At 45.2% G+C, this 1,153,433-nt stretch overlaps 6 protein-coding genes and 1 long non-coding RNA gene across 9 annotated transcripts; 4 read left to right on the top strand and 3 right to left on the bottom strand.

Annotated features, from left to right (window-relative positions):
* The first annotated feature begins 8,113 nt into the window (after nt 1-8,113).
* Nucleotides 8,114-19,837, top strand: CLRN3 (clarin 3). Its single transcript, XM_069461223.1, has 3 exons — nt 8,114-8,342; nt 15,774-15,953; nt 19,566-19,837. The coding sequence occupies exons 1-3, from the start codon at nt 8,114-8,116 to the stop codon at nt 19,835-19,837; spliced, it is 681 nt and encodes a 226-aa protein (XP_069317324.1).
* Nucleotides 19,838-89,001: 69,164 nt separating this feature from the next.
* On the bottom strand, nt 89,002-90,598 carry FOXI2 (forkhead box I2). The gene is made up of 2 exons (XM_069461141.1): nt 90,103-90,598; nt 89,002-89,432 (listed from the first exon to the last, which is right to left on the bottom strand). The coding sequence occupies exons 1-2, from the start codon at nt 90,596-90,598 to the stop codon at nt 89,002-89,004; spliced, it is 927 nt and encodes a 308-aa protein (XP_069317242.1).
* A 116,490-nt stretch (nt 90,599-207,088) lies between these two features.
* On the bottom strand, nt 207,089-221,004 carry NPS (neuropeptide S). The gene is made up of 5 exons (XM_069460189.1): nt 220,995-221,004; nt 220,637-220,811; nt 218,520-218,594; nt 209,678-209,759; nt 207,089-207,268 (listed from the first exon to the last, which is right to left on the bottom strand). The coding sequence occupies exons 1-5, from the start codon at nt 221,002-221,004 to the stop codon at nt 207,089-207,091; spliced, it is 522 nt and encodes a 173-aa protein (XP_069316290.1).
* A 69,254-nt stretch (nt 221,005-290,258) lies between these two features.
* Nucleotides 290,259-760,277, bottom strand: DOCK1 (dedicator of cytokinesis 1). The gene is made up of 52 exons (XM_069460828.1): nt 760,166-760,277; nt 706,430-706,513; nt 701,110-701,150; nt 697,993-698,048; nt 693,983-694,079; nt 690,981-691,129; nt 686,820-686,955; nt 685,841-685,998; nt 684,653-684,734; nt 684,111-684,246; nt 677,925-677,997; nt 674,670-674,812; nt 669,091-669,216; nt 665,779-665,903; nt 665,050-665,148; nt 664,047-664,119; nt 659,121-659,224; nt 658,550-658,733; nt 654,361-654,458; nt 649,952-650,041; nt 649,517-649,617; nt 638,463-638,597; nt 630,049-630,157; nt 596,010-596,080; nt 592,768-592,874; nt 578,181-578,308; nt 576,404-576,499; nt 464,805-464,906; nt 458,969-459,063; nt 388,772-388,850; nt 384,075-384,175; nt 374,198-374,256; nt 366,650-366,798; nt 355,884-355,969; nt 355,541-355,697; nt 349,653-349,693; nt 348,366-348,456; nt 344,548-344,667; nt 332,567-332,656; nt 331,592-331,696; nt 327,013-327,154; nt 326,796-326,874; nt 324,955-325,039; nt 321,787-321,873; nt 318,904-319,080; nt 317,726-317,809; nt 312,540-312,677; nt 306,198-306,343; nt 301,585-301,783; nt 297,784-297,928; nt 294,843-294,994; nt 290,259-291,315 (listed from the first exon to the last, which is right to left on the bottom strand). Exons 1-52 carry the CDS (start codon nt 760,209-760,211, stop codon nt 291,220-291,222), a joined length of 5,652 nt encoding a protein of 1,883 aa, XP_069316929.1. The 5' UTR covers nt 760,212-760,277; the 3' UTR covers nt 290,259-291,219.
* INSYN2A (inhibitory synaptic factor 2A) lies at nt 530,462-567,454 on the top strand. The gene is made up of 3 exons (XM_069461197.1): nt 530,462-531,645; nt 552,017-552,088; nt 567,271-567,454. The coding sequence occupies exons 1-3, from the start codon at nt 530,462-530,464 to the stop codon at nt 567,452-567,454; spliced, it is 1,440 nt and encodes a 479-aa protein (XP_069317298.1).
* A 405-nt stretch (nt 760,278-760,682) lies between the features above and the next one.
* On the top strand, nt 760,683-761,910 carry LOC138376602 (uncharacterized). The gene is made up of 3 exons (XR_011231672.1): nt 760,683-760,895; nt 761,476-761,665; nt 761,835-761,910. It is a non-coding gene; the product is annotated as an uncharacterized lncRNA (long non-coding RNA).
* A 162,832-nt stretch (nt 761,911-924,742) lies between these two features.
* On the top strand, nt 924,743-1,119,809 carry C28H10orf90 (chromosome 28 C10orf90 homolog). 3 transcript variants are annotated; one of them, XM_069460697.1, is made up of 10 exons: nt 924,743-924,982; nt 947,030-947,102; nt 1,046,503-1,046,594; nt 1,054,115-1,055,201; nt 1,087,173-1,087,460; nt 1,090,438-1,090,607; nt 1,092,726-1,092,903; nt 1,116,324-1,116,387; nt 1,119,583-1,119,682; nt 1,119,771-1,119,809. In XM_069460697.1, the coding sequence occupies exons 1-10, from the start codon at nt 924,743-924,745 to the stop codon at nt 1,119,807-1,119,809; spliced, it is 2,331 nt and encodes a 776-aa protein (XP_069316798.1). The 3 variants fall into 3 exon arrangements, with proteins under 3 accessions (XP_069316798.1, XP_069316799.1, XP_069316800.1); XM_069460698.1 differs by lacking the exon at nt 1,087,173-1,087,460; XM_069460699.1 differs by lacking the exons at nt 924,743-924,982; nt 947,030-947,102 and adding an exon at nt 1,039,712-1,039,733.
* Nucleotides 1,119,810-1,153,433: the final 33,624 nt, after the last annotated feature.

The raw sequence follows: 1,153,433 nt of genomic DNA, 5'->3' as shown, positions 1-1,153,433 counted from the left end.
ATGTCTGTTCTTCTTGGAATTAGTTGAGCTTCTTGGTTTATAAATTTATAGTTTTCATCAAACTTGGAAAATTTTCAGCTATTATTTCTTCAGAAATGTTTTCCCCCATCCCCTATTTCTGGGACTCCAGTTATACGCCCACAATATTTTCTAACATTGTCCCACAAGTCACTGATGCTTTTTACATTTTAAGCCTTTTTCACTCTGTGTGTTTCAGTTTGGATATTTTCTACTGCTACATCTTTAAATTGACTGATCTTTTCTTCCGCGGTGCTTAATATTCTTCCAAGTCCCTCTGGTGAATTTTTCACTTCAGATATTGTATTCTTAGGTCATGGAATTTTCATCTGGGTATTTAAAAACTAATTTTTATTTTTCTGAAGAGGTGCCCACATTTACTCATTATATTCATCTGTCCTTTTAAACCCTTTGATATATTTATAATGACACTTCTAAGTTTTTTGCCTGCTGATTTTAACATCCTTGTCATCTTTGAGCATGCATCTATTGACTGTTTTGTTCCTGATCATTTCCCTGCTCCTTTGCATGTCTATTTTTCTTTATTGCTTGTAATTTCTTATCATCTTTTGGATGCAAGATTCTTGAGAGACTAGATGAGTTTTAGCTTTGTTAGGACATGTCTGTAGAACCGTACTCCAGGGCTAGGTGTAAGACAGTCTTTTTGAGGTCTGGACAGAATCCTACAGCATTTGGCAGGGTCTTTCCACCCTGGCCGATGGGAGCTTCGATGTCTCCCAGCACAGAACAACCTCTGGAGTCTCCACGAAGCTCACGGCCCCCAGCAGATGTGTGGTGACAACTTCAGAGAGCCTCATCTGGTTAGTGCATAGGATAGCACGGGATTGAAGACTTAAGGGGTCCCGTGCAGACTTCTAGGGCTCCCTTTCTGCCCAGCTTTGTTCTGCTTTGGTGCCCTGCCTCACATTCCAGCCTCTCCAGGAGCCATAAACTTTGATTTCTGTTCTTCCTCTCAGACACAGAGCTGTGCTTGTTTGGGCTTTATTTCTCACGTTGCGATTTAGAAAGCTTCCCTGGCAGAAAGCCGAGCTGTGTGTGCTCACCTCGTGCGTTTCCTTTCTGTCAGGGATCACAGCCCTCTGCTGACGGACAGAACAAATTTTGCTCCGTGTGCTTTTTCCAGTTTTTATATATATTCATATATATGTATTATATACATAAAATGGTAGGAGAATAAGTATGACATCCGTTACTCTGTCATGTTGTTACTGAATTTTCCTCCTTTATTTTAAATAGTTGTTTCATTGTTTTGTAATTATCTTTCTGTGTCCCTTCCCCAGAGAAGAGGCTGAGTCTCAGCTGTTTTTGCATCGTCAGCATCTAGTAAGCTCCTTAAATGGTGCTGAGTAAGTGATTTCTGAATAAATGAATTAATTGGTATACATTACACATATAAGTAGCAATTCAGATTTTGTGTTATGTAGTGTTCAGAATTTCAATTAGTGTATATAGTAGAGTTATGTAGTTATGTTATTTGAGTGGCAGTTAACGTTATGCTTTTTTTAAGAAAAAAAATAGAGAACACATATGCATGGCTTTCAAAATGCAAAAGGTTCAATAAAGGAAACAATGAAAAACTTAGGTCTTGCCCACCTTTTGTTTCCCAATCACTTCTCCTCTCCTGAGACAGAGTTAGCTCCTGGTTTCTCCTCAGTCCTTCTGGAGGACTCTTAGGCATTTACAAACATATAGACATAGGAATTTTTTGATACCTAAATTTTAGTATATGGATATTTTTCCATGCTAGTACTTATAGAGCTACTTCATTTGTTTCGGCCACTGAAGTTAATATGCTGATGCACCAAAAGGTACTAACTCTTCACCCCAGATTCTGGACTTGCTCTCTCCCTGTCTGTGAGGGCTTCATGTTCAGACTGCTCTCTCCTGCAGTGGTCTCTTCATCACAGTCCTTCTGTCCCCCACACCCAGCCTTGGTCTGCCCTTGCCCTCCCCTCATGCAGTTCTTGTACTGGACGGAGTCCCAGGCCTCCTCCTGCGCCTAACTGAGGGGAGAAACTGTCCCCATTGTCATGCCCTGTGACATTACCAAGCCTAGTAGGTAAAGATTCTTAACTGCATGGCTGTCCTCCCCAGCCAAGAGCTGCCTGAAGCCAGATCTCCAGCTCCACCTCCCCAAACTCAAACTTGGGATGAATCTGAAGCACAAGACTTCTCCCTGCCCTTTGCCCAGCTCTGGGTCTGTGGGTGTGGGAGCATCAGAGTGAATAAAACACCAAGATATTTCAAATCTGAGGGGATAAAGGTTCATAACAAGGATGGAAGTCTACGAACTAGGGAACAGAGCCAAGAGAAACACAACCGAAAGAGGAAGAGAATTAGGTGCTGGTGACCTTCTTTGAGGCCCTGCGTCAAGTTACGCGTGAGGTTTTCCTTACCCCAGACTGCCGTGCGCTTCAGACAATTTGACTTAGGTGTTTTGTCAAAGCTCTGTATACTTTTTTCCCCTAAATGTATGCATTTAGGGGGAAAAAGTGGTAGAAAACCATCAAGCCAAAGACTGGTGTTTGGAGAAGTGAAGCTAAAGTGGGCCCAGATACGGTAAGAAGGATGTCGGGGGACTCACTGGTAATGTGTCAGCGCAAACCAAAGGCTGGACAGAGCTGCCATGTTCTCACACACGGAGAGAGAAAGTAAGGCTGGCCTCAGACTCTTCCACAGCGACATTCAGTGCAACAGGACAGGAAAGCAGCGGGTACGAAATTCTGAGGGAAGAAAGTGTGGCCGCCACGTGGTCGTTCCAGAGTCAAGGCTGACTTCCTCCTCGACTGTGGTGGAGGAGCAGGGGCCAGGCTGGCCCTACAGTCCCCAGGGCTGTCACTCCTGAGAGAAGAGAAACAAATGAGGTGAGACAGACAGCTGCCCCAGGGAATTTTCAGGGAGGGAGTTTCCAGGCGGTGGTGGAGAAGGGGAAACCAGAAAGGACCCAGTGGTCTTCTGGAGTTGGAGAGACAGAGACCAGGGTTTGGGGGCCAAAGCCTGGAACCAATGGTGAGTGCTGGAGAGGAGAGGGCTGCAGAGGCAAGCTCTGTGGGTCTGCAGAGGGCCCCCCGATTCTCTCGTTGAGACTGATGCGTGCACCTGAGAGGAAGCTGCTGAGGCCGGGAAGACAGCCACTTAAAAGCAGTGTATCAAACAATTCCTAGAGCTTGCGCAGGGCTGGGAAGAAAGACCTTGTAATAAAGAATCCAGAAAGGGACCCACACAAATATGATCATCTGTTTTTCAACAAAGATGCCAAGGCAATTCATTAGGGAAAGGACAATCTTTTCCACAAATGAAGCCTGAACCATGGCCTAGCCACATATAGACAAATGAATCTCAGCCTTTATCTCATAGAATGTACAAAAATTAACTCGAAATAGACCATAATCTTAAATATATGAGCAAAAGTTATAAAGCTTCTAGAAGAAAACATAGGAGAAAAAAATCTTTGTGATCTTGGGTTAGGCAAAGTTTTCTTAAATGACATTTAAAGCATAATCCACACAATGAAAAGATTAGTAAAGTAGAATTTACCAAAATTTTAAATATTTGCTGTTCAAAAGATACTATTAAGAAAAGGAAAAAGCAAGCCAGAGATTGGGAGCACATAGTTGCAAAACATATATATCTAACAAATATTGTATCTAGAATATACGATATAAAGAATTTCTTACAAGGCTACAAAAAGAAGACAAATAAATTCAAGAAAATGGACAAAAGATTTAAACAGTTCATCAAAGAAAGTATATACATGGCAAACAAACACGTAAAAAGATGTCCAGCATCATTAATGTTAGCAAAATGCAAACCAAAACCACAGCGAGATACCACTAGGCACTCATTACTGTGCCAAATTGTGAAGGACGGGCAGTAGTGAGCAGTGGTGAGGACACAGAGCAGCTGAAACCACCGTGCATTGCTTGTGGGAATGTACCTTGGTGCAGCCACTTGGAAAACAATGTGTCAGTTTCTTACAAAGTTAAATATATATTTACCATGTCCCAGTAATTTATCTCCTTATTATTTACCCAAGAGAAAGGAAAGCATATATCCACACAAAGACTTGTACTCAAATGTTCATAACAGCTTTATTTATAATTAATATAATATAATATAACATATTGATATATTTTGAATCTACCAAAATGTCCACCAACTGCTGAATAGATAAACAAATTTGGTATCTAGTTGAATCTCAAAAAAAAGCCAGATATAGAAGACTACTTTACTGTAATATACCATTTCTATGAAATTCTAGAAAAGTCAAAACTATAGTAACAGAAAAGCAGATAATAGATTTGTAACTTAAAGTAACATTACCTATAAAAATCACCTCAATTTAAAAACCTAATAGACAACGTTTTCTAGAACTATAGAAAAAAGAGCTTTCTCATACATGGATGGTGGGATTATAATTTGGAGGCCAATTTGCGTTTGGCATCAAAAATCTACAAATATCTGTCTGAACCACCAATTATTCTCATGAGATTTATCCTAAGGCTCTAATTTATAATCTATATTCAAGCAAATTTATACAAGCAAAAAATTTAATATTACCCCAAAATGGCCAAAATGAAACATTGTTAAATAAATGATGGTATTAATAAATCCATTAAATGGAATAGCATAGAGTGACATAAAATATTGTAAACATTTATAAACATTGATTATAAGTTGATTATAAAGAAAATATCAATACAATCCAAAGAGTGGATATTTTAAGACCACATCCTTTGATCAAAATTGCAGAAAACTAGAAATAAATAACAAAAGTATAAATAATGCCATCATATAATTAGTTTACAAACTTTGTCCTCAACAAAGACAAAACAAAAATTGCAATTTCAAGCTGTTAAATGCCATTTTAAAGATTACGTATAAAAGCCTAGGGGACCTGGCCAAAGCTATATTGAGAGGAAAATTCATGATTTTAAATAATTTTATTCACTAATGTAAAAACAAAATAATTAAGGAAATAAAATATTTATTTCATAAAATTAGAAAATGGCAAACAAAATAAAGGACAGCAATAGAATAGCAGTAAAAACAAAACTTAATATTAGAAAAAACCCAGGAGAATGAAATAGATATAGAGAAAGCAGCAGAGAAGCAAATAGAAGTCTCTAGTTCTAGTAACTTCCTGAATTCTCACTGTCACCTCACCTTGGATACTGTGAGATAACCCTGTATCCTTATAAGATGTGTCGCTTTTCCGTTTTACACAAATCTGAGTTGCTTGTTATATGTAAATAGCCTTAATAATTAGGAGTTGAGATACCAGATGCAGAAAGTATGAAGTATATGAATGGAATATTTGATTACATAGATATTTTTAACTTGAGTCAGCAAAACAATCTGCACGTATATAAAAAAGTATAAATATGATGGAAATGCAAACAATAAAATGAATGTATATTAATACACATGTATATATATATATATATACACACACACGACATGCAGAACTAACGAAGGCTTAATATCCTTACTGTACAAAAAAATCCTAAGTAGAAAAAAACTCTATATATTAAATAAATCAACATTGTAAGCAGAAAACTTGTGCCAATAAAAATGCACATCGGTAATAAGCATATTAAAATAAGTTAACCCTCGATGACTACAAAAAAAGTAACGCCAACCAGCTAGTTTTTGTCTCTCAGCTTGTAAATGATTAAAATGCTACGTGGGGGATGCTGTGGAAACTGATGACTAATGCAAAGGGCCGTTGGTAGGACTTTAAATTCAGACAAGCTTTCTGCTGGTGTGCACATATTTGTTGACTCAACAGTTCTCCTTCTAAGAATTTAACTCAAGGAAATACCTAGAAAGGTTAACAACAGTGAGCATATAAGGAGTAGCACCACATTATGGGGACAGCAGTGAAAAGCTGGGAATAACCCCAATATGTGCCAAAAAGGATTTGTATAAGTAGTGTTTACTTTGTACAATGATAGACATAATTTATTGACATGAAAGGAGTGTCATGGCAAATTGTTGAGATTTTTAAAAGGCAAAGAATAAAACAGAGCAAGGAGTAGGACTCAATTTTGATATAAATGTGTATATGGTGCCATGGGTTGAGTGGTTGTCCCCTCTAGAACTCATGTTGATGAGTTTCAATGTGGCAGTATGGAAAGGTGGGGCCCATGAGTGGATTAATCTATTCATGGACTACTGGATGAATGGATCAATGGGCTACCTTGGGAGTGGGACTAGTGGTTTTATAAGAAGAGGGAGAGAGACCTGAGTTAGCATGGTCAGCCCACTCACCATCCCATGTCCTGCACTGCCTTGGGACTCTGCAGAGAGTCCTCACTAGAAAGAAGGCCCTCACCAGATGCCACCCCTTGACCTTGGACTTCCCAGCCTCCAAAACTGTAAGAAATAATTCCTTTTCTTTTTAAATTACCCTGTCTCAGTTATTCAGTTGCAGCAACAGAAAATGGACTAAGACATACGGGCATACAGATGTGGGTATGAAAGACTTTGCCCAACTATAAACAAAATTACTTCTTCCAAGGTGAATTATTTAGTATATTTACTTTCTTCTTTGTTAGTTCCATTTGAAAACTATTTTGTAATGAGCATATATAATATTTGTATCATGATACAAAATTATTTTCACACTGGGAAAAAGGACAGAAGGAAAAAATTCTGTCCCACCCCTTAAAAATGTGGTCAAAATAAATAGACTGAAATGGAAAAAATATAAGTATGCAACACTGTAGTACAATGTTGTGAGGATGTATAAAGTGTGCACACTCTTTGTGTTAAGGGCATGGTGGGTAAATTAGTACTTTTTCTAATGAGCACCTGAGCAAGGCATAGCAACAGCTTCAGCAAAAGGCATTCACATACCTTGACTCACTTCCAGAAACCTAAGCAAGAAAATAATCAGAGATATGAACAAAAATTTATGCATAAGGACGTTCATGCATTGTTCTTTTTCAATCATAAGTTAAAAATTGAAACAGCATGAATGTCCACAATAGTGGAGCATGTGTGTATATATCTCCAATAACTCATCCAGCACGTCTTACTGAGTGTCTCCTTTGTGCCAGGCTCTCTGGCAGCCCCTGGGATCCAGCTGTCCAGCTCCGGGAGCACATGATGGAGTTACTCTAACAGGAAAGACAATTGGCTAACTCCACAAAGAAGTTAGGTGCTAGCCAAGAGAAGTACAGGATGCCAATACGCGTGTACGATATTACTTTATAATCAAAGAATAAGATAAAAAGAGGAATGCAAAGGATGTTGTGAATGTCTATTTATCATCTTGAGAAATGATCTGTTAGCCAAGAGGGGGAGTTTTTCTGAGGACCAGAAATGACCATTTGTAAATGATTAACCACTCAACAGAGAGGATACAGGCTTAAAGACCAAAAGCAGGATGGTCAAAACCACTTTCATCAGAGTACTAAAAATCGATGAAAATGAAACCTCTCAAGTTATAATTTAAATATTATACAAATAGGATCTAATTTAAAAGAGAAAATGTTTAGTAAAAAGGAGGTATAAACTTTTCTCTTTCCCTCCATGGTACCTTTAACAAAGGCTTACCCTCCTTACGGCCCCCTTGGGAACAGTTGTGAGACTCCAATCACTAACCAGTAAAGTTATTCTTGAAGGAGTTGGGGCTTTGTGTTGTTGACTGCTAGAATCAGCAACATTTGAGGGTACAACTCCTCCACTCCCTTCTTATTTAGGAATTCTAGTCCTGTCCTGACATGGTTGGCTAACCTTGCTTCTGTGGCACGTGACAAATGATTATAAATTAATCGTGTGATTGAGGAAGTCCTTGGGAAAACCATGCCAAGCCCTTGTTCATGCCGGTTGGCTGTGACCATAGCAACCCCTCACTCAGGACCAAAGTTCAGCCACTGTAAAACTTTATGACCATGTTCATAGTTCAGTGTTCATTAGCATAACCCTTCCTTATGAAGAATGAGCTGTTATATTTTACAATGAAGTATTAGACTCCATTTCTAAATACTGGACTCCAAGTGATAAGGCCCCAAAATATTATAAGATCTTTGTGCTTTTGCCCCAGGGAACTTATTTTCCTGAGAGGATGCCTACAACAGAGAAAACAATTACGTTCCTGTCAACCTTTTTCACAAGCCTGGGGGCTTTCGTCGTGATTTGCTCTCTTCTTGGGCTACAAGCCTGGATCACCAGCACGATTACCTTCAGAGACTCTGCCTCAGACGGTACCATTTCTCTCAGCTACGGGCTTTTCCATGGCAAGAGCACTCAAGAATTGACTCAGGGACTTCAAGAAGCAGACAAATATTTTGCAGGTAAATGATAAACTATTTTAATTGGTATGTGAGATTTAATTAAGATTCACGTTATTCTGTGGATCAAATAAACATTCAAAAATAATTTACTTACGAGCTTTGAGAAGATACGAACCTAACTCATAACTCTGCAAACTCTCTGAGTCACTATTTCAGCTTCTTCAGCCCTGGCTGGCTGTTAGTACAGCAGTCTAAGTCATTCTAGCTCAGCTGTGTTTAAAAGGTTCCTACCAAGTTTATTGACAAGTACATAACTAAGTAAAAATATGTAGCAGCAATATGGTATTGAATAGCCAGTAGGAAAGGCATTTTTAACTGTATCGACTATGGCTTTTTAGTTGGAACAAGCACCTCTGTCCAGAATTTCATATGTGGCATCTACTCAAACAACAAAATGGTAAACGTGGTCCATTTCTTATTTCTATTTTTCAAATTCATTTCTTTGGCTGAGTGAAATTTGCGTTCTTACCTCTAAAATATCCAAAATTGTTGTTGGAAATGATATTAAATTTCCATTAATTCTGTTGATTTTTTATTACTTATTCCTAAATTTTTTTTCTGATTCCTTATATAGTAATGCCCTCCTCTCAATGGATGGGAAATGAAAGATTCATTGAGAATGATAAGTTGATTTAGCTACTTCTTTGACTTTTGAAGTTTGGTATCTACCATTATGTTTTCTAAATTTCAAACAACATTGTAAATTATGCAACACATTAAATGGACTTTGTTTTGAACAGTGTTGTATACAGGTATTATATAGGCATTATCAGGTATTATGTAGTCTTTACTCTTGACTTACTAATATGCATCATTTTCTACCTGTACAAATGTAATATCTAGTCCTTGTGTAATGCATAAAGGTGGGAATTTGAGCCTTAGACACAAGCTCTAGGTTCTAGCTCTAGTTTGTTTATGACTTTGTTAAAGAAATGATTTTCTTACATCCAAAGCAACATGGTTATGTTCCCAAGTTATAACTTTGTCTTTTGAATGTTAGTGAAAGCAACGCCTCCCCTGACACTCCAGCAGCCTTTCGGTGACACCCCTCTGCCATCAGCCTCAGCTTCCCGAGAGGATGAGGAACATTTGTTTTATAGCAACTAGAAACTATGACTTTCAAAGACTCGGTCATACTTTCAGTTAGCATTTTCAAAACCAAAAAGTGTACTTACTAGTTTCTGAAACGCTGGACACATTTTTAAAAAATGAAAAGAATAGACAAAACCTACACGTTTTTTGGTTTTCATGTAGTGTCTGTTTGGAACCAGTAATTTGACATAAGTGGCTTCAAAGGAAGCCCTGGCTGTCTGTATCCAGCAGAGGCCCAGCGGAGGCCAGTGTGGGTCAGGGCCTGGCTTTGAAGCCCTGCGTGCCGTGGAGTGTGGTGATGTCAGAGGGGCAGAGGCAGAGTAGTCACGGAGACCCCGCAGGGGGCCAGGGCCAAGCGGGCACGGCAGCCGCTGCAGAACACAGGGAGGTGCAATGCTTGCCTTGCTACTGCCCGGCTCTCTGTTTTTATTCTTTGTTGCTGGGGAGCCACATTCTAACCTGCTCCAAGTCCCTGCCCAACCTCCTGGTGCTGAAAAAGGTGAACCACCGCCCAGTTAACAAAGGCTCTGCAATATTGCTCTGGTTGGCATCTGAGGACTCCTCGGAGCCTAGGGGGTCTTTATTGCCCTTGACTGTAGTAATCGTTGAACTTGATACACTTGCAAATGGTTCTCTTAGGGAAGAGTCACGGACTCTGTCTGGCGGTGTTCAGCTATAACCCCACAAACGCTTCCCCTGAGCGCAGAGCTGCAGTACTTACAGTGAGACAGGGATGCTGTCCCACTGGTTTCTCAGGACCACACGGGACTTACTTCAAATTAGAAACCGATCTTTGGCAGTACAATAAAATCTGTTTAAGTGCTGCTTTCTTGCCCAGTCGTGGTGGATTGACTGCTCCAATCAAGAAGTTAGTTAACCATGCCAACTTCTTGGCCAAGATGAGGTCACACCAAAAATTCCCCAAGGGTAAAAAATATTGCAAAGCTCTGCTATATCTCTGCATAGGATCTATCGCATTGTGCCAAATCCGACTGTAGATTTTGAAATGAAAGGGCAGAATGAAGTGGTGACGGCTGATTTCAAAGTGCCGGAATAATTCAGCCATCTGTAGGTCAGTGGTGGGGAAGATGATTGGCCAGACCTAGCCAGGAAGTTCTCCAGTGGGTAACTAGACTGTTGGGCAGCTCAAGCTGATGGTGTACGTCCTAGTTTGTCCAATGTCCAGATGAAAAGTGACAGGTCCTGCATGTCCAGCCATGAGCAGATTGTCCTTGCTGCTCCCAAAGTTCCAGATCTGAATTCTGTTCAAAAAAGAACTTTCAGGAACAGCTTCTATGTGAGTGAGAGGCTTGGATACTGAAAGGAATCGCATCTGGGTCCCACCTCGCGTGAGAAAGACCGTCATCAGTTAAATCCGGGACAACGGTGTGTGCGAGTCTCCATGAAAGCAAGGGTGGGGTGGGGACGCGTGCCCACAAGGCCTCCATGGAGGACAGAACACTGAGGAACGCGTTGGTGGGGGACACAAGCTCACGCTCGGGACAGTCCATCTCCTCCTTGGTTCCGGGTCTTGGGCGCCACGTAAACAGGACCCTTACACGGAAGTCATTCCTGCAACTTTGTGTTTTGGGAATGCAGTCAAGGTCCAAGGGCACAGAGTGCAATGTTTCCTGCGCTGGCAATAACGGCAAATGAATCACTCGCGAGGATGTGGAGTTCCTGCGAACGTCATTTCAAGAATTACTCAGCCTATTGCACTGACCGGAACATGTATTTTTATAGAATCATGTTGACAGAAAAAGTTTCTACGAGAGATATTTCTGTTCCTGTGGCAATTGCATTGCCTGCAGCTGATGGTACAATCGCCTGGGATGCTGGTGGAATATCCCGGCGCTTGACTCCCTGGACCAGTTGAATAAAAATCTCAGGAGGTGAGGCCCTGACTTGTTTGTTTTTTAAAAAAATCTTCCCAGGTGATTCTAATACAGGGTGATTCTGATTCAGGGTTGACGACCGCCAGCTTCCGCCAAGGCCGGGTGCCAGATCGGCCAATATGCATCACTGTTTTGGGTGTTGTTTTTAAGCTCCTTGGATGTGGCCTGCTTGAAGTTAAACTAGTTTAGTGGAGAAAGCTCTGGACACAGCCTTGCAAATGCACCGAGGCAGGCTGAGAGCAAGCCTGGAACCCGGCTGGCCTTGGAGGGCTGCATCTGCACCGCGCTCCACTGCAGTGAGCGGGAGTTTCTCCTCCCTCTGGCTTCCCTGGCCTGCTGGTCTCTTTTCTCCGCCTCCCATGTGTTCTCAGGGAACTCAAGATGGCACCATTAGCCCAAGCTAAAAATAATTAGGAAAATAAATCTGCTGCAGAAACGAATTAATTGCAAAGAGAAAAACAAGTGGAGTTTATTTCTCTAGAATCCATAAAGAGCTCCCACCACATCCACAAAAGGATCGTTTCCTGGAGAGGATGATGCGTCATTTGCCCCCAGAGATGTGACCACGCTGGGAGGTGGAGAGTAGAGAGGGCAAAAAAGGTGCCCCCCGGACCCAGGCCACTCTTCTCCCCAAGAGCACCCTGGCAGCTTTCCAAGAGGCCGGGGCACCAGCCAGGGCTTCCGGGGAACTCCGCGGCCATGCCCAGAGGTTGGAGTGATATGACGAGATCCTCCAGTGGCTCACTGAGGGCCATGAGTTCAGGAGCTGCACCTGCTTGGGCTCCCTGGTGACCAGGTACTTAAGGAGGGAGTAGAGGCTGTTCCCTCCCACCCACAAAGCCACCAGCTCTCCCTCAATGTCCGAGGACACAGAAAACCAGAACTCAATGGGCAGAGGGCCAGTGGGGAGCCCGGGTGTCCGGATGACTCTCATTTTTGTACATTATCCACCACCCGCTGCATGTTCCTGCCTCCCAGCTGCGGACGCTGTTGGCCAGGCCCTGTCTCTGTGGCCACACATTGTTCTGGCTCTTTCCTGAGGCTGCCAGAATCCGGGCAATTAGTTCCAATTGTGAAGCGGCTTTCCTGATTCAGATGCCTGCCCCCTAAAGGAAGAGAAAGAACGGAATGTATTTGCTAATTTTGTAGGCAGAGAGCAGCTGTCAGATGCTATGGGGCTTATTGTTATTTCATTCTTGCTAACTTTCCCCGAATTTTCAGCTTTCATTGTCTGAGCTCTGAGCCAGGAGCTGGAGGGGAGATACAGCTGTCATACCCATGTGGCAGGGAATTCAGAAAGCTGAAAAATAATTTTAAAATGCAGCAGTTAAAATTAAGATAAATTGTCACCTTAATACATGGAAAAGTATGAGTCAACAGACTCCAAACTGACTCCCTTCGGAAAAATCACATCTATGAGATCTTACCAAAAGTCAAAAACAAAGCTAAACTCAATCGCCACTGTCTAATTTACTCTGAGAAAGTGGAACATTAACCATTTGCAAACGAGCATCCATTTCTAGCTTTTAATAAGTGTGTAATGCAGAGAAATACTTCAAGCCAGTTCGGGTGCCTTGGACACAGGACTTTTTTGTCTCACACTGAAGTTTCTATTTTCTAGTTAAGTAATCAAATTGTTTCCTATTGGTTACCAAACTTTGCTAAGGAAAAAGTCCATTTAGTCCCCAGCAAACTCAGGATGAGATGCCGGAGTTTCCCCTTTCGTGCCCAGGAGGCATGGTGCCCAGGAGGCATGGAGTGCAAAGCTGTTCCTCCGCATGGTGACTAAGCGGGGAAACATCTGCAACCTCCGACCTGCCCCTCTGAACAGGTGTGTCCTCCGATGTCACATTCCACGAGTTTCAAAACAGGTGTGTGCTAAATGATAGCAACGTGAGCCTCCCAACCCCTGCACCTCCACAGTGAGCAGGGGAGAGAGGCAGGGACGGCGACAGTCCCAGCCCGGGTGGCCCCCACCCCACTCACCCAGAGGGCCGGCTCTTCCTACGCCACCCCTCCCCGCCCGGGCAGCAGGTGGTGGCTGGCACAACCCACGCCTATTAGAGCTCTTACCCACGATGCATAGCAACGGGGCTATGCTGGGAGTTTAACCACGTTCTGTGGGTCATTAACAGAAATTGCAAAACAGTCCCGTCACCACTGAGTACAAGTAGCCGTACCTGGGCAAGCTGAACTTTGCTCCCAGTCCGAGTCCTGCCTGAGGAGCAGGTGTCCCCTAGCCAGGGCAGTGAGGTCACCACTGTCTGCCGCGGAGTGGTCATTTCTCCCTCTGTCTGCTCCGTTCTGCCACAGGCGTTTAAGGGACCTGTGGCCATGGTGAAGGACGTGAGGCGGTGTCCACGTTTCCCTCTCCTGCCCTTCTCTGTCCCTTATCCCTGTGTGTCCTGCAGCTTCCCACTGCCCCTCCCAGCCCAGGCCCTTGCATTGCTAGTCACGGCTTCTGCTCTGGGCTCCCGCAGGAGGCCTGTGCCACTCAGGACGCTGCTCTCTCCGGCCGCGGGTCTTCACCCTCAGACCTGTGTGCCACCAGCTCCTGCGGATGTGTCTCGGTTCCCGGCTGCAGACCTGCCGGCCACCTCTCTTTCCTGCCAACTCTGTCCAGTGGGAGGAAACATTTCTCCCTCCATGGAGCGCTGCCGATTTAAATAAAACAAGATGAACAAATAGAATTAAGATGTTCAAAAATGGAGTGGGGACATACCCCTGCCCAAAGGGACTGTCACATCTCACCGAGAGTCCGGTGCCCACCCGGCCAGCATGCTCTGAGAAACAGAGTTGGGATAAGGTGTGGGCAGGGGTGCTGGGCTGGCAGGGGCTTTGGAATCCCTCCCAGCGAGGAACACTCCAGAGACGTGGGCCGTTAGTCACGCCATATCCCTCCTCAAATACTTGGAAAGGCTGCCAAGCAGGAAAGGAACAAGTGAATTTTGTGTCAGTCCCAAGCAGGAATTAGGGCCCCTGGGTACAGTTTGTAGAGATGCAGATTTGGGCTCAACACAATGGGGCCTGTTTAAACAATGAAGGGGGACACGGGGAAGGAAAGGACACTTGAAAGCGTTGGCTGTCCCCGAGGAAGGGACTTGGCAGCCCCTCCCATGGGCGCTCACAGCACCCTGGGGTCTCCTGGCTCCCACGCCCTGTTCTTTGAGACACTGTGGTTCCAGAGGGAAGCCTGGAGCTGGGGGAGGGACATCAGAGGAATGCTGAAGTCTCACAGCCCCAGCCTGGGGACAAGACCCCCCACCTCCAGCTTCTCTGCCTTCTGTTCTTAAAGCCACTCTGGGCAAGGACCTGAGTGTCTCCATGGCCCCCTCTCTGGGGACCTGAGGAACAGGACCGGAGAGAGAGCCTTTCTCTCGTTCTTCCCCACCCTGCTGTGGTTTTATGCCTCACCAGTCCCATGATTTGCTGTTATATTACTGTGGACTCTGAGATCTTTCTCCCACTCACTGTCCCCTCACATCCTGTGACTTCGTGGAACATCTCTGTACACACTGTTTAACGTGCTGGCCGCCTCCTGGGGTCTCCTACGCCCTGCGGCCTTGGCTCCCGGGCAGGTGCAGGCCTGCAGGGTCTGGCCAGGCCACCGTGTGTCAACAAAGGAGCAGGTGTGGGGCGCTGGCGGTGGGCAGAAGCCTGAGAGTGGCAAAAGCAGGAACTGAGGACTGGCAGCCAGGGCACCCCTGTTTCATTTCACATGCGTGTAGTTTCACATCTGGGGCTCCTCTACCCTTACGAAATATGCAAATTTTATAAAATGCAGTTATTAGAATTGGGAAGAACTTACCTCGGAGAGAAGTCTGAAGCTCACCCAAGGGCCGAACGCCCAGCGCCTCCAGCCTCCAACCCCCACCTTGGGTTCAGGGACGTGGCCCCTGGAAGCAGAGCTGACACCACGGTTTGCACCACAGAAGTCAGGCTCCTGTCTCCACACCAGCCTTCGCTCTCACCGGCCTGCACCTCGTTGGTCCTTTCTCTCCCGGCTTCCTCTGCCGGGGGCCACCCCGGCTCACGGTTACCCCGGAAGCCAAAGGACTTAGGGGCTCCTCACTGTGCCCAGGTTTTCAGGGCGACCCACCTTGTAAACAGCTCCAGGTGGAAGCAGAGTCGGTGCTCAGAGCAAACAGGACACGAGCTGTGACGCAGCTGGCGAGTCCAGCCCCGCCGCGGGTGTCAGGGAGGGCGCACTCTTCCCTGGGAGACTCTAAAACTGGGATAGATGTCGAGTTATCTGAAGTACTGTGGTCATATTCATCCAACCACAGAGTCAACGACAGGCCCACGGTGGGGATGTGGGCCTTGCTCCTGCGTGACTCAGAGGCGTGTGACATCTCTGACATGTGACAACCACTAACTCAAAAACCTGAGAGGGCAGGTGGGCCAGGCTAGAGCTGGCATTTGCACTCACCAAACTTTGTTTTAGTTTTAGGGATATTGAATAATTCTTCCCCCAAAACTCTGCACTTGCTGGTTGTCGTGTTCCTGGTTCTCAGCTTGTTCGCTGCGCTGCTGAGCTCTGGGTTGACCTTCTACAACAGCGTCAGCAACCCCTACCAGACGTGCCTGGGCCCCGTGGGGGTGTACACCTGGAACGGGCTCTGCGGTGAGTGTCCCCAGAAGCTTCGGGGCTGCACGGAGAACCACCCCTGCCGGTCTCCCTCTCTCTGCCCCCCTCTCCCACACGTGAGCACATACAGTCACATTCACACGTGGAAACTGTGAGAACCTGGCTCTTATCCTGGGATCTGGGACTTTTTTTTTTTTTTTTTTTTTTTTGTCAATTTACAACATTTATTAAGCATCTCTGGAAACAGAATTCTGTTTTAAACATACTGGTGAGGAGGCTTATCACATAAGCCAGCCTTTGCTTTTGAGAATCTAATGTAAGGAATCCAACAAAATGCACAAAAATCAACAAAAAATTCACTGGGCTCCTGTTTTGTGCCTAATTCCAAACTAGGCCCCATGTGGTGTACGGAAGCACACACCTGCACACACATATACCTGTGCACACACTTTGCTTTTTGCTTCCATCTAACAAGAACCAACTTGGGCTCCAAACAGGACAGGTCTGCGTGGTCGTGTCACAGAACCACAAATAATGTCATTGAAGTGAATCTGGGGCTGACACTCTTCTTGGGGGCTGCCTGTGAGCCCTGGGTGTTGCTTGGTTATTTTGCGTGTCTCGTGGGCAGGGTGCTGGGATGAGGGTGGTGCTGAGATGGGAAGTGGATCCAGCTTCGACTCACTGTGCTTTGGGCTCTCAGTGGGTTTGACCCGGGCTCTACAGCCACCACACCTGCCCAGAAGGCAGGGCCAGGGGGCTCCTCCGCCCTCCCAGGCTGTCTTCGAGGGCTTGCCCCTGCGGGCAGCCAGGTTTCTCCTGCTTTGTCCCTCTCTCTGCCAAGGACACCTGCCCACCTGGAGCTGGGGCTGGGCTGGCTCAGCCCCAGGGGTGAGGGGGAGGAGTGCATTCCTGGAAGAAAAGCAGGCCCCGGTACCAGAGCAGAGGGCCAGATGTGGGGCTGGTGGAACCCAGAGGCCGGGCATTGCTGTGTCCACAGCCCGCAGGCCCAGAGCCGGCCACTGTCTTCCACGAGGCCACAGCCTCCCCACGTCTTTTCCGCGCAGCTGAGTGTAGGCTGGCTTTGCACATGGCAGGGGCCCGACGCCTGTTTGTGGAAGAAAACATGAAACACGGAGGCCAGACAGCCTCCCCCATCCCTGCCTACTTCTAGCAACAAAGAATTATTTGACAGGGAGAGAATTCCTGCCACATTCCTTTCCCGGCTCAAGGGCAAGTTCTAACACACACACAGAGGCTGTGAGGTGGGCAGAAAAACAATCAGAGAGGTTGTCGTGTTCCGACTCGGGCCTGGGGGAGGCTTTGCGCAGCTTTGGCCTCTCCAAATGCCCCTCGGGGCCTCTTGGTCCTAATGCTGTGACAAGCCAGCCTTTGCCCTGAGTTGCCCTTTGGGGACTCCTGATCTTTGCAGGAGCTCTGAGCCTGGGGGGATTTAGTGAAAATGCTTCCAGGAGGCCCAGCCTGTACAAGGGCTTGTGTGCAGAGATGCCATGGCGGGCAGGTGAGGGCAGGGCACGCAGACACGCAGACCCCCGGGAGTCCTGGGGCCAGAGAGGAGCTGCAGACCCTGCCGGCCGGGCTGAACAAATGCTCTGGGCTGGCAGATGCTGGGTGGGGAAGGAAGTGGGTTTCCCGGCCTGTTTCTGACATTCTGCTTTGAAGAGAAAAACAGCAGTGTCGCCTCCCAGGGTCTTGTGCCCACCGAGCGCAGCCTACCATCTGCACCGCGCTGGCGTGAACGGACCCTGGCGTCAGCGGATACAGCCGTGGACTGAGAGGGGGTTGGAACCAGAGGGAATGTTGCAGACTGTCTGTTCTAAATACATTTGTGCCTCAGCCGAGGAACCAGAGAGCAGACAGTCATGCAGTAGGTCACAGGGCCCGACAGTCACAGGCCGGGACAGGGGTCAGTGTCCCCAAGCCTTCAGGAGCCCCTCATCTGTCCCAGGGCTTCCTCCCGCTCCCCAGTGAACCCCCATCCCTGAAAGCTGGACTGGAGAGGCCGGTTAGAGGCTCTGGGCATCTTGTCCCCAGAAGGGACTGGCGCTAGCATTTCGCGTCTGTGTGTCAGCCCCTCCCAGCTGGAATCAAAGCTCTGGGCAGCCCACTTTGGAAAAAGCATTTAATCCTGTATTCTTCCTGCCCCTTTATGATTAAGCTTTTATAAGAAACTTCACAAGAGGAAAATGAAGGATAATTAAGGCCGTGAGGCGCCCAGAGAGCGTCAGAGGGCCGGGGCTTTTGTACATACAAATTATTGAGAAATAAAACCACGACAGTGAGGACGAAGGTCTGTCATCAAGGACTGTGAACATTCTCCTCACACAAAACCCCTCTAATTAGGGCCTTTTGAAGGACCGTTTGGGCAGCTTCCCTGGGTGTGGGGTACGGCAGGACACATTTGATGCCAAAACGTCCATCGGGTCCCGGGTACGAGTCAGGGGATGGGGAGTCCTGAATGACCTCTGACCGGGGGCTCCCCCAGCAGCCACCCACGCACAGTCAGACCCGCTGGGGAGACTGCCCAGCTGGCTCCTCTCGAGTCTGATGGAGCTTTACTGAGATATGATTCACACACCATCTATTGAGACACGAAAGCGTACAAGTCAGTGGTTTTAGTATGTCCTCAGACGGGTGTCAATTTCAGAATCTCTTCATCATCTCATAGAGAAACCCCATGCCCCCGGCTATCACTCCTCCCAGCCCACTCCCAGCCCTAGGCACCCAGGAATCTGCTTTCTGCCCCCAGATCAGCCCCTTTGGAAGATGAAGACAGAGAGCCCGAGAAGCTACAGGCTGGGCCCTCGACCCTGCCCTCTCTGACTCCAGAGCTACATTCTTCTAACTGGACCAAAGTGGCTCTCCAAAGTCTACAAACATTTAGAGAACTAAAGAATGTTCTCTACTGGAGGATGCTGTGAAGAATGAAAAACAGAGGATTAAAAAAAAAATAAAGTAAATGCTCTTCTAAAATAAGTTCAGTAAGGAGATTTTTCCTGGTTAAACGCTATGCCCCATGGTGTCATATGGAATGAAACTGAAGCTCCTGAGCTGGCATTTGTGGCTCTCCAGGGCTGTCCCATCTCCGTGTCCAGTGCTGAGGACATGGGGGACCTTTCCCAGGCAGCCGAGCTCACCTCTTACAGTCCCGGATGCCGCCCGCTCACTGCCCACCTGGCTCTTCGTTGAAGCTGCTCCTTCCTCCTGTGATGCTGAGTCCTACCTCAGCCTTCCCAAGTCTTGTCCATCCACCCAGACCTCCGCAGACACACCTGTGGATGCTGCTGTCCACTCGCTCCCTCGCTCCTGCACCCAGCACACCTGCGGCATGCCCTCCCCCAGAGGGTGGGCTATTTGGTAGGTAGGCCCCACAGCAGGTGCTTCTGAAATGATTTGAGCTGGAGGGTTTGCTCCTGTTCACACACGGCCCTGCACAATCTTCAGCATTTCATGCCTAGAAATCTGGTCTGTGTCTTACATTTCTTTTACATTCTCACTAATGCTTAAAATAGCATAAACGCCAGTGTGGATATTCAACAAATGCCCATAGAGTGTGTGTTCCATAAAGAGAATGAGTGACATTAAAAGATGTATCACCATGTCACTTACAAAACTTAATTTTCTTTTCAGCGTTATTCATTTTTGTGGCCATGATGCTGTTTGTGGGGAACACGCAGTCCAACAGTCTCTCCGAGGCGCTGGTCCAGACGCTTTATCCCACCGTCAGCAGTCAAGGGGCGACCCACCGTTACGGACACTCATTCTGGCTCATACTGCTCGTCATTCTCCTAAACCTCCTCACCGTGGTCGTCATCATTTTCTACCAGAGGGCCAGACACCAGCGGAAGCAGGAGCAGAGAAAGCCGATGGAGTCTGCCCCCAGGGACGGAATTCTATTCTGAGCTCCACCCTCGCCGCTTGGCGCCATGTCTGTTCTACTCCTGGAGCAAACCTGGTCAGCTTGCCCGGGCAACCGGCGTGGTAAAGTGACACTCACTCCTGATAGCTTGTGTGTTTTGTGACGGTATGTTCTTCATGGATTCTGTGTCCTTGAAGAGAGTTTTTCCCATAAGGTCGGGGAAGACGGTCAGTCTCTGCAGTGCTCAAAGCAGTAGAACGATGATGAGTGTGTGGACCCTCCCGACCTGGTCTCGCCTCTGAAATAATAAAGTTTGTGTTTGCGCCTTTCCTTCGCGTCGTCAGAGCACTGTAGCACCTACCATCCTCCGCGGGAGGGACGTGCATTTTCGCTCCACCCCGTGAAGGAAGACTCTCAGGCGCAGACAGAGCAGAGCTTGGCTTTCCAGGCAGGACCAGGTGCTGCAGGCAGGAGAGACTTCGGAGCAAACGGCTTGGCCCCGGGACCCTTAGTGGCTGACGTAACTCACGCCCAGGGGTGGGTGAACGTGCTGGTATGTGATCCTCAAACACAGTTTTGAGGTTCCAAGATGAGGTTTTTGAAAGAGAGAGATTAGAAGGGAGAAGATCAGAGAAAGATAAAAATTATAGCCCTGTGGTCTATATGCCAGGGAGGCTAAACGTTATGTTTTTGGTTTAACGGGATTTTGGTGAATTCAGTCAAAATGGAAATGAAACATTGCAGCAAGTTCTAGCAACCACCCCATCCACCAGCCCTCTGCTTAGTCGCCGTGGTGTAGACGTTGGTGTAGCTGGTCAGAGGCGAGGGTACGACCCACCAGCAGACTCCTGCCCGCCGAGGCTGAGGGACTGAGGGAGGCGGTGAGACCCCCCTCCCTGGGTGGCGGGCACCCCCTCCCACGCCAGGGCCGGGGCGAACGCAGAGCACAGGCTCCCGGCAGCCCTTCAGGGGCAGCCTGGGTGGGAGCAGTTCCTGGCTTCATGAGAAGACAGTGGGCAACCAGCAAAATTTTTAAAAAGGCACCAAAATGAATTCAGTCCCCTCTGCCAGGAGGGTATCTTCCCAGGAAATCACTTTGACCATCTTTCGAGCCTGACTCTTCCACAAGTCAGCCAGGTTGAACATTGATAGGGTTCCGAAGGTTCACCTTTCACGTCCTGATGGAACCGTAGCCAAAAGGAGCAGAATTTCCTGGGTGTAAATTTACAGGACAAAGAATATATCATTTATGAAGCTTTCAGGGACTAATGACCTTCTTACTTATTATTTTTTTAGCACGCTCTCTTAGAAATAATATTTTCCATTCAAGAAATATGCACTGGGTCTACGTGACACAGCTAGCCCAGTGCGGCTAACTGGGTATCTGCTCCCACGGAGTTCACTGTCGGGCAGTCAGGACAGACATTCAAAAAGCGGTTACAAAATTCCACTTAAAACAGGTACGTAGCCACAAATCGTGCTGATTCTTTGGAAGGTCGGTTCTCTACTACCTCCCACTCTGAGTCCTACTAATTCAAGGTTACTTTGAATTGTAACTTATTATGAAACTCTGAACATATTTTTAAAAATCTGATCAACAGTGAAACTTTTCTAGATTCTGTGACTCTATAATAGAAACAGTTATGTTCTTTACAAGTTTGAATTTTATATCCGATTTTGATAATGCGGACAAGTTAATAAAGAGGAAGAGATAGAGGTGACAACCCACTCAGACAATTGCTAAGTAGACGCTCACATGGCGCGTCCTTGCGAACCGCATCGCACGATGGAAAGAGCACTGCGTTCACTCATCCCAGCGTTTGGGCAGAGCTTGGTTTCCTCCGGGGACAAACTGTCTTAATCTTTGTATCACAGATGACCTTTAAGGACCCATTTAAAACACAGGAGTCGAGAATGGCTCTCTTAATCCGGCTGGAGGTAGAAAGTGATGAAACGAATGTGCATATTCAGTAGGAATCCTGTTACACAAGAATGAGACTTTGTACGGCCTCCTTGCCCCAGCCTACAAGATGGGTCGTTTAGTTGGCACAGAGAGACAGACTAACATGTTTTTCAAAGAAAAAAATTACCATTGGATAGTAATTTGCTATTTTAAAACTATTTAATAAATGTGCATTCTCTTATATTTGGTGTAATGGAGTCATCTGGAACACTGTTTTGAAGGAGGCTGAACTTTCTATAGAATTAGAATGTCTCAGGGGCCATGATATGACCCCTAACTAACCTCATCTTGTTATCATGAGCTGGGTTCATCCCTATTTGCAAAATAAATAAGTTATATAAATTATTATGTTCTTCACATAGTCTCTGGTGATAACTGTAGAGAAAGCAGTGCTTTACACGAAGGTCAAAGTGACTGGTCTATGAGCTGAGGTTTGGGAAGCACGTGGGAAGGTTTGCTACCGTCACTGGAACTATATTTGATCATGGCAACAAGCCCTGTGGCTTAGGCAGGGCAGGGAGCATGTCCCCCTGGATATGACACTTCACAGCGTGTAAAGAGTGATCCTTCAGCTGGCCTCACCTGGCCGTGCACGACTGGCCCCTCGTAGGCTGAGTTGGAGTCGCAGGTCGACACATCAGTGGCCTCGCGCCTTCTAAGGCTGCTCAGCCTCGCAGAGCCCTGGGAAGCTGCAGCTTCTGCAGAGGGTGGGGAGGTGCCCAGCAAAGCCCCAGAGTGGGCACTCCCTGCCTGCCCCACGCTGCCCAGCACGCCTCTTTCTCTTACCCCGGAACCAGTCAGGCAGCGTAGACTTGAAGCCAGGTTCCCAGCTGCCTAAATTGTTGTCTGTCTGCACGCTGGTCAGGGATGCAGGCACGGCATTTGAGGGGCAGTATGGCTCGGAGTCTGGGGCCTTTCTGACGCTGAAACTCCAGCCTGGAGTGAAGCTGGGCCTCCTCGGCCCCAGCACCCTTCTGGACTCTTCTGACCCAGGGGCTCGGGCAGATGAGGTCACTCGGCCAGTGGTGTGGAAGGCTGACCCCTCACAACAACTGAGGGGGTGTCTGCTATCTAACCCTCCATCCTGTCTCCTCCCCAGAGGCCCCCACCTCCCAGGACTCGGGCACGCGGTGGAGGCTCCGGGGCAGGCTGCTCCGGCATCTCGCAGCCGTGGGAAACCAGCAGTCGCCGCCTCCCTCTGGCCTTGCCTTTCCTCATGAATAAAAAATAAACCATGAATAATAGAAATGACAATCAGTGTAGGATTAAGCAGGGAAGTTCTGGAGTCAGGCCGCCTGGGATCTGCTACTCATGACTCAGAGAAGTTACTTAATCTCAATAAGCCTCATCTGTGCGGCTTTAATCATCTGTGAAATGGGGCAACGGTGTCAGGGTCAGTGCGCGGGGCTGCTGTGAGCGTGAGCAAGGAGCCCGTGCCCTCGATAGCCGATAGCCGAGGGCCACCCTCCCCTTTCACAGAGCTGCAAGGCTGAGACCAACACCACCGCCCTCTGCTACTGCAGGCCACATTAGTGCTTTGGTCCTACAAATGAACAAGCAATAAACAAAAAGCATAAGCCCAGAGGGGTTAGTGGCCTTGCTGAGCAGTGGGCAGCTGGTGAGTGGCAAAGCAGAATGAAACCAGGTCTCAGGCCCCTTGCTCCTGGGTCCCATCCGTTCCACAAACACTCGTGCACCGGGGGTGGGGAAGATGCAGGGGCGGAGGCCGGGGTGGAAGGCGCTCTGTCCCAGACAGGAAGTGCGGTGTTCCTGCTGTGCCGCAGAGCAGCTAAAGCCTCGTCTCACCCCTTCATGGATGTCACTGTGGGTCTTGCTCATTCAGAGCAGAAAGAAGCAGATTGTTCAGGCCAAGCTTCTGATCTGTTTCCGATACATCCAGGGGCGGCCTGGGTGCCACCCGAGCTGGGGACGGTGGGCTCTCCCCGCACGGAGGAGGAATTTGTGGTCCTTCAACGAGAAAGCCAAGGCCGGGGTGGTCCTGGTGACTGGGGCGACGGTTTACCAAAGCTGTGCTGGAGAAGGACCTGAGACACGTGGGTGCCCGGGCAACTTCAGGTGGCACTGAGGGTGCCGTAGACACACGGGCACCGTTTGCCCTGCTGGCAGAGCCGCTGGTTCTGTCCCTGTGGTCCTGCTGTGTGTTCTCCTGTCGCCCAAGGACTGAAAAATAATTACAGCATTGGCTAGAATTTCAGACAATGTCCTGGTCTAAAAGAAGAAAACAATTTGTTTTCATGACAGGCTTTAGATGGCGAAAGTTTTATATTCAAAATGTTTAAATTGTTAGTAAAAAAGACACTTCAGGTAGATATGCATTGTATTTTATGACCATTCATTTTAAACAAACTCCTTTAAAGAAGAGCACCCCTCCTACGTCTTGGCTCCCCTCCTGCCAGGAGGAGGGTAGACTTTTTATTTTTAACCTTGACCCTTGGTGGAATGACCCGCTCATCTGTCTACCTTGAAACACGTCACTTCTGTAAAGTGTTCTGTTCACACAAATCACCGTCCCCATAGGGGGCTTCTCCTTTTCTCCTTCGGTGCGGAGACACGGTGGAGTGCACCCCGGATCTTCCCAAACAGAGTGCGGATCCTGGTCCTCACGGATCCTGGTCCTCGCGGCTCTGCCAGTGGCAGTGACCACAGCCACTAATGTTTGCTGTTTCCCCTGCCAGGCCTCAGGGTGTGCCCGCCGTAAGTGCCGTGCATGTGAGACTGCAGTGAGTCCTCACCAGAGTGTGTGTGCTTTACAATTAGCCCCATTTTATAGATGAGCCACTGAGGCTTAGATGGGCGAGTAGACTACCGTCATCCCACACGGGAGAGGCCTGGCGGAGGCTCCAATGCAGACCCACCTGCCAGTATCTCCTGAGAGGCCTCCGGCTGGAGCCAATAACCTGACAGTGGCACCAGCTGTATGCATAAAAGGGTTGTAAAAAGTCTGAAGTGCGCGTCCAAGTACTAGACCGGCTGCCCCAGGCCTGCGTCCTGTTGAGTAACCGAGTGAGCTGGGTTCTTGTGGTATATAAACAGGTCAACATTCACCTTTTGGTTAAAAGCGACTGTTTGCACCAGACACGGCACATTGCATGTTATTGTCCCTGTCTTCCCAAACAGTTCATGGACTCAGGATAGATTAACCTATGCTTGATGACACCAATCACAATTGTAGTTAGGGATCGTGGCACTGGGGGCAGTTGGCAGGGTGGAGAGAGCACACGCCGCGTGTTCAGAGACTTGGTTTTAGTGACCAGTCGGTGAACAACTGTTTATTGAGCACTTACTGCACTTAAGACATGGAGGCAGGAGCTGGGACCCCAGCAACGTGGCAGACGGGGGCCTGAGGTTTCGCAGGACGGACAGGTGTCGAATCCATGTGACGAATCCACGTGACAAGGCGACGTGTAACACAGAGCTCCTGGGAGCTGCAGCGCATCTCCAAGGGGAACATAAACAATTCCTCCCAGAGGAAGAGGTGGCCTGGGCTCCATCACAAACCCCACGACCTTGAGCGGGCGCTGAGTGAGATGGTGGGGAAGATCTAAGACCACCCACTTGCCACATGGGGGAGGACAGGAAGCCCACACAAAGAGCAGAGGCCTGGCTTTCTTGTCTCTGCTTTCTCATTCGAAAAATAAAAGAAAGGATAGTGGATTCGGGAATATTTAAGGATTTTTTTTTCCTTTTAATTTCATAGAGCTTACTTTTTAAAGAACTATTTATATGAACACCAAATGTGAAAACCTTAGCAATGATTAGGGCCCTAAGGAGCTATTGTCTATGTGACTGTATTTATCAATGTTTATATTTTACCACGGCAGGAATGAAAATGCATAATCATTCACAGTCATTATTTTTATTTATTTGAAAATAATAATAAAGCCATTACGTATTACTACAAATAACACGTAGAGACAGGTGTCTCTGGGTGGAGAGGGGCACTGGGCTTTATTATTTCCTTACACTGTCTCGTATTTATAAATGGGAAAAAAGAAAAAAGCCTCTATACTGACATGGGTGGTGTGTGCTCCACACTAAACAGCCCCCCAATTCTGTGCAGACACCAGCCGGGTGTCCTGCAATTCGGGTAACTTCTGACACTCTCTACCTGGCGTTGGGGCAGACTCCCCAGGTTAAGGGGCTCAGGCTCACGAGAGTCCCCCACCACAGATGCCAGTCACGGGTGGTGGGTCCGCAGGTCGTTCACACGCTGCCCATCTTGGCTACAAATCAGAGGTTCCCACAGCCCCCCTCGGGTTTGATATTAATAATTTGCTATAAAGGCTCACAGAATTCAGGGACACACTTTGCCTACTCTTACCAGCGTGTTACCAGGATATCATTCCAGAACAGCCCCACGGAAGAGGTGCAGGGCAAGGCATGTGGGGTGGGGGTGCACAGGCTTCCCTGCCACCTCTAGGTGCACCACCCTCCCCCACCCTCCCACCACCCTCCCACCACCCTCCCGGCCCTCGGTGAGCTCACCTGCCCAGGAGCTCTTTGAACCCCATCATTTAGGGGGTTTATGGAGGCCTCATTATGTAGGTGAGATCCGTGACATCTTTGGCCATTGTTGACTAAGTCAAGCCCCAGTGCCTCTCCCTCCCTGCAGGTCGGGGACGGGGTGGGGCTGGAAGTCCCAACCCCAGTCACGCCTTGGTCCTTCTGGCATCTCAGCATACAAAGGACACCCTTACACTCTGGAGATTCCAAGGGTCTTAGGAGCTCTCGTGTCAGGAACTGGGGACTAAGACCAAATATTATAACAAAACATGTACGTATCACCCCATCACACAGGAACCAAGTAAATATTTCTTGCAATATCCCAATTTCCTACAATCAGCACGTATCACTTTTATATTTAGAAATAACAGCACTTTCTTTTTTAAAAGGAAGAGAACAGAAATGGGGAAAATCAGCCCATTTGTCATGGGGTCTGCGGGTCTTAGAGCAGTAGCCAGAATCACAGAAAGACGGTAAAATTGGAGCCATAATTCATGCTGGGTTTGATTCCAATCAATGAGACAAATTCCAATGAGACAAACCACCCCTTACTGCAGAGGTGTCACCAGGATACAACGAGATCACTGAAATCACTGTCAGGCAAACGCTGGCTGTATCTGCAACAGCCATAGCGTGGCCGACTCCTTGCTAATTTACTATAATCTCCGGTGTCAAGTGGTGTCTTTCCAAGATGACCCTGCAAGTTTTCCATGTTGTGTGTGTTGTGGGGATCGGGCTCTTTGGACCCACTCACCCAAGGAAGGCGCCGGGAGCTTGAACAGAAAGGAGCCCCCAGGGCGACTATGTGTACTATGCAGGGAAGTTTGTAGGGAAGCTGCGAATTGGCCAGTGGTCCCTGGGTGGGGTAGGAGGGTTAGTGAGGGTTACGGTTGGGTTAGGGTTAGGGTTAGGGCCAGTCGTCCTTGTCGGAGGTGGGAGGAAGAGATGAGGACTTCCAGCTAACCAGCTGTGTGATCTTCAGCTGTAACTTTTCCTCTTAGGGGCTCAGTTTCCTTTTTTGCATGGCAGAGGAGTTTTGTGATCCCTGAGTTTCCTGCAGATCTAAACATCTAAGACTCGGTCACATTGGATCTTTCATGAGCGTCTGGAAAAGGCGATTCTGGTGGGTTTTCTTGTTCCTAGTCGTCACGTTGCACTGCAGCTCGTCTTTGGGAGTAAAAAGGATGGGCTTACTCTGGCCGGGCGTGCTGAAGACGGATGGGCCGCATTTGGGGGCATTTATCCTCTAGATGAGGACAGATTCTGGCAATGAAGGAAGAAGAAAAGCCCCTACAGACGGACAGCCAGCGGCACGTGCCCCTGCTCATGGGCTCCCGGTCACTTAGGACGCACCACAGCACTGTTTGTCACTCTCCGACAATTTAATGCAGGTTCGGGCCTGGGCAGGAGGAAGATAGATGAGCTTTTCAGAGACCACTTGTCTGAGCTGTTGGCACTGTGAGCGTGCACAGCGTGGGCCTTGGCCCTTCCGGGGACCCAATCTGAGCAGAAAGGATGTCTAACAGCCACCTTCAAAGGAGTCGCATCGAAAATGGAAAAGGACAGCGACGGATTTTTGAGACCACAGTGCCAAGGATCCAAGGATGATGACGCAGGGGGGATTTTCTGCAGGGAAGGGCTCGCTGGCCCCATGGATGTCAATGGGAGCATTCATGGCGGCACCTGCAATTCCTCTGAAGAACGTGCAGACCAGAGACTCAGGGAAAGCCCACCGATAAATGGGCTTCTGACGGCGGGACACCTGCTCCCAGGAACAATCCCGCTTTCTCACCCAAGACTCTCACTGGGGTGCAATGCTGCCAACTACAGTACACAGTGCTCAGGCTTAGCACCATTTCATCTGCACCAAAATATTCTGATGCCCTTCAGCCAAAGTAGATAAACAGCCAGCATTCGGGGCGGGATTCAGCGTTGTCGTCCACGGCTGCTGCAGCCTGGCGTCCAGCCTGTGCCCAAAGGAGGAGGTCATGGTCAGCAGCTGCCATGATCATCCTGTGCGGTGACTCCGGAGAAGACAGAAAGGATGAGCACGTTCTCCCTGTTGGAGCTACTGAATGTGCCATCAAATTAAAACGTCAACTCGTATCCGATTAGAAAAGCGCTGGGCAAAGCCTCTCACTCTGCCTCGCAGAAGTCCACGGAAGCTCAGGCCCCAGATACCTCCCCCACGAGGCTGGCAGGGAGCCCTGCGGAGGGCGACACAGCAGGCACCCTGGGGCCCTGGTGCACCTGTACCTCCTGCCTCTGTCCCCCCTCAGCCTCCTGTGCTGGGGACACAGCTGGGGTTACGTCAAGGCTCCCGTGCTAGGGTTGCGCAGTGGGCTGAAGCGCTTTCCTTATATTCTTTGAAATAAAGAAAGATAATAGAGAGGAACAAGAAACATTTTATTTATTTATTTACTTACTTTTCTCAAAATACATCATTGTTTTCTCCCAGCACATCTGTTTAAACAGCCCAGTTGGCTAAGCGACCCTGTGAAAGATGTGTTTGCAGAAATAGATCATTTCCTAAGCTAAACGATACAGATAATAAAAGCTAATATAAGAAACATTTTTAAATGTGCATTTTCAGGCATTGACACTGCTGTACAGAAAGCAGTAGAGTGGAGTGGAACCTCCTGAGGCTTGGGGTCACACAGCCCCAGGTGAGACCCCGGCTCTGCCCCGGCAGTGGGGGGCTCTCTGCTTTGGCTCCAGCACATCCCAGGATGCCCAGAAGACTCAGGGTATTGCCTTGGGTCTTCCTCAGGCCGGCTCAATTTCCTCATGTAAAGGGGGTGGTGATGGCAGTGTCCCTTGGGGTGTTCTTAGGCGGTGACAGAAGATCCAAGGGGAGGGCCTGGCCCAGGGCACACAGGTGACACGGAAGCTGTCTTAGTCCCTTTGGGCTGTTATAACAAAACGCCATTGACTGTGTGTCTGAAACAATGGAAATCTATTTCTCACAGTCCTGGAGGCTGGAAAGCAAGTTCAAGAGGCTCTAGCCCACTCCTGGGGCCTCACGACAGGACTGCGTGGAATGACACTGTCTGGGGAGGCAGCTGCCCGGGGTCCTGGCAGGGCTGGAGGCCGCGTGGAGAACTGCCCCAGCAGTCCAGCACGGAGCCAGGAGGCCGGGCTGTGCCGAGGCTGACGGACACCTCCCTGTCCCAAACCCATCACTATCATTTTAATCGAGAACAATAGTAAACAGAACATTTTTAAACAAAGTAGCATACAGAAAATAAAGATAATAATATGCCAAACACCTGTATTCCCACCACTCAGAATTTAAATGCTATTGAGTCTGTGCTCAATGTCAGCATCTACTAGGGAACTTCGAATCCAAACCACAGTGAGATCTCGCTCCACACCCACTAGTCTGGCTGGAATCCAGCGGTCAGGTGACGGCAGGTTGGTTGAGGATGTGGAGAAAGGAGAACCTTGGTCATCGCTGATGGGAACGTGCAGTGGGACAACCTCTTTGGAAAACAGCCTGGCAGTTCCTCGAGTTATTGCATCGTCACCACACGACCCAGCAGAGCTGTCCCTAGGCACGTGCCCAAGAGAACTGAAAACATTTGTACAGAAACTTGGTACAGGAGTGTTTCTGGCAGCATTATTCACTCCGGCCAAGAGGCAGAGACAACACAAATGTTCCTCAGCCGACCAGCGGGTGGGCACAGTGGCACGTCCACACGGCGGGACACTATCCCGTTGTGGAAGGGAGTGCAGCTCTGGCTCGTGTGGCAACGTGGACCCTTGCAAACGGCCTGCCGAGGGACGGGGCCAGTCATGGAAGGTCGCATATCATACGATCCCATCCACGGGAGCTTTGCAGATGGGGAAACCGGGAGAAATAGAAAGTAGATTAGCAGGTGCTTGACGGTGGGGGAGGGGGGGTGAATATGGGAGTGACAGCCAACGGGTCCAGGTTTCTTTGTGAGGTGACAAGTGTCCTAAAGTTGTCACAGCTGCACATATCTATGAAAATACTAAAATCGTCGAATTGTACACTCAAAATAGGTGAACTGTAAGTGTGTGAATTATATCTCAATAAAGCTATTTTAAGTGTGATATTCTCTTCCTGTATGTTTAATTGACAATTAGAACGGTATATATTTACGGTGTGCAACACGATGTCTCCATGTACACATTTGCATCTTTTGACCGTCTTTTATTTATTTATTTTTCACATGGAAGAAACAAATATTACCGAAAACATGGCAGTGGAGTTTCCGCCCTTCCTTCCTCGCCACGGCAGCCGGGGGCCTGGACTCGGGCCCTGCGGTCCGTGGCGGGGCTGCTGTCCCCCACGCCCCGAGCACCTTCCTCGCGCTGTTCACTAAACCAGCACTCGGGCACAGTCAGGCTGCACTGCCGCCGTGTCCGCCTGACACTCGAGCAAACCGAGGTCCAGGAAGATGGCGCTTGAGCTACCGGAGGTCAAAGCGCCAGGCCGACTCCGGCCAGCTCTGCGGGAGGCTCTTGCCTCATCTTTGTGTTTTCAGCTCACTTTTTCCCTCCCTGCCTGGTCTCCCAGTGAGCTTCTCTGGCTAAACCTCAAACAATCTCCTTAATCTGTTTCCATGAAAAGCACGCTGTGAATAACATTAACAGTGAATATGTTACACGCGGGAACCTAAAAACATCTCCAGTGTTTTCCAGGAAACATTTTTATAGTCCTGGGGTAATTTTATTTATCCTCGTCTAAAAGGAAGAGAATTACTATTCCGAACAGCTCGAGCAGACGATCAGGATTTCTCAAGTCGAACTCAACTAATTCTCACCTCCCAGACCCGCAAAAGCCACACATCTTCCAAGAAGCCCTGAAAATTTCACCTCTTGTCAGCAAAGGATGAGAAGCAGAGAGGAGTGAAGAGGCTTTGCGCTCAGACACTCATCATGGTAGGAAAAGGACTTTCACTGAGGCATAAAACGTTTGCCACAAAACCAGGAATGAGTAATACAGACAGATTATTCTAGAAGCCCACCCAGGGGGAGCCTCAGACCACTCCCACCCCAGGTGACACTCTGCGGCTCACCCTGAGGACAGCTGCTGAGCTTCCGGCTGGGGCCACTGTGCCAGTGGCTTTGCTGAGCCCCATGTCTGTAGGCACGTGGGAGACACACAGGGGACGGCCACGTGGCCCTTACCTTCCGCGCCTCGGCACTTACCGACGGATGCCGACTTCCTCTCATCTGCCCATGATGGTGGGAACTGGCAGGTCTCTAGAGAACCTCTGTATCCTTGTCCAGGGCCTTATTTCCTAGCCTGGGCAACTTCCCTTTCCCCACCTGGGCCTCAGTTTCCTTCTCTGTCAGCTGAAGGGACTGCTCTAGATCAGGGGTCAACAAACTACATCATCTGGGCCCCAGCCAGCCAGGAGCCCCTTTTCATCAGGTTTTAGTGGAACGCAGCTGTGCTCGCGTGATTACATACTGTCCACAGCTGCGCTCCCGCCACCGTGGTAGGGAGTAGCAGGCAGCGATCTTAGGGCCCACAGCTGCACACGGGCCCTCAGGCCTTCCTCGGTGGGAGCAGCACCGCCTCCTAGTGGGCATGTTGGAAATTGTGCTCCCGGTGAGTCTTGGCTGGGCTCGTTGAAATACTCATTGAAAAACTCCATCCCGTATTAACTACTCTCCTTTAGTTCTTGTATTAACAGTGCACAGCGTGACGCCATTACACTTATCTTTTGAAATTTGGAGCATAGGTAGCTGGTCGTCTCTGTGGGTTTCCTTGTGGGGGCGTTAGAGCGTGTTTGTTATAGCAGCAGGGTGTTGGTTCTCACACCGGTGAGGACAGCTTCCTCGGGGACTCACAAGGTCCTTGATTCCACGTCTGCACAAAGGGACCAGGTGCCAAAGCCGCGGCGCTATTTCATGAGAACACCACCAGAGGGCAGCATAGGCCCGCGCGTGGAGCGCCGGCGCCCCTGCCCGGGCATTGCTGATCGGAGGTGGCGGGACTGGAGACACCGGTCCTGAGTCCGAACTGGGGGCCGTTTCGGTATGTAGGACGGGTGGGGAGCTGCACCAGACCTGCTGTACGCAGATGCATCCCCCCACCCTCGTGTTTTTGAAGATGCACTTGTCACACAGAGCTCTGCCTGCCCCCTCCCCCGTGCAGCCTCGTGGTGCATGTGTGCAGCTAGAGCTCCCAGAAACCTGCCCGCAAGCTAAACTGGCCCTTTCCCCAGTGTACTGACGTCTGGGTCTTCCTGTGACCCCTGCGCCTGAGCACGCAGCCCTGCCCCGCAAAGCACCGTCACCTGGTGGGCTCAGCTGAGAGGAGACCCACTGGGCCTCACTGTAGCAGCAGCCACTGAGCAGGCAGAGTAATGTCATCCTCTATGACGTGGAAGGTCATCTGCTCAGCCTCCACTGACACCAAACTGATGAGGGTCCCAACACCATTCACGGTGTCACCAGGCCATTGATTTTAGCTGAAATCCTTTTGAAAACCAAAGCCTACCATGTCCTTGTGGATCCTAAGGGTTGGGAATCCTCCCTCCTCCCCGTAGCCTCACTCACCTACTCTTTCAACCCAAGCTCCCTAATTCTTCCACAGGGCATCGTTCAAGGCCCTGAGAATGTGCAGCCTCCTCCAGGAAGGCCCCAGGGCCTGGTCAGTGCACACCCTCAGCATCTTACCTGCATGGCCTGGGCACGATCAGCCCCACCCCCTCCACTGGGGGCTCCTGGTGCTGGATCCTTTTTGCACAAAGTAAGTTAAATTCGTTAAATTCAGCACGCTTCCATGAAGTAATTCACTTTCCATGAAACCACACTGCCTCCAAACAGGGATACATTCCTCTCGAAATGCTCACAGACCCACTTTCTGGGAGCTGTTGTAAAGTCCTCGCAGGAGTTAGTGTCATTGCACCAGGTTCTCCTTCCCAGCCTCTCCCCCGCCCCTCGTGCTCAATCTCCTTAAGATGTTCCCTTCCTGGAGGCCTCAGACCGTGGGTCACCTGCAGGGCACGGTCCCGTGGGTGCTTCTACTTCCTGCCCTGCCCTTTCCCATCTGGGGAGTGGGAGAGGCAGCCCCAGCCTCCCTGCACGCCCCGACCCCAGGGCCCTCCTCTGTGAAGCCCTTCTTCACCCCCGGCTTCCGCGGGTTCACGGCATCCCCGCCAAAGCAGAGAGCATCGCCTCTCATCCCCCGGGAAAGCTCCCAGCTCCAGGTGGGAATTATAAAAGGCCGTTCCTGTGGTCTGGTCGGCAAATCTCTAGAGAGAGAAGCCACTGGGGCACCGTGGGCAGAGCCCCCCACCTCCCTCCTCTTCTCCACTTTCCTAAACCACAGCCTGCCCCCTACCCCTGCCACCGCTCCCCATGTCCCCGGACCCTCCTCAAGGCAGCGTCTCCGGGAGTTGCTGGGCGCCTGCCTTCCCCACCTTTCACCCTGCTGGTGGCACGGGCTGCAGTCCTGTCCTCTCAGTCTGACTCTGCTCCTGCCCAAGGCCCCAGGGACCTCCTGGTCATTGTCCCTTTTGGGGGTGATGCCAGCCCCGCCTCCCCTGGCGCCTCAGCTCCAGAAACATCCCTGGTGCCCTGGGTTCCACTGGCCTGAGCAGCCAGCCTGTGCCCAGGCGGCCGTCCCTGGCGTTCTGCTGCGTCCTCCCATGTCTCCCTTCTAGCTGCAGCCCGTGGGTGCCCTCGGGTGGCTGCTCTGGGGGCTGGGCCGCCCTCCCCCCTCGTCTTTCACTGTGGGCCGGTTTCCTTTCAGGCGGGGCCTGTCCTCTCCCCACCACCACGGCTGGCTGGAGGCTTCCAGGAGCAGCGGCCCCCACCCCACCCGCCCAGCCCAGGAGAGGCTGTCCCCTGCCAGGTCCCACTGGTGTCTGGTGCCACAAAAAGACAGGACGAGGCCCCCAAATCAGCAGTGGGGGGTTGCAGACCACATTCCTACTTAACTTAAAGGCGACGCATGCTCTGGATGTTTGGCCTTGTGCTGGCTCTCGGTTTTGAATGTTCATCTATTTCAGAGAGTGACATTTATAAAAACTTCTTTCTTCTGTGCCCTTAGAGACGTAGCCGCAGTTGGACCCCTGACAACCGGCCCACTCAGATCTGCTGCCTCCTCGGAAGCACATTCACCGGCCAGCAAAGACGCCTGCGCTCAGGCCCCTGGAGGACCTCGGGAGGTGGCAGCCGCCCTGCCTCTGGCGTCCCCACCCTGGGGGACAGGTTTGTTCCTCTGCGTCTAGTGAGTCCCACCCGGTGCAGCTCCCTGGCAGTGGCTTTTAGATTGAGATGTAAAAGTTGATTGTTTTATTGGACTTTGAAGGAAAGAACAACCACTGCCAGTCAACAGTAAGTGCTTGGGAGTTGCTGTTTGCTAATTTATTTTTATAACGGAGTTTTAATTTGATATTGATTGTCAGTGGCTCCTCTTAAGGGCTGATGGAGTGGAAAGCAACATGCTCCCCTGGTTTTCAATTAATTTGTTTTCTTAAAGAAAGCAGTCAGGAAGCATCGCATGAGGTTGGAACTTCCCCGAAAGGAATGTTCCCGAAGGCATCGCCGGTCTTTCTGGTCCGGAGCTCGGGCATTAGGTTAACAGAGTCTTGCTAAATCCTTCCCAGAGTGGAAACCTGTTCACGTTTCCAGCTAAGGACTTCCTTCCCGGCCCCCTGGGGGGTCGCCCAGGCCCTTCGATGGGATCACAGGGCTTGGGAGGATTCATTGCTCCTGACAGGCAGAGCTGGCCTTCCGCAGGGCCGGTCCCAAACATGCCACTGCCCCAGGGAGAAACTCCTTTTTCCTTGTGAACAAGTATTTCTCACGGGCTCCATTTCGGTTCTTTTTCAGTAGAGATTTTCCATAAATTTCCAGCTCTCAGGGACTGTCATTCTCTCAATGAGACTGTTGTCCTCTGCAACAGAGCTCGAGGAGAGAAGGCAGATCCGTTTTTATTTTTTGGTGTCCTTTCTTTAAGGAGTTAAATGTACATTTTTTATCTCTCTAAATTAACACAAGTTAACACCAACGGCCACAAAGCAGCCGGTATTGCTGTGACACAGCGGACCCCGTGTCGAGCCAGCGTGGAAACGCGGATGCTGTGTGAGTTTGTCACCACCGTCTGGGTACAGTGTGTTGCTCCCGCCGGCCCACTCTGAACCTAGAGGTCACCGAGCCAGCCCTGGGAAGGGACACAGGGACACGAGGACTGGCCTGCTCAGGGGCCTTGCTCCTGGGCTCCCTGTGCCCACCTGGTCCCCTCTTGCAGCCCCCCCATCACAGCCCCCACCCCAGCTGCCGTCTGTGTCACCACCCCCTTTCCGTAGCATCCCCACACTCCCAGCACCTGGTGACTGAGGGGAGGATGAGCATCCCTCCCCCCAGTCCTCGTCATGGTGGCGGTGGCTGGGAGGCAGGGCCAAGGTGTACAGCCCTGAAGTGACACTGGGGAAGGTGATCAGTGGGTGTCGGAGACGTGTGGCCACACAGGGACCCTGACGCAGCCGCTCACAGAGGACACCGCAGAGCTGGGACCAGCAGGAGAGGATGTGTCTCAAACACACGGAGGTCTCTCGGAGACCCTCTGACACCGTGACACATCCACTGTCCTCGCCAGGGAGGGCTCCACCGTGGATCCGGGGACCCCAGCACAGCTCTGGGCCCCCACCCCGTGGCTCTTCCTTCAGTTGCCCGCTGTCCTCCCGCCCCGCCTGGCCTGCGAGCTGGAGGGCACAGGGGCCGGGTGGCTTCCCCCTGTGCCCCTGAGTCCAGCCCAGGGGTGCCCAGGGGGACCCAGTCGGTCCCTGTGGATTCAGCACGATTGAGTGTGTGCTTAATGATACATTATACCTTAATGTTTAATAAAAAACAATGTTATCCTATAGTTGCAGTAATATTCACCCTGGGGAACTTTATTTTTATAGAGAAAGGTTGACAGACCCCTTTCCCTCCAATCTAAGAACCAACAGGCCTGCCCCCCAGATGCGGCTAAGGGGTCTGGGTGAGGCGGGGTGACCATGGAGTGTGGCTCAGGTGCTCCCGCTGTGACTGCACCAGCCACTGCACCGAGATGGCTCCTGCCCCCACGGGAAGGGCCATGGCACCAGGCCCAGGGAGAGGACCAGGGTTTGAGCTACTGGAGTCTCCAGGGGTGGAGGGAAGACCAGAGAAGATGGAACTGACAGGCTCTGGGGACAGACTGGTGGAGGGTGGGGGCCGGGGGGCGGGGGGTGGGACAAGGATGCTCTCCAGGTTTCTGAGGGCGTAGCATGGGGGGCTTCATTTCTAGGGGGCCACTGAGGGAGGTCCAGGTCTGGGCCAGTGTACAGGAGTCCTCTTTGGGACATGTGCATTTAGGCACCTTGGGGACATGTAAGAGGGCTGTCCAGAGGGCAGTCGGCCAAGCCACCAGACTCCAAGAACGGTCTGGCTGGAGCTGGGGGCTGACGGCAGAGGAAGACAGCGGCAGTGCCGGCTGTGCCAGGAACAGCTCGGGGGGCGAGAAGGGGCCAGATGAGGTCTGAGCCCAGAAACCATGAGACCTTCCCTCCCAGAACACGCTTTCTCCTGCAAAAGCCACACTCCCCATTCCAGGGTGAAGCTACGAGCAACCAGTTCCCGGTTCCCGGTGACACTGCAGCCCTGAGTGGGGCACAGGAGCCCCGGCCCACCCGACAGCCCCCAAGGAACCTCCCAGTGCTGGCTCCTTCTCCCACCCCCAATAAACTGCCGTGAGAAGATGAAGCCTGAGCATCTCCCAGATCAGTTTCAATACCTGGTGAACCGAGAACAGAATCCAGGGATGACAGGACGTGATAGAGATCTCGGCGTGTTTGTCCTGTAAACAGAAACCCCCTGGGACCCCAACGCCCCACTAATCTCTTCCTCTGCTGCCCCTGGGTTAAGCAGGTGGAGCACAGGGATTCAAGGGCCCGGGAGAGCCGTGTGCTGGGCCTTTGTCCTTTTCCGAGATAGATTTGGTGCCTCTATCTCGGGAAACCCCACGCACGGGACTAGACGGCTCTTCTCCATCCTCACATCCGCGTCGCCAGCGTGCGGAGCTCGCAGCCCTCACCATGAACCAAGGAAACAAGCCCATGAGTCTGCGCTATTTGCCAAAAGATGTTTCCAGTTCTCTTTGGAGCCTCCCTAAGTTCAGAAAGTCCAGGACAGAGTTGCTGCGTGGATAAGGAAGGCCACTCTGGGAAGGTCCCCAGACAGTGTGGGCTTCGAGCCTGGGGTTGGGTCTGCCACTTACTAGCCCTGTGGCCTTGGGCAGGTCACTTCTGTGGCCCCTGTGCCTGTTTCTCCATATATATAATTAAGGATCAGTTCCAACAATGACATTTTCTTGTTTGATTAATGCCAGTATGAAAATAATGATGATCGACAATAAGTATGTATTAATAGCATTTGCTGGGTACCAGCATTGTTCTAAACATTTTGTATATAATATCCATCAATCAATCCTCACAATAAATGTATGAAGTAGGTACTGTAGTTATCCCTGTTCCCCAGCTGGGTAAACTGAGGCACAGGAAGGTCCTGTAACTTGCACAAGGTCACACAGTGAGCCAGCAGTGGAGTGGAAAAGCACCCCGTTTGGAGAGACCCGTAAGGGCCAAACAGTGAGGTGCGAGGGAGGCACGCAGGTGGGGTGAGGTCGTTTTTGAATTCGCATCTGACTCGTCTCTCTGCAGCCGTTCCCTGTGCCTGACGGCTCTCCCAGGTGCTGCGTTCACTGCGCACCCCGCCCTCCCCTGCACAGACTCCTGCGGGCCTCTCCCCTCCCCTGGCCCCTGGGACTGAAGGCCATCCATTCAAATTGGCTTCATCACTGCAGAATTGGTTCTAACTGTGCCTTTGCAAAACACACCCAAGCAAATGCTGTCCGTTTTCTCCCCTCACCTTTGAGGACGGAGGGCCGAACCCAGCCAAACCGCAGGGGGCCGTTGCCGCCCAAACCCAGGTGCATCGCCCTAGTGGGCAGGATTCGGGCTGGCTGTCACTACCAGTGTGCACGGCACACGCAAGGCCTTTCAAAGCGTGGGCTGGATCATTCGCACTTGTAGGGAACGTTCCAGTCGGCTCGAGCCAAGTGTTTTCCCAAAATGTCATTCCCCTGAGTGGACACGGGCTCCGCGTGCGTCAACATCGCTCGCACGGAGAGAGGTGGAGAGGAGCCCAGAAATGAAACGCTCTTGACGGCAGGGACGGCCTGCTCTCCAAGGCTGGCCCCGATCTAGGGCGTGTAATTTGAAGATATTTTATTTTCTATGGCTCTCAGGTGCTTCTGTGAAGCTTTTTCCCTGTCTGCTTCTTGGAACTCCACGTTTTACTTACTGCACTATACGTGGCAACAAATATTGATGGACAGAGATGTCAAAGCTGCGGGGCTCTTCCTTGGCCTCACATCTCGGAACCCTCCCCCGCTGCCCCCCATCATTTGCTGGGCTGGGGATACACCTGATGCCGGAGACCTGCGTGCGGCGGTGCCCAGGCTGGGCCACCTAACTGTTTAAAGACTCTCACTTGGCAAGGTCTGTGCCATCGGCCGGAACAAACCATCGATAGCCAATCTGCACGGCAACGCCACCCAGCTCCTAAAAGGCTTATGGAAATTCCTTCTCCAATTGCGTCCTCCAGGGAATAAAATTGTATCTATGTAATAAGGTCTAGACAATAAACCTGGCTTGAGGCTGTGCCACCCCGTGGCTCCCGCCCTGGCCCTGATGGACGGCCACGATTAGGAGACAAATGGCTTCAGGACGAAAGCGCAGGCGGACCCTCCGACACCCTATCGACCTGTGCTTTGTGATTTACCTGGCCGCCTGCAGAACGGCCACGTTGTCGGACCTTAAATCAACCTGACTGGAAACTGCCAGCCCGGCCTCATCCATCTTCATTTGTCTTTTGCAGACTCGGGAGCAGCGCCCGGCCAGGGAGACTCCAGGGTCCGCCGCTGCTGCGGGAACCCACGCAGCACTTTGCGGGGTCGCTCCTCGCCGACTCCGGGCTTGCCTTGCTCAGGAGAAACGCGCTTACCTGTGCTGCCCGACTGTCGACTCAGCCAGATAAAAGCAGTCCTTGCTCCCATCCATAATTTCTTGTCATTCCTTGTTTCTAATCCTTTGAAGAGGAACTGCTGTTGCCATCACCAATTGAGAGACTAGGGGCATTTTAACAGCATTTTAATGTATATTTAAGGATATCACAGCTAATAAAGCACGAGGGAAAATGTACACAAAGTGAACATTTAAAATCGCATGCCCTCCAGAGCAAAGATCTTCATTTTCTGAAGATGTTATGTTAATAAAACTATTTGGTAGGTGAGAAGTAGGGCACAGTGAGATCTGTCTTTTAACAGAACAAGATACAGTTTTATCATTATGAAATTAATACAAATACCTCAGAGCTAAGAACTCAAGGACTGAGGGATACTGTAAAATGAAACCAAAGGGCACTGTCCTGCCTAGGAATGCTGTTTTCAAAGCTGTGATTGGGGGGGAGGGGAGAGACCCTTTCGGTGTGGAGGAGGGTCTGGGGGGCGCACACCTGCTTCCGGTGGCTCTGGGTTGCCTGCTTCTGCGCCATGAAATGCCAACTGCGGGCAAACCCAGCGGATTCCTTGAGCCCTATGTCTTCCTAAATCGAGTGACTCACGCGCAGGAGGCTGTCACCTCTGGGGACTCAGGCCCAGCATTTCAAGTCACTTCACCTCCACCTGGATCCCAGCCCTCCTGCCTGCCCAACGCTGGTGGCTACTTCATCTCTTCCGTCACAGATGGCACAAGAACCTCCTCTGAGGCCCACTTTGCCGTGACTGTTCTCCAAGGAAAATACCCGGCGAAGGGTATTTTCTACGTGCGATTCCTGGCAAGTGTCCAAGGATCTATCTGCTGTATAATTTCAGCGTGACAACTCAATCAGCATTTCTTGACTGCTGTTTTTTTTTTTTGAGAATTTGGAAAGCTTGTTAGCAAAGAGAGAGAAGAAAAATGAGAGTGTTTGGAGGCTCCTTTCTGTTACATTTCTTTGAACAGGAAACTGACTGTCACCAACCAGCACAGCTCAACTGTGCTGTCCCCGCCGGCCTGCAGAAATGATGAAGAATCGAATTTCTCCTCCAGACATTTCCCAATTCGATGATGAGATTTTGTGATTTTTAAAATATGTCTGTCACTTCAATGAAGAAAATGATAACTCCCTTCGTACTTGCTTTTCTCGGGGCTGTCATATGCGCGTGAGTGAGGAAGTGCCCGACGTAAGGGGCAGAATATGTCCTTTGCACAGGAATCACGAGGTGCCTTTCACTTGTGCTAAAAATTAGGAGACTCCAGTGAGAGACCCCCGTGACAGTGGAGTACAATTGCCACGAAAACTTAGTCTGAATTAGTAAAAGACACATTTTTCCATCTGTCAAACAACATTTCAGTTGTTCTTACACCACCATCCGTCTTTCAGAAAGTCCCAGTCCGTCAGCCGTTAGCCGCAAGAGGCTTTGAACACCCAAGAGAGATGGACTCCCGGCTCCCACTTCCTCCCTGCCTGTGAGGGCTGAGGACCGTCCCCACCGCCTGCCCCCAGGGCATCTGCTGGCGCCGTGATGGCTGGCAATTTTTTTTTTTTAATTTCAGGATATTATGGGGAGTTCTGACTGTGTCTCTGTTAATCATGCTTAGCATTGCCCTAAGTGGCTAAGGGCTCCCGCTGGGAGAAAAAAATGGGCCCGTGCTTTACCAAGAGACTGTGTGTGTGCGTGTGTGTGTGTGTGAATGTGTGCGTGTGAACATGTGAGTTGTGCGTGTCTATATGTGAGTTGTATGTGCACCCATGTGAGTCATGTATACACGTGAATTGTGTGTGTACACATGTGAGTCGTGCATGTTACTGATATGTGAGGTTAAGGTTTAATGGCCACACATGTCCCAGAGAGTCCTCTGTGGGGCCGACTCCACGCCACGGAGACTTTCGTAAGGCCCAGGGTTCATAGCTCAGACGTGTCTTTTTTTTCTGTTTAATCCTAGCATGACTTCTCACTACAGAACATAAAAAAAAAAAGTGTTTGCCATGGGTTGAATTCAGTCATCCCTGCCTCCTCCAAAACAGGTACGCTAAAGTCCTAACTCCCAGAACCTCAGATGTGAACGTAGTTGGAAACAGTCACTGCAGATGCAGTTACTTAAGATGAGCCCTAATCCAATGCAACGGGTGTCCTTCTACGACGCCCACGTGAAGACACACGCAGGGAGGACGCCACGTGACAACAAAGGCAGAAATTGTGGACTTGTGCAGCTGCAAGCCAGGAACCCCACGTTTTGCTGGCGAGGAAGGATTCTGTCCTGCAGGCTTCCGAGGGAGCGCGCATTCGCTGACAGCTTGATCTCTAACTGCTCGTTGCAGGAATGCGAGACGATAAATTTCTGTTGTTTCAAGCCACCCATTTTGCTATACTGCGTTACTGCAGCCCTAGGAAATGCTTCATAAGCATTCATTTTGTAACCCCACATTTATGATATTTACTCATTATCATACAAAGTCAAATAATTAGAAAAACATGAATGTTTTGGTGAATGCTAATGTGTTAATATTTGATGTTTATAAAGGAGTATGTACTTTGTAAGAATTATAGTATTTAAATAAATTAAAATACATTTTAAAATGAATGTTGAGTGCAGTAGAGTCATCCTTAGCAAACATTTAATTTATGTCAATTCAACTCCCTGGGCTCAGTCAAAAAAATTTTTTTAAGAGAGAAGACAGCGTGAGTGCTTGCTCTTGCCAAGTGCAGTGTGTGTGGCAGGGAGACGGCCCAGGAACCCGCAGTCCTCTCGTGGAGGGAGGTGGGTTCTGGTCCCCACAGGTGTGGACGAGCTGTTGTTCCATGTGGCCCCATGACGTGCCAGCCAGTGACTTGGGCCGGCACGGGGACATCAGGGCACCCATGCAGCCCACCTCTGGAGGGCACACGGTCACACTGAGTCTCTGCGGGAATAGAGGGCGTGTTGGTCTCCAATGCTTCAGTGTGACACCTTCCCAAGGAATGTTCAAAGGAACGTTCTAGGCTAATTTTGACCAACCATTTTTTAAAAAAATTAGCATTGTATTAGTTACTGACCTAAAATTTAGCAGCTTAAAACAACAGGAGACATTCCTCTCACACTGTTTCTGTGGGTCAGGAACTTGGCTTTTGCTCGCTGGATGGTTCTATCCTGGGGTCTCTGTGTCAGTTGGGGTGTCGTCACCTACCTGGAGCTGGGCCATCTGCTCCCAAGACGGCGCACTCACACGCTGTTGGCCGGTGGCCTCAGCTCCTCACCACGCGGACCTCTCCACAAGGCTGCTGGAGCCTCCTCGCAACACGGCAGCTGCCTCCCCCCAGAGCAAGTGACCCGAAAGAGAGAAGAAAGAAGATTCCCAAGATTCCTTAATGCCCCTTAGATCCTAGTCTCATCTGCACATTCTACTCATTAGAGGCGAGTCACTGAGTCCAGCCCACATAAAGGGGTAGAGAAATCAGGCTCCACCTCTTGCAGAGAGGAATAACAAATTTGTGAACATGGTTTAAAATCACCACGGGATATACACTTGTAACCCAAGAGATGAAGCATAAACTGGTGGAATTCCAGTTTTCAGCCAGAGGGAGGGAGACGTGTGCAATGAGGAGTCTGGAAATTCGAGGTTCTGCCAGGGCATCTCTGGACGTCCTGGGCCGGAAGGAGCCTCCTTTATCTGCAGCTTGCGGGTCTGGAATGCAAACTGGACTTTTCCCTCAAACACCCGGGTAGGCAAGTGAAGGGCCAGACAGGCAGGTGTGCTTTACTGAGTAAAGTGTCCCTCTCTCCAGCTGGTGTGAGGGCGTCACAGCTGCCACCGAGGAAGGGGTGCCACTGGCCCAGCTTGGGTCCTGTGTCCCAGAGCCTGTGTGTTCATCTTCTCCTTGGATGGGCTGACCCGGCCGAGCTGCTCTTGGGGGCCACCAGACAGGGCTCAACGTGGGACCCACAGAGCCCCGGGCCTCTCTGCCTGCCTCCTGGGATGTCTGTTGCACTCAGGGACACTGGGAAGGTCCACTCAGAGCACGGGGCAGACTTCTCCATGGTCAGCGACAGTCGTCACTGAAGGCCTGTCACATTCAAACACCCGTCTCTCAGGACACGCCCTCAGGTCGCAGGACCACTCCTCCCGTCCCTCCCGAATCTGCCCCTTCCTCCATGAGGCTGGTGAGCAGCAGCCTCTCCTGGTCCCCCAACCCTCTGCCTCCCTGGGCCTCAGTTTCCCCATCTCAGGCCAGCACTCTCTGGCCCAGTGAAAACTCTTCCAGGTCACTTGAGGGCTTTTGTTCCTGGGAAGCGCCCTAAAGGGTCCCTGAGAACACTTGGCACAGTAACAAAGCTAATATCTCCTGACGCTCACTCCCAACCATGAGCACCGAATGTACCCCTGACACCCACCACAGCCCGTAAGGAGCAGGCGGGGCTCGCCCTCCCCCGCTTGGAGCACCGGACCTAGAAGGGCCTTAGAAACCTCCAGGTCAGCGCGGCCCCCGGGCTTCCAGCGACGGTGGAAATGCACTATAATCTGCACGGCCCAATACAGGAGCCGCCAGTTATTCAATTGTAACTAACTTAAATATAATTTAAACGGCCACATGCAGCTAGTGGCTGTCATGTTGGATGGTGCAGGTCTTGGTCGTCCTATTTTTTGATATTACAGCTGTAGAAACAAAGACAGCAGGAGGAAGTGAATTGCTTAAGATCTCCCGGGAGTCAACAAGAATTGGGTTTCCCTGTCTGGCTGCTGTGTGCTTCTCACCACACAGCAACTTGCTGACAAGGACAGGTGTCCGTCCAGCGGAGCCTCAGGGCCAGGTTCCAATCGAGCGGTATTCCCTGGTTGGCTTGGGCGGGCCCTCAGCTGCAGATGCAGATCACACACGACCTCTGGCCTTCGAGAGACAGAGGTGGGTTGAGCACTGGGCCCAGTGTGGGGGACGCACAGGCCCAGGCATCCTTGCGAGAGCTGCAGCTCTGGGATAAACATCTCCTTCCAGCTGACGTTGCTCAGATACACTGAGTGGATGTGCAGCCTCGGCCACCCTCTCCGACACGCCATGGGGCGCCTGTCCTTTCCCGTGTGCACACGAGGGTGCTCTTCCATCCCACGCTGGATCCTGCAACGCAGTCAGGAAGAGAGGTGGACGGCAGAGTCAAACCTGTTTCCCCCAAGCAGCTTGGAAATCCCAGAGCTGCATGTCAAGTATTATCTTTAAATGAAATAGGAATCAGAGTCAGGAAAAGACTAATCTGGGCTGAATTGGCAAAATGTGTGTAATTTACAAAATTATGCAAAAATAAAAGACTTCAATTTCCCTTCCATTGAGGCACATTCTGTGAGAAAAATCGAATCCCCTCACACCTGTTTGCATTTGTGGCGTCCTGTGCTGGGGAAACTGCCTGGGAATTTGTGCAGAACTCTGAGCAGGTTTTCCTGGGACATCCACGGCCACCCCAGGAGCCGGGAGGAAATGAACTTCTGTTGCCCCTGGCCCCATCCTTCTCCCTCCCCCTTCCTGGGCTCCTTACCCGACAACCCTCTGCACCTGCCCTCCCCAGGTGTCCTAGAATGTGAAGCCCTTTCTTCCAAGCCGGAGAGTTTGCTTTACTTGCCTTTGAATAGAAACTCCTGCTCACACTCGCCTAGGCTGGGAGCATACAGACTGTGTCATGGCTATGTGAAGGCCAGAGGCCCTCCCTGAGGCCGGCGTGAGCACAGTGTGGTCACTGCTGTCTTGGTAACCCACCCCCAGCAGCACTGCAGCCCCAGAGCCCTGCTCTGCACCCCAGGATCCCTCCTCCCCGAGCTGCTCCTTCCCTCTGCTGGCAATTCCTCCCCTGTTCCTGCCTGGAGGTGACAGCTTCCCTGAGTGCCTGTCACCTCTGCACCAAACACAAACCTGAGCAAATGGGACCTCTGCTGTGCCCGCCCCCCCCCCCCCCCCCCGCGCCAGACAGCCCCACATGTCCCAAACATGTGCACACAAACGTATAAGGAACACACAGTGCCTCTGTCACTTGTGCAGGGTACCACAATATGTCATCTCGAAATAAGCTTCTTTGGTATAGGATTATTTTGAGCTAAAGGCAATTGGAACCAGAAGACACAGGAAAAGTTCCTTACCTCCCCATAACTTCCTAAAATAGGATGCAAGTTTCCTCTTATCAAGAATATTTACATTTATAAAGGAAATTTCCATTTGTAAAGAGCTGCTCTTGGACAACTTAGAGACTTCCCTGCATAACAAGAGGACCCTGACTCACCTTCCAGGACTGGCCTTCCCCTCCCAGAAGCCCCCAGCCCCTTCCCGTTGTCTGGCCTAGGGGGGTTTACTGTAAGCCTTGGTCTCTGGCCACCTCCTGCAGCCACATGTGTCTTTGTGTGCTCCTGTGTGTACCACACATGTGATTAAAACTGTTTCTTCTCTTGTTACTCGTCTTCTACCCACCTGATTTTTGACCACCGTGAGATATATCTACACGTCTCTTCCTGTTCTCACAGTGAAAGGCAACTTCATCCAGAGGCCACCTGGATTGGGGCCTGTGCCACCTTGGAGGCAGAGATGGACATTGCTGTAGAGCAGGGAGGACTGGAGTGGCTGAAGCTCTCAGGAAAGAGCAAAGGCAGATTAGTCCCCTTGTCAGCTTCTTGCCCTCGGGCACCGGGATGCGAGAGGTCCTTGGGGAATGGAGTGCCAGTCACCTGTGGGGCCCAGGGCCCTTTACTTACTTCTCTTTGTTTCAGTTCCTGGTTCCAGTGAGTCTTGCACATCGAGCAGGGACACATTTGTTACCAGGGACATGGCCTCCGCTCTGCCAAAGCCGTTACCTCCAAACCAAACTGGGGTCGGTCCGCCTGCCCAGCTCAGCAAACCAGACCCTGGCTCTGAGAGTTGCGGCGGGAGAAAGAGGCAGTTGTATTGCAGGGCACCCGGCAAGGCCGGGCAGCTAACGCTTAAGACCCAAGCTCCCTTCTAACGGCTGCAGGCCAGGGTTTGCAAAGGCAGGGGTACATTTCAGGCAGGCAAAATCATAAATCAATACTTGGAGGTTACGCATTGGCCTGGCCCCAAAAGGCCGGATATCCTGAAGTGCGGGCTTCATTCTGGAAAACAACTCAAGAGCCTATGCTAAGCTGCCACAGGGAACCAGAACACCTGGCGACCTGTGCACGTCAGGACGCCACTCACTTCGCAAGGCTGCCAGGTGCCTGGGCCTCCCCTGAAGGGACTCAAGATTTCCCTTTATTTCCATACTTGGGAGAAGGGGCTGGCAGACCTCTAAGAGGGGTGGGTCCCTGCTCCGTCTCAAAGCCCTGCCACGCTTTGGTATCACACTAAGGCCATAAACGGTGTGTTCTGCATTTGCCCATCCTGGAACATTTTGATGGGGCACTTATCAAATTTAACTTTGTACTGCTTTGCACACCCCGAGGAAGGCCAAATAAATGCCATTAAAGTACTTAGGTTTAATTTAGACAAGATAAGAGATGTGCCGGAAGGTTAGGCAATAACAATAAGAGGTCTTTGAATAAAGAATAAGTCCCGGTCTTTCATGAAAAATCAAATTAATTTTGAATATGTGATATCCACAGTTATTTGCTATGAACTGTTGCTTGCTGTTAATGTTGTTGGCAAAAGCAAATTAAAAAAAGTCAAGTAGACCATAGTTTGCCTGTTTTTACTTTTTAAAGGATTAAAAATACAGTTAAATTTTTTTTGAGAAAAATATTCTCCATCCAAAGGAACTGCCTATAAAATATGAAATTAAAGTTGTATTCTGAAAAGCATATCAGAAAATTAGAACCAAAAAAGATAAAAATTTTGCATGACTATAAAGGAGAAAATCCCATAAAATAATCCTGAAACTAGGTTCAGAGTAAATAAACTATTGGCTGAATTAAAGGGAGAATTGAACAAACTGAACAACCATACCACTATTTTGGTCTCTTTAAAAAGTCCAGCTTTGGAAACTTTGAAAGAGAAAATAAAAACTAATACTATATATATATAGATAGATAGATAGATATTGCTTTAAGAGACAGTGACGTTGTTTAATAAGTGAGAATGATTTATATGGTAAACTTAAAATATTCTGAGTTTTTAAAAGATAATATAACATATATGAGAACTCGGTTCAATTTTTGAACATGATTTGTCAAGTTTATGATTCATTTCTGAATTCAAGTATTGCTTAAGAAGGTTACTACCAATTCCAATTGCTGCTGCCTCAGCAGGGCAGACTTTCTCCAGACTGGATGTGATAAATGAACTTAAGAACTGAAGACCTGCAGTAACTTGAGAAATGTCTAATTTGGCATTATCTCAATGGGATATAAATCAAGTTAGGCTTGATCTGAAAAAGTAATTTGTAATTTTGCTAAAATTAAGGTATATAAAATACATTTTATGGGTTAAATATATAGAAATTTGTGGATTATGTAGATGTTTTTTTACTAACCCCAATATTGCTGGTCTGTTAATAGAATACCCAGAGATGTGTAATGATCATTAAATCAGTTGTCTTTGCTGTTTTGTCATGAAGGGGCAAGAGAACCTTCCTCTTCCCGGTGAAGTTTTGATCTGAGGGATAAACTGGACGGCTGGCAGATTAGGAGGAGAAAAGGCGCCCACAGTATTACGCGCACATGCCCAGGAGTCCCACGGAGCGTGAGGCTCCGAGAAGGGCCAGACAGTGGAAGCTTAGAGAGCACTTGAGTTACAGGAAGAAATAGGTGGAGGGTGGCGGTGACAGCTATTGGCGTACGGTGTCCTGGGCATGAAGACCTTTGTCATCTCTGGTTGAGTAGATTCCAGAGAGGGGGCTAGTGACAGACAGTAGCTTCCTACTGAAGGAACTTCCCTTCCTCAGAGAAGCGGACTTCAGAGGAAGTCCCAGAGACCTCGGCTCTGAGCTGCCGCTTTAGTTCAAAGTGCTCAACATGTCAAAGTGTCACACTTTGGGGTACTATTTTCTGAGTCCCGAGAGTAGGTGACTTTCAGACATACACTGTGCTAACTTTACAGAGATTTTTCTGTCTTGTCAGTTTGAAGATTCACTCATCAAGGTAGGAGGACAGAACTAATTCCATATAACAATTTGTTAGCTCACATATCACTTGGAAATAATTGGGCTGTGGCAGGTGAGCCTTCGTTTGCTCTCTGCCCTCGGGCTTGGCGTCAGTCTCAGCATCCCGTCCTCCAGCCAGCGGGCTCCCGTCTGAGCCTGTCAATTCCTTCCTCTCCAAGGCCCTTTCAGGTCCAGGGAAGTAACAGCTTCCCACGGGGGCTCGTCGCCGGAGACCTCAGCATCCCCGGTGGTCCCTTAACCCAACGTGCACACTCACATAGGTTTCTTTGTTAAATGGTTTCCAGTTAAACCTTTTTGAGTGTTCCACCTGCTCTTTCCGGAACCCTGACTGACTGTCCTGGAGTAGACAGTGTTTGAGAGCACACCTGCTCTTCACGCGCCCTTCCGCCCCTCCAATACAGCACTGATCCCTCCTGACATCAAGGAACCCATCTGGTTGTGCCTTGTCATCTGTCTTCTGCCCTAGACTGTGAGCTCTCTGAAGGCAGGGCCCTCATCTCTGCTGCAGTCTCGGGGCTGAAAACAGGGTCTGTCCAATGGTGGGAATTCTGTAAATGTTTGTTGAATGAATGAATAAACTCACAAGGAAGAAGAGAACACGTTAAGTAAGATCTACAGGAACATCTTGACTCTAAAATTCTCCAAGCACTGGCCCAGGATATATTTTATTATATAATACTCAGTGAAATGTAAGTGAAAGTGGGGAATATTATTTCTAAAAGACCTAGATGTCACTGACGGTGTTATGCAGTGGCGATGGCTGACATAAGAGACCCGTGGTGCCAGCCCAAGGTCTGGCTCACGGCAGGTGTGCAGTAGCCACAAGCTCCCTGTACAACTCTAACCAAGCTAAGAAATGGGTGGGATTTCCCAAGGCCATTTTCCCTCCTCAATTACTCCTTTCTTAGATCAGCTACCACGAATGGGAGGCAGGAAGTTAAAATGGGTGAGGTTGCAAATCAGCGGAGGAGAGAATTATTATCGGAAATAGAAATGTGCATCGAGAGTTCTCAAGGTCTCACTTGAAATAAAACTGAGTTGCCTAAAGTTAGACTCGCTCAGGTCCTAAGGGTTTTCCCTCCCATACTGAGCTTCCAAGGACTGTGACATACAATCGCACAGCAATTATTTGGAACCTACAGCCGGATGAACACAGTGTTCGTGAGTCGAAGGGATCACTGAAAAAAATGCATTAGGCTGTGCAAGGCTCAGGCTGCCTGGAGGGGGAACGGCCTGGCCGTGTCACTCAAAGGGGAGCAGGGTCGGCGGCCCCCACCCGAGGAAACTGCTACTCAGCACGTCGGGGTGACAGGTACATACTTCACGGCTGTCAGGGCCTGCGTGGGAAATGAATGTGTGTCATGGCAGGGTGTCAGGAGGTAATTAGCAGCCTGTCAGCTGTCTGTAAACAAACATTTTTGATGCATGCCATGAAGAGACGAAGCTATTTTGGTGATCAATTTTGCGCTCCCAGGAAGCGGAATTTAATTATTTGCCTGATCTGCAGAGCCCCACGGCACGCCGGCACGAACTGTGGGCGAAACGTGAGCCCCACCTGCGGAGGCGGCAGCTCTCTGATGTGAGGGTCTTTATTTTGTCGTTCAATCTTCTACAACAATCATCCGTTTCCACTTGTTTGTATTTGAGGGCTATTTTAATTTTGTTCCCAAAGTGAGTCAAAATGCCTAAAACAGCATTGCAAAGCAGCTACAGATAAACATAACTGAGTTCTGGAAACCTTCATTGGTGACGATTTTTCTGTTTCTTCCTTGCCCATTTTCTCTGTCAAAATAGGACTGCAAAACAAGACAAAAATTGATATAAAACTTCAGTAATAGGATAATTTCCACCAAAACCTCATTTGAAAAAAGACTGTAAAATGGTAAGTAGGGAACAGTTAAGATTAGATTGGAGAAGTTCTGCTTCCCGAGGGTGACTGAGGGCTGGTTTCACCCTTGTGAAGCACAGCGGGGGCGGCAGGAAAGGAAAAACAGAGGCAATGAAGCTAAGAGGCCAGACAGACACTATCAATCAGCCTGGCGTTTCTGGAGTGAGGGGGCTGGGTGGGCGTCAAGCGCTCCCCTCCCTTCCTTTCTTCCTTCCTCCCTCCCTCCCTCGCTCTCTCCCTCCTTCCTTCCTTCCTTCCCTTTGGTAATGGTCAGTCCCATGGATCTTCCAGCAGAGGTCATACTTTTCCTTTGAAATGCAAGTATTTTTTTTTTTTTTTTTTGAGAGAATAACACAGCTGATTGTCCTGGGCTGTAAATTTCCACATTTTGTGGAGAGAGTCCACGGTGACACGAGGCCACTGGAGAGGTGTGGAGATCATCTCAGGGACATATGCCAGCCAGCTGAGCATCACACCGTGATAAAGACGAGAACGCCACACCGCCGTGCCCAGGAGCCTGGCGCTGCCTCCATGCTGTGCGTGTGTGCCGCCTCTCAGCTGCGCTGGCTTAGTCGGCCATGACGGCAACACGGAACATTACCGGCCCCTCCCTCGGGGTCCAGGCATCACTGGGCCTTCCTTATGGAAACCTCGCTTGTCAACAGACTACAGGGGTTTCATGAATACCCGGGGGCTATTGCTGAGGGGATGCTGCAGGATTCTGAGGATGATCTGACGTTCCGATGTGATGACAGCAATCGTCAGTTCACGAGTGCAGAGCCCTCATGACCTAATCACCTCTCAAATGTCCCACCTCTCAACACGGTTGCATTGGGGAGTAAGTTTCCAACACTCGAACTTTGGGGGACACGTTCAACCCATAGCAAATGGATATTTCTAACCTAGGTTTTTAGCCTGCTGCACACCTAGTGGCCCAATTCACTGTCTGGTTTAGGGAAAGAAGCGCAGATGGTTGCCCAGCTGTGGGAAAGAATGTGAGACTAGGAGTCTCTGGAAAATTAGTCTTGGCCAGTCGAGGTCAGAGGGGGGTTACATTGATGCAAGGACACTAACCATTCACAAAACTCGGACCTATGCCGGATACTCAATTAATGTTTGTTGAATGAATGAATGAACAAAAATTGCACTTTAATCCCACCCCTGAGAATCCTATAGTTTTAGAGTTCGTACAGAAACCCAGTGCAAAATCTGAAATGCCAGGTGGAAGGAAAGCCCAGAACGTCAAACAGCCTGAATATTGAGTCTCCCAAATGCCGCGTTTTTGTGGAAAGCATCTGGGAAGTGAGGCGTCAGGTTCAAAGTGCTCAGACTCTCGGGAATCAACCATTTATTAATACGTCCCCGTGAAGTCGATAGTCATTTTTCTGGAGCAATTAAGTAACTCTGGTTTTCTTTGAGCTGCTTAAGAAAGCTAAGCCCTTTCTACTGTTTGTGTACTTGGGATGCAGGTCACTTTTCAGAGAAAACCTGTTTGCTCTGGAGTCCCTGACCAAATGTGCGAATTCTCTCTAAAAACTCACAGCAGCCTGAAACCCAGCTACTCTTTTCAAACGATGTGGCCTCTATTTTGAGGGGATGCTTTGTCTTCTCTTCTAGCTTCTCCCACTTCATTGTGATACACCGACATTTTTTGTTACACAACAATTTGTTGATTTCCTGTCCTCCTAGTCTCAATTTTCTGTACAGTAAAATATAAGAAACACCGAGGCTCAGTGATTTTAAGCGGCAGCTCTGCTCCTGCTAAATCATCGCTGCCGTTAGGGCTCAGATCCCACGGCTCTGGGTCCTGCTACGACATTTGAGAGCCAGGGCCAGGGCAGGAGAAGCCTGGGGTTTAAACTTACATTTTATGTCACGCTGCTGGCGGGAGGTCACGGCTGCATCTTTCAGAGAATTTTGGTCCCCCCAGTAGGGTACACATGGAGTTAGAAAATGTGAGAGCAATCACGCTGTGCACTCACAAAGCCACTACATGGGGCTCCAGGGAACCAAGAATTTAACGTTTATCCACTTTCTTATCCTCCTCTCATCTGTGCAAACCTGAGGTCCGGGGACGGCAGGCTGAGGGAAGAGTGGCGACCGCAGGACACAGGGATCGGGTTTGCGGCTTAGGGCTCAAATCAGCTTTGTACATCGACGCTCACAGAAATGGACCAAAGCAGAAAATGACTCATTTTTTTCAATTATTTGTAATAGTCCAATCACACACTTACTCCACTCCTTTTTTTCCCCTCTCTTTTGTATGGACTTTTCCAGATTTTTCAAGACAATTTAGGAAATAGTTGCCATACAGCATCATTCACTCCATAATTGAACCCCTGAAATTTTGTTCTCAGTAACGGATACTATTTGGGGTATAAAAATATGTTTTTCCTCATCATTTGCTCCTGGAATAATACAGAAGCTTTTCAAAGCAGAGGGGCATTCATTCACTCAACAAATATTTATTAATAGCATTTTGTGTGCTGGGAACCAGTCTAGGTGCAGAGAACAAATCCTTGCAGCCGTCAGCCCTGCGTTGCAGCGTAAGCGAGTCACGTGCTTGGGAAGAAACCGTGCTGCTCCGGGTGGTGCTAAGTGCTATGGAGCAAAGCTGGCAGCGGGGGTAGGCAGGAGAGCAGGGACCCTCCTTGAGAACATCACAGGTGGGTTTGAGTGCCAGATGTCCCCATCGTGTGCCAGGGCTCCTCTTGACAGGGCCTGGGGCACTGGCATTTTGGGGTGGACCAGATGTGGGTCTGGGATGCAGAGTCAATTAAAGGGCAGGGCTGGTGGTGACCTTGCAGAGCCTCCTGTCCAGCCCGTTCATTTCACTTGCGGAAAGACAGCCCTGCGATGTTAACCAGCCTGCTGTGGTCTCGGCTCGGCCATGGGCCCAGGACGCTGCCTCTCACATGGACACTGTGTCTAATGACCTGTCCCTGAGAACTCACACCCGTCCCCCTGCATGGTTATGTGGGTTGCTGATGGAGCAACTTCTAGTCACTGTCAGGAGCCAGAATTCAAAGGAGCCAGCAAAACTGTGTCCGTTGTCCCAGACTCAGAGTGGCGGGAACCGAGCATTAAAAGTCCAACGTGACTTCTCTGTGGAAGAGAACTCCAGGGGCTGCTCAGCAACCCGATCGATCGCCTTTCCGAGAAGGCATGGTGCACTCTCCCTCGTGCGCCTGTAGCAGAAATGCCTGCCGGCACTGGCCTTTGAGTGGGACGGACGCACAAGCAGAGGACGCCGCTCACTGCTGTCTCTAGGTACCAGCAGAGTGTCAGCGACCAACACACGTTATGATGCTGAATGGGTGGGCTCTTCTCTTTGTAATTTTATAACGTACGTCAAGTATTCGTGTCTTCTTTCCATCTGCTTTGAGAAGAACAGATGCCAAATTTGACGTGTATAAGTAGCTGGGATTATTCTGCTGAAAACATTATGTTCTGCAGACTGGCGAGTCATCGACGTTGTGCCAGGCACACCCACGGAGCCTGGGCGGCTGCCGCGATCAGCTCTGAGCAAAGTAAGAGTAATGTGTTTTCTGTCCAACCAACCAGAGAACTCGGGGGTCAAAAGGATGTACCCTTCCTTGTATAGTGAGCTCATAAGATGATAGCAGGAACCGAAATATTAAATGTAACATGTCTTCTTGATCTAATCCATTAATTCCACACACACGTAGATACCATCACAGATGGTGCAGACAGGACCGAGACAGAACACGACCCTTACCCTCTGTGGGGCTTGCAGTCCAGTGGGGGGAACCAGGCCTGTGAGTAAACAGCTGTAGTCCTGTTCGGTGAGTGTCATGACTGTGATAAGATGCTGACTCCTGTGTGGGTGCAGAGGAGACGAGTCTGGCTTAAGCGTGGCGTCAGGGAAGACTGTTTGGAGGAGGTGATCTTTAAGCTGGGTTTTGAGGGATGGGTGGGGACTGATCAGTGCAGGAGAGGAAGCATTCCAGGGAGTGTGCACACAAGCATGAGGCCCGGAGTTCTGCAAGAGCAGCTGTGGGGTGCGGGAGCCACAAGTCGCTCCGTGTGGCTGGACAGTGAAGGGTACATGGGAAAGGGCGGAGCCAGGCCACGGGCCCACTGGGTCCAATGGGAAGGGTCCTGCTGCCCTGCTGGTCTTCAGGGAGGTGGACAGATCTCCACCCACCAAGGTGAGGGCTGCCTCACCCTGCACTGCAGTTCGAAGCATGAACCTAGACCTCGGCACTGGGCTCAGAACGGCAGCCAGACTCGCCCACACCTTCCTCGATTGTGATGCCTCGTTTCCCCACATCTGAGCAGCAGATTCCCAGCTGTTGTGGAATTTGACGATTTTTAGCTGTCTTTTCCTAAGACTGTCTTTGCACTTCAGCTCTTCCACGCAACAGCCAGGCAGCCGGTGCATTGTTAATTGCTCTGATTGTTCTATTATAATGATAGGATGGAATCAGATTCGGTTACTAAGCTGGACAAGTCTGCTCACTCAGCACCGGGGTCTGCACGTCACCGTCCGACGCGTCACTGGAAGACAGAGCTAATTGGGAGCTGGCATCCGTCTCGGCTTTGCTGGCCTGAGACAGTGCTGGGTCACCGCAGCAATTTCACAGGAGTGCAAAGGGCAGCTTGGGGTGGTTTTCATTTTTCTTTGTAAAACAATGGATGTGTTTGAATTTGTCTAGGGGCAGGAGCAGCGGGTAGGGGATGCTCCAGTTAATGTGACAGAGAGAACTTGATATAGAATCCTTTGTGTGGTCGGACTGGGGACAGCAGAGGTGGAAACGCATTTTCTTCTTCGCTCTCCTTCTGCTTCTTCCGTAGGACTGCACCCTCCACGCGAGGACGTTGATTAGACCACAGCAGAAAAGCTCTTAGGTCTAGTCCCTTCTTAAAGGAAGAAAAGGCACATTCAGAATCCCTTACAGCAGTGGCCCCCGACCTCTTTGGCACCAGAGACCAGTTTCATGGAAGACAGTTTTTCCACAGACCCAGGGGTGGGGAGGTGGGTAGCGGAGCTTGTGGCCCAGTCCCTAATGTCACTGGCCTGTGGCCCGGGGATTGGGGACCACAGCCTTAGAGAACACCTAACTGCGAGTAACAAACCTTGTGTTTTTAAAAATGCTTGTTTACATGTTCCTGGAGCACAGGTTTCATGGCTGTAATTAAAAAACAAATATCTCATTAAAAACCTAGGGTCCTGTTAAACAGCACACACAGATGAACAATCCCACAAGCGTGGCTCAGGAGGAGGGAGGTGGAGTGACAAAGATGCAGATGGAGAAGACCAAATGGGAATAGCGGTAGAAATGTCCCACCAGTCAATCAACTCCAGAAAGTTGACCAAGGGCAGAAGACGGCATTATTGCTTAGGACTAAAATAAAAAGAGAAGACAATGTCCCTGCCCAGCGGGAGAATAAGCTTTTGACAGAGCAACATTTTCAACAAGTTCAAACAATAACTACTGTCCAAGTGATGTGCAGTGTGGGGCCGCAGAGTGGACAGTGTCTGGAAGGGGCTCCGGCCACACACCTGCCCCTCCACACAGACGGCGGGGGAGACTCGGCTTTCCGTGGCTGCCAGGAGACAAGTAGAGCTGGGACGTAAAAAACGCCAGGTCTCCGCTTAGGAGTCTATGGGGGGAAAGGCTGGGTCTGGCCAAGGGGAGGCATTTGGCCCATGACTGAGCAGAAGCCGTCACAGAGGGAGGTGGCAGGAAGTCTGCCCAGAGCCTCTGGACAGAGCCTTTGCAGGCCCCACGCTGGACCAGGGCTCTGACGGGTCTGCTGGTTTTTGTGTATTTTTCTGATCTGCTGGAATCTAGAATAAATGGATCCCCAGGTTCCCTGTCCTCTCCGAAAGGCCCATGAGCATCATTCCAAGCCACAGGGCAGCCCCCACTGTGACACTGTCTCACCGACCGCATCCCCCGCCGCTCCCACCCCCAGGCCACCTCTGGGTTTGGTTTCCCAAATCTCCAAGGAGCGATGCCATGGGAATTTCTACAATGAAAAAGCATCTTTTTGACTTTTAACTAACTCAGGGGTCTGGGCGCAGCCTCTGGAAGCTGAGGTCCTAATGACACCCACCAAGGTGACCTTGGAAGCACCACTTTGTTTCTGCTCACTCTATTGACAGTCAACAGTGACGGCAGTTGTCCCAGCTGTTGAAAATGTCAGAGAAGGCAGGTGTCTTGGTGTTATCCTTACCTGTGTAAAAACAATATTTACTGTAAATCATTCTGGGTGGCTTCATGTCTTTCAAACACACTTAAAAAGGAAACGGGGTCCTCTATCCGATTGTAAAAAGCATGTTCCAAATAAGCGACCGGTGGGTCAAGTGCATCTTCATCCCGGGAGCTCTTGGCATGGGGTGAAGGAGAGGAGGTTTACAGAAGCTCCACTTCCAAAGTCATTAAACCTCAGTTGTTGCGTAGCTCATCAGGGAAACACCCTGATGAAGAAACGAAGCCACACTGATCTGCCTCTGTCACATCAGAGTCCCCCATGCTGGGCAGGGGTGGATTTAGGAACGCTGTTCTCTTTTTGGAGATTAGACAACACATTGGTGTTTACCAGGGCTGCGGGCTGTGTCAGCTCAACTGCTGTTACCATGGCAACCAGGTGCTCTCATCCCGCTCTGCAACGCCACTCTTGCTTTGATGGAACCATTTCCCCCAAGTGTCTGGAGAGTTATTTCCCAGGGGACGTTTTGACCCAATGTAGCTCTTACAGAATACCAGCCAAGCACTCATGCAGAGCATGCATCTTAGATTCAGAATGTTCCAACTTGGAAATTTTGCCAAAAAAAGAGAGCACTGATCAGTCCAAAGCCTGTGGGAAGGCTCGCTTAGCAGCCAGGCTGGGTCATGAGGTCAGGATAGTCTCCACTGGAGAGGCATGAATTGAGTCCAAGCAAACAAGATGCCATTTGTCATACACTCTAGATGAATTCAACCTTAAGAAAAAGCCAGGACCTGACACCAGGTCCCAGAGCCTTTGGCAGCGGGTGCAGAAACCCCAGAGGAAAAGCAGGGCAAGAGCCAGCTAGAAATAAAAACAGAGAAAGTTTTCAGGTGGAAGAGATAAATAGCAGCAGTCATCTTCAAGGAGCATTGAATTACCTATAAGAGGCTGTGGTCTTCAGCACAATACAGCCCAGGCTGGAATATAACTTCTGCCACGTATTAATTCTGTGACTTTGAGAAGGTTATTTGACTTCTCTGAGCCTTAGTCTCTTTAATGGAGAAGTGTGTTCACAATTTTGACTCCTGCAGGCTTTTGTGAGGATGCCGTGTGTGAGCACCACCCCATCATGTGTGAGTACCACCCCATCATGTGTGATGCACCACCCCATCATGTGTGACACACAATGAGCCCTCAGCTTTGCCATCTCGTTCGTCGTCTGTTGGGCGTTTGCCAGGTGATATGGGCCCTCAGAGGAACAGGTTTTAATTCCCACCTTCTAAAAGCTGCAAGCCTAATGGAAGACAAACAGATCGTGATGCAGGGTGAGCAACCTGAGAGCAGAGACGTGGGCCGAGTGGCTTATCTTACGGAAAGAACTGGGCAAGGCTCCGGAGGAGGGGGCCCCCAACTATGCCTTACACGAAGAAATGGAGTTTACTAGATGGAGAGGTAGCCGAATGGCTGTCTATGGCCAGGAGGGCACCAGTGCAGAGAAGGGACATCTTGGTGCGTGGAGGAGCCTCAGCGATTGGGGTGGGCTGGACCGGGTGTCAGTCACCCCACACCCTTCAGCACCTACGGCTCGTGGACAGTTCCCTGACCACTGAGCAGGCAAGCAGTGAGGGTGCACCTTAAAGCTATGAGTTCAGCTTGTCAAATAAAAAATACACTAACCACTTATCTTTTAAATAATGTTTTCATTGAAATATAATTCACATAACATCACTCATTTATAAGATGCAGTTTGGCAGTTTGTAGCATGTTTACACAATTGTGCGATTATTATGACAGTCAATTTTAGAACATTTTTATCACTGAAAAGGATCCCCTTGTACCCATTAGCAGTCACTCGCCATCTCCCCCCATTCCCCTCAGCCCCAGGCCACCATGGATCTATAGTTTTTCTCCATAGATTTGCCTATTTGGGACATTTCATATAAACGGAATCATACAATATGTGGTCGTTTGTGACTGGCTTCTTTCATTTAGTGTAATATTTTTAAGATTCATTCATATTGCAGCATCTGTCAATACTTTACTCCTGGTTATGGCCAAATAATATTCCATTGTATGGATTCTAAATATCTGTCAATTGATAAACATTTGGGTTGTTTCCATCTTTGAGTTATTATGATTAATTTTTCTATGAGCATTCATATGCATGTTTTTGTGTGAACATATGTTTTCGTTTCCCTTGAGTGTATAATTAAGAGTGGAATTGTGGGGTGATATTGTAACTCTGTTTTTAATAATTTGAGGAGCTACTAGACTATTTTCCAAAGCAGCTACACTATTTTACACTCCCACTAGCCTTTGTATAAGGGTGCTAATTTCTCTGCATCCTTGCTAACACTTTCTTTTTTTTTTAGATTTTATAATTGATTTTATTATAAAGAAAGTCTTTACATTTTGAAAAAATCTGTATCACATAGGCCACTTTTTCTGAACAAAATACCATTGACTTTGAAGTCAATAAAAAATATAAGTAAGTTTCCATACTTTTGAATGCAGAAATATTTCTTTTTTTTCCCCCTGTACTTTTTTTTTAAATTATTATTATTATTTCAGCATGTTGTGGGGGTACAAAAGTTTAGGTTATGTATATTGCCTAACACTTTCTATTACCTTTATTTTTGATTATAGCTGTCTTATTGAGTGTTAAGTGATAGCTCATGTAGTTGTGATTTGTATTTCCTTGATAGATAACAATGTTGACATCTTTTCACGTGTTAATCAACCGTTACTATATCTTTTTTGGAGAAATGTCTATTCAGATCCTGTGCTTATTTTTAATTAGGTTATTTGTCTTTTTATTATTGAGTTGTAAGCATTCTTTATATATTCTAGATTCAAATCCTTTGACAGATATATGGCTTGCAAAAATTTTCTCCCATTATGTGGGGTGTATTTTGATGGTGTCATTTGAAGCACAAAAGTCTTTAATTTTGATGATGTCCAATTTATCTATTTGTTCTGTGTTGCTTGCTTATGTTTTTGAAACCTAATTATAAATAATTTTGAAATTTTAGGTAATTCAGCCCTTTGCATACTTCTAGTGTGCGTAGATAAGAACTTACCATAATGCCTGGAAGGGAAAAAAGTGCTCAAAGAACGTAGGCTATAATAACAATAATAACAATAATTATTATTATTACACAATATTAGACAAAATACTTAACATTCAGGACTGTTGTTTTCTTATCCAGAAACAAATAAGGGAGGAGAAGGGAATCTCCAGTTTGAGTGTGCATTTTGTATCAGGCACTGTGTTTGGCGCTTAAATAGGTAGGTGAGAAACCTTGGGCTTCACGGGGTTAAGTGAGTTGCCTGAGGTCACACAGGAAGTTGTGCAACTGGGATGGATTTGAACCCAGAAGGGACTGGCTCCAGTATCTGTGCTTTTTCTCCATTCATGTAATATATCGTCATACTAGGGGGAAGAAGTCTTGAGAACAATTTTATTAAAATCTCACACTAAGAACAATACTGAGTGTCAAGCATTTTGGTAGGAACTCAGAATAAAACCTTCAAAGATGTCCCCTGAAAATGGGGGGTCACTGGGTTTTCTTTTTGCCATTTGTAAGCTGCAGCTTGACGGGATGTCATTTGATTAATAATATAAAATTTAGCTATAAATTTAAATTCTTGACCTGAGCAGTCTAGAGCAAGGTGGGAGATGAGCCCAGGTGGTGTGTGGGGGAGGGCAGGGAGGTCCAGCTGAGAACTGGACAGTATCAGAGGGGAAAATTCCCCCCAAGTGCAACTCTCTCCTGCTGCCCATTTCACAGAAGACCTGGTGGGGGAGGGGCGGCTTTGGAAGAAGCCCCCATACAGAATCCTTTGTCTCTGGCATCAACCTTGGTAATGTGTCTGCAAGCAACTGATTCTGAGAAGCCATTTCAGTAGGTCTGAGAATCAGAAATGATTTTGAAGTGCAGGCTTAAATTGTAGACTGGCAGGAATTGAATGCTGGAGGACCATGATTTTAATTGATTACAAGAGATTGCCACTTTTTGAGACCATGCAATCACCAGGAGAATTAATTTTGCTCCTTGAGGTAGCTGGCAGGTCCGATTTGCAAGTATGAAGTATTTGCATCGTGTGAGCAGAAAGAGCATTCTTATAAAGTAATTGATTCCTTGGCTAGTCTTACGGCAGTTTCTGTCCCAAGTAATAAGGAAATATTTAAATGCCTAACACCCCTAAAAGGAGCCACTGTGCCTAGACAAAACAGACAGTCCCTCCAAAGTGTCCTGAGTTCCAGCCACACTTTGTAACTGAAGAAGTTCAGTGTGTCTGTATCCTGCAGAAGCAGACACCAGAGTGTGGCTCTCGGAATGCCAGGACAGGGGTACCACACTGTGACACTGCGTCCCCCTACCCCGCCATGGTCCTGTATCCGGAGGGCCAAGGTGCTCTGTGCTGGGCTGAGACGCTCCACCCCAGTGGACCCAGCTGGGGTGGCATCCACGGCAAAAAGCATTTTGTCCGAATATCCCTTCCTTTCCTGCGCCATCGCCCGGGCTCACTAAGGCAGGAGGTAACAGCAGAGTTTTGCTTTTCAAGTTTGGTTTCCAGTTGTGTACATAAACATCCCTGTGTTTCTGGGGAAACTGCCAACTCCTCTAGTAGAAACAATCCCTCTCAGTAATTCTTAGCCTTTGGGCAAAACCCCCAAGATGAAAAATTTCCCAAGGCTGCCTTTTTCTTCTAAAAAAGAGCACCAGTTTCTCTGCAAAAATCAACTTTGGGTAAAACAATACAACACAAAATGACAACAACAAAACCACCAAAACTGTTGTTTTGGAACTACAAATGCCTGTTCCAAGCCTCCAGCTTTCCAAAGGCCACCAGTCTAGAGCATTCCAGAAGGACACTGAGCTGTCTCTGACCTGCTCCAGCAGCCTGGGGACTGAGGGTGCAGGGATCGTGGAGGGAGAGGTCTCCTGCCAGCTGGCAGGCAAGGAGGCTCCTGCACCCAGGCCCTTGTTCCACTGGGCAGAAGGAACAGGAGGGCATGTGGCACCCTGGGCACAACTCCTGGTGGGAAGGCTCCACTCCACTCCTGGAAGGTACAGTCTCCTGGCCTCAGGGAGCTATTACCCCCCTACACCTTCCATTTCTCCCCAGCTCGGCTTTTAAAGCAGACCCATCTGGTACCAACATTCAGGGACATGCCTTAATCATTGACAATTTATCAACCAGGTGACATATTTCATAGATAAAAGAAATTTACAGATACCATTGCCTAGTTCTCTCAGTTTTATGAAGGTCCAGAGATGTCAACTTTGGTTCCAGTCACAAAGATGGTGGAAGGTAGAGCCAGAACTAGACTTCCGTGTTCTGCTCCCTGTCCAGGGATTGCTGGGCCAACCCAGGCCGTTTCCATGGAATATTTTAAACACCGTGGGGTGGAGGGAGGCTGGGGAGTGGAGAGACACATGGTTTTGACCAAGGGGTGTTAACTATCAAAACAGGGAAACTTGAACACGAGCTGGGAGAAGACACTTTTGGATCAGCTGGCCTGTTGGTACAGTCTTCTCGCCCAGACGCAGAAGTTGAGCATCTAAAGCCTCAGTTATGGTTTAAGGGAAATGTACACTGGCTAGTGAATGACCTTCAGGCTGGCTAAAGTGTGCAGGATTTTCTCCAATTATCACCAGTGCAAGGAAGGATTCAGCTGATGTTACAGAGACGGTGTGGCTGAACCCATTCACCTGTGTGCTTCCCTTTTCCCAACGTGTCAATTCATAAGATCGCTGAAAAGACCAAAGTCCCTTCCTGGTGGTATTTATGAATCGTACATCATAAAATGAGTGTGTGGCTTGAAGGTCTTAGAGGAAATCTGTGTAATGTCATTTCTTTAGCCATTTTTATTCCAGCTGGATGCATGAGTTGTCTGTGTCTAATTTTCCTGATGTTCTGACATTTTCTACAGTAAGAACATAAATTATGAGTGTTTTTTCACCTTCTATGATCTTTTCACACCAATGATTTGACATGAAATTTTAAATTTTAAGGAAAAGGAAATGTCCACTCCTAAGTATTGAAATGCTCTCAGAAACAAGGAGGTTCAATACGAGGGACTCACAGAGACACCGAAGGATTTTCTCCATGATAGCAAAGTACTTCTCTTCCTTGTCCCCAGACCCCATAAAAAAGGCTGGACAAGAAGGGAGAGTCAGTAAATGGCTTTGAGAAAATGAAAATTAGACTCCTTCAAAGATGAGAGAGCCCCACTCTTGGCATAAGTGCCCATAAGCATCAAATTTCAGTTGAAAAAGTATCAGTAAATAATATTCGCTTTGTAGGTAAATACAGGCTAGGAGCCTGAGGAGTAACAACTAGTTTGCTCTGGTTGTGTGCAAATTGCTAGTCCGAGTGCAAGCCAATTTCTTTGAGTGGTCAAACAGTGCCAGCATCACCGAGCTGAACTACCCCAGAGGGGGGCCCAGAGGGGGGTGAATGTGCATGTGCGTGTGTGCAGGTACGTGTGTGCATATGTATGTGCATGTGTGCACGTGCACATGTGCATATGTGTGTGTGCACGTACGTGTGTGCATATGTATGCGCGTGTGTGCACGTGCATGTGTGCATATGTATATGTGTGTGCATGTGCACGTGTGCATATGTGTGTGTGTGCACGTGCATGTGTGCATATGTATGTGTGTGTACATATGTATGTGCGTGTGTGCATGTGCACATGTGCATATGTATGTGCGTGTGTACATATGTATGTGCGTGTGTGCACGTCCACGTGTGCATATGTATGTGTGTGTGCACATGCATATGTGCATATGTATGTGCGTGTGTGCACGTGCATGTGTGCATATGTATGTGTGTGTGCATGTGCACGTGTGCATATGTGCATGCATGTGAGTAGTTGGTGGGCGGGTAATTCAGGAGTTATTATTTACCTGGCAGATGAGGAGGATGTCCCCACCCCTCTCTAGGCCTCTCCTTTCTTCCCTCCCGCATTCCTTCATCCAACACCGAAGCAGTCTCTCTCTAGGCCAGGCATGAAATAATGACTTCACCCTCTCCTCCTTTCTGAGACGAGCTGGGACCCAAGCCTGAGTGACACGCCAGGAGGGCCTGCACGTCGCTCCTGCCCACTGAGTCTCCAGACACCAATGAACATCTGCTGAAGAAATCAGTGAATTGTCTTGGCAATAAAAAGGAGGTCCAAAGTGACACTTTTTCTTTGACCTAGCGTGGCCGAGTGAGTGAGGCAGAGCTTGGGTACTGGTTGACATGTGCCTTCATCATCACTCCCCGATGTCCCCAACTCTCCGGGCTATGAGAGCATTATTTCTATCTCACACATTTGTTTTGAACTTTGGCTAATTTTTTTCAATAGTCATGTTGAAGATGAGCTGAGAGCCTGGACACGCAGTAAACTAATCAAAGTTTTGTTTTTCTCTCATGTAAAAATCACCTGGAAGAGGCCAACCAGGCCTGGCATGAAAATGCCACAAAATCATCAGGGTCCCCGGCTCTTTCCACCATTCTGTTCTGCCTTTCTCAGGGGTCCTCCTCATCCTCATGCTTTCAAAGAGGCTGCTAGAGCTCCAGCCATCATGTCTGGGATTTTTAGGCAGGAGGAAGACAAAGAGCAAAGGGCAAAAAGGCAGCACACAACCTGAATATGCCCGTTCTTAGCTCAATTTTAAGATTTGTCACATCTTCACCAAACAACTTCTCATCATACTTCATTGGCCAGAACTTAGCCAGGGCCACCATATTTGCACAGGATGATGGGAAATGTAAGTTTCTTTTTCTAAAAACCAGGTACCTTGCCACCTCCCGCAAAAGGATCTTATAGAAGAAAAAAAGGAGATTAGATATTATCAAGGCAGTTAGCTGTAACCATTTTCAGTTGAAGCATCTAATTGATGAACATTGAGAATGAAGGTCTATCACCAAAAACACGTAAGCCACTGAACTTTAAAATATATGAAAATAAGACTTCGAGGACTTTTTCTGTGATCAGTTACACACACAGAGAGCTGTCTGCTCCAGGTGCAGTTCCCTCGCCCACCACATGGTCTTCGGTCTTGAACTTGAAAGGAGAAGCATTGAGCAGGATGACTCCTCCTCTGTGGCTAAGTCCACTGGGGTCCTGACAGTGGAGCGAAGTCTGTCACAGTGGTCCAGACCCTTTTCTTCTCTGATGTGGGTCTGCAAAAAGAAGAGCTTTGATTTGGCACCTTTATGCCTCCCGCTTTGTGGGAAAGGCCAAAAATCTTTCCCTGGTAGAACAATGGCTGCCCTCGATCTCCTCTTCTTCGCCCACGTCCACTGCAGAAGTTGGAGAAGGGACATTCTGGAATCTCAGCCTGCCTCCAGCTAGAAGCAAGCACGAGAGCTGATTCTGGCTGGAGCGACACAAGGGAACATTTACGTCTGGGCTTTTTAGGGGACTATCATGTTGAGATTAGATAACGTTTCACGAGTTCCCGATAACAGGAAAGCTGTGTGCTCAGTCTCTTCTGCGGCCATGAGCTTCCAATGGCCTCTGAGAAGGACGGGTAACATCCGCTGGGTGTTTACCAGGGATGGGAAGCTACAGCTACTTCATCTCCTTTGAGTCGTACGCAGAATCCTCGGAGGTAGAGGTCCCTATGTTATGGGTGAAGAACCTCAAATCTGGTGAGAGTGACTCCGCTGCCCTGGCCAGAATTTTTCTTTACTCTCTGGGCCCGCAGCAGAAAGTTGAACCTGTATCTTTGGGGCTGCAAGCCTGAATCCGTCCCCATCACCCAAGGACCTTACTTTTCCCATTCTCCTTTCTCCTCCAGGCAGTGGCTGGAGCACGGGGCTGAGGAGCAGAGGGAAAGCTAAGAGAAGGCGTTTACTACCGTTCACGTTGGCCTGGTTCCTCCTGGTGAGTTCTCAAGAAAAATGGAGAACTGTATAGCACGGTGAAAGTGCACGACTGAAGGTTTGAGTTCAGAGCTTTCTGTATGAGACAAATTCTTGTTCCCTTAACCTCAGCATGGAAGGCTCTTGCTGGCAATCACTAAGGCTGCCTCGCATACATCCAAGCAAATCTTTATGCCATGTAACAACAGGTACTGCATATTCATGTCACAGGGGTATTTGTATTCCAGTTCATTAAGATGAACAGTCACAACGTCAGAATAAAATGAGAAGAAATCCATTGGAAGAATGACTTGTTTTAAGTCAATTGGGTGACAACGCTGGATATTTTTAAAAGAAATATTGACTTAAAAAGTTGGAATTTGGTAAGTTCTTAAAATCCATGATGCCTGTCCCTTGTGTCTAAAGTTTAATTCATTGCATGTGATCTTTTGTTAAAAGAATTATTAGAGAGAAGAAATTTGTCATAGAGGCAATTGGTTATAAATAAAATAGTCAATGAAACTTTATCAATTCAGGACTTCAGCCCAAAGGTGGAGTGACAGGTAGATGAGAGAGCATATTTAACTCTTTGAAGAGGAAAGATCTTGTCTAAGTGTGTCAACAGCACCATTTTTATTTTAAAATTTTGTGCTAATTGACATTTATCTGTATGTATCATATAAAAAGCCCTGAGATGCATTTTCCACTTAGTTATCAGTTATTGCTTAGATTTAGAATTTACAAAATAGTGTGAAAGACTATAAAATCAAGTTTTAAAGAATTCACACTTGCTTCTCTTTCAGCTAATCTGAGCAATGTTTCCTTGTAGAGAGAATGCATTCTGATGACACACTGTCATTAAAAATGACACAAGCATGCACCCAGTATCTACTCTGGGACCACACACTGTGCTGGGCTCTGGGAATGCAACGGTGACCAAAGGAGGCCCCTGCCCTGGAGGAGCTGGTCTCAGGGAAGGCAGCTAATCCTTATACTGACCAGCTTTGAAATGGCAGGAAAGCTCTGTGCAGCAATCCAGAATCCAGATGATGCCAGGAGCTCTGTTTTCTTCCAAGGAAAACAACTCCAAGTGATTCTTTGTGGCCCACATTCAATGTCTTGTTCACATGCATGAGTGTTTTCCTGGTGCTTCAGCCGAAGCTGGTAGAACCAGAGTCAGAGCTCGAGCAAGAAACAACCCCACGTGGCAGGCTCCTGCTGGTGCTCTGCAGCGATCCAAGCCTCCCTTTGGGAGAGGGAGAGGGTGGATATGATTAATATATAGTTAGGTGGAGGAGTAAGACTATATGAAGTTAAAAGTTTTGCCCAACTTCTGGCTCTGACCCTTACTGGCTACAACACGTGGCCTAAGTGGCATACAGCATTTGTAAATGTCCTCCAAAGAACCTGTGCTTTTGGGAAAATTAATTTCTGAGTCCTCATTTTCTCTTCTGTGCAACTAGTGATGATTATACCTTCCTCACAAAATTGCTGAGGGCTTCAATAATGTGTAATCACAGTGAGTTTCATGGTGCCTGGCTCATGGCAAGGGCTGGGCAGAGGATGTCTTGCTAATATGTGATTGTTCACGGGGTTGAGAGCAGGCAGGCACCTGAGCCCAGGTGACGCTCGGTAACGCTGCGCTGCTCACGCCCTGGGTCTGCGCTGAGCCACCAGCACGTCTCGGCCTCGGAAGCTAGAACATTCAGAATGACTGAGTAGCTGATGAGGACGTAAGAATATTTTCCATCTTAACACAGGCTTCTGTGAAACCTTGCAGCAAAACTCTAGTACTTAATGATGTTTTGATACCAGAAAAGGAGCACACAGATTAGTTTTAAACAACTAAAATCATGTCAAATGGCCAGAAAATGTAATAAAAAATTTATCATTGAAAAGTATGACTGAGAAGTCTTAGAACAATGAAGGTACATTGTAAAATGAAGCTATAATTGTCATGAGTTTTTATGTACCAAATACTATAAAATATTATTAGCACCAGTATGCATAAAATATACAACAATAGCATCAATATGCATAAAATGTAAACTCGAAGAAATACAAGAAAATAGTGGGCAGAAATGCAATCACAACAGGCTTTAAACAGGCTCCCCTAGGAGCCTGTCAGAGGTAAAAACAACATATGATATTGATACTCTTAAAAACACAATTGATAGAATTACCTAATAGATATCTCAGACTTTATCCCATTCTACCTAAATGTGAATACATCTGTGTTTTCAGTGCCTATGGCACACCATTAACAAGCATTGACTATATCTTAGGCTACAAATAAAAGCTCAATAAATTTCCTCTATGTAGAACAGATGCAGACCCTCTGACATAATGCAATATATTTGTAATTTTTAACACACGAAAAACTAAAAAAACTCTAGGAAATAATAATTAATAACTAAAAATAATAAAAACTTCAGAAAAATCTCTCAACTTTCGGTACTGACTGTGTTGTAGTCAGTTTGAGCTGCTGTAAAAGAATACCACAGACTGGGTGGCTGAAACAATAGACACTTTCTCACACAGTCCTGGAGGCTGGAATTCTGAAGACAGGGGGCCATCATGGTTACGTTCTGGTGGGGACACTCTTCCTGGTTCCCAGGCGGTTGTCTTCTTGCAATCTCCTCATCAGGGGCAGAGTAGGTAGAGGGGAAGTAAGCTCTCTCCTGTCTTCCCATAAGAGCACTAATCTCATTCGTAAGGGTTCTGCCCTCTTGACCTAATCACTTCCCAAAGGTCCCACCTCCTAATACCATCATATTGGGGGTTAGAATCTGAACATATTAATTTTAGGGGGACACAGACATTGAATTCATAGCACTCAGAGAAGTAAAGTGGTCATATGAACCCCCGAAGATAACAATTTTAAAAAACTGGATAAAATAAAATAACCAACTCCTTAAAGACCCTGGAAAACATCCAAAACCAAATAGAAGCTAGAGGACTTTAATTTCAAAATGCTGCAAATGGAAGTGGTAAAAAACTGTCAGTGTTTGATGCAAGAACACTGACCAATCTCAAAAATGTGGCTCCAAGGGGGTTGGACAAAACACGGCCTTCTTGCCAGAGGTCGGAGTTCAGAGCTGGGAAAACGGCTGAAAATTGAAAGTGGAAATTACGACTGTGTAAGAACCTCAAAACGAGTAAGACCCAAATTCAGGGAATAAACTCTCAACTCTGCTGGGAGCTAAACACACAGATGTAAGGGACACCACAGGGGGTGCCATGAGAAAGCAACAAGAGGACAGAGAGAAATGGGCCCACGAAAGATGACCCATGTGTAACATCTAAGTGTATCTGATGCTCTTTGTAAGTGCATGTGTTTCCTCCAACCATGAGCGGATTGAGTGACAGAAAGCTGTAGCTGAGTGGGCTTGAGACGTCAGAGTGCGGAGCCCAAATCCATACAGCAACTGAGAATTGGAGGAGAATCTCTCAAAGCAAAGATAACACAGAGAGGGTGAACCTCATCTCTGCCCAGATTCTTGGCTGACCACCAAATTTCACAAGCACAGGGGGGACCTTAGGGCCAACCTACAAAAGGAGCAGAGGAAACTATAAGAATAGACATCAGCAGCTGCTTACTATGGGCAGATAGAATTTGCAGTGTGAATCCAGACAAACATCTAATAATCTTCAGAGAAATATGACAGAATCCAGAGTTGTTACCACATTGTTTAGTTTTTAACCAAAAATCTCTAGACATGCAAAGAAATAGGAAAGTGCGATCCTTACTTAGGAAAAAAAGAAGTCAATAGATATTGACTTCAAGTAGAACCATTTGTTGGATTTAGCAGACACATACGTCATAGCAGCTATGATATATATGTTCAAAGAATTAAACATGCATTTATATAATTAGAGAAAATATGCTAGCAATGAATGGATAGATAAACTCAATAGAGAAATACAAATAATAAAAAATCTTGGAGCAATCAGTTTGATCCTGAAATAGAAACCTCCTAGTTGGGTGTAACAGCGTTATGTAAATAGCAAAAGAATCAGTGAACTTGATAATACATCAATAAAAACTGACAAAAAGAGATAAAAATGCTGAAGAATAACAAACAGAACTTCAGAGACCTGTGGACAAAATGAACCAGTACAACATATGTCTATTGGACTCTTAGGAAAGGAAAGAAAGGAGCAAAAAAATTATCTATTTGAAGAAATAATGGTCTAAATTTGGTAGAAAACATTATTTTACAGATTCAGTGGTCTCAATAAACCTCATGCAGTATAAATACACAAAAAATTGCTCTTAAACATACCATTGTTGAACCGATGAAAGCCAAAGAGAAGAGAACAGTTTTGAAAGCATCAAGAAACAAAGAAACACATCACATGCAGAGGGACAATGACAAGATTAATGTCTCACTTCTCTCTCAAAACCATGGCAACTAGAAGGCATCGTGGAACACCACACATTCAACGTGCTGAATAAAACAAAGCCAACAAAGGAACCACAAAAATGTCCTATCCACTAAGAGTTTGATATCCAGTGGAGTTATCCTTCAAAAATGAAGGCAAGATAAAAACATTTCAGATAAACAAAAACGGAGAGAAGCCATCACCAGAGACACGTACGACCGAAACGCTGAAGCCAGGTCTTCAGGCTGGAGGGAAGCGGCACAGAGGACTCTGGGTTGCTGGAGGAGTGAAGGGTACTGGAAATGTTAAATATCTGGGTGCATATGAAATATCATTTGTGTGTATGATTTCTCTTAATTTTCTTAAAAGATATATAACTTTGTAAAGCAAGTGTCATAGTGCTATATGAATGGATTTATACCATCTATAGATGAAATCTATAAGATGACAATATCACAAAGAATGTGTGTGGGAAGAAGAAATACACGGTTTCAAGTTTCCTATATCTTACCTGCAAGGATTCAATATTAATTCTGGGTCCTCTGATGAAGGTTTAAGGTGCATATTGCAATCCTTAGAGCAACCACTAAGAAATAATGCAAAGAGCGAGCTAGAAAACCACTGGAAAAGTAACAATGGAATATTAAGTGTTACATACACATATGGCAGAGAACGAAGAAGAGATGAAGTATATACAGATATTCAGACAAGATGACAGGAGACAAAAAAAGAAAAAAGAAACAGATGAGACAAATTTTAAAATTATTAAAATAGTAATCTTAAATAAAACAATGTCAATAATTAAAGGCAAATGAACTGAACATTCTTGTCAAAAGTCAGTAGAAAAATTCAAGAATCAATTATATACCATTATTATAAGATATTTGCTTTGAACATACAAACAAATAGATTGAAAGTTGGACTTTGAACAGGTGTGGCTACATTAATATCATACAAAATAGACTTAAAGGCCAGGAATATTACTACAAAAAGGAACATTTTGTACATTAAGACAATATAACTTATTTTGCCACGCAAAAGCTTTTTTGTGCATGAGATCAAATTTATCGATCTTTTTCCTTATTTTTTCTGGGTTTTGAATTTTCTCCACCATCATATTAAAGACAAGTTCATATGTGTTTTCTTCTAGTACTTGGAAGGTTTCATTTTTTTACATGTGCATCTCTGATCTATTTTCACTAGCATTTAAAAAAAATAGACATCAGAAATTTTTGCCTCAAAATATATAAAAGGTCTTGACTCAGTGTAACTGAATCAAACTGACATTTGACAGTTAAGAATGATTGTATTTTCACTTGCATTCCCTTGTGCATTTAATTGGTAAATAATCAGTGTGAAATTTTTGGATAGGAAAGCAAAATTCCCCAAATATGATCTCTTTTCACGATCAAAGGAGTGGGAAATTTCCCAACTGTGAAATAGCTCAGGCTCCTCACAGCTTTCCAGGTTTCTTTAACGTCAGCAGGAAGCTGCTAGGACGACGTTTGAGAGCGGATCGTTTCTGGAAAAGACAGAGCTGTGACTTTGGTTTCCCAGCATGATGAAGGTCATCGCATTCCTCTCTGTGATTAGTGACTTTCTGAGAGTCTCTCCTAGCTGTCCAGCCAGGACGATGTGTGGCTCTCGCTGCGGAGCTCAGCCCGGAGCGGGCAGGAGGGCGCGCACGGTACCGGGCGACAGGAGACGGCAGCCAGGTAAAGAGCCGCCGCGCAGTTAAGGCCAAGCGGTTTCTGCGTCTGGCGTTTGAGAACTATGATTTATTAACGGCATTAGTGATATTCTGGTTAACTTTCTCATTTTATAGGAACTAGAGTAGTTATTATTTTTGTCTTTTCAGAGAACACACTTTCGGGATTAGAATATAAACATACACGCAACGCACACACATATGTTATCTCTCTTCTATCTTTTCTGGCTCTTAAACCAAGACTTACTGCTATCTTGTTTCTTTTGAAAACCAAATTGATTTGGACATCCATAGTTATTACCAAATACTATGTGTAAAGATTAGGTATAGATATATATGTATAAATAATATGTATAAATCACAGCTCCTGTGACGTGTAAGTGGTGGAATAGGTGAGAATCTTGCAATCAAAGGCATTAATTCAATAGTCTTAATACGTTCCAAGCCCCAGGCTTGGGGGCAGAGTGATATTCTCCAGTTACACAGAGCTTTAGCAGACCTGCAGACGGGTGCGTACTCTTGTAATTAAACGGAACCTGCTTTTAGTTCCTCTTTGGTGGGGGGTGGGCCTCCATAGCAAATGGTGGAAAGGCCCCGAAAATTGAAGTCTTGTGGCTTAGGTCAGAGTACTGGTTTGGCTTCTTTGTGGCTAACTGGTCACTGACAACCCACTCAGACTCTCACCCTCAACTTCTCCAGATGGGAAACCATGAGGAAAGGAACGTGTGTCTCTCAGCGGCTGTTTGTGGGGCTTGGATGGATAATTTATATGTAATAGGCAAATTGGTTTTGTGGTTGTGGGAAGACTCGGGCCAGACTATCTGGGTTCACATCTTAGCTGCATACTTAGTTGCTGTGTCACTTGGGGCACATTAGTCAACCTTCTCTGTGCCTCAGTTTCCCCACCTGTAAAGATGATAATACGTTCTACTTCCTAGGGTGTGAGGGTTACTTGAATTAATTTGTGTAGATCAGTTAGAATAAAGTCTGGTATGTAGTAAAATAGCTATGATTATTGCCAATGAAAGAGTGTTTAGAAGTAGGTATTGCAGAATAAATAAATAATATGTATCGTATCCCCAACAGGTGCCAGGCATTTTCCAGGCACTTTGAGTGTAGTTCTTCATTCAGTCCTCACGGAAACCCTGTGAGTTCCTGTGCCTATTACCATGGCAGAAAGCTCACGAACTAAACAATTTCCCCACAGTCACTCCGAAGTCAGCACTCACTCCTTCCCCTTCACAATGCTTGTGTTCAAAAGCGAGTGGGCACAGCCCTTGCCAAGGGACTCCCTCCTGGCTAGGCCAGCCCCTCTTGGCACCAGAAGTGTCCACGACTCTGCTGGTTTGCCCTGAGGGTCAAGTCCTAACTCCCCCAAGGACTGGGACCTGCTTAGCCTTCTGGCCACACCTGTACTGACCTCTGCTCCTCCCCTGGAACGTGCCCACCTCTCTCTTGCCTCCAAGCCTTTGTGTGTTCCCAGTGCCTGGAATACACATATTCTTGTTCAGTTTTTTTATTTGAACAAAATTATAAGTCACAAACACAGGCAAAGGGCTTAACATTTATTTTGTTAGTGGGTCGTGCTGAAAATTGTCTTTCTCTGTAAGAGAAAATAGACAAGGAGACTGAATGTTTATTACTCAGAGGGCTGGACTCAGAAACCTGTTTAGCTAATCAGGTTGAAGCAGGACTTAACTGACAATAAACTTGGTCTGTTCTTTGCTCTTTATCATTAATTAGAGATGCTCTTCTGTGGTCCTGGGCACGCCATGTGCAGAAGAAAGGGCTCCTGAAGTGTCAAATTATTTTATGACAGAGCCTACTGTAATTTCTCAGGAGTATAACCTTTTGAGAAAAGGCTTACGTTAACTCTAAAGTTGATAAAAACATGTTTTAGAAAAACAATATGTAGTCATAAAAGTGTTTATTGCAGGATAACAGGCTGTATAGTAGTAGTTCATGAAAATTCCTGTTATAATTGGATTCAGGGGTAAGTCAGCTCACTAGGCTTTTCTCCCTTTCTTCTATTTGTTCCTCTGAAAATATGGCTGTGCTGTGGGAACTTGCTGGAGAGGAGAGAATGCAGCCCTCCCCAGCTGTGGGTGCAGCCTGACACCACGGAACAATATTTCTGTCAACAACACACTGCATATATGGTGGGCTGATAGGATTATAATAGAACTAGCTATCGCCTAGTGATGTCATAGCCATGGTGATGTCAATGCACTGTTCATGTGCTGTGCTGATGGCTGTCAACAAACCTGCTGCACGTCTGGTCACATAGAAGTCTTATCATATACAGTTACGTACAGTATATCATCACTTGATAATGACAATCAACAACTATGCAGGTTTGCATATTTACTACACTACACTTTCCATTGTTAGTTTGGAATGTAGTCCTTCTACGTATTAAAAAAATTAATCATAAAGCAGTTTCAGAGGTGAACGTGGGGTGATCTTTGTTTTAAGAAACCAGCCTTGGCCACAGTACGGATCACAGGTTGGGAAGAGGAGCGACCGGCGGGGCAGAGAACCCACCTAATTTCCGTTTGTACTTTGCTCATCTTGATGAACTCAGCTGCCTGTCCATCCGCCTGTGCCTGCAGCCGAGGCAACTGTGGATGAATCCTCCCTCTCTCACGCTGATTCCTGCCGACACAGCCGCGCTGGGAATGCTGGAGCGAGTCATTAACCAGGCCCAGGCTGCGGAGCCCGGCGCTATTGGGTGGTAATGACTCACATTCATTATTGAGTGCTAGGAATGACTCAAGTGAAACTAATGACAATATTTTTCTCTCAAACAGGAAACTTTGTGCCAAACTGGTTGTTGATGATGCTTGAAAGATAGCAAGAGGTCATTAAAAACCTTCTCCCGATTTTGTGTTCCTATTACACAGTTTCTATTAAAGAATAAGTTCAGAGTGAATAAAAAACTATAGACTTCTAGGTCTTACATAAGCCAGTCGTACCTTTGTTGATAAAATGTGCAGAAATGTGTGTATGACTTAGCTGAACCTTGCTTGATGCTTTTCACAAACGTATTCCCTCCGACATTATGGGATGGCCGGTGTGACGCTGAACTGGGCCATCGGTGGAGAACAAACTCAACGCTACTCCCTATTCCGCATTCGCACTCAGGGTGGAGGAAGACAAGGCTCGTTTTCTGTGACCTTCCTGGGAAAACAAAGGCCCTAAATTGAGAAGCAAATTCACTGGCTGATTGGAACAATCCGATGAAGTGGGACCTGTTGCAGTTTTACCCCGTGGCCCCCGTGGGCGGTGGGCCTGGGCCCTTACAGGAAAACTCTGTTTTCAGTTCCACTGAAGGGTGAAATGCTCCTATCTGAAAACCACAGCGAGTTTAAAACAGCGAGGCCGTGGTGCACAGAACCCTCAGCTGGGGAGAACAATGAAAGAGAGACTCGAAACAAGCTCTTCGGAGGCTTGTTTGAGGGAAGAAAGTTGGGTTGGAGGGAAAAGAGAAGCCAACATCACTCTGTGCCCTCCCCCTACCCCACGTCTGCCCACAGGGTGTCGCCATCACACTGGTCATCTGGGTGCCTATGACCACTGTTTGGATGAACAAAATGGTTAGGAATGTTGGTTTTCAGCCAATGTGGCTGAGAAGAGCTATCCTAAGTGTTTTATATAAATCCAAGTTTTTGTAGTTGTAGACTTATTTCCACTGTTTATCAACCTATCTGCAAGTAAAAACTAAAGATGTTCTTCAGAGAAATGACATCAGAAGAAATTGTTTTGAAAAATATTTTCATTTTTATTCCTTCCAATTTCAAGAGAACAATAAAACTTGATTGCATATGTAATCTGATCAGATATTTCACTGTAAACTTGTAGAAGGTTTAAGTTCAATGTTATGATTATTGTAGTAAAATATCTGAAGCCAGTAGGGTGCATTTAGGAAAGGAATTTTGCCTATCACATATCACCCACAGAAGCCGTGTCATGCCATCGGCTTTGATTTACTGTACTGCAGCTGATAGTCAATGCTTAAGGTTGACTCAAGTTAGGTCGTGGCAATACCACCTATGGCCCAAGCTGGGAGATGTAAGACCTTCAGAAAGAGACAGAGGGGGATTTCACTAGTGTCTGACTGCTGGCTTGTCACTCATATAAAATTCTGAGTGTCAGAGCTTATGGGCAGAATAAATACACCTGTGAAAATTGTGCAGATCCAGGTGGAACTGGAGAAAAATGAAAATGTTAATGACAGTGATCAGAGACTGTCTTCTCCAGGGAGGCTGCCAAGTTGCTGGTAACAGGCTTCTTCGGTGGCACCCACTAGGGTGGGTTTGGCAGGGACAGAGGCAGAGCGATGAGTCAGGCACATCTTGGTTAAAAGAAAATGGAGGTGGTAGGTAAGACAAGTGCGAAATAAACCCTCATAGAACGTCTTTGGATGCCAGGGATGATGCTACATGCTGGGGTTGCAGAGAAGTGGAAGTTCTGGGCTCTTTTCACAAGAAGCTGCGGACCACCGAGGAAACAGATACATCAACAATTAAGTCTTAGTACGGTGGGACAGGCACACCAGAGGCATGTGCCAAAGGGAGTCACAGGGAAGTGGGTGATTGTGTCCCACTGGTGGGGAAAAGGTTTATGCCAGAGGGGGTCCGTTGGAAGTGATGGCCATGATAGGTGATATTTTAGAGACAAGAACAAAATGCAAGGACATTGCCTCCATGTGACCTTGGGAATATCCACTGTCTTTCCTGCACTTCATATGTGACAGGTGTGCTCTTCACCTGAACTCACTTGTCTCGAACTTGAGATTCTCTCTGCAGGGACCAAGAGGAGGAGTAAGCCCAGAAAAATTGAATTTCAGATAAACAACATCTTTTTTAATAGAAATACATCCCAAGTATCAAATAGAAATTCAAACTTAACTGGAGTCCCATATTTGAACTGGCAACCCTAACCCCAATCCAAGGTCAAGTTAAAAAACTGTTCTTAATTTTACGTTTATAAGTTTACCTACCTAATTTTTTGTGTGTAAACATAAATTTACTTTTAAAAATTTGAATTTTCATTCTAGTCTAATCTTTAAAAATTTGAATTTCCAGAAATTTTGTTTTCTTTAAAAAATGAAATTGGTAAACAGTAATATCTTTGATTATCACAATAAAAAGTTGAAAACTTTGAAAAAATTAATGATCACAGTCGGCATTTCCCTGGGAAGATTTTCTGAGTGGTTAATATGGATTCTTCTGCCAGCGTTAATGGGATTTTGACCTGATTTTTGACATTTCTTGACTCATCTGCACACTGTTTTTGTACATAGTAGGCACTCCGTCAATGTTTGCTGGAAGAATAGATACATGGACCCGTTCATAATTGTGGTAAACTTTATTCAAGCTCCTCAAATATAAGATCAATTCAGTCAAAAAGTAATTAATCTTCCTGTGTTTTTCCCCTCTCAACTCTTTCAAAAACAATGTGACTCCCACTTAATTAACCAGAAGCAGCTGTCTATTGTTTCATGAGGCATGTCTGATTTAATTTCAAAACACATTAATGGAGAGTTTGTTTACTCTTCCATTCTCCTCCTCCGTGACTACTCAAGTTTCCTTCATGTTGGGTCTTCTACATTTAAATCATGTAATTTACTAAAACAATGAAGACATGCAAAATAAGACAAATGTTTAAGGATGCATGGGGTTCTGTTTATTTTTCCTAAGTTTTAGTATTGGTTAATAAAATGCTTGGCTGCTTACTTAGTGCATTTCTGATGAGGATGTGGTAAGAGTGTTGGGTGGGCAAAAGTGACATTAGAAACCAGCCAGTAACCTCGAGGCCAGGATAAAACACAAGTCAGTGAAAAGTCCAGATCCTTCCATTTTATAATAGCAAACATTGTTTCCTTGCAATAAATCCCATTTTCAATCAAACATTTCGATTTTCGTATGGGATCTTGGTGTGGAATCTAATATGTGTTGCTAGCTGTGTACTGTTGGCTTGTCAGCAAGAAATGACTAAGGGTGGGGTACATGTGCTCAAAAAAAAAAAGGCTACATATTTTTTAATAGAAGAGAAAATAATATGTGAGTAAGCATACCTTAGGGTGTTAAATGTCACAGAAAGTGTGTGTGTGTATGCATGTGTGTGTGTAAACACGAAGAAGGAATTGCTTCCTTTTGGCTAGGAGTTAAGGAAAAATGGACAAGCTGCTCCTTAGGGATTGGGGGGACGTGGGGAGGGAGATGAGATACTGTGGGCAAAGCGACTGGCCCTGGCAGGGTTGGCGAGGGCCGGGAGGGGTTATGGAGATGAGAATGGAAGCAAGTGCAGTTTGGGGCAGACAGTAAAGGACCTTGTGTGCACGATAAGGAATTTGGACTTTATCTTATGCTCATAGAATTTTCAGAATTCTAAGGGAATGTTTTAAAATATTCAGAATGGTAGTACTGTAGGCAAAGGATTGGAGGCCATTAAAGTCAGGAGACCATTGGGAACATCCCAGACAGGGGTGATGAGGTCCTACACCAAGGATGTGGCCTTGGGGATGGAGAGGAAGAGTCTTAGTTGAGTGCTAAGAAGAAGCAAGTGACAAAATAGAGGGATTTAGTGGAGGAAGTGGTCAGTGGAGGACTGTGATGAATATAAGACGAGCAATCAGCTTGGTGGGGAAGACACTGAATTCTAGGTGGAAATGTTGTGTGTGAGGGCCTGAGAGGACACCCTCTGTCAGCTGGAGATATGTGTCTGTGATTTAGGAGAAAAGGCAAGGCCGGAAATGAAGAGTTGGGAGTCATTTGTATTAGCTCAACAAAGGTAGGGATTTTGTGTCTTGTGTTCACCAGACATGGCCTGATATATAGCAGACATCCATTAAATACTGGAAAAGAAATGGATGGGACTTCTGGTTTCGGCCCTGACACATTAAGAGCTTAAAGGTTGTCACTCCCATCCCTAAAACAAGAAAAAGCTGGTCTGAGGCAGCAGCATTCCTGTTTTGGAAGTTTCGTTAATGTTTCTTTGCCTTTTGCAAAGATAACTGTTTAATTTGCACAAAATGCTAGAACCGTAACACTCAGGAACTGGATCTGGTTATACCGCTATGATTGGGATACAGAGATACCTGCTCCCCTTTCCACAGTACTTTAGCATGACAACAGGGCAGACTGCGTTGAGAGACCTGGAATCCTAACTGGCTGTCCTACTTTGAACAAATTACTTGACCTTAACATAAGTTTTCATTTATGTTATCGTGGCTGGAAACAGGTTTAATTCCACTTACGACCTCTGATAGACAGCTAACGGCTTCCCGAAGGACAATGATGAGAAAGATCTTGAAGATGAGTCAGGACAGAGCTGGTAATAGTCCAGTGATTGATTATTAATGTCTGCCACGGGAGAAACACCTGCCATGTGTTTGCCATCCCCGCAAAAATGATCTCCAAGGGCTTTTTGGCTCTAAAACAATTGGATTTTTAAATTTATTTAAACCAATACAACTTCAATCATAGTTTTTAGTTAGAAATAATTATTTGAAGATGATCAGCATAGATTTTAGTTTTTAGGGGGGGCCTTGTAGCTTCTGCCCCACTGCTGGACACCAGATTTCGACCCGAATAAGGAGCCTGTCCCTGCTCTCACCTGGCCCCTTGCAGTGGTCCTCAAAACTTTTAGGAACAGTTGTCATTTCGTGGGTTAGTCCCCACTGTATTCTTCCAAACCATCCCTTCCTCACACTCTCTCCCTGCTCACTTAGCTTCTCCCTCAGATCGGCTGCCCCTACCCTCCCTGGAGCGGCCACCTCCGCTCCAGCACAGAAGGAGGAGGTGGCCTCCTCTTCCGGGCCAGCCCCTTCCTTGCATTCTGAGCAGCCTCCTGCTCTCTCAGGGACTTTCTCCATCTACTATTCCGACTGGTCTCTGTTTTCCACTTTCCCTTCCTGTCGGCCCTTTACCCTCTGCATTTAAACATGCTCTAAACACCAAGCAAAATTAAAACCGATTTTGACCTCCTCTTCCTCCTCCGTCTGTGGGCTCAGTACTTGAAACACCTGTCCATGTCCTCCTGTCCCACGCCACTGCCTCTCCCCAGGTCCCTTAAAACTGTCTGGTTCCCACCTCCATAGGAAACTCTTGTCTCTGAGATGACAAGTTCTGCTTCAGACACGTGGAGTTGGAAGTGCTTGGAGGACATCCACGTGGACACGTGCACCAGGCAGTTGGATCACACGTCTGAAGTTCAGGAGTGAGGTAGAGTCTGGAGACAGGAGCCGAGTTGCAGCAACAGTGGGCACCAGCGTGGTCCTTGGGGAGAGACCCTGGAGCAACACGTGAAACATGTGTGACCGGCTTCTGTGCACAACCGGCCTTCAGGGACAGGATGGGGCAGGGACTGAGGTGTTTGTCTTTGCTAATAGAGTTTATCGCTTCCTTTTCTTTCTTCTCCATCTGTCTTGCTCACAGCTTGCCTGCTTTCTTCATTTTTCAAAGAACCAACACTTGGCTTTGTTGATTATTGTTTTCTGTTTCATTAGTCTACTCTTCCTGTTATGATTTCCTTCCTTCTCGTTTCTTTAAAATCATTTCTTTCTATTTTCTTGTATTGAAAACGTGACAATTATTTTCATGTTCTTTTTTCTAAATGTATTGGATAAATGTAATGTTCAATACTTACTTCTAGCAACCATCTCAGAAGCACTTTCATAATTGTTCATTTCTATTCTGTCTTTAACCCGTGACATTTTTAAGAATTTAATTTATGAATTTTAAGAATTTAAGTTAGTATCCAGATATTTTAAATAATCTTTTATTGTTGTTTTCTAATTTAATTGCGTTGTGATCAGAACATTATCTGTGCAGTAAGGTTTTTTGATCATTGTTGAAGTTTCCCTTTGTGACCTAGTCTGGTTAATTTATAAAATAAGACACTTTATTTTACTTGTAAAGAATGAATATCATTATTGTATTTGGTAGAAGATTCTATGTCTAGGGTATCAATTTTAGTAATTTTGATTTTCAAATCTATAATCTTATTAATCTTTGTGTTTTCTTTGTCTGCTTGATCTACTAGATAAAAGTGGGCTCAAATGGCCTACTCTGTGGATTTGTTAAATTTGTTCATTTCTGTCAGTTTCCTTTATTCCTTGTGAGCCTATATTGTTGTTTGCATATTTTCCTATATCTTCTTTATGGTCAATTATTTTTATTATTATATTGGTTTCTTCTTTATCTATATTAGCATTTTTGACTTAAAATCTATTTTTTAAATTAAACTTGCGATAGCTTTCTTTTGATTTGTTCTTTGTCTCTGCTTTCAATTTTCTCTGAGGTCTTATTCTAGGTCTCTTTCTTATCAGCAACCTATAGCTAGATTAAAAATATGTAAATCCAATCCTCTCCATTTATTAATGGAGTTTAATCATTTACATTTGTTATGGTTAATTATGCGTTTGGACTTCTTTCTCCCGTCTTATTTTGTGCTTGCTGTGAAACATTCCTTCCTATTCTCCGTTTATGTTACCTGGTAGGTCAGGGGTCAGCAATTGTTTCCTGAAAGGGCAGATAGTGAACATGTTGAGTTCTGTGGACCCAGGGGCAAAAGCAAGGATATTTGTGATACTTTATATGCCAACAGAGAAAACAAACTTCCACAAAATTTTACTGATGACATTCAAGTTATAATACATAACAGCAAAGCTGAGAGCCAAAAGCTAATAGTCCTACACAAGTTTGTTTCTTCTGGACACTTTCTGGGCACATTTCTTTGCTATAATCAAACATGATTTAATTAACTCATCATGGGTAAATGGCTTTCCCTGCTTGGCTAAAAAACGAGACATTTGGAAACTTACTCTGGTTGCAGTCTCATTTTCATTTTTTTTTACTTTTGTAAAGAAATTCCACTGTGGTGAGAAAGCCCGTTTTAAATTTTCTAATTTTCCTCACTATGGCTGCCATGAGGAAGCAACATTGTGACAAGTGCTTAGTCTGGTAATGCTGATGTATCATGTGCTCTTTTAGCATGTGCCTGACATCATTGTATGATAAACACAATGTTTCACCATCTGATTTGGTAACAAAATAATCCATATCTACTGTGCCTTAAAATTGGAACATTTGAAGTCCACCTTTTTCTTCTTTTGTTTCCATGTAATTGGTACCAGGAAATAAAAGTCGTGGTCCATCAACACATGTGGCCCTGGAGACGCTGTGCTGTAGCCATGTCATTGTGTCCTAGTGACACAGTCCTATTCCGTTCAGGATTTGCAGTGGGTGTGGCAAGGAGAGAACCACGTTGGTCTCTGATGCGACTACCCAACTCTGTTCATGTAGCTCTGAAGCCACCAAGGATGGCACGTAAACAAACCTACGTGCTGTGTTCCAGTAAAACTATATTTATGGACTCTAAAATCTAAATTTCATAAAAGTTTCACGTCATAAAATATTCTTTGAGGTTTTCTTTCAGCCATTAATCAATGTAAAAAATAACTCACTCATGGGCCACACAAAGACAGGTAGTGAGCCAGAGACGATAAATAATTCTGAATCTCCTGCTGCACGGTTTGTGTTCTCTCTCATTTGGAAGCTACACATGGTATTCATTTATTGACCTCCCTTAATTTTTAAAATCATATCTACTAAGTTATATTTTTAATAATGAAGAACAAAGTCAGTCATATTTCTATTTTTCAAGCTATACCTACTAAATTGTATTTGTTTGTAATAAAGTCCAAAGTGAGTCACGTCTCTATCCTGTATCTGGTCTTTCACCAGAGTAGGGCCCAGCAATATGTTCTCTAGTGCAGGGCTGTGGGACCAAGAATACAGCGTTTCTTGGACATCTGTGTTTATTACATAGGAAGGAGATGCAGACACTTTGAAGTTGCACAAGCCTGGCTTTAAAGTTTGGCCTCTCTCCCTGCACTTCGAGCAAGTCACCTAACCCCTCTGAGCCGTAGTTTTCTCATTTGTAAAGCTAAGCTAAAAACACCTCCATCAACCATGCACTTTAAGTAGAAATCGCCTATATAAACTTCTGCTCTTGGTAGGGACTCAATAAAAGGTCCTCATCACCCTAACTTTACGCAAGCCAGTCTGGTGCATCTTAGAGGGGCTCGTTTCAATTGGAGGGGTCTGTGTCCCCAAATACAAAACTCCACTCTGAACTTTTGCTTTCTCTTGGAGATTTTACCTAGTCTTTCATGTAAGAGCATTTATTTATAAAGCACTTGACATGATCACCTCCCGCCTGAGCATCTCTGTTTCTCAAAGGCCACAGCACCGTGTCTGGTTCTGCAAAAGGCTGGTCTGGAGGACGGTGAGCCGGACCTGACGTCTCGGCAACCGCTCATGATTCCACACTCAGTTGTGCAGAAAGTCTTCTTTACCGTGGATGCCTCATTAGGCCGGCAAGGAACTTTGATGGGCTATAGGAATGAAATTTGAGCTCGGGAGCGGGGTCCCTACTGACAGGTCAGAATGTGGAAACATCCATCTTACTGGTGACTTGAAAATGTACGGCTTTTTCCTGTTGTAAATCTCATTTTAATTTTGTTCCTGCAGTGAATGTACAGATATGGTTATGAGTACGAATAGACTTACACGTTCAAGGCATGAAAATAAAGAAAGTATTCCTGGCAATGATGACAAAAATAGTCTTGTCAGAAAAAAAGGATTGTTGTTGTAGATTTTTATATCTCTTTTATGTTTCTTATATTTCTTTCATGTATTATATAGTCTGACTGGGGCATTGTAGGAAAAATTAAAGCAATAGTGACTGACCCAAAAAAGAAGGAAAAAAAAAAAAAAAAGGCTAGAGGCACTGTCCTGAGAATTGCCTAACAGATGATTCCCTAAAAGTTTTTCCCCCTTCCCTCCTTGTAACTTTTTTCTTATATGTCGAATTATTTAAACAACATACCACATTGCCTTTAATTTCCTGTAATTAAAATGTATGATGTGATCTATTCTTTTTAGCAAAAAAGTAAAAAATGAAGAAATGGAAGTAGGCAATGTAAATAAAGCAATGAGGAAACCCTATTTCATTCAGAATTACAAGAAGAACATGAAGAATTAAGCTCCACACTTTTCAGGAATGCTGAAACAGAAACCTTTCATTAAAGTATTAATTCTGCCCACTCCAGAAGTCCACCTCCCCCTCAGCCCGACCTGCCCCCAGGCTTCTCCGAGTAAAGTGGTCTCAGCCCAGCAAAGTGGGGTTCGGTCAAAGGGAGAGGAGTTATTTGGTTCAGGTGTGACGCTAATGTGTGCCTCGGGCAGAGGCAAACCACCGGTGCGTGCAGGAGCGAGGCATAAGGACAGGTGATGGATCACTGGCCCGGATTCGGGGCTGGGAGACAGGCAGACACTTCTCCAAGGTGCAGAAATTATTCTCGCTTGCACGTTGTCCACCTCTCCCACCTTTAGCCTGGCTGCACCCAGGCTCTGTGGAAGGAGTGTGGAAGCTCCTTCTTCAGATTCTTCCGGCCTGCTTGGAGCTAGCCCTGTCCTAGGTGAGCGGATTCAGTCCAGGGAAAGCAGGGGCTGGGGGAAGGGTGATCTGGAAAATGCTGGGGCATCATTGGCAAATGACAAATCATCCTTCAGGTAATAATAGACATCTCTAACCGGAGGGAGGAGCGGAGCCATCATAGGAAGCTGGGGGCGGGGTGGGGATGGAAGCGTATGTGGAAAGCTCAGGACGCAACTGTACTCACTCACGCATGCACAAGTGTGCTCATTCACTCATTCACCCTGCCACCAGCAGTCTGCACGCTGCCCGGCACTGGGCACGTACTGTGGGATAAGGCAGGCAGGCACCTTCCCACACAGACCGCAGGAGAAGATGCAGGAAGGTGCTCGGCCTTCCTGGGGTGGGGTGTGGTGTGATACATCCAGGGGCCCCGGGAGCGCACCAAAGGGGACGGAACCTGGACCTGGATTGTCAGAGAACAATTGCGGGAAAAGTGAAGTCTCTTTTGGGTCTGATGGAGGAAGTGAGAGGTGGGAAGTTGGGGTAGTGGGCTGGTAGGTTTCTGCTGACATAGCTGGATATTATCTGTGGCCTCTGGGAAACAAGTCACTTAACTGGTCTGAGCCTCAGTTTCCCCTTTGGTAAAGTGGGGATAATAATATATGCCTCGCTAGGTTGTCATGAAGGCTTCAATAATGTGCATAAGCATCTAACAGAGTCCTTGACACCTTGATGTTCGATCTGTCTGATGGATAAATGGGTGACTCATGGGTAGAGAAAGACAATGATTCATAGGTTTAATTTGCTCTAGATTAAATCAGGGACACAATTCTGATTTTTTTATGAAGGTCTGATTTAATACACTATTCATTTGCCCTCCAGGAGCCAAGTGAAACTAAGGATAGTTCTAATTCTTTGTGTTCAGCCACTGATAAAAGCTGACCCAAGAAAGTGGTTTATTGCAGGTGCCAGGCCTTGAGTAATGTTGATCAGCAAATTTAAATTATATTAAGAGAGGAAGAGTTCCCAAAACTTTAACCCACAGATGCAGGGAGGCACCAAAGGAACCCATGCCCAGGAGCCCCAGGAAGGGCCAGCTCGGGTTATTCTAGTTGCCGTCTCCTGTCACCACCAGATGACAGATCTTCTAATATGAGGCCAGGTTTTAGGTCAAAGTTCCTAAATGATGCGGTGGAGAAGTGAGCAGATTGGATCTGCTCCAGGCTGGGGCAATGCTCAGCTGCCTGCCTAAATCACAATGAAGTTATGAAACTGAGAAATCAAGCAGAGTGTGGAAAACACAGTGAGGTGTATTCAAAAGACACAATATGGTATTTGTGTTTACAAGTGAGATGGTTTATATCGACTTGATCATGAAGTCATCATTTTGGAGCCCAATAGCCACATCAAGCCTGTAGTGGCTCGTGTGTCCTTGTCTTGACAGTGCACGGAGGCTCTGTGAGGGCAGCAGGAGGCCCAGAACTGAACACGAAGCCAGACACACAGTTGGCACTCAAAAAAAGATTTTATGTTATGAATCGCACTGAATTAGGATCTGTGTGACTCAACCTCTACTGCATTCTGTGATGTTTCCACATCTTCCTCTCCCACCTGAAGTCAAATCCTGAACGTAAATGTGATGTTTCCACAGTCTGATTTGAAAATACTATGCTTTTCGGTGTCAAGATGTACTCTGATAATCTATGGCTTTTCCCTAGAGGCTCCCAGTGGAGACAGGGCTGATGACGCGTGTGTGTGACGGTGGGTACAGTGTGCATATGTGCGCGTGCAGGTGCACGTCTGAATACGGGCCATGAAAAGGTCACATACGCATCGGGAGGGCGTTTTTGCTCTCATCAGGTGAGGCTCTGGAGATTATGTAACTCTTTAACTCAGTTTTTCTTTCTGCAAAATGGGGATTAACTTTAGTTTCCTGTTTCACTGGAAAGTTATAATAATTATTGTAATGTTATTTCCCTGAATGAAAAATGCCACTTGATTGCAGTGGATACATTTTAGAGAATTAAAGATTAAAAGCTGATTAATATTCCAAGACAGCATTGCTAAAATGAAAAACTTTATGTTCATCATAGAAAACATACTCAACATTTAAACAATATGTGAAATGTAAACTCACATCTTGAAATCCAGTGTTCACTTTTTAAAACACTGCCACACTCTTAAAAGCATTTGAACACATTTTGAGTCTTCATCTCGAATGGTTCTTTGCAGGGGATTCTTTACCCAGCGACCAGTAGGTTTCCCGGGAGGTTAGTTTATTGTCATGTGCTTTAATTTTCAGTCACTTGGAAATTACCACTCCTGTTTGCCAATGGAGAGGATTCCTAATCACCTGATATTTGGGCATTTTTAATTGCCTTTTCCCTCTGAATTTTGAAACTCGTTTCTACATTCACAACCATCAGTGACACCGAACTGTTTATTCAGACTAAGAACGGGGGATTCCAATGGCACCACCAGACGCCTGTACCATCATGCGGAGGGGCTCCTTTTGGAGGAGGCTCACAATTTAAAAATAATTTGGAATTTTCTATAGGTTTTATGATTTCAAAGGCAACAAAGAGACAGAGCAGTGGAGAAGCTGGGGCCTGAGTGCCACTGGGGAGCATCCCCCTGGCCTCCTGGCAGCAGTGCCCTGCTGTGACCCACAAGAGCCTATCTTTTGTCTGCCCACATGACTTGCCCTAGGGACTATAGCCAAGTTCACTGAGTCCTGGCCAGGAGAAAGTATTTACTACATTTAACTACAAAGTGACTTACAAGCTGCTGGGCGCTGTTTCCCTGTTTTGATTGCAGCAGTCTTTCCTCTGGGATGAATTTGAAGCCTGGGCCTAGAAACTGCATTTTGGCTGCCACCCCCTCCGCCCAAACACACGTCCAGACACACGAACTGATAGGGAGCAGGGGTAGATGCTGTTTGGCACCTGACCCACCTGTTTCCAAACACCCTGCACTGCTGCAATTATTTTTAACTCCGCTCTTCTCATGAAGATCCCCTCGATGTGACGATACCATTACCTACTAATGGTATAACGTTTTCAATGGATGTGCAACTTTCAAACACCAAAAACTGATCTGCAGGCAAACAACTCAAAAGTTTAAAATATTTTTTAAAAGTTCTTTTCCCCAGTTTTAACAGAAAAACTATGGTTAAAAGAAAAAATAAAGCAGCTTCCCACCAACTTCTAGCAGGCATGCAGTTACGATACAACACATTTACATCCGTATTTGTCAGCTGATTTGCGAAAGCTCCACTGATGGTCAAAGTGTACTTTGCATTTTCCTACTTTTGTCAAATTTACATAGAAAAAACTCTTTCCAAGTTTCCTGCAAATCCAGAATCTAAAGTGAGGATGTTGGTGATAATGGTGAATTTCTTACATGAAACAGCACGTACATGCAACCTACATGTGTTGGTGTTTATTCTTAACATTTTATTCTATTAAAATAGTCTCAAAAGTGTTTTTTTTTTTTTTAATTTTTAAACTAAGGAATTTCTTTGCCTTTTCTTGGCCTTCTTTAATTGTATTACATTTGGGGAGTGTTTCCCCAAGGGAGATTATGGGTTTGTTGTAAGTTTGGTAACATCACCACTTCCTAGACACCCAGCACACCGCTCACCTGTGCGTGGAAGGTAGCAGCACAGACGTCACACTGAAGTTAGGAATCACAGCCACCAGGGCACAATGAAACAGGACTCAGGGAGCAGATTGACCCCAACTCTTGGCTGGTCTATCCTCCTTCCCCAGGCCTCCCTCGCTCCCTCTCTCTTCCCTCCCCCATTCGCCCCCACCACCCCATTCTTCATGGCAGCTCTGAGGGAGAGACAGGAGCTCTGTGCTCATTTCCAGCACCAGAGGCAGCAGGGGCGAGCTGGCAGGTTAGGAGTTAACCAAGGAAAACTGCAGGGGGTGGGTAGTGGAAGCCAGGTCTTGGGCTACCTAAACCGGCTTCCCTACTCTAAACTAACAATGTCCTCTCTGCTCTCTTCCAGGGAAGGGGCCTCTGCCGCCCGCCCCCTGTGCAGGGGAGGTGGGCCCTCCCCGACGCCCACATCTGCAGGGAGTGCCAGATGCCACAAAGACACAGCGCAGCGGACTGGGCTCTTTAGGACCTCGAGGACATACTTAGCCCCAAATTCCTCTTCCCAGTGACTGTCGGCTCCTTGTCCTGCACAAAGATACCTTCTCAGTAAATACAAATGAGGGCGGGGCGGGGTTAAATCCACACCAGCGGCTGCAGCTCAAGAGCTAGCGCGCAGGGCGGCTCCCGCCCAAACTGCCGGCAGGAGGAGGGGGCCGGAGGGGAAAGAGACCAAAACAGGTGTGGCTGGCTGCCTGCCTGCCGGCAGCATGTGTGCATATGTGGGGTAGATGGGTTGCAGAGCACACCTGGACCGTCCATAACTCCCGGGAGGGCACTGCTCCCACGGTGGGGATGGCGGGTCCCGGGGAGGCGCCTTGTCCTCTAAGAGCAGAGTCACCTAGGCTGGGAGCTGGTATCCCCAGGGACTGCTCCTGCCCCGCAGCCCTTCTCCCTCCCACCATTGTCAAGTTCCAGCCTTTGGAAAGTCCCTCCTTATAGGGGGCCCAATCCCAATAGTCCCATGTCCCCTTCATTGCACGCTCCGGGCCCACCTGGGCCCCCGCAGATGTTCCCGAGCCCACAGCCACAGCATCCCCGGAGCACCAACGGAAGGCCCTGAGCCAGGTGGGCCAGGCTGGGCGGAGGTGTTTAGTGGCTTCCATCAGCACCAGGAAGGCTCTTCCCAGGCTCCTCTCAGAAACGCTGGAGCTGAGCACCCGCCGGTCTCCCCTCCAAGGCGGATCCCTGGAGCCGGATCCCTGGAGCGCGCAGGTTCCAGCGGCCCGGGTGGGCTGCACCTCGACGCGGAGCAGGGGGCACGCTCTCCCCCAGTCTGAACTGTCGCCCCGGTGAAGGGTGCGCGGCAGACGGGCCACCCCGGAGGCCGAGGCGCCCCTCAGCTCAGCTCCCTGCGGCTCTGAGGACTGTGGCGACGACATGCGAGGCTGTCACTAGGGGGAACGCAAGGCCTGAATCCAGCACCTCTGGACAGGGCACCGGGCCAATCTCCAGCCTCCTTTCAAACTTCCGTCCCTTCCCGGTTGTAGAGGAGGTGACTGACGTGGAAGCCGGTGGCCGTGTTCTGGCGGGCAGGGGTAAAGCCAGGGACCTGGGGACGATGGGTGGTGACCGGCGTCGGCCTCCCGAAAGAAAAGTCGCCCGCCAGGCCCCCGGGGAAGGTGCCAAGGCTGCCAGCCAGGGCGCCCATGGCCGAGGCGAAGCTGGAGAAGCAGGTGGCGGCCTCGGGCGCGGGCGGGGATGGGGAGGCCTGCGCGTCCGGGGACGCCGCGCCCTGGGGCTCCAGCGCAGGCTCCTTGGTTCCTCCCGGGCTCCCAGCTCCCGAGGGCGCCGCCCCGCTGGATTCTGCTCTCCTCTTCCTCTTCCTTCGGAAGTTCCCGTTGTCAAACATCTTCTCGCAGTTTGGGTCCAGGGTCCAGTAATTGCCTTTACCTGTAGAAGAAACAACCCAGTTCAGAGAGTTTGAGCTTCAGAAAGATCCTCCCACTGTCCCCTCCAGAGGGTCAGGAGCCCTCATCCCCATCCCAAACCCCGAGGCGGCACCTCGTACCGGATGGGCCTCCACAGCCAGACTGGGAAGGATTTGGGTACTCCAGGAAGGCCGAGGAAGGAACCCCTAGGAAATTCCGAGTCTCAGTTAAGTTCAAGGCCAGAGAGGTCCGTGGGATGCCTCCCCCTCTAACCCCAAACTCCGCCAGTCGCTCTGCCCGTGGGATGGAGCGGACCCGCCTGGCCTCTATGCAGGATCCAGCACTTTCCAAGTGGGCGTCCAATTTGTTTTGCCCATCCTTGGGGTAGGCATTGTCGTCCCCATTTTATAGGAAAGGGCCAGAGAAGTTCACTCCCAAGGTCACCCAGTTTGCTAATCTCCGAAGGAGCGAGCAGAGAAAGAGCCCCTGCACGCACCAACCTGGGGGTCAGGGCCTGCGGGTTCTGCTGCCATGTAGGAACGTGTCCCTGGCCAAGCACGTCTCTTCTCCCCCTTTCTCCCACCTTAGTATCCCCAACCCTGCGGTGAGGGACCGGGCAGCCCGAGTGCCTGCGGCCCGGCGGCGGGAGGCCGTGGAGTCCTGGACGGCGCGAGCGGGCGCGTCGCGGGTACCTGGGTCGTCCTCGTCGCGGGGAATCTTCTTGAAGCAGTCGTTGAGCGACAGGTTGTGGCGGATGGAGTTCTGCCAGCCCGCCTTGCTGCGCCGGTAGAAAGGGAAGTTGCCGGCCACGTACTGGTAGATCTGGCTGAGCGTCAGCTTCCGCAGCGGCGCACTCTGGATGGCCATGGCGATGAGCGCAGAGTACGAATAGGGCGGCCGCACCAGCCTCAGCAGCTCCTGCTGGCCCGAGACGCCCATCCACGCGAGGTCGGCGCCCGTCAGGCCGCCCGCGGCGCCGAGGAGCTGGCCCGGGGCCACGTAGGGAGGTGCAGGTCCGGGGCCCGACGCGTAGGGCGCGGGGCTGAGCGCGGGTGCGTTCACCCACAGGCGCCGGCCACTGCCCGCAGCGCCCGCATCTCCTCGCGCATAGCCCGGCGGGTGCGCGGCGGCGCGGGCCTGGGCGTGCGGGGTCGAGCAAGAGCCCAGGCCGTCGAAGTACGCGGCCATGTCCAGCAGCTCCCGGGCCTGGGCCGGCGGCTCCGCACCGAAACTCATGGGTGACAAGTTCAGCGTGGCCGCCAGCAGCGCCCAGGTGCGACCAACCCGGCCCCGCCCTCCGCACTTTAAATGCCGTCGGGGCCGGAGCACTGGGAGAGTGTCTGGGGCGAGCCCCTCCCAGGCCACTTGGAGGAGCGAAATCCTCGTCCCCGCCTCGGGGTCAGTTTTCTGCCCCGCCCAGGTCTTGCCGCGTCCCAGATCAGCCGCCTTCCCGTACGGCCGCGGCGCAATTCCTTAGTCATTCGCGGCCTTGGCCGCAGGTAACCAGGGTCTCCAGGAATCCTACAGACCCCGGCCTCCTCTGGCCTCTTGGACCCTGCAGCTCCAACTCCCTTGGTCAGTTCCATGTCCCATGGCTGTGGCTTGGGAGCCCCGTGTAATGGGCCTCCCCCTTACTCGCCAAAATCCGCTTCGATGGGGCCACTGTGTTATTGGGGCCACCAGGCTGGGCGTGGAGGGCGACTGCACTGCTCAAGAGATCATAATGAGGCGTGGGAGCAGCGGGGCCAGGGCTGCGGGGGGCAAGGGGCGGGGCGCGACGGAGAGCGCGAGGTCAGGCGTGGACAGACGTGGGAAGGCGGCAGGAGGACATCTGCGCCTTTCCGCGCCTTTGCTTCGCCCAAGCCCGGGGAGTCCAGGACCCCGCCGGGGTTCTCCACGCTGTGGCCTCTGGCACGGAGTGTGGAGGGCCGAAAAACCCTTTGCTGGGTGTCAGGGGACCCACCCAAAACAGGGACGTCTCTGCGGGGTGCCAGACATCAGCTGTCCGGTCCTTCTGCAGCCGGGGTTGCCGCAGCAGCCCCTGTTCTCCTGGCTCCTCGCGCTGCCCAGCTCTCGGCTTCCGCTGTTTTGAGACCCCGCTAACCAGCTCCCCAGGTGTCAGACGCCCCGTCCACGGGCTGCGCGGGGCTCCGCAGCGAGGACCGCCGGAGGCTGATGAGCCGCTGGGCCGGGGTATCTGGGAAGAGCTCCTCGGCCTCCGAGTGCCGGTCACCTGCGCGGAGAGGCGAAGATTCTGGCTTGACGATCAAGGCTCAGAGATATGGAGATTGCCCCCCGCCCCCCAGGACCTGTGTCCCCTGCCCCAGCAATATTCACCTCCTGCAGTGTTAGCGCCTAGCCGGTTGAAACTAGTCTCTCCCAGGGCACTCCCTAACATTACCTGGGGCTGTGGATCGCCAAAATGAGTTAATTTCAATTCATTTAAAAAACAAAAGGTCCAATCCTCCCTGACTTCTGGCGGAAGTAAAGGTGTGCAGGTCTGGCCAGAGGTTGGATTGAGGAAAGAGTTTGGGTTTTGGAATCAAAGCACCTGGTTTGAGTCAGCCATTTACTGGGGTGTAGCCCTAGGCCTCCCAGATTGTAATCCCAAATTTTAGGTAAAACAACTAATTTATGGGGCAATTTAACAAATGCCCAGAAGAAACGAGAGTCCCTCTGATCCAAGGTTGGCCTCTCCACTTGGATGTAACAGCCGCTTAGGCAGCGGTGGGCGAACTGAAGGCAACGCCCCAGTAATGCCGGGAAAGAGATGGCGGGAGTTGGTTGACGGAGGTTGGCTCTGCAGCTGGACTGTGTACCCCTCTCTGTTCCCCTTTCCCGAAGATTTCTAATTGTTGTCGAAGGAATGCTAGTCGTGGGGATCCCAGGTACCCTTTAAGAAGCTACCCTACCTTTTAACACTTCTGTCACTGCAGGGACAGTTGTGGGGTGCAGGGAAGTACTCAGGATGCTCCCCTGGTTTCCCAGGTGGGAACAGTCTATTGCTGCTATCAAAAACAGCAGCCAGTGTCTGCCTGCCTCTCTGCCTAGCAATTTCCAATGCATCCTCACAGCTGTAGACACACGCTGTTCTCTGTAGACCTGACAAGCTTTTTAGTAACTACCTCTTGAAGAAAGTGTCTTTCCATCAGCAAATGTGGTCACAAGCATGGTTGTGGCAAACAGGGTATCAGCACAGGGAAACACCTTCCCCCGCCCCCCCCCCCCCATAACACTCCTTCCTGAGTTTCCCAGGGTCTGAGAGGTTTCCACACCTCTGGAATTTTGACATGGCTGCCAACTAGGGGACAGTTTTTGAGACCATGCTTAATGAGCATGGAGCATCACAGAAGCCACACAGCTCTGCCCTGACTCAAGTAATCCCAGGAAGAGTGTGAGGACGGGAGCTGCGGCCAGGTGAGGGGAGCAGTCTCCAGCCTGGCATGAGCCACAGGCACCCGGGCCTGCCCTTCTTCCTGGTGGCCGGTGTGAAGCACTGGACAGGAAAATTGCTGCTCCTTGTCTGGGACTTTGATTGTCCAAGGCTTGAATGTTTCAGAAGACACTTGTCTTGGTGGAATAACAATGATTTGAGAGGAAGAGTTAATTTTATCTGCAATTAACTGCACTACTATGAGAATAAAATCAGAGATAGTGAGTTTTACAGAACAGCTGGGGTCATCTCTTGTAATATAAAGGAATAAAAAAAAGATAACAGTTCTTTCCAAATTCTCTTTAGTTCTAATAGCCTTTTTTTCTGTTAATACTGTAACTCTTTAACACTTGTGAATATCAGGACCTCCAAGAAAAATCAAATGAACTTTCATGTTATCGCCCTCAATTTTGCTTTATAAAACATTACAATTTGTGCCAGGCATGTGTCCATGTGTTTTCCACCCTTCTTTGCTTCCTGAGCCCAATTTCCGTCTTCCATCTCCGCTGTAATAGTCTCGTTATCTTTCAACACTGGACTCATAAAATGAATTTCAGTTGATGGAGTGCAGTCATTTTGGGGAAAAAATGTTTTAACACTTAAGTTGGCCTTGGATGGAACTCTGATGAGAATTTTTCCAAGAGGCAAAAAAAAAAAAAAAAAAAAAAGATATACCTCAGGGAGGAGAAATAACAAGGAAAAAGACTCTGGCCCACCTGGGATTCCTGCTGTGTTTCTAAAACAGATCAGCCCCCCCATGGCCTCCTCAAGCCTGTATTCTCAAAGGCTAACCCCGCCTAAGGTGAGGATAAGTCTCCCCAGCCTCCCACCTGCAGCTGCACCCACACCTGTCACCATGGGGGCCCTTCTTCTCCTCCTTCCTCAGGCCAGTCTGTCCCGGGCAGGACTGGGACTCAGTGTGGCGAGGCCCCTAGGATGCACCACCTGGGAGAGGCGCCACCCCCCCCCAGTTCTGTTCTCACACTTTTCTCAGGTGCCTCGCTCTGGAATACCCGTGCCCCGCCCCCCAGGCATTTATAGATCTTGGTCTTCTCCATCTTAACAAGTCTCTTCAGCCCATGTTCTTCTTCCGATGTCTCCAGGTCTCTGCTTCTCTCCACCAGCCCAGCTTCTAGAAGCTTGGCCTCTGGTGGCTGCCACCCTGTCCTCCCCTCTCAAGAACACACTCCTCACTCAGCGCAGACAGCCGCCCACCCCCACAACTCCACTGAAACTGCTCAGGCACAGTCTCCGGTGGCCGCCGATGCCCTAATCCAATGATTCCTGTTCTTGTTCATTCTACTTGGCTCCCAGCAGCTCTTGACAGAATCAACACCCCTTTCTCTGCCTTCCTTTCAACTCTGTTCTGGTTTCCCTCCCCTTCTCTGGAGTTTTCTCAGGCTCCACTCGGCTGCCTTCTTCCCCTAGGGCTGAAGCTCTGTAGGGCTCTGTTCTGGACCCCCTTCTTCACTCCTGTGGCTTCAAGTCCTAGCGGCCAGTTCAGGGTTTTTCAACTTTGGCACTATTGACATTTTGGACTAAATAATTGTTTACTGTCTGTGCATTGTAGCATTTTTAGCAGCATCCCTGGTCTTTACATGCTAGATGTGGGTAACGCCCCCTGTTGTGACAACCAAAAATGTCTTCAGACATTGCCAACTGTCCCCTGTGGAGCCAAATCACCCTCATGGAGAACCTCTGCATTAGTGAATGATTCCCCCAAATTATCATCCATTTGGATGTCTTCCTCTCCGACTCAACGTGTCCCTGCTGAATTCATTATCTTCCACCCCCAAACCTCTTTGTTCATAGTATCTCCGTGGATGACAACATCATTCACTCAGTTGTTCAACGCAAAACCTGGGGGTTCTCCCAGCGCCCCTCACCTCCCTCACACAACTTGCTTGTCAGCGTGGTGTTCCTGCATCTCAGCCTCAACCGCTGAAACCTGGGGCAGCCCGTTTCCAGCCCGTGCCATGGTCTTTCTTCAGGACGACTGCAAATCGGAAGCTAAAACGATCAAGCTTTGCGGGGAAGGCATGTCGAAAGCTGAGATAGGCTGCAAACCAGGCCTTTTACGCCCCACAGTCAGCCAAGTCGTGAATGCACAGGAAAAGTGCTTGAAGGAAATTAAAAGTGCTACTCCAGTAAACATGTGAATGAGAAGAAAGCAAAACAATCTTATTTCTGATGTGGAGAAAGTTTGAGTGGTTTGGATAGAAGGTCAAACCAGCCACAACATTTTGTGAGCCAAAGCCTAACCCACAGCAAGGCTCTAAGTCTCCTCCATTCTATGACATCTAAGAGAGGTGAGGAAGCTGCAGAAGGAAAGATTGGAGCTAGCAGAAGTTGATTCATCAGGTTTAAGGGAAGAAGCCAACTCCATAACAGAAAAGTGCAAGGTGAAGCAGCAAGTGCTGATGTAGAAGCTGCGGCAAGTTCTCCAGAAGATCTAGCTAAGATCATTGACACTGAGCAACAGATTTTCACAGTAGACAAAACTGCCTTCTATTGGAAGAAGATGTCCGCTAGGACTCATAGGTACAGGGAAGTCAATACCGGGCTTTGAAGCTTCCCGAGAACAGGCTGACTCTCTTGTTAGGGGTCAATGCAGCTGGTGACTTTAAGTTGAAGCCAATGCTCACTTAACATTCTGAAAATCCTAGGGCCCTTAAGAATTATGCTAAATCTTCTTGGCCTGAGCTCTGTAAATGGAACAACAAAGCCTGAATGTTCATCTGTTTACAGCATGGTTTACTGAATATTTTAATCCCACTGTTGAGAACTACTGCTCAGAAAAAAAGATTCCTTTCAATATGTGGTTCCTCATTGCCAATATATTGTGCCTAGTCACCAATAGCTCTGATGGAGAGGCACAAGGAGGTTAATGTTGTTCTCATGCCTACTAACACAGTATCCATTCTGCAGCCCCTGGATCAAGGAGTAATTTCAACTTTCAAATCTTATTATGTAAGAAATACATTTTGTAAAGCTACAGCTGCCATGGATAGTGATTCCTCTGATGGATCTAGATAATGTCAATTGAAAACCCCCTGGAAAGGATTCACCATTCTAGATGACATTAAAAACATTTGTGACTCATGAGAAGAAGTCAAAATCTCAACAATAACAGGAGTTTGGAAGAAGTTAATTGCAAACCTGATGGATCTTGAAGGGCTCAGGTCTTCAGAGGAGAAAGTAACTGCAGGTATGGTGGGAATAGCAGGAGAACTAGAATTAGAAGCGGAGCCTGAAGGTGTGACTGAATTGCTGCGATCTCCGATAAAACTTGAATGGATGAAGAGTTGATTCTTATGAATGAGCAGAGAAAGGAGTTTCTTGAGATGGAAACTACTCCTGGTGACAATGCTGTGAACATGGTTGAAATGACAACAAGGAGTTTAGAATATTCCATGACTTAGCTGATAAAGCAGCAGCAGGGTTTGAGAGGATTGAGTCCAGTTTTCGAGAAGCTCTACTGTGAGTAAACTGCTAGCATCACATGCTATAGAGAAATCTTCCATGAAAGAGTCAATTGATACAGCAAACTTTACTGTTGTCTTATTTTAAGGAATTGCCCCAGCCACCCCAGCCTTCAGCAGCCACCAACGTCGAGCCAAACCCTCCACTAGCAAAAGCATTATGACTCGCTGAAGCCTCAGATGATAGCATTTTTTCTCAAGAAAGTATTTTTAAATTAAGATATGCACATTGTTTTTAGAAATAATGCTATTGAACACTTGATAGGCTACAGTATTGTATAAACATCACTTTTATGTGTATTGGAAAACCAGAAAAATTGTATGACTTTGCCTTATTGCTGTGGTCTGGAACCGGGCCCACAGCACCTCTGGGGTATGCCCATGCGGGCCCTGTTTCCTCAGCACGCCATGGCAGGCATAACTAAAAGTTGCTTCAGACTCACATCACTGAGCGAAACTAAATTCAAGCAATGTCAGGGCTATACAGACCACCAAGAGCTTCTCTCAGCTGGCGGAGTTCTCAGTTTTAGTTATAAATGGAGCTGTATTTAGTCCCAAGCGGCTGAGCAGGGAAGCGGCTAATCCCGCCAAGCCTCCGTTTCTTCACCTGTAAAGTGGAACTAGCAGTGCCCACAGGTTATGGTGAAGACTGAATGAGACCGTGCACTTGAGCCTAAGTATTAAATACTTCATACATGGTATTTATCGGCATTCTCTCTCTCTCTCTCTCTCTCTCTCTCGATCAATCACCCATTGCCTAGGGAATGAAGCTTGGCTCTCCCTAGCTGCTAAACACCCTCCCATATCCAAATACGTTATCTTCATGCTTGATATGAAACTGAAGGAAGACTTTATTTATAATACTTTTCTCCAAATATACTCTAGTGCTCTTTTACTAGGAAAACCCTGACAGTACTGAAATACAATGTTTAAGTATATCTCATGGAACTAATTTCAAAAATTCAAAAAATATATATGTTTTAACTTTTATTTTTAAAAAGTCCAAACATAAAATTCGAATTTGTAAACAATTGCTGAATTTCTTTCATCTCTGTGTATTTGTTGTTGAAGGCTTTAAAAATATATTATAAACCTTACCCTTAGCACTTCAGCATCCATCTAAAAAAACAGACATTTTCCTACATAACCACAACATAATAACCACAACTAACAAATTAACAGCAATTCCTTAATATTATCTAATACGCATTTCATATTTAAATTTCTTCAATTTTCCCCAAATAACCTTTAGATTTTTTTTAAAAAATCAGACTCCAATGTACCTACGAGACCTTTCATGTATTTGCCTTGTTCCTTAAGGTTTCTTTATCCCACAACAGTCCCTTTCCCCCACCCCAAACTTTTTATTCAAATGCATTAATTCTTTGAAGAGAGCCCTCCACTCGATTTACAGAAGGTCCCATAATCTGAATTTTCCAGTTGTTTCTCTCTGGTGATGTGTACAACTTGTTACCCTCTCTCCTGCATTTCCTGTGCACCAGAAGTTGGTTCTTTCAAAAACAAAATCAGATCAAGTAGGAAAATTTTAAATTTTATTGTCATACAAAAAGTAGAGACACAATCCAGGAGGCTGCAAACCAAGTGCAAGGAGCTTCCTGTACAGCAGTGACAGCAGAGTTTAGAAAGCACAAAGAAGAAAGTATTTTGACCTATTTTGTGATTGGCTGTTATATATTATCACTTTTTAAAGGCAAACAGGTTTGTTTAAGGGGATTTGTCTGTAGATGATTGGTTTAATTTGACTGAATCATGCTGGCAAGGACATGAAGCTTACGTTTTGTATTGCATTAATGACTAGAACCAGCATTTCGGAGAAGTCAGGATGACTTGAGTTTTGATTACATAGTTGTGGACAGCTGGCCTTGGTGTAGCTCTAAACTGTGGGTCTGCATTTTTATTTTCTTTAACAGGTCTGAAGTTCTGTGTAGATTTGGATAAATCGTTTATATCCCGTAAGGAGTCATGTAATGTCAGGTGTGTCCATTGTTCCTGACAAGGAGCTTGGTCCTCGGGTTGAGGGGTGACAGCAAGATCTCTCCATCATAAAGGCAATCGGCCACCAATCCATGGAAGGATGCTTGGACACGATGCAAAAATCTGGTTCCCCAGGTACAGATATTTCCAGATAAGAATCGGTGTTGATTTTATTTTCCATTGATGGTTTCTGCCTGAATTAATTGTTCTCCTGGGAGTTGCGAAATGGAAATTTTCTGTTATTCCTGTAACATTCATTAACTGGCATTTTTATGTTAAAAAAAAAAAAGGGTTTCATGTCATTGACTGGAGTAATTCCATTTCCCTGAACTATAATTCCTGTTAAAGAGGTGAAATAATCGCACAATTCTTTCTCTTTATTGACCAATTTTAAAAGTACTGTATTGGAGAAAGTCATCTTAATTGGTCACAACTTTTCATTTTGTTTAGTTGGATTTCTCTTTTATGAGTATCATCCTGGACTCAATAATTTTATATATTTAACATCTCAATAAAATTATAATTACTTTTGTGATGCTTACATTGTCCAGAATTCGGTTCCCGGGAGTCCCTCAGAGCTGGCTCCCATGTCCATGTGGCACAGCCCTGCCAGGCTCTGGTGTTACCCTGACCCAGACCTTGAATCAACTCCTCCTCCAGTGGGTTCTGGTTCCTTTTCAGAGGAAACAGTAATAAGAATCCAAAATATGGGGATGTCAGGGACTAGTTATCCTAGGGAAAGGGTAACATTGCTTTTGGATCTTTCAGTGCACAGAGCTAGGGAATATATTTTGGAAAATCATAAGTTAATATGATTATTAACTTATAGCTATATGATTAACTTATAGATTCTTATTTCAATATTTACATGGTTTTAAAAAGAACAACTTTTACCTTATACCTGAATCCCATTTCTCTTACATTGGAAATCTTAGTTTCTAATAACATAAACATAATTATTTCTTGCTTTATGTTATAGTATACCTACATGGTTTCAAATGACCATATGAGTATTAACATTAATAAACTACAGATAAGGTTTAAGATTCCTTTGTAGTTCTTTTTTTGTCCTTAAAATACATACCAGTAAGATGTACAAAGGACTATGGTACAGAGTTGCTTGGAATACTTCTTTTCTCTGTGTGGTCTGTTGTTGTTTTGGCATCTAGCTACACTCATTTCTTTTCATTTAAGTTTAAAGCCTTGAATTTGCTGAGAAATACAAAATGGGAAAACATAGCTGGTAATTTACCTACCTGTACAATGTTTATTTTCTTTGCTATGTTTAACAATTAGGTGTAATAGAATTTATATAGGGTTACTGGAATATTAAAAGTTATGGCAGCCATTGGGATCATCTGAGGACTTTTAAGCTTTGTGGTACCTTTGCTGTCTTGTGTCTCTGCAGACAGGAAGACTCTTTCAGAGGCTGAGTGGGAGGATGCTAAGGGTGGTTGGCTGTGGCGACGATGATCGGTGTTTGAGAAGTCAGCCTGCAGAGTCAGGTTGACTCAGGGTTGAATCATGTTCCTGCCGGTTGCTGTCTGTGTGATCCCGGATGAGTCAACCTGGACCCTCAGTTTTCTGATCTGTACCACAGTGATAGCAACCATGCGTCTCCCAGGTCCTTCTCTCCCCACTGAGGTTAAACAATGCACGTCAAGTACCTTGCACGTTTCCTGGTACCACACGTGTAGCTAATGTTATTAGGATGGCAAATAGGTGTGCATTTTTTCTCTTCACTAGTCTTTAAAAAAAAACAAACTTTTTAAAAAAAATGATGAGCATGCTTTTTCTTTGTAATAGCAAATAAACAAACAGTAAGCTTCAATAAGCTGGGGGTGAGGGTGATCCAATGAACTCACTATCCCTAGAATCACGTGGTAGTTTTGTGTATTGATCATTCCTCTTGTGTTTTTCTGTCCTTAATTATGTGACTTTAATGCCATCTAGTGGAAGGTGACAGAGTCTATATCCTCAAGTAGCCTCACTTGATAAGGAAAAATCCCATGTTTACACTATGTAACAGACAGCTTAAGTTCCATTCCTTCCTTATGAAAGAAATATTCAGAATCCATAGCCATCAATAAAGATATATTTGAATGAAATTTATTTAAAAATATCACCTTTACTCCTTGGAACTTCATTATTTACCAGTGAAATTTTTCCTCCAGAGGGGGCAGGTTTGTTTTATTCTAAAGTTTTCTTTTGTATGCTTTTATTCGTATTAAAATTTTTAATGCCAATTTTCATGGTAAATCTACTGAATCTTTTTTAACGTAATGCTAGTAAAGACACAGGAGCTCATAATAGGAATATTCTATTTAAGAGAAATACCTGTTGTAGTTAAACATTTTTGCTTGGTTTTTAAAAAAGAATAATGTATTTGCAATGAAGTTAAGATCTCACTGATCATGAGGCCGAGCTCATGCAGTGCAGTGGTGGCATCAGGAGAGCCAGGGAGTGCCTGGCAACAGTGAACCAGAGTTCCGGGTCCTTCCTTTCCATGCTGTGTGACCATGGGTGGACACAGTCCCCACCTGAGCTTCGTGTGTTCACGATGAGACTGGGTAAGAAGGTCTTTCACGTTTCTTCTTGTCGTATTTTTTAATCCTTAGCTTCTGGTTTGTAAAAGTGAGGTCTGCTCTTTAAAATGGTGGCGTACCAATTGCAGGAGCATCTAAGTCCTTTTCTTATTTTGAAACATGTACGGTTAGAGATTAATCCCGTTAGGATGCTCCCGACTGCTGGGCATTTCTGCCTCTTCCTTGCTGCCTCTCAGATGTAACTCTGGCTACTCCTGCATTGACTAGACTTCAGAAAATTGTTTTATTTTCTATTTCTTTTATCATTGTATTGCTTCAGCTTAATCAATGTCTCCTGATTCTTGCCGGCTCACTTTGGGTTTGATGTTGAATTAGGCCAGCGGCGATTGCAGGAGGGGCGGAGAGGTCGGTTTCCTCACCTCTCCTTGCAGAGATGCAGATGGAGACTGTGTGCAGCTCCACGTGGAGGGCACCGTCTCTCCAGCGTTGGCACTTGGTCTGTGTAGGTGCCACAAAGAGAAAGGACAGCTTTCATTTTGGAAGGTTACTGACCCTCCAGACCCGAGTGGTCTTCCAGATCTTGCCACTGCTCAGATTGTCCCTAACTGTTCCCCTGTCCTGGTGCAGAGATGAGCCAAGGATGCTTGGGGCAGGAATCAAAAGGACCCAGGAGCCCAACATTGTCCTAAACGGCAGTAAAATTATTGTTGAAGAGCGTGGGCTCTGGGTAGCTGGGCGGTCCTGCCTCTGAATCTATTTCCTCGATCTATGCCCTTGCCTGAGTTACAAGTTCTAAGCCTCAGCATCCCCATGTGTGATGTGTGTGTAGTGGCAGCACTGCTTCATCTGGTCGTGGGAGGATTAAATGAGGCTATGCAAGCTAAGCAGGTAGCGTATCGCCTGGGATCTGGCTAGTGTTTAACACATGGTTATTAAAAGGTAACTTAATATATTAAATTAATGATACATTAATTATATTTTCATATTAGTTGTATGTTATATAATACATATTACATACTATTTATCGCATACCATTTTTAATAATATATTCCATTAGATTAAAATATCAAATTATATATTACATAGTATGATACTAGTATGTTAATATTGCTTACTTACTTAATTTAATTGTTGTTTCTGGGATTCCTGACTGAAGGAAATGATGTTCCACATCATGATTGCCTATAATTTGGTTTTTTAGCTTTTGCCATTTCCCCTGCTAGTTAAATATAGGTCTGGTTCTTCTTCCTCTTGTTGCACTTTCCAGAACTGGAAGGTTTTCCAAGGGTTACCTCCCACCCTGGAATTTGCTAGCTCATCACATTTTTTAAAATTTGGGATTTCTGTGATTTTGTCAATTTTAATGTAAAATGTGGAGATGCTTTTTGGAACAGATTGGTACCCCCAGCTCTGACCTTTCTGGAACCGATTGGTACCCCCAGCTTTGATCTCTGACCTCCATGCACCTCGGCGTAAGGGCCTCTGTGCTCACATCAGCTCAAGCTGACCATCATCATTGTTGATGGCACAGAATTGAAATAAAATGCCCCGTGTCCTGAGGAATTCCACCGATGCTCTTTTCCGTGCCAAGCATTGCTTTCTTCCTTGCCAGTGGCTTAGCATTTGCTTGGTGTTTCCATCAGATTCTTGCAGGGGCTGGTGGGAAAGAAGTCGTTTTTTGCAGTATTTTAGAAATATCCCTTTTGTCTTTAATTACTAACAAAATGGCAGCTCTGGGAACATAAAGCCAAATGCCCAACATCTGGCTACTTTGGTTACACATCTGTAGAAAATTTCATTAGGAAAGTGAACCAGTCTAATATGATAATTAGCTGTACGTCTCTACAGCACGGCGGAGTGAGTGGGTATTGGGTACGAGCTGGACCAGTGCATCCTGAGGCAGCACTGGGGTGGCGGGTCCCACTCACCCTTCTCAGTCTATGAGGAACAGGTCCAGCAGCCATGGCCTCCTTTCCCCACAGAGCACGGCTTCTCCTGTTCCCTGAGACCGTCGCCACCTCAGAGGGACTCCTGAAGGAACAGGAAGAGCTAGGACCAGGGAGGCAGGCGGGCTGCTTCTAGGTCTTACTCTGCTGGCGACCATCTGTGTGCCCTTGGGCACGTCCCTCAAACTCTCCTGAGCCTCAGTTTTCTCTCTCTGTAAAACATATCATATGTCAGAAAGGTTTTATGGAGAATCAAAGAGGTGTGAATGTATTTTGTAATGTTCTACACAAGGTTATGGAAGTTTCTTTTTTCCTCCACAGAAGACACTTTGTTGAGAAATATGTACACCTCTTAAAAAGAAACGTTGTTCAGTTAAGCTTTTATAAAAACTGAAAAATTTTAAAGGTTTGCTCTTCTTAGACTTATTTTAAAAAGAAAAGTTTCATTAAAGCTAACTCTAGCCTGCGTGGTCTCACTTTCTCCTTAGGTGTCAGTGTGGTTACCATGATCAGGGCTGGATACATTTTAAAAATAACAACTATTAGATACTGTGCCAGATACTGTCTGTAGCACTCATTTCTACATCTGCCCTTCTAGGCTGTTCTATGTGCCTTTTTGTACTGCTGGGATAGGAACTTTCATAAGCAGCTGGGGTCCCACTGGCTTCTGCCAATTTGAGACCCTTGCATCAGGCAGGGGAAGGTGGGAGCTTCTGTTCCCATTGGTGCCATAGGCTCTTTCTCAGGAGCAGCAGCAGGGGCGGTGGAAGCTGAGGCTCTGGCAGGAACACCTGCTGCAGTGGCAGGTGAGTGAGTCCTTCCTGCAAAGCTGGCAGCCAGCAGAACGCAGCTCCTGGAGTCCTGCGCAGGATGGCGGAAGAGTGGGCTGTGGGCTCAGAGGAGCTCTGGCTCCAGCAGAGAGAGGTGGCAGCCCTCTGCGACTTCCAGTGGCACTGTAGTTCTGCCTTTATGCGTATCCAGCTCTGCGGTCGTCAGTATGTACTGCTTTGTGTCTAGATCTTTGATTCAACATTTTTTGCTTAGTTATTCCATATAGTGGCAAGTACCTATAGTTCACTGTTTTTTGTTTGTTTCCTGTCCAATATTCCATTGTGTAACAGTACCACAATTCATTTATTCATCTCCCTGTTGCTGGAGAGTTGTATTGTTTCCAGTGTTTTGGCTATTAGGTACAGTGCTCCCACGAACATCTTGTACAAGTCTTTTGGTGAAAATATATATGGCTTTCTGGGAGTGGAATTACCTCATCATAGGATGTGTTTATGCTCAGATTTATTAGATATCGAAAGTTTTTCAAAATGTTTGTACTAATTTACAGACAAACCATGCATAAGATTTCCAGCTGCTCTGATCCTCACCAGCTCTTGATATTGTCTGACTTTCATCTTACTCAGTACACTTTGGGGGGGTCATAAATGTAGGTTTTATCGTCAGGATTTGTGGTGGTTAAGGTCCATAAATCATCTCTTGTCTGGAACACTAATAGGTTGGCGGCAGGCTTTGTTGTGCTGGATCATGCCACTGAGTTTAAAATCTCTGACATTTTCTTCAGTAACAGCTCCTGTTCCTGAAACTAGTGCTTTATACAGCCAAGCACGGCTACGTACACCACTCTAACACAGACTGAAAATCCACCTTCTGAGGGGAAAATTCTTCAACATAAGAAAGATGCGGACAAGAATTTGAGTGAAAGTGAAATGTAAGGCTTGAAAATTTAGCTGCACATGTCTTCAGAACATTACTCACAGCTGCTTCCATTTTGACGTAAAGAACAGAAAGTCTCTGAGCACATTTTTGCAGAGGGGAGTAACCTGGTAGAGCAGCTAAATGTGTAGGGTTTGGATTTGAGATTACCTAGTCTTGAGTCCTGCTGCACTAGGACTCGTAATAACTAATCAGGTTACTCAACCTTGCTAGGCTTTAACTTCCTTATTGGTAAAATTGGGGGTAAGTTGGCTGTAACCACCACATAGCATTGTAAACACCAAATGCAATAACTCATGTAAAAGCATTTAGTTCCGTAACTGGCCCTCAGGAAGCTCTCAAGATCTGTTAGCTGTCACATTTTCCCTTTGGTGGTTATTAGATAGTTTGACATCTATTTTTAAATTGCTAAAATGAACTTAAATGTTAGTTTTTAATTCTATAATTATTTTATTTTTATTTGTTATTAAAGGAATATGTCCATGATGCTAAACAGTTTAAGGTGAAACGTTAAAGTCTCTGCCCTGGAACCAATCCTGTTCTCCAGAGGTCATTTTGATATTGACCTCGTATGCTGGAGCCAGTGGTTAAAGGTGATTCTTGGCTGATCAGTCGTATTTAGGAGTGAGACAATGAAAAACTTGCTTGGAAGCTGTGTGTGTGTGCGTGTGAGTGTGTGTGTGTGTGTGTACGCACATGTGGAAAGCAGGCATCGTTTGAGTTGACCCTGAATGTCTATTAAGAAAAAAGTACGAAGGCACATTTCACAGAAGGATGTCCCACTTTTCAGCCTGAGCAGAGAGCTGCTTGTGATGCTGTGGAGCTGGGGGGGAGGAAGGACTGTGCTCACTGTTCATTTCAATTGACTTTTACTCAGTTTCCCTGGTTTGAGTGTGGTATTATGTCCTGCCTTCCTCGGTGCCCAAGACCCTCTGGTTTAGTTGCTGCAGGAATGAACTGTCCTTCCTGTGATGGGTGTGGCTGCTGATGTGAAAACGTTGGTTGGGGATGAAAACGTGGGGTCTGACTGCTCTGTTATATGGATTTTCAAACCATCCCTCTGTCTTCAGACCCTACCTTATCCCCACCTGTCTCTGCAATTGGTGCTTTCAGTTCCTAAGATGTACTATTAGCGTGCTCCCAACGACATGCTGGCCCTAAAGTTCTCTAAATATCAGCAACGTTTACTAATGACCATAAAACTAAAAGTCCTTTAAGCATTTGGGGACCCCATTCTCGGCATTTCCTGCACCTTAATTATCACCTCCTCCATCCTTGAGCATGTAAGTATCAAACCCTGTGAGAAGTTACAGTATTTATAAAGCAATCACTGAAACCAGGTTTTCCGACCTATTCTTATAAAATGGCTAATCTGAGCATTAGATTACGATCTCTCTGAATCGAGACTCAAAAAATATTTTACCATATAACAGGAAAATAATTTTGTATATAAACCAAAATGTATATTGAGTTGAGTGAGTATGTCAGTATAATTCTCAGATACTTGAATGCCACAGAGGAGGAAATGAGTAGAAAAATAATTCCTCCCATGCTTTGGGGAAAGATTCTTTGTCTGGTTCTCCTGCAGGGCCCAGCAGGGGTGTAGGTGTGTGGACATACTGCCTCAAGGAAGCAGCTGACAGCACCTCCCAAGCACTCAATAGCCCAGTTGGATACTTTTGGGGAATCGTTACAGCATCTGTCCTTAACGGGGAGCCCCCTCAGCAAAGCTGAGCCAGCCACAGGTAACTTAATCGTCAAGACACATACGGGAGGCCTAAGTCCAGACAGACACAGCCGAATTGAACGCACCCAGAGAATCTCACTTTGCTGGTGAGCTAACGTTCCAGATGGCAGAACTTTTAAACAATTAATCTTTTAAACAATTAATCACTCAAGGGCGGCAAAAATCAGGACTCACAGCAAGTCAAAGCAAGATGAATGCAAAAATCTTTCAAAAAGTTACCTGGGGTTGAGAATCTGCCTTGAAGGAGTCATGGTTTTATTTTCCAAGTACATTCTTTTAAGACCAGAGGTTCTCAAATTACTAATTACAAAGAACATTTGAGAAGCTTGGAATTAACAACTCAAATCACTTGTAACCGTGGCAGCATGAACTTCCTATCACGCATACGACTGTAATGTGGGCAGCGGCCACGGCGGTCTGCACCTGCCAAGTCCCTCTAGCTCCAGCAGGCTGAACCTCCAGCCTCTGCAGGAAGCACCAATGATGCTTGAGTCGGCAACAGTGTTATTTCTAACAGAGAAGGTCACGAGCTTAACCTTTGCTTAAGCACGGTGGACGTGCCTTATTTGACACTTCACAAAACTGCTGCTTTCTGGCAAAAGTGAACAGCCATATCATCTTTCCCATGTAGTAACTGATTAAATAGCTGTCAAAAACCAGACTGGACCCTTCTGGTTCTGATTTTATCTGTGGTGTAATTGAAAAGCCCATATATTGCCAGGTTTAGTGTGTCAGCCCAGAAGTGCGCGGGCAGCGTCCGGTCTCCTGCACGGCCCGGCTTGTTCTTCCTGCCCCCAAGCCTTGTTGGAGTCTGGCAAAACAAAATGATTTTTAAAAGCACTTTTTATTTATTGATGCTGTGTTATTTCTGCACACTGCATTTCAAAGAGGGGTCCAGAAATATTGTATAATTCCTTTAAATACTGAATTACTTTTTTTCAAACAGAAAAAAAAATCTTAAAGCATGTTTTATAGTAATTTTTCTGGTGGATAAATGTATGTGAAAGTACTCTGTAGAATGATGTAATCAGAATACATTTTATAGATTTAAAGACACAGGTTAAAATATATATATTTTCATAGATTTGTTGTATTGAATAAAATGATTTAAAAAATCTATAATACTTCTTAGTGTAAGAGATTATTGATTTTTCCTTTTGGACTGAAGTCATTGGAGGGCAATTTAAATTGAGTTGGTAGAAATTTTCTCTTCTTTAAAATTGTGTTTTTGAAAATGTCCTATTCACTTTTCTAAAGTGGAGTGGCTTTCATTGCTGATTGATTTACATGCTGTTAATGTCTCCTTTCGAAATTTTCTTTTAAGAAATAAAATGTCCCAGTCTGTTGATGCATCTCAGTCTCCTTCCCTGAAGGTTCAAAGAAAAATAAGAAGTAGAGACAGCTATATTAATGTGTACATCCAAAATGAACAGTCAGCTCTAATTTTAGGCCTATCAACCTTGGCAGCTCCTTTTTAATCATTTGGATTTGAACAGATATGCAAATACAGGAATGAGAAGTAAAGAACTCACAATTTAGAAGTCACATCAGTGCTAAAATTGCTTGAGAGGTGCATGGATTTATAATGTGTTCATTACGCTCTGATTCCAGAAATCTATGGTTTTATTAAAAATGGAAACCAGAAACCATGTAGAATGTGCAAATCCATATGAATGGTGTGCTCATTTGCAAATGTCAAATCTGAGAAGCCACAGATGTGTCCCACGCAGAGATTCCTAGGCTTGTCTGTGAATGGAGTGTTCGCCTACTCTTTGGCATTGGGAAAATGAAGGCTGACAAATAAATGAAGCCTTTAGCATCTTCCTCCACAATTCTTTGATGGGTGAGATGGGCCTCTTAGAAACTCTAAAACAGAGTTTTAAAAATGTGAACTTCTACCATTTCTTCCACTCCCAGATCAAAGCTGGTCATGTACTTTGTACCAATTGAGTAATAATATAATTCGACCTTGACACAAATGGAAGATGTCAGAGTCCAAAATGTATGCCTTCCAGGAACCGAAGGAAACTCAGTATTCTACAGTCAGGTATAACAGCAACGTAAAAATGACAGAGCATCTGGTCAGGTGCACCCTGTATTTGATTTCCTAGATGAAGCAGGACACCGAGTGGCTGGGTGCAGCCCAGCAGCATTTCATTAAATGCCTCTCTTTGAGCTCTTGATGCCGCGGCTATGGTGCCGCTACAAGTCATCTGTCTTCCTGGCTGGCAAACCCCTGTATGATCAATTCCTCTGCAAGGGATGGTCATAAAACGTTTCAGCGGTAACTGCAGATTTCTCATGTCGTGAAACATCATGACTGATGCATCATGGCCAAAGTTTAATCAAAGACAAGAATTAAAATACACAGCAAAGGCTCTGTCACGGAGGGAGGGGCACTGCTGAAATGCCTGTGCCAACCACACACAAAGCACGTCCAGCTGGGTTGCTAATGGTCCTGGCCATTTTCATCAAGTGGCTTCTGTGAAATGACTTCAGGCTTCATTGGACACATCCTCCTCCTCACTCCCAGCCCACTCCATCCAGCTGGCCCCAGTCCTATGAAAACTTCCCATCAGCACTGACTTCTCTCTCTGCTGGAATTCTCTGACAGTTGGGCTTGAACTCACCAGGAAGGGAGACTGAAGCCACCCACATAGGAGCCAGCGCAGCCCAGATGTGCAGTGTCTCGGAGACAGCTGTCCGTGGAGGATCCTCTATGTCGGCTCCAAGTTCTAGGGCACAGTCGTGGCTTTGTTTCCTCTGCAACCCTCAAAACCAGAAGAGGTTTAGGAGTGGGGTGGCGGTACTCACTCTGGAAGCCCCTTTACGTTCCAGGGTAGTTGATGCCTCGTTAGCACTCAGCTTAGTCACAGAAGAACCCCAGAGAGAATGAGAATGCATCCTTACTTATCTGGCCCATGGAAGTGATACACATGTCACTTGTTTGACAGCAGTTCTTCATGTTTTATGAATAATACTGTAATAGGGGAAAAGACAAAAATAATCGTGTCCTGTAAAGCTCTCTGACTTATGAGGGAATTCAGGAGTAAGAAAGTCTTGTTTTAAAGGCCAGAACTTGAAAACATCCGGGGCACTGACGAATGTTGCCTATTTCAGAATTTCTCCCCATCTCTGCGGTGTGATTTTTTTGCTAAGCCCTGGGGTAGGGCTCCTGCCACCCGTTCCGCGTGGCCGTGATGCGTGTGCTTCTGGGACGCGGATTGGCTTTCTCCACTCCTGTTTTCCAACACCAGCCAATGGGAGTGACAGTTTCTTGATGGGGTCATTTTGGCAGCCAGGAGGCTGGCAAGCCATTTCTTTCACTGTCATCTAACACTCATTTTCTCTTTTCTTCTTCTCTCTCCTTCCCTAGGAATCCTGCGCACACACAGCTGTACTTGGGATGGGGCCCCCTGGTGTGACATGTTCTTTTTAACATCAAACCCAGTGGCTTCATCTGTTTCTTACTCAACGGGTAAGTCTCAGCACCTTTGGCATTTTATTATGTGAGTGAACAGGCTGCCATTGCTACCTGACACCTTTCAGAGATGTTGAATTCTTTTTGTGAAGAACAAACAGATAAACACTTGCACAGAGGGCTGCCTAAATTGGTATTTACAGAAAACTGTAGGCATCATTATAGAGAATGGCCAGAAGTATTCTCACCATATATTAATATTTCAAATTTGATGAGCCAATAACTTGAATTCCATTCTCGAGGCAAGTTTTTAAAACAAAAAAAAAACAGCAAAAAAACAACAAGAGAGAGAGAAAGAAATGTATATTTAAGCATTATCTATCACTATCAAATATTCTCTGCGCCTTTAAGGTGTATTTTGGGGGCATTAACATGTTGATAAAATTATGGTAAATGGTATTTTAAAATACCAAATAATATACCTTTTGGTGAAAAAAATATATAAAGTACCATTTAAAAATGCCATATTTGGTAAAACTTAAAAAAACATACCCATCTGTTTATAATCACATGTATGTCTATAAACATACACATAAGCATACATTTGCATATACACAAATGTATGTGTACACATATGGTTTTTTGAGAAATTATGTCTTTTGCTTGGCATTTGAGTTTTTTAATTTCCTAGGCTCTCAGTCCTCTATCACTGTGCAGGAGTGGATTGGTTTCTTAATGTGCTCCTACAGGCTTATTACGTTTCATTTGCTGGTGTTGAAACCCTGACTTATTTTCTCTTGAGGCTGGGCTTGAATGTAAATTAATATTAAATATCAACTGGAAAAATGGCTCTCACCCTCTGCAGATTTCCATATGTACTTTTATTTATTTTGTTGGATCTCTAATTCCGTTAACTTGCATGGTTTAACTCATCCTACCAAGAATTAGATTCCATCTAAAAATAAAATTTCTGTGAACATTTATGACTAATTGAGCTGTGTCTTTCCCAGTTGTACTCTCTAGTGTGAATGCGTTTGCATCTGAATAAATGTCAGCAAACAAACAAACACCTTGTGATAGGATGAAATAAAGTTTCCTGGGAGCATATACAACTCAGTATTGTTTTTAAGTTTGTAATCTTTTAAAAATGTTTTTTCCTCTATGATTTTAATTTATAGCACATTTTATTAAATAGTTTAATTTATAGATATGTAGAATTTTGTCATATTCACTTATTTAGTGAATGAACTTATGACTGTAATATTAAATAATTTTCAATTGAATTTTGATAATGACCACTTATTAGAACCAAAATATATTCCACAGATCTTTTTATTTTATAATATTGGAACTATTCTTGTTATATGTAAAATATGGATTTGGGAAATGTAATTGACATTATGTATAGGGAGGACAATTGCCTGGATACTCCCAAACAGTGCTCTTCCATCTCAAAATGTCATCCCCTCTTAGGGGGCAGGTAGCCAATGACACGAGAGGAGGCAGGGACAGGTCAGGCTGTTAGGTGAACATGGTCAGCAGTAAGCTGGTACATGCTGCCGCCAGATCACCTTCATGTCCATAATTTAAATTAAGAAATGGTGAAAGTATTCATAGAAGTGGGCTGTTAAAGTATAATATGTTTAAAGCAATTACTCCTTGAGATTAGTCCTCATAGATTTTAATGTGTTAGATGAAGCCCCAGTAATGAAAATAATTTGGTGCCGAAAAAGAGATGAACAGCACAAAGGAACAGAACAGCAAGTTAATAAAAGAAAAACTCAAAAGGTAATATATAATATATTAGTAATACAGACACTCTCCTTAAATAAATAAGAAAAGGAAGGATTATTTATTAAAATATATAACAAAATTATAGACTGGCCTTTAGAAGAGAGAGAGATCTATTTACTTCTTATATCATAATCAATTCTAGGCAGATTGAGGAGTAAGAGAAGTTAAGCAAAATGAAATAAAAATAAAAATAAATAAAATAAAGCCCTAAGAAACCAAAAAGAAAAAAAACCTTACACATGAATTTGTTTAAAATCTTGCAATGTGGAAAGCCTTTTAAGCATGGCACTGAACTAAAAAGCCATAAAAGAAAATTGAAAAGTTTTATTACTTATAAAAATTTACATTTTAGCATGGAAAAAAATATCTTAAGTAAAGTTAAAGGACAAATGACAAACCAGGAAGAAATATTTGTGACCCATATGGCAAATAAAAAGCTAATTTCCTTAATCTGTGAAAAGCTCATAAAATAAATTAAAAAAAGACAAACAGTCTAGTAGTAAATCAAGAAAGTGAATAAAGATGAATTTCATGGCAAAGAAAGTCTACTGACTAACCTAAGAAAGTCTTATGCATAATTAAAGAATAGATAATGCCATACCATGTTTTCCATCTATCTAGTTGTTAAGAACTTGGCAGTACCTAGTGCTAGCCTAAGTGTGAAACCTGGAACCTCAGCTACTGTTGGTCAGAATGTAACTTAGGACAACAATTTTTAGAGGGCTGCATTCTAATATTTTAAAATTTTAAAAAGTATGAACCAAGAGTTCTGCTTCCAATAATGATGAAGTAGCTTGTTTCAGACTACATAACAGTGACAGTAAGATGTAATTACCTAACAGTCACAATTTGCATATGTAGTGATTACAAAATATTTCTTAACCATTTAAATATACTAGAAAATGACCAAAAGAAGGCAGAAGTGGAGAGGGTTGATCCTTGAAATGAAGAAATGTATTGGGTGAGCTTTACATTTATGCAGCCTTTTGCTCCAAGACACCAGTCTTTGTGGCACAGGGTAAATGGGAGTGAGGCAGAAGTCCACAGACTTACCGCCTTGTATAGTCAAAGGATAGAATCCAGGCCTGCTGGTGTGGCTGGAAAGTAAGGGGAAGAAGATATCCTGAAAGAGATGGAGCTGCAGAGGAGGAGACCCAAAACATGAATATGAACTGCACTCAGATTCTTGGCTAACACATGAAATACACATGGATGGGAGGGAGACTTGACCAAAGCAACAGATAGAAGATTGAAAAAACTGGGTGGAGATTTCAGCTTCTGCCACTCCAGGGAAGTCAGAGTGTATAGTTTAATTCAGCCAAGTTTATTGCATGCAACAATCTTCAAAAAAACAAAACAGAATCCAGAATCTCTACAGTTGTCATTCACACTGTTCAGCAAACAATGAAAATTTGCTAGGCATGGGAAGGAACAGCAAAATATGACCCATGGGCAAAAGAAAAGAAAGAGAATAGAAACTGACTCTCCCAAGTGACCCAGATGTTGGAATTAGTACATAAAAAGTTTAAAGCAGTTAATATAAATATGTCAAAGGACTTAAAGAAAAATGTAGCATTATGAGTAAACTGATAGGTACCTTGGGAAAGAGATGAAAACTAAAAAAAGGAAAAAGTGATAATTCTAGAACTGAAAGCAATAGCTGAAATGTATAATTCGTAGGATAAGCTTAACAGCAGATTGGAGACAGAAGGGAAAAAAAGGAGTCACTCAACTTGAAGATAAATGAAGAGAAATTAAGCTGAAGAATTAAGAGAAAAAATGACTAAAAAAAACCAAGCAGACCATCAGTGATCTTTGGGATGATGTCAGATAATCTGATAGATATGTAATTGGAATCTCAAAGAGCAGAGAGAATAGAGGGAAAATATTTGAAGAAGTAAGGGCTGAAATTTTCTAAAATTGATAAAATCTTAAACCTACCGATCCAAGAAGATCAGTAAATGTCCAGCAGGATATATACAAAGAAAAAAGATCATCTAACTATATCGTAGTTGAATTGCAGAAAACCAAAGATAAAGAGAAAACCTTGAAAGAAGCCAAGGGGCAGGGTTGGGGGGAAGATGCGTTTCGTGTCGCACACAGGAGAATCGTCACGAGGATGACAGCTGACTTTTCATCAGTGTCAATAGAGGTAAAAGAAAACAGGATGGTATTTTTAAAGTATTAAAAGAAAAATTAATTGTCAGCCCAGAATTCTATATCCAGTGAAAATATTCTCCAAAAAGGAAAACAAAATAAAAACATTTCAAATACATGAAAACTGAGAGAATTTTTCAACATCAGAACTGCAATGCAAGAAATGTTAAAGGAAGTTTTTCGGGTTGAGAGGAAATAATATCACATGGAAAATTAGATCTAAAAAATGGAATAGAAATCACTGGAAATTAGTACTGCTGCTATAAACATCCATGTACAAGTTTTTGTGTGTACATATGTTTTCATTTCTCTTGGGTATATACTTAGGATAAAATTGCTGGGTCATGTGGAAACTCCATGTTTAACCGTTTGAAGAACTTCCAGGCTGTTTCCCAATGTGGGGAAACCACTACACCACTTTATATTCTTATTACCATTTGTCCACATCCTCGTCAATGCTTGTTAGTGGCTGTCTTTTTGATCCCAGCCATCAAAGTGGATACTGAGGTGGTATCTCCATCAGGTCCTCCACCTATGAAATCTACCTGCCTAGAATGTTCTTCCCCTGGTCCCCAGTATTCACATGCCCACACCCACTCATCCTTCAGGTCTCAGTTTAAGTCACTTCTGAAAGCAGGAGTCCATGACTCCCCCCTTCCGAAGGCAGTGCCTGTGCTGTAACCCCATAACCTCTAGTCCTTTTCCTTCATAACCTGTATGGTAACTTGTAATTATGTATTTATTTGTGTGGTTATTGTTTGTGTAACATTATGTCTCCTTGAGGAGACTGTAAGCTCCCCACTGGACAGGGACCAGGTATGTTCTGTTTTTCACTGTATTCCCAACACTCACTCTGGGCCCTAGTGTATGTTCAGAGGCCTGGTAAGTATTGAATGAATGAATATATGAAGGGGTCTACACCCCTTAGAAAAATCTAAACGAGGCCCATCTGCCCAGGACTTGCAGGTTTTAAGAAATGACCAAGACTCAATGTCACAGCAGGGTACTTTGAGCATGGGCAGTAGGCGTCTGTGCCTCACTGTCCCCGTGGACTGCAGACACTCAGCTCCATCCTCCAGGCTCTTGTCCGTTCAGTGGTTTCCAGTGTTGATTCTCCTGAGCAAGACGACGTTGCCGTTCATGCCATGGCCTTGATGTGTCCTTCCTGAGATCGTTAGCAATCAGTTTGTTTTCTGATTACACCTTTATCCACCATGAATAATTATTAATGTTATTATTAGAGCTAAAATGTGGCGAATAAACAGCCCTCTTAAAAGGGCTCTTACATTATATATAAAGATCCTCAAGGTGCTGTTGACATTAGGTTGACGAGGCTGGGAGCTCTCTGTGGACTTTCTTTCAGCATCAGAGAGGGAAGTCGGCCCTTCAACAGGCACTTTCTAAGACCTTGCTCCTACGGGAGGAGAGTGATAAGTTCTGCTATCTAAAATATTCAGAGTGCTTGTCATGTGCTGCTGATCAAGGGACCCAACTGTTTTCCAAGCGAGACCTCATTTAATCCTTACGACAACCCGAGGGCATGTACGTGATGCTGTTATGGCCATTTTACAGGTGAGGAAACAAGCTGAGTGCAGGGAGATCACCTGCTCCGGGGCACTCAGAAAACAAGTGGCAGAGCTGGCCAGGGCAAGCCAGGTTCAGAACCCACCCTCCCCAAAGCAATTTTACTTGTCGGACTTGAGATAAGATTTTCTATTCTATGACACTATGGAAATCCATTAAAAAAACAAAAACAAAAAACAACCCAGGAACGATCTTAGGAAGGTCTCAGCAAGGCCATGTCCACGACCTCTGTGAGCCCCGGTTCGTGATGTGGGCTGCTGAAGAGTCCAGACCACACCTGCATCTCTGTGCTTTCCCGTGGGATTCTGCAAACACGACACTCGCTTTTGGCCCCATGGGGAAAGCAATCATTGTCACCTATTTTCTTCCTCAACAGTGGTTAAATTACATAACACTAATAATACATTCTTCACTTAGATTTTGTATTTTATAATCTATTCCTAGAGGAGACCAGAAAACCTCAATTAAAATAGGTCATTTGCTTAAAAGGGAGGAAATGTGAAAAGCAAATACATTATAAATTCCTCCTAAAAGGTAAAGTTCCTTTATTTAGAGAAACACAAATATTGGTGATGGTATAATTAGTGAAATGCTCAAGAAACTAATTTCAGTATCAGGGAAGGTAGATTAATTATTTTTAAATTGTGAGGATATTAGGAAAATAGCCAGAGAGTGAAGGAATCTCAGGGCTCTAAGTGACATTAAAGAAAATCTAGCCCAGATACACACCTACTGACTCAGCCACAGAGCTCTGCTGCCAAAAGATGATTCTAATTTGCATCAAGTAACAACGGATTAAATGGCAAGGCAGAGAGACTATCTAGGATTCGGTTTCTTTAGCTCGTGACCTGTGTTCAATCTGACTTGCCCGTAGAGGGGAAAGTTGCTGGGTCAGTTGCTCTTTTATGATGTGACTGAAGTGTCAGGATAAATTTTTCTACTGTTTCTGGAAGCATTTTTTCAGAAACCACCATGCACTCCTTATCCTGAAGATCCAGCAACTTGTTTAAGGCAGATATATAACAGAGACGTCAAAGCAAACAGATCTGAAGAGGCAATAGAGAAATAAATCATTCTTAGCCCAAATGTTACTGATAATCTCAGTAGATAAAATTTATGCTATGAGCATTTTTATTTGCAAGGAAGCCACAAAGTAGTTTATACATTTTGTTGGTTTTTCTTTTTTCAAGGAAAAAAGTCTTCAGAAAAAAGGTTGATCTAATACATTACGTGAGTTGAAGTCAATATTTTAAAACTTTCTGTTTTCTGTACTTAAAAACAATTTTCTCACCTGCCATTATTCAGAGTGATTCTTGGGTATGGATGAATAAATTAAGTGTTTTTTGTTGATTTGTTTGTTTTTACTGTGTATTACAGTGATCAGCACTCTGAGACCAAAACCAAACATATTAAAAATTTCAAAATAGATATCCACTCTTCTCATTACATTTTTTAGTGCTGAACATAAATATGTTCTCATTTGATATCACATTTAATGTGATGCATTTTTCCCTTCATTTTCAATTCTTTGTCAGAACTATGTATTACAGAGTCATTTAAAACAGGCTTGAGCTGGGCAATGACCAAATAAATTCATTCCAAAGAAAGAAGATCTCTTCTGCGGCACATTTTGGAATTACACCTTTTAGCTCATATTTTACCACATGCCGCATAACTAGTAACAAGCCGCAAGATGTATTGTACTCTTGGGCATTTTCCAAAGGGAAAAAAGTCAAGGGCATCACTTGCCAGAAAAATGTTTTTACATGAGGCAGAATATATTTGTGTTGTTTCATGGAAAACTTCCTTCTCACTAGAGCTTCCTCCAAAATCGTTTCTGCAAGAGCAGCGCCTTCTACCTTCCTCCCGCCTCCCCAGTGCCTTGGATGGGCATGAGGGCCAACGTGGCGTTTGCTTGCCTTGGTGGGTCAGCCACGGTGGAGAAGGACCCGGGGCTGGATTCAGGAATGCACATGCGGGGCTTTCAGACTCATTTCTCCTGTATCAGGTTGCCTCACACCTGAGTGCTGCAAATGAATTCCAGGGAGAGAAGGAAGCTTAATTTTCAGGTCCGCTGAATCTCTGGCCCCTTTGAAAGACCCGCCACTCTGCAGAAGAGCTTCTTGACAGACTAGAGGATTTTCTGTGGGGCTGGCAGCTTCCTGTCTAGCGGATGGTGATGAGGTTCAGACAGGGGTCCTGGCTGTCTACCTGGGCAGTGTTCTGTCACTGGCAATGTGGGCCAGCTCCCAAGGAATTAAATGATTTCAGCAAATGCCAAACAGAAGAGAAAGGGGAAAAAAATCCGATTTTAAGGCATTTGAATTTTATCAGGGCTGGTGTCCAGGAGCAAGGGGAACAGGGAGGTGGGTTAATCTTTAGGGCATTGGAAGCAGGAGGGTTTCAGAGAGCATCTACAGCTTCTGCCCGGTTCCCAGGTGAGGAAGTCGAGTTCCAGGGTGGGGAAGTAACTTGATGGTTACGTGACATGTTGGTCTTTTCTACCATACGCTAACTTTTTTCAGCACTGAATATAAAGTCTTGAACCTTTTACAAGTTGTAGGGACTGGTTATAGCAAGGAATTCAGGAGACATGGGCATAGGGATTGCAAACTCAACTGCCAAACGGAATCTGGCACACAAAGAGGAGTGAATCGGGTCAGGCAGAAGGCAACTTGTAATCTCAGTGCTGGGGAGGCAATAGGGAGTGGTGAGGGTTTGGCAAACTGAGTATCTGAAGGAGACAGGAGCTATGAAGCTCCAGCCAATCATGGCCTCATAGGAGGGTGGGCCCAGGATGTCAGGTCTTCCTACTTTTCAAAAGAAGCCAGAAAATCACATCTTTGTGTGGAATTCCTTGCCTTTAAGATGTTCGTAATTACAGCCGACCCTTGAGCAGCCCACGTTTGAACTGCGTGGGTCCACTTCCACGTGGGTTTTCTTCCACCTCTGCCACCCCTGAGGCAGCGAGAACCACCCTCCTCTTCCTCCTCCTCCTCAGCCCACTCAACATGAAGAGGACGAGGATGAAGACCTTTGTCATGATCCACTTCCACTTAATGCACAGTAAATATGTTTTCTCTTTCTTAGGATTTTCTTAATAACGTTTTCCTTCTCTAGCGTACTTTATTGTAAGAATACAGTATATCACACATATAGCTTACAAAACGTGTTCATAAGACTGTTTGTGTTATCCGTGAGGCTTCCGGTCAACAGTAGGCTGTCAGTAGGTAAGTTGTGGGGGAGTGAAAAGCTATATGCAAATTTTGACTGCTTGGGGGTCAGCATCACTAGCCCCCATGTTGTTCAAGGGTCAACTGTATTTTGAACTTAAAATATGGGCCCCGTTGTAAGGGTCAAACAAAACACATCTGCAGGCTAAGTTAGCTATGCTGGAGACTTCCAGCTTAGAGAATGAACTGGACTTGCATTCTGGAAACCCTGTCTGCTCCAGGCCTGCCAGCCTAAAAACTCTTCAGGTGTGGAGATCTTCATTTTCTTAGCCTGCTGGCTAGTGTAGGTCAACTCTGATATGAGTCATGCTCTTGGTGCTGAGAAGAAGCTTTGCTCTGCAGTTCTTTCTTTAAGCCAAGCCAGTCAGAGCTATGCCACAGTCCTCTAAAAAAAAAAAAAGTCCCTATTGCTTTGGCATTGCTTAGCAAGAGAGGTTTCCACTCATTCATGCTGGTGGACAGGGCTGAATTAGCCCTCCAGTGCTGGGACGCAAGAGGGGCTACAGGTTAACCAGATGTATCCCTAGGATCCTTACACTTTTATGGTTCTATATTATGTAGAGAAAAAATGTAGTATTCTAGCCTGCTTCCAAGGAGAGAAGGAACATTCTGTCCTTTTTAAATGACTCTCAAATAACAAAATGCCATAGGGTTTTTTAAAATTATAAAATGTTTGCACATTGTACAGATTTGCAATTATTTTCCTACCCTCCAGACAAAATTAAACAAAACAAACAAAACAATAAATGCTAAATTAGTCCTATCCAGTTTTTATCAATGCATGAAACTCAATTTTTTTTATTCTTGACTCTTCTCCTGTGTTTTCCTTTTCTTTTCCTTATGCGTTCTTTTTCCTCTTCGGCTACTTCACATTCTAGCAGTTCCACCCTTCATTACTCGAAATGGTGTTCGACAGTCGTCGCCCTTGGCAAGTTTCCCCGATCTCTGACCTAGGAGCCCTCTTGTGCGGGACAAGCCTTTGTTTACTTTTTCAGAGGGGCTGAAATACGTGGAGAGCCCTGGGCTTCAGTTCCACACGGGCCACCAATCAACTGTGTGGGCGGGAAGTCCCTTAACCTTTCTGGGCTCCGTCCTCTCTGTGCAAAATGGTGGGGAGACACAGGCTGCCACGCGAGCTGGTGCGAGGATGCAGGGGTGCGGACGGCTGGGAGGACAGAGGGGTTGCTGTGTTCAGTCCTAGCCTCAGCAGAATAGTGTCTGGAACAGGTATTCGCTGATTATGTGAATAAATTGGAAAAGCAATTCCGTGGGTGGATGCCTACTGACAATCCAGAAGCACAATTTTATATGAGAAAGGCAGAATATTACATTAAATGTTTTATTAATATAACTTTTAAACCAAGTCACAGCCTGATTCCTTCAGTTTATTTTCCATCCATTTTATCCTCTTCATGACTTTCTTGCAGAGCCTGCTACAAGTTCTCTGTATTTCTCCGATTATATTTTACCAAAACAATTTTACTTCGTCTTTAAATAAAACTTTAAATGCACAAGAACTACACTTATATTCCCACAAGTCAAAAACAATTATTTTATTTTTCTCTGTTTACAAATACTTACCCATGTATACAACTACTTACCTGGAAGAATAATCATGACCAACATTTTGTGATTTTGTTTATTGGATTAATATTTAGCAAAAAAATATACCTTTTATGCTTTCTCTTCACTTTCATAAATTTTAATATCAGCGAAATATCTCATAAGTTTTCTCCTTAGGGTTAATATACCGTAATTTCTAAAATACTCCCTTGTTAATGGATATTTAGGTATTTCTAATATTTACCTCTTAGACATGACTACAAAGTCTGAGAAGTCAAAATAGAGTCTTATTTATCATTTGTAACTGTTAACTTTCAATGCAAACCAAAAGCGCTTTAGATGTTTTAAGCAGAAAGGGGTTTAATACGGGAATGTGATGCATGTTGTAAAGGTTAATGGTTACATTAACTCTTCAGAGGAACCCCAAGAGTGTCAAGGACGACTGTTTTCCAGAAGAGAACACCCCAGGAAGCTGGGGTCGGAGAGCTGTGGTGGCCACTGCTACCCCCACCTCTTAAGCTCTGTTTTACAGCCTGGCCTGACACTGGGAATGGCCACAGACCAGGACCAAGGGTGGCCGACACTCAGCCTCTGCTTTCCAAGTTTCACATCAGTGCATCCAGCTGTTGAGATCTAATTTGTACCAAGATTCCTCGCTGCCAGGGACTCTTAAAATGCCAGCCCTGACCTCTCCAGCCTCTGCAGTGCAGGATGCATGCTGGAAGGAGCTAGAAGGATGCTAAAAGCCCACTCACTGCATCCATCAACTGTTGTATTCCCAAAACCAAGAAGGGCGCTGGGCACAGGTAGAATGAATATTCTTTTTTTTTGTAATTTCACCATATTACGGGGGTACAAATGTTTAGGTTATGTGTATTGCCTTTGCCCCACCCTAGTCAGGGCTTCAAGCGTGTCCATCCCCCAAACAGTGCACACCTATAGAATGAATATTCTTAGTAGCTAGGTCTCTGCTTTGAAGGTGCTTAGGGTCTATCTCGGAGACAGGTATGAAGCAATCTAAATGCAACAAGGCCAACAAAATAATTTCTCAAGAAATACAGCAGAAGCAACAATTCTCCATATCAAGGAATCTGGATATTTTGTATAGAAATGAGAGGAAGCGAGGAGAAGAGAAAGGACCATAGTTTTGGGGTAGAAGGGAGAAGTGGTGCATTGCACCTTATGTTTCAGGAAAATGGCATGCGGATACCCGGTTAGCATGGGTAGGATGGGAGACTGGGAGCCCTGTGAGCTCTCCTGTGGTCCAGGCAGGAGAGGAAGGGCCTGGGCAGAGGCAAGACAGTGGGACAAAGAGGACTTATTGCTGACGGACTTGAGGATGCTGGAGGGAGGCGGTGAGCCAGGCTCGGAGGTCCCGGCGTGGCCAACGCAAGGAGAAGTAGTTGTTGGAAATCTTAATTCATTTTGGAAATCTCAATTTTGTGAAAAAAATCTATCCATATGGGAAGTTCTCAGTCAGCTTTAAGTTTGGAACAAGCCCTCAAGGCAATGCTGGAGGTGTCTATTCCAGAGCTGGCAGCTTTGGAGTGGCACTGAAGCTGCCACTATGGATGAAGGCACCACAGAGGGATAAGTGAGGGAAGAGAGTACAAGGTCTGCCTTCAGATGTGCCCCTTGGGAGAGATTCTCAGAAGTGAGATCAGCGGGACCAGCCCATGCAAATTTTATGCCTCCTAATATGCATTGCCAAATTAATTTCCAAAAGGACTGTACCAGTTTATCATGCCAAAACCTAGCATTGTGCAAGTATATCTTTTCCTGTTGGGTTTTGAAATCTACCTGTTTTCTGTATTTTGAGCTGAGAAATGAAAATAAAATCGTACCCCTCCAATTGACTGAATGGACCTTCTCTTGGCCAAGAGAACCCCAGAGAAACCTTAAAAACTCAGTCCTCAGCCATGACAGCATAGGAGGTTGGACATGCTGTGTTAAACCCCCACCCTCGCCGCCTGCCATCGGACTGTCTTCCCTACGGGTTAAACAGAAGCCCACACTTTTGAAAGACTGGCTGCACTGCTGATTTCAACTGACCCCCTAATGCTGCCCTCCCTTTTGTAGTTTTGACACAACAACCAACGAGAATTTTTTCTTGGTAACAGACTATAGACCATAGAGTGGTTCTGGCCCGTCTACTGAAGCTGTATACAGAGGGCCTGCATGTCCTCTGCTTCACCTCTTGATATATACGGCCTAATTGTGATATATTTAAATGTTAAATCTTCACCCCAAAGTGAACATGGGGCACATGCTGCATACATGTTAGCCTACTACACATGTGCATACCACTCCTTCATGAATATTCATAGATCCTCCTATAAGCTGTTGAATATGTATACTCAGCTATGCTTCTCAGCATAAATCCTTGTTCCCTTTCCCCCTCCCTCGAAGTGCTTGTTCTCAATATCTGCCCAAGACTATGCTTCCCAGCCTGCAAGATGGCCAGCCTTCAGGCAGCATCTCTTTATGGGAAATAAAGCTCTCCACTCCAAATTTATGAGCCTCATGATTCTTCAGTTGACAGAGCCATCCTTGGTTTCCTGGGATGATTAGTCTTTGAATGCATGACTTGATTTCCTTTATCAAAATGATGCTGTGGCTCATTTCCTTTGTTGTTCCATGGTCACTGTCAGCATCACCATCACCATCAACACCACCGTCATGTTTGCTGGATAGCTGGGGCTCTCCAGTGTTCTCTGCCAGGTTGCCAGGGATACCCTGAACCATGAGTGTCGGGGGACTTCCTGTATCTGTTCCCTACTCTTCTTGGTCTCTGGTTTATTCAGGGACTCAATACAACAACGATCCTGGAGGAGGGCTGGCTGTGCAAGGAACTGGAGTGAGGTCAGGTTGGAGCTTTGAGGAAATGAAGCGGAAGCCGAGACAGCAAAGGAAAAGGAGGCCAAGCAGGAAGGACCCAGAGGTACCCATGATCCCCAGAGCCCGGGTTCGTGGACACCAGGGTTCTGTTTCAGGAGAGTGCCCCTGCAGACACGCTGAAGCACGAAAGGGTAACTCCGTGGCTTCACACTCATTTAGAATGTCATCTGTCATTGCTAGCCTAAAGTACTATCCATCAGGTCGGTGTCATAGACTGTTTCCTTGACCCAGCACACAGCCCAGGTGCGGTTCAGGGGCCTGTTCCAGGCGCACTTGGAGGGGGAGGCCGGGGCTTGGGGGAGAGAGATGGTGCTGCTCAGCCTCACCCCTGGCAGCATTCTGGGTGCTACCGGACTGGCATGCTGCTTGTCCCCAGGGGCTGCGCTTCCTCCACAGCAGGTATAGGCCTAACAGCTGCCAAACACAGATGAATGCCCCCACCGCCGGAAGTGCTGCCTAATGAGCCCACCTCCACCACAGAGCAATTACGACCACAGAGAACGATTTGTAGGGTGGACTTTTGCACTTACTGTGAGGTTTCTATTATTCTTTACCAAGTGCAATTATTATGATGTAAATGCTAGGTTTTAATTAGTTTTTACCTATCTGCTCTTTTAATTAGCAGCACATTTTACATGAGCATGATGAGTGGAGTTCAGCTAATGATGTGCACATGTGTACACGAGCGAGGAGGATGAAGGATGGTCCCAGACACGTGGCAAATAAAACATCTGACAAGTAATCTTCTGTTTTTAATAACATGAAACATTCTGAGGGGAGAGAAATAGGGGGGAAAATAAATTTATTTTTATAGAATAGGAGATGCAATGAAACACCATATGTGAAGGCCAAGTATGTGTTCAATAAAATTATCATTATAGGTGATTTCAATTATTCCAAACTAATTGAAAATCTCTAAGGTATTCTGCACCACAACCTATCAAAGAAAGAGACATGCAGAGGAGAGCTTGGCTATCTTCTGATTCAGAAACTCACCGCCAACCAAGATGGTGCCTGCAAATTAGAATTAGCCAAGACACCAAGGTCAAATAGCGCTGTGGATTTATTGCAAAGATGACAGGAGATATAATTTAAAACCGGTATTCCTCCCTGCTGCTAAGAAAGTGGCTTCCATTGTATGGTGCTCGTTGGCTGACTTTAGATTCGGTGGAAGCCTTCCAGTCACCTCCAGAGCTGCCCAGGCGCTTCCTGGAGCCTCACTTCTGTAAGTAGGGCCATCTTTTGAGTAATACATCATCGGTGTATCCTGTGCAGATTATTACACTAATATATCATTACAGCGGCTACTTACTTTGGTGATGGATGGCGTAATAGAGTCTGGGAGGTGCCATTCTCTCGATGATGAACTGCCCCCTTATCCTGATATATACTCATAGTACTGCCCCATGGTTCTTTTGTGAAGGGCCAGGGACAGACTGCAGAGTGGGTTTTGTTTACAGAAGCACAAATAAAGCTCTTGACAGAGGAGGTTTCTTGTAGATCATCCCAGAATATGATCTCGATTCTGATCATCACATGATAAGAGAAAGTCATATAAATCCTGCATTCAGCAAGGTTCTAAAATGCTAGGATCTTGGCTAAGCAATATTGAATGTTCCAAAAACAGTGACCTCTTTAGGAGATACATACCTCAACTATTGGGGCCACAGTGGATTCTCTTTGATTTTCAGTGAATGTGCTACTCTTGGTATCTCGTCCATCCATTTTCTAAGGACAGTTATAGCAGCCCTGTTTTCTAATGGATAAGCACCACTCCTAGGTAAGCAGGATATTCTTAAAAGTCCAACTCTGTCAGTCATAAGGAGAGTTTGAATTTCTGTCTTGCTCAGCTGTGAATTATGGGTGGATTCACCTGAGTTCAGAAAGAGGGGCGCCATATTCATGTGTGGGTACCATTCAGACCCCATCAAGTCTCTTGCTGTCAATAATCCTCAGGCTTGTCATTTAACAAATTAACCTATGTTCCCCCAAATTTCTGCAGGACTCTCTTAAAAGAGGCTGGTAGTGCAAGATCCAAGTTGGGGCACTTTTAACCAGCTTTTGATATTGCTCTATAGCTTCAGTTTAAGACTCCTTCAGTGGGTATATTGATATATGGGCTTTCATGTTTTGAATCACCACTAAAATGATTAAGAACAACAGTAACCTCATATTTTTGGGGTATTTTAAATTCTAAAAAGCATGGTTACATCATTCCCAATTTTGATGGCTCTCCTTGCCTCAACACATGACTTAGATTGGGTAAATATTATTAACGCCCCTCCCCCCATTTACAGTAAAGGAAACTGACACCAAGCCCCTCTGGGTCAGAGCCACTGCTGGACACATGCCTGTGTGCCGCCAAGTCCTGCCTCCTCCCCTGTACCGCGTACTTGCCACCTTCACCGATGAATCATTTCAGTATCCGTGACACCCTGAACGCTCCTTCAAAGTGAATTCCCTTGGAAAATCAGCAAAGCACTGTGAAATAGAATCATGTGTAGAGGGATGTTCCTGGGATTATTGGAGTTATTTTAGCTGAAACTGAAATTTCTAAAGTGAAGTAACCAGAGCCCTCAAAACATTCGAAGGACCTCAAAGCTGGCAGGCGAAACCACAGTTGGAGTGACATACATGCTGATTTAAAATCTGTGTTGTGTCCAGCTAGTAATACAGTCTTTTTCACTTAGAAATATTCTTGAAACTCAGCAGGCTGCCACTGTCCTACTCGCTGCCCCTTAAGGGTAAATGATGCCCACCTCTCGAAAGCAGGCTCCGCTTCTGTTTAATTAATGGTGTGTTAAGGGTTGACTGGTGTCTCCTTTGGCTGGCTGCCCTGGACCTCGTCCTGCCTGGGGCCATTCCCCACGAGGCATCCCCACCTGGTGCACAGCTCGCTGTACTTCAGGCTTACTGCAGAAGTATCCCAGGCTGCCTGCGAATTCTACGCACTGGAGGTGAGATTCCCCCAACCCAACCCATGACTGTTCAGTGTCTCTCCGGCTACTGCCTGCTCTCACCGTGATGGGGGAGAGCAGACCCCCTGGCCCAGTGTCCGCTTGTTTCTCCTTTCTCTCCCGCCCTCAGCGCGGGGTTGCTCACATAAGGAGAGCAAAAGTAGTTGTCCCGCTACCCTTCACAGGCGACGCTTCTTAGCTGGGACTCCTGTAACAACGGCCAGATCAACAAGAGAAAAACAGAAGTTTATTAACTTGTATGCCTCATGTATGCGTGGGAGACACCCAAGAAGAAAAGTAAATCTCATTTCCCACTGAAACAAGAAGGAAGGGAGTAGGGGAGGCAAGTTCTGGGAAACTCATGGCAGATAAAGACTAGTTAGTAAAATGTATTATGGAGAGTCCTCCGAAGTCTAAAGTCTCTGGGGAGTGACCAGCCTTTGTCCTTCTGCAAAAGAGGGGAGGAGGGACACCTTTGTGATTCATGTCCGCCCTGCTTTCAGGCAAACAGGAAGAGGGCAGAGAGCTGTTTTTGTATCTCCCTCTCAGTTGCCGCAGCTCAAAGTAATCTCAATGCCAAAGTGGCATAGTTTGGGGCGGCACATTCTGCTCCTTCACTTGGAACAGGAGGGCTCGGTGACAATGCCTGCCACAGCAGGTCCAGTCCAGGAACATGCTACGTTCTCAAGAATGACTGTGGAACCTGAATTGTGGGTCGGGTGGTCATTTAACCAACAGTTCAACTCCAGTCAGTCCTTTGAACAAAATTAATTTTATACTTGTATCAAAGTAGTACACATCTATAGTTCAAAGTTACAGAGTAATAGCGACCTTTAAAAAAGTGCAGCTGAGCTGGGTGCGGTGGCTTAAGCCTGTAATCCCAGCTTCTTGGGGGATCCCTTGTGCACAGGAGTTTAAATCCAGCCTGGGCAACATAGTGAGAACCGGGTCTATATTAAAAAAAAAAAAAGAAATGAAAGAAAGAAAGAAAGAAAAGAAGAAAAGAAAAGAAAAGAAAAGAAAGGAAAAATGCAACAGTCTCTTTCTCTCTCTTCTACCCTGGTCTCACTTCCCAGAGGTGAACTCTCTCTTTTTAGTTCTTTCCAGATTTACCCTCATAACCTTCATTTCTTGACCATGTTGACTTTAAGTATTTTCTCCGCCATTAGATGTTTAGGTTCTTTTGTTATCAATAATGTTACACTAGAGACCATAGTCTGCATCTCTCCCTCACCGAGATCCACCTTCGTTTAGGACTTTTAACACCTTCCGGGCAACGCAAGGGCTGCCCAGCACCCAAGCTTCGTCTCCTCTGGTCCCGCCCTTTGTGTGTGTGTTGTCATCTATTTCTCTTCTGCATGTGCTCGCTGACATTCTTTTTGAAAGTCGAGTTACACAGGCAATATTAACGCACATTTACCTGCATGTCTGCCCTCTGTGAAGCTCTCCCCGTCTTGCCATTCTTTGCTTCCATCCAGTGTTATTTCCTTCAGCCCGGAGAAATCCCTTTAGTATGTTTTATAGTGTGGTTCTATTGGCGATAAAATCTCTCAGTTTTTATTTGTCCGAAAATGTCTTTATTTTGCCCTCATTGTTTTCCCTAATCTATAAAGCTTCTTTAGCTTTTTTTAAAAAATCTAGTATTACTGAGGTACCATTATGTGCATAGATCTTAAGTGTGTAGTTTGATACATTTTTATATGTAACCAGGATCCAGAATAAAACACAGAACATTTACAGTCCCCAAAATTGTTCCCTCAAGCCCCCTTTTCGCTGAGACTCCCCCAAGGAAAGCACCATTCTATCACCACCCCAGACTACTTTTGTCTGGCTTGAACGTCGTAGGAAAGGAATCCTATAATTCGCCCTCTGTTCCATCCGCCTCTTTCCCTTCATGTTGTATCAGTGCGATCCCCCACGCTGCTGCCCGAAGCCACAGCCGCTCTTTCCCACTGCTGTGTGGCGCTCCACCATGTGGACGTGCCACCATTCACGAGTCTGCTCTACTCCCGATGGGCAGTGGGTTCTTTCCACTTTTAGGTATCGTGAATCGTGCGGCTATAAACACCTTTATACACGTCATTTGTTGGACTTTCTCACTCTTGCCCGCTGCTCACCTCCTGCTGTGCAGCCCGGGTCCTAACAGGCCATGGACTGATACCAGTCTACAGCCTGGGGGTTAGGGACCATGGTCCTAGAGGAGGGAATGGAATAGCAAAAAATATTTAATTAATCTAAAAGAAGCATAGAAAAGAGGAACACTAAAGAATAGCTAAAACAAGGAGTAAGCAAATACCATCATGGTCTATTTAAGCCCAACTATATCAATAATTACATTACATATAAATAGACTAAAATTTTAAATTAAGGGGCAAAAACTATCAGACTGGATTTTTTATTAAACAAAAGTAAATCATATATTATTTACAAGAGACATACTTTAAATGTAAAGACATGGAAAGTTTGAAAGTTAAATTATAGAGAATGATACACCAGAAAAATACTATCCTCAGAAATCTGGTTTAGCTGTACTAGTATCAGACAAAGTAAATTTTAAGGCAAGAGATATTTCTGGAAATAAAGACAAACATCTTCTATAATAAAATTATCAATTTAGCAAGATGTTACAATAATATAATATTTGTATGTATCAAATAAAACGTCTTCAAAAGAGATAAAGCAAAATGTGATAGAACTAAAGGACAGCATTAGACGCATAAACAATCATAGGTAAGGATTGTAGCCTCCTTGCCTCACTAAGTAAAAGCAGACAAAACAATAAATAAAGATATGGAATGTTTGAAAAACTTAACTAAACAGCTTAATCTAATTGATGTTTATAGAACAGTGACTACAAAATACACATTGTGTTCATGTGCACATGGAATATTTACCAAAATGGACCATCTGCCCGCAAATAAGGCAAGTCTCCATAAATGTCAATGGACTGAAGTCATGCAAAGTGTGTTCTGTGACCACAGCAGGATTAAAATAAAAACTGATAACTGAAACATAATTATGAAAATCTCCATAGAGTTGGAAATTAAGCAGCCTACTTCTGCATTATTCATTATTAAAGAAGTTGTTGCAATGGAAATTAGGAAATATTTTATATAAATTATAATGATGATATAACATATCAAAATTTGTACGACATAGCTAAAATAGTTCAGTGAAGCAGTTATAGCTACAAATGCATATGATAGAAAAGAAAAAAGGTTAAAAAACAATTATATGAATCTTTTTCTCAAGAAAATAGAAAAATTACAGCAAATTAAGCTCAAATAAAATAAAAGGAAGGAAATAAAAATATTTTTAAAGATCAATAAAATTGAAATAAAATATATAACAGAGAATATCAACAAAGCAAAAAGTTGATTCTTTGAAAACATTAATAAAATTTATAAACCTCTAGCAAGTTTGGTAAGGGTTAAAAGTAAAAAAGCAGAACACTTGTTTTCAATGTTAGAAAATTTAAAATGTCACTAGGGATGCTACAGATCTCTAACAGGTTTCTTATTTCTTCCATTTGCCGAGTATTTACCTGCCTGTCCCTTCTTTTCAGCCTTCCTAAATAACAGGTCTAGGTGTGCTTTTGGGTGTGTCCTTTAGTTGCTCTTTTCTTTTGGTATTTGGGAGAGTCTGTATTTTTGTGCTTACTTTACCTAGTTCCCTGTTTTTTTTCTAATTGTTTACAATATGGCTATTCTGTTTTTAATGGTATCCTTGACTTCCACGTATACAATTAAAAATGAGCTTTTCTATTTTCTCTTTCCCTCTTCCAAGTCCCTTTAGTTTTAGTTGCATTGTGTCTGCTTCATCCCATCATATACATCTGGATGTTATTTCTCCACCTTTGTTTTAGTCTTACACAATGATCACAATCAACTCTTTTGCTGCTGTTTCTCCAATCTTTCCCTGGTAGGATAAAATTCATTTCCTAGTAAATTCCTCAGGAAAGACTAATAGGTACAACCTTCACTGAGTTAGTCATGTAGAAACTGTTTTTCTGTAGCTTTGACACTTGAAGGACAGCATGACTGGAAATCAAATTTTTGACTCATAATTTCTTTCCTGGAGTTTCTTGACATTGCTGTTCAATGTTGTTTTGCTTTGCATATCACTTTTTAGAAGCTTGGTGCTAGTTAAATTCTCTGGCCCTCATAAGTAATTTGACCTTTTTGTTCAGAGAGCCTTTGAATATTTTTCTTTATCTTTAAAATATAATCATTTTACTTAAATACGTCTCAGAATTCATCATTCTGGGTCAATTCTCCCAGCTATCCAGGGAGCTCTTTCACTATATAGAGTTGGGTCTTTTCTTTCCAGAATGTTTAACTGGATTAAAATTTTAAAGATTAGTTCTCTTTCATTATTTGTTTTCCAACTTCAGGGCCTCCAATTATATGTATGTTGGATTTTCTTTGTCTGTCTTCCATTTAATCACTTTCCCTCTAAACATTTCTACTCCTCTTCCTCTTATTGAATCTCATTTTTTTCTTTGGGTTTTCTAATTTTCTTTTCCTATATGCCCCCTTATTAAATTTTCATTCAAATATATTCTCTCTTGGGCACCATGAAACTTAGTTGTTATTTCTCATATGATGTTTGTCTTTTTTTCTTTTTTTTAAATTGTATTTCTTTTCTAAGTTTTTACTTCTTCCATTTTTAAATTTAGAAAATTTCTAGTTTTTGGTGTTTTTCATATCCCCAGATGCTGGTTTAATGATACATAATTCAGTTTAGGATTTTTGTTAGATCTTTCTTCTGCTTTATAGTTATTTGGGGCATAGAGGAGGAGAATTTCTATCAGCTGACATACTTTGATTTTTGTTGTTGTTTTCTTCTTAGAGCAGCTTTACAGATGAAGATTCCTTATATTTCCATCATTTGTTGGTGGTTTAGGATGATTTGCAAGACTGTTCTTATATGTAGTACAATTTTTTCAATGGATAGCTTCTTTTAGGGGAGAGGGTATACACCCTTTATTTTTATTTTATTTTGTTTTGCAGAGCCCTAAATTTCCCTTCTGTTCCTTTTTCCTTTTTCACTCAGTCTCCAAGGTCTCTTTCTTCTTTTTTTTCCTTCAGAGACATTACTGCTCAAACTGCCTGGACAAGTCCTATGCCCACTTTTGAATGTGTTCCTTGCAGTCAGCACTCTTGTCTCCAAGGATTTTTAGTATTTTCACACTTAGGATGAACTTTCTACTTCTGAGGCTAATTTATCTCAGTCCTTTTTGTTCCTTCCTGTACAGCTTCTCCAGAACCACTACCAGTTCTCCCAGCAAGGGTTTGTGGAAGAAACTCAAGAAATAATTCTACTGGATCTTGATGTTTATTTTCCATGTTATTTTGAAGTATTAATATTCTTTCTTTTTAAAATTTTGCAGAAAGCATGAGATTTATGTAATTTTATTTGCTCTTTTTTATAATTTGGTAAAGTTTCTGGAGGATGCATGGATAGATTCATATTTGAGTAGTCTCCCTTGCCTTGGCTGCCAGGAAATCACCCCAGTGTAGTTGTGACTCACATTTATTCCTTTTTGGCTTTTGTCTGTCTGTGCATGACCACTACAGAAGGGAAAAAACTTATATGTATAGAATAAGTGGAAATATATTTCTTCAAAATGTATTTGTGTAAGACAGTGAAAATACTTGATAGCAAGACACAAAATCTGGGTAATAAACTTTCATTAACATATAACAAATTCAATGTTTAATAAAATTGGCATAGAAGTCAATATTGCATGTCTTTCTACTGAAAAAATGCATACTTACATGCTTAGTTAAAATTCTGTGTTTTGTGACATTTGAAATTGTAGACTTCATGTGAATCCTCCCTGAAGTAGTTGAACTAGGTTCTGACACCAGATTTGGTAATATATTTATCATGCTTTCTAGAGATAGGTAACAGAAATGGAAACAAAAAAACATTAAACAGGATTAGCCTACATAATCTGCAGGATTTAACCTTGTTGAGATTTTGTTTTCAGTGTTCCATGCTCATAAATAATTTCTTAACAGTGACTAGAAGTTTGTTTATATAATATAATTATATTGCATAATGAGCCATCCCATTATGCAGATAATAAAGACAACTGGGAATGTTCTTTGGAGAAAATGCTGAAATTTATTAAAGATATAAATTATGGATTCAACAAATGCAAACTATTAAGTTTGAACCATATTGTTTATGTACTCAAGTAATTATTCTCCTATTTTCTTCTAATATTGTACTGTTACCAGAAATTTTATGCTCTATTAATCTTCCTTGACTTCTTCCCACAGTGTAACATTACTATTAAACACACACACATTTACATATTCACATAGACATTCACACACAAACAGGCACCTCAGGAGAGTAATTGCTAGCATTGATAGTGCGCAGTAGTAAAATTGAAATGCAATAGAGAAAACAGAAATATTTCCAACAATATAGTGGACTATTTTCTAGCTTTATCCTAAAAAACATGAATTAAGGAAACTAAACTTGGAGGAAGTTCTTATGCACATAAAATATGTCAATAGAAGTTGGAGTGATATTTTTTGCATAATCTTTGAACTTGGCAGGAATTCAGAGTCAAATGGTTTTGAACAACATCTAGCAGCTTGAAGGTTACTGAGGTGCTCCTTTCCAGCCACAGAGACGTCTTGATTAAATGAAGCTTCCTTAAGGACCCTCATAATTCCTTGTGAGAGGCATGATTAGTTTAATGTCACCTGAGGAAGGAGGTTAACCTTATTAACTGAAAAGCACTATCTATATGTGACATTTGCTCTTTTAACCATGAATAATCAAGTGTTGACAACAGGATCAATTCACCTGATATTAAATCATACCTTTTTCTGAAATATTCAGAAAATGTATAAACAAAGGGAAATAGAAAGGAAATGTGTAACTGCAAATCCTTTCTGCGATGCTTTGGATTTCTAGAAGTACATTTATGTAAATTTTCAAATCAGCCACCTGTGACTTATGTAGAGTAGGTGGTATCATGCCCCCTTTGAGAGATGGGGAACCGAAAGCTAAATGACTTGCTGAGATCACGGGGCAGCCTAAGATAGCTGGGGTGGGAGCAGTAGTCTTCTGCCTTCTCAACCACCTCTCTCAACCCCAACCTCGGTTTCATTGCTTGTAGACGGATGCAGCACTCTCTGCTTAGAATGTACTTAGGAGGCTGGGACTAAAGTCCTATTCACAACCCAAGCACCTTTACTGACTTAGTTTCTAAATTGTTTATATTTAAAAGAGAGATTTGGGAATGGATAAAGAGAGGAAAACAGCAAGCGAAGGAATGGAAATAATACTGATCATCCACCCATGGCTAAGACATTTAATTCTCACACAAACCCAAATGGTAGGCTGGAGTTACCCTCATTTTTGGGTGAAGCTGAAATTTGGATGCTCCATCAAAGAAGCAAAAGTCCTTGAGATTCCGGGCTTCTAAAACCAGGCCTAACCATTTTTTCAGTCAGAAGAGGAACAGCAATTTCCAGTGAAGCCTTCAACGTCTGAAATCATTGAGTCCATTTCCTTCCAAACTGTTTTCTGGACCAAATTTCACCTCCGCTCATAAGTCTTGATCAGATCAATATGAACCCAGTGCTCACACTTTCTGACACATTCGTCTAAATCATTTTTATTTTTTTCTGCTATGGAAAATCTATCTTTAAAACAGGGGTAAAGATATTTTCCCAAGTCAAAATAGTGCACACAGAAAGTCATATTTTTTTTTGTCATGTGTAATAGACACTTATTATTTTCACCCAAGGAAGAGTCAGATTTGATTTCTGCAAAGGAAGGGTCAGTAATAAGAACTTTATGAGTTTCAAATTCATAGTCAGACTTCTTTAAGCAAGGTCAGTGCTTAAGCTCTGGTCCTGTGGTCTGAAACCCAGTGCACGTGAGCACACGCATACCCGTGTATGTGCACACACGCACACAATGAATGAGGATTAAAAGACTCTCATGGCAAAAGACAGACTCAGTATTACTCATAGCATTTTTACACTGACTTACACCATAATTTGTGCTCTAATATCAGTATTTCAGAGAAAAAATATCCAGAAAGTTAGAAATATTTGTTGTTATTCCTTTTATACTATACTACAGGATTTGCACTGGAAGTTAAGACCCAATTTCTAGATTCATAGCTTGCTCACAGGAATACATTTCAGACAGATATTTGACATATGGCATAACCCTTGATTTATTAGCATCTATATTATGCATTTCTTGGAGATAGCAATTTGGTACTTGAAAATTCAGGGCCAAAGACATTAGACAAGTCACATTATTGCTGGCTGTGTTTTGGAACAATATTTTGATCCAAGTTTATAAGTATAAAAATCCTGTTTTCTCCACTGTTCTAAATGTGAGGATAATTCAGATGCAGAGACAAGTTTTCTTTCTGTACGCAACACGCTAATCTCATAAAAGATATAAATGCTTCTTGATATGCATTAAGTTTACTTTTCTGGAAGAGTAGACCTTTCCATTTTTACATAGGTCATAAAATAGCTTTGCCAGTGTTCTAAGCAGTTTCTCAGGTTAAAACAGGTGATGGGCCGGGATGGGGCAAGCTGTTTAGTTGTGCTAGCTTCCATTTGCCGCATTGCCCTGGGTTAATCAATGTCCTCCCCATCACCAGTGTGGGACACAGAAACAGCAGTAGCAGCCCAGCATTATGGGGACAAGGGTGAGAGATTAATATTGGGATAGCAAGAGCCCTCCTGTGGCAGGTGGGGGCATTCTGCATGGCCTTTCACCCTTGGCGGCTGGGTGATTAAAAGAAGAGGGAATGCCTTGCTAAAAAGAGTGGCCATGGGCTGGGAGGAAAGGGGGCGTGGGTGTTAGGGTCCCCTCTAAAGGAGCAGCAAATAGGGCATAAGGTCCAGGTTGTGTCTCCGTGTGCTCTGTTGCTGAGCTATTCCTCTTTTCTTAGACTCACCAGGAGTAGGACAAGCTATGACCTTGGCCCCATACTCCAGGATAAAAACTACCTTTTCAAGGAGCTGATATTCCCAAGGGGAAAATGATTCCAAAGGCAAAGCGAACCAGATGCCCGAGGAGACCATCAAATTAAAAAGGAAAACTGAACAACACATACTGGACGAACCAGGACAAATGAGGCAGAATGATCGAGACTTTAAAATAAAATGCAGCAAGATTTACAGGGGATCTTGGTAACATGAAACAGGAACAAGTAGAACAAAGTGGAAATATTCCATGTAAAACATTTAATAGTTGAAATAAATAACAAGACAGGAGAATAAATGGAACAGTAGTAACAGTCAAATAATACATTAGTGACCCAAAAATTCAGGTTGCGAAAATCCTCCCCAGGCATCGGGAAGGAATGAAAAGTTAAAAAAATATAAGAGAAAAGTTGAGAAGTGAAGGCTGTGTGTGTATATACATGTGAGGGAGAGCATATATATTAAATATATATGCAAGCACATACAGACATACACACACACACATATACATATATGTATGATGTCCTAGAAAAAAAAGATAAATAAAAGAGAAAATACATTTTTAAAATAATGGGTAAATATTTCCCAGAAGCAAAAACTTAAGAGATCTCAGATCGCAAAGGCGTATAGACTCCAAATTGTATAAATAAGGAAAAATTCCACCAAGACAAGAAGCAGGTTCAAAGGGCCTCTCTGTAGAAAGAGCTGCTCACCCACAGGACAGCAGGGGTCAGGGAGACCCGACATATCCCAGCTGTGGTGCTGGATGCGAGAGCACACTTCGGATGCAGCTAAGTTTTAAGTTACAAAGAGAGTGAGAGCGCAGTAAATATATTCTCAGACCTGCAAGGTTCAGAAAGCGTATTTCCCAAAGATCTTCTTTTGAAAACAGTCTTGGCTGAGGGACTCCAGTAAGAAGATAAATAAATTCAGGCTCATGTCATGTGCCCTGTGGGAAATAGGGTGAAAAAAATAACAAGGTAACATAAATAACTAGATAAAAATTACTGAGGCCTAAACATCAAGAAACAAGGAAAAAAGAAGGAAAGGAAGGAAGAAAGAGAAGGAGAGAAGGAGAGAGAGAGGGAAAGAAATCATATTCAAATCCTTCAGAAATAAAAATCTAGAAGGCACATATTTCAAAAATACTTTTGCTGAATTGATTTTGGACTTCAGAAATGATTAACTTAATTAAATGTTCCAATTTCTTTAAAGGCATCTACAACACATGGTTTCTTAGTGCTCTTGATCAAAGTTTAATTTTTTAACTCGAACATTCAGGAAGAGCCTCCGGAAAGTTGGTCGAGGGTGTTGATTCTTGCTGTTGCGGTTCAATACTTGAATTCTCTTCATGTGTGGCCCGTGCTGAGGTGTCAGGGAGATGAGTGCTGAAGGGAAACAGGGAGGTGAATGGCGGCAGAGTTCAGAGATAGGTTCACAGCAATATGAGGGCAGGGGGCCCCGCAGGGACTGGCCTGATTGTACCCGGTGCATCTGCCGGGAGGTCGTGCCTGGGCTCAGTCCAGCACCCCCATGCATAACGCGCTCTTGTGGGGTCCCCGCAGGGGCTGGCCTGTGGAACCAATTAGCAGGCTCGCTGTCAGAGCTAGTGAAGGCACTCCAGTCACAGAAAACGTGGCTGGCAGGTCAGTCTGACACAAGACGAGCTCTTTGGAATCATCAGCATGCAGCGTGTGGTGCACTAGGCTGCGAATCAACTATCTGGGTCTCAGTCTTGCCTGGCCCGGTGTGGGTTTCAGGCAAACTGTGTAGCCAGCCCAGGTCTTAGCACACACATCTACTAAATGAACACATTAGACGAACTGGGCTCCAAGATTCCTTCTAACCCTAGTATCCTGGGGCACCACAAATTGATGGGGAGACTTTGGTTTAGACTGTGTGCCATACTAACAAATGACTGCACTACCTTTGGGCTGAGATGAGATAAATACGGGTTCCCATCTTTGAGGTGTCCCATGAACTCAAACAGTAACAGCTACCATTTAGTGAGCACCTACTATGTACTCTGAACTTAGCATTCAGCATTCCATTTAGTGTTAACGTCAGCCTTATAAAATAGATTGGCAATCTGCTCATTTTTCACAAGGGAATTGTAGGTTTGAAATGGCAATGTAGGTGGTAAGTGTCAGGAAAACGACGTGAACTCAGGTCTGGTCAATGACAAGGCCCTGCTTTGCCTCCTGCAAGTAGCTGCACTTTCTCTTGCCCAATGTGGGTTATCTGCTGCTGCACAAAAAGCCTCCTCAAAACTGGGCAGCTCATTACCTGTCTGAGGATGAGGAATCCAGGAGTGGATGAGTGGGTTGTTCTGGCTGGGGGTCTTTCTTGTGGTGCAGTTGGGGGCGGCCAGGACTGCCATCGCCTGAAGGCCTGAGTGGGGCCGGAGGCTCTGCTCCCAAGACGGTGCCCTCAGGCGGCCAGCAAGTTGTGGGGCTGTGGGCGGAAGGGCTCATTCCTTTCCACACGGACCTCTCCACGGGGCTGCTGCCTGTCTTCCAGCCCGACGTCTGTCCTCCCTCAGCACAAGGGACCCAAGAGCAGGAGGGCCAGGCGGAAGGTGCACTCTCAGTGACCTGTCCTTAAAGTGACGCAGCATCACTTCCACCCCGTTCTACTCATTGCGCCAGGCATCCAGGCTGGCCCACATTCCAGGGGAGGCGAGTCAGATGCCAGTGTTTAAAGGGGGGAATGCCAAAGAATATGTACATATTTTTTCTTTAAATTCAATATTTTTCCAGTGTTTTTAAAATTATGGTTTTAAAAAACTGCATAATACAAAATTCACCATCTTCACTATGTTTAAGTGTATAATCCAGTAGTGTTAAGTATATTCACATCATTGTGCAGTGGAACTCCAGGATTTGTTCATTTTTCAAAACTGAAACTACACTGTACATAGTTTTAAAACCACCACAGGTAGACTCAACCAATAAAAGCTAAAAAGCAGGGGGCAGCATCATTGCTTTACTTACTTTTATAACTCTAGTCGCAGCAACAGTGTATGATCCACGGCAGGGGCATTAAACATTTGCTGTGTGAATAAGGAGAATTGGATAAAACAGAGTTGAGAAGTACCGAGACCCAGAAAACCGAAATTGTTTTGTGTCTTGCTCACATCGCAGCCCTTCCTCACCTCCGGTGCCCAGCAAAGTGCCTGCGTGGTACTTTGTAAATACTTGTAGCATTAAACTAGATGACTTTAGCCATGGCCAACCGAATCCCTCCCTTGCTCTTAAATTTTTTTCAAAAAACTGTATGTTAACAATAACCCAAAAAAGTATGAAGAAAAGGTAGATTTAGCTTCAAATATAAGATGTTAGAGTTTATGACTTGATGTACAAGTATATATCATAATATTATTTTGCCACATTCTATATATTTTCCCCTAAACAGAATTTAGATTCAAAGCTGCAGTTTTAAACAGTATGTATACTTTCAAGTGATCAAAACAAGAATCAGAGACAAGTATATGCAAGGGGCATAAAATGGACATTCTCTCATATGCGAATGTTTCATGTAAACATGAAAAAATGTTTTCTAAGTATTCTGCTTTTGTGGTTCAGATTTATTTCCAGGGTTTGCATTTGATGGTAACCTTTCTAGGTACTGTAAGGTAGATTTATATTTAGAAAAGCATATTTTTTCACATGGTTGACTTATTATGCTATAATATATAAATAAAACATAGAGAAAGAGAGAAAGGAAGACTGATTTTTTTTTGGTAAAAGCTTAAAAACAAACCAAAAATAGCCCTTCAAATTTCTCTCTTTCTCAAATATTTTTGAGTTTATAATTATAGTTTCATAATCTAGGTTTTTTAAAAAATTCAGATGAATAGTAGACAGTCTATCAAACATTAAATCTGGCAATTGACCATAAAACAAATTTATTCAGTAAATTTCAAACCCGCTTATTTTGTATATTTATAAATGATACATAGGGTCAGTGAAAACAATTATTTTTAACCAAATGAGCAGATCAAACATTCTGTATAAGCACATTTGATTAAATCATTAGAATCAACTCCACAGTAGTCACACGCAGTCACATACATGGACATTCGCACCGTGAAACATGAAGCACACCCTCCAGGTCCCAAACCTCTCATGCAATGAGCATTTCAGAGCGCCCCAGACCTGTAGTGCCCAGGGTGTTAACAATCCCAAGCAAAAAACTGCAGGCTCTGAACTTGGGAGTGACAGGAGCTGCTAAGAGCACTTTTGCTTCTAGAATAAGAGCTTCTAAGTGTTATTATAATTATTTTCTATGCACAAATTCCCCAACCTCATATTTCAAACACATTTTTAAAGGCATTCAACAAAGGAAAGGAAGTAAGCTAGGGGATTATTTAAAACCCTTTAAGTGGTGCTAAAATATAGTCCTTTAAGCATTTAACACAGCAAGCAGTTCAGTGTGTGATGAATAGAGGAGCCTGAACAAGAAGTGGGACATTTTTTGACAGGGTGAGCATTCGCATGCCCCAAAGAAAGGTTATATAAAACAAAAGCTTCTAAAAATGTGACGTGCAGGCAGTTCACCTGCACCACACTTCTTTTATTTGACATTGTGTCCTCTAAATCTGTAAAACATCAGACAATGATAGGTTTGGGTTTGCTAGAGGTCAGTTTTCTGTCTTGTCTCTCCGTCTCGTGCTCTTGTGCACGCTCTCTCTCTTTCCTTTCCTAAACACGCACACACACATACATACACACACATATATATGTTTCCAAAATAAAAGTATTATAAGCACATTGAATTTAAAATTGAAAATAGAGAAAAATTTCAAAATACCTTAAAAAAAAAACAACCACAGTACCATCATCTTTAAAAATTAGCAATAATTCCCTTTTTTTTTTTTTTTTTTTTTTGAGATGGGGTCTCACTCTGTTGCTCCTACTAGAGTGTAGTGGTGTCATCATGGCTCACTGCAGCCTTGAACTCCCGGGCTCAAGCCATCTTCCTGCCTCAGCCTCCCAGGTAGCTGGGACTACAGGTGTACAACACCACACTCAGCTAATTTTTTACTTTTTTGTAGAGATGGGGTCTCACTCTTGCTCAGGCTGGTCTTGAAATCCTGGCCTCAAGTGATCCTCTCACCTCAGCCTCCCAAAGTGCTACGATTACAGGTGTGAGCCACTGAGCCCGGCAGCAATAATTCTTTAATATTGAATATTGAGGGTTTGATTTTCTACAATTCATAATTGTTTTAAAGGTTTTTGTTTGGATCAAGATTCATATAAGCTCAATATGAAGCAATTCATTGATAAATCTCTTGATTTATGTCTCTCTCTCTTTTTCAGAATTTATTTCTTGATGAAACAGAATCATTTGTCCTATAGAGCTTCCCTCAGATTCCCTCTGGATTTTAATGATCGCATCTCCATTTTGCAGTTTAATATTTCCTCCATCGTCCATTGTATTTCCTGAAAATCGGTAGTTAGGTCTTGAGGCTCAGTCAGATTATAGATCATTTAAAAAATATATAGTCAATGTTTTACCACAAACTCAATCATTTTTTATGCTCATATTATCCTAAATTTGACTGGTAGGAATCCCTTGGAGCTGACGCCTGTGTCATCATTTTCGAACAGTTCTACTGAGGCATAACACACGTACAATAAACTGCACCCATTTTAAGTGCACATGTGATGAAAGTTAACAGATGCGTATGCCTGTAAAACTATGGCCATAATCAAGACATAGAATATTTCCATCAGGAGCAAACCTTTACTCGTGTTCTTTTGAAATTCATTTCTAACCTCTTCTCTGCCTCTAGGCAACCACTGATCTGGTTTCAGTAGCAACGGATTTGTTTGATTTATCTTGAATTTTATATAAACTGAGCAATATAGTAATGTTGCAGTTTGGGGAGGCAGAAAAGGCTCTTTTGTGTTTGGCTTCTTTCGCTCAGTGTAATACTGTTGAGATTCACCATATATTCCATGTATCCAGTGCTCATTCCTTTTTATTGCTCTGTAGTATTACGTCGTGTGGATTTGTCACGTTTGCTTTATCCGTTTACCTGCTGATGGGCATTTGGGTTGTTTCCACTTTGGGGCTTATTCGTTTATCATCAATAAATCTGCTAAGGACATTTGTGTACATTTTCTGTGGACATGTGTTTTCACTTTTCTTGGGTAAATATTTAATACCTACTTCTGCAATGGCTGTGTTATATAGTAAGTATATGTTTAACTTTTAAAGAAACTGCCAACAATTTTCCAAAGTGGCTGGACCATTTTATAGTCCCACCATATTCCTGCCAGCAACGTCAGTCATTCAGGTTGCTACACGTCCTTGCCCACACTTGCTGGTCAGTCTTCACCTTGGCCGTCCTATGGGCGTGTACTGGCTCTCATTGCCCTGGTGACTGTAGATGTTGAGCACATTTCAAGTGCTTGTCTTCTTTGGTGGAACATGTACTCAGAGCTTTTGTTCATTGTATTCTGGGTTGTCTGTCTTTTTATTACTAAATTTTAGGAATTTTTCACATATTTTGAATACAAGTCCTCTAACAGATATATGTATGTGTAATGTATATATGTAATATATAATATGTATTATATACAAATGTATATAATGAATGTAATGTATATATATCCATGAAAGGACTTGTATTCTCTTTCTCTCTCTTCCTCTGCCTCTCTGTATATGCACATAGGTAGTATCCAATATATAATATTTTCTTTCATTGTATGATTTGCCTCTAGTTTTCCTAGATGTATCTTTCAAATATTAACAACTGTTCATTTTGATAATGGCCAATTTATAATCTTTTTCTTTATGATCCAAATTTGTGTGTCCTATCTAAGAAATATTTTCCTAAACCAAGGCAAAAAATTTTCTCTTATGTTTTCTTCAGAAGTTTCATAGTTTTAGATTTCACATTTCAGTCTATGATCCATTTAGAGTTCAGTTTTGTAAGTGAGGTGAGGAAAGGGTCAATGCTCATTTTTTTTTTCTATATGAATATCCCATTGTTCCAGCACCATTTGTTTTTTTTGTTTTTTTGTTTTTTTTTTTTGAGACAGAGTCTCACTTTGTTGCCCAGGCTAGAGTGAGTGCCGTGGCGTCAGCTTAGCTCACAGCAACCTCAGACTCCTCGGCTTAAGCGATCCTACTGCCTCAGCCTCCCCAGTAGCTGGGACTACAGGCATGCGCCACCATGCCCGGCTAATTTTTTCTATATAGATTTTTAGTTGTCCATATAATGTCTTTCTATTTTTAGTAGAGACGGGGTCTCGCTCTTGCTCAGGCTGGTCTCGAACTCCTGACCTCGAGTGATCCACCCGCCTCGGCCTCCCAGAGTGTTAGGATTACAGGCGTGAGCCACCGCGCCTGGCCCAGCACCATTTGTTGAAAAGATTTTTCTTTCCTCCTAGAATTACCTTGGTAACTTTGTCAAAAATCCACTGACTGTGTATGTGACGGTTTGCTTCTGGGCTCTATTTTGTTCCATTGATCTGTATGTCTAGCCTTTTGTCAATATCATACTGTCCTTATTACCATAGCTTTATAGTATGTATTCAATCATGTAATTTAAGTTTCCAACTTTGTTTATTCTTTTTAAAATTGCTTTGGCAATTGTATTAATAATTCATTTCTATTTCCATATAAATTTTATAAACAGCTTTTCAATTTCTCCAAAAATAAAAACGGGCCTACAAGAATGTCAATAGGTATCACACTGAATCTATAGACCATGTCCTAGAGAAGTGACATCTTAATAATATTAAATCTTTGGCTGTGCAGAAGCTTTTTAATTTAATCATGTCCCATTCATTTATTTTTGTTGCTGCTGTGATTGCCTTGGGGGTCTTCTTCATAAATTCTTTGCCTAGGCCAATGTCTGTAAGAGTCTTTCCTACATTTTCTTCTAGAATTCTGATTGTATCACGCCTAAGGTTTAAGTCTGTTATCCACCGTGATTTGATTTTTGTGAGAGGTGAAAGCTGTGGGTCCTGTTTCAGTCTTCTACAAGTGGCTAACCAATTCTCCCAGCACCATTTGTTGAATAGGGATTCTTGTCCCCAGAGTATATTCTTTCCCGCTTTGTCGAAAATTAGGTGACTATATGAGGATGGTTCTATATTTGGATTTTCTGTTGTGTTCCACTAGTCTGTGTCCCTGCACTTGTGCCAATACCAGGCTGTTTTAAGAACCACGGCCTTGTAATATAGTTTGAGGTCTGGCAAATTAATACCTCCCATTTTGTTTTTGTTGCTTAAAATTGCTTTTGCTATACGGGGTCTTCTTTGATTCCATACAAAGTGTATAATTATTTTCTCTATGTCTGTGAAGAATGATGTTGGTAATTTAATAGGGATTGCATTGAATCTGTAGATCACTTTGGGTAGTATAGACATTTTAACAATGTTGATTCTTCCGATCCACGAGCATGGTATATTTTTCCATCTATTTGCAAGTTCTGCTATTTCTTTTCTCAGTGTTTCATAGTTTTCCTTATAGAGGTCCTTCACCTCTTTAGTTAGATATATACCTAGATATTTTATTTTCTTTGTTGCTATTTTGAAGGGTATTGAGTCTTTAATTTGGTTTTCCGATTGACTGTTATTGGCATATATAAATGCCTCTGATTTGTGTATATTAATTTTGTAGCCTGAGACTTTGCTGTATTCGTTAACCAATTCCAGGAGTCTCTTGGTTGAATCCTGGGGGTTTTCCAGATATAACATCATATCATCAGCAAAAAGTGAGAGTTTGATCTCTTCCTTCCCTATTTGGACTCCCTTGATTCTGCTCTCTTGCCTGATAGCTCTTGCAAGGACTTCCAATACTATGTTGAAAAGTAATGGAGACAATGGGCAGCCCTGTCTGGTTCCAGTTCTAAGTGGGAGTGCTTTCAGTTTTTCCCCATTCAGTATGATGTTGGCTGTGGGTTTGTCATATATGGCTTGTATCATTTTTAGGTAGGTTCCATCAATGCCTATTTTGTTAAGCGTTTTTATCATAAAAGGGTGTTGAATTTTGTCAAATGCTTTTTCTGCATCTAATGAGAGTATCATATGGTTTTTGTTTTTGCTTCTATTTATGTGGTGAATTACATTTATAGATTTACGTATGTTGAACCACCCCTGCATCTCGGGGATGAAGCCCACTTGGTCGTGGTGGATTACTTTTTTGATAAGTACTTGGATTCGATTTGCTAGTATTTTATTGAAAATTTTTGCATCTATATTCATGAGGGAAATTGGTCTGTAGTTCTCTATTTTTGTTGTGTCCTTTCCAGGTTTTGGTATTAATGTTATATTGGCTTGGTAGAACGTGTTAGGGAGAACTCCATCCTTCTCAATATTGGAGAATAGTTTATGTAGGATGGGCACCAGTTCTTCTTTGTATGTATGGTAAAATTCAGGTGTGAACCCATCTGGACCAGGGCTTTTCTTTTTGGGAAGGTTTTTTATTGCTGTTTCGATTTCAGTTCTTGATATTGGTCTGTTCAGGTACTCTATTTCTTCCTGGTTGAGCCTGGGAAGACTATGTGTTTCTAAAAATTTGTCCATTTCCTCCACGTTCTCCAGTTTGTGTGCATAAAGATTTTTGTAGAATTCATAGATGATATCTTGTATCTCTGTAGCATCGGTTGTGATTTCTCCTTTCATGTTCCTAATGGAGGTTATTAGAGATTTTACTTTTGTGCTCTTGGTTAGTCTAGCCAGAGGTGTGTCTATTTTGTTTATCTTTTCAAAGAACCAACTTTTTGTTTTATTAATTTCCCTTATAGTTTCTTTGTTGTCCTTTTCATTTGGAAACAGTCCAGAGAATAAACAGACCACCTACAGAATGGGAAAAAATTTTTGCATACTACACATCAGATAAAGGACTGATAACAAGAATCTATTTAGAACTCAGGAAAATCAGCAAGAAAAAATCAAGCAACCCTATCAAAAAGTGGGCAAAGGACATGAATAGAAATTTTTCAAAAGAAGATATAAAAATGGCTAACAAACATATGAAAAAGTGTTCAACATCTCTAATCATCAGGGAAATGCAAATCAAAACCACAATGAGATATCACTTAACCCCAGTGAGAATGGCCTTTATCAAAAAAACCCAAAACAACACATGTTGGCGTGGGTGTGGAGAGACAGGAACACTAATACACTGCTGGTGGGACTGCAAACTAGTGCAACCTCTGTGGAAAGCATTATGGAGGTATCTTAAACAGATTCAAGTAGACCTGCCATTTGACCCAGCAATCCCATTACTGGGCATATACCCAAAGGAAAAAAGGTCATTCTGTAACAAAGGCACGTGTACCCAAATGTTTATAGCAGCACAATTCACAATAGCAAAGATGTGGAAACAACCCAAATGCCCATCAATACATGATTGGATTAGTAAACTGTGGTATATGTATACCATGGAATACTACTCAGCTATAAGGAATGATGAAGATACAACATCTCTATGGTTCTCCTGGAGAGAGTTGGAACCCATTATATTAAGTGAAGTATCCCAAGAATGGAAAAACAAGCATCACATGTACTCACCAGAAAATTGGTTTCCTTGATCATCACCTAAATACAAATCTGGAAACGACACCAATTGGACATCAGACTGAGGTGGGGGGTGGGGGAGGGGATGGGGGTATGCCTACACAATGAGTGCATTGCGCACCGTTTGGGGAGTGGTAACACTTGAAGGTGCTGACTCGGGAAAGGGGGGGTGGGGAAAAAATATGAAACTATTGTTTTTAACTTGCACTGTTCACTTAATAATTTATCATGAATATTTCCCATATTATTTCATATCATTGTACAAGAAATAATGTATACATTATGAGGACATACTGTATCTAACAAGATATACTGTTAGACTCTTTGATTCTGTAAAATAAAAAAAAATAAATAAATAAAAATAAAAAAATAAAAAAAAATAAAATAAAAAAAATATTAAATCTACCAATCTGAAGTAGGTATATTTCTCCATTTATTACATTTAGGTCTTCTTTCATTTCTCTCAGCAGTGTCTTATAGTTTTCAATGTAAAGGACTTGCATATCTTTTGTTAAATTTATTCCTAAGTATATTATGCTTTTGATTTTATCATAAATGGGATGACATTTTAAATTTTCTTTTTACTTCTTTTGACATGCACCCTCACCATTAGTGGTTGAGTGCTGTTTTGCTTTCTCGGTGTACTGAGTTTAAAAGTCACTTGAAATAATATCTTTCTTTGTGTAGTTATTTTGATCATTTAATATACTGTTAGGTTTTTTTTATTCCATTTATTTCCAATTTTAGGGTTTGCTTTAGTCTATTGATTTAATTTTGGTTTTTGAGGAAGTACGTATAATATTAACTCAAAAGCCCAAACTGTATGGTCTCAAAAAAATCTTACTTCCGCATGCTCTTGGTTATTTCCATGAAGTGGTCATTTTGATTAGTCTGTGCTTTAACCTCCTAAAGGTTTTTCTTTTTGCAATTGTGGCTTCTTGCTTACCCTTTTTTCTTTTACAAATCCAGCATGATTCACACGCTGTGGTGCATCTTGCTTTTATCACTAAAAAACATATCCTGGTGATTACTCCATGGGAGTGCACACAGTCGTCCCACAGTATCCATGGGGAATGGCTTCCAGGACCCCCATTGAAACTCAAATCTGTGGATGCTCAAGTCCATGATAAAAAATGGTGATGTATTTGCATATAATTTTTGTGCATCCTCCCGTATACTTTAAATCACCTTTAGAATACTTATAATACCTAATGCCATGTAAATGTCCAGTACAGATGCAATTTTTAAAAATATTTTCAATCCAAGGTTCATGGAACCTATGGATGCTAAACTCATGCATAGGGAAGGCTGCCTGCGTAGATGAGTTTCTCATTTATTTCTATGGCTCTATGATACTCCTTTGTGTGGGTGGACCAGGAAGTTTTCAGCCATCCTCTTGCTGAGAGACGATTGAGTTGTTTTACATCCGTGGCTATTACCAATAATGCCATGATTAGTAACTTTAGGTATAGGCTGTTTTGTATTTGTGGACGTATCTCTTCAAGGTAGATTCCTAGCAGAGGGATTGTTGGGGCAAGGGTAGGTGCATATGTAATTTTGTTAGGTATTGGCTGATGTCCTTTATGGGCTCTCTACAATTTTGTACCCCCATTAGCAGTATGTAAAAATGCCTGTTTCCCTATAGCTTCACCAACAAAAACAGTGATTCTTTGATATGCATGTAGAACATTTTCTGGGACTACCAGTTTTTTCAAGGTACATAGGGTAAAGTCCACAGATAAAATTTGTGATATTAAGTAGTTGGTGTGTATTTTCAATAAGGTAGTGTATAAGTCTGTTTGTGCTGCTATAACAAAATACTTTAGATTGGATAATTTACAAATAATAGAAATTTATTTCTCATAGTCCTAGAACTCGCCCGGGAAGTCCAAGGTCAAGGTGCCAGCAGAATTGGTGTCTGACGAGGGATGTTCTCTGCTTCTAAGACAGCACCTGTTGCTGTGTCCCCCAGAGGGGAGGAACTCTGTGTCCTCATGTGGTAGAAGGAACAGAGGGGCAAGAGGGTGCTCCCTTCAACCTTGAGCTTTTTAATAAGGGTGTTAATTCCACTTGTGGAGCCCTCATGACTTAATCACCTCCCAAGGCCACACCTCTTAATACTGCTGCATTGGGAATTAAGTTTCAACTTGAATTTTGGAGGGAATACCATCATTCAAACTATAGCAGGTAATTAAGATCTATATTAGTTAAATCACATAATTATTTGTTATTTTCATATAAATTCTCAGTGCGACTCAAAATATCTTTCATATTTTCAACCTCTTGGTAACAAAAAAATAAAATAAGCCAGATCCGGGCAGATTAGGTTTGGCCAATGTATTATTTTCACTTTAATTAAAAATATAGGAAAAGTTTAATCATGAAGTATATTGAAATTACTGGCATTATTGCTGATTTTATATCCTGTTTTTATTTATTTATGCCCAAAAGCTAAATACCAGAGTTTGACAACCAAAGGGTGGCATGCCTTTTACTCTTCACATTGTAATTGACTTGTAATTTTAGTTACACATTAATTATTATGTATAACTACTTATAATTTTAGCTCTATGTCACTGTATTAATATAAATTAATGTTGGCATGTTGACTTATCTTGAATACATAGGTTAATTCCTTTAGATTTGCATGATTTTAAGCTTAAACGATTATATCTACTTTGTAAAATGTATCTGTAAATTCTGTAATTTATTTCTTGGTGATTTAAAGAAATATTCTTAATGAGTTATTATGGGTTGAGTTGTGTCCCCCTGCCCAGAAAGATTTATTGAAGTCCTGCCCCTTAGTACTTCAGAATGTAACATTATTTGGAAATAGGGTCATTGCAGATGTAATTAGTTAAGATGAAGTTGTACTGGAGTCGGTGGACCCCTAATCCAATATGACTAGTGTCTTTATTGGACAGTGGCCACGTAAAGGCAGAGATGCCCAGGAAAAATGTTATGTGATGACAAAGACAAAGACAGGAGTTATGCAGTTGCAAGCCAGGCCTCAAAGGTCTCCAGCAAGCCGTCAGAACCTAGGAAGACGTAGGAATTCTTTGGAGTCCAGAGGGACCCTGGCTGTGCTGACACTTTGATCTTTGACTTCCAGCTGCCAGAACTATTAGACAATAAATTTCTGTCTCATTAAGCCACTTAGTTTGTGGTACTTTGTTTCAGCAGCCCAAGGAAGCTCATACATATATGAAATAATACCATAATTAATTAAAACTAAACAGATTAAGTGAGATATTTGTGATAGAAAGTAAATCTCATTGGGTGGATTTATTGGTTAGAAAGGATTGACTTTGCTATTTAGGGAGTATAGAGGGCTATGTCTATAAAATTTAATGAGCTCAATCAGCAGCTCAGGTTTTTGATTAAGGATATTTAAATCATGTAGTAAAAAATATTTTTATTGGAAATGTTATCTTGGCAAAAGCATATTGATATATTTTAACTTCTCCATCTCTTCTCAGTGTACTTTGTTAAAGTGACTAAGTGACAGAGTAAGAGCTACACTTAATAGTTTAATACAATTTTTGTTACATATTTTTGCTGTATTTCCCAAAATTTAACCAAGTAGCAAATCCTTTTGAAAATCAGATAGTCGCCAGTGATTTTTATTTACAACAAAACTGACAGAAGATCTAAAGTAGCTGATAGCCAAGTAATCATTAAAATTGTATTTTATGATAATTGGCTGTGATTTGTGGCATATAACTAATTAGTATTACTCACTTATTAGTATCTACTCATTGCTAGTTTCTACTCATTTATGTGAATATTCCTCAGTGCCCACAACCATGAAAATAAAACTCAGGAATACACTTGATGTGATTTCTATCTCATTCTAGTAATAAGTCATATGAATGCATAGCCATGTGAAGTAATTTGATTAAGCTTCATTTACCTCATTAAGATATGCATTTCCAATAAAATTATGTATTTATATTTAATAATTATTCATACTAAATTCAAAATTAATTTGTAACATGTTTTTGTGTTTGATAAAATATACACTAATGTTATTTGTAATTATATCTCAAGCTAGAAGAAAATTTTAGAGCCCCATGGTTTCAGAAAATTTTAAAAATATAAACATTTCAATTTAAATATATTCTTTTATTGTAAGGACTAGAAATGAGATGAACAATGAAGTCTTTTATTTATAAAAGTATGTTTGGATAAAAGTGGAAAGTAAACAGTAATTCAAGAAGAAAAGGCAAAGTTATAAAATTTCTAATTTTAGGGTAGAGCGTATTCATGTATTTTCTAAGTGAGTGATGGTAAGTATTTAGTTGTCATCATAGTATTGCAATTTCTTTGAGTACATTTAAATGCAGACAATTTTAATGTTAATATTTGCAATATGCTGGAAGTTCTTTTCTTTTCAAGTATCTAAATAGAATTAAAAGTTTTAGAAAGCAGCTTAAAATGTGCAAAGAGTTTACATGGTCTTTCAAAATCATTTTAGGAGGTATGCCATGTCACTTTAAGCCACTGTTACTGAGCTGACTGATACTGCAATCCTATGATCATCTCTTTATAATTAACTAATTGATTTTTATCCTTAGCACAAAGTTAGTGATTTGTGAAATATATTGATTTCCCCCAAATCTCTCTTGTTTGCCAGTTAGAGATTTTTCATTTTTGTTTAACATTCTCTGAACTATCTTAGTTTCCTCTGGAATGGATTTTCTGTTCATCTTCAGATTCCTTCTTCATGATGCTAATTTTCCTCCTAATCATGGAGCTCTCCCCTCCTCCTTATCATGGAGCTCTCCCCTCCTCCTTTTCACTGAGGATGACAGGTTGGAAAATGACATGGGGCTCACAATGGGTTTCTTCTGCAGTTTTGGCAGAGGGCCGAGGTTGAGGAACTTGGACACCTAACTAGCAGTTCTGTAAGCTGGTTGTTTCAACTAAAATGTTTGCAATAGTTCCTAGGCAGAAAAAAAAAGTCTGATTGTATGCAAATTGAAAATGCCCACCATGACTCAGACAAAATTACTGGAAAAACAATTGCAGTTTTCAATCAAATAATTAAACAAAAAAATCCTAAAAGCATCTAGAAGATAAGGTTTGCCAGGGAAAAGTATTATATTTACTTAATAGATTAAGAGACTGTGAATCAGAGATGTTATAAAATTTGCCCAAGGAAGAACTCACCCTGAGTTGTTCTGAGCGTTTTCTCTTACCATGACAGCTCACCCCTCCGTCCACTCAACACGTATTTCTTGAGCACCCACATTGTGCCAGCTACAGTGCCAGGTGCTGGGGTCCTGTGGTAGACAAAGCTCACATGGCCTCCTTAACGGCTCTTACCACAAGATAGTGGGAGGGACAAAAATATTATATAATTTAAATTCGTTATAGCATAAAAGCAAGAATAATTTGAGGAAGGCATTTTTAGATCTGGTGAACAAGAAAGACCTCCCTGGGGTGGTGACTGCGAAAGGGAAACTTGAAGGATGAGAAGGAGTCCGCCATGTACACGGCCAGAGGAGAGCATTTTTACATGGGAGACTGTATGTGGATGAAGGCTCTGGCGTGAGAAGCTTTCTCCAGAAGCTGAAAGATCGGGACAGCAGGAGGGAGGGAAATGGCTGCTGAGCTTGAGTGTGGCTAGGATCCCAGTCCTGAGGGATCCCACAACTATGCTAGGTTGTTTGAATTTTATTCCAAGCAATTGGAAAGACTTGGGAGAATCTTTAACTTCATGCAATTCATGTCTCTGGTTGCTGCCTGGAGAACTGATTGGAGAGGAAGCAGGGAGGATGGTTAGAAATCTATTAAGGTACCCTACTGAATGATGGTTAACTGGATGGGGTGGTGGGAGTAGAAATGGAGGAAAATCAATGCATTCGGGATTTGTGTTGGAAGGGGAATCCGTGATGGATCAAACGTGAGTAAGGATGGCTCTGTTTTCTGGCCTGGGCAATTAGACGGATGGAGCTGACATTTTCTGAGACGAGATATTCTTTGTAGTTTTCCAGACACATGCACATTTATCTGTTCCAGTCCCCAGAAACTAGTAAATACTTGGGCTTTTAAAAACACTACAGAGAAATAAGAAGAAATGAGCTAACAAGCCACAAAAAGACATGGATAAATTTCTAAATGCATTTTGCTTAGTGAAAGAAGTCAGTGTGAAAAGTCTGTGCACTATACAATGCCAATTATATGACATTCTGGAAAAGGCATAACTACAGCAATAATGTCAAGATCAGCGATCGCCAGGGTTTTAGTGGTGAGAGAGAGAGAGGCTGGAATGGATGGAGCACAAGGGAGATTTTAGGGCAGCGAAACTATTCTGTATGATACTCTAAGACATTTGTCATGACATTATGCATTTGTCAAAATCCGGAGAACTTTACAGCACAGAGTGAACATTAATGTATGAAAATTTTGTAAAAACTCAGGAGATCAGGAGCTCCCAGGATATAATGCAGAGTGTGGCAAAGGAATCTAACTCCGTTACAAATATATGAAACAATCTCACTGAAGAAATCGGAGGGAAAAAGTGCTGACTGAAGTAACTTTGGAAATTGTGGATTCTGTAAGATTAAAGGTGAAAGAAACTACATAAACACTGTACTCTAGGTGATAAAGTTGCTACCCATGGAGGAGACAAAGGTAAACCAGAGGTATGGTGATACCGCGACATGTGTGTACTAGAACTGAACCATTACACAGCTGGACTGTGGATTTGGGAGCCAAGTTTCTCAATTTATCTTCTAGTTCACTCAGTCATGTTTTCTTCTTCAGCGCCTAATCTGATAATCTCTTTCAGTGTATGTTTTTATTTCCATTTTTTTTAATCTCTGAATTTTGATTTGGGTTTTTTTGAATGTTTTCTATTTTTCTCACTATGTCCATTATTTCCCCTACCTTCTTGAATGCATGGAGAATGTTTATAATAGATGTTGTAACATCTGTGTTTGCTAATTCTACCATTGCTCTCATTTCTGTGTCTGTTACTATTCATTGACATTTTTTTCCCCTGGTTATGGATTTAATTTTCTTGCTTCTTTGCAGAAATGATAATTTTTGCAGGGATGCTGGTCATTGTGAATTTTACTTTGTTCGGTGCTGAGTTTTGTTATACTCATTTTAAATATTTTTGGATTTTATTTTGAGATGCAGTTAAATTACCTGAAATTGAGTTGACCTTTTTGAGGCTTATTTTAAATATGGGCATTTCATTATGTTAAAGGGGTTAATTCATCAAGAGGGCATAATAATTCTAAATGTGTATAAACCTAATAACAAACATTGAAAATACCAGACATAAAAACTAGTAGAACCAAAAGGAGACATAGAAAAATACACATTTATAGTTGGAGAACTCAACAGCTTTCACTCAATAATTGATAGAACAAGTAGATTAAAAAAATTAGTAGAAAATGGGAAATTTGAAAAAACTATCAATTTGATCTAAATGACAATTATAGAACATGCCACCCAAAACATTAGAAAAGAGGAAAAACTTCAAAGCAGTTACCTAATCTTCCAACTTAAAACACTAGATAAAAAGAAAATTAACGTAAACAGCAGGAAGGAAGCAATAAAAATAAGAGCAGAAATCAATGACATAGAAAAAATACAAAATAAGCTGGTTATTTGAAAAGATCAATAAAATTGATAAACCTCTAGCTAGACTGAGCATGGAAAAAAAAACCCAGGAAACATAAATTACTAGTATCAGGACTGGGAGAGAGGACATCACTACAGATCTTACAGACATTAAAAACATAATATGGGAATATTATAAACAACTTTACATCAATAAACTTAACAGCTTAGATGAAGTGGAAAATTACTTGAAAGACATAAATTATGAAAGCTCTGTCAAGAAAAATTAGAGTGCCTGAATAGCCCTGTGTTTATTAAAGAAATCAAATTGGTAGTTAAAAATTCACATATACAGACATAATCACACACACACACATACACACACACACATCTCCAGGCCAAGATTGCATCACAGGTAAGTTCTACAAAGCATTTAAGGAGGAAATAATATCAGTTCTTTACAAAATGTTCTAGAAAATAAAGTAAATAAAAAGACTTTCTGACATATTTTAGGAGGCCAGCATCAATCTTACATTCAGATAAGACTAACATTGGAAGGGAAAAAGCCCCTGCAGACCATTGTTCTTCATAAAATAGACAGACACACACAGACACACACTTCACAAAATATTGTCAAAATGAACCCGCCAACATATTTAAGGAAAAATACATCATGACCAAGATGAATTTACCTTAAAATTGTAAAATTGGTCTAACATTAAAATATTAATGAAATTCACTACATTAACAGACTAAAAAGACAAAGTATATGATAATTTCAATAATGTAGAAAAAACATTTGACAAAATTTAACATCGATTTATGATTTAAACAAAACCTTATCAAACTAGAAACATAAGGGTACCTTCTCAATCTGATAAAAGACATCTATGAAAACACCATAGCTAGCACCAAACTTAAAACTGGATTTCTTCCCCTAAGATCAGTAACAAGACAAGGATGTTCACTCTCATCATATGTACTTACTGTTTTGTTAGCCAGTTCAATAACGTAAAAATAAGCAAACATGCAGGCAAACAAGTGTCTTATAGATTGGAAAGGGAGAAATAAAACTACCTACTCATAGAAAACATGATTTATTTTTGTAGAACATCCTAAAGAATCTACAAAAAAATCTACCAGAATTAATGAAATTATCAAGTTGCAGGGAAATATGCAATATCAAATGTATTTCTTTATGTTGGATTGAACAATTGGAAATTTAAAATAAAACATGATTTGTAATCATATAAGTATGTGAAATGCTCAGGAATAAATACAACAAAATATATAAAAAATGCATACACTGAAAACTGTAAAGCACTGCTGAGAACAGTTAAAGAAGACCTAAGTAAATGGAGAGATATCCATGCTCATGAACCAAGAGATCCAGTACTGCTAAGGTGTCAATTGTCCTCAAATTGATCTACAGCTAAAACTCAAGCACATCTTTTTTTTTTTTTTTTTTTTTAACAGACAAGTAGATTTCAACAATGTCCAAGGCAATTTTTATAAAGAAGAACAAAATTCAAGGACTTACTGTACCTGATACGAAGACTTGTTACAAAGCTACGGTAATTAAAACAGTGTGGTATTGGCAGAAAACAGACATGTAGATCAGTGGTACAGAATAGAAAGTTCAGAAACAGACACATATAACATTTGGCAAGGGCATTCAACAGTGGAAAAGATAATCTTTTCAATATATATGGGGCTAGATCAACTGGATAGCAATATGCAAAAAAAAAAAAAAAGGTTCTTATGCCATACCATATAAAAGAAATGAAAAAAATAGATAATAGACATAAATGTAACTTGGATTATAAAACATTTTAAAGAATTTTTAATGACCTTTGGTTAGGCAAAATTTTCTTAAATAGGCCACAGAAAGCACCAGCTACTAAAAAATGTCTAATTTGGACTTTATTGAAATTTAAAATGTTTGCTCTTCAAAGAACACATTTCAGAATGAAAAAGAAAGCTATAGAATAGAAAAAACTGTCCAAAATATATATCAGAATATATAAAGTATTCTTACACTATAATGGTAAGAAGATTAAACAATCCAAATAAAAAATGGACTCAGGATTTGGATACTTCACTAAAGAAGATATTTGGGTAACAAATGAGTACACAAAAAGATGCCCAACATCCTTAGTTATTAAGGAACTGCAAATTAAAACTATTAACACAATCAACTATGACTACTGCGTACCCACAGAAATAACTAAACAGCCTGAAATTACCAGGTGTGTGTGAGGATGTGGAGCAGCTGGAACTCCTGTGCGTTGCCGGGAGGAATGCGAAATTGTACAAACAAATCAAACTCACTGGAAAAGAGTCTGATAGGTTTTTAAATCAGTTAAAGCTACACTTTTCATGTGATCCAGTTATTCCACTCTTAGGTATTTCTTTACCCAAGAGAAATGAAAAGATATGCCAACAAAAAGGATTTTATTTGAATATTCAGACCCTCTTTGTTCATAAGGGCACAAGACTGTGAATAATCCAAATGTCCATCAATCAACTTGTCAATAAATCTGAACTAAAACCAAAAAAGCACCCCGATACAAATGGTTCAAAAATAATAATAAAAACATTGAAGAGGAACTATTAGAGTGATTTGAACATTGATCCTAAGAACTGAATGATCAGAAAAACCTCACCAATTTACACCAGAGTCGCTGACTATCTAACAAAATTTACTTATTTTCAAGTAAGCTTATTTTATTAGGCAAACGTGCAACAGGTGACTTTAATAACCAGAAGATATTTTAATTAACCTATCAATTTTGTATGTAAATGAATGCATGGAACACTTTGTTCTCTGGAGTAGCTTAAACATTCCCTCTCTAATCTTATTTACATTCTTAATTTGCTTTGCAAATTTTTCATTACCCAGATAAAATTCAAGTGGTCACAAATTGAGAATAGAAATATCTGAATTAATGAGGTTTTCCCATATCTCACTTTTAGATTATGTTCTTCATAGCTTCTTAAAGAGAGGAATTGGGTTCCAAAGTTCCCCTGGTGCCTGGCAGATTTTGTGGGTCTCAGCTCTGCCTGTATCTGCCTTTGCCAGGTTTGTGCCAATGGCTTTGTCCGCAGAAAACATCAATTTGACTGTTTTCCCCTTAGAGCTAAAATTATATGTTATAAAGATTAAAGAAAGGCATAAAACAATATTTTGGCAAGCTCCTCAACCATCAACATTTTCCAAATAAAGATCTTTCAGACTACATTGTGTTTAAATATTTATTAATTTCAGTAAAATGTTGACTTCTCTTCAAAAGTATCCTTTTCCATCTTTTCAGTAATCTTGGATTCTTTTCTGACATCTCTGTGCCCCCCTGCACTCCTGCACATAGTAGGAGTGCAGGTGTCTTGCCCACTGAAGACATTCAAACACCCTGGGCCTGAAGTGCTGACCTTGCCCTCCACGCGGAGTCCCCTAGGATCCCCCTGGGATCCCCTGCTCCACTCCTGAGAGAGTTTCTTCCTCTCGTCTTCCCAAATTCTGTCTCCATTCACTTTGCAATTTTTTCACCTCTTGGAGGCTACTTGAGAGCAGAGTCTGTGCTTAGCGAAGTTTAATGGTTCCTCAATGAATGCAAGTCCTTACACATTCATTGTGGTTGGTTGTCCCCCAGCCCCTAAGTCAGCGAGCACCTGCGCCGTGTGTAAGAGATGTGCTGAGAGCTGAGAAAAACAATGAGTACGGCAGGCAGAGTCCCTGACTGCATGGAGCCCATCTCCTAGTAGGGGCACAAAACATGAACAAATATTTAAACAAGCTGATTTCAGGGCACAGAAGCCCAGCTCAATCTGACTGAAGCTAAAAGAGAATGTATCGGGTCATGTAATTGGCAAGTTCAGGGGCCATGTCAGCTTTAGCTTTGGGGTGAAGACTGTCACTGGGGCCCTCACATCTTCTCCCTGACTTGGCCTGCCCTGACCAGCTCATCTCCAGTTCTCCCTCCTTCTGGTCAAGCCACCATGTCCCCTACAGCTTCTCTCTCAGAGCAAGAGAAGGACCTTTTCCGGGCAGTCCCAGCAGACATCTCCTAGAGGGATCACAGTGGCTGAGTCTGGCCATGGACGCATCTCCCAGCCAATCATGGTGGCTCAGAGGACTTTGCTAGCTTGGGTTATGTGCCCACTCTCGGGTTTAAGGGGGTGAACCCAGCTTCACCCCAAGCAAAAAGATTGAACAGGAATGAAATGGGGGCTGGACTCCCCAGGGTGGGGATGCTGATTAGATGAACCGGGGTTAGCAAACCAAACGTTGTTCTCACCCCCTTAGCACATGTCTGTATCTTAGCACCGATGATCTGCTCTCATATGTCCTCCCATATCCCACCGAAAGAGGAAAGCAGGGAAGAGAGAAGAGGGCAATTAACAAGGAGGGATCTAAATGCTCGTTGAGCTTTCAATCCTTGCTTTGGGGAGTGTCATGTGTCTGTGTGCTGGAAATTCATCCATCGTGTTAGTCCTGTAAGTGTTCAGAGGAGGGTGGGGATCCAGGTTCCTCCCACAGGATGTTTTTTTACTCAGGGTCAAAAGATGGACGCCAAAGACCTTTTGCAACCCGAAGGTGATAGCTCCTTCAGGTTCACGTGTTATTGACTGAAAGTCCTTCCTTGGTAAACCCTATTAAAGAAGGAACAGATTGCTTTTATCTTTAAAAACAAAGCCATGGGTTCCCAGCTGTACGGAATGGGGTCATCTCAGGGGGTTTCACCAGGGAAAGCCAGCGGGCTGGCACAGTCTGACATTAACTTCCCCCGCAGTGAGCCGCCGAAAAGGCTGTGTTCCCATGCACGCTGACCCGGAACCCGCACGATGCAGCTGCTCATCAAACAGCTGGCACATCACCACGCTGGGAAAAACGTCCTTGATGCATTTACTCACAGCCTGTGCCAGGGCTTACAAGAGCAGATTAGATACTGCAAAGGGGGCTGAATCCAAAGCTATAATTTGAGCCAAGATCTTGTTACACTTATATGCAGCTGTTGCATTCAGAAATACAATATACTTCTTACCCTTCTAAATAGACTCTGTTCATCTCAACTGCTTCATTTACTGCCTTTTTCTACAACTTTGGCAGTTGGGTATAATAACATAACTGTTGAACTATCTGCTGTTAACAACCTTCCTTTTGAGGCATTCTTTTCATGTTACAGGCACTTTTGAAGAAAGAAATGTTTCCCCTTCCCGTAGTTTTGTCAATCATGGTTTTCTTTTTAACAGCATTTCGTTTTTCTTTGCATGGTTTAAACTCCCCAGTATAAACAGAACGGAACTATCTGCTGACACTAAAAGGCCCCCATGGCTTTACAGCCTGGCCTGCTCTTTGCATTACTATGGTATTTAAGAGAAATGAGAGTACTTCATAAGTGCCGCTGTCTGATGTTCTGATACAGTTCCCAGTGCTGTGGATATTTTGTGTTTGTAACTGTTAATTAATTCAAATGATTTTTTTCTCATCATAAAGAAGGAATATGTCTAGAGTCTGAACTCTGGAGTGATTGCAATATGCCATTTATCTTCAGCAGGTAGATCCATCCAACTCAATGCGTGTTTATTGAGCACCTACTATATGCAAACTGCTATGTCACATGCTAGGGAGGGTTCAAGGATGACCCTCTGCCCTTAAGGAGCATGCAGACAGGGAAACAGCTACCCCTAAAGAAAAGCAGAACATTCTAAGGGTTATTGACTAGAAAGACGACACTGTTCCCATAGACTTGGACATTGGGGGAGGCTCCAAGGAGGGGCAGCGTCAACCAGGCCTTCAGGGATGAGCAAGATTTACAGAGCTGCAGCAGGGAATGGATGAGGGGAGGCCCCACAGCATGAGCTGCCTGTGGTTTCAGGGAATGGTTAGTCAGGTGGGTGCAGCAAAGCGTGGGAGGGGAGGGGAGGTGATGCCATTATTGGGGCCAGATCTTGAGAGAACCTCAAGTGCCATCTCGGGAGATTGAAAATTTTCCAAAATCAGTGGGATTCCTCATGCTCATCTTAGGTTCAGTTTCCCCTTGAGACAAATTTGGACTTCCACTGGATGAGGTGCCTGCTGAGGATTTAGAAGTGAAGTTTCCCGGTGTGTGCGCCTTATTCCAAAATAGTATCACAAAAAAAAAAAAAAAGAAAAGAAAAGAAAAGTCACACATACACAAAGGAGCAAAACATAAACAAATGACAAATCTAGGGGAAGGATATATGGGTGGTCATCGCACTTTTCTTTTAACTTTTTAAAAGTTTGCAAGTTCTCACAATAAAGATTGTGAATAAAAAAGATTAGCCCCGTTCCACCAAAGAGTATGGACATGTTGGTGTATCTGCCTAGCCCTTTAAGGATTCTGGGTATAGGGATTTAGCTCTACGAGCAAAAGCTGTTCTAACTAAGAATCCCAGCAATACCACCTCTGCACTGTGGGGCCTTGGACAAGATACCCAAGCCACCCAAACACTGATTTCTGCATCCGTGCAATGGGTGCAATAATTGGCCAGCCTCCCGGGGATTTGGGGAAGATGAAATGAGAGAACCCATGTCTAAAGCCCTTAGTGCAGGGCTTGACACACATCAGGGCTCAGAGAATAGTGCTGACTATGTTGTTACTACTACTATTACCGAGCGTTATGTGTAAATATCTCTGAGTGCTGTTCTGCCCTGCCCAGCAAGCAGGATGAGTGTCACATCCTCCTGATGGCTCTGCGGATGCCCCATCCTTCGCAGGGCTGAGTTATGATGCTCAACAGCATCCCGCATTGGCAAATAAACTCTGTCTGTCCAACCTGATATATCGTAAGGACTCTCAGACTGCACCGGTGAGCAGATTGTGAATATTTAGATCAGATGTTGATGGCTTCAGAGGTGGAATCATTTGGCTTAAATAAAAAAATATGCAAATAAGGTGTGAAAATGGTACTATTCTTTCAATCACAACCCAGCACCACTGTCCTTTTTATGATTTATTGTTTCTAAACAAATGAAACTTATTTCAATGTGACAATAAATCATCATAAATGTGACATGATTGACTTGAAGATGACCAGAAAAGCCCCCATATCATCTTTTCCCTGGCACATTCTGGTCTTCTTCTCGACCCACTTGTCCCTATGGAGTGGTGCCACGTTGCAGCAGGAGGCAAATCTGCATGGAAAACAGAACAGGTGAGGGTGCCGTCACTGATCAGGAAAGAGTATAAGCTTTCTGCATTGAAGCCACGCGTGTCTTTGTTTCATGTTTGTGAGTGTGAATGCACACACATGGGTGCACATACCTAAAGTACTAAGTAGAGTAAAATAAGAGTGATTTAGTAAATTCTTTTTTTTTTTTTTGCTTACAAAATTATCAATTTAACATTAATATCAAATGTTAGCAAGGCTGTGAAGAAATAAGCATTCCAATAATCTTTTGGTTGGGGAATCAATAAGAACAAGTCTGTTGGGCAGTTAAAGAACATGAACCAAGAAACGCAAAAGCCTTTTGAGCTAACAACATCACTTGCAGGGATAAAACCATGAGTGAGCATAAATCTACAAAGACATTCATCAAATTGTTCTTCACAATAACGAAAAACCTGAAATTCTGTGAGTGCCCAACATTGATTTAGAATACATGATAAGATGGAATATTACTTAACCATGAAAATGATATTGTAGAGGATTCATATGTAAATGCATTCTAAATCCAAATGTACTGAAATTACACTCAGCCAAACCATGAGTATCTGTAGGTGCAGTGCAAATATATGTACGTATACACACACAACAGAATAACCAATTACACTTATATGTATAAACGTTGCTTCATATAATGGATACATTCCACAAGTACACATATCAACATGTTGACAGTACATATATTAACACTTGTATGACTTCAACACTCCAAGAAAACACAAATCAAGCTGTGAAGGTAACTAACTAATAAAACTAGCCCTCTAAAACCACTCTGCTGCTGAGACACAAGGTTTCCAGGCCTTCATTAGTTTTTTATTTTAAACTCTTTTTTAAAAAAAGACTTTTAAAAATAGCAGTTTTAGAGTTACAGAAAAATTGGGAGAATAGGACAAAGTTCCCAAGTACCTCACACCCAACTTCCCCTGTTAACATCTCACATTATTATCGTATATTTGTTACAGTTAATAAATCAATACTGGTGTAACGAAAGCCCATATCTTTTCCAGATTTTGTTAGTTTTTACCTGAGGTCCTTTCTCTGTTCCAGGGTCCCACCCAGAACCCACATCCCACCTGGTCGTCACGTCGCCTCAGGCTCACCTTGGCCGTGGAGGTTTCTCAGACTTCCCTTGACAGTTTCGAGGCCTCCACATCTTGCCGTGGGCCTCACTTGCCAGCCTTCTTACCTCTAACAACTTCTCCTTATAAAACTGGAAGCTTCCAACATTGCTGAAATGCTTTGGATCGCTTTTGCAAGAGACTTGTATTATAATGTCAGAGCAATTGTGATTGACTAGTAGTTACACTTTAAAAATGCACTTGTGTTGAATACTAGATTAGGGCATTTGTATACAAAATTGCCTTCTGCTAATTAGGTATTTTGAGATGTGTTGCATAACCCCGATTTTCATTTTATTTAAAATTACAGTTTACTACAATTATAAACAGGATCCATTTACACTGGATCACTCTGGTGGCTCTTACACATGATAGGCATAATTACAACTACCCTGTATTCATGCCCTCCTTGCCCTGTAAAAATATAACAATTGCCAGAAAATTGGAGTTGGAGGGAAATTCTTGGAGGGAAGAGCTGATAGGCTGGCATCTCATCCTCCTATCTCCTTGCTCCCAGGTCACAAAATCCCAAACCCCAAAAGCCCATGTAAGGACCTTTTTCCCTGAACCCAGCTCTTAGGGCTTTGACAGTCCCTGGGCCTGCTTCTTCCAATCATTTAAAAATATGTCCTGAGCAGCTTCTCTGTACCGAGTACTTGGCATGGGCAGGGCCGACATTGTTCCTGCCCTCAATATCAATTGAGATGGGGAGAGAGGTCTAGAGTGAATAAGCCACTAAAAACTTGCTCAGCACACTGTAGGTGTCCCATAAGTTGGGAGAATCCCTAGTTCCACTGTGATCCCACTTTTTGTCCCCTGTCCAGTCTCTCTGACCCTAACCTGACTGTCCCCCACACGCCAGGCTGTGTGCTTCCCGCTTCTCTTGGCACCCTGCCTGGGACTGACCTCAGCCTGCCTGACCAAAGCCCAATCCCCTCCACACCCCTCCTGCTGTGCAGCTCTGACTTGCTGGAGATTCCTCAGCTCTGACAGCAGCCCACTCTGTGGACCAGGCTGAGCTGTCTGGCCCATGATGAGCCACAGTGTGGCATTAACGACAGATTAGACATCACAGAAGGAAGAAAAGAGTGGTTGCGGATATAGCTACCAAAACTATCCAAATTGAAACATGGAGAGAAAAAGACTGAAAAAAATAATGGAAAATCAGTGAGCTGTAGGAAAATTTCAAGTGGCCTAATATAAGTATAACGGGAGTCCCCAAGGAAGCACAGAAAGTGAAGGAAATAGAAACAATATTTGAAGAAACAATGGCTCAAATTTTCCATATCTTCAGACAAGTAGATTCCAAAGCAAAGAGTATTACCAGAGATAAATAAAAGTCATTTCATAATGACAAAGGGGTCAATGCATCAAAAAATATAACAACGCTAAACATTTGAAGAGAGCTTCAAAATAGATGAGGCAAAATCTGATAGAACTGCAAGGAGAAATAGGCAAGTTCACAGTTACTGTCAGAAATTTCAGCTCCTTTTCAATAATTGCCAGAACAAGTAGACAAGAAATCCTAAATTTATTTCGACATTACTGTAGACAATTCAGCTGCCTTTTGATTAGTGTAAATACATCTTTTACCATCCTATTACTTTTTTTGTATTTATATTTAAAGTGGATTTCTTGTAGGCAGCATATAATTGAGTCTATTATCAACTAAATTGGCATAATTTACAATTTTACAACACTCCATCCAACATTAGCAAAATACACATTCTTTTCAAGTACACACAGAATATTTATCAAAATTAACAAATTCTGAGTCATAATGTGTCTTAATACATTTAAAGGGATTCAATTCATACAAAGACTATTATCATAATGGAATTAAATAAGAAATCTATAAAAGAAAGATATTAGATAAATCTTCAAATATTTGGAAACTAACATACTTTGAAATAACTCATGGGTTAAAGAAAACATTAAAAGGGAAATTAGAAAGTTGTTTTTTAAAAGAATGAAACTTACACCAGGACTGATGATATGAAAATTTAAAAAAGTAAATAAATAAAAAATAAAAGAATGAAACCATGTTAATATGACTGAAAATAAAACATACTAAAATTTGTGGGGTGCAACTAATGCAATACTTAAAGGGAAATTTATGGCACTAAATACCTATATTAAAAAAGAAGAAAGATCACAAATCTGTAACCTCAGCTTCCACCTGAAGGAAAATTTTAAAGAAAAGCAACTCAAATCCAAAGTAAGCAGAAAAAAATAAATAATAAAGATCAGAGTAGAAACCAATGAAATATAAAACAAAATCTGAATAGAAAATCAATGAACCCAAAAGCTGAGGTTTTTTGAGAAAATCAATAAAGTTGATAAACTTCTCGGCAGGCTGATCAAGAAAAAGAGAGAGCAACCACAAATAATCAATATCAAGATTAAAATAAATGATATCATGACTGATTTTATAGATATTTGAAAAGATAAGAGAATATTATAAATAACTTTATGACAGTAACTTCAACAACTTAGATAAAATCGACAAATTTCTTAAAAGACACAAAAACTACTAAAGCTCACTCAAAAAGAAATAAAATTTGTAGTCTTGATTGTGTTGATGGTTTCATGGGTGTATTCATATGACAAGACATAGCAAATTGTATACTATAAATATGTGTAGTTTATAATATCTAAATTATGCTTCAATAAAGCCATTAAAAATATAGCATCCACCTACAGTTTTATACTCAGTAGTCCCCCTCCTGGGAAGCTATACTTTAAAAATTATATCACCTGTAGGTAAGGATCAGGTAAAAGGATATCATTGCAATGTTTATCCTTGTGGTAACTGATAAACGAATGGTCAGACATGTCTGATACATACCTGTCTTGGAATATTATGCAGCCCTTTAGAAAGACTGAGTTGTGTGTCCAGCAGCTGACATGAAGGGATCTGCTAGGTGTATTATTGAGACACAGAGCAGTAAATGTGTGCGTGGAACTGACCAGTGGCCGTGGTGGGTGAGAGAGGGGTGGATGCCCCACGGTTCCCAGAGAGGGCAGCTCTAGAGGAACATCCTGTTTGCTCCTCTGAGCTAAGACAGTTCCGATGACCAGAGCGGAGAATCCTTGGACAGAGAACTACTCTCAGCAGCCACCTAAAGGGACATGGAACAGAGACTTCTGGTTTGGGGCTAGGAAAGTACCCAATCAGGACTCAGCTTTGTTCAGCCAATGGAGACTGGATTATTCATTTGCATATAGGGACCTGATTGAGGACTGGGGCGAGAACTTTCTCTATTGCAGTCAGAGCTGCTCTTTGGTTTCCAGAGCAGCTTTCAGTTTATGCCAGAAGCTACCTCTCCCTGATCTGCTGATTGTTTTTGTTTTAGTTTTTTTTAAGAAAATAAAGCTCTCCTTTGTTTTCCTTCTGCAGACCTCATGGTCTTTTGTTAACATGCATAATCTATTTCCATTTTTGTAAAATAGTGACCAAATTTCTGTCACATGAATATACTGTCTAAGCATATATATACACAAATATGTGTATTTATGATATACATTATATATAGTGTGTATAGCATGTTATATAGTATATGTGTCTGTGTACATATGAAACATGTTATATATAGTACGTATGTACATATGTATGTAGTGTTGTTGGCTCAGAGTCAGGGAAAGAGGGAAAGGAGCAGAATAGCAGAGATGAGCAAAAATAAAGGCTGCAGTTTCAGAAAGAGGCTCAGCTTAGTTTGGATACTAATTCAAATAACTTAAAAAAAGATATGAGGTAATCAGAAAAATTTTAATGACATTTGATTCAAATGAAATTTGATAACATCGGGGGCTACTGGTATGGGTTTTTAGTTGTGTTGTAGTTTTACTTTTTCAATGTTCTTTATATTTTTGAGATGCCTACTGAATTGTACCATTTATGAAATGGGATAATTCTGGAGTGCAATCTTGGGATCTGGAGAAGTGGGAAGGAATATAAATGAAACAAGCTTGAGTATAAGTTGATAATTATTGAGTGATGGGTTTATGGGCCTTCTCTAATATTACATAGGTTCAAATTTTTCTCAATAAAATGGTTGAAAACTGTGGTTTCCGGTCCGACATGTAAGGAGATTGGAAGCTGTCATTCCTGGGTTCCCAACAGGGAAAAAAATGAACAAACTCTTCTTACATCCATCAGGGAACTGACACCACAGGGCAACCACTGCCTCCAAAATTGGAGGGACCGACAGCAGACACAGAGAGTCACAGCTTACTGGAGTAGAAGTGCCCCGGGAACCAGTTCTGGGGCAAGGAAACCTGAACTGTGACTGAAGAATTGCTGGCCAAGCTTGTGAACTCCAGGGACACACAGTCGTTGGGGGACCCCCTCACTTGCATGACATTCACCTCCAGGAGCCCTACCAGGTTCTGGTAGTGCTGATCAGAGAAAAATCATGCTCTGGCAGGGGGAAGGGAAAAGTAACCACTGTGAAATAGGGTTTAAAATGAAGTCTTCTGTTCTCCTTAACAAAAGACTGCCCTCGAGCAAAATCGTTTTCCTGCCTCCTAACCCACCTGGGGAAGAGAAAAACCCAGCTCGGACCCTCTAGCCTTCCTGTTCCACCTAAAGGGAAAAACAAAACACAGTGAGAAGTGCCGTGGAAGTGGCCGCCCAGGGACACAGGGCACGAGAGGGCAGAGCCCTCCCCAGAGGACCAGAGAACATGTTCCCTGACCCACACCTGGCCGCCACCTCAGCAGGGCTCCTGTGTAATGACAGGGACCACCACTGAAAGAAGAGCACACTCATACCTTCTTTAAGAATAAGTCTCTGGGGACTCCCAAGACAACGGGGGAGACAAAAGCAGGGACCCCAAAGAGAGCAGCTTCTGACACCTCACAGCCAAGCAAGCAGCACACACAGCCCAATGCCTAGCCTCACACCGAGGGCCTATTTATCTTTGTTCCTTTAGCCTAGTACGTTGCGTATGGCTTTCAATCTGTTGAAAACTAAACTAAACAACACACAGAAGCAAAAAGAAGTACATTAAAAAGACAAACATGCAAGTAGGATCAGAGCCTCACTGCGTCTCCCTGTTTCCACGGCTGCCACCCTGGTCCCAGGCACCCCCACCCTCCCGGCTTGGCCGTTCCCCTGTCCTGACTCCAGCCTCCTCTGCAGACTCACCTTCTTCTCCTTCCCAGCCAGGTCCTGTAGATTAGGAAATCCAAACCCGGCCGGATCTCCCCGAAACCTTGCACTCACCTGTTCCAAAGGTGTTACTCACGTGACTCCGGCTTCCTGGGGTGTTCTCCTTACCCCGCCACCAAATCCAACCCACCCTTGCACTCAGCCTGTGCATCCTGTCCTGACTTCTCCATTCTGAGCCAGCACTGGGGAAGCCATGACAGATCCCATCTGTAAGTGTGATTCAGCGCGAGAGTGAGGCTGCCATGGGGGTGCGTGTCCAGGCTCCTGGCTCTGCCACGCAGTCACCTGATGGGACTTGGAAGCCACTTCTTCCCTTTGAGTCTCACTTACTTCAAAATGAAGAGAACATCTCTTCTGCACCATGACCTCAGATTGCTGGACAAGATCCTTTGTGAAGAATTTATAAACTCACAGACAGCTTTATTCACATAGATTATGGTTGTTAAGAAATCATGTATTATTTCATTTTCCATGTTTGTCTTTTTTTACCAACTAATTTGCAAGCTCTTCTCGGGCAGAGTCTCCACAGCAGCCTCCTTGGTACCTGCTGGGTGATTTGTGCAGCAACGTGCGTGCAACACGCTTTTCTGAGCCGATCGCTGCAGTTCTCATTGTTTATACTTCTGCAGGCTGCGGCCACTGCATAGTATCCCTTCCCATCTGCAGCAGTGACATTTGTCATTGCACATTAGCAATGAAAATCCCTGCAAACAAAGTACAAATCTGTAATCGAGTTAGCATTCATTATTTTACATTGCTGTTCCATTTTATAAGCAAAGAACCATGAAGTGGCTTATTTAAATTTTTTAAAGGAAAATATAAAATGAATAGTCTTTTCTGGTCAGTAAGTGCATCCCATTCTCCTTATTTATCATTTCACGTCAGGCACATTACTGCTAAAACGGTATTGATCACATAATGAATTCTGACAGCAGGAACTCGGTAGATGTCAGAGACCCAGAGCGACCATCGATAGGAGATGGGAGCCTAATAGGATTTTCCTAAAATGACTGTGTTTGAGGAAGGTAGACTGTACACTTTGTATTTCAAAGTATAAGAAACAGCCATGATTTTCCTTTTCAACCTTTGCCTTTATAGCCCGTGTGTCCTTGGCCTTACCCACCTGAATTTCATCTTCTACGCCACAGCTTGTTGGTGTCAGATTGCTCTTTAAGATTCAAATTTTGAAAATGAAAAATTAATTGTGGTATGTTTATATGATGAAATGCTACTTGGCAGTAAAAAGGAATCAACTTTTAATACATGGAATAACGTGTGAATCTCAAAAATATTATGTTACAGAAAAGGAGCGAGACACAACGTGGGACTTACTATGTGATTCTGTCTACATGAATTTCAAAAATAGGCAAAACTAGTCTATGGTAGCGAAAGTCAGAACTGTGGTTACCTGAAAGTTGGGGAGGAAGGTGGTTACTGATTAGAAAGAGCCCAAGGGAGCCTTCTGGGTGACGGCTGGAGATGTTCAGTACTTGAGCTGGGTGATGCACATATAGGTGATAACATTCAGCATTTGTCTTTCTGTGTCCCGCGTAATTCACTTAGCACAATACCCTCCGGCTTCATCCGAGTTGTCACGAATGGCAGATTTCCCAGCATTGAACTTCTATCCCACGGAACCGTGAGAGAATGAATTTGTTTGTTTAAGCGGCTAAGCTGTGGGAACTGGTCACAGCAGCAAGGGGAAGGAGCACAAGTGTGCGTGCAGGTGCTGTGATGGGTGAATGGGAGGTCCGGAGAACAAGCAGTGCCCAGGGCGTTGCACAGAGTGGCTCACCCTGACGCTGGGGTGGTGACATTTCATAGTCGGGGCTATCTCTGTGAGGCAGATTAACCTTGCCAGGCTTTTAATGACTTTTTTTGGTAGAAAATTCACTCCCTTCCAGTAGAGTCAATTTTTCCCTGACCAGGCATTTCTATTTGAAAGAAAAAGAAAAAATATGAGGAGAGGGAAAAAGAAAATCATTATCGGGGTGGTTGTTTCGTAGGTAGTTTTGGTTTGGATTATTGACTTCTGAGCTCTGAAGCTGGCAGGAATAGAAGCTTGAAGACACTGTTTGCAACTAAAATTCTACGATTTTATGGGTTTTCCCTAAAGTTTTACAATGTTCTCCCTCATACTTCTTTTTTGACAGCACGTTTTAAAATAAGTTGCCTTTCCCTAGGCATTCAACTTGGTTTTCATAAAAACCACTACCATTTCTGCATTTATATTTCAATGATTTGCAAATGATAATAAACGTTTCAAGGGCAACTGGCATAAATAGATTTGAGAGCAGACGCAACTGATTCCTGGTGAGCGGGCAGCTCAGCTGGTGGAGCAGGAACCTCTGGAGCCTCTCATCTGGGGGCGGGGGTGAGACATTCGGGAACACGGCCATCTTCAGATGCCCACGAATTTATCTTGCCCACAAGGGACCCCCCCAAAGTCGTGGGAGGAGTCTACAAGTGTGTTCACACTGTTGTGAAACTTGCCAAAGTAAAATCAATATACTCCAGTCAGCTTAGACTACTGTCTGTTTCTACTCCAGTTTCTCCTCACTTGGGGTGATAGGGAGTGGCTGCAAGCAACTTGGGGTTGGCTCAAGGAAGCTGAATTGGGGATACATTTAGTCTGGGCATCGTGGGGTATGTGATTTGCAGTGGCTTTCATGGGAGTCCGGTTATTACAGCCACAGTTTTAAGCCAGCAAGACACAGAGTTAGAGCCATACCCAGGTTTGCAGGTCTCACATCCTAATGACCTTAAAACTACACTCTAAGGCCTTTCATATGCTTCTAGTGTGTCAGGAATTGTGAGTGATCTGAGATTTTCCCTACTTGCAAGCTAACACGTAACCTGACAATTTCATCGATGTTGGCAGAAGACATGAGACTCCTGGGTCAGAGACAAAGGACTTCAGTTCTCATGTCAGAGCAGGCAGCATGAGCTCATGTTCCCATCAGTTCCCTTTGTTTCCCACAGCTCATGGGAGCGACACGGTGTGGCACCAGTTGCTGTTGTGCACACAGTGGGTCTGTGTCACAGCTGAGGAATACCAAGTTTAGGAAATTCGTACCTTATAAGGGACTACTAGCAAACATACCCAACCTTTACCTAGAAGGAGACATTATTCTTACTATCCTGGTCAGGAAACACATCTGCCCTTTGCCCTGGAGGGGGATACTATCTCTGTCTTCCAAGGTCATTTGTTCTGCTGACATTCTCAGAAAGACAGTCCAGGAAAAAAGCCATCAGTTGCTCTGCTGAGAAGTTGTGCAGAAACATTAGAGCTCCACGGAGAGCTGCTTTCAGCATAGGGCTCCATGCACAGGCATCGATTCCTTAGCTGAAAGGCGGAGAGCCTCTCCTTGGCCTCCCACTCGCAGTGGAAAGCCTTGCTCACCTCCCCACCTGCGTCTAACACACTGTCCTAACCTTATCCTGTCTCCCTCTACTTCCCTACCCACCACCCATGTAAGTGCAGGTGCTCACGCACATCTATACGGGTTCTTTTTCAGTTTCTTGCTGACTTGTCATGGGATAGTGACATCAAAGATAAGACAAACCAATGGCCATTACAATGTGAATATTGACAACAAACTGACTAACGAGGGCCCTCAATTCAGAAAAGAATTTAAGATTAATCCCTGCAGAAGACAACTTGAAATGCCCTGAAACTTTACAGTTTGTATATGAAAGACTGGATAGACATTTTCACAAACATGATGATAATCCTAAATATTTTATAACATTACTAACAATGAGTTGACAACCTAAAAGAAGCCTTCCTAAATTATCAATAATAAAAAATAAATTTTGGCCCACCGTGAAAGAAGAAAGACTGGATTATCTTTCGAGTTTTGACAGAGCAGCGCAGTCCACTATGGTGGCGCCAACATGTGACTACTGAGCACTCGGAATGTGGCCCGTGTCCCTTGAGCAGTGATGTGAGTAGAAAATACATACCAGATTTCAAAGATTGCTAAGTGAAAAATGAATGTAAAGTATCTTATTAGTATTTTTATTAATTGTATGTTAATACTATAATATTTGGGCTATATTGGGTTAATAAAATGTATCATTAAAATTAGTCACGTATTTCTGTTTCACTCTGTAAAATGTGATAACTGGAAAATTTAAAATGATAGACGTGGCTCACCGGTGGGGTTTGCATATTTCTGTTGGACAGTATTGCTTTACAAAAAACAATATTGCAAAAATTGTTTCTGTATAAAAATGATCTGTGTATGTATCCAAAATAGATGGAAAAATATTTTTTCAGGATTTTGTAATGTTTCTGGATTTCTTCAGTTTTTAAAATTGGTAATTTGTTGTGATTTTTATCATTTTTAATAAATTTACTTTCATATCTATTTATGTGTTTATAATCTGCATTCTTCTTAAAGCAGACCCCCACGTTGTAGAAGCTTCTTGCCCCCATGAAGCTGAGGTCTACCCAGGGCGTCAGAGTTCAAGCTGTACAGAGGGGATTGGAGAACATTTGTTAATCCAGGAGGTCGGTTCCTGGAAGTCGATTGAGAGATCACTCAGTGTTTTGTTTCCAGTTTGCTTGTCACGAGGCTCCAAATGGCTGCAGGGTGAGAGGAGAGTTGAGCAAAGAGAAGTGTGGGGCTGGGTAGAGGGGGCGGAGGACGTGAGGGAGGAGGAGGAAGGGAACAGAGGAGGTCTTGCCGGGAGAAACACCTGCTCTTTGTTCTGCGCTCCACCCCACCCACATCAAGTCCCTCCTCTTCGTCAGCACTGATGTGAAACAGTAGGAGAGAATGGGTTAACAGATTCAGCCTGTGCAAAGGAGGGAAGAACAGACAGCCCTTCGAAAGAAAGAAAAATGTTATTATAAAAGAGGCCGAGAAAATCTGTGGGCAGGAGCAGCAATGAGGAAAGTCAGACTCAACTCATTTGTGAGTCTAAGGTTATTCTGAAGAAGGAAAAAATTGGAAATTTTCCAGTAATTGAATTTAAGGGCAACACAGAAAACAGCGATTAAAAGAGAACCAGGTGACACTGAATCAGAGACGTCTCAAAGAGAGGTTGAGCACCCTGGCTTTGGAGCTGTGCTTTGGTCCACCAGGGCAACAAAAAGTCAGGAAAATGGCAAAAATAGATGCAAAGAGGAAGGTCGAATATTCCTGGCATATTTATTCACCTGGTGATATAGTGAATAACATAGCAAAGTGTATGATGTGTGTGAATGTGTGTGTGTGTGTGCGTGTGTATAGCATAGTGTATGCAACAGTCCCCAACCTTTTTGGCACCAGGGGCTGGTTTCATGGAAGACAAATTTTCCACGGACCAAGGGTGGGGGTGGGGTGTCATGGATGGGCGTGGGGGTGTTCAGAGCTCAGGCCTGTTTCCTAACAGGCCACAGACTGGTACTGGGCCATGGCCTGGGGGTTGGGGACCACAGGTGTATAGTATTCTTTTCAAAGACTACAAAAGAGGAAGGAGGAATAACAGGTAACTTTAGGATAGATGAATCATTTCTCCAGTCTGTGAGGGAGAGGGCTCAGATGATCAAAGCTGATCATCAGCTTTGTCACACTGCTCAGCCAAATGGAGCACCTTGGTGACACGTCACCAAATTACTGCATTTGCAGTAATCACACCTGACACTGGTAATGACTGCTGAGGCACTGAACATTATTCTGGCTCCAAACGTGGGCTCTCCTCTGACTCCTTCCTCTCCCTCACCTCCCGCACAGGCAGCCCTTGACTCCTGACTGACCTTTCTTGGCAGCGCTCTGCAATCCGCCTCCTCCTTCCTGCTGCGTCGGCCAGCACCCTGGACAGGGCCTCGTCCCCGGTTCACTGGTGGGTTGCAGGGAGCATAAATGAATGGAAGTCAGCTTGCTTACTGTCTTCACAGTTAACACACTTGCAGATACTGCACCAGGGTGTGGGGAAAAAGCCACATGTTATGAAACCTTGAACCAAATGATCTCAGTGTTGTGGCTAAAAATCATACACACACACACACACACACACACACACGCTGACAATAGATCCTTTTTTTAACTGTGTGTACTTATAACCAACGGTTTGATAAATTTACATTGAGAAAATTCACTTGCAGGATGGCAGGGAGACAAAGGAAAACCTTTGCTATTTTAAAATTGTTACTGATGTTTAGTAAACAGACACACAACTGAAGTGGTTTCACAAGTTCTGTGTAAACACCACCTTATTGACTTTGAGATGACAAAAAAGAAAGAATAGATATTGGAATCATCAGTCGCCATTTAAGGAGGTCTTATCCTTTAAGCAACTTATTGATTTTAGAGTAATTCCTCTCACACAGTTTGAAGTGTCACACAATAGTGGTGGGTGCTTTTAGGGAACAGCTGTCCTGAAACAGTAGCTACCATTTTTCTCTGGTATAATAAAGAGAAAACTGAGTTTATAAAAGGGCTAATTACAAGGTATATAAAGTGGGTCCACTCTTTGAGTAAATAAAGCGATTGATAATATGCATTTTTTGGTCTACATTGAATGACAAACATTTCATTGTTCCAAAAGTTATATGTTTAAAGGGCATCTACATTAGAAACTTCCTTGGCTACAATGTATACAATATCTTTAATTAATAAATGGTGCAGCTGTTTTTTGATATGCCAACCCGAGGTCCTATCTTCTGCAGATCCCAGTGGCTGGGGCAGGCCAGGTGGGAAGACGGGTGCAGAGTGGGGAAAAAGGGGTGCTGTAGAGCTGAGGCTGGGCCCCAGCTGGGCCTCTTCTTGCTGATGTCCTGTGGAATAAGATATCCCAGTAATCTTCACTCATTGATTCCATTCTCCAAAATATATCGTCTTATGAAACCCCTTAAGAGTTGTAATCATTCAATGTCTTCTGTAAGTATATTAACTTAAAAATATTTTAAATTGTGGAACATCTTGGCTTTGATCAGTACATTATTAATTTACAATCAAACTATCAAATTAATTTTAATATAATCTTGAGGGTTATACATAACATGTCCAGCTCCTTTCCATTTAATAAGACATGCATACAATTTTCTTTCATTTATTTTCATTAAAAAGAGCATGACTTGTCAAAGATAAATTTTAAAATTATATATGGTATCATGTTTGTGTTGGGGACCAAGAAACATGCATTGAAGTATAGGCTGACTGTGAATTACATGTCCTGGCTGCATTCTTGGAAGTGAAAGCTGCTCTGACCTTCCCACCTGGAATGGGGATGTTGGGAGCACCCCTGGCCCCTGCAGTGTTTGGCAGCTGAGGTTCTGCCTTCTAGACCTGGCTTTCAACTCCACTGAAAACTTTTGTACCACGTGTTCTCAACCGCACGCTCTTGACACGTTGCCTGGAGAATTCTTTGTTGTATAGGGCTGTCTTGTGAGTTACAGGATGTTTACGAGTATCTCTACCTCTACCCACTAGATGCCAGTACCACTCCCAGCTCCAGTTGTGACAGCCAAAAATGTTTTCGGATATTGCCAAATGCCCGATAGGGTCCAAAAGAGCCCCCTACCGAGAACCACTATTTTAAACCATCAGCCTCACCTGCTCTCCAGTTGGCCTACAAGTTTTGATCCCCTGACATCTCTAATTTGGGGAGACAAAATTTAATTTCCATAACTTCTATAAGCACAAAGATGCTAAAATTTAGTTTTAAAAATTCTTTGTTTAAAAAAGTTTCCAAAAGATATTTTCAAATCCAATAAACAAACGCTTACATAACACCCACCTTTTGCAAAGCACTGAGCTGGTCCATTTTCTCTCTCAATGTTCTTTTATCAGACAAACAGTTTCCAAGGCCAGAGACAGCCTATGAGAGGAATATCTCATTTTGGCTCTAATACTTTTGAGTTTTCCTTTGCAAAGCCATTTATTTTGTAAGAGGAGGGAAGGAACTGAAGCTGCCTTTTTATTTTCATTCCAGTGTCTTTTTATTTACACTAACATTATAAAAATTTGATTTTGCAAAGTTTGGCTAGACTTTGCTCCACAAATTTCCACTGAAGCTTCAGCGCTATAAATCACAGAGAAGCACAACATAGCCAGGAGTTGCTCACACACCCTCCACTCGCGCCCTGCAAGCAGCACCACGGGCAGCGGGAAAGGGCACGTGTCTAATGAGGCAGGAAGCATTTTTAATCAGCCCTTAGACTGAATGTGCCACACACAGACAGGACACTAGATGCATCATCTAACTAATAAGGCCAGGAAAGAAAAGTCATTTGCTTCAAGATGAGCTCCAAATTCAGCTTGCCTTCCTTTGTAAAAATCATAAGAATTAAAATAGCCTTTGCCAGCATTTTTCTGAAAACAATGTAGGAGCCTAAGAAGTCAAAACAGAATCTTTTCATTTTATCCAGTTATTTAAAAATAAGAAATCCCTTTGTAATTACATCTGCAGAATCAGGAAAGCACAGGTTCATAGACACATCGTCGATGCAAGAACACTCCTAAGCTTGAGCTTTTTCAATTATCAAATGGATCTGGAAAGGTCTTCTTTTCATTAGCTACTTATCAAGGCCTGTTTTTTTTTTTTTTCTTTCTGAGCACAAGTCCTCCAAGACTTCTTTGGAGCCAGATTTTTCCTTGGGCTATTTAAAACCTACTTTGCTGTGCAGTGAAAAATCCATTTTGTTTCTTTTGGTATCATCTGTTCATCCAGTCATCCACCCACCCACTCATCTATTTATTTATTTATTAGGAATTAGTTGAATGGCTTCTTTACGTGACTTCTATGCCAGGCACTATGACAAGTCTAGGACTCAGAGGTGAATCACAGAAGTTAGAGTCTCAGTAAAAGGTGGTCTGTGCACCCCAGGCTTTGCAAGACCATGTCCCCACTAAGTGCATTAGACATGAATCTAGCAAAGGTGGTTTGTGTAGAACTGAATAATTTAGAATCTTTCCTGACGTTGCGCAGGGAAGGGCTGCTAATACCTAGAGATACTTAGACACCCGCCCTCCTCTTGGCCTGTCAGCAGCAGGAACAATGGCAGCAACAGGAAGAAATCACTTCTAGATTTAACCCCTAAGCCTCACTTGCTTCTGTGCCCATTTGCCAACCTCTCTTGTCCAGTGTGGGAGGTTCAAGAATCTATCATTTCAGGATTATAATGGACAATGTGATAATCACCCCCAGCACTTTTCTTGTCACGGAATTTCTCTGATATCCCAACAGCTTATTCAATGGAATTAAATTTAACAAAGGAAAGAAAGAATTTCTATTTATTTTCAGAATTCAATTTAACTTTTTATCTAGAAGTAACTTCTACCTGACTAACAGAGCAACTAATAGAAAGAAAATCTTTTTTCTTGAAACGTTAGCTCACCGGAGTTTAGTAAAACCTGGAACCTAAATCATTGTGAAGACATTTTATCTCATGCAATTTAGTAACGCTAACTAGCTTCCAAAGCATATCTTGGACCTCTACCAATTAATATTTCCTTAAATGCCTGTGAAGTTGCCCAGTGAATGCATCCTCACCAGCACTTGATATTATCATTTTTTTTTTTAAATCTTGGCCAATCAGATGGGAAAAGAAATGCATGCCCATTAATGTTTTATATATAATTTCCTGTTTATGAAGGTATATTTTTTCATTTGTTTATTGCTCATTTATATTTCTTTATCAATGAATTGCCTATAAAAATTTTTACCTATTTTTATATTTGGCTGTTTGGCTTTGTTTTTTAATTTGGAGAATTGTTTTGTTCTCCATTTTCTAAATTTTTAAAAAGCTAATTTAGTGAATAATTGACTGCATCTTTCTTTTGCCAGCATTCTTTCTCTCTCTCTCTCTCTCTCTCTTTTTTTTTTTTTTTCTTTTCACTGTCTTGTAGACTTTATTTCTTAGAGGAGTTTTAGGTTCACAGCAAAATTGAACAGGAGGTACAGAGATTTCCCAAACACGCCCTTCCCCGACCTCACACACACAGCCACCCGCCACTGTCAGCTTCTCCCCCAGGCCGGCACGTTTGTGCCAGAGGATGAACCTGGGCCGATGCTCATTGTCACCTGGACTCCACAGTCAACATCAGGGTTCACTCTGGTGCTGCGCAGTCTGTTGGCTGTGACAGCTGTATGAGGACACGTGTCCACCATCATCCTGTCGTATAGACCAGTTTCACTGCCCTAAGAATTCCCTGAGCTCTGCCTGTTCTTCCCTGCCCCGCCCCCAGGAAACCACTAATCCTTTTACTGTCTCCATAGTTTCACTTTTTCTAGGATGTCAGACGGTTAGAATCATGTGCTGTGTACTATGCGTCCTCTTCAGATTGGCTTCTCGCTAAATTTTCCTACAAGCTAAATGCCTGGTCCCCTCTCCCCTAGGCTTGTCTTACTCCCAGCCGTCCCCGCCTTGGGGAGGGCAGCTCGTCCTTCCAACTGCTTATTGAACAACACCCATTTTTCAGTCACGGATAATATTCCTAGTAACTTTTGTGAATGTACTCTGGAGAAAACTTTTATTTATTATAAATAAAACCCAAAAAGGAAACACCAAGCAGTGCTCACGTCACAAGGCCACTGCCACCTCTACGTCGCCAAAGCAAATACGGGACGGTCTTTGCACCTTGTTAGGAAACACTGGGCCGAAGTTAGAATCACCACACAACGCTGTACTCGGAGATCAGGAAGAAACGTGGCATCCGCCAAGACCACACAAGACGTAACTTCCGTGCTGTTGTTTAATCTCCACAGTTGCACACACTGTGTCTGGAGGCCATTCATGTGGCCTTCCTACTTGTCACCAGCCGCCCCCTCGAGCACGGCAGGCCACCCCTCGCCCACTCAGGAGGGTGCTCCAGCGCTATCCTTTCTCCCCCACTGCATGGTCCCTAAACACACAAACAAGGATCACACTCTACTTTCTCTCAGTAAGAAAACAAACAAAACACTCCCAACAAACAAACAAAAACCTTCCCTTTTCTAAGACCATCTGATGCATTCCTTGGGTTACTGGAGCCCACTAGCCTTCGGGATGCAAGTAGCATAGAGGACAAAAGGAAGGACAAGCCTTGGAACATCTTGAAAGCAACCCCATAAGTGAGGGTGAGGCCTGGGACATTTCCTTGGGAACCGGGCATGTGCACAACAAAGTTTCTGTATGGGTCATAGTTTGAGCAATAGAAATTTTAAGTCTCTTTCACATGCAAAGAAGCTGCTAAGAAGACAGAGCTCTTTGTCACTCTGGATTTGCCCTGAGACACTCTGACTTCTCTCGGAGGCCCTGTGAGAACGGGTGGACTGGGAGCTGATTCTCAGTGTGCGCGTGGGCGGGAGGGGAGCAAGCACATTGAGCACTCCACACTAAGCTTCCAGTGAGGACCAGGAGCTCAATGAAGATTATGGAACAGGCCAGTGTACTGGAGTGTGATGAATTCCAAGCCCAAGAAAATCAAAGAAGGTCTTAATGGTGTAATTAGTTATAATTAGTTATAAGTTCCTGGTTAATCATTATTCATGTCATGGGATGTTTTAAGTTCCCCCAAAACAGATGGGCAGAACACAGACTTCTTTTATGAGAGCCCTTCAGTTTTCTAAAGCGAGTCAAGTTTTCTGAGCTCTTTGCTGATTGGCGTGGCCTAGTAACCCTTTGACGCACATAAAATTGGAGAGAGAGCATCTTGGCTGGTTGACAGTGGTTAAGAAGGTACCCAACAGATGGCTCAGTTGGATCATTAGAAATAGACAGTGTTTGGAGAAGTTCTTGCTGTGTATTTGTGGCTTACCATTCTGAAATCCAGGGAGGTAGGAGGTGGCTCCTAGCTGCTAAATTCACTCTGCCTGCTCTGAGCTCTGGAGGGAGGGGGCCCCCAGAGAGTGCATAAGATGAAGCCAGGGCCACCAGAATCAGCTTTTCCTATGCCCTGGGCTTAGCTCATGCCTGACACATAGTAGGTGCTCAATTAGAGTTTAAAACCAAACTCCTCCCCTGCTGCTGATTTACTTTTGTTAGGGCAGGGAGATGACATCTTGTGCTTTGGGGGGATGCCGCAGGGCTCATCCCACGCACAGATGACACTTAATTAAGCCCCCAGTGTTCAAACCTCTTCCCCTGCCTCCTGCTCCTTCTGCATTGGCCTTGGTGCGAGCTGCTCTGAAGAGCACATTGTTCCTTGCCTCTGGCTCTGTGTGTCCCAATGTGGGAGCCCTCCCGCTGACGTCCTCCAGAGAGTCATCCAAGGCCCACTGAATTGCTCCCGTGAGCGCGTGGCCTTTGCTGTCGGTTCAGCATGTTTCCCACTGGAGGAAGGTGAAGGTGTGGATCAGGGGCCCACACTGAACTGCAAGTGGAGGTTTGAGGAGCCATAAGATTGTCACCTGATGAGCTGATACTGGATTCAGACAGTGCCACTGGCCCCTGCAGTCAGTTCCTTGTCCAGAAGGAGCCGCGCCCCATAGACGCTTTGCTCACTAAAGGAACGACTCAGTTCAGGGTCAGGGACAAGGAGTTCCCTGACACCATCAAAAAAACTAAAAAAGTGATGGGTTTTGTGAGTTTCTCATTCTTCATTTGTCATTTTACATTTGACTTTAACCAAAAGGCTGAGAAGTGATATCATTTGCCATTTTAAGGTGTAAATTTTTAAGAATTTATTCTTTGTTGTGCTTTTTCTTTTCACTGTCATTGGAGATTCATTTAGAGGAAGTAGAAATATGTTCTCAGCGTAAAATCTCGAACTAGAAGCCATTTTTAAAGTGAATGTGTCACTTCCTGAGCCAGTGTTTGATTATAGAAAATAAAACTGGCCCACACACGTCAGTTTAGCTTCCTGCCATTGTGTGTTGGCTCAAAGATTCTGTTTATCAAAAGGCAACTTTGCCTGGTTCCAGCTGCAATGAATTCTCATATGACAAAAAGGACTTCAAATTTGGTTCTTGCTGAGCTAGTGCCATTCTTCATTTTGTCCAGTTAAAGTATTACAATTTAAAAATTATATTTTCAACTGGAAACTTGAAACATGTTGCTTTTAAAAGGGAAGTTAGAAGCCTAAGCTTGAAATGAGTAAAAATAAACCAGGTAATGAAGACATTTGGAGCTTCCTGGAGTCGCTGAGGATTGAGACAGATGTGCCTTTGTCTGTGAAGCTTCTGACATTGAACTTGACGTAGCAGAAGGCACTTCAAGCACAACCCAAAGCAGCGCATCAGGTGATCTAGAATGTAAAGGTGTTCTTAGAAAGTTATTTCAAAAATGATTTTTATCACTGTGGCAATGCAAATAAGCTTAAATCTTATTGTCGTCTGCTCAAGAAAACTGAGCAATAAATTATGCAAAACCAAGACCATGAGGAATATATGAAAACAAACCTGCAGGCCTTAAGGAAAACCTAAGAATGCTCTTTAATCTAGAAAAAGTGGCCTTTTGACTAGAAACACTGAGTATAAAGTACAAGTAAATAAAACCTAAAATAAAAAGTTGCTTGACTCTCCCATCAAGCTCAGTTTCAGAAATGATGTGAATGGTGAAATTCACATTATGGGAGGGAAGTCGGTGACATCCTACCCTGTGATATAAATAGCCTTGCTGGAACACATATCCTTCTCAAATGGCATGATAAGAATGCATTTTAGTCTGATTTAAAGTTGTCTTTTGCTTAAATAAATGGTTAAGAGATTGAGTTTCGTTCAATTCTTTACCTTGCAGTTGGTTGATTGCAAAGACATCAATGATAGGACCATCACATTGATCTGTGTTTACGATGTCTATAGTGTTGATATCTATAAACACTAATTACACTGCAAAGCACCTGAAGGTTAGGTAATGGCACGAATTTTCAACAATGAGTGAGTATTTTTTAGTAATTTCAGTATTGATTAGAGAAAACACAGATGTAAGGATACACTGATGGGGCTAACATTATGACAGTTGATATTTTAGTTTGGGTTCCTGAAATGCATCCCCTGAGATGAAGATGTTTGTGAAAGCAATTTATTAGGAAGTGATCCCAGGAGAAACTAGCAGAGGGATGGGGAAGTGGGACCAGGAAGGTAAGGTGACTGAGCCAAGGTAGATGCCAGGTAGAGGCTCCTGCAGTGTAACTTTGGCTTAACCTCCCAGGAAGCTGTGGAAACATGTAGCTCACACATATTTCCTCAGAGTCATTTCTATTAGTGTAAAGAGAATGGAAGCATTTATACTGTGGGTTAAGGGCTGATCCTGGGGGCATGTAAATTCCCAGACACTTTCCATCTTTCCCTGTATATAAATAAGCACAGTGCTTCAGCAGCTTGAGGCAGTTCTTCAACAAAGAGACTTAGGCATTTTCTTTTAGGAGCAAAATCAGGTGTGTGTGCATGAAAATGATAAAGAATCAGGGGCTATGAGCAATGCTGCTACTGTCCATTGCACATTCTAAGTGTATCAAGTATGTCTTGTCTCTAAGTCCCTTGATTTCTGTGTGTTTATGGCAGAGTCTGCTATTGCATAGCCACATCTCTTTTGCTCACTTTCCTCTCCAATGGAATCCTTATTGTGTTTTAGGCACAAGGAGCCCAGCTAAAACAGCCACACTGCCAGACTCCCTTGCAGCTAGAAGTGGTTAATGTGATGCTCTATCATCTCTCCTCTCTCTCTTTTCCCCCTTCCTACTTGATGGCAGCTTCCTGCTTGCTGTGGAGGTCATGTTGTGACAGCAGGTGGCAAGCATGACAGTGAAGTCTGCCATAAGCAGAGTAGAAAGCAAAGATGGGAGAAAGGAGACAGCCTGGTTCCTGGGGACCCCTGCATCAGCCCCTAGATGACCAATTCCTAGGTCCTTGTGCTGTGGGTGAAATACACCTTAAGCTGAGCTATTATTAATCAGTGTTTCCTTTATTTGCAGCTGAATGTATTCTTAATGCTGCATTAAACAGGGATGGTAAAAATGATAGCATTTTCAAAATTAGGTAGGTTTTCTGGTTTAATTTTGGTCAAATTTTAATAAAACAAGGAGTGACAGTGAATGTTTTGTTGTGCGTGCCCCGTAGCTATTAGCTGACTCAGATGGAAGAAGGCGCTGGTTAGGGTTTTCCAATTCCTGGTTGGATTGTTGTTTTTCATTGAGGGGAAAAATAACAGACATCACTTGGATAAGGAGAATGAATTCATTGTTCATCCAAATGATAAAGAATGACTCACAGATTTGGTTTATTTTAACAGATGTTTAACACTCTTAATCAACAATTGCAAGGCAAAATGGAAAGTGTTTATTGCAGATGACAAGATTGTTGAAATGAAGCTGTTGAAATGAAGATGAGCTTGGGATTTGGATGAAGACAATTCATCATGGGAGTGATTAATCACTGGAGAGTCTTGGCTCATTTACGTGTGATGAGATTTACTGCAGCCGCAGGAAAATAAAGTAGATCGTCAATCGTTTTTCCTCACTGAGAAACAGTCTTGGTGACAGTGTAACAGACTGACCAGGGGGGATCTTCCATGGGTTTTAGAGACCTTAGAGCCCCCACATTATGTGACTTGTAGCAGATATAGTCCCCAGCCTTCCCTACCTGGCCCTGAGCTCAGGAGAATAGGGTGTGTCTCTCTTATTTCCTGTTTTATCCCCTTCCTTGGCCATATTATGGGTTTATAAATATTATAAAATGAATTAAACATAGAGAGGGTAAGCAACGCCTTCAGTCTGCAGTATGCACAAACATTTGTCCTCCCCGTCAGAAGATGCAGCCACTGAGATGGACGTGCAGACACTCAGCGTGGCACAATACCTTGGGCAGCTCTGCAATCATCTCGTTGGCAATCACTCTCACCTTGGTGGTAGGAGAGTACAAAACACTGATGCCGTTGATGTTTGTACATCTACACTAGCCTGGATTCCGGACATACTGAGCTAACAAGTCAAAGAAGAGAAAGCGTCTGGATATAGAATCTGACAGCACCTCCAATTCAGCCCAGTTTTTGAAAATTGACAGACTCACTGCTACATCATTTCATCTGCTAAACAATGAAGCAAGAAGGAAGCTTCCATTCCCATTTTGCTTCGTGGTGTATTTAAACTATTACTTTTCATGTAAACCAAGCCTAAGAACTGAATTACAACAGAAAATTCACTGCTATTGAGTGGCTACAAGAAATTAGTGGGAGAAAACAAAACAAAAAAACTGGAAATAAAATCAAAACGAGTTCAAATTTTTTTAATCCAATTACCCCTCCCAATAGAGGGAATGAGGGAATGAACTGGTATCCCCAAGGATATGTGGTAAAGTGCAAAGAGGTCCTGTGGTTATAGAATTTTCCTTAAAGTCTCAGAGTTCTTCTGAAAAATGAGCACTTTCTATGTATTAAATTTCTTTTAATCTATAAAAACCAGAAGAGTAGCACAAATATTTTTGAAGGAACAAGAAATATGTAAAGGCTTATTAATTTTTGTCATATACCATTAAATTCTAGGCACTAAAGGATTGGCAATTAAATGCCCTTTTAATCCAAACTCTCATCAAGCAAATGGACAGCTAAAAATAATGGATCATCTAGCTTTTAGTCACACCTCGTAGCCTCCATCAATTAGAATTGTATGTCTTCAGTGGTTTCACATGTAGGCGCCATGAAATCTAACAGTCCTGAATCTACATCACTCTTTACATAATATGTAAACCAAAGAAGAAAGAATGCTCTTTTTGAAAAACAGTGCTGGGATAACTGGATGTATATATACAAAACAATAAACATTGGCTCATACCTCACACCATATACAAAAATTAGCTCCAACTGGATAGTCTTAAATATCAAAACTAAAATTATAAAACTGCTAATAGAAAACAAATATCTTTGTGATCTTGGATTGGCAAACATTTCTTGGATACAACCAAAATTATGATCCATAATGAAAAAATTGAGAATCAGAATTAAACTACATCAAAATTAAAAACTTCTGCTTTTTGAAAGACACCATTAAGAAGACGAAAAGACAAGCTACAGACGAAGAAGACATATTTGCAAAACACATAACTGGTAAAGGACCAGCAACTGGAATATATAAAGTTCTCTCCAAATTCAGTAATAAGAAAACAAATATTTCCCCTTGCCCTGAGCAAACGTTTTGAACATTGAGACACTTTACCAAAGAAATGCATGGGTGACAAATGAGACTGTGAAAGGATGGCCACCATCAGGCATTAGGGAAGTGCCAATTAGAATTACAAAAAGATCCATGACATCCTCCTAGAATGGCTTTTGAAAACCCAAACAATTTCAAATTCTGAATAGAATACTGAGCAACTAGATTACTGGAGGCCGGATGCAGCCACTTTGAAAAACAGTCTGGTAGTCTTTCATAAAACTGAACATGCATTTAGTAGCATACCCAGAAATCCCAGTCTTCTGTATTTACCTAAAAGAAATGAAGTGCACAAAAACCTGCACACAAGTGTTTAAAGTGGCTTTATTCATCATCACCAAAAACTGGAAATGACTCAAATATCTATTAGCTGGTAAACGGGTAGACAAATCACGTTTCATCTATAGGACAAAATGCTGCCCAGTAACAAAAAGGAGCAAACTACAGAAACGCGCAGCAACACAGATAACTCTCAAAAGTAAGACATTCTGCAAAAGGCAAAACTTTAGGGATAGAGACGAGATCTATGGTTCCCAGGGGTGAGAAAGGGGAAGGGACTGATTATAGATCATAAAAGGGCAAGAGGGAACTTTTGGGCAAGATGGAAATATCCTATATCTTGAAACTACCACCAAGGTAATTGCATTACTGTATAAGTTTGTCAAAATTCTTAGAACTATGCCCCTTAAAAGAGTGAATTTTATTTGTTGCAAATTCTACTTCCACAAATCTGGGGCCGGGGGAGTGAGACAGGATGACCAGTGCAGGTTGCATCTCAGTTGGATCCTGAGCCAAACAAGCACCTGCTCAAACAAAACGTGGTAGAAACCAACAGCTGTAAAGGCCATTATTGCAACCAGTGGGGAAAAATCAAAAGTGAACTATATATGAGTTAATATTAATGTATAAATATTAAATTTCTTGGGCATGGTAAATGTAGCATGGATGTGTAAGAGAACATCCTTTCTTTGGAGATGCAGACTGAGCATTTAGGAGTGAGTGAGATATGGAGCCTGCAAGATATTTTTCAAAGGTACAAGACCTTCAGGGAAAAACCTGTGTGTGTGCATGCATGTATATGTGTGTGTGCATGCATATGTGTGTGTGGTGAGGGAAGAGAGAATGAGAAAAAGGTTCACAATTGGTGAGTCTAAATGAAATGCTCATTATTTTATTCTTTCTATTTTTCTGTAGGTTTGAAAATTTTCATATAAAAAGTTGGCAGAGAAATGTGTTAATTCTTTTTCATGCAACAGAAAGCTTTGAAGAAGTTTATTCTAATAAAATAATTGAAGGTGTACACAAGATGTAGGGAAAATATACTGAACACTATGAAGTCCATAAAGCTAAAAAATTAGGATATACCAAAACGCCCAACAACATATGGCACCTGACACAGAGTGGCACTCAGTACATTTTTATTAAACAAATAAGCAATTGCATTGAAGGGTAATGGGTAAATAAATCATATAATGGAATATTATGCAGACATTATATATGTTTTGATAGATGTTTAATCACATGGGAGTGCTTCTGACATGTTAAATGAAAACATCAAGATGCAAAACCTGTACATATGAAGTTATTTTCTAAAAACACATGGAGCAAAAACCTAGAAGAAAATGAACTAAAAAGTTAAAAGAGGTTGTCTCTAGTGATGGTTTTTATTTTTTGTTTATACTTTGCCCTATTCCCAATTTTCTATACTGAGTATATTCATTTTATTTTATTTTATTTTTGCAACATCAACATCTGAAAACGCATTTGAGTTGAGCAATGCAGCTCATGAGAAAGGAAACAAAAAGCATCTCTTAAGATAAGTCTCTGTAAGTCAGGTGACCATAGGGATGAGACCACAGAAACACGGTGTGAGTTCAACAAATGCTGTCCAGTGGATTAACTGATTCACAATTATTTGCATTCTTATGACAAAACCTCTGGACTTAAATTGAGTTGTTCTCTTTCTTTTCATGAAGAAAAAATTTTCAAATATGCTTTAGTAAAATGATAGCATTTTCTAATTGTGTATTATTCAGAATGTAAGAACAGAATGAAATTAAATCTTGAAACCAGATGAAGCAGAAAAAAAAAAATCCAGCTGTGCTGTTTTCCAGAGTTTTCTTGGCGGGCCCCCAGCTCACTCCCCAGCCAGGCTCTGCTGTACGGTGGGGTGGGGGGACGGTTTCTCTGGTAGGTGGGTGACTTTCAGAACTTGTGTGCTGAAATCACGGGGCTTGCGGGAGCGAGCACAACAGGAGAGAAACCAAAGCGTGGGAAAGCCACGTGGAAAATGTGTGAAAATGTGGAGTCATTGGTCAACATCGTGCAGCCCAGGGCAGCCTGGGATCGACGCTGCTCGGAGGGCAGCTGTTGGCACAGCTGGGTCAGGGCGTCGCCGGGGAGGGGGTCCAGGCTGGGCACTGAGCCAGGGAGCTGAGGTCGCGATGATGAAGCGGAGGCCAGGAGCCTCCAATTGGGGGAAATTGCTCTGCAGGGAAGTGCCTGGGACGTGTTTGCTGGGGGAGATTCCTCTTAATGAAGGATTTGATCAGAGGAGAGCAGAAGCCGCAGCAGTCCGGGCTGGTGCGGCGCGGAGCGGGAGGTCACGATCGTCCCCCTGTGTGGGGCTCATCCACGGAGGGGGGGCGGCGGGGAGACGTGGGTGCGGGAGGAACGGCTGGGGCCATTTAATAATCAAGGACCCTCTCTTGCTAAAACCAATACCAGGAGTTCTTTTTAGGTCTCGATATTACTATATTAAAGTGCCAGGCTGACTCGGTGTTAAGAGAAAAGGTTGGCTAAAAAAAAAAAAACCACTAGTTTAGCAAGAATTTTTCAAGCAAATTGTCCTTTTAAAAAAATCACAAAGCCTTATTTTTTTAACAGACATTTTTAAATAAAAAATATTTTCGTCTGCCTTATTTCTGGGGAGCATTGCAAAGGCCTGAGGGAAGCTTACCAGTCTCAATGTCTGTTGTGCACTTTGTTTTTCAGCATTAACTCTACTGAGGGATTCAAGTGTTGCCGGGTGCTTATAATAGTCTATAATGGACATTTGCCCTTAAATAATGTAATTGTGCTGCATAAATACTTTTATGCCGGTGAATTCAACTGAGTTAAATATTAACTGTAAAGAGTTCTACAGAACCGTGTAGTTAATAAACGATGTTACGGCTTAATGTCGGTGCTTAGGAGCCTTTGAGAGCTTTTATCTTCATATGTTAAATTCTTAATGGCCCCTCCCCCTTTCTTATTAATGCCATTTTGAGAACTGAATCTTTTTACTTGGAATCCTTAACATTTTGCTCATTAGTTGGAAGGAAAGAGACTCCAATGAATGCCACCCTCCCCCTCTCTGGCTTCTCTCTGACTGCATTCAGCTGAAACCACTAGAATTACATTTTAGTGCGAAATTCAGTTGATATGATAGTGTTGTGAGGGTGGGCACCTACATGCTTTCCCACGCTAAGCTCTTACTGTCGTGAGCACTGTGTGTGTGGGGATGAGTGCACGCACACACACGTGCACACATGTGAACACACACATACACACAAGCACACACAACCACGGATGCAGGAAACCTTACAGCATGAGAATGGCTGAGGTCAAGAGATCATTCTAGCCCAGCTCCTTCATTTGACGTGTAAGCAAACTCAGGTCTAGAGAAGGCTACTGAGATGGCCAAGGTTGCCAGCAGGCCCTGGGGCCACGCCCGGACTCCTGGTCCTTCTGTGGTGCCCTGTTGTGTGCCAGGAGCAGGAACTCCTGGGTTTGGCTGTCAGTCCATTTCCAACCCCACAGTAGGGCTGAGGCACACACACCAGGCTGGGAGTGGGGGGGGGGGGGGGGTCATGTTCCTTATAGGGCTTTTAATGGGCATGTTGGAAGCAAGTTCCTAGGACGTTCGCAGGGTGCCTGGGGCTTGTCTTTCAGGTCCCGTCACACGACCCTGGGCTGAGGTGGAGGTGCCCCTCTGGATGGGGCAGTATAGGTGCTGCTAGCCCCCGATGTCTGAAAGGGACTTCATCGTGGAATAAGTTTGGGGACCACAGCACATTGTTCAATTGTGTGTAATTCAGAAGATCTTGGCATGACTGGCCCCACCCACAAGCATCATGCTGAACAAATGCAGTCAGGAGCACCTCAGGCCGGGTCATTCCAGCCAAAGGTAGCTAACGATCAAACCAAACCTCAAGGAAACAGCAGAAACTACTCTGCAGCTGACATTCTCCAACACAGGCCCCTTAGGTCACCCCTTTCATTCTACTGTCCTTGTGGCTGAGCTGGGGCTGCCGCCTTGGTGCATGGATCCCTCAGCCCCACCCTGTGGTGACCCCGACACCCGCGGCTCTGCTCTTGGTTCTCATTTGAAGCTGGCCTCACTGCGAGTGGGCTGCCACATTTGGAGGGGGCTCCCCGTGGACATTTCGCATGCTCCCACCCCCCGGAGCCTACATTTGCCAACCTCCAAGGTCCAACTCAGACCTCCCTGAGAAGAGCCTGGAATGGCGCCTGCCCCATGAGCAAGGGTTTCCCTCACGGCTCCCAGCCCCCTCCATGAGGGACTCGTCCCAACAAAGTGGCAGCCACAGCACTTCCACTCCTGGTGCCACATTTGACCTGGATGAGTGCGTGTAAGTGTCGAGACGATGGTTCAGACTTCATGACATGTGATCAGGTGGAAGCCTTGAGTTCTATTTTATGTACGCCAGATATAGCTGTTTTGATTCTTCCCCCCTTTTTTTCTTTTTCTCTGTGCCTTAACACTTCAAGACTTCTTAGTTCAAATAAAGATGTTCTAAAGCCAAAATAAGTCCTTTGTAGCATATCATGTATAAATGCAGAGGTAAAACTGGGCTCCTTTTCAGTGGAGACCAAAGGCCCACCCCAGCCAGAGTTGGGGTGCCTTGAGGGTGCTAGGGGATATTTGTTGTTCTCATCAGGTCTCTAAGCCAGGCTCTCCTACTTTTATGACAGTGAGGACAACTGTCCCATTAGCTTAATGAACCTGCTGTGTGATTCACTAGACTGAAATCGTGAATCCAACAATTTCCACTGGAAACCATCAGTGCCTATGAAGTGCTGCCCACTGTCGCTTGGGGAATGGCAAGCATGTGCCTTTTGAGGGGCATTTTCACTCTGCAAACAATTGAAGAATGACAGGCATTAAGAGGTGCTATTAATTTTTATGAAAAAAATTTCCTTTAGTAGAAATTGTGATCCCTTTTTAAATGAAGGAAAAATGACTTGCTTATTTCAGTCAATAAAAAGAGTACTCAGAACCATTTATTAACCAGTTGGTGGCAGTGTTTTCATTAAGAAAAAATAAAGTGATATCATTATGCGCACTTTACTTCTGATCCATTCTATCCGGCGTTTAAGAGGATGGGTTATAGGTCCTTCTCAGTAATATGCTCTACATTCCAACAGTATTTGAAATTTCCAACAGAATTTGGAAACAGTTTTTGATAGTTCGTAAGTTTCTATATCCAGGAAATTACATCAATTATATGATGAAAAATTTCAATGTTTGTTGCCTTTTCTATCACCTGCCCCTTTGTTAAGGTTCTTTTTTGTATGAATGGGAAACAGCGCTGCTTGGCTGGGGCTATGCCTCCGTGGACTGGTTTGCAAGTTGACTTGTGCTGTGTGGAGAAGGTGCATTTTCGGCAGGTTAACAGTTCCTCTTTCCTGTGTTCTATGGAGAGGAGAAAGGAAGTTGTATTCAGCTTTCTTCTCTAAAATTATCCAATGAATCCTTTTCTCACTGCCTGAAGACAAGGAAGTCTGCCTGCAAGGAAGGGAGTCCTACGTCACAGACAAGAAGAGCACCCCGAGTTTTATTTCTGTAACACAGTCACATGACAACATTCTTGCCAAAATTTAAATTCCATTACGCCAAAAAGGATTGCCAATCAGGTGTGGGAATAACATTGTCCTCCTACTGAAAGGCACCAAAAATATCCGCAGCCTTGACCTCTCCATCTGGGAATATGAGTCTACTCCTTCTCCAAGGGACTGAACCCTCCCACCCGTATGTGCTGCTGGCACCATCTGCACCGTCTCCATCTGGGAATTGGATCCTAAGCCCACACAGATGTACTCGAAGCCAGTGCCTGTGCCCAGCAGACACTCTGACCCCTGGGCCCAGGAGGAAACCCGGGGCAGCACAAAGTAATTTGTCAGTCTGTGCTTTCCCCTCCTCATCCAGAGCCCATTGCCTTCCTGCTCTCCCTGGGGCAAGAATTGGGCCATTTTGTGTTCAGGGTTCCACTTCCAAAGGTATGCTGTTCTAACTGGCATTGCATTTAGGACGATCTTTGCTAATTAGTATTGTAAAACTTTTGTGCCCTCCCCTGCTCCCCCAAGATGCAAAGCCCTTCATACTCATATAGATGAAGGATTGGGGTCACCTGCTGAGGGCTGCACAGCAAATTGCGGGAAGATGAAACTGGCAGCCTTGGATTTGCAGTTTTCAGCCCGTGAAAACCACTGCGTGTGAGTAAAATGCACTGTGTTGATTCTCTCAAGCAGGAGGGCAGCACCTGCCCCAGGAACAAGGACACTGCAAGAGCGGTGGCCTTGGACACTTTTCTATCAGATGGTTACTCCAGTCTTCACGCCGGCCAACCCCATATAAGCTTGTAAAGATGACTAAGTAAGAATAACGCTTGTCAGAAAAGCTGTCACAGAGGGCTTTGTGGGAAGGCCATTTGAGGGATCTGTGAATCCAGTGTCCCGCGGGACTCATACAATGGTCACCAGAAGGGAGGATGCTTCCAATGACCTTGAACAGGACCGTTACCGATGATCCTGGATGCTCATGTCCTCACAGGTCCTGGTGCCTGGAAGACACTCAGCATTTGACATGCAAACGGGTAATCAAGTCTTAGCTGCAAACCATAGGGTGACAGGCCAGGAGGCTTTGGTGGGGGCAGAGTATCTGTTTTCAAAGGCTCCAAGGGCTGTCACATGAAAGAAAGGAGTTGACTCCGATGAGTGGCCGAGTGGCCGGTTCCAGCTCTGTGTAAGGAGCAATACGGAGCGTTCATCCTCTCACTCTTCTCCCTGATCCCACACAGTTGAAGCAAAAAAATTAGAAAAGCTATTTATACCTTACAAAGACTTTGTAGAAAAAAAATCATTCCCTTATGAGTTTAAAAGCAACCTTTCAAAAATACATTTACTTTTTTATTTTGGAAAAAGGAACAATTCAAACTGCTCCTGATATTACACAAGTGAGAACAATCCTAAATGTGGCATTAGAATGATTTTGATTCAAATCTTTACTTTTGTTCTTACCAGCTGGGTGACCTTGAGAAGGTTACTTAACTTCTCTGATCCTCTGTTTTATGGACTCATTACACATTAGAATGCATATGATAGGTCCCTCTTTGAACCATAAGTGTTATCCCCTGAAATGGCCATCATTTTTAAGAAGAGGCAGAGCCAGTGGCCACCAAGGTTAGAGACAAGGCAATCCAAGGGTAATAACAGTTTAATTCGTGGAACATCAACTATACTAGGCACTATATTTGGTTATTTACGTGATCTCAGATAATCTCCTTAAAAATCCTTGAAAGAATGTTGGAATTCTCATCTTGCAGGTAAAGAAATTGAGGCTCAGATATGTGAAGTGAATTTCCTAAATGAATGGCATCACTGAAACTTGAACCCACAGCCCAGGGGCCTCTTAGCTCCCTGCCCACTCAGCGCCTCTGGGACTGCCACATGCCCCTCTTAGTCAAGGAAGAAGCTTGGTGTCCAGTGATTCCACAGGGTCACGTGCAACACAGAACAGAAGGAGGATGGTAGAAAGTGTGCACATCTTACTGTAAGTCTCCACCCGCTGAAATCCAGGACCACAGATCAGCAGTTTAGGGGCTGTTTGCCTCTTGCTAGAGCATCCCTGCTCCCCTCTGTACATAGCAGCCAAACCTACAAGTATAAGGCTTGAGAAGATCAAAGGATTGTCTTCTGAAACGTTCTTAATAGCTGTACAATTCTCCTTTAATCGGAAGTGTAAATTCTACAAACATAGCTGTGATCTCCCAGGTGTACCACGGATGTCTGAACAGCTGGGCAAAAGCAGCGTTGGTGTGAATTGACTCACCTGAGACATGTCTGTCTTAGCGCAGCCTGAATTGGAAGAATTTTCCTGTGATATTCCTTTGGTTTGTTAATGAATGATTACAGGCAGTTGAGAGTGAGCTAAACCCTACAATTAGTGTCATGAAGACAGGAGGGAGAAACGTGCCTATGTGCGCATCACATACCAAATTCTGCACTCAGAAAATCCTCCTGCCTGAGGTCCAGAGCCCTATATGGGACCAAGACCAGGTATTAAGCAACCAAGTGTTGTCTATCCAGGAAAAAGGATCTATGCAACCTCATTTTTCTTCTCTTATCTCTTATTCTTTCCCTCTCTCCCTTTTTCCCTCCCTCCCTTCTTCTGTGTCTTCTTTGCTTGTTGGTTAGTTTTTAGTTTTATCAAACTTATACATGTGTGGAAGATAAAGAGTCAATCAAGCATACAAATTTCCTTATGAAAACGGTAACCCCACCTCACTCCCCTGTCCTCCTTCCCAGAGGCAACCACTTGCAACTACTTCAGCTGAGCGTTTTGGCGTTCACCTCCGTATCTCCAAAACATGCTTGCTCTCCTTCTTGATTGCAGTTTAGGAATTGCGTAGTTAAATCCTGACTTTGGTGAGGCTGACAGTTGCTTGCATGTTGCGACTTTGTAACGCTGTTCTCTGGGAAGCCATAAAGTCGGCTAAGATTGTCTTTCCTGCACATTTTTCTCTGGAGTTAATACATTTCTCTCTTTAATTTGCCTGATTTTACATGTACTTATCATAAATTCAATTGCAAAAACTTAATTAGTGGTATAATCTCCTCTCAAGACATTCAGACACATCAGGGTTTTTGTCAGTTGAAACTTTTGAGCCTGTTTCAGACCCTGACCTGCTCTAGCCTTCATGCTCGAGGTACAGCTGCCCCCGGAATCCCCCTTCGCCGTCCTCCCCAGGGTTCCCTCCGACTAACTTTTGTCTTCATCACCTGCTGTTTTGTTCCTGCGTTACTGTCTTCCTCTGTACTCTGTTCCTGTGAAGAATATCCGTCTGCAGCATCCTGAGAGAGACTGCACAGCAAGTAGATCTCTGGGACTGTGCCTGTCGGAAAACATCTTTATTTCGCTCCCACAGTTTATTGATAGATCTGCGAGGTAAGGAATTCCCTGTGGGAAACCATCTCCTTCCGAGTTATAAAGATCGTCTGCATTGGCTTTTGGCGGGTCTTCAGTGTTATGAGAAGATGAAAGCCGCCCGATTCTGGATCCTTTGCCTGCGACCTTTTTTTTTTTTTTTTTCCTAGAAGCTCATAGGATCTTCTTTTTTGTCTTGAATGTTCTAAAATTTCATGATGTGTAAATAGACTTAGTGAGGTCTGTTTTCAACTGTCATGCTCTATGTTTGGCGAACTCTTTTAAACTAGAAACGTATGTCATTTCATTACTGGACATTTTCTTGTATTATTTCATTAATTATTTCTATCTGTTCTCTCTTTTTAGAGCTACTGTTATTTAGATATTGAACCTCCTGGACTGGTTCTTTAATTATTTTCTCCTTTGTACATTTTGTCATCTTTTTGTTCTGCTTTCTGGGAGACTTTCTTGCCTTACATTCCAAACTTTCTGCTCTACTGCATTGTTTTTCATGCTTAATAATGTCTTTGTTGTTGTTGTTCCTCAAATGTTCCTTTCTACAGCGTCCAGTCTTATTTTTATGGTTTCATTATATTCTATTATCTCTATAAGGATATTACTGGTAGTTCTGTTGTCGTTTTTATTTGGTTTGACTTTTGATGTTGTGCTCCTCTTCCTGCATGGTTCTGTCTCCTCCAAGTGTATTTTTATTGCTAAGTGTTGGTATCTATCTTCCATGCTAGGGGCTTCCTCGCGTATTTGGTTGTCTGCCTGCTCCTTTTAGGTAGAAGGCACTGAAGAGCTGACACACGTGGAGCCCTAAATGCGTGGGTGTGGGTTGTCGTCTGTGCAGCTCACTTCTGGGTGGGCTGGCTGACAGCTAAGCTGGGGAACCTCCAATGCTATCATCCTTGGGTATTTCCTTTGGGCGCGCGGCAGGGACGAATAATCAAGGGAAGAGTCTACTAATCTCATGGCTGGAGGGTGGAATTCCAGGTTTGCAGGACCTGAGTGAGAGCAGAGGGTTGAGCAGGGTTTTCAGCACCCGTGATGCCCACATTCGCCTGGTCCCCAAGTTCTCTGCAGAGTACCTCCGCCTTCGATCATGCCTGGTTTCCCCAGTCCAGAAACCCTCTTTTTCATCATTGTCAGAGAATAAACTTCCAGTCTTCTATCACGCAAGGGGGCCAGGGGAGAGGTGGTCACTTAGAATGGGAGAGGAAATCTGGGGTCTGATTGTTTCTTAAAACAACTTCTAAAAATCCTCCTGTTTTAGTCACCCCACTTCAGACCTGCTTCCAGAGGTATCCAGTGCCACTAAACATATCAGGCCTTTCGAGGACTGCGTGGTATAAATCATCTGAATTTATTTTTCCCACCGTCAGTTTAGGATTAAGCTGGGGTCAGACGTAGGGTCTGACCGGTCATCTATCCCGCCTCCATCTTCTTTCTTACCTCCAAAATTTTGTTGCTGTTGTTTCCTCTCTCTTTCTCCTTGTCCTTGTGGGTTTATGCCTGTCTTAAACATCCTTGTGCTATGATTTTAGTGGCGATTCCGGAGGCTATAAACATAGACATATACATCTCATCTTCCATACTTGCTGAAAGGTCAAACATTTCCCTGATAAAGGTCTCCCAGTCAAGGTCATCAGAAATCACTGTCTTATGTCTGCCTCTAATATCACATATTAATGTTTAAACTCATTTTCTCTTGTCCCATTTTCCATGAAGACGAAAGGCAGCTAATCAATGTTTTCCTTATGCACATTCGTAAGTACTCGATTAATCCACCATTAAACATGAATGGAAAGACTCCATTTTTTCATTAAGAATCATCTTAACTTTTAATTTGTGCTTAAGTGCAATTTATGATTCATTGTGATTCCTTAGATATATTTTACCTCTACTTATTTCTAGTTAGTCATTTCTTAAAAGTAAAGCAAGGTATAAATAAGTAAATAATTTATTCATTTAATCAGTAAGTATATATTATCTTCCAGTCACCATGTTAAGTACAGAGATAGTAATAGAGGATTATAAAAATATGCTTTGTTTACAGAGCATATGTCCTATTCTCCTGGAGCTTAAATTCCAGAGGTCATTTTCTAAACTGATTGTTAAAATTTGGCATGACCTGTGTTCTTCTGACTGGCTACTTCTTAAATGGATTTGCAGTCACTTTTAATTCTCTTCTGAAGTTTGCTGCTGCAGTGTAATGATCCCACAACTATGTCAAAAAATTCTCACACAAAAAAGAATAATTGTTTGGATGCCATTATCTGGGGGGGAAATTAGACTTCAATTTCCATCAACTTGCTATAAGAACATTACTGGTATCCTTGGCATATTAGTTATATTTTATATGTAATATGAAAATTCCACTGCACAAATCTTATCTTCTTTACCAAGTTCTAATGGTTATGTGATGGAAGAAAGAAGCATCTCCTTATATTTTCCTTATATTCTTTTATAATATTTAATTAAAGTTTTCAAACTTAAAACATTTTATATACTATATTTAGATTTGCCTACCATTAAAAACTATGTTAAAATGTTTACGTACTTATAGAAACCATGGTTGAGACACAGCCATTTTAAGAACATACAGTAAGTATCGAGAATACAGTGTATGAAACAGTGTATGAAACAACTGCAACTGCTATGTTTTTGCATCAGGCTGGAAACTAGCAAGAAATATGCAAACCATATTGAAATTTAGAAATAAGTGTGTGCCTACGAGGGCTCTGTAGATGCATGTAGCTACAAAATTGCCCAAGGATTTCCTAATCATCCGGTGGAAGTGACTACCCAGCCCAATGTGCCCGCAGTTGTGCATAACCTAGAATCCTGAGACAAGCGACACTGGGTGCTGCCTCTTCTCCCTGAAAACATGCTTTTTCTAATGAAATAGAAAAGCCCACAGAAGGACTATGAAAGGAAGCTGACACAGGGGCATTGTGACAGTGACATTGCCATCTCCTATGACTCAGGTTACCTGCCCTATTCCAAAAAGCTGGGGGAAGGTGGTTAGACATCAAGAATGAGCAATCCTAAACGCTAAGTCCAGTCTACAGGACACCAACACAACTGGTTGACTTAACTTTTTTCCTACTAATTTTTCCTGATGTTTAGATGTTTTGTAGATGCTCTGGAAGACTCAGAGAAAGACTGTCTTTGACAGAAAGACCAACAGAGATTCCACCTTCTAGGGGACTTCCATGGGATTGTCTTCTCTGAGTGGCTCCCTCCTGACGGTGACCTGCCACATCACGGTTTCATGGTTGCCATTCACAAACAAGGTTCATATATACATTCATGTGGTTCATATATGAGGTTCAATATGTCACTCTCCGTGGTCACACAGAGGGCCTCAGCTAATTGATCCAGGGGAGGGTGCCTGGAGCCAGCCAACCAGAATCCTTTTAGCAGAGTCTCCCAGACCAAAAGGACTCAGAGAGTCCATTTCCTTCTCCCCGAGCAGCTGAATTTTTGGTGAGCTCAAGACATCCCCCTGTCCAACTCTACGCAAGGGAAGTTCTGCAGCGTGGGAGGAGAGAAGCCAACACAGAGATTGGAAGACGGCTCTCCGCCTGGAGAGCCCAGCTGGGGCTGAGCCCGGGTTCCACCAGCTCCTGAGGCCCAGCCACATTGCTTACTCCGCATCGTATACACACTTTTTATTCCTGAAGCTCGTTTGGGTGTGGCTCTTGTCACCTGCCACCAAAGGAGTCTTAACCGATACTCCGGCCCTACCCCAACAAATGCCCTTTGGTTTTCCTCAGAACCAGATGCTGCTGAGTTACAGTGGCTCTTCTTTCAGCACGTGAAGCCAAAAGCATCTCAAAAATCATTCTTTTTCCAGAGCTCAAGTGAGGCATTGTTTCTACTTAAAGAAGGAAAAACAAAATAAAACGAGAGAGCTTTCTGGAATCAAAGCTGCTACGAAATACATAGGAAATGTCCCCCTGAGGGGGCAATGGGAGTCCAACTGGCATGAGTGGTCAAGCTGCTTCTTCTGCATACAAGAAACTTCCTTTCTGGAGCACGGAGCCAACTGAGGGTGATTCGTCATGTTTCTTTCTGCGCTGGTTCACTTGCTTACTCAGCTCCTGCACTATTTCCATACGCCTCCCACTCGGTGGCAGCTGCTTAGGGACAGCGATGCATCTTCTCCTCTTCCTCCATCTTGTCCTCCTTCCTCCTTGAATCCTGTGGCACACAGTGGAAGAGGTGCACAACAGATCCTTGTACACTAGTAGATCATCCATGTCTTCCTTCATCAAGGGTCCAATTGCCATGCAATAAGCCGGATGTTTCTCTTGTTGCCCACTAATGTGAAAAATGTGCCTTATGTTCGTGTCTATATCCCAGGGAACCAGAATTATTATGTCTTGATGGTTTGTATTAGTGGTTCCTCCTGCATCAAATCCCAAATCCTATCATATTACAACTAAAACAAAACCAACACACAGCTTCAGAGGGCCGGGGTGGCAATTTCACAAGGAATGGAATTGTGGATTTGTACTCACAAACAAGTGCTGTGAGTGTCACCAGGATTTGGAGTTAATAATAGTGCAATATATGCTTAGTTTTCTATGTGTCAATATTTTCTGCAAACTCGAGTGCCATCCTAAAATTAAACATGGAAAGAGAAACTTGTGCACATAACTTAAGCAAAGAAAATTTAGCTGAAAGTAAATAGACATCCCACACAACCACTCTACTGTAAGAATTCTAGAACCTTTATGATTTTTAAAAATATGTAGTCTAAATCTTATGCTTGCTTTTCTTCTTTCCAGCAACTGAATACCTTATGATCAAGAAGAGGGGAAGGAGAATGAAACTGATTTTTAAAATCCATCCAAAAATTTTTTAGCATTATTTTGTTCCAACATCTATCTCAGACCATTTCACAGGGTAGAAAGACTTTCTTTGCTTTCATTAAGCCAAATTCTATCTAGCAACACTTATTAGTAGCATTTTATTAGTAAAAGTATGCAGATTTAGGGGTCTCCTACTGGCAAGCGATTTTCCAGGCAGAGCTATTTAAAACACACACACACACACACACACACACACACACGTATAATCATTCCAAGGTCATTGTCAGCAAGACCTCAACAAATGAAACCATCAGACTTATGCCTGAAAGTAGCTTCAAGTAAAATGTCCCCCTTTAATGTCGAGGGTCCCAGTGAGGAGTCCTAGATTTCCTCTTGGGTTACGCGGCACTGGAGTCCTGTGAGGCAGAATGAGAGAAAGACAGGTCGTGTCCACGGCCAGCAGGCAAGGCCAATTTCAAACTACTTAGGATTACAGCTGTAACATGGAAAACATCCGCATGAACCTCTGACCCTCTAATTTGTTAGTGGAGGGTTTGTAGAGCTACTGAGTTACATAAGGCATGATGTTAGTGTACAAACAATTATATCTCTTGTCATATTTTCTTCTGACCCCATGTGTGATGCTGGAGGCGTGAAGCACACAGCGAATCTCCACGTCATGGACGGACAGGTCAGGGACTGCTGGAGCCCGGACACTCCATGTGGGAGACCACAGGACCATAGATAGCTACAGCTCCCACAACAGAGACCTGACTTAGTTCTGACGACTGTGATGATGATCATGATGACAATACGGATGGTGATGATGGTGATGACGGGGGGTGTGCTATGCTAAGAATGATGCTAAAAGTAGCAACTTTTGTTGAGTACTTCCTGAGTATCAGGCCTCTGGACTGAGTATTTTATGTGTTTTGTCTCATTTAATATTTTGAAATGCTGTAAAATACTTATTGTTACCAAGGACATTTTACAGAGTAAGGAACTAAATCCTAGAGAAGGAAATAACTCGCCCAAGGCAGCTAGCTAGTAAATGGTGAGCTGGGACCACCCCTGGGTCTGTAATGCCAGAGCCCGTGGTCCTGACAAGACTTGGATGGGATCCAGTGCATTCCCGTCCCTCCTGGTTTTGCTCACTGATGTGAGGCCAGGAGCCCAGGGAGAGCCACCTACCCACGCTGGACTTGCAACCATGTAGCTGTGCCTATTTCATAATTAAAGTACAGTTGTATTTTAACTGGGCTCTTGCAAATGTCTGTTCCTCCTACCTGATAAAATTTGCTGCTTCTGAAATGGTAACCTTAAAGAAACATTAAAAATTGGATAATGATTTGAGCCTTCCAAAAGTTCTTATAAAAAATTGAATGTAGCCTTTAAAATTAACTAGTTTTAAGAGTTACGAATGAAAGCATGACATCAACTGTAATGCTGGCTCCTTGCAAAATTCTTACAGAATTTGAAACTTCTGGGACCTGGACAAGAGAGTTTATATTCTCAGGGCAAGTTCATGCATAATCCTTTTGAAATATAACATGATAATTTCATCTGCAAATCAGAAAACAGAGACAGTGCTTATCCTGGGAACCCACAGAGCATAGATTAATAACTGGGTGTCTATCTCTGGCGTATTTCTATGGAGCTCAGTTTCATCAACTGTAAAATTGAAATTACAATATCTCTTCTATCTATGTCACAGAATTATAAGGATCAATTCAGATATGGATGTGAAAGCTCTTTGAGATATAAAAAGAAAAAAGCCTTATCCAAATGGAAGTGATTATATTTTATGGTTATAGCCACAAATAAAACAAAAGAATTTTTCAAACCTCATCCAACTCCTTCTTCTCCTGTCCCCCATTATATCACCTTTTTTCATGCTTATTGGCAGGAGTTTAGGCTGAAGATGCCACTGCTTTTATTACCCCTCACTGCCCCCAATTCATACGAGGCGGCTGGTCAGAGCGCACCTGAGATGATTCAGAGCCTTCTCACACCCACGCTCGCCCAGGGAGCATATTAGCATTCACTTTGGCGCTGAGGGAAGGCTGTCTCCCACCTACGAAGAGGGAAACTTTATATTAATTTTGCTTGGTGAAAGTTTTATATAATACTCCCAGTGACACAACACCCTAAAGCAGGGTTCCTGGGCAAATGAAAGGCTATGGTCCAGTTATTAGAGAACATCAAAGTTGTTAAGTAGAAACCAAGACATTGGAGAAAAGGCTGAGATCTGACTTCCATGGAAATAAAGAACAATAAAGCTCTTGCTCAGGCATACAAGCTGCTAAGGAGCACAGAGTACCGTGGAAGCTCTTATTTGCAAGCTGCAGAAAACTCAGCTCAAAGCCATTTAAATTAAAAGAGAATTTACCGGATCACATGAAATGAAGGGCTAGGGTGGGTATAGCTTCAGGCATGACAGACTCCTGTCCTCATAGCTCCAAGGCCATGGAAGAAAAGAGTCTTCCCCCCAGGCAGGCTCAGTAAATTCACATGCTCATCGTCGCACCATCCCTATAGAGGGGAACTTAGTAGGTTGACTAGTTGCACCTTGGACACATGGACACTCATAATACTGGGGCCAAGCCCCACAGGAACCCCAAGACAAGAGTAGGAAGTGGGTCCCCAAAGTGCAATCTTCTGTTACTGTTTCCAGAAAGACGGAAAGAAACCAGGGGATGACAAACAGCCAATGTTCACTATGCAAACCTGGAGAAGGCATGAGGACACCATGATCAAGTCACTTGATGACGCCCCACCTAGATTTCTGGAAATGAAGCCCAAACACTGAGCTTTGCAGTTAAATATCAGGCATCTTGTTGTCCTTCACAGAGAACCTATCTCATTGGCTCTCTCCTCATCCATATCCCCAGCAACCTCCAATCTCATCTCTTGAAAACCAGAGGAAATATCCCATTAAAAGAATTTTTTAAATTTTTTTAAATCTGCAGAGATATACCCTCCCCCACCGGGCAGAATTTTATGTTCGTAAAAGAGGACTCATTTTCCTGGCCGAAGTGCTTGCATTTGGAGTTGCACTTACTCAGTCTGCAGCAATGCTGAGGACAGGGTGTCACTACGGCCTGGGTCTAGAGGGCTTCCCCCTGGGACACCTTCTGAGAACAAAAAAGAGTCTACACCAAAGGTTTGTTCCTCCCCTGAGCTCTGAGAGGCAAAGTTCTTGTGGTTTTTTTCCCTGCATCCAGTAATCAGCAGTTCACTGCACCCTGTTCTCCAACCGAGAAAATGTTGAGGGTGGGGGAAACGCTGGCTTTTTGTCTGATTTTTAAACCTGTTTTTTAGCAGATGAGGAGCTAAGATTGCAGCCTCGTTTCAATCCTGACAAGTAGCAACCTAAATTGAAAGTCCAGGTTAGGTCTCCAAAACCCAGGCAGGGGAGGGGAGGGAGAAAACACAGCCAAGAAGCTCAGAGCTAGCGGGAAATGCATTTAAACTCTGTGTGTCACAGATGAGGAAATTGAGCATAAGTAATGCAATGATTTGGTCAAGTTTCTGCCGCTATTTAGATGAATAAACAAGGTTAAAAATGCAATATGTGGTCTATTCTGGAAGGCATAGTAAGTGTGTATACATAGAAAGCATTCAATAAGTGAAAACAGGATTGGAGTCAAGTGCAGCTGGGTTGAAGTTTCCTCTGTGTTCTAGCTGTGTGACCTTGGGTGATTAATGGAGCTCTCTGTGCTTCATTGAGATATCGCACCTATGTTATACATTTGTCATAGAAGTAAAAAAGACGTGTTAAATGCTTAATAACATATTTGCCATAATAAGCACTCAAAAACACATGATTATTCTGAAATTTTATTTTTAGAAAAAGGAAGGAAGGATGGATGGAAGGATGGAAGAAAGGGAGAGGAAGGGAAGGAGGAAGGAAGAAAGATACAAAGTAGTCATTTTTGGAAATCTAGCAAATCAGAGAATTTCTTCACATATTTAGAGACAAAAAAGAAGAAAAGATTAAAAAACTGAAGAAGTTAAAAGAATGAAACTAAAATAGACCTGGCCGGCCTAATTAAAGATATTATACTAAAGAGAAAAGCGGGGACATTGCAGAAATTAAAAATGTTTTAGAAACTGCCACAGTCAGAATTGACACTGCGGAAACCAATTCAATAACACTCAAGACAGGACTGAAGAGTCACAGATCACGTAGAGGCAAAAGACAAAGAAACAAAAGAATGGCAGAGAAAGTGACTGCACTGGGCCCCACAGTGGAGCCTCCAGGATTCTCTGGGCTGCACACACCTGGGCCTGCTTGCGCCCTGCCCCCACGCAGACGGCCGGCCCAGGGGCTGTGGCCGCACACACAGAGCAGCTCCCACGCACCTGGTCCCAGGCCACCGCCTCAGCCCTTTCCTCCAACACGGCAGGCTCAGGTCTGCGTCTGCATCCACCCAGCGTGACTCCTCCCGCCACTCCCAGGGAAGCCCTACGGGATGTGCAGGATGTGCGGCAGCTGCTTGGAGGGCCCGGGACAACACAGCCCAGGATGGGGGAGTGAGTGGCGGCTCACGGGGAGAACCTCGACCGAAAGGAGCAAGCAGACACACATTTGGTAGACAGATGATTCGTTCCTCCACCTCCCCAATGCGCTGTTCCAAAGCACTGTGGTTTGTGTAGCCACAGAAAACCAGTCGTGTTTTCTGGCCACTGTGAGACCACCTGAGTAACGCACAGCCTGGTAGTTGCTGCTCCTTTTTCTTTGCTGCACTGCCGTTTTCCCTTTGTCCCTGGTGTCCTGGGATTGCATTTCAAATAAAGGATTGATAAGAAGTTTTGCTCATATTCTATTTTCTGGGGGAATTCAGCCTTAGTGATCAAAATGTGATAGATGATGGAGATGATACTGGGTTCCGTGAATCAGAGAATAGAACAGTGGAATTAAACAATAATAAAAATGTGAAGGCCGGGCGCGGTGGCTCACGCCTGTAATCCTAGCACTCTGGGAGGCCGAGGCGGGTGGATTGCTCAAGGTCAGGAGTTCGAGACCAGCCTGAGCGAGACCCCGTCTCTACTAAAAATAGAAAGACATTATATGGACACCTAAAAATCTATATAGAAAAAATTAGCCGGGCATAGTGGCGCATGCCTGTAGTCCCAGCTACTCGGGAGGCTGAGGCAGTAGGATCGCTTAAGCCCAGGAGTTTGAGGTTGCTGTGAGCTAAGCTGACGCCACGGCACTCACTCTAGCCTGGGCAACAAAGTGAGACTCTGTCTCAACAAAAAAAAAAAAAAAATGTGAGAGGAGAGAATTGCAAGAAATGTTCCATGACCTGAAATATTATTAGAGAATGATAAATACTGAGATTTATCCTGCTAAGATTACTGAACTTTAAAGAAGCAAAATGGAACTTATAAATATTCAATAAGAAGAAACAGGGGACTTATACGCCAAAAAAAAAAAAGACTGGCTAGAACTTCCCCTCTACCACAGCAGACTTCAGGATGAAATGGAGCAATCAGATGTCTACAAAATTTTGACAGAAAAAAAATGCAAACCTCAAAACTCAGCAAGCTGTTATTTACATGAGAAGTCAGCAGAAGGACATTCTAAATATGCAGAAAGGATTAATGTATGAAATGCACTTGACAACATAACCAAACCACGTAAGAGATACTCTCCTGGATCAAAGATTTAAATAAAACCTTAAAACCTTTTCTTGTCTTGTAGTGGGAATATATTTTCTTTCCCATGACCCAACAGCCAGAAACTGTAAAGGAGAAACATGAAAAATATTTGCAAGGCAAAGACAAATAACACAAAAAAATAATTACAAATATAACAAAAATGCCTAATATCCTATTATGTAAGGAAGTTTTAACGTCTATAAGAAAAGATATCCAACTGAAAAATGGGCCAAGTACATGAAAAAGCAATTCATAGTTGAATTCCAAATGTGTGAGTGTGTTGGTGTATAAATGTCCTTACTAGTAATGAAAAAGTGCAAATTTAAATAAGAATGTGAGGTTGATTTTTATCTACCATATTGGTAAAAGTGAGAAAGGTAGACACGTCCAGTGTTCCAACAGCCACGTGACTGGCAGGCAGCTGAGCAGTACATGTGGAGATTTTAAACAAGTGCACCTGTTGACCAGCTTCCCCGCTTCTAGCATTTTACTATGACGAAACAATCAGACCAATGTATAGTAGTGTACATCGTAGCAATTTTCCCTTTAACTGTGTTGTGAATGACCTAAATGCCCAGTAATGGAGGAGGGTTTGACCAAGTGTGATATATCCATTGAATTGAATACTGTACTGGCATTCAACACAATGGTATAGTTCACCATTCTTTGACATGGAAAGATAGCTATGCCTATTCTGGAACTGAAAAGGTAGATGTCAGAGCAAGAATTATGTGATCACATTTATATAAAAGTGTGTGTGCGTGCGTGTGTGTGCGTGTGTGTGTACTCCCACCGCATCACACAAACAACTGAACACGTGGAGGGTGGTTACTTACGGGGAGTGAGATGAGGGTTACATTTTTGCTTCTTTGTCCTTGCTTTGTGTAAATTTTCTAAATGTCTGATTTTTAAATTTATGGTAAGATAAATGAATACACATGTCTTTATTTAAGGAAAAGAAACCACTTTAAAAAGTGTATGCCCACAGGGGTTGATTTTCAACCAACACGGTAGCGTTCCTGTGAAGTTTGCCTTGACGTGCAATACGTCAGTGTTGTGGAGAGGACCAAAGACCACGCTAGTGAGGACAAGTCGGAGATATTCATTTGGAACTGGCTACGGCAAAGGGAGTTAGACACCATCACAAGCGTGTGCCAGTGACTCAAAGGCCAGCAGGGATGTGGGAAAGCTTTAGAGTGAAAGAAAGGGACGGTTTCAGGTGAGCTCTGCCTGGAGGGTGTCGGTGGGGGAAGCTGCAGGTGGATGAACTTGAAGAGAGACATCTACGTGATTGGGTGGAGAGCGTATTGGGCTCTCGCTGCTGGTTCTGAGTTGGAACTGTGGGTGAAATATTAGGGATGCTGGCAGTCGTTGACCACGTCCTTGCTGTTCTGAGCCAATTGCAACAGCGACTGGTTTCCTGGACCGGCTGCCGCAGAGGTGGGTCTACCCGTTTGTATGTTCAGTCTCTCAGTGCCCTGCAATTGATTTATGTCCTTGGCCACACCATTCTAAAGAATCTAGAACTCTTCCCTTGGGACTCAGCCATCCCAGCATCTCTATTAGCTTAGCAGTATACTTGGAATAATGTCCAACCTGTATTTCCACCATCAGCAAACATTATCTGCCTCCATTCTTACCGATCTAATTTATAAGTGTGAGTTACATATCCAGTTTTCTATTCAGCAGTATACTGGAATGTTCGTATCACTCATGCTGTGGCTGGCTGTCATCCACAGAGAACTCACCTGAGATAAGCACGGGGTTGAGTGTATAAGATGTTATTATTTTACTTGTATCTCACTATGGCTCTATAGTGTGTCCCTACAGGTCCCGCTTTGCAGATGAGGAAACTGAGACTTGGAGGGGTCCGGGAACATGTCCACAGTCACAGAACGTGTTATTCGAAATGCCTTTTGAGCTTGGGTATGTCCGACTGCAAAGCTGGTCCTTATAAGCCTCACGAAGTGTGACACCCCTCTGAGACGATTTGGCCACACACATGGGCTGGGTCACCAAGGCCCAGAGAAGCCTGGGAGAGAATGCAATGCACCAATTCTGAGCTGCAGGTCTTGCTTCTTAAAGACCATAAAAGAATCTTACCCCATAATTCTTTATGTACCTGGAGGGTTTCCATCATGGTGGCAGGAAGTTGGATTCTAGCTAATGTCATCTTTTGGCAGTGACCATAATTCACTTTGATAATTACTAACCTGCTTGCCCAGGGATGCGTGAAGTCCCATCGTGGACAAGAGAACAAGAGGTACAAGCCCCCTGCAGGCTGTCTTCTCCAGCAAAACGTAGCACTTTTACTGTTGTAGTCGGAAATATACCAGCTCTCCGGTATTTACAGAACAGCACTTTGCAATATTATGTCAGTGCTTACCAAGTGCACAGGAAGCTCCTTTATAATTTCAGAATTTTCAACTTGAACTGGTCCAGGCATTTTCTAATTGCTCCTTTGTTCTCTTCCATGGGAATACATTTCACCATGGGAAACATATCTTGGAAATTTCTAATACATCTCCGTTTCTCCTCACTGTGTCCTTTTTGCCTTTTCTATTTACTTACTCTCTCCCCCTCCCTCTTGTACCCCAACTGCAGCCAGTTTTTAACCAGCCTGTGCCACCCAGGATGCCTGAACACTCCAGTGACAGGAGGGCTTCCGACGCTGAGGTGGGGACACGCTCAACCTCTGGAGCCAGATTGCCTGACTTCCCACTTGGTCCTCCTGCTCACAGGCAATGTGGCTCTGGGCAGGTAACTTAACCTCTCTGCACCTGATGACTTGTCTGGGAAATGGGGCTAATGAGCGCACCTGCCTTATAGGGGTTTTGTTGTCTTCTTAAGGGTGTCACGGGAATTGAATGAGCTCATATGTAAACTCTTCACCCAGTGCCTGGCACATAGTAGGACTCTAACAAATCAACTATTCCTGTGGCTTCCACAGCTTAGGAGCTGTGTGTGGCTCACAGCGAACACCCTTAGCATGTTGTAGAATCCAGCATGCATCAACACATTTGTTAACGTCATGATTTTGAAATAGCGTACCAACCAGTTGTATTATCCTTTTTTAAAAAGCAATGTCAGGAGTTTTGATGCAAGAGTGACAGGTGATGGGTCTTTCTGGGGGGAGGGGAGGACATTGGTAAGCACAGTTTTGGGGAATAGGTTCCCAAACAGCTCCCCACACTACACAGGGCAACAGTTTCTCTGCTGTCATCATTGTTACTGGCAGCATTTCTGTGTTTAAATGTTTTAAAAGGCAACAAATTTCCAAGACAAAACAACGATCCATATATAAGTATATTTGGAATTGGAAAAGGGAGACAAGAATTACTTCTCAAGGGCTCTGGTGACATTTGCTCCTGGTACCAGTTAATCGATTGATTCATACAGCTGTTCCACGAATCTTAACTTTGGTTAATTTCACAAGAATCTCGTAGAAATGGAAATAGCACATCCCCCCCAAAAATAGGTCCTGCTAAGTCATTTGCGAAAACCATACTCAAAGGGAAAAATTCTGCAGTATACAGGAAGGGAAAAAATCACAGTACTGTCATGACTACAAACACGCTCACACATTCTGGCCAATTTAAGATGAAAGCAAATGTGTCCATTCCGTTTTGGGAAAGTTACTCAGTGACCACATAAATAGTTTTTTCTCTCACAAGTGGCAGTTTAAGACAGGTTTACATTTTTTAAAAAACTCCATTTATGCTGTACCAGCGAGGAGAGGAAAGATACTAGAGAACCGAGAGCACACCGACACTCAATGGTACAGACACGACTGACTTTGAGCACATCAGTCACACTCGACACCGTTTGAGATTAATTCCCAGAGTCCTTTGCACACTTATTCATGATTTTGCTCTTCGAAAGGAAGTTTTTTTCACCCCTGTGCCAACTCCATTGCGAAAGGACCTTTTCGTAACCGTCTTCTCCAAAATTGGCTTTAGGAAAGCTAGTCCCTCTCTCCTGTCCAGCCTGGTTGGGCAGCTGTTCAGCAGGATGAGGAAGAAATCAGATTTTCCAGACACCTGGCAATTCAGACGGAGGGAGGAGAAAGAGAATTCAGCATTAGGGTTAAAAGTTTATTTCAACAGTAACAATTTTCAAAATCTTAGGACAATAAACCCAATATATCCCATCTTCTTAAGGGTGTAAATTTTGCTAAAACACAATATATATTCTATCTAGATACAAAATAATATTTGCCCACTTATCCAGTTTTTACACTACTTATGTAATAGCTGCTATTCAGTATTTATACCATCCACCATACGTGGTTATCTTGTTGCTATTATTTTGTAAAGAATATTTCAAGTGGCACTAATTAGTCCTGGGAATAGTTTTTTAAATTCACTTAGAAAACAACCCATGATGCTCAGACTCCAGGCTTCAGTTGGAACCACTTTCCTTCTGGGGCCTGTCCTGGTCCATCTGCCAAGGTTCTCCTTAGGGATGTCTTGTTCCTTGAACACCGCTGCCTTCATCTTTTGACTTTGGTTCAGTTCCTCATCGAGGACTCAAGGCCTGGGTACTGTAGGATAGTGTAGGGGCTCAGTGGTAGAAGAAACAGGTCTGGAGTGTTAGAGCTCAAACTGGCCTTCAAGAACCTGCAGTTCAACCTCGTATTTTGCAGCCAGAGAAACCAAGAGCAAAAGGGTATGTCCCAAATAACAGGGCTCCCCAGACAAATCATTCTCACTGAACTCCGGGAAGAATCAGTGGGCTTTCCCCACCCCACTTTTTGATCTGGGAATAGTCAAAGAGAGTTTCAGAAATATTGGTCATGAGAAAAACCAATCAAAACTTTTAGTTGAACATTTCCCTGTGTTAACAGAGGAAATCTGAGCGCTGTACAGAGAATGTCTTCTATTTTAAATCCCCAGAGGGAGGGGCCCATGAGTCACTGCAGGAAGGGAAGGAATCCAGTTCTTTCCAGAAATACTCATGATGCCACCTTTATGCTGCAAAGAAATGTATCAGTTCTCGCTATCAGATTCCTAAAACACCCTAAACATCCCTAAAAAGTTACTGATGCCCTTTGCGGATCACTGAAGGCAGCCCTTGCCAGGGCAGACTCGGTATCAGAATAATACCGTGTGTTTGCCTGGTTGATGGACTTTATGAGGGCCATGACAAATATTATAAGAGCCTATGCGTCATTTGTCTGCATAATCATTCACCCTAAGCAATCAAGTTGGCACAAACACTGTTCACACCGTTAACAACACGACCGGGTAATCACGGGAACAAAATTGCCATGTGTGCAAAAATAGAAATACGGAAAACATGGTGAAAGGAGAAACATTTCATTTATGGGCAAGGTGGTTTCCTAAGTATTTCAGAATAAAGTACATTCTCAATTTAAGAAGAAAAAGCTGCAGACAGTGTCTCCGACAGCAGTGTCATGAGTAAACCTCTGGGGGAGAACAGAAAGTCATTAGGAAGGCTCTTGAGAAAATACACCAATTTGTGGATTGTGACTCATCAACTTGGCCAATGTGGTGTGGTATAGAATCAATGACTCAACAGGAGTTGAATGCTCATGGGAGCAAAACAGGAAAGAAAGGAAGCTACATTAAGTAAACAAGAGATAGAAAAATGACAGATGAGAAGATTAGTGAGAAGACCAATAATACAAATAACTAGATCATTATGTTTGGATATATACTTATCATTTAGGACTTATGTGACATCTCTTTATCCTAAAAGGAGTTTCATAAATTACATTGATTTTAATAATTACAGTGTGACAGGTTGAATTTTAGTGAAAAAAGTTAAAGTTCAAAACGTCATCAGTGACAAATGTTATTTTAAAACTTTAAAATAGTGACATAAAAACAACTGAAATATAATATAGAAACAGCATTAAATATTCCAAAGAAAGACATTTATTTTCTGAATGTCTGGAACAGTTCAATGAACAGGGAAGCTCCATCAATACTGTTGAATAAATATATGAATTAATATTTCATGAGATGTTTTATTGAGACCTAACATTGTGTCTATATTCTGCATCTGAAAAAAGTCCCTATTATTGTAAAATTGGGAAATTCAGTGTTTTTGAAAAATAATCATTGTGTTTTTAATATCATTTCAGTGGTTAAATGTTCATTTTGATTACAAATGAATGCATATAGAACAAATAATTTGTCATGGGCAAAATACTTAACATTTTACATTGAAATGAATATTTCCCTATGCAGGAGCCAACCTCTAAATTATTCAAAACAAAGTTTGATATAGTCTACTATTACTTATTTTTACATAAATGTTTCCTTTTACTAATTTCTTCAATCTGTTTATACTTTTGTACGGAGAACTCTAATAATAAAGGAAATTACTTTTCTATCACATGTTCCTTGAGATTATTTTGAATTTACATACCCTACAATTCTAGTCATCTATTCAAGCATCAACAGTAGAGGCCAAACACTCACCTTAGAAGATGGGATAGGATAACACCAAAGCACGGCCATGGTGGACAGCGACAGAACTAAGATAAGGTTGATTTTTAATGAGCTGCAGAACAGAAAAAATAACACAAAGGTTTAGTCTTATCTAGGCAAGCATAAGTAAAAAAGCATATAAAAATTCAACATTTTTCTTTGCGAAAAATTCTGCCTTTTACCTAATCATTTTCGGCGTCCCCAAATCCGCACAGATGGGTGGTTTTATTGCCAAATTCCTCACACTTACTGTCCAGAATCCTCCTTGGGTGGCCCTTTTATACCAGAAAAGTTCTAGAGTAAAAATGTCATCATGTCCCATCCTATGTGACTAATTGGTCTGGCTGTGGCCTTTTGTTCTTATTGAGTCTGAAAAGGACAATGGCATATAGGCATTGTCATGGAGCTACCACCTATTGACTTCATTTAAAGTTTGCCATTAAGAATGTCCTTCAAAAGCATTGTCTTCTGGGCTGCATCATTGTGACACAGACAGCCAGAGGTCTCAAAACGAAACAAAAGTTTTCTTTTAGCTTAGCGTTTAAACCCTTAAGAAAAATGACATTATTTCCTTGAATGTCCCAGACATATTGTTTCAGAGACTAACACAAAAGAAATCCCTACCAGAATAAAAAGCATCTACCCAACAATGTATGCAGATTATTTAAATTTGCTGCATAAGATTTCCTTCCTTTAGGACTTCAGCAGTTAAAGCAGGGAAATAAATGTCTCCCCCTTTCCACGAATCATCCCAGTGAAGGAAGGACACTGTGTCTACCCGCTTTCCATGTGCGCTGCCAACGCCCCAGGTCCAGCATTCTGGGAGAGCCTGCCTTGGCCTCCTTTCCCCCTAGGGTGTGGGATTTCTCTGGGAAGCCTTCGCTGTCCTTGCACTTCAATGGGCATCTGCATTAATAAATTGATCCGGGAGCACTAAGTGCGAACAGATGTTGCTGAGGCTTACAGTGGAGGAAAGTACCAAGGGAGGTGCTTCATGCTTGGATAACTCGTGCTTCTGAGACGGTGCCAGCATGTTTTAATACAAAGCAACCAAGGATAATCCTTGCCTCCTCAAGGTCAGCACCTTTTGGAGGACAAAGCTGCCCTGTGTCTGGGGCATTTGCTGCCTACTTGTCAGAGCTGCATTCCTTTCTTTTGGGAACTGCCATTCACAGGATTTCCACGCAGTTGTCAATCACATAGTCACAGTTTTTCTATCACAAAGAAAAGCAAGTGACCCAGACCCTCAAGAGAACCCAGATCATAGGGTTAGTGCCAGGCTAGGGGCTGGGGCAAGTGCTCCAAACACCTTTGGTCAGAGTTCTTTGGGGACATCATGTGGCCATTAGGAGACAAATGGCCTTAAGAACACTAGGGACTGAACACATATGTACGTTTGGTTTCTCCCTTAATCCAACTAAAATAAAACCAAAAAGGATGAAAAAGGAGATGACAGCAACAATATTTTGTTAAGTGATGAACAATTGACTAAGTAGACCTGAGAAAGGTACTTATTAAAAGACCCTCAACAGACTCAAGTTTTCATGAAACCAGTTGACTTTTTACTGCATGTGGCGAAGGTAACACCAAAAAGAAGGATTAAGTGGAGGTTTAAGAATCAGCTCAATCAACACCACATTCCTTCTCCAATTCCCATTCCCAGACACCATCCACTCGCTGGACTTGGCAGAAGACCATAGGTTTATCCTAAGGAGAGGGTGACACACAGGTCTCCTGCTGAGAGACTCTGGCATGGAGGAGTGAGAGGGTCCCTTCTAAAAGCAAAGGCTGAACAAGTATTCAACTCTGTGCCAAGACCCACGGATCTCTTCCTCGACACCACCCTCAGCACACTGCCAAATGGTCCTTGCCCTCAAGACAAGGGAATGGAAGATCCTTCTCTGAGGAAAAACCCAGAGATACAGATGCCAGATTTTCCTAATAAAAACACTTCCACCACCTGCAATCCACTAAAGTCCACAGCTGACAATTCCCAATAACACAAACTCCTTCCACAGACTAGACTTTCTAGTGCCCCACTCTTAAATATAAACACACAACCCACAGACACAGCTGAAATGAATGAAGGATACTTGTAAAGTCATAACCTAGTAAGAATAAAGGTGTGAGAGAAGTCTACAGCAACAATAATTTATCAGGAAAAATAGAGACCAAAACAAACAGAATAAAAAATAACTTGAAGGAAATAAAAGAAAATGCAGGAGAAGAACACTAAAAAAAAAAAAAACAACCTAATATTAATATTCTCAGTGATAAAAGAGAAGATATTGTACCTATAAAACAAGAAAAGAAAGCTATTAAAAGGGAAACATTTGAGGATTAAAAAAAAGCTCATGAAAATTGAAACTATAAGTAAACTCAGTAGAAGGATTAAAAGATAAGGTTAAATAAATCTCCCAGATATTAGAGAAAAAAAGAAGAGAAAGATTAAGGTAATAAAAGAATAAGAATAGTCTTGCAGATTCAGCATAGTAACAATAGGAATGGGGAAAGAATTATCCATAAAGATTTAAGAACATTATGCACAACAGAAGGTTATGACTTTCCAGATGGAAAGGATTGGCCACATGTCCAGCTCAATGGATAAAATTCAACCCATTCCAAGATCACCATCATGAAATTCAGCAAATTGGATCCTACCAGCTTCCAGATGTCCTGCAAAGTCTCAGAAGTCAGAAATACTTTGGACTTCTCAAAAATAACACTGGGAAGTTAGAAGACAATGGAACAATGTCTTCATAATCCTGGAGAAAAAATTGCTTTCAATCTAGAATTTATTGCCAACAAATCAGAAATAATCAGAATTTATTCCTCTCTTTAAGTAAGACTATAATTGATATTTTCAAATATGTGAAATCGCAAAATTGCATTTCCCACCAACTCTTTCTCAGGAAGCTACTACAGGATGTGCTCCACCAAAACAAATATACAAACCTATAGAGTGGAAAATGTGAGATACACATAACAGGCGATGAATATAGGAGACGAATGAAGAAAAATTTCAAGATGACAATAAAGAAAGATCTGCAATGAGATCTGTACCAGCCCTGGAGGGCAACAAATCAGACTGATGTGGGTTGAAGGCTCTGAGACTTCTGCAAGAGGGCAAAAGTCACAGAATGCCCGAATGTTGTGAGAAGAGAATTAGGCAATTGGGGAACTGGGGATTGAATGACATTTCTGTAGAGAAAAGAAAAAGAGGGACATATATTCACTCTGATGAAAACAATGCTATATAGGAAAGAAACGTAATCACAGTAACTACTTGACTCAGCTGGGAGTGGCATTTACAGTTTTAATAATGTAATTATTGAATAATGATCTAGCCAGAAGAGTAATTGAACTACAGTGGGAGCTGGGTGCAGGAAAGGGGATATTTCTGTGGTGAATGAGTTGCCTGACTTCTATAAAGGGAATTCAAGATATAATGATGACACATGAAAAATAAAAATGAATCATGTTATTTACAGATAAATAGAAAGATTATCAGCTAAAAAGGTTGAAAGTGATGATTCTGGGGGAGAAAATTGACAAGGGAGCACAGTGCTGTTTTCACAGAAGTGTCTCTTACAATAATTTGATTCCTTAAGTGGGGTGCACTGTTAACTATGATAAAAGCAAAGCTTTAAAAAAAATTATAGCACGTGGACTAGGTGTGCCTAGAGATGTGGGGTCTGGGGGCCATCTAGTGCTGTAGAGAAACTGCCCACGCCAGAATCAGAGCCTTGAGATGGAGAGTGAGAGAGAGGGAAGGAGGGAGGGAGCCCCTAACTATAAGTGGCTGCTGGCTGTACACTGCCGTGGAGGGCAGAAACAGGACTAGAGAGGCAGAAGCCTCCAGAAAATTCTGCCCAATACAGGCCCCTCAGGGTTTTGCCTGGAACTGGATTGGCTCTTGGTGATGTTTCTATAGCGTGATGTCTAACAGATATTATGGTATAATTAAAACATGCAAAGACCCATTGTCAACAACACCCAAAGTGAAGGTCAGCACCCGTCTCTGTTTTGGAATTTGTCAGACTTCTCCTTGAAAGCTGAGCCTTTTATCTGTCATGATGGGACTGTCTCTGAGTCACCCAAGCCCTTTTCACGTATTTCCTCCTAGCGTCGTGGTGAAAGCGAGACGGAAGGAGCAAATTCTCGGTGACTTTTGCTTCTCATCAGTCAACCCTATAGTGTTCCGAGACGTTCTGAATCACCCCTGAGAAGTTCAAGTACGTCAAGTCAGACATATTTTGGAGCGAAAAGATTAAAAAAAAAAAAAAAGCCTTTTCTAATTCCCAGAGCTTCCTGTTATAACACCAAGAAGCTTCCTACAAGGGACAACTTTATCGCTACTGGGTTTAGCAACTTGCTAGAACTAGGACTTAGAAAGGTGTTAAAATGATTTTAGGGGAACAAACAAGTTGGAAAAGGCTAGCAGGTCACTGCAATTTAGGGTTTTAGTATCTTAAAAAAAATTCTACAATTGATTTCCTCGTCTGTAATTATAATACACATTAAGCCCCGCATCTTTCTGCATGTATGGAAAAATCGATTTAATTTTACTGCTTCTTAATTCATACAACCGTTATATCCTCTGAAAGTATAATTAAAATGCAGAATGTGTCTAAGTGCATTTTCTGGTTTTATTCTAGAGTAGAAGAAATAAAGGCTTGTGAGGAGCTTAGGTTAATTTATTGAAATAAATCATTGCTCCAACTCATGGTTGCTCCTAAGAAGCTTTGTTACAGTTTCCATATATGCATTCTGATTGGGCTCAGTGCTTAAGATCAATATTCTATGGAAATAAAAGGGAACAAAAAAAGAATCCAGAAGGTGATGGTACTCATCGTCACAGAATATAAAAAGAACAAGCAAGTCTCCTTGTTTGTCCCAGAGCACACATCTCAGCACCTGCACTGTTGACATTTTGGGCTGATGATCATTGATTGTTGGGAGCTGCCCTGTGCATTGTAGGATGTTTAGCAGCAACCCTGGTTTCTACTCAGTAGATAGCAGTACTACCACCACCCCAGTTGTGATGACCAAAAATGTCTCTAGACATTGCTAAATGTCCCCTGGGGGAAGGGGTTGCAAAACACCCCTACCTGAGAACCGCTATTCCAGAGATGAGCTCTACACTGTCTCCCGGTGGAGGTGGACAGGTGGGGCAGGCATACAATCATACTGTCACAGTGAATTGGCAGCACATTGTTCTTTATTGATGGTGCATAAAATAACAGTGCATCTTATAATTGATAGAGTCTCAGATCCAGTGAAATACGGGTCTTATTTTGAGCACCACGAAAGGCAGCAGTATTTGGGACAAAGGTTTATATGCTACATGTTGGTTTAAACAATTAGTAATAAAATATGCTATTAGGTTTTCTTTTCACTGACATATGTTCTTAGTTACAAACTTCTACATATGGTCTTATTTTTCTTGCACTTTGGTTTTATTTTAATGATACTCTGAATTTGTTTTTAAGAAGGCAGATGTCATATTAGGCATAGTTTCATTGTATCATAGATGACATTGTGTTTAGTAAATTCCATTAATCAGTGATATGGTATTTACAGTTTACTCTTTAGGTGCCTGGTGATAGCAGATGGCTCTTTCTGAACAAGTAAGTGGCCTTTCTAAAGGAATCACAGTGAAAAGGAGAAATCTGTTTTAAAGCACCTTGTCCTGCCAGAGACAGGCCTCCCAATGGAAGCGTTTTCAGGAATGCTCTTTGCAGCAGCCAACGCCCACAGCTGTTTCCAGGATGATCTCCGACTGCGGTGATGCAGAGAGCAGGTGAGAGGGAAGGGAACACCCTCACCTGGCCCCACCAGCTCACATCCCCGAGAGCTTAGCCTGGGCGCCCCTGCGGACCGGCTCAGGGCAGGAACAGGGCTGTTAGATTTGCTGAGTGAAGGCCCCTCCCTGGACGCAGCCCCCCAGGACCTAGAGATGCCTGTAAATCCTACCTCTTGGGATGCACCTGCTGAACATATTCTCACTTTCCATCTCTCTCCTAGTCCTTTTCCCCAAGGTTTTAGGCCTCTCATCCATATATTCTACCATCTAGTTTTTATGAGCACCACAGTTATTTTCCAACTATGTACCCATTTAAACTTTACAGTCTTTTATTAGGGTTGTATTCATGGACAAATAAACACCAGGCACTTGAAACTTTATCTACTGGAAGCTTCTGCTTTGGCCTACAAAATGATCCTGATCTCCCCGCTAAAATAATTTCATGTCATTATCTCTGAAAGATAGAGCTTTCTGAATCTCAGACTCCTAAACAGGGTGAGATAAATTTGTATGTAACTCAAACTCTTGTTATTTTGAGCACTTTTTAAAATCCATTTTTCAATTCTTTTATTTAGAATTCTGACGTTATCAGTAAATATTAAATATATTTAATTTCCCTGTAAAAATGGACGTTAAAGCCCAATTATAAATGTGCAATCCATACTGTGTGTGGTTTGTGTTTGGGGTGAACTGCTGTTGTGCTGTAGTCCTGCACATCTGACTGGTTGTAAACACAGTTGCCTGTAAAAATTGCAAGGGCATCCAACTAATATTTTAACCACACAATTAGTAACAGATACTACAATTCACTCCTGAACAAATGGAAGGTTGCTGAGCCCAATAAAAGCATCTCATTTGCTCTAAATATATGTGTCATTTCTTCTTATCTTGTCAGATGTTTCATAGAGAAAAATTTGAAATATGGGTCAGATGCTGGCCAGAGGGGAATATTAAATACCTGAAAAGTGTGGGCACGTGGGGGCCGAGAAGAGAGAGTGAGGCTTGGCTATGCAGTGGCTTCATCAGAAAATCTTACCAAGCTGGGAGAAGAGCGTTTGATCGCTCCACCCAGGGAAGGGGAGGCTCAGGGCTGGGAGGGGCTCCTGTCTTTACTCCCTGCCCTTGCCTCTGCCAGCTGAGGGTTTGTCCCTGGGATCTACAGATCCTGCACCGTGGTGGGAGGGATCAGCAATGCTGTCACCTGCTTTCTTCTTTATGCCGCATGAAAAGCACAAAGATACGCAGAGGATTTGCCTGTGGGGCTCCAATCGGAACAGCACCGACAGGAGCGTGTGTTTGATCTTGCATTTGGATAGCACGTTTGTTTTTTATAAAATCACTTTCAGACATCTGGTCCTTAAAACACCTTTGTGTAATTGGGGATGTTCCTTTTTATTTTACGAATGAAGAAGCGGAGACACAGAGGTAGATGAGCAGGTGACTGTTGCTCTATTTTCCCCATTTTCTTCCTTTTCAAGATCATACCAGGATTCTCTGGGGAGAGGTGGCATTTGGAATGTTTTAAACCTGCCATTTACAGATAATTGGTTGCCACTAAGGTCTCCTTCTGTTCCCAGCTGCCTTTGGGTCACCCAGTGAGGTGGGCAAGGGCCCCATCTCTGGGGTTTCTCCCGTCTCCTCTCCCAGAGGCACCTGGGTGAGGAGGAGCCGCCTGGGCTGCTGGGAGGGGCTCCTGTGTGTGTGCTGGCCCTGCCTGGAAGGGGGCTGTCCTGTAGTTGTCCCAGACTGCTGTGTCCTCCTCTCCCCCGACTCCCGTCCTGACAACTCCATCTGCCCCCAGCTTGCTCAGCCTGCAGCCGTGGGAAGGGCCCATCCTTCCCTGCTCTGGCCGCCCCACGCTAGGACAGTGGCTTTCAACTCCCAGCTGCCTTCCACATCTTCCCCTGGGAGCAGCAGGAACTTCTGGGTCCCTTCCTCTCTGCATAGTGGCTGGTGGGACTGGGGAGAGCTGTCTCAGGCCCCCTTTCTGGCTTAGAAAACACGAAGCCGCCGTTGCTATTCTCCCGTGGCCACGCAGCCTGGCCTGGCGGAAAGGACGAAGTCTGTCCAGAGACCAGGCAGAGAGGCTAAGCCCCTCTGCTTTTGCGCCCTTTCTGTTCATCTGAGAATTCCTACTGTCCCGTCTGCCGGGTTCTCACTGTGGACAGAGTCAGGGGAGGGGAGGGGGGACGATGACCTCCTCTGACCTCCTCTGACCTTCTCCCTTCCCTCGGGAACTGGAAAGGCTTTCTGTGGCCTTCACTTTCCGATTTGCGTGGAATCCCCTAAAACGTAGCTTCTGCCTTCTTCGGGGGGCACCCACGCTCCCCTCCGCAGTGGAGTGGCCAGAGGAACATGACTGACGGTGACAGAGGTTGCCTTATTTAGCGGTCTCGGGCTACACACCAGCCGTGCTCAGTTAGGTGCCTGGGAAACGTCTTCTAACTTGTGACCTTTCAGAGTCTCCCGTGCCCGTGAAGCAGCAGTGACCACTGTGAAGTGTATGGAGATTAGGTCGAATCGGCAAAGTTCTTTAACAGTTGCGTCGCTGCTGTGACATGTAGTTTAGGTGGAAAAAGTATTAGAGCTCTTTGCGGTTGACAATGACAAGTGCCGGATTACAGCCTTGATCAAACTGGCTTGAGAGGCTGCAAGGCTGTGAGAATCCCCCAGGAGGCAGAGAAGATGGGGTTTAGGTTCCCGACAGCAGACCTGAGTGTCTCCTGCCAACCCATGTCCCACCCCACGTGCTCCACACACCCTCTCCACAGTGCTGGCCGCGCTCTGTTCATCTCCCAGCAGGACTCAGGGCAGGGCCATCTTCCGGCTCAGTTTACTTTCAAGATTCCTGGGGAGGGGAGAATGCCCACTCTTCCCTCCAGAGCAGACCCCCAGGCCCAGTGCCAGTCTCTGCCTCAATAGGACATTTCCTCTCCCAACAGCTGCCACTGCAGCCTCCTGGACTCAGGGAGTGCACCGGGGCGGGACCCCCACCTGACAGCCCTGCCACCCGCCACTTCTCCCCACCAGCCAGAGCTCTGCCAGCCTGTCTCCGAGAGCTGCTGGCTCACGAACGCAGCAATAGGAACAGCCATGGTGGGTCTGCAGGTGAGAGAGGCGAGAGTCCAGCCCGGGGAGGAGTCACACCAGGATCCCACACACCTGCTGCTCGCTGCCGCCAGGAGGCCATGGAGGAGCCGGGGTCTGCCCCGGAAAACCCTGACCATCCCTTCCGGGACTGGCCTCGTGTTTGAAGAAGTTTTCACTGGTTTCTTGGCACTGCTTCCTCCTTCCCTGACAGTGCACGGTGCCTAGGGGATTTATCAGCCCTGAAGTCTGTTCAGTAGTTGCATATTTTTTCTTCTTGTTAATACAGATTCCTGGGTGAAGCCTCAAGAATGGACAAGGTGGAGAAGGGGTGTACTATAATCTGTTTCTGGGATTTTTGCTATGAGAAAGAGGCAGTTCTAGAGGAAAGGGAGCAAAGAGCAGTGGGCCTCAGGCCAGCTCCAGTGAAGTGGAATCACCCACGTCTGCCTTTCTTTGTCCCCGAGGCTGTCCCCAATGGGCAGCCGCGAACTGGGAGGACCTCCCAGCAGTCGACTTCAACCTCATATCTGAATAGCACCAATAACCTGGTTTTGAAAGATTTGTGAGGACTTTTGAGTTTTACTCCTGTTGGAATTATTTTGCTTATTTTCCATGAAAGCCTGTTCAAGATTGGCCAATGCAGCCTAAAGAATCAACACATCTACAGGTCAGATTGTTCAATTCCTTTACATTCATATATGATGCTCTGGGAGGAAGGCGGGGGCTTACAGGCAGAAAATAGGACATTCTTACGGTTTTGCATGTGGTGCAGGAGGCCTCAAATGTGCCTGCCCGACTTGACAGCTCTTGGAGAACCTGCGGGGCGGTTTGGGGCTGCCGGCTGCCGGGCTGCTTGGAGAGATTCTGTAGGAAGTTGCTGCTTAAGAAAGATGTCAGCATTACAGAAAAGACACCTGTCAAAGATGAAACCTCATCTCACTTTAGAATAAAGAGCTCCTTTGGCTCCTCAGCTGAGCATATGATAAACATGTAATTTCTCTGAGCAGCCGCAAGAATAAATTGCCAGCAGAGTGGCAGGAACTGAAGAACAGTCTTTGAACTTGAATGGCAATAGTGGTCTTGTTTTGGAGTACCTACTGTGTGTCAGGTCCGTGCCAGGCATGCGGCAAGCAATCCAGGGTGGCAGGCATTGTCACCACGCACTGTGGACAAGCACCCAAGGCCCTGTACAGGTTAGGGCTCTCGATGGTAAGACCCAGAGATGGGCTAGTTCAGACCAGACCGGGGAAGACTGTGGGAGGCTCACAGAGGAAAAGAGAAGTTGAACAACTGTGTTTGGGACGGGCAGATCCAGGCAGATCTGGGTAGCAGGAACTCATGGATGCAGCAAGGTGACAGACCACTTAGCAACTCTGCCCCCGAGGATCGGCCTAGCTGGGTCACAAGAGCTTGCCAGGGTGGGAGAAGGGCACGTGTGAACTGTTTTATCGGAACCGTGCGGGAAGGTGGCAGAGCCCTTCTGTTCCCGCAGTGTTGCTACCTCGGGAGACCCAGGAGTGCCAGGCAGGCCAAGGCACAGAGACGGCCCAGGGAGAGTAAGTGTCTCTTTGAGAAGCAGTGGAGTGTGGGGCTATGAGCATAGACTCTGGAGCCTTGAACTCCCAACTCCCAGCTCTGTGACCTTAGACAAGTGGCTTAATCTCTCTGTGCCTCAGTTTCCCCTGTGAAGTCATGCCAATAATAAACACCAATAACTACGTGGTGGGATTGCAGTGAGGTGCGTTCATACACCTCAAGTGCTTAGAACAGTGCCTAGCACAGCTCCACGGGGTCGCTAGTATTGTCACTGTCTTACCCGAGGTCTAGGACTCGCTACATAATTTGCAATGAACAATGAAAACATGGGATTCCTTGTTCAAAAATTATTAAGAATGTCCAGACACAGACAGCAGAGCATCACACCAAGTGAGGGGCCCTACAGAGCGCGGGGGGACCCAGTGGGACCATGGAGCCGCGGAGCCAGCCCCGACGGGATCACCCACTTAGGCAAGGCTGGCACCTAAACACTGAGCATTTGCTGCTCCCCACATCGCCTCTCTCTGTCGCTGAGCTTCTGGTTCTGAAGCACGGCCAGCAGGAACCGTCGGGTTCTCTGCGGAGCTGCGGGGTAAGGCACCCGGAGCCAGAACGCGAAGAGGCTGGCATCCCCCAGACGGCGGCGGGCGCGCTTAGCGAGGCCACCTCCGACACCCTGGGGGGCGTGGGATTCTGGGGAGAAAACTCTCGTGGGCACAGAGCTGGGTCCCAAGTGATGGAAGGAATCGAAGGAAAGAACTGCCAGCGCGAGCCAGCGCCTCTCCATCTCAAGGTGACATGCTTTATTAGGAAGTGACTGGCAGGAGGAAGCACTGTGAGACTGTAAATGCCAGCCCAGGAGCCAGTGCCTCTCACCCTCCGCCATAGGTCCCCTTTAGAGAGAGCAGCCGGCCCGGAGCTGCACACTCCTGGCCCGAGTGATAGCCTTGCCTAAGCCTGAGCTCCTGGCCTCGTTCCTCTGGGGAGCAGACACCTAAGAACGTCACGCCCTCTCCACCCGTCTCAGTGCCTGTTTCATCACGTCTCAGACTTCTGCCTTGCAGGCGTCCTTCTTGTGACCCTGGATGGCTGGGCCACGTGTTGTCTACATTAGTGATTTAACACATTGACTGCCACACTAGAAAAAAACACAAAATTCTTTCCTTGGGGCCATGGTGTCACATTACCAAAATAGAATGAAAACTTTGAACACAAAATGATCCTTTCTAATTTAATGAAAAATTTATTTTTTATTATTTTCTCTGCATGAGTTATAGCCAACTTGAAAAATAGTTCTCTTGGCTCCCAAGGTGAAGAGACGTGAGTTACATATGCTTCACGAGGCCCCTGGCTCAAAACTAGCATGAGTTAAATACCCCTCGCAGGGCACAGGGCAGTTAATGTGTTGGAAGTCAGAGGAGAACCGGTGCATTCCCTTCCCTCTTGTGCGGTCTCCTACATCCCACCATTCTTCGAGAGACCAAGGACGTGGCTTTCCTTCTGAGCCTCGGTGCTGCTTCTCCCCGGCTTAGGTCCCTGGTGAGTGACCATAGCAGCCCATCTCCTTGCCCTTGTCCCTGCTTCTCCGAGTGACTTCATGGTGCTTCTTCTTGCAGTCACAAAGCAGGGATCAGCTGTCTGCACGCAGCCCTCACGTCCCTGTTTGCTGATTCTGCACTCAGCTCCTCCAGTGGCTTCCGTGGCCAGTCCGGCACTTGCCGCTGTCCACTGGAGGTCCACCTGGGATGGGGGTGGTCCTGGGACAGAGAGCTGAGGGCAGGGAGTTGACATTCCCTGGACTACCGTCAGTCAGGGAGTGTCTCAGCATAAGGGCCAACTTTCTAGTCTTCATCTGGGACAACTCCAAGGTGTCACTAAGATGGTCAGCCGGAAGCCAGGCCACAGGACAGCTTTCATGGGTCAAAGGCAGTTTTATCTCCACAAACTGCTTTCTTCGAAAAAAATTATAAAAATTCCTTTTTTAAAAGGAATATAAAAATGTGCATTTTATGACTATGTTGGTATAAAGACAAATGTAATTCAAGCTGGATTATGTTCTTCTGATTTAAAAACAATTTAAAACATTTTCATAGGTCCTAAAAACATTGCGGGCCCCGGGCAAGGGCCCTCCTGTGCCTCCTGGGTGGGCTGGTCCCGAGAGGAGGCTGACTCCGGGAACTTCGCTGGGGCTCACACACTTGCTGGACTTTTCCTCCTTATGCTGCTTCCTTGCGAGCTGCTGGTCTCTCCTGGGATCTCTTCCAGCCCCCTCAACCCTTGCTGGCCTGGACACCCCCATTGTGTTTGCAGAAGCAATACCCCACCCACATTTCTCCACCGTGCTTATCCGTGTGTGGGTCTGTCCCCAGCCATATAAGAACAGCATGAGACCAAGGACCACACCCCGTCCAAGTACCTGTCCCAAGTACCTAGCACTGTGTCCAACCCATAATAAAGGACCCATAATAAACACTGAACAGATGCTTCTTAAATTCATTTATTCATTCATCCATTCAGGAATAATCCTTCATGACATATTAAAGTCAATACTTTGTTTAACCAAAGAACTAAGCCTTAATTCCAAGTTTGGGAAAATAAGAACGACTCTTCCCTTGAATTTCCTCATGGCTCTCAACCATTTAGCCACGGAAGGTGTCGGCTTTCAGAAGGAGGAAAAAATCATTCAGAACCAGGGCTGTGAATTCAGTGGGGGATCAAATCAAGCAGTACAGGACTATTAGGGTAAAAAAATGAAGCATGGCTGGGAAGCCACGAGAATGATTTTCAAATCATTTAGCTCTGAACACCAGATCAAACAATTGCTTGAGTGATCAGAGAAGCACTGGAAAACATGAGTAGACTCAAAAAGTCATGATTTTGAAAAGGGATGTTGCCTTCAAAAATGCATCAGCTGAAGGTTACATTAAAAATCACATTCTCATCCCATTGTAATCAGATCTTGTTTGATCTCCAAGCTGTGACACATACTGATGATCTGAGAGTTCTTTAAAAATTTATTTAATAATATACTTTAAATAGTTAACTAAATCAACAAAATTGCAGTTTGTCCATACACATCTGCAATCTCTCACAAGGCCCTGGGACCTCCCTAGCTCCTTATTTCCACAGTAAGGGGAAATCTGACCGTGTCCGTGCACACGGACACTTCACGATGGCTTATGTTCGCAGCGTCAGTAACTCGGAGGGGGAAATTCTTCTGTCCATGGGGGATATAGGCCATTTCTGGTCCTGCAGGGTTAAATCTTTATTCTAATTTGGCAAATCCATACAACCAAGAATTTTCAGTCTTTCCTGTGTTGTAGCTATTTGACATTCTCAAGCCTTCTTTTCACATTGGAGTGCTAATTTGTGATTTCAGATAACGGCTGTATTATGATCTTCTTTTAGTAACACTTCACAGCCACCACTCAGGGCCACACTTTCAAAGCCTCTTCACAAGGGTTCGGTGCAGTGGGGGCTTCCTGGGTGTCGCCAGCACGGTGGCTCTGCCCCCACCGGTCCCTCTGTAACCCGGGATGGCTGTGAACACCCCACTGCGTGCCAGGGCCCCACAACAGCTTCCTCTCAGCAAACAGTGACAGCTTGAAACAGGATGCGGCTTTCCAAAATATGCCAAAAAGATTAAACGATACCATCTTGTACATTTTAGTTGGCTTTCCACTGCTGATGTCTACCCCCCCGAAAGCATTTCGTCTGACGCAGGTGAACCAGGAGGAAACGTTAAGGCTGGTTCGTCATCTCAGCGGGACCCTGTGCTGGCTGCCTGGCGGCCCCCAGAGCTTCCTTCTGTTCTGCACAAGGAAAAGGTGCTCTGCTCTACCCGGATTAAACCCTGGCCTTGCAAGTTCTGTTGCTCATTCGGTGGGACAGCGTTTTTCACTCCTATATCCTGGCTTTGTGAATTCAGTTTCCTGTCTCTGAGGCATGGCCGATCGGTCCTTACGGGTCTTTGCATTGTGCTGCAGAACCGGAAAGAGGTGGGTCAGGTACACAAAGAAGTCGTGGGACAGGCACATAGGGAGGGGGATGCTGGGGACCCGGAGGGAGTGAGAAAAGCAGACAGTAGAGGAGGGAGACTTGGAAGAAATGTCACCCTGCACCACATGTGCTATTCACACGAGTGAGAAATACAAGGAAGGAAATTGGGTTAGTCTGAAATCACTTTCTGGTGGCTGAGCTGTGGTGTGACCTGCTGAGATGGCAACGTTCGGGCTTCAGCTTGGACAGTGTTCCGTTGCAAACCTCGGTCATCCTCACCTCTTTCACTCTTAACTCCCAAGCTGCATCTGGCCGCAAGTCCTGCTGAATCATTGTTCCTGTCTTGGCCTCTTTGTCTTCCTTGACACTGCCCTACCTCCAGTGCCCTTCCTCTTCCACCCGGACACGAGCTTCCTCCTTGTGGCCGCTGCCGCCACGGCCCCGCCCCCATCACCTGCTCTACACCTGCCAACGGACCTTTCAAAACACCCAGTCTGGTCTGAGCACTTCGATGTTTTCAGGCTGTGATGGCTCCTCATTGCCTTGGAGTCACGTGAGACACCTTCACCGGGCCGAGTCCCTGCAGCCCTGGGTGCGCCCACCGCCCCGCCACCCCTTCCCCAGCTGTGATGTTGCCAGTCCTTTCCACTCCATGTGAGGAACAAGCTGTTCTCTACTGGAAACTAGAGGTTTCTCTTGGTTTCCAAGTCACCTTGTTGTCCAAATTTCCCTCTTTCTGTTTCCCAGTCCCCTTTGCTGGCTCCTCATGCCTGCATGTCCTCAGAGTGTAAGTTCCTCGGGGCTGGGTGGTGGCCTCTCCTTACTCCACCTGTACTTTCTCCCCAGGGAATTGAGCCCGTACCCACAGCTTGACCTGTGACCTATACACTGATAAGCTCAAAAGAGCATCTAGGCTGGGCACAGTGGCTCACGCCTGTAATCCTAGCACTCTGGAAGGCTGAAGTGGGAGGATCGCTTGAGACCAGCCTGAGCAAGAGTGAGACCCATCTCTATAAAAAATAGAAAAATTAGCTGGGCATGGTAGCGTGTGCCTGTAATCCCAGCTATTTGGGAGGCTGCGTCTGGAGGATTGCTTGAGTCCAGGAGTTTGAGGTTACAGTGAGCTCTGATGATGCTACTGCAATCTAGCTGGAGTGACAGAGCAAGACCCTGTCTCTAAAAAAAGAAAAAAGTAGTGCACCTAAAGCCTAAGCTTCTCTCTGAGTTCCAGACTCATATTTCAAACTATTTGGAATATGCACAAGAACACCTCTGAGAGGTCTTAATTTAGCATGTTGGAAACTGACCTTTGGCTTCTCCCCTCTCCCCTACCTCTCCCTCTCAGTGTAAATAAACCACCCAGTTGTTCATGCTGAAGACTTGAGAGTGGATCCCTCAATCCAACTTCAACTAGTCCTGGTCATTTAACTCCAAAACAGCTCACATCTGTCTCTGCTGGTAGCTGGAGGCCAGGCCTTCTCGCCTCTCACCTGGGTCCCCGGCACACTCCTGAATGAAATACCCACTTGCCCACGGCTTCTCTCAACCCATCGCCCCCCACAGCTGCCGGAGTCCTCCTGTGCATCCGATCTGGTCCTTCCTCCCACTGACCTTGGCTAAAATCCCAGCTCCTCACCAGGTGCTCGGCCCCCGCCTTCTCTGCCTCCTCCTCCCCTGCCGGCCCGAGCCTGTGCACAGCCCGCGCCCTCCGCCAGAACAATCCTCTCTCCCTCCGTAGACCTGGCTCCTTTGCACCCTCCAGAGAAGCATAAATACCTCTTCCTCGGAAATGCCTTCCCTGAACACCCCATCTACAGTACTCTTCAGAGCTTTTTCATTTCTTCGTAGCCCTTATAGCAGTTTGTAATTAGTATTTTATACACTGTTTCGTTGACCTGATTTTCACCTGACTGCTGCTCCTACATAATTCCAACAGCCATGATGGCAGAAATCATATTCTCCTTTTATGCCCTGCTACCCCAGAGCCGATCAGAACAACACTCAGAAAATGCATCTAGACACCATTTGCACTGACAAAAATTATGTGTGTATGAATGAGGGTAGGCCAGGCTGAAGTAACAAAGAGACCCAAACACGTACCACACATCCCACGTGGCAGGTCCTAATTGTGCATCATCCACAGGACTCCCTGGTCAACGGGTGGCTGTAGTCAATGGGTGGCTGTCACATATGGTGATGAAGGGACGAAGCTGCATCCGTCTCAGGACTACAGAGTTGTCTAGGGCCTTGCCATCATCTGTATTCAGCTGGCAGAAGAGGAAAAGAGCACAGAGGAAATCATTCATTTCTTGAAAGTCTTGGTCCCGAAATGGCACCCATTGAGCCATTCTCCTGGGGAAGGAGAGGAAATGGGTTTTGATGAAGAATGGGCATCTCTGCGAGCCCCCTGGGCCCGGCCACTGCCCGCCTGCAAGACCCAGAGTGCCTTACCTGAGGGCCTTCGTTTGCAGTCACATGAGCGGGTCCACTGAGGCAGCGTCTGTGCCCTAAGGAGCTATGGCCGACGTTCACTGCACTACAGAGCCTACCAGACGGGTTTGGGGCAGTGTTTCTTTAAAGCAGGCCTTTCAAATCTGTTGTCATGAAAGTCCTCTCTCCGGATGTCCCATTTAAAAACATCTGTGATTGAAATTGTTAACAAGGAGCATTCATTTTTAAGTTCTTCTTTGCTCCTAAATATTTAAACTCTCACTTGATATTACCTCCCCCTATTTTATACCCGTATAACCATTCCCAGCTGGAATTTTAAATAAAGGTAATTGAAACCGTCTCTCGTAGCTGAGCAGTAAGTGGAGAACTTGTCCATCTGTTGGCAAGGAAGGTAGGTACTGTTTACCTCTCCATTGTATCTGCCTCCTGTAATTTGGGTTGCAGACAGCACCATCTGTTTCCAAAACCCACTTATCTGCAGTTGAGCAAGAGGGTAATAACCTTCCTGGCTCAGACTCAAGCCGCCCCTCGTTTCTGACCAGCCACAATCCTCGCCAGCCAGAAAGGTTGAGGACGGAAGCTCAGCTCTGCCAGGACAGCCCTGGCCTCCTCCCAGTAAAGGGGATACGTCCTGCGCCCAACAAAACCCACAAGTCCAGGGAGGAAAGAGGCTGAGAAAGGACCCTGAACCTGATGAATATGAAGACATTTCCGTTGCCTGGGAAACGACTCCCTTTGTATCCTGGGATCAGCACAGACATATTCTACAAATTTTCCTCTTGATGGTACGCTCATCTTGCTGATATGCAGCGTATTGAAAAAATCCTGACATTTGATAAAACTTGGAAGGCGATCCAATAAATCTGATTAACCCTTTTTAGCATGAACTGTCACTTCCTGACATCCAAAGCAATGCTAAAAGCTCTACGCATGGGGACAACTCATTTCAACAGTTAATACAGTATCTTGGTTACAGGCCTTTCTCCTTCACTGTCCAATTTGAATGGGGGTGCTGGTGGGGAATAGGGTTCAAACCATCTGGTGTACACTTAGCAAGCCAGAAAGAGCTCTGGGAGCTAGTTAGCAGTCACACCCGAGAGAGGTTTCAGAAAAATTAAACTCCTTCTATTCATTTAGCTGTCATCTGTGAATGACAGTGAGATAGGAGAGGGTCATTTGGGAGAATTCCTCCACTGACATCTGCAGGATAGTTGATTCATTCTTAACCACGACATGATTAAGACTTTGGGATTCTTGTTCCTGCTAATCCAGAGTCACAATTGCCACCTTATCAGCTTCCTATTGCACGTGCTCAATTCAAAAATATGTAATCAAAAAATTCTACTAGTGTGTACTAGTGAATTCTACTAGTGAATTTTCAGTGGTTGTTTCCCCAAACTGCTAACTGCCAATGTCTCTACCCGATTTAGAGATATTATGCTGGAAAATTAACTTGTGCACAACTGCTTGAAAGCCAGAATTTGATCTCTACTCTTTGTGCGTGTCTTAAACCCTAATGGAGAGGCTTGTAACTCTCAGAGGGCAGAGTAAGAGGAACATGAGTGGAACCGGGAAAATCAGCGGGAAATTGTCACCGGTGATCAAAGCAGCCCCCTTGTGCCCGGGCTTCTCTGATGAGGGAAGGATAGGAACTAGACAAGCTTGCTCCCCAAGGGGGTGAATAACATACAGTAAGAAACTCTGGTTCTATCTAAGTCAGTATTTTAATACTTTGAGAACAATAAAACAATGTAAGTCTATAAAAACCCCACTATGTGCCATGTGCTGGGGACTCAACGAAGTCTATGTCCTGGTTTCTGTATTCAAAAGGTTTATAATATAGCTGCCAGAGAGACACGCAAAAGAAAATGGGTGGTTCACAGCAGAATGAACGACCGGCAGGGTGGCATAGGAATGGAAAGTTCATTCTGCCGCTGCTTGTGCCCATGGCAGGCATCGCTAACTGATTGTGGCACTCTTGTCGGACTAAGGTGTAGCCTCAGAATGTTCCCCAGGATGGTCCTCCAGCCAGACATAGGGATCATTACAGCTGTCATGTATAAGGACACCTGTGTGCCATCCCCAGTGGGACTGTCTGTTCTGGGAAGGAGAAAGAGACCCCTCCACAGATCCAGGTCCGCTGTGATTCCAACGGCCAGTCAGCCCACCCCTTCCGAGCTAAGCCACAAGCAGCAGGGAAGGGTTAAAACCCTTGTAACTAAATTCCTGAGCATGGAAGGGTCGTCACGGGCAAGCTCAGATTCCCTGATGTTACGCTGGTAAAGGCTGGGGTGTGGCTCCATCCCAGGGAGAGGTGAAGCCACATGGACCAGGCCACTTAAGAGGAGGTAGGTCCTCCCTGGGTCCCCATTAATAATTCTAAAGATGGGCAGAGAATGTGCTCTTGCCATAGGGAGCACTTTTGTTGCCATGCCAAGCATCCCAGTGCTACCGTGTGGCTGGGATAAAGCGTGCTCCTTGGGACAGAAACTAGACCTGCAGGGGTGGGATAAGCTGGGGGTGTTTCGACCTTGGAAAACAGGTAACATAGCAGGAAGTAAGATGCTCACATCTTGCAGGGACTAGAGGCAGAAACCACCAGAGTGCAAAGGTGGTTGAGCCTGGCAGATGGTTATGTCAGAGCAGAAGTTGTCTCTGAGAAAAGGAACGATCCATTCATGCGTTCAGTAAATGCCTTCTGTGTGCCTACCCCAGCAGACTGCGACAGCAAAGCACACCTGGGTCCCACCCCTCTGGTGTTTACAGGAAAGAGAGCGTTCTGCACCCAACCCCACCAAGAGTCACGTGCCACAGTGTAAGGGTCTGGCACGTCACTGTGCCAGTTTCCTATTGCTGCTTTAGTTCTTAAGTGATGCTTTCATTCTTAAGCTGGTGGTGATTGCTCAGTATTGGTCATCTGATTCTCTATATTTTTTGTTCATTTAAAATAATTCATAATTCATAATAAAATAATTCATATTGCTGCCATAACAAATTTCCACAAACTTAATGGCTTAAAAAAAAAACCCTCAAATTTATTAACCTACAGTTTTGGAGGGCAGAAGCCCACAACGAGTCTTACAGGGCTAAAATCAAGGTGTTGGCGAGGCTGCTTCCTTCTGGAGGCTCTGGGAGAGACTCTGTGTCCCTCCCTTGTGTAGCTCGAGGGGCTGCCTGAATTCCTCGGCCCTGGCCCTCTCCTCTGTCTCCAAAGCCACTGCTCACCGTTGTTCCTGTTCTCATTTCTCCTTTTCCTGACTCTGCCCCCGTCTCCCTCGTATAAGGCCCCATTGATTGCATTGGGCCACCCAAGTAATCCAGGATGATCTCCCATCTCAACATCCTCGACTTAATCATAGCTGCAAAGTCCCTTGCAGGGTAAATTCACTAGTTCCAGGGATTAGGATGTGATCATCTTTGGGGCAGGGAGGAGCATTATTTAGCCTACAATACGTACCATCTGTTTTTCCTTTCAATTCCTTTACTCATTCCCTCCCCTGCACCACTCAGGCGGCATGAAGGGCTTTCTCCATGAATCCTGCCCTCCCTCCACCCCTCCGGAAGTGGCCGTAAGAGGAGGAGAGGAGGCCGGGGCAGAGGATGCTCTAGAAAGCCACAGCACTCGGTGGCAGAGTCAGGCTCCTGAGAGAGAAAAGGCTGATTTGAATTCCAAAAACCTTCGCTGGGAAAATCAAAAGCTGAAGGATGAGAGCATAAAGTTAATCCATATAGAATAAATTAGAAACAGAATTGGTTTGTTTCTGTCCAAACGGGGATAAAGCTTTGCCCAGCTGGTTACAAGAGAAAGACCAGAGGGCACTGGCAGGAATTGAGACCTTGTAGGTCCCTGAGAAGTCTGCACCCCTGACCCACTGCCAGGGGTCAAAACTCCAGCAGGGCGGGCAATGGGGCCCACAAGTCACCCTTGGGCTCCTCCCACCCCCACGGGCAGCCAGATGTGACACCCCTCCAGGCTCCCATCCTCGGGGTGCGCACGCCACAGGGGGCAGAAAAGCACCTGGGATGTTTTTGTTTCCCTCGAGGTGGGACTGCTAAGGGCCTCAAAAGGAAGCAGAGGACCTAGAGTTTAGGGAAAAGAGAGAAGTCGGTCTGCAGGAGTTGCCATTGACACACAAGGACAGGGAGCAGGCGGATGAACCGCGTGCAGGGGAGGCTGGCAAGGGCAACAGCAGCAGCCACATGGCCCAGCCCCTGTGCCAGGTGACAAGGAGCTCCTCACCACCCCGCCCCTCCCCAGCCAGGAGTCCGACTGCAACCCCAAAGGGCGAGAGATGAAGAAGGAGGAAGAGGACCTTGAGTTACTTACGCTTAAGCCTCGTTTGGACACCTAAAGCAGGAAGCACCTGGGTTACCTTTCCTGGGACTAAGGGATAATGGGGCAGGTGATTTCGGTTATAGAGAACACCTGAATTATAGACAGAGAGGCAGAATTATTTTCAAAGGATGTTCAGGGAAGGTCCTGGTCTAGGCAGATTTAGCAAGGGTCACCCATGGGAAGTGAGACTTGTGCATCTCATGAATGGCATCAGTGACCACGCTGTAATCTTATAACCCTCTTGCAAACATCACAAGTTTTTCAAACAATATAGGGCAAGGAAAGATCAGGTTTGATATTTGAAACCTTGTTACAGAGTCTCATTTACTAAAACATGTTCTCTGTAATAAAGTTTCCCTCCCACTGTCCCTTGCAATCTTGGCTCCTTAGACGATGACTTGAGAGTATGAACATAAAGCAGCCCCTCGTGCAGCTGGAGCGTCTGTGAAAGGAGCGTCGATGAGAAAAATTTCTTCCGTAATTGTCAGGAGAGCAGAGGTAGAGGGCATCCACAGAGTCACCACGAACTTCTGCCTCCAGACTGGATGACAGGAAGTGGGGTGCTTCGGAAGTCACCATGGCTTAGAGCAGTGACTTCACATTGCTCAGGATTAGAGATGTAAGTATGCATCAGACAGTATGCGTTTTCAAGACATTTTAAAATATTTTATGTGTCTATTTTCTCCTGATAATCCTAAAAAGAAAAAAAAATGCAAGAATACTCCCCATGTTCTTTGATCATAAATTCCCCAGCGGGCTCCCATGAGGGAAAGGTGGCGCCTTATTCGCTGATGTTTTCCAGCAAAGACCTGCAAGGTGCCTGCCCTGTGTGGGTGCTCAGGTGCTCAATAAAGCCATGTTGAATGTGCAGCCTCTTAGGGGAAAATGAAATATAAAAGAATGACTCAACATGGATTCAAACAGCCCACTCAATTTCATCTACTGTGTTTGGTTTTCAAAGGAGAAATCTAGACCTACGCTCATTTTTTATCTTGACAAACAAGCCCTCCATGAGTGGCTAAACAACAAGCCCTCCGTGAGTGGCTAAACAACAAGCCCTCCATGAGTGGCTATGCAAGCTCTGTTGGCATTCAGATACTCATTTAAAGCTGTGGTGCTTGTGAAAAAAAAGACTCAGATTTCTGGACTTTGCTCCTGGAGATCCTGATTCATCAGACCTAGAATTTTGCAGAAATCTCCACTTTTAAATACATTTTGGGATGATGCTGACGAGAGCCATGTTTGGGAGCTGCAAATTTGTAATTGTTCAGAGCCAGCAGCAGGGCCGCATGCTTCTAGAGGGGATTAACTCACTGCAAGGTGCACTGTGGGATCACCTCAGACCTGAGCCAAGCGGCCAAAGCGTCTCGATCTGGGTGCACATTACAGTCACTTGCAGGAACTTTTTAAAAACATGACACTTTGCCTTCTTTCCAAACCACTTAAGTTGGAATCCCTGTGGTGAGACCAAGGCATTGTCAATTTTTTAGGGCTTTCTCAGAAGACTCTAGAGCAGCCGAGGTTGAGAATGATTGAGTTAAATAAAACCCTATCCAAATGCACATCTATTTGGTTGTCTTTTGAGGTCATCCCAGGAATAAACAAGTCTCACTTGCTTGTCAACTATTTTAGTAATGCTCTATACTTGCAAATCACACAGGGTGTAACACTCTGAATTAGGTAGGGCTGATCTTGCTAACTCCATTTTACAGAAAAAGAACGTGGCATTCAGAAAAGTACAAGTGTGACACCAGGTAGCACCGCTGCCACCAGTGGACAAAGCTGGCAGGTTCAAGTGCAGCCCCAAGCCCAGCGGTCTTGCTGTGGCACCACACAGCCCGTAGACTCTTGCAGGCTTGCTGCCGAGTTTGATCTCACCCAAGTGCCAGGTTATTTGATAACTGCTTTGTAAGTGAGTCTCTAAGCTTGACTTTGAGTGGCGGGTGGGCGTCTGGGGTGTGGCTGGGGATCCGCACAATCACAGGCTCTCACAAAAGACAGACAGCCAAGGATGGACTGGGTTTCTGTGATGCTCGTCATTTGCATCTTATTAAAAGATGATGTGAAAAAGGAAAAAAACCTTCAAAGACAAGTAGTTAAGTGAATCAAAAATTTGCAAGGAAAGGGATAAATGACTCAGGGAAAGAGAGAGCGAAAACAAGATAACATAATATATATATTTAGGATCAGGCTTTCTAATTTACTGCAATCTGTGATTCTCTCAATCTGACTACATTGGGTATAATTATTTCTGTCTAAATAATTTTGCAGACTTGCAGCATAATAACTCGGGATTACAAATAAGAATCAACTCTGCTGTGCTCACAACACAGCAATAATTATGTTCTTGAGTTGGTACAGCTCCTTACAGCTTGGTGCAAAGTAATTATGTTTTTTTCTTGGTGCAAAGCATATTAACCTGTGGAAATTACAAACCATGAAGTGTAAGAAAAGTCTGTGTTTCTAATGGGAAAATACCAAATTTGGCCTACTGAAAATTCCAATCTAAGTGAATTAGCCGGCACTGTGAGGCCTCCCTGGTGGAAATTTCTGGTCACTGGTAAGGTCATCAGCTTCCCACGCAGACAGAGAGAACTTTCAGTGAATGAGATATGAAAATAGCTACCTACTGCCCAATAAAGATAGAAATGTGCATTTTATTGTGGAAAGAGCACTGGAGTTCTTGAGGTCTGATCACATTTGATACCTGTGGTTTCAGTTGCTCATTTCCATGGCTCTGTAGTCCATGCCTTGAATATATCACAATCTGTGTATCAATTAGTGGCTGCCCCTGGGGAGCATGTGAGGGCTGACATGGGGTGGAGAGGAACGTGGCTGGAGGGGAGGACCCCGAAGGCTTCTACTGTATTTGTGACGCTTTACGTCTTAAGCTGGGTGGTGATGGCTCAGTATTTGTCATCTTCTTCTCTATATTTTTTGTTCATTTAAAATAATTCATAATTTCTCTTTCTTTTTCCAAAAGGAAGAATACAATTCAGAGAAGATGGCGGTGGGCATAGTGTTTGAATTTTCCAGAATCTCCACATAAAAGCAGAGCAACCGCACAGCAGGTCAAAAGCCACAGACAAAATTTGCACCAAAACTTGACAACAAGGTGTTCCTGTGGTCCCCAGATGCAAGCAGGTGGAGAAAAATCTCCAACAGCCACTAGACTTTTGGCCTCAGGAAGCAGAAAAAAGGGCGGAGAACAGGAGAACCCCAGCGTGGTTGGCAGGTATTCACCAGGAAGCACAGTGTGCCCGTTTGAGGGTAGCAGCTGAGATGGGGGAGGTTTGGCCTGTTTCAGGAATGAGGGGTGGCGAGGGACAGGGCAAGAGGTGTGAAGAGTCTGAGGCCATCTCACCCTGATGAGCGTCCAGTTGGTCCTTAGGGCCCTCTGGGACAGAGTATATTCTCAACGGGAGAATGTACTGTGACGAGTGCAATCAAATGTGGACTCCAGGGATAATAGAAATTGAAAGTGAGATAAAGTCCTTGGGGTGAAGAAAGCAGAGCCAGAAAGTATCAGAAAGCAAACAGCCATATTTGAACTCCATGTGAAAACAACAGTTCTATGAAGTTAGAAAAACTATTTTAGACAAGCCTTCTTCCAAAAGTACAGAAAAACTACTTTTATATAAAAAATGACAACAGGATGTTATCAAGATAAAATCTCATACAAAGTTACAGTAAGGAAAAATAGATTATGGAGCAGAATAACATCCCTACAGACAAAGAAAGCACTACAAAAATCCATGCTATGAAAAAAGAAAACTATTTCAAAAAGTGCTAAAAGACATCAAGAAAACAATGTAAGACACGAAAGAGCAATATAAGTCAGAAGTAGAAAAACTCAGAGTGCAATAACAGAACTCAAGAAATAATTAGAAATAAAAATGTTTAAAGGTAATTGGAAATGAGGATTAAACTAGAAGCAATGCAAGAGTAAATAAGCAAACAAATAATGTCTTAATAAAAATAGTAGGTGAAAAAGTATAGTCTTAAAAATTGAAAACAAATGAAGAAAAAGACTTTTTTAAAGATTCAGGCTAGATAATGAAAGAAGTATTAAAGATAGAAAAGAAGATCCAACATACAGATAATTGTATTCCTTAGAGAAGAAAACTAAAGGAATGTTATAGGATAAATAATACAAATTCTAATGCAAGGAAATTTTCTTGAAATAAAGAAAAATATGTGAAACCCCTTATTGAAACAGTACACCATTTACCTGAGAATACTGACACAGAACAATCAATAAGAAGATATATTCTAGTGAAATTACTAGACTAGACTAGAAATCCTTTGGATATTTAGGCAAAAAAGAAAAATACGATTTAAAAGGAAAATAAAATCCAACTGTTATCAGGTGATTTTTCTAGCACTATTTTATTCCAGAGAAAATGAAGTAACATGTTTAAGATATTTAGGAAATGAAAATGTAAGCCACGATTTTATATCCAGCAAAGTTGACCTTCAAGTATAAAGAGCACAAATGGTTACCGAGATGAAAAGAATGCAGGAAATCTTGTTCAAGTGAGAGCTTCCTGAGGAATCTAGTGGAGAACAAGCTTCCATCAAAATGATCAGAGAGTCACTAGCAGAGGACTAGCAGAGAGCATTAGATGTATGTTTCCTTGAAAAATGAAGACTCGATAAGAGCTGAAAGGGAAATATCATAGTATGTAATGCTGTAGCTAGAATATAAGCATAATGAAAAATTTAAATGTTTTCAATAATTATAATCAGTGGTGGCAGTATTATAATTGTTATCATCCAACTCTAGCATGTGTAAATAGGATGAAACAAATGATTCATTAGAGAGTATTCTAATTTTAACATCCCCTGTGTCCTTTAGAACAAATACTCTTAGTGTAATATGGTAGAATTCAAGTTAAAACCCTGTAACCTTGAGTAAAATTTTGGAATATCAGTATGAGTTCACAAGTTATTTTAATTTTATTTAGGGAGGAGAAATATATACATATATATATCTCCCAACTCTGTCTACTGTAGCTATGAACATCCAGTAGCAATGATAATTTTAAGAACCCAGATTGTGACACCATCTCTACAAGAACCCAGACTGTGGTCTTAAAATATCACTTCCCAATAAAAGAAACCAGGCCTTAGAAAAGTAACAGAGTCAGGTCTGGAGCAGGAGATGTATAAGATGACTCTGGTACACCATGGAATACCGGATAGCAAGGAAACTAACTAGACTACTTCCACTGGCCAAATATGGAACAATTAAAGTGAGCTCAAGAAGAACTGCAATGGACTGAACTCCAACAAATATGTTTAAATCTAAGAATTTGCAATGACCTTTTAAACAACTAATCTGTCACCTTTGGATAATGATAGAACCAATTCATTATCTTGAAAGCCAAGAAAAACGGGGAAGAATCAAGCATTTACTCTCCCTTTTCCGTGAGAACTGTGCCACTGGATAATCACATAGTAGGTGAAGGAAGCGTCCCCTTATGAAATTATTATTCCAGTGAACACAAGCACATGAACTATGGAATCAGAGCGTCACCATCCTGCGACCCCCAGTGAGCTAATGGATCTAGGCATCAAGTGTCATGACTGCTAACATGTTAAAAGAGCATGAATCAGACCCTCTTGCCTTTCGATGAAAGAATACAACCTATAGACTTGCCAAAGTGGTTTGTGCTGGGTCTGATCCAGTTTGGGGACCCAGCTGCCAAATTCTAGGAAATACCAAGGACTAGGAACACATTGAACCACAGTGCGATCATGCAATTAGCCAAGCCACATCGATGGGGAAGCACAGGTCAAATGCCCTGGGTCCTTCTCCATGCAAATGGTAGGGAAAGGAAAGAAATATGTAGATTACACAAAACTTAGAAAAACATATCAAGTTTCAAAACATGGGCAAGATTAAATTATAATGTCTAAAGATGATTTGGGTGACAAAAACAAAGACTCCCAAGGATGCAATTTCCATACATGTCAGAACGGTGACTTTGAGAGCAGAGGAGGATCGGGGGTCGGGGTGGGCCGACTGGCAAAGTCCCGTTTCTTGGCTGCAAGATTACTTGCCTTACAATAATTCACCAAGCTCGTTAATAAATAGAGGAATGAATAGTAAAAAAGACAGCAAGCATACTAGACTGGGGACTAGAACACCTAGCATCCAAGTCACACCTCCACCCTCAGGAGCTATTTCACACGGGGAAGTCACTTGGCTTTGCTGAGACTCCATTTTTCTCCTCGTCAAGATGAAGTCCAACTTGCAGTGTAGTGGTAAAAAAAAAAAAAAAAAAAAAAAATGCTTCCTTTCTCCTTTCTCCATTTTTTTTTTTTTTTTTTGTCAAGATGGAATAAAATGTGATAACGTAAGTAAATTTCACCAAGCCTCGCTGAGTAGCACTAAATAAGACCCTGGGAAATGATCTTGGAATATGAATGAATATGCATCCTTAACACCCAGAGTCGGCTTTGCTGCGGAAACGGAACTGGGTCTGCCAGTCAGACCCTTGGTGATGAGGGGAATTACCTTCAAAATAGAAATGAAAATGCGGCCCTGGGTGACCGTGACAGCTGAGGGAGAAGATGGCATGGACTCCTGGGGAACGGTTAGCTACTCCAGAGAGAGAAGGTCATCTGCCGTCTGCACCCTGCAGGGCGGGTTTGCCTAACAGCAGGCCGGAAGGTTAACTGTGCCCCAGGGCAGCTCCTGGGTATGCAACATTTAAAATTTGCTTGTTTAGAAACCAGGACCTGGGCTCTAGACAGGTTCCTTGCTACTAAGAAGTCACTGCTTCTAGGCCCTCTCAGTAGGCAATAGGATTTAAAAACAAACCATGAGTTAATATTGATATTGCAATTCCAATTGAACATTGTAGGGCTTTAAAAAAATATTTTCGACTTTATAGTTCTCTTTTCTTATACAATGAGTACCTTAGTTCCTAATAACACTAATATATCTGTTAATACTATTTGCCTTGTTCTATAACATATATTAAACTGTTTCAAAATTACAATACCAGTATCATTTCTGTCCATGAAGTCGTTCAGTGAAGTTTAAATTTCTTTGCTGTTCTTTCGTTGAGGTGCTAGATCTCACTGTGTGCAGACCCTCTGAGTGCTGTGTTCAAACCGAGTACTGGGTTCAAATGCCGCTAGGGACAATGCCCTTCTGCGTTTTGTTTGTTTTTTTAAACAAACTTGATATGTGATTAGTTTCATTGATTCCATTTGATTTTTCTTTTTGGATTTTCTGTTTTTACACTTTTGGATTTAATTTTACTTTTTGAATATAAAAAATGTTGTCAGGATTCAAAAGCCAAAACTATAAAAAGGATTCTTCAAAAAGTCGCATTGCCAGCTCCGCCGGCCCCAGTGTGTCACCTCCCTCTGCTCCCGTTCATCTCCAGCTCTTCTGGCAGGGTTTCTTTGTATTTTTTAAAAAATAGGCAAACACACAATTTTTTTTATTTCCCCTTCCTTCTTACCCCCAAAGTGGCATTTTATATATATTGTTCTTCACCTGTTTTTTTTTTCATGTAACAGCACGAGCTTGAGGTCCCCTCACATCAGTGCAGAGAGCTTCCTCCTGCTTCTCAGGGCCACGTAGTCCCGGGCTGCACTGCGCGGGGGTCACCACAATTTAGTCAACTGGTCTCTTGCTAATGGCATCTGGATTGATTCCAATTATCTGCTCTTGCAAAAGATGGCACAGTTAATAAACTTGACCATATGTGCTTTTCTATTTGTGGAGGTTTATCTTCAAGGTAGCTTTTTAGAAAGGAGCTAGTTTGGTCAAGGGCAAAGACAGTAATTTTGCTAACTAACGCCACACTCCTTTGCATAGAATTCACATAATTGTGTGCTCCTACCAGGAAGATGTAAAAGCACCTATCTGTCCATGGGCTTTCCAACAGAGTATGTTGTTCAATGTCTGTGTTTTTCTCAAAAATAATTGGTAATAAATAATATTTCGATGTAGTTTTCATTTGCCTTTCTCTTATGATGACTGGGGTGGAGCCTGTTTCATATATCAGGTGGCCATTTCCTGTTCTTTTACTCCAAACCTTGTGTTTTTTATCTGTTTTTGAAATCAGGTTTATGGCTCTTTTATTCTCATTATTTTAAATAACTTTTTATATGTTAGGATATTAACCGTTTGTCTTGGATTTAAGAGGTGAATATTTTCTCCCAGAAAATACAAAAACAGAATGCAAATGTCATATTAATTTTGATCTTAAAATGTGAAACTTAAAGAGCTTTGTTTCCGAGGGTGAGTGCCACACAGCTTTGGCAAGTATTGCAGAGGCAGGGCAGGTCTTGCCTTCACAGTTTGGATCTCATTGTAGTAAATAATAATAATGATGATAGCTGCCTTTTACTGAGTACATATTGTGAGCCTGGTGCTGTGATAAGCACTTGATGTTTAATCCTCCCACCAACACTGCAAAGTAGGCACTATTCCTCCATTTTTACCAGTGAGGGAACTGAGGCACACAGAGAGTTTAGGAAACATGCCCCAAACCATCACATGAGCAGAGGCTTAGAGAAAGGATTTGAATTCCAGTTAATTTAACCCCCAAATCTCAGCCCTTAACCTCTACGTTATTTGCCTCCTACTTGTAAAGGGAAGAAGCAGATGAGAAGGACAGTTTTCCAGAGTCCGTCTGTGTTCATGTAGCAGCAGCCTGTCCAGGCGTCCCCGCCTCTGGGGAGCCAGAAACAGCTCTGTGGACAGAGAAGAGCAAACCCTCCCAAGAAGTGAGACAAGGCTGTGGTTCCAAGGTGATCCCATGCTAAGGAGGGCAGGGAGCTGTGGGGGACGTGGGGTCCTGCTGCGGCTGCGGGTCCCCTGAGCAAGGTGCCCCCAGCAGAGTTGTGCTCGGAGCTGGGGCTGGGAGGGGTCATGGGGCGGGGGGTAGTGATGAGGGTGTTGGTGCTTTTTCATCCGCACATCCTTTGCTGGGCCTCTTAGGGCTGCAGAACCAGGCTGTGCACAGCCAGCCGGGGCCAAATCTTCATCCTCCCCTCTGTAGCTCTTGACTCGAGCTTGTGACTTAATCCTCCATATCTCAGTGTCTCTATTCATAACCTGGGGTGATAAATACTATTGCTTATGCTTTAACCCACGTAAATTGCCAGGCACTACTACCCAAATTTTAGCAATTGCTCAATAAAGGTTTCCCATTACGGGACAGGAAATAATGATTCTAGATGAGAAAAATGGATGTTGAGTGTGGGACATCATCTTAAGCCAGAAAGCATGGAAATACTCAAAGGCTAAAGGAACCTAGTTAAAATGACTAGAGCCCTACTGGTTAAGTGAAGGGCAAATGGAACTGAAAAAAAAAAAAAAAAAAGACTAATTCATAGAATAAATAAAAATCCATGGTGGGGGTGGTCAGGGGAAAGAATAATATTCCAGGGTTGGATGTAACTTTATACCAACTCTTTACTCTGAAAATTGGTAACTGAAGGGGTAATAGCTTAAACTGTGCATGCTTTTGAGAAACTAAGCCATCTCTAGTTTATACTGGCAGGCTCTTCTTTTGGAAGAATGCTGGCTAATAAATGCAGAAATAATGATTAAATTAGGGAATTCCCATTCTGCATTCCTCAAGGAAAGGACTGACTCAGGCAAGAACCAAATGATGCTAAAACCACCCTGAAATGCTGGGGAACAACATGCTTAGATGCTGCCAAAGTGTCCCCACAACTGCTGAATATTCATGGGGGGAAAGCAGCCTTTACATCGAGAGATCTCACTGTCACCCCTTAACCAAGTGATCATACTTTTAGCATCACTATTAGGGACACAGGCCAACACCTCGGGTCTCCTTGTGTGATGCAATATCACCTACACGTCACCTATGAAGCATTCTTGCCAAAAATGTTTAACCAGAATCTAAGCAAGACTATCTGCCGGTTTAGAGTAAATTTAGGGGATAAGGGAACATATCAGAGAACGTCATGGGAAATAATCATGCAAATCCAGAACACAGCAGGATTTAGCAGAAGGCTGTATTTACTACTCAATGTTTCAGGTTTTGCCTCTGTCCTGAGGTTGAGCCCTGTGCTGGGAGTCGAGGGAGGGTGAGACGTGACTCCACCCTCAGAGAGCCTGTGTTCTGGTTTACAGTGTGCTGGCTTTGGAGACGTAAAAGGGTTAAAATCCTGGTCCAGCCGTTTACTCTGTAGTGTTGAGAAGGTGACTGAACACTTCAAAGACCAGTGTCCTCATTTGCAAAATGGATACAGTAAAAGTGCCACATGTCTTCCTCGTAAGTTGCTGTGAGGATTCCATAAGACAACATGTGACACATTTAGCACACTATCAGGCTCAAGACAAATGTTCGACAAATGTATCTTCCTTATTTTGCCGCCCATTCCTCTTACTATAAAAGCGTAAAGCCCACGGAGTACATGGAGAATGGTCAGTAACCCCAGGTGATCGCAGCTGAGGTGACAAATGAGTGTCATCACACCTGCCAATTCCAACTGATTGACAGGAGATTCCAGGAGTACTATTTAAGGAAAAAACGATTTTTTAATATTGTGTTGAGATAGAAACTTGATCTCTCAGAAAGGGAATTGCTTAAAACCTGAGTCTACTGAACCAGAAATGTTGTTTCCTGTACTTTTTTTGAGACTGTCTGATTTTCAAAGTAGATTTGAGACAAATACGTGGCAACCTCTAGAAACTTCGAGCATCTAGGAAAGGATGTTACTTCTTTTTCCTTCCAATTGTAATTCATTGTAATTTCCTTCCAATTGTGCTTCATTGGACACAGATAATGATAGGGGAATGGAATCAGTTACAAGTTTCTCATGTTGTGATGTCCTGTGTCTGGGGTAAGCATTGACTTCTCATGTGGAGTGAGTATAGGGACCACACGGTAGCAGCAAATCCTGTCCCAACCCCCATTGTCCATGGGAGTGTTCCTCGGTACACATGTGGGCAGGGGACGGGAGCAGGTAGGGAGGGGAGGTTCGCCTTCCAAGATTTGCCTGTTTTCTCTCTCTGAAGTTACCTTTAAATGAAACCCACAGGGAAGGGCTCAGAGGATGTACCTCTGAGAATCAAACACTTCTTCCCAAGTATCCCATGGCACACTTAAGCAAACACAGGCTGACATTTGACCAAAGTTTAATGATTTACCTCTTAACTCAGCAGTCTCCAACCTTTTTGGCACCAGGGAATAGTTTCTTGGAAGACAATTTTTCCACAGATGTGGGAGAGGCCGAGCTCAGGCAGTGATGCAAGCAATGGGGAATGGCTGTAAATACAGATGAAGCCTGGCTCACTCATCTGCTGCTCACCTCCTGCTGTGTGGCCCAGTTCCTAAGTTTCATGGAAGATAATTTTTCCATAGAAGGAGGGTGGCATTGTAGGTGGTGCTCTGCAGCCTGGCTCCTAACAGGCCATCGGCCAGCAGCCTGGGGGTTGGGGACCACAGTCTTAACTGATCAGTTATGTCAGTTATGGAAGAGTATTACAAAGTCAGAGGATCAAAAGTTATGCATTTTTAAGCACATGTTTAAAAATTCAGACAATATAAAAAGTGTTCAATAAAACATGTCTTCTTCTAGCACAGACTCCCATTCCTAGAGGAAGCCACTGTTGGTTGTTTCTTTTGTATACTTCCAGATATTGTCTATATATACAAGAATATATACATATATGCTTATCTCTTTTTTACACAAATGGTAGCATACCACACATCTTAGAATTCTTGACCTGTTTTTGAAACATACAACACCCTAAGCTTGAATCAGGAAGAAATAGAAATCCTGAGCAGACCAATATTAAGTGGCAAGATTGAATCAGTAGTAAAAAATCTTCCCCACCAAAAATCCCAAGATCAGAGGGACTCCCAGCCGAATTCTACCAGACCTACAAAGAACTAATGGTTCTTTGCCAAATGCCCTAGTGAAACTGTTCCCAAAGATCAAGAAGGAGGGAATCCTCCCTAACTCATTCTATGAAGCCAATATCACCCTGATACCAAAACCAGGAAAGGACACAGCAAAAAAGGAAAACTACAGGCCAATATCCCTCACAATGCAAATACTAGCAAACCAAATCCAAATGCACATGAAAAAGATAAATCACCACAATCAAGTGGGTTTCATCCCAGGGATGCAAGTACGGTCCATCATACACAAATCAGTAAATGTGATTCACTACATAAATAGAATTAAAAAGAAACACCATATGATCATCTCAATAGATGCAGAAAAAGCTTTCAATAAAATAAAGTACCCCTTTATGATAAAAACCCTCAACAAACTAGGTGTAGAAAGAACATATCTCAAAATAATAAAAGCCATATATGACAAACCCATAGCCAACATCATACTGAATGGGGAAAAGTTGAAAGCATTCCCCCTAAGAACTGGAACAAGACAAGGATGCCCACTTTCACCACTTCCATTTAACATAGTTCCCATTTAACATAAATCATAGGTGACACAAACACATGGACAAACATCCCATGCTCATGGATTAGAAGAATCAACATTGTTAAAATGTCCATACTGTCCAAAGTAATTTACAGATTCAATACAATTCCCAACAAAATACCAACATTATTTTTCACAGAATTAGAAAGAAACAATTCTAAATTTCATATGGAATAAAAAAGTCTTTACATTGTGAAATATAACACATGTACAGACAAATACCTGAAATATAAATGTGCAGCCTAAGGAATTAAAATAAAACAAATATCCATGTAACCATTGCCCATATTAGGAAATAGCACATGACCAGCAACTCAGAAGCTCTCTTCCCAGGAAAGGTAACCATTATTATGATTCTCTTTTATGATAGTCACTCCTTTGCTTTTTTAAAAAATAATTTTATGACATAAGCATGCATCCATAACACTATGGTTTAGTTTTGACAGTTTTTAAACTGCTTATATATGGACAAATGCAGTATCTAACCTTTTCTATGTGGCTGCATTTTACCACATGACATCTGTGAGGTTCATTTATGTTATTTCTATAGTTATAATTCATTAATTTACCTTGTTATACAGATACATTCCATTGTACGACCATAGAAAAGTTATTTATCCCTTCTATTACAATAGGCATTTGGGCTGTCTCCAGTTCCTGGTACTGTGAACAACACTGCCACAAATATTCTTGTGTATCTTCTCAATGCATGTCTATGCATTTCTGTTGGGCATCTACCCAGGAGTGGAATTGCTGATTTGTTGGCAGATGATGTCAAAATATTTCCACGGTAGTTGTACCAGTTTGCCCTCCTACTGGCCATACATAAGAGACCTCATTGCCTCACATTCTTGCCAACATTTAATATTATAAATCTTTTTAATTTTGGCTATTCTGTTGGGTATTAATGGTTTTAATTTGCATTCTCTGATTAATAAGGAAGCTGAGCCTCTATACTGTATGTAATCAGTCACTTAGCTTTCATTCTTATGAATTGCCTATTCATATTTCTTATCTATTATCTACTGGATTGTCTGTCTTTTCATCATTGATTTATAGAATTTTAAAAATATATTTGAAATATTACCTCTTTGTCAGTTTAATCAGGTTACAAGTATTTTTTCTTACTTTCTTCAATTAATAATGTATTTTATTGTGAATATGTCATATCAGGACACATAGATCTATTATTTAAAAGACTCATATTTTGAAGCATTTATGTTTTTTCTAAGCATTCACTATTTTTTTAAAAAACAGCTTTATTGAGATATAAATTATGTACCATACAATTCATCAGTTTGAAGCATACAATTCAATGTCTTTTAGTATATTCACAAGATGGTATAAACTTGGCCACAATATAATTTTATAACATTTTTGTCCCCCCAAAGTTACCCTGTACTCATTAGTAGTCAATCCCCATTCTCTCTCTGCTACTCCCTTCCTAGCCACGAGCAATCATTAATCTATTTTCTGTATTTATTTATTTGTCTCTTATGGAAACTTTATATAAATGGAATCAGATAATATGTGTTCTTTTGTGGCCGGTTTCTTTCCTTTAGCATAATATTTTTAAGGGTCATCCGTATTGTAGCATGTACCAGTACTTCATTCCTCCTTGTGGTTGATTACTATTTATATTTCACTATGTGGGTAAACCACACTTTGTCCATTCATCAAATGATGGACATTTGGTCCAACCAATTACTGTTCAAATGAACCTGCAAGGAACATGGCAGTCTGTACACATGTCACATTTTATCTTCAAAATTATAATCCAGTATTGGAACGGTAAATTCCAAGGTTACATGCATTCTGAATTTTGATAAGTATTGCCAAATTAACCATCTACTACTTTCCAGAGGACTGTAACACAATGATGATAATAATGGGTGTAATAAGCTGAATTGTGTTTCCCCAAACTCTCACACTGAAGTCCTAAGTCCAGTCCCTCCGAATGTGACTGTATTTAGAGACAGGATCTTTAAAGAGGTAATTAAGGTGAAATGAGGTCATATGGGTGGACCCTAATCCGATATGATGTGATGTCCTTAGAAGAAAAGGCCTTTAAGATCCAGACAACACAGACCAAGGTGTGACCGTGTGGGGACATGGCAAGAAGACGGCCATCTGCAAGCCAAGGGGAGAGGCCTCAAAAGAAACCACACCTGCCAACACCTTGATCTTGGACTTCAAGCCTCCAGAACTGTGAAGAAACACATTTCTGTTGTTCAAGCCACCCAGTCTGTGGTGCTTTGCTATGGCAGCCCTAGCACACTGATATGGTGGCCACTGTTACATCTGTCAAAACTTTACTGGAAATGTTTCCAGTGTTTCCTCCACTACCTGGATGATAACTTTTAATTTTATGCTATAGAAAGACTTCCATCATTTCTCAGTTTATTAAGAAGTTTTTATATAGTAAAGATTGGATGTCAACTTTTTTAACGTGTATATTTTGCCACCCATGGAGAAGGTCATTTGATCATTCTTCTTTGATCAATTAATATCTTAAATTACATTAGTGGATTTCCTATGTCATTCTCCATGCATTCTTGGGAAAAAACCATATCAGATAGTTGATTTTGGTTTTTGCAATAAGTTGCTGGAATCTATTGTTAATATTTAATTTCAAATGACTGTATCAATATTTGTTAGTGAGGTTGCCCTAGTCTTTTATTTTGTTTTGCTGTGTTTGTCAAGCTTTGTTTTCTATGTTATTCTGGTTTTAATAAAGAAGTTAGATTATGTGTACTTTGAAGTTTTGACAGAATTCACGTCTGAAACTTATTGACAATTCTATTTCTTTTGTGGAAATGTAGCTACTTTAATGTCCATATCTTTCTTTTCTATTGCTGCCGCAACAATTTAGCAGCTTAAAACAGCACCCATTTATTGTTTCACAGTCTTGTAGGTCAAACTCAGCTGAATCTTCTACTTAGGGTTACATGAAGCTGAAATCAGGATGTCAGCTGGCTGGGCTCTCATGTGGGGGCTCTCGGGAAATTCTACTTCCAGCCTCATTTGGGTCATTGCAGAATTCTATTCCCTGTGGCTGTAGGACTGATGAGCCCTTTCCCTCGCTGCCTGGCAGTGGGCATCTCCTAGAGGCCACCTGCATTTTTCCTCCTGTGGCCCTTTCCAGCTCCAAACCAGAAATGGTGCCTTGAGTCCTTGTGCTTTGAATCTTTCTTTCTTCTACCACCAACTGGAGAAAGGTCTCTGCTTTTAACGACTCCTGTGATTAGACCACCCAATAATCTCCCTATTTTAAGGCCAACTGTGCCATATAAGAGAACATAATTACGGAAGTGATATTTCATTATATTCACAGGTTCCAGGGATTCAAGAGGAATATCTTTGGAGGGCAATTTTAGATATGCTACCACAATCTCCTAAGGCCAACGTTAGTAATTTATGTTTTCCTATTGAAAATCCATTCCATCCAGGTTTTTACACAAGGTGTTGATGAAGCATATTGTTATAACAATTACTTTAATCATGTTGTATTTGTCTTAATTTTTCACTCACATTTATGATTTTTTTATATTGTCACTCACATTTATGATTTTTTTATATTTGTTCTATCTGTCCTTTTCTCTTAACTGTGTTAACTAGGGTTTCTCTTCCCCACTGCAAAGAATCATTCCTTAAGGTTAATTAGTTAGTTCTACTGGTTTTATATTTCCAATACATTAATTGCTAATTTTAACTGTATTATTTTATCCTGGTTTCATTTATCTTATTGTTTGCTTTTACACTGTGTTATTTAAATGATTAATTTATTTTCAGACTTTCTTATTCATAATGGGTATTTAAAACAACAAACTTTTTCTTTATCTTTTAGCTGCTTATGAGTTTGATACATAATTCTTTACTTATCACAATTCTTGATAATTTTGCTTATCTCCTCTTCAACTTGTGTTTAAGAGAGAGTTTTTAAATTTCCAAGTGATAAGAAATGTTATTAATGTATAGCTTTATTTCATTTTGCTCGGAGTATGCACTCTGTATAGTTTTTACTTTTTTTGGAATTTTAATTAATCATATTGCTTTTCAATTCTTTTAGGAGTTAACTATAATCTTAACATACTCAAACTTTTACTTTATTTATCATCTCTACTTGATTTGTCATCTTTGAAAGCATCATTGAAAAATGGAGAATTAGTGCATTTATATCTCTCCATCTCCTTTATACTCTTGATCTCCTGATATTTATGCTTAGATTATTCTACATTTCAAGGTTTGCAATAGTTATTCTGTTCTGTATACATAGTTATCATATTTAAATAGATTTGATGCTCACTGCCTATCCTTTCAGTCTGATTTTTTTTTCATTTTGCTGGATTTTGTAATTACATAATATTTTAAATAAGACTCAAGTGTTCCTGTGCTCTTGTTTTACCAAATAAGTGACTTGATTTGTATTTCCTTTTGTCTGATATTCTTATTCTCTGTCTTTGAGTTTCAGACTGTCTCCCTCTCAAGTTTTCATTCTGTGCCAGTTCTTCTTGTTGCCTTTCCCAGGTTCATATTCAGTCATTCCCTTATCACAGAAAAGTTTTCTTCTGCTATATCCTTGAACATGTTTTCAGTTACATTTGGTCTTCTCTTCTCCAAGATCATCAGTTTGATCCCATGTGTCTTTCATTTGCCTATCTTCCATATATAACATTTCTCTATAATCCTTTATACTCTGTTCTTTTCCATTTTATTTCCATTTTGTTTCATGTCCCTGACTATAATTTTAGCAATGTCAATCTTCCTTTTACTGGCCCTAATTTGACATTTATTTTTGTAATGACTTGATTTTTCTCTTCCATTTCTTTCCTAAGCTCTTCACCAACTTCTGTTCTCTTATCATCTGCTTTTGAGTTTTTATAGCTCACTTATGCATATGTTTTAGCATGACCATACTGTCTTTTATTTGTTTCCTATCATGGAGAAGTGCTTGTCCACAAATACCTGCTGTTTAGGGGATAATTCTTCCGTCGTGTATTTTGGTCCTACATTTTAGTTAGTATGTTCTTTTTATCATTTTATTTTGCAGTTTTACCTCTGAGATCCATGTGGATTCCTTTTTGGTTGCTTCCCCTCTTTGAATGAGTCCTTTCAAGCCAGACATTTGCTCAAGTGCAGCATGGAGGGTGGGCCAGGAGAGTGAGTTGAGACAGGGACTGAAGAATATTGTCCTATTGCCAGATAATCTGCCCTAGAGATACGTCTCTGCTTTGGGTGAGCAAGAGGTTTGCCTGGCTCACAAAGAAGCCCAGCACATAAAGGTTCTTCTGGTATTAACTTCATGTTGACGTCTTCTCTGCTGACTGAGAGCAACAGTTGCAGAGCTGATCATCACCATCTACCTTTCTTTACTCTGACACTCACACAATAAGATTCTTGCAAAGACACTGTGTCCGCATGGGTTCTCATCCAGCACTGCCTCAGCTGAAACTCTGCAACGTCACAACACACTCCAGGATGTTCCACAAGAACCCATCACTCCAAGCAAGGTATTTCTCGTTTAGCCACTTGGTATTGCAGAACTCGGCTTACTGCCCAACATCTGCAGAGTCCACGCCTTCTTGGCATCCACACTGCGTTCTCCTGCTGCTAAACTAGCAAACACACAGGTGTGTGTCTTCCCTAAGCAATGTTTGCATCCTGGCAAAAGGAGAAGTCCTCTCTCTGGAAAGCCACTCACTTTACAATAAACTAAGAAAACGTGTCCAAAAATGTTGCTTTGAAGCCCAGAATTAACAGGTGAGACTCTAAGTGCAGAAACATAAAATGGCATCTGGATGTTTGCTGATGTTTGTCGTTGACGAGAAATTAAGAGAATTAGCATTTTATGTTCTTCCTGAGCTTCCACTTCTTTTCCTTTCTGTGAGCCAGGGAAATTGGGCCATACCATCTAATAAAAATTCTGCCATCTGCATGTCGTCCCATGCAGTTGCATTGAAATGGGAGAGCCCTGATAGGAAAACTCAGCTGTGATGACAATATGTCTGATTTTAATCTTCCCAATGTTAATTGGGGAACTTTCCTGACACAGAGCATAATGAAGGTGGAAGTGACAAATATGGTAAATGATTACATGTCAGGGGCATTATCAGGAATGCTTAATGTCTAGATTTGTTTCCAACTAATGATGAAGACAGTATCAGGGAGCTAGCGAGAGCTAGACATTGGGGTCAGGCTACTGCGCTGTGATGAAATTGATGTAGTGTGGAAATCAAAACACAGCTATTGGCAAGAATTAAAAAGTGTGACTCCAGTAGACAGGAAGGACTCTGGCAGTGCACATGCAAGTCAGGGAGTTCAGATCCTGCGAACCCACGTTCATAGATAGAAATAGAACAAGCAGAGAAGTGATGGCTTCTCCACGGGCCGTGATGTGTTTACCCAAGTAGCAAAGCAAACACAATTGTACAAAAATTAAAGCCTGATTATAGAGAATATTATGCAAGAAATCAAATCAAATATGGAACGACATTAAAATATGCCCACCTTCACTACGAAATAGCATGGGGCTTCCGAAGTGAGAGGAAAACCACTGCAATTCTGGAATGTGATTGAAACAGGCTGGATCATTGGTCCTGCCCCGCCACTGTCTGTTACAGGATTCTGTACATGCCCAGCCATTGCCATGTTACCTTGCAGCTCCCTCTCCTGCTGGCAGAATATTCTTTCTCTCCCCATGTTCGGCCTTGGCCATGTGACTTGCTGTGGCCAAAGGAATATTAGTGGATGGGACATGAGTGGAGACCTTAACTGTGTTGGTGCAGTCGGCTTTAGTCCTTTCCACTCCTGCCATTTGCTATGAGAAAGTCATGCCTGAGCAGCCCTGGTCCAAGGAGCAACCCTCAGCCCGGGCCACGGCGGCCAACACGCTGATGACGGAGCTGTCCATCCAAGCCCCGGCTGGATTCGCCAACTCACCCTTTGTTTATTTCAAAGTATTTTTTTTTCGAATTAAACTAAATAAAATTCAAGTCTCTGACACCTAGTCTAAGGTGCTTAGCTTTTTTCAATGGTTTTACTTTTTGTAAAAATTCAAAATCCCAATTTTACAAAAGTTTAAAAATTTTAATGAATTCTATCTGTATTTGCAGCACTTTTTGAAATTGTGATAAAACACACATAACATAAAATTTACCATCTTAACCCATAAGTGTCCAGCTTGATGGCATCAAGAACATTCCCACTGGTGTGCAGCCATCACCATCCACCGCCTCCAGAACCCTTTCATCTCGCCAGACGGAAACTCTGCGTCCACTGAACAGTTCCCCATACCCCGCCCCAGGCCCTGGTAACCGCTGTTCTCCTTTCTGTCTCTGTGAATTTAACTATTCTAGGTACCTCATATCAGTGGAATCGTGCAGTGTTTGTTTTCATGACCCACTTATTTCACTTAGCATAATGTCCTCAAGGTTCAGCATGTCATAGAACGTGTCAGAATGTCCTCTAACAAGGCTTTGTCATAGTCCAGTGTGTGGACACACGGCAGCTTGTTTACCCAGTCGTCCGTGGATGCACACCTGGGCGGTGTCCACCTTTTGGCAATAGTTGCTGTTTGGCCACAATGAATAATGTTGCTATGAACATGGATATATTAATACAAATATCTGTTTCCATCCTGTTTTCAGTACTTTTGAGTATACACCCAAATGGAATTGCTGGATCACATGGTAATTCTATTTTTAATTTTTTGCGGAACCTTCATACTTGCTTTGCATATTTTAGAAATTTTTTAAACTATTGACTTTTGAAGGAAAAAATGCCCGTACAGAACACAGGCTAGGCCCTGCATATTTTAAATAAGGAAACACAAGTCTTCGGAGAGAAAGTGGAACTCACATGAGCTCGCACAGCAAAGATCTGTTACTGGTAGATAGCTTCGCTTATTCCTGTTCTGCTAGGAAGCTTTAAAAGTTCAGCGCAGGAGACACTCCCTCTGCAAGGCCTCTCCTGATTCTCCCAAAGGGAACGGCCCGCCCCGGCCCCATGGCCCCATCTACACTGGGCACGTGTCTGTCTTTGTTCAGATGTCTGTCCCCCCACTAGCTGTGAGTCCAAGGGAGGCAGGGCCAGGATAGATTTATCTCCTCCCTTGTGTCTCCAGTGACTTGCATAATCCCTAAGTGCTTAATTGACACTTACTAGAGGACTCATGCAACATGTCACCTCCAGATCCCTGAGTCCCCGCAGCCCTCAGTCCATTAGCATTTGGCCGCTTGCCCATCACATGCTGACACGGCTCTCTCCAGCCACTCCTGAGTGGTTTTCCTGACCTCCTCGAAGCACAGGATGCAGTCGGCCACTCCCTCCATGGGGACGTCCTCCCTACTCTCGTCCTGCTTCTCTGGTCATTGTTTCTCAGAGTGGGCCACCCCTCCCTTCACGGGGACCTCCCGGAAGTGCTCCTCTCCACCAGCTTTTCTTGTAAGTCTGGAGTTCCCGCCCGCGGTTTTGACCAGGAACCCCCCTGCTCCCTCTCACATCTGGATATCCTGCCCTCCCCTGGCTCCCGGTTCCAGGGTCACCTTTCCCGGTGGCCTCACAGGGCCCCCACATGGAAGGCTTGCCCGTGCCTCGCTCTCTCCCGTCTGTGCCCTCACCCCTGCCGCTCATTCTGAGCTGCTTAGTTTTGGTGACGGCCTTGCCAGCTTCCTCGTCACACTCAGAGGTCACAACACCAATCTCCGTAATATCTGACGGTTTGCTAGAAACTTCAGCCTGTCCCTCGGTGATGCCCTGCCGGTTTCTTCCTGGCGATGCTGCCGCTGCGTTAGGTCCAGCACTTGCCACCTGTCTGGCCACCTCCAATTCACCCTGCACTTTGCTGCACAAGGTGGACAATGCCAAATCCCTCCCCAACGCACCTGTGACTTTTACACGCACACAGTGGGGGCACCTGAGCCGACGGCAGCCTGGCTCCCTCACTCTCTGACTGCCTCGTCAGCCCTCGGCCAGGTGACAGAAGGGAAGTGAGGAATAGAAACCCTTGTTTCAGCTCCCAAGTAACACGCCACTGGGGAGAGGTACATACACGCCGAATCGCTTCCCCATCTTAACGCTTTGGTAGTTTCTGGTTTAAATAAAGAGCGAGATCTCAGAATGTCTTCCATCTCTGCCTAGTTCTGTCCTCATCCCCCCACCTGCAGAGTCCTGTGCCTCCCACATCTCCCTGGCAAGCCCCTTGTGTCCTGGTTTGGGCACAAAATCTCATCCCAGGAGTGATGAGATGGCAAATCTCCAACCCTCTGAATTCTCCTTTTCATCGCTGCACGTGTTTCCATTGCAAACATCGGCCAGGTCAGGGGGCTTCACTGTGGCCCCCTGTGCCCCTGACTGCCATGCCGCCTGCCAGACGTGGTGCAGCCGCTGCTCCAGCCGCTGCTCCAGCCCCCCAGGTATTACAGGGGGTCACGTGAAGAGGCTGCTGCTGTGGCCACACAGATTAGCCAGCAGACAGATGTTTCCTCTGCTCAGGCCCAGCAAGCACGGAGAGGTGACGTCCGGCCTTGGCCAGAACTGGCTCTCCACCTGGACCCCACTGCACAGGGTGCTGCCAGCCCAGGCCCGAGGGAGGGACAAGGAGTGTGTTATGTCATTGTGGCGGCCATGTCTGCATGGGGAAACTGAGTGGCACCTGGACCTCACCAGTCTGAGGCTGCTGCTGCGGTCTGGAGGCTAACAAGCCTCTTCAATCAGGTAAGATTAATTTGCAAGAGGCAAAGACCACTAGGGAAAAGAAGGACAAGTTTCAGAGACTGCGGACCTCAGAGGAGCTGACTCATTATGGAGAACAAATCCTAACGAGTGCCAGGACCACTCCCAGGGTCTCGGATCCGTGCTCCGGACCTGCAGGGCCAGCGCCAGAGGAGAATAGGCTTAAACCCCAACAGCTGGGACTGGCTGGCTGAGCTCGGAAACGTACCTGAGACCCGGCCTGGAGGTTTGCTTCAGGAATAAATTCAGGCCCTGCCACTTACTTCCCAGCATCATGGAAAAACCATTAAGCCCTCTGCTGGAAAGCGCAGGTGAGGTAGCACCTAGCAGGGCACGATCAGCCCTGGAAGTGGAACTCACGTCCTCGAATCCAAGTGGGCTCCAAGCGTGGCCGATGTCGGCGCATACACGATTGGTCATTTCCACTCTTTGATGAGACGCTGATAGACTGCTCCTCACGGCAGGTTCCTGCGCAGAAAATGAGCCCAGGGGATGCAATCAGGAAGGTGAGAATCAGGAAGGTGCTGGATCGTTACATAAAGCAGGTGTTACTTATTCCTGGAGGGGCCAAACTGACGCTTTGCCAGGGCCATCGTGGGAAGGACCTGCAAGGTGAACACAAATCGATTGATTCAAAGCCAACAGGCTGTCAGCACGCACCTCCGGAACGCAAGCAACCCCGACAGGACTGATGGGCACAGTGTGACATGCAAGAGTGCAGGGGGGGACTGGGCAAAAGCAGAGACGGAGGACCCCAAGGGAGCCAGGGCCCTGAGACGGACGGCCAGTTGGCAGAAGACTAAGACAAAGTGAATGCAGGCGGGGCCACCGTGTTCCTGAAAGGGCAGCCCACAATGGGGGTTTTAGGGAAGTGAAATTGTTCTGTATGATACTGCAACGGTGTATTCGGGACAGTATGCACTTGCCAAAACCCACGGAACCGCACAACACAAGAGTGACCTCACGTAAACCAAGGACTTTAGTTAATAAGCACCTATCAGTGTTGGTTCCTCATTTGTAACAATCGTCCCACACCAATGCGAGACATTATTAATAAGGGGAACCAGGGAGAGGGCAGGTGGGAGCTCTGTACTTTCTGCTCAAGTTTTCTGTAAACTGAAATCTGCTCTAAAAAAGAAACCTAATTAAAAAAAAAAAAAAAACAACGCAGCCTTATGGGAAACAAAAGGGCCCGACTGATGTCCTGTGTCCAGCTCTTAGCCTGACAAGGCTGTGGAGATAGAAGTGACATCCTCTTACCTAGTGACCCCTGAGTCACCCCACAGTTCAGCATACACCTTATTTTGCCCAGTCTTGTTAGGAAAACTGTCTCATATTTGAATACACGTACTTAATTTGGTTTTCTCTTGTCCAGGTTCCAGAATACTTGCATTAAGATTTAGCATTTGTATTTCCCTTCTTGGTGAAGGATTTCATCTACGGAATGTTGTCTTCTCGTTGTCTGAGACACAATACATAAACAAGAAGGAGGCTCCACAACATAGTGGCATCATTTTTTCATCTGCTGGAAGAATACAGACTCTTTCCCAAACGCAGATGGAATTCTTGCTACCAAATATCTTGTTAAAACTATGCCTTGTCACTGAACTTTTCATTTGGAATCATAAATGAGACTAAATTGAAATTTGGTATTAACAAAATCTCTAAAATGTTACAATGCCAGTTATGTAGTCAACTCCCAAATGCACACATAGAAGACCTAGCATAGCCCTAATTTTCTGAAAACAAGTAAATGAAAATCCTATCTCATGTCACTGACAATTTTCTTCCAGTGAGTATCTCAAAGGGGTCTTACTTTTGCTAAACCGTGATTATGTTTAAATTCCCAGTTTTATTTTTCTGCTCTTGAGCTTAGATCACACCAAGCAATTTGCCTGTCTCGTTCACTTTGGGGCCCTTGGGCCATAGTGCCGCAAGGCAGCTCCCGGTCAGAGGGAGCATGACAGGAGTTTGACAGAAAGATCCCCCTGGACCCCACAGCTGGTGAAGAGGTGCAACCCTCCAGAGAGGAGCAGCTCGGGATCCCTGGCAGCCGATCGAAGCAACTCCACGCACTGTGACACCCAGCACGGAGCTCCTTTGCCCAGGCTCTGCCATCCAGTGGACAAAGCTGCAGCAAGAGCCCATCTGCACCAACTCGCCCACCACCAATGGATGGCAACAGTGGTCTGTCCTCAGAATCTCCACTGGGGGCTGCCTGGCTGGATGAGCTCAGGCTCAAGTTTGAGGGGTATTATCATCATTTCAACTTCATGGTGTCTGATAGGCACAAAACCAATCAGAATATAAACAAAGCTGAGACTGCAAATGAGAAGGTGCTATGGTCTGAATGGTTGTGACCCCCCAAAATGCATAGGTTGAAATCCCAACCCTCAATGCCATGGTGTTAGGAGGTGGGGCCTTGGGAGGGGGAATTAGGTCATGAGGATGGAGACCTCCCAAATGAGGTCAGTGCCCTTGTAAAAGAGGTCTCAGAGAGCTCTCTCCCCTCTCTCAGCCATGTGAGGAGGCAAAAAGAAGGCAGTCTGCAGCCCGTACGAGTCCCTCACCAGAACACAACCGTGCTGGCACCGGATCCTGGACTTCCAGCCCCCAGAACTATGAGACATAAATGTGTGTTGTTTATAAACCACCCAGTCTAGGGTATTTTATTACATATGACAGTAGCCAGAACAGACTGACAGAAGGGGAGTGTGGTTATGGTAATAATAGTATAGACGATCTTTTTAATTGAAAGAGGGTGACAACAGGGTGTGCTTGTATGTGTGCACAGCCTTTGTACATGTGGCCCTGGGAACAGCCTTTAGAACCCAGCCTGTCAGTAAGGAGACGGGCATCCATGTGCATGAATTCCCTTCCGTTGATGTCTTAGTCTGTTTTCTGTTGCTCATAACAGAATACCTGAAACCGGGTAATTTATGAAGAAAGGGAATTTGTTTCTTGCAGTTATGGAGGCTGAGAAGCTCAAGGTCAAGGGGTCACATTTGGGCCTCCACTGTTGTTCTGGGTCAAGCACACACCCATGCAGGCAGCCGAGCTGCACACATCCTTCCAGAAAGCTTCTCCTCGGCCTTTGCAGTGACTCACGGTGAGGGAGCTATATTCTGTTCTCCTAATGAAGGTATAATGGTGATTAAACTACTAAAAACTCTTCTTAAAGAGAGAGTTTGAAATTGAATTACTTTTGCCCCCAATTGTTTTCCTGTGAAATTTTGAAAACAGTAAAATCATAAGAGAAAAATAAAAACCTGGGAATAAAAATTCCCATTAGAATCTGCCTAGAGGCTCCTTCTTTGCAAATTTTGCACTATTCTAGAGAATTACTTATTCCCTAAAACTAGCAGAAGAAAGGCAAATTCACCTCCAGGTGAGAAAGAGGGGCCATTTCAGGTATAAATGATGCCCTTTTCCCTTGGCTTTTTACAGACTCCACCCATTACTGGGTAATGAAGAAGAGGAGACAGTTCTGTGTTTGCAGAACAGGAGGGGCGATGGCGGGGAAGGGGCCTGCGCAGGGGGAGGGTAGAGGAAGGAAGAATTGTGTCCCCAGAGGTGGGTGCCTGTGAGATGTCTAGGAATAAGCCATGCTGAAAACTAGAAAATGTGATGTCACCCCCAGTGTTCCGTCTGATTTAACTCAGAGAATGTGGCCTTGAATTTAAATGACAATCAATAGGACACATTTCAACAGGCATTAATTGTAAGTCTGCTGCGAGCCGGCCCCTGCACGGCACGGACGACCCAGAGCTGGCTGCGCCCTCAAGGAGCTCGAGCCAAGTGGAGGGATGAGATCAACTATACCACATGCGGATCCAAACCAACCTCAGGGAAGCAAGAGGTGAAACCACAAAACCTTATGCTCCTCTGCACGAGTGCCAAAAAGGCAATTAGTCAAATCGCACACCGGCTCTGATACACATTCTAAGTATCCAGATAGTAGAAATAAATTTTCTAAAATTAAGAGAATCTATTAGAAACATCCAGCAAGCATCATACTTAATAACAAATCATTAGACTGTTCTTGGTCACTAAGTTTTGGGGTGATTTGCTGTAGGTAATTTGCTGGGGCTGCAGTACCGCAGTTCCGCACGCTGGTGGCCTAACCCGCCGGAATTACCTGTGGCCGCGGTTCAGGTGCCGGAGTCCAGGGTCACGGCGTCAGCACGGCTGGTTCCTCCCAGGGCTGTGAGGGAAGGGCTGTCCCAGGCATCTCTCCTCGGTCTGCAGATGTTTATCTCCACGTCCACACGGGATGCTCCCTGTGTGCCTGTCTATGTCCGAATCTCCCCTGTTTAACGGTTCCAGTCGTATTCAATTACAGCCCACCTTAGCGACCTCATTTTAATTTGATTACCTCCGTAAAGACCCTCTATCCAAATAAGACAGCAGTCTGAGGGACTGGAATTGGGATGTCCACACATGAATTTTAAGAGACACAATGGAACCATAACATTACATTATACAACAACAGATGACTCATGCGGTTGGAAACAAGGATAAATGCTATTATTCAACTTTGTTCTGGAGGTTCTAACTAATATAATAAAGCACGAACAAGAAGTAAAAGGTTTAAATATTGAAAAGGAAAAGACGAGATGATCATTACTGGAAGATTACCTTGTGGTCTACCTGGAAAATCTGAGAGCGTTAACTGAAACACTGTTAATGTTCTTTAAGAAGCGTATTCCATAAGATTCCTGAATATAACGTTAAAATAGCTTTCAGAGCAACTTTCCTTTATGTCAGTAATAACCAATTTGAATATATAATTTTAAAGACTACATTCACAAAAGACTCATCTGTGAATGTTCATAATCAGCTTTATTAATAATATAACAAAATATCATTTCTACCCCCAAATAGAAACAATTCAAATATTCATCAACAGTTGAATGTCTAAATAGTGGAATACAATGCTGGTTACATTTCACAAGGTATACATGTGTGGTATTTAGATTTTTATATAAAAATATATTCAATGGGAATATAAAACTCATCAAACCTACACTTAACATGGGTGCATTCATTTTATTGTATGTCAATAACATATCAAAAGATAGCTTTTTAAAATTCTAATTTTATTCAAGGGATAAATCTAAACTAATAGAAGACATTAAAATGCCCAAAGAAAATGTAGAAGAATATTTCTCTAACCTTCTGGTAAAAATAAGTTAATCAACAAGACTGGCAGAAGAAAGCAAAAGCCATAAATTAGATTAAAAAATTTGCATTATCTAAAACATTTTACATGATTTTGCATGTCAAAAGACACCATCCAAAAAGTTTAAAAACAAGCAACGAACTTGAAAAAACTGTAATATATTTGGCAAACAATGAGACCCCATGAAAAACACTGGTCTGGGTGTGAAGTGACAAGAGAAAATCTGTTGGAACTACAGGGACTTAGGAGATCCAAGAACTGAGACAACAGGGTGTTAGACCCATGCCATGCTGAAGCTGCCAGGGAGGGAGGCAGAAGAGTGGGTAGCAACACTGTGTTCACTCTCCAGCCACTTGGGGAAGGAGGGAGAAGGGACCATCTTATGCTTATGCGTTTAGCCTATTGCAAGGTGACCCGAGGCTTAGCAGCAAATGCGATGCAGTCATTGCACTGTCAGATTAATATCTCCTCCTCCCTAGATGCGAGTGGGGAGTGAGAGCCTGAAGGAGCTGTGCCAGTAGTTCTCAAGCCTTTGGGGCTGAGGAGCCCTTTACACTCTTAAAGAAAAGATTGAGGGCCCCAAAGCACTTTTGCTTTTTCTATGGGTTATATTTATGAATTATTGTATTAGAAATTAAAACTGAGCATGCTTCCAAATGCTTACTGATACACTTTAAATGACAGTAATAAAGCCAGGATGTGTTAACATAAACTATTTTACTAAAAAGCAACTCTATTTTCTAAAACAAACCAAAAAAAGTAATGCCAAGAGTGGCATTTCCACACATCTCTTTAATGTCTGGCTTAATAGAAGACAGCTGGGTCCTCCAATCTAATCTGTTGCGATATGTTGTTTTGGTTGAAGTATATGCAGAAAATCAGGCCTCATTCAGATATCTAGTTGGAAAAGAGAGGAGTATTTTAATAGCCTTTCACGATAATTGTGGATATCCTTCTTACAGACTACATCAAAACTCAGTATGTTGTAGGTTCTCAAAGTCTATTGCGATGTGGAAATTGAAACCCGCCAGTGAACTTTCTCTACTCCATCACATAAACTCCTTGGTCCATCTGGTGCCTGAATGGCCCTTTGACCCACAGAACGCCAAGCACTGGTCATTGGAAATCGGCAGGTCGCTGAGTTACGCAGACCTTCCAAATGCTGACACTTTCATTATAGGAGATTAAGAAATCATCTCTGTTCAAATCAACACCAATCTCATCAGTAAAGTATTTAAGTGGTAGGAAGTTGTCAAGCTCGTGGTGGCTGATGTGAGTGTTCCAAAATTCCAATTTTCACTTGAAAGCTTGAATTTTATCACTGGCAAAAAATACTGTCAGTTGCTTTCCTTGAAGTGACAGGCTCGCTTCGTTCATTTTTTAAAAAAATGTCTAGCAAATGCCCAAGTCTGAATAGCCATGGAATGCCTGTCCGTCACTCTTTGAAGTGAAAATGACATTCTAAGGAAGAAGCTGTTTTTCCAGCTCAAAACAGAAACAATCGCACAAGTGCTTTTCCTCGAGACGATCCGCATACCAGCTGTGCCGCCGAAATGCTGTATGCACACTCTCCGTTTCACCACGGGGAATATTAAAAAGACATGGATACAAGGGTTTAATGCAATTAATAGTTTATGCTGCTCCATCAAGGGCATTCTTAAGTGAAACTGGCTTTTTAAAAAAAATTGTGGGTGCATAAAATGACAAGGAGGATGGCTATGCTTCCACCAGTTTGATTTCTGCGAAGCCACCGCTGTTTTACCCATCACTGCTTTTACTCCGTAAGTACAGATTAACGTTAACACGGTGACAGAGGAAAGAAATCCTATTGTTATCACAAAAAGAGTCTCGACCCCACAGACCTTCTGAGTCAGGGACCTTCGAGGTCCACACTTTGAGATGCTCCGTTCTGTGCTATTCCCTGGAAGGAATCAGAAGTTTGTTCAAAGATGTATGGTCAAGGATGTTAATTTCAACATTGTTTAAAATAGTCAAAAATTGACAATAACCTGAGTGTGCCTAAGGAGGACAATGTCTAACTAAATTTCAGTGCATCTATGCAGTGAAATACTCTAAAGCCATCGAGATGTCAGGGAAATCAGACGAGAGACAGAGATTTGCACCTGGAGGCTTGTTGGGGAGGATGCTCAGGAGCAGCACCTGTAAATTCACGAGTGAAGTGGGACTGAGCGGATGCTGTTGCAAAGAAGACCTCAGCTCATCTCGCTGAGACTGATGGCCTTTTGGAAGTGCCCCCAAAGCAAGGGGTCATGCCTTTGTACCCTTGCACTGGCCAGGAGGAGAGCACCTGCGCGGGGAGGCTCCCCGGCGTCAAGCCGGTGCCGGGTTGGCCCAGCTGTGCCCAGGCGCCGGCAGCTCTCCCCGAACAGCTCCGGGGTGAAGGCCTCGGCGCTGGAGGGGTCTCTGAGCAGCACACGACAGCATCCACTGCAGGCTGTTCGAGGAGATGCGGCAATCCTGTCCTGTTTAATTTGAAAAGATGTTTTAAGGGAAGTAACAGTTTCTAGCATAAGTCCATTTTCTGTACCAAAAAAAAAAAAAAAAAAGAAAAAGAAAAAAAAATACAAGGACAGTTTTCATAGAAAGACCTTGAAAGACAAACAACAAACTTATGTAATTATCTCTGGCGGGAGCATTTCAGGAGAATTTCTTCTTTAAAAATTTCTGGATCCTTCTAAATTTTTAACCTAAGAATATGTTACTTTGATAGCCATAAAACTATTTCCAGTTTAAAAAAACAAACTTAATGACAGCAATGCTACATCAGCCACAGTGGCATGAATATAGACACACGTTAGCTGTCCAAACTCATCAGAATGAGGAAACCTCACCCAGAGAGGTGAAGGGACTCAGTCAGGTGCCACAGGAAGCGTTTGTGTCCCCTGGGTCTGGAATCCTGCCCTCCTGGTTCCCCAGACTGACGTCAACAAAGAGCTGCAGTGTGCTCTGGAAGGAGATGAAGGAACAGGACGTGCGGAAGAAGGTTTGTGGTGTCAGGACAGACAGGGAAGCAGGGAGGGCTTGGCAGGGGGAGAGCTTGGGAGAGGCCCAGAGACAGAGGGAAGGTGCAGGGAGCAGGTGGAGGCACTTGGCTGCACAGGTGAGGGAAGGGAGCATGAGACAGGGCTGGGGACCTAAGAGAAGCAGAGATACCAGTACGGAAAATAAATGGAAAGGCCGGGCATGGTGGCTCACACCTGTAATCCTAGCACTCTGGGAGGCTGAGGCAGGAGGATTGCTTGAGGTCAGGAGTTGGAGACCAGCCTGAGCAAGAGCGAGACACTGTCTCTACAGAAAAAAAAAAAAACCAAAAAACCAAACATACCTGGGCATGGTGGTGCCTGTAGTCCCAGCTACTTGGGAGGCTGAGGCAGGAGGATCACTTGAACCCAAGGGTTTGGAGTTGCAGTGAGCCATGTTGACGCCACTGCACTCCAGCCTGGGCAACAAAGCAAGACTCTGTCTCAAAGGGAAAAAAAAGAAAAGAGGGGAAAGATAGTTAATGAGTTTCAAGGGAAAGAATACAGCTGTCACAAAGGAAGAATCTCAAAACTGTTCAAGTGACACTGATGTGCCACACTTAGTGCCTCAATTCTGTGTCCAGTTTTGGCAATCGCAGAAAAGGTCACCACCAGAAAGGACTCATTCGATCATCAACGATGTATTCATTCGCTCAGCCTGTATTATCGAGGCCCTACCATGTGACAGGCTGGTGCATGTGTGCAGAATTTGTCAAAGCATCATGTTCCAGGTCCATCCAAACCACCCATGGAGGCAATCCGGGAAAACTCAAGCAGCTAAAAGACTGAAAAGTACAGTCACTGAGAACACTGGGAAGCTTCCATAATGGCGTTATTGAATCCTGGGAACACAGAAGAGTCACCTTTGCAGAATTATTTCACCAAGAGATTCATGCCAGGAAGTTTAGGGCCCACGTCTTATGATTCAGCGTGAGCAAGAGCGGTGGGGATGACAGAGCCCTGGGAGGCCACTGACTCGAGTGACGTGCACGGCAGGGCTCCGCACCAAGGTCAGCCAGGGTGGCAGCAGCGGGGGCTGGGGGGGGGAGCCAAGCCACGCCGGGGGCCCCAGAGGCAGAGTTGCTGGGACAGAGGCCACACCGAGCTGCTCCCAGGAGAACACAGAGCAGACTCCAGGCTGCCACTGGTGCCGACTATAAGCTCTGTCCCCAGTGCAGCACCGGCCCCTTGCTGGGGAGCCCGTCACGGCCACAACCACACTCGGGGCTCCCACCCTGGGCAGGGACGAAGTAAGAACAAGTCCGATCCTTGAGGAGAGCAGACCAAACAGTAGGTCCGAAAGCCACACATCTAATGAGCTCGAGCCCAAGCTGGGTGGGGGCAGACGTGTGGCAGAGGCTAAACATGTTTTAGGGATGCCAGGGAGCGACAGTGGAGTCTCGCGGTGACGGGAGGCTTCCCGGAAGCCTTGGCGTCTCAGCTGAGCCCTTGACTGATGAGGGTGATTTTAAGGAGAGCCTCTCTCATGTTGCAGTGAGAGTTTCTGAAATATGAGATGGTTTTCCCCATTTTCAAGCGTGAAATCGTTTTAACACCACTCCCTAAGAAAGTGTGATCTTGCATTTAGATGTCCTCTCTGCCTCCCTTTCTCCCCTAAACCATCCATCCTAAAACCCAGGGCTGAATGAATTTTCCTAAAACAGTGTTTTCATCATGTCACCCTCAGATCAAAACTCTGCCGTGACTCTACCTGTAGAGTTTTCTTAAAATCGATGGAGCCGAGAATCATGCCCAGTACAATGGTGGGGGTGGGGGAGCCCTGGTGTCAGAGCAGCAGCTCTGCTGAGAAAGGGCCAGGCACCGCCAAGACACTGGTCATCTCAGAGCTGGAGGTGGCCCCGTCAGAGCCCAGGCTGTGACCTCTGAGAGGGACTGGACCGCATGCAAGCCTGATGGTGTTTAGAATACTGCAGCCAAGGAGTCCCGAGAGCTGTTTCCCTCTGGGGCTTGGCGTTTAAACGGGAGGTGGGCAAATAAGGAGAGCTGTAGGGGGTGGAGGGGTGAGGAGAGTCAGGCCACCATGGGGATGGGGACCCACGGGAGAGACCTAACCTGAGCAGGGCCGGCAGGAGCTGCAACCCCAGAGAAGACAACCCACAGGAGGGACTTGCTCCTTCTGTCTTTGGCTCTCAAGAGCGGAGGAAGGGCCAGGGGTAAGAGCCACATGGAGGGGACGTGGACTCAGTAAAGGGGACATTCTTGAGTAGATGATGGCACTGAACAGAGAACTCAGCTCACTCATCAATCTAGAACACGTGGTTCCTCCTCACGTCCCTCCCCTGAGTCTCACATGGGAGGCAGTGGGAGGAAAACTACGGAAGCACCATTACGTGCTGGTGCCCGGGGACATGGTGGGGACCTTTCTTCACGAGTCTGACAGTCTAGTCTAGAGCCAGGTTAGTGACAGCCCGCAGGTCCCACCCAGCCCACGACCTGTTTTCGTAAGTGACTTTCCTGGCACGTAGCCACGTGTGCTGCTTGCAGGCTGCATTGGTGGCACTGAATAGTCGCAATGGAAACCGCGTGGCCTGCAGAGCCTAAAGTGTTTACGTGCTGGAGAAGTTTGCCACTGGGGTTCTGGGCGAGAAAACGGGCTACACGTAGCGTACAGGTCCCCAGCACCTCTCAGGCATTCTGTGATGACAAAGGGTAATTCACGTGCTTAGCACGACTCCTGTCACATAGTGTGTGTCTGATAAATCATCACTGTTGGTGAGGAGGAGGAGGGGAGGATGCCGTGGGAGCGTGAGAACAGCGGCTGTGGGGCGTGCGGGAAGGGGTGATGTCTACGGCGATCGTCTGAAGGGTAAGCTGGCGTAGCCAGGTGAATTCCAGTGCTACGGAGCTACAATAACGTGGAAATAGCGTGAGAAACAGGCGCAAGTGAGAAAAGGCTTGGTGCGTTTGGAACTAATTCTGCGTGGCTGTGTGGGCACAGGAGAGGTGGTGCTGTGGAACGCGGTCGGAGCTGGGGGAGCCAGGGCCCGCGTGGGCTGACCCTGAGGCCAGGGGGAACTCATGTGGGCACACTCAGCTTGGGTTTGGGAAGACGCGTTCTGACCGCAAGGTGGAGGGAGCATGAGAAGGCCCCGCGGGGAGGGGAGGTGGAGGCCAGGCAGCGGCTCCGCGGGTGTCTGGCAGGAGCCGATGGTGTCTAGACAAGGGCAGAGCAGTGAGGGTGGAGAGCTGGAGGACAGATGGATACGGGCGGTGAGGGAGAGGGGACATCAGGATGAGTGCCAGCCCCCTGGCCGGAGTGGCTGGGGGGTGACGATCCGTTCACTGAAATCAGGAAAGCCCAGGGTCAGCGGGATGCCCCTACTGGTCAGCAGGGAGCAGGCGGCGCACTGGCCGGGGGACCTGAGGACAGGGCAGTCATGGCACCGACGGGAAAGAGGTGTGGGCAGGGATTAAGGGGCAACAAGGGATGGTGACGCCACCAGAAAACGAGGGCTGGAGGCAGCTCCACCTCAGTCCTGAAGTGAGCGGGCATCAGTGTCCTGAGTCAGAGAGAGCAGCTATGCGGAGGGGACACGAAGTCAACCCCCAACCCCACAGAAAGCCCCCACCTGAGCCTCTTGTTACCTGACAGTCTCCTGTAGAAGCCAGAGGGTGAGGAAGCCACCTGGCGCAGACCACTCTGCTCAGCCTCCGGGACACCGGCACAAACATGGTGACACCAAGGTCCTAGGGGACAGCCTCGTGGAGCTGCACCTGGTAGTTGAAAATATGCACCTGAAGTTCAGGAGAAAGGTCTGAGCCAAAGCCATGGAGAGAGAGGCAGCGTCAGCCTAGATTTGGGACAGGCTCAGGGACATCCACGAAGGTGCCCAAGAGAAGCCATCAATGAGGTGCAAGGAAAATCAGGAGCGTGTGGCTCCCCGAGGGACGACATAGGGAAGATGTTCCTCGAAGGGAAAGGTGCACTGAGTGGGGCCCTGGGTGGGGGGGTGAAACCAAGGAGGACCGAATGTTGCCCACGCATATATCAAAAGACACATGGTTGGTGACCTCAGCAGTGGGAATTTTACTGGCCTGGGAGGGGAAGCCCCCTCCGCACTCGGGCGGGTGGGAGGTGAGGAGGCGCAGGCATCGGGTGTGGCGTGGCCGTGAGGGGAGGGAAAGGCAGCACTGAGCGACGGTGGCAGGGTCCCTCCCCGTGCTGGAGGCTGTGTCCCAGTGTGGGTGCGAGTTGGGGATGAGGCTCCTGCCTCCCCTGGAAAGCTGAGCTAAGCAGAGGTGCAGCCAGCAGACACCTCTACTTCCCCGGGCCAGTGAGCACCAAGTTTCTGTGGGTTTGGATCCAGAGAAACCACTGGAACCTTAAGTAAGGGACAGTTGAACATCTCATCTGTCCACGCCCTTGTTTCCATGCTGGGGACCTGAGGGTAGCAAGGGAGGTCCCCTCATGGGGGCCAAAGAGAGTGGAAGTGAAGGAGAATGTAGTGGGCACAGCCGAGGGGAAAGTGGGAGAAATGGAAACACACGAGCTTTTCCAAGCTCTGCAGAAAACCAGGTGATGCTATAACCACTCGCAAGTGTTACGACCTTGAGAAAATTCTTTACCCCTTTGGGTCTTGTCCTAACTTCATTCATTAACTGAAGGTCATACTACCCCTTCCACAGTGTTAGGGTGACAATTAGGTGGGATAACGATTGTCAAGTGCCAGAAGGGGACTGGCATATAATAGGTGCACAATACATGCTGATTGCTTCTTCAAACTCCATCTACATTCCTGGAAATGCTTGTCTTGCCTCTTCCATCGGCAAAGAAGACTTAAAAGCTATAACTCCCCCCAAAATAATTTCGGCACCAAGATAGGATAACCGAGGTAGAGACTAGTTCACCTTCCTCTAAGATAATAACATAACCAAGTGAGGGACATTTTAATCTGCAGTCTGTCTGACAACAGAAATCTTTAATGACATAGAACAACAACAGAGAAAAATGCTTTAACAACAAAGCATTTCAGCTGGTATTTAAAACACGTATGGAATAAACCTTTTTGTGAGGCTGTTCAATCCTTGTTTCGATGTTTGCTTTAATTAGTTCAAGCTCTCAATACCTAAACTATCAGAGGAAAAGATTTAAGCAAGCCTGCTTAAGAAAAAAGAAATGTGTAGCTACGAGCAAACAATTGAGAGGGCATTCTATTTTTTCCAGAATCTCTTAACTGTTCTTCTGAAAGGTATTATTTTATTGTCAACAGATTTGTTACAAATTTACGAACCATTTTAACCTTTCTGTTGCGCTGGGAATATTTTCTGGTGAAAGAGTCTGGAGTAATTGTTCAAAGCAGACTCTTAGGGGGCAGGTTCCCCATCCTCCCTAGAGAGTTCCTGGGAGAATGACGCACTCCACCGAACTTCGTGAGAACAATCGCTTATGTCTGTGGATGGGAGCGTAATATTTAGGACGTTTAGAAGTCATCTTCGTAATATAATAAACAGAATGAAGCACCGTGAGATTATTCGTGCCTACTGACCTATGAAAGTGAAGGAAATGATATAACCACATTAAAAAAAAGAGAGGAAATAAAGTTCCTTTTATGGAAACATTTTTTAAACACTTTATGTTCCATGATTGGTCAAAACACACCAAAATTATTATTAGTTGATCTACTTTTCCTAATCAAAATTCACCTCTGACATTCTGTAGAGGGCATAGCTACATCCATTATAAGCTGCTAGAAGAAAAAATATGAGTGTCCAGCAAGCTGATTACATTGTACTCTTTGGGCAGTAATCATCATCAGAGAGCTCTAAAGCAAGAGAAAGGCTGATATACCCCCATCACTTTTATTGCACAATGAGGCAAATTGCAACATTTCCTTTCGTGTATAGATGCCATTGTCCCTCACGTGAGCATTGGGGATGGAAATGAGAATGTGACCATTCAGTCAAAGAGTTAGCCTTTTCCCTCAAGTCCAGTTTTCAAGCAATTATTAGACACTTTCTGTGTACAGTGCCTCTGATTGTGCCTTTTGATCCATGACAGAGTTGACCCAATGAGCATTCAGGGAGTTGGCAAGATGGCAACAGCCTTGCAATGTCTTGATCCACAGACCCTCTGTAAATTAAAACAAACACACAAAAAATTCTGCATTTTAAAAATGCTTGAAAATGACTGAGTAGCATCAAGAAGAAAAAGTTCCAACCTAAGCCCTTGAATGCTAATATAAAAAGAATAGCCCTCATATAGCATTCAAGAAAATGTTCATACTCTTTTTTAAAAGGTATCTTGCTTACGAGTGCAGGGGGTATATGGAATCCTATGTACCTGCTGCTCAATTTTGCTGTGAACCTAAAACTGCTATAAAAGCTATTAGGAAAAAAGAGAAAATACCTTCCATATACTATATGGAAAAGCATTTAATACCATTAGGTAAGCATTGGGTAAATAGTTGGAAACTGAACATTCTGAGGATTTTAAAGAAACTACGTACCTGGGATCTTTGAAATCAGTAGCAATTGACCCAGCCTGCTACCTGTTTACACCAGGTAGTTAGGGAAAGGCAGTGGATGTCTTTTTAACCTCTAAATATCAGAGTGGATTGTCAGGCTGGAATAATGAAGCTTGACAAGACTAAAGTTGAAAAAGGGTTCATAACACTGAGTCTGCTATGAGATCTGAATTTTAACACAAAGGTAATAGTGTGCTTTGAAGAGTCAGCTAATCTATGTGTTTTTCTATAAAACGTAACACCTCTCAAAGACAATGTGTGCCCAACAAACACTAGAGTCATTGACTTTGGCAATGTATTATTCAACAAACATTTACCAAGTTACTACTCGATGCCAAGCGCAGTGCTGCCCCTGGGACACAGGGAGAAGGGAGCTGCCTGTCCTCAGGGAGCAAGACAGCGGCTGCTCAGATCGGATGGGGTGACGCCCATCATTGTAATTTACCTAAGTACAGCGAGGACCCAGAGAAGACTCTGGAAAATTATCTCCCATGCTTGAGGGTCAGGGAAAGCTTTGCAGAGGAGATAATGTTTGGTTTTGTCTCTGAAGGAAAACTAAGAGTACAATAGGCAGAGATGGATAGAGAGATGTCTGAGGCAGAAGGGACAGGGTAGTTATATATATAGTGTTTATAGTTTTGTATATTCACATTTATTCACACACTTTTGTATATCTAAGCATAAAAAACAATATGTAGACATATAAATACGTAAAACATTTTACTCTCTAGATCTGTAGTCCCCAACCCCTGGGGACCAGTCTGTGGCCTGTTAGGAACTGGGCTGCACTGCAGGTGAGTGACGGAGCTTCATCTGCATTTACAGCCGCTCCCCATCGCTTGCATCACTGCATAAGCTCCACCTCCTGTCAGATCAGCAGCGGCATTAATTTCTCACAGGAGCGGGAACCCTATTGTACACTGCGCATGCGAGGGCTCTAGGTTGCAGCTCCTTATGAGAATCTAATGCCTGATGATCCGAGGTGGAGCTGAGGTGGTGATGCCAGCGCTGGGGAGCAGCTGCAAATGCAGATTATCATTAGCAGAGAGATTTGACTGCACAGTAAATGTAATGCACTTGAATCATTCCAAAACCATCCCCCCACCCCAGTCCATGCAAAAATTGTCTTCCATGAAACCGGTCCCTGGTACCAAAAAGGTTGGGGACCGCTGCTGTAGATGATATACATTATTTTGAAATATCCAGGGCCATGTACAAAAATTTAAAATATTTTTAAAAGTGAAGAATATTTAGGTCACCTTCTGAGACCACAATGTAACACTGATGTATAATAATGAAAATTCAACCATTGGGAAGTAAAACATTTCAATCCTACAGATAACAATTGGGACAAGAAGAAATCAAAATTGCAGTTGTAAGAACACACCATGGGGAAAGGACAGCCTTTTAAATAAATGGTGTTGGGACAACTGGATATCCATAGGCAGAAGAATGAAATTAGACCCTTGTCTCACACCATAAACAAAAATCAACTCAAAAAGGATTAAAAAATTAAAAATAAGACTTGAAACTATAAAACTACTAGAAGAAAACTTGGGGGATAAGCTCCACGACATTAATCTGGGCAATGGTTTTTTGGATACAACCCCAAAAGCAAAGGCAACAGGAACAAATACACAGTAGTCCCTCCTTATCTGTGATTTTGGTTTCCATAGTTTCAGTTACCCGTACTACAGTACAATAAGATATTTTGAGAGAGAGAGACAGAGAGAGATCACAGTCATATCACTTTCATCACAATATACTGCTATAATTATTGTGGTTAATCTCTTACTGTGCCTAATTTATAAATTAAACATTACCATAGTTACAGATGTATATGAGAAAACATCGTATATATAGGGATTGGTGCTATCTTCACTTCCAGGCATCTGCTGGGGGTCTTGAAACACATCCTCTAGAGATAAAGGGGGATTCTTGTAGACAAATAGGATTACATTAAGCTAAAAAGTTTCTGCACAGCAAAGGAAACAATCAAATAGTGAAGGAACAACTCATGGGATAGGAGAAAATATTTGCAAACCACACATTTGATAAGGGGTTAATATCCAAAATATATAAAGAACTCAAACAAGTCAATGACAAGAAAACATACAACTTGATTTTAAAAATGAGCAAAGATATCTTTAAAACAGTGTTGCCAAAAAAAAAAAAGGGCAAAGAATCTGAATAGACATTTCTCAAAAGAACATATACAAATGGCCAAGTATATGAAAGATTCTCAACATCACTAGTCATCAGAGAAATGCAAATTAATCCCACAATAAGACATCACCTTACACCTGTTAGAATGTCTATTACCAAAAAGATGAAAGATAACAAGTGCTGGCAGCAGCTATGAAGGGAAGGGAGCCCCTCACACTGTTGGTGGGAACATAAATTAGTTCCACCATTATGTAAAACAGTATGGAGGGGCTTCAAAAAGTTAAAAATAGAACCAAGATATGATCCAGCAATCCCACTACTGGGTTTATATCCAAAGAAAGTCAAATCAGTTTGTGGAAGAGATATCTGCAGTCCCATGTTCATTCCAGCATTATTATTCACAGCAGCCAAGATCTGGAACCAGCCTAAGTGTCCATCGACAAACGAAGGGACAAAGAAGATGAGGGGTATGTGTGTGTGTATACATTTATATATATATTTGGCCTTAAAAAAAGAAGGAAATCCTGTCATTTGTGACAACATGGATGAACCTGGGGGACATTATGTTAAGTGAAGTAAGCCAGGCACAGAAAGACAAATACTGCATGATCTCACTTATATGTGGCATCTACAAAATGCAAACTCACAGAAGTACAGAATAGAATGGCAGTCACTAGGAATTAGGGTAGAGGGGTGAGAATTGAGTGATGTTGGTCAAAAGGTACAAAGTTAGGAGGAATATGTTCAAGAGATCTATGGTACAACATGGTGACTGTAGTTAATAAGATAGTTAATAACAATGTATCGTATTCTTGAAAATTGCTAAGAGAGTAGATGTTGTATTCTCACCTCAAGGAATGTGAGGTAATACAGATGTTAACTAGCTCAATTTAGCCATTCCACAATGTATACATATTTAAAAACATCATGTTGCGTATGATAAATATATATAATTTTTATTTGTCAATTTAAAATAAATAAATACATTGCAATTATAGAATGTTTGTGTAATGATAATGGGAATTCTAAATGTAGAAACCTTATTTAGATGAAGCCATACTCTCATATGCTTTTGAATTATTAAATCAAAAACATTAAAAATATACTTCTCATTCAACTAAAAGCCATAAGAAAGAGAGAAACCTGAGGAACATGATGACAAAATTAATTAAGATAAAGATAGAAAACAATAAAACTGGAATACATGAAAGAGCTCAAAACATTGATGGGTCCAAACAATGTTTCTATAAAAAATAATAAAACAGCCTTCTGGAAAATCTAATCAAGAAAAATTATTTACAACAAAATCACATCATTATGAACGACAGAAGGATATGAGCACAAATATAATAATTTCAAAGGTATGGCATACACAGCTTCATGAAAGACATTTTCAAATTTGAACGAGGTGGGTGATCTTTTAGGAAAGCATAAGTGAACCAAAATCAGTTCTAAATGAAGCTGAAAACTCATATAAGCCAAAACGATTTTGACGTCTATCAAGAAGCTATTAAGTTGAAAACCTCAATAAGCCAAAGAGAAAATTGTAAATCTATCAAGGATCAGCTGCAGGTCTAGCCGCTACCCTGTGCCAACGAGGCGGGCCAGCAGGTGAGTGACAGCACAGATGTCTGCCCTGAGCGTGTATTTTGTATAAATCATACAAAAATGTCTTGTGGCCCACCCTCGCTCATAACCACAGGGTAGAAGATTTTGGGACACTTAGTGCAGCCTTGCAAAACTGACATATTAAAAAGCCACACAAAAGGTCTGGTATCAAAATGTGAAGCCAACAGCACACAGGTCACCCACAATAAAACTATACACAAATCTCACTTATAGAGATGAAATAAAAAATTCTAACTATAATGTGAGTAAGTGGAATCCGTAAGATTATTAAATGCATATGAGGCTACTCCCATGACTGAGGGAGCGTCATTTGCAGAAATGGGATGACAGTTCAATATTAGGAAATTAACAAACACCTTTTTCTTTCCAACAAACTGACCAAATTGTCCCCAAAATTTACTTGGAACAATAAATGAGTGAAAACACATTTGGAAGGCTAAGTTAGTGGTAATAGCCAAGGAAAAGGTGTTAAGAAAAGAGTGATGACAGGGATTTGCGCTATCGCCAGAAGGTACTTTGTAAATAAATATCTCTAGAAAGACAAAGTTAGGTTTTTTTTCCCATCAGACATTCAACAGCCAGCGGGCTCGCCTTGAGCAAGACTGAAGCTGCACTCTGAACCATTATGCTAAAATCAATATGGGGAAAGCAGCATGTTGGATGCTTTCTAGAGCCTAAAGAAGAGTCTTTGAAGGCATCAACCACAGTGCCGTGGAGCGAGCCTCTCCCTGTGTTTATGCCATCACCGTCCACTGCGAGTGACAGGCCCCACCTGCACAGCTACCCGCCCCCGCCCTGTGCTGTCGTTCTCTCCTCTGTCCACCTGCTCCAGCATCGTCCCTCATCCTTGGCCACGACCTCTCTCTCCTACAGTCTCCTCCCCGCCCTCTGATCCCGCACCACATACTTGCACAAATGAGCGACATTGTATACGTGCACCTTCTTTTCCTATTTTATAGAAATTAGTCTACATTCTTCTTTTCTAGATTCTAGTTCTTGGTTTATTTTGCAAAGCATGATTCATCGTATTGAAATGAGTTAGGAAGACGTATGCAGCCATGTCTGTGAGCGTGAGCGACGTCCCCATAACGCTGTGTTTCCCATTATTTCTCATGACAAGATTTGGTTTGATTCATCCAGATTTGCTTTACATGTGGATTTCCAGGAACACATTTGCACCTAAAAGGTGCTTTCACTTAAAGCCAATTGTTCATAAGGACTCACCACCCCAAAGTCAAGATCAAACTTTCTGTGGTCTGATGAGCTCAGGTTTGCCACGGACGAGACCGGAAGAGAGCTCCTTTGCCAGCGCCCAGGAGTGGAGTCCCTGAAGCGAGTGGTCCCCTGGGTCATTTGCCTGCAGAGGACAGGTCTGAGTCCTGGTTGGATTAACTCCCAGGACAGAGGAGAGCAGCAGGAAGCCCTTTCACAGTGGCCTGCCATGTAATCCTTTGAATTAAGCCTGCATTTCTACACTGCTCATTATTTCTGTCTGCCAGGGAAGAATTTTTTCCCTTTCCAACATTTTCCACTTTGAAAGGTGCTTTTCAAAGCCATCTGTCCATCCATCCACCCACCCATCATTCCGACCAAGCACCTAGCATGGGCATAGATCCCGGTGCTCAGGGGCTATGGGACAGACCAGACCCCGCCCTGATAGGTAGACCCTTCCCCACAAGGCTAACGTCAAGGACGCCACACCCTCTAGCCTCTAATTACTGGAGTGACACACACTCTGGAGTAGCCAAACCGTTTTCTCACCGACAAATGCTACCCAGGCCGTAGCGCCATGTACAGCTTCCACGCAAATTAGGTCTATTAATAAACACTGTCTGGTGACACAGCTTGCCGTCTTCTGAAGAGCACTGCTTTCCTGCTGGGCACAGACTGCACTTAATGATCGGGCAGCTCCCAGGAGGCTGTGAGGGAGGAGCTGTGTTTGAGATCGGGCCAGGGGGTGTCAGGGAAGCCCGTCTGCGTGCGGCGCGGCTGGCGAATCAGTGCAGCGCGTCTGGGCAGAGCGGTGACTTCCTTCTCTGTTCTGTGCCCACATGGGGGCGGCTTTCACTGCGGGACTCTGTACCGCCCCTGAAGAGCCTCGTGACTCCGAGACCAGGCCTCCCAAAAGCCCGCCATGTGACCCGAGAGAGCCGGGCTGCCAGGGGCCCCACAGGAGTCCCTCATGGGGAAAGCAGGAGTCAGGACATGAGCTCAGGTGACGGTGACGTGCATGGGTCCCGGCAGGCACTGAACTAGAATCGCTGTTCTCATGACAGCCAAGGATGGAGTCGGCCACGGCTCTACCCAGCCTGCTCTTGGGTACGAGCTGTCATGGCCCAGGCCTGAGACAAGGCCGCCACAGGCAAGCAAGTTCCGGGATGGGCAGAGAGACAGCACAGGTGGCTGCACCGTGACTTAGTTTGCAAGACGAGAGGCTCTGAACCATGCGATCCAGAGTGCGTCCCTGGGCTCATAGAACCACCGTGCATTCGCGCAAGGTCTGAAACAGAAGAGAAGACTTTGTCTGATGTCTGTCCCTTGCCAAGACTCACTTTATCTGTCAAGACAGGGCTGGGCTCAGTACAGATTTATTTTAGATTCTGGAATTCACTATGGAGGAGCTTAAACTTGCATGACAAAAAGGCGCTCAGCAAGGTAGGCATTTGGACCTTTCCGAAGTCAGTATGCTCAGGAGCGGGCCATATATTAAAGACTATATATGTTGGAGGAGTTTTTCCTTATTCTTATTGCTGATGACACTGGTTTCTGTTGACTTTTTCTTTATTCTCATAGTTTAGTGCGACGGTTTCCTCATGCAGCACTTGCGTGTTGAGTGCCCAATGTGTGAAGAGCCAGCAATGAGGAGCTAAGCGGAGCCCCGGAAAGTTGGCGCAGTTGAAAGCCAAGCCTGAGGAGTGTCGAAGGCATCCTATACAGTCCCCAAGGCAGGCTGGTCCCCACCTGGGTGGAGTTCTGAAGGCTTTGCTGCCGGTCGCCAAGGGCACGCTGCTCTGTCCTGGTCACTGGTCCTGAGTGTGTCCACACTGGCCTGGCTGGCCTTGGCTCCCCAAACTCCACCCACCCTGTGCAGCTGGCCCTCCTGGGGGGTCAGGGGCTGCTCCCCCATGTGGACCCTGTAATCACTGGCCACAGCCTCTGTTTTAGCCTAGGTCCCCCCCGTAAAGGAGAGCCTGAGACAGATGGTTTGTGTCTGGAAGGATCTATGCACGTGTGAAAGGAGATGATGGACCAGCCCTCACCTGCCCAGCCTCTTAGGCAGGCACCTGCCGGCCAGCCAGGTCACACACTGTGCTGAGTTCGATAACCTTCAACCCCTTCCCGGGCACTGTCACATACCATGAGGGAGCCTCTGCCCTGTCTTCTCCACACTCTGAGCTACTAATGGCAAGAGATCTCCTTCCACTTCCCTGTGTGTGGGGCCCAGGCCCTGGGTCAGGGGGAGGCTGACATCACCACTGGGTCCCTGCTGGGTTTCGCACGGCTGCGTCACCTCTTGGAAACAACTGGAGGGCGGGTGGTGCGGACGGCCGAACTCAAAGCCAGTTCCATCTGGGTGGAAGGGCCAGGCCTGTGCTCAGCTTCTCCTGTCAAGTGGATATAACCTAATAAAGCAGAGAAAATATCGAGTGCCCTGAGAAACATAGAGCAGGCACTCAAAAAATGGCCTGTTTGAACAGCTGTTTGTTAGCAGCTATTTCTAAAGCATCCTGCACACGCGCAGACACACACTCACATGCCCAAGATCACAGTTGACAAGCCACCGCATCATGTCCCAGGAGCAAAGCAAGGAGGGCTGTGGGTCTGCTGAGTCCTCAGCTGTCACTCAAAGTGTCTGCATCTCCTCTGTCACCTTCGTCTACAAAGGGAGAAGAGGGGGTGGCTGCTCGTTCCAGAACCCTCTCTGGACTCCACGCCCCCACCGGCTGCTTCCCAGGGTGGCCGGCAGCAGAGGCACGTTGGGAAGAGGAGCATGGTGGCGTCACTCTGGAGCTCAGGAACATTAACTCTGGCCAAATTGTGGTCTTTCTGAGGCATCATAGAGAGTGTGCATGCAGCATGTTGCGTGTCCATGGGGACCTTGCCTCCATGGGATAGCCGCCATGTCCTTAGCGAAAATATGACTACATGAGAGCTAGGACAGCCCCCAGTGGTTCCCCACCATTGCATCAGTGTGCAAATATCAGTGAGGTGGAGGGGGAGCTATCAAAATATTAATAATTTGGGAAATTCACCAACATGCTCAGAGCTTTCAGGATGAGTGGGGCTGGGCTCCATCAGACCCCAGAAAATGCCTTTGTTCACCAGCCCGGGTCAAACACAGGGTGGCAGTGGCCCTGTAAGAATCTTGTCCCATCTCAGACAACAGAAGACCCACAGCCAACCCCCCAACACCCTGCAAAAGCAGGAGCATTCCTTGAATCCAAGTGTCTTCCCCAGGAAAGTCCCCCACCCACAAGCAACAGCGGGCGACAAGTCACTTTCAGTTGTGCTGCCCCTTCGCTCATGCTCTTTGTCGGGCAGAAACGAGAGCAGTGGCAGCAAGGCAGCTCTAAGAGGAAAATTGTTTCTTTAGTGCTACTGTGCCCTGCAGAACAAGCAACCGTTCCCAGGGAAGGCACGGAACGATGGGTCAGCAGGCGCTGTGGGAAACCCCGCAGCAGTGGGCATGGCCCGTTAGAGACGCTGCCCCCCCACCAGCCCCCGTCAGCTCCCATCTGCAGGGGACGCTGTCATCCCACTCAGGGACACTCCTCCCCTGGCAAAGGGAGGCAGGTGACATGGCCACTATGCCAAGCCGTGGGCCTGGGTAGTCCCGCTTAGGGATCCAACCAGGTGTGAATCCCAGATCTTGCCCCGGGAGCTCCAGGACCTTGGCAAACAGCCTTCTCAGACACAGCAGTGCCCTGCAGTGGGGGTTCAGCACAGTGCCCGCCTTCCTGGGTTGTGGGGAGGACGGTAAGTTGGATGGTAGTCATGACAGCTGCCGTTCATTGTGCCCAGCACAGAGCTGGGCGTTCTACGCACACCCTGTCACTTAGGCCTCTCAACTGTCACCGTGAGGTAGGTGCTCAGTTAGGATGCTCACAGCTGTGAGTCACAAACAGCTCAGAGAAAAGCAGACTAAATCCAAAGCAAGCAGGAAAGTATGAAGATGAGTGCAGAAATAAATGAAATAGAAAGTAGAAAATCAATAGAGAAAATCAACAAAGCCAAAAGTTGGCTCTTTGAAGAGAGGGACAAAATTGACCTCCTTTAGCTAGACAGCCCTGGGATACAGAGAGAGAGGACCCCACTCGCTGAAGTCAGGTGGGAAGAGGGGCTTTGCCACCCTGATCTTGCGGAAACAGCACCAGCTCAAATGAGCAAAACCACTATTTCACAGGGAGTAACCGAGAGTCCAGACGATGACAGCTCGGCAAGGCGCCGGGGACACGAGTTCTCTGTTTCACACCCTCTGCCTTCCCAGCCGTGGTAGGATCGCACCACCCTCCTCCTCATCACGGGCACTGGCCGGCGAAGCGTGAGCGGGACGGCTGAGGGAGGCTGAGGTAAGAGCCAGGACAGGTCCCTTCTCCCTCGCGGTGATGACTGGGGAAAGCCCTTGCTGGGATGTGGCCTCCATGTGCCTGGCCCCGAGTGACCACAATGTGCAGGCCCCTCCTTTCTCTTTTAGAAGGTCGCTGTGGACTAAGTATAGAGTGTCAGGCAGCAAGCGAGAGATGATGTGCGGGGCGGTTTCAGCCACTTAGATTTTAGGGCTGTTGATTACTGCCTGTGACTGACGGACGAGCCGCAGTGCCAGCCCCATGCGAGGCCGGTTTCCTGGGACGGCAGGAGAGCTGCACGACAGGGGCCGTGCGTGGTCTGAATGGGGAGCAAACGCCTTTCTCCCCTCTCTCAAGGGTGACAGACACCTTCTCTAAGGATTAAAATAAACTCCTCCCTTCAGTGGGATTGTGTCAATGAAGGCTCACGGCCGTCTCTGGACCAATGAAAGTGGCCAGGGGACGCCCATGCTGAGGGGCCGGGACAGTTCTCTGGGGGAGCAGCAACCCCTTTCTCTGGTACGTAGATCCATATTGTCATTCACATGACTTATTTTACAGCATTTTTGGTGATGATTATGTTGATGAAACTGAGGTTGATTAACTTGCTCAGGATGAATAATTTGCATAGCAAGTGGCAGAGCTAGAATTCAAACGGGGTCGTCAGGTTCCAGCGATGGTGTTCTTGCCACTCCCTAAGCCTGAGGTGAAGGCTTTGTGTGTTTGCGCCTTGCTCTGTCCTTGCCACCTGGACAAACAGACAGGTACGGAGTGAATGAATGAGCCCGGCTCTGGCCCCCACCCCCGTGGGGGTGTTGGGAGGATTAGATGAGACGCTGCGTGTTGGAAGTTTCCGGCTGCCTGGCCCGGCTCCCCGCAAGCGGAAAGTCCCAGGGCTTGGTCTGCCCTGGCCTTGAGTGACTCAGGCTTTTCAGATCTTAGATCCTCCCCCATCAAATGGGAAGTGAACTATGTCACTCCTTCCATCCACTTACAGAACATGAACATCTAATGAGATAACATAGGTGAAGGTATTTTAGAAGGTAGAGAGATTACTATAATACATGTTATTATATTTTGTGTACAATAATAATTCAACAATGTTGTAATTTTCTTGGCCTGAGATTAAGTGGCTGCAGGAAGCTAATGGCAGTGATTTAAGTGTTAAGATTTTTCTACTTCTATTTCCCCAGACTAAGGGTGGCATTTCCCGTCCCACCAGAGAAATCTATTAGGGAAGGAACAAGTGACGAGGAAGGGTGAGAATTAGCCCTGCTGGGGCCAGGCAGGCCCGGGCACTTGGCGCTGGCTGGGATTGTCTTTCTGTGGCCTCTCGTCCTGAGCCGGCGAAATCCATGACAGGTTCCTGGCGTGTGCAAATTAGGAAGAGCTGCAGGTGTGCCGCTGGCCAAGCTGTTCTTTTCCTCATTTGTTCCTTCTCTTCTCTCCTCTTCTGTCTTCTCTCCCTCCCCTCCGTCCCCCGTCTCTTCTTCTTTCTTCCTCCCTCCCTCTTCACCTCCCTTTCTCCTTCTTTTTCTCTCTTCCCAAATTTCTATCAATCCTACTTTCTCCCCCTGTGGGTGGTTTGTGATGACAAGAGTTCTCAAAGACACACATCACCCCTACATTACTGGTGGCTTCTGACACCCAGTGTCCCTTTGGCACATGTACCTGTGCCTGCCTTCCTGACGCCATCACACCGTCCTGGACCTGAACCCGTGTTGCATTGCCGGCTGTCTCCTGCACACCCTGGTCCCTGCAAACTTCCTTAGTGGGACCCGTTTCCCTCACACCCCCTACACCTCAGGGCCGGGTGGCAGTGGCAGTGGACAGGTACTTGTCCCTTTGCTCCTTGTTGCCACTTCCTGACGATTCCTCCCCCTTCTCCTTCTGCTCCCAAGGAGGAATGACCAGGAGCAAAGAGGACAAGTGCCTGTCCTCCTCCACCACCTGGCCCTGAGTTACACCTGGGAACAGATACCTCGCCCAGCAGCTCTGCCCTCTGTCGTCCCTTACACTGCTGTCATCTGAAGACCTCCGGATCTTCTCGCTCGGCTGCCAGCAGCCCCTGGTGTGGGGTCTCTCCTGCCACCTCAATCCTTGTCCTTATTCTCAGGGGCTTCACTGTCCCTGCTGAGCTCCCTCTGCCACCCTGCGTGCTGGTGGCTGGTCACGCTGCCTCCTGCTTCACTGAAAGCACAGTGGGTGCCCCCAGGCCCCTGGGCCATGTTCTCCGGCTGACCTATGACCTCAGTGTGGCCGAGGATCTGATGGAACCCACCCGACTGCCCCTTCACTCTCAGCTTTATGCCTCAGGGCCTCTCTGAAGCTGCTCAGGCCACCCTTAAATTCCGCGGGTTTCTGTAAGACCATTGGTTTCAATTCTATTTTTCTACCCAAATGTTTTTTTCTTTGAATCCACTTTTCTCAAAGAATGGCTCCCCTGGGGCCCTGGGTTACATTTTGACTATTGGAAGCAAGTTGTTGGGTTAAGAGCTCCATTTTTCTTTCCCCGGACTCCGGCGAAGTGGCCCCAGTGTGAAGGCCAGCGGTGGGCGTCCCCTCCGCCAGCAAAGGTCCGGGGCCGTTTCTGGCGGGGAAGGAACTTGCCCCGCACACAGGCGATAGTCCCCTCTCTCCCTCAGTGCAGTTATCTGCAAAGGGTAATGTGAAAGGACTGCTGCCTCGGTCATAAGCAGGATGGTAACTTTGAGCAACTAATACACACGCGATTTGGTGAGGTTCTGTAGCACGAGCGAGCACCTTTGGTAACTGCCACTCATGATAACACTGTTTTTAGAAAAGTAACCACAGTCGGGCTGACTACTTTGTCATACTTCTAGAGAGAAAAATAAAGTGGCAGCCTAGTAATCCAATGTGCTGCTGATTTTTTTTTTTATTTCAAGAGATTTAGGGGGTACAATTTTTTTTTTGATACATGGATGAATTGTATAGTGGCGAAGTCAGGGTTTGTAATGTACCCATCACCCGAATAGGGTACATTGCACCCATTACAGAATTTCTGAGCCCTCACCCCTCTCTCATCCTCCCTCCTGCCAAGTGTCCAAAGTCCTTTAAACCACCCTATATGACCATGTGTACCCATCGTTCAGCTCCCACTTGTGAGTGAGTACATGCGGTGTTTGTTTTTCCATTCCTGAGATACTTCACTTAGAATAATGGTCTTCAGTTCCATCCAAGTTGCTGCTAAAGACATTATTTCATTCTTTTTTATGGCTGAATAGTATTCTATAGCATGTGTGTGTGTGTGTGTGTGCACGTGTGCACGTACCACATTTTCTTTATCTATTCATCAGTTGATGGCACTTAGGTTGACTCTATAGTTGTGCTGCAATAAGCATATGAGTGCAGGTGTCTTTTTCATATAATGATTTCTTTTCCTTTGGGTAGATACCCAGTAGTGGGATTGCTGGATCAAATGGTAGGTCTGCTTCTAGTTCTTTGAATTTAGTGCTTCCCTCTTAGAACTGCTTTTTCTGTATCCCAGAGATTTTGGTAGCTTGTGTCATCATTGTCATTCATTTCAAAATTTTTTTTTATTTCCATCTTGATTTTGTCATTGAATCAAAGATCATTCAAGAGCAGGTTGTTTAATTTCCACACATTTGTATCATTTTGAGAGTTCCTCTTGGAATTGATTTCTAGTTTTATTCCACTGTGGTCTGAGAAGATACATGGTATGATTGTGATTTTTTAAAATTTGCTGAGACTTGTTTTGTGGCCTAAGGTATGGTCTATCTTGGAAAATGCTCCATGTGTTGATGAGAAGAATGTATATTCTTCAATTTTGGGGTAGAGCATTCCCTAAATGTCTGTTAAGTCCATTTGTTCTAGAGTCCTGTCTAAGTTTAGTGTTTCTTTGTTGATTTTCTGCCTTGATGATCTGTCTAGCTGTCAGTAGACTGTTGAAAATCCCCTGCTATTATTATGTTGCTGTTTATTTCAATTCTTAGGTCTAGAAGTATTTGTTTTATGAATCTGGGAGCTCTGGTGTTATGTGCATATTTATTTAGGATTGTTGTATTTTCTTGTTGAATTGATTCCTTTATCATTATATAATGATCATCTTTATCTTTTTTTACTGTTATTAATTTAAAGTCTGTTTTATATGATATTAGAATAGCTGCTCCTGCTCACTTTTGGTTTCCATTTCCTTGGACTATTTTTTCCACCCCTTTACCTTGAGTCTATGTGACTCTTTATGAGTTAAATGGGTTTCTTGGAAATAGCAGCTATTTGGGTTGTGTTTTTTAAATCTATTCCATCAATCTTTATCTTTTAAGTGGGACACTTAGACCTTTTACATTCAATGTTAATATCGATAAGTGAGATACTATTCCAGTCATCATAGTGATTGTTACCTAGATGCTTTATATTCCTTGAGTTACTTTTATAAGAGCTGTGAGTTTTTGCTTTCGAGTGTTTTTACACTGGTGAGTACCAACTGTTCCTTTCAGTGTTTTGAGCACTTTTGAGCATTTCTTGTAGGGTAGGTCTTGTGGTGACAAAGTTTCTTAGTGTTTCTTTATCTGGGAATGATTTTATTTCTCCTTCACTTATGAAACTTAGTTTTGTAGGTTATAAGATTTTTGGCTGATAGTTATTCTGTTAAGAAGACTAAAGATGGGACCCCAATCCCTTCTGGTTTATAAGGTTTCTGCTAAGAAGTCTGCTGTTAGTCTGACAGGTTTTCCTTTGGAAGTTACTTGATGCTTTTGTCTTGTAACTTGTAGAATTTTCTCCATCACTTTGACTTTGGCCAGACTAATTACTATCCTATTTGTAATGAATCTTCTAGGAGTTCATTGACCTTCTTGTATCTGACTATCTAAATCTCTAGCAAGATCAGGGAAGTTTTCCTCCATTATTCCCTCAAATAGGTTTTCCATGCTTTTTGCTTCCTCTTCTCCCTCAGGGATACCTATGGTTCTTGTATTTAGGTGTTTTACATAATCTCATATTTCTCAGAGACTCTGTCCATTTCTCTTGACTTTTTTTCCTTTATTTTTGACTGACTCAGTTAATTCTAAAGCCTTGTCTTCAGGCTCTGAAATTCTTTCTTCTACTTGGTTTACTCTGTTGTTAAAACTTTCCACTGTATTCTGACATTCCCTAAACAGAGGCAGGCAGCTGTGGGACTCACAAGCCACTCACACCTCCCTCTCTCAGCAGTGACAGCAGTCTCTGTCCTTCAGGAACACAGAAGCACCCGGATGCCTGCCCCCAGCCTGGCCCCGCTGCTGCAGAAGTGAGGCAGCTCCACCCACGGTGTGCAGACTAGCAGACTGGTGTGGACTGTGGCTGGAATGCTCTGCTCGGGGAGGTGGCGTTGTGCCAGGGACCTGCCTGCAGGGAGGCTGGGCTCCTTCCAGAAGAGACAGGCAGCTCAGGGAGGGGACTGCTAGCCCCACTGTCCTTCAGGGGAGCCAGTAGCTTTTGTCCTTGGGGCACACAAAAGTCCTAGCTACGGAGCTAGGATTGCAAAGTCCATGGCAGGAATGTGGAGCCCCGGGAGTCTGTCACCCACCCTTTCCCCACGTGCAGGTACCTCTCTGGGCTCCGACAATCTGGCCAGGCGGCTGCCTTGCTTCCCTCTGCTTTGTTCCGGTGCATCCTGTCACTTCTCTGTGGAATCCGGGGCTGTCTCATAGATGATCTAGCCGAAGGTGAACATCTATTCATAATTTCGAATCCTCTCTCCGTGGAGGAGAGGCACGTGCCAGCTGCCTCTAGTCAGCCCCCTTAGACCTACGCCTCCCTGCAGTTGATGTGTAGTACTGAATCGTGCTTCCCACCGGTTTGAGAAGGCTTGGGGCCTTAAGACAACTGAGAGGTCCACCTATTAAACTTTCCATTTCTAATCCAAAGTGAGTTCAAAAAATGTCATCAAATAGAAAACCGCTGTGTGATGTTGGCAAATCGCATGACCACTCTGTGCATCCTGCCCACCAGCCTCACACCAAATGTCATGAGGAATGAAGGACCCAAAAGTTGAGGACATTCAGCCATTGAGTTCTAAGGGTCCTTCCTGAGACAAATTCTGGAATTCGTTTTCTACTTTTCTAAAACATGAGACTTTTCCAGGTGCGGACCCCTTCCTTCCTGTTATTTCTGGGGCAAAGTTAGCCGGAAGGACTGCGGTGCTGGATGCATTTCCGTCTCCACCGTGTGGTGGTTTTTAAAAGTTCCAGGCTGCTTTGCAGATGAGTAGGGGACCTGGGGGTCCCGTTTGGGCTCTGGGGTCACGTCCTGTCTGGAAGGGTTGACACCTGCCACAGCTCCACGCAGCTCGGTCGCAGCCGGGAGGAGCGGTTCTGCACGGTTCCAGCCAACACGCTTTGCATTGAATTCCGACATAGCTTCCCTGGTGGCAGGGATTATCCAAGAGACATTCACAAAGGAAAAAGCTGTGACCCACAGGCCCCTTCTGCCCACTTTGCCTCCAAGCTGCCAACTGAGCCTCCTCTGGGAGCACCAAACCAAAGGACCCAGCGTCTCTTTACTCCGAGGTTAAGGTAGTCCGGCCTCCTCACCCAACAGCGCTCCTTCCACTAACGCTTCTGAGAAACCGAGGGACGATGAGACGTTGCCTTTCCCTTATAACTGCTTTGCCTTCCAAAGTTTGCTTTTCAGTGCAAATGCTTCAGCGAGGCAGTGAAAGCCCACAGATGTCATCTGTGTTCCCTGCAGAGAGACCAAAAATATGTAGGAGCTTAAAAATAACCTTGCAGTTTGCAGGTAGTTCCTCATCCGATATTAGGTGCTCTCCTCTCCATCGCAAGCGTTCATAACGCTAAATTAACTGTTAACAGGTATTTTTAAATAGTCTAATTTGTGCTAATTCACAAATATTCCCATTCTCAAACTGATTATTTTTACCCCTCCGCTTGCTGTGCCTGTCCATTAGCGGCTGGGGAGTCAGGCCGCTGTGACCAAGCCTCTGCGAGTGGCTCCCGGTCATTTCCACGGGTGGTTCCCACGGCGGGGTTGGCACAGCTTGCCTCAGACTCTGTGGGGACAACAGATTTGCATGCTTGGTCGTACACCACGGATCTGCCGTGACTGTCGGGAGGATGGGGGGACCTCGCCAGCTCTGTGGGGGCTTACAGCACGGGGACGCGTGAGCACGCCCATCTCCCCAGGGGCAGCGCAGCCAGGGGAGACACTGTCGGCCCCTCCAGAGGGCGCCCCTCTCTCCCCGCTCACTCCCAGCAGGAACATCATGGACTCAAAGCCAACTGCCACTCCTGGGGCCTTCTGTCTCCCACTGAGATGTGGACGTCTGCTTCATCTGGTGGCGTTTCAGGAGGCCTGTGGCCATACCTTCCGTTTCCCTCCGGTGCTTGGCAGGGGGAAAGCTCCCTCCCACCTGCCCCCAGTCATTTCTGCCTCCTCCTGCCTTTGCCGTGAAGCCCACGCTCTGCTCGTGGACTTCATGGGGCCTTCGGGGCCGCGGCCCAGCCAGGCCAAGCTCCCTCCTGTGGCTCCAGCCACTCTCTTCCCCCCACGGGCCCTCCCTCACTTCCTACTTCTGCTTCCCAAATGTCGCCAGGTCATTCTCAACCCAGGACCTTTGTCCTTGCTGTGCCCTGGGTTCCCACGCAGCGGGCAGGTCTCTGCTCAGACATCACGGCCTGAGGAGGCCCTCCCGAAAGGGGAGACGCCACCCGCCCTCCGGACGACTGCCCGGGCTTATTCCTTCCGGATGTCATCGCCGCAGGGAGCAGCCTTACGTGGCTGCTTGAACACTGTCTGCCTTCTCCCGGAGGAACTTAAGAGATTGTTTGTCCTGCTCACCACGGGACCCGAGTCTGAACAGGGCCCGGCAGGAACCGTTTGACACAGACAAGAAAAGACCACCCTACCGCTGCCTTCCTGAGTCCCCGGGGTGGAGCTCTCTTTTGCTTCTTTTGCGCTCCTAGGGGAGACGTCACTGTTCCAGAAGCACCAGAGGTGGCTGCCGACTGGGGTTTTCACCTCCTCAGGTGACACTGAGCCTATAAACTGTTGTCACAAACCCCAGTGTGCAGGTGTGGCCAGAAGACGTCTCAGGGAAGTTGTGGAAAATCGCATCACTGTTCCCTGGAGAAAAAGGTATTTCCAGCCTGGAAAACGCACGGCATTCCACACGAGCACGGCACGTCATTTCCCCCTTTGAGTCATTTGGAAGTAAGTTGCCTTCCTGATTCCCCATCATCCCTGACAGTTTAACGCGCTTTCTCTTTAAATGAGGCCGTCCCCTACAGAGCCACAGCGCACCCTCCAGGTAGAGAAAGCAACACCCTACCAGGCAATCCTCACACTGCATTCAAGTTTGCCAATTGTCCCAATAAATCCAAAGTAGTGAAAGGATCCCGGCCGCATCACGTGTTGAGTTTATTTGTCATGTCACTTTAGTCTCCTTTAGTAAAGACTAGGTAGGTCATTTATGGCCTAGGCTCATCTCATTACAGGCTATTTTTTTTTTTGGATGATAGCTTTATTAAGTTATAATTCAACAACCATAAAATTCAGTACAATTCAATGGTGTTTAGTCTTGTCACATAGTGGGGCAACTATCACCATTAATTTTAGAACATTTTGTTCATCTTAAAAGGAAGCCTGTCTGCATTAGCCGTCATCCCTCCCAGCCCCCGGCCGCCACTTACCTACGTCCTGTCTCTGGCTTTGCCACTGGACATTTCAGGTAAATGGAAGCATACATGAATGACCGGTTGTTTCATAAAATGTCCCTGAATCGAAGTTCAGCTGATGTTTCCCTGTGATCAGATAATGATACACATCACTGGTAGGAATATCGCGGCTACGACGCTGTGTTCTCAGAGCACCGTATCGGGGTGCACGGTTTCAGTTTGTCCCGTGATGGACGGTCTCTTTTATTTCTTGATTAAGGTGGTGTCTGTCAGCCTCTTCTTCTGTGAACTTGTTGCTTTCCCTTTGTAATTAATAAGCATTTTATGAGAAGATACTTTGAAACTATGTAAATATCCTGTTCCTCATCAAACTTTCAATGTATTATTGATTTTTATCAGTATGGACGTATAGAAAAGTCCTACTGTATTCAATGGGTTAACAATCTGTTTCAATCATTATTTATTTTGATGGTCATTGTCCCAGGTGTGGCCAGTCCTGTAAAAGCTGATCTGTATTGGCTTCAGTGTCTTTTTGACACGTCCCCATTATTTCTGGAGCACTTCCTTGTGTTCTGGCACGAAATGTTGTACATTATCTTGTATTCCCGGCCCTAGAATCAGCCATTTCTTTAAGAAGCCCTTGTTCATTTTATTGGAGACTAATTCTTGGAAGCCAAAGCATAGACGGCATTTAGCACTTCCCAAAATTCAAAATAAATGTTAATTAGTAGCAACAGTTTAAACCCAGGTGCCAACAATTGAACAAAATTACAGGAGATGAAGGAGATGAGGAAATAGTGCTCTGAAGTTAGAAGGAGGCACAGCCCCCTTCCTAGTGGTGGGGAGGGCAGCTTTGTTGCTGGAGACATTTGCATGACAAATCCTGAAGTCATAGGTGTTGCAGACCAAGGGCGGTGACAGCAGAAAAGACCAGGAGAGCTACTGGGCGGCTGGGTGAGGCTGGCCCAGGACCAGCAGCTCCCAAGCCACTAAGGCGAGGGGCAGGTGCAAGGAAGACAGGTGGCAAACCTGGAGCTCCTCGGCGCCAGGGGCTGCAACACAGGAAAGTGCAGAGTGGGACTGGGGCGGACTTAGAGGAAGGGGCACCGCACTGCTCTAGTCACAGCCACAGCCTCACAGTCGTTTAGCAGAGAAAAGAAATTCCGTTTAGACTTTCAACAGGGGAAAACCTGAGCATGCGCAGTAGCTTCCTACAGATGAAACAGCCCTGGAGGATGGGAGACAACCAAAGGCGGGTGGAGGGATGAGGGGAGGAAGTGGGGGAGAGATTGGGAGAGAAAGAGAGAGAAGGAAAGAGGGAGAGAGAGAGGGGAGAGGAAGAGAGGGAGGAAGGCAGAGAACGGCCAGGCAGCTGCAATGAAGGAACATGCCAGCCCATGAAGGAAGCCATCTAGGATGTTCTAGCCCCAAGAAACACTGGCGATGTGAGCAGTTGGTATTATTATCATCTGAGCCATGAAGAAATTCATGACCGGAGAAGCTAAGTGGCTAGTTTGGGGTCTTTATATTTTGAGATTCTACTCAAGATATCCATAAAGTTACCTCTTTCTGCCAAATGCCACCTTACTAGAGGAGGTTTGCTGTGGTCTACCCCTTACTCTCTGTGCGTGTGTGTGTGTGTGTGTGTACAGAGATTTTAAGGAATTGACATATGCTATTATAGGGGGCCGGCAAGTCCAAAATTTATAGGGCTGGCTAGAAAGTCAGGCAGGAATTGATGCTGCAATCTTGAGGCAAAATTCCTTCTTCTCCAGGAACTAATTTTTGCTCTTAAGGCCTTCACCTGATTGGATGAGACCCATCCACATTATCGAGGATAATCTCCTTTACTTAAGTCAACTGACTCTAGATGTTAATCACATCTACGAACACCCTGACAGCAACACCTACATCAGTGCTGATTAACTGGCTACTATAGACCAGCCAAGTTGGCACATAAGACTACATCACGACTGTTCTGCCCAGGGCTGAAACTCACTCACTGGAATTATCAAAATGAGCTTTGCCATGCAGCAAACATCTAGGGAGTCCCCACTTCCTGTTCGAGCTTGGGACATTGCATTGAGGCCAAGACACGACTTGGGAGGAGCCGTGGCTTCTCCGTGTGGTGGCAGATAAACAGCCAGTTTTAGCTTATTGGGGTGCAAAGGGTTGGGAGCCCTAGAGGTTGCCTGTTTTTCTGAGCCATCGTCAACAAAACAGTAGATGTTTAAATAATTCTGAAAAGGCACGCTGCCAAAAAAAGTAGTAAAAGTCCTCAAACAGACTTTTAAAAGTAAGTAAAATATTAAAAAGTAATTAGAGAGAGAATTAAAAAGCAAAAACTAAAATCCGTTAAACCCACAAAGACTTCCGTGAACATGAAACAAAGTCCAATATCATAAAAGAATCCAGAGCAGAAGATAAGGAAATCTGTAAGGAATTTAAAAGATCAAATCTTTACATGAAAGAATAATCTTAAAATTGATTAAAAAATAATTTCTTTAAATACTAGGAAGCAATCTTCAAGCACCAAGAGTGGTTTTCAAATAAGAAAAAGACAATTCCATTTATCAAATATAGCTTATATATTAACTACTTTGAATAAAGATTTGAGGAAAGCACATATTAAACTGGGTAAAGATGGATTTTGAATAGGCTAGAAAGCATTTTGGAAGGTAGAATAGTAACACCAAAATTTAACTGAATGTGTAAGAGCTAAATTTGGCTTTGAGCTTCCTGGCAACCAACGCAAAAATAGAATAGCAGAATCTCACCATTCCTATTTTAGAGCATGCATTCTCAAAAAGGCAATATCTCCCCAAGAAGAGTGAAAATTGGTCTTAGGAGACAAAAAAAGTCTTATATTTTAACATAAAAAGCATAGATATACATAAGATACATGAATAGATATGTAGTAAAAAGTATATAGTAGTACATGTAAGCAGATACATAGAATACATTGAAATTTCATCATGAGAATGATTAGGGAGAAAAGATATCTAAGAAGGATCCTTGAAAGGAAACCGTGGGAAGAAAAGTTTGAAAATAAGACTGCTTCGGAGTAAAAGAAATGTATCATTGCATCTAGAGCGGCAAATCTTTCCCCCGGAAACTCATTCCAGTAGGACCATATCCAGGAGACGCCTGCTGAGGGCAGTTTCCCTGTGATTACTGCAGTCCAGCCCCTGATTTAAAAGGTGTGGAAATTTTGTGTCTGCATAATGAGTCTGAAAAATGTACCCGTATGTAACTATATCAGCATATTTGTAATTTATATCAGGAAATTCCTGCAACATTTCGTTGTCTTCATTTTCCTCCCTCACACTGTTCTGTGTTCCCCGTGTACTTCCCAGCCCCGGAGCCCCTGTGGGAGGCCTGGCCACGGGGGTCGTGGGGGGACATTCCAGCCAGGGTCATGCAGTGTGAGGATTAGCCTGGGGGATGGGGGAGGAACAAGAACCCAGGTACCATTTCACAATAAAACTATCATTTTCCGTAGGGCCAGGAACTATCTTTCAGTTCAGGGTGGGCCCTTACGCAACATGAAATGCTGACTACCCCAAATTATCACTGCCGGGGGCTGGGCTCTCCTGTCTTTCCCAGGTGCCGATTCAAGTATTTTTAGGGTTGTGGATAATATCCAGCTTCTAACATACGTGACAGAGGATGAATATTTATCTTATTGAAAGAGTAAGGATTCTCACACACACACACACACACACACGCAATTCCATATTCACACGGTCTACGGTTTCTTGGGGGAGGACTGGACATTACTAGTGTGCATACACTGGGGACAGCTGTCGAGCAAGAGAAAGACTCTCTGAGCTTCGTGGGCTCCGCAGCAGCCTCCTCCTGGGCCTGGATGGACGGGGCGGAGGGCACGTTCTGTGGTTTAAATGTGTCTGGCAAGAACAGAGGCGAGAGCCCTTTATGTTGGGAAGAGGACCCCGTGGCCTTCTTTGCTTCTTGCCACCTAAGTTCCAGCCTGGTGGGTCCTGGAGAAAGCTCTGAGATCTTCCTGCCTCTCACGCTGACTCAGTCAGCCCACTACACAAAGGCCTCTCTCAAACTGGCAGCTGAACAGAGGCATTAGTGATGTCAGAGAGCCCGGGCCAGCGAGGGAAGACAGTGTCATCCAGCGCTCTACTCTGCTCTGCTCTGTGAGGACAGTCAGCCATGCACGGGGACATGGATGCTTCCTGCCTGGGCTCCAAATCAGAGACAATTTGTGTGTCACCAAGCTCTTTAAGAAAGCAGAACAGAAACAGCAGCATTTGTATTTTACAATAAAGGATAAAAACATAACATGTCAAAAACGGTGTCTTTTTAAATAACATTTTATTTCTCATTGTCAAGGATTAACTTCTGAGCCTACTAAAAGAGTATGATTATAGCGAATAAAAAAATATAGATGATAGAATTAAAATATTAGGTTATACAAAGTTAGTTTAAAAAAAAAATCATTGTCCACCAACATTTTCAGGACTTTGTAGCTCTGAAAAAAATATTAATTTGTGTACGTGTGTTTTACATTTTCAGCAGTTAAAAATTAAGAACACATATTGAGAATCATTTGCAGATGCCTATTGTAATAAACAGAAAGACCAAGAAAATTAAAACAAGTTCTAAGAACCGTCATATATACAAATTTCTGTACAGAATGAGGACAAAAAGAATTTACCCAACTAAAACCATCTCTTGTGGTATACATATCCTTTTTCAAAAAAGAATGAAAATTTATTTTCCTATACTCATTTATTTTTCCATTTGATTCAGTATTCTTAATGGTGTTTCCATTCCATAAATTAGTAACTGTTCAGTAGCTGAGAAATGTCCTACTTTAAATTATACCTGGGGAAATCAGGAACTTCCCTGAAAGGGCTGAACTTAATTGTTTGATGCAGGATGAAGATACACTCAGCCGACACGGAGTCACCACCGGCTGCAGAAGGGGACACAACATCCCGTGAGAGTGAGCTGGGGTTTTGGCCTAGGAGACAATATGAGTTTTTTTACATATCGTCACTCCAGAGCTTCTCAAGGGTGACGTTCCAACTTCTCCTACTCGGCTACACTCAGATCAGTCGAGCTCTTTGCTAATACAAGTCATTTGGCACAAAAAGAAAGGGAGTTTGGGCAAGACTTAGGCTCTCTCCAAGACTGACACACTCAGAGGCCCCAGCTTTGATAAACGCAAAGGCACACCCTGGACCCATAGCCCACCTTGCTCCATGATGCTAAAGGCCGCTCACTCCATGGCTGGAAGTGGCCTCCTTTGACGGGAGAGCAATTGCACTAAATGTTAGACATCGCAGGCCCAATGAGGTAAGCGCCGGACACAGAGGAGACGGAGGGGCAGGAGCCACAGCAGCTCGCTCTTCGCAGAGTCTTGTTGTTTCACTGCACGATCCCGGAGTCCACCGACGTCTGCTTGCGGGTGGTCTTTGGAGGGGGAGGAGGTGGAGTTTTGCTGGGCAGTGGAGGTGGCAGATGCTAGAAAACATGAGCATGAGGAACACGTCACGTTTTTGATGTTTTGACAGGAAAGACACTGTCTCTAGGTGGGATGTGACCTGGCACCCCCGCTGGGCCGGAACTGCCTCTCCACGGGACTCGGGCTCCACCCTGTCTGACTCGGGCTGGCAGGTCTGCTGTGCCCGCGCCTGGGCTGCGGGCAGCCACGGGCCTTTCTGACGTCTCTGAGCACTTTTCACGAAGGCTGCAGAGCCCTGAGAAGCACCACTGCTCTCTGCAGGGCTGTTTCAAACCCAGGTGCTTCTGATCTAGCTACTGATCACACAAGTCCCTGGAGAGGCTCTCCAAGGGTGAGATGAGAAACCGTCCCTTGCTTTCAGAACTGGGAGCAAGGGTCAGCAAACTTTTCCTGGAACGAGCCAGATAGCAAACATTTTCAGCCTCGAGGGCCACACGGCCTCTGTGGCAGGGACCCAGCTCTGCTGTAGCAGCTGGAAAGCTCCCATAGACAGCGTGGGAAGCAACGGGTGTGACCGTGTTCCAAGAAAACTTTATCTACACACACAGGTGAGTGGCTGCATTTGGCCGAGAGGCCAGAGATCGCCTTACAGTCACAAAAAGGAACACGAATTTCCAAAGTAAAGATGATGGAAAACCCCTGCTCAGTGGACCAGCCCGAGTGTGAGTGACTCAGGGAACTGCTGCCCTGTTGCTCTTGGTGGCCTAAGGCCGTCGCAGACACCCGATGTGCGGGAGGTGCTGTGAATAAGGGTCGACCACACAGGGCAATGAGTGAGTGAGAGAGTGAATAAATGGAGTGAAGAAATGAATGGACAGATGAGCAGATCAGGGCAGGTGGGAGCACAACCATAGGTAGAAGGAACCAGAATGAAATCACAGAACATTATCATCTAACGCAAGGGTAGGAGTGGATTTTTGGCAGCCTCTCAGGGAAGGTTCGAATTTAGCTGAGCGTGAGAAAAGAAGTTTTCAAGGGCAGAGCAGTGACGAGCAGTCTCTTGCTCACTGCCCAAACTGCCTCCTGAATCACAGGCAGCTAAATACTAAAGCGACCTAGTGCTTAGCGTGGAGAGGAGAATAAATGTGGAAAAATACAACTGATACAATGATATTATACGAGCACATGACACAAAAGGGGAAGTAAATCAATAGACTTGTAAGTCCTTAAGGTTGGTGAGAACAGTTAGAAGAGGCACCTGTTTTGAGGTCTGGTCAAATTGCTTGTTTGTTTCCAGGTGAGAGCCAGACACACCGTCTGACACGACCTGCTGCTGCCGCAGACGCCCTGTGTCAGCCGTGAGAACGCCAGCGCCAGGTTTATCACCATCAAGCACAGCGACAGCTCAGATGACGGGTGGGAAGAGCCATTTTGAAAGAAATGACAGCTTAACGTGGCAACGACAAAGAGACAGAATCGCCTATAAGCCTGAGGCCAATCAATGAGAGTGACAGAAGGATATCGATCACCCCGTGGCATGATCAGTACCCTAAAACAGCTCTTGGGGCCTGCGCAAAGAGAGGCACCCCAGGAAACGTGGCCGCTTCTGCCTAATTACGACATACTAAGTACAAGCGTGTCACCTGAACACGCTCTCATACTGCAAGTAAATTTAACAAGAAACAAATACAAAAGAGACTTGGGTAATTAATCTGATTGAATTCACACCCCCTTTACAAATTGAGCCAAAGCTAGCGCATGTTAGTACCTTCCTTAATCAACAGCATGTGGCATCAGTAACTTAGAATGATGTGGCCAAGAAATGGAGACAATAGAATGTTACCCTGGAGTTGATTTGTAACAGAGACAGAATTGGTTGTAAGTCCAAGTTCAGAATTTTCAGTCGACTAGTGTGGGGAGACCAGGGATACATTCCTGCTTTTGCAGTAGAATAAAGAGATGAAAATAAAGACGTGATTGATTAAGCCATTAGGAAAACAATACTTCAAACCAACCCAGTGTTCTTGCTGGGCCCTGTGAATCTCCTTTTGTTCTAACATGTAGTTAAAAGTGCTCGGGCGAGGTGAGGCTGGCATGTCTATCGTGCGATGGACCCTTCCAGCCTCCCTGGAAGCTCCTTCATAGGGTAACCCGGTCCCTTTGTGGCATCTCTAGGGAGAGCTCGCCTACTTAGATGGCACTGGGGGCTCAGAAGAGCAATCTGTCCCCTCAATATCAACTATGAAGTCCCACTGCTTTAGTTTTCTTATACAAAAGGAATACTCAAATACACATACTGTACATAAGACCCTCTCTCGCACTTCTCTCACAAGACGATAATTTCTTTGCAGAGCACTCAATGAAAAAGTCTCCATACAAAAAAGAATAAAGAAGAAAAGGCATGTAGAATTTATATTGTTTATTAAGGGGAGAAAATACACCTCGCCGTTACAAAAAACCACAGCCACTGACAGCTCCGTGTCTGCAAGCTTTGCAGGAGTTCTGTGGCCACACAGTTGCTGTCCTGAGGCGGGACGGCAAAAACAGACCCGCCACACAGATATGCACAGAGATATTTTACTCTCCAGACTGCACTCGTTTAATTTTCTAAGGCTGTGGATAATATGGCCTGGGGAGGGTTGAACCTGGAAGCAGATGTTCCTGCCACTGCTGGGTAAGTCACCTGTGAGCCTCCTGCCCCCAACCTGTGCACGCCCTGGCCCTAAAGGACAGACACCCACAGGGGTGAGCAGAGCCTGACAGCAGCCTTGAGGATCAAGAAAGGAATGTGGTGGACCTAGGGAGAATGTTTCTAGAACTGTCAACTGCAATAGAGGCACTGGTTTAAGTGGCTTTTTAAGATTTTTGGCTCATATTTGCATTGGTAGGCAGGGAGCACACTGGGCAGGGTTAATGACTCAAACAGCTTCCACGGGGGACTAGCGTAGGGGACCAGAGCTGAAGAGGCTGGAGCTGTGCTCACGCTCACGGAGGCTGGGACTGCTGGAGGAAGCCAGGCCTGCACCCCCAAACCACAGTGGGGCCCGGACCAAAACAGGGAGAGCTTTCAGGGCTGGGGGCTCACTGTGGGCGCTGAACCTGGCTCCCCTCTGCAGAGTCTCTGAGAGGACCTGCTTGGAGACGGGCTCCCAGGGCCAAGCTGGGGTGAGCCAGGCGCACGCCTCCCAGACAGGGCGACATTGGCCAACTGCTGGAAAGAGTCACACGACCCTCCTGATGGAAAAGCTACTTCTCCAAATCAAACTGTCACTAGAGCTGCACCCCCGGTGGCAGGATCTCCACGGTGATGACAACCGTTTGGGACGTCTCTCTTGTCTTCCTTGTTTGAAGCAGATATTGAGCTGTGCTTTTCCATACAGTTATTGCAATGACATAGAACCACAGACCTCACACACCAGAGACCTTACCGCTTTGAAATCTTTCCTCAAAATCAAATCTGGGCCCACCGTACAACTTTTCTCATGTGCCCACGAGCCCAAAGTAAACCCGCCAATATCCGGGATGAGGGATTCCCACGCCGTGGAGGGAAGTCCCTGAAAACCCGTGACTCAGATTCCCGACTTACCCTCTGGTGTGGAGGAGGCGGTGGGGGCGTGGGGGAGCCCATCAGGTCCTGGTTTTCCATCAGGTTTCCGTAGTCTGCCGTGCTGCCCTTGAGGGGCAGAGGGGGTGGGACATCAGCCACGTCCACTCCGGTCACGCCGTTCAGCTCCAAGCCTGGAAAATTGGGTCTATTTAAAATCAGAGCGACATCCCCGCTGAGCCTGACAGCTCACAGGCTGCTCCACGTCCCCTCTGGGAGAGGCGGGGAAGGAGGGAACGTTTGTGAACAGAGCAGACAAGAGGACGCAGTGGCAGAGAACACGGAGAGGGGGACCCCAACCCAGTGGCAACGTTCTGGAAAGAGAACAGAAAGCATCGAATGACAACTAAAACCAGCACGGGAGGCGAGGCATCAACGCACTGTGAAAACAGCAGTGTCAGCTGCAGCCCTGCTGATCCCTGCCCCCGTGCCTCAGTGGCGTCTAAACAGCTGGGTGCCACAAGGACTGTCCAGGGCTGCCGCTTTCGCTTTCAAAGCCCAGCCGGGGCTCTGTAGTCAGCCCCCGTGGTTGTCACCTGGAGAGCATCACTGAGCAAAGTCTCTCACGGTGGCATCCGACCAGCCACCCAGCTTCAAATCTCTCTCCACAGGAAAAGCCACAGTCGAATGGAATGAAGTTATGAGCAGTGGCGGTCACTGTCACTGTTGCTTTAAATAAGCCAAGGGGAAGTGCGATGGATTTTTAAAGTAAACTGCAAAAGTAGGCGCTTTGAAACGGGGGAATAATCATTAAGGCGGGATATTTTCTCAACCCTTTTTGAGACTCCTAGAAACAATTTGTTTTCTTTAATATTAAAGAAAGAAAAATTGACATTTTTACTGATGAGTCTCTTTTGAAGTTTTCCCCAAGGATCCATCCGATGAAAAAATCCTTCGTTAGGAAAATGCTTCCTAGGAAGAGAGCTGTGCCGGTTACTCAGGACACACTGCCAGGGAACGGAGGGGACAGGCAGGCAGCTGATGGTGTGACTGTCCTCAAGGTCGGAGCCTGTTTTATTGTGGTAAAATAAGCATGACACAAACCTGCCATGTTAACTGTCCTTCAGCGTACAGTTTGGTGGCATTAATTACACGGGCCACATTGTGCCATGTCACCATCTATTTCCAAAACATTTTCATCACCCCAAATCAGAGGTCTGCACCCATTAAGTGATAACTCCCCACCCCTCTCTCCCTCCAGCCGCTGGTGACCTCTATTCTACTTTCTGTCTCTGGGAATTTGCCTATTCTAGATATTTCACATATCTACGATCATATAACATTTGTCCTTCTGTGACTGGTCTATTTCACTCAGCACAATGTTTCTGAGGCTCATCCATGTTGGAACACGTGTCAGAACTTCCTTCTTTTTTATGGCTAAATAATATTCTGTTGCATGGGTATTTCTTAGGATGTGCTTTCTCTTTATCTGTCCATCAGCTGATAGACCTTTGGGTTGCTTCCACCTTTTGGCTCTTGTGAATAACGTTGCTACGAACACTAAGCATCTGTTTGAGTCCTATTTTTAATTCTTTGGGGTATAGCCCTAGGAATGGGATTGCTGGCTCACGTGGTTATTTTGTTTCACTTCTGAGGAACCAACAAACTGTTTACTGCAGCAGTAGTGATGGTGCCTGTTTTAAATATTAAAAAAAAAATTTTTTTTTTAAATATTTTTAGAAAAAGATCATGCAGTCATAGTGTAAGGATGTGAAAATGTACCACCCAGAGACCACATCCCTTCCTGGGCCCAGAAAACTCTTTGCTCACATGATGAGGCTCATCCACTCTTACAGCCACGATGCACCACTTCCTGACGTCCTCCGGAGTCACCACCACTTTCCTTTCAGCAGGCAGGAAATTGGGTGCACAGGACAATCGTTCACTGCCTTCCACGACCCACCCATGGGGCCAGTGCCCTCCTGCCTTGGACTTCTCTCTCCAGCCACAGCTGGGGCAGTGTGCTCTCTGGTTCTACTGCAACCCTCACCCCCAACCACCTTCCTCCTGCCAAGATTTCTCCCCTCTCATGTGTCTGAATTTAGTGGTGAAAAGCTGGTTACCATTCATAGTGGGTTGAATGGCATCCCTCCAAAATTTGGTCCTCTAAGGTCCACCCAGAACCTCAGAATGTGACCTTATTTGGAAATAGGGTCTTTGCAGGTATAATTATTAATAGTTAAGGATCTCCAGATGAGATAATCTTGGATTTACAGTGGGCCCTACATCTAGTGACTGGTGTCCTTATAAGAAGGAGAGGACAGAGAGGAGGAGGCCATGTGAATTTGGAGGCAGAGATTGGAGTGATGTGGCCACACTCACAAGGAATGTCAGGGACTGCTAGCAGCCACCAACAGCTGGGAGAGAGGTGCCCTACAGATTTTCCTTCAAGCCTCCATAAGGAACCAACTTGCCAACACCTTGATTTCAGACTTCCGGCCTCCAGAGCCATGAGAAAATGAATTTCTGTTGTTTTGGGCCACTAGATTTGTGCTAACTTGTTACAGCAGCCCGAGAAACTGGGCAAACCAGTAAAATCAGTTACGCCCCTTAGCCCTTCCAAGCTGCCCGGAAGTGCTGCTTCACTGCACGTTCCTCGCTGGTGGACCCAAGGTCGCCTACGGCTCAGTGCCCAGTGCTACGAAGCAGCGGCCGCCCCAGGTGCCTCTCAAGTCCCTTCCCAACTGAGGGGGTGAGCCTAGGATGGACCCCAAACTTTCTGGCCATCGGGTACCAGAGGACTGATTTGCTGAGGTCCAGATGCTACCGCCTGTCCCGAGGGACACTCCAGGTAAGTCAGGTGCTCACCCAAGCTCCCTCCACCTGCTGCAAGTGGAGGAGTGCTTCTAACTTTAGAGCCTTCGATTAAGGGGAAGTCATGACACAGTATCACGAGTTCAGACGTGGAGCATGCCCCACTTACTGGACTGCAGGCTGAAGTTGAGCTTGGCCCGTGGCGTGACCGGAGGGGGTGTCTGCTGGGAGGACGGTGACACCGAGAAGCGCCTCTCACTTCCGATGACGTTGATCACCTGGCTCTTCGGTCTCTGGGGCCGCAGGGGACTAATCTGTGGGGAGGGGCATAAAGAGCAGTTACGGCTGTTATGGGCTATGTTTGTCTCCCTCAAAATTCATATGTTTTAATCCAGACCCCCAGAACCTCCCAGTGTGACTTTGTCTGTAAATAGGGTCTTTGCCAATGACCAAGCTTAGGCGAGATTACTAGGGTGGGCCCTCATCCAATAGGACTCATGTCCTTACAAATAAGGGAAACTTGGACTCGCACACACAGGAGAACATCGCATGAAGATGAGGGCAGAGGTGACGGTGATGCTTCTACAAGCCAAGAGATGCCAAAGACGCCAGCAGCCACCAGAAGCCAGGAGAGAGGCCTGGGTCAGATTCTCCCTCGCAGCCTTGGAAGAAATCAACATTGCCGACACTTTGACCTTGGACTCGCGGCCTCCGGCTCTGCGAGCAGCGCTGCCCAGCGTGCGGTACTGTGTTACACAGCCCTGCCACGCAGACACAGGGTCTCACAGCACTCTGTCTGCGCAGCCCGGGGTGGACAGCGCATCGCAGGGCTCCTGATGTCAGTGCAAAGGGGCAGAGTGCTGCTGCAAGCTGTTCAGATGCCCAGCGAGAACACGCAGGGCCAGCTCCGCAGGGCCAAGGACGGAACAAATGGTCTGCTCAGCTCCCACAACTCCCCCGGCGTGCCCGTGACATCGTGGCCTTCCTTGGCGGTCCATGAGAGCCTAGGAACGTGCCGGGGGCTTCCTTTATTCCTTTCCTTTGCTGCTTCTCACACCTGTGTCCTTACTGGGTGGCGATTCCTTTTCTCTCCTTTTCACCACATTTTTCCTGCTCCTTTCTGGCTTTTGGAGGCACTTGACTTTTCCCCTCCTAAGCGCTTTCCCCGTTTGTTACATCAGTAAATTTTACTTATATATCTCTTACAACTTGGTCTCAGATCATTAGGCCTTGGGGACTACAAGCAATTACAAAATACTCTGAGGCAGGAGTCGTTAGAAAGGTATTAACTCAGCCGAAAAGGCGGAGTCGAGATTCTCCCCCCAGGAAGGGCAGGCAGGCGGGTGGGCCTGGCGGGTGGGCTGCGGCGGTGTGGGCGAGCGGCAGAGCAGGTGGGTGCTTCGTCTGCCCTAGAAGAGGTCGGCCAAGCCCGGGCCAGGAAGAGGGACCCTGGCCTGGGAGCAAGGTCAGGCCTGCCGGTGGATGAGTGCCCCAGGCCACCAGCGACAGGCCGGCTTCCAGAACTGCCTGTGCTGCTCAGTGGGAGCCCAGCGCCCAGGTGCTGCCCAGTATCTGCAGAAACGGAACCGCCGTGGGAGGTTTGCAAGTGCCAGGTTGAAGGCTGGCCTCTGGGGGCAAACGTGCATGGGGCCCAGGAGCAGGGATTCAGGGACAGTTCAGGTGTTCTCTCCTCCTTCCCTGCTGTCCCTGGACGGGCACATTCTGATCCAGAGAGTGAGTCAGAAAGCCCCAGGAGGCCACCCTGGTGAAATGCAAATTGCAGCCTGGAGGCTCTGGCTCAGAGAGGCTCAGTGAAATTGTTGATGATGCAAATCACGTAGGAAGAGGAACCCAGCCCTAAGGGGTGAGGAGAAGAAGGCTTTGCAGAAGCTCTGGCCTGAGGGGAGGCCAGCATGGGGAGGGCAATGGGGGGACGCCAAGGGGTCCAAGGGACCGCCCTGTTCTGCTGTGCATGACTGCTCATGGGCACAAGGAGGCCTGATTAGGAAACTTCAAGTGCCTGTCCTCAGACCTTGCTGGCAACTGGCCCCTGGAGGAGGCAGCCTCTTTGTGGACAGACAGGTGGCTGGGCTGGACCAAGAATAGTACGTCTGCCCCAGTGGGAGGTCAGGATTCCTGGCCTCCTGGTGTTGCAGCCATGGTCATTCTGAGACTGAGTCAGATGCTGACAGTGAGGTCAAGGTTCTGTGCTCTAACCTTGGTGAGTTCCTGTGGGCTTACTGAGGGTGCCAGGGTTAGCTGTGGGGGTGCCATGTGGCACTGCCCCAGGCCCTGTCCTTTGCAGGTGTCCTAACAGGAAAGCTAGGGACAGGGCAGGGACAGAAATTGCACTCTGCTGGCTCAGTGCCTGGCCTGCTATGTCCTTGGGCTTCTTTGCACACAACTCAATCGTGATCAACTCCACCACTTGGCTCGATTTCTCTGAGGCCCTCGGTTTTAACATCTTAACACGGAGCTTGACTACAAATGTATGAAAGACTTGCACAGTGTCTGGCACTTAGTAGATATTCAAAAATGCTTCTTTTAATTCTCCCACCCAGTTACAATGTTTTGGGACTTGAGAAATCTACTTAGGGCTTGAGAGAGGATCTCAGGCCACCCGGAGGAGTTGCTGGCATTCCAACTTTGCAGAACAGTGAGCAGAGAACGCTGGGCAGTTCATCAGCAACCCCTTAATCCCATTATCAGAGGCAGAGCGCTGGGGCGCTTCACACCTGCCTCTGGCCAGTGCCTCCCTGGGCCCCGACGCCCTCTGCCCATCTCGTGCCACACTGAGCCCCCCCGCTTAGCTGCAGGCCACATACGTGTCCACAGGCCTCAGAGCAGGGCTCGCCTGCCTGAAGGCTGTGTCATGGCTGTGGCATCTGCCTTCTACCTCCAGACAGCCAAGCAACACGTGACTGCTGTCTGAGTGGCGCACAGTCAGATGAAACGTGCCCTCTGGTGCTTAAGCTATAAACAAGCAGTGGAGTATGTCTTGTTAAAAGGTGGTCCCATCTGAGCTCTTTGATCAAGCAATGCTTTCATCACAACCCAGACAGAGTCGGCCGGGCCACGGGCTACTGCAAATGCCCACGCATTTCTAGGGGACGGCTGCTCCAAGCCTGACTTCACCTTTGAAGCAGAAAACCTATGAGAACTGCTTTTCTATTTTTGTTTCCAGTCTACAGAGAGCACTTTCTGAATCCAGTGCACCCCAGAGGCAGTCTGGGCCTCATTTCTGTACTCAGACTCCAAATGCCACCGAGCCCTTCTGGGAGGATCCGCCCCCAGGCCCTGCCCTGGGACAGGAGCCTGCTCCGTGGCTTTCACCGCCCCCACACGCCCAGGACTGTGGGATGAACAGACTCACTGGGATTTTTAATGTCAACTCACCAGCACGTGTCATGTTAAGTCCCCGTAAGTCCTTCTGAAACATGGTCAGGCTATTTAAATGCAGAGCAGAAGAGGAAGGGACAATAACATGAAACTGAGCCCTGCTGGTGGAGCCCAGTGGGAAGGGACATTTGTGTCCTCTCTGAGCAGATCATAACACTTGGGCAGTAACTGTGGCTTAGAGATTTCCAGCCAGGAAGGGGCGAGGGAAAGGCATTAGCTAACAAAGAGCATTGTTTCCTGACAACAGAAGCATTCTGACATTGTCAACAAGTACAACAGAGCTGCACAGAGCCTAGAAACCTGTGGGCCCTGCTGGCGACCTCCCCGACCTGAGCTCCTTCGGGATGGAGGACGGACGGACGCTAAGACCAGCCTCCCCCAGACTCTGTGTCTCTCATGGCCTGAGTGAGTCAGGTTACTCGTGGCTAGGGGTGAGGAGGATCCCAGGTTTTAAGGTTATTGCCTTGCAGCAAATTCCATACAACCCAATGGACAGCCCTGCTGGCTCCAGCAGGAGCACAGGCAGGTCCCAGGAGCTCCTGCAGTGAGCGGGGATGGCCCGTTGCGTTACCGTCTCGGAAAGGATCACAGCCTCAGACTGCTGCAGGGAAACGTCGGTGGGTTTAAATTCCTTATCAAATATCTCTTGATGTTTGCTGTTCCTTTTTTCCTTCTTCTTGTCCTTCTTCTCCTTATCCAGGTCATCCTTGTCCAGCTTGTCCTGGGACCTGGAGTGCATTTTCTTTGGCAGGAGAGGCTCCAGGGCAAACCTAAAGGAAATGTTTCTTTAAATCAGTGTTGTCTTGAGGGGGAGCAATTGCTTTCCACCCTGCAGATACCTGTGAAGTCACTCGCAACAACTCTAAGTGCTGACTGGGACCGGCAGCCTTTTATAAGGACGACGGAAATGATTTAAAAGGGAGGCCGAGGGCGACTTCAGATACATAGTAACCAACTGCCAGGACCGTGTTTCCCTCCCAATAAAAACAAACTGGAAAATTATAGAACACTTACAGGCCAAGAGGATAGATTTGAAGTCTGACGGGATACTGGATGATGACATTAAGGAATTTTCGTTGATTTACGACAGTAGGATGGTATTTTGGGTATATTTCAAAAGGCAAACCCTCGCCTTTTAGAGATTTATAATGAAATATTCATAGACGCAATGGGGGAAAATAGGCAGGTGCCAATGCAAAGAAATTTCTGGTACCTTAATTCCACCAAGTTTCTACGATTACAGATTTATGCGTTGCTTCCATGTGAAAGCCCTTTGGATGGCCCAGCCGGAGGCCAGCTGACTCCGGCTCACAGGGACTTAGTGACGCCCTCAGGTTTTCAGCTGAAAAATGAGCTAGAGACAGAGGACCTCAGTCCAAGCTCTGCCACTTGCTGGTGACCCTTGACATCCTCCTAACCTCTGGGAACTTGATGTTCTCATTTACAAAAGGGAACGAGAACACCAGCACCCTTCTGCCTATGGACAGCAAACAGTTGCTGTAAAAACATGTTGATGATCAGACCACTGAGTAAATGGATCTGGGGCTAGTCTCAATGGCATGTGTCAAAGGTTAGGGGCACACGTGTGTGCACACACATTCACACACATTGCATTTTGCCATTGCAACACAAGCTTGGCATGTCCATCCTGTTTCTAGTAACAGGAGGGGGAAGAATGGATCCAATTCTAAGATTGGACTTTTATCCCCTGCAGCTCCTGCTATAAGAAAGGAGTCAGCAAAGAGGCCAGCATGGATGAAGTATGGACACGCTTGAAAAACCTTACAGTGAAACTCATGTGTAAGGTATGTTGCTGTTAGGATCTTATATTTTCGGAGCCTGCCCTTTGGAGCTCCCAGCCTTTGAAGCAACTTCCAAGCCTGACGTCCTTGACCACCTAGAGAATAAATTGGCTTCTTTGAGGGGAGAATGATTTCAAGAGAAGAGAATTTAGAAAGCCAGTCACATTTGCATCCTAGCTGTGGTTTCTCTTAAACTTATTTCTGAATGGGAAATTTGGAACAAAACCACTGTGCTGATTAAGAAGGCCACGGCAGCAACCTTGCTCCCCAACGTGGGACATGTAACATGGTCCATGCTGAGATGGACCAGGAAGGACGGAACATTGACAAAACTGCACTTAAAATCCTCTGCAGATCCAGACTGCCAAGAGCAAGAATCACACCTCCTACTTCTTGTTTCTCCCTGTCTAATACGGCTGTGGAGAAGGATCTGTCATTAACGTATGTGTGCTATTGAAACAGCAATCGTATTGGATCTAAGCGTTGATTATCAACAGCTGTTAATGTCACCAAAAAAGAGAGAACCAGATACGATGGGCCTCTGAATGGAAGAACATGCAACTACCTACGAAGTCATCTTGTCCCCAGATCAAATCTGAATCTGATCAAACCTCTGCATTCAACTACGAACATGCAGAGACTGTGGAGGGCAGAGACACACAACAGACAACTCTACAGGACAGAGCGGGGAGCACGAGACATCAAGCAACCTAGATTTTTCAACAGATAAATTACAAAGAAAAGAAAAAAAGTGGATTAAAAGAGACGTAAAGAGATAGTATCAACCAAGTACAAGGTGAGGACTTGTAAAAAAAAAATAACATTTATGACATGAGAAATTAACAGTGATATATTTTGATAAAATGAAATTCCTGTTTATGTTTTATGTGTGACATAAACTAGATTACTACAAAGTTTACATAAAGTAACATAGTTATGTTTTTTATAAATGAGGTCAGGTCCTAGAAATTCATATTGAAATATCTGTAGATAAAATGATATGATAATTGAGTTTTGCTGGAAAATATGCGGGGAGGAGAGGGTGGGATTCAGACTGAAAGAAGATTTGCTAAAAGTTTATAATGGCTGAGGCTGGCTGATGGGACGTGGCGGCTCATTATACTGTCCACTTTGTATATGTCTGAAATTTTTCTATACTAAGAAGTTTAAAAAATTAAAAATAATTGCTATAACATACCAGCACTGACTTAGATCATTAAGGCATTTTGAAACACCTGAATTTTTCCACCTGGATATACATTAACCAACAAATCAACATCCATTAGGTGTTAAATATTGTATCTATTATATTATAAGCAACAGCCAAAAATCATCATGATTTTATCCTACGTTTTGCAGAACTTGAGATAATTAATGTAGGCCAAAAAAGGATGAGGAGACATCTTCCAGCTCAGGGAGAAGACCTACACTGTGAAACCCTGATGAGTATACAAAGAAGCCAGAGAAAGACAGGACGAGTTTTAAGTTTTTCACATTACGAGAAGCAACTGCCTGCAGGATGAACTTTATTTTTCATTGCAACCTGTGCCATTTGAGACCAAAGCCTCATTTTCTCCACATTAGTTAGATAGCGAAGGGTGGTAACCCCAAGAATGAACGAAAATCAGGACTCTAATAAAGATGCCTTCTAGTTAAAGGTTAAACAAATGCCTTGTGGGAAGAAGCTGTCTGCCCAAGCTCACGTATTCACGTGTGCAATACACCACTCTTCCATCGAAAACCTCTCCATCAATTTCTACCCTAACCCCTATGTTCTTGGAAACATAAAAACCTTTTCATAAGTAGCCTGGGGATTTTCTTGGGGAGAAGTTGAATTAAATTTCTTTAGCAATTTTGCTTTAAAGTGACAAGCACACATGATTTAAGTACCTCTAAATTGAGAATTTCCATATGGACTTGGCCTTATAAGTACCAGACACTGATAAAAATTGCTGTTGAGAAAAAAAAAATTGTGGGTATAGTTTGCAATTCTCCACTGGGCACATCAGTTGTTGGCAACAAAGGGCATTTAGAGCTGAGCTGTCCCTTGGGGCTCTCTGGAAGTTTGTGTCTGCATGTTGACGGGGCCAGGAGCCCGCGGGTTTGGTAGGGTGATGGATTGCAAACCAGATGGGATTGGACAAACACACAACAGTGCAAACGCGGCAGTAAAACAATTAGAAGTTCTCTCTGATGTTTACATTGCATGCAACATTTTTTCTTTTCGTATAATAAGAACAAACTTTCTATGCCTGCCACTCAGAAACACACACACAAAAATCAATATTGCGGTTCTCTTTGCAATAATCTGAGCTAATGCAAGAGCCACAGTGAATGCTCAATGGATGTTAGTTAACTAGTCTAACTAGTAGGTTCTTGTTTCCCTCTTAGCTGTTTTGGACTATCAAGTACTCTAGAGGAAAAATGGTCCTCCGAAGTGGTCTTGTAGAAAGAAGGTGGGCTGTGGGAACTCAGAATAGTCAAAGTCATAGAGACGGAAAGTAGAATGGTGGCTGCTGGGGAGAGGGATGGGGAGCTAGTGTCTAATGGGTACAGAGTTACAGTTTGACAACATAAAGTGTTCTGGAGATGGACGGTGGTGACGGTTGTACGGCCATGTGAATGTACTTAATGCCACTGAATTGCACACTTAAAAACGGTTGAGATGGTAAATTTTAAGTGTACTTCACTACAATAAAAAAATTGAGATAAGAAAGGATAATATGTCCCATATTTTCCATAGAAAATAGAAAGGGTGGGACAGATGGTCATTCTCAGAAGTATTCAGCTTAAATGGCATTTCCCTTTAAAAGGTAATAAAACTTAGCAGAAACAAAACTAAACAAATAAAAAGTTTTGCTTTCAAGAAAAAACAAAAAAGAAGAAGGAAGAAAAAGAGGAAGGTGGCCAGGCCAGCTGTCACGTAAGCCCGTGTGACAGCTGGCTGGGCGGGTGGTGCTGTGGGGGACAGCGAAGGCTGTGTCGTGCCCAGACCGCGCTGGCCCTGCCCTAGCTCGACACCCGGAGGTGACCACGAGATGAAAGGTCCAAAGTGCACGGCCAGGAGGGAATGCACCTGCTGCTCCTAAGCCACGCTGGAGGACTGGGCACTCACTGGAGGTTTTAAATTTGAAGGAAGCCTTGCCCAAAGTGGCACCCAAAGTAAGGACTTCTTTCTCAGCAACTCACAAGGCCCTGAGAGTAATATTGGGTGCTATGCTCAGAGAGTCTTGGAGGGTCTCAGTTTCAAAGATAATCTTGATTTTTGAAAATCCTCAGTTGTGATAAAACAAACCCGGGGCTCCTCATAGGATCCCCCCCCCCCCCCCCCGCCCCGCCAGCCCTCTCTGCCCCTGAGCCGCTGCCGCTGAGTCCGACTCACCCATCGGAGCCCGGCCTGGAGGGGGTGCTGTCAGACGAGAGGGAAGAGACAGACGCCACGGACAGAGGCCGGGAGGAGGAAGGCATCGTGAAGGACCGCACCATGGACCGGGGGCGGCTGCCTCTCCTGTCATCCAGACTCGAGGGCTGAGAGAGAAACAGAGAGAGAGAGTCGTTTGATGCCTGTGCCTGGCACGGGCAGACTCCTGTGAGGAGGTGGAATCTAGACCACGATTGTCCACACTTTTATAAGCAGTACAAGTTCTTGTTTTAAGCAGAAGACAAAAACAATGATTTTGTGGTTTTTTGAAACCTGACTTGGCATAGTGAAAAATATCAGAAGGAACCTTCTTAGCCTTTTAATTTTCAGTGCATTTTTCTTTACCAAGACCACAATGCATCAACCCATTCCAAAGTCATAGTACAATATACTGACCAGAAAATGTAATATACAGAGTAACATCTAGAAAGTGGTTAAGGAATTTGTAAGATCTTTAGATGGACTTTGTACATCTCTGCAGGTTGACACACTATGCAAATAACCAAGATGCAGGGATGGGCAAGGATGGAACTTCTCTAGGCTGAAACGAGATGCTCCTGCTGCCACGAGAACGGTGACTCCCCGCTGTGAGTGACTGCTGGGACTGGACGAAGCCACACCGGAGTTGCCAAAGCGCCTCCCACTTGCTAAGCATGGACTAGTGACGCATCCTGGAGAACAACGATCTCTGGATGGACTTTTCCATCCCCTCCTTGACATATTACCAGAACAAGTGTCACTGAAATGTAGCATGTGTCAACATCTAATTGGCTAGAAAATTCTCATGTACCTGCACCCCGAGCCAGATGCTGGCACATCTGGACCACAGCTGCTGCACAAGCACTTTCCTTTAACCTGAGGATGTGGGAACCACGTTCCTGTAGGACACGTCCTCTGTGCGTGGCTTCAACTCCCCAGCCCACCCCAGGCTACCCCGCCCAAGCTGGCATCTCATTCATTCAGCCAATCAACTACATACGGCCCCGCGCTAGACCACAGCTCCAGACCCTGAGGGCAAGACGCAGTCGATTATCGATTACATAATGCCATTTCCACATCTGAAAAGTGGGCCTATTTCCTAAATATCTGATCCCAAATAAAATACTATTTGATTTGTACACTATCTCTTTAACAGTAAAAACTTCAGTATTGCAAAAAGAGCAAGCAGTTGGCAAACTTTTTCTGTAAAAAACCAGATAATAAGTATTTTAAGCTTGCAGGCCACATGGTCTCTGTTGAAACTACTCCGTTCTGCTATGGGAGCACAAAAGCAGCCATGGACAGTGCAGCAACAAAGGAGCATGGCTGCATGCCAATGACACTTGATTCACAAAAGCAGGCGGTGGGCCACAGTTTGCTGACCACTGGTTCAAAGCAACAGCTGGAAGCTGCCAGCACAGAGGGTCTGGTCAGTCTTGGACTTGCACCAGTGGTGGTGCCACTGGATAGCTCCACGGAGGCATCCACTGCAATCAATCAGCCTTTCCGAGGAAACGAAAAGGGAAATGGTTAACTTGTAGATATGCCCAATTGTGAAAACATTTCCTATACACAATGTAGACACTCAGTCTATGAATACACTGTCCTCAGCTGTTCTGAAACACAATCAGAGGCCACCCAAGGCCTCACTCTCTGAAGCGTTTCTCCCACACAGATTCTCCGCGGGACTCTGGGACCCCATTTGTGAGCTCGCTGCCCCTGAGGATCCCGAGGAGGAGCTCACTCCTCTCGGCCCACCATCCCCAGCACCACCCAGCCCTCAGCATCACACCTTCAATCCAGCATCTGCGGCCTCTTCGCATTTTGAATGAGCCCTGCAGGCAGCCTCTGTCTTCCCAAACCCGCTCCATCCCTGGCCATTTCTCCCATGGCAGCTTCTGAAAACAGGCTCAGGGGTTGGGGATGAGCTTGGCGGAGGCAGGTGATCACCCTCCTGAACACCCGTCTACACAAGCCGTCTCTGCTACCTACCCAGGTGGGGGCTCCCCTCCTGCTTGTCTCCTGGAATTGCCCTGGGCTTGACTTCAACACAATCCTTTCTGGCTACAGGCAGAAGGAAGAAGGGAAGAGAGCCAGCAACCTGATACTCAGGCGATTTCTGCAGCTTGGGGGATGCAGCCTTTATATCCCACCACCTGCTCGGCAGGTGGAAAGCAGCATCCGTGGAAAAGAAGCTGAGCACACGGCTGAGAAGAGACTTGACCTGCGACATCTGGGTGGGTCCCGGGCACCATAAGCCCCATTCCTAAGAGCATTTGGCTTGTCACTTTCCGTGTCTCTGTGATGAAATGAACTTCACAGCAGCCACGAGGACCTGAGGAGACACCAGCCAGGACGACCTCACTCAAGCTCTTGGGAAGGCCCAGAAAGCAGCCCGGTGCCTCTGAGCACCTACCACCAAGGGCAGTGATGTCCCTTGGAAGGCCACCTGGAGTCTTGGTCGCCATGTGAGTATGGACTGCCATGAACACAGGAAGGATGATGGCAGGAGGAGGGCTCTGCCAAGGAGGGACAGAAGCCACCATCGGGTCCCACATTTGCAGGGCACCCACTGGGTTATAGCCGTGGGCTCTACTGGGTTGTTCTCCTCACAGTTCCTTCTTGGTTGAACAAAGCCTCTAAAAATCCAGAACTCAGGGCTTTTATTTTTTCATCTGACGCAACTGGAATCTCACCCAGTACTGACAGGTGCAGCTCCAGGGCCAGATGCCGTGAGTGAACTGATGTCTCCTTGTCCCAGCAGCAGGGCCGGGGATTAGGAGTTGAAGGTGTTAGAACCAGGCTAGAGTTTTGGCTGTGACACCGACGGTGTGACCTAGGGTAAATCTGGAGCCGGCCCCAGTTCCCAATCAACACCCCTCCTAGCAGCCTCTGAGGAAACCCGGGTTCCCACGGATCCCAGTGAGAAAACCAATGGGACAGGTCCCACTGGCAGCTGTGGAGGGCGGTCGAGGGAGGAGGGATCCAGGGAGCCGGGCCAGGGGCCAGCTGTGAAGGAAAAGGGGGTGGAGTGAACCTCGGTGCTGCCAGGTAAGACCGAGGCTAGAACTCTGCCAGGGATGAAGGCTGATTCCTGGGTTTCCTGTCTGGGGGACCAGCAAGTGTTGTGACAGGAGCTGGGAAAGGGAGAGGAGGGCAGTGGCCTGTTGGGCTGAGGAGCCGGGGGCCACCCAGGAGGAGCTCGCAGGAGGCGGGTGAAGAGATGTGGCTACAGCGCAGCACCCGGCTGCCCCTGGCGGTTAAAGCGATGCCATGGACGGGATTGAGGGTGGGCAGGACCAGGCCAGGCCCCCTGCTCCTCACCAGACGTGCAGGAAGAGGTAGATGAAGATCGCTTGAGAAATGTAAACATCTGCACAAGCTCAAAGGCAAACACAAGCACCTCCTGTGTGCTACGGGCCAGCGAAGGCGTGGGGTGCTGAGTGCAGCGGGTGCTCGTGGGCTCTTTCCTGGCGTCCCTGGGGCCCACACGCCTTGCTCCTAAGGGTCAGGAGACACTGGGCTGCAGTGCTGCCATCCAGGGACTGTCCCAGGACTGCTGAGGTCAGGCCAGCTCAGAGCAGGCCAGAGGGGCCTGTGTGTTCAGAAGTCACAGGGTGTTCAATTCTTCTGTTTCTAGGGCTTAGGCTGGCTCAGAAAAATTGACAAAATATTTTATGTCCTTTCTATGGGTTTTTTATTTTTAAATCCATCTTTTTTTGAACAGGATGATACTATATTGCTTTTCAAAGTATTCTGAGATGCTTGTGAGTTTCCAAAGTAGTTAAGGCAGGAAAGGTTCATCCCAGACTGCTTTTTATCGCCACATTGCTCAGAGGATGACGGCGTCTGCCTGCCCCTCGTCTGCTCAAAGGAAGCTGACTGCAGAGCCTGGCTTTGGGGTCCCAGGATGCAGGAGGACTCAGGAAGGTGGCCTTGGGGAACAAAGCATCCAAGGGTGGGAAATGCACCCTTAATTCTGTTCCTGGATTGTCCCCCTAGTAAGCCTCCTCACCCCTAGCTGGGGTGCCCTGGCTGGCCCTACAGAGTGGGGCCGGAAGTCTGGTGGAGATGGTGCTGCCTCAGGGTTCGGGGGAAAGCGCATAGCTCCAGCCAAGGACGGCTGCCGGCGCCGCAGCCAGGGGAAGCTTGTCTTTGAGTAGCGAGACACCCCCGCCACCCACACTCCCTGACTTCCCTGCCCCTGTTTTCTCCAACAGCAAGCACACACAGCAATCATGAATCACAGCAGAGAAAGGGATATGAAAGATGTTTGGTGAGTCAAGCAGCTTCCTGTGACTTTGAGATGTGCATTAAATGATTGATAACAGAGGAAGCTTTTCACTTAGTAGGAAAACTTGAAGATTTCGTAAGTGTTTATTTCTTAGAAATAATTAAAACTGGCATCGAACTTTGCAAGAGGTGCACAGTGACACACCCTGAAACGCTTCTTGCCACTTGACTCTGACTGTAACGAGTTGGGAGCTCTGACGCCATCAAGCACTGCTCAGGGATCGTGACTTGCACAAAGGACAGTGCCCGGATTCCCAGGCCAGCTCACCTGCGGCAGCTCCTGCTGAGCTGTCAGTCCCCCATTCCCACCTGCTGAGCTTCCAGACCCAGGCCCAGCAGTTGCGCTTTGTCAGGTCCTGGGCTTGGAGGCCCAGAGGCTCAGTCTTGCCCGGCAGCTGTGGGGAGTCTGGGAGAGCAGGAAGTGGAATCGCGGCCCAGTTAACACCTCTCAGGGAGAGTCCTGGTCTCCTATCACATGGGCAAGAGGAGGACAAGCTCGTGATGTGAAATACAGAGTGGGGGCTGGAAGCACAGATAAGACTGATGGGGCTCGGACCCCGGGCCGGCCACTTGCTAGTGGGTGACCTTGGGGTCATTAACCTTCCTGTGTCCCTGTGTCCTTACCTGTAAAATGGGATTGACCACGGGGCCTGCTTCCCAGAGTGTGAGGTGGATTAAGCAAATGAACATTTGTAAAACACAGCAAAGGTCCCTGGCACCGGGTAAGCACTAAATTAGCGTTTGCTAAACAAGATGAATGTGTGACGGAAAAGTGAGTTCAACAGCGAGGGCAGCTGAGAACTTGGCAGAAAATGAAACCAAAATGGCGCACCTCACTCAACACCCGGCCTTTAGGAAGTAAGCACCCATAAGAAGCGGAGTGCCTCCCCCAGCACACCTTCCTTAGGCAGGACTGCTGAAGATGTGCACAGACCAGTCAACGCCAGCAGGCGTGCAATTCTATCATAAGTAGATGTCATCCCTGAACAATGGGGAAAGGGGCCATTTGCTGTGCCCAACGCCTCCAGGGTCCACTGGCAGTGAGGGTAGGCTGCAGCGAAACCCCCAGAGACCATCAGGATGGAAGCACCACTCTGGATGTCTCGCCAGGGCAGCTCTGACTTGGGGTGTCTGGCCTTGTCCCCCAGAGCTGCTAAGACGTGGCTCCTGAGGACAGTCTCAAGCCTGCTGTCAGACTTCAACTGCACGGCTTTTTGCATGGTTAAAACTCACAGGCTGCTCTTTATCATGCTCCTGATCCCAGCTCCTGCTCAGAAACTTTCCAGAAACTCATTGCAAAAGACCAATTCTGCCCTTCATCATGAGAGGGCCTCCTGCCCCAGCCTGGCGTCCCCAGTCCTTGGAGGCCGGGTGCCTTTCCAACTCCTCCCTGTGGTTTCCCTCCTGCCCAAGGCACGCCCATGTCTGCACCGGCCTCTGGCCATCCAGATTCCTGCCTCCCAGCCTTTGCCGAGGGAGTCCTTACTCCAGGCAGTGTCCTTCTGAACTCCGCTGGCCACATCCAACTTATCCTTCTTGGTCCAGATCAGCTATCACTTTCTCCCATGGGTGAGTCTTTGCTAACAAATTCAAACTCCAGTAATCTATCACTCTCCCCTCACGGCCATGATTCTTAGACTTCAACCTTGCTGGGTCACCTCTGCCACAGACATCACAGGAGCTGAACCCTTTGTGTGTGTTGTACGACTGCAGGTGTGGGCTCCACCAACCAGCTAAGTTGCATGGCCTCTCGAGATTTCTCCGTTGCTCCACAACAGTGAGGACGGACTGTGCTCACACCAGACAAGGGGGCATTTGGTGATCACGCAAATGCATGAACGTTTATTCACCCTGACGCATCCAGTTATTAAAAGGAGGCTGCTGGATTGCTAGCAGATGGACTGACCAAGGGACTGAGCTCTCCTAAATCCTGCTTCCTTAGCACATGTGAGTTCCTGTGCTCTGTGAGCCCCGCACAGCTGGGCAGTGGGATGCACAGACGCCCCCTCTTCTATGACGCCACCCACTCACCACGGTTCGGATGCCATATTGCTTTTCCACTTTTTCCTTCAGCTGTTTGAAGCAGGCTTCCATCCTCTCGTGGAACGGCCTCAGGGCTTCCGTGACTTTTTCTCCATGAATCCTGATCCCTTCCGCCAAAAATGGAATCTGAAAAACATAGAGGTTGCATCCCTTACTTCTTGGATCATGGTCTAGGGAGAGCAACGCACACCGTGGAAGATGCAGCCGTGCAAAAGGCATCTGCGTTGGTTCCACGTCAGACAGGCTGATTAAACTCATCGGCAGGCATACGGCCCCCAAAGACCAAAATGCTTAAACGAAAATCACTTGTGTTCTGAATTGGATGTGTCTGGTGTGGTGCGTCCCACACCACTGCCACTCAATTGCTTTCCCAGAATAGACTCACCTGTGCTTTGCACTTGAGTTTGGGGAGAGCTGCATTTTGAATTTGTTTAGATGTAACTTGTTCTATTAGCAAAGGGTCATGTCAAAGTGCAAACACTTTTTTAGCTAAGAATATTGCCTTTACAGGCGATTGAGAACGCTATTCCAAAACGTAATTACATGTGATCTACAGTCCTGAAGAATTTGGAAAGGAAAACCAAATTTATTCTCCCTTAAAACTAAAAATAATCATTTCTCTGCCGACACTGCTGTCACAAAATATCCATGCCAACACTTCACTTCCGAGCGTGGAGATGTAGCTGACCTTTAAAAGCGTCGTAAGAGAGACATTTTCATTCTCCCAGCTGCAGAGACCCACCAGAGTCGCTGCTGTTGGGGGTGGGTGTAGCAAAGGCTCCCCTTCTGCCCCGGCCCACTTCTCCCCAAAGCTCGGACTGCAAGTTAGACGTTCTTCAACGCAATCAACCTAAGAGGCTTCCTCTTAATAATTTATAATTAAATCAAAATACTGATTAAAAACAGATTTTCCTAATAGGACAGAACACCAATCTAAATGAGCAGATTTATTAGTAAGAAGGATAATAAGTACACAATTGAATTTCATGTGAACAAATTCAAGAAATCTTATCAAGATGAATCAACGCATAAAATGTATTTGGTTGCCATTTATAGCGCGCAGCTGCTGCCTCTCTTGGTACTCCAGGAAAGGAGGGAATCAGCGAGCGCTCCCTGTGTTTACAGCCCCCCCAGCCTGCTCTCAGGCTGCACTGACACCAAAGTTTGTTTTGCTGACATTTGGGCCCAAACCCAAGGCACATGCCAGTGATCCCCTCATGCCCAGTTATTGCCAAAGGACAGTGTGCAGGTGAGATTTGAAAGTAGATGGGACATTTTAATATTCCACAGGAATTACTCATGCAGATGGCAGCTTCCCCGGGGCTGGCCGCAGATTCCTCCGGGCCAACAGTAGGGAAAGCTCACTGTGATCCTGGTGCTTCCTGAGTTCTGCCCTCGGGGATGACAAAGGCGGGCTGGGACAACACCTGGCGGGATGGTAAACATGTTGTGTCTATCTAAGTGTGGGCTGCTGTCTAGATACTAAAAGCATTTTTGATTTAGTATGGGTTAGTTCTCAAATGTGCCAAATGCAATCTAATCATTTCTGCTTTTTGTTGTTGCTGGTGGTGGCAGTAGTGTGATAAAACCCTTAATTAGTCAGATTCTTTACATCAAAGAAGATGCTTGCTGGACGAGGGTTAAAACCATTTGGTTTAGGTCATTGGTCCTGTCTGAGCTGTAATTTGGCAGGTGAAACTTACAAGGTGTGAGAATCCATCATTTTCAACAGTTCCTGACACTGGCTGGAAATACCCTCGTAGGCTAGGATCCAGCCCCCTGTTCTATGTCTATTTGGGGCCGAACTGCAGCTGTGATTCTAAAGGAAAGAAACTAAAAAGACGTCCTGTGTAAACACATTCCAACCTACAAGGTACTTAATATACAAATAGAAGCTACAGACCTACGGCCTGAAATGGTCTTTGGAGACCCTTTAGTTCAGTGGGGTTCCAACCTGGCTGAACATCAAAATTTCTCAGGCAGATTCCTGGACCTGATTTGCTGTAGGTGGATCCCAGGCATCTGCATTCCTACAGTTTCTCAGAGCCCAGAGAGGGCAGAGGACTTTCCCAAAGTCACGCCTTTAGTTCTTCAAGAAGAGCCTGCGGCCTGCTCTAAAACGAGGCCCTCCCGATGGGCGGCATTTGAAGTGTGCTCCTGTCTGTCCCCTGCCCAGATTCGTGCCCTGCAAGCAGCACAGAACATTTGGAAGCCCCGCTCAGAGCTCCAGGAGCACCACCCCTGGCCACGACAGTCACGCTTGTCATCAGCTGGGGATGATGAGTGAGTTTGGTCTTTCATCTTTGTACATTTCAAAAGAGAAATATGTACATATCACAGCAGTTTAATATGAGATTGCATGGATTCATCTCTGGACACTCGGCAGGGATGCTCAACGATGACAGCTGTGTTTGGGAAAGATGGAGCTGCGCCTTTGAGGAAGTGACTCATGACCTGGTGTCAGCTGCAAACCTCGAAGAGGCTCCATGCAGCCTGCACCGGGCTGCAGCCTCCCACCCAGCGAGAGCAGCAGGTCAGCCCATCCTCAATTGCAGAGGCAGCAAGCAGAGCTGAGGAGCTGTCTGGGCCTTATTAACCGGGCTTCACAAACGATTTTAGGCATTGAAGAGGCGCTTACTGTACATCGGTGATGACTCCCAGGAGGAAAACCTCACTCTGTCCTGATAGAGTTTCAGATAAAGAACCCCAAGTGAACTAATAAACAAAAAGAGAACAAAGCATTCTGATAACCCCAGACTTCTTATTTTTAATGAACATAGAACTCAATTACCAACACTAAGATAGGAGTTTTCAAAACATTTGCAAATGAAAGCAAAATCATACATAATGCTTTGAATATGTATTTTTCATCACTTTTTGATTTAATGAAGTTACTAGAAAACTGATTATTTCTTTCAACTTTCCTGTGACCTGCTTTAAAATTCATCCTTTAATATAGTTATTAGGAGTGATGACATAGTGCTGACATAAAGTTGCTCTCCAGGGAACAAATTATTTTCCTCTGTAGGGCTTGAAACTCTTAAAATCCAATTTGCTGTAAAAGCTTACAGGAAAAAAAAAATCAATAGAACTTTTGCAGACCAAACTAGTTTTTGTATAGCAATGGTTTTACAGCCTTCAGAAGAATTTTGAATTTTGTAAGCTTTGGTTTCTACAACATCTAAAATGGAATCATTAAAAATTTTAAACTCACTCCTACTTTTGAGGTAACAGAGGAAGACGGACCACAAAAGGCTTACATTCCATGCAGAGAAACCATCCTTGGCCAACGATGTCCCTTCCAGCCGGATCTGAGGGTTTTTAAATCACAATTTCAAGGCAAACATTTCAAATGCAGACGGATTTATAACAAAGCCTAATTTCTCCTTTTTAAGTATAATTTCAGTTAAATATATTTAAATATCCATTAGAATTACTATTAAAAAAAAAAGCCCAGAAAACAAGTCTTGGTGAGGATGTAAAGAAATCAGAGTCATTCATTATAGACGATGGGAAGGTAAACTGGTGCAGCAATTGTAGAAAAGTTTGGCAGTTCCTCAAAAAATCAAACAGAGAACACCACATGATCCTGCAATTCCAGTTTTGGGTATATGCCCCAGAGTTTTGAAAGCAGGGACTTAGAAAAGATGTTTGTACACATGTGTTCATAGCAGTATTTTTCACACCAACCAAAAGGTGGAAATAATCCAAATGTTCATCAGCAGATAACTGGACAAACAAAATGTGGTCTCTCCCTGCAATGAAATATGATTCAGCCCAGGAAGAAATAAAGGTCTGACATGTGATACAGCACGGACAGGCCCCAAAGACAGGCTCAGTGAAACAGGCAGACACAAAGGACAGACAGGGTATGATTCCACTTACATGAGGTACCGGAGTGTCAGATTCGTGAGACAAAGAGTAGAATGGGGGAGTTATTGTTTCATGAGTGCAAAGTTTCAGGTTTGCAAGATGCAAAAGTTCTGGAGGTGGATGGTGGTGATGGTTGTACAACCATGGGAACGTAATGCCTCTGAACTGTATGCTTAAAAATGGTTAAAATGGCAAATTTTGTTATATTATCACAGTTATACATAATATACATTATGGACATATATAAATATAAATACTTAGAATTATAAAAATGTAGTCGCTCTTGTACATCTGAACACAAATTTGGAGGACTTGTAACTTGGCTGACAACCAAAGGTCAGCTTTGCTCCACCCTAAGAGGTCTCACTGGCCAATGTGCTGATGACGGAGAAGCCGTCAGGATGGGGCCAGAATCAAAATGTCCAGAGATGTCTCCTCAGAGGAACAGCCCCGGCTTGTGCCCGGCCATACAGGATCTCTGAGGCCCAAGTGGGAGCCTGGGACTGCGGCTCAGCCAAGCGGCACGGGCTGCCATGCTCTATTCCCAGCTCTCTCTACTCAGCCTGGCGCCATCTCAGGGACAGCAGCCTCCTCGCCTCCCGCATGAGCAAACGAGGCCTAAAGAAATGAGTTGCCCAGTGTAGCAGCACAAGTGCAGGCCGAGCTCCCAGATCTCCCTGACATGTTCAGGGCTCCAAGAAGCACAGCCATCCACAGGTAACTGACAACCAAACACACGGCACCTTCTGGAGCCACCTACCCTTTTAAAGTAGTGCCCTCTAAGACGACTCAGAAGGCCCCAGGGGCATGAGTTGAAGAACAAAATGATGTGCAGAAGTACAGCTGGGAAAACACAAACGAGGACACATACCACCCGCTGGGGCCCGCAGGGAGCACGAGGAGGGTGCATCGCAGCTCCCGGCCTGCACACTCGCCAAGGACGCGGTGGCCGAGCACCTCCCCTGGTGCAGGCCACAGCCCACAGCATTATGGCTCTGAGCTTGCCCCGGGTTCTGTCCTATCAATTCCACACTGCTGGATTTTCCAGCAGTGGGAGGAAAGAGGCCTTATTCACTTGCAAGAGAGAATTTTCTGGGTGTTCTAATTCATGACTGCAGGCAGTCCGGGAGCTGAGTCGATCACATAGCATGGATGGGTTTACCCAGGGACAATGGTAGTCACGTCCACTCCGACTGCTGTCTGGACACCCCCATGCTGAGAGGGCCCAGGCAGACCTGCGCCAGCCTGGACTGGGCTTTTCTTCCCCTCCAGCCACGCAAGGTTGGCATCTGACACTCTACCTGCCAAGCAATCAGGTCCTTGAGCTTCTCGATCTTTTCGTGGGCCTCGGGGTGCTCCTGCAGGTACCGGTCAGTGAAAAAGGCCTGGTGGAGACAGGGAGAGCCACTCAGTACACCTGCGCATCCCACACCGATTCTCACTTACTGGGCGCCAGGCCCTGGGGATGGAGCCGTGTGTAAAACAGACCCACACGGAGCTCACTCCAGACCCTGGTTACACCCTCCCCAGCACCCAGGGCAAAATGCCCAGTAAGGCCCAATACAATAAGTGGAGCTAACGGGCGGCCAGGGGCGGGGAGGGGGGACCAGCACGCCCAGTCCTTGGAGTCCAGCAAAGCCTCGCTGACCTGGATAGCTCGGTCCTGCTGGGTGGCAGTGACCACAGCCCTCCCAGCTGCTCACGTGCCGGGCCTGCCACCTGCCCCTGCCCGGCCTGACCTACACCTGAAGGCGACTGAGCGTTAAGAAAGCGCTGCCTGTTTGCCTAAGGGCGGCCAACCACCCCGTGCAGCGCAGCCTGCTCTCCTGCCAGGCCCTTTCTGTCTCTGTTTTTCCTTGTCTAGATCAGAGGTCAACAAGCTTTCTCTGAGAAGGGCCAGATGGTAAACATTTTAGGTTTTGTGTAGCGTAAGGGTCTCTGTCACAACTACTCAATGCTGCAACTACTCAACTGTGCTGTTTTAGTATCAGGAAAACGGTCACAGGCGATAAGTAAATGAACGGGCATGGCAGTGTGTCAAGAGAACTTCATTTACAAAAACGCAGAGCCCTGGTCTAGACCTCACCCGTGTCCTTCAGCTTCTGCCGGTTCCCATCCAGCTAGGATCCAGGGAGACCAGATGGCCGGGCCCCCTCCGCTGTCAAAGTGCTGCTCCCTGGACTAAGAACTCCCATGCTTTTGTCTGTGATAATCCCAGGCCTCTTGAAAGCCACCCGAGGCCCACTGGGCACAGATAAGCCCAACCCGAGTGGGTCAGTGGGGGCTTCCTGGCTGTGAGAGGATGCCCCGGGGAGCTGTGCCCGGGGCCAGGCCTCGACCCTCCTGCACCTGCAGGGCCTGCCTGGCCTCGGCCAGGTCTCTGCTGAGACTGCGCAAGGATCAGCAGTGGGATCGTTTCTGGGCTTTGGGGATAGTGTCTGGAATTCTCTGTCTGTCCCGGGGCAGGGCTGTCACGAGCCTTTTCGTAGTTCGCGAAGCCCCCCATGACAGCCGGGTCCACGATGCCGTTGAGCAGCATGGAGAGGGGGTTGACGGGGAGGCTGGGGTCATCCAGGTGCTGCTGCACCATGCTGTCGATCTTGTCGTTCGTCAGCTGCATGGTCTCGATGGCGTTCTCCAGGGGGCTGATCTCCACCTGCACGGAGGGGACAACAGCACGGGTCACCCCACCCGCCCCAGCCCCAAGGGCCCCACCAGAGGAGCCAGGTTGTGAAGGGGGCAGGCTTCCTACTCCCCCAAGCACCTTTCTTGCCAACAGAATTTTCGGGCATGATCACTTATGGCCCAACTGAGAGCAGCTGGCCATTTTGTCATTGTTTCCATAGACTGAGCCCTCACATGGAAATTCCAAAGGAACAGAGTAAGGTTGCTCAGCTCTGGGGGTGTGTATGCACGTGTGTGCATGTATGTGCATGTGTGTGCATGTATGTACACGTGTGTGTGCATGCACGTGTGTGGTTACCCCAGGAAAACACACAGCCCCGAGTGGCACTTAAACACAATCTGTCTGCTTCAGAAAGGATATCTTTCAACCATGTTCTTGTTTTCTGCTTGCTTTACAAAGCATGAAGACTTTAGGGAATTTGGAGGAATCTAGAGGGAGGCCCGGGCACTTGGGAAGCCCGCTGTCCCGATCTGGCCACACCCTGCCGTGGTGGCCTCCACATGCCCTTGGTGGGAGGGAAGTGCGTGGGCACTTCCAACCAGTCCTCAGCGGCCTCATTTGCAAACCTGCCACTGGTCAGTGGGGCCTTCAGCATGGAGGCCGGGGACCGACCACACGTCCTCCTCAGCTTCCCCTGCATCCTCTCAGGCACCTCGGACCTCCTTCTCGGGAGGCTCTCTCTGGGTCAGCCCAAGGCACCAGGGCAATACAGTCCCACCCCCACCCCGGCCTCACTCCAACAGACTCAGCTGCCTCCCCCCAGAGGGCCATGGGAGCCTGGGCCAGGGTGACCTCAGGGTAACTTTGATCCTCCCAAAGCAGGTGCGACAGGAAGTGTCTTCAGCACCTGGTTAACAGAGCCTCCTGTTTTCTTGCTGTAGCCTGGGGGGGAAACTGTCTGTGAGGAGGGGGTGGCAGGGACAGAGATGAACAGGGATGATGACTCTGTAAATTGCCAAACCCTAGAGTGACACTCCCCGGTGGCTGCGGAGGTAACAGCGGCTCCATTGACTCTCCCTTCTTATACTGCTGGAGGGACGGCTGTGGAGAGGTCACCGTGCACAGAACGTGGCCAACCATGTGCACCCTGAACAACACGTGTCCTAGCAGTGCTGTCCTCACCCCACACCTTGCTCTGCCGGGCCCTAGAACGTTCCATCCCAGGCGTACAGTATTCCATCTGGACCGGGTGCTAGATCCCTGTCCCTGGTCTCACTTGCCCCAGGAAAGACTTGTTGCCAATTTCTATCAAATAAACAGGGTTAGTGCCTGGCCCTACAGAGATCCCATGGGGGCTGGTTCCCGGAGGCACAAGCAGTGGCCACAGGGGTTTGACAGCAGGATTTAGTCCTGCCATTCTGGGATTATTCGGCTTCCAGCCCTCTTAGTTTGTTAAAAATGGCCAGCACAGCTGCAGGAGGAACTGCACCCTCATGAAAGGTCAGGGCCCTTCCGCCTCCGCGAGCTCACAGATCCCCGATTACGCGGGGCCTGTGGGCAGAGGCCCGCCGGGAGGATTAGCGCCTGTGTGTGTGAAGGGCCTGCTCTTCTGGCGTCTCTCCCACGTGTAGTGAGCACATCACCAGCTCCAGAGAGCCCCAGGGAAGGGGCCGCATCTTCACCCCGACACCTGACTCCCGACAGCCCTCCCTTGGTGGGGGCTGCCGGGTGCTGGGGGCTGAGAACAGGAGCTCCCGGAGCACAAAGTGTAAAGTGCCCCAGGGAGGGGCAGGGAAGAGCCTAGGTGCTCCCACCCTGTGGCCCTGCAGGGTGAGGAATCTGGTGGCTCCCGGGTCCCCCGGAGTGGCCGGGACTCAGGCTGGCATGGGCAAAGGAGAAGGGTGGATGGACACACAGCAGGGAAGGGAAGTTCCAGCCGAGTCCTGGAGCCAAATAATCAGGTGTTTTGGGGGCACTCTTTGTGCACTAAATGGCAAGCACCACCCACGGTGAGATCCTGCCCGGCGAAGACTAAAGACATCGAGACACACGAACAAAAACTTCCACAGTTCAATCAGACCTTTTTATACTGGCAATTGCCACAGCCCCGGCATTTCAACATAGTCAATAAATCTGCTGACCGACTCTGCTTCATGTAAATGAACGTGTCCGATATAGCTCACCGCAAATGTGAGCTTCATGTAAATTAAACTGTCCCGTAGCAAGGCAAAGTTTAGCTTTGCTGAGGAATGGAAATCGTTATTCCTTTACGCAGTGCCAGGGAATGGTATATTCTCAGGCTATTTTTACTTAAAATGAGCAAGTACTATTAATTAAGTTGTTTGTCATGTAAATGGCAATAAAACCATCAGGAAAAGAGGTCCTTAAAAAAGTATGTAAATCGGAACTTGTCTTAAACTTTTCATTTAGTTAACAGCAAGAACTGTCAAAACAGCACAGCTATGACTGAATTTAAATATTTTGTAAGAAGAAATGAAATCTTACTTCTGGTTTTCTTATAAGCCGGAGCTGGTGGTGATTACACAGCATTTCCACTAAAATATTGGTGGGTGAGGAGCTATCGATGCTCCGAGGAACAGCAGGGAGATGACGTGAACCGTGGGACCTGCGCTGTGCACGCTGGCCACAGTCACGTGAGGGCGAAGAGGGTGCATCACTCTGTACTGGGGGGGGGGGGCGCGGCGAGCGGACAATTCCTGCTGGGGGCGTCCTTACCATGAAAACAGATTTGACCTCGAACCACCTTAAAATTCCAGGTAATTTATACGCAGTTGTGTATATGGTTCTCTCGATCCACATGTTCTGCAAAGGGAACACACACAACACTTGTTAGAAGGATGTTGGCAGGTGGACACAGCTCCCAGGGGGAGTTTATAGCTCTATAGGAACTAGGTCCTGTCTCAGGGAAGGGTTCTGCCTGTGTTCAGTGCAGGGCAAGCGTGTGCTGAGGTCACACCTCACAAGCCATGCTCTGCTTAACAGTCTCACAGGACACATCAAAGGTCCCTGGTTTGCTAGCCGGCGTTGCCTATCTACCTGGTATTTGGCAACAAAAGTATTATATAATAAGTGGGCAGGGAAGACGTAGATACCTCAAAATGAAGGGGTTCCTTCTTCAGCAAATAGATTTTTGAAAAGTCTCTAAATTTTATGAGTTTTATGATAATCTTTCTCAGCAAAGGTGCAAATGCATTAAGGAAGACTGGGTTTAAAAAAGTGACCTCTCCCATTCTAACAAAATCAGTGTTTTAAGCTTTAAAGTTTAACATAACTAATATATGTTTATATGAGAACATACAGATAAGGAAACAGAAAGGAGAAAAATCACCCACTACCCAAAGATGATAACCTAAACATTTTAGTATCTATTGTTCAAGACTTCTTACTCAGTGTGAAAAGTGTACATATGTATATTTAAAATAAAAACACAATTTTCTAATTTGTGCTCTTTGTAAAATAGTACATTACATATTGTAGGAAATTGTTTCAAGCCAACAAATATAAGTCTGCATCTCTGTAAAGGTTGCGCAGGGAACTCCATCACAGGGGTAAACCGTGAACCTTTGTCCGACTCTCCCTTCGGAATGTCTACTGGCCCTGCTACACCTCCCGTCCTGCAGGATCCCTGAGCGGCCAACAGTCATCTCGATGCAAATCATGGGAGAATGAAATGTCCACAATTCCAGAACACTGGCCTGGATCTTGGAAAGCATTTATCCCAAGCCTCTTAGTTTCCAGAAGAGCAAAGGGGAGGGCCTGGCTGACACCTTGGGAACACAGGCAAGGCCTCCAGTATCTCAGGCTGATGGTCCTTTTGCCCCACGAGGATGGCTGCCTCAGGTACTTGCCCTAGAAACGGAAGCACACTCTCCCTTCAGGGCCATCTCTAGACCAGACCTTCTCTGCTTTCTCTCATGTCAACACCCCCTGGGAAGGACCTCTGGGCTCCATCCTGAACTTTACAACCAGCTGCTGAGAACTCAGGCCTTGTCTCGTCTCCCTCCCTGTTGACTGGCCCCTGCTCTCCAGAGCTGGACCCCCTGCTGGGCTTGGAGGCACTGAGCCGCCATGCTTCACTCCTGGCCTGGCAGCAGCCCTCCCAGCCCCCTGCCCCGAGCCAGCCCCTGCGGAAGGGCCGGAGCCTGGCTTCCCAAGACTACAAAACCCCCGTGCTTATCTGGAAGCCTGAGGCTTTGTCAAGCATGGATCAAATCCCATGGCTTCTGAACACTTCATCCAAGTACGCAGACCTAAATGGGGCCATTAGGGGATTTCAGGGCCATTTAGAAGAAGCACAGCCTCCAAGGCTTAGCGCAGCTCAAATGTCAGGAGTCCTGGTTATTCTTAGCTCTGCGCCCGCCCGGCTGCGCACCCTTTGGCAGGGTGCTTGCCCTCCTTGCGTCCGCTTCTCCAGAATCTAAGAATGTACCTACTTTCCAGATGGGAGAGGTGAGAGGGAAATTCATGACCTGCCTATAAATCCCACAGTGCAGAGATACTACATAAATAATAGCATTATTGCTTGTAGTGACCGTGACAGATACAGACTGCTCAGAAAGCCACTGCCCTTAGCATGACTGGGTGTGACCTCCTGCACTGTTCTAGACAACACCACGGTGACCAGTCACCAAGTGAGTCCAGGATGCTGGCATTAACCAAGAAATAGGCTTTTTATCTTGAAACAACCGGCCTGTTAGAACTGCAGAACACTTGACAATCACTGACTCCAGGCTCCCCCCAGCTGCTCACTGACACACAGGAACCTGGCCTCAGGGCTGGAAGGCTCTTCTGCTCCGGGGTTCTCTGAGACTCGCAGTTACAGCTCCCAGATCAGAGGACAAAACCTGAGGCATTCCCAGGAGAGTGGGCGGAAGCCGTGCTTTACTGGAGGCAACCCTGCTGAAAATGTTCCAAGCCTCACCTTGCAGGAGCAGGTGCTAATTCACCTTTGACCCCCTGCACCCCCAGATTCCTCCACACTGCAGGCAAGAGGAAGCTATTCTCAGTAGCACTGGGCCTCCCAGGGTGTCCCCGGGGCTAATGCCTCCTTGCAATACGGGCCTACATAGGTTTGCCAGGCAAGATGAACAGTAACATTTTTAAAAATTCGTTTTTGATGCCTTTTAAAAGTGGAATCCACGAAACCAGTTTGTATGTATAATTTTTTAAAAGACTCTGAGGATCTGTGTTATATCTCTATGACTCTAATGCATGGTTTGCAACATGAGATAGCTGTTCAGCAATGTCTGGAAACCTTTTTGATTGGTTGTGACAGCTGGGGAGGTGGTCCTGGCACCTAGCGGGTAGAGGTCAGGGATGCTGCCGAATGTCCTGCGGTGCACAGGACAGGCCTGCCACACAGAATGCCCGCGACGTCAGCAGTGCTGAGGTGGAAACCCTGCTGTCCCGTGCAGTGCCGCGCTGAAGCTCAGGCACTGGGCGCCGGGTGCTGAGTGAGCGCCTGGGTCTAGACCAGTTCATCTCCTGACTGCACTAGGTACCTCGGCACCTCCCGGAGCCATTTGCAGCTAGAGGTGCTGGCACCTGCTTTCACACCTGGGGCTCACAGAAAGACCAACTCAGATACACGCAGGAGGGAACTGTGCTCCCAGCACGGAAGCACCTGAACTTGATGGCACGGTCACCTTATTGCATACCTTAACGAACTTAGTCATACCGTTAGTGAAATGTCAATCAATAGTTGCTCTAAATTGGGTGGGGCAATAGGTTAGGATTCCTGCACATGCTATAAAAAGACATTTAATACTGCCCTGTGGTAGCCTTTGCGGCCACACTTTTCCACAAGCAGTTTTGTTGTGGGTGAAAGGAGTTGTTTTTTGGTTTTTGTTTTGGTGGTTTTTTCGGTTTTTGTTTTGTTTTTACCGCAAATTCATTGTCTGGGTTTTTTTCTCCCTTCCGGATTGGCCGAGAATATTCAAATCGCTGGACCTCATTCACCCTGTAAAAACTGTACAGAGACAGACAAACTGTTAGACACGTAACCCAACAAAACAGCCGATTTGCTTTTAGACATGGGGTCTGGCCTCAGAGCATGTCACTGCGTTTTATAAAATGCCCCTAACCTTGACCTAAAGCCACAGCCTGGCTTCCTCTCCCAGTCAGCTTGGGAGGGAGGCGTTGGCAGGTGCAGAAATTAACTTGAGTTTTTGCCTCCTTTGTGTCCCGGCCTCCGGGGAGCAGAGATGCCGGATGAGAGCAGAACCAGCAGACACAGGGAAAGGTGAGGCAGAGGGGAGAGAACGAGGTCTTTGTGTTCCATTTATATGTTTTTTATTTTTAAAAAGGTCTTACATACTTTAGTTTCAGATCTATGAAATGCAGATTTTGCAACTACCCCCAGAGCACCCACGGACCCTAAATAGCCTGCCCCCCTTGCTGGGGTAAGGGGCGGACTTTGAGCATATACCAGGGGCAGGCGTGGGTCGTTTCTGCCCTGCACTGAAATGCAGACGGGCCCCACATCACAGGGAAATTCCGGATCTGGGTGTGCTCTGCAGGTCACTATCTGCAAATGCTTCTCTCTGAGAAAAAATGTTGCAAGCCTTAAAAGTTGCGCCTTGCGAGAGCAACCATTCGTAAGTAAACAGGGTCCTAGTTTATCTTCCATTATTGCTGAGGAAAGGTCATAGAAATGATGAAAGGTTAAAGAAACCACCAAACTTCAGGATATAAAACCAGATCCTGAAGAATATTAGACCATCAAAGAAGTTAATTTTTTTTCACTAGAACATGGATCAAATAGGAAAGAAAATTCTCAACATCAAAGAAACATCTGCCTTAGCAGATGTTTCTACACCACTGCTAAGTCAGGTGCAATTCAAATGAGAGGTGCAATTCAAATGAGAGGCACAAAATCTCACTTGAATTTGGACAGTTGACTCCTGAGGTTTAAAAGCCACCCCATAATCCTGTATTATGTAATTGCTGTGCTGTGGGAGCGAAGGGCTCTTCTCTTGTGCATCACCAGGAGGAAATGTCTGAATCTTTTCCCCACGTTATAAAAGGCAAACTCTCAAGCCGCACCCATGAGTATGGACTCAGATTTGCTGGGTATGGGGCTGGGCTTGTGCACTGTTGCAAAGCTCATCAGGCCAGGCACAGCGGCTCATGCCTGTAATCCCAGCATTTTGGGAGGCTCAGGCAGAAGGATCACTTGAGGTCAGGAGTTTAGACCAGCCTGGGCAACACAGTAAGACCCTGTCTCTAAACAAACAGATAAACAAACAGCCAGGCATGGTGGCACAGCCAACCATTTGGAGGCTAAGGAGGGAGGATCGCCCGAGCCCAGGAATTTGAGGCTACAGTGAGCTATGACAAAGCCACTGCAATCCAGCCTGGGAGATGAAGTGAGACCCTGTCTCTAAAATTTGTTTGGTGGTTTTTTTTTTTTTTTTCAAAAAACAGCTCAACAGGGGACTCCGCCCCACAGGATGTGTCTGTAAGAAGACCAGAGTGGCTCCTCATCCCACCCAAGTTTTTGCTGTCAGTGACTCTGGGGAAGGAATAGCCTCGGCACCCTCCCAGCCCGTGGATCATCTTCTTCTTTCACTTTTTTGGATGCTCTTCAAAGAGGACAGAAAGAGCATCTGGAAAGCTAATCTGAAGATAAAATATCCATCCTTTCAAAGGTGGAATTATTAGCAAGAGATCTGTACCCAGTCTCTTCCCACTCCCATGCTGGGTGAGAAAAAGGGGATGATTACCTTACAATCTGCTCTGACACCGGCCTGTGGAACTTAGGGGGCAAATCGAGTTTGGGTTTCACTGTGAAGCACTGAATATCTGAAGGGAAGGGAGTTAAGGACCAATAAGGCAGCATGAACATCAACCACGAGAGAAGCCTCCCCGGAGCACACCCAACCGTCCAAACGAAAGGCGTCGCAGCGGTTTCACAGTCCGCGTGGTCGCCTTAAAGGATACACTGGCCGGGAGAGTTTTTAATATCGTCGCCTGGTGGAGATGTTGTCTTCATTTTCTCAGCGTTTGGAAACTGAGTTAATAGCCGAGCTTCAAAATCTTCCCGACGTTCATACTCTTTCCCTCGGTAAATGAAAACTTTTCCCTGGAAACAATGACATTCATTAAAACACAGTACAGAGACAGGGCCGAGAAAAGTTCACACGCAAATGCACTGGTCTTCAAACTATGCTTGACGGGTTTTTAAAAAGTGTCATTGAATGTAACTTGTAATTTTTTTTTTTTTACTTGTAATTGTGTTGGTCTTATTAATCAAGAGCACATGGACATAAGACATGAGTTTACACTGTTTAAGAAGCACTGGACACAACATTACTAAAATCTAGTGATACATTTTAGTCTTGACAGTAACAGCCAATCTAATTAAAAAAAAACTATGAAAAAACCAAGTCCGAAATTGGAGCCCAGTGCTACCGTGGGCATGAGATGGTTAGAAAGGGTTGCTGTAGCCAGGCCAGTGGACATGATGTGTACATTTTTTTTTTCCAGGTAGGCCTTGATTAAGTCGTTTTCATTCTGCCATAAGGAATTTAAGGCAGCATGAGCCTAAGGTGGGGCCTCAGTGCCTGAGCACGGCCACCCTGAGCTGACTCCTGTAAGACGCAGCCAAGAGACCCGCAGACCCGGAGGGAAAGGGATCCAGACGGAAGCAGAAGGCCAGCAGGCTCTTGGCCTCCCCTGAGTGATGGCCGGATGGATAGCAGGATGTCCCTCATTGCATTCAGAGCGCTTGTGCGGATCATTATTCATCCACACATGACAAGATAAAATATAGAGAGCTCTTCTTCGAAGGGCTGGATGTGGTCCATCTCAAATGACACTTTTGTCACTTCCATAAATTCCAACTTGGAGAGTCCACTGGGGGTTGTTATAGCTGCCAGCCTAGGAGACTTGGGGCGTGGAGGGGAGGTTAAGTAGGTGAGCGTTCTTCCTTACACAAGGCTGTCTTGTTGAGGCCATTTCTGTCTGGGTGTGACACAGTCACTCTGCAAATATATCTGTAAGGAAAGTTCTTCCAAGATATAAGAGGTCTCTGTTCCTTCACAGATTCAACCAGTATGTTCTGAATGTCAACTGAGTCACACAAAGGGGCCAGTGGGTAGAGAGAGTAATGCTGTTGCTGGTTTACGAAGCCTTCTGCCTCCTCCCTCCTGTCCTGCCCATCTTAGAGCTGTCTCTACCTAAGCAAGAACTGCAATAAGGACAAGACAGCAAGCAGAAGCCACAGGGCACAAGAGACAGGAGTCCTGGGGCACAGCTTTCCACGAGGGACTTGGTTGCATGAGTGCACCTTTCGTTCCAATCAGTGACATTGGGTTAGAGTCTCCTGATTGGCTGCTCCTGAGTCAGCTGTGGCCCTTTGTCATCTGTAGTGATTCCTAGACAGATGCTGGGGGGGGGGGCAGGAAGAGAGGAAGAGGCAGACAGAGAGAGAGAACAGCATTTTGCTGCATGTTTTTACACTGATCTCCTACAGATTCCCATTGAAGTCGAATTAAAATTTGTCCAATTAATGGATTTCCAAGCGAACAGAGATCCTACAGCACTCAATCAATTTATCCCTGCTATGGTCTGAATGTTTGTATCCCTGCCCCCCAAATTCAAATGTTGAAACCTAATCACCAAGGTAACGGTATCAGAAGTTAGGGATTTGGGGGGTGATGAGGTCATGAGGGCTCTGTCCTTGTGAATGGAATGAATGCCCTTATAAAAGATGCCCAAAATAGTTGCCTTCCCCTTCTGTCCTGTGAAAACATGTGGAAGCCACCAAGCATGAGGAACAGGCCCGCACCAGACACTGAATCTACTGGTGCCTTGATCTTGGACTTCCCAACCTCCAGAACTGTGAGCAATAAATTTCTGCTGTTTATAAATTAGCCAGTCTGAGGCATTTTGTTATAGCAGCTAAATGGACTGAGACAGTCCCCATTCCTAGACCCATCTTATTCTGAGTTCTTATAAATCACTAAAGAAGAAACAGTTTAAGAATTGAATAATTTTTTTCACTTTATGCTTAGATATGTCTTAAAGTACCATTATGGAAGAAAAAATGTTCTATTTCTCTAAAAAAATAATGTCAAGCAGAAACCAAAGTAATATGTAGTCTTAATTAGAAATATAAATACACAGTTTGGGTGTCTTATAAAGCTATATAAAGCCACACATTTCAGAAATTCAGTTAAGATTTAATGTATAACAGGCTACTATAAAACTACCATGCATTTATTATGCTTTACATTAGAAGAAAGACATAATAATAAAAATGTATATAAAGGCTTTAATAGAAAAACAACAGTGAGTTATAGATGAAAACACTAATAACATTTTCTAGAAATGTCAATTACTTTGCATTCTGAAGCCATCTCTTCAAACATGAAAACAAGGGAAAATGTACATATAGTCAAAGATGTTTATTCCTCATAAGAACTATAAATATTAATATGAATGCAAAAGACCAGATCCATTTTTAGAGACAAACAAAGCAGAAGGGATAGCTAGTCAGTTCTCAGAGGCTGCTCTCTGAGCACGGCATTAAGCACCTAAATATTCTGTCCACTTTTTGGTCACTGCTAATGTCATTGTCAGATTGACCCCTGCCAGGCGATCTGTGACACGTAATAAATATACTGCTACAGCTCCACAAAATTATTCAGGTGTGGTGGGAAAGTCAGTTCAACATTAATCAAGCCCGGGAAACTCTACTCGCACTTTGCATTTTGTCCTTTTGATGGTGGCGGTGACCCAGTGCTGTCCCTGGAGGCCGCAGTGTGTGTGAGCTCCCAGTGTGACCGGGCGGCTGCTGGCTCAGGGATTGCTGCCAGGATATCACCCTGCACAGATCACAGTTGGTGGCCACACGCGCTATTTAACACCCCAGCACCGCACGGGTCTGCCACTGTTGAGGGTGGGTCCCTCACCCTTTCTTAGAGACGCACACCCTGGGGGACATGAACAGGTGCACACACCACTTCAGGGCCTCGGCAACAGGAAGTGCCCAACTCCGAGCTCATTCCGTCCTTCAGTGTTGTTTTTAATTTAGATACAGTTATTTCAAATTTCTCCCTCATTTAGAGCTTGTAACCCAACATCCTTTATTCATTTTTTGGAAGGGAAGACTTTGTTCAGAATCTGGGTTTCTGGTTGACCTCTATCTTAGCTGCACAGCGAAGGGAAGGGGGAGGCCGGCCAGCAGCCACAGGACAGGGCCAGATGCCTCAGCCACCCAGGCAGGACGCTGAGCGAGTGGTCAGCCACCCTCACCGTCTGGGCCAGGCCAGAACCGTGGGTCACTTCCATACAGAGCGACATGTCCTCCATGGGGGACTGTGTGCATGCTGTGGGTGCCCGTCTGATGAGGTATCTCGTGCCATCAGTGACTCCCGTGGGGTCGAAACACCGGGCCAAAGGAGCACACCTCTGGGACCAGGGAAACCTCCCACCTGGTTTCAAATGCCCCAGACAGCTGTGCTCAAAGAGCTTCCGCTTCCCCAAAGCCGGAGCAATCACACGCGGGCTCCCAGGATAAGAGAAAACCATGTGTCAAAGAAATATCATGAGAAATGTCAGGAAATCATGACCCACCATCAATGGCATCCAAGAACGTATTTGTGAGACACTTTAAACACTTCCATAGCAGCCAGACAACCCTGGTTTACATTCTCGTCATGTGACTGCCAGGAAGGGGCATCTGGCCAGGGACCAGGGTCACTGCTTCCATCCTGGGTCCGACAGCACACGCCTGTTTCAGAGATGGAGCTTGTTTCGGAGCTTCCGGCACTGTGGCCGTGAAGACCCATTTCCAATTTCCCGTATAATTAAAAATACCCATGTTCATAGTAGCACGCTGGGTAAGAACATCCCAAATAATCAACAGACAAATGGGCAAACACAATGTGATCTACAATGAAATATCTGTCAGCTTTAAAATTAAGGAATGAAGTTCTGACACCTGCTACAAGACGGATGAACCTTGAGGATGTGCCAAGCGAAAGGGGCACATCCTTCCAGACACAGAAGGACAGATGCTCTATGATTTCACTTATATGAGGTACCCAGAGCGGTCAGAGTCACAGAGACAGCAAGCAGAATGGCGGTTACCAGGGCTGGAACGAGAGAGTTAGTGTTTAATGGGTCCAGAGTTCAGCGTGGCAAGATGAAGAAGATCTGGAGGTGGATGGTGGTGACGGTTGCCCAACAATGTGAATGTCCCTAACGCCACTGAGCTGTGCACCTAACACGGACAAGATGGTAACTTTTATGTTATATATATCTCACCACAATTAAAACAATACAGGTAAATATCTGAAGGGGAGTTCTTTTCAGGAAAATCAAATAGACAGGTTTTATGCAACCACAACAAACATTATCTGCCCCTCTCTGGCGCTGCAGCTGACCACAGAGCTAGGGGAGTGTGCAGAGAGAGACTTTCCAGATCAGACGAAGTCCTGTCCTTCCTCAACTTGCGAAGGGATGTCTCTGCTGAGGGGCAACCTTGGCTTGGACTGGGCAGACCAACACTCACCCGCAGGAACGTGGGGAGTCCTTGTCCGTAGTAGCCAACAGCAAAATAGTCAGGCTTGGGTCTCACCACTTTGACGATGTTTTCATAAAACTGAGCCTGTTTTTTCTGGAAGGAAGAGAGAAAATGTGTTTCAGATTCAAGCAGGGTATTTGAGCATTCATTCTTCTGGACTGTTCCTGGGGGGTCTGTAAGCCTTGGCGACCCCTGCAGGGTGGGAGTGTGAGAAGGGGGGGCAGGGTCCTGAGGCGTGCACCTGATTTACTCTCACCACGTAGCTTTGACGTTGCCTTCCGCTCACCCTCCCTCGTTCAGCAAGGGAATCTGAACACACGAGACACATCCAGCAGCCAGCTGTGATCTACGGGTGTTTTCAATAACCAAAGAGGTGTCACAGAAGTGGTTTTTCTTCTTGGTTGGCCCACAGGATTTGTAAAATGGGATGGATCAGATACTGGGATAGGTTAAAGAAGAATTTAAAAGGACAGAATTGTTCTGCTCTGATTTAATGGCGAACGTTACAACACCACTAAGGCGGTGTGCGGAATACGAACATGACATAGCTGAGAGGCCAGTGATTAGGGACTTGCAGAGCTTCCGTGGCAGCAGAAAGGTCTGGCTCCTCTCTGCCCATCCCCTTCTCATAGAAGGGGTCAGTTTTAAACTAGGAGAGACTCTCGGAGACTCCTGGGCTGTCAATACCACTGTGTACAAAGTCAGCTCTTGTTTATGGACAATTCATTCCTAGAAGTGTTGGAGTTTCATTGTAAGAGCTAACTCGGGAATAAAAAGTGAATATTCATGGGCCAGAACCAAACAGAAAATAAACTAAAATCATCTCCCTGGATAAAATGGAGGAACATGTCAAGGCCATAGAATGCCTGAGGTGAATCCCAACATTAAAATGGAAGGAGAAACTCCAGAAAAACAAGCTGAGGTTGCCTGTGTGCATATAAATGAAAAGAAATAAAGACCTACCAGCAATTCGCTGAGTTGCTCGTAATCAAACATTTCGTTTTCGTACTGTTCGGCTAGCTCCTTGCCCAAGGCAATGGCCTCCTCCCACATCTGTGGTGGAAGTAAAGAGAAGAGAGAAACAGAAACCCTAACTTGAATTGCGCTGAATCAAACAGTGACACAAACCATCATAACAGAACAATTTAGAAATGCGTTTGATTAATGGAAACACTTTGGAAATAATGCTGGAAAAACACAAGCATCTTCTAGAGGCTCCTGTCTGTTGGCTCATGACCTGGCATGGGCTGGCTAAACTGGCCAGCTACTGGCCCATCAGTCTCGCCGGCCCCCGGTCCTGGTCAAAGCAGTCTGTCCAGCGTGCGCACCCCCTCCTCCCTGTCCTGCCGCAGATGTGGCCCCAGAGCCCAGGGACAGCGCAGCCTGGAAGCCAGGGAGAAGGAAGCGCAGAGCACAGAGGGGCTGGGAGGAGCATTTATGTAGAAACTGGGGGCTCCCAACCTTTCCAAATCGCCCCCTCAGGAAACATGATGTCGAAAATCATCAACTGTCAGACCAGGCTGCATTTCAACTCTAAATGAAAGCTTGCAAGAAGTGTGTTTTATATGTGCAAATATGCTGCAGATGTCACGCCTGCCAGCATTTTGAAAAGGGGAACTCTGTATGGTAAATAATTTGAAAGTGCCTTTCCACGTAACCGATTTTTTAAAACGCTGATAAACTTTGGACACACGTGGAATAATTTGTTGATATATAATGGGCCTGAATTTCCGTTATTTTCCTTGGGAAAAAACAAATAAAGTGCATTACTTGAGAAAAACATAGCACATTTGGAGGAACCACCTCCTCCAGGAAGCCTTCCTGGCTGTCCTCCATTTTCCTCCTTTGTGCTCCCACAACAATCCGGGATCCTGCACTTCGGGACCTTTGGTAATGCACAGAAACCGCCATGCTCCTTCCCACTTGAAGGCACTGGCTGGGTACCAGCAGTCTGCAAAACCCCTGGACCGTAGCCCAGGCCCTGGTAACCAGGCCCAGTGAACAGAACTGAAGGTGCTGATTTGAACAGAGCTTCCTCCCATCACAGACTGTGTTCCCAGGCATGAATCACCCACTTCTCTGCCACCATCCTCACAGCTTGGCAGCGCCAACCTTGATGTGAGCTATGCGTTCCCGCCAGAACTTGGACTGCACTCCCTGCTGGGACGCTAAAGACACGCTGGGGTGCATCACCATGCCCAGGAGGGCAGCAACAACTGCCAAAGCAGCAAGAGGCACTTACAGATTTTAGCTTTTTCCATCTTTCTCTATGTCCAGCCACCTGCGTTCTCCTCAAGCCCTTCAAACACTTTGTTAGGTGCCTATCTTCATTATACCCATTTTGCAGATAAGGAAGTTGAGGATCAGACAGGTTACGTAACTTGCCCAGGCGCCCACAGTAAGTAAGTGGTGGACATGGCCCAGCTTGGCCTTTTTCCAAAGTTCTTGCTTTTGATGCTATGGCCATGGATTGTGAAAGACTCAAGACTTGTCCCCAACTCCAGGTTCCCACAGGGGATATTGGCACCCGGGCCCCAAACCTGGGCCATCCTTGGCAGCAACCCCCTGCCGGCCTGCCTGTCTTTGCCTTTTCCTTAGGATGGTCCCACTGAAGCCGGCTTACTACTGAATCACCCAGCAAACTTAAGAACACTGTTTAACTTAAGTGCTCCCCAAATGCTCTTGTCACAGTTACTACTTAAAGAAACCATCTGCTATTTTTGATGAGAAAGAACTTATTCTGGAATAAGAGTTGTATTTTAATACTTTGAATAACAAAATAAAAACAAGCCCCAAAGTAGAAAAAGATCTCCGAGATAGGACCAGTGTTCCGGTAGGGGAGCAGGGGAACCACAGCCACGCCCTGGTGCTTGTTCTGCTCCCAGGACCCCCAATCTGTCCCCCCCATCCTGCCGAATGGGTAAAGTGGCCCCGCATTGTTTGAACAACTCAATCGGCTGCTCTAAATCTTACTTACGTCCTTTGCCAGAGCCCAAGCTCACATTTCTAGGAAGGGAGAACTTCTCTCACTTTTAATGTATTTTTAAAGCTCCAGTGACCAGTCCCTTCCTCAGCATATTTCCATTTCAAAGAAAACATTACCTTTACTTGTAGGTCTCTTTCACCGGACTTTTCTTTAGTTTTCTGCAAGCTAATGCACACTCCCTAGGATGTTAGGGCTTCCAAGTCCTTCCTGAGTAAAAGCTTAATCTGTCTTTATCCTAAATGACAGATTAGATACTTCTGATACATATCAAAAGTAATTGTTTTTAAAGGAAATACAAGCCTTGAGTAAATACCTTATCCGACTCACCCGGAGGTTACACGGTTGTGTTTTCTATCAGATTTTCTATAAATATATATCCCCCAGTCCCCCCAGTGTGTTTGAAAGGCTCCTGCACGGAGGAGATTGTCATCTAATTTTAATTGGATGGAGCTCTAAGGAGAATGTGGGCAATTCATATTTCCAATGTGAACACCCTGAAAAATATTTCAGTGCCAGAGAAAAACCAGCTTCAATATGATCTGGGAACAGATTATCTCAGTGAAAGAATCGCTTTAACCTCTGCAATTGCACGCCCGGGCTGGGCTTCGTTCTCAGAACGCTGTAGGCTGATGAGGTTGACCACGCACCCAAAAGAAAAAGCCCGGATCAGCAGACGACCTCATTTTCTGATTCAAAACACTTAATCCAATTTATGGCAATCTTGCAATCGGTAGTTTACTTGCTGTGGGGAGCACATTCTTCCCACCCTGATTTCCAACGGAGGATTTTAGCCACATTCTCCTAGAGAGGATAATCTCTTCCCGTCTTTCTGACCCTGGATTCAGAAAGTCCCGCTTCTTCAAGTTCCGTAAATAGAAAACTTTCTTTTCTGATGAAACTCCTTCCTTAGTTCCAAGACAGAAGTGGCTGCGGAGAAGGTAGCGGGTATTGATTTCTCACGGAGCCCCATGAGGTGATGACGGACGACTCCGAGAGGATGGAAACATCGATCTCGCAGGACACGAGCACAGCCGCTGTGCTAATGCGAAGGAGGCCAGGCAGGACAGCTGCTCCCTACTCGTAATTCAGGCCGAGATGACTCACCGGGATATCGGTGGGTGACACTCGTTTAATTTGCTGACTCGCTGTAAATAACTCACCAGTTGAAGGTGTTTTATGGGATACTTGGATTTCAGCCATTCTTCTAAACTTCATCTGTTTTTCCCAGCAGTTACAGGGAAAACAGTCAAACTTAATTACCCTCCAAATGCCCAAAGTCCCACACAGGTCTCTGACACTGACATGGATAAAATCCACGGTGCGGAAGAATCCAGAACTCTGGCTGAGGTCCCTTGGCACCACAGGGGCTCAAGAGGCCGAGGACCAGGATGAAGCCTTGTTCGGTCACTCCTTTGCTTGACAAGCGCGGACAGTGAGAACATCGGTCCAGTCCCTTCAGGGCGAGGGGCTGGCGCTCCCGGGTAAGATGTGTGTCATGAGGAAGGCTGTGGTGGCTCCGAGGGCTGTGACTCAGCTGACAGGGGGCCCCGCGAGTCTCGGGGTTGCCCGCAACCACTCCTTCCAGAATGCACCTCCACTGTTCCCAGGCTCCTCACTTTCTCCCTGAGCTAAGCCCCATCCGTGGTCCCTCTGGGGTTCTCAAGTGGCTTCGACTGATCTGAGCAAAGGATCGACTTTTTGCAAAGACCTTTCTGAAGACAGAGTCCCACTGCAATGAAGTATTCTCTCTGTGGTCTGCAGTTCACAGCCGATGGACCTTGCAGTAGCAACGCTATCCTCTCGCCAGGTGTGTGCAAGATGGAGCCAGACACTAGAGGAATGGGGTCAAGAATCACTGCCCGTGTTACAGAAAAATCCCTGCCTGTGTTATACAGGAATCACTGCCCATTGAACTCTTGTTCATCAACATGGCTTCTTTTTCCCAAAGCAATTATTTATTAGTCAAAACTAAAAATTTATTAGTCAAAAATAATTAGAAAATTATTTGCTCAGCTTTAAATGTCCTGGAAGAACAAGTGAGGAAGGAAATTTTTTGAAAAAAAAGTAAGAGACTTTTCATTCTTTCTTCAGGCCAGGACATCTGTAGTTCTGCAAAGGAAGACCTTGAAAAGCCTAAAGCAGGCAAAAAAAAGTACAGTTGCCTCTTGCTAGGTACTTTAATTGGAAAGCAAGGGGACGTGTCTCCTCTCCTTCACTGCACACGTTAAGCAGAGAGATGCAGGAAGAGCAAGGACAGACAGCTATTTGGGGAGTGCTGGAGAAAGAAGAGGAGAAACTCCCCTCGCCGGACTGGGGAGTCGGCACAAGAGAGAACTTTCCTTAAAGATGGGAGAGACAATGGCGTGGCTGTAGGTGAGCAGGGATTAGACAGCAGAGAACAAAGTGTGGACGCTGCAAGGGGAGAGGGCAGCTGTGCTGGCGAGATGTCGTGGAACGGGGGGCCGGGGCACAAGTGGAGGAGCCGCACGGGTGGGTGTATGAGGAGTCTGACTCTTGGACCAGTCCACAAAACCTGGGTCACAGCTAGTTGGAAAGTTCATTCCTTTTAAAAAGAATGAGCAAAGGACATCCAACTGAAGAGCTATCTTTTATTCCCCCCATTGCAATAGGAATTCATCTCTTCCTCAATACTCAGGCCATTCGCAGTCTTGAAGTCCATGTTGCGCACCCTTCTCATTCCACCTCGAGGACCGGCAGCCGTCTGCTGTGGGTCTCTCCCTGCTAAGCCTCCTGCTGAGTGCGACATCCTCACTGACCACCTTTGCCTGGCCTCTGTGTGCTTCCACTCTTTTCTGTCTGCTGCCAACTCCCGATGTGTGTTAGTTTGCTAGCACTGCCGTGCAAATGACCAGAAACTGGGAGGCTAAAAGCAACGGCAATCTATGCACTCGCAGGTCTAAAATCAAGGTGTCAGCAGGGCCGTGCTCCCTCTGGAGTGGAATCCATCCTTGCCTCTTCCAGCTCCTGGGGGCTGCTGGTGTCTCTTGGTCGCATCATTCCAATCTCTGCCTCCATCGTCACACGGCCCTCTCCTCTGTACCTGTGTCTTCTCCTCTTCTGTCTCCTATGAGGGCACTTGTCATTGGATTTCGGCTACCCTAAATCACCACTGGCTCCGTGTAAGCCAAATCTTCAGTGGAGTAAGTCAGAGCTTCAGGTGGCCTGCAAGGCCGCTGGTGGATTAGCTGCATGTCCTTGCTGTGGTCTGAATGCCGTGTCTCCCCTAATTCATACGTTGAAATCCTTATCCCCAAGCTGATGATATTAGGAGGTGTGGCCTTTGAGCGGTCGTGAGGGTGGAGCCCTCATGAATGGGATTATAAGAGGCCCGAGAGGGACCCCTGGCCCCAGCCACCATGTGAGGACACAGTGAGGAGGCACTATCTATGAACCAGGCAGCGGGCCCTCGCCAGGCACCAAATCTGCTGGCACCTTGGTCTAGGACTTCCCAGCCTCCAGAACTGCGAGAAACGAATTTGCTGTTTATAAGCCTCCCAGTCTATGGTATTTTGTTATAGCAGCCCAAATGGACTAAGACAGTTCCCTACATCTCTGCATCTGCATCTAGGAAAGCCTAGAAAAGCCTGAGGTCTTACCTGTGCTGTTCCCACTCCATGGAATTCCAGCCCCCTGCTTCCAGCCATCATCTGGTAAATGTAATTCCGTTCTTCAAGAACTAGTTTAAATGTGACCACCTCTGTGAAATCCTCCCCAACTCAGTAGAAGCTACTCCTGTACCTGTGAGATAGGCAGACCCTGTGCCTACCTGCGTGACAGTCTGGAGGTGAGTTTTGTAATTTATCTTGTGTATGAGAGTCCTAATGCCAGACGTGAATGCCTTGAGGCAGGCCCCTGTCTTCACCTCTGCACTGCGTGGGTGCAAGAGGGCTTGTTACTGGGAGACTTGTCAGTGATCCTGCGGGGGTGGGGGAGGCAGTGTTGTGACTGACTCTAAAAACTGCTTTTATCACGCTTCGGTAATAAATGACTCTATTGTGTAAGAGCAAGTCATAATGAACACATGATCTCCTTGACTATTCAGGCCAACTTCTGCCTAATTGAACAGATTCTGGCTAATATCAGATTTTTAAAAAATTTTAGAAATGTCAAGAATAAACCCATAAGAGGGCTCCATTTTGTTGACCTGAAATTCCTCTTAATAACAACTGCATTTTTGAAGAGAAACTCAAGGGATGAGAAAATTTCACCCCAAATACTTAGAAAAGAAATCCAACCATTGACCAAAAATGGAAACTTGCTCCCAAACCCCTATTTTTAGTCCACAAGATGATGCAAGATGCATCATTTATTTTTATTTTTTTTTTATTTTTACTTTGGTGCAAGGCAAAGTGTGAACTTTGTCAAGGGGAGGTTATTTTGGGGGGAAAGAAAACAGAGCTACAGTTGAAAATAGTCACAGGCTTCATCCATCACTCGGGCTATAAATTACGTATTGCGTTTGTCGGTGCTGCCAGGCTGTTTCTTGATTTCGGAGGTGGTTTAGTGTTGGCTAATACCGACTGTCTCACTCTGACTAAATTTTCCTTACAGGAGGACTTCTATTTTAGACTTTCATCCTCCATAGAGAAGCCTGGTAATTTTCAGTGAAGTACTTGGATTAAGGGCTTTATTGAAAATTACTAGGCCTCAACCAAACACAATGAGACAATTCAGAGCATCTTCAGAACGGAGCACTCGTCTGCCATGATAAAACCTGAACAGACAGTTTCTGGGCAAAGCCCAAACGGGGGTGAGAATGGGGTGGAAGAAGAGCAAGGAGTCATGATTAGCCCAGGAAGGAAGACATGCAAAAGAACGAAAATGGAAACAGATGGAAATGGCGTTTTATGAAGAGAAAGAAAAATATTAAGAGACCCAAAGTCAGGCTGAAAGACATTCAAAACTTTTTAAAACGGTGGAAAAGCAAAAACAGAAGAATGAGTTCATGCGGAAGAAATACAGAAAGATAACAGAACATAATTCAAAACCCAGAGTGTCCAATATAAAGAAGCAGAAAATCCATTCAGCATTGCTGGTTTCAAAGCACAAAGATAAAGAAGCTTTAATATAACCTGTCCCCCATCCCTTGCCGGCCCCCTCTGCCCTCCCTGCACGCATGGAGGGGCCACCACAGGGCCTGGGGCCTGGGACGTCTGCTCCTTTAACTGCTCCGTCAGCCGTGTCAGGAACAAACCTGCCCTGGGTTCTGTAAGCCTCTAGCTCCTCTAGGAAGCGGTATGAATTTAAAACAGTGAATTAGCTCAAGGATGTGTATTGTTTCCACGTGGCAAGTGTATAATTACATAGGGAAACAGGCCACGAGGCGAGGTGCTGTGTCAGGGGAGCGACGGCTGAGTCACAGTTTGCCACAGTGAGGGGCCACGTAGCTCCCATTTTATAAACTCAGGGACCCCAGTAATCGCTGGTCTTCAAGCCTAACTGAGGTCTTACGTTCCCTTACCCTAATACATTTTTTAAAATCAGAGTTGCAATTTTTTTTTTCCTACAATGAAATAAATGTAAAATAAAACGGAGGGAATTCTTGTGATTTAAACACTCCCAGAGCTGCAGGCAGATGCTCAGGACGTGACCTGGGGGAACTTGTGCGTCAGTCAAATCAGGAAATTTTGTTGACGCCAGAGGCCCCCCTGCACGGTAGCCTGCCTGTGCACTCGCTCAGCAAACTGCTGTCGTCGTTCTGAGTGAAGATGGTTATTTTTAACAGACACACAGGAGTCTAGACAGGAAAAGCTGGCCCTGTTCTCGCAAGGACTTGTCTTTGTAAGATCTACAACCTTCGCAGTGAACGTGGCCCTGAAGCCAAGTCCGTGTCAGACTCGGGAAAGGAGCACGCTTAGAAATCCCAGTCCTACGACCAGCACGTGGCAGAGGGAGGCGGGGTCTGCACCAGGCCGGGCGCCGGGGTGGGCTCGGGGAGGAGGGAGCTCCGTGGCCCTCTCAGGGCTCAGAGTCCGAGCCAGGAGGCAAGAGTCAGACAAAGGCAGCAAACATGTCCAGTGCAAGGAACTCTGTGGGACGTCTGAGTGACGGGGCCTCTCAGTTGTGTTGTTTGTGCAGGCACAGTCAGAATGTGCTCAACTCAGTGACAAATGACAACTGGACAGTAGGGAGGCTGTGGGGTGTGTGTGTGTGTGTGTGTGTGTGCGTGTGTAGACAGGGGGTATAATGGCAACTCTCTGTACTTTCTGCTTAATTTTTCTCCAAACTTAAAACTGCTCTAAAACATTAAACTATTAAAAAAAATGGAGTGAGGTCCCAGGGCCCGTGTGGCCCACGCTCCCTCAGAAGGAGACACAGAAGCAGCAGACACAGCTCTGCCTCTGCACTTGAGGAGCCTGGTGCCTCGGGGTGGTCCCTGGACCCACCTGGGCCATCACCTGGGAACTGCTTGGGAAGGTGGAGCTCTGGGCCCCACCCGGGACTGGCTGAATTGGAATCTGCATTTTAACAAGATTTCCTGGGGGACTCAGGGGGCCATGAAAGTTTGAGATACACAGAGTAGGGCACACAGGATACACATAAATAGTCCCACGCTCCTGATTAGAACCCCATCCACTTGTCTCATGAAATGCTGCAGTGCACAGAGCTGCTGCTCACATTCACCTGCCCTCTGGGCACTTGCCAACCCTTGACTTCTGTTCATGTGATCTGTATCAGCCAATGACATAGCAGAAATGCAGGTGTGGCCATGTGATCTGGGCCAGCCAATGACACAGCAGAAATGCAGGTGTCATTTCAGGGCAGAAGTACGAAGGGCTGGCAGCCCCTCACTGCCCCTGCCCCGGCTGCTGTCCCTCGTGGAGGAAGCTCCACTCACTTGGCTTCTGAGAGAGGAGGATGGACGTGTAGCATGAGTGAGAAACAGACCTGTGTTGTTTGGAGCCACAGAGATTTCGAGAGGCTGAAACTCTAGCATATTCCAGCCCATCCAGACCGATACAGAAGATGAAGAATTACTTCCTACTGATAGTTTTCCCAGAAAATTTAATGCTTGTTGATATTAAAATGAATTTTTTGCCATGTTGCTAATTACTCAAGTGCTTGAAATTTCATTTTATCAGACTCTTTCCAGCACCTGTACTCAGTCACACTTTAGTTTTAGATGGATAAGCAGACTTTGCTTCTTTTTAACATTCTTCTGGAAATGTTACGGATTCTCAGAAATAGCTTTTCAATCTATTTTATCAATACAGCTTCTAGGAGCACAATCGTCCTAAACTCACTCTGACTCAAGGGCAGCCAACTGACCACTTTACATACAGTCATCTTTCTGTCTCCACCAAAACATGGGGACATCTGAGGACATTCCTTCAGCCAGTTTTCCTTTTGCTGCCTATAATATCTTGTCACTTGAATTAGCTTTTGCTAAGCCAGGCTTTCTCAGCCTTGACTCTATCAGCATTTGGGCTGTATAACTCTTGGTGGTGGGGGCGCCGTCCTGTGCACTGTAGGGTGTTTAGCAGAGCCCCTGGCCTGAGCCCCTGGCTTCCAGTAGCAACTGCTCCTTTTCCACCTGTGACAACCCCAAATGTCTCCTGCAAATCGTGGCTGAAAACCACTGTCCTAAACTGAACACCTTTTTGCCCTCCATATGAACTATTTTTGATGAACTGTTATTAAATAGAAAAAGATATTAGGCTACCATTGCTAAAAGGAAAAAAAGGCTTTGTTTTTCAATATATTATTTGTTGAAGGCCAACTGTCCTGCCACACATGAGCATCTGTCGTCTGTCAGAGAGCACCGTTCAATGCCGAGTGTTCATTCGTTTGTTCGTTCTTCCCACACGTGCCAGGGAGTGCGTGCCGTGTGCGGGCACGGTTCCCAGCACTAGACACACGGTGGGGAGGGGACATGTGAGGCCTCTGTCTTCACAGAGCGCTCGGCCTCCTGGGGGACTCACTAAAGGAATAACACGCAGATCTATCATTACAGACGGTAGTCAGACCCTTAAAGGAAAAGAGGAGGATGTTTTCTGGGCTGGAGAAGAGGTGACACTTAAGCTGAGACGGGAAGGAGTGGGCCCGGCAAGGGCGGCAGAGGCCCGCTGGGTAGAGGCAGGAGGGGCTGGTGTGTGTCAGGACCCAAAGGGGCAGTGTGTCTGGAAAGTTCAGAGCCAGGAGGGAGCCAGGGGGTGAGATGAGGTCGCAGAGGTCGCGGGGCCAACGGGGGCAGAGGATGTGTTGCCACATGGAGAGCCCAGCAGTGGCCATCAGCAGAGGCGCACGTTCCTGCAGCCCTACTGACTTCGCCCTCAGGCTCCCTGGGCCTCCCGGGGGTCTGCACCTCCCGCCCTGTGCAGTCCATAGCAGCTGGTCATCCTTCTCTAGAACACCACGAGCCATGAAGCCACGAGGGGGAAGGAATGAATGACGTTGCTCCATTTCATTAGCGGTTTGCCCAACAACAGGATTCCTCGGGCTAAGCAATACAATTTTAGTAATTGGCCTTAATCATAAAAGTGTCTCATTTCAATGAAAAAAATATATTCTGTTTCAATACAGGACTGGGTATAATCCACTCAGCACTCTTGATCCTTATTTCCAAGTGGCCTTTGGCCAGGCCACATGCTATGCTGAAGATTTTGGACTGTTTTCCTGTGTCAAGGACAGTAGGGAACAAATAAAAGATACACTAATCGTCACTCCAGATGTAAGGAGAATCCCAAGCTTGTGATCACATACAGACTCTGTTAAGCGCCACTGTTTTCAAAAGGGTTTGCTATATGTTAACAACCATCATCCTTTCCTGGCTAGGTTTACTGTGGGGTAGTACTGTGTCCCCCCAAAAATAAGTGAAGTCCTAACCTCTGGTCCCTGAGAATGAGACTTTGTTTGGAAACCAGGGTCTTTGGATGTAATCAGGTATGATGAGGTCCTGGAGTAGGGTGGCCCCTAAGCCAGTGACTAGTGTCCTTTCGAGAAGAAGGAAATTTAGACGCGAAGACACACACTGGGAACATGCCGTGTGATGACGGAGGCAGATATTGGAGCGATATGTGTACAAGCCAACAGACACCACGGATTGCCTGGCAATGCCAGACACTGAGAAGTAGGCATGGAGCATATTCTTCCCCAGAACCGTCAGAGGGAGCATGGCTTGATGTCAGGCTTGGAGCTTCCAGAACTAAGCTAGGAAAGAACACATTTCTGTTGTTTAAAGCTGCCCAGTTTGTGGTGCTTTGTTGCAGCAGCCCTAGGACGCTGACATCGGTATCTGCCTGGAGTCCACTGGTCACTTTTCCCAAAGTGAGAAAAACAGCAGGTTCTAAAACGAGTTGAGAATCCTGATGAAGCCACAGAAGGAGCCCCGACGTCATTCTGGTGGCAGATTTTAAAACCTTCTGAGGCTGAAGCAGCTCTTTTTTTAAAATAGTTACTACATATCTGAATCACAAGAACTATAGTGATAAAATATAATACTGGCTGATTAAAATGATGGCAGGTTTCCTTTCAGCAGAAGTCAACTGAATCTATAATTTTGTTTAAGCCAATTCGTCTAGAAGCCACCAAGGTAGAGCAGTATCTCTCCTACCATAGGATTAATGTCTCCGTGACAACAGAAAAATGCAAGATGTCAAATGAGTACATTAGCTTTAAGGCACAGAAACACCTCCAAATCAGCGTCCCAGACTTGGTTCTCAGTGGTAAGGACTGTAAAAATACTTGTGCTTTTTCAGTCTTTACTTACAATGGAGCAGCCATAAAAGGGCTATTGATTTTTTTAAAATAAGATACCTACTTTTAAGTGCAAGCTGAAGAAACATGCATAAAACATTTCAATATACAATATGTAACAAATTTTTGGTTCCACAAACATCATGCTTTTTAAAAATGCATTTACAGGGCTGTAGGTAAGTGCACATAAAGAGGAAAACAGAAGAAATATCGCTTTTTTTTTTTTTTTTTTCCTTTTTACCTTGCCTTTGTCGAAGTAGTGGATGATTTCCTGGTAGAGCTGCTCTTTCAGCTGTCCCTGCGTGGTCGCCTGGTACCCGTCCCGCTGCGTGAGATGGGCCGCACACACATCCTCTGACCACTGAGGCAAGAGCAAAGCGTCAGTGGCACTGGGGTTTGGAGAAGGCACGTCCAACAGTGTCACCGCCCACAGAGAGGGTCAGGATGCAGCACAAGGTCTGGACTCAGTACAGACCCGATCCTGGGGACACAGGTGTGGGCCCAATCCTGAGACACACATGGCTGCTGGCACAGGCTGCCAGGCCCAGGAATCCAAGGGCAGAACCTCTGTCCAGAGGCCCCAAGAGGAACGGAAGCCCAGAGGGAGGCAGAGCTGTGGTTGGGTTTATACAGAAGAAAAACCCATCAGGTTCTGCAAAGCATAGAATCATCGGCTTGCTAATAATGCCTCATAATGTTCTGGGGCAAATTTGAAGCAGGTGATTTGTGGCGGCCTCAAGTCGGGCACCCCAGGGCTCTGGTCTCATTCCTGTGTCGCTCAACATTTTAATCTGAAGCAAAGAAGGTACATGGATCATTCTTACAAGTCATCAAGAAAGGAACATGATAGGCTATCAAGCTCCTTAAAGACAGGGAGGTGTCTTTGTACCTTCAGCCCTGGGCCTGGTGCCTGGCATGGAGTCAGGGTTGGCAAAGTGTTGGTGCAGTGACTGTGTGAGACGCAGATTGATGGGGTCTCAGAAAGCTGGGGAGACACTGGCCAGAGGAAGGCAAGGCCACTTGACAGATAAAACATGTGAACTCCTGAACTTCGGCCCAACAAATCAATGGCATTGCATATGGGGTTCGATAAAACTCAGCCAATATTTGGTAAAGCCCTGCTATGTGCCAAACACTAGGAGAGAGAAAAGGCAGAAAGTGCCTGACCTTTAGGAACTCCTAGCCCCCATGATAGTACGATTACACATGAAAGGATAATGATATATAAGAACTCTGCAGAAAAGATTTCCTGGGTGCCTATAGGTGGGAGGCAGGAAGGTCACACTGGGTGTGCTGGGGAGGCTGGCTGGAGGACATCATTAGAATGGGCTTGATTAGCAGCTGGACCTAGGAGATGGAGCTTGACCCTGTTTTAAGACAGGCCAGGGAGGGTGCTGCAAAGAAAGCACAAAGTAGGAAGCAGGAGGTCTGGGCACCAGGGCAAGGTGCCATCAGCAGGTCGCTCTCCTAGCATATGCCCCTGGCCACCTCCAGGGGCCCCAGGCACCTCATGCAGGATCCCAGAGTGCAGGGCATGGGGCCTGAGTGGCTCTGCATCATGCCAGGCCCCGTGCCTAGGGCTGAAGGTACAAAGGCCAGGTAGGAGTGAGAAACCTTTACTTGGTCTGCAAGACTTTCCACCTTAAAATGGGATTTGCATGTTTCCACCACAATCGGAAATGACAAACCCATTAACTTTGGAGTTTGTGCAACATAACTGGTGTTATGGTCTACTTTTATTGGAGGGTGGAAGGAATAAAAGTAAAACTTTAGACGATTCTGAAATGTAACTACAATAAAATAAATTAAGAACAAGAATGTTCAGAATTCAAATGACTTCCTTGGATTTTAAATCATTTTTGTAACAAAAAAACATATTGAATCAGGAAGCAAAAATTCTCTATACCTTCCACTTAAACGTGGAGATGAAATAGTTTGGTTGCTAGGCTAAAACCTCATGTTTTTATTGCTTTTCGCTTTGACCAAAAATATGCTTAACCAAAAAAGAAGATTCTATTTGAGGATTTTTAATTAACAAACAAGAATTTACTTGTCATATTGAAGAATTTTCATAACAATACAAATTATGCTCTTTAGTGATTTGATTAACCAGCATGAATTCACATCTATAGCAATATCAAAACATGTTTAGAAAAAACTGCAAAATGTAATGGGGTAAAAGACATGGAGAGAGATTATATAATATTCACCATCTGACTGGAAAACTCAGAACCCCAATGGAAAAGATAATGCAATTGGGCCTATCGATTTGGGCTGTGAAACAAACCATCACGCAGCTTGTGACAAACCCATCTGTACTCAATAAATCCAGTGATTAAACAGGTGATATGTTTATGCACATATATGCATATTACATTCACATGTGCATATAAAAGTTTATGTCCTGTGAGGGAGTACGGTTGAGTGAGCAATTTGTCAATTCCATTTTAATTCCTGTGGGGTAAAAGAAATATCTTCACATTTGCAAAAACATGTTGTTACTGAAATTTGGGTTTCAAATAAATGCAGGCCATCAGAATTCAGAGGGGATGGCTGGTGTCACTGAAATCTCTACCTTCCTAAATTACACTCCCTGGGAGAGCGTCACATGGCAGCTAGCCTTGGGACACTTGATGGACATCCAGCCGGAGCTGAGTTCTTCATGTGTTATTTGTAATGGAGCCTTGTTTCCAGGCAGAGGTAAATTTCTGCACTCAGATGTCTCCAGAGCAGCGTGTGTATTTCTGCATTACAGAAACTATCAGAAATTTCAGGATTGGGACAAAGGCTGAAAGAGCCTTACCAGAATTTTACCCCACAACACAGTGTCCTCCTTAACTTCCATTACCCATCTGGCATTGCTTAATGCCGATTTTAATGTCATTTTCTCTGGCTAGTTTTCTGTCATCTCATTTTTGGTGTTTGGGAGGCTGCCCTAGATTTGGAAACATGATTCCTTGAATGTGCTGTACTCATGTAGGGTCAACTAACTAAATCATAATCCCTGTAACTGTTCTTGTTTATCCAGTTCATAATTTTTAATTTGTTTATAAGGATACCATGAAAAAGATAATCTAATGAGTTGCTAAAGTTCTGAAATATAAAACTAGAGGTTATACAGCAATTTCCCCATCCATCCATCCACTCATCCATCCACCCACATATCCATCCATTCATCCATCCACCCACCCACACATCTATCCATCCATCCATCCATCTACACACCCATCCACCCATCCAACCCAACTCACCCTCCCACATATCCATCCATCAATCCATCTATTCATCTATCCACTCATCCATCCATCCATCCATCCATCTGCCCATCCACTCACCCATCCATCCACCTGTCCATCCATTTACACATCCACCTGTCCATCCATCCATTCTAGTTATTTGCTGAGGATTCACTCTTGATCCTCAGTATGACTAACTGGGTTGGAACTGGACACAGGGAGAGCATGAATATTTCACTACACACAAAAACAGTTAATGTCTAAAGGTATCTGCTAAGTAAAAGAACCATGGAAAGTTGAAAGTTGTTATGCCAGACCTATGCTCCCTATGCTCAGGAGCAACACTCTTTAGAAGAATCAGGCAAAGAACACTAACAGGAGGTCAAAGTGAGCTGATAGAAAGTCATGATCTGTTCCCTGACTCTTTACTAAGACAATTTGGGTTATGTCTCATCCTATCTTTCAGCTGTTCTACCAGGGAAATTCCTTTTTATCGAAGTTGTTCTCCACCATTACTGAGTCCTGTTGGCATAAATAAGGAATTGTAGGATCTCTAGCTTGCTGCTAGCTCACAGCCCAGTGATGGGAGTTTCTGATGCTTAGTGATAACCTGCTATGACATCTTGTTAAATCTACATTCAGTAGGGCCAAATCTATAATCAAGGTAATTCCTAAATATTGTTGTTCATGTCATTGCCTTTAGCAATATTCATAAAACCTTAAGTTACAGGTTTACTAAAATTTGCCATAGAAAAATAAAATGCTGAATAATGTTAGAATTTGTAACAAGAGAATCATCAAAGTACGTGGTTATTTACATTACCTTAAGAAGCTTTGCATGGAGAAGCAACGTGTAAGCCGCTTCAGTGTAGTTATCACACTCTTTGTGCAGGTCACAGAGTTTGTACAGATACCTGAGACGATAAAATAGAGGTATGTTCTTAAAATGTCACTGAATAATTTGTGTTGAGCATTGCAAGAGCTAAATTCTACATTCAACAGTAAATCATATCTATGCTTTCTTTTTACAATGTTCATAATTCATAATACCTTGAAAACTTTTGGTATAAAAAGCACTAAGAAAAACCAACAAGAGCAATATACAATAACACATATTTTATAAAGATTTTTAAGTTCTCTCTTGGCAGGACAAAAATGAAGATGATAATTGTACTTCAAGGTTTCTCATTCCTTTTCATCTTTTTCAGATTTTTCCTCAAACATTTGAAATGAGATTACACAATACATTATGATTTCCTACATTTCTACTGAATCTAAATGCACAAAAAAAATCCATGAAAATACAAATCTGTAAGAATACGGAGCTCCAATGATCACAGGAAATGTGATCAAAAGAATCCGTCTGCCATGAAGAAACAAACGTAACTGATAGTTTTCTCAAGTTTATTAAATTTATAAGATTTTTTTTAAAGGAGAAGTAAAAAAATCTTAGAAATAAAAAAGCAACCAATGCCACTCAGTGTAATAAATACATCATTAAACACTCATGCCATGTTCCTCAAAGGGGCGATCTTCCTAAGTATTGGACATTGGACCCTAAAACTGACCAAGAAAGACAGGGACTTGGTCACAGTTTACTGCTCCAGGAATAAAGGCAAGAGAGGGAACAAAATCTGACAGGCAAAGCAAAACATTTTTCTTCTTTCATGGGAAGAAGACATTGAAAACATGGGAATATGGTGTCAAGTAAGAGTAGACCAGACTGAAAAATTATAATATTGCCTATTTCTGGTAAAGTTAGAACTATATTTCTCATTTGATCATATGACTTACAGTGAAACATTAACATTTTTGGTGTTATCTTTTTTCCAAAGGGCCATATGAGTTGCTCTAGACAAACCTTGTAACATAATCATTTATAGTTTTGCTTCTGATTTGGCCAAATGTGACCACCAAAACTCTGCATCAGTATGGACAAACTACACAAAGGCTAGAACACATCTGGGAGCTCCACCAAACTCAATCTTATAGGCTTCATGATTTTCTACAAAATAAAACTTTGTGGTTATAAAACATTTCTTAGTACAGATTTGACAAACAGCAATTATAATAAACATACAGAGTGCAGACAGGCACGATGCATACGTACCTTATATACATTTCTTCTCTTTCAATTTCTTTGTAGAAATTCTGAAAAATCAAACCGAAACACTGCTTTAAGAAACCTGTTCCACAAAAGGTGTTACATGCACATAAAAAATTCAAGATTTTTCAACTTGCGTCAAATATTCAAATGGACCCAGCTCAGGGATGAGAACCATAAACTCACATAAATTGCACAACCATCTTACACTGTTCTTCATGTTTTTTTGTTACTGTAATGATCACGTTTCCTATACTGAACACTGTGATGGCTAAAATCTACTTCTGTCATTTGAAAGTCACTTGTCTTCAGTTAAAACAAACTATTGCCCAGAGATGTGATATCTTAACCACTATAATCTCATTAGGATAAATGAATAAATATCCCAAATTTGAGAATAAGCAAATACACATCACCAATATGACTTAAAGCATGCTGGGTCCAGCCGCAGCAAGAGCCACAAGAAGGCCCTATGATAATCTAGACCTGAGGTGTTTAATACACTAACCACGTATATTTAAAGGCAAGATAAATATAATTAACATTAAGTAAAGTTAAGAATTCCCTTCCCCTGTTGTACTTGCTATACTTGGAGTGCTCAATAGCCATGTTTAAGGCCAGTGTCACTATATTGAACAGTATAGATACAGGACATTTCCATCATCCCAGAAATTCCTGGCGGATAAAGCTGTTCCAGACAGACAGACCTTCTAAACCACAGTAAGAAGACAAGTTGCCACTGAAAAAGCTGCCTGTGTATAAATACTGATGCAGAAAGTTTAGTTAACAGATTATAACCAATGTGCTAGTTCTACGTATTACTGTAAAATATTTTCTGGCTGAGCATAAACATTTTCATCAAAATTATACACTTTTTCTTGAGACAGGGTCTTGCTATATTGCCCAGGCTGTAGTGCAGTGGTGTCATCATAGCTCACTGCAACCTCAAACTCCTGGGTTCAAGCAGTCCTCCTGCCTCAGCCTCCCAAGTAGCTGGGACTACAGGCACTTGCCACCACGCCTGGCTAATGTTTCTATTTTTTTGTAGAGACAGGATCTCACTCTTGCTCAGGCTGGTCTTGAACTCCTGACCTCAAGCGATCCTCCCACCTCGGCTTCCCAAAGTACTAGGATTACAGGTGTGAGCCACCACACCTGGAGAAAATTGTATTTCTTAATTTGAGTATCTCTATAATCACTTTAAAATCTTTATCACACATGAGGCAACAGAAGTCCTCTCACAAGGTCTAAGGTATGGAAACATTGTAGCCACTTTCAATGTGCAGTTTAGCACCTAAAAATGATGCTGAAGCTCTGGAGTCAGTGCCGGAACAACCGGCAAATGTCACTATTATAAAGACATACAATTATCTAATAAGATGACATAGGCTCTTTAATTTCATTAGCAAAAGAAGGCATGGCTTCAAGATTGATCTCTCTGAAAAGAAATGATAAATAAGTATAGAAAATAAGCGGGGGCATGTTTAGAAAGATGCACCAAGATTTTTTAATTTTGTTGCATCTGACATTTTAATGTCCTCCAGTTCATATGACACGGCTCGGTAATGAGGCTATTTCTGGCTGACAACTCAGCGACGCAACAAAGAGAATCGGCATCAAAGGAGGAGCCCTTCGTTTCGACTCAAACCCGCCAGTATTTACAAGCTATGGTTTCGCACCATCCCCTTTGTACTCATATTTTTAATCCTTCCTAAGGTTTTGATCATTCTCCTTTACAATTGCACAATGGGGGTATCATGCGACCTTCATTCCTCCCTCAGATACGGAAATGTCTTCTATTTTCTGCCTGCGCTGAGTTCTGTTCCCTTCCTAGGACTTCAAAACCCCTCTCAAACCGAAGTACACTCATCTCAAATCCCAATTTCTATATAAAACCTGTGTTTCTTACGTAAAAGTTCACACTGCGCTCGAGTTCCTTCTGGGCTCTGCGGGCAGCGTTCTCACCCCCCCACTGCCTTCTCTCTCAAGCCCCCCCCACCAGCGCCGACTGACATCTGTGCCCAGCTCCCAGGGGAACCCCAGCAGGACTGCTCCCCAACTCTCATCTGCGAGGCACTGATCCTTCAGAATTTAGACATTTGCATTATATTTCAATGCTGTCCTTCTTCGTGACAAAAACAGATACCAAGATATTTAGAATTATTTCCCTAGCCCTGCATTAATTAGCCTCATAAAGGGACCATGAAGAGAATGACTGGCTTCGCTGAAATAACAATTCCACCAGTCTTACGGATGGGATTTGTTGATGATTGTATAGAACTAGGTGACACACAGAAGATTTATTGGCCAATAACTAAAGATCGCTTGATTATGAGGCGACAATGAAATTCTAGTTAAAGAGTTACAAATATGCATTTTGTCTGGTGGGAACCTAGATCCGATATATGTGATGACATGTTTGCAGGGGACATTCTGGGGACATAAATATCTGCGTAGTCTCTTAATTTTCATTTTCCTTTTTGTTCTTTTAAAAGCAGGGAAGTAGGACAGTAATGAGCAATCATAATTTATTATATAATGTTCCCCTAACTCTGCCTTTGAAAAAAACCACAGCACTGGCTCTAAAGGAAATTTGGCAATGGACATAAAGGGCATTGATAAATTCTATATTCTTTATTTTATTTTTTAACTTTAGATTTCATGGGGATTTCTGCTTAGTGAGTAGTTGAGTACATTTTATGTATGTCTAATATGCATTTATATATCTATACTCTTTTAGAGATGGATATATACATCCATCTCTATGAAACTCTGATTCTGTAATAAAAGTACGAGCAGAAAAGGTAAAAATGGACCAGGAAATAGCAATACACATATATATGCGAGCTGCACAGTGAATATTTAGAGTTAGAACACCTATGTCTAAACAAATAAAACTCTGGTTTCTTGGTTCTGTTTATTCTGTAAATTTGTCTTATTTTTAAATGGGAAAAACTGTGGCAGATTGGAATTTGTTTTATCATCCTCAGGAAATGGTTAAGAATAGAAGACTCGACTCTTCACGAAATGATCCAGGATGTTCCAATTTGAAGAACGTCACTAACGCCAGACACCACGGGTCCCCTGGGTGTGTTTCTCAGTCGAGACCAAGCAAGTGCTGATGGCAGCAGCAGTAAGCTGGCCCCCAGTCGGGATCCGAATGAAGGAGGAACACATGCCAACGTCAGAAACTGTGGTTGCAGGTGTCGTTGCAAGAGTTTGCTTCCCGACCCTGGGTCTGGGTGATAAGAGGCCACCTTCAGAGCACAGCACTGTTCCTCCACGATGTTTCATGTCCCGGTAAGCCTGGGAGATCTTGCTTATGACAAACAGAAGTCTCAATCATCAAAGTTGGACACCTAATAAACTTATTAATAATTCTTCCTTCTGGACACTAATCAGCCTCTTTGATGCCCTTAAGGATCAGAGGGAACACTGTAAAATTATGTCCGTAGTAGGGAATGATTATGAAAAGGTCTCCATTTCTTGCCCATAGAAAACTACTAGTTTCTATTTCATGTCAACGACATTGGCGACATGAAAGTAAATCACTCTGAACAGAAGCCAGAATGCAAGAAGACAAAGAAGAGAGGGCCAGGTGCTTACCTATGTGTAACATCAGGCCACCTGGCCTGGCGCAGAGCTCGCTGCTGTCCTACTCACAGTCAGGCGACAGGTGCATGTGCAGACAAACCCAGCCAGCAGGCCAGACCTCAGGGACAGATGCCAGAAGCCGTAATTTCTACAGCTGCCCCAGACCCTCATGGTGTACATGCAAACATATTTATATGTTTCAGGCTCACTGATTCTTTCCTTGGCTGTGTCCAGCTGACTGATGAGACCATAGAGCCAGTCTCCATTCTGTTAACAGTGTTTTGGATTTCGAGAATTTCTTTTTGATTATTTCTTAGAGTTTTTGCTTATATAACCCATCCATTCTTGCATATTATCCACTTTTTCCATTAAAATTCTTAACATATGAATCATAGTTTTAAATTTCCAGTCTGATAATTTCAAAATCTCTGCCATATCTGAATCTGGTCTAGACACCTTCTCTGTCTCTCTGAACTGTGTTTTTGTCTTTAGTATGCCTTGTAATTACGTATCGAACATGAACAGGATACACTAGGGAAAAGGAATCTAATACCAGCTCCATCGGTGGCTTCTGTTCTGGGCTTCTGCTCTAGAAGGCTGTGGTCCTCTGGATCCCCCTGTCTCTCCAGTTTTGGGAGCAATGATTTGTCCTGTGGATCTAAGCAGATGACTCTAAGAAGAGTTGATGATTTCTCAGTCTGTTCCACATTTTTCCTACTGTGAGGAGGTCCAAGCTCTTCACATGCCGACTCAGAAGCTGGAAATCCCCCATATTGGGATTTTTAAGGAAAAAAAACTTGTTGTGGAAAATGTTTAGCATTAGCCTAAAAAGGTCGCCCAGCCATGGAACCCAGGCGCTGAGATTGCCTATGAGGTTTTAGCTGCGAAGTTCCTCATGGCAAAGTGCAGATGCAGTGTCCATACCAAAGGGAACAGGAAGTAAAGACATTCCTTTTGGTTTATCTTTTCAATCCAAACATCTCTGGGGACTTTGTAAAGAATGAACCATGTGTCATATTCCACCTGGAACAGAAGTCTGTTTCTGTGAGCTCAAAGTGCCTGCACGTCCACACAAGGGACAGACATGGAAATGAGGGCTCTGCAGCCACATGTGGTCTGTGATCAGGCAGCGACACGGAAATCCAGCAAAGCAAAGCAAAGCAGCGCAGGAGTAGTGTTTGGATTTCTGCCTAGAGACAAGCAAGGGAAGTTGAGGAAAGCCCTACCACAGTCAGGAGTCAGGCTTTCTGGCTCCTTAGGAGCCGCAGCAGAGAAGAGGCAGACAGCCCTGAAGCAGGAGGGTCACATGGCTGCTGAGAGCCATGAGGTTTGCCTGCTGCTCCCTGGAGCTGAGCTTGTGAAAAAGCTTCCTAAAAGCTCATCAGCCTAATGCAGTTTCTGGATGTGCCTCACTGGGATCACCACTATGTCAGGAAGAGGGCATCCACGGGACAGAAACCAGCCACATCACAGCACCAGCGGGAATGCAAAGGGCCTGACAGATGGCAGCAGCCAAGGTCACCCAGGCCATCTGCTCTCTGCACTGCCCAGCACTGGTTACCCGCAGCTGCCGTAGCCAATTACCACAAACTTAAAGCAAGAGGTAGGTCTTCTCTCATGGTTCTGGAGGGCAGAATCCGAAATCAAGGTGTCAGCCGGGCCATACACCCTCCAAAGGCTCTAGGGGAGGAGCTTTCCTCACCTCTTCCAGCTCCTGGGGCTGCAGGTGTTTGGCGGCTCATGGCTGCATCACCTCAATCTCTGCCTCCACCTGCACACGGCCTTCATCTGTTCCTGTGTCTTCTCCTCTGCTATCTCGTGCAAGGACGCTGGTCCTTGGATTTAGGCACCCTCGCCCCAGGTAATCCAGCATGATCTCATGGCAAGATGCTTAACTTAATTACCTCCCCAAGGACTCTTTTTTGCAAACAAAGTCAGGTTCTGAGGATTAGGAGGTGGACCTACCTTTTGGGGGCCACCATTGAACCCATGCGCTATAGGACATGATCACAGTCTCCTAAAAACAAAGCCTTAGGACCTGTAATCAGTGAGGCATTACTTGGGCTACAAAATAACGTGGCTCATCATTTTTGAACAGGGGGAGAATGATATGGAAACACCCAGAGTGAGTCTGTAAACAGGTCATCACTCCTTCCCTACAATGGACGAGGAAACCAGCAAAGGAAGCTCCATTCTGCCGTGGAAATCTCCGTGGCCAGCTGTCAGACGGGCTTCGGAACATCTTGATTCAGTTTCCGGTGTGTCGTGAACGTTGAAAATTTAATTAACGTTTCACTCACCAGCACGTTGACGGTGCAGCTCATGCGGTTTTCTTTGTTCTCGTCGTGCATGATGGTTCTATAATCCAAAAGTCTTTCCATGAGGCGCACGACGAGTTTCACAAAAGTCTCTCCCGTTTTGGCAAGGTATTTATGCTTCCTGCAGTGCTCCAGGAGGCTGAAAAATAATTACACACACCTTGTTAATCACACTCAGAAAAAGAAACTCAACTGAGGTGCAATTTTAAATATTTTCCATTATTAACACGTTTTAATTATTTCTGGGCTACAAAGTTCATTGTAGTCTAATTACAGTCTCTCTGTCTCTGTTCCGACATAAATCCCACTGCTAATCAACACTTACATTTTATCAAATAACACTTTGTACTGTTCATCTCCTCTGCCTCCTTCCACTTCATGATCCAGCTTGGTGATGATTTCATTTTCAAACTATAATTAAACAGAGGAAGCGTAAATAATCAGCATGGCGGATATTGCATTTTATGACTTGAGTGTCGGTCGATGGCACATAAATTGGCGAGAGATCATCAGACAGTTACCCTCTGCCTTTGAAGCCTGATTTCATTTAAGAGCTGCCATTCCGGAACCCCTGGCAGTTGTCCCCCTGCCCCAGGGAGACCGTTCACGGCCTTCCCTGGTTGATGGAGTGTGAAAGTGCGTGTTCCCATGGCAGGAGCAAGAACCAGAGAAAGACAGACAAGAAAACCGTAGGGGGGAGAAAATGAAGGAGCAACATGAAAATGTCTCAAACTTCATCTCTGTGAACAAGTAACATCTAAAATAGCTCGTTGGTTCCTAGAACAGAACAGATGGTGTTTCATTTGCCAGTGAAGAGTTCTCGGCAATCTGAAAACATCGAAGGGGCCACTTCACTGCCATTCCTTGACAGATCCTAGTGAAGTACCTCACTCCGGTTGAAAACGTATTATAAAAAGTGAGGGGGCAAAGTCCCTACAGACAGACCAGCAGACACCTCAGAAGGTCCATCTCCTGGCCTTTCCTCTTCTCCCCAAAGCTTCTGGTTGGATTTCCTAGGAGTTGGGAAAGGGTTCTCAGAACCTGCTCTCTCTCAGATTCACGCTTTTAGAAAAACTCTAAATTCTGGGGAGGCGCAAATCTCCAAAATGTCTTCAAGTGGCTGATTAGGCCAAAAATAATGACCTGCATAATGATGGACATGTTTCCCCATCCCCTTCCCAGTCTCTGGCAGAGTTCATGGCCATCTCCGATTCCACGGTCACCAGCCAGGTGACACCCATGTTGCAGGGTGCCCTGAGGGTACCCATCAACTTGTGCCAGTAGGAAGGGGAGACTGTAAGAGTGTTAGTTCCCACAAAGATGGAGACATCGAAACTCTGAACTTAAAGGAGGTGGACAAAGGATGAATTTAAGAAAACAAGAGCTGAATTCAGGGTTGGGAGCGCAAGTGTATCATGGCATATATGCAAGGATCTCGGGGATCTCTTTAAAAGATATGTTCAGGCCGGGCGTGGTGGCTCATGCCTGTAATCCTAGCACTCTGGGAGGCCGAGGTGGGCGGATCGTTTGAGCTCAGGAGTTCGAGACCAGCCTGAGCAAGAGCGAGACCCCATCTCTACTAAAAAAATAGAAAGAAATTATATGGACAGCTAAAAATATATATAGAAAAAATTAGCCGGGCATGGTGGTGCATGCCTGTAGTCCCAGCTACTCGGGAGGCTGAGACAGGAGGATTGCTTGAGCTCAGGAGTTTGAGGTTGCTGTGAGCTAGGCTGACGCCACGGCACTCACTCTAGCCTGGGCAACAGAGTGAGACTCTGTCTCAAAAAAAAAAAAAAAGATATGTTCAACCACCTGCTTTCTCAGGCAACAACCTCCAACCCCCAACCCCCCACCATATTGGGATCCTATTAGAATTTAAGCTGCACGAGAGCAAGGATTTTCTTTTTCCTTGGTCATTGCTGTAGCCCCAACACCTAGAGCAGTGCCTGATGTTGGTGCTGTAACGGAATGAATGTGTTGTGTGCATGTAAGTTATTGACTAGAGTGGGTCTTAAACTGGACGGAGCTGGGAAGGGTTTAATATGCTAGTAAAGGAGCGGGCCAGTGGGTTGCTAAATCACAACCTGCTCTCTTGGGCAAGCCAAGCCAAGTGGTGAACAGAGCTCATCTGGAGTGGCTGCAACAGATGCTGCTGGCACCATCTACTGTGCTGGTGACTCAGAGGTGCTGCCACTACGGTGGCAGCTGACTGTGGGCCCCCCTGAGAAACAGAAAGCAATGGCTTTGGTGAGACCCAGGGCACAGATGCCCCACTTGTCCTCGATTAGGACAGATTGTCTGAAGCCACAATTTTATCTTGCTACCCATGAAACAAAGCCTCAAAGCAGGGATGGAGAGAAGGATGGTTGGCTGCCAGACACCAAGGGCTCAGCAACAGCATCGCAAACTGGACCTTCGCAAATCTCTCCAATTCTTCTTGACCTTCTCCATGGACTCCTCCCCCAAGTAAACACCTCCCCTTGATTCTGTCTGGCCTAGGAAGTTCAGGGATTTTAGGAACACAGAAAGAGAGATGGTTCTATTGAAGAAGAATGACTTTTTTTTTTTTTAAACCTGGAATCTCATGAAATGACTTTTACTGTCAAATAACAACCTTTTGAAACTAACCACTACTACTCTGCTCTTCACAAGGCAGTTATTTCTAGAATCTTATATAAGGGAGATATAGATCACTTGCTAGTAGCCCCAAAGTTGGCATTTCAAGGCAGTCCCATCTCTTAGATGTTGTCACGATGGGAACTCCAAAGAATAAGTGTTTGATGAGTGTGGATGATTCTGAACAAATAATCGAGATACAAAATAAAACTAAATTTAATTAACACGTATGATCCAATTTCACATATGTTTAATGAGTACTGATAATGAGGAAGACACAGAGAGTGCAGAAAAACATGCCTTCTCCTGACATGGGCAGACACGCACAGGCATTTGAAGTTGTTCATTACTCCTCAATCAGAAGGTATTTGAACTTGGAGTCTTTTTTATGAAAATTGCATGTTTTCTCTGCTTCCATGTAAATCTAGCTGCCACAAACACAGGCACTGAGGAAGCTACAGCTACTTAAGTATGCCGCTTATCAAATTTTGACTGATGAATTTAATGTTTTCTAAAAAGAGTGGATGAATGATAAGTAGATCAGAACGCAGCTGATTCTAATTTTACTAACCTCGAATCTAAACTAAGTAATTTACACAAACACCTGGCAACCCTGTTCTGTTTATCAGCAACGATTCAATACCAGAGATCTGTGTCTAGTCTCTAATTCCAGGGTCTTCCTTAATTTTTACAGAATATACTAGAATAGGTTTCCTAGTGTGCTATGAACTGTTACTATAATCAGAATTAAATGATCCTGTCCAAATAAATTGGAGATAGTACACTTCCCGATAGAGCAGAGCTGGTTTTCTAAAAATCATGTTTATTATCTAACTTGTAAATGCATGCTGTCTGGTGATTGGCAACAGGATTCTCTACAGTTAGGATAAAATTAGCAAGGGTTTACTGTGTTGCTCAAAAGGTGGCAGAGGCACTCTCATGTGATAAGCCAAATCATTATATTTTCTTCTCTTTTCTGAATCACCAATATTGCTACAAAAATATCCATGGGGTGTCCAACTTAAACTATTGAACAGAGCATTTCTAAGCATCTGATCTCAGCTGCCCTCTGAGAACATGAAACATAAGAGGGCACTTATGAATTAAGGCTTTCGGAAAGGTGCTGTTAAATTGAACATGACTGGGCTAGGGGGCTGTGCTCAAAGTGAGACTGACGTCGCAGTTAACTCAATTAACTTAGAAAGGAACCACTGCTTTCGCCACCCGCTGCCACAGTTAACCATGGGTTATGAGCACATATTTGAGAGATCATGGAGAGAAGGATCCCAGTAATGGATAATCCAAAAGCCAATTACATTTGATTTGGAACATATAATTTTTTATTTGGGTTAGATTTACCATTCTTGCTAAAATGCATTTATAAATGTATACAATCAGGCCTGCACCTTCCAGACATCCGGGAATAGGCTTTCATAGAAGAGGTCTGGGGTTATGCAGGAGCATGATAGGAAGCTGGGCGGAGTGGAAAGGTTTGTACAAACACTTCCCCACCTTGATCGAGGGCTTACAGGTTATCAACAGCTGGGTGAAATCTGAAATCTATGGATGTGGTCTGCTAAATACATTAGCAAAAAGGTTTCTGTGACCCTTTATGAATAAGCTTTAGTACACTGTTGCTCTTTGCCTGAAGTGCTCTTTCTCCTGTTTTTCAAGAAAAAATGCTCAGAAGACACTGTAGGTGGGAGCATGGTGCTCAACCAGCTGCTGGTCTCGAAGGGCACCAAGGACTCAGGCTCTTCTTGTCCTTTTCCCCTTTAGATGGAACTGGGCCAATCCGATGGAACCACCTAACCGCACCTTTTCTCCTTAGCATTTACAGGAGGGGGTGGGTGGGAGAAAGTCACTGGACTATATCTGGGTGGAAAATATGGCCAAGAAGAAGGAACTGGCAAGGATGGGCAGAGAGAAGCTTGGCACTTGAAAACGCTTGTGGACAATCTAGAAATTACTGATCCCCTCGATCTGTCACTCAGCCTTGAATCCCTGGGCTCAGACACACTCATATTTTTATGTCTGCAGCAATCCTCTTGCCTAACCACTCTGCAAACTTAATTGCACACTTAATTAATTGCTGGCACTCCATCCCACATTTGAAAACCCCCACATCCTCCTACGTCCATCAAGCAGGCGGCTTGTTGACCTTGAAGCTTTTGTGAAACACACAAGTTGGACAACCCAGAGCCTCACACTTGGAGGAGCCCGGCTGGGGAGCAATCTGCCAGTGCGCTACACCTTGCCAACACCTGGGACAGGTGCAGCTGCTCCCCCTTCTACATGACAGAGACCGAGGAGTGACTTTTGGGCTGATGCAATTACAGGACTCCGGAAACATGGCCTCATGGTGAGTCCTGTTTAATTTTGTTAAAGGAGATTTTGGGAGTCTGGGTATCTCTTTGTTGGGTGGCCTTTAAGAATAGAATTCGATGTAGTCAGAACTCCTGGAGTCAAGGATATTGGTTTCCATGATCTTTCAGACCACCTCTGGGCTCAATTTAATGAAATAAAAGCCTAATTCTTATGCCATATTTCCTCTTTAAGCATCCAAAGCAATAAAACTAAGCTATATTTTGAAATTGAATGCAAAAATAAACAAACACAAAATTCCAATGAATTAAAGAATAAGCAAGACAAAATTGCCAACAAACTTATTCACATTCATATTACAGTGCAAAATATATTGGCTTTTCCACCAAGTGGCACAAGCTGCCAACATCCATTGGGTTATTCAATTACTGGCTTAAGGTTACCAGTGCAGGCTGTAGGAAGAGATTATTCAAACAGAAACTCCGAAACATTGACGACGCAAAGATTACTCATGTTCTAATACTGTTACAACTGAATGGGAATTTCTGGAAGTTGTGGAGCATTTTACTGAGCCTTGCAAAGATGACAGAAAATAGCTCCATGATTGAAAATATTATTTTTGCTGTGCAGCCTTTCCCAGTCCATTTTTATTAATGGTATATGGTCCCTCTGGTCATTTGCTGCAATTCTCAGCTGTTAGCTCTGTATTTTCCAAAGGCATAACAAAGGGAATTCTTTAAAAAGATGCCAGGAAAGAATTTTCAAGCATGCTTTTCATTATGAAGAAAAACCCTGAGTGAGGCTGAGACTCCGTGGTGCTCATTGGAGGACAGGTCCGCAGTGTGATGGGAAAGGTCAGTTTGAGGCCCGGGGAGGGCTCAACTCCTGTGACCAACACCAGACTCTGCACAGTGGACCCGGGGGAAGGGCGTGAAGATACTGATGCCTCCTAACCTCTCCCATGTTAGCTTAGCAGATCCCAGAATCTCCGCTGGGGTGGGACAAGGAACATGGCTGTGGGGGCAGCTCGAGGAGTTGGTGAGCTATAAGGCAGGGGAGCAGAGGATGTGTGCTCAGGAACTAGTTCTGGAAGGAGCAGCAGGAGGGGACGATTTAGGAGAAGGGGTGGGGTATCCAGATTCTAAGATTCTTAGAAAGGGCTGGAAGGACCAGGATAACCAGAAAACGAGAAATGGGCTTCTGCTGAGTGGAGACTCACATGGACGGGGCAGGGAAATCCCTCGGGGGCACCAAGCGATGCAGCAGGTGGATGGGGTCCCTTTGGGTCAATGACAGCTGCCTCCCCAAGGCGCACAGCTGCTGTGGGCATCGAGTGGAGGCTCTCACGTGTGTTTTTCCCTTCCTGCTGCTCGTAGTAGCCACAACACAGGCACCAGGGAGGATAAGGAAACCCTCCAGAAGTGGCACCATCCTGGTCATCGCACAAACAAGGATGGGAATGAATCAGTGAGAGCTGCTCAGATCCCAGAAACGTCACACAGCATCCAGTTCCCATGTCTTCCTTTCAATGGACTATAGGTCTGCCATGGCAGTGGATATCGGCCCACAATGAAGCACATTATTTTGCAGGAGGAAAGGATTTCTAAAGAACTCAAGGCCACTGTGTACACATGGGGGCCTCCCATCTCATATGCTTCTGTCTGGTCCAAGCTCCTTCCCACTGGTTCAGGTCAACTCCATCCCTTGCTGCCAGGTCCCTGCACAGCGTGGCCCCTCTCAGGTGATTCCATGAGCATCAGAGACCCTTAGTCCACAGCCCTTTGCAGAACTTTCCACCACCTGTGAGGACCTGCCCTGAGCAAATGCAGTCAGGCTGACCTCAGGCACTCACTGCAGTCCCATAAAGAGCGTCCCAGGCCACAGGGAGGACACAGCAGGTGAACGGGTAACTGCAGGCCACCACCAAGAAAGCCCATTCAACGCACAGACCCTGGAGAGACAGGACATGCGCAAGGACATGCCCATTCTGATGGAAGATCTGTGCTCTTTTTTGCAAAAGTAGAAACAAGAGAGCAATAGACTCTTTAGGGAAATGTATATGAAGGAACATTCTCATGAAACGCCCTCCACTGTGGCTGACGAGCACAAGAGCCGCAACTCTAGGCAACTTAGGAAAGCCGATTTGTGACACCTGCTTTTGGAATTCCACTAACAGTTTGAGGCAGTTTCATTTTGAGTGAAAGGATGGGTTTTTCTTCTGAATCCAGCAGGTCCCCTCTCCACCCCAGTTGTAAGAGTATAAAACAACTCAGACATGATGTATTATTTCATAATTCAGAATTGTAGCATGTTAACGGCTCCATTCTGAAAGACACAGCGACTTTAAAAAAATAAGCTATATCATACGTTCATAACGTTAAAGTTTTGTAAAAACAAAAGACCCTCACGTCTTCCCCTCACCCCATTAGGTTTGCACATCTGCTTTGAAAGTGGAGGCAATTTAAGCCCTTGTTGATGTGACTATAAGGTGAGATAATTGGATTTGCGGTGGATTAAACAGCAGCCAACCATCCCCCACACTGCCCCAGAAGCTCTGGGATGGAAGGGCAGGCGGGGCGGCTGGCTGTGCCCTGGCGTGCTGCCCACGTGCCCCTCGCTACACAGTCACCCACATCACCTGCAAGCTAGGGGCCATCCCCTGTGCTTCAGGAAGACCAGGTGGCCGAGGATGAGCTGCACTTAGAGCAGAAAGAAGTTAGAAAAGATGGGAAGAGCAAGTCAAGAGACAAATGCTGTGGCCCAGGAGAGGCCTGGACTGGCGCAACGGTGACGGGGTGGAATGGACGAGTGCTGCAGGTGAGACAGAGGAGGGACTGACCAGTCGTCACAACCAACTGTCACGGAGGCCAAGGGAGCAAGCAAAGGCCAGGCCAGTGTGACCTCCACCCAGAAAACCAAGTGACAAGGAGACCAGCAGAAAGGGGGACAATGCGGTGTGTTTGGGGCATTTCACCTAGCGGGGGTGGGCCAACCCCACAGAAGGGAATATTGATCTTTTCCCAATTCACAGGAAAAGATGGACACAGAAGAGAGATTCTTTCACAAGTTTTAGTTTTTTTGCCTTCATTTAAAAAACCTTCAGTGTATGCAATCCCTTGTCTAGAGAGGTCCAAGCAGATGACAGCACAAATGAACAGCCAATGACTATTAACCAAAATGCAAGCAGCTGACCACGTGCAGCCTGGGAGTGGGTTCTCCGTCCTCACGCTTGTGCTTGAATTTACACACCAGGCAAGGCATGTTTTGTGCTAGTGAAATTGCTGGTAGCTTAAGAGATGGAATTGAAGGTACATAACTACTTCATGGTATTATTTAAAATATGTTTGGCTTTATCTCCTAATACTGGACAGATTTTGAGGCTTCAATGGGGAAGACAGTGTTAAGAACGGAGGCAAAATTTCTGTGGCCTCATTAACTTCAGAGCATTTCCCAGCAGCCCTGGGGCCCCTGTAAATTGGGGGAAATGAAGCACTTCCTCAGAAGATTGTTGTGGGATATTTTAAAGCTAGAGTTAGACAGCAATGAGACAAAAGGAATGTGAGGAAGAAAGGTAACAATTCAGCAACCAAACTCTTACTCATCTTTCTCTAACTGCCCTTGACCTTATTTTAACCCAAATGACAAATACGATGTTTTAAAGACTTTTGATCTTAGTCTTCAGTGCTGGTGACATTTATCTATATGAAGATGCTCCCCCTCCTCGCTTTGCCTGATTCTTTAATTTAATAGCATTTTTTCCACAAAATCCTTCTTTGGGCCTGATTTATATATAATTCAAAAAGTCAGATGACTTTTCTGCCTAGGAAAAAGCATTTTAAATTACAATTCATGGTTCCAGTGAGTTGGCAGTGAAATTGGGACCAGGATTTAGTGCCAGCAGCAACAGAGATGGGTCGAATCTTATGGCAATAATATCAAAGAATTTGGCAATAATATCAAAAGTTACAAAAATATTTTGAATCAGTAATTGCATTTTTGAGACTGTATACTGGGAAAGCTTTCAAACTAAATTCAAGCTGTATGCATGAATGTGTTTACAGCACATTCACAGGAGTGAAAATCTGCAAACAACCTAAATGTCCAGCTATAGGGGATGGATATGTAAATGATAGTCGCTTCATTTTATGAAATGTTATGCCTTCATTAAAATCATGGTGACTACGTTGTAATTAAGGCAAATATCTTTGATATATTGCCAAACAAAAAGAACATAACCAAAAACTCAGACATAATGTTTATATTACATTACCTATGTACAAAGACTGATCGTGGACCAAAGAAACAAAAACAGCTATTCTTTATTAAATGAATTCTCTTTAACATTACAAAAACTAAATGTAGGGAGAACTTCTGCTCCCATGAAAAAGAAGAAAGGAAGGAGGGAAGGAAGGGAGGGAGGAAGGTAGTGAGAGGGGAGTACTAATACCGCTCTACCCTGCCCAACACACATGACATCGTAATAAAATAACATATAGCCCTCTCTACTGCCCACTGTTGGAATAATATCAAAACAATAGTCACCAGTCACCTTACAAACTGCCTAGTGGATCAAAGTACAAAAAACAAATGATGATATCCCAGCCAGGTGTTAGGATCCTTTGCAGTGGGTTTTGGGGCACAGCCGTGAGTGTGTGAGGGGAATAACTCCTCCGACAGTCAGACCCTGCACTCCTCCCAGCCTCAGGGCCCAGCCCGAGGAACGGCCATGCCCAGGTACGCAGCGCTGGGCCTGGCAGTCCTCAGATGCTGGGGACTCACCCTGCAGGCTGTCCCTGTGTCCACAAAGACCCAGATAGAGGCTGAGCTTCCAGCCTTGCAATAAGGGCAACATCAACGGACATCTTTTATGGTGTCAGGAGCTGAGATAAGGGCTTTATAGTTCTGATTTTATTTCACTATCATAACACCCCTTTCTGGCAGATTCTATTTTATACCAATGTTACTTTGATTTAGAAACTTAAAGATGTTGGGTGATTTGTTCAAGACCCAGGTAGTACGTGGCTAAGCCTGGGAATCACGGTCTACCAGACTTCAGCATCTAAACCCCATTCTTATTCGAAGTGTGGAGGGTGTTTCTGTTTTGTATCTCTCTTTTCTGTTCTAGGAAATAGCAAAATCGTTTTTCATGAATACTGCCTTCGTGCAATATGATAAAGACTGGCCAATGAAAATCTACAGATTATTCAAAACTCTTTTCAATAATAAAGTAAAATGTCAGGAAAATCTGCCCTTTAAATATTAGATCCCACTAAAATCATACTACCTTGATTGATGAAGGTTTGATTTCTCTCTAGTATAAAAATTTTCTCAAAATTACATAAAAATCTATGTAAAATGCTCAGTATGTGCATTTATTTGAATTGCTATAACATTTTTTAAAAGGTACTTTTCAATTCAGAAGATTCCCTCCTATTTGGGATTGGCTTATTCCTCCTATAAAGCATCATGGCCAAACCATTAGTGCACTAAGGAGAAATGTGAGTACGTGTGTGAGAGAGAGCATGCATGTGTATGTGTGTATGTGTGGGTGTGTGTTCCAACCTGTGAATACACAAACACCATACTTATTTTCATGGATCCAGGGAAGGAGATTTTCATTACTCCTCAAGCATAAGTTATTCAGAGTTCGTTCTTCATGTTGCTACAGTATGTTTTGAGCATTTTACTGAGGAATTTTCATCAATTCCATTGCACAGGTAAAAAACCGAGATATACACATAAAAGAATAAAAACAAAAACTTTGGATTTCAAAATAATTTAACTCTGCAATAAGCAGCCATTCTGAAGAATATGATAAATAACATTTAATCAAACATTCTACAAGTGCACATACCAAGGAGGGGGAGAAAGAGACTTTTATCCAGGGTTTCATGCGTAAGTAAATCCAGATTAAAATAAGTAAGTAAAAGCTAAAAATTGAGAATAATTCTCCCTAAAATTGAAAGCAAAGAATGATAAGCTTCTTCAATAAGGAAAATCACAGGCTTTTTCTCTCTTAAGCTGTAGGGAATTATGTTTTCCATGTTCAGCACCTTTAACTCTAGAATTATCTAAAGTTTCTTTCAAGGTTTTCAGGCTTATCCCCTTCATCTCCCCAGGCCACTTACCACACATCTCTGTCCTTACCATTTGGAAGCTTCGGGTCGAATGAAATTCACACTGCATCATGTCAAAGAAGATGGGGATGGTGGCTTTGCGCAGTTCTGTCTCAGGAATTAGTGTCATTTCTAATATTGGGCCCACCATTTCTGGAATGAACTTTATCTTGTGTTGACCTTGGAATAAAGAAATAGATTATTCAGAAATTTTAAAAAAGGATTCCAAAATGGGCTTCAATGGACAAAACAAAACACAGATCATTGTGACTTTGAGCAGGAAGCTCTTGGGAATGTGCATCTGTTTCTCAGTTGCAATTGAACATTTCCAGCATTGAATGTGTTCAAGGTGTTACAACATTTCACTCGTAACATTTGTATCCCGAATGTTACAAGTGAAGCTAGTCAAAGATCCACACAATGTAAGGCCTGCAGTCATGACTTGTCTGTCCCAGAAGATAAACCCCCTTTTACAAGTAGATAATGGCATCACATAGATTAGGGACACCAGCAGCTGAGACTCAGTTTTGGATGGAGCAGGGGCTGGGAGTTGGGTGTCTCAGCAACTAACTTTGTGAACAATGAGAAGAACAGAATTCAACAAATGAGGGAGAGCAGATGGTCTCTTGGGTCCTTTCTATCTACAAGATCTTACGAAGATGAGTTTGCAATTTGGTACCTCTGTAAATAATGCACAGTGATTTCTGTAACTTTCCAAATCACTATAATCAAGGCAAATCAAAGCACAGGCATCAGTATGAAACTGTAAAAACAGGAATGATTCTACTTTTTTCAGCTACTGTTTGATAGGAAAATCCTTTTTTAAAGAACTACTTTATTAATCTCATCTCACCTATCTTGTTCCAGATAAGATTTTTATTCAGGGAAATATTTTACAAAAGTTTTTTTTTTTTTTTAAATACAAATAATATGGTCATTGTGAATAATAATGAATATTACAATACTAGCTAACATTTACTAAGCACTTGTTACATGACCAGCCTAGTGGAAAGCATCATCTCACTGAATTGTCATGGTAACCTTCTGAGATGAGTACCTCCTTAGCCCATTTCACAGGTGAGGAAACCAGGCTGTTTCCAAGGCTGTTGAAGGAGCTGTTTAGGGGACTAGAGGAGCAGAATTTGAACCCGGGCCTGAGATTCGACAGCCTCAGCTGTGACCCTCATTTTACCGATTCCTTCCCTGTTTGCTTGTCACAGGATCTTTTTGCGGCCCTTGGACCCTCCCCTCCCCTCTGAAACAGCAATGTGAGAGCGACCCACACCACTCCCTGATTTGTCTACCTTAATTGTAAACTACACGGAGGTTGGTGGTCTTTCATTTTATCCAACATTGCCAGGATATTACAATTCTCAAATAAATCCCCCAGGAAGTAGAGACTAGTTTCTTGCAAGCACACAAACTTTTTCCTTTGCTATTTCAGTTTCTTTTGTTGGAAATTGTGGTTATCTTGCCTTTTCAGGCCTCTGTCTTTGACTTAGATGCTAACTTACAATCATCATTGGAAAATCCAACAACTGAGCAGAGAAGTCTGCAAATAGGCCTGACTCAGTGGTCAGCACCTCCCTCTTGCTAGTTGTGGGGTTTGCTGCCACAGGGCACAGTGGCTCCCATGCCCTTTGAGTGGGCTGCTTCTAAGTTCCAGAGGACAAGAGGTGACATGAGTGAGCTTTTAAAGAGCTTGCAGTGAGCGGAGGAAGGTCTGTGAGACCACAGAGCGCGGAAGCTGCAGCAACCGCCAAGCTCATTTCACTGCCTCGATGCTGTGCCTCTAGAAGGAAGCTGCTGGAAAACTCACTGCTGAAGGGGCCTTAGCCTTGTTTAAGGTGACGTGATTACATTTAGCGGCAGGACCTGCCAAGTGGTCTTTTAAGACTACTCTCAAAATCCTACCCTCTTGTCTTTAATTTCAGAAATCTTGACTTATTTTCATTTCACTCCACTATAACTAACATCATTTCATTTCTGACATACAACAGAAGAATGCACAATAAATTAAATTCCTGAATGAAATATTTGCAACTTTTTAAAATTAACACCTGCAATTTATCCACAGTTAAACAATCTTACTAATATTTTTACCCAATCAGGAAACACAATGGATATTGGAAAGAATTTAGTTTTCTTTACAACTCAGCTAATACAGATTTCCGAGAACCATTAAACAAATGTGGCTAGTATAAATAACTGTACTTAAGAAAATATAGCATCCTCATAATTAGCCTAAATGAATTTTTATTGGGAGGACAAAAACACAAAATGTAACCTCCAATTATGAATCTGAATATAATTAAAATCTTATTCTTAACTTTTACTAAATAATTAATATTTTGACTAAGGCTATCACAGCGTGATTCTCATCACTTCCCCAAATGCTTACTGCTTCTGAAAGGTGTGTAACTGCTGCAAAGCATTCCCTTGAAAATGCTATTATATCCAGTCTCTCAGGTGACACTTTTCTTGTATTATGCCTAAAAAATGTCAGAGCTAATGTTTCAGAAAAGAGATGATGGTGACAGGGTGTTGTTCATCAACAACAATCTCAGTGTCATAAAGTTCTGTCTGTCACCACCAGGTTTTATTGTTCCAAGGTAGGAGAAACATATCAAGCAGTAACAAGTGGTTGTAGAAGCAAGAATTGGAAAAATAAAGTACACAAATGATGGTTTCTTCACCTTTGATCATTACCCTTCCTGTTAGTACAGAAAACCCATTGGTCTGACCTGGCGCTGAGTTCTATGGATAGTGACATCCCTGGGGGGTTTAACCTTCACAAACCAATGGTCCCCAAGGTGAGCAAGTCGTGGTGGGGGACGTTCTCTGGCATTCATCTGTTTCTCTCTCTCTCTCTTTTTTTTTTCTTTTTTTTTTTTTTGACATTTGCATTGTGGATTTCCCCTGAAGCAAATCTTGCTGAAATTTAATGATGAACTCAGGTTTGGAGTCAACAAGGATCAAGGTGAGTCCAGCAGTACAGACTTCCAAAAGGAGAGGCTATACTTTTCTTGCTCCTTTTGAGACAAAGGAAGAGTCATAGGAGGATGAAGTGAGTATTTCACCTCAGGTCACCTTAACAGTCTTGCAGTTGCCACTGGAAAATCCTCTAACCCCACCTGGAGCCTTTATGCCGGCTCCAGAGCATGGAGGGGCTTCCCCCGGGAATGGCCCCTTGTTCTCTACCGGAGCCGGGCCCTCCCTAGTCAGCAGCCTCCCCCTGGGTGTTTAAATTATCTCTTTGCAATCACCAGTGTTAGAAATCTGGGACATAAACATAGTCTCATCCCAGGAAAATCTCTAGGTACACAAGGGCAGGCAGAGCAAAAAACTCCACCATCAGCCAAACCGATTAGGCTATATTGTATACGAGTTTTTAATGAAAAGCACACAATTTTTCCAGCCCCCCCACCAAAATACCCATGAAGGGAATCCTTGCATGAAAAATATCCCAAACCTAACGCAGTGGATAAAGATCATGCTCTGAGCACATTTGCTCTGGCTGGATCGGGCACAGGGTGCGGGTTTAATCAACAAAAGGTAAATTAAGGCAGCGCAGGAGATTAGGCGCTGCGGCAGGCTGCCTCCCAGACACGCTTTGATAAATGACTCAAGAGCTGGGTAAATAAGCACATTTTCCCCCTTTTTCTTTTGAGAAAGAGCCTGCTTTTGAGTTCCCCCTTCAGACTCTGCACATGACAGGTTGGAGAGGAAAAGAATCATGCAGCGCTGTCCCATGGGGCAGGGCCGTGTTTGCACTGGTATTAAATCGAGCAAAACAGACCCCAGATCCTTGTTTTGCGGCTGGGCACGGAGGAGGTGCGATCTGGGCCACTCCTCTCAGCGAGCCGCACGTGTTATTGGAAAGGCTCAAGGAAGAAGCAGTTTTGAGGGGCAATTGGCTCAAGGCCTGATTGAGTGACAGGTGACTAATGGTAAGATGATATATATATATATATATATATATATATATGATTTCTATTTTTATTTTCTTGGCGCAGCCAGCTCTATCATCCTGCCAGTCTGTTTCCAAACCCAAGCCCACTTAAAAAAAATAAAAATAAAAATAAAAAACCTGTATAGAAAATAGGCTGTGTACATCCGGGAAGTCAAGATGTGCTGTTATAAATTTCAAGCGTGGTGGCTTTGGCAGTGACACTCCCAAACACCCGGGATGAGAAGGAGCCAGGTGCCTGGGGATGACCCCATGCAGCCATCCCAGGCAGCCTGATGCTTTTATTGTTATCTCTTTAACTTTTAAAAAGAACTTAATTATTTTACAAATAAGGAACCCAATTCTGGTGGTTGATTGTTATTTCTTGCTGTTTCCAAGTCCCCGCCCTTAACTGGCTACGGTCATGGTTTACTTTCAACCTCTTGGACACTTCCAAGGCCGGAGTGGATGTTCCCAGCTAAAAAGCTGCAAAACACACATCTTACGCATTAATCACCACATTCAAATCAGCAACTGACAGGAAGGAACGGGGAAATGTGCTCTCTTAACTGCATCCTTTACGTTACAGATCATAAGTCTCTTGTCGCTTGACTTGGCCTATCTGGAGCATAATGACAGATAATGTCAAGAGAACCGGCTGTTCTGAAAAGGCTTTACAAGTCTGAGGCAGACCGAAGTGTGTGTCCTGAGAAGGCTGGGCCTTCCCCGGGGCTGGGAGGGGCACCACAGAGCAACGTACCCTCCCCTGGGCTCGTCTTTCCTTCCACCTTTGGTGTCATGGCAGACGGCATAAAATGACACGGAGCCAGTTTCAGTGGCGGTCAGTCTCAGGGACTCCAGGGGTGACGCTAAAAATACTTAAAGAAAACAAAACCCCAAACCACAGCACCCACCAGGCAGTGACCTCTGGACTGCTGTGGCTCCTGCTGAGTTTTGGAGGTTCCCGCTGTACCAGGCAGGGACCCTGTGGTTGAGGGACAGCAGAGAGCAGGTGGGGGGCTCTGGGGGGGTCTAAGGGGCCAGGGTGAGCTGTGTGGCAGCAGTGGCCATTTACAGGGAGAAGGAAGCACTTTCATGTGTAATGACCCATTGGAACCTCTGCTAGGGTGCGTATCCAGTTATTGCAAATGATGGAAAAATATTAGTGAACCATTGAGCACGAAGTACCTTCCTTCGAGAGCCTGTGTGAAACTGTCCTCTTGGGGGAAATAAACACAACCCACAGTTTGTACTTTAGAGTTGAAATGCAATGACTCAGAAAAAGGTGGTGCCACTGTTTCATGAAGGGCCAGGGTAAAAGATGACCTCAGAGAGAGCCTGTGTCCAGGAGAGAGGTCTCGGGTCTACCCTGGGAGCGCAGCCACCTCTCAGAAGGTCCCTTCCACCTGCTCCTGGTCTCTCTCACAGGGCTAAGCACAGTCCCTGCCTGGCGTGGGTCGTGCCATCTGTCCTGCCAGCGCAAATGACAAATGCATCTGCCAGAGAATGATTTTAAGAAAGAACACAGAGAGATCAATTAGAATGAATCATGAATTCTCCTCCCCGTTCTAAAAGCCTTAGCATTTTATTACTGACATCATATATATATGTCATAGAATTATTGAGATTTAAGATGGGAAGGTTCTTAAAAAATTCAGTCCAACCTCTTTGTCTTACAGCCCAGAAAGACCAAGCCACGTGCCTGAGGCCACACGGGCAGGCAGGGGCGGGGCTGGATGGAAACTCCACGGTGCCACTGATCACTGATTGTCATCTCTCCTGACTCGAGGGCACAGGCTCCTACTCTCCCCCCAGGGATGGCGGGAAGGCCAAGGACAGGACGGTGCCCGGTGGGTTCCACGTTGCAGAGATCACCAGGCCCTCTGACAGCCCAGAGCCAGTATTTGGCTTCTGGATATATAAGCTGCTGCTGCAGCAAAGTCACTTGCAAAGACCTGGCACAGCATTTTCTTACGGGGTCCTCAGCTGCCCCCAGCACCGATGCCCAGACAGGATGTGATGGTTCCCTTTGCACGGCAAGGGCACAGGCAGCAGAGCCACTCTGACCCGCTCTTCAGCCCCACCCGGGGGCTCCTGCGGGGAGTTCCCTGAAAGCCCAACTGGGCCTCATGTTCAATGAAAGTCCTTAGTTTCTATCTTGTCAGTGTTATCCATAGAGCATCTTACAGTTTTTCTTTCAAGGACCCATCTGAAAAAGACTCCATCCTTCATATAGGCAGAAAGACAAATGTTTGAGAATTCTCAGAACGTTCCCTTGAGATGAGACAGGCCCTTCCTTCACATGTCTGCTGACGTCGGGGAACTAAGGAAGGATGAGGAACCAAAGGTCCCTCGGGGAAATCTGGCTCGGGCTGAAAAGAGGTTGGCATGACCTTGCTGACCACAGTGGCAGGAGTGGCCCTCAACACCCTGCTCCTGCTCCTCCCAGGGAGTTCAGGAGGGCGGTGGTGCCCAGTTGCACGCCCTCGTCAAAATCCATGTTTAGCTTTCATCACACTGTTCCTTTCCGCATCTTTCTAGCTGCGCTTCCCAGTCGCTGCGCAGGGCTGGCAGCTCCCCAGGAAGGAGGCGTCTTGGGAGGCTGCTGTGGCGTGGCAGCCCCGGTGGAGCAGGTGAAACCCAGATGCCGTCGGACAAACAGAGTGAAGTGGACAGACCCCTTCCTTCCAGTAGAGAAAAGACTGTCTGGGCAGCGGGGAGAGTGGGAGCCCCAAAACAACAAGTCACTGTCGGCTTCTGGTGCCAACTTGAGGGAAGGAAGCAAAAGCCCAGGAATCCTGAGGCAGGAAATGCAACTGAAGCCCTCCTCGCTCAGGACCTGGGCAAGAGTGCCAGCCCCTCCACGGCCTGTGGGCTGAGGCTGGGGGCCGGAGAGAGCCAGGTCGCAACGAGGAGAGAGGCCAGATTCATAGCGGGCACATGAATGATGGTGAGACGATACCACATTAGTATTAAACACTTATTTCTTTAAGGGACGTATCTAAAAGAATTACATGTCATATTGGCTAAAACTTTAATAGAGAATTCCTTGTTATTGTTAATGATGAAAGTAGGTGGAAATATTTTATTGATCTATTTATGAATAAAGTTGTATTAGTTTCACATCATAAACACACATATCCTGTATTGCTTTCATCGCAGGAGCATGTTAGGCTGCCACCACCTGGTGGCAGTGTACCTGAGTACAGGATCCAGGTTTGAGTAGTCAAATTAACCCTTCAGAAGGTAGATTCTGGGCAACTGAGTACAAAACTGATGGCAAATGTCACCGTAGGCTGCGCTACATGGTTTGATGCATGAGAAACCGAGAGAACCCAGCGAATGTTGGCAATGCCAGGAGGCAATGGAGTTCTAAGCAACATGCTCACTAACACAAGAGGGAGCTCTATTGTCTGTTTTATTCGTTCCACCAATAGATTTTCTTTCCTCTCCTTTGGTCTCCTATCTCTTAGTTACTGAAAAAAGTTACCACAAAGAGCAGCAGTTGCTGTCCACTGGACAGAAGCCATTCAGATTATTAAGGTACCCCAACACTGACAAACAGGGCCAATGTCATGACCCACCTGGGATTCAAGACATTCACCACACCCCGAAACCCCGGCTACTCACCAAGGTTGTACCACATGTCTCTGATTTCAAAGCCAATCTGTCTCCTCATATCTCCATACCTGGAAACCAGGGAAAGGAAAAATGCTGAATCACTCCATAGAGCATTTGAAAATCAGACGAATTATTTTAAGTGCAATTAAAGTCTCCCATCACTGAGACAAATAAAGAGAGTGTCAAAGCTTCAACTTCTTTTGCCACCAAAAGGAATCAAAGGATCTAGCCAGGGGAATTTCACTTTCTCATCACCTAGGGTTATGTAACATCTTCCCCCTTGTGGGAACACCGGGGAAGTTGTGGAGAGTAATGAAAGCATTTTCCTTCTTTCCTCACTCTCATGGCTCCTGGGCCTAAGGGGGAGTGTGTTTTCCATGTATGTCGTTAGCATCTAGGCACTCAGATAACAAATAACATCCTACCGCATACAGTAAGCTGCTTTCCCATGTTAAAATTAAACCCAGAGTCAGGGAAGGCCTCTTTCAAATTTCTCGCATTCTTCTATATCATTTTAAATGTAAGGAAGGGCTTAGCACCAAAAGATGCCAACAAATATTCCACCGTTTTTGTTTATCAGGGAAAATAAATGCTAATTTTCCTCCCGGTGGGTGCGTGGAGGAGGTGTGTGTTTCATGAGTAAACAGAATTTGATGCTTCAGAAGATAAACCTTTATTAGTTTGTGAGCAATTTAACTTTTTCTTTTATTGCCTAAGGAAAAAGCTGATTATATTAAAAATAATAATTTGCAAAATTATCCTCCAGTGTTATAGTTTAGCGGCTGTGTCACTGAGCCCACTCTGTTCATCCTCGTGTCAGGAGATGAGAAAGGGAAAGCTCTCATTACAGATGACCACACTCTGGCTCTTTCGGTGAAGATCCGCCCAGCCAATCAACAACTGCAGCCCGCTGCCACCTTATCCGAAAGTCTCTGGTGCCCTACACACCTGCCTGTCCCTCACAGCCGGTATGATAATCTCAGCCACAGAGGGTCAGTCTCACCTGGCAGCTCTGCCGTGTCTGCAGGAGGCCACGGGCTCGGCCCACAGTATGGATGGAGAAGCTGGGTCAGCAGCTTAACCACTTCCTACAAGGACGAGCTAGTCCTCTGAGGTCCACGTGTCACCTACAAGCCCAGCCCGGGTGAGCGCTAACGTAGGTAGATTCGGTCAAGGAGGGGGGTCTCAGCTGGGGAATGAGCCCTTCACCAAGGTTACAGTGCAGACAGGCCCCCACCCTCGGTTGGTAAAAACACACCAGCAGGAAAACCGAGCTGGTAGGTGGCAGAAAAGCACCTTCAATGCACAACTTGCACCCCAAACCGCCCAAGGGATGTTGACCTGAGTGCCACTAAGTGGTGCATCCCTTTGAGGCTTGCAGTGCCAGCTCCCCTCTGCCCATTTTGCTTCTGTACCGTGACAGAGGGACCTGGGCAGCCACTGCAGCCGGGCTGGGAGAGGACACCCTTAGCTGCGTGGTGCTCTGGCAGATTGGCGTCCCAGCCTTTCCCAGGGGGTGAGAAATGCAGAAAGTAAGACTCTGCCCAAACCCAGTGCTGAGTTTTCCTCTGAGGTTATCGAAGGTCTCATGGTCCAGGTGGACGAGTTGCCTTCCAGCCATGCAGGCATCGGGCAAGCCCGGGATGTGGCACCGGAAGGAGGTGGCCCTGAGAACGCAGACACCCCCACCCCTTCCCCCCGCTACCACATGTGCAGACCCTTGACACCCAGAGGAGGCCAGAGGCCCCGAGGAGGTGAAAGTGCTCACAGGGGGGTTGCTCTCCCCTGTATTGACAGCCCAAGCGTTACGCACTCTTCTCACATCTGAGCTACGTAGAAGCCTTCTCATCCTGGGGTAATATCTCCCCAAAACAAGAAGGCCTAATACCATGGATGACCTGCATCAGTGCTGTGCTCTCTGGCCCTTGACCAACTCCCTCCCTCAGGTCCTGCCCTGATTAGAATTAGAATGATGCACAGGAAATCCTGAAGCTCAGAAACTTAAGTACAGGGACCCGCCGCAGCAGCACGTTTAACATTTGTGGCTTCAGTCATTCAGGAGTGACCCAGTGTAGCGACTGGCCATTTTTCCAGAGCCAGCATCGCAGGCTGGGTCCTGGGAGGCTCGGGGAAGGGCGTCCAGGGAAGGGCTGGCTGCTCCCAGGGGATCCCTGCCTCCCCCTGCCCTCCCTGCCTCTCCTTCAGGTGCTGAAGAGGGGTGAGGAGTGAGGATTTGCATTCTCAGTTACACTTCACTGTCTCATAGGTGGCACATGACGGGCCTTGGCAGTATCTGAGAACTGGGGGATTAGCAGAGATCTGAGAGCACATCCCTCCTGAGAGTCAGGCCTACGGCATAAAGGTGCTAAAAATGCTGTTTCAATAGTCAAATAAGACAAGGGCGCTCAGGGCTGGAGCAAAGGCGCCAAGGAAGGGTGAGGAGCGCGGAGGTGAAGGGCAGATTGGATTTCCCTGGCAGCAAGATTGATCTTTTCTCCAGTTTTAATAAGAAGGCAGCTTTGATGAATCTATACATGCCTCGGCATAATCCCCAAATAGAGTTACAGCTGTCACCAGACCTCTAGAGGCTTCCCGAACCATTTCCCTGTTCTTCCCACGGAGGAGAAAAATGATGGTAATTGAGAGCGTCTGGGCTAATGCTCATTACCTGGGAACAGAACTCCAGAGCTGGGGCAGCCTTGGAGATCATAATTAAGTTCCTCTCTCACAATCTGCAGTTGAGGGAACTGGACTAGTCCTAGGGGAGAGAAGCAGTGGCTTGGCCATTGTCACGGGATGAGGGAGGGGAGACTCTGAGCTTTCAGTCCACAGCCAAGCTCCCGCCCCCCCAGAGCGACACCTCCAGGACGAGCAAGGACCTCGTGAGACCAGGCGGAGAGCAGGCAGACATTGCTGTGGCCAGTTTCCCCACGAGGAAGCCGAGACACTGAGACCCTAAGTGGTCAACCGACTTGCTGACTCCACAAAGCTAGGACGGCATGAGCTGGAGCCACCTTGCTCTGCCTGGCACTTCTCACCTGTGCCCACCCACCGAGCGAGCAGAACATGTGCTCAGGAGGCAGCTCCCCAGGGAGAGCCAGGATCCCACATCCAGGCTATAACCCTGACATAAAATCATGTGAATTTGGTCTCTGTGGCCTAACCTCAGCCCCTGGTTTCCTGCATCTTCACTCCAAGAAACAGAAGACTCATGTCCCCCAGAGACAGCTCCGGCTTGGGGATAAGGCCACCCTGAGCCTCAATCTAAGCACATCAGCCATTTACTTGACCACTCTGACCCTCAGTCTCCTCATCTGTAGTACTGGGATAATGATGCACAATGCTCACCTCCCAGGCACTTGTGAAGGATGAGAGAGAGAGATGATGCCCCTGTTTGTCCTGGCAAGCGCTGGAGCCAGGCGAGGTCCTTCCTTTAAAATCTCAGTCTGGGCCTCATCACGGTTCCAACAGCTGTTTAGATCAATTCATTTAGTGAACATTTACTGATCACTTAGGCCAGACACAGGGCTAATATGAGAATATGAATATAAGGGTATGAATATTAATTCAGGAATAATAATATTAATGGAGAACTGACAAGACCCACAGACCACAGGGGGCTGTTAGCATGGTAGGGGGGATGGACAATAACCAAATAATCACACAAGACACAGATATATTGATAGAGACATAGAGAGATAGGGCACTGTCTCTTTGAAGGCCATGATTATGGCTTTATAGGAAAAACATGGGAGAAGTGAGAGACTTTAACAGGAGTTCTCTAGGAGAGTAATATTTGCCCCAAGATTTGAAGCAGGAGAGGTGTAATCTACACAAACAGGCTACAGAAGAGCCCTGGGGGCAGAGGAACGAGCAGGTGTCAGGGCCCTGAGGCAGGGAGGGCAGGTGAGCAGGGACCAAAGCAGGCAGTTGGCTGGACGTGCTGTCAGCAGAGGCTGCAGAGGCAGATTTTTTAAAAGGCTTTTTTTTAAGTTTCAAAACTTTTCTTGACATAAGAAATAACATTTACTTTATTAACTGGCATACATATTAACATAGGTACATAAAAGTTTTATGAAATAATGTTTAACCTTACTGCCTGCAATGAACTCTGATATTTTCTCTTGTGTTCTATCTCACTGAAAGAAGAAAAAAAAAAGAAAACAAACAGCTGGTTACGACTGCTGTGGGTTGAACTTCATCCTCTACAAAGATAGGTTGAAGCCTGTGGCCTTATTTGGAAATAGGGTTTTTGCAGGTGTACTCAAGTTCGGATGAGGTCACAGGGAGTGGGGTGGGTCTGAACCCAATGACTGGTGTCCTTGTCAGGAGAGGGAGACCGAGAGACGCAGACACAGAGGAAGATACAGGAAGAACGCCACGTGGAGCTGGGGCAGAGATGGGACTCCTGACACAGCCACAGGGCACCAGGGATGGGGGGTGGGGCGGACCTGGACCCCCTGGACCTCCAGATGGAGCCAGCCCTGCCAACAGCTATATCAGACTTCCAGCCTCTATAATCGAGAGATGATAAAGTTCTATGGCTTCAAGTCACCATTGGTGTTCACTGTGATGCCAGATGGACCTAGAACACTGATACGATGACCTGTTAAGGTGACATTCTGGACCAATACAGGGTGAGACCCACAGCTTGAGAAATGCTTTCTTCAGGAGAGAGAACAGAATGAGAAGGCCTAGGACCGAGACTTCAGGTGCTCCACCACTCAATGCTGGACGCGAGAGGATGAACCCCCTGAGAGAGCAGAGACGGGAAACCCAGCACGGAGTTCTGACAGTTAAGAGTATGCTCAGAGCCGGGGGAGGAAAACAGCATGGAGGGATGTGGGGAGAGCAGTCCAGGGGAACAAGCGCCCCCTTCCCCAGTAAGGGCCTTGGGGGCGGTGCCAGCCTGGCTGGGGGTGCCAGGGGAGGGCAGGGCCTGCCGCTGAGTCCGGAGTAGGCGGAAGGCGAGGAAATGAGAGGAGGAAGCTGGACAGAGCGCCGGCGTGGGCTGAGGCATTTCTCTTTTCCCAAACAGTGGAGGGGTGAGGGGCGATGGGACCCCACATGGGAACAATGGGAACGAGCCTTGGTAGAAACAGGTCTGATGTGACAGGGTCCTGTCTGCACCGCGCGATGTCATGCTCAGCAGGTACAACGTCACCAGTGCACCTGGGACGCAATTAGCTTTTCGAACATGAAGCTGGCATAGGGCTAGCACTTGTTAAGTCTAACCTCCTGGGTGTCCTTCTAATTTGTGAATTTATTTTGAGTAATTTGGGTCTTTTGGGGAAAAAAGACATTAGCACAGACACAAATCAAATTGATCATATTTCCTGTTACAGTCTGGAATATGTAATTGCAGCTTCCGATGAGGTCACATTGCAGAACGGGGCTCGCGGAGCATATTTATTCTCTTTTAGTTTCCTTAATGGTGGTGTCTATATTTTACTTAACACCTGGAGTTTCAGAGCCCCGTGTCTGGTAAGATGGAGATATTTTTGTTAGCGCAGTATTTGAGTCCAGTTGTGAAACCTGTCCTCTTAGAAGGTCGCAGACTTCTCTAGTTACAAAACAATGAAACAAAACAGGAAAATAGCCCGGGGACCAAAGGGAGAGAGGGGCTTTGTGAAGGGTGGTCTTCACAGGAACCTGGGCTTTGCCATCACACTTTACCCTCTTGTGCTGAAACTTTTACATTAGCCCAACTCAAACTCTTCCACTTTTCTGGAACAAGGTCGGGTCCCGAACACGGAAGCTCCTCTGTGGTCCTGTGCCACATCAGGACACATGGTGTCTTGAATACTAAAACTGTCAGGCTGGCTGCTCAGCACAAGTCACCTCTTTGACATTTCAGTCATATGTCCTGAGTCCCAGTAACGGCAAAGGCTGGGGGTGGGAGGGAGGTTCAGCATTCTCTTGACACTGCTGTCCTTCCTTGAGTCATGAGCACCAGGGACATCTGACGGGTGAGCCAGTGACACTTTCACATTATGGGCGTTGATTCCTAGGGGTTATTTACTCTGTGGTTCACTGGCAACTCCTGCACTCAGTTCGCGTTTGACATATTCAGTTCTCTGCATGGCAAGGCCCATCCTTTTGTGCTACTCCCATGCACTTTGGGGACTGTCTCTGGAATGAATATCCTAATTATTTCCCCAACCTTGGTCCTCAGGAAGACGGGGAGCTAAACAAGAAGGAAAGAACAGGCAGGTCTTCTGATGCTGGAATTTTCTACTGGTTTGAGCCACAATACTGTGGACCAGGCAGAGGGGAGGAGCTGCAGGGCTTCGCAGGGAGGAAGGGAAGAGTGGGGTGGGGAACTTCCCATGCAGATGCCTGCGACTGGATTCAGGAGCCCTAGAGTAGCAGACAGGCCCGCACGGAGACAGCGCTGAGGCTGCCGAAGGGGTGTGACACGGCTCCACCTGTGGGCTCCCTCCTCCCAATTAGGTCACATTGCAAAACCCCAATGCACCAAGCTCCAGTGAGTTTCAAGTCGGCACCCAGCTGTTTGCTCAGAGCCGTGGGGTCGATTCCCACATCGATGGCCCCTCATGGCTGCCCCAAACTCCAAGCCCCCCCAGGCCCTGCTATTCCCTTAGGTTTTAAAAATCCAGAGCATCTCTTTGCTTGTAGATCAGGCCATGCCCTTGGGGACTCTCAGCCGCCTTTACCACCCAGCCGGGAAGTACACGCTGCCAGGAGGCCTCTGGCTCCCCAGACCGAGCCTGATGGGCCCATCTCTCTGCTCCCCACTCCACTTACACCCACCTCACTCATTATCTTTGCTTCTGCACCTACCCCACTAGACTGTGACCCTCCTCACCATGAGATCCAGATCTCACCCCTCCATCCTGAGCACTAGGACCGTGGCCTGGCTGTGCACAGAGTAGGCACTCAATCCCTTTCTACTAGACAATTTTAAACAAATCAAAACATTTATAGGCACTGTATGTGCCTAGACAATTTAAGCATTTGGGTAGGACATCTTAAAATATTTCTCATGCAGGTTTTGCTATTTGGAAATCAAATTTGCCAATGGATTATATGTGGTATAAGATATATCAAGCGGCATAAAGGATACAACAAACGCAGGTGACCCTCCATGCAGTGTATGCCGAGTGGCCTCACGGGTCAAGACAGGCTTATCTCAGGCGTGGAGAACACTTTGTCCTGGACACCACGACACACAGAGCCCACGCTCCAGGGAGGCCCTTCAGACCGCACGAGGGCCTGAGGCTGTCCTGCCAGAGTCTCGTAAGGACAACTTCTGAGAGGCTGGGGTTTTTGTCCCTGGGGGAATCCACCAGAACATTGCAAAGCGGGAATACAGAATCTCTCATTGCCACAGTTGTGCAAGAGAGAAGGCTAAAGCCCCAGTTAGAGGTCCTGCCCGGCTCTTGAAGGGGAGACACCAGCTGGCTGTGTTTAATTCCCCTTGGCTTTGAAGCCTCTGAATCCACACGACTACATGAGAAGCGAACGTTTCCTCCGGCCACCAGGCCCTGTGTGGTTAACGCACTTACTGATGTTGCTCAGTTTAGGCTGTTAGCACTCAACTAGCAACAGGGAGGGCCCAGGGCAGAGCTACCCCGCTCTGGCTTGGAGAGTGCTCAGCATGGAATTGTTTCATTCTAAACACTGCCAAGGAGATGCCAGCTCTTTAGAGGTAGATTTCCAGCTTAAATTCACCCCTCTTCTCTCCCAGGCATTTGCATGACCAGGAAGTGTGACGTACTTGGCAAAGAATGGGTTCCGAGCCAGGTTTAGATGCCAGCCTCACCCCCCAGCGAGCCCTGCCCATGTGCACAGGTGGTTCCACCTGCTGTGGCCGAGCTATCCTTTTGCAGGATGGGACAACAAGGGACCTGTGCTTCAGGGAGGTGAGCAGGCACCGCGTGAGTCATGCTGTGTTGTGCTGAGTGTGTGCTGTTGTTATTGTTTCTGCTACAATTCCCACCACCAGGGCATTTCAACTGCGAGGACAGCGGCAACCACAAGCAGCCCTCCTTCACTTCCCGAGGGCCCTGAGGGGATGTAAATTTCCCAAAGCCGGAGCCTGTGTCGAGCCAGTCTCCAGAAGGTACAGCCTGGAAAAGACTGTCTCCTGATGCTGTGAGCCAAGGCGAGTGATAAACACGCAGGTAGGCTCCAAGGAGGTGGGCTGCAGCTGCTGCTGTCACAGGTGGGGACCCACTCCTCCTGCACCATTCTGGGTGCTGGCTCCTAAGTGCACTTTTCTTTTCTGAGCAATGATCACTGTTTGCACCAATGGCGAGTAGATAGGAGTTACCAACTGAGGCCGCTTGAAGGAAAGACGGCCAGGTGGAAGTTGATTTTTAATTAGAGAAGCACAGACCAAAGGCTTGAAGGTTCTAAAAGCAGCACAGATTAAAATCTTGGGCTTTGGACACCTACATTAGAACACTGCTTTGCCACTTCTAGGCTCGGGGTTGGCCAAGTGGCTCGATCTCTTTGCCTTACCTTCCTCGTGGAAAATGAGGGTGAGAAGAGCACTAATGCATAGCTTTGCTTTTTAAGGATTATACGTGGAAAATGCACACAAAGTGCTTAGAAAGTCATCAGTACATAGTACACGCTCAGTAAATTATTTGCTGAATTACGGTCATGCTTCACTTAACCATGGGGATACGTTCTGAGGAATATGTTCTTAGGTGATTTTGTCATTGTGTGCATATCACAGAGTGTACTGCACAACCCTGTACAGCCTACAGCACACCTAGGCTGTGTGGTGTAGCCTATGGCTTCTGGGCTACAGACCTGCACAGCATGTTGCTGTGCTGAACACTGTGGGCAACTGTAACACAACGGCAAGTACCTGTGTGTCTAAACATAGAAAAGGGACAGTAAAAATAGCATTATAATCTTGTGGGACCGCTGTCATATATGGTCCATCGTTATGCCAGGCATGACTGTAATTCACTCTCCAGGGATATGTGCTTTCGATTGTCCTGCGAGTGAGAGACAGGCTCACAGAATACCAGAAGGGCTGAGTAGCTGCCACCTCCTGAGGCTCCCTCTGGAATCTCTAACTCGGTGAGCGGTACGGAGGCGGCCAGGCCTGGGGACAGTCAGGATGTTGCAGAGGCATTATAAAGTGACAGAGAGGAACTGATGACTCGGCAGCATGGGGGCAATTTCAGAACTCTCCTCAAAAGTACTTACGAAAGGGGCACCCAGAGCAGTGAGAAATTGGCGAAACTGAGGCAGAAAGAGAGCGAGCAAGGCCCCTATGTTGGAAGAAAACCCATGCAACGATTTTTTTCAGTCTCAATATTGGACCAAGAGTGGTGCAGGATGCAGAGGGGGTCAGAGAGCCGAAGGAGCCAGGCGAGGACCTTGGCTTGTGGGGAGCCTCTGAGGAGTTTGCGTACAGGGACACAATCGGCTGGTTCAGTCCACACACATCTGCCCAGAAGACCGGAGTTTTCTGCTGCCAGGGAGGAAACCACTGACAGCTCCAACCTCACAATGAGTTGTTCAGCAATCCCAACAGTGCCAAAAGCTTCACCAGAAGCTTCTGTTTTAGAAGAATTGGCAAATTAAGCAGTAAAGTAAACCACATGTGGAATGACATCCGAATGGTGCACAGCAACAGGAATTATCTCTGGAAACTTGAATTCCGTGTTGCACTAATAGTCTAGAATTACATGACTTGGAACCCACCCGGATGAATCCTGCAGTTTCAGATCTTGATTCATGGGTGAGAAAAGGCAACACTCCATTCACAATCTAAAACCAGCCTTTCACTGCACTGTGATCACATCTCAATCTGTACCAAGTTGGCTTAGAGACCACACGGAAATTACGCTAATCACGGTGCAGGCCCTGACTGCAGCGTCGGAGCTGGATGGGAACTCACTTGTTAAGGATCTTGGCCCTCTTGGCACTTGAGAAGTTCTCCAGTTGCAAGGACTCTTGAGTGAGGAAAGCAACCGCCAGGTGAAAGTAGTTGTTCCACAACTGAAAACCAAAAACAGGAGATGTTAAGTTGTTGAACAGCTTAATACAGGATCTCAAAAATGCTGAGACATTGGTCATTTGCTCAGCAGACATTTCTGAAATATATTTAATATAAATTGCTAACCAGACGCCCACGGTGTGGTTCAGGGCTGAGCACATGGGCTGTGAGGTCACAGTGCATGTTCTCAAGTCCCTGCTCTGTCACACAGACAACAACTGGAACAACTGTGCCTTGGTTTCCTCACTGATAAAATGGGAATTTCAACAGTATCTCCCTTCTAGGGCTGCTGGGAGGATCAGAGGATTCCGATACATCTATGCAGAGCCTTTACGGCGCTGCAGAGTGGGGGGCAAGCTCTTCGTAAATGTTAGCTCTTATTATAGTATTATGAAGACTGAAGAATAGTACAGATTTTGATAATTTATGACATTTTATTATACAAACAGATCATATAAATACTAGAGAATTAAGGAAAACAAATGTAAAAAGAGCAAACACTTCATATTTCAAGGGTTTATGGACTGCATATACGTGCTTTAAAAAGACAATGGTCTTTAGAAGAAATTTGTGGATGTCGCTTTTCTCGTTTACAGACCAGGGGTAAGAGTTATTATATCAAATGAGACAGTGGCAAAGAGTTATATAAAAATAAAGTGTGAACATTATTGACTATTTTTAATTACCTGTGAAGTAAGTGAAAATTTAAGAGGCTTTACAGGATTTAAGAAAGAGCCCGTTTGGCTTGTATTTACACAGCACTTCTCACAAACTGCGCAATTTCTGTAGTCGCCCACCAGCCCCTTTGATCACTGCAGAACTAAGCAAGCAGGTGCTGCTACCCCCATTTCACAGCTGAGACTCAGAGACTTGTCCAAAAGTTGCAGGTGACACATGAGGCAGAATGAAGGTCTGAGCCCAGTGTCCCCAAGCTCAGAGCCTACACTCCTTCACTGCCCAGAGCGGCTTTCTTATTTGGCCTCTTTTATAATGAAACGGATGGCTCCAGTCAATAAAATACAAGTTGTTCCTTTCGTTTTGTTTTTGGAATTAATACCTCCCACGTATTTCCTCCTTGCCACAGCGCAGGCAATACCCAGTGGCCATGGTTAGCTGCATTCTGACACTCAGTCAGGAGCCCAGTTAGAACAGGACCGATGTCTGCACAGACCCAGAGCATACCTTAATTTCTACCTGCTTTATAAACAACACTAGGGGTGAAGGATGAAAAATTACCCGTGGGGTGCAATGCACACTACTTGGGTTATGTGCACACTAAAAGCCCCGACAGATCTCACCATTATACAATGTACACATGTAACAGAATTCAGCTGGTACCCCTGAAATCTATTAAAATTTTTAAAAATGTAAGAAGAAGGAAAAGAATGTAAAAAAAAAAAAAAAACAAAAAACCCAAAATAACAAAACATGAAGGCTTCTTTTTAAGTGACTGCTTCACTAATGCCTATTTCTTTCTTTTCATTTATATGGCCAGGATCACAGTTGAGTCAGAAGCATGCAAGACAGTAGTGCTGTTCTTAAAGGCAAACAGGTAGAAATTAAAATATATTCAGTGTCCATGCTGATGTGGGTCCTATTCTGGTCGGTCCCCTGTCCATGAGTCTCAGAATGCACCAGGCAATGGCCAATGAGTCCTGCTAAACCCTCTTCAAATAATAACACATATGCATGTCACACTTGCCGGGGGCAAAGCTCTGTGCTGGATGGAAAGAGCCCATTGCTTTTACGGTGTTTGGGCTCACAGTGAGGGTCCAGAGAACTCTACTCATGAAACAGCAAGCAAGGGCATCAGTAACCGACATGCTGAGAAAAAGGATCCCCACCACAGCAGCCACAATTAAAAACACAGGAATCCACTCAGCAAGTCATATGCAACACTGATATGGGGAAAAAACAAGAAAATCTAACAAGGCATACAAAAAGACCTAAATACCTAAATATTGCAGTATAGGATGGAAAAAAAAAATAAATACTACCAAGTATTCCCTCAAATACTATAAAATTTTCCCCAAATTTATTTATAAATTCAATGGAATTCCAATTAAAATCTGAGGGGCATATTTTTAAAAAAGAAACTCAACTAGCTGATTTTAAACATCATATGGAAGAGATGAAATCAAAAAATAGCCAAGATAATTTTTCAGTAACAAACTAATGGGGATGTCTTGACTATACGAGCTGGGTAAAAAGGCATAGCAATTAAGCCACCAGGGTAATAACAGAGAATATAAAAGTGATACACAAATACATCTGCCATTATGTTAACTGCAGGATTTCAAATCGCTGGCAGAAGATGTAACCTATTCATGAAGTGATGTGGGGAAAAGTGAAGTGACACCCTTACCCCTAATACAAACTATGGAAGTCCCAGATAGAGTAAACACCCAAAAGTAAAAAAAAAAAAACCAAAAAACCAGAAAACAAAAAAACCCCAAGAAACTATAAAGGTATTAACAGATTCTAACTACATAAAAAATTATAATATTGAGGCAAGGAGAGATTTTTCAAGCGAAACATAAAACTAAATAGCTATAAAGGAAATGACAGATTTGGCTACAGAAGAATTAAATATTTCTGTATGATAAGTATAAACCCATGACTAGGCTACATCAAGAATTCCAACTAATAAAAAAGGAGGACAAATAGGCCCACAGAAAAACAAGCAGAAGAAATGACCAGACAGTTCACAGTAAAAACCACACAGCTGGCACTTATTCTCAGGCTAACCGGTCATCAGAAAAATGCCACTAAAAACAGAAATCAACAATTTTAAAGAAATTAGTATTGAAGAAGATTCTAGAATGTGGCTGTTCCCAAGGAACGCTGGTGGGATTGCAAATTACTGCATCATTTTAGGCGGGAACTTTCTCACTGTCCATCAAACTTAACACTTCATTCCATTGGGCCTGCAGATCAGCCGGCGCTACAGCCGCGCATGCGCTGAGATGCACGCGCGCCACATCCCTCCCAGCAGCACGGCTCACGAAAGGGAGAAACTAGAAACAGCCTATAGGTCGTCAGTACAGAAACGTTGAATAAGCGTTGGTACCTTCATACTGTGGACTATGACAGAATTGAAGAACACATAGAGTCTGAATCGGTTTATGTTAAAGGCCAAAAGAAAACACGCACAGTTCTGTATAAATGCTTAAAGCATCAGGAAGAGCACACAACAATTAGTTAAAAGTTGCCCCTGCGGACGGGGAATGAGAATTAGCAAAAGGGTAGGAGGGGTTATTTCATATTTTGTCTGATATACTGAGTTACCGTGCATGAACATTTTACAATGAAAAAATATTTCTGTTATTATGACTTATGAAAACAAGCATTAAGTAGAGAAAATGATAAAAATTAAAATTATGAAAAAACATTTCTAGATATATAGTGCCTGATATATTATCATACAATTATTTTCTATAATGCTGATAAAATAGAAATTTTAAATTAAAAAATTATAAAAGAAATAAAGGCAGTGCTGGGCACGGTGGTGTACACCTGTAATCCCAGCTATTTGGGAGGCTGAGGCCAGAAGATCGCTTGAGCCCAGGAGTCCAAGACCAGCCTGGACAACATAGCAAGACCTCATCTCAAATTAAAAAACAGAAAAAGAAAAATATAGAAGGGCAGAATGGGCACCTTAGAACTTAATCTAATATACTAAGTATCACATTAGCTGTAAATTTTCTGGAGGCAACGCTGACAGGAAAATAGAGGGCTATCTAATTTTTGTAATCTGGTAACACATTTTTGTGCTGGATCACAAACTGGGTCTACATAAATTCTGCAGGTTCCTTCTCAGTGAATAATCTTGCCCAGAAAATAAACATGCCATTTGCATCTGGGTGTTTTTTTTCCTAATTTGCAAACTTTAGTAAAATGAACTAAGTCATAATAATGACAAATAAAATCATTATCAGCAGAAGCATATCCAGAGTATAATGGAACCGAGAGCCCCAAATCCCAGATGCACAGTAAGAAAGCCTGCCAGGCAAAACCACCCTTATGGTGAGCGTGCACTCGTGCACACACATGCACACGCACACACAAACTGCATGCACTGGGGAGCACCTGAAACTGATGGACCAGCTGGCGGCAACCCTATGGTCTAGGGGTGGGGTCTTTGGCCCGGTAAAAGCCACTGCAGGTAGCACAAAACCCAGAGATAATACCAGGGGAAGACAGTTCTCAAAGTGAGCTTAGCTCAGTGATGCAAACTCACTCTACCTCCTTGGCTGGTTCTTTGCTCTCCACAGTAGGAGGGACTGAGACAATCTTGGCAGGCACAGTCACCGAGACTCCAAGGCCTCCCTGCTCAGAGACTCCCTCCTTGTCACTCTGATTCAATAGTTTCTCTCTGAAACAACTCTATCTCCTTCCTTGCTAAATTGAGCAAATACCCTGAAGGGATAATTTTCACTCCTTAGGTTCCAATAGTACGAATTGTAAATTCCATTTCTGCACCTCAGATGGTAGACCAATTAAGTTCAAGGATTAGAAATTCTATAAGATATTGGCACAGACCAGCAATTTGTTTAACGTGATTTCTCCACAAAGGTCGTGTCTACCTCTTCTCTTACCTGTAGCTCAAAGTTGGCTTGATCCAGAAATTTTTTGTTCAGCATATCTGCATACTGATTAATTGCTCGCAGGAAGACTCTGAAAGATCAAGAGAAAATTACATAATTACACACTTATGCTCTGGCGCTTTGGTAGGTTTGGCATTTCAATTAGATACAATCCCAGACTGTCTGGAATATGAACTCTCCAAATCCTGTGCAAAACTCTGAGGTTTTGCCAATGAAAAGCCTACAGAATTATATGTAGAAGTTCTCCAGATTAATCAAAGAAATTAGCACATGCAGAATAAAAGCAAAAGACCAAAATAACAGCTTCTGAAAGTAACATTTGAAAAGTATCACCAAAAAAAATCTAATTTAAAAAAAAGGAAAAAAGAAAAGGTGCAAATTAAATCCTTTTCTCAGGTTGCAATGTCTTAATGTTATATTATTAAATTGATCTTTGCTTAGTAGCTTTTTAAAGTTACACATGTGAAATTGCTCTCACACAGGAGCTATTAAGCTTCGAATGGTTTGGTGTGATATCAAAAGTACAGCTTGCTACTTTAGTGTCATTTGTCCTATACTCTGCATGCTAATTTTGATCACTACTTACTTGTTTAAGGAGAATTAAGAAGCTTTAGCAAATATAAAAGTGATGACAATAATTTTAGCAGGAATTTTAATTCCTAGATTCATTGGTAATATGCAATTTTAACATTCTTCAATAACCATGACTTTTACTTTTTTATGATGAAATATGCAAGTCTGGCTGTCACAAATGACTCCAGAGTACTGTCTTTCACAGGCTTGTTCATTCAGTAGATTTGTTTCATAACCCTGGAAAATGTCTACAGAGCTAAAGCTTAGTCCAGATACTTTTTAAAAGACCCTTTTCCCTTTGCACAAAGGCAGGATGTAAGAGGAATTAGCATTAGGTCACAGATAATAAACTTAATTACACTCTCTATTTAGACAGCAGGAAGCAGCCAGAGTGTAAGGGAAATCTAGGTTACTTACTAGTAACTGCTGCTCTCTGACAACATTATCTCTTTAGCCAAGCGCCCTGGAGAAGCTCCCCATGCCCCGGCCATCTCAGAGCCGCTAACAGGCAGCCAGCCAGGGAGGGGGGAAGAAGGATTCACCACCTGGGGTTTTAAGGAGGTCCCTGCCACCACCACCTCCTGCACAACACCCACCACCATTGCAGACTCTCTCATGTAGCGCTAAGACAGGGATGTGCAGACATCACTTCATCAAGAAACCTATCAGCTGGATCTAGGACCAAAACAGCTGTGACCAAGGGCCCGTGACAGTCACTAAAATAAAAAACTGCAGATGGAGTGATTTGAGTTCTTCCCTGGGGACATTAAGATATAACCAGAAAGGAGGAATTAGTGTTTTTTAAGAGAATATTAATGGAAGGGCACGGGGAGCATTGCCTTGTCCATTAACCAGGAACACAGACTGGGCAGCAGCGTCCATCAGCCACAGGCTGCAAATCAGCCACAGAGGCTGCAGATATAGGATGCCCAGTTAAATCTGAAAAATAGCTCTTATTGCTGAATTCTGTAATTAAAATAAAAAAAAGTTGAATACAGGACATTTAGGGCATCCTGACAAATTAATACAAGACCCAGGACAAAAAGGACAATGTCCAGGACAAAAACGACAATGTCCAGGGCATGCCTTGTAGATACAAGATGCCTGGATCTCCAATCAGCCTTCCAGTCTCGGGCTGGGGTCTGTTGTACCACGTTTAGCCCTCAGAAGTACAGGATACGAGCTGCAGAGAAGATGGTCTACCTTCCCCACCCGAACTTGGCAGCTGTGTTCAAACAGCCTCTGGGGATGTGCACTGCGTTAACCCCAGGAACCACGGAAGATCCCCCAAGTGTCAGTGGGATACAACAGCTTCCCATCTTGACAAGGGTGGGCTCTCATAAGGCATGAGAATACTGGGCTATGATCACTCACACTTTTTTGTTTTCCCTTAATTTTTGCCTTCAGCTTTAGAACTCTGCTATGCACTAAAGCAGCGGTCCCCAACCTTTTTGGCACCAGGGACTGGTTTCATGGAAGACAAGTCTTCCATGGGATGGGGTTGGGACAGGGGGAAGGCAGAGCTCAGCGGTGATATGAGTGGCCATGGGGAGTGGCTGTATATACAGATGAAGCTTCGCTCACTTGTCTGCCCACCACTCACTTCCTGCTGTGCCGCCCAGTTCCGGTTCTTAAGTTTCATGGAAGACAATTTTTCCATTGATGGGGTGGGGTGGTGAGTTGGAGCTCAGGCGGTGATACGCCACCTGGTTCCTAACAGGTCTTGGCCTGGGGACGAGGGCCTGCTACCCTGGAGTACTCTAGGTCCTTATGAGCTCAAAGAAGACACTGGCCATCCCTCTATGACAACAATGACAAGTTTACTAGAACATGCACTGTTATTACAGGGTAATTATTTTATCTCAAGATAGCACCCAAACAGTTGCTGTATGCTACTTCTAATTACGCTCTGGAACAATTTCAGCTAGTCAAATATATCTCTTAAGATGATTATTTTTTTAAAAAAATATACCATGCTCAAATAATATGAAGGTTGAACAAAAACTTCCTAATGAACTGACAGCTGAGAAAGTGCAGTGCTGAGAGCAGATTCTATAATTTAGATTCCTTATAAATGTTTTAAAAAGCCAGGGCAAAAAACAAATAATGTGGAATGCACGTAGCATGAGGGAAACTAGAGGAAAGATCAAATAAAAAACATAATCAATGCAGTAAACAAAGACTAGAAGCAGCTCAGGATCAATTCATCAAGGGCTGTGTCACTTCCACAGAACCATCCAGAGCACGTAGAAATAATATCCTATAGTTCACACTTGGGATTAGAAACAGAGCTAGGCCCTTGAGTCCACTTGAAGATAAAACAATTATCTAACCAGACAAAAAAGAAACATACACAAAGATTTTTAGGTAAGAATATCTATTATCTACTGTAATTCATAAGTTATTTCCAATAAATGTCAAACTAGGGAAAATAAATAAGAAAAGCATATTAGAAGCTTTTACATAGCAATCTGCTTTCAGCTGCCGAGGAATCACGAGCTGTGTGGAGCGTCTCGATGGCAGGATGCCTCGCTGGACCAAACGCAGGGCTCAACACAGCTCAAGATCACAGTCTTCTGTCCAGGAGGCCTCGTAGGGAGGCTGGGGTGCGGATGGGCCTGCCTGTCTGTGCATTCCCGATGACTCTATCTGTGCTGGACACTGCTGGGGCTGGGTAGTGTTGGGGAAGCCCTCCGGACTGTGTGACTAGCAGGTATTGCAAAGGCAGTGACCACGTCTGCTTGTTCACCCAAGTGCCCTCAATGCCATGTCAGCTTCTGGCACATGGTCTCTGCTCAGTGGGTAAGTGACACAGGAATGAATGAATGAATGCGTGGGTGGATGGATGGATGAATGAATGAGCTGGCCCACAAGATGGGGCTCCAAATTGGAGGGCTCAAGGAGGCTAGAATATTTGATTGCCTCTGGCTCTCCCGGGAGCCCTTGTGTTCTGTGTAGGTTTTCTCTAGTGGGATCCAGCTCTTTTTAGGTTCTCATTATCCAAATTTCTCATCAGGCATTTGGTGTCTGTGGCTGGGCACTGTTCCCTCATCCTCTCTACCTCCAGAGCTTGTTCCTTCTTCTCCTCTTCCCTCCTGGGGCTTGTGCCCTGATGGCAGGAACCTTGTCTTTTATGTATGCAGCTAAAAGGACTCCTTGCCGCTGTGCATATCCTGAAATGCTTTCATCTCAGGAACCATGAGTTTATTACTAACAGAGCTCTCTCAGTTGAGGTATATCGAGAACCTCCCACCAGTCAAAACAAAACAAAAGCAAACAAAAGCACCCAGAGCCTGCTACAAGGAAGAGGTGGAATCCAGCCTCTGGCAGTTGGGTTTCTCTTGCTTCTCCCCATTTGACACTGTGGCGTGTGGGCCACAATGAACAGAGGCCTCGCATCACACAGGGAACACGAGACGATGCTCCTGGGACCAGGGACGGGGTAAGGAGGGCACAGTGCAGACAGGCGCCGCTTCTGCTCCCGGAGCAAGAAGACTCGGGAGAAGAGACCGACCACCCTGTGGACCAAGCACGGTATGTCTAATTCAGAGCCAGGAGAATTCAGTAATTTCTAAAAAATCAAAACTCACGGTGTGAGAATCAAATGCTTTCATGGATGCTGTCCCAAATGGTCAAAATGATTGAGAAAAAAGCGTAAGCCTGTATTTAATAGAGTCCTTTTCATTCATTTTTAATCTATGAATGGATTCATTTATAATCTGAAATTTTAGGAGATGAAACCAAACACACAAATAAATACTGTAGAAAGTGTCACAGGCAAATTGCGTCATCCAAGAAAGATTCAAAAAAGCCATGAGGTCTGGAAGCCTGTAAATTATGTTTTTTACGGCCCGATGGAAAGAAACATCCTGTCCCTTTTCTTAGTGACCGATTCCTGTCTCTGGGAAGTGAGAAGCACCATCTTTATGAAACCTGTCGTGACATTATACATTTTTAAGAAGGTGAGGCCAATGGGAAATGGCTAAGCCCAGGCAATTAACAGCAATAAAAAATCTGGACAGTTCTCTTGACTTCCTCCTCTACACTTAACCCTGTAGCTCCCACGAGACATAAAATACTGTTCATTTCTGACAGTGTCAAACTTGAGTGTAACTGTAGCCTCCACATACACATATTTGTACAATTAAAGTCTTAATTCAATTTTATCTATCAATCTACGGCTTCATGTCCGTGTAGACGTTAAGCTACACAACCTTCAGAAAGTTGCTCAACACCACAAAGAAATGATGAGCATGTGAGGTATGGATATGTTAATTAGCTCAATTTAATCATTCCACAATGTGTACATACATCATAACATCGCACGGCACACCATAAACACATGCAATTATTATTTGTCAATTAAAAGTAACACTTTTAAAAAGCAATGTTAAAACAAACAAAAAGAGTTGCTCAAATTTTTGAGATTCTCTTATTTTCTGCCAACAAATGAGAATACTAAACTACAGCCTCTGCGCTCCCTGGAACTTTGAATCTACAGGTTTTTTTTGTAACTTTGGGACTAACAGTAAGAAAGAGACATCACCACAGGATACAAAGCTATTTGAACACCATGATCTCCAGAGACACTTTACAAAATGTGAAGTCACATTTGGTGAAAGAGAAAGACATGCCCGGTGACTTCTACACTTCGGGGAGACAGGCTGGATACGGCCGGCAGGGCAGGGCTCTGGCTGCAGAAGGCACCTGCCCAGCTCTGAGCTCTCGATGGTATGAAGTTTCTGGAGCAGGTGCCTCCAGCCTAGCCTCTCTGCTCACATCCCTACTCTGTCCTTGAACAAAAAGAGGAGGTAGATGCCACATGGGCTCCAACAGGAGACCCTCTCGAAAAGCTGCCTATTGGAAAGCCACATGCACACAATAACAGTAGCACAGTCCTAAATAATACGTGTTAATTGAGTAGACGGGAACTTAGCAAGTAGGAAAGTAATCAGGAACCAATTTCACTATTACACGCTCCTGGCACAATTACAGGCCCTAAAACGACTTCATTGTGACAGAGCCTCGGGTCTTTCCAGCATCCCTGTACCCAGTGTTTGCTGCCAGTGCAACTCGGAGACGAGGTGCCTCACCTCTGCAGAGGGAAGACGTGGAGAGAGGCATTGAGCTTCCAGTGGATTACAAAGCCCCGCCGCTCAAATTGTGAAGCTGCAGGGTTTTTTTATTCCTTCCCTAAACTTTAAGTTACATAATTAGCGTGTACAGTTCAATAGGAGGGCATTTAAATACCTCTGGCATTAAAACAAGTTGCTTGTGGGTGGGGGATGCCTCTTTTAACAAAATGTTTTGCTCAAAATGGGTGGAAAAAAGGAAACAAATTAAAAGTGACAGATTCCATCCCTGCAGAACAACGAGTCAAGTTACAGATTTCTACAGAAGCTGGAAATCTGCCGTAAAACGATTTCTGCATAATTCAGGAATGCTGGGAAGAAGAGGCAGCTTAAGGAGAAGTGATAAAAGAGATGCAGGAAACGTCACTTCAATTAAAAGGGCAGGAGTGAGAAGGAGCGCTTCACTTCTGCTGCTCAGTCTCCAGCACATCTCTGCACTAGGCGGGTGGCTCTTCTGTGAAGGAAGTGACGAAATAGGGTCAGCGGCTTCCAAATGTGAGACCTCGGCTGGGAACCAAAAACCACATGTGCAGAAAGAAGTGACATCTAGGGAAGACCCCTGGCATAGGAGGGAGAATGAGGCACAAATCTGGGGGCCTGGGTGGGACCCGCCTCACCTCTTCAGGATTTGGGAAATTGTAGGAAGACCAATGTCATAGAACATTCCGGGAATGAGCAAGGTTGGGGCACAGCCTGAGGATCACTCAGGAGCAGGAATGCCAACAGATTCAATTGCTACTATGTCCAGTCTGTACTAAAGGGAGTTTCTTTTTTCCAAGATTTCCTAATTTTTTTTTCAAATCAATAAAGACTTAAACATCCATCAAAGTCTTAACTAAAATCCACACTGCCCTGAGCCTCCCTGCTGGGCAGCTGTAGCTGCAGGCTTGGGCTGTGGTGCCACCGAGAACACAGAGGATTCCCAGGGAGCACCTGTGCGCTCTGGGCCTAGGTCGCACCATCTCCGCGGAGGGGCCTCCACGAGCACAGGCCGCGAGGTCCCTTCTGCTAGTCTGCCCCTGCTAGGGGGAGGCACACTGGCTCGCTCACGTCCCTGGGGGGAGGAGGGCAGAGCAGGACGGGACCAAGACCAAGCTCCCGGGCCCACCTCGGCTGCCTTCCTCGGGGACCTGGGTCAGCGCCGCCAGCACGACGCAAACGAATCCCCGCAGCTGTCTGGCTTTTACGTTGCATTAAGGATAATTTCCAACATACACAGAAGTGGACAAGAGACCCATGAACCCTTCACCCGGCTTTGACGATGAGCACCTCTGCCAGCCATTGTTTCATCTGTACCCCCTTCTCTGTCCCCTCCCACACTATTATTATTATTATTTTAATGGACTTCATTTTTTAGAGCAGTTTTGGGTTCCCAGCAAAATTGAGTGGAAAGTATAGGTTTCCCACATGCTACCCCCCCTTTAATATCCCCCCCATAGTGCATCGGTTACAAATGATGAACCTACATGACACCTGGGTGTCAGTTATCCCCCAAAGCCCACGGTTTACATCGGGGTTCACTCTTGGTGTCGTACATTCTATGGGTTTGGACAAATGTGTAACAACAGGGATCCGCTATCATAGAGTGTTTTCACTGCCCTAAAAATCCTCTGTGCGCCACCCATTCATCCCTCCCTCCCAGCCCCCGGCAACCACTGATCGTTTTATGGTCTCTATAGTTTTGTCTCTTCCAGGATATCATATAGCTGAAATCACACAGTACGCAGCCTTTCAGATTAGTCAATGTTACTATTCTAACGTTTTCTAAGTTGATTTTTGCCAGGTTAAGTCTCTTAAAGTTTAATCCACTTTGTAGCAAGGACCCGTTATAACTCGTCTTGCCACAGAAAGCGCTTCCCTCACAGAGTCCGTGGGTCATTCAGGTGCCCACCTGGGAGGGCGTCAGGGCACACACTGCCCCCTACTTCCGGCCAAGGCTCACAAAGCCAAGGCGTGACTTTGAGGGAGGCAGGGAAGGGAGGGCAAAGCCTGACTCTAAGAGTCAATCACGGCAAATAAAGCAGGTCCTGGCTCACCGCAGAGACACCTGCACCACCACCCCAGCGCCCGCTGTCGGGCCTCCTCCCTCCTCACCAGGCTTTCCTGTGTTCTCTCAATCGCTAACGGGAAGAGTCAGGGACAGCCATGGGTGGATCTGCCACGGGCAGGAGAAGCTGCGTAGGTCGGGGGACCAGGCCCACCCCTCAGGCACAGGCTCAGATTGCCCCGGAAGGTCTGCTTGCTGGGTGCAAGCCTGTGCGCCATGGTCCATCACTAGCGTATTCTCTGAGTTCACATATATGGGAATGGGGGCAGGCGGCGGCGGCTGGAATGGGGAGTTGACAGTTTCTGTTTGGAGTGATGAGACATTTTGGAAATCAATAGCACTACTGATTATTGAACAACACTGTGAATATCATTAATGCCACTGAATTAATTGCATACTTATAAGTGGTTAAAATGGCAAATGTGGTGTATATATTTTATAATTAAAAAAATAGGAGAAGGAAACAGGACATTTTACCAAAACTGCAGCAGTGACAGTCATGATTTTTCTGTCTGTATCTCTAACCATCAGTGTGACTCAGCTCCATGAATAAAAAAAAAAAAAATTCTAAGGCTAAGAATCTCTAACTGTTATTCCCCAAAGAACCAGGCTGTTCAGATCCGTCTGGGAGTGGGCAGGCATTAATAAATAAACATTCACAGAGACACAAACAGAAACCTAATGACGCGAGTCCTTGCTAGCCCCAGCATGCAAGGACTGAACTCCACACAGGACAGCGGTCACCTACGTGGCAGGGCCCCTGGTCTACTGCCATCCCCTGAGGGCCCGTCTATGCTGAGTCTTTACTCCGCATGGCATCCAGCAATGCAGCCGTACAAAATGTAGTATAGTATAAATTAATCCTCCTAGGGAGCCCAGGAAAAAAACTAAGCGGTCAGAGGCTTGGAGTGAACTGTATGGTTCAAGGCAGATACTCTTAAAAGAAACTGGGAAAGTTAAAAGGAGAAGGCTTCTTTCAAGTTATTTCATGCTCAGAATATACCAGCTATGCTTAGAATGTATCCTGCTTCCTTTCCTAGACTTTGTACGGGCACCGTAATCAGTTAGTGCACCAGCATAGCTGGCGAGAGGCGCTTTGCCACTTTGCCCATGCAGGAGCTTAGACAGGGTGTTCTGGGAGCAGCTACCTAGCAGGCAGCGACACTGTCCACGTGTCCCCATCCTCACTTCTACTCTCTACTAATTTAGTTTCACTCTCACCGGGGGTTGGGGGTCTCTCTTTGTGGTGCATGGCCTTGGGAGGATCTGGGGAAGACACACAAAGAGGTGGAGACGTGGAAGGAGCAGGTGCCTGTGGTCACACTGATCTGTGCCCGATTCATGTACGGTCACTTGCAGGCTGTGCGACCTTGATCAAGTTAATTAACAGCTCTGAACTCCAGTTTTCCTTATCAAGGTCTGGGGGAAGGAGATTAGAGGAGTGAGTGTCTCTAAAGAGCCTGGGTCACACCAGCTGTTCCGTAATCGGTGGCTACTGCGGGGGGTATGAAAGAGACAGGAGATGGAGGGCTTCGTCATCTTTGCTTTGTGTTCGCAAGAGGTCTACAAAGGATCTTCTCAGCGTGTTGTGGGCAAAGGAGAATTTAGGAGATTAACGTTCATGAACGTTCAGCTGTTGTCAAAGCTCTTAGGAAAACAATGTCCTGCAGCTGAGAGCTTTCAGCTCTTTGACTTTATGCTGGCTCAGAACTATTAGCACTCAACTGTTGAGCACATGGGACTTTTCCCAACTATCTTTGTCCACGGGTAGTACATAAGAAAGTGCCAAAGACTTTCACAGGAGGAGTTAACTTCTGCAGGTGGAATTGGGGGCCTGCTGAGGTTTGCTTTCAGGTTCTGAGACCACGTTTCCTGACAGTATTTCAGAGGCGGACCAGCCAGGGCTCCAGCTTGCCCATGGCTACATGCTGGCCCTGGGAAGGCCCACCATCCTGGTAGGTTTTCTGTTGCTGCTTAACAAATTACCAAAGACTTAGTGGCTTTAAAAACACCCCATTGATAATCTCACAGTTCCATGGGTCAGAAATGCAGACAGGCTCAGCTGGGTTTTCTGCTTAGGGTCTCGGAAGACTGAGGTCAAGGTGTCGGCTCAGCCAGACTCTTACCTTCCAAACTCTTTCAGGTTTTTGGCAGCGTCCACATCAGCTGGGGTCTGCTATCTGCTCTTAGGGGCTGCCCACATTCCTTTGCACACGGACCCTCCATCCTCAAACTAGCATGTGCAGTCCTCCTGTTTCAAATCTCCCTCTTCCTTCTTTTGCTACCAGCCAGAGAAAAGGCTCCTTTTAAAGGGCTTGTATGATTACATTAGGCCCACCAGGTAATCTCCCTTCCTTAAGGTTGGCTAATCAGTAACCTTAATTGTATCTGCAAGACTCTTTTCAATGGAGGTACTGTCATCACAGGATAACGCACTATGGTCCGAGTTCTGCCACACTCCAGCAGAGATTATACAAGGGGGAGGGTCCTTGGGATCATTGTGAGAATTCTGCAGCCAAACTAGGGTTGTCCCTTTCCTCACTCAGAGCCACAAAGCTCAATGCCAAACTGGTTTCTCTGGGCTCTTCTCACCTTTTCCTACAGCCCGTGACCAACCCCAGAGGGAGGCTGTCATCACGGAGTTCCTTCCCATGTTGACCCCAGTGCTGTTCTCAGCCTCTGTGACAAGAAGAAAGACTCAGTTTAGTGAAGAGGAGGCTGCAAGATAAAGCAAGAGATGCTAACCTCTCCGGGCTGGAGAGAATGCAGTGGCTCTCTCAGGAGGCCACTGCTTGGCAATCCACCTGAGTGACACTTTCTATTAACAGGTGTTGCCTTACTCTAAGCCTGTAATGTCCTCTGATTCCAAGCTCATTTGTTTGCTGGATTACAGTGTAGTAACCTAGACCACAAGAGCTCAAGAAGTGAATAATGAATTTCTTTCCCATATAGTCCAAAATAAATGCACCTAAATAGCCATTCCCATTTACATAATTCCCCTGGTCCACACTGACAACATGAGGGTGTCCTTTTACAGAGAGTAACCTGGTCCTGCACATTCAGTGAGGGACCTGGCATTTCCCACGCCCGTGGTATAACCCTAAGCAGAGAAATACACAGCTGAGCAATAAACACACACCCAAGGTTGGACAGCTCCAAATCTCAGAGGTTGGCCGAGTACAGCTCATGGGCCAAACCTGTGTCACATTTTGATAATTCTAGCAAGATTTCAAACTCTTTCATTATTATTGTAGCTTTTATGGTGATCTGTGACTAGTGATCTTTGATGTTAATATTGGGATTGTTTTGGGGATGCCACGAATGGTGCCCATTTAAGACAGAGAACTTAATAAGTGCTGTGTTCTGACTGCTCTGCTGCGAGGCCATCCCCCTGCGACCCGCCACTCTCCTGTCTCTCTCCCTCTCCTGGGCCTGGGCCTCCCTATTCCCTGAGACACAACAATATGAAAATTAGGCCAGTTGATAACCATACAATGACCTCTAAGTGTTCAAGTGCAAGGAAGAGTCTTACCTCTCTCATCTTAAATCAAAAGCTAGAAATCATTAAGCTTAGTGAGGAAATGAGTGTTAAAAGCCAAAATAGGCCTGAAAGCTAGGCCTCCTGCGCCTCACAGTTGGCTAAGTTGTAAACACAAAGGAAAAGTTCTTAAAACGATTAAAAGTGCTCCTCCAGTGAATGCAAGAAGAAGAAAGCAAAACAGTCTTACTCCTGATATGAGGAAAGTTTTAGTGGCCTGGATAGAAGATCAAACCAGCCACAACATTCTCTTAAGCCAACGCCGAATCTGGAGCAAGGCCCCAACCTTCTTCAATTCTGTGAGGGCTGAGAGAGGTGAGGCCGTCACCTAAGAAAAGTTTAAAGCTTGCAGAGCTTGGTTCCTGAGATTTAAGGGAAGAAGCTGTCGCCCCTGATAGATCTGGACAAAGCAAGTTGAAAACTTCCTGGAAAAGAGTCACCATTCTACATGCCATTCAGAACATTCACGATTCATGGGAGAAGTTCAAAATATCACCCTGAACAGGACTTTGGAAGAAGTTGCTTCCAACCCTTATGGATGGCTTTGAGGGGTTCAAGACTTCAGTGGAGGAGGTCACTGCAGATGTGGTGGAAACAGCAAGAGACTTAGAGTTAGAAGTGGAGCCTGAAGATGTGACTTGAATTGCTGCAATTTCGATAAAGCTTGAAATGGATAAGGAGTTGCTTCTTATGGATGAGCAAAGCAAGTAGTTTCTTGAGATAGAATCTACTCCTGATGAAGATGCTGTCAACATGGTTGAAATGTCTAAAAGGATTTAGAATATTCCATAAACTTAGTTGATGAAGCAGCAGCAGGGTTTGAGAGTATTGACTCCAATGTTTAAGGAAGTTCTACTGTGGGTAAAATGTTATGAAACACTATCTCATGCTACAGAGAAATCTTTCACGAAAGAGTCAATTGCTGCAGCAAACTGCATTGTTACCTTATGTTAAGAAATTGCCACAGCCACCCCAACCTTCAGCAGCCACCACCCTGAGAGTCATGAGCCATGGACACAGAAGCAAGAACTTCCACCTGCAAAATGATTATGATTCACCGCAGGCTCAGATGATCATTAGCATTTTTAGCAATAAGGTATTTTTAATTAAGGTAGGTACATTTTTTTTAGACATGATATTATTGCATACTTAATAAACTACAGTATAGTGTGAACATAACTTTCATATGCACTGGGCAACCAAAAAATTCGTGTGACCCATTTTATTGCAAAACTCTCTTTATTGCGGTAGTTTGGGAGGGAACCCATAATATCTCTGAGGTCGCCTGTATACTCAAGGATGTAAAATACAACCACCTACCCTTAAACCTAAGAACATCTTTCACTACTTTCTCCTTGCAAGCTGATTTGTCCTTTCCTAATGAACACCTGCTTCCTCTTACTATTGAGGCCATTTGATCTCGTGTATTCATTCCTGGATGTAGCCAGCATCTCCCTATAAGCAACCCTGAGCTTTCTTCTCAACAAAAGCCTGGGCCTGAGATTTGGGATTCAAGCCTTGGTTGGTGCTGAGAAGCAGGTCACCATGGTGGTTAGCACAGGGACTCCAGGCACAACCAGCCAGAGATGAAATCCAGGCTCTACGGTGACTGACTAGTGTGCAGACCCTGAGGAGGCTCCTTCGGCTTCTGCATCTATGAGACGGGCATCGAGGGCACGCTGGCCTCCCAGGTGGTGAGGATTCAATGAGCTGAATTGCACACTGTGCCTAGAACAGCTCCTGACACAGCAAGCAGAACGTAAGGGCTGGGAAGTCTGCACCTGACGCTCAAGTACTTCCGCCAAGAGTTACGCTGTGCACGGTCCCTCGGCCGTCAGCCTTGGATCGGAAACCCACATTCCACGAGAGCGACTGGGCAAGTGCCTCGCTACCCTTACCTTGATCAAAAGCAGAGACATTAGAACAATGGTTGTTAGAAATTATTTTCTTTTGTGAACTTTGTGCTTTCTTAGTGAGTATAATGACTAAGAAAAATGGGCTCTTTTTGTTGAAATTAATGGTATGCAAGGTATGTGGATGAGGTGAAATATTCTAGGGATGCTCCCTGGTCACATGTGAATTGTACATAAGGATCTAAAGAGCCCAGTGTCAAGGGACGATGCCCGAAGCTTGATCCTGTGTTCTAGTGTCAGGCCACGGGCTGGAGGATGCTGGTTGCCTAACAATGACTATAGGTGTAAATGACTCTCCCCTCCAGAATCTTCTCACCTGCCCCAAATGAGTCATTCAAAGCACAGGGAGAGCACCTCAGATGACAGGGAAAGGGTTGCGGGAAGCCCAAGGGCAGACGTGTGCACTGATTGTGAAAAACTGTTTTTCATAAATGTCTGTGTGTGGCAGACTTTGATCTGAGACTTTCTTTTATTATAACCTGGTAGCAAAGTGGTGGCAGGATAGCTGCCTTACACCCACTTCTAATGATGAACAACTCACAGTATCTCTGGAAAAAAAAACAAAAAACAAAAAACCAAACAGCCTAAAGATTGCCTTCCGTTAGATCCCAACGGTGGGACTGTCCCCCTTACGGAGGCATGACTCAGCACCAGAAGGGACTTCCGCTGTCACATCTGCAGACTGGGTTTGGACATTGTGCTGCCGTGAGATGCCATACGCACGGTCCCCAGTCCTGCCCTGGAACCTCAGTGGTGGCCAAACAGGCTATCTTCTCAATCTGCCCTGTAGAAAATCCACTTTCCAGGTGTTTCTGAATTCTAATATGGACAGAATACTTCAGTGAATTCCTGATTAATGGCAAGAATCAGATGACAGGCAGATGGCAGTTAAGGCCACTTCATGTTTCCCAGGAGATGTGGCTGGTGCCAGCTTGTCAGCTGGATCTGAGACGGGTGATTTCTGCTCAGCCCACCTCTTTTTCTTTGTCATTTGAGGTCCAGGGGTTGAAGGCATCAGAAGTAGAATTCTCTTCCCCCAAGGGGCTGCTGTGAGTCAGCATCTACATCACACTTCTTCTCCATGGTCTTGAGAATATCTTTGTCTTCTTGCTATTTCTTGATCCTGTGACAACTCATCACTAAGCTGGAGCCAGCCACGGCTCCCACCTCTTCAAGAATGAAGAACCAGCACCGTGGGATCCATATCCTGCTAGCTCATTCTGCCTCTGTTGCAACACCTCTCCCTGGAGTGATCGAGCAAGATTCAGAGGTGCAATGCTTATTCCACAGCTGGCTTCAGCACCGCCCTGCAGTGCGGGAAACGCTGAACACCAGCACGGATGCTGGAATACACCATCGGAGAAGAGCAGGCTCTTGCTCTCCTCTTGAAGGAAACTAGCATTGATCAAGCAGCTCTAACATGCTACCTGTTGGGCTAGGAGCTCACAAAGACTCCTTCATTCAATCTCCCCAATTATGGGTGGGAAACAGCGAATCTGCTGGTGCTTTGATCTTGGACTTCTCATAGCCTCCAGAACTGTGAGCAACACATTTCTGTTGTTTCTAAGCCACGTGTTAAAAGTCCATGGATGGGATTTTGTTACAACAGTTTGAAGGGACTGAGGCACCAGCTTTCACTGTTATTTCACACCCTGGGCGAATCAGCCAGCCACACAGCCCTGCCCTGGCTGCGGCGGCTCCCACCTGGGGTGCGCCAGGCTTGGGCAGGCTCTGGGTAGCATGAGCTGCAGCCACGGAACTCCAGGGAGTTATCAGGAAAGCATGTGCAGACGCTCTCCTTCCTGCACTGCATCTAAATATGAGAAAGCAGGGAAGAGGCTGGGCGTGGAGCGAGGCTATGAACGAAGGTGTTTGACCAGGGTGGTCTTTAGGATGTGGGGCTCTAATGTGGGTGAGCAGATGACAGCCGAAGCACCAGCATTTGTGAAACAGACCACGACGGGCACAAGGAGCAGCAGTCGTCAGAGGCCAGACCAGAGGTTCAGCCGCTGACGTGCTGTCTGTTCTCCAAGCTCCCGCTCCAGCGCACCAGCAGGCCGCTGGAAAAGGGGACAGAGGGTCAAAGGGACCCAGGAGCTCCACAGAGAGGTGGGCGGGGCCTTTCGAAGAGCTGAAGGCAGATGGGAGAATAAACACCTGTTCTTGGTCCTCCAGGCTGAGTCACGCCACTTGCCCTACGTGTTAAGCAGTATTGAAAATTTACAACCACAAAGAAGCTAATGATTTTACATTGAGATAAAGAAAATCCTGATGAAAGTGCCATTGAGGGCAAAATCCACAATGTCAAGTTAAATCACGGGGAGGGTACAGAGGTCCTGCTTTGTGCCACAGTCAGAAAACACGGGGACCCTGGACCCCTGCCTGGCCACGCTGGAAAGAGGGAATGCCAAGGACAGGGCAGTTGAGCTGATGTAGTATCAGCACAGGGGAAAGAAACAGGAGCCCTGGCATTTATTTTCTGAGCAGGAAATTCAAAAGGGGGGACATGGTGATCTTCCTGAGTGTACTAGATTCCTGTGCTGCTATAACAAACTGCCACAAGTTTATTATCTTACAGTCCTGCAGGCCACAACGGGTCTCCCTGGGCTAAAACCAAGTGTCAGAAGAGGCTCTAGGGGAGAATATATTTTCCCATCTTTTCCAGCTGCTGGAGGTTCCCACATTCCATCTACAATCTCAGTCTCCCTGGCCACGTAGAGAACAAAACTGGGGTGTGCGAGGTGGGAGCGAGGATGGGGTCCAGGGAGCATCTGAAGGATAAGCTCGTGTCATGCACAGAAGCTGGAGGTGAAGGGAGAATCTACGGGGGAGGCGACAGAGGGGGAGGAGGAGGAGGAGGAGGAGGAGGAGGGGGAGGAGGACTACTCAGAGCTCCCCGGGGGCCGGGACCCTTTTCCACACCTGCCACACCTAGTGCTTAGTAAGCGTATCTAGAGCAAGGGAGTGCCCACGTAAGTGATTCCACGGCCAGATTTTAAACTTAGGATTTGCCACCTGACCACCATATCTGCTCTTGCCCCTGTCACTTCTCCCCCGACGTCCAGTTTCCGGCTCGTCACTGCTCCCTGGGACACCTTCTGCTCACCCCGCCTGCCGAGCCCCTTCCTCACACTGCCCTCGGTGCACCACCCCCGCCTCCCTTCCCTGGCTCTGACCTCTTTCTGGGCTCTCCATCCCAGTGTACGGTGTCTGATTTGATGCTATCAAAGCTGACATGTTCCCAGCCACGTGGCCTCGTGCAAGGAAGCCCTGGGCATCTCGTTCTACTTACGCAACCACTTACGCAACTGCTCTTCGGCTGCACGGGCCCCTGTGTGTTGGCGGTCGGTGCCTTCCCAGCCAGCCTCTGGAAAGGCTCGAAATAGATTTTTAAACCAGCTCCACATCTGCCTCTGCTCTTCCTGCCAGATTCCTCTCCCTGTTTCTCTTTTTAATGACCCCTTTATTTTTTTCATGCTCTTATCTTAATCATAAAGAGAGAAGAGGGTGAGTCAAAGGCCAGTGTCTGCAAAACCAGGCCCCAGAATCTTCTGCTCTGTAGACGGCTCTGGGAGGAAGAAAGGGAAAAAAATTAATGAGGAGTTAAGAGCACTGACTAGTGGGCAAGGGCACTGGGTTCTGTCTTGTTTATTCCTCTGCTGTAACAAGCCCAAGAGGCAGATCGCATTGCCTGTAAAATATGAGGATTATGGCTCCACCTCATGGGTTGATTTAAAATTAAATGAGACTCAAGGCAAGTGGACAACTGGACAAGGGCTAGCACCTTGCCCTTGCCCCCTGCCAAGCAGTAGTGAGCAACTCCACGCTCACACAAGAAGCAGGTATGGAGCAAAGACCAAAGTCTATCTGCTGCACAGCCTGTGTTTAATGCAATTAACAGAGAAAAGCCACTTGCACACATGGTGACACTATGCTTTGCTTCTGGAGAGCATTTCAGGGACAGTCCAAAAGCCACCTTCTTACCTGACCGTGCATGTGCAGAACTAGACATCAAGTGGCCTGTTGGGGACGGGACACAGGATTTCCTTGTTCTGTCTAGTAAGTCGTGTCCACCCATATGACAGCTCCATTTTCCCCTCACTCCACTTTTTACCACCCGAGCACGGCCACAGTCACGATGCACATTGACTTTGCTATTAACAGGAGGCAAGTGGTGATCATGGGCTAATGATCATCTACCTTCTTAATGCTAAGTGACTTATTACCCATAAACACACGCGGGAAGTGCTCTGGGAAGCTCCCGCCAGCCGAACACATGCAAGTTAAGCTTCTTAATTGAAAATATAATCTGTATTGCAGAGATTAAAATATATTGGATTCATTTTGGCTCAATTCTTCCCCATTGTCCCACATACATTTTCTTTATGCTACACAATCAAATTAGTTCCCCTGCTACGGAAATTATTTCAACACAATAAATCAATTTTATAGTGAAGCTATGACTGAATGTCCTATTTAAAGGAAAAGCAAATCAGGGATGGCAACAATTTTCTTACTGATGTGATCAGTATTTGCACCATACGCCTTCGGCAATCTCTATTAGGTTTATCTTTTTTGATTTCTTGGTTTTCTTTACTTCCCCTTTGTTGTCCTTGGGGAAGCCTTTACTTTTGTGTGGTGGGAGGCCACAGGTAGGCAGATTCCCACCCGTCAAAGTGCCAAAGCAGGCCTCAGAGGGACCTGAGCTTCACCATCCCTGCCTCTGGTCTCAGGGCAGCCCCTGCCCCGCCCTGCGAGGCAGCTCTCCTGAACTCCCCGCCAAGAGCAGCACAGCCGTCCAGGCGCCCTCTGGCCCCTCACTGCACTTTGTTTGTTTTCATAACACTCATGAGTCACTGACTGTATATGACCTAGTTATAGGTTTGATGGATCATTGGCTGAGCCCCTGCCCCAGCAGAAGGCAAACTCCATGGAAGCAGGGGCTTGGTCTGTCTTACTGAGTATTATATTCCCAGTGTTTAAAATAGGGCCCAGCACAAATGTCCACAAATAGTCAAATGCCTTGTCAGATTAGATAATGCCACCACACTGAGGCCAACACACCACGATCTTCACTGTGGCTGCAGGGGTGGGGCAGAGGAGGTGTTCACGAGAGGCGGCCATGGAGCCCTGACCCACGAGCTTGTAGGATGAACCCAGTGCAACCCCCCACCCCACCTGCTTCCGTCCTTCCCAGGCCCTGGGCTCTGGCAAGCGCCGCCTCCTGCACACATGGTTGACTCCTTCCAATCTCTCAACTCCCAGCCACCCTGGATCCACGAGTCCCTCCTCACATATTCTTTAGAGAACCATGCGCCTCTTCTTGAGGGTGCCTGAGTCACACCTGTCATTACATGTTTGCTTGAGCAATGTCCAGTGTGTCACACCCCCCACCTCGTAGACTCTCAGCTCCCTGCAAACAGTCTCCGTATCTACTGTGGCTCACACCGCATGTAGCACTCTGCCTGGCCTTAGTAGGCACTCAATGTATACCTGACTAGAGAAGAAATGATCGAATGTTGCAATGAACATGATCGTGAAGCTCATTGGTCATTTTCAGGTTGAGCCATTGAGCTCAGCAAATCAGTAATCGGTCGTGTCCTTGTATTTCTATGTAAGGTGGGAAAAGAGACGGGAAATAACTACTGAGCAGGGACTGTGCCCAGACGGCCACTAGCTGCATTAAAGACACCACCTACCTTCAATGTGATGGCGTGATGAGTACCCCAAGGCCACCACCTTCCTCATTCTTCAACAGAGTGAGGTGAGAGCCTCTAGGTGCAAATTCCACTGGTGTCAACTACTGTGCACCTTGCAGCATGGCGGCTGCTTTGGTTTACACACCTTGGGGAGTCAAAGTAAGAACTCAGTGTCCAATGACACAGAGAACAGGCGAGGCACAAGTGGCACACGCAGAACATACAGGCATATTTATAAGTTTGAAAGACTTAATGTTATGGGATTTTCATAGCTGGCCAAGTTCATCATTTCAACCAACCAAATTCTATGAGGTGGCTCCAATACATGTGTTAAACTGCATGTGTTAAATTCAAGAAGTTGCAGCACAAAGCAGTTCTTAGTGAATTACCTGCTCAATATTATCAATGAGTGAACGTGAACTAGAACCCAGAGCTCCAAGCTCTGGACACGGTGTTCTCAGCACCTTGCTATGAGTTCTGGAATTACAAATTGCTTCTGCCGAGCCGAGGAGCAGTGCCCTGCACGAGGAACAGGATATCTGGACTCCAGGTAAGACCTCTGAGAATTTCCTATATGAACACGGCAAGCAAATGAAGACAGAAAAATCTGTATGATGTTAACAAATCAAAGGATTCTGTATTATACTATATTTTAGAAAAAAAATTGTGTCAATGCTTTTTTGTAAAAGGTTGTAGTGGACTAAGCCTTTCTCTCCTGGTCCAAACTCAGATGCATGGACATGACCCTAAAAGAGCAGAGTTGTTTTTAACTTGGGATTTTTGAATTAGAACAGCATCCGCGTCCTTGCACCCACACCCACAGGCTTGTACAAAAATATGCATTTAATGAGGTCACAGAGTTAATATTGAAATGTCTGAAATACATGGTGTGGGCCCAGAAAAACTGTCAGCAAAGTCTCAAAATAGCTTTACTAAGGTCTGTCAAGTTTTGGGAAATAATCCAAGAAAATGATACGAGAGTATACACAGAAGAGTCAGCTCGTTTTAGCTAATGACAGCACAGTGAACAAGGTTTTGGGGGAAATATTTGATTATTGGAGGAGAATTTCTACATTCCATGCTGACATTCTTTGTTCTTGGTGGGGGAGGGGCTATTTCCAAGTCCACCCACACGTGTGACGACACTGCACAGGGGTCCAGCGGGGCAGAGCGGGGCAGGGGAGGTGTGGGCGGTGAGGGGAGGCTGACGGTTGCTGCATCAGGCCCCACTCTGTGCTGCCCCTGTCTGTGCCGTTCAGTTTTCCTGCAGAATAACGCTGTCTCCTAAACCCACACCCAGGTACCTTGCCAACTCCATCCTTGAGAGTTGAGGGTCATACATCTTTGCCAAAATCACCCAAAGCCCCCCAAAATAAAACCAAGGTGTCACAAAAATAACAACCCAAACACGATGCTTCCAAATATGAAAAAGAAAGAGGAAATGAAGCAAAGCCTTTTGTTTTTAGTATTCTATTAAAAATCAATCCAAATACAAAGCCCAACAGAACACAGATGGCTTTTTGTAACTTTTTCTCAATATGATTCCTGCCTAGAAATAAAAACAGCAATATTACTTCCCACCTTCTAACAAATATCATGTTGTCTTATCACTGGATAAATACGGTGAGTGGATCAGTCTCTACTTCCCCCAAATTCTGAATGAGGCCGGGGCTGGAGGAAATGTGAGGTACAGGTCAAAGATACGAAGTTGCAGTTATGAGCAAGTATAGAAATCCAATCTGCAACGTGAGCACCGTAGTTAATAATACTGTATCATACACTGGAAATTTGCTAGGAGAGTAGATTTTAGGTATTCTTACCACAAAAAAAATAAAATAGAATGATAACTACATGGGATGGTAGATGTATTAATCTACTTGACTGCAGTAATCGCTTCATTATGTATACATATAGCAAAGCATCATGTTGTATACCTTAAATATACATGAATGTAAAAGAGTAAGCTCTCAAAAGCCTATACCCTAGCTATTTGAAAAGGATATTTGGAACCCTGGAATTTAAAGGATGTGACTTCAGGGGCTTCCTTCATATGAATAACAATAATAATAGGGTTCTGTATTAGTTTGGTAGTGATGCTATAACAAAATACCACAGACTGGGTGGCTTACACAACAGAAATTTATTATCTCACAGTTCTGGAGGCTGGAAGTCCAAGATCAGGGCGTCAGAAGGGTTGGTTTAATACTCAGTGCTTTCTCCTTGGCTTACATACGGATGGCCGTCTTCCCTCTGTGTGTGGGTCCTAGTCTTTTCTTGTTATAAGGACACCAGCCAAATTGAATTAGGACACATCCTAATGGCCTCATTTAACCTTAATCACCTCTATAAAGACCCTCTCTCCAAATACAATCACATTCTAAGTCACTGGGAGTTAGGTCTTCACCAAATGAATTATTTTTTTGGGGGGACAAGTGCCTTCCCAGGGCATCTTTGTCCTCTGTGTTTAGAGTCCATGGAGCAGCTTCCCATGGATGTTTCTATGTGTACATTTGATGTTAATTTTTCTCCTTGCCCATTCGCAATGCCACATCCTCAGTTCTCTCTCATGGAGGAGGGACCAGCTCTCCGCTGTGCCAGCTGCATAACCCCATTGACACAAGGAACAAACACCTGGCTCAGGCTACCGCTAGGACCAGGAAGCCCACGGCCCAGGACCAGCTGGCCAGCAGGAGAGCACTTGCTTCTCCCCAGGGTAACTCTTTCATCATGGGCACTGCCCCTGCTCTGTAGTAATCAATCGTTGTTGTTACTATCATTATTGTTCATATATGTGTATCAGCCCATCTGAAGAGTTAGCACCTCAATCTCTGAGTCCCCAAAGGCACAGAGTGAAGACTCAACACATCCTTTATGAACACACACACACCTCTTATAGGTGTTTATTCACAATGCCGGTGACCTCTGAGGATCTCAAATCACAAGTGCTGAGCCCTCTGCCAGTCCTAGGAGGGGTCCCAGGTCAGGGCCACCCACAAATGAGCTTCCAGAGACCGACAGACAAGGTTCCTCCCCACAGCCACTTTCTGGAAGAATCTGAGGAGACTTTCAAAATTGGCATCTCTGGTATGTGCTTCCCGGTCCACGTGGCTCTTCTTGATTTGAGGACATGGGAATTTTGTCACATTGCAACTCCTAGTTTTCAACCAAAGCCCAATGCTAGAGGCAGGATATATGTGGTTTTGCCTACATACATGTGCATATCACCATCCACGATGACAGAGAGAGAACAGCAGGGCACTCAACGGAACTCACGCCTGAACGAAGTCCATTAAAACAGAAGTTGCTGGAGTTGTTCAGACTTTCCCCAGCACGATGAGATGCCCACCACAGAGGTCGGCGGGTGCAGCGTACCCAGCTCACCGGAACCCACCCTGGGACCATCATTCCCTGCCATGTGCCTGCCGCCTTCGGCCCTTTACGATTTCTTCTGCTCTTCCTTAGCTTGTAGTTGAGAAAAATGATCTACCGAATCACACTTAAACACCCCCTCTCATCCCACCGGACACTAAATATTTCACTCCAAAGGAAAGCATTTCCATCCTGTCTCCACCCTGTTTTCAGGATGCACTAAAAATAGACACAGTTCCCATAACTCAGGTCTTTGGGGGGAGGTCACGGCCCGAGCAAGCTCATCGGCCCGTGTGAGAGCAGGTGCGTGCGGACGCTTCTGAGTCAGGAGCAATGTTTCCAGTTCTAACGCTCATGGGGATGAAAGGTCATTTTCTCTGAGGGGTGCAAATCTCTAAAAACCACCACATAAAGTCTGTTCCACACAAAATGTCTGAATGAAACAAATTGATGTGTACATCAGAGGGAGCTCCTATAAGGAAATAACGCACCCCCAGACCTGGATCAAACACAAACACGAGCAAACTCAGAGCCACGCCAGACGGAGCCTTGAGAGCCCAGAGTCCCTGGGTCACCCTGAGGGGGCTGTATTTCCAGATGAGTCCCTTGCCCTTAGGTGAGGATGCCTCACAGGAACTGGCCTGTGCCGGCATCCCGAGTGCATCTCCAAAGCGAAACCCGAGTGGGAAGAGCCTGGAGGTGTCTGCAGGGGGCAGGGGGCTGGGATGGCAGGAAGGGACAGTGTGGAGGATGCTGCAGATCGAGAATGAGTAACCTCCTCCCAGGACTCCATCCCTCGGAAGGTGTCAACCTGTGGTAAACCCTTAGAAGTGTACGGTTAAGTCCCATGCAAGCCCACAACAATATCAGAAAATAGGAAATCAGCTCACTGATGCAAGGAGCAAATATTTCATTTGCGAAAGCCTCTGATAACGTATGTGGATTTTGGAAATATCATTAGTCATCTTTGCGCCATTGCTTAAATACCATTCTTTGAAGGCCAATGCTTGAAGTAGTTGAAGGTACCAAGCAGTAACATGGTATCGTTTATTCATGTGCTCTTCCGTTCTGCCATGGAGTACCTACTCACAGGCCTGTCCTTGGGATATAAAGATACTGTCCCTGCTTGTGTGTGTCAGGGGTATAGCAAGTCATAGCATTACCTACGGGCTACACTCAGAGGGGAGGGGAGAGGTGAGCATGTTGTCTTACGGAAATGAAGGGAAAAGAGGCTATGGAGGGGTGCACACAGTTGGGAAGATTTCACAGAGATCTGGCATTAGGAGTGGGCCACACAGTGAGGTCTGGCTGAGACATGATGTCCAGCAGAGAGGATGGCAGGGGCAGAGGCTGAAGGTCAAGGTGGCCCAGAGCTTCAGTCTGTTTTCAGCCCAGGATCGGGAAGTGGGGGTGTGGAGGGGACAGGGCCCAGGCTTGGACTGCTGGGCTGAGGGAGTGGATGTAAGTCTCTGCTGAACAGTAATCCTTGCAAGGTTTCCAGCAAGCGACAGAAGCGCCATGTGGGAACAAGGTCCAGAGAGCAGAAGAGCTGGTTATTGGGAGGGAGGGAGGGCTTGAGGGCAAGGCCAGTCCAGACACCAGGAGGATAGTGGGGGAGGCACAGGGACAAAGGGGAACCCCGGCTGGCAGGGAGAGATGACAAACATCGTTTCTCATAAATGGCCCAGGGAAAGGCATTCCAAACTCAAGCTTACCAAGTTGAGCCCTTAAGAAATTTGTTGGGGGCCAGTCCTCAAACTCCAGAGGTTCGAGGAGAGAACAGAGACAGAGTGGGCCCTTGTGCCCAATGCACACCAGTCACTGACCTAAAATGTCACATGAGCAAAGCACATGTGCAGCCCTCACTGGGGACCAACCCGTGGGGACCTAAGCAGCCTGTGCCCTGCAGAACTGCACAGGGCCTGGGAGCTCAGACCTCTGGGGTTAGCAGCTCCCAGAGGGGCAGTGACAGCCCCTACTGCCGCCATGCTCTGGAGAAGGAGCCGCCCTGCGCTCTCTGTGCGGAATCCATGCCAGACAGCGTGCCGGCTGCCATCGGTGTTTCTATGGACACTGCATCCCAGGAGTGCTGGTTGGGATACTTGTAAACCGGGGAAACCTGCAGGTTTAATAGCCTTAATTTTCTTTTTCCCAGGCAGCCACAGACCATCACAAGCCCCGGGTAAGACAGAATGCCATGAAAACAAACGACCACCAGGAGAGCCACAGAAACACATGTTGAGCATCTAGCAGTCAAATTATTATTATTATATTTCTTATTATAAATAAGAAATTCTGGACAGAATCTGCTCTTTATTCTGAAATAAACGTGGAGCGATGGGACACAGCACCAGGCCTGCCTCAGGGGTCTGGGTTCTGATCTCAGCCCTGTCCCGCACTTGCTGTAGGTCCCTAAAGGTCACTTCACCTCTCTGGGCTCAGTTTCCCCATAGGTAAAGAAATGAGCTGAAAGCGATGACCATGAACTTGACCACTGGAGAAGCCATGAGCTGCCACACCCTCCCATGGCAACGTGGGCCGCCCCGTTACTGTTCTCACTCTGCTGCGAGGTCCTAATGTCTGTGCTGGGGCTGGTGGGGTCACTGCTGTGTCCCTGCCCGAGGCATCAGGCATGCCGCAGGCGACCGAGATGTGTTCAGTGGAAGAACATATGGATGCGGGAATAGGCGCCCTCACGCTTTCTTCCGACTCGTGAAACTGCCCACATACCCGTGCTTAAATTCACTTTTCTAGAATGGATCAATGGAGAAGGTAGAAGAAGAAGAGAGGGCCTGAGAGTTTATCAATATTGCTACAGAGAACCATAGATAAAGTGCCATTTCCAATAGTCATTTCTCCATTCAGACAGGACTTTTTCCCCTAACTTGGGCCTCTGTTAAGCTCCTTCTTCATTAGTTGTTTCTCTTTATGTGGACTAATGACACAATGTAGTGATTTTTAAGCCAAGACTAAGAACCTCTTAGTGCTGAACAAGAGAATTCCTAGAAAAATCCAGTTCCTAGGTTGTGTGTGATGTAGCAAGAACTGCTGCATCCAAGGAAGAGGCCAGTGGGTAGCAGACCTCACCCAACTCTGACGATCACACTGGGAGCACAGGTCAAACCGGGCTCTGCGGTCCCACTGCCACTGGGTGGCTTGTGGCTTATCCTCACCTCCCACTCAGGGAGGCTCGGCAGGCACACGGCAGCTTGGGAGAGGCAGGTGTTCACGGCAGCTCTTCCTTCTGCTGAAGGCAGAGGACTTTGGCAGGAGCAGAAATGGCCTTTGTCTTCTGCATGGAATGGCGTCAAATTCAAACTTGAGGCAGGAGAATCACTTAAGCTTGAGGTTGCGGTGAGCTACAATGATGCCACTGCATTCTAGCCAGGGCAAGAGAGCGAGACCTTGTCTCTCTCTCTCTCTCTCACACACACACACACACACACAAACCACCTCAAATTTGGGCCGTCAATAGACTATTGCTTTTGCAGCCTGCCTTAAGGTCACTTCTTTGGGGATGCTGGAGGCCAGCACTGCCTGCACGACGCGGTGAGAACAGGAAGACAAGGAGACATGTGGTCGGGCTCCAACTCTGCCCCCACTGCTTCCGCGTGCTTACACAGCTCCTCAACTTCTCCAAGACTCTGTGTCTGTGAAATGAGTGGAGACTGAAGAGTTGTGTGAGGATTATAAGGGGAAGACTGTATTTTAATAAAAAACAAACAAAACACACCTCATGGCTGCCATCAAAAACCTGAAAATAACACGTGTTGGTGAGGATGTGGAGAAATTGCAACCCTTGTGCAGTGCTGGTAGAAACGTAAAATGGTGCAGCCGTTACAGCACAGTAGTTCCTCAAAAAATTGAAAACAGAATTACCACGGGCTCCAGCAATCTCACTTCTGAGTATATATCCAAGAGAACTGCAAGAGGGCACTCGAGAGATCTGCACGGCATTATTCACAGTAGCCGAAAGGCAGAAGCAACCCGTGTCCACGGATGGATGAATGTAAGAGCAAAACGTGGTCTATCCATGCAGTGGAATATTATGCAGCCTTAACAAGGAAGGAAGTTCCGACACGCGCTACGACATGGATGAACCTTGAGGATTTCATGCTAAATGAAATAAGCCAGTTACAAAAAGGCAAATATTATAGGATTTCACTTATGTATATGAGGTTCCTAGAGTAGTCCAACGAATAGAGGAAGAACGTAGAATCACAGAAGGGGACCAGGGAAGGAGTGTTTACTGGCTACAGAGCTTCGGTGTGGTAATTGAAAAAGTTCTGGCGCAACAATGTGTATGTACTTAACACTGCTAAACTGTATACTTAAAAATAGTTAAGATGATAAATTTTATGTTATGTGTGTGTGTTTTACCACAATTGGAAATTAAGAAATTTTTTAAAACAAAAAAAGAAAATCAACACGTCCACGACATCAGAAGGGCTCAGTAAATCCTACCTACTGTTTTATAATCAGCAGCGCTACATTTTGGTGCGATACCTGCTGATCTGGTTGAAGGGCCTCTTTTTGGGTGGTAAAATGGGCAAGCCTCCCCCACAGTGGGTGCCAGGACCACTGGGAAAAGACTGAATGAGACTGTCTGATACCTTCCCAGGCTGCAGACCTGGAGCCCACAAATGCCTAGAGAGGACTTGGGGGTGAGGCCCCACAGCCAACCACTTAGAGAATGATCAAAGTGAAGCACCAATGTCCCCGAGGGAAGCAACAAGGGTGACTCATGCCTGCAGAAAGTCTGAAGGAAACAAGAGTTTAAGCAATTTAAGGAAATATGGGACCCACTCTGTGAAAGGCGAGGGAGCCTCTTTCTCTCACAGAGGATGTTGCAAGAGGGGAATGGGCTTGAAGAGAAACAGGAAATCCCTCTTCCAAGGAAGAATGGGTTAGACAGAGGGTGTGGGGGGTTAATAAGACCTGATCACTCAGAATCCGCTGTGGACCCAGACGGAGGACCGATTCGCAAACGATAACTAGTACACAACGGACTATGGGCTGAGTATCCCTTATCCAAAATGCTTGGGACCAGAAGTATTTTGGATTTTGGGGTTTTTTGGTTCTTGTTTGTTTTGGATTTTGGAATAAGCACCAGCTGAGCAACCCTAATCTGAAAATGCAAAACCCAAAATACTTCCTTTGAGCTTTACATTGGTGCGCAAAAAGCTTTGGATGTTGGACCATTTCGGATTTCCAGATTAGGGATGCTCAACCCACATAAAGGATGACAACTAGGTGGTCTGCGGTCTAGCTGCCATCAGCAGGAACGGAGTAGAACTCCTTCCCAGATTTTCTGGGCTGGAATCTGCCTTTTAACAAGATGCCCAGGGGACCCCTGTGCACAGCAAAGCTTTGTATTAACTTAAGCTGCACCAGGAGGCAGACGGCCTCCTGGCCTCTTCTTATGCCCCTTTCATCACACTGATGTACTAACAGCAAGAAAATGCACTGAGGGAGCACCGGGTCCAAGCTTGACTTGAACTTCAGAAGGAACCAGGCCTGCCTGCATCATGCTTATTCCAGAGTAATTCTCTGCCATCGGCTTTGTCTCTGTTTCTTTTCTTCCGCTGAATATCATCTAATAAGACATAACAGGAGATAAGTCAGCCTCTTAGTCTGGGGCATTAAGAGACTGCAGCAATGTGTTCAAGCAGCCCACTAGAGTTTATTTCCTTCTATTTCATGACAACCAGGGCATTAAATAGTCTTAAATCACTGGGCTGCCCGTTGCCTGCTCTGTGGCCACTCCTGTGGCTTTGAAAATCCAATATGAGAAATCATTCTTTATGGCAACCTCCATAGCTGCAAGCAAAGCAATTTAGAGAACAGTTTTACGAGAACAGTTTCTACATACTCTGCTTCTGTTACAAATTACCCCCTCGCTTTGACAACGCTTACAAAATGTGCAGTTTAAGTAATACAAATGGGTTATCAAATTTCCATGATGTAAACAGTCAAAAAAGTTGTTTCCTATCCACAAATCCATAATAAGGCAGCGACAAAGCCGACTATGTTCTTGGCATCCAGTCATTCCAGCTAATTTGGTGCTCAGCTACTCAAAGAGAGTTTTAAACCCACTTCCTTCATTTCCAGGGGTAATTTGCTAAATGCTGGGTGGGCTGCTTTATCTCTTCCTTAGATAGAGACCGTTCTGAGAAGAGGGGCTGCCATGAGAGCAGACTGCAGGTAGCAGGAGACAAAAGAGCCAAAGAGAGGCCCTGCAGCAGGACGTCCCGGAAACAGCAGCATTTACACCTGGGATGTGGCAGACACCCAGAGCAAGGATGGAGCAGGCCTTTAAGGGAAAATGAGCCTGTGAGACCCGGAGGTGGGCTAGGTACCCAGGCCCAGAGCAGGGCCCCACGGGGTGAAGCCAGGCCCGCCCAGGGCGGGAGCAGAGTCACAGCCAGGCCACATGCCTCTGGGCCTGGGCAGGTGCAGCAGCCTACAGACAGCACAGCAGGTTTGTTTCTCCACCTGGCAGGCGCTAGGTGCCTTTTGATGACGGTGCATTAACACGAGAATTTCCCTTGAGGATTCAGTGTCCAGCTTTAGAGACTCGGTTAAACTCTGCAACACCCAAGAGAGAAAGGGTGGGCAAGGAAGAGGGGATGGCCCTGCAGAGGATGTGCAGAACCTGGAAAGGCAAAATGCCAAACTATGACAGCGTCGCACTTTGCTTTACGATGGCAGCCCGTGTCGGGGACAAAGGTGCCCACATGTGTACAAACGCAGGAAGGATTTTCACCTATCATCTTTCATCAGATGGCAAGCTAGCCACACAGAAGACTTAAATATTCAAAGTGTTGAAAGGCCAAGAAAATAAGAGGTTCCATAAATCTGACTAGCAGAGTCCCAGCGGGCCCTGGAAAACTCTTTCTACCTGCTCGCAAAGTAACATATTGAAAAGTAATACAGCGAAGCTATCAAATTAACATTACTGAAATGAAAACATTTTCTTACAAATGGATCTCACTTTTAATCCTAAAACAATTCCCAAACTATTGACAGTGTATTGCATCTTTTCAATTATGGCTAATTTAACGATTATACTTTGCACATAATACATGTAAATATTTTTCTTAATTCTTATCCAGAGAGAGATTATGGTAAAACTCCTTTTAAGAAATCAAGACTTTCACATTCTCAAGCTTCCATTTTAATGTCCCCCATTGCTTTACTTTTGGTTTAGTTTCATAATAGCTGAAAGTCTATCACACAGAGAAAAATGTAAAAGCCCCCAAACAGTTATCTAAGCTTCCCATAATGCAGTCAGTATCGACAAAACATACTTCCCTGATACCTTCCTGAGACCATGCCAAAGGCAGAGAAAGTCGGTCTCATGCTGAACTGGGGACAGACCTCTACATGATAAGTTCTCACCCTCATCCATCTCCTGGTGCCCCAGGGACACCGAAAGCTGTGCTTCTGCGTGAAATTATGGACCAGGTCGTAAGACGCACACCCACACTCCCTGCTCAGTACACGGTGGGTTTTTTGTTTGTTTTTGATAAACTTAAACACAAGATTGGATTGTGCTACATTTTGATGAAAAAATTAATATCACACTGGTGTTTCCAGAAGCTAGAAATTCAAAGAACGATGCAGCTTTTCTAGTGATCTCAAAGGTGCACTTTCACTGTACACACCACCGTCTGTGTTTCACACTGTTCCGACAAGACCCGTTTGGAAATGTTTCTTTTCCATTGGTTTTTGACCACACACCAACCCTCCTCCTTCAGGCTGTTAGGACAAGCTGCACCTGTGCACAGGATCATATTCCCACAGACGGTCCACTTAACCGCAGAGACTTCCACTGAACTCATACATTTAGGGGGAAAGAGTTTGAATCGTTCCTTTCAACACTCCATTTCCTAGGCGGCAATTTCCATGCCATGGCTCCATGACCGACATATCACCAGACACATCACAAGATAATGATGGATTCCGTGGGAGAGAGTATATTTGCTAGTCTCAGATTGCTTTAACTATGGAAAGCAGCCACGGCTTTTCCTGGGGGGCAGGTAGATGTCACAGATTCACAGAGCAGCCTCAGAAGCCCTCAGGGAGAGGCTCCAGGCCAGGACATTGCCTCTTGGGGCTCTCCCTGCAGTCCCGCCAGCGCCCCTCTGGTCCCTGCAGTGAGGTCTGTGCACACCACTGTCCTCAGCACCTTGCTCCCAGGCCTTTCTACAGCCCCACAGGTAGCTAGGTCGGGAGTGTTGGGGGGACAGGCACCGTTGGGTCTTCAGGTGCAAGGCAAGCTCAAGTTGGCCAAGCCAAGCCAGGCCTAACCCACACTCCACCAGGGCAGAGCTGAGCAGGAAACGCAGGCTGTGGAAAAGCTCCTGGCCATAGAGGAACCCGGATCAGAATGCAGAGCTCACGCTGCATGCAGAGAGGACCCTGCAACCTGATGCCTGCCGAGGAGGGCCTGGTCATGCACACCGGAAATAACACAGCCCTATGGGATCATCCCCAAAGGAAGACACAGAGGCTGATGACAGCAGGCCCTGAGGCTTGGCCAAAAGCTTGCATTTCATGCCTAAGGATCTTTAAGTGGCTGACTCATTATAAACCCTTGTCCACAACACACTGACGTTTAAATAAATACTCAAACCTGGATGCATATATACACAAGAGACCAGAAAGCCTCAGGAAATTCCTATTGCACATAGTGACAATAGCAAAGTGAAGCTGTTTAGTAAATACCCTTTATTCCTCCCCCACCAAAAAAAGTGGTTAGTACAGTACTCATTAAAGTGTGTTTCACACACTGATTTATTACATTAACCAAATATTTAGGGTCATTTTGCTAGGGTCAGTACACACGGCTAGCAGCTCAAATGAAGGAAGCAAAGTTTACTTTTTTTTTTTTTTAAATAATTTTTATATCCTGGTGGAAGGGCAGCAAAGTTTACTTTTAAAAGTGCTTATTGGACCAAGCTGGTGTGTGATGCAGCCTTGGTGGAACCTCGTCATTAGGGCTCTGATCTAGAGGAAACACGCGCTCCGGCCCCTGCATCCGAAGCGGCTCTAAAACGGAGGCCTGACGCCCACTCAGAAATAGACTCCAGCCTCTCCCGGTAGCCGGAAAAAGCTTCAGAAATCCTCCCCTTTGTGGATCGTGGCTTCTTTTATAGAGATCCAATTGCATAGATGTGCCCTGTCTCCGCTAAGACAGAAATGTCGACTCCTCTTCCCAGGGGAGTTGTGAACTCTCTCAAACGGTTCAAGTGTTTGAACAGGCCGCAGGGCAGGGAACGCTGGTGTGTGCTCCGGAGTCTGCAGGGAGGGGATGTGCCCAGCCCTCCCGGCTGGCCCGGCCTCGTGCTGGGGTCAAAAGTGCTGATACCCGTCATTGCTTTCAAAACCACAAGCAGGATCAAAGGAATAAGCTCCAGCTCAGAGACAGAGCAAGGAGAGTCAGTGCCCTGGGGAGGACAGGCGGGCCGGCCTCCAGAACCGAGGGGAGAGAAAGGCTGGAGCTGTCATCCCCTGGTGGCCACTTGTTGGACCAAGGGCTCAAGAAAAATGAATTACCAGAAAGAATTCAAAGATGGGTATACAAGGAATTGAAAAAGAAAATAACTTGCAATATAACTCCTGGTTCTAGCATGACTTGTAAAGTTGGGGATACAGAGGGGAGGGGGGTGCCTCTTTGCTATTGTTTGTGGCCTGAGACCATTTCCCTGGAGGGTGGCATTCGGGGACCATAGTCTGTGCCTTGTCGTAGGTCCCTGGAAGGGGAGGTGCTCTCCTCTGGGTCCCCCATGCTGGAACATACTGACCCGTCCTGTCCTACTCTGGCCGTCTTGTCCAAGCCCAGCCTCTTGGTGGCTCATCTCCTCCTTGGCTCTTCCCAGGAAGATTCAGAAGTATCTAGAAGGCCCAGGAAGGGTGGGGATGGGCGATGGAGGGAAGCAGCAGAGAGGAACAGGTGGTGGAAGAGATGCCGTTGGTCCGTCTTTCCAACCCCTCCTTCACACCATGGCCTCTAAGCGGCAATTCCCAAGAGCCCAGGTGAGGACGAGCTCCCCACTGCAGCCCTGCTACAAATGCCATCAGGGGAGAACACAGCTCAAACCTGAGGCTGTGGAATGTTCCAGAAAGGAAAGGCCAGTATTTGCTGAGCTCGTTGAGCCCACTGGTCACCCTCCCTCCTGTAGGTCTGCCTGCCCTCCCCTGGGAATTACCTCTTCTCAGGACACAAGGAACGCAGGCGAGCTTTGGGAAAAGGCTGGACGTGCCAAGACATGACACGGAGTCTGAGGTAAACAAACGTGCAGGGATCCTTCTGTTTTGTTAAAGCCCACATCCCGGAAAGGCAGGAGAAAAGGGACAGGGCTGAACCCAGGATTTGATCTTCCCAGATTGAGGTGGGTCTGGGCCGCAACTTGGTTGCACCGACTGAATTCCATCTGTGCCTGTCGGACCACACCATGGTGATCTTCCCAAGTTGCCAGGAGGGGTCTGGGAGGCCACAGCGGGACAAAGCAGTCACACAGAGAGACGAAGGATTCATTTCCTAGGGCTGGTGTAACAGGTGACCACAAACTAGGGGGCTTCGAGCAATAGAAATGTATTCTCCCATAGTTTTGGGGCCAGAAGTCCAACGTCTCTTTGCTGGCAGGGCCACGTTCCCACTGAAGCTTGTCTGGGAGAATCTGTCTCCTGCCTTTCTCTTGGTCTCTGGTGCTGCTGGCACTCTTTGGTGTCCCCTTGGCTTGTAGACGCGTCACTCCTATCTCTGCCTGCATTGCCACAGCAGTAGCATTCTCCCCGAGTGTCTGTGTCTGTGTTTTGTCTTCTTGTAAGGATACCAGTCACTGGACTAAGGACCCACCCTTCTCTAGCGTGACATCATCTTAACTTGATCATACCTGCAAAGACCCTATTTCCAGCTAAGGTCACAATCGCGGGAGCCAGGAGTCAGGACTTCAGCATTTCTATTGGGGGGGATACAGTCTACCCTGCAATAGACACCTGAGCTGGCTGTGCTGTGCCTCCCCGACCATCCTGAGATCGTCCGAGTTTCTTTATGAAGGAAGCTATCACCGAGCCCCCCTGGGTCACCTTTGAGTGGGTTTTCTCCTCTCTCTCAGGGATGGGGCCCTTCACCTGCTTTACAAAGTCAAAACACGGGAAAGTTCTGACAGAGGTACCCAAGCGATTTTCAAAAATGATGGCCCGCTCACTGCAGGCCCCGCGCCTTGTGATATAAACCCAGACAAATTAGCTGGGTGTTTCTCTTGAAATCAACCCCATAACAATTTTTATGTGTCTCCATAAGTTTTAACAAGGTCCGGCTCTGAGCAGATCCCCAGCCCCGGGTTCCCCAGGAGCAGACGGTAATCTCGGTCACGAGACAATTTACGGCCTGGCTGGGGCACAGAGAAGAGCTGAGGGAGACGCTTTCTGGTTGACAATGGTCAGAGCGATTGCTTCTCACTCAAGGAGAACTGAAGGATACGCCAGTAAATTTAAAAAGAAAGGAAAACTCCCTATTAACTGAACCATGAGAGGTAATTTAATGAAAATATTTCATTGCAGTTAATGAATGATTTATTGAAAATGCAAACAAATTCAGCCCTCTGCTAGTTATCACCAGAATTTTAAAATAGGGGACTCACTATCTAATTAATCACAGATTCAAGCTAATCCCCGAAAAACGGATTCATCCGTGAAACCTGACCAGCTGACCCGTGGTTTTTGATGCTAATTTCATAGGGCTATTATTTGTTTGGATATTAAGGCTTTAAGGTTACAGAGGATGGTATAGTAAACTACGCATGAGCAGATACCAAAATTATGGTGCTCATAACGGGGAACCAATCCGATCTTCATAACAGTGTTAAAATTCATACTGTTTCACACTTAATGGATGACTCTCCCTGCCGATGGCTTATTACACGTGGTGGGAATAATTGCTTTTCCGATATTATGTTTGGTGGGATTAATTAAGTAGTGTTTGTTTCCCCTCAAGATAATATAAACAAAACCTTGAAATGAATAATATTCAGATTAGGGAGCGGAGGAGAAGGCCTCCCCATAGGTAACGGTGGTGGTATCTCGCTCCGACGTGCCTGAATAATGCATCGCTTCAGGATGCTCCCGGCCGTCATCACTTTCTTCTAAAATCGCTTCCCTCATTGCCTCTCTCACTGAACTAATTTTCATCGCAAGGGCTTCCCAAGCTAATGCCAGGACGGTTTTTTATGTTTTCAATATTCCAAGATGCTAAAGCATAACTACAGAGAGTTACAAAAATGTATTACCATGAAATCGGGAGGGGTGTGATCGACAGGTGCTTCGTGTTCCTGAGGAATACGTTGGTTAATTGCAAGAACTCGATGAGAACACATCACATCACACGCTCCCTCCCTCGGTGTGGCTTGCATAGCTCCGGGTCCTCCTCTTCATCCTCCACACTCACTGCCCATCTCTCCTCTATCTTCTCCTCCACCCATGACACCTGTGATGGCAACAGTGTGTCCACACTTCTCCTATCAATCATCTCAGCCTCTGGAATTTGGGCTTATTATTCTATGACCCATCGACACCCCATCGTCCAACCAGTACGATCGACTCCTCCAGACACCGCCTGCTCCTGAGCCGCAGACTTGAAGCTCCACTTTCCCGCTGGTCAGCTGACCCCACCGTCCTGGAGGCATCTCAAACTAAGATGCTCAAAACCAAACTCCCACCACCTTCCTTCCTCCCAGCCCCTTCTCATCCTCTGGTGAACTTGTCCCACCTCGTCTCCTCTTGGCCCCCTGCCTGCCTTCCACAACCAGCCCGTGGGCAAAACAACAGGTCCGAGCCCAACTACCGAACGTTTCGGTCCCTCTGTGCTGGTCCAGTGGCTGATGCCCTTGAATCGGGAGTTGCCGCCCCACTGTCTGTGCTGCCCCAGCCTCCACAGCCAGCCCCACACCAGGCCACGGCAAGCGGCTCAGAACACCTGACCCTGCCTCTCTGCTAGTGGAGAACTCGAGTGACCCCATCTACAGCCACTGACAGGCCGTGGCTCACACTTGACGTGGCTGATGGAGCCCGTTAGGCTGCGTTTCCAAACTGCCCCCTTGTTCAGCTGCGCGTGACATGCAGCCTTGCTGAGCCCTCCGTGCTGCCAGAATGCTCCCTCCCTTCGGCCTATGCCTGCCACGTAAAAGGCCACCTCTGCCGGCCTCCCTCTCTTCTTGCCCTGTCCCTGGTCCTGGAGTTGGCTGTGCAACCCACTAGGCCAGGGTGTGTGGAAGTCCAGCACCGAGGGAGGCAGAGGAGACACACACTCTGCAGCAACTACTTTCCCAGGTGCGCTGGGATCGGAGCTGAGTTAGCAAGTGTTTCCATGTTTTGTGGACGGAGCCTCAGTGGCATCTTGCGAGGCTTCCTGACCTTGCTCCAAACGGCAGGTTTCTGGTCGGCTGGCTTCGGCAGCCGTGAGGAAGGAAAAAGCAAACTCAACTGCTGGATAAGATTCTGTTTTGCGAATTAGACCACAGCCCGTCTGGACTGATCCCATGGGCACCGCCTTGCACAGGATAGGCCTCACACTGGGACGCGGAAAGGAGCTTGGAGGACTTTCTGGGGATGGGCAGGTGCTGCCCCCGCTACCTGGGGGAGGCGCCGGCTTCAGGCACCACATCCCCCTCGTCTCCTGCCTTCGCTCGTGAGTAACTGCTGTTTCACTGGTTTCCAAGGGTCCATGTGAAAGGTAATCGGCTGGCCTGCTTCTGCGACAACATCTAATGCCACAGGGCACGTACTCAGGGACAGCGAGGTGATGCTGCCACCTTTTAGGCACAGAGTCAGCGTGTTTTGAGTGAGAAGGGGCCTCAGAAATCAGACAGCAAGTACAACATCTGCTCATTTCATAGGTGAGGAAAGGAAATCTCAGAGAGGCTAAGAAACTTTCCCCAAACCACAAAGCATGCTATAAGAAAGCCAGAGCCTGTTTCCCCTGCCCCCAACAGGCCTCTGCTGTATTTAATTTTACTTAAAAGTACAATTATCAGTATCCAACAGAGATTTAAATATTTACCACAAACCTGAATTCAGGTTTTTCATCTTGTCAACACCTCAGTTACACCTATAACATTTTCTTCAGAACACAAAGGAACTTAATATACAATATCCTCACTATCGGATTGGCTATCCCAGGGGAGGCAGGAATCCCAAACCTCAATCAGCACAGAGCTGTGGGCTATGCTTAGCCAAGGGGCTGCTTCCCCCTGGCCCCAGGCCTTTCCTATCACGGTTCTACATGCGGCGTTCTTATTTGAGAATAGGACAATTCACATAAAATACGACGTTTGGTGCAATAGTTGTCTCTTGGGAAAAAGAGTGTTCAACTTGTAAATAAAAACTGTTCTACCCCATTACAAGCATATCTGAGATAGGCCTTACAATGAGCAGGCAAAGACCACCCAAAGGGCCACGAGGATGGAAGGCAGGTGGTCAGTGACAAAATTGGAGTTGAGCGGCCAGACTGGCTGAGGGAGGTGGCGCCACTGCTGTCCCAGAGGGTAACACGGTGAGCGCACGCGACACTGGTCAAGCTGCACGTCCCTGATGCAATCCTGGGCGCCTTCACCTGAGAGGTGAAGCCCGAGTGCTGGAGCACTGAGCAGCATTAGCGTTAAGCCAGGTGACCAGGGGGTCCTAAGGGCGTACTGGAGGCACAGTTGTGGGGAGGGGGCTCTGCGGAGGGCGGATCCTGTCTGTCCTCACCCGGCTTTTAACAAGGAAGAGCCTTTTGTGCTGGTTTCCTTTCTGCCTGCTCAGTCATCACACAAACATGCACTGAGTGCCACCAACATGCTACGCCCTATGTCACATCTAAGGATGATGTGGTCACAGAATCTGCTGCCTTGGCCCACAGGGCTAATCTTCTGGCTCACTGGACAGGCAAGTAGCCCTCCACTCTCCCCTCATCCCCTGGCCCCAAACTCATCCCTCGCAAAGCAGGCTGACGAGGACGACTTGCCCACACGGGGGTGAGGCGGGGAGGGAAGAAGCATGCTTCAGTTAAGGACACAGCCACCTCGGTGGCAAAGCCATCACTGTGCTCACTGAGGAAGGACCGTGAACCCAGTCTGGGCTGGGTGCACCGAGGGAGGACGCAAGTGACACACAAAAGCCGGGTCCTGGCCCTTCAGTGTCCAGACAACGATAGCAGTGTCCCCTCACGGGCCCCAGCCGCACAGCTGCGCTCAGGCCACCAGGGTTCTCTGCGTGGAGGCAGGCGTTTTTCTCTTTTCTCACCTGTACTGATGTCTCCTGTGAGATAATGGATGAGACATCAGCTGCAGCGTCCCACACCGCTGTGAAGAGGCCACTCTCGCTGAATCTGTGCTTCCTCGGAAGACAGAAAGCAGCAAGGCGAGCTCCGGAGGCTCCGAAGCTTTGTGACCCCAGGATCCCACCAGCCCTCATCTGAGGACTACGGAGAGGAGGCCTCCCGGCACTCTACAAGGGATGTCTCCAACATTCTTGCCACCAAAGACCCTCTTTCCCTCTGTCTCACTGCGTCTGGGGCCAGCAGGTTTGGCCGGAGGCTGCCTGGGTCTTTGCTTGTTGTGCCAGAGCTGTTCACGTTACAGACTGAACCTGTCAAGTTGCTACTTCCCATCTCTGTTTTTAACATCCCTAACAACTCTGAGGCAGCACACTGCTGACCAGGAGACAGGACATGAAATTTGTCTGCCAATATCAACTCTCAGCGGGTCGAATGTCACTTCACATCATCTGCAGGTTTTCCTCAGGAAGCACAAAACATAAAGCCCATCACTGCAGGCAAGCCGTGTGAACGACTTTATTTCTTCTTAAATAAACGTGATCGATAGCACAGCCGACAAGCGGGCATGTTGTACCTTTAATCAATCAACAGGAATGCAAACGCGCCCTAAGACGTATGCAACGAGGCACCTGAGAACAAGCGGGGCTCGGAGAGTCACAGCACACCTGCGATTTGTCAGTTACCAGCTTCCTCCCAGCCCGAGTCCCACTGCCCCAAGGCCCCTGTTCATTGCTCTCCTGGGCTTCCTGCCCTGAGGCTCCCGTGGCAAACACTGTGGCCCATCTCTCTCGTAAAGACCCGTAAAGGCCTGGCAGCGCTATTTCACACCACTGTGTCCTGGGAAGCAAGACAAAAAGAGTTTTGCAGCAGAGGTGGCCAGTGGACAGGCAGAACTCTGAGGCCCCTTCCCTGGGGTGGGTATAACGGGTGAAACAGAACCCGCAGTGCCTGGAAGGGTATTTGCCTCAGCAAACATTTTACAGAGGATTTAAAATGAAAAGAAGGCAGAGATCTGCAGTGGTCATATTGGAAATGCACACAATGAAAGCTGCCCAGAATCAGAGTGGTCTATTAGAAATGCTGTCAGAGGCCAACTGTGACTCAGCTCAGGCAAGTCGATGAAATATATCCAGAGGCGCTTTGGACACGCAGACTTTCCAAGGACCCGCTGCTTCTTGCGTCCTTGTCGAGCCACAGAGATTTGCTGGGGAGCGGGCCTGGCTCTGAGCCCTGCATCAGCCAGTGCTCCGTGAGCGAGGGAGGGCACCGCGGACAGCCTGTTTCCGCACACAGGACTTTCTGCTGCAAACAAACCCTGGTTTAATAGACTGTTTATGGCTGCATCTCACTCTTTGTGGCTTGTCACCAGAAATGCTGTCTGTCCCTCTGTGTTGTCTCTATGGAGCTTACAGTGAACAGTACACACCCACCACAGTGGTAGAGCAAGGAGGTCTGCTCTGTCTCCCCATGGAGGAGCAGAATTCAGCAAAACCACGGGGTGGGGGATTCGGGCTGAGCGGCTGACCTTGAGCCAGCCCCCTCCCCTCTCTGGATAGAGGATTGACCCAACAGGGCTTGTGACAATTCCCCCATCTATGGCACTTGCAGATGCACAGGATCGTGTCGCAAAACCTTACCACTGGCGTGGCCGACAGAACTAGGCATCTGACCCCAGGGGCATTCAGAGTTCTGCCCTAGGATTTCAGGAACTCGAACGAAGGGACTAGTGTGAATCTCTGCCTAGGGGTGGGAGAGGTGTGGCCCGAAGCTGAGAGGCCAAGTGGTGATATTCTCTGCCTGCCTCAGGATCCAGGGGACATCGGTGGGCAGGAAGGACACTGGCACACGCTATGAGGCAAAGGGAAGCGTCAACACGCAGGTCCCTAGTTCTGACAGTCCCTGAGGCCAGCTATACTGCTGCCTCACCTGTGCCTAAATGGAGTCGCCAGTCTATCCATGCTGTGCTTCCGTACTTGGAGCCTGTGTGCTGCCCTCTGCGAGCAAAAGTCTTGACTGAACCAGAAGGTCCAGGTGAGAGGACAAGGGATGTGTCCCCAATCTCAGCCTGGGCCAGAGCACCCAGGCTTGGACATGTTCACGGCTGAAGTACTCAGGGATGCAAAGTCCCAGTTACAATATGCATCTGAGGCCCCTGCAACCTTAAAACCCAGCCTCTCAGTTTCTTACAGAACTAAACAAACAGTTACCATAGGATCCAGCAATTGCACTCCCGGCCATTGATCCCAGAGAAATAAAAACTTATGTTCACACACAAAAAAACTATACACAAATGTTCATAGCAACTTTATTCATAACAGCCCCCAAACTAAAAACAACCCAATGCTCTTTGATGGTTAAAAAAAATTACGCTACATCCATACTATGGAGCACTACTCAGCAAACCACTGCCACACGCAACGACTTGGATGGATCTCAAAGGAATTATGTCGAGTGGAAAAAAAGCCAGTCTCAAAAGGTTACCTAATGCATGATCCACCTACATAATTCTTACAACGCAAACACTACAGAGCAGGAGAGGATATCAGTGGCTGCCAGGAACCAGGCAGGGCAGGAGGGGAAATGGCGGTGGCTGTAAAGGGCAACACATTTTCGGGGCTGTGATTTATTGTCGCTATGGCAGCTGTTACCACTGAAGGAAGCTGAGCACAGGGTCTACAGGATCCCTCTGTATCGTTAATATTTCTTATAGCTGCATGGAAAGCTATAATTGCCTAAAAAAAAAAAATTCTAAAAATGGGAATAAAAAATCAGCTTTCCACTTAAAATTACTATCACCTTCATATTGAATATCACAGAAAAGGGGGTTTTATTGTACAATATAAATATATAAAATATGAAAACACAGGAAATGAGGAGAAAAAGTAAATATAATCTGGAGTAAGACATTATCATACCCTTAATAAACTCTAGGTTTTTTTTTTTTTTTTACGTATGACCTATGGTATTCATTTCAGAAAAAGCTAGGCATACAAACAACCAAGGTATGACCACGAAACAAGACTCTCTTCTCCCCTCAAAAGTCAACAGAAATGGAACTGTCAAGAGTGATTAACAGACAAAATGACTGGATAGGGAATTTTAGTTTTTGATTAACAAATATAAACAAATGGAAATTCCATGACAGAAATCGAGAACACAGTGAATGGGTTTGCCAGCAAACTACATGATAGAAGAAAGAAATACAATATTAGAAAATACATCAGAAAAAGACAACTAGATTAAAATGCAGAGAACAATTAATGAAACATAGTAACAAAAAAAAAAAAGAGCATAAGAGATGTACATGATATAACGAAAAGGTCTAATACATACGTAATTAAGTTCCAGAAGAGGAGAAAGGGAATGAGGTAGGAGTAATAACGATAGATACTGGCTGAGAATGTTCCAAAACATTATGAGCTCTAAGCAGTATAGAAACAAACCAAGAAAACATACATCAAGCATACAAAACTGCACTAAGATGCCATTTCTTACCTGATAGATTGGCAAAAATACAAAAGTTTGGTAACATAATATTTTGGAAAGGTTGGGGGAAGTAAGTATGCTCATTTTTTTCTGGTGAGAATGTACAACTCAATAACCCAATGCAGTTGAATTGGATATAGTTTACCAAAATTTTACTATGCACTTGCCTTCACTTCCTATCTGGTCAACTCACTGCAAAGAATCTACCACAAATATACCGGAAAAACCATGAAAAGATGAGTGCATAAGGCTGCTAACTGAAGAACCCTATGTAACAGCAAAAGACTAAAAATAATCAAATGTCCATTATTAGAAGACTGGCTGAATGAGATATAGCAAATGCACGCAACGGAGAACACTGCAGTGGTAAGAAACAGCTCTATATAATGCTACACACTCACCTCCAGAATGTAAAACTAGATGAGAAAAGCAAGATGGAAAAAAGTATTTATGAAATGTTACCGCTTAATAAGAGTAAGAATGGTAGGAGAATACAAATATGTGTACTTACTTATATTAAAAATTAAGTAACAATGTAGAGATAAATAACAAAATAATAAAAATGGTTTCTTGTAGGGATAGGTATGGGCAGAAATGAAAGTACTATGAAAACATTTGTTTAGTACATTTGAAGTATATAATTATATATAAAAAGTACAATCACTAAAAATCAAAAATGAAATGAAATTATCCTAAATATCAAATTGATGACACATGAGGAATCATCTCAAGTGCCTGAAAAACACAATGACATGACCGTATATGTGTGTGTGTACGTGTATGTAAGAAACATACTGTATATTATATACTATGTGTTTTATATTATATGTCATGTATTACAATTACATGTATTATATTAAATACATGGACAAAGCAACACATAATCATGTTGGTGTCATTAGGAACCAAAATTTTCTGTGTAAGAAACAAATTACAAATATAAAATCAAAGAAGATAGGTAAAATCTCCATAATCCTAAATTGGAAATGGAAACTTCAGTATGAATTCATGTTGATTTTTTCTACTGAAAATGGATTTCCTAGCTTTGCCCACTAAAAGTCTTGGAAACAATGATTAACTCAGTTGCAATGAGCAGCCGCACTGTCTTGGCTTATTCCAGGTGTGGGGCAGGAAATGTACAAGATCAGCCTAGTATATGCTGTCATATCAAAAAGCCCAAAGCCATTATCAAAGACTCCTGGAGCTATGTGGTAAGGACCCAGGAGTCTACCTGAAAAGAACAGCACTGGCCCAAGATGGAACAATTTGAGCAGCAAAAGGAATAATGACTGCAACAGTCTGAGACACATGATAACCATGAAAATGTTAAAGGAAAAAAAAAAAACCACTGGTCATCCTTGGAGGATGCTAGGGGACTAATCTACTATTTGGAAAATAGATAATTAAAAGAGGCAGGCATTTATTTTTCCTTTACTTTAAGAACAACTCTTCAGGATATCACATATGTTGTAGAAGAATCTTCTAATTTATGAAAGAATTCCAGCTAATGAAGGGAGACAGAATAGCATAATTAGAATAACACATTTTTGGAACCCCAGAAGCAATAATGGGTCTAGTTAATGATCATCATCATTGGCTGTTATAACAATTAGGTAGAAAAACTACTGTATATTGAATGAATCTGGATAAATGGATAAATGCTGACAATACCTGAAGCCACAAGTCAATCTTCACATTATAAGAGAGACAGGCAAACAAGATGTGCTTACTGGTGTGGTGCCATGGGAAGAACACCACACCACCTGCCTGGCATTCTTGCCAAACAACAGCAACAAACAAACAAACAAAAGACTGGAATCTCATTGAATATGTAAACCTATCAGTTTCCAGTAAATACAGCAGGAAGAGGAACATGTTAAATAACACCATGGGGATCCAATCTGCAAAATGCAGAATGTGGAAATTACTACAGAACAAACATTGTGATCTAAATTGTAAGGGAAAGAAAAAAAAACTGGGAGGGCAAACCTAAAGATTATAAGAAACTTGCTAGATATAACAACAACATACAATGTTTGTACCTTATTTAGATATTGAATTAGGCAAACCATAGAAAATATATATAATGCAATGTTTTCTAAAGGGCAATAAGGTATGGTAGTAGTGTTAAAAAATTCTTATTTTTAAGAGATACAACTGAAATTTTTACGAATGACATGATACAATGTCTGAGATTTGCTTCAATATAATGGTAGGAAAGATAATATTAGAATAATAAATCTAAGAAGCTTAGCCATGGTTGATAATAGTTAAAGTTAAAGTTGAATGATAGTTGTAGTGAGGAGTCATTATACTATTCTACTTTTGTACATGTATAAGAGCTTCCATAATAAAAAGTTAAAAAACAAAAAGCCAATAGGATTAAAACTCCACTGGAGAAAATGACACATTACCTTCAACAGAAACAATGAAAGCCAAAAGACAGTGGAATAATTATCTTTTAAGTTGCTGAAAGAAATTAACTGGTAGCCTCAAATTCTAAATCTGAAATATCCTTCAAAAACGCAATAGAACCAAAGGCATTTTCAGACAAACAAAGAGAGAATCCAAAACCAGCAGACGCAAGTGTCCCTCAAGCAGCAAGCACATGCCCACACATCATTTAATTCCCACGGAAAGGGAATGACTTAGAGGCCTCCACTGGGACTGGTCTGCGGGGAGCGCAGGGAAGGGGGAAGTGTGGTAGGCAGGCAGGGGGCCGGGTCCAGCGGGAAACCTGCTGGAACAAAAGGGCACCTGGGGATGCCAGCACTAGCCAGAGGAAAACAACTGCCCTGGCCCTTAAGGATGACTTGAAAGGAGGAGCCAGTTCTAGGCTCATGGGAGCCTGATTATGCCAGATGGACTAGCTGAACAACCTGCTTAGGCAGTTTCCTTGAGCCCACATGGAAGAGTCCCCGTCTCACAGATAAGTCTCATCAAGGCCTGTGGTGGGGCTCGGAGGCACATGCAGAAGAGCATCCTCAAATCGCCCAAGTCCCACCACCCCAGGAGCACCCAGAGGACAGCGTGACCTGGGTGGTCTGACTGCACCTTACAAGTGCCCACTCCCTGGACATGCCCCCTGCTCAGCATGGGGTCCCTTTCCCTGCACACCCAGGGTGGAGGGTGGAGCCGGGCTGGGGAACAAGCCAGAAGCGACAGCCCCACCACCAATGCCTGGAAGGGGAAAATGCAGACACGGACTGGAAAGTTCCACCCGCGACTGTCAGCAACACTCATTTGTAGATGGTGACCCATTTTCTTGCCGTCTTTCACTGTTTTCCATAATAAACATGATTTCCTTCGCAGCACAAAGAAACAGAATACATTGAGCATGACATCTAGCACCAAAAGATGTGCTTGTTTTATCCTGAGCTTTAATGCAAACCTAATCAGAATTTGAAAATAACTTTTTTGATAGATTTTACAAAATGATTTTGGTAGACTAGGTTAGACTGTTAAAGAAAAATCAGAAAAAGAATAATAAGGGAGAGCTGGGCTGCTAGATATTTAAAACATACCCTACAGCAGTAATACTTAAAACAATGTGGTGTGATCCAAGAATAAAAGGTTATATCATCGAAGGAACAGATTGCCTAGAAATTACCTTTGACATTATGTAAAAAATTTCATTGAAATGACTTTTAAACTATGAAGAATTATTTAATAAATAATGCTGTAATAGTTGCAATTTTTAAAGTTAATTTACATACATTTAGCACAAAGATAAACTAAAAGTTTAATATAAGTTAATAAGATAAAATAATAAAATCTAAAATTGAATATCAACTTTGTAGAGGGAGGGTGCCATTATGTGGAAATCAAAAAGAAGATGGAGAGAGACAAGTTAAACATTTGTATGTAAAACAACAAAACAAATTTAAAAAAAATATAACCTAATGAGATGGCAAGCAATAATATAGAAAAAATATTTGTAGGCTGGGTGCAGTGGCTCATGTCTGGAATACTAACACGAGGAAGAAGGATGCCTTGAGTCCAGGAGTTTGAAACCAGCCTGGGCAGCACAGAGAGACTCTGTCTCTACAAAATAATAATAATAATAATAAAAAAAATTAGCCAGGCATGGTGATGAGTGTATGCAGTCCCAGCTACTCAAAGGCTGAGGCAGGAGGATCGCTTGAGCCCAGGAGTTTGAGGTTGCTGTGAGCTATGATGACACCACTGCACTCTAGCCTGGGCAGCAGATGCAGACTCTGTCTCCAAAAAAAAAAAAAAGAAAGAAAGAAAAGAAAAGAAAAAAGAAGAGAAGAAGAAGGAAAAGGAAAAGAAAAAGAAAAGAAAAAGAAAAAGATGTCTGTGGAAATATAAAATAGGCTAATATGAGCATAATATAAAAATGTTAATAAAATTCTTAAGAAAAACATTAAAACCCAACAGATAAATGGGCAAAGGATGTGAACAGTTTACAAAATAGAAATTACAGTTAGACACAAAATGGATGGTAACTGTTTTATCTTGCAAATAACTGAAGAAATGCAAATTTAATCAAAATAAGGCAACTTTTTGCTATTACATTAACAAAATCTTTTTTTTTTTTTTTTAAAGATAATGCTAAATTCTTGAAAGGGTGCAATAAAATTGGTAAAATTCTTTTGGAAAGCAATTTGACAATGTGTATCAAGCCCCAGTAATCCCAGTTCTGGGAACGTATCCTAGGAAATCATCCAAAATATAGAAACCATATGCATGAAGGCACTCACTACAACGTTATCTGTAACAGATACAACTTGAGAGCAACCTGAATGTACAAAAATGAGAGAATGTGCTGTTGCAGTATGGTACATCCATACTGGATAGACATTTACGCAGCCAACAAGAAAGTTGGCAACATGGTAAAATGCTTGTGATATACTGGCAAGTAAAAAAATGCAGTACACAGATGATACTATATGATGATGATAAAAAAGTAAAATATGCATGTAAACAGATCTGCCAAAAAGCAAACTGGGAATTGCTGCAATAGTGATAAGATTATATGTGCTTTTTTCATCCCTTTATTTCTCAGATTAGGTATAAAATGGTTTTATTCCTTTTATAATTGATGAATAAAATGCACTGAAAGGAAACAGTATTCAGGGCTCCTTTGCCCTGCGAGGTTGGAGCAGGCAGCCTGCCTTCTGGAGGCTTCTGTAACTTCCGTGGTCAGAAATCAGGTCAAGACTGCACAGTCGGGCTCAGCCCATGTCAGAGGCTTTGCTGGGAGCTCGTGGGCTTGCTTGGCTACGCAGTACCCTCCTCCTCTCCCTCCTCTGACCCGCTGCTCCCACTGACCGACGCCTGTGGCAGACAAGGAACCCAGCAGTTCCATCCAAGAGCAGGGGCGTGGAAGCACAGCTGGGAGAGGAAAACTGATGATTCATTATTCAAGGCAGTCGAGCAAAACCCCAATGCTGTGCCCTACAGGCAGAATTTCAGCTGGCATCCACGGCTCCCTTCTGGAGCAAAGCAAGGGGCGCTAGAACCTGGCAGAGACTACCCGACATTCCCTGTCTTTGCCCAATGGGCCCCTAGGAATGCCCTGTTCACCCACCACATTTTTAGTTCACAGGACACACAGCCCTGTGCAGAGAACTTTCTTGGCGAGCTCCACATTTATTTGTTCTTATGTGGCAGGAGGAAAGAGGATATCAAACTTGTTGGTAAAACTCACGAGTTCGCTTGTCGCCCCCTCTGAAGCATCCTCACTGTCAGCCTGCAGAGATTGCTTTTTCTTGTATCTTAAAAAAAAATTTTAAAAATCTGCCCCTAGGAAATGACAACTGGTTGTCACCAAAACAGAGCTTGCTCTGAGATTTCAGGAAGATGTCCGAATAAGCCGAGGGAAAGAGAATAGGGCGCCAATTCAATCCGGTTGCCTACTGAGGAAGAAAAAAGGAGCACGAAAAGGTGTGTGCCTGATGAAAAGGTGGAGGTGTGCGGTGGCTTTGCCCAGGTGACCTCCTCCTGGGATTACCCTGGTCTTTTACAATTAACCTTTGAACAGAATCCTGACCACTGTTCATTCCCGGACAGGTGCCCATCTGGTGGGCTGAAGTTTCAATGCATATGAGAACAAGCTGGCTGAAGGGAGGTTGAGGCCGGATGCTTGCAAAGCTCAGCAGGTGAGCAGGAGACTACCTGGCCACGTCGTAGGACCATGGAGCTCCACGCAAGTCAAATGGCCTCTTTTCATAGAGAAGACAGAACATAGCAAAGGGCAAAGGCCCAGGGAGGTCATCCTTGCTATGCACAGAGGCTCTTTATGCCCAGAAACTCTGAGGTCTTTGACCAAGGAAAGATGCAAGGACAGCTATATATGGAGGCATGATTTCACCAATCACAAGAACTGGAGCAAGCTTAGTAAACATGCTCCTCAGGATCCTAACCATAAATTCCAAAGGTCTCCATGAAGCCAAGCAAAAGGGCAGAAGCAGATCACACTCATTCTTCCAATATAATCTCAAAATCAAGTAGGTTTAGAAAATAACCTGTCTACTTAAAGCGGGTGAATTTTAGTGACTGTAAATTATACTTCAATCAAGTCAATTAAATGAAACAGGAACTAACTCAAACTTTTTTGTAACAATGATGTTGTTGTAAGCAATAGTTGGTTTCTTAATTCCCCTGGAAGAACACTAATTGCTTTCCCTTAGGTTTCTTAAAGGAAGTTGTAAACCAAATAAAAGAAAAAGAAGAAGAAAAGAAGGTTTAAAACCACCAAAATATTAATTACACCTAAAAATCCCTCTGGTCTTTGCTGTATTAAACTCTGTAACTGCCAAAGTAATTGTGTCTTTCTTGACATTTTGGTCAATGTCACAGTTTGATAAGATTTAATAGGTATGGAAACGTCTAAAGTTGATTGAGAATTTGGCTAATCAGAGACTCTGACTCAACTGTGCCAAGGAAGACATCTCAACTTTTCCAGGACAGGAGACTCAAAGAAAGCAGGGCCATCCCCACTGAAGATTGGAATGGCGTTTAATTTATAAGAAAGGAAAAATTTTGGCCAGTGCCCTCATAAACCTTGTACTAGAACGTCCTAGAGGAAAACATATCTCACTGAGACTAAGCACTTTCAGTGGCAGGAAGGAAAAAGGAAAGGGAAAACGCAGCATGCATGGTACACCTATTATGTGTCCCGGGACCATTTTCTTAGGCCTTCCTAAGTGTCGGGCCCTGTTCTAGACTTTCCATATTGGGATGAAAAAGAAAACCATCCCTGTTTTGGCGGCAGAAAGATGGACCCCAAAGATGCCCACGCTTCACTCCCAGCAGCTGTGGACCTGCTCTGTCCTGTGCCAAGGGAGATTAAGGAGGCAGATGGAAGTGCGGTTACTCATCAGATGCCCTCCACATGAGGAGAGTATCCCGGACCATTCAGGTGGCCCCAATATAATCACAATGGTCCTTATAAGTGAGGGAGGGAGGCAGGAGAGTCAGGGTCCGAGCGACACAGCGTAAGAAAGATTTGACTGGTCGTCTCTGGCTTTGAAGATATAAGGGCTATGGGCCAAGGAAGGCGGCAGCCTCTGGAAGCCGGAAAACGCAAGACCGTGGATACTCCCTTGGAGCCTCCAGAAAAGAATTCGGCCCCACTGGCACCTTGATTTTGTGCATTTCAGGTTTCTGACCTCCAGAGCTGCAAGGTAGTAATTTTGTGTTGCTTTAAGCTACTAGGTGTGTGGTAGCTTGTTACAGCAGCAACAGGAAACTAGTACACCTGCCGTCACCAAGTAGGAAGTCACTCAATGGCAACACATCCTGAGTTCCTCATTCAACCCCTGTGATCTGGCCTGAGAGGCCCTCTCCAAGGCCTCATCCTGCTAAATCCCACGTCCCCCTCCGTGCAGCCACACTGGGCTACCGACCACTTCCCTAACAAAGGCCTCACTGAGCCTCTGGGCATGGCACAAGCACGGTACCCCTGCTTCTGCCCAGCAAATGCTATTCTCCACGTAAAGCCCAGATCCCAGATACACTCTGCTCGAAGCTTTTCCTGAGCCTCTGTGGCAGGAGATCCCGCGCTGGTGGCCACAACACACGGCATGTTCTTCCATTCGGCACACGTTTCTCCTTCAACACAATGGTTTAGCCTTGGGACTCCCCAGACATTACGTCTTCCAGAGTTAGAACAGAGAGAGAGAAAGAGCAAGAGGGTGAGAGAGTCAGAGACCGAGAGCACGTTCACACTCAAGCAACCAACCGAACATGAAGCTGCAACGTCGTCTATGATCTGACCCAGCAGTGACACCACCACTGACCTGCAGGGTGGCCGGTGCTCTCCTCCTCCCTGTCTCCCCAGCAACGGGAGGCGGGCAGTGTGCCCGTGGCGCTAAGGCAGCATCTGCTCATCTGAATCAACAGCTGCCCTGTCACACTTGTTTCCCAAAGTGTCCAGGTCAAACAGGCATCCCAGCTCTTGAGATGAGACGAGAGGAGAACGCGTGAGCACGAGATTAACTCCGGGAGTTTTCTGCCAGCCTTTGACCACCACGGTTTCTCCGGCCACCTGCTCAGCAATGCCGGTGAAGCACTGAGTCATGAGGCGAGGAGCAAGCTGGCCCTAATGTGTGGCGAGGGCTTCTGCAGGGACATCACACGCCTGTGCAGCGCCAGTGACCCACTCCCTTGCACGACACTGGTTCCTGGCAAATAATGAAAACCTTTCCTCCTAAACTTCTCTGGAACGATATGTCCTTTTATGTTTCTCTAGCAAGGTCAAGAACTGTCCCATTGCAAATTCACAAATTCTCTAGGCAAAGACGCTGTTTGCGTGGGGGCTCCCTGGTGTCAATGCCATGTGCTTATGCGACTAAACTGTATCATTTTCTCAACAAGCCACAAAACTACTCGAGACCATTACAATTTTCTATGCCATGGCTCAACGAGCTAATCCCTCTTTCTTGCTAACTTTCTACCAATTATGGCTTTGGCAGTGCGTTTTTGGAAAGCCTCAGCTTTATAAATTTGCTTCTTGAAGGACGTTAAACAAATCCACTTTTCAATTTCAAAATAAGACTGTATCAGTGTGGCAAAGCCCTGGAGCCTCCACTTCGAGCCACGCTGGAAACACAGAGGCAGAATCTCTCCCACAAACCAAATAAGGAAGCCACGGTGGTTATTTAAAACAAATACTCGCTAAATGGAAATATATTAAATATGGCTTTACTGTAAATTCCAAAGGAGCAACTTGCTAAACCAAACAGCGTTGGTGATTTGCTAACTCAAGGAATAAAACATGGACCATGGGCTGAACTGATCTTTGTTTCCTTTGTACTATTTTACAATTGGAAAAGTTGAAAATATTCTTGATTTTCCCCAGCTGGGAGTAAAAAAATGAAAAGGAGGAAAAAAAAGAAAAAGAGAGAGAGACAGAAAGACATCTCCAATTCTAAGCCAACACCGGTGTCAACGGCAGTATTAGCCCTCGCAGAAGCTGCTGAAGAATATGGTGTTTTGCATTTCCACGCTCAGCCCTTAACTCACCTGCACATAATTTGCCTCTGCAGCCACTGATTTCTGATCTATGCCCAGAACTCTGATGGCAAAGTGCTCAGCGAGCGACTAAGCGCTTGCAAGAACAATGAACAAATTGCCAACTTTGTCCCCAGCAGTTGTCAAGGATGAGTGAATTCCCTTCATTTTGGCCTTCAATTTTCCAAGTGCCTGAAAGCTGTCTGAATGCAAGGTGATGAGAACGGGTGAGCGTGAGTGATGCTGTATGAAATGTCTGGTATTTTTGTCTAAGTCTAAAAAAGAAAAAAAAAAGATCTTCACTACCTGGGCATTTTATTCACAGAACAAAGGTTTCTCCCTTTTTAAAAAATCAAAATATATGAAATAAATTTTTAAAACCACAAAAAATATCCTTAAAAAAATGTGTTCTTAAAGTATGACACTTGACTCAATTTTAAGGTCACTTTTTCCCAACCCTATTATATGGAGATACCATGTAAATGCCACTTCTGTAGATGGATGAATGAGAAATGATGAAATAAAACAAATACTGCCTTCGCATGTGATAATCCTGTACAAATTGCCAAGCTCGCTCATTCTTGCCGGCGTACCAGCAGAGGGAAGTGAATTGCAGCGTTCTCCCAACAGCTGCAGTCCCTGAAAACCACTGGGCCTGAATACACCAGGCGGAGGGGGCCTTCTGGCTCTGCTGTTTTTCCAGAGTACACTGTAAAAAGGCAAGGACAAGCCCTGCAGAGGACACTAACATGTTTCTTTGTTTGAATTCCAACTTTATATTTATCCCCAAATATTTACCTAGCTGGCAGAGGGTTAAGATTGGTACAGAAGGTCTACATCAAAACAATAGAGGAAAAAGTGTTACGCAAGAAATTACCTTATTAAATAGGTCACATGTCTTTGGCTTTTCCCCAATCCCCACCCCCCCAAAAAGGATAAAGAAAGTACAGTGTTGGTAAAAAAATAACTGGAGATTCATAGAATAAAACACAGACTTTGGAGTCAGGCAAAGCTGGCTCCTCTCTGAGTTATTAGCCAAGTGGCCTTGTGTGGGTTACTGAATCAGTATAAACTTCGGCTCCGTCACCTGCAAAGTAAGGATCATACAGCAACCTGCCCTTGGTAGCCTCGGAGAAGATTTAAAATACAATGATGCAAACAGAGTGAGTGGCCTGGACTAAAGGCTCAGCAAACATCAAACGCCTCCTTTATGAACTTCATTATCTTCGATGTTAACTTATGGGAAACCCACCTACGAGTCTAACATAATTGGGGTACTTGAAGCTGTTGTAAAGCATCACGGATGCTGTTTTATTGTGAAAAAGCCTCATGTGTGGATTCATAGTCCATCATAGGACACAATACATTGGAAAAATACTAATTAAATATAAAGCAGGAACAACAGAATTGGTCAATTCACCAAAACGTTTCTTGGGAGCCCAGAACGTCTCAAAGATGGAAGGTTGGTGAGCATCTGTCGCTAAGCATCTATTGTGGGGGTGCAGCAGCGGCCTTAGGTGGTGGGGCGACAAGCCGGCGTGTACCTTGGCCAGTGCTTCAAGAGTCAGGACTTACCTTTGCCCCCTCACCTCATCAGCGACAGATCTAAACACGGTCGCCCACCCCCACCGCACAGAAGGAAGCTTTCTGTTGGATGAACAATGCAAAGAGGGCTCCTTGGTTTGCGCACATCCGTGGTTGCATTTGACAAGAAAGAGCACATCTTTTTGAAGGGAAACAAAATCAGTTTCTCTCCTCTCCTCTCTGCTCCTCCCCCTGCGGGGTGCGGGGGCAGTGCCCTCCCCTGCCAGTCTTACAGCCTGGGTGGTGCTTTGCCAGGTGATCAGGCACCCTGGCTCCCTACCCTGGGGTTGGGGAGAATATAAATCGTTAAAGTTAAATCAACTTTCTTTTATGACTTTCTGAATTTAGTTGCCTGGAACTCCTTCACCCTTGTTTAATTCTCACTCAGACTTGGGGAGAGATATTAGGCTGAAAAGGGAGAACAAAACCTTCTGGTCCGTTGAATTTTGGTTCTGCTTCCTTTACTATTTTTCATCCAGATCTTAATACAACTTGGTCCCATTTTCTGAGGATCTGGGAGCTCACCAACCTTCCTTCTTTGGGAGGTCAGAGAGGGGCTGGTGAGTAAATACCAGCAGGTGTATAATTGCCGGTTCTCTACTCCTCTACTAATTTAAACACGTCCATGGTCTCTGCTCAGGAAGAGCCACCCCGATGGGGTTTAGGTCTCTTCCTTCTAAAAGGCAAATACACTGATTTAAGGGACAGCCGTGTGCAAAATCGCATACCCCCAGCACTGACCAATGAAAATCTATTATTTCACATTAACAGCATTTTTTAAAATTTGGATAATAAGGACACCATGAGGGTCCATCAGAGAGCTCACCTAATGATGCCATCACATGGTCTTTACAGCTAAAAATGAAGCACAGTACACATGTACTACATGTACATACAGTTGTATGTGTTCCCCCCCGGCTTATACCAATTAAATCTGTTTTTATGATTGTATTATCTAACGAAATATTATACAAAGTAATATATTACTATGAAAAGAAAGTTGATGAGAATGAAAAGACTAAAGAATGACTCCCTGTTTAAAGTGCTGTCAGATCAGATGGCTGTGAGGCAACTGGGAGAGTCACCGAAACCTGAAGGGGCTCAGGTGGCCACAGCTGTCTCCAGTTCTTACTCCACTCTGAGGTGTGAAAGCTGGGTCACTGGAGGTGTTTCATACCGAGAAGACGATGAGAAACACTCATCAGTGGACCCAACTTAAATCAAAGAGACAAACAAGGAAAAGCAACTGGACAAGTACATAGACCTTGTGAAGCAGATGTACATTACCTAAGTCAAAATAAAGTGTTCAAGGAATATGTTATGTTTTTTAATGATCTACCACCTTCTCAAATTTTTTGGTTAGAAATCAATAAAGTTTATGATTGTGTTAGATGAAATGCTTCTGCATTTTTAAATGGAGCATTTCTTAAAGTCAAAAGGCCATTAGAATATGCTCGTAAGATATTTCTGGACTAACATTCTTCTCTGAAAGGGAAACTGAGCCTGCACCAGTGGAGCCTGGCTCTCCACACAGAGGCAGCCGTGGTAGGAATGCCCGAGTGGTGGCTACCCAGCCGGCAGGGCCACCTCCAGCTGGACGGGAGATGAGGCGCGTTTATGTGAACGTGATCAGTAAGATGCATCTAGTCCATTAGCTTTTCCAGCTCTGTGCGCTGACCGGCTGCTCGCTGGCACCAGGGACATTCATCTTGCGTCTCTGAGGAGCGAGGAAGGTGAAACCAGCCACAGCAAATGGCCCATGACGCACACCATGTGATTTCTCGGCTCCCTCCATGCATTCTGCAGGAGAACAACTGGAGAAGCAATGGCCTCGTGGAGATCAAAGAGTCATTCGGATAGCGTAGGAAGAATCTGATTCTCAAAATTTTTGCTGCATCTGAGATTTCCTGGGCCTGATAAAGGAGCTCTGAACAGAAGTGTGTATTCTATACAGCTAAGCAAAATGGAAAAGGATTGACAGCCACCTGCCTGGGGTGTAACAAAGCTGGGACCCGAAATGTCCAGGACATCACATCCCTGCTTTGGTGTCCTTAGGAACTGGTGGGTGGGGGAGACAAAAGGCACAGAATGCAAGGGAAGAGCAGGACCCACAGCCTTCCAGGAATTTCTAAACTGAAATAGCACCTGCAACAGGGCAGGTGCTTATGGAGACAGCCAAGCATCACAGAACCCTCACAAGGACCCTCAATGCCACCTCAATCCCCAAAAGGAAGGTCCCTAAGCTTCGTCCAACAGAGAAGGAGATACCTACAGCCACTGAGCCCACGCAGCGGGGAGCTCCAGCATGGTCGTGGGACTTGGACAAGTCACCTCTCCAGTGGGCTCTGGTCCCCACCTACACAGCCAGCATCCCACCCCAGCCTCTCCCGTGGCCAGCCAGCCGTGACGCAAGTGTGTGGGAGGGAGTTTGACAAGCGCTATTTTGAGAGACAAGGGTTTTGATGGCTAATAGGGTTTGTTGAAGCTTAAAAGACAAGATCCATTGAGAAATGTTCACAGGAGGATGATTTAGCATGAGTTATTTAAGGCAATATGATCATTTTAGACTTTTCTACTTGTGAGGCCTCTCCCGGGCATTACGTAATAAGGCAGCATAAGCCACAGGGATCTCAAACTCAGCCTGTGCGCCGCGTGTGCGCATTCGCAGGGAAAATCGTGTAGGGGAAATATTAATACGGACATCACATAGACATAGACAGATCATCATCTGCCACTGCTCCCTGCACCCATCTTACTAATAACCTGGTTTCATACCTTAGTGAGAAAATAGAAAACACCCAGGGGTTTCCCTCATCCGCCAACCACCACATTTACACACCTGTTGACACCTGTGCCTACTCTCTGTCTTTTCTCCTGTTACAACAGATTGTCCTGGTTCCTGTCCAGGCCAGGCCCTCCCCTGCCACCCCTTCCCTCTGGACCTCACTACCTGCACGAACCTCCACCGCCATCGTCCCACCCTCACCCAGCCTCCCTTTCTATCTCCACTGCATTACTCCCAACATGCCCCGAATCAACACAAATACCTAACCCCCTGCCCCCCGGAATCCCAGCTCCCCACAGACACCACTTGTCTGACCCCTTGCACCACAATGACCTGATGGGGTGCCCAGAGTCAGGGTAGCCACGTCTTCACATCCTGTCCCTCCATGCCCGGCAGCAGGTTGGCTCCCACCTTGGCCACTGGACTGAGACTGCTCTGGTCTGGTCATGGCAGTGATCCCATGTGGCCAAATCCCCTGGTCACTTCTCTGTTAATCTCCATGCCCTCTCTTAGGAATTCAGGCCTGTTTTCTCTCTCCTGATTTTTTTCCTGTTGTTGGCGACTGATGCTGGTCTCTGGTTGACTTGCCTTCAACTGCTCAACCCCTAGATATCGGTGTGCCCTGCGGCAGTAGCCTGGGTCTGCTTCCTCTCCCAGCCACATTCCCTCCCCAGGTGGCCTCAGTGTCATCATCTAAATGCTAATGCCACCCAGAGTTGTATCTTCCAACCACACCTTTCTTCTGCACACCAGTGCTGAATTTCCAGTTGCTAAACTCCTCTACCTGCTGTCCCCTGGGCACCTCGCCATCACCAGGCCACGCGTGCAAGATGGGGCACAGTCTCCCCTAAGCGGAGAAAATTGGTTCCTGAGGGGCAGGCAAAGGACATTTTAGATATTTATACTGCTTGTGGCCCTTCAAAGCACACCCTATCCTACAAAATCTTATTTCTTAGCATTTAATTTCTCTTCTTAATTAAATTTAAGTTTAATTTAATCCTTCTCCTTAGGAGGGTGATAATGGGGGAAAAGAAAAGGTTGAGAAACACTGCGCTCGGCCAAGACAGCTGGGGAATCCTCCCCCCAGCCTGCTTCTCCATCTCATCTGCTGTCCCACCAATCACCTTTGGCTCAAACCAAAAATATTAAGACTTTTCCCTGATTGTTCATTTTTCTTCACTCCTTGCATCCAGTTTATCACAGTTCCGTGTGACCCTGCCTCCAAAACATGCCCCAAATCTCTCATTGTTCCCCTCTCCCCAGTGACCGCCTTGGCCTAAGACACGGCCACTGCCGGTCCAGGTTTCCCGCAGGGTTCACCGTCTGCTGCTCTCGGTGCTCGAACAGTGGCCACACGGTGTCTTGAAGACAGCGGTCCGCAACTGCCCTGCTCTGTGTTAAAGTTTCCAGCAGCTTCCATGTCAACATTGACCCTGACGTGACGGTGACACCAGCCTTCTTTCTGTTCCACAGGTTCCCTCAGTCACTTCTTCACCCCAAAGTCTCCACTCGCTACAGGTACATATGGTTTCTTTAAGCTGAAACGCCACCCCAAATCCACGTTCTAGGCAGAATATCAACCCTAAACTGGACGTGCCCTTTCTCTACCGCTTCTGTCAGTATTAGAGTCCCACGTCATCGCGCACTGCATCTCAGGGGCTAAGGGTCCCTGCGAGAACACCTAACCATGCGAACACTGCTCAGAAATGCCCCCATAAATGACATGCGAATCACGCTTGCCTCCAAGCGTACCACGTAAAAGAGAGACGCTCTATTCTCCCTAAATCCGGTTTAATTCTTAGGTGTAATATCAAAAATAAAGCCATTTATCCACTATCCAGCTTGCTTCTTATGTTCCATTTCCAAATCGTCCACAGGCTAATAGCTAATTAAAAACACCTTCCGCACAACATGCTGCAGCATCAGAAGGCAGCAAGGTAGCTGCTTACTTCAGTCAAGCAATAACACCCAGGCTGCAGAATCAAGTCAGATTCCTGACCCGTTACTCCCGAGGACATTGGGGACAGCAGCAAGGAGTCAGCTTGGGGTTGGCAGGGCCTGGGGAGGGTGGGATGGGGGACTTCCAGAGGGGCAAAGCCAAAGCTGCCACCTAGCAGAGCCGGCGCGGCTGCCTGGCCCCCCTCAGCCAAGGCAAAGGAGGAGTCACAACAAAGCTGTGAAGGATGGATGCCGGAAAGCTCCTCGAAGCAACCCCAAAGTGGGAGGTATTTAAGGTTCAGCCTGCATCAAGGGAGCCCAGCCCTACAAAACACTCATCCACCTTTTCAAAACAAACGTGCCACCCCCCAGTGTATCACAGTTGTGAGACTCAGTTTGATAACTTAGGATCTTCTAGCTCTTGCAGGAAACTTCACTTGGTGTTTCTCCCCTGAACACAAAGAACAAGGAGAGAAGGTGAGGCTGCTGGGCTTCACTGCAGACCAGAAGAGGCTCTGCCACGCCTCTGCCCCTCCAGCAGCAAACAGACAAACTGGGAAAAGGGATCTTTTCTCTGCATGAAAAATAGATTGCATGCTGAGAATAGTGGCAGGTGCTAAAAGCTACCGTCTGGTCAGATGGTGAAAACCCCCTTCCCTTTCTGGGGGTGGTTAATATTAATATTTACAAATATTAGCATTCAGCACGACTCTCTCTTCCTAGAATCCCGTGTACCCACGACATGGAGCCGAGTCTTGAGCATGAAGAACAGCTCACAGCGGCGTCTCTGATAAAGCAATAAGCAAAGAGCCTTTTTTGTGTGTGTGGAGCTTTTGTTTTGAACCATTAGAATCCACTGAACTGAAAAGATCAAGCTGTCAGAGTTCATTTTCTTCCTAAATCAACCAAACTGCAGAATAACACAAAATATTTCACTTTACAACATAATTTGTATCTTCAATATACTTGCAGCTCTGGGAATTTGACAGGTACAGTATTAAGTAAAAACCCTTCTCTGAAGTCTTATTGGAAAGGTTAACCATGAAACAGCAAGTTCTAGTGCACAGCAGCCTCCCTGGTGCTGACAGACCTGCAGTTACGATGCCAGCCTACAAATACACGCAGAGATCTCCCTCCTATGTTTTGGTGGCAAATTGAGAACAAGTTTCAATTAAGAAATTAGCCCTGGCTAATAGATCTTCCAGAGAATAAGACGTATTCCTTGTTCATTGTATATTTACATCTGGAATTATCTCTTTGTGGATCCAAATATAAAAAGAGTAACTGCATTTTATTCCTGAAAAGGAACTGCTACAAAAGTCTTTCATGTATTCTATCAGTTGACTTGGTGATGAGCAACATTTCCTACTGACATTTCTTCTTTCAGCTGGGCAGTTACACAAACACTGCTTGTTGGGCACTTGGATTCTATGGAGAAATTATAATGAAACAGCATCATTCCTTTATAGATCTGAAGGCATATTACATATGAGGATATTTTAAAATCTAAGTATATCACTGTCAGGCTCCGCTCGAGATGGACACAATATATTATTCAGTTTTATTTCCGATCTTATGTCTAGAAAATAAGCAGAAGCTTGATAAAGTAATGGTGGGATTCCATGTTTAGTTTTTAAGATAATTGCATTTTAAAAACTGCATCGTGTGATGCATCCACATAGAAAGAGTGTGAAGCCTCGCTACCTGGACAGTCACCAGCAGGTGAGTGCTTTCAGTTTCATTCTGTAAGTCTTCAAAGAAAATTCTAAATGTCAACTAACAAAAACCGCTACTAAGAGAGAAAAAATTACAGTCACTGAGTAGGGAAAATAACTGCAGCACACATACCTGACCCAAGGCTCTTTCCAGATTGTGTGTGTGTGTGTGTGTATTTAGATATATAATATTTATATGGATATTTATTACATATAATATTTATATATCATTTATATAAGTATATATTTTACATATACATAAAACTCCTGCAAGCACAGAAGAAAAATAGACAGGAGGCTTGAACAGAAGAGAAAATATAATGATAATAATAATTTCCCATAAATAAATAAAAAGGTGCTCAACCTAATCAAATATCAAGGAAAACTGAGTTTAATATAATCCCACTGCATACCACCAGATTGGTTAAAACAAAGAAAAACAAACCAGTGAGATGAGAGCGTGCAGTAATAGGAACACTGTGTGTGTGGGGAGTATGAAAAGCGCAAGAAACCACTCTGGACGACGGCTGCCCCTTCTCCAAAGTCCTGCTGGAAAGGAAGATGGCAGCAGCATTGGCAAAGGCTGAAGACGCACAGACCGCAGGACTGCACACCAAGACACACCTGTGAGAATGGCTAAAATGGAAAATAATGAAAGTGCCACACGCACGCAAGGACATGGGGAACCTGGGAGGAAGGAAGGGAGGAGGGAAGTCAACCGGGCAGGGCCTTCGATTCTGAGCGACATAGCATGGTGTCAATTTTGGTTCATGCAGTGGAGCATGAACGACATAGATATAATGGGAATTTTGTTTTCTTCTCCTTTAAGTGAAAAGGGATAGAATGGAACAGAATTGAATAGAATGGAACAGAATAGAACAAAAATGTCAGACGGCTGCACAGAGTACGGGATTCTTACTTAGTTCCCTCTCCTTGGGGGCGAGATGTGCACTAGGCTGTGATCAAACATGTTTTTCTTACTTGGGATTTTGTTCAGAAAAGGTTCGAAGCCACAGCTTAGCTTTTCTCCCAAGGAGCCTGTAGGGGCAGGAGGTGGACGCTGAAGTGACCATATCCATTTGACGGGAAGAAGCCGGGCCACACCAGAGAGAGGAGGGCAGCTCGGAGGAGGCTCCCAGGGCGCTGGCTTTAGCCACTTCAGTCACAGCCACAGGACTGCGTGTGTGGTGGGCTCGGAGGGCAGGACAAGGAGAGGAGGCAGGTGGAGGCCACGGTTCCGGGCTGGGGAGGCTCTGTAGACAGTTCCTCTTCCTGTCACCAAAACTGAGCTTGGTCAGCACCATCATGACCTTGGGGGCCGGCACCCATCGAAGGCTCCACGTGCCAAATTCTTTGCTCTCCTTACATCAAGGGGCCTCACAGGAGCTGTATGGGCAGTGAGTGTCGCTGTCCACATCCTACATGCCCAGCCTCAGGCTCAGACCAAGAGCAACAGGTCTTTCCCGCTGCTCACACCAGGGGCTCGAGTCACTCATTCAACCCACCCGAATCTCAGAACCTCATCTGCAAATGAGGGGTGATAGATCCCAAGGCCTGTGGCTCTGACCTTCTAAACACCAAAGAAGACAGGATCACAATTTTGGTGACCGATGCTTCTGAACAGAGACAGTTACACAGACCCTGTGTTTTACTGAGTTTCAGCCGTGTCACATAAAGCAATTCACAAATGCTACTTCTGGGAAAACAGTAAGCAAAATTAGTTGACTTAATTACCTATAAATCAAGGAAAATCATAATTTGAATATTTATAAATATCCCATAAAAAAAAGTGAATTAGTGAAAGCAAAGAATCATATTTCTTTATAACTTCTCAATATGTCTACAAAGTGTTCGGAATCTCCAAGGCAAAGTCTATGCTTCTATTCGCCACCTGGGGCAGGAATTCTCACATATGGAAGTACAAGGACATACTGTTATCCTCATAAAAGTGGAAATAGCTGCAGACACAGCTTGTCGAATGGCCACTGCCGGTCAGGCTCCAGGTGACCCACCCACACGCACTTCCTCATGTGTTCCCCACGACTCTCCAAGGTTCAGTCTCCAACTCATGGTGAAGAAACGGCAGCACAGGGTAAATCTACCAAACTCGACAAAGCTAACAGGTGGTGGAGGGTGGATTTGACCAGACCAGCTGACTCCAGGGCCCCAGCTACCAACCTCTGTGCTGAAGGTGCCTCTTGTTGGGAGAGGTGAGGAGGTGCCCAGGCTGGCAACACAGGAACCCTGGGAAGAGACGCTCACTGATATTTTCCACACACGTCCTATACGCCAGGTGCTATGGGGCAGCCCTGGCATCTAGATTCATGTCAGTGTGACTCCAGTGCCATCTTGGTCCCAGCCACCACCCATCACTCAGTGACCTTGGACCAGGCCTGCAAGGATCTGCTGCGAGGATCCTGGAGCACCTGGCAGGGGAGGTGCTGGGGAAACCACCTCCAATTCCCAGACACCACCCTGCTAAGTGAAGGTGGTCCTGCCTCCTGAGCCCCTGGCTGTTATTATTTATTTCAAAGGGTGCTGGTTTTGCTGGGTTCACCCAGCACAGAAGGGTGGCTGAGAAATGGGGAAATAAAGAGAAGAGGATCATTGCAATGAATCACATATATTTTTCTTAATTACTTAGCATCACTGAAACAGTTTTTTCCAATGGAAATGGAGATGCTAGTGACATTTTGGATCAGATGCTTCCTTGGACAGGGGGCTGTCTTGTGCACTGAAGGATGTTTAACAATGTTCCTTCTACAGGCCAGTAGCCCTCCTGCCCCCAGTTGTGACAACAAAAATGTATCTGGTCATTGCCAATTTTCCCCTACGGGGCAAAATAGCTTCTGGTTGACAGCCATGGAAAAGATACCTAAGATATTGCCTGGCAACCCAGCCAGCACTCAGCTAAGTTGGCTTCCTCCTCCTCCCATGCTAGACTTAACACAAAAGCATCACACCAGAGGGTCGCACGCTGCACAGGCTTCCTCCAAGTCCCAGTGGCATGGGGGGTAAACACTTAGGACGAGAGGACCTGGAGGACGAGTGTAATAACATGTATTTCCTTTATGTTGTTTTGTGCCGAGAGATGTTTCACGCATCACATAGAGAGGGCACTTGGCGTCAGTCCTTGTGATGCCAAGTGCGTCCTCCAGCATGAAGTGCCAGCAGGATGGCGGCACGGCATCAGCCTGGCTCTCACAACAAGGTGCGCGCCGTCTCGGAGAATTCTTAAATAGTTTTTGCCCTTTTCAAACTTCCCTCTGATGCAAGCTTCCCTAAATAAGAGTCTTGCAGAGAGCTCTTCATCATTGCCGTTCCTTTGAGAGTAGTTTGATTTTTCATCTCTGAATTAAAGAGGCAATTTGAATAAAACCACACTGTATAAAATATGTAGGCTATGTGCAATAAGCTGGTTATAAACAACCAGGTAAAAGCTGGAAGTTATTTGTTTAGTTATTAAGCAAAGAGCAAAAGCACACATGCCATAGGATGACTGTCATGGAAAGTGTTTTAAATAATTTATGGAAACGTCCTGAAGGTAGCGTTTGGTCACATGGTAGTTTCCCCTGCGAGGTGAAGTGGGCTCTGATACACCATCTGCAACCACATCTAGGCCCAAAAGCTGCTGAAAGAGAGCCACCACTGTCCTTGCTGCCTCTAAAAGCATCCTCTGGGGACAAAAATGAAATGACAACCATAGCAAAGTCCCCTGCATATGGGGTCCTGTTCCTGCTGTGGGGTCCAAAGCCCCATTACTGGATCCAAATCAATCTCTGTCTTGAAATCCTGGTGCATTAAGATGGTCAACAGAGCCCCAAAGGAAAGTCTCAGGCATTTCTCTTGGAGACTTGCCAGAAAGTCTAGGGGTGTAGCCCCAGGTTGGCCCAACCTAGGAAGCAGACCTGAGGCCTCAGTGCCCACAAACTGGGGTCTCTGAGCTGAGAAACATCTTGGGTTAGGCCACTTTCCTTGGAGAGAATTAAGGTTCAAAGAGCAATATTATTAAATGTATGAACTGGGGTAAAATGCACGCTTGCTGAGCTCTAGGGAAATTTTCATTCCAGAATGTTTTCATCATACTGACTTTGAATTTCTATTTCTTCACTGAAAAACAATACATGTGTGTATATATATATATATATATATATTTTTTTTTTTTTCTTTTGGTCCTTAGCTAGCTGTGTTGTGACAGTGTTTGTGTCAACAGCTGCTGTATACTGTTTCAAAGGAAAAAATAATTCTTAGGTGTGCTTAAAATTGTCAAGTCATTGGATGTGCAAAACTTCAGTAGTAAACGAATACATTTAAAAAATAAATTAATTAAATGAAAAGTAACAGCATCAACTAACTAAAACCCCAGGCTTCAGGAAAATGAAAAAAGACATTGAGAAGTCATAACCCAGGAGTCTCTCAAGCCCCAAATGTTTTATAACCACATTCTCAACTTGCACAGGGATTTTTCTGCTGTGCCCCCATCCATGGGGAGCAGAGGTGATGCTTTGGAGGCAGGTGAAGCAGGAAAGAAAATACACAGTCCTCAACTCAGCCATCCCCAGGCTGTTGTTGGTGCCATGGTCCCCAACACGTGGACACCCGCACCTCTCTCTCTCCCATTCTAAGGCAAACGGTGCGTTTTCTCTGATCTAAGCCCTCAGCGCAGTGCTGCCAAGGACTAAAATTCTTTCATGGCAACGAAACCAAATGGTAAGTAAGGTACCTGCAAATAGCCTACCCTGCAAATTTGCTCTCTGAGCTCCGACATGATTTATCCCTAGGAAACCTGGCATCTCCAAGGTGGAATCCCTTTCTAAGGCTTAAGGGCCTTTTCCATCCTGACTATATGCCAAATTAATCTTGGCAGAAAGATAAGTGAGCTTGCCATCCTGGGCTCAGATACATCTGATAGATACTACTTATGAGTGGAGAAATGCACTATATTTAAAAGGAGAGAAATTGTCAGCTACAAAAATAAGCATGAAAAATGGTCCTTATGAAAGGAGCTGCACGTGATCGAGTGTGTCAATACATGTCATGTATGTCAGGTTGGTGAACACTGAATGCACTACATTAATGGATGGAGGAAAACACCTCCCGGTCAAAAGATGGACGAATCACAAGAGAGACAGGGAGAAGAGGCCACAGAGAGATGAGCCAAGGTGGCAATGAAAGGTGCTCACGAGAGTGGGATGCTCTCTTCCTTGAAGACTGCAAACATGATTCCAGACTGTTCTGGGATGGTCTCCATATGGCCATGATTAAGAAAAGAAAATAAAAAGAATAACAGGTAAACACATGAAATAAATAGCAACAGGATCTCACAAGAGTCCAAGTGGGGATGAAATTTTAGAGTTTGAAAGGACAAATATAAGGCTAATGGATTGCAGATATAGCAAAACCAGATCCCAGTTTTTGACTGTGGTCTCCAATGTCCAAATGGTTGATGACTAGACAAGACGCCATTGAGCAGCTCAGCAAAATCCACTATGTCTGATACCCTAGTCTCCCAGACAGACCCAATTACAACCGACCATTGTTACGGCCAACATGCAGACTGCTAATATCTTACACATTTCAAAACAGATATAATAACCTCTTCTATTTTCTGCGGGCAGAATTTTGAGTTCTCAACTGATTCCCTCCCTGTGATATTCTCTTGCTCACTGTCTCCCATATAAAGATCGACAACATAAACCACCAGTTTCCCCGGATAAATGGCAAATCCTTTTCCCCATCCAGTGAGAATCTGGCACTCTTGTCTTATTTTCCTTTATGGAGGTCTTATCTTCTAGTCAGCTTTGAGTCTTTTGGCTTCCAGATTTTGGTTTCCAGAAAGCTTCACATTTTTCCTACAACTGTACATGTTTCATTTTATATTCATGGTCTAAGAATCCTTACTTGCAAAACATACCACAACGTCCTCTGTGAAAGTGTGTAGGACATAAACCACAGATCACGGATATAACCACTTGTAGGACCCCCACCCAAGCTGGGAGAGGACAGGAAATCTAAGACATAAAATCTACGCTGACAGAGAGGAACACTGGAAAACAATTGATCATCACAGTTGCAAACCATGCTACCTCTGAGGAAGTGAAAATGCTGGTTTCATTTATTTTTCATCCCGAGAGAGAGGAGGGCACAGCATGCGGGAAGGCTTAGGGAGAATCTGAATTGAGGTGGTTGAATTGTTAAAAATTCTGTTGCAAGTCTGAACAGTTGACAGATGTGGATAAGGTTTTTTTACGTGCCATCAATATGAAAAAGAAAGTCTAATCCTAAAAGTCTGAAAAATTATACTCAGGACTGCCCTTGTTCTCACTCACTACATGTTGTAGAAATGTCTTTCTCAAGCGAAATTAAGGCAGTTAATAACACATGCTTTCTTCACGGTGAGAAAGGGATTCAGTCACCCTGACAGACCCATTTCCTACCTGGCCACTCCTATTGCTTAAAATTCTAGTAGGGAATTATTAGTGTACAAACACGAGCATCCTACTGGGTGGATTCAAAGCCTAAGAGGAGACATGGAAATTCAACCAAGTGGTCACGTTCCCATTAGCAACCAAAGAGAACTATGGTAGCCACAGCATAACGTTGCCATTAGACTATGCTGTACACACACAAAGAATTAATCAAAAAAGTTAGCTAATACGCGTCCCAGGATGGGCACCAGCACACAGGTGTTGACAGGGAAAGCTCTGTGCTCCCAACACAACCTGAGAGCTTCGATGGAAACTTAGCAGTTGCTCCCCTCTGGGAAGATTATAAAGCACTTCTGGATGCCAACACGAGCACACTTCTACTATTTCTGAGCTGTGCTTATCTTAAATGTCATCTTGCCATCTGGCATGATCACATCTTAGAGCAGAGCTATAATGTCAGGCCATCGCCAGTCGGTTCCTATCTTGAACATAACAACCAAGCGACTACTGTCCTTTGGGATAGTCATGATATCCGATAACTTTGATTCTTGATTTATAAGTTGTTGCAACAAAACTAATGGACGCTGTCTTTAATTACGTTTTACAAGCCCCACGTATTGAGGAGCAGTATGTTCACAGAGACAAAGATGAACAAGCACACAAATATTTAAGAGACCACAGAGGCTGATTTTGTCAATTTCTAAGCCATGGTGGTAAAACTACACGTCCAGCTGTGACATTAAAACTTAAATACAAAAGCTTCTGGGAATCCCTGCGTATCCTGTCGAGGAGAGGAAGTCTCTGATGCATGGCAGCAGGTGGGGAGGCAGGCAAGTTCAGCCACACATGACATACTAACCTACTAAGAAAGAGGCAGATAGATAATGACGTAGAAACAATGTTGTACGGCATGTATGTACTCTCCATAGGGAAAGTACTTTATTACAATACTAGTGAGATGTTCTTCTGTAAGGGCTCAGCGGGACTCGTGTGAAGCACATTAACGAATGGTCTCCTCTTTAACAGCACATACACTTGTAACTGGGTAGAAGGATAAGTAGTAATGTCTTGACTTCCATGCTCAAAATTCACTCATATAAGTAGTAAACCTCATGGAAAAGTTATGCTTTAAGGACACTAGAATAAAAAAAAAAACCCAAACACTGTTTTCAGGAAAGAGGAGGCATACTTAAGATGAAGAGGATGGGTAGCAACGTGGTTTAGGGGTGAGCTCTGGGGTGGACGGTCTAGATTTCAATACTGGCTCTACCTGCCACTGCTTGGCAGTGTTTCTTTTGGCAAGTTACCATACCTCTATGCCTCCATTTCCCCATGGGTAAAGTGGGCATTCCAACAGCAGCCATGCCCAGGAGTCGCTGAGGGTGTTAGGACCTGACTGCATGATATCTGCAGAGCAGTGCCCGGCACGTGGAAAGCCCAGCGTCGGCTCACCCTTAGCTCCAGAGTGCAAACATGCAACGCGTCACAAAGAACGGGTGCATTAAACAAAACATGAAATAAACTCTTCGTTTTGAAGCTGACATTTAAGCAAAGATGTCAGAGAATACTGAAGAGTCACCCAACCAGCTGTCTCCAGATCGTTTTAGGTATTTGGCCACATGGAGGCAAGAACCTTCTTCAAACACCTCCCCGATTCAGCTTTGAAAAATCAATGCTATTTATTGAACAAAAGGGGCAGCATTTGGGGGCAGTAGGACATGAGAATAAAAATTATAATCATCAGTGCCCATACTTCAGTCAGCGTCTAAAATGCCTCCTCCAGGGCTTACCCCTCTGCTGTAGGCTTGGGAACTTATGCATGAGGAATGTGTCAACTGTAACAGGAATGTGCATTTCTTTGAGCTTCCAAGATTCAGAATCCCTGCAAATAAAAGTGCCTTCACTTGGAGCCAACATACCTACACACATGCACACATATGCAGGTGTGCACACACATAACAGATGCATGTACGCATGCACACATCACTTATCCGTAGGAAGCTCCAATGGAGAAAGCACTGTCTGCTGAACGACTTGGCTTTCGAGTACTAGAATTCTTGATCAGACAGTTCTGTATAACACTTTATGTAAAACATAAATAAACTGCAGGGACTTCACACTCAGACTGCTTGCTTTATCAAGATGTCTTTTAGAGATGCAGTCTCTGTACACAACGAACGAGAGAACAGGATGGACTTCATTGTTCTATACTTTTATCACCTACACAAGACTTTATCCTCAGAAGTCTCATTGTTTCAACTGCTTAGAGCACACTGTGGCTCCCCTCCCCATAGAGTTTCCTTACCCCCCAAACAAAAGACTCTTCTCTTTGTCCCTAAGATGCAAAGTCTTTGGTCCAAGATGCCACTGCATCAACCTGCTCTGCAGTGCCTGTGTCTCTGTCAGGTGGCTGTGTCCTCTGGAGGTGCTCTTGTGAGTAGTGATGCAGGGGTGTGGTGGGAGAAGGTTGCCTCGGGTCTGCAGATTCCAGGGAACATGGGTCAAGCCACCTCCTCACCACAGAAACAACACAATGTCCCTGGAGAAGCTGGGGACGGTCTCCAGAGAAGAAAAGCACAGAGCTCCACAGAGCTCCACCGAGCTCCAGGGTTTGAGCCACAGACCATACATTGAATGATCCCATGGCTTTGCATTACATACAGCTCTAGGGAAGCCCTCAGACAGTTCAGCGTTGCTGGTAGGAAGCAGGTGATAGAGTAGTAAGATCAGGGAATGATGCAAACATGATGTTGACACTGATAACTGGCTCTCAATCATCATAAAAAGTCATTAAAATAAATAATTAGAGTTTGTGTCCTCCTTGACAGGGTGACAGTTCACTTTGGTGGGGACCCTGGGAGTAGGGGCACCTCAAAATGACAACTTCAGGAAGCTGATCACACTTGACCTTTGTTGCAGCGGCACCCACCCAGAGATGCACAGCCTGAGCGCCAGGGTATGGCCGCTCTGCTGGGAGACCCAGAGAGAGTCAGGTCCACACATGGGCTCAAGAGGCAGTGAACTGAGTCCACGCCAATTGCCTCCCCACTCTGCACCCAAGAGCCTGCTGCAGCCGCACCTGTCAGTCCTGGTCAATGATTAATAATGAGACCTATGGTTCCAGGACAGTGGGGATTTTGTTATTGTTGTTGATTTGTTTGCTTGTTTTTGTTACGTGCAAAATAGGTCCACTAAAAACACAACACTGCAGCTGTTCAGAGTAATTCTAAATTGTCAATCAGAAAAGTTAATCCTAACAGAAACAAAAGGAAGAGAATACCAGCATTATTTATAAGTCCCCCATTTTCTAGGTGAGGACTTAGATGCCAAGAGAGAGCCACAAGAATAATCTAGAGCCTCACCACAGGTGGAAAGGCAGGAAGCAGAGGCCTGGACTCTGCTCTGTGCCTGGGCCAGGGCTGTGTCTACGGCAGTGACCAGCTCTTCTGGGCTTCACTTTGTCTTCTCAAATGTTGTCTTTGATGTCTCCCAGTGGAAGGAGACTCCAGCCACAGCAACACCTGGCTCAAGGTGGGCAACACTCTCTCGTGCTTGCTCCCTTAGGAGCCTGTGCACACAAGGCCAACTCGTCCCTGCTGTCACAGACAGTAGCAATGCCCAGCAGAGGCCAAGGGAAAGGTTGCTGCTGCTGTGGATTTGTCCATGGGGTGGACAAAAGGCATTAAAAAGAAGCAAAGCCACGATGGAAAATTCAAATTAACACCATAAGGAGATACACTGTGTACTACCATAACGATTACTATCGTAATCTACCATAATGGCTAAAATGAAAAATAGTGACACCACCAAAGTCTGGATGTGGACAAACTGAATCATTCTCACACTGCTGATGGGAATGTAAAATGGTACAGCCATAGTTTGACAGTTGCTTATGAAATTAAATGTGCAATTACCATACAACCCAGCACTTGTCCAGGAAGGCATTTATGCCACAGAAATGATGACTTATGTTCGCCAAAAAATGGATACATAAATGTTTGTGGCAGCTTTACTCATAATGGCCCCAAACTGGGACTAGCCCAGATGTCCTTCAACAGGAAAATGGCTAATCACACCGTGGTACGTCCACACCATGGGACACTCTCCAGCAATAAAAAGGAACAAACCATCCACACACCAGCAACTTCAATGGACCTCCAGGGAATTAAGCAGAGTAAAAAAACCAACCCCAAAAAGTTATATACGATGTGATTGCATTCGTCTAACATTTTTGAAATTAAAAACTTTTAGAAATGAAAGACAAATGAGCAGTTTCAAGGAATTAGGGGTGGTGGAGGGGAGAGATAAATGGGGTTATAAATGGGGAACAAGAAGAACATCAGTGGCGATGGGAATGGTCAGTAGATTGACTGGTGGTGAAGTCCAGAACATATGCATGTGACGGAACTGCACACGACTAATGAGCACAAGCAACACTGGGACAATATGGATGAGATCAGTGAACTGTGATATAGCACTATAATTTTACAAAACATTATCATCGAGGGGAACTGGATAAATCGTACACAAGATCTCTCCGTATTATTTCTTACAACTACATATGAATCTATAATTATCTCCATAAAATTGCAGTAAGAAAGAAAAAAAAGAGATTAACAGAAAGTTCTTTTTAAAAAAATCCCATGCGATTGAGAACTCCGTGGTCATTGTTGGTGCTTACAAAAACGATGAAACCAGTGTGCTAGAAAATGAACCAATGGCTCTCAGAGGGAGACAAAAAACAAGGTACAAGCTTCATATTAATCAAGTAGGAAGAAACGCTCATTAGTTTTTAAAAAACCTGAAATATGTGAAATGCAAATGCCTATCCAAAGCCTAGCATGGAGCTGGGAATGGCGTCGGTTGATAAAAACACGTGGTTAACCTGAGATCGCAAACTGACGGCACAGGGGACTCCTGTCCACGACGCTGGCCAGAGACGCAGGCTCAGGCTGCTTTTCAGCAGGGAACAGAGCTTAAGTTCTCAGTGCTAGAGCCCCACGATGACATAAAGAAGTCACCACAAACTTGGGGTCTGTTTCCCAAAATAACTATTTAAATCACAAAAGGGGGCATGGTGTTTTGTAGGAAAGCCACCTTGGTATCCAGGCAACACCGCTGTTCCCCCCAGACACAAAGTAGGCCCCTCCTAAGAGGGGAGAGCCGCCCCCGGACTTACTTGTTCTGCATCATGTTCATTATCACCCAGTCGAAAGGGTAGACGTTCTTCCCAATGAGGTTCTTAAACATGATGAATGTTTCCATTAGGAAATCCTGAAAGAAAACACAAAACACTGAAGCAACCCATCAAGGAAAAGGTGAAAACCACACCCCACCCCCACAAATGACTGGATTATAAAAGACCCCATTTTCTAGAGCTGAATGTAAACATTCTGAAAAGTAATGGCGATGTATTTCCCGAGAGCTGTGTGTTAGTGCTGTCTTTCTGTTTATCTGAGTACCTCCCATCTGAGACAGCTTTTTCAAGGATATACTCTGAACTAGTCCCTTGGCATATCTCTTTAAGTTAAAAAGGAAAAATCCCCAAAGGTTATAAATATGCATTCAAATCCTTTCTGCTTATAGGAAAACATGATTTTTACAAACATGGCATGCAGGTTATAGCTTTTTCTTATGTTTATTCTAAATCTATTTTTCATCATGAACAGGCCACCTCAGGTTGAATATGGGATACTATAATCTTTTGCTTTTTCTTATGGAATTTACAAACAAAAGGCTCGAAGAGGAACTCCTGGCCACCTGCACATATTCGGCATGTCGTAAGCCATTCGAGTGTGTGGCTGCGTCGCCCAACTCTTCAACGTCTCAGTTATGTCTCCAGTGTCCCAGATGGTTCTCTGTACTTCAAACTTCAACTTACAAGGAGCAGGGTTCAGGGATGCCCAGCTGCCCGACCCTGCTTCCACGCTCAGAATGCTCCTGACATCAGAAAGCGGTGCCCAGTTCCTAGAGCCCCTCTGTATGTCTGTTGGAATTAGGAGAATTTCCTATTTTTGAGAGTTTGACACTTAGCCCTGGGCTAACCTGAGCAAAACAAGTGGTTATCCCAAAAAGCACACATCCTTGGCAGCTGCAGGCTCGCTCAAGACCTGGGGTGGGAAGGGGAGGGCAACAGAGAATTGCTTTAGAAAAATGAGGCCATGGTCAGAGATTGTCAAATGAGTGGATATTTTTCATTTATTTAATCTACTGAATCATAATTAGGTGCAATAGCTGTGAAGGCCAAGGTGATGAATGGAATTTAAGTAGCCAAGAAAGCAATTCCCAGGACAAATTTCTAAACAAGCACCTCCTGCAACGAGGCCCAAGTTAACTTTGAAGACAACAACGAGCTGATATTCAAAGTTAAGATACTTTCTCCGCCACCTTAATAACAATGCTGGGTTCTGGCAAGTCATGTGGGCAGTGCGAGGGGTTTGGCGTGTCCCCACCATGCATAGAAACACAGCCAGTGATTGTGATTAAACAACGGAGGCCTTCGGTCCAGGAGAGTTTAGGGACCTGGGCAAAGCCAAGAGGGAAAAGATGGTCCGCATCTCCCCTGAACTCTGCGCACAGGTGCTGCGTCCTCCAGCCCCCCAGGGTGGGAGCATTGTGGTGCCCTCGACATAGCAATGGCTGCTTCTCCCAGTTTAATTATTGAAATTCATATTACACTATGTACCTTCCCCACTTTGACAAGAGTTTCCCTTTCTAATGGCCAGGTTGCATGTTCGCAGCCTGAGTACTGTAATTTAGTCACATCTCTATTTGCATGAAATCGCCGGCTTTCTTGTGATCGCGTCCCAAAGGCTAATAATTGAGATACAGAGTCTAGTTTTTATAATTCTGGAAGAGAAGCATATTTTCCCAAGGCCTGTTCTTTTCGAGGAGACGCAGTCCCTTACTTCATTAGTATGTCTCAGCTGTTAAATTTTGGTACTTTGCTGATCACACAAAATGCTGCATATAGTTGGGGATGAGGTTTTGCCAGGCTGGCCAGTCTGTGTGATTCGCTAGCCACGCGGTGGCCCCTCACCACTGCGTTTGCCTAGGGTGGCCGATGGGGCTTCACAGACTGTTACATTGGGGTCTCCAAGCCACAGGGGATATTTTGTGAAAATTTCATCATTCAATGCCAATCTATTCCCGTTACATTTTTTAGTTTGACTATTCACACGGTGCCCTAGATAATAAGTGGGCAGCTCTAACAATAGCCACCTCTGTCTTTCAGAGGCAAAATCTTCTTGTCAAACCCTATCTGCTTCTTCTCATCCCCAGCCCTGCCCACGTGAATAAACACTCACCCTTTTGCAGTGGGGCTGCCACAGGGGAGTCCCCGACTGTCCACCTACACCCATCCTGTCCCTTTTTGTCTGCGCACTTCACACAGAGGGATCTTTCAAACTACAATCTGATCAAGGCATCAGTACTTCCCCAATCTTGCATTGAACCCACGTCCACAACAGCTTCCCACTGCTCTTAGACCACAGACAAAGCATCTGACTTTCAGAATTAGGAAACTACCACTCTGCCATGCCTAGGAAGGAACAGATACAGAGCAGGACCACCAACACACTTCCAACCCATCTGCTGAAGGATCGTCAGGGAATAGGATATTTGCCAACTTTTTGTCGATGCCAAAGTTTCACCCAAAGATTACTTGATAACTGCAAAGGTGTGTGTGTTGGGGCGAGGGTGCATATCTTTACAATGGATACATCCGGCAGGTACCACCTTTTAACCAAGCGGCCACACTTAGCATCATCAGCAGTGGGTCAGAAGGACATTCCCCGTCTCCAGAGGTGACACAATAGGAGGCTTTCAACACCAACACTGAAACACTCTTGCCAAAAAGTTGACCTTGACCTTTAGACCAAGCTTCTGGTCTGCAGGACATTCAGGGGAAGGGAGGAACCACTCGAAAGGTTACACGGCAGCACTCAGAAAGTCCAGAATGGGAGATAGTCTAAAAGCTATTGGCTTGGTCTCTTAAAAATAAAAAAAAAAACCAATGCCATGAAAAGAAGAAGAAAACAACAAAGTGATGGTGATGGACTCATTCTAGAAAGAGAAAGAGATTAAAGAGACATAGCAACCAATTGCAATGAGTGAATCTGATTTGATAATGTCCCTAATAAAAGGCATAAAAGTTTGGGGAAAATGGAGAAATCTGAATATAACTAACATAAGGGATGGTTGTTATGACCCTGGGGAGCAATAAGACCACTGGGGGGTGTCTTCCTTCCTGAGAGATGTTTGCTGGAGCACGTCAGGCAGGAGCATCACCGTGTCTACACAGACTTGGCTGCACAGACAGAGATATTCAGGGTACGCAAAGGAAGCAAATACACCCACATGCTCACAACTGACAAACTCAGTGCTAGGAATAACGGTTTCCCTGGACTACTCTTTCAGCTTTTCTGTGTGTTAAATAGGGAAAAGAATACATGTCATACTGGTGAAATCTGAGCAAGGCCAGATGAGCCCTTTACCTTGTGGGATACGACCATCACTCCAGGCGCAGAGTGGCAGAATGGAAGTGAACTGTAGGACACTCTCTCATGTCAGAAAATTGGTCCCTGTGGGAGAAACCCTTACATATCTGGTCACAGAGTGCTCTGTGTGAGAGTGTAGAGAAACACAGGGGGTGCATGTACAGAATCACTCAGTGACAAGTGACAAGACAACACGCTCCCTTAGAAGGGCCAGAGTCCTCCCGTGCAGTTACTCTCTGAGCAAGTTCTCTCTTCTCTTCCTGATACTGGATTCGGACTCATGGGAGCCTGCACCAGTGTCTCCATTGCGGAAGATTCTGAAGACTCTTTGTGGCTCAAATCCAGAAGGGGATTGTCTTGATCATGAGAGAGTTTGAGTTGAATATGTCCATTGCTTTTCTTTTCCGGATCAGTCTTTCCGCCCGTGCTCTACACTCAGGTGTTCCTAATAACTGCCATCTTGTATGGGAATGACTCACCCAACAAAAAGGGGCTAAATTTGAGAACTTGAAGTGGCACTCGCTAGAAGGAAGTAGTCACAAGAAAATAGCTAAGGCTATTTTCATATTGAAGTACTAATTAACTTCCAATTATCTCACACAAAAACGATCTTTTATTTTTGATAGTTGTCAGAGTAGAAAAGTAGTCAAACACTGTCTATGTATAGTTAATGGACAGGAACACATTTTACAAAGGTTTGCACAGATTAACAACAGTAAAAAGGTTTACAATCCTCCCAGTATAAATGTGTGACATTCAAATCACAAACGCCATTTATAATGGAAGTCAAATTCTATGCAAATAATTGATTTTCAGAACTGCTGTGTCTATGGGAAAAAAATCCCCTGGGAAATTAGGACCACAACATGTAGTAAATATCGTATCTCCTGCTCTGAGCAAAGCGGGAGGGCACACACATAGATTTCAGCAAATGGCAATAATTTTTAAACATCATTTTGTACACTTTTCATAATCCATATGCTGAAGCTTCCCTTTCAACCACACCACTTAAAAGTTCAGATTAAACGTTTTTAACAGTTGTGTGGATTTTGATCATGTGACTATTATGATATAGGGCAAAGTATTAATTGGAGTCCTAACTTTTCAGGATGGGTAATTGTTCTCTTTCTGAAAATCTTATTACTCAGCCTGGAATGTTATGTGTGATACTGTTCACAGAGTTTCAAGCTACAACTATTCTTTCCACTAACCAAAACAGGGCTTAGGGATACATTTAAGGTTTAATTTTGGCCTTAAATGTTACACATATAAAATCTCATTTCACTATGCCATGATTAAAAAAAAAACATAGCATATAAATATGATATATTATATATTTGAGTATATTCCTATTAGAAACTACTTATTAATATTCAGAGAAAACCAAAACACACAGACATATAAACATATACACATTCTTGTTCCCTGACTTTTATTTAAGGGAAATTGCTATGATTTTAAAGTTTAGATACATTTTTGTTCTTCTTGTAAATTTTAAAATACAATCATGCACTGCATAACAATGTTTCGGTTAAGAACAGAACACATACACTTTTGTGGTCCCATAAGATTATAATGGAGCTGAAAAATTCTTGTTGTCTAGTGATTTCATAGCCATTGGGTTACAATTGCCTACCTTATTCAGTACAGTAACACACTACACAGGTTAACCTATGACTATACACATATATATATACACACATACATACATATGTATATGTGTGTGTGTATGTCTGTGTGTGTGTATATATATATATATATATATATAGTGGCAACAATAAGAAAATTTTGTATTAGAAATAATCCCTTGGAAAAAATCATTTTCTTCTTCCCATGTTTTAATAAAATAGACGTCAAGCTCAGCAAACCTTGTCCTAGAAATGCTAGTGGAGTTTGCTGTATTCTATAGGAATCTGTGGGTATTCTACAGGAACTTATGGGTCCTTAGAAATGGAATCTAGGAGTTCAAGTCAACATGTAATCAGGAGCTTTGCCAACAAGTTTGGTTGCAGCTTTGCAGAGGAGATTTGCCATATGGCAATGTAATTTTAGGTCATCAGGGAGGTAGATCCTAAGCAATAAATTCCCCTCTTTTACACTTTTCCTGATTAAGGTGTATCATAGCTTTACTGAGCATGACTAGGGAATTATTTGGAGAAATGCTGAAAAGCTGAAAAGTCTCTCTGGCTCCTGCTATTGAAAAGTCAACCACTGAATGAGTAGTTAACAGTAGACTCTCCATAGATAACATCTCCAAATTTCCAATTATCCCAAAGCACAGGACAGGAAGCTGTGACCAGAAAAAACAGGAGATTGCTTTGGACTCAGACCCTGAGTCATTCTCCAGTTTAGCACAAGAACCAAGTCTGCAAGTCAGACCTTTGTCTTATTAGAAACATGGCTTCTGAAATCAATCAGAGGCAAGTTCACATGCAAAATCCTATTTAAAATAGAAATATTGGCACCAGCATTTTGTCTAAAACATGGTTATGTGAACAGAGTGAAAGGGACACTCACCACCACATCGGTCCTCATTTTCCCAAAAGTCTTGATCAAGTGGGCATAATGATAATCTTCCATTTGTCGTAAAATAGCTGTCATGCAAGCCACAAAGTTTCCCTGTAAATGAATCAAAAGGTAGAATTAGATGGGGAAAGAACAATGCTCATGGGAAAAGTGATGTCAACCCAGAGTTTGGGGTTTAAAACCTCCAGGGATTAGCAATGGGGCAAGGCTGGAAGACTGCCCTGAGCTCTGCGGCCCTCTGCCCCAGGCTGACCAGCCCAAGGTAATAGCCATTTCCACCCTTGGGATGTTTTTGGATGGGAGGCTTTCTATTTTGCTCTCCCTAAGTGCATTAAATGTTTCCTGTAACAGCGCTGTCCAGATTGGAAAAACAAGCTTTAAATATTTTTGCATTAAATATGCAAAAATTAAAAACAGGATGGAAATCACAGGCACTTATGTTCTCTGCTGTCTTGGAAACTTTGCTGCCCTTATTATCAGGCAAAACGTGTGTGCAGCAACTCCTCTTGGGCCATGGCAAAGAGAAGCCTTTTATTTTTCAAAATCGGCCTGTATCCCCCCTTGGCCGATTTGGAGGCAATCACCAGCAACTCCACAATGAGTTATGGTCCAATTCTTCTCCTCGAGAAGAAGTGGGGGAGGAATGTCGGCTCATCAGAATGTCAAGTGGGAGAGATGGGAATTTCTCACACCAGACAGGACTTGGTGGAAAGGAAAAAAAGGAGGAATAAAGAAAGCAACAAACAAAACTGAGAACGGAGAAGGTAAGGGGGCCAAATCAGTTAGCAAACTGAGGTGGCCTGTATGTGTGCACATGTCCTTTGTGCCTTGAAGGGCATTTGCTTAGGTGGGTGGGGCGGGGGCTAAGCAACCTTGCTGCCATTAACTGCAGTTTCTCACTTCTAGGGTTTGTGGCTAATAACACTAAAGCCTTCCTTGCTTTTGAACATTTTCCTCTGAGTTAACGACATTTTAAGAAACATACGACGTACATTTTCTCCCATTAAAGCAGGACAAGTCTGGTAAGATTATAGGATGAGGCATACTTTGAGATATGTCCCTATTTTTCCCGTATTAAATGAGCTCCAAATCACATTCTTTTACTAACTCTACTTTTACCAGCAATGTATTTGAATGCCTAAGTGTCTTTTATATTAATTTGGAATATGAGCTCTAAAGTGAAATGTTAAAGTCCAACATTTTTTCCAATCCATTTTATATCTATAGAATACATACATGCCTCCAAATGAGTCCTCAAAGGATGCATTACGCAAATTGAACAAATACAATAATGATGATATGGTATCTTCCATTTGCCCAGAAATGTAAATTATTTGTGAATCATGATAATTGCTGAGATTTAGATTCCAAGTTGATGTTCAGGGAAAGAGCTAAATAATGCTTGTTTTCTATTGGAGGAATGATGAGCAAAATGGCAAAATGTCTATTTATGAATATGAACTTTTGAAATACATAAATATTTGGCATCCCATTGAACTCAAGAGAAGCTGCCTTTGAATCTTGTCTACTCCTTATGACAATGACATGCCATCCTTTGGATAATCATCTTAATAATATCACGTGTAGCCCAAGCAATACTCTGGGGCCATTAGAAACACAGCCTCATTCCATCACGCAGTAGATTCTCTTCTTGTGCCACTTGATAAGCGGTGAAACTGAGGCTCTGAAGGAGTCAATGCAAAGCTGGGTGTAGAACCAGCACTCTCGGGCTACAAGGCAGGTACTTGGTGGCTGACCTAATTTCTTTCCCTCTTCTCCAGATGCACGTTTTAATTCTTTCTCTAAGAAACCCTGAAGTCACCGCTGCTGAACAATACGAGGTAGAGAGTCACTTCCCCCACTCCTGAAGTCATCAGGGAAGGTCAGAAGAGGATGAGGAAGAAGAAGGACCTCCGCAGCACTGTGCTCCACGATCAGCCCTGATGCCACCGCTATGACCCTAACACTTCCCCGCGCAATGCGGAGTTTTCTCAGTGCAAGAAGAGGCCTGAACTGGCCTCGGTGCACCTAGTAGGTGCTCACATTAATTTTCTGCAGATCTCAACAGTTAAGCACACTAAAGTGACTGATACCACAAAGGCAGCTATTTATCATCAGAAGCAACAGACCGATGTGCTTGACTTAAAATACCAAGTTGAGAGTAGGAAGAAAAGCAAGACCCGTGAGGGGTCTCGAAATGCCGAGGGCAGAGTAACATTAGTGAGAAACACCAGTGTGCTCGGACTCAGGACAGACACCGGACGTGGACCTACTCAATCAATTTAGGCGCAGATTGCCGTGCGATGCTGAAAAATTCATGCAAGCCAAAGAACGGGAGAGCTGACGTGACACGGGCAATGAAAACCTGAAGAGGACACAGCAATTTTCTTAAAGCAAGTCCTGGGAACACGCGAATGCCCAGTGGGGAAGTCTCCTCTCTAGATGAGAATCTCACAGACCAGGCAACCAAATGGCCCCTGCTTTACAGCGATGGGGACTCATTACAGCAGGTCCCAGGGGCCAGAAGGACAGCCCCTCACCATGAGTTTGAGGCAGTGCTGCCAGGCATTTTGGGTGCCCTTTTTACTAGCCCTAAGGCAGCGTTCCAGAAGCAATCTGTACTGTTCAGTCTTTCCCTGCTTAGAGGAAGCAAGGCTGGCTACTTCAGCTCGTTTCTAAGTTGAAGCATGGACTCTATGAGAAAAGGGGTAACATGCAAGTTAAATTCACAGAACGTCCCCCCTTGCCTCCTGTCCTTTGGGAACGGATTCCCGTTCTTGGGGAATGAGTATTTTTATGGAGGAAGTATTGCAGACACCATGAAGCTTTATTGTTCACATGAACACAGTGGAACCCTACACAGCATACTTGTGGGTTTATAAGGTGAATAACGCAGGTATTTATGAAACTAGTCATATATTAGGAACAAAAATAGAAGAGAACTATGAGAAACAAAACTTTTATTCTGCAAGCTCAGAACAAAATTACTATTCTTTCCTTTAATTGATTTATTTTAAATGCATTTAAGAGTTATATAAAGCTTTTATTTTTAAACAATGGTAGGTTGGCAGGTAGGCTGGTGGCCATTGTGCAGAATTTGTCCTGGAACTTGGGCCTGCAGACTGGGCTCTAGCGCCAGGAGCTGAGTAAAAATAAGTAAATCAAATAAAACACATTCCTTATAACTTCAAAGCAATGCAAAATAGGGGCCCAGAAATCAGGAAATACTTGCAGAAAATTTAAAAACCAGGACATTGAATGCCTAATAAACAAAAAATGTGAACCTCATTAGTAATCAAAGATGGAAATGATATATATCATTATTTGGTGCCAAAATAGCAAAGTATTTAAGTGTGATAATGTTAGCAAGGGTGCAGGGAATGAGGACTCTTCCACGCTGTTGGTGGGAGCATGAATTGCTATAACCTTTTCAAACAGTGATTTGGTGATAGGTTTGAAAAGCCTTGTGAAAAAATACTCATCTCCTGGGTAATTCTACTTCTAACAATCCACCTAAGGAAGTAAATGTAGGTAGGAAATTTCATATGCAAAGATGTCCATCACGTCACTGAAAATATCTAAATATTCAACAGCAAGAAACTGTAAATAACATGATATTTTGTGGGGTTATAAGATAAAATACAGGATGGCCAATTCCATCTGAATCTCAGGTAAACAAGGAAAAATAAATATGTCATAAATACTGCATTAGAAATACTGCCTGGGACATACATATACTAGAAAAAATTATTTGTTATTTGCCAAGTTGAACTAGGTGTCCTGTATTTTTATTAGCTAAGTCAAGCACCCATACCATTGTGTGCAACCATTAATCATTAAACATTAACCATGAACACATGAAACATTTTAATAACATGAGAAAATATTTGAAGAACAAAAAGGGAGATAATTATATATACATTTTAGTAATACAGAGAACATACAGCATAGGAAAAAGAAACAAACAAAAAAATGACTAGAGAAAGAAAACCACAAAATAGTCATCAGGGGAGGGAAAATGAGCCCAGATTATTTTTATAAAAAGAAAATATGTTAATATTTTAAAAGGTGATCCTGAAGGAAAAAGATCTCATCTGGCAGGAGGGACCAACTCTCCCTGCTCTGATCCTGCATTTCCCAGTTTCTCATCCTCAGGAATCTCTCTCGCAGGGCTCCCCCTGTTGGTGTGGACGCGGCTACTGCCTTGTACTACTCCTTAAGCCCAGACTGAGCTCATCCGTCCACCCCAGGAGCCCTCCTAGAAGTACCTCAGCGCCCCATTTTAAATCTGTTTGGGCCCCCAGTGCACAAGCAAGTTGACAGGCAGAATGAAGAACAGACAGGATGGAGGACAGGCAGGATGGAGGACATGTAGGAGGGAAGACAGGCAGGATGAAGGACAGGCAGATTGGAGGACAGGCAGGATGGAGGACAGGCAGGATGGAGGACATGTAGGAGGGAAGACAGGCAGGATGAAGGACAGGCAGATTGGAGGACAGGCAGGATGGAGGACAGGCAGGATGGAGGACAGGCAGATTGGAGGACAGGCAGGATGGAAGACAGGCAGATTGGAGGACAGGCAGATTGGAAGACAGGCAGGATGGAGGACAAGCAGAATGAAGGACAGGCAGGATGGAGGACAAGCAGAATGAAGGACAGGCAGGATGGAGGACAGGCAGGATGGAGGACAGGTAGGATGGAGGACAGGCAGGATGGAGGACAAGCAGAATGAAGGACAGGTAGGATGGAGGACAGGCAGGATGGAGGACAAGCAGCATGGAGGACAGGTAGGATGGAGGACAGGCAGGACGGAGGACAAGCAAAATGAAGGACAGGTAGGATGGAGGACAAGCAGAATGAAGGACAGGCAGGATGGAGGACAGGCAGGATGGAGGACAGGCAGGATGGAGGACAGGAAGGATGGAGGACAGGTAGGATGAAGGACAGGCAGGATGGAGGACAGGCAGGATGGAGGACAGGAAGGATGGAGGACAGGTAGGATGAAGGACAGGCAGGATGGAGGACAAGCAGAATGAAGGACAGGTAGGATGGAGGACAGGCAGGATGGAGGACAAGCAGCATGGAGGACAGGTAGGATGGAGGACAGGCAGGACGGAGGACAAGCAGAATGAAGGACAGGCAGGATGGAGGACAGGCAGGATGGAGGACAGGCAGGATGGAGGACAGGAAGGATGGAGGACAGGCAGGATGGAGGACAAGCAGAATGGAGGACAGGCAGGATGGAGGACAGGCAGGATGGAGGACAAGCAGAATGAAGGACAGGAAGGATGGAGGACAGGCAGGATGGAGGACAAGCAGAATGGAGGACAGGCAGGATGGAGGACAGGCAGAATGGAGGACAGGCAGGATGGAGGACAGGCAGGATGGAGGACAAGCAGAATGGAGGACAGGCAGGATGGAGGACAGGCAGGATGGAGGATAGGAAGGATGGAGGACAGGCAGGATGGAGGACAGGCAGGATGGAGGACAAGCAGAATGGAGGACAGGCAGGATGGAGGACAAGCAGAATGGAGGACAGGCAGGATGGAGGACAGGAAGGATGGAGGACAGGCAGGATGGAGGACAGGTAGGATGAAGGACAGGCAGGATGGAGGACAGGCAGGATGAAGGACAGGTAGGATGAAGGACAGGCAGGATGGAGGACAGGCAGGATGGAGGACAGGAAGGATGGAGGACAGGAAGGATGGAGGACAGGTAGGATGAAGGACAGGCAGGATGGAGGACAAGCAGAATGAAGGACAGGTAGGATGGAGGACAGGCAGGATGGAGGACAGGAAGGATGGAGGACAGGTAGAGCTGAGCATAGGTAGAATAGAAGATGGGTAGAACTGAGGATAGGCAGCACTGAGTATAGGTAGAAGGAAAGATGGACAGGTAGAACTGAGCACAGGTAGAATAGAATAAAGGTAGAACTGAGGAGGTACCAGGTATGCAGAAAGCCAGGCTACATGTGAAGTAAAAAACAAGAGCACTGATGGCTTTGAAATGTGACCTTATCCCCTATATGCCCACACTCAGTGTGTCCAGCCAAGGGGTCTCCCCCTCACTCCAGGGCAGAGGAACACATGCTAATTCTCTAACAAGGGAGTTGCCTGCAAGGCAGAGGAGAGTCTGGCATGAGCCACCTGGCTGAAAATACCTAAGGATAACAAACTAAACTGTAAACCCCTCACTCTCTTCTCTGTTCAATTCCCAGCAAATCAGCAAGGAGGTTTAAACTGACCCCGCCCTGCCAGCCTCAGTCCCAGGATAAACCTGGACAGCAGACTAGAAGAATCATCTTTGGGAAAACTGACCAGCCAAGGAACACATCTACTAATGCTGACGACTGGGGTTCTAACAGGATCAGGCTCAGGCTACCCCGGCTCACCATGCAGCACGGCCTGCCAGCTTCCTTGCTCTGTGCATACCCAGAGACAGGGGGTCTCATCAGAACTCAGGACCTCATGCAAAAACCTCAGCCAGCATTGATACAGGAGATCAAAACAAACAAACAAAAACAGAAGCCAGAGAAAAGAAAGAAAATTCAGGGAATATGAGAGAATTAATGAACTATAATTATTACCCTCAGGTAGATATGAGATTATATCCATGAAACAAGAACATCATGTTGTAAAAAGAAAAAGGAACAAAGACCAAGAAAGGATTCTGGAATATTTAAAATACATTAGTAGAAATAAACAGAAGTGTTGGGAGATAAAGCTGGTGAAATCCTCCAGAAAGTAGAACAAAATCACACACAAGTGCACACACACATACAAACACACACACACACAGAGGGGCAGGGAGGTGATGAAGTCAGAGAATAGGAAAATTGGAGAATCCATACAAGGTAGTCAATATCTAATGAATAGGAATTCCAGAAAGAAACAACACAGAAAATGGAGAGATAAAGAGCTATTTTTATAAAATGGTAGAAGATTCAGGAAAAAATCTACTAGATCTAATACATAAGTTCACTAGATTGCAGTAAACAGATTCAAAATACAAAAATCAATTGCCTTTCTATAAACTAACAATGGGCAATGCAAAAACAAAATTCAGAAAATAATCCCATTTACTAAATTATCAAAAAGAATAAAATAGGAGTATTTAAGAAAAGTATAGGACTTACACACTGAATTTTACTGATATTGAAAACATTGCTAAAGAAATTAAAGAAAATTTAAATAAATGGAAAGACACCCACGATCATCTATTAGTAGTCTTAGTATTGTGAAGAGAGCAACATTCCCCAAAACCGACCTATAAATTCAATGCAATCCTCACAATTCTAGCTGATTTCTTTGCAGAATCAACAAGCCACTCACAGAAGACCACACACTGTATGACTGCATTTTGACTGTGGTAACAGTTAAGCAACTTTGTGATGTACTAAAAACCACTAAACTGTACACCATAAATAGGTGAATTTAATGTTATATGGATTCTATTTCAAGAAAAGTGTTTAAAAATAAAAAAATTAGAGAATTAAATGATATGAGACAATTTCTATAAAAGGATCCATGGACAGCCAGGATTACTAAGACTCACTGTTGGGAGATTTTAAAGTACCAGGGATAAAACGATGATTTTAAAACATCTGAGAGGAAAATAACCCAAGATAAAAGACCTGCCACTGTGGATTATGAATTGAGAATGGAAAAGTTGGTACAAAGGACAGGTGATTTTCAGGAGAAGTCAAACTATTTGCTCTTATAAACCAGGTAATATATTACTCAGACTTAAAATAATAATAATATATTTGGAAAAATCCTTGTAAATCCTATAATCCTTGCAAAGTTCTTCCTTCACTTTATGTTTGTTGAAATAAAAATAAGACTGCTTCTCCTCTTTGCTTTGATTTCCTCACTTATGTGTTTTCATATCATATGGCATTTCTTTAAAGCTATCTCAAAATCCTTTTAGGATTGGGTAGAGGGAGAGGGGAGTATAAGGAAGACATGATAATGAAAAACAAAGAAAAAACAATGTTGTCAAATGAACTCAGAGAAGATAATGTGCTATGCTACATACATTAAAAGTCATGAGTCATCACTGTGCCTTCCAAAGGTATGTGTGTTTTGTTAATTAAATATCTGATTAAACATAAGATATAATAAAAAGATTGAATAGGGCACTGTTGTTAAAACTAAAGTTCACGGAAAAACGGGCATTCACTCACATCATTTATATTTGCAATATCTTTCTCATATAGGCAACCCATGGTAAAATTAAAAACTGCATTTTGCCCAAACTAACAGATGCTGGCAAGGATGTGGAGAGAAAGGGACATTTACTCATACATTGTTGGTGGGACTGCAAACTAATACGATGTCTACAGAAAGTAACATGGACATACCTCAAAGAATTAAAAGTAGACCTATCATATGATTCTGCAATCCCACTACTAGGTATTTACCCAAAGGAAAAAAAGACATTTTATTAAAAAAAAAAAAAAATCACTTGCTCTCGCATGTTTATAGCAGCACAACTCACAATCACAAAGATGTGGAATCAACCCAAATGCCCATCAATACATGAGTGGATTAATAAACTCTGGTATATGTACACCCTGGAGCACTACTCAGCCATAAAACAAAATGGGGATCTAGTATCTTTTGTAAAAACCTGGATGGAACTGCAGGCCATTCTTCTTAGTGAAGTATCCCAAGAATGGAAAAACAAACTCCACATGTACTCAGTACTAAATGAAACTAACCAATCAACACTTATGTGCACATATCGAAGTAAAATTCAAGGGAAATCAAGCAGGTAGGAGGAAGGGATGGATAAATTTACACCTAACGGGTACAACACACACTAACGGTGAAGGGCACGCTCACAGCTTTGACTCAAACTGTACAAAAGCAAATTATGAAACCAAAACATACATACCCCTGTAAAATTCTGAAATTAAAAATAAAAAGCCCTGCATTTCATTCCTTTTTTCACCTAAAGATAAATTCAGTCCTGTGATTCCTTGCCTATATTCAATATATGGTTAACTTTGACTTATTTAGTTTCTAAAATAGTGTGATTTCCTTATTTTATAAAGAATCACAGAGTGAAGAATGTTTATTTCAAAAAAACTACACAAAACAGAAAATTGTACAGTTGATAACCTACGTTAACGTCATCTATTAGCTATTTTAAACTACTACCAACAAAATTAAACCTGTATCTTAAACTTAAATTGGATACTTTGTTTGAATTCATAGAACACTAGTATCTCATATCATTCCAGACACTACAAGGAAAGAAATATAACTTTAAAAACAAAATCAATTTCAATTTTACAGCAGCAGTAATTGTAGGAAGATGTTTATTGGACAAATATTACAAAAGGGATCTTAAGTTGCCCATAACAATTATTTGCTACTTATTCGATGTAATAATTTAAACACATATTCACATTTATTATGAAGGATAAAAATAAATTACAATCAAATTTTACATATAAAAATTATACTTTATGATATGAGGAATATATACTTTGTATGCAACTCCTTCATATAATTCACTTGATACTAAAACAAGATAGACAGCAAAGCAGAAATTTTTATATTTTATTTTTATAAATTCAATAAATCAGATTATTTTAGAGCCTCAGAGAATTTGAATTTTCCAAGTGTTGTGGCATGATATAGAGTATCTGTAAACACACTATAATCACAAGAGTTTCAATAAGCTCTTACTATTAAAGAGAAGATCAGTATGTCCATACATTTTTTTTTTCAATTTACCTCTGTCCATTAAAAAAATGACTACTATCATAGTTTAAAGTTGAAACTCTTCCTTAGGTAAAATGGAATTCCTCTGTATGAATCATAAAAAGATAATGTCCTGAATTTTATTCATACTGGTTGGATAATGTAATAAGGAAGAATTTATGTCATATACCAAGTGTTAAAAAATTAAATTAATAAATCATAAGGAGGATAAAAGATATTTTAAACCATGAGATTATTATATGATAGGAACATAGATATATGTCATAAGTTATTTATTATAAAATACTTATTTGTGTGTAAAATGTACATATATTGTGTGTGGTTATACGCTCAAACACTGTACATCACAAGAGATCACCCAATAACTTGTCTGCTTACAGCTACGTAAGCTGCCAGAGTGAGTACTGCAATAAATGCCTTAATGTTTGTTTTCAAAATTGCCTCCTGCGATGGAGTGTGACTCAGTGGCTACTCTTGTGGGTGCCCAAGAGAAACTCTGCAGGAGCCGTGTCCCTGCCTAGCAGGGGCATAGGGAAAACACAGAGCAGGAAGCACATCCTGGGAGGCTCCACGTCCATCCCTTGTCACCCCTTTCCACAGCCCTGAGAAATGTGAAGTTTCCCAAATTGGAACATGCCATAAGAAACTGAGGGGATATGGATAAAATGGAAAGAAGATTCAAAACAGTGCAGAGTATTAACAAGGGCAACACTCGGCAAACGTTCCAGGAGTGTGCAGTGTGCTCAAAGCACTGAGTTCCTGGGGCATGGCCAGCCGGTGATAAAAACAGCCCCTGCCCAGGGTGACCACCAAGGGGCCTGGGGCCTGACCCTCTTCCAGAATAGCAGGGCCACAACAATGGGACACAGGAGGTGGCTTGAGGAGGCTCCCCTGGCCACTTGGGTCAATCTGAGTATTAAAAAGAACAAGGAGAGCAAAGGATATGACACATTGAAAGAGAAAAACATCCAGTTGTCTATACAGAGATATACAAGGGGTGGGCGCAGGTGGGGTTTACGGGAAAAGTGAGGCTGTTCCCTACAGAGGACAGCAAACTACAACTGCAGAAGGAAAGAGATAACTCAGCTCCTAACGGAATGGACGATGCAGACAAAGATTCTCAGTGGGCAATGAAACCATTAGGAGAAGGGTCTCTGGGGACAAGACATTCTATCAGACTGAAAGCTTCGCTCCCCAGCTTCTTCCTAATTCCAGCCTGGGCCCCCTGGTGAGCCAGAGTGCTAAGCACACATTATCACTTAGGTAATATTTTTTGCTAAAAATGCTCAGTCATGAGGAAATAAATTCATGGGTCCAGAATATGGAACACTTGATAAGACAACTGTCTGGGACCCTTAAAAAAAGTCAATGAGAACATTTCATGTGGAGTAGATATTGCATTATACTAGGGAATCATTATTAATTTTTTACAGGTGTCATAATACCATTTGTGACTATGTAGCAGAATTATTCTTAGGAGATACATGAAACAATTAGGGATGATGTGTCATGGGGTCTGTGAACAACTTTTGGTCGGGCAAAAAAAAAAAAGAAAGTTTACACAAACATACAAACATTTAGAGAGAGGGCAGGGATGATGCAGCTATGGCGAAATGCTAACGTGTAGTGAATCTGGTTGGTGGGCATGCAGGTTTACTATGATATTGATTCAACATTTCTGCACATATGAAAAATTTCAAAATACAAAGCAGAATGAAAACAACTTCTACCCACAGTCTAGTGAGAAGACATATATGAGAACAATTAATTAAGACTCAATGTTGCAAATATTATAAAAGGGAGTTATTACAGACTGCAAGGGAATTTTAAATAGGAAAGTTTTTTTTCCCAATCAAAGGGACTATTACTGAATGTAATAACAGAACTACAAGCAATGATTTAGATATTTTAACCCACACTTGGGCGAGGGGGAGCAGTAAAGAAATTTAAGCAACAGGAATATTCACTCGGGAAAATGTCTGGGGAACTACAATATAACTAGATGGTTTGGTTGCTTTTGCATATAAAGCTCTTCTGTATGTATTCTTCTTAAATGCAGGAATGTTCATTTATTTGGACCATTCACTGTAGAGATGTACTCCTGCCTTATGAAAATACTCTATAGTGAAAGTGGTAAGGAAAAGTACAAATGTCCTGTTTCTGTACAAAATGTGGATCACAATGTCGCTCGTGTTCCTGTCATTATTTTATAATACATTCTTTTTGCTTTATGGTAAAAGTTACATAGATACATGATAGATAATTAGTTTAGGAGTCAAGAGTAAAGGCATCAGAGTCAGAAAATCTGGAAAAATCACTTGACCATGATTGAAGATGCTGTATAACGTAGAATAGGTTATTTAACCTCTCTGAGCCTCAGTTTCCTCATCTGTAAAATTGGGATAGTGATTCTAAAATCTAGAATCCTTGACAAGTTTAATTAGGTCTGTATTTAATGATATCAGCACAGTGGCTAGCTACATAGATGCATGGCGGCTACAATGATGATGGCGGCCAGGATGACAGAGAAGAACATACAAAATCATAAACAGAAGAATATCTTAAAGTCACAAAATCGTATACTGAAACCCACAAAACACTGATGATACAATCAAATAAGACCTTAAAAAGTGAAAGAATAGCCCATGTTCACGGACTGGAAGACCCAGTATTGTTAAGATGCCAGTAGATCTACAATTTTTAAATGCCAGCAGCCATTTACATAGAAATTATGAATAACAATTTAATTCTAAACTTTATAAGGACAAGCAAAAAATGTAAAATAGCCACGGCAACTTTGAACAAAGTTGAAGGACACACACAACCTGATTTTAAGACTTACAATAAAACAACAGATATCAAGACAGCGTGGTCCTGGAAAGTACAGACGTATAGCTACAACATACTGATCAAACACCTATGGCTAATTCATTTTCAAAGGTGCCAAGAAAAATCAGTGTGAAAATACAGTCTTTTCAACACATGGTGCTGAAATAGCTGGACACTGAAATGAAAAGAAAGGAAGAGAAGAAGGGAGAGAGGGTCAGCCCATACCCTACACCATACACAAATATTAACTCAGAAGGCATCAGGGATCTCAGTGCAAAACTTAAAACAATAAAACTTTTTAAGGAAAAGATAGAAAACCTTTGTGATCTTGGCTTGGGCATATATTTCTTAGGATACAAAAAGCATGAAACATAAAACAAAAAAAAAATTATAAATTAAAGTTTTTCAAATTTAAAAAGTTTTGGTCTTTGAAGACACTATAAAGGAAGTAAAAAGGCAGGCTGCAGAGCTGGAGAAAACATTCACAAAACATGTATCTGGCAAAGGGTTTGTATTCAGAATATATAAAGAACTCTCAAATCCATAGTAAGAAAGCAACCCACCAAAAACTGGGGAAAAAATTTGAGCAGACATTTCACCAACAAAGGTACATAAGTGGCCAAGACCCACATGAAAGCATGTCTATGTCACTAGTCAACAGGAACATGCAAATTAAAACTACATTGAGATACCACTACACACCTATTAGAATAGCTAAAATTTAAAAAGAAAGGAAGATGCAGAGAAACTAAAATTTCATCTGTGTCGTGTTGGTCTGAAGGCAAAATGGTAATAGCTATTTTGGAAAAGAGTTGGCAGTTTCACATGTAGTTAATAACATACTTAGCACTTGACCCAATTATTGTGCTTCTAGGTATTAATATTTACCCAAGAGAAATGAAAACCTATGTTCACACAAAGACCTCTATACGAATATTTATAAGTAGTTTTATTCATAATTGCCAAACGTGGGAGACAATCTTAATATCTGCCTAGTAAATGGACAAACAGATCATGGCACATTCATGATGAAATACTACTCAACAGTGAATAGCAACAAGCTACTGATAAACATGACTGAATCTCCAACACCTTGGCTAAGTGAAAGAAGCCAGATACATAAGGCTATATACTGTATGAATCCATTCTCATGTCACTCTGGAAAAGGCAAATTTTCAGTGACAAAGGGGAGACAATTGACTATAGAGGGGCATAAGGGATATTTTTAGGGGAATGGAAATATTTTAATTCTTGTAGTTGATGATGGCTGCAAAACTATACATATTTGTCAAAATTCAGAACATAAAAGGGTAGATTTTACCGTATAACCTTAAAAAATGTATAAAGAAGAAAATTTGAAAATCATGATCTCCTATATGCCATATGCAATTAATATTAATACTTCCATGGACTCCTTTTCGCTCTTACACTTATATAGAAACAGACTAGTTTCAATTTAATTAATACTTTAAATATTGTATCTTTCAAATGGTTTTGCTATTCAGTATTGCAAGTCCTACCTCATTACTCTTGTTTTTCACATTTTTCTTGAGTATCCCTGCCAATTTATTCTTTTGCATGAACTTTAGAACCACATTATTGAGTTTGAAACAAGTCCCACTGGGATTCAAATTGGAATTCCATTGAATTTTTAAATTAATTGAGGAGGCTTACAATATCGGCCTTCCCATTTAGACACATAAACTGTATCTCCATTTGTTCAAGTCTATTTTTACACATTCAGGAATATTTTGTGGTTTTCATCACATGAATCTTAAATGAGTCTTCTTGTTTTGAGTTTCTGTTGGGGGGAATGCATTTTTCAATAAGCTTTCAAACATTCTCTGTATTTTTATTTGTATATTAGAGAAAACTATTGATTTTATGTGTATGTTTTGTAACTGAACCTACAGAATTATTTTATTACTTCTGACATTGGGCTTTTGTTGTTGTTTTTTTATTTGTTTGTTTGTTTTGCTTTGGAGAGAGTTTCTAAATAAACCAAACCCAAACCAACATCTGTCAATATTTTTGTGTTGTTTCTATTCTAATTGCTCTAAGTCTTAATTCTGTTTCTAGACTTACTACACAGACTTGCACTATCAGGAAAATGTAAAGTTATAATAATGACAGCATTATTTGTTTTCTTAGTGGTTTCAATGGGCATGGCTTTAGGGTCTAATTTTTAACTATTATTTTGAATGTTGGCTTATGATACCGTGTACGTCATGTCAAGAAAGTATTCCTAACCTAGGGATCAATTACAACAAAATGCTTCAAGCTAAACAAATAATGGTTATTGGTATTATTTCAAAATAAGAGGTCTATTATTGAAGAGCAAGTGGATCAACAGTCAAATTGAGCATTTACAAGCACATCATATGGATGCTTTAAAATTCTTATTAATAGAGTAAGACCGATAGTCCCCCAAAACATAATGATGTAAGGTCAAACTATAATAAATCAAAACTGAGAAGATCAACATTTTTTATAATTCTTATTTCCTAGAGGCAGGATGTAGCACCATCGTTTACTCATTCACTTAAACATTTACAAAGGCATACTGTGTATCAGAGGCTGTTCCTGAAGCCTTCATGAAGCTCACATTCTATTGGGAGTGCATTGCCAGAGAGCTAGCTTATTGGCAGCTGAATTTAAACATTAGCTTCACTTGTCAGAGTTGACATTAATTAGTATCTTAATAAGACCATCTGGTACCTGGAGTAAGTTAATAGTCAGCACTTGGCAAGTATACATTGTAGATGTTTTCACACCACATTTTGTGGGGGAAAAAAACCTCTTGGATGTCTGCTCATTGAGAAAAATATTCAAGTGGATATCAATCTAAATATATATCAATGTATGCATTGTTATATAGATATTATTTATATTTCCAATTTCCAAGTTATTATTTTTACACAGACATAATGAAAATATTAAAAGAGGCCATTCCACTAATCTCACCAAAATTTAGAGCTACACTTTGTAATTACAAAATGGACAATTAGCATTGATCATAATGGTGACTATCATAATTTTAATTAGAGAATATAAAACACTGGTTTATTAAGATTAATCTCCTTGAACAAAATTCATATATTTTAATGATTAATTTTTTTACTTATGACAATCAGACATTTCAGTTATTTGCCTCACATATAAAAATAAAAAGGAACCATGACAAATCAAATCAATTTCCCTTCACCTAAACCCAAAACTCCAATTACCAGTCACATAGAGAAGATGCAGATTGGAAGTCACTATGCAACAGATGTTCAGTCAAGATTTTTTATTTTTTTATTAATCTTGCTTAGATGAGATCTTAACAGCATGCAGTGGAAGGTGAATCCACAAAGTAGTACTATAATGACTAATTTTAATTACTTTCCAGAATCGCTACTTGTTTGCAAAATTCAGCATGTTTTTCACAAGCTAATTATTTGTCTACATAGTTAAAAGTTGCAAAATGTAATGCTCCTAGCTCCTGTCTAAACAAGAAGCACACAAGGCAATGAAATGAAGTCGACTCGTTTTGAATTTAAACCAGCTGGGTTGGTGTCATGACGAGGCAAAAAGCAGAAATCCAGATTGATCAGTTGAGTTGAAACACAGTCAGCAGGAGGCATTGAGAAACCTCACACACCACAACATGGGAATTCTAGTAGGAAAAGCACCATTACATTGGATAAAGCCATCATCAGAAATAAGAACAACTGCAGTACTGGTGCGGACCCAAGCACAGACCTACGAGGCCACAGTGAGCGCTCCTGCCCCATCACCTCTCTGGCTGCACCTGCGTCCCTCTCATTGCTCCAGACACACTGTGAGACATGGGATCCCTGAACTCCCCATCCTCGCCCATTAGGGCTCAATTCTACCTGTGCCCACTAGAGAAGGCTTCTCCCCCACATGACCACTGGGCTCACCTCCTTCTCTCCTTCAAAGCTTGGCCCCACGGGCCCCTTTTCCAAGTGCTCTTCCTGCCACTACCATTGCAAGTGGGAACGCATCTCCGAGTCCCAGTGCACCTGATCCCCTCGTCTGCCTTCTCCATGTACCGCTCACGGTCATACAAATTACAGAATCTGTCTGCTTATTACATTGTTTATCGTCTCTCTTCACTAGAATATAAACTCCATGAGGGCAGGTATCTTAGTTTTGCTTGCTGAGGGATGCCTAGAGCTTAGAAGAGCGCTTTCACCTAGGTGGCACTCAATAAGCCCACGACATGCCTGCCTGGCTGAATGCACGCAGTCCTCCACTTGTTCTAAAGGAGATTTAAAGGCAAGGAAAAGAGGAGGAAGGCCTGATACCAAAAGCAGAAAGGAAAATGATTCGGTACAACATAGGCCATGACTCTAAATAAGGAGAAAATGACTCTATTAATTAAAGAGTGAACATAATTCTGACAAAGTGACAGATTTTTACTTCTAGTCTTTTTGAATACCCTCTAACCTGTAGCTAAAAGGCACAATCCTTTCCATGCACTGAATTATTTTCACAATAAACTTAAAATGTATATTCGGAGACACTAACCATACCAAAATTCTGTTATATCTAATAGTAGCGAATTCATATTTTCAAAATATCTTTGTCGTGGGGTTTGCAGGGAAGGCATTTAGATGTTAGAAAAGAGCTTGGCTTCAATCTACCCACTCTCCAAGTCATCATTTCCAAGGCAAACTGTAACCCTGCCCTGCCAAAAAATGGTTGCCTGAGGAGTCTTAAAACAAAACTTCCTGATTGTTTAACGAAAACCACATTTAAAAAATACAATCCAATATGCTAGAAATTATAAAAAAATAAAATACTTAGGAATAATTTAATCAAGGAGGGGAAAGATCTGTATGCTGAAAACTATAAAACACCGATGTAAGAAATAAATGAAAAGCTACCTTGAGCTCATGGATTGGAAGAATTAATATTGTTAAAAAGTCTGTACTACTCAAAGTGATCTACAGATTCAATGCAAGCCCTATCAAAATTCCAATGACATTTTTCACAAAAATAGAAAAAATAGTCCTAAAATTTGTATGAACCACAAAAGCCCCAGAATAGCTAATGTAATCTTGGACAAAAATAGCAAAGCCAGAAGCATCACACTACCAGATTTCAAGATCTACGATAAAGCTATAGTAATCAGAACAATATAGTACTGGCCATAAAAACAGACATATCGACCAATGAAGCAGGATACAGAGCCCAGAAATAAATCCATGCATTTATAGTCAATTGGTTTTTGACAAGGATGCCAAGAACACACAATGAGGAAAAGACAGTCTCTGCAATAAATGATGCTGGGGAAACTGGATACTCACATGCAGAAAAATGAAATTAGACTCTCATCTCACACCATATACAAAAATCAGCTCAAAATGTATTAAAGACCTAAGACTCAAAACTGAAAAACTACTAGAAGAAAACATGGGGAAAAGCTTCTTGAAACTGGTTTGGGGCTGGGCAGTGAGTTTTTGATTTGACTTCAGAAGCATAAAGAAAGCAAAAGTAGACAACTGGGATTAAATCAAACTATGATAAAAAGCATTTGTACAGTAAAGGAAACAACAGAGTGAAGAGACTACATACAAAATGGGAGAAAATATTTGCAAACTATACATCTGATAAGTGGCTAATATCCAAAATATATAAGGAACACAGACAACACAGGCAAGAAATCAACCTGATAAAAAAAATGTGCAAAGGAACTATTAATAGACATTTTTCAAAAAAGACATACAAATGGCCAACAAGTATATGAAAAAATACTCAACATCACTATCATCAGAGAAATGCAAACTGAAACTACAATAAAATATCACTTCCACCTGTTAGAATGGCTACTACCAAAATGACTAAAGATAACAAATGTTGGAGAGGATGTGGAGAACAGGGACCCCCTGCGCACTGTGGGTTGGAAGGTAAAATAGCACAGCCATTACGGAAAACACTATAGAGGTTCCTCAAAGAATTAAAAATAGAACCAACATGTGATCCAGCAATCCTCTAGTGGGCAGATACCCAAAGGAAACGAAATCAGTGTGTCAAAGTGTTATCTGCCCTCCTGTACGCACTGCAGCACTCCTCACAGCAGCCAAGATATAGAATCAACCTACGTATCCGTCAGTGGATGAAAGGATAAAGAAAATGTATTATATACACAAGAGAAAGTAATGCCTATCCCAACCCCCATTTAGCATATCATAAGGCATAGACATAAAAATAGAAGTGTGGTAAAACCTCAGGGTCTTCTCCACTCCCAGAGATAGACCCACTTCCCCTCAGGAAACGAACTTTTGCCTGCTGCTCCTGTGCAAAGCAGCTTGCAATAGAGGCTGCTTGCGTGGAAGTGTGGAAGTGTCTGTCATCACGCCGTCGCATCCGCCCGGCTTGTGATTCCTCCAAGCCAGGAGCCAAAGAACCGGGGCAACACCTTTACACACTCCGCCCTGACAGATACCAGGTTTGTTCGGTTTTCTATTTTTACAGTCTTGTACACAGTTTCCATGCCTGGCAGTTAAAGGGTGAAAAGGTGAAAAGGCTATTTGTAATATTCTAAGCTATGTACCCAACAGTGGGAAATGAAAAGGCTAACTTCCCCCAATTATTCCAATGCAACCCCAAACTCCTCGGACAGAAATCCTTCACACTGATGTGTAGTTAATTAGCTCTAACTAAGGAAGCCCTTCATTTGGCTGCGGGCAGTCTGCAGCAACACGAGATGGCAAAGAGAGTAAACAAAGAAAAGGAGAAGTTCTGTAGTAACCTTAGTTATGTCATTTCTCTGGGATCTCAAAGGAACAATGAAACTCAGAAAACATCAAGGTCATGCCTTGGGTTACCTGCCTGCCTTCCTGCTCTGCCTCAGGGAAGGCATTTAGACACCTCCCTGCGCCCCTGCCCTTGGTGGGGTAAGTGGAGGACTCCATATTAGACTGACTAAAATGTGTTAATTTTTTGTATTTAGCAAAAAAACATACAATTATTTAAAAAAAAGTAAATGTCTGCTTAATACTTAAGAGTTCAGTTACATGGGCCCTAGTAAAAATTATAATTCTTATTCTCCTTCCCATAAATTACTTTCTATATTTCTGGCACATTATAACATATGACTTCCAAACCTCTCCAATTCAGATTTCCTGATGGGAAGAGAATAGTTAATGGTGAAAAAATGTGAATTTCAGGATATACTTTGAAAAATAAATTTTATACAAACACGCACAACTTACCCAAAAGTAGATTACAAAAGAACAAATGATGATTTTTCTCATATCTGTTCCTGGTTCAATGATTAAGCATAATTGTTTCTATTTTAATAGCCCAAATAACACATTCAGATCCATTAAAACATACTTGACCATTCTACCATTTTGAGTCTAAGATAATTTTTATTGCATGAACTCTTCCTTGCCCTTCCTGCAAAACTCCTACTTCAAATTTCCACTTAAATAATTTATGCTATAATTAAAATACATAGATAAAATAGAGATATACATATCAACATTAGTATTCCTAAATAGTCATTCTCCTTCTTAAATAACATGGTCCAAAGTTGTCTCTGGATATAAATAAGCACAATTATTTCTTATTAAGTAACTGATGATTCATGAAAAAAATTGATTTCCCATGGACAAAAAGTGAATAAATGAATTTTAAGAAGGAGGATGTCTACGTAAGCTCAAAACATGGTTATAAACACAAACCCAAGAAAATATCAATATCTTTTCTTTTTTTCTTTTTTTTTTTTTTTGCTGTGAGTCTCTAACTAACTTTGATGGGCTAAACAGCAAAAATCAAACACCAGAGTTAACATAGCAGAAATGGCTACATTAACTCACTTCTCACCCAACAGCACAGGTCGGCATCTCTTCACTTTTTCGTTTCCCTGCCTGGTGAGACAAGTCACGAGGCTCCACCTGGATTCTCACTGTTAGCTAAGATTTCCTGGGTCCCTCTCCATATACAAGGAGATGGTGATATGCTCAAAAAAGGGTGCTGAGGAGAGTGGACCAATATCATTAAAAATGGCACTTCTTAAAAAGAAATGCCACTTCTTTATATAGACAAATGTCACTCCCAAAGGAGCTCCCAAAGTGCTCTTTGTCCGATGTTCTGTGTTCTCTGTTTGTGTCTTGGTGAAGAAGAATGCAGGTTAAGTACCTCTTATCCGAAATGCTTGGGACCAGAAGTATTTCAGATTTTGAATTTTTTCAGATTTTGGAATATTTGCGTTATACTTACCGGTTCAGCATCCATCATCGGAAATTCGAAATGTTCCAGTGAGCATTTTCTTTGAGCATCATGTCAGTGCTCAAAAAGTTTCAAATTTTGGAGCATTTCAGATTTCAGATGTTCAAAGTAGGGATGCTCAACCCATAATATTAATATTCTACTAAATAAGTACAAATTGAGGATACATTAGCAAAATGGAATTATTAAGCTCAAGAAAATCCTAAGTTAAATAATACGCTATTAAGTTAAAAAGCACTAACAGATAATTTGATAGCACTAATTGATTTTTAACTTTCTAAATGATAAACACACAATAGTTAATTTGCTTTTGTATACATTCCTATAGTTTTCTTCCAAAAGTATCATTGAAAGTTGCTAATTTGTGTTGTTTCAAATTTTTCACAGATCACTAAAACTAAATAAACATTTTTTAAACTCAAAAAGGTTTTCAGTGTTGATTTCTTAGTTGCGACCAACGTACCATAGTAATCTAAGATGTTAACAATGGAAGAAATGAATGACGGGTACATGGGAACAGGCTATAACACTTTTGCAACTTTTAGGAATCTAAACTATAAAGTTAATATTTTAAAATATAGGGGAAATGAAATGTCAAGGGAAAAAAAGCAATTTCTATGGAAGAATGCTAAGATGGCAATTTGACACACACTGAGTTAAGTAGTTTTTTAAAAACATCCATACAATAAAGAAACTAATGTCTGAAAAGAGATATTTAAATTTAACAAGCCTAGTATTTGTGGGTATACTAAATACTTCTGTGGTTCCTGTGAGGATATTGTGGGAGCTGCTGACAGGCAGTGATGTGGGGGGTATTTTTCAGGATGCACACAGACTGATACAGAAAAGGTGATTTAGTAAGCTAATCACACAATTACTTTTTAACATGCCTTTGGAAAGTGCAAATCCTGATTAAAAATAAATGCTTGAAATTTCAGCATGTATAAAATTTAACATCTGTAACCCCCTGTGCTGCTCTTGGAAGCTCAGATGCAGCCACTCTTCTTCCCCGCATCCAAGTCTAAAGACTGCAAGGACAAAAAGCAATGAACGGTGCCATTAAAACTGCATCTCCCTGATAGAATCCCATTAAGTTAAAGAGTCTCTGTCAAACACCCTCACCATAATATTACTTCGTTACGCGGCAAGTCTGCACATTGGACATCATCTCACTCTGCTCTGAGTGAGGCTAATGGCTCTACGGCTGTTCAGAACAGAGAATCTGAGCATCAAAGGATGCAGAATATTGGCCCAAATGTTTAACCTTCATATTTTTTTTAACTGAAATAGCCCTACACCAAATTAAGGAAATAACTGAAGAAAACCTAGCAAAGGACAGATAAGCCATAATTTGCAGGTTCCGCACAGAGACCATTTCAAGCCACATTCTGACTCAGTCCTCACCAGGACACCACTTCCCCTATGATGTCTTGGTGAGCTCTGCTCGCAACGTCACCTCAAAGCAAAGGACATTTGACCTTGAGTGTTGACACTCTTTGTGGACAGCCACATTTTCAACTATTTACATGGCTTACTAGGGGCCCTGGAGCAGCAAATCAAAGCATGAAAGTAGCCAAATGCCGCAGGGAAACTGAAAGGGACGGTGGCCACACAGACACACAGACTGCTCCGAGCTGGTGTGGTCAGACCTTGAGTCAAAACACAACTGTGCTTTAACCTGGAGAGGCAAAAACATGATGCTCACATGCCTTTTACTTTACCTTGGCACATATGAGCACCAAGACCTTGATACGGGATCCTGATATCCGTTTGCTAGGGAGTCATGATAACACACCACACACTGTAAGGCTTATACGACAAAGACTAGTTTTGTCAGTTCTGACACTGGAAGTCCAACACCAGGGTGCCAGCCGGTTTGGTGTCTTCTGAGGCCTACCAGTCGCTGCCCTGAGCATGCTGCAGACCTCCACGCTGCAACCAAATATTCAAATGTTTTTCAACAAAAAGCAGACAAAATAAAGTCATTAAAAGGTTAATTAACTTGAAAATTAACAAATAGTTTTCATTTTTTGAAATTATTAAGTACACAATACCTAATTTTTACAAAGGAATGGACATTTTTAAGTGTATCTAATTGAAGTTTCTTGAATGTGGCCTTATTTGATTACAGCTGAATTAATGCAGCCTTCCAACATGAGAAGGTTCCCCACCCCTGTCTAGGAGCCCCCTAGTGTCCCTTTCTTAGCTTTTCCACACTCTTTCCTGGCAAAGAGTCTTAGCCCAGCAGGACACATAAGTGGAAGGAACGAATGTTTAATCACATGAAATCTTCGAACTTGATTCTGTAGTTTTCCCCTCGTGCTCTCAGCATTTATTTTGAACACGTACTCTGTGCCAAAGACTCTGTGAAGGGATATGGATGCAGAAATGTGAAGATGCAGCCTCAAAACTTGAGAATCTCAATCTGCAACGAAGACGACCCTGTGAACAACGGACAGCGCTGCCTGAATGAACGTAAATGGAAGAGCCACCCTGCACCTGCTGCAGATGGAGGCTGTGGCCGTGGTGGGTGTCAAGGAGCAGGACGGGTGGGCAGAGTGTAAGGGACGGCTCCAGGGACGAGGTCAGAGCTGGCACTGCCAACAAGTGCATTGGGAAGGGGATTCCATTTCAAGAAATGCTGTCAAAATCAGCCCAATAACCTAGAGTAGTCAAACACTCAGAGACAGAGAGTAGAATGGTGCTTCCGGAGAGGCCAACGGGAGGGGAGAAGAGGAGAGTTGTTGTGAATGGGCATAGGGTTTCAGTCTTGCAAGCTGAAAAGAGTTTTGGAGATTAGCTCCATAAAAATGTGAATATACTTATTACCACTAAATATGCATTTAAAAATGGCTTATTAAATTTTGTGTGATGTACATTTTACCATAACTACAATTTTTAAATAAAGAAAAAAAAAGTCCTGACATGACCTAGAAGGTCCACGTGGACAAAATTGCCAAGAGTTAAGCAAGTAGGCCAAGATGAGATACGAGTAAGTGGTAAAAAGCTACGTGAGTCACCCTGAAACAGCAGTATGCTTAACCAAAACCTTTCCTTCCACACTGCTGCTCTGAACAGATGCTGAAACTGCATGTTCACATTTGTTGGGACTTGCAGAATATTTTCAGGAAGTCTCGTTCAACAAAGATGAACTAACTAATGGCCTCTTCTTTACCCTTCTGTTCTACTTTTACCTAAATGGATAACCTCAGAACGAATCAGCAGACCCAATTAGTTAATCTGAAGAATTAAATAAACAATATCCTAGAAGTTAGATATTGCAATGATCTGAATGCGTCCCCTCCACTATCCAGGTGCTGCCAGTGCCACAGTGGTAAGAGGCGGGGCCTTGAAGAGGTGCGTAGGCCATGAGGGCTCCACCCTCGTGAATGGGTTTAAGGCCCTTGTAAAACAGGCTTCCCACAGCCTTTGACCTGCTTGCCTTTGCCCTTTGCCATGTGAAGACACAGCTTTCCCGCCCCCCAGAGGATGCAGCAATGAGACATAATGAGTATGATGCGCACCATCTGGGGGATGCACATACTTGAAGGTCTGACTCGGGTGGGGCAAGGGCAATATACGTAACCTAAACATTTGTACCCCCATGATATGCTGAAATAAAAAATAAAGAAACGTCCTCTTGGAAACAGACAGCAGCCCTTACCAAATAATCAATCTGCCGGCAGCTTGATTTTGGGCTTCCCAGCCACCAAAACTGTGAGAAATAAATTTCTGTTCTTTATAAATTACCAGCCTCAGGCATTTTATTATAGTAGCATAAAGGAAATAAGAAGGACCTTCATACTGGCTGCACTTTGATGGGAAATGACAACAGAAAGTAGGGGGAAAAGGTAAAAGACACTGAATTTCGATATGGCACCAACCTTGTAGAGTGCACACGGTGGCGCGAACTTTGAAAGAACACTGCTTTGTCTTAGCACAAATTATAGGGGGTCACTGACAAAGGAATAGTCTTGGCTGCTAAGGTGAGAAGAGTTCGACAATCACTGGTGTGGCAGGGAGAATACTGGACATAATGGGAGGCAGAAGACTTCTGTCCAAGTCTTAACTTTGGCCAGAAAGTCCAGCAAGTCATCAGTTTTTGTCATTTAAAAAAGATTCCCCCATCACCACCTCCAACCAAAAAATAAAAAGGTTCCTTGCGGTTCAAACTGTTAGGACTTGATGATTCTATTTTGAACCAAAGTTCCCTGGCTCTAATATTACTGATATAAAAAGAAAATTAGCAGGTTCCATTTAGACACAACAATATTTTCAATTGTGCAGTCTCAGTCTACTACTGCATGTTAAGTCAAATTATAGTTATATTTCTATGACGGAAATCCCTATTCAGATATTTTAATAAGGATTCTCCTAAAGAGACTAATTATATTCCACAATTTTTATATTTCATAAAGATATTTTCTACGTGGCATTTTGTCCTAAGATAAATGTTACTGGCATACAAGAAAACTTTATTCTTCAAGATGCAAAGGCATTTTTGAGCATGATCAGCTCGCCAGCATGTTAGCATTATATATCTGAAACAGGACGTTGCCATTATTTCCATGTGATTCTCCAAGCAGATAAGGAACTGCTAAGTGAACTTCAAATTTAATAACTAGAAATATTTTAAAGATATTTTTGCTATGCTTTTAGAGAAGGATGAAAAATTCTTCAGAGCTCAGAGTCTCCTGGCAAAACACAGCACCCTCACCAGACTGCCAATACACACAATAGGTTTCTTGTCACTTTGCTTTCCAGCAAATTAGCATATTATCAGTTTATGAGAATTATAATCCATACACAGTCTCACTAATGAAATAAAAGCCAGTGTGAAACTACTTAAACCGCTTAACGTTATGCAGTTTCACAGAAGTAATGTGCAGAATCCAATTAAAAAACCAGTTTTCATTTGTTAAAGCAGGAAATCAAGGACAAACTCAGGCTAAAGTGAAAGCGGAGGGTGTTAGCAGGTGTCCCATCAGCACAGGCCCTGGTTCTAGCTGCTGGCCACAGAGTGCATGGCCATTGAGGGAGCCTTCTTCTCCTGCCCACGCCCTTCTCTCCCCTCCCCTCTTCCCTCTGCTGTAATATTGCCGCCACGAGGACAGGGAACAGAGCTACTGGGTGCAGCACCGAAGGCTTGGCACTGGGAATCTCGGCACATGGTGAGCACTTAAAAACCATGGCAGACGAACGGGTGAACATGCATCTCCTCTAACTACCCCCTTTCTATCTCTCCTCCAGTACAGCCAACAGCTGGAGGGAAGGGCAAAAACGAAGGCTGGTGTGCAACTGTCTTTGGAGTTGAGCAGATCAGAGCTGCAGGATGAACTCTACACCTAAGATCCCAACCCTGCCCTCTTACAGACACAAACACGGAAATGTGACAGATGCCACCAACCACTGGGAGGCCACTGTTGTGTCGGGGTGAGGTTTTCCCTCCTAGAGAGTACACAGCATTACTACTTTAAAAACCTGCTCCAATTCCCACCTGACTCGAGTCATTCCTGGGAGAGCTCTTCAGTCTGACAACAGAAGGCTTCTATAAATGCCTCCGTCTGACTACAGTTGTGAACACATTGTTCTGAAGGCCAAAAGCCTTCTAGCAGCAGGGAAGAACATTTAAGAAATTAACGAACCAGAATCCTATTACCAGTAAAACCTTGCTGTAGTATAAACCATTCTGGGTGTGTGCTGTGGCAGTAGGCACCTCACCAGTTGACAGAAAGGAACATGGAATATTACCAGGAGGAAAATGATGGAAATAAAACCTACTTGTAGACATTCAACTTAAGACCATTACTGAAATCCATGAATGGCTTAAAATCAAGGCAACATGCTAACAAACATGATGAACTTTATACATAAATCGTCATTTATTTTATTTTATGGTTTCTAGATAGCATTTCATTTTTAGCTTTTAAACTTCACTTTAAATTTGCTTTTCTGCTTTTACTCAGCCAGTCTCCCAAGCTGGCACGTGTGAGCAACCTTTTAAACTGCCTTTGAGTCAGCAACGCTGAACACTGCTTGTGGGAGTCAATCCAAGGAAGAAAGAAACCGAAATAGAGAAATGTTTTAGGAAGAAAGATGTTCCATTCAGCATTACTTATCCCTGGAAAACGCCTGAATATTGCATAGTTATAAAAAAGTGAAGAAAAATAAGGAGCACCCTTTTGACTGATAAAATTTATAATTAAATGCAGGTGTTAAGAAAATAAAGCAATAACATGGAGAAAAATTCCTGTCAGGCGATATTAGATGTGAACCCCAATGAACCCCCGCAAAATGCCAGTGAAGATGTCTAGCAGATGATGGGAAACGCAGATGCAGAACACAGACGTTTGCATAGAAGGTCAAGATTCACTCAAGGAGAGAAGGAAAGGAAAGAAGAAGAACTGAAAGAAAAATATTAAGGGAGCAACAACACCATGGAGGCAGGGAGACGAAGAAATGCCACTAAAAGGCCATGAGCACAAACGCTCAAAGGGATAATGGAAATATGCAAATAAATAGAGATCACGGCGCATTTTTAAAAACACATGGCTTGGTAGCAGGAGTCCTGTTCTTTCCTTTACAATCTAACATTAGGCAGATTACTTAATCGAAGTATCAATTTCCTCATCTATAAATTTAGGGTGATGGTTTGCACCCTCCAGTGTTGTTTCAGAAATGTCCGATGTGGAGTTCTACTTGAACGTGTCATTTCTTCCTGCCCATTGGAAAGAAGGAAGAGGTGCCCCATGGTAATGGGATGGAGAAAAATGAGGGCTGCCCTAAGGGCATCGAACGAGGTTACCAGGACAGAATAGCTTCTGGAGGTGACAGGTGACAGTGAAGGAGGCAGAAGGGGGATTAGAAGTGGAGGCAACTGTTGGACATTTTCTAGGAGGAGCCATCCGGTGACCAGAGCAGGAAAGGACAGAGTGCAGAGCCGGACACGAAGGCCAAACATGGCCCCCGGTGTTTCTGGGGCGAGGAACATTCTTCGCATGGAGCAAGATCAAGGAGGAGATGCAGAGGTGGGAGACACAAGAGGACAAGGGCACGATGAATGTGGCAAGTCCCAAAAGGGTGAGGCCATGCGTCCAAGGCACAGTGAGGGCTGGTTTTGAAAAAGAGAGGACACATTTCTATCTCCAATTCAGAGAATGTTTAAAGGGTGCACAAAAACAGGCTTTCTGAATGACAGTGAAGGAAAAGGCAACCGAGGCCCCTCACATTTGATGGCTTGAGGAAACGTGTTTACAACGCATGGCCTATGGGCAAGGAGCTCATAGTGGACAGTTGTGTCACCTGCAAGGCAGCATAGAGGGGAAACAGTTGGATACTAAAAACAACAGGGAAAAAATTCCTATTCTGCAAACACCTGCATCCTGTGGTGCCACTTACTAAAGCAGAGCAACAGCAGGGACTTGTCGCGTGATAACAGATATGTGCAAAGTTCTAAAAAGCAAGAGTTCTGCCTGGATTTCAAGGCAGGATGCAGAGACCGAGGTTTCAACCAAACGGAAATGATGCCAGTTCCGACACGCCCTCTGCACTGCACAGGGCACGTGCCCACACTGGAGAGAAAACATGAAGTCACACCTGTTGTGAAACTACTTTCTACTCAGGCTGACTCTTATTAAATTAGCAAGTTGGCTTTTTTGATGCTTCAGAACTTCACCCACTTTGAAACATCATGAGCAAAGGCAATGCTTTTGAAACTTGGGGTGGAGGGCACTTTTAGATATGCCTATGTCTCCTGGACAGCCAAAGTCTGAGCAGTTGAAATGGGTGCGTTATCACAGAATTGGAGGAATTGTGACTTTATCAACAGCAGGCTTTTGCCCATATAGGAGAAAGGGTTTATCTTCTTCATTTTCCAGTAGATGGGAAGGCGAGGTTTCCCATCCAGAGGTTACAACACAAAATCATCAACAATATGTCCAGGGCGGCACCTTCCAGGGCACGCTCCCTCTGAAAGAGCTCAACCCCCTGACTAAGCAGGAGAGGTCCTCCCTGTGAACAGCTGACGGCGCTTCTGCAGACATGCAGTGCACATGCAGATTGCTTTCAAGGGCTTGTTTGTTCTTTTTCTACCAAACTATGACTTCTGTGTGAAGATGGGTGGAAAAGCTCACAGATAGCTACTTCTAGACTTGCGTACTTAAAAGTCCATATAACGAATAATACTTTCACAAATTGGTCTCAAGTAGCTCACAAGTGACTTCAAAGGGAAGTTTTTGGTTTTTGTTTTCCCAAATGCAGCCCAAGGATAGGGCAGACTACGTACCTTCTAGAAAATGATTTCCCTCATGAATTCTACAGTGAGCCCCTTCCCTAACTCCCAGAGATCAGGGATTCTATTACCCTCAATGAAAAAACCCTCCTGTCAGAGCAGAGATAATTTATTGGAGAGCAATAGCTCCATGAGTTTACATTTCAGATGGAAAGGAGCAGTTGGATAATTCAGTAACACAAACACAAATGAATATTCAGAGCCACACTTGAATAGAAGTGGTGCAGTTCCTTTTGGCTGAAAGTACCAGGTAATAAACAGGAAATCTGACTCTCACTGCATGGATTATTTTGGTGTTTTTGCTGTTTTCTGGAGTTTTTTTTTTTTTTTTTTTTGGTTTGTTTTTGCTATAGTAAAGTCAGGTTGAGACTATTTTGAAAGTGTCTATACCTTATCCCAAATGTAGGTAGGGTTTTTCTTCCTCTTCTTTTCTTTAGATCAGTTTAATTTATCTTGAAATCAACCTTGGGGAAGCATATTTTAAGCCTTTGAATGGGATTTGGTTACAAAAAGTGCCATCAGTCAAAAAGCATTATCAAAGCCATCCTGTCTATTTCAGCGTCTAAATAAACAAGGCAGAGCTTTTTGTTCATAATCTATCACTATTCGTACCTGCTAGCAGGAACCCAAGATAAACAGGGCACAGAATTCGGCTGCGGCTTCTGCTCTAAATTATCTTGGTTAGACAAACTGGCTTTCCCAGTGAGCTCGAAGCTTGAGCGCTCAGGGCCACGCCACACAGTTCCTCCTTCCTGCAGCAGCATCGGGGTGGACGATACCACCCACAGCACCCGTGGGGTCTTCCCCAGCCCTCCAGGCACTCTGTAGGAATAACGAGGCCTGTGGACCACCAGGCAGGGGAAGGAAGACAAGGCCAGGAAGGAAGACAGGGATGGCTACCAGAGCTCACAGGGAAATGGTAAAACACTGTTATTAATACAACAGCAGTCCTCATACGTGGAGTGTGGCTGACAGCAAGGGGGATGGTGGGAGGAGTCTGCTTGAGGCAACCAGCAAAATGAGAAGTAGAGGGGCCCGGGGTCAAACTGGTGCAGGGGTCAAAGTACCCAAAGGGAAAGCACACACAATGACAAAACGAGGGCACCCTGACCCTGCGTGTGTGCTCTGATCCTGGGGTACAGAGGACAGGGTTACCAGGCTGGATACTGACATTTTCCCCAATATGTTCCCATCACATAGAAACTGCAGGCATACATTTAAAAATACAATACCATAAATATAATTCTAGGAAAAGAGAAGAAGGAGTCATCTGAGAAGGAATCATGGTGGCCGAGTCCACGTTACTGTGCAGAACAGACCTTTGAAGCCTAAGAAACCCCAGGGGGTTCTCCTGGCCCAAGGTCGGCATTTGCCTGGAGGAGACACTGTCACCTGCACATGGTTAGATGGATGATGGTGACAGCGCCACCCAGATCCCCATCCCCGAAGAGGGGATAAGTCTGCTGTGATTTATCCCGACAACTGGAATATTATACTGTAGAGAAAATGAATGGACCACACTGCACCCATAAACATGGGTAGATGGCAAACCACAAGGTTGACAGTAAAAAGTGCATAACAGAAAAAAATATAGATAGATAGTTTGAGTCTGTTTACATAAAGGGCAAAAGCAGAAAAAACTTAAAACCTTGTTCTGGGGTATGTAAGTATGTGATAAAAGTGAAAAGAATGAAGGGTTAATTATCCCCAAATCTGGAGAAAGACCACATCAGAAGGAGGAAGAAGCGTGTCCCTGGGCTGTGGGGAGCCTCTCAGGGACAGGAGCTGGAGGCAACACACGGGCCCATTTTACCATCTGTCAAACTGTACATACCTATCATACCCATTCTCTTGCATGCATGATCTATTTTGATTTAAAAATGAAAAACAAGAAAGAAATGATGTGGACGAACACTACTCATCAGTTGGAACAAGGCAGAAACTTCCAGAGCGAGAGCTCGTGGGTTCTCATGCAGTACACAGCCATTCCCAAAGTGTATTCCCTGGAACACAGCCACAGCATGCTTAACAAAAAATTTATCAATAATTAAACAGGTCCCCGGAAAGGAAAGTTAGCAAAACACTGCAACACTAAGCACTAACTCCTCTTCTACAAGTTCACAGTGTACATTAACGTATTAAAGTTTCTGAAAACACTGCTGCAAGGACACAGTTTTCATTTTGTTCCACTTGGTATTACCCAATCTTATGTGACCCATCCCCTTAAGTGGAACTTATCACCATTCCAAGAAATAGTTTAAAAGCACCCCAAAATGAGATTCCAAATCATATAAATTCTATCCTAGCTCAGAAGTATACAAAAGTACTCTATGAAGAATAAGTCAGATCTTTCTTGGGAACACTCTAGGTATACAATCTTTCCAAAGCATTAGAACATATCATTGATTGCACTGAATAAGAAGAAAAACAATCCATCTTGTTCTCTCGATATATAGGATGCTACTTGTTGCTTGCAATGCTGCCCAAAACACTTAACTTCCAAGAAGTGTCTTAAAATCAAACAAAATAACTCCCTCCTCTCTCTCTTCCTCTCCCAACAATATTCGGAGCTTCTTGAATACATGTAAAAGAAATATGCATGGATGTAAAAGCTTGCAGGAGTACACATGAACAAGAAGAAAGGTATGTAAAGATACACCTTGAGCTGTCGCTGTTGCTTAGTGACCTGAAGGGCATAATAGAAAAGGGGGGAGGGGGAGAGCAGTGATCAGTTTTGACTGTATGCATTCTATTATTGTATTGCTCCACTCATTGCAAAAGGCCTGCATTGTTGTCAGAAATTTTTTAAATAGGGAGTTTTGTAAAAAATAGAAACACTTCTCCAAAGGTGAATTTAAGAAGCAAGAAATCATCATAGAAGTGAGACGTAGGAAATCAACACTGAAGCAGAAGTGATACTCTCTATCCTTTTTTGGGGGGGTGTGGAGGTTGGCAATGAAAAAGTGTTGACAAAACAAATCAACTAACTAAGAAAGTACTTTGCAAGACCTTAACAGAGAAGCCTCCATCATGGGAGGGCGTAATTATGGATTTGGCAAATTCATCCTTCGTTGAGAGAAAAAAAAGTCTGCACATATATGCAAAACACTCCTAAATGAAATGAGAGCTTCTGAATTACTGGGCATTGAGGAATCCTGACAGGGAGAGGCTGAACTCGGGCAAGTGACTGGGACGCATAAAAGGGAGCGAGGGAAAAGGAAGCGAGGTGTCTGGAAGTGAGAAGTGCCAGCCTTCACAGCTGGCACCTGCCTGCTGCAGCGGAGGCTCAAGATATTAGAGGCTCTTTACCGTGTAATGGAAACACATTTTCAGATGCTGTGTGGACTGTATCACACGCTCGCATATTCCTTCAAGCATATGTAAGTACAAAATAACGTGTAAAAATAAAGTCTCACTTTTCTTGAAATGCAGCCAGTGTTGTCACATGGTGGCCTAAGTAATTTAAGTTTGCTTCAAAACACATTTTTTTTTTACATGAGAACAAAGACCAAAATGATTCTTGAAATAATTTTATACCTTACCCAAGCAGGCACGTAATTAAAGCTCACTTCATAGACAACTCTGAGAAATCAGCGAGAGGGGGGTAAACACCTCTACTTCCTTTAGGATGTCATCTTTAGAGTCATTGAGAGAAGACACATCACCAAAACTAGACACCCACTTTTGATGGATGATTGAATAATTTTGTGGCATATGTTTATTCCCTAAAACATCAAATCCTTCAAAGAGAAAAACAAATTGTATTCTCAAAAGTAAATTTATTTGCAGGTTTAAATCTTTTTGAATGACATTACTTTGAAACTCTGGGATATTGGCCCATTCTGCAGTGCTTTAGTGCATGCAGCAAGTGATCTGCAAGATTCCCTTAGACATAAAGAAGTCCAAGGGCAGCAGCCAGGAAAGGGCAGGTGTATACAGGCACCTGCTTGCATCTCAGCACACATTCGGGAGGATTCGGGGCTCCCATCCAGGGTGGCCTGGACAGCACAGCTGGATCTCCTGCTATGACGTCTTTACTTTTCACCCAGTACATACATTACTTTAAGTATGTTTAGAAAAATTATGGTGTCTGAATTTTTCTTATTTGACCAATTATCTAAAAGATAATTTCTACGATGAAAAAAATCAACGTCTTCACAATTCAATAATAAAAGCTATGAAATGTCAGCAGCAAATATGACAATAACAAAAAGCACACAGACAGGTAGATTTCCTCTGAGAAGCACCAGGCCTTTCTCAGATCATATCTCAAAACCCCAAATTCACAAATAGGGGGTGGCAATATCTGTAAACACAAAAAATGGGAGACACAGGTGGCGGCTTTGCTCAGGTCAGTACATAAGTCTCAGGAACATCCTCAGAGGAGTATTAGGAGCATCGTTAAAGAAGTGTCGCTCCTCGTATGATGTCCGATAGCATCAACCTGGAACCCAAGACCGTTCGCCTGCTGAGTACACTGAGAGAAACGTCCGCCTGACAGATGAGACACAGAAACCCCATTTGTCTACCAAGTTGCACTTGGCTTTCCTTAGATGCCTTTCCTGCAGTTAGTGTGCCGGGCTCAGCAGCCCCGCTACAGCTGCAGAAAGAACCCTCTACGCAGGTATGAGGTTTCACTTATGCAAGATGTGTAAATTCTAGAGATCTGCTGTCCGTCATCATGCCTAGAGTTAACAATACTGTAATGGACGTACATTTAAAACTCTGTTAAAAGGCTGGATCTCATGTGAAGTGTTCTAAGTAAAGTAACTAAAATAATAAAGTAAAATAAAATGCAATAAAATAGATCCTACCACAAGAGCAGCTAACTGTAATACACTTAAGTCATTAAGCCACATGTCACATTCAGAAATCAGCCACAGGAATATTCTGAGCTTCTACTTTGCTCCTTTAAAGAAATTTAGTAACACCTAGAACAACACAGCAGAGGGAGAGAATTTGCATTGGGCCTTAAACCTCATGAGACTGAGGAATCCTTGGGGAAGGAAACCAAAAAGAGGTATGGGGGGAGAGAGAGCAGAGGCCATTGTGCTCCAAACTCCACCAGCCAGCAGGGGGACAGCAAAGAGCTCTGCCGCCCCTCCCCCCGCCCCCCACAGAGTCGCTGGGCTGCCCACCCAGGCGGCAGGACTTAGAGACAGGCAGGAGAACTAAGGTGGGACAAAGAAACAGCCCTGACTTGCTCCTGGTAGATACACAGCAAGCCCGGTTTCCTGGGCTCAGCCTGACAGTTATTTCCCTGACATCACAGAAAGCCCCTTCTGCCTGTACTGTTGTTCAGATGCACACAGTCCTATATCCTTCACGAGCATTCTCAGGCGCTGGTCCCTTTACAGCCCTTCTAATGCCACATGCCACCTCCTTGGCTCTCCACGGCTTCAGCGGGAGTCGTTGGCAGAGACAAGCAGGGGCTGTTGTCCCTGGGATGAGCACCCGGGACGCCCGCGGCTCGCGTTGACGGCGGCAGAATGAGGTCTTTACTGTGGTTTCCATAGGTAATGGGGCAATAACCACCAAATTTAAGACTTCATAAAAAAATTTCATTCTCACTGTGAGGGAACCAAGAAACTGGGAGAAATCTTTTCTTTTTCCCTGATGCGGGGGGTGGGAACAAAACCACAAAAGTCTGCCACAGCATCGTAAGGTATCCTAGTGACAGACAGGCTGATGATTTACACAGCGGCGCAAAAGCCAACCTTTGCATTTCCTTAACCCAAGACTCCATGTCATTGGGAAGCTGTACAGAACAGAGCTGCAAACCCTTGCAGCCCTACTAAGACGAACTAAAATTAAAACGAGATTTATTGAGCAGGCTCTCGGTGGAATTTCTCTGCTCAGAGGTTCCGCATACCTGGGAGTGGGTGCCGACAGGCAGAAGTGAGCACGTACGCTGACAATTAATTGTCTTTGCAATCCTTGGGACACTCTGAAGTTCTTCCCATAAATTCTGTGTGTAACACCTAATTGTGGGACATGTTTCTTTTTACATCACATTTGATGGAGCACCTACTGGTATGAATCATTTTCTTGCACTTTTACTACTTGTCTATTTTTTAAATTCATCATTTTAGAATGAAAGGCTGCTCTATCCAAGGAGAGCAGAAAGGATGGGTTGATGGCTACCTGTGGGCATCCACGTCAAGGGACACGACGCATTGTATTTTTAGTTCTGACAGTGGGTTGAGATCAACCCTCACCCCCATGTCTATGCACGTCCTGCAATCCACCCCGGGGTCCCAGGACACGCAGGCCCCCCGCCTCTGCTCTCCACGCACCTTCATTTGGTTCTGGCTCCTTTTTTCAATCTCCAATCTTGAATGATATTTTCCCACACAGGAAAACCTCAAATTCTGCTTTCTCCTAGGAGAATCCAAAGTAGGCCCTAAAACACGCACACACACACTTGCATTTTCTCTCTTAAACCCCAAAGGCAAGCTCAATCTTCTCCTAACTTCTTTGAGTTAAACATTCAGACTCATCAAGGGAAATCTCAGTATAAAGAATATGAAACTGGTTCTCAAAGCTGCCACCCGTTGTGGGTTGAAGTAAAGTAAAAAGTCAAAGAATTGCCTCTGGATAGTCAAAGGAATTTCAGTGCTTCCAAGGGTTATTCAGTGAGAAGAGAAATTCAAATATGCTTCCTTCAGTTAAACACACTTGAGAAAAATGCAATGTAGGTTAAGCTTCTCATTGTTAGGTAAACAAAAAGCCACCACCGAAGAGAGTCTGTGTTAACTACCAATGGGTAAGTTATAGCACTATGTACAGTGAACTAATTTTAAGCAATAAAGGAGCTCCATAGTCTTAATGATAGACAACACAAAGATATTGCTGCATAAAATTAAATTAAAAGTTTATCTCGTGTCTTTAGGGAATACCATGAAATATTCACAGGTGATAAAGTACTGACAAATTTTAAAGCAGTGTGAAAACACACAATGAGGTTTGATGAATTCAATGATCACTATGTCACCTTTTTGGCATGTTTTTAAAAAAATGACACCGGCTTTTTTTTTTTTTTTTTTTTGAGACAGAGTCTCACTCTGTTGCCCAGGCTAGAGTGAGTGCCGTGGCGTCAGCCTAGCTCACAGCAACCTCAAACTCCTGGGCTTAAGCGATCCTCCTGTCTCAGCCTCCCGAGTAGCTGGGACTACAGGCATGCGCCACCATGCCCGGCTAATTTTTTCTATATATATTTTTAGCTGTCCATATAATTTCTTTCTATTTTTGGTAGAGGTGGGGTCTCACTCTTGCTCAGGCTGGTCTCGAACTCCTGAGCTCAAACGATCCGCCCACCTCGGCCTCCCAGAGTGCTAGGATTACAGGCGTGAGCCACCGCGCCCGGCCGACACCGGCTTTTAATAGGCTCCTTGATAATATTCAAATCTGAGGCATTTAAAATAACATTAATAAGGATATCTGATTATTGATTCTTATTTCAGTGAAAAAATTCATATTAAGCCAATACTTAATCATTTTTCACATGGTTTACAAAGAACAATTACAGGAACTTAATTATCTCGATTGTTTGGAAATCATCAAAAAAAAAAATCTTATCAGTCATCATAACAGTTCCAGTATTAAAAGCCTACAGCAAAGATATTCCATTTGGTTGCATAAATCAGCCGGAGATGAAAATCCAATATTGACTGTCCAGTACTGTCTTGTCCAGGGTTCTCTCAGGGGGATCATGGAAGGGGAAAGGAACTGAACGTATACAACTGTCCCTTCGAAGCAATTACTGCATTTTGGTTCCAATACCTAGAATATTCCTATAACTGGGAAAGCAAAATTCTTCAGGTTCACAGTGACAAAGATGTTGCTATTTCCAGTTGTTTGTGATTGTTATTGTTTTCCAAGAATGTGAATCTTTAGGCATGGAATTACTGTTTGTTACTCAAATACTAACAGATGAATCGCTCCTTCACCGTACTCCTTATAAGAAGTAATCTTTGATAGAATATATGCTCTGACTCTGCCCAAATCCCAGATGAAGCAGAGTTAGCCTAGAATCCAGTGTCCGTGAGAAGTGGAAGGGAAAAACACTGCATTCACTTGTGATGAACCGAACGCTTTAATTCATTCTTAAAATTTGGTTCTGCATATGTTATCAAAGTCTGCCACACAACTAATGCTATAAAATAGGAGTCGGGAAACGATAGCCTATGGACCAAATCTGCCCTCCTCCTGGTTTAGAAAGTTCTATTGGAACTCAGCAATGGGTCATCTGTCTGTATATTGTCTATAGCTGCTTCCTGCTTCAGCAGCAAAGGTGGGTGTTCATGACTTCTAGAATGTTACAATGTTATGCTCTGCAGAATCTAAAACATTTATAATGTAATTCTTGAAGAAAAAGTTTGCAACACCTGCTATAAACTGTTTTTTTAGTCAATACATAGGGAACAAAGTCAGTTGCCTATTAAGGCAATCCCCAAATGGGAGACTCATCCATGTTCTCAACATGCACAAGAACGAATGCTGTTCTGTTTTCCTAGGAAAAAAGGAACAGTGTTCCAAGTCTTCCAGAAGTGTTACTGCCACATCCAGGTACAAGTTAAGGCCAAAATCCATCTATGTTTTGCCTCAGTAAGAGCTGAACTGTTTATCTTATTTCTGGAAACAATTCCTAATCACCTACAACTTCTTGGTAGAACTTTCTGTGTAAGATTCCTGACTGACTCAGTCACGCGTGTTGACCTCTGTGTGCTGCTTTCCTCACCTGACAAATGGTGCTGACAACAGTACCTAGTTTCACAGAGATGCAGGAGGATTAAGGCGCTAATTCTCATAGAGGTCTACACCATGAGCAGCAAGAAGAACTGGTTAGTATGAACTGAGTTAGTTCAATTAAGACTAGAGAAAGAGGGAAGGTCGTGTTTTTCTTTTTCCCCACAAAGGCACAGCCTGTAGTAACAGTTAGTGGAGAAGGTAACACACCCCAAATCTGCCCACACATCACTGACAATAGGACCTGAAATGCCAAGACTTCTCATTTACCCAGAAGAGATTGAAATGCATTAGAAGAGAAATATTTAATAAGCCAATACGTCTATTCATATTAGATGAAGCAGATTGTTGTATGGTAAAAACAGGAATAAACTCATTCAAATTGGACAAGACCTATTATTAAGTACTTAGATGTACTAAAAAACAGCACCTTAACAAGTTCTGATGTAGCGATGTTTTGAAAAGTGGTGCAGGCAAAGATGTACAATCCTAACCGCTATACAATCAGCCCTCCAGTTTTCATAGACTGTTAATATGTCATAGTTCATAATGTTACCAAAAGGATGAAAATAAGAGAATGTGTAAAGCACCAAGGATCGTGTCTGCCTCTTGGGGAAATACATCAACTTCTTTACTTATTTATCTCTGTTTTCTTCTGAATAAATGCCACCAAGGAGGTTGAGGGGGACTTCAGTGAACTTAGAGCACCCATGTTCTGCTCTGATAGCCCAAACCATGTCAAGACTATCTTACTCATGGAACATGTACAGAAATCCATGAAAAATAATCTTGTAAATTGATAGTATATATGTAAATTCATACACGAGTATGTATAAGAAAATATGGTAGAGAACGCTTAGTATAATAGATGTTCTTCTCTCCAAGTTCATGAGGAACAGTGGTTATTTGAAGGTGGCGTTAATAAAAATGAACATTTGGTGAAGTGAAACCTGTCAGTTGACTTGTTGGCAAATCACAGGTAAGGAGTTTGTTTCAAGTGGGTTATATCCCTAGATGATAACTCGGAAATACCTGATCCTGCTCTGCATTCAAGCATAGAAATTATGCACGCTTGTCAAGAAATAAAGAATAGGGAATTCTATGGTAGACTTTGCATTTTACATGGTATATAGACATTTCTGCTTTAATAGAACTTATTTAAATTTCATGCCAAACATCACCCACGTTTCAACACTTGTCATGTGCATCGCAACTTAAGCTGATTCCACTTCAGCAATGTTTTAAAATGTCCTCCAAGTACTAGCAAAATAAATATTTCCATTGAAAAAGAAAAAAATTCAACAAGGAACTGTAGGCACGTCTAATGCAGGAAAGGGAAACGTTTCTTCGGAAAACCACATGGTAATTTATGCCACAGGCATCTCCCTCCATCAGCTTGCACCACGGGGAGGCGGTAGTTACCAAACACGAGGCTCTGCGAGGGAAGTTCACTTTTAATCTGTTTACCCTAATATTTTATTAGAGGTTGTCTAAAGTATCAAATTGAACGCTTGCGATTTGCCCACAGCAACAGAGATGGAGTTCCCAGGGCTGAGACCCAGGGCATGAACTAGGGGGATAGAAGCTGCATTCCTTCGCCCATACTGGAGTCAGAAGCAGAGAAAGCTCCAGAAGCGAAAAAGTTCATTAACACCCAGGGACCAAAAAGGAAAGAGCCAATAACCTGCAGGTGAAGATGTTGGCTCTTTACTATTTTCATGGTGTGAATGAATCACAAGTTTTATTTTAAGGGACTTGGAAGGATCATCTTCAATTTCATGTGACAATATTTACTCCACTGGGAGTGGGGGAAAAAAAAGACCATTAAAATGAATTTCTTCATTTTGCACCAGCAAACAAAATACATCCTCAATAAATTTTACCTTCTACTAAAACTTCAGGGCATAATGCTCAGATGGCCTGAGACATCCTAATACAGGGGTCGTGCTGATGGGATGGAACAAGGTAACCACATCAAATAGGCAGAGAAATCTGAATTCAAGATGGGCCACAGGATGACAGATCCTGTAATGTTGGCAGGTTCTAGGGCACCATCTATCCCAATCTTTCAAACTCTCATTTATTTCTTAACTGATCAACCCTAGGTGATGATTTTCAATATTTCACAAATTCTGAAATGAATGCTTTGGGTACACATTGAAAAACTATAAAATGAATAAAGGTTCCCATTAAACTTTATACAGACATCTCTGACAATGCTATTTCATCTTTCTGGTGACTCAATTCCAAAATTCCTTCCTGGAATTTATAAAAAAAAAAAAAAACACAAAAAAAAAAACCACTGATTTTCAAGTTTCTTCCTTTAATCCACTAAAATAATCAACCAAGGAACACAAATGAGAAACGGTGCTATATAATTTGCCTCCCTGACTTGAATGAGATGAATGTTCTGGAATCTCAAGACCCCCCTCCCATTTTCCCTCCCAAGCTACAAAGGCCCAGAGGACCACTCAGAGGCCTCCTTCCACAGAAGGGAGAGAGAACCTGCCAGGGAGCTGTAATTGCTGAGACACAGGGATTCACATTAAACCATGACCATTCAGACGACATTCTGAGCATTTTGACTTTAAACTATAGATACTGGATTTTTTGAAAAAGAAGAAAAAATACTAAGCAATATTTAAAAACAAAATCTTTGTTTTTCTTTGAATACTGAAAGAAATTAAAATTATGTAAGAAATGTTTTACAAATATATTTTTGATTTTTACATTAACATTAGTTAACGCTACCCAAGGACTGATAGATGAAAACTCAGAAGTGAGCTTCTAAGGCTGAACACACATTTAGAGTACAACATAGCTCCAGAATGTGCCAAAACACAAATTAGACAAATTGGAAATGGATAGACCTGCAGCCCAACAGTGCGGTGGAATTAAAGTAACGACCTATTTAATTCTCCAAGGATTCAATGATATGAAAAAGAGAAATGTTTATGAAAAACATGGAGCTGACAGTCTGCCTGTGACCTTAGAGCTTATCAAACATAACGAGAGATTTTTTTTTTTTAATTCTATACTTTGCCTATTTGGAATGTGGTATTTAAGAACAAAACACTTGCTTTCCAACGTTCGATAGCTGCTACCACATCATCCATGATCCACACAACTAAGTAAATACAACATCTAAAGGCAGGTAATCAATGCTTAGACCTAAATTAGCAAAATAATTTATTGCACCGAAAGCATAAAAATGTCAAGAGTAGATAATTAGAATTATATGCATGGCGTGTTAATCATCTTTAAAAAATAAATAAATAAAGCACATATCCTGTTCACTGTGACCGAATCTCAGTGATGAGAGTCCCAAAAGGTTGTTTGGCATAATTAAAGGCCAAGGTATAATAGTATGGTGCCATCATACCTGGTACCAGAAGTGTCCAAAGTGGTCTTTGGTGGTATAGGAAGAATATATATATTGCGGTGGGTCATTTTAATAGCTATTATTCAATGAAGAAAACATGTAATAATATCACTGAAATTATTCTGGGGAAGCTTAGAGTGCTGCCCAAATGCAAAATGATTATGGCATATTGCTATTGCAGTGCCTGCTTTTACTTCCAAGTGTAACTGATACAGTGAGAAGATGAGCTAGTAACGATGGAAGGAGACTTCGTCACAGACACTCTTTAGTCCACCTGGACCTATCACCTGCTTTCTGAGAGCTTGGCAGGAGCACTTAATAATTCTGATCAGAATCTGTCCCAGCATAGCATCGAGCAGAATTTGATTTGAATCTAGGTTCCATCACTCTCTAGCTGTGTGATCTTGGAGCAATTACTTAACTCTCCTGATCTATTTCTGTGAGAAGAGTTTAAAAGTATCTACCTCATGGTTGTCTTATAAGGACTAAAGTAAATAATGCACAATGGACCAGGTGCACAGCAAAATTGGTGCATCATTATTACCAAAGTCTCATATTCAATGGTGTCTGGGGAAGGAAAAAAGTAGAATAAGGCGGCTTCCAGTTCGTTCTTTCCTCTAGGGATCCTCCACGCCTCCTCCATGCCTGTGGAACCTGAGGTGGGAAGAGGGAAATTCCTCTCCCAGCTCCCCCAGGGCAAGTGCAGGCTGCCCACCCGGTTGTGGGGAGACCTCCGGCCTCCCTGCAGTGAGCGCCAAGCTGAGGAAGGCCCCTGCACACCAGGCAGATGGCCTAGGGAAGAGCCTTCAACAACAGTCTTAGCACCAGCCAAGTGGATTAGCAGGCCAGACACTGAAATCTGAAATCAATTCTTATCCCTTCTTGACCTAGTTCTGGTCAAAGGTATCACTCTTTGGCCTGGGATGGGAGCTGCTCTATGAGAAGTTAGCTTCAGCAGGCTCAAAGAGACCAGTGGTATTGCCAGCAGGGATTAAGAAAAGCCCATTAGCCAGTGATGGGAGTTGGATAATAAGAAAACCCTATAGACACCATCACCCAAGACTGACCAAATAAGGGTCAGCAAAACCAGTATGTGTGCGTCATTTCTCAGCTAGTCCACCTAAGGAAAGGAGGGGCAACTGAATTCCGGGGGGAAAGCCTTGGGGTTTGATCAGAACCCTGAAAATGAGGATTTCTGAGGGTGAGGGGGGAGAGAGCCAGAAACCTGTGTCTTCGCTTCCTCACTCCCCGTGTAGCACTGCCTCTGTTGTATGATGTGTGAAAGAAAACCTACAGCTACTTTTGTTCTCTTTAAAAATGAAAACACTCCATTTCCTATAGACAAATTAGATTCACAATGATGCATTATATAGAAAACCAGGGATTTCTAGTAGTCTTCGGGATGTTCGGTTTTTCCAAAACAAATTTTATTCCAAGCCAATAAACCATCTCTAGTCTCTCATCATATAAGGAAAAGACAACTAGGGGTGTGGAGTATCCAGGAGCATGGACCAACACTTCTGAACAGGTGTCAGGACAATGGAAGAGCCACAGACAGGGGCCATTACACAAAGGGAGAGCCTTATATCTAAGTCACAAATAAGCCTGGGTGTTGTGGCTCACGCCTGTAATCCTAGCATTCTGGAAGGCCAAGGCAGGAGGATTGCTTGAGGCCAGGAGTTCAAGACCAGCCTGAGCAAGAGCGAGACCTCTTCTCTACAAAAAATAGGAAAATTAGCCAGGCGTGGTGGTGTGCACCTGTAGTCTCAGCTACTTGGGAGGCTGAGGCAGGAGGATAGCTTGAGCCCAGGAGTTTGAGGCTGCAGTGAGCTATGATGATACCGCTCTGCTCCAGCCTGGGTGACAGAGTTAGGTAGGCCCTGTAGAAAAAGGAAAGAAAAGAAAGAAAGAAGGAGGGGAAGGAAGGAAGGAAAGAAGGGAGGGAGGGAAGGAGGGAGGGAAGGGAGGGAAGAAGGAGTAGAGGAAGAGAGAGAGAGAGAGAGAGAGAAAGAAAAAGAAAGAAAGGGTAGAGTAAATGCTTGAACTGGGTATGACGAAGGGAATGACTCACAAGGGCTTCGGACAAGTTGTCTGGGCAAAAGATGAGGCCTCACCAGAGTGCCCTTTGAGCAGTCTGCCATCTTGTCCTTGAAAGAGAAGGCTAATGTTACTGGTCTCCACCCTCCAGGTATAAGTCAACATGCGTGTCATCTCTCTTTTGTAGGAGTTGAGCATGGGCAGATCTATTACTACAGCTTTTGAATGGGAGGACGGAACCTGCTCATCCCAGACTTAGGCTCCCCTCGGAGTCACTTTAGGACATTAAAATAGGAGGTAGGAAAATCATTTCCAAAGTGAACTCTGTCATGGTTGCATCTGAGCATCAGGAGGGCAGTTGTTGGTCAGCATCCTCCCAAAAAAGGAAGTTCTGATGTGTAGCTGAACCAGAATTCTCATCTATGGCAGCAGCTAGTCTGAAGACATCTCTCCTCTCTTTTCTCTTACCTTGGGTTTTGGAGAGGAAATGGCTTCAGCACATACGACTTAATCTCACTGACTGGTTCATTTAAAAGGATGGATTATTGGGGAACATGTGTGTAGATGCTGCCATGACATGATGTTTGGACAGAATGGAGTCAGCCTAAGACAGAGAAAATCTCAATGAATTTTTATATGTTCACAGAACTGGGTAATCACATACTATAAGAGACAGGACAATCCAGTGCCAATGACGGTGCTGTGCCTCTGTGCAATTAGTATGGCCCAGAGGTAAGCCCCATTCTGACATTTACCACCAACATAAAGCTGTCAAATTCTTGGACTCCGTTTAAATGGAATCCCATGATATATACTCTTGTGTCTGCCTTCCTGTGCTCTGCATAATTGTGAAAACCCATGCTTCTGTGCGCATCAGTAGTTAGTGCTTTTTTTGCTGCTGTATAGTAATTCACTATATGAAAAAACCCAAGAAATTCTTATCCATTCTACTGCTGATAGGTATCTGGGTTATTTCCAGTTTGGAACCGATATAGACTATCTCTTTATGAATATTCTTGAACATCTTTGACTTGTATATCCTTGGGTTTTATTAACGTCGACATTGAGATCTCAAACTTACTATATTAGACAGTTGGAATTACAGCACTTCTCCGTATAACACCTGCACACTTCCAAAAAGAGGGCAAAAGAAGAGAGACTTAGATAGCTTTCTTAGAGAGCTGCCTCATACTTTCTAATATTTTCGTTCCTTAGGTGCCTCTGCTTTTAGGAAATCCCATTTGAAAAGTAACGATTTTCCCTTTTGCAAGTCCATCTTTCTCAGCAAATCTGAAGCAAAATACATATATAAAAAAACAATTTATACCTCAGTGATTCCTAAAATGAATCTACTCTCTATCAAGTTTCACTTTTTTCCTGAGGAAGCTGAACACAATGACTGATTCTAGATTTTAAAAATATGCATATGCCCCATATATAAAAAAAAAAAAAAAAGAAAGAAAGAAATGCAACGGGGATCTGTGGGCAGGAAGATGGCTGAATCTCCTTTCGCCCCCAGCCCCTAGCATGATGCTTGCTTTAACGATTGTAGCATCATAACATACCAGCCTCACCCATGTAGAATATGTGTGTAGCCAAAGGTGTGGTGAGACAAGTTTTCATCAATATTTTGATTTGTGATGCTGAAGACTTGAACTTAACTAATACAGTAGGTAAATGGTTTCTTACTTCAAAAAGAAGAAGAACACCAATGATTTTAATAGACTTAGTAAAACACTGTACATCTACTAGACAAATGAACAACTCAAAGCAGTCCTGATGATGCTACGAAGTCCAATTAAACTCTCCTCTTCATATAAGTGGATTTTCTAACCTGCCAATTACAGCTTTTCATTTTCTTCTTAGAGTTATACATCATGTGGATCTCAAATAACAATGTCCTTAGAGCTATTTTCTTGCCAGCTCACAGTGCCACCTGTGGCTGAGCTCTGCCTTGCTGTGCATGCATTTATTTATGCTTGTGTGTTTCACTCATGGCCCCTCAAACTTTGGCTTTCCGTTTTCACCAGCACAATTTCCATGTTTCCCGGCAGCTTTGTTTACAGTGATATGTTTAAAAGATGGAAGGTAGATTCCAATTTTATGGATGTGCAATAAGGCAAGGTTTACAGAAAGTTCTGCAGATCACTAGGAGAATTACTAGAGCCCACAGTCACAACAGTACATTCTCCGGGGGGAACAAGGAAATGGGCTGAAAATCAGGCTTGGAGGATCTGAGCTACAAAGGACAATAAGAAGGGTGGGGTGGGCAGAATTTGGACCCACAGGCTCAGGACTCCCTTCCTGGGCATATCTGCATCCCTAGTGATGGTGAAGTCATATTCCAAAGGACCCTGAGAGGTTAGAGGGAAATAGAGGACATTTTAGAATGTTTTTCTTCTGGAATGTCTGGACTCTTTGCCCCAAGCATCCACATATAAATAAAGCATTTCTTATAGAGCCATTTACAAAGAACAAACACTATGTAAAGTGCAGTGCTAGGCTCAGTTCAGCTCAATGAACAAGGACAAAGCAATGTCTTGGCCCCAGGCTCAGGGTTGGTACTAGGTGCAGGGACTCAGGGATGTACAGGCAGAGGTGTGCGTCCACTGATGTGTCTGCTGAGGTGGGAGGGTGGGTGACTGGACTTCCACTTGTTCTCCTAATTCATTCTCCAAAGCCTGCCACCATCCTCGGGTCCACCATTTCTCTGTCCTTTCCTGAGAAATAAACTAATAAATGTGGCTACCAACAAGTATGTTCTAGGAGAAAATTCAAGGGGGCAGGACACATGTGGCCATCTGGCTGCTTAGTCCCAGGCCCAGGGCCCAGGGCCTGCCAGGCATCAGCAAGGGCCCTGGGCCTGCTGCTGAATTTCAGCTCAGAAGACCTAAAACACTTTGGTGGATACGGGTGTTGGGGCTGGGAGAGGATAGCTCCTTGAGCATCCTAGATCTTATCCTTCCCAAGTGAACTTAGCTTGGCCCCAAACTCAGCATATACCCTGTGGCATCTGCAGGTGGGTGGTGGGTGTGTGGGGGGGTGTGTGTGCGTATGTGTGAGCATGGGGGGAGGGGTCCTAACTAGGAGTGACAGTGGCGCCTGCTCTGGAGTGTCCCTAAATGTTAGCATGCAACAGACCAGGCAGGCCCTCCCACTTCTGTCCTCAGGCCACTCACAGCTGCTCTGCCTTCCTGTCCCCATTTGGAGGGGCCCACTCCAGTTTGGACCCAGCACTGAAAGGAGCCCCTGATCCCTGGCCTCTACAAACCAGCAACCCGCAGGTGAGGGGCAGGCGCCTAGGTGGTACCTCCACCCTGAGCACCTGGTTTTCAAAGCCTCGCAGGGCTGGGCCGGCTGGCATGGCAGGCAGCCATCGAGTGGGGTCCCCGGCGACCCCCCTCCCGGGAGAAAACAACGGGGTCCCCCGCCTGCCAGCTCCTCCGGAGGCGGCACCAGGGTAGACTCAACAAGTTCCCGGGCAGCGCAGCGCCGCCTGCAGCCCAGAAACCCCGAGGACGCGCCACGGTGGAGCCCCGCGCGCAGGCGGCAGCCGGCAGCCAGCGGCAGCTCCTTCCACCTCCTCCTCCTCCTCCTCGGGCTCCGGCTCCGGCGTCGGCGGGAGGGGGCTCCTCCACTCCCTCCAGATCCCCCACCCCACGCACGCGGCCCGGCCAGGCCCGGCCCCGCACCGCCCCCGCCCCCTCCCCGTGGGGCCCGGGGCTCCGCCCGCCTCTGTGCCGGCCGGGCTCACAGGCGGCAGGCGCGCGGCTCGGGGCGCCCTCTCCTCTGGCCGCCCGGCTTGGCGGAGTAGCTGGGACCAAGGAGCGGCTGCAAGGACTTCCCTCCTGCTCCCTCCCCCGCCCCGCCCCCGCCTCGCGGCCCCGGCGCGGAGATCTCGCCGAAGACAATTGCAGTAAATGAGGACATCGGAGGAGCACGAAGCCGGGTGGCTGTGGCTGGCTCCGCCGCGCCGCGAGCGAGCGAGCGCGCGGGCGTCCCCGGAGCCGGCCGAGCCGCTGCCTCCCCGCGCGCGTCGCTGAGCCGGGCCGGAGGGACGCGAGCTCCGGCGCGGGGGCCGGCCGGGCCGGGCGGGCCGGGCCGGCGGCGGTGGAGGGGGCGGGCGGCGGGCGCGCAGCCGGCCAAGTCCCCGGAGCCGACCCTTCCTCCGCGTGAGCCCCGCGAGTCTTGCCGCGGATGCTCCTCCCGGAGTGCTCCGTGCCGCGCCAGGCTTGCCAGGGTCCGCGGCGAGACATGCCCGAGCCAGGTGCTGCACCGACCTCGACTTATCTATAAGCAGCGGAAGGTAAGCGGAGCCCTCGTGCCCTCCTCCTGCGCCCTGGCGCCCGCTGCACTTGGCCGCGGGCAGAGCACCGCCCGGACGGGCGCCGACCCCGGCTCCGGCGCACGCACTCAACCCCAAACCGGCTTCACTGGGACTCGGTGGCGCCCGGGGCCAGTACACACCGGTGCAGCCGGGAGCAGACGCGGCGGCGGGTACGGGCGGGGGCGGGGGTCGAGGTTATGCAACCGCATCTGGAGCGGCCAGGTCGCCAAGGGGCGTCTGGCAACTTTGGCGACGGCCATGAGGAGCGGGGCTGCGTGTCTGCGATGTCGGTTCTAGACAAACGCCACAGCTTCGCGAGCACCCGACAGCCTTAGCCAGGCAGATCTGGGGGGTCTGGGGGCGGTCGTCTCCCCGGAACGTTTTGAGGCTTTTAAGTATTTTCCAAACTAAAGCGAACTGGAAAGTAGGGCTCATTAACTTCGGGTGGGGGTAAGCCAGAGCAGAGGGGCCCTGACGCCGGCTACTAAGGACAGGCGCGAGCAGCAGCGAAGGCAGATGCCCACGTGAAATGCCCGTCGTCTCCGCTCGCTCCCCCGGGTTGGCACCTTCACGGGGCTGCGGGCTGGGGTCGGCGCCCGCGGGGCTTCGGGGTGCCTGGCATCCCGCGTCAGCCCGGGACAGGCGTGGGAAACCTAGCGATGCTGCAGACCTAGTGAGTGGGCGAGCTGGCAGAGGGCAGGAGGGAAGAGGGAGCCTCCGCGGGCTAGCCAGGGGCCGGGCAGTGCCTTGAGTCCAAAGTCAAGAGCGAGAGTCTGCGTCTTGCTGGTTCATGCCCAGGGTTCCAGGCTGGCCTCTCCACTGCTTGGATAAAGAGCCTCTCCCTTTGACCTCAGCATTCTACTACCCAAAAATATGCCACAGGGAGATGGAGCCAGCGATAAAGGGATGCCAGGAGTGGGGGAGGAGAGCAGCTTCTGGAGTAAACAGGGGAGAAAATGGGTGCGTTTTGCTCATCTACAAAGCAGGGCTCCTGCCCTGACCCCTTTCTTGCTGCCAGTCTGTGCCGGGGGGGTGTTGGACACCCTCCTGGGCCCTCAAGGGAGAAGCAGCAGTGAAGCAGTTTAATTTGACCTTGTCTGCTTTGGCGCTTAAATTCTGCGGAAGCATCCCGAGGTGAAACTGCAAGAGTAGGAAGGAACTTTGGGTGAGCCGTGCCTTGGCTAGGAATCCAAGCGATCATTTCAGAAGACTACAGCTCAGGCTAGCAGAGAGTCTAGATTCAGGATCCCGGGTTCATGCACTTGGAAGGTTTTCCCCTGAACAAGGACTTGCTGGGGGAGTTACCTGTCCATATCCCAGTGGGGAGAAGTGTCAAGGTTACAGTGCTGGGCACTTGATTTAAAATACCACCCAAATCACAAGACCCAGGCCATTCCCGATGAGTAGTACATATATGAAAATGATACAACCCTTATTAAGCTTATGCTACAGATTGAGCAGAAAGTAACCGTCATGTCACTATGCAGAGGTGGGAAGTGCTGGTTTTTACTACACATTGTGCTATTTATTACATTCATATCCTGTTGAATGCTACTTTTCAAAGTTCATATTTTATCTTTGCAATTTTTTGCAAGAATGATTGGCAAACAAGCTCACAGGAAAAAATGGAAGTCCTGCCATCTTCATGCCTCACCAGATATTGATAATTTACTATACATGTTTACTACTTACATTGGATGGCGCTGCTCCTCACCACGGTTTTATTAGAGGCGCATTTGGAAAAAAAAAAGTCTAGCATAGCTATCACTAATTGCATGATTTTGCATAAATTATGTTAGCTACAGTTTTGTTGTCTTCACTTCACTAAATTCATCATTTCCAAAAAGACAGAATGATTTGGGTAGATTTCTTTAGCTAAATGAAAGACCTTTACTTAAAGTCAAGATGCCCTTGAAAAGGAAAATATGCCTTTAAACTTATTACAGTTGCCAGGACTTTATATTTTATCACTGTGATTAAGACTTTGAGCTTTCATGTAAATCAGGCCCATTATCCTATTGAGAAACGTAACTACTGGTTAAGAAATAGGCTAATAAGGCAAAGGCTAGAAAGCTCCATGTTTGCACAAAGCTCTATAGAAACCTGGATACTCTATTACTCGATTGCCTTTCGGGGCTTTTCTGTTTTGCTACAATTGTTTTCCCCCATGGCAGGATAAGGAATTTTTGTCTTTTGCTTCTCCCTCTATAGGGAAAAATTTTTAAATAAATAAATAAAAGACTTGTACATGAAAGACGTCTGCCTACAAGGAAGACTCCTACACATTGAAATAAGCAATCCAAAAATAAAAATGATAACTGATTCTCTGAAATAACAGTTGATCACAACAGAGTGGCTGGACAGACTCATTCATGTAGCTAGACATTTGTATTCTCTTGTTTGCTCCAACTCATGACTGTCTCATTTAGAGACAACTACTGAACTCTTGTGTATAAACAGCTTACTTATGTTGGGGCCAGGATGCTTCTCAGAGAACGATGATACGGAAATGACCACAGCTGCATCACAAAGTAGCAGTGCTATGGACAGGCATTCATAGAAGAGAGAGGTGACAGGTTCACCAGGGGGTTTTATTCTGAGGCTCTGGACCAACCCACCAGATACCTGGGCAGATGCGTATCAAGGATACTGCTGAACGGGATCAGTGGCACCCATGAAGCTTGGGTAAGCAGGCAGATTCTGCACACCCGAGGCAGACCAGTTGTTCTGGGAATGTGAGGTTCCAAAGACTCCCCAGATAAAACTAGTGTTATTATTTTAAATAGTTCCTTCATATGTGTCAAGAACAACATCCCCTACCCACCGTAATTCTACTGAGACCTACATTCTCCAACCTGAAATGAGCTGACGTAATTTATAAAGCAGATTCTTTTTAGTCTCCTCACATATTTGATTTTAATATTTCATAACATTTATGGAGTGATTTCAATATTTTAAACCAAAATTTAATATGATTGATATTACATGACAATACTTTCATTACCATGAAATTCCCATACAAACATTTAGAGAAGTCTTTATCTTGTACTAACCTGTGATGTGCATGTAGTAAAACTTCATGACTTTGAATCAGTTTATTTTAAAAGTATTTTTTCTTATGTATTAAGGATAGAATACAGAATTGCAGGGACCGTGCTGCAAGGATCCTGACAGAATTCCTATAACCAAGTTGTTTGGACAATGTCTTACGTTAAGCACTATGCCTTACAAAGCACAGGTTTGAACCTCTGGACCATGACAATGTGTCTATTTCAGATTCTAGGTATTCCCAGACAACCAAGAATCTTCCCTCACAGATTAAGAAAAACCGTAACTGCAGAAACATTTCCTGGTTCCAAATTCAAGTCCTTTCAGAGACCCCTCCACTGGAAGTCATAGGTTGTTCAGTGTGAATTTGAGTCATATATACTTCAGACATTAATCAGATCATAATGAATGAGTTGAGGGACCTTGAGGTGTACAAAGATACTATCATGTGACTAGCCATTGTCTAAATAAAAACAAAACATTCTAACCTGACTACTCTGTGTCTTTCTGCTGAGTACATATTCCCAGCTAAAACTGTGACTCAGAGAAAATTAACTTGAATATAGAAAAGCAGATATTAGGGACAAGAAGGAAATATGTTTCTAAATTACTCTATAAACCTTTTGGCTAACACCATATTTCAAAGGGATTTGGAAAGAACTCTCTCCAAAGGCATTATTTATGAATATGCTTTTATAGAAGATTGAACTGCTTATTCAAAGTATTGCACGTCCAAAGACATCTTCTCTTTACCACATCATCCTCTTGTTAGGAAGTTTGAGCAAGAACAGACAAGAAAGATTCATCTTTGCACAGTGACATTCACAGAAGTTACATTATTCTAGCCAATGCAGTGGTGAAGAAACTTTTTAAAAAATCATAACAGCATGTCAAAATGTTTGTTGAGGTTTATATTGTAGTTACTGTGGAAAATTCCAATTCCAACCTTAATAATCTAGCTTTGGGTATAAAATGAAATGCAGTAAACGACAGCATATGAAAGACATGAGAAGGGGGCTATGGGATGCTGAAAATATTACAAGCAGCCTTGCAAATAAAAGTTGCTCTCTCTCCACTTCAGTGCTCCAGAAAGCAAGAGGAAAAAGTGCAGGCTGATGGTATGGGGGTCTCTTTCCAGCTGCTCAGTTGATGAACCACCATGGGGGTACACCATACACACTGCCAACCTTAATGAAATTGAGCAATCTTCGTGCTTCTAGGTCATTCCACTGGGGATGTGGGTCCCTCCACTCTCGTTCTTCTCTGAGAGGTATTTATTTGTCAATTGCCCTGTTTTTTTTTTTTTTTGTCTTTTCTATATGTATACTTAGCAGTTAGATCCTAGACACCTCACATTGTCTGCATTTTTGCATAGTAAAGTCTGCTTATTTTTGTAGTAAGTGATTTTAGCATCCTTAAAAATGTAATGAAAATATGAAATCTGGGCTCCTAAAATGGGGCAGGCATAGGGAAGGTAGATTGATATGCAGATGGCTTTGTTCAGAAAGGACGTTTGATTCATGGGAATGTACTAAGCAGTAGCTGCAGTGGCCAAGGCGATGTGTAAGGTGTTACAAGACCAGGTGAGAGGTCCCCAAGAAGCTCTAGTTGAGGAGAAGGGGAGGAGGTGCAAGTAGCAAGCCCCTCAAGACTCACAAGAGGTAGAATTGGGGTAGGAAGATAGAAGGAGAGAGTGATGCCCTGGCCAACTCTGAGGGTGAAGGTTGAGACAGGACCCCTGGGTCCAGTACACAGAAGTCCTGGGGCCAGAGCCAGGTGGTAAGGCGCTCAGAGCTAGAGACTTGTATGGGAAGAGTGAGAAGGGACATTTGGCAAAGGTTCAGGTGCTGGGATCAGAGAGGGTGACACAGCTTGAAATCAGTTTGAGGAGAACCAGTAGAGCAGGAGGGGCTTCTGTTCATTCAGTGTTTTGAACAAGAAGAAGAACATATATTTTCAGAAGATTAAGTCTTGATATCTAAAGAAGATAAACCAGAGAAGAGGAATTTGAGAATAGTTAGGCAGGTGGGAATGAACTAGTACCCAATGTGACTGGTGACACTGGGAATTTACATAGGGGAGCAGCTATGAGAGAAGCACTCCAGCTGGCAACTGGTGAAGAAGGGGTTAACGATGCTGCCCAAGGCCAATAAGGTGGTGGTGATTTTAATGGAAACAGAAGTCTGGGAGTCTGGGCAAGAGCAGGGGGGAAGATACGATTACTTTTAGAAATTTAAGTATGAGTTTTCAACTGGAAATATTTTAAAAAATAAGTTTTTCATCATCTCTCACTCCTTAGAACTTCCATGAGAAATACTTTCAAATAGGAGAAAAAGGGACCAAGGGGTTGACAACATAAAGAAATCCTTAAAGGACTAAGCACAGTTCTATCTTGTAACAGGTGCTTAATAAATATTTAATGAGGCAATTAACAATAAACCTAGTCAGTCATCTTGCTAGAAATCCAGGGAACCCTGATTGGGAAATAAATGTTCTTTGCCATGTCAAGTTATATTTTTGTTGCAGTAGGAATTAAAGGAAACATCATAAGAAGCTGGAAAAGAGGAGGCATACTTCCAGAGATGCCCACACAGTGTTTAGAAAAGAAAAAAGGACCAAAGGTTGTGTTCTTCTACCAACAAACTCAACCTCAGTCATTTCCTCAGGTGAAAATTCACCTGGTTAGAAGTAGGGTTTTTAAAGAAAGAATGTCTTTGAATTTAGTGACCTAGTATTAGAGTAAAAAAAAAAAAAAAATGAGAAATAAGAAAATGTATCTTGCTGCAATCACAAAGATTAATGTTTTATACCTCCAATGCTGACATTTGGGGTTAAAAGGAATATTCACTAGACCTTCACCAGAAAACTAGGGAGTGCACTGGGCTGGCCGGAGACAACCAGACGTCTCTCAGCCTTGATCCCACCTCGCAATCGGACACCATGACATCAACTTAATTGATCTCTGTGCCAGACCTGCCAATTTATCATTTTTTAATAGACACCATTGTGGTGCATAACGTTTTTAAAAAATTTTTTTTCCTTGTTGAAATCACGTGGCACAAACTAGTGTCCACTTACTTGTGCACTTGGGGCTCCCAGAGCTTGGACAATGTGGCCAGGTCTCAGTCCCGGGACAGTTCCTGGTATGCTCCACATGTACACGTAGAGTGCGAAATTGAAGAAATGCTGAAAATGATAAGTTTCTCACTTTCAAACCATATTTTTCCTTTGACTTCTCTGGCCCTTTAAGAGCCCAGTGATAACTGCTTTTCTCAATTATGTATTCTTTTTTTTTTTTTTTTTTTTTTTTTTTTTTTTTTTGAGACAGAGTCTCACTCTGTTGCCCGGGCTAGAGTGAGTGCCGTGGCGTCAGTCTAGCTCACAGCAACCTCAAACTCCTGGGCTTAAGCGATCCTCCTGCCTCAGCCTCCCGAGTAGCTGGGACTACAGGCATGCGCCACCATGCCCGGCTAATTTTTTGTATATATATATTTTAGTTGTCCATATAATTTCTTTCTATTTTTAGTAGAGACGGGGTCTCACTCTTGCTCAGGCTGATCTCGAACTCCTGACCTTGAGCGATCCACCCGCCTCGGCCTCCCAGAGTGCTAGGATTACAGGCGTGAGCCACCGCGCCCGGCCCTCAATTATGTATTCTTTGTTTTTGTTTTAATGGCAGTCGTTAGTCCAAAGGCTTCACTAAAGTAGTTTACATCCTCAGTTTGTTTTGTTCTATTTATATTTGTCTCTCTATGTAATATTAACTCTCCTCTGTGTCCATCTCTTATTTATTTACTGTGTCCATGTGAGTGGCAAATATACCCAGGGTTAGGCGGAATGATGGATGTAGCATATGGTTGGAACACGGGAGCCCCAAAACAGCACCTCCATAGCACTTAGCAGCATTGGCACCCACACTCCACGGGGCAGGATCCACTGCTGAGTGAATGGCAGATACGAATCTGGACTCGGCCCGTTCCTAGTCATCACTGAAATTCTACATGGAAGCATCCATTCTAACTCTGTTATCCAAAGACTCAATGAGAGTGGCCACTGGCACATGCAACTTTAGAGTAAAAATCTAGCACAATCGTTCAATTTTTAATCAGCCATTCAAGGTGGAATCTTCTGGTGGTGGTTCTCAAGATTGCATCTCTCAAGTAACACAGCCGGTGTCATCCACATGCACACCACGTTCCTAAGAGTGCTGTCCTTGTCCGCTTCCACTTCAGTACCAGGGCCATATACCGAGAGCTTCCTGGGAGCCGGCCACCTAATCCATGATCCTGGCCCACAGAGGAGCCCAGAGTGGCAGTGAGAGCCAGACTGTCCTTGTGTACACTCCCAGCTCTGCCAGTAACTGTCTGTATGCCCATGGGCACTGGACTCCACTACTCGTGCCTCAGTTTCCCCATCTTTATTAAAAATGGTCATCTCTCCTTCAGAGGCTGTTTGGAGAACAAAATGTTCGATATATATAAGGTGCCAAGTGGTACCGGACCCATGGTGTGCGCTAAATAAGTATGGCCTCTTATTGTTATCTTCACTCTCCCAGGTTATATCACTTGCTGGGGATTCTGGGCCAATGAGTGGAAGGGCCAGAACTCAAAACCAAGGAGCTGGTCTCCGAACCCCCGTTCTTAAGGACCGTAGCCAGGAGTTCCCTGTCAAGAAAACACTGCAGAGTGTGGGAGTGCTCAGCGGGTGACCTTCAGCACCGGACCCCACTGGTTTATGAAATCCAACACCGAGTCCCTCACTGAAAAGACTGGCAGTGTACTAGTGACCAGTCTCATGCCCAGAGCCATGGTTGAAAAGAGCTGCCCCTAGCTGTGGAATCCGTAGAAAGGGACGGAATTCTAGATGTTTTCCATCTCCAACCAGAAACATCAAAAACAAAAAAACAAAACACAAAGCTTTATGCCCTATTGCTGCTATGGGCCTCCCCACTGACAATTTACTTCTAATTTGCCATCCCATAATCAACTGATGTTGTCAAAGTCCTATATTTTAAATCGTGACAATGACTGGTCACTAGTTTTTCTTGTCTGTGGAATATGAATCCACCTTGACTGCTGACGCACAAGGAAGACCAAGCCAGGCCACGGAGCACACACTCGGCTCTGTTGGTGACTGTCCCAACAGCTGGCTGAGTTCCAGCTTCATTCTACAAAAAATGGAAGGGGCCAGTGCTCCCTGCTCCTCTGAGCCATTCATTCATCCATCCCTTCATTTAGTAATTATTTTGGGTACCTCTCATGTTCCACATGCTGCTCTAAGCTTTGTGGATACAGCAGGAAATATAGAAGAGAACAGGGAGTGAAGAAGATAAATAAATGAAACAAAATATGTAGGCCAATGTTTCTGTATCCTGGATGCATTATTAAAATTATCTAAGGATTTTTTTTTTTTTTTTTTAAATCTGCCACACAGTCTCCATCCCCCAGAAATTCTGATTCACTTTCTTCTTTTTTAATGGACTAACTTCCTGGCCTACAAGTGCGGTGTTCTCAGAGGCAGGCAGAAGGATGGAGCCCTAAAGGAAAATGCATGTTTTCTTCCTGCCTGTGGGAGGACAGCCATCCTCTGGATCCTCTTCTCCTACATGGCAGGAAACACTTTCTTTAAAAACACACGCACAAAAACAACAACAAAAACTTGCAAAAGGTTCCACTTCATCAACATCTGTGCTGTCCTCCAAAGCTTCAGGAAAGCCAAAGCACAGAGGGGTCATTTGAGGTTTTTGGAAAGATTTGTATTTTCCTTTTTTTTTTTGTTTTTGAATGCATTTATTTCATAAATCTTTTCATTAAGGCCTACAAACAAAGCTTGTATCAACTTTTATGTTTGTATAAATTTAAGAAACAGAAGATCAACAAAAGTCAACATAAGTAGTCACAAGAATTTTTCCCCTTTAGACAGGGTGCATATTTACAAGGGAACTTCAAAAAGTTCATAGAAAAATGAATTAAAGATAAAAATCAAAAATACAAGCATTCTTTCTCAACATAAGTTCCATCAAGTTCAAGACTCTTTATACCAGCCCTTTAGTCAACATCTTTTTAGGATACTGAAGTCTGCAGAGAATCATTTCATAGATCATCAGTATTGCTTACTCACTACGATGTTAACTTCTACTCGTGAACTGCACCGTCTTATCCCACTGTTGTCCCTTTCCCTTTTCCACAGTCCTTGGGAAGTAACAGGAAATCTGTGCCAAGGAGGTGCTGGGGAGATTAAAAAATAGAGGCAACTGCAGAAATATAACCTTTCAGTTGAACACTTAAGCTTGTTATGTATTGGGAGCTTCATAGAGCATGGAGCTGTGCGATGTCCCACACTTGCCTTGATTGCACCTTTGTCCCTGGATGCAATGTCATGCTCCATTCTGGTTGGGAGAGGGGGTTGCTGCAGGTGGCCCTTAAAGAGCACCCAAAAGGTTGACAGCAGTGGCTTAAGGCCATCAAAACTGCATGTGCCTCGAGACTCAAGTGAACAGCCAGCAGGATGTCATACCGTCAGCCTGGACTGACATTCCTGAGCATCGCCCCTCTCTCTCCTCTGTGTGTCACGTGTGTGCATGCGCGGGTGTTTGCATTTATTCAATGGCTTGAATAAAGTCATTTCATTCAAACTTCTGTGCCCCTCTGAAGTAGGCAGACCCTCTGGTGGGCCCCAGGCCCTCCACAGCTTTTTTCTCCTCTACAGCTTTTTTCTCCTCTACAGCAGATTAGAACAGAGGTTAGGAAAGAGGCCATGCTCTAAATTTTTATGTTATTCCAGCTATTGAGATTTTTGAATTAGGTTCTTAATTTATTTTCCGACTACCACATCTTTCTCCCAAGAAGAAAGTTGGATAACATAACAACCAACCTACTGATAATTCCTGGCAAGTCACATTTTCTACATCAGATATGTAGTAAGAGCCTTGATGTATTTCATGATGAAATATAAAATGTGCACCATTTTCTGTACCATCTACTCATTTTTGTGAGTGTGTGTGCCATCTCCTTCTTTTCCATCAGCACAGAAAAAAATGTGTACAACAGCCTAACTCAAGATAGTTATGCCAGCATTCAGGAGATAAAAATCTCTGGATATGCTTAAACTCTACCCATTCTTCTTCCCTCTCCTCTAATTCCTACCCATGTTTTAGAATATAGCCACATTCTGCCTAATCTGAGGCTCCAGATAAGGTAGGAAGAATGCTTGAAAGCCACTAATACTGTACACTCATCCTAAGCCTTCTTGACATGTCACGGGCGAAGCCTTATCATGGGTAAGCTGCAAAGATAGTGATGTGTATCATAATATTCTTAAACCAATAAGCAAGTGCTGACACCTACCAGACCACAGGAGAGAGGAGTTGCTTCGAGGAGCCTAGTTCACAGAATACTTATACTTGAAGAGAGAACTAGCAGGGCCTGCAGGGTGGAGAAGGAGAGTTAAGAAGGCCAAGATTGGGGCAGGAACGGGTGAACAAAAGGGAAGAAGTCAACAGGAGAAGCAACAGGAGGGAAAGACAAAAATCCCCAGGGCCTGGTGATGACTGAATATGGGGCATTAAACTAGCAAATGAAGCAAGCACAGCTGACAGCACCTGTTGGGGCACCCTCAGAACAGAAGTTCTGGAAGATTCCATGGTGCTTAGTTAAGGATGGGTCTCTTGACCCCACTGGAAGCCAAGTCCAGTTCTGCCTTTTGCTGGGTGCCTTTTGCTCCAAGCTCAGCTGAGGCAAGCACCATAGCTGTGATTCTGAATTGAGTCTAGACAACGCTTGGAGCTCAGGCCAGTACCCTGTGTCAGGCCACCTGCCAGGAGGACCACCAAGTCCTCCTCCAGGCTGCCAGAGATGCTGCTAAGCTTTTCATGCCCAAAGAGAGAAACCTTTGAAGACATCAGAATGGAGCTTTATGAGGGAAGGATGTGGCTTCATGTTTTAGACAGAAGTTCATAAGAGCTGTTGGTCAAGGGAAGAATTAAAGGACCAACTAACCTGGCAGAATAGAAAATAACACCAGGATTGAGGAGAGGTAGAATTTATTTTAAGGAATAAAATGTGACAGCTATTTGGGTGTCACAGTATAAAGTATAGAAAAATACTATTGTTTGTTTTCTCTTCTCCCCCCCAACGACGCCATTTTGAATTCTGAATGCTGAAACTTCGTCCTGGGCACACCCGCAATGAGTGTCAGTCATTCTGCTCAAACCAGTCCCTCAGTTTCCCCATCCCAAGCACTTAACTGTACACATTCCTTCTGAGGACTGTGACTTTTGTCTTGTCTGACAACACCTCTCTTTGGGGTGACGAACTACTCCTGAGGTTCCCCTCCTTGCCCTCAGCTGACATGGAAGGAGAGAAAAGGCACCTCCACTTCATGCTGTGGGTCTGAATTCATGTCCTTTTGTTTCACTCCAGATGAAACCATCACTGTATCATTTTTAGCCCATGAATCAGAAGAAAGGCTCAAAAATTCAAAAACAGTCTTTGGACACTGGACCCTGGACGGCTGGTCTAGTACGAGCGCTGGGAAGGTCACCCTCACTCTCTCTCTCTGCAGGCTCTTGTTAGGACTTGTGTACGTGGGCTCCTTGGGCAGGATACTTTCTCTATGTTTTGCTGTCAGCTTATAAATAGAAGCTAATTACAAGAAAGGCTCATTCTCCCTTTTTTCTTGGCTTCACTACCTCTGCAGTGAATCCAAGACCATGCAAAGTTTAGGGTTTGGCCAAACCAAGGAAACGCTAGATGATTTTGCTGTTGAGTTGTTAGAACCAATTTTACTGAACTCTTTTTGGCCATTATTAGTTAGCAAAGCTAACTGCTACAAATAAAGTTAATGTTTTACATTGACGTAATGTCTCACTGGGAGGAGGCGTTTTTTCCAGTTGATTTTTGCCAACATCATAAAATTTTGGTCATTCATTTCTACTAATTTAGATTCCATTTGGACAGAGGATGAGCAAAGGTTAACATCAGTAGAAGCTGAAAATCAAAGCGCTGAGTAAACAGTGAAGCAGAAATGAAGAGGAAAGTCTGGGTCATTTAGGAGGGGCATTTTCTGGTTCTTCTAAACCTCAACACCAAACCAAAGCATGACATGGAGGTTCGCCCCCTGTCCCCACTCCTCAGAAGCAGGCGGCTGGGAGCCTCTGTGGCAACAGTGGTTTACATTATGTAGCTGAAGTAACTGACCGTAGGATTTTGTTGGTTGAATTTTTTTTTCCTAAAAATCACAGCTCTGAATGAGATGGGGCCACTCCTAAGACGGTTCTTCTTCTGCCTCGAAACCTGCATTGAAGCTGAATGAGGGCCCCTCTCCCCGACACGAGACTGGGCGGTCATCAGTTCTTAATGGCAGAGGTTTTGCTACAACATTCCCCAAATCAAAGGAACAGGGCGTGACTGCGTGTGTCTCCTGCGAGGTGCCACAGCTCTGCAACGGGAGCCGTTCCTCCCTCACTGCTCCATCGCAGCAAGGCGTCTGAACTCATCTAGTTACCCCCTCTGGTCCTTTTAATCAATGACTTCTGAAGAAGAGAACAAGTGTCTAGAAAAATAACATTTCAGCGTATAAAGGAAATTAAACCGGATAATGAATCTAACTAAGACACCGTCCAAAATCTATAGCAGTTAGCTTTGCCCCGAGGAAAGAGGGACTTCCATTTTTGAAGAATTAATTGGTGCCTATAAAAGAGGTCTCTATTCCACAGCATAAATGAATTCATCAGTGAGGGAGGTTCTGTTTACTCTCCTTTCCCTTGACCGGGAAGCTGCACGATAGGGAACGGCATGTCCGTGTGCACCACCGCCCACTCAGAGTGGCCTCACGCTCAGGCATTCCCTCAGCATATGGAATAAAATGCTGACCCAATTAATCCTGAATTCCAGCCAGCATCTTTGACTCCAAGGTGTCTCACCAGTGGGAAAGCCACTATTAAAACCAGTAATTTCATGCACTGCCTTGCCATTCTCATCGGACTGCTTGCCCAGCTTTTTCTGCTATGTGCAGGGACTGCTGGATCCTGGGAGGTGTCTCGGCCAGGCTGTCCAACCCACCAGCCCCACTGCCAGCCGAATGCATCGTACCGTACTGGTCATAGCACAGGGCCAATCAGAAACCTGCAAATCAGCACAGACATTTAACGATGGACAGAATCCAATGGAGAGTCTCTCTTGACAGTGGATGACACCCCACAAAGTTTCCTTCAGACTATAAACGCAGACTATCAGTCAAATCCATTTTCTAATTAAAACCGATGACCACTTCCTACTAGTAAGTCTTCTCAAATATTGGCATATCTTCTGCTAAGCACTCTCTCTAGATATATATATTAATGTATACAAATCTACATACACATGTATGCATGTATATGTAAATACCTAGTCATTATTTTGAAATTTATTTTCCTTCTTTATTCAGGACTTCCTCAACACAATAAAAGATGACCTTTGGCACACTGCTTATACCCAAATCTAATCATTTCTGGGTTTTCTTATTCCAATACAAGTGTTTATACATTCCAGAGGCCTGCTTAAGGTGTGGACTGGCTTTACCCTGTGCTTTTTTATTTAGCAAAATGTAACATTGCATCTCCCTTCACTTCTCCAAAATTGGAAAACATAGGGAAAAATAAATCTCCAAAAATGTGCTACCCTAATATCACAACAATGACCATTTTTGCTCATTTTTTCCAGTATAATTTGTAGGCTGCTTTGTTTCATTTAACACTATTTCATAAGTGTTTTTCTATGATATTAAATAATCTTTATAATTATCACTTTAATGGCCACACTAAGCGAATGTGCACCATCATTTACGTAACTGTTTACCTATCATTGGGCATTTAGTTGGTTCCATTTTTACTCCTTTAGTTGAAATGACCATTTTTATATAAACTATTAATTTAAAGCAGCATGCAGAGATGATTCTACATCACTAATCTAAAAATACTGGGTTTATATATTTACAACTCACATTTGATTGTGAAATTTAATTAGAAGGTAATTAAGACATTTATATTCCAAACAGCTCCTTGACATCTAGCTCTCCGTGCACCAGACAAGCACAACCATGACTAGCCATTTTCACCTCAAGACAGCATAGTCTAGTGAATTCTAAAACACGGTTTTTTTTAAGAAAAATAAACTTCATGAATTCCTGCTGCTTCAGAGCCAAGAGATTAAGCCCAAGGACTGGAGTCCACGGTTCTCTGGGGTGACCCAGCCAAGGCAAGCTGTTAAAAATGCCATTTTGGTTTCATGCTCTGTCCAGAATGTAAAGCAACCCTCACCTGGTCTATGCTCCAGGGCCAGGTGTGCTCCTGGGACCTACCTAGGGGTCCATGCATAACCTGCACCCTGACACGTTGTGGGAACAGCCCAAGGAAATTGTTCAGATGAGCTTCAGTTGTCTGATGCATTTTGAAGTTCACTATGGGTCATTTCAAGTTACAGATTTTCCTCAGTAGGGGTAGTGGTTTAGTGCATGGGTTTCAAACAGATCTAGCCGTTTCAACAGGTACAGCTTACTATCTGTGTGATGGACGAAGTTACCAAAAACAAAAAACAAAAAAAAAACCATGTGCCTCAGTTTCTCCATCTACAGTATGAGGCTATCAATAGTGCCTCCCCTATAAGGCTATATTGAAGGTTAAATGAGAAAATGCAAGTGGAGTGCATAAGGGAACGCTGACATTTGGTTAGGACAGATAAGTACAAAACTATGTGCTGAATGTTAATGTAACACTGTAACATGTGCATTCATTTGCTGAAGAAATGCAAGAAAGAATGATGAATGAAGCAGTGCACAGGAAGCTTCCGCTTGTCTCATGGACAGTCTTCTGTAGAATGCCCCGCTTACTTTCATGATAAAATCATAAAATCACTATAAGCTTGACCCCTTTCCCCAATAAATAGTAAATGAATACCCTGGAAAGATGTGTCCACCTTAGTTATTCTTAATGTCCAGGAAAATTCCACTTGAAAGCTTTAGAAAATGTCATCCAGCCATCGGAAGCAACTCATAACCTCATCTTTGGCCAAAATAAATCAACTGCAAAAATTCGTTGGTGTTTTCCCTATCAAGGAATCAGAACAACTCAGTTACTACTACTTAAAAAAAAAAAGTCAGCAACAATAATCTAAACTGATTAAAAATCTTAGGTATCACCATCATTTTTACTAACAAGGAAATGATTTTTATATATTTAGCAACTCTATAAAACAGAAGAGCTTAGAATTTTTTATTATTTTTATCACTGGCAATTAATTCTTCTGATTTGTTTTATTAGTTTGATGGGTGGGTCCCAGACTCAGAATATCTCTTACACCAGCAGACTGATGTAAGAAAATTATTTCAGTGCAGTTCCTGGCAAATCGTGATGATGAATAGCGTGGTAGGACAAACTTATTCAGACACACATTTTTCAGTAGTGGCAGGGAAAAGGCTGAAAAATTACTAGTAAATTGCTTTTTGTAAAAATGCTCTCTCTTTCAAATTTTCCCTGGTATGAAGGTCTTCTACAAAATGACGGCACAATACATTCTGACATACCTGGACAACAAAAGCAGTTAAAGAATGAATAGGAGATAAGAGTGAAGGTTAAGATTTAATTTTCTTATTATACCCCCACTGTCACCCATACTGACCCCCGACACTAGGTTCTCTGTGTGTGTCTGTTTAACTTGCTGGGACAAGTATCTCTACAAGTTACCTATGGTCTCTCTAGAGCAGGCCTGCCCTGCCCACCTCCCACCCACAATCCAGCCCTCCCTAAAGCGGAGCCGGGATAGTGATATGTCTCCAGCCTGTTTCTGTCCTTTTCCCGCCTCTCTAAAACTGCCCAGTTTTTTGAGTTTCAAATTGCAGGGGTGTCCAGATATCCCCAGCACCTAGTGAACCACCAGAGACTTCCTCTGCTTTCCACACAAGCCTCCCCTTTCAGGAGACACTCTGGGACAATGGAACAGGAGCCTTAGGCATCTGGGGTTCAAAGGGTACTACAGCGGTTCTCAGCCAGGGGCAACTCTGCCCAGCAGGCTTGTTTGGCATTTCTAGTCACCCTGGGAGGGGGCAGTGCTACTTCTGTCTAGTGGGCTGAAGCCAGGGATGCTGCAGACCACTCTGTACTGCACAGGAGAGCCTGACAACGAAGGATCCATCCTAAAATACCGGTAGTGCTGTGGTTGAGAAACCCTGGTCTAATCTAAATCAAATGCTGCAGAGATTATTGTTTGTTGTTCTCAAATATGATTACCAATTAGTTGTTCATAGCATAATGTATGAAGAACTTGATCTTTCAGCCTCTCATTCAGTAAACACTGGAGGAGGCCTGCAAGGTGGCAGGCCCATGCAGGCCTGAGATGCAGAGGTCAGTTGAACAAAGTCCCCAGACTGCAGCGAGGGCTAGTCCTGTAACTCACTCTCAGGAGGGGGCTGTGAAGTTTTTCACCTTTACTGAGCCACAATTGGACACCAGGCTCTACTAGAAACAGGGTGGATTCAAAGGTCCTGCTCCTGCCTGTGCTTCATGCTGCATGCCTTTGAACAAGTGGCATAACCTTTCTGAACCCCAGTTTCTCCTTGAAATGGGAAGTGTAGCGCTGACCTTCAGAGCCCTCTGTAAGCAAGGTGTTATATATATATATCTACTAGCAGAGCACCTGGCCCCGTAAATGGTGGCTACACCATGAGTGTCACAGTTCTTATGGCTTTTCCCAAGAACTGCGGCTGCAGATCCCTGGGCTGGGTTCTAAGGCTCCCCCAGGCCATCCGTGTGCAGCTCTTGCCAGCTCGTGTCCTTCACTTTGCCTCTCTGGGCACTTGGCTGCAGCCATTGAGGCCCTGCACACCCTTGGTTTCTCCCATCTGACTGTTTCCTTCTCAAAGGCAAGGGAAAACAGTAAAGGACAGCTCACAAACAACATACTTAACGGCATTTTCTTGCTTTAAGTGCACCCACCACGAAAGTTCTTCCATGTGCGGTAAACAGCTGTGAATCTGCCTAATAAAGTGAAGGCATTTTACCCCACTGGTATTCCCCAAGAGGAATCATTGGCCACCTGCATCTTTTTAGCTGCATTTAATAATTCAGCCTAGGATGAATTTGCATGATTAACATAAAGCCTCATGATTTTATTTTCTTTCAGGATTTAAGTACTGCAACAACCACCATTGTTTTCATTTTCAGAGGTTGTGATCAAAACACAAAACTTGATTCTAGAATGAATAATTTCTTTTATTTTTTTAAAAAATTATTTTCTAGTACTGCTCTCCATGGAATCAAAGAAAAGAGTTGCTAAGGCTTCCTCTGTAGATGCAGGGAAACCCAGGTTCTTCCTGTGGCTGTGTTAACCCCTTAGCAGCGAGGCTCCCTCCATAGTTTATCCTGTGGTGCTCCCACAGGGGAGCGTGGCAGGCTCTCCCGCAGAATCTATGATGACAAACGTAAATATATTTATTTCAGTTCCTCATCGTAGCGCTCTCCACACTTATCTGCTCGGGACCTAGAATTGTCAGTAAATCTTTAAAACAGCAGTTTTCCTAGCTTCCAATAATAGATTAATCACGTCATCCTCAAAAAAATAGTAAAAACCCAAACCAAATAAGTTGCATTTGGTAAACCATCTGCCTGTGAAGTGGAGACAGTGTGAAAAGATAATTTGCAAAACAGAAGAGGCAGCATCATTGGGTTTCCTGATGAATGTAGTAAAACAGGTTTGTCTAATGGGGAAACATGCATTACTATCAAAAGAAAAAAAACCAGTGTATCCCACCTGGAAAAGCAAGCAGACTTTAATATCTGAGAAGCATTTCAAGCTGTGCCTGCCGGCAACGCTCCGCCTGCGTGATTTTCCTTAAGGTAAAGGCCGACCTCTCCTGTTTACAAATAATTAGGAGGCAGGCAGGCTGGCAGAACGCGGGCTAGAAGTTTGCGCGCCGTGCCTGCGCGTGTGTTTTGGCCCCGCTGACCCCTCTGTTGCTGTTTCTGATGCAGGAACCATGGTCACTAAGGACAGTGGCAAATGCATACTCGCAGCATCCGAGAGCGAAGTGGAACCTGCCGCCTGCCTGGCCCTGGAGATGAAATACGCCCTGGATCCCAACCGGCAGATTAAAAAACGCAACAAAGCCCTGCAGGTGCGGTTTAAGGATATCTGCGAGGCGCAGAACGAGCAGAGGGACTCGCAGCTCTCCTCGGGACAGCAGGGGGACAAGCGGGAGACCAAGCCCGGGTCCTGCAGAGCAGCCTACCGCAAGTACATGACGGTGCCTGCGCGCAGGTCCATTCCCAACGTCACCAAGAGCACAGGCGTGCAGACCTCTCCCGACCTTAAGAAGTGCTACCAGACGTTCCCGCTGGACCGCAAAAAGGGGACCCTCAAAAGCCTCCCAGGCGCGGATCCCTTTAAAAGCCAAAACAATGGGTTCCTAGCGGACACTAAAGAGAAGAGCTCGGGCGGACACCTGGAGGAGGCCGGGCCGTGCGGCGCGGGGCGCGTGCACAAGACCACGGCCTTGGTCTTCCACTCTAACGAACACATGAACGCGCTGGAGCAGCCGTCGGGCGTCAACTGTGCAGAGCCGTGTCACAGCCCGGACCTGCTGGGCTATGGAGAAGCTCCTCTCCCCAGCGCCACCCGGCCTCCCCGCGAGGCGCCTGACCACCAGCTGCAGGGGACGGTAAAGCAGGACCCGGGGACACCGGACTCTGAGGAGCCCGCTCCGCCCGCCCTCGGGAGGGTGTTTAAAACAGAGGTCGCCACCGTCTACGCACCCACTCCCAGTGCCAGGGCCGCGGAGCCTGGCTTGTCAAACTCTGCCACCCTGAGCCAGTGGTCGCTGTGCCCAGTGGACGAGGAGCCACGGAGAGCCGCACACGTCAATGGGCTCCAGGCCCCCGCGGGCCCCGCTCCGGCCTGCTCGCCCCGCAGGCAGTGCGTGTCCCCCGAGTACAGCGAGCAGCCCGTGCAGACTGAAGCCCTGCCGGGGCCGGGGGGCCAGCCCAGTCCAACAGCCGCGTCTGCAGGGGAAGAATGCCAACAAATCGTGCCTCATACGGAAGTGGTCGACCTCAAAGCACAGCTTCAGATGATGGAGAACTTGATCAGTTCGAGTCAAGAAACGATCAAAGTGCTCTTGGGGGTCATTCAGGAGTTGGAAAAAGGAGAGGCCCACCGGGAAGGGTATGTATGTTTACCCTAATCTTAGCAAGCTCTGCAGGCCCATCACACTGAAGGTCCATTGGTAGCCCCCTAACGCCCAAATCCATAAGGAGACTTAAGCCAGCATGTCTGTAAACAGGCTATGGTCTGAGGACGTAGCAAGCCCCAAGGGGTCACAGATTACTTTGATGCCAGACTTCACGGCATCCCCACCTTCACCATACACTTGCCGGTCAGCATTCACCTCTCTGGCCTTGAGTTCACACCGTACCTATATTTTGAATGAATTGATGGATCTTTTAATCTACTAGGACTAAAGGTTTATGATAGTAATAATGTATAATATATATGCCAGTCCAAAATATCTAATCTATATAAGCTGTCTGCCTCTTAGGAATCATAGTATGTAAGATAAAAGAAATTTCAGATGGCATTTTGAAAAGGAAATGCTGACTTTTAATAAATCACTGAAATAATGTGGGTATTCAAGAATATAAGGTTTCATATGATAGGCAACGTGGTTTTCATTCTTTACCTGGAACTGCAGCAATGCCCACCCTTAGAGAAGCCCCAGCTGTGTATGTTTAGATGTGCCTTTTCCTGGGGGCTGTCCTAAGTGTCCACTTGGGCTGCAGAGAGAATGATGCCAGGTTCACAGCCAATACTGTCTAGCTTTGATAAGAGCTTGTTGAACTTCAGAATCTTTTGAAGTTGAAATTGTGCAGCAGCAACTTTAAAAACACGTGACCTAAAGATAAAACCTTGAGCTCCCTGGCTAGGAAGACTCCAGGCAGCATGTTAAGTTGATATGAAGTAGCCAGCACTGCTCTGGTTCTAAGCGTCTAGAAACAGTGCCCATGGCTTACCAGCCTCTGTCTGGACTGCCAAGACTTCTCTTTCCTATTTCCCCTTGAAACAGTCTAGATTTCTGCTACTCTCTGTTCTGGACATTGGATCTGAGGCAGTGCCCTGTTGCCTCACGTAACTGGCACCCTTCACTCTGTGGGCCCTGAGCCCTGGGTTAAGTAACCTGGAAGCCAGCTTGCAAGAAGCCAAGAAATGCATTATCAGGGCAGCAGACTCACTGGGCACAAAGAGTTTCCTCCTCTTGAGAGTCAGGAGAGTCACCTGGAAGGGGACCCCTGGGCAGCAGCAGCCAGTGCTGTGCTGGAACATCTGGAACAACTGGCTCTGGGGGAGGGGTATAGCATCTGCTGATTTCCATGCTGTAAACACGGCTACAGTGGCCAATTTCAATCAACTCACAAAATCCTGAAACTTTAACACTCTGCTCCCTTTTGCACGCAACCCCTCCCTTGAATGATATGCTCCAGAGCTGTAGAAAAAGGAGTTCACAGGGCTTACTTTATGTATGGAATCTGAGCTGGGAAATAGATGTTTCTGTTGCAACTCAACCTTGCTGTGGTTGAGTCAGACAGGTTTACTCCTTGCACACAATGGGGAAGAAACCTCAGGTTCTAAGGCAGGAGGTAAGGTGCAAGCTCTGGCTTCAGTGGCAAAGTGCCCAGTGCAGGTCCTGCCCTTTCCCCTGGCTGCTCTGGCTTTGTGCAGGTGGCCTATCCACAGAGGAGTTAATTCTCAATACCTATCACTCTCCACCTCCAATTCGCATGGTAGTGTCCGCACTTGATGCTAATAGGCGAAAAGACTTGGTAGCCAAATGTAAAGTAATCTAATAGTAGATTAGTAGGTAATTTAACATCATGGAATATTTTCAAAAGGCCTGTTCAATCTTGGGTTTACATCTCCGTTTTCATTCCATTTCAATCAGTGCATAACCAAAAGCAACACACAGAGTAGGAGGGGAGATATGTCAGGGATTTGTTGATCAGTAGACCACATTACCATGGAAAAATTAAAAGCGCAAAGAGGGATTCAGTCACTTACTTTGATATGGCTGGTAGTGACTTAAACCAGACAGCAAAACAGAATGATACTGACATCACCAGTTGGGAAATAAAATTCACCAAATGGTGTAAAACCAAACATGTATGCTAATGTGCATATTCACAGGGGTATCTGCCCAAATAAGAACCTCAGATGGCTGAACACCCACGAACACCCCATGAAGAGAAAACTACATAGGCTCCTTCTATGCTATTAGAACAAGTATGGAAAATTGCTTTAAATAAGGCCCTCTGGGTTCTCTGAGACTCTATCTGTCTAGCAAAGTGGTTTCGAGTTTACTAATATGTGTCTGGGTGGGAATTCTGGCTCTGAGGGCTTGGGCAAGGGCTATACCTCTCTGTGCCTTGTTTCTTCACCTGTAAGTTGGAGATCATTGCCCACCCTGCAGGTGGGGGGTGAGGATTACACAGGGTGACCTTCTACTGTACTCAGTCTAGTGGCAGGTGGGTCGAATGGGTGGATGTCTGCTAGTGGCATGAGTGTTGGTCTTGCTGGTCAGTGATGTTGGAGGCAAGGATCTGGGCCACATTTAGTGGCCCTGTGGGAGTCCAGCATGATGAATGCAAGCCCCACAGATGTGGCACAAAGACTGTGTCACCCAACTCTGTCATTGAAGCCTGGGAGCCGCTCTGTCCAACACAGTGGCCATGAGCCACATGTGGCTATTGAAATTCAAATTCAATTACAATTAATTAGAATTGAAAATTCAGTTCCTCAGTCACACTGGCCACATTTTAAGTACTCAATGGCCACATTTATAGGGCACATACATAGAACAGCACAGATATAGAACATTTCCATCATCACGAAAATTTCTTCACTCCATTATCCCCAAAACATGGCACAGTGCCTGGTTGCTAACCATTTGAGCACTTGGGCACCTTAAATCAAGACAAAGGATAGTTTTACTTTAAAATCAATCCCTAGTTCAGTTGCTGCCTGCAAAGAACAAGCTCACAGTAGAAAGCAGAAGGGCAGGTTCGAGTTGTACTGCTGAGAACCGTCACTTTCACCTCCCTCTCTGGGCCCTCTGGACTCATGTAACAATGAATCAAGTGGCTCCAAACTCCAAGGCCACCTTTAAGGTGCCCCCTCTTGCTCAACGCCCAGGGTCATTAATTTGGCTGAAATTCAAATTTTCCACCACTCTTCTCCATGTCGGAACATAGGAGAGGGCAGTAGCCTCAGAGGCAGGCAGATAAGGAGCAAGTTTGCTCTCTCTCCACTTTCCAGGCCTCTGGGCCCAGCAGAGAGTCACCAGGAAGGGGACCCCTGGGCAGCAGCAGCCAGTGCTGTGCTGGAACATCTGGAACAACTGGCTCTGGGGGAGGGGTATAGCATCTGCTGATTTCCATGCTGTAAACACGGCCACAGTGGCCAATTTCAATCAACTCACAAAATCCTGAAACTTTAACACTCTACTCCCTTTTGCACGCAACCCCTCCCTTGAACGATATGCTCCAGAGCTGTAGAAAAAGGAGTTCACAAGGCTTACTTTATGTATGGAATCTGAGCTGGGAAATAGATGTTTCTGTTGCATCTCATGGCAAAAAAACAGGAAAATGGGCTCTTTTTACACTATTATATAGTCATTATGTGACATGACAAAAATTTCAATGGCCAAGTTAAAATATCAGTGGAATTTTCCTTGGAAAATATTCTGAAGTCTAGAAGTTATTAACTGTGAAGAACACTCAGGAGCTGGGTAAAGACAGTTCCTCTCCCCACCTGCCACCCCCAGTAACGCGTGGAGGGCCTTGTACAGAATTTTACCTGCATTAAGGGTCCTGATGAAGAAGATACACAACGTGGAGCCCATGACTTCCAATGCAAGTGGCAAAATTTTTGCCCCCATATTTCCACGTTGTACTCCAGGCTTGACCTGGACCCAAGAGGGCCATAGGCCTGCGTGGGTGCATGATGTTAGGACAGAGCTAGGGAAGCTGGTAGTCTCTCAATCTGGCCAACGGCCCTGGGCAACTTAGGTTCTTGGAACATAACATATTTCATGTATAATCTCTTCGATGGGGCTTTTCACTATTGAGTTTGCCAGGCAAGCTCTTCCCATAGTTTGCACTGTGTGGAATTTGTATCTCTAGCCATAGCCACTTTTAGTAGCTTCCAAATTATTTTTCATTAGTCTCATTTGCTTACGTAGATTTCCAAAAGGCTTCAGCAGAGAAAGTTTTGAGCAGAGACAAGCTACTTAACCTCAGTGAGCTTCAGTTTTGTCTTAAAGAGGGCTGGGAGAAGATTAAATATGGTATCTACAAAGCTCTTATGACCAGCACACAGTTGGCACTGAATAAAGGACGTGTCCTGTTACGAGCATGTTAGTAGGATGAATTCTGTGGGTAGGCAGATGTGCAAAAAGTATTCAAAATCATGCCTTTTAGTCCCTTGTAAAACATCGGGGCAATTCACTAAAATCGTTCTGCTTATGCAGTGCAGGCAGCATTTGATCACCGGGCTTACATGAATGCCAAGAATTATCCTGCTTATTTCAGAGCTCTCAAGTATTAATGCTTGTCTCTTCCTGGGAAGTTCAGGGTCACACAGACTACCTAAATAAGCCACTGATGTAGTCAGTGAAAACCAGGCAAATAGGGCACTGAATTTAAAAAGCCAACCAACTATTGGAACAGTGGTAATTCCCCATAGCAGCTATGGGATTCCTGGGCAGGAGGGCCTCAGACCAAGCGGCTGCAGGTATTGACTGCTCGTTGTGCAAACTCACAGGCAACTGTGGTGTGGCAACCCGGATGGCACCTCGGGGTAGAGACAGCTGTTTGCTTCTAAGATTACTCACCCCAAACACTGAGTGTCTTGATGTGCTGTTTGGTTAGTGACAGCTTAATGATGCTCTGCTATTCAGAGAAGACCTGAAACCAATGTGAGAAGCTTTACTCAAGATCCCAAGCAGGTGGTCAGGATCTGTCATTGCCCAGAGTGAAGGGGGTTCTTCTACTGGCAGGTCTCTCCCAGTGTCTGCAGGATGTTAGCTGCAGACTCAGGGCAGTTGAGCCCAGGCCTGAAACATGCCCAGCAGGCAGTGATGAAATCATGAGGCTGTGGGGCTACACTGAGTCAGAGCACATTGACAGCATGACTTTAAAGAACATCCTAAACAGCAGCCAAGCTAAGGAGTCTAGTAGCTTTCAGGAAGGGGTATAAATCCAGTGATTCACGGCCTCCCAGTATCCCTGCTACCCCAACATGGGGCAGCTCCCCATCAGCCGGGTCCTGTTCCTTCTCAGAGAAAGCTCAGTTTCTTGGTGGCATGAGGCCCAGGTCTCTCAAGTCAAGGGCAAACTGTGGTGAAAAAAGAAAAAAGTCAGAGGAATCCCCCTGAGTTCATGGGTTCTATGAGGTGTCATTCCACATGGTGCTCAAGACGAAGGAGAGAGGAATGAAGATCGGAGGGACTGCAAGAAGTGAGCACAGACGCAGTGCGGTGCCCTGTGTCAGTGTCTGCTTGACTTCATTGCTCCTTGTGATCGCTTAAAAAGGGGGAAGCCAGCAGGTGATGAAAGGTCATGTGCTGATATACACATTTAAGAGGCAAGGACATAAGTTCACAGGGATCTGCATTTATTGGAGGTTCTCAGGGTCAGTTCCTATACGGCAGAGGTCAGAAAACTTTGCAAAGGGCTGGATAATTAATAGGTTTTGGGGGTCAGTCTGTATCACAGTGATTTGACTCTTCCATTGCATCCTGAAAGCACAATCTGTAATATGAACGGGCATCGTTGTGTTCCAATAAAACTTTATTTACAAACACAGGCAATAGCCAGATTTGAATAATGGGCTACAGTTTGTGGACTCCTATTATGTGATTTGTAAATGTAGTGACCATATTCATTCAGCTGAAAATATCCAGGCCAGAATATGCAAAATTCAAAAGGCTGCTACCAAGCGTCCTCTAACTGTTGGACACTGTGCCAGGCAATGAGGAGATTCAAGAGTCAAATGAATTCAGGCCAGACTTTGAGGGGTTTGCATTTCACCGACATCCACTTTGTTCAAATATAGGTTTAATTGTTCATCAGCCCATACGACCTTCGGGGTCCTGCTGTGGAACTCTGTGTATACGACATACATACACATAATTTATAATTTATATCACAGCATCTCTTGAAAACTTGAAAAAGACCTCACTCCTCTACCAGCAGGGATAAAAGGCCAACACAGGACATGTTTGTGTGATGTGCTTGCCTTAGCCTAGATAATTGAGGCTAGATGGGTAGAAAAGCTACACTCTCACTGTCTTACATGCTTAAATTGACAGATCGCTCAAAATCAGGCATTCTTCAGAAGGACCTGTCAGAGGATGAGAAATCTCTCTGAATTTGCTCTAATTACCCATGCCCAAACAGAATAAATACTGTATCACAATTATGGAGGAAGCATAAGGGGACAATTTAATTTAAGTCACAGAGCAGAAAGAACCAGCATGGAAAATTGTGCACTGCTGCAGCAGCCGTGACATAAACACTGAGGAATCAAGAAGGTCTAGGCATTAGATTCTGACTTATTAACTTCCCAGATTCCCCCCTCCAAGAGCCAAGGGGGAAAGCTGGGCACAGTTACGTGGTCCCATCCCAATTTGGCCATGCACACTCTAAAAGGATGATTGGGTTGCTCTTGCCAAAACCTACCCACTTAATTGAGATCAAAGTCTTCCACCTGGTTAGCTGAGAGTGGCCAAATTTTGAGGAGAGGAGGTAGGTGGCATTGCATGGTCTTTCACCAGCCTCTGCAGTCCTGAAAACGATCCTTGTGGACCTCTCTGGACTGTGGAGCGCTGCCTCCCCGGCTCTGGCACAACGTGCGGAGAAAAGCAGGGCATTGTGAGCAGCAGAGAGAAAGCAGCACTCGGGTGAGATCAGAAGCAAAAAGGTTGTTTCTGCCAAATGCTCTCCTGTCCCTGAGCACTCCCTATTTGAATGGCATGGAAATGTCAGCACTTCATTTTCTAATGTTCTTGATAAATCAGTTTTGGTGTCTCTCTCCACATTTATTGTAACCCAAAACGTTTTAAACCATTCCAGCCAGCCGGCTGAGGTCAGCCTCCTGTGCGTTTCATTTTTCCATTTTCTGGGAGTGAGAGTCAGGAGGGGGCAGAGTGGAATGACCGGGGCTCTGCACTCTGCCAGTCCTGAGCTGGGGACTCTGTGCCCACCCTCCCTCCTCTGACTTGCTTGGGCAGGGTTATTAACCTCTCTGGACCTCAGCTGCTTCCTCTGTAACAGAGAGCTGAGAACACCTACCTGCTGGGCTTCTCTTGGAGATTACTGAAAGTATGGAAGGCTGTGTTTGCACTCAGTCAAAGTTACTCCCTTCAAAGATACTTTGTTACTGAGATGCAACCTGCAAGTGCTAAACCTTTAAACTCAGGGAGGTGAAGCAAGGGTGAGAGCTTGAACACATTAAGAGAGATTTTCTTGCTTTATTAAACAAGTTGGTTTACTTCAGAGAGTGAGGAGGAGTTGAGGATTACAGAATGGAGACATGCTTTGCTTTCAGAGAAAAGTATAGGACCAGCTTATTTAGTGTCATGGGCAAGGGAGCTGACGTGGAGTCAGGAGACCTGGATTTAGTTCTGGCTCCCGCCTAGCCTGGCCTCTATGAGCTAAATTTTCCAATGTGAAAGAAAGGGGGTTCAAATGAGAGGAGAGACCCCAAAGCCTCCTTCCTTCTCTAGGAATGTATTCTGCAGAGATGTCTGAGAACATCACAGTTCCAGCCATTGCCTTATAATACTCACAAAAATTTAGAGGAAAAAAACCCTCTTTGCAGATCTCCATCAATAAAAGCATACTATGATCCTACTTTTCTGTCTTCTTTTTGCCTCTTGACAATTCATCAATTCCTTATCTCTCACACTGCTACAAATGCTGGAGTTGGCCTTTGTCCTTCAAGGTTGCAATCTTTTGAATAGTTTTCCAGCAAAACGTTTTCTTTCTTTTTTCTGTTGCAGCTAATGGCTTTCATATATTTGCAACAGAATATTCAAGTCTTAGATTCCAAGTGTAAGTTATCATTTTTTTCGATTCTGAAATGGAAGCACATATTCTTTCTAGACTTTTTTTCTTTCATTTAATTCACAAGGTCATGGTGAGACTTTTCTATAGCTTATATTTATATAACTTTGTAAACACTATTTTTAAGTTCTTAAAAAATAATAAGCCTTTCCATCTCTAATATGAAAAATAAAGCAAAATATATTTGTAAGAATATAAAACACATTTCAAATTCTTGCTTTGGGCTTCATGTAGGTATCACACACACTTGAAAATGTAATTTAAATAATCTCCCTGTGCAGAATGCCAAAATAGATTTCAAATACCTCCCCAACCTTTTAAGTTGGTAGGTGAATAAAAGCATCACCACCAAGCCACTAGGCAATTCAGACAGCCCATTTGCAGATAAAATGAGCAATTCAAGTCATAGCATGAACGTTTATGGAATTTATGGATTTGTGTCCCAGAATTCGGATTAAAAAAAAAAAAGATGAAATGCAACTTCTAGTTTGCAAATACTTTTTTAAAATCCCATGGAATTTCTGCTAAGCTATGCAAAAATGGTTTGAGCTCTATTCCCCACTAGATCTGAGAGACAGTTCCAATGAAACGAGTATCCCCAAGCAAACAGAGCTCACCTACTTTGAGCACTCAGAATATGCCAGCCATTGGGTATTTTCTTATTTAATCCTTAAAATAACAATGTAAGGTAGGGATGACCTCCATGAGGAAACTATAGCTTAGGTATACTCAGTACTTTCCCCAAGGTCAAAAGGCTAATGAGACATGTTAATGCCAGAATCCACGTCTAGGCCTACCTGGCCACTCATCCCCTACCTCATCTGAAAGTGGGGAGCCTGGTATGTCCCACATAAAGAAAATGCAGGCATTTTTCTTGCTACCACAAGTCTGGGTTCTTCCTTTTACCTGAGGGGGCTACAGAAGCCCCTGCCCCTAGACCTGGTGGGTTTCATGCTAATTCATCTTCTGGAGAAAGCAATCTTCCGATGCTAGAGACAACAGAGACCACTATTGGAAGGAATCCCAGGAATCAAGTATATTTTTAAGGATTTACAATCATTAACAGGAATCCCCTCTATGAGGTAATTTCAGAAAAAGCAAGGCCATTGATCTTTAAGTCCAGGAACCTGGGTGCCAGGGCACAACACGTACGCATGAGGAGCCTGCCTGGGAAACCAGTTCATCAAGGTGTTTGTAACAAGAGCAGCCCGTTGCAGGACCACCACGGGCCCACCTGGCTCTTCCATCCTCAAATGGATGTCCAAATTCACCTGAACAACAAATTAAAGTTTTCAGTGCAATATAAAAATAAACCTTAAGGACAGATTTGAAAGAAAATTCTTGAGAATTGAGATCCTGGGAAAAACTGATCTAAAAATGGGCATATTGTGAACAAAAATGGAGTAAAACTTTTCTCTATCAATACCTCACTGGTTACAGCACTAGGGTATCTCCCCAGATAAGTCTCATAATGATACATAAAGAATTTTATAAACACACCAAAATTTAAAGATTTTAATCTTCAGCAACATGAAGCTTTAAGCCATTTGTTTAAAACACAAATGCAAGGTTAGGCTTTTGAAACAAAGCACAAAATCTTCAAGAAGAATAACTTCTCATTTAAAATTGTTAACTAAGCTGATCTAAAAAAAAAAAAAAAACATCAAAAGACATTCTAAATAAAAGACAAAAGCCTCTGTGGATGTTTACCATAAGAACCACTGACAAATACACAACATTAATGTTTTCAAATTTAAACCTCTAAGTTATACTATGTGATAGTATAAGACCTAGAGAAATAATGGCATCCCAGAAGGAAAATTTGTTTTAATGCAGTATACTCACATTGTTTTCGTTCTGGTTTAGTGGCTAGTGCCACCAAAATTCATTTTCATTAATTTTCAATAAATTGTAGCTTAAGCTTTATCTCTTGTTAATCAACTCAGCCTCAGCTATAAAAAGTTGTTTTCCTTATTATTAGCTACTCCTGGTGCCTTCTGGGGCAAGTGACTTGTTTGTATCACTATTGTCGTCATTTTGCAACTTGGTATCTCCCTGACTGCATGAACATAAGAAGGGAAATGCAAACTTTGCCCTGTTTGTACTATAATCACGCAGTCCATGCACAAAATAATTACTATCCTTCCCGATTTTTATACATTATGATTTTATATTATGAAAACATCATAAGACACTAAAGAAGAACAAAGTCCTGCCTCAATAGCATTCACCTCTGTATTTTTCTCTATCCAAATCTGCATGTATTTCTGACAGTAATAATAATGTCTATATCATAATACATTCCATTTTCTTCATCGTGCATGGCTCTGTGTAAAAGGAAGGAAGCAAGGGGATGGGACAGGGCCATGGGGAGGGACAAAGAAAATAAGGAAGCAAAACAGGAGGGGAGACAGAGGGTGTAGGAAGAAAGTGAGGGAGACCAGCTGACTCCTGCTTCCACCCTGGGAGAGGAGATACCTCCCAGGGTCTCTGTGCAGCCTGCGATGCTCTTTGACTGCCCGCCATTATTGTTTCACTTTCATTCGTTGTAATGAAAACAAGCATTAAAAGCTTCCCTAATAGCCAGAGCCTCCCCAGAATGATAGTGTCACCACATCTGGGGAGCTGGGAGGCAAATAAAAGTTAATTTGTCAACAGTGTCTAAAGAAAGCAACCCAGTTCATTAAGGGTGTTTCTCCTTGGAGCAGTTACCAGGATCGCTCCTGGGCAAGAGGAGTGAGTGCCCTTTATGCGGCACGGAAGTGGGGCTGCTCTGGTGCAAGGCGAAGCCATTTATTTTCATACCTGGGTGTGGGAAGCAGAAGATGACTGACCTTTTTTCCACTTGTTTGGGGAAATTTAAAATGGGATAATGTGAATACTATTTAGACAGATGTTCCTTATCCAGCTGGGAACATCACAAAACTGTCAGTCCTATTTTCCTTTTCAGAAGCAAAACGGTATGTTGTCAAGTTCACCCACAGGGATCATCCTGCAGATTCATTTGTTCTTTCATTCATTCACTCAGTTATTATTCAAAACCTATTTCTCGGACATCCTCCACATCCCAAGCCCCCATGTGGACACTGAAGTTCATCAGGGAACAAACAGACAAAACCTCTGCCCTCACAGTGTTTACATTCTAGTGGAGGGAGACAGGGAAAAAAGCAAAATCGCTACAGTTTATGGTGTGTTCCACAGTGATGAATGGTGTGGACAAGTTTAAAACAGAGAAGGAGGTAGGGGTGGGGAGGGCCCTAACTTTCCACCAGGCATGGAAGATCCAGGCGCTAAAGCAGCATAGCTCAGGCCTGGATTGCTGGAAGGCGCCAAACCACGTGCTAGGATTAGGGAGATGACCAAAGACATGTTCCCAGCCAGCAAAAAGCTCAGTCCTGCAGGAGAAAGGAACCTCATCAGATCACAAGATCCACCGTGGAATAGTCTGTAAGAGCCGCAGACAGGGTGCTGGGATTTGCTGGAGGACATGCTGGGCTGCCTAGGAGGGGAACAGAGAAGCTGGGACAGGACCAAGGACATTGGTTTGCAGGAGCATTAGAAACGGTCCCACAGAAAAGGTGCTGCTTTCGAAAGTTATGCCACACTACTTCCTTAACTCACACGTAATTCCTTCCTCTCACAACTGGGGCTCCTGGTTTTAAGGGTCTTGAGGGCAAGGCCTGTGTTACTTCATCCAAGCAATTGGTCTGCACAGGCTGTGCACAGAGCTGAAGCAGGCAAGCATGGGAAAAGCTGTGCATTATTTTGGCTAATTTGTAGCAAATTTCTTTAAGGTCTATGGTTAGAACACTCAGTAGAAATAACTGGAATTATTGAATTATTGAAAATTACCCTAATATGATAAATAAGTCTACCTGGGGTTTGCATGTAGGGTTAGTTCTTCAAGGGTGAACATCTCAATTCCTGGCTCTGGGGGAATGGGATGTGTGTGATTTTGAGAACTTCCTCCTATAGTGGAAAAAAATTAAGGGACAAATGGGACAAAGAAAGACTTACCTCAACTTACAAATGGATTGTGCTCCAAAACACCATTTCTAAGTAATTGATGTTGAGGTTCCCAAGCTGGCCCTCAAAACCCTTTAAGGTACATGGAGATTCAGACATAGAGTGCTATAAAACCTAATGCCATCATGTTCTTGGAGGGATATTACTTCTGAGTTCTAACAAAGGACTCCAAAAATAGATCTCTTAGTGTAATAGAAACATCTGGAACACACACATTCATATACAGGGGGATTACATGACTGACTGTAAAAAAGGAGTATTTGATCTCAATGAGAGCCTTTCCCCCAAAAGATGTCCTAGACGAGGGGCTCTGCCTTACTGCCTGACCTTACGTCTACAGGCAAAAGAGCAAGACAATAGAGAAACCAGAATCATGGAATATGGAGTAATTGCATTAATATTCTCAAAACAAATGTGATTCAGTGATCACATTAAAGTGACACAGATGCTGCTATATCATCTACAAGGTACTGAGCAGAAAAGATGGGAGTGAGTTTTTTAGAGTTTTACTTAACAGTCAGGTGAGACCTGCTGAATTTCACTGGAACAGAGCTAAAACCAACACTCATAGATCTGCTAAGACAAAGTTACCTTCTCAATTAATTTTATTTTTCATTTGCCCGTTCATTCATCATTCTATTCATCCATAGACCTTTACTGCCAACTCTTCAGTGACTGGCATGAGGCATTTTGGGGGCACACAAAGAAAGACATGAAGCATGCCGTGCAATACTGAATGAGGGGTGTTCTGGCAGAGGAGATGCGGCAGAGGAAGGTAGTTGAGAGCCGGCCAGAGGGTGCTGGGAGAGCAGCTGAGTGAGCTGTTCCTGCAGAGCACTCCGAAGGCACCAGCCAGGTGGTTGTGTCAGTAGCAACATTCAACCCACTGAGACATCCCCAAGGCAGGGGAGAACGGGGGTGCCTCAAACAGCTTTGCCGAGGATTACCGTGACTTTATGTTCTTCAAAACATAGCCTCAGTTTTGACCACTAACAGTTTTGTCTGCTTGGAGATCTTGGGCCAGTAAGGAGCACAGAGCTGCTTAGCCTAACATGGCAAGTCAGGCGCTGCCAACAGACAGCTCCCACCTGTTTACTGAGAAACAGGGAACTGGTCAAACCACCACCAGTGAAAGTATTGCCTTTAAGTGACCAACGGGTGATCTTAGAGTTGGCTAGGAAAATTGACTTAATATTCTTTTAACAGCCCTAAATTTGATGTTCCCCAAATGTTGGCATTTAATAGCTCAAATGCTTAAAACAGATGTATTTGAGTTTCTGCGGATATATGGGGAAAGTCTAAATTCACTTTAGCTACTGAACAGCTGATATCTGAAATAAGGACACTTCCAGGGCATAATCTGGCAAATTCCTAGTGAGGACTTAGACTCAGGAACAAGCCAAAACTACTGCTGGGCCTGGCTCTAAAACATAGGAGGGAATCATGGAAAACAGCTGACTTTGAATACTTTTTGAAATTTACTTTCTCCCAACAATAGTAGTGGTATCATTTTATGCCTCTAATTAATGTCACTTTGAGACTATTAAAAGAAAAGGCCCTTTAAGATGCTGACATAAATGATGGCTTAGTTATCAAGAAGGGACAGCTGGAGCTCAAAACTGGGAAAGAATGCAGAAGAAAAGAATGTTTTAGGTACCCAGGGAGAAAACCGAAAGAACAAGAGAAATTGAAATTAAGAGAATAAATTAATGGCAAAAAAAAAAAATTACCATTGAGAGCAGAAACTATGCCTTTTTAATTCCTGCAGCAACCACCATCTCTCACTGAGGTCCATACACGATGGCCTAGGACACAGCCTTTCAGTTAATTTAATGTGACAATTCCAATACCTCACATAACGAGTGTTTGAAGACCATGCTTAGAGGGTCATGCCCTGATTTTAGCAGCATCCAAAATGGTGTTTGCTTACATGCTAGAAACTTGGAACTTGCTGACAATTAACAAGCCATTTAAAAGAGCAAATTAGCAACTGGGTCACTTGCTCTCCCCTGCACGGTGCGCTGAAGCAGAGCTTCCGGGGAGGGGCCCACAGCATGTAGCAGGTTAACACGCTTGTGATGCCGAGAGGAAGATGCTTTCCTGAATTCTGCAGCCAGACTAGATGTATCCAAATGCCCCATCCACAGTCACCCAGAAATGTGAGAAGACAATTTTCCGTTGAGATTTAAGACTGTATACGGGAAATAGTCTTGTGGAACCGTGATAGTAGAAACAGCACATTAAAGTCAATCTAATAATCCAGTACTACTGCTGTGACTACCATTAGATACCATAAAATTAATTCCCAGTAGCCATCCATTCTTCTCTGAGATGCTTATAACTTTGTCAGGCTTTGAATCTGATAAAAACACAGGGAAAGTCGTTTGTGTTTCCCTCCCCTTTCCTGACCTTTTAACAAAACAATGTTTTGTTTTGTTTGAATCAGAGTTCTTAGTCCTGCCTCTCAGGCCCCAATTCCAAGGTCTCAGGGACAGGTTGGGTATGTGGCCAGGAAGAAAGCTCTCAGTGACCTTTCTCTGACATTTCTCAACACCCTTTCCTACCACCTAGAGCTCTGCTGACTTAGATCTCCCCGTGATGCCTTCTGGAAAGAGCAGAGGCTGTCTGTCCCTCCTTGAGATCCCTGCCTCCCAGGAAGTGGCTGTGGTGCGGCTCTCAGGCTGAGGTTGGCAGCCACCCTCCTCCTTTTATCATTCCTATGGCTGTGTCATAAAAACTGCGGCACCAGCTCTGCCGTGCACCTGCCCTTCTTTGTTTTTGTTTCTTTAATTGCCACTCCTGATTCCCTCTTTTGCTAATGTTCTGTAAAGGGAATAACTGAAGGCTTCCATACCCCAAATTATCACCCATTTCTTAAATAAATATACGAAAGTATATATATGCACACATTCACATTTGATATATGCTTATAAATATACAGAACATGATATTTACAAGTATGTAACATGAATATACAACTATATGTATTTGTATATTCGGGAATAGTTCAGAATGACAACTGAAGAATTACTGTAGCAGATGACTGCAAAGGCATGAGGTAGCTGGAGAGGCTGGGCACTGTGTGCTGAGTTAAGCTTGAGAAGTCCAGGCCACCACTACAGAGAGGCAGCCCTGAGGTTTTCTTTGAATGAGGATGCCCTGACTGAAGTTGCATGCTGTGTTCTGTAAACCAAACTCATTTTACTCTCTTCAAAGCAGAGCAAAGACTTGTGAAGGAATCTGGTTCACTCTGAAGTAGAAGTGGAAATGACTCAAAAACCGGACTCCACCAAAACAACCTCGTAAAATTAACTTGTCCAAATCTCTTCTGTTTTTAACAGAGCATCAACTCCTCCTGCATGCACTTTCAGAGTCCATGTTCTTAGAGTCCCTATTAATTTAATAACTCACATCCAGTCTTCTTTAGCTTGCAAGAACGCCCACTGTGACCAAGGAGTGTTCAAAGGGCATCAAGCAGGGGAAGTTCAGGGTCCCCAAATCCACCTCTGGGTTGGAAGTGTGTTTTGGAGGGATGGGAAGCCAGAGGGTCAATAGAACAGAAAACAAAAAGCACCAAAAAGATACTGCTTTGGACTTCTGGCACTGTCCTTGGTGCTGAATGTTATATTTTTCAAGTAATATGCATTGTTAAGGAGAGAACACTAACCACTGCTATGAGACGATAAATAGTGCTGCAAAATCCATATCCACAATGAATGTCCTTACCACCAGGATCCAAAATGGGGACCAGAACTTTCCACAATTGATACTTTTCATTCTTGTTTTTTTGCACTCGGTTGGAAATCTTTGATTAGTGTCTTATGCTGGACTTTGGTATGAGAACACAAAGAGGGGATGTATGATTTTGCTAAATTAATATTCACTGAACACCCAGAAGGTACTAGGTATTATATTAGTCATGGAATTAACAAACCTATATAAGATACAGACTCCTCAAAACAAAAGAGAGCTTTACAAAGGTAGCAATTAATTTGGAAGACAGAAAATTTATAATTTTTGATCAAAATGTTCTTCCTCTGAAGCCTATACATCAATAACCTAAGCTCTCTCCTCTCTAAACCTCTAATTCACAAAAGACCTCCAGCGCTACTCTCATTGGAGAAGTACCTGCTCCAGCAGTTTGAAGTTTTTAGATTGCTCTTCTCCATAGCAGTGGCAATACAGGAAGATAATCATTCCAAGTATTGGTTTTATGACGTGTTTCCAAGTTGAGAAGGGAAAAAAAAATAGGGAAATTCCATAACAGTACTTTGTGTTCCCTGTCCCACAGAAAGAACTAATCCGTTTCATCTCTATTTGGAGAACGTATTCATTCAGATGCTGCAACCCAATTATTAATGTGACCATAAAATTATCAGTGAAGCCAAACCCTACAGCTTGGAAGCTTCAAGGACAATTAGATGGATTATCAAAGCAATAAGCACAATGGATTACATAGTTTTAAGCCCTCTATTGAGAACACCCTCATGCTTAATAAAATTTTAGCAGGCATACCCCGACTGACATTAGCCGCTGGCAGCTGCCTGTGAATTAACCACGTGACACAGGTCAACACTTTAAATTTCATCCACAAATTAATCTCTTGCTGACTTCCATGGACTCCAAACATTTTATTCCTTTAAATAAAAGAGAGATCCTAAACAAAACCTTAGATACTAAAGGGTCTCTCTGAGAAAGGTTCATAGTAATGAAGTCCTGAAAATACTTCTCAGACATGGTAGAAATACAACTGACCACCAATTTTTCCTTATAATCATCAGGGGCCAGGGGGAAGAGTAACCACAGGTGTGTCTCCATACAAAGAAGACAGAATGACTCCTTTGCTTCTTACCAGCAGACGTCAGCCAAGCCATGCCATTTCCTCAGGAATAGGTGAATTGGATTGGGTTGTAAATAACAGAAGCAAGATAAAGGAAATTGAATGGAAGTGATATTACTGAAGGAGAGAATTGAGAGTAAAAGTCAGAAGGAAGTGTTTCCATGTCATTCTTTCAATCACCTATAGAAAAAACTCTATAGTGGATTCCTGTTCAATTAAAAATAATGTCCAGGCCAGGTGTGGTGCCTCATGCCTGCCATCCTAACACTCTGGGAGTCTGAGGCAAGAGGATAGCTTGAGCTCAGGAGTTCAAGACCAGCCTGAGCAAGACGAAACACTGTCTCTACTAAAAATAGAAAAATTAGCTGGGTGTCGTGGCCCATAGTCCCAGCTACTCAGGAGGCTGAGGCAGGAAGATCACTTGAGCCCAGGACTTCTACCTGGGGCAACAGAGCAAGACTCTATCAATCAAGCAATCAATCAAATTAATTTATATATATATATATATATAAATCTATAGTGTCCAAAGAGCTTTCCATTGTACATGATCTTCCCTCATCTCTCCTGACTCTGACTTGCTGCATCTATTCTAGGAACACCAGCCTTTTTTTTCTTTCCTGCAAATATGTGAACATAATTCCTACTGCAGGATGTTAACACACGATGGTCCTTCTGTTTGCAACACTCAACCCTGGATCATCAGATCATTCAGGACTCATTTCAACTGTCACCTCCTTAGAGTTCAAGCCAAAGCCACCCCTTCACAACACTTCCTTAACACTCAGCAATATCAAAAATGATCTAACCATTCATGCGTTCATTCATTCATGCATGCACTTATGTGTTGCTCATCTGCCTCTCCCATCCTACTGTAAATTCTCTATCTTATGCACAAATGTTTCCTCCGTAGCCAGAAAAATGCCAGGCACTTAGTAGGCACTTAATAGCTATCTGCTAACTGACTATAACAGGGGGAAGATGTGTGCCTTCTACAAAGTGATTAGAATATAGTCTTTTCAGGAAGCACTTTAAAAAAGCAATTTCTTGCTGAAGAACTTCAGGGTCCTGGAAGAGAGTACTCTTGTGCATTTCAGGTGCCTGAAGCCTTTGTCTTGTCCTTGCCAGGTTCATTGACTATCCTAGGCTGCCAATTGCACATAATGCAGAACACCAGTCCCAAGATACAGGCAAGGTGACAGGGAGCACCAGAAGCCTGGAGTCTAAGAATAATGAGATCCTGGACCTGAAATGTGACTATGTTCTCCTCTGTAAAGCAAGGCAGGTGAAATTCATTGAAGACTAAAGCCCTACTGCAAGGAAAGCACTAAGGAACTCTAAGATACTGGGCAAAGAAGCGGTGTTGATGTTGATGAAGCTTCGTAGAGATTTGTCCTGAAATCTGAGGCAGGAAGTCTTCCACAAGCTCAAGAGTCATACTTCTCTCTGAGACCAGAAAGAGTGTCCCCCAATTAAGAAATACCCCTGGTTTTGCGTGCTCTAAGAAGCTAAAATTTGGATATGAGTAGCACACATAGACAATTGGTGTGTACTCTCTCTGCCGACTGCTGGCTTGTACCCACTAGTACAACACAACAGCAGAGCAGCACGTCATCTGCAACCCAAGCCAACAGTTCAGCACCACATTCGGCACAGATCATGTCACTGCTAGGATGTGGGCTCAAGGACTGCGCTTAGTTCACTGTGCACAAAAACCTTGGTCAGAAATGAGCTTAGAGCCAAAGTCCAGTAGAATAAGCTGGTGGAGAGAGGCAGTATGTGTGTGTGAGGCGTGGGAGATGAAAAAGGCTGATGCCATGACAGGAATGGGGTGGACAAGTCTGGAGCCAGGTGGGAAGGTGCAGGAGGAATGCATTCTCGGGGACTGTCGTCAGGGGGAACAGGCTAAGAATGGAAACTCACCACAACTGGTGAAGAAGAAGGGGAGGGAGGAGTAAGGCAGAGGCTACCCATCCTCCTCCCTCCTGCAAAGCCAAAGAGAGAATGGAAAGGCCAAACTTGGGTACCCAAAGGCACCCCATATGGCTGTGAAAATGGAAAAATGACAACACAAACGTAGCCATGCTATGATTCCAATTCTGGTTCAAATGTAACAAACCTCATGAAATGCTTGGCAGTGCTCTGGGGCAGAATATGGTTACTTGATCAACAAATAAACTGCACGGAACTCCAAGGTCATGTCCGAGTTTACCAAGCCCACTGAGACAATCTCGTCATTGAGCAGACAATCCTTTTGTCAAATGTTTATGCAATGCAAAATATAATGAGGAAAACAAAAGTTATTTCCCATTTAAAATCCACGGTGCATACAAGAGCAGTTTACATAGCGAAAGTGATAAAAATACTGACTAGTAATGTTGACAGAAAACCTTCTGTGCACACTATTACTATGTCGAGTGACTCCACACATGTAAATTTGCCCCCAAAGTGTTTATAAACCAATTCAGATGGAAACTTTTCTCCTGCCACAAATTTAACAGATTCTGGTTATCATGTTTGTGCCTGGGTATGAAATAATATTCAGAAGAAACACACCTGCATGTTAAAAATATCAGAGAGGGAAGGCCAGCCGCAGTAGTCAGGAGAAACCGTGAAAGCACAAAGCATCCACTTGCTGGTTTCTTGGGTGACTGGGCCAAGAGATAGTTGAGGCAACTCTGGCCTGATCAGAAAATCCTCATCATCAAACCTTTCCGTTTATACAACCTGCAACTTTTATTTTTTTTATTACTTAGAGAGAGTGAGCAACCTCCCCTGCAAAAGCAAAAATCTGCCTGGCCTCAGAGGGCTGACGGGACTCACAGAGAAGACACAGTCAGTCACTAGTCATGATGATGGCAGGAAGCTAATCTACCACAGGGGTCAGAACCAGAGAGTCAATATTCTGGGATTTGCAGATCAAGAGGCAACAACAAGGACATGGTATTTCTATAAAATTTGTCACAATTTTTATAACCAAATTTAAAACTTTATAGACACTGAAATGTGAATTTCAGATAATTTCCAAGTAGCACAAATATTATTCTTTCCATTTTTTTTCAAGCCTTGCAAAATGTAAATCCATTCTTAGGTTGCTGGACAAAACCAGGCATTGGCAGGATTCGGCCCACGGGCAGTAGTTTCCTGACCCCTATTCTAGCAGGACAGGAGGGGGCAGAGCAAAAACAGGCCATCGAGTCAGTATATCTGTCCATGGTTGGTTTGTCCTCAAAGTTTCCTTAAAACACCATAAATCTAAAGCTGCCCTGAAACATCCAAGTTCCCTGTGCTTATAACAAAATCGGATTATTTACTTCATCCAGTAGCTTATGTTCCCATTCTAAATTTAATTTAAATACCATCTTAGCTGTAGGTGTTGCATTGGTTTTGTACAATAAAGGCAGAGATAGGAGCAACATGGGAAGCACAGTAATCAATTTCCATGACCATGACAAGCGTGGCATCGGGAAAGCATCTGATTTGAGGCGTGTCTGCTCTATAAAGCCAGTGACCCCCCAGCCACCACTTGTAATGCTCTCCTGTTCTTATCTTGTAGGCTTTCATATCGGACGGGGCAAGACACAGCTAATTGTGACACATGCAGGAACAGTGCATGTATTATCTATAGGTATGTTAACGTTCTCCTCTTCCCACCTTTTTTTTTTTTTTTTTTATTGTGAGTGACAAATGGTGTTTACCCACGAATGCAAGAACCATCTGGGGCCATATTGGGGTGATTCTATCAGATAAAAAGTAAAGGAGCTTACTTGACCATAATTCTAAGCTCCCTCTAAAGACTTCACCCCAGGTATATCATCATGGGATGAGAGAGAGCTTGCACCCATTTATCTTGCAAATGCATCTTAGTGGTTTTAAGAATCGGTATAAGTTTGATGGCTTGCTCCCTTGGAATCGATAGCCATGAGCACTGCACTGTGCTCTGGAAAGGCTGTAAAACAGAAGCCCTTCAGAGGGTACAGATCAAAGGCTTGAAACCACACCATATGTGCTACGAATGCCATGGAATGACCGGGCGGCTCCAGTAAACGTGCGATTTTATTTCCTGCGAACTCATGAAGATTGTGGCACTTGCTGCACCTGTGGGCAGAACCCCCTCTCTGGAGCCCCTACAAAGCTTCCTTGTGTTTTTTAATTTGAAGTTTGTTTGTGTTACTGACGTCAATAAGAATACAGCAGAAACTTCCAAAAGGCAAAATCTACGTTTGGCTTTTACCAGTAATTTAGGATTAAAGATATGGTCAAAATCTTCAGAATAGTTACTGGTTTTTTTTTTTTTTAAATGTAATTTTCACAAACAAAATACAAGGGTGGTGAGGGATGTAATGATTTAATTCATTTTTTAAAATCAAAACTGAAGAATAATTTTAATGATGTGCCAAATTATCAGAAAACAATTATAACCGAATAGCTCTGTATCTAAAAATGTGTAAAGGAACCCCACCTCCCCCCAAGCCACCCTCTAAAAAGCTCTTCCAAGTTACAATCCTCTGCGTCAAGCAGACAAGCGAGCAGGAAAGCTCGGGGCTACACAATCTTAGATGCATCAGGTTTCTTTCCCAGGGGAAAACATGGATTCGGCCGCACACGTCCCCACTCCAGGCGGAGTATCCCAGACAGGGCCCAGGTTCTTTAAAAGCAGAGTTGGGCCACTTGGGGACCTTGTCTGGGAGCAGGCAGCAGCAACCACAAGGTAGAGCTGAGCAACGGATGCCACCTGAGCACATTCCATCCTGCAGAGGTTCTCGACCAAGGGGATGTTTGGTAAAGTCTGGGGGGTGGGGACATTTTCAGTTGTCACAACTGGGGAGGCGCTGCTGTCACCTAGTAGGTGGAGGCCAGGAATACTCCCAACATCCTGTGCTGCACAGGACCGTCCCCAACAACCAAGACTTATCTAGTCCAAAATGTCAACAGCGCTGAAAAAGCCTACCTTCCTGGAACCATCCCCACCTTAAGGTCTTGCAAAAGGCACACACAAACTGGGAGGGCCTTTTGGCAGGTAGCAGTGGGCCGGGACCCCCTTAGCAGCCCTGGCACACCATGTGCTAAGCCACTGATTGTTCTTGGCTGTTGCTAATGAAGAAGTTAAGATCAAGCACCCGTGCAAGTCTGTCTTCAATAATGCCTTCAAATTACGACCTCAGAGATAGCAAGAGTTTGTATCAGATAAGTGGGAAACTTCTCACTACATTCATATTGTGGAAGAGAATTTTGAATCAGCAGTGAAGGGATGGAACTCTTAACATAGAATAACCTTTCACTAACGTCAGTACATTAGGAAAAGAAGTGAAGGGTGTAGATCACCCAAGTGCATCCTCAGAATTCAGCTGTTGTTACTTTGGGAACGAGGCCCATGCAGTCTTTTAATGCAACAAGCAGAAGTGTGCAAGGACTTCCAGAGAAGGTTCAGAGAATAAGCTTGTTCAGCCTAAGCCTATTTAACATTTTGTGGGTGATTAAAAAAGGAACTTATTAGAACACTGTCCAACATAACTGAAATAATTTAAATTTGGCTCTAAATCCAGAACTAACTTACTTAAAAAGTGATTTAACAAGTCTGTGAAGGACAGGAATCTGTGTCTTCAGGAATTAGTCTTAGGTGGTTACTGTTTTGAATTATCTTAAGCAACAGTCTGCATGAATCCCAACACGTCAGCCACTGGCCAAGTTCCAAGAGGACCGTTGAGTGTCCGAGCACCACAGGAATTGGCCAAAATTTAGTGAGACTCAGAGAGAAAGATTGAGGCATTGTGACCACTTTGGTTATCTCGTGTGCGCTGGGCAATGTCACGTCCCCTTGCAGAGACCTCCTCACTGCAGAGGGGATGGTTCCGGCGGTTGATTTGGCAGCAGGAACTGAAAGGAGGCCCTCTGCAGACCCACAGGCCCTGCCCGCATCCCTGCACAGATGTGACAAGCATCCCGAGAGAGGTGGCACTAGAGAAAAAGTGGAGGTTTAGATCTCCCTTGCAGGAAAGTATTTTAAAAGCATTCCTTCCAGAGTCATAACAACAACAAAAATTCCCACAACCTCTGAACAACTTCTGCAGACGGAAGTTACTCTGAAAGGCTTAGTGGGCAGGTCCTAGAACATCCCGTAGAGCGGCATTTCAGCTGGGCTCCCACTGCCCCTCAAGGGGCAGACTTCAAAGTCTTCCAGGTAGTATCCAAATAAAGATCTCATTCTTACTACCAAGTTGAACACAGGCAACTCATCAAGATCCACTTCCCAACTTCCCTATCCCTTTATAAGGGAAATAGTCAAAGTTTAAAAGTTACTCTTAAAAGTGGTTACTGATGCTGGACCAGTTTTCTGAGGTCGGCAGAAACAGGCAACGCAGGGAGTGAAGGCTCGTCCATTCATTTACAAAATCAGTCAACGAGAGAATCATACAAAGTGACACGTACCCACCTTAAACCTGTTATTTTAATTTGAATCTCATAAATTGAAATCTTGCATTTACATGACTTAAAGTTATGCCAGTCTTTTGAGGCGAGGCCCAGATGTTTTCTTTGAATGTGGGCACCCCGCTGCGGTTCCGAGTTAGATTCCGTGAACCATACCAGTTTTCCTGTCTTTAAAGTGGAGCAAAGTCTTGTGATGGAATCGAATTTCAGAATCCTTTGGGTGCATACTTCATTTGCCTCAGCCTTTATAACATTCATTATTTTGCAGTACTCTACTCCTTCCAAAGCATCTAACTTATAAAAATAATAATTCTCTCTTGCCTCATTAGTTTACACAACATTCAATATTTAAATCATCTCAGTAGTGAGTACAAATGGCATAAACAGGTTCAGGAACAAATGCCAGCACCCTTGTGGTAAGCACAAGGCTTGAGAAGCATAGAGGGTCACAGGTCACCAGAGAGAAGACTGTTAGGAGCCCCTAACCTTGTGGGGGCGTCACTCATGTCCTGAAGAAAGGACAGTGTGGTTAATCTAGTATGCCAGTTATGGGGGCTTCTATAATCCTAGCTGAATACCAATAACTGATGTACTAGAAGGAATAGAAAATGTCACTGGCTCTTGGAAGACTCTATCTACATGATTCTGCCCTGGTGGCTGAGAGTTGTTGATAAACCAGGACAGGTAACTTCCCTCAGGGTCCCGGTTCACCAAAAACAGCATAGGTGTGGAGCCAGGGGGCATGGAGCCAGATGATGTCTCAGCTTGCAGTAAGCTCCGTGATTTAATCCCCAAATGTCAAATGCTTCTTTAAGAATATTTTCTTTGCTAGAAAAGCATTGAAAACCCAATAAGTCCTGGGCAGGAGGAATCACCTGGTTAGGTGTCCCTGTAGCAGTACACGTGGGTGGCCACAGCATCTCAGCAGTATAGACCCAAAGTGAGCCAGAGGGAGTTTCCAAATTTCAAAGACTTTATTGATTTAAGTCCATTTCTTGTCCTGACCATGGAAACTTGCAAACAAGTCCTCCTTCAATTCCTGCATACAACTCTATAGAGACACAATCCCAGCAGAAGGAGACAGTTGTAGCTCAAGGTCAGAGTCCTTGAGGTCTGTTCAAAGCCAGGCTGTGGCAGCCAGCCTCTTGGGAACAAGCTCCGAGAGTCCAGGAACTCTCCTGTGAGTCCCTGCACCAACTTCTCTCCCCTCTTCTCCATCATCCCTGTGGGATGCCTGGAGCACCTTGGATTGAGTAGGTTAAAGGAGTTTCAAAACCTTAAAATGCCACAGGGCTGTGGTTGTCCCAGAGGCTTGAGAACACAAGGGGCCATCACAGCTGCCAGTGTCCACGTGTTGCAATTTGTCATACCCCGCTTGCTAGAAGGCAGAGAGCCCTGGAGGTCAATGAATTTGACCCTGCCTGTCTTGCATTTAAACACTGCTTTTCACTCGAAACCCAATTACTCTCTCTGAGCAGCATGGCTATGCATGGTGTTTCCAGTAACATTTGGCCCAGGGAGATGAAAAGAGTGCCGTGTTCAAGACCTGGCTGCTTGTGGTTTTGTCAACATAGTCCTGTAATAAATGTGTACCTTTGCCATGGGTGGCGGGACATATGTCTCTGCAAAAAATAATTCTGTCATGGATATACGCAGGACTTGAATAAACATCAAAAGGACAAAAGGTCTTGAAGCAATTTCAGGAAAAAGGCTGCCAGTTCCACAAGTAAAAGGTTGGAAACATCAGCCTACCGGAGCCTGCCACTCAGACAGTCAGGGAGGTTAGGGCTGAGCTTCCACCCGCTCTTGGGCGGGGTGTCCACTCCATCTCTAAATCCTGCAGGATTGCATTAAGGGATCCAAGAAGGTTCCTCCCAGCTCGGAAATCCCAAGGGCCACTTTTTACAATTATGAAAGAAATGGATCTGAGACCTTCAACTGAGAGTGTGCACGGTGGTAAGAGTATGGGCGGCCACGGGCATTTCTCAACAGAAAAACACCCACGCCCTCATTGGCAAATCAATTTACATGGACTTGAACAACACTTTGGGCAGAGAATTGATTGCCCTGCTCCTAGTCTGCTGAAACCCCAAGTAACAAAGTGATATTTTTGATAACTGAAAATTTTAAGATGGTTGACATAATTACATTTTTCCCTAAAATGACAGCCCTTCGATTTTGATCTGGACCAATTATGATATTCTGATTAAAGCCCATCTCACCATGAAAGAAGACTGAAAGAGATTCAAGTTTGATTTTTCTTTAGTAAAACTTTTCTAGCTTATCTTCCATATTTCTTGTCAAAATATGCTGTAATTATTTCAGAAAATGTTTTAAGGATAAATTACTAATATAATCTTTGCTCATAAGCAGTTGAAATCTTTTGTATCCATCCTATTTTAGTAATTCTTTTGTCAGACTAGTCTGATGAGTCACACTACTGATGATTCACCTTTTGTTCAGATTTTGTTTTGGAAAGGAACAATGAAACATACCATTGGCAAATCCATCCTTTCCCTCTTTTACTGAAATGGTTAATTTGTAAAATAATACTGTAACAGAATGGTCTAAATTCTAATTTGTACAGTTAGTATGAAAATAATGTGTGCCAACCTCAATTCAAAGGCTTTTGAGGATGGAGGCAAGATTTGAAAAATAATGGCAATGCTGACTCAGATTCATTAAATAGTATCTTCGCCAGAATCGGAAATCTTGCACAGTGTTGGAACTCCTACCATTAGGTATCAGACCTGAGCCAATGCATCCTCCAGGACATTGTCCTTGCCTATTTCATTTCTGTATCACCAAGGCCACCAAACAAGTGATACTAATAATTCTACTGTAGGTCAACGGTGGGCTCAGAACCTGACTAGAGGGCGGAAGGCCATGGGTCTGCCTGTCACATTGTTTCTGACACCATGGAGGGAAGGAGCTTGTGGGATGTCCTGTTGTCTGTGTCACACTCTCATCACTTAATATGATACGGTCAAGCGTATGCAGAGTTCCAAACCACCATTTTGAAAAACGGCCTGAGCCTTTTCCATTTTGGGAGCTTATATTGATTTATTGAACAAGCATTTTTTCAAGGGACTCCTAGGAGATAGGCTCTGCACAAGGCACCGGGAGGTGGGCAGGAGTGTGACTCTGACTGAAGACAACTGCATGCACACCCCTTGCCCTAACACCCTACAGTGAGGGCACCAACAGAGCTGTGACAAAAGGGAGCCCTGTGCACAGAAGGTGCGTGCCACAGGTGCAAGGACGTGAAAGGCCAGGAGGTAAAGGCAGTGGGATGTTTTACCTGGCAGAGCAGACTCCAAGGAAACAGGATGGCCATGGAGGGAGTTAGGGAAGATGTACATGTGTTCTCTAGAGCCCTCTAAGCTAGACAGTTAGGGACAACTGGCAGGAATGGGGGAGAAACAGCCAGAGCATCCCCAAGAATGGACGGGGATGCTCTGCTGCCCGTGAGCACTGGTCTTTATAGCAGCTGGGGAATGCTCCAATACATCGAAATCTTTGACTGCTTCTCAAGTAGGAAGCTCCTAAATTATGCAAGTTTGTTCCCCAAATGACTGGAGAATTTCAGGAGAGATGAGGAAAATATCCTAATATTATAAAATTGAATGAGGAATTCATAAAAGGGATGGGTTGCATTTTCTCAAATCATCCTTGGTAATTACATCACCAATAAGAGCACAAAAGTGAAGACTGCAAAGACTTCCAGGTAAAATCACGCACCCTGACTCCCCCGATTCCCAGCATACTACAAAATGGGAGCTGGCTAGGTTGGTGCATGTCCAAAACCAGCCCGCAGAACCTAAAGCCTTCTCACTAATTAAGTCCTATTGTTAAGCGAGGTAATTGCATTTGTATGCAGAGACGGTGCCAATTCTAGCCTGTCCCGAGCCCACTTGGAGTGGAGTCTTTGCAGCCTTTGTCGTGCAGTGATTATCTCTTCTTGGAAGTGCCCTTTCGAGTCCTGCTTCAATTACCACCACTTGTGCATGTTAAGTTCTTTAACAACATGAACTGAGGTGGGGAAATTAGCCTTTTGTCTAATGTTTAGCGCTTTGTTCCTAGTATTTACTGTGAGTGACAGGGTGGGGAGAAGATTACAGAAAGAAATCCCTGGATAATACTTTACACAACATTATTCTGGTACAAGGAAATATATTTTTAAACAGTAAATTAAAAGTCAGAAAAAAAGAATGATTTTGACAGATCTCAAAATTCTCCTTGAAAATTCCCAAAGCTAATAATCCAAGTTTCTTTCCTATACCATTAGAATTCTACAAATATTATTATTTCTTTCCCCCAATATGTAAGGATTTAGATTTTAGTCATTTTTAGTAACCTTCAGAAGCACCTAATTCTCTTGTGTAGATGCTGTAAAACTGATTACAACCGTAAAACTGAAAACTGATTACTCACCTCCACATATTATTTGTAAAGCAGTTAGATAAAACTTCTCTGGCAGAGAAAGGCTGATTATACCAATGGCCCTCACCTTTGGTCATGCCCAAAGGTAAAAGGCAAGGAGGCAAGTACCGATGCTCAGAACAGCACGAGGGGGTTACGCTGTTAGATTGGTTGGAAGGTAAATGTAATTCATTTTTAGATGAATGTGGAGATTCTTCCAGGGGCTAAATGCATGGTTCAGCCCCTGCCACGAGGCCCGGAGTGAGGCTGCATGAAATTCCACAGGGAATGCCGTGCCTGCAGATGACAGCAGCCGCTGAGTCCTTCAGCAGGCTCTTCTGCACAGTCCTCGGGAAAGAACCCTGTCATCTCTGAAGATGACATAGTGGAGGTCCATGGGAAAGCTGGGGTTTAGACCAATCTCTGGTGACATCAGAGGACATACAAGAAGCTAATGGTCTTTCATGCATGAGAACTGTCATTGCTCCGTATCAGTGGGGGTGACTCTCTCAGCAGACATCAGAAAGGAGGGGGAGCTCCTTACTGCATTGCATCTAGAAACCAGAGTTCTGGGCTCGTGGCCCAAGGATGTAGCACGGCTTTGCATCCTTGGCTCCAGCACTGAGAGCCCAGGAAGTCACCGACCTCTCTGGACAGAAGCATGCCCACCTTCAAAATGACACAGGCGAGGTATGGGCCCAGATCATGGCCAGCCCCTGACCTGTGGTCCACCCAGCACCCAAGGGGCTCCCTGCAACCAGTTTTGGACAAGAAGACAGTCCCGTATTTCCTCCTCTTCACTGTAGTTACAACATGCTTTCTGCCCAAAGATAGAAAACTGCGAACTCTTCCTTGACGTCAGGGACAACGGTGTATTGACTGGTACATTTAATAAATGATTGATTGTTTCTAATTATAATGTATGATCTTCGGGGCTTCCTAGGAGGATGACATAGGATATGCTTAATACACATGACAGTCCTGTTAGTCATCTGGTCTCTTTCCTACTGGAGAAATTATGGTGGGCAGAGGTTATAAAAATGCCTTGAGTTCAGCCTCCACTTCCTCATGGCACAACTTTACAGGATGCCATAATGTGGTTCCCTGATCCCTGTGCACCTGCCCTGCCCTCAGACTCAGGCACCTAGGTGAGGCCTGGGCACCAGAGCAGTGTGTGTACTCCAGAGAGTTGTGGGTAGAAGGACACCCAGGATGCAACTTTAGTCCAGCAAGATATCCGGTGCAGTCAGGAAGAATATCCAGGATGCACTCAGAAAGGCACTGTCTGACTGTAACTTTGGACACTGCACAGCATAATGTACAGATAGGATATCTGGCTAACGCTTTTTTTAAAAAGCTATAATTATAATTTCCTTGTCATAGTGTGCCAGGAAAAGGAGATAGATCTTATAGTTCAAGTATTAATATTATTGATTAGCCATCTTTCTGGTATTTTAAACCTTACAGTGATTGTGTAGACACTGATTATGTACCTGCTTTGTGAAACAGTGGTGAGTGGTGGATCCAAAGCGATCGTGAATCAATTCTGTGTTTAAAGGGTTAAAAAGCTAGTAATTACAAATTACTAATATTTTAAACTATTGGAATGGAATCCATATATATAAGTATATAATATATGCACATTATAATATATAACAAATTATATAGATAAATAGAATCACATAAATAAATTTTGAATGAAAAGAGAAAATAGGGCAGCAGCATTTTGCTGAGATTAGAAGTGAGGGGATTTGGTTCTGTTCATCAGTTTATTTCAATTCAGCAAACAAAGAGAGCATGTTCAGAGCTGGGGCTGTGCTAAATGCACCGCAGACAAAAGATGAATTAAACATGGACCGTCCCTCAAAGAGGTCACAGATCTGAGAAAAAATAGCTACAATCCAAGATGAGACGTGCTCTCGTAAGAGTCTGGAGAGAGCCCTGGCTGGGAGCAGTTCATCGCAGATGTGTTGGGTGTGACTGGAGGGGCGGGTGGACTTGGTTGTTCTGGCAAATCCACAGAAAGAAGAGATGACATGTGACCTAGGTTCTGAAGGATAAGCCGAAGTTGGACAAGGAGTTTGCCGGTTTTCCTAGGGTGACTCTGGTGACTGGGGAGTGGAAGAGAAGGAAGAAAGAATGAAAGACTCGGCGGTTTCAATGCCCAAAGAGAGAAATGCCGAGGTTCTGGGCAAGGGTGGTGGAGGGTGGAAGGGCGGTGGAGGAAGCACCCACGGGACTGTGTTGAAGGCAAATCCACTCGACCCAGCGCTGGAGAGGCAGCAGGGGACACTGAGCCTGACGCCAGCGTCTATAGCCCATCCAGCTGGATGAGTGTGGCCTCCGGCTGTGTCTGAAAGGACAGAGGAGCAATCTGGGGGCAAGACTTGGTCGTGGTCATGCTAGATTCACTGTGCCCCTCAGACGTCCATTGGAAATGTGTTCAGAAGAGAACGATGGCTACTTGGGGTCCTGGTTCTTTCACTGCCTAGAGAGGTAGCCCAGGTCACCAAGGCTCAGGAAGAAGGGACTTGCCTAAATTCGCCTGGCATGCAAGGGAGAGAGCCAGGCTTGGACTCTGGACCCTAACTTTCAGCTTCCTCTGGGCGATGCTGGTGTTGCTCACGGCACTGAGGCAAAGCTGGCCAGGTGCAGGCAACTTCACATGACATTGTTGGCTTTGGGGAAACCCCGAAGTTCAGTGCTTTGGGGAAGTGACTTGTCCCATCCAAAGCCCCACGAGAGAGCCATCCCACACCCTGATGGGCTGGCCTTCCTGAGCTTGTGCTGTGCTTCACGGCATGGGTGGTTTGGGTAGGGACCCTGCTATGGGGTAGGAGCTCGTCTCAGCTGCCATTTCACAGCCATGGAAGCTCAGGTCCCCAAGGTGAGCTGATTTGGCCACAGTGGCAAAGCATGTATCAGTGAGAGCCACAGTTACCACTGGGGGGCCCTGAGATCTAATGCACAGAGAATTAAAAGAAGAGGCCTCTGATCTGCTGTCCAACGAGCCAGGCAGCACTGTTGAGGCTGGAGGAATCAAAGGCTTCAGGTTTTCTTCACACCAGAACACAAGCAAGCACTTGGGAGCCAAACTCACCTGCTTTTAACTCTTTACTGCTACTCTCAGGGGACTGAAGAAAGAAGAACGGGCCTTTGGAAAATGCATTCCTTTTTAACTTGAGGAGTCAGCGACAGCTTGCTAAAAAAACTGTCGCAGGGCCTGAGTATTTATAGGAGCATGTGACAAACAGTATAAACTGGAGAAGCAAGAAGGACGCGGCTGTGCAAAACCACATGAAGCGGTGGCGAGGGGTGTTACTACGGAGCCTGGACCAACTCCAGAAAGAAAATAAAGCTCGGGTGCAGGCTGACAGAGCAGCCGGAGACTTGGGGCACATATTTATGTCTTTGGAAATGTACAAAATAGTAATGTTGTAAGAAAGTCCACATACTTAAAACTCATTTTTAAGAGAAAAAGACTAACTTAAGAAATTAAAACTACCTTCAGTTGCTTTAAACACGCACCACGATAAGTCTCAGGGAGGTTCAGTGCAAGACAGGTTCAGTGCACATGGAGGTCTTAGCACAACTGTTCTGTTGGACGGTTCCCTTGGCAGGAGGCAGAATGGAGACGTAGGTAGGGAAAGGAGAGCTGCACGGGGAAATGATAACAGTTCTCCAGGCTTTGTATCTTCCAAACACCTCCAGCAGTCCAGGCATCTTTCCATCTCACCCAGCACAGTCTGCAGCCTGAGGCATTTAGGAGGAGAGCACACCTCACACAGGTAAGGCTGGCCTGCCTCCAAGCCCCTTTAGACTCATGCTTTGAATCTCAAGAGTCAGGACTTTTCCCAGGCTGCGTAAGCATTCACCATGATGTACACATCCCCTTGACAGTGTATTACAAATGCCAGATCCGCAGGCAGGGAGTGGGCAGTGAGACCCAGGGGATTGCAGGGAGCTGTGCAAAGCCTCAGCCGACCCCTGCGGTCTGGTGCCCAGACTTCCTGTCTGCCTGTGTGGCTGCAGGATAAGCTTCTGTGCTGGTACCACCCTGGGAAGGCAGGTCCAGACAACATGGTTGGAGGCATGTGACTTTGACAGCACTTAGAAGCAACATCACCCAGAAAACAGTGGCCAGGCCCTCAGCTCAGGGCCCTCCTCTGGTTGACAGGAAAAATGAAAAGGGAATAAAATAACACTCCAGGTTCCCCCTGGCACAGCAACAGGAGCAGCTGGTCACTCACATGCACACACTGCTTGTCCAAGGATGGGACCACGCCCATCCTAGCCAAGATCTCACTGCAGAATCCTAGGAAAAGGGGAGGAGGGAGTTGGGGCATGGAGCTGAACTCCAAAAAGACATGGGGGTGTTTTTGGCAGAATACGTTTCAGAATCCTCTTAGGTTAAGTTCTGATGGAATGGAACCAAGCCACAGACTCCACCTGGAGTGGTTCCAACAGCGCTGCTGCTGGGAGCAGCACTTCGTCTGTGGCAAGGAGGGGACCTTGGCATGGGAGGAGGGAGGGGCAGCAACAACAGTAACACAGGCCAAAGCCAAGCAGTGCTGGGTAGCCAGGACTAAGCTGGGGCAGAATTTATCTTTCCAGGCTTTGTTCTCATTCATTAATTCTGGCAATATTATTTAGACAACCATCGTGACTCAGGCCCTGACAGACTTATTGGGGACAGAGACAGGATGACGTCATGGCACCTGCATTTGGGAAGGTGGAGGCAAAGTAATATGGAAACAAACAAAATAGTTGTCGATGGTCAGCGCAGAGAAGGAAGTAAGAATGGATGGATGACAGGCGGTCTTTTGGAAGGAGGTCCGCCAACGAGCAGGGTGTGGTACGCAGGGAACAGTGAGACAAGGAGTGCTCAGCCATGCCACGAGCCAGGAAGGGTGTTTCAGGTTGGGGGAAAGTAATCACCATGAAGAGGGTAGTGAGGGAGAAAGACATGGCACTGGGGGTGGGGACCACCACCCACACCACACGTCTGCTGGGCAGCCATGAAGCTCAAAGCCAGAGCTACCACCGTCCAGCAGGCAGGCCCCCCAGCCCTAAGTCTCTGTCTTAAACATGGAGGGAGGTCTGTGTGCAAGGGAGTAACAGTGTCCCAGAATGTCACCAGCAGCTTTCATCCGAGTCCTCCAATGCATCCAGGATAGCAGGTGGTTGCTTTCTTCTGGCCACTTGGCTGTAGACCAAAGGGACTTTTGTCCTCTAGCAGCCGGAGTTGGCCAGACTAGTAACCTTCTGATACCGCCCTCTCCAGCCAACTGTCTGCTTCAGACTCAGCCCAGGGACCTGGTGTGCTCCATCCAAGACAAGAAATGTCACCCAGCAGAAAGCAGTGTGCAAACAACGTACATTATTCCTACCAACTAGCTAGTGCACACGCCTCCACACATGACCTGGCTGGGACACATCCATCAACCCACAGCAGATGTGCTGTAACTCGCATGTTACAGACTGGGGGGCTGTGGGGTGGCAGCTCAGCCCCCTCACTGGCCCCACTGCCAGGCTTTCACAGGCTTACGCACGTCCCCACCAAGGAACCCGCTCCTGTCTGTGCTTCCCAGCGCAGCATAACGGGGACGTGCAAACAAGAATCAACTCAACAGATAACGTTGAGTCGTTCTGTTAACAAGAACTCAGATTAGATTACCTTGTGATTACATGCTTCTTTGGTGTGATAAATTGGTTAATAACAGGATTCTCAGTGTAGTTGCTTAATGGGAATTCAATAATTACAGGTACAGAACTGTACTGTTAGCCTAGGAAATCCCAGCACCTGCCCTCCCTTCTAATAACTCAAAGCCTATCTGGGACTGTTGAGGTGGCTGTGATCTGGAGAGCACACTTTCAGCATGAGCCGAGCATCTTTGCACCTGACATACCGGATATTCACAGACTCGATTGAAATGCTCTTGTTTTCCTTGTTAAATGTCCAAGTTGAAGAATTCTCTAATAGATATGTTTACTAGTTAGCTCTTATTTCCATTATAAAATTAGTAATCAACAGATAAGGATATTATCAGATACTAATAATATTTCAATCGCATCTTACTTATAATTTAGGAAATACTTTCATGGATTTTTTTGGGGGGGTGGGTAAGAGGACAGACCATTACTGTAACTTAGTGAGACGGCCAGGACAGGAATTACTATCTGTCCTGGAAGTGGAGGAGACCGAGGCTTAGTGACACCCCACTCCCCACCCCAGCATCAGGTGTGGGGTGGAAATGCCATGTTCTCACTCCTGCACCGCAGCACAGGACTCAGGCTTGAATTTCATACAGGGAGCACGTGCTCAGATTGTACTTTTGGCGACTGTCTTAAGAGGGACTGTACCTCCATTACCACATATTCTCGATTAGCAAGATTTAATTAAGTTCCTAAAATTTTATTCTATTTCCTATAAATTTCAGCATAACTTGAAGAGGCCCTTTGAAATGGGGGAAAGAATAACTCTAATTTTAGGAGCAGGGGTAACTGGCCATAAACTTCTCTGATAATATTTTTTTAAATTTTTGAGTAATAGCATAATCTTTGACAAATAAGAAAAATGCAAGAGTGGATTTAAAACATAAAATGGTCCATTAGATAGGTCTTGAACTTGTTTCAGAACTCCAGATAATACAGCTTTGCTGTTTTGTCTTTCTAAAATGTCAAAATTTGGCTCGGATTAATGGTTCCCTAAATCAATAGGATTTCATGTTTATAAATGGTTTACGGTGCCAGTGGATATGAAATGTTATGAACTCATGCATTATCATCATCGCTGAGCCTTTCCTGAAATCTACTGACATTTAATCTGGCATCCAGACCAGACACAGGAGGAGGACAGAGCAGAATTCTTCCCGGGCCTGGCAGGACGCAGCGCCCCGGCCCAGACCACAGGGTACCCAGCAGGGCTGGGGGCGAGCAGGAGAGGGGTGAGCATCTGCATGCCAGGATTTCCATGAAAAACAACACGTGGCTGGGGACTGCTACCCCAAATGCCATGGGAACCTGTTAGGAACAAGAGTGAGGGAAAGTGCTCCTTTTCAAAGGCATGGAGAGGAAGGAGGACTCTAGGCAAGTTGATGGCCTTCTTTAGAGAAATTTTATCAACATATGAAAGACTGTATTTTAAAAAATCATCTTTGTAATCCCATCTTTCTAACACATTATCACTACTGGCAAACGTCCTTCCACGTGGCTACATGTTTGCACACTATGGCTTCAGCTCTAATTGTAATGGAAGTAATTACAATTTAGTGTTGTTTTTACTGAACACAATCCATGTGTCTCCCTGGGAAACTGTGTTTGATGACAACTCAGTAGCAGTCAATGGTGTTGACTTGGTGAACACACTGTTTTCCCCAGCGTCGGGTACTACGGCTCTGACCAGATGAGATTTTGCAAGGAGAACATAAACCAAGGTCATTTCCTACTGCGATTGTTTCACATGAGATAAACAGATGTCTCTGACCGTGTGACACAGTGCACAGGGGAGAGCTGGCATGCACCTGGTACGTGTGCATTAAGATGACCTCAGCCCACTCATGCTTTTGGTGATCTATTTTATCCCACGAAGCACATGTGAGAAGTCTATGGACAAACAATGTTGTTATTCATATCTTACACTTTTCGTTTCAACAAATACATTATATACTTTGATACCAACTATGTACATTAACAAAACTTCAAAAGGTCACCCATGGAAGCAAATAAGTTATTTTCCAAAGAAAATGAGCCTATTTGAAATATTTCACAGAGACCTAGAGCTAAAACATAGAAAAGCCAATTGCTTTATTATTATACCATAAAATTATATTACAAGCATGAATGACCCACGAATGATCATGACCCTGGTAGGAGGTCACCGCATTTTGCTGTCGTTAAGGTAGGGTCTTTATATGGGGAAGATCAAATGCTAAATTCTTCGCTATCCTTTCTTTCTAGTGTGGAGCTGGATTTTAAGCAGCAAGAAGACAAACTCCAGCCAGTTCTGAGAAAACTCCATCCCGTCGAGGAAACTCAGGTTGCACCTTCGCCTTACTCTCAGGAGACTTGCTCCTCCACTCCCAAGCAAAAATCCAAAACTGAATCTAAAAAGCATGGAAGATGGAAACTCTGGTTCCTTTAAAACTCATGGTGTTTGGAGTCTCAAGGCCGTCTTTAAAACCCACTGGAGTTCAGTCAATCCTTTTCCAAAATGAATAGGATGGAGGGAACTAGAGTGCCCATTTGGGTCCCACCCACTTCCCGCTCTGCGTACCAAAAAGGCCTTTGTACCAACAGATAACTAACAGAAGCAAGGTATTCACTGTCACTCCTTGCCAGCTGTTCTTTGCAGTTCCCTGATGAGGGATGTAAAATCTGAAGTGAAACTTATGTAGTCAGAGATGATAAGTAAAAATTCTATTCCCTCCCGGCTCCCTGATCTGCAAGTAATACGTTTATCAACCTGCGGAACGGCAGGTATCACTCTGTACACAGCTAAAACTCATAGTTATTTTCAAGCCTTTATTTTTTTTAAATAATGAGAAGAAAAAGCAAGCCTTATGTTTGCAAAGGACTTCATTTTTATGTTTCATTTTGCAAATAAGCAGGGGGCGAGTGCAATTTTCAGCACATCAAATTCCGGAGAAAGCACAATTTTTTCAAGTGGTCGGAGACCATGAATAATCTCTAAAATGTGACTATATGTATATTTGCCTTCATGTGCTGTAGCGCTAAGCCGAGTGACCACATCTCAGTGTCACATTGACACTTCAAATTTAGCATCCTCTTCATCTCCAGACTTAGGACATGTTTACTGCTCATCTTCCAAATGGCCAGGAGTCCCCCAAAGTCAGGATATGCCTTTAATTACTGCAAGTTGACAGGGTCAGAGCTATTGGACACTAAGCTTTCTTAGATCTCGTTTTTAATCTTTTGGTACCCAAAGGCCAAATGATAAATTCTGGCAAGAATTTGAAAACACACACAGAGATACACCATGGATAATACAGTCACCAGTAAATCACAGGCGTCCTGTGCCATGGCAAAAGTGTGTTTGTGGATCAATCCTCCGAGACAGTGTTCGCCACTGTAAGGGCAGCCAGATGTTTCCTACAGTTGCTTATGCTTCGTAACAACGGCAGAAGACCTGACCATCTCAAAGAGTGTTTTAGTTTAGCTGCTACCATCGGACAAACTTAATGTCACCTACATTTAACCTAGTTGTACTAAACAACGACATACTTAGGGGAAAGCTGTGAATCAAATGTTTTTAGGTATTTTTTAAATCAATAGTAACATTTAGAGCTCTCTCTTGATTACACATTGCAAGGTAAATCTTAGTTCCTTTATTTTTTCACTCATTTCTTTGCACCTTTGCAAGTATCTTTTTATAGAAACCAAAATCCCCTAGTCTATTATTGACTTTGTCTATCAACTTTTTGCTTTTCATGATAGGAAGTAGGGATCTTATTTTGCCTTTTTTTGTACAACTTAAATTTTGAAGTTTGTGAACATACAAGAAAACCTAGTCTTCAAGTTTCTGTCCAACAGTTTCCTACCAAATCAAGTGCTGACATGCACCCCTCACTGAATAAATGCCAAACACAAAGTGGCTAACCATGGTAAAAGGATCTCAACCTGCTTTTTCCAGATTGGAGCTACTTCTTGCCATGCATTTTCCTCCTCACTCAACAGCAAATCTATTTTAGTTCTAAGTGTTTTGATTCTACAAGGACCTAGTGATCAGTAATCAGATCTGGACTTGCAAAAAATGAAGAGTATATTGTATAAATACTTATTGGGGGTGACTCAAACAATACCACAGATGTATGCTTTAATTTAAAACACACACACACACTCTCTCTCTCTACTTTGGCGGAAACACTATATGAGGATTCAAATCCCTGAATATCAATGAACAGAACTGAGAAATATTTTTGTGCAAGAACAATGAGCAAGTTGATCCTGCACCATGAAGGAAGTGCAATTGTTTCATGTAGACTCAAAATTTAAAAATGTGTTTCATGTTTTTATACTGTTTTTAACTAAAGTTATAAAAATGTTTGCAACATGTTATCTCTCCTTATGTTTTAAGAATCCCAACTATCTCAGTGAATTGAAATAAGGGTGTTAGCACTGTTCTAATTAGTTCTATAAATCTGTCTAAACAAAAGGACATCCTAGTATACAAAATAATGTCACTGTTTCAAACCAGTCTAGACCAAAAAAATTTTTTTTTTAATTTGCAGAGTCAAAAATGAACCTCTGAAGATAAACTAATTCCTCCTTAGAAATAAAAGTGTCTTCAAAATAGAGAAAAATATTTTCAAAATCATTTCATAGTTTAATTGCAATGTGTCACTAACAGATGGTGATTCTTGGAAAGATTCAAGTAAAAACTTTGATACAAAACCAAGGTAAAACGTACTGTGTTCCCTCATGTAGATGTACACGTGGCATTACGTATAGAGATTAAATTATTATACTTGTCATTAAGTTCTTTATTAATTTTTAAATAAAAAATCAAAGATGATTTATGCAGCTATTAAACTTATTTCATGGCCTCAATGAATTGGGAAAATAAAAGGAATCTAAGAATAATAATAAAGGAAGAATGTTTGGGCTGAAAGGCATTTCCTCAGGTCTGTAGAAGATGAGACCACTGTGTGGCCTGGCCTGGGGAGGGGACTGAAATGCTTGCCCAGTCATGTGCCCCACCCACAGGCTTTGGCCACCAGGAATACAGGGTGACTTTCTAGGGTGCACAGGGCACCGTACAGGCTCACAGCAGGATGTGTCTCACTGAGGTCTAATTTTGAAAGAAGGTCAGAGATGACTGGCCCTATCCAATGCTGCCACAGCAAATCTCCCCATGGCCCAGTGGAGGCAGCTTCTCCACAGACCTTCCACTGAGCAGGTGCCACCCCAGGGCATTGGCCACCTTCTTCTTCTCTCCTCCGCCCCGGTGGGAGACAGGCGCCCCAGCTGGGCTGTGTACCTGCCTCCCCTGACTCGTCTCCACAGGCGGCCAGCAGCTGCCTCGCTTGTAAGAGGAGAGGCCACCACGCCCTCTCCCAGTCTCTGCAACAACAGAGTCCACGTGCCAGGGTCGGGGCACTGTGGGCTTGGAAGTGAGGCTCCTGCTACCCTCACAGGTTCCTCAGGGAAAAGAAAGGGCTGAATGCAAGGGATCCACGCAGAAAGGGATGGAAAGCCTGATGCAGCCTCCTCCCGGGAGAGGTTGGAGGGAGGACTCCAAGTCTCCTTCTATAATCATTTCCAAGCTACCTACTAATGCTGCCTCAAAGGTCCTGTCCTATAGACACCGAGATACCATGAAGGGCCTCCTGCCACACAGGCACTCACTGGTCACTCTACAAGTATGTGACTCACCTCTAAGCAGCAGAGGTCCCAGGGCCTTTGCACCTGGTCCTTCAACTCAGACCCTCCCCCAGCTCCAGAAGAGTATGAGTGGGGAGGTACTCGAGGTGTGGGAGAATGCTGCTACCTTGGAAAGGGCTTGGGGCAGACGTTCCCGTGCATCCTGCAAGGCAGAAGAGTTACCTATTGCCATGGAGCTCTGAGATGAGGCTATACTATCAGGTTTAAATAGTGTCATAGTCCATGGCCCAACAGGAGGCTGAAGGACTCCAATCTTCAAACAGTACCAAGAGGGATGCCTTGCCACTGCATTTCCCTTGGTGACCCATCGTGGGCATGTCATAACCAGGATACACAATCCTTAATTAAAACTAAGAAAACACACCATCAAATAAATATGTTTTGCTTTTTGCCTTTCCTAGAAGAGAGGAAGAACAGGAAACAAGAAAGAGGCCATGTACTTTTCCACGTTGTGCTGTTTGCAACAGCATGGCGTGTTCACCAAGCCCACCACTGGTGGATCAATTCTTTGGGAACATTTTTATCAGCAAGTAAAACTTGACTTGATTACTAATCAAGGCAGTTTCATTGGTGCGGTGCCACCTAAAGATCAGAGCAGCTGCTTTCCACATCGTCACATCTTCTTTGAGCTACGAAAATTCTATCACTAGCACGTGTGCCATGTGCTAAGTGTGCAGCCAATTTATTTAACAGAAGTGAACAGCTATCTGATGCAAGATCAGAAGTAACATCCTATTTCATAAATGAGCGTAAACTGATCATGCTATAATGTGTAGCATACGTTTTGGCCAGTGGCAAGGTCACGTGAAAGCAGCATATTACCTTTTAAGTAGCTCGATAATTAACTCTAGGCACCTTTGCAGTTTGGTATGAGTATGCCAGAAATGCGGTGCATATTTTGCCCATTCGATCACGGAGTTTTTATTTCCTCTGCAGTAAACCCACAGTTAGTGACCAATCTTGAAAAAATACAGGAATATAAAAAAGAAGGAAAAATTGCTGTAGCAACACCAAATAAAAAGTGAACTTATAAAGTTACCACTGCTCACACATACACACACGTTAGGATGATTTTCAGAAAGCGAGTAGATTTATTAGCAAACAGTACAATTAGAGACATTTTTTATGATGCTGTAAACAAAAGCTAAACATCTATTTGAAACATTTATAACATTTTTTCTTTTGCAAATGAAGATGAAAAAATCGTGGTTTTCTAAAAGCACATTCGTCCTTAAACTCCATTGGAATAAACATCTCAAAATGAATGCTCATGCATGGGGTTATAACATTTTTGTGAAAATATTTGGTTATGAGTCTTGGAAAAAAAAAAAAAGGCACTATTCCCTGGGAAACCAATTCTATTACACTATTTTCCAAATGAAGAAGCATGTCAGGTCCTTATAAATCACCCAGGCTCAAAGAAAGCACTGGGTTTTCACTAACAGCAAATTCCCCACAGATGATGCTGTTGTCACTATGAAACACAATCCCCATCCCATCAATGTCCGCCACAGCTGGTGTTCAGAGGGGAAGCCAAATAACTCCCATCACTTGAGTCTCATGAGTCAAAATGCACCAGTGATCACAAGAATACAGGGAGAATTCAGGCAGAATTTTCCCCTTCCCTAAGCCCACCTCTTTGAATTTTCCAAGGGAACCTTTCCTTGGAAGAAGCTTACATTTTCATTTTAGTGAATGAGTAATTTCCAGGCTTCTGGTGTGTATCCAGGCCATAGAAAAATCTTTAAAAGTCCTTCTCACTTGATTACATTTTTAAAGGACCCATTAACAGAACAGTAAATCTGATCATTTGAAAGAAGGAACAGCAGCTAATATCACAGGAGAAGGAACATGACTATGTGCTACTCATTTCATCAGCTCTCATCCAGCTTTGCACACAAGTACTTATTCCAGGAAAGACACACGCATATGTGGGGGAACCAGGTCACCAAATGGCCTGGACAGGCCACCTGCACACAAGACCACCTAATCCAGTGGTGGCCACCTGCTCAGAACCACCCATGATGAAAAGAGTGCTGCTTAGTGCTGAGGACCCGGTAAGCTTTTTAAAAAGGAAGACAAAAATAAAATCTGAAACCTGACTCCACATAAAACCAAATATTTCACTCCATTTTTCTACAGCATCAGACTACACTGGAGGAAAGAGAAAATGCCCTTTTAATTCTGTGGCAAGGTTACTACAAAGCGCTGTTTCAGGGCCTGTGGTAGGTACCCACACGATCTAAATTCTACAATTGCCAAATGCAGTTTGTTTTGTTTTGTTTTGTTTTGTGTAGAAAGTACAATACGTAGGATCACGGCACATTACCATCCTATGCATGAGTTGCATCTCAACTGCCCATTTCAAATATAATCAACTAAAATAAATGATGCACACTGCAAAGTAGAGTTTGTACAAAATATCACAGATACAGATAAAAGCCTTACACTGTATATCCCAACTTATCCAATTATGTGTGAAGCTCCCCAGTTCTCTGTTCCACACATAAATAGACAGGGGGAAATTGTCAGGCCCTAACAGGCTTCCCAATTAAATCTTATTCTGATGGAAAGAGAGGTAACATTTCTAATATTGCTGTTGATAGATAACACTGTGGCATAAATCATTAAGTGAAGGGTATCAATTCAAGAGTTCCTTTTAATCACTTCAATTTTTTTCAATCCATTTCCAGTGATTACTTAGAATTTTTAAGCTGATTCATAGTTATGTAATTTCTACTATATTTATGCAAAACTGAGTAACACAGAAAGATTGAAATCTCTAAGGTCTAATGGAATGGTATAGCTTACCCAAAACAGATCTCTAAACTATTTTCTGTTCTTTTTCTACTCCAGAAGGTCCACTGATTAAGTTCTTTGTCCACCTTGTCAGGGATATTTTTTGCCCCGATCTTTCTCTAATCTAAATTCACAAATCAACAACAGTGGCATTAAAAAGTTAATGCATAAATCTACATCTGATGCAAATTGGCAGAGCAAGCTTGGGCATCCCAAGCAGAGTAGCATTTCCCTCTTGCTACTCTGTTGATGCCAGAGATAGGACTCATGTTTGGTCTGGGACAGAATAAGCCTCTGTACAACTCAAATTTTCATGGTGAATGCCCTTCTTGAAAACATCTTGATGTTGTCACCACCCATTAAGTAAATTGTAGCTTATTTAAAACATTTTCTTTTATATTTCTTCCATGATAGCTTAGCTTTACAAAAGAAATTGAAAGGAATTTTTGGACGTTTTTAATAGACAGTAACTCCTAAGGGTTCTTTAGAACACATGGCTTCTTCCAAGCCAGGGCAATGCCAGCCCTTCAGGAAATGGGCACCCAACCCTTCCCTGGCCCTTCCACCTCCAATAAATCCTGGAGTTTGGCCCCAGGGCAATGACTGAAAGGTAGAAAAGAAAAAGGTGCTTATTTCCTGCAAAGCTACCTTCCGAACTAGGACGGAGACCTAAGAGCAACTCCAAGTCCCCTTCAGTGCCTCCTGCAACAGGCCACGGCCATGAGCATCACGTACCTCAGTCTTACAGAACAGACCGTGAACAAGCTCGGGCACCAACCAGGGCTCCGAGCAAGTGCTGCCACACTAGCTGTGGGGTCTTGAACAATTTCTCATCTGTCTTTGGGGCATTTTCTGCAGTTGCATGTGCAGGGTGAAGGTGAGGAATGATGAGAATCTCCCTATTAGTTATGCAGCGCCTACTATATAAACACGTGCTCAATGGAGAGCTGCTACTGTCGTCAGCACTATCATCATTACACCTGAGACAGGATACATTCCCCAAAGACACTCTGGACCACAGGGTCTGAGAGGAGATGCCCTGCAGGATCCCCTCTACCCTTTGATCAAGCTGTGAGTATGTCCTACCACTTCTCCACATTCCAAGGTGTCCACCCAGACTTTTATGGGCTTCCTCTCTGTCCTCCTCTCCCCAGTTAACTGCTGGCCAGTGGGCTCTAAATGAAGAGAACACACGCCTAGTATAAAGACCTAACCAGAGACAGGACCATGCCCCCCTAAACACACATAACGCAATGTCCCCCTAACCAGACAGAGCACAGTGCCCTCCTAATCCAAGACAGGACCATGCCCCTGGACCATGCCCCCCTATCCAAAGACAGGACCAGGCACCCCTGCCCAGAGACAAGACCATGCCCCCTACCCAGAGACGGGACTGTCTCTCTCATCTGCCCACTAGGCAGACCATTTCCAGAATGCCCGTCAGTCACTCACCATAACGGCTTCAGTGCCATCATGTCATGCCCAGCCTCTCTCTAATCCAACCCATTCCAAGACGGGTCTTAGCAGAATACTTGGTTGGACACAATACTTGGTTCAACTTCAAGCCACATACCATTCGTTCTAACTTAAGACCCTTTCCTGGTTCTACACATGACAGTGTGTGAGTGCACCCGTAGCATGAGCCCAGGGAGACAGGAACATCAGGCCTCAGGGATGCTTCTAGAGTCACCCCAAGTCCCGCTCCATAGGGCTCAGTGTGCACTCCACATTAAGCATGTAAACTTGTTTCTAGATTATGAAAAAGAATAGTTAGGATGAAGAATATGAAGAAGTTACATTTACATAATAATGGGGAAGTCCACTGCAAATAAATCCGACTTACCTGAAAACATTTTACTTTCTAATTCATACACGTAATAGTACAAACGTAAACGAGCTATACTTGAAAAAGGAACATGTGAACACAGCATGTGCTGGGACTCTGAGACATAAACAAGACTGTTTCACTGGACAAAAACATACTAAGGCAGCGATAGTTCTCCTTCTATGCTACTTGTCTGTGATTCACCCCAAACTGCATCCTCTGTTGTGACACCAGCCACAGAAACAGAACGTTCTTGCTACACTGTCAAAGGAGGCATGCTTCACCTTCCCGTTCCTCCACAGAGATGCAGGAAGAAGGAAGGTCACACGTCAGGAAAGACCAGTGTGCCTTGTCTGAGTACCAGGAAAAACGCCCAACAGACTCTTTATTCTTTGATTAGAGAAGTTATGTTTTTTGAAAGGCCATCCACCAAGGTTAGTTAAACAGTAACACACACTAAAAATTTAGAAAACTAAACGGAAACTACTGTGAATCTTTTGCCTAAGAAAACAAACTTAATAATGGGCGTGGCGTAGGGAGCAGAAAATGCTGGGAAAAGGCATCAGGACATGAAACTTGAAAGGCTAAATTATCATTAAAGCATTCTTGAAAACAACTAATAGTTGTCTATGCCTGACTACTCCATATAAGGGAAACGCCTAAACTATATTAGACAATAAGAAATAGCTAAGCTGGAGTACCTCAATTACTTTCCAAGGTCCCTCATAAAATTTTATTAATGGCACCTTAAATGTAAATACATGTAGACAAAAAAAACTGCTGAAACAATGAGGACTTAGAAGAAAATGCATATCCTTTGCTAGAAGTAATGAGAAAACTGGAATCGAATGTTTCTGTCTCTGTACTACTGGCTTGCTTACCCTACAACTTTGACACTTGGAAAATGAAGACGTTATGTATACCAGACTGTGTCTTGACTACTCACTCTATTGTAATAAGATAAGCTTATTTTCAAACAGCATTTGGAAAAAGAACAGATAGAGTTGGGGGGCATTCCCGGGAAAGATGCTCTCCCGGTCAGCATCCAAGCACATGAACACTTACGATGAGTTCGGAATCCCGCCCCATGGAAATGACGGTTCGGTTCACTGTCCGGAGAAGTTTCTCCATGATTATCTGGATGTGCCTCTGAGTCGGCCCCTGGAGAAGGACACACCAGTGAGAGCCAACACCAAAGACAAACATTAACATGCAAGCCCCAGCGGCTGTCACTGAATCCATTTACCCTGTAAAGAGTAAATCAATTACGACCTTTAACGAGATGAAAAATGGCCCTTGTCAAACGCAAAAGCCTTTGCAAAGAAAACTCAGGGCATTTTATTAATTATAGTCCATTAATGATAATTTGTTATATATATAAAATCACAGTAATTTAATTTAAGCAAACTCTTAAAAATAAAAGCAAATCTGTTTAAACAATAAAATGTTTATGATCCCTGATTAGCCCACCAATTAGCTTCCTAAAGACACTTGGCCATCTGTGGATGCAAGGCAGGCAGAGAGCAAGCCCAGGCTCTGCACGTCAAGTCCCAGTAACTTAAACAGTCACACAGAATGGAATGTTTAAGTAGCACTTGGCAAACTACCTAAAATTCACACTGCCCTGGCATTTTCTATCAATAAAAATTTCTTCTTTTATTTAGTGTGTTGATTCTTCTTCATGAACTTTGAGCCTGATTAAACGTGCCCTCTAGGCCATTCCCTAAGGTCACCACCTCCTCCACGAGCCTCGGCCATACAGCCTCTCTATCTCCAAGCCCTTCTCCAAAGAGGGAAGAGCCCGGAATGCGACCACAGGAGGCTGGCCTCCAGGGGAAGGCTTCTAAAACCTTTCCAAAGGCGACGTGACTGAAAAGCTGATGGAAGAGCCACCGTCACCATGAACAGATTTCATCTGATCTCCTTCAAAAGCACTAACCAGGACCTGGGAGAATGAGCCAGTGCTGGCTGGGGAGGCCACCAGGTCTGTGTGTACACTGACTAGGAAGGTGACCCAGGGTCATGCGGGAGAGAGCTAAGGACAAATCCTGTCTACTTGAAAATCCTGGCCACTCTGTCCGGGCGAGGAGCAACGGTGTGTATAAGGCTCCGTTTTCACCTATCCAGGCAGATCTGGAACTTCAATGAGGTCACAGGTGTGTGCAAACAGGATGCACCAACGTATATGGTATATTAGGGGTGGGAGGCACAGGGTGCATTTTCCATGTGTGCTTGCACCCACTTCTGATGTTTAAAATAGTCACGGGATCAAGCACACAATTTAGATCTCCAAAAGGAGACACCTGGTTGGCTGAGGGGGTGAGGGCAGGAGAAGAAGGAAGAAAGCACGAAAGAATTTACCTGTAGGGAGAGGGACAGAAAGCTGCTCTGCTCATTATATTAATAACACTCAAGAGTACCACGAGCTTTTTAAAAAACAACTTTGTGCATGTATTATTTTAATAAAAATGAGAATTGAAAAAAAAAAAAGAATGCAGGTAATTAGCCAACTTTTAAAAGCAAAGCCTTTTTTTCTGATCTTAAGGACTGAAATCCAGGTCTTGGGAGGAATTCTGCTAAGAACACCTAGGAAATAAAAAACTATTTTCAATGCAGAAGGATAAACACTGTAATAATCACCCTATACACACAAATAAAATTAATTTAAGGGTACAACTCTACAGAGAGAAAGAGGGAGGCGAAACCCTAAAATTAAGGCCTTTCCTTTTTAACCAAGTAAAGTATAACACTGGACCGTGAGCCTGTGGTTTAGGCACGTGGCAGGACGATGCTTCCTGCACAGCCCTGGGAGGAAGGCAGCCCGGCGCAGAGCGTCACTCACCACGTCCTTCCTGTACAGCACCTCCAGGACGTTGCTGAGCAGCTGGCAGCAGGCCTCCAGGTCCTCCTGCCTCTCCAGGTGGTACTTGAGCTGGTCCGTCATCATGGGAAGCAAGATCTCTCTGCAGTCTACACGGGACACAGGGCGGCCAGTCAGTGGGGGACCCACCACAACACGGCGCAAGGCTTGTCTGCCCTTTGAGGCATTTTGCATTTACTTTCTGCAGCATGTGACACTGACATCTGGAGAGGGCCGATTACTTGACTATGAGAACATCATTTCTATTACTATGTAAATATTAATAATTCACACACAAACACACATGCACGCATCTGTGTGTATCCCCACGTAAACATACAGTGATAATTCATGAATGTATTAATACATAGCCCATAGAAACACACATATACATATATCCCATAGTGTACACATAAATGCAGACACAAACACAAGTTATGTTTTTAACTAATTTTCTCTAATTATAAATCTACTGATTTGCAACATTAAAAGACATACTTCTTACAACAAAAATTATTCGAATTGCAGCTTTTTGCATCTATTCCTAGGAGAACCAAGGCATGGTTTCCTTCTCCTGGGCAAAACAGGCCAGTCCTGGGATGTGGCAAAGAGAGGCACACACAGACCTTCCCCAGGCGGCCTCCTGGCCTGGGCTGGAGAGGGCTGAGAAACGGCACCCAGACAGGGCTCTGGGAAGTGTGAAAGAACTGACGGGACGCTGGGGTCTAAGGCTCAGGGGCAAAAAGGTTCAGGCTTCCATTTTGTCCTTGAGATAGGAGCACAGAAAGGATGTTCGGGAAATAAGATTGAAATGCAAAATCCTAATTGTCTCTTCCATTGGGAAATCCAACTTATCTCGAGCACCATCCACTCTCCAGCGTGGACTATCTATTTACAACGCCAGGTCTGCGTTTGACACTGGCCCGACCATCACTGTTTCCTTTGAAGGCAGAGCACAAGGAGACAGCAGGGCTCTAAAACATTAAATAGACTCAGCTGGTTTTCAGGATTTTACATTTTAGGACTCACAACATTAATGATCTACAAAAGCATGTTTTGCATTATTTTTTTATATAAGAAAAATATAAGTATGCTATATTGGAATGGTTCCTCTAAGTACCCACAAACACATGTAGAACTTTCCCAAGGACTACACTGCAACAAAGGATGGGTGCAGGCAGGTGAAACAAGGACTCAGAAATAACACAAACCCTTCTGCTCCACTGGCTCCCATTAAAGCATACGTGGGCAGCTCACGCCAAGGCTTTCTCCAATTTCATTTTGGTTTATTTCCCCGGGGAAAGGACTGATAGCACCTTCATTTTTCCAGAAAGAGTTTTGCCAGTGAATATAGGAATATATGAATTTACTTGCTGACTTCACAATTACTTCATCAATATTTAGGCAGAAGTAATGCATGGGATGCTTAACGCTGCACACCTTCCGGGAAAAGGCCAGGCCAGACCAGACCACTGGCCATGAAGTCTGGGACCCTGCAGGAGGCCAGGGAGGGAGAGCACATCCAGACAGGGCTGTCCCATGGGGACCAGGACGGTCCCTTCAGGTCTGTGCTCCTGAGTGTCAGGGAGGCCTCCAACGATGCCCTTATCTTCTCGCCCAACCCTTTCTGTGATGCTGATGGAAGAACTGAGGCCCTCACGGATGCCGCAGCCCCTTGAACTTGAGTGAAGTGCTCCAAAAAGCCAAGACACGCATGCTGTCCATGTAGGAAACCGTACCCATGTTAGAGCAGCCCAACAAGAAAGCCAGCCCAAGGAAAATGGCACAAGAAAATGATTTTATGGGAGTGAATCCAGCCTGAAACACTCACACACTAAACGTACTATTTCCACAAATATCCCATAACAACAACATCTTCCCTACAGAATCGCAATGTACACAAACTACATCTACCCTCAGTAACTCTGGATCCCCTGGCCTTAACCACAATGCAACATCCAGCGTAGGGGCTACACTGCAAACACCCTCACCCAACCGGCAAGGTTCCCCGGCAAACCTCATCCCTGCTCGGCCCTGCACACACCCTCTCATGGCGCCTTGCCATGACATCCCCAACACAAGTCCTCTTTCCCTTTAGCTGGAAACACCTTGCCCGTCATGCCCTCCCTCAACATGCGGCAAGCCCTGGGCCACCCCTGCCACTTGGTCATCTCTATCACTGCCACCATTCTGGAGAACACGTAGAATTTCCAAGGTATCTCAGAGGGAGAAGTTAGAGCCACCAAGACCTGAGCAGGTGGTGACAGCTCCTGACAATGTGACTAAGGGAAAAAAAGACTACATCAGTTTAGCAAGGCTACGTTCCAAAGCAAGCTCAGCAGGGACCCAAAAGAGACAGCAGGCCGAGTGGACTGGCCAGTCCGGGTCGGAGGAGGGCTGTGTTCGTGAGTAGCTCTAGAAAATCAGAGGGACGCAGTTCTGGACACAGACACGGCAGAGCTGGCCCCACAGGCTCCAGTACCCAGATGTCCTGGCCTAAATCCATCCCTCCCCGCACCATTTATCCGTCACGCTGGGCAGGCAGTTGTGGACCGTGCTGTTCTCAGCACTAATTGAGTGTGTTGGTCTCATCTGTCAGAATTACTCCGGGGAGAAGGAAGTGATGTCTGCCTGTTCATCTCTGGCAGGGAAATGCTATCAGCCCTCTTTGGCTCCCTGGCGGAAATGCCCACCATCCGCCCGGCCCGGCCCGGAGGTCTGTGTTAGCTTCGCTTGTTTGCTATCCAGCCTGTCTTCATAAGAAACAGCAAAACTTTTGGAAATTTCATTGTCATTTTGTCACGTTTAAAGACATTTATTCACTAAGCCCCCTGAGAGGACACAAAACCATCTGTTACAATCTTTCTGCTGGACGAGAGTCCACGGCGTGTCACCCTCCATCGCCCACCCGTCCACAGCTATTGGAGATGAAGTGAAGGAAGTGTCCTCTAACTGTAAGGATGAAATGAGACGGTGCTTAAGGAAGGGCTTTGCAGGAAGCATCCAACACGCCACTGTGAACTTCACCCCTCCAGCGCCACCGGCATCAGGAAACTCCAGCCAGACAGAACTCCAAGCCTGACCACGGGACGGGGCTGGATCACTGAGGATGACCAGCCAGACACCTAGGTTCTCCTTAAAGGCCACAGGCCACTCTACCCACGCCAGGGATCTCAAACAAGCCTTCAAAGGCAGAGGGCTGCAGAGGCAGCGGCACCATACAGCATTACCCACCACCTGATCCACAGAAATCTGTCTCAGATGCCCAAAAGGAAGACAGGCAAGTCCTCAGTGTTCTGAATTCAGAGAGGCCAGGGGACAAACGCTGGAGGTAGCACAAGCCAAGAGGTCCATCTGTTGGTGACCCATGATCTGCAGGCCTCAAATGCCCAGTTCTTAGAACACCTTAATCACTGGTGGCTTTAATTATTTGTTTGTCCTTACAGGAATGCAATCTGTGAGAGAGGAAGCCTTCTCGTTCTCCTTAACTGAGTACCCCCAACACATAAACCAAGACCGGATTGTGTGTGTGCTTAATTTGCAATGGCATGCACATTGTATCAAATTAAAGCACCTGCTGCCCAATGCTCTTCACAGGCCTCAATAAATAAACAGTAGCTATTCCTAACAATAATACAAATAATATCATTATACAAAATCAGCCTTTTCAGCTAAAAGTACACAAAGAAAACTAATGCCTTAGGATTGCACAGTCCAACACTGCAGCCGTTCAAAACCTGGCCACTCCCTAACAGCAAAAACTAACGCCAATTTCTCAAAACCTCATCTTTAAGGGGCTACCCTTACTCTGCATTTCCATCTACAGACTATAAGGTTTTTCAAGAAGTGGTGAGGCACAAGTTTTTAATAACAGTGAAACTTTCAAATTTTATCTTCAGTCAAGAAAGCAAACCAAGGGCACTGAGGAAGGTACACCACATAGACAGACAGACAGACACACCCCTGAGATGAGAGATTTTAAAACATAAGCAGCTGTCTCTGGCAGTCAAAGACGAGGAAGCTCCTGTAACACCAAGGATGTCCCAACTCAGTGTCCTGAATATCCCTCCCTGTGGACAGGTGTCATTTCTATGTGATTTGCGCCAACAATCCCATTAGGTCAAAAACAGATGGCCTGAGAGGCCAAGAATCCTCCCTCTCGTCCCCCCCAAAAGCCTTATATTTTCAAAGGAAAACACATCTTAAATAAACTGTCCACACATGACCTTTTGAAAACTCTGGAGCAACTACTTGACCAGAAGTCCAAGAACCAGGGTCACACTAAGAGTTTTCGAAAAAGCCTTTTAATCAGTTTGCCACACATGCAAAGAAATAATAAAATCCACCTTGCTTCCTTCCTGCTCTGGATCATGGACAAGTCATTTAAACTCTTTAAGTCTTAATTTTTCTTTTCTGCAAAATGGTTGCTATTGGTTATCTCTCGAATTTATTGTGAGAACCGAATGATATAATGTGTATATTTAGCAAATAGTAAGCATACAAAAAACGGCAATTGTTAACAATAATATAGTTAACAGTACTATACAAAGTCAGTCTTTCCAACTAAAAGTGCACAAAAGAAAACTAATGTTTCAGAACCGCGCTATCCAATATTTAGTGCCACTAAGGAGAGGAATTTTTAATGTTAACTAATTTTAATTAATATAAAGTCAACTGTAATAAGTAATAGTTGATTTACTTATTAGAAACAAGTGTTTGAAAAAACGTGGGTATGTGGATCTAGTTTTTCAATGGTAAATTATATTAAATGATAAAAATAAAAATCAAGCACCTGATGAAAATTTAGCATCCAAACTGAGATGTGCTGTTGGCATAAAATACACACTGAATTTCAGAGGCTTCAAGTAAAAAAAAAAAAAAAAGAAAGAATGTAAAGTATTAGTAATTTTTACAGTGAATTCACATTGCAGTGATATTTTAGATAAAATATATTATAAAAATTAATTTCACTAATTGCTTTGTATTTTATAATGTGGCAACTAGGAAACGATGTACACGGCTCGCATTCTATTTCTGTTGGACAGCACAGTCTAAGAGGATGCTAGAAAGCGGATGTTAAAGACCTAGTGTGCGATGTCTCACTTTCCTGAACTGGTGTCATCATTGCACGCAGAGTCAAGCACAGCTCTCGCCTAACAGTTACCTCACCACATGTATGTGACGCCAGGTCTTCCCTGTGTCTGACAGTACTGACTCTAGGCACAGCAGTGACCTATGATGAAGCTAGAATTAGCTGGCACAGTTGTCCTGTTTTCTCTGCCATGTTCAGAGCAATAAAGGCAGCCCAGCCCAGGCAGCCAGGTGGGCCGGGCTCCGTGTCATTCTGCTGTGAGGATAATACGGGCCACCCTTTCACCGCCCCTTCCCCAGTATGATCCACAATGATCACAGAAAGCAATAATTCGACATCTGTTCATCCTTAGCTGTGAGGGCCGAAGCCAGGATGATTAATGCTCTGGTAATGGGCATAGAGCAAAAAATATTAATCTCTATAAAAGGTATTCAACAGGCATCATCAGCTTATAAATGTCCAAGCAGAATATCCATCTATAACCCCATTACAGCTCTACATTAAAGAAAGATGCAAATACAAGAATGAATTTGTCCATTTAAAACATTCATTTTTATGAACACTGAGTAATGTGCTTCTTAATTTTTAGTTTGATCACATTAAACAAATGATCCATAAAGTGCATTTAATAACCTTGTGCATGTTACGTAGAACCAAGATCCAAAATAACACGTTCAGTAAGAATAAAAGAGTAAGAGCCATATAAATAGGGGGTGCTTGCTATTCACCTTTTATAGATAATCATCTTATTTTTTGATCAGCTAAGAATCCTGTACCCACTTGTTTCAAAACGTTTCAAGTGGCGTCTCCCTCCACTCAGGTCCTCAAGCATAGAAATACAGAAGACGGTGCCATCACCCAAAGGGGTCGAAGGAGCCATAACTTAGGTCCGCATTTTGCAGATGTGGGAACCGGGAGCCTGAGCTAAGGGATATTCGGGATTGCACTGCTAAGCCCCAGCAGAGCCGGAATTAAATGTCTGAGTCCTAAGCTAGAGCTGCTCAGGGTAAATGATCCATGCATGTGCACATGTGTGTAAACATGTATATGATTCAGACATACTTACATATCAAATGCAAAGCAATTTTTCCAAGAATCATTTTAATCTAACAAGTCATGAAAGTTAGCAGTACCAGGAGAACAAATTAACACTGCTAGGTCACTTTTCCTTCCTGAATGCTAGTTTCCCAGTCCGTAAAACGGTGTAAACACAAACGCCCTGCACTGTTTCTACTCCTCCCAGACCAGCAGCACCGTTTTTTTTTTTTTTTTGTCTTTTCAGAGATAGGGTCTTGCTCTGTCACCCAGGCTGAAGTGCAGAGTCATAATCATAGGTCACTACAGTCTCCACCTCCCAGCACAAGTGATCCTCCAGCCTCAGCATACTAAGTAGCTGGAATGACAGGTGTGAACCACCACACCCAGCTAATTATTCTTATTTTTTTTGTAGACGTGGGGTCTCACTATGTTGCCCAGACTGGTCTCGAACTCCTGGCCTCAAGTCCTCAAGTGATCCTTCCGCCTTGGCCTCCCAAAGTGCTGGGATTACAGGCATGAGCCACCATGCCCAGCCATGAGAAGCTCCTTTTTGAGTGTTCTGCTCAGAACAGCACCACTCAGCTGAGTACAGAAATAATCAGAAATGCAGGAATCTGCAAGTCAGCCTTGAGGTACCCAATGTCAAGAAATTTTAACTGAGAGGGTGACAGAGCAAGTAAAAGGATCTCAGAAGTCAAAAGGAGAGGCCTGGCAGCACATGGACAATCAAACAATGGGAAAAAGATGTTTGTCGAAGAACTGTTCTCTGCATGCCACTATGAGGCCTTGGAAGAAGGGAGCTATCTTGGAAAAAGGGTGTGGGAAGTCAGATATTTTGTATCCTTAGTTTGGAGAACTAGAGGTGAAATTTTCATTACTACTGTAATGACAAATAGTTTGTTGGAAGAAAGAAAGGAAAAAAAGAGCCACAAATAAGTCTCATTTATAAGTAGATTTTTAAAAAATTAGGAAGACTCAAGTAAAATGCCAGGAAAGACTGTGTGGGAAGATTCAGGTGAAGAAGCTAGTCTCTAGGCAGTGGAAGCACATCAAGGAAGTATCTTGGTGAGTCCAGAAGGAATTCTACAGGGTGCCAGCTGACAGGCAGAACCTCACTGTGCAGAACACGAGAAAACAAAGAAAGAGAACACACAGGGCTATTGAAAGGTGTGTATTCTTTAAACCAGGAGAATGAAAGTAACCAAGAACACAGGTCTTGGTCAGTGTGATCCTGAACACATTCCCCTCTAGGTTGCCCTGACAATAAAATACATATGGTTAAAAACATGTGGTCTGGACCAGTTCATCTTGGGGAAAGGACTGTGCACTCAGGAAGGGGTTTATACAGCAGAAAAAGAATGAGCTCATGTGGCAGAACCTAGGAGACTGTAGGCTGACCTGGGGCTCTTCCTACTGTCACAAAGAAGTTGCTGTAGGCAACATGTAACACGGATACAGAGCTGCACTCTCAGGGCCTGGAAGGAATCATGGACTGGGGAACCCAGGGACTTGCTCTCTTGGTGCCCAGTGTGCACATGACCAGATCTGAGACAACTGAGGCACCCTCTTCTCAGACTGTTCTTCCTGCATTCGACATCAAGCAAAAGGAACAGAGGGCCACCCCGAAGCAGGTGCAGAATAGAGAGGGAATAGACGATGATAAGCTTTAGACCAACTACAACAGGAAGAACTGTTGGCACTGCTAATTTGACCACAGATAAGAAGTCCTCACATAGAAAGAGAAAAGAAATATTATTAAAACTCCATGAACATATAAGCACAAGACTATACGGTTTATCTATATTTAATACATTGATGTGTTTATTTTTTCACTATATGCATCTCGTCTGTTTCAGATGGCATTTGAAATGAATCAGTTTTCAGAATGCATTGCTCGTGCAGTGGGTGTGACACAGTTCAAGAAAAGAGTAGATGATGGATCTGCAACACGCCAACTCCTTAATCAGCACCATGGTGGTGGACAGCTCCCTGCCTGCGACTGCTTGGAAACCAAGGCTTCCTAACTAGGGCTTCTTAACTCTGGTGTCCTTATCTGCAAATTGTGATAAGCACTCTTTTCCATTTCTGTATGTTTTAAGTTGATGACTCTGAAGACTCAGAGGAAGCAAACTCACTAACCAACGGTCCTGAGCACATGGTAGATGTTCAATAAATTATGACGGAATGGAAATGAATATAATTAAAAAACTGAAATTGAGTTCACTCTCCTTAACAAGCCATTTTTAAAAGCCTACACTGTTTTAACAAACGGCCTTTTCAAAAACACATATAATGAAAGATAGAGAATGATATACAGAATGAGGGATGAGAAAGGTACAGTAGTGCAGATAAAGATTAGAAGTTTTCCCAGGGCATGAAGAAAACAGAAGAGAAAATGATGTTTATGGTCCACCATCATTTAAAAGAATCAGTCTTCAGGGTTCACAGCTGGTAATGTTCATTAGAAGTCATCAGTGCAACTATCTAATTAAAGTATTCCGGAAGGCTGTATGACTGGTATATTAAGTGACTCTGGAAAAATTGGCCTCAACCCCTATTTTTCTTTCTGTACCACATTAATCTAGTTAACAGAACTACTAAAGAGTAGCTCTGGGTTTAAGATCACATTCAATAAAAAGAAATAAGTGTTTACCACTGTGATGAAGCACAGGAGATTTTATCTTGACTTGTTTATGGATCAAAGGATTGAGAAAGTATAATATGGGCCTGTATTGAACATGCAGCTTTTCTAAGATTTAAAACATTATAAATTGATTAAAAGACTAATTTTTAGAAATACAAATTTTCTATCTTGGATGTAATCACAATGATAATCGTCTAGGAATCTGACTTTAATATTTCCTAATAGCTGGTCCCAATAGGTATCTGGGACTTGGCCCTCATATTTCAAAGGGCTGCTTTAACTAATGTTTCCACCATTAAAAAGGAGAGTTTTACTCTGCTTGATAACTAGAGGAATCATTGACCTTGAAAATAAGAATGAGAAAAATAATTTAAGTTCTCTAGGCCTAGATTTTTAAGCAGCTCTGTACTGTTCAAGAAATGGAACACAAATGAAGTTTTAAAAGGCCGATGAACTCTGTCTAAAGGCAACCTTTTTGCTACGGTAATGGCAGGAGCCTCAGGAGGGCCAGGGCAGGAAGGAATGATTCCCGTTCCTACTCACTGAGAGATTCCAACCACAGGAAAGTAACAACAAACTCGAAACAAAAGAACCACAAAGGGGTGCTAAAGAATAGAAGGCTTACAAAAAAGTAATCCTTAGAGAACATTAAACTACTGGCAAGACCAAAAAGGGACAGTCTTGAGTAAACTTTACTCTTCAAATCTTACACCCTCCTCCAAGGCAAACAAACACAGGGCACAATGCTAAGTACATGGTAAGCACTAAAGAAAATCCGTCAATTACTTTGGCCACTATCCAAAGGGGAATATGGAAAGATTATATCTTGAAAGGATGTAATCCTTTGCAAAGGAGGCAAAGAAATGATCCAGTGTTTATCAGAACAAGCTTCCCAAAGGCCTCAGATTCAGAACATGAAAGGAGCCACGTGGGTAAAAACAGATGCTCCCCAAGGACACCCACCTGTCCTCAAAGGCTTCTTGCCAGTGTGACCAATGCTCTTCACTAATTTAAAAGTTAATGCTACATCAGGTTGATTTATTTATTCCAATTTCTATAACATTAATGTTAAATAATTTTGTGGACATAAATCCTAAACCTCAGTGTTCTATTGTTTTAATTTCATTACAACTGAAACTTCTCATGTCTATAATACGATTTAAGCTTTAATTTCCACAGCTTTTGTCAGATATGTGGGCAACAATACAATCACATGGGAACAAAGCTACAAAGGCACAAATTATGAAGCTTTGACCTTTCCTTCTCTTTGTATCTCGCTTTGAAAATCTGCTCACTCCACACCACAGATTACATGCAAGAGTCATCTTTTTGTGAAGCACATAATCTATTTAACCAGCTTTCAAGTAGTCAAGTCACATAGTGAGACGACGCTGAGAAGCCATCACGGCCCATTCACTGAGTCTCGTGCACGGCATGTTAAGGAGTCAGAGGCCCTGCACCTCAGCACAGGAGCGGGGTGGAGGGGACACTGGCGTGGGACCAGCCCCTCTGCACAAGGCTGTTCAGTAACAATGTCGTTAACTCTGTATTTCCACCGTACATTTAAAAAGACACCCCAATAGGATGCCGTGATGGCCAGGATTTGCTTCAAAACATCTGGAGGAGGGGCACATAGATAACAAGGTTGGCCATGAGTTGATAATCTGTGAAGCTGAGTGATGGGTACGTGGGTGTGCGTTACACTCTTCTCTCCACTCCCCTGTATGTTTGAAATTTTCCATAATTTTACCAAAAAGATATCTTGAAACCAGAGGTAGAGTGGAATTGTGCCCCGCCCCCATCATATTTGTGGAAAACTGAGGAATCATTAAATCAGACGCAAACAGAAGACAATCTTGATTTTATAAAATTGCCCACAGATGAGTGTCCACACCTCGGGTCTCTCATGGGTCCTCCTCGCCCTTCTCTGCTGATGTTACTCCTCCTTCAAGACACCTTCACCCCCCATGAGGAATCCATTCAGAGCCAAGACCAGGAGAGACTGCCAGTTTCCCCAGGTGAACCTAAAACTTCACCTCCCTTTGATCCAGTGAACTACGTATGCGTGCAGCTGGTCATGCTTCCTCCCCTGCACTGCCTCCTGGGAAACAAAGTGTGGTTTGGAACATCCATGTGCGTTTCGCTCATTCAGGGGCCAGCAAGAGAGCAAGAACAAGACCAGCAAGGTCCCGCTCGGGGAGCTCTTATTCTGAGGAAGCAGCACAAATCATAAGCAAGTAGTCAGGTAAAGACATACCATGATTTCAGGGGGGAGGGTGCCACAAGGAGTCAGGAGGTGCAGTGTATGGATTTGTTAATATTTCAGGCAGGGTGATCAAAGTGCCTCTCTCAGGAAGCTGTCTGTGTTGGTTAATTTTAAGTCTAATGGCTGCCTCACAGGATGCCCAGAGCTGGTTAAACATTATTTCTGGGCGTGTCTGGGAGGGTGTTTCCAGAAGAGGTTAGCATTTGAATTAGTGGGCTGAGGCAGGCACATCCACACTGTGGGATCACACCCTGGGTGTGGGAGGGCATCAAAGGATAAAAGGATGGGTTGAAGCCCAAGAAACCCCCCTCAATGCACCTTCAATTTTCATGACCTCAAAGAGAGAGAAGTGGGGAAACAAGGCTGGAAATAACCAGTAGGCACTGCTGGGACCCAGACCTGGCGTACAGAGGCTTTGCTGCAGAGGAGCGATTCCGGTTTCAGGATTCACTGCCTGCATCTTGCCAACAGACCAACTCGTCCTTTCCATTGAAGTGAGACTCTTGAAGCCACGGAGATGGAAAGAAATGTTGTAGAGCAAGGCAACCAGTGTGTCTCTTTTAGTGAGTGAGGCAACACGCATGCTGAGAGGCAAGGACTTGGGAACCTCACTTCTCTCTGGGGGTCCCATGGAGGAACCCAGAGGACCTGCACAGTGACACATCCTGACCGCCTCCTTAAGAGGATGTTTAAGAAGGGCTGGCATGTTTGGTAACACGTGCAGCTGAATCTAGTTATATCAAGTTCTAACAATCTGGATGCGTGGAGATTTAATCTGACTGTTTCCACTGGGATCAGGAAACAGGACAAAGACAACTATATTTTTACAAATTAATAAGAAATGGAACAAAGCAAAAAAATCATGGCCATATCTCATCCGAAAATGGTTTGGCTTTAAATATTTATACCAAAGGTGGCACAGAGTATTTTGCAAAAGTAATGACATCCTTTGTAAGAACAGACCAACCAGAAGATTTCTGCTGATAAATCTTTCCTGAGCAGACAGTAAGACTGCTGTGGGCTGCTCTGAAAAAGCAGAGCTTGCAGATGAGAAAAAATTGAGGCTGTGTTTGTTACCCTTATCCAGAAAGACTCTTACAACCCAAAGCCTATAAGTGGGACTATTTTCACATTGGCCAAAGCATTCTGAGACACTTCTGGGAAGCCACTAGCATTTAGAAGCACACCTGGACGTCCAGTTATGGCTCAGGGAACATCTCCTGATGGGCAATTCTGGAGCTGCTTGTAAGACGTGAAGCTTCAGGCTAATTCTGGCTCATTTAGCCCATGATAATTTTGGGCTATATAATTCGTATATGTCATACAATCTCACTTCCTATGTTGGGTACAACTTACTACTAAGATCAAAATCCTAACTTTGTACTTAAAAAGATAGTAGGCTAATTATTTCAAAATATTACATTACCTGGTAACTCCTTATTAAACAAAGCTAAGTATTTACTCACATGCTGCATACTTCCAAAACAGGACTTGGGGCAGTCTAAGATAAAATGTGTGTAGAACAAGAGTAAAAATAGAAACGGGGCATAGGAAAGAGACAGAGAAACACAATCACAAACACCTAGTCTAACATAATTACCAAAAATAAACGGTAAGTTTCCTTCAAATGTTCTACTAGCTAAAGAAATGAGTAAGTTTCAATAGAAAAATTTTTTCCTTGAAATACATTCTTTTAAAAAAATTGTTTTTAGCCAGGCATGGTGACATGTGCCTGTAGCCTCAGCTACTCCAGAGGTTGAGGCAGGAGGATCGCTTGAGCCCAGGAGTTGGAGGCTGCAGTGAGCTATGATGACGCCACTGCACTCTAGCCTGGGTGACAGAACAAGACCCGTCTCCAAAAAAAAAAAAAATTTTATTTTAAATATTTTTAATAGAATCTTTTATGGTTTAAGCCCTTACTCAAAGATAACTAAATGGCATACAAAGTTTTGCAATAGAAATTTTGAAATATTATGTTTATATGTCCTCAAGAAGGTTTTCCTCATACCAACACTCAAGCACAATCCATTGACAATTGTTATTCATTGACAACTGACACTCACGGACAGTTGTTAACGCAGTGAAGATACTGATGATGGTAGTGGTGGTGACACGGTATGTCTAGGTGTGTGTGTCTGCCTGTGTGTGTCTTGGCACAGGACCATGGGAGAAAGGACATCAGCAACCTCCCTAAGGAGACCCAGATATTGATATACAACTTTCACTGAAGCAGGGTCCCCCCCCAACATCTCTACCATCTGCCTTTCCTAAAGCCTTTTCGTGTCCCCAAGCTTTGACACACACCTGGGGAGTGGGCAATTCAAGATCCAGGTCTCCAGTGAGAGCCTGAAATGCAGATGGTCGGGATTAACAGCTCAACGGAGATTCAAGTGCTTTGAGTCCCAGATGATGGTGAGAACTGACTTTCATTTACAAACGCGGGAAACGGGCTTCTGGCTTAGACAGAGGTCTGCAAAAAGCTACCCACTTCTTGGCTTGATGTTTTTTCTCAAGAAGAACACTCCTACCCAAATGAAGTTTTAGCATTTCCTCTTAATATAAGCCTTAGCAACAAGTGTACACTCCAGTACATTTTATAAAGTCAAATCAAGAAATAGCATTAAACTCAGCAGGCGAACACAGGGTTCAGCAGCCCAGAAGGCACAAAGGACTAAGCCAGACACACGGCGAGCTCCCCGTCCAGCCGATAACTCAACAGGGACATCCCAAGCCTGGGCGGCTCCCTCCCTGAAACAGCTCAGTGGAATTACAAACAACACCAAGCACGAGAACAAAAGAAAATGAATGGAACAGCCTACATGTCTGGATGCAAATGGAATGGAATAAATCTATGCCTCCCAGTCAGAATGTCACTCAGCAGACTTCACATTTGCCTCAAATAAATGAGGCGGGTTGCGGAGTTATGCAGAGGTTTTAAGCTTTCGATAAAACTGCCTGACAGGTGTAAAATATTAATTCAATCTGTCCAAATATAAAGAAAATGATTAATAAAAAGGGCGGGGAGATAACTTGTGGGAATATAAGGTGTTTCTCAGGATGAATGAGTTGAGGAATCGTGAAAACTCTTATTACTTTGAGCCAGGTTTGAAGAAACCCTATCAAAGAATGCAAAGTTCAGAATAAGACAGAACTATTACTTCCAGATTTAAAGAAAACTTCAATTTTTTTCTTCTTTGCAATCATCTCAATGGAAGCAAGTGATTGCCTCCCTAGGATAGACAATCACACATTTTAAGGCTACAATGTATGCTGATTATCCCAGGGCTTTGGTGTACACCTAAATTACAAGGCACGCGCTTTCTCCCTTCATTTCTCAATGATCTATTACTTGCACTGTGTGTCAATTACCCTTCTCGTATAAGGGCTAAATCTTCCTGTCTTGTAATGGAGCCGCTTTAATTGGCTGCAACCTCTACTCCTTTTGGCAACGAGGAGAGAATTCCGAGGGGTCAAAGTCTGCAGACAATAAATAAAGGGACAATTTAATAATTCTCGGGGTTCCACTCACCATGCTGTGTGAAGAGATCACTGTGAACAATTTCGATCAGGCAGTAGAGCTTCTGAATGGTCAGCAAACCCACAGGAACATTGAGAATGAAATCAGTGAACATTTTGCTATGAGGAAAAACATAAGTGAAATAATTTAGAGATACACAGCAAAATGATCAAGACATTACCAAAACGTACGGTCATTAAATGCCACCAGCGTGTTGGACAAAGCCCCTTCTCATGGATCAATATCTCATTTTTCAAAATGATGTTTTAAAACATCATTTTTGGACTTCATAACCACTAAAATAGATATAACCCAAAAGACAGACATTAACAAGTGCTGGTGAGGATATAAGGAAGTTGGAACCTTTATACCACGCTGGTGGGAATGTAACATGGTACAGCCACTATGCAAAACACTGTGGCATTTCCTCAAAATCTTAAACACCGTCACCATATAACCCAGAAATTCTACTCCTGGGGAAAATACCCAGGAAAAATGAAAATATATACCTGCACAAAAACTTATACATGAATCAGAGTGGCATTATTCATAATACTCAAAAAGTCAATATAATCCAAATATTCATTACCTGATGAAAAGATAAACAAAGTATAGTATATCCATACAATTCATCCCAAAAAAGGAAGCACGGATACTTGCTACAACATGGATAAACCTTAGAAATATGAAGCCAGTCACAAAAGGCCACATATTTTACAACTCCATTTATAAGAAATGCCCAGAAAAGACAAATCTGTGGATGCAGAAAATAGCTGAGTGATTGTCTAGGGCTGGGGGTAGGAATGGACAATGCCTGGAAATGGGTACAAGGAATCTCACTGGGATCATAAAATGTTTTAAAATTGGATGCTGGTGATGGTCACACAACTCTGTAAATGTACTAAAAGCCATCAAGTTGAACACTCTACAACAGTGAGTGTTGTAGTTATGGTATGCAATAATATCTCAATAAACCTGTTTAAAAAATTTACTTTTACAAATGGCCAACAGACCTATATAGGAATATTAGAAGAGAGATCTTGTTAGTAGCCAAAGAAATGCAAATTAAAATGGTAAGATACTGTTCTCCTGTCTTATCAGCAAGGTTCCCAGTATGGGCAAAGTTTGGGAAAACAGTGATACACACTGGTAGAATGTTGGTTTGACTTTTTGGAGGGCAACTGGATAATATCCATTGAAAACCTTTTAAGAAAATGCAAGACCAAATAATTCTACTTCTCTGTTAATCCTAATTATATAAAATAAGGGCAGATAACTACCATTAAGTTACAGAATATTTTATAGCATATTTTATAATAACAAAAAACTGGACACAACCCAACACCCAGTAGGTAGCAGAGTGGTTAGAGGCCTGTTCTTTGTAACCAAAAAGCCTGGGTTGGCCTTGAACCACTGCCATTCACCAGCTGAGTTATCATGAACAAGATATTTAGGGAAAAATTAGGCTAACAACAGAACCTGTGTCATGCCATTGTTGTAAAGATTAATGGACCAATACAAATGCTTTCTGCAAACCCTATTTTGCATGGAGAAAGCACATAATAGATGTCGTGTCTATTGTTGCCGCTTAAAGATGGGCCAGCACAGAATGGAACCAGCATGAAAGTCATTAAAAGATTACTAAGCAGAAGATAGCTTCATGACACAAGAAAACAAGGCCACCAGGAAAATAAAGTTGACTTTTTTAGGTGTGTGAGGATGTATATGTATGTGTAAGTGATCCAGGACTACCTGGTTATGCTAAGGTAGGAGACTTAAGTTTCAGTTCTTCTCTCCTGTCAGGCACTGAAGAGGGACACGCGCCCACCCACAGAACAGAGTGCCTGAGGACTGGCCTGGCCCTGGAAAAGCAGGTCTTCTCTGGGTCTCCAAGCCCAGCTGTGAGCACTGACAGCACCGCTCCCACAGAGAGGACTGCCACCTGTGCACCTCGAAGTGGACAGGACCAGGGTACGGCCTCGGCCCACACCAGCCACAGGCCCCCTCCCTCTCAGTCCAGACCCGAGCTGCTCAGATATGAATGTGCATTGGAAATATCTGGAGGGTTTGTAAAACCAAATGGCTGGGCCCCACCCCACGGTTCCCAATTCAGAAGGTCTGGGGACTGCTCTTTGAGAACTGTGCTCCAAGGGGAGGACTCAACAGAGAGGTGGGCAGTCACACTGCCCATCAACCCATTGTCTCTCCTCTTCTCATTTAGGGCCAGCTAAGCTACAACCAGCATTGTCAGTGCCTCAGGAGCAGAAAATAAATGCATCCCTTCAGGACACTAAATCCTGGGGCGCATCAGAGACACAAGGATTTGTGCGGGACAGCACCTCCCCGAGAGCCCCTCGCCCTTCAACTGCAGAGCATGAGTGACCTATGGTGGACATAGAGTTCAGGAAGGATGGTCACTTGTTATTCAGTTTAACTGCCCAGGGACAGGTGGCCCTTTAGTAATACTCAGGAGCGCAGCACTGGCTGGTAAACGTGGTGCCATCACCTGTGGGTAGTTTATTGTGTCAAATTAAAACCAAAACAAAAAGCAGATGAGGATTGTGCTATCAGACGTCTGGGGTTGAAGGCTGTGCATCCCATCACACACAACGGCACTTGTCAGAGGGCAGGGACTCTGCAGATTAGACATCAAAAGGCAGGCTTGGACGCTGAGGGTTGGTCCCCACCCCCGCCCCTCGCTCTGAAAGCCCAGGGACCAGCTTCCTCCCGGTTTGCTTTTTGGTGGTGGTGTTTTTGTTTTTGTTTTTTTAAATTATTTTCTTAGATGACAACTTCTGATTCTTCTGCCCAAGGCTCACAGTCCCTCATTTAAGAGCACACAAAGAGAAGCTGTCCCTGTCATAGAAGGCGAAGGTGACACACAAATATTATAGCTCCTATCTTAAGTTTGTTAGGTGCTAAAAACAAAAAACCAACAACCACCTATTGAAATTCAACCACTAACGTATGCAAAATGCCAAACATGTATTATATATCCATAAGGCTGTAAACAATCTTCTAAAAAAATATACAGTGACTGTGGAGTGGTGATGCCTTTTCCACATGAAGTCATAATTAGCAAAGAGTCACAGCAACCACCACATGTTCCAGAATGATCCAGGGCACTGACACATGCAGACACAGGACAGGACCCATGCACTGCATGCACCCATGCACTATCCCATGCACTACATGCTCTCAGAAGCAGGCCACGCGTGGCATGTGGCAAGTACACGCCTCGGGTGCTCCATTACCTGAGCTCTTTGGGATCAAACACCAATTTCACATCGTTGACGATCGTTGGCAAGTATTTCAGCGCTGCCCCCTGCAAACCAAGAACAAAGAAGGCTGAGCCACACCCTCTGGCAAAGATTAATTGAAATTTATAATTCCTATGAAGAAGTACAGAAACACCAACAAGAGAAAAATCACTCCCAGATAAGGGCTAATGGCTAAACACAGTGAAATAGAACAAAGAAATAAAATCTATGATTCACATGGAACTGTAATTTCTTACATGATTGTCTTGACACAATAATAAAGGAAGTACTAACACAAGTCAATATTTGTCACCTGCTGACCAGGTGCGTATACTGTGTGCTAAGCTCTACGAAGCTACATGAAGCTTTATGAGGGTTAAAGCAAAACAAACACCTGTCCCCTCAGAAGAATCCTCTTCCAGTAAATCCATGTCAGCTCTTCCACATTCATTAATGAAAATAAGTTGTCTTTGTTCCATGCCAAAAATGCTTTCCTGTATATCTGTGCATCTTTTAAAATGAATCACTTTGTTCTTTAGGAATGTTATCTCCTATATTCATACTCTGTATCTTACAGAAAACCAACACCCTCAAAAAAAACAGAGTAATGGTAATAATGATAGATAATATTACATCTATGCATAGTGTTAAGACCCTTGTATATTTCATCTTTAATTCTAGCAGATGTCCTATGGAAAGTTAGCTGTGTTGGAAGGAGAGGAAACCGACAATGGAAACATTAATTACTTTGTCCCTGATCACAGAGCTAGTACGGAACTAAGCTAGAATTAAATTCAATTGGAGGAAGCCAGAGACTCAGTGCCTTTGGCTACATCCTGTTGGGAAGAGTTTCTGGATTTTAAGTGCTCTGACCTGGATCTGCCACTTTTGTGTCTCTAAGTGAATTCCCGGTATCAGGCTGAACTCTACCTCCCTGAATGAAATGGGGAAAATAACATTCATGCCAGATACTTTAAGGGATTACATTAAGGCTCAAAATCGAATTGAAAAGAAAATAGGCAACATATTGAGCAATGGAACTATCATACCTATTGCATAAATGTTAGTGCAATTCTCCAAAAGCAAGAAGGCAGAAGCCCATTTTTAAAATATTACCCTGAACATATATGGTCAATGCATTTGTACTAAAAGTACATAGTACCCCACCCCCACCAAACAAATAAACTTCATTCCATACGTTGCAGGCTAGGCAAAACTTAACTTTAAACGGATCATAGATCTTAAATGTAAAACTTTAAAATCTATAAAACTTTTGGAGGAAAGATTTCTTAGATACGATACCAAAAGCAAATCTATTTTTAAAAATCGATAAACTGCATTTCACAAAATAAAGAACTTCTGCTATTTGAAAGGTGCTGTTAGAATAACAAAGACACAAGACTGCAGAGAACTATCTGATAGAGACTTGCATCCAGAATGTGCAAAGAACTCCTAAAACTCAGTAACAAAACAATCTTCCTCTCCTCAAAAATCGAAAATCGGGCACACAAGATTCGAAGAGACACATCTCCAAAGACATACGGGTGGAAAATAAGGGCTCAGGAAGGCACTCAGCACAATTACTCATCAGCAAAATGTAAATGAAAATGACAATGAGATGCCACTAACATCTATTAGAATTGCTTAAAAAACAAAAAAGTAGCTAAAAACCATAACCACGTGCTGTTTGCACATGCTGCTGGTCTGAATGCAAAAACAGTGGAGCAACGTTGGAAGAGAGCTCGGCAATTTCTTATAATCAGACATGCACGATCCACAGGGCCCAGCAAGTGTACTCCTGGGTATCTCTCCAAGTGAAGTAAAAACTTAACGTTCACAAAAACCCTGTAGATGAACTTTTTATTACAAATAAAACTGTGTAGCAGCTTTATTTGCAATCTCCAGACATTGGAAACTACTCAAATGTCCCTCAGGAGGTGAATCCACACGATGGAACACTACTGGGTAAGAGAAGAACAAACCACTGTTACGCTCAATGCAGAAGCATCTCAAATGCACTGTGATGAATAAAATAAGACAGACTTTCAAAGGGCTGCATATGGCATGATTTCACTTTTACCACATTCTGGAAAAGGCAAAATCATAGGGATGGAGATGCAGTTGCCGGGGGTGGAGGTGGGGGAAGGGTTATCCGCAATGGGGGTGGAGGACTGTTGGTGGCTGGGGGACTCTTCCATAGGACAACGGTAGTGCACCTTTGTCTAAGCTGGCAGAGGTGTCCAGTAAGAAAGAGCAAATTTTACTGTGTATAAATTATACCTTAATTTTATAACTGATGAAAAATACACTACCTGGATATATTTCTGTAGCTACTTCATGATGGAAAATGCTTGAAAGGATGTTGGGCCAGTGTGTCAACCTCAGTGCACAGGAATGAGTTCAAGTTTCCTAATCTATAAAATGTGAATATTCTGCATGTGCCAATCACGTTGGCAGGGGCTCAACTCTACTGACACATTAAATCCTCATGACAACCTGACGAAGGAGGTCTACCATTATCCCCTTTCACAGGGATTTGGAGCTGGTCTGTCCACCCCCAAAGCTGGTTTTGTGAATCCACCGACTCAAGCTTCACCACAAATCTCAGCACTTCACAGCCAAAATGATAAAGAAACTTTCACCCCATATCTCCTCTCCAGAATTACTCATGCTGTGGTTGTTTTTACCAGGTGTTACCCTCTCCTCTACTGCCAACCAGATTCCAATTATCTGCTTTCAGATGCAACTTTAGGAAAGAACATTTAAAAAAAAATAATTTCATTCTGGTTTCAAATGCTCTGCTTCAACTACCTTGAAGTTCCTTTGAAAAAACATAAAAAATATTTATTGTGACATTTAATAACAAGTGTGTGCAAGGCTGATTGCTCAGTCTCTCAAAGTGTCTCATCTAGTTTGTGCACGCCGGTCCAGAGGGTAAGGCACAAATTGGCTTCATGCATATTATACTGTACCCAGCAAAGCATCATCCACCTACAGCAACTTTATAAATGCCATTTCCCAAGGACGAAGCAGACAGCCACCAGGTGCTGTGTTAACAAGGACAGACACAGTGCCAGGTTCTTCCCACCCTGCCACAGGTTCTAACTTTCCTTGACAGTAAGGTTCCACCACCCACTATCAGTAGGAGCCATACCTAGCTTGGCCCATATGTAATATTGGCTACTGGTCAAGAATTTCAAGTGTTTTGGATTCTGCATGTGCTTGCAACAAAAGGCTTCCATGTCCTCTGTGGAGTAAGGCTGCTTTGCTAAATTCAGATCTCTTTCAAGTGGAAGCTCTGCTTCAGAAGCTTGCCAAGACACAGAGGACCCGTCAGGTAGAGCAGGGGGCACCTACACTATGGACAAACAATGCTGGATGGAATCTTACCTACACAGAAGGACAAAATCCCTGGACGCGCGCAGGAGAACCTACCCAGCACGACCAACAGTACACAATGCCTTATGCTGGACAAGGGCAGGGCTCCAGGGCCAGAATGCTGAGTTCCAGGCTTGCCTCCACCACCCGGTATGTGAATTTGGGAAGGGGGCATTTCCTGTGAGTGCTTCTCGTGGGTTAAGCAGTGGTGATTAGTAGGACCTGCCTTAAAGGGCTATTGGGAGAATGAAATGACACGTGTGCACATGATACGCCAGGCTCACGATCCCAGCACACCACTACTGCTCAACACACCTCAGCCACTGTGGACCAACAGCAGCGGCAGCAGCACAGCATGTGGATGCATGTACATATTAACACGGAAAACTTCTTTAACATGCTCATCTCTCAAGCCGAATCTTCATTCCAGTGCAAACTTTCATTGATAAAGTGCTATATACACTGTGGCAAATACTGAGTAGAACTAGTTGCCAAATCACAGAAAAGGTCTGGATGATAGAAATTTAGGGCAATGTTGTTGTTTTTTTTTTTCTGGCTTTGTTTGATTTTTGTTATTTTTGTAAATTAGTGAATGTCTTTATTTATTTAAGCAAAACATTGCTCACAATGCGTGGGGCTTTCTGAACTGTGGGCCAGGGACTGCGATGCCAGCCTCTTAGCAGCCCCCACCCCACGGTACCTCTCAGGCCTTGGCTGGTTCCCTGCAGCACAATGGGATGATCACTAATCAATTCATTAGAGTGTGGGGTGGGGGACAAGAGTGGAAGAAGGGACAAGGCCTGTGGGATGTCCACCAAGAGACAGAGATGAGTTTGGCGTAGGGCCTCTTACTCCACCGCCACCCCAGGGCTACAAACCCTGGACCATACACCCTGCATGAACGCACCCTTATGACCTGGCCTACCCGAGAACAGAGAAGGAACCACCCAGGAATTTAGATGCATTCACTGCTTCTAGCTTTGTTTACTCATCTCCTATTCATTGAGTTAAAAGTGAACTTATCAAATAAATGTTTGCTTTTTAAGAAAGTTAGCGTTTTAGATTTGATTTTAAACCTAGTTAAATTAACGTAATAGGCAGTTTAAGTCCTGGCTTGCATTTTACTTTGAACTTGGTAAAGCTTTCATCTGCTTACCTGAGGGTGGACAGGTACAATTCTGAATGCATTTGTGCCTCGGGTCAATCCACACCTGTGTGCTGACCCGTTGACAAGCAAGAACACACACCTCAGTCCTAGGCACGCAAAGGCCTTAGGGAAACACTGAAATTTCCACCAAATACGACAGGGCTCTCCACCACTGAGCACAGACGGAAAGCCAGCAACCCACGGAACGATACCAGAAATAAAATTAGAGAGAATCATGGCCAGGGGTGAAGCTATCTCTATGCATATGAAGACAGGCAGGTTGCTCACTGTCCCTCTTAAAACTGGGTTCATCTCTTAATATCCAAGGAATCAAGGTGAAGTGATTCACCAATCACAATTCTCAGGAGAGAAAAAGAGATCAGAACAGAATCAGATGGACAAGAAACATACTGAACAAAGCTTCGAAGGGAAAAAAGGAAACTTAAAAAGGACTAAGAAAGGGCAGAAACTGCTGAAAGTTTTCTAATTGCTGACACAGTTCAGGTTAAAGAAATTACATAAATTTTATACTCTTCTCTAAGCAAATGTAATTGTCATGTATCTCATGAGAATGCCAAATAAATCCAAACTGTAAAACAAAACAAAAAATGCATTTTCCATCTAGTACTGGTTTAATGTTGTAAGTGTCTTCCTGGCTAAAAATATGACTACTGATGATGATTAATAGATACTATTTTAGGGTAAAGTTCAGGCTACATTATTCAGTATAATTATTTTAATTAAATCCATTAGCATATCTCTATATAAGATTAGAAGTGCTATCAGTGATACAAAATAAGTTTGTCTTGAATAATGTATGAAGCAATTATTAATTTACATATTTCTCAAGAATACACATATTAAAATTATTCCATTCGGAGGTTTTGAGCTAAAATATATATGGTCCACAATTCTCCTTTCAGACTTAAGTGCTGTCTTTGAAGATTTGGAGCAGAGCCCAACAGCCTCAGGAGGACCAGATGAACTTGAGAGAGGAAAATTCACCAAGACCAGTTCTGCCAACAGGTGCCCCTGGACCCACCCAAGCTGATGCCTTTCAGGGGGACTTGATGAAATGGGGCTGACGGCCGGACATGACAGCTTGATGCCAAAACACATAGCACTTTGGAGAGACTCAAGGATGCACTACTGTAGTGTATACGTTGTAGGGACCCAGAACAAAAAGAAAGATGATGAAAACTGCTTCAATTCCTTCCAACCCATTAAATAAAAACTACCTACATTGTATGTACTTTAAATCTAAAAATCCTTCTACTCTTTGTAACCAAGCTTCCTTGAAGCTAATTCTGATCATTAAAATAGCATTCCCCATCATTACACCAGCGCTTTGGTTCATTCAATCCCAAATATTTAGCTGCTGGGGGATATTGTCCCAACAAGTGTCTGCATGTTTATCACAAAGCCCAAACCAAAAAAATTAATGAAAAAAGTACAAACTTACTGAGATTCTTCAATGAATCCAGTTCAAGCTCCTATCCTTAAAAATCAATTTGTTACGCCTTCCTTGCAGAGTATCAACAATGAGCAGAGGGTCTCCCAGGCATCTCACAGGGACGGATGTCTTCACTGTGCTGGATTGCTCTTAGCATCTCTGGGTCCTGTTCAGTAAATGCCCTCCACCCAACCCCCACACACACATGCCTCCTGGCCCATGTGGCTATGTCACAAATGGGTGCCCAGTGCACAGATGTCCTCAGCCTGGCAAGACCTGGGCCATGAGATCTGAGGGGCTGGTCTGCTCTGGCCATGAGTAGCCACACTGTGCAACATTGACCCTCCTCTCAGTGTCTACCCCAGCTAAGTAAACCCCGTCTCCTCCTCATGGCCCTTCTCTAACAATGGTCAGAGTCACGGTTCCAAGGTGCAGCTGAGAACTACACCCAGCTCACCCCACTTCCCCAAGGCCGGGCACACGGGAGATCAGAGGGGAGTTTGGTCAAGGATAGAATGACCACTAAGAACAGTGAAGGTTCAGGGTAGGAGCTGCCATGACTCAGGGCGTCAGGATGGAACTACAATGACAGGTGCCCTGCAGATGACAGGCTGAAGAGCAGAAACCATGGAACAAAGAGTATGAGGCAAGAGAGAGAGAGAGAGAGAGAGAGAGAGCGAGCCAATCACAGTGCAGACAGGAGTAAGGCCCCTCCTCTGAGCCGCTAGGCTCGCCTTAGCCTCCTGCAACCCAGCTGCCGGGAATTAAGTCATGCTACACGGGGCATTACCGTCATCTAGGCAAGAACAAATCTGAACTGAATTACTGAACTTTTCTCTTTTTTTACTTCATACCAGCACAGTCATGGAGCTAAAGAGGCTCGGTGAGCGGGGCAGGATCCTTGGAAGAGGCCTCCACAGCCTCCAAATGGGTGCAAATTGGTTACCTGTCTAGACAGCTTCTAGGAGGCAAAGAATGACTTCCCAAATGAAGATTTTCTCAAAAAACACTTGAAATTCATAAGTCAGAAGATAGGAAAATGGTCCAGTTCCACGGCATCTTAAGGGTTTGAACTGTAGCAAAGCGGTTGTGACAACAGCAAGTGCAGGATGTCACACATCGCACCGTGTTGTACTCATGGTCTCAAAAATCTGACAAAACAGGAACAGAAGCGGGTGGAGGAAGGGTCTGGGCAGGACGTAGGAGGCGGAAAGATGCGGGAAGGAGGTGGGAACCTCCGGCTGGTCTACCGTCCAGTGCCCGCCCTGCCACCCTTCTCTGTTCTCCGGCTGCTTCACTGCCCACACGCTCCAGCCCACCCTACTGAGCCTCAAACACACCATTGAAGAGGAAGGGCAAGGGAGCCCAGACAGGCAACAGCAGCTGCACTGGGCAAACGAAGGCTTTGGGTAAAGGGAACAGTGACCCTCGGGGCACCCCAGGTATAACCTCCCACTTCCTCCCCAACCCACGACCATCTACAGCCTGGCTGGTCCATGCCCAGACCCACCTGGAGTGGGCAGAACTGTGTGCCTCCCAAAAAAGCGTGTTCAAGTTTCAACCCCTGTGTGATGAAGGTTCATCCCTTCTAAAACCCAAGGTGAAATTTAATTGCCATCGTAACAATACTAAAACATGGAACCTCTAAGAGGTGATTAGGCCATGAGGGCTCTACCCTCACAGGTAGAACTGAGGTCATTATAAAACGGTGAGTTTGACACCCGCCCTCCCCCATCCTCTCTTACTCTCTCTGTCTTCCACTGCTGGATGACGTAGCAGGAAGACCCTTAGTGCTGCACTTCGATCTGGGACTTGCCAGCCTCCGTAGCTGTGAGACACTAAGTTTCTGTTCATTACAAACTGCCCAGTCCCAGGTATTCTGTTCCAGCAGCACAAAATGGACTAGGTCATAATGGTACCTGTGCATACAAAGTTATTGAGAAATGGAGTCTTTGTAGACAAAATCAAATTACGATTAGGGTGGACCCTAAATCCAATGGCAAGTACGTTTATAAGAGCAAGATGGAGATTTGGGCACAAGACACAGAGACACCCGGGAAGAATGCCACGTGAAGGCAGGGACCAACACTGGCAGGACGCAGCTGCATGCCAAAGGAACGCCAAGGGTGGACGACACCCTGTCTTCCACCAGAAGCTGGAAGAGACAAGGAAGGGATTGCCCTGTACAGCTTTCTAGAACCTTCACAGAGAACACAGCCCTGCTGATGTCCTGCTCTTGAAGTTCCGGCCTCCAGAACTGTCAGAGAATTTATTTCTGTCATTTTAAGCCACCCAGTTTGTGCTCATGTGTCACAGCAGCCCTGGGAAACTAACAAGTCGCCCCATCCAAGGTCAAGAGACACGGAAAGCCAGGATTCTAATACTACCTGTAGAGAAAGACCAGAGTTTACTTTTATTTTCATTTTGTTTCTGACCAATACCTTTGTAAAGCACAATAAAAACGAATTTCTAGATAAATGAAATGCCACGTGGATGGCAGAGCACGGTCAAATTATTGTTAAAGCTTCTCCACATTTACTCCCCACGCCCATCCTCATCTCACCATGGAGAGTAATCGGCATCCACACGCAGGCACGGCCCACGCCCACCTGCCCTGGGTGGAGCAGAGGGCAGCAGGTGCCAGTCCAGGGAGGCTGGACCCTGGGGTGGGAAGGATGCCTTGCTCGGGGCTAACAGTCCCAGGACCATGGCTCCCCCTTTCCAGGATCAAATCCTGACATCTCCTCCCCATCCAGCGACAACTCCTCCCTGCACTCAGCAGCCCCCAGGTCCCAGCGTGACCGTGGCGGCCACTCCTGTATCTGTGGCCCAGCTGGCCCTGCCAAGGAGCACTCCCTGCATGATGGGACCATCCTCCAGCGGCCGTGCCCACTGCAGTAGCCACTGGGCACAGGCGGCTACCGACTCTTCCACATCACAGTTTCTACAATTCCGTTGGTCCTAAGTGAATACTGGTTTTGCTTTCTCTGATTAGGATGCTGCATTTGGACACATACCCCTGGAAAAGGCAAAGCCCCACTGCGAGTTCTAAAATCTCATGACGGATTTTCTGTCCTGTGACTCTGACCTCAAGGATTCTCTTTCTCTTTCCCCCTCGACAGCCCTCTCTCTGGCTCAGGTCAAACACAGCTCGAGCTCTGATTCCTTGGGCCTTGACTCCCAACAAAGATCTTAGAAACCTGAAAACATAAATGTTAGCCCCTGTGTAAAACCTACAGAGAAGGTACAATTAAAAATAAACAAGGAAGCCTCTCCACATCAACCTTCATAACTCAGAGGCGTGATTCAAGAGAGGCCCATATAGATAAAACAATAAAAAGAATGTTCTTTCCTCAATAAGGTAATCAGAATGACTGCATGGCCCAGTAGGTCCGCTCCCAGGTATATACCCAAAAGAATTAAAAACAGGTGTTCAAACAAAACCCCACACAAGAATGCTCACAGCAGGTGGACCCACAACAGCCCAAAGGCAGAAGTGACCCACGTGTCCATCGAGGGGTAAACGGGTAAACGTGTGGTCTGTCCACACAGCGGAACACTGTTCAGCCATAAGCATGTATGAAGTACCAATACATGGACACACCGTGAAAACATGCTAAGTAAAAGAAGCCAGACAAAAAAGGCCACACATTTCATAATGCCATTTATATGCAAGATGCAGAAGATGCTCATCCATAGAGACTGGTGGTTCCCAGGGCCCGGGGGTGGGGAATGGGGGTGAGTATAATGGTGTGGGTTTCTTTTGGGATGATAGAAATGTTTTGGGACTACACAGTGGTGATGTCTACACAACACTGAGAATGTACTCAGCAGCACTGAATTGTTCATGTTAAGATGGTAAAATGGTGAACTTTAAATGTATTTTGCCACAATGAAAAAAATAAATTAGGAAAAAAAAAAAAGAACCTCCTGTTCCTGACTGCAAAATGACACTTCTGTCCTCACGCTGTAGTAGCCCATGCAACTGGACCACACAATGGTCTCCAGCAGCGACAGACAGACATGTGAGAAACATCTTGATGCCTGAGACTATCTTTAAATGGCCCCGAAATTAGTCATCCTAATGAGTTCTAATGTCACTGCCTGGTACTCTGGAACAACTATGCACCACTATCAATGCCACTGCCTTAATTAAGCAAAATTTAATAAGAAATCCAGGTAGAAATCCCAGGAAACCAGAGGAGAGCCATCCCGATGTACCTAACACCAGTCATTATCCAAAAATGCCATTGTCACTGCCCACACTCTAAACAAGCTCATACTTTTCCATAGTTGTGTTCAACAATCCTCCAATTTGTGTCTCAATAAACATTTTACATGAGGTGATGTAACACATGAACATGCAAATTAATAATTTTAAAAAATGTACTCAGAGATATAGGACAAGGAATTTTTATCAATGATGACAAAAAAAAGAAAAAAAAAAAGCTTCGGGTTAGAGAATTAAAAGTACTTCCACAGGTCAGACAATCTCTTCCCTTCCAAAGGAAAAGTTGGCCTAGGAAGACTAATTACTGCCATCTATAGATGCCAGCATTGGGCCACATCCCTCCTGGAGACCAGAGCACCAGCCCTGAGCTCTCAAGGGCTCCCCCGCACCTCCACGCCCCACTCACAGGTCACCCTTGGCCTGGAAAGGCAGAGGCCGGCCCGGGGGCACTGGGCAGGCAGCCTGCTGTCTGGGAGATCGGGGAGTTCCTTCCTGTTATCTTAGATGCAAGGGAGGAGCCCTCAGCCTTCTGAGGTCTGCAGGAGAAGGAGGCAGTAAGCACCTGGGGAGGTTTCGACTGGGCCTGGAGACAACAGGGAAATGGAAGGAAACAGAGCGGGTACACAGGAGAGTAAAAGAAGGAAAGGAGAAGGGGCCAGGCAGGCTGGGCCGCTCCAGGGATGCAGGAGCTACCAGCGAAAGGGCTGCAGGAAATGGCACCAAGAAACACCCAGAGAACAGGCACAGGGAGACAAGCCCACGAGACAGACTGAAATAGGCTGGCCAGAGACATAAGGAAAATACAAGCAGAGCTGCGTCAAGTCGAGGGAGGAGCCCGAGGACAAGAGAGTCCATCGAGGGCAGCTAGAGCCGCCACAGCCAGATCCACTGGGCAGGGCTGGCGAAGTGCAGGGAGATGAGGAGGAGGGAGAGGTGAAAAGTTGGGGTCCAGGTTAGGTAGCTCATTGAGTTTTGTTTCCACAGTTTGTCTGAGTCTGCCTGGGCCTGAGTCTGCCTGGGCCGCCGTATAGAAGGACCACAGTCTGAGTGGCTTGAACAACAGAAATTTATCATCTCACAGTTCTGCGGACAGAAGTCTGAGATAAAGGTGTCCAAGGGCTGGTTTCGTTCCCAGGCCTCTCTCCTCAGCTTGCAGACGGCCACCTGCTCCTGGGGTTGTCACGTGGTAGTGGTCGTCCCTCTGCACATGTCTATGGCCTAATCTCCTCCTCTTACAAGGACACGACACCAGGCACATTGGATTAGGGCCAACCTGAGGACCTGATTTTATCTCATCTCCAGATACGGTCACATGCTGACATACTGGGGGTTAGGACTTCAGCGAATGGAGTTTTGGGGGGACACAATTCAGTCCGTAACAATCATTCCATGTTCCCTCTTTTATACAAATGCGTTTTATTACTAAAAAAAGATTTGTTTCTTCTCTTCATAACAATCCCATTGTTATGAATTGTTGCAACATAGAGTACTAAAAAGAGGTCCGTTGAAGGAAAGGTAACCCAAAGCGAGGAAAGTTCAAACTCTACCAACAGGCAGTTTCTTTCCAAAGTACCCCCGTTCCCTCACTCGGACACCTGGAGCCCTGGACTGGGCGGCCTAGATGCCCCTGTGCTGGGACGACCCATCCTTCCTCAGACACACACCAAACCCCCGTGTGTCCAGAGCCTCCTGTGAGGCTGTTTGGTGACAACTTGACACAGCTGTTCAATTTAGCGTTAATCGAGGTGCTGCCGTGGGGGTAATTTGCAGGGGTAATTAACACCTGATTCTCTGGGTGGGCCTGCCAGGTGAAAGATGTTAACAACAGAACTGGCCAGAGCTTTCAGGCTGCCCCTTCCATGGATTTCACTTGCCAACGTCGCCCACCAATTCTCTGCAATAAATAAATAAATATACACCCCTCTGGTTCTGTTATGACACACCTCCCATGGGCATCTCCACGGCAGCTCTGAGTGGGGTGCCCAAGGGACCCGTGACCTGGAGGGGGAAGGGAGAAGGGCCCACCCAGCTCTGCAGGGTCCTGTCAGCAGTCTGCTGCCCCTGGCAGGACGACCAGGAAGGGGCTGAGGGACAGAACAGACTTGGTATTCCACAATTACACACTGAATTAATAAAACTTAAACAAAGCCAATAAGCTCTCAGCCAACCTAAGACAAACCCTCACTCCACCTGTTTTCACTCACTGAGTAAGCTGAGATGTATCAGTTAACTGAAAAAATGGGTTAACATTCCAAAAAGGATTACTCAGCAAAGTTGTTGAAGCCCTCTGGCCATAACCTTCTAAATACAGGGTTTTTCCTTTTTCTTTTTAATAGAAGTTTTGGCCTGAGGGAGGTGCAGTCATAGACCATTTGGCAACCACGGGATTCTAAGTAGCTTTCAGGCCAGATGCCTCTGAAGTGTGATGCAATTTGAGAATCATGGAAAATTCAACATAAATTAATTTAAATGGACTTCTCCCAAAATCTGGCTTCAAGTTCTTTCATTGGGGGCTAACATTAAAAACAATAAAACATACCTTTCATGTTCTCTTTCCTTCACACAGTTCAAACAAATGGTGAGTTATTTAAAAACATCATAATCATTGTTATTTTCAGATGCAATAACAGAAACACTAATTTCAACCAAGGGTTCAGAAACATAAAGCAAAGACAAACTAAAAAAATACTGTTATGGTGTCTCCTGTGCACATAATCACTGGTCAGTTTATTAGCTTTTAATAATTTCTACTGGGTATTTTTTAATAAAGACCTGGGGATGAAATCCCTGTTTGCAATCAGGCAAAAAATGGTGTTTTGCTCCAGAAGAAGAACGTGCCTGCTTCCAAAATTGACTGAAGGAAAGAGAAAATGTCACAGAAAATGACAGTAAACAGTATAATAATAAGTGAAAAGGACAAAAGCACCGGCATTCAATTTATAAAAGGTTTGGTATTTGATGATTTCACAATGTGCCTGAACATATGATGAAGGAATACGAGGCACTTGATGGCATCTAACCGGTTATCAAGTTAAATGAAACATGGAATGAATTTTACGATTACATTTATAATTGCCACCATCAGAAGAAAAAAACCTGCTGACTTTCACTTTGCATTTGTAAAAGATGACTTAGACCAAATTGGAGAAAACTTTGAAATTAAATACAAAAGCAAATGGCAAGAAAATAATTACATTTATTGGAAAATGAATTGACAGGATCATCAGAGAAAATTAAATGACTCAGCTCTGGAGCTTGGAAGGTCTAGAATTTGATAAACACAATTGTGTATAAAGATAAAGCTACGAAGAATAAAGCTCAGAATGAGATTCCCCATTTACTTCCAAGATTTGTATTTGTAACCAAACCATTACTTATCTATTTAATGACAGACTAATACCAAAATTATTCTGGTTCTACTTTATGTAGATGGCCCTAAATGACGCCAATTGCTAGCCGGATAATGCTGCTTATATCTCATCAGAGTAACTTGGCAAACGCTTAGCTACAATCTGAGAGCTCACAGGACACTTGAACAACAGGAATGCGGGATGTTTCTTGTGAATGGGGTCCATGGACTAACTTCAGGAAGTCCCACTCTCCTACCCTAGGTTAACCCTTCATTGGCTTCTGAAGGCTGAGCTCCCAGGATTTCTCAGGGACCCCCAGGCCACAGTCAATTCTAGAGGCTCCAGGGACCAACCCTCTGCTCAATATGGTCCCCAAGATGGGTCCACAGGGCAGCCTTTCTGCGCTCCACTCCCCCACCCCATGAGCACCACAGCCTGAGCCCAGCATGAACTTCCTGGGCCTCCTCAAGGCCAGCTTCAATGTTGCAGAGCAGTGGCCCATCTGACTTGATGCTCTCAGCACCCCAGAAGGTCTCCGCACCCACTCGAGAAGTTGATGTTTCCTGTGATGCTTGAAAAATTACAAGCCTATCTCCTCAAAACTCTCATGACTTTGTCAAGTGTGGTTTGAATCTAGTACCTACATCACAGGAACAGACATCCTTGTTTGGGAAAACGTCCAGTGAGACACGTAACGGACATGGCACTCTGAGTACAAGCTGCAGAGTGGTTTTCCTTCCACGAGACTGACCAAGTTCCTTTGCTTTCTAGAGGCTTCTGTAGCCCACCCTGAATGTCTCTCACCATACCCACTGCCACCCACCCTGCTATGTGGAAATGCTGTTTGTCCCTGTAAGTGAAGTGATCCTGGCTATAATAATAATTTCACATTACAATGAGAAAATTTCATGTTTTGGCCACTTATATGTATATTTTATGGATACAGATAAAAGCCAAGTGTCTAATTATAATACATTATTAATTTAACTATGCATTCCTATCTAGCTACTATTCATAGCATATGAATATTAATTTAGAAATATTTTTGTATCCTCTTCCATCTCATGAAACTATTTCATATTCACTTTTTACACACACCTTTGACATCAGTGTCTTCATCATTACTCAACAATCATTTTCTGGTCATCATTTTACAACAATCTGAAGTGCTTAAGATATGACACTTTTTATGAACCACAGAAAATTTTTTCCCAAACCACAAGTACCCAATTTATATAGTATTAGCAGTCGTTGTTTTTTAATTCCCTTTTAAGTACATATTCATGATCTTTCATGATCTCTGCAATGTAGCCAATTATTCTATTTTTAAAATGACCTTTAAAAGGTTTATTTATAATGACAACCAACAATTGCATTCATACCAGCAGGAAAAATGCCAAATATATGTTCAATTTCTCTGCTTCTTTTTTATCATTCTGCCAGGTAACTTCTAAAATCATACCTAACCAGCATGGAGGTTTCGGGCAAAGGGGTTTTAATATTTCACTTTTTTTATAAATAAAATGATAAGAAAAATGTTATAAGGACTCAAAGAGAAGGCTACTCAACTTCTGGGGACTAACGTGGGGGAAAATGTGGGGAATCGACCTTATGGGTGGTTACCTCCCAGAAACCAAGTTGCATTCCCTTTCTGGAGGAGGGGGGCTTTCTCCAGGTCTGGATCACAGGACCTGCAATTTCCTACAACTGCAGCAACCCCAGGGCTGAGAGAGGTGAGCCCAGTCACTGGATCCCTCATGCATCACCTCAGGGAGTCATGACCTCCCCGAGCTGCGACTCCACCCCCACCCCTGCCCATGGAACTCCATGTCTGGAATACCGCCTGGCACGTACAGTGGGCTCAAAAGTGTCTGGTCTAATTGGTTTGGTTGGTGGCTATTTGTTTTTTAATATTTACTGGTTCACGAAAGCCTGCCGACTGTTGTGCCAAAAGATCCAGGACGCCACATATAAAAAGAAAGCAAAAGGACAAGGACCCTCAGCCCCCCTTTCTGCCCCCAGTACCTCCCCTGATTCCAGATCCAAGGCTTCTCTGTTTTTGCAGGGGCGAGGGGGCTAAGGAAGAGGAAGGGCTAAGAATCCCACTTTGAGCAGGTAATGGGCTAAAATGCAAAGACTAGGTTGGAGGACAACAAACAAGCCAGGAATGAACAGGCAGGTTTCCAGTCTTCCCCCCAACCTGGGCTAAGGGGTCTCCGTGCCCTCAGTGGCTGGGCAGGCTCCAGGAACGGCCCCCTCCCACCACTCAAGTCTGCTCAGCCTCCCATCCCAGGAGGGCGGTCCTGCCTGGCTGGACAGAACACTGCACCCAAAGCAGCACTACCACGCTGGTATTTTTCCATGAAGGCCACCAAAGAGAAGTGTTCAGACCCCTGAGGACAGCCCCAACCCAGTACTGCTCAGGGACCCAGCCAGGGAAAGGGGCTTCACAACATAATTGGATATAACTGCCTGGCTTGCTGATGAGAGAGAGTCTTCGAACCAGACATCTTTACTTTAAAAAATAAGGTTAGAGATAATTGTAACATGGTAACTAGAGGCCCCTTGAACGCAAGCCTTGTGAAGAACATTCATATATTTAACTAAAAAGGGCTTTATGTATTATCCTTCTATTTGCAATGTACAGCTCACTCACCAACAAAGAATCAACTAATTATAAGTCATTAGACACCCACAATTATAAACAGGAGATTATGGGTGAAGGATTTAAGGATAAAGGAGACAAAAAATAACATTATTTAATCATCAAATTACAGAACAATATTAAATAATGGGATTTAGAAGGATTTAGATCCATTAAGAATACTAATTTTTTAGGGGTACTATAACAAAGGATGAAAATTATAAATATTTTTCAATCTAAAAGCTTATTATGTTTATGACAAGTGTCAGCCACACAACACTGTGATCAGAACAATGTCTGGTAATTCTGACCCTGGTTAACAAAGCACAGCAGAGCTGTTGTCTGTGATTCGTTTGCTCCCCTGTGCCATAATATACTGAAAAGACAGAGAGATTACTCAGTTGTAAAGTTTTAAACAGCTTCTTAAAGAGTTTAAGCAAATTTTAATGGGTTTTTTTTCTTCTTTGTATCATAGGAATTTGTTTGAAAGATTAAGAAATCACCTTAGGAAAAACAGAAAACAGAACTCACTAATCATCTTCCATTTATATGAGTAAATAGGGAAATCATTTATAATCACATCCATTATAAAGAATTCAAATTATTCCACTCTGTGTTATTATCTACCAACAGGAAGCACACTAAGAAGTTCAGTTAGTAAGTTTCCTATATTATTAGCTCATATTTTTAATAGCCAAAGGGTTTCTCAAATCCAAGTGGTCCTGCCAGGAGCAAAACACAGAGGAGGCGAAGAGCTGTGGGCCTGGCACCAGGGTGCGTGGGGAGGCGCGAGCACCGCTCGGCCAGAGACGTCCTCGAAAGCCACAGCACCAGATGTTTTAAATCTCCTTGGATGCCGTGGCAGGTGCATTTTCAGAAAAATTTTCTGACTTCCAGTTCATTAATTCATTTGTCCAGAAAGTACTGGTGCCTGAAGCCTGCCAGGCAAGTGCTCCATGGCCAAGAGCTTTGATCTGCTGGAGAAGAACGTACAAATGGCCATTGCCAACACACCTGCTCTAGGTGGATAAAGCACAGGACTCTGGGAGTTCAGTGGCACGGAAGACAGGACGCCAGGACAAACCCACAGAAACAAGTGGCTCCTGCACTGGTTACGGAAGGCTGAGTGCTGCCGGCAGGTCCCCAGGAAGAGACAAGTGTGACCGGCGTTCCAGGGAGACCGCACGTCAGGGAAGTGAGCAGTCCTGGCTGGGGCCGTGTAGAGATAGGAAGGGAGCAAAGGGGGGACAGGCGGAGTGAGGGACGACTGAGGCTGCAAAAGCTCAGAGCTGGTCACGAGGGAACTTGCAGGGTGGAGGGGACGGAGGCCCAGGGGCAGGTTCTGGCTCCTTCTCCTCTGGACAGAAAGTCACTGTCACTTTTTCTTCTACTTGCCTTCTTCACTGCAACCCACACCCAGGCAGAGACCCACTCTCAGGACCTAGAAGGACTGAGCAAGACTTAATATCCCCATTTACAGAAAAAGGAGAAAATGGCCCTGAGAAAGGAAGGCACTTGTTTGTTTCCTGGGTAAGGAAATGGTTCCTGCTGGGAACACCTCCTCTGTGTCACTACGATTAACCTGCACTAACCTCAGGTGTCAGCAGGTGTTCATGGTGACAGAGAGAAAAGAGGAACTGAAATGAGCAAACCCAGTAGTACAGGGATGGATGGCAGGGGGAGCCAAAGGGGAAGAAGATCGGGACTCTTCATCCTCTTTTGGGTCACCTGCTCTCTTATGAAGAACCAGGACACGTGTATGTCACCAGGGCCTGGCAAAGGGAACTCAAAAACAGTAACACAATGTTCCAACTCTTGATTATGTGGTGATGAGAGGGTGTGCACCTTTTCAAAATGTTCCAAACCAGACATTTAAAATGGTTGTATTTTTTAAATGTAAATTATACCTCAATAAAGGTGGCGGTTTTTTAATAAAGAAACTCATAAGGGACCATGATTCTGTTTGTCCGTGGCAGGGTAGCAGGAATGAAGAGACTGCCTAAGTCTGTGAATCAGGACACAGCCACTTTCCCCCAGTCTTGGAATAAGGCCAAGAAACCAGGGTGATTGCAGCCCTGCCACTGGGGAGGTGACAGCCAAAATTATTTCCTCCTGACGGTGCTGAGACTCACTGGAAAGGAGATGAAAGCAGACAAGAAAGGAGTGAAGACAGAGACATGTGAGAAACACCCTGACCCTTTGGGTAGATTTCATGTACGGAGGGGACCCAAGGGACATACCACTTTCTCAGACCTGTGGACAAAAGCAACATTCAACAGTGTGAAAGGTCACCGTCTATTCCTGACAGCAGGAAATCTCACACAGGAAAAAAGCCCTGAGCACAGGATCCACAAATCAATAAGCAACAACTGCAGACGGCAAAACTGCCAGCAGCCACATCTTCCAAGAAGGTCAATGTCAGCTAATAGCCGCTCACCCAATAAAATCGTTGTATCTCCTAATACAAGGAAATAGAAATGGATGGGCTTTAAATTCTCTGAAAACAATATTTATTTTGCCAAAATACAGCACCATGGGTTCAGGAACATTTAAAATAGACATGACATATTTAATTCATAGAGAAAGCAAAATCTCATTTAACTACCTTGGAAGGTCACAAGGGTTGAGAACAAGATCACAGCAGGTTCTGAGAAGGTTACGAAAACAATGATGAGATAATGACTATATGCTGAGGGGGCAGAGGACAGAGAGGCAAGCTGCAGGCTGGCTAACTCTACCCTCACTTGGGACAAATAGAAGACCAAGGGTGTTATTTAAAAAACACCAAATTAGTGAGTAGGAAAGTCCAAATTCAAACACAGAATTAATAAAGCTGATTTATAATAGTCTGGCATTCAAGACAGGTTGGTAGAGACAGCCTCAGAGTAAACTGTGATGTGTACTTTGAAGTGCACATTTAGGGTTTCCTTCCTCCTCACGGAGCCAGTCCAGCTCTGTGAGATGTCATGAGCCAGGTGTGCCAGAAATAGCCCAAAGGACCACGACTGCTACCCAAACAGCTCCAGACAATGTGACATTTTCCATGTGCAATATGATTTAGCTGCAGTGAAGGAAACCTCAGGAGAGTTGGGTATTAAATAGTAATTATAAGACAAAAGTAAATATCAATCAAACCCTGGAGTGCATGAGGAGTGGGATGGGGGCATCAGTGAAAAGTTTGAAGAATAATAAATTTCCAAAAGATGAAATGCTGTTATTTCAAGTTTTCAAAGGAAATTAGCAACCAGCTTAGCATGATATTGGCAAGAACTCAGAATGTCTGAGCCAGAGCAGGATGCACAGTTCATCAGTTCTAAATTCCTTGGCAGAGATCTGGTACCAAGGAGAGTTAAGAAGGACTCGTATGTACTGTGGTACCTGAAAAGATCGGATTCTTCCAGGAAGTGTAAGAGTGCCATCAGTGACTTAGTCCTGCCTACGATAGGTACTTGTCTGGCAAAGCGTCATGCTCCTAGCTGGAAGAGGTGAATGGCAGCCCAACCACTACACTAATTATCCCAAATTATGAATAAGTGGGGTGTGAATGAGACCTTGCTCCACTGAACTCAAGATAGTGTCAAAAAAAAAAAAAATGAGCTGGGAAAAGATTTTTAAATGTCACACAACTGGCATGCTAATTCTGGGAGCTATGATTAAAATACAAAGGTATAGCAGTCCTAAAGACTATCACATTATCCTCTCAACAGATATTTTTTTAAACCTGTCTCTATGTACACTTAAAAGAAATTTCTTCCCGATGCAAGCAAATGATGGCATTTTATCCTTTGCAGTGTATGTAAGGTTTTCTCTGATGTTCATTGTCTATTTTGAAGAGGTGACCACTCGTTCTGAGCAAGAGAGGAGGAAGATCACAGGGAGTAACTGCAGAGAGAACCGCAGAGCATAGTTTAAACTTACCTTTCCTTTATGCTACTGACCGAAACAAGAAAATTCAGTGGAGTAAAAAGTTTTAGTCCTAAGGGACCAGAGCTGTTGAGGCAAATGGGATTGAGAGGCTCAGATTCCCAGAGGGGAGAGTGGAAGAAATACACTCAATACTAGCAGTAAACTCATCAAATGTCTGGGGACTGGTGATGGAAATGTTCTTTATTCTGATGGAGGTGTGGGTTACACAGGTGCAAGCATTTGTCAAAAGTGATTAAGCTGTACACTTCAGATCTGTGTCTTCCAACATATATAAATTATACCTCAATTTAAAATTCAGCTTTTTGATAAAGGGATTATTAAGAAAAAAAAAAAAAGCAAGAGATCAAATACTCTAAATAAAAAACAGAGGTGGTCAGATTGGGGAATACAGAAACAACCACGGCATGCCGCTCCCAATAAGCTGCTCTTCAATACACGAACAAAGAGACTGGATGTAAAAGGATGAAAACAATATTGCACACAAACACTCAGACACAGACTGGTGCAGCTGTAGTAATATCAGAAGACGACTTTAAGGAAAGACTCATTACTAGAGATAGGGTCTGTCTCCAGGAAGAGATTACAATTCTAAACCTTCATTCTTTGTGCGGCGACAGCACAGCTCACATACACTGTCAGGATCACATCCTGGGGAGGAAGGGATGTGCCCAGTGTCCACCTCCCCCAGTCCAGCGCTCTTTGCAACCTGCCAAGGTGGAGACTTAGCAACGTGGAAGGATTTGGCGGATACAGAAAGTGACAAGCACACAGGCCAGGCTCAGGCGTGCCTCTACCTTGGAGGGGAGGAAAGCACAGGGGCAGGGTGGCCCTCATGTCAGGCAGAGGGCCCTTATTGAGGGTGACTACACACTTGGAAAAGGACTGGTGTTTTCTACACATGCACTGCACATGTGAAGCACGCCATGCTATTCCATTTCCTGTCCAGCTGAGGGAGGCAGCCTGAGCGGAAGGCGCATGCCGGTGCTGCGATCTAACCAAGCAACTTCCTGGGATGGACTGTCAGCCGTCCTGGGGGCACCTGCAGCCCCGCACCCCAGAAGGGGTTCCCAACAATGGCCACAGAACTCTGAAAGCAGAAGCACAAGTTTCCAGGAAAGCGTTTTAAGTTTTCCCATGACAAAAATAAAAGAACTCATAAATAATTCCATAAGATAAAATTTTTAAGAACTCACGTAATTTTCATACCAAGAGACCCCTGGAGTTTATGGCCATCCCACCCTGAACACGCCCGATCTTTGTCTGATGTTGGAAGCTAAGCAGGGTTAGGCCTGGTTAGTACTTGGATGGGAGATCCCTGGAAAAAATGCCCATTTCCTCTCCTATGTCTTCCCTGGAAGATCTTTTCTAAAATGTAAATAAAAAATAAAGCTATATGTCAACTCCTGGAGTGTCAGCTCAAGATCCCAAACACTGCCATCTGATCATCAGAGCATGTCCATATTCCTCTTCTTGGGGCCGAGGCTCAGGGCTGGGACTGGGGCTGCCTCCCTCGGCGCTCCCTGCTCTTTACCCAACACTCCACTTCAGTTCCCGAGTTCCTGCCTTCCCCCAAAGACAAGCTCCTCCTGCCGCCTCCTGTGGCTCTGCTGCCCCTTCCCGGGATGCTCCCTGCATCAACACCTGCCCACCCTGGAACCTCAGAGCCAGCCCCATCTGCTCTAACCAGGCCTCGTCTGGTTATTCCGGTCCGTTTGCCACTTTCTTTGGGTCCTTGTCTTGCCTGAAAACTCTCAACAGGACACCCACGATGCAATGATGCACCACTCCATCTGTTACCAATTTGGGGGGTCAAATACCTGGTTTCCTCTCCTGCAGACAGAACGTGACATCTTTCTCCTACTCCTCATGGCCTCTGGCCAGCATGAGTCCACAGCTGACACCAAATGAGCGCTTAACACGCCATCAAGCCAAGTAATCCAATTCACATTACCTTTGAATACATGTTAAAAGTGCACGTATAATAAAATACTAAACCTTGCGATAACATCCATTAACTAGAAATCACTTAACACTGCTTTCTCGTAAGAACTTAAGAAAAATCAAACTGATTTCGGAGACATTAAAGTTACCACAACTTCTTTCCAGAATCGTCCTCCTGGCCATTCCCACAGGGCCACGTTGTGTGGACAAACAAGGCAGAGAACAACATTGGCCAGGAATTTATCACTGGCTCATTTAAAAACATACATGATCCACATAGGAACAGAAAATTTCACAAATGATCATAACCAAAGGGTCGAGACAGTGAGTGATCTCTGAGTGGTAGATTTGCATGCGCTATTTTATGGCACTTTATTATCTACCTGCATTTGAGAAGCAATCAAAATTTTAAAAATGTAAATTTCACTTAAAAATAGTCCTCCTATATTGTTGGTTCAAGATTTTGTGATGGGTACAGTTTTAATAACAAAGCCCCAAAACTACCCAGTCCCTACCCCACCTCACTGCCCCCACCGCCCCTGTGACACGGCTGGCTATAGCAGGGAGCTGGGAAACTAGACAGGGGAGGGGCGGGACACATCCAAAGGGGAAATGTCAGTAAGTGAATCTGACAGCCTGGACTAACCCACGTACTGCTGAACCAGTGGCTTATCTGTGGGTCCCTCCTTGTGGACCTAGAAAAAGATGGAGGCAGAGAGGAGGGGCCACCGGGTAGACCAGGCAAATGGGCAGTGTGACAGCCAAGGGACGGCTCTGCAAAGCTCCTCTCCCAAACGACACATGGATGGCAACACAGCAACAGGATCACAACCTGCCCAGCAGTTATAACAAGACCATCAGCCCGACAAACCGGCGGTACAAACAGTATCATTTTCCATCTGAAACTAAAATGAATCATTTAAAAGAAAAACAAGAAAAGGACTTGATGGTCACCTAATTTCTCAGATACAGCAGCACCTGTTCTCTTTAATCTCCAGTGGTGACCACACAAAATGTTTAATGTCAGAATATACGTTTCTTAGAATTCTCTGAAAATACCCTCCCCTCAAATATTAATTATACTCTTGTTATGTTTAACCTAATCAGACTATGAGGACTGCTGTTCTTCCTTAATCATTTAACTAGACAGAAGACAATAATTTATGCTAAAAAAAATTAGTGTCTCCGACTATGAATCACTATCTAAAGGTTACACAGGCAAGAAGAAAACCTGCTTTGTTTTAATAAGATACACTTTTTATAGCCCCTCTTTTTTCTTTACCTATTCCCTAATTCCATGTACCACATCGAATGTATAGGATTTCCCAAGGGAAAAATAATTCTACTTGAATTATAAAAGTGTCACATTCACAGTTCACAGAGAATAGTACTGCTCAGTTTCTAATCAAAACTATACTGCCTGGCACAGGATTCTAAATAAAGCCAGTGTAATGTACAAATTTACAATCTGACTTGAGTGATGTCATGGAAAAAGCAGTAGGATGAAGAACGGGAAATTGGGGTCCGACCTCCCACGGAGGGCCCCTCTATTCCCAGGTAAATTCCTGAAAAACCTCAGGGCGTGACTCTCCCACTCCCTAATTCTCTGATTCCCTGACGTTAACTACGTGGGTGCTTTAGAAATCCAACTTAACATAACCTCCATGACTTCATCAGTACATACACAAAAATAATTTATTCCATCATAAAGTTCTGCAAAATGGTTTTAATTAAATTTTCTAAGTATTCAATATAACTATAACAGAGCTGATGATTTTTTAAGCTCACATATGAACTATTCTTTTTTCACACTTGCTAATGCTGTAGCATAGTTGACAGGTTTCCCAACAAAATTCTTCCTGGGTATATTTAACGTCTGTTCTCCTCCTGGGCCTTGGTTTGAACTACTTGGCATGCCGGCTGCACACCAATCCTAAATGAAGGTTTTAACTACCCTTTCCATCAGCCCAGCAGACAGGTCCAAAGAATAGCTGCAAAGCCCATTTCACAAAGTCACCAATTTGCGCTGGCTTCCGCTGCATTTACAAATGTCCCTTCAGCCACCCTGCGAGTCATCTCATCCCTCTTTCTCCACTTTCTGCATCCACAAAGCCTCTACTTCTGCTTCAACTTCATAGAGTCTTTTTCCTTTCAGGGACAGACCTTTGTCTAAATGAAGAAGGTTAATGAGGGTTTTGCCTGAAGATTGACATGGCCTTGAAGAGAGAGACAGTCACTCAGTTTCCTCTACAATTATGAGACAAAAAAGAGAAATGCAAGCCTCTGGCTACTGGCAGCCACTTTTCTCTCAAATGGAAAGAAGCAAACAGGGAGCCCAGCAGGAGAGTATCTTCTAAATCCTAAACACACTCAGGCCTAATGCCTTGGACTCCCCAACCACAAGAATCAATTCATTTCCTTCTTTCTGAAGCAAATTTGAGTTGGGTTTATGCAACTAGATCACTGCAGCTTTAGAGCAAGACTTGAAGTTGGGCAGGTCAGCCTCTGCCTTGGTTCTTCTCCATCGATACGGCCTTGACTATTCTCAGTCTTCTGCCTTCATGCATAAACTTCAGAATCAGTTTGTCAGTATCCACAGAGTAACTTGCTAGGATTCTGACTGGGATTGCAGTGAATCTGTAGATCAAGCTGGGAAGAACTGGCATCTTAATTGACTATTTATAAACATGGAATATCTTTCCTTTTATTTAGCTCTTATTTGAGGTTTATGCAATTTGCAATCAAAATAGGTTTCAGTGCCACAGAAACATAAAATATAAAAAGAATCTATTAATATAAATAACTACAGAAAATGCATTTATAAATTCTACTCCATAAATGAGGGGCATGTAAGTCTTTGCAGACCTGGTATCTTCCGTCCACTGAGAAGACACTGCTTAGACTGGTCTGTACTAACCCTGGCCTCTCTCTCTCTGAAGGGCTCCAAGGAATAGCTGCATTAGAAGATCCCAGACAAGAGCCAGTAGATGTGGGGTACAAATGTTTCCATCAATGACTCAGCTATTAAGACACACAGACTTTGCATGATTATGTTCTCTCCCATCCTTTAAGAAAGCTTTTTCATTATTTTTAACAGCCACCATGGCAGTGCTGGGAGGATCCTCAGAGGTAACATGCATCAGAAGGCTTTGGTGACTGAGAGTGCTGCACAAATAGAAGGGATATGGATTATTTCAGCTCCACAATCCATCTGGACAAAAGCAACAGCTAAGTTCCCTCCAAACCATATGGGAGTCTGGGTTTGGTATTTTTCCTGCTACATTATGTAACCAAGCATCCAATGGTGATGAGCTCTACATCTACACAAATACCAAAAGCCAACCAGCCCACAGCACATACTAAGTAGACACCAGACAAGGGGTGGAAGCAGGACACTGTCCAAAAACTAAAAGAAAATGAGCAACTAGTCCTCAAAGACAGTCATGTAGTTAGGAATGGCAGGTGCGTACACAGGAAGAGGACAGCCAAAGTGTGCAGAAGGAATTAAATAAGACCTATCGGTACACTCCATCAGCGCAGACACAGGCCTCCCAGGACAGAGAAAGGCAGGTACTAACACAACATTCCCAGAAGGAGGAGCAGAAGCCCTCGGTGTTGCACATTCTATGGTCTTCACTGCTTCTTTAGCGATGTCCACACAGTTGATTGAGCCAAAGGTTTGGGAGCTGGCCACAACACCTCCCTCCCTCTTCCCCACCTTCCGAGTCAGATGCACCACCGTGGCCTGTAGATTAGACCTGCAAAGTTGTCCATCCCCTTCCCTAAAGTCTGCAGCCCAGTGGTTCTCAGCAAGGAGCAACCCCCACCCACCCACGACGTCCCCACCCAGGGGACATTTGGCAATGCCTAGAGACATTTTTCGTTATCATGACTGGGGAGAGCTGCTGGGCAGGGGCCAGGAATGCTGCTAAATATCCTCCAAAGCACAAGACAAGAACAACCTGGCTCCAAACGTCAAGGGGACCAAGGTGGAAAACCTGCTCTCCCCCCAGCCCCTAGTCTGGGTGACACGACAGCTCTGCACTCCCTGCTCCCTCTCCTGCCTCTAACCCATTCTGCAGACAGCAGCTGAAATGACCCTTGGAAAAGCCAGCTCTGACCTGACCAACCCTCTCTAGTGGCTTCCTCCAATTGGGAAGGCCCCACACACTCGGCCCTGCCTCTCTGTCCTCTCAAGGTCCTCGCTGTCTCGTTGCCCACTCTCTCCAGCCACAGACGCTGATCTTCTCACAATTTCTTGAAAGTAGCAAATATCTTCCTGTCTGGTGTCTCCACCTGGAACTTCCCCTATGCTACACTTTCTTAACCTCACTCCTCCTGAAACCTTCCCTGAACCCCCACACTGTTCCCATGCCCTCGATGTACCCTGTCACCCCAACCTTTATTTTTTCTTAAAATGACTTACCATAATCCACAATGAGAATTTTTTGTCTGCAATTTGCTTTAAATTGCTTATTACAACTGTGCAGGTGCACAAGTGTGGGTGTGGTTACTGGGTTCACACCTGCCTCGCTCACTCCAATGTAGAACACATGGAGTTCTCACTCCCATGAGAATACAGAGCCCGTCTGTATGACTGCACAGTGCCCAGCACATGGTAGAATGAGCACATGATTGAATGAATTTTGAAAATAAATGAACAAAAAAATGATGAAGTTCTGAGCATAAACCTGTCCATGAGACCTGCTCACTTTCAGAGGAACACTGAATAAATCCTGACCATGGCGGGCACCTTGCATGTGGGCAGGAGGTAGGATCCAAAACAGAGGGCACAGATGGGGAGGGACAGCAGGAGACAGAGCCATGAAGACTAAGATCAGGCAGGAGAAGGAAATAACTCCAGATTCCTGAGCACTGAAGCCCCATGGTCAAAGAAGAGTTGTTCCTCCAGGGAGCCTCATTACAGGGGTAAGGTGGAAGGGACAGCAAGGAAGGGCCCAGAACTCAGCAATCCCAAATTAAAGGCTTGTCCTCTGATGCAGGTAGAAATGTGGGGTAATCAACAGGAGGAAACTGGTCACAAAACGAAAGTAAATGCTAAACACTACCCACTCCTTATCAATGAAATCGTTCACTACAGACTGAAAATGCTAAAGTGCTAAAAAGCAAGATTCTCGTATTCAAGAATAGAAAAACTGATTTGATGAAAAATCATTTGATTAAGCAAATGAATGCACATCAATTCAAGCACATGTTCTGAGTCAGCTTACAGCCATTACAATTATAATTATGACTACACATTAATATGGAAAGGTACTGTGATATAATAAAAAAAAATCAGTAAACCAAAAATTACCTAAGTTGTAACTATAAAAATTTTCATGCACATGCACCACAACTGGTAGAAACTCAATACAAATAGTTGGACCCTGGAGTACAGTGGCAGGAAAAAAACGATTTTCATTCCTGCTACTGTTGCATTTCTGCAACACTGCGACTGCTGCATTTCCGCTACTGTTGCATTTTTGCAACATTGTGCGACCGCTGCATTTCCAGCTACTGTTGCATTTTTGCAACACTGTGCGACTGCTGCATTTCCGCTACTGTTGCATTTTTGCAACACTGTGCGACTGCTGCATTTCCGCTACTGTTGCATTTTTGCAACATTGTGCGACTGCTGCATTTCCAGCTACTGTTGCATTTCTGCAACATCGCGCTACTGCTCCGTTTCTGCCACTGTTGCAATGCACTATGGACACTATAAATGGAGGTGGAGAGAAAGTCAAGAAACAAGTACATCCATCCAGACTGCTCCAGATTAAGTCTTGCCCATGTGGGTGGTATCATTCCCCGCAGAGAGGGCAAGAAGAATCCTAGGAAGCAGCCCAGAAGATTGTGGGACGCTGTACCACCTGAAGAGCTGCTGCTCTCAGCCAGGTTGTGGAACCCTCTGCAAAGCCACAGACCAGCAAGCAGTGTAATGAAATTGGGAGCATTTTGACCCACAGGTTTGCTAAGAGCAAGTCATAAAAATATTTTTTTCATCTTTCTCTTTTCTTCTGCTGCTGCTTCTTTTTTGACATGAGTGATGACTTCACTTGCAAGTGTCTCATCATCTGTGTATAGGGCAAACTTGTCAAATCACCACAGTCCACAGTATCGGGCATCTGAGGGCAGGCAGCCCAGGTGAAGCCAGCCCTGAGGCTGCACGAGCTCTGACCCCATGTCCTCCTGCCCTGCCCTGGCTGGCAAGGACTACCAGCAACCACCAGAAATTAGGAGAGAGGATGGAACAGATTCTCTCTTGGAGCACCCAGAATGAACCCTCCCTGCTAACACCTTGATTTTAGACTTCTAATCTCCAGAACTGTGAGACAATAAATCTCTGCTGTTTTAAGCTACCAGATTTATGATATTTTGTTGCAGCAATCCTAGGTGACTAATATAACTTCTAAGCCTGGCTAGTTACCCTCCTCCCTTCACCATGGGACCTCCCTGTCTTCTCTGTGTCAGTAGGAGAACTTTCCAGAAGGCCTGCCTGTTTATTTCTGTCAAGGCTGGCTCCGCCTGAGCTGCCAGCCCTCAGCTGCCCGACAGTCTGGTTCAACAAATTTGTCCCACCCAGGGGTAACATGACCTTGAAGGTCCCCAGCCAAACCATTGCATCCTTGTCTGCACCAATGATGAGAGACTTACAGTCCAGTCCTGACTCCTGTCCATGGCATTCTTGGACCAATTGACACAATGAAAACCCCCACTCCTCCACCTCAAAATAAAGAAGGTAAAATATTTTATCACTTACTCTTAGTAAATCTTTCTGTCTCAATATGTTCCCCAATTTCTTTAAGCTGCATGCTGGTCTGTGATGGCTTCGATACTTCTTTGTCTGGTTCACTCCAGGACCAGATCCACCTGTGCAGAGAGAGTCGAACTCACCAGAGTTCTCTCCTCCTTACCTAACTTGGCCAACAATCCTGTGCCAACGTAAGCAGAGATTACAAAAGCTCGTCGTTTCTGAGAGAGATGAAATGTCTGCCTAGCCACACAACATTGCAGGTGAGTAGTTCAACCCCACTAAGTGTAGAATGTCATAGAATCACAGACAGACCAGAGCGCTAGCAGAAAACCGAGTCCAGACAGCCACAGTTAACAGAAACGACCCAGATAAATGACATGCAGATTCATCATCTAGAAGGCACATCCCACTAGCCTCGATCATGACTTTCATAGGACTTTAGAGCATTTGGAAATCTGGGAGCCTCAGAGCAAACCAGAGGGAACAAGGTCCTTGCCGTAAACAGAGAGGGTCAGCCAGGCACCATTTACGAAAATGAAAACCAGAAACCACCTAAGTGCCCTCAAATAGAAAACTGATTAAACAAGTTATAATACAAACATGAGGTAATATGTAACCTTGAAAAACATGTTCTTGAAAAACACTGAAGGACATGTAGAAACAAATGTAGCCAATAAGCACTGTAAAAGTGTGAGTGCGTATACACACAGGAATATATACTACACAGAATTTTATACATGTATAGACACATAAGCATATATAAGATGACACTCAATGAGGAGAAAAGGCTTACAATTACAAAGACAAAAATGCTAACAGTGTAATCTCTGGGAGGAAAGGCAATAAATGATTCTCATTTTCTTAATTAACTTTTGGTATTTTCTACTTTTCCAACCCGACCACATATTAATTTTAAAACTGAGGGCAAGGACACAATAAATGCCTGCTTTGATTAACACAACTAACAGGACTTCATATCTTTATGGAAATGCTGAACACATACAGAGAAGAGGCTAAGAGGAGCTGCTGTTACTAAAAGTGAGGTGCCGGGTAGGCCAAAAGTTACTGAGTGGAGCCCAATTTCCTCATCTGCAAGCAAATCATTTCATATCTGTTCCTTACTTGTCACCCTCCCTAAGACATTCAGACTATCTTTTGTGAGGACAACAAAATTCTAAATGTACAAATTTGTGACTACCAGTGTGGACCCCAGATGCTAGCTTGGAAACAGACAAAAAGCAGTGAAAACTTCTCATAAGAAGAATTTGGAGTAAGATACAAAGCAAGCAAGCATGGCTTATTTCAAGTCAGGAAATTATTTTTAAAGAAATTAAAAATGTGCCTCTTGGAGGGCAAAATTCACCCATCAGCTGTATTTCCTGAGATTACAGAATAGCTCGTTTCCAACGTAATTCCTTTCTAGGAGGCCAGATGGAAATGGCACTAGGATAGGAAGTGGTTAGAGTAGGAAGAGGCAGGGAAGCCTGCTCCCCGGGGACAGTTCCCTGGAAGGAAGACAAACCCTCACACATCTGTGTGCCAACTTCTGCATGGGGGGGGCCAGATTCAATTAATCTTCTTCCCCATCCAATCCACACGGCAGTGGGGAGACTCGCCTGAGCGCCAAGGCTTGTCTCGACAATGGAAGAAACACAGAAAACTAATGATAATATTTTCATAATAAACTTAACAGGAGACATAGGGGAAGAACACTAAAGACTGGGAAGGGGCAGCATTTTTCAGTTGTGGGTTGAGGTCCATTAGCCGCTTATGAAATAAATTTAGTGCCTGTCAACCAGCAGTTTTTTCAGTGAAATACATTAGTCTAGCATAGACTACAGAGGCCTAGAATAGAACAGAAAATGCTAGAATGCATCAAGTGGAGTAAATGAAAACTTTTTCATGAACCATTTTTCAGCTTCATACACACAACACACACATGTGCACACACACACATACACATATACAACACTCGCACACACTCACCGAGTAAGAATCCGTTTCTTACTGTGGACCATGGTCAAAGCGTCCTTCTACAGAAAATTCTGGAATTCTCAGGCCTTACTTGTCATCCTCCCTAACACAGCACAGAGGACAACAGACTGCATGGGGCAGTCTTTTCCAGGGTCATCCCCCAGGGAAGGTATTAAATATTTATGGGATTGAGTGAACATTTCAATGCCCGTGACAACTGACTGCAAAGCCCCAATGCCCCAATCCAGCACTGAGATGCACAAGTGGTCAAGAAACAGAACCCCCTACCGCCGACACACGGGGCCACCGCTTAGCTCTCCCTCTCCTTGAATTCTCGTGACCACCGCTTCTAACTCCCTCTATTCTTCTCCCTGTCAGACTCACCCAACTTTTGTGGCACATCATCAAAGTTTTTTAACTGCTTTATGCACGTACATAGACTATTTCCACTTGGATGGAAAGCTCCACATGGAATAACGTCTACTCTTTCCAGCCAGTACTGGCCCCTTATCCACTGATGTGGATGACAGATACAGCCCTGTTTCCAAACGCCATGGGATGGCTGGTGCTCAGCAACTAGCCTCTAGGGAAGCTGAATGGGAAAGAGGTTCTGGAACTGCGCAAGCGAAGCTTAAACCAGCGCTGGACCCCAACCTACCTGTGTTGCCTTGGGAAGGTTAATTAACATCTCTGGGCCTCAGTGTCTTGATCTAAAAGCACTGATGGTATCGACTTAATAGAGTCATTGTAAGGACCAAAGAAGTTGACATACAGGAAATACTGTGAACTGTAGGTGATCAGCAAATACCAGCTATTGCTGTTCTAGCACGAGGAGCTAACGCTTATTTCTATCAACCGTTGGTTTGGGGAGTGGACCCTCCAGAGGCTTCCAAACAAGCAGGTGTGTGGCGTCCTCGGGAAGGTGCTCCACCTGCGTCTCTAGGCGGCAAAAGGCCAGGAGAACTGGCCGGGCTGCCTGTGAAGCTGCCGGGGTGGCTGATACGGAGTCTGACGCCTTTCTCCGGGCAGCTTAAGGGTGTCACAGCTTTTGAGAAAAAGCAAGTTACCACCAGACGTGAATTTTAGGAAAACACTGAAACAGATGCCAGGGAACAAGAAAGGGCAGGTACACCAGGAGGGCATGGGGGACAGCCAGGAGACTTTCTGCCATAATTTCAGTCAGAAGAACTGAGGACCCGCACAAGCACAGTGCTTCACGACACCGTGACCAAGGAGAGCCAAGGGACCAGAGGCCACAGAAGGGACTCGCAAGGCTCTGAGATGCCACATGGGGGGCAGGCCACAATCGCATGGGGCAGAGCCGGGGGGAGATACCAAATTAGCAGCAAGGGAAGCAACATATCAAAAGAACACGGTGCGTCTGTCTCGCAGATGTAAGGTTTGCATCAGTGCGTGAACGTCACTGAAGTCACTCGTGTCTTATAAAAAAACACCCACTGAAGAAAGGTCTTCCCGTCTCCAGTCACTAACTAATTTGACTTCAAGGGAGGTAGGCAGACACAAGTCAAGCCCAATCAAAGTTAATAATGTAAGAATATATTTAGCAATCTAAAATTACTTCTGGGCTCAAAACTTCTGTAATTTTTATCTATTCTTACACTATAGGCGTCTGTTTTTCTAAAATGCCACTGAATTCAGTAGTAAAAGTACCAAATGCATAGCTAATTTTAACCTTGGAACAATAAGGCAGCTTTAGGCAATATCAAGTTGCCAAAATAATTCATCTAAACTTTAACATATGCACCACATACCCTTCTTTCTCTCTAGGTCACCAATTGTTAAAACAAATTCATGTAAAGATCAAGAAATTATAGTGAAGAATCCAATGGCTCTACCAGACAGCTGCACCACCTCGGAGATGACAGGTAAGTTCTGACATGATTCATGCCTAGTTACGCTGGTTTCCTTGGTCACAGCAACCATGAGACACATCTCAGCACACATACATCTTTGTTCCAGGGCATATGGCAAAGCTTTAAGGCTGAGAAATGACTTGCCCAAAACACTTTTAAGACAATAGCCATAAGGATGCTTCCTGAAATTATATATTAAAAGAACATTAAAAAAGGAAAGTAGGAATAGAAGCATCTACCATGAACAGTTGAGAGAAAGGTACAAGTTAATCATTCGGAAGATTCTTATTCTTGGAAGGCGTGAGCACAGGCAGCAAACTGCAAATTGCACGGCTCCTGCTGCAATACGTCAGCCCCATGAACACAGCCATAACTGGGGTGCACAGGAGTGTGACGTCCTGGGGCTGCTCCTTGTGTCCTCCCCACACTCCGCCTCCTGGGCACCTCCACACCAGGGCATGTCCTGGAGAACTCTCAGGCCTCACATTGAGAGGAAGTCATCTCCCTTCCAGGTTACAACAGGGCAAGATAAGGTCATCCAAAGTAGGGAGAAGACAGGCAGGACGAGAATGCTAGACTCTCACTCTGCTGCACAAAGATCCACTGAAGGACAAAGATGCGGCACCACTTGCAGGGTGTAGCCTGAGGTCTGACTGATGCCGGGGCACCATCAGCCTCAGCCTCCCCATCCTCACAGGTAAGGAGATGCCCTCACAAATGAGGTGTAAAACATGATTCTCATCAATTCTCCCAAACCTCTCTTTGCCAATGGATAGGGACAAGCAATGAAAATATGTAAGAGTACCTAAGGAGAAATAAACAAGACTTTCACAGCAATGCAACATGAGTCTGTTCACTACAAAAGATACTCCTGGGCTTCCCACTCAAGGTCTTTCCAGGGTGCAGCCCTCTCAGCTGGCAGAGGAAGCCCTTTACCTACTCCACACAAAGTTACAGCCAGGTGGGGGGGGGGGAATAAACTTCAGTGTCCCGTAACACTGTACGGTGAATGTGGTTAACAATAATTTACTGTATATTTTCAAAAAGCGAGAAGAGAGGATTTTGAATGTTCGTAACAAAGCAACAATAAATGTTCAAGGTGATAGACATGCTAAGTACCTTAATCAGTACACATTGTATACATGTGTGCAAAATCACTTTGTATCCCCTAAATATGTACAGTTATTACGTGCCAACTGAAAATAAAAAAAATTTAAAAAGAAAGTACAGCTCTTGAAATCAAATGAGATGTCTGATATTAACAACTATAGCATCCTGGGCACATTGATGAACTTTAATGAAAATCCTACCATACATACATACATAAATGTCCGCCTTGCATGTGGTAAGTACTTACCTTCACCCGGACGGTCTGGTCCGACAAGCTGCTCATCATGTCATTGATGGATCTGAACAGCTGCAACAGAGAGTCCACAAAGTCGGCCTCTCCTTTGTTTTCATATAGTCTGCGAAGAAACACACGAAACAGAGAACGCTCAACACTTTTTGATCCTGTGTCTGTAGCCATTAGTGGAGCTTTCTGGATGACAAGTTAGAAGGGGAGCCGGTTTCCTCAGCATCCATGAAACATGGAAGGCAATTTGGCAATCTGATTAGTCCAGACCATTCAACTGTGGAGTCCACGTTAAAGAAGCTGATTCTTAATGATACTATCTATTGTTTTTTTTTTCATTGTAACATATTACATTTTTTAATATAAATCTGAAGAACCCAGAAAACACATAGAAAGGGAGGAAAGAAGGCAGCAGGGGATAGAGGGAGGAAGAGAAGGAAGGAAGAAGGATGAGAAATGCAGCTTGAATCCCACCCCACAAAAATTACAGTTAATATTTCATGTGCTTTCTGCCAGTGTTTTTAAACCCATAGAGTCAGAAATTCACAATCACAGACACTTCATTGCCTAAATTTACCAGGATCTTATAATCATTTAAAAATGATAGTCTATTAATATAGTAAAGTCAAAATTACTTTATTTCAGAGTAATGATACTATACATATTCATTCATCTTAGAATCAGTGGTAGCAAAAATTTTCATGAGGTGGAACATATTCAATAAATGGATAATAAGAAAGTTGTACATTGGTTATGTGTATGCTAATGTTACTAATTGTAAGTAGCTTTCATCTATAAATTATTTATTAGCAGCTACTTCAAGTTGCTGTGTTACTAAAAAGCAATGTATTTGCATTTTAGAAGATTGAGACTCAGATGTTTTATTAATACAGACTATTTTCTGCCTAATTAAAAGTATACCATACCTGAAAACTTGTGTACAATGGAAAATTTTGTAAACTAAGTGATAATTAATTACTCTAGCGGTAATCTTATATGTAAATGATTCCATCGTGCAGCAACGAATTCTGTGTAAAATGGCAAATTGCAACCTAGTGTAACTGTTTTGTAAATAAGGGTTTTCAGATAGGGCTTTGCTTAAATGATGTGCCAAACAATTAAAATTACAGAGGACTGAACTTCTGATTGCAGGTGGCAGAGAGAACATTTGGCAGACTGGTGCAATGCTTGGTTGGGTGGCTTCAATCATGCAATCACTTTTCCCCTCAGGGCACTTGCTAATTCCTGGAACTGCATGGGGTGGAGGACTAAAATCCAAAATCAAAACCTCTGTAAGAAAAAGTAAAGAATTTTTATCACTTGTCAAAGAAAATGACTAAAGTTTGGAAAATGCCAGAGACGGGGGCCCCAGGTAACACAGCAAACTCTCAAGTTGAAAATCATGGAAAGGCAGGAGCAAATTAAATGTAGACGGAGGTTTACCAAGGCTAAAGCACAGCCTTGACTGAGTAGTCTCTGGTTAGAGTAAGGTGGTCAGTCCCACTTTGCCTAGAAGAAGGCAAGAGAATTTTCTGTTAAAGAAGATCACATCCTCCGAAGCTTCTACAATTTTACATACAGACAGTCCTGCCTCGAAACAAAAATTATTATACTCAGCAAAAAGCCAAACCACAGGACCGAGTCAAAGAGGAAAAATAAGACAACAGAAACAGACCCATGGGTGATCAAGATATTATAGTTTGCTAACTAGTACATCAAAATAACTGAAATTATTATATTCTAAAATACAAAACAGAAAGATAGAAATATGAAAAATAGAAATATGGGAAAAATTAAGGTGAAATGAAATTTTTTAGTAGAGAAATGAATCTATAAAAAAGAATCAAGTAGAAACTCTAAAACTATAAAATATACTATCTAACATTAAGAATCCATTATATGGGTTAACTAGAGTAGACACAGCAAGAGACAGAATTAGTGAAATGGAAAAGAAGTCACAGAAAAATAATGGAAGTACAGAGGAAGAAAATATGGACAAGAGTGTTAGGGATATGTGGGCACAATGAAGCAATCAAATATACATGTAATTGACGTGCCAGAAGAAAAGGAGGGAGATGATGGGGCAAATGCAACATAGAATGGATAATGGCCACAATTTTCCAAAATTGATAAAAGACATCAATCCAAAAATTCAAAAATCCAACGTAGAATAAATGAAAAGCAAAGCATTCCTATGCAACCCATAGTAAGACTGTCAGTAACCACAGAAAAAGAGACAAACCGTAAAAGCAGCCAGAGGAGAAGATACCATTTACCTCAAAGATGTGACAGTAAGTCTGAAAGCTGACTTCTCACCAAAAGAGAAGAGAATAACTTCTGGAGGAAAAAAGTAACTGCTGATCTAGAATGCTACAGTAAATAAAAATATCCCTCAAACACACTGATGAAATACATCATTTTCATACAAACAAAGCCTGTAGCTGGCCTAGACCAAAAGAAACTCTATAGGGAGTTCTTTGGACACAGGGAAATGATCCTAGAGGGAAATGTGGAATTAAAGGATGAAAAACAATGAAAAATATAAAACACATCAAACAAATACTAACTGTACAAAATAATAGTAATGTGTTATGGAGTTTAAAATACATGTAGAATTGAAATGTATGACAATAGCAACACATAAGAGAGGAAAGAGAAAATGGAGCTAAAGTGGGCTATTTTCCTAGCCACGTCTGGCGTTCTCAGGGGAGTAGTAACAGTGACAATATTTATTACTCTATAACAAGTCCAACATGCATGTTACCATCTCTATGATAATAGTTTAAAAAGTAGTAAAAGGATGTTTAACTAATATGTCAAAAGAGTAGAAAATGGGAAGATAAGAAACAAAGTTTAATAGATGCAAAAGAATGTAAAAAAGGAAGAAAAGGGGAACATAACGCAGATGAGTAAAAGAGAAAACTAAGAGATTGATAACAGATACAAATAAAACATATTACTTAATTAAATTATAGGAAAATGAACCAAATACCCACTTTAAAAGATTTCCAGACTGTATGAAATCAAAATACAGCTATATGCTGTGAATAAGAGACATACATTTAATAAAGACGCAGAAAGGTTGAAAATAAAAGAATGAAAAAAGGAATTCCATGTAAACACTAGTCAAAAGATAAAGAGAAACTTTTCAAGTTGATTGAGGAGTAAATCCATAAGAAAGACATCACAAATATAAATCTGTGTAACCCCAACAGCTTCAAAATCTATATAACATACTTAATAAATTCTTTATGTATTATTTTCAAAATTCTACCAAGAACCTGTCTAGGATGAAAATTTAATAATCAGTTTCTCTGCTGCCAATCAACATGGTTAGCACATATAAATGGTTCTTAGCCTTTTACAGTGATCCCTTTGAAGCAACTTTCTGTTAGAAATGATCATTGCAAAAGTCTCTAGAATCTCAGCTCTTGGATTTATCAAATAAACCAGGAAGAGTCACTTGTTTGACCCACCTTGAGGTGGAGGAAAGGCTGGGAAGAAAGAACTCAAGAGACTACTGATAAATAGATGAATAGGAGCTACTCATTCCTTGCTCTATTTAAATAAGTATTCATTAACAAAGAATGATAGGGTATCTGTCTATTAACTACATTCTATTTTGTGACCCAGGGAATGATAGCAAAAAGATCTGCAAAATTTATTCATGATCAATAACTAATTATTCACAGAGCTAACACTGGATGACAGGCAGAAACTCTACAAAGCACAGGGAAGACAGAAGAGGAGCTGAGCAATAAGTAGATTTAGTAATTGGATTCGGAAGGTGTGATGCAGGATGTCTTGTTTTCTGGCTTTCTAGTTAATGCGATCCGCCCACACACAAAATACAGACAAACAAAAACCAGCAGAGAAGCGCCCCTGGCTGTTGAGAATCTCTCAGTGGGTTCCCCGGGAACCAAATGTCTGTGGGCCAGAGCTTTTAAACTGCTGTTCTCATTTCAAAACACAATAAGCTTTCTAAACAAAACAGAAAGTATGGAATTGCATAGCAAAAAAGATAGTCAGATAACTAAGATAAGCTTCCATATCTTCATCTCGAAATTTCACCTCTTTGTTCTTTGGAAGAATAATTACTATCAAGTATCCTGGAATTTAACAATGCATTATAGGAAAACACAGCAGACCATTTTGAAAGAAGCAGAAAAATAAAAGATCTCAAAACTTCAGACCAACTGCAAAAAGAAAAACACACTTGTCAATTCCAGCTGTGAGCACAATTGTTTTTCTCCCAAGGTAATAAATGTGTTGCAGGTAAGAAAATGAGAGCCCTAGTTTGTTTTCTTCCCCACCTCTCAGAACACCACACACGAGACCCGCTTAGAGCTCCTGAGGGATCAAACGTTCTAGACATCTGCGTGGGACACAGGACTTCTTTTTCGTTAACTTGTCTCCACAAGATAGAAATATGATTTAATCTAAAATTACAGCCTTCGATATCAAAGATGAAGAAGTAGCAACTGACATGTTATGGCAGGACAATAGGGAGTTAGGTGAGGACAAAGGGAGGGACCACAACAAAACTTCACCCCTTCTGTCCGTGACTGTAAGGCAATGAATTTGTTTCCTACCAAAAAAATCTGTAAGACACCAAAACATCTCTCAACAGTTTTAGACTACAGATTTAAATTTAATAAGTTATTGCCGTATCCACACAATGCAGCTACAACTGTGTTCTATGTTTTGAAAAGGAATAATACGTCCTTCTCTCCCCTCAAGAACTGTAGGAGGCAGCCAAGAGCACACTTAGGAAACATTGATAGAAAAAAATAAAGTCAAACTATTAATGTCTGGGATATAGTCAGGGCTCAAAAGCTCATTAAGTATTTATGGAAGAAGGAAGAAGCAATGGAGGGAGGGAAGGGAGGAAGGAAGGATCTAGGACAGGAGGAAGGGAGGGAGAAAAGAAAGAGGCTGGGGAAAAGAGAGAAAGAGAGGGAGGGAGGGATCAGGATCTTCAACGTCACCATCACGGCCACACTACATGGTCAGACAAGGTCAGGAATGCACACACAGCAGCCTTGGAGGCTCAGGAAGCCTCACTGCATTTTAGCAATTGCTGCGACTCAGCTCCTGACCACTTTGTATCCTTGACAGTCTCAGCTCTTTTGACAAACAAGTTATCCCAGCAAAGCTCACATAATGCCTGGCTTCTGCTGGGTCCACACCAGGACAAAGGCAGGCCAAGGGGTCATGGGCTGTGCCATGCTGCCAGGGACCAGGACAAAGGCATTCCTGAGGACTTTAACACAGAACACTTCCTGGATCCAACACAATGGTCAGCTAAGCACTTCACCCCATTTCTATGTAACCTGATAGGACTGAATCACATCTGTGGGTCACTTAGGGCTCAGATGACTTAAAGCCAAAGAGAAACTGACAGTAGTCTCAGAGTTGACCCCCAAACTAACAGGGAAGAAAGTCTCTGCATAGCCTATAGTTAAGTAGGAGTTTGTAACCTGGAATGAGTTAGGGAAGTTCTAAGCTCTCAGGCAACAGACATTCTGGGTTAAAAGTACGAGGAAGTGGCCGGTGTGGTGGTTCATGCCTGTAATTAGAGAACTTTGGGAGGCCACGGCAGAAGGCTTGCTTGAGGCCAGGAACTCGAGACCAGCCTGGGCAGTATAGTGAGGCCCCATCTCTACAAAAAATTTTTTTTAAAAATTAGCCAAGTGCAGTGGTTCATGCCTGTAGTCCTAGCTATTCAGGAGGCTAAGGCAGGAGAATTGCTTGAGCCCAAGAGTTCAAAGTTGCAATGAGCTATGATAGTGCCACTGCACTCCAGCTTGAGTGACAGAATGAGATACTGTCTCTAAAAAAAACAAATTTATTTAAGCAAATAAAAAATTTAAAAAAAGTATGAAGAAAAAAATGTTAATTGCCCATCCATTATATATTTCTCCCTAACTCCTTTACTGAAAGAACTCTGACTTTGTTGAAAATGTCAATAAGCCCCACTAAAAATCATTTTCTAGCCTCCCTTGCAGCTAGGTGGCCATGTGATATGGTTCTGGCCATTGAGACAAAAGCATATGACACTTTGTAGGGATGAGGAAAAGCTCTTTCAAAGGAGAGTGGCTGGCATGCCTATTTCCCCTTGGCCTTTCCTTCCCTTCTGCCTGGAAAGCAGATGTGATGCCAGGAAGAGTGGGAGCCACGTTGGGACCATGAGATTAAAGGACAGACCCTAAGAATGTCGGGGCAGAGAGATAAAAGGAGCCAAGGACATGAGGACACCAATTCCTCATGCAAGCACATGAGCCGGGAATTCTTCCTCTGGACTCCACATGATGTGGGGGGAAAAAAGTGAACCTCATCTGGTTAAATCACATAAATTGGGTTTTGGGTTTTTTTGTTACAGACAGCCAATCATATTCCTAATCACTATAATATTGATCAAACTAAATAAATTTTATGGACCGTGGCTCTAAGATCTTAGGCCATTTGTATTTTGAAATTGAAAGAGATTAAAGAGAGAGGCAGAGAAATAAATTGCTACTAGTCCACCTAGGTGACCTCAATCTTTTCTAAAGCAGCATTATCATGGAAAAGATTATGGCATTTACTACTGCAGCAGAAATACACTGATTATCAATACACATGTCTTTCAATTACAAATCTCTGAATGAAAGTCAGCATTGTACTTGGAAAGAAGGTGTCCATCATCAAACTCCTGACTCAATACCATATTAATCACAAAAGTGCACAAGATTAAAAATTTTCAAATAAAACTTGACAGAACCTGTATCACCTGACAATTGCTTTCCTTCATGCTCATCCTTCCACTTTAGTGTAGATATCGGAATAATCAGAGATTTAAAATTGGTGTGGAAAATACAAAGGCAATACAGAGGGTGCCAGGAAACTCATTTTCATAGAATTAACTTGACTGAAATAAAATCAAACAAAATACAAGAAAACATAACCTGGCTTACCATGTTGCCTTTCACTCCTAACAATGAGGAAATCATTGATGACTTAGACTCCTAAGAAAAGAGAAAGCTTCAGTCCACACCAAGGGTCATGCCTACCCATGATATGAAAAATAAAAGAAAGGGCCCTTGACATCTTAGTCAAGGATAAAACCACGACGTCCTCATGTGTTGGGTCCTTGTATGTAAAAATGGCAGAGACTGTGGTTTTCATCGTGGGAACCCGGAGCGAACACAAGCGCGCTCAACTCTCTGACCAGCAACACAGGAGCTGCAATCACTGACCACTGGTGGTTTCACCTTGTTTGTGACTTTTATGGGTCTCTATACAGAGTCAATAACTTGTCACTTTGGCTTTACTTCTATTATGGTAGATATGAGATTAGATTCTGAGTTCTTCCCCTTTCCCCTGGGCCTATCCGAACATGTCTGCTTCAGACAAATGAAAATAAAGTGAGGAGGAAATAGGAAGGTACTGATTTGGGTACACACTGTTTCAATTCCCAGTTTTCGCTGCTGTGCTGCAAGAGTGCTGTGCTTTTCAAAGGCAGCATGTACTCTAATTCGGAGGGACACTGGTTCATGAACTCCATCTCTGTGAATTGCATCCCCCTACAGGAACAATGTCAACCTAGAATAACCAACATCCGTCACCATCACTCACAGTGGGTCACCTGCAAGTGGCCATTCCCCAAAAGAAACAAGCAGAATGAGCCAAAGTCTACACCCAACACTCCATGCACTTGCTTTTCACACCCTTTCTAACCTACGGTGAGATGTCGCAGGCCGACAGAAAGCCCCTATGTTAGCACAGCACTTTATATATACATATCAGTATTCCCTATAAAACAGTGAAGTCACTAATACCCTAATTTACTTTAAAGTTCAGAAACAATCCATAAGTTCATCCATATGACATGTGAGAAATGTCACTGAGCTAAAGCACCTGCGTGTCCTTGCACTTGGAAATGTCATATGTGGGACCATCTCTCCAGAAATAAAACATCATCCTGGCTGAAGAAGAGAGGGAGGAAAACCCAGAGTCTTTCCAAGTCAGCCAATTTACCTTGATTTTGGCTTTTCATTGCTGTTTCTTTGTTTTATTTTTGTCTGTTCTCTGGGGCCTTTTTGCCATATAAAGGTATGCTGGAAATGGCTTCAGAGCCCTTGGTGGACACCCAGACCCCCACGTGAGGTGTTGTAAATGCTTTCAGTAGACAAAGCTTGACTCTTATGCACACACTGCTGATGCAGAGCAGGGCTCCCAGGAGAGCGCTTGCATCTAACTGCACAGGGAATGGTGAAGGAGAGAGGAGGCGACCCCCCAGGGCTGCTCTCTCTTAGTGCTCTCTCGGGCTGGAAGGCATGGAAAGGAAAGAGGAACAGGGAGAAGGGACGAGGAAAAGGGAGGAAGTAAAGGATTTGCTGACAATCCTCTTAGGAGCCAGCACAGGTGATACCCACTGATTGAACAGTATCCGTGAACGCACGATGAACTTGAAGATGTACTCCAAAGCCTTCATGGCTTTATACAGCTGGTCGTTTATTCCCGGCTTCTCTGCATTGTCCACATAGTTCCTTAATACTTTTGTCAGCTTCCTGTCCACAACGGAAACACACATAAAGAAGTTAGTATAACACTTTAATTCTTCACTGATAAAGAAATACACAAACGGGTTATTTTTATTTTGGTTTCTACTTATCAGTATAGGCACATTCGTAAAATGCTTTTTAATGAGATAAAGTGATAAAATATCTCTCACAGGAACAAGGTGGGAGCGTTTAATGAGGACTTTCTCAGTTAGATGTTGTTCTAAGCATGTTAATGCACTAATTCAATCTTGACAGCAAACTGTAGTATTATCCTTACTTTACAGACAAGGAAGCCAAGGCTGAGACAGGGAAACTGGCTTCCCCAACGTTAAACAACAAAACCAAAAGGATTTTTATTAGAGCCCCCACAGAGCCACAAAAAATGTTTTCAAAAAGGCATTACAACAAAAATGTTCTCTGACTAGATTACGGTGATGGTTCCTCAACATTGTAAATGCACTAAAGGCCATTGAATTGTACACTTTAAAATGGTTGGGACAATTCTGTTATGTATATTTTACTGCAATTTTTAAAAGGCATGAGACAGTATTTGTTATAGAAAATCATCTCAGCCACCTCTATTCATTTTAGATGATTTTCTAAAACTACAGCTCTTACAATGAAAATATAACTTTTAGAAATAATTTTCCAAATAGAAAAAACATTCTTAAACTGTAATACATTTTCCAAAAATCCTTATATAAAAGAATGAAAACAATATATGAGAATAGTATCAGTGGATACACAAAAAGATTTTTAAATATTTTTTATATTTCTTAACAAGATTCCCCAAAAACATTTAGTTTTAAAAGCATAATGACTACATTTATTTCGTCTGTATATTTATAAACTGTGATCTAAAACCAACTCCCTAACATGAAAGCATTTAAAACCTTTTCCATGATAAAGAAGTTTACAAAATGTATAATATGCAACCAATGAATTATTTTTCATTTTACTTTCCCACTACAGAAATAATTATAGACAGTTCGTACAAATAAACTATATATTGGAAACTTGATTTTAATGATTTTAATTCATAGCTTCACAAGTTATTTTAAGTGCTTAGTTCATAGATTTTTGGGGGGTTTTTTGTTTTGTTTAGTTTTTTGTTTTAAATTCCTTGCTGAAAAACGAAAAGAAAAACATTACACTTTTTAAACTTTTTCTACTTTGATTTCATTTAAATAACCAGCAAGTTCAACTGGTAATAGATTTACTCAAAGCTTCAGGGTATGTGAGAAGGTTAATTTAAAGAAATAAACAACAAATATAGAGACATATAAATAAAAATAATCAACTTCATTAATAAATACACGGAAATTAAATTAACAAGAAATAAAATTTTTGCCTAGTACCAACAAGATGTGGGGAATCAGAAATCAAAACACTGCTGTTTGGCCAACCAGGCCAGATACTCTTTAGAGGGTCAATTGACAACATGCACTACAATATCTATTGGCAATATCTATTCTAATTAAAAATACTCAAATCTTATGACACCAGTAATTCCACTTCTAGTAATTTGTCCTATAGAAACAATTACAAATAAATTAAATGATGTTCACTGAATCATGGTCTGCACTAGAAAAATAAATAAACAAGGCAAATACTCATCATTTGAGGACCGGTTAAATTATTGTACATCTCTACAATGGAATATTGCACAGCAGTTCAATACTAAAGGTAGAGCCTGAAAGGGAGACTTCCTCATCACAAACATGGAAAAAAGGCCAGTTATGCTGTTGTGCTATTAAAAGAAAACAGCAGTTACAAAACAGCAGGTCTATTATGGATCTGTTTTGTATTTAATATTATATTCCTTTGATCTTTTAGTTTATATTTATGCCAATACCATATTATCTTGGCTACTGCAGTTTAACAGGAAGTCTTAAAATCTGGTTCTTTTGAAAATTTATTTGGGTATTTTGCATTCCCATACAAATTTTCAAATCAGCTCATCAATTTTTTTTTTCCACTAAAGCATGCTAGGATTTTGGTCAGAATTATGTTGAAAGTATAGATTAATTCGGGACAAATGAATATTCAAGCAATATTTTTCAATCCATGAACATGGTATATATCTCTAATTATTTAATTCTTTTTAAGTTTCTCTCAGTAGTGATATGTAATTTTCAGTGAAAAAGTCTCCCCCATCTATCATTAAATTTATTCCTCAGTATTTGATGATTTTTGATAATATACTAAATTGCACTGTACTTTAAATTTCATCTCTCAATTATCTGTATACATATGGTTGGATAGTCTTCGTTTTGTTTTGGAATATACAGTTTTCTGACAAACAACAACTATATATTTGGAGGGTTTAATGTGATGTTTCGATACATGCTTACATTATGGAGTGACTAAATCAGGCTTTGTACTTGGTTTTTGTTTGACTGGTTTGGGCTTATTTAAAATGGATTCTTTAGGATTTTCTATGTACATAATCACATTTTGTGAAAATACAGTTTTACTTCTTTCTTCCCAGTTGTTATATCCTTAATTACGTTTTTGTGTATTACTGCACTATTTCCGGTATGATAATAAACAGATATGGTGAGAACAGACATCCTTGCCTTGTTCCTGAACTCGGGGGAAAAGCTTTCCCTGCTACAGCATTAAGTACGAGGTTGGCTGTAACTTCTCTTAGATTTTCCATACCAGATTGAGGTATCTATTCCTAGTTTTCCAAGAGGTTTTATCAGAAATGGATGTTGAATTTTGTCAAATGCATTTTCTGTATTAGTGAGATTTACAGCTAAAAGCATAAAGCAACTAAAACAGTGGTGCCCAATGGAACTTTCTGTAATGATGGGAACCTTCTAGATATGATCTGCCCATTGTGGCAGCCACTCACCATATGTAGCAACTGGGCACTTGAAATGTACCTAGTCCATTAAATTTTTAATTTAATTTTATTTAAATACCACATGGGACTAGTGCTGTGACATTAGACAATACAGGCATTGTTGTGACCTATGGTTAGACAGATTTTTTTTAGCCATAAATGAAAATCTATGACTACTTTTAAAAATGGTAAGTTAGGCTTCAACAAAATTAAAGTTTCTGCTCATCAAAAGATACCATTAGGAAAAGGGATAAGCACAGCAGGGAGAAAATGCTCAAAATTTATGTTTGACAAATGTAACACACACACACACATACACACACACAAATCAATAATAAAAAGACAATGAAATAGCAAATGAAATTGAACAGACATTTCACAAATGGTAAATAAGGAAATAAATAGGTGCTCAATATCATCAGTCATCAGATAACTGCAAGTTAAAATCACAAAGAGATATGATTTTGCCCCCATTGTAATAGCTAAAATTTAAAAAGACAACACTGACTGTAGATGAGGATATAAAGCAAATGAACATTCACAGATCGCTGGTGGGGAAGCAGAACGGTGCAAGTCCTTCTGGAGAAGTATTTGGCAATTTCTTATAAAGCAAGCCACACACATGCCCTCTAGCCTGACAATTTTACTCTTAAGTGCTTATCGCAGGGAAATGAAAACTCTGCCCACAAAAGACTTGGACAATAATATTCATAGCAGCTTTATTCAGAATAGCCAAAAACTAAAAGCACTTCAAAAATCCATCAGCAGGAGAATGGCCAAACAAATCTTGGTGCATTCACACACTAGGATACTACTTAGCAATAAAAAAAGGAGAAAATCGAATAGTGACACTCAAAGCAACATGGATGCATCTGAAAAACATGATGTCAAAGGAAAGAAGCTAGACAAAACAGAGCACGTGCACCACCGATATAAAGTGTAAGAACAGGCAAAACAAACTGAGGACAACATACATCAGAAAGTGGCTGCTTCTTTGGGGGTGGGACTGACTCAGGAGGGGCAGAGGGACCATTCCAGGGAGTAGCAATATTTTATTAACACATCCTGGGAAGTGGTTACAAGGGTGTATACAATTGTCCAAACTCTTGCTTCAACATGAGCATTTTACTGGATGTAAATTATAACAATGAGAAAACATTTAAATTTTAAGTAAGCAAAAATAACATGATGCTATTTTGCAAAATAAGCAGACATAATAATCATAATGTTACTATAAGCATAGAAAATAACGCCAAAAACAATAGTGATCTCCGATATGTATCATTACATACAGACAGGGAACTTTGATTTTCTGCAACATCACATTTTGGTAATGTGAGATGTTTTTAATTTTTTTTTTTTTTACATTGAGTATGTTTTTTTTTTTCTTTTACAGTTCACTGAGATATAGTTCACATACCATAAAATTTCCTCATTTAAACTATATGCTTCAGTGGGTTTTAGTATATTTACAGAGTTGTGAAACTATTATCACAATCACTTTTAGAACATTTTCAACACCCCCAAAAGAAACCCTGTATCCATTAACAGTCATTCACCATTTCCCCTCTCCTCAGCCCATGCCAAAAACTAATCTACATTTTTCTCTGTGAATTTTCTTATTCTGGACATTTCACACAAATGGAATCATCATATAACACATGGTCTCCTATGACTGGAAACTTTCACAGAATAGCATACTGTTCTCATAAGATTCATAAAGTTCTTCTATGTTGCAGCATGCATCAATATGTACTCTTTATTGCCAAATAATATTTCATCATATAGACATACAACTTTTTTTTATTCATTCCAGTTGATGGATATTTTTATTGTTTTTACTTTTTGGCAATTATGAACAATATTGCTATGAACATTTGTGTATAAGTTGTAGACATGTTTTCATGTTTATTTTGAATATGAATGTATTTATTTTGTTTTTGTTTTCAAAATATTAAGGTGATACAAATGTTTTTGTTACGTGGATACCTTGTGTAATGCTCAAGTCAGGGCTTTTAGTATGCCAGTCACAAGAATAGTGTTCATTGTACCAAATAAGTTAAGTTTTTATCCCTTACCACCTCCCATCCTCTCCTCTTCTTGGTTTCCAATGTCCTTTACATCTATTTTTGCCCATATGTGCCCATTGTTAGCTCCCAATTATTAGTGAGTGCATGTGGTGTTTGTTTTTCCATTCCTGAGATACTTTACTAAGGATAATGGTCTCCAGTTCCATCCAAGTTCCTGCAAAAGACATTATTTCATTCTTTTTGTGGCTGAGTAATATTCCATGGTATATAAATACCACATTTTCTTTATCCACTCATAAATTGATACGCACACGGGTTGAATCCACATCTTTGCAATTGTGAATTATGCTGCAATAAACATTCAAGTGCAGATGTCTTTTTGATAAAATGACTTCTTCTCCTTTGGGTAGATACCCAGTAGTGGGATTGCTGAATCAAATGGTAGGTCTACATTTATTTCTTTGAGAAATCTCTGTATTGTTCTCCACAGAAGTTGTACACTAATTTACAGTCCTACCAACAGTGTACAATGTTACTTTCTCTTTGCATCTACACTACCATCTATTGTTTTTTAACTTTTTAATAATGGCCATTCTGAAAGGGGTAAGGTGGTATCTTATTGTGGTTTTAACTTGCATTTCCTGATGACTAGTGATGCTGAGCATTTTTCCATGTTTGTTGGTCATTTGTCTATCTTCTTTTGAAAAACTTCAGTTCCTGTCTTTTCCCCACTTTATAATGGGGTTTTTTGTGTTTTCTTCTTATTGATTTGTTTGAGTCCTTTGTAGATTTTGGGTATTAGCCCTTTATCAGATGTATAGTTTGTGAATATTTTCTCCCATTGTATAGGTTGTTTATTTACTCTGTTGATTATTTCCTTTGCTGTGCATAAGCCTTTTAATTTAATTAAGTCCCATTTATTTATTTTTGTTATTGCTGTATTGGTCTTTGGGGTCTTAGTCATAACAAAACCCTCTATGTGCACAAACCAGAAAATATAGAGGAAATGGGTAAATTCCTAGAAACACACAAACTCCTAACCCTAAATCAGAAAGAAATAGAAACCTTAAACACACCAATACTGAGCAGTGAGACTGAAGCAGTAATAAAAAAATCTGCCAACAAAATAAAGCCCCAGCCTAGACGGATTCACAGATAAATTCTACCAGATATACAAAGACAAACTAATACCTGTCCTACAGAAATTATTTCGTAATATCAAGAAAGAGGGAATCCTCCCTTACTCATTCTACGAAGCCAGTATCACCCTTGATACCAAAGCCAGGAAAGGACACAACAAAAAAAGAAAACTACAGACCTGATGAACATAGATGCAAAAATCCTCAATAAAATACTAACAAACCAAATTCAATAGCACATCAAAAATATAATCCACCATGATCAAGTGGGCTTCATCCCAGGAGTGCAAGGATGGTTCAACGAGCACAAATCAATAAACGTGATTCACCACATAAACAAAAGCAAAAATGAAGACCATATGATTATCTCAATAGATGCAAAAAAAGCATTCAATAAAATCCAGCACCATTTCATTATTATAAAAAACCCTCAACAAGCTAGGTATACAAGGAACCTACCTCAAAATAATAAAGGCCATAAATGACAAACCCGCAGCCAACACATACTGAATGTGGAAAAGTTGAACACATTCCCCCTAAAAACTGAAACAAGACAAAGGTGCCCACTGTCACCCTTGCTATTCAACATAGTGTAAGAAGTCCCAACCAGAAAAATCAGGCAAGAGAAAGAAAAAAAGAGTATCCTAATCAGGAAAGAGGAGGTCAAACTATCCCTGTTTGCTGATGTTATATATAATCTTATATCTAGAAAACCTTAAAGATTTCACAAAAAGACTCTTAGAATTGATAATAAATTCAGCCAAGTCTCAGTTTACAAAATCAATGCACCCAAATCAGTTGAAATTCTATATACTAATAACAGTCAAGCTGAGAGCCAAATCAAAGACTCAACACCATTTACAATACCTACAAAGAAAACGAAATACCTAAGAATATACTTAACCAAAGAGGTGAAAGATCTCTACAAGGAGAACTATGAAACACTGATGAAAGAAATCGTAGATGACACAAATGGAAAAACATCCCTTCTTCATGGAATGGTAGAATCAACACTGTTAAAATGTCCACTGCCTAAAGTGATTTACAGATTCAGTGCAATCCCTATCAAAATACCAACATCAAATAGTACAGATTGAGAAAAAATAATTCTAAGCATCATTTGGAACCAAAAAAGATCCTGAATAGCCAAAGAAAGCTTAAGCAAAAAGAACAAAGCTGGAGGCATCACATTATTTGACTTCAAATTATGCTGCAAGGCTATAGTAACCAAAACACCATGGTATTGGTACAAAAGGAGAGACCTAGACCAATGGAACTGAACAGATAACCCAGACATAAAACCATTTACATACAACCAGCTGATCTTCGAAAAAGCAGACAACATACACTGGGAAAAAGAAGTCCTATTCAATAAATGGTGCTGGGAAAATGGGATAGCCACATGCAGAAGAATAAAACGGGACCCCTATCTCTTGCCATATAAAAATTAACTCAAAATGGATAAAAAACTTAAATGTAATTCATGAAACCATAAAAATCCTAGAGGAAAACATAGGAGCATGTGTTATTTTTAAATGATGGAAACAGTAGTGGGAATAAACAGTTTTTCATTCTGCCAACTTCTACACTTTCTACCACTGCTGTCCCATGAAAGAAGCATCCTTGTTCATAAAGATGACCGTCCTCGAGCAATAACATATAAATAATAAAAGAACTAAATTCACTTCAATCTTGTTCCATTTTTCAGTGTACCAAGCTGCACAACTTTCCAAAAACCAACAGCACACGTGCAACCATAGAAACAACCTCCATGAGAATATCTACAAACCAAACGTCTCCAGTCACCTATTTTGTATGTTCTTGACAAGAATGCACTGTGGCTATTAAAAAGCCACAAAAAATACATTTATATTCATAAAAGTAGTCTGCTAGGATACTGACAGCATGTCCAGTTGTGAGCCAGTATGGACTGGACTGTTTGTTGAGAATATATAAAAAGACACTCAGAAGAGCAACATTAACTGCAATTATGGATGACCTAAGAGTAACTATTTTACTGATAAATCACAATAAAAAGTTTTTCTAGGTGACTGAGTAGATGTGAAGTCATTGCTAACACCGACCAGGTGCCAAAGGTCTAGTACGGAAACCTGACGCTCTCAGAGTGGCCTTCCTGCTAGCTGCTCTGAAGAGGCCAGGACTGCAGGCTGCAGCTGCTCCTGAGCACGTACACCACGTGGAGGGCGCAGCTTCCACATGCTCCGTGTGGTGGTTCTCGACACACGGGAGAGCATCCAAAGTCCTGGCAGAAAGCCTGCTTCCCTCGGTTTCACTTATTTCCCAGACTCACTGGACCACACATCTTTTATTATACCCATTAATATCCCAGAAAATAAACATTCCATAGAACACATTTTGGGAGGTCTTCCAACCAATTCATCGAAGAAAAGAATAAAAATAATAAAGATTTGCAAAGAGAATGATCCAGGCCAGAATACAAATCTGCCAGACCATCTTAAAATTGCACCAAGTCAAACCCCTCGTTCCAGCTAGAGAGAGGCAGACAAAATGGAGCCTCAACGTTGTCAGTAAGGAGCCTGTAGCAGCTCCATGACAGGGACCTCAGGGGCCAGAGAGGAGCCTGTTCATGCTGGTTTTATGGAAGAACAGTCCCCAAAGTTACTGCTCCCCTCCCCTGGCGCTTGGACGGATGCTGTTCGGTCTCGTGGGGCTCCAGAATCCAGGAACTACCGACGCAGGGCAGCTGCAGACAGGAGTCAGGGTGGTGAAAAGTAACGCTTATTGCCGAGATCTTTCATTCTTCTCCTGGAGTTCTTTGGGAAGAAAGGCTAAATATCTCAACCTTTATCAAAGGAAAGAAACTACATGAATAAGAGTCTAATGTAACCTCATGCCTGCCAAGGCCATCTACACGGGTGGAGGAGGGGGACCCTCTGGAATAATGCTTAGTACCAGAATTTCACCTGGCGCAGAGAATACCATAAGCTCATCATCAGTGCAGAGGCTGCCTTCCATGATGTGGTTAGAACTGTGTGAATCACAGTTGACCTCTTCAGTATTTCAAGGTATAAACACCCAGATTGAAATTGCTAAAGAACCACCTGAGGTTGCTAGTAGATCAAAACATGATAAGAATACTTATTTTCCAAGATGAAAATTTCAGCCAATCCCAGAGACTGAATGAGAGGACATTGCTTCTCATTTTAGTTCCATCATAGCATAAAGATTAGATGGTACTTGTTGTTTCCCTCATTGAGTAATTTGCCCAGAATGCCTCCGTTTTTGTTTTTCCACCTATGAGCATGAGTGCGCCACCCTTTCCCCGATAGCCAGTGAAGGGACATGGAATGCAGCGTGGTAAGCTGATCCGTTGTTCTCGTCTTCTGAAATTAAGTGTGAATTCTCGTCTGAGTAGAGCTGTTCGGCCACGTTTCAATCAAGCAGAATTTTGAAAATGAGGACACAGGGAGATCACGCCACACTCGTTGCAGTCTGCAGGCCACATCCACAATCCCCGCAGTTATGTTTTGGCTTCTAGAGTGAGGAGGTGTTACTCGATCATCTTCCCACGGTCTGTAAGGAACCGTACAACATGCCAACACACTGGCCAACTTCACTAGGTGAACAAAATGTTTTCAACAAATGTTTATTAGCAAGCAAGCACAAAGGGCTCATCGTGACTTGTTCCACATGCTTGAGGACGTTGCAGCGCTTGGCCTACGTAGGGGCTCCACCCACCGCCTGGCAGTAAACATGTCCTCAAGGCAGACATGAAAACATCCAGGCACAGGACTGGGTTATACTAACAGCTGGCTTCAGGCAGCCAGAATCCTCTGACCCCGTATTTACAGCTGCATGCGGGCAAAGAGGACAGGTTTTTCCCAAAGAATGTTTAAGACATAGATAAGAGTTTTGACTCAATTTACTGACACTAAAGAGAATTCTTCTAATGATTCTAAGTGGGAGGCTGTTAAAGAAATTAATATGTAAATCTTAATTTTTCACTGCAACTTGCACAATAAAAAGTTTGCATAAATGCCAGTAAATCCCACCAGGAGAGACCAAGTAACTCATCATAATAAATCTAATAATAATGAAACTCAGCAATTACTTTGTGCTTTCTAAGTGTCAGGGATAATTCTAAGCAGGCTACATGTTAATAACTCATTAAAATTCTCATTCAAACCTATAATCATGCTCTTTTTACAGAAGAGAAGGCAGAAGCTTAGAGAGGTTAAGCAACTTGCCCAAGATCACAGGTCTTAGAGGGGACAGAGCTGTCTATTAAGCCCAGGCAGCCTGGTTCCAGGGCTGTGCCCTGAAACACTAGGCCAGCTGCCCATCCTGCCCGGGCATCACACACGCCCTCTGGTGTCTTATTAGACCCCTGGGGTACGGGAGTAGGGAAGGTGAGCGCAGAGGAGTAGCAGTAAGAATCCAAGACAGCTACAGCTGAAGCTGTGGAACTAAAGGGAAGGCACTCTTTAAAGAACAAGGAGATGCACTGAAAAGTACAAGACTGAATTTTATTCACACTAAACAACCAAACACTTCGCAACGGGAACACATTCATTTACGCATCCATCAAAGGCTCGTTGGGAAGGTGCAGCGTGGCAGGCACTCTGCATCCATACATCAGTTTCATCGAACAGAAACTGAAAATTCCAAAGATAAATGGAAGTTGTGGAGAGCAAGAATTTATTCCAGAATATTATAATAATTTATCACGTATCTCCTTCAATAAGACTTTCAAGTCTGCTAACACAGGAAACAATAATAAAAATTATCCCAGTAAAGTCAGAGTTTTGAGGAAGGAAATACATAGTCCAAGACAAAAGTATATGAAAAATACTAAATCTGTTACTAAATAACAGATACACACAAAAAAAGAAGTATTGGTTTTAAAACAAAAAAGGAACTTACGTGTAGGCTAATGTCGCACTAAAGTGCTTCTTAATGTAGGTTTCCAAAACAGGATTAAAATGCTGAAATTTTCTGTCAGCAATTAGTCCAATGATAAATACCTGTCAAATTAACCAATGACATTTTCATTAGCAACATAATGTAAACTATTTTGGAATCTCTTTTGCACCACTCTAGGAGGAAATGAACCATAACATTTTCAGACAGAAGTTGGTGGTCAGTTTACCTCTCCTTACCCTAGAAAGGACGTTTGCCTAACTGTAGTTTTACATTTAAAAAAAATAACTTTCTACCTGTCCAATTCATCTCCTTCGATTGGATTTACAACTGAAGAGCTTTCACGGCACTGTGATGGATCCCCTCTCACAACTTCAAAGGCTACAGCAGGAAAGAACACCTTCACATCTGAGCAGAGGAAAAGGAAAGGTCTCTTACCAGAGCATCAAACACGAGTGTATCAAAAGTCTCACTCTCCGAGTTCTCCATCATGATGTTGAAGAGGGCATCCAAGGTATCTTGGAGGAACTGCACAGACACAGAAGGGCGGTTGACAATGGAAACTCACCCAGCTTCTCCCGGCGCCAAAATAACTACCATCTCTGCAATGTTCCAAATAGCCACCTTTCCCCAATGCCACTTATAAAGCTATTAATTTCTGGGATTTTTTTTCAGCCATTAGATGCACAAGACAAAAAATTTTGGATGAGTGATTTCAGACCAAAGAAATGCCACCCTGAGTTAAGCAGGTGAGGATCAGAGCAGGGAGATGCCCTCCTGCCTCTGCCTAGAGGACCCCCCAGCCCCTTCCTGGCTTCACCAGGCTGGTGACAGACAAAAGAGCTGAAGGCAACTCCGGGAAGACTGGCTGTGCTCACTCTGCACACGGAGTGTAGGCCTCAGCTTGCCACACAGGGACAGGATCCAGCTGAGCACAATAAAGACCTTCTTCCACCCAGGATGGCCAACAATGGAAGAGGAGTGTGATTCTGAAACTGGGGTACATGGCAGTACCCCAATTTTGAGACCAGAAAGTGCTTATTTTATTCAACAGAAGTTTACAAATTACTTCTATCATCTACTAAAATTTACCAAATATTACCACATGGAATGATAAAGAATCATAAATTTAATTAAGGAAAAAAACATTAAGAGACTTCAAAGGTACGCCACACTCAAAGTCACTGTGAAACTCTACTTCCACCTCCCCTGGAGGAAATGTGAGATGGGTTGAAAAAGACTGTATGGGAAGTGATGCTCTGTTAGCGGAGAAGTTCAAGAATAGGCCACACAACAGGAGACTGGCCACAAAAATGATAAAGCACAGATATATCATGACTCATGGGGAGTATGCAAATTGAAACCACGAGGAGATAGCATATCACACCCACTATTATGGCTAAAATTAAAAAGATGAACAATCATAAGTGTTGGTGAGATTGTAGAGAAACTGGAGCCCTTGGACATCGCTGGTAGCAATGTAAAATGGTTCTTGAACAAGGCAAGCAGAGGAAGAAAATAGTGCAATGCAGTTTGACAATTCCACAAAAAGTAAAACATAGATTCATCATGTGCCTCAACAATTTCACTCCTACCTATATATCCAAATGAAAGGAAAACATATGTTCACACAAAAAATTGTACACAAAGATTCACAGCAGCATTGTTTATAATTGCCAAAAAAGTAGAAACAACACAAATGTCCGTCAACTGATGACTGGAAAAACAAATGATGGCACATCCATACAATGGAATACTATTCAGCCACAAAAAGGAACAAGGCACAGACACACTCTCCAATATGGATGACCCTAGAAAACATTATACAAAGTGAAAGAATCCCGACACAAAAGGGCGTACACTGTATGACTCAACTTATATCAAACATCTAAGATAGGTAAATCCATGGAGACAGAGAACAGACTAGTGGTTACACAGAGAGTGGGGAGTTACTGCTAATAGATATGGGGTTTCTTTTTGAGAGAGAGATGAAATGTTCTGAAATTAGACAGTGGTGATGGTTGCATAACTCTGTAAATAAACTAGAAACTACTGAGTCATACAGAGTGAAAGGGTAAATTTTATGGTATGTGAATCATATCTCGATGAAACTATTATTTAAAGAAAATAAAAAGGAACAGGTAAGGTGGTCACATAGCAAGGACAACGGAAGGAAGGCTGAATCAGATGTTTGATTCAGATTCTTCCTGGACCGTTCAGCCTATGCTCGACACTCAAAGGGCCTTCTAGAGCCCACAGAGGATCTCAAACTGCTCCATCCCTGAGACTAAGAAACCAAACCACAGGAATCTGCTCCCACCCGAGTACAGTGGAACCCTACAACAGCAGCAAACGCCTCACAGATCTCCTTCAGGAGAGACGACATCCTCCCAATCTTAGCAAGAGATCCCAGACCCATTATGGCATAAAATCCTCACTGCACTTTGCTGTGCCTCCTACTGCCTAATTTATACCAAAAAATGTCACATGCAAATGGCAGGGAATAAGCTAGGTGCAGTGGTGCACACCTGCAGTCCCAGTAACTTGGGAGGCTGAAGCAGGAGGATCACTTGAGCCCAGGAGTTCAAGTCCAGCCTGGACAACATAGCGAGACCCCATCTCTAAAAACAAACAAACAAAGGGCAGGGAATAAAACCACTCTGACTCCAAGAGCCAAGCCAGTTTAGACATCAAGGGCTTAATCAATTCCATAATTACTCAGGTCTGCACCACCTCATTACTTCTGTATCATTTTCCAGCATTTTCAGATTGGAAATTCTTTGCAAAGGTCAAAACCTGATGCCATCTGCTAACAGCCTGATGCTTCTGCCAACAGGCTCCCTAGGTGTCATGCCCTGACTCATCATGGTTCATACAGAGTCCCTGAAGGAGGCCTACCAGTCCCACCCAGACGAATGGCATGGTCAGTAGCACAGGAACAGAACCTCAGAGAGCTGCAGCCTCTCGTGTTGGGCTACAGAGTGCAGGGGTGCTGGGAAGAACCTGGAGGTCCTTCCCATGTAGCCAAGAAAGGGTTTTGCTTGGCACCCCACCCTCTCTTTAAGACTATCCACTAGAGGACCAAAAGCACCATGTTCATTTTCCACCTTCACAGGAAACTGTATCTTTTACTAAATACACAGATACCTTCCTCAATTTATCAAGCAATGCCGTCTTCCCATTACCAGTTACAAATATGCAGAAGGGAGGTGTTGAATAAATGTACTGGCGTCCCTAAACAGAGCAAAAGGAGCCCCGTGCAGCTGGGAATTCCTTAAGCCCGTGTGGCCTTGGACAAGTCAGTTCCACTCTCCAGGCACACGTCGTGTGTGGGACACACTGGGGAAGGGAAAGTGCAAAGTCCTACAAACTGGACAGGCCACCAGGCCCAGAGGCACCAGTGTGCACAAGAGGGAGGGAAGGACATAAGAAAACATTTCCAGGGATGAGAAATGCAATGTGATACTATATTACACACGGGGAATGGAAGGGAACAGGACAAGATGATTCCAGGTTTTTCTTGGCAATTGTGCCACCAGGTCAACAGAAATGCGACTAATCCCTGATGTGACACAGGAACTTAAAAATGAAAGAACACAAAATTTCATTAACTGTGTATCTCCTAAAGTATGTTCACTTATTCCTAGTTTCCATCTGAAATCAGGCAATTGATAGAACCCAGGGAAGTTTAAAATGCAATTAACATTGTCAGAACCACTGGGAGAAAACCAGGACTGAGAAGATGATTAAAATTTCAAGATTAGCGAGGACATGTCTGAGTGGTTACGCAACAAACTCGGGGAAGTAGCGCAACCAGATTAATTTATACTGAAGTTAAGCACATGGCTAGTTAATTAAGGCCATTTTAAGTATTTAATGTCTACAGAGATAAGGGAGTCTCCTCCTGCCACCACCTCTGCCGGAGGGTGAGGAACTGACCCAGGGGTAGGTACCACACCTACAAGATGCCACGTGCTGGTGACCAGTCTATCGTCCCCCAGCCGAAACAGAACACGCTGAAATGAAAACGCATCTCCTCATGTACAAGGGGAAGTCCTTCAAGCAAATGATGTGGTGTGTGAGAGCAAGGGAGAGCCTGAATGCTGGAGAAAACATCGGAACCACAAACAATTATGGAAGCGAGAATCTCAAAATTTGAGCACTCGAAGGGATGTCAGGTCACCCTAATCTGACTGCCCTCCCCCACAGATAAGGTACCGAAGCTGCGGGGGCTTGAATAAATAATAGCACCGGGCAGCGCTCCGGAGTCCGCCATGCGTGAGGCTGAGCCATGAGTCCAAGGTCACACGGGAAGAAGATAGCCAAGAGGGGTCTCTCAGTGCTGTGACCTTTCTGCCACACCACACACCGCCCCAGGTCACTTAACAGAGGACCTCGGGGAGTCGTGAGCCAGGGCTGATAATACAGAGGATGGCCATCACAGTAAAAAGACCTAACACCCACTGGACATCTCCCACGTGCCAGCACAGGCTACCATAGCTCATCTAACTCACACAACAACTCCATGAAGAAAGCATCACTGTTATTAGTAGGGGAAAATGAGGCTTCAAGAGGTTATTTAACTGTTGTCAGTCCTGCAGGGAGGACCCATCATAAGAAAAATCAGAACCCAACACTAGGTTGATTCCAAAGCCCATCCATGCAAACCCAGACAGTCATTTCAAACCTGAATCCAAGAAGTCCTCTGCCGGCTTAGAAATGTATGTCACTATCTGTTGAAGAGATTTTAACCAGAACCCTGTACTACCTTTGGAATCAGCATCTACATGTGTTAGTACACATAAGAGAAAAAAAGAAAAGAAAACAACCCCAGGGACAGATGTTACCTTCACCACTTCCCCGCCGTCCACTTTCATCAGCTGCCTCAAGTTCTGCTGCAGCAAGTTGGTGTTGGAGCGCCACTTCAGCAGCCCCAGAAGGTCCACTGGAAACAGAACACGAACGTCAGCGTTTCACAGCAAAAACTTTACATCTCATTTGTGCACCACGTAGGGTTCTCCATAAAACTTTTTGAACAGAGAAATCAACCCTGTTTTAAAAGGTTCACTCGCTAAATATTCCATTACTTCGCAGCAACATACTTAACTCCTAGTGCGGTTGAATGCATTATTTCCAACTACATTTGCCATGAAATGATTTCCATGTAGAAGCTTTAAAAATGCATTCAGGAACCTAAAAACCAACCCATCTACACGAAGGCAGTTTCAAAGCATCACACAGCTTGGAGGAAGGCTGCCCACCCAGAAAGTGCTGCCGTGGCATTTTCTACCAAGTGGTTTTTTTCCTGATCAAGAACAAGTCTCTATTCGTTTGTAGATAAAATAATGTTAATATAAAATAAGTGATACAAATGCAAGTAGTGAACCTGCCACGGTAACAGTCCTACAGCTACAATGACGCAGGACAACTAGGACCACTTCTTTGCTCAGCTTCCTGCCCTTACCCAGGCCTGGGCTCCAACAGCTCTTTGTTTTCTTATGGTTTTATTTGTTTGTTGCATTTTTAATAGAAAAATCAAAGACTGAATATACTGGTTTTTAAAAAATCAATGTGTAAGACAACGTCCAGAAATAATTTTGTTTAAGGTATCAAGATGTTATTTAAGGTAAGAAGACAGAATCCAAAACCTCTCTAGGGCAGTACATGTGCCTACCTAATTTTCACTTGAATTTATATTAATATCCCATTACTTAAAAAAATACGATTACAAAGTACATCTAATTTACTGTTTATGCTCATCTGGAACCAACTTCAGCTACAGAAATTGTCTCCATAAAAAAAGAAGAAAAAAAGCCCTACTTAATACTGAAAGAAAAATATAATTTTGGCCATAGGGAGAATTTCACTGAAAACAGACACCCACTATAATTTCAGGATCAAATCTCTCAAAAGGCATATGTGTCATAAGCACCAAAACGTAAATTTTCATTTATTTTACTTTGCCCCAAGTATAGCTGACAAAAGGAAGAGTTAAAAATGGGAAAATGCAAAGAGTACAGCCCCCAAAGGGACTGATGAGCATGTAAAGTGCAGGCTTAAATACTAGCTGGGGCACTCAGCAAATACATGACCTTGGCCAAGTAACTTCGCCACGATTTTCTCATCTGAACAATGGGTACGATGAGGCCTAATGTGCAGTGTGTACCACGGCTGACGTCACACGTAGAAAGCACGTAGCATGATGCCCAGCATAAAGTACTGAAGGCAGCAGCCGTTCCAAGAGCTGACCGGACGTTGAGACATTTCCCCATTCATTGCGGAAGTTAACATGTTTTAATTTCTCGTTGACGGTGAAGTAAGGGGAAAGGCTACAGCCTGCCCGACACACACTGGGTCCCAGGGTTAAGCGACATTTCCATCTCACAAGAGTTTCAGTGTTTCCCTAATGAAGACTAATTAATAATCTGGGTCCCATTCATTCAAAGTGGTGGCACACTGTATTGTCAATTTGAGGGAAAGTACAACAGGGCTCATTAGCAGTTAGAAGAACACGCTGGAGGAGGGGGAACATGTTTGGAACAAACAGCTTGCCTGGCCCCCTAAGGCTGCCCATGTCAGATGACACTCTCCCCGCTGAGCCCCTGTGCCAGGACTCCTCACAGCCTGCCCCATAATGACTTTGCTTCATGACTCCTTTCTCTCCAATTATATATTAATCGAGGAGAGGAATCCCAGCATTTACTCCGTTCCATGTCCCCCACAGCATCACATAATGCTGAGGACAGAGATGTTTAATATAAACTCCAATGAATAATTCAGCCGCCGCTCTAAGTAATGGAACTTCGCAGTAACAAATCATGGGTTTCAGAAAAATGACTCCTTCAAATGAGAATCTGGGAGTCGACGGACGGCAGATGCCATTTGGAGCAGCTCCGTCTCACCCACACCTGACATGCCACCATCCCAAAAAGAGGAATCGCTGTTGACAGGAAATGGAAGCCAAAAGATGTCCCCCTTCCCTCCTGGTGCGCAGCATCACATCGGAATCTCCTTGTTGCCCAGCAACGGCTGCTGCAAATTCCAGGGGGCCGACTCCCTCGGTTCCAGGAGGGAGCTGCTCTGCAGCTGCGGGATTTAAGGAGCCTGCGGGGAAGGCAGGGAGGGACACCAACCCCGGGAGAAATCCTGGTTCTCAGTCCCCTTCTCCAGGGATGTGTGGGCTGAGAAGTATTCTGTGGATGGGCCTCATAGCCCACCTGCTGTTCAGAACACTGTTTTGAAGGAGAAATATATGTTCAAGTTCCAAATAACAATTTCCAAACACGCTTCTGGAACATGACCCCTGGATGAGACAGTGGCTTCCTACACGGTGAAAATGGCAGCTCTCATTCTTCCGGAACCTACCGAAATACTAAAATGCCTCATATGTGCGGTGGTGACCCACACGGAGATGTCACCTTTGCCCTGGGTTAAATGAGGGCCTGGATGCTGTCATCTGTCAGGCAAGTGAAGCTATATCAGGGCCACATCCAGAGAGTAGCGTTTGTTCCTATATGGGCGTCCTTTCCATAACCCAGTTCCCAGCCAGGGCCTGCACTGCCAGCCGCATGTTCCCTGGGTGCTATACTTGCAGGTTTCCCGTGCATCATGCTCTACTCCGTACCCTGCATGCGTGCACAGATCCAACCCCGCAGGTAAGGCTTTCATTTGCTCCTGGATATCCCTGCACAATCACAAGCTAGGATGCTTCATGCAAAACATGACGATGAAGGTCGCATTAGACAAATGTATCCCAAGGACCTTAAAGCATTTGAGTGGCTCGCTGCCCCCATACTAGCACTTTACTCACGAGACCAGCAGTGGGACAATGTAGCTGGTATAGCCCAGAACAACAGAGTGGAAAGCTCGGACACAGAAGTCTTAAAACCGTCTGAAAGTTCTAAAAAGCATCTCTCATGTGCCCAAATACTCAGGACCTGGTACGTCTTTCACTACAATATCCTGGCTTCCACGTGATGGGTTTACTTTTGTCCTACGTTTAACCTGTTAAATCCCGAACAATGACTATCCCTCAGGCAAATCTAAGACTACTGCCATGATTTGCAAACAACCCCCCGAGACACAATGCATGATAGCAAGAGGCATTAATAATCAAAATCCATATCGGACAGTTCAGAGGAAAAAATTAGATTTTCAGGCTCAGTTTCCAGATAGTGTGAAGACACTCTGCACAGCTGTGATACGGCCACATTCAGGGCATGCAATTTTTAAATGTAAGATTTGTGCAAAGAAACCTCTGCCTCTTCCGGACGGAAGGACAACAACGTCAGTGTGCTCTGAATAACAAGTGCCCCTGGCCGGACAGCGAAGCCTCGGGGGAAGCTGCAAGCAGTGGTGCCGAAGCTCACAGGAGCTCGGCCACCCCAGCACAGGCACATGGGGCTCCGCTGACGGGGGGATCTGCAGCATCAGGGCTGAGCTTTGGCGTATGTGAACCAGCACGGGGCACCCAACCTCACACCACGAAAGGGACTAGAAAATCTACCCAAACCAACTTTTTAAAATAAAATAATCATCTCAACAAGTTGCTGGGAATGGGAAAGACACAAAGGGAGGTTACCTTTGAGGCAGGAATGAGCCCTACGTCTACAGACAAGGAGAGTAAGTCTCAGAAAGGTACAGAGGCCCCTTGTCCAAGGGCATAACAGGGTTAACAGGGGCCAGGGGTCAATCCCAGGTCCTTGGTCTGACTCCAAACTTCCTGTGTTTTCCCTTGTGCCATGCTACCTTCCTGGGGCCAAAAAGCATTTTAAGGAGTAAATCCATTGCTTTATCTCCCTTTGAGGCTAATCCCGAGACCAAAATAGAGTGTGAATTTTATTAACAGCAGACGCCATCTCCTCTTTCCTAATCCATCGACACCCTCTCAGGTCATCACTGAGGGTTGAGGCGAATGACTGACAGGCAGCGTTCACGCACCCACAGAAGACGCCGCTGCTCAGCGAGGAGCCCAGGAAAGACAAGGCCGAGGATGGGGAACTCCCGGGGCGAACGTGCTTCCAAGCCCGCACTCACCGTTCTGGGTCAGCTTGGTGGAGCACACCAGGGTGGAGATCTGGAAGGAGTCTTTGCTGATGGTGCAGCTCCCGAGGCTCTGCATGCCCTTGCCCGTGGCCGAGTGGCCCTTCTCTTCCAACTCCGCCTTTGTGGAGGGCAGACTCAAGTACGTCGCGGCGTCTTCCAGCTTCTTCACTTCAGCCTGCGGGTGTAGTTGTGCAACACATCAAACACAATTCACAAACAGCGACACAGTGTTTTCCATCCCGCTTTATCCTCAATCCTCATAACCATCAGGATGGTTGCTTTTTGTACTGTGCTAAATGGTGTATTTTAATAATTTCCACTATTCCTGTGGATGAATTCATGTTCACAGCATTTGTATATGGCATCTAATGCTTTACTATATATCATCTTCATTCATCACGAACAGGAAAAGCGTTGGTCATCAGAAATGTCCATTTACATAATTCAATATAGCTGGAGAGCAGTTTTCCCACAATGATGGGAAATGCAACTTCAGGTCAGAACGCCCAGAAAGGACCGGGACAGGAACCCTCAGCAACGTGGCACCAATGAGACCGTGTACCTTATAGACGATGAGGTCGTGCTCTCCGTCTCTCAGGGTGGTCCCATCGTATCTCATCAGCTTAACAAATGCCAGTGCGAATATTTTCTCAGATTTATCCTTAGCTGAAAAAGAAAAAAACAAACAAACAAAAAAATCAATAATTGCCTTCAACAATGGACACAACAAAATAACATTAAAAGGCTACAGAGGCTACCTTTATGAAAACAATTACTAGATCGTATGGACAGAAGTTAAAGTCTACCTAAATATATGAAAAATGGACCACGTTCACCAGTAGGAAGACTCCTATCATAAACGGATCAGCTGTTCTCAAATGAATTGGTAAATTCAAAGCAATTCTGATCAAAATGTCACGGAAGAGATTTGTTATGGAACTTGAAAACTGATTCCAGGATGAAGGGCCAAGAAGGCAGATGGTTTTGAAGAGGGGAGTGTAGGGAAGCCCACAGTGCTAGAAACCAAGAGTAACTGTCATGCAGCAATAACGTGGACACTGGTTTTAACACAGGGACACAGACCACCGGGAACAAGCAGGGCTGGAACCACAAGGCCAGGACACATGGCAGAGGCCGGAAAGGGGAAGACCACTCCACCGAGAAAACTGCTTGTCAACACAGAAAAATAAAACAGATTCCTGCCTGGCAATACCTACTCACATAAATTACAAATGCACTAAAGACCTGAATGTGCAATTTTGTTCCCTTTGGCAAGAAAGTTCCTTCCCCAGACACCTGCACGTGGGTCTCGCCTTCCCACTCCATTCGAATTCCTACTGGAATGCCACCTCCTCCAAACACACCACATCTTGTCTAAAATAGCAAATTAGCAGCCCAGTCACACTCTTTCCCCTCCTGATTTATTTTTTTCCATAGTCCTTATCACCACCAGACCACATACGTGGTGAGAGGGAGACAGGGAGAGAGGGGAGATTTTGTTGTTCGTTGTTGGTTTTGTCCACTGGGCCCTAGAATGTGAGGGACCTTTTGTATTTTTTTTACTTCTGTTTCGCAGTGAGTGAAATAGTGGCCGGCTTACAATAGTACTCAATAAATATCTGTGCTACTTAGGGAGATGGCAACAGACAACTAAGTTCTTTCAGACGATAAAGAAAACAAAAGTTGGTGTTCTGTTACAGGGTGATGGTGAGAACAGGGACAATTGGATCAATGGTCAGAACGGGCCCGCTGCTGACGGCACACGAGCAAGAAGGAAACACTGCAGGCAGAGACGCCAGACGCAGAGGCCCTCGGGGGAGCTGACCCCGCGGCTCATGTGAGGACAGAAGGCCGGAGTGGCTGGTGAGTGGTGGGCGGGGAGCGAAAGGTAGGCAGGTCAGGTGGAGTCTGGACTCAGGGAAAGGTTCAACACAGATTCATGAAGCTGCCATCTGAGTCTGGCACAGAAATATTGAGCCCCAGAGCTAAAACATCATCTTTATAAATTCAAACCTCTCTTTTTGGAGACAAAATGACAGAGGTCAGAAACGGAAGAGTCACATACCTGCCCTCCTTGAGTCGGGCTCAAAATATCCACCCGAGACCCCACGGCATGAGATAACATGCCTTATAATCTTTGCCTTCCTGGTGCCCATCAGTATCTCGCACATAGTAGGTGCTCAACAAATGCTGTCTAATTAGATAGTTCAATGAATGATAGACTAATCAAAAATAAAGGAAGGAACAGAAGTAAAATATCTGCACCCTAGGAATCTAACAAATAACTTTGTTAAAAGGGCATGAAAATATATAAAATATCTTAATGTTCAAATGGCAAAGAGCAGTCCCTCCTAAGTTGGGGCTGACTTGAGAAAACAAAAGCGTGGCTTCGTGAAAGCAGCCGGGGCCCAGAAGGACGTGTGACAATACCATCAGCAGATGGCTTCTGCTGATCCCACCTACCACTAAGTGCACAAAATAAGGGCCCCTTTATTAACATTCTGCGTCTTCACACCCAAGCATCACATGATGCTTCTCATCATGTGCTCATCTGCAGCTGCTACGGGGTAGACAGCTTATAGTCGAATAAATTTGCAGAACCTGAGGACCCACAGAAGGAGACATGTGTTCTGGGGTGTGGGCAGGGCTGCCCACGCCTTGAGGTCCCACCCAACCAAGCCGGCTATGTTCAAGGGAAACTCAGCTCCTGGCCAGCTGAACCCAGTGCCCCAAGTCTGTGGAATTCACAGGACACATGACCTGATGTATCTGGAATTGATGCTAACAAGTTGCCAGAAAGGTGTCACATCATCACATCAGCACCAGACTCTCCAATCCCAAGGACAGACCCTGGCGTGAGACATCTCATCCTTGCTCCCTTTGCTCACCTCCTCTGTGGGGTGGAAAGCAGCTCGTATTCGGCTCAGGGAGCCAACGTCTACCTGTTTCTGCTCCAGGGATCTGCTCACAGGGCTGGCTGGAGAGGCCCCGGTGGCCACCATCAGCCGCTGACATCCCAGGATTGCGTCAGCATCACACTTGCGATGCTTGACATGTTTCTAAAACCCCACGAGCTGTGGCCCTGGAGACTTCATTAATTACGCAAATGTGTCCTGGTATGTCGGGTGATAGCATCTTGTCTATAATAAGTACTTAAAACTGACAAGAAAAACAAGGATTTTGAAAATTAAAATGCTACAGGAGATATCCCTCTGCTCTAGTGCAATTTATTAATTAAAGAGAATGAGCTTGTTAAAAGGGAGGAGTATGATTTTAACACAAATCCTCTGTGGATTCTAGAACTTTCTCTTTGCCCTGCCTCCTCCTTGGGCCCTCAGGGTGATGTGTAGAGAGCCCTAAATCGCTCTCCGCCTCCCCCGACCCCGGGCTTCTCACCTGCTAGAGGGGGTCTGGGGCCTGCTGCAGCCCACTCAGCCGTGCCGTGCCGCCCCTGCCACTTCACTCCTGCATGTGCTGAGCCTGCCACGACCTCCACACCTCGGCTGAGGACGCATCTGGGCCTAGAGCTTCCCCCTTCACTCAACCCCCCTCTGCTCACAGTGCTCCTGTGCCTAACTCACGGGACGCTCCCAGGCCGCCATTCCCTAGTCTGTTCTTGCAAACTAACCTCACATCTCATCTCAAACCTAAGTTCTGCAAGAGGAGAAACTCCAGCAGCCTGTTGTATATACAGCAAGAACCCAACAAAGACCAAGGGGCAAAAGTGGCCTTGCCACTCCCTCTAGGCACTGGTGTGTAATGCTCACGCACAGGGACCTGGGTTGGAACCAAAGCTCTTCCACCAGCTATTTGGGTGACTTTGGGCCAATAATTTGGCTTCTCTCAGCTCCAGTTTTCTCTTCTGTAACATGAGAAAGTAATGACAATAATATTGATCCCACACAGGGACTTATTCACTAATTCAAATAGCAGAATAAAATTCTTACTCACGTAGTCTGAGCACAGTGGGTGTTGGCTAAAATTTATTGACAGTTACTATTATCCTATAGCTTTGGCCACCAGGGATGCCATGCACAATTAGCAGGCCCAACCTGGTCTGGGGCCTGGTGGCCTGGCTCTGTCCCTAAGGCAAGGGTGGCCGGCCTCCATGCCCCTGCTTGTCCCACTCAACGCAAACCCAGGTCCACAAGCACCACTGGAACAGGACAAGGGGTGCACGATGCTCCGGGTGCTGCTATCCCCTCCCTCATTCCCCAAACCACACACCACAGGGACCCCGCACTATTTTGGACCCCCTGGTTTAGCCATGTCCCTGGCCTCGCCCACTGTATGCACATCTGACTGCCACGGACCCGCGATCCAGCTCTGCAGACCTCACGCACCACGCTCCCCAACTCCTCTGAGCAACAGTGGGCCCAGGCTTCCCAGCACCCCCAACACCACGCCTTTGCTCATGAGTTCACTCTCTCACTGCTCTCCTGCACCCCTGCCTAGGCACACCCCACACCATATGGAGCACCCAGGCCAGGCCTGGTCCCCAGAAACAGTAATGTGGATCGGCACATTGTCAAAGCAGCAGTGGCCACGATGGAGCCCCTGTTCCAGGCCAGGCACTGTGCAGAGGGGTTGCCAGCCACCATCTTGCCTGACCTTCAAGACGCCCCAAGAGGAAGGCATTCTTATCTTCTAGTGAAGATGTGGAAGAGACTTACACACAAGCGTCTTCGAGAGCACACAGAGCCACGGCTGCCCACCCCACCCATGTGGCCCCCACAGGGTCACCAGTGACAAGTACAGACACCCAGACCACGTGATCAATTGCAACACACAAGACTGTGCTCTCATTGTCACTGATTGTCCCAAATGTTAGCCCATTGCCAAACAGACACAGATCCAGAGGGGCAGGGGTGGTGCCTGTCTTCTCTGATGTCTTAGTGTCTAACACCGGGCTACGTCCTTAGTTGGCAATTAATTCAACAAAATGTGATGGGACAAACTTCAGTAATCAATAATAAGTTCTTTTTGGAGTGATTCGAACATCAGTTCTTTCCTCCTAACGTCTTGGCGCCATAGTCAATACTGCACCAACGTCTATGACAAAAGCCTGGCCCGAGCTCCAGACACCCAGAGCCACCAAGGAAGATAAAATGATTTCAAGGTTTTCAATTCCAAGACAAGGACCATTGGGCCGATTTTTGAGATTTGTTATAGTTCAGTAAAACTTTTCTGACAGACAGAACAGGGTTATAAGTCAAAACAGAAGACAGGAAACCGACAGAAAGAATAGAGTCGCAGTACATCACAGGAGGAACCAGAGAAAGAAATTGAGACCTCCTGAGATCTGCTCAGCGAAAAAGAGATGAGAACATTTCCCAGGAATAGGAGAAGGAGGGAAATGAGCTAAAGTCTCCAGGCCTCACTACGGTAAGATAACCAAGTTCCAGAACCATCCAGCATAAGCGTGGCCTATTGAGCTTTCCCCAGTTGTCCCTTGAAAAAGCCACGGGGCAATAGAGTGTTTACTCACAGTCCTGCGACGACCTGTGGCGGAACGTGAATCGCAGGTGACTGCGGTTTACGTCCTCGATGGGAATGGCCACCTGGAAGAATCGAAACAGAAGTTGAAGCCCTGTTACCCATCTCTTCTGACATGAACAGCTGCATTCAGCTGGAGACACCAGGTACAATTATAAACATTTCTGTGTCGCAGTGGTGGAAATACTGTATATCTAGTCCCCTATATGATTCTTCGGAAGGCAAATGCCTTTGCAAAATTTAAACAAAATAATATTGCAAAGGATGCCTCTGACTCTCTGAGACAACTCGATGTTTTTCTAAATGTTCTGGTCCTTACTGTTAAGATTCCATTTTTAAAAGTTGCCATTTTTGTTTTTGGCTCCAACACGGAGGTGTTTGTATTCCCTCCGCAGCGGTGGTGACCTGCCCGCAGCTGCGGCAAGAAAGCTTTCTTATTACATTACAGTAAAAGAAAAAAACCAATACACGCTGCCTGTAAGCAAAGACTGTCCTGAATTCTCACATCTAACATCTGTATTCCAGAGCCGACCCCTGGCCTGGGTTTCAAATATTCAAGCTCTTGGCAGTGGAGAGGTGTTACTACGGCGGGGCTATCGTGGAGATGCGAGCACGCGGCATTATGAAAATGCACAGGGTCACTGCTACGGCAATAACCTCCACACACTGCCATCTCTGTCTCTTTCCGTTTGCTGTACAGACAGCATGCCACACATAAAACAGACCTGGCAAGAGAAAGACAACAGCTATCTTAAAAAGACTCTGTCATTTGTCTCCATGAAAGTCCTATTTTTATGTCCAAAAGGAGATGAGAGTAAATGTATTCCAAGAAATGCCAGCGTGGTTCCTTAGCAACCTTGAATGACTTTGTTGGGAGAGCCACTCTGCCGGCTCAGAGCAGCCCCAGGGCTGGGTGGGAGGTGGGGATTTCCTCGGGATACAAATGAGCATTGCATGATCAACCCCATGTGATAAAATGACCATGTAAGTAATACCTTCACAGTCTCAAACCAGCGCGGCTGTTTTACTTGGTAGTAAATCACAGATTTGTATTCTGAAATCGCTTCATCACCAGCACCCGGGAAAATCACATGCTTTAAAAGAAGGCATAAAGAGTTCACATTAGACTTCACAGAGCTTGACACCGCATCCGTCTCCCACTACATACGCTTGGACAGATACACTCCAGGAGCACCAATAAACCCCAATGTAAATGGCATGTGTTCCCAGCAAGAAAAAGGCAGGTCCATCTGAAGCCAGCGGCCACCCTAAAACCCTGTTCTCACATATTTAAAATGTTGATGGTTACGACCCTGGGCCCTGAACAACTTTAACATTAGCACCTGCAGGAAGCTTCCTGATTCATCCTGTTAGGTCTAAACTGAAGGGCTGTAGACCAAAAGGAGGTGGCGACCTTCCCCTCCCAGTAGTGTCTATGCTGCTACTATGGTTGCTAGACCTTCCAGCCTTGGGCTTAGGATGGCAAATGAGACCCCAGGAAATGGTTGGGCATAGTCAAGACCACGGGCATGCCCTGAGACGGGCCGGCTGCCGGCACCCAGTGGACACCAGGCTGGGGAGAGGGAAACACGAACCAACACTCATCTTGAGAAACAGGATTACAGAGACCCTCTGTGACAGTTTGTATCCTGTAGCAGAGCCAAGGTGAACGCTTGGAAAGTGAAATTTAAACACTACAGATTAACCCTTGCAGCAAAAAATACCTCCAGTCGTTTCCCATCTTCATCGTAAACAGACACGGTGACCTCCACGTTCTTCGCCGTCGTCTTACTTCCTTTATCAAAATCTCCTTGAACTAATGTTACATAGATATCATTTCGAACATCACCTGGGGAGGAGGAGAATTGTACCTTTAAAACCAGTCCATTATTCATAGTGTGGCCGTTGAGTTTTGCAAGACTATCTAATATGCTACCTAGCCTATTTGTAGCCCGAATGCTACAAATACTGCATGAGGTAATTAAGAAATATTTTCTACAAAACCATCTCAGCACGACAAAAGCAATATTCGTCAACGTAAAACTTGCTGGAAAGAAGAGAAATCTCAAAGCCTCCAATTATCTGCTTGGTTTTCCATCTGGGCAGAGGACCTCTGTGAGCAGCCAACGCCCAGAGGGGCTCGAATGCTGTTGGTGGGTCTGCCCCAGTCCATGCCCTCCCCAGCATCCACGGCCCATCACGACCAACCCCCTCATCCCTTGTTACACTGCTGGCTGTGGCTGTCTGAGTCCTGGGTAGCCACGGAATATGGTAGCACCAACTGGCACACCCAGATGGTAACTGGCAACATTGGCTGCCTCTGCATTCTTCTAAAGGGGATGGGGATTCCAAGAGTTGAACGAAAAGCTGATTGAGAATTAGAACCAGGAGCTTCAGATCAGGGAAGAAGGATGGGCCTGGGGAGAAACTTTCTGCATGGCTCTTCTCTGGCAGCAGCTGTCAGGATCCCGAATGGGGCCCCAGAGAGAAGAACAAAACAGACCTGAGCACTTTAAAGTGAGAAGGGCCTTTAACTGGGGGAGGGCTGGGGGTGGAGAGATACTAGAAATGAGCTCAAGACTCTTCTTCCTACTGAGAACATATGAAGCCCCTGATGATGGTCTTACTGGGAAAACTTCACAAGCTTCATTAGCAACATGATTTAGAGGACTCCTCGCCACCAGTGACTGCTCCTCTGCTGCCAGCGTGGCACCTCCCATGCCCTGACCTGCTGCTCTCCCACAGGAGCCGGGAATCGGTTCCAGCAAGAGCAGCAAATGGCCCTAAAGAACAAAGATCCCTTAAAGAAAATAACCCCCACCCCATGGTTTCTTGGTTTTTGTTTTGCTTTTTTTAATGCTCTCTTTTGACTTTTAATGCATCCCACTATTAAATTCATCTTTCCTTTAAAAATGATTGTTATAATAATCCCAGGGGGTCACTACACAGCCCCACGGCTGCACTCACTGATCCTGACCTCAGAGATGACCAACGGAGCACAGGGCTGGAGGCAGGAGGCAAGGCTGCCATCTAAGACCTGTCACTCACTCCCTGTGTGACCCTGGACGAGACACTCAACCTCCCAGACCACCCACCACTAAACAACCGCATCGATGAGACAGGTGCAGACTGTGATTTCTCAGTCTACAAACTCTATCATGAAACAAACCCATCATCAAAAAGGGCCACAACAGCTCCCTAAAGGCCTCACCAGCCAGAGAACTGACACGTGCTGGGCGTGGTGACGTGATTAAGCCCACAGCCCTGCTCCCAAATTCACCTCGCGGTCGATACTCCAGGACCATCTCAGAAGGAAGACCTCATTTATGGTAGGTAAGCCCACAGATAGGTGCTCACAAAAGGCCCTCTGCAAATTCCTCCATAGGTCACAAGGTTCACTCCAGGGAGGAAGGAACTGGAAGCAGAATGGAGTGGACCCCGGCTACTTCCCAGCTCCAAGGAAAACTCTGCTTCCCTGCCTGGACTCTTCAGGAGGATTCCGAGGTTCCAGGTGCACAAGAGGGAAGACGAGCTGCCACAGGACGACAGGACAGGCTATGCCACTGTCCGAATAAGATGCACAGCCAATGAGATAAGGCCATTCACAGGTTCTGCCGGCAAAGGCAGGGTCAGACTGGAAACCACCCACACTTGTCTCTCCAAGGCCCACAGCCTGGTCAGGGACTACACAGCCAACCCAGAACGCGGGTGACTCACACAAGCAAGAACACCCTCCTGCGAGACCCTGACGCCAGGATGTAGCACATGGAACCTGCCAGAACAATGATCAGCTGTATGATCTCCCCATGAATCAATCATGAGATGATCTAAGAGGTCAGACTTACTTTGTAAGTCCATCAATTATAAGGGAAACACTATGGGCATGAACTGGAAGTTTCCTCGGTTTCCCTTCGAACATGAGACGTCCTAAGGTTGCCGAGATGAATACATATTGTCAATGACTTAATCCTAATCTATAAATTTGCATCTCGAATCCAGATGCAAACAATAACTACGTGAATTAGTCTACTTTCATTAATAAGTCTAAATTAACTTGCTGCATATAGACTTAATGGGCTAAATGTCACCCTTTTTTCCTATGTAGGTAAGGCTACTACTCGGTCTAACCAATTTTATGTGTCTTTCATATGGACTTATCAGACATTCAATGACCCACAACAGCCCTGAAAGACAAAAGGAGTAGAAAGAACACGTCCCAGAGTTGCCCTAAAATAAGCAAAGCAGTAACTCTTCAGTATCTGCATTGAGTAGCCACCTCTCCCAGTGAGTACAGAGCAGGGGCCTATAAAACAAGGGCACGCGCGGTTGTCGAACGTGGGTGGTTTGTCCCCATTTCCACCGCTCATTAGCGGCATGTCATTAGGCTATGGTGCAATCTTGAAGGGAATTAGTCCAATGCCAATATGTAGGTTTCCAAGACCCTTAGGCGGATCAAGTTAGATTATCCATGTGAGCATTACCTGCAAACCAAAAAGTATCACACAGATATAAAGGCTAAACATTAACATGCTTCCCAAGATCTCCTGAGGATCAAATCAGATTATTAATATGAATATTATTTGGAATCTGAAAAGCATTATGCAAATGTAAGAGATTAATGAGAACATGGAGACCTGTTACTGGGTTAGTCAGCTTGAAGTCCACGCCAGGGCCAGAGCATTACCAGTGTGAGAACTCACAGTAGCTGAGCAGGTACCAGGTGCATGCGCTGTCGGCGTTCTGACCCTCCTTCCTTCCTGATCCGAGGTCTACCCCCACGTTTGCTGGGTGTCTGTGCCGCCCCCACACCACCCTTGCAGCTGGGGGAGCTCACCCACCCATCGACGTGGCCAAGGTGCATGTTTGCAGCCCCTGTCCACAGGGGTGCTCCGCGACCACACTGCAGCTACACATCAGCCACCACAGCTCAGCCGTCTCTCGCCAGAGCGCACGCTGCCAGCACCGCCCACACAGCGCTGTCTGCGGCCAGCTGCCCCCACGCCACGCTCAGCAGCCCTGAGAGGGTCTGTCCTTACCAGGCATGATTATCTCCGGAAACCCCGTTTTGCGAGCCACGGCCGTGGTCCTGTCCACCAAGTGAGGAAACTCTTTTCGAATCTGATGGATATCTCCAGGAAGCAATTTCAGTGTTACCCACAAACCTAGAAAAACAGTGGATGTTTTTAGTCACATTTTATCCTTCTACATTTTTAGGAGAAGTTTTCACAAAACCAATTTGATGAATAAGCAACTTTGAATTCGCAATTCAACATCGTGAGAGCGAAGGTGGGTGTGTGAGGGCGGGGCCGGGCGAGAGGTGCCTGGCACGGGGCTGCTTGCACCTGACGAGCTGGAACACTGGCCCCGCCTGGAGTGACCGACGGGGAGGTGACGGCGCGTCAGCACTGCTGCGCTCATCTGGCTGCCGAGTGGCTCTTCTGAGTTGGGACACACTGAAGACAAATCAGCAGGCAACATTTCTCTGGGAGGGGCTGAGAAGACTGTCACCTTCTAGTCTCCCAGGAAGGATGACGGCAGAGGAGGATGCAGGAGGTGATTCACAGCTTCAGGAACCACCAAGGTCTCAAGGAGCTAAGCAGCATCGCGCTCTCCAGGTGAGCAGCAGAGCGCTGGGCTGCCGGGCCACCAGCGGGCCAGCCCCACCCAGCTTAGGACAGGTGCAGCCCGCAGAGGCCAGTCCCTCCGTGTCACAGAAAAGGAGGAATGAATGCCTCGGCCACCCTAGGCCCTTCTCTCCAATGGGGAAAATGAAGACTTTCAAACCCTCTAAGCCAACGGCACCCTGGAGAGAGCAAGGTGACCCTGCTAAGGCCTGCGTGTAAGAGCACGTGCCCAGGCCTCTCCTTCCTTGCAAGGCTGACGGAGAACTGTATTTTCTATACACACTCCTGGGCAGTACTCAAACGAGAAGCAACAAGAAGAGGGAATAAGTAGACACGTGCAGCAAATCAAAGGCTCCAGATGCTTCCAGAAAGTAGGGGCCAAGCACTGGTAACTGTTTAGCTCAGGACCCTGTACTGGGTAGAAGAAAAATGAGATGCTCACAGAACTCGTCCTCAAGCCCTTGCCCCTGGGCAGCCCTGGGGACGACTGCAGGGCTCCAGGCCTCCACGCTGCACTGCTTCTGCCAGGAGCAGCTCTGCCTGCTGCGGCCCGGCCTGCTGCGGCCCCACGCCTCACGCCCATCCTCCTGCTGCCCACCCTCGTAACAGCTGTCCTGGAAGCGCCATTCTCCTTTGCACAGATTTATGTTCACTGGGATTGGGAAAGTCAAAGCCTCTGGAGACACTGTGTTCTTTGCCAGGAATGTTGGAGCCCCCTTTCCTCTTGCCATCGAGTGACCCCTCTGATCACCCGAAAGTATCTAATGAGACCTCGTATGTGCCAGGCACGCAGGGGGCACTGCAGACTCAGGGTGGACACCGGCTCCCGCCGGGGCTTATCGCCCATTGCAAGGGTCAAATACTAATTCCCTCAGAGAAACGTGAAACTAGGAAGAGACTGGGTGTAAGAGGGGCATCCCCGAAACTGCAGTCTCCAGGGGCACAGAGGCTCCTCTGTGGAGGGGACATCAGGGCTGAGAGCTGCAAAATGAGGGGACAGCAGGCCCGCGCCTGCCCCAGGTGGCTGGACCCCCGAGACCCGGCAGGGGGAGAGTGAGAGGAGGCCGGGCAGGCGGCAGGGACCCCACCCTGCGGGGCCCTGACACCGACCTGGACAGCAGGAGGCCCAAAGAAGTGCTCAGGAGCGAGTGTCAGGGCCCGACTTGATGGCTGTGTGGGACCCATACGTGGGAGCACAGAGCAAAGTGAGGACCCTGCAGGGAGACCACTGCAGGAGCCAGGTGACAGCCGATAGGACTTGCACTCAACCATGGGGGGCAAGGGAAGACCAGCGTGGAGGCCAAATCGGCGGAATGGAGGAAGCAGGGGTGGCAGCAGAGACGGTGCCGGCCATGGGCGCACCCACGAGCAGGTGCCGGGATGACATCCCCTGGCCTGGGAACCCTGCTCTAGGTGGAGCTGCCCTGGAGGGCAAGCGCACAGGGCAGGCAGGGAAAGAAGGGAATCCCAGAGCATGTGCAGAATTCCCCACACTCAGGGCCCACACAGGGAAGGAGAAGCCAGAGAGGACAGGGGAGACCGGGAAGGGTGGCATCCGTGTGGCCACCTGCACCAAATGAGGCCCAAAGGAAGGGGAAGCTCTGCATGAGCCAGCAGGATGTCCCCGAGCACCTCAGCTGGGGCTCCAGGTGGGAAGGAAGGGGCAGGTGCTGGCAGGGAGAGGGACAAAGGCAAGGGAAGATGAAGATCCAAGCGTAAAAATCAGAAGAGGAAGAGAGAAAGAGTCAACATACAGGGACAGATGTATTGTTCCGGGTAGAATTGTTTTTTGGTGTTTCCTTTTTCTTCTTTCCTTTCCTTTTATACATTTTTTTCTTTTTGAAATATGAAATTCCAGATCGTGGGAGGGAGAGTCTGAAGAATGAAAGAAGAATAACTAATAGAAGGAGGTCCCTAATGAGGCATCAGGGGATGACACCCAGACAGAGGCACATGGACCATTGCTCAGGATGTGCACCTGGCAAGAGAACTGACAAAACAAGGTGAGTGGGAGCTAAACCCTGCCTGTATTTTGCTCATGAAGCCCCATGCCTTGGCACTGACTGCATCTCCCGCTCACCCAGTTGATGAGGCCCCTTTTTCTCATTCACACAAAAGCACCCGAGTCAGCAGCAGCTCTGGACCTGCAGAACAGGTGAGCAGATGGACCTGCAGAGGGCCAGGCACATCCTCGCCCTAACCCCCAGCTCTGTCCTCCCAGGAGAGCAAAGCAAGTCAAGGAGACGCTCGCAGCAGCGCACAGGGAACCATCGCCATGGCTGACGAGGAGCTGGGCTTCACCGGAACACCAGGGTGCAGCTAAGGGCTTGGGGCCTGAGCCCTACAGCCCCCCAGGGAGAATGCAGGTCCACGGAATAAAGCCGGCAGGGAGACACTCTCTGAGGACTGCAGGATGTGCTGAAGCAATTATTTACGGAGGTCAAAGGTAGAGAAATGAGGAGGGAACACTTAATATCACAACCAGAAATCCTGTGTTTCAAACACCTTTTCTTTCCCACAAGTACCAACTTGCTCAGATATCTTAGTTCATAAACTAGTACATTAGTGACACCATTAGATTTACTGCAGCACAATTTAAACATGCAGATTAAATGTTCCTGATTATATTATGTTTAAAATGCTGTCCTCAGGCCGGGCGCGGTGGCTCACGCCTGTAATCCTAGCTCTCTGGGAGGCCGAGGTGGGCGGATCGTTTGAGCTCAGGAGTTCGAGACCAGCCTGAGCAAGAGCGAGACCCCACCTCTAAAAATAGAAAGAAATTATATGGACAGCTAAAAATATATATAGAAAAAATTAGCCGGGCATGGTGGTGCATGCCTGTAGTCCCAGCTACTCGGGAGGCTGAGACAGGAGGATCGCTTGAGCCCAGGAGTTTGAGGTTGCTGTGAGCTAGGCTGACGCCACGGCACTCACTCTAGCCTGGGCAACAGAGTGAGACTCTGTCTCAAAAAAAAAAAAAAAAAAAAAAAAAAAAAATGCTGTCCTCACAGGAGAAAATGAGGCCAATTTTCACCAAACAAAAAGTGCATTTGGGGTTGACATTTGCTTAACCAGAGTAACTAAAAACAAAAAGAATTAGCATACATTATAGCTCAAACAATGCAGATGCCCCTGGGGTGCTTGTGGATTGGCTGTCCACGTAAAAACACCCAACACCTCTGGGTTCAGGGATCGGAATAATTTGGATTGAATATTAAGGATTTTGTCTATTGGGACAAGCAAACATGTTGGTGCAAACCTAACACAGGCTGAGGCCCAGGGGTGAGCTCAGAAGAGACAGGACGTTAAGTGCGAACAGACAAAGGGCAGAAAACCTGCTGGTTCTTTGTGAAGACGAGTATTTCCCTGGGGTCCCTCCTGCTCTGGGCGTCCTTCCCTATAAACTTGACGGTCACACGCAGGCATCAGGTTGAGCCTGCGCTGCCAGAGGTGCGAAGGGGAGCACCACTAGGCAACGCCCTGCAAACCAGCAGCCAATTCCACGTGTAACAAACTCACTGGCCACATCTCTCGTCCCTCCCTTGAGTGACCTGAATTCCACCCAAGCGTTAGCCCTGGAGAAACGTTCAGGTTCCCCGTAAAACTGTGCTAGTCATGTTGCTCAAGGGCATTTTGATTCAGGAAGGAACCTGTGATCTCCTTGAAAAAAAATTTAAAAAAAAAAAAAAAACCGATCCTTGTTCTTGTCTCATTCTCACTGTGACCTGGAAATGCCGCTCGTCCCCTGCCAGCTTCACAAATTTGGCCATACACCAGCGAGACTGGCAGAGGCAGCCACTGGGTCCTCTTTCCGAGTGATTTCCTGCTGGCCTGAAGCCAAGCTCCACTTTCCCTGTATGACTCCATAATAAAAGTTGATCAGAACTCTGATGATTCTGCAAGGGAAAGTGGAGACCCAAGGGGAGCCCCTGCTGGAAGGGCTGAGGGACCTTGGCATTAGGGGAGCGACTCCAGTCTAAACAGCCCTAATTGGACCTCCCTGTGGTTTTCAATTAAAGTGCAAATTGGGAGGGCTATTAATTTATGAGAAGCTGGATCCTGGGTCAGCTTAAATTGCTCTGTCTGCAGAGGCCATGTCTCATCAACATTCTGGGTTGGGGTTTTTGTTCTGCTACTGTTTGCCAGGGAGATGGGCTGTTCACACCAGAAGAGAACTGCCTGTCCCTGCAGAGTCCTAGGAGGGATCCCTCCAGAACATTCCTCAGACTCAATTCAAGCTCTCCTTTGGAACAACAGGAAATGAATCAAGATAACTGTTCTTTAAAAGCCTAGTGACGTAAGGTAACTGGACAATGAAGCAGGTCTATTCACCTAAGCTCTACTGAGTTTACAGCTAGTCTGCATGGATCAAGGATTGAGACAGACCCATGAGGTTCTGAAGGTGACTTCCCCTGGAGCTGGAGGTGGGGCTGCAGTCCCAGTGGTTTCCTGGCTGCCCTCCTGGCCAGCCCAGTGCCAACTGTCACCAGCCTGAGGTGACTGATTCATTACTTCTGCCAGCAGAAGGTCAGCTGCTCGGAAACGTGTCAGCGTAGGATTAAAAACGATGAGTGTGAGGTGGGGAGTGGGGAGGGGAAATCGCTTGGAGAACAGAAGCCAAGAGGAACAAGTCTGCACAAATGAAGCCACTTTCTCCAGGGGACCAGAGGGAGGGCCCCAGAATACAACGTGGCAGCCATTAGCACACAGCACGGCGGGGGGTGGACTCTGCCTAACGTCTCTCCATTTCTCTAAACATCTAATCACAGCCCACTCCGCCCTCCGCTCCCACCCAGGAGGCTGGCTCTCAGCACCGCTTACAAGATGAGAAGCCAGAACACCACGTGCTGTACACGGGCACAACCATCACACGCATCATCGTCATCATCACCACCGTCATGATCAACAGCAAACTGAGATGTAAACCAGACAACATGGTCCCAAGTTCACATTCATGGACATCAATAGAAACAAAACAGTAAAATACGTACCCTGCCCCTTGTGGTTGACTTCTTTGGCAGCGATGACTTTGTTTATAACAGTCTGAAGGAAGTCATTCTCCCCCGCCACCCTGGGTGAAAAACGGGATGACATGTTCAGCGGCTTGTGTCGAACGGCGTCGTCCAACGCGAGCCTGCAGGGCACGGGACGGCCAAGACCACGGCAGACAGAGGGGCACAGAGACCCGTAGGTCACAGTAACAAGGGGACACGAGAGACCATCGTCACCGAGTGCGAGAGAGAGGCACCATGAGTCAACGCACGACAGAGGACAGGAGAGGTGACAAGAGAAACAGGGAAAAGCATCGATCAGGAAAATGCTGAACCACGAGAGAGAAGTAGAGCAAACGAGGGCCACCCGCTCCCCGGGAACTAAACCTGCACAAGGCCTCTCTCCACTTCCACTAGACATTTTTTTAAGAAAAAAAAAGGAACTTGTCTAAAAGTAACATGATTGAAAAGCATTTAATCCCAAAGAATGTTTATGGCCATTTCTCCAATTTCAATAATTCTGAACACAGCACAGGTCAAGGGGCAGGTGGTCTGAAGAGAAAAGCCCAATTAAGATTTAAAAAAAAAAAAAAAATCCCTTGAACCTAATTGCTTGGAGAAGCTTTCTACTCTACTGCATCGGACCGTGTACTCCGTGGAGCTTTAAATGATGAAACGTGAGAAGAATAGCACAGTCTTTGGAGAACACAACTGCCAGCTACCATGTGGGAGAAGTAAAATTATGGCGCAATTACGAGTGCAAACCATCAGCGTTTTTAGGGCCCACGAGCCAGGAGCCTTCCATAGCCGCTGCGCTGTACAAAAGAATAAATACAAACAGGCAACATGTGCAAACAGAAAAACCATGTAGCAAAACAAAGCACAACAAGAAATGAACAAGAAAATATACAGCACGTACATAATGTTCCACATCAATCCTGGAAACAAGGACAGTGTTATCCGTCTTTTAAGCCGCATCACTCAAGGGAGCTGAGGACTGTTCAAATTTACTTCACCAAGTTATAAAAGACAAAAAGAGAGAGCGAGAGAGAGATGCACTGTGCTTCCTTCCCTAAAACAAACCCTGTGAGATAATAAATCAGTTTTAATGGAGCAAAAAAAGGTTTCATTAGCATGACATTTCCCAAAGAACTGGTTTCATTGCTTATTTTGCTATTAAAAGCGAGCTGTTCTTTTGTTTCTAACACTGCAAATATGAATCTGTGTATTAGTCTTCCTTTAATGGAGCAAGGAGTCACAGATTATATAAGAGTTAACCAGGTAATAGTATTTTTTAAAGTGGGTGTTTCACTAAAAGAAGAAGATGGTGGCAATGTGCAGGCCACCTCAAATAGCTCGTAACATGTCCTGTAGAAAAGTGGTGACTCTAAAACTGACAACCTCCCTCACTTTTCAAATAATCTCTGAAGTCTTCTTTTCCTTGACTTTTCACAGAGAACACTAACAGACAACAAGTATTTTCAACTTAGTAGTGCACTCCGCCATCAAGAAACTCTGAGGTCCAACAGATAATACAGCATTCAAAGCATCACAAAGCTGCACTATTTCTCACCGAGGAAAGAAAAAAACTTAATATGATAATTTTAACAGGTGTATTTCATTTGCTACCTGAGTATCTACCCATGTTTCCTGATGATATACCCCTTGTTGGCTAAAGAAAGTTCCAGATCCCGTAGAATTGTGTTCTCTTTATAAACTATCGCCACTAGATGAGATTCCAAAGCAAAGTTATCCGACGGAACTTTCTGCAGGGGTGAAAACGTGCTCTATACGCACCACCCTGTATAGCAGCCACGAGCCCCATGAGGGACTGAACACTTGAAGTGGAACTAATGTCTCTGAGGAATGAAATTCTTAACTCTATTTAATTTTACTTAATTTAAACAGCCACAGTGGGGCTAGTGGTTACCATATAGGACAGAAGACTAAACCTAAAGCATTTAAGCCACAAAGCCCTTGTTGCCTGCAGTTGTGCATGGTGAGATACACACAACTCAATCCTGACTTCAACCCAGATGATGTAGGGTTTTCTGTTACTCTCATGCCAAGAAGATTGCAAAATCTTCTACTGAACTATACAAAAAGCCTTGGGAAGCTATCTGACCAGATCACCTGCCTGCAAAGAAAGCCAATTCTCCCCATCTTCACCAAATGGAGCTCCAGTCTCAGGGTGAGCGGGGTGGTCCATCAGGAAGGAAGCGTGGGGCTCCAGCTCTGGGAGCCGACCTCCCATCTCCTGCCCCTCAAGGACAGGGCTCCTTCGGCCACCTGATCACCACCAGTCTCCCAAACTCCTCTGCAACACCTAGAAGCAACGTAAACTTTCTAAAATAAAATGTTTCAAGTCTGAAATCACTTAAGTAAAAACAAAAATGAGGAAAAAGAGATAACGCAGAGCACTGTGACAGTTCATGTCAACCCACTTGACCATTTACTCTTCTAAGATTTCACACCCCCAGGGGGAAGATGCCTCTTGCAATGAACCTAAGCCATTCTAATTCCTCTTGCTTCCTTTCCACCTCTGGCCAAGGAGCAGGAGCGCCCTTGAAGTGGCCAAAGACCATTATCTAAGGACCCTCTTGATTCCATCACCAGGGAGATAAAAACCAGTTCTTTCAACCTCTTCCATGGGTTCTACTTTCCAATCTGATAATTTAGAGAATCTCCTCCAAGGGCTTTCCCAACTTCCACGCCTCTGAAGACCTCAGGTCACACTAGACAAAGCCTAAATAATGATGAGCTCAGATATAGTCCACTCTGGGCAAAAACCAAGATAGAAAAATCAGTAGCATGACTATATGCTTTATTTCTCACTTTACAAAAGAATTCATCATTATTTTGTTTGGTTTTCCATTTTAAAAACAGCAACCTCCTGTGATAAATCTTAAAAGTATTGTGTTTTGAAAATGTGAATAGCTACTAGAATAAATCAATTATGTAAAGAGACATTCACGCTCAGAGCAGAATTGTAATTCTGTGCCTTCTACATGACAAGGCAATTCAGTGATTACACGTAAAAACTTCTACTTCCAGGACCATAAACAAACTTTAACCCAGGACTCCGATGGCTACAAAAAATTCATGTGCTGTAACAGTGACTAAACAGATTTTTCATTATCATAAATAATAAATCCCTCCTTGTATATAACTTATAACTTAATTACAAAGATAATTATTACAAACCTACATTTCCACATTCTATCTGCTTAAGTACTTGAATTGCTCCATACTTACGGCTGAAAGGGAATAAAATGCTGTTTGTCTTCATCGTCTACTTTTCCGTTTATTATGTCTGTTACATCCATCACTGGGGACAAAAAGAGAACAGAGAGTGTTTTTGCTTAAATGGTATAATCACAGAAAACAAACAAACAAAGGAACATCAGAATATCTTCCGGCAAACAATAGCAGAAGCTATATGGTAGAATTTTCTTAGATTCAAGTCTAAATTACTTCAATGCTTAAAAGACAAATTAAGTTGTCAGAAAATGCTGGCCCAGACAGAGTCAGGGCTCCGATGGCAGAGTTCCAGTTAGCATTTCCTTTGCTGTTATCCTAGTGTCATCCTAAGGTTGCGCTGCCCAACAGAACTTTCTGTAGGATGGGAATGTTCTACAACAACGAACACCTAAAATGTGGCAAGCGTAATAGAGGAACTGAATTTTTACTTGGATTTCACTCATTTAAATTTACACTGAAATAGTCACATGTGGCAAGTGCTGGCCAGCTCTCCTCTGGAAGCTCACATGTTACTGCATTTCCCCCAGAAACAAAACAATAAGCAAGCAGCTACAATTTGCCAAGAGCCCACCACATGCTGCTGTCTGTGGATGCTGTTTCAAGGGGACACTTCAAGGCTGATTCTCAGTCACCTACTCTACTGCTGGAGAAACTGAGGCTGCAAGACAGGATGACAGCCATGCCCGACGTCACACAGCAAGATGGTCCCCAGCACCCAAGCTCTGTGGATCCTATTAAACTCCCTTCACAGACCCATCGCCCAGGCGGTCCACAGGTGAGGCTGACAACCTTTGCACCACTCCTGAGTGAAAAGGAAAGATATTTCCTGATTGCATTCAGGGGTTAACCCAGAGGCACTGCCTGCCTTCCAAACAAAACTCCTTTGCCCTTGGTTATGACAAATAGAACCAGAAAATCCGAGAGTAACCCCAGATGGCACTGGACGCTTTCCCTGCCTCTGTCGTTGCTCAACCGCCACGCTGGACTACAGAAGAGAGAGGAACGCGTCCTGTTTACTTTCTTCGCACAAGCTCTTCCCTAGTGACTATCATCATATATTGAAAGTGTGGACAATTTTCCTTTCTACCACCACCACCCCACCCCCTAAATAAGGGGGAGGAATTTGTAGAACCAGAAAAGCGGCATTCTCATGCCCTGCTTGACTGGGTAAAGCCCACGCTGCCTGCACAGTGTGTCCTACGGGTAACACCCTCACACACCCCTCTGAACCAATGGGCCTCAGAGAGCAAAGAGCCTCTGACTGTGTTGAGAGATACAGGTCAAAGAATCCCAAATAAACTCCAACATCCAATGATGGCTGCTCAGAGTATGAAAGGGCTGAGCTCAGCCCTTCATCTGGCAGAAGCCTTTCCGGGCTTCAGGCACTCTTAGAGGTGACAGATTAACACTGGACTACAGCACTCACCCATTGTGAAGAAGCCCTTATGCCTGGGACCACATTTTTACCCGCAGTTCGGCATCATTACATAAAGGTCATCTGGGCAGCAGCCCACTACGGGCCAGAACTAAGTTAGTCTGAACCCAGCAGAGCAGCCCTTGCCTGCCAGTCCATCCTGGGTGCCCCCAGAGAGGCCCGCAGCCCGCTCTCTCCTGTCATGGGACTCATCTTACCAGCGGGTTGGGAGACTCCCTTGGCAGATGCCCAGTGCCCAGCCCTGGAGCACACCAGGAGCAAGAATCGCAAGCTCAGTCTGAGCACCCAGGTGTGGAACCACAACACTCCCAGGCCCACCCAACCTGAGCCTCGGAGAAGAAGGCTTTGATGTCACCAGTCATCACGTACTTTCCACAGGACTGTCCTTTCTGCTCTGCAGTACATAGGTCCGTGCCGAGGAAGTCCCCACTGTGGTTTGGATAAGATGTCTCTGTCACCAGAGGAGGAAATGAAGAACTTGAGGGGAAATACCCCCAAACTGACCATCCAGCTGACAGTTCGAAGAAGCAAAGAGTCCAGCCACAGTCAACACGGCTGTGTGCGGGCGTGGAAGGCCCAGTAAACAGATGGCATTACATGATGCTGGAACACGGGGGCTGGAGAAGGACCGTGACGGTGGCATCAGGGCAACAGCGACGGAGGTCCAGAGACAGCAGAGGTGGGAAAGCAGACAGTGGGAGGAGAGAAACGCCGTCGCATGGAGAAGGGCAGGGCAGCTCAGTCCCACGGGCGTGCTGGGACAACCTGCTTAGGCAGCTGGGCCTGAAGCACAGAGATGGTGAAACCCACAAACTCACCGATCCAGCAACTCCACTGAGGGGACCTCCCTCCAGTCAGAAGGGCGACACTTCAAGGATGCTCACTGCGTCCCTACTCTACCACAAAGCCAAAACACCTTCAGAGCCCCAAAGCAAGGGACTGCTGAAATAATGACACAGCTATAGATTGCAGCCATTGAGAAGCCTAATTTTTAATAACATTTAATAAAATAAAATGTTCATAATATAACGTTAGGTTTTTTAAAAAATACAAAAAGTACACATGTGCAATGTGAATATACTTACTACTGAACTATACACCTAAAAAATGGTTAAGGTGGTAAAAAAAAACCCAAAGACACAAAAAAATCAACAGATAAACAAATAAAAAATACACAGTATGATTTGATATTGTTTTCTAAAAATTATGTGCAACACATACCAAAAAAAAAATTAGAAAGAAATATACCAGCTAACCAGGAGGTACTGCCCTGGCTATGTAGAATTATGGATGATGTATTAAATCTCACTTATCTTTCTTTTCCATAAAATTTCCATAACTTTTACAATTTTCTCACTTTTACTTTATAAAAAGGTTAAAAATAGAAACGTGACATATTATTTTCAACAGAAGACTAAGAACTGTAGACTGAAAGGTCCAGGAACACTTTCCTCATTTTAAGGAACTGAGCTCTGTTGACACAGACGAGCATAAGTCCTTCTGCAGAAAGCCTCAAAATTAAATTTGCATATGGAAATTGAAGCTGCATATGAATGGGCAGAATACGATTACCAAAAAGGAGATCAACCTTCTGAGGTGTGATAGGTGTCCCTTCTTAGCAAGAAAGAGAACATCAGGTCGGAGGATGTACTGAGTGAGTTAGAGGCAGGTACTACCAAAGGCAGACGTCGCCCAGACGTGCTGAGCACTGACTGTGTAAGGGTCTGACGGCAGTGAGCTGCCGGTCACTGCGCACAGCCCAGGGTAACTCACAGGGGATTTGGGTTCAAGCAGAGCTTCTGGTTCAACTGGGCAGCAGTGGGGCACAAGTACCTATTACGAGCTCCCCTAATTTTTCCCATATCCAGATACAGATGGGAACCACTGTATTAAAATATTTACCTTTTACGCCAAAAGTTTACACAGCCAGATCACATGATGAAATGTCCTCCCTCCTGTCTCAGAGTAGAGTTACTAGCAGGAAACTGGAAACTACAGAAACAGAATGCTCAGGTCCTCAATTATTACTTACAGAAACACAATGGCAGCCGGGCGAGTGCCTCACGCCTATAATTCTAGCACTCTGGGAGGCCGAGGCAAGAGAATCGCTTGAGCTCAGGAGCATGAGGTTGCAGTGAGCTACGATGAAGCCACTGCACTCTACCAGGGGTGACAGAGCAAGACTCTGTCTCAAAAAAAAAAGAAAGAAAGAAAGAAAGAAAGACAGACAGACAGACAATGGCCAAGCGGGTCTAGGAAAGTGGGCCCTGCTGGAGTGAACGTGGAGGCCCCAGCTGCTTGGTGCTCAGTGCTGGGACCCAGGGATGGGCAGGACACCCCCAGCTGGGGCGTGTGCTCCAGAAGAGAGCAGAAGGACACTGCTCGGACGGACACTGCTCAGAGGATCTGGAAACTGAAATCATCCAACACATGAAAACAAACACCTCCTGAGTATCTCTGAAGCACTTTTCATGGGTTCTTCTGCAACCCCAAAGGAGGGGGAATGCCCCACGTTCCAGTCACAGCAGAGCAGAGGGGAGAGGACACCCTCCAGAGAATTCATGGGCAGAAGGCAGGAGGGCAAGGCCAGAACTTGGCCCTGGGTGAGTTACCAGAGCCCTGAGACCAGGGAGTCCCAGGAAAGGCAGGAGCCAGACACCAGTCCAGACAAGAGGAGCCAAGGACCACTGGCGCATCCCCAGGTGGTCAGCAGGTATCAGGGGACAAGACAGTGGTGGCCTCATTGCCAGGGATCCAAGCTCCAGGGACCAGACAGCAGTCAAGTGTCTCCGTCAACACTACACAAGTGGGGCCTCCAAAAGCAGAGAACTGGGTGTCGGCCACCTGCCCTTCCCATCCCAAGGAACACCCTGGACTCCAGGAGTTCACGGAGAACTCCTGAAGGTAGGGGGCCCCAGGTTAACGCCAGACCCCACCAAGCATAAGTGACCACAGCAGTGTCAGCTGGGGCTGTGATCAATACTTCCTGGAGTGTCAAACCAATGAAAGCTGAAAAAATTCCCATTTTAATCAAAAGAGGGTAAAAACGGTCAGCCTTTGGCATAGATTTCATCTTTAAGAAATATGACGATGCCTTCATAGGAACTTATCACTGTGATCCGTCTGATAGTCTAACAAGCAGAGAATCCACAGCGTGGGTGCTGGAAAGAGGAGAAACTTGCACCCACTGCAAAGATTTCTCTAAACACATAAGTGAAGCCTAATCCACCTGAAACAAAAATGCTTTCTTGCAACTATCACAGAGGTGGGAAAGAAAAAAGAAAATTCCTGAAAAACTGTAAGTATTTCAACTAAAACATTGGATGACACATAAAAGATGCTGAAGGTTCTAATGAACAGAGGAGCAATTTTAAAGTACATATTCAAACAAGACGGGAAACAATGTAAAAGGATTTCTCCAGCCCAAGGCCGTGGGACCTCAGACAGGCGACCTTGTGCTCAACATTTCACTCACTGTGGTCAAGTCGCCGGACACCCCATGACTTAGCCCTACTGGGAAACAGAAATAAACCGAATTAATGAGCTCCTTTCTCATTATGCCTGCATCATTGTTATTATTTACTCCTTATGAAGTAGAAAATCATTTTACTTATTAAAGGATTTGAAATATTTTTCCAAAACATGCAGGTGGAGCATAGAGAGTTTCTAGGGCAGTGACACTATCCTGGATGAGACCGTAACGGTGGATACAGGCATTTGTCAAACCCACAGAATGCACAGCACCTGGAATGAACACTACTGCGAACCGAGGACTTTGGGGGATGAAGACGTGTCTCTGTGGGTCCGTCGCTGTAATAAATGTGCCAATCTGTGGCGGATGTTGATGATGGGGAGATTGTGGAGGGGGAGGGGGTTTAGGAACTGTCTGTATTTTCTGCTCAATTTCCCTGGAACCTAAAACTTCTCTAAAAATAAAGTTTATTTTAAAGAGGAAGGAAACAAACTAAGTCCCGAGTTTCCTGGCAGCCAAGGTAAAGGCGACATCCATAGCTGTTCACACAAGAAATGCAGCCATGTATCAGGAATCGAGAACTTTTCCCACATAAACATTCATGTGAACCCCAAGAATCACACAAAAAAACCACAAGAATAAATCTCAGAGGGCCAGGGAGGAACCTCCACTGCAACCATAAAATAGTGAGAGAAACCGTTTCCCAAAACTATGAAAAATGAGAGTGACATTGAAAGAGGTCAAGCAATTAGAATTTCCTGGGGACACTCTTATCTCCCCTCCACAGAGAGAACTGGCCTCTCACTTTTCTAGTACTGCCACCAAACATAAGGGAGCACAAACACGGAGGACCAAACCGCACCGACCGTAAACCAACTATTCCCCTCCGGCGTGCTCTCCGACCTTCCCATGGCTGCGACCGTCCTGCGCAAACCCACTCCTAAATCAATCACCGAGCCCAAACCCTGAAAACCTCCCCTGACTGGCTTCCCTGCGGGCTGAGAATTGGGTCAGGGTCTCTCCCAGGAAAAGCCAGGATGCACTTTAGAACCAAATATGTGATTTATATCTGAGACTTGTGGACCGGAGCACCCTGGGCCTCACAGGTCGGCTGGAAACCACACAGAAGAGAACTAATAAATTATTTTTTCTCTGCAACAGAAAGGCTTATAAATCAAAGCTGCCCTCTGTCCAATCGACATTCAGCAGCGGTTCTCATGCAAAGTGAATGTGATGATCTGAAACTCTCAAGGAAAAAGGGAGAAACTATTACCGGCCACTCCAAAAGGTCGCCGCAAGCCGGACGTCAGTTTCCTCGTGTTGTTGTCCCTCAGCTCCATGCGACCCACTCGAACAATCTGACAGACAAAACTGATTTTCTCCCTTTTCAGGTCTTTGCTTCCGAGGTCCTAGAAATATCAATTTCCATAAATTATTTTGGAGAACCATTATTCAATGTAAGTTCTATTGAAAAGGACAATAAAAAGATGGATTGAGACTCTTTAGACCAGTTTTTATCATTTTAATAAGTCTTTCACATGACAAAAGGAATTGAATAACAATAGTCAATTAGCGTTAAGCAAACTTAGGATACAAGTTTAAGAGACATGGTCAATGGTAAGGGAGGAAATCTTTGTCACAGTGATTCTCAGGGTGGCTACAGACCTGGGAGATTTGGGGGAAGGCACTTTACTTGTTAACATGAAATTAACCTGAATCACAGGCAACCCAGGGACCCATGTAGGGAATCAGACGCAAGTCACTAAGAGTATTCATTAGTGAGCAATTCAACTCAACATCTCTGGGTGCACTTACAGTAAAAACAGCTCGCAAATTATGTAATCTGTCTATATCCTTAGGTAATCCTGAACTTGACCAGCGAACCAGGTAGTTTTCACTTGAAAAAGGAAGAAATAAAAGCAATTAATTTTGCAAATACAACAGGATACCAAATGTACATCCACACTGCTTTATAATTAATGCTACAGAGGTCCACTATACAGACACCTGTGAGCCTATAAATAACAACAGTATCAAACAGAGCTACTCATCCATTCACATACACTGCACAAGACCTCGGGAGGGTTTAATTCGGATGCCTTGGGTTGTAACTGTAATGGAACTACTTGCAAACAGCATTTTCAAGTTTTATTTTAAAAGCCTACTTATTCATGTAGAATGAAGACAGTATAAAAATTCAACAGGATCCATGCTTATTTCACAGTCTATGACAAATCCAATATGCCATAACATACAAACTGTATCCCAAGTCAGGAAGAAATGAAGTCCTTGTCAGAAGTGAGAATGAAATTCACCCACTTGTTCTGTTTCAGTTGTACGCTAAGTTTTTAAATTCTGAATGATAGAAGAGAACATACTGGAGTTTTCACACACACACACACACACACACACACGCACACACACACTTCACATAGTCAAACTGTAATTTTCCCGTCCGGACCAAGAGAAAGTTATACCGAGGGCCGAGCAAAAACAATGGATTTACAATGCTATGACTCAATAAATATTGATCGAGAGTGTGCATGTGGCAGGCGCCAGTCTAGATGCTATAAGTCCAGCCAATCACGTTGGAGGGAAAAAAAACAGGACAAAGGTCACAGAAATGACATTCACAGAGACCAAAAGTTGAAAAAAGGGAAACGTGATATTTGGGGGGGTCTGGATATATATTAATAAAATCCTGTGAAGACAACATAGGAAACAAAATGTTACTTTAGTCTTCAGCTAGGTTCTTAAAATATTACAAGAGTATTCTATGACCACTATCACTCCACAAGCAGATAACAGTATACACGTAAGAAGGCTCACCGTAGCCCAAAGCCCAAGCTGGTGGCCAAACACTGTCCACAAAGAACTCCTGGCTCAGCTGCTTGGTGACACTGGGCAGCGGAGGGCTCTCAGCACACATGGAACATGTCAGTGACCCTTATGCCAATTTCCCAACATGAACCAAAGAGGAAAGAGCCAAGAAATGTCACCTACCTGATGAATTTGGACTCCACGGGGTCATAAAGAGACATGAGGACTTCAGCATCTTCTCCTATTTTACAAACCACATTTTTGAGGTTGACAAACAAGGCCAGAGAAGGGGTCGCAGCAAATTTAGCTTGTCTGTTAATATCTATGTTCTGTTTTTGAGACTGTCAATGCAAAGAAAGCAGGGAGTCATTAGGCATGCTCATCACTAACCCCTTGCTCTCTTCATTCCTGCAAGTAGAGAAAGGTACACATCTATTTGGCCTAACACAGCAAAGCCACGTATGCGGTCACTTTCTTATCCCACAATTCCGCAACAGTCTGGACTGAGTATTTTCAGCAATACAAAAACTTTCAGGTGATCAATGAATGAGAATAATGATAATGTATGTAGTAACTTGTTTAATTTTTAGTTCCCTCATTAGACTGAACCCTCCAAGGATATCTCCATCTCATGTATCATTATGTCCCCAGTTCCTAGCACATAGTAGATATTCAATAAACACTTGAGAAATTAATATATAGCTCAAGCAATCAATTTCTAAATATCTGCTATATATATGATACCATTAAAGGTCACAGAAGATGAAAATAGATCAATAAGACATGTGTTCCCTGCCCTCACCGAGCTTGGAAGATGTCACCCTCCTACCACTATCAGAGAGGAAATGCAGAACCAAGTCTCATCTCCCAACTAACAGGTGCAAATACAAAGTCAACGTCATTAAGACCCTGTCTCCTAACGTGATGTGTAGCATGCTGCATACAACCCCTCAGGGAATAAGTCCTTTCATGTCAGCAGTAACGCCTGGCACTGGACTCCCTTCCATCAATGAAGGTATGAAACACACTATGTAATGGTGCCTTGCCAGGTTCTTTGTTTGGGCAAATTCTGGGCTTCACTGATATTTTATTAACGTTGAAAACCGTTACTAAGAAAATGTGTTCCGAATGTGGATGGCGTATGACAGAGAGCTGAACTTACCTTTTCTTCTTGCAACCTTTCCTCCACTTGTTTAGACGCTATTTCGTGAGCTCTGAAGAGACTAATCGTGCTAGTGAGCTCTGGATCCAAAATGTTCCCATCTTCATCTCTAACCACCAGGTCCAAATCAAGAATTCTAGAACAACAAGGATTCATAACTTCATGGACACAAACCAAGGAGTTTGAATTCTCTAGTACAATCTCAGCCCCAGGCAACTGAGCAGATGAAACATCCTAGAAAGTTGGGTTCACTCACAATATTAGGGAACATAATTCTGTAAGGTCACTTTAATTCAAAACATATCGCCTTAGGGGAATTAAAAAAAATTCCTCAATTTTTATTGCTAATGCAATAGTGGCTTTGTCTTCCAACGAGAAATTTTGTAGATCTACAAAGCCCAAGTGAAATGTATGTTACCAATTATCATGCAAAATATGGAACATTTTAAACATACACTATATATGTGTATATATACACACACACACTCATTCATATATATGTATTAATACATGCATTGACATACACATACATAGGCCCAAACACGTGAAAGTGGCAGTTGTGACATCAACATTGAGTTGGGGAGGGAGACAAGGAGAGAAAAAAGTTGGAGCAGAGACACACCTACCACCCTATTTATTTACAACTGTCTCTGGTAGGGTCCCTTGTACCTCGAGTCATTTCTAATTCCTACATTAGGTCCCCGGACAATTTTCAATAAATATGTTCTATTGTGTTGGAACACCAAACATATGGACATCGTCCACAATAATGTTAAGCAACTTCCCGGGCAGATGGCTAAATGTAGTAGCCAACTTAAAACATGATCAACATCTGGATAATAAATCTGTCCAGTCTATATGCGGAACTATTTTTTTGGAACATTCTCTCCAATTCCCACAATCCAACAAAATTATCAGGTGATTTTTGCCACAGATTTTATTTAAGGAGTAAACAAAGGCAATTGTGTAACAAATGAAATCAAGAGTTGTGCTAGTGCAGTATGTTCTGGTTTTCTTTTTTATAAGACACGCAGGTCTTAGGGCGGGAAATTAGCCACAGATGTCTCAGACCCGCCCTTGGGGTTCTATTCCTGTTATCCACAAGTCTACGGAAACAGGCTGTTTTTTTTCACCATATGACAAAGGAAAGAGGGTCTTCTGAAGGAATGCTAAGTTTCAATTAGAGACTATCTTCAACAATTGCCAATTTAAAAGGAAAATGGAATTGCTCACAAACACTCCATGCAGACAAACTTCAGACTTCTTTTCTTTCGAGGTCACACACTTTAAAGCTAGATGAGTCTGATCACAGGTCAAACATGTTTGATTTTTCACATTCTGCTGAACCACTCAACCATTGGGAACGCAATTACAAAAAACCTCATTTTTTCCTTTTAATATCTATGAAGCAAATTCCACTGAGGTAAGGCAGGACCAACTGGGCTGTCAACAGCATGAAAGTAAACAGATGTTAACAAAGAGAGGCTTTCTGCACTGCATGAAAACAGTCTCTGTGGTTGCAAGGTTTGTGGGGTGCCTCAAGAGGAACAGATATTCGAAGAAAAAAGTCTTTTAAGGTCTCATTAGTGATCTTTGTAACATGTTTCACTAACAAGACAAAGACCCCCACCTCCCCAAATATTACTACTTATCCCAGCCCTGAACCTGCTCCTAAGAGGAGTCAGTGCTGTTGGGGCGTGGTCAGCGCCAAAGTTGGTGTGGGTGGAGCTGGTTCTGGTGGGGGTGTGGTCAGTTCTGGTATGGGCAGGGCCAGTTCTGGTGGGGGTGTGGTCAGTTCTGGTGGGGGCGGGTCCAGTTCTGGTGGGGATATGGTAAGTTCTGGTGTGGGTGAGGCCAGTGTTGGGGCAGGTAAACTACAAAGCACCTGGCTTTAGGAGGTCCAGCCAGGAGGTCCTGCAGGCCACACAGAACAAGGCTTCCTCAAGAAAAACACCAGGCTGCCGTGTACATCCTGTCACGTAATCACCTCAGACCCTCTAAGACAGATGGTCAGAACCATTTCACAAAGAAGGAAACCTAAGCTCAGAGAAATTATTTATTCCAGCATCAAACAACTGTAAGAGCCCGGAGCCTGGATTCTGCATCAGGAAGCCCTCACGGCAGAGCCACACACTTTCCAGAACGCTGCATGCAAACCACCACGTAAAGTGGCCTCTCTAGACAACCATCCTAAGTGCTTTTCTCAGCAATCAGCGCCCAGCTGATTCTGAATCCAGAGTGAGTTTCCATTATGAAGGTGCAACTTAGCACAGCAACGTCATCTAGAGATTAACTCCATGGAAGCCTAAAGCACCTATGAGGATGGCGATACAACCGCCCCCCGAAATTACGTGCAAAATTGTGTGTGTATGTCTCTGCGTGTGTGGGTCTGTGTGTGTGTGTCTGTGCTATGTTTGTGCATTTTTCTAGAGAGATGGCCCATGGCCCTCCAATGGACCCCAGAATCCCTCCCCCCAGGTTAAAAAAAATAGACAAAAAAGGTAAGAACACCTAAGTGATGAATGAAAAAGACACAAAAGTCCTTCTCCTTATTAAATCCATCTATCTTAAAATCAAACATTCAACACTGTGATATTATTTTGTATTATTTTGTTTTCTGTTGCCCAGAGCATTGGGCTTTAGAGAAATTATGGAGTAGCCTGGAGATTCTTGGGCAAAAAAATTGTCTTATTAAGGATTATATTTCCTATCAAAATAGTAAATTACGTTTGGATACACTTCCTTCCTTAACTAGATTGTTGCATGATATAATGTACTTTCCTAGCTTCCTGCAGCCAAATTAAGCAGGTGGTCTCTGAACATAAGTTCAAAATAAGACACCCCAATAGGAAATAACATCAAAGCTCCAGAAGATTGGTTTTTGTTAAGCAGTTGGTCTTGAAATAGGTTTTACTGCAACAATATCTGATCTTATATCCAGAATTCTGTGGCTTTCTGGAAAACCCAAACAAAAACCTTCTCCTATAGCATTTCTAATCCAAACCCTACATCTTGCTCATAATGTTGTTTTCAGAAACTTTTCACACTTGAAAAATATAAATTACCAGAAAATTAGGTGATACTTCTGATTTCACAGAAAGGTTCTTTAGTTTACCCAGAGCTCCTATCAGCTGAACGGCTGGAGGCAAAGCCCTTCCCCTCTCTGCCTTGCACGGCCCAGTGTGTGAGACGAGAGGGTTGGACTAACCCGGAAGGTTTCCACATCTGCTGTCCAGCATGGTCCAACTCTACTGTTAAAAACTGAGATTTCCAGCCAGCATCCTGGACACCACCAATCAGAAGCTTAAGGAGGGGTCTGGGGATTCAGTATTTTGAAAGCTCTCCAAGTGATTAAGACACAGAACAGCACGGGGAAACCGTGTGACCAGATAATTGTTAAGGCTTCTTGCAGCTGTGATATTATAGGAAGAAACAAACAGTTATCAGGTGGGAAATGGCACGGCCTCATTCTAGTCACAAAACACGGCAGAGTTAGGATCAGAACCGTACGTTTCCTTTCAGCATGAGAAAATGCTTGTCAATGCTAGAACGTGCAGCTCTGTGGGGGAGTGAACGCACCGTCACTAACGGCATTCAAGCACAGGTGGGTGGGTGCTGGCTGTAGATGGGAACTTCTGCAAGACACATAATTGCACAAAATTTGTTGTTTATCTACATTCAAGTTTAGCTGGGCTGTATTTCTGCTGGTGAACTCTGGCAAGGCTATATGGTGACAAGTTCTCAGAACCTAGGATTCCACAGAAGGACACTCAGTGCTTGTCACTGCCCAAGAGACTCCCACCTCCCATCCACCCCCACTCAAAATCGAATATTGTGAACAGAAAGTAAAAGTTTCTTGTTGAGGGTGGGGGTTCACTGTGGGGTCCCCTCTGGGATGGTGAAAGTGACAGGCTCCCAGCTTCTGGGCTCCACCACTTGAAGAATGAAGAGAACAGGTTTTGAGAATGACCCAGGAAACTGTCCTGATTGTCAGAATCCGATAGAAAATACCTCATCCTTTTCAAAATGAAAACCATGCCATGATTTTGGTGTTAGAAATTTTGTTTTATGATAAAATGTGATTTTGGTCTCCTCAAGGCTTATGGTGATGTTATGATATTGGATAAATTAAGCATGAAATCATCTTTCAAACAAACAAACCTGTTTCCATAATCAATTTTGGCTGTGACCTTCTTTTTCAGTTCTTTGAGCTCATCCTGTGGCAGAGTTCCAGAAAGGATTTGCGACCGCCACTCGATAAGGTCGTAGATCATGTGCCGCACGCTTCGGAACATCTCCCTGTTATCTTGCTATCAAGGAGGGGGGAGAAAAAGCTAATTGTAAGGCTTTTGATATAAAATAGCATGGTGGAGATAGTATAAAATGGATACATCTTCAAATACACATGAGGTATATGTACTATATTATGGGAATTAGTTAATGCTGAACGAAAAAGTGTTTTTAGCACAAACTGGAACACATGGCATGGAATTTGGTTTCTATGAGACACTGAAAGAATAAAAAGTAACGTGCAATCCCCAACATTCCACCCAACATTCCAGAGCGAGCACAACTGCATCCAAAAGTTGACCCCAGCAGGAGCTGGACTTTGAGCTTCAACACCTGTTCACGAGCTCCTAACATCTGGCCCATGGATGGGCAACTCCTTAAAGCTCCCTCAGAATTAGTCTAAGCCTAAAGATCTGAATTCTACATCTCGCATACAGTCTTCAGATTACCCTACACCCGGGATCGTTCTGAGCACACCAAGAAATGGAACCCCAAGCCTGGCTGTCAGCTGAGCTACGCAGAAAAACATGCCGCACTGGGCTGGCTCCCCGGCAGGCTGCGATGCATCCGGCCCACACAGAGATGCTGCTTCTGCAAGAAGCCAAATCCCCATCTACAAGCTCTTGGTGCTTTTATGCCAAAGGAAAATGTAAATAAGATGCAAAATTCACACTTCTTACCACTTTCTAAGTATTCTGATGGGATTGATGCTACAAAGAAAAGCAAGCGTTTGCAACTGCAGGAGTGCAATCCTCAAGGAGATGAGGGAGCATCCGAAGGAAAATAACCCAGTGGTTCTTTCAACAAAGAGGAATCTAGGTGGAACCTAATGTGATACAATCCTGACCATCATGGTCCTGTTAAAATGTGGCCTGTAATCCCAGCACTTTGGGAGGTCGAGGCAGGAAGAAAGCTTGTGCCCAGGAGCTTGAGACCAGCCTGGGTAATCCTGCAAGACCCTGTCTCTATAAAAAATAAGAAACAAATTTTTAAAACCTTTTAAAAATTAAAATGTGCCTATTGCTTCTTCTAAAAAAAAGTCCCCCTCTACATATGTGAACCATGCACCCCACTATTTCTACTATTCCACCTTATTTCTATGAGTTTCTAATATCCCCACCACCCACCCCATCAGGCACCCTAACAGGCAATTTTTCATTCCATGAGCTTGTCTTTATAATGTCATCCTAATTTTACTTTCTTAAATGAAAATGAAATAGTCAAACTTAATGATTTGTTACAAAATTATGTTCATTTCCCTCTTACTAATTCTCTTTGTCCATTTCTCTAAGGCTGTAACAAATATCTAAAATCCCTAATATTTTGCTAACATCTACAACCACAGAGCAGAGCAAAAATTCTATATAAAAACATTAAAACCATCTTTGGCTTGGCTTTGCACAAATCCAACAAAGTAAGTCCATCAGAGGCAAATTTAAGTTTTGTCAGAAGAAACCACAGTGATCATTAAGAATGCCTATTCCAGGGTTTTCTGGCTAAAATTGTCCACTGACATATTAGTCAGCATCAATTCCTGTTTGCTTTGTTGCCATATTTTTGTTTAAAAATTGCTAAGTTGAACATGAAACACCGACTACAAAATTGCTCAGATTTACACAAAACATTCATGGCTAACTTTACGCTTTTAGGTTTTTGAGTACGTTTGATGAACAATTACTGCAACTGCTTATTACTGTGCATTTATAGGAAACCACTGTATAATCAGAAACCACAAGCCTGCCCAACAAGCAGCTGTGGGCTTTAGGAAGTTTTCTATGTTCCCAAGAAATTAACGCACTGACTTCCTTCCAGAGCCCTTACTTGGTGATAATAACATTAGCATATGAGAAATCAACACTCTGAATAGAAATACAGGCTTAACAAAAGGTAATCTTCTGCAAATATGAATTTATGTGCAAAGAAATGCCCTGAGGGAATATGAAATAGGAGATGTCAGAGCTTCAACCTCTCCGCATTAATAAGACTTCTTCCGTGATCAGAAGACCGGACAATTGCACACGAAGCTAGAATGCAAAATATTTCTCTACCCCCGTCACAAATTCGGGCAAATCTAGATGATTGTAGTTTTTCTTAAATGATAAGAGGCATTACCTACTGTCAGACAATGGCAAAGAAATAAATAGCAATCGCCCTCTGCCGCATCCATACATAAGCACCGGTTACTGTTTAAAAGCAGATTTTAGTTTTCATGATGAAAATATAAACTGTGAAGTGACATCAATGCAAATGGCCTGATCCTGTGTTCCAAGGGCTTTAAGCGATCACGTTTCCCTTTCCAAGGCAAGGACAGGCAAATTCCCAGGCCCTTTCCTCCCTGCCCCTCTGTATCACAGTGAGCACAGCTACACCCGAACACAAAGCAGGTCACAGGCACACAGCCCCCAAAAGTGGCCAGACTATCGGGCCATGTCGCTTTCTTTGCTCTTTCTGAGTAAGACCCTAACCCAGAAGTTCTCCTTTTAAGGTTGCCAGGGAAAGAAAAACATCCCATTGGTATAGCAAGAGAAGACCATTCTCTATTTTTTTCCCTCAGAAACAAGATTTTGTTCTGTTGTCCAGGCTGGAGTGCAGTGGTACAATCATAGCTTCCTGTAGCCTCGAACTCCTATGCTCAAGCGATCCTCCTGCCTCAGCCTCCCACGTAGCTACGACTATAGGTACATACCACCACATGGCTAAATTTTTTTTTTTTAAACAAGGGTCTTGCTATGTTGCCCAGGCTGGTCTCAAACTCCTGGCCTCAAACAATCCTCCCACCTCAGCCTCCATTAGTGCTGGGATTACAGGCATGAGCCACTGCACCCAACCCATTCTCTATTTTTAAGTGTTGACCAAACATCCCGTTTACTTACCACGTAGAGCTGCCTCCAGATGGTGGACCACTCTCGGAGTGTTGTGGTGACCTCCTGTATGAGGGGGAGGTCACCCGGGATGACAGTCTCATGTTGCCTGGGATCAAAGAAGGAAAAAGCGGCTGAGTCCATGATTTCATTAACTGCTGTGAGCCGCACCTGGTAAATTCCAACTCCAGGCCATAGAGTTCAACATTTAAGCAAATGGAAAGAAAATATACAAGTAACCCTGTGTTCAGGCAGATAAGTACACACATACATCTCTAAGAATGACAGGTACAGAGCTTGAGAATGTTCATACATTATCCCGCATGTAAGCCATCCACCTCGCACGTCAAGGTAAGATGAAGGAGGCAAGTAACATCCCGTTAAAGTCTACGGAACGTCAAGGTCTGGCAAGTGGAAAGTACATCCGTAATACGTGTACCCATCTATCTTAAAGATGCCATAAATTACAAGCGGTCTGTGTGGCATTAAAATGCAGGTTTGGGTTAAGATTATTTTTACATTTCCATCATGCATAAAACTCATTATATGATAATACATGAAGCAGCTATCCTTGGCGGAATACGAGAGGTTACAGCTTTCAAATGTCTGTGGTTATTCTCCCTGATCCCCACTCGGATTATCCTCTTACCCTTTTCCCTCCAACACAAAAGGTTAACCCTTGAATAGTTCCTAACCCATCTGTATTTATAAATTGGTTTTCATCAAGTCAACCATTGTTTTCTGGGCAAATACTCCAGATCAGGCACTACGCAAAGTCTGGCTCAGACTGTCTGGGACGGGTGGGAGACGGAACGTGTGCCTTGTACAGTTCGGCTGGCTGGCCCCGAAGGTCCTCTGTGTCCTGGACAGACAAGAATCTGGCCAGCATGCAATGTCCAGGGACACCCACATCCCTTGATCTTCACAGCACCCAGCCCTGTGGGAGGCACCCTGACTTTGGCTCGCAATTGGGGTTCAGACCTGCAATGACTTATTGATGGTGGGGGAGGCTCCCAAACCAAGAGACACTGGAGTTCCAGAAAGAAAGCTGGCCTCGTGGAGAGGTCTAGAACCGGACATCTGAGGGAGGGGCGCACACAAGACCGTCCCCCAGAACACTGCGGTTAGGAGTGACCCTTTGATGGGAGATCGTCCGTGTCTACTGAGGGTCATGATTGTTAAAACAGCCCTGCCAAGCCCGTCACCAAGTTTCGCAGGAAGGCTGTTGATGAAAGTGTGCTTCATCACGCTCGGCAGCGTCATCCCCGCAGAGCCTGCAGGAGAAGTTTCTCTCCACTCGCACCTGAGCACACTCATCAGCAACGGGGCTGTTTTCACGCCGAGGCCACTCGGCGTGCTTTGCACTGGCTCCAGGATGCTCGGAGCTCAACTGGGCTCCCTTTCACCACACAAATGGGGCCCCAAGGCTTGCACCATGTCCTGGTCTCAGTTCTGGTTCCTTCTTACCCTCCTACCTTGTCATGGGCCTCATCTGTCCTGGGATTAACGTGCCGACTGGCACTAATGCACTTGATCTGGCTCCGTTGTATCACCTCCGTTACCACCTTGGTACCTGCCGGGGATCAGGAACACCCAAACCCAGCAACGCCTGCCTGGCAGGCTGCCGTGGACGGAGGGAGTGTCAGGCCGGGCATCCGTGGGAAAGAGCGGGATGGGGGGGCAGTGGGGGTGCTGGGGAAAGGATACAAACTTGACTTCGACGGGAGGAATATGGACAAGAGCTCTACTGTACCACATGGTGACTACAGTTAACAGTGATGCATTTACACTAGAAAACTGCTAAGAGTAGATTTTACGTGTTCTCACCACAGATAAATAAGTACGTAAGGTAAGGCACATGTTAATCAGCTTGATTTAGCCATTCCATGATGCACAGACTTCAAAACATCATGCTGTACACCATAAATATAAACAACATTTACCTTTCAATTTAAAAAATAATTATTTTAAAGGAAACGAATGGGACGTAGCAGGTGCCCAGCCAAGAGTGGTGATTCCTGTTAGCCACTCGGCTCCGCGTAACTGCGCAAGGTGGCAAGAGACGAGTCAGGGCCGGAGGTCCCGATCTGCACGTCACCCACACAGAGGGGACAGCTGGCGACAAGAGCAACAGAGGCCGTGTCTAAAGGGAAGGACAGCAGAGAAACAGGGGGCCAAGGACAGACCCTGGGAGGATGCGCAGGGGACAAAGACGATGTGAAGCACCAAGCTGTAGAAAGTGGACAAGGAACATCAGAGTGCACAGGAGCTGCACGTGAAGTGCACGGCCAGCAGGGTCCAGCGCTGCAGGGAACCTCCAGAAGAGGAGGACCGAGAAGACACCGTTAGGCCTGGACATGAGGAGGCGCCGGCAAACAGTCAGTGCCAGGGAAGCGGGGAGGCAGCGTGGGAATTGCTTTGCTTACAGGGGAAAGATACAGAATAGGTGGTAACAGGCAATACAGCAACCACTGGGCATGTCTGAGAGTGAAAGACGGCCAGTGTCCAGGGAGAAGAGAGAGACCAAGCAAGAGACCCTGCAAGAGGGTTCATGCAAGAGAGATGGGACGATAAACTCGGAGAGCAGGAAGGCAGGCAGAGCTGGGACGACAGCGCGGCCTACGTCGGCACTGGACAGGAGGGAGGACCAGGAAAAGGCAGGAATGTGGCCGTGCACAGCAATCTGGAGGGAGGGGGAGGGCTAGGGGGCTCCTGTCAAGCCTGAAGGCAGGGGTGCTGCAGGAGGGAGCGCGGGGGCAGCAAGGCAGACAGGCAGGGCCAGGGTCAGAGCGTGCGCAGCAATCCCTGGGAACCCAAAGCACTAGCAGGGAATTGGTTCCGAACTGCTTGTTTCACCGTCTCTCAGGTCACTTGCCCACAGTGGGGACCCTTAGTCCAGGAGCCCCAGTGAAAGGAACCAAACACATCTCTGCCTGTCGGGGTGGGTGTGACTCTGTTTATTGAGAATTGTAATAATCTCTTGTTCACTTTATTATTAGCCTTCAATTACAATTTACATATATTCTTTTATATACATCAAGCTGCTTTTTTAAGAAAATCAGTCAAATACAGTCTGACTTATATAAGGATTCTGATACAAAGTACATTAAATACACACTTTATTCAGCTATTTCCACAATAGGGCAAAAGTTTCCAAACTTTCCTTTCTTTTTTTCCCCTTAAAGCTTTGCATACAAAACATTGTATCTGTCTAAAAAAATACCATATTGCAGGTCATCACCATTCATGCCTCTAAATTATTTTCTTTGTTTTAATTATGCATCATGGAACTACAGAACCCGAACAGTCCTTTTCATATGTTAAAAGTACGGTGCTTGGAAAGGCAATTTTGCAATCAGCCAAAGAGATGTCATTATGCAGTAATCATATGATTAGTAATTTTATAATTTACATATTTAACTGAGTGTGAAGATGTAGCAGAGACAAAAAAAGAAAACATTTTAATGTTCCTTCTTCCAAGTTCACACCTGGTTATTCATTTGCCATTCCTGCCTAATGGGTTCCTGTTCTATAAACGCTCTTTTAATGATCTTATACATCAGTTTTATGACCTCTAGGAAACATACATCACAATTAGACAAAACGTAAATTCATACATGTCCCAATTTAACAACTGTTGCCTCACCCTAAATTCCATTTGTATCATACCCTGAAAAGTCTTCCCCAAAAAAGGACTCGGAGCGGGGGGCTGTGGAATCTGTGCCGAATCGGGTAGCTCACAGAGGCAGCACAGAGCACCAGGGCCAGCACTTTCCAAAACCGACCTCAGGTTTGAGGACAACCACTACAGTTACAGGGCTGACTTCAGACTCTTTAAAGATCAAAGCCACGTTGTCCACAACTCTGAATTACAAGTCCCCTTTTTCTCCCCCAAACTCCTGCCTCATCATAGCCGATCACACCCATTGTCTTAACCCCCTAATATTACCCTGCCATACATGAGCAGTAAAACCAAATGTAATAATTGCAATTCTTCATTCAAACATGAAGACTAGACTCACCCTTTTCCTTCAACTATTGCTTCTTTAAGATGAATATATGAAGCAGGAAATATACCCTTTGGGGAAAAAAAAAAGACAGTAGATTTTATAATCAATATGAATACTGATCACAAATCAAACAACAGCCCCCAAAAAGGTAGGGGTAGGGGTGGCTGGATCACTGTTAATTTCGCAAGTCTTCTGCTAAGCCCCATATACGACATATCAAAGAAATCACAAAGAAGTGGAAAAGACAACACTCAACCGGCTTGTATTCCAAAGAGTCTGCAGACGTCTTAGAGGAAAACAATGTGTTCACAAAGGAAAAATTCCACAAAGACACAGGCAACTCCTCGTCTTCTCTGTGGCTCACACCTTGTTGCCACTGTTGACCTTGCACAGGCAGATCAAAGTCCAACTGATGCCTAAAAAACAGTTTTGATGATGGTCTCTGACAGTTTCCTCTTTCAAAATGATAAAATTGTCATTGAACGTTGGTTTAAACCACTGATTGTCACTAGCGCACTGACCATTTACCTAGACCCACAGGGACTTTCTCGTTGATCTCCCGCCAGAGGCCATCTGAGAAAATACAGGAAGGTGGGCCGATTCGCCCAATCTGCGTGACTGCGGTGGGAGGACACAAGCTTCTGTTCACACGGTGCCTGAGTCTCCTGAGCGCAGTGCAGCCACGAGCCCACCAGAAGGGAGCCCAGGGAGACAGTGTCTCAACAGGATTCACGGCATCAGGCACGGTCTGGGAAGTGTCGGGAGGAGCTCTGGGTCCTGCTTCCTGAGCAAGCAAAATAACCCCCGCCCTGGAATGAGGCAAAAGCAAGCCTCAAGGCTGGGGGCTCGGGCAGTGCCACGAAAGCCACTTCCTGTGGGAGGTTTAGTGCCTGCGGCTGATACCATAAAGTGGCACCCCTGTGGCTTCGAGGTACCTGTTTTGGAAACAGGAACTTCTGATTGGGTCTTCCTGGCACCTACACAGGACATCCAGAAACCAAACTATTAATCATGCCTGGGAAGGGACGGGGCAGGGCAGAGGGCTGAACCAGCCTGGCAGGCACCACTGATTCATGCTCCTCCGGCCTCCCAGGAATGTGGCTGAATCCCATATAGAGAAGAATTATTGCAAACAGGGAAGGTGGCAGGCGGGGAGTCAGAGACTGAGCCACAAGGAGGACTGAAAAACCCAGCACTGGGTTGCTCCATTAAGGTCCTGGTTGTCCAGGATACCTCTGAATCCCAGGTGGTCTCAGGTGCACAGTGGGCACCTTTCCATGATGCCAGTAGGTGTGCACCCAGATGGGGGAACAAAACAAACAAGCCAGTCGCAACCCTGCCCATGTCCCCAGGGAGAGACACCCCTCAACCTCAGCAAACCAACCGGAGAATCATAAAGCCACGGGAGGGATGGTGGCTGGATGAGGCTGGACGCACCTGGAGGCTTGGAATGAGCAACTTAAGCTGGGGCCATGCAGGACCAGCCCCGATCCACTGCACATTTGTAAGTATCTATACTAAGGCTGCTTACAGATCACAGAGTCAGAATTCCCAGGGGCCACATCCCTTATGGAAAAATAACTACATCCCTACCCAGCTCTATCGTGTCAATGAGTTGCAGTATCTGGCCGCCCCTCCACCCCCACCCCATGCAGCACAGGGAGGACCTACTGGGGGACAAGGGAGATCCCACATTGGGACAGGTGACAGTGAATACCAAGTAAACATCAAAGGGACGTGAACAGCTTGCCTGGGGCACGCCCAGCCCAGAAAGCAGCAGCTCTGTCCTGAGTAGGATAGGGTGGGGGAGGGGAGTGCTGGTCCATGATCCTAATCTCTTTATTACTAAAGTCTTCAACTGTGGCTTTCCCAGATGAAACTCAGGGTTTCATTTGCAAGAGTACACTCTGGACTGTAGAAGGAGGAATTAATGTGAAAACAGAACTTTCCTTGGACAAATCTATTCCCCATGCCCCTGGTTGTAAGCTATCGTGTCCACACCTCAAGGCTTCAGGTCACTGGATGTGTGGGGACCCATAGCCCAGGCCCAGCAGGGTTGAGGGGAGAGGTCCTTGCTCCAATTTGCAGGTCTGGCTCACCCGTTTCCTAACAGTGTCGTTCACACTGGAATATCAACGTGACTATGCCAGACAAGGCTGTCAGGGGACCAACCAGGAGCCCACCCACGCGATGGTGCTGCGTGAAGGTGCACCACTCACAGCCCTCCCAGGGTCCGGCCTGCTCAGCACCGCCCAGGCAGGCAGAGCAGGGAGGCCCTGGCGCTTGAGCCGCTGGACTCAGAAGCCTTATTGCAGGCTCAGGACCACAATCGAGAGTCCAGCCCTGTAGGGAGAGGCAAATTTAAGACACAGAAGTACGATGAACCATCCATCTGTCAAGTATAATTAGACATTCAAACGTACGTATAAGTTAACGTGGACAGCCTAACCATGGCTTAGCATGGATGGCACTTCAAAATTATGACATGGTAGAATGAAACAGAAGAGCAATAATTAGGTTTTGTGAAGCTAAGAATGTTAGAGCCACAACAGAGCTGTGTATGGGAGTGTCCACCACAATACTCCAAGATGTAATTACGTGTCCTAGTTTCAGAAATGCAAACAACCATGCATGCAAACCGCCCTGGTAGAGCAGAGCTCCTTTGTCCACCACCCCACACAAGCAGGGCAAAAATAGTTATAAGCAAGAGGGAAATGAGCAAGCATGGGCTTTGCAAATGTGCTGATTTATCATCAAGGATAGTATAAGATTGAAAACTGTGAGCGGTATTTTCTTTTCCTGAAGTCATTATGCCCAGATCATTCTCCAACACACACAGTGCCTGAATAGGACGCAAAATTCTATCAGGAAAAGAAGAGAGCAGCAGGCCTGCACGTTATCACAACCCGGCAACGCACTCGTGGAAAGGAAGCTGCAATTCCTACGCACACATATTGCTCAGAAGAAAACAATTTAAGACAGTTCACATTCCAATCCATATATTTTTTAAATTCAGAGAAAGAGATATAGAAGTAAAACTCTCAGACACAAATGAGGTAGAATTGATTTTCTCTCACAGTTTGATCTACGAAGGGACATGCATTGTGTTTAATCAAAAGGAGGACTTACCTTCTTAGACTTCTTTCGTAAGGTGTAACCTCTGTACCATCCTAAACAAGCACAAAGTTGAAACAGTTAGTACAAACAGACATAATAGGGTCTCAGCAATGACTTCATGGTGTACAGAACTCACTGTTTCACACACTAGGGAAGTCAGTTTGTCACCGGAATGCAATAATCCTAACGCTGTGGAGACAGACTACGGGGTTTCCTGGAGAGCGTCTCAGCCGCGTACCTGGAGCACTAGCAACCTTCGCGCCTTCATCTCCACGTGCCTCACACGGCCCTGAGGCAGCAAGAAGTTAAGACGCACAGTTCCAAGAGGAGGGCTTGTCCTTTCACCCACTTGCCCCTGAGTAGGTTCCTTGTGTATGCATTTTCTATCTCTCCCTCTGCCTGAGCTGGACCAGGGTCTCCCCGAGTGCACATACCAGCGTCACCACATCACCAAGAGCTGCCCGGAAACAGAAAACCCATTGAGAGCAAACGTCCTCCCTCTTCCAGATGGAGGAGCTCTGCCCCGGAGCAGCCACAATCTCACAAAGCACCTTCTGTGGCAAAGACACAGCCCTCGACAGGAAGCGCCAGGGCCAGGAACACAGGCCCACCTACCGCCTTCGGGCTTGGCCCAGCTCCAACTTCCCGTCCCCTCCAAGGGGTAAGAGAAAGAAAGCAGCACGAGCAGAAAGAAAGACGTGCTAGAACCGTGTGCACGCAGCAAATGCTGCATGGAAGAGTCCCTTTGACAACAGAGCAGACCTGACCACGCCCCTGGCACCCCGCATCGGGCTGAGGGCAGACACTTGTCCCCACAAACACCCAGGGGTCCATGGCCACCCCACCACTGCATGGCACCAGATGGACGTTTTCTTATCCCACATTCTGAAGTCACTCCAGGTTACCTTTGCTTCTGGAAATCAAACCAAAAGCTCAGAGACAAATCCCAACTCTGCCACACAGGAACAAAAGGACCCCTTTTACAGAGAGTGCTTGGAAAACATAAATTCCCAGATACTAACCATACATTGGGTTTTTCTGCACTATCAGAAAGTCAAAGCCCAGAAGCCAGGGATGTGTGAATTAGAGAGCGAGCTCAGACAGACTGAAAATGGCCACAAGCTGCAGCAACTGGCCACCACCCCTCTCAGGAAATGACAGTTTCAGCAACCAGGGGTGAAGAGCATGATTGTGAACCAGAAAATGACGGTGTTAAAATGAGCAAAATGCTCAAGGGATTAGTAAACAGATGTTTTCTAAATATCTAGAAAAGGAGACAGAAACTGCCATGACCCCTGCAAACGACGTGCAAAGACCCAGGCATGACCAATTCAGGCCACTTCACTTTCCTGACATGGAAACTAAAGAGATTGATGAGGGGGACCCACAGATACAAAATGTCTACATTTCAGCCGCATGTTTGAAGGATTTTATCTCCTGACAGCCATATTGTCGAGGTCAGTGGATTCAGTACGCCCGCCCGGAATCAGTGCCCGTGGGTGACACAGGCTTCGCAGACAGCAGAGCGGAGACAGGGAAGGCAAGGCCACGAGGTACTCGAAAGCCGCCTTTACTCCGTTTAAAGGACTGTTTTTTATTCTGTTATATCTCTCCTGCATTTTCAGCATTAATATGTCCTTTCTTTTCTGAAACTGACAAAGGATGAACATCCTAGAATATACAAGGAAATACTGCAAAGAAATAAGAAAAAGACAGCAACCAAGTGAGGAAATGGACAAAGTTTATAAACAACGTACAGATGAAACCCAAAAGACATACATACGAAGAGATGCTTAAGCCTCATGGTAAGCAGAGAAATGAAGGCTTACAATGTAGTATCACCACACAGTTAAGAGCGGTGGAAATCGGAAGGCTGCACGACGTGGCAGCCCCGGGCCCTGTGGTGGGAGCGCAGACTGCAGCGGGCAGGCCCTGCCCACCCAGCGCCCGCACCCCACACCCCACACCCGAGACTAGAGAGCACAGCCCAGAGACACCAGCACACCCGTGCACAGCGGGACGGACACAGGATGCTCATGGCAGCAGGACCTCGGGTGCTGGGAAGTGGGGACAAACTGAGTGCCCACGGGTAGGACCGCAGTTAGTGAAACATGGACACGCACACGAAGCCATCAGAGCAACGGATGGTCTAAAAAGGCACAGACAACGGAGTGCATCTTAAAACAGAGCACGAAGGAAAAAACTAGGGAACAGAATGAGAGCTGTAACCAGACTTACATGCATTAAAAATATATGCACACCAAATAGTACAAGAACACAGGTAAACAAAAGCGCCCACTCCAAACACAGTCTGGAGTTTTACCCAAACGTTACTAGATGGTTATTTCTTTCCTGCCTTTCTTTCCTTCCTAAGCAAAAACGAAAACCTCTGGTTTTCCTCCCCAGGATTTTTTGTATTATTCCTTCAACTAACTGAGCCCACACGCTATGTGCCAGCAACTACACAACGCAGCACAAATAGAGAAACCCTCTGTGAGCTCATAGACTGGAAGACCCCTAAGCAAGCAGGGGTCAAACCACAAACTGTGTTGCATGACAGCTTAGCATGAAGAGGAGAGGAAGTCCTGCCAAGGGCTGCGCGCAGAGGCGTGAGAGACTGTATTAACAATAGAACGATACCTGGCTGCTCTGTGGGGGATGGCAGAGAAGGCAGGAGTTGGGGGTGGGAAGACTCACAGCTAGTAGAGCTAAATTCTCCCTGGCAGGGCTTGCTAGTGGCCTCCGTGTAGTCAACAAACCTGCTCCAAACAAGAGACACCCACCCAAGACACAGGCAAATATGGGCAAGACGCAGTCCCCAAACTCAGGGAGGGCACAGTCCAGCCCAGGACAATGGCAGGCAAGTCATTTTGGAAGAAAATATACCATTATCACTTTTAAAAATTCGAATAAATTAAGTTCAAATTATCAAAAGATAATTTCTGAATCTTTGTGCAATGTCCCAGGTACAGTCCCTGGGGGTCCTGTGGAAATGAGCAGACTCCTGGCCACACAAGGGTCATGACAGCCAGGCCGTGGCCTCACTTCTCCCGTCTGGCCGACCCTGGACACTGCTAAAGGCAGGTGCTTACACGAATGACCCCTCAAAGCTCTTCCTACCTCCACGGTGACCTGGAAAGTTCCTTTTCTTTGTCCTATGCTCTAAGCCTTCATGAGCCCAAGAAAGAGAAATTAACCATAACTTGAAAGTAAATTTGTTCTTTGAACCTTAAAATAGAGTGATCATCTAGAAATTACATCTTTAGAGCAAGCTTGACAATATCCTGAAAAGGATCACATAGAAAAAGAAAACTTGACACACAGAAAAATCTCCTTAGAGGAAATAGAGGGGAGGGGGGAGGAAAGAAAAAAGAAAATCCCAGACTCTGATACAAATCATGAAATTTAAACGAGAGGGAGAAGCAGGAAAACAAAGGGGAGTACATTATTCCATTTTCATTTAATGATAATGAAGTCACCAAGTTACCCAAAGTCAAAAATTACTTCCCCCAAATCCATTTCTCTGATCAGATTCTGATTAAAACCAAAAAGGTAGTTGTCAAGGAAATGAAATGCATTTTATGTTAGAAAAGAGTCTTTGCAAAGATTGAAATATTTTAATCAGAATCTAAGAAGACTGACTAGCCCAAAAAACCAAACATTCGTTATAGACCCCTTATCATGCCAGCCAAAAAGCCAAACGCCTGCCATCAAATTTTTTTCAAGTTAGAAGTATTACAAGCACCAGTGATGCACTTAAGGATTCCACTGTTTAAAGAGCACATTCTTCTTCTGAACGAGAAACTGCAGTCCCCACAGACTCAGGCTCCACAGGAAATCATTAACTAGTCAGGAATGACATCATTGCCCAGTGTTTATTAAGCAGGATTTCAACTTCAACTGACCGGCAGCAAAAATGAAAAAGATGTAAGACCATTTCCCTCCAGATCAGAAAAGTGTCCAAGAGGAGAGGTTTGATCCTTAACCTCTACTTAATTTCTCTCTGTTTCCTCCCAGCCACTGGCAATATGTACTGAGAGGAGATGAGAAAATCCAACTGTCGGCTGTAAAAACTGAAAACAAGCAGAATGCGCCCATCACAACCACCCATTCAGGAGGGACGGACAGGGTCTGGTTTTGAAGAGTTACACGGGCTTCCTGCACAGGCCACGAAAGCTGATTTTCTTTTTTCAGATGGGACTCCTTTCGGGTGAAAGGTGCAAATGGAATGGGATTCTATGTCAGCATGCGTCAGATGGGCAGTGAGGGCTTCAAACATGGGTATTTCAATAGGTCTGTGCTTCTCTTCCAGGGACACCAGAGCCGGCCACAGCTTGCCTAAGGCACAGAAGCTCACACCGCTTCACTCCTTGCAAAGTGGATTCAAGGACCAAGTTGAAAGATTCAAGGACTCAAGTTGATGACTATGAGATGTCTACAGTTTCCTCCCCTACCCTGACCTCCCACTTGGATGGGTTTAGTTAAACCTAACCTAAAAGCAAATTTGCTACTGAAATTATCCATTCTATTCAGATATTTTTATTCATATGCTACATGGGAAGTACCTTCTTCAAGCAGGAAAAGAAGCCAACAAGTCAAAAACACAATCTTACACAAATCTGAGCAATCTTCAAAAAAATCAAGCCCTTCACTGCTTTGCTTCTGTGCAAAAGGAACCACGGCATTAAACAAAAGGTGCCCTGCTCAAAGTAGTTGCAAAACACGAAATATGGAAAACAACTGTCTAAAAAACCAAGGACATTGCAAAAACCACTATTACCAACAGTTTATTTATTGGATAATTATAATGATTGGTTCACTGGACTGCATCCCACATAACTGTGACAAATCTCTGTTCCCTCCGAAGAAAATGGAGATTACAGGTTTAAAAAAAAAAAAAAAAGATGAAAATTATGGTTCTTCTGAGACATGCTGCTAACAGATCTGAGGGCATTTAAAAAAAACCTCACAATTCATATCAAACACATTACAACAATAAACTAAATAAACTATCTTAACATAATTATTATCAAGTGGTCAGTTATTAACAGTCAAGATTTACATACACTTGCAAAGTAAGGAGCTAATGAGGTTTTTTGAAGATGTTAAAAATGGGAATTTTTATTTTTAAGTTGATCTTAATAAAACTTTGAAAGAATGCACAGCGTCACTACACCCTTACCTGAAAAGCCATCTATCTGCAAGAAAATTGATCATGAGAACAGAAACTGATTGCATATGTGTTTGTAACAGGGTAATGCTGTGCCCAGTAGGCACTGAAAACATGTGCCCACTGCCCCACAAGAAAAAAGGCACCAAAATGTATACGCACCTTCGTATGTCTCTAAGATGTGCACAGTGTCTCCTATCTGCAAAGAAAGCTCATCTGCTCCCCTGGCGTCGTAGTTATAAAAGGCTGTGATGGAAAAGAGGGAAAATACATTAGTAGACGTCGAAGTGACTGTGCTGGGTTGTTTTTGCTTGATTTACTGTTGCTGGGCTTTAATATTGAAATATAGTCAGTCTTTGCCTGGATCATTCTCTCTGATACCCACGAAAGTAGCCTTATCCTTCAGAGACAAACAAAAAGGGCCAGTAGTTTAAGCAGGAGAAATTCATAACTACCCATAACATTAATCACCATAAGTGATTTTTTTATTGTGCTAAAATATATACAAATGTAAAATTTGCCATTTTAACCATTTTAAATGCACAATTCAGTGGCACTAATTATATTCACAATGTTGTACAACCATCACCCCTTACATCCAAAACTTTTTCATCACTCCAAACAGAAACCTACTACCCCTTAAGCAATAACTCCCCAGCCCTTGGTAACTTCCCATCTACTTTCTGTCACTAGCAGTACCTCGGTGCCTCATGTAAGTGCAATCATATAAGCAGTATTTGCCCTTTGCTGTCTGACTTCTGTCACTCGGCATAATGTTCCCAAGGCTGATCCACATTATAGCAGGTGTCAGACCCTCGTTCCTTTTTATGCCTGAATAATACCGCATACAAGTGGATATTTATAATGGGAAAAAAACTGAGATCACTGTTAACAGCACTTTGATTGTCACTTCACATACTACTGTTTATTTCCACCAATGGATTCTTTTTATTTTCCTAACTGTGAATCAATTGCACATGGACTCAATATTCTTTGGAAACCAAATTTATAAAAAAAATTATCATATAACTATGTTGATATTAAGCCAATAGGTGACATAACAATTATAGTGGCCAAAAATATGTCCAATGTTAAGAAGAAATCCTTAAAACTGACGATAATAGCCATGAAATGTCTGAAATCTTGAATGTTTACCCTGACATAAAGCTGTTCCTATTTTGCAAGAGGGTCATATTGCTCCTAGATAAGCACCTAAATATTCCTACCGTTAAATTCAAACCACACTTTTGCTCAAGCAGTACAGAATAAAGGCAACTTTCACAGGTATAAAAAGAATGTTACAAAGTATTTAAGTCCCCAAAAGTATTCAATTAGCTCACTGTTAATTTAAAATACATATATGTATATATATGTGTGTATATGAATACATACAGTGGTGTTGCTCATACACCTGGACTCTACCTTAAAAAAATGTAACATTCAATGTAAAACTCATCTTCAAAATTGCTGATCAAATTTCTCATCCATCCTAAACAGTCCAGCCAGGCTGGACTATGCTTGATTGGAATCTTTATGGTGCTGCATTTCTAAAATTCACCTTAACCACATCCTGTGCAAATTCCTCCAGCAAGCGTGTCGGGCCCTCCACCACCTGGACCATCCCGCCACACTGCACCACACCTCCCAACCACACACTCCCTTCCCTGGGCCCTTCTTCCCACTGAAAGAAAGAAGCTGGCCCATCCTCTGGGTGCCAACCTATCCTCCCTGGCCACCTGGGTCTTGCCACTGGATGCACCTTGTCAAGAAAGCCAGGCCTGACTATGCATTTGCTCTTTCAACGCCACCGCTCCAGACACCACGGGCACCACGCACACTTGATCTCCCCTGTATTTTCTTCTAGATGAGCCAGGCTTATTTCAGACGTGTGTCTGAAGACGTCCCCTACCAAAGGAAAGACCACCAGAGAGCAGAGGTCACACGCCTTTCAGTGTTTCATGCCCACACCTCCGAGGACAGGGTAGCACTTAGCTGGTCAAAGGATTTAAAAACCCAAGTTGCTGGCATCAGGCTGCAAAGTCTAGAACTTCAGGTCCACACAGACCCTGTGGTGTTCACGGTCATGGTCTCTAGAAACAACCAAAACGGAGAGGACAACACCTCCACCGCTGAGGACCCGCCTGCCCTCAGCAAATGACCTACCCTCTCTAGCTTCAGTTTTTCAGTCTGTAAAATAAGGATATTGGTGCCGCCCTCACAGCACTGAGTGTGCATTTCGCGCCTTAAAGGAGGCCATGCCCCTGCCAGATTTGGCACAATGGGCCGCAGTGAACGCTCAGTCGATGCTGAAGGCTTTTCTTGTGGTTGTATTTTTTTACGGCTACGAAGACTTCTATCGCTACCAGAATTCTTTTTAAAAAGCCAAAGCGAGCACACTACCACATGTTCACAAAAATCCTACAATGACAAAAGCCAAACCTATGTAGAAAATCCTATTTTCTTAAGTATTTTCCCCAAAAATCATAAAATCTAAGTGGCCTCAACTGACAAAGATGATTATTAGTAGTTATAAAGTTTATTTGGCATTTTATAGTGAATCTTTAACAAGAAATAACTGCATCAGGTAAAAAGAAGCCCAGAGCACATGCTGAACTTCCCCAGTCCAGCAAAACCATATTCTTAAGCCTTTAGCAACCACAAATCCATTTATCACAGTTCTTAACAGCGTCCCCGCCAGCATGCCTATTCTGTTATAGATGTGGAAAAAATAAACATGTCAAAAATCATAAAAATGAAATAAAAAGAGCACGTCAAGTGTAAATACGTTCAGGCACATGTGAATTTGTAAAGCACATACACATAATTCCGTCCTTACGGTTTCACCTTTAAATACCACACTCCCCAATCCCTAAAGCAGACAGTGAAAAGCAGCGATGAAAATCTTATCCGTGGATATAGAAACTTCAAATTTAACTATAGTATGAGCCAACAGACCCATGATTTTATAAAGGAAAAAGAGCCTCAGAGGACTATGCAGGTGGCCCCAAATCAAGCAGAATAAAGACCAGAACACCCGCCGCCCAGCCCTTTGTTCATTCTAGGATTAACGACTGAATAATCCCATATCATGAAGGCAAATTAAAAGACCCAGCTATGTAAGAGTATTTGACAAGGGAGTAGGAGAGAGGGGTTTAAGGACAGCAGACAGAATGACGGCCCTCCAAAGACACCCAAATCCGAAATCCCAGAGCCTGTGAGCAGGCACCGCATGCGGCCAGAGGGGGCGCTGCAGGTGTGATTAAATCAGGATCTTGGGATGTGGGGGTTAATCCCGGATTATCCAGTGGGTCCAATGTCATCACAAGGGTCCTTGTAAGAGGAAGACAGGACAATCAGAGTCAAGAGAGAAAGAGATGAAGTCAAAGTGACACAAAAAAGGGAGCAGGCTAGGTGCTGTGGGTCACACCTGTAATCCCAGCACTTTGGGAGGTCGAGGCAAGAGGATGGCTTGAGGCCAGGAGTTCTAGATGAGCCTGAACAACATTGCAAGACCCATAGCAAATTTTAAAAGATCAGCTGGGTGTGGTGGCACACCTATAGTCACAGCTACTTGAGAGGCTGAAGGAGGATTGCTTGAGCCCAAGAGGTCAAAGCCACAGTGAGCTGTGATCGCGCCACTGCGCTCCAGCCTGGGCCACAGAGCAAGACCCCTCTCTAAGAAAAAGAGCAGGGGAGCAAACCAAGCCAAGGGATGTAGCCGCCTCTAGAAACTGCACAGGGCAAGGAAGCAGCTTCTCCTCGCAGCCCCCCGTAGAGCGCAGCCCTGATGCGACCTTGATTTTAGGACTTCGGATCTCCAGAATTGGAAGGTAATAAGTTTGTGTCGTTTTTAAGCCCGTAAGTTTGTGGTAATTTGTTACAACAACAGTAGTAAACTAGTACAAGAAGGTACATCCGAAACAATTTAAAAGGGGTATTCTGTGGTTAGTTTATTCACGCTGCAGGGGAGCCGGAGCAGAGACCTCCACCGCAGGCAGCTGAACCCAGACAGGTTGGGGCGGTGGTGCCCAATTCTTGAGTGGTATGAGAAAAACAGGGACAATGCAGGGAACTTTTAAACTAAACTCAAAAGTATTTAATGTAAGTAACTATTCCTTATTCTCATTATTTGACCTTTCAAAGTTGCTCTTTTTAGGGGATGAGCAGGGATGAGAAGTATCTTCTCCTTTATGAAGGACAAATGGCATCTGGATTAAAGATGTCTTCATCTGACACAGTACAAAGATGGCAACCTTTCCACTAGTCACTAGGTTTTTCTTCTTCATTTTTCTGATCTGTTGGGGTCTGGCATCAACTCCACTAGAGAATATGGTCATGACATCTCATTCACATGTTGGGAAGTGTAGCATTAGCCTCCCTCTGGGTGGGGGGCTGTATGCGAAATATATTCTTCCCCTCAAACCCATCTTCCCTCTATACTAATAGCCGGGCTACAAACAGCCATCACTAGGGATAGAGGCACATCCACCAGAATTTCTCTGTCCTGGACTGTAGAGCCCAGCATAGAAGCCAGACCTCCTTGTATGAGAAGTGAATTGGGAAAGGAAGCAGCGAGAAACCATGCTCAAAGTTCTTTCCCTGCATGATGGTTTTTGTTGTTGTTTTTCTGGAAGGTTTGGCAGTAGCTCGAAGTAAGCACACACATGGATCTTTTCCTCAAAATAAAAAATTAACACTCTGGTCTGTGCCTCATATAGATTATGTGCACCAGAGACTCGAAAAGGCAAAGCCATCACCTCTGCTCAATCTCCTGATCACCTTTCAAACAGCTGCCCAGTGATGTAAAGAATTACCTGTGGCTCACAGAAAGAGAGGAAGGCTTCCATCTGCACCAATATTAATGATACGGACCATGAGGCTACCACAGTTGCTGCTGCTGCTGCTGATACACTATTGGGATACCACAGATGCTGCTGATGGTGAAGATGATGGTGGTGATGGCAACGGTGATGTGATGATTGATGGTGGTGGTGGTGATCATGGTGGTGGTGATGGTGATAGTGATGATGGTGGTGGTGGTGGTGGTGGTAGTGGTGGTGATGATGATGATGGTGGTGATGACAGTGATGATGATGATGGTGATGGTGGAGATGGCAATGGTGATGTGATGATGATGGTGGTGGTGGTAATAGTGGTGATACTGATAGTGATGGTGGTGGTGATGGTGATGACGACAATTATGTGAATGATGATGATGATGAATAATGATGATGGTGAAGACGGTGATAGTGATGATGCTGATGATATAACAGTGCTGGCTGACATTTACTGAGTATATTCCATGGGCCAGGCAGTGGGCTAAGAACTTCACATGTTCAGACTAATCATAGCAGTCCTAAGAAGTGGATATAGAATTATTCCTGTTTCCTTCAATCAGGGTTCACAGTAGCTCAGTGTGCCCATATAGGAGCCGCCAGTGGAGGAGCCACACAGGGCCAGAGGCCAGCCTGGCTGGAGGGCCAGGGTGCCAAAGCCCTCTCCATACCATCGTCCTCAACCCTCGGCCAGAGACAGACACAGCCTCTCGGGGCCTCAGACTGCCCCGAGACTGCCCTCCTGACAGCTCCTCTAAAAATCACAATGTCCAGCTTGGGGTTCCTCGACAAGTAAATACGCTGTGCATGAACATTCCATTTCCAAGGGCCTCTCATGTCTAAAACTTCATGCTAATTAATTTCTCATTCCTTACACAGAACCCAAATTGGGGTAATTCCACAAACAGAAGGTTGGTTTAACATTCGAAAACCAATCCATGTACAGTAACTCACTGCATTAACAGAGTAAAGATAAGAAATCATACGATCACCTCAACCGATGCAGAAAAAGCTTTGGATCAAATGTAACTCTCACTCAGGGGAAAACAGGAAAAAAAAGCTGACTTAACTACTCTCACATGAGGACAAAAACACTACAGCCCATCAACCCACTTAACAGATGAAAACACAGAGCCCTCCAGGGGGTTATGACTTGCTCAAGGTGGCACCGTGAGCTGACAGCAGCCTGGGGACTCTGGGCCTTCCCTTCCAGACAGTCTCACCAACCCACACTGCCTGAGCCACCTTCGCCCCTCCCAGTGAGATGTGCAAACTCCCTTCTCTCCACCACCGGAGGTGCCTTCTTGATCTCTCGCTCCAAACACTGCACTGTTTCCTGGGCTTTCCGAATGACGGCTAAACCTCCAGCTCAGCATTCACAGCCCTGTGGGATCTGACTTCAACCCCCCTTTGCATCCCAGTCCACTCACCCTCCTCGGGCTCCACCCTCCCTCCCAGGCCTGCCACAAGCTGCTCCTGCACCCAGGAACATCCTTCCTCCCTCCATTTCTGACCGCACGCTTGTCTACAAGGCCTCGCTTTCATTCCACATCCTTCTCTAGGTCCTAGCTGAATTCCTCCTCCCCCCACTGAAAAACAAGGTACACGTATACCTGAATTAATTGCTTGCTCCTAAACCCTCCTATAAGCTCTGTGCCACCCCCACAACCTTGTAGAGCTGGCCATCTATATGTCTGCCTCTCCCACCAGACCACAGACTCCTTGAGGGAAGTAAACATTTATTAATCATTGGATTTCCCACCGTAGCTAACACCGTGCCTTGCAGGCACTCAATAAAAATGCACTGAATTTAACCAGGTCCCAAAGCACTCCTCCTCGTGCAGACTGCAACAGAGTGAAAGCAAAAACTGTATCACATGTTCCTCTTCAAAATGCTCTTGCCCCTTACACAAAGATCCAGGAGCCTGAGATTTACTTGATCAATAAGAAAAGGAGACACCATATTAGCTTTCTCGGCTCTGCTTTGGGTCTTTTCGATCTAAGGAGACAGCCTGCCATCAGCACCCGGCACAAAGCCTCCTTCTAGCATCGAAGTCAAGGGCTTGGCCACACATTACTTCTTGAAATCAATGCAGCCTGGTTTCTCTCTATCCACATACCCCTGAAACATGACTCCAGGATTTCAAGTAGCAACTTACAAGTTAATCAATTCTTTTTAAAAAGTAAATTTGTGAAAATTAATTGCTCTATTTGTGATTTCATTCCCTCTGTCTTGCCCTCGGTGGAAAAAGATGTTCCACGGCATGCATCTTCTCAGGGCTGGGGAAAATGCAGGCTGTGCCCTCAGACGGACCGGGGCCAGGACCCTGTCTGTGCCCCTGCAGGGCTTCATCCTAAACGGCATCTGCCTGTCCGTGGGTTGCACACACCCCGCAAATCTGCCTAGTCCGTGCAGGCACTACGCTCAGCATTGCCCATGCCTCCACCGGCCCTGCTCTGGTCTACGCCGAGCTCGTGCTGGGGCGGGAGAGACGAGTTAAGCCAGCTGTACCCCCAAACAGCAAAGTCAGCCCACCGCCCGGTCTCAAAGGAACAACGCTTTCACACACTGCACCATTCAGGAAATACCCCGTACGGAGCATCAGAACATTACATATACATACGTCCTTTCAGCTTGACCCTGGGGCAGAGATCAGCCCTGCACATACAGCACTTGCTGACACTGGAGACCAAAGCCAACTATGTTGTTGTGAACAGCTCAGCACCTACCGCTAACAGTCCTACTAGGGGGAATTCAGTGCCCGTAACCACAAATAAAAGGGCAGATGCAAGAGGCGGCATTAGAGAGCACCCATTTGGAGCTAGGGGCTGAGTTTCCTAAACTCTGTCTTCAGAACAAGACTGGCAGCCGCACCTCTATGGCCTCAGTCAGCCCAGTCCTTCCACATCTTTTCTCAGGGAGCAAATGCCTCAGACAGGATTGGAGCCCCCCCAGAACCATTCTGAATCAGAGCACTTGCTACATCATACTGCAATCACTTCTTTGCCTGTGTCTCTTCCACTCCACGGTCAGCTCCTCAAGGACAAACATCTGCATCTTATTTCTGGTGTCTAACAACACCTGGCATACAGGCAGGCCTTCTAATAATGGAAACAAGGTGAGAGGAAGGAAGGGAGGAAGGAAAGGAAGGAAGAAAAAAGGAAGGAAGATTCTTAGAGCCTGGTCCTAACAGTGCTACTAAAAGTGTTGTCTTTAATATTTTTTAAAGATGAAATGAATAAAAATAATAAGATACTTAGGAAGAAACTTAAGGAGGCAAAAGATTTGTACACTGGAAAGTAACACAATGTTGCTGAGACAAATTAAAAAGATACAAATGGAAAGACTTTTATGTTCATGAGGCGGAAGACAATATTGTTAAGATGTCAACGTTATCCAAAGTGACCTACAGATTCAATGTAATTCCTATAGAAGTCCCAACGACATTTTTTGCAGAAATAGAAAAATCCATCTCAAGGGTGCCAGAATAGCCAAAACAATCTTGAAAATCAAGAACAAAGTTAGAGGCCTGATTTCCATACTTACTGCAAAGCTGCAGTCACCAAGAGTGTGGTGCTGGCATAAAGAGAAACCTGAAGACCAACGGATGGAACTGGGAGCCCAGAGATCAATCCCACGTAACAAGGTCAAACAATTTCAACAAGGGCGCTAAGACCATTCAGTGGGGGAGGGGACAGTCTTCTCAAGAAATGATACTGGGAAAACTGGATATCCATTTACAAAAAAATGAAGTTGGACTCTCAAACACTTTACAAAAATTAACTCAAAATGGATGAAAGACCCAAACATAAGAGCTAAAAACTATAAAACTTAGAAGAAAACATACAGGAAATACTTCATGACACTGGATTTGGCAATGATTTCTCGACTATGATACCAAAAGTACATGCAACAAAAGGAAACAAATTTAAAACTTTTGTGCATCAAAAGATATTAACAGAGTGAAAAGGCAACCCACAAAATGGAAGAGAATATATACACTGGATACCAGCCTCTTAAATCTGATAACGGATTGGTATTCAATATACATAGGGTTCCTACAACTAAACAACAAAACAGATATAAAAGTAGTCAATGGACCTGAACAGACACGACTCCAAAGAAGATACACAAATGGCCAAGGAGCACAGGAGATGATGCACAGCATCACCAGTCGAATCGAAAACCACAGTGAGCTATCTCTTCACACCCATTAGGATGGCTATTACCGGTCCCTCCCTCCTACCCACCCCGACCCCGCCAAAAAAAAAAAAAAGAAGAAGAAGAAAATAACAAGTCTTGGCGAGAATGTGAAAAAATTGGAACCCTGTATGTTGCTGGCAGGAATGCAAAAGGGTGAAGCTGCAAACCACGTGTGACCCAGCAATGCCACTTCTGGGTACACACGTGAAACTGAGGGCAGCATCTCCAGCACTTGTACACCCGCGTTCATGGCAGTCTCATTCACCACAGCCGAAAGGTGGAAACAACCCAGTGTCTATCAATGGATAAACAAAATACGTATGTACAAAATGTGACATGTACGTACGATGTTCCTCAGCCTTCAAAGGAAGGAAATCTTGACACATGTCACAACATGGGTGAACCCTGAACACATTATGCCGAGTGAAATAAGCCAGTCACAAATGGATCAGTGCTGCACGATTCCACTTCTATGAGGTCCCGGCGTGCTCGGTTGGCTCCCAGGGCTGAGCGGAAGGGTAACGGGAGTTTTGTCTGGTGGGTGCAGAGTTCCACCAGGGAAGGTGAAAAGAGTTCTGGCAGTGGGTGGCGGTGACGGGGACCCAACAATGTGAATGTGCTTCATGCCACTGAGCTGCACACTGTAAAATAGTTAAAATAAATTTTATGTCATATATTTTACCACAATGAAAAAAAGATGCAGTGAATAAAAGGAAAGGCTTCTGAGGCACAGGAGGAAAGCCCCTCATGGACTGAGCATCCCCTTCTCCGTGAACTGCAGGCACTCAGGGACTGCACAAATCAAACTCCCGGGGGTTCGGCAGCCTCCCTCTCCCAGTTCCACGCGTTAGGTTCAGACAGGAAAGAGACACAAGAAGAAACTAGGGGAGATGAGCTCAGGGCCAAAGATCACCTCCAGCTGCACTTCCGGTGTGCGTGGTACAACACCCCACATTCCTAAAAAGGACGCCAATTTCAAAGTCACCAAGCTGTTCCTTCGGGGTTTCTATCTTTCTTTCTTAGGAATAGAGAGATGTTTCTCTGCCAATAAAATCCCCTGCGGCAGTATTTCATGCAGTGTTTGGATATCAGAATCAAGGAACTCATCTACATAATTACAGAAACAGAGCTGGGCCTGGTAGGACAGAGAAGCTGTCATTCATTATTCAATATTTCTTTTTGCCTTTTGGTTGGAAACAGGTGGAAGGGATGGTAAAGATAAGAGTGTGAAAAGCAATATATAAAAGAGCTTTTTCTCACATTCTAATTGAACTGATAGACACAATTCAAAGACATTTTAATATCTTTCTTCAGAATAAAACATTACTGTATGCCTTACCCACAACTAGCCAGCAACTACCTTATTGCTATTCGATCCAAAAGGTCACGGTGCCGAGACACACAGGTTTCTTGGGAAGCATCGCAGGCTGTGGCTCTGCTGAGTGTTGGCTTTATTGCTCTTCCACGACAGGAAAAGTAAGATTCCACTTTGCTACATTTTCATCTTTAATAAAGTCAGTTCTAGGATACAAAACCACTGGCCTCCTCATTCACGGTCTTTGCAAATCTACCCACAAATGAGCAACGACTTAGCTGATCTGAACATTAACTATTTTTGCATTGAATTTTGCTCAGCAGCAAAGAGATGTAAAGACAAGGCAGGATGGGGGGGGAAGATTTAATCTCTTTAATCATCCTTCTTTAAGGCGGAAAGTTTATTGCATCTTGGGAAAATACATGCTAGCACAATAGTGCGCACTGACCCTCACGGGTGATGGGAGCTTTCCAGGGACCTCACTCGGCAAACTGTCACTGGCAAGCCTGAAACAGCTCACGGAAGAGCGGCACTGCTGGCCACGTGGGACGTGAGCCCGAGCGGACTCCACGACCAGGTCCCAGTGAGATTCCGATGGGGCCCTGCAGGCAGCCAGAACACCTGGCCAACGCTTGAGTTGAAGGCCTTGGCACTTTCTCTGCAGGAAACCCTATGGGGACTTGCACTTCCTCCCAACCCCCACCAATCAGGTTCTGCCTAAAGGGCTGGGTGACAGCACACACCAGCCTGGTGGCCTCACGGACAAAGGAGCACCAGGTCTCCATTCAGCAAGACACACCGAAATAAGGAGAGGATAGAAAAGTTGGGCTTAGGACCATTTATTTGTGATACTTGTGATAAAGTCACTCTGTTACAGCCTCCAACTGCTCTTCCTAGGCCTCAGAGAAAAGTCTCAGATGACTTGTTCTGCAGAGTATGTGGCCACGCCTTCTCTTCCCCTTTTTCACCTGTTAAATCATTAAATCTAATGTCCATGGTAACCAGTAAGGAAAGGTAAGGGCAAAGGAAGCATCCCAGAGTCTTCCTGGCAGACTCTGCATATAGTACCTACATAGATAAACACGTATAAAATTCACAAATAAAGCCGGCAGTCAACCTGGGGAAGCCTTTGTCATTGTGCGAACGGAAACAGGAGCCCCATGTGGCTCCAGCTCAGGCCTTGGTCCGCAGCTACCCTCTGCCTCGCTTGGCCCTCCAGGTCACCATCTCCTCAGGATAAAACTCGTCCCTGTCACCCTCCCGCCATGACGGTCAGCACCCTTGTGTGTGTTCTCAATAGCACCCGTACTCACCCTGACAAAATGCCACCAGGCGACTGCCTGTTTGCTGCACCTATCACAGAACAGGTGTCCAGTAAAAATTTCTCAAGAGCAGCTGCAAATAAGGACCCTCCTCCAGCTTCCCATTCCAATAACAGCTCCGCTGAAACAGCATAGGGCTGGTGACCCTTTGACCTCTCTGTGCTCGACTCCTGTCATACCTGTGCCGCATCTTCTCCAGCGCCTGGCACCCAGGGGGACAGAAATGCTCACTGCATTGAGTAATTTAATAAATAAATGTAGCAATCCAAGGTGACAAAACTATTTCCTGAATCCTAAAACCACTGGAAAACACTGCAGTTTTGTTTGCATTTTACATTAGAAACTAAAGACCAGCCCGAGGTCTTAGCTAGCAGAGACAACTTCCAACAGTCTAATCGGATTGGCATGTCCTGGACATCCAGCCCTACAGCCAGAAATAAAGCACACTTCATTGCACTGGAACAAATGGTGCCAGTGATCCTCCCCGGGGACACCTGCACCCCGTAGCCTCATTAGCAAACCACGCACCCTCAAGGAGCTCCAGGAGGCAGCAAAGACGGAGCAGGTCACACCTGGCTCCGACCGAGGGTCCACCTGGTGAAGATGTTGCCCGGCAGCCCCAGAGGGTCTCCCTTTGCATGAGCACCCAGCGGTGACCCTCCCCAAGAAGAGATCTGAGGGGAGCGAAACAGCAAGAGTTGAGTGGAACCAACCCCAGAATGAAGAAGATTCTTCATAGGTCTCCAAACCACTAAAATCAAGAAGAAGTCACTAGAGCCGCATGGCACATATTCCAGAGTACTAATACTCTGGTGTCCAAATGACTCAGCCTTCTAAAGAAAACTGACCTGTCTTACCTAACAGGGCCCCTTCCCAACCTCCTGTCCTGAAAGTCAAGACATCTTCATCACCCCATGATGAGCTTCTGCACAGACTTGGGAATGCACTACACCAAAATGCCAGAATACAGAGCCTTGCTGTGGCCCCATGAACTGTTACTTCCCTTTCACCTGCCCTCCATGAGGCTGGCTTCTGACGCCCCAACAAACCCCATGAGTCTAAAACCACTGAGCAAAAGAAGCAAGATTCCTGGGTATTAATGAAGATAGTGTTATCTAACATCTCTAAGTATAGAAAAAAGCTCAATGATGTGAACCATATAACAAATGAGAGTGTATATAGATACATAAACACACCCTCACATTCTCACGTATGTGTCAAGGGATGTAATGCAATGCACAGTCTTAAGTGATCAGTTCAACGAGCTGGGGATAATTCTATACACTGCATCAAAATAAGAGTTCCAGAAAGTACTCTCGTGTCCCTCTCTAGGAAATTTTTCTCCTGAAACACCACTTTCTAATTTTATTACCATAGATAAATATTGTCAACGCTTGGATTTCAAATAAGTGGGATTACATGTACTCCTTCATGTCTGGCTTCCTTTGCTCAGCATTCTGAGATACATGCATGGTGCTGTATCAGTAGCTTATTCTTTTTTACTACTGAATAGTATTCCATGTACCAACATACCACAATGTGCTCGACCATTCTCCTGTTGATGGACATTTCGGTTATTTACTTCCAGTCTGGCGCTGTTATAAACAAGCCTGCAATGAACACTCCAGCATGGACCTTTCTGTGAACATGTTTTCAACCAATGGGAATTTCAGCCTTGATTAGAGATGTTCGCACTCTTTGCAAAGTTGCACATGACTAAGGCATCTGCCAGCCAGCCAGCAGGCCAGCGGAGCCCCCAATCCTTGAGGGCAGACCCCTGCCGGGGCTGAAACTGGGGGGAAGGAGACAGGGAGAGGCAGCCACCACAAGGGACCCACTTATTGCCAAGGCAACATTTGGTTTCTTTGTAGTCTGTTGGAATTCCTCCTCTGTAGTTGTTACATTATTTAGCTTTGATAAAAAATAAAATTGAAGATTAAAAACCAATCAAGCCCTCTTTGAGAAAAACAATAAAGCCAAGAGCATGTGGGGTGTTAATGGAGGAACCGCCGCACAGATCTGCTGGGGGGAGCCCCAACCCCAGCCCTCCCCTCGCGAGCAGCGGGGCTTCCAGACAGGCTGGCAGGCCCCTCGCTGCTCGGAGCACACTCTGAGCGGAGCGCTCAGCCTCCGGAGTCAAAGCACAGCTCCACCCCAAACCCCTGCTCCGTGCCCCTGGGCAGGCAGCGCAAGCTCTAGAGGCTCAGCTGCTCCCTCTGTGAAGTGGGGCGAGGACAGCGAAGGTAGCACCTGGTGGGGGGTGTGAGATGACGCATGTGAAGGCGAACCCAGCCCGGGCTACCCCGAGCTCATGCACAATAAACATTAGCTCACATTTTTAAAGGGTTCAAGTGTGAGCCTGGGACCTGCTTTGCTCTAGCAGCAATGCACGTGGAGAACACAATTGCCGCTATCCTGCCACCTTCCCAGGGAGTATCTCTGCCGGGCCCGACTCCTGTCACCTGCCCTCCCCTCCTGACCCTCCCGCCTCCCACCCACTCAGCTGGACCAGGACAAAGCGCAGTCATTTCTAAACGAGCAGAGTGGAGATGCTCGTGGGCTGCGGGGCCTCAGCACGAGAAGGTTTGAAGCACCCTCAGCGCCTAGAAGTCAGGACCAGCACACGCCCCCTGGTGACCCCAGGCTTCCAGAAGTCCCGCACACCCCAGGTGCTAATCGCTCATGAGCTCTCCCAAGGCACAGGCAGCCCCCACACAGCCCTCTTGTTCCCTCGCGGGAGAATCAACACTGGGCAGTGGCAGCTTGGGCCTGGCCCAGACGCACTGCACGCGGACAAGAGGGCGTTTCCACACGTGCAGAGGGAAGTCGGGCAACGCAGGGAGAGCCCAACCCGCACGGCCTTGAAGGAGGGAACCAAGGGTCCAGACTGGGTCCAACCTAGGCTGCCTTTCTCATCTGTTTTCTCAGGCACGTGGGCAAGTCTCACCAAAGGCTGCGCTCCGGCACTGCTGTCCGAGCCAGCTAGTGCTCAGCCTAAGTTCCCGGAGAACACAAGATAAATCTCTCCTTAGTTAATTGCTTGATAAATTCACCTTCCCTGGACAGGGCCCAAAGCCATGGAGATGGCAGCGTGTGGTAACTGAGAGGTGCTTGTGGGGACTGCGCTTCCCAGAGCAGCTGCTCGTCTGCTCCCAAACTCCACAACACGGCCGCTCTGTACGAACACAGGTTCAAGGGGAGGCACTGAATTAATCAGCGGACCTGGGAGAGTCACACCCTGTCTGCCAGCTCACCGCTCAGAAAGCTACTCTGCCCTGGACCTGGGCCTGCCCGGAACCGCCTGGAGGCCCAGACAGCACCGGCTTCTGTCTCCCCAGCAGCTCGGTAAACCCACACCGGCCAAGCCTCCCGGCCCTCGACCGTGGGTGGGGCTCCCCCAGCACCCGGCAAGCCACGGCAGCATCTGCTCCAGCAGGACCCGCGACACGACGTGCAGGGCCTGATGCAGAATAAACGTGCAAAGGCCCTTCTTCAAAAGTTATAAATTTCAAGACAACTAGTATGGCTATCATTTAAATAAATAGATAACAAGTGTCGGTAAGGATTTGAAGAAATGGAAACACTCGCGCACTCACGGTGGGATGTAAAATGATACAGCTGCTGTGGGAAACAGTCTGGTAGCTCCCCAAAAGTCACACGTACCACGACCGCATGATCTGGCAACTGCGCTGGCGGGTACGTGTCCCAAAAGAACTGGAAGCGGGACTTGAACAGACACTTGCATGCCGATGTTCACAGCAGTGTTAATTTATAACAGCCACGAGGCAGAAACAACGCACATGTCTATGAACGGATGGATAAGATGTGGTACACACACAATGAATATTACTCAGCCTTACAAAAGGAGATTCTCACACGTGCCACCACATGGATGAACTGTGGGGACGACACGCTGAGTGAAATAAGGCCAGACACAGAAAGACAAATACTGTCAAATTCCACTTACACACGGTCCCTGCGGGAGTCAAATTCACAGAGACAGAAAGGAGGACGGTGGCTGCCAGGGACCGGGGGGCGGAGGGGAGGGAGGATTAGTGCTTAGTGGGGGACAGAGGACAGAGTCTCTGTTTAGGAAGACGAAGAGAGTTCTGGAGATGGAGGGTGGTGACAGTTGCCCAAGAATGTGAATGTGCTTAATGCCGTTGAACCACACACCTACAAATGGTTAAAATGGGCAATATTATGTTACTAACATATATATATTTTACCACACTGAAGAAAAAGTTCAAGATGTGAGCACAGCGCATTAATCACAAGGCCCTTCTACCTGGGGGTGCTGTGCGGTGCACAGGCCTCGGGCCCCTGGCACCAGCTCGGGCTCCCGAGAAGGCCCCGCTTTGCAGGATGCGGCAGCCCCATCCCGCCAGGGCAGGGCCTCGCCAGCAGGGCTGCTACGAGCCCGACGAGCCATGTTGTGTTCTAATAGTCATTTCCATTGACTATAAAAATACAGCATCACGTAACAGAATTGCTTCTGCACCGTGGTAGAAACATTTAGCAAGAGAAGAGAAACACTTAGCAAGAAGCTATAAACCCTGTTTGCTTGCTTGTGAGCTGCTGCTGAAAAGGACAAAAGCAGGAGGAGACAGAGGGAGGCCGGAGAGAATCGGTGTGTCCACCGTGATGCTCAACAACATGATCACTCGGGATGGTTTTTAAATGTACTGAGCAAAAAAATGAACATCTCTCTGCACTTTTCATTTCATTTTTAACTTTTAACCTCCATCAGACTTGACATCAGAAAACACTCATTTCCATGCAGTTCCTGCTGCTTCAGCAGACTCCCCTGTAACGTGTCCTGAGTAATAGCGAGCTGCCCACTGAGCAGCCACACACCCTCCAACCCTAACACACACGGAGCAACGTTTCCACCACCAACAGTTTTCCAGGAAAAAACCCAACCACAAAGAGGGAATATGAGACCCACAGTAACTCCCTTAAGGCCTGTGCTCCAAAGGCATTCAGCATCGAAGACGGGGCTCCGTCGACAGTGTATCACCTCTACGACCATCACCAACATCCCCACCACTCCCTCCATGGCCATCACCAACAACACTATCACCACCATCACCACCACCACCACCAATATTACCACTCCCTCCACTACCATTCACCAACACTATCATCGCAGACATTACCACCACCACCACTATCATCCCCACCACTACCACTGCCAACAACACTACCACCACCACCATCATCATCACCAACAATGCTACCACCACCATCATCACAAACATGACCATCACCACCACCACTACCCTCCCCACCAGTAATACTACCACCACCATCCGCACCAATATTACCACTACCACAACCACCATCACCTCTACGGCCAAAAACACTACCACCAGCATTACCAATAATACTACCACCACCATCACCACCACTACTACCACCATCATAAACATACCCACCACTACCACTGCTGCCACCTCCACTACCATCACCAACACCGCTACACCAACATCACCAACAATAACACTAAAAACACTCCCACCTCCTCCAACAATAACAACATTACCACTACAATCACCATTATCACTACCACCACCACCAATATTACCAACCACCACCAACAACAGTAACATCACCACTACCACAAACACTACCAACACCATCACTATCTTCGTGTTAATAATCATAGTTACACTTCTTTCTGCCCTTAGTAAAATCAGAAATGCCACTAAACACTTCGTGCATTTCCTCACTTAATCCCTTACCAATCAGCTCTAGGAATGGGGCCAACAGCCTCCCCACTTCTGGGCACAAAGACTCTGAGGCCAAGAGCAGGAGCATCACGTGACCTTGCCCTGAGAACAGCCCTCCCAGCCGTCCACACAAGGGGTTACTATGCTGCTGCTTCACAACAAAGGCTCAGAGGCTCTCCACAACCAACTCCCCTTTGCTTCAAAGGGGCTGTGACAATCGTGGGCAGTGTTAGAGGCCCCAGATCCCTTACTCCAGAAAGCCCTTCAGACATGATGAAATAACAATTCCATTAATCCCATGAACAGACAGAACCCCAGTCTAGAGGACAGAGTGCCTTTCCACGTCACCTCTGGGCCAAGATTTCCCCACGGGCAAGCACAGACCAGCCTTGCAATCATCCAGTAAATTCAGTCTAACAAACTCCCAGGCAAGTGCTGCAGGGCACACGGAGATTAACAGAACAGGATTCCTGTAGCAAAAGAGCTCACAATCACCAACAACCTTCCTCAGAGGAGGCGAGACTGATACAGACAAACTGCAACTGAACTCCAATTAGAAACCAGCTCCTGGGTGCAACAGCTCACTCCTGTAATCCCAGCACTTTAGGAGACCAAGGCGAGAGGATGGCTCGAGGCCAGGATTTCAAGACCAGGCTGGGCAACACAGCAAGACTTCATCTCTACAAAAAATAGAAAAATCAGCCAGGTGTAGTGCCGTGAGCCTGTAGTCCCAACTACTTGAGAGGCTGAGGGAAGAGAATCACTTGAGCCCAGGAGTTTGAGGCTGCAGTGAGCTGCGATGACGCCACTGCACTCCAGCCTGGTCAACAGAGTGAGATCCTGTCTCAAAAAAAAAAAAAAAGAAAAGAAAAAACCAGGTCTCCAAATAACGATGCAACTAGTACAAACCACAATAAGAACTATTAACCCTTTACCGTGGAACAGCCACTGATCATTGCTTCTCATGGATTATCTAACTTATCTAATTTCATTGTCACCAAAACTTTACAAGGAGGGAATTACTATTATCATTCCCATTTCACAGGTGAAAAAACTGAGGCTTAGAGAGGATGTTAAGTTGTTGCTCAAAGTCACAGGTCTAGAAGGTGGGAAAAATCAGATTTTGGAGCCTGATTTTTCTGACCCCAGCTTGTGTGTCCCCAACCACCACAGCGCACGGCTGCATAACACCCGGGCCGCGTTCTGAAAAAGAACAGCCGCCGCATTCCAGCAGCTGGACAAGCTCTTCTGCCCAGGCTGTTCTCCCTCTGGTGCTCCCTGAATAGCCCTCATAAAACCAGCCAGAGGGATGTCAAAACAAAAGTCACACAAAATATCATCCAATATCACACAAGGACTGTCACAAGCAAACCTTGTCACAAAGTCCTTTTTAGGTGAAATATTCCCTAGTAATACTTTTCCCCTCCAGGTCCTTCCTGCATCAGTCAAAATCCTACATTTTCCTGTCTAACATGAATTTATAGTTATAGCACAAAAAGGACATTCAATACCCCATGCTCTCGTCACAAAGAGATCCATCCATGTCCCAGCTCTGCCCTCGTTGCTCTGAAATTAGCAGGGGAGGTACCGATGCCCTGGGGAAAGGGGGCTTGCAAGAGAGGATGTCATCGATGGACTGTCCCTCACCCACCTGCCCACTCAGGGCTGGACTGCCAGGCGCTGTTGGTAGGTTGTTCGCTGCTCTGGGCCGAGAGGGCAGATCCCACCCGGGTTCTGCCTGCCCAGCAGCCTGTCCACCCCAAGGGAGCACCTTCCTGTAAGCCACAAAGGCACCGCATGGCTTAAGGGCCGTCCTGCAGCTCCCCTCCCCACCCAGAGGCAGGCCGCAGGAAAGCAGGGGCTGGGTGTGTTAACCCCTAGTCCCAGCGATAGACTCCTTCAGGACTCAACTGAGGTGGGTCAGCAAACAAGGGCAAAAGAACCCGGAGTGCCAGGCAGGGAGCAAACGATCAGGGCCCCCTTCCCCCAGCAGGACCCACACCCCGACCCAGACAGGGAGGGGGGCCAAGATCCAGCAGGTGGCCAGAGAATCCCAGGGCAAAGGCGAAAACTCAGTCGTAAAGGGAGCAGAGTCTAGGGCAGGAGGAGAGGCTGGGCCACAGGAAAGGGGTTCGGAGCACCCGGCTGCCGGGTGAGCACACCGGCTCCAGGCCTGCCCTCCCACCAGCCCAGCACACATCCCTACCTCAAGATGGATGCAGGAGGCCAGGTTCTCTTTGAGGGAGAGGATGGAAAACCCAGCCCAAAGGGCCAAAGCAGCTCAGAATCACGTCCAGTGATGAGAAGCTCGGGGTTGACCGTAGCTGAGTAGCTCGATGCCCAAACCACAAGTTTCCGAGGAAGTGCCTCTGGCTCTGTGTTCCTGAGCCTGCGACCCTCGCGTCGGGCATCCTTCCACACCTTCATGGTCCCGAGGCCTCCCCAGAGCCCCGCAGAGAGCCCTCCCCAAACCCGCCACAAGTAGAAAGGTCCTTCCAGGTACACTCACAAGCTTGGTTAAGTGCCAGTCCTCTTGCCTCAGCTCTGGCTGAGCTGAGAAAGCCGCACCTGTCCCCAGACAGGGGCCAGGGACGGGTGGCAGGATTTGATCCGCATTCTCACAGACTGATCCGCTTCACAACGCATGTCCATTGTGAACATGAGGCGGGCGCCAGCGTGCTTCCGAAGGCAAAGAGCGGACAAGGTGTTCACAATAGCCAAAGGCTGGGAACAGCCCAATCCCAAGTGGCCATCAGCAGGGGAATGGATTACACAAAATGTGAGGTCACATACAGTGGAATATCACTCAGAACAATGAAGTCCTGACGCGCGTTGCAACAGGGACCAACCTTGAAGACGATCTGCTTGGTGAAATAAGCCAGTCACCAAAGGGAAAATACTGTATGCTTCTATTCACATGAGCTTCCTAGAATAGCCAAATTCAGAGACAGAGAGTAGATCAGAAGTGACCAGGGGCTGCGGGGGAAGGGAATGGAGAAATGGAGAGAGCATTCATTTAGTGGGTGCAGAGTTGCTGTCTGGGGTGGTGAAAAGGTTTTGGAAACAGATTGCAGGATGGTTGCATAACACTGGATGTACACTTAAAAATGGATAAAATAGAAAGTTTTATGATATATATTTTTAACCACAAATGTTTAAAATTAATAATGCAATATTCCAAAAAACATTGAATTATGCTGCTTAAATGGGTAAAATTGCATGGTATGTGAGTAATATCTCAATAAAGCTGTAAAAAAAAAAAAAAGAGGGAGGCCAAACATGGTGACTCACACCCATAATCCCAGTGCTTTGGGAGGCCGAGGTGGGAGGATGACTTGAGGCCAGGAGTTCAAGACCAGCCTGGGCAACAAAGCAGGATGTTGTCTCTACAAAAATTAAAAAAAAAAAAAGTCAGGCATGGTAGTATGCGCCTGAGCTTCTCAGGAGGCTGAGGCAAGAGGATCTCTTCAGTCCAGGAGTTTGAGGTTGCAGTAAGCTGTGATGACATCACTGCACTCTAGCCTGGGTGACAGAGCAAGACCTTGTCTCAAAAAAGAGAGAGAGAGACAGAGTTCGGGGCATCCCTGCCATCAGGCGAACGTCTACCAGCAAGGGAACCCAGCAGACAACATCCAAGTACCCCAAGGTTTCACACTCCGTAAAGTGCTCATGGCCCCACACAGGCCACCCCAACACTGAGCTGCCTGCGTCAGCAAGCCACCAGAAGCTTCTAAGAAACGGCTGCTCATGGACAAGAGTCCCCAGTCTAGGTCTAAGAGGCTCACCAGACACGTGCCTGTCCAGACTGGGAACAGACCAAAGGCAAAAGGAGACCCGGATGCACCACTTAGCAAGCCCAGATTTAAAGTAGAGTACTTTACTCACTGCACTCATTTTCTAAGAAAACTCACAAAAATTGCCCCTTTGCATGTGGTTAGAAAAGATTACAAAACGCCTTGAGATTACAAAAGGACTCTGACTTCTGTCTTGTGTGCAGTCTCCCCCACCCCCCAATTAACTCATTCGCTTGCTGTGACAAAACCAGCCCCACGTGAGCTGCCCCCTGAAGTGGCCCACGTGGCAAGGAAATACAAGTGGCCTCCACCAACTGCCACCAAGGAACTGAATCCCGCCACCACCAGGTGAGCATGGAAGCCGATTCTGCTCCAGACAGACCCTGAAATGACTGCGGCCCTGGCTGACACCTTAAATGCAGCCCGGCAAACAGCCTGAGCTGGGGACCCAGCTGAGCCTCACAGAAACTGAGAGATAAGAAATGTTTTTGGCCACTACATTTTGGTGTGATTTATTACGCAGCTGCCGATAACTCATACAGACTCACTGGCAGAGCTGGGGTTTGGTCCCCTGACCTCGTCAGTCCAGCATGACTCCACTCCCCCAGCTCTCCCCGGTGCACACACCTGCGCTCCCTTCCTCTCACAGCCAGTCTCTGGCCCCACAGCACCCACGCCACCGAAATGTGCCCCACTGGGTCAAGGGCGTCCTGGCAACGGACATTCTTCCTTTTTTTTCCTTCCCGACCACTTCCTCCTCCTGCAGGGGTGTCTTTCCTGGGCCTCTGCTCTCTGAGTTTCCTCCTTCTCAGTCCTTCACGCTGCTGTCCCTTGGGGTTCTGTGCTCCTCGGCTACTTCTCACTCTTCAAGCTCCCCCTGCCCAGGGCTTGTCCGGAGGCTTCCATGCCCCTCTACGTGTTGACTGCGAACTCCATCCACTGTGCGCCAGCCCCCGACAGCCGACCCGGTATGTCCGTTGGCACGTTTCACAAACACCCCACACTCAGCCCCGCGGCTCACCGCACCACGCAGCGAATGCTTCCTGACCGTCTGTCGTGGGCAAGGCCCTGCGCCCGGTGCTGGGGAAATGACTGTCCCCCCAGAGTTCTCCCTTCTCTAGGACCACCCATCCCAGAGACCAGCAGCTCTCCTCCCCACCCCCCGACCCCACAACTGATCAGGCAGGACATGGCATCACTTCTCTTTCTGAAATTCTCAAACCCATCTGCTTCTCCCCACTCCCCCGCTATCAACCCAGCCCAGGCCCCATCATCTCTTGGGATCGCTGCCATGCCTGCCAATGGCCTGTCTCCTCTCCTTCCTCCTTTCCATTCTCCAAACCACTGCCCATGGCTCTTTCTGCAACAAAATCTGATGGCGTACTCTGCAGCTCCGAACCCTTCAATAACTGCCCGTTGCTCTGAGCACTGAGCTTGAATTCCTCGAGACAGCTTAGGAAGACCCTGCTTGGCTCCCAGCTCAGCTTGCATTTTGCTCCTGCTCCACTCGCCCAGAGCAGAGTCCTGGAGGCTCTGCACCTTAGCCTCTGATATACTAATGCTGCTCCCACCCATTCTTCATCTCATGAACTCATATCTATTCTTCAAAGCACTCACCCAATGTCACTTCTTCCAGGAAGCCTTCCTTGGTAGTCCTTTCTCCCTCCCACCGTTCACCACTGTCTTGTAGCTGCCTCTCCCTTGCCATTCCCTCATAACCACCTCGCTCCACACTGAATCCCAGGGCTTAGCACACTGCTGGCATTTTGCAGGGACTCGGTAAATATTTACTAAATACATGAATTTAGCCAAAATCCACTGAATGATACAAACTTAAATACGTCTTAGTAGGTGCTTGCATATACTAACTCATGTAACCATTACCTCAACCCTATGCCACCGACCACTATTATTATCCTCATTTTACAGAGAAAGACACTGAGACATGCAGAGAGGTTACCTGGCCTCGGGTCGACCAGTGCCGGAGCTGGGAGCTGGCCCCAGCTAGTCTGGCTCTAGAATTTGTGCTCTCAACCACAGAAAAATTAGCCCTCCAAAGAAAGGAAGACAGTCAGGTTCAAAGAAGGTCTTAAACCTTTTATTTGTTTTTTCTAATGAGCACATTCAGGCAAACAAGAAAAGGAAATCAATATATTTTAGGATAGTAATTAAAACCACAAAGGCTCAGGAAAACTAAAAGAATTTATATTGAGGTTGTGAAACACATAATCTATTTAAGTACTTTCTGGAAAGAAACACCTTGTGAGTAGATGCCCAGCCAGAGCAATCGTCAGTCAGCTATCATCAGAAGCTTCCCAAAAGGACAGATCATGGTATCTTCTAATGAATTTTTATAATGTTGCGTGTATTTACAGTAAAAGTAAACAGGATGACGTTTTTCTGCTTCACCATAGATCCCAGATGACAGATCCCTGGAGGCCGGCACATTTCATTCCAGCAACTTCCTGCAAATCAGAGGAAGGAGCAGCTCCATCCCTTATTCTTCCATGCTAATGCTTGTAGATCTTTCCAGACTTACTTCTGCTGTACCAGCAGACAACCTGTTCCTGAATGCATCCAGTGCACAGCTTCAACCTGGCACTAAAAGTGAGCCTCACCCCACTGTAAACAAACTAAGGAGAAGGGCTGAGCCCACCTCCTCCTTGGGCTCTTTCCACAGGACTCACAACATGCTGGGAAAATGAGCAAACATCAGAGTGACGACATACAGCCAGCCCCTCCTGGCCCTGCTCTCCTCATCTTGTGAGCTTAGACCCTCTAAATAACGCAGCTTAAAAGAGAATAAGGGGCAACCTTACCTTCCCATGGGACTTTTAGCACTGCACCTGCAAAGGCAGGATGAGAAAGGGAAAGTTTTCTAGAAAGGTGATGATACCTTACTCAGACAGGAAAATCCACAAATGCTGTTTAACTGTGGCTTTGCAGGTTCTCTTTGTTGGATTGGCTAGCTGACTTTCTTTTCCTTTTGTGTTTCAAAAGACTAGAGTCAAAACCAGCACCATGAAATGAAATATTTCTCCAGGATTTGGGTGTGTGTAATCTATTCACAGAAGAAATCTCTTTGATGTGTTTTTGGGGGCTTCTTTATGCACAGCGTTTTTCAAAACCCAAATACATACCAATAAACTTTCTCTTGTTCCTTCTGTCCACGAGAAACCAGTAAAAACAGAGACTCTCCAAACAGAGCTTAAACAGCTGAAATGCCCTCTGGCAAGACTGTAGGACAGATAAACCACCCAAGTAAATTTTATGACCAAACACATTACTCTGGACCAGCAGGTCCCTACAACATTGTGATGGAAAAATGTAAATGTATAGCCGATAATTACTTTGGTTGTTTATCCATCTGTTTGCTTTCTCATATATATGGATTCATGATTACACTTAATCACCCTCCAAAGAATTATTGTGGTGAGGTGACAGAACAACGTAATAGAGTCACAATAATTCAACAGACACTTCTGATTTCCCTGATAAGACAGAGTTAGCAATTACTGTTGCTATCACAATGCCAGCTCTTGTCAATACAAGTCAAATTTTGCTTGATAAACTGATTACACAAACCCTGTCCAACTACAAAACTAAGCACTCTGACTTATTTGCACTGAAGAGTTTGTTTACCAAAATATTTACCCGAAAATTAATATTGAACATTGAAAGGCTCCAGATTGCTTCTGTTACCTGATTGGGCAAACCACCCTGGTTTGGAAGAATAAGCAGAATGGCTGCGTAGATCTCCTCTTTCTAGGACTATCTTATTCCAAATTATCTCAATCAAATTAAACTAAAATTATGAAGCAAGGCAAATCAATGAATCCCCAAGTACCCCAAGTCTGCCATCATTCCTGTAAACTTTTTGTTCCTGATTGAGACGACAAAGAAATGACCATATTGGAGAGAAAGTCATCATTTGTGAAGTATAACATCCTCAGGTTAGAAAAGCATTTGGGAGGAAGCGTGAGTTTTGCCCACCTTCTTCTCTCTCACCTCTCCTCCAACTCTTCTTACCCAGGCTCACGTCCACTGCCAGTCCCCACTCAGGGCTGGGTCCGGCCACCAGCTCGCCAAGGCTGCTCCTCAGGCCAGAGGATGGGCACAGCCTCCAAAGGACAAACGACACAAAGGAGGCGGCCTCCTTCACTGAGGACATGCGCCACACTTAACAGCTGCCAGGAGAGGGACCCAAACACAGAAAGGCCTGATGACCTGATTTCTGGGATTAATAGATACCAAACCGAAGCACCCAGGAAGAATGGAGGCAACCACGCCGAATCCACTGCCCCGAACTGCAGTCCCTCAGAGAACGCTAGTCCGGTAGTTACCGGTGAATTATTACTGAATCAAGCTATTACCAACGGGGGGAAAATTAAGAGACAAATTTAAATTAAAGTAAAAACAGTGATGTTCCTTAAACTAGCAGCCTAGGAAATGTGGCCAAAGTCAATAGGTACACACACAAATAGAAAAATTCATTCTAAAATTCATATGAAATCCCAAGGGACCCCAAATAGCCAAAACAATCTTAAAAAAGGAGAACAAAGTTGAAGGACTCACACTTCCTGATTTCAAATTTTAGTGCAAAGCTACCACTATGGCCTGAATGTCCCCAAAATCCATGTGTTGAAACTTTAGTAGCCAATGTGATAGCATTAAGAGGTAGGGCATTTAAGGAGTAATTCAGTCAGGAGAGGGAAGCCCTCATGGAGGGGATCAGGCCCCTTATAAAAACACATGAGGAACAGGTTCATTCCCCTCCTCCCTCTGCCACGCAAGGACACAGCCTTCGTCCCCTCCGGAGGATGCAGCAAACAGGCGCCACCTCGGCAGCAGAGAGCAGCCCTGACCAGGCACCAAATCTGCGATGGCCTTGATCTTGGACTTCCCACCCTCTAGATCTGTGAGAAATCTATTTCTATTACTTATAAAATACCCAGTCTCAGGTATTTTGTTACAGCAGCATAAACAGACTACGACAGAAAGAGAATAGTAATCAAAACACTGTGGTACTGGCACAAGGACAGACACAGAGACCACCGGAATTGACCAGAGAGCCCAGAAATAAACCCTCATGTAGAAGGTCAAATGGCTTCAACAAGGGGGCCAAGACCATTCAATGGGGGAATGACAACAAATGGTTTCAACAAATGATTGAAAACTGGATACTCACATGTAAACAAATGAAGTCAGCTCTTATTCACAAAAATTAACTCAAAATGGATAAAAGACCTAAGCATAAGACTAAAACTCTGAGAAGAAAACAGGAGAAAATCTTCATGACATTGGACTTGGGAATGATTTCTTGGAAATAACACCAAATGCACAGGCAACAAAAGAAAAAATAGATAAACCGGACTTCCATATTAAAAACTTTCATGCATCAAAAGACATTATCAACAGAGTGAAAAGGCAACACCACAGATGGGAGAAAATATTTGCAAACCCTGTATCTGATAAGAGATTCAGATCCAGAATAAAGAATTCCTACAACTCAACAAAAACAAACAATATGATTCAAAAATAGACAAAGGGCTTTAATAGACATTTATCGAAAGAAGATATACAAATGGGCAATGAGCACAAGAAAAGATGTTCAACATCAATAATCCTTAGGAAAATGAAAATCAGAATTACAATGAGATACCACCTCACATCCACTGCGATGGCTATTATTAAAAATAAAAACAAAATCTGAAGAAACAGAAAATAACAAGTGTTAGAGAAAAACAAGTATGGAGAAACAGGAACCCTGTGCACTGGCAGTGGAAACATTACGTGGTACGGCCACTGTGGAAAACGGCATGACAGTTCCACAAAAAAATTAAACATAGAATTACCATACGATCCAGCAATTCCACTTCTGGGTATATACACAAAATAAGTGAAATCAGGGTCTGGAAGAGATTTGTACACCCATCTTCACAACAGCATTAATCGCAATAGCTAAAATGTGCAGGAAGTGATCCAAGTGTCTGTGGATAATGAATAGATATGCAAAACGTGGAATATCATTCAGCTTTAAAAAGGAAGGAAATTACGACACATGCTACAACACAGATAAACCTTCAGGACATCATTCTAAGAGAAATAAGCCACTCACAAAAAGACAAATGCTGCGTGATCCCATTTCTGTGAGCATCCTAGAGCAGTAAAATCCAGAGAGAGAGTAGAACGGTGGCTGCCAGGGGCTGGGGGAACAGGGAATTTTGTCTCCTGGGTGCAGAGTTTCAGATTTCTAGGATGAAGAGTTCTGGAGACGGCTGGTTGTGAGGGTTGCACAACAATGTAAAGGTCCTTAATGCCACTGAATTGTATAGTTATAAATGGTTAATGTTAAATTTTGTTATGTATGTTTTGCCACAATGAAAAAAAAAAGAAGTAAACATGTTCACAGGGAAAGTTTTGGGAACCTGCTTATCCTAAGAGGTCCAATCATTTTTCTCTGATTTTACACTAATGATTTTTATTCTTTTCCAATGGGAGCCTCTGTGAGGAAAGACTGCACAGAATTCTAATGTACAGGAACCACATGTACCAGAGGTGGGCAAACTACAGGTTGGGAACCAAATCTGGTCTGTCACCGGTTTTTGTACTGCTGTGAGCTAAGAATGGTTCTTACATTTTTAAATAGGTGGGGAAAAATTAAACAATATGAAATGACATGCCAAAATTACACAGAATTCAAATTTCAGTGTCCATAAATAAAGTCTTATTGGAACACAGCCATGCTCATGAGTTTATGCATTGTCTGTGTCTGCTTTTGCACTACAACGGCAGCGCTGAGTAGTTGCAGCAAAGACCTTGTAGCCCACAAGCCTAAAATATTTACTTTCTGGCCTTTAGTAGAAAAAGTTCACCAACCGTTTTCTAGAACAGCTCCAATTTCAAATGTTTTGTAATAGTGCTCCCACAAGTATGTAAAAGGTTTCTAAAATTTTCACATTTCAGCCTTGTTCATTCAACAGATATTCACTAAGCACCAGACCTGTGCCCAGGATGGCAAGAGAGGCCATGGATGCAAAACAGGCATTGACAGATGCTGTCCTTGTCCTCATGGAGCTTCTAGCCAGACGGTGGAGATAGCCCAGCAACCAGGTGTTTTCAATGCCCTGCTCAACTTCGCACTCTAATCCACAGGAGGCTGGGGCAGCACTTCACAGGGGCACCTTAACCAGACCAAAGGCAAGTCCAAGGGATGGAGAGAAGTTAGGCAAAGAGAAGAAGGGAGACAGAGGAAGGAAAAGACAGAGCAGGAGGGAGCTGCTGGGTAAGGAAGGTGCGCTCCAGATTGCGAGAGGAAGATGCCTTCACTCTGGCTGGACTTCCGAGGGCCAGGCCAGGCCAGACCATGCAAGAGTCCTGTGGTCCTTTAGAGAACTTTAAAGAATAGGCCTCCAATGGGCACCTCCCAGACCTCTGTGCCTGGATGCAAGCCAGAACTCCCCTGGGCCACCAGCCTGGGATTTGGGGTGGGGCAATTAAGATCTCCAACTTCCTGCCCTACTGCAGGGGCTGCACCAGCCCAGCACACATGAGCACATGAAACCACACAATCACTGACCAGAAACCAGCGAAGCGCATTAATATTCATAGCTGCTCTCCAAACCTCGTGGAGTTCTTCACAGAAAATTTCTCGACAAAAATCAGCAACCTCCCGATTGAGCCTTTGCATGTGGCTATGATGTAACAGTGCACATCTCAAAGAAAAGTTCCATCCTTTTCACAATTCTTGTCATCATCCTATGTGCTCAGGAATCCACCGAGAAGACATGGCAAAGGTAAGAAAACAAGAACAATAAATCCCAAATAGGCCATGATTAGCAATGCTACTGAGCCCCGCACAAAGTCAGACTCACAGCAGGTGGCAAAGTAGATAAAGTTGACACCCATCTTTTAAACAGGAAAGAAAAAAAAAAATAAAGCCAAAAAACTGCAACGTGGATTTAAAGTGGCTGCCCAGTCTTGTCCCGATTTACGGCTCCACGTCAGGTATCAGTGATTTTTTTAAGATAGAGTTAAAACTCATCTTTGGTACTTGCAGAATTTACCAGGTTTGGATCCTGAACAACCCAGTGTTACAATTATGAAAAAGTGAATCCGGTGGTGCACGCCTTCCGGGAAGAGGCGGGAGTCTCAACAGAGCCTCAGTGACAGGTTAGGACGAGTGCCACGGCGTGAGTCACGCTCCCGGCTCCCTGAGAACTCCCTTCTCCCTTGGTCACTTACACGCATCACCTGGACTTTCAACTTCCATGGTGCCCCTTTCCCAGCAGCACAAGTGAGAAGGCGGGTACCACGCTGGTTTGGAAAATAAAAACCCAGATTCTATTTAGACTAAAAGACAAAGGAAATACTAAATGTAAAATCTGAGCTTTTAGATAAGGAGCGCCGTAGCTTTAAGAGTAAATAAAACACCTTCGGAGAAAGGGGCACCAAATAGCTTCAAACACACCTATGAGAAGATTGCTGGAGAATTCACATTGCAGAGGTTCGAACTGCCCCCCAGCAAATGTCTCCCACCTCCCACAAAACCCTGATGTCTCAAAGGGAAGCCTGGTGAATAAGCACATCACCAGTCACAGCTGGATACAATCCTGCTCCCCATGCAGATCCAGAGCACCCCAAGAGCCAGGCCGTGCTCCCTCCCTATCTTTGATCCCCACCCTAGGACAGCACCCAGGATAGGGAGCCCTCAGCCAATACCACGTGCAACGCCCAGGAAGCACGAGGGTCTCACAGAATCCTTGGATGTTCTTCAATTGTTTATCTTTTAATAGGCAGGAAGCAACAGGACACGGAAGAGCCCAGGCTGGTTTTGGTAAGGGCCCCTCCCTCTTCCTCACCGCTCTGACAATGACAAAAGTTAAATCCTTAAGGATGGACAGGACTGTTTCTGCCACTTGGCACTTCTTACAGAACAGCTTCGCCCACCAGGGAGTTGTCGGCCACTGAGAGGCTGCAGGTGCTAGAGTCGGTCGCTCTGCAGCATGAACATTAACCATTTTGATCAGCAACATCTGTTTCCCCTAAAATAAAGTCGCACTTTCACCTCAAAACACCTGAAAGAGCTGCAAGCCTCAACACCCCCACAGAACCCGTCCCTGCCACACTGGGCAGCCTCCCGGGGACTGCCTCCCGCCAAGTCCAGCTGTCCAAAGCGAAGGTCCTCCCTGTCCTCCTCCACCAGACCAAAAAGACTCCCTCAATATATATCCAAGTCAACCTATAGAAAAATGGGCTACAGACACATATGAAACCGTGGGTGAGCCAACGGTGATGGTGTGCGGGGATCTCAGCCTGGCCTCAATTCTGGCACCTGCAGTTAGGAAAAGCTCCCCCAAGACTGTCAGTAATTGAACCAAATGTCAGGAGAAAAGGGAGTCTTAGAATTTGATCCACCTTGGGCCTCTGAAGTCACATCCATGCCATGTGTCAGTGGCCTGCATGCACCCACGTCTACCGGCCCGTGGTACTCCAGGGGGTGGCCCCCCTCATCTACCACAAAGTGCCTCCCGTGCACAGCTCAGCTCTAGCCTCTCAGCCTGCATCACTGCGCCCCAGTTCCCCTGGAGCCTCCAGACCAGGTCCCGCCCGCTGCTCCAAGACAGATCCAAATGCAGAATGACGGGCCATGCACCCTGGGTCGTGTTTCCTCCGAACCTCACAGCTGCAAATGTTCAAATGTTCCTCTAGGACAGCCTGGAATGGTGTTAATTTTGCTTTTCTAGAAATCTTGTCACCCTGTTGATTGGGCTTAGTCAACAGCAACCTCTAGTCTCCCAGGGAAGACAGTTTTGACTGCTCCACTCTGCTCTCTTGCAAACATCAGCTGAACTGAGTCCCTAATTGTAAGACTTCACAGTTAGCCTGGCAGAGCTTCCTCGGATGCATTTAGGCCTGTGGTCTCAGGCAATCACGTGCTCTGTGAATACTGATTCTGGCATTCAGCTTGGACTATCCTCGACCTTACAGAACCCACAGATACAACAGGCAGGGTTTCCAGAGCCATGGTGTCTCCATCAATGTTCCGTCAACTGTCTCAGAGCCCACTTTTATTCCATCTTGTTAACGAAAGACTTAATGCCTTTTTACTACCTGACAATCCTATGTTACCTTTCTAGTAACCTCTAGAAGGGGACATTGCGTTTGAGCTGGTTTGGCTAATAATGATGCCAGGAACTCTGCACCAGGCACAGGAGTAAGCACTTTGCATTCATTCTACATCCTCCCTCAACCCAGGGAGCTTCCTGCAGGTGCCTGAATGCATAAACTCTGGGCTGTGCCACCTCCCCCTTCAGACTGGCTTCCATAAAAAACATGGGAAAACAGAGCTGGAAAAATCCCAGGAAGCCAACCACCCCATTCAACACAGGAGGACCCAGGGGGCAAGAGTGACCCACCCCAGGTGGGGGCTTCTCCCTCCGACTTCTAGCCACGCCTCTCCAAGTCTGAGCCCATGAGAGGCAGCCAGAGAAAACACCCTGCTATCTTCCTCCACCTGCACCCTCTGGGATCATACTGCCTGGATCTTATTTCTGAAAAACTCCAATCCCTTGAGTCAGCAGACCTTTCAGGGTCTTTATTCATCAGCCGATGCCAGCCTTGTCTTTGAAGCTGTTGGAATCTCTTTCCTCGAGTCCCTGATTGGCGTCCTTCACAATCACGACCTCTAAGATGCAGCGTGACCTTCTCCCAGGTCCCAGCCACTCCCACTTCGACTTTATTAAGACCCAAACAGCCGTTCCCATCACTGGTCCCCTAGCTTCTAAGAGACGAAACTATCCACTAGAACATCACGCATCAGAGCTCCGTGGGAGCAGAGGAAGCTCCCAGCAGATGGCCAGACGGAAGAACCCACTGTTCACGCTCTGTGCGGCCAGACCCAGTGCAGACTCTCTGCAGCACGTGATCTTCGGGGTGTCAGCGCTGACCTGGGTTTGTAGTTTTCACACATGCTCTAGCCCTAGATTAGATCTGTTTATTTCACAATATTCATAACTAATAGCTGTTACAGGATGAATTGTGTCTCCCAAAAAGTTATGTTCAGATCCTAATCCCCAGGACCCATGAAGGTGACCCTATTTGGGAAAAGAGTCTTTGCAAATGTAATTAAATTAGGATGAGGTCACACCGGATTAGGGTAGTCGCTAATCCAATGGCTGGTGTCCTTATAATAAGAGGGAGATTTGCACATAGGAAAAGAACCCCATGAAAGAGGGAGAATGAGGTCAGGGTGATGCTGCCACCAGCCAGGGAACAGTGAGAACCCCAGCAACACCAGGAGCCAGGCAGGAGGCAAGGAACGGATTCCTGCTCCGAGTCCCAAGAAGGAACCAACCCTGCCAACACCTTGATTTCAAACTCTGGCCTCCAGAACTGTGAGAGAATAAATTGCTGTTGTTTTAAGCCACCCAGTTTGTTATGGCATTTTGTTATGCCAGCCCTGGGAGACTGATATATCATCACTTATCAATCACACTTCCATGTGGCAGCCACTGTCCCCAGACTTTACCCACGTCCACTCATGTCAGCTCACATGGGCTCTTCACCACGGCTGCCTGGAGAGACGAAGAAACCCAGACTTGGTTAGAATGTGGTAAAAGCAGGGTGTGGACCCGAGTCCGCCTTGCCCTCCTGGGCACCTGCCCTTTGCAGTCGCAGCTGCTCGCCCCGGGCCCTGCTATCCTGGGAGACACCTGCCTCCTATTCAGAGGTCCGACTCACGTCAGCTGACACGTCCAGTCTCGGCCCAGGCACGGGAGCTAGGATGCAAGACTCCCAAGCAGTTTCCCCTGTGAAATGCAGGGAGCCACCCCTACCCCATCCAGCCCCACTCTGGATGTCAGAGTGGCAGGTCCTGTACCCCCCAGCAGTGACATACAGAGACCTGGCTAGGTAGAAGGTGTGTGGTAACTAGCCCGAGAGAACTCCTAACTCCAAAATAAACTGGCTTCTTCTGTCCATGACGCAGGGACTCTGATACCAGAGTTGCCGGCAGACAGGGGAGAGGGAGCCTCAGGCCATCTGATGACGAGATATGACAGCCAGTCCCCTGTCAACTCCTCTTGCACGTCAGCAGGTCAAGCATGTCACAGGCTAACAGAAACCACATTGATGTCCAAACAGCCAAGAACAGAGGACTCAGATGGAGGAAAGCAGGGTCCAGCCCTGGTCCTTGGGCTGACACCCAGCACTCCTCGGCCCAGAGGCCCGGAGGCATCTCGGGGCAGCAGGTGGGTTTGTCTCTTTATGTCTTAGATGCAAACCTTGGCAAAACCCGGCCTTGGCCTGGCCTCCTGCACACTAGGCCAGTGACCCCAGACCAGGCCCTGCCCCTGCACGGCCTTCACCTGAAGAATCCGAATCTCCCTCTCCCAATTCTCCCTCTCCCAATTCTCCCTCTCCCAAATCTCCCTCTCCCAAATCTGGGGAGGGCCAACCCAACAAATGCGGAAGCAGGTGCGAACCCACCCTAGGGAGGCAAACAGGACATGGATGCCCATGCCAACCCTCAGCGAGGGGCACCTGTGCTCCACCTTGGAGGGTCCCAGGGAAGACGAGGTGAGGATGGGACGAAGTATTCGGTGTGGGCCTGGCCCACGGCAAGCTCAGCAAGCCTTCCCTGCTGTGTCCCAGAATCCTGCAACTCAGTGAAACATAGAATTGCCACATGACCCCGCAATTCCGCCCCAGGTCTACACCCAAAAGAAATGAGAACGTGTTCAAATACTTGTCCTCGAGTGTTCACAGCAGCACGAGTCACAGTAGCCCAAATGCCCAGCACCAGATGAATGGTGGGCTGTTATTCAGCTGTCAGAAAGAATGAAGGACTGACACAGACTACCGCGGGGGTGAACCTCAAATCATGCTAAGTGGAGGAAGACAGACAGACAACAGGGCCACTTGTATGATCTGCATGCATATGAAATATCCAGAAGAGAGGAATCCACAGAGACAGAACAGTTTGGTGGCTGCCAGGAGCCGAGGAGGAAATAGGAAGAAACTGTTTAATGGGTACAGAGTTTTATTCTGGAGTGATAAAAATGTTTTGAAACAACATAGTGCTGGTGATTGCACAACATTGTGAATGTACTACATGCCACCGAACTGCTCACTGATAAAGGTTAATTGTATGTTATGTGACTCTCACCTCAATAACTTATGTATTTTTTTTAAACCATGCAACTGATATAAACTTACAACTGTGCCATAAAGTGCCCTCCCACCTGCTTCTCGCACCCCACCCTGCAAAGCTTCCTCAATCCCCAGGCTTTCAGGACAAAGGTCCCACCCACTGACCTGGCCTGAGAGCTCTCGGCCCAGCCCCGTCCTCTCTCTGAGGCACCTGAGGCTGGAGCCCAGGCTGCGCCACTCCCCCTCCCGGAGTCCCCCGGAGTCCCCGCCACCTGGTTCTCCCTCCCTGCTCCCCTCCACGTCCTCAGAGCCCTCCCAGGACCTCCAGGAGTCCCCTTGGTGAAGCCTTCCCAGGGACCCCAACACCCACACAGAGCCCCAGGCCTCTCCTTGGGCCAAGAACAAACCCCTGGCACCTGCAGTCCCTGCAGCTGTCACCCTGCATGGTCCATTTCTCTATTAGATTCTACAAGAGCAAGTCCAACAAAGCCCAACATGTCCTGGGTGTGACGTTTAATCCCCAGGACCACACTAAGAGATAACAATTACTATCATCCCCAGTTTAGAGGTGAGTAGACCAAAGCATACAGGATGAAGTGAATTGCAAAAACCACGCAGCTAGCAAGGGGTGTGGCCAGGATGCAGCCCCGGGTCAGTCCAACTGCAAACAGTCTCTTCACCCTCCAAGATTGCAGGCCAACAACTACCCAGTCCACAGCAGGACCTGCTGATGGGCCGCAGGACCAATTCCAACACAAATACACTTCCCAGATTACATCTTCACCCAATAAAGCTACACATGGCTGGAAACACGGATCCTTCCTGTAGTCCATCTGGACAGAGAAGCCCTCCTCAAACAAGACATGAAAACGCCTTAAGAGACTAAAGGCCCAAAGCCAAGCCTCTGAAAGTGACCCGATTAAATACTTAACTGTAACACCAGTCTGGACTCAATAGCTCAACCCCCTGGCTCGGGGCTACGCTGGCTGGGTGGCAATTGTGCAAAATAATGCTTAGAAATGGAAGGAAGGAAGCCCGTTTCTCCTTAGTTCCTGTAAATTGGGAGCTGGAGACTTAAGAATGCTGGGCAAGTTTACAGTCAGGCTGCAGCCTCTGCCGAGGCCCCCGCAGGCAGGGTGCGGCCACCAGCCCCGACACAGCCCTCTGTCAGCAACCCATCAGTCAGCAACCCGCCAGGGAGACAGGCCGATGCCCCACACTCTTCCTCCAGGCCCTCATTCGACCTGGGCGGCTTTGGGTCCCTCCTCGCACTCAAGTTTTATTCTGAATCTGGTGTATGTCTTCACTCTGTTCAAATAAAAATGTTTTCAGCTTCTCCAACGAGCCACTCGAGGCTCAGACATGCAGTTCTCGCTGCTGAGAACGCTCATCCTCTCTTCCCCTGAGCATCCTCTGTATGTCCCTCAGATCTCCATAAATAATACTCGTTCCCAGGAGTGTCCCCAGAGCGTCCCCAGACCGTGGGCACCTCACCTGCACAGCAGGCGTCGTCCCTAAGTGAGCACTCGCCGTCCAGCACGCTCACTGCCTCATCCCGAGTCCGCCTTTCCCAATAGACATCCACAACCCAGGGGCAGACGCCAGGTTGGCCTGCTCTTCACTGAACCCCTAACACCTAAGGGCATCTGCTGAGTGCACATGTCAAGCAATGAATGAATGAATAGGTTCTCTTTGGAGAGCAAGGAAGAGATCATCTACTCATACTCAAACTAAAACTGCGCCAGAAGAATCTCGAATGTCCATATCAAGGCCTGGCCCTTCCAGAGGGATGGCAGTTAATTAAGCATCTCCTATTCACCTCGAGTCCTGGTCAAGAAAATTCGCATCAAATCTAAGCTGAAAGAAAAAAGCAGATCCCAGACAGAAGTCCGCTATCATCGTCACATTCCTGGCACGGTAGTTACCACTGTACTCTCTGGAAAGTTTTCTTCTAAAAAGATGACCCGAAATATTTAATATACTGGGGCACAGTCCCTCTAAGTCTCAGTTTCCTCATCCACTGGAGACTGAGGACAAGATGCAGGGGCTGGCGGTCCAGGAGGCGAAGTTCCTGGTCTCTCCTCCCACATGGCCTTCTCCAAGGGACTCCTTTTACCTGGTTCTCACTGCGTGTCTACCCCTGTCCTCCGTGCCACTGTAACAAAAGTACCACGAACTCAGTGACTTGTGACGACAGATGTCTATTCTCTCAGTTTCAGAGCCCAGAGGTCTGGAATCGAGGTGTCTGCAGGGCACGCTGGCTCCGAAGTCTCTTGGGCAGAATTGCCCCCACCTCTTCCAGCTCCGGCAGCCGCAGGCACTCCCTGGCGTTCCTTGGCTTGTGGCAACGTAATGACAATTTCTGCTTCAGAAAAAACGGTGGCCGTCTTCTCATGTGTCTCTCCTCTTCTTACAAGAACACCAGTCACACTGGATTAAAGGCCCACCTTCCTGCAGCACAGCCTCCTCCTAACGAATCAAATGCGCTCACTTGCTGAGGTACTGGGGCTCACGACTCAACCTGTCTTTTGGGGGGGGACAGAATTCAACCTGTGATATCCTCTGTCTTTTGTCACAGAATGTTTAAGTGATACAGTCATAAAGGTGCAGGCATAAGTAATTGCGTTTTCCTGGAAGTTGATATGTAAATACTTACGGGAAAATGCTTTTCAAAGTTTGATTTTTTTCTTTTGTCTACTTTTCCTAGAAATCTGAATTCAGACTGAAGCTTGTATGTGAACTGAGAACAAACATCAAGTAATTTACGTGGAAATCTGATGACTCTACTTAGCTCAGTATTCAAAAAAAAAAAAAAAAAACCCACAGAAGACAAAAAACTTAGGTGTGGCTCCATCACTGGATCCCCTTCCAGGCCGAGCCCGTGGTGACGACAGCGTCCCCACGCACCGAGGGAGCACCAGGTCGGAGGCCTGAGGCTCAGCATCTTCCCGGCATCACGTCTCTCCTCTCCCAGTCGTGGGAGTGGGCACCACTTACCCCACCCTACACACGTGCAACCGAGGCTCGGCGAGGTCACCTAACCGGGCCGATGTCAAACAGGAATTAAGGCGTTTGAATGCAACCCAGGGCCTTCTCCACGGACCTCAGGGCTGAAGACTGTCATTGTTACCAGGTCTGCACCCCGCACCCCACCCGTCACGTGCAACAGGCACACCCCACATCACACCCACCACGAGACGAGCCCACCTCAGAGACTTTCCCTTTTCCACTCCTGCCAACCACAGGCTGCTCGCCCGTGGGGGCCCCCTGAGATGTTCGGTCCCCACGTCAGCAGTGGCAACACCCCCCTTCCTCAGCTGTCCGTCACTCTCCCACACCTGCCACTGGGCACCGATGGCTTTGCAACCTGGGATTTAAAGTCGCCACGGTGTTTTATTCCAAGTCACAGGGACACCCCCGAGCCATGAGACGGCCGCCCTCTGATGCATTGACACTCTGCTGAGAAGTCAGACCTTTGTCCCAGGGTCGGCCCGGGGTTCCTTAGGTTCTCATCCCCTTTCCACGATAAAGATTATATTCATTTCACTCGCCAAGAGCGGCTGTTAAGAAAATCCTATCTCATAGTTAAGAACCATCCGCACCTGACATTCTCGGCACTCCCTCCACCTCTGTCCTCTTAAAAAAGGATGAAATCAGATGCTGCCAAGCTTTGGAAGTGTCACAAGAAGGGTTTCTAACAAGGTGACTTCATTTGGTTCTTAGCCTGAGGTGTTAGGCTGATGTGTCAGAGGCACCTGTGGACACGTACACTCTGCGCCCGTGTGCGTGCACAGACGTGTGCCGTGGGCACCCTGAGGGGTAAGAAGAGGCATCCACACATCTGACGGGGAAGACAAGGTAGGACTGGGCGCTGCCAGGACTTCACCCGCTCTGACTACATGTGTGTGTGTTTGTGTGTGTACATAAACAAAAGGACTTTAGAACATAAGCCTGTGGAAAATTAGGTCTACTGCCCAGAAAGGTAGGATATATGAAACAAGAAATGCTAATAAAAATTGAAAATCGGACTCAACACCACCATTCCATTTCTTGGGGCCAGTGATGTGCTCCCAACCGTAAGATGAATCATGATTAGGTCAGTGATAAAGGCGGGAAGGCCAGTGAAAATTTTATAAGCTGGTTAAAAAAAAAAAAAAATGTAGGCTGACACATTGAAAGAGAATCTTCAAACTGCTGCACATATTTGCAGGTAAACAGCAGACTCTGGCAGGTAAATAAAATGCAGATTTTTTTTAAATGGAAATTATAATAAGATGATGCCACGATTATTAAACTGGGTCCTTAAGGAACACTTTCACCCAATCCTTCATTTGCAGGGACTTAGATTCTTCACTCTGAAGGCTCATTCCACGCTAATCCCACCTTTAAGCGCCTGCCTATAAATCACAGAGATCAAAGAGGGAAATTGTGTAGACAAATGTTTAGAGCCCTTGACCACATCTGGTCCCAACTGGCAAGTGCCAGTCAGATGAAAACTGCAAAATGGAGATTTTATTTTCTGTTCATCTAGAGGCAACATGGTTGAAGAGGCACAAATCCTAAAGAATTGGATTTCTGTTAAAGTGGTTCTTACACTTTCATCAATTTTTACCACCCCACCCCCACGCCAGCATTTCAAGCGCCTTTTGCCTTCTTTAAGCCTCGGGACAGGCCTCCCAGAGACGGCGCCAGCTCAGCTCCAGCACTCGGAGCCTCCACTTCCTCCGCTAGAAAAACGAGGAGGCTAAGCTGTCCTTTCGACCTGAAGAGTCTATGATTCTCCTATTTATCTACTTTCTACACATGGTATCTTAGTCTGTTTGGGCTGCTGTATCAAAATGTCATAAACCGGGTAGCTTACGAACAACAGAAATTCATTTCTCACGGATCTGGAAGCTGAGAGATCTGAGATCAAAGTGCCAGCAGATTGGGTGTCTGATGAGAGCCCGTTTCCTGGTTCATAGGCGGCGCCTTCTCGCTGTGTCCACACACAGCACAAGGGTCAAGGGAGCTCTCTCTGGGTCCTTTTTGTAAAAGCACTGATCCCTCATGACCCAATCACCTCCCAAAGACCCCATCTCTAATCATCACCTTGGTGATTAGATTTCTTCATACGAATTTGGGGGGAACACAAATATCAGACCATTGCACATAGAGAGTCATGGTTGGAATGGAAGTTATTTCTGAGTGGCAGATTATTTAGAAAATACCTGTAAGATTTTTTTTACATCTTCCCACCTTTCATATTGCTTGTAGTCTCCTAATAACTAGCACAGCATAATATTATAACAATAATAGTCATCATTCTAACATTGAAAGATTCTAAGATCTAAACCAGGTGTCAGCAAGCTGTGGCCTGCAGGCCAAATCTGGCCCACACCTTGGCTTTATACCGCCCATAAGCTAAGGATGGTTTCCATCTTTGTTTTTTAATTGAGGTAAAACATAACATAAAATTAACCATTTTAAAGTATTCAGTTCATTTAGCATTTGTGCTAAATATTAAAAAGCATTTAATATTTAGCATATTCACAATGTTGTAACACTACCACTTCTATCCAGTTCTAAAACATTTCATCCCCCAAAAGGAATCTCCACGTCCATTAAGAAGCCACACCCCATTACCCTGTCCCCCAGTTCTGGCAACCACTAAACTGCTTTCTGTGTCTATGGCTTTGCCTGTTCTGGACATTTCATATAAATAGAATCATGTGATATACATCCTCCTGTGACTGGCTTCTTTCCCTTAGCATAATGTTGTCAAGCTTCATCCGCGTTGTAGCATGAATCAGTACTTCATTCCTTTTCATGCCTGAATAATATTCCACTGTTTGGATATACCACCCTTTGTGTATCCATTCATCTGCTGATGGACATTTGAGCTGTTTCTACATTTTAAGAATAGTGCTGCTATGAACATTTGTGTATAACTACTTGTTTGAACTGTTTTTAATTCTTCTGGGTATATACCTAGGAGTGGAATCACTGCATCATATAGTAATTCTATAGTGAATTTTTTAACATACCCTTAATTTTGCCCCTTAGCCTGCAAAATCTAAGTATTTATTATCCGGACCTCGACAGACAAAGTTTACCAATCTCTGATCTGAAAAGAAATGTCTTACTGTTCCTTTTAGCTGCTTCATGCTTTACAATGACAAAGTACTTTAGTATATACTATTTACCTTGATTTCATTAGCTGTTCATCACTATATTTGGGGGCAGGAAAGGCTGGTGCCAGGAGCCTCACTTTACAGATGACAACAGGCCCCAAAAGCTCTTCAAAGCCTCACAGGGTCCCACAACTGCAAACCCACTTGTCCTATTTTCCCTCCAGCTAATCCAGTCACTGCCGTCTAATATCCCAACAACTGGACTAACAAGGTGTTTTACTGAAGCAGTGTATTAAGGAGGAACTTACAACCGACTTTGTATCAATGCTGAGAGACAGGAAATTTAAGGAGAGGTTCTAGGACCTATAAAGTCACAGAAACACTAGTGATGTCCCCAGACTATCTGAAGAACACATGAACAGAGTTGTGTAGCTGAACTGCCCGACCCAACATCATCAAGTATTTACCCAGCACCCATCCTAATTCAGGAAGCCCACCTGGACAGAGCCCCCTTTCAGGTAGCTCTCCACAGTCAGGGTGGAAGGAGCTTCCAGGCCATTAACCCGTCACCCACTGGACTCCCGAGCTGACTCTGCCGCAGTCCTGGAAGTGGCACCCCACCCAGGGAGACAGCTCCCTAGCAACAGGAAGCTCGCAACTCTCTAGGCAGCTGGTGACATTTTACTGAGATGAAATCTGTGCCTTTGTCTTCATTCAACAAGGTGTGCCAGGGGCCAAGCAGGTGCTGGGAATAGAGGAAGCAACACAACTCAGCCCTCACCCTCAGGGGCCCTCTGTCCAGCAGGAGACATGAGTGTGGAGCCACCAACTACTGGAGCAGAAGTATGCTGTAGAACTGCAGGGAGCAGGCCAGGCGCGGTGGCTCACGTCTGTGATCCTAGCACTGCAGGAGGCTGAAGCAGGGGGATGGCTTGAGGCCAAGAGCTGGAGAACTATACGGAGCAACATGGGGAGGGAGGATGGCTCATTCAAACTGGGTAGAACAAGTAGAGCTGAGCCTGGAAAAGCTAGACGGGTAGAGGGTAAATAAAGGGCATTTCCAGGCAAACAGAAGAGCATGTGCAAAGGCACCGTGGCCTGCCAGAACACACAAGGTTAAGCCCCTCAGAGAAACAGGGGTTGGTGGCCAGGGGATGAAAATGCCACAGGCCATGATCAGGGCCACCCAACTAATCTCATCCCTCCCACACACAGGGGTCTCCACTATGGTTCCCAGCCCCACTTCTCCCTCTTCGTGGCCTCCCCGGGCTGATCCTCAAAGCAACATCCCCCAAGAACAATCTGAAGAAACTTGGCCCCCCGCTCATGGTGCCTGGAGGAACAAGGCCATTCCTGCCTTTGAAAAATGGGCCAAAGAACATACATGACATTAGGAGGATGTGAAAATAAATATCGTGAAGTTGACAGACACACAGCAATTTGGAAGAAAAATAATCACATTTCCCTCCTACTAAACCATTATTTGCCCCTGGTAAAGTCAATTATGTTAAAGAAAATAAGTTATTTCAAAAAAAAAAAAAAAAAGCTTGATGGGTGCCTTTTTTCCAGCAAATAAAACTCCAAGGAGCGAATGCTCAAGTCCCTGCATTGATGAAGGACGCGGGGCAGCCCGATCGGTACCTCCTAAAGAAAATCTTGGGATGGTCCCCAATTCCCCGATCAACCTGCACGTCATTCCTAAGACCTGACCTCAACCAAAGCTCGTGTGTGACTCTCGGAAAGAGAAAGAAACACAGCAGGTTTCTAGCAATCTCTGGGCAGCCAGAAGGCTTGGCCAAAGTGCCCCCAACTCCCTCAAGTCTTTCTATCCTCTTCCTAGTCCTCCCTGACCACATGCACACCCTTCAAGGACCAAGTCATTCAGATTTCCACCTTTTCTTCCCAAACAGCCAGAAGAGACCTCGCTGCTAATAGCACAGTAACAATAATAACAGCAAGCGACTATTAAGTGTCCACTACGAGTCAGGCCACCTTGCCCTGGGACACTGGGAAAGGTCTGAGACCTTTTGGCTGGTCACAACTGGAGGGAAAGTGCTACTCCCGGGATGTACTGGGTAGACGCTGCTAAGCACCCTGCAAGGTGCAGGACGGCTCCCCAGGACAAGTTACGTGGCCCAGAATGTCAGTGGTGTGGAGGCTGAAAAGGAGGCTTGACATGAATTAGCTCATGTAACTTGCGAGTGACTCTGTGAGGTGGAAAGTGCTGTTTTCGGCGTTGGACAGGGAGCAAGCTGGGCCAGGGCTATGGCCACACACGGTAGGCAGCGCGGGGGGACGCGAGCCCCCACTGCAGGCCAGCCGTCATGGGCAGCCTCCCTGGAAGCCTCTCCTCTGTGTCAATGTCATTTAATATTTGCAGGGACAAGGCACCCAGACTCAGGCAGGTGGCTCAGCAGGCAGCACAGGCTCCCGCTCGGCAGGGCTGAGTCTCTCTTCCAGATCTGGGGCCACCTGCTCCAAGCCCAAGGTCCTAACCATTGTGCCATGTTGACCAGAGCTCACCTCCCTACCCCTTCTGCTCAGGACTCCCAGACTCCAGGGCAGCAGGACCACTCTCACTGGGCCCTCGGCCCTCGCAGGTGCCTGCCCCACAGCCCGGGAGCGGAACAAAGGGAAGAGTCTCTTCCAGAGGGGAAGGCACCAGGAGGCTGACGTGAGGGGCCTGTGATGCCTGGGGAACAAGTCAAATCCGGCGCCGGCCCTGCACAGCGAGGCAAGAGAGCAGGAAATGGCAGGCTGCGCCCCAGGACCAGCCGGCACGCGCTGGACAGGGTGTATCAGGAAACGGGGCCAAGAAGGCACGAAGCGCATTTGAAAGGGATCCCAGACTGGTGGCAGCCACCTGGAGCTTGAGAGCACCTGACCAGAGAACCCGAGAGCCCGGAACGGATGATGGACTCCAAGAAGACGAAAACTGAATGTGGCTGTTTAGGCAGGGAAAAAATATGATTCACAATACGTTATCCACAGCCCTGAAATCCCCCAAAGTTCCAAAACCCAACGGGTTTTTTGTAATTCATTTAATGGCAAACACGTAGCCTGAGCAGAGAGGAGGCTAATTATGGACCATTTCCCTCATATCGTGAATGTTCACACACTCGCGGCAGCAGCGCCCACGTGCCGGACCACGGGGCCCGGACCTGCCGGGGGGGTGTCCGGCATGGGAGCCACACGCACAGCTGTCACCTCTCTCGCTGTGACAAACGAACTCTGAAACATCACTAGGGGCTCAAGAGTATCAGATAGGGGACTGCTGGCTGTACCAGCACACATGCCCCATGAGCACAGCTTGGATCACCAGTGTCTACGAACAGAGCTGGCAGGCAAACAGGAAGGAAGGAAGGTGGGAGGGGAGGAAGGAGAGGAGGAAGGAGGGAAGAAAGGGGTTACTTGAAGGCAGAGTTTCCTGTCGTTTCTCTCTGGCTTCAGATGCTTTCATAACCGAGGCGGAGACACCCCACCTTCATCACACTCACCCCGACACACAGGCTCCACTGCCCGGCTTGGCTGCCTACGCAGAATGCCCATCTACTCACAACAGGAATCAATTACTCCGCAACTTGTCTAGCAATAAATGAAAAGTACAAAACTTCAGGGAGAGTAAAGCTCACAATGCTACACTGCCTTTTCCGATTTAACACATTAACTGCCATGTGAGTTGTATTTAACACACGCTAGTTTTGAGCCCAGGGCCTCGCGTATGTAACTCTCACACATCTCTTTACCCTGGGAGCTGCGTGGTGCGCAGGCAACTCACACTGCCATGTTGTAACATACGTGTTACGTGATGCAGGGCCCCCTGGGCAAAACCCTGTGATTAGTTCGTGAATATTTTACTTGTTGATGTTCTTATTGTTACAATTAATATTGACAATGCAATTGCATAGAACTCATGCACAAAAAACAATAAAAAAAATAACAAATTTTTGTTAAATTAGAAAGGATCGTTTTGTTTTTGAAATTTTTATTCTATTTTCATAAGAGAACACCAGTGGCCCTAAGGAAAAAAAATTTTTTTTCTAGTGTGGCATCAATGTGTTAAAACAATCACCAGAAATTTCATATTTTCTCTATAATAAGTTAATATTGATCACATAATAATTTAATATGAGTAACTTGACATCGAGTAACATTTTCTCCTCTGAAAGGCCTTCCACATACACTGTCTCACTTACTCCCCTGGCACAGCTGAGGGACACACAGAAGTGCTGGACCTGCCCAGGAACACCGGACCCAAGTACTTGAGCTCCCAATCCAGGGCTGTCTACACCACACTATGACGTCCCCGCACCTAACTTGAAGTCACTGCAGTTCTCACTGATTTGACTTCATAGCTTTTCAGTGCATGCCTAGTCATAAAGACCAGTGTTATTTCAGAATATAAAGATTCCATTCTACAAAGAGACAAACAGCAACACTTAGAAACAAAGGCACAGTTCTCATTAGAGGTTTTGGCACTTGGCCTTCTGATGCCAAAAGAATTCTACAGACTCAGAACAGGATCTGGGGGTGCGTCCAGTCTCGGATGGTGACAATAAGAACCGCCAGACAAACACAAAAAAGCATTGCTCCTGGGCTCAGTACACCCCGAGGAACATCTTGAAATCTACAGGACGTAAGTAGCAAAATACACACAAAGGAAAAAGGCAGCAGCTGTCCTCCTTTGCATCACTTCTTGTCTTTGTAGAGACACGAACATCTGTTCTCCCAAGTGACTTTCAGGTGTGAGGATGTACAATGTCTGCCCTCGGTGCCAATGATGCTAAAAGGTCCATCCTAACACTCTTCCCAATTAATACAAAATAAGCTTCAATAGGAAGAGACCACCACCATCCACGTTCTCCTCTTCCTGCAGAGCACACAACCAGACTACACTTTCAACCCCACCTGCTGCAGGTCTGGCCAGGGACAGAGGTCAGGGTGAAGGAACGTGAGCAGAAGGGACGGGCACTACCTCCAGCCCCGGCCAGGAAGAAATCTCCCATGTGCTGTCCTTCATCTCTGTCTTTCCCCATCCACAAGTTGAATGCCAGGAGCCCAAGAATCTCATGGAGGGCAGATTGGCAGAATCAAAGGAGCAGGGGTCCCTCAATGGCAGGGTGGAGAAGTCACCCAATTGGACTATGACACAAATGAAAAACTAACTTTCATCCTATGAAGCCAGCAAAATGTTGGAGCTGTTTTTCACAGCTGCTGGGCAACACTAATTCAGAAAGGAAATCACAATTGTTACATTTATATATAAAAGTGTACCTAATGTAACTAAGTTCAACAAATCATTCAAGATAGCATTTAAATTTTGCATCACACTCCGGAGGAAATGCAGCAGAAAGTCACACCCTAAATAACTCTAAACAGCAATTGCATCAGGATAAAGACTCAGAATGACGTTCCTGATCAGAGATTTATCCAGAGAGGTTTTGGAGATCCACCTTCATCTTGTCCCTACAGGACTCCCTGAAATCAGTGAGAACTCTCGCCTCCCATTGGACTTTGGAGCGGAGGTTAAAACTTTTCTGACCCTCACCTTGGAACAGAAAGGGGCTACAGAAGCAACAGGTCCACACTGGACATCCAGGAAAGGCTTGAATTAGAGATTCAGGCTCAGGCAACAGAAGGCTCCCACTTACAAAACAATCAATCAAGAACGAAAGAAACGAACATTATCAAGCACAGACCAGGAGCAAGGTTCCTGCTAGATTATCTCTTTATCCTCAGAACTACCCAAAGAGGTTGGTGTTATCACCAAATTTACAAAGAAAAAACTCAGGATTAAGATGGATAACTCACCCAAGGTCACTTGCCTAATAAGACACAAAGCTGATGTTCAGAAACAGATGTCTACAACCCCAAACCTGAGATCTTTTGATGGCACACATCACATCCTGAGAGAAAGAACCCTTTTCTCCTCAAGGCACCCAAATGAAAATTTAACAAGCTGACAGACATCTGTCTGGAGTGAAGCCATCTGCCTTTCGAAGACAGGGAGCACCCGTGTGTATAATCAGTTTCCCACCTGCATGCAAGTGAGTGGATGACTGCCGAGCACAGGGACAGCACGGTGCTTGTAAACGATCACCAAGAAGCCCAGCATCATTTATTTGTCACAAGCCAAGCCCCCTCCCCTGCCCCATTAGCTCCTGAAATTAAAGTGCTCTTATGATTGCAATGTCACTGAGGGCTGTGATGTGACTGGGAGGGGAGCCAGCTTCGTGGACTGCAGTGTGAATAGCGCCCCCTGGAGTTGTGCGGTGGGACAGCCTTGGGACGGTGAAGGTGCAATACCAGCACCAAAGGCCACTCTGCCATCGCCGCAGAAATGGGATTCCAGAACCAGAGTGAGGCTGGCCCCCCTACTCATGCTATTCTACAAAAACAGAAATGGTAAGAAACTGGAAATGAGTCCAAGCAGGATGTGTCAACATCCTAACACGAAATGCAGATGAAGCCCAGGCGGGTCCAGCTGGATGAGACTGTCCCCAAGGAAGAGCTGTCCTCACGGGAGAACCATCACACTCAGAGAGCTACTCGAGTTCCTGTTTGGGTCTCAGACTACCTGATTGTTTCGTTCTGTCACTAACTTGACTACAAGGATTTCCAGGTCTGAACACAGAAGTAAATTAGAGTTGCGAGCCTCGGGAGGGAAGAAAAGGCAGGGGGAAAAAAAAAAAAAATCAAAGGCCACTAAAGACAGAGGGAAACCTTGGATGAAGAATCTTACTTTATCAAAATCATACTATTATGGGCTGAATTGTGTTCCCCCAAATCTTATGTCAGAGTTCTAACCTCAGAAGTTCAGCACCTCAGACTGTGACATATCTGGACACCGGGTCTTTAAAGGGGCGATTCAGTTAAAATTCGGTCTTTCGGGTGGCCCTAATGGAGTCTGACTGGTGTCCTTATGAGAAGAGGAAATCAGGACACAGACACACACAGCAGGACGACGGTGAGAAGACACAGTCTGCAAGCCAAGGACAGCGGTCTCAGAGGAAACCGACCCTGAGGATACCTCACTTCTAGCCTGCAGCACTGTGAGAAAATAAAGTTCCGAGGTTTATGCCACCCCATCTGTGGCGCTTTGTCATGACAGCCACAGCACACTAAGACACACACTTTACACACTGATTTCCAAGCCAGCCAGAAAGCACTTCCCGTCATATCAACAAAAGCAAAGGTAGGAAGAGCGCTACTGCTGTTTGCAAAGCAAGGTTTCCAAGCTGCATCAAGGCACACCGGTTTCTACAACCTCAAGGCCAAGCATTACCATCCCTTTTAGAAAATGGGGACAGTAGGCTAGAAGAAGTTCAAAGGCTTGCCCGGGCCACAAGCAAGAGAAGGTGCCCCGTCTGGACCCCTCACGGGGTCACCTCCTCATTGCTTCCTCCCTGAAGACCTTCTCCATACACTGAAGTTTGAAAAGTGAACATCTGGACCAGCGCCAGCGGTGGGAAGCGTTGTTATTTCCACATTGCTGGACCTGCCCACTCGGCCTCCCACCCCACGAAGTCTTTTCTAGCTGGACGCAGAGGCCCCCCTCCGCAGAAACATGCTCAGCAATTTCACAGCTCAGCAGCCCATTCCTGCCAGGCCCCCGCCAGCACCCCCTCGGTCAGCTGCCGAGACACAGGCCCCTACACACTGGCTCCCAAATTAGACCAAGATGTCACTCAAGGAAGGGCAGCAATAGGCCAAATACAAATGCCAATAGTAATGTAAGACCACTACACACCTATGAGACTGGCTAAAATAAACAGGGACAATGACAAATGATGGTGAGGGCTGGGAGAAGCTAGATCACACACACAATGCTGGTGGGAATGTAAACTGGTACGGCCACTTTGGAGAAGTTTGGCAGTTTCTTAAAAAGCTAAACATCCCAGGAGCATACATCTCAGCATCTGCACTCCTGGGCATTATCCCAGAAAATGACTTATGCTCACAGCAGCTTTATTCGCAACAGCCCAAACCCAGATGTCCTTCCACAGGTGAACAGGTAGACAGTGTGTGGCAGATCCACACCATGGAACACAACTCAGCAATGAAAAGGGACACGCCTCAGAGAAACAACCACCTGATGAATCTCCAGAGAATTACACCAAGTGAGAAAAGCCCATCCCAAAAGGTGACATCCTGTGTGATTCCACCTATGTAACATGCTTGAAATGACAAAATTATAGAAATGGAGAACAGATTAATGGTTGTCAGGATTTGGGGCAGGGGGCATGGGGGAGGGGTGTGGCCATAAAAGGACAACATGGGGGTCCCGGTGCTGAGGTGTCTCGCTGTGTGAATGTCAATAGTCAACATCCTCCGGGCTCTGATGCTGTACTACAGTTTTGCACAATGTACCCTTGGGGGAAACTGGTAATTCAGGCTCTCTCTGAATTATTCCCTACAACTGCATGTGGCTATAATTTCCTGAAATTCAAAGTAAACGAAAGAGAAGAAGGAAGGAACTGAGGGAGAGAGAGGGAGAGGGACTGGGGGGGAGAAAGAACATGCTCAGGCGCACTTGCCTTAGCACCGGCCCTGCTGTGTGTCCGCCACACCTAGCAAAGGACTTGGCCTATTTCTTTCTCCATGTAGTCACCACCTGCATCCACAGAGGTGATTAAAGAATAAGAAAAAGAACTACAGCATACCCTCAGGCAATCCTTATCAGATGTCTGATATTCTAGGCAAACCCTGGCACAGCAATAAATTTAAATTTTTTATAATGTTTCCCAAGTAAAATCAGGTTTGTAGAAATATAATATGCCCTAATTTGGTTTTGCTGCAACTTCAGTGAATGAAAGTGTCTACGTTTCTATTTACTTATGATCAAATTTAATTTTTCTTCCCCAAAGTAGCAGCTTGCTTGCTACTCTAGATAACAAAAGACATCTCTCTTCACCTCCCACACTCCCAAATTTATTTGGATATTACACTATTCCCAGCAATTATCATCATTCAGAGCTAACGTGGGCACAGACCAGTCCTGCTCCCCACACCAAGCAAATGTGACTTCCCCCCAGTCAAGAGACAAAACCACACCATTAAGAAGTGAACTTTTGAAGAAAAGCATTTTTCCAGCAACCGTGACTGTTAAGCCCAAACAAGAAGTTGCTTGTCACTACATTTCTAAACTTTGCGTTTTATTACATAAAAAAATTAATGAAAGTGATGCTGCATTCAATGCTTGGCACATCTCAAACATTGTGTTAAGTGCTCCACCAATATCATCTCACAAGTCTTTGTAGCGGGCAGGCGTAGCTCCACTTTATACATGAGAATACTGAGGCTAAGAACAAATGAGTAATTTGCTCAAGGGTCCCATAACGAGTAAGAGCCCGGACTTATACGTGTCTATAGTGCCAACACCCCACCCCGTCCGTGTGAGAGCTCTACTGGGAAGAGGCCAGAGTGAAGAGCATACTTGGGTTCACTGTCTTCAATCAACTTAGCAACAGAGCTCAAGGGTAGAAAGGAGAACCTTGCCCCCCAAGCTGCTCCCCATCATCCATATTGGCTGTCTCTGGCTGTCGTAACCAATGACCACAACCTTAGCAGCTTAAAATCACACAGATTCATTATTTCACAGTTCTACAGGTCAGATGCCCAGTGGCTCAGAGTGTTGGCTGGCTGGGATCTTATCAGGAGGCTCTGGGATTAATCTACTTTCAAGCTCCTCATAGTGTTGACAGAATCTAGTTCTTTGTGATTGAAGGACTAAGGTTTCCTTGCTGATTGTCAGCTGGGGGCCGCCTTTCTGTGGGCTCTCTCTGGTCCTCGCAAGTGAGCCCCTACATCTCAGGACCAGCAACTGTGCATTGAATCCTTCCCAGGCTTGGAATCCCTCTTCTGACTCCTTCTTCCATGACCAGCCAAAGTTCCCTGGGCCCACATGATCCCAGACAATCTCCCCATCTCAAGGTTCATAACCTTAATCACATCTGCCAAGTCTCTTTGCCGTGTAACATGTCATATTCTCAGGGCCTGAGGATTAGGGCATGGACACCTTTGGGGACCATTACTCTGCCTTCCACACCATCACTGAGATGTGAGCACACTGTCCTCATGTGTGACTCTAGGACACGGCGCATTGTTTCACCTAATCTTAGGAGCAGGATCCACAGGAACGTAATTTTATTGATGCCGGGACATAAGGCTCTGCCTAGCTGGAGGGGCCGGGGTAGAGTGATGGGAAAGATCATCTGGCCATTGTGACAGCTAAGTCAGGGTTTATGCCTGTGTTAAAATGCCAGGTCCTAAGCAGGACACACCAAACTCAAGGGGAGATGGAGGGGACCGCCTGGTAAATTCACAGGCAGCCCTTCCCCATGGAATGAGTCACAGGGAACCAGCATTTCCTGCCTTTGCAGAAGGAGCCACAGATCAGCTGTTTACTCCTTTCCCATTTTACAAAATAAATAAATAACTGAAGTGTCTCATTTATAAACAATGCTTCTAACAGTTTCCAAGTTCTTGCAAACAATGAGCTCGTGATTCATTCATGGGCCAAGTGGCCAAAGTGGAAGCATGGCCCACCCACAGACCCACCAGAGCCCCTAGAGGGAAACATAGACCTGTTGTTAGGCTCCCAAAAATAATGCTGAGGTTGGTAAGGGGGAGCTCCAGTAATTTTCCCTTATGCGGAAACAATTATCTAGTGGGAATTATCTACTAGGAATAAATCGCTACCTTCCAGCACCCATATCCTTCCCCAGTCAGCTCCCTTCTTGAGAACTACTAAAATCCTCCCTGTGCAAACTCCCAGCCGAGTAGAGCAGCTAGGATGACCCTGATTCGCTCATCCTCAGCTCCCCTTCTGCCCCACTTGGGGAGGTCCAGCCTCCCCACCCGCCCCCCAATGGGGCCCTAGTTGTTTAGAGTGTCCCATCTTGTCACTTCCACCCAGCTCAGCTGTCTGGGTAGAGCAGAGCAAGCCCCACCCTCTCCTCTACCTGACAGTCACTTACATCCTTCCTGGAATTTCCTGGCAAGACCATCCTATCTACTCTTCTTCTTTGAAAACTTTCCAACACAAAGTATTCTCTTTTTTTCATGCAATTAAAAAAAATTTTTTTAAATCCAACATGTTTTCTTAAAACCAAAGTATCAGCAGGAGGTATGATGTTAGAAGCTACTGCTATGAGTGCTGGTGAAGCTTCTGGAAGGCATGTGACTTAATGGGGAAGGGCACAGCCATGCTCTGACCCACAGCTTCTGCTCCAGTGAGGAGACCCTGCTCACCCCACCTGTGACATTCCCTTTGGTCTTCTCCAGATGGTCATCCCACGCTACAGGGTCCTCAATGGCACCATCCAGGTCACCCTGGGAGCAGATGAAGGGTATCGAAGTCTCTTTTAAATGTGGTGTCCCAAGGAGATGCCCCTCATCAGCTGGCGAGCACAGGACATGGTGGCAGCTGACCCCCAGGAGCCACGCTTCAAACCCAGGATGTAACACTCACTAGGGGAGTAAGCACGGGCCGACAATGTACCTTCTCCTTGCTCTGTAAAATGGGAGTGACGATAGTTCCCACTGCCCAGGACCAAGCTGAGCGAGCCCTCAGCTGGCACCAGAGTTGCTCACTGCCTCCTAGACATGGCCGTAGGATGCTGCTTCCCCGCCTGCCTCTGCCTCTCCCTGCCTGCTGCAGCTTCTCCATCTCTCCATGTGAGTCCGTCCTCAGCTCTCTCCACAGCAGGGATCCCCACTGTCACCACAGTGAAGCCCTCTCAGTTGGAATCTCCACTCCAAACCTCCCTCCCCAGATGCAGATTGACAGGGCCACTTCTATCAGCGTGTGCCCTACACAGAATCCATTGGGAGGTGTACAGGGTGCTGGTCACACACCAGGTCTGCAGAGTCAGAAAGCAGAGCTCTGCGGTGGACCTTCGTGAAGCTGTGTGAGCCTCAGTTTCCTCATCTGCAAAATGAGGGGAAGCTCAGCCATGTGATCCTGAATCAAGGAGACCCTGCAGCCCTGCATGTGGAACAAGCCCAGTGTGGGCCCACAGGGGACCCAGGGCTGTCCCAGGACTGTTCCCATGGCAACTGTCTAGCCAGCTCCATGGTCAGGGCCCACTGTCTGTCACTGACACTTAACAGAGATAAGTAACCAGTTCACAAAAAGAAGAGAGCCCTTGAGGACAAGAGCTGCCAGGAAGCCTCTCAAAACTCAAACTCAGAGAGCCAGTTTTTGAACCAGGTGAGCAGAGGGGGCGGGCAAGTCACTTCTGGTGCAGGCATAGCACCTGCAAGACACAGACTGGGCCGGACAGGCTGCTGGATTGAAGCAGAGCTGCTGATGAGAACATGTCCCAGGAAGGTGAAACCTGGGGAGGAGGGGAGGCGAGATCGCAAAAGGCCTTCCAAACCGGCAGAGTTCGGCCACATGAGGAAGGCGGCCCAGGTCTCCTCTGCACTGTGGGGCAGGAGGAAAGTGAGAATGAAACGAACTGGGAAGACTGGGGACCCAGGAGAGCAGCCACAGCCCAGACCTGAGAGGAGGGGGCACGTTAACAGAAAGCAGCAACCTACAGTCCTCGGCAGGCCAGGCGCAGACCCCGGTGAGGAGGGCAGCAGCCTGCAGCAAGGCTCAGGGGTCTGTTTGTTTAGCCATTAAGGGAAGCCTCCCTCTCTGGAATGTGTACTCGGGTCGAAAAGTAAACTTGCAACCTGACTCCCTCCACCACTCACCCTCGGGAAACGACAAAGAGCAGCGGAGCAAAAACAGGCCCCGCCCTCCCGAACCGGTCCCTGGGCCTCAGGGACACTGGAGCGCGCGGCCGCTCCGCTCCTCTTCTCTGTAGGGTCGGACACCGTGCACTGCAGGACCGCCAAGGTCGCGCACGCCTTTCCCCGCTGGGGAAGAGCGGAATTCTTAGTTTTGACCATTGCATCATGAAACTGTCCATCCGAAGCTCCAGACGCCAACACAAGTTCCTCCAAGAAGCAAAAAGGCTCAGCAGAACAATGCCCCCCGGGCTTCCCTGCCCAGGCCCAGCAAAACTGATGGCTGCGCTGTGGGCAGAGCTGGGGCACCCGGGAGGCGGAGGTGCCGGAGAACTGTATATTGGAGGGGACACCCTCGGGAGTGACACGCCCGCCCCCACCCCCGCGTGTCCCCGGCCCGGCGCCACCGGGCTCGAGCGGGGCACTACCCGCCGGGAGGCGCAGGACCAGCGGGCGGCCGGCCCCGGGGTGTGCTCGGCTCTGCCCGCGGGGCGGCGGCGCGGGCTCGGGGCGGAAGCGCCTCTCCCCGGCCGGCGCCACCGCTCTGCGTCCCGCCCGCGCCGCCCGGGGTCGGCGGCAACAGGCGTCCGGGCACCCCCGCCCCGCCCGGCCGCGCGCGCCCAGCCCGCCCGGGAAGTTCGGCAAGTGGCGGGCGCGGGGCCCCGCGCGAAGCCGGGCTGCGCTGCTCACCCACGCCGTATTTCTCCTCCCTCTTGGTGGGCACCCAGCGCGTCATGGTGCCGCGCGGGCCCGGGCGCCGCCGCCAGAGCCGCCGCCGGTCGGGCAGGAAAGTCCGCGCCTAGGCCGCCATTTTCCATTCCTCGCGAGCCGCGGCAGGATGGGGAGGAAAAAGTTTGCGGCGGAGGCGGTGTCATGTGGGACGGGGCGGGCGGAGCGTCGCGGGCCGGATGGGAAAGGCCGGGAACGCCGGCGAGAGGCGGGACGGCCGGGGCTGAGCTGCGCGCCGCCTTCGCGCGCCCGGCCCGACCCCGCGGCCTCCCCGGGACCGCTCGAGCCCAACGCGCCCCGCCGGGCCCCGACCTCGCGCACCCGCGGGGCAGCCGTCTGCTCACTGTCCGCGGGCTTCCCTGCGGTCGGGAGCCCTCGGGGACTGGCTCTCACACGGGGAGAGGGGCGCGCCCTGGAGCACCGGGGCCGGGAACGGTGATGACTGGGGTTCTAGGCCATGTGAAACGAGCAGCCGGCTCAGCGCCAGGTTAGACCGGCGCCTGGGGATGTAATGTCCCCAATTCAGGTTCCTCCCTGGTGGACAGCCCCTGGGAGGAGCCTTCCGGAGCGCGCGGTCCATTCTCTCGCTCAGTTTAAGTGAGCACTTACCTAGCCCGAGCCTGAGTGTGCTGAGAGCGCCCAGCCTGCCGGCTGCAGGGCGGGAGATGATGAGTAAAGTAACAGCGCACAGGTGAGCCAAGGCGTCCTACACCGCGCATCCGTGTAGGCTGGCCCTTAGTGCCTGGGCAAGGACACCCAATGGGGTGGAAAGAGATGGCACAGCGCCGCTGAGGGCCTGCCTGCCAGACGAGGTGGCCTCTGGCTTGAGTGTTGAAGAGTGGAGTTATCCATAGAGGCCGGGAGGAAAAAGCCGGCAGAGCGCTGCTAAGGCCCTGCAACCTCAGCCCTCCTGGGCTTGCGCCCACTTCTTCTGCTAGTTCAGTAGAACTCCAGGGGGAACGAGGGATCCGGCAAAGGAAACCCCAGGCCAGGCCTGGAGCAGAGACTGAGCTTGCAGGAACTTGGTCTTCACCCTGTGTGGGAGTCGTTCTCAGACTCGTCCCCCACACCAGTAAAAGCTGGGGGATTCAGACTGCTCCAAGGAAAAAGTTAACACACGTCTATGTATTTTTACTATAATTTCAGGAAAGAATAGACAGTAAACACCAAGAAAAGGAGAAGGGACATAGCCCCAAGAGTTGAAGGCAGCCTTTTAAATGGAGTAAATTTAGGTTCATGGCATACTAACTGGGTGTCCTGCTCTCTTTCAGGCCCCCAAGTGTCCGTGACAACTGCAGTAAGCCTGGAGCTGTCAAGGATTGCGGGGGAGAAGGTGGAAAGGAGTAGCCACAGGGCCTGGGAAAGGCCAGGTGGGCCACTGTCCTGCTGGAGAATGGGCATCACCTGTCCTCAGGGCCACGCTGAGCTGGGGCCATGTCAACACTCCACCCAGAGTGCAGGGTAAGTTAACAGTTTGGAATGACTGCGGAGCTTTTCAATTTTTGTGGGTGAGAGAGAACATGCTATGTTCAAGAGGATGTGTGTGATGTAACAGTCCTGGTAAATCAACCACTGATTCATAGAAAGTTACAGGTCTTGCTTTACTGATTTAGGAACTTAAATCCCACAGAGGGCAATGGTGTGCACTGAAAACTTCTGGGGAAATCAGAAACCTCAGGGGCTCAGACCCTGGAGTCATGACCTGGTGACTCTGACCCCTTGAAGAGGAAGCAGCTATGAAGGGGCCGTCCAGGAGAAGTAGAGTGCTCCGAGATGAAGGAAGGCCGCGGAGGCCTGACCGGCTCTGGCTCCAGAAGGGCTTCCCTGAGAAAACAGTATAAGCTTAGACTTTAAGGATACACAGAAACCAGCCAGGTGAGCTGGAGGAGGAACAGCTTGTGCAAAGGGCGTGCATGGGAAGGAACACAAACACTTCAAAGAACTGAAAGGCCAGTATGGCTGAAGCACAGGGAACAGCAGGTAAGTGACACAAAATGAGGCTGCAAAAGTAGAAGGGCCTTATTGGCCTTGCTAGGAATTTGGAATTATGCAAAGGAAACCTGGAAAGCAGATTTTGATGACACTTACCTTCTCTTTAATGCGCAGTTTTATTCTGCTTGTCTGGTTCTGTGTTGGTGGAGATGGCATGTTCCAGTGAAAATCCAGGGGCTCGAGGGCCCAGCAGACCTCAGAGGCCTGGCCTTGGCCAGCCTCGTGACATTCTTCATGTGCTCTAAACCTTAGGGTTCTGATATCCCTACATACAAATTAGGGGTAATAATGCCAACCTCAAGGTTACTCTGAGGATCATAGGACGAGGTGTGGCTGCACACGAAAGTTATTGTGACTGTGGTCAGTTGTGCTTCCTCATCTGACCCTGCCTTCAGGTCCTTTGTTTGATAACTTTATGGTTCACATTTTCCGGAACAGTTGTCACTTCCACTCTGATAAGGATGAGCTACTGAATGGATAAGTGTGGCGCAGGATTTGTATACTTTTGTAAAACTGTCATGTGAATTTTTATAAATCAATTTTAAAACTCCAGGTATGGCTAGGCATGGTGGCTCACACCTGTAAATCTTTGGGAGGCCAAAGCAGGAGGATCACTTGAGGCCAGGAGTTCAAGACCAGTCTGGGCAACATAGCAAGACCCTATCTCTACAAAAAAAAAAAAAATTACTGGGGCATGGTGACATGTTCCTGTAGTCTCAGCTACCCAGGAGGTTGAGGTGAGAGGATCACTCCAGATAGACCACAGACCATGTGTTTGAGACAGTGTGGTTTTGGTCATGTTATTGTGATGTGTGCCCAAGCTTGGCTGAGAATTTGTATATGTGGCTACAGTCACTGGAGCTCTGAGAAGGTTCTTCAGTGTCCCCGGCTAGCTCAGGCACTGGTCTCATCTTGTGGCTCTAAATTGAGTCCAGTCCATGGCCCTGGTTTATTGCCCTGTGGTTGCATGAGCTCGAGACTGGCTCCGTCTCCAATTTCAGAAGCCCTAGGGGTTGTGGTCAGTTGGCGTTTTTAACTTCTGAGTCGGCATGGCTGGGCCACGGGTGTCAGTTGCCCTCCCAGGTATCTTGCAGGACTTGGATCAGTGCCATGCTTGAGGGCACGACCAGCCCAAGAATGCTGGGCTCCCAGTGGCCCAGTCCCATACACCAGTGGGAGATCAGGCTAGTGACCCCCACCCCAAGATATGGCAGAATCTTGGGATAGTGTCATGAAAAACATAATCAACATTACAGTTTTAAATCTTGAAAATTAAATTTTTAATTTGTTTTTAGTTCCAAAAAACTTTCCACATTTGCAAAGCAAATTCAAGAGGTAAATTCAGCAAAATCTTGCCTGGTGGAGATACCAGAAGGCATGGTGAGTTAGTGGGGGCCTGTTTCCTGGGGGAGAGGGAGTGAGACTGGGGCAAGGATGTAGAGATTTTATGCAGGGAAAGGGGCTTGGTCACAGATTGGTTGCCCATTGAAAAGGGAGGGACACAGCTTGCAGGGGGCATCTGCCTGCTGCCTCTTGGATCCAGTGGCAGATCTGGGCATCAAATCAGGGGCCCAGGTCACAGTGCACAATGTCACACAGCACAAAAATGTACAATCAAGACTTTAGACCTAACTTCCAGTTTACAGTACATAGGTTGAGGATCAAGTTAAAAGACACTACAAGAAATACAGTCAGACAGAGCTAGAAGGTGGGACGTTCTCCTGGACACTGGTCTGTCCTCTTCAAAAGTCAATATTATTGAACAAGAAGGGGTCAGTGGAGAAGAACTGTTCTAAATTTTAAAAGTTATAAGAAATATGACATTCAAACGTACTGCATGGTCCTTGGCTGGAAACTACTTTTAGTGATCCAACCCTAAAAAATGTTCAGAACAAGAGAGGATTTGAATATAGACCAGTATTAGATGGTATTAAAAATTATTATTCATTTTGTTAGATGTAATAATAGTATTATTTGGTTAGATGGAAAAATGTCCTTATATTTTAGAGATGCATGCCGGAGTGTTTAGAAGTAAACCGTCATTGTGTTTGTCATTTACTTTAAAATACTACAGGAAAAAACAAACAAAAGTATGAAACAAAATTGTTCGAACTAGGTACAAGTCTATGAGTGTTTACTTTTTTCTACATGTTTGAAATTTTTTGTAAAATAAAGTCCGAGTGGGGTTAGGAGGGACTTGAGATTGAAAAACCAATCTGAGAAACCTCCTGGACCGGCCTCACGCTGATAGCCTGGTCTCTGCCTCCACACTCCCCGGTGCTCTGCTCAGCGTGCTCCATGGAGATTATTAAGGCAGACCCAAGCTGTTAAACTTCAGCCAGCTTCGTGGAGCAAATATGCTATTAAGTAGAGGATGCTTCGCGCTGCGCCAATGTGCCTTATGGGCAAATGTGATGGTGAATATAAATGCAGACCAAGCAGTCCTCCCCATACTGTGTACACAAGGAAATGAGCTCTGGAGCTGGGGGCTGGGATGTCGGCAGGCGGAGCACCCTGGAGTGGATGCAGCTCTGGATCTAGGTTGCACGGCCTTGCCCCTGGAGGCTGGACGCTCAGACCCCTCCACCGCTGGGCATCTGGGTTCTTGACAGTGCCATGTAGTGTTCATGGAATCAGGCAGACATGTGACCAGGACCTTGGCAGCTCTCAGACTCTGGGACAGTTACCTGACCACTCTAAGTTTCCTCATTTTTAAAGTAGTCTGACTTCTAGGATGTTGTGAAGATGTAACAAAATAACAGTAGCAGAGCTTAACATAGGTAAGGACTCCAGATGAAACAATGGTTTTCTGATATTGGACATCAGGTGGTTCTGCACCGTGATCCCTGAAAGGAGGGAAACACAAGCTGCACCCTACAGTTGCCTGACTGGCTTCCTAGAAGCAGTTTGTGAATTGCAGCACAGGAAAGGAGAACAACAGAGCCTGGAGTCCGGCTGAGTGGAGGCAGGTATTGGGGTTCACAGAAGCCAAGGTGCCAGGATTTGCAGGTAGGAGTGCCCCGTAGGAGGGAGCTGCCACCCAGAGAAAGCCAGAGCTCTGCAGGAGGGTCACCCCGAGTCTCTGGCCGAGGACTGGTCTCTGCATGTGTGGGGTGAAGCTCCTTGAGGCTGGCAGCAGAAACAACTCCAGAGAGTAACAGACTCAGAATAATTCTCAAACTCACACAGTGGTTAATGTTCCCTGCAGCCAGTGTGGAAAGGCCTCACAATATACAAGGTGTCAGGCAAAGGCCTCCAAAGAATCACATCACAGTAGGGCTAAATTAGTCCGAAACCAAAGGCCACTCTGGTAAGTAAGAAAAGCAAGCTCAAGCGAATGAAACTGACCTCAAGTAACTTAACTGCAAGCTAGAACAAAGTACAACAGTATTTAAAAGAATACAGTGAAACCCAGCACCCAGCAATGTAAAAGTCATGATATCCAGCATCCAGTCAAAAATTACCAGCCATGCAAATTGTAGAAAAATATGGCCTACACCTGGGGAGGGAAAAATCAATCAGTAGACACAGATGCACAAATGACAGGGATGATGGAATTAGCAAAGACCTTAAAGTAGTGTTGTAAGTATGTCACATGTGCCCAGAAAGATAGAGGAAACCAGGAACATAATAAGGAAAAAACCCAGAAGCCATAAAAGTCAGAGTCAAGGCCAAAAACGCGAGCTGTTGTTGTCCTGGTGGGATCGCTGGTAGCTGATTCCAGCTGGCAAATTGCAGTGTTCTTGTGGCTTCTTCCTTTTAAACTCAGAAGAGATCTTCCTGTCTTGGAGAGTGCTCACAGTTCCTATTCTCAGCTGTGTGAATTACGGTTGGTATCTGCTGGGTTTGTCTGCCCCACGCACTCCTCCTCCAGGTAACACCATCCTGATTGTCCTTGGGGATCCACTATTGGCTGGAAATGTGTTCCCCCAAAAATTCACATGTTGAAGTCCTAACCCGTAGTACCTCAGAATGTGACTGTATTTTGGAGAAGGAACCTTTAAAGAGCTAATTAAGGTGGACTGACAGACATTGTTCTTACGCCCCCTTTGCAGATGAGGAGGTTAACGGGAGCTGGGCTATAGCCCAGGCATCCACGCTTGGATCCAGCTGCTCTGAGATCAGCAGCCCAAAGGCACACAGCAAACCTGAGCTCCTCACTGAGACCACATAACGGCACACCTCGCCACTAGACTAAGTGGATGCCCTGCCTTCCTGGAGGCCGGTTGGGCCACAGGTGCATGTGTCTTCAGAGTGAAATTCAAATGTCCAAATGTCATGACTGGACAGAGATGCAGGCCCAGCAGGGCAGCCAGGTGGTCCTTCTCTCCGGGTGTGGGCTGGACCCAGGGCAACTCCGCTGGAAGCTGCCTCCAGGCTGGGAGGGAGCCTGTTGCATCTTATCTGCAGAGGTTGGCACTTGGGGCTAATAATCTTGAGATGAGGGCAATAATAATACAGCCGTTATTGAGTTCATGCATTATCTCATTTAATGACAGCCCCTCATCTGTGGATGGCTGAGTGGGAAGCTGCACTGCCTGGACCATTGTAAGTGTGCAGTAAATGTTAGCTGCTGTTAACATCAGCAGACGAGGAGCTCAATAGATGCTTGTTGCATGACTGCATGAAGGAGCGAGTGAAGGAAGGAAGGAACACAGTGATCTGGAGCCACTCAGCCTCCCTTCTGGGTGCCACAGGAGCTGTGTGCAGCATGAACTGTCAGAGTGATACAAGCTCATGTCCCCTGTCCTAGAGACCAGCTGGTCTGGCCCATGCAAGGGTGCAGGTGAATGGCAGTGGAGAATGGGTAACAATCCCATTTAACCTTTTTTTGAACCTGAACAAGACACCTGAAGCTAGGCATCATGGAAGGCTCATTCCTAGACCCTTTCCCAGAAGGGGACAAGCCTGAGACCTTTAAACACATTCACAAACAAGCCCTCTTCATGCCTGTTGCTGAGCTCTGTCCTCCTGGTTCCATGACTGGGCCCCGAGACAAGCTCTGCAGAGCCTCCCAGGAGAGCCAAGGTCAGCCGCTCGCATCAGGAGAACTCCCCAGGCAGGGCCGCAGCCAGACGCAGGCAAGTAAACACACTCTGTCCCTGCTTGACCGTCATCAAGGAGCAAGACCACAGGCAACTAGGAAGTCTCCCCTGGACCAGGCCAGATGCACACCCAGGTCCAGGCAAAGGGCCCCAGAGCACATGGGGCCCAGATCAGGGCAGTGGCGACATATGGTGCACTGCTTGCTGGGCACTGCGCAGATGAGAAGCTGTGCATGTGCGTGCATGCATTTGCATGTGTGTGCGTGCATGTGCGTGTGTGTGTGTGTGTGTGTGTGTGTGTTCACTACAAGTACCTGCAGTCCTGTATCCTTAGAGGAGAACATTCCCAGAGCAGGGGAGTGGGGGTTGGAAGCTTCTAGAAGGACCTGGGGGCCAGACTAAGACTGAATTCTGTCTTATAAAGCAGGCAGGGCCAGGGGAGAGTTTCAAGCAGGAAGTGGTATGTTTGACAAGCCAAGAGTTAGAAAATCCATCCTGCTGGACTGGGGTGCAAAACTAGAAAGGGGGTCCCAGCCTACAGTCAGATAAGGAGGTCATGGCCCAGGCTTCTGGGGCCACCTGCATCCAGCCATTGAGCCATGTCAGAGACCAGGGGAGTGCCGGGGTCACGCTGGTCCCCAGTGCAGTTTCGGAACTCCAGATACAGGGAGATAGACCCCTGAAGAAACAGTCCCTTGGTCCCCCTCTGACCTGGCTGCAGGTGAGAGACCAGGCCCTCCCTATAGGGTGAGACTCTTTCCCTGGGCCAGGCTTTGGAAAGAGTTTTTTCAGCTTCTACCACCCTGTATTTAAACACTCTGAGTTACAAAGATTCCACCCCAGGTGGACACATGAATGTCTTCCAGGGTTGACCTATGACACACACCTGGTTTGATAATGTTATAAAAATTAAGATGTCGAACAATTTTCATTGTATAATAATTTAAGTATGCATAGAATTCCTATTCTGGATGAATCCAGTTTTAAAAGAGATCTTCATTTTCTGAAATCCATTCTTTTTTTTTTTAATTACCAGAATAAAACAGTTTTAAGAAACAGGTGTTCTTGGTGTATTTTAGGCATCCTTGATTTTCTTATTTTTTTTTCCATAAGTAAAAATAGTAATGGAGAAATTCTGCAAGAACAGCACCACTTGAATGGAATTTCCTGAGGCTATAAACTCTATAGCTCTGGGCTCTCCTGCTGCTTGTAAAGGAACAGGGATGGAGGGAAGGAGTCTCAGAGCAGAGGCTGCAGGGAGGGAGTCTCCTCCCTCCTGCTGAGCCGAATGCCCTGTGGGAAGGTGAGTGGACAGGGCTGTGGAGCCCACAGGGCTGGCTTTGGTGGCCGTGGGGCTTTTGGGGAGGGCAGGGGGTAGCCCAGGCCTCTTTATTCCCCGATGCAGCTGGCAAGCCTACAGCTAAGCAATAACGTGTTGAAAATTCGCCTCCATGGCATTGGATTTGAGATGACAATTTGGGTTGCTCCCTGCATATTTCTGTTTCTCTTATTCTCCATTCAGGGCAGGGCACAGGCCGTCCCCCCAGCATGTCCTCCCCCCAGGGGCTTGCTGGGGCAGGAAGCAGAGGACCCTGATGTTGGCAGCCCTCTGGGCATTGGCACTAACCTAAATTAGTGACAGTGGATCACGGTGTGCCCTGCCCAGGTAACTGCCTGCCATCCCAGTGCTGGCTGCCCCCTTGGCAGACCTTGCCCTGGCTGGATGGGAGCTCAGGACGCCACGCCCTAGCCCAGGCGAGGCCAAAGACTGGCTGGCACAGAACGCCAACTTCTTGCCAGCAGGTGGGACAGCTGAGAACTGCAGTTCCTCTCCCAGGGCTCCCTGGGGCCAGAGGCTTGACTCCAGACGCCTCTTCTCACCCAGGCTTCCTCACCTCAGGCTTCCTCTCTTCCCTTTTCCTGAGCACACGCCCTTGACACCCCATCGAATGAGGTTCCCCATCTCACACTTTTCTTCTAGAGAAAACTGACCTAAGACATTTGGAAAGACAGAGGCCAATGTCTGGTAGGTGGAAAGGGAGGGCGTTTGCAGAGTCAGGGGAGAAGGGAGGTCCTCCAGACTGAGAAGAGGACAGGGCAGAGGGGACCCAGAGCCCCAAGCTTCCCTGCTCAGCACACGCCCCAAGGCCGGCATTGGTAAGGACGCAGCTTACCTGACGTGAGTATACTAGTGGGAGTGGTGACGGGCGAAGCTCCAGCCTTCCCTGAAAGCCTCGTGGAGTCTGGTGGTCTGGAGGTCCAGAGTGTGACAGTGGCAGGGATTCCTGCTCTCAGGGGGCTTATCCTCCAGTTGCAGGGGACAGAAAATCAAGCAGCAAACAAATAGGTCAGCCAGACCTCATCAGGCAGTCAGTGCCGGGAAGAAAACGTAACTACATAATGGGGAAAATCTCATGTGTGTGCACATCTGTGTAGTGTGGGGTGTGCATATGTGAGTGTGTATTGTGGTGTGTGCTTATGTATGTGTGTGTTGTGTGTATGTGTGTGTGGTGTGGTGAGTGGTATATGGTATGTGTGCATGTGTTGTGTGAGTCTGTGTGTGTGTGTGAGTGTGGGGTATAGTATGGGCATGTATTGTGTAAGCCTGTGTTGTGTGTTGTGTGTATATGTGTGTGTGGTGTGTGTGTGGTGTGGTGAGTGGTATATGGTGTGTGTGCACGTTTGTGTAGTGTGGGGTGAGAATATGTGAGTGTGTATTGTGGTGTGTGCTTGTGTATGTGTGTGTTGTGTGTATATATGTGTGTGTGGTGTGGTGAGTGGCATATGGTGTGTGTGCACGTTTGTGTAGTGTGGGGTGAGAATATGTGAGTGTGTATTGTGGTGTGTGCTTGTGTATGTGTGTGTTGTGTGTATATGTGTGTGTGTGGTGTGGTGAGTGGCATATGGTGTGTGTGCATGTGTTGTGTAAGCCTGTGGGGTGTGTGTGTGTGTGTATGAGTGTGTGCGTGTATATACGTACTTTAGCTGGGGGCTTTCAGGAAAGCCTCTGGGAGGTGATGACATTTAAGCAGAGACCTGAGTGATGACAGGGAAGAAGCTTGCACAAATCTGGGGACAGAGTGTTCCAAATTGAGGGAACACAAGGACACAGGCAGGAGTGAGCCCGGCAGATTCCAGGACCAGAAGGAAGGTCACCGTGTATTGAGAGTGGCAGGAGATGGCAAAAGGTGGGGTTGAGATGGCAGGCAGAAGCAGGGGATGGAATTCAGCTTCTAGTTGCTTCTGAGTTATTTCATGTGTGGGAGGCTTGTCAGCCCAACTAGACACCCCCGCGTTCCAGGGCAAAAGCCACGCATTAAAATTATGTATTATCATTCATTTATATGTGTATACAGGTATCATGTGTGGTGCATGTCATCTGGTGTATGTTTACTTATGATGTTGTACCATTGTCACCAAGGGCCTCTGCTGTGTGGCTTGTGCTGCATGTGGGGGCTCTGGGACGAGTGGGGGCCTTCGTTCTACCCTCTCTTAGGGAGCTGCCTGAGCCCAGCACCCCGGCCATTTGAGGTGCATCTTAAAGTCATAGTTCCACTTTCTAGAGACAATAGAGATTCTTGTTATTTTGGGGGGATGGCCGCACTGGCAGGGAAGGTGACATGGGCAGACACCACCAGCACTACCCATATTCATAAGGGTAGGTTAACACAAATGCAGGAAGTGCTATTGACTTGAAAAATGCAAACTGTCTTGCTTTTATGCTGGTTTCCTTTTCCTTGAGAAATGCAAGGGGATGTTTTTGACCTTGGTCTTTGAAGGGCCCTGGCGTCAGTTTTCCAAAAGACTGGCCCGAGAAGCTCCTAAACAAGGTGCGATGCAAGAATCAGCCCAGGGGGATGTGAGGAGCGCTCCGCAGAGTGCAAACTGCTGCCCACACCTGCGTAGACTCGTTTGTCAATTTAAGCCAGGGAGCCCTTGGCTAGCTCAAGTCTGGATCAGCATGGATGACCTTAAGTAACCAACCTGCACTTTTCTAAGGAAATTGAAGAATCTCAGACTGCCGCTCCGTTAGTCTCAAGCAGAGAGTAGAGTAGTATGTTTCTGTTCTATGGAAGAAACATGATTTAATCCTGTACTGAAGTATGTCAGTGAATTTCTCTACTCTGCAGACTGGAAAAGCTACAGGGAGCTCTGTGAAACTAAGCAAGAAGATAATTTTGTGTTCATTTTGATCCTAGATACAAGTTCCTAGGGAGGTTTTGTTTACTTCTTTGTTTTACAGAAATAGTTATTTTATCAATTATGGAAAAGAACATGAGACAAATCAGGTTTTAGCTTTCAGGGGGAGACCTTCGCTTTTGTTTTGTTTTAAATCTTTTTATTGTAAAATAAATCACAAATACAAAAGACTTCACAAGTCAGTGCGTGCCCTGGTGAATTATTACAAGGCAAACACCATCAAGTCAAGAGATAGAGCTCTGTGGCCACCCCAGAAGTGCCTTCCGCAAGCCTGTCCCAATCACAGCCATCCCCGGCCCCATAAGCAACCACTATCCTGTCTCTTATATTAATAACTTTCTTGTGCTTTTCAAAACATATTTTTATCATCCAAATGTGCATCCCTGTATACATTATCATCTTACATTTAAAATTTTTTTCATCTTCTAAGTCTCTTTTAATCTTTTGTTTCCTCCTCTATCCTTTTCATCTCCTTACAGTTTATCTGTCGACGGACCTTTGACCTGTAAAATTTCTTACAATCTGGAGTTTGCTAACTGTCCGCCAATGGCATGGTCTAACATGTTCCCCTGCCGCTGCGTTTGCTGAAAATTGCAGCTGGATGCAGAGACTGCATCAGCATCAGGCTTGGTCCTTCTGGTCAGACTATAGGAGGCGAGTAATACCTAGTAGTCTCTATTTCTGTGATGTTAGCAGGCTCTGCTGCTTAATGCCTTCACCTGTTAAATTATTGGAGGTTGCTAAGTGGTGATATTCTAATTCTGCCATTTCTTTTTCATTGATTCATTGGAATACCTTTTAAAAGAGACACTTCCCTTCATCCAGTATTGGGTTCCCAGGGGCACGATTCACACAGGAAAGGCGGGAAGATGCTCATCCTTCCTCTTTAGTTATTCGTTTTCAAGGTAATGAATGTGTTCCCTGTCATCTTCCAGATGTGATCCCTTTTTGTGTGATAACATTATGAAGCTATGAATTTAAACACGTGGGATGGTGTTTGATCCATTGCGGTTATTGTCACTACTGAAGCTCATTGTCCCATCTTTAGTCGGGGGGTGACATTTCACCCTGGCTCCTGGGTTCTTTGGATGTGACCCCAGTAGTCTTTGATGGGGTCCTTGCTATCTCACCTTAGAAGATATTTTGAGTCATCGATGTTTTCTGTCCCAGACCTGGAATCAGTTATTTATCCAGGAAGTGCTAGTTTCTTTCCATGAGAAACTGTATTTGAGGTGACAATATGAGCTGTAGGCATGCTCATCGCTATTGGATTGGTTCTTATTTCTAGGCCCTTTCAGAGATCAGAGAGGACAAACGTTTTCTGCATTCATATTGAACGTCCAATTCAAATTCAAGACTGCAGAGCTTTGGCGTAACCTCTTCTCTAGTTCTTCCCTGTTGCATGTATGCCTCCTTTTTCAATACTGAGAATCCCGATTCTCAAGGATACAGGGGATGATAGAATTAATATAGCCCATAATTACACATTCATTTTATCCCAGATTGAACACAAAGTAGACTCAGAATTATAGCACGAATACTACTTACTTAAATTTTTTGTATCATATGTTCTCCCCATTCTCCATATAAAAGAATAGTTCCCTCTGTCCACATTGGCACATGCACCCCATTACTCACCCTGGCCCCTCCCTCTGTGCCCTCACGGCGCCTTGTTCTGCAGGGGGTGACACGGCAACACTCACTCACCACCACTCCTGATTCCAAGGGCTCTCGGACATTCTCTGTTGGACTCCTCAGGAACAGCTTGTGGCAGCACTGTTCACTGAGTTCTTGCAAATTCATAATAATTTGTGTTCATATTTGAAAGGCAGTTTTGCTGGATATAAAATCTGTGGCTTCCCCTGAATGTCTTAAACTTGTACTCCACTGTGCTCCACTTTCTTCCAGCATGAAACATTGAGGTTAGAAAGTCTGCAGATTCTCTAGCACCCTTGTAAGTCCCATGTTCTTTTTTAAATAGATGTCCAAAATCTTTTTGTTTTTATTTTTTATTTTTTTAATATATACATATATATATAATTGTGTATGTGTAGAGATGGGGTCTCACTGTGCTACCCAGGCTGGTCTGGAACTCCTGGCCGCAGGGACACCTCCCATCTGAGCCTCCCAAAGTGCTGGGATTACAGGCGTGAGCCACTGCACCCTGCCTTGTTTTTATTTTTTAAACTCAGTAATTCTGCTAGACTTTGTGTTGGTGTTGGTCATGCTCAGTCAATAGTCTCAGATGTGCAGTATGCTCTTTCAATATGTAGTTTTTTCTTTAGTCCAGAGAATTTTTCTTGAAATATGTTTTTAATATTTGTTTTCTTCCTTCGCTTTGATTATCTTCTTAAGGGACTCCTATTGTCTGCATGTTTAATCTTCTTTGCCTACCTTTATATTTTTTCATTTCTTTTTAACTTAAAATTATTTTCTTTTTAAAAAACCTGCTCTTTCTTTTCAGGCCTTATCTTTTGTTTGTTTACCCTTGTGCTCCTTCTAACTTAGTCTTCGCTTTTGATATAAACTTTTCTTCAACTTCTAATTCGTTCATGACTTCTGTTATCTCATTTTTGAGTTTTCCCAAATGTTACTTAACTCACGTGCTGTGTCATTTCAGCTTATTTTGGAATGGTGGGCTAATTGTGATCCGTCCTGTGGCCACACCTGCCTGGCATGCTTCGACTGTCTGTAGGAATGTTTATTCCAGAACTTACTCTGCTTTTCTCACGTCCTTTGTATGGGACTTGAGCTTAACACTTGTCTGCGGTTCATGTTGAAGTGAGGTGAGTTCTCCTGATCTCTCCAGTTAGGTGGTGTCCAGGAAAGCTGTTCTCACTCCAGAGAGTTCCTTCATCTGGTGTTTTGTGTACTGTTAAAAACAATACGGCCAATTGCCTTCATCCTAGTCCCCATTCCCACCGTGGTCTGAAGCTTCTCTTGTCTTTATCTCTGACTTTCCTGTTTTTTATCAGTTTTGCTTCCATTCCCTGAAGTCTCTCTTCTGTGTGGGCTCTGTGCTAGGGAAAGCCCCAGAAGGGCGGTTTTTTTTTTTTTTTTTTTTTTTTTTTTTTTGAGACAGAGTCTCACTCTGTTGCCCAGGCTAGAGTGAGTGCCATGGCATCAGCCTAGCTCACAGCAACCTCAAACTCCTGAGCTCAAGGGATCCTCCTGTCTCAGCCTCCCGAGTAGCTGGGACTACAGGCATGCACCACCATGCCCGGCTAATTTTTTCTATATATATTTTTAGCTGTCCATATAATTTCTTTCTATTTTTAGTAGAGATGGGGTCTCGCTCTTGCTCAGGCTGGTCTCGAACTCCTGAGCTCAAATGATCCGCCCACCTCGGCCTCCCAGAGTGCTAGGATTACAGGCGTGAGCCACCGCGCCCGGCCCTAGAAGGGCGGTTTTGAGAGTTCACGGGGCTTGGGCTGCACCCACGTCCTCCGACCCTCCTTCCGTGGGCCCCTTGCAGTCACCAGCTGTTGGAGGGGACAAGTCCCTCCTGATTTCAGCTGCTGCTCTCAGAATTCCCCTTGACCTTTGCTCTTTGGTGGCTTTGAGTGCAGCCCTTTCATAACTGCATGCCGGTTAGAGGAAGCAAAGGTCAGAAATTTTGTCACTGTCATTCGCTATTACAGTGGGTAGGGGGACAAAGAATGTATTTTAGATGTTCAAGCATAAGCCCAGAGTGTTTGGCAACTAAGCTTTCCCTAAAAATTGATGATTTATAACATGGTTGAATGAATATCTAGATAAATAGCAGGTTGACTGTCTCTGTAATTATATCATGAGCTGAAAGGAGTGATAAATATTTGTTTTAGTATCACATCTTAATTTGGAAAATTTTGACTTGATTGTAATTTAGGTACCATTAATAATTTTTTTTTAGTTTTCATTAATTTTAATAATATTTAATGCTATGATATTGAGTAAAACGATATTTTAAATCTCAGATAGGTCTGTTAATCTCTGTATTAAAATAGAAATGAATTGAAAGATTATTTTGACTGTCATTCTACTTTTTCAGGGACTGGTTTAAGATTAAATATTAATCTTTAAAATGAACTAAAAATTCATATTTTGTGACAGGTGGGGGAAATCAAGCTATGAATCATTTACATTCCACAGTGAATGCAAAAGTTATGGAAAGAGGAATCATCTTTTTGTAGAATATTGTTTTTATTCTTGGGTTGATCTGTGGTGGAATTCGGGAAGATGGTGAGCCCAGGACCTGAACAGAGGTCACTGGCAGGTGACTCCTCCCAGGAGTTAAAAAGAATCAAGCATCAGACCATTGGCCATTGCTAGAGTGAGTTAACTGATTGTAAACGTGTGGCCCGAGCGATCTGAGAATGCCCAGCCACAGCATGTTCTGTAGGCCCACAGGAACTCACTCGTACCCACAAATGGCTCCCCCTGCCCTGACAGCCCCAACCTTGGACTCTGGTTTCTCTCTCCTCCCCTCTGCTTGAAAGCTTTCATTGGCACCTTGAAGCTTGCCTAGGTAGTTTGGAAGTGGAGTAGAAAGTAAATGCCTTGAGGGATGTCCTTCAACCCATGGGAGAGGGCACAGGAGGCTAAGCGCCATACTGGGCATGCTCCATGAGCCGTCTCAGCCGGCCCCACATGGGGACCACAAGCGTTTCCTGGTCACTAACGTGTCTTCACAGACTTCTCTCCCTCCACTTGGCTCACTTTCCTCACTTCCTTCTCAGGCTTGCTGGGATCACCTTCCCCCCGAAGCCTCTCTTCATGCAAGTCTCTGTTGCAGTATCTGCCTTCGGGACCATCCAAACTACAACACCAACTAATCTGGGTGTTGTTACCAGACGCCCTAAACCTAATCCACCATGTCCAGTCTGAGGAAGGGACATGGGCTAGAAAAGGTGCAGGCATTGGTCCATTCAGGGCTTGGTCTGTTCAGATCCAAGCTTCCGATGAGTGGGTTACAGCTGCTCACAGTGGAGACCGGGCACCGGCTGGCAGAGTCCCCAACCTTCTCCTTATGGTGGCCCTGCCGGCAGCCTTCACTTGACTCTGTGCTCCCAGGGCCCTTCCCTTGCCCATGTGACTTCCCCTGCAGATTCCCCACCAGGGAAAGCAGGCACAGATCCACAGACACGAGTGTTCCAGGCTGCTGCGCCTTGTATTTCTCTGTGTAAGTGAACGTATAGGCTGTTTTGATCTATACAACCGCCTCTTGGAAATTTGGTTAACATGTTGACCATGAATGGTGAACCCTAGATTCAGTTCTGCATCTGCAAAGTTCATGTCTGGTGTGAGCCACCGCGCCGACCTGCATTTTTTTTTTTTTTTTTTTTTGTGTCTATATTTAAGACCTATACTTTTGGCCTCAAATTGGTTTTCTTACTGAAATATAATCCTGACATATAATTATAGAAAACTGATCAAAATCCAAACCCCAGTGAAAGAAGACTGAGGCAGTTTATCAATAGGCACAACTGCAAAGCTATTACTCGTGTGGCATGTAGTATCCAGCTACAAGAGTCAAAGGTCAAGGTAGATATAAGCATTTCTTTGAAGTCTGAGTCTGAGCATTGTAAAAGGGGACCATCTACCCTCTGTCACTTCTGGTGTCACTGGTTGATGCTGCAATGTAAAATGTTCTCATTGCAATGGTGAGATTGATCTAGAGAAGGAATTAGAAAGAGCTGCCCTCGAGTGGACAGCCGAGCATGACTTTCATCTTATCATTGGTCTTCAGGGATAGAAGAATTGTAATATCATCATTCTTGTAGATGGTTTAGTTCTCAGAAAACTCTTGGAGGGGTGCCTATTTTTGAAAGAGACTTCAAGGCCTAAATCCCCTTTGTTTAGGTCAGGCTGGAGTCCAGTGGCGTCATCACAGCTCACTGCAACCTCAAACTCCTGGGCTCAAGCGATCCTCCCACCTCAGCTTCCCTAGTAGCTGGGACTACAGGTGCGCATATTCATTCTTAATTCACTCTTACATTCAGTGCTTCAAGCACTGGCAAAGATGAACACTAAACAAACAATAAACAAGAAAGTAAATGAGAGAGCATTAAGGGCTCTTCAGGAAATGAAAATAGGGGAGATAATAGAGAGTGCAGGCTGGGAGAGGACAGTTAGGGTAAGGGCCGGGGAATCCTTCGAGGAAAGGCTCTGGGAAGGGGAAGAATGAACTCCTGTATTTAAAGGATGGAAACAGCTGAGTGGCCAGAGAGGTGTGAACAAGGCCAGAATGGGGCGATCAGAATCCAGAGGTGGGCAGGGACAGAGGATCTCGGGGGGGCCGTGATCAAGGGTTGGAGTTGCAGGCTGAGAGTAGTATATTTGATGTGTGTGGGGTTTTGTTTGTTGCTTTGTTTTGTAAGAATTCCTCAACTTCTCTGTTGAGAGTAGATTGAAGAAGGACCAAGAGTCGAGGCAGGAAGACCCTCCAGGCTGGAGCTTTCTGGAGAGCAAGATGGCCTGGCCATGCCACAGGGGCGGCAGGGGGGAATGGCAGGACTCAGTAGGGGACTGCAGGTCCCATGAGGCCACGAAGGGGCTCCCAGAGGCCTCCTAGAGGTTTGGTTTGAAAAGCTGGTGGCGGGTAGTGGAGGTCGCTGAGATGGGGGAAGAGCCGGGCTGTGGATCAGGGAGGGAAATAAAGAACTCTGGCCCTGTTGAGCCAGAGATCATTCTCAGGCCGTGTCCATAGGCAGTGGGGTCAAGGGGTCTGGAATTCTGGGAGGAGATGGGGGCAGGAGAAAGGATGATGGAGTCCATTCCAAGGCACCTAGACCCTGGACACAGGACGAAGTTATCTGGGAGGAACGAGCAGAGGGGAAAGGAAATCAGCCCTGACAGAAGCCAGCTTCCTCCTGAAGCCCCAGAAAGGGGGGTCCTGGGAACCAGGGGAAGGTGTCTCTGCAGGGAGGAGTGTCCCCTTGGGAAGGTTGCTGGGAAGGAGAGATGAGCATGCACTGAACTGGCAACATGGAGCTCAAGTGTGACCTTGGCAAGAGGGATCTTGTTAGGGTGGTGAGGCTGGGGGCTCGTCTGGAGGAGGCCAGAGCTGGAGACAGCACAGAAACATACGCCCAGTGCAGGCGTGCAGGCTGGTGGAGAGGAAACTGAGGAAGCAGGAGAGAGAGGGAGGAGTCCAGGAGCCCAGCCCTGGAGATACCAGCTTGGGGCCCAGAGCGCCAGGGACCCTCACTGAATTTGGGGGAAGCCCCCAAGCCTGGGGGTTCCTAGAAGCCAGAAGCAGGGGCTCTTCCCCTGGGAGCAGGAGGAGGCGTTTTTTTGGGCTCACACGAGCATCTGTCCCTGGCGATGGTGTTCCTGGGTGGCCAGCAGCAAAGGACATCTGCCCACGCTGACCCCTCCTTGCCATCAGGCTGGATTCTGCTTGAAGTTCTTGCCAGACAGAGGTTAACCTGGGATTGTGGCCAGGTCCTCAGGATCTCCCTGCACACCTGTGACCACGACGCTCCACTTCCAGCGATGGCTCCAAAGGAGGAGTATCTACAAGGAGCCAGGGTCAAAAAAATCCCTCTGTCAGCGGGGCTCTGAGTTCCTCGGGAAAGCTGTGGGGCTGCTCTTTCTAAATCTTCCTGATTTCTTCCTGTATCCATTTGCCTTCAAACGGCTTCAGCTTCTAAAGAGCTGTGCTTTCTCCCAGCCCACTTCCCTGTCTGAGTCTTGCTGCATGACTCATGCCGCCCCCTGGCTAGGTCTGGTTTCGTCTTGGTTACATGTGCAAATCCTTTAAGCCATGAAGCTGGATGACTCAGCAGTGTCCCCAGGGACTGAAAGAGTTAAGATGGGTTTATTTTGGAACACTGTGCTGTCTCAAAGCACTTACAAAGTGCCTTCCTCGGGCTGTGGTGGCATTGGAGCCGAGGACTAGGAGTTGGGCTTTGGAACAGACAGGTAAGGGTTCCGCTCCGCTGCTTTGAGTAGCGGGATGTTTGGCAAGTGGCATTACCTTTCTCACACAGGGCCCCTGCATATGGTTGCACAGGCTGTGCACTGCACAACCCTAGGAGGTGCTCTTGACATAGAAGTCCACGTGACTAGAACTCCATATGGGTGTGCTGGGCACAACATGAACAACTCACATGCAGAAGCCCTGAGTCACTGAGTCTGTTTCTATCTCTGTAAGACAGAGCTGATGGCCTCATACCACAGAACCATTGGGGAAATTATGGATATAAACTTCCTGATCTGACACTTGGCACAGGGTATTGGTCACACATGTGGCAATATTGTGTGACTAGACCCCTAGAGGTGGAGTGGCCAATGTCCTTGGTCACGTTTATGTTGTAGTCTGAGGGGCAAGACAGCCCCTTAAAAACTACTGCTGGGAAGTGCATGACCCTTGGGCAGATGCCACAAGCGCCCTGTGGTGTCCTCCCACTCTTACTACCTCCCCGTGCCTGCATGGGCTGGTTTTCCCCCTGAGGGACTCTGCTCGTCAGCGGAGCCTGCTTTGCCACTTGTGTGCCTAGTCAGAAGTGCTTTTGTGTGTAGGCTGAGCCTGGGACTGGTGAGAGCTGGCACGTAAGTACCGCACCCCTCTGGTTCTCCAGTCGGATGACCCAGAGGCGGGTGTTCCACACCGGCTCCCAGAGATCCCAGCCGGATGGCGCTGCATCCCACGGGGTAGTAACTTGCCCTTCACTGGCTGCTTCCCTTCCTGTCTCACTTCTCCACTCTCCTACCGGGCACCTGAGCCTCCCAGGTAGCTTCTTGCATTCCAGTTCTAGCCTCGAGGCTGACCCCTGGGCACACCCCAGCCAGGACAGCAGCCCTCCGCACAGCTCCTGCAGGGCCCCGAGAGCACTGGCGTCATGGCGCTTCTTGCAGTCTTGTCGCAGACTGACCACCTTGAGGGCTGAGTCCGCTCCTCATCCCACATTAAAGCCCCGGTGCCTGGCACAGGGCCTGGCCTGCAGTGGGATCCCCTGAAATGTGTGCTGGGTGTTAAATGCAGTGTGGGCTTCACCCACATGGCACGTCTCCAGGGCTAAAATGATCTGAGTGAGTATATTTTCCCCGGTATCTACTTTATAATGCATTTTGTCTTTTTCATTGCTAGTCCTACTGAATGATTATTAAAAATTAAGCCTGTACTTTCAGGTGAATTTCATTACAGATCCTGAGAAGTGGCAGGTTGAGGACTCTTGCCAAGGGACTGTCTTCTCCCTTCTCAAAGGTCGTGGATGTCTGAACTGCCAGATCGGGACACCCTCTGCGTGTTTCTCCGGAGTGTGGGAGTGGACCTGGGTAGGCGTCTGCCTTGCTGGTAGCAGCAGCTGTGCAGTGTCACTGGGCATCCTGGGTGCAGCCGGCTCAGCCTCACTGCTGGAACCCGTCACCTGGGGCAGAGAAGAGGGCAGCTGGCCCGTCCTGCTCCCGCTGCCCCTCCCACACCCTTTGTCCAGGTATCGCGAGCGCTCGGTGCCTAGACGGTGTTTTAGTTCTGGCTTCTGCCCATCGGCCTGTCAGTGATGACCACGTCACTGCCTGTCCCTGGCAGTGACTAGCATATGTTTCCACAGTGACTTAGCAATGGGGTTGCAGCTCTTTATCTTGATTTATGACGGTTGCCATCTAGCCTCCCGACGTTTGTCCTTATTCTGACATCACACAGGTCCTTGAGCAGGTCACCTGACCTCTCCATGTGTTAATTTCTTCAATAGGAAAGTGGAGATAATGGAATATACTGTATAGAGTCATTGGAGGATCAAATGAGACAGTCCACTTAGAAGTGCTTATGCCTATAATCCCAGTGCTTTGGGAGACTGAGGCAGGAGGATCGCTTAAGCCCACGAGTTCCAGCCCAACCTGGACAACATGGCGAGACCCTGTCTCTAAAAAATAAAAAAAGGATGAGCACTGTGGCTCATGCCTATAATCCTAACACTCTGGGAGGCCAAGGCAGGAGGATCGCTTGAGGTCGGGAGTTTGAGACCAGCCTGAACAAGAATGAGACCCCGCCTCTACTAAAAATAGAAAAAATTAGTTGGGCGTGGTGGTGTGCACCTGTAGTCCAAGCTACCTGGGAGGATGAGGCAGGAGGATTGCTTGAGCACAGGAGTTTGAGGTTGCTGTGAGCCAGGCTGATGCCACGGCACTCTAGCCAGGGCAACAGAGCAAGACTCTGTCTCAAAAATAAACAAATAAATAAATAAATAATTTTAAAAAATGCTTAGCACAGTTCCTGACGTTGAATAAGTGCTCAGTCAATGTAAGTTATTGTTATTATTATCGGTGAGGCCATTTCGTTATGTGCTTGTGTTGCTGTTTTGCTTTCAGACCACTTTCAAAGTTCATCTCCCTCTGGGGGTTTCCTATAAATCCTGCTAGACCTTTTGGGTAACCTCAGCTCTGAGATTCTCATTTACATTTAACTCCAAACCCTTCCCCCAGTTCCTCGCGCATCTCTGGGTTACTGCTCTCCCCTCTTTGGGGCACTGGCCCCTCAAGCCAGTTCCTCTTCACGAGCCAAGCCAAGGCCAGGTGGTTGACCGTGGGGCTGAGAGGAGGTGGTGTGGGGCTGGGACCTATGACCATGTGCCGGGACTGGGGCTGAGACTCAATGCCATTCTCAATAGCAGGCCCAGAGCACAAGCGCTGAGAACAGTGAACAGCTGCAGGGCCTCGGGAGGAGGAGGAGAGGCCCAGGGACAGGGCCCGGCCTCGGTAGCTCTCAGCCCCCTCGGTCCTCCTACCCTTCCAGGCTGCACCTGCTCCTGCATCCCAAACACCAGCCGCGTAATTAACACTCCGTCCTGCCTTCAGTCCATCCGTCACCGTGCTGCTCCCCCAAGCTTCTTAGATGGACACTTTCATCACGGCGGCTGACATCCCTGACGCCCCAGTCATATGGTAGCGCAGTATTTATAGGCTTGTGGATGGCAGATCCCGATAAGGGGAGGAAGCCTGGGGAGGTGGGTGAGACGCCGACAGAGCGAAGTCGAGCTGGGCAGGGTCGGCTCTCGTTAATGTCTCTGTAAATCATGAGATTGCTTCAGGATGCTCAATATTTTTGTATTTATCTCCATTTCTCAAGGGGAAAGTGTTCAATCTGTCAAGCCAATTCTTTATAAATGACTTGTCAATTGTCGAAGAGTCAGGTGGAGTCTCCACGGGCCTGTGATCATAGCAAAAAGCCGGGGAAGGCTTGACGCCTCGTGGTGACACCCTCTGTAGAGTCCTCGTTGATAAGCAGAGACGTGCGGAGCCCTGCAGTGCACCAGGCCTGTGCCAGGGCTGTGGCTGCAGAGGCCAGTAGGAGTCAGGCCACGCCCCCTCGGGAGGCCTGACGTTTGCTGTAGCAGGAAGCCCCTGAGCATGCAGGTACCTGGTGACAGTGGTCAGCGTGTGCAGAGGGCTGCGGGTGGACACCAGAAGGGGGTGTGGCTCACTCCCCATGGGGACTTGAGAGCCTTTGCAGAGGATAGGGCTTTTTTTTTAATAGTTTAAAAAATTGTGGTAAAACATACATAATTATTTTAACCATTTTTAAATGCACAGTTTGGTCAAGTGCACATTGGTGTGTAGTCAATCTCTAGAACTTTTCATCTTGCAAAACTACAACTCTGTACTTATTAAACAGCCTCTCCCCTCCCCTAGCCCTTGGAAACCACCATTGTACTTTCGTCTTTGTGAATCTGTCGACTCTAGGTGCCCCATGTGTCCCATGGCATTTGTCCTTTTGTGGCTGGCTTATTTCACTTTGCATCACGTCTCCGAGGTTCATCCGTGTTGCAGCAGATGTCAGAATTCCCTCCCTTTCCACGCTGAGTAACGTGGCCGTACCACATTTTACTCACTCATCTGTCGATGGACACTGGGTGTTTCTTCCTCTTGGCTGCTGTGGCGATTGTGGATTGCTGCTGCGAACATGATGCAAAAGAAGGGCTTTTAAAAGTTGAGTCTTAAAGAAGTAGGACTTCACTGGCAAAGCAGAAGAAAGCAGGGATTAGGGAACACACAGCCTGTGCAAAGGCCCTGGGTCATGATGACGTGGGGGCCTGGGCGTGGCGTGGGGTGCTGCGCTGCTGAGGCTGAGGCAGATAGCACAGAGTCCACGGTGACAGGTAGAGCTGGGGTCATGACAGGCATGTGCCATGGAGAGGGCCCCAAGCCACAAGACATCATCATGTGAAGGTTGTAATTAGATGCTGTATCTCTCAGGAATGAATCATATTAAAATTTTCCTGGGGCTCAATGGAGCACACAAAAGTATGCAATTTGTACAGCTCCTGCTCATCGTCGTAGGGACCCAGCCAAGCATGCTGTCTGTTGGGCTACTTATTAAGCATGGTCTGAACCCAAAGCATGATTCAACACCAAATTCTACTATGTCGCCGACAAAAATTTGCCATAACTTCTCAGGATAACATGCCTTTCACAGCCATAAGAATTTCTGAGAATTGAGACCGAGTCTAGCTCTAATAGCTTGGTGATCTCGGCTCAGTTACTTACCCCTTCTGAATCTCAGTGCTTTTATTTGTTACATGAATGATATGGATCACTTTTAAGAATCCTGAAAGCTCCCCAAAAGTCTGTGCACTTATAAATTCTATCAATGTTAGTGTTAAATATGCCGCTGTTCTCCCTTGTTACCCTGCAGGAATGTAATTCTACAAATCATTGGCCTTAGACAAATTGCTTAACCTCTGTCTGTGCCTTGGTCTGAATCATCAGCTGTAAAAGGGGTTGTTATTAATAGAAATAATACCTCCCCATTTTTCTCTGCAGGTCACTGTACGTATCCCTTCAACACCTCATTGCATAAGGTAATCTCTTCTGCCGCTCAGATATCTACACGCAATCCTTATAATCTTCCGGAGCTCTTTTCTCCAAAGTTCCTGATCTTCCTCAGGCCCCAACGTCTTTGCTCATGCTTTCTCTTCTTGGGGACGCCCTCCCACCTGTGGCCACCAGAAGTGCTTTCCATTCTGCAAGTTTCCTCTCTGAAGCCCCACCTCTACCCGGCAGACCCCGATCACACCTGCTCACTAGAAGGAAAAATTTCTCCCTCCTTTAGTGAGATCCACCCGTGATTTGGCATCCTCCTCCCCCCCAAAATATTAGTGTGCGGATGTTCACATGTGTATGTCTGTGTGCTTTAGGTGAGACACCTGCAGCTTTCGTCAGATTCACAAAGTATCTGCAGCCAGAAATAAATGCTAAGGGCTACTGGATTATACAATTAAATGTAAAAACTGAAATCAGGAAAAACAAAGAAAATACAGGAAGTATTTATCCAGTCTCCATGGAGAGGAGCTCTAAGTATAATAGACAAGGATAAAAACATAACGGGAAATATGAGAGAGTTGGCTTTGTAAAAAAAAAAATTAAATTATTCTATATTCAAAAATAGCCAAGTTAAAACCAAAAATTGATAGACTAAGGTAAAAATGTTTTGATATGACATGAGTTTTCTATTGCTGCTATAACAAATTACCACAAATGTAGTGGCTTAAACAACACAAATTTATTATCTTATAGTTCCAGAAGACAGAAATCCAAAATGGCTCTCACCAGGCCAAACTCGAAGTGTTGGAAGGTTTCGTTCCTTCTGGAGGTTCTGGGGGGGAATCTGCGTTCTTGCCTTTCCCGGTTCCCCAGTTGCAGAAGCGACCTGCGTTTCTCAGCTCTTGGCACAACCCCCCACCCCCATTCTCAAAGCTAGAGCCAGCCACGGTCAGCGAGTCTTGCTCAGTCACTCCACGCTGACTGTGGCTCTCCTGCCTCCTCCTTCCCCACGTAGGGACCTGTGTTAGTTTCCTGGGGCAGACAGAGCAAAGCACCACAAACCGAGTGGCTTAAAACAAATGTATTCTTTCATAGCTCTGGAGGCTGGAATTCTGACGCAAGATGTCAGCAGTGTTGGCTCCTACTGGGGGCTGTGAGGGAGAATCCTTGGCGGCCCTTGGCGTGTGGCAGCCTAGATCCACTCTGCTCTGTTGTCACCTGCTTGCACGTGTCCATGTCTCCTCTGCTTTTCTTCCTATAAGGACAGCAGTCATTGGATCAGGGCCACCCTAATGCATTTAACTAATAACATCTGTAAAGGCCCGGTTTCTACATAAGGCCACATTCTGAGGTTTCGATGCACATGCATTTTCGGGGGACAGTATTCACCTGAGTACGCTTGTGATTACATTGGGCCCCCGGATAATCTCCCTGTTTTTAAAGTCAACTAATTAGCAACCCTGATTTAATCTACAACCTTAATAGGATGTGGACATCTTCAGGTGGGGAGGGGGCATTATTCCACCTAACACAGACATAAAGAGGCTTCAGGGTGATTCGATTTAGATCACCCGCTCCTAGGCCGCAGCACAGCCCACGGAAGAATCTGAGAGAGACTCTACGAGGCCCGTGTGCCCCTAGTAAGGCCACACTCCCAGCTACCATCGCAGCCTGCCCGCCTTATGTCTGCAAAATGCCTGGGAGATCAGCCCCCCAAAGGATCTGTAATTAGAACTGTATTTCTCTGCCCTGCAGCTCCTTGGCACCTTCAGAGTCCATGTAAATGATCTTCTGACACCTTGGCCTCTCCGCTGCTTCACCCTCTCGCATCCTGTGGTCTTTCTTGCTTCTTACCTCATCCGCACACTCCCATGTTTTCAGTTCTCAAAATAGAATCGTTTGGCGAGGGTGTTTTTTAGAGACAGGGTCTCACTACGTTGCCCAGGCTGCAGTATGTGGCTATTTACAGGTGCAATTGCAGCACAGTGCAACCTCGAACTCCTGGGCTCAAGCACCACTACCCCTGGCTTGGAAAGCTTTAAAATGTGCTGATGCCCAGAAAGAGGTTCAGATTTATGTAATCTGGGGAGGGCCCAGGCATCAGTATTGTCAAAATTCTTGCGCTGCTTCTAACGCACAGCCAGGGCTCTGAGCCACTGCCTGGCCCAGCCACTGAAGCTTTCCTAAATCTTGATTCCAATCTCTGACTGGCACCACCTGTGTTCCAGCTGACTTCCAGCAACACTCCAGTACCCCACCAGGACTAACGCACTGAATCTTCTATGCGTTCATTGTTTGCCCACAAAGTCCTTTAATCTCTGTCTCATGCCTGGGGTCCAGGGACTACTGTTCTGGTCTTGTACTCTTGTGGGAGGGTTTTGAGCACAGAAATGACATGATCTGATTTAAAAGGTTAAAGATCATTCTGGCTTCTGCATGGGAACCAGACAGTAGGACAGACTAGAAGCAGGGAGGCCATAATGCAGGTAACCTGAAGGTACCTGCAGTAACCCAGGAAAGAGGGGATACTGGGAGGTGTGCCACTGTGGCAGAAGGGGTCAGTCTAGAGATTTGTGTTAAAGGCAGCACCTTCAGGACTTGCTGATGGAGCGGACATTGGGCTTTGAGAACAGAGTCAAGAGGAATCCACGCCTTTTGCCTGAATATCCATCAGGTGTGCTATATCCTTTACTGTGGTGGGAACAACAGGCTGAGCAGGTGGAGGTGGAGGGACCTTGACTTCAGAGTGGATATGTTAAATCAGAGGCCTATTAGAATACAAGGACAGGTGTCAAGTGGGCAATTGTACCTCTAAGCCTGGGAGCTCAGAGGAGAGGGTGGGAGAGCATGGATTTGGGTGTGCCCTGTAGACCTTTCATGCCATAGAACCAGGTGAGGCCAGCCGGGGTGTCAGCAGATGGAGAAGTCTGTCCTGAGGCACACGTTTGATGGCCAAGAGGAATGGGAGGGTTCAGTCAGAGAGACTGGGAAGGAACAGCCAGTGAGTAAAGGGAAGCCAGGGGATCCTGGCACCCCAAAAGCTAAAGAAAGACCTTCTCGAAGGGGGTAATGACCAGCTGATCCCCGGAGCAGACGTTGGGTCAGAGCAGGATGGAGATTTGCCTGTTGGGTGTGGCACTGTGGAGATCACTGGTGACCTCAGCAAGCTCGGAGCACTGCGGGGACAAAGGTCCAACCCTGGAGTGGGTGCACAGAGAAAAGAGGGGGGATGTGGTTGGCAGGATAATGGCCCCCCAAAATGTTCACATCCGAATCCCCAGGGCCTGTGAGTACGCTGCCTGACATGGCAAAGGGGCCACTGCTGGCGGGACTGCGGCCAGGTCTCGGGGTGGGGGTGCTGCCCTGGGCGTGCCGGTGGGCCCGATGCAATCACAAGAGTCCTTACAAGAGAGGCAGGGAGGTCAGAGGCAGAGAGAGGTTGGGCGGTGATCCACTGTTGGCTTTGAAGATGGAACCATGAGCCGAGGGAAACGTAGAGGCTACAGGAATATGGACATCCTGTAGAAGCTTGAAGTGGCCAGAAAATGGACTCTTCCCTAGAGCCCCCAGAACGATGCAATCCTGCCGACACCCTCATTTCACCCCAGAACAGTTATTTTGGATTTCTGGCCTCCAGAACTGTAAGGTAATAAATGTTGTTTGTTTTATTGTTTTAAGCCACTAAGTTTGTGGTAGTTGGTTATAGCAGCTATAGGAAACTAACCCTGGAGATAAATCCGCATGTTTGCATGGTGCAATGAGGACGCGGGAGAGAAAGGGGGGACTCCAGGAACCACCTCCTGGAGGAGGCGAGACAGGTGAGGACCTGGTACCCAGGGGGAGGCTGGGCTTCGCTTGGCCAAGGGGGGAGACCGGATAACATGTGGGTCCAGAGAAGGGGGGCTGTGGAGTGAGTTGGTCAGAGGAAATAAGGAAGTTCTCTTCTGGCAGCTTCTATTCTCTCTGCGGCGTAAAGAGGGAAGATTAGCAACCGAGGTGAAGAGGAGGAAGGAAGGAGAGAAAGTGAAGTTATAAAACAGTCATTCAGAAAGTAGATTTAAGAAACTCTGCTTCCTATAACTTTTCCAAAAGGAATAATCAGAGAGATGCACAAAGTTTTATCGGTGAGAATGTTTCTCACAGTATTGTTTAAAATAGTAAAAAATCGGGAACAGGCAAAATGGCAAACAAGAGGGTTCTAACTGAAGAAATGATGTTACATCTGTGATAGATTACACTGCAGCCACTGTATACCGTGCTGTAGAAGACCATTTAATTAAATATGAAAGTGTACTATCTTGTTAAGTGAAAGCGGTTACAAAACAAATATGTACAGAATGAAACCAATTTTGCAGAAATAGTGTGTGTAAATATATGCATTTAAAAAGACTAAGGAAATACACCAAAATTTAAATAATAATTATCTTTGGGTGAGAGAATTACAGATATTTTAACTCACTCTTCTTACTTGTCTGCATTTTTATATTAAATAGAAGTCATTTCGTATTATAAGTCCCCTACATATGTGGGAAAATGAAAGGGAAATCGTCAAAAAGAGAAGAATTTAGGAAGTAACATGTATCAGTTAGCTACTAAGTGCTCCATATGTATATTATTTAATGGTCAAAAGAGCTCTATGAAGGAGGCATTGCACTGACAAAAATGTTAAGTAACTCCATCAGTATTACCTGTAATAGTAATCAAATTCAGTTTCTCTTATTCTATTGCAATACATTTTTCCACGTGCCAGTGTTCTGCCAACAAACTCACAGGCCACAGACACGAGAGACACCGCAGGCCTGCCCCTGTAGCCTGCCCTGCACTTCACGAAGGGAAGTTTCTCCCGAATGTTAAGGGCTCGTGAAGGCAGACACAGGCCAGGCCCCACTTCCTTTGCCACAAACAGGACACTCATATTACGGTAAAGACATCACAATGGAAAACACACACACATGAGCACACACACATACACACGCCACACATGCACAAATGAAGTGAAAGATGGTCAGAAGCCACACCTGGTCTGTACGCTCCATCCTGGGGGAAGGGATTCTGCCCCAGTGATCGCCCAGGTCTCTTATGGATGAACTGGGTCCCCCCCAAAAGATATGTTCAAGTTCCAACCCCAATACCTGCGAATACAAAATAGAGTCCTTACAGATGTAATTAAGCTAAGATGAGGTCCTACTGGGTTAGGGTGGGCCCCAAGCCAATGACCCTTATAAGAAGAGGGAAATTTGGACACAGAGACGCAGACTCAGAGAGGAGAAGGCCCTGTGAGGATGGAGGCAGTGTTGCACTTATCAGCGAGGCAGGAATGCACTTGATTGAAGCGCTGGTTTGGGGAACAATGTCTGCTAATGAATCTGATAGTCAGGGAAGTCCAGGCAAATCACTGCTGGTGCACATAGCGTGGATCTTTCTAAGTGATGGTCTTGAGCTGCGCATCAATACAAAAGCCACTAGCCACATGCAGCCAATTAAATCTTTTCAAATTTAGTTTTTGGCTGGGCTTGTTAGCACGTGCCTATAGTCCCAGCTACTTGGGAGGCTGAGGCAGGAGGATTTCTTGAGCCCAGGAGTTCAAGACCAGAATGGGTAATATAACAAGACCCCATTTCAAAAAAAAATTTTAGTTTTAAATTTGCAGATTAGAAAATTCAGTCTTTTTGGTGTACATTCCATGAACTTTGACAAAAGCATAGCCAAGTAACCACCGCCACAATTGAGATGCGGAAAAATTCCATCAATCCAAAATATTCCTTTGGGCTACTCTTTGTAGTCAACCTTCTTTCAACTTCTAACCCCTGGCAACCACTCATCTGTTCTTTATCCTTATAGTTTTGCCTTTTTAAATTTAAACTTTAATGAATTAAAATGAAATAAAATAGAAAATTGAGTCCATCAGTTGCACTAGTCACACTTCATGTGCTCAGTAACCACATGTGGCTAATGGCTACCACATTGCAGATATGAAAGATTTTCATCACTACAGAAAGTTCCACTGGACAGTGTTTAAGTACATTTATTTAGTGGTTCTTAAATATTTGGAGATCACAGACCCCTTATGGACCCTCTTCCTTGAAAAAGGCACATGATATAAACATACAAAAAAGTCTGGTGCAAATTTTCAGATTTCTCTTATTCTATTGCAATACATCTTGGGTTAAAAGACTCCCAAATTTCATGTAAACTTGCAAGTCTAAAAGCATTTTCCTCAAGCCCAGTTTTCTGCTTTCTGTCTTCAAGTTAAACAGCAAACCAAAGCATCATCTGGTAAACTTGCTGTTTCTCTTTAAGAAGCCACGCAGACAGGCAATTATTCCTGGAGATTGCTCCGTGCACAGCCTTCTGCCCGCTGTGCCGCCTGCTCTTGATTGCAGGAATGAGCTTTTGGAAATCATCATTATTAGTAAATATGAATCGGGAGTGTTTGGAAGACTTAATGGAAGTTTAGCTCCTCTCACATTAAATCTTCTTTGTTAAAATGTAACGGTGAAGGAGTTTTGTAATAAGCTTAGCATGTTAAAAAGGTATCTGCTTCCCTAAAACAGAGCACTTGGTAATTCTAGTCTAGATCAATTTCATTCTGGAAGCTGCTTCCTTCCATTCCATAATTTAGGTGCCATAATTGTGTTTGTTCTACTGATGCTGTTCTGTTCACCATCCCTGCTTGATGCTGGCTCCTGCTCGGCTCCCAAAAGGCTTGGGGAAAAGCCTTTCCCTGGTGCTGCATGTCCTCTGGTTATAAAACACCCCACGCAAAATGGGAAAGGCCTGGCTGAACTGCTGTTAATGGGTGCTCCTGTCTAGATCCTGGGTCACTGTGCAACAGTATTTCACCAAAGGAAAACATTTTCTTTACTTGCCAACACAGACCTTTCTCAGAGTAGAATAAATTGTAACACCCGAAGAGGTTATCTGGTCCACATTTTAAAGTCTTGTCTCATCATAAGATAAGACCTATTCCTCTGTAATCCAGATATCTTTGGGGGTCTCCAGGTCCCATGACATCTACCTAGCAGTAACTCAGGTACCCATTCCAGGCCCATGGAAATCAAAACGCCTCCGTTAGAATTCTGCAGACGGCCCGTGGCTCATGAGGAAGCGAGACCGCAGCACCTGCTCTCCTGCCTCACGGTTCCGTATGCTCACCGCCTCTCCTGGTTGCTCCTTGTCCCTACCTGTGGAGAGCCCAACGCCAACGCTGCGTAGGCCCCTTCTTGATTCATCATCCGTCTTCCAGCTGCCATGAACATAAGCCAGTTCCACGGAGCAGAACTTTTCTGCAAGTGTACGGGCCGCAGGCAACAGTCAGTCTGCGCCGTGCGCAGCAAGCGCTCCGCAGTCACGCATTTTGTGTTGCTGGTCCTGAGACCCTGTGCTGACTCACACAGGGCAGCACCCCACCTTCTGCCATCTTCCCAGCTCTCTCTTCCCCTCCTCTTCCTGTCCCTTTTCTCTTCCCTTGCTCTGGGGCGTGAACAGATACCGCTGTCATCCTCCACTGCGGAACCGCCTAGCCCTGTATCGTGTGCTTGGCTCTTCCAGCACTTGCATCCTTGTCACCTCACTCCTATTCTGTACTAATCAGGACCTTTGGTTGCAAATGATAGAAACTCAACTCCAATTAGCTTAAAAATAAAAAAGGAATACAATATTCTACTTACAAAAGCAGAGAGTATGCAACAGCGGAAGAGCGGGCGGGAGGGCTGACTGGAAGGCCCGAGAGTTCTTTCAATGGATTTATCCTCCCAGCCTCTCGCAGGTTCTTGGGGTCACATGCACACAACTGTCTCCAGGTAATGGGAGCATGGCTTCAGGTGGCTATGGACTCCCATGACGGCAGACTTGCCTCCAGAAAGGAAGCACAGATCTTCCCCAACACCTTCAGGTAGAAAGAACACTTTGGGGAAAGAGCTCCTACGGGCCGGCCTTGGTTTAGACACCCACTTCTGGACCGATCGTGGTAGACAGAGGAACAGAGTATTATAACTTGTCCAACCTGGGCCGTGCACCTTCCTGGAATTAGGGAAGCAGATGCCATCCCCAGGTGAAGGGGAAGGGGGGCTGGAGGAATGAAGCCCACAGGTAGTGCATATGTTAATAGCAAGCGGCTGATCGGTGTGTTTACCTGCACTGAGACAGTTGGCTCCAGACAGGAACCTGGGGCTTAGAAATTCCGGGACATGTTACAGGTATCAGGATTCACTCTCAACAGAGGCAAGCCCGGAACCAGATCTTTGCTTGGACGTTTACACCTTTTCAACGCCTCCTTTTTGCCTCTAGAAAGAGTATATAGAAGGTAGACAATGAGAATGTTTGGAAGTCTAGAGATATGTACTTAGTACGACAAATAGAGCTGGTGGGCATTTCAAAGAGATAATTTCCCTCCTCCCACTTCCTGCTCAGACTGTTCCTGAAACAGCCTGGATGGACCAGTAGCTGTTCTTGAATTTTGTCCAAAACGTGCTGTAACCTCTGCTAGCAGTCAGCATTGAATAACCTTAAGCATCTGGAAATTCTTCCTTATTTTCCAAGCTAAATCCTTCTTGATGGAATTGAAAATGATTTCCTCTCCGTGCTCAAGAAAGGGAGACCAGAGGGTCAGTATCCTGTGTAACAAAGCTTTTAATAAACTTGCTGGAATTAGTGAAGCATCATTTTCTTCTCTGGGTAAGATAGTCCTAATTCCATCAAATTTTTCTCTTAGTTCATGTTTTCTAACTTCTAAATTACCTGAGCTTCTTTTCTCTGGAAGAGACTCAAGTTCTTGCAGTTATTCGATGGGTGCTGTGAATTAAATACTGGTTAGGCAGGAAAGAATCAGCAAAGACGTGTGCAGTGCTACCCTACCCCAGCTCCAGAGTGGGGGGACCCTCAAGGCTTTGTACTATGACGGCTGGTAGCCCCAGAGTCTGTGCCCACCCAGTGGGCATTTTTAAAAGCAAAAACAAATGTCGATTCATTGCTTATTTGTTTCTGTTTTATTTGCAAGATAGTTTTTGTTGGTTCTAAATCATTTGTTGTAATTGAATTGCTTTTGTTGGGCCTAAAATAGGAGCATATTTTATGGAGCCGTTCTAGGTTATTAGCATGGGCAGCTCTTGAGAAACCATTTAATGTTCTGCCGGTTAGAGTTAGAAATCCATCACTTATGACAGGGGAGGATGTGGTAGAGCCTTTTCTCAAATGTTAATCAAAAATTGGCAAAAAATACAAATAAAATAACCCTCCTTGTTGTAAGGGGCAACAAGGGTTCCCACCAACACACCCTGGAGTCAAAGAAAGCTGTGCCCAGGACCAGGAACAAGGGACAAGAAACACCTCCTGGTTTGTGGGTGAGATCCCAGATGCCCATAATAGCAGACTGAGAGCATCCTGTTCTCTCACTGGTTGCAGGAATCTCCGGGCAGCACCTATGAGAGTTCTGTAGGGGAATTCAAACTTTAAGAGTTGAGTAAGCGAAAGAGTGAATGAATGAATTGAAGGTGATTTTGATTGTTTGTTTTCATTCTTGGCTGTGTTCTTTGGGGACATATAGACAGACTGCTTCTCCCTAAAGGTAAAAGCTCATGAAGAACTCCTTAGAGCTGTGCACTATGCAACTTCAACAGGTGCCTTCCACATCATTCTCTACAAGAAAGGCATCTCCTGTAGTTGTTCAGTGCACATCCTGCATGGCTGTACATGGTGGCCCCATCAGTCTCAAACCCCATAGACCTTCCCATCAACTAATTTTACCCATCTTCAGGTGGTCTCAGTACCACCCACTACATGAACAGCAGATACACATAGCAGAGCTTCTTCCTGAGTATAATATACATAGTAAGAAATTTGACATAGTTTTAATTTTTTTATTTCTGTTGATATTTGTAGATATCTACTGCCTCATAAACTTGTTTTCAATTATATATGCTCACAAGCTGTTCCATTTTTTTATATATTTAGGAAAAGTTCCATCACGTTTTTAGAACTGTAATGATTTACCATCAAACATCTGATTCTGAAATTTTGTATCTATATAGTACAGATAACATAATGGCAGGCAAATTATGCTACATATTAACTTCCTTTACACTATAGTTAAAGTTATTATAGCTCTCCAAACAGTTTGCTTTTCAGTACCATAAATAAAGATCTTCAGGTACAGGCTATTTGTAAAAATATACATAAATCGGAGACCTAGTACCTACTTATCTTTCTAATACACATTGTATTTCATCTCAGCCCAGTTTCTTCAAAAATATTTGTATGGAGGTGGAATTTTAAAAAACTCTCTCTCACCTAAGGGGTTTGGTTCACCTAGAATAAGTACAGTGAGTAGAAAAACACGACCTCAGTATCGGACGTGGGATAGAGTCATGTTTGAAGGCTTAGCTGGAAAAGATTCAGCACAGTGGAGCCCAGTGGACCCTGGTTTAAGCAGCCTAAGCAATGAGTGATTTTTCCAAAGGAGTGTGGCTCTCAGATGTGCCATCCAGGGAGGTTTGACATGACTGAGGTGCCAGCCTTTGGCTCTGATGATCTTCACATAAGCTAGTGTTAGAGAAGGGTCTCTACCCTTAGAGAAGGATGGAGAGGGTCTCAAGGGGACAGTGAAAACAACTACCACCTGGGTGAGTAGGACAGGCCCAGTGACACGTGGGCACATTCTATTTTAGAAGGGGACACTCAGTGCCAGTGGTCCAGAAATGCCCATCTCACTGGGCCTACGATGCCCTCTCTCCCCTACAGGTCCCCACGGGCTGCAGGAGAAGCAGAGGAATAATGCTTGTCGGCGTTCCCTGGAGCCTGTGTTCATTCCTTCAGTTATTCATTTATCCATGCATTCATTAATTTCATCACCACCAACAACGTGCCCTGCATCTTTTTTGAAATAAGGAAGAGAGACAGGCAACAAAGGTAGCGCTGATTGCTGCCCCAGGTACTGATGGGGGGAGGTACGTCAGGCACAGACCCTACCTGCAGGGAGCCGACAGACCAGCAGAAGTGTCAGAAGCAATGCCACAACGACGAAAGGAGTCTCCGTAAACAGAGAGAGTAGAAGAAATGAGGAAGGGGTCTAAAATGGGGCGACTTGACTTCCAGCTAAAGGGGTGAGGTTCTAATTCTAGTTCTAATCTCTATTGCAGGATCTTCCAAGACTGAAGCTCTGATCACCTCACTGCTCTTCTTGGAAACCATCATTGGCTCCCTATTACCTACAGAATGGAGTACAAATGCCTTAGCATTGCATTCAAGGAACCCCCCCAAAATTGACCCCATGCTGCCTTTCTAGGAAGACCTCACACCCTCTCCCGCCTTCATTTAATGCTCCAACCTGATGGTCTCACTGCCTATTTTCTGAACACTGATTCTTCCCTTCCTCTCCTCTTTCCAGAAACTGGCAGTGGGATGGCCAATGAGAGTGATGCTCCTTGCCCCGCCATGCCCTGCTAGTAGAAGGGGCGATGATGTGGTGCGTCCACACAGCCTACCTCAAGAGAATCAGAGGATTGGAGATGAAGATGGAGAACAAACATGTTCAGAGAACGGAGCACCTGCTTCCGTCTGGAGCATGGGGGGAGATGACCTGGAGCCATGTTTGCAGGCTGGGTAGGATTTAGGGAGAGAGATGCTGGGACCAGGTTGAGAGCACCATCTGCCTGGCCACTTGTCAAAGCAAGGTAGTTGCTAGATTTCAGAAATACCAACCAATCAAAGAAAGGTACACTGGGAGTTTTGGGGTAGATACATTCCAGGGCTTTTCTAACTAAATGGTATTTTGATAAAATTTTTATCATATCTTCATGAACTCAAATGACTAATGTTTCAATAAGCTGTTCAAAGAGGGATTTTGTACCCATGGCAGCAATGTTTTATGTGCTGTTAAATAAAACCTATTAAAACTTTAAAGATTTTTCTTTAAAAATGAAACATTACAGGAAGTGTGTGAATATATGCTGGTTTCCCTGCGCTTACAATGAGCAGGTTTGATGCAGCGGGGCATTAACGGCAGTAGCCACACATCACTGGGTGTTTCTGGCTGTCAGAGGACCTCCAATAGGATCTTGAAAAATCCTTCTTATGTACACACTCACACATACAATTATTGCTGTTTACTACAATTCCTGAACTGAATTCACACCATGGTACACTGAAAAATTTCCAAGTGAGAGCCACCACACTGGGTGCAGAAGGGTCCCTTGTGACAGCCATGGCTTTGCAACTGGGCCAAGTATGGGACTTTCTGACCAACTGCCTTCGTCTTCCCTCCGCAGAGTCGGGGCTGGAGACCCTCTCCGCCCTCTCCCGTTGGACACTCCATCCTGGGACCCCCAGCCAGAGCCGGATCCCAGCATCAGACATGGCTTAAACTCAAGTTGCATTTTAATAGATGGAAAATAGCACGTAACTTTCTAAGACGGCCATATATAAATTAATCATTGATTTCCAAACACCTTGGAAGTGAAACATGGGCGGCAGTCGGGCATAAGGACTGAATAATTAACAGGAAAGCTCGCAGAGACGCGAGCTCTCGCCAGTTCCTCGCAGACCCAGGTTACCAGGGAACTCGGTCCCCACACTCAGTCACCCATGTGCGTTGGAAGGGGGGTGGCTGCAGTGGGGCGTGGGGCTCCAGCCAGTCTGTCATGCAGACCCACAGCCCCCCAGGAATGGGAAAGCCTCCAGGACACAGATGTCACCAGGAGGCCCCCTGGGACAATCGGAATATTGCAATTTTAAACTGGCTGTGGAATTAGAGGTGACTATAGATCCTCGTCTCTTAAGAAAAAAAAAGCATTATGATTCCTCTATATTACAAGAGTAATAAATGCTTACTGTGGAGAATCTGATACATACAGAGGAACAGAAGGAAGAGACAAGCCTCCTAAACTCATCACCCAGAAACAACCAGCATTCTTGCCATTTTCTTCTTGTATTATATAAGAATTCTCTGAGTTTTAAAAAAATGCATTTGCTGTTATAGCCTTCATATAATGCTGTATGGCACAGACTATTTCGCTTCCTGTTAATATTATGTGATATGCAATTTCTCATGTTACTATAAGCTCTGTATAAACATCATTTTAAATAGCAACTTAGTGCATTGCAATTCTATTATTTCCTCAACCATTTCTCCATTGTGGACATTTAAGCTATTTGTTTTGGGCAATAAGAAGTGAGTGAATGAATGAAACCTCCAGAATGATGTGCTTAGAAATTAAGGCTTCCTCCTACAGCAGGAGAGACGCCTCTCAGCCTCCAAGGGGCGCATTCACGGGGTCCATGGGGGTTCCGTGTGGCCAGTTAAGGCTCAGCTGCTGAGATCAAATACTGGCCCTGTGCTGCCACAGGGGAGAGCTCATAAGGGTTTGCTAATTTGCCATTCATTTGTTCGTTCCTTCATTCATTCCTGCTTTGATGGAGCCAACAATCTGGCTGTCTTTGAATGTGTAACTAGGGGGAAGGGGAGGCTGTGGACGTGAGTGTTGAGGCTGGGGAGTCAGGAGTCCGTGGGATTAGCCGAGGCCTAACTGGGTAGTCGGTGTCGGCACTGCCCGGGGAGAGGAGGGGCAGCAGTGGGGGGGCCTGACTCAGAAACCACGCTTGGAGCCTCCTGAGGCCACCAGAGAGCCAAAGAGCCCAGCACACCGAGGGGAGCTGGCCACTCATGGGCATGGGGCTGCAAGGGGTGATGGGGCAGGTTTGGCTGGGGGTTCCCCAGGGCCACATGTCCCTCCAGCAACAGGTAGCCTGGGGGAGCCAGTGGTCAGGACACCCCCCCATCCCTGTCTGGGATCGGGCGCTGGGAGCTGCGGTAAATGGGCCCGGGCGCGTGGCTGACGCATGGTGCTGTCACTCCACGGTGTAATTAAAGAGATGTATGCTAATTTTTAACTTGGTTAAGGGATATTAACTTAGACAAATGAACCTCTCCTTTCCCAATAATTAGATATCCAAACAAACACACACTTTTCTCCCCAATTAAATGAATGGAAAATTTAAACCAAGGAGCCCGATTTCAATATGCCCTATTTGTTACTGGTTTCCACTTCACTGCTTTCTTTAACTTCACAAAAGCAAACTACCCTATAAAGAAGCATAATAAAATCATAACGGTAAAAATATCATTTGATTTTTGGAGGGCATAAAATGCTCATTTACAGTTGGAAAAAAAAGACACTTGTGTTCAGCTAAAATGTCACGTTGTTTCCAGGAGAATACAGCTTAAAAGGCTCAAGGGACAGTGACATCCAGGTGGCATGTTTCAAAATTATATTTAATTTAAAGCAGTAATGACTCTCCCTTAGGTATATAAAGGATGGATCATATCAAGGAAATTTGATTTTTTAAAAATTAAATTACAAAATTAGTGGGAGAAGGAAGTCCAATTGGTGAATTATACACTCATTAGCGTAGGCCAGTGAGTCCCAAAGTGTGGCGTGTGCACTATGAGCAGTGATTTGAGGCAGTATGTTGACAAATGCCTTTTATGTTAATATTAATGGCCGCAGCACAGGTGTGCACGTAGCCGGCTGGCCCTGGCGTGGCAGACAGACTGAGCAGGGGAGAAGCGCCCAGGTGCCCCATGCATTCCTGCAGTGGCTCCCCTTGGCCTCCTGGACTCACGGTTTTGGGGCCCAATGGGAATCCCAACACTAGAGTCACCGTGCTTGGCACAGGCCACCCCTCTGCTGTCCAGAACATGATACAGCATGGATGGGATCACAGTGTGTCATAAAATACAGAACCAGCGAATGTGCTTAAGTCAAAAACAGTGAGAAATTTTTTAAAAGTAGGTATGTTGCCATCAGTACATATGAAACTGTAGTGGTGACAGCCATGACAAAGCATCTATGTGTGGAGGGTCTACCCGGAGTTGTACGGGGGCCACTTGCCCCAAGTTGAAACCACGGGCAGAATCCTACCCATAAGCAGAGCCCAAGCAAAGAACAGTCCTGTTCTTCTCATTCTTTGTACTCAAATCCCGGCATTAGCTATTGTTTGAATCAAGATCCAGAGGCTCCTCCCAGATGAGTGTCTTGTGCCTTCCGGAAGGCATGTTACGGTTCCACATAGCCAGGTTTGTGCCCCAACAGGTGGTGGAGAATTGGAGCACTAGGCAGGTAGTGTGGGAGGCGGGAGGTAGAGGGCGGGGAGGCAGCAGACAGCAGGGGCCACCCCGGAGGCAGGTGGAGCAAGGTGGAGGGTTCTGCAGAAAGCAGAGCGTCCTGCACATGAGACGCAGCTGCCCAGTCCTTCAAGTGGCTCCAGTCCTCTTGGACCCCCAGAGCCTCTGCTCCATGATGGGCTCGACTGAAAGGCCAGTGATTTGCTCGCCCAGGGGGAGGGCAGGTGACTCAGTGTGATGACACGAAGTGGTCACAACCGTGGAAGGGTCAGGCTCTCCTCCCTGATGCCAAGGTTTGTGGGGAACTGCACACGTTGTCACCCCCGACAACCACGGCAAAACCCAACGTAAGTGCAAAGCGTCTTTGATGTAGGGTTTTCATATTCTCTTGCATACAATCTTTCACAAAAATAACCTTTCAAGATAACTGTTATTAGTATTCCTATCTCACAGATGAGGAAACTGAGGTCAGAGAGGTTAAAAGACACACAACAGAGAAAAGTGAACACTGGGCTTCGCTCTCACAGACTCCAGGCAGGACCCCTGGGGGATTCGTCCATGGAGCCACCACGGGGGAGGGGCCTGGAGACCTTGGCAGGTGCTCCGTCAGGCAGGTGCTCCGTCAGGCAGGTGCTGCTGCACTTTCTCCACTTCTAGGTACATTTTGCTGGTGGCCAGACGCAGCGTCTCTCTTCTCTAGACAGAGCCGGATTATAACAACACCACAATATGACAATCGTTCCTCCTCTATGAATCGCGCTTCGCAGGAGGCTGAGTAGCAAAGTGGACGTTGGCCCCAGACAGACCTGGGCAGGTTCCTGCACCTGCTCTGCGCCAGGCTCGCCATCTGAGGGTCCTGCTGCCCGCTCTCTTCGTGGATAAACAGTGACACCGTCCACTCACGGTGCCTGAGGGTCTGAGGTTCTGACGTGCGAATGCCTGGCACACAGCAGCTGCTCAGTAAAGTGCCTCCTTATTTGTAAGTCTGCTTATTTGATCTCACAAGGTCAGCAGTTAGTGTCGCCTGTCTCCCTGAATAGGCTCCTTGAGGACTGGGTCAGACTCTGCACTCCTGTGTACCTGGCCAGAGGCTGGAGTGACCCTGTCCTTTGAGATTAAGTGGACCCAAGCCCCCTATTCCACACGTAGGCTGTTTCCCCATTCCCGAGGGGCATCAGCAGTCGTGGCCATATGAGTTCTGTCCTGCCCTGGGCACCCCTGTCACTACCCTCTCTGCCTCGGGTGTTGCGCTTGGCCCCCTTTTTGGATCTCTTCCCAGACCACTCACACCAGGCCAATCTACTCAGTCTGGCTGGGGAGGAGGGAGTTGCTGTCACACTGGAGACAGGCGCCATCTTTGTCCTTCAGAGCCCGCTGGCTGCAGCGCCCTCAGCATGCCCCGTTAGCCACCAGCTCTGTCTCTCCTCCTGGCTCAGACTGCTCTCTCTTCCGCTCTTCTCGTGCAATGTGGCTTAGTGAGTTCTTTGTTCTGCTGTCTCCTTTTAATCAGAGACCACAAACTGGGGGCCTACAGGAAAGGTGTGTGCGGCTCACAGGTGTGCTTGCTTTGGCCCAGAGCACTTGAACACTGTTGAAGTCGAGGCCAGTATTTACCATTTGGTCTACTGCACTTGAAAAATCTAGAATTCTAGCTTCTTTTGAAAACTCAGACAATCTGGCAACACAGGCCCCCTTCCTGCATAAATCGTGCTGCCCTTCTGTAGGGGGCGGCTCTGCCTGGTGAGCCAGTCCTGCCGCCCCACGGCCGCAGCTGGAGACCCCTCTGTGGGCTGGCCCAGCACTCGGGCCTCACCTCGCCCAGTTCTGAGGCTAATCAGAGCATTCCCCCAAGCAAAGACAGTTGCTGACGACAGCTGTTAGTGTCTATCGGAGGGGTGCAAACACCATTTCTTTTATTTCCCTTTTTAGGTTCTTAGTTGAGACTCTCCTGAAAATAAAAGTGAGGTTAACACAAGAAAAACAAGCAGAAGTGTATTAACATGTGTTGTGCCCATCACGCGGGAGAGGCCTCAGTACAAAATGGTTTCTCTCTCAAGGCAGCGGCTTAGGGGCCTTGAATAGTATTTTAACAAAGAGCCACAGATTCTATACGGCGACAAGACAGAGGAGAGAGCAGGCTTCCGAATGGTGGAACAGCGTGGGCAAATACGTTTATGGGAAGAGTGGAGTCTGCTCCTGGGTGCCTGGTGCTTTTGTCTAGCTAGCTCAGCTGTCTTTTTAAACTCTGCTCCACTTGTGTTTACAGCACTTAACACAGTGCCTGGTGCATCGTAGGTATTCAGGGGATATTTGTTGGACCACTTAACAAACATATTAGCGATGACAAGCCCGAGGCTCTCGTCCCAGCTTGTCCTAACGCTTCTCAGTGCAGCACCAGACCCACGTCAGCCTCCTCGGAACGCCTTGGCCCCTTCTCGATCCAGGCGGGGCTGGCAGTAGGGCTTGCTCTGGCCACAGCACACCCTCTTTTTACTCGTCCACCCTCTCCGACAGGTCACCAGCCGGCTTTGCCCATTTCACTGTTGGGCGCTTTTCTGGCCCCGCCCTGCCCACAAAGCCCCTCCAGGGAGGGGCCCCTGGGAGAGACGCTAACGGGGATGTTTCCTGGCTGGAGCGCCTTGGTCTTTGACCTATGTTTCCACTGGCGCGTTCTAGAACTTCGCCACCACTGCCATCACCTTTGACTGGACATTTACTGCCATCTCCCCGTTTGGCCTCGACAGCAGCCCTCTGAGGCGGGTCCCAGGGAGAGGTCAAGCCATGTGACTGATGCCACAGTTAGACACAGCAAGGACGTGACCTTCACCTTGCGTTTAGTCTCTAGAAGAGGACAAACTACAGCCCGCGGGCCACGTCTGGCCTGTTTTTTTGTATGGCCCACAGGTAAGAATGGCTTCTACATTTTCAAAAGGTTGGAAAAAATCAAAAGAAGAATATTTTTCAATACGTGAAAATTATATGAAATTCAAATTTCAGTGTCCACAAAGTTCTACTGGAACATAGCCAGGCCTATTTATGTATTGTCTTAGATGATTTCAAGCCATGTCCCTGAGTGAAGTGCAGTTGCCCAGCTGAGACTGTGGGCCCTCTAAGTCTATAATACCAACCATATGGCCCTTCATAGAACAAGTTTGCCCACCCTGCTCTGGTCAGACTGTGGCCCAACATGCTGGTTCCGGGGCTAAGAGAACCAGAGGCATTTCCGGAGAGGAGCTGTCATCCTGTTGTCATCCCGAGAACGGGGGGCGTCAGAGCCCAGGGCGGCAGACACTGGGGGCGAGGGGACCTGGCTGTGCACGGCTGGAGAGCGTGGGGCACACTATAGCACAAACAGGTGCTGTGTCGTTTACCACAGCCCTTCAATCAACCCATAAGCATTTACTGAGCACCTACTGTCTACAAGGCCTTGATCTCGCCCATGCTGGGGCCAGATCAAGGAGTCAAGACAGTGGCCACCTTGCTCTCAGGCACGGGTCAGGGTGCATCTCAAAGATGGGCAGGTTTCTGTGATGGTGCAGCCAGCTCGGCACCAATTGGCACGCTTTGCACTTGTACCAGATGCAAAACCTTATTTTAGTACACTTTTAGGGGGAGAGAGCATGAGAAAAAGTAAATAAATCAGAGGTTAAAAGCAAACCACGCCCTCTTTTCCCCACCTGAAAACTCACATGTGCGCGCACACACACACAGACAGCAGGAGCCATCTGGAACTGGAATTACAGTTCTGCGTTGCTGAAAGACAAGGGTGTTTTGGGAAATGCATCATTAGGCGATTTCATCTTTGTGTGAACGTCAAGTGAGCTTATACAAACCTACGTGGTGTGGCTGTGAGGTGCGGCCTGTCGCTCCTCCCTACAGACCTGCACAGTGTGTTGCCCACTGAATACCGCCTGCAGCTGTGACACAGTGGTGAGTGTTTGTGTGATAGGAATTTTCCAGTCCATTATACTCGTAGAGACCACCATCATACACGCAGTCTGTCGTTGACTGAAATGTTGGTATGTGGTTCACGCCTGCAGTTTTATCCCGGGGCCCACAGTACCTGAGATCGTGTAGTGTGGTGCTTCTCAAACTTTAATGCCTGCACGAGCTGCCTGCAGAATTTTGTTAAACTGTGATTGCGGAAGGACAGGCTTGGCGTGGGCCTGAGATTGTGCATTTCCAACAAGCTCCCCTGGTCCAAGGACTGCACTTGGAGTGAGGAAGGAAGCTCTGGTGCGGGTGGTTCCCCAGTGTGGTTTCTGGGCCAGCAGTAGCCTCCAGGGACTTATTAGAAATGCAAATGCTCAGGCCCCACAGACCCCTGGGGCAGACTCTGGGGCACAGCCCTGCAATCTGGGTTCAACAAGCCCTGCAGGTGACTCGGAGGTACTCTGGTTTGAGAACTGCTGCTCTGGTCTCCTCTGTGTCCTCCTCCCCTGACCCCGTCTCTTCCTGTCTGTTCAGAAGCCAGCTGCGCTTCCTGCCATTACTTGAGACAATCATTAACCATTCTTTGACTCCTGAATCCCTGAGGCCTCTCACCTGCAGCAGGTGAGGTGGGTTTGCCCTCGGGAGAAGCCGCTCAGTTATAAGCCAAGGCCTGCAATCTGGAGCCTCTGCCAGGGTAATTTTCCATGCAGGGGCTCATTTTTGAAAGCACTGTTTGCTTCCTCTGTCCACAGCGCTTTAGTATGCGGGCGCTGTCGCTGCCTTGGGAGAGGCACGTGGGCTGTGCTAGCGCACCCGTCTCAGCGGCTCTGGGAAGCAAGCCTGGCCCTTGGAGGTGCACCCGCCAGGGCCCCCAGGGGCATTTCAGAAGCTGGAACATTATATTTAAAGTCACGCTGTCCCAAACCTACCCTTCCAATTTTGTGATAATCTATTCAAATATTTTTGTGTGATGCAATAATAAGAGAGAGAAACAATTTTATCTTTAATGAAAGCACAAATTACATGTTTTGGATAGTAGAAAATTATTGCAGAGATAAACTGTTAGTTTCCTAGGAACCTAGCTAGGGCCACTTACTACAGAGTGAGAAAGTTAACCTAAAACCTACTGAATAGTTTATATTCATACTGCTGATTCCTATGATGAGAATATTACATTTTTATTTTCATGATAGGTTTTAATTTGTAAAATTGACCTTGCATTAGCCAGTGGAGCTTTGGGATTCTGAAGCCCTTGTTTTGACTTTTGGCTCTTAAATAAATGAAGATTTAAAAATGTCAAGAGTAATACTAAAATAGAACGTAGTTAGATTTCACAGTGACTATAATTGTGATTACGATTAGATGACTGTAACGATACAAAAGACACATTATCTTTATAATTTATGATCCTCCTGGACCAAACTCAACATCTTAAAAATGCAACATTTCAGTACCATCTGGGAGATTTGCCCAACAAAATTATGTATAAACAAAGTTCTTTATTGACTCACTGAGTTCCAAGTGGAATCAATTATACATTATTGTTGTCTTTGTCGGCACTGCAAAGTGTAATACAGCTAAAGACCCACATTCCATAAATCATCTAAGTGTAATTTCCCAAGGGGCTGAGTTTTGTGTGGAAACAAAGCATTGTTGGTATTTTCTGCTTAGATTTTTGTGATCCTGTTCAGAGTGGGAGTCAATCCACTGTCCCTCGACTCCACCGTGAGCTTTGCCAGGCTCCCGAACTTGGTGCAAAGTGTTGCCCTGTAGGTTTCAAACTGCTGGAGTGTGCAGTGGGTGTGTGGAGAAGGGCAGGTGGACTCAGCTGATTGCTGATAAAGCAACAGCCTGTCGATTCCACTGTTCTCACTTACAGTGTGTCCTCAACGCTAAAATGCTGAGAAGTCGGTATTTTGCAACCTAAGTTGAAAAGTCTTCTGGAATTATGATTCAAATCCAAGTGAGAGATTATACTGAACTATATGTTGCTGAAGGAAAAATGACCCTATTTCAGAGATATGGGAAAAATACCCCCAATGAAACCCAAACCATGGAGCCTGGAATGTGCATCATATTATACTAATCTGCGGGCGACTATCGGCGCCCCCGAGGGAAGGAACGCTGCATCTCTAGGGCACCTACGTTTGAAACATGACACAGCACTTATATCAAAGACAGGGGCAGTACCAGGGAGGAAGCCATGCTCCTGCTGACGGCCATCAGAGAGGGGAATGGCTGTCAATGGGCACAAGAAGAACTCTGGCAAGTTCCTTCCCACTTTGCACTTTCCCGGGAGCGGTGCCTGTGGTTGGCGTGGCCCAGGCAGAGGGGAGGAGCTGGCTGATCTTGGGCGGCCACTTGCCTGGTGGCCTTCAGCCTGCTCTTGTGTTGATCTGGATTTGGTCAGAAGGTGGCTTCTTGGGTGGTCTTTTGACAGCTTCCTCCTGCCATGGTTACTGTGTTCCTTCCGTCCATGTTCCTAAGCATCCACCACTGGGCTCACCGTGCTGGGCTCACCATGGGACCACCATCCACAGCAGCAGCCAGGCAGGCATCAGGACAAATGGGTGGCATCATAGGGACCACACAGGGACAGGGAGATTCTCCACTGATGTGACTCAAAGACTTGAAGGATGAGAGAACAGGAGTGGGGTAGAGGGGAGATGAGGTGGACAAGGCGTGTGCCAGGCCTGGAAGTGAGAGTCCAGAAGGGAACCGTGGAGGACTGAGGGTCTCAGGGTGACAAGAAGGACTTGGAACCAAAGCCTGGGACGCTGGTGGGAACAGATGAGGCAGGGCCTTGGGAGTCCTTGTGGAGGGTCGTAAGGTACGGGAGACCCTCTGCAGGTTTATTTCAAGTGGGGCAGCTGCGAAGTCAGGTTTGCAATCTAGAATTCTCCCTCTGGCTGCATGCAGAGAATGGGGGTGGGGGGAGGGTGCGGCAATTGAGAAGCACCGATCATTAACCTTGTCCAAGAGAGAAAGGATGATGGATTCGACAGGGTGGAGGCAGTTCAGATAGACAAGAAGATTTCAGGTGCATGTTTGCGATATTTTGCAGACTTGTTCTTTGCAGGGAAGTGGGGCCAATGCTGGAATCTACATCTTCCCAATGCAGGTCATCCTGGGCCTTTCCTTCCTGAATGTGTCCTCCTCCCCACAGGGATTCTGGATGGTGCGGACTGGCCCTGCCATCCTCTGGGCTACAACACATACTCCCACTTCCTCAAGGTTCTCTTCCCAGCCTTCGGCCCTCGCCTGTTCCCTGTCCAGGGGCAGACACCAGGACCCCTGCCCTCTAAGACCTGGCAGGGGGAGGGGAAAGCCTCTGCTGCCCAGGGCAGTGGCCTGGACAGCCCTGGACCTGTGGGAGCATCCAGGTGAGCAGAGTCCTCCCACAGGCACCTCAGAGCCTGCTGGTGGCCCAGTTCCACAGGGCACCTTGTCCCTTGGAAGGCTGCCTCTCGGTCTGGCTCCTCACATCTTAGGTCACTGCTTGGACAAGAGAGGAACTTTCCCTTTCTAGAAAGGACAGTAAGTCCCCTGGGTGTTGCTTCACCACATGTCAGGGAAGACGGTGAGAAGGAAGGAGCAGCTGCCCACAAGCCAGGAGGAAGCCCCTCTTCCCAGCGAGTGCCTGGAGAGGAGGCTGTTCGTCAGTCCGGAGTGGGGTCCGCGGCTCAGGGAGTCATTTATACACAACGTGTGTGTGTGTGTGTGTATGATGTGGTGTTTTCTAAGACCAAGACTGTCCAGAATTGTTCCTTGGCTCATGGAAAGCACCCAGTAAGTGTTTGCTATTATTTTTATTATAGGCTTTTTATCAATAATAATATTGTTAGGCCTGTAATAAATGTCCAGTACACATTTGCTGGATATTTCAGCATTAGGCAAATGAGAGTTGAGCTCACTGATATAAATTGTGGCTTAATATTTACTTTGGAGCAAGGAAGTATTTTAGTTAGCAATTTCTCTCTTGGTGAAGTACTATATTCTAGTAAAGATTTTAACCTCTTTCTAGCTTGTCAAAGAAGACATTACAGGAAATCCACCTGGATCCCTGATTCTCCCCCTATGAATAGGTGAAGCTGACACCTGAAGAAAAGCATTCTCTCTTGCTGTCTCTCCCCCACCCATGTTGCCTACCACATAGAGCATCCACAGATAATGAAGCCCTTCTCTGACCCTGAGAAACTCTCAAGCCTGAGAAAGGGCTTTGCAAGGACCGGGAAGTCTGGCTGCCTGGGAACCCCTTAACTGCATGACAACCCAATATTATACCCTCAGCTTTTGCCAGCGAGAAACACTCCCAGGAAGAAGGTCTTTTGCTCCTTCCAAAATGGCCCCAGATGCATCATTCATTGGGAAATTCCTGTCAGCATAGAGAGTTAAAGTTTATTTCCCAAAGAATTGTTAAGTTTTCTCTTAGTACACATTGAAAACTATATAACTGTGGTTTTTCCCTTGTGACGAGGTTACCAGGAAGCTCAGAGCTATGTTTGGTGAACAATTGCAATAACGCAGTGCCAATAATTATTCTTAGCATTGTACTTCTTACATGTTAGCCAGTGATTCTGTATACAGTTTCTAATTGAATTCTTACAACCTTTCTGCAAGGGCAATGCTAGTAGTATCTCCATTTTACAGATGGGAAATAAAGGCTTAGATGAATTTGTCAACATGTCTAAGATTCCACAGCTGATGAGTGTTAACACTGGCCAAGGATCCGGACTCACGCTCTCTTCCTCTCTCTACTTGGCTTCTCCATGCTGGTAGCTCCAGAGATACCAGGGCAGGGTGATGTGTCCTTTATGACTAAGAACAGAACATGAAAAATTAAATTTGGTCTGTTCTGAGTGGTAATAGGAGCTGTGTCTGGAAATGGTGTTTAAAATATACACTGAAATCCTTAAACTCAATAAATATTTATGTAAACACAGCTTCCCACTAAAGATTTAGAAGTTCCTTGCAAAGACTATTTCTGAAAGTTACTAACTCTGAATAATTCTTATTGCATTAAAAATGTATATTATGGGATCCACTGGAACAAATGAGGGAGATGTAAGTGCTCGCTTCATGGTCTGGGGGAGACGCACATGTAGTTCAAGGTGACTGATAGCAGTGGAAGCCCCACACATACAGAGCTGAGCAGGACCCGAGGGCGAGGCATTGCGCTGAGGCCTTCGTGTTGTCTGTAGAAAGTGTAGCCAAGTACAGAGAGCTGGAAATAGGCAGCCATAGGTTCAAATCCTTGTTCCCTCCTCCACTAACCCTTATCTATTGAGAGGAACTAACATGACAGCTAACTTTTACAGAGTGATCTAGTGTACCAGCCATAGGCTAAACGCTCCCTATCATTTTTTATTTCTTGATCATCTCTGTCAAGTGTACGCAGTTAGCATTTTATACAAGGAAACAGAGACTTACAGCAGGTAAAGAGCTTGTCCAGGGTCACACAGCTAAGCACATGGTTGGCATTTGTCTCCCATGCATTTTGAATCAGTTTCTCAGAAACAGAGCACAGACATTTGAATTAATGAATGGTTTGTCTCCGAGAAATATATTTTTCAGATTCTTAAAAGTAAAGCCATGTAGACACATTTAAAAGTTATTAGATATGCTGGATTTCAGAAAGCTCCAAAACCTCTTTCTACTCTTTGTACTTATCACAGAAACAGATATTATAATTCATGAAAAAATCCCCAGTTGATTTGTTTTTAATGGGGAAGATGTGTATGTGGGAGGAAATGACAATTTTAACAAGTCCCAGTGGAGCAGCAGACCCATCCATTATGTAACACAGTTTGTCATTTCTTCATGTTATGACTTGAGTGTCCCCTCCAAACCTCATGCTGAAATTTAATTGCCATTGTAACAGTGTTAAGAGGCAGCAGTTTTTAGAGGTGATCGGGCCATGAGGGGCTCCACCCTCATAGGGAGCATCAAAGTGTTTACGAAAGGCCCAGGTCAGCCCCCTCTTGCCCTCTTTTTCTCTTGCCCTCTCACCTTCTGCCACGTGAGGAAATGGCAGGAGGCTGATACCTTCACGTGGGACTCTCCGGCCTGTGAGCCGATCTGTGAACCGTGTTCATTATCAGTTACCCGGTCTCAGGTACTGTAGCAGCACAACTCGGACTAGGGCAGACGTGGGCCGTTACTCTAACAGATACCTGCAGATAAGGAAGTGGCTTTGGAACTGGGTGATGGGTAGAGACTGGAACAATTGGGAGGAGCAGGCCAGAAAAAGCCTAGATTGCCAGCAACAGAGCCTTCAGGGGTTCTTGTGAGGACCCAGAAGAAGAGGAGAGCTATAGGGAAAACCTCCTGCTTCTTAGAGATTAAGTGGTCGTGATCAGAATATTGGTGGAAATATGGATGGTAAAGGTCACTCTGATAAGGTCTCAGACATGAGGAGCAAAGTGTTGGAAACTAGAGGAAAGGCCATCCTTGTTGCAAAGTGGCAAAGACCTTGGGTCAACTGTGTCGGTGCCCGAGGGCTCTACGGAAGGCGGCACTTAAGAGGGATGGGCATCTGGCTGCAGAAACCTCTGAGCGCCGAAGGAGCGCTGTGGCTTCTCTTAACTGCACATAGTAAAATTAGAGAAGAGAGAAATGATTTAAAGATGAAATTTACAATTAAAAGAGAAGCAGAATGTAAAAACTTGGGATATCCCCAGGCTGGCTAGGTAAAGGATACAGAGGCATGTTGGGGAGAGAATACCAAGGCTCTGTCTGAGGAGAGTGTGGCTGGGAGGGAGGCAGGAGCTGTTCATCAGACAGTGGGAGTGAGACCCCCAAGGCCTTTGGAGGTCTTCAAGGCTGCCCCTTTCACCACAGGCTCACAGCCCCAGGGCCTTGAGGGCAGAATGGTTCTGGGAGATGGGCCTGGGGTGTCCATGGGACCTCAGGGCTTGCTGCCCAGGGCCTCCTGGGGTATTATCCCTCCAGCATTTGGGTGCAGCACTCCTCAGCCTCCCACCTGGGCTCAGCCGGCCCAGGTGTGATCCACCTGTTGCTCTAGAGGTAGAAGTCATAAACTTGGCAGTGGCCGCACAATGCTAATTCTACAGGTGTGCAGAGTGCAAGAGCAGTGGGGGTGTGGCTTCCTCCACCTAGATCTTACAGGATGTATTGGACAGTCTGAGGGCCCAGGCAGAACCCTGCCATAGAGTCCCCACTAGGGCAATGCCTAGTGGAGCCACGGGGATGCTGTAGAGCTCCCAGCATGCAATGCCAGTCTGTGGAAGCAGCAGGCACCTGACTCTAGTCCGCAAGAGCAGACACATGGGCTGCAACCACCAAAGTATTAATAGTTGGTGTGGGCACCCCAGGGCTTTGGGGGCCCAAGCTTAGTATGTGCATGGGATGGGGAACCTGCGACCTCAAGGCCACATGCGGCCCTCCAGATCCCCAAGTGCAGCCCCTCAACCGAATCCAAACTTCACAGAACAAATCCCTTTAAAGTGGATTCAGTCTCCAGACTTTGCACTTCTGAGTTGATCCTAGAATAAGATTTTTGGGGCGACTGGGATGAAATGAATATATTTTGTATGTGAAAAGGACATGAGTTTTGAGGGGCCAGAGGTAGAATACTATAGTTTGTTTGTCTCCTCCAAAATTCATGTTAAAATTGAGTTGTCACTGTAACAGTTTTAAGGGTGATTAGGCCATGAGGGCTCTACCTTCATGGGCAGGATCCACTAAGCCTTAAGAGAAGTCCCCACCTCAGGGGAAGGAAGGTCCTGGATGGGTCTGGAGACCCCACACGCCCACATGGACCCTGCCGTGACACAGGCCCAGGTGGCTGGAGCCTCACAGGGACCTAGGCTGGATGTCCACGTTCTGGTCTGGCCTCGTTCTTGGTTTTTGACAGCTGCAGCTGGAACCTTGAGCCCCTCGTGGTCCAGCTTCCCCACGCCAGCTGGTTTTCTCAGGGCTGTTCCTGTCACTTCCCTCCGGCCTCCTTCCTTTCCCAGTTCCCAGGACAGAAAGGCGTGGGGCAGGGGAGGCTCAGTTAAGTCTCAGGGTCCTGGTCTGAGCCACTCACCCATTTCTCAATAGAATCCAAATTTCTAGCCCCTTCTCCCAGGCCCATGGAAACTTACAGAACCAGGATTTTTATTTTAACAGCCTACTGAAATATAATTCACATATCACATAATTCACTGATTTAACCTGTGCAATTCAATAGCTTTGAGTATATTCACGAGTTGTGCAGCCATCACCACAATTAATTTTAGAATATCTTCATTACTAATATTCTGAAATTAGTAAAGAATTCATCATTAATTTTTAAATATTAGTAAAAGAAACCCAGTGCCCCTACCTATGATCGTCCTACCCCCAGTCCCTAGGCAACCTCTCATCTGCTTTCTGTCTCCATTAGATTTGCCTATCGGGACATTTGGTGTAGATAGAATCATAACATGTTGCCCTTTGTGTCTGCTTCTTGCACTTAGCACGGTTTCAAGTACTGTGCCACGTGTCGGTATTTCTTTTCTGTTTTATTTCCAGATACTCTGGATATTTGGGTTATTTTTACCTTTTGGCTATTACGTGTAATGCTGCTCTGGACGTTCACGTGCAAGTGTTTGTGTGGTCATATGTTTTCACTGCTCTTTGCTGTGTGTTCCTGGTGGAACTGCTGGGTCCTGTGGCAGCTCTATGTTTAACTTGCTCAACTGTTTTCATTTTACATTCCCACCCACATTTTAAAAAAGAAATCCCCCTGGGCATTGTTTACACTTACTAAATGTTGACCAGAAGAGCAGCATGCTGGCAGGTTATACCAATATTTAAAGGTTGAAATGTGGTGTAGTGGAGCGAGATGTGGATCCCCTGCCCAGCTCGGCTCTAACTGCCTGTGGGACTTGGAACAGGTTGTGCGAGTCCCTGAGTTCCAATTGCTTTATCCTTTTATGTGAAATCAGTGGGTTTGCACTAGAATTTTTCTGTAAGGTCTTCCAGCTAAACTCTTTGCAACAAAAATCACTCAGTTTAAAAAAATTGCTAATATAACACATAAATTGAGTAAAAATTTAAGGAGTCAAAAAGAGTTGGGGATGAGAAGTCTTCATTTTATGCTTGATCCCAGCCACATGCCCTTGAAATAACCATTGTGTTATATACATGCATGCTTTTCTATACCTCTTTCTGGCATATATTATATATGTGTGTACATATATGGCTATTAACATATACATATACATTCCAGAATATATTAAAAATAATACATTTTATAGATCCCAAATATATATCTTAATTTTCTGTATATCTTTTAATTTTTATTCAAGGATGACCATATTCTAAAACTGACCTCCACTTTGCTTTCTTTCAATTAATAATATATTTTGGGACTCTTTTTGTTGAAATTCCCTACCTCTTCATCCATTATGTGCATCTTTTCCTGTATACTAGTGGTGCTCATCCAGGGGCAATTTCCTCCCCTAAGGAACATTTAGTAACTAATGTCTGCAGACAGTTTTGTTTGTCTTCACTAAGGGAGTGCTATTTAGCAGATAAAAACCAAGGATGCTGGTAAATATTTTACAAGGCACAGGACAGCCCCTTCCACAATAAAAATTTTCCAGCCAATGTCAGTAGTGCCAAGGTTGAGAAATCCTTTTATAGATTCTTTAACATATTTACCGTAGCTATTTTGAAGTCCTTTTCTGATAATCTCAGCACCTGAGTTTTTCTGGATCTGTTTCTATTCACTGACTATTTTTTTGTTGACTATGAGTCACATCTCTTGTTTCTTCACGTCGGTACTAAATTTTCATTAACATTGGACATTGTGATTTATGTTTTAGATAGTCTTGATTCTGCTATCTTTCTCTGAAGAGTGTTGGCTTTTATTATAGCAAGCAGTTAGATTACTGACAGATCATTTTTAACTTGTTCCGGGCTCGATTTTATACTTTGTTAGAGTGATTCATTTAGTTTTGCCCTCAGTCTTAGGGCAAATCTCTTAGTTCTGGGACGTGGCATTTATTCTCAGGGTGTGGTCTTTCTGGGGTTTTAGTAGAAACCCCTAGGTAATTACCAAGTCTTTCTAATTTGGCGAGACTCGAATTCCAAACTCCATTTTCCTCTGGGAGGCACCTGCTGGGATCTCTGCTCGGCTCCTTTAACCTCCTTCTTGTCCACCGCTCCCCACCCCCCCCCCACCCCGCCACTCGGAGTCTCACTTCTTCCCATGGCAGTCCAGGGACAGCCAACTATTTGAAGGGGAGATATTCACAGACACTAGGGTTTTCTTTTCAGTGCCCGTGCTGCTGTTGGATTTCCTCCTTAGTTTTTAGTGACCCTGGCAACCCCACATTTCTCTTCTAACTCTTCTTATCAATAGTCTTGTGACTTTCTGCTTGAGATCAACCTGCCTCTTCCCAGGGAATTGGGAGTGTTCTGGAAGGAAAAGCAATACATATTTGGATCACACTGGTGGGATTCCTTTCTTTCAAGAGTTGAGTTGCCTTCAGTTTCCAGCTGATTTTGTTCTCCAGTGCCTTCAAACATAAAAAAAAAAAAAAAAGATTTTGTATGGAGTTTATAATTGCTGTAATAAACAGAAAGGTCAGTCTGACAGAAACTACTCTGTATTCCTAGAAGGCAGCGGTCTAATCAGTTTATAGTTTTTTTTTTTTTGTTTTTGCTTTTTTTTTTATGCCTATGCTGTTCCTGAATACTAATTTTGGTTGTTTCCAATATGATTCTGAATTCTTAAATTTTTTTTGACCTTCCTCGTCCATATTTTTCTTAGATCTTCCAACTTGCTTATCTTCTAACGCCTTAGACTATCATTTAGAATCTTTATTTCTCCTCTTTGATCTCTTTTATCAGAAAATCAGGTTGCCTGTGATATCTTTAGGATGAAGAAGTCATCTCTGTTTTCAGCAACAAAGAAGTCAGTGGAGCTTTTATGAAGTCCTTAGTCAGAGCCTCTCTGTTTTATAATCTTATAACGAGTGTCTCCCTTGCTCTTTGCCCTGGCAATCTCCCTCAGTTCCAATGCTACGTCCTCGATGATGAAGGTGGCAGCTCACCGTGGTTTCTCCTTACATTAACCTCTTCTGACCATTATCGGTTTGCTTCTCTCATGAGCTGCCCTATTCAAAGGATCCGACCAAAGGTTGATGAATAGAGTAGCCCTTAGGACAGCAATACCAACTTTCATTAACATTTGTTAGTAGCTTAAAGTCTGAAGATGTGCATATCTCTTGTCAGTCTTTTCCTTTTAGGCCATATTTTATGCTATTTTTCAGGTATGCATCATTTTGCACTTTGAAGTTGTGGCTCTCCTCTCCCCCCGCTGTTTTTTAAAGATGATATTTTCCCTCTATTTTTATTCCTAATGTGGTTCGGGGTGGCTTTGAAAAGGATGAGGAAGTGGTTTTATACAACTGTTCTTAATCCGATAGTCCCTTCGCTCCCAATTTTAAGCAGTCATAAATTGCTAAATAAAGGTGCAGGCAGTCCTTGCTTTTGCACAGTCCCGATGTGCACAAGTTTCAGCCACACAGGACCGAGCTGCCTTAGTCCCTCTGTGCTGCCGTAACAGAATACCACAGACTGGGCAATTTATAAAGAACAAAAATTCATTTCTCACAGTTCTGGAGTCTGAGGAGTCCAAGATCAAGGCACCAGCGTCTGGTGGGGGCCTTCTCGCTGTGTCCTCACATGGCACAACAGCAAAAAACAGTGAAAAACACTCCTGCAATCTCTTTTTAAAGCGGCATTAATCCATTCTGCAGATAGAGCCGTCATGACCTAAATACTTCCCGTTATGCCCCACCTCCCAACACTACTGCACTGGGGACTGAGTTTCCTTCTTTCTTTCTTTCTTTTCTTTCTTTCTTGACAGAGTCTCACTCTGTTGCCCTGGCGAGTACAGTGGCATCAGCCTAGCTCACAGCAACCTCAGACTCCTGGGCTCAAGTGATCCTCCTGCCTCAGCCTCCCGAGTAGCTGGGACTACAGGGGCATGCCACCATGCCCGGCTAATTTTTTCTATTTTTAGTAGAGATGGGGTCTTGCTCTTACCCAGGCTGGTCTCCAACTCCTGACCTCAAGCAATCCTCCTACCTTGGCCTCCCAGAGTGCTAGGTTTATAGGTGGGAGCCACTGCTCCTGGCCAAGGGATTAAGTTTCTAACACATGCATTTTGGGGGAGACATTCAGACCATAGCACATATAAAGTAAGGACTGCCTGTATGTTCCAGCAAGTTTTAAAAAATGCAAATGGTGATGTAGTTCATATTGTCCCTTAAACTTTTATTATATTTTATGTTTTTAGGCTTGAAGGGAGCACAATAAAAGTATTTCTTTCTCTTGGTGCTTTTTATGTTATTTCCAAAAGCTAAGTGTGGGTTGAGGACAATCTATGAGCTAAGGGTGCTCTTAGAAAGGTTTGATGCTTGCGTCTGTTTTATTTTCTATTCATTTTTTTCTTTTTTACACCCAACCTAGCATAAAGCTGAAGCGTCTGTTTTAAAAGTGAGAGTGATTAATATTTTATGGTCCAATGTGGAACACTTCATATTATCAGAAAATAACTGGAGACTTTAAACTATTTGAGCCGAAGCTCATCTATTACAGACAAGGCAACAATAGAAACTCTGAGGTGGAAAAGTAAGAAGCAGAATTCAGAGGTTTGTTTTGATCAACTCTTTCCACCTAGCTTCTATTTCCCGCTCTTCTTTCACCTACAACCTGTGCCACGAGGGTGGACACAGACCCGGCTCCTCCACCTCCTGGATGTCGGATGCGAGTCCTGTTCCTTGCGAACCTCCTATACTCTGACCTCCTCCTTCCCGTGTAGGCTGAAGGGAGCTATCTCTGCCTAAGGGAAGAGTGCACCAATGTGTTTGCCAAAAGCAAAATGGCAATTTTTTACCCAGAATGTAGAGATTCTGACAATTTTTTTATTTTTAAATTTTTCATTGATATATAATAATTGCACATATTTACGGGGCACAGAGTGAAATTTCAACATATACGATGTATAATGATCAAATTAGGGTGAGTGGCATATCCATCACCTCACACGTTTATCATGTTTTTGTGCTGGAAACATTCAGACTCCTCTCTCTTAGCTATTTGAAAATACGCAATAAATTATTGTTAAATATAGTCACGGTGCAGTGCTGTAGAGTACTAGAACTTATTCCCTCTATCTGGCTGTAATTTTGTACCCTTTAACCAACCTCACCCTATCCTCCCTACCTTCTCCCCTTCCCAGCCTCTGATAACCCCTGTTTTACTCTCTAATCCTGTGAGATCAATGTTTTTAGCTTCTGCTTATGAGTGATAACATGGCAGTATTTCTCTCTGTGCTTGGCTTATCCAACTTAGCATAATATTCTCCAGGCTCATCCATGTTGCTGGGAATGACGGGATTTCATTCTTTTTTTTTTTTTTTTTTTTTCCATGGCTAAGTATTAATGGTATTCTATTGTGTACATATATCACGTTTTCTTTATCCATTCATCTGCTGATAGACACTTAGGTTGATTTCATACCTTGGTCGTTACAAATAGTGCTGTAATAAACAGGGGGGTGCAGATGTCTCTTCGATACACTGACTTCCTTTCCTTTGGATCTATACCCAGCAGTGGGATTGTAGTGGGAGCGTAGGTTTTTGAGGAGTCTCCATATTATCCTCCATAGTGGCTGTACTAATTCACATTCCCTTCCTCCACATGCTTACCTGCACTTGTTATTTTTCTCCTTTTTAGTAATAGTCATTCTAACTGAGGTGAGATGGCATCTCATTGTGGTTTTGATTTGCATTTTCCTGATGATTAGTGACATTCCACATTTTTTCATGTACTTATTAGCCATTTGTATACTTTCTTTTGAGAAGTATCTATGCAGATCATTTGCCCATTTTAAAACTGGGTTTTTTTTCCCACTGTTGAGTTATTTGAGTTTCTTAAATACTGTGGCTATTAATCCCTTGTTGGGTGAATAGTTTGCAAATATTTTCTTCCATTCTTCAGGTTGCCTCTTCACGCTGTTGATTATTTCCTTTGCTGGGTAGAAGATTTTTAGTTTAATATAGTCCCATTTGTCTATTTTTGCTTTTGTTGCCTGTGTGTTTGAGGTCTTATCTGGAACATACAGTAAGGAAAGGACAGTCTCTTTGATAAATGGTGCTGGGAAATTTGGATATCCACATGCAGAAGAATGAAACTAGACCTGCATCTCTCACCATATGCAAGAATCAACTCAAAATGGATTAAAGACTTACATGTAAGACTTGGAATTATGAAACTTCTAGAAGAAAACATAAGGGAAATGCTTCAGGACATTAGTCTGATATTCTGACAATTTTAAAAATTAATGTCCATTTTTGGAACTATTAAATTTAATGAAAGAAAATTAACTTTACTAGACGGTATATGCTAAATGCCAGGTGAGTGTACAGAAAGTTATGTGCAACATGTTCTCATGGTGGCATTGGGTGAGTGGTTAGGTAGGTCCTCAGGAGGAAGAGAGACTGAGTTAGGTTTGGCAGGATTCAACCATATGGAGAAAAGAGTGAGGAAAGTTTGGGGAAATGGTGTACTGTAAATAATCTCTTGGATGTTGGCAGGTGCTTGGTGTGTCTAGAGGGTGGGAAGATCCAAGGACATAAGGGAACATGTAAGGGAACAAGTGACTGCCACTGTTTACTGGAAATTAAGTCCCTGTGGCCCTGCCATCAGGGCCAGTGGTACCTGTGTGTGTGCAATGTTTAAAAATCATCCACTTATGACCAGATATCCTGATGTAAACTTATTTTTTAGCTTTTAATATGCAAAATTTTTGTCTGTTCAAAATTCGTATGTTGAAATCCTACCCCCCAAGGTGGTGGTACTAAGAGGTAGACTTAAAGTCATTAGGTTGTGAGAGCTCTGGCCTCACCAGACATCAAATCTGCCAGTGCCTTGATCTTGGACATCCCACACCTCTGGAACTGTGAGAAATAAATATTTGTTGTTTATAAGCCACCGGTTTATGGTATTTTTGTTACAGCATCCAGATGGACAAAGATGTATGTGGAATGAACGGAATGGCACCGTAAACCCTCTGGACCCAACACCCAGTTTCAACAATTAGAACATTAAGCCATTTTTTTTTTTATTGATATCTACACTGTCCTCACACTCAATTATTTTTACTGTTTAGTTTTTTTTTTTTTTCTGAAGTAAAACTTACAAACATGGGAGCACACAAATCTTAACTGTTTAATTTTGACAGAAAGATAAACCACTAATATTCACTTCCCTATCATGTCCATAGCCCCAGAAAGCTCTCTTAGGTCCCTTCCCAGTTAATCCCCACCCCTACCTCCAGAAGCAACCATTTTTCTGATTTATTTTTCACACTACATTATTTTTGTCTATTCTAGAACTTTATAAAAATGGACTCAAGTATTTACTCTTCTGTATCTGGCTTCTTTCTCTCAGCATAACGCATGCCAGCATCATCCACAATATTGTATGTCAGTGGTTTGTTTTTTGTTATTGTTAAATGGTGTTCCACTATATGTAGTATTTTATTATATAAATAAATAATGTAATTTATGGTAACATATAATACATGTGATTATAATATATAGCTATATAATATATAACAATTTTATATAACTAAATTACATATATCCATATTAATATATTATTTTATATACAGCATATGTAATATATATTATATAATTACATTTACTATCTCTATATATGCTATATACAATATGTAATATACATATATATGTTACACATTATATATAACAATATATGATAATATATACATTTTACTTTGCTAATGTTTTGTTAAAAATGTTTGCATCTATGTGTGTGAGAGAGATTGGTCTACAGATTTTTTTTTTCTTAAATATTCTTGTTACATTTTGTAATCAAAGTTATGCTTATCTTTTTAAATGATTTGAAAAATGTTCCTTATTTCTCTATTTTCTGAGTTTGTGTAAGATTGGTATTATTTTGTCCTTAATGCTTGAATAGAATTCGCCAGTATAAATGTCTGGGCTAGCACTTATGTTTTGATGAGTCATTTTTTATAACAAATTTAATTTTCTTGAAAGATAAAGGTTAATTCCTTTTTATATTTCATCTCATTCCAATTTTAGTAAGTTGTCTTTTTCAAGGAATCTGTCCATTTCTTCCAGGTTGTTAAGTTTATTGGCATAAGTCGTTCATAATTTTTAAAATTATCCTTTTAATGTCGGTAGGAGTCGAAGTGATACTTCCTCTTTCATTCCTGTTTCTAGTGATTGGTTTCTCTCTTTTAACAGTCTCTTAATTTTCTCCATTGTCTGTCTATTTTCTCTCCTTTTCTCACCAGTTTTTTGTTATATCCTTCCTTCTACTTACTTTGGGTTTACTCTTCTTTTTCTCGATTTATAAGGTAACAATTGATTTAAGTCTTGTGGTTTACTCTTTGAATAGTAGGTCATTTGGAAGTTTATTGTGTAATTTTCAATACTTGGGACTTATTGGTTTCTAATTTACTTTTATTTTGTCCATAGCACATATTCTTTAAGATTTCCATTTTTTACTATTAATTGAGACTTGTCTTATAGCCCAGTATATGGTCTATTTTTGTGACTATTCCATGTACATTTGAAAAGAATGTGTATTTCACAGCTACTAGCTACAGTGTTCTGTAAATGGCAGTTGGGCCAAGGGGTTTTATAGTGGCATTTAGATCTTCCATATTATTGGTAAGTTTTTTCTCATTGTTCTATAAGTTACTTAGAGATAGGTATTAAAGTCTCCAAAACTCTGAATGTAGCTTTTTCTCTCTTTTTTTCCTACAAGGTTTGCTTTGTATATTTTGAAGCTCTATGATTAAGCAAACAATTATAAATATGTTTATGCGTCCCTCATATATTGACTTTTTTGTCATTAAAAATGCTCTTTTATCTTTGGTAATACTTTTTGTCTTGAAATATATTTTACTGGATATTAATATAGCCACTCCAGCTTTGTTATAAGTAGTGTTTGCATAGTATTCCTTATTTTCATCTTTTTACTCTCAATATATTTATGTCTTTGCATTAAAATCTGTTCTTTGTAGACAGCATATAGTTGGGTCTTAGTTTTTTATACAATCTGAAAATCCACTTTTTTTTAGAGATTTTGGTCCATTTTCATTTAATGTAATTATTTATAAGGTCAGATTTAGGGTATGCAATTTTGCTATTTGTTTTGTATTTATCTCATTTGGTATATGTTCCTCTTTTTCTCCATTCCTGCCTTTTCTTGAGTTAATTTTGTTTTTTTGTTTAAGCCTTTTTTTTTGAGACAGGTTCTTTATCTGTTGCCCAGGATCATAGCTCACTGCAACCCTGAACTCCTGGACTCAAGCCATCCTCCCACCTCAGCAGCTTCCCAAGTATATGGGATGACAGGCACGGGCCACCACTCCTGGCTAATTTTTCTTCTTTTTTTGTAGAGGTGAGTTCTCACTATGTTGCCCAGGCTGGTCTTGAACTTCTGGCCTCAGGTGATCTTCCTGCCTTGGCCTCCCAAATTGCTGGGAATACTGGTGTGAGCCACTGTACCCGGCCAAAGCTTTGTTGCTGTGTCTGTTTTAATTTTTTTTTTTTTTTTTTTTTTTTTAGTGGAGGGACTACATTATCCATATTTAACTTATCACAATCAACTTAGATTTCATTTTCTACTATTTCATGTATAATACAGGAATATTGCAACAGAAGCTTAGTTCCACCTACTCTACTGTTACTGAAAGTTGGAACTCATCTTTATTTTTTTTTATTTAATTTAATTTAATTTAAAAAATATTATCACACAGTAAAATTTACTATTTTCTTTTCCTGTACGGTTCTATGAGTTTTAACACATGCATATCTTCATTTAGCATTACACAATCAGGATGCAGAACAGGTTCCTTGCCGCCCCGAATGCCCTCATCCTACCCGTCTGCAGTGGCAACCTGCCCTCACCCATCATTCCCGGCAGCCATTGACCTGTTTTTCCAACTATAGTTTTGTCTTTTTGAGAATTTCAAATAGATTCATACAACATGTGACCTTTTGAGGTTTGCTTCTCTCCTCAGCATAATGTCTTTTCAATTCATCGAAGTTGTTCCATGTAGCAACAATTTGCTTTTTTTTTAATTGCTGAGAGTTTACTGTATCACATTTTGTTTATCCACTTGCCTCCTGAAGAGCATTTGGATTTTTTCCAGCTTTTGATCTCACATGTAAAATTACTATAAATATTTTTTACAGGTTTTTGTATGAATACAAGTTTATATTTATTCTAAACACCTGGGAATAGAATTACTTGGTCATGTGGCAAGTCAATGTTTAACATTATAAGAAATTGCCAAAATATTTTCCAGAGTGGCTATATCATTTTATATTCCTATCCTTAGATATGAGAGTTCCAGTTGCTCTACATCCTTGTTAGCATTTGATAGTGTCAGTATTTTTTCAAATCTTAGTCATTCTGATAGGTGTATAGTAGGATTTCATCATGATTTTAATTTGCATTTGCCTAAGGGCTAATGATGTTAAATATTTTTTCATGTGCTTATTTACCATCCTTATTTAGACTTTGGTGAAGTGTCTAATCAAATTCTTTTCCTATTTTTAAAAAATTATATTTGTTTTTTTGTTGTTGAGTTTGGAGAGTTCTTTATATATTTTAGATATAAGTCCTTTTTTGGATATGTGATTTGTAAATATTTTCTTCCAGCCTATAGCTTGTCTATATCCTCCTGACAGTACCTTTGGATGAGTACATGTCTTTAATTTTAATAAACTCTAATTTATCAATTATTTTTTAATGGATCATGATTTTATTGTCATTTCTAAAAACTCTTCACCTAACCCCAGTTATTGATGGTTTTCTTTGTATGTTTTCCTCTAAAGGTTTGGTGTTTTACATTTAGATTTCTGATCCATTTTAGTCTTTCTTTCTTTTTATCTTTTCTTTTCTTTTTTTTTAGAGGTAGGGTCTTGTTCTGTTACCCTGGCTGGAGTGCTGGAGTGCAACGGCATGATCATAGCTCACTGCAGCCTCAAACTCCTGAGCTCAAGCCATCCTCCTACCTCAGCCTCCCAAATATCTGGGACTACAAGCACACACCACCATGACTTGCTAAATTTTTTTCTATTTTTTTAGAGACAAGGTCTTGCTATGTTGTCCAGGATGATCTTAAACTCCTGGCCTCAAGTGATCACCATGTGTCAGCCTCCCAAAGTGCTGGGATTACTTACAGGCATGAGCCACCATGCCCAGCTGAGTTAATCTTTATATAGGTCAAGATTTATTTATTTGCTTTTGCTCATAGATGACAATTGTTCTAACATTATTTGTAGAATCACCCCTCATTTAAAAAAAATTAAATAAATTTCTCTCTCTCCTTTTTCTAAATAGAATACTATAGCTCAGTAAAAATATGCGGAACATATAGTTAAAAAGTAAGTCTTTCTTTTACCAAATTATACTAGATTCTTTGTTACCTACCCAGAGATAACTGTTGTTATCAATTTCTAATAGATTCTTCCAGTGAAATTCTACACATATATAAGCATAAGGAGGATACATATCTCCTTTTAAACACACACACATACACAAATTATAGCATACTATGTCCATCATTTATGGCCTGGCTTTTTGCACTTAATATGTTGTTTTGACGAATATTCCATATCAGTTTAAGAACCACATTATTCTTTTAAATAGCTTTATATTATTCCATTGTATGACTGCCATGATTTATTTAACCAGTTGAGGCTGTTGTATCCTTAGGATATTTCAATTCATTTGCTACTCAATTGTCGATTGTCTCCTTCTAATAATTATCTTTTTTTTTTTTTTTTTTCAGTGACAGGGTCTCGCTCTTGCTCAGGCTGGTCTGAAACTCCTGAGCCCAAGCTATTCTCCTGCCTCTGCCTCCCAGAGTGCTAGGATTACGGGTATGAGCCACCGCGTACGACCACTAATAATTGTCTTATCCACAGGAAGTCTAGGTCTCTACGAAACTCCAAAGCAATAGGTGACATCCCTCCTATTTAGAAAGAATGACATAATACAGTAGGCTTGCTTTTCCTTCAAGGAAGAAAAAAGAAACTTTCTACAAGTGCAGAAGAATTATCTTCAAATAAAATTCAGACCAAACTGCATCAAGAATCTCTCTCTCGCAATAAAATTTTCCTTCCTCAGAATAAGAAGGCAGCGACCCTTAGGGTACAGCTTAACCACGGAATTAGATGGTCTCGTTTCTTTTCATAAAGTATCCTGCGAAAGAAGCTATTTCTGACAAGGACTGGTCTTTCTAGCTTGCAAGTGTGAGTGCTGCCCTCGTGTCAGGCAGACTGGCAAACTTGGACACAAAGACCTTCTGAAAGTCACGCATTCAGCTGTTCTGCCAGAGCTGACGTGAGGAGGAGGAACCAGGATAGTGGCGGTCTGTTAGGTCTCGCCTACCCCCGTTGCTGTGGACGAGGCTGGCTATTCAGACTATTTGCTGACATGTGGGAAATACATTAATAATAACGATGAAAAAAACGTGATATAATTTGGCTATCTGGTCATTTTACCACAGGCCATGAGAGCCTGAGAGTAATATTTGAAATTCGAGGGAAGACACTGCTACTGAGGGCAGAAAGCAAAATCTTTCTTCATCATCTGTGAACTGTGGTTACAGGGCAGGAAAGGTTAATAATGCCTCAGACTGTCACCCCGCAATGTAGCTGACGAAACTCTCGTTTTCCTGAATTCAAAGTACGTGGCCCAGTGTATTTTAAATCTTCAGAGCTAAGAGCTTCATGAAGGTGAATGAACATTGCCTTGTGTTTGGGCTGTGCCATAATTTTAAGTTTAGATTTTACAATTTACAGGACAGAAGCTTCTGGAAAGAAAATTCCTTGCTTTGATTAAGCTGGCTGGATCATTAGGTCTCTATTATGCTCATAGCAGTTGGCCATGGTAGAATGAAAAACCATTGTGTTTATGACCTGAGAACTCTTTCAGCTAAATGGAAATGATGATATTAGTACAGTGACACAATTACACTGTTTGGTTCTGGAAGCAAATATAGAATTGGTCCCTGATGTGTTTTAATTGCTCGTGTAACTTTATGGAATTTCTAAGAGTCCGCAGTAGTTGTACATGTTTCTTCCTGCACACATGAGCCTTTCTACCACTCCCCTGGTTATTTGACTACTTTCTGAGGAGGAGTTTCATTAGTCTACTCCGAGTTCTTTGTCCTTCTGATAATTTGAAATTTTCTGTTCTGAAGTGTCGTGACAAAGGCTCTAGATGCCAAAGGAACCAATAGCAGTTACCAGGTATTGTGCAGTGCTTTACATAATAACATCACCCATTTAACCATCATGAAAGCCCTAGGAGGTAGGAGCTGTTAGTATCCCCATTTTACAGACAAGGACGGCAGCAAAATGAGGTAAATACCTAAATGACTCAGCTAGTTAGTGGTGAAGAAAAGAAGGGAACACAGGCAGTCTTCCCTAGAGCCTATGATCTTAGCCACTGGTGGCCACCTAGTTCCCAGGCAATACGTGAATGTTAGCACACAAAGCCTTCCCGGGCCCATCCCTGGGCAGGTGCCGGAGCTGGCCTGCCGTGGAGTGTGAAGCCAGGTGTGCGCTATAGTGCCACACAGCAGGGAGCTCAGAGTCATTCACTCAACAAACAATAGTTTAGCCCAACATCCATCTGGGGAAGTTAATCACATACTCAGCTGCTGAAAATGCTAATTATTGAAGAGCACTACAAACTGTGTGTTCTGGGAGTCAGAAGCAGATTAAATGGCTTCTAATAGTTTTGGGGGTACAAGAAAGAGCATCTAGGGTGGACAGCAATTGAGAAGAGCCTTGTAGGATGTATTAGACCAGGACGTTCTGAGGAGGGGAGGGAGGCAATGTCTACATAGAGGGAGCAATAATCATACGCCGGCCACTTTGTTACTCTCAGTCTTGGTTTTCTTTTTATGAAAATCACAGGTAAAATGAGAAAGTTAAATTTGATGACATTTAAGGTCAGTTACATCTTTGAAATTCTGTGATTCTCTTGACCTAAGTTTTATGGACATTGATTTAAAAACCTGATAGTATACTCAAAAATTCAACTGGAAGTTTAATTGCATCTTAGCGATATTCACCCTAGAAAGTCATCTGCTGGTGCTTTAATTGCTAAAAAGGAGCAGGCTCTCAGACTTTTCTTTTCTTTTTTCCTTTCTTTCTTTCTTTCTTTCTTTTTTTTTTTTTTGAGACAGAATCTTGCTCTGTCACCCCAGCTGTAGTGCAGCGGCATCATCATAGCTCACTGCAACCTCAAACTCCTGGGCTCACGAGATCCTCTTGCCTCAGCCTCCTGAGTAGCTGGGACTATAGGTGGGCACCAGTGGCCAGCTAATACTTCTGTTTTTAGTAGAGACGGGGTCTCGCTCTTGCTCATGCTGTTCTCGAACTCCTGACCTCAAGTGATCCGCCCACCTCGGCCTCCCAGAGTGCTAGGATGACAGGCGTGAGCCACCTCACCTTGCTGCCACCATGCCCGGCTGCCACCACTCCTGGCCCTCTCAGACTTTTGCTTTCCATGGATCCCTTCTCTGAGTCTCTAACTCGTTTACTTTCCTTCACAGCCACAAAACATTCTCCAAGTTATAGCATCCTTTTGACTTGACAAATTAATGTCTTCAAATGTCCATTAAATGTTCCACATGTTAGCCATCAGTGTAATTAATTAATGGACATGTAAAAATATTTAATCTTCTTAATTAACAAAAACGCTTTACTACATATGTTAATAACAGGGCATAAGGAGTGAACGGTCTCTCTTCCTGGTGCCTTGGAGTTTATACTCCAGGGTATTATCGTTACTGGAGGTCTTGGCTTTACACTTTTGGAGTTTGTGACCTTGGGCAGAGTTGCGACCTTAGTTTCTCTGTGTATAGTTTCCTCATATGTAAATGGGGACATTTATAGTACTAACCTCACAGGATTGTTAGGAGGAGCAAATAAGTTATTTGGAAAGTTACTTATAAAGAGCTTGGGACAATCCCTAACACACAGTGGGGTTCTAATTAGGCTTCGTTAAGTAAGTAATTTACGTCCATTGCAAGTTGTGTGTTTTCTCTGCATGTTGATATGCCACAAGTTAACTGTCCTTTCAAATACCATGAAATTTTGATTTTTAATTCATCGTATGTATAATTTTTGCAGTGGTAGGACCACTTGCTGAATCGACTCATGAATCGCTTTCCAGAAAGAGAGTAAAGTCACAAAGGCATCGGTAGGAAGCTCTGCCACGTCTGACGTTTCACTCTTTATCCCAAACGTTCACCTTCTAGCCAAGAACCATCGTTTCGTAGATGCTTTACTTTCATCACCAGCACTGCTGTTCTTTCTGGTACTATTTTCCCAAAGGATGTCTTTTAAAAAATCCCTTCATGAGAGCTGCCGCCTGGGAGCTGGCCTGGAGGGAAGAGGGGCACTTTGCGGGTGGAAGAATCCCAGGCTCGGGATGCAGACCCTCGGCGCCAAGGCGGGAGTTGGGATCAGCCAGGTTTCCAGGCAGAGAGGTAGACGGTACGAGGGCTCAGAGGCAGGAGACAGCATGAACACAACAGACCGTGACGGGAGGAGAGGAGTGTGTGGGCTGAGGGGGGAGGCACACGACCTAAGAGACAAGCAGCGGCTGGATCATAAAGAGGTCTGCAAAGATTTGACTCTGCATGAGGTGATGGAGGACCACTGAGGAATTTTACAGGGGTGTGTAGTGTAGAATTTAGCCTTGCCCCAGTATCGGTCTGGCCTCTGCCCTCAGCTTCTGGGAGGTCATCTCTCAGCCCTTGGTGTGCCGAGCCTGCGGGGAGACAGACCAGCTACATGGACAGCAAGTCACGCCTGCAGGATGGAGCCCCCATAAAAGCTCTGCATGCCAAGACTTGAGTGAGCGTCCCTGGTTGGCCACACTTTGTGAATATTGTCACACACTGATGCTGGGAAAGTAATTTTCATGTCTATCCTTTATCTGTAATAAATGATAATCATGACTATAACAATTTTCAGTGAGTTCTGTGAGTCGTTCCAGAGAATTATCAAATCTGAGGGTAGTTTTGGAATCCTCCTGAACCTGCAGCTGGTTTCGGAAGTGAGGGTGATCTTGTGGACTGTGTTCCCTCCACCTTCCAGTTGGCCACCTGTTGCAGGGGTGGTTAGAATTTGCACTGGATGGCTCTCTTGAAGGTCAACTTTAACTACTATAAATGTAACTATGTCCATTATTAAAATTAAAAAATTTTAAAATATACAAATAGAAGTGAGAATCTCCCATGACCACAATTCCCCCTCTCTCTCTCACATCTCCTGCTCGACATCAAACCGTTTCTGTCTGGCCCAGATTCACAGCTCGTTTGCAAGGCTGCACTGGGAAGTGCAACCACAGGGCAGCAATGATGAGGGGAAGGGAGGGAGGCAGAAAAGGACAAAATCCAGAAGTGAGGTGTTGCCTTATTTGGGCTATCAAGAACTTTGCAAGAAAAGGCAGCAGGCTGTCCTCCCGCAGGCTGCGACAGACTGCCATGTCTCAGAGTAGTCAGGAAGGGGTTGGAAGAGAGATTCTTATCTGAGGCTCTTTCTGGTCCCTTGCTTCTTTTTGATCAAATTTCGCCCCAGGGACATCAGCTTCCTGGCGTTTCTTGGCTTTGTTACCAGCCTTTACAGGCAGCCATGGGAGAAGCCAGCTCCTCCCTGTGAGCCAGTGCTTCACCTGGGCCTGGCAGTGGTGGGAGGTGCCGTGGGTTTGGCCCTGTGTACTGGCCGCTGGGGCAGTGGGGCCAGAGCGCGAGTCCAGCCTGGGCCTGGGAAGGCTTGGACAGCAGCTGGGCTCTCGCTGAGTGAGTGGCCAAGGCTCCCAGGGTGCCCCCAGGGTGGGGGAATCAGGGACCATGCAAACTGGATCCACTACGGTTTGCATATATGCCATTAATACGTTATTAAACATATATCTGATCATAGCATAATATATCACTTCTTATGGCTCTATAGTTAATGGTTTCCCATTGGCTATAAATTATGTACTAATGCCACATTGCTAGACACTTAAATTGTTTCCAATTTTTAGTATTTAATCAATCTGATGAACACCATTATACATATATTTGATGTAGAATATCACGTTACCAGTCATTTAAATTGTTTCCAGTTTTTTGGTATTCAATCCAATCTGATGCACATGATTATACATGTATTTTGGGGACCGTATTTCCTTAGGATATGTTTCTAGAAGTCCAAAAGCTATGTCAGAGAGGAAAATAGTGCTTTTAAAGTTAAATACATGACGTTTTGTGTCTTGCGCACCTGACAGATTCTCTCGGCCTGCAGACTCGGGGAGGGGCTCCCCTGGGAAGTGGCTGACGGGTTCCCGGCCAGGGATGCCACGTCTCACAGCAAAGGCACTCGTGGAGGAGGTAGGATACCTGACTGCAAGTCACAGGACAAAATGTCCACAGGCTCCCAGCAGGGGTGCCAACCGTGGGGCTCCAGTAGGGCTGAGTCAGGGGGTGTTGGTGGGCCTGGGGACACAGGAGAATGCCCCTTTGAATGGTCAGTCCTCCAGAACGGACATTATTCAAATCACATTTATGAGAAAACAAGCAAACACAAGACTTGCGTGCTGGTCAAGTAAAGCTTACCTTAGAGGCAAATCTGTGACCCTGGTTGTGATGTGAGCTTCGTGGGACCCCCACTTCCCTGGGCTACAGCATAAGATGAGGGGTCACCTTTGGGGCATCTTTCAGAACTTTTCTTCCCCACGGGTCTCATGCTGGGAAAGACTTTGTATACGACGCAGTGCGTTTATGAAAGAACAGTTAATAGTATTGCCTCAATGAGCTGTTGTGGTGCCAACCAAAAGCAATTTTAAAAATGGATATTTTAATGAGCTTATGCAGCTTAACTCAGGTAACTGCATAAGAAATAGAGACAAAGGACCATCATTATATTTTCAGAGTCTGGCCATGTGGGAATCGCTAGCTGGGAGGCCCTAAGGCATCTGCAGGCTTTGTGTTTAGTGCTATTTACTCCTGGGAAGAAAGCATCTCTGACAGCATTTTGTAGAGGTGCAAACTCAGCTCTAAGAGGGGAAGGAACTTGCTTAAGGTTGTGTGGCCTTTACAAAAATGCGATAATTTGGACCCTGGTTGGTAGATTCCCAAGCGGGGTATTAACCACTCACTTTCCACTGGGCTGAACTGGGGCAAGGGGTGGAGGGTCAGGGCAACCTCCAGGGGGAAGATGAGCTAAGTTGTGAAATGTATGTTGGTTTTTCCGGGTAACCAAGGAGAAGGGGGATGGCTGAGTGGGTGTGGGGAAGACAGGGGCTGGCAGTGCCAGATAGAGAATGAATCTGGACCCAGCTGAGGAGAGACCTTACTTAATGATTATTGCAATAAGGGTCTGAATGTTTGTATCCCCCAAAACTCATATGTTGAAATCCTCACCCCCAAGGAGGTAGTATTAGTCGGGGTGGGGTCTTTGGGACGTGATGAGGTCATGGGGGCAAAGCCCTCATAAATGGGATTAGTGTCCTTGTAAAACAGGCCCCAGAGAGCTTCCTTATTCCTTCTGCCATGAGAGGACACAGCGGGAAGGCACTGGCTCGGAACCAGGAAACAGCCTCTCGAAACCGAATCTGCTGGCACCACTGGCACCACGATCTAGGATTTCCCAGCCTCCAAAACGGTGAGAAATAAATTACTGTTGTTACAAGCCACCCTGTTTATGGTCTTTTGTTATAGAAGCCCAAACAGACTAAGACAAAGACTATTCATTACAATGGGGCTGGGCGCTGGTGGCTCATGCCTGTAATCCCTGCCCTCTTAGAGGCTGAGGCAGGAGGATCACTTGAGCTTAGGTGTTCGAGACCAGCCTGAGCAAGAGCGAGACCCCCGTCTCTACCAAAAATAGAAAAAATTAGCTGGGCATGGTGGTGTGTCTGTAGTCTCCGCTACTTGGGAGGCTGAGGCAGGAGGATCCCTTGAGCTCAGGAGTTTGAGGTTTCTGTGAGCTCTGAGGACGCCACTGCACTCTAGCTCAAGTGACAGAGCAAGACTCTGTCTCAAAAAAAAGACTATTGCTACAGGGTAGGAGCTATTGCTGTGGGGAAGGGGTTATTGCTATGAAGAGGGCTATTGGGATGGGGAGGGGTTATTGCTATGGGGGAGGGGCCATTAGTATAGGGAGGGGCTATTTGTATGGGGGAGGGGCTATTAGTATGGGGAGGGGCTATTTCTATGGGAGAGGGGCTATTAGTATTGGGGAGGGGTTATTGCTACAGGGGAGGGGCTATTAGTATGGGGAGGAGCTATTTGTATTGGGGAGGGGTTATTGCTATGGGAGAGGGCGATTGTAATGAAGAGAATGCTCCAACCATGAGGTCTGCAAGCTAAGGTCAGGCAGAAAAGTGATTTCCTTTATAGGGAGGAGTAAACAGGGCTGGAAAGAACTGGGTGTGAGAGAGTAGGACACATGGATGACAGTGGATCCAGGAACGGTTTTCTCTGAGGTCAGCTGCTCTCAGGAGGCACCATTAAGAAGGGCTTGTTCATTCTTCCAGTGCTCAAGGACGAACCAACGCTTGGAGGCCCTGTGAGAGATGCCTGAGGAAAGTCTGGTCAAGTCGAGGCAGTGGACATTCTGTCCAGGTTGGTCAGTGGGGGACAGAGTTCAGCTGATCATGTCTGAGACAAAGAAAGGGGATTGAGGGGTCTGTGTCTGGCCTTGCTGTAGGCAAGCAAGGGGCACCTGTGAGTCTTACCTCCTTCCCCCAGGAACACAAACTTCGGGGGGCGGGGGTGGGGGGGGGACTCAGGTGAAGTCCACCAGTGTTACCAGGAACAGGTGTGAACATTTAGGAAAAGGCATGGAGGGCGATCAGGTGGGAAGGTTGGGTTGTGAGTCAGGGCTGGGCTGGAGAATTCGGCAGGCGAGGGACAGAGCATGGGGGCTGTGGTCTTGTGCCCGTCCTTGTCACGCTCGCCTGCACACACGGCTGTTGCTGGCTGGGCCTCCACTTGCAGGAGACCTGCTCTCAGAACTCTCAGTCCTGGCCCAGCATTTCGGGGAGAACAAAGCCCAAGGAGTGGCTGAGGAATCGTGTGGCCGCCAGCAGGAGCTCACCTCCACAAACAAACTCCTTGCTGGGCCTCGGGCTGGCGATTTGCCCAGACAAGAAGCTTAAGACTTTGAAGTCGCCTTGCTCTGAGGCACCCAATGCTTGAAATGAGGACGCAGAAGAAAGTCCTGGAGGCACTGCTAGATGAGATCACCTTCTGGGCTTGCTCAAGGTCCTTCAGCTGCTTAGTTCCCGTGTTTGGTGGTGGAAACTGACGTGGAGACATTGGCGTTGGCACAAGGTGCTTGGTCTATTTGGTAAGTTGCATATTTCAATTAGAAGCTTGTGCTTAATTATAATTTTCTATCACACCAGTTGGTCTTTGCCTTGAAAGAGCCATTTAATTATCTTTGTTTAAAACCTACAGGGTGTAAATGGAAGCATCTATAAAGGAAGGCTAGTGAAAAACATTCAAGTTATGGTCAGAACACCATTTTTTTTTTTTTGTTTGGTTGACAAGTGTTTCAGGGGCTCTTTTTTGATGTAAGCTGGCTGAGCGAGTGGCTGTTGGGCTTCTAGCATGCCTGGGAATACCGCTGGAGAACTCCGGGAGTTCTTGCCTCTGGGAGGCAACAGCTGCAGCTGGTGATGGTAGGAATGCGCCTTGTGAGGTCTTAGGTTTAAGATGCTCCAGCAATGAAGCAAAGTCCAAGACCGTGCAACCCTCTTGTGGGGGGGGAGACCACCTGGGCACCTGGTGAGGGTCCTGAGCCTTCCTGGGGTGGATGCGTGTGCAGACTCAGGTCCTGGCCTCTCCCAGCTCTCCTGAACTTCCTCCGGCCTGGAAAATGCTCTCTGTAATCGCTCAAGCCTGGACTGACCTTCCGCCCTCTTCTTCTCCTTCCTAATGCCCAAAGGCAGTGCTAATGCAGGCCCTGGGCTGGGATCTGGGCCTCATCTGATTTCTCCTCCCGCCAATTACGTGAATCTCAGGTGCCTGTACAGCCCAAGGGAAGCCTTCTCGTTGACCCTCAAGCTCACATGACCTCTTGTTTCTTTTTTATCTTTCCTTTTTTTTCTTATTGTCTTTACCCACTAATTTTCACCTTGTGCCATTGCATCCTATTTTATATTGTTCTCCACCAGGCTTTAGCTGTGTGTGTGGGCATGGACCTAACATGCTCTTGGCTTGGTGGAGGTGGAGTGATCCCTACTCCCCATGCAGAGCTCGAGGCCTTCTGCTCCAGGAAGCACCTCTCTTGTACATGTTGACACCTCCACCAGGGAGTTTTCTTAAAGTAGCTGCAGTATAATATTGTTGTTTTTTTTTTTATTTCAGCTTATTATGGGGGGTACAAAAGTTCAGGTTACATACGTTGTCCATGTACCGCCTGTCCCCCCAAGTCAAAGCTCCAGGCGTGTCCGTTCCCCAGACAGTGCGAGTTGCACCCATCATGTAGGTATTTACCCATCCCCTCCTCGCACCCCCCCCCTCCCCGAGTCAGCACCTTCAAGCGTGACCATTCCCCAGACGGTGCACAACACACTCATCATGTAGGCATACACCCATCCCCCTCCCCCCACTCCCCACCTTAGTCTGATATCCGATTGGTATCATTCCCAGATGTGAATTTAGGTGATGATCAGGGAAACCAATTTTCTGGTGAGTACACGTGATGCTTGTTTTTCCATTCTTGGGATACTTCGCTTAATATAATGGGTTCCAACTCTCTCCAGGAGAACCAAAGAGATGTCGTATCACTGTTATTTCTTATAGCTGAGTAATACCCCATGGTATACATATACCATAATTTACTAATCCAATCCTGAATTGATGGGCATTTGGATTGTTTCCACATCTTTGCAATTGTGAATTGTGCTGCTATAAACATTCGGGTACAGGTGTCTTTGTCATAGAATGACTTATGTTCTTTTGGGTAGATGCCCAATAATGGGATTGCTGGATCGAATGGTAGGTCTATTTGAATCTGTTTTAGGTATCTCTATAATGCTTTCCACAGGGGTTGCACTAGTTTGCAGTCCCACCAGCAGTGTATGAGTGTTCCTGTCTCTCTGCATCCACGCCAACATGTGTTGTTTTGGGACTTTTTGATAAAGGCCATTCTCACTGGGGTTAAGTGATATCACATTGTGGTTTTGATTTGCATTTCCCTGATGATTAGGGATGTTGAGCATTTTTTCATATGTTTGTTAGCCATTCTTATGTCTTCTTTTGAAAAATTTCTATTCATGCCGTTTGCCCACTTCTTGATAGGGTTGTTTGATTTTTTTCTTGCTGATTTTCCTGAGTTCTAAATAGATTCTTGTTATCAGTCCTTTATTTGATGTGTAGTATATGAAAATTTTTTCCCACTCTGTAGGTGGTCTGTTTATTCTCATGACTGTTTCTTTGGCTGTGCAGAAGCTTTTTAATTTAATCATGTCCCATTCATTTGTTTTTGTTGTTGCTGTGGTTGCCTTAGGGGTCTTATTCATAAATTCTTTGCCTAGGCCAATGTCTGTAAGAGTCTTTCCTACATTTTCTTCTAGAATTCTAATCGTTTCACACATATTGTTTTCTTGATAGCATCAATGTCAGACTAGTGCAAGCATGTAACAGATGCTTAACCAATGTTTCTGGAGTGCCATAGAAACTTTCCACCTAAAGAGAATGCTCGCGCAAGAAGGCTGTTCCCAGGACCCCTTTGAGCAAGGACGGATTACCAAGACAGATGAGTTGAACTGGCCTCTGGTTGGCACCACATGTTGGCAGAGCCCTGCCATACGCTGGAAATGTTCCCTGACTGCTGGAGCCCCGAGGCCTTGGCACCACCCTTCTCTCTGAGCAGAGAGCAGCTATCGGGGAGGGGGTGCTCTGGTGTCACTTGTGGGGAGGGGCAATGGGGTGATATAAAATGTCAGGGTTGAGAGGGCTAATAAGTGCCAACTCATTATCTGAGTTCAAGACAGAGAGACTGATTGGAGGAGTCAGGCACATGGAAGTCAGTGCATCACATTTCCCGGTTATAAAGGGTCAGCAAGAGGGCAGGCCCAGGTGTGCAGCCACATGGGCTCGCATCCCTGCGGCATGGACACCCTCCGGCCTCCCCAGGTACAGGGCCGGAGCTGCCTGGCAAAAACCGCTCATCAGAGCAGAGCACAAGAGCGCTGTCTGCGCGGCCACCCCTCCCAAAGAGAGGAGGGGTGCCCTCCCCTTCCTCTGCCCTAAGGACTTTCAGCTCCTGGAACGCACCCTCTGCAGCATGCTCACAACTCAGGCTTTTAAGCCAGTGCACGTGGGACTGCGTGATGTAGCTGGGCCCACGTTAGAATGCTTTCCCAACGAGGGGCAGGCTCTTTGGGCGATCTAGGAGCACAGGCTTGGGTGCTCTGTTTAAGGTCCTGGCTTTGCCTTCAACTGCCTGGTGTCCTCAAGGAAGTGCTTTCACTTTTACCTTCCTCATCTGTAAAATGGGGTAACAGCAGTTCCTCACTCAGAGGATGTTGTGAGCATTAAATGAGACAAGGCGTGTAAGATGCTCAGCCCAGGGCCTGGCATATGGTAGGCGCTCAACAAATGCTAGTATGAGTTATTTATATTTGTTGAAAATAATGATGTTAGCATTGTCACCTTCCAATGATCTCAAACGTCCCTGTTAGTATGAGTCATAAGATTTTTGGATTTCAGACGTGTTCTCCAACCCTCACATTCTGTGGCTGGCTTTGACTCTGCTCAGTGAGGACGCCTTAAAGGAAATGAAGAACAACCTTCTCATTTGGCGAGAACCGTGAGAGCAGGGAAATCTCAGCTCCTTGTTCCCCGGGACAGGGCAGCACCGCAGCACCTCCACTTCCTGGAGAACCCGAGCTTGGCTTCCCGGGGAAGAGACTGCCTGGCCTCACTGAGCAGCGTCGAGCCCTGAGAAGGCGCTGCCTGTGCTGACCCTGCTTGGCTTCCCTTCCCCACCACGCCGCATTACAAGCTCTCGTGTCATCTGCTCTTACCGCTTGACTTCTTTTGATGTTTTAAGCATCTCCTTCCTCTGACTTTATCAGTGTTTGGGATTATTTTTCCCAGACGCTTTACCTGGCATTTATCCAGCTGGAATCTCATTTTGTTATTTTCTGGTTCTGTTTATAATCTCCTTAGATCCATATTTGTTATTTATCTTTCTTCCCGGGTGTTCTTCAAACTGCCCAATTTAGTTATGAGAATGCCACAAATTAGCAGCAAAGTGTTCGAGATACTATTTGCCCATCTCTGTGTGGATCTGACCAACATGCATGTCTGGGTTTTCATGTTCTGATTGAGCATTTTAAAAAACAAGCTACTCATTCTATTAAGATATCCTCACTTCACCCGGTTCCTGAACATGTTGGTATGTATCTGTACCTTGCTTGTAATTTGATATGATTAAGTCTATCTAGCTCAGAACCAAGTTAAGCATAATCATTACGACGGGCATGATGTTAAAATTCTTTGTCACTCTCAACTGATACTTTATTTTTTTATTTCTTGCAAATGTGTTGGCTGGATTTCTGTGAGTTCTTTCAACTTTGACCACTGGTTTTCCTGTCCCCTTGATTTTTTAAAAAAACTTTTTAAAGAGCAGTTTAGATTTACAGAATTATTGGAAAGATGGTACAGAGTCCCCGTACCTCATATTCAGTTCTCCCTGTTCTTTTTTTTTTTTTTTTTTTTTGAGACAGAGTCTCACTCTGTTGCCCGGGCTAGCGTGAGTGCCATGGCGTCAGCCTAGCTCACAGCAACCTCAAACTCCTGGGCTCAAGCGATCCTCCTGCCTCAGCCTCCCGAGTAGCTGGGACTACAGGCATGTGCCACCATGCCCAGCTAATTTTTTCTATATATATATTTTAGTTGGCCAGATAATTTCTTTCTATTTTTAGTAGAGACGGGGTCTCGCTCTTGCTCAGGCTGGTCTTGAACTCCTGAGCTCAAACAATCCACCCGCCTCGGCCTCCCAGAGTGCTAGGATTACAGGCGTGAGCCACCGCGCCCGGCCTCCCTGTTCTTAAAGTTGTGAGATGCTCATCACATCAAGGGTACGTACTGTCAGCATGACTTGTCACTGTTAATACTGACCTTGACCGCTGGCTGAGGTAGCGGTTGTCAGGTTTCTCCACCGTGAAGTTACACTTTGTCTCTTTCTCTGTGTACTCTTTGGAAGAGAATCACCACACTCGGCCCACGCTTATGGAGTGTAGAGTTAGGCTCCTTCTCCTTAAGGCCAGAGCATCTACACAAATTATTTGGAATTCTTCTAGATGGAAGGTTTGTCTATGCTTTCCCATTTATTTGTTCAGTCAATCATATTTTATATTGGTATGGACTCTACATATTTACTTTATCCTTTGGATTATAATCTGATACTACTTTATTTTATTGCTCAAATTTTTGCAGTGTTGGCCACTAGGCACTCTTTTAATTGGCTCCTGTGTCCCTTTTATATAACTCCATCTTTTTTTTTTTTAAAGCTCTTCTTTGCATTGTTGCACTGCAGGGTCCTCCAGGCTCGTGGTGTGTATTTCTGACCCAGTCCATAAAGCCATTTCTTGAGGAGCCCTGTTTCCTTTCGCTGGGGAATGGTATTAGAAACCAAAATTTGGGTGCTAATTGTGCTTGTTGCTACTGGGGTGTCATTTCTTTTAGGCCCTGTCAACCGACAGAGTAGCAGATACGTGTGCATACACATATGTGTATGCATCTTCTGTAGGCAACCATCTGGGTCTATATCAAACTGTTCCTGGCTTTAGGGAGAAAGTGTTGTTTCTCATCATTAGGTATGATATTAGCTGCAGGTTTTTTGCAGATATACTTTATTAAATCAAGGAAGTTCTATTCCTAGTTTGCTGAGAGTTTATTTTTTTAAATCATGAATGAGTGTTGGACTTTGTCAAATGCTTTTTCTGTGTCAATTGGTGTGATTGTATGATGTTTCTTCTTTAGTCTGTTGATGTGGTAGATTATGTTGATTGATTTTCAAATGGTGAACTTGCCTTGAATACCTAGAATACATCCCATTTGGTTGTGGGACAGATTCTTTTATGTGTTGTTGCATGTGATTTGCTAATATTTTTTTGAGGATTTTTGAGTCTATGTTCATGAGAGATGTTGGTCTGTAATTTTCCTTTCTTATAATGTCTTTATATGATTTTGTTGGTAGAGTAATACTGGCCTCATAGAATGATTAGGAAGTAATCTAGCTGCTTTTATTTTCTGCAAGATATTGTGGAGAATTGCAATTATTTCTTCCTTAAATGTTTGATAAAGTTCACCTGTGAAGCTATCTTGATGGGTGATTTGGGGGGGAAGGTTATTATTGTTTCAGTTTCTTTGAAAGCTGTACAGCTATTCAGGTTACCTACACCTCTTTGTGTGAGTGTGGGCAGTTTGTGTCTTTCAAGGAATTGGTCCATTCCATCTAAATTATAAAGTTTGTGGGCATAGAGCTGTTCATAGTCTTCCTTTGTCATCTTTTTAATATCCATGAAATCAGCAGTGACAAACCATTTAAAATTCACAGTATGGGTAACTTGTTTCTTCTCTCTTTTCTTGTTGGTTAGCTTGGCTAGAGCTTTGTCAACTTTATTGATCTTGGCAAAGAGCCAGCTTTTGGGCTTATAGACTTTTTTCTCTATTATTTTCCTATTTTTGATTTTAGTGACTTCTGCTGTAATTTTTTAGTATTTATTTTTCTCTCCTTGATTTAGACTTAAAGTACTTCTTTCTCTGGTTTCCTAAGATGGAAGTTTAGATTATTGATATCATAGCTTCCTTCTTTTCTAACACATGCATTTAATGCCATATGTTTTCCCTAAGCACTGCTTTCACTGTGTTCCACAAATTTTAATAAGTTGTGTTCAGTGTGTGGCTTAATTTCCAAATGTTTGAGGATTTCCAGCCATCTTTCTGTTACTAATTTCTAGTTTAAGACCTCTGTGGGCTGAGAACACAGTTTGTATGATTTCTATTCCTTGAAATTTGTTAAGGTGTGTTTTGTGGCCCACAATGTGGTTTATCTTGGTAAATATTCCTTGTGAGCTTGAGAAGAATGTTTTCTGGATGTATTCTGCTGTTGTTGGATGGAGTAGTCTATAAATGGCAATTAGATAAAGTTGATTGATAGTATTGTTCAGGTTTACTATAACCTTACTGATTTTCTGTTTGATTTATCAGTTACAGGGAGGTGTTGAACTTACCACCTGTAGCAGTAGATTTGTGAAATTTCTCTATTCATTTATATCAATTTTTGCCGTATGCATTTTGATGCATGGTTGTTAAGTGCATACACATTTAGGATTGTTCTGTCTTAGAGAATTGACCCTTTGTCATTATGTAGTATCCCAAATAATTTTCCTTGTTTCAAAATCATCTTTCTCAGAAGTTAATATAGCTACCCCAGCTTTCTTTAGAATAGTATTAGCTAACCAAAAACAGTCTTCTTTTCTATTACAGTGTGGGGTTCTTTTTATTTCTTGCATTTCCTTTCCATTTTTTCCTACAATTTCTCTCTCCCTGCTTATATTCACCATTGGTTCTTGCATGTTGTCCACTTTTTCCATTAGAGTCCTTCACAAGTTAATTACAGTTATTTTACATATCACCTGTCTGGTAATGCAAACATCTGTGCTATACTGGAGTCTGGTTCCCATTCTTACTGTTTCTCTTCGGATTTTTGTTTTGACTTGCCTGATAATCTCCCCCCCCCCCCATTTTAACCATTGTTAAGTGTGTAAGTCAGTGGCATTAAGTGCGTTCACACTACTGGGCACCCGTCACTGGACATGAGCAGGGTGGGCTTTCGTGGCACCTCCAGGGCTAGCACAGCCTGACAGAGGGGTTGCCAAGGAAGTCTTAAATGATATATATAAAGAAATAACATACGTTTTACTCATTTTTTTTTTTGAGGAAGCAGATTACATTTAGGCTTAACATTTTTGTGGGGTAGAAGCCATGAAGCTTGTTGCTTAGCCCAGTGCTTCTCAAATTTTAATAAGCATCAGAGTCAGTTGTTGAAACAGATTCTGCAGGTCCAACTTGGAACCTGAGATTCTGCGTTTCTAACAGCCTCCCACGTGATCCGGATGCTGCAGGTCTCTGGACCACACTTGAGTAGCTCTGACTTAGCTCTTTTCTGACTTTGTATTTGATGCCCTTAACAGCTGGGTGCTTACCTGGGAGAGGCTGCAGCTCCGTGTCCTGGTCACTGGGCTTCTTCAGGTGCATGGTATTGGCAGCAGCAGCAGGTTAAGGCATTCATTCCTCCTTAGGCTGTAGTGGTTTCCCCAGAGCCTCTGGGAAGTTGCTAAAACTGCAAATCAAATCAGGGACTGTGCATTAGTGTATGACTAGGCCCGCCCAGAGCTTCAGAAGCTTCCCCTAGACTAGGACGGTGTAAAGCCAGGTGAAGACGTCTGTGAGGCTGCCGTTATCTCCATGCCCTGGAAGGAACAGCAAAGGGAAGGTCACGCCGTGAACTTTGGAGGCCACGTTGCCACACAAAGGGGCCCGGAGTCAGTACGTCATGTCTCTCCACTTCCTCTTCCCAAAATCTCCCTCAACAGAAATCTTCCAAAAGAAAGATGCTTATTCTAAATTATCAGGCTCAGTGACTTGGTATCAGCCTCTTTTCCTGGGGTAGAGGTGGCATCTCATCCTGAAGAGTCTTTTGGATGAAAAGCTTCTATTTTCCATGTTATTATTTAAATACAATGTAGCTTTGAAGATCCTAAATATTCAGAACATTGTTGGTAGCTCAGTGGTGTACTTTTCTTGGTAAGAAACATTGAAAAGGAGGCCAAAATGTCACATGCGTTGGCAAGAGGGACTCAGGACAGGACCACAAGTCACTAGCATCTAAAATGCATCTGGGAAGTTAGAGCAGCCTCTCTCCTATAACACATGGTTATTCCATCAAATATGTGCCCTGAGAGCTTTGTTCCTGTTGTCATTGTAGAAATGTTCTAGCAGCAACAATTCTAGGTCTGCTCACAGTGATTTTTAGAGTGGTGGAAAGCCTCACGCTCTGTGATCTTGGGCTCCAAAGAAATAATTACAACTATGGGGATATACTTTATTAACCTCAAAAATGGAAAGTGTGAACCGTAGACGCGGGGGCATTTGCTGGATCCGTCAGTGAGTTTTATACACGGGACTCACACATGGCCACAGACTAAATGCTCGCTCAGACCAGGCAGCAGCTTCCTTCCGGTGGGACACACAGGCTGTGGGAAGAGTTCCAGGTGGGACACTGACTGACAGCTGGTTTCCTGTGATAAAAAAGTTTCCACCAAGTTCCAGAATGCCTTCTGTGTCATCCACTCCCCTTCCCAGCCACTGCCTCGAGTTTCCCAAGTGTCTGACAGTGTGTGACAGTCTCATTCCTGGGACCACCGCGCAGGCTCATAAGCCAGCCAGGGCATAGAGGCCATTTTATCCCCTCACGTCCCCCCTAGTACTCTTATTGTACAGGAAGGTCAAGGTTCACCTGAGCCCCCCTTCCCTGGAACCCCAAACTCCAGTTTGTTCCAGAAGCTTTGAATTGCCACAACGCGTCACCTCCACAGGACTGAGATTCATTTGTGTTGGAGGCCGGTTAGCAACTTGTCCTTTTTCAGGAAGCTGACTTTTCTCATCCTAAGCCTTGGGCTGTTAAAATTTATTGCCTCTCTCTTCCTGGAGGTGTAAAGGAATAAATTAACATAAGTTTTCTCCTAATTGCTTGATTCCACTTAATTGCCTTTGTGCATCTAGGCATCATCTTTTATGTTTGAAGGGATGACAATGGCAGCATATGGGGTGACTGTTTTTGGTTTTAAAAATACTCCCCAGTGGTTGGGAGGCTTCTGAGATACCCCAGCAGCGCCCACCAGCAACGGTCTCTGACTTGTCCGGGCTTCTATGTTTAGAAAACCTACTATGTTGGCTGGGGTTCGGCACATTCCGGGACTGCCCTGTCCACTATGCACCCACTGTTGAGCACTGGAAATGTGAGGTAAGTGGGAAATGTACCCTGGATTTCAAAGTATTAATAGGAAAAAGAAAATGTAACAATATCTCAATAATATTTTTTATATTGATTACATATTATACAAATACTACTTTGGATAGGTTAAGTAAAATGAAATATATCATTAAAATTAATTTCACCTGTTTCTTTTTGCCTTTTTTAAAAGATGGCTACTGTAAAACTTGTAATTATGTATGTGGCCGACATTAATTCTGTTGGACTGGGTTGGTCTAGACAGTTCAGGTTATTGTACAATTCAAGCAAGAACTTCTTCAAAAGGATGTCACATCATCTCGGCGCTTGTCCATATTTCTGTTGCCCATTACATAGGGAAGCTTCCTTGCTTATCAATTCACTGGAACTGTTCTCAATACCGAGGCTATAATGTCATTTGAGCAGCCATAGCATTTTGTAAGAGACCTCTGGGACTTTTCTGATGCATGAGAAATATAATAATCAGTTTTTAGTGTTAGCTTGATCTTCTTGGAGACCAGAAGGAATTCTGTTACAACAGCAAATGATTCCATCAGAAACTTGTACCAGCCACACATCTGTCTATTGATGGCAACAGGTGGTATCTTTACTTTGTTTTATAAAAATAAGTTGGATATGCTGGTTAGAATCACATTTTTGAAATATATACTTAGTATCCAGGTAAACCTGGACCAATTTCAAAAATGCAGAGAAGCCTATGTTAGAGAAGACAATACAATTAAAATCAGAAAAATAGTAATGTGGAATGAGAGACCATTAAGGAAACTATGAGTGTAACTTATACAGTTGATGAATCCTGTATGTAATGTACAAATTGAAATAGCAAAAACCCTGTCATGGCTTCATCGTAGGACGTTAGCTTCCTAAAAGTATCTTCTTCCTCAGATGATTTCAGACTATTTCTGCAAGTTCCTCAAAGGTTTCCAGCTTTAGCAGATGGAAATACAGAATGCCTGATAGAATTTGAATATCAGATACACAATAATTTTTAGCATAAGTGTGCCCCATGCAATATTTGGGTCCTCTTATGTAATTATTTATTATTAATCTGAAACAGCTATTTTAGATGGCAAAAGGGGCCCTGCAGTTGTGGTTGAGAGTCTTGCCTTGGGGCATTCTCCTGGACTATCCACGTGGGCATGGGCCCAACATACTGATAAGGATCTTTATCAAACGAAGGCGGGAAGGTCAGAGTGAGGGGAGAATACGTGACCGTGGAAGTGGAGTTAGGTGTGAGGCTGCCACAGACCAAGGAACGCAGGAGCCCGCTGGCAGATGGAAAATATGAAGAAGCAGATTCTCCCCTAACACCTCCAGAGAAAGACAGGTTGTGATTTTAGTCCTCTAAGACCCAGTTTTGACTTCTGACCTATAGAACAATAAATTTATATTGTTTGGAGCCATGAAGTTTGTGGTCGTTTGTTACAGCAGCCCCAGGCAACTCATGCAAGGGCTGAGCGGGGCTTCCCGCTGGGCGCCTCCGAATCCTACAGCACAGCAAAGGTTTCAGCTTCCAGGAAGGTATTAGTGAATGATCCTCAATCACAGGCGATGGACAGAGTCACATCCAACCCCGCAGAGGGGACTCTGTTGGTCCCCACCCGACCTGGGTTCACAGCGTACTTCCGCCTCACCGCTGGTGCCCCCCCAAGCCAAACTGATCCCAGACCCCAAGACTAGGAGGACGTCCCTCTGCCCTTTACCCTGGTAAGAAGTCCTTCCAGGTTTGATCTCTTTAGAACCATTGGTTTGCCCCACCATCGGCCACAGGACGTGAATACTTTTCTCCAAGCTGGGCTACCTGGTCTTAAATCTACCTGCATTCTAACTGGGTCGTGCCAAGGGGAGCCCAGTGTCCTCGTGCTTCTCTCTCTGGGAGGGAGGTGATGAATGAGCCTGTGCGTCCCTCCTGCAGACCTCAACATCCCATCCTCATTGCCCAGCAACTGCTAGAGCACACCCCCAGCCCTGCGAGACCACAGAAGAATACGGGGCAAAGGGCAAAACTCACATGCGTGAACGAGTTTTCCCAATTTCTCTTCATGTGGATGACCCATCTACCTAAAGCTGTCCCTGTGTGGAAATAGACTTGGTCATCACCTCCCAGGCCCTAGAGGAAGGAATCATCCAGAAACTTAGAGAAGGTGGTTTTAGAGCCTGCAAGAGGGTGGAAAATCGCGGGTGTGTAGAGCAGGGACCTCAGCCTCAGACTGTGTGTGAGCTGCAAGTGTACATGACTGCTGGCTGGTCATTCAGTGTCTCGAGTGGGTGGCTTTCCTCGCACTGTCCTCTTCTTTCAGCTATTTTTTAATTTCTTCCTAAAAAGAAAATGCATTGCTTTTAAGCAAGACTGCCCATAGATTTGTAACGTATACAGAGTTGGCACTCGGAAAACACATTTCACGTCGGTGACGGTTGAGAGGGAGGCTGAGGAAGAGGACCCACTTAGTGAGTGTGATTTCCAGTGGGTGCCTGGGGGGACGGGGAAAGGAGAGACAAGACAGAGCTTTAAGGACTTTGACCTTGAGCAAAGGAGACGCTGGCAGTTGCTGTTGCCCCGTTTCTTGCAGAGTCTTCCGTAGGGTTGGGAGCAGAAATCTGTCCAGCTCGTGTCCATACTGAGAGATTGGGGTCGGGATGGGGAGAAAGCACCCACTGGAGAAGGGGGGTGGCATTTCCTCTTTAACCTTTTATGTGCCTTGTTCAAGATGAAGTCTTCCCTTGGGGGGTGAGAGGGGGCAGAAGTGGAGTTGGACTCTGTTGGACTCTAAAATCATTAAAGAAAAAAAAAAAAAAAAAAAAACCCCAAACCAAAAATCGATTGGGAAAATTTTCCAGGTGGGAATATTTTCTTTTTGAAAATTAGTGGTAATGTTGAAAGAGCAACTATAAAATTCAGGGCAACTCCAACCTCCAGCCACGCCCCCTGAGGTTTCAGCCTGTCCCAGTCTGTTTCCGTAGGACCCCCAGGGCTCCCTGGTAAAGGCCGTCCCGAGTGGGCACCGCTGCCCTTACCCTTGTTTCTGGGGCGGTGGACTTGAAGGGAAGTGGGGAGATGGAATTGGTTTGCAACTCAAAATTAACTGTTAGCTGTGCTGTGCTTTGACCTTTCTCTCCTCTCTTCCACTCCCAAATACAAGGAACTTAACCATATCTCCTGTTAACTTGTTCTAAGTCATCCTGAGTGGGAGAACCTCTCCTTAAACCCCGAAAGCAGCTTAATAAGGACTTTTCCTAAATAATGGGAGCAAACCTCCCCCCACAAATGAAAATGTTGGTATTTCCATTAAGATAACCTTTTAAATCCCACTACACAAATAAATGCAGTATATCTGCACTCTAAAATTCTACCTCATGTAGTACCTTTTTTTTTGGAACCATATATGAAAATTCAGCCTTGAGCTTAATAACAACTTCACGTTTTTTTCTATCATTAGTATAATGGATTTAAAAGATTCAATGAGAAAGTGCAGTAGTGCACAGGATTATCTTATTATCTTCATTAAATATTGCCTAAGAAAGTGATAATTATTGTAGTCAAACTGTCAAAGCCAGAATGAGTCACAAGACAAATATTGTAGTTAAACCCTCTAGCTCCTCCAGTGTAGGCATTTGCCTACAAAATATAGGTTTCTTAGTTCTTCTAATTAACAGAGGAGTGCTTTCTCAGGTGTGATAGATAGAAATACGATCCCTTAGCAAGATATTCCACTTAAGGAAACTTGCAGATTGTGGATGTAAACTATTTATGGTCATGTAATGTCATTTTCTCAAAGAGAATTTTGAGAAATACTCCAAAAGACTAGCAGCTGCATAATTTGCAGTCAAGACGTGCCACCCTGGAGTATTTGTAAACACATTTATGAGCATATATGGCAGAGACATTTGCATATTGTAGTTTTTAATTGGTCTGGTGATTCCACATGGAAACCTTTAGTTGCAGGAAAATTCTACTCCTCCCTCATCTAGACAAGAAAAAGTTTCCTCAGATGCCTTCAGAGGCTGGCTTACAAAAAGAGTAGTGTCATCTTTTCCAGCAAATATAGGACTTTTTCCAACAGAGCGAGCATTGCCCTCCTTGCCAATCAAGGGATGCTCGGCACGTGGCATCTCGCTGATGTCACCACCTTCTCAGCGTTTCTTCATCCTCCTCTCTGACATCAAAGGCCCGACCGGGATGGGCTGTGGAATCTGTGGGGCCCAATGCAAAATGAAAATGTGAGGGTGTTTGTTCAAAAAAGTAGAAATTTCAAGATGGTGACAGCAGAGCATTAAGCCAGTGCCCTGCTCTGGGTGCCGGGCCCTGCCCGCGTGCACACATTGCAGCCTCTTGAAGCTGGTCCACGCTCAGGGCCTGTTTCTCGCTCTCCACCCTACCAACCTGTCCAGACCTGCCCAGGTCTGAAAGGAAACAGATTCACTGTCAGAAAGTTATTCCTACATTGCAAACGAAATTGTCTCCTCTCCAGGCCACAGAAACAGGACATCCCAAGCTTCCAGGCAACTGAAACATCACAAGGAGCATCTCTCCTTGTAGTTTCTTCAGTTTCTTTATATCACTGCTAGTTAAATATTCAGGCAGCATTTCTTCTTTGGGCATTTTGTGGTTCACAAACATACCCTTATTTAACATTGTTCTATTATTCCATATAAATTAGATTATTATTCTTTCATATGGTTTCAAGGTGGGTGTGATGGTTACCAGCTAAGTACACCTGTCTAGATGATGCAAAATAGAAATCTTAAGTCTAAGAAAAGATTTCTGGCCTATAATCCCAGCACATTGGGAGGCTGAGGCAGGAGGATCGCTTGAGCCCAGGAGTTCAAGACCAGCCTGGGCAACATAGTGAGACCCTGTCTCTGTGAAAACAAAAATTAAAAAAAGTTATCCAGGTGTGGTGGTGCACATGCCTGTAGTCCTAGCTACTCAGGAGGCTGAGGTAGGAGGATCGCTTCAGATCAGTAGTTTGAGGCTGTAGTGAGCTACGATCAAGTCACTGTGCTTGAGCCTGGGCAACAGCGTGAGAATCTGTCTCTAAAAAACAAAAATATTTCTAAAAGTTTCAAGAGGATGAAAACATCAGAAGGAAAGCATCAAGGTTAATTTGGGAGGAGATTTTGAATCTACTTCAGGGGAATTTATTTCAGCAAAAGGATTTATCACAGCAAATAATTATTGCATATGTACAATGAGATGGGTGTTGTATTGCATTGGTCAATGAGCAAGATATAGTCCACTCTCCAGAGAAATTTACAATTTAGAGAAGAGAATGTGCACATATATCCATAGTTCTCATAAAGGCGGCAAAAAAGCAGAGATCAGGGAAGGCTTCCTGGCAGGTGGATTGGAGCTGGGCCTCAAATGATTTTGGCGAGTAGAGATGGAGGATGAGGATGAGGATGAGGATGAGGAAGGGCGCTCCGGGAAGGCATGTGTGGGGAGCGGCAGGCGCTCTGCTTATGCAGGAACGTGCAGCCCGTGAGGAGGAGGAATAGCAAATAAAGCCGCAGACTTGGTTTTCTGAAGCCAGACTGAAAAGGGGCTCGGACATCAAACCGAGGAGACTGTACTATACAGAAAGCAACATGGGCAGTGGGCGTGGAGCTGAAGGGTTTTGAATTTTGGAATTGCATGCTGTAATTTAGGAAGACGAGCTATGCAGTTGTGTTAAAAAGAAGAGATGCATGGGGCGGGAGGCCAGGCGGTTGCAAGGTTAGCGTCCGGGAGAAAGGGCTGCACAGCAGCCGAGCAGGCGCAGCCGCAGAAAGGATGGGAGGATCTCTAGGGTGAGAGGGAATGGAAGGGATTCAGATGACTCCAAGTTTCCAGCTCGGGCGCTGGAAGAGTGGGGCCCACAGGTGGGAATGCTGAGCTCCAGGGAGATGGCGGTGTGAAAAAGGGGTGGGCATTTTGGGGGCCACCTGCTGGGACACTCAGGTCAGGACACGCTGTCCACAGCTGGCAGTGTGGGCCGGCACCCAGGGCAGTTGAGACGCAGAGTCCTCTTTGAGAGTGCCAGCTGGAGCCCAGTGGGCTGAGAAGGTCAAAGAAGGAGGACGTGGAAAGAGTGGGAAGGATTCAGGCCAAAGGAGGGATGTCACTTAGGAGGGAAGGGGGACGAGTGTGCGAGGAGGAGGAGTGGCCGGAGGGAGTGCCACCCGCTTAGTGAGCGGGGAGCCTCAGGAGGAGCTGGGTGCTCAGCAGGGTTGAGAACACCCAGGGGAGAGACCCTCTGATTAGGAGGTCAGCAGGTCAATGAGAGCCTTTGAGGAAAGTTCTGGTGAGAGGGCGTCAAGGAACTGAGGAGTCGGGACATTTAGATCGTGCAGCTTTGGCCTCAGGGATGGGGACAGGAAGGAGGAATCCTCCCGCTTGCAGGTGGCCGGCAGAGGTCTTGTTTTCTGCGTGGGAGGTGTCTGCATGTGCCTGTGGCTTGAAGGAGAGCCGTGGGGGAGCAGAATGGAAAAGCAGGTAAGAAAGGACATCAAGGGCCACTTCCTCCTGGGAGGGGAGAGAAATGAAGACGCCACAAACTGTTCCCTTGCGCTTTTCTCTCTGCAGTCAGTGCCAAGTGGCGCCACATACCGCAGGTGTTCCGTCTCGGAGATGTGTGTTAAATTGACGTATGCTGGGATGCGACTTCACTCCGTGTAGCCTTGCCCAGTGCCCAGGCACCTGTCTGGTGACGCTCTTAACCGCAGGCTCGGGAGGGCCAGCGTCATCGCCGGGGAGGCCGGCTGTGCCATCCCATCTGGACATTGGATCAAATTTCCTTAACCTGGTCTGCCTTCCTTTGATGTCTCGTGTCTCTCTAACTACTGCCTTAGAGTCTAAATAGTGACAATCATGTTTTGTGTATTGACAACTATTTCACTTTCAATGCGTGTTCAAATTCAGTTGGTCCTCCCTGTGACCGTGTGAGGAAGTTATGGCTGTTAATACCGTACCTACCGGCCCGAACAGCGGCTGAGACCTTGGGATGGTGGGTGATTAACCAAATCGTACAGGTAGGTGCCTGTATGGGGCCAGAGATGGGCTCTTCTGAGCTCCTAATGTAATTCTCTTTCCATAACATGAGACGTGGGGGGAGAATTGCCCCTGGGCACCTTGGCAGTGCCTTCTTGAGAGTCCTCAGAGTCAAGGCCGTCCATGTGGAGTAGGATTTGAGGTCAGCCTTGGAGCAGCCAGGCTGAGTAGGGGCTCTTACTAGTTACACAGAGAGTGGGATTGTTTGTTCTCTGCACTGTTCTACCCGTGATGGCGTTGATGAGTCTTGTCCCCGTACACATGACTGCGCTCATATCTAGGGTCAAGCAAATCGACCACTGGATGCAAGAGGTGCCAGCACACGGGGAAAACAAAGCGGAGGGAGGTCCGGAAGAAGGAGATAAGTTGTTCCCAACGTGTACTTAGCATCACAATAGGAGCAGTGCCACGAGCCAAGTAAATCCAATTTATTTTTCTGATAAATAACTGCTGCACTTGTCATTGTGCAATGATATCAGGTTCCCTTCATGCATCCATTCCTTTCACAAAGAATCCATTAGTCTTGCATGAATCTTCAATTATCCCGTTACACAGTGGGGAAGCAAAGTTATTTCAGTTGATGGAAAATTTCCTTTTTTACTCTCATAACTATTTGAACAGAGGGATTAGACCTTAGAACACTAATAATCTTTCCTTATATCACATAAAATAGAGAGGAAAATGATCTGTGGATTTTCCTACGCAATCAGTGCATTGATGCCTATGTGTAGAATCCATCCTGTCCATTCACTCATTCAAAACACATCTGCAGAGCACCTGTGATGTGCCGGGAGCTGAGAAAGGTCCTGGATACTTTTGTCCATTTGACAAGGTGCCCAACTACCTCGTCCATGAGGCTGAATACATTTCGGGCTATTTTAAATCAACCACCACAGGAAGAATATTTTTAATAATATAGTTGTGAAGTTCCCTCTGATGATGAAAAGCCTGTCACAGAGCTTAAACTGTTTTAGTCCTTAAGTAAAAAAAATTTTTTCAAATGATTCTAAAGTTATTCGTATCTTCTAAAGGAAGATACAAGTGGAGGACAAAGAACATTGGTTTCTCAGACCACTTGAGAGCAAGTTGCTGAGTAGAGCCTCATCTTCCCTGAGTACTTTAGGGAATTCTTTATAAAGAAGGCATCACTTGACCTAAATTCTGACAAAGGAAGAGAATCTGGATATGCAAGGACGGGCAAAGGGCCATCTCAGATATAGGGATTAACTTGAGCAAAGGCAGCACGGTGGAAAATTATGGAGCACACACTGAAGGTAGTATGGGGAGAAAACATAGTTTCTTTCCCGTTTTCGGTTCTTAGTTGAGAAGCTCTCCTGAAAACCAAAGGAAAACGGAACTTTGCTGACGCATGCTGTGCCCGTCACGTGGCAGAGGTCTTGGTTCACAAGCATTTCTCTCTAAAGGCAGCGGCTTATGGGCCTTGCTTCAATGGTATTTCCAAAAAAAAGCTATAAATCCTACATAGTGACAAAACAAAGAAGAGAATATCTTTCGGCTTCCAAAAGGTGGGAAAATGCAGGAAGGTAAATTTGTGGGTATAGTAAAGTCTGCTCCTGGATCCTCCAGTGCCGCTGTTGCTGAGCTCTGTTTCTGAGCTGATAAAGGCAGGGAAGAGGGGCAGAGTGTGCCCCTGTGTTTTAACCTTTCGGCTTGAACTAAAATCCCCAGTATTTTAGGGAGGAATATTTTGGTTTCCTTGAATAGTAAAATCACAAAAAGCAAGAGCAAATCATGTTCCACTTAAGACTCTTTGGTTGCAGATAACAAAAACCCAACACCTACCAGGTGAAGATAAAAGGAATCTATTGTTTCACATAAGTGAAAAGTCAGGGGTAGCTTTATGGATGGCTCAAAAAATGTCCAGACTCCATCTTTCCTCATTTTGTCACTTGACTTCAGTTGTGGTCTTCATCACAGTCTTTTCCCTCATGTCACAGAGGAGCTGCAGCAGCTCCAGACCTTGCATACTCTCAGCAGGAAATAGTGAGTGTATCTTTCCCAGGATACCTAGAAGTCTCATTGCAGCTTGTTGCTTCTGACTGGCCTTGGGGAATCAGCCATTCCTGGAGTATATTATGCTGCTATTGTTTGACATGCTTAGAGGTCTGTAACAGCCTTGTTCCGTGCCTCTAGATATACTTCAGGATGTGGGGGTTTTCGATGAATCCCCCAGGCAGGACTGTCCAATTTAATAGTAGCTCACTGAACTACAGAAATGAGGATTATTAACTCTGGTGACCTCACAGAGGTGAGTTTACCACAAAGCCTCAGCACCAGGGGCCGGCACTTGTGCCAGAGGCCACCCTGGGTGGGGCCCTTGCAATGTGTCCACATGGTCATGTTTTATACAATTTGCAAGAAAACTTTCCTAAAATTAAAAATCACTTGAAACTAAAAATTGAAAAGGCAAATAATGTGCCTACGTTGACACAGAATGACCATATTTTAGAAAAAAAGTTGGGACTTTTAAGAAGCATATTATAAAATAACAGAAAAAAGGAACTAATCTTTGGACAGTCAGATGAAAAGGTCAAGTCATTTTAAGGGACAGAAACTCAGATTGTAATCAGACTTTTCAATAGCAGCAATTCATACCAGAAGGCAACAGAATTACATATTTAAGATACTCAAGGAAGGAAAATGTGAGCCAAGAGTTATATTTCCAGCCAAACTCTCTTTCAAGGACAAAGGCCATAGACAAGCTATCATGAATATGCAAGAACGCAGGGCTGCTGTTGCCTGGAGCCTTGCTCTAATGGAGCAGGTTGCAGGTCACTGGCAGGACTGCTGAGATGCTTCAGTGTGTAACTGATGGCTGTAAGGGAAGGCGTGGCGTGTAGCGGCTCTCACCGCGCTGGCACGTACAGCCAGCAAAAGTGGGAAGAGTTTATGAAGAAAAGGGTGAGCTCCTTGATTGCCTTGTTGGTATTGATAGGGAATAAGATGATACTGTTCCCTATTAGAGGCCAGAGAGAAGAATGAGAATGCAAAGAAGAGACTACTAGCTAATATTTAGAGTTCTTATAGGTAGAGGCTCCATAAATAAAAGCCGTAAGAGGAGAGACTCGAGTATTATATTAATAAAATGATATTAGTATAAAAGTAGCTACTTATGCAAAGATATAAACCTTCCTGAATTCCAAAAGATAAAGAACAGAAAGACAAAAAATCAAAAAGACCACATGCTGAAAGATTTACATATTTCAATATACATGTATGTGTGTGTGTTTATGCACGTACAGATGGTCCCTGATGTGTGATCGTTGACTAATGATTTTTTAACTTTATGATGGTGTGTTGGGATATAACCCTATTGTAAGTTGAGAAGCATCTGTACTTACAATGGTTTGATTATCAAGTTTTTGACTTTACTATGAGTTTATTAGGGTATTAAATGTATTTTCAATTTATGATATCTTTAATTTACCATAGTTCATCAGCATACAACTCCATTATAAGTCAAGGAGCATCTGCATATATAAAATATAAATTTTTTTTGCACACAAATATAAAATATGACAGAACTGAGACGAAATATACTGATTATAATAAAAGTAGATGGGCTTATCCTATCAAAAGGAAAAGATTTACAGTTTTGGCTGCCAAAGAAAAATTCAACATAGTGCTCTATATGTGAGACACTCCTAAAATAAAGAGATCCAGAGAGGTTAACAATTAAAGAAAGAACAAACTTATAATACGTAAAATAATACATAAAATAAAAATAAAAAGAAGGATAAAAGTGCAAGGAAGAAAGATTGGTATCTGGTAAGGTAGAATTGGGATCAGAAAGCATTATAAGAGACCAAATAGTTTATAATCTTTGCAATGAATATACCATAGTTATTAATATTTAGGTCTCTAGTAACACAGGCACAACTTTTATAAAGCAGAGATTCAAAGATTTAAGGAGAAATAGTCAAATACATTAATATTAGACTTAATCCTCCTCTCAATTGAAGGAATACCATATGGATAAAAAAGCAAGAACACAGAAGACCTAATTAGCAACCAGTAAGGTAAATCTTATATATAGAAATCTAAATAACAATATGAAGAGATTCTTTCTGTTAAAGTACATATGGGGGCATTTAAAAGGTTGATCAAATCATCTTACAAAAAAAATTTCAATGATTTAAAGAAAGAGAAATAATACAAGCAGAATTCTCTGACCTCAGTGAACCAGAAACAATACCATTAATTATCATCTTTATGTGGAAGAACAAATGAAGGAGATTCACTCAGAGAACCTATGAGATGAGCAACAGGTGGGGAGCAGAGGTTAAACGTACTAGGAAACCTCTAAAAGTAAGACATTAAAATATGGTAAAGCCTCTATAACTGAAATAGTGTGGAATTGGTGCATGTGGAGACAGACTGACCATGGGACAGAGACAAAAAATCTGGAAACAGACCCATTGCATATGGAAATTTAGCACTTGTTGAAGATTGGACCTCAAACCAGTGTGGAAACAGCAAGGGCCTGTTTCAGCCTCCTCTCAGAGGCGGTCGCAGTCACAGGTGTGCTGGATTCGCTAGTGGCACAGTCTGTTTTGTGTTGCTATAGCTAAGTAACCACAGACTGGGTGATTCACAAATAAAGCGATTTAGTCTTTACAGTTCCAGAGGTTGGGAGGGCCAAGATGGAGGGGCTGGCATCTGGTGAGGGCCTTCGTGCTGCGTCATGCTCTAGTGGAAGGCGGGGGGAAAGAGTTCGAGAGAACAAGAGGGGGCAGAACTCACTTTTATAACCAACCCATTCTTGTGATAGTTGTCCCCCACCTGCAGTAAGCACGTTAATCCATTCGTGAGGGCAGAGCCCTCAGGACCTCATCGCCTCTCATTAGGCCCCAGCTCCCAACACTGTTGCGTTGGGGATTAAGTTTCCAACACGTGAACTTTGGGGGACACTTTGAAACCACAGCAGACAGTGTCTCCAAAACGCATGCTCTTTTCAGAACTTCAGAATGCAGCCTCATCTGGAAGTAAGGTTGTTTCATTTGTAATTCGTTCAGATGAGGTCATCCTGGAGTGGAGTGGGCCCTTAATCCAACATGACAGATGTCCTCATAAGCGGAGAAGAAACACAGAGAAAGGCAGAGATTGGAGCCATGAGTCTACAAGCCAAGGAACGCCAAGAACTGCTGGCAACACCGGAAGCTAAGAGAGGGGCCGGGAACAGATTCTCCCCTGACACTCTAGAGAGAGGAGGGTGCTGCCGACGACTTGCATTCAGACTTCCAGCGTCCAGAGCTGAGAGAGTACATTTCTGTTGCGTTAAGCCATCCAGTTTGGGGTATTTCGTTATGGCAGCCGCAGGACACTAACAGACGGGGTGTAGAGACCGAGAAGTTGCTGGACAATGGCTGGGACCTACCAGCCTGTGACAAGCCTGTGTGGGTTGGGGGCAGTCAGGGACACGAATACTCTGCTCTTCCTGTCACTCTGCCTCTGACCTCCTGACCTGAGCTGTCCAGCAGGGTGGCCACTTGTCACAGGCAACTGTCGTGCATTTGAAATGTGGCTGGTCCAAATTTAGATGTGTACCTGCAAGTCACCCCATCAACAAACCTTACTCCTTCCTCTTCCCCAGCCCAGTCTCTGAGTCCCGCCAGTTCTGTCCCCTACATATTTCTTAAGCCCACCCTTTTCTCCCCATCAACTGCTACCACCCCCAGGTACTGGGGAAGAAAACAGAGCCAGGTTTGTTGATGGGGTGACTTATAGATGTCATTTCCTGAGACACAAATAGCTACAGGGAGTAGTTTAATGTGGGGAGAGGGAAGACGGTTTTTATTTTGGAAATGGTGAGTTTGTTTGTGGAACATGGCAGGATATATGGGACCAGAGTTTAGAACATTGACGGGCTAGAGATTTTGATTTGAGAATTATCAGCCATGTTACAAATCACTGCATCTTACACATTTTTGACGCTAGTTATTTCAGACACAAATGCTGTGGCTCCAAACTGTCCTGTTCCAACTTCTCAGTTGAAGAAACACTTCTAATAACCACAAAATTTCACTATCCAAAGACATTCTGAAGTGATTATTTATATAGCAACAAAGTGACATGAATGATGTACTTATCATTATATAATTATCTGTAATAACATCTCACAAATCTTAGCAATAGGAGTCTGAAGGGTTCATATTTGTACCATTACACATTGTCCTAAATCTGAGCACTGAAAAATTATGGGCCCAAAATGCTCTGGATGCTAATAGGCATCTCATTATATAACAAACCAAATAGCCATAAGAAATCAAAGTGATAATGATGAAGTCAAACTAATAAAGATTTCTAATTAAAATGGAATAATAGCAGCGAGCCCAAACCACAACAACTCAAGGCAACACTGATAATGTGTTAATGACAAAGCATCATCCCTGCAAATTCCAAGTGCTTATTTGCACAGGAAGCAGCAGAGAAGCAATACTGTCAAGCTGAATACCAAAGCAGAGCTGTTAGTAAATTCTGAGACTGGGCTGATTTTCATTTAAGAACTCCAAATTTAGAAACATACTTCATGGGTAACTCTTAGTCGTATAAAATGAAAGACTTTGGAACTGCATGCTGTTAGTCTGTTAGAAAAGAAAGTGATTTGTCCAAAAATGTTTGTGTCTAAGTATTTTCAGCCTATCCTAATCTCCTTCCAAGGGGGAATTCTGATCATTTTGTTGTGCCCATCTGTGTAACGAGTAAAGAGAGAAGGGAAGAAAGCTAGACTGAGTTATACAAGGAAATGGAAGAGGTACTTGTGGAGAAAAGATGGATTGCTAAAGCCAGTAGGGGCTGGGGGTTTGTTCAGGAGAGAGGGTGGGAGGAGGACGGATGCTCAGGAAAAACCTGAGAAAGGTGAGAGACTTCAGAGAGCGTGGCTGCCTCCGGGGAACAGGACTTTGTGGGAATTCGATCACCTTACAGAGTGCCAGGCAGTGCCCTTCCCTCTTTGGCACAGACTCGGGAGACTTCACTGGCAACCTGAGTGGATTTTCAAGTTTTGGGTGTTGTCCTTGTTTCTCTGTTGCATTTTTACTGGAGTCACAGGAAGAGATTTGACAGCCTGACGGTACGATGTTGAGAATTCCTGCTACAACTAGATAACCACAGACTGGGCGATGCATAAATAAAGCAATTTATTTATGCTTTATTTATCTGTGCTGCTGAGGATGGTAGTTGGAAGTCTGTGAGGTGATGAGGACATGGCTTAGAAATCCCCCGACCTTTGTCCCTCGAGAACTGCCATCCGTGGCGTTTCAGAGGCTGTATCTTTGTGAAGACCGTAGGTCTTTCCGCGGCTCAAGGTCCTTTGGTGCATAACTTCTAGTGTTCTGCATCCAGCCAGATATGAAAAGCCCATCTGGAATGAAATCCACAAGGCTGCGAATTTGTCTTAGGGCCTCCAGTTCTGTAACTTCTTTCTGCTTTTCCTCCTCTGTTGGAGAATGAGAACTAGACCCTTCCCCTTGCAGCCCACGTGAAGGTCAGTATGTGTGTAAAAACGCTCTTAGAAGTTATCGAGAACCCCATAGAACTATTGTTAATGTGAACTACGTCTATTGAGATGTTTCACATTAGAACTTATAACGGAGACATTAAAACGATTCATCAGTTAAAAACAACAACAAAGCCATTTACATATTAACCTAAATGACATATTTGTTAAAAATAACTATATTTTCTAAGAAAAAATAGTGAGATGAGGGGCAGTGTTTTATATTTTTTTGCAAATCTCTTTAATGTCTATCTTAATAGAAGACAGCTATATTCTCATATCTGCTTCTTCATGCAGTGTATTGAGATGTTTGGTTGAAGTACATGAGGAAAATCTGGCCTTTACACAGATATGTAGTTGGAAAAAGGATGACTATTCTAATAATTCTGTATTTTTATACTATATTAAAACTTGACAGTGGTAGTTTCCCAAAAGTTAGCTGCAATGTGCAATGTGGAATAATATCAACAAAATTTTCATATCTTGTTATGATTTTTCTGTCTTGTACTTTGAATGGATGTTTTACCCATGCACAATTTTATAACATCATGCACTAGCCCCTCGGAAAGTAGTAGCTCCCTAAGTTAGGCAGCTCTTCCTAATGTTGAAGCATTTCATTAGACACTATCAACAATTATATTTATTAATATCCACACCACTCACATCAGAAAGTATTTAAATATTAGAAGGCTATCCAGGTCATGGTATCATACACAAATTTTCCAAAATGTAATTTTCACTTGAAAGCTTGAATTTTATTTTTGGCAACAAATAATATCAGTGGTTTTCCTTGAAGTGACAGGCTTACCTCATTCACTCTGGAGAAAATGTCTGCCAATTACCCAAGTCTGAATAACCACAGTTTGTCAGAGATTCTTTCAAGTAGAAACAGTGTTCCATGAAAAAATGACTGGTTCAGTGTGCAACTCAAATAATTGCGCAAGATCTTTTATTCAAGGCAAATATTATACTATGGTATGCAGCAGAAGTATTTTACGTGTGGTTCCCAATTTTATCACAAGGGATATTAAAAGATGTGTTCTCATAGGTAGAGACAAAATTAATATTTTTTACTGCTTCATCAGAAACATGCTTGAGTGAAACTGGCTCTTCCCCCTTTCTGTGAGTGTGGGTGGTGGTGAACACAATGACAACTAGCACAGTTGGATGCCACAGCCTTCATTGGTCACTAAGGCACTAGCAGTTTTACCCAGCACTATGTGCATCATCAGTGCAAATGTCAACACAGAGGAAAAGTCAAATAGCATCATGATAGTACCATGAAAATGGTTTTGATCTTACAGAGTTTCTGAATGAGTTGCAGCATACCCAGGGCTCTACAGACCCACTTGGTGAACTTCTGGTACAGTCAAACCTCATTACTCACAGATTCAATATTTGTAAATTTTCCTACTTACTAATGTTTATCCCCCAAATCAATATTCACATGCTTTTGTGGTCATTTGCAGGCAAACACTTGCAGAGTGGCTTAAATCTGAAACACTCAATGTACATGTTGTCAGCTGAGGTCAAACAAGGTGATACTCTGACTTCTTGTTTTGCCTCTCAAACTGTGAACAAGTGACCTTGACACAGTTTATTTAGTGCCATGTTTTCACATTTTTGTGCTTTTTCTTGGTGATTTTGGTGTTCAGAATGGCCCCAAGCATAATGCTGAAGTGCTGGCTAGTGTTTCTAAGCACAAGAAGGCTGATGTGTCTTACAGAGATAATATGTTTATTTGTTCAGACCTGAGTTGTAGTGCTGTTGGCTGAGTTTAGTATTAATGAATCAACAATATATATTAAATAAAATGAACCTAACAGTCATTTACAGAACATTCTACCCAACAACTGCAGAATATGCATTCTTCTCATCAGCGCATGGAACATTCTCTAAGACAATATGTTAGGCCACAAAACAAATCCCAATAAATTTTAAAAAATTGAAATCATTTATCTTTTCAGACTACAGTAGAATAAATCTAGAAATCACTTCCAAGAGGAACTCTTGAAAGTATACAAATACATGAAAATAAAGCAACATGATCCTGAACTATCTTTGGGTCAAGGATAAAATTAGGAGAGAAATAAAAAATTTTCTTGAAATGAATGCAAAAGGAGACACAACATACCAAAAAAACCTCTGGGATACAGTAAAAGCAATGCTAAGAGGGAATTTCATAGCATTAAATGCCTATATCAAAAAAATAGCAAGATCACAAATTAACAACCTCATGTTGCACCTCAAGGAACTAGAAAAACAAGAATAAGCCAAACTCAAAGCTAGCAGTAAAAAAGAAATAACAAAGATTAGAGCAGAACTGAATGAAATTGAGACCAAAAACAAATCAAAGGATCAATGAAAAAGAAGATTGGTTCTTTGAAAAGATACAGTAGACCACTAGCTAGACTAATCAAGAAAAGGAAAGAGAGAGTCCAAATAAATACAATCAGAAATAAAAAAGAGACATACCACTGATACCACAGAAGTACAAAAGATCATCAGAGACTACTATGACTAACTCTACATTCACAAATTGGAAAACCTAGAAGAAATAGATAAATTTCTGGAAAAATACAACCTCCCAAGATTGAACCAGGAGAAACAGAAATCTTAAACAGACCAGTCATAAATAATGAGATTCAGTCAGTAATAAAAAAATCTACCAACCAAGAAAGCTTAGGATCAGATGGATTCATAGCCAAATTCTACCAGATGTACAAAGAAGAACTGGTATCAATCCTACTGAAACTATTCCAAAAGATTGAGAAGGAGGGAATACTCCCTAACTCCGTCTATGAAGCAAATATCACCCTGATATCAAAGCCAGGAAAGGACACAACAAAAGAAGAAAACTACAGACCAATATCCCTGATGAACATAGATGCAAAAATCCTCAACAAAATACTAGCAAACGGTATCTAACAAGTACATCAAAAAGATAATACAACATGATCGAGTGGGTTTTATTCCAGGGATGTGAATATGATTCAACATATGGAAATCAATAAATGTAATTCACCACATAAACAGAATTAAAAGCAAAAACCATATGATCATCTTAATAGATTCAAAAAAGTAATCAATAAAAGTCAGCATCCCTTCATGATAAAAACTCTTAACAAACTAGGACTAGAAGAAACACACCTGAAAATAATATAATCCACATACAACAAACCCATAGCCACATCATACTGAATGAGGAAAAATTGAAAGGATTTCCCCAAAGAACTAGGATAAGACAAGGGTGCCCGCTTTCACCACTTCTATTCAATATAGTACTGTATGTCCAAGCCAGAGCAATCAGGCAAGACAAAGAAATAAAAGGCATGAAATTGGAAAAGAGTAAGTCAAAGTATTTCTGTTTACTGATGATGTCATCTTGTACCTAGAAAATCCTAAAGATTCCTTCAAAAGGCTCCTAGATTTGATAAATGAATTCAGCAAACTTTCAGATACAAAATTAATGTACAAAAATAAGTAAAATTTCTGTACACCAGTAATGATCAAGCTGAGAACCAAATCAAGAAATTGATCCTGCTTACAATAGTTACAAAAAAATACCTAGGAATATATTTAACCAAGGAAGTGAAAGATCTCTGCAAGGAAAATTACAAAACATTGATGAAAGAAATTGTAGATAACACAAACAAATGGAGAGTTCCTATCAAAGTACCAATATCATTCTTCACAGAATTAGAAAAAACAATCCCAAAATTCATATGGAACCAAAAAAAGAGCCTGAATAGCCAAAGCCATCCTAAGTAAAAAGAAGAGAGCTGGAGGCATCACATTACCTGACTTCAAATTATACTATCAGGCCGTAGTAACCAAAACAGCATGGTACTGGCATAAAAATAGACACATAGATCAATGGAACAGAAGAGAGAACCCAGAAATAAAGCCACAGGCCTACAGCCAAGTGATCTTTTACAAAATTGACAAAAGCATACACTGGGGAAAGGATACTCTATTCAATAAATGGTCCTGGGAAAATTGGATAGTCATGTGCAGAAGAAAGAAATTGGACCTGTGTCTTGCCATATAAGAAAATCAACTCAAGATGGATCAAAGACTTAAATGTAAGACCTGAAACTATAAAAATTCTAGAAGAAAACCTAGGAAAAACTGTTCTGGACATTGGCCTAGGCAAAGAATTCATGACTAAGAACTCAAAAGCAAATGCAACAAAAACAAAAATGGACAAATAGGACTTAATTAAACAGAAAAGCTTCCGCACAGAAAAAGAAATAATCAACAGAGTGAAAGCCTACAGAATGGAAGAAAATATTTGCAAACTATGCCTTTGACAAAGGACTAACATCCAGAATCTACAAGGAACTCAAATAACGCAACAACAATGACAACACAAAACAAATACCCCATTAAAATGTGGGCAAAGGACATGAACAGACATTTTTCAAAAGAAGACAAACAAATGGCTAAAGAGCATAGGAAAAAATGTTCAGCATCACTAATCATTAGGGAAATGTAAATTAAAGCCATGATGAGATGTCATCTTATACCGGTCAGGATGTCTACTACTAAAAAGTCAAAAAATAACAGATGTTGGCAAGAATGTGGAGAAAAGCATATATTCATACACTGTGGTGGGAATGTAAATTATTAAAATCTCCATGGCAAACAATATGGAGATTTCTCAAAGAACTAAAAGTAGAACTACCATTTGATCCAATAATCCCGCTACTGGGCATCTACCCAAATGAAAATAAATTATATCAAAAAGATACCTGTGCTTGCATGTTTATTGCAGCACTATTCACAGTAGTAAAGATATGGAATCAACCTAAGTGTCCATCAATGGATGATTAGATAAAGAAAGTGTGTTATATATATGGCATAGAATACTCCTTAGCCATAAAAAATAATGAAATCATGTCTTTGCAGCAACATGGATGGAACTGGAGGCCATTATCTTACATTAAACAACTCAGAAACAGAAAGTTAAATAGTTCTCACATGTTATCACTTGTAAGTGGGAGCTAAATAATGTGTACACATGGACATAGAGAATGGAATAATAGACATTAGTGACTTGGAAGGGTGGGAGGGTAGGAGGAGGATGTGAAGGATGAGAAATTACTGAATGGGTACAATGTACATTATTCAGGTGATGGCTTCGCTAATAGCCCAGACTTCACTGCTATGCAATATATCCATGTAATGAGACTGTGCTTGTACACTCTAAATCTATTTGAAAAAAGAAAAACAATAAGGTGTCTTTAAAGAGAAACACATGTAAAACAAGGTGTTCAGCTGATGAAAATGTTGTGACCAATGGCTTGCAAGAACCGAACCCTGTATTTTCTCCAGGGGCAATGATTCAGTATCTGCTAATTCAGTGTTCATGGTGACTTTAGAGACTATAGCTACCAAGAGTAACGAGACTCAGCTGTGTAAGGCAAAAGGGCCCACCTTGACCATCACTTCATTAGTTAGGATAGGCTAAGTTATGCTACAGTAACGTCATCGCCTACATTTTAGTGGCCCAGGGTAATAAAGATTTAGTTTCTTGCTTGACTTTCATGTTCATCACTGTTACCTGGTCTCTTCTGCATCCTTCCTTCTCTTTGTGACGGGGACTGACTAAACCCCCGGCGACTGTAACGTTGCTGGCTGTGAGGGCACCTGAAGGACATGTGGCTCACAGGCACCGAAAGGTGTTCTTCTGGAAGAAATAACATTTCTTCTCACGTTTTGTTGCCCACGGTCAATCTGACAGGCACACTGAATTTCCAGAGGGTAGCCAGGGGCGCTCTTACCATGTGTCCAGGATGAGAGCAAGCAATATTGGATAAACAGTACTAATGACTGTCACATTCATTATATGTCACGGACTCTAGGATGCCATCAGTTGAAGATGCATCATGGTTTTATGTACTTTCAAAGATAAACAACATTAAAGTGATACAGGCAGGTTTTCATCAGTAATACTATTGCCATAGGGAAAAGAGTCCAGTGTGAACTGAAATCTACTTCAATTTGTACAGAGGTGACTTGGCATTGCAAAGGGGGAAGAGGGGAGTTGGGAGGGGGCAAATGGGGGCTCAGCAGAGTCAGGGAAGTGAAAAATTACAAAGGATCGGTCAGTGTAAATGTGGTGAGGCCAGCTGTGTCTGCTGGCTGGCGACTGTTGAAGTTAGGATTCTGTCTTCCCAGAGAGACTGGGAGGCAGAGGTCCTAGCAGGTGATGGCTGGAACAAACAGGACGTATTTTTGGGGGCAACTTTGAGTTTTCTCAAGCAGGTACTTTAAGGGGGGGCTAGAGTCATTTTAGAAATGTGGCCTTGAGCTGTTAGAAACTATGTCATTGTTTTTTTCCAGTCTTTATAGGTTAAGGTTGAGGCCTAGTTGAGAAGAGGGCTCAGAGGAACCTGGCTAGAGTTTGGTCAAGGAGAGAATCTTTGTACCAATAAGAAAGAGAAATGCTGCTCATTAAACTGTGACATGCCACCCATTATACGACCCATCCTGATCTCAAGGGAGTTAAACTGAAAAATACTGAAACTTAAAATTGAGAGAATATGAAAGATCCTAGAAGAAAACATTACATTGAAATGTAAAAAGCAACATAAATTATCCTAAATTATGTTCATGGCTTACCATTAATGTCTTGTTACCTCAGAATGTAATGGTTATTATGCCTATCAGTAACTGTGGGTTAGAGCAAACCCATTGGTATGTTATTATTTTAACTTTTTATTTGGAAATTATTATACATTCATGGTTAATTGCAAAAAACATGCATAGGAGAGTCCCATGTACCCTTCAGCCAGTTTCCCCTAATGCTAGCACCTTGTATAACTCCAGTACAATATCACAACCAGGGAGTTGACATTAGTACAATCCACAGAGCTTATTTAGATTTTACCAGTTTTACATGCACTCATTTGTGTGTGTGCTTGTTTCTATGCAATTTATTAATGTCTAGATTGGTGTAACTACCACCCCAATCAAGATACAGACTGTTGGTATGTTTTATGTGACACTAACAATAAATTTTATACACATGAGCTCAGCATTTGAATAGATGACTCACATAGAACAGTTGCCTATTTGCAACTTAAAATAAAATTTTTGGGCACATAGTTGATGATCTCGATTCCTTGAAATACTCTGGATCAAACTGAGCAAGTAGGGTTGTCTGAAATAGAAATTCTCTGCTTGGAAAGTAATTTGTGCGAGATTTTTAAAAAATAGCTGTGGAGATCTGTTAATTTTAGAAGGAGATATGGGAAGCAGTAGGGAAGTTGGGAAAGGAGAAATAAAGAACATGCATGATTGCTCACGTCAGAGCCCGCATGGTGTCAGACCTCACTTTAGAGGTCTGACTTTAGCACACACGTCTGTGATTGAAAATGCCCATTACCTCCTGTAGTCTCACCCAGTTGCATAATGAATCTAAAACAGCGCACAGAATTGCAGCGTGCTTCAGCCCCAGCTCCCAGCTAGGGATGGCCTGCTGTCTGCCAGACCCTGCCACAAGCTGTCATGCAGATTATCTTGTCTATTTGGATAATGACCTCATGACGTAGGATTTCTCCCCCATCCCCATTTCACAGATGAACAAACTGATTAGCCGACTGTAGAATCTAAATGACTTGTCCTCTTTTCCTCAACTAGCAAGTGGCCAAGCCAGGTCCCACACCCAGCTTCTTTGACTCCCAGGTCTGCATTCTTCCACGGGGCGGTGCTCTTTTTCTCCTTGGCTGGGCATTTCCCCATCTTGTTTCAGCAGATCTGGAGAGGAGGCCACCAGAACTCTGTCGGGTACCACTTCTCAGCATGCACACGGGAGCCAGACCTACGCCTGTTAGTCCACCCACCATACTTTTTAATGTTGATTGCTCTACTTCCAATTTCAGACTGTCTTCCTCAGGGCACATCCAGTCTCAGGGGCTCCCCGTTCCCCCAGGCCGCCCAGCTGTGGGGTGCATTGCACCCAGCTGCCTCCGTCTTCCACGGGGCAGGTAGGAGCAGCATGTGATTGCGCAGCGCAGGGAAAAGCAGCCACCACCAGAGGGCGCTGCGACCCTAACGTGGTTGGTAGCTAGAGGACAAATGGCCCCATCTCCTTTCCCAGCAGAGGTGATTTCTCTGAGATTTACATTCTCTTTTGGCTCAGACACTGCCATGTGAGGATAAATCACAGTGGTGGCTGCGTGTTATAGAATCCTTATGTGCTCTGCTGGCATATTGCTGCTGAAAGAAAACGAGCCACTTTAAGGCATTTCCCCTCCATACAACAGTAATAGATGAGGATCGTGGAGGCTGCCTTTTCCCAAAGCACAAATGCATTCAGTCGCTCTCTTTAGAGCCCACTATTCAATTGATTCTGACACTAAAATATAATAAGCAGTGTCAGAGAAAGGTCAGCAGATTGCTTGGAATTGTAAGCAAAATCCTGTGCCTCCTGGCCCTTGCTGATTGTGTTAATGGCTGGAGGCAGTGTTCAGATGCCAGCCAGCCGCTCAGCCAGCTACGAGGGGAGAGCTACGGCTCCGGACGAGGAAGGCCAAGCATTTCATGATGTAATGGAAACTGCTTTTATGTGTACAATCAAGCTGCCCAAATATAGCTGGCTTTAAATGCCTCTGACCTAGTAGAGACTCTGATGTTGGAAAATATAAAGTGATTTGAACGTTATGGAAGAGAAAACACGAGATGGGTATTGGGTCAGTTCTTGTGCAGTTTGGTCCATTGGTTTCATACTCTGCACGGGCAGCGTCCTTGAGAAGGCAAGTCCTGTGGCAGAGGCAGGACACAGGATGGCGGAAGCGGCCATTGATGTATGTTTGTCCATCCAAGAGAGGGGGCCACCGAGCAGCACTCCGCAGACCCTGCTGTTTGACAGGGGCTGTGCTCCGGTCTGTAGGGGGGCATTGCTCTGGCCAGAGCGTCCTCACCACGGGGGTTCTGCCCCTCCCTTTCCCGTGAAAATCCTTCTTCTTTCTGGGCCTCAGTTTCCTTGTTTATAAAAGGCTGGACCTAAGCTAGATGGACTCCAGCTCCTCCCAGCTCTGGCCCTTCCCTCGTAGGCTGCTCCCAGTCCTGGGGCCGGGGGCAGGTGGTTGTCAGCAGGCCCTAGGGTAGATACTCCCCCACAGCTCACCTGGGTTCCAGCCAAGCTACTGGGTGGCGACATGGGAGGACCCTTCCCATAGGGATCTGCATAGGGGATTGAGGGTTTTTAAAAATTATAAAACTTGTCCATTCTAGTAAAAAATGAAAGCCTCCTCCTTTATCACCCATCTCACCATCAATTATATTCTGTGGGGTTAATCTCTGTGTATCCTTCTAGAACATTTTCTATGCATAGAAACTTACATACATGTATTATATGCTGGCACATACCCTTCATTTTTTTTTTTTCAACAAAGTTGTCTATATACTCTGTGCAATGGTTTTCCCCCAGTAGTGCTGTATGGGTGTCCTTCCAGGTGAGAACAGACAGTTGTCCCATTCATTTTGACTTATGCAGAGAGTTTCATGACCTGGCAGTGTTGTAATTAACTTGCCAATGTTTATCGGTTGGCTTTTAGGAGGTCTCCAATTTTTTGTCATTACGCACAGCTGTGGCGACACCATCTCACAAATATCCTGGGTGCTTGAGGCTGCTGGGTGGGAGGGCTGCGCATTTAACGGTTACTAGGTATCACCAAATGGTTCCAGTTTATTTTCAATAAGGAGATTTTGAAGGAGAAAAAGTTTTAATGTTGAGAAAAGTGACAACGAGACAGTGAGATTGGGGTCGCAGAGCACCCCGGCCAGGGCAGGCTGGTCCTGTGCCCCGAGCGAGGCACAAGCTGCCTTCCAGCCTGTGTGGCCCTGGGGTGAGGGTGTCCGGGCCCACAGTGGGAAGGGACTTTGAAGCATGTTCCTTTTATTTATGGGGGAAAATATGCATCCAGAGACTCATTTTCCAGCTCCTTGAAAAAGATTTAATAGGAGCAGAAGAAGCGGCATCCCAAATCCTCCTTCCCATGTTTGTAGGTCTCGGATTCTAGACAAGGAAGTGACAGCAGAGGTGGCGAGGCTCCCCCTTCCCCCACACCAGCCAGTTCATCTGGGAAGATCACTTCTGTCTTCTTCCTTGATGCAGGCTCTTGGGCCAATGCATACACGTGTGCACACGCACACCACACACACACACACACACACACACGTACTTGTTCTGTCATTTAAATCAACCACGACACTTTCCTAAACCACACATTGCTCTTGTGAATTTTTGTAGAACATACACTCTATCTCTTTAAAACAGCAACCTATAGCTTTTCTTCTTCCAGGATCAATCAGCATCAAACATGGTATCCCTGATGTCTAACAAAAAGCCTGAGTAATCTCACTGTTTACATTTTGTGATCGTAAGACCTACTGATGCCACATTGCCAGTGATCCGGAACGGCGCTCTCTGATGGCATCATACCAGTAGGAAAGGCTGAACAGAGAGTAGTCAAAGTTATAGCTGGCAAAGGCGAATTAATTAACGTCTCAGTGAAAACCATTTAGAGAGCACCTCCCAAGGTCCACACGGGGTTCAGTGCTGGACGTGCGGAAGCGCTGAAGACGATGTCCTCGGAGCAGACAAATACATGTTGGGGAGAAAAGACAGTTGCCCTTGGAAAGGCAGCCAGTGTAGCCCTGGGAAGCCTCACCGACACGTCAACAGACGGCGAGATGCCCCTTACTAGACGAAGTGACTGAATGACAGAGAAGCTAAGGGAGCAGTCACTTGCCTGGCGTCAAGCAGGCTGGTTTGTGCTCGTTCCCTTCCTGCGACGCTGGGTCCTGTGGGAGGCTAGTCCGCCCTGTGCGAGGCCTTCTCGGAGGCGCGGCCTCGCTTGGGAGCCACGTTTAAAGGTCTGGCCCTCAGGCTGGCCTGTCCAGAGGGCAGTATCAGGTGCGGGTCAACCCACAGAGACAGGACAGCGGCCAGAGGCCCCCCACGTGTATTTTCTCTTTGGTGGTCCTTTTTGTTCTTGTAACCTTCCCTCTCTACGTCCCCAGTCTTTGTAGAGGTCCTAAGGTGGCTTTGAGCTCATTCTGTTACTCGAAAACATTTGCTTTACATCATAGAGCACATCTTACATCCTCCACGGTGGCCCTCTTCTCTTGGAAATAACTCAGCGTCACACTCCCCAGGGTGTTCTCTGACAACTGGTACGACCCCTCTCTGGCTGTGCGTGCGGTGTTCAGCCAGCCAGCCTGCCTTCCCTGCCAGCACGATCTTCTTGATGCACTCACCTGGATGAAGATGGAGTTCATCTTTATTCCTACTGAAGAGTCCTCCCCATGCGGGGCCGAGCAGAACCTTGACTAGACCTCCTACCATCCGCCTCGACGAATGAGTGGATCCCTGGGCTGTGCCTTGCAGCTCACGAGGCACGAGGACTCCCCGGCGAGGCCAATGTCAAGTGCGTCCCAGCGAGGACTTGGTGCGTAATTAGCAGGGACTCACCAGGAGGCTACGCTGGACTTCGGGCGGGCCTCTAGGATCAGCTCCAGGTGAGCTTTCCTCTTAGTGGTGTTTATAAACATGGGACATGCTCCAGGCCACTGGCATCAAAGCCTCCCAGGATGACTTGTTAAACATGCAGATTCCTGGGCCCCCCTCACAGGGCTTTTGGTGTAGGTGAGTCTAGGGTGGAGTCTAGAAATCTGCATCCTTAGTGACATCTCAGATCGTTCTTATGTGTGGGCTGGGGTGGAATTGTCCCAAGCCTCGAGGATCACTGCCTTGCTTTAGGTTAACAACTGGCCTAGGGGCTGATTCTGACTCCCTGGCACGTTTTTTGCCTCCCTGCCTGTGCCAAAGAATATAATAGAATTTGAATTAACAGCCAAAGTGCCCTGCAGGACCCCAGGAGGCTTAGGACCCAGAGGCCCCAGGATGTGAGGGGAAGGGCAGTTTAGTGGGATTGGTGGAAAGTGGATACCAGAGCAGTTTGCCTCCCATAGAGTGAGGAAATTCACTGTCTAAAGGAACTGAAATTGGACTTCCGAAGACCAGGACAGGTGTGGGACTCCATGTGGGTTAAATGGAAGTTGGCACCAGGAGCTTGGGACCTCCTCACTCTGTTCCAGAATGCTGCAGCCGGCTGTGTCCCCAGGCAGGACAGTAGAGGCTTCTACCCTAGGGAAATGGGAAGGGCTTTGGAGAGAAGGTCGCCTGGAGCCCACCAGTCAACAGACACAAGCCACAGGCACAGGGTTCTGTGCAGCCTTCGGGGACCCCCCTCCTAGGTACGAATACACAGCCAGGGACGCCGGAGCTTTGCGGAAGAAATTCTGCTCTGTAAAATTGGTAAGAATGAAACAAATAAATAGAAGAAAGGAACCCTGAGGAGATGTGATTGCAGAAATCAGAAAACAATTTCAATAAAAGTTGACTTATTCTCAGAGATAAGAACATACTTCATCCAGAAACCAAAAGCAACGTGCTGATGGAAAAGAAACCATCAGGGAAATAGAATGAGCTCTTGGAAATTGAAAGTGTAATTGCCATCAACGAAATCAGTGGAATTGGAAAATAAAGGTCCAGGAAATATCTCAGAAAGTGGAAAAATAATAAAAAAGAGAAATGAAAAATATGAAAGCGTGAGAGTGGGAAAGGAAGAATCTGGGAGTCTAGTATCTGGCTAACAGGAACTGCAAGAAGAAAGAAGAGAGGAGACAGAGGGAGGAAGTTATCACGGATGTCGGTCAGTAAGGGCACAAACCACTCCGAGGAAAGGCCAACTAGAACAAAGAACGATGATGGCAGACCCAGTGGTCATAAAGCCCAGTGTTTACCAGCTGCTCACTGTTTGCCAAGCACTGTTCTGAGGGCTTTGATCTGTTATCTCATTAATCTGCACAACCACTTTGTGCAAAGGATACTCATCTTCAGTTATTAGAGGTTATGCTGTATGTCCATGATCACACAGCCATAAGTGACATGGCCAGGTTTTAGACCCAATAGTCTGACTGACATCTCTCTGTGTCACCATAAAATGTCAGAATACCATGAGTCAAGAGACGATCCTAAGGTTTGCAGAGAGAAAAACGAGACACATACAAAGGAACGTGAATCAGATTTATCTATGGCAACCGTAGAAACTAGAAGACAATGGAGGGAGCCTTTAAAATTCTACAGGAAAGCAGTTTTCAATGTGGATACATACCAGCCAAATTCCTAATCCAGTGTGGGGGTAGAATAAAGACATTTCATACATGTGAGACCTCAAAACATTTACCTCCCTAGTAGCCTTTTTAGGAAGTTACCGGAGATATGTTGAACAAAATGACATCTGAGAAAAACATGGAATGCAGGAAACAGGGATTCGGCTCTGGAGAAAGGTGCAGGGAAGCCCCAGGTGACAGCCCGTGGCAGCAGAGCTGGGGTGCCCAAGGGGTGAGCCTGTCTCTGGAAGGTCCGGTGCAGAGAGACCTAAAATAAATCCACCTCTGTGAACTCAGGGAGTAAGCAGGCCATGTTTAGAATCACTGAACCAAGAAAGAGCATCATAAGCATTATTTTTAGTAATATTGAAGAAAATACCAGAAGAAATAAAAAGAAGAGTTGAAAATGGTATTAATAGTTTCTAAGAATGGGAATGGTGTTTGGAGAGGGATAGAGCAAGGGCTACTGTTATTATAAGGCTTTGATTTTTTTAACCATATGCAGGCGTTAAGTTGATTAAGAAAAATACAGTGGCTTTCACCTAAACTACAAATTTCTGGCATTTTTGGAAACACTAGGAAGTCTGGAAGGTCAGGGCTGCCATCTTGCGTGGTAGCTGACCATGGCTACCGTGGTGGCTCCATGGCTGCTCACCCTTCTGGGTGGGACCTGCCCGCCAAGTTTGCCACTGTCCCAAGCAGGCCAACTTCCCTTGTTTCCTTTCCTTTTGCTCCTCGCGGACATTTGAGTGTGTGACCTGCAATCAAGTGACACTTCTGCATCCTCCCTTGTTAACTTGCCTAAGACGCTGCGCAGAAAATCCATTAGCTGTAGGAACAGGCTCTCAGGGGCCAAAGCTGATGTTGACATCAATAGTTCTCTTTTACTGGGGTTCCATTCAGTACCCCAAAGCAACTTCCTGCTAAATCACACAGTCTTTAGAAAGCCCCGAGTAGTGGATTATGTAAATGAGATTAACACTGATTAGTGAAATCCCACTTCGAGAGGCTCAACTTGCAAGCAAATGCACGTAAGCCCGATACTCTTAACGGGGGTTGTCTCCACTGAGCAGGTGGCATATGGCCCTTCCGTTTTGTTTCCAGGAACTTCCCCTGCAGCAAATTCACCAGGGTGGAGAGGACAAAGTCATCTCGTCAGAGTGTTGTCAGTAGGAATTATGAAAAGTGTATTTCATGCCCCCAGGAGTCGACACTCTGATTTTAGTAAAGTGCTACACGGATCTTTGATCTCTTGGTGTGTTGCTTAAAGGATGATTGTCATTCTCATAAGAGGAACGAGAACTCATGGAGCCTTAGATCAAGGTGGTCCTGGCATTGGGAAAGAGCAGTGGGGATTCCTGCTTGTTGAGAGAGCGAGAGAGAGAGCGTGTGCGTGTGCATGAAAGCACAGCTTTAGGGAAGCCAGTGGGGTGTCTGGGAGTCTCTGTCTTGAGAAGTTAGCAAGTAAGGAGCCAGTATGTTAATTTCTCCTCCTTTCAGATCTTTTGTGTCAGACAAGAAGCAACTTTGGACTTTTCAAAACTGTGTGTCTTTCCTTTAGTAACTACCTTGCAGCCAACCATCTCACGTGGACGTACTTCTCATCTCAGTAAGCATCCAGTGCAGGAACCACAGTGCAAAGAAATTGAAAGGCTGGTGATCCGAATCCACAGGCTCAGGCATGGCAGCATTGAGACGGTGACAGGCAAAGGTCCTCGTGCAAGTCCCTCTGGGTGCCCAAGGGGAATGCAGTCATCAGTATCATCCCGGCACAGCTGGAGCTGAAGAAATACTAACAACTGGTAAAGAGAGCACAGCCAAAGAGTTTGCTCAATTCAGTATATTTCACATGAACTTTTCTGTAATTATAAATTGTGCTGCTGCTTTAATGTTTATGACTGATCATATCAACTTGGGAAATTTTCTAGCCCCTAAGCAAGAGGGTTTCCCACTTTTGAGCAATGATCCTACAGAGTTGTAGGTATGGTTCTTTCTTCTTCTTCTTCTTCTTCTTCTTCTTCTTCTTTTTTTTTTTTTAAGAGAAAGGGTCTCCCTCTGTTGCCCAGACTGGAGTGTGGGGGTGCAATCATAGCTCACTATGGCCTCCAACTCCTAGGCTCAAGCAATCCTCCTGCCTCAGCCACCTGAGTAGCTGGGACGGCAGGCACACACCACCATGCCCAGCTAATTTTCAAATTTTTTGTAAAGCCGAGGACTTGCTATGTGGCCTGTTGTTGGTCTCAGACTCCTGGCTTCAAGTGATCCTCCCACCTCAGCCTTGCAAAGTGCGGGGATTACAGGTGTGAGCCAGCCGCACCCAGCCACGGTCCTTTCCAAAGTTCTGTTTCTCCTGGGATGAGCTGTGGAGCTGCTGACTGTGGCCCCTCCTCAGACCTTCTGCAACACCCAAGTCTTCTTGAAGAGGCCAGACTGGGAGGCGAGACAGTAAAGTCATTTTGATTTATAAAATTAGTTCAGTTCTCTGTTCTGAAGCACTGACAGGGAATTCATGGGTGGAAGAAATAAACACACAAGCGTGATATCAATCTAATACGTCAAGTCCTGTGTAATGAAGTGTGGGGCAAGGAAGATGGTAGCAATGCCTAAAACTTCGGAAGGGCTGATGCCCTAGAGTTCCCTTTCTTGTTTGGTTTGTTTTCTCCATAAATTTCTCATAAGTGTGGAATATCTCTAGGACACCGATCACATCAAAGGCTGCAGGGTGGGTGGAGAGCATCCCTCGCTGGAAACCACCGCCCTGTCATTCAGTATTTAACATTTCCCCATGTTCCCCTGGGTGACCAGCATCAGTGTCACATGGGGGACTTGTTCAACATTTGGATTCCAGTACCTGTGCCTGCTCCCAGGAGGGCAGCTTTCTGGAGGAGCAGCCTGGGGACTTGAAGTTAGAGCAAACTCCCCGGATAATTCTCAGTCACTTTAATGTTGGGAATCGGTGGCTATTCCCTGAGGTGCCCATCCTGTGATCCTGTGTGTTGCAAGAACAATACAAGAAGTAGCAGCCAGTCCGAGGCATCCGGGAGCTCCCAGTCTGGTCCAGAGAGCCACAAAGTCAATGTGTCACCAGATGCTAAATTATTTGAACCCTCAGGACATTTAAATAGCTAAACACACGTATCTGCTTCTAGCGAGTGCCTCGTGTTTTGGCTTCACTTTGACATCACACGAATTATTTAACCTACTTTAGTTCCATTTTGTTTTTCTCATTAAAGAGAGCATTGAATTTTAATCCTCGCCTTCATTTAGTGTGGAGGCCAAGGACAAGAGGGTCACTTTCGAAGATGAACGTTTTGCTAAAGTGTAGATCATTTAAGCACCATAATACACAAACACACGGCAACCTTTTCAGAAGAGAATCTCAAGTATTAAATACAAATGGAGACTAAGTGGGAAAATAGATAAAATCTGAAGCTAACTGAAATAATAAAAAAAATGTCAGAATGACGGGAACAACTTAAAATTGTACAAAGTTTGTTCCCTGCATGTCTCCCTCCTACCAACCTCTAATTCTTCTCAGAACCACTGAGATTTTGCAGGAGAAAGATTTTGGAGGCAGAAAACAGGGAGATGCAAGGAGAGAAAGTGAGAGAGGTTTAGTCGGGAGAAGAGGAGGCAGGTGCTGTGTGAAGCATGGTTCTTATTCCTCCTAAAGAGTGAGTGGGGGTCATGTTGCCACAAGGACCAAAGACCCATCACCCTTGTGCCACCGTCCCCTGTCTCCCAAGTGCCGATGACATGAATCCTCCTGAGGTGTCTTCACTCCACTTTTTTGCCTGTTTTGTCAACATGGGTCACTCTGCTTTAGAGCACAATTGTGTGAATGGAAGTCCTTTGCTCAGGGTGAGAGAGAACCCCCTTTCGTGGAATGCAAGCTCTTAAACTGGTGTTTACACGTGCCATTACCCACCAGGTAACCCATGGGGGTTTTGGGGTCATAAGTAGACTCCAGTGCTTTTGCCCGATGGGTTCTTACCTTTCAGCTTTATTTATGTGTTCTTTGCCCTAAAGAATATCAAATGCCTGCAAATTGACCACGAATGTGATAAATGGTAGGGTCACGTTAGGGGTGTTCCCACGGTGGACGGAGGGATCACCAAATGCCAGGAGCAGAGGAGATAGTAGTTGGCTACGGACACTTCGTAAAATAAGCGTGATTTGTGCATTGGCTTTTTTTTTTTTTAAACAGGTTATCTAGCAAGAGTTGCAGGAAAATGTTCATACTTAGTAGTTCCAACAAGCTTAAGACACAATTATTTTTAATAACACATCTATACAACTAAAATGCTTTTATTTAACAAATGAATACAAGTCATAATTGCTGTTGCTGAAAATTTTCATAACGATTTTATAAAGTACATTATTAACCTTCATGACAGTCTTGAGGTGATTATTCTAACCATTTTTCACAGATGAAGAAATGAGTAGTAGAGAGGTCATATGACTTGCGTTAAGTCACCCAGCTAATTAGTTGCAGACTCGGGCTTGTTGTACCAATCTTAAGACTTTGTCTGTCATATCCATCACATTTCTAGAAAGAAAATCATTAAAACCAATAGAAAGGAAGTTCTTTATTTTTTATCAGGTTATTATGGCTGTAATCAATTGGCTTGGGAAACTTTAAAATGCACTTTTTTTCTTTACCATGTATCATTGATTTTTATCTTGTTATCTACTGCCTAATATTGAGAAAACCCAATGAAAATCCAGGTCAGAAGAAATATCTATATCTTTTTTTTACTATTAATTCACTGAGGTCTCTACCTAATTGAGGGAAAACACATAATGAAGTGTGCCTGATGTTTTTTTCCTCATAATGAGTTATCTTGATTTCTTAAAATAGAAGATAAATATCCCCTAAATTGAATGTGTAGATAATGGTGTGTGTAATAGGGTACCATGAGGGACTCAGGACAAGAAAAAACAGTTTGATTTCCCAAGAAGAAAAGCACTATTGCCTATATCTAATTCTGCTCATTTCTCATACTGTAAACTCACTCGGCTGGTAAGAGAGGCATTTTCCAGCTGATGGTCCTGAATCCTAAATCGGGATGTGATAAGGTGGTCACTTTGTCAGTGCTAAGCAGTGAGTCCTGGTGAGGTGAGTCCAGTGACGGGGAGGATACCTGAGGCCCAGCACACAGGCTCCCGGTCTGTGCAGCCACCTCCCAGGTGTGTGGCTCCAGGCTACGCTCTGCAGGTCCAGCTCTGCTCAAAGGAAGCTCCTCGCTTTTCCGCCCAACCCGCTCCTGCACTTGAGTTTTATGCTCAGGCCCATGGCACAGCAGCCTGCCTTCTTCATCCGCCTGTCCCGAGGTACCACACGGTGCCTGGCATGAAGGTGGCACTCAGACAGTGTCCGCCATCTGCCACCTCCTTTCCCTTGTCCTTCAAGCCCCACGTGTACCTCACTGACTGGCGGGGCTGCCGGCTCCCCCTTTAATGTACACCCCACACCGTTCTGCCCCTCCCTTCCCTCTGGGTTCAGCCTTATGTGGACTTGAACTCATCCATTACAGAGCATCTTTGGGCACCTGCTATTTACCAAGAAGTTTCTAGACACTAAAGATGTCCAGACAAATACAACTGATCTCTCCTCATGGAGCTCACAATCTAGTGAGTTTTCATTTCTTGCTTTTACAAATTGGAAATGCATGAACACAAAAGTGATGCATGCTCATTGTTCTAAAAATCACATTCTAAAAGTATGTAAAATTAAAATGTGACAGTTTCTAATATTTTAGACATTTTTCTAAATATGTGTGTATATACATATACGTTGTATACATATTTTTGACATTTAGCAACTTGCTCTTTAATCTTAGATGTCTTTTCCTATCAGTATATATAGATCCATCTATTTTACATTTACTACATTGAAATGTAACATTTCAATGTAGTAAATAATTACCAAAAAAAATCAATATGTGCTTGGAATAATTCATAAAAATACATTTATTCATCCATTCAGCAAATACTTAGCACCTTCAGCATGCCAGGCACTGTTCTTGGTGCTGGAGATAAAGCAGTGAATAGAACAAAGTCCTTGTCTGTATTGAGCTGACATTCTAGAAGAGAAAGAAACAATAAACTGTTAAATACTTAGTGTGTCAGGTGGAGAAGAGCTAATGTGGGCAGTGGGAAGGGCGGTGTGCAGGGTACTGTTTTATACAGCGCAGCCAGGGAGGACCCTCTGGAGAGGGTTCTCCTGAGCAGAGGCGTAAAGGAAGTGAAAAGATGCGGGGACAAATCAGGGACAGTGTTGCAGGCAGAGCAGTGGTGTGCTGGCAAATGACGAACAACCAGCTCTTTGGAAAAAGCCCTTATTTGCAACATGTGCTGAATTCCCTGGTGTAAACCTGCCCGCCATGGCTGATTTCCAGCCACCAACACGAGGTCGCTGCATGTGTGGTGGGAAAGAGATGCTCGTAATCTTCTCCGTCAGCCAGACGGAGCAGGTGCACGCTGCCTCCCGCACACCACTGAGGCAGGGGGGATGCTCGGTGTGGTCCAGGGACAGCCAGAAGGCCCATGTGGCTGGAGTGGACAGAGCAAGGGGGAAAGAAGCAGATAGATGTAAAAAGGCAGGCTGGGGCTAAGTGAAATAAGCCAGTCACGCAAAGACAAATGCTGTACGACTCCACTTGTGTGAGGCATCTAGAGGAGTCAATTCACAGAGACAGAAAGCAGAATGGTGGCTGCGGAGGGACGGGGGCAGCAGGGAAGGGGAAATTGCTGTTTAATGGGTATAAAGTTTCAGTTTTGCAAGATGAGAAAGTTCTGGAGATTAGTTGCATAACAACATGAATGTACTTAACACTACTGAAGTGTGCTCTTAAAAAGGGTTTTGATGGCAAATTTTATGTTGTGTGTTTTTTACAATTAAAAAAAGGAGGCAGCCTGGGGCCAGGGCACAGAGGGTCCTGTGGGCCAGCGTAAGAGCTTTGGTTTTTCCTCTGCGTAAAATGGACGGACTTTGAAAGGTTTCAGGGGAAGAGTGTCTTGATCTGACATATGTTTTGATGTGTTGAGAGGAGGCTGCAGGGGTCAAGGATAGGAGCCGGTGGCCAGCAGGCGGCTACAGCAATAACCCAGGTGCAGGTGTGAAAGGGTTGGCCAGGTGTTAGTAGTGGAGACGGTGAGCAGTGACTGGATCATGGGTGGATTTGGGAGAAAGAGAGGACAGGATCTGCTGATGGGTTGGACGTGGGGTGGGAGAGAAAAGGGGGAGACAGGGATGTCTCCCAGACTTCTGGCCCCAGCAAGGGGAAGGATGGTATTGCCATTTAATGGGGTTCTGACAGGAGGAAGAGATTTAGGGGAGGGAATCAGGAGTTCAGTTTCGAATGTTCTGAGTTCAAGATGCCCATTGTACATGTAAGTGAAGAGGATGAACAGGCAGCTGGAAATATTATACAAGTCTGGAGTTCTGGGTTGTCTGGGCTGGAGTTATAAATGCGGAAGCCATCAGCAAATGATGGGTGCTCTCACCTGGAGAGTGAATGCAGGTGGCAGAGAGATGTCTGAGAACTGAGTGCTCCAAAGTGTAGAGGTTGGGAAATAAAGAGGAGCCAGCAGAGGACCTGGGCAGGAGCAGCAGAGGGAGAGAGTGGGGAGGAGGGAGAAGAGAGAGGGATGCAGCTGCAGGCTGGGGCAAAGCATTTCCTGGAGGAGGAGAGACCAGCAGAGTCAGATGCCACCCACAGGCCAAGTAAGATGAGGACTGAGACTAGACCATGGGATTAGCAGCCCGAAGGTCACTGGTGACCTTGAGGAAAGCCTGGATCGAAAACCCAATGGGAATGAACATCACAGAAAATGGGAGGTGGGGAATTGGACGTTGCCATTCAGATTACCTCCGGCCATGGATTTGGTTGCAAAGTACAACTGAGAAACGGGGCAGTGGCTGCAGGACGTGTTGGGTCAAGGGAGACTTTGATGATGTGATTGTTTTAATTGCACTACACACATATGAGCATAGAACAAGGTATAAAATTCTTAGGTTGATAGCTCTTATACAACTCTAAACCAAATTAAATGATTAATTAAATGCAAACAAAATTACAGGAGCACAAATGTTCAAATCACAATAGTATTAGGACAGACGATGTTGTTTTCTTGAAACCAAATCATTGAGGTTGGGTTTCCCAGTAGAAAGGTTCATTTTCATGGTTTTCATTTGCTTGTGGTCTAATTGATCTTTTCAAATTTTTTCCTGTGAGGAAAAAATGGGCCTCCCCCGACCCCCACCCAAGGTTGGAAATGACAGCGTGTGTGACAGCCGCTGGGAATGATCCCGGGGACAGAGGAGAAACAGATCAGTGTTTGTCCAACCAGCCCCACCCTAGTCACGTGTCAGCCAGTGTCCCTGTAGGACTCCACCTGTCTCCTGCTTCTGGGTTTTTCTTCTCTCAGCTCTTCTCTGTCTGCTGCCAGGTCACCCTTCCGGGAGCCCGGCTGATCATGTCACTGCCCTGCTTTGCTCAATCGGTGGCTCCTCCTCCAGCCAAACGGAGTCTCAGGTCTCGGTTGGAACTCACAGTGCTACCCTCTCTGGCCCTTATCTGTGTGTCCACAGAGCGTGGCAGCACCTGTGAATGTGCCCTAAACTGTGTCTGTTCATGTTTCAAAAACATGTATTTTCTTCCACAAATCCCTGCCCCACACTCGAGGTTCCAGTCCTCCCAAGCTTATTTCTGTTCCCAGCCAGCCTCATGAGTATGTCCGCTGGGGTCCCCTTCCTTCTTTCTACTCCGTACATCTTGGATGCGGGGCCTCCAGGGTCACATCTTGGCTCTGCCTTCGGAAGCCCTTTCTCTGCACGTTCTGCTGCTGTATCACATTTTATGTGTTATCTCTCAGCCTGGAATCTCCACGGTGCCTTGCACACACCTGCACACACCTGAGGGTGTTGACAGCAGTCCATGGTGTTCACTGCACACAACTTTGTGCCTGGCACTGTTCTCAGTGCTTTGTGTATTGTGTGATTAATCCTCAAACGTTGTCTGAAGCAGGTGCTTTTTAAAAATCTCTATTTTGCTCTAAGTGGAGGAGGTCCTTGCCTAAGGTCACACATTTGGTGAGTAGCAGAGGGGCAAGGGCTAGGATGGCACAGGCATGGGCAGCTCTCACCCACCACACCACTCTATCAGCCATCCCTGACAGCCCCCGAACGAATGAATGAACAGATGAATTGTGCAAATGAATGAATCCCCACTGCCTGGGAGGTAAGAGTGTTTCTTGAAAATCATCTCTCTTCCCAGGAGCTCCCTGGCACGTTCTGTTGGCCGGATGGTGCTGTGTGCAGTGAGCACTCTGCTGAGATGAGACAGGGAGGCCACAGGGCTGGGTTCTAAGATGCTAATAACTCATTTCACAAATATGCATTCTTGCATACTTACATAGATCACAGAGTGTTTGCTCCAACCCAAATATTCCTTAGTATAGGAAGCTACCTAGAGGTTATTTCTTTGCCTCTTGAATAGAGCATCTTCATTTCGAAAGAATCAGTAGCCTGAAAATGAATTTTAAAAAAGCCTTCTTTAAAAGTCAGTGTTATTTGGAGAAGGGGGTGGGGAGCCTCCTGTATCTTACCTGGAGAGAAATAAATACAATCTACAGCTCTCTCAGTGTTTCATCCTTCCAGACTACAAGTTATCAAACACTTAAATATTTAAAGCCTCAAATTAACTTCAAGATAACACTAAAATGCACCGATGTCCTTTACCCTGATAAGAGGTACAATGAATGATTTTAAATTAATGCCAAATGTACATGCTCTGAATATATTAAGGAAGCCCTGCAATTTGTATGCCGAGCTGAGCCTGCGCTTGTTCCCTCTGCAATTGAGGAGGGTCGGTGCTCCTTAACACCAGAGACAGCACAGTGGTGGGATTCCCAAACACCAGCACTGTGAGCAGGCGGTGGCAGCTCCGACCTGCCCAGCCCATTTGTGAGGCTGCCTGCTGCCTTTGAAGTCTCTTGTTGAGTAATTCCTAGCACTTGTACTCCATGTTGTACGCCTCACAGTGCAGCCACCTATGTGGTCTGATTCCGTTCTCACAACCACCCTGGGACATAGGCAGGGGATGGATTACTAATCGTCTCCTTACAAGTTAGGAAACTGAGGCACAGAAAGGTTAAGATTACCAGAGCTGTGTGCTATTTTGCCAAGCTGTTACTTCAGTGCTTTGGGACTTTTTGGAGGTCGATTTGGCATTATTTTCTATTAATAACATTAAAATATATATAACCTTTGACCATGTAATTGTATTTCTTAGTACTGCTCCTATATATATTGACCGGGGACAGTCTTACAGGCATATTGTCTAGAGGAAAAAAAATAAAAGGTAAGTTGCAGACAAATATGTATTTATGTGATAAAGAACCCTATGTATTTCTGTGTGTGGAGACATTGTCTGTAAATGCTTGGTAAAAAGATACACAGCAATCGCCATGACTACATCTGAGGAGGACGAGAGGAGGAAGAGGAGGGCGTTTTAGGGGAACTTCCCTCTCTGTTGTGATTGTTTCTACTACCAGTAGCCATGGCAGCAGCAGCTGTAGTGGCAACAGCTGCAGTGACAGTGGCTTTTGCTCTAGTAGCAGCATTGTGGGGATTCTTGGTTCTTTGATAAGTATTGCAAACGTAAGATACAAAGAGTTTAGAATAGTTGCGCTTTTTGCTACTCTAACATTCACTTGTGATTCAAAAATGACCTTAAAGAAAGTACAGACCTGGGTTTGGACATCCCCCAAGCGTTTTGTAAAGCATTTAAAAACGTGTGCAGCAGAATAGTATACGGTATTGAGGGGATCCTGGCTTCCGTCTCGGGCAGCTTCAGAGAGAAATAGCGTGTTTGGACCTCATCACTCTCTCGGCTTTTGCCGGCTGTGCACGACACGTTTCTGCTGCTGAGATTTGTGGATTAAAGGGTGGCTGGGTGACGTCATGCCTAACTGCGCGTTGGCCTGCCAGGAGCACGGGAAAGAATTTTCATAACGAGTACGTTGTGGTGCCAAGAAACTGGCTCTCGATATCCCTTTCTGCAACCCTGGAGAAGGCTCTGACCGCATCACCCAACGAACAGAGGTCCTCGACTTCCTAAGTGAGAACTAGTGTGTAAATGTTTCCCAGATGTGAGTTGGCCCACCAGGCACAGGAGCTGCTAAGCGTTCTAAAGCTCAGAGTGAGTTCATTGGGCCACATTCTCTTACCTGTTGCATTGTCTAGAATACAGGTTACTTCTTAATGTTTCCTCAGAAAAATACCTGGGCTCCAGCGGGGTTGGCTTGACAAGCGGAAATCAGGATCACTTGCCGAAGGCCAGAGGGACGGCTGGTGCAGAATTCTTCCCTTCCCTCCAAGAGCCCGGCACGCGCTCAGTGCTGGCGTTAGGGATTGGAAGGGCCCGGCTCCGGTGTTCTAAGAGCCACACTCTTTCTCCAGGGTTTTTAACTTGGGATTCATAGGCCTGGCAACCTAGACTTCAAAGGTCTCTGAAAGTTCTAAAGCTTCTGCCAGAAGTTCCTGTGTACCTATGAGGGGACGTGGAATACCGTCAGCCCCGTCACTCACAGCCACTGGGGAGAACCGAGCACCTGTCTCAGCTAGAGTTCCAGTCTGGATGTCATCGGCGACAGTTTGCTATCTTTCGGTTTTTATGCTCCCTTTAGCATCTTTGTAGTGCAGCTGAATGCACCGAAATATTTACACAAAAATTCAACTTTTAAGCTTTTATCTCATTACTCAAATTGCTGCTGCCGATTGCTGAGTTTAATGAGCATGTATTCAAGACCCTCATGAAGCGCTGTTTCCCTGGCAGGATTCTGCCTCCCCTTTCGGGTATGTTGAAACCCTCAGAATCTTCAAAGCAAAGCTGGAATAATGTCTTTGGTAATTCAGTAGAGTCGCCTGAGAAAGACTTGGAACTACAGCAGGGATGTCTAGGTTCCCTGCCCCACCCCCCCAGACTCGGATTGAAATCATCCCAGAAATGCCCCAGGCATCAGTGTGTTCTAAAAAGATCTCCAGGAGATTCTCAAGTGGAGCTGGGGGGTAGAACTGTGAGCTGGGAAAGACCCTACCACCTGGGCTCCTGGGTCATTCTGAGGCTCACCTCCCCCAGGGGCTGTGAGCAGGGAGGATCTCCAGGGGGATGGGGGCAGACCCTGTAAGGCACTGGGGCCTGGCAGCAGGAGAAAGCAGCTTGGCTTTGAAGTCTGAGGCAAGGCAATCTGTCCCGGTAGTGAAGAGCAGACGCAGATGCCACAGGTAACAACAGGTGATGCCCTCCAGGTGTGGCCAAAGAGCCTGTCTTCCTGCTACCTGGAGGCGGGCTCCAGTGAGACAGACTCGCTGGATGGGGAATGGAGTTGGCCAAGATGCTGGGGAGTGAGGTCCGTGGGGTGGATCGGGCAGGGCTGGGAGTTGCGGATCATGGCAAGAGATTGGAGACTGCCAGCAGCTCCGCCAGCCCAAGAACCTACAATTGGTCCCCAGCTTGGTCATAAGAAAAATAAATAATAAGTATAACAAAAAATAGTCATAGCACATTAAGTGTTCACATGTCGGCCAATGTGCTAAGTGAATTTTGTGTGTGATTTTACATCAATATCAGTAAACAGTGTGGCTCTTCTTGACTTTCCTTTTACCTCAAAATCCTCACCCAGTCCGTCAGCACGTCCCCCCAGCTCTCCCTTCGGGATACATCCGCCTTTGGATGACTTCACGTTCCCGTTACCATCGGTACTTCAGTCCTTTGCTGAGACACCTGCAGTGACCTCTAGCTGCTCTCTGTACTTTACTCTCTTCCCCTTTCTCATGTTCCCGTCTGTTCATTGTGCAGCAGCCAAAGCTCTTTTTCAAAATACATAAACCCATTGGTGCCATTGCCTTGTACAACTCCCCCGTCCCCACCCCAGTAGTTCACAACACAGACGGGGTTGTATGCAAACTCTTTTCTTTGGTTTAGGAGGACCTACGGCATCTGGCCCTTGCTTTCCTCTGAGAACTCATCTCCCATACCTCGCTTACAGATGCTGACCACGTTTGTCTCCCTTCTGTTCCTGCCACAGGGCCTTTGCATTTGCTGTTGCTGTTGCCTGACATACAGACCTCCGTTGCTTCCATTACCCACACTCTCACTTCATTGTGGTGCCTGTCCAGTGTAAGTATAGATAATGTGTTTCTCAGACATCTTCCTGGATATGCAGCCAACTGCCTTCTTCATCCCACGATTCACTGTATCTTTACTTTGCTTTTCATTTATCACTACCTGGCATTAAGGTATATATTTGTTCACTAACTGTCTCCCTGTTAGAATGTAAGCTCCACGAAGGCAGGAACTTTGTCTTAACCCCCACACACTGTGTGCCCAGTCCCTAGGAAACACTCAATATAAAGCACAGAAGAATCCATACAATAACCCTATGCAGGATATATTATACTCATCTTATGGCTGGTTAGAGTACAAGCTGTCTTGTGATTTGCAGTTGGCCAAATGTCATCATGAGATTTTTTTCCCTTCTTCCTTGCAGTTTCTCTGTGATGGAGACAGGACAGCTATTATGATTATTTTCTCCATTTTACTGATAAAAATACTAAGTCAAGGCGTATTTCCAGGGCTACACATGTTCATTGTACATGATGGAACTAGGACTCAAAGTGCTGTGTTTTTTTCCACACCAGGTCACTCTTCCAGTTATTGGCTTGTGTTGGTTTGCTCAAGTTTCTTAGTAAAAGAGGTCTTTGGAAAATTCATACTTCTAAGATGTTTGCAAAGAGGACTTTGCTGCCATTAGTGGGAAGCAGTTGGAATGGCCCCTGAGGCTGTCACTGCCGCTGATGGCAAACAAGGTTATCTCATAATCAGAGAAGCAGCTGGGAGAGATAGTGGGAGACTGGGGTGAAGGTCTGAGGGCAGATGGGTGCTGGGGTGCACAGAGGGGCTCCTGGATTCATCACGACAGCCCGCCTAGGATTGATGTTAGAGGCTGCCATTGTGCCTGGACAGTTCAGTCAGTGATATCTGTGCTTTGTCACCAGTTAACTCATGGATGAATGGGAGAGTGTCAAATCCATGAATAATTAATAAAATTGACTAAGCAGTCATCCAAATTAGCTCTTTGAAGGCAGAAATAATACCAATATTCCATTGTCTGCCTAAATCCTCAGCTCCTAGAATAAAGCCCAACACCCTCTCCATGGCTGGCGAGACCAGCGCGTTCAGCCTTTGCCTGCTCTGGTGCTCTCTGCATCCCCAGCCTCTCGGGAGACCAGCTGCCTGTGTTCGCCAGAAACCGAGAGGTTTCCTGGGACCTGGGTCCTTCAGTGCTAAAACTGGGACAGACCTGAGCAAACTGGGATGGTTGGCCACTCTAGTGGTCATCTTTCTGCCCTCCCTATTCATGTGGACCTTTCCTGATGCCTTGAATAGAATGCTATCTCTTCTGTTTCAGGGCATCTGTACGTGGCATTGACCCCAGATGGAACATTCCATTCTCCTCTTCACCTAGCAAACTCGAGTTCCACCTCTAGGCTTCAGTGTCAATCTCACTTCCTCCCTGTCCTCTTTCCACTGTTCTATGTTCTCAAATCCTTTTTCCCAGAGCTGTGAACACCCGTGTGCCAGGGTGCTAAATAAATGAATGAGTGAGTGAATGAATGGATAAGTAAATAAATAAATACATTGATAAACAGTTTTGGGGGTAATTTTTTTTTTACTGACGTATAACGTACAGGAACGTGCATAGGTGCATAAAGTGTACAGATCTGTGTATTTTCAGAAGATGATGAACACGCCCCGATTAAGCAGTGGAAGATTACCGGAACCCAGCAAACTCCAGTAGGCCCTGTTTTAGTTATCCATTGCTTCGTAACAAACCACGGTAAAACTGTGACTTAAAACAAACACAGTTTATTTACTCTCATGATTCTGTGGGTCAGGAATGTGGGAGGGACCCCGTGGAGCCGTCCTTCTGCTCTGTCTGGCATTGTCTGGGTAAATCAACCAGCTGCATTCAGTTGGCAGCCGATCCCGGCTGGCACGTATATGTAGGAAGGCTTTGCTCGGATACCCGGCACCTTGGTGTTCCTCCCCTCTTCTCCTCGCACGGCCGCACTGTTCAGGGCTCTGGCCTGAGCTGCATTACAGCGTGGGAGCGTCCTTCTCCACGCAGTGACAAAGCGAAAGCTTCCAGGCCGCTAGCAGGCTGGGCTCAGAACTGGCACAGTGTCCTTCTCTGCATCGTATGGTCAGAGCAAGTTACACAGCCAGCCCAGGGAGAGGAGCAGCACGTGCATACAGGAAAGCCAGGCAAGAAGTGGTCATCTTCGGAGCCTGTCCTCCATACATGCCCCTCCTGTCACTACAAATTCACAAGTGGTGCTGTCCTGACTTCAAATACCATGGATTAGTTTTGCCTGTTTTGGAAATTTATATAGATACAACCCTGCGGTATTTGCTGTATTAGTTATTTGTTGCCGAATATCAAATTATTCCCCAAACTTGGTCGCTTAACACAGTATTTACCATCTCACAGGTTTTGAGGGTCAGGGATTCAGGAGCAGCCAAGCTGAGTGGTTCCTGCTTGGGGTCTCTTACGAGGTTGCAGTCGAGATGTCAGTTGGACCGGAGTCAGCGGAAGGCTTGCTGGGCTGGAGGAGCCACTCCAGGAAGCTTCACTCGCATAGCTGTTGGCTGGAGGCCTCAGCTCCTGGCTACGTGGACATCTCCGTGAGGTTGTTCCTAACGCAGTAGTTGGCTCAGCCCAGCACGCACAGTCCAAGAGAACGAGAAGAGGGATTTACAGGGCCTTTTAAAGCATTTGCTTTGGGGGCTTTAATCATGAATTCTTCGCCTAGGCCAATGTCCAGAAGAGTTTTTCCTAGGTTTTCTTGTAGAATTTTTATGATTTCAGGTCTTACACTTAAGTCTACAATACATGTTGAGTTTATTTTTGTATATGGTGAAAGATAGGGTACAGTTTCATTCTTCCGCATATGGTTGTCCAATTTTCTCAGCACCATCTATTGAATAAGGAGTCCTTTCCTCAATGCAGGTTTTTGTCTGCTTTGTCAAAGATCAGTTGGTTGTAGGTAGACAGCTTTATTTCTGGGTTCTCCATTCTGTTCCATTGGTCTATGTGTCTACTTTTATAACAGTACCATGCTGTTTTGGTTACTGTAGCCTTATAGTGTAATTGGAAGTCAGGTAATGTGATGCCTCCAGCTTTGTTCTTTTTGCTTAGGATGGCTTTGGCTATTCAGGCTCTGTTTTGGCTCCATATAAATTTTAGAATTTTCCCTCCCTTCATTCCTTCCTTCCTTCCTTCCCACACAGTCTTGCTCTGTTACCCTGGGTAGAGGGCGGTGGCATCATCAGCCTGGGACTAGAACCGCACGTGCAGGCTTTGTGTTTGGTTCCGTAACCGCCTCTGCAGGGTCTGGGCAAGCCTGTGCCCTCTTCAGGAGCCCAGTCTTCCTCGTCTCAGCAGTCGTGGCTGGGGCATTCTCCGTATGCCAGGCTGTGCCAGGTGTGGAAAACCAACATGAGTCCATTTCTCTCTCAAAGTCGGGGGTGAGGGAGAGTCTCTCACAAGGAACCAGACAGGTAAATGCCCAGTGGACACGGGGACAGGATGTGCGCCCGGTTCTGGGGAGCTCAGGGGAGGGAGCCCCCAGCTCAGCCAGAGGAAGCCAAGGCGGGCGCTGGGCCTGAGAGTTGAGTAGAATTCTCCAGGCTGGATGGGTCTGGGCCGGGAGAACAAGGAGGGGCCGGCGTGAAGGACACAGAGGTGTGGCTTTTTCTCAGGAGCAGAGCACGACTCAGGGCTGCTGGAGCCTCTGGCCCGAAGATGGGATCTAAGTTACCTATTATTCAGGATGAATTTCTCCCAGTGATTTGAAGTGTTAGATAAAGGTTCTTATCTTTCATTTTTTTCCCTAATTAAATAATTACAGCATTATTGCTGCTTTCAATATTTTAACTCAGTTCAAGCCTCTGCGGATTCACAGTGATCCTGTATTTTACGAAGATAATGTATCTGTCCCGTTGCAGAGAGCATCTCTCTGTGGGAGGTGTGGGCCGGCAGGACCTGCTCCGGGCAGGAGAGGTGGGAGTTGCCTGTGACCTGTGACCGCAGGAAGCTCTGGGAACACTTTGAAGCCACCTGGGAGCACCTGAGAACAGCAAATCCTTCCCAAGCTGAGCGGTGTGGCCGCTTTAATGAACCGAGCGGTGCCCGGGGCGGCAGGAAGTCCCAGGGACCCTGGGAAGTCCCTGCCCGGTCTTAGAAGCAAGGGCAGGCCCTTCCCGGGCTCCCTGCGGTCCTGACACAGTGTGCACTGCCTTGAGGAGGACGGGGTAGGAGGCAGACAGCTCAGGGACTGGGCCTGGCGGAGAGCTGGAGAAGGGAAGCCCTTAGGGGAAGTGACAGGCTCCAGGGCCGGTCTCCAAGGGGGTTAGAGGGGAAGGCAAAGCATTACTCACACCCAGGTCTCCTTCTGCAGCGGTGGGGTCACGGAGCGTCTCCTCCACCCTCTTTTCTCACACTCCCCTCCCCCGCTGGCCCTGTGTGTCCTGCACCCGAGACTGAGCTCAGACTGTCTGGGGCTGAGTCCCTGCCCCACCACTCATGGCTCATGTGACTCTGAGACAGGCTTTTAGCAGCCTGAGCCTCAGTTTCCCTGTCTGTAGAGTAGAGGCAGTACCTGAGTGAGAGTCAGCAGCGCTCAGCCACGGTTCGAGTCCCTGCACCATTTGCTCCTTTGAGAGGCGTCCCCTCCTCCTGTTTCCACTCTGTCCCGGCAGGCAAGGGCTCGGGCAAGGGTAGGGCAATGAGGGCCGCAGAGGAGCTGGGACGAGCAGGACGTCCTCCTGGCCACCGCATGCCCTTGTCAGGTTTGCCTGAAGCTATGGCCCCACAGGCCTTGTTCTCTTCTTCCCTGAGGCCAGCGGGGACTGGCAGCCCCTGGGAATGGGCAGACCCCAGACCTCCGTCCCGAGGGCATCTGCAGCGGGAGCTGTGCTCTGCGTGGTCCCTGCACACTTCCCACCTGTTCCTCCGAATCCCCCTGGAGATGACGAGGCTCTCAGGCTCCTGGGCTTCTACACCTGCCTGTGTCACCTCACCTTCTCCTCCCACAGCCTTCTCCACACCTCCTCCCTGCATACTCCAATACTTCCTTTCCAGTTTAGATACCACTGCCTCCAGGAAGTCTTCCTTGCTGACACCTTCCCCCATCCAAGTTACGACTCCCTTTTCCGTGGCCTGTGGTATCTGGCCTTCCCCACCGGTGCCTGTATCATACAGAGCATCACTGTTGGCTTCTCTCTTGTTTCTTTTTTTAAATTATAAATTCTGGCTGGTAGGGCTCATTTTTTTTAATTGTGGTAAAAGACACATAACATAAAATTTACCACTTTAGCTATTTTACAGTGTACTATTCGGTGGCACTTAGGACATATGTAATGTGCAACCAGCACCTCTCCCTAGTTTCAGAACATTGTCATCTCCCCTAAACAAACCAACCCTGTGCTCAGCAGTGACCCCCACCCCCACTGCCTTCTCCCCAGCCCTTGGCAACCAGCAGGCTCCTTTCTGTCTCTGCGGACTTGCCTGCTCTGGATGTTTCATACGGATGGAATCAGATAATGTATGGCTGATACATCTGGCTCCTTTCATTTAGCATGTTGTCAGGGTTCATCTATGTTGTGGCGTGTGGCAGTGCTTCCTTCTGTGGCCAAATCCTACCCATCATCTGGGTGGACAGACCACCTTTTATTCCTCCCTCTGTGGACGGGCATCTGGCTGTTTCCCCCTTTTGACTATTGTGAACAATGCTGCTATGAACACTCATGCACAAGCTTTAACTAGAACACTTGTTTTCCAGTCTTCTGGGTAGACGCCTAGGAGTGGCATTGCTGGGTCACGTGGCACTTCTGTGTTCAACTTGCTGAGGAGCCACGAAGATGTTTCCAGAGCAGCCACACCATTTTACACCCCTGCCAGCAACGTGTAGGGTGCTGGTTTCTCCACATCCTGCCAACACTTGTTACTTTCCCTTTTCTTTCTATCTGTCCATCCCTCCATCTATCCATCCATCCTTGCCTCCCTCCTAGTCGGCAGGTGGGACTCATTTTTGTCTTCTCAGGTGTGTTCCTGGGTCCCAGCACAGCGTCCGGTGGGGGTAGGCGCTCGGGAAGGACCTGCAGGTGGGATGGCTTGCCTCCCTTGGTCCGGGCAGGGCCCTCCGGCTCCGCCAGGCTCTCTGAGTTTCTCTGGGTGACGCTGAGGCGGGTCAGCCCCCCTACCTTTCTCCCACAGAGCTCTCAAAGCCACCATGGTCCCCTTGGGCAGGGGCTTCTTCCTGGGGCCCATGTCCTGGCATCTCCGTCACCGACTTGCTCCATGTGGAATCTAAGCCTGGAAGAGGTTCCAGGGTTTCCCATGCTCCTGCAGCCTCGGGAGGAGCTGGTCCAAGGCACCGTGGAGAATTATAATCTGCTTTTTATTTTTTCCACATTTCTCTTCTTGCCACTCGTCATCACTCTGGCTCTCTGGGTGCTTTTCATCCTCTTTAAATGCTGCTCACAAGAGGCGGGTCGTTGCCTCTGAGGGCTGCTTTTTCATGTTAAATCATCTGAAAGCAGCTTGAATGCTGATAGCTATTATTGTAGAGACCTAGGACATGACAGTGGTTTTGGGGTTTTTTACATGCCTGTTTTGGAGGCAGCCATTTCTGGGAAACCCTCTTGGCAAACACCTGTCACGTTCCTGCCCGTTGGTGCCTCTGCCTGGGACCACATCATAGACCCTGCATTGCATGGGTTCAGGTGTTCGTTTGCAAGCTACACACACTGACATCGGTGGCATAAAACAACGGAATTTGCAGGGATGGTGAGAGGCAGCTTATAGAGGGGTGGAAAACTGAAGGCCCGGGCCTCAGTGGGGCTGCTGTGCCGGGCCAGGAGCAGGAGTGCATGGGTGGCCTCTGCAGGATGCCACCCTGGGATGGAGCAGTGCCAGCTGGCCGGGCAGGAGGGCTGGGGACCCCGGCCTGCAATCTCACTATCACTGCGTCCTGTGTTGGAGGGCTAAGTGCAAAAAGCCAAGTGTGGCTGCTGTTGCAGGAGGATAGTGGATGCAGCCAAGCAGATGTGCATGCTGTCCCCAACGGGCTCCAGGAGGCGTCAGGACTTCCTCAGCATTTAGGCTTCCTGGAATGAGTCCTATGGAGACATCTGCCAGAAGGGATTTAAGAAGCACAACCCAGTGTTTCTCCAAGTGTGCTCCATGGACGCAGGTCGCAGCAGAATCTCACAGGGGAGCATGTTGAAAGTGCAGATTCCTGGGCCTCACCCCTCTTTGGAATCCGAATCCCTGGGGTGGTGGGGGTGGGGCTCAGAATCTGTGTGTTAGCACATTTCTTGGGTTATTTATCTGTGAACTTAGTCTTGGCCCCGGCTTGCCCTTCAAGCCTCTTAACTTCAGAGCAACGTGCTGGCTGCTCTCTGACCCCATGAATATCACATTCCAGGACTCTCTGCGTCCAGACGAGGAGCACTGAAGGCTAGGAGATGTGACAGGAGAGAAGAGGATCTCAGATGGGTAGAGACACTTTTGCAAGCAGCAGGGCAGGCCTCGATAGCTGCAAAAGCATTTTTCTCCAAAGCTAGCAAAAACTGAAATGAATCATTTTTGGACTTTGGTAAAAATGAAGACTTCTTTTAATAGGTAATAAATAGTAATACCTAGCGTTTATGGAGTGCTTAATCCTGGCGTTTTATTCTGGCAGCTCTGAAGTGTAGATGCTTTCTTCCCCCCACCGCTGGTTTTATAAGTCAAGAAATGAAGCCACAGAGACAACTAGGAACTTGCCCATGGGCACATGGCTGGTGCTGGCAGAGCCAGCCTCTCCACCCTGTGCTGCCCGCAATTTGTTGTCACACAGATTTTACACATGATGAAAGATCTTCCAGTGTGGGTAATATGGTTGTGTCCTTGAGTTTTTGTTCAATTCCATTCTATTCTATTAGGGCAGCATTTGTAAGGTGTCTATTAAGAGCTAGGCACTGGGGAGATGAAGGTGTTGGTTTTGGAGAGGGCTACAGAAAAACAAACCCATAAAGCTGATGGAACACTGTATTATAATACTTCAGTACTGGGCCAGGCATCCTTTCTGCATAGCCTGGAGCAGTGGGTGAGACAGGAATGAAATCAGGGAGGGCACCAGGGCAGAGGTGACTGTTGAGCTGGGCCTTGATTGGTGAGTAGATTAACATGTTGTTGAATTTGGTTAGCTAGTATTTGTTGAGGATTTTTGCATCTATATTCATCAGAGATATTGGCCTATAGTTTTCTTTTTTCTGTTTGTGTCTTTGTCTGGTTTTGGTATCAGGGTGATGTAGGCTTGTAGAATGAATTTGGGAGTATGCTTGATAGAATTCAGCAGTGAAGCCATCGGGTCCTGGGCTTTTCTTTGATGGAAGAATTTTTTTTTTTTTTTATTACTGCTTCTATCTCATTACTTGATATTAGTTTATTCACCTTTTGGATTTCTTCTTGGTTCAACCTTGATAGGTTGTATGTGTCTAGGAATTCATCTATTGCTTCTCAGTTTTCCAGTTTATTGGCATATAGTTGCTCATTGTAGTCTCTGATGATCCTTTGTGTTTCTGCAGAATCACTCGTAATGTCTCCTTTCTCATCTCTGATTTTATTTATTTGGGTCTTCTCTCTTTTTTCCTTATCCTGGCTGAAGGTGTATCAATTTTGTTTATCTTTTCAACAACTTTTCATTTGTTGACCCTTTGTATTTTCTTGTTTTCATTTATTTCTGCTCTGATATTTATTATTTCTTCTAATTTTGGATTTGGTTTACTCTTTTTATAGTTCTTTGAGATGCATTGTTAGGTTGTTTATTTGAAGCTTTTCCACTTTTTTGATGTAGGCACTTATTGTTATAAACTTTCCTCTTATTACTGCTTTTACTGCATACCATAGGTTTTGACATGTTGTGTTTTCACTTTCATTTGTTTTGAGACATTTTTAAATTTACTTCTTAATCTCTTCATTGACCCACTGGTCATTCAGGAGCATATTGTTTAATTTCATGTGTTGGTATATTTTCCAGTGTCTCCCTTGTTATTAATTTCTAGATTTATTCCACTGTCTGTGGTCAGAGAAAATACTTGGTATGATTTTAATTTGGGGTTAAGTCTGTTTGGTGTTCTATGACCTTCTTGTATCTAAATATTGATGTCTTTCTCTAGATTTGGAAAGTTCTCTGGTGTTATTTCTTTGAATAAACTTCTACCCCAATTGCTCTTTCTACCTCCTCTTTAAGGCCAATAACTCTTAGATTTTCCCTTTTGAGGCTATTTTCTAAATCTGGTAGATGTGCTTCATTCTCTTTTATTCTTTTTCCTTTTTTCTCTTCTGACTGTGTATTTTCAAATAGCCTATCTTTCAGCTAATTCTTTCTTATGCTTGCTCAATTCTGCTGTTGAGAGACTCAGATGCATTTCTCAGTTTGTCAATTGAATTCTTCAGCTCCAGAATTTCTGCTTATTTTTTATTATTTCAATTTCTTTTTTAAATTTCTCTGATAGGCTTCTGAATTCCTTCTCTGTGTTTTCTTGAAGTTCCTTGAGCTTCTTCAGGACAGCTCTTTTGAATTCTTTGTGTGACGGTTCACCTTTCTCCATCCCTCCAGGATTTGTCACTGGTACCTTATTTAGTTCATTTGGTGAGGTCATGTTTTCCTGGATGTTCTTGATGCCTGTGCATGTTAGTCAATGTCTGGGCATTGAAGAGTTGGCTATTTATTTCATTCTTCACTGTCTAGGTTTGTTTGAACCCGTCCTTCTTGAGAAGACTTTCCAGATACTCAAAGGGAATTGACTGTTGTGATCTAAATCTTTGGTTACTGCAGTGGTGTCAGCACTGGGAGTGCCCTAAGCCCAGTAATGCTGTGACTCCTACAGACTCCTGGTGGTACCACCTTGGTAGACTTGGGTGAGATACAGGAGAATTCCCTGGATTACCAGGCACAGTCTCTCACCTTCTTCTCTCACTCTCTGTTTTGGGCTTCTGGAGTTGGGCGAGGAGTGATGTGGTTACCAGCATCCAGGTCACACCAGAAACCAGCCCAGTCTCACCCAAAGCCTGCGGTGACTGCTGCCTGGTGTTTATTCAAACCCATGGGCTCTTCAGTCTGTGGGTGGTGGATCCTGCCAGGACTGGGTCCTTCCCTTCAGGGCAGCGTGTTACCCTCTGGCCCAGCGTAGGTCAGGAAATAAATTCCTGGACTCAGGGGCTTCAGAATCTGCTTGGTACTTTATTTTACTGTGGCTGAGCTGGTACCCAGGTAGCAAAATAAAGTCCTCTGAAGTCTTCTCTTTCCTTTCCCCACATGGAGGAAGACCCTCCCTAAGCTGTGGTGCCTCCAGCTGGGAGAGGGGTGACACAGGCACCGGCTTGGCTGCCACAGCTGGTGTCTCACTGGGTCATGTGCACCCAAGTCCACTGGCTCTGAGCCAGCACAGCTGCAGGAATTGCCCAAGGACTACAGTCTTTGTGATATGACTGCCTTAAGAGTTTAATACTCTGAAATTTAAAAAGATAAAATAGTTTAGTCCAGGCCCCAGGCTGCTTTTTATCAGCTGGTGGTGGGGCTGGCCACAACTCGGGTTTTGGGACAGAGGATTTCCCTCTGGCTGGGTTCATCGGAAGGCTCCCTTGATGGGTACCGGCAGAATTCTGCCCTGTGCTGTGTTCCCCTGTGTCAGCGTGGCCCTGAGTTTCAATGCAAAGTCCCACAATCACTTCACTCTCCCTCCTTTGGCCACACAGATTCGCCACTCAGCCTGCTGGCTGGCAGTGCCGGGGGATGGGAAGGGTGGCGCAGGCGATGCAAGATTGCCTTTTGTGCCTCAATGATGTTAAAACCAGTTAGCATGATCACTCACCTGATTTTTGGTTCTTTCGAGGGTGCTTGCTTGCATGGATAGTTGTTGAATTTGGTGTTTGTGGAGAGGGATGATCACTGGAAGTTTCTATTCAGCCAATAGCTCCACTTAGAATCAGGAGTGGTGTTTTAGTTATCTCTTGCTGCACTAAGACTTAGTGACTTAACTACCCCAATTTACGATCTCTCTCAGGTCTGAGGGCTGATTGGGCTCAGCTGGGCAGTGGCAACATCACGTTATCTCTGGGCTGGACTGGATCTGGAGCATCCAGCACAGCTCCCTCCCATGGCTGCTGGGGTTCACCTGCTGTGATTTTCATCACCCGGCAACTGGGTTCCAAGAGGACTATCCTGAGATTGAAGGAGAAGAAGGTGTAGTCACCTTAAGGCACAGACTTGGAAATCATGCGATGTCACTTACACTGTATTCTGTAGGTGAAAACAGATTTCCGAGCTAGCCCAGCTCCAAGAGAACGGGGAATTGGCTCCACCTTTTCACAGGAGAAACAGCAAAGAGCAGGTGGCCAGCTTTAATCCACGGCCAGGTGTGTGCAGCTGCCTGATAAGCTGGCTTGGCCCAGGGGTAAGATTTGGAAGAGCTTGACGAATGCACGGGCAGCCTCGGCATCCCTTTCCAGCAGGCCCCATGAACACCTGCGACTGAACGTGGTGTTCTTGATACAAAGAGCAGTGAGCAGAGAGGTCAAGGTTGTCTTCTGTCAGGGTATGGCGTGTGTTCTTTCATGCTGCAGGTTAAGGGAGCAGCTGTATGTTTCAAGAGCCAAGCAGGAGAGTTTTCTCCCATTCTGTGTCTTTCTGTCCCTAAGTAATTGATTTCAGTTTAGTGGGCCACAGGGATGTTCCCAGTCTAATGAAATTGGGTCTGGTTCATCATGAAGATGCCAAGTGCTATCTGCGATCGTTCCCTGCCTGCGGCCTCAGACCTGGAATATGTGAGCAATAAACCTTCTTATACCTTACTGGGGGTTGTGTGGCACCATCAGTCTCCACATTTGAACCAAGTTTTAGGTGAGGGTCCCTCTGCCTTGGCAGGCAGCTGTGACTGAGGTGGAAGTGAGGTAGCCACTTTTACTCTCTCGAAACTACCCTGGTTAGAGGCTGTGAGGTGCTGGCAGGTCCCGCTGACTCCTGCCCTCCTCTGCTCTGTGTCTAGCACTTTCCCCCTGATTGGTGGCCCAGCCTTGCATAGCCTCCTCTGCTCGCTGTCCAGGCCTTCACAGTCCCATCCTGGCAGCTGGACACACCTGGCTTCAGGGGGGCCAGTGAGTGACTCTTTTCTACCAACTTCCCCAGCTTCTCCTGCAGTTGTGCAAATTCCCATCCTATAATAAGTCTCTTAGCCTGAAAGACTCAGAGTGTTCCTGCTCCCCTGATTAAACCTTGACTACTTTTAAAATTGGCTATGGGTGGCACAGGTGTACAGATGATGGAACTGACTCAGAGTCCAGAGAGGTAAAGTAAGAACGTCACCGCCACATGGAGAAACATTGGCCAGTAAACCACAGGTCTCCGGCCTTGGGCCACTCTCCCTCACGCCACACCGGGTACCTTGTGTGTGTGGCTGCTGTGGTGGGAATGGTGTAGACTCCACGATGAAGACACATCCCTTATTTCAAGAAGCTCTGAGAATATACATGTGTTATGTTATTGTATATGTTTATTATCGTATATGGTCAGTAGATAATACTGCTATTACTGCACACATGTGCACGCATGCACACACACACACATGCACAGACCACTTTTCAGTTTATAGAAATTTTTCACACCCAATATCTCATTATGTCGCAGGTTAAGTGCCCAGAGTGTGGGCAATGGATGTTATGGGAGATCAGGAAGGGAGATGCTTTTGCTCGTGGGTTACTGTGCAGGGTTTGGAAAGAGAATGTTAGCGCGCGACCTGGGCTCATTCACTGGGTGTGTTACGTCCTGTGAGTATTTCATTCCTGAGCGCGTGGCCGTGTGCGGAGTGCTGTGTTCATGCAGAAAGTGGGCCAAGGGGAGGAGACTGGCAGCTGAACCACGGTTTTGAGGGAAGCTCCTGTTCCTTCCAGCGATGACAAGTCCTTTTGTAACTCTTTAGTCTGATGTAATTCCAGACTTAGAGAAAAGTTAAAAAAAATTGTACACAATGTCTAATATCCCTTTTTCCAGACCACTCGTTATTTACATTTTGTCCTTATTTGATTTATCTTTATCTACTTACAATTTTTTTCTGAGCCATGTGAAAGTAAGCTGGAGACGTCATTCCCCTTTAGTCCCAAATTCTCCAGTGCGTATTTCCTAAGCACAAGCTGTTCTCTGTGTCCTCGGGGATTCTGTACCGCCTGTCGCCCAGTGCCTCAAAGCAGTTGCCACACGTTTCGTTCAGTTTCAGATATAGCTGTTACCTTAGTCTGTCACCAAATACCATAGGCTATATGGCTTAAATCATGAAAATTTATTACTTGCCGTTCTGGAGGCTGGGAAGTCCAAGACCAAGGTGTCAGCAAGGTGGTTTCATTGTGCAGCCTCTTGTCTTGGCTTGTAGGTGGCCACCACGTTGCTGTGTGCTCATGCGACCTCTCTCTGTGTGATGTGTGCGGAGCAAGCTCTCTGGGTCTGTTTTTGTAAGAGGACTAGCCCCATCACAAGGGCTTCATCTAAGCCTAATCACCTGCCAAAGGCCCCCTCTCCAAATATCATCACGTCGGGGTTAGGGCTTCAACATATGGGTTTTGGGGAGAACACGAGCTTTTAGTGTGTAACAGCTGTTTACAGTGAAAAGGTAAATCCGACACAAGTTACTCCGCCATGGCCAGGCATGGAAGTCTCTGTTTAGTTTTAATTTCACTCCAAGACACTGTATTCAAATTGTAGTGTTGTGTGTTTTAACTCTTGGTCACATCTACAGCCTGGCTAAAGTGCTGGTGGCATAGATTTAAAATAATATAATCTGAGACTTCAAGAGAAAACCCAATCTATGTTGCAGAAAACAGAATAAACTTATTTCTTTTAGCATTGGGTTGAGCCTTCAAGCATTTATATTTACACATTTTATCAATTTGTGATATCAGGGAAGAACTTCATTAACAATCCCAAATCATCTGTGGCATTCTCACATGTGGTTTGTTTTCCACATATCTTGAACACTGATGTTCCTGTATTTGTATGTATGTTTGTTTTAGTTAAATTTTTCTGATTTACAAAAGTACTACATATCACTTGTTCCAAAATTTGCAAAATAACTTGAAAGGGTAGAGAAGAAGCTTAAATCATCAGTAATGTCACTTAAAGATAACTACTGACTTTCCTTTGAATTTTCCAGTGTGTTTAAAACAAGTGTGACTTGCTTCCCCAAAAGGCTGATTATTCAAAAATCCCAATATACACACTAATTCTTAAACATGGGAGTGTAAAGGGCTTTCCAAGATATCTTGTCTCAGGCCCCGATTTTGTAGCTGGCTAAACTGAGGTTCAGCAAGTGACAGGTTCATCAACACTGACCTGGTCAGTGTGTCAAGCTGTTTGCATTATGTATGTAGTGGCAAACTGTGCCACTTCTGTAATGTCTCCTCAATATCACCAGAGTCGTAGATCAGTAATCATCTTTCCTAATAAATAAGTATCTTACTACTAACCTTCAAGCATGTGCCTGTCAACAGAAAAGGACCCAAACTCTGTAAAATAATTTAAAGAGGTTTATCCTGAGCCAAGTATGAGGACCACGGTCCGGAGCCAGGCACGAGAATCCCTGAGCAAGTGGACTGGCTGTGGCTGGGTTACAGTTTGGTTTTATACATTTCAGGGAGACAGGAATTACATGTAAAGTCATAAATCAATACATGAAGGGCAAACATTGATGTGACCCAAAAAGGAGGGACATTTTGAAGCAGGGGATTACAGATTATAGGTGGTGCGTAATTTGTTAAAGACATGAAGCTTTGTCTAAAGGATCGGAATGTTTTAAGATAAGGAGGTCTGTTAATTAGAGACCTGCCACTGGGCATGTGCTCGGACTCATGAAATCTGTTAGGTAAATCGCAGCCCTGCAGGTGTGGTTAAAGCTTTGTCCTGCGTGGCCTTAGGCCCGTCAGTGAGTTACAAAGCCATCTCCAAGAAGGCAGGGGGCACGACACGCAAGCCTGACCTCCCTACTCGTGGCCAGCAACTCAGTTTTAGGGCATTTCTGGTGTCCCATTGGCCAAGAGGGGGTCCATTCAGTCAGCTGGGGGCTTAAGATTTTATTTTAGTTCACGGCCTATGTGCAGCCCTAACCCGGTCAGGCATCCCACCTTGTCTCTGAGGTTTCTTTCCGCAGAACCAGCAAACCAATGAGACAGACGTTAATTAGAGAAGGTCGGGGTCTGCGACTGTCTCATCTCTTCATTAATTCCACACCATGAAACAAATTGAGAAAATCTTACAGTCCTAGGACTCTCATGTTTTAACGTTTTATTTTAAAATAATCTGAAGTGCACAGACAAGTTGAGAAGCTACTGGGGTTCCTGTAGCCCTTTCACCCAGTTTGCCCTGGGGGAGCGTCTTGTAGACCCGAGGCCCATTTATCCAAACTAAGAAACTGGCATTGATACCGTTTTCACTAGCGTCCTTTCTCTGTTTCTGACTCCAGGACCCCACGTGACAGTGGTCCTCTTGTCTCCTGAGCCTCCTGTGCCTGGGAGGCTCCCCAGTCTGTCCTTGTCTGTCCTTGCTCGATGCTTCTGAAGCGTGGTCAGTGTTGCAGGGTGTCCCTCAGCGTGACTTTCTCTGATGTTTTCTCGTTATCAGGCCAAAGTTAGAGGCTTGGAGGACGACTGCCATAGAGTTGATGTGGCCTTCTTGTCACATCATGTTAGGGGCACACGATATCAGCGGGATGCATTCCTGTGATGTAACCTTCATACTTGGTGACAGTGGTGTCTGCCAGGTCTGTCCACTCCACAGATACCAGTTTTTCCTTTCCATACTCTGCTCATAAGGACTGTCATTGTTAGGATGGCTTTGATGGCACAAAACAGAGAGGCACAAAGCATCACGTGACTCTGTTTCTCCTCCTTGCCTCCTTGGGAGCCGGCAGCCGCTAAGCAGGAAATACCTGGGTCCCTCTCCAAGCAACATAGCTCAAGTGTGGTTCCCAGACCGCAGCACCAGGCACGAGGGAACTCTTAGAAATGCAAATTACTAGGCTCTACCCCCACCTACAAATCGGAAACACAGGGAGCCGTTCATTCTCTTAGAGGTTCTGATGTGATTGCTCTGGGGTGTGGCCTGAGCTCTGGGAGGTTTTTCAAGCTTCGAAGGCCATTCTAACCTGCAGCCCAGATTGAGGAGCTGCTCCTGAGCCCAGGGCTGTCAGGGCTGCATCCCAAGCACACTGGCCTCCTGCGGCTGCTCTGCATTTGAATAATGTTTTTTTCTATTGTTCATGGCAGATTTTTCTCCATCTCTCTAATCTGTATTATAAAAGAGTAGAAATGTAATTTCCCCGTTAGCTTATATTTTACATGAAAAATGGCTGGCTTGGATCAGACAAAAGGGAAGATATTTTTCAAAGTGTGATGACCCCTATTTAGTCAAACAGCGGCTTTCCCAGGCTTTCCTGTTCCCCTACAAGAGGACAGAACAATTCACTTCTAAATTGGTTTTCTCCGGGCTGTCTTTTCCCCTACAAAGGAACACGCCCGTGGAAACATCCTGGTGCGTCAAACAGAGGCAGTGGCTGGGCCTGGAGCCCCTGTGGATTTCAGACCACTTTGCTCATGGTGTGATTGAGAACGGGGTGTTTGCACAGATTTCCTGTAGATCCACAATTCAAAGAAGAAATTCTAGGAAGGTGGAGACTTCCAGCAACGCGCCAACCCCAGGACGTGCAACACCACTTTGCATTTGAAACATTCGGTGACCTGCTGGCTGGTCACCAGCTCTCCCAGGCTCAGCGCTGTTGACAGCTGGGGCTGGATATTCTTTGCGGTGGGGGCTGTCCTAGGGTATTCGCTGCATCCCTGGCCTCTGGCCACCAGATGCCACATTGTCAGTTGTCCCTGGGGGGCAGGAAGAAGGAGTGGCCTCACAGCTTGGGTCACTGGGAGTCTAGATTGGCTGTGGCCTCCCTCCTCCTCCTCAGAGTGGTCCTGGTGCCACCTCCTGCCCTTGTGACCCCTGCAGGTCCTGGTGTGGCATTGGATGTCTTTAAGATCAGGTGTGAGGGTGGGTGGGGTGGATCACGCCTTCTGGACAGATCCTGCCCTAACTAAATTACTGCCCCAGCAGGTGCAGCATCCCTGCTGGTCAGCCTCGGGCTGCTCTGCCCTCGCAGTGGCCTCGAGGTTCTGTTTTCTGTTAGGTCTGGAGCCGAGAGAGACACGAAGCCTCACGTAAAATCCTGTTTATTTTGAGCATCTGGGTGCAGATGGGTGGAGGCCAAAGAGTGTCCACCCCGAGGGAGGGGACAGCCTTGGGTTTTATAGAGGGTTTCTTTGGGGGAGTGAGTACCTGGACCAGAACAGCCACTGCAATAAAATTTTTTAAATAACTGAGTTGTGGGCCCTCTGTGTCTGTCTCATCCTGCAGAGATAAGGGAGGGGGTGGTTTCATCCTTATGGGGGTGGTGGATAGCAATGCCAGTCTGCAGCTGTCTGTTAGATTTTTACAACCTCCAGGGACTCTCCAGACTCCTGGGACTATTGCTTTACAAGCTAAGTTTTCCATTAACCCCATTTCGTCCTATCTATACTTTTCGGGTGCCCACTGGGAAGGAACCTGACAGTTTCCAAGCCCGATCCTGCTTACGCTTTGTGTCCCTGCCTGTTTGACTCTGGGTCTGGTCTCGGAAGCTCCCCACTTCTGGCGTCGGGGCTGGCAGCTCCGCGCTTGCCTCGCTAAACCGCTGGGACCAGGTCACCTCTGATGGGGAAGGACAGCCAGACGGTCTCAGGAGACTGAGCGGACTTGGGTCCTCAGGCACCCGGCTCCGCCTCTCGGGACAATGCTCGGGCCTTGCCAGTCGGAACTTGAGGGATACTAGTGACCCAGGAGTGGCTTTGGGGACTCAGGAAGGGCTTCTTTCAGGATAAAACCTTACTTTTTACCTCCTGGTTTTGTAAGGGTGGTCTGGGATGGGGTGTTAGTACATCCGAAGTCTCCGATAATTTTGAATTCTCTGATGATGAACAACAGACAGTTCTGTTTCTACCAGGTGTCCATGTTTGAGGAATCTGAAGATAGAAGCCACAGAGTGAAGAAAGCACACGGCTCATTGGGCAGGTCTGTACCCGATGTGCCAGCTGGAATTAAGGGCCAAGGGCTCAGCTGGTTCACACCGTGTGGTCTGGGTTGTGTTGTGTTGGACTGATGGCCCTGTTGGCACGGGCAGAACCCTCGTACCTACCCACTAAGGTCTGCCCTAGGTCAGATTGAGTTTGCTTCTCTGGGTCCTGCATTCTGGACCTTCTAAGTTCATCTGCTGCTACATTTCTGGGCGCACACTAAAGCTTCCTGAATAGGTGAAAGTGCATTTTTTTTTTTTCTTTTTTTGAGATGAGATCTTGCTGTGTTGCCCCAGCTAGAGTGCAATGGCATGATCATAGCTCACTGCAGCCTTGAACTCCTGGGTTCAAGCGATCGTCCCTCCTCAGCCTCCCAAGCAGCTTGGACTACAGGTACATGCCACCATGCCCAGCTAATTTTTTTTTTTCTTGCAGAGACTGGGTCTTTCTATGTTGTCCAGGCTGGTCTCACACTCCTGGCCTCAAGTGATCCTCCCACCTTGGCCACCCAAAGTGCCGGGATTATAGGTGTGAGCCATTGCGCTCTGCTTGGCCCTAAAAGTGCATTTAACTGTAGCATTGCAGGGGACACTGCCCATCTGGCCCAGGTGACCTGTTTTCTTAGTGATGTTCTCAGATCTGTGAAATGATTTCAAATCATCTCCTAAAATCCCGGCAACTGTTAAACAGCAGTCGTCAGCATGATTCGGAAGACGTGATACATGGCGGGAAACTTCTTCTGAGCTATTCCTACTTTTGTTTCCCTCGGGCTGCCAGGATGGGTTCGCACAGCCCTCCGTGCACCAAGCTGCGCACCGCCTCCCCGGCTGGGAGCAGGAGCCATCCCAACAGTCTCACAGGTGACCGCTGGGCCGTCTCTCAGACATCTGGACAGGACCGGCCCCCTGGTCCTCTGACTACTTGGCTGTTAGCTTTGGTGATGGCGAAAAACAGTTAACCAGATGGTCATAACATTATTGGCTTGAGAAACCCTTTGTCCCCTGGAGTTTCCAGGGCCTGGATATTGTGTGTTTGGTTTGATTAGACTTGAAATACCAACTGTACTTTTACCAGCTACTGAGCACCGATTATTTCTAAATAATTCTCATAGCAAATTACTGTAAGAGATAGATACATAACAAATTCACGTGAGTCATTCTTTGCAGTCTCCTAGCATGCATGTTAGAGCTAGTGTCCTGTTTGGTTCTGTCCTGTTTGGCTCCTCTGAAACCTCTGTTTGGCCAGGCCTTGGGCTTAGCCCCATCCTATCTTCGGCTGCCCAGCCCAATCTTGGCAAGACTCTCCGCCCTTGCTGTCTGATCAAGGTCCTATCCCCCACCTTTGAGCTATAAGTCCTTGGTCTGCCTTTAGCAAGAATCCCCTGACCTTCATATTCTTCCTAGTAATTTTCTACCCACTGAGACCCTTCCCTGCTCCTTGGCTATAAATTCCCCTGTCCTTGCTGGATCCAAAGTTGGGCTCTCTCTTTCCCCTACTGTAACAGAGGTGGCTCCTACTGCAATAGCCTTGAATGAGGTCTTCCTGATCTTTTTATCAAGTGTCAAAATAAGTTTTTCTTTAACAGGCTGCTCTCTAAGGTGAATAAGGCATATAATGTCCCCCATTTTATTGAAAAGGAAACTGAGGTTTTCATTATTCAGTTCCATAGAGCAGATGACAATGCTAGGAAGAGAGCCCTGGGGCCCTGACATCTGATTGGCAGCGTCATTTCAGACTTTGCAGGCTGCACAACCTGCCCTTGATTGCTCCAGCCAGAAATCTGCATCGCCTCACTGGGCTCAGCTCCAGCGGCCAGGACACTTGACGAGAGATGTGCAGGAGAAAGGGCTCCGTCGTCCGCCCTGTCACTACAAGGGCGGGAGGGCAGGGAGGCAGAGGGGAAGGATACTGCTTTCACCTCTGCAGGTGAGAGGCTTTCCCGAGCTGTGGGAGGTGATGTGGCTCCTCCTCTACTCAGTTTCTGCTTCTGCTCCGGGTAGTAATCTTCAGGGTGCGAATCTTTACCCCAAACAGCTTCCATTTAGAAGGAATGGAAAGGGCCTCTCTAGCTGGCTGTGTGATCGTAAGCATGTTGCTTAACTCCTTTATTCTTTAGTTTTCTCCCATGTTCAATGTTGGAGGCAGCCAGCCCCAAGGCTAACTCCAGTCACAAAATTGAGTGAGTCTAATATTTGAGAGCATTGATTTTAGAGGAGGAGGTGAAAGACACAGGGAGGGGAGAGAACCCCGTTACTCACAGAATTGGAATCAGGGGCTCAGCTCCCCTGCTCTTCGCTCTTTCCTGTCTACCCACGTGTATCAGCCCACTGTGGGCTCTCGACAGATCTGACTTGGTGCCACCAAGCGGTGGCTGCAGTTGGCCCTTCTGAGCCTGCAAGGTCAGTACCCAGGAGTCTGAACACGGCAGGAAGGTTGGCTCTCGTACTTGTGCCTCTCCCTAGCATCATACATGTACATACATGCAGCCTAAAATGCACTTACTGGTGAACGCAGTTCCGATCAGCAGGATGCTGGCTGGATTACAGGGGAGGACCGGAGGTGAAGCAGGGTAGGATGTACCTCTGGATTCCGTGTTAAGCTGAATCTCTCCCTGTGCCCTGGTTGCAGACTCGCAGGGCCCTGGCTTCAATTCAACAGGAGAGTTAAGATTCATTTATTTGCAAGCCTGCAGCAGAGACTAACATGCCTCGTTCCTTACTGCCTGGGCCTCTGGGTCATCCTCCAGGATCTTCCATGGAAGATTCATAAATCTTATGGCTGCCGTCATCATGGTCTTTGTCACGCTGCCGCAGGTTTGTGTGCATGCCATGTCCCGGTAGACTTTGTGCTCCTTGAAAGAGGGACATTTTCTCTTTCTTTGTCCCTGATGATTAGTCCCTTGGCAGCACTTGACAAACAGCTGTTGAATTTGCTGTTGGACTTCCTGGAAAAAACCCTGGCCCAAGGTGGGAAGGGCCGAGTTGGAATCCCGGTTCTGCTGGCGATGAAGGGCGTGAGGACAGCCTCAGGAGAGGAGGGCTGCATCGGTGCTCCGCCCCCGCCAGCGGTGTGACCAAGGTCTAGCTGTCTGACTCTTTGAGCCTTGGTTTCTTCCCCACACCCCAGGACCCTTATGAAAACTAAATGAGTGATTTAGGTGGTAGTTTTAATGGGACGTCTTGTCTGAATGGATGGGCTTTGGTGGAGTGACTCGCTGCCCTCAGGGTTTGGAGGATGCGCTCCAGTCAGACTCAGTCCACCTCCTGGCTGTGCCTCTGCCTGCGTGAGTGACCCCAAGACGTCACTGCCCTTTCTGTGCCTCTTTCACCTGTGTATAGCATAGGGGGAGTCACAGTGTCGCCCTCTGGGATTGCTGTGAGGATTAAACACGCTGCTGCTGTACGTTAAGCCCCCTGCACGGAGCCTGGCCACGGGAACACCCAGGAAGCGTTAGTTATGCTGTGAGTGTAGCAGCAGCTAATTCATGCTCTGGGCACTTCCTTCACACTTCAGTCTGACCTTCAGGTACCTCTCTCAGCAACAGCAGAAGTCATTTACAATTTTTTTTTCTAAAATTGGTTTTAATGAAGAGTAATGCTTGTCCATTACAGGAATGAGATACAGTAAGAACAAGTTGCCTATAGTGCCACCACTCATTAATATTAACGTTGTACCTGCTCTCTTCATATAGCTTTCAGCATGTGTGTGATTCTATATTTTGTAATTTATAATTTGCTTTTTTACTTAGACATTTCAGTTGTTTTTAAAATATTCTAATTAGCACCTTTGACATTTTTTTAAAAACATCCTTTTTCATGATCTCACACTGTTTCCTTCATATCTCTCTACGCCAGGGTATTGGTGAATCCTCAGCTAGGGCTGGTGAGGGCAATTTTGTTCTGGGTCCTTTTGTATCCTCTTTTCTCTCTCTGAGTTTTTCTACTTCTAGTCTGCTCATCAGCATCAATCCAAGCCACTTGATTTCAGAGTGCTTGCTTACTTTTTATATGCTAATTCCAGAGAGTTCTCGGTCTCTCCAAGTGATTTCAAATGCATTCTCGCATCTACAGAAATCTTCTCACTCAGATCCACAGGCATTATAAATACGCCTTTGCATTTCTAGCTCTAGGTGTTCCATTTTAATATTTTACCTATCGTGCAACTGTTAAAAATTTAGGAGGTATGGTGTCCCTTTTGATTACACTTTGTTCAAGATAATTTCTTGCAACTGTCCCGGGAAGGGGAGAGGTTGTATATACCTCTCTGGGTTTATGGGGAGAGAGTATCTCTGTCGGACTGGAAGATGCCGGGAAGATTCTCCCCAGTCCCTCAAAAGTTCTCATATCTCTGTTTCCCTCCCTTTTCCTCAGTCTTCCGTTTTCCATTTCACCCCACCTGGAACATGTCAGGTAAGAAATTGTATATTCCTGGGCTTCCCTGCATGTCGCTGCTCAGTGCTTCACAAGCACCGTGGGACATCTGTGAGGGGAAAGAGGAAAATTTATTAAGCTCCTACCTTGTATCTTTCTTGGAACTTCCCTGAGGCATTTAAAATATAATCCTTACCCCAGCTATCCTTCCACCTTATTGATAAATAACTAAACCTCACTGATTCAGGCAGAGGGAGAGTCCAGATGGAGAGCCCAGTTGGTCCTGATTCCCCAGTGAGTCCTTGCCCTTCTGTGGGCTTCAGTCTTCAATCCGCCCTTGGATTCCTTGAGCGATGGGTTCCTCTCTTTGTCCAGCTTGGTGCAGGACAAGAAATGCAGCTCCAGGAATCCTGCCTAACATGTATTTGTTTAACCTTCCACTAGTGTAAGCTCCTTGAGTTTAGCTGCTGGGCCCACACTTACTCTTTGATCCCTACCGGAAGGAAGGGGAACATTTTCTGAAACAAAAACAAGAATAGATCGGTTGCAAATCGAACAGAATATTTGACATCAGGATTATCTTGTAGATTTGGGCCATATGGTCTTTTAATACAAAGTTCCTTTGAACTTGAAAATTCTGTCAGTTATAAGTAAAGCATGAGTGCAGTAAGAATTGGAAATTCCCATCGTGAGGACTTGGGCTTCTTCCTAGAAGATAGCTGGCAATGTGTCGCTGAAGCTTCTCCAGAGGCCATTCATGAACAGCTGGAAAACTAGAAAGAAAGAAGAGAAGAAGGCAGAGCAAGTGAAGAGAGTGCGAGATGCCTGGGAGAGATCTCTAGCGTTGAGAAAGATGCATGGATGAGAGGCCACTGGGTATTTGTGTCCACCACCTGAAGCATTGTCTGGGATGTCCAGTGCATCCTAGCCAGTGGGCTGCCGGACTGCTGGGCATGGTCGACTTGTGCAAGTGCAAGTAATGCTGAATTGATGGCTAGAATAAAAGTCTATGTCTTGGATCCTAACTACAGTAAGGACAGGTGATCCGGATTAGGGTGCTCTGTCATCTCTCTCCCCTTTCCCTGTTGCTGCCAAACTGCTTTTTTCTGCTCTCTCTGCACCTCGACTTCTGGGATCATCCCCAGGCATGTGGTTCTTCTTGGTTGACCCAAAATGGCAGCCCTCAGTCTACATCTCCTTCTTGATTGGCCCCTCGGAGCTAATTGACTCAGTATCTCTGTCTTTGAGAGACTACTTTGATGGCAAGGCTACTTTGAGAAAATCTGATTGGCTAAGCTTGCATCAAACCTCCACTCTTTATCCAATCATCTGTGGTAAGCAGGGTCATGTGATTTAAGGTCCACTTCTATGGAGGGAAAGGTATCAGTTAACCAGAACCTGCTTAAGAAAACATGGGAACACCTTAAACGTAGAGCTGCCTTTGCACGTAATCAATATTTTCATAAGCATTCTTAACCGTAGAAAATAACTTACTACCAGTTTATTTAAAAAAAATCCAGGTCCTTTTATGCATTTCAAGCACGACTCAGGCTAAAATATGCTTGACTTGCAATGAGTTTCCCAGGAAGACGCCTACTGCACATGGCAAGACAGCCTTGAACTTCATGTTTGAGCCCTGCCTTGCCTACCACGGCTTACAAGGCTGTCAGGCGGCAGTGTCTTATGCAAACGACAACTCATTCTCACAAGGTTGCGTATTTTTCTAATTTAACACACACGAATGTTCATGTAATCCTTGAAAGAAATCAGGTGAAAGAGCAACAGCAAGATAAATGAAACCAATTTATCCGAGTTGGGGAGGAATAAGTGTCTGTTAGTTTAGTTACTTTCTACATAGTGACTTGGTCGACAGAACAAAAGCAGGACAAGACAATAGAAAATACAAATGGGCTGAAGCCTATTAATCAGATTAAAGATCATGGTGCAGGAAGCATCCGATAAACGTAACTGGCTGAGATATAAGAAGACATGAAATTGTCCCTGTATCTGCTGATGGAGAGACTGGTGGGATATGAAGAAAATGAGGTGACTGTGGGAGTTGGTGAGAGGGATGGAGGTTCTGGAATCACAGGGCTTGGTTCTTTCACTTGCCCTAAGTAAACACATGGAGTCTCCCCTCTCCCTGCTCCTGTCTGTTGAAGCTGGGCCTGGGCTCATGCACATACGGAAATACGGCTGGAGTCAAAAGATGAACAATGGCCGGAGCATACAGGGTGTTTCATGAGAGCCTCGTGGTGACCCAGAGCCAAAGCCTGCAGTAGGTACACAGAAGATAAGCAGTAGGAGTCACAGCAAACCACTTCAGCAAATGATTCAATCACAAAGGAAGGAAGAAAGGAAAGGAGAAAAGGATATATTAATAAGAAATAACCAGAAAACAGTGAACAAAATAGCAATAGTCGATCTTTACCTATCAATAAATACCTTGACTATAAGTGGATTAAAGTTTCCAATCAAAAGACATAGAGTATCTGATGAGATTAAAAAAATAAAACAAAAATAAGGCCCAACGATATGCTGCCTATAAGAGACTCATTTCACCTTTAAGGACAAACACAGATGAAAGGTTAAGGGATAGAAAAAGATATTCCATGTAAATGGAAACCAAACGAGATTAGAGGTAGCTATACTTCTGTTAGATGAAATAGACTATAAGTCAAAAACTGTAAAAAGAGACAAAGAAAGTCATTATATAATAATAATGGGTCAGCTGGTAAAAAAGCTATAACAATTATAAATATGTATATATACACCTAACATTGGACACATCCAACCACATGGAGCAAATACTAATGGATCTGGAGGGGGAGACAGACTGCAATACAATAACAGCAGGGAACTTCAATGCCCCACTTCTAACAATGGGCAGATCATCCAGACAGAAAATCAATACGGAAACATTAGACTTAAACTGCATTTCAGACCAAATGGACCTAATAGGCACGTAGAGAACATTCCATCCAACAGCAGCAGAATACGCATTCTTTTCAAGAACACAGAAAGCTCTCCAGCATATATTATATGTTAGGCCACAGAATAAGTCTTGACAGATTTAAGAAGATTGAACATATCTCTATTATCTTTTCTGACTATAATAGTATAAAACTAGAAATCAATAATAAAAGAAATTTTTGAAAATTTACAAATATATGGAAATTAAACAACATGCTTCTGAACAGCCAATGGGTCAAAGTAGAAATTAAAAGAAAAATTTAAATGTCTGAGACAAACAAAAATGGAAACACAGTACACAAAAACTTACGGGCTGCAGCAAAAACAGCTCCAAGAGGGAAGTTTATAGCAATAAATGCCTACGTCAAAAAGAAGAAAGAAAGATCCCAAATAAACAACCTAATGTTACACCTCAAAATAGAACAAGAAAAATGAACTAAGCCCAAAGTTAGCAGAGGGAAGGGAATAGCAAAGATCAGAACAGAAATAAATAGAGACTAGAAAAACAATAGAAAAGATCAACAGTATTAAGAGTTCATTTTTTGAAAAGATAATCAAAATTGACAAAACCTTAGCTAGACTGAAAAAAAGACTCAAAAAAATGAAACCAGAAATGAAAGAGGAGATATTTTAACTGATACCACAGAAATATAAAGAATCATAAGAGACTACTACAAACACATACATGCCAACAAATTGAATAACTTAACAGAAGTTGACAAATTCCTAGAAACATACAACCTACCAAGACTGAATCATGAAAAAATAGAAAATCTGAACAGACCAATAACGGGTAAGGAGATTGAAAAATAAAAAGTTTCCCATTAAACACAATCCCAGGATCTGAAGCCTTTACTGCTGAGTTCTACCAGACATTTAAAGAAGAACTAATACCACTCCTCTTACACTTTTCCAACAAATTAAAGAAGAGGGAAAACTTCCAGATTCATTTTTCAAGGCCACCATTGCCCTCATACCAAAGCCAGACAAGGGGCCGGGCGTGGTGGCTCACGCCTGTAATCCTAGCACTCTGGGAGGCCAAGGCGGGTGGATCGCTTGAGGTCAGGAGTTCGAGACCAGCCTGAGCAAGAGCGAGACCCCGTCTCTACTAAAAATAGAAATTATCTGGCCAACTAAAAAAATATATATAGAAAAAAAATTAGCCGGGCATGGTGGCACATGCCTATAGTCTCAGCTACTCAGGAGGCTGAGGCAGTAGGATCGCTTCAGCCCAGGAGTTTGAGGTTGCTGTGAGCGAGGCTGACGCCACGGCACTCACTCTAGTCAGGGCAACAAAGCAACACTCTGTCTCAAAAAAAAAAAAAAAAAAAAAAAAAAAAAGCCAGACAAGGGCACTCGGAGAAAAGGAAATTGCAGGCCAATATCCCTGATGAACGTGTAATAGATACAAAAATCTTCAACAAAATACTGGCAAACTGAATTCAATAGCAAATTAAAAAAAATCATTCACCATGATCAAGTGGGATTTATTGCTGAGATGTAAGGATGGTTTAACACATGCAAATCAATAAATGCAATAGACCACATTAACAAAATGAGGGACAAAACCCATATCTGAATAGATGCAAAAAAAGCACTAGACAGAATTCAGCATTTTTCATGATAAAAACTCTCAACAAATTAGGTATAGACAGAATGTACCTCAGCACAATAAAGACCATATATGATAAGCCCACAGCTAACATTATACTAAAGAGTGAAAAATTGAAAAGTTTTCCTTTAAGATCAGAAACAAGATGAAGATGCCCACCCACTCCTGTCACTTCTACCCAGCATAGTACTGGAAGTCCTGGCCAGAGCAAAAGACCGAAACAAAAGGCATCCTAATCAGCAACGAAGGAGTTAAACTGTCCTTCTTTGCAGATGGCGTGATCTTATAGGTAGAAAATCTTAAAGGCTCCACCAAAGAACTATTGGATCAAAAAACAAATTCAGTAAACTTGCAGGATACAATATCATCATGCAAAAATCAGTAGTGTTTATCTACACTAACGAATTATCCAAAAAAGAAAAAGAAATCCCATTTACAATAACTGCAAAAATAAAAAAAATACTTAGGGCAGAACGCATTGGCTTCTGAGGGAGAACGGAGAACAGAAGCCAACACCTCACTCCACGCTCTGCTGAAAATAGTTCCAGGCTGAGAGAAGTCCAAGCAGTCCCCTGCTCTACCAAAGCCAGCAGTAAAAACGAGATAGGACCCAAACCAAATAGTGCATCATTAGATGTTTTTGTGCAAGCAATGGATTCAAACTGAGTTTTTAAAGAGTTCAGGGTTGGTTTGCACGTGGCGCTAGAATGCAGTAGCAGGGGGACCTCAGAGGTGCTTCGACTTGGGTGCTACAGGAATCGAGACGCTGACAGCTTTTCGGGTGTCACTCCAGCTCCCCTGCAGCCAGCTTGCCCTCGGGAGAGAATGGCTATAGAAGTTCTAGACTTCCCAGCCAAGGAGCAAAGCCTCTCCCAGATCAGGCAAGAGAATTTTCCGTGGAAGCCTCAGCAAGTTCCCCTCCTGCTACGGTGGACTGGACCTCACCCAGGACAGAGGCTTGTCAGGGGCTGGCTAGGACAGTGCTGAGGGCCAGGGGGTGGGAGGAATGCCGTGACAACAGTGCTGGGCAGTGGTGCACCACCCATGACTCCCAGCCTGTCTTGGAGAAGCCAGTTCCTTGACAGCGGAGGGGCTGTAAGGAGGTCACCACAGTGGGGCGCCTGATGGCAGACTCTCACCCCAGCAGGGAGAGGGCCCGCCCCATCGCTTAGGGTACCTGGTGCAGAGGCACAGCGGTGGTGGTGTTGGCCACAGTGGCCGAGCCGGGCTCGGCTGCCCACAGTTCTGCAGGATGACGAGCACTCGCAGGAACAGCAGGAAAAGGCCCAGAAGGAGAAGGCGTGAACTCTCCCTGACCCCTCTGAGGAAAGGGAAGGGGACTGGGAGCCAGTGCTGGTGTGGGGTCACCCAGGTACCTGTTTCTGGACCCCCCACTGCCCTTCCCAACACAGGCATGGTGCCTGGTGGACCAAGGGCCACATCATTGCCGCCCACATGTGGTCGTTATCACAACCTGGATCATGAGGCTCTGCAACCCACCACTCTCCCCCTGCACTGGGGAGGAGACGATTCCGGGTCTGGGATGTATCCACCAGCCCTCTGCAGAGACCCCTCCTCCAGGACAGGGGGCTCAAACCCCTTGTGGTCATTCAGCCCCACCAGTAAAGACTTTTCTAGGCTCTCCTGATACGGCTCATTTATTTGTCTATAAAATATGATCACAAGCTAATGTGCTAATATGTTCTATATAGATATTTCAAAAGATAAGATAAAAGTAAGTATAAATAAAAGTTTTAATATTTTCTTCCATCACTCCATGGCAACAGAATCCATGTGTATGTGCCCAGACAAGCTTTGGGGACAATACAACTGCTTAGAGCCACCAGATTTAGAGAACCTTGAGAGTAGGGACTATGGCTTTTATTTATGTATTTATTTTAAGTTATTATTATCTTCCCTTCCCTGCCCTGCACTGCCCTTCCTGGCAGGGTCTTGCTATGTTGCCCAGACTGGAGTGCAGTGGCTATTCACAGGCACGACCATAACACACTGCAGCCTCGAGCTCCTACCCTTAAGCATCCTCCCGCCTCAGCCTCCTGAGTAGCTGGGATTACAAGAGCACACCACTAAGCCTGGATTCTATTTTAAATTATTTTTAATTGTAATATAAATAACATGAACTTTATCATTTTAACCATTTTTAAGTGTACGGTTAGTGGCATTAAGTCCATTGACACTGTTGTGCAACCATCACTTCTATCCATCTGCAGAATTTTCCATCCTCCCAAACTGAAACTCTGTCTCTATTAAGCAATAACTCCCTGTTCCCCCGACTTCCCCTGCCCCAGCCACCAGCTCTGCCAACCACAGTTCTACTTTTGTCTCTGTGAATTTGACTATTCTACTCTAGGTATCTCATATAAGTGGAATCATAAAGTATTTGTTGTTTCGTGTCTGGGCTATTTCACGAATGTCTTCAAGGTTTATCCATGTTGTAGCAGGGGTCAGCATTTCCTTCCTGGTGAAGACTAAATAATATTCCATTGCGTGGACGTGCCTCATACATATGCGTTGTGTTTATTCATCATCCATCAGTATACTCGGGAGCTTCCACCTTTTGGCTACTGTGAATAGTGCTGCTGTGAACATTCATGTGCGAATATCTGTTTGAGTCCCTGCTTTCGCTTCTCTAGGGACTGTAGGTACACACCACCAAGCCTGGATTTTAAATTATTTTAAATTGTGATAAAATTTAAAATACATAACATGAACTTTACCATTTTAACCATTTTAAGTGTACAGTTAAGTAGTGGTGTTAAGTACGTTCACAGACCCAGAAGTGGAATTGCTGGATCGTACGGTAATTCTGTTTACGTTTTTGAGGAACCCTCACGCTGTTTTCCACAGCGGCTGCACTGTTCTACACTCCCACCGGCAGCGCGCAGTCGGGGACCATGTTTGATTTAACTTTGCCTCCCTGGTGCCTAGAACTGTGCCTGGCACCTAGGGGGCACTCAGGAAACGTACGTGGGGTGAATACATGAGGGAAGAGGAGACACAGCCTCTCTTAAATTCCAGTGGGCGCAGGGTGTGAAAGGTGCTGGCTTCCACAGGGACGAGGCAGGGGCCTGAACCTGAGAATTTGGACATTGACCAGTAGGAAGCCAGGTGAGAGCTGCGGGAGTGGGCAGAGGGGGCTGGGAAATGAACAATGAATAATTCCTTTTCCAGCTAAGATGCCAAAAGGGCCACCCCTTTTCTTCACAGGACCCAGCTATAACTTTTTTTTTTTTTTTTGCCTTTTCTTTAATTTCAAAATATTAAGAGGGTACAAATGTTTTTGGTTACATGGATCACTTTTGTAATGCTTATGTCACAACTATAAGTGTGCCCGTTACCCAGATAGTGATTGTTGTACCTGTTGGATAGGTTTTTGCTCCTTCCCCCCTCTTCCTCCCCCCTGCTTGATTTCCACTGAGTTTTACTTCCCTCTGTGTGCATGTGTGCTCATCAGTTAGTTCCAGTTTAATAGTCAGTACATGTGGTGTTTGTTTTTCCATTCTTTAGATACTTCACTTAGGATAATGGTATCTAGCTCCATCCAAATTGTTGCAAAAGCTATTAATTCATCCTTTTTTATGGCTGAGTAGTACTCCATGATATACATGTACCACATTTTATTAATTCACTCATGAACTGATGGGCACTAGGGTTGATTCCACATCTTTGCAATTGTGAATTGTGCTGCAATAAACATTTGAGTGCAGGTGTCTTTTTGATAAAATGACTTCTTTTCCTTTGGGTAGATACCCAGTAGAGGGATTGCTGGATTGACTAGTAGTTTGACTTTTAGATCTTTGAGCAATCACCATGCTGTTTTCCATAGAGGTTGTACTAATTTGCAGTCCCACCCACAATGTATAAGTGTTCCTTTCTCTCTGCATCCACACTAGCATCTATTGTTTTTGGACTTCTTAATAAAAGCCATTCTAGAGATTCCTGGAATTGATAAATAAATTCAGCAAAGTCTCAGTTTACAAAATCAATGTACATAAATTAGTAGCATTTCTATATACAAATAACAGTCAAGCTGAGAATCAAATCAAAGACTCAATACCATTCACAATAGCTACAAAGAAAATAAAATTCTTAGGAATAGACTTAACCAAGGAGGTAAAAGATCTCTACAAGGAGAACTATGAAATACTGAGGAAAGAAATCACAGAGGACACAAACAAATGTAAAAACATATTATGCTCATGGATCAGGAGAATCAACATTATTAAAATGTCCATACTACCCAAAGTGATTTACAGATTCAATGCAATCTCAATCAAAATACCAATGTCATACTTGACAGATCTAGAAAAAATAATTCTACACATCGTTTGTCACCAGAAAAGAGCCCAAATAGCCAAACCAATCTCAAGCAAAAAGAACAAATCTGGAGACATCACATTACCAGACTTCAAATTATACTACAAGGCTATAGGAAACAAAACAGCATGGTATTGGTACAAAAACAGAGACATAGACCAATGGAACAGAACAGAGAACCCAGATATAAAAGCATCTACCTACAGCCAACTGATCTTTGACAAAGCAGACAACAATGTACACTGGGGAAAAGAAACCCTATTCAATAAATAGTGCTGGGAAAATCAGTTAGCCACATGCAGAAGAATGAAACAGGACTCCTATCTCTCATCACTCACAAAATTAATTCAAGACGGATAAAAGACATAAATGTAAGGCATGAAACTATAAGAATTCTAGAAGATAATGTAGGAAAAAACTTGTAGATATTAGCCTAGGCAAAGAATTTATGACTAATACCCCAAAGGCAATCACAGCAACAACAAAAATAAATAAATGGGATTTGACTAAACTAAAAAGCTTCTGCACAGTTAAGGAAAAAATCAGCAGAGCAAATAGCCTACAGAATGGGAGGGGATATTTGCAAACTGTACATCTGATAAAGGGCTGATAACCAGAATCCACAAAGAACCCTCGCTGTTACTTTTAAAACTACTGGAGCCCTTGCAAATGGCTGAGTATATGGATTCTTCCTTTAAGAAGCACTCAGACTTCATATTTTCGTCCTTTTTAAAAGGACATTTGACTGGTCTGGCCCTACATTCCTCATTTCATTTCGGTTCTCCAATAGAAGCCTGTTTTCTTTGCTTAAAAATAGGGCTGTCATCTGATTTGAATTTAACTGCAGGGTGAGGAACAGAGAAACTCTCAGCCAACCCTTAGCAGGCAGGAGGATCAGGGAAACAGAAGCTGGGGAGGAGAAAGCGCGCTGGAAACCCGAGGAGGGAGCGCTTTGTGCTCAGCCAGGCAGGGAGGAGAATGGAATCAGGGCCCATTTCCCCCCAGGCTGGGCGGTGCAGCCCGGAATGGAGAGTGGCAAGGATGCCAACCACCAGGGACGCGTGAGCGAGGAGGGGCAGACTCGCTCAGTGAGGTGACCTCGCCCAGGGCGGGTGTCTGGGCACAGGAAGTGAGGAAAGGGGACAGTGAGCGCTGGACAGCCTTGCCTGGCAGACCTCGCCTTCCCGCCTGCTCAGCGGTGGTGCCTGGTTCCTCAGTTCCTCCGTCCACCTGCACACGGGGAGGCATCTCGGCTGTGACAGGGCTGCGGAGGCTGGTGCACCAGCCGATGAGGAGATCACTCGGTCATCTTTCGTGGGATTCCTAGCAGGGCCTGAAGTTGCCTCAAAGGCAGCACAGAAATGGAATCGTGCTCTGAGCAGTGTGCACTTTGCTGCATTGTATGTGAGCTGTTAAACAGAAACCTATTGTCCCAACACAGGCAGAACCCTACAAGGGGGGCACCCTGCCTGTGGCAGGACAGGGCTCCGGCCAGGCTCAAAGTGCCCCAGGCCTGCTTTAGAGAAGGAGAAGGATACGGAAGCTCACTGTTACAGCATTGGTTCCTTTTGCTCGTGGCACAAATTGACGCCAAGACAGCGACACCCACTGGGGCAAATGCTGCTTGGCCTGAGCTACCCACTTTGTGTTTTCGAACACAGCAGAAGATTGCCCCATACTCTTGTGGCATGTGTATAAAAATAGCACCTTGGTGATATTTCCTCAGTTTATACCCACTTTGAAGGTAGTTTGGAATCAGAGGAAAGCCAGTGGCATTGCCTTGAGCTTCTCTGTGACCTGCCACCATGCCCGAGTGACAGCCCTCCTGGCGATAGGACCTCAGGCCAGAAGGCAGAGCTCCTGGACCACCGCGTCACACCGGCCGATGTTCCATGGCAAGGGCTGATTCATGGACCTTGGCAGGAACTGTTCATTACTCGTGTATGTGGATGTATCCGTTGTACAGTCGCACTTAGCAAATGTTTGTTGGGATTTCTAGTATGAGCCACTTAGGAGGACTGGTGGAGATTCTGATTCTCATCCTGAGGAAAGCAGTGAGGGCTCCACCAAAGAGCTGGGGGCAGTAGGATTCAAGTTCAAGGGTGGGGCGGGGAGTTGGAATTGGTTTTACCCTGTGTTCCCTGAGAACAGAGCCTGAGAAAACCCTCACAGTAGCGGTTGACCTGGGAAGCGTAGCCCAGCAGCAGGAGTGGGTGAGGAACCAGGGGTGTGAGGCTGGGAAGGTGGAAAGACCAAAGCAAGTGGCACTGTGGGCGTCTCAGATAGGCCTCATGAAGTGCATCTCAGGTCTGTCCTCTGGGGACCCATTAAACCCTGTCCCCCAGTGGCCAAGGTGGTCAAAACCTGCACAGTGTGAGCCAGAGATGGGGTGGAGGAGATTGGATGGTGCCACAAGAGATGTCCCGTTCAGCACTGGAGGTCTCCATGTGTGGGCTTAGGCACCAAGTGTGTGCAACGCAAACCGTCCGTTTCCAAGTATCGATAAGGATGTCTAATCTCTGTGAGTCCTTCTTTTAGGGTTATATCCCTCAGTACCCATATTCTTAACACCCTGGCAACCCTAGTCATTCTTTCATGTTTCAGGCAGTGGACAGGAGGAGGGAAAGGGGGATGAAGGGAGTGAGCTGGGGAGGGAGGGAGAAAGGAGCAAACATGAAGACCACCAGCACATGTGAGACCAGGCCCTGCCCTTGGGAAGTTTACATCCCAGGGGGCATTTAGCCAGGGAAGGTCCTTTGGGAAGATGGCGTCTGAGTTGGGGGCTGCATGTGGGGAAGGAGAGGGCCAGGCTCAGGGAGGTTCAGGGAAGGGAGATGAGAGAGGTGTGATTGTCAAGACCCAAATGCAAGTGCAGTATTCATGGAATTATCTGGGTAACCCTCCCCCAAATCTTTTAGAATATTCCATGAAGGCAGGGCCATGCTGTCTTCTCCCTGGTCACAGCCCTGTCCTATGCTGGTGCCCGGCACTTGGTGATGTTTACTGAATGGATGAATATGTGAACTTGCCGACCTGTGCCAGGCACAGTTCCTCCAACAGATACCCTGCTTTCCTGTGGCACAGCAAACTCCAAGCTTATGCATTCGAAGATTGCGTACTACACAAGCTGGCTCTGTCTTTGAGGCTTCCCTTCCTATTTTATTTGGGACATCATAGGGTCACAGATCTTAGAGATCATGGAAAGTGGTCAGGGGGCTGATGGAAGAGGTTCTGCCCTTCAGTCTGAGCTCTGGCCCCACCGCTGACCTGCACACATCCTCATCTGCAGAATGAGCGCAGTAATTGCATCTTCACACTAAACAAGGAAATGCACAGTCAGGCTCTTGGAAAAGAGTAGAAATTGAAGGAGAGGTGAGATGTCATCAGAACTGCTGGGACCTGACTGTTGCTTCCCAAGCCGCCCATTCCACCCACCCACCTAGAGCTTCTGATTCAGGGCCCGGGTGGGGCCTGGGAGTTTAGATTTTCAGAGGCATCCAGTGATTCTGCTGCACAGGTGGGTTCGGTAAACCCTGGGCTGCTCCACCTGTTGTGGTCCAAGCCGATGATGGTTGCTGTCGTGCCAGCTCACTACCTCTCCAGCTGGTCTCACTTCAGGGAGTGGCAAACTTTCCCTGTCAAGGGCTAAATAGTAAATATTTCAGGTTTTGGAGGCCATACAGTCTGTGTTGTAACTATTCAGCTCTGCCATCCTATGAAGACAGAAGGCACTATAGACAGTATGTACACAAATGGGCATGGCCGTGTGCCAATAAAACTTTATCTATAAAAGTGGGCACTAGGCCACATTTACCCTTCAGGCCGTGATTTGCAGCCTCTGGTCTCATTCATTGCTAGACAGCTGGGGTTGCTAGAAAATTCTTACTCATATTTATATGAAATGTCCCAAAAGGTAAATTATACTGGGCCTATTTCATACATATATATACATTCTTAAGTTAAATTTATTTCCCTTTGTCTTCTCATCTTCCATCACAGGGACTGTCAAGGACATGATCATTTACGTGGAACTGATTTTTATAACGATGTTTGGGAGATCAGGGTTCTTCTCATTCCCATTGTTGGTCTTGATGTCGGGGAGTGATTCAATTAGACATGTGTGTCCCCCCCCAATAATGTCTAAGAGAATCTCAGGGTTATCACCTTGGTATCAAATGAGCAGATCCCCTGGGGCTCAAGGAAAGCCCCACCCCAACCAGCACAGGACCACCCGGCACAACTCATAGAAAGCCTGACTCATGGGGTGGGGAGGTGGGCTATTCTCCTTCAATAAGCACTAACAGAGGGTCCCCAGAGTGGCCTGGGGTCAAGGGCTCACCCATGCAGGTGCCTGCCACTCTGCACTGTGGGTTCCGGTCCCCACCTACTGTCCCAATGGGAGGGGGTATTGGGGTTGGGCGAGTCCAGGGTGGGCTGGCAGCGGCTGAGCTGTCTGCTGGTGCTAAGCCTGCTGCTTCCCCTGGGGCTTGGGTGTTTTGCTGATAAATACTGCATTTCAGAAATTTGTTCAGCACAACTCATTGAAAACTTAATTCACCCAAGCAAGAAACCGTGGCAAGAGTGACACTGAACGCACTTATGGGAAGTAAATATGGGAAAAGTGGTGTGTCCACCCTCAGGCACAGAAATAGGCCCCTGTCCTTCACCCTCTCAGCCTGGCCTGCAGCAAAGGAGCTGCCCGTTGTGCGTGGCTGTGAGGTTGCATGGCCATCTTCATGGGGAGCAGCGGCTGGTGACAGGCACTCTAGGTTTTCCTTTTGGGTAAAATTGCCCTAGAATGTAAATAGCAGATTCAGTTTGATGTTTTCTTAAACCTTCAATCATAATCTTTGCCCCTGCCTCCTGCTTGACAACATATATGCTTTAAAATCAAACGGTTTCTGACAAAGTCATGATTTTTTTAATTCAAAATCTAGTAGCGACATTGGAAGGGAGGAAAATATGAAAATACCATTTGTTGTCTTCAAACAGCTCACTCCTCCCTGCGAGTGTGGAGGAAGGATACATGAGCTCTCCCTAACCGTGGTTGCTTTGGTTTTCAGTCCTGTTAGAAATGGCTTTGAATATTTAATCGGCGTAGTTGGCACAGAGCTGAACACCCTGTGGGTGCTAAATAAATGATTATTGATTGCTTGCAAGAAGGGGAGTAAATGAATATTGTGGATAAATGTGGCAATATTGTTTGTGCTTCTGCTCCAGTTTTCTCCGGTGTTTTGCACTTGCCCTTGGAAAGTTGGGGGAAATATCAAATTATCTTAGTTTGCAGACGTTGTATAAAGAAGTAGAAAAAAAGTTTTCCATTTACATAAAGCAAAAAGATATACCTATAAGACAGTTGATACTTTTTATTTTCATTCATCCATTAAACAAATACTTATTGAGCACCTATAACTGATCACTGGGATGATTACTCCGTTCCTGTCACATCAGTGCCGTAGCCCAGCACAGCTGAGAAATCTGCTGAAGGAATGGAATTCATCGAGAAAACTTGCATCCTCTTCCTAACCTGATTAAAAGGTCCAGGATCCCTTAATTGCACCATTTTATTCTCTGTCCTTTTTGTTTTATTCTAGCATCCCCGCGGTGGGGCCTAACGAGGAGAAATATACTGCATCAGCCCTGTGTCAGACAGCCCTGTACATTTCACACACCCATTTTGAAAGGACGATCGTTTAGATGTGCTTGCAGCAAGCATTGTGCCTCGGAGACAGGAGAAAAACTCCAGCACCCACCTGATGAGTGAAGTGCCCATAAATAAAAATGTCATTTCCCCCATAAGGGAAACTAAATTATGAATTCAGAAATTCATAGTCATCTGTTTTTATTGTTGCCTAATGCTTTTTAGATCTGCACAGGCCCTGCAGAAAATCAACTCTGAAATTCTGCATAATTAGGACATCTTTCATAGTCGTAAATGCTAATCCCATTGGAGAACAGATTAAGAATTCACAGGCATGATTTCTGGCATCAGGTACCTGAAGTTCCTTTTCTTTTTGAATAATTCATTATTTAAATACTTCAATGCATATCCTGTACAGCCCTGCATATTGTATCAGGGGCAAGGGAGAAGTAAGAGATTAATTTCCCATATATTTCAACACTAAACACATTCAAGCCTCCTTTATGTTGATTTGGTGTCATTGGATTGCAATTGCTAACAATGTTACAGTTTTACTGAGTCACCCCAGGGACCAATTTACAGAAATTAAATAGGATCTTCTGCAGGACATTAATAAGGTCAGAGATCGAACTTTTATAGTAGTCGGCTGAGTTATTTGCTTTAAGAAAAAATGGCAAAGGATTCAGGAAGTTGTTTTCTGTGAAGACTGATGATTATTTTCAGTAAATGTGGCTTCAATTAATGCTTTCTCATTCTTGGCTGTGAATGCTTTATGACAAAATGTATGAGCAGAGTGTGGAAAGTGGTGCCCTACAGATGACTTTTGTCCCTGCCATGCTAAGCATGTGATGCTGTAAAGCCAGTCATCGATCAAAACTCAATGCCGTATCCCTTCCTCTAGGAGGGTCTCTTAGGGTCCCTGTCACACTGGTGCAAACTCCCATAGGAAGCGTTCTCTGTGCTTTGAGTAACTGCTTGTCAAGGCATTTGTCCCACTGCCGAACAGCGAACTCTCTTTCATCTCTGAATAGCTGGTGCCTTGTGTAGTGTCTGGCACAAAAGCTCTTCACATCTGTTTAATAAATGAATGAATTTTCAAAGATTAACCCAAATTCTGTTGGTTGCAAGTTAACAGAAACCCAAGTCAAATAGCTTAAGTTTGAAGGGGAAAGTATTATAAAGATACTAGAGTCTCTCATTGAACCCACAGATGTGCTATGATCTGGGTAGGACCCAGGGTGCCAGAACCATCTGGAAGCTCCTATTTCTGGCCCCTGCCTCTCTGTGACAGCTTCCACCTGCGCCAGCATTGGTTGAAGGGTCCATCTCAAAGCCTCTGCACCACCTCTTGCTCAGTTCCAGCACCAAGGTTCTGCGGGACAGATCCTGATTGCCTTACATGCTCAGGCTGGGGCCAGTCAGCTGACACCCAACACTGAGGTGCTCTGGATTGTCTTAGTCCACTCACTGCCATGGCAGAATACTGTAGGCTGGGTGGCTTAAACAACAGAAATTTCTCACAGTTTTGGAGGATGGAGGTCTGAGATAAGAGTGCCAGCAGTGTTAGTTTCCTGCGAGGCCTCTCTTCCTGGGTTGCCATTGGCCACCTTCTCACTGTGTCCTCATGTGGCCTTTCCTCTGTGCTCACAAGGAGAGGGTGGGGAAGAGAACGAGATCTCTGTTCATCTTCTCATAAGGCCACTAATCCTATCATGAAGGCCCCATCCTCATGACCCAATTTAACCCTAATTACCTCCCAAAGACCCCATCTCCAAATACCATCACATTGGGGGTTAGGGCTTCATCATATGAATTTTGGGAACACTCAAATAGTCACCATAACCAAGATAGTCACCATAACAAAAATAAGCTCTGACTGGTCCTATTTGAACCAGTCAATGAGGTCACAGACAGGGTATTCTTGTAAGAGAGGCCAGCTCCCATGGGGACCGTGTGGGTGGGTTTAGGGTGGGGGGATGCATTCCCAGGAGGACAGAGCTCTGGGCAAACCAAAAAGCATTCAGGGTCCTTGGGTGATCTGTGTGACTGTGGTGGCGTAGCACTGCCTGGTGCTGCCCTTCTGTGACTGCAGCTGGGACTGCCTTCCTGGCCTTTGGGTGGGAACCAGCTCAATTTGTGCTTGTGCCTGGCACTTCTTCCCTCTGAGATATATACATATATGTATATATTATATGCAAATATATAATATATATATTTGCATTTAACATTAGTATAGTTTTTAAAAAATACATAGTTTGTAAACCAGTTTCACATACAGCAACTGCCTAACACAGTGTTCACAGCAGCCTGCTCAGGGAGATGCTAGCTAAATTTCAGCCTCGAGGAAATCAAGGCTGGCCACCTGCCCCAGTGCCGGGCACCTCTGCATGGCAGAGAGGTCCTGGAAACAGTGCCTTATCATGGCCACTTCAGTTCCTGTTTCTCCTCAACCGTCCTCCTTCTTTACTATTAAAATGCCATGTCTGGCAATTTACTGTGTTTAAAGCCTTTGCCTTTGGGGGTGACAACCGCTGGTGTCTGTCAAGCAGGTGGCCAGTGCCAGGCTCTGTCCCGAGCACTTTGCCAGTGCCAGCTGCTTCAGTCTTCACAGCAGCGCATTGAGGAAGGCACTATTGTTGTGACTATTAAACAGATGGGGAAACTGAGGCAAGGTTAGGTTTGCAGCTCGCCTGAGGTTGCGGGGCTGGCTCTGTAAGCCCCAGGGGGAACTGAGGTCTTGTTACTTAGAGATCGTCTTTAAGACAGCACAGTGACGGGACCGTGGTGACTGTGGCCCTGCCGGGCATGAGGAGAGACAGTTCCAAGATCAGATGGAAAGACGTGAGTCCCCTTCTGCCTCAGTGGCCCAGACAGGAAGGGGCCTCCATCTGCAGAGACCCCGAGTTGCCCTTCCTGGGGAGGGCCTGCGCCGGAGGGTAGAGCTGCTCCCTGCTGAGGTGTGTCTGTCTGCACACACTCCGAACTGACACACTCTAGAATCCAGGGGTCGAAACTGCAGCCAGAGGGGAGGGGGCTTGTCCACAATCACCTGCTAGTTTGGGGGCCTAGTTGCAAGCCCATCACTGACCGTCCCTCCTGTGCTCGTTCCAGCCCTCTGACCTCCCCTCCCAGCTCCCCTCCCACTGGGCCTCCATCTCCCCCTCCGCGTCATGAGGGAGGGGACCCGACAGCCCCAAGGCTTCTGTCCAGCTCTCCTGACCAAGAATTCTGCAGACTTGCTCAAGGCCACACTGCTGCTTTTTCTTTGGCCATACTGGCCAGTTAAAGTCCAGCCACCAGCCGTGGTCCAGGGAGAGAGAAAAGTCACCCACAGCTTTGGTGACTGTAGGAATCTCTGCAGACCAATCCCTGCAGACCATGACAAGTGCTCATTGCAGTCGGTCCACCCTCAGCAAGCCTCCCCTCGCTGGTCTCAGAGCAGCCGATGGGCAGCGTGGCGGCCTCCGCATTGCCCGAGGCGCTTTAGAGAGCTGTCGCGGTGGCCGATAAGACTTCGCTCTAATTGGCAGCCCTGCAGGATCCGCACAGGAACAGGCGCCAGCAGGAGCTGATTCAAGTGGCCACTTTGGAGCCACAGGGAAGGGCCTTCTCTGCCCCCAAACAGCCAAGCAGATTCCCTCTTTCCTTGATGTCCCTGTTTAATTTGAATGTTTTTATTGCTAGAATTTCTTCCCTGGCTGTCTTTATCACGGAGCTTCCAAACCCAAGCTGGCCCTCCGTGGTGTAGCTCGCTGGGAAGTTCCTGGCGCGACTCTGAGGTCTGCATCAACCACGGCCCCGTCCGTCGGGTCTTGACATTCTCACTGACACCCCGGAGGACCGCGGAGCGCGGGCAGAACTGGGCAGCAGCATTCCGTTTAAGAGACAGTGAGCTCCACTTCACTGTGTGACCTTGGGCCAGCATTTGGTCCCCGTGGGTCTGTTGCCTTCACACTCAAAGAAGCACGTAGGCCTAATGGGATCTAGGGTCTTTTCGGCCTCTTTATTCACTTTAGTTCTCAGCTTTAACAACTGTTTTTATTGTCTCTGAAGGTAGAAGTTTAGCATTGCACCGCCAGAGCCGTAGCCCGCTGAGTGGGATTTGCAAAGCTTCTACAGGCAGTAGGAAGGAGCGTTGTTCTTGCTAGGACTGCAGCTCTGTGTTCAGGAAAGTTATGTGGAGGCCCTTTGTCATTTAGCCTCCCTGTGGCTTTTAACGTGGGGTAGGTGAATTAATCATTCAAGGGGTGTCACTGCCAAAAGCCATGAGCAAGTCACCTGTGGAGAAGAGTCCTGTGTGTGGACTTGGGAGACGGCCAAGGTACTGTCCTTGTCATCTGCTTCCTCCCAGTGCACACTGTTGATGCAAGGCTTGCCATTTCACCTCGAAATTACTAGGTTCATAGAAATGGCACCGAAACATAAAAAGGTGAGGACTATATCATGGATCTGCATTTCTAAATGATTTGAGATTCAGAATCCAATAGTTATCAGCAGAGTAAATCTCTGCTATATTACAAGTGGTGAGAATCCACCATGCAACATAATTTGGGCAGAAAATGCACAACTGCACTTTGAAAATGACGCCTCCCACGACTCTGTCACATGCCATTCTTTTCTCACTGTCTTGCCAGCCAGATCCTAACAATAACCCCGTAAGTGGCAAGAAGGGGATTTTCACTCCAATTTTCCTCATGGGGAAACCGAGGCCCAGGGTGGTGAGGGGACTTCCATGGTTGGTGCAGGACCAGAGCCACCACACAAGCCGTGCACATCCCACCCCTCAGTGTGACACACTGTTCTCATGCTCACTCGCAGCCATCGCTGCTTCTGTGCCGGGAGTTCTCTCTTTCGTGTGAATGTGCTTCTTCTCCTCTGCCCAGCTGAGGACACTCTTTGTGCTGGTAGGCAGTCTGCGCTCTTCCCTAGCACACTGGCAAGTAAAAGCAGGAATTCTAAAAAACAACAATTATTCCTCCTAGTTCCTTTGCACAGAGCCCTGTAAATAATTTATTTGGATTTGAGGGGCTAAAGCCTGAAACATATTGAACCTCTCAGTAACCAGGCGAATTCTGTGTTTAAAACTTGAACGCAATGGGAAAGGGAAATGTTTCTTTGAAATCAGAGAAGATATCAAGTGACCCAAGAGCTCAGGCGTGAGGCTGGAGACAGACAGATGGCAGCAGGGAGTTTGTTTGTTTGTTTGTTCGTGGTTTGTTTTTTTAACAGCATGTAAGGGTCATCTGCGAGGTTTCCACATCCATATCCTTCACCATTGCAACTGGGATTTTGGAACAACTAGCTCTGGAGTTGGAAAACCCTGGGACAGGTCCGAGCTGGGGCACTTCCCAAGTCCCTCCTTCTGCACTCAATACCTGGGTTAAACAAAGAAAATTGTGTTTGCCCGGCTCGCCAGCTGAAGTCACAAGATTCTGAGTATCATGCAGCACTCTGGAATTCCTACAAAAACTCATCAGAAGGGGTACACTGCCCGCTACGCAGAAACGGCCGTACATCGGACTTTTCAGATAAAAACATTTAGTACAGAGTTGAAAAACCATGTGATGGTCATGGATTTTGTGAAGAGTAACTGGTTTCCCTCCCAGAGAAGAGCCAAAGTTTGTATCATCCGTATGTGTCAAGGCTTGAAGACGGCCGAGCAGACGGCCAGCAGATACGAGGTACGCTGAGCCGGAGTGGGCGCGGGGGACACGCGGGGGACGCTCAGGGGAAGCACAGGTGACTCAGAGTCAGAGCTGCCGCTCTTCAGACAGACAGCCGGTGTTTTCTCTGGTCTAATACATTAATCACATCTGCGTGTAGACTTTCCCAAGGGATTTGGAAAAGACTTTTTCATTTCTTAATTTATTTCAGTTTTTGAAATATGGGGAAGGGGGAAGCATATCAGATGAATATAATTTACACAGGACACATGTCTGCGTTTACAAACATTTAATGGTGCTCCAAAGACTACCAAGTTGAGTAATTTGTATCCACATGTAGAAACTGCAGTATGTTTCTGTGAATTAAATAGTCTTAGCTCTGTAAGTTTGCAATCGTCTGTCTTTAAAAGCAAATTCCTGTTTGTTTCCTGATGTATTGTGCAGGAGAGTATGTGTGGCTTGCCTTGATGGAGTTAAAATAGAATCATTCAAGTTAGGCCAGTAAGAATGGTCTTTTAGTTTTTGAGAGGGAGCTCTAATTTTTAATCAGCGACAACTCTGTGAAAAAAAGGAGAACTTTGGAGATTTAAAATGTTGAAGTGAGATAAACACACTGCTCTGAAATATATTTGTATTCTGCAACTTGTATCAGCCTCAAGCAGTTATCTTTTCAGAAAGTAAACATGCATGAAATCTTATCGGCTCTTTATTGTACATGGAATAAATTATGAATGACATTGTAATCGATTCCCATATAGCTCACTTACCCATCTCTTTTGATAAATGTAACATGCAAATTGCTAATGCTTTTTGAAAAGGTAACCTTTCTGAATATTGATGCTGTTATTAGGGAAGCCTTCCCACAAATGCTGGCAAATACGCCAGGTCTTTGTTCCCCACACTGGGCAGAAGGAAACCAGCACAATGTGGAAGGAACAGGTTTTGCAGGGTTCAAAGCTGGTTTCTTCAGTTCCAGCCCTGGGAGTATGAATTTCCATGTTCACAACAGAGATGTAAAGGCCACAGAAATGATGGTGTTAATTAAATTCAGTAATCGTTGTTCATTACTTCATTGTCCAATCAACCAGAGCAAAAGGTGTGCAATTAGAATATAATTGAAAGAAATCAGAGATGTTATTATTCACAAGTAATTAATCGGATGAGGACAGAATTTTATCATTGTATAATTTTCATTGAGGTTATTTTTCAGTCCTCCAGAGAGAGAAAAACTTGTGAAATATATTATCATGCATTTTATAAAAGTGTTCATGGCTCCATTTAAAACGCTATGTAGCAAACAGCAGCTCTTGCATTCCCACTTTTTTCATGCATAAAACGTCACTTATTCCTATAGCCACACTGACGATGACAATGAGAAAAAAGTGCATCTTTTCAGGAGGTTATAAAAAACTTCAAATATACTGGCAGTCACAGCTACCTTTTTGTGTGTGTGGCACAATCCCCTACTGCTATTTACTGCCAACAGTTGGGCCACCTAGGTTAAAAAGATTGCCAGAAACCACCACCCTCCTTCCCCAGGCAACCAATCTGATGGGCTGGTTGGGCCGCACTGTGTCCAGGACTCCAGAAGTGGCCCAGGCAGGGCACGCTTCCTCGGCTCACGGGCAGGCCAAGTCTGCCAACCACTACGTGTGTTCTGCCCCTCCTATCCCTCTTGACTTACAGTAGCAAACATGTCAGAATTTAAAGTATTCCACATCCATTGAACTATCCTTCATGTTATTCCCACTAGAGCATGTCAGCACCATTTAGATTAGGAAACCTAGAAAGAAGGAAATGTCCTTGCTCAATTTCCCAAGCAGCACTGGAGAGCGAGCCCAGTTAGCAGCGTCTGGGTCTTGCTATTGGACTCAACTGTGTGACTCCTTCTCTTCCATCAACCCCAAGGCCATCGGTTCACCTGCCCTGGGCTCTGACCATAAAGTACCCAATGGGGTGACAAATGAGTGAGGTCACTGGGATGAACTCTCAATGCACAAAGGTGATGGATTAAAGAAACCACTGGAGTCTCCAGTAAAAGTGAATTTTGGAGATTTTGTTTCTGTAAAAACCTTATGGATTTCAAGTTCTTCCCACAAGGACCAGTAAATATGCTTGAGTTGAGTGTAAGTTCTACAGACTGGGATTTTTCTAAAGCCATTGACTTAGTCCTGAGCTGTGTTAATGCTTGGAGAAGCCACCTCTCACCGGGGAGAAGCAGTGACCTGGTGTAACTCTAGTCCGGGGAGGCTCCAGCCACACTCACTCCCTCATTTAAGCTGCCTTTTCCCATGAACAACGAGCAGAACCTGCTGTGCTGATGAGTAGCCGGGCTTGGAAGCAGATGGCAGTGCGGATGCTGAAAATCCTCGGGTTCATTGGTTGCAAAGCCTCCATCCCTGCTGGCTCTAAGATGCCCAAAACCATTAGAAACACAGCGTGTTAAGGGGATGTCTCCCCCTGCATATGTTTTTGATAAACTTGAGACAGCAGCACAGCTATAACTGGGCAATGAGATGGGCCGTGTTTGGGCCCTGCCTCCAGTCCACAGCCCGAGCGTGGACACATCCCGAGGCTTCCCACGTGGCCGAGCTTGGGTGGTTTCACCCACTTTCGGAAGGGAAGCCACGTGGAGTTTGGTGATGAGCTCGTGTCTCCCGAGTTTGAATGTGACTAGGCATCTCCTAATTGATTGTCGAGACCTTTCTGATGACAGGTGCAGGCTGAGGGCACAAGCTGAGGCTCGCCCATCTGTCTTTCGATAGGTGACAGTTTCTAACATATGTAATCATTAGATGAGCCAGGAAAGGTTTCTGTATTTGGAAATCACTATTTGGCCATGTCTCTCAATGTTTTCAAAACCTCCATCAGCATTTCCGTCTCCCCTTCCTACTCATTTTAAAAGTGGATTTAGCCAGTAGTGCTCAGTTCTGGTGGGGTATAAGAATCATGGGGAACTTTTAAAAACTATCTATGCCTGTGCCCCGGCCAAGGCCGTTGTGACTCAGTGGGCCCGGAGCAGCCCGGAGGCCACAGCAACAAACAACAAAGACACTTCCCAGGTGACTACTTTCGTCTCCCGCTTCTCTCCTCGCCTTCCCCGGCTGTTCTAAGGTCCTTGTCTGCGTGTTTCCTCGTCATCTCTGTTATTTCTGCACCTGTTTCTACTGGTCGGTTTTCTTCCTGATTATGGGTCATATGTTCTTCCTTACATACCAAGTTATTTTTAAATTGAATTTTGGATGTTGTGGATTTTACATTGTTGGGTGTTTGATTTTGTTGTTAAGTTACGTGGAAACAGCTCGATCCCTTTGAGGCTTATGTTCAAGACGTGTGGGGGCAGGTCTGAATATCCCCAGGGATATTTGGTGATGTCTGGAGACAGTTTGGTTGTGACAACTTGGGAAAAGATGTTATTGGTGTCTGGTGGGTGGAGGCCAGAGCTGCTGCTAATCTCCTACAGCGCACAGGACAGTTCCCCAACCGCAGCGAAGAACTGTCTGGCCCCGGATGTGCAGAGTGCGGAGGCTGAGAAACCCTGATCTGGGGCTAACTGAGCCCGCTAGGAAGACGTGGGCCTTCTGAGGACTCCGCCTGATGTCTCCGGTGTGACAAGATCTTTGCATGCAGGCCGGTGGGAACGTGAACTGCTTCCAGCTGTGTGAGGTCCTGGAACTGTCTGACCTACCGCTTTCTGGTAGTTCTTTTCTTGGTTTCAGGTGGTTTCTCCTGAGCAGGTGCAGACTAGTGTTCAGCCAAAGGCCTGAGGGGTCCCCTGCAGGTCACTGGACCTCTCTTTCCTTGCAGTTCCCCACTCCTCACGAATTCCAGCTGCAGGGGCCTCTCTGAAGTCGGCCTCTGCCCCCTCTGCCCAGTGAGACCCCAGGCTCTGTCGAGTTCCCCCTCCCTGAGCTGTGACATGGACGCTGCCTCCAGGTGGGGACAATCGTCGGGCTCACCTCTCTCATTTCCCCTCTGGCAGGGGTGGCGGTTCTGCATTTCTGCACTGCTGTTGTGCACTGTCTGGAGACTGTTTCGTAGCTTGTGTCTGGTTACTCCATCGTGGCTGGACGTAGGCCTCCTGAGGGGGTTTGAGGTCCCACCAGGATTGAAACACTCCACTCTGGGCTTTGATGAACGTTTTCAAGCGGTTGGAGTGCACCCGTAGGTCTTGTAAAATAAAAGCACTAAAGTTTTAAGTGCTTCAGCTTCAGGATAAGTTGATTCTGGGAATAAAGAGGTCACTGAAACCAAACTCAAGGTAAAACAAACATTCCCTTTCTTCTCGCAGTTATCAAAAGGTGCAAAACAATTTTACCTCTTTCCAAACCAGACTGAAGAGCTTTAGCCAGATCAAAGTCTTTGGAGTCTCACTTTTCCTCCTGAAGTCCTGGCCTCTGAGCGATGTTTTGCTGGGAGGCTCCAGCTTCAGTGGAGGCATCAGACCTGCAGGATGAGGAGGAGGGCTGGGAAAAGGCTGTTGCAGAAAAGATGACAAATATTTCAATTCGCTCTGCACTCCACGCACAGGTTGGGAGCCTCGTCTCCAGGCCTTGCCTGCTGTCTGGGTGTGAGCTTCATGCTCTTCCCAGAAGCCTCAGCAGCTCAGCCTCTGTTGGCAATGGCTAATGGCCTCCAAACACAGGGAGGGAAGCCCAAGAGGTGTAGGGGAAATGGAACGGTTGTACTTGAGTCTCAATGCTGCCCACTCGCTGTATTCTTCCAGCCCCTCCCTGCCCCTGCCAACGGGAGGCTGGCCGTCGGAGGGAGGGTCCTGCAGAGGTGTGACGGGTCAGAGGCCTGAAATCAGTTTTGCTGCATCAGGAGGCACATCTGGTGATTGAGGTTCCCCATCTAACTGCACGGTGCAGTTTTATTACAGGTGAAGCTCGAGCTGACCCAGGGCATTTGCAGCCAAGGCTTGTGAGATATGTCTGACATCACTTTGGCCCATTTCCACCAGAGAAGGGGGCACTGGTGGGGAGTCTATGTCTGTATTTCAGCAAAAGCAGGAGAGGGGGTTGCAAAAGTGAAAGGCGGGGGTGTGGTTAAGAGTGGAGGCCCTGGACTGAGACTCTCTGGGGTCTTGCTAGCTGAGTGACCTTGGCAATTTTCATGTCCTTTTTGAGCCTAGTTTCCTCATCTGTGTCCCAGAGAACTAGGATAAGATCTACCTTACGTGGTTGCTGGGGGGACTAAAAGAGAGAATGTCTGTAAAGGGCTGAGCCTTGGGCCTGGCCTTGAAGCAGCACCCCACGACAGTGCCCTGTCATGTTGTCAAGCTCCAATATGCCTTTTCCTGCCATCCCCAACCCTGCACAGAGCTGTGGCACGAAGACATGGCCCTGGGTCCAGGCGAATGATAACCAGAGCTTCATGGGTGCTGCCCCCTTGTGAGCAGCCTTGTTTAAATTGGGATGAAGCCCCCCCTCCTTCCCCACACTGAAATGTCAGGTGACAGGGACTCATGACTTTCCATACTCTCGGCTTGGGGTAATCCCCATACCCCAAGCAATTCAGGGAGCAGTCATTAAACTGGCCGGGAGCTGAGTGCAGTTTCCACCCAGAGCCCACCCCCGCCCCCAGGATCGGCTGCAAACGTTATTGTTGACGAGAGGCTCTTGAGAGTATGGATTCAGATGCACCTGACTCCTGCGTGATGAAGCCAGGGTTATGGCAGGAAGCACTGACGGGGCATTTTTGCTGTAAGATGCACCTCATTGGAACACCTGCAAGCATCTAAAAGGGGCTTCACCACCTCACAGAGGGTTGTGTGGCCTCACCCCTTAGCATGCTTTAGAATCCTTAGGAGAAATTCCTGAGAATGCAGAGCCCTGGGCTCTGGGAGAAGGGACATCCAGAAATCTATATTTTAAACAGGAAAACCTGGTGATTCTGATTTAGGTCTGAAACCCTGATCTGCAAGTTCCAGAGCAATATTTTCCAACTGCATGAACCTAAAAGAAAACGACAAAGAAGCCAGTGTGACTCGCCCGTGGTAGGTAGGAAAGCCGGTGTGGGGCACGGGCTGGGGCAGACGGTGGTCAGAGACAGAGTGTCGGAGCCGGGACCGCTGTGCAAGGCCGGCTGTGGACGGGCGCGGAACAAAGGAGGCTGGCGCGGCTGGTCCTGAATCGCCGCATTGATGCTGGCCACAGCTGTGCGGGGCACATGAGCCCAGTCCTTCTAAAGAGAAAATTCTGTGAGGCCCAGAGAGACAGCGCAGGCTGCACAGTGACACAACTGGGCACAACAGGAGGAGGATGTCACCCTCTCACCTTGTTATGTCACTCTGAGGCTGCGCTTCTCGTGGTGCTGGGGCAGTGGCACATCTGACAGCAGCAGCTGGCACCAGGGGTGCGGAGTTAACCACAGGGAGAGTCAGCCGTGCCCCTCGGACCCCCGCCTCTGTCCTGCTTTCCACACCCCCCTGCCCACAGCTCTCTCCTGTGCCCCTCACAGCCCCGAGACCCCACGTGTGCCCGCCCCACCCTCTGTGTGTGCTGTCCCAGCTCTGTGTCCTCCTCTAGTGGTGCAGGTGGGTTAAAAAGGAAACACTTGGGCTGGTTTGTTTAAAAAATATGTATTAAAGACCTCCTGTGTGCCAGGAACTGTGCTGGGTGCTGGGGACACAGAGGTCAAAAAGGCGTGTCGTCTGACGGAGGATGCGGCTGTTCCACGAGTGCCAGGCACGGTGTCTATACAGGGCTGTGGACCCGGAGAGTGCAGAAGGCCTGCACAGAGGAGACACCTGGGCGTGTGCTTCGTGGACTACCAGGAGTTTTTCAGAGTTGCGGGGAGACTGAGCATTTGGGCAAAGAACTGGGACAGAAAAAGTACTTCCTGCGGAAGAAATGGCAATATCTGGACAGTGGCACAGGAAGGAACAATCTCAACAGGACCGGGTAGTCTCTCTGTGCGGAGGGCTGCGGCTAGAATTTTGCAGGGCGCAATTGCTAACGGGAGGGAGCCGGGCAGAGAGAGGCTCCCAGGAGTTTGCGCCAGGTCTCCTTGGGTCTGGCTGAAAGTTACTCTGTGCTGTACAGGGTGAGGCTGTGAGGCAAGAGAGGAACAACCGGCAGGGAAAGGCAGTTACCGGGGAGCTGTAAGAGGAGCAGTTCTCACTACTCAGGGCCACGGACGGTTCAGCGCCTGCCCCACCGTCTGGAACATGGAGACCTCGCTGAGTCCAGGGATGATTCCATAGAGCCCCTGGAAGGATTCTGCCTTGGTGGTTTGGCCGGACGAGCCGGACGAAGGCTGCTCTAGGTCTGTCCATAATAATTGTAAAACCAACTGTTGAAAGAATGAAGCCATTCCTCGAGTAGTTTAACTGGCTATCCCACTATATTTTAAATTTTTGTGTCTGGAGAAGAGGAAATAAAAGGAGCCCTCGGGTTTGAAGGCGCACAGGTTGGAGCCTCTGTCCGGGCGCCCTGTGGGGAACGGTGCTTGTCAGCTCACCGGGAGCTGCCCTACCTCTGTGTGGCCCTGGCGAGGCTCAGCCTGCGGCGGACATTCTTGGGATGCCTTAGCAATGACGAAAGGGATGAGTGAATGAAGAACCAAAGTGCAGGAAGTGTGTTTTAGGTGCAAACCCGAGGCCAGGGTGAACGATGGGTGATATAACAGACCTTCTGATTCAATACTCACGTTAGGCTGCTTTATGGATCCACTGATTGTTCAGTGATTGACAGATGGACAGACAGACAGATGGATGGACAGATGTCAGCTCTAGTTTGCCCAAGGGGAGCTACAAGGTGGAGGTCACTTGTTTTATCATTCTTGTCATCAATCACATTCCAAATAGTGAAATTGTTTAATTTCCTCTCTATGAGTCTAATTTATATCCTTTCTCCTTCAAGAGAGGACCCCAAGACAGCTCCACAGGTCTCACGCCCACGAAGCTGGCCCTGCGCTGCCTCGTGTTCATAGAACGCAAAGTGAGAACGTCCAAGGCACGTCTCGGGCGTAGCTTCTTCCCGTAGGTGGTAAGATCCCTGAGGTCAGCCTACATGTCTTGTTTCCCATACTAATCATGTTTGTTGACTTGAAACTCTAAATTGGATCTTACTCATGATATCTTTTTAAATCAGCCTTATTAGGGCATAATTTACATGCATTAATATTCATACATTTTCAAAGTGTACAGTGCATTTTGTTTTGACAAATGTGTACACTTGTACAACTAGCACCAAATTGTGATGTAGGACATTCCCATCAACCCAAAAAGTTCCCTGTGCCCTTTGCACCCAGTGCTCTTACCTAGCTCAGCACCCCGCAGCCACCCATCTACTTCCTGCCACTGTCAGGTCATCTTTTCCGGAATGTCCTGTAACTGAAATCCTGCAGTCTGTAGTATTTTGTGACGATGATAAGTTTCAGTTACAACTGTTAGCATCTTAAGAGATGATGTTCTACTGAGGCCACACAGGGGCGAGGGCCTGGGCCCCGATCAGGGCGTTTGAACTTTGATCTTGACTCTGTGGCTTATTAACGCTGTGACTTTGCGTGGACTCTTCCCTGCTCCGGCATCAGCTGCCTCATATATGAAATGGAACTCCTAGTAATCCCTTCGTCATGGGCCATTGTGGGGATTGAATGAGCTCACATATGGGAAACACTTAGGGAGGCCCTTGGCCCATGGTAAGAGCCCAGTAATACTTAGTTGTTGATCACACTATTATTGATGATATTACTAACAATAATACTGAGAATAACATTTCCTTGCCTTTGGAATGGGATTTGAGTAGTACGTTCCTTGTGGCGTTGCCATGGAGATTTCACAATGCCTGTGGAGCATTTAGAACAGTGCCTGGCCCTCGGTGAGAGCTTCATGGTGTAGCTGTTACGACTGTCCTGGTAGAAAGCCTGACGGGCCGAATCTTGCTGTCCTTCAATAAGTAGAAGTTATCATTTCCCTTAATTCTGAGAAGGTGTGAAAGTCAGTTGTAAGAAGGACTCCTTTTGGATTGCTTTCTGTCAGTCTGGGTGAAAAAAAAAAAAAAATCACAAAAAGCAGCCACCAGTGTAAATTGTACAAAATATTCAGGCCTCTTCCCCACAGGTCAGGGGAGGAGTGTCACGTAAACAGGTAAACTGATGCCTGTATTCTTGCTTTGTTGTTGTTGTTTTGTTTTGTTTTTGTCTCTGTTGCTTTGAAAGAAGAAAAACAATAGCAAATAAGTTAAAAGTTACAGGGTCAAGGGGGCTGTTGAATTCTCAGACCTTTCCGCGGTGTTCCAAAGTCAGGGTAACTTTAGTGTGTTTGATACTGAAGTGTTTCTAATTGTCCAGGACTCTACGGTAAATAATTACTGGGGGAAAAAGTTTCCACATGGAACAAGAAATGGGTTCAGTTTCTAGAATCATCAGCTCACGTTTGAAAGTATAGGCATACCTTGTTCTATGACACTTCACTGTGTTGTGCTTCACGGACAATTGCACTTTTTACAAATTGAAGGTTTGGGGCAACCCTTTCTCGACAAGGCTGTTGGTGCCATTTTTCCAATAGCATGTGCTCACTTGGTGTCTCTGAGTCATGTTTTGGCAATTCTCACAGTATTTCAAACATTTTCATTATTATATCAGTTATGATGATCTGTGATTAGTGATCTTTGATGTCACTATTATAATTGCTTTGAAGCGCCACAAACCATGCCCGTGGAAGACGGTGAACTTAGTGGATAAATGTTGTGTGTGTTCTGAGTGCTCCACCAACTGGCCATTCCCCCATCTGTCTCCCTCTCCTTGGGCCTCCCTATTTCCTGAGATACAACAATATTAAAATTAGGCCAATTAGGCCAAATTAGGCCATCCTACAATGACCTCCAAGCATACAAGTAAAAGGAAGAGTCACACATTTCTCACTTTAAGTCAGTAGCTATAAATAATTAAGCTGAGAAATGATTAGTTTAGAAATTAGTGACAAAGGCATATCAAAAACTCAGACAGGTCAAAGACTGGCCTCTTGCACCAAACAGCCAAGTTATGAAGGCACAGGGAAAGTTCTTGAAGGAAATTATAAGTGTTACTCCACTGAACACATGAGTAATAAGAAAGTGAATAGGCTTATTGCTGATATGGAGACACTTTTAATGGATAGATCAAACTAGCCACAACATTCCCTTAAGCCAAAGCCTAATTCACAGCAGGGCAGTTAGGACTGTCTTCAATTCTAAGAGGGCCCAGAGAGGTGAGGAAGCTGCAAAAGAAAAGTTTGAAGCTAGCAGATGTTGGTTCATGAGGTTTAAGGAAAGAAGCTGTCTCCCTAATGTAAAAGTGCAAGATGAAACCACAAGTGCTAATATAGAAGCTGCAGCAGGTTATTCAGAAGATCTAGCTGAGAGAATTGATGAAGATGGCCACACTAAACAACAGATTTTCATTGTAGACAAAACAGCCTGTGTTGGAAGAAGATGCCACCTAGGACTTCTATAGCCAGAGAGGAGAAGTCAATGCCTGGCTTCAAAGCTTCAAAAGACAGGCTGACTCTCTTGTTAGGAGCTAATGCAGTTGGTGAGTTGAAGTTGAAGCCGGTTTTCATTTACCATTCCAAACATCCTAGGGACTCTAATAACTATGCTAAATCTACTCTGCCTGTGCTCTATAAATGGAACAACAAAGCCTAGATGACAGCTAAACTGTTTACAGCATGGTTTACCGAATATTTTAAGCCTACTGTTGAGACCTCCTGCTTAGAAAATAAGATTCCTTTCAAAATATTACTGCTCAATGACAAGGCACCTGGTCACCCAAGAGCTTTGATGGAGATGTACAAGGAGAGTAATGTTTTTTTCATGCCTGCCAACACAACATCCATTCTGCAACCCATGGGTCAAGGAGTTATTTCAACTTTCTAGTCTTATAATTTAAGAAATACTTTTCATAATAACTGCTATAAATAGTGATCTCTCTGATGGTTCTGGGTAAAGTAAACTGAAAGCCTTCTGGCAAGGATTTAGCATTCTAGATGCCATTAAGAACATTCATGATTCATGGGAGGTCAAAATATCAACATGAACAGGAATTTGGAGGAAGTTGGAATCAACTCTTATGGATGATTTGGAAGATTCCAAGAATTCAGAGGAGGAAGTAACTGCAGATGTGGTAGAAATAGCAAGAGAACTAGAATTAGAAGTGAAGCCTAAATACGTGATTCAATTGCTGGGATCTCTGTTAAAACTTGAACAGATGATGAGTTGCTTCTTATGGATGAGCAAAGAAAGTAGTTTCTTAAGATGGAATCTCCTGGTGAAGATGCTTGAACACTGTACAAATGACAACAAAGGATTTAGAATATTACATAAACTTAATTGATCAAATAGCGACAAGGTTTGAAAGGATTGACTCCAATTTTGAAAGTTCTACTGCAGCTAAAATGATCTCAAACATCACACGGTACAGAGAAATCTTTCATGAAAGGAAACGTGAATCAATGCAGCGAACTTCGCTGTTGTCTTATTTTAAGCTATTGCTACAGCCACCCCCAACCTTCAGCAATCACCACCCTGATCAGTCAGCAGCCACCAACATAGAGCCAAACCCTCCACCACTGTAATTTGCTGAATGCTCAGATGATTGGTAGCATTTTTTTTTTTTAGCAACAAGTGTTTTTAAATTAAGGTATATACATTTGTTGACATAATGCTATTGCACACTTAATAGACTTCAGTATAGCGTAAACATAACTTTTATACACACTGAGAAACCAAAAAAAAAAAAAATCATGTTATTTGCTTTATTGTGATATTTACTTCATTGCCGTGGTCTGGAACCAAACCCGCAATATCTCCAAAGTAAGCCTGTCAGGAGAAAATGTTGCCAATGATAGGAAACATAATGGAACATGCTTAAGGAATACTTAAGGAATCAGGAGAAATCTACTTCTTTGATATACAAAATAGTTCAGCTCAATTTGACTTTATAACAGGGCAATTAACATGCCTATATTTTGGAGTCATTCTACCCCCATGGCTGATATTTCCATAGAAATCTCCTGCCAGGTGCTTCCACCTTGCTGCTCTCATTTATACCTGCAAACAGACGGGCAGCTGAAGTCGCCTGGTGGGAAAATGAAGAGCGAACTCTCTGCAGACCACTTCTCACTAGACAGCCAGGGGAGGCTGTCTTCCTCCATGTGTCTCCTAAGAGGGAAAACGATGGGAATAATGTATCCTCTTCACATCCTGATGCATCTCCTTTTCAAGTCAGAACCCACCAGACAGCAGCTTTGCAAAGAAGAGTGAAGGAGAAACAAGGAGAGACGGATAGATTGAACTGCGGCATCCTGGTTCAGATCCTAACAAGGGAACAGTCCCATCATTTGCAATCAGAGAAGGGATATTATCTCAGTAATAAAAGGCAATTGAGAATCTAAATGAAAAATCTAATGCTTTTCATGCTGATTTATTTTAGATTAGAAAAAGTTAAACCAGATGTAAACATGAAGAGATGGAGCATGAGGAGGGAATTGCAGTATAGTGATAAATCTCAGTTTTGAGTTATTATACGTGTAGGGTTGCAGAAAATACACTGTTGATCCATAAACTGATCTGACATTAATTATCGTTGCAGAAGAGAGTTCAGAAGATTGAATAAAAACATGGAATGCTGGAAAAGATCAATCACACATCTGGATTAGTGCTAGAGAGTGTGCCCCTTACCATCCCGAGAGTCTGAGCTACCCAGTCTGCAGATAAACCTGGGACCACCTGCCCCATAGGCTGTCCGTCCTCTAGTGGCACCTCCTACCTCCCCGAGAGAAGGCATCCGGGTGCTGAAAAGAGTCTGCCTTCCTTCCTCTGGCTTCCAACAATGTCTATCATTGTCCCAAAGAGAAGACCCGGCCAAAATCCACCCTGTCTTTGGCTCCTTAGGATACAAATAGATCGGATGTCTCCTCTGTTTCCTCTGTGAACCGTGCACATGTCCAGAGAGACGAAGTGAGGGGAGGGGTCTGGCGGCACAGTTCTGTGTGGACCTCGAAATTCCCAGCTGTTTTCTCCCCTTTCTTCTTTCCTGGGGTAGATGACTTTTCGCTCCCTGTTTTCCTTGACCAATGCTTTACAAAGCTCAGGTGCCACCTCTAACTGCTCTAGCCACTACCCCTATACACACACACACACACATGCATGCATGCTCACATGCACACATACATGCACATAGACACTGCACTCTATTTGGAGGAGGGACAGTCTGAGCACTTGGGTGCATGGGGTTAAAAGTGGGAGCATTTGAATGGGGTTGAGGCTGAATCCTGGCCCTGACATTTAATAGCCCTGGATGTGACCCAGGGCAAATTGCCCGATCGTTTCATACCCTAGTGTCCCTACCTATAAAGTGCAGGAGAACGTCTGTTTTATAGGCCTTGCTGTAAGGCCTGGATGGGAGTGCACAGAAAACCCTCACCCAGGGTGGTGCTGAGCATTGACCAGATGCCCACAGTACTGGCCGACAGTCTCCATCCCAAACTCTCGGGACCAAATGTGATTCCACAACAGTTTTCTGGATTTTAAAAAGATAATGTTGCACTATATTTCCAGTAGGATCCGAGGTACACTCTGTCATTAAGTTCTAATTAAAAAAATGGATGAATATCCACCCTCAATGGAGTAAATTAATATTATAAAAAGCCTTAGGTTAGTTCAGGTAAGGTTTTGCCAGCAGATTAATTTGCTACAAACCCAGGGAGAAAAACACTTGGATTTCAGAGGTTTATGCATTTTTAGAATTGCAGATAAGGGATTATAGATCCGTAGTGAGTACTCAGATATCTTGAAGGGAGAGTGAGGAAACAACAAAAACAGTAACATATTTGCTCATTAGAGCCAAGCTATTATTGCAGGGCTTGGGAGAATCAAGGAAGAGAAAGAGAAAGTTGTTCTGCAAAGCACTTAGTCTCACACAAATGGAAGGTTACACTATTACTGTGCCCACGACACTCCATCAAAGCTCGCGGGAGCACTGGCTTCTGGCTGCTGACGGGATTCACAGATCAATTTGTTATTGATGTTATTGTCGTCCCAGCAGACAGCAGGCTTGACCACAGACTTCCTGCGGGGGTGGCCTGGCAGGGTCATACCCTGCGAGGTGGGGCAGGTGGCGCGGTGGGGTGGGAGGAATGAATGCTGGGCCAGGCTCAGGAGAGCTGGTGTGTGTGACGGGGCCACTGTTTTCTTGGTCTTGGGCACTGAGGTTTCTTACCCTCTCTGGGCTGTAGTTTCATTACCTAAAACATATCTGTGTGTCCTGGCTGCCTCTCGGAGCCTTTGGAAGATCAGATTGAGGCAATGTGTGTAAAAGAACCTTGCAAACTGGAGCGTTCCATGTAACTGTGGGCGTCATCATCTTTTTAAGGTACTCGATCCTAATCATAGTTTTCTGTTCCCAAGGAGTGATCCTTGTTGCCTGGGATCCAAGCTGGGTCCTTTCCTCACTAGGTGTGCGTGACTTTGGGCAAGTTACTTAGCCTCTCTGTGCCTCAGTGTCCACATCTGTAATGTGGACGTAACAATTATAATGCCGCTTTCACTGAGTTGCTGGAGGATCCCAGGAGGTAACCGCCCCCCACGATGACAGCTCCTGTGCTGCTCAGGTGACCCCAGGCTGAACCTTGCACAAGCAGCTGGGAACAGAGGTAAAAAATGGGGTCTTGCGTCTTTTCTCCATTGTGTTACTTTGGTAAATCACGGCTTCCGTTCGCTAAATAACACCCTAATGGCCTCAGAGACTTCAGGGAGACACAGCCTTGACCGCACTGAGTTAGGAGTCACTTAACGATCACTCACGGAATAGCTCGGGGCTGATTGAGCTCTTCCTCTGAGTGGTGAATAGGGAGAACTGAGGCAGACCGAGGACTCCATAAATCCAGGGCACTGTGGGCCAGAGGCTGGCGTCAGCCCCAGCGCCTGACCTTGACCAGGAACTCTGTCCTTTCCCTCCTCCTCCCTGCCCCCCTCCCGGCTTTTCACTTTTCTCCTCCTCCTTCCTCTCTTCCTCCCTCCCTCCCTCCCTCATTGCCTCTTTGTTTCCATCTTTTCTCCTCCCTTTTCTTCTCCAAACAGCCACTGTTTTTCTCATTAGCATCCGCCACAGTGCCGCACACACAGAGGGGACTCCCAGGCTTGGAAGGATACAGCCTGGTGGGTGAGGAGGCCTGGGTGCTGCAGGAGGAAGCTCAGAGGGTGGACCCAACACACCCCTGCGGGCCCCAAGAAGGCTGCACAGAAGAGGAGACACTTGGCTCTTGAGGATCAGTTTGAGGGTCATCACCAGTAGAAAAGGAGAAAATTACTTAGAATCTGATAAATTAAAGGAATGGTATTAGTTTTGTATGGTTTTTCCATTCTTCATAAAATTTTTATGAAATGACATTTTTTACTTTTCATAAAATTTTTTACTATCATAGTGGACATTCAATTATGTTACCTTTGCATTCATAAGCATTTTCCCAGGTAGTCTCACAGTTCATTCATTCACTCATTCGCCAGCACATATTTTCAAAGGCATACTGTGGACCCGGTGCTGTCCTAGGTGGTGACCACAGCAATGAACAAAGAACTTACCGTGTGGGGCTCACATCCCAGTGGGAAGAAATGAAAAATCAACAAATACATGTCATGGATTAGACGTGGGTGAAAATGTAGTTGAAAAATGCTGCCTCTTGTGTAAGCAGCAACCAGTCTCAGCTCCTGAGCGAAGGTTCAAACCTCACCTGTACACAGCACTGAGCTCCAACACCTAAGGGCAGTAAGGTGCTAACTGTCCTTGCACAAAATCCCCAGTGCTGCCCTGTCACTGAGGAAGTAATGTCCAACTTCGCATAGTATGTGAGGCCCCGCACGGCACGATACACTGTGGTTTGTAGATGAGGAGCCTATAGCATCGGTCACGCACACCGTTACAATGTTAATGGGTACATAGGATTTCACTGTACAGCCTGCTCTCATCCACAGAGCCATTCCCCACTGCTGGATAGTTTAAACACTTCTGATGTTTTGACATTATGAACCACACTGCAAAATTTCTTCACGAATGTGGCTTTTACATTTTGAATCAGTTAAAAAGTCCAAGTGTTGTAAACTGGGGAGGGACGTAACCAGATTTGCTTTGTGGCAATATTGCAGGTGGTGAAGAGGAGGGAGGGGGCTGTGGGGGTGTTGGCAGTGGTTGGGAAGGTCTCTGTTGAGTTGCTGAGACGGAAGGAGACATTGAGGAGGGCAGCCCACAGGAGCTGTTGACGGACGCCATCCGCTGGACTTGGCAGCTAGGTGGCCACTGGCAGCTAGGTGGCCTTGGCAGCTAGGTGGCCTTGGCAGCTAGGTGGCCACTGGTAGCTAGGTGGCCTTGGCAGCTAGGTGGCCTTGGCAGCTAGGTGGCCTTGGCAGCTAGGTGGCCACTGGCAGCTAGGTGGCCTTGGCAGCTAGGTGGCCTTGGCAGCTAGGTGGCCACTGGTAGCTAGGTGGCCTTGGCAGCTAGGTGGCCTTGGCAGCTAGGTGGCCTTGGCAGCTAGGTGGCCACTGGCAGCTAGGTGGCCTTGGCAGCTAGGTGGCCACTGGTAGCTAGGTGGCCTTGGCAGCTAGGTGGCCACTGGCAGCTAGGTGGCCTTGGCAGCTAGGTGGCCACTGGTAGCTAGGTGGCCACTGGCAGCTAGGTGGCCACTGGAAGCTAGGTGGCCACTGGCAGCTAGGTGGCCTTGGCAGCTAGGTGGCCACTGGCAGCTAGGTGGCCACTGGCAGCTAGGTGGCCTTGGCAGCTAGGTGGCCACTGGCAGCTAGGTGGCCTTGGCAGCTAGGTGGCCACTGGTAGCTAGGTGGCCACTGGCAGCTAGGTGGCCACTGGAAGCTAGGTGGCCACTGGCAGCTAGGTGGCCTTGGCAGCTAGGTGGCCACTGGTAGCTAGGTGGCCACTGGCAGCTAGGTGGCCTTGGCAGCTAGGTGGCCACTGGCAGCTAGGTGGCCTTGGCAGCTAGGTGGCCACTGGTAGCTAGGTGGCCTTGGCAGCTAGATGGCCACTGGCAGCTAGGTGGCCACTGGCAGCTAGTTGGCCACGGTGAGAGCAATTTTAGCACTGTGGCTGGGAGTGGCTCAGTGCAGATTGTGGCAAACTGAGGAATGAAATGAGAAGGTGGGAGAGAGAGAATGTGGACGACTCTGTCAAGAAGGTTTGCGAAAGGGAGGTAGGTGGCTGGTCACGTGAGAGGGAGTTTGTTGTTTTTTTTTTTTTTTAAGTAGGAGCTCCATGAAAGTTTATCAGATAAATAAATGACAAGAGGCCAAACAGGAGTGAAAAAGCAAATGTTTTGTTTTGAAACAGATTTGTAACTATACTGAATGGCCAAGTTTGGGACGTGTCTCACATGAGAACTACGAGGTGGCCATATCTACCTGTTTTTATGGCAATGACTTCTTATTTTTTATTTTATTATTTTATCTTTTTAATTGACATATAATAATTGTATATATCCATGGGTACGTAGTGATGTTTTGATACATATAATGTATAGTGATCAAATCAGTGTAATTAACGTAGGCATCATCTCAAGCATGTACCATTTCTTTGTGTTGGGAACATTCAATATCCTCCTTCCAGCTATTTGAAACTGTGTAATGTATTATTGTTAACTGTATTCATCTCACAGTGGTATAGAACACTAGAACTTACTCCTCCTATCTAGCTATAATTTTGTATCCTTTAACACTGTGGTCCCCAACCCCCGGGCTGCGTCCTGTTAGGAACAGGACAAAATAGCAAGAGGTGAGTGGCTGTGGCCAGGTGAGCAAGTGAAGCTTCATCTGTATTTACAGCCACTCCCCTTTGCTAACATCACTGCCTGAGCTCCACCTCCTGTCCGATCAGTGGTGGCATTAGAGTCTCATAGGAGCGAACCCTACTGTGAACTGCGTATGTGAGGGATCTAGGTTGCGGCTCCTTTTGAGAATCTAATGCCTGACGATCTGAGGTGGAGCTGAGGCGGTGGTGCCAGTGCTAGGGAGTGGCTCAAATACAGATTATCATTAGCAGAGAGGTTTGACTGCACAGAGACCATAATAAATCAGTTGCTTGGAGACTCATATCAAAACCCTATCAGTGAGAGGCATGTGACAATGTAATAATAGGAATAAAGTGCATGATAAATATAATGGGCTTAAGTCATCCCAAAGCCATCTCCCTCCAACTGTCCATGGAAAAATTGTCTTCCAAGCAACCGGTCCCTGGTGCCAAAAATGTTGGGGACTGCTGCTGTAACAAATCCCTCCTATCCCTCCCTTCCCCCAGCCTCTAGCATCCTCTGTTCTACTTTTTGCTTCTATGAGATCAACTTATTTTAGCTTCCACATATGAGTGAGAACATGTAGTGTTTAACTTTCTGTTCCTGGCTTATTTCGGTTAATTTAATTTCTCCAATTTCATTCATGTTGCTGCAATTGACAGGATTTCATTCTTTTTTATGGCTGAATAGTACTCTATTGTGTATATACACACCACATTTTCTTTATCAATTCATCTGTTTGTGGACATTTAGGTTGATTCTCTAGCTTGGCTATTGTGGACAGTGCTACAATAAACATGGGGGTGTGGATGTCTCTTTGATATACTGACTTCCTTTCCTTTGGATAAACACCCAGTAGTGAGATTTCTGGATCATACGGTAGTTCTATTTGTAGTTTTTTGAGGAACTTCCATACTGTTCTCCACAGTGCCTATACTAACGTACACTCTTACCAAGAGTATATAAGAATTCCCTTTTCTTCCTAGCCTCACCAACGTTTGTTATTTTTTAATAATAGCTGTCCTAACTGGGGTGAGATGATACCTCATTGTGGTTTTGGTTTCCATTTCCCTGATGATTACTGATGTGTTTTTTTTTTTTTTTAAGTTGAGAAAGAGATGGAGGTGGTTAGAAATGTTGGGGAAGGCCTGGTTGAAGCCTGAGGAGAGAATGGGATCCTTGGTGGCATGAGACCTCCAAGAAGACAGGAGGATGGATCTCAAAGGGCACTGTGCATGACCAACCCTGGATAAGAGGCTTTGAATTCATTTGTTCATGCATTCATTCCTCCATCTTTTTTCTCCCAGCAAATACTTATTGAGAGCCTATGATGTGTCCAGTGCAATATTAGGAGCTAGAAATCCATTGGCAAGCCAGGCAAAAATAATTTTATCCTCATAGGGATTACCGTCCAGGGGAGAGGCAGACATGTAGATTCACACTTATCTGGGTATATTTACAAATTAAGAGAGGTGTTCCGAAGGAAAAGGAATGCTTTTGTAAGAGCTTATAAACAGGGAACCTGACCTAGTTTTGACAGTGGTGTCAGGAGGGACATTGACAAGGGCAGATCAAATGAGCTGAGATCAGATGAGGACCAGAGAAACACACTATGCCAATGGGACAGCATGTGCAAGGGCCCTGTGGTGGGTGAGAGTGTGCACATCCAAGGGGATGGGGGAAGCTCACACAGAGCGTGTGGCCAGGAGAGAGGTGTCCAGTGATGCCACAGAGGTTATCAAGGGCACAGCACATGGGAGCCTCTTCAGACTTTATCCTAAGGGCAATGAAAAGTGTTGCTCTTCTGTACGAAGGAGTTAGAGTCAACAACCAGCAGAAAGTAGAGCCAACGCCAGACCTTTCCAGGACATTGCAGTTGGACTGAGATCTAGGGTCAGCTGATGAAAGAGGTCCCTGAATCACTCCATCATTGGGAATTCTTAGATAAATAGTGCCCAGAGCCTGCAGAACGTGGTTCCAGGCTTGGAGAATCCAGACACTTGCAGAGGGCTGTGGGACCTCGTCAATTTGCCATCCACTGTGAGTTGCTGGAGCCCCAGAGAGAAACTGTCTGTGATCCAAACCCGCACACTTCAGTGTTTGTTGCTCCGTGGTGAGGCTGGGGCTCCTGACTAATGATTGCAAAGTGCATCGGGAGCTTGCTGAGGGAAAATTAATTCTGTGTTGTCATATCCCAGGTTAATTAACTTGCTAGACTTGATAGAGTTACATTTAAAAGTGTGCATAACAATCTTTCTTAAAAGAGCCATACAAGACAAAAACCCCAGAGAGAAGAAGCTTAAGATCTCCACCATGGCAGTTTCTCTCTGCACCCTCCAGTCCCAGAAAGCTTCCAGACCCACCTGATTGGTCTGAAGCTGGGGAGAGAGAACTTTCTTCTTCTGATGGATTTAGGATTTAAATTATTTTCCAATCCCATGTTCCACATTGCAACACTTGATTTCCTTCCTGAAAATTGTTCATGTATTATCCAGTATTTCCTGTGACATGTGTATGCTAAGCCTGAGAAAAGGACCCATGGAAGTATAATGGCAATATAGGTTTTGCCAGACATAGTCAAATAGCCAACTGATAATACCTGGTGTCTTAGACCTGTTTGTGCTGCTACAACAGAATACCCACGACTGTGTAATTTATAAAGAACTGAAATGTACTTCTCATAGTTCTGAAGGCTGGAAAGTCCAAGATCAAGGCACCAGCATCTGGTGAGGGCTTCTCACTGTGTCCTCACATGGCCAAAGAGCAGAGGAGAGCAAGCTCATTCCGTAAGCCCTTTTGTGGCAGTATTGATCCATCCATGAGGCGGAGCCCTTGTGACCCAATCACCTCCCGTTAGGCCCCACCTCCCAACACAGTTGCCTTGAGGATTAAGTTTCCAACATACGAATTTTGGGGGAGACATTCAGATCATAGCACTTAGTAACGACAATAATAGCAGTGACAACATTTAGAACACACTGGCTTAAAGCTAGGGTGCTTTGGGTCTGACTGGCCTGGTCTGAATCCTGGCTCCACTGCTCACAGCCAGGTGACCTTGGCCTGTCACTTAACTGAAGCCTTAGCTTTCTCAGCTGCCACAGCAGGCCTGACAGCAGCGTATCTTTCTAACCGTTGCATCAATTCAATGAGACGTTGTACATAAAGCATTGAGCATACAGCTGGCACATGTGAAGCCTCGATAATTTTCAGCACTTCTTCTTATAATTAATAATCATTGCCGACAGGCAATTGCTGAGCTGAGCCAGAGCCGGGAAGTTCAGGGAGTGGCAGAAACGTGAGTAGCTGTTGAACCCTCTGGATCTCAGCCCAGGCCTGGTCCACGTCCCACCCCATTCTTTCTCATCCACGGGGCTGGGAGGAGGCCAGACTTCTCCTGGGAACGGAAGAGTTGTTTGATTATAGCTTCCCCTCTGCCACTCCAGAACCAGTTACCTCGATGCTGGGGATGAAAAGGAGCAAGATATGGGAACTAAACCCCAAAAAGCCTAACTCAGCCTGGGGACTGTGTCATTAACTGAGGTTCAGGATGAGAGTCGAGCTTGAGCCCCACAAATGTACTGTCCCTTCAGGTCAGGCCGCGATGACTGCAGGCCCATGGGAACAGCTGCTCTTTAGCTCTGGGATGAGATTCCAGGATATTCCGAGGGACGGTGGGGATGGGGCAGTGTGGAATGAAATGTTCTGGATCTTATTAACGTTAGACATCAGAGCCCAAAATCTCACCCTTAGCAAACTGCTTTCAGAATAAATTACAAAATAAGCCTTTACCTTCTGGGAGAGACAGCATAATAATCATACTTGCAGACAGCAGCATACTCGGTCTATATTAATGCTGTTTTCATTGGGTCTTAAAGGCTAATTCCTGAAATTTTATTGCTCACAGCTAATCAATTTATCAATATTTATTCAGTGCCAACTTCAGCTCAGTACCCATTCAGCACTGTGATGGGCTAGAAAAACTATTAGATGTGGTTCCTTGATCTACTAACAAAATGCACAGCAAAATCAATGTTGGCTGGTTCTACTCTTTCTTCCTCCCCCCTTCCTTCTTGTGCATTTCGAAACCCTCAGAAACCTGCCTTTTACTCACTGGCAGAGGTGACCTGGGGAAATGGAGACGAGCACTCGTTACGATCCGCAGTTCTGTCTTGGAAGAGCTGAGAGATTCTAGGGATGTTCCTGATTTTTTAAAAAATAATGTACATCATTGAAGATGATATATCTGGCAAACAAAAATATAAAACTGGGCAAGGTTTCTGTTTATTTTCCAGATCCACAGTCGACTGTTCTCATCCCCCAAAGATCATTCTTCCTGGGAAAGAAATGAAAGTCTTTCGAACACAGGTAAAAAACTGGGCTCTGCCCAGCCAGCGTGCTCTTTCAAGACTGTATTTACTCTCTTTCCTTTATTTTTATTAATAATGAAATGTACTTTCGAGTCTAGTTTTCCCCCAAACAAGAGATGATAGCTCAGTGGCTCCGGCAAGATTTGAAGCTGATTTGAATTTCTAAACACCTATGTTGTTAGGCGAGCAGCCTCCAAACAGCGAAAGATGCACAAGAAATAGCGGTTGCCTAAGGTGGTGGCTTTGGAACCTGAGGTTACTGCAGAGAGCTGAGCCTGCGGGTCAGGCCGGCGTGGATCAGGCTCCCTCAGGAATGAGTAATGAGACACGCGGAATATTCTCGGAACAGAGTGGATGCAATTTAAATACAGGCAGGGTGTGTGCATCGTAAATCATTTTTTATAAAGCTTCAATTTATAGCTACTAAACTGTAAAAACACTAGATGAGATGGTTACAGTTCATAACTTTTATTAAGTTTGTTAATATAAATGATGTGAAAATAAGCTCCCCCTACCTTTGTGTGTGAAGTCAGATAGATTTAGGTCAAATGTCCTGGCGGCACCATCATAAGACTACTGGGTTAATAGAATATTTCAGTTCAGAGACCCTAGCAAAACTAAATTCTGAAATAATGTTTTAATGTAGCATATTTTATTTTTGAGTCCTCATTCTGTAAGTTATAAATATGGCATGTGAACTGCTACAAATGAAAATATATATGTATATGTATCTTTATATATGCATGTGTATATATGTGTTTATATGTATATGTGTGTGTTTATATTGTGTATATGTGTATATATGTGTATGTATGTCTATATATGTATATGTATGTGTTTATATATGTATTTGTATATGCATGTGTGTATGCCTATGTATACGTATGTGTACATGCAGGTGTTTAGATGTGTATATATGGGTATATATGTGCATATGTATGTGTTTATATGTATATATATGGTTTTGTGTGTGTGTATAAATGCATGTGTTTATATATGTATATGTGTTTATATGTATATGTGTATATATACGTATGTGTTTATATGTGTATGTGTATATGTATTGTGTATATATGTATGTGTTTATAGGTATGTGTGTGTATATATGTGTATGTGTGTTTATATGTGTATTGTGTATATATGTATGTGTTTATATGTATGTGTGTATATATGTGCGTGTGTATGTGTGTATATATGCACACACACACATACACATTTATAGTTTCTCTTTTCATCACCCTCTACCACCTGCCTATATTAAAGATATCAGGGACCTGAATTCCTTTCCATAACTGACCCCACCAGTCCAAGACAAAAGTATTATTTAAAAGAACCTTTCATACTTAATCCTCTCTGGAAGCCCCCAAAGGATGGTTTACAGCTTATTCTTTAATAGTGGCAGATACTTAGTTCTGGCTCTTTGAAAACCTAGCCTAGAAATTGCCCCTGGTGAGAGTGTGAATTCATTGGCAGACACTTCTGGTGGCCTGAATAGCAAAGGCAGGCTCAGGAAACATGGCTGGCCACCTGTACCCCATGGGGAGTGTGGGGACATTGAGAGGAGTGCCACATTTTCCACAGAGGTGGCTGTGAGCATAGTCATACCTGGTGACTGAAACGTAGATGTCTGGTCTTCTCTATCTCAGGACCTGGCCAGCTCAAAATGGGCCTAACCGGACACTTCCACAGTGGGTGCCTACTCTTTGCAGATCAGTGACTTAGGAACCAAGTGTGTGCTGGCTCAAGGCTGGAGGTTAATGGTCTGGGCTGTAGGGAATGTGCCCAAGGAACCCTGGGTGGGGAGAGAGACATATCTCCTTGCTTTTTTTTTTTTTTAATTTGCCGATATTGTCAAAGTGCTAATTACTGAAGAATATTTAAAGACATTCCTAAACTTTGTGTACGCTGGCAGAAGGCAGGGAGTCGTACCAAAATGGGCCATGCTTCCCTGCAGGACTCATTCTCCAAGGCTCCTGCTCATGCTCTCTGCATCTCCCTGCAAGCCTGTCTCTGTCTGTTAAAGAGAAACTGCACTGCACACTTGTTAAAAACAGCAAGGTGGATTTTATTGGAGCTACTGCAGGAGAGGAGAGAGCCTTCGGTACAGGACTAAGCTCAACTCTGAACACAGGCAGGATGAGGGACTCAGTGGATGGAAAATTACTAAGAGGAACCTGCTATCTAAAGTGAGGGGAGAGGAACTTGATTAGATATCAGGGGTGGGCAGTTCTCCCTAAACTGGCTTAGCGGGACTCTCACTAAACCTGGCCCAGCAGGCCTGACTAAAGTTTGGTCATGTCAGGAGTCTGGTCACATCTTTTCCATGAAAACAGGCCTGAGCAGCCATTGGTGCCTTCTGGGCTCTCTGTGGCCAAGCCCTCTCCCGCAGGAACGCACAAGGAGCTTGGTTCAGGAGCTGGACTCCCTGCTCCCACTCTCACGAGGCGGGCCTGGCACCAGGACGAGGTCTTTCTCGGTCCTCTCAGTGGCTCCGAGAAACCCAGAGAGCAGAGTTTTAGGTCAAACTCTGGGTTGCAAGGACTAGAAACCTACAATAGTCGACAAAAGGGAAACTGTTGTAAGGAAACCAGCCAATGTCATGGAAGCATGAGCCACTGGGTTGCAGAAGGTGTGGGAACCAGGGGTGCTCCCGGGCTTTGGCAGCAAGTGCGTGCGGACCTGCCCCTGCAGTGGGGGCAGGCTCCACCCGAGTCAGTCGGCTTCGGTCAGGAGACAAGGTCAGGCGTTAGACGCACAGCCTCCGAGGACCCCACTGTGTGGCTGACTGGCTGGTGGAACAATTCTCCAGAAGGGACCCGTGGGCCTGCAGATGTCCCCAAAGCCATAAGTAGGCCTGTGGAATCCCAAGTTTGGGAGAGGCCACAGAGGACATTTCGTCCAGCTTCTCTGAGATGTCAGATGTTCGAACACCTTTTCACCATGTCCACGCCAGGATAGAGAAGATTCTGCAGTGGGCAGACCATGGACAGGGGCTCACTCTATTTTAAGATAGCTCATGACATGCTCACACAGCTGGGGTTGTTAGAAAACTTTTAGATGGCACCAAGCCAAAATATATAAGCCTTCTTATTTATTTATTTTTAATCTGTATTTATTGAGTAGGCAAAAAGGAACCATTAAATATTTTTAAGTTGTTGCAATACATGATTTGATCCAAGTTCTAGGAAGACAACTCCATTGTGATCTTTCAGGTGGGAGATGATACAGGTTTAGCCAGGGCAGTGGCTGTGGTTGCTAGAACTTTTGGAGCACTAGGAAATGACCAAATTATTTACAAAATTATTTATCCCAATTATTGTTGGGATAAGAGAAAAGGTCAAGATGTTCCTGGACAGATAGTGCTCCCACAAATGGCATAGGGATTCAGGATCTAGGAGGCTTGTGGGGTTAAGGGGTGGTGCTGGTGGGAGGATCCTGAATTTTCGGGGTTTGGACACATGTCCAGGAAGCAGCTGGCAGTTGGGGGTAAAGATCGGAGACAGGTTGGGCTTATGGATCTTGATATGATCATCGTGTACAGGTGGGTGGGATGAGAAAGCACAAGAATGGCTGGGATTACTGCAGGAGGGAATACGCAAGATGGGCAGGATTGGGGCTGCAAGACTCTCAGGAACCATATGCATGCGGTGCAAGGAGGAACACTGGCTTGAAAACCACAGACCGGACATCAGGGTTTTGTTTTCTAAATTGAAGTATGTGGTGCCAATGTTGACTTTGCTATCGATTAGCTTTTTATCTTTGGAACAGTCCTTCCGCTTCCTCATTTCTTAGTTAGCTCTTAGACAATTGTGGTTTAGGATTCTCTGATCTTTTGGAAGCTGCTCTAAAATATGTGGGTGATGTGGGTGGCAGCCTTCGCTGTAGCAGCTAGAACAATGGGGTGCTTGTTCCAAATAGGGTTCATAGTGCTCAGGCAGGAAATCTGAAGTGAATGTCATCTCCGAATTTTCATTTTTGCTTCCTTCATTTGCACAATGCAACTATTCACTGCCGCAGTCATCGGTAATTCCAGGGCTGGGAAGGGTGGAGAGCTGATTTCTTATAGTTAACTTGGCCTCTTGGCAAGGCCTTTGAAATCTGTCGGCCTGTGTAAAATTTCAGTTTACTATGATTAATAGGATCTGAACACTAAGGGAGAAAAAATGTAGGGAGGATAACCGCTTCTGCCCAAACTCACATCTGCTTTTAAAATCAGAAGAAGATAGAAAGTCCCTTTCAAATTCCCATTCCGCGTGTTATAAAGAGATTTTGTTCGCCGTTTCCCCGTCCCTGTGCTCCTGTCTGCGGCTGAGACTGCGCGATCTAGGGATTAAGGGTGATTGGAAGTCAGGTGCCTACTTAAGCCATTTCTGGAGAGATCATTTGGGTAAATGTATGTGTAAAGGGAATTGGTGAAGGTCACTTGGAAATGTTGAATGACTGACTCCCTTGGCATTGGAAGGAAGTGGGAGGGCAGGACATTTCCCCTCCTGATCAATTTAGCCCCAACTTTACAGCTGGCAGTTTGTACAGGGCGGGTCTTTGATTGATGAGTGGGGGAAAAGTAATTATATTTCACTTAAAACTGGAGGATAATTGTTCTTTTATTTCAGCTTTCACAAGGGCAGCGATTAGCTGCCTTTATAACAATAGTTCCGATTTCGTTAGTACCAAGTTGACAGTTAGTTGCCCCAGTAAATCCTGTCCCCTTGAGCATGTTCTGGTACCCCCTTAAAAGCCACCCCAGCCTGATGTGAATTGTGTCTCATTTCTCTTCCAAGATAAATCATTTGTAAATGCAGTTTCTCTATGAGGAAGGTAGAGAAGGGACACCAAGTTTGTTTGCTTTCCCTAAAAGCCTGGTTTGTCTGAAGGCTCTAATTGTTCCAGTTGTAACATGCGGATTATTTTTTGATACAGAAGCCATTTGATCTCACCTCGCTCCATCTGCCTGGTTCTCATGAATTCCTCCCTGCCCACGGGGGAATTCAGCTATTGGACAATGTGTAAGAGTATCTTTAATCAACACAACTTCTGTGGTCGAAAATCGCATCAGTCCCCAGGGGACAGAGGATAAGCTCCTCGGCACAGATTTCAGTGCCCCTCCCCCTCCCGCCCTTGTTTATCCTTCTAGATTTTTCTCCAATTACATCACTTTGTGAGCACCTGCACTCCACACTTGCCTGTCTCTCTCCTTGCCCACTGAGACTCTTCGGCCTGAAACCCCTTCTGTATCCTTCTCCTGCTAAGGCACTTCCTTTGCCCAGAAGCTTCCCAGATTCACCTGGCCCACCCTTCTCCAGCCCCCCCAGGGCATTTCGTCTGTCATCCTTTCAGCCTGAGTTACCTGTTGGCTTATCCTTCCTCCCTTCAAGACTGTGGGCTCTGAGGGTGGGGACCTTGCTTTACCCACCTGTATGTCCCCAGGTTCAGGGACCAGCAATGGACTGAACAGCATAGACTGAATGGAGGAGATACTTGGAGTCGTTACTCTCTTGGGGTCTCACTTGACGCTTCCAGGCAGGCCTGCAGAGCAGGGCAGGAATCAGAGCCTCTGATGGTGGTTGAGAGCCCGAAAGGAAAACCGTCTGGGTTCCTCAAGATTCTTTCAAGTGCTTTGAGCAACAGGCTCCTGACCTATACTCAGCATCCTTGGTGGAGAGGCATGGGGGCTCCCCCTGAGTGGTTTGTGCGGCTCTTCCTGGGCTTAGTCTGTCTGGCGTCCACCCTGCTGTGCACGGCGGAGGTGGGAAAATGCAGCATTGCTTTTCTAATCACCAGAGAATAGAAAATATTTTTTTCTACTTCTTGCAGAAGATGTGAAGAGGCACATTTGGGTCTTTTGTGCTTCTTTGGGTAGGATGTTATTGGAGAGAAAATAAACCAGCCCACCCTTGTCACCGGGCTATGTGACAGTCCCTGTTTGTCCTCATATGAAGAACCATTGTGCTCATGTCCCTCCTGAATTCTGCCTGTGGCTGCCTGGGCCTTGACCCTCAGTTTTGCTGCAATCACCCATAGATAGTGCAGTAAGCAACATTTTCCCTCATTTGAGTTTCTGCCTCTAGAGTCATCTTTGCTGATCACCTGCTACATAATCTAGGTTTTTTAAAAATTGGTAAAATAAGGTACTATGCAAAGAGCTCAGCTGCAGACTTCCCAGTCTGTAGAGCTTTGTGTCAGACAGACGTGCATCCAGCCATATTTTACTGCTTCCTCTCAAAGACATGAAAGCTTAGTCCCTGCCTCCTGTACCAAGGGCGTGGGTGGCAGGACCTCACCCAGATCTGAGGAAATCAGGCACTGGGGTGGACATGAGGTGCACAGTCCAAGAGGGCCACTGTGTCTCATTCCTAGATGGGCAGAATGAGGAGACCAACCTATAATTTCAGCTGATTTCCCCCTCAAGTGTACGAGCCCTTTCTGCCTCACGATAGGTGTCGGGGTGGACACCGGGGGCATCAGTACCCTGACCTGAACACAGGCACCAGGTCAGAGAGGCAGGCGTCCAGCATGGGTTTTTATTTTTGCTAAAAGGGAACACCACTTGGGGAAGCATCATTAAGAAGCTTAAACACAACAGCGGAGCAGCAACCCCATGCCACCCACCATGGAGACAGCATTTTACTGAAGTCACAGAGTAAGAAAAATGGCATTGCTGTAGCAGCAGTTCCCAACCAGAGGGGTGATTCTGAACATTGGTCAGCCCAAAACGGATAGGCGTCCGGGCTTCCCCAGGCCGGCAGTGTCAGAGTCCACAGGTGCGGAGCCCAACAGTAGCCGTGAGCAGCCCTGTGAAAGTCACCACCTAAGGTCTTTTGGAGTTTGTGTGTTTTCAAGAAATAAAGGTATAATATTAGCTGGTCCAAGTGACTGTCATTCCTTTACCTCCAAGAGTCACCCGGCATAATGTCCTTCTATAAAAGGGTGTTTCAATGGCCCCCTCTTCACCCCAGTGGTGAGGGCTTCCTGCCCCAGGCTATGGGGTGGCCACACATGACACCCAGCACTGGAGGGTTGAGGCAGCAGCTGTGTATTGGTCACATACACTGACAGCCCCAGGAAGCAGGACAGCGTGTGCCACGCTGGACCCTGGCTCACAACAAGCCCCATCTAGGGCACCTGAGGTCCCAGCATCAGGTGGAGGGACCAGGGACAGGGCATGAACTCACTTCCCAGCACAAGGCAGAGACCTGAGTTCTAGATTGGGTCCAAGTCGGGCAGGACGGACCCGTGAGCCCCGGCATCTCCCTAAGCTCGGGATTGCTGTCTCGGGAATGGGGCCCCCATCCATCTGCTCGGCCGAGCCTGGAACCTCGAAGTCTTCCTGCTCCTCCCACACACCTGTGTCCAGTTCATGAGCAGGTTCCTCTGGTTTACCTCCTGGTCATCTCTGGGATCCATGCTCTTCCCTCCGGCTCTGCTCCCGCATGGGCCTGGGCTCCTGTAACAGCCCACCTGTGCCTCCCTCCTTCTGGTCCCCACCTACAGCCAGAGTGAGCTGCTCAGCCACTCCCCACTTAAGGCCCTTCAATGCTTCTGATTGCTCTTGGAATAAACATAATTCTTCAGATGATTCTAAGACAATTCTTATTCTGTAATTAAAAACAGTTCTTACTTGGAATAAAGATAATTCCACAAGGCCCTGGGAGATCGGGGCCCTTGGCCCCCCCTCTGCCCCGCCCCTGCCACCAGAGACCTCCTGCTGGGTCTGGGGGTCCCTGCACAGGCTGGTCCCCTGGCTTGGGCTCTGCTGCCCACTCCCTTTCCCCTAAGTGACTCTGACCCATCCTATGGATCTGCACCCGTGTGTCCTGGGGAGTCCACCTTCTCCTTTGCTGCGCTCGCTGCAGTCAGGATCTCAGGGTCATTTGTGTTTGATGACTGTTAATATTTGCTGTGCCGTCCAGACTGCAAGCTCCGCAAGAGCAGGTGCCCTGTCTGGTTTCACTTCCAGCCCCAGTGCCAAGCCTGGCACTCAGTAAACCCCTGCAGGGGAATGAGCTGGCTGGTTGGAGCGGGAGCTTAGTCTGGGGTGGAGCCTGGGGGCCACGGGGACAGGGAATCAGGCCCATCCCCACGGCTGACATCAATAGGACTTTGGGACGATGCACCGAGACACTGTGTGTCCCTTCTCTCTTTCTGTTTGACCTCTCTGAATCGATCCACCCTCCCTCCTGACCTCAGTCTTCTGTCTTCCTCTCTGTCCACGAGCCTCTCCCGTCCTGGCATTGAGTGGCCCCAGAGCCAGGAACCCAACCTCTGCAGAAGTCTGAGCTGGGATCATACGCTATTTTTGGTGCGATTTTAGACTGCTTTAAATAAAGAGGTTTATTAGTTCCTACTTCCTTATTAATTGTTAGTTGTATATCAAGGGCCTCCCCAAGAGAAAAATGACACTTACGAATAATCGCCGGAAGCCACACACTCCTTCCGAGGGCCGTATATTGCTGGGGAAAGCTGCGAATAGAAGGCGTGTTCCCAAATTCTGTGGCTCCTGTTGTGCAGAATGCTGCTTGTTTTGGAGAAATATAGTTACTAAGTGGCGGAGAGAATAGACCTGGTTGTGAGCTGAAGTGCAGCTTTTTTCTTTAATTGCTTTTGTCCAGCTGGCCACCTAAGGAAGAGATTTTTAAAAAGAAAAAAGTATAAAAACAAATACAACATAAATTGAAAGTGACACACAGAATTAAATGTATTTTGAAGCTTATTGTGTTATTTAAAATAATGGTCATGTTAATGTCCAGCTTCCCAGCACAAAAGGAATATTTATCTGGCAGCTGAAATGCGGCAGAGCCAGAGGGGACGAGGGTGCTCCGAGCACAGCGACTGCCAAGTGAAACGCAAGCCTCTATCCTCTCATTAGACGCCTGGGACTTTGATTGCTTATTTTACATCTTGGTAAAAATACCAGAGTGTTGGACACAAGACCATTCTTTTAAAGCATCTTTTTTTCCCTGAATAAATTACCTCCTAACCTGCTTTCTTCTCCCTTGTTTTTCAAGAATGGGTCCCTCCCTTTCTCTCTGTGTGTGGCTGCATGCTGACAGTGCGTCCTTAGCTCTCCGTGACGAAATGCAGGGGCCAGGGAGGCCCACGCCTGGCTGGGAGAGAGCTTGTAATGCATCAAGAAGTCGTCGTTACCAGAAACAGAAAATTAGGGCCAAGGACCCCTTTCCAGGTTCCAGCAAGAGGGCGGTGGGGGTTGGGGGACGGTGCAAGGACGTTGTAAACTGTGTTCCTGTGTTTGAGCAGAAGACAGGTAAGGTCTGGCTTCTTGTTCAAAGGTGTTATTGTTCTTGAAAGAGCCTTAAGGTCACATCACATGCCTACCTTGGGCACATGAGGAGACCTTACGATTATAAAACCTTCAGGAACATTCTCCCCTTAGGCTGCTATTTGACAATGCTGCTGTCTGATCTCTGTGCTGAGGGAAGAGCTACTGAATAGTATTTTAAGAGATTTGGCTGTGAAGTTTCTGGTTTTCACAAACTACCTTGACCACTTGGGGTGAGTACCGGTCACAGAGGGCTGAGTTTCCCTAAAGCAGTTTATGTTATTTTTACATGGAAATCTTTCTTAAAACAGAATCTTCTGGGAGGTCACTTTATAAAAGAGATAAAAGCAGAGGAGCTCTGGTTGAAGGGGGGTTCGTGGGCACTCCTGCCGGGCGGGCCCTCTCCCCAGAGGAGTTAGAGGAGTCCAATAGTGTGTTGGAGGGTGACTTGAAAACTGTTGTCCCGGGACTGGGAGGACAACACAGACCATTTGGATAAACACTGCTTGCTTTCTCTTTGAACGATGAGATTTCTCCTCATTAACCTGGAGCCCTGTGGATGAGCAGGTTGTCACTGTGTGCAGCCCATTTCTACCTGGAGACGTCTCCCCTTCCTTACTGATCTGCACTCGAGCTCCTAAATCCCGAGCCTGCTCTACGTCACTGCTGTCATGCATGTGATTATCTCGGTCCCTTTACGCCAGAGCTCATCGCACCGGCTCTTCGGGGTGGAGAGCTACTTCCTGTGCTACCCCCTCTCGACTGGAGGGGAGGTAGAAATGTGCTCTGGGTTTTAACAGGAAGATGGGGTGAAGCAATAGTCTATGATACAACTGTGCTTTTAAATTTCTCCTCCTTTCCCAGTACTAAATAGCTTTACTTTAATGACCCTCAGCTTATAGTTTCTTTCAGATCCTTCATATTGGCGCTGGCAGGAGTCCAGCTACCTACTCAACTCCAAATGTGGCTTCCTCTAATGCCGTGTGTGTGCTTAGGTTTGATTTGTTCTTTTTATGGGACTTAGAGACAATCTATGAGGGTGATTAGACACTGAGACAGGCAGCCTGCAGGGATTGGCCCAGCTCTGCTCCTGGATAGCTTTGAAAGCAGGCGACGCTGGGGGTCGGGGGCGTCCTCGGCTGCCTGCGTGATGGGGTTTGGTGGCAGGGGTTCTGAGCTTCAGGTGCCCTGAATGTGGATTAAAATTTGTGCCAAAGGATAATGTCCTTGCCCTCAGGTACACGATTGAGAGTCAGCATTCTGGGTGAAAATAGGAGGCTTTGGAAAATCCAGCTTCTCCATTGTTAATTCTGTGATCTTAGACAACATAATTGATCTCTGAGACTCAGTTTCACAACTTGTGAAGTGGAAATGATAACACCTACTTGTATCACTGTTATTAAGGGTCGTTAGAATAGATATAAAACACTAATCTTAATCCTTTTTTATCATTTTGGTAAGAATATAACATGAGATCTACCCTCTTAAAAGATTTTTTTAAGTGCATATACATTATTGTTGACTGTAGGTGCAATGTTGTACAGCAGGTCCCTAGAGCTTGCTCGTCTTGCTTGACTGAGACTTGGTGCTCATTGGGTAGTAACTGCCTACCCTTCCCTGCCCCCAGCTCTTGGGAACCACCACTCTTTGAGTCTATGATTCTGACTGTTTTACGTACCTCACATAAGTGGAATCACCCAGTATTTGCCTGTTTGTGTCTGGCCAATTTCACCTAACAATATTCTCCAGTTTCACCCACATTGTTGCAGATGACAGGATTTCCTTCTTTTAAGGCTGAATACTCTTCCGTCATGTACATATGCCACATTTTCTTTATCCTTGCATCAGCCAGTGGCCACTGTGGTTGATTCCACATCTGGGCTGTCATGAATAATGCTGCAATGAACATGGGAGTGCAGGCAGCTCTTTGAGATTCTGATTTTGATTCTTTTGGATACATACCCAGACGCAGAATTGCTGGATCATATGGTAGATCTATTTTCAATTTTTAAAGAAACCTCCACGTTGTTTTCCATAGTGGCTGCACCAGGCTACATTCCCACCAGCAGCGTACAAGGGCTCCAATTTCTCAGCTTCTTTGCCAACACTTACCTTTTTTACTCTTCTAATAGCCATCCTGACAGGTAGGAGATGGTATCTCATTATAGTTTTTCTTTGCATTTCCCTGATGATTAATGACTAATTCTAATCATTGATTTTTAAATTGGCATTGCATGATATCAAATGCTCCCCCTCCCCACCTGCCAAAAACTACAGATGCTTATGGGGGTTTCTATGTTGTTGTTTTCTTTTCTGAAGCACTCTGTTTGTGCTGTGTGTGGGGGGTTGGGCAGAGAGGTTGGGCAGAGAGGTTGGGAGGCTGAGGATTGAGGTGGCCACACAGAGGGGAAGGACAACCTGTTGGACAACCTATGAGCTCACTGCAGCTCTGCTGTATCAGGCAATTGGGCCGTGGCCAGCATGCTTAGCCTGTCCCTACTCCTTCCTTCCTCTTCATCCCTGCAGCCTTGTCCCAGATGAGGGCCACTCTTCCCCAGCTTGCCCAGAGCCACCTGCCTCATGTTGCCTCTGGCCAGGAGCCCTGCAATGGCCAGCCTTGTCCCTGCGCTTGGCCACCTTGGTCAGTCCACACCCCCAGATGGATCAGGTCTGTGCCTGGCCTGTGCTTCAAAGCACTTGTGTGCTGCCTGCCCTCAGGCAGATGCCGCCAGGCCTCCTCCAAGGAATGGTGTGACCCTGCAGTGTCCTCTGTCCCCTTTTCCCTGCCTCGTGGGTCTCTGGCAGTCAGCGTGATGCCTGCAGAGCCTGGACGCCACCTTCCAGCAGAGTTTTATCATGTGGGCGCAGGGTGACCTCTGGGTGACAGCAGCTGGTGCCAGAGTCAGACAGCTCCATGTAGATCCATACGCTGTTTTCTCAGAGGACCTGGTGTGGGTTGAGGTTTGAACAGTCACAGGATTCAGGCGTCTGTTGCCACAATACCAACAAACCATCCTCGCGACTTGGTGGCTTACAGAACAAAGAGCATTTCTGTGGCTCTCGGGGCAGCGGGCTGACAGTCTTGGTGGGGTTCTGCCCTCCCTGGGTTAGCCAGCTGTCAGCTGAGGTGACGGCTCTGCTCAGAAGGGCTAAGCTGGAAGTGCTCTCAAGGGGAGGGCAGAGGCCAAGAGCAGAAACAGAAATGCACAAGTTCATGTTCAAGCCAAAGCAAACGAAATGACAGAACTGTGAGTCTAGAGGCGGAGAAATAGACCCCACCTCTTAGGAAAGAGCTAAAAGTGCATTGAAAAGGGCAGGGTTGGGGGTTATCACGGGAAATCGGAGGCCCTGTTGCCATCTGCCTACCAAAACGCAACAGCTCACACGCATGGGGACCAACTGCCTACCCAGCAACTTGCTGGCACTGACAGGGATTCACACTAATTTTCACAACCACCCCATGAGGAAGGTACAAATATTCCGATTTGATGGATAAGAATACTGAGGCTCAGAAAAGTCCAATAACTTAGGAAGTTGCTGAATCGCTCATCCCTAGGATGGGGGTCCTATTTCCTGCCCCAGGACTGCAGTGAGGGTGATGCTTTGTGCCTGGCACACAGGAGCGCTCAGTGCCTGCTGGCTGGAGGCCCAGGGTGCTCGAGTGTCACGTTCGTTGCTGCAGCACCAGTGCCCGGCACAGCATCAGAACCCACTGAGCGACTGTGGACTGGATGCAGGACAACACACAGGGCCATGGAAGGGCAACGCCTCAAGGTCAGACAGACCCAGTCTGCCGCTTATCAGTCATTTATGAGCTGTGGGAACTCCGGTTTGGGGGTCTGGGAGACATGATGCCTGTTAAAAGTCATTTTTGACAATTCCCAGTCTTGTCTCTTCCACTGTGAATCCTGCCAGCTTCTGTGTCTTAGGATCCTGAAGCTGTTCCCCAAGGCCCTGTGTTCCAGCCCTATGGGGACATCTGTGATACACAAATGAGAAAAGTGTCTGGCCCCCGATGCCTGTCCATCTGCTCTTGCCACTTCTGTGGAGGCTTAGTCCTCGGCCTGCAGAAGGATTTACACCCAGTGGCTCTTTCATGACTGTCTTGGCCTCTCCGTGATGCTGTTTATGCATCTGTAAGCTGGGGCTATTTATGTTGCCTGCCCCTGACTTCAGTCATTTTGTACTCAAGTCCCCACCCTTGAGGAAGTTCGCTGGTCTCAGGGGCTGGGGATGTAGAAGCTGGGTAAATCAGAACGGTGGGTCCCCTTTGATTGAGCACGTACTCTGTGACAGGAGCTGTGCTGGCATGCAGTGCTTTGCGAGACATCAGGGAGCCTGCTCTCCTGGAATTTGTATTCTGGTGGCTCAGGACAGATGAATATCAAGTGAACAAACAAATAAGCAAAATTATTGCAACAAGGAGACCAGATAGCAAGAAAAAAGGGATACCTAATCCAGGTCAGGAGGGCTGAACAGGAGTTTGCCGTACAAAGGCTGGGACAGGGTAAGGGTGTCTCAGGCAGAGGAAGCAGGATGTGCAAACGTCCTGAGGAAGGGAAGGGTCTGGCACATTCGAGGATGAAGGACACTCAGCGTGGCTTGATCATTTTGGGGAATGAGGGGAGTGGGAGGAGAAGAGATTGGGGAGGGGGAAGGAGGACCAAGGCAATAGGGTGGGTTTTCTGTTTTGCAGAGGACAAGCAACTAAAGAGTTTGAATGCAGGAAGTTATAGGGTTCCTTGTGCTTTGTGAGAAGACCACTTGTGCGTGCTGGGACACATTCAGGTGTTGTGAGGCTTAAAACTGACATCATGTGGGCAACCCTGCTGAGAAATAGAATACAAAGTGGCAAGTACAAAACTGCAGAGGCCCCTGCTGGAGGCCTGGGAGGGTGTCCATGCAAGTGGGGGTCCTCTGCTTCGTGTCGAGTCTCCCTTGATGGTACGAGTTAAGGGGGGCAGGAGTGAATGCGGGGAGACACGACGTTCAAGGCCTACAGCAGCTGTGTAGAAAGAGAGAGTGATGCCCAGGGTGGTCGCCACAGAGAACAGGATGCACATGGGCAGATGTTGGGAATGGGGTCCAAAGGCTTTGCTCAAGGACAGGATGTGGGTGGTGGCAAAGGAATGCAGGAATGGAGGATGACATCACTCAAGTCATTGCATCTAATCCTCTCAACAGGTCCAAGAGGCCCTGATGAGTATCTCTAGCCCAGAAGGAAAGAAACTGACACTTGGGAAGGTTTAGCCACCTGTCCGAGTCTCGGGACCACTTAGTGTCAGGCGTGGATTTGAGCCCTTGTTGGTCTGCACCGGAGCGGCTGTCTGTCAGCCATGGCCACCTTGCTGCTTGTGGGGTCTTCAGGGCCTCAGACAGCACTGGGCAGTCACTCGTGGTAATTACTGACTTTACCCAGACGTGAACAGGGCCCCTCAGACCAACTTGATCAAAGGCTCTGCCCTCTCTTCTCTCCTCCGCCCACCCTCTGTGCTCTCCTTCTCCTCCCAGCTCCACTGTCACCTGAGCCCAGGTCCTTCTGCTGTTGCTCAAGCCCTACGTGGGCCACCGCATCGAGGCAGTCCCGTCTCCCTCCTCCGTGGCCTCCCCACTCCCAACCCCACAAGCTGATTCACGGAGTGACCACACTGGGGCCACCCTGGGCCCTCTTCACCCAGCATCTTTAGCACTCAGCGCAGGTTTTGTTGAATGAAGTTCTTCAACGTAAATGCAGAGAAGCAGGCTGGTGACGTGCAAGGGCACCAGGGATTTAAGCTGTTTTCTTGTTACTAAACAGGACAATGATAGTCTCTGCATCATGGGGACATTGAGAGGATGAAATATGGTCGTGCTGGTGCAGAGCCTTGCACGTAGCACACACACAGGCAGTCGCTGTTTTTATTATCTACATTTTAGGAGGAAAGAAATATGAACAATGTCACATAGCTAACGTGGAATAAAACTCAGAGATATTTGCAAATTAAAAGAGAAGTTGGTAAATGCAAAGGGAGGCTTGTCTAGCAGTGAGGTTCCCAGTCTTTGGGGGCTAGAGACCCTCCCCAAGTTCACTTGCCTGCAGCTGGTGTTCAGCGAGCCCTGCTCCGCCTGGCCCCATCCCTGGACGGGGCTTTGCAGGGATGGTGGCTCCTGTCTTTACTGAATACCAAGTATGTGACTTTACTGATGGGGAAGGAAGTCGTATCCACACAGAATACAAAGCGCTCACGGCCATATTATTTATAAGCCCATTTTTCTACAAATGGCTTCTCATCCCTTGTGAGCACTTTTTTTTTTTTTCTCTTTTCTGGTAAGTTTAACTAAATTTTAAATACATGGAATTTAAAATTACTTTGAAAACTTTCCTGCTTTCAAGTCATTGCTTAAAGAATAGATCTCTTCAATGTGTGCATCTGTCGGGCAGCTGGAAGCTCCATCTCCTGTGCTTGCGTTTAACACCTGCCGTTTGTCTCCTCGCAGGCCTTTCTTGATAACCGAGATGTGCGTCAGGCAGGGGTTGTATCTGAGGATACCAGAGAGACAGTCTCTGGCCAGATGTTCCCCCTTCATTAGAACGTGTCCATCAGACATTGCTCATGAGAAATCTGTGCCGAGAGAGCCTGGCTCTGTCATCCTGGTAGATAGGATAAGCTGGGCTTCTTGTTCTCTCGCCAGAAAGATGGAATTAGCATTTAAGAAGCTGTCGTCATAAAAGTTTTCACCCTTCACAATTAATGCAGGAAGAGGTCAATGATGGCAAATGAATGCCGCAGAAATCAGCCTTCATCATTCATGAGCAGTTAGGGCCCTAATGCCACATTTGAAGGCTGCTCCTGGCTTCCACTGCCGACGGGGACGTAATTGCATGGAACACTGGCCTGTGTTTGGAATCCTAATTCGCGCACGCTGGCAGTGTCACAGGGAGTTCTATTAAGGCCCCAGGTCCTTACAGAAGAGCCATGCAGAAGTCTCTTCAGAGGCCAGGATGTGCCACATGGCAGGGTACACTTCGACCTGTGTGATGGTGGTGCGGGGGACCCCTGAAAGCAGCAGTGTTTGGAGGGGTCAGAGCAGTCCAGCCCGAGCCCAGCCCCTTCAGGGAGCCGGGAATGCCAGCGCACTCCAGCCCGTGAGGACCACAGAGAGCGAGGCGTGGGTAGGCAGGCCCGGTCCCTGTGGAAGCTGCAGGGCCTGGATGAAGGACAGACAGGCACTCTGGTGACCAAGGAGGTGCCCAGGTCAGGAGTGCTGACTGCCAAGTGTTCAGAACTGCCCACTCGGCAAAACCAGCCCCAAATTACTTATTGAACTGTTCTCACTGCCGAGCGGCAGGGCCAGGGAAACCCGGCCTGCATCCTGGAGGCTGGCCTCTAACAAGGTCGGCACCTGTCCCCTGGGCTCCACTCGCTGTTCCCAGTGACTGTGACAACTCAAGCAGAGGGCACGTCCTGAGTGCTGGAACTCTCCAAAAGTAAGGAGCCCATGGAATAGTGACAAACATAGCAGCCAGTCACCCAGCTCCATCCCGTCTTTCTGTCCATCCACCCTGCCTTCCTTCCTTCCAAAACCGAATGGGTGCCAACTTTGAGAAAAGCCGTGAAAGTACATGCATAAATAAGATGCAGGCCTTGGTATTTTGAATTTGCTACAGTGAGTGGACATTTGGAGATCTCAGAAATGTCAAAGCCAAAGAGATCTTTGGAGACTTCCTTGTCCTATTGACCAATAAGGAAACCGAGTCCCGGAACAGAGGAGCGACCCGCCCGGCAGGGCTGGGATCCCGGCCCTGCAGCCAGTGATAGGAAAGACTCCCTTGCACCACACCGAGGGAACCGCCTTTGTGATGGGGACAAACTCTGTAGATTGGGCTTCATTCCATGCAGTTTCCCGAGAGACACTTGCTATTTCTGATAAAGAGAACAAACAAGGTTTTTCCTATTCAGAGAAGGGGCCAGCATGTTGAGAAATAAACCAGGAATATGCACCTCAACATGAAAATGGGCTCCACCCAGCGCTGGAGCCGAGACTGCTCTTTGCTGGGGCACAAGAGCAGGGAAGTGAGAGTGTGTCGCCTCCCCTCAACCTCCCTCTTGTCCTTCGACTGCCAAAAGGGAGACATCAGCGGGTTTTTCTCCCGCGGTGGTCCCCTTTCCTCCTGCCTCCACCTTCCCCTGGCCCTTTTATTTAACCTTTAAGCAGCTCAACCTCTGGAATTTCAGTCATAGCGTCCGGACTGGAGGTGTGAGCCACATACAGACGAGCAAGAAGTTTTCCCCCTCGCAGGCCCCTGGCAGCTGATCTCCTGTTAAGTCTCCACGGCACGGCTATTTCACCGGCAGGGGCCACGGTGAGGTTTTCCTACTCATCCAGGAGGCACATGATGGTAGAACCTTTCCTTAGAAATTAAAATAAATAATTATCTCTATTATTTTTTTTTTTTAAATCACCACTCCTATATGGCCAACCTGGTTTCACCGAGCCTTATTGGAATTTAGCAAGATGGCCTTTGTCACGGCAGCCGAGGTAGCTCCCGGGTGGAAATGTCATTGCAGACAGAGGAGAGTTTGGAAGTTTTGACAGCCCCATGGACAGTTACAGCGCACTTAAAAATCGAGGTTACGTGCTCCTGGGGAAGCAGTTTGAAAGTCAGCCCGTTTCTCTAATTGCCGGCACTAGCCGACCGGGAAGCCTGCAGCAGTCTCACCAATATAGCTCAGTGTATTGATCCCCGTGAGTCAGTGTTTCTGCTCAAGGCATAGTTTAGCACTTTTTAACACATCAGCACAATAGTTCAAGGATCAATCATCATTTCTCCCTACTGATCTGTTATAATTATGATATCAAAGATGCAACAATCCTTTCTTAAGTTGGAAGAACATATCTAAAGGCAGGGAAAGCTTCCATTGTCACAGTGATGCGCCTTTCACAGGGAGGCAAGTCAGGGGGCTCTTCTGTTCCCGAGCTGACCCCATGCGTCGGCACCCCTGAGCTCGGCTGGAGCTGCAGCAGTCAGCATTGTGATCGCCTTCTTTCTCCTCATTGGGACGACCGTGGGTTCTGGAAGGCAATGGTCCCTGGAGGACAGATGAGATGCAAGTGACAGTACAGGAATGACCCCCCTCCAGGGTGTGCCTGGCCGGAGGGCATAGACAGGCAGTGAGGCAGTGGCCGGCCTTCAGCAACCCCCCCCCACCCCGCCGTCTTCAGGTCTCCAGTCTCAAAACCACCCACTGTCGGAATTAAAGACTGCAATAAAAATTCCACTGAACAATGTAAAGGAATAAGGCAATTGGATTTCAGTCCTCAAGCTAATTCCCATGTTTCCACTTATCCACTTCATGTTGAGGCTTTGATATCTTTAGAAAAATGAAGGAATTGGTGAACAAGTTAGCCAAACTAAAAAGAGTGGTTCTGCCCATTCAACACTACTTGCCCCTTGTTCTGCCCTCTGAACTCCTCCCATCTCTCAGGATGTGTTGGGGCCAATCAGATGGGAGGAGGGTGGCAGGGAACACACCCTAAAGCAACACTCCACTCTGGATCAGAGTTCCCAAAGGGTGTTCCGTGGGATACCCGTCAGGCAGGATACTAAACACTTGTTACATTTTATAAAAATATCCCCCGGTCAAGTCAGTTTGGGAATTGACATGGGTTATTGGGGTGAGCTCTTTACTGAAGGGCCTCTTAGGGTCCTCAATACACTGACGGGCATATTCATGCAAGCTCTGCGTCCTGCTTGGCCTTCGCATGACTGGAGTCTTGCAGGACAAGTGTCATGTGGAACACACATCAGGAAGTGCTGCTCTGGCCCAAGGGTTCCCAACACATTTACCCAAAGCCCGGGCTGGGCCCTGAGGCTGGCGGTGGGAAGTGACACGTGAATGTCGCTTAGGTACAATCTCTCAGTGTCCAAGAGGAAGACTAGGGGGCGGGGGGATTCTAGGATCTCAGCAACCACTAGCTCCCTGCGTCAGCATGGCCGTTGGGCCACCAGACCTGATGCATTGTTCAGTTGTGATTCAATGATAGGTGACTGCCAGCTCTTTGAGGGCCAGGGCCGAGTGGGTATCTGTCCATTTTTGGCTGCCCAGGGCCCATTTCCATTTCCTACCAGCTTGCCAGGTTCTTTCTTGGCCTTCAGCCCCCCGCACGGAGGCTTTTTGGGAATAAGCACAGAGGCTGACCACCCCACACCCCCATAGATGCTCACAGAGTCCTCAGGCAGATGTTCTGCCACACCTTTCCTCTTCCTGCCCTGAACACTCAGCACAAGTCCAAGAGGTGAGCTGTCTGTCGCATGTTCCTTCCTGGGATGAGTGATGTAAGGAGGAAGTAAACAATCGCAGGTCCTTCGCCTCAGTTCTCATTCTGGTTCTCTGTCTGGCTCGGAACCATCCCTAGTTCTCTGCTGTTTAGTTCCCAGGAACCCACTTTCTTCCTACTGGTTTCCAAATCTGGTTCTCAGTCTTCTTAACAATTCTGTGAGCTCCCCAAATCCCACTGGCTTAGCTTAGCCAGAGGCAGTTTCTGATGAGAACCTTACATGGAAAACGATATATGGAAAGAACCATGTTGTACAATCTTGTAATCGTCCTAGCGCTAGCACAACACCCCCGGGAAGATTTCGATACATACTCGCTGTGTCAACCAGCGAAGTTTCTCATCTTTTTGCATTGTGGGGGTAGGCTCCAAAATGCAATGGTGGAGTCATTGATTTAATAAATATCTATTAAATATTCACTATGTTCTAGAAACTGTTCTAGGGGCTAGGACTACAGCCTTGAATAATCAAAGAACCTGCCACAAGAAGCTCTTTTTCTACTTGGGGAGACAAGCAAATAAAGATTTAAATTGCCAGGTGGTGGTGAGCTCTACAAAGAAAAATAAAGCAATATAAATGGGTAGAGCAGAGAGGGGTGTACTACCTTACACAGGTGGCCAGAGGAGACCTCTTGGATAAAGGGGCCTTGAAGCACCTGAGTGATAGGAGGAAGTGAGCCACCCAAAAATTCTGGAGAGGACAAAACCCTGAGGCCAGGACATGTGCAGAGGGTTTGAGAACAGCTCAGTGGCCAGTCTGGAGCCAGTGAACAAGGGGGTAGTGGGGATGACATAGCGGGGCGTCCTGTGGCCGTGGTGAGGCTTTTGGCTTTTACTCCAGGTGAAGTCAGGAGCCCAGGGAGGGTTTTGAGCAGGGGAAGGCATACTCTGACCTGTATTTTTAAAATGTTCCTCTGAGGTCTGCAGTGACATGCAGCTGCGAGCTCCTCCTAAAGTTCTTAGAGCCACTGGACAGGCAGGGCGGGGGCCCAAGGTCCTGGCTGCGCTGTTTCCTCCAACTTCTATGTCTCCCATGGAGGACACTTGCATAGAGCCTTTCGAAATCAAATGATTTCATGCAAGACTTTCCAATATTTCTACGTAATCTGTGGCAATGAGAAGTATGTATGAAAATATGTGCTTGCACATGTAAATTAAATAATTTTCTGTCAAGTAGATATCTGAAGGGTTGTTGAGGTTTCTTTGCATGATAGGAGTGTATGCATCTTTCTGACTGCAGCACGGTCGACACTGTCAGAGCCCGGGAACACAACTACATCCAAGGGCATCCTGGCCATGCCTAGTGGAAAGTCTCCTTGTCACCCAGGCTTCGGGGAAATGGAAACTGCTAACTAGTGGGCAGAGGGGTGCAGGATTCCACAGAGCAGGGTTACTCAGCCTCAGCACTACCAGCACTTTGGGCCAGATACTTCTTTGTGGAGGAGACACTGTCCCAAGCATCCTAGGATGTTAGCTGCATCCCTGGTCTCTACCCTTTATATACCACTGGTACCTCCTCCCTTTAGTGATGAAAACCAAAAATGTCTCTATACATTGGCAAATAAACCCTGGAGGGTATACATTGCCCCTAGTCGAGAACCAGTGTCACAGAGTATCTAGGCTTGGAAACCTGATTTTTTTTCTGGATTAGGAGGAGAGAGGGCAGTGTTCATCAGTGGGCAGGGCTGATAAATCAAGACTGGAAAGTTGGGGCTCCTTTCATTTAAAGGTAAAGAAGGTTCTGGACATGGAGTGTATTTCAATCGTTTTCATTCATGGAATAATAAGTCTTTGATTGCTACCGTGTCCCAGGGACTGTGATAGGTTTGGGGGTGAGGGGTGGGAGTCTGCATAAGAATGACCCAGACACAACCCCTGCAGACATTTCTAACACTGGATGCAAATGCTGTGCTAGGGGACAAGTTCCCGGTGCTAGGAGGTTAGAGCAGAGGAGCACCTGACCAGCCCACTGAGGGATAGGCCAGGACGGTGTTTGCTGAACTAGGAATCTGGAGGTACTGGGGAGGGGAGATGGGGCAGGTGTGGTGGAAGTGGTGGGGAACAGCGTGTTCAAAGGCCATGAAACAGGAGAGAGTGCAGAGCTTTTGGTGCAGCTGAAATGTAAAATAATCATCAAGCATGAATAGCTGTGTATTGATGAGCTAAAGCAAAGCCAGGGGAATTCTTTTTAAAGTTTCCATATTTATTCTGCATTAATTGCACAGAGGAATTTTTATTAATATCAAGAATGAGTGGAATGGCCTCAGAAAAAACAATCCATAAGATTGTCAAACTGAAATAACCAAACTAGGAACTCTTATTCATGACAGATTCCACTAAAAATAAATATACCATGTGTCATCATTATCATAATAAACAATCAACATTTATTAATTCCTTCTATGCACAAGGCACAGATGGCAACAATATATGGGGAAGCATACTCGAAACAAACATGGCTTCATTTCAGCAAATATTGATGGAACACATGCTGTGTGCCATCATGTGCCAATCACTGATGCTATGAAGATAGATGCCACATTGTCCCTGACCTGCAGGGTCACGAGGTCTAATAAAAGATAAATAACTACTATTCGTGTCCTCAAAGAGGTGTCATACAAATTGATAAGAAAAATAGTAAGACCTTGCTGTATCAATGTGCAAAGGGGGAAAAAAGGAGTTGTAACTAGAAAACACATTGAGAAATATTTAACCTCATTAAAATGTAAACTAATTCACAATTTATATATTGAAACTGCATATTTCCAGTGATTGTGTAAACTAGTAAAATCCACTGGAAAGAAAGAATTCAACAGAAGGAAAACAATCATATACTTGAAGATGTTCATTGCAGTAGGAATCAAAAGCAACCTAAAAGTTTGATCATAGGGAAAAGATTATGTAAATTTTGGTAACATATTCATTCAAATATTGTATTCATTGAAAACGGAAGTTAAGGAGAGGCTACAATAATGTGCTATAGGGCTTATGGCAAATTAAAAAGCAATGACCAAAGATACATGTGAAATAAAGAGCAGGCAGAAATATGTAGAATTCATAATTGTTGACTTAGTTGGAAATATAGATCATCCTTCCTTCCATCTACTGAAATTTATGAAATGTATTAATGGCTTTTATAAGTTTAAGACAAAACAGAATAAAAACAAACGATTCATGGTGCATCTTCCTAGACTTTTTTTCCTAGCCCTCCTTGCCAGTGAGAAAGGCTCTGGGTTTGATGACTTTTTTTCCTCTCCCCTCACCTGCCCCGGGAGGCTCTTCTACCTTTTTCTGGTTTCTAAGATTTAAAATACGAGATGGGACTAAAGGGGAAGGGGAAGGTGCTTAAGAAATAGTATTTGAGAAATACAAATAGAATTGTTGGATTATTTTGAAATTCGTTTAGTTTTGATGGAATCTATTCTTTTAACCAAGGCAATATCCTCGGGATGAGTCACATGGATGACAATTTAATAGTGTAAATTTTTAATGTGGTTTATATTTTTAACTAATTAAAGCAAAAAGCCAAAGTAACAAGACAGTGTGGAATTGGTGTGAGGATAGACTAGAGAGCCCAACACAGAGCTGTGCACATGCAGTCACTTGGTGTATGGTGGAGAGGCCGCGAAAGTGACACAGGGAAAAGCAGCCTGATGTGTGTAGTATGGAGACATACACGTACGTCACACAAAGGATTTGCATCCAGTGCCCAGAATATATCAGGAATTTCTAAAATTCAATAAGAAGAAACAACCCACTTTTTAAAAGAGCCAAAGGCTTAAATAGGTCCTTCACTAAGGAGGATATTCAATGGCCAACAAATATAAAGGTTCTCAAGATCATTAATCCTTAGGGAAATGCTAATTAAAACTACAATGACAAATGTGTCATTGCACCCAGCAGAATGGGTAAAATGAAGTAGACACTATCAAGGGTTGATAGGATTTGGAACTGTTGGAATGTTTATATATCGCCTGAGGGAGTAAGAATTGGCACAGATACTCTGGAAAACCGTTGAACAGTCAGGACTCAAGCTGAACATACAAAGTCCGATGCCCAAGTGACTCAGAACTTATGTATATTCTCAATAGGAATGTGTGCCTGTGTGTCCTGGGACACATGTATAAAAAAACCCATGACAGCATTACTTGAAATAGGCATTAACGGGAAACAACCCAAATGGTCATCAAAAGTGAAATGGATAAGTATATTGTGGCAATGAAAAGGAACAAAGTACCGCCACACTGTAAGGTAGTGTGCACAGTGTTGAGCAAAAGAAACTGAACACAAAGAAATATATACTATATGTGTTCATGTATGTATAGTTTGACATAGGCAAAATGAAGCTCTGGCTCTGATCAAAGTCAGAATGATTAACTTGAGGGTGGGAATGAAAGTGGAAAGCATCAAGGAGGCTCATACTTTTTAAAAATATAAGCGCGGTGAGTCCCAAGATGTGTTCACTTTGTAAAAATTACCAAGCTGTACACTTGTGGTTCATTCTTTTTGTATGTATGAGTCATACTTCAATAAAAAGGAATTGAATTTGTTTGACTAACAGGAGAAAAGACTGGGGTTCTTGCTTATTGTCTTTAAGCAAATATAGAATTTATTTAAAATAAAGAAGGAGAGGTTTAGCTTATATCCAGGCAAGTGGAAGATCAAACAAGTATAAATTAAAGCAATAGAGAATTTGGCCACGGCTTCTTGAGAATAAGGATGACTCAAATACACAATGGTTTGTAGGGAGGTGTAAGGCTCTTGTCTTAGAATCTTCTGTAAGGACCCAAGGAGTGTCCCAGCACCTGTGGTTTAGAGTTGCCATGTCAATGTCAGGGCAAAGCCAGGTAAGAACAGCATATTTCATTGATTCTAAGATGTGTGCTTTGTCACATTTTAACATCTCTGAAATCAACATGCATCATATCATCCACAGCAATTAATGGTAGTGTCTTTCTTAGGTCCAAGAAATAATGATGCATCAATATAAGATTGTAATATCAAAAGGCACCTTCAATTTGATGAAATATGGTAATAAAATTCCTTCTAGCTTGAAGATTCTCTTCTGAGCCTCACTGTGAGGGAGGCTTATTCCCTTAGGAAAACATTTTCCCTTATTCCCTTATGAAGCATCCGCCGGGGGCCCACAGCCAGCTCTGGATAAAAATTGGCATACGTTAACATTTATCGCTCATGGGTTTTGTGACTGACCATCTCTTCCTCTCTGACTATATAATCTGTGCTCGTAATGGCAAACACAAGGTAGGGTGGAGGGAGAGCCCTTGGAGATGCTTTTTACTGTACAGATAAACGGTGGGATGGCGTAGCAGATCAGCCTGGCAAATCTGAGCTAAGAGAGGAGGTCGGGACACAGACAGGGACGTGGGCTTTGCTACCAGAGCTCCTGCCCTGGCAAAGACCTTAGAAGCCAGTCTAGGAAACGAAGTTTGGTGTTAGAGACTGTTGTTACTGAGATAACCAGTTTTTCCCCAAAAGGTGGCATTCTTTCCCATTTGGTGTCTGTGAAGGCAATGTACGAATCCAAAAGTGAGTGTTAACAGGTCAGGCTTTATTCAATTGGCCAAGGAACAGAGAAGCGGGAGCATACCTCACAAATCAGCTTGTTGTATGAGAGGTGAAGGGTTTAAACATAGGATTTCTTTTACTGAAGGAGCTGAGCATTAAAAGCAGAGGGTGGAACATCCATGTCTTTTCTGGGAATGGGTGGAAAATTTCTCTTTGTCCTTTCATGGTCTCTGCTGGTCATCACCATGGTGATTGTCAACTCTCACAGAGCCAGAGGGAGTATCTTTTAGCATGGAAATTAGAGTATAATGAAGTTAGGGATTTCCAGAGGTCAAGTGGCCCACTACCTCGGATCACACTGTCTTAGCCATTTTCTACCGGTTTGGTCATGAGAGTCCCAGGCATCCTGTTCCTTAAAGATAAGCACAGATAGGAAGGCACAGTTTGAGGGGTCAGTATTCAGCTATGAGGGGCAGAGCTGCAAGGAGAGGTAAACGCTCAGTTATGTTCTTTAGGCATTACACTGGGTAACAGTGTTTCATAGGCGTTACACTAGGCAACAATGTTTCATAGAAATTACACTGGGTAACAGTGTTTCACAGGTAATACACTGGGTAACAATGTTTCACAGACATTACACTAGGTAACAATGTTTCACAAGCATTAACTGTATAACAGTGTTTCACAGACATTACACTAGGTAATAGTGTTTCACGTGCATTACACTGGGTAACAATGTTTCATAGAAATTACACTGGGTAACAGTGTTTCACAGGCAATACACTGGGTAACAATGTTTTATAGGAATTACACTAGGTAACAGTGTTTCACAGGCATTACACTGGGTAACAATGTTTTATAGGAATTACACTAGGTAACAGTACTTCACAGGCATTACACTGGGTAACAATGTTTTATAGGAATTACACTAGGTAACAGTGTTTCACAGGCATTACACTAGGTAATAATGTTTCTGTCTCAGAGAATGAATCGAAGCGCTTCATGTGTCTGTGTGTGTCCATATGCAAAGACTGACCATTCAACCACAATATACATATACCTGCTAAGAAGATTGGCTCTGGGCTGGGGCAGCCTAACAGCCCAAGCCACAGTGGCTCAACACAGTGGTTTGGAAGAATCCAAACCAGTCACTATGAGTGGGGATGCCCAGTATCTCTGCGCAGGTATTTAGGTCAGTGGTGGTGTCTTGCTGGGACACACAACAGGCTGTGGTGTTCATTCTTGCCGATCTGCAAGCAGAACACTGTTTTCATTGATACCCTGGGGAAAGGATTGGAGATCAGGCACTGATCTTATGACACTCTCTGGTGGGAGACCAAGTTGAACCACACACCTGAAATTTTCTCATTTGGGGTGGAGTGCAGGTGGCTACAGTAGTTTGCAGAGGCTAACGAAGAAGGAGATCAAAGAAAATTAGCCCAGCATACATAGAAAAATTTGTAATATTTAAGTATGTACAATGTGGTTTTTTTTACTTCTCTTTGGGGAATGAGAAACAAGAGGAAATTTCTCTGGGTAGGAATTATGTCAGTTTAATTTCCTGACAGCAAATGGTATCTGAGAGATTTAGTAGAAACACAGTCCAGGGATTTCAGTCTCCCATTGTTTTTCAAGTTAGATTCCATAGCTCTGGTTAGAAAGGGGAAGTGTGGGGAGCAAAAAGGCAGGTCACATATCAATGTTGCAGGCCCTACTTTGCCAGGGCACTGAGGTCATGGGATCCAGGAAGCAAGACTTGCTGTTATTTTTCTTTCTGCCCAAAATTTAGTTAGGAGGAGACAAGCAAAGAGGAAGGATCAAAAGGTTGTGCTCTTTAAGTGGCATGATTGTCACAAGCTTGGCTTTAATGGTGAATGGCCATTAATTAAGGAGATAGATTGTATAGACTAAAAAGACGTGGTTCAAATATCCAAAAGCCCTGCCTCTGACCTCCAGAGTTACATTAGTGGACAAAGAGCTGCCATGTTGCTGACCGAGAGAGTGCTAGAAGCTGTCCGTGCTGCATGACCTTCCTCTGTGCCTCCACCTACACCTTTAAGGCCTTTCTGCCTCTTGAAACGGTTCTCTGAGGGCCCAGCTCACATTCCACCTCCTACCTGACCAAGTGTCAGCTGGATGTGAGGCTTGATGGTAGATGCAGTAGGGTGAGTAGAATCATATTTTCAATGATTAATTGGTGTATTTCTCCCTTACCCCCTACCCCTATACTCATCAAATTCCTTCAGGTGAACCCTGAAAAGCTCTCCCCTAAGACAGCCGGACATGTCTTACCTACTGCTTTTTGGAAGAGGGCCACTGCAGAGATGAGAGCACAGATGGTGGCTTGTGCTTGGTTATTAAATCCAATAAGCATGAGACAGACAGTTATTGGAGGCACATTTGCAGAGCTAGTCTCTTCCACACGCAGAATAGATGAAAGACTCATAGACTTGGAAAGAGAGCCCACTCAGACAAGAATAGCAGAGGACCCAGCAGACAGCGAGCAGCAGTCTGGGGGGGAGCAGAGTATCACCGGTCAGGTGTTCAGCAGAAACAATGCTCAGTGACATTGCTCAGCCCACCCCTCCCAGAGGACACCTCCCGGATTAACAGCATAGGACACACAGAAGTCCCCTGTCACTGATGCCAAGATCTTGGACACCAGTAAAGGTGGCGGGGGCCAGAAGGGAAGACCTAGCACATGGCAAAACTGGAACTAGATGGAAACTGCTTGGAGATTCCATGAAGCTACCACAGTGAGGTATCACTAGATGTATAAAGAGCCTGATCTTGAATCTCTTTGGGCTTTTCTGTGTCGCCCTACTCCCACGATGCCTTTCCCCTCTCCATGGGCACATGTCACAGTGATCTGAGTACAGACTTTACCTCTCCTAGTGAGGAAGAGATCACATCTCTGGCTCATTTTTGGTCTCTACAATGCCTTATACGTCATGAGTACTGAAAAAAGATGTTTGCCGAATCACTGAAAGAAAGCTTAAGAAGGTAAAAAAAAAAAAAAAAAAAAAAAAAAATTTCATTAGAAAATAAAAAATGAGGAAATTAAAAGCATGAGCTGAAATAGATCCTTGTATTTATGTTTTACATTGTTATAGCCTTGCTTCAAAGGCATCTTTTTTCATAGACAGTGGTTACTGCAGTCATAGTATAAAATAGTACTAATAAGTAAATGAACATGGCTTAAGGCTGCAGTCCCCAAGCCCCAGGCCATGGACTGGCACCAGTCTGCAGTCCCCCAGGAGCTGGGCCACACAGCAGGGGGCGAGTGGCAGGGAGCACGCGAAGCCCCACCTGCACCCACAGCCGCTCCCCCTCATGCACATCACTGCCCAAGCCCTGCCCTGTCAGGTCAGCCGCGGCATCAGTCCCCCGTGGGAGCGAAAACCCCGCTACAAACTGCACGTGCGAGGGATCCAGGTTGCGCACTCCCCGTGAGAACCCAGGGCCTGAGGATCTGGGGTGGAGCCGAGCTGGTGACACCCCAACCCCAACCCCCAGTCTGGGAAAAACTGTCTTCCACAAAACCAGTCCGTGGTGTCAGAAAGGTTGGGAACCGCTGGCCTCAGGTACTGTTTCAGTGTTCTCAACATCCCATTCAACAGAAGAGACGTACTTTGCTTGTTTGTCTTACTCAAGGCCTCACATCTGGGGCAACTGAGGTAGATTTTCGTAGCAATGCCCTCCAGTGAATCATGTCACCCTGTAGCCATGCCCTTGTGTAGGTCCTTACCTGATGCTGCTGAGGACCACGTGACTTGCTTTAGCCAAGAGGACATCAGCAATACAATGCAAGCAGAGGCTTGGCAAGCGCCATGAGTTGGGGCTCACCCTCTCCAGTTTCTGGGAACCTTTGTGCCTCCACCTGACAGACTCAGCCAGCCTCCTACAGGAGGAGAGAGCACGTGGGGAGAATTCCGGCCTCTCAGCTGAGGACCCAGACCTGTCAGCGAGGTCATCCCGGGCCATCTGGCCTCAGCCAAGCCAGCCAGGACAGAAGACGCATCTAGCTAATGCACAAAATCATTGGAAATAATAAATCCGTACTGTTCCAGGACACTGAGTCTTGCAGCACTTGTTATGCTGTAAGTGCCAACTGATGCACAACTGGGCCCAATAGTTGGCACAGGGCAAAGCGTGTCTCTGCTGCGATATGTCACGGACAATCTCAGATATTATCAAAGTATGCAGATTTATTAAGCAGAAGCTAATGCTACTTTTCTTTCCCATTTTACATCATGCCTTCTAGAGGGATGATGCCCTTTAAGTCACCGAGCAATGCCCTTCTCTGTTCCCTGCTATTCCTCAAGGCTGATGAACCTTTGCTAGTGTTAAGGTCTGAGCTAAGCATAGAAGACTGTGGAGGAGGATTTGCCCTGGACGGAACTACCCTGAGAGTGGGATAACTGGCCCCCTCATCGAGCTCCCAGTGCCCCACGTCCCCTGGGAAGGGGAGACGTGATCTGAATCTGATGTGTCCTTCAGGATTGCGCAGAAGGTGATACGCATTTCCAGGGCTTTCTCTATGCCTTTCTGTACCCCTGAGTCCATGAGCAAAGGCGGCTGTGCCTGTACGTGACCTGGAAGTGTTCTTCGGGGGAGCTTACCACATGTTATGAATGTTTTTATGTCCTTTATGGTGACAGGGCACTTCGATTCCTTCCCACCCTGATGGCCTTGAGTGAGTTGTTCCATTTTTGTGACTTTCTCTGTAAAGTCAGGAAATAAGACCTCACTTGCTTGGGAAGGGGGGTGGGGAGGAGGGTCAGTGCAGTGACCTCTGGGGTCTTGCTCAATTTTCTCTCTGTCCCCGAAAGACCCCAGATCATACCCACTCTTGAGCCTGCTTTGCGACTACATCAGCTTTTCCTAAAATCCTGTTGCTGTTTTGGGGACACAAGAGATGAGATGTGTGATGAGAACACGCAGTCCACCCATATTATCTGCGAGGAATAGAACACAGGCCTTTAGGGAAGGACAGTGTCACCAGCTTCAGTGGAGCCCACACTCCCCTGGCTTCCTTTGCTGGGGGGCCAGGCCACCCACCTGCATTTCCCGGGCCAGGGGTGGATGTCAGGCTGTCACAAATAGCCACTTCTCCCAGCGTCTGGCATATCGTGTTCTGATGTGAAATGCTGAGAGCCTGGGCTCGTGCACAAACCAGAGGCTCAATTTCAGAGGGAAGGTCCCCCTCTGTCCCCCTCTCTTTACTTGGAGGTCACATATGTAGATTTGACTTATCCTAAGTGAGAAGCTGCTGGTCGCCTCTTTCAAACAAGACCTGGCAAGAGCTAGTTTGTCTGTAGTGATTGAAAGGGGGAGCAGCTTTGTAGAGACCGTGACTTTTAGGTTGCTTTGTATAGTTTTTCAGATTTGACTTGATAATTGCAAACTTTTGAGTCAGCAGATTAAAACGGTCATCTGTAGCTTTGGTCTTTGGACATTTAACTTGCGGGAAAGCATAGTGCTGTAATTTTAGAGCTAAGTCTAGTCCCCATGTGCAACTGGTAATAAGTGGTTTTGCCTGCTGTTCAAGGTATAAATGAAAATACTGTTTCAATATTAATAATAATAATCAAAGATGCGTAAAATTCAACGTTTGGTAAGCCTCACTGGATAACAGCCCCCGGAGTTCAAGGCCAGCTCTTCTTCACTATGTATCCTGCCGTTGCAGCTGTGAGGGCAAGTTTTTCTCCTATAAATGACTTGCTTAACATTTCTAACATGCTGGAAGCTGAGAAGTGCTAATTGACTGCTAATTATTAATAGCACTTATGCAGAAAATTCTTTTTTTAGAAATGCATGAATGTTGGCAATCCTTCAGAAGAGTTTTCAGAAAGAGATCATTTTGGGTATTTTTCTAATCTCAGACACTGAGGTTTAGGTAACTGTACTCCGAGGAGTGAGAAGAAAACTTAAATGTTGTTGAACTGGTTAGAAAACATGATCGTTTACCTGAGAGAGTTTGAGGCCTAACTCTCTGCATTTCTACATAGAACAGAACACCCATCCCTCTTTTTCCTGGCATCTCTGAGAACTCTGAGCCTTGCTGGCTGACTGGCAGAATGGGCCGTGGGGCTGTGTGTGACGGGGCACTTCACTGGGGACAGGCCACTCTGATTGGCACCTCCACGGGCAGTGATGGGCAATGCCTTTCATCTTTCCCCTCTGGTGCTGTCTGATAGAACTTTCTAGCCACCTGTGACTCTTGAGCATTTGAAATATGACTAATGTGACCAAGCCACCGAATGTTTAATTTCATGTCATTTTAATTAATCTCTGTTAATAGCCACATATGGTTACCATATTGGACAGGACAGCTCCAGAGCATTTGGGATTCATGCTGTTGTGGCATTTGTCTGAATTCTCTCTGTGCCACTTGGGGACACGGTGACTCTGTGTCCTTGGAGCCCAGGTGGAACTGCAGGAATTGGGGGGGGCTGAGGAAGCTGTTCTTAAACACATGGCTACTGCAGTGGGGGTTCAGATGGCTAACAGAAGTCACCTTCAACAAAAACCCCCTCTTCTGGGAATTTTAAAGAATGAGTATAGAACTATAATTTAGACAGATAATAATATTTGTCAACAAGGCTGTGAAGAAATTAAAATCCTCATGCCCTGCTGGTGGTGATATAAAGTACCACAGCTGCTTCGGAAAAGAACCTGTCAGTTCCTCGAAAGGCTAAACATGGAGTTACCACACGACCTGGCACTTCCACCCAAGAGAAATGAAAACATGTGTCACATAAAACTCATACACAAATGTCCATAGCAGCATTATTCATACTAGCCAAAGAGTGGAAAGAACTCAAATGCCCATCAACTGATAAATGGATCAATAAAGTGTGGTCTACCCATGCAATGGAATATTAGCTGGCAATAAAAAGGAATGAAGTACTGACACGCACGGCTGCATGGATGAGCCTTGGATACATTATACCAAGTGGAAGAAGCCAGCCACAGAGGACTACACATTTTATGATTCATTTATAAGAATGTCCAGAATAGGGAAACCCATAGAGCCAGAAAGTAGGTTAGTGGTGGCCAGGGAGGGCGGCTGAGGGACGTGGAGGGAGACTGCTAATGGGTACAGGTAGGTTTTTTGGGGGGATGATGAAAATGGTCTGAAACCAGATAGTGGTGATGGTTGAACATCTGTGTGGGTGTACTAAAAACCATTGATTTGTACACTTCAAAGGTGCAAATTGTATGTGAATTACAGCTCAATCAAGCTGTTATATTAAAAATACCATAAATGGAATTAAAATACAAATAGAAAGAAAAAGGAAAATGGAATATAGAGGCTCCCACCGCACTTCTGGTGACAGGAATTTGTGTCTGGGAGTGCGGAGTCCTAGGTGAGATTTCCAGATGGGGTTTCATTTGAGCTCTCCTCTGTGCTAACTTATGATGTGTCTGTTTTTCATTTATTAACTCTGAGTGGGAGGAGGTTTGATTATAGCTATAGATAAAAATAATGACTAGGGGAGGCAATTAATTCCCATTCTAAAGTGTTTTGAAGCATTGGATTTAATTACAATGAAAATGCATTTATCATTCACTCATCCAAAGAATATCCAATAAGTGCCTACTGTGTGCCTAGAACTCTTCCCAACCCTGGAGTACAGCAGCACCAGGACAGAGGAGGTGGCTGCCCTCAGCAGGGGTCATCCTCATCTGAAGTGTTGGGTGGGACCCCTGGGCGCCCATTAGTCAGAGGCCTGGAAGGAGACAGAGAACACACTCCACTTGGGTCATTTTAGGAGAGTTTAAAAGTGGGACCATTTATAAAATGTGGGGAGGGGATGGTGCAGAGCCCTGGGGCTCCTGTGTGAGCCCTTTGCTGTCCTGCCAAAGCGGGAGGGCGAGGCCCAGCCTAGAGGGTGTTGGGTAGGAGGCTAGGAGGACAGAAGAGGATGCCTAAGGGTCCACCAGGAGGAGGCAGGGGAGTAAATACCCCATCTTCCCTCCTTCTGTATCCTGCCATTGTCCCCTTTAGCGAACCTACCAGGAAGCCAGAGGCAAGGGAGCCCGTGGGTCACACAGGTCCGCCTGCCAGGCCGAGTGCAGATGGAGAAGGGAGGCGTGGGTCTGGGGAGGTGGGCAGGAGACAGAGAACAGGGGTCTGCAGTGGAGAGGGGGGACTGCTAGTCCAGATGCTCGTGACTCTTAGACCCCTGGAGGAGCAAAGGGGTGACATGTTCTTCCCAGAGGCTCCTAGGAAGGGTCCAGGTACAGGGGCGCTGTGAGCAGCCCCGAAAGGTCTGCCCAGGCAAAGAGCAATTCTAAGAAACCAGTTTGCCTGTCAGCCTTCCTTCCAATAGCGTTTCATGAAAGCAGTGGCGAGTTAGGTTGGTAACTGCAAAAACTGACAATTGTGTAAGTGTTTTTCATCAACACAACCAACGTGCTATAGCTAAGTGAGTTTTCCATTTTGTCACACAGGATGTTAAAGCAATGAGTACTCAAGGGTAGCCATATAATAAAATTAATAATTTTTCTGGCTCCATCAGAACATTGTTAAATGAAATTGGCATTTTTGTTTTGTTTTATTCTAAGCATGTCGTGGTGAATAACACGGTGACTGCCTGTAGAGTTTGGTGCCGCAGCGCTGATTCCTGCTGGAGCCGGCTGCTGTACCCATAACTTCTGCACCTGTCAGTGCAAATGTCAACTCAATGGGGAAGGCAAATATTAATAATATCGTGGTAATATTACAGAAATAATTTGACCCTGTGGAATTCTTAAGGAACCACAATTTTAAGAGATACCCACTTTTAACAGTTTTCTTCTTAGTGTTACGGGTCATTGCCTTGACTGTCCTGTTGACTACTAGAGACTGTCTTAAGGATCATCAGTTCCTTCTAATGACTAGTTCTTGGTTATGTTCCTCACCACATAATTAAACATGAGGTTTGGAAAATGAAATCCAGGAGCTATAGTGCTTCTCCCAGGTCCAGAAGATTCATCGTGGAAAGGCAGACATAGTCTCCAGCAGTTGTGTCTATAGTCCCAAACAAACACCCCAATCAAAGCAGCGACATCACTGAAATCATTGAACGTGATTCAATCAAGAGCTGAACCATTCTCAGTTCTGCTTTCATACATGGCCCCACTCCCTGATTATATCAATAAAATGATTTCGATGTTGCTAATACTGGTCCTAAAAGCAAATCATTAGAGGCCCTCGAAGTTCCTCAGAAATAGGACTCCTGCAGGTGGAATGCCTAGACCTTTTTTGTTTTTTTGTCAGTAAGCTCCCTGATTTTACTTGCCTAGAAAGTCCGCATTGGACAGCTCATATCAGAATACTCTTCAGATATCACACAGATGACCTGTAGCATCTTCATTCTTATTCAAAGGGAAAGAGCGATCAGATATTCGCAGGTCACAGCCAACGTGCAGCAGCCCAACAGCCCATAGTAAGAGCCAGACCTGACCAATGGCGTCATGGTGATAGGCCATAATTGTTTTCTCCTCCAAGTGTTTTGAAACCAAAATCATTTATCATACTGATCATAACCTACAAGGGTGACATTATTCATCTTTTTAATATACTTCCATGTCTCCAAGGACATAATCATTCTTTTAATCACAACATCAATACAGTTTCTGATGAGTGTTCCCTTGTCTTAAAAGTTGCTTCATGTACTGTGGGCAGAGCTCTTGGGAACACCTGGGTCCCCAGGTTGACTATCACATTCACACAGCGTAGCACAACACTGCATTGCCTCTCAATCCCTGCTCTGTGGCTGAGCTATTTCTTCTGTTTAATTTCTAGGTTACTAATTAAGTCTCAATAGTGGGTCACCCTCTCCCTCAATTCATAGATGGAATTTTTAAACTTAAAGATCACATTTCAGATACAGAAAGTCTTTTCTTTTTTTAATGCTGCAATTGAATGTCTTTGTTTGCTTGTTTGCTTGCTTGTTTTGGGGTTTTTCTCTGTACCCTCTAGCAGTTCTGTGTCATGACAAGCCACCTGTTCCAGGTTTCTGGTGGTTCCTCCACTCTCGGGCTGTTGGGTTCCTTAATCCCAAGCTCTAGTCATTCCTAAAGTCTGGGTCAGTTCCAGAGACAGCAACGTCACACCTGGTGGGAGGCTTGGCAGGCTCCGTCCCCATGTGCAGGTGTCATCAAAGCACCAGCAGGAGACCCTGGAGCCCACCTTTCCCTTGGCTGCTAAGGCTGGATCACCATGCTCTCCAGGGCTGGGGCTGGGGGGATTCAGCCCATCTCTTCTCTTCTGGACCACTTACCCAGGCTCTTCCCGGCCAGGGCCCAGGGGGCTCCAAAGGGCAGTTATTCTACATGAGCAGTGGACCTCTCCAGGGTCCTCCACAACCAGCCCCCAGAGGGAAACTAAGTCTTGTCTTGCACCTGGCAGAGACTCAGCCCTGCCCACTCCCCACAAGCCCAGCACCTTCCAGAAGAGGGGCCCATACTCACACGGGGCTTGGGAGAGGAATGCGTTGGAGTCAGAGAAATCCATGTCTGCTTCCGCAGTGTCTCTGTTTGGCACGACAAAGCCCGTGTTCCTTTGGGGGTGTTCACAGTCATTCATATTCATGCCTTGTGGGCCCAAATTCTGACTCTACTTGGAATAAATGTGAAGCAATTTTTCAGAGTAAAGTTTTTTTCTGTCTTAGTTGTAAAGTTAAAAGTGGCCATTAAGTGATTAGTGCTATGACTGAAGACACGAAGCAACGTTCATTTGAAAACTGAGTTCTTTCAATGTGTGCAATCAATTTCATTATAATGCATCTTTTGCAGTTTTGGCTTTTTTCCTGAGCTTTTCTGGTGTGGCACCAGATCAAAAGGGGACACGGGAGTGAAATGTCTAGATTTTATGCAGGGTCCATTAATGGAAAACAATGCGTACCTCTTGGGCCCCATTATGAAAATATGCCTCATCTTACCTCATTAAACTGTCAGCCCTTATTAAAATGGGTCCATAAAGCTAAAGAAATTCAAGGTTGGTGGAACTTGCAGAGAAATGTAGACGAGTTGTTACCTCAGTAGAATCTGTGTCTGTTATCTGAACTTCAGCCTTCCTTCCTGCCCCTTAGCCTGTTGAGACATGCCGTAAAAGCCAATTGTTTCCATGGATTTTGAGGCAAAAAAAATCCCAAAATGAACTTTCCTGGTGGTCTGGGGAGAGGGGAAGACACAACACCCACATTTGCATTTCTGTGTTTTATAGATTATCTCATCCTCAATAGCAGAGCTGAGGTTCTCCCTGAAGGCTAAGAACATTTTCCTCAGGCAATTTCGTTCTGTCTTTTGAAAAAGAGCATATATATGTTTGTATTTTCTTTTCTTTCAACTAAAGATCAAGTCTGAGAAAAGAAATCAGCAAGCAAGATAGCCAAACAGTTCAGGCAAAAATATTGGTTAAATGATCTGAAGGCCTTTTTTTTTTTTGCTTTGAGAGAGCTCCCAGGGGATGCCCAGGTGACAGAGAACTTTGACGGTCTCCTTCTCGGCTCAGTTACACTTAGGTGTCGAGGGTCACCCCAGCAGAAGGCCGGGTCAGGCTGCACCAGAGGATCACTGCCAGAGGCCCGCTGGCTTCTCCACACCTGTGTTTCTGGATGGAGCCCGACAGATGCTCTAGGCAGGTGGAAATAAAGACCCCGCGAAGGAACCGCCTCACAGAGAGCCATGTTTCTGGTACAGAGAACACAAGCATCCTTCTTCCCAGGCTTTTCCAACCTAACTTCATCTCTGCACTTTGTGCTCACCCACTTTAGATGAACTTGACTATGTTTCTCCCAACCCTTGAGTCTGAAGGGGAGGGAGGGCCTTCGGGTTAGGGAAGCAGCAGTCTCTAATTTCAAGACGTCTTTGATGGTCTCCTTCCCCTCGTTCATATTCTTCTGCTTGTGGTTCTTTTTGTCATCCAGCAAAATACCATTTCCCCCAAACGCTTATATTTGTGTTGATTCAACCACACCTCTGTGAGGGCTTTTAGAGCTGGAAGCTATATGAGAATCCCTTCATGGCCAAAGAGGTTTGATACCGTCTGAGAATAATTAAGATGGGGCATTTTGAGCCCTTTACACATTTAACACACTTTACCTGCACACTAACCTGGGAGGCAGGTGCAACTGTTAGCTCCCTTTACAGATAAGGAAACTGAGGCACAGAGAGCTTAAGCAGCTCCACTAAAGGTCACAGAGCTAGCAAGTGAGGCAGCCAGGAGGTATATCATTTTATCCACGATATCAGATGACATGGGCGACTCCCAGATCTCTGCCGCCAGACAGGAGCTCTCCCCTGGTGGCTCAGATGTGACTGATGGAAAGTGTTATCTCATCCCTCAACCTGCCACTCTCTCTCTCTCTCTCTCCCCCTCCTTCCCTCCCTCCCCCCCCCCCACTGTGTCCCTCTCCCCTAGTTGCCACTCTGTGGATGCTGCATCACCCATATTCCCAACTGTTTGTCATTATGACTTTTGAAAACTAGTCTTTTGGAACGTATTTCAACAAGGGGTTGAGCAGACATTACCGTATTTCATCAAATCCAAGATCTACCCATTGTAAGATTCACCGTTATTGTATGTAGAGCTAAAAAAGGCCAAAAAAGAAAGCCAAACCCCTGCCAATTAAACTATGACACACCATCACTTGTAAGATTCATCTGCTTTTAGGGAGGTTAAACTGCTTCCACGGGCCGGGCAGATGCACTTACACATCGCATCCCGAGCACGCGTGTTGATATGGGCTCCATCCAAACCAGGGAAATGGCAACTGCTCCCACCTGAGAAGGGCTGTATGCTCCTGGGCCCCAGCTGTGTGCCCAGAGAGGAGCGTTTAGGGGCAGGGGTTCTGCAGTGGGACCACCCTGTTGTGATCCAGGCTGAATGATCTAGGTGGGTCCCTCACGCTTGCTGCATCTCATCGTGTCCCTACCTCCCTGTGTGGGCATGAGATAAGATATTCCTCGTAGGCACAGGGCCAAGTCAGAGCAACCACTCACTCACTGTTAGCTTTCATCGCTGTTATCATTATCGTACTCACATCTGCTTATTTGTTAAGGTGGACGATGAGGGGTTAATGGAAGAGTGTTTTGGCAGTGCATCCGCAATCCATCCCAGTGCAGCTCAAAGCTTAGGAAAAGATGATTAGGATTACAACATAAAACCTCTGCTTAGAGATGTGATCCATCGGAAGGGCTTGTCCTGAAATACCAGCAGACGACTGAGAGGACACTTTTCCTGGGGCTGGATCTGTGGACTTCACTGCGAGGATCGACTTTGAAGAGGACATTTACATAGCAACGTGAAAGATGGCTGTCTGAATATCCTCTACTTTTTCCTAATGTAAGGTACTTGCACAGTGTTTATTCAAGCTATTGATACTTGGCAGCATTTAGAGTTGAGACTCGTTATAAATGAGAGGGAGGTTAGGGTATAAGAGTCTTGTTTTCTGCTCTCTGTAGCACCAGGAAACCACCCCCCCCACCCCCACTCAGGGAGAGAAGCACTGCCCCCTCCCCAAGCATCCTGGCCCTCAGCGTTCATCATTGTGGGTGGTGTCCTTGTCATTCCTTGGGAGGGTGGCTTCCTGGTTACTCTGGGTCCAGAAAAGAGAATGTGTGTTAGGAGCCTTGGAGCAAGGAACTTTTCCCAGCCTCTGAATTCTAGGGTGTAACTAAAAAAAAAATCACCTTATTTTATTAAATTTTAGAAAAAGTCCTATTAACCAAATGAGATAATTGGTGTATAAGTGCACCAAAATGGCAAGGAACTAGAAACATTGGTTATTGAGGTCAAGCATCATAGAAGACACTTTGGGGAAAATGAAGATAAGTAAAACATGACCATGTCTTCAGGGTTCCCTTTTAAAAAGCATACATTTTGTGTGTATTTGAGATTTACAACACGCTGTGATGGAATACATACAGATATTAAAAGGGTTACTATAATGTAGCAAAGTAACACATCTGTCATGTCACATAGTTACTCTTTCTGTGACAAGAGCAATTAAAATGCACTTATTTAGCACAAATCCCACAGACCGGACCATTTATTCCCATTAGTCCTCATGTTATACATCAGATCTCTAGGTTTTTCCATCCTGCATATCTGCTGCTCTGTGTCCTGTGACCTATGGCTCCCTGTTCCTACCCCCACCTGGTAGCCACTGTTTTGGTCTCTATCTCTGTACGTTTGACCTTTTAAAAAAATTCCACACCTAAGAGGTCATGCGGTACTTTTCTCTCTGTGTCTGGCTTATTCCATTGAGCACAATGTCCTCCATTTTCATCCATGTTGTGGCAAATGTAGGATCTCCTTCTCTTTTAAGCTGAAAAATATTCCATTGTATATAGAATATATAAACCATGTTTTCTGTATCCATTCATCTCTCAAAAGATGCTTAGGTTGTTTCCGTATCTTGGCCATTGTAAGTAATGCCGCAATGGACACGGGAGGGTAGGTATCTTTACAAGGTGGTGATTTCATCTCCTTTGGGTATGTACCCAGAAGAGGATTGCTGGGTCTTCCGTGTCCCTTAATTAAAGTAAGATGCTGCATTTCGGCACATGCCTGAGGAAACACACACACACATTCATTCTTCTAGTGTGTAACTGGGCCTTTAGCATACATTATAAATTTTTTGGTTTGAGCAGAAAGGACTTAGGTATCTAGTTTTAAATTCAGAACGTTAATGGGATGGATTCTCCCAAGATGTGTTGGTGGGGGTTTCTCATCTCTATTCTGCTTCTCCTTAGTGTCTTCAACATGCAGTTTGTTTTTGCTTATTTGCATTTTATTGGCTTTGGTTGCCAAGCATACACCATGAGGTCCTTACCACGTCTGTCTTTTGTTTCCCAAGTATCTCCTCTCTGCACATGGCACAGGTTTCTGCAGGGCTAAGTGGAAGTTTTCATCTGACTGGCCACAACAGGCGATAACAATATTGCCCTCAAGATTTTCCATAGCATGTCCCCAGGGTAGCCAAGTCCTGCACAGCTTGGGAAGTCTACATTCAGCATGCTAGCCTGGGTGAGCTGGCCACCTGCTAGTCCTCTGGGCCATAAGGAAAGTCACCTGCATGTACACATATGCACACATACACACACACACACACACACACACACACACACACACCCCGTGGAAGCCTGGTCTGTGTTAACTGCGCTCTCTGTCTGCTTTAATTTAAATAATTTGGTATGGCCGATAAGAAAATTCTTGGAAGAAAAGATAGGCATTTATATCTTAGAACTTAAAATTTTTTTGCTGATTAAATGGTGGAAAGTGGGTAGTATTTTCTTCCTCCTCCTCGTGTTTTGCATATGTCATAGTTTACGTTCCGTGAATGAAAACAAACACATGCTGCTTTCCTGGATGGAAAAATTAAGCCAAATACTACCCTACCAAATTGCATATTCTTTTTCTTCCTTTTAGTGAAGTAATGACTGTTTGTTGCATAATGAGAGAAAAAAGCACTTTAATTAATATTAACAATTGGAAAGGGGATTAATGCCCAAATCCCCTATTACTAGGTTTCTAATTCACCTCTAAGTGTGTACACAGCTATCAGTGAAGCACTTAATACCCTTCAAAGCTCAGGGGCAACCAGAGGTTGGTGGTCCACCCCCAAGTCTTGGAGGCATGCAGGGGGGCCCCGCCCAGCTTCTGCCTCCTGGTCTTTTCTGACCCGCGTTTCCATCAGTTGAACCTGTGAGCTGATTCCAGCCTCACCTCCAGCGAGGCCCCTGCGTCCTTATCTCTGTAGCACATGGAGAGGTCTATTTCCTGTGCAGGGCAGATCTGACCAGAAAGAGATGGGGAAATGTCAGACAGGCTTTAGCTGATGGCCAGTATCCCCAACAGAAATGTCTCCAAGTTTTTAAGTTGTTGTCTGCAAAATAGCAATGAGAAGGTTCCTAGCGTGTACATATAAAGATTTGAAGATAGAACAAAGCTGAATTATAGACAGTCAGGAAGTAGCAAGTCAATCGTTTAAGTGGAAGGAAGGAAGGGAGGGAGGGAGGGAGAAAAAGAGGAAGAAAGAAAAAGGGAAAGGAAGGGAGGGAGGGAGGAAGGATGGAAAAAGGAAGGTAAAACAGAAGCACAGTAGACCTGACTCACCACGTTTTATTCCCCCCAACCCCAGCACTGGAAATGGGGAGGCTCCCCAGCAAGCTCATCAATTGCACTCAGTTTTGACAGTCTGCTTAAATCAACTTAGAAACGCCACTGCTGAATAAGCTCATCCATGAATTGATGACAACTTCCCTCCTCAAGACCAGCTTGCGAGCCAACCACCAGTGGAACGGTGTGTTGGGAGAGCAGCTTAATTGCAGGTTGGGTAGAGGAAGACACAGAAAATGTGTAGCAACAGAGGAGACCGCAGGCAAGGGGTGTGAGGCTGTACTGGTGTGATGGATGCTTAAATCGTAACCCGTGGGATGGCATAGCTGGAGGACAAGGCAGGTTTTGTTCCAAGTATCTACCTCCTGTGGATTTGGTGTTCAAAGATATTAATTCCCATATGGTCAGACTATAGGATGTTGGAAGAAAAAAAAAAAGACATCAAGAGGACATTAGCTGCTGCTTTCTCTCTTCCATGGAAAGCATACCCAGTGTAATTATTCACCTGAGTTTGAAACACACAGCACAGGAGGCCCAAGGCTGGCCCTGCTACAGCTGCCCTCTGGTCCCACAGCTGCTGGATGGGGGGCAGGAGTGGATGGTGTGCAGCATCCTGTGTGTGGGACGCTGGCTGGCGATGATGGACGATGACCACAGGCAAGTCCTTGGGGAGCTCTGGGGGCCAAGGCAGTTTGCAATGGGCAGGCCATGTTACACCAGCCTTTCTCCTTTTCTGATATGCTTAGTAGGGCAGCAGTGCTGAGGAACACGCCGGGAGGTGCCCTTATGGAGCATGTGGCATCCCTGCAGGAAGAGTGGGAAACACGGGCTGTGACTCCCAGTTGACAGAGTAAAGAGCATTGTTCCAATCAGGCTGGGGGGGGGGGGCCATGCCTTAACACATCTCATCTTGTTTCAACATTTGTAGTAATGATTCAGATGACACATGTGTACACTGATCCTGTTTGTGAGGAGTTGCTTAGGTGCTGGGTGACAGAATCCAAAATGAAGGTGAGAAGATGACGAAGCTAAGAAGATGAAAGTTAATAGGGATAAGTAATCTCCCCCAATCCAATCAGTCATTAAATTCCATTTATATAATCTCTTAAAGCTCTTGCAAATGTACCTCCTCCTCCCCACCATCAGCCCGACCCATCCATGATCATCTCTTCTTGGTCTCCCAGTTGGTCTCTCAGCCTCTACTCTTGTTCTCTTCCAGATTATTCTATTCCCAGCAACCAAATGTCTTTTAAAAATGCAAGTCTGATCAAGTTATTCTGCCGCATCCAGGCTAAGTAGTGTGGTGCCCAGGGCAGTGTGGTGTCTGGCGCCCCCTCCTCTCCACTCTCGGGGCCTGACACGCAGTTCCCCAGGTGCACGCTGTGTTCTCTCACCTCAGACTCGTGGCCATGTGGTTTCATCTGCCTAGAACACCTGCTCATTCCTTTTTATCGCTGAGTAGTCCTCCATGACGTGGATGTGCCACTATTGCGATTAATGCAATTATGATCATTCTCATGCCAGTCTTGGTGTGGACGTATGTCTTCATTTCTTTTTGGGTAAATCCCTAGGAGTGGAATTGCTGGGTTGTGTGGAAAACATATGCTTGACCTTCTAAGAAATTGCCAAACTTTATTCCAAAGGGAACTGTGTTACTTCACATTCTCAACAGGCATGCGTGAAAGTGGGGTTTCTCCATACCCTCGGCAGCACTTTCTGTTGTCAGTATTTTCAGCATAAGACATTTAATAGGTGACTGATGATGTCTCAATGTGGTTTTAATTTGCATTTCACTGGTGACCGAAGATGCTGAACATCTTTTCATGTACTCATTTGTCATTTGTATATCTTCCATTATGAAGTGTTTGTTTAAATCTTTAGCTCATTTCTCAAAATTGACTTGTTTGTCTTATTGAGTTATAAGCATTATTTATACACAGATGGCCCCCAATTTATGATGATTCAACTTGAGGTTTTTTGACTTAACAGTGGTGTGAAAGCAATACATATTCAGTAGAAACTGTAGTTCGAGTACCCATATAACCATTCTGTTTTTGACCCTCTGCAGTATATTCAATAAATTACACGAGATATTTACCACTTTATCATAAAATAAGCTTTGGGCCCAACTGTAGGCTAATGTAAGTGTTCTGAGCACATTTAAAGTAGATTAGGCTAAGCTATGATGTTTGTTGTTTGATACGTTGGGTGTATTAAATGCACTTTTGACTTACAATATTTTCAATTTATGGGGGGTGTATAGGGATGCAACTTCATCTTAAGTCAAAGAGCATCATAATAGGTACAAGTCTTCTGTTGGATGTATGTAATGCAAATATTTTCTTCCAGCTTGTGGGTTTTCCTTTTCATTTTCTTGATGCTGTGTTTCAAAAAGCAGAATATTTTAATGTTGATGAAGTCCAATATTTTTTCTTTTATGGTTAGAATTTTGACACAGAAAAAATCTTTGTGTGCTCCAAGGCACTAAGATTTTCTCCTATATTATGTTCTACAAATTTTACAGTTTTAACTTTTATGTTCAGGTCTATGATTCATTTCAAGTAAATTTTTGTGTATGGTGTGAGGTAAGAGTTAAGGTTTTTTTTTTTTTTTGTTTTGTTTTTGTTTTTTTTTCCTAAATGATATAGTCCAGTGAGCTTGGGGGTTCACAGGCACCCAAGATTCAGCATCCTGTTGGCACATGTGTGTGGAAGGGGTGCTGAGCTAGACATGGGGATGCCAGATCTTTCCCCAGCTCCACTCAGGGCCCCTCCTCTTCTATTTATGCCTTTATTAGTCTTCTGCATAAAGTTTCATCTGAACAGAGAGTTTCACACCTAACAATGTTAGAATTTTGTCTAATCCCTAAGTTATAAGATGAGGAAGCTGGGCCCAGGGAACATTCTGGTTTGCCCAGGTGAGTGTGTGCCAGGACTGGAGCTGGAGGCCAGGTGTCCTATGGAACCACACCTTCCTCGCCCCACCTCTACACTGCCTCTGTTTGAGAGCTGCCAGAGATTCCACAAAATCCCTTACTTGCAGGTTGCCTTTTCAGCATTTTAAACACTGAAAATGGGCAGCCCATAAAGCTAAATAATTTAGATCCTCTTTTTCTGATGGTGTCACTTGCAGGGGAGATAAAAGATGGGTTTTTCAGGAGGGGTGGCAGTCGTCCAAAGGCTATGCAAGCACATTCTGAATCTGAGGGGAAGAGCCCAGTCTCACAATCAATGTGGAGCAGAGGTCAGCTTCTTGGGTATCAATTAGGATTTTTTTTTTCCACTTTCTGAAATGTGGCCCGACATCCTAATGATCTGCTTGGGTTTCCAAAGACTCTGGATTCTTGAAACCTAACTAATAACTGTAAGCGGAAGTGGAAGCACAATAAGGGTTGAATTCCATAGTTCAAGAACAAGGCCAAAGAGCTCCAGCAATCCTTAATGAGGGTTTTCAGATGGTAGGCAATTATGGTGCCACTGTTTCCTGAACATCATTTTGTTCTTTTGAAAAATTTAAATTTTGTTTTAAAACTTTTTAAAGTGCACAAATAGAATGTGAGTATATTTTTTTCTCAACCTGCTTGGATCCAGATTCATCTTGCTCTGCCACTGAAACCACATTGGTCAAGGTCACTGGTGATGGCCATGTGGTCCTGTCTCCTCACCAGGAGACATATCACCTGGGACAGCAGATCATTTTCTTCTTCCTGAACCATTTCCTGCCCTAGGCTTCAGGGCCACCCAGTCACCTGCTGCACCTTTATCTTCTCGATCTTGCTTGATGGCTCCTCCTTCCCCAGCCCCTAAATGTTGGGGTGCCCCATGCTTCATCCTCTTCTCTGCCTGCTCTTCTCTTTAGGTAGCACCATCTTGCCCCACAGTGTTAAGCTCCCCCTTCTTCAAAGCTTCAGTTAGAATCTCCAACGTCCCACTCTGTCTATACGACTGCCCACCTCTAGGATGGCAACACAAACTGGCACCACTGTTGATTTTACCTCCAAATCTTGCCCAGACTTCCCACCCCTCCTCGGTCTGAGCAGTTTCAACAATAAAACCGTCCTTCACTCTGTTGCTCAGGACTTCATTCAAGGGTTATAGTTGATCCTTCTCATTTGCCACATCCTACATTGAATTCTTCTGTACATCCTGTCAATTCTTTCAAACATAGATCCTGAGAATGACCACTTACACCATTTCTGCTACTACTTCCCTTGTCAAACCCTGTCACCTCCTGCCTGGGCTACTAGAATCCTCCTCCTCGTGGGTCTCCCTGCCTGCACAGAATGCAGAGTGATCTGTCTTAGCATGAACCTGATCACATCCCTCCTCCTGCACCTGAAACTCTCCAGGGCCTTCCTCTTTCACTTAGGGTACAGTCTAGACCCCTGACCATGCCTGGAGGGCTCCCTTCTACATCTTGGAGCCTTCTTTTCCTGCCTTCTCTCTGACCACTACTCTCTGGCCATGTCAGTCTCCTTCCTATCTCTCGGACATGGCATCCCTTCTCATCTCAAGACCTCCTCAGGCCAGTCCCTTTGCCTGGAATGCTCTTGCTCTGAATCTGCTGTGGTTCTGTCCTCAATGTCATCAGCTGTGCAGAGAGGACTTCTCCAGCTCCACCTGCCATTCTCGATTGTTATTCTTTAATTCTCTTATTCATTTAATTCCTATAGCATTGATTCAAATCTGATCTTATTTATGTGTTTATTATTCTCTCTTCCTACCCAAATGCAGACCTGGAGGGTTCTGCCTCGTGATCTGTGTAAAGCATCTAGAATGGAATCCAATTCAGGTGAGGTATTCAGGGATATTTGCTGACTGCTGTAAACAAACCAAGTAATTTAGGAGGATGTTCCATTCTCCACTCCCAATCCAGACTCCCTCCCCAGAGGTGGTCATTGCTAATATTTTCACGTCTTTCCTTCCAGTTCTTTTTCTGGGAAGATATAAAATATATATCACAAAATCGTCTGTGTATATGTATATAGATACACACATGTGATTGTCTCTTTCTGTTTTTTGGTAAATGAGGTCTTCCTAGCCACGCTGACCTGCAGCTTGCTCTTATCACTTAGGAATGTGCTTAGAGGGAATCTTTCATTTCGGCACACAGAGATCTTCATTTTTGGCAAAAAAAAGAAATCCAAAATAGCCTGGTCTTCTACGATTAGGTAACTGTCTGTCAATGGACACGTGGGTCGATTTCATTCCAGTGGTTCCAGAACTTCACCAACAGCTCCCTCCTTGGGCCGATCCTAGTTTTGGGGCTCGTGGTACCTTTCCCTGTGGTGGCTCCTGCATAATGTGGTGCATCTGCAGTCTCTTCTACGTCTTCACGTGGAAGTGCGGTAGACAATATCTCTCTAGAATGCATAGGATGCTATTCCTGGAGCATAGCTATGATAACATCCCACCCCCCACCAAGCACAATATTTGGAAATAAACCAAAAAATCTTTTTAAAACTACCATGTAGCAGAGAACACAATGTATCATGGGGAAGAAATAATTTTAAAATAATATACATCTTAGGAAAGAAAACACAGTTCTGATAATTTTGAGCTACTTTGTAATCCCCCCGCCCCCGCCTCGCTCCCAGTGACTATAGGAAGTAAGCCACGTCTCTTTCTCTTGTCACCCTTGCTCCCTTCCTGGAAGTCCTCAGTCATCCCCTCTTGACATCTCATTTCATTATGCAGATTAAGGAGTGGGATGGATAGTACATGCCTCACCATTGCAATCCAACAAGGGCCTTGTTGTATTGGGTTCTATAGGCACAGTACCTGCCTGCTTTTCAAAAAATCTATAAAATGGTCAGGACCTAAAAAAATCATTTTACCCACTCCATAATGTGAAAAGCAAAAGCACAAAATTAATAATAAATGCTTAATTAGCTGAGTATGGTGGCATGTGCCTGTCATCCCAGCTACTTGGGAGGCCGAGGCAGCAGGAAGGCTTGAGCCCTGGGGTTTGAGGCTGCAGTGCACAGTGATTAGGCCGTTGCACTCCAGCCTGGGTGACAGAGTGAGACCATGTCTCAAAAACAAAATGAAATAAAACAAAAACAAAAATGTGTCTACAAAATATCATGTTATGTCAACTATTCAACCACATCTCAACTCAACTCTTACAGGTACAGGAGGGCTTTGCTATGGGTTGAATCGTGTCCCTCAAAATTCATATATGGAAGGCCTGAGCCCCAGTGTGCTGGCTTTTGGAGGCAGGACCTTTGGGAGGTACTTAGGTTTAGATGAGGCCACGAGGGTGAGGCTCTAGGGTGAGATTAGTGCCCTTGTAAGAAGACACCAGAGACCTTGTTTGCCTTTTCTGTCGTGTGGGGACCCCGTGAGAAGGCAGAACCCAGCCACACTCCACCTGCGGCAGTTCGGGTTCTGGGGGAGGCAGGAAGCCTCTGAGGAGCAGAGTATGTGGCGAGCAGGATAAAGCACATGTTCGGAAATTGAGGAGCCTTCTCATTAAACGGTGCTTTGATCACCCCTGACTGTGACCCTTCCCCGTCCCTGCAGGACTTAGAAAGTCTCCCGGCCTTTCGCTCTCCCAGCCTGACTCTTCTCTTTCTAAACTTTTGGGGATTAAGGGACCCAATTAGGAAAATGTTAAGTAAGCATATTCTGAGTGGCTGTATGAAATCTAAGATGTTCACGAAAGAAAAGGGTGTAAAAGGCCATTTTGAAGGTGCAGCAGTCACCGACCTGGTTCATGATCTGTTATTTCGTGAACAAAGTGAGGCAGAGAAACACGATCCCGGCAGCTGCACAGACCGCGAATGGGCGTCGTGTCTACTCAGAACCTGCTCGTTTTCTTTCGCCTGACCTCGCCGTGCCGGGGATGGGGGCCTCCGTCCTTGTTTCATTAGGGCAAAGGCTGCGCAGGCCGCAGTCGCGCTTCTCTGCCTTGAACAGGTTTCCCCCGGCTCTTGCTCTTCACATTTGGGTATCGGCTTGCGGAGGTTGCTTCCACAGTGTGTGTGTTACAGCAGCACAACTGCTTCTGGAATCATTAACGCTGAATGCCAGACAATACACTGAAGGCAAAGGTATGGACTCAGGGCATGAAACAACTTGAATTTGGAATACACCCGTTATATTTTGAGAGGCTGGAAAAAAATGAGTTGCCTTGGTTTATAGAATAGAATTAAGTTACTTCTCTGTTCAGTAATCTTCAGTGACTCCCTACTGTTTACAGCAGCAGGTGGGATCTTACAATTTGGCACACATCAGAGTTACCTGGACGGCTTCTTATTCTATACCGGGGCAGGTGTCGAGGGTCACTGGAGAATTTTCACTTCTGTCTAGTTCCTGGGTAATGATGCCGAAGCGGACGCTGCGGTCTGGGGACCCCACGTGGAGAACCAGGGGTTCAAGGGCCTTAACTTGGCACTGAACGCTTTCTGTTATCTGGCCCTAGCTGGCCTTTCCAGTCTGGTATCCAATTCATAAATCCTTGGCTTTAGTCCAACAAAATGTTCTCTGTTCTTCACTCTTGCCCCATAGACATGGAATCTGAGCCACCCTCCCTACTTCCCTCTCTTCCTCCCTCCCTCTCTTTCTTCTTTCCTTCCTTCCTTCTCCCTCCCTCCCTTCCTTCCTTCTCTCTCTTTCTCCCTCTCTCTCCCTCCCTTCCTTCTTGTTTCTGGCTTTTTTTTTTTGCTTTTCTTCTATTAACAATGTTCTTTCAAAACCCAAATCTTACCTTCAAGGATTTAAACGTTAGCTTAATTCCTGCCTTCGCTATCTTTGCCCGGAGCAGCTGGAATTCCTAGCAGGAGTCCCTGTCTGTCTCTGGCACAGCCCCCTCCACCCACACTGCTGGGGAGGGTCTCCCAGAGAGGTCTGATCTCCTGTGGGCTCTTCTGCTGAGATGCCTTCAGGGCTCGGCGTGGGCCACAGCCAACATTTGCCAGCCCCATGGGTGTTGTGTGTGTGTGTGTGTGTGTGTATGTGTGTGTCTTTACTTGTGGCTGGGGTGGGGGGGAAGGGGGACTTCTTAGACCCACCCAGGGAACTCTCCCAGCACACACACAACGTCATAGAGTGCCACTCAGGGATCAAGGTGTACAGGCATGAGAATTTTGAAAAATACTAAAAAAGTAATTTTCTGAAATTCTACAGAGTAATGAAATTCCTCACCACTCCCCTTCCAGCTTCCAGGAGCATCAGCCACTCCCAAATCAGCTGGATTCTGATGGGGCTGGGTGGGTCCCTGGGTTTCTCACGCTGCTGCCATGAGGAGAGGGGGGAAGATCCAGCCAGCTTCACTTGGTGTTTCCCACGTGCCCCGAAGCACGTCCACAGCCTGCATGTGCTCTGTCCATGCTCCCTGTCCCGCGTCCCAGCTGGTGACATTCACTGGGCCTGGTGGACAGAGCGACAGGTCAACACATCAGCCGTTGCTGTTGTTCCTGGGGGTTTTCTCTTTCACATCAGAGCACTGGATTCCCATCCAGTTGTGCTTATCATTTCACCGAGGCCGTTTGGCACTGGGAATTCGGCTAGCTGGGCTGGCTTTCCTGAGAAAGTTCTGCTGGAGGCCCCTGGGCCCTGGGAAGGCTGACAATGCTGGGAGCAGACTCAGGCCAGCCGAGGTGCGTCAGGAGGCAGAGCCCGTTCTGGCTGGCAGGTCCCCACACTCCTGGGCTTGGAAAGGGCACGACTCCTTCCAAATGATAAGAGAAACTGCCCACAGTGCCAGGCTGAAGTCTGAGCAGGAAAATGCCAAGAAATGATTATTTAAAAGAGCAGAACTGATAGCACTTGCCCTCATACATATGAAACAGAATGAAATTTAAGAATATAAATTCAGAGCTTTTAAACTTGAAATATAATGTTGGATGAGGGATCTGTTAGATAACCTAGGATCCGTGTTCAATATAAAATCCCAAATAAAGGGAGATGACTTTTGAGGATGAGAGATTTTTGAGCTCTTTATATTAGAATTCTCAATCATTTTTCCTCTCCAAATCTTTCACAGATAAAAAAAAAAATTACATTGGGACTTAAGGACTACTTTTGCATTTTTCTTAAGCTACAGTGCCTGTGTGCATGGGCACACACATGTGCACACACATACACAGCCATTTCCTGCACTCTGTTTTGGCAAAGTGCTCTATTCTTCCTACCTTTAGAGTAATGGTTTTTGACTGCGGGTGGGTTTGTCCCTCAGGGACATGTGACAATGTCTGGAGACATCTTTGGTTGTCATAGCCATGAGGAAGGACCCTGTTGTCTGGTGGATGGAGGTCATGGACGCTGGTAAATATCTTCCAATGCACAGGAGAACTGCCACAACTGAGAATGACCTGGCACCAAACGCCAACAGCGCCAACCAAGTTTGAGAAACCCTCTTGCAGAACGACTTTGAACCATTTTCAACAACAGTCTCTTAATCCACTGTTTTGTGGCACCACCTACCTCTTCCTAAGAGTGGTGAGTGGTACATATTTTCAAGCTGTGAGTGGACCAACACACCTTTTGTTTCAAGGCTTTGGGCTGAGTCCTTGAGATTATTGGAGGTAGCATGGGATATTGTTTGCATCTCTGGACTGCATCATTTTTATGATGATTAGAAAACCAGAAGGAACTTTAATCATGAAAGGAAAATTAAGAGACCCAAATGGAAAGATGCACGTTTCCTCCTTCGTTTCCATAGCTTCATTGTTATATACATACCCCACCTCTCATACAAGTCATGGGTTTTGGTCTCCTCTGAATCAGAGGATTGGTGGTGCCTGAGTTACGTATCTGAATTCTCAGCCAAGTATGTTGGGAAATATAGTTTTGTATGTTCTTAGAGTGTAGGATTCACAACGTGGGAAATTTTCAAAATATGGAGAAGGTGTTCAGCTCATTTTACGTGGCCACATGTGATACCTGTGTACTGCATCCCCGTTTTACACTGGCAAAAGTGAGCTACTCTTCAACTTGGACTCTGGCCGTCAGTTTTGTGCCATGTAGAGGATGACCAACCTATGAAAAGACAAAAGGCAAAAGTCTGCCCCCTAAGAAGGGAGAAGAGAGGAAACATAACCGACCTGATGATGGAGCCCCTGCTGAGTACCCTGGGGCCATCTTCAGCGGTGCAGGGTGAGCCAGAGGTGTGGTAGCAGGGCCAGCCAGCATGGAGTCACGGCACTGGGCAGCTCTCTGACAGCCCCCTGCTGGCTAGCCCAGATCAAAGATGTGTTCCTAGGAAAATGGCCAGAGAGTCAGACTGTTGCCCTTCCCTGGTGCACCCCTGCAGATCAAATGAACTCTGGGCCTGGAATTCCCACTGTAATGTGGCCTTTTCCTTCCAGTTGCTTTCAGTTCTTCAGAACAAAAGGCCCCACATGAATATTCCTGTTAGTCCCCATTTGCAGGGAGGCTACGTGAAGCAGAGGAGTGAGAAAGCCCATCTACCCAAGGTCCTAGCCAAGCTACCAACAGCATGTAATCCCAGGGTTTCCACACTACAAGTCAACTAGCCTAAGCAAGCTGTTGCTCAGACAAGCTGTGTGTTCTCTGGTTAGACACCTGTAGTTTGGGCTTGAAAAGGTAAATCAATGCCTCCTGTAACAACTGTAATTGTCAGTCATGACTGTTGGAAAAACAGGGCTAAGAACACAGGAGAACACTGACAATGTGGCAAGCTGCTTGTGGGTAGGGAGAAGGAAAATGGAAATCTGTCCAGAAAAGACATGCACAGATACAGACACACACACGTACATACACACACACCTATACCACACATACTCACAGACTGAGACCCATACACATGCACACAACCCTATACTCACACTCACACACATCACACACTCATGATGCACACACACTCACACGCTCACAGACCCACATCCATATACCACACACACACACTCATGCACACACACCACACTGTCATGCATGAACACACATGTATGCACTCACAGACCCACATCCATGCACCACATACACACACACTCATGCACACACAGGACATACTCATGCATGCATACACACTCACACACATACACTTCTTGTTTATGCTGTGGAGAAGTAGCGGATAAACTTCTTAGTGGTCTTTCTTTTTCATTGCAGTGAGAGAAATCAACCCAAATTAGCTTTTGAAAAAATAGACTTATTCAAAAAGATCCAGACCTTGTAGGATCCAAGGAAGAGTTGAATATCCAGGTCGCAGAAGACAGAGAGCCATGAAATCCCTGGGGCCAGAGCAGGGAGGATCCACATGCCTTCCTTCCCTCAGGTGTCCCCTTACCAGTTCCCATCCCCCTCACTGGGTAGCTTTCAGATCAGCTTCTGGATGCTGACTGGAAAATGCACCAGTTCCCACCAGCGAGACGTCTACCCTTAGGAAATGCACCATAGCCCAGCAGAGGCAAGTTCACGTAGCACCAAAACCAAGACCCCACAGCTCGCTGTGTGGGTGAAGACCATTTCCAGGGAGAGTCCTCAGCACAGGAATCAGGCAGCCTGGTTCGTGCTCCATGAGCTTCATATAAGAGATCTGTGATTTTGAACAAAATGCTCATTCCCTCAGCTTCCTCATCTGTAAAATGGAAATAATAATAATTCTTGCACTGTGGGGATGTCCTAAGAATAAATGCAGGTTAATGCACGAAAAGTATCTGTAACAAAGTCTGGCATATAGGTGCTCAGTAAGAATTAGCTCTTTTTTTCATTACTTCACCAATATATATTTATATGTGAGATACTTTGCAATAAAATGCAGTAAAATGATGGGAGATTTCCGTAAGAGATTGTTACTGAAAATTTTACTTTTTTTTGGTTCTTTCTCTAGCTATGAATAATATATTAATACATGCTAAACTTTTTACAAGTTTCAAATGGTCTTTGAACAGAGTTCAGAAAAATTTGTTTGATGTAAATTGCACTAAGAAATATAGATTTGTGAAACACTTTCAGAATAAAATCTTGCTGAAACACTGGTATGTGAGTGGTTGATAAGCCTGACCTGGTGGCCTCTGCTTCCACAGAGAAAAGGATATGGTGTGTGCTGCTGCTACCTGGACAAGTGGCACAAAATGCCTACCCATGAAAGCAGAACAGAGTAAAAAAAATTTTTTTTTTTTTTGCTTTTAATTGAAGTATACTATCTATACCAAAAATGCACATAAGTGTGTAGTCCCATGAATTTTCACAAAATGACCACATGTGTGTAACTAGGACCCAGGTCAACAAATAGAACATGAACTGCATCCCTGAAGCTCCCCTGTGTCTCTGCAGTCACTCTGTCCTGGGATCAAGATATTGGCTAGATCATTGGCCTGTTTTATATTTTGTGTCAATGGAATCCTGCAATATATTTTTTGTGTTTGGTCTTTTTCATACAACATTATGTTTGTGAGATTGTTATGTTGTTGTAGTTCATTTATTCTCATTGCTGAGTAGAATTTCTTTGTGCAATTGTACTATTTATTTATCCATTCTATTGTTGTTGGGCATCTGAGTAATTTCCAGTTAGGGAATGTCATGAACAGAGCTGCTATAAACGTTCTCAGACATGTCTTTGGGTAAACATAGGGCATGCCAAACCATTTTACAAAGTAATTTTTACTGATACTCAGTATGAGCAGCACGGTTTGAGAATTTCAGAGGCTCCATATTCTTGTCAACACTTGGCATTTCCAACTGTTTCATTTTAGCCATTCTCATGGGTGTGTAGTAGTTTTCTATAGTATTTTTGTTTGTTTGTTTTTAACTTTTCACTGATGATTAATGAGGTTGAGCATTTCTCTTTGTTTGTTAGCCATTAGGGCATTCTCTCTTGTGAAAAGTCTAAGTCTGTTGCCCATTTAAAACTGGGTTGTTTATCTTTTTCTTACTAATTTGTAGGAGTTCCTTATGTAATCTGGATACAAATTATTTGTTGGGTATATATATTATAAACATCTTTTCCCACTGTATGATTGTATTTTCATGAACAGTTCTTAATTTGATAAAGAGCAATTTATTAGTATTTTATGCATTATAAATAATACATTTTCTCTTTAAGAAATTTTTGCTTACTCCAAGTTTGTGAAGATGTTATTGTCTAAGTTTTCTTCTGAAAGCTTTGTCTATTTTTACCTTTATCATTAAGATCTTATCCATCTGGAATTGACTTTTGTGTATAATGTATGATAGAGTTCCAGATACATTTTTCTCTAACGTGAATAGCTACTTGACCTAATCCCTTTTATTGAAAGATCATCATTTTCCCCTTGCATTATAGTGTCACGTTTGTCACAAATCAGGGGATGATCTGTTTCTGGACTGTATTCATTTCCGCTAGTTAGTTTGCCAATCCTTTCATTAGTATCCCACAGTCTTAATTGTCGTAACTTTAGCATGAGTTGATATCTGTTTGTGTAAGATTTGTTCTTCAAGATTGCCTGGAATTTCCATATGAATTTTAGAATCAGTTATGTCAATTTCCACAAAAAATGCTGCTGAAATTTTGCTGGAATAGTGTTGGGTTATGAATCAATTTGGCAGAGAATTGACATCTTTACAATATAGGGTCTTTCAATCCATGAACATGGTATATCCCTCCATTTATTTGTATTTTCTCTATCTCAATAATTTAAAAAAAATTAGCTCAGGGGTCTTGCACAGCCTTTGTTAGATTTATTCCTAGTGTTTTGATTTTTTTAATGCTATTACAAATGACATAATTTAAAAACCTTTTGTTTTCTATTTGTTTGTTGCTAGTAAATAAGAATACAATTAAGTTTTGTATTCTTCTCTCTTATACCCAGAAACTCTGCTAGTTTCATGTGTTAATTCTAATATTAATAGCTTTTAGGATCTTTTGGGTTTTCTACATACACAATCATAATCTAAATAATGAGAATTTTATTTCTTCCTTTCTAATGCTTCTGCCTTTTATTTCTTTCTCTTTTTTTTTTACTGGGTCAGGCCTCCAGAGCATGTTGAATAAAGTGGTTACAGGAGGCATCTTTATCTCATTCCTGAACCTCAAAAGGAAAGCTTCCAATATTTTATCATCAAGAATAAAATTTCCTTATACCCTTCATCACATTAAGGAAGTATATTTCTTATTGTTGGTTTACTAAGACTTCATGTTTTAGAAATTCATGAACAGGTGATGAATATTATCCACATTTTTTTTATATATTAAAAAATGTTTGTGTTATTTCCTCCCTTTTCCCCTGTTAATATTATGTATTGCATTGATTGATCTATTAAATGTTAAGCCATCCTTGCCTGCCTGCAATAAACCCCACTTGATCTTGATGTATCATTCTTTTTATACATCACTTGCTTTGATTTGCTCATATTTTATTTAAGATTTTTACATTTATATTGGAGAGAGAATGGTCTCTAATTTGCCTGTCTTCTAATGTCCTTTACAGTTTTCAATAATTTGTATTTTCTTCTTTATAGTGAGGTTAAACATATTTTCAGGTTTAAAAGCCATTTCTAAAGTTTTTCTGGTGAACTACCATTCATGTGTTTTGTTCATTTTTCCTTTTCTTATCTGTTTTAGGGGCTCTTTATGTATTAGGGAAATTCATCTTTTGTGTCACATGAGTGTTCAATATATTTCTGCCAGTTTTTTATCTTTTAATTTTGTTTATAGTATATTTTTTGTCATGCAGAACATGATTTTTCATGTAGTCAAAATTTTTCATTTTTTATGACTTCTGGATTTGGAGTCTTGCTTTCAAGGGTGTTCTCACTCCCATTATAAAAATATTCCCCTTTTCCTATTTCTGTGGCTTTATTTCTTAATTTTTAAATCTTGATTACTAGAATTTGTTTTGGAGCAAATGACATAATACATTTTTGCTAAGCCAAAGTAAACTGCAATGAACTTCTGCCTATTAAACTAAAAAGTAAGGCCACCAGCACAGGATGGGGCCTGTTTTCAGGGCTCAGTCCTCACTCACTCTGCCTGCATGAAGTAGAATTTGAACAAAATAGCAAACACTGTTTATTAAGGGTTAAAAAGGCAAAGGGAAAGATATTTCTCCTGCTTATGAAGTCCTATCCGAGTGTCTCCGTGCACCCGACCTTGGAGCGCGCGGGGAAACAGCAGAGCCTGCCGGGCAGCTGTGGGTTCTGTGGAGGGCGGGGCGCTCTGCCCTCCCTTTAAGGCTTCTCAGAGGCCAGGAAGTTTGCTGGGAGGAGGGGCTCAAGGAGGGCATTCAAGGTAGGGTCAGGCACAGGAGAGGCGCGGGACTGTGCAAGGCCCAGGTGTTTCCAGAGGACCCTCATGGGAAGGGGACCCTCGCTGGAACATAGGCGTTATGGGGCCTCTTGAAGTTTTGCCTTTGCCACCATCTCCAGCAGGAATCTACTCTGAGGGGACACAGATCCCAGCTGCCAGCCCTCCGACTGGGAAGTGTGTTATGCCATTTGTGCTGGGTTTGGTAGCCAGCAGCCTGAGGCCTTGGGTTATTTATGCCAGAGTCCTGGGTTCCCCCAGGGATGTTATTTCCAGTCCCTAGTGAACTGTCACCCTGTCACCTTGCCAGGGGTGGGTGGAGGATCAACCTGCAGGCAGTCCCGCAGGCTGAGAGGCACTTCTCCTTTGCAGCCAGGAGGAGAAATGGATGCCTCATTAGCATCCTTTGAATGGAATGCTAATGGGAAAGGCATTCATTATTCAAGTGCCTCTTCCTCCCTAGCCTCCTCCCCAGGTGCAGGGATGCCTTGGGCTTCCAGTGGCGGAGCAACAGGTGACCAGTCTGTCCCCGACTGCCTGGACTGCCCAGAGTCTCTGGAGCAGGAGCTGTTGGGCTGCCCAGGTTCCCGACTGTGCTGGCCCTGGGTCACTTGGGCCACCGGGCTCGGCGCCAGCCCTCCTGAGACAAAGCGTAGCCCTGGTGAGTCTCACCCGCCCCTTGGCCTGGAATGAGGTTGTGGGAGCCCCCATGGGGGTGAGAATGAACGATTCCTGTCTTTGAAAGTGATTGCATCATCACCCTCACTTCTGAAAGAAGTCTCAGTGTCCTCCAAGGACACGGACCTCGCGTCGTTGCAGGTCAGTAGCTGGGTGCATTGCGCTCACTGGCAGCATCCTTTAATTGCCTTTATGTTTCCAGTCGTGACTTGTTTAGAAGGAACTGGCGCCAAACCCAGCATTTATTTTTCTGGCAGTCCCCTGCAGGCCGGCTCATCTATTTAATGGAAGTAGATAAAGCCCTGGGCAGGGACGGGCTTGTGCGAGGGACGGGAGGGAAATGGCACTGGAGACCGCTGTCTGGGGCTGCTGCCACCGAGCAGCCAGGAAATATGTTTCCCGGATCCTGATAAAGATTCTATTATGACTCAAATAATTTTCCTTTCTTTTTTCAAATGAAATCACATTAGTTTGAAAGATTGAGAGATTGGAAATGTGGGAAAGAGCAAGGCTGTAGCCAGTATAATGAAACATGAAGGATACTTAGGGACCTCCCCAAAGAATACAGAAATGGGACAGGAACATGCGATTGCTGCTCACAGGAGCGGTGGCATTCCTGTTTGGCTTCTTATTTCGTTTCAGAAAAATACCTTCAGTGACACTAAGAAATAATACCCTTGAGAATGACTTTACAATAGCTCCAAAAATGCTTTCTGGGATTTCCATGAGCTAAATCTCAGCAATATCAGTGCATTATTCCAAAGTTTTTAGAAATTCACCAAGAATCCCTAGAGTCTCTAAATTTTCCTAATTAAGTTTTAAGTAACTCCTTTTATTGCTTAAAAATCATTGAGCATTACATCATAGTACTGTGAAATAAAACTGCACTGAGTGGTAATATAGTAACTTCTTGGGGTCCATTTAAATGCATTTGACTCCTGCAACTTAAAGAACAAACTGGGGTGGGGGGCGGTAGTTAAAGGAAGGAAGTGAGGCAGTGTGTGAAGTTCATTGTGTGCCAGCGCTCTTGAACACACAGGTAACCCTTCGCCGATTGACACAACCTTAATGAAGTCCCTGCCCTGAGGAGTTTCTGAGTCTGCAGGCGTGAGCTGTGCAGGGGGATTAAAGGAGAGACCTGCCTGGCACCGGGGTCTGCAGCAAGGTAGGAGAATGTGATCAGTGCAGAGCTCGGCGTGGAGTGTGAGTGACACCAACACTCGCGGAGAAGTTTTTGCTTTATTTAATTTTAAAGAGATATTTCTTTTAGATGCATGCTGTTGCCTCTGGCTCACAAGGATTACAATGAATCATTTAGTATAGCCGCCATAAATGGGCTGGGTTGTCAGCTCAAAAGAAGCATCATTTTTCTTTTCTTTTTCCTTTTTTTTTTTTTTTTTAAGCTTGAGGGTGACACATGCCCCTGCTTCTTTCTCCATGGTTCAGAAATACTAGAGAAGTTTTTGGGTCCCTTATATACTTGGTTTCCCCATGCCATGGGTTGATTTTAGTGGGGATAACAGAACTATTTTCTATTTTCTGTATTGTTTTGGTTGGCTAAGCTTTTGTAACACAGAGAGCCATTAGCATATACTGGCCACAGACACCTGCCAGGTTGTCCTGAGAGATAAGACTCCACATCTCTAATAAACTCTCTCTTCTCATTTTCCCAAGACACACCCTCTTTCTGCTTACCCTGCCCTCTGCCTCTAACTTTTAATTTTTCTCACCTCTTTCCAGAAGTGTTTTGCCAAGATACAGACTTGTTGTAAACCCCATTGTGGCCTGTCTGGGTCTGATATATGTGGTGACTCTCTGCAGGCTGGTTTGTGTCCAGTTATTGAACCCTCAAGGGCAGGTCCAGTCTCTCTCAGTACTTGGAACAAAGCCTGGCATGGCGTTGGGGTGGGGTGGACCTTGCAGGTTATGAGGAACAGAGACTCGCTCAAGCTCCTTCTCATAAAGACAGTTTATGGGAAGAATCTCTGCTGCACTAAAGGAGCAGGAATCTCACAGGGCTCCAGAAAGAGCTGCAATGTTTTGAATTCAGTGCAGCGCTGTGAATAGGTTCCCTTGGGACTCCAGAGCCCTTGGGATTCATGGACTGGTTCCTTCTCAAAGTGGCCACCCTGTGTCTACCTCTCCCCTAGTAGCCATGCTTGGAATTAGAGGGGGTGTCCTTGACCACCTCCAACCCCACTACTGCTCCCAGACTCTTCCCTCCTACTTCTTGAAGAACCTTGCGTGAGTGTACTCCTGTGAGCTGACAGTGCCGTGCACCCTGTCCCCTGGCTGCTGGCCTGGGCTCATGTCTCAGCCAGCTCTGGGGCCAGCCCTCGTCCTGCCAGCCCTCCTCCTGCCAGCCCGCGCCTTAACCTCCCTGTCTTCACTCTTCAACTCCTGGAAAGCTGGCTTTCTCAGCAGATGGGCTTGTCTCCTACTGCGTTGAGAAGTGGAACTGGGGGCTGCAACCCCTTTGGCTTCCCCGCTGTAAGCCTCCAAACGGGCCTTGCCTGGCTCCGTCTTTTCCCTCTTTCCTGCGGACGCAGCATTCTAAGATTCTGACCCCGTGTACATGCCCTGCACAGTCCCACCCCTTAAGTGCGGGCAGAACCTATGACTATGTGATGAAATGTCATTCCCGTGACTAGGCCATTGGGAGTCTCATTTGAGCTCATCAAAAGGAAGATGATTTGCGAGTGCCTGACCTGGTCAGGTGAGCCCGTAATAAAGTCCGGCCCTTCCTGAGGTCGGGGATGTTCAATGTGAGGGACCCTGTGTTGGCTTGGAGACAGAGGGGCCCTAGGAGCAGGGAGCAGCCCCTGGCCAGCGACAGCCAGTAAGACAACAGGGACGACGGTGCTACAACCTCACGGAATTGAATTCTCCCCGCCAACAGCCCCAGGGAGCGTGGAGGACCCGGGCCCCCGATGCCAGTGCAGCCCCAGCTAACAGCACCATCCCAGCCCGTGAGAACTGCAGCAATGGGTCCACGTGAGTCCTGTCTGACCTCTGACCTAGAGATCCTTGAGACAATAAACTTGTGTGGCTGTGAGGGCCCAAGTTTGTGGTTGTTTGTTGCTCAGAGCAGGAAGGTACCACCTCCTCCCTCTGGCAGTGGAGACCCCCCTGCTTGGCTCCACTGACCCTGAACTTGGCTCCACTTCCCTCCCTCTCCCATGAAGAGATTTTCTCCCTCTCTTGTCCCCCCTGTCTTGTACAATCCCTCTTGTGTCTTCTCTTCCAGGTGATGCCCGCCAGCGTACAGACCTGCCCCATCTAAAAAATATCTCTCCCGACCCCTTGTCCCTCTCCAGGTGCAAGTCCCACGTCCCTCTGGGCACACTTCTCAGGCCGGCACCACCCCGTCCCTCGTCACCCCTCTTCTGCACCTGTCCAGTCTGGCTTTTGCTCGAAGTCAGTGGTGGCTACTCGCCGCTGTCCTCTCCTTCCTGGGTGTCCTGGCAGCATCAGTGTAGCTGGGCCTCGGGCTCCTTTGGCCCAAGGACACCCCTTTCTGCCGGCTCCTCCACATCTCCAGCCAGGCCTTTCGGGTCTGCTTTGCGGGTCGCCCTCCTTCAGCCACCCCGGCCACGGACTTTGCTCTTCTCTGTCCTCTCTCCCGGGGGGCGGAGAAGGAGGGTCTCATGCATCCTGTGGGTGTAACCACCTCCTTCATGCCTGGGGCTCCCTGGGGTCTCCCCACCCCCAGGCTGTCCTCCGAGCTCCACATTCACGGAGCCAGTGGCTCATTCAACACCACCTCTGGGTGGGTCACATGCCTTCAATCTAGACATGTCTAAATGGAAATTTCCACCTCCTTCTATCCTGCCCTCAAATCTTCTCCCCAGTCTTCCTGCCTCTGTAGAAAATCTAGAGATCATGCTCAAATCCCATCCCCTCCCATCTTCCCTGCAGGGGCTCCGTCACCGAGTCCTAACTGGTCTCTCCACCTCCGCTCCTTCCCCTTGCCAGCCTGTCCTCCACACACCGGCAAATGTGTTTCTCCTGAAATGTCAGCACTCCCAGTCACCTGTGCCACTGCCCCGCACAGACCAGTTCCACCTTCACTGTTCCCTTTCTTGTCCTTGACCTCACCAAGGTCCTTCCGGCTTCAAGGTGTCTACCCCGGCTGTTGCCTGCGGCTGGGAACGCCCTTAACCTTCCCTTTGCCGGCTGCTTCCTTCCTTCCTGGCCTTTGGACCTTGCACTTGGCGCTTCTGGGAGGCTGCCCTGGTATCCTTCGTTCCTCCCCTGTGTTTTCATCATAGAGGCTACTGAAACTTGAAAGTAATTCTTTATGTTTTTCTCTCTTGTCCCCTGAAGGCCAGTTCTCTTCCTGCGGGCAAGGATGGTCCACTTTCTTCATGTCTTGTGCTTCATGTCTAGCACTGGGCACAGCGCCTGACACACGGGCCCCTCCGTGAATATCAGTCGACTTGGAACATAATAAGCATCATCCATTGTTGGCTGCTGTCTTTCAAGCACAGATATTTCCATTTGGTCCATGCAGTAGCCCCATCACGTGGTATCATGATCACAAATGTTGAAAAGGTGAAGAAACCAAATTGGAACGGGGAGAAATGATGTACCCAGGGCCGCCCTTGCACAAACGCCAGAGTCAGGCCTGCTAATGGCTGCCTGAGATGTCCTGGCCTGGCTCCTCCGGTCTTGCCTTGCCCTGGTCTGGCCCCTGAGCGGGACTGTGAGCTACTTGAAGGCAGGGCTGCTCCTGGCTGGTCCTCAGCAGGTGCAAACAGTCTCACCGAGGGCAGATGAGCGAAGTCTGGAGGACGGATGCCCTGGGCTATGTTCCTTCCATTTAGAGCTCAGGTTCCTCCACTGTGTGAGCTGACGAGGTGTTGGTGCATCACAGCCACCTCTACGACCGTCAGCGTGGACTGGGCACAGTGCCACGTGCAGGTCTATGCGTCTTCACATGAATAATCTCATGTAACCCTCACAGCAGCCCTCTAAAAAAGTGACTATGATTGTTCTTCTATCATAGATGCCCCCTGTTGGCAGAAGGGTCATGCATATTTGTAAACTGTGAAAGGAGAGACACTCCTGATGGCTTCGCTGTCCTGGTTGGGGGCTCTGGCAGGCCCGTTCCCTGGTATTGCTGACTATTATGCTTGTGGGCCTCTTAGCAGCAGGCGGCAGGAGAATTGTTGGTAACCAGCGATGGATGCCCATTAAAACTGATGGTGCCTTCAGCATCCGGAATCGTCCTGTCCCAGGGCAGGGATAGTAACTGCTAATTGAGCCTCTGCAGGTTGCTTTGTGCCCGTTGGACAGGTGGGACGATGTGCCTATCAGCAAGGTTACTTAGGCCACACGGTGTGGCATGGGTAGCAATTAGCAGAGCCAGGATTTCCATCTGGCCTGTCTGGGGCTGTTCTGTTTCGTGCTGCATACAGAGAGGAGGGATCCTGGTAAAAACGTCTCGCATTGCCTGCGCGGTGGGCAGGCTCCATTCCTGGGCCAGTCCTTTGGCCTTGGTCGTGGATGTCTGTCCTGGGCAGCAGCCTGGCCTTTGGACTTTGCTTCCACGCTGCCTAAGGCAGGGGAGGAGGGTGCCTAGCAAGTCTGCCCGGATCTGGGAAGGTGGCAGATGCCAGCCCAAGAGCGCAGACAGTGAGAAGGGGCCTCCTTCCCTCCCTCCAACAGGGCCCCTTCAGGCCTTGCAGACAAAGGTTCTCGATAAACCAACACTCCCAGGAAGCTGCTGGGCCTGCGGCTTCCCCTGGGCAGCCTCTCCTGCTGGGGCAGAGGGGAGAGGAACCAGTCAGCACCTCAGCTGGGGGGCGGGCCCTCTGCCCCTTCAGCTGCCAGGAACAGAGGCTTCATGCCAGCCCCAAGCTCTTCCATCACTGTTTTCTAATTATGGGGACCTTCCTGGTCACAGCTTTGGCCTCTATAATTCAGTTCTCAGTGGGGGTTCTTTCTCACTTAACTTCCAAATTTACACCTCCCCTCTCTCCCTGCACTCCTATCTGGAGGTGTTGATGGGTGCTTAGCAGGCCACCTGGGGCCAGCGTGAGGGGGCTGTCCCGTCTGTTGGGTACACGTCTGCCTGCTGTTGCCTGGCCTCTGCTCCCTTGGCTCTGCTTGGAATGCAGTCATGCAGTCGCTGTTTCTGTGAGAGTCCCCTTGTTTAATTTGCAGCTGCAGTTCCAGGAGATGACGTTTCTCAGTCACATCCAAGCCTCACTGCGCCACGGACATTCTGTGGCTCCCTACAGCACAGACAGTGGAAATCTGCTTTCCTTTTTGTCATGAGGACCCCCGGAATTCCACAGTCCTGCAGTCCCATCCTGAGAGCAAATTTTAATGAATTCAGCAGAAGCTTGTGTAGCAGTGATGAAATGTAATTGCCTACAATTTCACACCCACACTCTCCTCTGTTGGCTGCAGAGTTCTAGCAAGCTTGCCGCTTTGCGATTTCATCCCCACGGACTCACGCCCCCCTAAGGTATTCAAGCCTCACGTGTGCGCGAATGAAATGTGTCGTGAATTTCCGTCATGATACCAAGAGCAGAAGCAGCCAGCGCTACCATTAAGATTAATTAGAGGGCGAGGGTCCACCCTTTGGAACAGGCAGCCTATCAATTCTATCCTTGGAACACTTTTCAAAGATTCTTTCTTCCAGAACGTCTCCTGATTTTTTTTTTTTTTCCCAGCAGTTCTGATACCTTTGACTGCACATAGTGACTCAATATTTTGTCCACTCTGAGCTCCTCTTCGGGAGCAGCCAGGGTACAAAGCAGTGACGGGAAGAGGAGGGAATATTCACGCATGGCGCTCACATCTTAAATTACATGGGGGCGTTTAGTTTCCTCCAAACAGCTTGAGGGAGGCACTCAAGGGAGGGAGGAACAATGGGCTTTGCAGGACCAAAGATATTGTCCTAGAATATCGTATTGCCTGTTTTTATATGACCTCTGAGCTAAGAATTATGTCTACATTTCTAAATGGTTAAAAAATAGAATAGAAGCATAATCTTTTATGATGTGCAAAAATTATATGAAACTCACATTTCAATGTCTAGAAGTAAAGTTTTAGTGGAAGTGGCCATGCCTGTTCATTTGCATATGTCGCGGTGGGTCCCGTGTTGCAGTGGCAGCATTGAACAAGAGACAGCATGGCCTGCAAAGCCCACGATGGCTTTGGTCCCTTGGCTGTCACCAAAGAGCTGCAGTGCTGGTGTCTCTTACTCAGGGAGGAGGTAGGTACATTTTTTTGGTGATGCCCATGGGGTCACTCTGATTTGAGACCTATGCCCTGCAGTGGCACTGAAGGTGCAGACCGAGTCAGGGTTGGACACAGTGGCTTCATGGGGGAGAAGGGGCACGGGACTGTGCCCATTAAGGTCGTGTCTCGGGGCCTCCGACCGTGTGCTGAGTGAGCGGGCGGCTTATTATTTGCCATTTATCGCCACACCTTGAACGTTCAGCAAAGTGAAAAATAGTTTGCCAATGAAGTAAAGTGGAAAATTAATTTCAGTTTTCCTCCTATTGCAAGCGAATGCTGAAATTAAAAATGAAGCTCTAATCCTGGTGTGTTTTCATCTTGAGGCAAGTTTTACCCACTTAAAAATTGAGAGCTGTGGTTTATTTTATTCTGAAAGTCATTCTTGCTGGCCAAGAGAACAGTTTGGTGAGAAGGGAAAATGTATCTTTTATGTGTGGCTTTGCTCAAAGGACACACTAAGATTGTTGGGGAAATGATGGAGATGCTGTATAGAAATATGACGTTCATCGTTAAGTGCAAATGCTATAAACTAAGAATGTACAACCTTCAGGCATATAAGCTGGCTGCTAGGAGGGAAAATAGAAAGAAAGCCAAATATCATGCAGTTCTCTAAGGTGTCTAATTTCACACTGTTCATCATCTATAATGTAATGCTGCATTTTCTCCGAAACTCTTAAGGGTCTAATTTCAGCAGAATTTTCAGCAAATATTTTGAGCATGACCAGGAGCTGTTAGTAAACTCTAGGAAAAATATTCCTGATTTGCTTACTGAAGGAAACCCCCTCTGGATTAAGCTGTTATATAAAATACCCTGACTTGGCCAGATGGCATCACATAAGAACAAGGTGAGGTTTCTTGGTTGGTTGGTTGGCTTTTTCAGCCATTGAGCTGCTGCTCTGATAGAGCAGAGGTCACCCCACTTCCCCAGTCCCCACCCTCAGACCAATCCCTGACCTGGAGCAGCGGTTGCGGGTGCGAGAGGTTCTGCCAGGTTGAGGCAGAGGTGGGGGAAGAGAGGGAGGGTCTGGGCAGTGGGGAGGGACCTGCCACTACGCTGAGGGAGGTGGCTTTTTCCAGCTGTCTTCGTCCTGCTCCCAGTGACAGTTCTGAATGGCCTGTAGAAGGTATGGTGCAAACACAGGACCTGCCCTTGTCGACTGGAAAGTGACAGATGAGAGTGAACATTATTGATGGGTACGATAGCAAGTGTCCACACACAAGCGGAGCCATGTGGGCCCCGCTGATGAAGGCACAAGCCCTGGTGTGGGTTTTACTACTTAAGAATGATGCTCACTGGAATGCAGCATCAGGAAGTGCTGGGAACATCTTTATTACTTACTTAAAAAATTCAAGATGACAAATTATTAGGAGTGACATTGAAACATTTAACAACTGTAGGGCACAGGCATGGACCTATGAGGATAAATAGTTGTAAACAACACGTCCAGGTGTGCCAGAGAACATTGCCCAAATATCAGCTGGCATATAATGGCTTTAGAAAAGTTCTCTATATATTACTAAATAAAAGTACTTCTGGCACAAAGGGATGAACTTCAGTGATGTGGAACAGCCCCATGTTCAGAGTACTGGTTTCTCACTAACTCCCCCAATGAGACCATTGCCCTGCAGGGTCTCCCATGGCATGTGGCCGTCACTTTCCCACAGGTGGCCTGGTACAGTTCATCCAGCATCCACCCAATACTGCCAGGTGCGGACACTGAGCTGAGTCCTGGGCATGCAGGTCCAAGGCACAGCCCTTGCAACCTGGGAGTCCCCTCTGTGTGGGGAAGAAGAGACATGAAGAGTGTGGCGTGGGGGATGCTGAGGGCCACAAAGCAGGGGGCCCCGTCGGATGGGCGGAGGCCCTTGAGGACCGGTAGCCAGCACTGAGCAGGCAGGGAAGCAGGGGAGAGAGCACACAGGGAAGAAACCGCGTGTAGGGCAAGGCGGCGTGCAGGCGGTCTGTAGAATTTCCACGGCTCTTTAGTGGTGGACTCCGAGGAGATGAGGCTGGCCAGATGGGCAGGGATCAGATGACGAGGAATCTCCCATGTCATGCTTTGGAGTTTGGATTTCATCCTGGAGACAATGAGAAGTTGCTGAAGGATTTTTACGGTGGAGGGAAGGGGATTTGATAGGGTTCAAGTTTCTGTTTTAGCAAGATCCTCTGGCAGTGAGGCGAGCGGCAGGTCTAGTCTGACAGTAATGAAGCTGGTAACGGAATACGAGCATGAGAGGATGGTAGCCTGGCCTGGGCACTCCAGTGAGGCTGAGTGAAGGTGGGCTTGGCTTAGGGCAAGGAGAGAAGGCTGGCTGGGCACACCCCCGGCATGCGGGCAAGCAAAGACCACCTAGTGTGAGGCCATGATTGTGTGGGGGGATGTGGGAGAGGCTGAGGAGGGGCCGCCAGAAGGACCTGCAGGGCTCTGACTCAGCACCGTCCTCCCAGGAGAGGAGACTTAGGAGGAGGTGTGGGGAGCAGGCCTGGGGTGGGTGTTTCCCCCTCGTCCCACTTTATTCTCTTCTGATGGTAAAAGCAACACTGCCTGAGACAGACAATTTGGAAAGTGGAAGAAAAAAAAAAAGGAGCCGAAAGAGGCTGCCTGTTTACATTATAAAGTGGTGAAAAGGAGCTAATTGGAGCTCCCTGAGTTGCTCTGACTGAATCTCAATTAAAATCTTGAGCAGAAGAAGCAGGGTATAAACAGTATACTACCACTTGTAAACATTTAACAACGTGCGAAACGATACTCCATATTGCTGAAGGAATCGTACTTAGGTATAAAGGTAGCTGCTGGGAAGGATAAACATCAAATTCAGGATGGTGTCTACCTGAGGAGGGGGTGGAATTGGGGAAAGGTACAGTGACTTCGGGTAACATTTATTTCTTAACTTGAGAGGTATGTACAATCTCTTATTCTTAAATATTTCATGATTTTTTTTAAGTCATCAAAAACCTATCAACTGAGACCATCATGCTGACATATATCCTAGGAACACTTTCCCTTCCTGTCTGACCTGGGGGTGTTCAGGGAGATTCCCCGCAGCTGACAGCACTGCCTGCCCCCCAGGTTCAGGGTTTCTGGTTCTCCCACAGGTCACAGCTTGGAGTGTACAGATGTATTCAGGGTGTTTGACCCTCGTGACTTTTGCAGGAACGCTCTCCTGCTCCTTCTTTTCAGGAATCATAAAACAGATCAGAGAAATAGGGTGTGTGGGTTACTGCTATTGATTAAGAATCCAAAGTCCACGATTCAACCTATTGGTGATGAACTTGAAGACCACCTTGCCCCGAAAGGGTTATTATTTGTTCTCGGCTGGGAGCCTGGTCCTGCGGCTCACAATGCGCTGCTGGCGTGTTGTGCTCAGCTGGAGTTCCACAGACTGGTTCATAAATTGAATTTCATTTTTGGAACCAGGACGAAATGAAGAAATAATTTCACGTATAGTACATTTATTGAAATTATATCAAAATAAGCAATGATGGAAAATTTCTCTAGATGATATTACTTCAAGGATCATTTCATGAGTTTGCAGCTAGGAAAGCTTCTGAAAATGTCTGGGTTTGGTAACCACAGGGAGAAGCTGTCTGTGTTCTGTTTTGAGTCTGGAGGGAGAGGATGGTGGCTTCATTTGGGTCCCTTTGCCGAGTCCACACCCAGTGTCTCCTTCCTGTCCTTGCTTCTTTCATTCCAGTGCCTCAGTAGTGCCCACTGTTGATATTTTGCGGTCGTGCATATCACAAGTTAAATATCATTTCTTATCTGGACAGAGGGCCTGCAATGATCGTTATGGGATATAGCCACAGCCAATGGTCGTGGCTTGGCGTAAGTTGACCATGTGGGAGGCAACCAGCTGGTTTTGATACTATCGGAAAGTGGAGATTCATTTATGATCTGATGCAGACTAAGACATTTTTCACCAGTTTTGGTTAATGTGAGGTTGATTCACTTCCCAAATTCACAGGCATTCACCAAAATTGTATAATTTGATGGATGATTTATGGCAGGTTACCATGTGAAATCGACTCTGGCATTGATAGAGTGATGTCTTTGTAGAATATAATCATTTCTCTCTATTTCTAAGAATGGACAACTTCTGAAGTGAGTTAGCTGTTCAGGTAGAGGGAAGGAGTTCCGCCTGCCGACTTCTGTTGGCATTTCCATCTGATGCCAATTCCACCCGCGTTGACCCGAGTGTGAGTTTGGAGGGTTTGATTAGCGTCTTTTAAACAGTGTATGATGAGACGTGTAAGCTAGTGTATCAACCTCTTCCAGCTTCTTTTCTATTTGGAAGCTGGTACTTGGATACTGCTGTGTTTAATGTTTTATTTCACACTCCCCACACCCTCTACCTCCAAAGCCCGATCCGTTTATCCTGTAAACACTCAAGGTTAACCCAAAGACAAATTGTGAATTAGCAAGAACTGAAATGCGGAGGAGTCAGGTGGGACCAACGGTATCACCACCCTAACCTTCCTTGTCTAATTTACTGATTCCAAGGTAGCATCTGCTGCTAATGTGCAGATGGCATCTCTCTGGAGGAGTTGCTCCTTTTGTGGGGACCGTAATCAGATTGTCTTCTCTGAATAAAAGAAATATTCAGGGGAGATTTTCTAGTGTTTAAAAGACTCCTGAGGAAGGCAAGTGCTGTGAGACCAAAGTGAGCAGCAAGTGCTTTTGCAGTTCCAGATTATTCCATGCATCTGACGATTACCTGTCCTCTCTGCTTTGCTCCCCTCCCCTGTTTGGGCACTGGCTTGATTGTGCTGCACATTTTGCTGAGTGTCTCACCCAGGTATAATCAGTAGGAGCAGTCATTTGGAATAAAAGTGTCTTTGACTTTCATATACATTTTCTGGGACAAAAGGAAAAACAAAAGTCATTTTAGCTTTAGAAGGATTGTATTGCCTCTGCAGTATCTCTAGAGAAAATTGGTAGCAGAGGGTGGGTTTGAAGAGAAATCTATCATTGTGACAGTAAAATCAAGAAAAATGGTAGATTACTGACTTTTGGAACGATTGCTATGAATCTTGCACTGTGCTTAGTGGATTTTTATTGTGCTTAATGGAAGATCACATACCTGCAGCAAAATACTCAAATGTTGTGGGTAGCCTGATGCATGTTTACACATGTATATGCCCCATTACCACCACCCAAATCAAGACAGAATTTGTCCCGTATCTCCAAAGGCTCCTTCCTGTCCTTTCCTCATCCATAACTGCTGTCTCCAGCTGTCTTACCAAAGTAATCACCATTCTGACTTCCATTGCAATAGATTACTTTTGCCACTTGAACTTAATGGAAACGGAAGCATGTAACGTGTACTCTGGTGTCTGGCTTATTCTGCCTGACATTATGTCTGAGATTCACTCACACCCTCCTGTATGTCAAGGGCCTAGTGTTCTTTTTCACAGCTGCATAGTATTTCATTGCATGAATATATATATACCATTACTTATCTGTTCTACCATTGGTAGAAATTTGGGTTGTTTCTACTCTTTGGCTGTTATGGACAAAGCTGCTACAAATATCCTTATGTGTGTCTTCTGTAAACATGTTAGTCCATTTCTGCTGGATATATATCTAAATGAAAAATGGCTGTCATGTAAGGTAGGCATATAGAGAGGGTTTTAGCTTTGTAGATAAGGTCCAACATTTTCCCAAAGTGGCTGGATCACTCTCCCTTCACACTAGCATGTATGGGAATTATGGTTGCCCTATGTGCTCTCTAAAACTTGGTACTGACAAACATTTTAATTTTAGCTCTTCTACATTTTCCTAATTCAGTTATAGTCACATCTCTAAACGACAGGGGCACATTCTGAGAGTGTGTCATTAGACGATTTCATTATTGTGTGTGACTATCATAGAGTGCACTTACACAAACCCAGATGGTGTAGTCTACTACACGCCTAGGCTATGTGGTATAGCCTGTTGTTCCTAAGCCACAAACCATACAGCATGACTGTACTGAATGCGTAGGCAATTGTAGCACAATGGTAATAATTTGTGTATCTAAATATGGAGAAGGTGATGTGTTGTATTTTGATGTCACTGTGTCTATGACATCACTAGACCATGGAAATTTTTAGCTCCATTATAAACATATGTATTGTAGATGTATTTTCTGTACCTATGGCTTGATTTTTCATTCTCTTAATGGTATCTTTTGATGAATGTAAATTCTTGATTTTTCTACAGTCCAATTTATCCATCTTTTCTTTTAAAATTAGAACTGTGGCCGGGTGCAGGAGCTCACGCCTGTAATCCTAGCACTTTGGGAAGCCGAGGCAGGATTGCTTGAACTCAGGAGTTTGAGAGCAGCCTGAGCAAGAGTGAGACCCTGATCTCTACTAAAAATATAAAGAAATTAGCCAAAGAACTAAAAATAGGAAAAATTAGTCGGGTATGGTGATGCATGCCTGTAGTCCCAGCTACTCGGGAGGCTGAGGCAAGAGGATTGCTTTAGCCATTTCCATTTCTTTGATGAGACTTTCTATTTTCTTGCTGAGGCCTTTTTAAAAGTTGTTTCAAGTGTGCTTGTAATTGCTTGTTGAAGCATTTTTACCATGGCTGCTTTAATACCTTTCTCAGGTAATTCCAATATGTTTGTCATCTCAGTGTGGGCATCTATTGATTAACTTTTCTCATTCAGTTTAAGATATTCCTGGTTCTTGTTATGAAGAAAGATTTTCAATTAAAACCTGGACATTTTCATATTATGTTATAAAACTCTGTATCTTTTTTAAGCCTTCTGTTTTAATTGGCTTTTTCTGACACTGCTTTGGCCAGAAAAGGAGTGGGGTACCACCTCATTACTGCTAGTTGCAGATGAAGTCCAGCTTCCCCAATTAGCTTTAGTTGACACCCAAGAGGGGTGGGGTCTTCATTGCTCCTGGGCCTGATGGGGCCTCTGGATCCCACTAGGCCTCCCCCAATGGGTAGGAGGTTAGGGGTACATTGTTACTATTCCCCACATGGCTTCCATTGACACTGTGGTGGGCGGTGGCCTTGTTATCACTGGTGGGTGGTAAAAGTCCTAAATCTCCACTAGACCTCCCCTGGCACCACCACAGTGGGGAGGAAAAGGGGCACCTCATTACCAGTGGGTGAGGGTGGAAGTCCAGGCTCATTAAGTGGTCTTCGCTGACATCAGGGGTGGGCAGGGATGAAAGTTCAGGCTCCATGTCTGGCCTGGCTTCCTCTGAAACCACCCTGCCCATAGTGTCAGGGTCCCTCCTTACAGCCTCCCGGGTATGGAAGTCCAGGATTCCCCCTGGCCTTGGCTGACATGTAGGTGTGGGGTACAGTTTTATTCTGTGGGGTTTGGCTGGAGTAGAATGGTAATCGTCTAAAAGTTTTCTGTCTGGCGAGAGTGTGTTTTTCTTGGCTTTTTGCCTACAGAGAAAACTTTTGTTGGAGGTTTATTTTTTGCTTGTTTTTGTTTTTTGTCTTTGCCCCTTAATGTTTTCATGTTGCTGGTTCCTGCAGGTCCAAGTCTGGAATACAGGAGGCAAAAAGAAAACCCAGGAAATTTGTCACCATGTCATTCTTTGCCACCTGCCTTCTTCTAACCACCTTTCGGAGTCTTCTCATGTTTGTTTTATATACAATACACAGCTCTATAAATGCTTTATACATAACAGCCAGTACAGTGTTACTTGTATTCACTGGGAGGAATAAGGAAAAAGACCCCTCCCTCCCCTTGGAAGTAGAAGCAATGGTGATCTGAAGTCATTGGAGGCATTTTGATATTTTTTAAAAGTATATCTCTTAAGTATCTGATTTTTCTTTTTTTCTTTGTTAAACATAATAAAAGGGAAGAACAAGAAATTAAGGCTACAGGGACACATTGACCAAGAGGGGATAGGATATTGGAAAACCAACCATGATTTGTACACTTGTGCCCTGAACAGTAGTTCATGGGAGAGTTTTCCCACACTCAATCTCACCTCCTGTCCCCCCAGGTCCCTGGGACAGAGACCTGGCTCTGGGTGAGAGATCAGAGAGGGCTGGGAGTGACTGGGAAACAGAGATGCACGAGGGTGTTAGGAGGGCCTGGGAGGGAGGTGTGTTATGCAGGACCTGGGCTGGGCTGTGAGACACTTATTTTCATGCATAGGATAACACAGACCACATCTTTTAAATAATAAGTCAGCATTTATTTCTTCTAAAAATGTCAGTGGTATTTAAAAGTCATTTAGCGCACACCAGGGATGGGAAAATCCAGCCTAAGAATTGGATTCAACATCACTCAGCCTACTGCGTGCAAGATACTGAACATCACCAGGTGATCAAAGGTGCCCACCCTTCTGGCGGTGCAGATAGACGGGGTCGGTAGGGCAAGGCATGGCGCCAGCCATCGAGAAAGAACGGGTTTCAGAGTGACTCTCCCGGGCCGTGAATTATGACATTATTCACTCACTTAAGAAAAATCAATTCTGCTGTAGCATTGCCTGGTGGCTTCGTAGTTTCTTTCTGCCTAATTCTATCATCCTTCTTCATATTCATTTAAGATAATCTTTCTAAAAGCTCCACACAAGGCAGAGATGCTGCATGTCACAAATTCTGTTGACTTGTGTGGAAAGGAAAAACAAAACTCTCACTTGGCTTTCTGGCTGGAGAATGTGTCTCACTATTTATTTTTGTTAAGCCAGTTGTATGGAATGGGCTGTATACAGTTACTGGTGTTACTTCCAGGGATGGCCCTGCAGGGGGTCGCGGCCCTTGAGCACTCTTGCGGAGGGGACAGGCCGGGGATGGGAAGCCACCTCCTTCCAACAGGGGGCTTTGCAGGACCCAAGGAGCACAGCGGATGGTTCTCCTGTGATGTCTGCAGCCCTGGTCTGTGAGCAGACGCAGTTTCAAACCTGTAAGGGCAGACGTGCATCACGGCAGTCACCGAGGGGCCCTGGGGCCAGGTACATCCCACAGAAGTGTTTGCTTAGGCCCAAAGAGTTTTTGTCATTTACTCTGAATTAGTTGACCATGTTAAAAAATTGGAATATTTCACATAAAAATTCAGGCATAGAGTTTTTCTTAAAAGACTAGAAGATCAGGCAACACCAGACCGGTGGGGGGTGGGGATCTTAATTTTGCTGCAGCCCGACCCAGCCTACTTCCCCCTTCCGCCCGAGTGTCATCCTGCGACCCTGGTATGTGGCTGAGGTAGAGTGATAGCCTCTGAGAGCCAGTCAGCGCACACGGAGCCCTGCAGGGAAGGTCAAACCGATCCCAGCTTTCGGAGTGTCCTTTAACCACTTTCATCCGAGAAAGGATTTTCTTGAAAATAATGGCACTGCTAATGAAAATTGATTTTTCTTTCCAACAGTTTATTTTCCAGAGAACAAACACGGGGAACTCGTAAGCATATGCGCTAACGGGAAACAGTGCAGGCTTGGAGAGATTGAATCTGTGCCGCCCGGGGCAAAAGCACATTAGCCTGGTCTCAGGGAATGGGCTGATCCGGGGCTTCCACGGGACCGAGTGGCGATGGGAAGTCTGTCGCGGTGCCCTTCTCTGTCCTGCACGGTGTCCTGGCATGCACCTGCCGGAGCCCTTGTGCTACTGAATGATAGAAAACCTGCCTATGAATTTCTTGCCTCTCCTTTCAAATGTCAAGTGAGTGCCTGTAATACCCCACATTTGCTGTGCGCTTAAGATGCGCCAGACGTAATGCCAAGCCCTTTACCGGAATTAACTCATCACATCCTCTCAGTAGCCTTTTGAGGCAGGTGCATTTATCATCCCCATTTTTCAGATGATGGAACGGAGGCGCCCGTATACTCGGTTATCCGTCGCAAGCAGAGCCGGCGAGTTTGAATATGAGCGAGTTTGTTCGAAGTGCGTCTAAGCAGTGTAGCACTTGAGTGATTTAATTTTATTACAATCACTTTATGGAACTGCATATTATACGTTATAATATAAATTGATATATTTATATGTTTTTATTGCTACAGAGTTGCGTACACAAATCATATATATGTAATTTATGGACGATTTAAGGGATGTTCAAGGGCAATTAGAGACCAATTGGTCGTTCATTTTTTTTCTCTGAGGCTCTCAGCAAAACCAACAACACACATTTGTTAGGTTTTTATTTTTAATTGGTTTCGTTTTGTAAACAAATAAAACACCAGTGAACCATATATATGAATATATAATATATATTCATATATATCTATATTGTCTTGAGACACTCTTAGAATTGAATATTAGAAGTGAAATTGATGAGTCACAAATATATACATTTTAAATTTCAATATATACTGCCAAATTTTCCTCCCCAAAATATTCTACCAGTTCACATTTTAGCCAGTTGTGTGGGAAGGAGAAACCCATTTTCCCACACCCTAACGCTGGATTTTTATTGGGGGGAGTGTGTGTGTGTTTGCCAAGCTAAGGGAAAGAAAAGGCATCTTGCTATTGTTTTAATTTAGGTAAAGTTCATACAACATAAAGTTAACCATTTTTTAGTGAACAATTCATTGGCGTTTAGTGCATTCACAGTGTTGTGTAACCACCACTTCCGTCCAGTTCTAAAACGTCTCCCATCACCCCCAAAGAAACCTTGTACTCATGAAGCAGTCACCCCCTATTCCAGTCCCAGTTTCCCCTAGTCCTTAAACACTGCTGATCTGCTTTCCATCTCTGAATTACCCATTCTGGACATTTCGTATAAAGGGAATCCTACAACATATGACCTCTGTGTCTGGCTTCTTTCATTTAGCATCACGTTTTAGAGGTTCATCCACATTCCAGCATGCACCAGGACTTCATTCCTTTTATGTTTGAATAATATTTCATTGTGTGTATGTACAGCATTTGTTTATCCATTCACTCAGGGATGGCATTTGGATAGATTCCACCTTTTGGCTATTGTAAATAGTGCTGATATGAACATCTTGTAAAAGTATTTGTCTGAGTACCTGTTTTTAATTATTTGGGGTTTGTATCTACAATCATACAGTCCTCAGGTAGTTCTATGTTTGACTTGTTGAGAAACTGCCAAACTGGTTTCCATAGTAGCTGCACCATTTTATATTCCTACTGGCAATATATAAGGTTTCCATTTCTCCACATCCTCCTGGACACTTGTTATTTTCTGTTTTGTTTTGTTTTCATTATAGTCATCTTAGTGGGTGTTAAGTGGTATCTTGTGGTTTTGATTTGCATTCCCTAATGACTAACAACATTAAGTACCCTTTTATGTGCTTGTTGACCATTTGCATATCTTCTTTGAGAATGTCTATTGAAGTTCTTTGCCCATATTTAAATTGAGTTGATTGTCTTTTTATTTGTTGTTGAGTTTTAAGTGTTCTTGATGTATTCTGGATCTCAAACCCTTCTAAGATGTATGATTTCCAAATATTTTCTCCCATTCTATAGATTGTCTTTTCACTTCTTGATAATGTCCTTTGATGCACAAGGTATTGTTTTAATTTATTTTCTTTAAATATTGTTTTAAATTATATTTATCCAATTGCTAAAGAACTCCAGCATCTTTTTAATGTATATTATCTCATTGTATTATTTTTCAGTGAAATCTATGTTCAAATCATTTACTCACTTTTCTAAAGTATTTTCTTCTAATACAATCATAGGAGTTGCTTTTATAGCCTTGATATCAGTATTTTCTTCCATTGTTCATCTTATAATTTTGTGTGTAATAACATCTGTGATATAAAAGTTGCTTATTATTTTATAATCCAATTGTTAATCTTTTGTGGTTTCTGGATATTTTGTCTTCTAAGAAGACTTTTATTTTTAAAATTTCACTTTTTTATATTTATACCTATAATATATTTTAAATTTAGTTTTGTTTATGGCTTTAAATATGGGCCATAACATTGTCTTATCCCTAAATGGATTGGTAATATAATATGCTAAACTGTTCACTTTGATTTGAAATATCCCTTTTTCATAAACTGAATTTTCAAATATACTGGATATCTTACTCTGCTTTATTCTATGGCTCTATGCATCTCTTCCTGTGCTCAGACCATGCTGTTTTAATTAATACCAATATTAACAGAATAAATTTTGATATGCAGGATGACAATATCCCTCTCTCATTGTATGCTATCAAAATTGCCTTAGTTATTATGCATTTTCTCTTCCACATAAATTTACGAGTCAGATTGTCAAGTTCTTGATTAGATATGGAATTTTATAAATTGATTTGGGCAGAATTGACTTTGAAATCTTTACTTTTTCATCCAGAAGCATGTTATACCTCCCATTCATTAAGTTCTCCTTTTCCTCCAATATAATTTTATGATACCCTTGGTATAAGTCTTGCATATTTCATGTTAGCTGTGCTCCTGGATTTCTTATAATTTTGTTGCCGTTGTTGATTTTTTTCCTACTGATACTCTCTAGTTGATTATTGCTGCTCTTCATGTAAGTTATTGATTCTTAGAGGTTGCTTTGATCCTGGTTAAATTACTAAACCCTCCTAGTAGTTCTAATAGTTTTCCAGTTTAAACCCTAAAGTTTACAGGTAGACAGTCATATTGTCCAAAGTAATGAGTGTACTGTCTCTTCCATTCCAATGTCATGCCTTTTACTTCATAATATCTCTGTGTGGCAGTGCCCCTAGTGATCTTGGGAAGGATCGCTTTGTTCCTAGCTTCTAAATTTTCTTACTTGGCATTTCATAGTTTGTCACAAGAAATGTCATTGTTTGTATGAAGTTGTAAAAAATCCACAAGTCATGTAACATATTTAATAACTACAATTTGGAAAAAGTTAATTTACAAACTTTTCCAAATATATTAGTCTTAGAAATTTTGCCCATTTTATAGAAATCACAAAATAAGCATTATATCTCTTTTATTTTAAAAAACTTTCCCAGATTTTCATCCTTGATCATTTCATTCATACTATGTTTATGGAATAAATTTATGTCTACAGTAGTTTGGCCGAAGGTCTGTGTAAATAGAAGAATCACTAAAATGCATTTATTGATAGGGTCTCAAATTTTAAATAACATAGTACATGGAGGTAGCTTGCTTGATGTAAAACCTTCACTCCTGTCATGAGATGCTACTGCAGAGACTTCCATTAACAACTGAGAATCCTTTCTCTCTCTCTCTCTCTCACACACAAGCACATACACCCATGTGTTTAGTTTTCTAAACACAGTGAGTGACCTTGTTTGTAGTGTAGATTTACCTTCACCTGTGTGATGATTTCATCCTCTCCCGGCTGTAGAACAGAAGCCCAGCACGGACCCCATTCACAGCAGATCTGCTTTTCCTGCTAAATGCAGTAATTCTAACTACAAATGGGTTGCTGAGTATTCAAAAAATGAAAAATCCTTCTGAAGCGCCTGATCCCCCTTCTGCAGTGGGAAGGTCCCTGCCTCAGGGACTGCAGGGGCTGCCCCCAGGCGCTTTCTCCCCATGGCCTTGGAGCTGTGGCTGTTTAATCACCTTCAAAGGTAATTTTGCTCCAGGCTCAACTTTCTGCAGCGAAATCTCTTGCCCAACAGCCAAGGACCAGTTCCTGGCTCCAGCTCAGCTGGCGCGATGCCTGCCATCAGCATATTAAATATTTCACAGAGCCTTGGCTTTGGGGTTTCCCTGGCTTGGTTAGCAGTTAGCTTAGCTTTTAGCTACTTTTGGAGGAAACCCCTCGCCGTGGGGTGACGGGAGCACATCTGGAACAAGCAGAGGCAGACAGCACAGGGTGAAGCGTGGGCTTCGGAGGCATCTGACTTGAGTTTGAATTTTGTCTTCTTCACTTCGGAGCTGTGGGATGTTGAACAGGGAAGTTACTCACTTCCCTGAGCCATCGTTTCCTTCTGTGCTCAGTATGGTTAATCACATGCAGAGTTGCCGTAGGCGTTACGTGAGAAAGGGAAAGGCTACACCTGTCACAGTGTGTGACAACTGGTAAACCTCTGTTATTTCCGAGGGCTGCCATAACAAAGTCCTACACACTTGGTGGCTTAACAGCAGGGGTTTATTGGCTCACAGTTCTGGAGGCTGGAAGTCCCAGGTCAAGGTATCAGTCCCTTCTGAGGGCTGTGAGGAAGAATCTGTCCCGTGCCTCTCTCCTATGTTCTGGTGGTTCGCAGGCAATCGCTGGCCTTCCTTGGCTTGTAGAAGCATCACCCCAGCCTCTGCCTTCGTCTTTGCATGAGTGTCTGTCTCTAATTTCCCCTTTGTGTACACCAGTCGTATTGGATTAGGGGCCTCCCCAATGACCTCATTATAACTTGATTATCTCTGTAAAGACTTTCTCCAAATGAGGTCACATTCTGAGGTTCTGGGGGTTAGAGCTTCACCGTAGGAATTTTGATGTATAACATTCAGTTAAATATTATCAATTTACAGTTTTTCAATAACAAGTTGAAATCTAGGGAATTACCTCTAGATGAAAGGGCAGTATCTCTGCAGGGCTGTAGGATATCTTGGGCATCCAGAGCACTCTTTAGACAGAAAAGAGTAAATTTCTATCAAGCTGAGCTGTGGAAGAACTTAGAAAGTGGCGAGGAACCCCAGGATCTTAATCTTGGAGGAAAACAACCTTTGAAGCTCGGATATGAGGCTTTTGTACTGGTAAAACACACAAGGAGGGAGATGGTGCTCCCCTGTGTGGCACTTTGCTTTGGCGGCTGCAGGCATAGCTATCTGTTAAAGACGTTCAGTTTTCAGAAGATCCAGGTAACGGCAGGTGTTTCAGGGGGCTGGGTTGCTAGGCAACAGCTTTCTCATTTCCCGGGAAGGCTGTGAACTGTCTCATTCCTCTTGTTCAAACATCTCTTCTTAGGTAAAGCCTACATTTAGAGAACTGATGACAATTTAGAACTTCTTTTGGGTGGGGGGGATTATATGTGTAATCGGTCACATAAAGCTGTCCTGTGGGAAATGACAAGGTAGACACTTCCTTTGTTGCTTCTAGGGTATTTTACTGCATTGTGTAGGAGCATCAGGGTGACGACTACCAGTCCTTAACAGAAGAGGGGAAGTTAAGGATCTGTGGACTGTAGAGTTTATGTGTGATATCAAGCCTTACTCCTCCTTTACTTTCAAATTTCAAGTGCTGGTGATAAAAAAGCAATTACCTGTTATCTTTTGTTGGAAAAGAAGATAATCGCCAAACCCACTTACAGTCCTCTTTATTTTTACTTTCCCATGTTTGTTTAATCTCGGGCGCTCCTACTGCAGATTCCGAGGAGTTGGCAGGGTCGTGGCTGACCTGTCCGGTCTGGCCCTTGGAAGCTTTACATGTTTTAGGGAGAGGCGAAGGCCACATGGTCAAGCAGCCCCCAGCGGGGGCTCCCGAGGCAGAATTTTGAAGGATGCCTTTGAACAGGAGACATTTTTATCAGATTCAGGCAGAGCGGTGAATGAATTTAGAGTGATTTTGTCTGTAAAAGCACAAACCTAGCTTTCTGCGCTGGTTCGTGGCGGATGGTCTCGGTGTTGAAAGCATAGGGCAGAAACATCTCATCCCTGCGACGCCCACGTGGATTTGGGGGCAGCCTGGGTCTGGCCCTGGCAGGTCTGGGTCGGAATCTCCGTCTCGTTCAGCTGGGTGCTGAGCTGCTCGGACACTGTGCTTCCTTTGCATTAAAATGTGAGGACTCCATGAGATCTTCCATCTGCGGTCCTCATGCAGAGATTAGGCGCTCGGGAAACTAGGGCAGTTTCACTCCTCCTCATGTCTTGGGCAGAGTCAGGACCTGGCTGACTGCTGAGGGGGCAGCGGGAAGGGTCTTAGGTGTTTCACTGAGCCTGGGAGACCTGCCTCCCTATGATACCCTGCCTCCTGCCACCCACGTCACCTGGCGGGCCCTCCCCCAAGTTTGAAGAGGTACGAAAAACCCACATCCACAGAGGGGGCGTTCTGTGTCCCACAGATTGTCCCAGACCGAGGAGGCCCACTGACTCCCACGCCGCATGCCGAGGCAGCAGAGGCCCCTCCGGAAACCCCTGTCGTGTGGATGGCAGCGTGCCCTCTCTTGCCACATCCCTTGTGCCCCCATACCCTGCACATGGCTGGGCCTTTGTTCCAAACTTCAGTAGGAATCAAGATCCTGCTCCACCTGTCCTGTAATGACGGACTCTCCGTAGTGACATCCCAGCTTGTCCTGGAAGAAGAGAAACCACTGGCCAGAATTCAGCACTCATTCCTAGTGGGGCCTGAGCCAGGCGCCTGAAGTTCAAGGGCAGCTCTGCTTCCTGTGCGGGTTTATGGCTCATTGTCATTCATGCTGTGCTCCCTAATGAGGATGTTCCAAAGGGAAAGGCCTGACTGCGGCAGAAGGACAGTGCTTCTCTGTCGCCTGTGAAAGAAATGGCCATATTTTCTCCACATTTATTTCCATCAGGAAGATCCAAGACAAATTCAAGAAAAAAAGAAACAAATTACAATTTTGTTTGAAAATATATATGTATCAGAATCCCTGCTTCCATGGGTTTAAATTGTGAATGTTTTTCTAACAATTTCCTTTGCGTCCAGGAATTTCAAACAGTGCACTTGATGTATAGAGGTCTGAGCACAGCTTCATGCTTTACAGTCTTGTAGCACCAATCTACTGAGAATAGAGGGTTTGTTTAAAAATTTCCTAGGACCGAGGAGATCATATGTGGCTCTTCCCATGAGTGAGTCTCAGATGCTCCTTCGAGGGCCAAGGTGGGAAGTGGCCTGTCCCGTTCCTGACAGGAAGGTGCTATCGTGGTGACTGTGTCCTCCACAGAAGCTCTCGAAGGAAAACACATGCAGATTGCAGACCCCAGGGCTCTGTTGCGAGGAAGCGCCAACTTCCCACAGTGGGGGTGCAGGGGGAACGGCAGCTCCCCGAGACTTTCCAAGTCCCCCGGCTACTCTGCGTTTCTTCAATTTGCTGAGGGGCAGAGAACGCAGCACAAACAAACCTGGAATTCATTTCCAGGAATTATGATGTGCGCAGTGGCAAAATGAAGGTGCTATGGACCCAGTGGTGCTGCCATCTTCCCTGCCTTTGGAAATGAAAGAGATGTAGGGACACTGTCTCTGTGGGTGTCCTGGAAGAGCTAGAGATAATTCTCGGACCCTGGTTTATGACAGTCCCATGAACAGAGAGACCGTGTCTCCCAAACACTGCAGGAGCCTCTTTTTTCACAGAACATCTGTCTTCTGGGTGGATCCTAAGGGCTTAGATAGTCAGAGAGAATAGTACCCTGTGACAATAGTAAGAGCAGGCACTGTGACAAATGGCAGATGTTGACACTGATGAGAATGAAATGGCAGAGAATAGACACCCAGAAATTCTCAAGGGACAAAACCAAAGAAGCAGTTTGGGCAAAGACGTAGGAGGTCTGAGGCCCACATCGGAAACACAGAGCGTGAGCAGGTAGCAAACCAGAGTTTGGCACAAACAGGTAAGTTCTGCAGGCTCCTGGGTGGGGCAGGCTGTGCCCTGGCTTGCAGTGCGGAGGGCTTCCTCAGGGAAGCCGATCTGGGGAGGTAAGAGGAGATTCCCCAGCCAGAGGGTGTACGTGGGGCTGCCCACTCCAAGGGAGGGGTAAGAGGATGGGAAAAGCCCTTCCCTCCCTCTCACAACGGACCCTGGTATTTATGTCCTCCTCCCTCCTCTTTGTATGTATACAATTCTTGGTCTTGGGGCTTCGGCTCTAATCTGGCCCCAACTCCCATGGGGTTCCTGGTCTCAAAGGAAAGGCACCATCTGAACATTCTGGACCGGGTCCACCCCTGGAGATCCAGCACTTGTAATTCAGCCTGGTGCAGCAAGCGTTTAATTAGCTCTCATGCCTACTGGCAGCTGCCCCTTCTTAGCTTCTGCCAAGTGCCAGGTACTTGTGCTGAGAGCTTTCCATGCAGTAAGCGGTTCCATAACGTGAGTGTGATGTGGGTTCTCGTTTTACAGACAGGAAACAGGCTCTCAGAAGTTAACTTCACTGAAGTCAGAGTTGGTGTCAGGTCCTTTAACATCTGCACTCTCTCCTCATTGCGTCATCTCCCCATGTCCAGGATTAGGCAGTGAGGACAGGGGCCTCCTGCCCCCAGGGGGCTACAGTCCATGCAGGGAAGCAACTGCCCAATCACTACAATACAACATGCTCTGAAAACACAGAACTGGTTTGTTTTGTCTGGTGGCGAAAAGTTCTGGGAGGAAATAGCTTCAGGTGGTCCTTAAATGATAAGACAGATTTCCCTGGGTTTAAAGGGACTTAGTCTATACTCAGAGAACTTGGGGAAGCTATCACCTTGACTGCAAGTTTTCAGGGCTAACATATGTGCAATATAGCTGGGAAGAGATTTAAGCATAAGCATATTATCTATGAAGCTAAGAGAAGTCCACTGTTGGGAGGCCCGTTGGGTTTATGTGAAGCTTAACAATACAGCAGCAAGTTTTTATTCTATTTTATTTTTAAGAACACTTGTTCTTGCTGCCTCTTCATATGAGTCTAGACTCTACTTATTGGCGTTCATCTGGGGTGATCCCACTTTGATTAAGCTTAGTAAAACCTCCAGGCCAAAACTCAGAGACCGTGAGGGGCTGTCTTCTCCCAGGTTTCTAGGGCCAAGAGAAGTGATGGGGAATGGGGTGAAGATGCAGTTGTGATGTCGGTCACTGGGAGGGGCCTCGGACCCCAGCCTGCATGGCCTCTTGGAAGATCCCATTCACAAAGAGAAGGCAGCTTACCCGTTGAGCATCTGGGACCACCCAAGAGGTTCATCGTAGTTACCCACCATAAGCAAATAGAGCCATAGGTCGAGTTGGGGACATGGAAGGCTGGGATGGAACGAGACGGAAGGAAACCAGACTTAGCTCTGACAGCCTGGAGGCACAGCTGGGAAAGGTGGACGTCCATCCTGGCTCCAGCACCCAGCTGTACAGGACCAGGGAGTGTGTTGATCTAGATAGGGGCGGTGGCTGCCTGACTTTGTCTGTTACCCACAGCTACCCAGGAACTAGCCAAATGTGTCTTATTTCCAACCCAGAGAAGACAGTTACATATTTGGTAATTCCATGTTATGTTGGATTGTTTATCTTTTTATTATTAAGTTATAGGAGTTCATTATATATCTTGGATATCTGTCCTTCGTCAGAAATACGGCTTGCAAATATTTTGTCCCAGTCTGTGGCTTGCCTTTCATTTTCTTAATAGTTTCTCCTCATGAACAGAAATTTTTACCTTGATGAAGTCTAATTTATCTTTGTTTCATTTATGGTTGTTACTTTCTGGGTGCTACATATGAAAACGTTGCCTTGTTTTAATTCAGAAAGACATTCTGCTATGTTTCCTCTAAAAGCTTCATGGTTTTAAGGTTAGATCTGTGATTCATCTCAAAGTAATTTTTGTGAAGCGTTTGAGGTGAGGGGTGAGGTGCATTTTGTTTCCAGTGGAATATACACTAATTCCAGGGCCACTGCTGGGGTAAACTCTACTTGGTCAGCGTGAATTAATCCTGTATGTTGTTGGATTCTGTCTGCTAATCTTTGTTAAGATTTTTGCCTCTATGTTAGGGTTTCTCATCCTCAGAACTGTTGACATTTTGGGCCGGATCACACTTTGTTGTGGGGGTCTGTGCTGTGTATTATGGGATGTGTAGCATCATCACTGGTCTCTACCCACCGGATGCCAACAGCATTCCTTCCACAGTTGTGACAACCAAGAATGTCTCTAGACAATGCCAAATGCCCCCTGGTGGGAAAATCACCCCCAGCTCAAAACTATTGGTCTGTGTTCCTGAGGGATATTTGTTCCTTCCTTTCTGTTTTTGTTTTTTGTTTTTTTGTAATGTCTTTATCAGGTTTTGCTGTTAGGACTTTGCTGGCCTTCTCTATTTTCTCGTCTTTTTGTACTATTGGCATCTTTCTTCCTTAAATGTCTGATAGAATTCATCTTTCCCATGTGTGCCTACAGCTGCCTGGGCTGAGTTGGATTTTCGTCCATCTCATTCCATCCCAGCCTTTCATTTCCCATCTCCAGTGAAGCCATCTGGGTCTGGAGCATTCTTTATATATTTTTAATATGGGGTCAGTTTTTTCAAATAGATTTAGGGCTCTTAAGACTTTTTGTTTCATCTTGTGTCATTTCAATAAGCAATATTATTTCAAGAAATTTGTATATTTTTTCTAAGTTGTTGAATATATTCACATAAAAGTTATTCATAATATTTTGTTATTATCCTTTACACGTCTGTAGGCTCCTTTCGTTCCTAACAATGACAATTTGTGTGTGTTTTTAATTTTTTTCTTGACTAATTCTTTTAATTTTTTAAAAGAACTAGCTTTTAAATTTGTTAATTTTTTTCTATCTTTTTTATGTTCATTGATTTATTATTTTCTATCTCCACTCTTATTTTGGTTTGCTTTTTATCATCCATGTTAATGTGCATGTATCTGTAGTTTATTCACTTTCACTGTTGGATAGTTGAATATCTAACAATTTATTTGTAAATTCTTTTAAAGAACATTTTGATTGTTTTCAGTTTTTTTAATATCATTAAAAACAATGATACTATGAAGTCCCAGATATGCAAATGTACAAGTTTTTTAATGCACATATTGTGTTTTATTTAGTTTGAGATGCATTATTTTATATTTTAATATATCTGAAGTCAGAATATATATTAAAATTAATGTCTTAGAGTATAACTAACAGCTTCTTTTGGTGATACAATAAAAATGGCACAACTTATAATCAATGAAGTGTTTGATTTTGATGAAATGCTGTAAATAAGAGCAGAAAATAACCAATGTGTTATTTTTCACAGTGATCGTGTTAGTTTATGCTCACTAGTCACTCATGGGAGTTCCTGTGGCCCTACGTCCTCACCAATATTTAGTATTGTTGATTTTTTGCCAACCTAGTAGATGTAAAAAGGTCTCATTATACTTTTATTTTGCATTTCTGTATTTACTAATGAGCTTGAATATCTTTTCAGTTGCTTGGTGACCATTCCTCTTGAGAAATGCCTGTTTTATCTTTGCCTGTTTTTCCACTGGGTTGCTGGTCTTTCTCAAATTAATTTACAGGGGTTTTAAAAATTAGTTTTGATACCAACCTTTTGTCTGTTACATGGGTTACAAATACCTCTTTCTAATTTGTAGCTTGCCTTCTCTCTTTAGGGAATCTATTGATAATCAGAAATTATTAAATTAAAAATGATTTAATTTATCAAACTTTAATAGTATTTGGGGAACATTATAAAGATATCAGTTCTTATACAGGATGATGAAAATATTAACTATTTTCTCTTTAAAAAGAGCTTTTCTTTTTGCATTTAAGTTTTTGGATTATCTGGAGTTGATTTGTAGGTATGATAAGGAGAAAGTTTTCTCCAATTTTGGTTTTTAAAATAATGATAACTGATCATCCCAGCATCGCTTATTGTATTTTCTTTTTTTCGTCTTGTGTTTATTGCATATATCCACTGCTATGCATGCTATATGTAGCATCTCATTATTTTTCACATTTCCATATATGCGAGAGGGGTCTTTTTTTGGGTTCTTGATTCTTTTCCACTAGTCTGTTTTTGTTCATTTCTATAGTAATAAATTGCCTTTTTTTCTCACTTTTATAATAAATTTTGATATCTGATAGGGCAGTCCCTGCCTATCTGTACATCTGTCTTTCTCCAAATGGCCGCCTCATTGATATTACTGTCCAATAGATTTGACATGTCCCCTCACGCTCGGCCCCTCAGGAGAGGCTGGTGTCACTGGGCACACAGAGAACCCACAGAAAGCTGGGACTCAATGTCAGAGGCTGTGGGAATGATCTTTAAGGAGGACTTGAGAGTCTAACTTTCCCAATGCGGTCAGAATTGCGGAACCCATTCTGCGGGGGAGAAACCAAGGGAGAGAAAGCAGGGGACTCATTCCGTGCTCACAGCTGGTCCATGCTGGAGCTGTCCTGGAGCACAGTGGGCTGAGTGGGTTCCAGTGCGGAATTGCAGACCTCGAGACAGAGCCATGTTTCTTGGGATGCCAGGACCTCATTTGCTCCGATAGGTTTTGCTCCATGCCTCCAAAGCGTTCTTTGGGTGAGCGTCTGACTCTTGGTCAGTTCCTCGTGCAGCCCCACCCAGCTCCACTGGACCAGTTTTGCAAGCAGCACGAGCTTTGTCCCTCGCTCTTTCCTCACCAGCACACTTCTCAGCTCTTTCTTTATCCTTTTAAAGCAATTATATGTTTCTATGCTTCTCAAACTCCCCCAGACTAGTAAGCGGGTTTGACCCCTCTCTGTCTAGGTATCTGGAGTGTTTACTCTTGGTGTTTGCTCCTTTTCTTCACGGTCCTGAGACCTGATGGACCCACGTGCCGGTGGCTGCTCAGGCACCTCCCTCTCCTGCGCCTTCACAAGGAGAGAGGGAGAAAAGGCCCCGCCAGGGAGCTGGCAGGAGAGCCGTAATTACCCGAGCTAGTCTCTCTCTAAAGTTCAAGTTCATTAGTGAAACTTCCTTTATCTTGTCATTCTAGTTTCTGGTTTCTGATGAGCTGGCACTTATTTTGCAATCAAGAGTAAAAATGTTGAACTAAAATAATAACTAGCATCATTAACTTTTTAAGGAATGTTAACTGCATATAAACTCCATGAGGGCAGACATTTTTCTGCCTATTTTGCTCCTTGCTGTGACCCTGGCACCTAGATCGATGTCTGGCCCATGGTTGATGCTATATTAATATTTTCTGGATAAATAAAGAAATGAATTTTACTGGGTGCTTCCTATCTGTCAGTGGTGTGCCAAAGGCTTTCCATGTGCTTCTTTCTTAGTTCTGATAACAATCCAATGAAATCGATATCATGATCCCTGTTTTGCACTTGGGGAAACTGAGGCATAGAGAAGTTAGATGACTTGTCTAAGTCACAGACTTTGTAAGTGGTCAAGACAGATTCAAACACACATCTGTGGGTTGCCAAAGAACGTGCTCTCAGCCTCCATGTGGCAGTGCCGCTATCACTGACGTTATGCAGATATGAGCCGCTGCCTTCCAGGAGTCTGAGAATCGCCGCTGCTTGTTTCACTCAGTGGTGGGGGCAGGGAGGCTTCACTGAGCATCATCTTTCCTAGAACCCCTACAAAAATACAAATAAGCCAATTTAAAAATGAGGAAAGGATCTGGACAGACATTTTTCCAAAGAAGAAATACAAATGGCCAATAAGTGCATGAAAAGATACTCCACATCATTGGTCACTAGGAAAATGCAAATCAAACCACAATGAGATGCCACTTCACACTCACTAGAATGGCTAGAATCAAAAAGATGGGCAGTAACAAGTATTGAGAAGGGTGGGAAAAATGAAACCTTCATGCTTTGCTAGTGGCAGTGTAAAATGATTGGTCACTTTCTTGTTTTTATTTTAATAGATTTAGGGGCACAAATTGAGTTCTGTTACATGTATATATCGCATAGTGGTGAAGTCTGGGGGTACAGTCACTTCAGAAAAGAGTTTGGCAATTCCTCAAAAAGTTACACGTGGGGTTACCATATGACCCAGCAATTCCACTTCTAAGTATATACCCGTGAGGATGGGAAACATATGTGCACACAAAAACTTGTACATGAATGCTAACAGTAGCATTATTCATGTAACCCCAGAGTGGAAACAACCCAAATGTCCATCAGCTGTTGAACAGATCCATAACACATGGTATCTATATATAATCATGCAGTGGAATATTATTCAGCCGTAAAAGGAAGGATGTCCTAATGAGTGTCACAGCATGGATGACCCTTGAACACATGTTAAGTGAAAGAAGCCAGACATCAAAGGCCGCATGTTGTATGATTCCATTTAAATGAAATGTCCAGAACAGGCAGATCCCAACAGAGAAAGTAGCTTAGTGGTTGCCAGGGGCTGGAGCGAAGGGGTACTGGGGAGGAACTTCTCACAGGTACGGGGCTTCTGCTGGGGATGATGAAAATGACCTGGAATTAGTGGTGATGGTTGCACAACGTAGTGAATATACAAAAACTGCTGAATTGTACATGTAAAAGGATATACTTTATGGCACATGAATTATATCTCAATAAAGCTATTAAATTTAAAAAATCAATTGCAGAGAGAGGAGAGAGAGAACACTTGGCCCAGCAGGAGGAAGGGCTGTGGTTAGAAGAGAACTAGACTAAGAGGTAGAGGTCTGGGGCCTTTGTTAGACCTGACTGAGTGAGCTGCCCGTGTCCCTCTCCAGCTGGGGCTCTCTGGGAAGCCCTGTCCCTCTCTGAGCCTCTGTGTCCTTTGTTTTGCGTTGTGGTAGGTGTGGACAAGCTGACATTTAAGGCTGCTTAGAATTCTTACGTGCCTCCACATCTAAGGGGACAGTTTCTCTGGTTCTTGCCTAAATTTCAGGCCTACTCTCCAGCAGGAGGGGATAGTGGGGGACAGGGAGTACTAGGATCCTTGCCCCATTAAATGACAACAATAGCAGAAACAAAAGACCAAAGAACTCAAAACAAGAAGCGCAGCAGGGAGAAGAGCAACCTTGTTCTAACCCTCTAGCGTAGCTGATATGCTGTTGGAGAGTTTTGTAGAGAGGCCGCTCTGGTTTGCTAAGGAGCACGCAGGATAACAGCCGTGGTGTGAGCATCTCTGAGCCTGGGTGTTTCCTTTAATGCTGGGCTCTCAGATCTGCTCCAGTGACAGTGGCTCTCTCCCCAGACCCCCAAAGTGCAGTGCATGGCTAATGGCTCTTATAATGAGAGATTTACGACTTGGGGCATCCAGACGCTGCAGCAACCTCATTTGCCCGGCTCATGGCAGAGCCTGTAATCATCTCTGCAGGCCCCAGCTCCAGGCTCCACACATGCTGCTCTGGCCAATTCAGCCAAGCAGATGAGAAACAGGAAGCCCCACAGCCCAACAAGAGTCGCGTTGCTCCTGGAGAAGGAGAGGAAATCCATCCTGACATCTTAGGAAAATATTTTTGTGTCTTGTTTATGTAATGACTCCTGAGTTGACAGGTGCTTTTGGTCTCATCGGAGTGTGTGGCTTCACAGCAGAGCTGGACGCAGCTCCAGGTTCTCTTGTGCAGCAGGTTTCAAAGACGTCCCATTTTTCCTCCTGGTGGGTTGGCTGTTCTCCAGCCCTGAACTAAAAGCAAATAACCTATTAATATTCTTGCTCCTCCTACAGAAAGTTGCCTGGCTAGTGAGTCTGGTAATTGGGATCCTCTTGCAGCTTGGATCTCCCTTAGGATGAAGCTGGGGGTGCCGGCATCTCTTCCTGGCCACTGTTGTCCACAGTGGGGTCCCAATTTTCTGTCACCCACCTGCAAGGGCAGAAATAGTCACCTCTGAAATCAAACCACTCCATAACTGTCAATGCTATGTGATACTGATTCTTGTTTAGTGAGATTGACAACAAAATGAGTGCATAATGATGCAAAAATACTGATTTCTACTTAATGAAAGAAGTAAGTTAAAGGGAGACCCACCCTTTCACACACACCCTCCCTCAGGTGTCCCCAACACCTCTTGCACCGGCTATGGAAGGACAGGGAGTGAGAGGGGAGTGCATCCTTTCACACTGAAGACCATGTTGAAGGTGTTTGTGTTACACAACAGAGACCACCCGTGTTTGCTTACACGGGTCAAGGTCTTAAATAAAACCAAGAAAATATCATATAATAAGACCAAGATGGAACCACAGAACAAAACGCAAAAGGTAATTCATAAAAAAGAATAAAAAGCAGGGACTTGAATCCATGTTCATGGCAGCAGCATTTGCAGTAGCCAAAAGGTGGAAGTAACCCGAATACCCATTGATGGGTGAATGGATAAGCAAACTGTAGTCAATACATCCAGTGGAGTATCGTCCATCCTTAAAAAGGAAGGACATTCTGATACATGCTAGACAGACTTGGATGGACCTTGAAGACATTATGCTAAGTGAAATAAGCCAGTCACGAAAGGACAAACACTGTATAATTCCACTAATATGCGATGCCTGGGGGAGTCCAATCCATAGAGCCAGAAAGTAGAATGGTGGTTGCCAGGAGCTGGGGGGAGGGGGAGGGGTTAGTGTTTAGTGGAGACAGAGTTTCAGTTGTGCAAGGTGAAAAGTGCAGGGCTGGAGATGGATGGTGGCGGTGGTTGCACAACATTGTGAACATGTTTAATACCACTGAACTGCACACTTAAAAATGGTTAAGATGGTAGATTTTGTTAAGTGTATTTTACCACAATTTAAAAAAAATGAGATAAGCCATAAGAAAAAATGGTCAAATCCACATTGCATAGAAAAATCTCTCTTTCTGTGTCTCATTCCCCCATTAGAGTATGAGCTCTTCAAAGGCAGAGATCCTGGGCTTCCCTCATCTTTGATACCCCAGCCCCTGGCCCGGAACCTCAGACCCGCTACGCTCTCAGCGAGTGAGCGCTACCCTGACATAGTGTCGCGATTGCCTGGATGGCAGACAGCCAAGCACGGCGCCGCGGCTTGCAGCATGCTTTCTCGTGTGTTATCGTATTTGGTCATCCTCACCGTCCTTGGGGCCGCTGGCCCCACCCCGTCCTCCAGGAGAGCCCACACTGCACCCCATGGAAGGCAGAGCCGGGACGCCCACCCTGGACGCCAGAAGGCCTGTGCTTCAGATTGCAGGGGTCTGGGATGCAGCTAGAGCCCAAGCGACTACAAAATACAGTAGACAGGCTTTTAAAACATCTTTGGTATACACCGTGATTTTCTGAAAGAGTTGAAAATTATATGTGAAACTGTAGATAATAACACAATATTTTTCTGAGGGCCTGTTGTGTGACAGCACCGTGCTAAGCCCACGAAAACTTTTATTTACTTCATTTAATCATCCCCAGCCGGGCAATGCACACGCCAGTCTTGTCTTCTCTGACAGAGGAACAGCAGCTGAGGTTATAGCTCGTGCGAGGGTAGAGTGGGAGAATGTGGTAGTGCCAAGTGTCACCCCGGGCCAGACGCCAGAACCAGGCTGCTCCATGTCCACTGTCCCCGCGTACAGGGATTGTTAATACTGCAAACTCCCAGCTGTGGGCTGATTGGAAGGGTGACCCTCGGCAAGATACTTACGTGAAGCTCAGCTTCCCCATCTGTACAATGGGGGCAATAACAGTGCCCTCCCCAGGAGGCCATTTTTCATGTTAAAAGAGATGATACGTGCACAGCGCTTAGCTCATGTGTGTCTTGCAATGAGCGTGCAGCTGCTCCAGACGTTACGACGCGATGGAGACGCTGACTGCCCTCAGAGTGCCTTGGGAACGCCCAGTGAGGGTACGTTGGCCACTGTTTGGGAAGCTGCACACAAAGGCACCGTCCACTGATTGTAATGACCCGTGCTATCTGTGCCTTATCCAGGTGCTCTCCCTGTAAAATGGCGCATTCCACCTGAAAGGCAATGAATTATGTGATTTCTCACATCTCCCCTTTGGCCTTGGCTGTAAACTTACCCTGAAGCTGTGATTCATTGTGCCCCTGCCTCCTTGCGCCCACTTGGTTCAATGATTTCTCCAGCTTGTTATTTGCTTTTTAAGAAATCAGTTTAACTGGTTTTTAACTGTGCTGTTACCTATAAGCTACCTCAAATTTGGCTGGGTATAAATTATATAACAATGTTCACTCTAATTTAGTGTCAAAGACGTTTTACTAAACTGCATGAAAACCAGTTGTTCTTGTAATAGCTTGCGTGGTAAACAGACTTGTGTTGCCCAATTTTCTAGATAAACCAGTTTGTAAAAATTGGTAACAAGTAGATTAAACAAATTAACATGGCGGTATTATCTGGATTTCTTTTAATACTAAGAAAACTTTCAAACACACTAAGATGCTGCCTGGCAAGGGGATCAGCATCAGCAAAGTCAGTGAAAAATAAAGTGCTGAGAATTGGAGAGAAAGAAGAGAAATTGCATCTGACCATAGGCAGTGGGTGAAATAGCTCCTTCTCTCATCTCTAGCAGCGTCCTACAGGCAACTTTCACGTAGGCTCATGCAAACTTGCTGTACTCGTCAAAGACACCTTGGGTGTCATCCTCAGAGCGGTGACCAGTGCCGCTGCTAACGAGAAGTGACACAAGGTAGGCCCACTCCTCCCCCCCCCCACTTCCTTGGTTGCTCTGTAAACATTCCGGTGACTTCATCACATGTGGAGCTTTGAGGTCCTGCGGCCCTGGCCGGAAGGTGGGAGCCTGATCATTCCGAGAGTAGTTACAGAGGTGAACTGTGGCCGTTTTATTTTTCGTTTAACCAAACACATCCTTGTCATTAAAAGACCTTGGAAACTGAGTAATATGGCTTTGAGATGTCAGTGGAGCATGAGCAGACGGTCTGGGGAAGGTACGTTCTGATTTTTTCCCCACAGGTATAACCCTTATCAAAATATAAAATAATATACTCACTTAGTCCGTTCTCAGCCAGCACCGTGCTGAGCCCCGGGAGAAGAAGAATCAGACATCCTACAAAGACCTGGTCCACTCGGGGAGACAGACTCGTGAGCAGATCGTCACAGAGCAGTGTGACAGGGACGCGCTGTAGAGCCTGTTGGGGGCACTGGTGGGGGCTGAAACTGGTTCCCAAAAAGACACGTTCAAGGCCTGGACATAACCCCGATGCCTGTGAGTGTGACCTTATGTGGAAATAGGGTCTTTGCGGGTGTAATCAAGTTAAGATAAGGTCACACTGGGCTGGGGGGGGGGCCCTAAATTCAACGACTAGCGTCTTTATAAGGAGAGAGAGATTTGGAGGCGCACAGGGGAGGTGCCACATTAAGGTGCAGACAGAGATCGGGGTGAGGCTGCCACAGCCAAGGAACACGGAGAATTGCTGGCAACCACCAGGGGCTGGGAGAGGCAGGAAGGACCCTCCCCTAGACCCTTCAGAGGGAGCATGGCCCTGCCGATGCCTGGATTTCAAACTTCTGGCCTCCAGAGCTGTGGAAGAATAAATTCCTGTTGGTTTAAGCCGCCCAGGCTGTGGGAGTTTGTGGAGGCAGCGCAAGGGAATCAAGGCGGGACCACACACCTGGGGGGGGGAGGGGCGTGTGGCTGGGGGGCAGGTCAGGAAGTGCGTCTAAGAGGAGGTGATCTCAGGCTGAAGCGAGGGTGAGGAGTGAGGGGTTAGCCCAGTGGGAACACTGGGACGGTGACACCATGAGCAAAGCTGCAGAGATATCCAAGCTGGCCGCGTGTGGGAGTGGAAGTGGCCTTGCTTTAAGGGCTCCTGGCCTGGGCTCCTTGAACTCCCAGGAGCCCCTACGTGTGCTCAGGTTTCACATGCTTCCCCGAGCCCTGTTCAGGGGGAGAAATGTGTCCTTTGCATTTGAGGTTTTGAAGGAGCACATGTCCCCACGAGGTCACAAACTGGAGATGTCAAGGGGACTTGGCATGACCCTGTCAGGTGACGAGGCTACTGGGGTCACCAGCTTGATTGTGACCTTGCTGAGCCCAGGCAGTGCAGGGAGGTTGAATTGATGCAAAGGAGCAGAGCCTCTGTCATGGGGTCAAGCCAGCCTTGGCTTTCAGGGGGACGTTGAGGTGAGGGGAAGGGAGGGGTGCGGAGGGGTGCCTCCATTTCCAGTGGAGGGTAGCGGCCAAGGTGATGACACAGGAGGAGGAAGAGGCAGGCATGAGGGGAATTGGGTGGTTCCCTTTTGAAAAAGCCATTCGAGGGGACCTGGAGGCAGCTGGCTCTAAGGCTGGTGCTTGCAGGGGGGACCTGGGCCTTTCCTTGACCAGATTGGTCTGTATGGGTTTGTGAAGAGGGTATAGACAGAGAACCCATAAAGGGGGTCAAGCAGAGAACCCCCAAAAGAAAGACACAGTAGCCCTTATGGGAGGCAGGTACTAAGAAGACCATAGTCCAGAATATCACATCTCACAGATGCAGTTAATTGAATTTAAATCTGAAAAGTGATTCTCTTGGAGAAACTTCCATTTTAAAATATTAAAAAGTATTTTTAAAGATATGGTGAAAATTCAGAGTAAACCTTGACTACTATAAGACTAGAAATGAGGAAAGGCATTTAAAATCCAAGAAGTGGAAACTTGAGCATGCCTTCTCTGCCTCTATGAGAATGGAGTAGATACGAAAATAAGTAGAATTACCGGACAATCCAAAGGCCCAAGTGTTCATTGCTTGGGTGTTACTTTGGCAGATTGATTCCCTTGGTGACAGTGCTTATAGGGACAACTCCGGCAGTACCAGCTACAGGTGGGAATTGTGTGGTGTCAGCCACATCCTACGCTTCATTCAGTGTCCAAAGATGCTGGATTTCCCTGCTTTTGTGCTTTCCATTAAGCCATTTCCGCTTTTCCCTTTGACCTCATCTTGGGCAGTGCCACCTCCTCCCACCCACCCCCCATCTTCTCTAAATCCACCCCGTCTGAAAAGGCCATTCCCAGTATCCCCTCCTCGCCCAGACTCTTCCTGGTTTCCTTGCTGTAAGGACTCTCAGTGAGGCTTATCAAGGCTGGGCTAGTAGAGCCGTGACTTTCTCATAGAGCCCTTGGGAGGAGACGGCATCTCCTCCACCCTGTCTCTCAGCCCAGGGCCCTGCACACCCTGGGCAATGCTTAGACTCCTGCCCATGTGGCTTCCATTGCTGAAGCACACCCCTTCCTCCAGGGAGGAAACCTGGATTCCAGAAGCACTTGGCTCAGGGCCTTGTGGTGTGTTTGCTCATGGCAGCCGTGGGCTGGGAAGCAGCTCAAAGTGAGGGATGGTTTGGGACGTGCCACTTGTGCAGATGGAGACAGACACAAGTACAGTCCTTCCAACCGTCTTAGGAGAGAAAAGCTCTCAGCACAGGCCAGTGAGCTCACACGCTCTCCAGGGGCTCAGAGGACCAGAGTGCTGGCACCAAACAGAACCAGCTCATAAACCAGCAATGACGATGGCAGCTAATTGGGCTGGTTTTTAATTACCTTCAAAATAAAAGTCAGCATGCTGGCTTCCATGGTGGTTTTATTCTAATTGAAGCTATTGGTGAAAAGCCTCATTTAGATCCCACGCCCACAGACTAGGTGCAGTTTTCTAAAAGCCGTGGAGTGGTTTCTGAATCAAAGAGTTATGGTTCTCTTCTGGGGCCTCAGACTCACCAGCTGTAAAGGAGCTTGTTGGGCTAAGACCAACACGTGGCCATGGACTGAGGTGCATGGAATGCCCTGGAAGGCTTGCTATGGAGCAACACTGACCCCAACCTGGGGTTCTCACTCATAGGCCTGCAGGTCAGTGAGGGGGACCCAAAAACATGCATTTTTAACAAGTTCCTCCAATGACACTAATGTAGCTGGTCTGGGGGCCACACTTGGACAGCCCCCGCTGTTAAACAGCAATATGAGTTAGGACCCTGGCTCAGGTCAGGTTTCCAAGAAGCTGAGCCTGAGGCAGGGGTTGAGGGCATGGGGGCCTGGGGTGCTCTTCTAGAAAGTGCCCAGGAGAGAGCAGGGAAACCTTCTAGGGGAGAGCCCAGCAAGGACGTTGCCCCAGGCAAAGTCTGGCCTTTGGTTTATGCTCTGGAGCATGAACAACAGAGTTGTCCTGGCCTTTGTATTCCAAAGACTCACCACAGGCTGTGTCCAATGTTGTGGACCATTCTCAGAGTGAAGCTGTGCGCCATTGCCAACTACCCTCCCAACCGCTGGGCAGGGAGCAGACAGCACCGCTTCCATGTTCTAATTTTATAGACAGGGAAACTGCCATCTCTGAGTTTAAGTAAATTATGCAAAGCCACAAAACTGGACTTTGACCCTGGGCTGCGGACTCCGGAGACAAAGCCTTGTCTAGCGCACATGCGCAGTTTCTCAGGGCCGGCACACCCTCCGCCAGGTCCTTTAAACCAGGGCCATTTCCTGACGCAGTTACAACTTTACTGTTTTCGTAGATCCCCACACACATTTTTCTGATGTTGCCGTCAAGTGGTTCTTGGGCTTTTGCTGGCATTGGAAGTACTTTCCCATGTCGCTATGCAGACTTCATAGTCATCGTTTTAAAGGTCCCACACTACATCTAATACATCGACCTCAGTCTCCCCAACTAGTCTGTGGTGGGAGGAATAATGGTCCTGCCAAAGATGTCTGTGTCCTAATGCCTCGAACCTGTAAATATGCGACCCTACTTGGCAAAAGGGACTTTGCGGGTGTGATTAAGTTAATAACCTCAAGATGGAGGGATTAGCTGGGTTATCCAGGGGGCTCAGTCTAATCCAAGGGTCCTTATTAGAGGAAGGCAGGAGGGTCAGAGTCACAGAAGGAGACGTGACGAGGGAAGCAGAGGTTGGAGTGACGCGGGTCTGTGGGCCCAAGAGCACAGGCAGCCTCTAGAAGCCTGGAAAAGCAAGGGAAGGGATTCTCCTTAGAGCTTTCAGAGAGGAACGCAGCCCTATGGACACCTGATTGTGGTCTGGCGGGACCTGTGTTGGACTTCTGACCTCCCGAACTGTAAGGTAGTGCATTCGTGTTGCTTAAGCCCTCGGCTTGTGATTCTTTGTCACAGCAGCTGCAGGAAACCCATACACGACCCTTGCTTGTCTGATCATGGCAGGGCTCCCTCCTCCTGGTTAGAGATGAGGCTCCACCCCAGAGCTAGTTTTATTGCAGATTGTTATGTTATGGGCACTGCACTAAGGGCTAGTTAGTTACATAATTTAATCCCTTTCAGTGACACTATGGGCACCGCCATTATCTGCATCTCACAGTGAGGAACTAAGGGTGCTGAGTAATATGCCCAAAGCCACATGTGTAGCCAGAGCTGGGAGTCAGGCCCTGGGACTCTGTGGTCTGATTCCAGTGGCTTCTTGACCACTGTTGCCATAGTGAAAGTGACCACCTGTGCCTCGGGGAGGGCTGCCTTGATCCTGCTCATTGACAGTCATAACTGGTGTCGGTTAGCAAACACTAACCCACACCTCATCCCTGCCCTGGTGCTTTACGTACGGTGCCCTTGGTGCACTGATGGCGAGCCTGCATTTGTGCAGGAGCATCTGCATTGCCTGTGTTGTGTGCACGAAGAAGCCCAGAGAGGGTCTGCGGCCCGTCCACGGCAGGTGAGCCTGGGGCCAGGCTGGATGCAGACCCAGACCCGTCCATCCCCAAAGCCTGTGCTGACTCCACAAGATGCTGCAGGACCAGAGCCAGGTGATTTCCATCTTCATCAGCCTTATTGTCAGTTCATTCTGATGCATCAGCTCAGCACAGGAATCCAGGGGACCCTTTCTGGTCTTATATTTATGCTTCATGAAAAGTAATCTGTACCCATCATCTTGAATAACTGTCTCTGTCACTCAATAGCAGTCACACATGCAGGCACAGCCACGTATCCAGATTAAAGCTGATGGGGCTCATTGTCACCCAAGGATGAGAAGAGACATAGCCCGGCTTTGGATGGGTCATTGGTGGCCCTTGAAGTTCCCTCAAGCCATGTCCCTTTAAAAATCTGCCAAACTTGAAAATCTGTAGCATATCATTTTCCCCATAAAATGCTTTAACTTGCAGTCACGTATTGCTTAAGGACAGGTTCTGCAAGATGCATTGTTAGGTGATTTTGTTGTTGAGCAAATATCATGGAGCGCACTTAAACCTAGATGGTGGAGCCCGCTAAACACCTAGGCTGCGTGGTATAGTCTGTTACTCCTAGGCTACCAACCTGTACTAAATGCTGTGGGCAGTTGTACCATAGAATAACTATTTGTGTATCTAAATCTAAACATAGAAATACTATAGTAAAAATACCATATAAAAGATAAATGGTGCACCTGTATGTGGTACTTACCATGAATGGAGCTTGCAGGACTAGAAGTTTCTCTGGGTGAGTCAGTGGGTGAGTAGTAAGTGAATGTGAAGGCCTCGGACATTACTGTACACTCCTGTAGACTTTATAAACATTGGATGCTTAGGCTACACTAACTTAATTTACAAAATTAAGTGATGGCCATGTCACTGGGTAAGAAGAATTTTTAGCTCCATTATAATATTATGGGAACACTATCACATATGTAGTCCATCACTGACCAAAATGTCATTGTGTGGAGCATGACTGTACACCTAAAAGTTTTATTAAACCCCTTGGTGAGTAGATAGGCAGGACACTAGCAGCTGGGAGCCATCCCTTATAGCTCTTTGAAAAGTCACCTTCCCTAGAGCACCTTCACTGTGGAGGCAAATGGTGGCCCTGGGCTGTGGACATGGGTCTCAGGCTAGCCTTGCACCGTCTCCTTGTGCTTCATTCACGTTCCTGCATTAACAACCTGGCAGAGGCCACTGTGAGAGACCTTTGGGGTGGAGGGTGCTGACACCTGCAGCTTAAGGCTGCCTCAGTCTGCCTAGGGCCCCAGGCAGACGTCTCAATCCCACTAGCGTCATCTGAGAGTGCTTTGTACTTGGGAGCACTTCTCCCCGGGGCTCCATGAGGTGTGCAGGGCAGGTCTGGTGGATGAGGAGGTTCTGGTGAGGAGTGGCTCCGTAGATGACCTAGTGGACGGTGAAGGGTGAAGCCGGACCTACAACCCAGGTCATCCGGTTCTTGGTCCAGTGTTCTGTGCAGTTGTCTTAGCCGTCCTTGTGGCAGGTGTACATGGAGGGCACATGTGGGGGATTTTACACAGTCTCACAATATTATCACCAACTTATCCTCAGATGTTCTAAAACAGTTTTCATGTTAGGGCTGTGTCGCCCATGGCCCCTCCAGTAATGGCAGCATTAAGAGACTGAATGCAAGCTGGGCTTGTATTTCAGCCTTTCTTAACTCTAGCGGTGTTGGAAATCTATCAATGTGATTCTCTCTTCCACTGGGTGTAAACTTAGGACACTGGTGAACGTGACAAGGCTAAAACTGTGCAATTATTACTGAGTCCAAGGAACATAGATGATCGTATGCAAGAAGGAATCTTGAAGCATAAAAAACCAAGAATGAACTCAGAGAGCCTAAATGGAGAGGAATGGAATGAATGAGGGAATGTTCAAGGTTTTGTCATGGCTTAGACTATGCAGGATTCACTATTGTCAAATACAACATGTGAGTAGGTGACATTAAATTTTATAGTAGAGTTATATATTCCATTTTATCCTTTTATATACACTAAAAAGTAACAATATTATCTCCTCTTGCCTAGGATTACGGGACAACCACTATAGTACAAACGATCAAATTGCCCTTAAAACTCTCCAGTCTGATGTTACAGAGAAGAAACCTCACTTCACCGAGGTAACGTATATTTCTAACTTCTAGAGTAGTCAGCAAAATGCACCCAACTATAAAATATAATCACTGGCCTACTTGTGGTGTGATTGCATTTTATTTTGTTTAGTCAAAAATTGAATTAGTGTAGCAGAAAATCTAACCACCAATGACTAAAACTTGTTACACTGAAGTATGCACTATATATTTATTTATTCTTTTATAATCTTCACCCACAATTGGTAAGTTTGCAGTATCATGAGAAAATATGGTGATCAATCTCAATTTTAAACCAAAATTAATCTTCTGGAAAGAAAGAGAAAGAGAGAATTATGCCATATAGCATTTTGAAGGTGGGGAAGAGGTACTCTGAAATCTAATAAGCTAGTATAGGTTGTTGTACCTGCAAAAAGTGTCAGTGGTCTGATATAGGAAAGAAAATTACAGGTCATATTTATAAAATGAAATGTTTCAGATTCTAGGGAAAAAAAGAACTCTGTGCACGGTGGTTAATATTGTCAATTTATCACATACTAGGCTCTGTCTAGTCAACTGACTCAGTTAATCCTTCCTACAGCCCCGGGAGGTGGGTATTGTCTTATCCCTATTTTGCAGGTGAGAAAACTGAAGCCTCAGTAGCTGACTTGCCCCAAATCTCGCAGCTGCACAAGCTGTCTGGCTCGGAGCTTCTGTGCTTAACTTGCTATGAGGGGCTGCGGTAGAGGAAGGCTCCCTCTAGTTAACAGAACTGACCGATATGGACTTTCTCACCTTAAAACATTGCCTAAGGTGCTATAGTTTATGAAGCGCCTGCAGTCTGTCACAGGTGGATATTCTGCCACCAGAATACCTTTTGTAATTCTAAGAGAGAGTGGAATTATAAGAGTCAATCTCTCAGATTAAACAGCAAAGACACCTCTTAATCATTTTTTTTTATTCAGAATGCTTGTCTTGGGTATCACATTGATTTAGCTCTGCATTTAACAAAGCTCAACCTTTCCCTCAGAGAGACCGCAGGCCCCAAATCCCACCAGATGGGGAAAGGATGCTATTTTGAGTCCTGAGATTTGGTCATCAATCTTTAAATCCCTGTCTCCGTGGAAGCACCAAGCTCACCGTCTCGAGGTTTAAAGATGGGTGGCTGCAATCAATTTGCTCCCTGGGGGCAGGGGCAGGGACCCTGGGTTGCCAGAGGAAACCAGAAAGTGAGTGGGAGGAGAGTGGATGATTGAGAGCCGTCCCTGGGAGGAGATGTCGCTTAGGAGGGGACGAGATTGAGCTGGGGAGGGCCGTGGAGGCCATACCGCTGAGGCCGATTGCTATTCTTTTTAAGAAAGATACCAACTGACAATCTTTCCCACCTGTTTTTCACATTGAGCTGGCAAATTTTGGCATTTTCCTCTGGATGTCAAAATTAATGAGAGTCTGGTCACTAATGATGATGCAGATCTTTGGGGCCGTGTGGCTGGATCCCTGTAACACACGCACACACACCTACCCACGCTCGGTCATTACCTGTGACGGAGTTAAAGAGCACCTGGAAATCGTACCTCCCGAACACCTGCTCTGGAATTATCTGGATCATCTAATTGGTCAGTAGTGTGACTTTCACATTTCCCTCCTAACTTGGAGCTTTTAAAGCTTGTCCCTGTGTGTGCTATGAGGCTGCCGTAAGATGACGAAATGCATCGACAGATGCCCTGCCTTTAACTGCCATAAATCTGCACCTCTCCCCACCGCCCCGCCGCGCCCCGAGCCCGCGCGAGATTGATCGCCCTCCCTTCCAAAATGCAGTGAAGCTGTAGCAATGATATGAGGGCTCCTCTGCTGCCAAATGATTATTTAAAAGGAATGAAATATGGAAGAGTTCTCTTCTTTAAAAAAAAAAATAAAAAAGCTTAATTTCCTCATAATAAAAGTAACGGCGACCCCTTGTAGAAACTTAGGAAAGTACAGAAATATATAAATAAGAAAATATTTATATGTACATTTTCCCTTATTTTTCCCATGTATTTTTAACATAAAACTATAACACATATCAACTTTTATAGCCCTCTCACATTACGTAATATCCTGTCAGACGCAATTTACTGTGTCATTTAAATTGTAATTTTTAATTTCTGTTAAATATAAGATGCAGTTATACATACCATGTTTTACTTACCCACTCCCCCTTTAAAAAAAAAAAAACAAAAAACAGTGATTCTTGGTGGTTGCCAGGGGCTGGGGGGAGAGAGAATGGGAAGTTATTGTTTAATGGGTATAGCGTTTCAGTTTTACAAGATGCAAGGAGTTCTGTTAATGGATGTATAACATTATGAATGCATTTAATATCACTGAATTGTACACTTAAAATGGCTAAGATAGCAAATTTTATGTCTATTTTATCATAAGAAAATAATTGGGGGAAAAATGACTCTTTCTGGCTTTTCACTGCTATCTATTACACAGCCTCTAATCTTTAGTAACTGCATACACAGACAAAAGTTTCACTATGGAAAGTGAGAAGAGCTCAGATTTTTCCATTTGTCTTAAAACTGTCTTTCCCCGTTGCTACGTACCAGAGTGGGTGCGTGCATTAGAAAACGCTCTTTCATTCAGGATAAAATGCCACTAAGCTGACAGGTGACCTAGTGATGATGACCTCAGTTCCACTAAGCAGGGGAAGGCAGGTTTGCAGCGAATGTGGGGGTGCATGTACCCAAAGAGTCCATTGGCAAAGCCGGTTGCAGGTTGCGTAGCAGCAATGGGGGAGAGTATAGTTTCGAGGTAGAGATTGGCTGAGACGCTTGTTCTCTGGAGAAAGGAATAGCTGCAGGGACGGAGGTCCCCTCCCTTCAGCGGCTCAGGATCTGAGTTCTCTGAATATCCACTGCTGGTCTCTTATTTCAATTAATGAAGTTATGCCCTTCTTACTACTATCTCTTAAGCCACAAATATAAAGTTAAAAACAATCAATAAAAAGCATAAACTACGAACCAGTTACCAGCACTACAAAGTCATGTTTGAAACAAATAAAAGAAATCAATATCTTAGAGCAGCATCTATGAGAAAGAAAATGTAAAAACTGAGCTGTGTGGTGACGGTCGGGAAATGGACGCTTTACTACCAAAGCAAGGCACAAAACCCAGCTACTCATCTGACCTCTCTCCGACTCGAACATTCTACTTTAAATAGGAGATGATTTCCTTCTTCCTTTCAAACCAAATCTTATGTCAGTTTATTTTAGATGAAAGGAATCTCTTTGCAAAGAGATTGTTTAGTTAACCCAGTATAAAAGGCGGATGGAGTGTCACCCTGAAATAGCTTAATTTGGGAAGATATTTGATGTAAAAGATGTAATTACTTTCTAAAGAAAATTTGCCCAGTTTTAAAAGTAGTAGGCTAACTTAGGAACATTAAATAACTCCTCTTTCTCATCTCTTTCTTGATTTCCCAAACCCAGAAGACAGATTGGGCACAAAGTGATATGTTGTAGTCTGTTATGGGCTGAATTTCCCCCCCCCCCACCCCTATCTAAAAAATAAATTCATTTGTTGAAGTTCTAACCCCTGGGACTCCCTCAGAATGTGACTGCCTTTGGAGAGAGGGTCTTTAAAGAAGTGATTACAGTAATGTGAGGTCATCAGGGTGGGCCCTATTCGATCGGGTAAGATTATAAGAAGAGAAGAGGCGGACCCAGACATGAGGCAGAGGGAAGCCCTGGGAAGAAGCTGGGCAAGGAAGAAACCAACCCTGCCAATGTCTTCAGCTCAGACTTCCATCTTCTGGAACTGAGAAAATAAACTTCTGTTATTCCAGCCACCCACACTGTGGCACTTTGTTATGGCTGCCCTTGCAAACTAATACAGAATTTTAAGAAGTGGGTCTCATCTTTAATTATTTGAAGGGTCTCACTGAGGAAATAGGATTTGATAAATGGGCCGCACCAGGGAGTCATGTGTACCGAAGGGCAAAGAGCCCGCCAGTGTTTCCTTTCTAAGTTCTCTCAGGTTGTTGTTTGTGGCTTTGGTCAGAGCTGAGTCTACATGCTGAAAAGAACATGGCACCTGACACATAGTAGGTGCTCAAAAAAATGTCAGATGAGTAAATAAACAGTTTGATTATGGCTGTGTTCTGAGTAACAGAATTTGCACCTAAAAATTATACTAATTCTACATTTCCGTCAACAAAATTTCAATGTATTGGATATGTAATAAGCTATTTCTACTTATGCAATTCAGATAAACTCGAATGCATTCATTGTAAATTCCACTGAAATGTGGTATAACTTTGGTGTGAGCGCCCCTTCCTGCCCCCTGGGTGGGATCATGTCAGATATCCTCTGATTGCTACTGGGTCGTAGGAAGAGTAACACCCACGGCTGCATCACGTGCTCATATTTTGAGAGGCACTTTCATGTACCTCATCTTTTTTCGATCTCTCCATTGTCCCTGTGAGATAAAGAGGGGAAATGCATGTTTCTTTGGAACTGGGCATTCATCAGCATTTGTCCCCCCAGGAGCAGCGTCACCCTGACATACAGAGTGGCTCCAGGGCTTCAGACATAAGTTCAAATTCTCGCCATTCATTATTGCTGTGCCCTCATCCATTTGCATCTGACAGAGGCAAAATCGTGGTTATACTTGCCAGGCCCCAGGTAATGAAATGGTGGCAGATTCCTTATCCCATCCTTTGGGCTTCTAGGTCCTTCTGGGGTTACACTCACACCTGAAACCCCCCAGCACAGCCCCAGGGCATCCCTCAGCACCTGCAGCCAGGTCAGCATTGCCGGAGTCAGGGTCTGTCCCAGGTTTAGATGACATTCATTCATTCCTAGCAAGATACCCCTTGTTTATACCAAGGCCAAGGTTCTCATGGGATCAGGATACCCTCTTGATGTCAAACACCACAGTATGAGGAAGGCTAGAGTTTCCACAAGAATCACCACAGTTTTCTCCTTGCCCTGCCGCTGTGGAAGCCAAGGCCCTGTCCAGGGTCCCGTAGCCAGCGTGTGGGCGTTCTAGGCTCAGAGCAGCCGTCAAGCAAACCTAAATCCTAGCCCAGCATCCTTTCCGCCATGTCTGTGCAGAAGAATCAGCTGGGTGCTGATTAACAATACAAATTCTGAGCTTTATCTCCATAAATCTCTGTGCAACCTAGGTCCAGGGAGGGAGGGGTCCAGAAATCTGCATTTTTTTACCCCCATCCAGGTGTTTCTATGCAGGTCGTCACTGGTGCTGACTTTGGGAAACAGCACACTGTAAAATAAAACCGATCCTGCAGTTTCCAAGATGGGTATTTGTTTTTTCCTTCAAAGATCAGTGTCAAGGGAGTTCCTACTGAGTATGATTATGCACCTCGTAGGGTGCCTGGGAACAATTATTATCGGAACTAAATTTAACTAAAATAGGAGGGACTGCGTACCAAGTGGAATAGGTGCCAGGTGCACTTCAGTTATCTCGTGCGGAAACTGCAGCGATGAATAATGCCGTTGGGGAGCGGTGGGAGAGTGCCTCGGAACCACAGGGCTGCCTGCTGGGACCGTGCCGGAAGCTTTAAAACACGCTGGTGCCTGGGCCTCCCTCCCCAGGGATTCTATTTTAAATGTTTGGGGGTGGGGCCTGGGCATCGGGGTTTGGACGAGCTCCCAGGTGGCTGAGACCTGCAGGGGAGGAGGCCCTACCTCCAACGGGCTCCGGGCAGAGCCTGGCCTCGAGAGAGTGGTGCACAGTGCGAGCTCAAGCGTGAGGTGGCAGTCCGGCTGAAAGGGAAGGCTCAGGTCCCCATTCTTGACTCAGTGCTACTGCATTGACCATCTGCTTTTTGGAAAAATGTAGCCAGGGATATTTTTATCTTTTAAAAAATAAAGTAAATTTTAAAATGATTCTCCTATCCAGTTTTTTTCCTCTTTGCTCATCTCCTGTTATCTTTTGAATTGGTGACTTCCCATATATTTTTTAAAAAATCCACATATAAGATGATGGAAATGATCATGAAAAACAAACCAACCATCTTCCCATGCCTGACAGTGAGGACACAAAACCCCTCGGGTGGCTAAGATCACACACGCTGGTCCTGCCACGGCCATGTGGACCTGCAGTGTCAAATGTCCAGCTAGAGGAGAAAATTCAGTTACTTGAGTAAATGAATATTAATCAGGCCCTGAAGAAAAGAAAAATGCCGCCATGTTTGCGTATCACATCTTAGGAAAAGTATATAAGTTCTCAACATAAGCAAGCCCTGTCCCTTCAAAAGTGTTTTCTTTAGAAAACCAGCAACCTCATGATTCCATCTGTGTTTCTCAAAGTGTGCTGCCCTGATCACCTACATCAAAATCCCAGGGATGTCGGTTAAAACGCAGATGCCTGGGCCCCACCTGTGACCTACAGAATCAGAATCTGGAGCCTGCAGCTGTGACATCCTGGCTGAATCTCATGCACGTTGGGGTATGAGAGCTGCTGCTCCAGGCGCGGAGCCCCCCTGTTACGCCTTCAGGCTTCCAAAGCAAAGGTCCCGTGCAAGCAGCAGGGGCCTGGTAGCTGCTGGTATCCCAGTATGACTTTGGATCCTGTGCAGCTCCATGCCAGGGTTCATTTTAAGCACTTATAGCAACATCAAAATGGGGGCCCACGACCTCGTTAGCATCCACTAAGTGCTGGTATATAGTCAGTCTCCTGTGTCATTTTCTGTGGCGCTTTCTACATAAACATAATAAAAACAAAATGAGGGCAGAGGAGGTTCTTCATCCTGGTCTTGACCTGTTTAGATGCTTTACTAAAAGTCATAAGATTATTTTGGACACACTAGCAATTTACTGCTGGGACATATAATCTGCTGATTAGAATGAAACACCTCGATCATTTAAAATACTGGTAAAAAAAACTCATGCAAGTGGTCATTGAAACAGAGCAACACTCTATCTGTCTCGTTCTACGCCCCAACCCCAGTTCTGGCGAGTGAAATCATCTGATTGTCACCGTTTTCGTCTGGGCAAGCTTGCACGCTTCTTGGGCCTTTGGTTTCCATTGTTTTGCTCTCTGGACTGTGATTCCTGTGATGGCAAGCGGCAGGGAGCAACAGAATAAGAGTCTACACCAGCAGAGGTGGAGGACCCCGAGGGGGACTCAGGCGGGGAGGGCGTCCAGTCACCGCACTCACTGTTTCCTTGCCGTCATGCTGACACATTTCCCACAGAAACCCACACCCCAAATCCAGCCCACTTCCAGAATTCTGTCTTTTCTCTCCATCGAGGCTGTGAACCTGTATTTGGGGGTTCCCCCATCAGCACATCATTAAATAAACTAAGAATAGACACCCAGTGAGAAAACCAGTTCAACTGTTGGGCCAGTGTTTCCAGAATGTGCAAGTTTGCATAAACAGATCTGGGTTTCCCGCCCCTTCTGAACACTCAGAGACGGTGTCAGGTGTGCAGTAAAAAGCTTTGGACGAGAACGTCTGAGTGCCATGAACCAAGTTCCCTGGCATCCCGGTGGTCCTCGCAAGGCAGTTTACTGCCTGTTTTACAATGGGCTGCTTGAATAATCCAGATCTTTTTCCATTTGCAGGGGACTCTGGCATCGCAAAACACAAAAATGATTTCCTCCATAGTCATCTCCCAGATGATTGATGAGAATAAGTCAAGAGACAGCGGGGCCGTGTTGCCCCTGCCGTGTGCGATCTCTCGGCCTCCTGCTCGTCACCTGAAGCAATCTTTGGCTAATCGCAGCGGAGTCAACATTCACAGGGTGTTTGCTTTACTCCCCGGCAGATTAGGAATTCCCACACTGGCAGATGAGCGAGGACCTGAGAGAGAACTGCCGCCCAAAGAGGAGAACCCATGTGGTGTCCCCCAAAAAGGGTTTGCATCCATCACCATCACAGCCAGGCGCGTGGGCCCCCCGGCCAGCACCCTGGTATGGGGGACTGTTGGGAGCCCACTGTGTCCCAGGTGCAGGGCCCAGGACCCCCTGCTCCAGAGTGCCCACCCACGGCGGCACACAGCGTTCTCCAGAAATGGCTCCGTGGTGAGGCTGCAGGTTCCTGAAACCCACGCACAGCTGTGTGAGGGACACGAGTACTGGGTCACCCGCGTGGACGACAGAGAGACCAGGTTTTCTTCAGATGCCCGGCCGTCAGGAAAGGGCCCGCTGCTGTTCAGTTCCCGTGTCCACCTCGGGGTGTCTCGGCCGTGCCCGAATTCAGTCTACTACCCAGACAAGCCTCTCTCCATCCCCACTGAGCAGCCTCAGCTTGCCGGCCCCCAGATGCACAGATCCGTCCTGTCGCTCACCCTCAGCTGTAGTTCCCACAGGCTGACAGCAGATGGGGCAGATGGCCTGGCGAACGCAGAGCCAATAGGCAGGGCCCTGGAGCCCCAGCTCACCGAGGGAAGCCAGAGCCTCCTAGGCCCGCGCTGGAGCCCAGGTGGACAAGAAAGTCACTTGAAGGAAAACCCGTTGGGGCGGGTGCACTTGGAGACCGGCACATGCCCTTGGAGCAGCTCCCCTCCGCTGGGAAACGCAGAGTCTGCAGATGTGGGAACTAACCAGGTCACCGTAAGAAAAGGGACAGAGGACCACGCGAAGAGTTGTCACCCCAGCGGCCGTGCCAACCAGCTCTCCATTCACATTCCTGGCTGGAGTTATGCAGCAGGTGAGTGGCATGTCCATCCAAAAGGGGGTGATGGATGAGCACGCCCTGCCTGGGTGGGCCTAGCATGGGCTTCTGCTACGGAATGTATCACAGAGGCATTTCTCAGTAGAGTCGCTTTTGACCTGCTCTGCCTGAAGCTGACAATGGCTAGCTCTGTCTCGCCGTATGAATGGGCAGATTTTCTTAGATGAGACTTTTGTAGATTATGAGAGACCTTCCCTCAAATTCTTGTTCCCAGTCATTCCAGACTGTATGTAATGAGTAGGAAATGATCGCCCCCACAGGAAGTCAATATACACCATGCCCGAATCGTGTTCCGAAACAGGATGAGAAGAACAAAATGCCATCTACCCCCAGATGTTTCATCTCTCTGGTGCCAAACATCTGCATGTTTGCAAGTGTTCAGAATTCTGTACTTTTTACTTTTCAATCACATAGTTGGTATTTATGAGTTAGTCTCATTAATATCATAAAATCCTTGACCACAAAATTCCATAGTGGAGTATATGTGTGTGTGTGTGTGTGTGTGTGTGAGTGTGTGTGCGTGTGTAGTCATTACAGGGCATTTTCTAACTGAGGCGAGTCAGGGATTCTCCGTGCCAGACAGTTTTCTCTCTCTGTGGTTGTGTCTTCCGGGGCGATGTGGCCCCGATGTGCTGCTGCTTCCAGGGCCAGGCAGAATTCCCCAGGGGGCCTGCCTTGGGGACCCCCCCACCTTTCTTGGGGAGTGGGAAGAGGAGGGAAGGCCTTTTTCTGCAGGAGAGAGACCAGATCTCATTCTTTCTCTCTATAAACTTCTGATTTTCAACTTTACTTTCTATGAGAGACTCTAGTGTATGAATTTGTGGCTTTCCATTTGGAGAAAATATTTAAAGATAATAGTAGTAAAATTGAAAATGCAGTATATGAATAATGATTTTATGGTATAATTTTTGTCCATTAAAACTTTATTAATTAATAAAAATGGCTATAAAACATTTAAAGTATAATGTACATAGAAATGTTAAATGATGTAATTAAGTTTTACAAGTGTACATATATTGAAGGCTCAGAGACTTACTGAAGGCAATTCTGACATGGCTTTCAGACTGATCACACCATTGCTATGCCTGAGTCTTGCAGACTTACTGCAGGAAGGAAGAGGTACGCAGCCATCAGCGTTTCCAAGAGAAACCCTACTTCAGTATTTAAAGAGATTGCTTGAGCTAAGCACTTCATCTTCCATGTTGATGAAGGTTCTAGAAATACACAACCTGCATGGTTGTTGCTACGCCGGTTGAAGTGTATCCTTGTCTTTACTCCGTGTCTCATGGTGTGAAACAACAATTTGGATTTATAGCGCTTTCCACCAAAGTCTCTTTAAAAATAACTAGAGCCAGATCTCAAACATTCGTCTCAGAGTAGAGGAGCAAGAGTGGAGAAAACTCCTCTGATTCAGTTTTTGGCTTTGGTGCAGAGAGCATTTTTGATTGTGACTTTATGAAATGACAACTCCTGTAAAGGATTTTCTTAGGCAAATAGTGTAAGTTAATTCTACATCCCGGGAGCCGACATCACTCAGAATAACCACGTATCCCAAAGTTTGCACGTGGAGCACATGAGCGGCTCTACATGGCGAGGCCTCATTCTGCTGTTTGAGGAGAGAGACATTCCCAGGGGCCAGGGGAGCCTTGAGCACCTTCTTTTAGAGTTGCTGATCTGCTCTTTCCAGCTCAGTGAATGTGGACAAGCAATACTCTCTGGGCTTATTTTCTTCCTCTGGGTGGACTGGGTGTTCTTGAAGGTTCCTTCAAATTTAAAAAAAAAAAAAACCCTCTGCTCTATTTGCCTGAGGGGGGAATCTAGGCATCTGGACCCCTCAGTCACAAAGTGCAAAGCTACAGAGCCTTAGTGTCCACTGACTGGGGGACACTCACACGTACACGCGTACCCTTGTGCTGCGTGCTCTCTCACTCGGAAGCTAATTTTCAGCGGACTGTCCTTCTCAGGTGACAAGAAGGCATTCCTGTCCATGCTGTAGCATTCTTGCCTAGAATTTCCAAGGACAGCACATTGACTCTAATGATCACAGTCTGTCCTAGAACAATCTGCACGATGTTTCGGGGTGAGCTCACTGACCTTCAGTCTTGACGGAGACTTTCTAGCCTCAATGCAAGGGCTTTCAGACCGTGGCAGTGCTCATTAAAGCTCAGGGGAACTGTTTATATTTTCCTCTCTGAAACTGGAGTCTTATCTGAGGTATTCTTGACAGCCTCCTGTGGTTGCACATGCTATTAGCAGTCTTCAGACTTCATAGCTGCTGAATCCGATTCTTTTTTTCTGGGTTCCAAAATACCTCATGAGCAGGATCCACTGTAGGCTGACTCGCTGACATCCGGTTGCGTGGTAGGTACAGCCCAAGAGATTCTACAAACCTCTGCAGGGCAATTTTAGTGCTAGCCATTAGGTCATTGGGCAGAAAGTCCTACAAATTGCATTCTTGAATGAGCCTCCAGGTTATATACCCAGAAAGATTACTAAGATTAGGGAAAATAGGATACTTAACACACATGCAGTACAAATAGGTCGTGTCTACTGAGACAGCATTCCAGTAGGCACGTGGGTACCTGCTCTCCTTTGTGGGCTGAGGATTTGGGAATTGCTTCTTTCTTTGCTCACCTCGTCTGTCCCTGTATGTTTTATCTTTTCGTCTCTACTGTTGGAAAGCATTCCGCTAGCACCATGTGGGAGGCCATCATCCCAACCCCTCACCTATTATAAGAAAACATTGCATCACCATTATTGTCGCCATCATCAGCAGCAGCAGCAGCATCACCGTCATCATCTTATCCATAACTACAACATTATGTTCTGGGAATCCAGGTGCCAGGCCCTGGACTACATCCCTTAATTTGAATTATTCAAATCATCTATAAAGAGAGTATCATTATCCTTATTTTGCAAACACGACAAATGAGTCTTGAAGAGAAAATGATTTGCCCAAATCCATGTGGCCATCAAATGCCAGAGCTGTGTATTTGGACCTGCTGTGCCCTTCTCGGTGACAGCCCTGCACAGAGCAGTTAGGATGGTGACTCTCTCAACAGCAGGCCCGATCTCTGCCGTCACTGCCAAAGATGGTATTCAGAGACTGCTCATGGACATGTGGAGCGATCCCAGTATTTGGTGGCCAGTTACGCGCTAAACTCTATTAGCAGAGTGAACTATAAGTTAATTTCTGATGGAATGTAACAAGCCATGTCATTTGATGCAGTCAAAATTTATTGGCTTGGAAATCCTTCCCAGACTGAGATCTAGTTCTTTGTGGTGTTCTAGGGGATATACAGTATTGACCCAAATGATTCCCTCCTCACCAAATGTGCATGCCTGAAACACTATTGACTTAGACACATTACTGAAGCTTGTCCCCATTCCTGAGACATCCAAGTAGATGGAGCAAGTGTTCTGATGTTGCTAGATGCCACGGGAGACGAGACTGGTGCACACCGTGGGCTCACTCCTGTCGGCCCCACGTGTTCATGTCCATGCTGGGTGCTCCGTGTTGGAACATCCTCAGGCAGTGCCCATGCTGGTGTCATTGGTCTGGGAAGGCCCAGTGGAGTTCAGTGTCACTAGTGAACAAAAATGTGGAAGACTGGAAGAAATCCCTGCCAGGTCACCAAATGAGTGCTGTGTCCACTTGTGTTTGGATGTCATGTTCGGCCCCATTAATAGTGAGTGAGGTTCATTTCACTCATACCACTCACGGGAAGGTAACACACAGCGTGTCCACATGCCAGGCCCAGCCGTGAGGGGCAAGGCTGCATTAGACTCAGCTCCCCAGCCCAGGAGGACTTCTTACTAGAGGAGTGAGAGGATATTTGAGAAACCTTTATTTTATAAATGTGATTTTTTTTCTTTAATGATCTAGAACTGAGGTCAGCAACTTTTTTTTTTTTTTTGGTAAAGGGTCAGATAAACCAGGGGATATTAGAATCAGCTGAAGAATGAACAAGAAACTTGGACTCCTGGTAATTAGCAATAGCTGGAGGGCAGGCATGGGCAAACTATGGCCAGGAGGCAAAATCCAGCCCTCTGCCTGCTTTGTAAATAAAGTTTTATCAGAACACAGCAATGTTTATTTATTTACACATTATTCAGAGACTCCTTTCACACTGCAATGTCAGAGTTGAGGAGGAGTTGGGACACTTTGAGTGGTTGCAGACCTTGGGCCTACAAAGCCAAACATCACTACTGTCTGCATGTGACCCTCTGTCCAAGGCTCTCTGGGTGACCTTGGGCAGGTCACTTTCCCACAGGGTCTCTTCATCTGTGGGAGGAGCGATGTGGCCCTGATTATCTCATGAACTCTTCTCTCCTCATTTGTTATTCATTGGGGGGGGGCCTTGTGGTTTTCTGTCACAGGAGCTGTCAGAAAAGCCCGATTTCACGTTGATTCTCAGGATGTTGAGGAGTGATGCTGCTCACAGAGTCAGAGGGGAGGGCTCTCTTTCTCGAACTCCTTGCCCTGCGTACTCTGGGTTCTCCCCACCTCTTCTGTCCCTTCCCAGCTCTCTCTGACCCTCTTTCCATCCCCGCTGCCGGTGCCACTGCAATTCGACTGTGGCCTCCAGCTCGCCCACCTCTTTCCACATCAGCAGCAAGATCAGGCATTTCTGTGTCACCCACCATCGTCACTCAGTGGCTGGGGCACATGTCCTGCCCTGGCACCCCCTGCTAGCACCTAGACAGCCTCCCAATCTCACCTGACATGGATGTGTCAGCCGTGGTACCAGGCACCAGGCTCATCTCCGGTTCTGTGGGGCTGAAACAAAACTCAGATATGGTTTTCTCACCATGTGGGTTGCAGTCTTTTAATGTGGTGCTCACTGTTTCATAGAGGTCGTTGTTCTTCGCATAGATGGCACACTCCTGGGGGCGGGACCCAAGTCTGAGCCATTGGTACTAACCTCTCCACGCCCATCAGAGAGCCACGGAGCACAGAGTGGGTGCCCTGGCCCTGTGTGCTGGGTGCAGGGAAGGTTATGCCGATGACCCAACAAAGCCCAGGCTGATGTCAGGGCCACCCGAGCGCATCTCCTTTTGCAAACACCTCTCCCTGTGTGCACACCTGAAACCTCTCCGGCAAAGAAAGGGTGGGGAACCACGTGAGATTCACTGTCAAGAGGTAGGTTGTGAAAACTATAGAATCCCCACTGGATTTTAAAACTGATATTCAAAATATTTGGGGGGAATGTCTCAAAATAGTATTTCCCTCTAGGAACTCAATAGGGACAATCAAATATTGTCATGAAACAACTTTATTATCCTTCAGATGGTTAAGTTTAATGTTAAAGAAGGGAAAACAGGAATAATGTTGCAAAAATATTTTGAAGTGGTCTTTTAAAAAATTTTTGTTGATTTAACTCTTGGTATGTCTTGAGATTGTGCCTTTTCCCCCATAATCATAAATAGATTTTCAGATCATGCCCTGGAGTTTCACGATATCTAAAGGTTACTCATTTCAGCCATACCAGCTAGCTTCAAAAGACTTTTTTTTTTTTCCCTTTTTTCTGGGTAACCCTTTCGGTTGTGAGCATGGAGCATGTCCGCTAGTGTTTAGGAGACAGTCATTGCTAATGGGCCATTTGCTCAGGTTTGCCAGGAATAGATTAAGAGAAATAGATTCAAAGCCTGAAGCAGGCTGACCAGATAACGGTCAGATCTTTTAAATTAGGAAACGGCAGAACAACCATCTCTACGTGAAAAACAGTCATAATCAGGGTAACCTAGCAGAAGCAACATGGGCTGGAGAGGGGACCCATCAGAGTTTCATTTCAAACTCTGCTAGTTGCTTGCTCGTCCTTTACAAGGCAATTGCATGAGGAGCACCCAGCAATTTGGGCTCCCCAGTGGGCACGCAGGACCGTTTTGTAATGATCATTAGTCTCCAGTACCGCCCGAGCCGTTTGCAGGAAGCCAATTAGATATAATCTTGGAAAGAGGAAGTGGTAGTCGTATGATGAATTCTGTAAGGAAAAGTATTCTTGATACAAATGACCTGGAAAATAGGGGGAAAAAATGTGGGAAATAGACGGTATGTTTAATTCCTTTGGCTTGGTGAGTTTTTGCTGTTTCCCTAATAATCTGAAAGTAAAGCTCAGCTCATGTCTTTCTGCAAAATGTGATTTCCTCTTCAGGGTTAATGACTAACAATGAATGACGATGGTAGAGCCAGCCCAGAAATTCGTCCTAAACCATGTTTTCAAAGTAGTTTGTATAATATTTAAATGCAGAAATGTTTTTCATATCACTATGAGGTGTTAATTTATTTCCCCGGTTAGGCCATAGCCTCAGGAGGGCATTACTGTAGATGAAATAGCACAGTCCACACACAGAACATTCTAGTGATCTTACTCGATTCACAGGCTGTTATCAGAGAGTGTAGAAAAGGTGCATTTAACCAGGTGAGGGCAGCAGATACGTTTGGGGCCCTTTTTCAAGACACTCACGCTGATCCTTTGCTGGCACGAGTGTGTCTGACTCAGAGGCTGCCTGGCTGAGAGCCCTGTTCTGGAGGGCAGCGCGTCCCCTCTGCTATGATCTTGCTGCTCACCTGTTCAGGAGTAATGGGCAGACTCTTCAGGTGGAGGTCCCTGTGAGGTCCTGAAGGGCAGGTGCACAGGACAGGTATTCTCTTTGCAGTGAACACAACCTTTGTCATGCCTCTTAGGGTTAGAAACTGCTCCCCCAAATGCCTGTTCTGATTCTTGTAATAAATGTCCTGTAGGAATATTTGTGGGTGCTACCCCCACAAGCAGAAGTTGAAGACAAAAGCTATAAAAATTCAGGTTTTTTTAAAACCATTTTCTCAATTGGTTGAAGCATTTGCATACAAGGACTGTACCATTGTGGTCTCCTGCAGAACTACATTCATTTTCTTTGTGCTTTGGTGTCGTGCCAGAAGCCTGCATCAAGCATGCATGCCATTCATATTTAATATTATGAGACAATGTTATTTATGTGGGCTCCACAAGGAAAAAAATCCCAACTCTCCCTTTTTCCCAGAGTTGTGCATCTTCGAGCAACTCTAGTTTTTCTCTCTCAGAGCATTTGACCCATGTGGCAGCGGTGGTTTCTCCTTCTACATTGTTTGTTGAAAATTCAGAGCCAACTTTGAGGCCTATCTTTTGCAAATTTGTGGCATTTCATGCTGACATTTGGTGTGCAAAACTCACTCCTGGCTTTGTCTTACGTTTCCCATGTATAAATACTTAATAAAGGGAAAAATTATGTAATTTTACTTAAAATCTGCTCACTCCTCAGGTAGGATACCAAATCAAAGGACAAGGCTTGTGGTTGAATAAGGTGTTTTGGAGTCTTTGGTATATATTCAGCAGAAGAATGGCTCTGGTGTTTTAAGAAGATAGGGGCTTGTCCACTTTTGCCTATAAGTAGACCATTTAAGTATTTTTGATCAGATGGCCTAAGTAGGTGGTAAACAAATGACTTTGAGTTTCCCTGGCAACCTCTCCTGCACCCTCACAAGCACGCTTGTGCACGTAAGAGCAAGTGAACCATTCTGGTTCAGAAACTAGAGCCAAAGGAGCCATCAACAGGGAGCATCAGCCCCCAGCCAGCAGACTTTGGGACAGGTGGTCCACAAAATGCATTGAATGCCAAAGGGTTGTACATTTGGGAGATGCCACTTACTCAATATCAGGAAGAACTTATGCTGATGTAATTCATTGTGGTAAAGCCTGTCGTGAGTGTCTCGGCCTCTAAGCCTACCTTGGCTGTTGGCACTGCCAAGGGCTAATACCACCCACAAAAAGGCTGCTTAGAAAAAAGGTTTAAATGGAATCAGTCTCCTCCATTCCTTTGCTTTTCTAATGCTTTTTTTCTTGTTGAAAACGTAAAACATGTGCACTGTAAAAACTAAAATATAAATAAGCAAAAGAGGAGAGTGAAATCAACCATAATCCTACTACCAGCCAGAGATAGCATCACTGTTGCTATTTCAGTAGATCTTCCCAAATAGATCGCTTGGCTTCTCTCATAAATGCAACCAACTTTTATTTTTTCTTCATACTTTCTTTCCTTTCCTTTTCTTAACAAAAGGAGGGTCATGCAAAACACAATACCGTTCTGGAAGGCTTCTTTTTCTCAACATTGGGTTGTGAAGTTCCATTTCATGTGTTATGTATTTCCCTATTAATTATTTAATGCTTACAGAGGCTTCCATTGTATGGATTTATCTAAACTACTTTTTAAAAACCTTATTGTTTAACAGATTGTTTCCACTTTTGCATTTTTATAACAATGTGTTGGTAAATGTTCTTGGAGAGAAATGAGGGCATTTCACATAATTTTCTTAAGTCAGATTCCTAGAATTTCTGGTCTAAGAATAGGCACAATTTTAAGATTTTTTAATATCGATTTTCAAATAACACTACAAGTTGCACTCTCTGTACACAAATATCAGCTTCCCTAGACATGCACAGGCATTGGATATTGTCATTACAAAAATTCTCATGCCATTTTGATAAATGAAAAATGAAATTTATGATATATTAATTTGCATTTTTCATAGAGATATTGAACTTTCCTATGTTTATTATACATCTGCACTTCTTTTATGAATGCCCCTATTTTCTTTGATTTTCTTTAATCTTTTCTTATTTTGCCTTTTTATTTATGTTAAAATTATGCCTTTGTATTTAACTTTTTAATGTTTATAGTCATTATTGAAACTTTGAATTTTGAAATAATTTGAGATTAACGGACATTACAAAAGTAGCACAGAGAGGTCCCATATGTTCTTCACTGAGCTTCCCCTGATGTTAGCATCTTACTTGCATAGCCACAGTACGTTTCTCTGAGACAGAGTTTCTTAACCTTGACGCTTTGACATCTCGGGTCGGGCAGGGGGCCGTCCTGTGCATCGGAGGGGTGTTTAGCAGCACCCCAGCCTCTACCCTGAGATGCTAGTAGCACCTCCCCCCTTTCCCTAGAACACAACCAAAAATGTCTCCAGGCACTGCCAAACGTTCCCCAGGGAGCAAACTTGGCCCCATTTGAGAACAACTAATGTAAACTAAGCGATTAATACTGGTACAGTACTATGAACTAAACTGCAGACTTTTCTCCGATTTTACCAGTTTTTCCACTAACGCCCTTTTTCTGTTCCAGGACCCGATCCAGGATGCCACCTTGCATTTAGTCATCATGTCTGTTTCTGGTAATTTTTGACATTCAGATTTTTTATTATATTCTTAATCTTTTCCCCTTTGTCTTTTCACTGACAGGCTTAGGAAGGCCTTCCCCAGCCTGTGTTCCTTTCTAGAACTTGGATTTAAATCTAGATTTTCTGTGTGGTATAAGGTCTAGTTTTCCTAAATGGTTTGCCAGTTGTCCACGACCATTGATGAGATAATCCGTTATTTCTCTACTGGTTGGAAATGTCAATTACATACCAAATTCTTGTTTATACAAGGATTGCCCTGACTTATGCAGTTGTTTCCTTCTGGAAATTTTCATACAACTTGAATATTGTGTGAATCACAGAAGCTGTTCTGTTTTCATCTATGAGTTTGAAAGACACAGAGTCTTTCAGATGCTCTTAAATGGGAGCGGCTGGCACTTGGCGTATCTCACTACTGCGGGAGTTTGGCAGTGAGAGACTCTGCTATCATCAAACTGTTTTCAAGTTTTAATTTCATATTTTATAGAAGAACTCCAATCAGTTCCCATACTCTGTTATTTATTTCTAAATTGGCTATTTCGAGGTATAATATACTTGCATTAAATTGCACACACTTTATACACCCATGCAACCCACACCACAGCGAGCTACAGATGATTTTTATCCCCTCAAAAAATCTTGGCCCCTTTGCATTCAATCTTCCCCCAGGCTCAGTCCCAGGAAGCTACTGATCTTTCTGTCACTATTCTAGAACTATATAGATTGAAGCCAATTGAGCACACTCTTCTGTGTAAGGTTTCTTTTGCTTTTGAAATTCTTCCATGTGATTGTATGTGTCTTTAATTTTTCTCAGCAATGCTTTGTAGTTTTTGTAATAGAGGTCATTCACATATTTTGTAAAATTTATACTTATTTCATATCCCGAATGCTACTGTAAATAAATGATACTGAATTTTTTAAAATTTCATTTCTAATATTTTGCTTGCATATAGGCATATATAATATATAACTAATTTCTGTGCAGTGACTGAATCTTGCAACTTCACTAAATGCACTTAATTATACTGGTGTTTTTGTAGATTTCTTAGGACTTTCTACATATGTAATAATATTATGTATGAACAAAGATTTACTTATTCTTTTCCCATCTTCATGGCTTCTATTTCTTTTTTCCTGCCTCACTGTACTGGGCAAGACTTTCAGTAAAATGTTGAGTAGAGGTAATGAAAGAGAACATCCTCTTTGCCTCACTCCTTGTTAGCTGTGGGGATCTTAAAAAATATATAGCTATAGATAGGTTCCGTTTACCAGGTTGAGGAAAGTTCCTTCTATTCGTAATTTTTTTCTCTCTTTTTTTTTTTGGTAAAACATACAGATTATGAATTTACCATTTTAACAATTGTTTAGTGTACAGTTCTGTGACATTAAATACCTTCATATTGTTTTGCGACTGTCACCGCCATCCATCTCCAGAGCTCTTTTCATCCTGCAAAACTGAAACTGCATTCCCACTAAACACTGACTCCCCGTTCCCTGGAAGCCACCATCATTCTGCTTTCTGTCTGTAAGTTTGACTACACTAGGTACCTCATGTAAGTGGAATCATGCAATACCTGTCCTTTTGTGACTGGCTTATTTTACTTAGCATAATGTCCTCAAGTTTCATTGACGCCATATCATGTGTTAGAATTTCCTTCCTGTAAAGGCTGATATTCTTAATTGCATGTACATATTCTAATATATATAAATAGCTGTGCAGCATATATAACCCTACGTAGCTTCTAATTGTATGTAGGTATATGTATTGGGGGCTAATATTCTATGTTTGTATAATATATACATTTTGTTTATTCGTCTGTTGAGGGACATTTGGGTTACTTCCACCTTGTGGCTATTGTGAATAATGTTACTATTAACATGGGGTGTACAAACATCTCTTTGTGTCCCTGCTTTCCATTCTTCTGGGTATATACCCATAAATGGAATTGCTGGATCATATGGTAATTCAGTTTTTGATTTTTTTGAGGAACTGCCATTCTGTTTTCCATAGCGGCTGTTTTGTGGAACTGCCATTCTGTTTTTCATTTCCACCGGCAGTGCATAAGGGTTCTAATTTCTCCACATCCTCACCCACACTCGTTATTTTTGTTTTTTGATAATATCCATCCTAATAAGTGGGGAGTGGCATCTCATTATGGTTTCGATTTGCATTTTCCTAATGATTCCCTAGTGATGTTGAACATCTTCACATCTTTTCATGTGCCTGTTGGCCACTTGTATATTTTCTTTGGAGAAATAGCTATTCAAGTCCTTTGTCCAGATTTCATTCTGGTTGTTTGAGTTTTTTGTTGTGGTTTCTACTCCAAAGGAGAACTTTTTTCCTCCATTGGTATTGAATACTGACAAATGTTTTTTAAGAATCCATAGGATAATAATAGGGTTTTTCCTCCTTATTTTACAAATATGGGGAATTACATTGATTTTCATATGTTAAATTATATATTTCTAGGGTAACAGGTCATGATAAATATAATACAGTATACTTTTTAAAAATAAATATATTGCCAGACTCTATTTGCTAATATTTTTCTTAGATTTTGTTTTTTCATTTGTGTTTGTGAGGAATATTGGTATGTTTTGTTTTTAAAAATGTTTTTGGTTTTGGTATCAGGAAAAAGATACCAGCTTTGTAAAATGAACTGGGAAGTATTCTCTCCTCTTCTGTTTCTGAAATAGATTCTGGAGGATTGGTGTTATTTCTTCCTCAGGTGTTTGGTAGAAATCACCATTGATGTCACCTTGGCCTAAAGTTTCCATTGTGGGAAAGTTTTTAATTATGAATTTAGTTCTTTACTTACTATATGACTAGTCAGGGTTTCTACTTCTTAAGTCGGTTTCAGCAATTTGTGTCTTTCAGGGAATTTGGCATTTCATCAGAGTCATTTAAATTATTGGCATAAAGTTGTTCATATTAACAGTATTTTCCTATTATCCTGGGATCTCCAGGGATGTCTGATAATTCATTCCTGATACAGGTAGTTTGTGTCTTTCCTTTTGTCCTTATCAGTCTAGCTAGAGGTTTATCCATTTTACTGATTTTTTTCAGAGATCCAGGTTTTGTTCTTTTGGTTTTCCTTATTTGTCAATTTTCTATATTGATTTCCACTGTTGGTCTTATTATTTCCATTTGTCTGTTTACTTTGTCCTGAACTTGCTCTTCTTATTTTTATTGAGCTTCTTAAGAGGAAAGCTTAGGTCAAATGCTCCCATCAAACGTGTTCACATAATCATTTCAAGCTATAATTTCCTTCTAATTTTTGAAATGTATCATTTTTTATTGTTATTCATGTTGGAACATTTTCTCTATAGACTCATTAATATCCCTTTGTTTTAATTGTATCTGCATCATGATCTTTAATACCTAATAGAACAAGATTATAATCACTACTCTTTTTTGTAAAATTTTGTTAGCTATTCTCATGTATTTACCATTAAGAAATTTACACCTTTTACATTTATTTTGATTCTTGACATGTATACATTTATTTTTTTTGTATTATTTAGGTTTTCTGTTTGTTTTACATCTTTTCCTTTTTATCTCTTTAATAGCCCTGTATTAAATTACTTTTTTTCTCATTCTGCTTTTTGTCTCTGACAATTGGAAACTTATACCCTTTATTTCTATTATTTTAGTGACCAGTTACAAATTATAACATGCGAACTTAACAAAGCTTAAAGTTAATCCGTATTTTCACACACTTCTCAATTTAAATCTCAGAACACTTTTCCTCCCGTCACCCTCTCAAACAGATACATTACTGCTATTATGTGTTTTACTTCTATCTTGTTTTATTTTTTCACTCTTACAAATCAAATGTTACTTTAATACAGTGCTTGGGTTGACCTCATATTTACCATGGCCTTTGCTCCCCTTTCCTTTATGCATGTGAGATCTTAGTTTCTGACGTCACTGATCAATTTTCACCTTCCTGTAGTACATATTTTATATGTTTCTTTTGATGGTACGTCAGAGTGAAAGGACTTTTGGTGAGAAACTGTCTCAGACTAGTTCAGGGAAAAGTGGGAATTCTAAAAACATCTTTATTTCAGCATGTTCTTAAAAGAAAACTTTACAAGGTATATTATTCTATGTTGACAATTTTTTTTTTTCAGGCCTTTGAAAATATTTGGCTTCCACTGTTGCTATGGAGAGGCAGCTATAATTCTAATTTCATACCTTTATACCATTCCTTTGGGCTGTTTTTAAGATAGTCTTATTGTGTTTGGGGTTATGCTTCATTATAATGTATTTAAATGTGGATATCTTTTTGGCTATTTGTATATGTTATGCCTCATGAATTTGATGGTTTTTGTCTGTATTAATTCTGAAAACTTCTTAGCCATTTCTTTATTTCCTCTATTATCTCCTTTCAGAATTCTGATTAAATGTGTTTTATATTTTCTCATTCTATTTTTTTCAGTCCTTTGAAAATATCCTAGTGCCTTTGGCTTCCACCATTGCTATGGAGAGGCAGCTAGAAATCTAATTGTCATACCTCTATACCTTTCCTTTGGGGAATGTATAAACTACTAACCTGTCTTTCACAATTTCCATTTCTTTGACTCTTTATGATGCATTCAATAATTTTTTGTAGATTTATATTCTACTTCACTAATTCTACTTTCAGCTGTATCTAAAGTCAATCTGAGTTTTAATGTCAGTTAATCTATTTTTCATTTATAGAAGTGCTTTTTAGTTCTTTTGAAATAACTTTGGTCACTTTTTCTTTTCTCTTTCCTTTTTTTTTTTTTTTTTTTTTTGATGGAGACAGGGTCTCTCTCTGTTGCCTAGAATAGAGTGCAGTCATCATAGCTCACTACAAACTCCAACTCCTGGGCTCCAGCAATCCTCCTGCCTCAGCCTCCTTAGCAGCTGGGACTACAGGCATGCCCTGCCATGCTAATTTTTCTATTTCTTATAGAGATGCGGTCTCTCTGTTGCCCAAGCTGGTCTTGAACTCCTGACCTCAAGCGATCCTCCTGCCCTGGCTTCCCAGAGTGCTAGGATTACAGGCGTGAGCCACCACACCTGGCCCACTCTGATCACTTTTATAGTCTCTGTTCCTCACTCATAAATGAATTCTTGTATACCTTTAAACATTGATTTTATGTCCTGTATGATTTATTTCTGCTATCTGAGGTATACATGTGTCTAATGTGGCAGTTTGTTTTCTCTGCTTACTTTTGCCCACAGTAGTTATTTCCTGTGTGTGTTATAATTTCTACTCCATACAGTCACTATGATTCTGAGCTCATGTTTATTGGAATGTTATCTGCGGAAATTTCCTGGATTGAGTATAAGTTCCTCCAGGGGGGATTTCCATGCTTCTCTCAGCTGGGCTCATATTATGCCAAATTTTCAGCTTATGGTTGTTTGTCCTAAGCCAGTTATGTGAATTTTGGCCCCAAGCCTCAAAGGGGCATCCCAGCTCGTGATTATGACCTGAGCCTTTATTCAGGGCTTTTCAGTCTGACTTGCTACATTTTCAGGTCCCAGGTTTTGTCTCCTGGGCTCGTCTGGTCTTTAATCCAAAGCCATAGGTTGTCAGAAATCAGTAGTAGCCTCGAAGGCAGCTGGATTTGTTCTCTAGTTTTCTTCTTAAACTCTGAAAAGTTTCCTTACTTTCTTTCAAGCTGAGCCATATATTTAAAATACATATTGATATCTATTTACAAAGTTTTTAGTTGCTTCCTAGCATGAGAGTTTTGAAGGTATCTAACTCACCATATGTCAGGAAATAAAAGATCTCATAAATTTATTTTTTCCACTAGAGTTTTCTTGGCCATCCATTAAAAAAAAAAAGGATTTTTTTTAAATAAAAAAATTTGTAGATGAATTTAATTGTCATGATAGTAACACTAGTTTTTCTACACATACACATGGCATGGCACGCCTCTTCATTTGCACAAGTGGACTTAAGTGGCATGTCTTAGTTCATGCAACTATCACAAAGCACCATAGACAGGGTGGTGTATAAGCAACAGAAATTTGTTACCCACAGTTCTGGAGCCTGGAAGTCTGAGATTGGGCTGCCAGCACGGTTGATTTCTTGTTGTATCTCTACACTGTGGAAGTTGAGAGAGCCGGAGATCTGGCTTCTTCTTATAAAGGCACCAATCCCATTTATGAGGGCTCCACCCTCGTGACCTAATTACCTGTCAAAGACCCTACCTCCTAATATTATCACATAGGGATCAGGGCTTTAACATATGAATTGTCCGGCAGGGTGGGGCAGGAGCATTCAGTCCATTGCACATTCTTTAAGAACTTTCTGGTTCACATTGTTAGGCTTTTTCTAACATCCTTACAGTTTTTATCAAACCATGAATTAGAGTGACCTGGTTTCCTTGTTAAAAGTTCTCTACAAATGTGAAATAGCTGTCAAATATTCAGATCATATGGTGACAGAAACTTTTTAACTATATTCCTAATGTTGGACACTTTTGAGCTTGATTCCTGATTTTTCACCATTATCAATAATACTTGAATACATGTGTGTGTAAAACTTGGACCACACCTCTGCTGTGTTCTTCAGCTGTATTCCTGGAAGGAGAATTGTTAGCTAAAAAATTTGAACATTTTTAAGGGTTTTGATTCTCTATTACCAATTCCTTTACAAAATATCATGCGCTGCCATTGACAGTGTAGGAGAGTTTCTGTCTACCTGTATTCACTCTAGAATTCAGTATATGTGTTTTTATACTTTGCTAATTTGATAGTTGAAAAATAGCATCTTATTTTTGTCTGATTTCAACTCACAATTAAGACAGAACTTTTTGTTTGCTTATTGGCCATATATATTTCCTACTTTGGAAATTGTTTTAGTCTTATGAGTCTGTAATGTATTAACTCTTTATGTCACTAGGGACCATGGTGGTTTTCTTTAATGTATTAACTCTTTATGTCACTAGGGACCATGGTGGTTAGCCTGTACCATTTGAGCCATTGTATAGTGACCCCTAAATCATTTTGAACTTGTGTTTTACCTTTTGGCTATTGTATTCTAGCCTCTTTGTCTTCAGAGAATTGTGGTAGTTGTGTCAATGCAAAATAATGATGAATCTAGAGGGAATTCGCACGTACATGAAGAGACCTGGAATGTAAAACTAACATATTTTAAAGTTTAAGTACAGAGTACATACGAACTGCTGTTCTTGGTGGTACCGTGAAGAGAAAGATAACTTTCTCTGTCCCAAGATGCACAGAGAGAGAGAGAGGTGGGGGTGAGGGTTGGGGGCTACCAGCAATCACATTTGCACAATGAGTCAAAGTCAGGCCTGTGGGACATCAGCCCCTGTGTGAGCCTGCAGAGCGAGGGGGAGGGATCGATTTCCACGAGTGGGAGGGAAGCAGCACACCGCAGACACAGACATGCACAAGTCTTGGAGAATGACAAACAGAACATGTTCTTGGATTGCTGGGGACTGGTGGGTTGCAAACAGAATATGGTCATGGAGAGGAAGTTTAGGACCCAGCATGGGAGACCACCCACACCCAAGATCTCAGGCTTCACTCTGGGGCCCCTCCAGGGCTGTGAGGAGAGCAGTGATAATACCTACATCTGATTGCTATGAAATCCGTGCTTATAGAGCTAATGCTAACATCTTATTCTGAAGCTGCAGTCTTCCTTTTTTAGGATTTCCTTATAAAAATACATCCCATTATCTCAAATCACAAACCAAAAGCATGCAGACATTTTCTGACAAGGTTGACTAGGCTAAAATATCACTGATCATTTCAAGCTCAGCTTGGGGCTTGCAAATGAGCTTTATGCTTTTCTCCTGAGCATAGATCAAGTCAGCACACAAGGCCCCGAGTCCAGGATTAGTAGAGAAAAGGATTGGGAGGGGATTTTTAACATGATGTAATTGGATGTGAATCCTTAATTACATTATGAAACTTAGAGCACAAAACCCAAGTCTCTGCAGCTGAGATGAATTAGTTCCTCAACCAAAAGAAATTAGACAACAAGTCAAAGAGTAGCAAAGATCAGAATGCCAAGTATAGAGCAGCACATTTCACTGAGGCTCTTCCACCTGCAAAGCATGAAATGCTCCTAGTTTGGTGTCTCGACACTCCCTGCTGTCCTCGCCTGGTTCAGAACCTGCTGGCCACAAGTCTAGCAACATGGTGAACAGTCTGCTTTTTAAAAGATTTATTTATTAACAACCTCATTGAGATATAATTCACATACCATAACTGTCTTGTATGGAATTACTTTAGCCAACGATATCTCTTAGGAGGTAATTATTAATATTTAAAAATGCATTGAATTTCTGAATGTTGCCTATTGTCCTACAAGCATCCCTAATGCCACCGGTGCAGGGAACTTAAAATTAAGCATCCCCTAAGCCAAACAGGAGTTCTATAACTCCTTTTCCAGAAGAGAAATTTGCCCCTCAAACTTGGATTTTATTTTTTTCTGCAAGGAAGTGCACACCCCACTTCTGATCTCGGACGGAGCCACCGTCTTGCTTTCCCTGATGACACACTAGGGTCTGCTGTCTGGTCCGCACGCCCTGTAAACATGCCCAGCTGCTTCCTTCCTGAAAACTGCCCCCATGTGGCCAGGCTGGTGGTCGTGTCAGAAATGGAAAACGTGTACTTTCAAATGCAGGGAAAAGTCCTAGCGGCAACCACTAGCCAGTGAGGGAGTCAACGATCTCAGTGACAATGTAATTGAGCTCTTTTCTTCTCTGTCCCCACTTTTCCACACACCTGGCTTTTGTCTAATTTTCTACCTGCCTGCGCTGCTAGGCAGTGTGCAGAGAGAGAATGTGAAGTTGGAATTGGTCAAATTTGCCACTTCGTTTATGAAAGTTTCGGAGTGGAAAGGGCGGGAGCGGATGTCTGTGGTGAAATGGTTGTAGTGAGATCTGCACCTTTGAACTGTTGCCATGGCAAACACTCAGTGGCTGGGCTGCACACAGCCCTGCAGTCCTACCTGTCCCTTTCAGCCAAGTACATTCTTAATGCAGGGCTGGAAAGGGGTGATCCTTTTCCTCCCCATCATTAGGGTCATGGCCAACAGCCCTATAATGAAATGCAGATTGACAAGAGAAAAATAGTAACAAATTTATTTAATCATAGTTTTACATGACATGAAAGCCTTCAGAATGAAGACCCAAAGATACAGGAGAAGCTATCTGATTATGTATTTAGATTTGATAAAGCAGGGACAGCCGTGTAGGGCAAAAAAAGGTCTGAGCGAATGGCATAGAGCACAGGCTGAGTGGGGAAACCGAGCAGGCTGGCTGTTCAGGTCTTCTTGGCCTTTCTGTTGCAGCATTTCTTCCTCCTGGGTATGGGCTAGGACCCCTCTGCAATGAGGGTCTTAATTTTGTTCTGTCCAGCTATCACACAGCAGGTGGGGAAGGTTAGAGTAATATTTTTAGGCTTTATGGCTGGTTTTGCAGACAGGGGTTCTGGTTTCTATGCCCTGCCTTGGGGAAGAGGGATTCTGCTTTCCATGACTCACCTCAGAGGGAATGAGGGGCCAGAGACAGGAGGGCAGGAGAAGGTCAGGGTGAGACTGTGCCTCTGAGACCACTTCTGAGGACTTCATTTTGGGGTATTGTTTTCTGAGCCCCAACTATAGCACCTGCCAATGTGGTAACTCAGTTAAGGTTAGCAAGGCTCCGGGCACCTCCTGAGCACAGAGGGGACGGTTCAGGTTGAGCGCAGAAGTGTCCCTGCCATTCGGGATATGGACTCAGTCTCAAAACAATTTTTTTTCCTGAAGGCCATTGAAATTGAGAGCATCAGTCTCCCCTATATAACACGCTTTCCTCTCCTAAGAGGGAGGATGGAACGGTCCCCTTTTGTCACAAATTTCCCCACTTGCCCACTCTGCGGGGGCACTAATCATGTCTCTTTGCTCAGTATGATATCCCAAGCTCATCACAGGATGCCTGAACACAGGAAGTGCCTAAAAAATACTTTCAAATTATTGAATTAAAGTTTAGCCTTAAGAGAATGTCAGAATTGCCCTGCTGACGTGTGGGTAGGGATTCTGCTTCTCTTCGTCGTCTCCCGTTATCTGATAGGCGAGTGAGTCTGCAGGAGTTCACTAGGCTCCTCGCGGGCTGAAAGCCCTTACTAAGATGTGAGCCATCACTTAAGAGATGATGTGGCCACTTGACAAATGTTGATTGAGAGCACGTGTCATCTAGGTGCTCTCACGGAGCATGCTGTTGAGTGGGTGGGAACGGGTGACACATAGATGCTTCAACATGAGAAACTGCAAGTGGTGATGAGAGCTTTTGCAGAGCACTGACGTCAGCTGATGTGAGTGGGTTGGCTACTTGTTGGCTCCTCTAGATGGGGTGGCCAGGGAAGGCTTCTTTGGGAGAGTGACATTTCAGCCAAGATCTGCATGATAGGACAGAGGGAGCCTGCCTCGTGACAGTGGAGAGGATGAGCAATTCAGACCGAGGGAGCGGGTGGGTGAAAAGCCTCTGACATGACACAGGAACGGGACTGGCACATTCAAGAGATGAGACCAAGGCCAGAGGGGCAGGGAGCAGAGAGGCCAGGGAGGGGCCGCCTGAGCTCGGGGGGTTGGCAGAGGCAGGATCAGGTCGGGAGGAGCTTGTGATTTGTGTCAGGTGGGATGGAGAGCAGAGAAATCTAAGCAGAGGACTGTCACAATCTGACTTACATTTTCTCAAGATCTCGGGTGATGCGGGAAAGTCAACAGAGCCAGTGAGTGAGCCAGGTGAGCGGGAGGAGTGAGACGGAGAGCGTGGGTGGCTCGAGGGGTATTTTGGGTAGAACGAGCAGGACTTGCTGGTGGATCCATGCAGAGTGCAGGGGAGGGAGGAACTGAAGTAACGCCTAGATTTGGAGCTTAATAAGTCACTGAACTAAGGGACGGGACGGCAGAGGTTTGTACAAGCCCTGCCTAGTCATCTACCGATTATTGTCAAATGTATGTGACAGTGAGTCGAATGCTGTAGGTTCTACTGTCTGCAGGGACAACCCTCATTCCCAGGCAGAGTCCGGACTGAATTGTGCCCAAAGCTATGGCCGTGATTAAAGATGCCAGCACAGTTGAGTGATGAGAAAAGTTCCCCAAACAGCACGATGGTCCGACGTGGAAAATCAGAATGTAAAAGCCCAGAGAAAACTGAGCAAATTTTGCCAAATTTAGAAATTTCTACACTTATGTGAGACAAGGCAGACCAGAGGCTTATTTTTGGTGGTGTTATTTAGTGACATTTTGAGTTTGGCCTACAGTGTTGTTAGTATTTTGAATGGTATTAACATTTTATCACTGTTTTTTTCTTTACACATGTAACTTCAAAAGGATGTTTGTGTTTTTAAGTGTGATTTTATTATATCCAAGAGGCATTTTTTAATCCTTGCCATACATAATCACAAGTAAATAATGAAAGTCATTAGGAAAATTAAATTCTCTTTTTAGATACTTTCTTTACAGTAAACTTTTCTAGAAGACAGATCTTCTGTACCATAATACAGGACCCCACTAATCAATAAAAACCTTCCAATGTCCTGGTCATCAAAGAGAAGACGGGATGTATTGTTTTAAGGGATAAAAGGTGCATTGTTTAAACTGTGTTCATATAATAAATTGAGCAGGATTTCACATTATCCCAGATCTCAACCTATTGAATGACAGGTAACCTATCTGCTATTATAATCGAGAAGGAACTGGATCTCTAGGGCAGTGAATCTCTCTGGTTCCTTTCTGTTAGCGTTTTTACAATCCCAAATAGAAACAATGCATATGCTTTTCTTCTCCACATTTTATTTTTAGAAAATCTGGAAAACGAAATGCCTTCAGTTAAGCCACATGACTTCCATTAGCCTTAATGGGAGAAAGGCGTCCTGGTGGAGGAAAAGCGTAATCCCCAAGTGTATAAATAACAGCGGGCCCACGGCCATGCGAGGCCTCGTGCCCTGCACGTCCTCAGCTGGGTTCCTGAGCAGGATAGCTGGGATTGAGATCGGGCCCCTTGGGAGCTCAGCACCCAGGGCGCCTTCTCTGGTCCAGGTTGTAGCCGGCCACACCCCTGCCTTTTGGATCCAGCCCCCTTCTTGCTGCTTTCTCTTCCCCAGCTCCAGGGTGACCTTACCAGAGTGACCCGAGAGCTTGTCTCATTGGCTGGACTTTCCTGAGAAACTAGTGCATCGTCTTAGTATATTTCATTTCAGTTCAACCATGGCACACCTGAGCCCAGCTCGCTGGAAAACCCCTCAGAAGGGCCGCCCCTTTGAAATAAGGCACAGCCCTGGCCTCAGCCCTTGCAGCCTTGTAATAGAAGAGTCCAGAAGTTTCTATTCACTGCTTGGCCTTGGAAAACTATGTTTATTACTCCTTGGGGACTGAGGAAGAGCAGGACTTTGGCAGAAATCTTACTATATCCTTCCCTACCTGCCGCCCCGCCACACCTGGTACAAATACCTGTACCCAGATGAATCGGATAAAGTGCTCAGGGCACCTCCAAAGGAGAGAAGGGCTCAAGTGTGTTTGTCCCAGCAGGAAAGGTGTGGAGAGGCAGAGGCTGGTGATGCCCCATTTCAGCCCCATTTTTACATTTAAAGGTCACCTGAGGGTCTCAGATCCCTTCCAGCTCCTGCTGGTACCTCCAACTCCTTCCCTCTCACCTCCCCAGGCGCCATGACACAAGGAAGGAGCTGGGACATTGTGGGGACAAGACCAAAGTCAGGGCATGGACAGCAGAACCCCTCCCCCAGGGCCCCTCTCAGACCCAGGACGATGGCTCGGTTTGTGCTGCCCAAAGGACAGCTCTTCTCCCACCCTGTGTGACCCTGTAAGAAGGTCACGTCCCTAACCTGCATTGACCTTCCCTGCCCTTCGTCCAGAAAGTCTGGCAAAATGGGCAGGAAATAGCAGTCTGTGGGTGTGAGGGTGAGATGCGGGGCACACCCAGGTAGCAAACTGTCCTCCTGCCTCTCTGTGTCTTCTCATGCACCAATTTTCCCCTAGATTTAAGATACAGGAAAAAGTCTGTCTGTATCATTTAAAGATCGTATTTTTAAAGTTGTGCCTTAGGTACGGGGGCCATGCTGGGGCTGGGTAGACTGTAACGAAGGCTCATCTTCGTGCAGTGCATTATTCTTTTTGGCTTTTCCCGAGGCCCCACTTCCCCTCATGGAGCAGGGTGGCTGTTATCCCACTGAGATGAGTAACTGGAGACCAGAAAGGGGGGGGGGGTGACCTGTGCACAGTCACACAGTTCACAGGAGGCAGAAGCGGGTGGGAGTAGATCCAGGCCTCCGGGCCTTTCCGGTGCCCTCTGACCTCCTGCGATGGTGTCATGCCACAAACCAGCATCCTGGGAGGTTTTGTGTCACGCTCTCTGAGGGACCATGCAGGGGCGTGGGCCAACAGGATGGGCTTGGTGGGATTCTTGGGGGCTGCTGACCCATCTCTACTCTCCAGCATATTGACGGGAACCGTGTGCTGTGCTGAGGTGCACCTGGGCGTTGTACAAATACAGCCAGGATATCACCAATGTGCTTGTGCCATTTCTGGTGAATCAACAGATGCAGAGGAGTCGGTCACACTCCAAAGTTACCGAGAAGTGACTTTCAACTATATGAAAAATTGCTGTTCTATGAGGGACTTTTTAAACCTCTCATAAGTGACCATTTAAAAAAAATTAAGTTTGTTAGTTTAGATTTACAGAAATGGAGCAAAAATAGTACAAAGAGCTCCCTCGTTCCCCTCACCCTGCTTCCCCAAATGCTGCCAGTTAAGATGTTAACAATGACCACGTAAAATGTTTTTCTTAAAAAAAATCAAGTATCATTGCAACCTAAGGGCCAGATGCCTCACTTACTTTATAAAAATTTTTTAAATTTTCATTATTATGGATACAAACTAATTGTGCATATGAATGGGATACGTGTGATGTTTTGATATAGGCATGCAGTGTGTGATGATCACATCAGGGTGACTGGGGTACCCATCGCCTCAGGCATTTTTAAAGGGGCTGTACTGACCCTACGGCCCGACCCAAAAGATTTCTTTGAAAGGGATCAAGGCAGGACCCAAAGGTGGCTCAAAGGCAGGCAGGCAATGGGTAGACCCAGAGGATGTGACACAGGGCAGATTTGTCTTCCTAAGAGAAGCTTTGGGAAAACTTGATTGGGATGTTCAGTGGTTTTAAAGCCCAGTGAAAACCAATTAACTATGTTTTTTTTTTTTTCATACTGTTTTGAAATTGTTGAATATTCTGACCCAAAAAGGGGGCGGGAGGCGGGCACTTTAGTATGTGGAAAAGTACACATCCTACAGCCGTTCTTGGTAATTCACTGCCAATGGTGCGGGTTTGTATAACACAACACTCAGCTGTGAGTGTTAACGGAGCTTTTAAACATGTCAGAATTTTCTTGTCTCCACATTGCTCCAGAAAGATTTCTTTTTTAATAAGGCAGTGATACATTTATCTTCACAAAGAAATTCCTCCCTTCTTAGGTGTAAAGGAAATGCTTTTCCTAGATACAAATATTCATGGTAGCTTTTAAGAAACCGTTAAAACATATTTCCATTTTTCTGCACCTAAGTGGTCTCATGGGACAAGCCCGTGTTTTGTTTCCTATGAATTACTCTCAGAGAAGAGAAATAAATAAATCAGGAAGTCGCATTAAACGCGAGTGATTAGAAAGTGCAGCGTTTGTCTGGTGCGACACCACCTGCTTCTTTCATTGGGAAGTGATGGTCACTTGGGGAGCGCACAGGCCACACGAGGACATTAAACGTCTAATCCTGCGGCCACATAAGAAGGGGCCGAGAAGAGCAGCTGGGGCCCGCGTCTCCCCCTCTGCATCCTGGCTGCGCCCATGCTGACTTGGCCCCTTCTCTGGCTTGATTTATTCCTCACCACAATCTTCCTGTGGCCTGTGCATCCCCCCAGAGGCCCTGGGGAGCGTCTCCCACTCTGATTGCCAAAAATAGTTCTTCAAAGGGCACGGCGTTCCTGGAAGCCGCACAGGGCCACGCGCTTCCAGCTGGGTTTGGGCCGACAGGACCGAGCTCCGTGCAGAGCGTCCGAGAAACCAGGAACGTGATGTCAGCCGGCTCCGAGGGGCTTCCAGCCGCCCCAGCGGCCCTGGGAAGCAGCCCTGAGCGCCTTTTCCACGGGAACCCTCCAGCCTCGGAATTCACTTCCTTTCTGACACGGGATCCTCCGAGGTATTTATATTTTCCCAGAATGGGGTTTCCAGATCTCGTCGTGGAGATGAGGGTCTGACGGGGTTGCGGGGAGGAAAAGGACTGACCCGGAGAGGCAGGAAGTGGAGGTATCGTGTGTCTCCCCGCTGGCCGAGCCCCGCAAAGCATCAAAACCGGAGATTCCTGCAGCCGGCGTGCGGAAAACCCACGTGGAAGTCGAATGTGAACCAGGAAATGTGTGAGAAAGGAGATTCCGTGACCAGAGCCCTCAACGGTGTCATAAAACCTCTGACTTTGTATCTCATCCGTAGGCCCAGTCTTTGGTCATGTACGTTAAACATTTCAAACTGGCTCTTTAATTTTATTTCCTTCACAATTTAGCATGAAATCCACCCATTTCTGACCTAAGTCCCGTGACCTTGAGTTACGGTTAAAGATTTGCTCCTTCCAGCACCTGGTGGTCCCCATTTTCGATTTAATCATAATTATTAAGTGTTGCCAGGCATACTCATATGCCCGCCTGCTGCTCATTGTCATACAGAGGGGAAAACACAGGATATGTTCCCATGACTGCCAGGAAGCGGCTGTCCCAGCGAGAGTGACACTGTGCCGGCACCGAGGGCAGCGTCCCGGGGCGGAGGCTGCGCTTGTTCATGGACGTGCCGACGGTCAGAATCACACGTGGAAGTCGTTGTAGGGGGTTGTTCTGAAATGTAGGAAAGTCAAGATGAGAAACGTCAGGAGCTGCCTGTGTGTGGCCCACCCTGGGGCCGCAGCCCAAGCACTCGTATCAGCTGAGGGCAGATGAGGCCTGGCCCACTCACGGGCCCAGCTGGGGCCCTCTAGAACCTCCTGGAACTTCTAGTCTGGTTGGTCATTGTCAGAGCACCCAGGAAAAACGAAAGGAGGAGAGACGGGCATCTTGGAGAGTGTCAGATTATCAGTATTTCAATTTTTTTAGACCTTTCCATAGGTAGAATTTTTTTGACAGGGATCATTTATTGGTTGCATAATTTAGAAAAAGTTTTTGTAATGCAAATATGTCTTAATGAAAAATGTAATTATCACCTTAAAAGGTCATTTCTGGAAACTTTAGCAACAAGTGTTGAGAAAAGCTTAAAAAGGTCTTTTTCTGTGTGCTTTAGGAATTCAGTCAGGCTTTGGGGATAAAAGATTGTGGGAAAACTGTTAATCTGGGACTTATTTCCTGTGTAGAAGACAGAGACAGAAAGCCATGATGTAATAATTAACCAGAACTGGTGTCTCTTGACCATCATTTGCAATGTAGTTCAAATCTGAAAACAGACGGGCACGTATGTGTGTGTGCATGTGCGTGTACATATGTGTGCATGTGTGTGCTTTATTTCTACCTTCCAAATACTTTAGTATGTTTTACAATTTCTGTTCAGCAACCTGAAAATCTCTAGGATTATGACATTATTGGAAAAACAGCTCCGGCTAGTTATCCGGCGTCCTTTCTAGGTATTCTCCAGGTGGTGGGTAATGCGTATTCCTGCTTTGCAGCAGCTGCGTGAACAAGTCTTCACTGCAGTGAGAGTTGCTTGCACAATTTCCTACATGGTATCTTGAAACTTGACCTAAAACAACAATCATGAATACGCTGGGGTTGTTTTTCCTTCCTCTCTGAATGCACAGCTCTGATCACTGAACTTGCATCACAGTGTCCTGACACCATGTTGTTGACACCTTAACAACAGCTCTCCTTTCCTGACCATCTGCTGTGGCTTCCAGAAGGAGAAGGCTCTTCTCATAGGTCACCAGTGACTGGCTCCACTTTTTACAAGTCAGTCTCTTGTCTTGGTCATTAGCCCCTCCCCCCACCCGCAGGTCAATTTCTTTAGGGAGAAAAGGTTCTGATGATTGATGTTTAGAGCAGAAGAAACCTGTTTACTGTCTAGGAAGGGCTGGCATTTGCAGGAAGTCTGGTTTCCTGCAAAGGAAGGTCTCACTCAGTGTGTGTTTCCTCCACCCAGCTGTCTGTAGATGCCCCTTCGTCCTTGCCGTTGGATTTCCAGGTTGGCTGTCCCCTTTGGCACTCTCATTTCCCCTCTCTTTATCCTCTTCCTGATGGTGCCAGCTCCAGCTCTGCTTTTGCTGTGTGGATCGTCCTTGGGACCCTCAGTAACCAGCTCACAGCCCTGTTCCCCTCTGCCGGGAGCTGGTTATCCCATTTGCTTCCTGCCGCCTCCCCCGTTTCTGACTTCCTTCCTGGGCTGCAGCGTCGGTCTATAGAAACAGAACAGAAATGTGCTGAAACAATTATCAGTTGATTTTAAACAGAAGTCTGGATGGGGTGAAATGCAGCAGTACCAGAAAGAGATCTGCTTCCACATGAGGAAATAGGGTTTTAACTTGCAGCAGCCAAAAGTGCTTGACCAGTAAAAGAGCAGAGACAATGATACCGACCCCCTTGTCCATGTAAGAGACTGCTTGTTTGCTTTCTCTCCTGTTTCTCAAGAGGCAACAACAGAACTTGGCTTTATTTTATTTTATTTTATTTTGAGACAGAGTCTCACTCTGTTGCCTGGGCTAGAGTACAGTGGCATCAGCCTAGCTCACAGCAACCTCAAACTCCTGGGCTTGAGCAATCCTCCTGCCTCAGCTTCCCAAGTAGCTGGGACTACAGGTGCGCACCACCACGTCTGGCTGATTTTTCTATTTTTAGTAGAGATGGGGTCTTGCTCTTGCTCAGGCTGGTCTTGAACTCCTGACCTCCAGTGATCCTCCTGCCTCCTCCTAGCCTCCCAGAGTGCTAGGATTACAGGCGTGAGCCACCGCACCTGGCCTGACTTTCTTGTATTTCATTTTCCGTGTATTGTAGTTGGAAGTAGTTTCAGGTTTTCTCTCCCCTTTGAAAGGAAAAGAATAAGGCGAACAGCACTTGCTTGAAAAGGTGTGCGTTAATCGAGAGTCCGTGGTGGCTGCCTGTTCCCTCCCCTTCCATGCAGCAGCACGCCGTGCCCGGCTCCTGGAGCCGCCTCCTGTGTCCCAGTGCTGAATGAGGGGAGTCCCCGGTCCACCTGCAGGCGCCCATGCAGAGCAGGTTTCCACCTGACTGGCACCCAGTCCCGCCAGGCTTGCTTATTCCGTTTCCGGTTCGGTGCTGTGGTTTCAGGATTTGCTGGAGGAGAACCCATAGGCGAGGGAGAAAGGTGAGACAGGGAAGCTACATAGGAAATGCAGACCCGAGAGGTTTAAAAAGGTGTTGAGAGAAGAGCACAGTTCCAGGTACAGGGGGTCATGGGAAACAGCATTAGGACCTTTGGGAGACCCCGAGGTGTGCCCTGCAGTTGAGTTTAGAAATTGACGTTTGTGTCGATGGCCCAGAGACGAGCGTCAGTCACTGCGCTTCTGAGAAACAGTCAGTTGTGTGAAGAGGAGAGAAGACGGCAGCACCGGAAACACGCAGATGCGGGGGCAGCGTGTGGCTTAGGCTCCAGGAGCCCGGCTTCGTTCAGGAGCGTCTCTTTGGTGATTGGTCGGTTCGAGTCTGTTTTAAAAGATCGGGAAGCTTCACAGAGCTGTGACCCAAACCCACAGGAAAGATCTTTCTCTACACAGGCAGATATTCTAGAGAGCTGAAGTTTCATCTTTAACTCAAAAACACCTTCACAGGAGCTGATTTGGACATACATGATTCTAAAATGAGTTCTGCGTGTTACTGACCTGCCTGAGGCTGTTAAACGTCCCCAGACAGCTGTGCTTTCTGGGCTTGGGTATCTACTGTGTTCTTGCTCTCCCTTTGAGATTTGACTGACAGAGCCTTGCTGTTGCGCTGGTCTCTCTCCGTAGCAACCACTCGCGCTTTCGAGTTTTCTACTGTGATCAAAATTGCCACAGTTATTAGAACCGTGTGCCCACGGGAAGCCACTGGCCTAACAGAGGCTCATCTGAGAATATCAAAGATTTGTATAATATTTGGAAAGAAGCAGTAAAGTATTTTTTTCTATCATGTTGGTTTATGATGACATTTTCTGGCCAATGGGGGTAAAATGTCTTGGAGAAGGGACACCTTTTTCTCATTCTGTAGTAAGGACCTGCGTGGGTTGGTGGTATCCTTGCCTGGCCTCTTCTCAGCTGGTCTCGATGATGTGTTATGAGGTTTTCGAAATTACCACCCCCATCCCCCGCCCCGCTTGGATTGGCTCTGGGCCCACATTTCACTAGAGTGTCCTGCCTCCACTTACCCTTGAGGCCTAGAGCTGACCACGGCAAGGTCAGGAACAGCAGGTCCAGAGTGGCCCACTCCCCGACCCCCTTCCTGCCAGCCACACGCCTGGCCGCATGCCAGCCCTGCCTGATGCCAGCTGTAGTCACCCCTGTGTGTCCAGGGCTCATCCACGGCTGGCCACTGTCTTCCCCAGAATCGTGTCCCATAAGCTCTCAGGGAAGCCGTGGCCCAGCCAATCTGCTGAACTCGCTTCTGGAAGCTTTTGTCTACCCGATGCAATGGTGTGCTTACCTTAAAACAGCTAGCTTTGTGCTTGCTGCTCAGGATTTTGGTATTAAAAACATATTAGTTAAGGATACCTACATAGGTGACAAAATAAGAGACAAAAGCAATGACTAGAGTAAACCCCAATTCAGGTGAGCGGTTGTGTCTGGGTCCAATTTGGGGGGGTGTCACCTCCAGGAGCAGCTCGGAGATGATGTCTAAAACCCGGGGAAAGTTCTGCTTCTTGATCTAGGAAGTAGCTTTGTGAGTGCTCTATTTAATATCTTTAAATTATAAATATAATACATTTCACAGTAAAAATGAACTTGAAAAGGCATAAGTGAGCACTGCAGAGTGGTCCAAAAGGCCCTTCTGTAAGTCAAGGATATGAGTTTAATGGAAGGAATTTATGACTATTGGGCAGAATCTTTTTGTTGGTTTTTCTTCACTTCCTAGTGCACAGCTCAATTCTGGGATAGATAGTTGAGCTACGGAACATCAACCAGTTTTAGAAAAGGGGACACAGGGAATGTTACTATTTAAAGGAGACTTGGGGTGCGCCAGCTTCTCCACGTATCAGACCCAGGAGGGCGGCTCTGAGCGTCAGTTCAAGAAACAGAAATGCCCGACGTGGGCTGCTACTTTGTCACGCTTCTTTTATGATGGGCAGAGCCTGCAGTGGCCACAGGTGCTCACTGGGGTGATGTAGTTTAGAATTCGGGGCATGCATACCTGCAGGCAGAGTGTATGGGAAGAAAGACCCTGAGAGCCGCCCTGCTCCTCGAAGGCCCAACCGAGGTGATGCCATGGATCATGACTGTACATGTCAGAATCCACAGAAAGAGACCTGATCAATACATTGTCAGGAAAGTCCTTTGGCTGCATATTTTTTTTTCTCCAATACCCTAATGATATTCTGTTTCCTGGGAGTTATAACTCTTTTAAGTCGCAAGTGGAACATCTGACTTATACAGGATCATTCACATAAGAATTTATATTAAACCAGCTAGAAATAGATAATAGGTAGATAGATAATAGATATAGAGATAGATGAAAAGATTGACTGGTTGATCTCTATGAATCTATAAATAAATATATTAATTTAAAGAATTTAACACCAGGATGGATCTATTATGTTACCTGACAGATTGAGACTACATCACTGGAAACCAATTTGGTTTTAGATTCTTTAAGAGAGCTTCTAATAAAAAGCCAGCAATGTATAAAGAAATGACTATTTTAGGACTTTTTCTGCCTACAGTATTTTATACTTAAACAGAATTGATGATTTTTAAAATAAAAATCTAGAAGGATTTTTCTGTATAATTTAGCAAAGCCAACTTTACAATATGTGGACAAATCTCTCCAAATGACAAGGGCTAATAAGAGGTTCCACTTTTTAGTACTTGCTATGTACCCAACACTGGGACCCAGTAGGCACCTTCCCTGCATTTCGCTCATCTGTTTGTAAGGCCACAGAAAGCTGCGTTCATCCTCTTGGTGAGTCAGGAAATGGACAGCTGTTGGGGTGACCCACCTGTGCTTTGGGGAGACCTTCTCGCCACCACGTTCTTGTTCTCCCCTCTGTATTGCACAGCCCGGTTGTACCCACACAGCGTGCCCTCGTTGGCTGGAACGCCAAAGACTGGGGGACAGAGGGGCTGGGACAAATTGCAGACATCCGAGAAACTGCTGAGAGAGGTTGGTGTTACTTTCTGAGCCAGGTAGTCATGAGTTCTCTTCCTTTTTGTATATAAGACATTTCGTAAAATATAGCAAGAATCTTCTAACAGTGGTCATTATCCCACTTTTTCTGCCCCAACACCCAGGAAGGTTAGGACGCATCCCTACCGGCAATACTGGCTCTCCCCGGGGGGTCACTGCCTTTGGGTGGTATCAGCTTGGGGTGGGGGACAACTGGTGAAGTCGCTGCCTCATTTAAAACAAGTAACTGTTGAAAATTTTTGGAATATTCCAAAAGAAAAGAAGTTTAAGAAAATCAGAGTACAAAATGGGCGGTGAAAAGAAGGTCTGTCTTTCCTCCCAATTTCCCGGTCCTGCGTTGCGCTCTCCCGCGGCAGCAGTTTCCCTGTCTTCTAGAGATCTTCCGAGCACACGAGCGTTTACTGGGGAAGCGCACCTGACTCCCTGCCCCACATTTTGCTTTGTTCACTAAATAATGTGCCTGACAAATTATTCCACATCTGCATGAGAGCCTCTGCCTCATCCTTCTTACCTGCTGCAGAGCCTGGACATACTGTAGGTCACCCAACTGGCCTCCTATTGACCGACACACGGTGGTCTCCAGGCTTCCCATATTGCAATGTGGAGGCAAGTGACACGCTGTGCTCATCTGCAAATCCACTGCATAGGAGAGCGATGCACAGGGACCTGATGAACTGCTTCCCACCTCTGTCCTTGCCGTAGCACATACCTTGGCATCTGTGTTTCTGCAATAGCGGTGATAACTCACGCCTCTTAAAAGCTGACTGTGGATCAGGTACTGTGCAAAACACTTTGCACAGAGTATTATTTTATTATGTCATCACCTTGATTTTTAAATAAATAATATAAATATGTTATATAAAATATACTTATGTGAATTACATAAATTATATATACATTTATTACAGAAAACTAAGTTATATAATAAATAGATAATAGTTAATATCTAGGTAATCCTCACCTGGATTTTATAGACAAGGCTAGTTTAAATACGGTGGAGGTGGGAGTTGAACCCAAGTACTCTGAACCCAGAATCAAGGTACCAAATTGCCCACCGTGTTGCTCATTGTAAAGAACATTATATGAGTTCCTAAGAACCCCACTGAGCCCAGTGGCTTTAGAACCAAATATTAATATTGTACATGGTAGCACTGTGTACATGGAGCTCCTAACTGAGCTTTGGGGAAAATCTCACCAGGAATGATGATCACGCTCTGAAAGTTTCGAGGGCACGTGGCCCTTGGGTACTGATTGCTCGAGTCCCCCAGGTCGTGCCGTAGCCCCATCAGCCTGTCCCCAGAAGAGCGCCGTGTGCTGTAGAGGTCAGCACGTTAGCTTGGACTCAGCAGATATTCTGAGCACAACTCTCGTTTTATTTTTAGTAGACACAAAAGTATTCCCTGGAAGCAGCAAGGAGCAAGGAGGAGCGTGGGCGACCCTGTCTGCTCCCCCAGTGGAACAGAAGCCCACTAAACACTTCCTTCCCGATGGGGACAGTTCTCCAGGCGATGACTGTCAGTCTAGTGACCTTTCTGAGCCCACAGAGAGACGACATCAAAGCTTCCTGAAACCCAGAATCCCTTTTCTTGGGTTTCTTCGCCCCGTACAAGACGTACGCACATCTCCACAGGAAGACGAGGGTGCTCAGATAGACAGAGAGCTCCCCACAGGTGAGGAGCGAGGTGGTGGGTTGAGATCATTCTTTCTGGATATTCTGCGGAAAACGGTGCCATGTCTTCCTGGGCCTGGTTCACACAAGCTCACCTGACCAAGCTGCCCCTTCTCCAGCTGGCGAGCGGGTGATGGCAGAACCGGCAGGTTTAGATGGTGGGCAAGTACCACCTCCAGAAGGCAGCCCTGTGTGGGTCAGTGACTCCCAGTCCTCCTGTGTGCAAGGCCACTACCGCCAAGACCAAGAGGAAGTCCCTCCCCACCCCAACCCCAGGCACACGGCAGGTTCCTCTGCTCAGCTAAGGGGGCAGGGGCAGGGTTTGGGGTGCAAGTGTGGCTGCTCCAAGAGCAGTAGGTCCACCGGGCTGCCTGAGGCCCCCCTGGCTGACAGCAGGGATGGTGGCTGAGGCGTGCAGCCCCCACATGTGTCCCCACTTAGCAGGCACAACATGCACTCATGAGATAGGTCCCAAACTCAGCCTCTCCCAGAGGAGGGAACCAAGAATTGGAACCTAGTTGTCCTCTCTCGGGGGGCCAAGCTGCCGACCACTGCTAATAATGCAGTGAACAACTATATATGAAAGAACACGAGAATAAAGGAGAAAAATGGACTATGGTCCCAATTATATCAGTGGGGAAATTTGGATTTCTTACCACTCTAAAGATTTCTCAAATCACTGTGGGAAACAACAGGAAGAAAGGTACCAGATTATATAGCTTTGGGTTGTAGACGTTAAATTGGTTATGGTAATTGATAAAGTAATTGCACTGGGAGCCATGTGAGTCCCTAGCTCTTCATTCGTTCATCCATCAGAGAAGCACTTATTAAACGCCTACTGTATGTCGGACGCTGTGCTTGCTGCTTCCTGCCCTCCAAGCTCCCAGTTGGTGCGGGAGACAGTGGCAGCGTGGCCGTGTCTGTATGGCCTGTGGTCTGTGTCTGTCTGTCTGGGCTGTTGGGAAGCTGGGGACGCCCCTGACACTGAGCTGAGTCTGAGCAGAGGCTTCTTCCCCAAGGAAGTGATTTTGAGCGGGAACTTGAAAGTATATTAGATGTTTAAAATTCAGACCCAGGGCAAAGAGCGTCGCAGGGGGAGGAAAAGGCGTACAAGGCAAAGTTGGTGGAAGAACGTGGCTGACTGGGGACCTGCCGAGGGGCCGGGGCTGGGGTGCAGCGGGGTGGGGGTGATGTGAGTCTGCAGGGGTCACGTGGGTCAGGTTGGAAGTCCTTGCTGAACCCACTAATGGGGTCTGGACTGAAGGCAGAGCCAGGCCTTTGAAGGGGAAGAGACGTAATTAGATTTGCTCTGGAGGAAACTGTCTCATGAGCAGCGTGGAGGGCAGATGGGAGAGGGGCCAGCCAGGGGCTGAAACTCAGCCAGAGGGTGGTGTCATTGTGCAAGGGGATGGGGGCCCAGTCACAGCGACTTCCAGGATCCAACGGACAGGTTTTTTCTGAGCAGAGAAGATGAGATGTTAGGGCTGGCCCTTGGGTTGCTGGTTGTGCTGGGGGAGAGGGTGTGGGGAAGGATGCACAGAAACCGTGGCTTCCCTGGGCACAGGGTGAGCCAGAGAGACATTCCCGAGCAGCAGTGGCAGCCGTGCGGCAGAGGCGGAGTTAGCTCTGCAGGAAGGACTGGGGGCTGGCGGTTAGGCCTGACGGGAAGGGGGGCCACAGGGAAACCCTCTAGATGGAACAAGAGCAAATGTTTGGAAAAATGAAGGAGCAGGACTTGAGGCCCTCTAGGCAGTGTGGTGTTGGTAGAGACTCCCAGGTGACAGCTGGGGGAGGGCCACCCACCATGAACGGCCGTGAAACCTGTGGTTGGCTCAGGCTTGCAGGTAGTAAGGACCGTGGTGGATTCTGAGTAGAGATCGCACAGCTAGTCTAGGCCAGAGAGGATCCAGGCGTCAATGGTGACAGTTACCGCAGGGGGTTCAGATATAAGAGTCATGGGAGATGCATCCCATGGCCAGGTGAGCCCCTGATGGTCACTTCTTCACTCCCAGCAGAACAAGCTCCCTTTGGGCACCTAGCTTGGTGCCATGGAGAGGCGCAGGGTAGCTGTGACATGGTCCATCCCTGGAGGGAGTCATAGGCTTGTGGGGTTAAGACATCATCTTCTAACCCCACATGGGTCCCGCCTTGGAAGGGGAAGGAGGCTTTCTGAAAGTTTGCGCTAAGCCTGGAGGTAGGAGGTCACCGGGCTTTGTGGAGATACCAGAGCAGGTGGGGCGAGGAGGGAGGAAGCGGCTGTCAGGTTCAGCACTGGAGTGGTTTGAGGAGGCTGTAGGGTGGGGCAGGTGCAGTGGGTGAGAAGGGGGCTCAGACAGGGCAGTGGCCTCAGGGTAGCCTGAAGGAAGCTGTGTTCCAGGCTGAGACATTGGCCAGTAAGTGGCCAGCGATTGATGCTGTTGAATCAATTCATTTCCTGACCTTTTCCACCAAGGAACGTCAAAATGGCCCCAGGAAGAGGCCAAACCCAGCGTAGAGAGAGAAGTCATTCCGATTACTTATGCAGAGCCGGTGGTAGACTCTGGCAGATGAAGGGGAGGGATAAATAATTGAATACCAGTCCTCCCTCTTTATGTCATTAGTGTAGCAGACACAGCATAGATTAATACACTGTCCCCAAATAACTGAACTGTAATAATTGTACAGGACACACTTAATATGAGGCACAGAATAGCAAAGTTTCCTTTTTGTTGTGAGCAAAGGCACTGGAAACATCTGTGGGGTACGGCCACGGCATCATTAGCCCGTGTGAAGCCTGCTTGAATGTGAACGTCCCTCCCTGTGACCAGGGCAACCGTGAGGGTCTGTGATGGGGCGTGATCTTGTCAGCTTAACGAGGCCCATTAACAATCCGCTGGCGTTTCCATTTTCAAAATTGTCTTCTGTGTCTAATGGTACTGAGGAACCAGGTGAAAATCACTCGGTGCCCTCTAAATGGGATTCTAAATCTTGTCTCCTAGGAGACTACACCTGCTGTGACTTGGTGGTAAAAATAAAGGAGTGTAAGAAGAGGGAGGACCCCACCACGCCTGAGCCCTCGCCAGCGCCCCCCGAGGGGCCAGAGAGCCCCGCCCCGTGTGAAGACTGCTCTGAGCCTCAGCAAACGCCTGCAAACACCTTGACCTTGCAGGTGAGGCCTTCTGTGCGTCCCGGAGGGATTCCCACCCAGGGGAGACTCTCCTGGGGTGTCGGTGGGTGACCTCACTTCCACCTCTGAGGCTGGAAACCTGACTCCTCCTGTTAGTGGCTGTGGGACTCTGGGCAGGTCCCCGGAACTTTCTGTTTCACTGTTTGAGTGATGGAGCTGATGGCACTGAGCCCTCCAGAGTAGAAGCAAATACTATCGGTAGTGACAGTAATCACAGCAGTGACAGAGCCCAGCTGGCACACAGGTCACTTCACAGACACCAGTGCCTTCAATCCTCACGAGACCCCGAGGAGGCAGGGGCCCCTGTAAACCCACCCCATCTTCAGATGAGGACGTTGCGCCTGGGAAAGATTAAGGAAGTTGCCCAAAGTCCCGCAGCCGTAAATGGGAGGACATGAGAGTTTTCATTTGCTGTCTTTTCTGATTGTAAAAGTAATAGAGACGCATTTTTTGAAGTTCAACACATGCAGAGATATAAAAATTAAGAGGGCAAACAAGCTAAGAGAAAGCCCCTGCTGACGGTGTATTGCGTAGTCAGCCACACCTTCCCTGTGAGCACTTAATGCGGTTGCAAACCTCCCTATGGCTGTGGCGATGGCACCATCGCCATCACCTTGGTGGGCCCTGGGTGAGACACTTGTGGGGACCCCAAAGCAACCTAAGCCTCCAGTGGTATCTGTCCTTGGGCAGGTGGGCCAGCGAGGCAGCAGCCACATCTGGGCCAACAGGCTGTTCCCAGGGGCCGTCTCTCCAGGCCTGGAACTCTCCTGAAGCTTCGGCACACCCTGTGACTTGTGCTTTGTGGTGCCCGGTACCTGGCGGCTGGTGCTAGCCAAGAGGACTCCTTTCCCAATACGGCTGCCAGGGCCACATGCGTGACACGGACAGAGCCCATGCTGCCCTCCCCCTGGGAACCCTGAGCTCCCCAGGGCTGGGAGCGAAATGGGGCAGAGGAACATTTCAGTCATGGCAGCACACCTGGTGAGCCTTTACTGAGCACCTACTACGTGCAGGGCTCGGGCCAGTGGCTGTGAGTGATGCATTGCCACAATGACATGGCCCGTGTTTTCCAGAGCTCACAGCCTAGCACGGAGGTAAACATGCAGATCACTCTTGCTCGAGGCCATTAGTGAAGCTCAGGCTAATTGGGCTGAACAGGGAGCTCCAACAGGCTTTTTAGGGAGACAGGGTGGGCCAATGGGTATGACTGTGGGTGGGACTCCAGGCATGGGGACAATTTGAGCAGAGGCACTCAAGGAATAGCAAGTTAAGACAATGAAAGGCAATGTGGGAAAAGCACAGCACGCCCAAACTACCCAGAGCCTCAGTTTTGCATCTGTGAAATGGAAAGAAATACGCCTGCCTTCCTGAATCCGCGTGCGAATCCTGGAGACGATGAACACATGGAGCAGCGGGCCCAGCGTCTGGCACAGAGCCAGGGGCAGGGAGTCTTGCTCAGTAGGCCTGTGGGGTGGCGTACGGTGTGCAGGCAGAGAGATGAGGCTGAAGTGAGACACAGGGACTTTGGACCTGCTTTGTGGAGCTCCCAGAGCCATTCTGCATAGGCCAAGATTTCCTGCTGGGAATTTCTACCCAAAAGGAGTTGTTTCCTTTAGCCACAGTTATGGTTTCTCCTGAAAAGGCACATTTTTCACACTGGGTGGATGATCTGTGTCTGTGCCCTTAAGGCTTCCAGTCGCCAATAGACTCGAGTGACTCAGTGCCCCAATCCTTCCCCACCGTGTCTTTGGAATGTGGACTGTGGGGCTGTCGATTGGGAACGGATGACTTGATGGGGTAGAAGGACAAAGGGGCGGATGTTCCCTTTGATCTCTAAGTTTCCACGCTGGTTACTGGTTGATCCTGCCCAGTGGAGCCCTTTGTGCTCCAGGCCAGGACTGAGCACCAGGGCCCGTGTCACCGGCTTCTCTGTCACCATCTTTACACAGGTTCTGGAAGAAAATTGTGACATGCTTTTGCACTATGGCTTTGGTCTCTGAGTGTTGCGCTTTCGATCGGCTTCTTGGCCAAATCGGATGGATGTGCCGCCTTTCTGTGTCACTTCTCTTAAAAGTAAAATATTTCCTTTGCTCCAATTAGGAAGCACTGGAAGTTCGTAAACCTCAGTTCATTTCTCGCTCGCAAGAACGGCTGAAGAAGCTGGAACACATGGCACAGCAGAGACGGGCACAGCGCAAGGAGACCCCGGGGCAGAAACAGAGCCTCCTTCCCGTCCGCGCCAGCAAGAAGCAGTTCACCGTTCCCCACCCTCTTAGTGGTAAGCGGCGGGTGGCCGGGGTGGGAGGGTTCTTGGAACCGGAGCCTTCACCTGGGGTGATCGTTCCGGATGCTGCCACTGACTCACACCGAACCCGGGTGGGGCCTGAGTGGCCGACCCTCAGCGTCATAAAGCCTGTCCTGGGAGCCAGCCCCTGGGAGAGATGACACATGGGCGCCGAGCTCAGCAGAAACAACTTGGGACACAAATTTACCATCGCGGCTGGGAAAGAAGCCACACGCTGTAGCAGCCAGGGTAGCAAGTTCAAATTCTTGGCTCCTAACGGATATTTGCAAGAGGTCCCCTTTGCCCTTTATAGATTGCAAAACAGATCTCAGGGTGAGAGGTTGACTCCGGCTTGTCTGCATCAACATTCGTCATCTCGAAACCCCTTTCCGGCTGCGCACTCGGAGCGGATGGCCGGCTTCCCAGCGCTGGAGGCCAGTGTCGAGCTGACCCCGGGAGGCAGGGCGCTCATTCACTCACTGGACAAGGAGTTATCAGGAGCCTTCTCTGGATGCCGGGCTGGGAGTAACAACGTGAGCAAGACTGACCTCACTCCTTTCTTCACAGAGCCTATAAACAGGCTATGAAACCAGCAAGAATAACAAAAAGAGACAAAGGCAAGGATCGGGGATATCTGAGCACATTCCTGGGGCCTGCCAACCCAAATCTTAAAATCTGGAGGCCTGGAAAAACCTCAGTTTTGTTCCTTTGGATAGAGAAATGAGATCTTTCTTCCCTAGGAAAATGTTTTGGTCCCTAGGAGGTGAAATCATGAGTGTAGTTCTGAATAAAAGTCTCCTGGGGAAATAACCATAGTCAGTAAAGTGCAGCTCAACAAACATCACTAAGATCTTATAAGGGGGCCCGAGGGACAGGAGAAAGGGTGATGCAGTAGAATTCCTCTTGACTTCCCTGGCCCACCTGCAGGCTAAGTCTCCTTCCTCCCACCAGAGCACTGCTGGCAGAGTTGTCTAAAGGCCTTGGTGAATGGTGAACTTGAACACGTCCTTCTCATGGCTAAGGATGCGGCAAAACACCTTCTGCCCCTCCCTCATGACCCTTTCCCGTATGCTAATCTAAGGAAATCAGGAAAATGGATGTGCAAAGAAGTTCCCCCACGGAAAAATGTATCTCTAACCAGTGTTTCAAGCCCCACGGCAGACACAGGCTTGGTTTGGGTGTGTTTTCCAGAAAGCTGTTCAGTCTCTGGCCCAGCAAAGAGCCACCCGGGTTCAGGCACAGACGTCTCCAGGTGCTGTGAAGACCAAACGCCGGCCACACTGGGGCCCCCGGGGCCGTCGATGGCCACACTTGCCCGGGCAGGGCTGGGTGCTGGAGCCAGGCTGTTCTGAAGATGCTGCCTGAGCAAGCGGTCAGGCTGCCAGTCTGTCACCAACAAGCAGAGGAGGGCGCCACTTCAGAGCTCAGGATAATGCACATACGTAGACCGAGTGGCATCTGAGGGGCTTCTTTTTGAGTCTTGTCCCTTCCCTTTAAGTGGGAAGACACGGAGACCCAGAGGCACGAGGGGACTTGCCGGGTGTGGTGCTGCGCTGAGTCCCTCCTCTCCTGGGCCAGCACCTGGTGCACTGCCGGCCACCAGCAGTCAGAGTCCCGTCATTCCAGGCACAGAGGTGATGTGGCCTTGGGCGTCTGTGTTGGTTTCCTGGGGCTGCTGTAAGAATTTACCACAAACAAGGTGGCTGAAAAGAACAGAAACTTACTGTCTCACTGCTCTGGAGGCCAGAAGTCAAAATGAAGGGTTGGTTCCTTCTGGAGGCTCTGAGGCAAACCCTGTGCCTCTCTCCCACCTTCTGGGGGCTTCTGGCAAGCCTTGGTAAGCCGAGGCTCGTGACTGAGCACTGCAGTCTCTGCCTCTGTCCTCACGCGGCTTCCTTGCCTAGGTCTGTGTCTCTGTGCTCCGAGTTCCTCTTCTCGTGAAGACACTAGTCCTTGGATTAGGGCTCGCCCTAACCCAGTGTGACCTCTTCTTAACTCAATTGCATCTGCAAAGACCCTATGTCCAAATAGGGTCACATTCACAGTTATGGGGGGTTAGGACTTAAACATATCTTTTTGAGGGGACACAGTTCTACTCACTACATCATCCAACAGTGGTGTTTGCCCAAAATAAACATTCTTACTAGTCTGCATTCCTTTAAATGAAAAGCTTGAAATCATACACAATAAAAGGCGACCAGGCCCAGTCCATAATTTTAAATAACCGAGGCACCTTTTTACTCCCCAATTTCCGACAGTCCTGGCGACTGGCATGCTGTCAGTGGGACTTGGCCGGCACGGCTCTGACAGCGTTCTGACCTGTCCCTGCAGTATTTATGTGTTGATGAGAGCTTTACTTTCGTGTTTGTTTGTGTTAGGTCAGTGAGATCAGACAACCTCTGAAACCAGAGCCTCGTGTGAGCTTGGGCAAGTGAGAGGGAATGTTTAAGGCCCCATTAAACAAGTCTACAGTACACATCTTGTCTTCAGCCTGTCTGCTGGCAAGATGATAAAAGCGAAATGCAGATGTTTTCCTTACATGCTAAATTAGTTAATAAATCATACGCGTGAGCGAGCTCTGGCTACGGCGTCGAGGCGTCTGGTAAAGAGAAGACTCGCATTTGCTTTCGGTGCTGGGGTGGCTGCCTGGGATCGGGGCTCGCCGAGCAGTCTTGGCGCAGGGACAGACCTGAGAGGTTCAGGTGGCAGCTCTGGCAGCTGACGATGCTGCAGAAGTGAGTGCCTGGACTTGGCAGGAGCGATTACGGCGAGGACCAGGGGGCCAGCGATGCTTCATGGAATCCGAGCAGCCGTGAGGCTCGGGGCAGAGTGACACGTGTATTAGTTAGAGTTAGGCACCTTGTTTGGAGGCGGGAAATGTTTCACAAACAACTAGAGACTCCAGAGGGATCAGGGAGTCGCATTATAAAGGTCCTGGCTATAGTGTCTAGCATATCTTTCACTATCTTGTCACCTGTAGTTTGAACCCTTGAAGCCAATAAACACAATACTGAAGTCCCCTTCCCCTCCCAGGAGCCACCTGGCCCACCTTCACATGGCTGTAGCAGTGACAGAAGGAACCTCTTTGACCATCTCGAAAGCTTGTTTGAGAACCCACTCTGGGCACGCTCCGTGGTCTCTCCACCTTGCAGGGAAGCAGGCAGGTGCAGAGGCAATGACTGTGGGATTTGCTTAGTCCCGTGAAAGGGGCTTCCTGGGTTGCCATGGAAACCCACGGGCAGTGGACTTGCTCCCACTCTGGGGACATGGAAGGTTCCTGGTGGGGGAGACCTGAGGATTGGTCTGTGTGTGTAGGATGAGTAGGAACTATGCAGGGGAATTGTGGTGCGGGGTGGGTGAGAGGGCAAGCAGTGGTGAGAGGTTGCTGGGGACGCGCAGTTTCAGCTATGATTGGACCAGAGGAGCGGGGGCGGGACAGGGTGGTGGAGGGGCCAGAGAGGAGCCCAAGGCAAGATGAACCGTTTTTGTTGCTACTAAGTGGAACTTACTCTGGGGTCAAAGCTGAGGCTGGGAGCCGTGTGGTGTAGCTCCAGGCAAGATGCAGCAAGGGCGGGCCGGAGGGCAGGGGTGCACAGAGGGGAGGGATGCCACAGGTTCTTAGGAAGAAGGAGCAGAGGAGGGTGGCAACTGCCATGCTGTGGAGGAGAAAAGCTGAGACCCAGGGAAGCTGAGGAAAGATGGCAGGAGGCAGGGCTTGGCCGTCAGTCTCTGACATTACCCACACTGTGATCTGAGGCCTCTCTCTTCCTCCCAAATCAAGGCTCTGCCTGTTCAGTCCACTAGAGTGGCTTGGGAGCTATAAGCGAGGCTTCCCTGTCATTAATGCGGAGCTCCTGGGCTCCCAGGTGGATCAGGTCATGCTCAAAGGCCGACCATGACCAGGAATTAGAGTGTTTAAGACCTTGTCATAGCTTCTACCTTACTGGATGAATCCAGAGCAGGATAGGCTAGGAGCCAGGTACAGCACCTTCAGGTCGTAAGAGACAAAGCACCTGCAGATCGTAGGGGACACAGAACTTGCAGATAGTAGGGGATACCGCACCTGCAGGTCGTAAGAGATACAGCACCTGCAGGTCATAGGGCACATCACCTGCATGTCATAGGGGGTACAGCACCTGCATGGCATAGATGGTATAGTGCCTGCAAGTTGTAGGAGATATAGCAACTGAGGTCATAGGGGATAGAGCACCAGCAGGTCATAGGTGGTGCAGCACCTGCAGGTCATAGATGGTGCAGCACCTGCAGGTAGAATAGCACCTGCAGGCAGTGGGAGATACGGCACCTGCAGTACCTAGGGGACAGAGCACCTGCAGGTCATAGATGGTGCAGCACCTGCAGGTCATAGATGGTGCAGCACCTGCAGGTCATAGATGGTGCAGCACCTGCAGGTCATAGATGGTGCAGCACCTGCAGGTCATAGATGGTGCAGCACCTGCAGGTCATAGATGGTGCAGCACCTGCAGGTCATAGGGGATAGAGCACCAGCAGGTCATAGGTGGTGCAGCACCTGCAGGTCATAGATGGTATAGCACCTGCAGGTTATAGATGGTGCAGCACCTGCAGGCAGTGGGGGATACAGCACCTGCAGTTCTTAGGGGATCCAGTACCTGCAGGTTGTAGGGGACACAGCATGTGTAGGTCACAGGGGACACAGCACCTGCAGGTATAGTAGCGGGTACAGTACCTGCAGCTCGTAGGCACTCCTTCAATGGCAGCCTTTACCATCCACTATTAACACACCCATGGCTTCCACAGTGCACTGAATCTTCTGGAACCTGGCCCTGGCTGCCACCCGCTGGGCTGCAGGCCCTGCTTCAGAGCCTCAGTGACTGCCACTCCCACCCTAAAACCCAGACCCCCCTCAACCTGACGCTGCCCACCTCCATCCTTCTCAGTTGGTTTCATTTACTGTCCTTCCTAACTCCAGAACATCCTGATCAGGGTCCCCAAACCTCCTGATAGAAGCCATATCTGCCCCTCCTCCTCTCTGCACGGCACCATCCTGCCTAACCTCAGAAGCCCGTCTCAAGTCCAGCCTCATCACTAAACCCTCTCCCCCAGGCCCTCTCCTCTGCTTCCTGTAGTGCACGCGCCGGGCTGCGTGGTGCCTTTCACTTTCCACTGAGCACTTTGCTGTGAGTCGCTGCTGCTGCCTGTACTCAGTGCTGAAGCCAACTCGGAAAGCCTGACAGTGCTCATGTCAGGGTCCTCACTTCCGTTCTCAGCTCATTCCCCCTTGCCTGTGGTGGTCCTCTTCTGTGGCTCTCCAAGGCCGTCCCCTTAATCTTGAATGTGTCGAAAACCCACCAGGAGCAGCCTCTTCTTCCACATAACCCTCCCTGACTCCCATCCCTGCCCCCTGTCCCCATTTGAGCACTCGTAGCTCTTGCATTCTTGTGTCTCTCTAGATCACCTTCTTCGCTTTGCATCATGCCACACTGGTGTGATGGCACCTTCTTCACTTGGGAGTACAGGCCTGTGGGTGTGAAGGGGAAATCTCCCTAGATTGTAAGTGCAGGCGGGCATACACCACGCCAGGTCACTCTGGGTCTAGCTGCGTCCAGCACACCAAACCGAGTTAATCTGAACTGCATTGTCCAGACTTCCCAGGGTGAGCCAAGTCAGAGCCATTCACATCAGGGACTGCTAGAGGAACAGAATTCTCCAGAAGGCACTGCAGAATTCCTTCTTCAAAAAATCTGCCTTCGGTGATGATTCTGGGCTGGAGCAAGTATTAAAATTAATTTGCATTCCCAGAGCATCTTGCTGAAGATGTGGCCCAGCAGATAGGAGGCGGCAGCGGAAGTCGTCTTAGTAACGCAGTGCGCTGGCCGTGCAGCCAGCCGGGCACGGCTGCTTCGTCCTCACTCTGCCGCCTGATCTGATCTCAGGATGTTTTTCCATAAAACTTTTGAATAAATATTTGGGATTAGTCCTCCCAATATTACTCACAAAGGAATTTTTAAATGTGCTTATCAGATAAAAAATTTTTATTTCTCAGTCTACAAAGAAAACAGGAAGCGGAGATTACTTAAGACCATTTCCCGATTCGAAGACATTCACATGCGCACTGTTATTAGTGTCTTCACAGACACTGCGAGGTGCTGTGTTCTTTTAGGGAACATGAGAAGAAAAGATCGATTTTGTGCCTATTGATTAGATGTAGATTTAAAGGGCAGCTTTACTTACAATTAAAATAACAAAAGGTAAAAACACAGAGTTGCAGAATGGTGAGAAAGATGACTTTAAGAGGGATCCTTTCACCCCATTGCCTTGATTTTATTCTCCAAATGATTTCCCTTTGTATTCCACAAAGCAGTCAAGTCATAAACCTTGCAGTGACACTGTGGATATAAATCTACTTGGCAACAAGCATAAAGTTTATTAATCATCTATAAATCACGATATTTTGTGGGGCTCTAAAAAATGCTGGGAAACCCTGGGATTGGAGCAAACAATAACTTTCATATCAACAGCTATTCTATCAGACTTCTCGTACTGGATGTCGCTGTTTTATACGAGATTGTGATTTGAGCCATTGCTAATGTTCCTTTAAATGAGTAGTTTAAACTTGTCATTAAAACACATGTTTAGTTTCAGCTTTAGTAAGGTTTAATTGACAAAAATTGTGTATATATTTATGGCATATGGCATGATGTTTTGACATATGTATATGTTGTGAAATGATTGATTGAGGAAAATTAATCCATCACCTTGAATATTCCTTCTTTTGTGGTAAGAACATTTAAGATCTACTCTTTTAGTAATTGTCAAGTATACAATACTTTGTTATTAACAATAGTCACATTGTATACAATAGGATTTCAAAACTTATTCCTCCCATTTAACTAAACCTTTGTACTTTTAGACCAACATCTCCCCAGTTCCCCACTCCAGCCCTTGATAACTGCAGTTCTACTCTTTGCTTTCTGTGAGACTGTTTTAGATTCCACATATAAGTGAGATCATGCAGCATTTGCCTTTCTGTGCCTGGTTTATCCACTTAGCATAATGTCCTCCAGGTTCATCCATGATATTCTAGAGTGTGTGTGTGCATATATATACAAACCACATTTTCTTTATCCATTCATCTGTTGATGGATACTTAGGTTAATATCTTGGTTATTGTGAATAATACTGCAATGAACACAGGAGTGCAAATATCTCTTTGACATACTGATTTCATTTCCTTTGGCTATATACCCAGAAGTGGAATTGCTGGATCATATGGTAGTTCTATTTTTAATTTCTTGAGGAATCTCCATACTGTTTTCCATAATGGATATACTAGTTTACATTTCCATTTCTTCTAAGTTTTCCAATTTATTGGTATATAGTTGCTCATAGTAGTCTCTAATGATCCTTTGAATTTCTGCAGTATCAGCTATAATGTCTCCTTTTTCATCTCTGACTTTATTTATTTGGGTATTCTATCTTTTTTTTCTTAGTTTGGTTAAAGATGTGTCAATTTTGTCTATCTTTTCAAAAACCAACTTTTTGTTTCATTGATATTTTGGGATTTTTTTGGTTTCAGTTTCATTTATTTCTGCTCTGATCTTTATCATTTCTTTTCTTCTACTGTTAGGTCATTAAATATAAAATATCTAATTTCAAATCAAAAATTTAGTTTATTATTTCAACCAAGAAGCAGTACAATTAAAGTATGCACCTAAACTATCAACACAGTTTTTCCATCTTATTAGTAGCTTCTTTATGCCTATAGTGAAGAAGCCTGGAGAGTGAGTGGCGATGAACTCGTGACAGGCATTTTCCACAGCTTGTTAAGAATAGAATATTTTTACCTGTAAGAAGTGTTTCAAAGTCTGAGGAAGTGGTAGTCAGTTGGTGCAAGGTCTAGTGAATATGGTGGGTGACAGAGAGTTTCTATGTCCAGCCTCTGTAGTTTGAGCAGCATTGTTTGTATAACATGTGGTAGAGTGTTGTCTTGCAGGAAAATTGGCCTGTCTCTATTACCCATTCTCTTTTGGCTGCTTAATTGCAAGCATCCTTATCATTTCATCCAATTGGTTGTAGTAGACATCTACTGTAATTGATTGACCAGGTTTCATGACGCTATAGTGGATAATACCAGCATTGAACCACCAAACAGACACCATTAGCTTTTTTTGATGAATATTTGGTTTTGGACTGTGCTTTAGCACTTCATTTTTATCCAACCATTGTGCAAATGCTTGCGATTGTCAAAAAGAATCCATTTTTCATCATGTGTAACAATACAATATGGAAATGGTAATTGGGGGTTTGGTTTGTTCTTGTTTTTTAGTTCTTTGATATACTTCGTTAGGTTGTTATTAACATTTTAAGCTTTTCTACTTTTTTGATGTAGATACTTATTGATATAAACTTTCTTCTTCTTTTTTTTTTTTTTCTTTGAGACAGAGTCTCACTCTGTTGCCCAGGCTAGAATGAGTGCCGTGGCGTCAGCCTAGCTCACAGCATCCTCAAACTCCTGGGCTCAAGCGATCCTCCTGCCTCAGCCTCCTGAGTAGCTGGGACTACAGGCATGCGCCACCATGCCTGGCTAATTTTTTCTATATATATATTTAGCTGTCTATATAATTTCTTTCTATTTTTAGTAGAGATGGGGTCTCGCTCTTGCTCAGGCTGGTCTCGAACTCCTGAGCTCAAACGATCCGCCCACCTTGGCCTCCCAGAGTGCTAGGATTACAGGCGTGAGCCACCGCGCCCGGCCCTAAACTTTCTTCTTATTACTGCTTTTTCTGTATCTCATAGTTTTTGCTATGTTATGTTTTCACTTTCATTTATTTTGAGAATTTTTAAAATTTCCTTCTTAATCTTTTCATTGGCCCACTGGTATTCCGGGGCATATTGTTTAATTGCCATGTGTTTGCACATTTTCCAATGTTCCTCTGTTATTAATTTCTAGTTTTATTCCATTGTGATTAGAGAAAATACTTAGTATGATTTAAACTTTTTCGAATTTTTTAAAACTTGTTTTGTGGGCTAACACATGTTCTATCCTAGAGATGATGCATGAACTGAGGAGAAGATGTATTCTGTAGCTGATGGATGAAACATTTTGTAAATATCTGTTAGATCCATTTGGTCTGTAGGGCGGATTAAGTCCAATGTTTCTTTGATGATTTTATTTCTAGATGATCTGTTCAATGCTGAAAGGAAAGTGTTGAGGTCTCCAGTGATTATTATATTAGAGTCTCTCTCTGTCTTTAGCTCTTAGAATATTTGCTTTATATATCTGTGTGCTCCAGTGTTGGGTGCATATATATTTAGAATTGTTGTATCTTCTTGCTGAATTGACTCCTATCATTACATAATGACCTTCTTTGTTTCCTTTTACAGTTTTTGTCTTGAAATCTATTTTATCTGATAGAAACATAGCTACTCCTCTTCTTTTTTTTGGTTTCCATTTTCAAGGAATATCTTTTTCCATCCCTTTAGTTTCAGTCTATGGGTGTCTTTATAGGTGAAGTGGATTTCTTGCAGACAGCACATAGTTGGCTCTTGTTTTTTTAATCCATTCAGCCACTCTGTGTCTTTTGATTGGAGAGTTTAGTCCATTCACATTCCATGTAATTATTGATAGGTAGGGATTTCCTCTTGCCACGTTGTTATTTGATTTCTGGTCATTTTGTGATCTTCTCTTCCTTCCTTCCTTCCTGTCTTCCTTTGTTATGAGTGATTTTCTCTGGTAGTGTGTTTTAATTTTTTGCTTTTTATATTTTGTGTATCTGTTGCAGGTTTCTTGATTTGAGGTTACAATGAGGCTTGTAAAACACACATTTATAATCATTTTAAATCATTTTAAATCATTTTAAATATATGACAACTCTGCTTTACAAACAAATGAATAAACAAAGAGAAATCTAACAGAAATTCTATACTTTAACTCCATTCCCCACCTCTCCAGTTCTTAACATTTTGTTGTTTCATCCATATCTTTTTATACTACCAATCTCTCAAAAATTTTTTATAGTTACTTTTAATAGGTTTGTCTTTTAGTTTTCCTATTCAAGATCTGAGTGGTTTATATATTGCAATTATAGCAATAGAGTATCCTATATTTGTGTATTAACATTACCAGGGAGTTGTATACCTTCAGATGATTTCTTATATTGTTTGTTAATGTCCTTTTCTTTCAAATTGAAGAACTCCTTTCAGCATTTCTTATAGAACAGGTCTGCTGTTGATGAAATTCCTCAGCTTTTGTTTGTCTGGGGCAGTCTTTATTTTTCCTTCACATTTGAAGGATATTTTTGTAGGATATAATATTCTAGGGTTAAGATTCTCTTCCTTCAGGCCGGGCGCGGTGGCTCACGCCTGTAATCCTAGCTCTCTGGGAGGCCGAGGTGGGCGGATCGTTTGAGCTCAGGAGTTCGAGACCAGCCTGAGCAAGAGCGAGACCCCACCTCTAAAAATAGAAATTATATGGACAGCTAAAAATATATATAGAAAAAATTAGCCGGGCATGGTGGTGCATGCCTGTAGTCCCAGCTACTCGGGAGGCTGAGACAGGAGGATCGCTTGAGCCCAGGAGTTTGAGGTTGCTGTGAGCTAGGCTGACGCCACGGCACTCACTCTAGCCTGGGCAACAGAGTGAGACTCTGTCTCAAAAAAAAAAAAAAAAAAGATTCTCTTCCTTCAGCATTTTGAATGTGTCATGCCACTCTCTCTTGGCCTTTAAGGTTTCTGCTGCCAGATGTATTGAAGCTCCTTTCTATGTTATTTCTTTTTTCTTGCCTTCCTGGGGTCTTTTCTTTATCTGTGACCTTTGGGAGCTTGATTATTAAATGCCTTTATGTAGTCTTGTTTGAGTTAAATCTGCTTGGTGTTCTATGATCTTCTTGATATTTTTCTCTGGGTTTGGAATGTTCTTTGTTATTATTTCTTTGAATAAACTTTCTACCCTAGTCTCTCCTTATCTCTCTCTCTCTCCCTCCCTCTGTTCCTCCCTCCTCTTTAAGACAAATAACACTTGGATTTGCCCTTTTGAGTCTATTTTCTAGATCATGTAGGTGTGCTTCATTCTTTTTTATTCTTTTTTTCTTTTTTCTCTTCTCACTGTGTATTTTCAAATACCCTGGCTTCAGGCTCACTAATTCTTTCTTCTTTCCTATGTATTTCTGTGGTATCAGTTATAATGTCTCCTCTTTCATTTCTGATTATATTTGTCTTCTCTCTTTTTCTCAGTCTAGCTAAAGATTTGCCAATTTTGCTTATCTTTTCAAAAAACCTATTTTAGTTTTAGTGATTTTTTTCTATTGTTTATCTAGTCTCTATTTAATTTATTTCTTCTCTGAACTTTGTTATTTTCTTTCTTCTACTAACTTTGAGCTGTTTGTTTTTGTTTTTCTAGTTCCTTGAGACATAGTGTTAGGTTGTGTGACATCTTTCTTCTTTTTTAATGTAGGCATTTATTGCCATAAACTCTGTCAGAACTGCTTTTACTGCATCCCGTAAGTTTTGGTATGTTTTGTTTCCCTTTTGTTTGTTTTGGAGATTTTTTTTTAAATTTCTTTTTTTGATTTCTTGTTTGATCTATTGATTAGGAGTGTGTTGTATAATTTCCACATATTTGTGAGTTTTATAAAATTCTTCTTTTTACTGATTTCTAGTTTCATACCATGTGGTTGGAAAAGATGCTTGGTGTGATTTCAGTCTTTTTACATTTATTAAGACTTGGATTTTGGCCTAACATATGATCTATCCTGGTGAATGTTCTAAGAGTACTTGAGAAAAATATGTCTTCTGTTGCTGTTTGATGGAATGCTCTGTATGTGCCTGCTAGGTCCATTTGGTCTAAAGTGTAGTTCAAGTCCAATATTTCTGTAATGATTTTCTGTCTGGATGATGTATCCATTGTTTAAAGCGAGATATTGAAGGCTTCTGCTATTATTGTATTGCTGTCTATCTCTCCCTTCAGATCTATTATTTGCTTTATATATTTAAGTCCTCCAATATTGGGTGCATATATATTTATAATTGTTATATCCTCTTGATGAAATGGCCCCTTTATTTTTATATTATGACCTTGTCTCTTTTTATAATTTTTTACTTCAAGTCTATTTTGTCTGATAAGAATATAGCTATCTCTGCTGTCTTTGGTTTTTTACTTACTGGGAATATTTTTTCATCCCTTCACTTTCAGTGTATGTGTGTCCTTGAAAGTGAAGTAAGTCTTCTGTAGGCAGCATATAATTGGGTCTTGTTTTTTTTTATTCATTCAGCCAGTTAACAGGTATGCTCTTATGACTGGAGAATTTAATCTATTCCCATTCATGGTAATTATTAATAGGTAAAGTATTACTGCTGCCATTTTGTTAATTGTTTTCTGATTGTTTTGTAGATCCTTTTCTCCTTTCTTCCTCTCTTCCCATCTTCCTTTATGATTTGATGGTTTTCTGTAGTGATATGTTTTGAGTCCTTTCTCTTTGCTATGTATCAACTACTATAGTTTTTGTAAGGTGGTTACTTTGAGACTTACATAAAATACCTTATAGTTACAACAAGCCATTTTAAGCTGATGATAACTTAACTTTGACACATACAAAAACTCACTTTTATTTCCTCCCTCCATGTTTTATGTTTTTAATGTCAGAATTTACATATTTTTATATTGTGTTTCTGTTTTCAAATCATTATAGCTGTAGGTATTTTCAATTATTTTGTGTCTTAACTTTTCTGTTAGAGGTACAAGTGATTTATACACATTAAAGTATTCTGAATTTGACTATGTACTTACTCTAATCAATGAGTTTTATACTTTTATATGTTTTTATGTTACTAACTAGCATCATTTTGTTACAGCTTAAAGAACTTCCTTTAGCATTTCTTATAAAGCAGGTAAGGTAGTGATGAACTCCCTTAGCTTTTGTTTTCCTGGTAGTCTTTATCTCTCATTTCTGAAGGATGGCTTTACTAAGGTCTAGGTAAAGCATTTTGGATTGACTGTTTGTTTTTTTTTTTCTTCAGCACTTCACATATATCATCCCACTATCTGCTGGCTTGCAAAGGTTCTGCTGAGAAATCTGCTGATAGCCTGTGGGTTCCCCTTGTATGTGAGGGTCTTCTTTTCTTCTGCTGCTTTTAAAATTCTCTCTTTGTCTTTGATTTTTTACAGTTTGATTATAGTATTTTTTTTTTTTTTTTTTTTTTTTTTTTTTTTTTTTTTTTTTTTTTGTTGAGACAGAGTCTCACTTTGTTGCCCAGGCTAGAGTGAGTGCCGTGGCATCAGCTTAGCTCACAGCAACCTCAAACTCCTGGGCTTAAGCGATCCTACTGCCTCAGCCTCCCGAGTAGCTGGGACTACAGGCATGCGCCACTATGCCCGGCTAATTTTTTCTATATAGATTTTTAGGTGTCCATATAATGTCTTTCTATTTTTAGTAGAGACGGGGTCTCGCCCAGGCTGGTCTCGAACTCCTGACCTTGAGCAATCCACCCGCCTCGGCCTCCCAGAGTGCTAGGATTACAGGCGTGAGCCACCGCGCCCGGCCTATAGTATGTTTTAGTATCATCTTCTTTGGGTTGACTCTTATTGGAGACATTTGAGCTTCCTGTACCTGGATATTTTTATCTTTCCCAGATATAAATAACTATTGTTTTCTTTAAATAAGCTTTCTGTCCCTTTCTCTTTTCCTTCTTAAATTCCTATAATGCAAAAACTAGCTCTTTTGGTGCTGTTTCATAAATCTTGTAGGCTTTCTTCATTTCTTTTCATTTCTTTTTCTTTGACTAGATATTTTAAAGTAAACCATCTTTAAGTTCACAGATTCTTTCTTCTGCTTGATTAATTTGGCTCTTGATGCTGTTTGTTGCATTTTTAATTCCATTTGTTATATTCTTCAGCTCCAGAATTTCTATTTGGTTCTTTTTAATTATTTCAATCTCTCTGTTAAACTTCTCATTTTATTCATGTATTGTTTTCCTGATTTCATGGAATTGTTTCTCTTTGTTCTCTTGTAGTTGACTGAGCTTCCTTTTATTATAAATTCTTTGTTAGGGAATTTGTACATTTTCACTTCTTTGGGGTTCATTTATAGACAATTATTGCATTCTTCTGGCAGTGTTATGTTTCTTTTCCTTTTTTCCTATGTTCCTTGTTGCCTTGCATTGATGGCTGTACGTTTGATGGTCACTGTTTTCAGACTTTATGGACTGGTTTCAATGTGTGGGGGGGGGATTGTCCCTTTCAAATGGGTGCTGTAATATTGGCTTGGTGAGGTATGGTAGTTCTGGCTCCAGTGAAGGTACAGTGGCATCGTTTATGTGTTGCTCTGTCAGCTATGTTTGCCGTTGGCAAAGATTGCAGGTGTCCTCAGTGGCCAAGGCTGTAGGTGTCCACAACAGCAGTGAGGGTTGTTAGGGTGCTCTGTAGCAAAGGCTGCTGGGGTCTTCCTGTTTTCTTTTTCTCCTACCAGGGATATCAAGGCCAAGGGGATACCTCTTGGCACTGGATCTATCTTAAAGGTGTATTTGTGGTGATGGTGATCCTGGTGATCCTGGTGTGTAATGCATGGCACCAATGGAGTGGCTTGGAGTGAGGGTCTGAAGCACAGGCACAGATGAAGAGACTACAGCTCCAGGGTCTGGGGAAATGGTGACACAGGTGCCCTTGGACCCTCCACTGCTGTCTTGGTAATGGCATGTGTATATTTTTAAGAAAATGTAAAGAAAGTATGCCAGATTTTATATATAAAAACATATATATGTGTTTCTTACACACACACACACACACACACACACACACATGGATAGATAGATACACACACATATAAAACATATAAAATTCTATCCAATGGGGACAAATAATTTTGAAAAATGAGGATTATAACTGTTGTTGTCCTGTAGTTGGTCTTACTCTTCTTCCCAGGATTCTCTAGCCAAGCATTACTCACAATTCATTTCAGAAGAGAACCAGTCCCTTCAGATTCCTTTGAAAAATATGTTATTCTTTGTATACTGTATTCCTTGGCAGTTTCAATGCCCAGTACATGTTAAAGGCATGGATAAGTTCTGTAACGAAGACAATTACTTAAGTTTATTTAATACTGTTTTCTCTAAATTTCTTTGACCTTGGAATGTTTTCATCAAACTCTTAGGAGTCCACTTTGGAAACAATGCTTTAGGAATCTACAGTGCTTTGCTAAAGAAACCCCGAACTGGAGCTTCCATTTACCATTTTCCATAGAAATCTGGGACTGTGGGACAGTGGTCTTAGTCTCATACCCGCATCCCTTTGGTCTAGCAATGCCAGGAAATGATGGCTGAGGGTCCTGGGCCCCATCTGGGCAGTGGTAAATGGTGCAGATTTCCATCTGTGCCTGGACTTGCCTCAATGGAAGCTTTCCTGACAACAGGCCCTGCCTGGAACTGTCTCCATGTGGGCTTCCCTGACATCTGCAACACCACCATGTGCTGGTGCCCAGCACAAAGTCCTCTGGAAAAAGAGGAGGCGGTCATGTTCCCTTTGGAAAGTCTTCACAGATGTTACAGTGTGAAATAACCACAGGAAGAAGATCAGGGGGATGGCTCATCCATGCCATTGAGCTGAGAACATGGCAGGAAGAAGCAATAAACTCCAGAGAGCGGACCGCGTGACGAGGGCAGAGGCTTGCCTTCCCCAGCACCGCCTCCACTGCAGCTGCTTCAGACAGTGACACTACGGACTCTGCAGCTGGAGGCCTGACTGTTGCCATGGTATAGAGAGGTTCTCTAGCACGCTAAGCAGGATTGTCAGATTTATCTGATGAAAATATAGGCTGCTAGTTAAATTTGCATTTCAGATCCACAACAAATAAATTTTTAGCATAAATATGTTCCATGCAATGCTTGCGACACACTCATACTAAAAAACATTTCATTATTTATATGCTGGGCATGCTATATTATATCTCGTAATCCTTCCTCAAAGCCTTGAAATCCATGTAGACACTTGGTGTTTTTCCTCATCACTCTTGTGCATTCTGTTGGGGCAACAGTGGTCCTCAGACCTAAGCAAGCATCAGGATCAGCTGGAGAGCTTGGGCAGACACAGACCACTAGCCTAGCCCTAGAATTGCTCGTTCAGATGACCTGATGTAGGGACTGAGAATTTGTATTTGCAACAAGTTCTCAGGTGATGCTGATGCTGCCGGTTCAGGGATTGGAAGGCAAGTAGAAGCTGCATAGATGTTGGCATTTATGGGAAAATATAAGCCCCCTTTGGAAAACCACAACCTTGTATCTTCTGCAGAGACTAAAGCTTTGATTTCATCAGTACTCAACTCTCAGGTCTCCTACCTACTTACTCGAAGACTGGAGGTAAGTTGCTTAACCGCAAGACCTCCCGCTCTCCTCAGCTGTAAAGAGGAGAGACGACCTGCGTTAGTGGGATGTTGTAGGGATGAACTGAAACATATGCTGGGGGCTGGGAGCCAGGTGCAGAGGGGGACGCCTGGGGAACGGGGGCAGTCAGCCTTGCCATCAGCGTCTTCATAGTTTATAGCGCAGTCAGGACATCCCCACAAGTCCATCCAAGAATCTTAAAGCAGATTCTGTCCCCACTGAGCAGAAGATCAAAATCTTGGGGGGCTCAAGTAACTTGTCCCAGAGCACGTAGCACAGAGTCCCAAAGTGACCCCAGGTCTTTACACTTAGACACAAGACAACTTCACCGTGTTACACCAGGTAAGCCAAAGGAATCCATATGTATACATCACAAAAGCATAATATTTAATTTACTAATGCTCTTATTTTTGGTAAGCAGAAAGAAACTAGGAATTTCTTGTCATATGTAGTGAGGTCATTAAGAATTGCAATCATTAAATCCTAGAGGCTCAGTGAAGCTGCCACTTTTGCAGTTGGTTTGCCTGCAATTTTGACAGTGTGCTCGTTGCAGAAAACAGTCTATCACTTTGCCAGCCACTGCCAAGCTCCCCTGGGGAAAACACATGTTTTAGGCAACTGACCAGAGCCCTTAGCTGGGGTTCATGTTGTGAGTTTCTGGTCTCAAGGAGGGATCTGGTTTAGTGTGAGAGTCTCTGATCCTGCCGACACCAGGGTGAACTAAATTCACACAGGTAGAGCTTGTTGTTCATGGTCCTTGGCAGGACTGGCAGCCCGAGTTAGGAGGTAGTCCCTGTGGCTTTTAGGGGGAGCTAAGGGAGATCCTTGGACTCCTTTGTCCCTTGCTGGATCTCTGGAGGAGTAACCAGCCAGTCAATAGAAATACGAGCACCTGGTGTCTTTTGGCCATAAGGGATGGAGCACAAATGGGAAGAAGCCGGAGTGTTGGGTCTGGAGAGGAAGAAGCAGGTAGAGAAGAGACTCCCTGTCCTCTAGGGGGTCCATGTGCCACTTGGGAGAGTTGGCCAGGAAGACAGCCATAAGCCAAGTCTAGAATCACATAGGGGGAGACCCCCAGGGAGTGGAGATGGGACTATGATAGTGCTCTTAGCCCTGAAAGCCAGAGCGGGATGGGGTCAGGGAGTACATCAAGACTCTGTTGTTCTCCAAAAAATGTTTGTCATAGCCATGTGTAACTTGGGGGTCTGGGCCCCCCAGTTAGAGGAGCCAAAGCTCTGGTCCCCGGGCCTCACCTGCCCACGTAGCGTTGAGGGTTCTCTCGAGGGGAGGTGTACAGGAGGCTCGCAGGCAACCAGTGTTCTTGGGGGAGGAGTCTCATCACTAGCCCTCCCAAAGGGGCAGGCCCTTTATCAAATCCATCCCGTAGCTCCCTAGCACCTGTCCCTAGGTGGTGACCCTGCCCTAAGCTCAGGGGTAAGTCTGTGTGCAGGAGCAGAGCTCTTGGGGAAGTGAATGATTCACACTTCCTTAGCCAGAAGCCCCTTCACACCTTGTTTCTCAAAATGAGTATACAAAAAGAAACAGATATTTCCGGAGACCCTCTGGTCTATTCTGTTTTAATTTTATATTCCTTCGTCAGAAGGGTGTGAGAGGCTCGTGTTTCCAAACTGCGACATGGGCATCTCTCGCTGTCTGGGCGGTAACTGGCCCACAGCATCGTTTTGGCATCAATGCCGGCATCTGTGCGGCTGTCACTCACCTGCCAGGGCCCGCGACCAGCCGCCCACCACGTGCAACTGGCATTCAGCAGCAGAAGGCTAGAAGTGATTTTAGAAAAATGAGAATGTTTATCCAGCACAAGATTTTATTACCACAAGAGCACTTCAAAGCCCAACAACCTACAAGTCTTTAGCTCACCTTGCGCAGTGTAATGTGTGCTGTTTAACTTCCAGAGGGCTAAGCAGTCCGAGGTAGACCACTCCTCTGTTGCCAACATCAAGCGAATTAGAGGTTCTGCCGTGGTGAGCTGGATAGAAATGACGTGCAAGCAACTGGATTGAAACCTTGAAAACCGCAATGTAATTACCCCAGTGGCAGGACAGCCAGCTGCTGAGTGGCTTTGAAACTGGCATAATGAACAGCCTTGTGATCTGAGAATACACACACACTGGGGTTCCCCAAAACACACCCCATTTCCATTCCTTTGCAGAGGCCCAGTGTTTAACAGAAGATTCAAGGAGGTGCAGGTGCGGCATCCACACTCCAGGCTGGCTAGTTGGCTCCCTGCTGAATTCTCTCCAACAGGCAGCTCTTGCTTTTGGTATTTCTAAGATAGGGGAAGCAAACGTCTGAAACATTCTTCAAAGTGTTCATGGTGACTGCAGAAAATAGGCTTCTGGGAGCACATTGTCCTAATAAATCGTGTGAACTTGATTATCATTTAGATTACTTGTTCAATAGGGAAAATGAAGCTTTGAATCAGAGCTGTAGATATGAGCTTTGCATGGAGGGAAAATAGCCGCAGCCTCACAACCAAGCATGCTGGCAGCAGGGTGATCCTTGCTGCCTGGTGACGCTGTCAGCGGTCTGAATGTTGAGGCCATGTGTCCCTGTGTGGGTGCATGAGTGTGTGCACAGGTGTGATGTGGGGATTGTAATGTACACCCGCATGCATTTATAGAGATTAATGGGATGTCAGAACTTAGGTTTCGTAGAGCAGGCTTAGCATAGAGCAGCCTTAGAAGCACCAAAGTCTTGGTACCTGGTTGGTTGCTGACTGTGAAACAGGCAAGGGCTTAAGGCAGCCTGGCCTTGCCAAATTAAATCAAGAACAGGCACTGTGGTTTGGATCCAATAATGAGCCAGATGCAAAAGACATTCATAGGGGGGAGAAAAGTATTTTCCAGAAATACAGAAATGGGCCATTTATCGGGTGGGGAACTTCTCTATTTGAATGATAATTGGAGGTAAATACAACTGCAGTCTCTTTCCTCTGTACCAGGGAATTAGAATCCACAAAGCTTCAAGGAAAATCTATAAAAGACCCATAAGCAGGCTGAAAATTGTTCTCACCAGTCACTTTAATTTTATAAAGGTATAATTTCCATTAAAAGGGAATTTATAGATGGGATTTCACTGTATTTTTGAACCAAGCTCATGCAGGTTGGGTTTCCATCCCAGGAAATGGAACCCCGTGAGTCGTGCCGTCCATGACCTTGCTTTAGCCCCCATCAGCCCAGCGGGGGCCACTCGTGCTCTTGACCTCAGAACACTGCCACCAACTCGTGGTTGCAGAATCTGTATTTTGAGAACCCTGAAAAAGTGCTCCTCTTGCTGCAGGCAGGTCCATGTGGCTTGCTTGGGGCTACCCTTTTTCCCACCCTCAACCTCCCACTGGCTGTCGGGGGACATCTCTCTCTGTTTCACAGCTCAGCTCTGCCGCCGCCTGCCACTGAGCCTCCCCGGGTCCCCCTCTTCCCCGGGGGACGTGACCCCTCCTTCATAAGTTCTGCCTTCTCCCTGTGCAGACTTTGGTCTTGGCACTGAAAGGCCTTGTTTATCCTCTCTCACCCTGGGCTCTGAGACCTTAGTCTGTTTATCTCTGTGTCCCCACTGCCTAGCACTAAGGAGATAAAACATAGCAATTGTTAAGTGAATGTGTTGTTTAAACCCAAAGCCCAGGAATCATCCTTGATTCATCTCTCCCTGCTCCACACCTTGGTTTCTACCTGCCCAGTGCACATGAGTCCCCTGGCCACCTGAGCACTGCCATCTTTCTCCCACCCGGCTGCAATTCCCTGTCCTGTCTAGCTGCTGCCATTTGGGGGTCTCCTCCACCTAGTTCATGTTCTGAAGAGCCACTATGGTCATCTTTTAGCAATAAGAATCAAATCTCATGTTGAAAGCTCCACATAGCTCTCCATCTTGCTTACTTAGGAGACAAACTCCTTAATAGGTTTGCAAAGCTCTTTAAACAGGGTTGCAAAACCCAGCATGGATGGTTCCCAGTTCTGGTACACGTTGGAACCATCTAGAGATTCTGGTTGGGATTCCAGTGCCTGTGCACAGAAATCTTTGTTAAAATCCCCAGGTTGGCTGCAAGGTGTCACCCGGGTGGGCAAGCACAGTAGTCTGAGCTCTCACCTCTGCAGCCCCCTCCCTCCCACTACAGCTGCATGACAATGACCCTCTTTCAGTTCCTGCCACCAGAGCTCACTGTTCCCTTCTCCCAGACCCTCCCATGGCTGGCTCCTGCAGTCATCCAGGTCTTGGTGTAAAGATCTCCCCAGGGGGTCTTCCTGCCACCCTGGTCCCGTTTACTATGAGGCAGCATTTCATTTTCATCAGAGCACTTGCTGGATACTTTGTAGCTAGTTTGTTAATTGGCCAGCTCCTCTCTCAACAAGCGAAATTTCATGAAGGGAGGATCTTATGTATTATTTTTCCTTCTAAGCATCCCCTAGCAACGTAGTAACTGCTCTTTAAATGTACAAAGAAGGAATGTAAGAGAAACAAGTTTTGGTTTGGTCTCATGGGAAGTGAAGGAGCATTTGTTCGGGGCTCCCAAAATACGGATTCTGTGACCACGAGTTGGTGGCAGTGCTCTGAGGTCAGGAGCACGAGTGGCCCCTGCTGGGCTGATGCGGCTGAAGCCCAGCATTGCCGCTCACTCATTCGCTGTGTGATGGAATTTATGTGTGAACTCGAGCGGCGAACACTCTGCCCTTTTGAACTTCAATGACCTCAACGCTAACAGGCAAAACACCATGAGCACACGGTTACTGTGAAGATTAATTGCGATCATGTACGGAGGCATCCCGTTAATGCTAGCTTTGTTACTGTAATATATTAATAAATCATAATGCTGACCACTCAGGTGTACAGTGCTGCCCCTCCCCCTCCTTTGCCGCTTCCTCCTTCAAAATATCAATCCCACGGCCGTTCAGCGTAGGTGTGCTCCCTTTGCTCTGGCGAGGCTGGGAGCCGTTGGCGATGCACTTGCTCTATTGCAAACCACCCCTTCTGTCTCTCTTTCCTCCAGGGTAGGAAGCCCCTGCTATTCATCAGATGGTCTTGGGGCTGTTTTGAAAACTCAAAGTCAGCAGCAACCAACATGCAAACATTTCCCCAAGGTGGGGGGTCGAGCCCGTCAGCTGGGCAGGTCCCCTTGGATACACACCTGTTTGTTTTTCACCTAACGTGGGCTGCTGGGCCCGGAATCTAAAGTTCTGCTCTGGCACAGCAGGCCAAGGGGAGTTCAGAAAACAGAACAGTGGAGGTGTCGAATAGCTCACATGTGCTTTTGTTTCCTCTTGGAAATAAAACCAAAGCTTAATTGTGGTATCAGGTGCTCTAAAGAAACAAACTAGAAAAAAAAAAATCTAATTTCCCAGAGTAGACCACATACGACTGAAGTGAGATGATCAAAATCTTGCAAATGTAACTTGTAATGTTTTTATCCCCCCAGGGCACCGTTCCTCTGTCCACACTGGCCTCACCCTGACCTTGAGCAGCTCTGAGAAATGCTAATCTGGACTCGAGTCTAATTCTCTGTGTGAAGTTTCTTTCCCCTGTTTGAGTGGGAGTCTTCAAGCACTCTCATCTTGCTCGCCCCAGACCCTGACTGACTTCGGCTCACATTCCCTGTTTTGGGAAATGTCGCTGGGATTTTCCTGAGGCCCTTGGCCCTGGCCCTACCTGGAGCGAGGCCAGGGCTGGTGGCCGGGAGGCATCGTGGCCCAACACGGTCTCCATGGTGATATTTTCTTCTTGGCATTCTCATGGCCCTTCACCTTTCTAAACACCGGTGACCTTTCCCCTTCATTGGAAACGTTCCAACTTCTCTTTCCTATTTCTCCTTTGAATCTTGTCTTTGAAGTTCAGTGATGGTGCCATATTCTTTTCTCTTATGACTCAATAACTAGATGGAATACAAACTCAGCCACTGCGTTGCTTTCCGTATTGTAAATCAGTAGCTGTGTTATATTTCTCCAGAGAGAAAGAAATTTCTTAGTATCCCTGTCTCCATCCTACCTTCTCAGATATTCCTGGAAAATTTGGCATATTCTCAAGCCTGAAAAGGCTTTTATTGTTCCACTGGGTCTGTGAGAAAGGGGGGTGGCCCCGGGGTGGGGAGGAGATAAATAGAAACACACCCAGGTCTCTGTTGGGGATCGAGGGGAACCCATTCCCACGCTGTGGTGCTTGGCAAGGAAGCCGAGGTTCCATCTGCTTCTGCTGAGCGATCTGGTCACTGCCCAGGTGTCTCAGAAACCAGGGCAGCCGTTCAAATACAGCCCGTGCAACATGCACCCCAGAGCATTTCCTGTGCCGACCCTTGGTTAGTCTAGAGCTGGAAATTTCAGAGTTATTGCAAAGGCCCCTTTTCACTTTTTACCAAAGGGTGTACACTATTTTTAACACACAACAGTTTTACGTGTGCCGTCTGTAGATGTCACTATGATTAGTAATGTGTACTTACAGTGAAAAGCATTCTTGTCTCATGGTGATTTTTAGCCTCTGTGTGCTTTCTCAATCAACGGATACTCAGTGTACGTGACTACTATGTTGTTGTCTGTTACCTTTCCCGACATCAGAAAGGGGACAAGGTGACCTTCATCTTGCAGGAGCTGAGCAGCCTTGACAGGGGGCTATAGACACCAGGGAAACTGTTCTCTTACGAACTGCTCTAGGGCTAGCTGGGAGAGTTCCTTCTCCTTAGAGGCCTCAAAACCCTGGAGTAGGGATTTTTCTGTAGGTGGGATGACCTTATGTTCTGGCACTTTCCTTAGAAAACTAGGACTCTCTGTTGCTAAAGGAAGAATTTAAAGAAATCACTCTCCATAATGTATAATAGGTTAGATGTTAATATTATACTTCATGCCTTTATTTGACTATCATTAAGACCAACCCTGTTGGTTGGCCGATTGTCAGCGCAATCACTTACGATGTTAGCAGTCTCTACTGAGTCCTGCAGTATTTCGAACAGGGTGTGGCTTAGATTGAGGAGCAATAACGGAGTATGTACTAAATCCACCGCAGTGTTTCTTGAGAAATATGCAATATTCTGTACCTTCTGAAGTTAATCCTCCTTCTATTTTTTCCAGATAACCTGTTCAAACCCAAAGAAAGGTGCATTTCAGAGAAGGAGATGCATATGCGATCTAAAAGGTATTTGGTTATTGCCTGACATGGAAAGAAACTGGGGAGGGGAGCTGGGGTGGTTTGTTGAACTCAGGTGCTGTCCAGTGGGGCCACTAGTTCTGGGTCCAAGTTTAAGGTCTGAGGTCTTTTTGGCTCTAAGTCTGAAAAAGTGGCTGAAATGAGTGCAGTTGTCGAAATGTGCCTCTGGATGTTAATGATGCTCTTGGAAGGACCTTAGGAAAGGGTAGGTCTTGGATTCCAACCCGATCTGGTAATTGGTCTCTGAGAGATCCCGTACTCTGAACTGGAACTCTTCTGCATGCTCGCACTGCCGCCCCGGGCAGGAGCTTTGTCACTGTCCCTTTGAAGGTAACTTTATGAGGAGGAGAGAAGCTGTTTCTCTCAAGGGTCTTGACTGTGGCAGGGCCTGAAGGAGCCAAACTTGGAAGCTGGTGGCACATAGGAGCCAGCAGAGCCACAGAGGGGCCACAAGCAGGTTTTCCAGGCACTCCGTGTCCAACAGGCTTGGCGGCCTGGCTACGGCGCATTCTCCCTCCTCTGCTTGGCAGGTTACTATTCAAGACTTCCACTAATTCTCACCAATCTGGTGCACACAAAGGCTGCCATTCTTTCTGAGACCCGGCCTCCTAACCAAAATATAATAGCTCAGCAGTGTTGGCCAAGTTCATGCAAGTAAAATGTCATTAGTTTATAATAAAGTATCTAGCACAAGGAGGAATTACAATAATTAAATCAAATTGATAGTGCACTTGGAGAAACCATTGAAATAGGAAGAATACTTGTCTTCTCACTCCAGGCACAAAATATCTGCTTTTACCATGATTACATTGTTTTCATGATAATCAGGTAACTTAGATCATCTATAGGGAGCCTCTTTGTAAATAAGGAAGTGAAAGTGAGGAGAAAGGAGACGTCCCATTAAAGCCTGATTCATAGCATTCTAATTGGGGTTTTTAAAGGACTGCTGGGTTTTGAGACTTGCTATTTCAGAAGTGCAAAGTTGCATATACCTTATGCCAGATGCAGTCTCTTTTCAATTTAGTGAAAAAATCCAGCCAAATCACCCCCTCCCAGTCCCCAAACCCAAAGCTGCCATTACAGAGCTTCGAAAACTAAGCAATTAGAGTAATAGATCTCAAAGCAGCATTAGCAGTCAGAGGTACTGCCCTACCCTGTTACCAAAGAGGAAACTGAGGCTCTAAGAGGACACCTGAGGCGGGGGATGCTGCACCCAAGTCGTTGGTTTCTCCCAGCTGGTCGCCTCTGGTGGATTCGGCAGTCGGGGTTTTCACTCTGCTCTGCGGGCTGTGTCCTGGGTGGGCTCTGGCCCCGACCCACCCACAGAATCAAGCCAGGGCTTTTTTCTTTGCATTTTTGTTTTTAATTATATTTCAAAATTATATTTTCATTTTAAAAATTCAAACAATGCAGATATACCTAAAGTTTTGTTGTGACCGACTGTCCCCCTGCCACCCACACCTCACTCTCCCAGCCCCAGCCCTGTCTCCTGTGTATCCCTCCAGGCCTTTCTCTGCTTTAAGGTAGACTTTTATTTGTGTGTATACAATTATGTGATTTCTAACCATAAATGGTACCATACTGTACATTATCTTTGGGTAGCTTGCTTTTTTCACTTCACAACACGTCTGTGAGCCCTTTTGGTGTCAAAAGATATTTTTCTCATTCATTCTGACTGTCTGCAGAGTGGTCTGTTGTATGGATGGACCATGATTTGTTTGGGAAGTTCTTTAAAGGAAATACTGAACAGCAGCTACAGAGTTGGGATCCAGGGGTTTCTATTTTAAACTCCCCAGCTGATTCAGCGGTCAGTAGCAGGAAGTGAGGTCTATACAGATCCGAAGGAATTTCCGTTGTGGAGCTTTGAGACGTGTCCACTTTCCTCCTGATCCCTTTGTGATTTTCTCTCCCAGTTCTTTCTAGAATCACTCCTGCATGTGGCAACTACGAGTCCACTTATTTGTGCATTGATTCAATCCATGTTGTTGCCCACAGTGTGTCAGACACTGTGCTAGGCACGGACATTTCCTGGCCCTCACGAGCAGCTTTGTGCTACGTGATTGGGTGACAGTGTCGCCAAGTAAGAGTCAAACAGACCATGGTTTAAATCCCAGCCCACTGTTATCTGGCTGCGAGACTTTACACAAGTCTCCTCGTCTCACTGGAGCTTGGGTTTCTCCTTTATATAATGGTGGGAAACTCTATTCTTCTTCCAACTGTTGTGAGAATTAAATGAAATAGTTCATGTCAGACAATTCAAGCCGAGTGCCCGAGAACTAAGATGTCACCTGCTAATATTGTCATCATCAGTATTTTTAGACTTTGGACTTATTATTTTAATAGTGGAACATCTTAAACAGATTTTGTCAGGCTTTCAAACATGATAGAAAATGCACAAGAGAAATTTTAGCTGCATGCCATGTGTGTAGCAACCCAAACGCTCAAGTTTCAGTGACCCCACCGTGTCGGCAGGTTCCAGCAGACATATGGTGGGCGTCGGTATCCCAACAGTTTCTGTTAGGTGGTAGGAAAGACGTGTCCAGAAGAAGGATCCCTTGGGCCCTGCTTGAAACTTGGAAGCTTCTAATTTTACATCAGGATAAGAACATAATACTTATGCCTGGGATGTATTTGGAAACAGCTTATTCAGAAATGCAATAGGTTACATGGTAAGCACACACACATGTATCTGTTTTATTCTAGCATTATAATTCTTGCTACTCCCATTTATTTGCTGCTCCTTTTCTGAGTCACAAGAAGGCAAAAATCGAGTGGCAAAAGGTATTTGGGGATAAGTTTACAATCAGAATAACAAAGCAGTAGGCTTAGAATCCCTCACTTTATAATTAAGTAGTTAATTATTAATATCATAGAGACTGGAGGGACCAAAAAAAGGGACTTCTAAATAAATAACTGGCCTCTCCAGCTTTGGCCCCTTGGTGGGACTCTGCCTGTTGCATTACTCTGGGGAGCACAGGGACAAGGTGCCGTCCCCTGCCATGCAGCCCTGTCCCGGGGACTGTCAGGGAAGCCCTTTGTCTTGGTATCTCAGGGCTTTGAGAGAGCCCATCTGCGGGATCCTCCCTTTGAAATGTAAGAGCCTGCTAACAGGACAGGCTCCCGCTCCATGCCAGACGCAGGCTGTGCTGCTACCATTCAAAATGTTTTCTGAATCCCTTTCAGAATTTATAATAACTTGCCGGAGGTTAAAAAGAAAAAAGAAGAACAAAGGAAAAGGTTGATCTTACAGAGTAACAGACTCCGTGCTGAAGTCTTCAAAAAGGTAACGGCTTCGCCACCAGCAGGTGTGATGTGTGTGGCACACAGATGCCAGATCTGGACTTGACATCTTTGTTTCCCTGTTTCTCTAGCAATTACTGGACCAGCTCCTTCAAAGGAACGCGGTCTAACCACAGGCTGCCCTGCTGACCGCACTACCTGGGCCTGGAATGACTTCAAACGCTGGACAAGCCATTAAACTTAGCGCTATCTTCATGATGTGAAAGCACTTATTTTACTTTTTTTTTTTTTTTTCCATAAAGGAAAACATCACTTCCTGAATTACTGACCCAAACCAAACAGAAACAATAACCCTCGAGGAAATAGGTCAACAATCTGTTGCGGAGAAACCAACTTAATATAACCCGCTAGACAGAGTCTCCTTCATCTCTTACTTCTGAATTTTATTTTTTGCTTTTGATTTATTCCCCTCTGCTATTTCCGGCCAAGCAGAAAGGCCTTATTCATTCGTGTGCTTAGATTCCTGGGGGATATATTTTCATCAAATTTCTGGGACCTAAATCCATCTCTTTTTAAATATCAAACCTCTAATGCCTGCTAGTTCTGCAGATTCCAAAATGTGGGTCATCACATAGTGTATTTTAAAACTTTCTGGACGTGTGCACTCCTTGATGTGGGAGACTGACTTTGGCGGTCAGTGGGTGCCATGCCAGAGACGGGCAGGCAGAGCAGCCCTCAGCCACCCCCCCCACCCCCTTTCCTCACTTAGCAAAAGAATCCATTTCTACGGAAGCTCTGAGGACAGAATTGACTGAATAAACGTGCAGGTAATTTCAGTGTTTTCTGCAAACCACCCCCCCCAAAAAAAGTTGTTGTGTCGGTAAAAATTGGCCTGATTCCTCCAACTCTGCTATTTGTTCTTCCAAACATCTACAATATCCATTATTTATAAATGTGTGTTCTGGGAATTAAGAACAAACTAGTTTTTGCAACACAAATGGAAATAAATGCAATTATTACAAAAATCTAGTATTTTCCAGTTATGCATTCTGTTATGGACTGAGAGCACAGTGAAGTGCCACCAAGGCCGAACGAGTGCCACCGACTGCTCCTTGTCCTCCTCTGCCTCTGACTGCCAGGGAATCCTCATGCTCCCAGTGCCCCGGTGGGGAACGTTTCCTCCCGGGGAGCTGATACAAAAGAAGCCGGGAAAACTGTTGAGAGCAAGATTTAGGATCCCAAAGACCCCAGACCTCCCTAGGAATCTCCCTAGGAAGGAGATAAGTTTTGAGGATGAAGCAGGAGCCTGGTGACACCTCTGTCCCTTTCCTGAGGTTGCCACCCTTCCCGCCCTTGTCCCGCTGCTGCATATACTGTCCCTGTTAGGGAGGAAAGGCTAGTAGGTGCTCAGGTTGCGGTGGAGAAAGATTTTTCACACACAGATTAAGATATATAAAAGTAAAATTTATTTTGTCCTTTAGAAAGACAGAGAGAATGGGGGGGGAAGAGAGCAGAGAGACGGCAGCGTGGCACCCCAAAGAAAGAGAAGGGAGATGCCAGCAGTGAGACCAAGTGGCTTGCTGCTTTTATGGGGACAAAGAGAAAAATAGCGAATTGTTGTGAATTGCCATATCCGCAGCTCCTCTTCTTGTTAACTGCAAGCAGATAATGGAATCTGCTGTGTGAAACTGCCGCATTCTTCCCTTTGCTTTAGGGAGAAAGTGACCTTGCCCTCAAGATGTGATTTGGGGCTGGGCTGGATGTCTGGAGATTGTCCCCCATGCTGTCATCCAGGAACTTCTCAGGAAGTACCCCAGGCTATAGAAACAGATGCTAAAAAGGCAGTTTTAGTCAATAGGTAGTGTAAAAAAAATTTACATTTCCTTTTGTCTGCTGGGCTCCTTTGAGATGTTCAGAGCTCAGCAGGGCATCTGTTAGTTAGGTGGAGAGGGAGCAGAGCTGATTTATTTTGCTCACAAGAGCCACCTGTTTCTGGGATGCCTTTCTTATCCGTGTCTGGGGGCACACTGTTTAAAAACTCCACGCAGGGTTCTCTGCTGACATCTTCTCCTCTGAATTAGAAATCTCACGTTAGCACACATCACATCAGAGCCTGTGCCATCCTGCTCATGAGAGGCTGTCTGGCAATGCCGCCAGGAGCAGAGGCTCAGGGACCCACCTGCCTGGATTCAGATCTTAGCTGCTCCCTGGTCTGCGGCCTCAGCCAAGGGTGTCAGTCTGGGTCCAAACAGGAGACAGAAACCACGCAGTCTTTGTATCAGGAAAGTTGGATATACTTTCTAGCCATAACAGAGGATTGGAGTGGTGAGAGATTAGCTGGTAAGTAGTAAAGGTAGCTCTAAAGAGTACAGGTGTGCATAGCAGATGCAAGGAGCAGCACCACCCCTGGGAAGAGTGTTCCCTCCTCCCCCTGGGCTGAGAGGGGATGGGTGTGGCTCAGCTGATGACAGAGAAGTTTCTGTGGTGCCACACAGATGGAGCTTTTGGAAATCAGCCTCTGGAATTTGCCAGAAATATGCCCTGTAGGATGCATGGGGAGCTGTCCCGTCTTACTCTGAGACGGTACCACCTCAGGGAAGGTGCTGGGGGAAGCAGCTGGCCGTGGTGCCCGGCGGGAGCCCACGCTGGGGCCAGCTGAGCAAACTCAGTAGATGCAGGAAGCAACACCTTTTTCTCCTGCAACCTCCTTAGCTCCCTCTACTGACAAAGCTTAACTTCGTGTCAGCAAGCAAAGGGAAAATATTTATAGAGCCTGGATCCATTTTAACGGAGCAGGCAAAAAGGGAGTATTTGGAGGTGAGATCCATAACTGGCACAGCAAGTTATTTAACCTGGCCTCAGTTTCCCCAACTAAAAAATGCAGATAATTCTAGTGCTTCCCTCATAGGGTTGTTAGAGGAATAGAATAAGTCAGTGTGAGCTGAGTGCTTAGAAGAATACCTGGCTCAAAGCAAACACACCAAGAGTATTTCCTATTATCAGTAGGGGTGGAAATAGAAGTGTCATGAGAAACCTAAGAGCACAGAGACCTTGAGTTTTTCATCCCCATAATCCCTCAACTTGGCAGTGAGAGGCTCCAAAGGACTATTGAACTCATGAGTGTTGCTACAGCAAAAGTCAGTCATACAAACAAGACACCTCAAACACTTGTTTTCTTTTACACTCTGTTCACTCTTAGAAATTATTTCAGCAGCATGGCAAGCTTACTTTAAGGTTAATTTTTGTTTTCCTAAACTTATTAGGCCTTTCTGAGGATGCTACACTGAATTTCTATTTATAGTTTAAACTTTTTTTTTAAAAAAATACATTTAAAATCAAATCTATTATATTAGTTAAGGATAGTATTTCATAGATAAAGATCCTATGCCCATGTTCTTGTTTTTCTTCAATATTCTCAGAGAGTTTCTAAAGCTTTTCCTAACCAACCATTTACAATAAATCCAGGGCCCAACCACTCCTAGACTGTTTTGTGACACTTCCCAAGAAGTATATTTATGTTGACTAACATTTATTATTTATTTATTTTATTTCAGCATATTATGGGGGTACAAATGTTTAGGTTACATATATTGCCTTTGACCCACCCAAGTCAGAGTTTCAAGTGTGTCCATCCCCCAGATGGTGAGCACTGCACCCATTAGGTATGAATATACCCATCTCCTCCTCCCCCCTCCCACCTGCTCAACACCCAATGAATGTTACTACTATAAGTGCACATAGGTGTTAATCAGTTAATATCAATTTGATGGTAAGTACATATAGTGCTTGTTTTTTCATTCTTGTGATACTTAGTAGAATGGGCTCCAGCTCTATCCAGGATAATACAAGAGGTGCTAGATCACCACTGCTTTTTGTGGCTGAGTAGAACTCCATGGTATACATATACCACATTTTCTTAATCCACTCATGTATTGATGGGCACTTGGGTTGTTTCCACATCTTTGCAATTGTGAATTGTGCCGCTATAAAATTCAAGTGCAGATGTCTTTTTTTATAGAATGTCTTTTGTTCCTTTGGGTAGATGCCCAGTAATGGGATTGCTGGATCAAATGGTAGTTCTACTTGTAGCTCTTTGAGGTATCTCCGTATTACTTTCCACAGAGGTTGTACTATTTTGCAGTCCCACGAGCAGTGTATCAGTATTCCTATCTCTCTGCATCTACACCAACATTTATTGTTTTGGGACTTTTTGATAAAAGCCATTCTCAACAGAGTTAAGTGATATCTCATTGTGGTTTCGATTCGCATTTCCCTGATGATTAGAGATGTGAGCATTTTTTCGTATGTTTGTGGCTATTAGTCTGTCTTTTTTTTTAAAAGTTTCTGTTCATGTCCTTTGCCTACTTTTTAATGGGGTTATTTGATTTTTTTTCTTGCTGATTTTGCTGAGTTCTATATAGATTCTAGTTATCAGCCCTTTATCAGATGTGTAGCATGCGAATATTTTCTCCCATTCTGTAGGTTGTCTGTTTGCTCTTGTGATAGCTTCCTTGGCTGTGCAGAAGGTTTTTAATTTGATCAAGTCCCATTTATTTATTTTTGTTGTTGCCGTGATTGCCTTTGGGGTCTTTTTTATAAGTTCTTTGCCTAGGCCAATGTCTATAAGAGTTTTTCCAACATTTCAACATTTTATTCTAGAATTCTTATAGTTTCATGCCTTGGGTTTAAGTCTGTTATCCACTGTGAGTTGATTTTGTGAGAGGTGAGAGGCACAGATCCTGTTTCAGTCTTCTACATGTGGCTATCCAATAAAACTATAGACCAATATCGCTTATGAATATAGATGCAAAAATTCTCAACAAAATCCTAGCAAACTGAATTCAGGTGCTTCTCAAAAAAATAATTTATCATGACCAAGTGGGCTTCATCCCAGAGATTCAGGGATGGTTCAACATATGCAAATCTATAAATGTAATTCACCACATAAAATAGAAGTAAAAAAAAAAAAAAAGACCATATGATCTTTTCAATAGACACAGAAAAAGCATTCAACAAAATTCAGCACCCTTTTATGATAAGAACGCTTAACACAATAGGCATAGACAGGACTTACCTCAAAATGATAAAAACCATTCATGGCAAACCCACAGCCAACATCATACTGAACGGGGAAAAATTGAAAGCATTCCCACTTAGAACTGGAACCAGAAAATGTTGCCCTCTATCACCACTTCTATTCGACATAGTGCTGGAAGTCCTATAGCCAGAGCAATCAGATAAAAGAAGGAAATCAGGGGCATCCAAATAGGAGCAGAAGAGGTCAAACTATTGCTCTTTGCTGATGATATGGTCTTATATCTGGAAAACCCCAAATATTCTGCTATGAGACCACTGGAATTGATAAATTCAGCAAAGTCTCAGGTTACAAAATCAATGTATAGAAATCAGTAGCATTCCTATACGCCAACAACAGTCAAACTGAGAACCAAATCAAAGATTCAATACCCTTCACAATAGCAACAAAGAAAATAAAATACCTAGGAATATATTCAACTAAGGAAGTGAAAGACCTCTACAGGGAGAATTACAAAACACTGAGGAAGGAAATAGCAGAGGATGTAAACAGGTGGAAAACAATACCATGTTCATGGGTCGCCAGAATCCATATTGTTAAAATGTCTATACTACCCAAAGTGATCTACAGATTCAATGCAGTCCCTGTTAAAATACCAGGATCATTTTTTGCAGATCTAGGACAAATAATTCTGTGCTTCATATGAAACCAGAGAAGACCCTGTGTAGCGAGAGCAATCTTAAGAAAAAAGAACAAATTGGAAGGCATCAGTTGACCAGACTTCAAGCTATACTACAAGGCTATAATAATTAAAACAGCATGGTACTGGCACAAGAACAGAGACATAGACCAATGGAATAGAACTGATAACCCAGATATAAAACCATCCTTGTATAGCCATCTGATCTTTGACAAAGCATAAAACATATACTGGGGGAAAGAATCCTTATTGAATAAATGGTGCTAGGAAAACTTAACTAACATTTAAAGAGAGAATGTCAGCATGGCACTAACTTTCAAAAATGCCCCCAAGAGCTTATCCCCTTTGCAACCTTGATGCCAAGTCTTAAAATTTAATGAATAAATTAAAGTCAACTTGAGATTAAATGCCATTGAATAATGCGTTTCCTAGGACAGTTCTAACCAAAATGCCCGAGGTGGACAATCATACAGGAATAGATGACACCTGGGGTGAGCTGTGTTTCCTTTGACAGCTCACTCAGGACAGGGCTGGAAACTAAAGTTTGGATTTCTGTTGAACTGATTTTTTTTTCCCATTATTGTTGTAGTAGTTCGTTTTTTAATGCTAACGAGTGAATTTCAGATAGCCAGTATTTCTTCTCTGTTACAGAAAGGTTTTAACAGAAACATAATATGATTATAACAAATTTGGAAGTAAAGCCCTGAGGAACATAATGCCCACCCCTTCTGTGTCTCTCAGGAACTGGCCACCCATTTGCTGGATTCTTTTATGAAAATCAGGCTTCAAGAAAGACTTTGAGGATTTTGAAAATTCTAAATAGAGTTTACCACTGTAACTTCAGTAATCAAATTCTGTCCTGGAATTGATTTATTTACATCTGAGTGTATTTTGCTTCTGGCCTAGGACAATCCCTCAATGATGCAGAAAGTAGCAGAAGTTGAAGATCTTTAGCTGATATTCATGAGCTTGGACCAAGCAACATTTAAAAAAAAAAAAAAAGTGAGATTTTTCAGGCAGTCACAGCGCCAGGCTGTCTCACTGTGGTCTCCGTGACTTCGTGTTGGGGGAGAAGTTCCTATTCTGGTTTTTTGTCCTCCCCGCCAGCTGGTGATGGAATAATGAAAACACAATTGCTTCGGGTTCTTTTAGCTGGTGTCTTTTGCCAACCAAACTTCCTGGAAGTTGTGTGCTCCCTGGGTGAGTCAGCAAATGCTTGCTCAGATTTAACAGGCTCTTTGAAAGAACTATTTGTGCAACAGCCAATTGTGGGAGAGTGGTTGGAAATGCAATGCCTGAAGTTCTCTCATTTCAACACTTGGTATAAAAATTGCAGTGCAGACAGTGGGCCTGGTCTCTGTCTGCATCGAGTGACCAACAGTCTGAGTATGACGCTCCAAGATGCACAGTGACAAGAGAAGGGGAAGTGGGGGGGGGGGACGGGAGGTGATGTGGCTGCCCAGCAGGAGGTACATGAGAGTTCCAGAACGCCATGGTAAAATGATCTGCTGTGGGTTTGTGTCGGCGTGTGTTTGCTTACGCAAAGGAAATGATCTGTTAAGTGATTCAAATGAGTCCATTGGCAGATGGTTCTACTCCATAGAGTTTATCATGTCTGTATTTTTATCAATACTTGATAATGACCCATGAATATCTAGCTTGAATAAAACCTTTGGAATTGGCTATCACTGGCCAAAGCAGCCTGCACCAGGGACTGAATCACTGTGGACATCCCTCCAGCTTTCTCTTGTCTGTCCCACAATGACAGGACGTTTCCCTGCTCAGGGAGCAGAGCAGGCTGTTCTGAAGCTCCCTGCAATCCCATGGGGTCTCCCCTTGCCCCCCACAGTCCCCTGCTCTCCTGGGAGTGGCAGACTCCTTCACTCACTTGAATGTGTTAGCCACATGCATCTTTGCAACCACTGTGGCACGTCTCTTCCAGAGTCGAAGGCTTCTTTCTAGTTGGGTGGGTTCCCTCAGGCACAGTTCTGATCCTGAGACCCCAGAGACTGTCTGGGGTGTGTGTTGGGCAGGGGGTGGGGGGTTGAAATCCTCCCATTTTTTTCCTTCTCTAAGATGGTTTTCATGTACACCTTCTGGGTGCTGCCCTGACCTGCCAGCTTGCAGCCGGAAACGTGGCTTCAAGCCGTGGCCTCTGTCTCAGATCTTAGCCCATCAGGATCTTGAGAAGGGGGAAGGGGGAAGGGGGAGGGAGAGACCTTGCTTGCCTCTGGCATCTTAAAAAAGGCTGAGTTATTCTTATCAAAGCTGAAAAGGGAAGAAAAAGAAGCTATGATCTAACTTGCTGCTGAGGAAAAAAATGAATTTCTTTAAATCATTTTTATTAAACAGCACTAAGAATGAATGACAGAGAAAAAAGTGTCCTTTTGATGACTTCCAGAGCATTCTTCCTCTGTTTAAACATCTCTACTTTCCTGACATGCCTGAAATGATGCAACAGCTGTAGCTGACATCAGGGAAAAGATATTACAACTGTCACCCGTGTTAACTACATACGTCGGGTAATATCCTTTCATCAAGGGCAGTGAAGCCGCCTGCTTTACCTGCCCAGTGATGTCAGTGAGAGAGAAATTATAAATCTTTTCACAGCTGCCAATTTATAAAGAAATAAACCCACACTTTTGTGTTGCATCCATTGTGGTTTCTCTTGACTGATGTTATTACGTGGATACCAAAGGAATGAGTGATGACGGCCCACTTAGTGGGTACATGTTGCCAAATATGTGCTTAACATTAAAAGCTACTGAGTGCATATGCAGAGTTTTTGTGTTTGTTTTTGTTTAAAAAAATACCTGAAGTCTCGTTAGGCTAGATTTAATTATTATATGCTGACATAATTATAATACTAAGTCTTGCTCTCTTAGCTGAAATGTTTATTAAATCAAAATGACAAAATAATTCAGGATATTTTTCTGGGTTTTTTTTTTTTTTTTTTTTTTTGGAAGCTTCTGACTTTCATTTGCTGGGCTGAGCCTAGCTCTTTAGGAATAACAGATACTTTTACATGAACTACACTGGGGTGTGTGGACATCAATATTTCTAGACTGCAGAATTGATTCACAGGGGTGACGTGATTTTGTTGGAGCACATGTTTCTGACTGGGGTGTTTCAACCTAATTGTCAGTTAGAAATCGAGTGAGATTCCCCCACTTCCTCCCACCTGCAACATAGCAAGTGGCTTCTGATGGGTTGATGGTGAGCAACATGTGAACAGGGAAAAGAACTGGAACAGAAAACTGCTGACCCCGGAGCCCATTCTGAATGTTTCTAAAAATAATAGCTTAGAAATTTGAGTACTAACCATGTGCCACTCACCTGCCATGTGCTTTACCTGTTTCTGTTGGGTCATAGCACCCTCTACACATGCGCATAAATTGTAGCCTCTTTATATCCCATGCCTGACATAGCCCATTTTAGGAGCTTCCATCCTACTGCTATGGGAGACAAGTTAATGAGTTAGCATCTTGTTTCTTCTGAGTCACACAGTTCTACTTCATTTAAGGTCCAGTGTGTTTGAAGTGGAGCCCTGCGGAGGCTCACACTCGGCCTTTCCAAGTTCTGCCACTGCCCTCTCCGTCCAAAATGGCAGCCAGCTACGTGGTGGGGTTCACTGGGGAGGGGATGTGTAAGATAGAGTCTCAGGTTTGTGCCCAGGGTCCTCGGGTAGCAACAGACCTGCTATGGACCAAGTGTCTGTATTCATATGTTGAAGCCCTCATCCCCAGAATGGCTGTATTTGGAGATGCGTCCTCTAAAGAAGTAATTAAGGTTAAATGAGGTCATAAGAGTGGAGCCCTGACCCAATAGGATTAGTGTCCTTATGAGAAGGGTCACTAGAGAGCTCCCCCTCCCCAGAGAGAGCACCAAGAGGCCACGTGACCACACCGTAAGACCACAGCAGCCTACAAGCCAAGGCAAGAGACCTCAGCACGAAATCTACTTTCCCAACATCTTGATCTTGGACTTCTCAGCCTCCAGAATGGTGAGAAATAGATTTCTGTTGCAAAGGCCACACAGTTTGTGGTATTTTGCTATGACATCCTAAGTTGAGTAATATAGGACCCTTGCTGTCCTCTGTGGGCACAGTGTCCCTTGCTCATTCTATGATACTAATATCTGCTACCCAAGTCTACAGCAGGAGAACTCTCTGAGCTTGAGCCTACTGGTTCTCCTTGCTGTGTGTGCTCCACCTTTGCATTCACAGGGACTACGTAGACCCCTCAGGTCGACTATGAATCCCACAGACCCAGGCTCCGGCTCTACTCTGCAGCCCTGGGCGACAGGAGCCCTGCGTTCATGCTGGCACCACTCTCAGGCAAGTCTGGCACCATCAACTCCCTTCCCCACCTACCCATGGGGTCCACGGGAGTCCCTGACCTCTGCCGACATGCCCCATGGAAGGCCTGAAACTTTCTGGGGAACCAAATTAAGACCCTTCCTCTGTCTAATCTAGTGGTGGTAGATTTCTCCCCTAGCTGAATTCTCTCTTCCCCTGGCACGTAGATAATTTCCGTGACCTACAAGCTTAGGCATACTTCTTGACATGTTGATGGAATGTAAACAATTACTCCCCACTCCCCCATAAGGCCTGGATTTCAAGACAATTATCTCATGAAAGATGTCAGGAGAGTGTGTTTTCAAGTTCAAAGCTGCCTAATGGCCTTTTTAAAAATTATTTTCAGAGATTTCCCCATTCCTTTCTTTTCTGAGGGAAACATCTAATGACTAGTGACCAGACGTTCCCTACATGTTTACATATCATGCCCAGTTCACATTTATGATTCTCGAGCAGAATCATAACCTAGAAGGTAGGAGGCAGGTGGGCTCTGGATTGGCTTCTTTTTAATAGGGTCTGGTGGTGGGTGGGGATTAGCAATAGTTTCTAAAGTCAGAAACAAATGGAATATTATATCTGAATTGCTCATAAGAATCCCTGAGGTGCCACCTTGCAGACAGACCAGCTCTTCTCAGCACGGGTCAGCACACTCCATCAGCGCTTCCTCCAGCTCTGAAACAGATCGGCTGAGCACCAGACGAAGAACTGGCATGTTTAGGGGACATGGTGTACAAAAAGCGTTTGCTTTAAAATGCTAGAATCTCACTCAGTGTGGTGAGAGGGTCACACTTTGAGATGGGAATCGCAAATGTACGTCTCCCATCTGGTCCCGCCTGCAGGGGAGAGACTGGAGTAGGATGATGAGTAGTCATTCAGCTGCGGGATCAGTTCCTCTCTCTTCCTCCCTGGACTCATCTCCCAATTAGGAGAAGCGTGCAGTGTGAAGTGCTACCCCTGAACCATCTCCACTGTGCAGGAATACACGGAGCGAGTCAGAGGACACGGGTAACTTGTGCACGTTATTTCATGGGCTGGGTTGGAACTGAGATTTGAACCATGTCTCTCTCCCACCAGAACTCCAAGCCCTTATGTTGACACCATGCTGAAGATAGTGTGTCTCTAAGAATTGAAGATACAGGTATATTTTTGGATTTCACTAAAACTTTGAGTAATTTTACTGACCCCAAACTTAAAATATGGAATAGGATCTCTCAAAGCTTTGGAGAAATACAATTAGAAAATATTTGCCTTGAAAAGTTGCAACCTTAACAGCAAAATGTCAGGTGATGCAGAATAAGGAAGAGTTATGTAGGTTTATCATGACACGAGACTAGTGGAATGATGTGAGTTAGTTTTCAACTAGACTGAAGCACTCTGGGGGCAGGGGCTGGGTCGTGCTTCTCCTCCCCAGAAATCGGTACCCACGGGTGTCAAAATGTTCTTCTCACTTCAGTGTCATCAGGGCTTGGTTGTTCCCTTATGCCACCAGCTGTTTCTCATTCTCCCTTGTGTTATCTCACTCCATCTGGGAATGCAAGCATTGGTTGGATTCTATCTTCAAAGTCAAAAGCAATGTGACAGACAGACTCTTTTCAAATCCTGAGCAGAAATGGCCACAAAGTTTGAATCACACTCGAAGAGTGAGGACGGCTTCTTATATAAACCTGTAGGTAAGTGCCATCCACACGCTTCTGGCGACAATTCTCCAGAGTCGACGTCTCAGCATGGCACATGTTCAGAGCCGAGAGTGACGCTAGTGATGAGTATGGGGAGGAGAAGGCTCCAACGGCCAGAAAGTAGAGACTAACTCCTGAATCCTGAACCCTCTGTGTTACATAGATGAAGGAACTTTATTCTTGATTTAAAGAAACTGTACTGGGTGAGATTTCACCAAATCTACGTCACAACTACAGTGTGATAACAAGATGTGAGATTCAAAGTTTATAACTTTCTCATTCTTCTATAGAATATGTGAATTTCCCTAACACATATATTATTAATGACCAATAAAATATTAACTCCACCTAAAAGTACATTATTAAAAACATAATCTGTGCAACACACACATCAGTTTTCTCCAGACACTTTATTTAGAAATCCCAAGCTCCTTTTTTCTTGGTGTTGGTGAAAAGAGACAATTCTACAAATGTTGATTTGTAATGACCAAGAGAGCTCATGGTCTTGTCATCAAGGCATCAAAAGACAATCAATAATTCTGTCCAAAAGGGAAGATTTCAAATCAAAGATTGTTCCCCAAAGTTGAGAGAACACAGAGACACCCTGGAAGCAGCATGTCTTTAGAGACGCACTTTGTGTTGTTTTTTTTTTGTTTGTGGGTATTTTCTAAAATGGGATCTAAAGTCCAGGCACCATAATCAGGCTCACCACCAGGGATGTTATTGTTGTCCTCAATGTATGTCTCAAAGACATCATAAGATTTGCAGTGACGGTTGACTCATTACCATGAGCTTGTGGACACCACTTTTCACTTTAAAATAATGCTCTGACTTTGCTCTTGGCAGACAAGCCCTGTATAATCAGCTCTATGAACTTTCAGAAATCATCAACATTAGAAGGTGCACATCATAATTCAAATCTCTGAAGAGGAAGAAGGAAGATGTTGACTTCAATCTTCATTTAGTCTTGTTACAGAACTTCCAGACTCTGAAAAATTCATCCCAGCTACTGCCTGGAGGATATTGTCCTGGGAGGAGAGCTTTCATGTATGGTTTGAATTCAATTAGCCAGATCCTCCAAGGGACACTGGGTACAATTTAGGACACTGCCTCTTGAATTCTCATTTTCAGCCTTGCAAATAATTTTCAAAGGTCATTAGACCATAAAGAGTTTTCATTACCCTTCATTTGAATCATCAGCAAACACTTATTAAGTGCCTACTTGGTACCCTGTGCTAGGTAGGTACTCCTAGGTACATCCGAGAAGAGGTGCAGTACAAAAATTACAGTGTCTAGAAGAAAATATATAGATACATAAATTTTTTTTTGGTTTGTTTTTTGTCTTTTTTTTTTTTTTTTTTTTTTTTTTTTTGAGACAGAGTCTTTCTTTGTCACCCAGGCTACAGTGCTGTGGCATCAGCCTAGCTCAGAGAAACCACAAACTCCTGAGTTCAGGCAATCCTCCTGACTCAGCCTCCTGAGTAGCTGAGACTACAGGTGTGTAGCACCATGCTTGGCTTTTTTTTTCTATTTTTAGTAGAGATGGGGTCTCACTCTTGCTCAGGCTGGTCTTGAACTCCTGAGCTCAAGTGATCCTCCCCCTTCAGCCTCCCAGAGTGCTAGGATTACAGGCGTGAGCCACCGCCCCCAGCCTAGATACATAATTTGTAAGCATATGGAAGCCAAAACCTTTGTAATGAGAGCAACAGAAGAAGCATTTCTACAATTTTAAGGAAAGAAAGAAAGAAAGAGAGAAAGAGAAAGAAAGAAGGAAGAGAGAGAAAGAGACAGGAAGAAAGAAAGAAAGAAAGAAAGAGAGAGAGAGAAGAAAAGACTTAGATTTGATTACACAAAACTCAGGAACTTCTACGGTCTGAATGTGTTCCTCCCAAATTCATATGTTGAAACTTAATTAACAATGTGATAGTGTTAAGCAATGGAGCCATTAGGAGGTGATTAAGCCGTGAGGGCAGAGCCCTCACAAATGAGATTCATGACCCTATAAAAGAGGTACAAGGGAGCCGTTCATCCATTCTGCCACGTGAGGATGAATCAAGAGGCACCATCTAGGAAGCAGAGAGAACCTTTACCAGGCATTGAATCTGTTACTGCCTTCATCTTGGACTTCCCAGCCTCCAGAACTGTGAGCAATAAATTTTTGTTGTTTATAAATTACTCAGTCTATTTTGTTATAGCAGCCTGAATGTACTAAGACACTGCTGAGTGTCGAAAGACATTGTCAACAAAATTAAATGGGCAAATGACAAAATGGAACAAATACTATAGGACAGTGGGTGAGATCCTTTATAAAAGCTTCATACAGCTCAATGAAGGAAAAACACTTTAACAGAAAAATCCCCATAGGACGTGAACATGCCCTTCACAGAAGAAATGCAAATGGTCAAGAAATATACAAAAATGCTAACTAAGCATCACCACTATTTGAAGAAAATGCAACAAAAATAATGAAACATTTAAACCTGCCAAATTTTCCTTTCTTTCTTTCTTTTTTTTTTAAGACGCAAAGAAAACCATTAGTGAAAGCACATGGAACGATGTGACTTGGAGGTGTGAGTCACTGCTGCCCTGTTCATGCCCTGCTCTAGGGAACGTGTCCTGTCCCTGGCCCTCCCCACCCTCCCACTACTCTCTGACCCAGACTCATCATGGAGAGTGTAGGGCCAGAGTACACACCCCACAGTGAAGCAAAGGCTCCCTGGAGCTGGATGAAGGGGGAGTCAGAACTCAGAGCCTTGCAGAGAAGCTGCCACCTGCCATGGGAGGGAGGAGCAGGGGGAATGGCTGCAGAGAAGAGATGCACAGACATAGCGCCTGGGCTATCTAGGTCTGCAGGGCCAGCCTGTGCTTCCTGCAGTTGGAGGCCCTGAGATGCCCCCTCCAGCCTACAGTGGACGGTGTCTCACCTGAGCTGCTTTGAGCTGGGCTGTTTTTGGCAACTGACAAAGCGGTGCTCCTGCATTGCTAGGGGCAGAACAAATTGGCACAAATTTTCCAGGGACACTTGGAATTTGTATTAGCAGCTTTTCAGATGGGGGTACTTTTCAAACCAGCAATTCCCAGTAAGGGGATTTATCAAAGATGTGACTAAGGATTTGTGTCCAGGGACATTTATTGAAATGTTATTTTTTATTAGGGAAAAATTGGAAACAACCTAAAAAAATTCTACAGGAAAGAAATTGTTTACATCCCTAAGATGGTATACAAAGGTCATGGCAACCTACTTATGGTAGACTGTGACATTATGAAGCCTGCTGCTGAAAAAGCTAAGTTATATCAAACCTAAATTGGCAGAAAAATGATGGTTTTATGCATAGGAAAACACTGAAATATAGCATCCAAAATCTATTAATATTTTATTTTGAAATAATATCACATTTATAGATAAGTTGCAAGAATAGCACAAGAAATTCCCATATATCTTCACCTAAGCTCACCAACAGTTAACACTTTGCAACATTCACTGTATTGTTTTCTCTCTCTTCTTCTCTCTCTCTACACACACATGCAGTCATATATAATACTTATATGACTCTATAAAAAAATAGCAATCATATATATGCATAATATGTATGTACAATATATATTATATAACTTACATATAATACATAATTTTATGTAATATAAAATGTATGTGCATAATATGCATATTTTATATGTATGATATATGATTAATATGTATGTTATACTATTAAACATGTTATATAAAATTATATGTATTATTTTTCTGAACTATTTGATTGCAAGTTGCAGAAATCATGTTCTCGTACCCCTAAAGAGTGACCTTCATACGTTATTTTTTTCTCCTTCTTTTGTTATTCTGTATTTTTCAAATTTTCTATCTTTGTAATTAGATAAAAATGACAACATACGTTATCTTAAAAGGTAATTTACAACTGTTTACCTCTGAAATTCTTAAAGTAATTTTTACTAAGTTGATATAGTCTTTTGAAAAATCAACTTAGAAATATATATATAAGCTTTAAAGATGTACATTTCTTTTGAACTAGCAATCCTATTTCTGGGATTCTATTCTGAGAAACTATTCTAAAATTTTAAAAGGGCAAGATGTACAAAATGTTATTACGGTATTCTTCTTAAGAGAAAAAAAGGTCAATAAACCAAATGTCTAGCCACAGAAAAATGGTTATGAAAACTAGAACATCCATTTAAAGGAAAAGCGTCCATCCATGCAATGGCATTCGTGACGAACTCGTCCCGCTGGGAGACGCAGGGGCACGCTCTGGACGCGGCGGCCCTGACTGGGGCATGGAGGGGGAGAGTGTGCATGGTGGGCGATCCCAAAAGGCTCGAGTGGAGCCCTAAGAAAGAAGCCCCCCTAAATGTGGAGCTGTCTGCTCTGTGAGCCAGACCCACCTCTCCTGTCAGGAGGTTCTGAGGCCACAGAGAACCCTGGGGTCCCGACCAAACAGGGACAGTGAGCATGGGGGGCTTCTCCCCACTGCCCGGGGAAGGCAGCCCTCGTGACTGATGGCTCTTCTCTCCCACCACACCCAGGTGCAGCCTCAGAGTCACTCTGGACATAGCATTCCTGGAAGCCACCAGGCGGACGGCAGGGACCCCAGGAGATAAGCCTGTCTGTCGCCTGAGCCGAGCCTGGAGGTGAAAGTACCAGTGGAAGCCGAGGGCCATTACACCTCGAGGGTGGGGGCGCAGTGGAGGGCGGGTTGGCAGTGGGGGAGCATCTGCACCCTGATTGGGAAGAGACACCTCCCAAAAGGTCAATTTTAGGAACAGTGGTTACTGACCTTGAGAGAAATGTTTCTTTTAAAATCGTGTGAGAGGTCACGGTTGCACTTTCACTTCGCTTGAGGCTCATGCAGCCCTCACGGATCACCCCCAGGCTTCTTCTCAAGGCTGCTTTAATGGCCTGAAAGATTTCGTGTCCTCGGGGGTGTTGCCAGAGTCTGAGCATAGTCAGGCCCCGGCTCGGTCAGGGGAAGTCGGCCACGACTTTGGCCGGTAGGCAGGGCGGATGCTGGGATGCAGGCTCTGACCCCGGAGCAGGCCGGCGAGACCGAGCTGATTGCTCCCAAGCAGCAGAATCGGACTTGGTGACCGGGCTCTGGCGGAGGCCATCCAGGACATGACGAAATTGGCTGAGTCTAAGACGATGCATCCAAGCTTACTTGCAAAAAACCATTTCTAAGGTGAATGCAACCATAATTGCTGCTTGAAGAGAAAAGAAAATCATTAAAGAATAGAGATATTCTTGATGCTCAAGGCACAATTGCAGCAGCAGTATGTCCTCAGCATGTCTCTCTCTGTAAGTTCAGGTAGGAAAGATTTAGAAACTGCAGGGCTCTCCAGGATTTGCCAGAGAACCCTGTAAATTTATGTCAAGGTGTTGGACCCAAGGGGTGAGCTGGCAGAAGGCAAAAAGAGACACAATCCCCAAGAATAAACCTCCAAGTGCAAGTTTTAACTTTAAAATCCATTTCATTTATACCAAATGAGATCTGCGAGGAAGTGACATTTTAAAGGTTCCAGTCGTGGGAGAATAACAAAGACAACCATTATGTTGGAAAGAGCAGCTGCTCTTTGATGTTTTAAAGGGCAGAGACAGAGTGCCCAGGTGGAATTAGGCTTGGCTTAGGAGGCTGGTGTAGGGAAGAAGCGGGGAGAAAGGGCTTTGCAGCATCAGACGCTGGTCTGCAGACAGTGTGGCACGTGGAAACTGACACCCACTCAGGCCCCAGAGAAAGTGAGGCCACAAACTGCCCCCAACCTGGGGACACGCGACACTGGTGGGTGCCAGGGGTTGCTCAGGGCGGCTCATCCCCTGCAGTCTGGAGACAAGAGTAGAAATTACAGAATTATTACAGGATATAAAGTCTTCGAACTACTGTGAGCAAAGAGAGACCCTGTCATCCTATCTTCTGCTTGGGAAAGAGCAAGAAAAAGTGGCCTCCATAGCTGAAGGTCATCTTCTTGGCAAAGATGGGCCAAACTGGACCTCAGCCGAGAGCGCTTACAGAGGAGTATTTGTCTTATCTGTGTCCCAGAGGACATAAAGGAACTCCCCACCAACATGTCTGCTGCCCATCTAAGCAGCTGCTTAGAGTTCAGGTTTTTACAAGAAAATCCAGCTTGGAAAACACCCGTGGGTCCCAGTTCCAGGATGTGTAACATTGGCACATCACACCTGACGCCCAGACTTGCTTGTAAGTCGGTAAGAATTAAACGTGCTTATTGTGTCAGCAAATCGCAGTCCTGCAGCAGGTTGTTCTCAAAAGATTAGAATGCCGTCCGTTTTTCCCAAAGGCTCCCAGGTAATGACTGTTCTGATGCCATTGTCGTTGGAATGCAGTTTTCTGGTGTTGGAGCATTGTTCTAAAAAATCTGGTTTACACAGTTTTTCCTGGAGTAGAGAAGGCAGCTCTCTTTCAGAGGGAAGTCATAAGTCATTTGTCAAAAAGGAATCTCCTGAAGGAAACAGTGACCAGACCCAGATAAGAGGGTGGGCTCTGGGAAGGTGCGTTCCAAATGCTCCAGCGCGGCGGTGGGGAAGGTCCTGGGAGGTCTGACTTCAGCGCCAGGCTTCCTCCGCGTCCCCACGCCCAGCTCCTGCTCCGATCTGGGAGTCTAAACTGCCGCTGCAGGAACCGTGCTCTGGGCTTGTCCCTCCACATCTTTGTCCATACTGTTCCCTCTGCCGAGAAAGCCATCCTATGTCCTCACCCGCCAACTCCTACCCTCTCTGCCTGGAAGGGGTTCCTGGTCCCCACCACCCAGTTCCACACCCCATGGGACCTCGACATATGCACTGCCAAGATCCGATTACAATTATGTTTTCAGAGAAGATGATTTATTGGCACGAGAAACTGTCAATATCTGTTCAGTAAAAACAAAAAATCAGTTATAAAAAGTATATCCAGTATGATGTTCACTGGGCTAAGGTGGCTAAATAGATAAACATGTATCTGACCCAAAATGTGATTATCTAGGGATAACAAAAGTATGGATGGTTTTTGCTTTATTCTTTGTGCTTTTATATAGTTTCTAAAATTTTTATAATGAACATTGTATTAGTTGTCTGTTGCTGCTCTAACAAATTATCATAAACAACACAAATGTGTAATTTTGTAGTTCCTCAGGGCCGATGTCTGGTACCGTCTCACTGGGCAGAAATTAAGGTGTCAGCAGGGGCGGCTGCCTTGCTGTCCCAGGGTTCTGTGGCTGGGTCACCCCTGTGCTCATTCAGGTCACTGGCAGAATTCGGTTCTTGCATTGCAGGTTACTTTGAGGTGTCTGCTTCACAGCTGGCTGGAGAGGGTCACTCTCAGCTTCCAGACAAATGCCCATTCCTGGGTTTATGGCCTCCTTTCTCTCTCTTGAAAGCCAGTGAGTCAAATTCCTCTGAAACCTCAAATTGCCCCTGCCTCTTTGTTCCTGGAACCTCTCTGACTGACTCTCCCGTCCTCCTAGTCTGCTTCTAAGGCCCTTGGGCCTATCTAGATAATCCTGGGCAATCTATCTTAAAGTCACCTGATATTGGCAACCTTAATTCCATCTGCAACCTTAATTCTCTTTTGCCTTGAAACTGACATATTCACTGGCATAACACAAGATCCTTGGGGCCAAAATCCCACCTACCACAAACATTTACTTTTTTAAAAAAAATATTTCATAGAAATTTTATTTTATTATTTTTTTATTTCAAAAATTTACAGAGGTACAAATGTTTAGGTTACATATATTGCCTTTGCACTGCCCAAGTCAGAGAGACAAGCGTGCTCATCCCAGACAGCACACACCACACCTGTTAGGTGTGCATTTACCCGTCCCCTCCCCCCGCACCTGCCCGACAACATTGACTTCTAATTAATGAAAAAATAATACCGTCGAAAAAGGAGACAGTCTAAATGAGGGGAAGAAATATCCACCATACTTTGGCCTTTATAAAAGTAAATGTATAGTCAGTCTTGATGACAAATGGCTCATCACTTCTGTGAACATCTAATTTTCTTGGAAACCTCTGGTATCTTGGAACTCTCTACTAAAATTCCAAAATCTCTTGGCAAAATTGTCTCCTATTTTTATTCTTTAACAATGAACATCAGTCTTTCTTTGTGATTTCAAATGTCATGCGTGTTTTCCCGCATGGACACGATTCCCCCACCCCTGTGTGCCCCGTCCTGGGCAGTGTGACTTCTCAGCACCTCCTGTGGAAAGCCAGAGTCTCCCCCTACGTCTCAACCCTAACGTGGCCTGTGACTTGCGGTGGCCAGGGGACATGAGCCGCGGTGATGCAGGCAGAGGCTTGGCCTCTCCTTCTGCTCCGTGGACCCCTGAGACCACCACAGAAAGAGGCTTGAGCTGGCCTCTGGAGGAATGAGAGAGGATGTGGCATAGAGACACCCTCCCAGCTCCTTCCTCAGACCCAACCTGCCACCTGCTAGGAATGTGAGTGTGGCCACAGCCTAGCTGTCAGCTGACCACAAGACCCTCCAAGCTGACCTGGACTCGAGGAACAACACCAAGGACCCACAGAAGTGGGAGAAATCATAAATGTTTCTTGTTTTCAGCCATTAAATTTTAGAGTAGTTTGTTGCATAGCAGAGGCTAACTAAAATAGATGTTAAGAAAAGTCTGAAATTGCAAAAAAATTTAATAAGTAAACAAAAGTCACCCACAATTCCATCAACCCAAAATAACCAATGTGAATATTTTGGGGTGTTGTCTATGAATTTTTAGTTACATAGCTAGAGAGAGGAGAGAGAGAGTGAAAAATAGAAAAATGATAGAAACCCACATGGAATTTATATAATATTTTGTTTAAATCTTGCTTTTTCCTCTATCTCATTAGCATTATTTCATGCCATTACCTGTTTCTAGAAATTATGGCTTTCACCGACTTGGTAACGTCTTTCAAACACTGTAATTTCCCTGATGGTCACTGTATTAAATAACGTCTCCCTCATGAGCTCCTTTATCAACGTCTGTACCTATGAATTCAAGCACCATAAATACTCTGATTGATTTAAAATGAAACAAACAACAAACCTTTATTGGCCGTCTTATGTTGTTCAGATTTTCTAAGTGACTAGCACTTGAGCTTTGGCTGGTCCAGTTTCGCCTTGGAAACAGGAAACAGGCCGCCTTACCTGACTTCCTGTGACACGCAAGCTTTCCCGGCTCCAGGGCCAGCCTGCGTGGACGGGAAGAGCGGTTGACCACTGCCGCTGCTGAGTGAGTGCACTCGGGCATTTAGCCCTTCCCGGTGTGCCCGGTACCCGCCCAGCCCCCAGCCAGGCTCACGGCGGGGCCCAGACTGGGCGGGCAGACAGGTGGGGCAGCCTCCCGAGAGGCCGTACTCTAGGCTGGTGTGCACGGGGAAGTCCTGGGCCATCTGGAGGGAATAGGCCAGCTGGGAAAAGCAGGCTGCCTCGTCGTCAGATTTGTTGCCTTCTGAGTCCTGGGAGGAAGGGGGTTCTCAGTGGGAGCTACTCAGGCCACGGGCCGTGTGAGTGCCAAGAAGCATGGTTCAAAAGCCACACACAAATCCATAGGAAGACCAACCCGTCCTTCTGGGGCTCCAAATCGTAACATTCAGGAACTTACACCCCATTCTTTGGAGTTGTCCATTTTCAATTCTCCCCACCCCCGTTGTCCTCAACCCCCAAATAAGGCATCTGTTCCTCTGCCCCTCCCCCAGTTCCCCCTGTCCCCTGTTCCCTCATTCCCGGTTCTTGCTCATGTAGCCGCTACCTGATGTCACGGGCCTCCAGCTTCCCCTCTCTTGCCAGCCAGAAAGGAGAAACCTGCACTGCCCTGCGCATCACTCCTCCTGCAGCACGAAGCCCAGGCGTCTGCCTGGCAGACATAAACTGTCCCCAGCAGGTTGGAGAACCAAGGGCCACCCATACAGCAGCTTCTTTCCTTGGGGGAGGCAGGGAGGTAAGCATGAGAAAATGTTCCCACAATAATAAATTTTTTCAACCAAACTGACAAGTGCTATCTTCACGGAAATTCCAAGGAGACATATGGAAACAAGGCAGTCCGACCGGGGTCATGGGTCACTGTCGGAGCCCAGCGCTGGCCGTCTGGCCTTCCCAAGGATTCCTTGTGTGCGGCTTCAGGAAGATGGGGCTGAGGGCCACACGGGCTGGGGTGGGGCCAGGGAGGGCAGCGCATTTGCTCGAAAACACACACTTCAGTCCCGGAGCAGCCGGGCAGTAAAGGGCTGCGTCTTGTACCCTCATGCAGGCCTGGAGCCGGTGTAGACAGTGCACTGAGGAGCCAGATAAATGCAGTTAAATGCAGGGACAACTCCAGCAGGGTTCTCGCCCCCAGGCCAGTGTGACTCAGAGAAACCCTGATGATACCAGAATTACTTTGTCCCAATTTCCTCAATCTCTTTCTTAGAGCTTGGCTTTTTCTGCACTCAATCTCTTTTAATTTTTTTTTTTCCATTCTGCAGCACCCTCTGCATATAGAAATGCTCATAAATTGCTCACAACCAAAGTCGCAGATGTCAGTCCACTGGTGAAATCATCTTGCGGAAGTTCAATGAACACCAAATATTTGTCTGAAAGGTAGGCTTTTCAGCATAATTGCTGGTGGTTACAATTATCTCCACAGGCACCCAGGTTATTTTAACCTAGCACTGAATTCTCGATCCACCATTATACAAATGTCAGCCTTTCTGTGGACATGTCTATTAGAGAAATCCAAAATAGCATCTCCGTGATCATTGTCCTCTCGGGGCGTGCACTTGGCCCATGAGGTCAGTGCTGGGAATTCCTGCAGGCAGACACAGCCCTCGCAGCCCATCGGGCCTCCACACAGAGAAGATTGCTGATCTTGGCAAGTACTGAAAATGCAGAGTTTGGAATGCTGTTTCCTGTGATTACGGCAATGCGGTGGCTTCCTCCTGGCAGATGAGGCCTGCTCCTTTGCACTTCCAGGCCTGGTGCAAATGAGGCCTGGGAAATGGAAAATACTTCCCAGTCCTGGGAGCTCGTAGAATCTCAGGCCAAACGAATTCTCTGCATGTGTTACAGCTGTGGAAACAGGTTTACACGGTCCAAAGAGTTTAGCTGGTTATATAAGATACGTACCAAGTCCTACCAGGTACATAGGTTTTAGGCTTTTAGACTATTGACTGAGCCAGGTGTGGTGCATGCCTGTAGTCCCAGCTACTCGGAAGGCTGAAGCAGGAGGATATCTTGAGCTCAGGAGTTCGAGGTTGCGGTGGCCTATGATCACGCCACTGCACTCTAGCCAAGGAGACAGAGCAAGACTCTGTCTACAAAAAAAAAAAAAAAAGACTACTGATTGATTAATTGATTGATTGATCCATTCATTCATCCAATCAAATATTGCTTGAGCCAGGCCCTGTGACAAACACTGGGATCCCAAGAAGAATGGGATGCTGCCCCAGTCCTGGAGGGGCTGAGGTTCTAATGAGGCGAGACAAACAGGAAAGAAATGATTCTGCCAGCGGTGAGGACAGTCATAGCAGAGACACAGAGAAAATGCCTCGGGAGCCAGAGGAGGGAGTGCTCAGTCTGCAGAGGAACACAGGCCATCTCAGAGGAGGTTTCCAAGCTAGGGCAGTTCCAGTGGCACCCCCAGGAGACCCTGGGAATAGGAAGCAACGGAAACTTGCACACTGTGCCAGTGGGAGTGACAGTTGGTACAACCGTGTGGGAGACTCCTCGGCAGTTACCTACTAAAGGTAAACATGTGCTGACCCTGTGACCCAGCAATTCCACTCCTGGGTTTACACCCAAGGTAAGAGTGTAAATGTCTACAGAAGACATTTACCAGAATGTTCATTGCAGGTTTATTCATAACAGTTAAACACTGGCAACAACCCAAATTTCTGCCATCTAGTAGGATGGAAAAATACAGTGAGGTATATTCCTACAATGGAATACTACGCAGCAATAAGAAGAATGAGCTAGGGCCACGTGCAGTGACAAAGGTGCATCTCAGACATAAGGATGAGTGAAGGAGGCCAGACAGTGATTACACTAAAACGCTGTTTGTGCCTGTGACGACAGGAATGGACATAGTTGTTACCTGGGGTGGACAGTTTTGACAGGGAAGGGCCCGAGGGGGGAGGTGCTGGCAGTGTTCTGCATCTTGATCTGGGCGGCAGTACAGGGGTTGCAAACGTGAGTAAAAACGCATGAAGCTGTGTACTTAGTATTCATGCACCTTACTGCACATATGTGATAAGTTAATAAAATTTTTAAAAGTCAAAAACCAACCAACAAACCCACAAACAGAATGCTATCACTTACTGCTCTAGAATACCTAAAGGATTCCCAAGTTTGTAGGAATTGCGAACATGTGCTGGATAAAATGTCCTAGCGAGGAGAGGGGACTGGACGGAGACCCCACTCACAGCAGTGACCCTGGGAAAGGCCTCTGAGACCTCACTTCCTGCATTTTCAAAAATACCTGAAATTGTCTAATATAGTCTCTGTGCACAAAAACTGAATCCATAATGGCCAAAGCAAATATGTCAGTGTTTTCTACTGTGATACCCACATTTTTAATCATGAAACCCATTTTGATTTTTTTCAATGAAGTCTCTTTTTTACTTTTAATTATAAACATAATTTTCAGGCATATAAAAAAACCAGAGAGAACATCAAATAACAACCCTAATAATCCATCCATCAAATTTAACAGTTGTTAGCATTTTCACTATATTATTTTTCTGAATCAGTCTTTTTTTCCTGTTTGTTTACTATCTTATTATGGGAAGTTTGAAACACTGAGAAGAAGAGAGAGTGGTACGATGAACTCCCATGTACCCACCACCAGCGCCAATAACTATGGTCATGCTAATCTTATTTCAGTTATATTCTTACACATTTTTCCACCTCCTACTCCATAATTGTTTAGAAAAAATCTCAAATGTGACATAATTTCATGCACAAATGTTTAAGTCTATAGTGTTAAAAGTCTTTTTTAAGATATAATCATGAGACAACTATCATAAAGTTAATTGAATAACAGTTCCACTTTTGGTATTCATGGATTAAGAAAATATATTAATATAAGGACAAAAATCTATAATGCATTCAGTATCACTTTTCAATAAATTTATCAATCCTAATGCATTGATGTGTAATTGGAAAATGTTGCTCCACGTGTCTGTTCAGCCTTCAATAAACCATATTTGGTACAAATCTTGCTTTGAGTTGCCTAGACAATCAGGAACCACAGGAGAGCTACCATTTTTTTCTTACCCCTCCCCTCTTTTAAATTTTGGAATAGTTTCAGATTTACTGAAAAGGTGCAAAGACAGTACAGAGAGTTCTCCCATATCCTTCACACAGTTACCCTTCTTGTCAACCACTAAAATAACACGGTACCTTTGTCAGAACCAAGAAAACAACATCAGTATGTTGCTAAACTCCAGACTTCATTCAGATTTCACTGGTTTTCCCACTAACGTCCCTCTTCTCTTCCAGGATCTAGTCCAGGATACAACACTGCATTCAGTGTCTTTCCATTTTTAATCAACCTAAGAATTGATCAATGTCAAAGAGTACTCCCATTTTATAGGTGGCAAGGGACAAAAACCAGGTGGTTTTCCAGGGGTGGATGATCACAGGATTGAAGTACAAATTTGGGTAACAGCTGCTTTAAAAGAAGCAGTCTGGCTTAGAGAAAGCAAATGTAGAGTCTGAGTTAGGCAGTCCTGGCTTTGAGTCCTAGTTTGGGTTGGTTACTTAACTAGGTATGAGGTTTCGATTAATTTATTTAATGTCATTGAGGCTTAGTTTTTCATCTGTAAACAGGAAACTGAAATATGCCTCACAGGGCCATAGAGAAGTTTATAAATAACACGTATGAAGAGTTTGACCACAGTAAGTGCTCACTAAACAATAATTGCCGTTACCATAACATCTTGTTAGGCAGGCTTGCAGCTCACACTGGGGAGCTAGATGTCTGTTCATTTGCTGTCTAGAACACAAGTCTCTCTTGGAAACATATGCAATTTTTACTCCTCCAGCTCACTGTGGGATTACAGCTCAGATGTGTAACCTGTAACCAAAGTGACACTAAGCAGGGGGGTGTTTTAGAGAGGCGTCTGCATCTAAATCTGCCGTGACTCACACAAGAGTTGCCTGGTTTCTGTTGATAAGACGAGGCTTTCCACCAACATGCACTGACATTCTCCTGCAGGGATTCTACCAAAAAATAAGCATCTAATAAATTAATGGGTTTCTTTCTTTTTTTTTTTTTTTTAGTTTTGAAAGTACTGTTTACACTTTTTAAAGTACTTTCTGACAAGTTTGGTATTTTTGGGGGGGAGACGACAGAAAACAAATACTCCTTTCTGGAAGATGACTACAGTGTTGGTTTCTGGGGCACGTGTGTCCATGGGTGCCTGTGCGTGTGTTTCTTCCTTTTCTTCTTTTGCACGGAGACAAGAGACTTTTGTGTCACTTTCCAAAATAGAACTTAAAAGTAGGTCAGTGAAGAGCTGCAAAATAGGTCAGTTGCCATAAATCTAAGCAGAAGAAGGAAATAGGGTTCAGCTCTAGAAAGGCCTCATGTTTAAACCCCTGTTTTGCTAAGGCCTGGAGAACCATTTGGGGAGCAGGGGTGACACCAAACACTCTGTTGTACCATTGCTGATTGTTAGAATTTTCTTTGTTCGGGACCGAAGTCATTGCCATAGGCCATTAGGAAGAAACTGGCAAGTTTCAGCCTAATGGTCATTAGGAAGCCTTACCTGGGGTTGGGGACAACATTCTGCTTGGGGATGAATAAGCGGGGTGCTTTCTTCCCTCCAAGGCCAGATGAACAAGTGGCTGGTTTTGAACAGCAAAACCGCAGCACTGGATCATACCTCTGGTGCTCCGTGGAGGGGAATTGGCCTCGGAGTCCTGTTCCACGACACCCCCACCCCGAGAGACCCCGCAGTTCCCTCTGTGCTGCTGGACTTGTGCCTAAAGGGATCAGCCTGCAGGAATGTCTTTTATTTGCCTTCACCGTCTCCCTTTGATGACACTGTTGCATCCTCGCCACTGTGGGCCATTTTTCCACGCCGCACACGAGACCGTCTACATCTCATCCCCAGGAGAGAGAGCATTTTCCTGATGGTGCAGCATTTTGATTTCCCAAGACTAGATTCTGTAAGGTTTCTTTGGCATTCTACCAGGTGCAAGGGGCTCTCTTATACATGAGATTGTAATTTTTTAAAAAACCATCAAATTTGATTTTGTGACCGAGGCTCTTCCATGTGACTTTCTGAGTTATTACCAACACACATTTCTGGTTTCAAATTATTCTGACTCATGCTCATATTTATTTTTTCCATTGTTGGCAATATCTCCAAGTAACCACAATCCTTATCCATTGTCTGATTACCAGAACAAAACACAGTTTGATGTTGTTTGGAGCATTAAAGAAGTTTTATTTTGTTTCTATTAAATTTTAAAACAGTACCAGAAATAACAGACTTAGTTAAAAATCAAAGATTTTAGAAAATAAAACATGTCCCAGCAGAGATTGCTAGCTCTGTGCAAATCAGTTCTGACTTGATTTGCAATGGTAATGGGCCTTAACTGGAATAATTAGGGAGCTTATTGGAAAGTGGTTTGGGAAAGAAATGAAATATTGTCCACTTATCTTCTTGGACTTCAGCAATAAATATGCTTACATGGAATCACTGGTCTTAAACCTGGCTTGGAAAATTTTTCTAAGACACAGAGTCTTAAAGACCCAGGTGGGAACAAGGTCACACATTAGTTCATTTATCTACTCACCTGGAAATTGCCATGGCTTCTCCTTGCCAGGCGCCGGGCTAGGCGTGGTCATAGCAGACGTAACGGTGACAGAGACGGGCTTACCTCCCAGGGGGTCCCCGTCTCCCAAGGCGGACAGGCTTGCACAGCAACGATGACAGCAGCAGCGGTGACCTCACGCTAACAGCAGACACACAGGACTGTGGGAGCACACAAGGGAGGCCTCACTTTGCCCCGAGGGACACTCTGATGTGGGAGGAGCCTGTGGAAAGCCATGATGTGTTAGACATGTCCCAAATGTCGAGTGTGACTAACAGATGGGGCTGTGTGTCAGGGGGCGGGAGGAGATGGGCCCAGGAGCGCAGTTGTGGTCCACCCCCAAATAGCCTTGTGTGTCTCGTGTGGAAGAGATTCAATACATTTCTGAAGGTAACGAGGACCCGCTGAAGTTTTATCAGATTTCCGTTTTAAGTGGCTTTGCAGGAGCGGCAGCTGGAAAGACAACAAAATGAGCTCCGGTTGCCTGTGACTGTCTTTGAGGGCAGGGACGGCCCCGGGGCTCCGCAGGCAGGGGTGGAGGGACAGACTCAGAGCGAGTTCTGAGGTGGATGGGACAGGACTGACATCCGACTGGAAGGGTGCAGCTCAGTGGGAGAGAAAGGAAGGGGCCAAATAGGACTCTTGAGTTTGGGGCCGGCGTCGGCAGGGAGGAAACGAAATGGAAGATCTTTGGCGTCACACAGACTCGACCTCCAATCCCAGGTGTCCCACTTCCAAGTTTTGCGGTCACGGTAGGTCACTTCTCAGAGGCAGCTTTTCCTCTTCAGAAGAAGAGTAACGGATTTGATGAGGGTCGGCGACATCCCGGAGGCCTGGAGCAGACGGCCTGCAGGACAGATGCTGTCGTGCTGTCCTAGGTAGGCTCAAAGCCACTCTCTGTGTCACAAGCCCAGGGGGTCTTTGAGAGCAGGGTCTGTGTCTGTGCCTTTAATCTCTGGAGACCTTTGCTCAACTTTTGGTTCTTTATTTTTTAGCCCGGCCTGGGACAAAAAACGCTGAAAAACCGCTGGTGAGCATGGCTCAGGAACGTTAGGGGACAGGCACACTGGCGTTTACATCCAGTGGAGCAGTGGCGTCCTCACTCCGCTGTCGGGTGCTGGTGGACGTACAGCGACGGGTGCCGCCGGGCCGGGATCTGGTGGAGACGAACACTTCAAATGCTTGGTAACTGCTAAAAACGAGAGCTGCATCGGATTCCAGGCCAGAGCTTAGTTTAAGAGGAAGAACAATCGACCCCAGGCCCTAGAGCTTCTGAGTCGTCCCTTCTGCATGAGTTGGTCCAGGAGTTAATGGGAGAAGGAAGCCCTGGATAAAAGTGCCCAGCAGGACACAGAACTGAGAGAAATTGAAGCAGTGTGGAAAACTGAGCCCCGGGAAGCAGGCTGGAATAAGTACGGGGAGGAAGGAGGACTGTGTGCCCCACAGCAAGGCCGGCTGGTGGAGAGGACGGAGGGCCAGCCATGCCCAGCTCAGAGCAGCCGGCCTCCCTAGACCCGCCCGGGTTGCTGCTTTGCCCCCAAAGTAGACACGAGTTCAGGCCTGCAAAGAGGAGTTAAAATTCTCGACCGCAGAGAGATTCCACCAGGCGCAGCAAACCAGCCTTCTGCTTCCCTTGGCTTCCTGCAGACCCTTCTTGGAACTCTGTGGCCACATTTGGCCTCCACAGCTTAAGAGAAATCAAGCAACTGGAAAGGGTCCAAAGGAGAGCAACAAACATGATTAAAGGGAGTGAGAATGGGGCCCAGGAGGCACGTTAAAGAAATTGGGGTTGATTTGCCTAAAACAGTAAAGACAAAATGGGAACTGCATTCAAGTGCATGAAGTGTCCCATTATTTTCCAATTTCAAGGGCACGGAATAAGAGGCAAATGGCCTAATTTGCCACACGAGAGATCAGGTGAAGAAGGAGTTTCATAGCGTATGTAGGTCTGGGGATGGCTTTCCCTACTTTATTGCAAAGTAGGTCTGGCTTCCCTCCCTGGGAGGAGACCTGCTGGGGACTAGCTATAGCGGCCCTTGCTTGTCCCCAGAGTGCCTGCCTGTCCTTCCCCAGCCTCCACCAGCCCTGGCACTGCTGGCTTCTGGGAGCCCATGTACCTTCTAGGAGAGAGACTTGGCAAGGAGTGGCCAGCCTGGAAGGGCGGGAGCAGCTTTGCTTCATCTGCTGGGTCTCTCCAAGAGCAGGAGGAAGCGTGACCTTTCATCACATTTTCCTGCTGATGTGTTCAAGATACAACCACCAGCAACGTCCACAGGTTCTTTGGCAGCTGCCAAAAAATGTCTTATGACTTCCAGAAGCAGCAGATCAGATCACTGTGGGACTGGCTAACTGTGCAGTGCAAATGCTCAGAGAACCCTGTGACACTTCATGCCCTGAGGCAGCCATGCTCTGGGTGTCACGGCTGTTATCACGCAGGCTACTTGATGTCACTGTGAGCTCAGCCACTCATTCAACCATCCCTGTCTGCCTGCGCCACCTCTCCTGAAAACAAGACTTAAAAGATCTATCTACAGACAGGACAGCTGATTTGTTGGCAAACCAGGACACTTGTGGGAGTGAAAGGGGGTGCCATTGATAATTACACTAGGACAAAAATGGGACCCCCCTGGCCACCCTATCTACACCCCATATTCAAAGTTCAAGAACAAGAAGGGAGGTGCCCTTGGTATTGAAATTATCAGAAATACTTGGAAGCTAGAACATAATATAAAAATATTAATAGAATATCTGCTTTATTAAATGCATAGTAGTTATTGCTGTGTAACAAATAACACCCCAAATTAGTGGCTTAAAACAGCAAGCATTCATTATCTCATGAGGTTTCTGTGGGTCAGGAATTTGAGGGCAGCTTAGCTGAATGATTTTGCCTCAGAATCTCAAGGTTGCAGTCAGACATTGCCTTGGGCTGACGTCATCTGAAAGCTTGACTGGGGCTGGAAGGGCCACTTCCAAGATGGAGCACTCACATGGCCACTGGCAGAAAACCGCAGTTCTTTGCTTCAGTTCTGCTCCATGGGGCTGCTGGAGTGTCCTCACAAGACGGCAGCTGGCTGCTCCCCAGACTGAGTGACCTGAGTCAAGGAGGAAGCTGAAATGCCTTTCATGATTCAGTCTCAGAACTTACACTCTGTCACTCTGGCTACATTTGGTATTAGAATGGTCACTAAGCCCAGCCAAGATGAAGAGGGAAGGGATTGAGCTCTACTTCTTGAATGAAGGAGTATCCTCAAAGGTTTGGTCATTCTGGTTATGGTTCACGTTTGTCTTTGGGACTCCCTTTCTCTGAGTACTGTCTGTGCACTCAGCCTGCCGCAGGTGGGGGTGGGAAGATGAGGAGGTGCTGCCAGGAGGGCTGCTCAGTACCCTGTTCCTGGCAGGGTGTCTGTCTGTTCCTGTCGGTGCTGTCGTCACTTGGAGTACTTAAAACGGGATCTTTTGGGGGAGGTGGCACAGCAGTAACGAGTTCCCCGTCACAGTACGGTCATGGGACTTATAACGTTTTGGTCAGTGATGGACTGAGTGCACCACAGTGGTCTTATAAGATTATGATGGAGCTGGCCTATACAGGTGCACCATTTTTTACCTTTTATATCATCTTTACTGTACTTTATCTATGTTTAGATACACAGATACTCACCACTGTGTTACAGTTGCCTACAGTATTTGGTACAGTAACACGCTGTACAGGTGTGTAGCCCAGGAGCCATAGGCTACTGCACCATAGAGCCGGGTGTGTGGCAGGCTCTGCCACCTAGGTTTGTGTAAACACACTCTGTGATGTTTGCACAACGACAAAAATCACCTAATGACTCATTTCTCAGTCTGTGCCCCTGTTGTTAAGCGACGCATGACTGTGTATGTATGAAGGGAAGTTGAATGGCCCTTTGGCAGGTGACATAGATGAATACAGATGGGATGACCTTTTCTGTCCCTTGTGACCCAGAGCATCCATGAGCTCATTACTTCCCCCCAACCCCCAATCCCAGCATTCCTTCTTTGGGATTTAGATGGGCTGCTTAAGTACTGATTCTGCAAGATAATGGAAGCATCAGAGACCGCAGAAGAAGTTCATGGTGCCAGGTTTCTGAGGAGGTGGAGGCATGGATTCTTGAAGTGAGAAGATCTACAGAAAGGAAAACGGACTACATGTCATCATAGGCTGAGAGGAACAGCAGTTTCAGCCTCCCCAAGAGATGGAATTAAAAAGATTTCCAGGAATCTTAATCATGGGGCCATTGTGTTTATGTTTGCAGCAAGCCTTGGGATCTGTGCTTGGAGAGAGAAAAGCTGTTCTGTGAGCTCGTGTCTGAAGTTCCAATGACAGGTCGAGCCTCAAGGAGACAGACCCTTCACTTACTACAGCAGTCAGGAGTGGCTGCCTGTGAAATCCCGGCTCTGGGAAGTTTGCCTCCATTTTTCATCTGCTTGTACTCAAAGCGGATTGAGCTGATGTGAGCTTGGGTAAGAAATAAGTGCCCTGTTCATTGTGAATGCCCAGGCTGTTAAACAAAAATAGTACACAGGAAACAGTATTGCAAAGGTCAATTCTTCTAGAAAGGAAGGGACAAAAAGCTATCTATCTGAAATTTTAATGAGCAGATCCTGGCCTCTGACCCCACACCATTACCTAACAATCCAGTATTGAATGCCACGTCCGCTTCCATTTCCTGTGAATGAGGCGGCAGAATTTCCATCCAAGGCGGACCATCTGCCAGTTGCGAGGTCTATCTTTGCCTGGCTGGCTGTTAGTGACGTGCGTGAGGCCTTTATGGATGGAGCATCAGCCCAGGCTCCCTGCTTCACAGAGATGGTGAATGAGAGGGTTGAAAGCCAGAGCTTGCCGCTAGGATTTTCTTTTTTTCTTTTCTTTTTTCCTTTTTTTTTTTTTTTCGGTCTGCAATGGGTGTTTTGTTTCATTTAGTCAAAAACAAACCAAGGACAGTCTTGGAGCACATTTAGCCCTTTGGAGAAAGCTTTGCAACTTCCAGGTTTAAAAAAAAAACACTGGACTTCTACAGTCAAGAGTAAGAACTGAATATTCGAAAGCAAAAAAAAAAAAAAAAAAAATGGTTAAGAAAGTGCCTAAGGGCCTGGGCACAGTGCACAGCACATATTAGGGCCATCAGGAATAAACCATTTAAGCAGTCAGAATGATTCAAGAGGCCAACAGCTGTGCTCATCCCAGAGCAAATCTGGCCAGCTGAGCTCAAAGGAAACAATTTGTAATTCTCCTGCTCAGAGTTTCTGAAGTTCTGGGGACCACAAGTATCAGAATCACCTAAGTACTTGCTAAAACTGTCCTTTCCAGGCCTTCCTAATCAAAATCTCCAGCGCAAATGCCAGGGGATTTGAATTATTAACAAACATCCCAGGGATCAGATGGGGTGGGAGGCATTGCATTAATTTACTTAATGCTCACAACCAGGTGGTTTGTATTTTACTTTCACTTAACAGATGCTAAAATTGAAGCTTGGAACTCAGACACAGGCTGTATCTGCAAACAGATCTGAGGCTGGGCTCTGACTGACTCGCTCCCTGTGTGGTTGTGGTTAGTAGAGGTAGAAGTTAAGCTCTGTATGCTGCAGTTCCCTCCTCTATACAGTCAGGATTTTAAAAGGAAATAACGCAAGTGAAGTGCTTTAGCACAATACTCAGATGACACGAAGTATATGATAAATAATGCAGTGGTTAACAAACAACCTAATTATTATTAAATAGGTTAAGTAACCAGCTCACAGTGTTCAGTAATGGTGATTTATCCGTTTGTCCTACCAGACAGAAAAGTCTTGAGGGCAAGAGGCATTTCTCATTAGTTTGGTTTCCCAAGTTCCTAACGCAGTGTTGCTAATTTGGATTGCATGAATGAATGAGCAAAGGAAGGACACTGCAGAGCTAGTTTTAGCAGTAGGCCTGCATTTAAATCAGGGCTCGAATCAGGCCTGGTTTCCTGGTTGAGTGTTGAGATGAGCCGTGGCTCTCGCTAGGAATTTTTTTTTTTAAGTCTGCACCTGGTTAGGAGGGTTGGCCTGGATTTTGGGAACACTGCAAAAACCTGGGGCGGGAGGGAGCTCTTGAGAAAAGCTACTCTGCAGTGGAAAGAGATGGTAAGGAAGGGAGTTTCCTCAAATGCTAGCCATGCTCTTAGGGGTCTCAGTCAGGAATTGGTGCGAGGTCAGCGAGACCGGGATGGAATTTCTACAGGTGG

The sequence above is a fragment of the Eulemur rufifrons genome, chromosome 28 (genome assembly GCF_041146395.1).
Source record: "Eulemur rufifrons isolate Redbay chromosome 28, OSU_ERuf_1, whole genome shotgun sequence".
NCBI lineage: Eukaryota > Metazoa > Chordata > Mammalia > Primates > Lemuridae > Eulemur > Eulemur rufifrons.
This window is presented reverse-complemented; position numbering and strand designations above follow the sequence as displayed.

What these genes read in the sequence shown, in the direction of transcription:
- FOXI2 (XM_069461141.1), bottom strand. Translation starts at nt 90,598, where the DNA reads ATGGCCGCGTACTTCGACGGCCTGGGCTCTTGCTCGACCCCGCACGCC. An exon ending in CCGCGACGAGGACGACCCAG is followed by an intron (nt 89,433 to 90,102) that starts GTACCCGCGACG and finishes TTTCTTCTACAG; the next exon opens with GTAAAGGCAATTACTGGACC.
- DOCK1 (XM_069460828.1), bottom strand. Translation starts at nt 760,211, where the DNA reads ATGACGCGCTGGGTGCCCACCAAGAGGGAGGAGAAATACGGCGTGG. An exon ending in CACTCGTGTTTGATGCTCTG is followed by an intron (nt 649,618 to 649,951) that starts GTAAGAGACCTT and finishes TTAATTTGACAG; the next exon opens with GTATTTATCATTGGACTAAT. An exon ending in GCTGCACCGTCAACGTGCTG is followed by an intron (nt 349,694 to 355,540) that starts GTGAGTGAAACG and finishes TTGATTTTTCAG; the next exon opens with AATTTCTACAAAGAAATTGA.
- INSYN2A (XM_069461197.1), top strand. Translation starts at nt 530,462, where the DNA reads ATGGTCACTAAGGACAGTGGCAAATGCATACTCGCAGCATCCGAGAGC. An exon ending in GGAGAGGCCCACCGGGAAGG is followed by an intron (nt 531,646 to 552,016) that starts GTATGTATGTTT and finishes CTTATCTTGTAG; the next exon opens with GCTTTCATATCGGACGGGGC. An exon ending in AGTGCATGTATTATCTATAG is followed by an intron (nt 552,089 to 567,270) that starts GTATGTTAACGT and finishes CTTTCTTTCTAG; the next exon opens with TGTGGAGCTGGATTTTAAGC.
- NPS (XM_069460189.1), bottom strand. An exon ending in AAGCTCAGCGACAGAGAGAG is followed by an intron (nt 218,595 to 220,636) that starts GCGATGTGGGGA and finishes TCTCACCTGCAG; the next exon opens with ACCCACCATGGCTGTTCCTA. An exon ending in ATCCTATCCCATCTTCTAAG is followed by an intron (nt 207,269 to 209,677) that starts GTGAGTGTTTGG and finishes CTGAATTGCCAG; the next exon opens with GTGTCTGGAAAATCTGATTT.
- C28H10orf90 (XM_069460697.1), top strand. Translation starts at nt 924,743, where the DNA reads ATGCAGCACTCTGGAATTCCTACAAAAACTCATCAGAAGGGGTACACT. An exon ending in TGAAAGTCTTTCGAACACAG is followed by an intron (nt 947,103 to 1,046,502) that starts GTAAAAAACTGG and finishes CCTCTTGCCTAG; the next exon opens with GATTACGGGACAACCACTAT. An exon ending in AGACAGAGAGCTCCCCACAG is followed by an intron (nt 1,087,461 to 1,090,437) that starts GTGAGGAGCGAG and finishes CTTGTCTCCTAG; the next exon opens with GAGACTACACCTGCTGTGAC.
- CLRN3 (XM_069461223.1), top strand. Translation starts at nt 8,114, where the DNA reads ATGCCTACAACAGAGAAAACAATTACGTTCCTGTCAACCTTTTTCACA. An exon ending in AGCAGACAAATATTTTGCAG is followed by an intron (nt 8,343 to 15,773) that starts GTAAATGATAAA and finishes ACTTTGTTTTAG; the next exon opens with TTTTAGGGATATTGAATAAT. An exon ending in CACCTGGAACGGGCTCTGCG is followed by an intron (nt 15,954 to 19,565) that starts GTGAGTGTCCCC and finishes TTTTCTTTTCAG; the next exon opens with CGTTATTCATTTTTGTGGCC.